This window comes from Numenius arquata, chromosome 2 (genome assembly GCF_964106895.1).
Source record: "Numenius arquata chromosome 2, bNumArq3.hap1.1, whole genome shotgun sequence".
NCBI classification, from domain to species: Eukaryota; Metazoa; Chordata; class Aves; order Charadriiformes; family Scolopacidae; genus Numenius; species Numenius arquata.
Genome location: NC_133577.1, coordinates 101,947,605 through 103,092,751, shown reverse-complemented (window position 1 = coordinate 103,092,751; position 1,145,147 = coordinate 101,947,605). Strand labels below are relative to the sequence as shown.

The window sequence follows — 1,145,147 nt, the reverse complement described above, 5'->3', positions numbered from 1 at the left end:
ATTTTTATATTTAATGAGAACACAAACTGGCTGAAATCTCAGCATTCTCAGAAATTCTCGGTTTTGATTAGGCTGCTTAACTGTAGTAGTACTGGCTCTGCAAATTGAGGCTGCAGGACTGGCTTGTAATGTATTACAGCGGTGCTCTCCATTCAAGGAGCACCGAGATACATCTTCATCCCACAGCAACATACCGGTACCTTTGATCTAACAGCTATCATCTATTCTCATGAGATCTGATTCACCCTTCATTGAGATTAAAAGGGAAAGACTTTTCTGGCTTCAGTAGCAGCCAGATGTGGTCTCCGCTGTCTACAGAACCATCATTGCCGCAGAAAAAGTAAAAGAAGCACCAACAGAATTATTAGGCTTTCCCTTTTTATAAGTGAGAATGTAATAGAAGATTTCCAATCCTACAAAAATCACGGAGAGGAACAGATTTCAGCTCCCTAAACAAAAGTCTTTCCTGAATAAACACATGGAATGTTGATGTAACATGGTAAAAAAACAACAATGGTTAAAAAAAATATATGCAGAGAATAAATAAAAAAAAAAAAAAAAAGTAGTTAACCCAGAATCAGAGAGTATTTTTAAAACATTTATATTAAAAGTATTTTAGGATGCTCCTTAATCAAACATATTGTATTAGATCACAAAGAAGAAATATAATTTAGGTATCTATACCTTAAACATAAAACAAAAAAAAAAGCAAAAGAATTCATTCCTCCATTCTACTATATTTATGATAAATGTATGCAAGCAGTATCAGACAGTATTATTTTGAAAATCCTTTACACAAATCCTCTTGTCAAATATTTCAAAGTGTCTTGAGACAAACACAATGGTTTTTTTGATACTTTAGTGAAAAAATACTGCATTTAGAGACTCTTAGTATGATCATAAATTTTCACTGAAGTAGTTTTGGCTTCCTCAAAAATGAATAAACACTGGCACTGACGCTCTGATGATTAGATAAGCCTTGACACCAAGAGCTGCAACACAGTTTAAATTAATCTTTAGCAAGAATAACTTGTGCAAATGCCACCAAAATGAATACCAGCCAGAAACATACATATAATACTCTTCTTGAAGTTACATACTGCCATTTATCCAACTCTTTCCATCTCCAATATGCAATGCTGCTTCTCCACTGCAAGTCTGCTGCTGGCTGCTCTGGAAAATGTGACAGTCTGAGCTTTTACATGGACACAAAAGCAGCTACACCAGGCAGCCAGACCTCTGCTGAACTCAACAAAAGCAAGGCACAAGGTTCCACCAAGCACTGCAATCCTTCTTCAATTATTTGATAAGTAACTATATCTTAAATCAAGGAGCGTGGTCTCTTAGCGCAGGGGCACATGCTTGCAATTCCAATTCTGCACAGTACCAAGAGACTTCAGAGGAACTTTTGATACTCCACACTACTTCTCTCCGAGTTGAAACTACAGGCCACAAAATTCAGAGCATTACTTTTGCAAAAATCTGAATGTGTCAGAAGTTAAATCCTCAAATTCAGAAGGAATTAGGCTCATTAAACTGCATTTCAAACTTATATGTGACTAAGCATAACTTAATCTCAGTCCAGAACTAAAACTGATACATATTACTGCAGGAAGCTTGGTTTATTTTCCTAGTAACGACTAGGCCAAACAGAAAAGTATAATCATTTATAAATCCTACAATTCCTCACTGTTAAAAAATTTTCACCAGATAATCCATGCCAATAATCCAGGAATTGGTTCTCTAAAAAAGCTGCATGATCATCTAACTTTAGCTGTCTGCTGGCACTGTACCATACACATGTCAACATGTTCTTTTCTTTGTGGAACCAAATGGATCTAGATGAACATGTAGACCTGATGAGATTAATGGAGTATTACCTAACCCTGTGCCGCAGGAAGTATATTCTATGGTAGGATAACAAAGACTTCCCGTTAGAGGATGATACTTCCTAAGAGTTAAGACTCTTAACCTTTAAACAAGTACTTTGAAAAATAGCTTGGAAAGCCACCGAAACACAATCAATTTAATGGAGTTCAAGAAACTCCTCCTTTATCATTATAGAAACAAATTTTTCATAATTCAAACAAATAATGTGAACATTCTAATTCCTACAGCCATTGATTTAAATCGAAATAATAACAGCAAGATTGAAATACAAAGTGTATGTATTGCTGAAAGGGTGCAAGTTCACAATAGCTTCCTCGAAGTTAGGTAACTGGGAGAGTTAAGTCAGGGTAAGTCTGCATGTCAAGCAGACAACATTAAATCCTGGCAAAGGCAAGGCAATGCATGCAGAAAGGAACAATGTGTCGGGTTCCAAACTAACTCACCAAAGAAAAAGTCTCCAGATTAAAACCACAGTTTAATGTGCTCTGACAGATAACAATGCTAACAGTGTTAGAAGCAATGAAGATGCTGAGAGGAAATAAGAGTATATTTCAACATTTTTTATAAATTACTGAGGCGTCCTATAATGGTGTTCTGGACCCAGTAAATGAAAGAACACATAAAGAACATACATACACAAAGACAGTCAAGAGAATGATTAGAAAACAAAGCTGGGAAAGGTATCTGTATGAAAAGACAATCCAAAGAGTGTAATACGGAGACGAGTAAAAACATTATAGAGGGACAAGAAAATTGAATGCTTCTGCCCACTTGTTCTTAAAAATACAAGAAATAATATATAATATATTTTAATAAATATCATCTACAAGGCTTCCAATTCCTATTTATGTACCTCAGGTCCTTGTCATCATATTCTCTTTGGCTTGCAGCAGTCATGAGGAACCTCAGGTGAATTCTGAGTCCCCTTATGCCTCGTCTGTTCCTCTTGCAGTATGTGATGCTCCACAGAATCACAATGGGAAGCTGGTCTAGTCGTGGAACCCATATTGACAACATGACTTGATTCATCATCCTTTCTGTAAAGCAGATACCTATTCTTTCTTTTTCAAGTGAGCTCCTGCGTGGATTACAAGATCAGCAGACAGTAGCTACAAAACTGTTGTTCAGGTTTGGAGATTTGCAAAACGAATCTAAAAATTAGCTTGGACTCCTTCTGTAATTTCCCTAATATGAGTTACAATGGAATGGGCTCTAGTCCACGTAATTAGATCCATTAGTTGTCTCATAATAGTACCTACCACAGTAAGAAATACATTTAAACAGTATTAAATATAAAAATCGTGACCTCTAATCCATTTGTAACAGGCCATGAAGCCAAACTGAGCTCCAAAGGGTTCTGTCCTGTCCAGGTTGTGTTAAAGATCCCTGATTGGATCACTGGATAGGAACTCAGCTTTTTCCTAGTTCAAACAGAGCTTGGTCAGAGGAAAATGAGAAAGTTACTCAACAATGAAAACAAAGATTAAAGAATATCTTTGGTAAGATATAAAAATATGAAATTGGTGAGAAAGAATCTGTTTTGCAACAATGTCATTTTTTCGATGAAGTTGTATTAATTCTCATTATATTTTCCTCCTTTAACTTTATATTAATCAAGTCTTGTATCAGTATCTCTCATTTTGCCTCAGACCAACGTCAGAGAAGTCTTCATTCCTCTATCAAATGTTTCAACTAATAAAATAATTAAAAGATGTTACTTATACCTATAAACCTCTGTTTTCTTACATCCTCAGGCTACCACAGCTACAGTAGCACTATCACTAGATAGCCCATTATCTACAAAATACACCGTTATCTTTAAAGAATATAAAGGTGTAGAGCCAGAAATGCAAAGGGAGCTTGGTTAAGCTGAGACTGTGCTTTAAGAGCTGGAAAGAAAAAGCCTGAATATAGAGAGTGAGAGATGTTCTGACATCTCCCTGGGGCGGCTGCGGGAGGGAGACGATGGAGCTTTAGAACTGATGCAACAGACTATCATCTGCATTTCAGCGCTGCACATCGCAGCCGCAGAGCTCTTGCTCTGAACAAGAGAGGTGCTTCACTGCAATTTTTCCACTGGAAAGAGAGAAGAGTTTATGTTCAGGAAAAGGGTATAAAGCCCACAGAAAGAGTACCTGGAACATATTCAGGAGAGCTGAAAAAACACAGAGATCCAAAGGTTTTGAGCTAACCGAATTTCAGGTGTTATTTTTTGTAGTACAGTTGTTCTATGTGTTATCTAGGTAAACAGATATGGACTAGTCCGCTTTATGTCCCTTCCATTCATAATTATATCTTGTCACTAGTTCTGTGCAGAGATAGACAGTTTTTGCCTAAAAAACAAGATGGAGCAATAGAAAAACGTTACTCTTTTTTCAAGTTACTTTTGAAGCCAACATAGATCTGGTAAGGAGTCTCAGTCAACTTCCATGCTTGTAGTACAGGGGCATCTGGAGAAGTCATATGCACCACAGCAAACCTAAATTGTCATGACTGATGTTTACATCTAATCAGCCCCACAGATGTGACAGGATAATTCTGCCTGAGTTGTTTACTCTCTGAGTCATATAAGGTGTCAATTATACTGAAGTTAATAAGAAAATATTTAATTTACTAACTGCAGGATCATACCATGAATCAGCCGCTGAAGAAACGGGATTAGTTAAAAAACAAACAATAATTGCCTGTACTTTTTTTTTAAAAAAAATACCATAACAATATAAAATCTAGTTCAGTCTCTTTTTCCACATGCAATTCAGATTACTTAAATTCATGAATAATGGATATATCTCTTTTACGATGTCTAGTTGCTTTCTATAGTATGAAAAAGACAAGCATTATGCAAATATAACATCTTAAAAAAAACAGTCTCTTGTCAAATAGGCATCATTTTCTATTTTTCTGTTGCTAATATAATTGACAAAATACTTGATAGTACTGATTATTCTTTTTCTTGTAAACCACTTATTTTATGGGCTTAAACAGCTGTGGTTTTGCCTCTATGAGATTGTGATTTCGTTATAAAGCTGTAACCATGCTGTGAAAGAGCAATAGGCAAAGTCTCAGGCACGCTACCCTACCAGCTGGTAAACAGCATTTGATAGCAATAAAGGTATAATTCAATCAACATTGGTACATTTCTAAAAAGGGGATAAGGTTAATATTATTCCCCCTCCTCCTCCTCAAGTTGTTGAGCCCACATGAAATGAGCAGAGATTTAATTTGCAAATCTGAATGTAGATATTCTTGATTTATACAGAATCTCTTCAGAGATCTGCAAACATCTGTCACTAGGAACAATTCTAGGTCTCACCCTGGGACACCTTGAGTCAATTCAACTCTCTTCAAATTTTCTTTTAGGATCCATTGTATCTGCTATAAAATTAGACCACAGGCTAATTCAAACCTGAAAGTGTCTCCAAGGTTAGGGAAAACAAGGTTACAGTTAAGGCATAAGTCTTGTTCATTCCTACATTACACCATTTCTGCAAATGAAACCTGACTAACTTTACAGCACTAAAACAATTACTTAAAACAAAGTGGTAGATTCTTGCAAAGATTTTGTTTGGAAATACATATTACAAAGTTATTTGCCACTAAAGTACTTCAAACTTTGCAAGTACGGCACCAGATTAATTCTACAGCATTATAGATATTGAATGAAAAACTCTGTTCTGAAAAATACAGCTTTCAGTTTGACGAGATATTGGGGATCAAGCCAAACAGAAACTTTGTGAAGTTCCATGAGAAGTGCAAAGTTCAGCACCTGAGGCAGGAAATTCAGACACGTTGTGACAGACTGGGAACCAACTGGCTGAAAAGCTTCTTGGGATCATCATGGTGGGCCTCAACTTACATATAAGCCAATAAAGTGCCCTCACGTAAAGCAAACACACACACACATTAGGAGGCTTACAGCCAGCAAAAGGAGGAGATGAAGGCTGAGAGGAACTAACTGCAGCCTACAAGAACCAAATGAAAGGGAGTTACAAAAACAACGGTCTCAAACTTTTCAGACAATGGCCTCAAGTTGAATTTTATACTGGGCAACAGGAAAATCTTACTCACCAGGAAGCCAGTGAAGCTTGGAACAGATTACCCAGAAAGGCCATGGAAACTCCATTCCCGGAGACTTTCAAGACTCAGCTAGATGAAGTCATGGCTGACATGACTTAGATTCAGCAACAGTCTTGCTACAAGTGGGAGGCTGAACTAGATGACTTAAAAAGATCTATTCCAACACTTATTTCTGTGACTCCATGTGAAGAACCGAAATCCAGCATGTAGTCTTAAACATGTTTATCCCCGGAGAAACAAGAAGTCTTTTTTTTTTTTTTTTTTTAAATAGAGAAAATGGACTGCAGTTTGCATTACACTGCAAATTGTAATTAAACCAGTACCATCTGTAGAGTTACCTTTCAGCTTTTTCAGCTACACTAAAATGAAGCTACTTTAGCAGGGAGAAAGCTGAGATCTAAGAATCCCAACTGGAGGCAAGCACCCATGAGAAATGGAATTCAGACCCGATTTCTCTTCTCTGCATTTCCCCACTCATCTTTGCAGCTTCTTTGAAGTAATTTCTGAGGTCCTTCATTTTCCCTGCTGTGTGTTAGGCACCTGTGCTCTTAACAATAATTGGTAACGTTAAGGTCTGCAATAACCAGGCAGTATTTGCCAATGCAGCTTCTGAACTCTGCAGTACCTCTGCTGAAAAAGACAGGTTGAAGACATAAAGGGGAAAGTGGTTTTAGCTATTTTGTAAATACAAAAAATAAGAAATTGGAATATACTACACAGTAAAGATTCACAGGACGTATTTCGTACAAAGGACACTGTAATTAGCTGCCAGCTTTTTCACTAGTGTTAAAAAGTTGCGGGACTATCCTGGTTTGGTTTCCTTTCATTGGCTGGAAGATGAATAATAAGCTTAAAACCACGAAGCCTCCTCCGGTTTCTGGTATCAAAAGTATTTTTAAAAAGGGCATAGCTAACAGTTGTTGGTGACAACCAAAATCTGTCACTGCTGATTGTGGCACAAGGACCAATGTTTTGCCATCGTTTGTCTGTCTTAACGAATTTTAAAATCTTCCTTCTGCTGGGGTGGGGCTTTTTCCTGACTGATGAAGCAGCACAGTTTTGTCCCTGCACATATGTGTATGTGCATGCACGTATACTGACCACAACAATTTAACTAATCATCATTTATTTCACATACCTGGAACTAATTTGCGAGCAGGATAACTGGTACTTTATCCCTGTGATGACACTTCTACTGCTATTACCATCTTTGTTTTTTTCTTCATGGCGCTAAAGGATTCCTTCTCTCCTGCCCACTCCAAAGCAGTCTTGGTGATTCATAGAATGTTCCCTGAAAACTCACCTTCTGAAGAAAATACGGCAAAGTAATTTTACGCTTGAACATGTCTATACCTGGACAACAGTTTAGGATTTAAATACAGTTTGAGCTTCTGATGTACATTTTTTCATATAATTTTGTCTGTTCCAGTGTTGCACTAAACTGAGATATGTTTCTTATTCTAGTTTTTCCAAAACATACTTCTGTGTTAAGTAAATCTCATTTGTATTTAGTTTTGTACTCTTAGTCTAGCTGAGCTCTAAGTACAGAGACACTGAGCACGCCAGGGTTGTGTCTACAGCTCTGAAGGTCACTCGCCTTTACCATGGGCCTGGGTATGGTCTGACTGCACAGACTCAGTGCCAACACAGGAACGTTGAGACCACCTTGAATTTTGTCTGGGTTCCCAGCAATAATCCCTAATATCTGCAGAGCTCTCTTGTGGTCTGAAAAGATTGGCATGGATTAGAACGGCCCATAGTTTCACTTCCTTTCATATTTCATGACAGCAAAATGTGGAAGAAACCTTGGGAAGGGAATTGTGTAAAACTGCTTATGCCAACACTGCTGCTCCCTCCTTTGGAACAGTAGGTTTTCATGAGGCTATCTTAGTCTCATGAAAACAAAAATCTCATCTTACCTCCACATTAGTGTTTAGATAAACAAACAAAATAAAACAAATTACAGAGAAACAACAACCAGAAATGGGTTTACATTTGCACTTCAATTAGTTTTAAAATTTTTCTGTGTTGTTTCACTGTTTGACCTACACGTGCAAATATACTCTATATTTTTTTTCCAAAAAAATTAAATGTTTTGAGTCTTCCACGCAGTTATAATACTTCTTTGTGCCTCAAGCTAAAAAGTGTTACTATTCTTTAGCTGTTTTCATCCAATTTAGTCAATTTGACATGTTCAAGGAATAAAATAAAATCCTTCTCAGCAATTCAATTTAATAAGAACAACCTCTACCCCTTCTACCCTGTATCACTGGCAAATATTGCTGAAAAACATTAATTTAGGTGTTTCTAGCAAGAAAATAAAAATCTCTGCCTAGATTTAGAAATTCATAACATGGTCATTTGCCTGCAGTTATTTTATTTGCCAAGTTTTGCACGTATTATATTTTATAGATTAATCAGCAAATGTAATCTACCTACCTGTCTTCAAACTCTATCACTCTAAGCCTTTCATTCCTTACCTGTCCCTTCTTTCCACATTGTCAAAAAAAAAAAAACCCCAAACCAAACAAAACAAATAAACAAAAAAACCCCCCCAAAACCAAAACAAAACAGCCCAGCCCACATTTTGGGTAGGGACTAAGTGGAACTCTTCTTTATGTTCCATAAAAGCACTTCTGCATTTCCACAGAAATGCTTCTCAATAAAAATAAGAAAACAACATTCTAGAGGAAGAGAAATAGGCCTTTGGGATAGATTTTCAGTCAATAAGAACAGATATATTATTACCTTCTGATGTTGCATCCAGTTTCTTCATTGTCTGTTCATCTGATATCCTCCTAAATAGGCAGTTTTGTCTGGATATCTAGTTGGACTACCACACCTAAAAGGCTGCGCTTTTTGATGGGGAAGTGACTCGGTTGTATCGTCTTTCCTTAATGCTTCACTGAAAGAAAACAGACTTTCTCAAAAAATTAAACAATTTCAATATTTTAGTAGAGAAAGTTTTATGGATCAGAAACACATTTCTTGAAAAAGTATGTAATAAAATCTTTAATGTGTTCAGAACAGCCTGTACATAAACAACTTTAATGATAGAGTTGAGAAGATAAACACACTGATATGCATGGAAAACGTTAATTACTGTAAATACAATGGTATTTTATATTGGCATAGTTGTAAGTCTACCTCTCTCCAGCCGCTCCTGAAGGCCTGTCCCCACCACCAGAGCTGCTCATGACCAAAGATCCAAGCCCAGCTCTGAGACAGCCAGTTGTGCAACCTTTGCTGTGACTGCTAAGTGGATTGCGAGGTGAGAAAGAGCAATGAGAGGATCTGTAGAGTAAAGCCAGGCAAGACAAGAAAGGTAAAATTGCAAATAGAGGTTCACTGAGATAGGGATCCTTAGCAGTTTCAGGGGAAAAGGAAAACAACATATAAAAGTACAAAAACTTTCAGGAAAAAAAGAGGGAATCAGAGGATGACAGTTCAGCACCAATAAGATTTGTTCCATGGAAGGAGGAGCAGAAGTCAGCCAATCTCCCCCCACTTGACTAATACCTCTCTGACCAACAAATGCTCTTCAGGTGTCTTATTGGGGTGGGGAGCATAGCAATGCTTAACCGAGGATCTCGTTAATCCTAGTGATCTTTGATCTTTTGTGTGTTTTAGCCAATAAGAAACTGGTTTCTGCATTTGACTTGGGTGTGTTCTGTATGCAGAGTGCTCTTTGCGCATGGTAAAAGATGCCTGAACCAATTGATTCCTCCAGAATCACAGAGGGAAGGTAACTTACACAAGAGGTCTACAAGTATAGTGCACAACCTAGTTGCAACAGAAATAAAGAGGTCTGGCTACACACAGTAGAAATATCTGAATTTAAAATAGTGAGGGGGTGTTCTATGAAAAAAAATAATATGGAGTTTTACCTTCAAAGAAAGGAAGCTATTCTTTAATAATAATAATTGTAATAATAATCATAATTCTATATTTTGATACCTTCAAAAATGTTAAGAGAAATCAAAAGATTATATGACATGGATATGTGCAATTGCAAGGATCTTGACTCAATGATCCAGGACATCCCCTTCCAGTCTTAAGTTCATATTTTTATCATACTTGGTTCTGTTTCATGGTCAAAAAAACCAAAAAGCCCAAGCTTTTCAAAATCAGTCCAACTTGCTCCTCTAAATTTTATACTATCAGGTGTTAAGAATTGTAAGGCATGCACATCAATTTTTGCCTTTGGCTTGAAGTTTGTCTACTCCAAAAGGGCCTAAATAGGAACAGGCAGGTGAGGAGAGGTCTGTCAATCATAGTTGGTTTTTTGGAAGGAATATTTAAACAACTTCTGCATCTGTCTTTGTAAGCCATGCATCCTGAAGCATTTCTTCTTCAACGAAAGAAAAGGAAATGACTGAATGACGTATTAAAGTCAAAGTTATTAATCAGTGAGGAACATTTCATTATTTTAAGTAATAGCAACATTGAAAGAATTAGGAAAAAAGTGTCTGATCAAGTCCATATTTATGTTATCTGTAATTAGTATCTTATGGTGAAGTCTGAGCGCAGGCATAAACCTAATTCACAGCATCCTCCTCTGACTAACACAAAGTCTCAAAAGCTCAGTCTCTGTTGGAGAATTAAATGAGGCCAGGACAGTCTCAAGCACTCTGTTATTCTTTATACTGTTTAATGTATTTAACTCTTAGCATGCTCCTTTACTCTGGCTTTGCTGTGTCAGCTACTGCTCTTCCATGCTATGCGATATTGCTAGGACAGCACGGGCCAGGCACTTATTGCCAATGGACAGTATGATATGGCCACAAGAGAAAGGTTGGTCATATGAATGTAAGATATAATGTGACGCTCCCTTTCAGAGTCAGAGAAAAGGTTCAGGCATATTTTATTTAGTAATACAGACATAGCCCTATGGTCTGGATTAGCACAGGACAGGAGTTTTGCAGAGACAGCATGTTGAGGACTGTATAAGAAACATATCACATTTCCCCAAAGCAGGTTGTAGAATTTTAGGAATTAATATCCTCCAGTATTCCTAAGTCTCAATGAAGGCAGTAGAAAGGTAGGTTTTTCATAGGGATAAGAAGTTGTAACTCTCCCTAAAGACATAGTATTTGTAGGAAAAAAAAATTTTATTGCGCTATTGACCGTAAGTAATTATATTGATGTATATTATGAGAAACAATGCTGATAAAAATATAATTCTTGTTGAAGGTCTTCTCTAAACAACAACAAAAAAAGTGTCGTTATAACTCTGTTGTTAAATTACTGAATCCCCACTACAGTGTAAGTAAAATAAATTCACATAACATGTTAATGTTGTTATAGATTTTTTCCTCCAGAAGGAATAGCAATAAACCATACTGGTAATACACCTTCGTAACTTAACTACATTCACATTACAATTTGTTCCACTCACCAACTACATTAACTAAAAATAAAATCACATTCTTTGTGGACATTACCATGGCAAGCAAGTACCCTATTCAACCAAATTGGCTTATTTTCTAAAAATAATTGCAGTAATAAATAAATGTTTCCTTGTAGGGTTGAAGCATCTGCTAAATACTAAGTGAATCACCTATCTTAAGCAGTGTTAAGAAACATTAATTTAACTTAGACCTATATTCTGATCACCTAAATTCTGACTGAACTGGAATGCAGGTGAACTTTCAGTGACCACAAAATTTTCACCATTTTCGGGACACCCTTTAGATACATATTTTGGGAAGGCAGGGAGTAAGACAAATGTTTCCACCTTCTTTTTTTTTTTTTCTTTTTTTTTTTTTCTTGTTGTCACTATACATTTTATAATGTCAACGGAACCTGTAATGCAGTATTATAAACAGCAATTAGCAAACATGGAATGAAACTGCACTCAGTATTTTTGGAAATACTACAGGGTGAGGAAATTAGTAGACGAGTTGTCCAAAATTTAAAAGATTTCATAGTATTCTAAACAATTCACCGATTCTAGGCAGACAAAGGCAAACTATGGAATATATTGCACTAAAATAAACACTTTAATAATTCTTACAAAATAATGATGACTGTGGAATAAATAACTGTCCAGCCAACCGTAAACAACAATAAATGACTGTCCAGCCAACAAGCTGTTGCATGTCCAGCCAAGAAGCTGGTTTCCATAACTGTGTGTGTACACTTAGTGACCACAGGTGTTTGAGAAAAAGAAAAGCCACTGAAAACTTTTCTTGTTATTCTGAGGATTCAGTTCCTTGCTGTTCTTCAGACAAGCTTTCCTAAACAGAATGATTTTTTTTACTACATCCCAATCCGTTCTTTAAAAAGAATTTAGTCTTTCTTCTTTGAAAGAGTGCTCCTGTAAGAAAATTAAAATCAATCTTATTTGGTATTAACAGATATTTTAACTTTATGTTCATTCATGGATAAGTCTTTGAGAGCATAGGTTTGTTCTTTTTGTACTTCCTTCTTACTTTAAAAAGGTATTAATAAGTACCAATTGAAAAAAGAAACCAGTATTCTGCCCATCTCACCTTCTTTATTAGGTTGCTAGGATAAAACACCTATGTTTTCTCAGGTGTTCTCTGCCTGATAAGCCATAGGCCTGTGATATAAGTTTCTAAAATATACTTGCATCGGCTGTATATCTGATTAACTTTCCTGTAGGCAATCTTTGAGGTACTGCTGCAAAGTATGTCAGTGTTGCACTATTTTACTGACTTTATTAGAAGCAGTTCTTGCACATCACAGATGTTCACAGTCTTTTAAAACGAAGCAGTATTTGCCTAAAACTTAGTTGATAAATCAACTTATTCAACGTAAAACAAAGTCAATATACAAAGTATGAACCTGTAGAGTTTCTGTGTTTCAAGGAATTCCATCTGTTTATGCCAAATGTTACAATTCTTTGTCCTGAACATTCACTTTAATTATTCTCTGTTTACAGGATCCCCCCAGAAGAAAATGTTTATATATGCTTTTTTATACAAAGGTTAAGTTGAATAAACAGAAGATGTCATTAATTATTCTTAATTACTAAATCTAAAACATTATTAACCTATGGTTAGATTAGCCAGCATATCAGTACTATAAAGATAACAAAGTAGGAATCTGGTGGTTAAATAAATGAAGACAAAATCAGGTAATTAAAAATTAAGGTCCCAATTAGATGTCCAACAAGTTGAAAGTATGGACATGCACAAACAGCAGTAACCCACATATTTTTACATTGCTTTCTGGTGCTGCTTGCCTATCTGATTTTCTTTTACTTTCTCTAAAGTAGCTGTACATTTTGAACCAGGAATTCTTTCTTTAAGGGCTCTTTATTGAAAAGTTACTGCGACAGAACAGCAAATTTTACAACAGCACAATCTTGTTTAATTGTTTTTCACAAAGATAATGACTGTAGAAACTTAAATTGGAAGACGCCATGCTTTTACAGTCTGAGACGGGTATCAGAAACGCATTAGCACTGCTTTTGTAGCTGACTTCATAACATGTCTTTACTATGCCAACTCTGAAACTATCATCAAGTCAGGGTTTCGTGTGAGTACCATAACTTGGAAGTATCAGGTATATAGTCTCAATTGCACGAGATCTGTATGTTGCATGGAGAGGGCCCTATTCCATGGGCGTGGAATCTGCCATAGAGTTGACATATGACTCTGTTTCCTTGATTAAAAATAAAAAAAAAAATCTGTAGCTTTCATGAGCCATGTATGAACACACTGTGGATCCACACAGTAGTATCACTGTAAATTTGCAAATGCCTTAAATGACAGCATTATCATCAGAGATTATAATTTCAATACCAATATTTTTAACTGTTTCACTACTGATAACTTTTAGCAATTATCTAATTAGTGCCAAAGTTTACTGGCACAATCACAGTTTCTTATTCCAACCTACCCAGGAGGCAAAAACTACCCCTAGCCAACCGGCCAAATCTTCAGCTGTGGCTGATAGCAACATTACTACAGTTAGTCATTTTCAATATAAAATCTATAACATTTTGAGAGTATGTCAAAAACCTCAAGACACATAGAACATCGTAAACTGATTCAAATTAAGTGTCAAAACAGATGACGAGGCCCCTGTAAATATTTTTCCACACTTATTTCAATAACTAAATCAGTAGATTCTGAATGACCTATTGCTGGTTATTTCTCCAGCTGCAACTAAAAACGCATCTGAAGTAGCTCCAACATAACCACTGAAGCGATACCCTGATGGTCACAAATACATCTTGCCTGACAATGTGCATCGGCCCTGAAATTGAATGTTAATGAAAAGGCCTTTGATGTGCTATTTGTTTAACGTGGCAATGCGTATTTTTCCCTGTCGTGTCTATCTTAATCCACTACTTGTAAAAATCAAGCAGTTGAGGCCAATGAGTAAAATTAATTTTTGTTATAGCTGAAAAAGAAGAGAGAATTCCGGGGTCAGGGTCGGGTCCTTGATTCCCATGGCTATTAAATGGAAAAGTGCATGAGTGTCCTCTTTAGAAAACACCGTTGCGATATTCCCTCTCAGTATGAGTAACTTCACCTTAAGGCCACAGAATTAAGTTTCCTTTTGAAAGCCATGGGGACTGATGAGGTTTGCACTGATGTCAATGCACGCTAAGCAAGAAGTGGGCTGAGCTGACTAATGGATTTAGATTGAATTAGCCATTTAGATGGAATTTGGTTGCTTTGCTGCCCGTTATTAAATCATAAGAGATCTTACAGGGGACCTACGTAACTGCCTCCCAGGTCAGAATGCCTCTAGGCTTACTCCAGCAGCCATCCCCAGGCACTGAACCTTTGAAAACCAAGGTAGAGGAATGAAAATACTTCATTTCATTTGCTTCCACAGCTAGGCAATGCCAGAGAATAGTCAATCAATCTGTCTGAGACTTGACCTTCTAACAGTAAGATACAAGCAAGATGCAAAAGGTATTTGGGCAACCTGAATCTGCCCCCAAGCCTTGAATTCAAAGGGACTAGAAGATTCTTCTGTAAGTGTGTAAAGACCCAGCATTCACTCGAGACAACACCAAGTAAAGATGTGTTAGCTGTGAGTTAAAATTCAAGAATAAGGACAACACTGTCTGAGGTACTATGCCAGGAAATATTCACCACAACATCCACGAATAATGAGCTGTAGTCTAGACCTTTTATTTCCTAGTTGCAGAATACATTTTATTAATGGAACAAAATGTATTTGTGCCATAACTATTGAAAGAATCTAATGGTAAACCATGAGATCAACACCTAAGTAATAGAGATGACTCACATATTGGTATAGCTAAATTGTGAAAGAGTTTCAGGTTTTGATATTTACTGTAAGATGTTTTGCAAAATACTGTGTGAACTGTATTTTAATGATGGTTTTATTTACCCCAAAAGTGATACTTATGTTGCTGTATTTTCAGAAGAGCATTATTTATAAGCTCTTCTCAAATATAGGGAGAGAAACAAGTGGACTTATTTGGATCAACATTAAAACCACAGAATACTTATTCCTAATTTAGCTTTATTTTAATTGTTCACAATCTTGCCATAGTTTCTAGATAAAATGGTAGCCATAGCAACTACATATCATGTATCAGATAGAAACCAGTATCAAATCCATGTACCATACACAGAAATTTTAGGATAGAGCTAAGAGAAAACAACTGAGGAATATTCGTGGATCAAATTTGTCATATTGAGAAGTTAAATTCATATACATTACCTCAGCAGATTATGTTCATATATAAGGAACTGTTGCAATGTTGATGATCAATAGTGAGACCTGAAAACAATTCTCATCAATAAGAGGCAACAGCTGAGGTACAGAGCTTCCCCTCAGGACAAAACAGCATCTGTCCCCACCAAGTGACCATTTTACTAAAAAGTAATTCTACTTACGTAAAAGCACTGTCAAATATACATAAAATAAGGCATACTAATTCAACCTCAGTGTGGCTATATATTTAGAAAAAAAAAAACAATAACAACAAAAAAAAGCCCCAACACTTGGTTTACCTAATTCTGTTCTCACTAACAAGTGCTACAATTTCAGTGTCAGTGAGATATGATTACATTTAAGGCCAGCACAGCAGTAGGTGCAGTTTTATTGTAAACATTCGGTTTTCTGAACAGAAACTCTCAGTCATGGAAAGCATGAAAAAAAAGTCAGCTTAAACAAACAGCTTCCAAGACTGTTCTCAGGACACAAAAAGACAGTAGTTTAACCTAGCTTTACAAAATTACTTTCTATTACTCTCTGGCATAAGCAAAAGAGTAACCGATTCTTAAACCCTTGCTAGTGTAACAGCCTGATCTGGCTTTTTTCATAACATTATTCCTATGGGAGATCAGAATTATTCATTGTTCCATTTTGCAGCCTCATTTATGGCCTTTTAACACAACAGAGAAGGTACAGGAGTATTAATAATCATTGCCTTACTGAACTTTCATTTAAGCAGCTTTTAGTTGAAGAGTGTGCTTGTTCTCAAAGAAATAATGGATTTTAACCAGCTAGCCAGCTATACAAAATCCCGTCTCTGAATCAAAACTCGGTGTCTCAAAAACTGAAAGACCAGTTCTGACCTGTTACAAGAGCTGAAGGTGCTCACAGCCTTATTTCACCACTCACTATATTTGTTTATCTAATGATCTAACTGGGATTACTGAAATGCAGAGCGCAGCCACATTGAAAACGCAGCCTATTAGCAGAGCAGCAACTTAGTTTTTCTCATCCTTCTATTTTTGTGTGCATTTCTAATCACAATGCGTGCATGGAATGGGTCAAATTCCTTAAGAAGCAAAACTAAAAGATCAAGCCAATGCACATCTCAATCTAACCACATTAATGTTTGAAAAGTTCATCACATTAGCTCACAGGTGGTAAATTCTAATGAAAGCTTTTATAACTAAAAACAATATATTTTATATGACATCAAAGACACGGTTTTTAAATTTAGTTCCTGACTACAGCATGTATTTTCACATTTTTGGACTCCAATAAGATTGAATGGAACTGGTACTTTTCAGAAAGCTTTGGAAAAATATACTGGCATAAAGCTAAAGTTAGTTAAAGGATGCTACTAATTTCAAAGGTGACATTAATCTTTTTCAGGGAGAGAAGAAATTGTGAGAAGTTACTACATGTCAGCTCGGTGGCAATTAATAGAATGTCCATTCCCACTTGAGATGATGACAGTCATATAGAGCTAGGTTTCTACCCCTTGGATTCACTACTTCCTACTACTTTCCTGCTCTCGGAAGAAATTTTAGATAACCAGTTTCACTAAAATTTCAATAGGTTTGTCTTGTCGATTTGCCCAATATTATTGCTGTATCAGTGCAATTTTATTGGTTTACTCATCTCGTCTAATTCAAAAGACACTATCACAAGGGGGCTGGCATGCAGATCATTCTTTTTTGAGAGGTAATGTTTACCAAAAAAAGGCAATATGGCACACAAGCCTGTATATTCTTTGGGTTTTGTTAGAGGTCTGCTCAGTTAGCATAATTCCTTCTCCTGCATATCCAGTAAAACACCAGCATTTTTTCTCCTTCTGTCTCTTAGCACTTTTTATAGGGGAAATTACCACCAAAATGGAAGATCTGCTCAAGAACAGTGGGAATTGTCTTCTTCAAAATTAGTTGAAAATCGTGTGTAGCACCTAAGCCACATCTGTATCCTCACATGTATATTTTTATCCCTTAATTATCCAGTATCTGCACTGGAGAAAAGTGGTGCTATAAAGTTCTGCATGTGAAAGAGATCTCTCCATACAGACTCTGGGAGAAATAAAATCCTGTAGGTGATCCTACTATGACAATCACATGTCCACTGAGGAAAAAAAAAAAAAAGGAATAACCAGGAATAACTGCCAAAAAGTGGAACCGTAATAGATCAAAGCTTGTTCTGACCGGTCATTTCAGGTAAGCTCTTTACTTCTCTATACAATCAAATGAGTTCTCACTTATTATAGAAATATGCCATTTTAAGACAAGAGAAGTCTGCCACATCAAAAAATTGGTGACTTTTCTTGTGCAGTTGAAAGGCCTGTTGATGGGAAAAGAACTGAAATTTTAACTAGGTTATCAGGAGTATGGAATTAAACGCATAATAACACACCAATGATTCCTTCTATAAGCTTGAGCATGTAGAGAAGCTGCAGATACCAGATACCAGATCCCCAAAACCATCACTCCTGATTCCCTGAGGGATTAATAGCAAGGAATAGGTGCCCACCTGGCCACTTTTCATACACATGATGTCAGTGGTGATTCAGAATCACTTGACCCTTGAAAACCAGGTAGTTGCCTGAGCAAATCTTACACCCTTAATCAAGGGGTCCTCATATTGCGCTGGCACTTTGAGTCTCATCAGTCTCACCAAATGACTATCTATGGGTGCCTTAGACTCACCTTACATTTGCCTTAGACATTACCTTTACATTTCCACATCTTTTGCCTCCAGACCAAGGACAATGCATATCAGAAAGGCATTTTGGGGAAGGCAGAATACATGCTCACTATGCTACATCTGTTCTGCAAAATAACGGAGGATTCTCTGCAAATTTTCTGTGCTTCCATAGAGCATTAGAAGTAAAGTGTTTATTTACTAATTGCACATTAATTACCAGAGCACTTGCAACACAATCCTATACTATAATCAGCAGCATATGAAAATTGCAAGCTATCTAGCAAATGAACTTGAAACACTTCAGATGTATGTGCTAAAGTCCAATTGCAAAAGATTAGAGTTAAAACATTGGTTCCAGGGAGCATATAATTAATTTGAAGTCAAACTGAATTCTGTGAAATTACTTTTGTGTTTAAAATTAAGCATATTCTTCAGTGTTGCCTCTTCACAGCTTGAAGTCTAATCATCCAGTTTGCTTGGCAAGGCTCTTTGAAATCATATCTTCAATTCCCAGCCAGCAAGGTGACTTCGTTCCTTTAGCTTTAAAAAGTGCTTAATTAAATTTCAGATACTTCATCATCATTGGCCATGTTAGTAATATAGAAACTGATGTTTTATCTGCCCAGTATAGATATTAACAATCTCATAAAAATAAATTTGGATGGAAAAGGCTTATGTGCTGTTGGAATGCCATGATCTGTCTTCTAAGATCTGTTTGTCAGAGCTAGTCCAAAAAACAATTATTCATGTCGTAATAGAAGTGTAATCTTCAGTAAACTAGCTTGAAGTTTTCCTGAGGGACTTTCCAAATTTTCGTTTAGTGTGTTTCATGTAGATGCAGCTTGAATTTCTCACCTGCAGAAATCTCTATAATGTTATAATATTGTCCCATGCTGAGTAATTTGCATCTAATAAAAACCTAATCGAAAAGACCTATGAGTCCTTCTTAAAAGACAAAAAGGGGGGGAGATGCAATAGAGATGGATCCTTTTATTTTTTTTTATTTCAAAACGTACTTTTTTTACTGATCCTCAGATGTGTCAGTAGGTGCTGAAACTATCCCAGGTTTGATACTTTATTGATCAAGTGTTTTACTCTGTGAAATGAAATATTGTCTACAACTGTTCCACCAGTGCTGGACCAATTACTATTATGTGCACACACACACTGCTCAGTAACCATAAATCTTCATATTTCTTAATAGTGTTAATTTTAACTTTAATGATAATGTTCTGTCTACCCATAATTCCTTTTTCTCCTTAAAACCAAAATACTGTATTTAGTCACACTGCGAGAAGCAAGTCACTCCCAATTCTTTGGCAGTCTCAATTTTGTTCCATCCCACTTTTGCAAGTATTCTTTCGGTCAGCTCTAAAACAATTTCAACCTTAGAAAACATTGTGTGTCATAGTGGAGAGTAGCATGAGAATGACAGTTCTTTTGGGGCTGACATTCTTTCATCATCAATATTGCCTCAACTTTTCAGAGGCTAATCACTTCAAATTCCAATGCCTCATCACATCAGTACATCCTGGGAAATCACTGTGAGCCTCCCATTGATTTCAAACTGTAATAATCATTCCCTTGGTCCCTCTAAAGGGCTACATTCACTGTAAAATCTCCACCGGTATCCCCCCTCTGAAGGACAACTGTTTTCAGAGAATGCCTGTGCTAATAGGAAAACATTTATTAAACAGGCAGATTACAGTTAATGAAATGGAGTTCAGAAAGCAGATAGTGATGGTCAACAGTCGGCTAATTCAGTACAGCCCTTCATCAGTTGCTATATATTGCCTTTCCATTGTTTTATTCTATGCGTGTTTTTATGCCACATTTATCATGGTAGTATTTGAATGCCTTCCAGTAGTACACGGAGCAATGTGACTAGCATCTGCCACAAGTTGTTTGTTCCCTTATCTTCTCCCTAGGGGGAACTGTGTGTGCTGAGGAGCGCTCTGCTTTGGTAAGACTTGGGTTTTTTAACCAGCACTAGTAGTTACTGCAGGAAGGATGTAGAATTGTAACCCAAAACCAAAAGCTTTTACTTAAAAACTCCATAATATGAGAGGATTAGGTCAAATCAAAACTCAAGAGCTGAAAGCATTTGAGGTCCACTTCAGTTCCAGCATAAACAGCGGCTTAGAAAAGATATGCAAGTGCTTAAACTAAAGCCTAATTTGACCTCATGTTTTCTTTTTAAAACACAGCATGACAAGCAAAACAAACTAATATTTCTGTATCTTTTCCTGGTCTTCATTTTTTTTCCTAAAGGCTGCAGGCTCCCTATTGCCCTAAGAATATGGCTGCCACTCAAAGTATGTCTGCACCAAAAACCATTTTATGACTTTGTACACATATCCCTCCAGGTACCTCCAGTACTGGAAGAAATTAAGCTGTGCAACTCAGAGCTCAGCACAGGCTGGTGATGCAAAACCATAGTAATCTTCTGACCCTATCTTAAACCCCCGATTTTCATGTTTTTTCCCAGTACCCAAGCTCAGTAATTTGAAGGTAGCTTTGACAGATCTGCACTACATAACCAGGTTTATATATGTAAAAGGAAAAGTCTTCCATGGAAAATCTGAGATACAAGAATTTAAATCTGCAAATATTTCTCTATCAAAATATCATTTTCCCCACTTGAAAAATCTTACATAATATTTTACATTAATATGACTAGGCTTATTTTGATTACAGCACCCCACTATATAAAAGGTAGTCAAAGCAGTACTCTCTTATAGCAATTACAGCAGACTATTTCTAGGAAATCAGTAATAGCTAAATGAATAAACTCAAGCACTAATAGAAAATAAATGATAGAACATACAGTTCATACCATGATTATTTACAGGGTTTTCAGGGTCCAACTGGACAGCCTTATTAGCATCACCTATTGCTTCTTTCAAATTTTCTATTCCCAATGCATAATAAGTGAGAGAAAGCAACAAATAAAACTGTAGACATTTTTCTTATGTTTAGATGTTTCTCACAATGAAATCAGAGCAGTGTGAGTATGCCATATTGGCATTTTTTACATTTCCTTGATAGTATCTAAAAGTCCTCTTCTAATAGTCTTAAGTTTGCTTTACCCTAATGAAAACTACTTCCACTCTTTTTCCTGTGCAGTCATCATATTTAAGCATCTCTACTCCAAGTGCCTCCTCTAAGACACTCCCACCTAACACAATCCTTTCAGATGGCATTTCCTCACTCAAACATGAAGTTGTACAATATATTCCAAATGACGTAACAACATCAAGAAGCAAGGTCCCATTCCTGTCTCATTCTCCCACTACCATGCCTGGCCTCCAGTTAACTCATCTCTTGTTGCCGGCTGACTTCTTAGCTGAAGCGTACTAAGTCCACTAAGTGAGTTTAATCCTTATAAGACAATACAAAGTCCAAGACTAAGAAGTGATACTATAAATGCAGAAAATGCTGCAACCATAGCTTGTGCCACGTCAGACAGCAGAAAATCCACATAGAAGTGAAGTTTTGGCTGAAAGACAGACTTTATGGTTTGCACCCAAAGTCTGGGTGCAACTTCTGTTGAAGCTGGGTACTCATGTCTTTCTCTTATGCCAGTTCTTTCATGTCTGATAAAGGCTACACTTGATATTGCCACATTGGGGTCCCTTTAATTCCACCAGCCTATTTTAATGAAATTTGTGGGAACTGAGTATCTCTGAGTTTCTGACACTTTGACACTTGGCTGAAATAGGCCAACAGGATCAAATTCCTAGGTTAGGGACCTGGAGTGTAATTGCATGAGCCACTTCCCTTTTGGAAACAAGCTGCAGGTACTCTTGGAGAAGAGAGAAAATTAATGAACCACAAGTGACAGACATTAGTCATGCTGCCTTCTGCAGTATTGGTACCAGCTTACGTACAAGGCTGGCAGGACAGCCCACAGCAGAACTTGTACATGCTAGAACAGAAGATGCCCAGCTTTCGCTGGCACCCCTACCAGGCACACTGTGGCTCCAACAAGATGGCACTATATACACTTGCAGCAAATTTTTACTGAATTCAAATTTCAAAAAGTAATTCCTGGACAATACTCATGGTGGCTTTACTCACTGCAAAGTAAAAGCCAGAAGTAAAAAATCAGGCATGTTTGAGCCAAACATATAACCTGCACTTTTTTAATCAGCTGTGACCTCTAGCCACCAATGTGGCTAAATAAATACTTGGTCTGCTGCATCAGAGATGTGGGAAAACACAGTGAAAATGCACACTCTTACCACTAACGCTTACAGTTCAAATATAAAAAGCAGACAGCTGGAAATAAAACAAGAGACCCAGAAAAATGCAGCTACACCCTCATGGTCACAAAACAAATTGAAACAGAGCTGAGGGCAGAACTTACGAGCCCTGAGTTCCAAGTCTTTGGATTGAACAGCTGGGGCTGCAATGGAGGTTTTTTGCTGATACCTTTCTGAAAAAGTGAGTACTCCCTTCTCTCTCCCTATTATAAAGCCAAACTACACAACAGGTCTCATCTTTCACCTTCTCCTTTACCGGGTTTTACTAGGTATTATTGTTATTATTGCTCTTTTTAGTTTTTAAAAATACATTTCATAAAAAAAAACAGGTAGATATATAAGGTATTTTAATTTAATTAAAAACATCAGAATGACATGCTGAATATGATCGGCAAACGTAAAATCATGAAAAAAATTAAGAAAATAAAATCTAAGAATTGGTATAAGAATACATGTTACCATACATAATAAATAAACCTATAACATATATATTTGATTATGAAACAATATGGAAGAAATACCTAAAATGCAGATATTTTAAATAAATTATTTGCACAATTTAGTCAAGAAGTTACATAACGCCTTTCTGAAATGGAGTACCATCTGCAGGAAGCATGAATGTATGAACACTGAGAGACTCTTTGCCACTGTAACATCAAAAGCTTTGTGAATGGCACAAAATACATCAACCCTCTGACCTCAATAATCCTGCAAATTCATATCTGGAGCCAGCCAAATAAACATACTCAACGAGATTAACCATAACTGCAAATGTCAGTTTTGGTTTGATACCTGTAGTTTTGAGTCCTGAGAGCACAAGTAGAAATGACAAACACACGCACTACTGGATTGCCTGAGTATACGAGTATTTAAAGCTGAGACTTTTGAAATCCATATAAGGTCACTGGAAAAGACTGAAAACTGTCTCAAAATCAGATCTATAGCATTGTTGATACCCTGAAGGAGATGGACAATCTTTACTTCAACATTTCAAAATCAAACTGCATTGTTATCCACGTATTCAGTGAGAAGAGAGCAGGACTCACTCAAAATCCAAAGCAGACACTAAGAAAAATGTTTTGCCACTTGTAGCAACTTTTGATAAATGCAATGATTGTGTTTACAAATGAGAAAAAGCTGCATGCAATTTGTCAGTCAGGATTTCCACAAGATACTCCACAAAAGAGGCACTATGCTCACATACAGTAACAAAAGTAGATACCTGTAAGGGAGGATGAGGACAGACACAGACTGAGAGCTTGTGTGCTTTTTCTGGAGATGTCTTTAATTCCCCAATATAATCTATTATTAACATTTTAAAACATACCGTATAAAAAGATCTGTTCAACAAGCTTTTAATATAAACTACGTTAAAGTTTTATTGCTGTTTAAAAACAAAAAGCAAAAATAAGCAGAGGCGACTTATTTTTAAAAGCAACTCATGCCCATTTGACTTGTCCAAGATGCACTGAAGTCCCTGATGTCAGAAGCATTTCTCCCAGAAACTTTTACACCTTGTACTGATAGCACTCATATCACTGAAAAGTAGTGTTGTAGCTACACTTGCAGCACATAGAAATCTGTTACAGACTTCACAAAGTCTAATCTTGTTCCAACATTTTTTGAGAATCTATTAAAAGAGTTAATACCATCAAATTTTAAAAAATGTGTACTAAAGGTTTGGCCGCGTTTATGTAATGAACATTTTGCATTCATTTTCCATAAACACAGCATGCTTTCAATTACACAAGTTGCTTTACATGCATATTCCCCAGCATTTGCAAAAATCTCATAGAAGATCAATTTCTACTTTAAAAATGTAGGTTTTTTAAAAATAAAGTTTATTATACTTTTATTCATATGATATTAGTGAATTTATCCTGGGGAAATAAATTTTCTATGAAAAGATCATATTTTTAAAGTATTTTCTACCATAAATTTGTACATGTTAAAACGTTCTACCGTGTAATTTGTACATGTTAAAAACATAAAGACTGACAAAAATCCCTAGAGTGGTTCCTTTTCAGATTAACTGTTTTCATTTTGTATTTTAAACTCATATCTAAATTCCCCTGCAGGTCAAGGGAGAAACAATAGCTTGGAGTATCAATGAAACTTAAGCACTGGTGAAGAAGCTACTGCAAGAGAGGAAGCCCACTAGGCTGCCCAGCTGCCAAACTCACACTGTGCTCAAGTGCAGTGTGTTTTAAGACCCCTTTCAGACCCAAACAGCAACACTGCTGTATGTGGGTGAATGTCAAATGAAAGTATTTTTATTACCTGATTTCCCTACTCTTTCTAACACTCTGAGTATGTCAAGAAACAGGAAACAAAGAAAAAAAAATCATCTCCATAAGCATATTTTTTGTACCTGGAATTTCAATATTTGTTGACTAAATTTAACTAAAGTTCTAGAGAATCTTACCACATTTCACATGTGCATATGCTCTTCGACAGAGTGCTGGTGTTTGGAGAATAGATATGGAAACACAGCCAACCTGACATACTCTCTGAAGAAAAAGAGAAAAGATCATGAACTATAAAGTTATGATTTAAACAGCAACATTACACTACATCCAATATCATTACACCAAGTAAACACTGTCATTACAAACTTAATGATATTCTTGAGACATCCACATTAGCACCATTGGTCTTTTATTTATTCCAAATTACTGATCTTATTTACCTCAGCAGGGCTCTACATGATTACTCCCCAGACTGCTCGGACTCCTATGGGGATGATTTATGTTGTCATTCCAATATAATGTTTCCCATAATTGTACTGTGTTTAAAAAACATTAGAACCCAAGGGGCTAGACAAAGAGCTATAATATTAACAACATGCTCATATAAATCAATTTACACCCTTAGAGGGGAAAAAAATGAAAAAATAAGTTAATACGATTACAGAAGAAGTGCAAAGCTAATGCAAATCTACCATTTTAAGTGTGTTTAATCAATAACTGTAAATGCATCACAGATAAATTTTGGAAACGAAAACATAAGCAATCTATTTCCACATGTGTAGTACTACATTATTGACATCAGAAGACTGATCACAAAAAGTAGGAAAAACATTATTTCACTGAAAAGATTCAGTCCCAGAAAGTGTCGAGCATCCCAAATGCTGTAAATGCACAATGTTTTAAAGAGTTCTCAGACTCTTGCAAGATCAGTCTAAGATTAGGGGCAGACAAATTCATAATTTTAAAGATTCCAAGTATATTGCAGGGATCAAGATGTAACCCATGATTTCAGAAACACTGACCATTAAGGATAAAATCTAATGATAAGGGTTATGTGGGTAGAAAAGCTGGGAACTTCAGCCTCTCTCTTCCATTACCTACTAAAATATCTCATTTTATTTTAAAAAATCTCACAAGTCAATTTTTAATATGCTTAATGCAATGTACAAGCATAAGGTAACCTAATATGTTCAGAAGATGGATTACTTGTAGCTCAGTCTGATCTGAGCCTCTAAATGCAGTATTGTTTATTATACTCACTGATCTAATTTCGCTGTACTGTAGCCATATTCTAAGATGCAGCTGTCAATCACTTCAGGATAAATCTAGTGTAATAAAAAACTACAAGACTGAAACAGGACAACAAATATTAAAAACTACTATTCTGATATACTCCCTGATCGAAAATGTAGCTGTTCACTAAATCTAAGATGTTATTCTCCATACAAAAGAGCGTGCTATTATGTGACATACATACCATAAATCCCACTGCAGATGTTCCTTAGGGATAGATGAAACTTCTATTGCTTTAGTGAGTTCATCCAAAGCCCTTCTTTATGGTGATTCTGTTATTCTGAGACTACAGCTAAATGATCAGAATCACAAATGAGTTTTTGCAATTTTAGTCTTGCTTAAGTTCGCTTTACCCTAATGAAAACTACTTTTACTCTTTTTCTTGTGCAGCCATTATATCCAAGCACCCGTCTACTTCAAATGCTTCCTCCAAGGTACTCTCAGGTAGTGTCTATCTCAGGACAAACTCTCAGCTTCTGTAAAGCACTCTGCTGTATGGATTAAATGGAAATATGCTGCTTCAGAGCAGCTGAAGATCTAACCATTAACTAGAACAATGAAACTTGCTGCTGATGCAAGAACTATAATATTATTTCCTTCTAATAAGAAATGAGATGTTTCATAGATCTGAAAAATTAATTTAAAATGCTGCAAACTTATCACAATACTAAGCCACAAAAGAATATTTATTTCAGGCTTTTTAAAAAAAAACAGTATTTTGAATTCCAACATCAAATCACACATAAACTGCAAATTAAACTGCTTAGGTAAATAGGGGTATTGTTGTGGTTAAATTTTGGCACCTGGGAAAGAAGTAGGAGTGCATCTGATCAGAAATGGTGTTACCAAAATAAAAGTTTAATCAGAAAACATCAGGTTATTCAGCACGAAATATTTCATTTAAGCAGCTACTCTGGAAATAGGAAAAAAAAAAATCCAGATAAAATACTGCAGGACAGGTTACTTGAAGATTTTGTAAAAAGTCCCCAAAAAGCAAAAAATCCTTACAAGCACAGGCACTGTAGCAATTACTAAATGTACTGGTGGGAACTGCAGCAAAGGCAAGAGCTCTGAATGTTCCATGCTTTAAACTTACAGCAAAATAAAAAATAATAAATACAACTAATTCCCTCATGAAGAGGAAGGCCAGTAGTTGGAGCCTGGCTACTGACTGCAATGCAATCGGACGATAACACCTTTTAAAACATGTGGGAAGAAGAAAGGTGAAGACTTGGAAGGAAATCTAAGAAGTAACATGAAAATGAGTCTTCATGTTTTTTAGATTTATAGCCAGGCCTTTCGTAAGAATTTTCTCTTGCACACGGGAGGGGTGTCCTGCCCATTTATGCCAACTTCGGAGACAACATTGTCAGCGGTGCTGCCTGTGTCACCCTGAATTGACATTCATCAGTCAGACTGAAGTTGTCCTCCTTTTGACCCCACTGCACATCCTCCCAAATTTCCTAGCAGCTCTCCAAGACAGTGTATTTACAAAATACCTCTTCCTCAGTATTTTTCCATTCAGATTCCAGAATCACAAGCCAGCTTCTCTCCTCCAACAACATGTAATTTAAGAATGCCAGACTTCACAAAGCAGTCAAGATTTTTTTCCACCTTGTGGGTTTTGGAGTCCTCGGAGATCACTTTAAAGTTATTGGGGTTATTTAGTTTGTTTGTTTCCAAGGAACATCACTCAGAGGACTTTCCAGATTTTCTACGGCAAAAGCTGCAGTTTTCATGCAAGCACGTGGTACCAGGGGGTGAAGCAAGGAGCTGCAGCCTCCCACTTGTCCTCTAGGAAACCACTTGCGGGTTACAACTGGGAGTAGCCACCATCCCACTCACAGATACCTTCCTTAGGAAGAAATCAGGTAAAACACATGAATTAAACAGATATTACATTTATCCCAATCTTTACATAGCAAGATTTATTTTCTTCCCAAACCAGTTTTAAAAGTTAAATCTATTTATGAGCATGGCCCTATTCCTTGGAGAATACAGTTGTTTGGCGTTAACTATGCGGTTTTGTGATGCCTGTCATCTGGCTTTCATTAAAAAAAACCACAAGAGCACATCTTAGCATGAAGACACATATCAGAAATTGTAAATGACTGGATAATGTAAAGGATATAGGCTATACTTAAAAGTTTATTTTAGATTGTTACAGTGGATTGCATTTGCTTAATCATAAATACCTCAAAACTATTCTCTTTATTTTATTTTAAAAAGGAGCAAAAAGCTCAAAATTTCCCTACACTGAGGATGTCAAGAGATTAGAAGGGTATAAGTAAATACCATTTTTCCAATTTTCTTTCTAACTTGTCTTCTGCTGCTTCACGTAAGTGTCGTATGCTTAAGCACTAGGCTGTGGGTTTCCCAAGTGCAGCTGCACACTCCTACGACAAAGAGCTGCCACATTAAAAAAAACCTAACAAAACAAGTCATATCAGAGAAATGATTGCTATTCATTCACTGTTCACACATTCATTAGTTCTGGCAAGTCATGAATGCATTGGGTCTCTTGCCCTTATAGATATTTAATCTCTGTAAATGTGCTATATCCTGGGAGTATCAGAGCTACTGCAGAGACTATGACCCATCCAGGATTGTCAGTGACTGTTCACAGACAACTGTCCTGTTATCTGGATAACGCAAAAGGTTCTACATTTTCTCACTAAGTATATGACTGGTGTGGTTGTCTTTAGCAACTGGATAGTTAAAATTAGAGTTTGGCATGGCAGAAACATAATTCAAAACCCCATATGCAGAAAAGGGCAGTTTGGGAATACATCTAAAGCTTCTAATGTCCATACGCTGCCAAAAGGGGCAGTCCCACTGCCTTTCCCAGTCTGAGCAGCCAAGCCTCCCACTTGCCCCAAAGCTGGCATTTATCTGACACCATGGTAAGGCAGTTCATGGAGCCAGCTTGCCAGAAGATCTGAACCATTTCCCTGCAGGATCGGATACACACCAGTGTCAAGACAAGAGAGACAACTGGAGCACATGGATTAAAGAAGGGAGCAGAGGTGGGAAAACAAAGAGCTGTTCAGGTTTAGCAGCAAGTGCTTCAGTTGAGCTGTACTGTAATACCACCCTGGAAGCAGCAGAGCACCTAACACTAACCAGAAAGACTAAATGCAGAGAACAAAATCCAAAATCCTATTACCTCTGCAGAGTTTATGTTCCTGAACTAGCTTTCATCCATATAGCAAGCAGAGGCTAAAGCATTCTCCTAAGAGCTGGCACTTACAAATGCTATTACCAAGAGCAAAGCAGAGATTATTATTATTTTTTTAAAATCACAGTGAGAGATATTTGTTAGTGAAAGCAGGCCTGTAGCATGTGGAAGACCAATCTGGAAATCCCTTTTGAGCATGAAAAGGTTCAGACCACATCTTCCATCTGCTAAAATAGTACCCTCTCCATCAGGCCCTATTCAGAGCAGAATAGAAGACCAGCACCTACAGCTTACAAATCACAGTGCCTAACTTTGCACACCCTAATCATGAGGACATGAAAAATCACATTTTCTTCAGCTGGCCAGACTAGCAACTATAATACACAACAAGCCAGTTTGAAACTATTAGCCCATCTAGGTACAAATTAATAACACTGAAATGGTAAAATACAAGTTCTTTCAAATTCATGTTGCAGAATACATGAAAGTCTAACTCATAACAAAATACCATTGTATGAAAAAATAACCTTCATCTTAGCTGTAATTTTCCTTTTCATAGGTGCTAGAATTACCCACAAAAGAGGTAGTTCAAATAGAGTTAATAAAATGCAAGCAGTTGTGTACAGCTGCCTCTAAAGATTAAAATCCTTTTGCCCATACCAGAGACAAGATCTGTAGGAGAGTCACCTTCCCCCAAATTGTAATATAGATTTTGAGAGCACAGAAACAGGCTTCTGTAAAACATGGAAGCAATTTGCCTTGGAGCAAAAATGGTAGCCAGTAATGACAGTCCATTTTATGCCCCTGTAACTGAAGAGGTGATTAAGTTTAAAAAAAAAAAAAGTTATAGCATGGTTAACAGAGGCTCCGAGACCTGAACTATACTTCAGGATACCGAAGAAAAGTGTTGCTACGTTCTTTGAATTATCCTTTCTGTACTCCATTCATGTTGTTCCCACAGAGAACAAAGGGAAACAGGCAAGTCCAAATGTTTTATGTTTTTTGCAATATTCTGTGAGTACCTAAGCAAAGACATGGCTTAAATGGAATGAGTACTCAAAACTCTCATTTCCAAATAAGGGGAAGGAGAGCATTAGATTATTTTTTTCGCAAGAACAGAAGTTTAGGGGAAAAAAATCAGTTACCTTATATAAACAAGAAGAAAATTTTAACTGTTCCAATTCTAAATTGCTGATAGATGATGAATCTGTAAGTATATTTTTAATTAAAATTCTCTGGTGAGATTTCAGGTAAATCCAGAAAGAGGAAATGGGCACTAAAGCCTATGTATCCAGCAAGTCACGAGGGAAGTGGTAGAGGTGGTCTTTTCATCATCTGCCATTCCTCTTGAACCAGTGTAAATGTACAGCAAATTCATGAAACCAGAACTGGAGGAGATGAGATGAGCTTGACTCTCTAACTGGTGGTTAGCAAAGCACTTTTGGAGGAGAGCTCATATCTGTGCTCATTGCAGCTAAAGCTTTTATGTATTATTAGATATAAGCAAAGTAACCTAGGTGCAGAGACAAAGAATTTGGAATATCATCTGTTTGTAGAAGGTCTGGAGAGGGTTCCTTAACTTGAGAGCCTTTCCTACAATTGCGCTTGGTTGATCACTTGGGGAGTTTTGAATTCTTCTCTAGATGACAGCAGTGTTTCAATGAGCAAAATGGAAGAGCCACACGCAATAGCCTGCAGGTGGCTGCACTTTTTTTGGAGATGGGAGATAAAGTTTTAATATCTCTCATGCCTCAGCTTGGAGGGAGACATGGAACAGGTCTCAGCTGTGAAACACACATCACCTGTGTTTCAAAATACAGTAATTCTCACCTTCATATGCATGAAGTGCTTTATTACAAAGCCTTCTGGAATCTGCCCCTCTTGGGAACACAGGCAGAGGAGAGCTTTATTTCTGGGTTCGGGTTGGGCTGATGCTGGAGTCAAGCAGAGAGCTCTGACACCTGGGCAGTGCTGATGACCTCTGCAGGCAGGCAACAGCCCCAGGTGCAAGCATCCTCTTCCAGAAACACAATCTTGTGCTTAGGTGCCTAAATTCTTCCTGATCCCCCCTTCGAGGCCATAAGTTCTCTATCTGGTCTGCAGTTTGTCGTACAAAGACATACAGTCATAAAAAAAAAAATTACCACAAAACCCAAGCACAAGTTTATGAAACCAAGAGTTATTATGTAAGATATTTTTTAAAATTACAAAATCATTCTAAAAATTATAGAATGCTTTTACTTTAAAAATCAAATATTTGAAGTCCTACAATTAATCCTACAGTTCAGCTAAACTTTGAGCATCTCTGATTGGCTGTGTGCAGCATCCTCCCCCTTCCTTCCCAAGAAGAATTAAGATAATCAAGCTTCAGACACAGAATATAGAATTTACCAGGAAAAAGAAGCTAATTCATATTCTGCCTGAAAAACAGCACAATAAGGCCTTGCGCTCCTTTTGATGGATCAGCATGTTTTCCTATTAAATCTTAATCAATTGAATACTGGTTCTGTCATACAAAATGGACTAAAAAATTAGGATTCATATCAGTGAGAGAGTTAATTTAAAAAATTGGAAAACAGTACCTACATAATTTTGAGAGCTGTGGTACTGCACAATCCAATATTAGGCATTATATGCTTTTGCTTTAAAAAATTTAAACACCTTAAACCCCTACCTGATGTGATTTGGTATGCTTCCTTGTCAGCTTTCTCAATAGATTTGCATAGCATGTACCACTGATTTACACAACTCTGGTCTGGGGTGTGCTGAACATGATGCGTAGCCTGTTTTCTTTACGGATTATAACTGTAAGGGCAGGGAACATGCTCTCAGGTCTCCTCCAATAATACACAATAAACTTTTAATTTCTTTGCTTTCCTTGTAAAAAAAAAAAGGCAGAAGAGTTTTTAGATTGCCATTATCCACATAGACCTTAGAAATGTTGCCAGAGGCAAAAGCCATCTGTCCAGAGAACTTGTGTTTCCACACAGCTGCTCTGAAAATGCTTTGTTTACTCAGAATTAAAGGATGTTAGAGGTGCTGTTGTAGGTTCTAGGCTCCCTTGCCTTATAAAAAAGGAATGACACAAAAGGACAGGGAAAATAGTTGTCCCTCATCCCATTGCCAAGTAGCAAAAACCTAGTGCTGAACTAATAGACCTTTCTCTCCACCATTAATTGTCACTGGATGTTGGTAATTTGCTCCCCTAAATGGACCCCTACTAATGAGGGAAAGAATCAGATTGCAAATTTGAGAGCCCTTTGCAGAAAACTCTCAGCTGTCAGCTTTTTGTGTTCTTGAACAACTACAGTCACACTTGTGGTGCTCTCACTGTCCCAGCCATTCCAGTAGTTGCACAAGGACACAGAGAAAAGTCCCAAGCTGACTCAGGAATTTTTTAGATCAAAGCAAATGTCTCAGACCGTGCATGGAAATAAATGGACATTATGCATCGGGAAGTACTTTTGTTGTATGCTCTTTGAAAAAATTAGGCTGCTCATTTCTCCACATTGTCACTTTCTTTTTCAAGACAACACAGTAAAAAATGCATCACATACCAGTATCTAATTTTAGAGTTCAGCACCAATGTCTTCCTCCAAAACAAATATTCATATCTTACTGGCCAACAGAAACAGAAAAATCCTGCCATGCTTAGCTAAGAGCAGCAAGCAATAGGCTTGCTGCATAAATTCAGACTTCAATCACAGCTGGCAGTCACACATCTTTAGAGTGCAGATGTATTCTTTTCCATGCCTTCCAGAGGGTTTCCTCAACCTTGTACCATTGCCTCAGTCTAGAGTACTGAACTGCATCCATTTTCCAGCTCTGTCCTGGTCAAAACCAGGTAACAGGTAAAATGATGAACGGCAACATCTGTATAATATTATATAATGTCTTATGAAGAAAACATTAACCACCCACTTTCACTACCAGGTATCTTCTCTAATGAAAAAAAGGAAGAATAACTGTTTCAGACACACAAACAGCAGTGGTTACTAGAGTCTGAAAACAGTTCAGCACAATTAGCTGATGAAACTAGGAGAAAATGTAGAAAACTTTTGATTAGACAGCTAGGAAAGTAAACATACATGTTGGCATTGCATTCCAGTCAAAAAGTCATTAAGAAACATCAGGATAGCAATTATCTCCCGTTGCATTAATACTACGCCTCTCTCCTTTCAGGTCAATTTCTAGTATTCGAGATTTTTTCTCTTCTTGAAGAGTTGTAAGATGAGATGGGCAAACCATATGCCAAATTTCAAATTGATAGAATGTCATAATGTTAAATTGTTAAAAGCTCTCATCTTTCCGAAGCATTGAAAAGCATTCTGCAATGATGCACAGCAATTTTCTTTTAGAACTGTGATTGCCCCTTATCCTCTCCTCTCCTCTCCTCTCCTCTCCTCTCCTCTCCTCTCCTCTCCTCTCCTCTCCTCTCCTCTCCTCTCCTCTCCTCTCTTGCCTTCTGTTCCATTATAATTTTCAAGTAGAGAGACTTTCATTCCTGATGACCAACCTCTCCTTCAGATGGTAAGTGAATACAAATAAAACACAACAAAACAAACATGTGAGTTAGCCAAGTTGTGATTCTCAATTCAGTGTTGACAAGCATAAAGATGCAAAATCATTTCAATTCCCACATCCTGCATGGAATGTCTTTGCTTGTTTATAGCATACACAAATTTTGGGGAAGATCTAAGTAAGTAAAAAGATCAAGGCACAAGTCTTATCTTACAGAGGTAATGCTGTGAAAAGGGTAGAAAGTCAATCACATGCCTCTACAGAAGATCAGTCTGTCCACCTGGGGACCATGGTCTCCATGCAGTTTCAATCCCTGGAGGTATAAATCACAGGAGAAGATGCATTCTTTGAAGATGGTTGTCTTTTTTTGTTCTGGCACACAAAAATAAAAATAAGCATTCAGCCATCAGTAGCAATAAATATTCAGCATTCTACTATTGAATTCCTTAGCATTTATAATCTGAAACACTGTTTTTACCAACTGTCTATTTTAGCATGGTCCCAATTTTTATCACTGACTTCCAATTTAAGATGAATGACCAGAAAACCAAATAGTATATTACTTCTGGCATTATGTCTTTGTCATTAACAAAAATAATTGTTGTCCTTCGCTGTGTATAAACCCATTTTCGAAATGTTTAAATGTTGAACAGGAGTGATTCCAAATTCCCTATGCTAATTTGCTAATTTTTTTTTTTTTTTTTTTTTCCTCAGAAAATTTCAGTTTAATCTCTATCTTTGCAATCTTCTGATTTGGAGCAGCTCCCAGATAAGCCTCCAAAGTAGTTAAAGCAAATGACCTGAGGGGTTGGGGGAACCAAGGCAGGCAATGCTTCCATGATTCTTCCAAAGGACCATTCTCATCAATGTTTTGCCAGTATGTTTAGATGAACCGTAGTGGAATTATTCGGTCTATACTTGCGTATAGATTCCTACCTTACTAAGAGGCACACAATAATCATGATTCTTGAATCATTCTCACATCAGTCCATATTTTCCTAGCTTAATGCCATTAGTTCCACTGAACTCACGCACATACCCATGGAGTGAAGAGTGTCCTTGGGGGCTGGAGGGCAGCCCAAGCTGTGGGCTTCTACCTTTCACAGCACACCTCCTATAAAGGAATCAGATTGTCATGGTTAGGGCTCAGTAATTCTATTTATACACACATGTAAAATGTAATGCTAGTACATGCATGGTGGCTCTCCCTCACACACACACAGAGCTGCTCTACAAGAATTTCAGGATTGGAAAACTGTAAGAAATCAGCCACAATTTTGTAATAGATGTTAAATCAGAAAGAACTGTACCCATAAAAATGTTAATTCTACAAAACTACAAAGTACAAAAGAGGTTTTCCCCCTCTTACCTGTATCTTGATAAGAGAGTGGGTACAGAGGAATTAGAGAACTGAACACAGGAAAAGAAAGATGCAACAGACAATTCACACCACAGCAACGTACAGCCCTTCTGCACTCAGCTGGACTTTTGAGGTTAACCCAGAAACTCAATTTGCAGTGCTATTTTCCTCATCACTGCAGTTATCATAGGATAAAACTCACAGAAATTAATCATGTTTTATCTTGGGACAGACTTTGGCCATATTAACTCCTCATGAGATGTGATAGTCACCTCATTGTGCCCGAGTGACATAAATGCTCTTCATATGGAAGTCAGGCCATTCTTCTATCATAAAGATTTTTCTATTTTTATGTCATGAAATAAAACAAAATAAATCAACTTTTTCAGCAAGTCTCCCCACTAATTTTATTAGGGGAGGGACTGATGTTTTGATTAATCTGGTTCTTTCTTACAAGTTCACATAGACTCAAACATACGTGTTTGAAACAGAAGTTGTTCAGAGATGTTCACCTATGGACTTTTATCTTGGCTATGACTTCAATGAACTGTTTCAAAGCAAGAGGTAAACTCCAGAGGAGTCAATGCTGGAATGCTTTGGGATGCTGAAGGTCCCTCATTTCCTTAGCATGGAGAATTGCATGAGGGAGTCAGAGGTCTGTGAATACAGGATGTTGGAAACCTAACACTTGAAACAGGCCAAGGAAGATACCAAGCTCTTCAATTTTTTTTTTCAGTGGGTGAGAAATGACATACATCCAATACACAAGAAGCACGCTCATTTACACTGGTGTGCACATGGTGGGCCATGTGCAGGGTAGCATAGCAGGAAGCAACCATGGCACAAGACAATATCTGGGAAATGTCCTTTCCTATGATTGATGTCACTGTGTGTTCCAGCGGATGACACTACAACAGTTTCAGTCCACCATCACAGCCTCTCACAGTCATGACCCCATATGCCATACACTGATTCTTGATCGCAGGCTCAATTGGTGTGTAGAGTTCCTTAATAGAAGAAGATCTGCCTGGCTGCCCTTCAGACATCTCGGCTAGGTGATCACACTGCACGAGATTCTTGTACCCAGTCTATAACCTCAACAGTTCTGTCATTTAATCACCATCCTGTTTCAGATACATCTAGTTCCATATTTAATTTTTTTATTCTTTCCATCTCAGCTTTTCTATTGTTTCAGTCCTTCAGTTCATTCTTAAATCTCAAATACTAGTTAGATAAGTCACAAAACACAATTCTCCATGGTTATATGTTTCTCCATTCATTATATATTATAGCTAAAATCTTAATCCAAGTGGAGTCAGTGCCAAAATTTATATTGATATCAGTAAGTCTGAGATTTCACTCCCTAGATATTTGTTTGCACGTAAGACGTCATGTCAAGAGAACAATAGTTTCACTATCAAGCACCAAGGAAGTTAAATAATTAATAGTTTGACCAGCAGAATTCAAATTGTTTTAATTTCAGTCCCTTTGTGTATCTGCAGTATCACATGCCCTTTAGCTATGGCAGAGAAGTGCAGTGGGTACAGCTCCGGGTACACTTCTTGCTATTCTTCTGTCTCCCACTGCACCTCCTTCACCTGCTTGGGCTCTTGGTCCCCTGCTGCTTCTTCCCACGAGAGGAGAAACTAGCTCCTGGATGTATCCCCCAACTGGCTCCACACTCTCAGACATGAAAAGCATGCACTGCCCTGAATTCAGACATGACTAAGTCATTTGCCAAAAGTTCTGTGGCCCCTCTTCTGCCTCTTATAGTGAAAGAAAATAGGGCACAGTTGAGAGATGTGCTGGAGCCTCTTGCTCTTTCACCGGCCTTTCGCAAGCAGTGTGATCAAGAGGAAACATGATACTGTAGCTCTGGGGCTCCCAGCCCTTTTTTTGACAGACAGCACCACTGCTTCTGCCTTCTCCTTTTCTGTCTTCCTACCTGGTCCATCACATTCACACCTCTGGACTAAAAATACTGCCTCTCTTTACCTGCTTGACTGCTCTCTTCTTGTCTTGCAGAGCTGATGCTCTCCTCCACACTCCCAGCACCGGGGACGCAGGTACTGAGCAGCAGGACAGGAAGGGAAGGTACAGAGCTAAGTCATCTCCTCTTCCCCACACTGCTTGTCGTCACTGGTGGGACATGGAGCAGTAATGCAACATTGCATCAATTTTTTAGAGAAGCTTTCATGGTGGGTAACCAGTTCTGGAGCACAGCAAGGACGACCAGGTTTCTGGGGATATTTCTGCCACAAGTTGTCTGTAAAAATGTGTAAATAAGTTTGAAGGCAGAGACTGGACCATATAACTCCACATCTTCCATAGGAATTAGGCCTGATGATGCTTAGTCTCTGTATCTCACGTGGCAGGATGTGGGTTCCAGTTCTCTCAGGCAGAAAACGTGCAGCAGCAGAAATTCGGGAACAAGAGAAGCTTATAGGTAATTTAGGTGCTTACGGGCTCTGATCAGACAGCATTCGTGTAGATTGTTCTACTGATATTTTTTGGCTCTGCAGGTTTCTGTCAAGCATGTGCAAACTGAGATCTTTCAGAAATAAGACCAATCTGCAGTGGAACTGTACTGCATAAGGCCATTCTGGCCACAAATCCTGCTTCCTGTCTGATTCCAAGCCCTCCTTAAATCTTAGGGATGCAAAGGCTGGTCAGAAGAAAGGTTTGCCAAAAATCTTTTTAACCTAGCAGAACAACATCTTTTCCTTTTGTCTCAGAAACAGCTGAAACTTTAAAGAAAAGAGGGTAGAGTGGGGAAAAGGAAAATGCTGCGTGAATCAGGCAGCCAGCAGGAAAATTTTCAGCATAGCATTTGAAGTTTAGCAAAACTATGGAATACAAAGTTTGGATCTTAACCTTGAAAGTATCATATAGTTATAATCACTGGCACTGCTACCAACCCTGCTTAATTTGGCACATTAGTATCTTTCCATCAGTGTTAATTATAGTATTCCAAAATCATGATTTGTTCAAACAGATGCCACTGACTACAAAAAAAAAAAAGCCAAATAAAGGTGTTTTTTTCTTTCTCCCACGTAATCTCTCCCTCCCATTATTACAACAATATGTGATATGAGATGGGTAACACTCAGGTCTAGCTAAGATCTAAATAAGGCAATTCTACACCTGCTATCCACTGCTGGAATAGTCACCGGTGTTTTAAGAAATCTATTCTCCCAAGAGAAAAAAACACTTTATCTTTTCAGTGTACTCACAATTCCTGCTACGATTCACTGATCAGTATCACTATTGTTTTCAGCAGCGGGGTTATGTTTATAGGTCTCCTTTCATTGAATCATTTTCTTCTCATAAATCATTTAATCTCTTGCCAAGATGCAATATCATACTTGGACTGCACAACATAAAAATAGATGGATGCTTTGCAGCCAGCAAACAAGACATTTAGAGCTCTATGTGCCTTTTCATGAGGAGTCTACAAATAACATAATTTCATCATCAAAAAATACTGCTTTTCTCCTTTTAGACTCTCTGCTTTTAAATGCCTGAAGTTTGATATTGTTAGGCCCTCAAAATTAAAATAATATAGTCAGATCCACAGATAGCATTGTGTGTAAACAAAAGTAACACAGAAAATCATTTTAAGCAGCACACAGAAAGAGAGTCTCTTTAAATATATGTATTTATGGGGGCCAGCAAGAAATGATCAAAATGCTAGGCAGACTCAGTGTCTCCTTGCAGATAGGATTTGGCATATGTATTTATGAAGAATGTCTGGCTATTTCTCATGCCTCTCTCCAGGTAGAATTTAGAGCTTCCTCTCACTGAACAAGATTAATTGTTCCAGAACAAGAAACATCAACATTTTAACGAATTGTATGGTAACCTGCAAAAAGACACTGTAAAAAACCACAGTGCTAAAGACCAATTAGAAATTGTGCTCTCACACTAGGAGTAGCTTTATCAAAACCCATGGCCTTGTAGTGAACACAGAAAAACATTTAGATAACAAGTATTGCAGAAGGAATGCAAGTAGTAAAGTTAGACATACTGAACAAGCCTCAAAGCACATCATAAAAATGGTAACTATTGTTTGCATTATTTTCAGTGATATGTGCAAGATAATGCTGAAAATCTTAAAATATTACACTCTATAATCTTCATGTTGTCATTTCTTCCTCAGAAAACAGTAAGCTGTGAGGATCACTATCCTTGCTGGGACACAGATACATCATACAGAAAATATTTTCTACTTTAGTAGAGGCAAATTTAGATTTTACATTAGAAGATAAACAGCATTAGAAGGTCTTTATTAAAATAAGAGCAACAGTACTTAGCTTTAATAAAATGAAAACCTAGGAAGTGTCTAAAAATTATGATATACAGTGGAACATCACTACACTAACCATTTGGGACCTTTTTAGCATTCAGAAAATTGAAAGTTTCTGTTGCTGAAATGCAATTGCTACCAGCATGTCCACGTTCTTCAAACTCTAACAATTTTTTTAAGAGAATGTAAGAATTTTGACCTAAGATAAAATAAAAAAAGCAATAACTTTAAAATGTAGATACTAAACATATACAAGCATGAGGCCAGAAAAGCAGCAATGGCGGCACTAAGGTAATGCTCCGATGAGATTCAGAATGTAGTTTCCACACCGCATTCTAAAAAAACGGTTAGAAAGAAAACAAAGGGAATTTCTCCCTTGCAGTTATAGAGCGTAGATAGACATTAGGAAGGAGAAAGAAGTAGCATACTTAAAAGGTAAACAGATCCCATATCAGTGTATTTCAGCTTTCTCTGCACTGATCTCCCTAGAGTCCATGGCATTATTCATGAAAACAGGACATGACTTTTGCTTTTCATCTGATATTCAAGTCATTACTTTATACTTCCTGTAGCCATCTTCCCATTTTCAACTCTCTTTGCATAAGTTTTAATTAGCTTTTAGACTGAGTGTTTCACCCTTTCTCCATCCACCAATTATTCTGGTCACGATAGTGTTTGTGCTATAAAAGCACTGGTCACCATGCCTAATGGGCTTCTTTTTCATAAAAGAGAAATTCAGCCATTTCCTTTTAAAAAAATAAAAAGATGCAACATTGACTCACAAACCTGTGGCCCTGATTTTTTGACCACGGTTTCAATGTTTTGCAGATTTAGAAATAAATCCATCAGTCGCTTTCTGACTGAAAAGTATTTAAGTCTGGATCTATTGAGACTGCTTTTGTGCTGCATTAAAAACAGTATAACAACAACCCAGAGTTTACGCAGGTAGAATTCACAAATCTAATGAAAAGACCTTATTTGAAAAATCAGATGACAATAAGTTATATTATTAAAGATTTTTTGTAAACATTTGTGTATTCCAAAAATAGGATAAATTGTCCAGTTCTATCAGTGCTTAACCACGTGCGCACTTTCACTTATCCTTTTAAGGGTATGTTTAGAAACGTGTGCTTGTGTGTTTGTGTTCACAAATAGAAATGAAGATGTACGCAAAATACTCCAACAGCTATATCTAAAGCCTACGACAAGTAAACACACAAGATAATCCTCAACGGATTAAACTGATGAGATCCCAGGATCCCAGGTAGAGATGGTGGGTCTACGTCTATGTCATAGAGTCTAGCAAACTTTATGTTTGCTAATGCTTTTCTTCCGCTGAATCACAAATGACTGTGTTAATATTTTTTTTTTAAGAGCGAAGAAAGCAACGTGGTGCCTCATTACTGATTCTGATACAGAATCAGGAACCTGATTCTGTTCTCATTTGGAGATAAAAGCCATTTTTGGGTAAATCATGCATAACTCTCCTGAAGTCAGTAGATTTAAAACAGTGTAAAACTGGGATGAGGACTTACATCTCTCTGCCGCATAGGAAAACCATTTCCATGATATATTCTATAAATTTGTAGGAAGCCTACATAAAATTTTCCATTTAGGCAATTTCCTGTAGCATAGCTAATTACTGTCATCTAACTAAGGGGAAAAATGTAATTGCAATATGACTCACTAAAACATTAAAGTACTCAACAGAAGATATAGTTTGCATAAACAATCTCAGCAGCAAATTAATCTTTGAACAATACTGTTCTCTATTTATTTCAATATTTTGCAAAGAGATATTTATAAACAGAAAAATGGCTTTATGGTTAAGGTTCAAGATCAGGAGGATGTGTGATGACTTCTTAATGTTGCTGCAAATTTGCCATAGTCAGCACAAGATTATAAGCACAAGGTTTTCTACAATAATGTTTCCTGGATACTTTAACGCCTGTTTCTGGGCAGGCTGAGATGTGTCTTAATTTTGATAGGGCTGAGAAGCTCCCACCTTTTTGGGACCCAGAGACCACTCATTTCTTCTATACTATTCATGGGATGACTTGGTGAATATTCTCGACCACAACTGCCAAGTCAACACAAGGTTGAAGTTACAATACTCCAGTGGGTTGAACATGCTCTTGGGATGTGGGACACCTATCTAGACTTTTTCTCCATACCATGAAGAGAACTTCAGTGCATAGCTCCAGGATGAAGTTCTCCTCTCTGTAGGTTAAAAGTGTAGGAGGGCATCACTCTAAAGTCATGGGTGTTCCATTTTCCTTAGAGGTTAACTCTTGGTTGAAATTCTCTCAGATCAGCACACAGACTTTTCTAGATTCAGTTGTGGCATTCTCAGCTACTTCAAATGCATCCAGTCTATTGGTAAAAGATGCCACTTCTCCTTGCCTCCCTTACATGCTTAGGCATCCTGGCTGTAATAGAACTACTGTTGTGTAGGGAGTGGGGAGCATAGGAGCACAAGACTGCAGAGTCTATTAGGTGGCCAAGCACTTAAAAATTAAGTTAGGTGACAGCGAGAGAGATGATACTGTTGGAATACTACTGACGTCCACAGACCAAAATTCCCTTCAATACCAGAAGAGAATATATTTGTCTCTTAGAGCTGTTGGATTCATTTTGATGCAGTGCACAGACTTTTTTGAGAATTAAAAGTGTTAACACAGCTCTGTCACAATATGTAATTCAATAGTTGCATATAATCTGTCAGTTCTTGTACTGCAGCCTGCTTACTGTCAACTACCATTAAAAATCTTTTGTTCTCTTTATCAAAGGCACAGGCAGAAAAGGGGGGGGAGGGGAAATGAAAGCACCAGCAACTGCAAGTATTAAGCATTAATTATATGCTTTCTTTTCAGTTGCCTTTTAGAGGGCAATGGCTGTCCTGTTTGAGGGGAAAAAAGGAAAAGTTGCAAGGACTGCTACTGCAGCTGCTGTTATTGAAATCTAATTTTGTTTTGTGAAGATAAACCAAAACAAGCATGTACAAAAACAAGACAGGAAAGTTAAGATAACCTGCAGCTTTTCATTCTGGTATGGATTGGTTTTATGTGCTGAACCACCTGGTCTTACAAACTTTCCTTCAATATTAGATTGCTCCTCTGATAGCAGTTCCTGTCTGCAGCCTCTTCCTGATTTTTGAAGACAAATGTTCCTTTCTGGCTCTACTTTCTGGACTGCCCATCTGAGTATGGATCCTCATCTTCTGGATGAGGACCAGAAGCATCCAGCTTTACCTCATGCTTTGTACTAAAGCTCTAACTCTAAGCTCTCACTGTTGTCCTCCCTTCCCGCCTTCTGTTAGTGTCCAGAAGGACACAAGCAACTTGGACAAAGCCAGATAAAGATAAAACTGAAAAAATGTTTCAGTTAGTAGAAGACTGTCCTACATGTTCTTGGGTTAAAGGGCAGTCTGCCAGTGCAAGTGGCCAAACAGACATATAACTTTTGTCTTAAGCAGGGGACTACAAAGATATTTCTGAATAATTTGGAAGCCAGTTCAGATCATGCAGAAGAGTAAAGAAACACAAGACTGTTCCCTTTTGTGAACTCCTGGAATCAGTATCCAAAAAGGCCCAGCAAAGGAAGGAACTTCTGAAACTGCTGTATTTGGCCAAGGAGGGGATGCAGCTGTAATTATTACACACCCTCTGGAGCTGAGCTAGGAGGACTGGACTGCATCCCTTCCAACATGGTAGACACTTCTTTTACAGCATAACTAGCAGAGCAAAAGAGGAAAGATTCTTGAGATGCTGCTTTAATATAATGTTGCCAGAAGCTTCTGTTTTCCTGTGCTCAATGACATGCCAGATACATGTCACTGGACACTTAAACTGATAGTTGTGACTAAGAGGAGAACAGTGCTCTGCTACCCAACTTTGCTCTGCTGCATCTACTCAGGTATGCATCAGGCTGAGCCTGGGCTGCTCTAGCATGGGCCCCCCACAAACCATGGAGATGAGGGCATCTAACTTACCTACTGTTCTTGGGACAACTCGCCATAGACATCACTTGATGATGATTCTCTATAACTAGCACCCACTTATTCATGTAGTCCTTGTGTTCTTGTCTAAGTAATATTTAGACCTCTATTGTTTCCAAAGTGTAACATGATCTCTGCAGGCTGATATTCAGAGGAAAGAAGAAAAAATAATATTTGACTACAAATTAAATACTATAATCAGAGTTTAAAATATCTGTAAGTATAATTCCAGTATGCCAATATACTGACACATACCTCTCTTTTTTTTTTTTCCTTTAAAAGGTGGGGTTTTTTTGGTATTGAAAATCATTTCTTTCTAACCCCATGCAGGCTTGTTCATTACAGACAAACTAGTGATGTTTTGTTCTCTAGAATTACAAATACAGGAATGTTTAGTCTGATTTATAGATACACTTTGAAGCCACAACTATTTTTCATGTATGAAAATAAGTAACAGAAAAATTGAAAAAGAGCACAATTTTCTCAAGTATTCCTACAATTTTATTATTCAAATTAACATCTTATGTTAAATATAAACATAGAAAATTAATGTTTACATACAAGTAGGAAATAGAGTTTCTAATTCTGCAGCCTAGGGAAGATTTTGGTAGAAATAGAACATAACTCCAAATAGAAAAAAATGTCAGCATAATAACCATTACTTGCTACTAAATAGACGTATTTTTCTCACACAGAGCCGAGAAGTGTGGGGGACAGCAGCTGTTATCTATGCATCTGCTAAGATGGTCATGAATTTTAATGGATTTCCTAATGTGATTAAACATTGCAGACCTCTGGCAGAAAAATATTAGATTTCTATTTTTTCCTGAATATCCTTGTCCTTTGAATAGAAGAATATAAAGGGCACTGGGAAATGACCAGGGATGAGCTGCTAAAATTACGGGTTAAGTGTCCAATAAAATTTAGAAAACAATATGAAGGGTTGTATTCTATTCTCCTTGCTTGCAAAAATGGGATTGAATCAATGCTTTCCTGGGAAAGAATGGCAAAACTGAACCTCAAATACATACATTGTTAGTATGAAGATGTTTCCTTTATTATAGGAACTTCCCTTCTCCCTAGCTCATACGTATTTTCCTTTACTTACATTACCCTTTCCATCTCAGCATTTCCCAAGGTGACCTGCGTGTTGTGAGCATAAAATGGTAACAGCTCTAAATGGTCACAATCAACGTCCATTTTGTACTGGCCAAATGACTTCAGCTTACACACGGCAGTGAAGAATAGGCCTCATTTTATATGACACATAATTAAGTCCTTCCCAAATTTTCTAGAGTGAAAACAAACACAACATTGTTTATTAATAGAGAGCAACCTCTTCTGGCTGTAGCCTCTCTGTTCAGACCTAGTCTTTGCACGGACACTAAAAGCACAATGGCTGTTACTTTTGTTTCAGTGCGACTCCAGTAATTCAGGCCCCCATAAAAGCGGAATTACTGGATGTTGCCGGTGTAAAGTGAATAGAGCCCGTTATTTTACATTTGGTAAGACAGAGCAGGTTGTTCCAGTGGCTTTGTGTCACTGTGATGACACGCATCGCTAGGAAATCCTACTTAACTGGTAGTTGATGTCTGTTTTGTCTTCCGAAAGTGGGAGTTTCCATGGATGGAACATCTTTCATGCAGCGATATCCTCGGGAACTCAACAGGTGCCTCCACAGCTGCTCTGCACAAACTGTACTCGAGGGAAGTATTTGAGGAAGAACAACTTTGGCCTGGACAGCTACCATCTAATTGCCGCTGAAGGCAGAGGACACATCAAAAAAGCAGCAGCCCTGGTATTAAAGGACAGCTTTTCCTGAGAACATTTGTTAGGAAGCAGGAAGTGATACCAAAAATGCAATTTCCATTAAACTGTGCCATTTGCATCCAGACTGAGGTTGCTCAGGATGCTGGATAGGCATGACATTTTGCAGACCCTTCAAACTGCCAATTTAGAAATAGTCAGCATGGATAAATAATAAAAATATACAACTGAATCAGCTATTTTCATTTGTTTGTTGTTTAAAATTCAAAAGGCATTCCTAGGCTTACAGTGACTGAGCTCCTTAGTTATTTCTAGATAAAAACGCATAGATGGAAAAACACTGTAAAGCAATAACCTGCAGTTAAGTTGTCCTTAATGTACTCATTTTCTCTCTTTTGTAACAGTTCACATACTGTGACTGACTCAATGTCCTATTCTAACATAAATACACTTTTATCATTCGTAGCCAATAAAGTATAATGCAGTTTTGGATAAAAATCCCATAATACCAAAATAGCAATTTTTTAAGAGTAGATTTGAAAAAGTAGAATCAGTCTCAACCTGCCTTAAGTTTTTTTCTAAATTTGACTAACAGTACTTCATATAATTTCCAGGACTTTCAAATATACATCTCGTTCACATTCATATATAAAGCTGGATATTCCAAACCTTTAAAAATCTTTATGAAATAATTTCTGGCAAAATATCAATAAAATGAAAGCCTGAAACTACACTCCCAAGTGAGATTTTAGGATGCTAAAATATTCTCCACAGCATTGAACATTTTAATACATTTATAACAGTCTCTGGATTTCAAAACATCAGAAAAAGGGCAAAGGCTCAAACTTCAGATCTGAAGAATGATTTTATTTATATGATCAAAATATTTTTATTATTAGAACTTTCCCAAAAATCACATCAAAAGTGACTTGGAGTTCTTCCAGGACTTGAAGCCTTTGCAAAATATTTTTAATAGATGAGCGGGTGCACTGAGAAAGTACTGCAAAGTTCATTTTAAGTCTGTACACATGATGAAACCTCCTGCTTATCTCAGTTTTCTTCTGAAGAGTGAATGATGCTGACATTCCAGATGAGGGCTGACAGTGCGTAAAACAATTTGGACTGCACTGCAATTGCCCTGTTCCTCTGTTCCACACACCTGTCCCAGTTATACAGTCATATTCTTCATTTCACCTTTTCTGATGGACCCATTTTCTTTCTCCCTTTCCCCCTAACAACATTTTTTTCTAGCCCTCATTCCATGGGGCATCTTCAGAAACTGCAAATGTTGGCTGACGACAGTGATCCAGAATACTATTCATACCTTCTCTTAGCAGCTCTGAGGCCAGAGGTTTATGGAGTCAGCCTAGAAACTTCACTCCCTGCTGCTGCTGCAGGTACCATGGGACCCGTGACCCTGGGCAGTCCACTCACCCCACTGCCTGTCCCTAGGGCAGCAGAAGTTGGCTTCATGGTGTCGGAAGCCCACATACAACCAAGTGCTGTCTCCTCAGGGCTACATGTAATATGCAAAAGGAACATTTGCTGTCCTTTTTGTTGAAGCTGGATACTGCCTACCAACAGTGAGTATTTCATGACTGAAATACAAATTCAAGATGTAAGACTGAGAACAACATATAAAACAAGCAACCTAGAGCATTGATAACAGGATATAGAAGATTCAGCTCTAAGTCCATGCTCCTAATCAAGGCTTTTTATGTACACTGCCTCAACTGACATTTTCCTGTGCCGTTTAGGGAATACAGTATTTCAGGCAGAACAAATATTCCCAGGAGCCACAGGGAGAATAGATCCAGCTTGAGTCACTGGGCAAGTTTCCCAGATCCTCCATGTTCTAGACCTAGTTCTAGACATAACTGGGTGAAAAATTCTGAAGTCAGTGGCAAAACTCCCATTGTATCCATTACAGAAAAACATTACCTGAAGGAAGCAACGCGCTCAGATGAGTACAAGTTTTTACTAACTCAGATGTAAGGAATCAAAAAAACCCCACATAGTTCTCACCACCACCTAAATCAACAGAAGGCTTGATGCAATCTTGCATTAAGCATTTAAGCAATTGGTATCAGTAGCCACATTTCTTCTGGCTTTGCACGATGGTTGGTGACTGTGATGTTACACATGATAACAATCTATACAAAAATGTTTCAAATTATTGTTGGTATTGGTTGAGAATTCATAGAACAAGCCAGAAAATCCAATGACTTACCTGTAAATAGGTTAAAGTCATGCTCACTGTCTGCAGGTACAGGTGCTTCTCTTCATTTGCATGGTGAGATTAAGACCAGGAGGGCCAGTAAATTGCAAAAAAAAAAAATAAAAAAAAAATTATTATTCAAATTGGCTTCATGGTAGCAAGAAAACAGATAGAAATTGGAAGAGGAGCTATTTTCAGTACAAGAGCAGGTGAAACTATTTCTTGTAATCATTATTTAGGAAGCCTGATAAGAGATTTATGGGATTCTGAACCTTGAAATATAAGAAAATTGTTCGTATAACCTGTTCAGTCTGCAGTTTCCCATCCTGCATTAAATTCAGCATCAGACATAACAGTTAACACTTAGAATTTGTCTCATGCTTACCAAGCAATCTTTCAGACTAGTGTAAAATTGCCCCCATTGGATAGAAGCATTTTTTAATAAAAATGAAATGTGATCACTTTTCCTAAAAAAGTACCTAAATATTAAATACTATGTACTGTACTAATCTACACTTCTGGATTTTTTAATCTGTTTTTACAACTGTATCTGTAAGATCAAAGGCATTTTGGAGGAGCAATAACTATTTTATTTTATTTTATTTTATTTTATTTTATTTTATTTTATTTTATTTTATTATTTTATGTGTTTAGATGTGTCTGAATTTAATACAGTTTGCAACTGTGCATTTAGGTATGCCCGTACACATGCATGCATCTGTGTGTAATATAAAAAAGCCTACAGCAAAAGAATATTCAGGTTACAATTTCAGGTATTCAGAAATTAGAAAATGCTAGAATGAAAGCTGCCAGTGCACTACCATTGGCTCCCTTATCCAGAAGTAAGAAGAAGTAAGAGTATACTAGACACTTTTTCACTTTTTAAATGTTATTTCTGCAGCTCCCAAAGCATCACAATGCTCTGCAGACACATACACATATACAGTAATTCTACTCAGGTACATACCAACTCTTGATTCCTCTCGATTGATACCTCTCAGAAAACACGCACACACACACAAATTATACAGTTGCATCAGTATTATTGATCCATTTCATACATTCTATTCCACATTCATACTCTTATTTGAAGACCAAGTGTCACCATTTTCTGTTTCAAACATGGATAGTCATTTAGAATATAGGAATTAGGACAGTACAATTATTCCTCCCTCAAGTTTCCTTCTCACTTTCTACCTACCATTTGACCCTCTCCCCAGCTGATAGCTTAGAGGTGAAATTCCTCTCTTGCCATAGTGGTATGTATTGCAAAAAACCACAGGTCTGAATCAGCCAGCTTAGGTGATTGGCTTTATAGCACTCTAATATATGAAGTGCTCTGTCCTCCAGGCATCTTGCTTACCTTGATCTCTTTCTCCTTCTTGCACTAAGGGAATTGCAACAGCATCCAGTTACCACTAACACATGGGTGTGTTGTGCATCCTCCTGACTTTGAATATCATTTGTTGGGCTTATTATGATACCTAAGACCAATTGAATTTGAATTCATTTTGTTCTAAACAAAATACAAACACAGATAACAAATAGCCCCTACTGCAAGGACCTTACACTAAAAATAGACACCAAAAAAGGGAAGGTATGTATCATCTGGGAGTCAATTGCTTCAACAACTACTTTACGTTGGGGGCTACCTAATCACATCTGACAAGCAAGAATGGATAAAAACCAGGTTGCTGTTGCTATGCTTCTCTCTCTTCAGAGAAGCAACTCCAATGTTACAGTGCTGTGTGCTAGAGGAGTCCCCAAGACAACTTTCCAACAAACCATCTAATGCCATGATGCATTTTAGTGATGAGAATATGATCTGTAGTCTCCTGGGAATCTTCCATCATGGCAAACTGACCTTGGGGCACCAAGGTTCTTGGGCAGTGGCATTGCTTTTTAGTGGTGGATCAAACTAAAGACCACTTCACTGAAAACCTGTCCTATAATATATGTAGGAATTAATAATTTCAACAGATGTGAACAAACAAGATCATAGGATAACTTGGATTGGAAGAGGCCTCAGCAGGCCTATAGTCCAATCTTCTGTTCAAAGCAGGGTCACCTGTGAGCTCAGACCAGGTTGCTCAAGGATTTATCCAGTTGGTTCTTGACAAGCTCCAAGGCTGAGATAGCACAACCTTTCTAAGCAGCCCGTTCCAGCACCTGACTGTCCTCAAGGACAAAAAAATGCACCTTACACCCAGTCAGAACCTCTCTTGTTTCAGTTTGTTCCTTGTCTCTTGTCCTCCTGCCATGCACTGCTTTTAAGAGTCTGGCTCTGTCTTCTTGATACCTTCCCCACAGGAAGGCAGGATGCTGTGAGGTGCCCCCAAAGCCATCTCTCCTCCAGACCGAAGGAGCCCCCTTTTCCCAGCTTCTCCTCACAGAGTAGGTGCTCCAGCCACTGACTGTCCAGGTGGCCTTCTGCTGAATTCATGCTGCTTTATCAGGGTCCACGTACTGGGGAACCCAACACCGGATGTGGCATCCAGACGTGGTCTAACAAGTGCCGAGTAAGCCTCCATTAGACTTTACAGAGAATTTCACTGAATTTCACTGAATTTTTAGAGTTGGAAGGGACCATAAAGATCACCTAGTCCAACTCCCCTGCTGAAGCAGGATTGCCCAGAGCATGTTAGAGCACATTACTCAGGACTGCATCCAGGTGGGTCTTGAAAATCTCCAAAGAAGGGGACTCCACAACCTCCCTGGGCAGCAGAAGTTATATAATAAAGGTTGCAAATGTTTTCACATATTCTCACTGATTTACAAAAGAAACTGTAAGAACCATGGGTATAATGCCATTAATCACAGAATGATATGATTACTTGGAACTGAGTTTGCCCTGAACCCTGAGATTATAATCACATTGTGGCATTGAGTACCATAGACTCTGAAGCTTGTCTCTTCCACAGCCAAATGCCTGATTCCTAAAGCTGTGTGAACTCTAACTTAAGACTAACTAGTGGGGGTCCCCACAGCAATGCAGCCGTGATAGTACGGCCATCAGCACGGCCTTGCCCCTGCACTATTTACTGCCTTGGGTGAGCACTACAATCCGAGATAGATGTTGCCGCAAGTGTACCCAAGCCAGCTAAGTCAAGACAATTTAGTGCTGATATATTCCATTTTCATGATGGGAAGCATTTGCAAATGAAGCAGTACTTTACCAGGACTGTTAAAAGGCAAATAAAGTTGAAGAGAAGTACTGTAACTTCTGCATTTTGATAATAATAACTGTCCTGGCTGGAAGTCTGTGAACAGAGAAGAAATGGTTTGGATTGCTAATGTGATTCTGTATAATAGAGGCCTCTAAAACAACCTTTATGTAAGTGATACTACATTTTTGAGGGTGAAGGATAACATTGCAAAATGAGAGACCTAAAATTAGGTGTAACATATAATGAATAATGGATTTCTGGAAATTATTAAAGAGTATCTGTGGAATGCAGAGCTCCTACTCCTTATATTTAGGCAGAACAAAAAAGAAAGAGGCTGTCTTCAGTTCTTCAAACAACTTAACTTTTTGAATGACATTCCATAAATCAAACAAAAACAGAATAACCACCTCCTTTATTAGCATTTCCACTGCAATATTTTTTGCTGTGGTTATCAGCAGTCCATAAAAAACACCCAGGAAAAAGAACAAAACTTTTAATTAATAGGAGAAAAGTAATCTAGTTACAGCTATATCTGTCTAAGTATTGCCAGCTATTTTGAGATTTTCTGTCACTCATCGCTATAGCACTGCATTTCAACTCTGATCTGAAATTCCCACTGTAATGTATGTGCAGGCAGCATATTTGTTTGGTTAGATTTCAGTTGAGCAGCAACCAAATATTCATCTCAAAAAAAACCACCCAGAAAAAGTTTATCAACTTCAGTAGTCACCCAAGTATATGAATGGCTAATTCATGAAAAAGTATTTTACACTAGTTTGAGAATAACCATTGTATGCCCCACTATTTTTTGCTAATCAGGCTGGAGATAAGTGTAACCAGGTTTTCTGGCACAATAACTTTATCCAGGGAAAGGAAAGGTCATAAGAAGGGCTCTTAAAGTAAACAAAATTGAACAAGCCGCCTTCTGGTTACCATTATCAGTGTTGGAGTTCATGGTCCTTCTCTAGAAAGGTGCTAACATGTTTTCTGTTTTGTTTTCGATTTGGCTGTGAAATTCTTTTTTCAAAATTCTCCTGATAGTACCCAGCCACATTTACTACATAGTACAGTTTAATTTCACAATCCACTAAGCATCATAAAGGCAACAAAATGGGCTTCATAAAGAATAACCTGTTCACATATACATGTGTGTGTGTATATATAAAGAAATCTTGCTATTTCTAGCATTTTTTATGTATATTTTTAATTATTTAGCCAGCTGAGAACTCCACAGATCTCTCTCTGCTGCCCAGCATGAGGTTTATGCGATGAAGAAGGACACAATTTGCTGGTGGCTGTTTCCTGTGCACGTATCTCTAACGGCAGAGGTACGGCAGAGGTACAGCAGAGGTAAAATGACCTTTTAGTACAGCAGGTCACACAGAGCATTCCCACCCCATCCTACTGAGTACAGGGATGCAGAGACAAGCTTGTCATTTGACTGTTTTCAGTCACCATTCATCCTATCAACAGCAATGCTGAAGGTACATTTTAGCTGAATGTGATACATGTAAAGAAGACTGTGAGAGCAGGAAGAGAAGTGCTTTGATGTTCTGGAAATGACAAATGTAACAGATACTGTAATTCAGGGAAAAGGTCTAATTGTTATATACTAGTCAAGATATTTACCTAAGATTGATCCAAATCCAATCCCTGACTGGACAAAGAAGAGAAGCAGCAGAAAGAAGACTGATACTACCACAACTAATTAAATCTAAGAAGCCAGCCAACAAAAGTACTCACATAAAAATACCCACCTGGACAGCAGGGCTGGCACTCTCTGGCTACAAGGTTACTGGGGATGAAGCCAGCCTAGCTCTGCACAGCCTTCCTGCTTGCGACATCGCTGCATAACCACAGTCAGGAAGCTGGGAGGAAAGGAGAGAAGTAGGTAAGGGGAACGGTGCAGAGACAGGTATTTCTGAAGATGGCAGGGAAACTTTGCTGATCACACTGAGATACATGAAAGATCTGTTTGGCAGAAAGAGCAAGTATCACAGCTATTGTGCAGATCGGTGCAACATGTAGGCTGCTCAGAGAACAGACAGGTGGGCCAAGGAGAGAGATCGGATGGCAGGATCATATTCCTTGGCAATGACATGAAGGAGTAGAGTTGGTGTGACCCTCATGGACAGGACCAGAAGAGCACTGATTAGCTGTAACTCATTAACTGAAGCCTCATCCCAGTCCTCTTAAGAGTTCAGCCTTTTAACCCCACTACAAGCCACTTTTGTGATAGATGCCAAGAAGAAATCAAGGAATTGAACAGCAGGACTGAGGTCTGTCTATGCATAAATGAAGAAGGATTTCTGTGTGATGAGCCGAACTCAACATTCATAACGATTGCACTCGGCGGAAGCACATTGAGGTTGTGTTCGGGTCGAATGCTTTTCCAGGAAACAAGATGTAAACACCAGCTATAATTTATGAGATTGGATTTTTGCAATATATGGTCTGATAAAATGGATCAGAAGGTGAACTCAGCATGCTCAGAATGACATGAACAAGAACATGGTTTATTGTATCCTGTTCAATGAGAGGCAAGCTCACTATCCAAATGACAGCTTCTTTAAACCAGGTATCTCACCATCCCTCTTTTTTTTTTTTTTTCCAAAATGGTATGTTGATGACTTCATTCTATGAGGTGTCTGAATTCCTATTGAGATAACAGCCATGAATCTCAGTGAAAAAAGCAGGTCCTCAATACCTTTGAAAACTGTGTCCGTGACAGTTACTTTCATCTTAAAACATGAATCATATGTCAGGTGTAGTTTGGGAGTAGCTTTGAAGAAAGAAGGGTGGAATAAAGTCAGCAGCAGTTGTCTGTTGGTGCTGTATTAGAAGAAGCAAGTGACTTTGCAAATCCTTGCTCCTTCTGTGATGTTAGCACCAGAGCATGTGCTTTGTCTCTGCTGTTCCAGCCACGAATTACGCCAAGAACTACAAAAAATTGTGTCATTTTCAAATCTGTTGTTGTTAAATAATTGATTGTTTTGCTGCCACCATGAGGACACCTTTAGAAACAATGCTTACGTGGCACTGAGTCTTGGGCTGTGGGAGATCTATGAAGCATGTTAATTAAAATTACTAATTTTGGAAATATATTTTGGCAGTTGAAGATAAATAAATGCATGAGAGATTTGTTTCCTGAGTTCCTATGGTCTGAAATTACAGATGACAGTCCTTCTGTAGAGGGTAAGAGAATTCATTTAGATTAAATTATCCTTTCATTTCCTTTTCTAAAACATCAGAAAACCTCCCTAACTGACATTTTTGCCTTTGTGTCAGGGATAGCATTAAGAATAATTTTCTATGATTGTCTCTTCGACAGGCAGAGAACTCATTTTAATCGATACATCGTAAGCTGTTATTACAGCTATTTTCTATCTTAATTCAGCCTGCCCTTCATAATTACGTGGGTTTTTTACTGTTTTATAAAAGCTCTGGATGGTGGCAGATTTCCACCACCTAGTGGAAAAAGTCTGTATTGTCTCCTGAAAAGCTTATGCTCACAGATTTCTCTCTGGTGCTTGTTTTAAACCTCCCCATTGTAAGCTCCCTTTTGCCAGCGCTCATTACTGAAGAAGTTTTCTTATTTCCATGCACTGGTGAATGCACCCAGGTGTATACAGCTCCCCTTGAAGGCTTCAGAGTGTTACATATTCCACAAACCATATGTCTCAAAGTACATGAATTGTATGTCTCTGTGTTGTTTGTTTGTTTGTTTGTTTGTTTGTTTTTTTAATTCAGTGATTTGTAATGTGAAAGGGAAATTGAAAAGCTTAGAAAATAGAAAAAGATCTGCTGATGAATTTCATTGTTTCCCTGGAACCCATCTGCTCCACGGAGAGCCCTGATCCCCACTCAGGTGCATACTCCAGTGCGAACTACACCAAAACCCACAGTATTTGTTTATGCAATGTTCTGTGTCGGGATGCTCTGCACTTTGGGTGCCAAGACTCAAAAGCCAAATCGGGCCAGGGGAAAAGTTCCAGAAAGGAGAAGGTTAAAGAAAGGCAAATGCAAGTGGTGCCATTGTCACCTCTTCCTATTACTGCCTGGGAAGTCTCTACCCCTTGCACAGCTACGGAGCATCCTCTCCTTCTCTGTTGAACCCAATTGGATCTTTCCTATTGTTTTCCCTGGAAAAAAAATATGCCATTATCTGGTTCTTATCACTAGATGCTTCACAATATTTAGTTTATCTCCATAATGCCTCCTTGAGTCAGGAATATGCTATTACCTCCACTTCACACCTGGAGATGTACAGCCTAGGGAGATTAAGGTGTAAATTTACAAAAGGATGCCATCATGACAGTTAGTCACTTTTAGGAGTTACAGGATTTATAAAACCTTTAGGAGTTTTGGGGATTTGAGTGCTACAGAGATCCTGAGAGATCCTCCTCTTGTTTGGTTATCTTCCTAATCCTTTGGACCAAGTTCCAGGATACAGCTTTTTCTCCAGCACCTTATTTCCAGCTAACTGCCACTTCATTCATCTGTGCTCAAAATTGAGATCTTCAAAACTCCAGCTAATTTGCCATGTAACATTGGAAGCATGCAGACACATCTTTGCAGCAGAAAATTTCCCTGAGTATCTAAATACCCTCTCCTGGTAATGCTGATCAGTTAGCATCTAGTTCACAGCTAAGGTCTGCCAGGATTCAGAAATGAGCTGTTTGCACATCTCCCTCTCCTGCAGTGCCCAATCTGCTCATTTTTTTGTTAGAGCACATCTGATGAATCATGGTCTACACAGGATAAAAAAAGGCAATGGTAGTGTTAGTGTCCCTACTCCTCCATTGTCCAGTTGCTCAGCTATTATGTGCCAGACTCAAGGAGATTCAGCTATTGCTTCCTATTTCCCAGGTGAGGCCTATAGCTCTCAAATTGCAGGGCATTTAAATGCAGCTCTCAGTGACACTTCTTCAAGTTGTACCATTTACATGGAAAAAAATAAATTTGAGAAAGGAAAGGTTTTGAGTAAACGTATCAGCAGTTAGGGCTTTCGTATGAAGCAGGAGGAACAAGAAAATACAGTGCATGAGTAGCTGGCAAGAAATTAACAGCAAGTCTGCAGTATTCATAAAAGAATCCCCCAAAGAGGCAAATTAATTAGAACTGAGAAACCCCATTGCTTTTTTAGATACCTAACGAAGAACTAGAACTAAGCTATACAACACAGATTGTTGGAAACTTCCATAAAGACTTTCTACTTTACACCGGAAGCTGGCAAGGAGAACCTGGATGGAAAGTCTTCCAAATAGTTTATTGCATGCCAAGTAATGGTATTAGTGCTTGTTATTCCTAAGTAAAGGATAGGACACTATATCAGCTGTTTGGGAAGGGTGTGTTTCTCTTCCAATTAGCCTGTGTAATACTTCTGTGGTTGTAAAAATGTGGAGCCTGCAGTCATTTCAATGGAAACAGGACTCTGCCCTAAGATGCACAGAATCATGATGATACCTGTTACAAATACGACGCTTCACTTTCTGCTAAGATGGTTACATAAATTGACTATAAATACCGGTCGAAATTCCTCACATACCAGAATGACAGCTTTAAGGAGAGAAGACAGAGTTTGTCTTGAAAAGTCTTAAACTGCAACAGGTTGCAATCACTCAGAACAGAGAAATCAGTTGACAGCTATCCTGCAAGGACCCAGCCCAGACCACAGGTCCCCCAGAAGGATATCTGAATACAGAGGAGACTGCAGTCTCTCAGTGATGAGAGGTGTGACCCATCTTGAGTAGACCCAGTTCACTCCGGAGTATTTAACTGCTCCTAGCAAGAGCAGAAAGAGGCAGTTTGCTGGCTACTTTGGGATGGCAGCTATTGCATAATAACATATTGGGACAGCTAGCATAGCTACTTCATTAGGATGATAGAAATTCAAACTACAAATCCCAGATTCTTATGGAAAGGGAAATGTCGTTCTACAAAGCATAATGGAGGACGTTTATTGAAAGAAATGGCTTCACCTTTACTAGCCTTCCAGGGTATTGAGAAGGGTTCTTTAAGTGGCATAAGAAATTCTCCACCTCAAAATGAGTGGATAGATCACAAATATAAAATTGGCCCTTGCATTATAATAATTTTGAAGAGGGCTTACATCTCCCTGGAATCAGTGCATATGCCTAACCCTTGTCAAAGTAATGACTTAAGTGTGTGCTTCCATGTCAATGATTGTCTAATAGGCTTAGCAGTATGTTCTCCATCAGTGTGTTAATGGCCATTCTAGTCACTGGCAGAACGTCATTTTATCACAGATCTGAAGGAAGGAAAAATTATGCTGAACAGTCTATTGAGATCCAAGTTAACCACTCTCAGAAAACACTATCCCAGCTCCCAGGCCTGGCAAATGCCACATGCTGAGAGCAGGGCTCCCTGGCTCCTGCCTCACCTGCCCCCAGGCAGTGCTGCACTTAAAGACATCCACAGGGGCCACCACAGATCTTTTCCTAGGAATGCACAAAACAGGCTCTGCTGGCCAGAAAACACCCGTTCCCCACCTCCAAGATGGGCTGAGGTTCCTTCTATGACAGGCCCTACCCCAGCTCTGCCCCGTACATCCACAAAGAAGATATTTGAGATGTCCACATTTCCTGGGGCTGGCTCATCCGACACTACCATCCCGTCCACCATCCTCCAATGCAGGACTCACTGGCTCTAGCTCCTTCCTTCCTTCCTTCCCCAAGGTGGGAGAGCAGTGCAGGCTTCACCTTGGCTTGGTCTTCCACGTTCACCTGAAAGGCTGCCGTGTTTACAGTGAGGGGGAATGCTGAAACGCTCGGGGACGTTTCAAAAGACACTTAGGTTGTTTAATTCCTTTTTAGGCTTGTTTTGATCATGAGCCCCTGGGTGTTCCACCGTGGTTTATGGCAGAGTAGCTTCACAGACTGAGGACAACGGAGTCAGCAGTGACTGAACTGCAAATACTGAAAGGAAAATTTACACTAGCACATTCATATTTCTCTCTTTTTAAGTTAATGTCTTTGATCAGCAGCACTTTTGCCAAACCTCCTTGCTCTTTCTCCTGGCAAGTACCTGACGTGACGATTTCCATCAAAATAGCAACAGGCATCTAAAAACTCATTAAAAAGGCATTACTGCTGCCCTTGGCAGCAGGGGGGGGAGGGAGGGAAGAGATGAAAAAAGAGAGCCATTGAAGAAAATCAAGCTTTTCTGACAGCAGTGCCCTTTGGGTTAAGCGCACGGTGGCGTCTCATTTACCATCTCAGCCGGTACTTCTGCATTGCCGCCTGCGGGCTCGTCGCTGCAGCCTGTGGGCTTGCCCCTGCCGCCCATCATGGCCCCCGACCCCCCGACCAGCGCTTCGGTGGAAATTTTGGGTTATTCTGCTGCAAAAGAGCCCGTTCCCGGCTCTTTCGAGTCGCACCACGCTTCCCGAGGTGGTACCCAGGGCTCCCCTTCAATGAATGCGGCCCTTTCCCCTCCCTGCGCCCCTCAGGCCTGCGGCCCTGCCGGCTGCAGGCGGCGCCGGCGGCCGCCAGGGGTCTCCCGCGTCCGCCGCGGAGCCGTTGGGCGCCCTCCTCCTGAGGGGCCCGGGCGGGCGGCGGGCCGGGGGGGCCGCCCCGGCCATGGCGGGGGGTGCAGCCAAACCTTACACGTGGGGAGAGAGCGCTGCCAAGTGCCTGACGCGCAGCGTCTGGAGATAAAGCTGCAGTTTACAGTAACAGCCACGTTCTGGTTTCCTTCAGCCTGCTCGTCATTGCAGGCAGGCTTCCCGTTACTGCAGAGGCCACCAAGTTCCAATAAATGGAAGATCTTTCTAGTAGGAGCGACAAAAACAGCCAGCCTACTGTTCTCAGGGCCTGCTTGGGCACTGTGGACATAGAAATAAGAAGGTGACATACAAGGCCAAGTGCCGGGTTACTGCACTTGTTGTCACAACAACCCCATGCGGGTGGGGGGAAGAGTGGCCGGAAGGCTGCCTGGCGGAAAAGGACCTGGGGGTGTTGGTGGACAGCTGGCTGAATGTGAGCCAGCAGTGTGCCCAGGTGGCCAAAAAGGCCAACAGCATCTTGGCCTGTATCAGGAATAGTGTGGCCAGCAGGAGTAGGGAAGTGATCGCCCCCCTGTACTCAGCACTGGTGAGGCCCCACCTCCAGTGCGGTGTCCAGTTTTGGGCCCCTCACTACAGGAAAGACACTGAGGTGCTGGAGCAAGTCCGGAGAAGGGCAACAAAGCTGGTGAAGGTCCTCGAGCACAAGTCACACGAGGAGCAGCTGAGGGAACTGGGGTTGTTTAGTCTGCAGAAAAGAAGGTTGAAGGGAGACCTCATCACTCTCTACAACTACCTGAAAGGAGGCTGTAGTGAGGTGGGGGTTGGTCTCTTTTCCCAACCAACAAGTGATAGGACAAGAGGAAATGGCCTCAAGTTATGCCAAGGGAGGTTTAGGATGGATATTAGGAAAAATTTCTTCACTGAAAGACAAACATTGGAACAGGCTGCCCAGGGGAGTGGTGGAAGAGCCATCCCTGGAAATATTTAAAAGACAGGTAGATATGGTGCTTAGGGATATGGTTTAGTGGTAGTTTTTGTCAGTGTTACGTTGATGGTTGAACTCGATGATCTTAAAGGTCCTTTCCAACCTAGACAATTCTATGATTCTATGACATGGTTTCAACGGCCGAACAATGTCTGAACTTGCCGGTGGTTTCCGCTTCACTCAGCCGTGGTTCTTGAGTAAAGACCTGGATGTACCTGCTCAGACCGGAGATTACTTCTTGGGGAATACATGAAAACATGAAGAGCATTAAGAAAAACTCTGAGGGCTGTTTCCTCTTTTATGAGTTTATCTTATCTCGATGTCATGTTATGACCACTGTTCCTCGAGGAAGAGGCCTAAATGAGTCAGTCAGTATTTATTTATAGGTGCTGAATCAGTTCACTAGATTTCATTGACTCCCCGTGCACTTCAGCAAGCTGACTCACTTGCTGTCAATAGCTACAGATCCTCCTCCTGCGGATTTTCGTATGAAGCTGAATGTAGTTCAAAACAGCCCCAAAATGCTAGGACCTCAGGGACTTCTCTTTCAAAGTCATTCACTTATATTCGTGTCAAGCAAGAAGTGCAACCCAAGAGCTGCTCCGGGTGAAAGTAGCAGCTCAGGTACACCAATCTGAATAAAATCTTACAGATGAGTGTCTACAAGAAGCACTTGTTTCCTTCCACTCCACAATAGGTTGGATGACTTTTTTTTAAAAAAAAACACTGCACCTAGAATTCTGTTAAAAATAATATAATTAAATTCTGTGTTTGTTATTATCAGTTTACAGGTAGCAAGCTTTTCCTCCGTTATCTAGTTATTTAACCTTACTCCAGGGTGCAAAGTCAGTCAGTCATTGATGATACACAAAAAGAACACGAATCTACGTCAGACCTTCTGCTGAAAAATCAATTAAAATATTGTTGTCATCACCTCCATATCTAGCCATATGATTTTGAGTACTCAGGGAGAGGTCTTCTGATGAAAATGCTTCAGTGTTCATTCAGAAAAAAACCAGAGCATTATTGGAAATTAATGAATCAGCCATGAGCTTTTGCTGAGGAGCAAAGGGTATCTGTGAATTTCAAAATTTCGTGTCACCTTGTAGACAAGCAGTTTTCCAAAGTCAGTTATGTGGTGAAGAAGATATTAAGATTAAATGAGCAGTGCAGAACTTGAAAAGCAAACCCATAATTATTAATAGATTTTTAAATTGGCAGGCAATCGATTTTTAAATTGTCCTTTCACCCTTGTGTGTAGTGCGGTTTGCCTCACAGTGATAAATTAGCAGCAGCACTGTGCTGTGACTGTCTCCACTGGAAGGTTCTCATTACCATTCAGGGGTTTTGCTGGCTCATCAGTGAATCGTGGACAGCATTTCGATTGTTGAAGCATGGCCCAGAAACCAGAGAAGGGGTAGGAAATGGAGTCTATAAAAAACTTTTCTTGAATTCTAAGATTGATTGGGTTCTCAAATAAGACTAAGATCTTTGGCCACAGCGTTACTATTTCTTATGTATCCCAGAGGAAGTGACAGTACATTCATCCCCTCTGTTCCCTCTCTTTAAATCTAACTATTCTTGTTAGTCTGTCAGGAAAATAAGAACAGTAGCAAGCAAAGGACTGAGTGTGCTTTTTTTTTTTTCTTAATTGAAGAGAACAGTTCCCTTAATCCCAGTAGCACTGGGGCTGCGATCTAAGGTTTTGATCCAACTTCCATTATTTGCCAACATCTTCCAAGATAAATTGCACTAGAAACCTATAAGAAGATCAAGTTAAGCATGTTCTCGTACAGATGATTTTCAGTTACTAGTCAAAACATAAATCAAATTTTTCATTGCTATTTGGCATTTGTTTTATCTAGGTGTTGCTGAATCAGGGTTCTAATTAGAACTAGTTGCAATTTTGTGAAATAAGCATTTTCAAAACACTAAAACTTTCATGGAGTACATTGGTTTGCTCCCATGTCCAAGGGGGTAGGTTCTGAATCTCAGAGCAGAAACTCCAGTCAGACAGGGTGAAATGAATAAGAAAACTTGGAATTTTGGATCCGAAAATGCATATTTGCAAGCAATTTCATGTGTAATTTTACAAGATTATGCTTTGGTAGAATGAAAGTAAATATTTTATCTTCAAAGACATCAAAACCCCATGAATTGGGATTTTGTTCAGATAATTCTAGTTCTGGCAATATTCCTTCTGCTTTGTTCAACATTGTTCCACTCTGCAAATTTTGCAAATACCTTGACACTGCATTTAGTGCTCCGGAACAGTTTGGATCGTGTGCAACACACAGCGCATCACCTTCGAGAGCATGTGGTCTAACAAAACTTGTGACAATCCCTTTGCCACTCTTGGAATTTTCTCTTCTCTTTTTCCAGATTCAGAGTACGTACATTATTATGGTTTTTTACCCATGTTCAGCTTTGTATTGTTACCAGTGGATGAAGTATGTGAACTGAACTCCTACCAGAGTTTAAGAATAAATGTTGTATTAAAATTCCAAGTATCTCAGAGGGTAAAAAAGGCTTTCTTAAGAGTAAAATTGCCTTGCAGAGTTAATGTAATGTAAAATAACTGAAAAATTGGAATGTAATAAACTATTTTTCATATTCAAAACCAATAGGTCAAGTGAAAATGGGCTTAAATTTCAGCAGGGAAAATTTTAGTTAGACTTCAGGGGAAAAAAATTAACCATGTGGTTAGCTAAGCACTAGAAGAGGAGACTTGTAGAAGCTCCATCATTTAAATATTTTATAACGTGAATGGACAAGCATCTGTCAGGAACGGTTTAAGTAAATGTGATGCTGCTGTCAGGCAAAGGGATGGATTTGATTGCCTCTCAAAATCCCCCATAACTGTCTGTGCATCATTTTCCACTGAAGATGCCCGCTGTGTCTGGATTTATGTAACCTCTGACTGGTTCACAGGCAGGTCTCTCTAAAGAATGTTTTGTCCTCATTCTTACATGCTGCTTGTAGATACTGAGCTCTGTTCCCTTCTAGAAGAGCACAAGACCGAGTACAAGCTGATGTTCTCATGGTAACAAGACCCCAAGGAAGACAAGCAAATGCCTGCACTAGCTGACCCTCTGCTAGTTATTACTGTATAGTCTCTCCACAGGTAGTTTCACATACAGTCTGACAGCTTGGGGTTAACAAGAACCTGGACTGTTGTGGATATCTGGAACAAAGGAGTGAATTTCCTGGCAAGCCAACCAGGGGAAGAAAGTATTTTGTCTACTGATATTACCTAAAGATTCAGGCAACTCTTCAGGGACTGGCACCATGATGCCTTTGATGGAAGCTAAAGATAATTTATTGGTTAAATCTTCCAAGTGTTTCTCCTTGCTTACCAGCATCTTTCTGTTATTGTCCAGATTTATTCAGCAGAAAAATTCCTGAAGCCTAGTTGTCATTTCAGTAACGATAGTAGTTGCAGCTGTTGAGAGACATGAGTGTCAGTGGCCTGTTGTTAAATCTATCTGAACCCTTTGTGCGTCATTTTTATTTACAGTGGACTCAGAGAAATGCTGAAAAGCAAATTACTTTGGGTAGATACCTCTATAGCTTGCAAATATGAGAAAAAGGAAAGAAGCAGTGCTCCTGAGGAGAACGGCTGTGACTACTATAAGGTGAGGCTATTACTGTCAGATCACCTTCCTGGACAGAGAGTTCTTTGTGGTAATACCAGACATTGCAAAGGCTCCCGAGGTGTGCAGCCGTACAAGAACAGAGATCTTATGTCTACAGGAGACATTGGTTATGCCACATGCTGTTTGGAGCTTGGAGTTTAATAGTCATTTAGCTGTTTGTTCAAGATGAGGTTTATGGAGCTCTGGAATAAGCAGAAGTTCACTTCAGGGTCAAGTCTGTAGAAGATTTTAGGAGTTAAGGGTTGGTTTGTTTGGGCCTATTTCAGTCAGTAGATTAGACAGAAACGTTCCCCTGAAGGAGCCGCTACTTGCTTCTGCTTAGGGGGTATACCAGAAAGTGTTGGTGGAGCGGTTGTGGCACTCTGCTGCCAAGGCAGCCATCTCAGCCCTGTGTGGCACTGAGCACGCCTACACATTGTTATGACCCAGCTGGTCCTAAGTCTGTGGCAGCTGAGGGCACTCAGCACCTTGAAGGATCAAACCCTGGAGTGAAAAAAACCACCCAACTCTTCTAATCAACGATAGAGACAGAAAAAGTGGATTTATTATGAGTACAGATTGAATAACTAGATTAAGAGTAATTGAGGACAAGATCAGAGAGATGAGGAAGCTTTCATTTCTTTGGGGACTGTTGCTGTAGCACAGATTTTCATATACAGTCACCTGCCAGAAAAATCTATTGATGATTGGTGTCGGTTTCTAATAGACCTCAGACTGCTCTGATAGCTGCAGTTGCAACAAGGGATGTGACATATCCACGTGTTTGAGATGCACTTAGTGCCAAATACTAGAGTTGTTTCTCGCTGGCTAACAAGTACGGATGCCTGTCAGAGCGAGACAGGAGCTTGAAAGCAGTTACAGTAGCTACAAGATGAGTGGGAGAGATGAGAACTTAATACTGTCATTAAAAAGCAGCTGACAGCTCGGAGAAGAACAGAGAAACAACACCGCTAGTGTCATGTTTTTAGTCTTACGATACTTTTTCTTTCATTGTTTAACAGCATTTACAGAAAGATATGTGGGATATTTTAGGGTTTCTTTCCTTACAACTTGTTCTATGCTCACTTTTATCATTCTCTGTTAGCTATATTAAAGTCATCTTTGTAACAGCTACTTGTGATAACCAGAGGAGATCATTACAGCTGCAGCTGGGTATTAACAGCAGGAGTAATAAACTCTTTAGATCAAACCTCACAGTTTTCCTGTGAATGACTTGACAGTAATACATCAAGAAAAAAAATAATCAAGAAAGAGAAAACGTAGAAATAGATGTAAAACGTAGGTGTAAAGCAAAGCACTCTTAGTAGCAGGAATAGAACTGGTGGGCAAATCCAAGTAGGGTGATACCAAGAAAGATTCCTGGACTTCCTTCTTCCCTCTGTTGTAGACAATGAAGTAGGCATCACAGAAAGGGCTATCATTTGTTCTGGAAAAGGAGACTGCAATGCAAGTTGTCAACTTTGGTGATTTTTTTTTTTTTACAATTGTCCGGAAGAGATAAGAAAGCATTGGATGAGAAAGAGAACTCAAAGTAAAAGAGAAGATGTTGGACACATTCCATAGTGTCAGCTGCCATTGCACTGTTGTGATGAGAATAACTTATTTATTTATTATATCAAGATTAATTTATTTATTGATAATAGAGGTGGCTTCTTAATCTATGTACCAGTAGAAGGTTCTGAATACTAAAATTACAAAGCTACCCACCAGCCTCTTATGTGAGCACACTTTTGGGTGTTGGTCGCCGCAACTATGTGAAGTCAGAGTGAGAAAGCGTTGACTCCTGCTTTCACCCTCTGAGGCACTGCTCCATTTTAAAAACATGGAAGTTCAGATTTCGCCTGGGCTTTCTCCAACATGGCCAGCAGCAACTATAGGGAACAGTACAAGAACACATAGTCTTTTCCCCACATCACTTCGTAAAAACACTTGGTCTCACCCACAAACAGCCAGCAAATACTGAGTACAGCGCACTGGCATTGCTGTGAGATGGGTGTTACCAGACTGAGTCCTCTAAACTCATTTCCCACGTCAGACAATATGACAACCACTTTCAGTCAATATCAATTTGGGCTGAACATGCCATGTTATGACAGGGTTTGTTTTTTTGCAAAAGCAGTGTAAGTCAATCTATTTAGATGCACAGAAAAAGAAACCACCAAACTTCGTGGCAGAACTGGATTTATTTATAAGTTACGGAATCTGAAGTTATCCTTAAATACAAGAAATACAGATGCAAACACAAAACTTGTTCCAAAGAAGCAGGAGAATGACTAAGTGAACAAGGTCATGCTGGAATCGTGATTAGAAATTACTATTTTCTGTGACCATTCACTTACATTTAAAGTAAAACGAAGCCCTTAGCCTTGCAATTTACAATGCACGGAGAATGTGGAACTCTTGCCCAAAATTGTCGACAATCCATTGTTTATTGTAAATCATATGGGCTTAGTTTTCAAAATCTATATTCTCATAAAACAGGATAAAATATTATTTTTTAATATTTTTCATTCAGGTAGCTTTTCCAATGCTCCTGTGACCGTACCAGAATGTTTAAGTAACCTGTGTGCCATATGTGAAAATATCTGAGTAAATTAATATGCTGAATTTCGTTCCAAAGAAGATCTATTCTCCAGGGACTTTCAGCTCAGCATGGGTAAAGAGGTAATCCTGAAGATCAGGAGACTGTGTGAAGAGGTCTCTCCTCTTAATTCCCGATTGATTTAGATGCTTTAATATCATATTGTTCATTTTCTTAAGCTCTTCTATATTCTTCTTTTCAGATATTAGTCTGCTTGTTAATTGGTCCATCTTATTTCTCGTTTGAACTTGAAAAGGAAAATGTACCGCATTAAATTGGCGACATTTAAGTCAAGAGCATCACTACCCTCTCTTGCATTCCCGTGGGAGTTGGTAGGGAATTATGATGAGTAAAAATATTAAACAGGAAAACAACTGCAGTACCTAATGATAAGAAGTTACGCTTCTGGTGGAGTTACCTGCTCACTACATTGTTTAGTTGCTTATTTTCTGTTTTATTCAGCTTAGTGCAGTGTATTAAAATCAAATATAGCTCAGAAAAACTTTGTGGCTTTCAGGAGTTCATCCATTCCATTAGTGTCCACAGGAAAATTAGGGGCTTATTTAGAGGCTCCAAGGTGCTATTTCTGGACAGTATGCACCTGTATTTTTCTACAGTATAATTACTAAAACACACAGCAGACTACAGACACAGCACTTGATTTCCTAAAGCATTTAAATTAAAGCAAAATTCTTGCAAATGTTGGCATTTAGAGGCCAGTTTCCTCTGGAACACCAATAAGCAATATCCGTCATGTACACTTCTGGAGCTATTTTTATTTTGGCCTTCTGAACAAAATTTACCCATGGTATTTGAAGCTTAAGTCTAATAGTGCCAATGCTAGATGAATCTGTGTCTGTGGATTGTAAACATAATCTGAGATTGTGTTTGTCACATAAACTGAAACACTGCTGGAAATCAGTTTCAAAAACCACAGACCTCCACCAACCTGAGCCCACACAAAATCCTTTAATCCCTGTAAGTAATCTTTTCAGTATGTCTTTACCATTTTTCCACTAGAGGGGCACCTTACTCATTTTGCTGTATCAGGCTTCTACTTTTAGCTCCCCATTAATAAATCTGGAATTCAGGTGTGAGATAATTTAATTAAGGTTTCACAGTCATGCCACTTAAAATTTCCTTTGTGCTCTTCCCTTGTCTGATACTCTGTCCTTTGAGCGCTTGTGAGAAAATTCAGTCAAGGATTAGAATGTCCTGTTCATAAAGGAAAATGAGGATTTTTGCTGTGCTTCAGCGACTCCCCTACTATAGGATAAAAGAAATCTTGATTTCACACGGTTTCCAATTAATTCAAAATGGACTTGTAAGTTAAAATAATGGACCTCATACTCTGTTCAATGCTGTTAGCCCAGAAAACCCTAAGACAGCAAGGGCTCCATAAACCAAGGTCACCTGTAGTCATGTGCTTAGCTAAGAGGAACAGTAATTATATCTACAGATGCAACGCTACGTGCTGATTTTGATACTTGTTATCTGATTTTTAGTTTCTCATGTTTGAGATTTTCTTAGTTCCAAACCAATTTCCAATCAATACTTAGCAGGCAACCTTCTTCAGGTCTCCAGACAGCCTGATTTAAGTGTTAGCCTGGGTATAATTCCAGCTTCAGTGGAATGACACCAGTACTGAGTTTTATCTGGAAAGGAATGGAAGGCACAGTGTCAAAGTATCTCACTGCCATACAGTCATCTTTAAAATTTAATTTAATTCCCAATCAGCATTTTTAGCAACACAGTATAACCCTGCTGAGCTAAATTCTTGACAGCTGTTGAAGCTCGCAAAATCTTTGCAGTAAGAACAAAATTGTGCCTTTTAGCTCAGGGCGTAGAGGCCTGTGCTTTTACACCTATGACCAAGAGCCACCGCCCATAACCAGGCAAAGCCTTTGACCACACAGATACAGCAGTAGCACGTTATGAACTAGCATGATGCATTTCAGCAAAGTTCTTCTTCCAGTTGACCCTACATTTTTAAGAACCACTGTTTGGTTTACTTACTTATTAAGAATATAACAAATGAAACAAGTGCCAAACTGACGATCAAAGTAAGAATGAAGGTGATGAAGAACAAACACTGGTTTCTTGTATTGCTCTCTGCCCTGTTTTCTCCAGTACCACCGGTGTTCTCTTCCTCATCTGTTAGGAGATGACAAATCATTTGGTGATAAAGTTTGTTAAGGCTGGTTAGGATAAACATGACAAAATGCTTCTGGCTCCATGAAGTAATGCAGAATACGTCATAATTTTGGCCAACAGATTTTATTTCCTGTGATATTGCATGCAAAGGGAAGAACCCAAATTTATGATCTCAGCTTGAATTTGGAAATATAAAAACTAATTCATATGTTATAGCTGTTGGGACATGATCAACACAGATGTTTCTGTTGTTGAAATACACTGTTTTGTTGAAGTTGACCTATTTTACAGTTCAGAGTCTTATAGATCAGTTTTACATATACAAAGGTGGCAATGAAGTTTTCATCAGGAGGCTTTCTAAGGGCCTGAATGGACTCAACCTTTTCAAAACAGAAGAGAGAAAAACTCATATTGAAAACCTCAGATTCATCCTACACATTGATCGTCTAGATTTGCATCTTTTTCTGTTTGATGATAGAAGTGTCCCAAATTAAGTATCTCAGTTAAGCTCCTGATGTTGGATAGGATGAATGTAGGTCTTACTTTTTTACCTTAACACAAATGTTTTTAATATTATTCTTCTTCTTTAGGTTTTGTTGGTTTCATTCCAACAAAAAGATGAGGTATATATATCCTCCCAAATTGTCGAAAATGGAATAGACTCTCACATGGACTACATATGTTGCCCTTCAAGCACATGAAGAATGAGGGGGAGAAAAGGACAAGTAGTTTCTATGCTGCCCTCAGATCAGAGCAGTGAGCCAGTTTATTGCTTTTTAAAGACACTGTTGCATGGTAGTTTCTCTTATAGAAATAGTTGTGATCAAGTGAGAGGTGGCAATAAGCCCTAAAGATAACAGGTTGAGTCCAGTGAACACCATGAAGAAATTCATGTGAATATTAAAAAATATTGATACTTGAGCCAGATTTGTTTAGTCCCAAGTTTGCATACTACTTTAACTACTTAGTAAAGTCTGAGTTTATTTTATATTTTGGGGGGAGCCGGGAGCTAATGTCATTTCATTTTGGTGTCAGTCTCATACATCCTAAAATTACATGCAAATTACCATAATCTCTTCTCCTACAGTTGCTGTCTTGCCATTCTAAAAGGGAGAGTAGCGTGCGCATCTGTGAAAAACATATTTCTAGATCATGTTCTTGTTTTAGCTGGTGGAAATCTCTGAGGTGTTTGCAACTGAGCCTGAAGTGATAAAGCTGAGGGAAGGCTGCATATACCATTACATCACTTTAATAATGAACCAACCTGGGGCTGAGCAATTCACTGAGCTAGTAGGAGATCTCAGGGAATATCTCTGCTTTTCTTTATTGCATTTAACACACTCCTGCCTGCAGGTAAGCTGAAACCTTTTAATATTTACGGTTTGGGGAGTTTTATTTTTATTCCCTTGGCATTCGTAAGAAATGCATCATATACTAAGTGCCTGCACCAATATTGCTTTCTAATCAGAGTAATAAGGATGGGGAGGGCCTGCTACTGCTGTCTCTCAAGCATACTAAGCTATCAATAGAGGTCTCAAAAGTGGTCTGTGCTTGCTCTGCCTAATGAATGCGTCTTACTATTTCATCTGGCTCAACGTGCCAGACTGCAGCATTGCGAGGAATCAGCCAACACAGATTCTTGCCAAGCTGCAAACAATGGGACCATTTTGTCATCTAAACCATGAAGAAACTGCTGCAGGGCTGCTACCAAAGCGATCAAAAGGTATATACATTTTAAATAGTTTTAACATGGTTACTGTGTGTTTAATTATGCCAAGTCATATTAAGCTACTGAACAAGAGGATTGCTGTGTACTGCAGCACTCTTGAAACATCATTTTTTAAATCAAATTGGACATCTGCCATGCTATTAATAGATCATTCACAAGAGTTTAGTATTTATCAAAATTCGAGAAATACTCCTCTAATTTTCTGGAAAGAGAACCAGAATGTTATGCTGATGGATGGGGCAGCTAAGAACTGTGAAGAATTCATTTTATGTATTTAACTGATGCGATAAGACAGCTACAGAATCTCCAAGTTTTTTTAAAAAATAACAAAATATGTATGTCAAAAGGAATAATCCTAGAAGGAGCCAAAGCACTTTACAAATTGATATGTAAAATACATATTAGGATACCTTTATTTACTGCTGAAATGTAGGGAGGAACATGCATGTGATTATTCCACATGTGATTATTCCACAGAACCCAATATGATCCCTAGGAACCCCGTATATTAACCTGGAAAGTAAACAATACTGGCCAATGAAAATTACAAAAGAGAGCAAGACAGCCACAATCCAAAGAGTTTCTTTGGCATTAAACCTAATTTATCCCATTATCTCATTTCATACTTGTAGAAGTGACAATATCAGGATAATCTACATAATGTCTGACATCTTTGTGTTAAATCTAGAAACCAGCACCACTCCAGTTAGTTGCATATGGAAAAGTTAGAGGACTCAGAAACAGTAGTGGAAAGGCATATAAGTCTTATAACTAGAAGCACAATTAAGTTATGGACATGTGAAACTCGTTTAAACATAGCTGTTGTTCTATAGCTATTCTTAGTCAAATATGCCATTATCGTAAGGGACATAAAAGCAGATTCAAATATTATCATGTGGAATGCTGCTAAAGAACTCCAGCTTTTAAAATGTTTTCAGGTCACAAAGAACTCAAGTATATCACGAAAATATTCTTGTTGCCATGAGCAAATCAAAGATAAGAGCCCTGTAAAACCAGTAGAAGTGTGAGAGCCCCTATCTGAAACTGTGAAAGAGTCTGCAAATTAAAATGCTTAAAAGTCTCATGGGATATTTCGGGTAACTGGTTTGAGTCCCTAGGAGATGCATCTTAAAAGAATGAAGAGAAACTCTCTGGTGTTCTATTGCCACATGTGAATTTCGGTGCTTGTGAAGAGTTACGACGCTATTTATGTAGTAGGTGTATATTGAACATTACTAGAGAAATTATGCTGCAAGGGATCACCTCATGGATCCCAATGGAAATGGAAGATAATTTCAGGCTTGACAGTGAATCCCTAACCAAATGCAGGGATTTCTAAGAGCCTAATACCTGAAATGCTCAGGAGGAGCTGCTAAACCATTAATCTGATCTGTCTAAATTATGCCATTTTCAATCTTTTTCTTGTATTTTTCAGTTTGGAGCTTAACATACATATATTGGCCTATTGGGCTGTTGACATAAATGCAACAAAGTGTGGTCAGTCTTTTCAAATGCCATACATAACTCATTTTTGATGGCCTATTGTATGTACAGAAAACCACGATGCGTCATCATACCTACCTAGTGCATGTTGGGATCCATCGGGACAAACATTTAGTTTGTTAAGATTGTTTAAGGAATCAACTACATAAAGCTTTCCTTCTTCATGAGTATCGGGCAGGTTAATTTCCAAGGAAGGCCTCTCCATTGTATCTAAAAGCAATAATAATTAAAAAGGTGAATTAAAACACGGATATGCAAAATAACTGGTAGCAGTTGCTGTCATGATCTAAGGAAATGCTGAGCAGCCTTAATAGCCCTTAAAATAAAGGGATTTGAATGCCTAGCACACTTACCAGGTCTTGAAGGCAAAGGTAATGCAGTACTTGGCACTTGTTTATTCTTGGAGATCTTTGATGAGTATAAAATTTCATTTCTACATTGTGTTTGTGCATATGTGTATGTATACCTACATAAGTGGGTGTATACTTATACATATGTATGTGTGTGTATCTGTTTGTGGGGGAGGCAGGGAAAGAGAGAAGGAGTAAATCTATTTGACTGGCTCCAGCACTGATTTGAATGTTAGTAGTTTAGTTGTATAAGCCTTCTGGTTTGGTCGGTACTTGGTAAAATGGAGGTTGATGTCCTGACCACGGTGAAAGCCAAACCTTCACTAACACCACCAGGAAGGATGTCATTCAGGTCCTCTGCTTTCAGCGCCAGATAATTAATTCAGAAATAAGACACAGAAAGCAGGTACAGATGTAGGAGATAAGCAGCAAGAATACAGGTCTGCTTATGCACATTGGAGTATCACTGTGAAATTTTTATTTGTGAAAAATTGAGCAAAAAAATAGTCTTCTAATGTGGTTCTACTTCAGATAGATGCTAGGTTTGGCCAAATTAAACCCTGATGGCAAAGCTTTTTCTTCAGACTAGTACGCCTTACCTTAAAAAAAGCACTGGATGGGGCCCAGTCGGCAAAACCAACTTCTCTGCAGTTTGGGTGCATGAATCATTGAATGATTGCTTATACAAATACAGTTATGAAGGAAGATTGTATACAGAAAAGAAGTAATACCTAAGCAGGCTGCTCTATGAATTGCACATTATTCTTTAACAATCATTTTGTTTTCTTTATGCTACCTTGATTCCAAAAATGTCTTCTAGAAACAAACTGCAGTTCTAGCCACAAGGAGATGCAGATGCTCTAATTAGGCACCTTAGACTACCCTGGTCACTGAAAACTCCCTCTGTAATTATTGAAGAAAAATATGTACCTCCAGGTAATATTCCTCTTACTCTAAGATAGGCCTTTTCGACCTTACAGTTGCAGTCTAAAGATGCCTTTCCCTTGCTGGTGAATGTAAGGGGGGAGCTCACAGAGATTAGTTTAGACTTGGGAGTTGAATACATTTTACCCATTTAGTATTTTATCAATGCTCTCAGGTTCAATTTTACCTGCCAGACATAACTCAGCTCTTCATGGGGGGTAAATCTCCTGTTGATGGAGAATGTTCAGCACCTACAGATGATTTCTGAATCCCGGGTGGGTAGAATTGCCCTCTTATCATGTCTCTCCCTCACTCCCTCTCCAAGCACTAGAGAACGCAGCGTGACCGGATTCCTAACCTAGCACTTAAATTACAAACCTGAAGTTTGAGGAATACAGGGCTGAGCGTTTACAGAAAAGACCCATTCTTTCCCTCCCTCATCAAACCAAATGCAGAAGATTGTCATAGTCCACCTAAATCTGAGCACACGGCCAAGCAATCATTCGCTGCGCCCCAGTAAGTCTGAAGACTAAGTGCTTCAATCACTCCTCACAATGGGTCTCATTCTCCTGATAGTGGGGATTGACTGGCCTGCAGGTCTGCTTTTATATTTCTATTTAATAGACTGTAAGGAATTATTACAGCTTGTTTCTTCTCTCTTCAGAACTGTTGCTACAAAATACAAAGACGAGGTAGAAAAGCGGGCACAGTAGTGGTTACCCCTACCTAGCGTACGCTTGTCAGGGGTGCAGCAGTGATTCCAGGACGGAGGGCTGCCTCCACTTTCCTTCCCCTAGCCTGGTGCCTGGTGCCAGGCAGCCCGGTCTGTGAGCCACGTCCCCACCAGCACTGGCTCTGCTGTCGCTACGGACCCCCACGTTTCGACAGCAGCGTGCTAAAAGCTCCCACCTCGTGCACAGGGGCTTTTGGTTATTTTTAGCTTCCGAGTTTTAGCTTACAGTTGTTTCTCTTGGGTATTTGGGTTAGTACCCCCCTGCAACTTCAGGGAAGACTCTTCTTAACAACTTGAGCTGTAATAAATGTGAGTACCTTTGATTCATTAATATTATTGATTATATGTTTCTGCATTCAATATTAATTATTTAAAACTGATTTCCTCACTGTGCATGTAACCGCAGTGAAGATAACCATTATTAATTCAACAAAATCTATATTACATTTGTTTGATTCCATTGACATGCCAAACAAAGGAGACACGATACAGATACCAGTGTCACTGGCCAAAAGTATCGATTATTTTCCCAACAAACTAATCTAAACATCGGCGGGGTTTTGGAGTCACTCTGTCTTGTACTTTAACCTTGTTTAAAGACTTTTTCTCCCTATCCTACTTTCAAAGTTCTCCTCAAGCTGTTGTGGTAAAATTAGAACTTGGTGTGACAACACACTGAAAATTCTTCACAGAAAAAAAAGGACACCAATCAAGTCTAAAAGGAAATAAAAACCAGGTGAATGAAATGTTACTTACAACATAACCGCGTTCAGGTGATGTGCCAATATGGAAGAAACCAGCCAGTGAAAATCACCCGAGGAAAACTCCTCTCTCTCCTTTTAGACCCATAGGAACCTGTCAACTCCTGTGGGACCCATGAAGGCAGCTATGAAACAGACTGTCCCTCAATCTATATTTAGAGCTCATCTTGGCTAAATATACTGACTTCACGATATTGATCTGTTTAAAAGGAAATCAGCGCATACACAGCTCTTTTGGGGGATTCCAAATATATTGGAATCATGATGATAATACCCTATCATGGAGAGCGAGGTTTGTTACCGATTAGCAATATTTCACTAACCTTTTGCCTTATGATGCCTTATTAAAACTCACTTGCTACGCGGGAGAGTCATATCTACAACGCTGTAGCTGTGAGTAACCAGTTTGCTATGCAGAAGAGTCATATCTACTGTGCTGCAGCCATGAGTGCTTTAAAGGCATAGACTAGAAAAAAACAGTGTATTTTCCTCCTCCCACACACCTTACAAATTCAAGTGGGACAGTATTATGGGATGGACTAATTTGTCCAGCATCCTTAGTTGTTTGAAAAACAAGTTCTGATAAACTTCTTTGTGAGTCCTGGTAGTTGCTGTTTCACAAACAGTTCCTTTGATCATTAGTATTTTCTTGCCGACGTTGCAAAACGTGTTGCAGCCCCCTGTAAGGACAGGCAGCTGACGCTTACACGAAAGGACCATGGCTCAAAACAACAAACCCTTTCCAAAGCCATTCCATACATCTAAAATTTTGAACCCCTTTAAACTGACAATAAATGTATTTTTCTTTCAGGAAACAACAGAGAGGATACACCTTCCGACTCGTAGTTTCCCACCCCAAGCTGACGAGCTCTGCTGCTGCTCAGTCTGGGCAGTAATGGAGACACAACAAGCTTGCTCCCTTTCTGCAGGGGTCTCCTAGAAGCCCTCCCTCCAAACAAGGATGTGCAAACTAGAAAAAAAAAAAAAATCTCACCTCCATCCCTAAAAGATTCCTGACACCATCCTAATTTGAAGACAAGGACTCGGGCATCTCCAATTCTAAGCTTGAGGTGGTCTGCAAACCCATCACATCTGTGTAGGGCAGCAAAACAGCCCATCTCCCCTCAAACAGCCTTGGAAGTTGCCCGGTCCCTATGGTTGGCAGCTACAGCGCAACGGGGGAAAGGACAACCACACGCTTGGCCACCTGCCAGGAACTGCTGTAGAAAGCAATTCTGCAAAATGCTAGCAGGACAGGAAGCTATCAAAAGTGCTACTTGACACTAGCAAGAGTGGTAAATGTGACCACCCAGAAGCCACAGGAAAGACCTGCTGGCTTGTGGGAACAGTTCAGCTCAACAGGGGCATAGTCCTGGGCTGGGCAAACACAAGCAGCCACCTTCTTCTAGGCCAAGGATCAGAAGTTTCCTCTCCATTTGTGTGACAAACACTGACAACATATGTCAGTAACAGCACAAATTTCAGTGGAAGGCCTTGTTACAGTCTCAGTAATCAGTTTCACGAGCCAAACAAGTTCTTACATAATGCATTATTTGAGAAAAAAAAAAGTAAATTAGAAGGTACAACTAATTAGCATGTATGGATTTTCTGGAATAGGCTCTGCTATAATCTGAAACTAAAAAAAAAAAAAAAAACACACAACAAAAAAACACACACCCCCAAACCACCACCACCCCAAACTTTCTCTTATCAGAGCCAGCAGTGTTTTTTAGGGGGTAGGGTGGGGTGTTTTTAGGCATCAAGTTTACTTCCTCTACTTGACCTACAGCTTTAAGAGTGTTTATTTTAACAAGCACATTGATTTTTAGTTCCGGTTCAGAAGCTCCAGCTCTCTGGGTTTTAGTGTCTTTATTACATAAACCTCCCATCATCCCTAAGAGACAATTCTCAGTTACTGGCACATTTCAGTGCTCTATAACCAGAAATGGAGGGCAGGGGAGTAGTTCCAATGTGACGAAAGCCAGGCAGCTGGAATGGCTCCCATAAGATAAGGTGTTTTGCAGGACCAGAACTAGGAAACATCTGACCATTACAAGACTGAGGACAAACCAACAGTAGGCTGTTGTGTGGACCATTACGTAGGACAAACCTTCCAAACCCAGTAAGGTGGAGCTTCATAGAGCATCTGCTAAAGCACTAAGACTACCCCAACCACGTGTCTAAGTGGGCAAATCAACAAACCTCAAGCTTTTCAACCTTGCTGGTGGTCCAGCCCTTTATACACAGAGCGATCACTTTTACCACAGAAAGCAAGCAGTGAGAAACATCTTTATTCCAAAATTAAACATCCAATTTCATAACATGAGAATCTTGTTTTTTATTTTACATTGAGGCAATTATTTGTCATTCACTACTTCACTGTAAGTGAAGGTAATTGAACTTCATAGTCCCCTTCAGGGTAAGTCATACTATGTAGAAATGTCTTAGTCCACCTGCCACTGAAGAGTTTAAAAAGTTACTAAAATAACTTCAGACAACAAAATTCATCTTTTCCTATTAGCACATTCTTACCAAAACACCTGGTCAATGAATTCATTTAATTTACCTCATATAAAGTAAGGAACCCCATCTGACACACGGCATTTGACTACAGTTATTCACCCCATTTAACAGGTCAGTTACAATATATTCAACCCTTGGAGCAAGTTGCAGGTAAAGCAAGCGTTACAATGTATCCCCACACCCAACCTCACATCAGTCTATATACAGTGTATTTGCAGCTAAGCAACAACATGCATTATATTTACAGACTTTATACAACATCCCTCTGCACAAGTGCAAACTGACTACAGAAGTTAAAAAATTCATGTAAAGGTTACAAATCCATTATAATTATGAAATACTTAAAATTGAACCCCATGGAAAAGGAGATTTAGAAAAATTCCCCCACGTCTGCTCTTTTATCACGACATTTACTTCTAGCCTTTGTCCGAGCCTTGAACGCTGCAGAGTTGTACAAGTGCTACAAAATAAAAGGCAAAATTAATCACAGATGTTCAAAATGCTTATTTCCTTTGAGATTTTCTTATTTTAAGAAACAGCTGAAAATATCTTTTTTATTAATCTTTGACATAAATTGAAATGTGTACTATATTTGCAAAGGCTGATTCATTTTAATATACATATATATACATATACACATTTAAAGGAAACTTGGACTGTGTAAGAAAGGCTGCGTTAGGGGCAATTCTGGAAGCCAGTCAGTAATGAGCACCATACAGTGTAGATTAAGTTTGCCCCCTCTCCTCCCCGGATTAAACTCGGTAGCACCCATTCGACAAGATGGTTCATAGACAGGATGAGTACATTCACAACCAACAGACCCAAGTCATCCACCTAGTGTCCATTTCACACTGGAGACTGGGATACTGTCTGTAATAGACTCAGTTTCTCTGGTTTCCTGTATGTCCCTACCCAAAAAACCTAGGGCTCCCGTAAGAGCCCCAGTTTCACAGGTATGGAGCTTGGATCTGGTACCAATCAGGAGCCCAGTCTGAAAGTCGACTTGGGGGAAAAGCAGTAGCAGATACATGCCCAGTGGAAAATATGAAATAAGAGCTCCAAGATGCATAAGAGCAAGGTTTGCCTCCACTCGGGACAATATGGGGCACTATTAGAACTAAAGAGACAAGTTTAAAGATGACAGCTTTTAAGAGCGTGCTTGGAATACCATTTAATTCAGGAGAAATATAACAGCGTATAAAGTAAAGAAAATAAATTAAGGTGCAATAACCTACCCTTTCAAAACGGGATATCTTCATTGTTTTAAGAGTTGCAGCATCTAGCATTACTGGTGGACCAAGCTCAAACACATTCCGAAGAAAGTCATTTGACTAAACAAGAAGCACATCAAATGATCAGTTTCTCCTCTGATTACCAAGTCTCCAAAAATGACTACTTTTCAATATCTAGTACTCCAGTAAGAAAGAGCCGGAATTTGACACAAATCTTGGAATCTTTTGCAATTAAGCCAGGAAACACTTATTCCTTTTAGCAGAATAATACTAAGACCTAAAACTGCTCTCTTTAGAAGACAGAGTGAGCTACCCCCTGCATTGATTTTATTTTTTTTCTTTGTCCCAGCAAATTCGACACTGTTCTGTTACCTCCTCTACACAAGATCAGGCAGATGGACACAGATCTGTATGGTTTCACAACACATTAATTTTTAAAATATCCAACTGCAAAAGCAGCATTTGAAAAATTTGAAAAAGCTGCTACATGCCTGGGCTCCCTTGGTCATGTAGAAACGCAGTTGACACTGGACTGAAGACTTTAACCCCATGATTATAGCAATTTGGGGGCGTATACTCCTAAACTGGAGTTCCTGCTTCTGCTACGTATCTAAACAGATAACTAGTGAACAAGCAGTTCCTAGAACACAGATAAGGACTTGTCCCTTCCCTTCTGGAATACTTTCATTACAGGGCTGCGAGTTGTGGTCATTATTTTTCACTAAAACTTTGCATTCCTTTTCACAGGCTTGAAGAGGGAGGGTGGAGGCATCCAGCTTTACAGCAGTCAGATGACTACACCACTACTGAAAGAGTATAAGGATTCAGGAAAACCCTGAAGCTAAAGAACATGCTCAGCTTGAATCTCTTCTTGGAGAAGTCTTTTAATTGCTAACCCAGCACACCCAGGCTACGACTCAGAGGCAGTTCGAGCTCACTGTAGTTCCTCCTTTTTATTTTTCCCCTCGGGGTATTTACAGCACATCTTCTATCAAGCAGGCACACTTTGACAAATTCAGGTAAGCTTGAAAGCGTTTTAAAACAAACTTGTATTCATTTTAGAAGTGCTGTCTTTTACCATGTCTAATGCAAAACTCATCTTGATTCATCAAGTTCTACTCACGATTTTGCAATTCATGGAGTGAGTAACTACCAAGGAGCCTGACAGGGAAGAAGCAGTCTCTAGTTAACAACAGTCTGAGCACGTATCAAGCAGCAGCTCACCTGCAAGTGATATTGCATCCCTGATCCCAGAATCTCCTTGAAGGTATCGTAAGTTTGCTTCTTAACCCAGCAGTCAATATACATGCGCTCAGGTCCAAACTTAACCATCTCTGTAGGAAAGTCACGCTCCTGTTCAAAATTAGAGGAAACGTATAACTTTGTAAACAGTCTTCTGCGTTAGGAATTGTATATACCTTATGAATTTTACTTTCATTCATTTGGCACACAAAAACATTCCAAGTAACATAATATGCACATACTAAACACTGTATTTGTTCATAAACTCATGGAAGTTGATATTAAAGTCAGAAAGCATTTAAAAAAAAGAAGACAGCTTTAATCCGAGAACTGTTTTTTCTGGAGATAAGTCAGTTCAGAGTGCAGGAATCACCCTTCAGTCAGTCTGTAAGCCTCATTTAGTCCCCACCTTTCAAATGCAGCAAGCTACACTTGTGACAATGAAATGTAACCACTGCTAATAAGTGACTCTTCACAGTCAGAAACTCAAAGGTGAGTTTAAACCACTTCAAGGCCTTCTCCTTAGCTTCTGAGATGTTTAACTTTTGTGAATGTCAGTTCATATTTAGATGGTCTTATCCATACAGCAAAGTAACAAGTAATTACCTGACAAATCAAAAATCCAGTTCATGAGGCGGCAGATAAAGAATAATCCATAAAAGTGACAGAAGTTTGACTTTGTCTCATAGAGACTTTACTAAAGAGAAGTTACATCGCTAATTAACTTTTTGTATTGTTCTATTAACCTGGATATGAAAACCCAGAAAATTACAGCACAAAAATTAAGACAAACTGCTGCTCCTCACACACAAACACTTCTTTGGCCCTTACACATTTGGAAATGTCTCTTACTACTAAGTAAGCTTTTTGTTTATTACGCCCGGCATAGTAAGAAACTTTACAAAAAGCCTTTTCAAAAAATTCAGGACATTAATTTGGATTAATTCAGGACATTAATTTTTTCATATGAAAAAGAATCTATTCTTTTTTTTATACACTCTAAATACTAAATTGATCATGGTAATGTTTAGTCTTATTTGAAGAAAACTAAATGCTCTTTAATATGGAAGTCAAATTTGGAGCAAAATACAGTTTTACTTCCTTTGTTCTACACTCCTAAAAGAGCAGTTAAATTTCAAGTAAGTAATGAGACTTTGAAATCTCATTTCTTTAAAGTATTTTTTCCTGTTGCTTTCAATGAAACAGTAAGTCTATTTAATAATGAAAGCTTTTTTTTTTCCTTAAATGGAACAGTACATGGTTACAACCCAGCCATTCAAAGTAAGACAAAAGAATCACCTCAACAGCTCTTAGAACATCTCTGAAGACAGATCGCTGTTTTCTTTTATCTACTTTGGCTCGGTGCTTGTTTCCATCAGTAGCCAGAGCTCTTAGTTTCTCTGTTAGAAGTTCCATATCTTCATAAAAGAAATCCTAGTAAAAAAAAAGTAGTTTTTTTTTTTTGGTGTGGTGGTTTTTGGGTGTGGGGTTTTTTGTTTGTTTGTTGTGGTTTTTTTTGTTGTTGTTGTTTTTTTTTTTATTTGATCCCCCCCCCCCACTTCTGGCCTTAACATCTTTCCCTGCAAACAGGGAAATATGTATCTCCACAGACCTCTACAACCTCTTACTTTGTTAGACACAGACGTCTAACACCAGACACTAACATCCCATAGTTCCATTTGCAGCATTTAAGCCACTAAGAATAAAGTCACAGCATCCAGTTGATCAAGCAGGACACTATCAAACTGTTCTGGTAGCCAGAGCCACATTAAACAGTCCAGCTCCTTCAGAGTGCATATATATCTGTCAGTCTGTTCTGCTACGTAATTCCAAGGGACTCAAACCACCTGACTGATCTGCTGAACCTGGTTGTCCCTCCTGTCGACAAACTGAGGGCACTTTCAGATTATTAGCACAGAATTCATGCTGCTGGAGATGGATCCTGAGACACCATTGGACTGACGGTACAGAATATTTAGTCACAAGTCTTGTATGGGGTGGAAAGTTATAAAGCAGTTTAAAAAAAAAACCTTAAAAAATGACAAGTAAACTTTAATGCACAGTTGTTTAGCAGGAATATTTTCTCCCTTCCATTCACTAATTCAGCAGTAGATTACGAGAATTAGTAAGAATGTATGTAAATTTATGTAAAAACAAGTTTTTGTCGTTTTTTAGATCTGAATGTTTTGTCACGTCAGCTGACTAGGCTGAGTTTACTGCATGCTTTTTGAAGGAAGCTGGTCAAAGGCAAAACACAGTAAGCATTTTTAATCTGTGCTGATTGTTAGGGATCCAAAGAGAATCACTTGGAATGATTAAAGGTGTATTTCCTCAATAGAATGGAACAAGTTTTTAGTGAATATAGTCTCATTCATTAATGCATCTTAAGATGTTAGTTACTTGCAGTCAGTTTGACCAAATAAAGCATTAAGTTCCAGTCTCACTTCTCTATTTTTCTTTGCAAATTGGCTTCCATGGCCAAGAGACTCAAATCCCTACTGTCTGCAATTATACAGAAGTCTCAGCGTACTGTTTCAGATTATGCAGCATTTGTGTTGTGTATCCTGACTTGGTTGGGGTTATCCTTTCACTTTGGACAGTGTTCTGGCAAAGCACAGCACCCTTGACGGAGCTAGAAGCCATCCAGGCAGCCCTCCCAAACCGTGTCATGGGCAAGTGGAGACTGTTTCCTTCAAGAAAACAGTTCAGAATAAGGCATGTTGATGAATGTAAAGACAAGTTTAGCTGTCTATGAGGTAATACCAAGCAGCTTGCACGTCATCCAACACAAAAGCAAAAAAATAGTCACAAATGCTGTGAAATCATCATGCAATAGGAGTTATTCTTCTCACGGTACCTAAATAAGGATACTGAAAAAGCAATACTAAAAGTCAACACAGTTTCTACTGAAGGATAGCTTTTTAGCTGTCAGAGTGGAATTCTGCAAGTTGGAAACCACTGGAACTTGTCTGGAGAAAACTAAGTATCTAATGAGTGTTCCCACTACAGTAAACAATATGGTTTTATCCTGGAATCTCTCCAGGGACTTTTTTTTTAAAGCTGGTGTTGGATTTAGATTTTGAAGCTTGCACACTACGTTTCTAGTTACTTTTAAGTACTATTTGATGTGGTTTGTTATACTGGTCCTGTTCTGCAATATCAAAATTAGTGTAAAAGTGATAGCTAAATTGCTGTGAGTCATTGCTATACCCATTTAGGCGCACTACAAAGGGCAAACCCCAGTGAATTATCTTCCACTTGTTGAAATCCAGGGTGCTACACAACACAGGTTAAATAATTTGTCTTGCCATCGTGCCAGTGCAAGAAAATTTAGCTGCTGACATCTACTTACAGCATCTGTTTCACGTGCCAGTTCGAACAGAAGGGCAAGCGTTTCTCCAGCAGCTATTCTCATGTTGAGATCATCACAAGACAGCAGACTTGGAAGTTTATGCAAGTGCCTAAGGAGGAAATCACATTTCATTAAGATGTAAATTTTGTTGCTACTACTTCACTGCATATAAAAGCAGTCATTACAAATTGTGTTTTCCAAGAAAGATACTCACATTTCAATTTTTTTCTTCACTTCGTTCATTGGACAAATGGTCAACAACAGCGTCCATGCTAAGAGAGCACTGATGTGAAGGACAGTATTATGGGTACTCGATACACCATTAGTGTCTCTATCTCGCTGATAGGCCTTTGTGAAGATGTTTTCCAGGCATTCCATAGTAGAATACAGCTCCTGAACAGCGGAAAAAAGGTCACAGAAGTGGCTTAAAATTCACACATTTTCATACTGACAATTTATTTTTTTTAAAAAAGTATTATTTATTCTCACCGTAATGTCATCAGTGACAATGAAACAGCAAATCCCTAAGCAGGTTGCACACTAGACACAAAAGAAAGAAATGTCAGCATTTGACATTAAAGTTACTTTTCACAAAACCTTCAAACTTTGACCTTTGAAATTTAACATCTGGAGTAATGGAAGCTTCAGATTAAGACCTTAGCAAAGTAGAAGTCTTCAACACTGTTTAATTCAACTACTTCTCATAGTTAACTCTCAGTTACCTTCTACTCTTAGAATGATTTTACAATGTATGCAGGTCTCAAGCATTCACTTTTTATGCTGTAATATTTAATGTAACTTACAAAGCCCTCCCAAAAACTACATGCGTGTAGCACTCCTTTCACTCTATTTTAAATTCCACCAGGATTCACTAGCAGAAATTATGCTGATAAACAGTAATGGATGTATGTTATTTGTTGACAGCTGTGGGAATATTTTCCCCTCTGCCCACTATTACAATTAAATGGCATGAAAACACTGGACTTAACAGCCTTTCTTGGTGCTTTCTAACTTCTACTGTGAGACTCTACACATCTTTCCCCTACTCCCCATATTATATTCTATGTCCTCTTATGGCGAATAAGGAAAAAAAAAAAAAATGTTTGAAAGTGGTTTTTGCACTAAGCACACGGGACTCAAAACTACACTTAAAGGGGACAAGCTTTAAAAGCTTTTGTTTGTAGAAACAACTGTTGTTGAACTAATACTACCTCCTCTTCCAGCTGACCATATGTATTCTAACACAGCTTGAGTACAACAGAAGTAGCCAGCTGTGTAGTGATAAAGGCAAGTTAGAGAATATTAATTAAAACTCTGAAGTTTAAAAGAAAAAAATCTCAGCAAGAGCTTTAGACTGTTTTCAGTCAATATTTCAAGTATGCTGCCAATGTATAAATGAGATAAATGGGTGAAAAACATTAAATACTTTTGGTAGTACAAATGCATCAAGTATGTAGTTCTAAATCTGCTATATGTAATTTTATCATATGTAAATATATTTGCATGAATAACATTCCTCTGCTGTTAAAGAAATTAAAATTAATACTGGAAGGATACATCAGTCAGTGGGAAAACTTTTATTTCTTTCTAAACGACTTCAATATCAGCCCTCAGAACTGCAGGAAGGAGAGAGCTGCATAGTGAGTTAAGACACTAAAAGTACTAGATGTAATAGCTCTTTAAGGAAGTTCCTAGGCTGAAGAGGATGACGTCTAGCCTCTAGGTGGAACTTTTTAAGCCAGTGAAAACTGGTATGCATCATTCAGAGCATACATCAACATTATGCATTTACAGTACTGTAGTAACCTTTAGTTCTGGGTTACACAATAGTGAACTGGTCAAAAAATGCCCTCTGTCCCAGCCTGGCAAATAAACATTTTTCACTTACAGCCTGTCTGGCTTGGATACTGGCTGTTCCATCACAGACAATCTTCTTCAGAAGTGGACCAAGGGTCTTAAAAATCTCTTCACTTTCAATTCCTGACCCCATCTGCACACACAGAAGACATGCCAGTCCGGCAGCTGCACACTGTTCGTCACTCTTACCTAGAGATTAACATACTACTATGAGTAATCGCCTTGTGCATTGCTTCCTTCTTTTAAAGATAACAGTCTGAAAACTTGCAAGTGGAAATTCAGAAACCAACAGACATAAGATAATTTCAATTAATTTTCTAGGTCAGTTAAAATATGACATCTAAATTCAAAAAAGAGATGTTGTTGACATAGCTAAATTATTAAGCACTCTATAAAGTACTAGAGAAGTCTCAGAGTCTTAATTCCTTTTAAACAGTGAGCTATTTCATAGGGAGTATTGCTTCCTAATAGCAAGCATGTTAATTACCTTTTTTTATGCAGCGTTCAATGCTATCAGTTAGTGTCATTCTCCTTTCCATGATAAATTCATATAGTATTTTAGAAGAAAAAGCACTTTTCAGACTTTCAAGAGCTGCTTGTCTTGTCTTTGCACTGTTAGAAGAGAGAAGGAAGACCTCCTGAAATCAGCACGCACCAGTTAAAGCTCAGCCTGTGTTTTAAGTTTGTATTTGTCTGCATCCAACAGAAGAATAACCCATAGAAGTACCACGAAGTACAACATGCTATGAATTCCCTCCTTCCCCAAGGACAGAGAAACTTAAGTTGGAGATAGAGTTCACAGTAGTACCCCAGGCTAGCAATAAAGTCACTCTACTTCAAACTATTAGGAAAGGAAAGCCTGACTCTCACTTATTCAAAAACTTGGTGGAGGGAGAAAGGTCTTTCCAGATGCAGAGGAAAAGCAAGTCCTCCCCAGCGTGAAATCACTACAGTTTCAGTACACACATAAAAATGTTTGATGAGTATTGGCCTTATTATAATCAGAGGAAGCCAGAAAACACAGTATAAAGGCATTTCTTCAAAGCACACTATACCTCTTGTCCAATGTAAGGTCAATAAATCCCTTCAATTTATATTCTAAGTCTTCTTGAGTGGCTTCTTCATCAACTTCAGGCCCTAATCCAGAGGAAATAATTTAGTCCTACTGATATACATTTTATTAGCAGGCACAATAGTATCTAACACTTCATGTTTTTAATACCAGTAAGAATGCAGTTTAAAATAGACAATAGCTACAGAATTCTTATGTATTACAGCAACAGAATGGTATTAAGCCTACTACAGCAAACTACCCCTTAAAATACTTTTATAAAAATATAGAAACAGCACAGGTGTATCAATAGACATATCTGCTTTTTACGTGTGTCAAGAATGAATGAGGGAGCTAATCAGGTCTTACGTAAATTTGCTACAACTCACACCCATCAGCCAATCCTGTCAGCAACACATTTTCATCCAGTCCACCCCATCTATCCCTGGAGTACAGAGGGGTGTTCACTGCTGATGCAGTGAACCATCTAAGCAGCCTGTCCTATCTGGCAGCACTTCAGAAGCCTCTGCAGCAGCAGCTCAGTTAAGAGTAGCAAGTATTCATAGGGAAGGGTCCCTGCCTTATCCCCCTGTAGCAGGCTTTCAGGTCCCCTCCTCCCAACAAAATGACATGAGAGCAACCCAGGTTGCAGAGATGATAGCGGAGACAAAGCACAAATCTAGTTCAGAACAGGCAAATGTGACTCTTTCCACACCAAACTCTTCTGCAGTTCTTACCACCTCAACTACATGTTATGAAAATCAATAATCAAAAAGTCTTATAATGCACCTCAAAATTCTTGTTGTCTCTAAAAGTTAGCAGTGTATAATTCTAATAGAAATAAGTCTCATAGTTTGATAAGAGGGTCATGAAACCTGGAGTATATTCTTACCAAACAAAATGGTAACCACTAGATTAACAATCATTAATCAGAACGTCATTATTTTGCTACTGCTATTTACAGTCTAGTACTTAAACTCCTAAGTCAACTCAGGTTTTATGCTTTTAAAAAGATGAGTAAATATGAATGAAAGAACGTACCATCCTCGGTGAAGCTAGCAGGATCACTGAAGCCACTGCAGTGGCTCATAGTTTCAATTGAAGCATCTTCATCACTAAAAGGCTGCACATTTCTGGGCTGACCACCTTAAGGAAAGATGAATACAACAGTTTGGTCATTTTTTGTATAGAAAATGAAGATCTGAACACCAAAAGTACAATTTAAGTTTCCCAACAGATTCACTCTCCCTGACCCAGAAAGCACACTTCCTTCCTCTGCTAGGTCCTTTACTCTCACCTCTTCCAAAGACTTAGTTGGCTCCAAGAAGATCGTTTGTGAACAGTGGGGAAGAGCCCACCTAGTTCTCAAAGTATTGGTGGGATTCCTAACTCTAGATTTAGTATCTTTCTACAATCATCTTCAAGTTAATGCAATTTCCTGTGACTATGCTTTAAAAGTAGCTCAATGTTATTTTAACTGTTAGGATAAGCAACCTAAAAAGATTGCCATACAATCTTTATTTTTCAGTTTTGAGGGACTTCAAGCCAGGGTAAATTATACATTTAGGCAAACATACAGTAACCAGTACAATGCAGGATTTACGGGATTAAGTGCAGTATGTGCAGCATCAGCAGTGTCCAACCCTATTTTAGTACTGAATTACAAATACAAGCCAGAACATCAAATGCTTCAATAGAGGGGGAAAAAAGTTTTCCCCCTCAGGATCAAGGAGGCCTCAGTTCAGTAGCTTCAGTCTTTGAGGAAAGCAGTATTATTTCACAAGTGCTCATCTCTACAGCTTTTCATACCTGTATCTTATTGTTATGGCATGAAGAGCTGGAGGAGTTTGACCTGATGATATGTAATTTCTATCCCTGTCTTATCCTAGTCCTGAACTTGCACCTACTAAAGTTGATTAGCAAAAGAATAGTTTCACTGTTATTTCTCCAACAGCTCCCAAGTGTCATTTACAGAACTCAGAATTCTGCTCTTCCACCTATTTTCCTGTGATACAGTTGACTCTGAGTTATTTAAAGTAGCGCACTGTGCTTGCCAGCCTTGGGCAGGCTTCCTGACTACCAAGACCCCTAAATACCATTTTTATCTAGGCACAATCAACCTTGGTTTGATCACTGTCCAAGTGCTTTCCAATAAAGCTAAATTCACACGCCAGAGGTTTTGCAGCTCTTCGCTGTAAGCCATCTACTTGTATCACTGACCATAACCCTTGATGTCTCCTACAGTTACAAAGGACAAACGTTAGCCCATGCACAGACCAAGAAACTTGGACTCTCGGGGCTCTGGCACAGCCACCTTCTTGCTTCCAGTGACGTCAGGCTGAAAAGTTCAATGGCAGAAGTGGCAAGAACGACTGCCAGCCCTTCACAAGCTAAAACAAAAGCAGCTGCAAAAAGACCCGGCGAATCACTCACTTCCTGAGCATCTGGCACCGGAGACAGACGCTGCCCGCAGCTATGGTGGCCCGAAGTGGAATTTCTCACCACCCCGCAAAACCTCCATTCTGCCCGGGCACCAGCACCTCCGAATGGATCTCTACGAAGATTGTTTATTTCTTAATACCCTCCCTTAGGCTAAGAAGTTTAATATTTTAAAAAGGTACTGCAGCCTTTCAGAGCACAATGCGTTGCCCTACAGCCACACCAGCGACACCGGAGTGACAGCAGCAGCCGTGTCCCCTCCCCGCCCCGCAAGGGCCCGCTCAGGCGGCGGTGTGGCACCATGGGCCCCGCGGGCTGTGCGGCCCCGCGGGCCCGACCGCCGCCGCCCGCCTCCCCCAGGGCCAGCCGGGCGGCACCCGCCACCGCTGCGGCCAGGAGGCCCCCGGCGGGGCCGGCGCCGGCCGCTGCCCTTCGGGCGCCGCTCTGCGCCGCCGGCGGCGCCAGGCACGGCCGCCGCCCGCCGCCTCCCCAGGGCCGGCCGCGCCGCCGGGCGCATGCGCGCACGCGGCGTGAGGTGGCGGTTTCGGGCCGGCTCCCCTCAGCCCGCCGGCGCCGCCCGGCCCCGTCCTGCCCGGCGGGGAACTCCGACGCCGCGCCCGGCCCACCGTCCTGCAGCTTCCCCGCTAGCCCCGCCAGGCAGCCAGGGTGCAGCATCTCCGCCTGCGGCCCGCCCCGGGAAAACGTCGGGAGAACCCGGCGCCCCGCCAGGCCGCCCGCTCCGAGCCCCCCCGGCCGCGCTCACCGGCTCCGCGCTGGTGGTTGCTCCCCCGCTTCTTCGGCTTGGGCATGGTCGCAGCGGCGCTCGACTCGGCTCCCGCGGCCCCTCTCCGGGTCTCGGTCTCTCCGCTCCCCCCCGCCCGGGAATCAGCGACAATCAGCCGATAGAGGAGCAGGATCGCTTTTTACTCCAACGCGTCAGCGAGGCCGACTTCTCGGGCCGGGGCAGCGGAGGTGATTGGCGAAAGCAGGCGGAGGACGAACCGGCGGCAAAGGCAGAAATCCCCGTGAAGGCCCGTGAGCGGAGTCGATGCATCTTTCTCCTCTCAGACACCTGGGGCGAAAGGCGCGGAGGGGGCGCCGGCGCGGCTTTTATAGCCCGCCGGGCTAGAGGGAGGCGGGACCACGCGACGCGCCGGCTCCGCGACCAATGGCCGAGCGATGCGGCGGCGAGCGGGTGACTCAGTCGCGTGTAGCCGGTGACGAGGGCTGTGGACGTCATTGCTGCTTCGCGCGCCACGCCGCGGTGCACGCTGGGATCAGCGGGTTGGCAGGCGGCCCACGGAGGCGGGGGGCTGGTGGCAGCCCGGCCCGGCCCGGCCCGACCCATCCCGACACGGCCCGGCCCGGCCCACCGGCGCCGGCCCGCGGCCGCCGGAGCCCGCGCCATGCCGCTGGGGGTCGAGCGAGTGGCGGAGGGCAGCGGGCTGGCCGCGTTCCCTCACCGGCGAGGCCCCCTCAGGGCGCCCAACAGTACCGCACCGGGCCGGGCTGGGCCGGGAAGCGGCGGAGCGGTCGGCCTGCGCAGAGATGCGGCCTGCGGGTGGCAGGGGGGCTGCCGGGGCCGCGCAGGGGGCGTCCGAGGCCGTGAAGGGCGGGGAGGAAGGCCGGGCCGGCCGGGGAAGGGAGCGGCGCGGCGGTGGCCCTGCGGATTGCTGCCTCCTGGTGTGTTGAGCCGGGCCGTGTGCCGCCTTCGTAGCCAGCAGTGGAAAATGTGAGCTGGGTTTTGCCATATGAAGTGGTGTCGTTGGACGGGAACGTGTCTGCGGCGCTGGTCGCAGTTAGGGCTCAAGGGAAACGGCAGAAGGACTCGGCTGTGCGCCTGTCGTTTAAAATCGGGTAGATACAGGATAGATACCTCGGTTTTCCAAAACAGATGTTCTTCCACGCACAAAAATGGCTTTTGCTGTCGCATTTTTTGTCAATTACATGTTCCGGTTTAGAGATTTGTACTGTAGGTCTATATGGTTCTATTTTTAATCCAAAACTAATAGCTTGCTTCTGTATTCTACTGGACTTCAAGTAAAGAAAAAAAAGGATGACGTTCCTATCCACCAAAAAGAGATTCAATTATAACATTTCTAAAAAGTGAATGTTTGTGAAACCTCACTGATGGGCCCTACCATCACTGCAGTGTTTGAGGGAGGGGAAGGCAATTTTGTGGAACATGCTGAAAAGTTACATAAGACACAACAATGATTGCACTATTTCAGTTCCTTTGCGGGCAAAATATGTTTACACTGACTTCCAGAAAGGTAAACTTTCATAACAATTCTACATAAAAATAAAAGGAAATGGGGTTTATTGACCCTTTTGTGCATATTGAATAAGGAAATGCTAGTAGTGTCTATTTCTAGAAAATAGGAGCTGTCGGCTGTGGTACCTGTGGGTGCTGGTAGAGCCCGGTGTTTTGCGTTGCTGTGCAGTGGGAACCTCCTGGTGAACAATCCTTTGAGCACGGGAGAGTCACATTTCTGAAAAGTTCTAGCCAGTTCTGTGAGCGTCCTATTTAAGAAGAGCAGAAAAAGGGGCAAAAGTCAGCACATATTGAATGTGCACAGGACAATACAAGATTGTCTCGGAGGCACCAGTTTTTCCCCTTCAGGACGAAATGTTAGAACAGAGGACAGCCTTCCAGGTAAGTAGGAGGAGGAGTTGTAATTAAATATAGGAGGCATAACTGTGGCCTTGGGAACAGAAGATAATATTCAAAGAAGGGAGCAGTGCTGGATAAGCTGCAACACCCTATAGCAGCCAAGCAAACTTGTATGGTGGGATGATCAGAGGACTGGAGCACCCCTCCTGTGAAGTCAGGCTGAGAAAGTTGGGGTTGTTCAGCCTGGAGAAGGCTCCAGGGAGACCTCATGTCAGCCTTCCGGTACCTAAAGAGGGCTACAGGAGAGATGTGGAGGGGCTCTTTATCAGGGAGTAGAGCAATAGGACAAGGGGTAATGGTTTTAAACTGAAAGAGAGGAGATTTAGATTAGATAGCAGGAGAAATTCTTTCCTCTGAAGGTGGTGAGACACTGGAACAGGTTGCCCAGAGAAGCTGTGGATGCCCCATCCCCGGAAGTCTTTAAGGCCAGGCTGGATGGGGCTTTGAGCAACCTGCTCTAGTGGGAGGTGTCCCTGCCCATGGCAGGGGTGTTGGAACTCGATGATCTTTAAGGTCCCTTCCAACCCGAAACACTCTATGATTCTATTTTAAATGCAAGATGCCAAATACCATTTCTGTGAGGTCAGCCATGTCCTAACAATTTCCTGTGTGCTGGCCCTCTTAATATATAAAGTAATAATTATTAGTCTTACAGGTGCTGTCTGACTGGCCTACACTTGACTAAAGTGGTCACCTTCATGCTGAGAGCCCCGTCTCGCAGTGATGCTGTCTGAGGGTTAGGTTTCATACTGAACTCCTTGCAGGTGTGACAGAGAGTCTCAACAACAAGCAGAACTGTGTGTGTACAGTCCAGGTGTCCTGTAGCAGGCAGGTGCGACAACAGTAGTATCCCATGGTGGAACTGGAAGAATAAAGAGAAGTGTCATAGCCCTTGTATATTTGAAGATGGTCTCACCAGGATGGGTGGAGGTAAAGCCCTGGAGAGGAGAGAATGTTGCAGCTGAGGTGGGAAAGCAACAGCAGAGGTACACAGAGGTGTTCTTGGATTTGGACAAGTGAAAGAAATTACAAAAGGTGATAAAAGCGAAGAACCCGTGGCTACTTTGGATATGTGACCACTTTGAATTTTACTTGGGCTTCTGCAACGCGCCGTCTCTAGGTCGCTGAGGTTCCCTGGTGATCTGACCAACAGCTCGGTGAGGTCGCACAAGAGGGGTTGCGTATCACTGCTTAGTTTTGCCATCTGTCTGTGACAGAACAGACTCTTTGTCTCAGTTGCTGATTTCTTGCCCACCATCCTGATTTATCCTGTTGGCAGGAGAGCATGGCGCCAGTAGGCTGGCTCAACACTACTTTCTAACAAAAATCTTTGGCTAAAAGGAGAGTCACACGGTGTCTGATCTGTACAGCTATTGTTGTCTGGCTTCTGCTGGAGCTACTGATACTGGGAGTGTCACAGTCCCACTGGCACCAGTGATACCGGTGGTAGGTGAGAGGTGTCCTCCTTCGGAGAAACACCTTTTATGAAGCGGCAAGGCGAGCTGGGAGTGGAGGGTGACAGCAAGGCAAGCACAGCAGTGGCTTCACTGCCACACGGGAGCAGCCCCACAGCACCAAAACAAGAAGAGCAAAGCAGGTCTGGTGGGGGTTACGAGCTTCAGCTAAGAGTGCAGATTGCTGGTGACGATCCAAGTGACCACAGTGACAAGGAGGTCTGAGGTGGAGCCAGAAATTCAACCCAGCTAGTCGGTGTCAGAATCCGGTTCAGTGACAGTAACCAGGGTCAGCCAGCCACCAGTCCGTTCATTGTCACACAAGCCCGCAGTGACGGGGAGGGTCCCAGATCAGCCTGGGTGGGTCAGGGTCTGGACCAGCGCATACGTGGTCAGGCACAGGTGTATCTGTAACGTAGCCCAGGTGAGGACTGAGGGACAGTGCTTCAGTGTAAGAGGAGCTCCTGAGTGAAAGTAAGCAGCCCTCGCTTCTTACAGCGCTTTATCCCACAGCAGCCTGGTCCAAGGCCCCTTGGCTGCACCACGGCAGAGCTGCCTTCGAGCACAGGCAGCTTAACACTGACAAAGGCCCCAAGAAAAGGTCTAATGAAGAACTTCAGCCCAGCTGAGGGATATACGTATGTGAGACTGAGTCAGTGTTTGTGGGTTAGTAAGCATTTGTATGCCAGAGTTTATTTTAAAGACATGTAAACCATCATCACATTATGAGCAATTGGAGGCATGGCCAGACCTACTCTGTTTGCATCATTAAAATGCTGTAAAGAAGTGTCCTGGTTTGAGCAACAGAGGACTAATTTCTCTTTTAGTAATTTCATTTTTCAGTAAAGTATCTTCTAATGCTTGGGAAAACACTTCTATAATACTCTAGTGTCTGTATTTGTGAAAATATTTACTTTACGGCCAGGTATGGTTTGTGGGTTTCAAGGTCTCAGTGTTTTCAAGCTGTGCCAGGTGTGGGGATGAGGAGGAGCAAGACCCGGGTGCTTGACCCAAACTGGCCAACAGGATTATTTCATAGCATAAACATCACATTCAATATAAATTAGAAAGTTTGCTGAGAAGTTCTCTCTCTTCCTTGATGGAACTTCCGGCCCCGGTGCCGGACCCCTGAGCCCTTCCCTTCCTTCCCAAAGCCGTAGCGCTCACAGTGTCTGACATTTGTTGTCCACCGCTGAGAGTGCACAGAGTCCTGCTGATAGAACAGGCTGTACAAGTATAATCCTTGTATATTTTATGTTGGTATTAGGATCAATATTGGATCTTATGTTAATTATTTAGTCTTACTCTATTAAATCTGCTTATATTTCAACCCTTGGGTTTCCTTCTTTTTTCCCAATTCCCTTCTGGCTGGGGAGGGGCCATCTGGTGACAGAATAATTGTCTAAATGACAATAAACTATTGTGGGTTCCTCAAGCCATAACACAAGTCAGAAATGAGGGAATCACATGGATCTTTGATTCATATGGGTATGTCTTCCTCCTCTTTCAACATGATGCTTCTATCTTTGCAGACAAAATCCTCTGGATTTTCTTTTTTTCTTTCTGCCGTTCCTTCGAATACGCCTCTCTTCAGACACAGAAGAGAATCCCAGGCTCATGCTGGTTGACTTGTATTGCATGGTGAACTTTCTCACAATCATAAATGATCTCAGAACCAAGAAAAGAGTCCGAAGCTGGACGACAGGCCATGCTAAGGCCATCCCTGGGCAAATACTCCAAAATGCCTGAGTTTTAGTGACCTACCAGAACTGACAGGCCTTCAGAGCGTGAACCTTGTTAGCAGGTCCTCACTGTGGAACACTTAATGCTCCAAAAGCTGTCAGCATCGATATGTAGCCTCATTGCCCAAAATAAATCTGCCCATAACAAATTGCAGCCACAGCTCCCCTCCCTTCTGGCTGCAGTTGCTGCCGTGGTGTGCTTGGTTGGGATTTACTTGGCTCTGTAGGCAGAGGCCACTCATTCATTTCCTTGGCATAGGTAGGGCACCTGGGGAGAAAGTCTAAGACTTGGAAGGGAAAGCTCATGTCAGGTCTTCACTGGGGAGGTGCTCAGATGGATGCATGTACTTCCAGGCACATGTGTAAGATGTATCTGATCAGTTCTTACAGAGGGATTAATGACATTTCAGAGATGGCAATTGCAAGTGACAGGAATTTTTAGTGGACAACAGTAAGATACAAACTTCAAATAAAAATATAGAGAGGGAAAGCCAAGAGCTGCAGCTTTTCTTTTTCTTTTTTTTTTTTTTTTTTTTTTCAATTGGAGGGCTAAACAGTTCCCACTATAATATTTCAGGGGTATTATATTGCGTCAAAAGTTGTACAGCATCCAGGTTGGAGATCCTTTCAGTTTTCTTACATCATTTACATCCCATCTTCTTATTTATCTTTTGGAAGCCTTTACCAGTTGTGGTCCAAGCAGATCAAAGAACCCCAAGTCCAGAATAAAATTAAATGTGATGGCTTGCTCACCGTTGGAGTTACTATTATTAGTCTGAGGGAGTTTTGGCCGTAGCTGAAGGAGTAACTTTAGACACTGAGGGAAGCTCCTGATGTCTACAGCGGGCTGAGTCCAGAGCTGTAAGGGGATGCAAAAGCAGCCCATGATCTTTTCCCTAATTTTGGCAGCCCAGTGTGTACGGATGCGCGGAGGAGAGTTTGAAGGGAAAAGAAAGCAATCGGGAAAGAAGTTCAATTATTTATGGGGAGTGGATGGATTTAACAAGCCTGCCTGCTGAGACAGAGGCATGGCTGCGCGAAGCAGCTGAGCAGTTAATGGTCACAGATACCATCCCCTCGCAGCCCTGGTGGTGTTTATATTATATATATACAGTGCTAGGGGCAAATATTGCACTCTGCACATAAAAATAAAGATGGCTTGTGCTCTTTCAAATTTACAGTCCTCTTTAACAATTTCTGCAGTACGATATATGTGGACTTCATCAAACACTGTGTATTTTATGCAGCTGAGTGCATCCTCAGTTACACACTACCCTTTCCACGGCAGGGGGGTTCAGCTGCATTCATACCCCAGCTATTTTGGCTGATGTTATCCATACGATATTGATACTTACCTCATTTTCTTGAGGCAGATCCTTCACCCCATATTTATGACTTATTCGTGCCAAACTTTCTTGGACCTCAGTAAGAATTTTTCCTGGTAAGTCATGAAGAAACAATGCATACTTAAGCTCTCTGGTACAAATGCCATTATTAATTTCATGTCTAAATTTGGCCGCCTGAACTTCGACTGTCACTGTCAATAGCAACTGACCACAAACATTATCCCTAACAATAACAGCATTACAGAGCAACCATGCCCCCCTGGAAAAAGAAAGATAAGAATCCTTGTCAAATGTAAAGCCCTTGCAAACATTTTGCAACAGCTAGTAAGTTTTGCTAGAATAAAGGTGAATAATTGTGGGGTTTTTTCAATAACTGCATGGGACTCTAGATTTGTCTCTAGTTTATTATTTCTTGTGGGGTTTTAGTGGACGAACAACTTTGAGTAATGAATATCAATGCTGTTGTAAAACTGTGTTGAAAAAGAAGTATTTCATGCCTCTTAAGGCCTGGTATGTTGTCAGTTTTTGTCTTGCTTCACTTGGTTCTTGGCCGGTTTTGCAAAATTTTGAGTTTCCCAATATCAACCACTAAGTTGACGCTGAGCATTACTGAGGAAAATCAACAATCTTCTGCTATTCTGAAAGGAAGGTTCAGGTTTTTTTAATTATTATTTTTTTTAGATCCAGATTCAAGTTTAAACCTAAGATTCTTAGTAACTTCCATCCCCTCGAATTAATTTCAAAATACCAGGTTCAGATAGCATTGGAGAACTGTGACCCAGCCTGTCCCCTAGCATGTGATACAGTAATCAAGAGTACACATCTTGTTCCCCTTAGCAAACATGTTTATATTGCATTATAATCCTGTTGACCTAACTGGTTAGCCAATATTCAGTGTCATTTGTAGGGGAATCGGATATTTCTCTGTTTCCCCCGCCTCTCGTTATTTTTGGGCAATGTGTGTGGAAGCTTATTGCACTGAAAATTAGTAAGGATGGAATAGCGGGAGATGATACTCCAAATCTACTTCTGCCAATGCTTTAGCCAAAGCTCCTCCAGGCTCACACTTTAGTATTTGCCAGGCACTTGGCTGCGCTTCGCCGCCTCGTTTGGTGACACACACCAAGCTGCAATCGATAGTTCGTGTTTGTGTTTGCTGGGACGCTTTTAACTGCGTGTCCCAAGCATTTCAGGCTTGCACGTGGGGCTGGCCCATGGGCAACGATTTTCCATTACTGCACCGGTCATGAGGTGGAAGGCTGCTGGCGTGGCCTCACTTGCCATCCCTTGTACCCACTGCTGCACACGCCACGCGTGCCGGTGACAACTGGAAGGACCTTCATAGCATTTCTGCTGCTTCTGAATATCACTTTGTGAAGTCACACAGTCTGTTGGGGTGTGCAGTAACACAGCGGCAGCTCAGGCGCTCAGCGCTGTAGCCATTCTCGGTTGTTTTCCTCTTGAGCAATTCTGCTCCCAGGAAATAGATTTTGCTGTCCTTCGCCTTGATGCAGATGAACAACGACAAGGCAGCAACACCTCCCAATAGTTCTTTGCCAAAACGTACATAATTTTGCAAGACATTCCTTGTGATTAGTCCCATTTGTATTCAGGAACAAAAATCCAAATAAAACAGCATAGCACAGAAGAGCAGAAGGGACTTTTTTGCATCTGCCAGTCCAAATGTTTGCTCTCCCAGGTATGTTCCTCACAAAACCTCTTAAATAACTCATTCAGCTGCAGTTTAATTCTAGTCAAGTTTATTATTCCCCCATCTACATATGGAAGGCAATTTCCAAAGATCGGCCTTCAGTTTAACAGAAAAGTTTATTCGTGCCCAGCGTTTATCAGTTTGTTCTGCTGATAAACCTGACCTTCACCTCTTCTGTGGTCTTTATACTTCTGGGAGCAGCTGGTTCCTTTCTCAGCCCTTGTTTTTGAGGATGCCATGCAAATTCCCTGGGGCAATATTCTTCCTATGTAGCTTGAGGTATTTAAATAAAACATCTAATTTAGGAGTCAAGTCAGACCTTAGGTAGGCTGAATGATTGGAGATGCCCATCTCTTCATTGACTACAGGCATCCCTGGTGACTGTGCTCCCCATTTGCGTGTCTTTGTGAAGTACCTGAAGTTGGGCAACATAAATCCAGGCTTTAATGCTCTTGGGTTTTATCTCCTGATGAGTCTTGAAGTCTTTCTCTGCACTGCTTCCCATGTGAATTTATCTTTGTTGAAAATAGATGACCAGTATTCCACATGAAGTTTCATCACTGTCATTGATGGCTTTCCTGCTTCTCTGTCAATTGGAAATACCCTGTCTGAAATAGTTTGTCATCATGTTTACTGAATTCTCTACTATATTTCCTTCCTCCTAATGATTTACAGTTCATTAACTCCCTAGTTTTGACCTGAAATTCATGTTAGTCCTGAAGTTCATGATCTTATAATCTTTCACTGCAGATTATTAAATTGTACTTTATTTCTGTCAGACCTCATGGTCAGTTCTTCCCAGGCAATATTTAAAACTTCCTTATAAATACATCACCTCCCACTTTACATGGTTATTTTAAATTTCATTAATAGCCCCTTGTTTCTGGTGTCCTGGTCATTAGTGGCAGCATCAGGCTGCTTGCTTCCAAGAACAAGAAATTCCTGTTGGAAGTCTGCATATTGTGTTGAATAGTCACCCACTTGTTGCTTACACATTTGCCAGGCTGCCCAAATAGTGAATGTCAAAAGGTGTGATTTTTTAATCATAAATTTATTCTTGAAATGGAGGGAAATGTAACAATAAAGCTGTTATCAGCTATCGCATAATTGCAGCCCTATTTCCATGCTGTCAGTGGAAACTGCTGCTTATTTGAAAGATGATTATTTGATTGCTGCTTGATTGCTGCTTATTTGAAAGGTGCTTTCTCACTGCAAGTCGCCCTGGAGCTGCTGGGACCTGCCAAAGCCCAGGCTCCAGAGTCTGAATAATATGCAGACCTTATACTTCTCTTTACACTGAAAATTGGAAATATGAAGAGCGGCTAATAGTTGGAGGGGAAAGATTGTTCCAGCTGCTCTGTCTTACAGAGAGGTGGTTGAGCAAGGGGAGTGGCAGAGGTGATTTCCAAAGAGGGGGCAGTTGGTCTTTTTCTGTGGTATTAAGAGAGCTGATAGCTACGTGGCTTTTATTCTACCAAAGTCAAAGCAAGGAAATACCAGGCTGTACACCTTGTGGTACCTCAAGGTCAGACTCCTGGCACATCCCAGATACTTCTGCATTCCTGCCTTCCTCTTCCCCACAGGATGATTGTGCCCTCCCTTCCTGTCTCTCTTTATTCCCCACCTCCGAGTCCTTCCTCCCTCACTCCACAGCTTCTGTGTTATCTGCATCTGGGTAGACTTCTTCTCCGTCAAGGGATTTGGCGTCCCTCATTTCCTTTCCCCTCACTATGGTCACCGTGATTCCCTTCTCTCTCATCCCTCTCCCCTTTTCTTTCACAGACCTAATCAAACGCTTTGGATTTACACTGAGAGGGGCTGAGATCATCACAATGCTGGAAGGTTTTATCAACTTATTTTCTGAGAGGTGGGGGGTTCCAGCTGTTGTTGGAAGTGCTGGACATGCTAAGTAGAAGGGTCTGACCACTGCTTTCTGGTAGATTGTCCTCAAAATCAGGAAGTTTCTGCCCAAGGATGTCTGTAACATTCCTCTAATATTTTGGAAATGATTGAATGCAATGTTGTACAGTTACCCTGTTACAGACAAACATAAACAAGCAGACATTGGTATGAAGGGTTTTCTGGGCCTTGGCTTCAACTCCCAAAGGTGAGGACTCCCTCCTGGATGCAAAAGCTGCTTTACCATTTCAGGCACCAATGAATAAAATTAAAGGAATCAAATTGCTAGTGCTAAGTAGTCACCATTTACTCAATAAACAGCTACACGGAGGTGCTCTTGCACCGAGGGGAGAAACATACATGTCCGGCAGGAATCAGAGAGCCCTTCCTGGCAGAACAAGAATGCTCTTGGATGAAAAGCGAGGAAAGAGGGTGTGAACGGAGCAGAAATAGGATGCAGGAAATAGGAAATAGGAAATAGGAGCAGGAATAGGAACCCATAGAGAAAAGTCCTGTGCAATCTATGAAGTGCAAGGGACATACAGGGCAATGCTTAGATTTTCCAGTTGCTGTCAATGCTGGCCAAAAATAATGACTCATTCAAATACGCTTAAGAGCTGCACTTTGAAAATAAGAATCCGGGCAGACAGGTACTGGCATGGAAATGTACACAACAGTTTGTTTAAACAGTGTCTTTCACAACCAGCTGCTCAGTGACACGTGACAAGCCACAATAGTTTTGCCACGTCAGTAGCCTACGCTGCCTGTCCCAGCTCTGTCACCCTCACCTGGGTCCGTGCTCGTCGCACCGTCCTGCCCGGCTGCCGCACAGCTCTCATCCGCTCCCAAGCGTGTTTCAACCCCGAGGACACGGCAGGACAGACTCATAGTCTTATTGGGCACCTGCTGTCCCCATCCTTTGATGGTTTCCCTATGGCATGCAAACAATTTTTGCAGGCTGCTTAAGAAAAACAGAATTTTATCCTGAGAAGTGTTGTGTAAATACCCATCCCCAAGAAAAGCTGTTGGAAAACACACATATGCGTGCTGTTGGAAATACATAATCACATGTGGGGTGAGATCTGTGGGTAAAAACACGCTGTCTTCCTGATACTTGAGTATTCCTGGCAAAAGGACCTTAAGAAAGAAAAAGGAAGAAGAAACTATATTAAAAAAAAAAAAAGAAAAAGAAAAAGAGGAGGAGAGTAAAATACGGGGCCCTGCATCAGTTTCATATTGAGTGTTTGGATGTGTGAGACTCCACATGGGAGATCTCCTGCCTCCAGCAGCTCACTTTCTCCTGTAAGGCAGAAAAAACCTGAAAATACTGCCTGTCTGACCCTCATCATGCACAGGGGAACGTGGACGTGGCATCTCTCAAACAGACGGTGTGTCTGCTACTCGGGGATCCCCCTCTGGCCTCCGCACCGTCACCTCCGATGGCTGTCCCTACAGGCACAGCACGGGGGGTATTGCCCCCGCATCCCTGAGGGGGTTCAAAATGCCCCGTAAATGCACATCTAATGGGAGCTGTTGCGAATGTTGTAGCAGAGACGCAGTGGAAATATCCCCAGATGCTATGGCTCGTGAGCTGGCTAGTTGGAGGCGATAATGACAACGTGTAGCGCAGGCAGCATTCCTCTGCCTTGAGGTCAGCATCCCAAACCAGTCTGGCTGATGCCAGCGCCTCGCCACACCTGCCAGTAACGTCATTAAAACCCAAATCCTCATCTCCAAGCAGTCGGCACCAAAGCCCTGTTCAGTCCAGTCTTCTGTCAGGGAGTAAGGGTAGCTGGGGGCAGCCCCAGCCCCGGGCATCGGGCACCTCCATGGGGATGGGGATGGGGCAAAGTCAGGCTGGGACATCAGCCTGTGTGTGAGTGAGGGTCAGGATCAGGTCTGGTGAGGGGTCTCCTGACATCTGGCAGCTCCACTCCAGTAGTGTCCCTGCTATTTCTAGGACAGAGTCAGTGGGCTCAGGGTGGAAAACAGAATAAGCAAGGTGATAACGCAGAAGATAAGCTATCGCAAGTTATAATACAATACAATGCAGTATTGTATTGTGTAAGATATGACTGCTGTGGTTATGAGAGCTGTAGTTTGGTCAAGAGACAAGGAAGGGCGAGATAATTCTTCTGGGTTGTTTTCCATTTGTGTGGTTTTTGGTGGGGTGTTTTTGGTTTTTTTAGATTCCACTACTAAACCTAACGAATGCTCCCTTTTGTCTGGTGACATAGGTGAGAGCTAATTGCTATTCCGACCCATGTAATACATCTGTAACTAAATTCAGGCATTTCAGACAGCATCTCATTTTTAAAGGAGGCTCGCAGTAAAGCTCTGTGCTGCAACTTGAACGGGCAGCCAGCACCCAGCCTGTAGCAGGGTGAGGGATGGAGCTCACAAGCCTTCAAAGGCCCTTTCCTCCTCCTGCAGGGCAAAGACTATGGAGCAAAAAAAGACCACAGCAGGCTCCTCTTGGATGCTGCTGCCCAGGGCCTCCACGCTTCTGTGTGATACCACAGCTCTGCATTCCCCGTTTACCAGCATTAAGAAAATATCCTTAGATATTTTTAGAAATTAATAGTTAGATATTTAGAAATTAAGACACTGTTTCTCTCTTCCTGCATCACAGAATTTGTTCGTAATTGTATGTAGGATTATTAGAATCTCTTTAAATATCTCCCTTCTATTTATATGTTATGTAAATAGGGCTGTAGGAGTGAGGCATACCCTATAGACTAACAACATACCACTAGTGCTGTGTGTACCATCCTTTCCATTTTTGATTTGAAAACATCTTAGGAGCAGTAAAATAACATGCTGAAAATGTAAATCTGACTGCCTTTTGATGCAGGTGAGTAGCTAGAAATAAGGAAGAGAGACACATTTGCATATTAGACTATTATAGACCCAAGTAGGATAAATACTCACTGTAGCTTGTAATAAAATTTTTGACACAGGTAGTAATAGGACATAATTACATTTGAGGTGTTTAAGAGAAGGCACTTCTCATACAGACTAACCACAGGAACAATTAGAGGCGCAAAAGTCCATTTTCCTCATGTAGTCTCAGACACAGAATATATTAAACTGTGAACAAACCCAGAGGTTGCGATCTTTTGTTCTGCATATTAACTAATCTCATAATTACAGTTTTTTATATAACTAAAGGAGCGTTCTTTTGATCTGCACCTCTTTTAGATCAAATTGCTTTACATCAAAATAATCACTGACCTGATTTGCACAGGGGACGTCTCTGAGCAGTCTTAGTTTGCAGTGGAGCTCATTACACCTTGTGGGTTGTGGATCTTCAGTTTTCAGAAGGAAAAATACTCTGAAGTCTCTACCATGATTGAAATGGCTTGTAGCTACAAAACCCATGTGTTCCTTCTGGCAGTATTAGTCTTTCTAACTCAAGAAAGCCCCATAAAACCTCATAACATCATTTGTTCTCAGTAGTCATGACTAATTTCTCACTAATGTAAAGAGTGCAATGCAGGACAGATTGACTTCCATAAACATGATTTACTTTGTTATCTCATTAGAACAAGCAATTAGCCAAAGCTTTATATATTACAGTCTTTTCTGTGAGTATACACTGATGATGAAAGCAGATGTTTCTTCAGGATGGGAGTTCCTCTTTGTTCACAAAGAAGGCAAGTCAACTTATGTCCCCACATTCAGCAAGAAATGAAATAAGGGGCTGTGTCTTCTCACTGCCCGAGTTCCCTTTCAGGAGAGCACACAGCCAGCAACCTTTGCCTCCTAATCCCATGTGTTCTGTATTCTGGGCAATAAATAAATAAAATAAATAGCATTCCATGAGCAAAAGCTTGTAACTGAAACTGAGACAGTTTTGCATTTATCATGGATGATAAATCCTGGCTGGAACACAAGCACCCGCGTCAATAAGTTTAGCAGCTGTATTGCCCTGAAGACTGGTCTGTGTTTAGAGGGGTAAATAAGATTCTTTTTTTCCTCAGCGGCTGCTGACAAAGCTCATAACAGGTCTAATAATGCTTGTGTCCTGTGGGAAATATGTATGTTAATTTGCCCGTGTAAATACTCATTCCTCCTAAGGAAACGTTCTGCCTGGCTCTACGTGTTCCTTCACATGTTTTATAAAAACAGTTAAATAAACAGCTTACTCCCAGTGCCTCTTCACACCCCGAATCAGTGACACAAGCCTCCAGCAGCCCCAAAACAAATTTCTGATTTTTATGATTTCTCTGCAGAATCTCCCCAGTTCTCCTCTGCTCCAGAGACAAATGCTTTTTGTTGCATGCCATGAAGGTCAAATGAATTAAGGCGACTTTAAACTCTTTTGGTCATGGTAGCCTGGGAAAGTCATGCTTTTTGAGGGTTTTATGTATTGACATCTCTATCCCTGATCTTCGTAAATGAGACGTTGGAAAAATGACCTTCAAATCTTGGGAAGGGAGCACGTCATTCCTTCCACGTTTCACAACTTTCAGCGCCTACAACCGTGAAGACTGCTGCTTTTAAAACGATTTTCTTGATTTTTTAAAACAATTTTTAAATGTTGACTGATCTCATCGTATCAGTGATTGCTGCTCAGCATGAAATGTAATTTATGAATGGAGGGCATGAAAGTGGTTTCCATTGCTGCCATCTTCTGGTGCAGTTAATGAACTCCACACGGCAAGAACAAAGGCACATTAACTGTGAAGAGAAATTAAACAAACTAAAATAGCATATAAATCTTCCTGAAGGCAGCTGTTAGATGCCAGAAAAGCATCTTAAAAGGTAATGCACACCAGACGGACCATTGCCAGCTGAAAATTGCAATGGTCCCTGGAACTGCCTTGCCCGTTGTTGTAGCAGCGATGTAACACCCATGATGATATTAGAGAACATAAGAAAAAAATGTGTTTCTCTGTGTTTTGGAAGGCGTTTGATGTAGCAGCTCTGCAATAAATGTTATGGCTTTGCTGAAGTCATTTCCCTGCTGTTCGTGTGGCTCTTTCAAAGAGTGGGAAAAGGGAAAGGAAGAACGTTTTTAGGTTTTAACCAGGTGAGTGTGAAACAATGGAAATTATGCAGAGAAGTTCAAGAAGAGGTGTAGGGTTGAAATTACCTTAATTTACTTTTTGGAATTGATCAGCTGACAATGTCTCTATAGTTATTGTGGTTCAGTAACTGTGGTAAATGAAGGAAAAATGAATAAATGTCCTGAAGTTCAGTAAAGGTGAAATTAAAAATGCAGTAACCTGAGAAAAAATAAGTAAATAAATATCTTTAAGAGCTATTTTTTCTGCATACGACAACACATTTCAGAGCAAAAAACAGCCTTTGTTGTGCTCTGCACAGTGAGCAACTCCATGAGGTGCACAGTGGAATCCAGTGGGAATCCGTCATACCAATACAAAATATGTTGAATTTCTGCCCTCATTTTGTGAACAAAGGCCCAGTATTCTGTCTGTATTCCATTCATTTGTGCTGAATTTCAGCTTCTTTGGAGTTTTGTCATTGCGTTGCCTTGCTTGTGAGACCAAATCAATTTTTCATGATTTAAGAATCCAAACAGCGCTCAATGTTTCCAGAAAGCACACCTATATACTCCCAACTGTATGCTTCACTATTCCTCAGAAATTCATACTGCTGCCTTTATGGGGGAGGATGGAGCACTCGTTAGCTTTTTGATCTCTTCCCCAATCGTTACTCCATTCATCAGCCAGCCAGCTGGCTGCATCAGCTCCCTTTGGAGTCCCTTTCCCTGACTAAGCAGCGCTGCCATAGAACTGCATTGTATCCGCGCGCTCTGCCCTTCCTCCACAGATGTTACCCTTTCAATGGGCATACACAGCCCCTCAGCAGAGCTAAAATACTGCTCTGCCAAGTTCCTCTTGGCCAAGATACTTCCTGATGCTGATTTTTCATTTATTTATTTATTTATTTATTTATTTAGAGCTCATGCCAACCATGTACCTTTTCCCACCCCAAGGACAGAATGTCTTTGGTTTACCCTGGCTGGCAGCTTGCCCACATGGCATCCAGGTTTCTGGAGTTCAGCACGGTTTCCATATGATCAGATTAAATTATTTGGGGATAATAAATGATTTAGCAGTGCGCAGCACTCTCTGGAGTGTAGTTATTTGCACTCGACAAATATTTTGCACACAGAGATGAACGCAGAACCCAGAAATGTAAAACCCAACCTTCGGCAGAGCTATTTTTCTTGCACAGTGGAGTAAAGTAATAGCCTCGAATAAGACGTTCTGTAGGAACCTCTATCCCATGCAAGGAACTAAGTAATTTTTATCTGTCGTTCTCTAGTTTTTAATCCCACTACCAATTATTCAAGTGAAATACAACTGGCCCTGATGGAATTGCTCAAGAATAACTGTGATCAGAATCTGGATGTACAACTCTGTATGTTGTACTAACCAAAGATACGCTTCTCTTTGCTGTTCTTACGGCTCGCTTGCTTCCTGTGCCCTGTTGATGGGACACTTTCAGAAGGTGTGCAAAGGAAAAAGCTTTAGCCCTCATTAGAGGCAAGTGTGGCCTAATGAGGCACTCACGGGGAACGGCAGGATGAGCAGGGACTGCACGGTGACAGCCGTGGTGGCAGACAGGGATCTGGTATGATTCAAGGCTGCTTACAGCAACGCACATCAGACTTATTACTTTCTTGCAGAAGGGATGAGAGCAAAGGTGCACAGAAGACAATATAAAATATTTATGGTTTATTTATCTTTTCATAACCGCTGTATGTGGCTGACATACCTGTGGGAAAACCGCCCTTATCTTTGGCAGAAGCAGATGCCTGGGAGCATTTGCAGGCGGATGGCAGCCTGAATGAAGCATTTGAGTGAGCTGCGTGAGTGCACGTGGAGGGGGAGGAGTGCTGGGGGCACATATAGTCGGGTGGAGCGGCTCTGCAGGTGGGGCTCAGAGCACCTTCCAAAATGCTTTCACTGCACTTACGCTGCTCAGCCGTTTTCTCATTGACCTCAGCAGACAGTTTGAGAGGCTCGGTGAATGCCAGGCTCACCTTTCCTTGAAAGTATTCCTTACCAATGGGGCAGACGTTGATTTGTTGTTGACTCCAGTATGCCTCGCCTCCACCTAAATCAAGGACTGGAGCTGCCACGTTTCCCAGCCCAGCAGCTTTCCCAGGTGCACAGTTATGTCATAGAATCATAGAATCATAGAATCATAGAATGGTTTGGGTTGGAAGGGACCTTAAAGATCATCGAGTTCCAACCCCCCTGCCGTGGGCAGGGACACCTCCCACTAGAGCAGGTTGCTCAAAGCCCCATCCAGCCTGGCCTCGAACACTTCCAGGGATGTCAGGCGTGCAAAAGTTATTTCCAAATAGTTCCATGGACTGAACCTGCTGCCCCACAGATTATTTCACGTCCCCCAACATGCTCCCACACACGATCATCCTGGTCGCTTCCTCGTCTCTGCGTGCTCTCTCATGTAACACTGGCCAGATCTCCTCCGTCTCTCTTACTCTGTCCCCCAGCTCCTTTAGCTGTACACCATGTTTTCACTAATTCCTCACTGCGATGCTTCATCTTCCTCTCATGCCTCTATATTTTTGGCAGCTCAAAAGGCAGCATATGCTCCGGCGGGTCCCCAGCTCTGTGCATGCCGCCCGGTTGCGAGCGAGCACACGCTGTTCACACCGCAGAGCAATGCCTCTTACAGCAGAGGAAGGATGAGCCACCCTTTCCTCTCCTCCTTCGGGAAGCTCCCTCTCTACTCTCTGCTCTACACGCTCACCGGCACTTTGTGATCCTTCTAGGAGTTAATATCTTCCAGACTTCTACTTCTTTGGCAGATTTGGTAAAAATAGCCTGACAGCTTCAGGAGTCTTTGCAGGGCGACAGGAGGACAGGCAGACGCTGTAATTGCACAGCTCCGATTCCTTAGAAAACCGAGCTAAAAATGAATTGCATCGGAAAATGGATCCTAAGGAGCTGGACTCCGTACTGTCACCTTTTGCCTGTCTACCAGGCTTCTTCTCGTCTCTCATCCTGAATTTAGATTGCGAGGTCCGTGGGGCAAGAAATGTATTTTTACTTTCTGTATTCTCCATTACAGTAACAAAAGAGTAAGAACAGATAGAAATACACAGCATTTTACTAGATTCATCCTTTATGGCAATTGCTTCTCACAAAATTGTTTTAAAAGCCTCAGCACATGGAGACAGTGAACTCAAACTTCAGTATGATTGAAGGCGCTGCAAACTGCCCCTTGACCTCTTCCCCAGCTGCTCTTCTTCTCCCCACCCCACACCCCCCTAATTTGTTTTGCCACTGTGACCTTCTGGCATTCAGTATGCCAGGTCTTCATCCCAAATCTGTTGTCATGGAGATTTGGGCCAGCGCTCCAGGGGGAGTCCATGCCTCTCTAGGCCATCAAACGACAAGTCCTGAGCAAAACTGCACCCTCAAGGATCGTGGTCCCCAGCAAGATCTGCCGGCCGCAGCGCTCGTCAAGTCTGTGGCCACCACCAGGGCAGCAAGAGGTGAATTTAATGCGCGGAAACAAAGTCTGGATTCTTAAAAACACCAGGGTTTGTCCAGATTTCCTTGCAGATCCGCAAGCTAATCGCACGAGGTCACCCGCTGGCTGGCTGCACTGCAGAGGCGTTGTGATAATGAAATAATAAAGTAAGAGAGGTTGTGTTCATCATGCACTAATAACATGTCTGGGGTGGTCTGAAGCAAGATGGAGTGATTGAAATTTTCCCTTGATATCCAGTGCCGAGGGCGGGAGGTGAGGGACATCATAAAATAATGAATCAGCTTAATAGAGTTAAACTTTCGGCCTTGTTAGTTTGAACAGTAGGATAAGTGACTGGTATTCATGCATGCCACGAGGGGACCAGAAAGACGGAGGTTAGCTTACACAGGAAGAAAAGGCAATATTAAATACCTAACCAAGACGAATAAATGAAAAACCACTGAAAGCAGATAGGAGTAAGCCTCTTCTCAGTGGCTTGAATTATGGCAATATTTATGGCCACTGCCCTGCAGGACATACATCCCATTTGCCTGCCTCAGGTGGCTAGTCAAATGAAAACTGAAATTTCTCTTTTTCAAAAGGAGTAGGCAAGAGCTACGGTGCCAGATCACCATTTCCACTCTTGTGTTCCTGTGCTGAAGGTCTTGCCTGCTCCCTGCATGTTAAACCACTCCTCAAATCCGTACAACTGCTGTTTGGCTCTGTCTGTAATCCAGCCCCGGGGCGATGGAGAATATTGCTGAGGTTTAACACCTGCTAAAGCAGAAGGGAACTGGCGCTGGGGAGCTCCAGAAGCTCTCTTTCTTATGTTATGCACTTTGGATACCTGCTGCTACCCTTAGTTTGAACCCAATGAATGCGATGTTTGGCAAGGGTACAGAAGTAGATAACACACAAGAAAGGAGCCTAATGCATGGCATCCGTCAGCGTTGGCCCTTGTAAAGTCATCCCTCAGAACAGAGACACTTTGAAGGCCAAAGCTGCCCCAGGCTTAGCTGGATTTCCCTGAGGAAAGTCCCATCTCCTGCACGTGACCCCCAGCAGGGTGGCAATGCTCTGCCTTCAGCTGGCTCCTTGTGCTGGAAGATGTAAAGTCCTATCTGGCTGTTAATCACAGAGGGTGGGGAGAGCTGCCTTGCTCTTTGCTGACAAGAGGGACTTCTCCAGAGAGAAGTGTGTGCTTAACTTCCACGACACAGGCAGCCAGCCTGCCCCTGTGGGCAGGGTGTCATGCAGCAGAGAGAAGCGAGGGTGAGGGCTGCAAAAGCAAAGGGGAGCACGCCTGGAAATGCTGCTGGTTGCTCTGGGCTGGGCAGCAATGGTTGATTTTGCTTTCTGCACCCAACCGAGAGGCCAGTTGGTGCCTGCTGGGTGCAGGCAGAAGGAGGAGGGTCCTGTGGTGGCCCCTGGGGTATAGACTGGGAGGAAGACTCCGGGTTTCTGTCACTCTGCGAGTCTAGTGATCCGGCAGACCATGCCCTCAGGGAGAGAAGGTGGTGTAGGTTTGTATGGGGACGGTGTGAGAGCTCAGCAGCCCATGGGGCTGCCCAGAGGCACCGTCGTGGTGTGGCCACCTGGCTACCTGCTCTTCTCCTATGCCTGTCTGCCTGCTCGGCCCGGTGATATCCAATGGCTCTCAGCCAGCCTGCTTTGGCAGGTGGGCTGTTGGGGTGCTGTATTTGTGGGGCTGCAGCTTGACCTGTGCCTTCCCGCTTCCCTGGGTGGCCATGGTGCCCTCCCAGCCCCATTACACAAGCTAACCTTGCCACAGGTTGCTCTACCTCGCACCAGTTTTCTGTGATTCTGTGAAATTTTGCTTCCCCCATCCACAGACATGGGTGGGTTGATTCCGAAGGCTGCGCCGACATCTGTGGCCTTATTGCTATGCCGGCTTGCTTTGTGCATCGCTTGCAACGTTCCCAAGTGGGTTGCTGTCACCGGGTGCGTGGAGCCAGGGCTGGGGTGGGTGTTTGGCTCTCACCCCTCGCCTCCCGTCTGAGTCGGTGGCAGCTCGCTCTGCTCTCTCTTTCACTGTGTGACAAACGGCTGCTGGGATGAAGCTGTCTCCTGCAGGGGGCTACACACAAGTGCCAGAGAAAATGAGCACCAGAAAATGCTGAGGTTTCTTATAGAAATTATTAATTAAACGTACAGTCTTTGAGGCATGACTCCTGCCTGTACAGGCAGATGCTGAGCTCTGTCATCAACCTTTGGAGGACAGCAGATCACAACTGCTGACATGAAGCACTCCTCCAGGCTGCCTAAAACTCTGTAAAGCTCAGACTGAGGGCTGCTTTGCATTCCAAGGTGCGGAGAGAAGCAGCCGGGTCTGCTACAGGAGAGGAGTTGTACTAGTAGGAGCCCTACCCAAAATTCAACACTCAAAGCAAACCTGAGCCCCAGCGGGGTGTCCCCAGGCACCAGTGACAGATGCAGGGACAAGTGTGCAGTGGTGGAGAAAGGGAGGAAAGGCCACAGCCAGAAGAGCAGCATGGTTGCAAGAGAAAACCATGGAAGCTGTTGGTGTGAATATAAATTAAAAAGGGGGTTGGAGCTGTAATCAAAACAAATCTCAGGAAAAGGACTGTGTTATTCATACAGAAACTAAAACGGGCTCCTGACTCCATCAGTCAACAACTTCCATGACCCCCAAATGTGTAACCTAAATGGTTTACAATGTTAGCTGTGGGAAAAGCTGACATGTGATACCTGAAAACCCTGCTTAGGCATCAATGGCAATGCCTTTTGAGTGATGGATACTCCCTTATCCCATCCTACCCCATCCCAGCCCATTCCTCCTTTTGCTGTAGCAGTTCATCTTTGATTTAATCTATATCTCATGCATGAACTAAATCACAGCAGATCATCACAAATCATGCGCTGATGTGAGAAGTGAGCACTTGGATGCTCAGGCATGTGCAGCTTGTACCGCATCCTAGTTTAAGTTCCAAGTAAGTCATGAAACAAAGAGTCACTGAAACTTGTGTCTTAAGGAGAACAAAATAACAATCCTATCTCCAAGTCCTTTCTCATATTGTCACAATGCAGCAGATTTAAAATGCCACTGTCAACAATGATTAAAAGACTCTAGTTTCACCAAATGAACATCCTAAAAGCCATTCCCTTAAGATGCTAGTCCAGAAGTGACTAGAGCCAGCTGCTTCTCTTTGGCATCTATTTCTATCCTATTTGGCCTTAGGATAAATCGTTCAGGCCCAGACTGATTAAAGGAAAGGCCAGGCAGGACCAAGATCTGTGGCAGTTCTCTGTAGGTGGGGAGGGTGGGCGGCAGTGTGAGAGCAAGAGAGGACGTAACAACCACTGGCTGATCTCCTAATGACTGTGAGGTCCCCACCAAGCAGGTGGTGGCACAGCAGAGATAACCAGTAGGACTGGATTGGGAAAGAGTTGTTAAGAACAATACTGCAGATGAAGTTACAGTCTTGTGCAATCCCTGAATCAGTGGCTTCAACAGGAAGAGTTTATTTTTACAGACTGCTTGGGCAAAGTCTGCCCGATGAATATTTCCTGACTCAGCAGTAAAGTATTGTTAATGGCATAAGGGCATATGACTGAATGATCAGTGGGGTGGGCTGGCAAGGCTCCTCTGCAGAGAACTGTCCTAACTGAGGAGCTGCCCCTGAACCTCCCTGCCTGGTTTGTGTTGTAAGATGTATGATCTCTCTGATCCTGCTACCCACTTCACGATGGCACTCTGACCCTGTATACGTGCCTTTTTCTGCAGCCTGCCAGCCTTGCGTCCTTCACCCTGGCCTCCTTCCAGGAAGCCTGTTCTTCCCGCTTTGCTGGGAGGCCACTTTGATGTCATCTTTCTGGTTAAAATGAGTTCAGTGGCCATGTATTCAGGCAATAAGACTGAATCAGCCACCTTTTTCATCAGACACTTGTTTCATTACCTTTTCTGGAATCTGAGTTTTGGCACCAAGTTCCCAAAAATGTCTTTGAGGTTCTCCTGAACTGTCTCTTTTGCAGATGTTCAAACCACGTGAATCATGCTTTTAAGTCACTCTTTTCTTGCTTCTGTGCAAGTGGCAGGAAAACCTTCTTCCCTTTGCCTTGCTTACTCATTATTTTTTCTGTTTCTTCCACCCACTAACTGGTGAGTGAGGGCACTTCAATCTCGGCTGCTTTTCTAATCCAACTTTTTCTTCTCACCTTTGCAGGTCACACTCTCTCTGCAAGGATGTGAGTTTCTTTCTATTTCTTTCCCACCTGTCTCCACGTTGCATTCGGAGACAGCTTGGCTGAAAGGTTTAATATAAAAGAAATTGCCTTGCATTGTAGTGAGAATGCACTCAGGCTCCGATAACACAGCAGACCAACAGGGTGCAGTACCACACTGCTCCTAGCAGGCACAGCACACACATTGTCTCTTTATATGGGCAAAAAGTAATTTTCCAGTTCCAAAACATGAAATTCAGTTGGTTCTCCCCAGTTTAACATCTATTTCTCAAGGACATGTTAGCGTTCTTATCTAAATGAATTTGGATTGTGCATAAATAAGAGAAGGTAGATGGGAAAATGGCTTTTTTTGTAAAGCCACTTAAAACAGTTTTTACCTGTTCAGTTGAAACCCTGACGGTAACAATTACCTACAGTGTGTTTTCATGGCTATGGAGCCTCAACAAACAGCCGTGAGTCGTCAAATGAGATGTACGCATGCTGACTGCAAAGGGGATTTAAAGTGATCTCTTATAAATAGTTAATATACCGTAAATGGAGTATAAAGAAAAAGAATTGCTAAGAAGGAGAGAGAGAATGGTGTCTTACTTATGCACGGCACTTGCAGTCAGCCTGAATGCTTTTCCTCTAACACAGTACACTAATTTCACTCATGGCTTGCCATTTCAATCTTCCAGCTCGGCTAATACGGCTGCCTGAAAATTAGAGGAGCTGCAAGCCCATGTTTGTCATTTGCATTACAGGGTGCTGTGGAGCAGGATCTTTGGCTGCTGTGAAACGGCACGGGTCCACCGAAAAGCAAAGAAAACCTGTCCTGTAAACCAAGGCACTGCTTTCTGGTTTATGGTCACGCTATAATGTGCTTGGCATGGCCGGATTCTGTAGTTTTCAGTCCGAAGGTATTTCAGTTTCCCTTGACAATGAGAGCAAAATGTGAGCTAGCCTGTGTGTGAGTTATCTAGACACTAATTCCCATTAAATATTTTTTTATTTCATCTTCCAAACTCTGAAGGCCAGAACTGCCTATAAAACCCCTGCAGGGATGTGCAGAAATACCCCAGCCCCAGGAATCTGGAGCTTGTATTTTTAAGAGGAACACTCATGATTTCCGGGGCAAGCAGGGAGCCCTGTGGCCGCGAGGGCAGTGAGGCTTTTATACATCGCTGCCTCCGGGCCAGAGCTCCTGGCCGCAGCAGCCCTTGCCGGTGATGGTCCCTGAAGGCAGCCTGGTGCTGCTGCAAACATCAGGGTGACGCTCCTGTGGGTTCTCCCGGTTCTCTGCAGGGCGAAGACTGTAGAAAACTCTTGATAGAGCATCATTTTCTTTCCAGGCAGATGTCATGCGCAAGGAGCTGTAGATAATTGTGTACCTGGGATTTCTCTCACAGCTGTGAGATGTTTTTTTGCTACAAAGGTTTCTACCTTTGGAGGAGGAGGAGATCTTCCTCCACTGTTTTGCCAGCAGCTGGTGTGTTTGAGTTGTGCACAGATGCTGAAGTTCAGCCCTCGTCTTGCACAGCCCATTGCTGTCTCTGCTCGCACCCACAGAGGGGCTTGGGGAGCCAGCGGCGGAGTGCAGCCATGGAGGTACCACCATAGTCAAAGCAACCTGCTGGAACCGAGTCTTGAGCAAATGGTCCTAAGTCTGTGGCTTTAGAGCTGGTTTTGACAGAAGCTGGAATGCATCTCCTTTGTGTGAAGAGGGTCCTAGTTAAATGGCTGCTCTGAGATGAGTCTCTGTTGCTACTTTTAAGCAACCAGAAGGAACCCAACCTTCCTCAGATATTTCCTCCATTTTTAGGTTATGCTAAGAACGTGCTGTTAAAAACCTCTTAACAGAGAAAGACAATGATGATTCCTACTAGCATTCTCAGATACTTGCAAGTAACATTATCTGTCCCTAAAATTGTTTTGTTCTGTTTCCTTCCTGACTTCTGTGTGACAACATTGGTAACAACAAGCAGAAGACAAAGGACAAGGAAGTGAGAGTTCAGTTCTTCAGATATGAGATCATCCCCAAGGAGAAACTGACTTTATTTTTGTAATCTGGCTTCCTTTTCTCCTCTAACTTATCTTCAGCTGCCCATTTGCCCAGTCGCTGTGCACTGCCTGAAGCAGAAAGAAGCCATATAGGAGAGTTACTGTTGTCTCCCCCCTGGTATCTCCTGCGGTCACAGACCTTTCCTACCATTTTTTGCCCTACACTGCAACAGACTACAGTCAGCAAAACTTGCCATGGGACTAAAACAGGGAAACAAAAGGATTTTAGAAAAAAACTGTTAGGCACTTCTGTGTTGGCAGTACTAAGAAGTTTGTTTATCAAATTGATTGTGGATAGTGCAGGTACAAGAAGGAGCGATGGTGAGAAACACCAGTGAGCGTCAGCCAGATGCCACAGGGAGGAAGAAGTGGGGAGGCCAAAATCTGCAGGAAAAATTACCCATGGGGTGTTCTGATGCCTGAAAAAAAGCTAAATCAAACAAAAGCCAAGCCTGTTGCTCACGCCTCTCTCCCCTGCTGAGCAAACCCACAGGATTCGGCAGAGAAACCCACCCAAAGACGTGGGTTCTGGGAAGGAGAAGTGCCACAGAGAGCTCCTGTCAGCACCAAGGGCATCTCTGATGCTGGGGAAGTATTTAATGGAGGAAGATTGTCAGAACACAAAAGTAGGATTAAAAGGCTCTGAAAGCCTTTTAAAAGCCTTTGTACTATTTCTAAAAAGTGTTGTGCCTTTTATCTTCAGAGCTGTCAAACCAGCCCTTCAAAAGATGTAGTCATGGAGTAGAAGTGGATTAAAATGCTACTTAAAATTCATTTTGTTTTCTGTTAATTTGTACTTAATTTCTGTTTTACTCAGGTGCATCCAGGTTATGTTTCCATGCTTTTGTTCCCCAAAACATTACTCTTACAGAAAAAAAGGAGGCTGGGAGTGGGGTTTTTCTATCACAAAGAGCCACAACATCCAGAAACGAGCAGAATTATATGAAACTTGTGTTAGAGCCATGGAAGTTCATGTCGCCTTGTCCTTTACCATAATGCTGAAGTGTTGGCACCTCCATTGGTGTGGAGCTCCCTTTCTGCTGGTGGGGAGAGGGAGGGCCAGCAGCCAGGAGCTGGCACCAAGATTTGCTGTACCCATGAGAGCAAGTGCTTCCCTTCTCCCCTTGGCTTTGAACCCAGCACACGCAGCTTTACCCTCCAGAAAGACTATCTGTGCCTTGCAGCTCACTCGTTTCTCACTAACAGTGCACTGAATTTCAAGATGAGACACAGATGCTGGCAAATGTCAGTTTTAAGGCGCAGTTACATTTTCTTCGTTACCTGTGTTGCTTTTCAGTGCCTTGCAACCAGATATTGGCTTTTTAAAGTAAGGTACAGCCACACGCGAGCTCAGAGAGCAGCAAAGGAAACCTGCCCTGGGTGTCCTTCAGGCGTGGGATGGGTTTCTCTCCTTACCCATACAGGAGGGGAGGAAAAGGGGATGAGGTGGCTTTGGTCCCTCTCTCCCTTGCCCTGTAAGCTCCTCGGCTGCACTATGTGACTCTTCCCCCTCCCAGCAGGGCTATGTACCCTCCCCCTGCTCTGTCCACAGGGTGTCTGGATGCTCCCTGTGTCTATTCTGATCTCCAAACTTCCCTTTCTGATTAGACTGAAACCCATTACAGATGGAGGCAGCCCACCCTGCTGCTGCCTGGTCCCCATCCAGACACCCTGTGTTGACTCCAGCCCAGTGGTCCTTCAGGGAGATGCTTCCTTAACTTAAATTTGACTCCTGTGTAAGCAGCGTCTGCAGCGCTGACATCTCCAGGCTGAAGGTTTGTAATGCAGAATCCCTGAATTCATGAAACACTGTGCTGTAGTCGCTAATTCTTGCCTCTGTCAAGGCACGTCACTAGCACTACAGCCCGGGTAACCTGGATAAAACTCAGAAGCAATGTCTTCCCTTGAAAGCTATTTGCATTGGAAATAAAATGCATGAAACTAAAATGAGCATGTCAGAGCAGAGGGATGAATTCTGCAGTATTCTGGATTTCCTGCATGAATCATTTCGTGTGTCTGTGTGTTCCTCTTTTGATGACTTGGCAGAGCAGAAGGAATGAGTCGCATGTACTTAAAACCAGTCTGGATTCTGCTCTGGGTTTCCATCAGCGTTACAGTTTGTGCAGCAAAGTTGTTCAAGCGACAGTGATTTACATGAAGGATTAGATTTTTTTCTTTCCTTTCAAGATTTCTCAAATGGTCTATCCAGCACAGGGTAATATTCGCGTCAGCAGAGAAATGGAGAGATTATGATCTCTGAGTTTATTCTATTAGCACTGCCTGTTGTAATGAAATGGTGCTCCAAACATGAAAACTATGATCAGTTCTCTGTGTGACCCTGCCTATGACGAGGGTTAAAATATCTCATTTTAGAAAGAAACTGGACCACCTGGGAGGGCAGAACAGGCAGGAACCAGATCGTTAAAGATACTATAGTAGATTATTAGATCGTTTTTGTATTTATTCACCAGAAGGGAAAATTATTTTAAACCACACCCGCAGACACACAGCACTGTTTTTAACCACCTATCACTGTCCTGCCTCCATAAGTTTGTACCAACCAATAGACATGAGAATTTTCCTCTCCCTCGCCACAGCCTGAGAAAAAGACCATTGGTTTAATACACCTAAAGCAGAGCTACTCTCTCTGAGCCTTTGTAGTTATGATGTGTTTATTTTAGGATTTGAGCAGTTTGATCGCCTATGTACTTCGCCACCAAATTTCCAATGAGACTTCTGGTGTATAGAGAAGTTACCAGAGACCTCAGCCCTGGTGCCTCAGGCAGGTTGCTGCGTGCACTGCCTTGCTTGTTCAGCCTTCGGTCTCGAGATTCAATTTTTAATTGCCTAGGCTGCTGGGGCAGTGGTCTCTGCTGTGGCCACGACGAGGCACAATCCCTTCCATGTCTCCACAAAGCCCTCTCGTTCCCCAGAGGGATCCTGGGCTGTGTGTAAATCAGGTGCTCAGTCTTCCACCCATCTTACAATATTAATCAGAAAACCCATGACAGGCATGCGCTCTGTTAGACTCATCCCCTTCACTATTTTAAAAGAGCTGCTTGCAAACTTTCCAGCGCTATATTCCTCTGCTGAAAAAGCAGAGTAGCTTAGACTCAAAGGCCCTACAGGGAAAGGTCTTATTTTGGCAATATCTTAATTTTCCATAGAATATTTTGTCTTCCTCTTTTGAAGTACCCTTCTTTTTTAAAATAGCAGTGCATTTCAGTAATTAAACTCAGCTGAAATGCAAACTGGACCATTAATAGCCCACTAGTATTTTTTTAAATGGGCAGCAAGCAAAGTTTTCAATAACCAATTGTCAATTTCTGTCCTTATTGCCATTTATTCAATTCCAACTTTAAGATAAAAGGATGAAAACAAAGGATCAAAACAATGTATTTGACTGACCAAAATAAATATTTTAAAAAATCTTTCATTTTCTGCCATGTAAGCAAAATAATTTTCATAATGTCATAGTTGCCACAAACTGAAATCACCAGCTTGAGTCTAGTCCTTGTGTTGTGTTGGTGAGAATATACATGGAGGGACTACCATGCAAATTTGCTACAAACTATTATATGAAATGTAATATGATCAAATGAACATGCTTTTATTTGCCTGCTGAAACCTGTAACAACAACCTGTTCTAAGTTATTATTTTGCTGCAGTGACACAGCTGTCTCTAGAATTAAATGGCTCCCGAAAGATGAGTTTGAGGAGTTAAGTGATGAGTTTAAATACCTAAAAGCCAGACATAGGCTCAGTCACCCCTTGCGATTCTTTCCTTGCATTCTCTGTGCTTTGATCCCTCTCTGAAAGTGAAAAAACTAGCAATTCCCCATTTCACAGGGAGTTTACACTGTACGTGGGAATTTCAGAGAAGGAGCACAGACTTGCAGGACTCTTCCTGGCAGCAGATATTCCTGCCATCAGTACGCAGCCATGGCACACCAGGAAACTCTTCTGAGACTGCTGACTGTGTGGGGAGATCTTGGTTTTGCACCCACCCACCACTCAGGGCAGTTGCAGTATCTTCCACTTTCTGTGCAGTTTTCAACTTCTAAAAATGTGCTACAAAATACGTACTGGTCCCAAAGCAGTACACTTCTTCCCGTGCGTAGCCTATTAAAGGTGTATAGTCTTACTTAAACAAGAGATGCCTGAAAACACAAGCAACTTAGCACACAGCCACTGCTCCAGAGGAGCCAATAGCAGACGTTCCAGTGTGCTGGCTGGGAAGCACCAGACTCCCCCTCCCCCAGTGAAAACAAAAGGAAGACTCAAAATTAAGCTTGGCTTTGAGACAGCCCTCGGCAAGGCTTCTTGCGCTGCATGGCAAGATGCCCCTGCCAGAGACTGGGAAGGTGCCCAGCAAGGGGCAAGAGCTGGCTTGGAAAGATGCTGGTGACAGGCAGCAGCATCAGGTGGACCTGGCTGGGCTGGCCAGTGGCACAGTGAGGGGACAGCTGGCGTGATGGTCTGATGCACTCCAGAGGGAGATTTGGCTTAGGAAAGGTTTTAATTCCCTTTTCCTGGTGTGGATGTGCAGCCTAAGACATGACATAGCCCTCCAAATGGGGCACTTGGGCTGCAGGAAAAAGATTAATCACGTTCAAGAAAAAAATGTGCCTCCCTCTAACACTAACGCAGGCACTTGAGTGCTCTGATCTGTTGCCTGAAGCACGGATGGGCAAGGTTAGACTGTGAAACACGGCTATACGTCACCACGTTTTTTCAACAGCCACGCTTCTTACCTGATCAATATTCCAGATTCAAGTTTCTGTAACCGCCTGCAGAGAATCTAATTTAGGCTTATGTATTTCAACCACCTCAGCAAGCGTTTCAGAGGTTTCTTAGGCATTATCAAGCTGGGATCCAATTTTTTTAAGGGAAAAAAAAAAAAGAAAAAAAGCCTCTCCATCTTTTTAAGGAAATTAGGTTGCAATTGCTACACAAGTTTCCAAGTAATTTCCTTCTCTTGCAGAAGTAGGTGATGCCCTAGTAATATCTCTAACGCCCAAAGAAACTGGGAACTGGCAAACCCACTGCTGCCAGCAGTGACTGGGCTTGTAAGGGGTTTGAATATGTGCGAGCTCAAAGTGAGAGGCCAGAACTCTGGATGCTGGAGCTACAAATGGGGTTTTTTGCTGGTGCTCCCATGGCTCTGCTTCCCCGTGAAGCAAGAACGCAATGTTCAAAGGAAAAAAATCTTCAAAAGAGGCAGAGGTAGACAGTAGACCCAAACCTGAAAGGAAAACTTCATAGAAAAGGAAAAGCTGGCGCAGAGCCTTTTTCCAACAGAAGGGTTTCGCAAGCAGTCATCCAGGCTGCCCCTTGCCTCACTTGTTTTCCTGACTTGCTCCTGGCCTTGTAGAGCCTGATTTGCAAAACAGCAGTCTGCAAAAGGCTGCGTGGAGCACCTAACTTGCATGTCTGATCGCTGGAAATGCCAGATTTTCACGGTATTCACAGTAATCGAGCATTTAACTGAGCCCTGCTGTTATACATGAACTTTCAAGTGCAGCCCAGGGTAGATGTCAGGGTATTTTTTCATGTCTATGTATTAATGACTATGTCTCCATCCATAGCAAGCTGCTCAATGGGATTAGTGTATGATTGATTTTTAAAACGGACTTGTCAAGTGAAGATTTAAACAGTGCCTCCCTATCCGTAGGCAGTAAGAGCAGAGGGGTTATTTTTGGAAAGGCCCTAGCACGCCGTCTCACTGTGAATGAAGATTTAAAGCGAGGATGTTTAGTTGGCACAAACTTCTAGCAGACCTTACCTTGTCCTCTCACTAACATGGAAATGTTTTTAATGACCCACCCAGTTATAATACGCACAACCTCTGTATTATGCAGGCACTGTGCAAAAATCGGCACAGCTTGAAGGATGTCTACGAGGCGTAATACCATACCCTACAGCTCTTATGTGGAGGTAGCTTCGTGTTTCACTACAGAATTGCCTCACACCGGAGGCATTTACCCTCATTAGTTTTGAGCTAGAAAGGTTTCCAAATTAAACTCAAAGCAGACCTGGGGCAAGTCAGAGAAAATGTTTGTGTAAAAAGCCTATAAATACAGCCATGTTTTCGCAGCTCTCCTAGTAGAATAACACAACTACGGGAAAGCAGCAAAGACTTTCCCTGCACAGATAATGGAAGTTACATATAAGACCCTGTGTGTTTCACTGAAGTCGAAATTGCAGAGAGACGATAAGAAATAGTTCCTCATTCCCACTGGGTAACTATGGGTTTGCATTCAAATTCCTTTGCTGCCGTTGAGCAATACCTCTATTTGGAAAAGGAAAATACTATTCAGCATCCAGCTAGTAGCAATGGCAGAGCATGGTCCCATGTGAGCGCAAACGAATCGGTGTTGGAAATAGGAAAAGGTTTTCAGCATAATATCCTAAAAACAATTGCTGTGAACAGATAACATAGTGAGCAAAAATGGCATGCAGGTGCCACCTGATCCCGTAAGGTACGCTTGGGATTCTTCCATGATAGTGCACAGTATCTTTCCCTGTTGCCCGAAGCTGGTTACCATATATCGATGGTATATATCACTTTACTGACACTATATTTGAGTATTTTAGCATATTTATTTCAAGGATGTAAAAAAAATGCAGTGTAATGCTTAAAAATGCCTTTCATTACCACAACTAGCCCAGCTGGCTCACTGCTCAGGTTCACCCAAGTGTGAGTGCTGGAAATGGTGAGGAGAATAGTGCTACCCTCCCTGTTTGATTAATGGGCTAACAAGTGCCATAATGACTTCCAGGTAATTCCAGAGAACAACTTTCCTTACAAGGGCATAGGTTTGCACTAGAGTTTTTACCAATTTTAAGACATCAGCATGTTAGATCTTCACATTGCAATTACACTACCCTTCCAGTCCCTGCTCTAGGTGAATCCAACAACTTCTGTAAACATAAAAGTGTAGAATTGGGCTATTCTAGAAAACACGAGGGTAATATATTAATGAATTACCTCAGGGAGGGAAAGATGTGGTTTCTGAGAATATTAAGAAAGTATTGTTTATATGCCAGCTGGAAAAGTGCACAGAATCCTACAGTGCAGAAGTAGCTGAGCCTGATTATAAATTGCTGATAATTGCCCATGGAGGATGAACGAATGCACCCACCCCATTCTCAAAAGAAGGAGCTGGGAGCTAATATTATCATGCATTTTTTATATTATGCCAGAACCTAAGTCAAAGCAGGAAAGGTATTCATGATATTTTGGCATTCCACAAATACATATGGATGTATGCCTGACGCTTAGAGCCCAGGACCTAAATAGGATTAAGATGTGACAGGGGAGAAGGAGGGAGAAGCAGTAAGAGGACTGTAATAATGCTGTTTGTATTGGCTAATGGAACATCAAGACTTCCAAATATTTTTTAATGAGAGCCTACTGAATGATTAAACAGTCATCCTGCCTATTCCAAGAAAATAACCTATTTGGGAATCAGACACAAACAGTTTATATCTAGCCTTTAGCACCTCCATCTGACTGTTACCTTTCTGCACCTGAAAGAGGGAATCTGGGCAATCCCTGCTCATACACAGAGGGCACTTTCAGGCTCTGGGTTCCAGAGATCCTGTCTCTTGCTTAAGGACGTGGCACCCACAGCAGAACTCTTCAGCATATGAGGGTGTTTATCAGTGTGGGATGAAGAACATTGACATGGAGTCACAGGACACTTGCAAAAGAAAAAAAATATTGGGAAGTTAATATGCAGAAACAAATAGAAAAAAATCCTTTTTTTAATGCAGTCTTTCCCCCAATAGTTCTTTCTTCATAAACAAACAGTCCTATAAATAAATTCAGCTTTTTCACCTTCAAGTATAGAAAAAAGAGGCTACCATTAATCTTTTCACATGCAGTGAGCTCTCTAGAGAAGAGAACTTATTATTTTCTCTTTATGTTTGTTGGTTAATTTATCCCTGAATATAAAATACTTGCCAAGTTGTACATATGGAAAACTTGATTAGGATAGGATAAGCGGCTTTGAATTAAAAGAGATGGCTGAACACCGTTTATACAAAAAGGCTTTTGAGAAAGGTATCAGTAGATTAAACTGATAAATAGATTTAGTGTTTTTGAAACTCTCAAAATTTTCTCTACAAGAAAACGTTTGCCAAATTGCCCTAATTCAGGAGGGAAAGTCATACTGATAAATGAAGACAGTGCGCTGGATCAGGAACTCCATTTCAGCATTTTTCTGTAAATCGGCCAGAAAAGACAACAGTGTTACTCTCTAACATTGTGTGAAACTGCTTTTGCCCTTCTACTGGCAGTTTTATCTAATACAATTGCATATATGCCTTCTTTCCGCCCCCCTCACTCCTTTTGCTACAAAACCCCAAATGCGAACACGGAAGTTGTGGGTGGCAAGCTTCTGGGGCTGGAATAAACTACCTTTCCAATGAAAAGGCACAAATATCAAAAGAAATTTTCAATTTTCTTATCTTTAGGGGCCTTGTCAGTGTTAGGCGGAACAGAAAATGCAGCTGCTCTTCTTAGATTGCATGACCTGCATTAAATTGCGTTACACTCAAGTAAGTTGGAGAGAGACTCTGACAGGCGTCCTCACAAAAATGAGATGAGGGCTCCAAGAGACTGCTGAAGTAAAAAGAACTACCAGCAGATAATAATGCATGTGCTTGACTTACTAATCTGAGTAAAAATACAAATATTTGTTAAAGGCACTCTCAACCCCCCAAATCAACTGATTTCTTTTAAGAAAACATTTTGGATAGGGTCAGAGAGGCAAGAATTTGTTCCCTGAAAATTAATTACAAAATATAAAAATACTTGACACTAAAAGGAGCTTGGCTGATGGCAAGAGCTCTAAATGCTCCCTCCTCCTCCCCACCCCCCACCAAAAAAAAAAAGAAAAAAAAGCCTAAAATCCTGCACTTGTGATGGACACCTACATGCTCTCTCTGCACTCGTTTCCTGAAGCAACCACCAGGGTAGGGGCGAGTTCAGAGTTCCCTTTCGGATGTTGGCCAATCACTGAAAACCATTGAACCTGCACAGTGATTAAGGTTCTGAAATTAATCTCCTGGAGGCCAGGAGACGCCTCCAGACCAACTGTCAGATGGTACAAACCTTCAGCTCCTGAATGCAACTGAACTCCTTTTGAGCAAACGATACAATCAATAATGAACAGAAAATAATAAATAAAAGATCATCACATGTATCAATGATTCAAACCTACTTGAGTTCTTCTTTAATATTACTGGACTAAACTGCTTGAGGAATGATTTGAGGTCAGTGACCCAGATTACTATCTCTATGAATGTTTACTTCATTAAAAAAAAATAAATGGCCATGCAGCGGGAATGACAAGATGAAGCACTGCACAGCTGGGTACGGGGGCTTTCAGCCCCACAGCCCTTTCTGTCCTTTCAGGTTAGACACCGAGGTCAGGCATCTACCTGTTGTAGTCTATACATAACTTTTACATGACACAATGTATTTTTTCGTAAAGCCTGCTCACTCCCACTGACCAGAAAGTGGGGCACACTTAGTCCCTTCCTTTTTTCTGGAAGTCCTAAATCTGTGATTTCCAACCAGGCGCTCCAGGGGCTGCCTCCAAAGTGAACAAGAAAAAGCAAATTCGTATCCTGCACGTGTGGCTCTGCATGTTCCATGCTCCCGAGGGATCTTGTGCCTCCTGAAAAAACAGGGTTGAATATTCCTGCTCTCTGCTGTTCCTGCGTAATCCCAGGAAGTTGCCTCACTTCAGTCTTTTTACTCCAGTGATGCTGCTTTGCCTATCATCTCAGGTAGAACTTTCTTTTTTCTCCCCAAAGGACACAAACTCCTTTTTATTCTCTCTATAGATTAGTGAAAGTGAATTTGTAAACTTAAATTATTCGATGTTTTTGAGAAAGCAGGCACTTATTTGTAGTTTGTCCACTGACTCCAGCATATTAAGTGGCTAATTTCAGAAGCCTTGCATGCTAAGCAATGCTTGCTGTCAAAACATCACATCTGATTTTTTCCTAGGAAGTTTGTAGCACGCTGTGTGGAAGCAGCAGTTGTTTCTACATTTCTTCCAATGTGGTAAATGACAGTAATGGATGCAGAGCCTGAAGCGGTCAACTTTCCAAAGGTAAGGTAGTTTGCAATCTGTCACCAGTGACAAAACCAATTTCAAACAGGAACAGAAACACTGTGTAGAAAAGGACAGGAGAGACCTCTGCAGTTTGTTAATCGAATAATGGCAAATTTGTGGCAGTTGTTATGGCTCTTGTGCTTTTTACTTCTGTAGCAATTACCTGCAAGACTTGAGGAAGTTAAACAGCATTGACATGAGGGAGCTGCCTCAAGCCCCAGATTGTGGCTTGTTACACTATTACATAGTCGAGTGCCGTAATCAAGCTAGTGCTAAAGCACGTCAGCTTGGGGCCGCAGCTTCTCCCCACGCTGATGTACCCTTCTGCTCAGGACCCGGCTCTACTCACGTGTAGAAACTGCCGGTGCCTTTACAAGCAGCGGAAACACTGCGTAGCGACTCTTGTGTACCTGCTCTTACCACAAAATACAGAGCCCCGAGTCAGTACTTGTGTTCCCTCTCTAGTCCACAAGGACAAGCCTCCTCAAACAAAGCCCAGACCACCAGCATAGGAATCAGGGAGCCAGCAGAAAAGGATAAGGAAGTTTGCATCCAAAAGCCTTTTGTTTGCTAACATGGAATCGCCTGAATGAAGGCTGCAGAAATTTCTTCTAGGTAAGATGTGGAGCCTTCAGTCTTCCCTGGAGGTTGTTTTCACCTGGTTTTAAATTACTGAAAGGTGTTCACTGCTTTCTTTCACACTGTGGGCAGAATTGCCATGTAAACAGAGCCTAGGTTAGTACAGCCGTGCAGGGAGTAGAGATCTGGTCTGGTCTCTTCCACCACCTAAAACACTTGCAAGTATCTCCTGCACAGTCAGCCTCATCTTAAACATTTTTGAGTCCAACACCACAGGGAAAAGGGAATTTCACCTAGGGCAAGTTGTCATGAGATAAAAGGGCAGCTGGCTGCAGAACAGCTGGCGGATGGGAGAAGTGTGGGTCCAGAGAGTGGGACCACAAAGATGATCAGAGAACTGGAGCATCTCTCCTATGAAGACAAGCTGAGAGAGTTGGGGTTGTTCAGCCTGGAGAAGAGAAGGCTCCGGGGAGACCTTATGATTGCCTTCCAGTACCTGAAGGGAGCCTACAGGAGAGATGGGGAGGGACTCTTTATCAGGGAGTTTAGAGATAGGATGACGGGTAATAGCTTTAAACTGAAAGAGGGTAGGTGTAGATTAGCTATCAGGAAGAAATTCTTTACGGTGAGGGTGGTGAGGCACTGGAACAGGTTGCCCAGGGAAGTTGTGGATGCCCCATCCCTGGAAGTGTTTAAGGCCAGGCTGGATGGGGCTTTGAGCAACCTGCTCTAGTGGGAGGTGTCCTTGCCCATGGGCAGGGGGGTTGGAATTTGATGATCTTTAAGGTTCCTTCCAACCCAAACCATTCTATGATTCTAAGTGGTGTCACACAGCTGCTGGAGAAGGGAGGAGAGAAAATGAAGAGGTGTCTTTCCCTTCCTTGCTGTCTTTGCAAGCACTTATGTGGCTCTTTGTCATAAAAACAAGTGCTGCTCATGAGAAAAATGTATTATAGTGTGACTTACTGCAGTTACTGGTGGCAGCAGTCAGCAACAGGAATGAATACATTTGGTGACTGAATCTGTAAGCTGCCCACTCCTGGCAATTCCTGTTGAAATCTGGGAGAACCAAGGGTCCTAGAAAACTTACAGGAGGTTTGAGACATCAGGACTTATCGGAAGGTGGGAGGGGAAGGAAAATCTCTATGAAGGACTCATTAGGGCAGCGTAGTTTTACCTCTGCTGTTCTATTTCTTGGCATTTAAGTGTAAACAAGTTACACTTACTTTGTAAACATGCCTTGTAATACTTTCTGTGAACCAAGTATTGTCAATGTTTCCGAGTCCTGAAAAATTAAGTTTCATTTCAGAAAATTTTTTAAAATTAGTTTATTTCATATTTTTGCAGGATTTCTGATTATTCTGGGGAAAAAAATGCATTTATTTGCATGCCTTTGACATTTTTGGAAATCCTGCATCTTAAGCCGTACCATTACATGGTTTCTGCCTTTTTTTTTTTCATTTCAGCTTACAGACTCTAAGCCTCCTATTTTCCATGTAAAGTGAGGCAAAAAATAAATTAAATTAAAAATCACTAATAAAACAAGTTAATAGAATGAAAGGAGCTAAAGCTAATGGGTATTTTAAGTCAATGACTGAAAATTAGATTTATTGGGCCACTTTTTAAACAGATGGCTGCCTTATAACCACGTGTCTAAGCTAAGACTGTTTCAATTGCTATTTAAATTCAGAGGGCAAAGAGTTAAACATGTTACAAAACAGAAGAGCAAGCAGTGACCACTGTAAACACTTGGAGAAAAAGATCAAATCTTTTGGACAGATAGAGCCTTCTCACAGGCAGGCATAAAAACTCTGTAATTAAAAGGACAAAATACTAATTAGTTCCTTGAAATTACAAAAAAATCCAGATTTTCTTCACTATTGTAGCCACCAGAACATTGATTCACAGCCTGTACAACAGACACCACCAGTCATGTTTACATTATGTGCAAATATTATGTGCAATAGATTAGTATGTAATTTATCATTATTGATTTATAAAACCCCTTTTGCAAGATCCCACAACTACTGATTTTTACATGGATCATCCCACATCCATGCAGAAAATGTGTTCTTGCCTTTTACTTCATGACCAGAGCCCACCAACATTTAACAGGTCTTACTTACCTTCCTCTGCCTCTGCAAAGCCCTAAGTCTGCATGGGAAACATCCTGCACGTGTCCTAAGCTCTATTAAAACCTTAACTATTTGCAATAGTATTTAGTCTAGCTTCCAGATGATCTAACAATATCTCACTTGGTTATGTGGCTTCACCTGCAGCTGAGGCTTCCACTTAGATGACAGTTTGATGCTTTGGTTTTCTCAGCTCTATTTTTGGCCAATTTTGCCCTGATATTTTGAGCTTAATATTTTTATTCTAATAGAAAATGTTTGGTAGTAGTCTTGTCATCTTAATTCTTTTCCTTCCAGCAATTGCTGTCGCTTTGGAAGTCAGTGCAAGTTTCCACTCAATGTTCCACGAGAGTCCCCCATCCCTCCTGTGATTTCACCACAGCTTATTATACAATTTCCTCTTTCATTTTAGTCTTATTTTTAAGATAGTACTTGCGGCATCATTTTTATAGATTCCTGTCTCTCAGTCCCAAAGCCCTTTATTTCTTTTCAGGTCAGCTTTCAGTTGCTGTTAGAGTCTTATTGGACTTTGTCATCCCACAGGAGGAGAACCAAGAGTCCGAGCTTACACTGAGGACTGCTGTGAGCCTGCAAGGTAGACCTGACCGAGGAGTAACAGGACGGACAGTGGCAGAAGCAGAGATGAGGAATAAAACAGTGGGAACAAGAGAGGCCAGAGTCTTTGACTGTGCTATTTTTAATCAGCACAAAGCCCAAAAGAAATTTAGTGGATAAACACTGTCAAACACTTTAAGGAATTCTTTTTTCACATGGAAACAAAACTAAATAACAGAAAAACCTTGTTTGACAGAACGCTGACATTCATTTCAGACATTGATTGGAATCCCCTCTAACTGATTTCAAACCAGTCATTAGGGGCAATTAGACAGTTTTCCCAGTGGCACCAGAGTCTAGTAGGAAGCAGCAGGAACTCCATCTCCTTAATCTTTAAAGGTCACTGGGAACAGTCCAGCATCAATGGGGAAATGGTCCGTGCTGTTCCATTGCAGCACGGACCTCAGCATCCTGCTGAGAGCTGGCGGTGCTGCTTTCACCCGCCTCTCTACGACACTGAGAGGGTGAAGTGTCATTGAGAGCACTCTGGGGCTGCTGCAGGTGTAACCAGCCATTTTTTTTCAGCCCAAATATAATAGGGGTCATACAGAGGATATCAGGGTTTCTTTTATTGAAGATTCTTTAATGGATCCCCTTTGATTTCTGTGCAAAAAAAGGCAAAGAAATTAAGGATCAGGAGGTTTCTTTTTCTCATACTTTATGTCTACAGAAACAGTATCAGCATTACTAAGTGATCAGTCCTTTCACAGATCGCTTACCTGAAACATAGCCTGTTTGTCGGAGAGGCTCAATGCAAGTTAGAAAACACAGGCCTCCGGTTAAGATGAGAATATGAACAAAGGTACCATTGCAGTAACTTTTGAGAAGAGAATCTCATCCAAGTATCAGCTATAATAGAGAAAAAAAGTTCTGCCTTATTCAGAAATGTTCCTATGGTGATGCAAAGGCAAGGTAAATGCAATAACACAAACTTCAGGGAATCCTGAGAAATCTTATCTACCTCATGTGTATATACTTTATGAGGAAATTATTAAACTTGCACTTGAAAAGTTCTTAGAGAGCTAGGATTTTAAATGGACACTGTTTACAAAGCAAAGGAACAATTAAATGAATTAAAGGATGCACAATATTTTGCTTTTTTTTTTTTTTTATCTCAGCAAACTCATGGCTTTATAGCTTTTAAGGGTAGAGGAGACCAGCATGAACATCTTCTCTAACCTGTGTGGACCATGGCTACTCTACATTACGCAGTGACCTTTTTCTTACAGAAAATCAGTCTTCGTTAATGTGCTACTGAACACTTGGAAGATCTGTAATGTGGCTGAAAGCAGAGGATCTTTTACATATTATAAATTCTCTACTTAAAATCCTCAAGTGATGGCAAATCAGACATATTCTGAAAATCTCATTCAGAAGTTAACCCTTCCTTCTAAAAGATGTCATTTTCAAAATGTTTAACTTTTGTTTCCTTATAGGAATGTACTTGCAAAATTAAGTTTATCCTTCTTGAACGAGTAACTATTTTGACTGTGATCTAGTCACCTTTTACATTAAATATTTTAAATGTGAAAATCCGACATAAATAAAAATGCATACATTGGAATCCTATCGTATACATACATGCCTTTTTTTTCCCTGGTAGTTATTATCATATAATCACAATCTTGCTGTTTAGGAAACCGAGGCACAGGGAAGTAACAGTATTTGTCAAAGGATGTATGGTAAATCACTGTCTGTAAAAATACAGGAGGGCCAGCACTGTCACATGTTCATGATCCTCTTCACAAATGCTAAGCTCCATCCTTGCTTATTTGCTCTTTATTTCATCTAGATTCAAACAAAAATACCAGGCAGTTTATTACAATAGGTCAAATATTTGTGAAGATTCACAGCAATATTTCTGTAAATGGTGTGAAGACAGATATGCATCAGAAAGTAACAAACCGACCACAATACAATTGGAATTTTAAAGCTAAAACCAGCTAAAGGTTAAAGCAATGCTCAGCTCTGCAAAGCTGTGGCAGGCAGTTTACAAAGACAGACTCTCTAATGGGCAACCAGTAATTCCTGCATTATTTATTTCTATATTGTTCTGATATTTCCAGAGAGCATAGAAATAGAAAATAAGTCTCCTAACACTCAGTGAAGCTGTGGCTGGAGGTGACACCAAAAGTCTGCCTGTAATTATTCTCAGGGATTTCACTACATCCTCATGTGATGCGATACAAAAAAAACATTGCACGACGCTCTCAGAGTTTGAAATTTTTAATCATTTGTTTATACCAAAGGATCACATTTACAGCTTACCAGTCTTCAGGTGCTTAGCAGTAAGACTAGAGAGCTGCCAGTGGCACTTCCTGGGCTCCTCAAAAAGCAGGGATTTCTGGAATGCCTCTTATCTGAGTAATGGTACCAGCCTGGATACCCACGAAAGAAACACCGCAGGAGTGGTAAGAGCCTGACAGTGTGTGGGCACGCTGGAGCAGTAAGTGCAGATAAAGAGCAATATGTTTTTCCTTCCTGTGATGCATTAAGACTCCTTGTACTCCTTGTACTTTCTTTGCAATATAGTCAGATACGCAATTTGTGAAAACCACCAGCCTGTAGATTTTAAAATAATAATTAGCACTGACTAATATCTGGCTTAGGTTTCACACCTAGCAGCAACCACTCTAGTCTGAATTCACACCTAAGTCCTTGTGGTGTTTTGGTTTCCTGGTTTACGCTGGCAGTGAAAGGTATGAGCTGCCAGAGGAAGGGACATATTTCACTGGGGTCTTTTCAGTCCTACTTTTGTGCAGAGCTATGAACTCTTTCCTTAGCAAAGGCACCCCAAGGGGATATGTGCCATTTTAAGTGCTATCTAATCCTTTCTTCTGCGATGAATTGGTACAAAGACTGTTATAATTTATGTCAAGAGCCAGGTTAAATTAATCACCATGAACCATAGCTCTTTTTTTTGGGATGTCATTACGATGTCATTACTTTGTGTTGTAATAGTGCCTGCTGGTCTCAACCTGGTTAAGCTACGCATGCTCAATGCTAGAAATAAAATTTTAAAAAAGAAAAAAAGATAGTTCTTGACCCAAAATGCTTACAAGCAAAAAAAAAAAAAATTGAGATATGAATGAAAAACCTGGAATGTGGTTAGAAAGGTAGGAGTGGGATAGTCAAGCTTTAGCCATATTCCTCAATGTGGTCTATAGACTTCTATTACCATCTTTATGGTCCCTTCCAACTCTAAAAATTCAGTGAAATTCAGTGAAATCTTTTTCACCCATATTCAGCCTCAGGAGGGTCTTCCCAGACATAAATACTGACACAACAATAGTTCATGGGCAGGAAGAACAAAAACATCACAACCTATCTGCAGAACTTGTCCAGCTTCTTGACTACTACTATTTAACACGCATCTACTCAACAGCAGATTATAATTGACATTCCTTGAATCAGGGAAACACATATATAATGTATGTATGTTTTGTATTTTTCCTACATTTTAGTGGTTTCTATACTTAGGTCCATGATTACAATTTAACCTGTGATTGTACGTGCCAAAAGATAACCAGTTGTCCTCCTGTCCCCAAAGCTGTTGTGAGAACACTGCAGCAGAGGCTAAATGACTAGAGATTTCCAACATAGCTAGCAAAGCCACTTCTCCATTCCAGAAGGCACATAATTTGATCCATGTAGATATCTACCTTTAGATTAAATGAATTCCATAATAGTAGGGTAGAATTCAGCTCTAAATTAGCATAACGAAATTTAGGAGTCCAGATGTAGGGGACCAGATGTGACCTAGGTGCCTAAGTTTCCATTATAGTTATTGCAGCCTAAAAGAGATATTTAGCTACCAGCTGAAAGTGCTGGATGTAGCTGCTTTGACTTAGATATCCCTCAATGCCATCCAAGATGCTCCATGGTATTGAAAATGCTCATACACAGTTGACAGAACTGACACAAGATCTCTGAGATATCAACATCCTTCAGGAGCAGCAGCTGGAGATCACAGTATTTTCAAGCATCTCAGATGACACTAGATGTCTATGGGAAAGGACCTGAATAAAGTTTTAGGTGTTTAATTTAGGGTGAGCTGAATGACTCTAGGATCTATAGACTACTTTTATTGATTATAATGGAAGATTAGACATTAGACTCATATGTAATCTACACACAGGCAGCCTCTCAGTCTCAGGATGGTAAACCAGATGGAAAGAACTGCGATCCAAGGAACATTTGTGGCAGGAAAATGCTTTTATTTCTATCTAAATTTATGCAAAGACGACTGATGTATTTTTGGTTGTAAATATCCCAAATTGCCCTGCTCTTCCTATGGAGAGAGTGAATTTATCATGGATGTAACATACCCAATGTGAGTTCAACCAAGGGGCTACACGGTAATTTTTAAAATAGCTACCATATTTGTATCTTCATGAGCCAGAGTCTGGGAAAAGCTGTAAAATCAAACTCAAAAAGCAACTAAAAATTTCACTGGTGGAAGAAGTCAAATTAAGTGTGAATTAGTAGCAGAAAACTTCTAATAGGAAAAAACCCAAACATTGGAGACAACAGCACATTCAGTGCTCAGGAAAACAAGGAATGAATTTTACTAGGAACTAGGTTCTTCACGCAGCCACTGTTACCTGTAGCATTTCTACAGCAGCTGATTCTAATGACTATTACATGGAAGTAGTAATTCATTCCAAGGTTACAAAATACCTGTTCCATGTGGCAGTTGTTATCTAACCAAATTTGATGTACCTGGCAGAGGTAGATGAGGGCACAATTTGACCATAGACATTTCAGTCATACTATTGTAACTAAGGCCTAGAAAGCACCATGGCTTAACAAAAACTCCTGGGGAAAACAAAGTACTTTTCATTTTACCTTGCAAAAGCTTTTCTCCAGGGACCTCTGATTCTCCTTTGCCTTTGTATACATCTAAGTAAAATGCAAATAATGCAAGATCATTTAATACAGCACCAAGTCATAAGCAAAGCTGTGAAATTTGCTACCGCTCGATGGCAGTGGATGGTAGATGTTGCCAAGACCTATGTCCAGTGTCCGCTCTGGACTTGAATTTGAGGATGGAGACTGGTAACCTTGGAAGAAAGTGACTGTACTTCTGTTCACAGTTCAGTTTCTCATGTCAGATTTAGGTAAGCTGCTCTGTAAAATGGGAGAAAGAGCGAGATACGGTACCAAACATCCCACTCAATAGTAGAGATCTAACCAGAATTCAGAAGCAGTGATGGCACTGAATGATGACAATAGCAGACAGACTTTCCAGAGACTTACTTTGGTGTTTTGCCCATCGGTTACCATTTAGCCAGCTGAGAGGAACGCTGACAGCTCTCTCACAGCATGCCAGACAAATGTAATACAGAAACGGAAAACAGTAAGCGTCTTAAATGAAAGTCAACGACCATTAACTCGTTAAGTCAGATTAAGTCTGCACAGAATTGTCAGAATAAATGGTGTGTGGAGGAGTATCAAAGACATAATGAAGGTATTTGTAAAAAGGACAGGAGGAATTACTGGTCATCAGGACACAAACCTTTTCCTCCTTTTACCCAGATCCTTCTAAACAAGGGGACAACTTCAGATAAAGTGAAGTGAGTGTGTACAAGGAATCAAGATCTAGGCTAAGAGGAAATATTATGGTAAGAAATGTGCATTGGACTTAAAGTAGTGTAGCTTTTTTCATTCTAATTAGCCCCACTCATTCTCCTGATCTGACTCTCTCAAAAGCATTTGCCAGGCACTAACTCTGTCCATTCCATGACTTATGGCAACACTGTTTTTGTTGTAATGCTTCCAAAAATGCTCTTTTGTTAGAAGAACATATTTGCTCATATAATAGCTGAGCCTATACACGGTATGTAGTCATAACTGTGTCCCCTACTTGTGACAAAAAGATAACTTCAGTTTTAAAACAGACACTGATGCTGGCTTTGCTTTAGATAAGGACAAGAATGCCTAGGGAAAATTGTGGCCATTATACAAACAAATACAGTATGCTCCAATAAAATGTCAATTAGAAGAATCATTCTGCTAAACAAAGATGTTTGATTTTTACTCCAGAAACTGTACCCCAACTCTCTCTGTGAACTTACAGATACTTTAAACCTACTTTGTTGCTTGCTGTTCGTATCTGAAGCAACAAGATCAACCCTTCTCATGTTCCATGTATTTTCAGTGAACAGCTATACAGTGCTGATAGATTTTTTCCTAAGTACCTTTCCCTCTTTATTCGAAAAAGGCAATCAATCCATGTTATTTATACAATTTCCCTCAAGATATTCTCTTAATTCTAGACTGATAAATTGCTATTTCAAATTTCTGTTACAACCAGGAACAGCAGTCATTCCATATTGCTGATATTAACATTCTTGATTTCATTTTGTAGGGATTTGAGTGACTCAGCATCAACATTCCTCATGATTAGGAAGTGTTTTGCAATTTCACTTTATGATATATCAATAAAATTTTATGTTTCCCTTAATGTGCCCTTCTGAGAGGGGCTTGCCATAAAACACATTCATGTGCTGCTGATTTAGCCATAGTTCTCTTGCTGATTTTTTCCAGTGCTCAACACACTTATCATTAATGTAAACCCCATCAACTCTTCGTCTCACCTCAGCTAAGAATCTGACTGAAAAGCTAAGACTGGAATCAATTTCTCATTTAGGAAGAAAATAACTGCTTAGGAAGAAAATTACTTCAGAGGGAAAAAAAAAAAATCAACAGCAACAGCCATTACGATTACTGCGTGAAATTAAGAAGTTTACAAATGCAAGAAGTACCAACTATAGCTTATTTAAGATGGCCAGATATTCTAGTTAAAAAATCCTGAGGTTGCTCCTCCTAAATTTTTTGCCTGTTTAATCAAAGCCAATGCAGACATATAACTACACCTTCTTTTGTCTGTATTCTCAGCACCTGCTGAACCACTTCTATCCCATTTCCTCTTGACAGAGTCAGATATTGCTTCTGCCTCTGTTTCATGGTGCAGTTAAGTGGCTGATCTGTCTTCCTCAGTACATTTTCTGTACAAGCATCCTGTTGTTCTAACTTATCTCCAGAGCACCTGGGCCCAAGAGAAAATAAGAAAGGGGAAGTACAGAAAGGTGCTACAGGGTGATGTGTAATGCCAGGAGAAAGCAAGTTCAATGCAAATTAAAGGAATTGCAGGATGAATTAGGCTGGAACACGGGTAAAGATTTGAACTTTAGCTCCTGCTCCCAGGGACTTGTATATAATTCTCAATCACCCTATAATGACAAATAACAACTCTTGTTGACAGCAACCTATTTAAGGCAATGAGGGCTGTGCAAAAGCAAAGCTACAGCTTTGAATCTTCCCAGGCAGGGAAGGGCACTGAGACGAGACTCCCACACTTCGAACAAGTGCTCTAACACTGACCTAAAGAAGAAAAAAGAATGTGCTGCCAGTTTTGAAAGTGGTTATATGTATTATGCAAAGCAAAACCTGAACTCTGGAACTACTTAAGATTTCAGAGGAGAAGGAGAGGCAGGAATACCTAGTTTGGATCATCCTAGCAGGACCTATGCTCTGAGCTGCTTTGCCTTATCAAGACTGAAGTGATTTCTGGACATGCTGAAGACCTTCTGTTACTTTGGGAATTTTAAAGTTCAATATTAAAGGAAATATTGTAACTTTAATGAACAGTTGAGTTGAGATTTTGAGGATTTAATTTGGATTTATGTGTCTGCAATCCCCTAAGTAATTTCTTTTGCACCTCAGTTCATGACCATACACCAAACCTACTTTAAATTCTTTGGATCTTTGATACAACCGAGATTGCAATTGTTCCTATGCTTTTTTAGGCGTTGGATTGGCATCTTTCCATGCAGTCAGATATCCATGGGCTTTACCAGGTTTCTGAGCCAGTTTTCAGAACAGGCACCATGTATCTTATATACTGATGATGAATAATAGAGATATACAGATCTGTTTTAATTTTGAAAAAGGTCTAAGTTTAAAAATAGCAAAATTTGCTTTACGTAACAGACCAAGAGTTAAATTCAGGCTCTTTTCCGTATGCTAACAGCAATAAGACATAGAAGACTCACTCATTGGCTCATATATCAAGACACATTGTCTCAATTGTTTGTGCCTTTCACAAGGTGGCCTTAAAATAGAACTCTGATTCTTATGTATTCAGAAAAAATAAAAAATAGATGAAAAATCCTATTTGTATATAATACTAAAAGTTTTTGGAGACCCAAGCAGAAAATTCAGCATTTAATTTTAAAATAAACCTAGAATTTAAAGGAAGATAAACCAAAAAAGTTTACACTTACATTTTATTTAGTATTCCCATTCATGTAATATTTCCCCAGTGATAACATTTATGAGTTAAACTGTACTCCAGTATCAGTGAAAGAAATGTAGGTGGGTTTTTTTTGTCTTGCAGAAGAAACACTCAAAGGTCAGCAACTGTGATTCAAGGTCAAAATTTCTCCTGACTCTTGTTCTCTTCATAGAGGAGCTGGTTTAAAACACTGCTCTGTTTGAGAGTTTTTAGGTTGGATATATCTTCACTTACAACAGGGATATCTTCACTTTGATCCTCAGTTATCAGATCTTCACTGTCTGACAGCGTGCACAGGAGTGTATCATTTTCATAGGTAGGAAAATAATACCTGAAAGCAACATGGCATAATTACTAGATAGTTAAATATTTTGTTTGAAAGAGGCAGAGCATATTTTATGAAATTAGATTTTAAAAAAGGAAAAATGAGAAAGTTTGAAAAGAAACCCAACAAATATAGTTGCCTGGAATGAGAGTACATCTTCTAAAATGTACATCCCAGAAGAGTAATACAGACGAGTTGGCAACAGCCAAGTCCTTTCCCCTATTTCTTCACCCATATGTTGTCACAACTGAAGCCACAGATCCGGATTTGTTCCACAAAAAATGCTGAACTGTCTGAGTTACAACATAGGTGCTTTACCACCCATGGCATCATCTCCCAGACCTATTCAGACTACTTACAACCTGAATTAAGTGTTATGTTATACTCTCTATTTGCTATGGAGAAAACTAAGAGTAAACAACCAACTTGTTTTGATGCTTTAAGTTAGGTAGATATTATGCATATATCTATATTAGACATGCAAATGAAGGGGTTTGGTTTGTTTCTAGAACTATATATCCAGAGATATTCTATAGGCTATATCTTTACTAGCACGGAAATACATGCCAGATGCCCATCCCAGGCATGATCTGTATCTGCCTAGAGAGCTAATGGCTGGAAGAATCTCGTGCCCACAAGTGGGGCATTTGAGATGTCACTTTGATGCACAGATTCAACCTTGGTTCCACCAGGAGGGAAACTGCTCCAAGTGCACCACGTATGCCTTTCACTGTTCACTGCACAACTGCAAATACAGGCAAAAGACAATTTTGCAACAATAAACTTCTCTAGCATACTGACCTGACAGCACAGACACAATTTACGGGGATAGTGCATCCTGGATGCAACTAGAAGAGCAGTACCACATGTTCATTTTAGCTTCAGACAGTACAAGGATTTACAATTCCGAGTACTTTTGAGACGATTTATTATTTCATCTGGGCCACTAGAGCTGGGGAGCTCAGGGCACTGTTACACTGGCAAAACCCAGAAAACTTACTGTTTTACAGACATTATCAAGTAACAGTATAAGTGCTGGAAAAAATGTGTGCCCTTACTGTGGTTGATCCCATGTAGACCTCGGGGGCAAGAATGTAATGTCTTTGGTCTCTTCCATATGACTTATCAATTCTCCTTTAGACTGAAATTTCTCCTGGCAGTTGTAACAACGACAATGATGGATTTCTCTTCTGATGAAGTTCACTAGCTTTACTTGCTGATAAAAGTTCAGACCTGGGAGAGACGGTAGTGAACAAGCACTTGAGGAACGAGAGACTTAATTTACAAACGTTTTCTTGGATTAAGCATAAAGATTGATAAGGGTTTACTGAAGACCAGCACTGCCTGATTGCTGTAATTTCGCAAATTAACTGAACAAATGCTTCTTCCCAGCTGCAGGGGAACTAGCCCTTTTTTTTAAGGTAAAAATTGCAAACTTCTTGTTTCCTCTCAGTCTACAGGAGCAAGCAAACATTGGCCAAACACAGCTTAGAGCACAGCCTTCTACCTTGCAAGCAAGTCTTAACAACAACAGCAACAACAGCAGCAACAGCAACAACAACTATTGTTGTTGTTGTTATTATAATTATTATTATTATTACAGGGCTCCAGCAGCCAGACCTGGGACTCATAGAGCGAGTGTTTATTGAAGCTACTCTGAAAAATAATCCAATGGTTTTAAAGAAAATATCACACAAAGTGTTCTTGTATGTTCTTTTGTAAGCTGACAGAAACAGTTTCCATAATGGAAAAGTTAAATGTCCAAACAAAAATCAAATTGCTACACTTGTTTTCCACTATTCTTGTGATGTGGTTTTCTCCACATTAGTGGCAAATGCTGACAATTACAATATCTCTTACTCACCATGCTCTGATTTTATTTTAGGAAAGTCAAATCCATGTGATTTCTGGAGGAAAAAAAAAAGGAAAGAATAAAATATCTTATTTCCACTGCTTCTCCTATTCCAAGGTAAAAACATTTCAGCTTTTCATAGCGTGACACAGACAAATGAATATAGACATGCAAACACAAATATGTACATGAAAGAAACCCTCAGAAATTTTGTTTCATAAGAAACTTTTGTATTGTCTTAAATTGCAACACTCCTGTTAAATAGTTTATTAAAACTGAAACACAGATGCTAACCATCAAATGTATTAAATCATCAAGGCACTATAATATTAAAGATGCTACATCTTTATTGTTTGTACCAGTCTGTACAGACAAGTAATAGCTAATCACACTCTCAATGTACAACTTGACTCCTCTGCATGTTTAGAGAACAGATGCTGGAAATTCATGCAGTACTTTAGTTCTGCACTAAAGAGGGCATTCTAATGCAGCAGCTGATTTGATCTTAACAAAGATGCTACAATCTTACTTCTTAATTTCAGAGTGATGAAAGAACTGATATTTAAAACAAGTCTTACCTGCATGTGAAGATACAATTTTTCTGTGGTGTCTGCTTGTTGTTCACAGAACAGGCAAACTGCACACACAGGATGCTCCTCCCAGTCAGACCAGTCTCTTATGATTAAGAGTCAAAAAGATTCATTTAATTATAGAAAATAGAAGAGACATTTCGTAAAAGGGCACTTTAGATTCTGTATTCACAGCACTAGAACTAAATCCAGAGAAACTGTATAATTTAAAGGAGTGGAAGAGAGTGTGGATTTATAGCTGGATACATGATTAGAATCTGGTTTACAGTCTAAAAAAACTACAGAGTCAAGAATAATTAAGCACTTACTATTTAAACAATTAGACAGTAAGACAAGCAGAGTAAGACAGGCAGTAAGACCTACTTGAATTTGCCTGCACTAGCAAACAGGATCTTAACTTGAATTTCTATCCAGTTTGGCAACTCATCAAATACTGCGTTCAGTGTTTATTTTTATAAGGTCTTTTAAAATTCTTATACCTTTCTAATCTTTCAATACACCAGCCAAAGACATAATCATCAGGCAGAGTTCACTCTAAGTGTTATTTACTTATCAAATATTATTATTCCTGAAAGAGACACTAATTTATGCTATGTTTAGACAAGCACACAGAAAATACTTTACCAACACATGTATTTAGAACTCCAGTACTGCTGAGAGACAGAAATATAACTGCAACCAGGTATAATCAAGCAAAATTAAGCTCAAGTCACAGACAGAACCAGGAAGGTCAGGGGCCCTGTTACCCACAAATTAATTCCTTCTTCTTCAATTCTTTATGGCCAAGGAAGCCACTTCTGTAGTGATTTGAGGGCCTGGACCACAGAAGAATGCAGAGGAGGGGTGGATGTTGTCCTAAATCAGCACTGTTGAAAAGTTTCCTTCAAAATCCTGTTATCAGCTTTTTCGTACCATTCCTTTCTCATGCTGACATTTTTGAAGCTTACTCTTGACTTTTAAATTTGAGCAAAACCCATTCAACCGTTTTTTAGTACACAAGTCAAAAAACCTGTTTTGCCCAAAAGGCAAACAAAAAATAGGCTTGTGGTTGAAATATGAAATTTACAGCCCTTGCTGTGGAGAACAATTTGGAGTTGATTTGATTGGCTTAAATGAATTTTAACTGTGTTCTAACTATGCATAGCATTTCCCCTCTAACTACTTTCAGTAATAATGGTCTTGCCAATCTTTATAATGGCCACATAAGTAACTCTTACTCTTCCAGGTTACACAGCAATTCCCGGTCATCCTCCGACTGCACTTCCTCCCAGGACTTTCCAAATTCCTGCGGAGAAAAACAAAAAGAAAAAGAAAAAAGATTTCCTGATTAACATCACATTTATATATCAACAGAGCGAACCCCTGGGATGTCACAATCAACGTCTTAGTTTGGATTATTTTGGTATTTCTGGGAGTTAAAGGTAGTCATACAACACTGGTTTAATAATAGTTTTTAAAATAACAATTTGTTTTTTCTTTTAATGGGTCATTCCTACCCTATGTCTGGAAAGAAGGTGATTTGGTGCAGAGCTTTCAAGAAGAGGATCCAAGCTGCGTGTAAAACTAGACTGTTGCAACACTACCAAGATGTTCCCGAGGCGGGTACGTTATCACTGCCTTGAGTTTGCCATCAAACTTGCTCAATCCAATCTGCCTACCTTGCTCTTCGTGCAGCGTATGCTGCTTAAACAATGCAGCTATCACACCTGAGGCTTTGGCTGGCACAGCTACATCAGGCAGCGCTCAAATCTTCTACAAGGTTATGTCATTAAAAACACATGGTGCAAACCTAGCTAGAGAGTACTCCAGACGGGCAGGATGAGCCAGGGCGTAGATCTCTGAGCCAGACTCCGGTTTCTCTTCCATACCCTTCTCAAACGTGAATCTAAGCACATCTATTCATGGTGTTCTACTCTTCCCTTTACTTTTTGTGTTGTTTATTTATAGCTTAAAGACCTTCAGCACAAAGTATATCCCAATACATTTGTACAGCGTTCAGCACAATGGCAAGCACTCTCAGCATGACTGCGATACAAATAACAGGCAATAAAAAGCTGAAGCACTCTACTGAAATACCAGCAGTGTTCTTTAGTCAGTGTTTTTCTTTCCTCTGATTCTTCCTGCTTTTAAAAATAAACCAGAGCAAACTAACCAGTAACCAAAATAGTATTTTTGACTCATGCTTTTGATGGTTGTGAAGGATTCACAAAGATCATAGTTGATGATCTTGTCTCCATTAAAAAGGCAGATAATAAAAAGATCGTTCTTTCATTTATTTCATTCAAATATTCCCTCTGATAAATATATTTAATAATATCCTTAGTATCAAGTGTTATTATTGCCTTTATTGTTGTTTGGAAAAAAAAAAGGAAAGATATCCATCATTTAACAATTTAATGAGAATTTTCAAAGCTGTTATTGCCTATCAGGTAAATGATAAACAAATGTCTCTAGAGAGCTCTAAACATAATGCCATCATATATTATAGAATGAAAATTCAGTAATTAATTCAGTGGTGCTACATGGTAGTGAGTAAACTCTCCGAGTTACAGGGGAGACTCATTAATGTCACCATTACTGTGAGATAACATGAAGCCATTAACACCTCTCACCACATGTTCTCCCAGCTGCACACTAGTTTCCTATGGCTGTTAATGTTAACACCTTAACGAGAGGATAGCAGCTCACAACCACTGCAAAATGAAGATAAATTCTCACAATTTTCCCCCTTACCAGGCTGAAGTATGTGTGCACAAAAGAGTTTGTTCAAAACAGCAGCCAATATTAAGCTTCACCTTTTAATTAAAGGTGAAAGGGGAAAACCACGCACAAGCTTTGTTACTGTTGCTGTTTCTTTCTGGTGTTTCTGTGAAGGTAGCAGAGAACGACCTTCTAAGAGGTCTCTGTTTCCCTCATCTATTTATATTCAGAGGAGAAAAAAAAGGAAAAAGCTAATCAGGTCTTGTATCACTGGAAAATTGCATGGTGAATGGATAACCAGGCACGCTGTGATGAAAGTGCCAAGAGACCGAAGCAGAGCAATTCATTGGGAAAGAGTTCTTCGAAACATTCCTAAAGCTCTTTCAGTTTTTATAATTTTCTTTTTTAAAAAACACTTTCAATTCTACAGCTTGATGGGCATCCGGGACCAAGGACGTCTTTGTTAAGTATTCAACTTCCCTTGCTCTTTCATCCAAGATGCAAGAGCTCCCAGCAATCATCTCTAGAGATTACCAAGAAACTCTTAACAAAACCAGAGAAAAAACTAGACTTGACATTATTAATAGTTCAACCAGTAGAAAACGCATAATTTAGAAAACTGCAGGCCTTGCAATATACCCAAGGAAAACTAACTTTCTAAAAAAAAATACTTCCTGTGTACCTCACAGAGAGGAGGTTCCTACAGAAAAGTGAGGGGAGCATGCAAATGTGTGTGGCTTGATTTCCTCTTCCAAAATGAAGTCCAAATGCAGAGAGATTAATTGACTCACAGGCAATTTATCTTCTCAACTTGAGCACAGTTTTAAGGGTTCTACAGGGAGAAGGTCTGTGTGCTTCACTGAGGGAACATACCTCAACTTGAGAAGAAGTGCTGAGATGGGAGAAACTAGAAACAGCAGCTGGTATCTCAAGCAGTTTTCCCAAAAGAGCAGTTACTGAACTACATGCAAATGTAGTTCCAGGCCCGTGGAGCTCAGAAACTCCAAACAGATGCTGCTTTCCCCTGCAAATTTCTGCTCATCCTTCTTCTCACCTGCCTTACTGTGACCATCTGAATTGTTTAATATTGCTGCAGAGCTTGAGATGCTTTATCAGATAGAAGAGATGGTCTTACCCCAACATTAGTTAATAGACATTGGGTGAATTTTAATATGAAGCGTTCCCTGACTTAGGGGATTTTATTAAGTCCTGAACTATCACCAACTGATAAAAGGTCTTCCTTTACTATTTTATGAAATATACACTGAGTAAGTCAAAACAGGCTAAATATAAATAGTAACCCCAACAACAAAACAGTCTTCCCCCAGCCCCCAACAGACAATAATGATGATTTAGGGCTTGGCAAGAAGGAGAAAACATCTTTTTTTATCTTTGAGGAAAAGTAAAGGCTTTATGAATTAAGTTTTCTAGTAAGTAACAGGTACCATTTCCAACCATCTAACTTAGTCATACGCGCATTCATTACAGGGATGTTACATTACTATAGATATATGCCATTAGTCAATTCAAAACAATTATCTGTGCTTCCTACAATGGATACTTATACTGAAAGTACTGCTGGTAACAATCAGATGAACACAGAAGGAAAGGTCCTGTCAGTCTGGGTCCACCTCAGCTCCTTGGGCTAGGAATAAGAGTTTTTTATAAGTCTGTTCTTTTATGGCCTCCAGCAGGCACTACAGACTACAAAGCTATTCCCTCTCTATTTTTACTTGGCTCTTTGTGCAAGGTGAGTCATGGGGCCACAATCTAACACAGGCAGAGAAACAAGAAAAACAGGTTGGAAGTTTTTTTGGAGAAAAGAAAATTAATGTAACCTACATATATATCTTGGATGCATTGTTGCTCAGTTCTTCACCATATACTATCAGTTGTTCTTTTACAATTTATACTTCAAGCCTTTCCGAATAGGATTGGTATCATCTTCCATACTTACAAAAGATCTCCAAATCCACTGGGGAAGAGACCCCACTGCCTTTCAAGTCATTTGCATAATTGCAAAACTCCCACTCTAATTCAATGTAACTATCTAATAATAAACTTTTGATACTTGCTTATTAAAGATATCTATTATACATGCGTATGACAAAAAAAGCTTCCACTCCTACTAAAGATCATGTGTAATATTCTTATCTTAACACTAACCCCTGTGCAACAGAACATGTCAATAATATGGGGGTAGACAAATCAAAGCAGCTTGTAGGTCATGACAAAAGTCATAGAAAGTCGCAGAATACCAAAAGGAATTTGCACTTATATTACTCATTGCTATGCCAAATAGGAAATTTAGGGGAGGGAATTACCAACGCAAAGACATAAAACTTAACTCGTTATGAAAACAGATTCTTACAACCGCACTAAGATCTCAAGTGAAGCCAAAAGCAGAATGGAGGGAAAGGAAGGGGGCAGGCAAGCCTACTGCTTTAAATGAAATCAATGGGAGCTTTGCCATCAGCTTAAAAACACAAGTAAGAACTGGCCAGAAGATCATGAGGCAATTCAGCAGACATTCTCAGGACATCTGAACAAAAAGCCCTTAAAGCCTCTCAGTACAAAACCCACAAAATAAAGAAAACTGCCAGTTCCAGCTTAATAAGACTATTTTACGCAATGCTTGGTGGAGATAATATGTAATGGAAAATTGTAAAAAAAGGACAATCATGTCTGTAAGATGGTTGTGCTAAAGAACTATCCAATTAAATAGCTTAAGATCCAGTTGCTGATAGAAAAGCTTTATAGTGCACATCCTAAAAGTAAGGTGGATAAGACTGTAATAATATTGATGTTTATCATTAAAGACCTACTTAGTCTTATAGTCTCTTTATGATGAAAACAAATTTGATCAAACTGGCACAGAAATATCTCTATTACATTCTCAAAATTCAACCTTTTCTGGGAAAACATACAAAAAATAGATAAATTTTACATCTACATCTTTAGGTCAAGATGAATTCAGTAGTAAATTTTGAAACAGTACATCTGTCATTTCAGATAAGATATCTAATCCATGTCTGTGTCTGTGAAATTGTATAATTCCCCTGGACATTTAGAGCTATGCAAAGCACAGATCTTTAAGCCTCATTGATAAGTCAGTAAAGCTTGATAGTACACATTAAAAAAAATATCCTCTAGTAAATTGTGAGGGAAATTGTGGGGGAGAGGAAGCAAAATCTCTACATCAAGTCATTACTGAAAGCAGACCTTGCATAACATCTAGAATTCACTCAATATAGGATTTTTTTTTTTTTTAAGCTGAATCTATCACATTAATATAATCTGCTGTAGACTACATGAAAGTTCTTCCCTTTTATCTTTTTCTCCTTTGTGCAAAAATAAAGGGTTTACCAAAGAATATTTTGAAAGCAAACACTTTCTACTACATAGGAACTTTCCTAAAAGTTTCACATTAATGAAAAATGTAATCTTGTGCAACCTCAGTATGTAAATACACATTTTATAGCAAACTATTGTATAAGTGTTTAAGACAGAGGTTTTAGTCTGTTTTTAATCCTTTATTCCACAAAAATCCTTTCTTTAAAAGAAGAAATGTCAGAAGTTCTGATACGGCTACAGTTCGAAAGATCAGAAAGACTGAGCAGAAACAGTCCGTTGGGCAGAACATAGTGAGAGGCAATTGAAAACTTCTGGAAAGAAAACATGGCTGTAGCAGCACATATAGAGCCAGACAAAGAATTGTGATCATTCAAAGTATGTCCCAGAAGAAGAACTGACAGCACAGTGGTACAAACCCTGCATGTGCAGATGCCCCTGTACAATTTTAAACATTTTTGTGGTTTGACATATCTTACTTGAATGATATCTACCATGTTCTGTCTGTAACAGCAAGGTCCTGAAAAATAGATCTCTAAGTGATGCTGCTAAGTGATCAATACCTGAATTGATTCAGGCTGGAATAAGAAGTCACCCTGCAAAGTCCTGCCCAGAATACCACCAATAACTAAAGAGGACCAAGGCCCTGACTTGAGCACTGTCCTGTGATTGCCCATACTGTTTAACAGTTTGCATCTTCTGTGGCCACGTCAGCAGCACTACCCAGACAATGCCTGGACATGGTTCAGGAAGCGTACAGTCCACAGATCATTATCAGCAGACAGCATGGATAAGGCCACCAGTTTTGGAGCAACTGGAGAGAGTGGGAAAAGGGTTAGGTATACAAATATTAGTCTTGCTGTTATATTTAGTTTGGCATATTCTGCTTATTAACATGACACAACCACTGTGCACTGATCTTATGTGCATCTGCACTGATCTTACGACCCTCCTGCATGTCTCTAAAATTTCTGAAGGAGTATCACATGGTTCTCTGTGCTTCTGGGCAGTCATCTAGCTCAATTTCTTGATCAAAGCTGGGACAGATTCAAACCTGAATAATGAATGCAAATTAGACACAGAACGTAATTTAAAGAGGATGCAAAGTTCTGAAAACATACGATTACCTGCAGGACTAGCAGAGAAGAACAAAACTATTAAAATCACTTAAAACAATTACAATGTTAAATTCAAGTCTGTTAACTTGCAAGGAAGAAGTGAACGCTCAGTTCTGTTGAGGAGCTGACAACATCTACCCTGCAAAACTTCATAACTTTTTTCCCACTGTGCAGCATGTATAGGTCAGTCTCTGAAACAGTGATATTTGAATATCTAGAGAAGAAAATATAGGCCTCAGATCACTCATCTTTGGGAGGAAAGTATACAAGATCATAGAGGGAATTCACCCCATCTTGGGTAAAAGGGACTTGGCAGAGCGTTAACCATACAACTTCTTGTTCTTAGTATTAGAGTAAAACCCAGGGAGAGAAATTAAAGGGAAAAAGCAGGTAAACCAGTGAAGGATGCCTATTTATAACCTGGATATTAACACATGTATTAACACCAGTGCAAAGACTGGTTCAGGTGAAATATTTCTGGGACAGAATGTAGCAGCTTTTGAAGCAGCTCCTATATTCACGAGTTGAAGACAGCAAGTGAAGTGAAAATCTGTTACACACACATGCATACACACTCTCAAAGGTCTGAGAGAAAAAAAATATTAATACATAGCAACACACACCTACCTGGAGGCTAGAAACGAACACTTACTTTTTCTGTCATCTCTGCATCTTTCATTTTCCTCCTCTGCATTTAGTTTATACTCTGAAGAGCCCTTCCAGCTTAAGGTTTGTAGAAAACAAGCTCAAAGCCAATAGCATTCAAGTTAGACCTCCACTTACTTCATTACTCTATTTCATTTTCCCTTCTGGTTATTAAAGCAGAGAGTGAGCACTAATGACATGATGATTAGAATCTCTTCAAGCTGCATTCTCACATCTCTCAAAATCAGTTCTCAACAACAGATGTTTACTATTCCTTAGTTTAACAATTATCCAGAATATCATACCATAAATGAGCATATTTCTTAAGAGTCCTTCACTTGATTTTTGACCTTTGTACTAATTGCTGGTTTGGAATTACTCATTTTTAACAAGATATTGTCTGTATCTCTTTAGTCAATTTACTAATTATTCATGGAACCGCTTACCAAGTAATTAATGATATAAAATTTGTCATACTCTTTGTTTTTGGCATTGATTCTGCGATGCTGCTTCTTTCTCATGTGATCTTTAAGTGTGTTTTTGTCTCTGAAGACTTTTTCACAGTATAAACACTGCAAACTAAGATAAAAAGGTAAATAGGTCAGTATGTTAAAATGAAAATAATACAAGATAATATCTTTAAATTAACCAGAGATATATACAGTAAGATTAATCCTAAGCATGTGACAGCAGGCTAAATGGAAAAGAAAGTTTATTTGAAAAAAAAAAAGTTCATTTAATCTAAAATAATCTTAGAACACAGTAGAGTCAATCAAACACAAAGATGACAAAAATGACATAAAATGAAAATATGGGTAATAAAAAAGTTTACTGTTTGCCCCACATGCAAAGTGGAAGAAAAGTCTAATTACCCCAAATTTTCCTACCAGGGCACGAGAGGGTCGCTGATTTGTCAACATGTGAACTCTTAACTCAGCATGCACTTACACTGGCATCCAATCCATCAGTATCTGTTTCTTTGTAATTTAGAGTGAAAAAAACCTGAACTCTGAATGTGCTCCATATCTTTAAAAACAATTTAAATTAGCTAAACAGGAAGTTTTATACTTCTAACTCAACAGAGAGACTAAATGGAAGCTTTGCAGGGTAATCAATGGGTTTTGAAATCCCGAGAAAACAAATTTAGTAAATAAATTCATATACACACATACACATACACATGTGTGTATATATATAATAATTCATGTATATGTATATGCATATATTCACATGTATAGACATGAATTGTTATACATATATACACACATTACTTGAGAAGGTGAAAACATTCATTTGAAAACATTTCATTTGAAAACATTTCATTTGAAAACAAATGAGAATTTTACCAAAGTATGTCTTCCAGAGCGATTAAAACAAAATGGAAGTATAGGCGCTGTCTTAAATTGAGTACTATAAAATAATTGCTCTCTCCACTGTAGTATCAACCGACAATTGAAAGTTGAGCCTATAAAGCATTAGGACAAGTCTCTTGACTCAGACGGTGGACTATGAGGACAGTAATCTGCATTTCAGCCTAAGTAGGTGATTCTCCCTGAAAGAGATGATGGTCATTTCTTTCTGGCAGAGAAGTAGCAGAGCCCTGAACTTACATGAACATCCTCGTATAATGGATGTAGGTCTTGAGCCTCTAGTTAGCTGAAGTGCTACAACATTTTTCTTGTAAGTGATGGCTTACATATCCTACCAAGATGGAGACAGTTTCTTGGGCTGTTTGAAAAATTATCTCTGCAGGGGAATAGGAAAAACCCCTAGAAAATAATTTCTCATGAAATAAAAACTTTGTAACTGTGGCATTATATCCTTGTATTGGAGATGCTGGCTAGCAGGAAAAACAATTTGATGGGAGGGAAAAACAACAGCACTTTAAGACACAGAAAACACAGATATTAAAAAAAAAGTGGTGGCTCTGAATTAAAATGATCACCTTTTTTTCTCTCTACTCACAGATGAAAGCATGATTGACTGTACAGTCAGAAGGAATTTTAACAGTGTCTGGGTCAAGCCTTTCTGTGATTTCCCCAGGTTTTAAGATACAGATGTTGAAGAAAATTATTTTCTTACTCAAGCATTTGCCCCAACAGAAACCATTAATATTGTGCCTAGAAGGTCTGTACTTACACCCTGAAAACCCTCATACTCCTTCAGCAAAGGTGCACCCAGATTCCACTCAGCTCTTGTGTGTGGGGCAGCAATTCAGGTTTCTCAGTATCCTTCCAAGAACTGTTGTAACATTTAGGCTTACTGTTAAAGAATTTTTGAGTTCTCCTTGTGCTTGCAGCCTCAAAATCTAGACATTGCCTTGTTGGTGAATCACAGGTCCAATGGTAGAATACATCTATGAATTTTAATATCTGCTTTGCTCCACCTGCTCACAGCAAAGTGTTTGGTCTACTTGTGAAAGGCATTCCCAGGAAGAGTACCTAACGCTTTTCCTCAGCATACACAACGTAGTCATGCTATTTGCCTGAAACAAGATTCTTCTCCTCTTAATAATATTTTCAGGTACTATTCTACTAGCATAGCTATTAAGTCTTTTTTTAGCAGTAGGATGAGTGGCCTTTCACTGCTTTGGAAGCAATTTCAGTGTGTGTACTAATGACAGAGAGGATTGGCTTTGAGAAACCTCCATCTAAACGAAACCCTCAGGTCCTACTAAATAAATAGTAAAGCTGCAATTTATCAGTGAGCAAGGTACCTCAGTGCATTAGGCAACACCTATGATAACATAAAAGACATTCCTAATACATCTTCACCTCCGGAAGAAGTTAACCTGTTATCTATTGTGACTGCATGTTCTTTGTCAGGCCAAAGACTAAATTAGTGAGCGCTGTTGGTTTTCCCATCCTTCAAATCACCTTTCTTCTTTTTTTTTTTTCAGATGTACAAACCAATGGATCCTAAATTTACGTGGAAGGATATTTACTCTATTTTCCATATCCCAGTTTTTACAAATCCCAGTATTCCATGGCTTTTCATAACTAAGCCTAAGATTTAGGCAAATTTCTCTTACAGTCTTTGATTACAGATTGTACTAAAATCCAATAAACTTGTTAAAGCTACAGTTTCACTCTTAAGGAAGTACGTTTTCTGCTAGAGCCCAATTTATATTTGCACATACTTCATATAGTCCCATTTATGAAATCCATAAAGGGCACTTATATACTTGCAAAGGAAACTCAAAGTGAAGAGTTTCTTGCTCTTTGCTACCGAAGTTCTTCTCCCGAATTCCCTTTTTAATGTCTTCAGCCATCTCAGGTTTATGTGTTTCTGAGGCAGCATATACATTGGCTTTCCCCTTCTGCTGTGGGATGTACTCTGTAAGCAGCAGAGAAGGGAGAGACCAAACATCCCATGTTTGCCCCCCATATAGAGGGGCAAACAAAGATTGGCATAAGAACTCTGTATTCAGTGATTAAAAACATGTTTAGCAAAAAGATTGTTATGATGAGAAAGAAGAACATCAACTCTAACAGTTACAAGAAAAAGGGACATGCTATTATTGATATCAATGAACACTGTGCAATGCATCACAACTGAAGCGCTGTGCCTAGCTCCATTTTTCTGGCAAATACATACTACGAATTGTTATGAATTAGCTTTCAACAAGTCAACAAAAAGTCTTCTACGAGCACTTGCAATAAACTTACCTTCTCTCTTTGTTTCCTCTTAACTAACCATGGATATTGAATTTATTTTAACCCAGCTTATTTCCAAGGTTAAAAAAAATATGAATTAAGTCAAATTAACAAACAAACAAACAAACAAACAACCTACTTACTTGTCAAGCTTCTCCTGTAATACAGCCAAAAACTCATAGCAATTCACAATGTTATCTGGCAGCCCAATGTTGAAAGCATGCTCTCTTGCCATATGATTGAGAAGGACAGACCTACAAAAGACATTCAAAAAGGACACCACATATTTTTAAAAATACACATAAGAACTGTTAAATTGGTGACTCAAAATACACCAATTCCTCTAAAAATGCATAAAGCCAACATTAAATAAACAATAATAACGTTGCTGCCACTGCTAGAAAAAAAATGCAACTTTATTAAAATAGGAAGTTTTCAATTTCAGCTCTGCTGAACATTCAGTAACATTCCAACTGCTTAATCTGCATGCATGAAATATAACCCTTTAAATGAAAATTACAATATAGTCTATTTTGACCCTCACTGTTAGCAAGGCTCATTTATTAATGTGAATAAGCAAATCATTTGTTTCAAACAACCGTCTTGAGAAACATTCTAAAAAGCCATTTCTCAGTTTTCTCTATGCGGGTTAACAAAGCAGAAATTCTTGGGTCTGATACGCTTTTACAGCAATATTGCTCTGCAAAGCACTAGCAACATGAACAGCACTCAGAAATACGCATGAAGAAACCAAATGGATGTATAAGTAAGTTATTTTTCTAATAGAGGTATACTGGTTAATTCCTTAGGTGCCTAACACCTCTATATGCCTCAACTTCCGTGTTTGGGGACTAAGGAATCACCCAAGTGTCAACCTTGTTGAGCCTTGCCTTTACCACAGTCCAGGCATGATTTTCAAAGCCCGTATTTTGTGAGACCCAAGAGTAAGCAGAGGATGAAGTTCTTGTGGGCTGAATGATTTGTACTTCACTATACCAGACAGTAAAGAGAACCGGACACACAGAAAAGATTGGGATTACCTGCAGGGACACGACCGCAGGTTCTTCTACCTTTGCAGAGTACTAGAACTACCCATGCAAAGAGATGGCCAAATGTAGCCATAGTTAAGGCTCAGTCTCTTCAGCTGAAATGGATGTACTGTGTAAAACCAAACTTTCATTGGAGCAAGCATTTGAATGTGTTTCCCACTTGCACTTGACTGATGCTGCAAAGCATTCCATTCTCACTCTAATTTTCCTCCCCTCTTTTTCATTCAGTCTTTAAATTGACACTGGTTTGGTGAGATTTAAACAGGAAAATGTGTAACTGGGTAGAAATATTTTTTAATAGCTTATACTGGCTTAAACAGCTCTCCTTGCCACTAAAACAACTGCCAAAAACCCGTTTCTCTTCAAAGAAGAGTTCTCAACTCCAGCTTACTGTGTAGTATAAAAAGTTGCACTGGAATAATTAAAAGATTGAGAAGTGGGAGGGGGTCTATTTAAAAAGGCACTTCAGCTGAAAGAAATAATTAAACTATACCTTTAAATGAATTCTATCTTCTGAGTCCTGCCATTAGTCACTAACTGGTTTGATGACATTAAACCACAAAGATGCTGAGTAGATATGAAAAAAAAATAAACCAAAAGCAAACAAGTCAATAAACGAACCTGTTTCCTGTGAATTCTTGATCACAGAACATACACATACAACGAAAACTTGTGTCATCTCTCTCTCGCTGTTGCTGTTCTAGAATTTCTCTCTATGAAAAGAAACAGAGAGTTATTCAGATAAAAAATAACAATCATTCCATCACATAAACTTACGATACCTCTTTATCCTTACTGGTAACAATCAACATACAAAATTAAAATGTGCTGTCGACACAAACCAGAAGTTAGCATTTTTTGAGAGTGGGTTCTCACAAAATTGCAAGTTTTTTCAAAAGCAGTTGAGTTCCATTAAAATTTTCCTAGCATTATACAAGGTGCATGGAAAGAAATACAATCCACAATGAGAATTTACACAGCTATTTAAATGACTCTGTATATAACATATCAGTTTATTGTTTCTACTTAGGTTCAGATTTACCTCTGGTATCAGTGAGCAAGTTTATGGGTAACTGCATAATGCCCAGTGGAATGATAAGCTCGGTTTTACATGTCTAATTGCAAACAATCTCGAAGACTTTCATAATATGGGACCGATGACAAGAGCTCTGGCAGTTTCTGCAAGGAGCTATGGCACATAATAAACTCAGGGAAAAGAAGCTGATTGCCTTTACTACTAGTCCTGTTTAATGTGGAGTAACAGGCTAGGCTAGGCACTTCGTAACATTTGACCATAATTCCCCTAACAACATAAAACCACGCAGCAGGTGATTTTCTCTGGTGCTGTAACAGCAGCAGTGTAGTTATCACAGAATAGTTTGGGTTGGAAGGAACCCTGCAATGTGCAGGGACATCTTCAACTAGATCAGGTTGCTCAGAGCCCCCTCCAAGCTGACCTTGAATGTTTCCAGGGATGGGACATCTACCACCTCTCTGGGCAACCTGTTCCAGTGTTTCACCAACCTTATTGTAAAAAATGTCTTCCTTATATCTAGTCTAAATCTACCCTCTTTTAGTTTAAAACCATTACCCCTTGTGCTATCACAATAGGGTCTGCTAAAAAGTTTATACTTAATAAGGTCTCCACGGAGCCTTCTCCTCTCCAGGTTGAACAATGTCAACTGTCTCAGACCTTTCCTCTCTGAGCATTTTTATGGCCCTCCTCTGGACCCACTCCAACAGGTCTGTGTCTTTCCTGTGCTGATGGCCCCAGAGCTGGACACAGTACTCCAGGTGAGGTCTCACCACAGTGGAGTAAAGGGTCAGAATCATGTCCCTTGACCTGCTGGCCACACTTCTTTTGATGCAGCCCAGGATATGGTCGGCTTTCTGGGCTGCAAGTGCACATTATTTGCTCATGTCCAGCTTTTCATCCACCAGTACCCTGAAGTCCTTCTTGGCAGGGCTGCTCTCAATCCCTTCATTGCCCAGCCTATACTGACACTCAGGATTGCCCGGACCCAGGTGCAAGATCCTGCCCTCCACCTTGTTGAACCTCATGAGGTTCACATGGGTCCACTTCTTAAGCTTGTCCAGGTTCCTCTGGATGGCTTCCTGTCCCTCAGGCATGTCAACAGCACTACTCAGCTTGGTGTCATCCACAAACTTGCTGAAGATGCACTCGATCCCACTGTCCATGGCATTGATGAAGATATTAAACAGTACTGGTCTCAATATGGACCCCTGAGGGATACCCTTGTCACCGATCTCCATCTGCGCATTGAGCCATTGACCACTACCCTCTGGATGTGACCATCCAACCAATTCCTCATCCACCCAACAGTCCTTGGAATCCAGAGGGTAGTGGTCAATGGCTCAATGTGAGCCATTGGCATGGAAAGAGAGGTTGCCAGTGAAGACTGAGGCAAAAAAGTTGCTGAGTACCTCAGCCTTCTCCTTGTCCATCATTATACTGTGGAGTTACTATATACTTCAGATGGAAAGGCCATAATCATCTGGAACAAGGGAGAATCGGTCTTTGGATTAAAACATAGCATATTTTCAGCCTGGCAGTACACGGCCCTGTACTTGTGTTTAAGTACTGATAACTGGTGAAGGATTTATTTTCTGTGCAATGTATAGGTGCTGCTGTCTGCTTTCTGACATTCAGGATCCTGATTGAATGTCTGAGGGGATTTTCTCAATCTCTTTATCTCCTTAGAGCCTGCAACAGTGGAGCTTTGTGTTTCTCACCTACCCCTTTAGTACCTTTTTTGTGTGGATTAAGGCCCAAACTTGCCCACAGTCTACTTCTAAATTCACATTCAGCTACGCGTTCAGTTGGATAAACTCCACAGAAGGCAGAAAAGAAAGAAAAAGAAAAGAAAAAAGAAAAGAAAAAAAGAGGAAGGCTGGAGCTATTGTCATTAGAGGCCCAAACGTGCCCTGCAGCATGGATGGGCTGGTGTGGGCCTACCACACCACATCTTGCTGCCCACTGAAAGATGTGAAGGAGGCTGAAGGTGGGCAAACAAATGTGCCGTTGGTTTCTTTACCACAAGAGCAGCACAATGTATCCCATGAGGGGCAGCGGGATGGAAAGGATGCCTGCTGGAGAAAGCAGGAGCTACATTTGGCCGAGGGCCAGTGGCTGCTGCAGGGAACAAACCCACTGTGCCATAGCCCTTTCTAGGGGTCATATTCAACCACACAATTTGGGTGCTGTGGCTGTCTCACAACAGCTAAGAGTCTATTACCCTGAAAATGCAGATCCTGGGTCTTTTTTGGGGTTTTTTTTGCACTACAAGGTGTACATTTTATATTGGAGTCATGCTCAGCAGTGCCTACTCGAATTCCAGGCCGTATCTGCTCACATCCTGCTGCATTATGCAAAACATCAACTACCAGAAATATAAATTCCTATTTTTCAGGGTTGACTCCAGAAGGAGATAAATGGAGCATAACACATCTTGTGAGAGCCCTTCAGCAGAGACCCAATTAAGTGAGGATATCTGTCTGCTCCACGCGGGCAGTGAACATCTCACAGCACGGCAGAAAGAACCGGGGGTTCCTCTGCTACTCGTAGCTGTCACCTCTCTCCACTCAGCAGCACATTTGACCCTGTTTGGCCAACCTTCAATTTGAAGGCATCTGCCTGTAGTTTATATACCTTGTCAAATGCACTAGAAACAATGTAAAAGGAAACCAAAAGATAACATGTACAATTCAAACATTAAGATAGCAAGGGTTTAAACACCCCCAACCTCCCATTAAGGATATTCCATCGTAGCTTCCTAATTGAAAAAAATGTTCTGCAATACTTGGCTGCGTATCTCCAGATTCCCACTTTATACAAATTGCTTACTGAAGCCCTGGTGAGCTGCTAGTCCCAGTTATGCCTGAGGGGGAAGAAGCAGCATACTGTATCCTCCAGACAGATGGTGCTCCTGCTACTCTGCTCTCTCACCCTTCTCGTCTGCCCCTACACCATCACACTCGGTAGCTGGGGGGCCTGGACTAACCCAGCATCGCAGCTTTATCAGTTTATTCAACAGAGTTTAACAAATGTTTTCCAAAGTAGACACTCCTTTTATCAAATGTTGGCATCATTCATTGCTACAGGCAACTTCCTGAGCCAGCAAACAAATGTGGAACTTGCACAGGTGAGGAATTAAAAGCACTGGTTCAAGTCAAGTACAGCAAAAGCAAGAGGTCTGCTCTTCCTCCCTACACACACTCCCAAACATCCTTCTACCTCTGCTCCATTGCTGGGAGTCTGCAGGGAGAATAGCAATTACAATAACTTGGGTAAAACTTTTGAGATTTTTCTGAGTGGAGACTTTCAGCTGGTAATGAAAGTCAAGCTTAAACTGAAGTTATGAGGCAGGAAATGAATAATTTACTTTAACACCTGCACCAGTTCCCAACCCGTTGGAATTGCTGGGGCTGTTACCATTAATTCATGGTCGATGCTGTGTCACATCAAAGTGTCAGAGAATGAGAGGGCAAAGTCACTTGAGGAAAAAGGAAACAGATCACAAAATACACTTAGGTTAGTTTTCTTTTTCCATAATGAACAAAAGAATTGAGCACAGACAGAAAAGGTAATCCAGAACACTACAAAAGTAAGTGAATCAAATGCCATAGATTTATATCAGGAAAACAGTTTACAATACTGATACAGTTTGTTGAGTAATTCCTGACTCCCATCTCTTCTTATCTTTTGTGAGATGTTCTGACAGCTATTTGTCCTCCACTCTTTCTGCCATATTCTATGATTTGCTAACTGCCCCCCTCCAAAATCCATTACTTTACTGAAGACAGTCAAACTAGTTGTGAAACAACCATCGACAGAACAGATATCCTCACTGATACAAAGTAGAACCTAAATTACAGAGGCTTTTAGTCTAAACTCTGTCCTCACAAGCCACATGAAGCTTATGAGATCAACCAGATGTTGTCAAAAGTAAGTACTGTTAGATGACAAGTTCTTGGAAGCACAGTTTTAGACAGAACCTAGCTCAACTAAGCAGCAGATATCACTGCAGCAGTTAGCAGCCTCCCGTGGAATAGCTTTGGGAAAATTCTATAGGACATAAGAGGTTCATCACCTTCAAACATAGCAAATGGAAGCTGGGTATTACTGTTCACACTTACACGTAACAACAATGTAGCTGCTTTGCAGGAGTACTCAACATATTCAATAAAATCAAATTCAGTTTTAATCCAGTTCCCCTTTTTTCTGTCTGGGACAAAATTCTTCTACAGCTTAATCATTCCCTTTCTATGGGTGATTTACCATAAAAAAATCCAATCAAATTACAAAATACTATCTATTCTGTGTTTTAACTAATAAAAAAAAAACATGGTAAGGCTGTGCAATTTTTATACCGAGATGATTATCTTTAAACATACCAGCACACTAAGCTGCTAGTACAAAAGAAATTTGATTATTTGCATGACAATTTGTAACTGGAAGTCTAGAAAAATGCCCTATGGATTCACAATGCTCACTCTGAGGTTGTGAGGAGTTCAGACTTTCACCTAGGAGGTGGTAATTTAAAATGTGGCTAAAAAAAAAAAAGTGCCTGCTCCTCTCCTAGGAAGCAATATTTTGGAAGAAATTATCCATTTTTTTTTCCCCAGAAGTGCTTAAGCGCTACGCATCAGCAAGAATTCACACTGTTAATCAGTAAAAGATGAAAAATGCATACTTGCAGCTAGTAAGCACTTTTCCCTAAACAATCACTTTGTCTCTAGTCTACAGTTCTATAGACTTTCAAGACATACAAAATGTCTTCAGAAGGTACATTCAGAAGGTAAGACTGAAAACTAACTCCATCGAATGCCAAAAGCTATGGACTCAGGACAGTTTGTTTTATCAGACTTTTCTGAAATTGTAACTCCTGCTACCCTTTCCTCCAACAGACACTGTATCCCAGGTGCTAAATTGTCTATCTTTATTGCTGTCAGACCACTGTTTTTTTTTTTTTTTTTTTTTTTTAATTTATCATACACTCCTTTACTAACAAGGCCCTCATAAATAATTTATGTAGTTATTTAAATGCATGGCTTGGATCACTGACATAGAAGAACCATTCACAACCAGGACTCAGCACAAGCTTTGCTGCTTTTGATTCCAACCTGAGGAAAGAATTGGTGGTCAAAATTTTGCCTGTTTTTTTTCAACTACATCTGTTGATCCAACAAAAATGTATTACTTCTTTCTCCAAACTCTATCTCTTTACAATCACAGCACTTCTGATACATAAGAAATTAAGGCAGAAAGTACTTCTCTAGCTTCAAGATAGAGGCAGATTACAGTGCAGTTTAGGACCAGATCATGCAGTGACTTTGACTGCAGTGAGTCCTGAATTTATTATTCCTCAGTTCAGGAACTCATTTGTGCAGTGGAGGATGGATTCTGCAGTTCCGTCTGTAAAACAGAGTTAACAGCAGTATGTGTCTTCTTTTTTAAGATGTTCAGGACCAAAAAATAAAGTTACTGTTATAAGCCCTGACAAGGCAAAGTCCAAAGTTTCTCATCCAAAGACTTAAGCATACAAGTGGTCTCAACTTTTAAGTATTTCAGTACTGGGCTGTATTGGGTCAACATCATATTGTAGTTTGGGGTTCTTGTTGGCACCTGCCTTCCCAGTTCCGGTCCTTCACACTCATCCCCTCTAGGCAAGAGACTAGAAAGACAGCATGTTACACAAATGATCAGTTGAGAGAAGTTCCAATGAAAGCTTTTTATAAATGTGGCTATATCCTCTGGGGATGTAAAATATGTTCCTTTGAAGAGGAACTTCACGACTTTCTTCACCGAAAGGGTTGTCAAGCATTGGAACAGGCTGCCCAGGGAAGTGGGTGAGTCACCGTCCCTGGAGGCACTTAAAAGATGGGGTGCTGAGGGACATGGTTTAGTGGTGAACTTGGCAGTGCTTGGTTAACGGTTGGACTCGATGCTCTTAAAGGCCTTTTCCAACCTAAATGATTCTATGATTGCTATAGTGTGAAGGATTGACCACGCAGTCACACTGCTGTGCAGAGTGCACAATCACAGGCCATGTTCCTTCTGTTACGATAATGGACTCGTTAATACTACTGAAATCAGAGCATCTGCCTGGGAAATACAGTACTACCAGAGATAGCAATGCAGGTGTGAATTTGGTTCTAAATAATATAAGATAGAGACTTGACAATAAGAATACATGTTTTATCAAGCTCTCCTAGGTGATCTCTCAAACACACAGTGTGCATCTTCAGTTGTAGCTTCTTCCAATTTAAATAAGAATTATACTTCCCTGCTGAGCGCTCACAGAAACTAACTATTGCTGTAGGCAGAGGAAGCAAGTGAAACAGATTCTGATTTGAAAAAAAAGTTGTGCTGACAGATCACAAGAAGCAGCTGCTTATACACTTTACTGGCAATAAAACAAAACAGCATAGTACACCGGGACTGGTGACACTTGAGATGCACTACAGGCTCTAAAAACTTGCCAAGTGCATTATTTATTTGACAATTATATACATCATTAGGATAAGCTGCTCTTATTAGACTAAGAAAATTACATTTTGTTTTGTGCCTACAGTTTCCTCAAAGATTGGCTGATGAGCTCTAGATTGTGCTTGTAGCTGCTAAATAGGAAAAATATTTATAAAGAATGGTGGTATCAGAAACTTCACATCTCTGTACAGACCTGCAATCTTATCAGTGTATCAATAGCTTGTCTCCTAACTTCTATATTCAGCTCCTCTCCTTACTGATCACCGTATTCAGTTCTCCCACTTCAAACCGTACCCACTTGCCTCTTGACTACAGAAGAAAAAACAGCTTCCAATTCTGTAATCATTATTATGTCCTCACCAGTGTTACCTCACAAAGACTGCTTTTTCTTTAATATTATCAGACGCCTGCTGGAGAAGCCCTTCAGGAAACAGCTTAGCTGTAAGGTGCATAGGAATACAACAAATATGTCAGGATAAGACATCCAGTCTGGAGAACGCTCAGCACATTTGAAGGCAGCTGTCACACCATCCAATGTACGTGTGTTTACTGACTACTTTGTGCACTTTTCCCTTTCATCCAGTGAATGTGAAAATTCAGACATAGTTCACGAATGTCACAAACAGAGTCCCACTGGCTAGATAGACAGATTAGCATGTCAAAGACGAGCCACTAAGTAAAGAAGGATGATGGCATTAGAGACCCACTTTTGGGATAGAGAAGAGAGGAAAACAATGGGGCAGTGACATGCTATCATTCAAGAGATGTCGCTTACCTAGAGATGAAACTGAGATAACTCAACTTCATCTGGTACAGGCTGAGCACCCAACTGGGCATTCCCAACTTTTTACTAGATACTTAGATAAGATGATACCACAAAACTCTGTGAACAAGAATGAAGTAGGAAAAGGAATCAGTAGTGTATTCCTGAATCTTTTTAGCTGAGTTCAAGGCACAGGCATGGATCAACATATTCTGGAGAGGAATATACAGCTATGGAAACAGTGGACAAAATAGGGAGCATTTAAGAATATCTTCATATGGCTGAGGAAACAAAGGCACCAATGAGCACCCTGACAAAGAAGAGAAAGAGCATTTTAGGACATCAGCTTGTCAGCTAAGCGGGGAGACTTTAAACAGAGTTTGAAAGGACAGCAACAAAAAACCCTGAGAGAAATAAGAGTTGTGGCCGACTGGAAAACCAGGAAGCTGGGAAGAAAATGGTGGTGGTAGGAGGGAAAGGATGTAAGAACGAAAACAAGCTGGACAGTCTGCTGAACCACAGATCCTAGGCAGACTGAATGAATACAAAGACCAAACTACAACTTAGCTGGCATTATAATGAATTGGCAGAAGTCTTATGATTGCAATATGAGTGTTATAAATTTACTGTGAAGCCTCTGAGGTGCATTCTCCTGACTCTTGTTTTGTATGGCAAGTTGCCTCTTAGGAATAGCGAAAATGTTTTTTTCCTGTACCTTATCCTAGATTCCAGCCTAGTCTGCAGAGCTCAGGTTCAAAGTGAACAGTGGGAATGACTAAGTGGGATGGCTGTAAGGGACTGTTCCCCTAGCTGTCTGTCCCACTCTTAGGTTCTTCCTCTCTTCCCTATCGTCCTTCTTGAGTTGGCTCAGTGGCTTAGGCAATACAGGCTACACTTGAACAGGCTGTAAGCAACGAGAGGTCAGATGACTCGCGCTTTGAAGGATACTGTGATACTGATGTAGAAGACATTCTAACAGCTTGTTCAGGAAGCTGAGTCAATTAAAAAATGGAGGAAGAGTTTCACAATATAATGAAAACTAAGTAAGTGTGCAAAGATGTACAAAAAGAAAAAGGGTTGAAATCACAGTAGACATGTACCACAGGGAGCCAAGCTGAAACAGGAGATAGGTGAAGTTTTTGTGAGCTAAAACAACCAAAGTAAGATGGAGACAGGCTAACACAGTAAAATGGAAAAGCAAAAAACAACCTACCCACGCTCCCAAATACATTAGAAATAAACGGCAAAGAAAAGCAGAGATCCATTACTTACTGTAGGAAGAGACCAAACACTAATAAAAGAGGAATGCCTGCAATCTTCAGGGCTCTACCCTTTCCAAGAAAAGTTAGTTATATCAAAACCATTAATGAAATGCATTTAAAACAAAAGAAACAATGAATTAAGACAGAAAAGGGCAAGAAAGGTTTGAAAGTTGGAAATCATACATATTCAAATCCGACAAAAAAAGAGTCACTATGGAATTAGATAAAATGACTTCTGACCAATAGTGTGACAACTCTTCAAAAGCCCATGGAGGATGGGCAAGGTTCCAGAGTGCTTGAGAAAAGCAATTAAATAGTGAACATAGGGAAAGAAGGACCTATAGAATTTCAGATGTAGGTATTAAAATGTTAACATTAAAAGCTATACTGTAAGCACTTCAGATGCTTTATTATGTTAAATTAGGCTAGCATCTTGACCCCTTCCAGTGCACAGCTTCAACTTCTTGAACCTTGTCTCAGCTTAAGCTTGTGACAAACTGGGGATCATACAAACAGTTCATCCTGGTATAGCTGAGTATCCTAAAAAATCCCTATGTCCCTTTTCTAGTTTTGGTGAAGATTGCGATTCAGAGACTATTTACTGGGAGGAACAGTAGTAGCTTCTTCACGTAAAACTACCAGTCACAGGAGAATACCAGACAGAAGAATAGCTGTAAACATGACAGCAAGACAAGGAAGTGGTAGGAAGTTTGTACCCTCAAAAAACAGGTTTGAGGTTTTACCTTTTCTAGAACAATCTTAAAGATAAGCCCAAGTGGCTTATGCTGACACTGCCTCTCCCAGTATCTTGAGTTTTGCTGCCAGGACTTCCCTGCCTGCTTCCAATGCTTCACAACTACGAATTCTTTGTCAAGACTGTGTTTTTCCGAAAGACCGTATCTGTTTTGTATTACATACCCTTGTCAGCTATTTCAGCAAGCCGTGCTCTCTAACCTAGTTCAGGCTCATTCCTTGGCCTCTCTCAATACATCACAGTCACCATAATGTCTCTGCACGACACGCACCTTGGCTGGCTCCCCTGCTGCAATACAGCCTGAAATATTCCTAAACTGGAGTTTCAAAACTGCAAAATGAAATGCTTCAGCTAGCACATTTTAAATACAACATTTGTCCTTGTTTGGGCTTGCTGTTGGAGACAGCAGTTAGGATTCAAAGGCTGCAGAAAAATCACCAAAGTTGTATAGTTCTGGTCTTTATTCCGCGCAACTCACATGAGCCCATTTGCCAGCTCACTCTTAATTGCTGGACTTGTCTGGAGGTAAAACACTTTGCAAAGCAAAATAACTATTTAACTTGCAAGTCAACACTCAGATTGCAGCAAAAGGAAAAAAAAAAAAACTAAACGGACTTTATTGCTGTAACTAAAGCAGTGACTCCATCAGCCCCAGCTACAGCTGCAGCTTGATTTCACAAAATCCTTCTGTAAAAACTGAAGATACAATTCTGACATTTAAAACAGTGTTAATAGCAAAGGCTATTTCACACCAAAATAAGAATGCCTAACCCTTTCTAACTTAATTACTCTGTAAACAAAACTAGCACTTGTGCTGGGCTAAATCCTGTACTCTTTTCTGAATTTGAGGAAACATCTATTTGCAGAGATGAAACAGCTCACCTGCCAACAGATTCTGCACTGCCTTGACACTGGCAGTGGAGAGAAGGCCTAGCTGGAATAGGACTGCATAGCACAAAGTACCACAAAACCAGAAACAAATGCCATTTAAAAAAGAGAAAGTACAGTCCAATGTGTAGCAGCCAGGAGGTACTATTACAATAGTTCTATAGAAACATTAGCTGCGTGTTCAATCGTGACCCTCTTTCCTTCCACAAAGCCACAAACAACATGATATATGCTTGGGAAACGAACATCATTATGATGCTGCATGCCCAGATGCAATGTTCAAGATGTCTTCTGTAACCTCAAAGGCATTATAGGAAACTGGAAAAGGTCCAAAGAAGTGCAACAATGACATACAGTGAAGAACCATTGAATAGACAGCATTCTAACCTCCAATCACTAAATCATGGGAGATTGCAAAGGACCTTTTGCAATCAATGAGCCCAATCTTCCTGCTCAAGAAGGGTCACAGAGCTGGCTGGGTACAGTTGTGTTTTGAATATCTCCACATAGGGAGACTCTACAGCCTCTCCAGACAACCTGTTCTAGTGTCTGACCACCCTCACCGCAAGAGTGCTTTCTTGTTTTCAGATGGAATTTCCCAATTTTTGATTTGTGTCCTTTGCCTCTTGTCCTGTTAGTGGGCATTACTGAGGAGAGTCTGGCTACCTCTTCCTTATTCCTATGAAGTATTTATACACATTGATAAGATGCTACCTGAGCCTTGTCTTCCAGGCTTAACAGCTGCAGCTCTCTCAGCCTTTCCTTGTATGAAGAATGTTCCAGTCCTTTGATGAACTTTGTGACCCTGCACTGGACTTGCTCAAGTAAATCCATATCTTACTTGTACTGGAGAGCCCTGCACTGGGGCCAGCACTCCAGATGTGGTCTCACTAGTGCTGAGTAGAAGGGAAAGATTATCTCCCTTAACATGGCAACACTCTTCCTAATGCAGCCCAGGATGCTGTTGGCCTCCGTTGCTGTGAGCATGCACTGCAGCATATGACCAATGAAAGACATAATGGCAGGAGGGCTGGAACTAGATGATATTTAAGGTCCCTTCCATTCAATGATTCTATGATAAAGTAAGGTAGACAAACCAGGAGACAAATCATGAGTGGTTTGGATAAGATAAAGGCCAAATTGTTCACCACCTCTTCTAATACGAAAGTCAGGTGTGAAGTGACAGGTTCAAAACGGCCACCTAGATGGTCCTCTACCAGTGTGCAGTTAAGCTGTGCAACTCACTGCTGCAGGAACCTGGAGGTTTGTGTGGGTTCAGAGTTAGGAAGTTCATGAAAGAAAAATCTACTGTGTTAATAAACACAGATAAAATGTTGCTCAATTAAGAAATTCTTGAGCTGCCAATTGCTGAAGACTAGGAAAATATTTTGAGAAAGAATCACCACCAGATCAGAAGAGGGCAAATACCATAGCTGATCTAGACAAACCTTTTTACTGATCCAGGATGGCTTTTCTTACAGTGAATTGTGAGAGAAGCATGCTAGGGATGAGTGCATCAGCTATATTTGTCTCAGTCCATGCCAATCCAAGGAACCTACACAGGAATGAAGATTTCAGCTGAGGCAACTCCAATTCCATGTGAAATCCTCAGTGGCAGAACTATCACAATTCTCCTTTGCAGGAGCTGGGATCCTACGGAGAGCTGTGTAAGACTTGTACGTACTGCACAGGTTCTGGGGATTCACTAATTGTGGGCCTCAATTTGCAGAACATTACTTTAGCCAATAAACTGAAACGGCACTCACAGGGTAGTTGAACGAAATGGATTTTACCTGCCAATCCCAATTTTCCTGGGGACTAGAATTTGGGTTTTGTAAGCATCTCCTTCATTCTGAATGCTTATGATTTAAGGTGTCTTTAATTGCGTGCGGTGTTTGGACGGATTTGTAATAGAAACATTAGGTTGGCACCTTACCGACCAGATGAGGTGCCAGAAGAAACAGGATAACAAAGGGTTAAAAGGCCTGTATTGACAATTCCCAGGACAGAGCTGCCAGCAGTAAACTAAGAAACATCTGTATGTCAAGAAGAAAAGGCCTGCACTCTAACACCTCACTATATACAGATGCCTTGTCAGCAGAAGACCCTGCACCCCAACACGAGGAGACTGACAACAAGGCTGCTATGTATCCCGCAACATTTGTTTTTTAGTTAGCCCAACAGCGTGTATTTCAAACAAGAAAACAAACCAAAACAAAAAACCACCAGTGGTCAGCAACATGGACTAAGACTCATGGAAGCTGATGTCAGCAAAAGCTTAACATGAAGGACCACCCATCCAGAACTGACAACTCTGAAAAGATATGAAAGGTCTGTCCAAAGAACTAGGTTGCCATCACCAAGCAAGAAGAACCAGAGAAGTTCATGAGGACTCAACAGCTGGCATTTCTTGTCCTTCGCATCTCACAGAACCAGTGCTGGCCAGACTTCCTCCACTCATGCACCGCGGTTCTTGCGATTATGTGTGTGAATTAACGAAATCTGGGACTGTGAATGCACAAAAACAACTTGCTTGAAGATTTTGTAAATAAGTATCACCTTCTCTTTTCACAGTATCGCACACTGAGTTCTGCTAATTTCCCTACATGTATATGATTTCACAATGTGTCAATGTACTGCAGATGCTTGCAAGAAGAAGAATGTTCAGCACACTCAGCCTTTTTCAGAGCTCTGGGTGTTTTTTCCACTCATGTGGAACACTGATATACAACCCGCAAATTTAATCCAAAGAAAAATCTATAAACAAGGAGTTTGTGTATGCTTGTGCAGCAGCCACGGAAATGAGCTTAAAAAAAAAATATTAAAAAAACCAGAATTTTGTAGTCTAGCAAAAAATGCTTTCACTTTAAAATGCCCACTAAGTTACCATATATTACACAACCGAACTGTTTACCTCAAAAAATGAAACAACAGTAATTTCTTACCAGTCTCTTTTGCTGAAGTTGTTCTCTAAGTAGTCTGTCTTCTGGTAAAACATCACATAGAAGAAAATAATTGTCCTGTTCTTCTGTTAAGAGATTGTGTGGGTAAGGAATGGGAAGTTGCAGCTGCTTTGAATATTTCTGGCACATAATTTGCTAAACCTTTGGCATGCATTAAGAGTGTGATAATGTGGTTTTTAATCTACAAAAGTAAGTTATTTTAATTTCATGATTTAATGAAACATGCTTAAATATTTGTATATACATATTTATAAGACCTTTACATCATTTATATTGCAGTACAAAGAGAAGGTTTTCCCCACTACCAGCTTTATTCTTTTTTATGACGGTTCTTCTGGAGACATAAAGAAATTTTATTATTTATTTTCATTTATACTGGTCACAGCATAAAGTCAGTATGAAAGAAACATGAAACCACCTTTAATTTTATCTCGCATGTGGGATTATCAGTTATTTCCCAAAGCAACTGTCAGTTTTCAGTAGTTATCATCTCTTGGTATACCCTCCCCTTACCCTGACCGATCACATCACCTTTTACCATCAGATCTTGTTCCATCTGTAGTTATGCACCACAACTGTTTAGTAACACACATTGAGACTTGCGTAACTTACATTCTACTTATGTGTTTTACCCACATTTTATGTTTACTATCCTTTTTACTATTTATGTTCATATCCAATCTAATAATAAAACAAATCTTATTCAAATGAATTACCTTAAAATTACTCAGCATATAAGAAAATATAAAACCACTTACAAAAATATTTTGCATCTGCAAGTAAGTCATTTATTAATCAAAGTGTTATGTGGCTGGTGAACTGAAGTGACCATAGACTTACTAGTCTTTTACAATTTCAAACTTGCTAGATTTCAGCCTTTCCCATCTTTACATACAGAAGCCTATGTGAAGTAAGACAACCTCCCTGATTTCTGAGCTATCATATCTGAAGGATCTAGCCATTAAAATTAACAAATGGCTTATAATTTTGGCAAGCTCTAGCATTCAGGTGCTTGATTTGCAACTTCAAAACTGAATGGTAAGTGTTAAAATTTCAGAAGCAAAACCATACATACGTAAGAGAAATGTAATTATGGTCCTTGGAGTGATTTTCATGTTTTCTAGGACTATCTTTCTTAAAATTAGTTTGAATAATTAATTTTCCTCCATTTTGTACTCAGTTTCACCTTCCACCCACCTCTGACACTGGCTACACGCATTTCTTCCTCTCTTGTAAGCTCTCTATGGAGAATTAAAGATATAGGAAAGCTCTAATGTTCTCATATCTCCTTTCAGGTAAACTACATCCTTCTGTTAGAAAAGGGGAAGGCAAAGAAATGCATCAGCTCCTTCTGAGAAAAACACTTCCTTTGCACAGTCATCGCTGTTCTTAGGATGGAATGTCCCACTGTGCCAACGCAGCAGAACCATGAAATGTGGTCTTTGGTCTTCTGTTGGAGCCCAGGAAATGTCAGCCTTTGTACCCCCACCATGAAGATATTGTCTCCTAATACTGTTGGGGCAGTAGGCACCGTGGCAGGGGAAAGGAAGGGCAATTGTGGGCCTGCTGCCCAGGAGGAGTTAGCGGCACCTGTGGGGACGGTGGACAGGGTGAAGTGGGGAAAGACAGCTCACTGGGAAGGTTTCTCCACACTTCTGGAAGGACAATTGTGGGCCTGCTGCCCAGGAGGAGTTAGCGGCACCTGTGGGGACGGTGGACAGGGTGAAGTGGGGAAAGACAGCTCACTGGGAAGGTTTCTCCACACTTCTGGAAGGACTGTCACCAATTGTTTATGCAGTGGGTGCTTCTAGGACTTGGTTTACAACAGGCCCCAGCTCGGCAGTGCATTTAAGCACTTATTGAGCTCATCCTCACTCAGCACAGTGCTGAAGCACATGTTGCAACCCTTGGAAAAGGCAAGTTTAAACATGTGGTTAAGAGTTAAATATTACTCCTGTGGTTTTCTGACCTAGTGTCAGATTACTTCACATTTGACTGATCAAAGCAGCAGTATCTGCCAGAAATTATCATGTGATCTGGCCACGAGAGAGTAAATGAGCAGCATACTTACCTAGCGGAGCTTCTGAATTTGTTCTTATCACACTACAAAAGTCTGTGATGGGCTGCTCTGCAAATCTCTTCTTCCAGTACAAGATGTATCTTTAAAAATAAGGGGGAGAGGATTAGTGAAAAAGGAAAAATAAAAAAAAAGTTTAATAAACAGTTGATCAGCTCTTGCTTCTTCTATCCTCTAAAATCTTGAGTGCTTTATGTTGTTTTTTTAATTTCTGTCTCAGTTTTTTCTTCCTTTAATCTAGTTTTCCAATTCATTAAATGCATTCAGCTTCATTAAAACTGGGTTTAACTATCCTGTCAAAGTGAAGAACTCAATAAGACAAATTTGCATTAAGCTTTACATAAATACTGTGACCTAGTCGCATCTTCAGACAGAAGTGCCACTCGGATGCATCTTTACTGAAAAGGTATACTACAGAGTACTCTCAAATTCCCAAAATATTGTGCTCTGTGTTCTGTAAGACACAGGCAGGAATGTGAAACTAGGTAAAAACACCAACTTGCCAGAAGTGAAGTTTTGGCAGGTCTCCTGTGGAGTTACAGTGAAAGCTGCAGCTTGGCAGACAACTATAGAGACAGAAAAATAAAGTCCCCAAACAGCTGGGGGTGGGAAAGCAGACAGAATAAGAAAAGTCCTAAACATATCTTCAGTGTTTAACTCATCAACTACAGTTGTTTAAAAACATTCTTGTACTATCATTGTATTATAGCAGCATTAACAGACCCCAACTGGGTTTAGGTTCCCACTGAACTACAAACTACTGTCTAACCAAGAAGAAATCATCATCTCCAATTATATGATGAAGGGAACCAAGCAGTCCTTGTGCTAATTATTCAGAATCTTACTATAAAAAAAAATCTGAAAATACTTAAGTGCATGTTTATATTTATACTTATAACTCATATGCATGATATATATCATGTGACAGTCGCTAAGGTAAAGGCTAACTATTCAATGACAGCCTCCTAGTGACACGCCATCAAATTAGGAAAAGAATCATAAAAAAACCAGATATCATTACTATGAGGACATTTCGAAATAGTTGTAGCTTTTAATACGTGTGCAATCTAGAAGTTTAATCACCACAGCTATCACATCCAATGGTGGTTTGCATTACCTCTTTACCATCTGTCTTACTATACAAGGACTTCGACTGCAGCAGCCAAGGAATCAGCATGTATTTGTTTCTTCTAACTCTGACACGGAGAGGATTAACCTCCAGTACAGCAGACAGCTAAGCGCAGTGAAGCCAGCATGCGTGGCTGAAGCTCATTCAGAGGCATCATTAAATGTCAGTAAGTGAGAGGTAAGCACTTTGTTGTCCCCCTGCCTACTCCACTGTTCATAATGCACAATGAAACAGTCTTGCTGCTACATAAAACAGCAAGTGTTCCAGAATAAGTCATCCTCCAGCTCTTAGGACATAAATGTGCAAATGAAGGGATTTCAAGATGTCATTTAGTCTGTTCCCTGCACTGAAATAAATGAACACTGTTCAGACAAACTCACCTAACCATAACCATCTGTGCCATGAACCTTCTGTTCAAGGATTTCATATCCTAAGACTTAACCCAAATAATCAATGAACAAATAAAGTCAATGCCCTGTCATACTTCCAGGGAGAGAGAGTGATCAGTGTCCATGGGCGATCATGTCCAGTCATGCAGCAGAAGCTTATTCCCTTTATCTCTTCCTTCTGCCCTAATGCCAGCTTATCTTTATTCTTCCAAGTTAAAAAAAACAAAACCAACATCTTCCATTAGCATTGCTCTTCTCTTGCTTCTCCACTTCTTATAGTTCTGTCAAGAAATGTATTCCTAAGACTGGTTGTAACTCATTGCTAAGTATAAAAAACCCCTACACTTTCATAGCTGTTTTCCCGTATTTTCCACACTTCAGCTTAACACCTCAGATTATATTTCCTTTTTTGTGTGCATAGTATTAATTTTACTGATATTCAGTACAGCAAATAAGAGAAGGCACACTTCAGAGTAACAACTCTATCATTTCACATCCTGGGGCCACTTTCAGTAAGATTTGGCTACCCTCCAAATGCATTAGCAGCAAAAAGAATCTAAATGGACGTTTTCTTGAAAAGGTGATTTTGAAATATATTTCTATTAACACAGAATAATCTCCCAAAGCATACTTAAACTGGCAGTCCATGACTGAGCAGCTCCGATCCCTTTATTTATCTGAAGAAACTAGCATTATCTCCAAAGAACATTGCATTCTTGTTCTGCTTGCTTTCAGCATAAACCCAAACAAAAACAAGTATCAGTTTTCCATTTTAAGCAACATTAAGCTCATACATCTGAATAAGGATTTATATGGCTTACACTTCTCTTCCTAAATTTCATCTTAATATTTTATTTTTTTTTGCAACTTGATAGACACAAGTTATTGGCTTTGGCTGAGTAACTAATCACAGAATACCTACCAGAAAACTTGTTTTGAGTTGAGGAATTACCCAGCTAACATTTGAACGCTGCAACAGAACTATCTACAAACTGGCAGGTATCGTCTAACCTACTGCCTGGCCCATACGTTGCTGTGTGTGAAAGCAAAATGCCAAGCAAGCGCCTCGTCTCTGAAGCTACAAGCCAGCTGGGGCCATGCCAGCTACTGGAGGAAGCTGAGAGAGAGAAAGCCAAACGTGACCCTGCTGAGATGATCAATGACACAGCTGTAGGAGTCACAGTTGTATGTAGATCACAGTACTGTAAAGTACAGTTAAGGATTAAATCTGATTTCTGTGGGGAAATACTGGCATCCTTAAAATAGGGCAAATTAATTTCATCCCAGAATGCGAGAGATCCTGTAACTGAGCAGCTTTTGTCTACAATACACAGCTTTAGGACATTGTACAGTGGCAGAAATAGTCTTGTCCTATAAGAATAAAACCCAAAATTGGGAGAGCTGATTATGTAGAATGTGCTTTATAAAATAAACAGCTTTCTAGTTTTTATGCAACTTGTTGATTAGTGACAGGACCTGAGAAGTCCCTAGGAGAGGTCTAAGTGTCTAAAACAGGAATTACCCTGTATTCTACTATCAAGTCCCCTGATTCCAGGAACATCCGGAGGTTGGGGAGTAGGAGGGGAATGGGAAAACAACCCTGCAACCCAGCAACAAAAAAGCTTATCACAAAAGTAATAAAAATCCTCCCACAGCACCCCACTGCTTTTTAAAGCATTTTAAAAAGACGAACTCTAGTTTTCTGAAGCTTTCCGTAACATCAGCACACACGCGCACTCATTTCAAACAATATAACCCTTACCTTCTAAAATCTGCAACCAGTCTCATGTCTGCTATGACGAGCTTGTGCTCAATAATCATGTGCTTCAGGAGCTGGTTTTGTTCTGCTAGGAGATAGCATTCTTTGCAGAAAATACAGGGCACATAGGGAGAACTTTCTACAGCAGCAGCACCACCTGGACTTTCTGGCAGAGATAGAGGCTCCAAAATACACTCTGTATCTAAAATAAATAAAAAGAATAATTAATTTTGACTAAGTGAATAAATCTACATCATTTGGAGTACTTTTAGGCAGCACATGTAAAACCTATTTTGTTGTGTCCCCTCTTTGTTGCATGGATCAGTCTAGCAACAAGGTGCTTGGAAGCGAGTTGACTGCATTATTTCCAAGAAGGACAGTAGGAAGTTAGCAGAGAACAGTTCTCAAACATCTGCTGCTCCAACTGAAATTCCTAGCTGACTCCCAGTCTACCTGTTGATATTAATGAAGCTACTCTCTTTGCCACATTGCTCATAATATCAGGAAGGATTTAGACCCTATAGCACAAATTGTTTTGTATGTAATTATTCATTGCACACTACTTTTATCATTTTCTGATTGACTCTTCAAGGTCTGTATGCATTTCTCTTGCCTCTTCTTTTTTTCCCATTAGCAACTTGCTTACTGTTCTGTGACAAAAGATAAGTCTATTCTTGATATAGATTACTGCCACGTGGAAGCATATGCCCACTGAAACACTTCCTAACTGTACAGATGTTGAGTAGGGGCCATGGGGCCATGCCCCATGAGGAAAGGTCAACAGCCTGTGTTGGTGCTACACTGCACCAATCAGGCACAGGTTGCTCAAACGACAGCACACAGAGGTGAGTCACCAGCTGATGTTCTCCAGATTCGCTGCTGTTCATAGTCGAACAAGTGGGTGGATTGCACAGCACTGCAGTAGTCTTGCAAACAAGCAGACTGACCCAGGTTATATGTGTGTTCCCTTCTATTTAAAAAATAACAACGTAAATTCATAAGCTCTTCCACTGGTATAAATTAGTGTAATTCATTAAGAAGCACTGTGTGACCAACAGATTTCAGCAGCTGTCCCCATTAGCCTAACCAAATTCCAGTTGTATGGAAATAAACCATGGCCTTCATTTTCCAAAAAAATCATATCTCAGTCTTTAGTAAGGTTTATCTTGGAAGCAAAATACCAATTTCAATACGTATCTTCAATTTTGGCTACATTAAGTTTGGATAGCAAAAGGAGAGTAAAAGCAAACAGAAAAAGCTCCCCAATAGTTCCTGCACTCTGAGACTGAAAACTGAAAGGAAAACATCATGGGTCTCCTTGACTCTTGTGACATGAAGTTAACTTGTGCAGAAGAAAAAACTCCATGCCTCTGGATTCCTGCAATGACACGAACACTTCTGTAAACAAATCAAATGTCACAGAATCACAAAATGGCTGAGGTTGGAAGGCACCTCTGGAGTTCATCTGGTCCAAACCCCCTGCTCAAGCAGGGCCACCTAGAGCCAGCTGCCCAGGACCATGTCCAGATGGCTTTTGAGTATCTCCAAGGATGGAGACTCCATAGCCTCTGTGGGCAACCTGTGACGGTGCTCTGCTACCCTCACAGTGAAATAGGTGTTTCCTGATGTTCAGACAGAACCTCCTGCGTTTTGGTTTCTGAAGATATCTAAAGAATTAAGAAAAAGGCCTTCTCCCAAACCTATTATTTCATCACACAGGCATTTTAAAATGTGTAAGGCTAAAGGAAGTTTAATTAACAATATTTATCAGACAGAAGAATCAATGTATGACAGTTTTCACCCACCAAAATTCACATATGTGTTACATATTGGCAAGCATACCAAATCGGATAATTTGATAACTCCTCCACGTGGAAAATTTGAAAAATAATTTAAAAAATCATAGCCATTTAGCTTTTTTCCTGAGGAAAATAAGCTAATGAAGCTGTGCTCTCCCCATCTTAACCAAGACTTTGAAATAACCAAAGGAGGGCTGCAGTTTCAGAGATGGACCTGGGAAGTTCCTAAAAGTTCTGTGACAAATTTCAGGTAAAGATAAAGGAAGAGGCACAGTGAGGGGAATGGGACTCTGCCATTCATCACACACACTGCTCAGCAGCGGCTGGCCGGCCAGTGTGGATGTGTATGTGCTCCAGATCAGCCACAGGACAGTGCTGACGGCTGCCCAGTGTGGGTGTTGCAGGGGACATACTGGGAGCCACAGGTGGGAACAGGTATAAACCACAGCAAATACGGTTTCATCAGTTCCACGCTGCTCCTGGAATAACATATCTACCCCACACAACTGTTCAGGTTTTACTTACGACATTTGAAAAATAAAACTTCCTGGAAAGACAGTTCTTGGCTGAAGACTGATGGTCAGGTTACACTGAATTCAGTTTATCCAATAAAACTAAACAGCATGGAGAGATGGCAGCACACAGAGCATGGCATTACCTAGAGCAATACAACGGCTGTTGACAATACAACATTTTTCCTCTTATAGTCCTACCTGCACTTCAGCACATTCCCTTCCCCCAGACATTTCTTTTTTGCACTGGCATTGTAGAAATTGTTCCACTTTTTCTGGCTTTAAGGAAAGCAGCTGCTACACTAAATGTTAGAGCAATCCTCATGAAAGGGTCAGCTCTCCCAAACAAAACCGATGTTACCTGCAAGATTCTGAGTTTGTGGATTCTTACACTCAGTATTAATTTGTAGCCTGAAGAATCATTAAAACATGTTTACAGAGAAAAGTAGAGCAACTTAATTTCCTTTGCAATTGCTGACTCTCACTGATGCCAAGAGAACTAAGAAGATACTGTCAGCCAGTTCAGCTGTGCCCAGTAAGCAGCTTACGCTGCTTTTTGTTCATTTTTGGTTTAGGTCTCTTGGAATGACCTATCTGAACATTTAGAAGTCCAAATAAACAAGCACCTATCTGCCTCAACAAACCAACTTTCGAAGGATAGGTGTCTATGGCAGGAACTGCTACTCAACATTGAGAAGGAGCCAATATGGTAATTGAGCATGAGTACTGGGGAACAGCAATTGTTTGGGCTTGAAGAACAGAGTTGTTAATCTTTAATTGTAGTGCCAAGTTGCCGAAAGGAATAAACCAGGGTGAAGATGTTTTTGCTGCCCAAAGAGAGTAGCTAATACTAAAAGAGAATAACTATAGACTATTGGTCCAGTGTGGCAACTGCAGAAGCTTATGCAATTTATTTCAAAGGCACTTAAAGGAGGAGGTGAGGGAAAAAAAGAATCCATAAAAATATCTTTGTACTTATCTGCTGCAAAAAAACACTGGACGAAAGAATAAATGCACAGGCCTGAACAAAGATGCACAGCCTTTAGCGTAGCACTTAATGGACTCACACGTAACACGAGCTTCAAAACAGTACAAATAAAGCTAAGCATATTATTGAAATCTCTGCAAAAGCAGCTAATTTTGATTTTATATTTGGAGTAGAGTGGCCACAGGTACTGAAGAAAAGCTGTTAGCTAAAGCACAGCTAAAGGCTAACAGGGAAATAAAAACATACAGATTAAGTTCCCAGACTCCACCAGGACTCCCACATGCAGAGACACTTGAAAATGATGGAAAGGCAGCAAGCTTTTATCTTAAAATCTCCACAATCTTCTCTTAAAAGTCCACAAGACTGACTTCACAGGGTCAGATTAAACATCCGTCTAGTGCAAGCGCCCTGGCTGACAGTGGCAAGAACCAATTACCTAGGGAAGTGTGTGAAAATAGGACAAACAAACAGTAATCACACAAATAGCACAGTCTTCCAGAAATCTGAGGGTGGAGAGCTTAAGTCACAGGCTATATGAGTACCTCAGTTTAACAGCACTTCATGGCTTTTTTTTTTTCTCCATGGCACTGTTTGAAATCATTGCTCTGTCAACACCTACAAAAACCTGTGTCGACCTTTCGAGTTCTCCTAGCAGTCCTTCATTCCCTGTTGTCCTTGTTCAGCTGATGGCTTGTTCTACTCTACCCTTCTTCATGTGCTGGGGTGAGGGATGCCTTGAAACTGCCCAAGAGTGGAAGAAAAAGGATTTCTAAATCAGCACAGTTTTTATTCAGTGTCTTCTCTATTTCTTTTTCATTCCTAGCATTTTGCTTGCTTTTAGGATCATTGAATTCACCACTGAATTATCTTCAGTTATTTCTAAGTCTCAGAGAAGTTGTGAATCAGGTGTTAACGTACAAGACAGTGAGCACAAGGACATATTCCTTGTGCTCACTCCCCTGTGTGTTACTCTGCATCTGGTAATGCTGAATAGCACTTTTTTTTGTCCCGTTCACTCAAATACCATGAGGTTCTTCTGCAATCCTTCAGTTGGCCCTCCTGCTTACCACTTGGGAAAAAATGTGTATTATCAGCAAAATTTATCACCTAACTCCATTCCTATTTGTGTCTGTGGTGAACAGCACAGGGCCTAGGTCCCTATGAGAACAGAGCCCTATAAAATCCATCCATTAAGTTTCTGCCAAATCATCCTGTCACCACTGAGTTTTCCTCCTCTGCCTAATGGAAAAACAGCATGACTGTTATGCAAACAGACATCTCAAAGGCTTCACAGAAAGCCCCCTGACCTCAGGAGCTAAGAAAATCCCTTTCTCATTCACAGAATTGACAGTTGACACCATGTTGTTCAACCTTTAATTCAGAGCTAAAACATGTAGATTACTAGAAAGAAGAGACTAGAGGAATACATTCTTTGAAAAAAAAAAAAAAAAAGACTAAGAAGTATACTCAGTTCTTCAGGGGAAAACAAAATGAATACTTTGAAGACATTTGACAATGGGATGGTATAGAAAATTATTTGGGTTACACAAATTACTTTCAAAACTAGAATAAGACCTGTTTTTTTGTTTTAAGCATCCATAGGATACCTAGTTCTATGGAATCCTGGTCCCTGCACAGGAAGTCTACATACCATTACAACAGTGATAAAAGAAAATGGGAAAAAGGCTGCCTGTTATAGAACCTCCATGGCTTTATTTTATTTTAAGTGCTGTTATAATATAGACTAGTTAATCACAGTTAATGAAGCAACAGGATCAAAATGGATTCATTTTCCTTACTGGAACATTTTTAGTTTCAAATACAATTGTTCTTAATTCAAAACTTAATGTTTGCAAATTACGTAAACGTTACACCCACACAGTTATAATACAGACTACGGCAGTACAAGCAACGTGCTCTACCTGCACAATCACACATGTAATTATCACAAAGCAATATGCTGTGTAATTTTATGGCCAATACAATAGATGCATCAGAAGGAAGAGGAAGGAAAGATTTGGATTTCGAAGGTGACTTGTGAAAGGCAAAGTTCTCCACGATGCGTTCGCCAGTGTAACAGCTTGCTGCCACCAAGAAGAGAAGGGATGTCTTGTTATCCTCTCTTTCTCCACCTTACCCTACCACCTACACTACCACCAACATCTACTGTTGCCCTTCTGCTTGTGTTGGCTTCTAGGCTTGCCAGATCCTTTGATGAGTCAATTCAACTCTTTAACCAAACAGAACTACTCACTTTTTTCTTTTTGCTCAATAACGTTGAAACAGCTCACAGAAGAGTCCACCAAGTGCAAGAGCAAACTAAGAAGTGCATGGCGAGAAGCAGCAAGATGAAACAGGACCTTCCTCTTCTCATTTCAGCTTCCTCCTCTCTTCTCAGCTTAACAGCCTCAGCTGTTTCTTGTAATTTTACCATAAGCATGCCTTATAAAGTGAGCAAGGCTCCTTTGAAAGCCTTACACAGAAAAGGAAGAGAAACCACTTTCTCACTGTGCTTCCAGCACTAGCTTCAGTTCACAAAACTTACGGTTATCAGCATAGGCATATGTAATGCACTAAATTCACAAGGTTATGTAGTGATAGGACGAGGAGTAATGGCTACAAACTGGAAGAGGGCAGATTTAGATTAGATATTAGGAAAAAAAGAAATTCACTATGAGGGTTTTGAGACACTGGAACAGGTTGCCCAGGGAAGTTGTGGATGCCCCACTGCTGGAAGTGTTCAAGATCAGGCTGGATGGGGCTTTGAGCAACCTGGTCTAGTGGGAGTTGTCCCTGCCCATGGCAGGGGGGTTGGAACTCGATGATCTTTAAGCTCCCTTCTAACCTAAACCATTCTATGATTCTGTTATTCTAAATGCAGTAAGAGCTGTTGTGCTCAGTTCTTCTTGGTTGCACATCTGAACTATGTGCTTTGACTAGATCTAGAGACAAATTGAACACTGCTGCATAAATTACATTCTCTAGCTGGAAAGTGGAGGGACTGGGGTTCAAATGAACGAAATAACTTCACTGTTACAACTTCTAACTCAAGTGGGCTCAGCCCTGGGGTGCAACCTGCAGCTGTGACCCAAGTGCCAAAGCTCAGGAAGAGGCAGAGCCCTCCGGCAGGTAACAAGCAAGCTGAGGGAGGAACTCCCTAAATTAGTCTGCAGGGAATGCTAAGGAGAGGGGCACTCATACCCTTCTTTTTGAAGCTTTGCCACCAGATAAAAAGGAATGAGAGTCATGAGGCCAGAAGAAAAGAGGATAATGTTAAGTCCAAAGACAAGGGGTTTTAACTAGGGAAGAAGAAATCTAACTCATTTGAAAAAGATTAAGCATTTTATTATCAGATGAAGAACACTCTGAAAATTCAAGACTGCACGTAGTCTGAGAAACGAAATGATGAAAGAGGAATTCATACAAATTGGCTTAAGACACATATTTACAGGCTTCATGTCATTTTTTGCAGTTTATGGCACAACAACAAGGCTTTAGGTTGAAGAGTGTATTATGTAAATATAGACATGCAGAGTATATATTTACAAGCCCACTGTTGGTAACACAAGGATAATGAAACAAAATAAGAACATCTGTTGGAATGTTAAGTGTCTTTCTAATTAAATCCAGTAGTTGAATGAATCAATTCATTACCAACAAGTCTGGTTTATTATCTCATTAATACAGCTGGTTAATATTATGAGGAGATTAGCACAAGAACTTGAAATGATCCTAAACCAAAAATGAACGCAACAAAGATATACAAGCAAATAAAGGAGTCTAAACAATGAGTAAAAGACTGAGGTTTTTAGACATGTACAGAACAAAGGGGAGAAAGACTGATGGGAAAACAAAAGACACCTTGCAAACCTGGCACTCCACACTAACAGCATAACAGATGCTGACTGGAAAACAGAAAGGCTGAGCACCCTCCCCCATGCTCACACTGATAACACGGCAAAAACATTTAGTTATCAAAATGACCAAACCCACAGATATGCTTCATTAGGGAACCAAGCTGGATTCCTATAAGTAATTCTGCACAAACCAGGGCTGTATTTAAAACTCTTCGGGAAATGAGTAGTTTAAAGCTTTGTCTAGGATTCAAGGTTTTTTGAGCCATAATGAAAAAGACTATTGAGAAGCACGGGCTTGACACTTGAAATACACACATGACAGCTTCCCTGTTTTGCAGCCTTGGCACTGCAGCATCTATTTGTTGGCACAGCAGTATTGCCTAATTTGTGGTCATATTCTTGGAAGAGATTCTGTAGTGATTACAGGATTTTTCCTTTGTTTTCTAGAGTATGAAACATGGCTGACTAATGACTCGCCAAATAAACAGTATTCAAAAACAAAACTTGGAATAATGGGAATAAAACACCCTGTCATCATCTTCACCAACACTACATGCAAATGTTTCTTAGTGAAAGAAGAATCAATGTACATAACAATTTCCTAGCTCTACGTATTAAAGCACTGAAGTACTTCTATTAAGTTGAATTATCATTGAGTCTGAGTTCACAAGGATTTATTAAGGTATTACTTCTGCTTGTTAACACACTATGAAGGATATTTAGTTAAAACGTCCATGTGCTCCAGGAGACAACACATCCTGTAGCTTTCCCCAAGATCAGTCAGTCTCAACCCTGCCCGGTTTTTCATTGAATGCAAATGAGCACTTCAAAAGAATACTTAATCCTACAGCTAAACCTTGTCAGTTTTACAGAAACCGTACATATTCTGCAGCATCCACTGTCTGGGAATACGAGAATTTTACTCCAGTCAAATGACAGTTTTAAGAAAAGCCATGAGTTACCAAATCCTAATATCTCAGGACAGAGTTTCTATAGAGCAGGTGTCTGCTGGGAGCTGGAACTAACAGAAATACAACTGTGCTTAATAGCCATATTTAACAGGGCTGCTCTGTCGGGGAGCTTAGGATGTTGCAGTTTCATTAGCATTAACAAGTGTTGCTATGGGTACCAGAGCACAGGCATCAGAATACAAGTGAATAGAAGGAGTGGGAAAGTGATTAATAAAAATGTGAAGTGCTGGAATTCTAATAATAATAAAAAAAAAGCAGTGCGCTTGCCAATAAGATCATGTTTAAATAATACACTACATTATTGCCCAGTTCACCAGCAGGTATATGCCACTGCTCGCCACCTTTCTGCTTGAGCCCAGGCAAACCCTCACATCAATAAAAATAAAGACCAGAGAAATCCCACTGTTCTCACACTGAGCGGGACACACATGCACACACACACACACTAATGAAAGTGACCCTAATAAGTATTCATAACAATATTTAAGTGCTGATGTTAATATGCAATTCATAAATATTTAACAGACAGGTTCTGTGCAAGCTCAGAGCCTCGTAATTACCTCATTCCCGGGTAAACGGCATGGACTTACATTAGCGTGACCAAATGCAGGCTTTGATATCTTGGTCAGAAACATGAAACAATATTTATCTACTTCAGAATGAAATTTTGAATAATTTTATTACACCGTTTACAGCTACTCTGATTTCTTACGACTGTTGTTAAGCAAAACCAGTACCATTTTTGTTTACAGGACACCTAAAGGGTGAAATGGTATAGCGTTGCAGGAGCATCTGTATCATACTTAAATTACAAAGCAAATTCCTACTCTTAGCTGAACTAGGAAAACATGTCTTACCCTAATTACTAAGGAAATGTATGTTTACCCCTTTTTCTCCCACCTTCCCGGTCCAAAAGTTGGAATTAAAAAATGCACAGTAACAGTAATTCCCACAAATGACAACCCATGTGATGATTAATAGCAGAACTTATGCCACGTTGTTTCATTAAAAAGTGACGGCTGTAGTTTGGACTCTACTTACAGCAGATATTTCTTTGATTTTAGCCACATCTTCAAAATATCTCCCAAGTCCTAACACATCCACTCCCATCCACTTTTGCCAGTCAATAAATTCTTACCAATTCCTTTGGAGGTGCCTTAGGATTTTCTCCTGTTGCTTCCCTCAGTCTTAAAGAACATCTATAAAGAACTACATCAGTCTAGACTTTTTTTTTTTTTTTAATAGAAAAGCAATAATGCAAATCAAGACGACTCTGAAGTGGTACTCCATACTCAGTGGTCTTTCCTGACATTTTCTCTGTACTTAAATGTTTAATTTTAAAAATTGATATTTATGAATCACTTCAGCTTGTATGAATTATTATACTGATCTCCAGAAGGACACTTCAACAAAAAAGGTATTTTTGAAGTAAACAATACTGACATATTCTTGTTTAGTGTGATCGATCACATGACAAGGTAGACATGGAAAGCTGAGATCTGTGTTATGTGCTAAAAACAGGGATTAAGAAGCAATGATTCAAACTTACCCTATTATCTGGCAAGATTAACAAGGTAATTACATAGCCTGAAACTCAGAATGTTTAGTCACAAAGAAGAGGAAGAAAATATCCAACACAAGAATTTGAAATGGAAGGAGAAAAGTGATCATTCAGGTTCTTCTTTTGTACTTATCATCCAAATCTATTTAATAAAAATCAGTAGCTTTTTTCCCGTTTAACTTGCTATTTAATACAAAGGTTTATTAAAGGCATCATAATAAAGCCTAAACAATGCTGTTTTAAAGTTGAGGTATAAAAACTAAATTTCTGCTATTTTCACATGAAAACTACCTCCTATAAAAAAAAACAACGGTAGAATTCTGTGCCAAGCTGATCAAGACTGTCATTTTAAGACTTTTAAAAATAAGCATCACAAGGTGTTGCAAGTAAAGATGTGTATGCGAATTTAGAACTTGTCTGTGTAACCACTGCCAGTGTTCTGCTGACTCCTCTGCAAACATTAGCGAGCTGGAAATAGGCACGACTTAGTTTCCATTTACTGTGATTCTAACTTCAGCTCTTCCACAAAGATGAAGTCTCAAGAGTGTGTTTAGGATAAGGATAGTAATACTATAATATAATACAATATAATAAGGATAGTAGTACTTATTCATTGCTACTATTTATCTTTGCAGTGCCTTTAACAACTACTGTACTAAGCCTAGTATCTTTTCTGCCAGCATTGCTACATAAAATGTGTTAATTAGTTTACTCTCTACTTCTTGTTAACATTATTTAGTAGAGATCAATAATTCTTCATTACAAGGATTCTCCTTATCTTTTCTCTTGTCACCTGTCCTTTTCCTCTAGCAGGATTCAATTCCCAAGCACGTTTATCCTCTTGATGTTAAAGGGATTGCCTAGTTGTCTTTTTAAGTGATTGTTTTACATTCTGTACCCAAAGAAAAGGCTGTGCAATTTTCCTCAACAAACCTAAAGCCTGCTTTAGCCATTCCTATGAGACACCCCCATGTCACTGACAGGAATTTTTACCATGCTTCTGACTAAAATACTTGCATCACAGGGTTTATAACTCTTTAACACTGGTAGACATTCCTTGAAAAAGGCAACTATTTGAGAAAACCAACTAATAACAGTGTGAAATTTTCATTTGAAATGTCACTTTGGTTTTTTTCAGACTCTCATAAATGAGACCTAACCTCAAAGTGCATCCTGAGAAGTCCTATTTCTGGAATCTTGAGGTATGCAGGTTTCATACCAACAGAACAGGTTGAAATCTCTCTGAGGTGTTCTGACTGAGCTTCCTGATACTCAGAAAGCCTTCAAGGCTGGATTGTGTAATGAAATTTTGTACTTAATGAAGAATCAGTACGAGAAAGAGGCCCTGTGGTGTTAGAAGCTCTGTGGGCTGTTGCTGCTTTCTCAGTGAACTGGAGTTTTTCCAGATGGAGAGTAGCAAAATAAGTTGTTTCTACTTTTAGAATCAAACCTCCAGAAATTGGTCTTCAAACTGGAAAAAACAATGGCTAAAAAGGAAAGTTCATTATAGCGTGCAGTGATGTGGATCAACATAGTTCAGCCTAATTGATATCTTAGCTCAGGCAAACAAAGCTTTGACTGTATTTCAAATAATCCACTATTTATACTCTTTATAAATAAATTTTTGAAAACTAATTTCAGAGGAAAGCATTTTCAAGTCAGAGCTCAAATACTAATGTCCTCTAGATCAAAGGGAGATCTCACAGCAGGCTGTATCAAGTTTCTGTGAGCATATTCCGACTTTGTACCACAGTTTGAAATAAATATTTTTGTGATACTGGGCTTATTTCTCTTGTCCTTCACACATTCATTGAACATACAACACAGATCTTGACTTCTTAAGAATGATATACACTTACTAACTGATACAGCTAATGTAGCTCATGGACATGGATGGTAAAATAATTGAAGTTAATTTCCTTAAGAAACAGAATTACACTATTAGAATTAGTGATACAAGTTGTTTATGTTTTTCAGGCAACATTTTGCTAACTGTATAAATACATGCAGACTCCTGAACATTAAATTAGTACAGTAATAACACAGGCTGCATGTTTTCATCCCACATAAGACAAAATCAAATTAAAACCTCAAGCAGGATGTTTTCTGTTACATACCAGCCTTCAGAGAAAAAGCTCTATCTCATTTATTCATGCATTACTGAGTCATAATAGAATTCAGTGCTGGCACACTGGTCAAGACAAATGCTAGCAAAATGCTTGGGTGACAGCAGTATCACTTATTACTGCACGCATTTGTTTCACAACCATTCCCATTTTCAAATTGTGAGCCTTCTTCACTCCCGCTGTGGCACTGCCAGGGCTGACCTGGGGCATGCGCTATGAACTTTGGCAAGTGGTCCTGAATGGCAGGATGCTGCCCTGTGCTTCCTTGTGCTGCCCACCAGCCCTTCCTGCGCTTCGGCACAGCTCTGACCCACATGGGAGCCCTGCGGTCCCCAATCATCCTCCAGCTGCTTCGCACATTGGCTGGGTTTAGAAAGCAGTTTTGGTGCACGTGAACCGGATTCATCTGAAGTCTAGACACGTACAAAAAGCATCTCAACCCCCAGCAGAGACATCTGGGTCTAAACCAAGGGGCACTGCTTCAGACAGCTTTGAAACACCTGCACGTTGAGGCTGTTTGGTGTGGGAAGACTGACTAATCCAAAGCAAAAATGTCAAACCATGTAATACAGTTGCAGGGACAGCGGCACCATTTGTCTTTATCTACTGTGCCTTACTACTTGTTCACATGGACATGGATCCACACCATACCAGCTTGCGAGGCTGAAACAGATGGCATATCCTGTTATAAAGCTTCTATACCAAAGGGATATAGAGAAGGCTTTTACCCTGCTACTGCTACACAGTGCGAGAAGCAGAAGTAGCTACTCCTCAGGGATGGAGCCACCGATGACAAATGGGAGGATGACATCTCAATGAGCAAGGATCAAACAGAAGCAGCTGGGCCATTTCACACTGGTCACTGTCTGTCAGTCATAAAAATCAGAGAAAAATATACAGAAGTGGAAAAAAGACCATTTGGAAGAGATGGTCCAGTGAAAACACGAGGAAAAAAAATAAAAGTTCAAGAAACCCCATTGAAATATATTACTAAGAACAGACAGGTATCTGAGAGTTTTGGAGCACTGAAGCCACTGACAAAAAATCTACTACAGTTTTTCATTTACAGGTCTACTATAGCAAAATATTGGGATAGAGTGGCAAACAAGCAGTGAACATGGAATTGCCCACTAGGAAACCAGGCCTTGATATCAATGATCAGACATCAGACCTGCAACTATACCATTCTCTATTGTGCCAAAACATTAAAAGCTGACAGTTACTGCTGTACACCGATAAGCTAAAATCCTTTATAATCAGAGAATAAACTCAAGAAAAACACAATGCCCTTTTCATTTATTTCGTAATTACAATTTGACTGCCATAACATGTAGCATGTTTTGAAAAATCAGTAGAGACTCCAGTTGAGAACTCCTGGCTCCACACCATAATCAAAGTATCAAATGTGGGTACTATTTCTGTGCGCAGTAGTTTGAGCACTCTGCATTTGTACAGCAAAAAAGTGTTATCGCTTATACTACAGGGCATAAATCTACTGCCCTACCAATTGGGGCAGAGAAGCTCCCTATCATGAAACTGTATTGCATTACATTTGTACTCTTATATAGTATCTGGCATATTCTTACTGAGGAAAACTGTTTGCGCACCCCCAAATTACCTAACCCTACTGTTTAGCAGTTTGGCATCTTTCAAAAATTTGCACATTATATTGCAAGCTAAGCAGCACAGTTTCAGTCCGGTTATGCGGTTTTAATGGTCCTGACCAATACATTATTTAATTCAACAATTATCATGTCACCGGACACTAGTGTTTCCTCTCAAGTGACTGTAATTAATTACTGATGACTCAAGACAACAATTCTGTAAAGAAACCGCACTTCCACATCTACATTCCCTTGACTTCAGTGAGACACCAGTCAGGATGATGTGCCCAACTCTTCAAAACACAGACCTGCACAAAACTAACACCATTTTTTCCCTCCCACTTCTTCAATGCCATGCTTTTTCCCACATTGTGCAGGGCTTTTATTGATGCAACATTTAAAGCTATTTTAAAAGGTCCACCGAAAAACATTCAAACGCTTTCAGGCTTTTCTCCCGACTTCAGCCTGCTGGGAGTTTGTGGATGGAAACATGAGGCAGAAGCCTCAGAGACTCCAGCAGCAACTGCAGTTTTAGGATGCAGACGTTCACTTGAAGATGCAGAGCTCTAGTAGGGGCTGCAAGACAGGACACGGTGGAAGGAAGCACACAGGGCTGGGAAAGGTTATGAAGGCTGTTTGGACAGACAAGAATTTCACCTATTCTGAAGTTAAAATACTTAATGCTTGTAATTTCATATTTAAGTCCTTTTCTTCCTTTCCTATTGCCTGCTCTTACCACAACCGTATCCCAGTTTAAGCCCTGTATCCCTTCACCAAGAAAGCTGGCCAAAGTCTTAAAGGGACAACTCTATTGCGTGTTTATATGACAGGCACACCTTACGGCAGACATCACTGGCTACAAGGACTTTACAGGTTTGGTGCTCTTCCAAAACACCAGCGTTCCCCAGTAAAAACTAAACAAAATAAAACAGTGAACAGGGTGTTTCAAGAAGCATAGCAAACTATCCTGGCATCTGTGTCATACTTAGAGTATTCAAAAACCTTGTAATATCTCCCTGGTCCACACCTCTACATCTAAATAAAGCATGTCCACATCTATTACTTGTTCAGGCAATGAGAAAGCCTTTCGGGGAAGAAGCAGGTATTTGCTAATACTGATGAAATCCTTTAAACTGTCTCAATCTGCAGACTGATGAACCACCACTCACTCACTGTTGCTCCGCTGCAGGTAACAGAAGGCCTGAGCAGAGATTTCAAACAACTTGAAGGCTTTAACAGGCAAACAAGTTATCATGTTTAACCTGTGCTGTGGTCCACAGGCACGTGCTCACCAGGTAGCCTGAAGCATCTTACTTTTCAAAGGGCTCCAATTAGTATATAGAGCAGCTGATACTTGGTAGTTTGTTCGTGTATCAAAGCCTTTACCTGCTACTGAGCAGGCAAGAATTGGCTTAGATTACTGGAATTAAATGCAGCTCTATGTCCACTAGTAGACAGTTGAATTATATCTAACAGAGAGAAAGGCCATCCATCTTCTCTTTTTAAGCTATAAAAGTTTTCTGAATTCAGAGAAAACCCAACAACAAGCCTTTATTGGTTATTTTTGCAGAACAGAACATATCCTGTGTCTTGTGCCAGCAGCAGCTACATATTCATGCTCAGGTGTGGGGGACACCCCTTTGTCTTCAGATAAAATACAGTGCACGTTTGTAACAATCATTTGCAAAATTATGGCAGGATCTCAGGCAGTTCAGATCTGTATTACCAAGCAATACAGTCCATTACTTATTTTATTAATCCATTGCTACCCATTTAATGAAATACTTAGTTTCACTTGTATATTCTCCCATCATCAGTTCTTTTTTTAAGAAACGTGCTGTGGAAAGCTAAAAACATTAAAATCTTACTGTAACATCACATGAAAGGATTTTGTCTTTTTACTCTTCAAACACAGAAGCACATAAAAGGTTATTTATAACTTAGTAATTTCCAGCCCTCCATAAGATCCACATGCTTATCAGGTAACCACTCAAAATGACTACGAGATTGCATTTTTAATAAATGTTCTTAAAACATTTTTAAATAACACTGTTTTAGGAGATTCATTCTTGTAGTCATATTAAAATAAATTGTGTTGCACTTACAGAATTAATTAGTGAACTTATCCTCCAGGTGTAATTGCTACTCATTTGGTTCACAATGATTAACCTCTGTCAAACCAAGATCCTTTATGAATCCTTGAAAGCTGGAGAAGGACTTTTTATCAGGGCATGTAGTGATGGGATGAGGGGTGATGGCTTCAAACTGGAAGGGGGGAGATTTAGATTAGATATTAGGAAAAAAAGAAATTCACTATGAGGGTTTTGAGACACTGGAACAGGTTGCCCAGGGAAGTTGTGGATGCCCCACTGCTGGAAGTGTTCAAGATCAGGCTGGATGGGGCTTTGAGCAACCTGGTCTAGTGGGAGGTGTCCCTGCCCATGGCAGGGGGGTTGGAACTCGATGATCTTTAAGCTCCCTTCCAACCTAAACCATTCTATAATTCTATGAAGCTTATAATGCCTACTGGTAGAAGGAATTTCTTCTTCCCATCTCCAAAATCTATGGTGTGGCGGATGCGTGTGAACGTTTGGAACTGGCTGGGGCTTTAAGAAGGGTACCAAAGAGGACACCAACCTCTAAAACCATCAAACAGAAGTGGGCAGATATGGGTGGGCAGGGTGAGCCCATTAGGCTAATGTTTGAAGGAACTCTCGTGAATGAACTGCCAAGAAGCAGCAGCTATATGCTTGGGGCAATGCATACTCCATCACCTTGCTGGGGTTTTCACCCGTGGCAGCTTGCAGCCAGCAGCTCCCTATTCACAACCATGCATGCTGTGGATGTTTGAAGAGGAAGGAGGTAACTCACCCGCTCAGGGCTGATCTGCATAGGAGGGGTAGTATAAGGATGTGTGGGAGGGAAGGGCATCTAGTTCACTACTTTATTTGCTTAAGGACTATTCAGTATAAAATAAATAACAAGTAACAAGGAAAGTGGTAGATAACACACAAACACACACACAACATTGATGAGCAGGTGATAACAGAGACAGTAAGTTGTCTTTGGTCACTACAGGAACTAATGCCATTAAAGGAACTACCTACCCAGCCTTGCACAGGTTCAACCTGAACTTTGTCACCGATAAGGAAGGGGAAATGTGATTATCATGTGTATTAGGTACCTTTGAAGGTGTTTGGGGAATTGTGTGATGCTTGCTATGGGGTATCAGAAGAGGCTTGTGGGATTATGTTTATTTTATTATGGGAAATTCAAAGGAGGGGCCAAGGGAAGAAAGGGGAGGATGCAGGGGAACAAACATCAGAAAATGAAGGTAGGGAATAAAAAGGGCCAGTTGCATTTAAACAGGCTGCTGGTGGGTACACTTTTCTGGTCAAACCCTGTACCTGATCACCAAGGTCTATACTTTCTTCTTACTAAATCCTTTCCTTTAATACTTTTCTGTGTAATTCACCCTCCATCCTATATGTGATACTGCTAAAAGACCTAAGAGTCAGCAGCTGCAGGTCACAAGGTCTGCAGGTCCAGGAACCCGCAACTAGAAGGACCATGGTGTCTATGTTTTCCTAGTGAATTTAACCCTGTATGCACTGTGTGTGTAATTTGCTAGCAAGGTTCAAACTGGAATAGCCACTGAGTAGGAGGAGACCTGTACCTGGAAAGACTCAAGGTCTGAGTCAGTGGCTGTGCAGAAGTGAAGAGACAAGCTGGATCAAGCCCTTTTTTTTTTTGCTGATGTACAAGCAGACGGGGAGAAGCACGAAAAAGTTTATGAAGAAAATTAACGGGAAGCTAAAATGCCCACCAAAACCTTGTGCTGGCAGAGGCTGGAGCAGCAGAGGGGATACCCAAGGGCGCAATGATGAGATGGCAAACCCAACTCCTGGCGGCTGACACCAAAAACAGGGCAGAAGGGGTGCTAACATACGCAGGCCGAGGACTGGGCCCTGGCCTGACCTCGTTTAGCTAACGTGAGAAACTACTGGGTAGGACACGAGAGATGGCCGAACACAACTAACAGAGTGAGGAGCTGCCAAAAGTTGCTGAGAACATGGTGAGGGAGGGCTGGCTCTCAGGTAGTTAAGAGGGGGTTACGTGAAAGGTGGCCAGGTCACACAGAAACTTGGGGGGATGGGCCTGGGAGTTTTGGGGGAGTGCAATCTTGCAAGGCCAACAGGGCCGAGGTATCTGTATTCGTGATACCGTGTGAGGCCAAGATGGGCCAGGTCAGAGCACCAGAAATACCAGATTTGGTTATGCATCAGGCAGCGATCATCAAGGTGAGTAGGAGACCCTCACCTGGAAAGACTCGGTATCTAAGCCAGTGTCTGGGTAAGGGGCCCAAGGTCCAGGAACGGATATTAAACAGAGCCCACGCTGATATTCAGGCAACCTGCGAACACGGGGGTGCTTGCGAATCTAAGGAGGAATTGTGTTTTCCCTAGTGAATGCCAATCCTGATCAACCAGAAGGGAGGACCAACACTGGGCTATCCCTACTCTTGTTTATGCGAGTGCTGTTGGTGTTTACAAGGGTAGGATAAAGGCATTGCTTTGTGGGTGCCCATGAGGCCACCTATTTCAGTTTTGTGTTCGTGCAGGCCTCTCTCAGGTGCACGCTCAGCCTTGCTACTGGCCAGACCCAGCAGCAGCTGCATCCATCAACCCACACGGAGAAACCTCTCAGGTCCGGGAGCACACGGGGATGGTTTTCGGTGACCAGGAAAGAGGGACCCCTGGATCCCAGAGTCCACTGCGTTGAGCAGCTCTCATAGTATCCTTAATGGAGGGAACTGTTGAGGGAGTTGGGCTAAAGAAGTGGCGCTTACAGGAACAAAACAACTTTCACTAAAGTATCCTCTAGGCAGCAATGAGGGAAGGTAGACTTGCGCAAGACCAGTCAAACTTTAGTTTTCCACAGTAAACTGAATTCCCTTAAAAATGGGACACGAGAGATAGACGTGGAAGGAATAAGAATAACATGCTGTGCTCTGACGTGGTGCACTCCAGCAGCATGGTATTAAAAACCATTTGAGCACATTAAGACCCCGGGTAGGAAACTGTAACTGTCAGACTGCCGATGAAGCTATGAAAGATACACTTCCAGAAGAAACCTCACTTTAAAATCTATTGACAGATGCTGTAAGAAATGTTGATATGTAGCATAATTAATCCAGACTGAACAAATTGTACTGTGGATGGTGATGTGTTTATTACAAGCGACTTGGTGAAGGCTGCTGGAGGGAACTAACTAGAAAGCAACACAGTCCTGGATTAGAATCTATAAGCACAGGCTTTCCAGTAAATAGGAAACAGCAAGACAGGAAAAAAATATGTTATTTAATTTTCCTATATACTGTCTCCAAAGAAGTGACATGCCTTCTCAGGTGCACATGCAAACACAAGACATTGCTAGAGTGAATAGTTTTGTAGAAATGAAACCTCTAAAAGAATAAGGACTTTGCTCAGAGACAGGGAAATGATAAATACTAGGGTGAGCTATTTCTTTGCCCACAGACAATGTGATTTATAGTATAAGATCTGTTTACCCTAAACGACTGGACTTTAAATGAATAATTTTGAAAAGGCTATTTCAGCTGTTGGGTAGGCTTGTCTTTGATCAAGGGAAGAAGGAAGATGGGCTCTGAGCCCAATACAAACATGCCAAAGTCAGTCATGGTTAACATGACGGACAGCAGTTACAAGGCTGTGGCAGAATTTCATGACTCCCAGCCAGCACGTTGGCAGCCCTCTCTTACAGAGACATGGATAACTTGGATGTACATGGAAGTCTAGAGGCTGGGGTGGAGGTTACTTTAGGTTGGCATCTATTATTTTGATTTTCAATAGTGACTTTCACACATTTTGTCACCTAGAAACTCCGAAGGATCTGCCAGGGGATGCAAAGCAAGTTTGGGAGCAAAGACATTGAAAGTTCACTAATCCTTTCAATGAGTGTTTGAGCTCACTAATAGAAAAACAACACAGGCCTCTGAATTCCCATGGAATAAACTTTTTTGTATTGGTGCCAATGTTTTTACAAGAGTTACCTGGGAAAACCGCAGGGTAACCTCCTTGTCTCTAGTACTCCACAGACCTTATAGGCAGTTTCACACAAAAGACTTGCACAGACAAAATGCATGTCCTTTTTAGCAGTTCAAACAACACAGCTTTGCCTCTGGGTGCAATTCCAGCAGCGTGGAAGGGCTCTAGAAGGGTCTGGCTTTTCAGGTAGGAGAGGCTCACACCAACACACCGCAACACATAAATAAAGCAAGAGTACTGCTTTAACTACCAGCATAAAATACTTTTATGAACAGAAGCAGAGCACGTACTAGAGAAACAACACAAAGGTCACTTAAAAGATCACACTACCGAAAGATCACTCACCACCAAAGTTTGACAGCTAGAAGGATAAACACAGAATAAGTGCATTCTAATTCTAGGTTTGAAGCTGTCCGCTTGCACATGACTTTTCCTTATGTTGTGTCCTTCACATTATTGGCAACTTAAAAATTCAACATAACTTGACAGTAGAAGCTAAAAAGTAACCTGAAGTGAAAAAAAATTGTGCCACTTTCCTCACTTAAATGTGAAAACATTAAACTCGAGGTTTTTGTTTGGATCAAACTGAATCATCCCCTAAAATTTCTAGTTACCGGTTCAGAGTAATGATTTGTTTGGAGAACATTTTTTTAAAACCAGACGTACTAATCTTAGAGAGAGCCTGTACCTGGCAGGGCCTGCAGGGCAGCACTGTTATCACTGGAGTTTCCCCAGGACAGAAGATGTAACTGAAGCTCTTGCTCCTGCCTCACAACACCTGGGTTTCTCGAACAAGGATCAGTTTGGCCTGAGGATTTCTTGCGGTTTACCTAAGGTGAGGTCTAGCAAAGCCGCTTCTAGAAGGGCACAGACATACAGGCCTCTCAACAAGGACGGCGACCTCGCTGTTCTTGCTTCTTACGGTGCCTGACTTCTGCCTGGCTGTCACCCCCGACAGTCCGTTTCTGCTCCTCACTGAACACCATCTGCTTTTCTTTCTCTCTGCGCGTCTATGTGCTGAGATACGGATTGATGTGAGAAGTCAGAGAGCCACCCAGACGACCGGCCTGATTGATGTCCCCCCTCCCTGGCACGATGCCGGCACCAAGTCCCCCTCCAGCACAGCTCACTGTTGACACCTCTCCCGGTCCCCTCAGCTTCATGTGCCAAACGCGGGGCTTGGCCAAGAGGAGGAATGGCACCGGCAGGACCAGAAGGACCAGGAAGCGGGGACGGGGCAGCTCTCCCCGCAAGCCCGCTCCGCCGGGCCGGGCCCTGACGGCTCCCGCCTGTTCCACGCGTGTCCCCCGCTTTCCCCCGGGAAGAGGGGTTCGAGGGGTCCCCCCGCGCCTCCCCGCAGCGCACTCACCTCCCCGCCCCTCCGCCGGCCCGCCGGCCCCGCAGGAGGCTGCCATGCTGCCGCCGCCGCCGCCGCTCCTCCCGCCGCGGCCTGCGCCGGCCCCCGGCAGCCGAGCTCCGCCCCGCCCCGCCCCGCCAGGGAGCGCGGGGCCGGCCGGGGCTCGTAGTCTCTCCCCCGGCCGCGGGCGACGAGGGGCGCGGCCGCGCCGAGGCACTACGTTCCCCGTCGTGCAGCGGGACGGGGGATATAAGCGGCTGGCGGCGAGCGCGCCTCAGTCAGTCACTCAGTCAGTCCGTCCGTCCGTCTGTACGTACAATGCATTCGCCGCCGGGGCCGGGCAGCCGCGGCTGAGGGGCAGCGGGCGCGCTCGCCGGCCACCTCTCCCGGCGGAGGGGCTGCCGGCTGGGGGGGACGCACGCCGGCAGCATGTGGATTCCCACGGAGCACGAGAAATACGGCGTGGGTGAGTGGAGAGTGGGAGCGCCGGGGGGAGCGCATCCCGCGGCGAAGCGGGCTCTCCCCCCGCGGGACCGGCGTGGGCTGCTGCCGGCTCCCGCGGGAGCGCAGGCAGCTCCTCGCCCGTCCGAGCGGCCGCGGGGGTCGGAGGTCCCGCCGGGGCGGTGAGGGGATGGGGAAGAGCTGTCCCTTCCCCAGGGGCGCAACAAAGGGCGGCAGATGCCCGAGCCGCGGCTCCGGCGCCTCCCGCCGCTGCCCGGGGATGGGGCTGGTCCCCCGCCTCCGAGGCGGGCGCTTCGTCTTCTTCCCGAACAAAGCAGCCTTAAAAAAAAAAAATGTATATATAGACCGCTGGGAGCGGCGACCCGGCGGCAGGAGAGTCCCCGTCGGTGTCGGCGGCGCTCCTCCCGGGGAGGAGCGGGGCCGCGGGCATTGTTCGCGCGTCGGGGGTTTTGTCGCGGCTTCAGGGGAAAGCAGACAAAGTGTCGCTTGCGGGAGCCGCGCTTCCCTGCCCGTTTGTTCAACTCCGCTCGGTGCGGGGCTCTGAAGCCGGTTGATTTGACTTGCGAAGTGGTCGGGGAGGTTCGCCGTGATTTTTTTTTTTTTTTATGACACCACCTATTAAGACCGCCACCACTCTGGTGGCTGGTCCCGGACAATAGCCCCCTCCGACGCGGATGCGGCTGAAGTGTTACACCGATCTACTACCGTAGTAAGCGGCTTTCCCTCTGTTTACGTCGCGTTTGGGCGCGGAGTTGTGCCCATTGCGGGAAAAGCAGGAGGAGCGCGGAGCCCTCCTTTGTTTTTGTGTGTGTCTCTGGGTATGCGTGTGTGTGTGTGTGCGCATGTAGCCGCGCTCCGGCGAGCAATTAGCGCGGGAGGCAGCCCCGTGCGGTACCGCTCCGTCCCATTTGGAGTTGAGCCCAGATGTTGCCGACGTCCTCCGGACGTTAAATTATAGAGATCATCGATGGGATTTATTTTCTTGACTTCTTTATTTGCCAGGTCACAGCTGGGTTGCAAGGTATTGATTACTCCTGCCACCCTCCTTTCTTTACGAGGATGGGCAGAGGCTTAAAAACCACTCTGGGACTCTCTGGAATGGCATGCTGGATATTAGCAGTCAAGTATTTCAAGCTGCAGCCCTCCTCTCGGTCTATTTGCTGTGGGTTTTTAAACTTATTTTTATTTTTGAGCATAGTATGCTATTTCACAACTAAAGCATTTTTTTCCTGATTTATGAGCTAAAAATCTCTCTGGAGCATCTTTTCTAACACTGCAGCCAAACACTGTTCGCTTTATTTGAATAACTACTTTCTGGTTGCTAAACAATTAAGTGATATCCCTTAAACCTTTTCAGGTACTTACCCAGGAATCACTGTCCAGCTCTTCCTCATTTACCAGGGCTGGTGTCACTGAAATTTTATGCCTGCTGAAGAGATACAGTTGCTATTTCTCAATAGTGGGCTTCCTTTTGATCAACTAGAAAACGTAGTTCACTACAAAGATCCTCTTTATTTGTGTAAATATAATATAGTCACAAAAAGATGCTTATTCTTATTTAAATTCATTCTGTGCTTTTCTGTGATTTGCTTTCTAAAGGCTATTCAAGATAGTAACAAAAAAGCCACTGTTTGATTTGGGTCCCCTGTACCCCTAGGATGGGAGTGATATCATAGTATGTATGACCATTGCAAAATGTTGAAATACTAATCTAAAGTAATTTAATTTTTCTCTTGGACTGCATTTTATGCTGTGTCCTCACTCACCTGCATGAAGAGTGCTGTCTGCAGAATCTTCACACCCAATTATCATATAAGCTATTGTGCTCTATAGCAGAGGTGGGTGAGGCAGGAGAAAGAGTTGGATCTTACTGTATAATTCTTTAAACTTCATGTAAAGTGAATTTTGTAGATCAAACTTGCATTTTGCATCACAGACCTGCTTGTGTATTTTCTTTTTTTAGTGATGGGATTACTATGCTTCCATACATCTTTTTTTTTTTTTAATACTCATGTATTTATCTGCCCTGTTAAAATGGGTGCATTATAGAACCCCCTTGAGAATCCCGATTAGTTGTACCAAGCATATGTATCCTTTGTATAAAGAGCTCAGGGCTTGCATCCACATCAGACCTCATCTGCATTTTCAATCTGAATTTTGCAGCACATGCTGTGTGCTGCACATTTCTACTGTGACATGCTAAAATGGATGAATAACCAGGCAACGGCCACCTGGTTGCACTGAAGGGTTGCTGGTAACCAGGTGGCTGTTGCTCACTTGCACAGCCTGACTGATTCCCACTTTAGGGGGTACTTAATACAAGTAACGGTTGTCTTCAAATTTTTAAATTTCTGCCCGCTAGCCACTGATAATATCTAATTGCTTTTTACTGAGCAGGATGCTTTACTCTGAGTTAATTTACTAGTAGGCAGCCCCACTGCCAGTTCATTTCCTAGTAGATAGACATACTGCCATAATGAAGAACATTATTACACTTACATGTGATGCTCTTTGTACTACGGCTATGTGTTTTTATTTCTAAGGCTGTAGATTTTGTCAGTTATGTATCATCAGGATGCGAAAGGTGAAATAAGCATTGAAATATTTCTGGTTCTGAGAAAGTTTGCTTTGTCTGGGCTTAGATACCTTTATTTTCAGAACAGACGGTTAAACTTCTGTATTTCACTTTGAAATTCCCTATGTTTTGAATCACACCTTCAGCTGTTGTGTCAAACTAGTGATGGCATTGCACAAAGGATCCAGTGGTCAGTTATGTGGAGTATTTAGCACAAAGTATGCTGATGTAAGGGTAGGAGAGGTAAGATTTTTTTTTTTTCTGTTAATAGTATCTAAATCTGGTAGGTGTCAGATGGAGTTGGTTTACATAAATGCTGTGTGCTATTCTGAGTGAATTTAGAACCTAACAGAACAATATTGTTTAGAACAATAACCAAACCTTTTGTTAAAACGAGTCATTTAAGACTGCGTAGCTGTGGATACTCTGCAGGCAGCAAACCAGTAAGTGTAGCTTTCAAAGGTGACTCTTACTGGTTGGTGCAAACCGGAAACTTTTAGCTGTAATAAATAAGTCACAGGGCTACATCATTATTTTGTAGTTGCTGTTTGGAGTAAAGATACAAGCTCTGTTAGCCTGAATATAGAGGATCAGCTTTTCTTTTTGTCTCACCAGATTTGCATACTGCCATATCATCTGACTTCTTTAATTTACCTGAATCTGTAAGGATGCAGTTATGCTTTCTGGAATGTAGGTGATTCACCTTTTTCTACTGAGCACAAAGCTTCTCACAGTTCCTCGGGAAGGCACTTTTTGGATTAGGACGGAAATATTAATTAAGGAGAATAATTAAAAACAGTTGCTGAATGCATAATCTAATTTATAAGAAGAATGATATTCCAGATCCTAAAGTCATTCTGTACAGCAAAATATACTAATTTAACTCAGACAAGTTTAAATACTGCTTGGTATTTTTCGTATGGTTAAGCCATAAATCTGCCTTCCCAAAGGGGCATGAAGCGTGGCCATCTCCTATTTTATAGATGGTGAAACGGAAGGATCAAATGACTGTGTGCTCTAAGCTGAGGTTTAGAGGAGGAAAAAGACAGGGGTGTGTTAGTTGAGGAGCAGTATTGACTTGCACATAGACAAAAGCCAAATCAATTGGCTTGTGCCCTGCTCTTGTGAGTTGCAACCAGACTAGTCTTGCTAGCAATTCTCTTGAAAGATAGCCAAGACATCTTTATCTTCATGCTGTGAGTGCTTTTTTTTTTGACTGCCAGCTAACTTTACTGTAAATGAGCTTAGTTTGTTTAGTTCAACAACAAAAAGATGAAGACTATGATGTAGTTAATGTCACATTGTATCCATGTCAATAACTGTGCTAGACTTGTAGTATAATGTGTTTCTGTTTAACACAAACACTTCATCAGCTTCTCCCAAATAGTACAAATGGAGCCTTCAGTCTTATTTCTTCCGTTCTGCGATGCTGATTTTGCCTTATGTTTCTATGTGGCATTCACTAATGTGACCACTAATAATGAGCTATATCCAAAACTTCTGTCAAGCTGCCTTAAATAACTGGTTAGGGGTGAGGTAGGGCAAAAGAGTGCGTTTTGATGGCCATGAATCCCATTTGGCTAATGAACAGAAAACTTTGTTTTCTTGTTACAGCTTGTGACTGTGGGGCTGGTCACCTGTAAGTAGGTGAAGGTGAGGTACGATGGGGCACTGAGTGAAGCTGGCAGGATACCAGTGCTCCTTTCACTTCACTGGGGTGATGGGAGCCCGTTCTCACTTTATGAAATACTTCCTGAGTTCTAGCTATCTGAGTTAGGAAAATGTGTGGGTCTTCGCTATAGGAAGATTTTTGATATGTGACACATTGCTATGAAGGCTGTTATATCACTTCAGGATGTCAGATAAAGATGGTATTTTCTTGGTCTTTTACATAAGCAGTAACTTTCAGTATCTTTCAAAAATGGAGTGATGTCAACTCACAGCTTTTTGGACAAAAAAAAAAAAATAAATTGCTGACTACGTTCTGCTGGAGAGCAGAATATGAAGGTTGAAATTTTTAAGTCATTTTGGTCATAAGACTAGCCTTAAGTTAAATAAATGTTGATGAAGTGGTGAAATTGCCTTAAAATAAGAATAAAGATTTTTAAATGGATTTTTTTTGTCATCTGCCTCCAAAAAATCTAGGGTCTCAAGTATAGATGTGATGTTTTGAATGTCGTCATCTCCTAAGGACAACCCAGAGCTGGTTGGTTGATTAACGTCATCTTGTATAGTGCCCTTAACAGATCTCATCTTTCCTATTCACTATGTATTTGGAGCTACGAGGGAAGATTTTTGAAGGCTGATGTTATTTCATGGCTTAGCTGTATACTGATGTCACTGTGTTTTTCGGTTTTCTGCCATCATTCTCAGTGTTAGACTTGTGTGGCTGCTAGCGGGGTGAGATTTAGTTAAAAATGATGGAACAATGGTGAATCAAATAACATAAGGAGTGAAGGTGAGAATGTGGTCTCCCTGCTGGAAGAGAGAATACTTTTGTTATGTAGCAGAAGCTAGTGTAATCTGATCGTTTCTGGGAGCTCAGATAGCATGTGATGTAGTCACTAACTTCTCTGTCAAGGAAGCTATAATCAGTTATTTTACTCCTACCTCGTAGCTATCAGCAACTTTTTGCACAACTGTGAAAGTGTCTGTCTTGGCACATCTCTCTGCTTCCCTAGCGTGCACCCCAGAAAAGAACCTTCAGAATAAATAAAATAGGATTTCAGCCTGGTTCAAGGTGAACACATTATCTACCACATTCCATAGTTTCCAGTCAATTTCTGAGTGTAATTCACTGTGTAGGTTTTGGTCTATAAAGTTCTCCATAATTTGAGTCTTGGGATCAGGGAATATCCTGAGGAGAGCATTTTGACTGCTTGGATCATTTGTGACACTTGAATGTGTTCAGCAACTGAGACAAGGCACTTTCAGCAGAGATTTTGCACCCCTGGGAGATGCGCTGCTTCACTTCTTCAGTTTTGAAAGACTTTGAGTGTTGCGTGGGTGTGGTTTTTGGTGTGTTTTTTTTTTTTTGCTACTGGATTTGTAATGGATTTTATGAAGGTACAGGGGAACAAATCTAGGTAACCCCTCAAAGTCCTTTCAAGCCTGTCTTTGTGGTTTTGCACAAAAGGGTTGAAATGTGAAGGTTTTGCTTCACTTTGTTAGTCTGGAACTTATTTTGTTAGTGCTTATTTTTGTATATAACTATGTACATCATTGAATAACTTTCGTTTTGCTTTTCCTCCTTTTCTTACTACTTATTCTTTTGTGAGGAGCTGGGCAGAATGCCTTTAAGGTGACCAGTGTCCGCTTCTTGGGGACTTGGAAGCCAGGAGACTAACCTGGAAGGAGATGTCCCTTTTTATTTTTCAGTTGCATGCATTTCATTTGTGGTAGGTGGCTCTAATGTTATGCAATACAAAGTTCTGATTTTTTTTTTTTTGTGGATGATCAATATCAACATAGGAAAAATACATCTAGAAAGGGTTTTGAGAGATTTAATCTGTACCACTTTCTCAAGGCCAAGTCAACTTAATCTATAATTTCTGAAGGATGTTTGCCAGCGTGTTTTTTAAAATGCTGATAATGGAGCATCTGCAACTTCTGTAGTCAGTGCTTAGCAATCCTACTATTAGGAAGTGTTTAGCATTGGAGTATTTTCCTCTTGGGTGTATCTTTATGTGTATATGAAGACTTGCCAAGACTCTCCTTTTCATTGTATGAAATAGCTCCAGTGATTTCATCCTTTCCTTGTAGATGATGTTGTTCTTATCTTTGACCAGTTGATCTATGGTCAAAATCAGACAGGCAGGCTTTGTCAGGTGAAGCAGGAGAATCTTAGTGTGTGCTTTAGGCAATGTATCTGCTTGTCATTCCTGATGTCATGTTTGTTCCTTTTGCAGTGGCATCACACTGACTCATGTTCAGTCGGGAGCCGCTAATCAACCCTTCAGATCCTTCTCCGGAGTACCGTTGTCTAGACAGTCATTCTTCCATCCTGTATTTGTCAGCTCTTTCTGCTTATGTGTCCTTAATAAACAGCACTTCTATTCCATACGATTTCTCCTGTTTGTCAGCCACGCTGGCTCCCAAATTTCCTTTCTTGCATAAGCCTATTGGAAGTACCTTGTCTGACAGCTTTGTTGTGAGAGATGCAATTTAGGAACTGTACTTGCTAACAGAAGCAGAGCTTGTTAAGAGAAGCAACACATGATGAACAACTAAAGGCACATGGATGCCACAATGATTTGCCATTAGTTTGCCTCTGTATGTCTACAGGAATGTATTTTTCAGATCTTTACAATGACAAGAGGCTGAAGTGATAGCTGTTTTCTGTTTCTTGTTTCTCTTCATAATGCATATTTTTTGTTATTCAGAATGCATGTTCCCAGTTATACAGTTTAAAGATATGATAACTTGTCAACTTTGCATTCTTGGGCACCTGAAATGTTTTGTTTGAAAATAATGCTGATCTACATGCCAGATGCTCAAGGGTGGATAGGAGAGCTGCAAACAGTGCAGCTCTGAAAGTCACCTGTGTTATAGGGCCAAAGGAAGAATCTTGGATTTTGCAATTTGTAATGCTTTGTGCTTGCTGGTGGCTTTTCTCTTTTTGTTTGTTTTGTATAAGAAAATAGGATAAAATCAAATCAGTTTTGCAGGATTAAAAACCAACACAGTCTTATTATGGGATAAGGCAAAAATGTGCTCATGTGCTTTTGAAGGAGAGCTAATACAAGGGAAAAAAACCCTGCTGGTACTGATTGCACCTTTTATCCTCTCCAATTAAGGAATGAAGTCAATTTATTTCAGATTCACATGCAATTATTTATCTACTTTGTTGCTAGTAGCAGCTGACATTGTTACAACTGAAGGTGGGTATAGTCTGTTTAGTCAGCTCGCTAGTACATTGCGTTTTGGTTTCTTGATAGTTTGTGTGTAGAAAACCACAAACAGTAGATGAGGTAATAAACCCTAGAAGGGGGTTGCCAGTTGGCAGAACTTGCAATCAGGTGTTTGAGGAATAACTTAAATTTATTTCAGTTTTGCTTTCTGTGTTACTGGGTTTCACGTGTGTATGTGTGTCCTTTCAGGGCTGTGGGAGCAGGTGGTGGCTGGTCTTGTGCAATCGGGAGCTAAATGATGAGCTTGGTCAGTTCTTTCTGCAGCAGAGATGAAATGGAGTGCCCTTTCAAATCCTTTGCTTGGGATTTCTTGATTTGATTTTTTTTTTTTATTGTTTGCACTGCACTTATGACTTCTAAGTTTTATTTAGAAATGCAAAATGAGTTCTTAACTATAAAGGTGTGTACTGACACATTTCTGTGAATAATTTGTATTGAGTGTATGGGAATCTATATATGCTGTGGATAAGAGGTGAGCACCAACCGCACAATAGGGGCTCTTCTGTAATAGAAGTTACTGAATTCTGTTTAGTTATTTTTAAGCCAAAGCTTTTTCTTTTACTATCATAAATCATTGACCACATAAAATAGGATAATGTTTCATTTTTTGAAACTCTTTGAAATTACAGGTTACAGTGCAGAAAGGAAATGATTACTCCATGAAGCCTTATTTTAACTTCTCTCCAGAGTAGTGCAGTGAGCTAAGCACATACAAGATGTTGAGGGGGGAGCCAGTACTTCTGATGCTTTATTTTGTTATATAAGTTAAATGCAAGTTAGCGACAAAAATTGTATTATTTCATTATTGTATTATACAAACAGCAATGGGTAACGGCTTGATCTTTCATCAAGCTGTAGATATGTGGTAGACTATGTAAGTATAAAATAGGTACACTTAAATGAAATAGCATTCATACTTTTGTAGGTAATGTTATCCATAGAATACAGCATATTATTTTTCTAAGGAAAAGCCCTCCATAAAGATGATTATTTGATTTTTAAGTATACTGTCTTAATTTTCTTTTTAAAAAGTAGCATTGGGAAACTTAAATGTCATCAGTGGTTCATTATGCTACCTTTGAATCCATAGTATAACTGTGAGGTACGCTCCCTGAAACTAAGCTATATAGAGATGGGTCACAGGTTGTAAATAATTTTTTTTGTGGTAGTTTTTATAAGGAATAAAGTTGGGTAATATTTTTTTACCTTGAAGGGATATGTCTCTTTCCTAGGCTGTGTGGTTCCTTTCCTAATATCTGTACTTGGTCTGTTACACAAAGAGGATATAGAGCTTGACTTGCAGTTTCTACCTTTTCATTGGATTCAGAATTGCTTTCTGGTGTTAATGTTATCTCTCCTCTTCCTATGGTAAAGAAAGAATAAACTTTTGAAACAATTTAGTGGACAACAGCTGGCAGAGCTGCTGTGTTATTCATGGTTAATAGTGGAAACTTCTTAAACATTCTTCACTTATCTGTCTCTTCCCTGTTCCTCAACCTCCCCTCCCCTGCCCCCAGCTTCCTTCCTTTTTTTGGTCTGTAAAACTCTGGACAAAAAAAGAGGAAATCCTAAGGTGGAAAACAGAAGATCCCTGTTCTTGTATTTCAGTGTAAGAGAGCACGTGTTGGTTCTGTACAGAGTTCATTACTGTAACTATGCTTACTTCTCTTCCTCCACCCACTCATATCAGAAAAAAAAAGAATAGCTAATTATAACTCAAGCCAAAATGATACTACTTGATGATATCCTTTCTTCCACTTGGAATAACAAGACCTGAAAGCTAAAATTCTTTTCATTGGGCCAGATGCAGTTCTGAGTGCTCAGCTGTGTTAAACAAATGGGCTTATTCTTATCGCTTGCCAGGTTAAACAGGTAAAGTAATGGTGGAGATATCTGCCTGCACATATTTCCCTGAGACAAATATAATGGCAAAATATGTCAGTGATAATTGTAAGCATCTCAAGTTATGGATTCTCCAGTTGTTTATGTAACTAGAAAGATAAACTCAATAACTTAAACTGGTTTTATTCTCTTTTTGCAAATGAGATAGGAAGACAAAAGACTTGCTTGTTGTCTTTTCTGCATACAAGCTAGCCTTTCTGTAATGATGTAATTATCCAAAGACTTTGAACAATTTCTTTCCACCAATTAATTGAAAAAGCATAGTAAAAGATGCAGAAAATAGGTAAGAGATGTATATTTTTTCCAAGAAAGTGTGTGTTGCTCTTGCATGTGAGGCAACTGTTGGTTTTAGAGTTTAATCTTCTTTGGAGATGGCATTTGGAGATATAACATAGTAAAAAATATTTAGAGCAATCTGAGGTAATGAGATCTTCAGCTTCAGAGACAGGGTAATATGGAAATCACTCCATAGTCACCTGCAGAGCTGTTGTGTGGTTTTTTTTTTAAGCTGCTGTCAGTGGTTCCTTCTGGAAAACGCTATTCTGATTTTGTAATGCTTTTAAAAATATAAATAGAAGCTTTTTCTCAACCTGAGCAATTATAATGTGCTTTAAGAAGTAGTATGTTAAATCTTGTTCCCTTGATAAAAAGCCTTGGTTTCCCAGCAGTATGAAGAATGAGTGGTGTCAGTCTGCAGCTACCTTTCTGTTGTTCAGTGTTAGACCACATCCACTGCTTTTGTGTCTTCAAGCTTAAGGGTGGTCTTGCTTGCTTGCATTCAGAAAATCCACTGGGAAGTCTTTAAGGCTGAAAATCGCTGTTTCAATGTATTTGAATGCAAAGGAAAGTGTTTGTTTCACTTCTGCAAAGGCTCCATTCTACTGAATAGGCTGGGGCTTCTATAGCAATGTCTCTATAATGTGTATTTAATAGGTATAATAAACAACACTAGTTTTAAAGATGGCTGAGATTAAGTACAGAGGTTAGTTGTCATATTAAACAGGCAGAAATTGTTGTTCCCTCTTTTCTCAAAGTAATCAGAAAAATGTAACCTAATAAAAAGAAAAACTGCAACTGTAATATTAGAGAAATCATGGGCTTTCATGATGATGCTTACAAAGATCTGTGAATTTATATTGGTAAATATTGCCTCTAGCTCTCTTTTTGAGCAGCCAGTTAACAGCATCACGGTTGAGGTGTAAATGTCCTTGTACAGCTGATAGAGATCTGTGGTCTTTATCAGTGTGCTTTGCTTCTCTTTGTGGCTTCCTCAGCAAAATAATGACCAAGTAGAAAGGGACTCGCCTGATGGGGAGGTGCTGGCTTCTAGAGAAGCAGAGGTCCAGAATAAACTTATTTAGCTGATAAGTGTTGAATGAACTCTTTTAAACTAGCAAAATAGAATCTTCTGGTTAATCTCTGAAATGGATTTATTGTCTGCAGAAATGTCATAAGTTTGGCTTTTTAATGACCTCTGTAAAATGCCATTTGTGTTTTTACATACCTTATGCAAAACCTCAAAAGCACTCTGCAGGCTACAAATAGCAGGTTCTATGCAAAAATACAGGGTTTGTGTAGGGTAGGAATATGCACAGCTACAGTACCATATGTTAAAATAATTCAGGAAACTCAGAATAGCATATTGTCTTGAGTACGTGTGTGTGTGGGAAAGCTTTGGCAAGCAGAACGTAATTGTCTGGGGACCAGCAGAGCCATGTCCAGACTGGGCCAGCTCTGGTCCACTCCCAGCTGTGGCCAAGTGCTTCCCCCCTGCTCCCTTGCAATGCTTTCTGGGATAAACAGTAGAGAAGAGCTGATCTGGCTGAAAACTAATCACTTCTTTTGGTAGGGAGCGATTTCTACTGGATCAGCACCTCTAGCTGGGCTCAGATTGTCTGCCAAAGCGTGTGTGCCAGTGTGGGGGAGGCGAGGGAGGGTGCAGCTGGGAGTACAAAAGATGGCAGGACCCCAGCGTTCTTCACGTGTTGCTTGCAGTGCCTTGCAGCCACAGCGTACTGGTGCTTCCTTGTGCAATACTGGTGCTGCCAAGAATGTGACCTGGCTGCAGGGTGAGCCTGCTGGGTGTGTGGCTCTGAAGGCAGCAACTTGCTTGGCTGGTGAGAGGTGGCTGGCTTGTAACATCCTTTTGAGGGGTCTGTGTCTCATTGCTCCGACCAGACCTTAAACAGGTAGACTTTGAGTCCTTTCAATATAGTGATATGGGAAAGAAAAGTAAGCACTTCTGCCTGGTATAATCAAAATGTCTTATAATCATAACATATAATAATGTGGTTGATGTGGGAACTTGAATGCTCTCAGATTAATGAGAACTGCTGCTTCTCATAAAATGATGGCTCTTAAGCATTGCCATTGCCTGTTAAGGATAGTTCTGGGGATAATTCTGAGGAAAAAGCCTTGGCAATTTTTCCTTGCAGCTATCTCTACTGGTCTTGTCCCACTTTCTCCTTTGCTGTGGATATCTCTGTGACAGCCCTCCTGGAAATACTCATTGGAGTGCCTGGGACATCCTGCAGTAGCACAAGCACATTCTGTTCCTCTTCGTCTTGTCCCCTGTCACCTAGCTCCTTCATCTGATTTCTTCTGTCTATCATTTCTTTAGGCCCAAAAGCTGGGACTCATGCTCAGAGAAAATACTTTTTTAATTATGCAAAGTTTTTGTACCAAAATCAGTTTTGGACACATAACAAGCACCTTTTAGCACAGGAGTTGTTTGATTTGCCTATGATCTGTGGGGATACCAGACTTCTCAATATCTGTTAAATGTGAAACAGCATTCTTGCAACTTGTCTGGTATGGTAGCTCTATAGCTAAGGGATCACATATATAATATCTATCGTATTGGATGAGTTTTCTTGGCTGTTTCCCTCTCTTTTTAATTAGAGTAGTTGTGATCTGACTTTTACTGTGTTCAAAGCATATTTTTTTTACTTAAAACACCCCCTGGAAGTGTGTGGTGGGTATGCTTGATGTGCAGAAATGTATGAGGATAAAGACTGGAATGTGATACATAATGTGTATGTATCCTTTCCAAGTTTTGTCAGGTTGGCAGTTGCCTTGCTTGTGACGCTTCCAATTGCTGAGTGTGTTTTCAACCAGTTTTCACACAAGGTTTTGAACTTGTGTGTTCCTGCTGTTCATCCCTACCACAGTGAACTGGGAGGTGAAGGGGAGGGAAAAAAAAGCTATCATTTGTCTGATAACCATTGGGATGGCTCAGATCCAGGATTCTGTTTGAAGAGTTCCATAACATGATCTTAAAATATGTGACTTATCTGAAAATGTCAATATTTACTTTTTCCCCTGAGATCTTCAATCCTTGAAGTACCCTTAAAATTTAAGGGGCAGACAGTTGTTATCACTCATCAGTATTACTGTTGCTTTTTGCAAAGACAGTTTAGATAACCCTTAGCCTTCACATCTGTATACATGCTACTTGGTGTTTTGCTTTTTTTTACAAATCTACAGTCTTAGTTTGCAAAGGAAGTGCTTTATTGGTGATATCTTGTATAAATACAAAGACAATTTAATGATAAAATATCTAAAGTAATTTGGAAAAGAATAGCTTGGTCTTCTCAGATATATATTTAATAGGAAAGCTCTTTGGACAGGTCTGGCTTTGCTTCTTTTCAGTTCCAAAGGTTGGATACTGAATTCCATCATGCTGTCATTTTTCCTCCTCTGGAGAAGACTTTAGCTTCAGAAATTCATCAGTGTATAGTTCAGTCATAAAAATTCCTTGATTTTTTTCCTAGTATTAGTTATTACAAACTAGCTAAAAAGAAATTTCTGTCTACTGTATGGATGTTGACTTAATGAATGTGCTAAGGCATTCCCGCAGCCTGTGGTATGTCGTGCTGGCCCCGGGGAGGCGAGAGGAATGCTGTGGCTTCGGATGTCATCGCACTGAAACACTGACACTGCTAGTGTGAAACGCTGCAGCACATAAACAGTACAGCGTATATGATTTAAATACTCCAAATTCTCCAAGCTTAGAGATGGAGCAGGATTTCATATAATTTGCTTTGTAATCTCTTATCGCGCTCCTGTCAAGCCAGCATTATACACTCGTGCGTGTGTGGGTGAATAGCACTTGGCAGGCGCTTCTGGCACTTGGCTCTTCTAACAGCTCCTACAATAATGATTTAGAACCAGAACTTCTACCCTTCCCCCTACTTAAATTGCCCATGTGCTTCTCCCAAATAACACCATCCTTTATGTACTTTCTGTGCAGCATTAGTTGCAGGCTGAATTAGCTTATTTTTCTGATAATATGAAAAGGAAATTTTTCATACAGTTGTGTGGAGACATGTATCAAGATCTTATGTGAGTTGTTTTGTGGTTACCTAGAAATTGTTTTTACCTAGAAACTATTTGATTTGTTAATCTTGCAAAGGTGAACTTCTAAAAATCATGAAGTGAACTGAAAAACTTATGTTAAGTATGTGTTTTTATTTGTAATGTTTTGGAGGGGCTTTTTCTTGAATATATGGAAGCTTGAAGGTTGTTGCAGCAGCTTCAGTTGGAAGCAAAGGGAGATGTGGGCAGAGGTGGGCCTAGGAAGTTAGACTCGGCAAGTCCAGTAGAGGAAGGTCAGAAGAACACCGGGAAGAAGAGACTGGATGAGGGATTATGGACCCTAAGTTAAGTGACAGGCGGGGGCAAAGAGGTCAGAATTGTGTGTGCTTTTATCAGATCATGAAGTGGGACATAGAAAAGGGTTTACTGGTGAACTGGCAGAAGGGAAAGCTGGTAATCAGGCACAAAGAGCAAGGAGGAGTTTTGACGGTAGTGAAAGGCACAAAGAAATGTGAAAGTGTGGGAAGCTTTGAGAAGCTTGCTTTATGCTCTGCTGATGGCCTCTTTGTGGCATCTGCTGCCTGCCTGTCCAGCAGGGAAGTTGTAATTAAGGTTTGCTGCAAAACTTGCAGGAGAGACGGTGGGGGAAGTAGATCTTCAGGGCAGTCATTTCTGGGCAATGTGCTGTAGGGGATTATGGTTTGGAAAGGATATATAACATTACTTGTGGTGCTAATTGGATCTTATTAAAGCACACTTCAGAAACAAGACCATGTCAAATTTTTTTAAATGCTTGATTCAGGTTGAATTTTCATGGTATCTTGTTTAGTTGGGTGATTTTTAGGTAAGGACCTCAGATTTGAGCTTTCTGTAATCAGTTGCATTTATCTTAGTTTGTAGGTCATGCAGGTTTTAGTTTGCTAGATAACGACTCTGAGAGATTCTTGAAGTTGCTAATGAGCTTTGGGCTAATCAAAAGTCCTTGCCCTGTGGTGCTAAGTAAGGGCTTGCTGCTCTCTGAATAAGCTGTTCCTGAATATACACAATTTCTTCCTTCCAGAAGGCTGCTTGGAAACTTTTGACTCAATCTTTAATTGTGACCAAAGAAGAGTGAGTTAAGAGCTCACAGGGTAATGCTGCTCCCTGTGTTATGGGCTCTAGCCACTGATGTGCTAGTGTATTAGCTAGGAATAGGCAGTATTTAGCTGCACCTTGAGGATTTGGTTGCTTATGTGACCTACAGATGACAGAGATGGTGGTTAATGTCGAAAGATGTAGACACTTGATGTTATCTGTAAGATGTTATCGTTAATGCTGCTTCACCAAGGTAGTGAATTCTGTCAGTGTCCTGTTGCTTATGGGAAACAAGCTTGAATTTCATTTGTAAGTGAACTTTCAAGTGGCAAAGCCAATCTTGATTAAATGACATGTTCACCTGGCTTTAAAATAAATGCTTTGTTCACTGTACAAAACATTAGCATTCCCTGTATTGCCTGTGCCACGTCATTTCACCTCAGTGAAATGCAGAGACTAGTAGAACTTGTGTACCAAAAATACCATTTATTAAATAAAATGGAGAGTATGTATTTGTGCAGAAGTGTGGAAAGTGATGAATGAGTGTGATTTTTGTTTAACTAAGGTTGATTGCACACTGCAGAAGTTGATGGGTTTCTTTTGAGGCCGCTGCTTAGAGCGCAGGTTCTGAGGCTGCTTGCAGGCACTTCTAGTTAAAAAACAGGGTGTGTGTGAGTACGTGCATACCAGTACTGCTCAAAATACCATCCCAAAGGGCTGTTGCAGAGAGTGATAGGAGTTGAACCTGTGTGTGCAGCAGACGTACAATGAATGCTGATAACACTTATTAAATGGCTTTTTTATCAATGAATCACAATGAATAATATTAAAATGTTTAAATGCATGTTCTTCTATGGTTCACTTCTGTAGTCTTAAATATGTATTTTGAAGTGCTGTTTTCTTATCACAAATATGATTTAAGTTTTCAAGTAATGCAGCTGTGTGTGCTGTGGGAGACACTGGTGACCTTACTACAGACTGAATTCAGGCCATTCGGCTACTGTCCAAATGCTCTCCCAGCTTAGCTACTTGACCACCTGCTTCTGTTTTTCTATTCCCTTTGCAAATGTAGGTTTTGTTCACTTTCTGGCATCTCAGCATTGCCTTTTGTAACAAAAAAAAAAAAAAGAAATTAAATCGCATGGGTAAGGTCTATGCTGCAGACTGCTTCAGGGTCTTGTGGTTCTTGTAGTCATTTGAATTTTCATCAGTCATTCAAGCATGGGTTTGTTGGAAAAGAGCAGAGGATGGCAGCTTCTGCACCTCCATGTTTGCTTTCACCAACCAGGCTCATACACTTCAGATTGTAATACACAACAGCAGCTTTGTAGTTGTGCTCAGTCACACTGTAGCTTTCCTGCTCTGCATGAGATCTTGGTGGTTATCCCCAGTGGGAAACATCCAGGTAGCACTGACATGCTGTTGGGGTGTCATGGCATTCCTTAAACTGTCAAAACATGCAGCTTAAGTTCTTTGTCTCTGTTCATATCTTTTTCAAATGAAAAATTGAGGAAAAAGGAAACATAGATCATAAATCTGACTTTGAGACATAATGGTAAGTACCTTTGAGTATGAATCCCTTAAAAGCCCGGTGTGGTTGGAGTGCTGAATGGGAAGTCTCCAGTAACGAGTTACATTCCCACATCTACTACTGGTCTGCTCATTGACTGTGTCCCAATTACATGACCTCAGTGCCTGGTTTGTAAAGCAGCACGCTGAAAAGCAGGCTGTCGCTGCTGACTGAAAGCTTGTGTACTTGTATCCTCTGGCATAGCTGAGATAGTTCAGGAGTTACGTCTGTGGTTGGTTGATGAAAACTAAAGAAAAAAGGGTTGGCTGTTCTGTGAATTCTTGCTGTTTTAGATACTGCTATTGGTTTCTAAAGCTCCTGGCCCATTTTTGTCCACAGATACAACCGTGATGCAGTGATTTGGGTGCACTAAATCTTAAAACAGAAAAACCTTAAATTACTTCTGGTATCAGTATGAATACCAATAGATTGCTTTTATTTTGTACTTCTTAAAAGGCAATAGTCATGTGGACAAAGATGTTTTCTCTCCTGCATTTTTTTATTGCATCTGAAGACTGCCCTGTAGAAGTCACACCTAGCTGAAACTCCTTGACTCCTTGAGGCCATGGCACACTTCCAGCCCATCCTGACAGTACCCATCTTGCAGTGAGTGCTCATGGCATCAGTTGTAGGAAGCCACTCTGCATCTCTGCAAATGCCTGGTGGTACCATGCTGCTCAGAATGCATCTGTACCCGGCACTGCCATCCATATACATATGAGGTGCATGGTATAACTCACCATCACCTCATAGTAAGAGGGTCTCAGCTTTTCAGCTTTCACCACCTGTCTGTCTCTGGAAACTAGTGTATGTATTTGGTGTTCTCACAGGCTTGGTCTACCCTAGTGAATAGGATGGAAGAGGGAGGCACTGCAGAAGCTGTGCAGATCATTGAAGAATGCTCACTTTTATTTTGGTATTTGCTTCCAGTGCATTCCGTAATATAAGAAACGGCACTTTTCAGAAGGTGGCTTGACTACCTGGGCTGTCTTCTGCTAGTTGTTTGGGCAGGTGAATGGAGTAGGCTGAGCAGGCACTGTCTGTGGATTTATTTATGGATCGAAACAGTCAGCTATGTGCATACTTGCAACATTGGCTGGATGAGTGTGATGTTGTTAGCTGGCTCTATTGCTTGTGAGACAGATTAGTGACTTGGCAATGCTGAAGTGGCAACTTTGGCCTGTGAGGCACAGAGCCTGTTAAGAGGGCTAAATGCCTACATGTTCCAGCACTTGGAACAGTATCTGTTGTTAGGATGATGGGATCTGGCATCAGGATGTGGTTGTGCAGACTCCACTGTGAGGTGCATGGTGGGCCTGCGTGAGGGCCATGCAGGTGTGGGGTTTAGACGTTTGCTGGATTACCCTTGTAGTGTCTGGAGGTCCCAAGGTTTCCCTCTGACATCCTAGAGGATTGTCATGAGGCTCCAAGTTAAAGGTGAGTGTGTAAGTAAGGTAAGTGTAAGTTGTCAAGAGACTTAACTTCCTCTATGCTGTCATGCTATAGAGGCTTCACCAGAAATATTAAGAATTCTTTAAGCATAACTTACTGGTTTTGATAACTTATTTAACAGAAGTGGAATACTTGAGCTTCCCCTCTTAAGCTTTCTCTAGTAAATATTTGTGTTGTCTTTTGATTCTCATCTATTGAGTACCAAAGACATACTGTAGACCCAGCATTCCTTAACTCATTTATTTCTTTTCCTCCCCTGCTTCGTAAAAGAATCTACCACAGAAGAAGCCCACAACACAAGATGATAAATCTTTGTTTTTATAAAAAACCAAACCCATGAAAGATCCCTGAAACAAAATACAAACCAGTCCTGCTTCTACCAATTAGCGCCTAGTATTCTGCTTCAAATTAAACTATACATGTGATAACAACAATTTTCTTTTTCAAGCTAGTTACTTGTGAGTATTCAGGTAGGTGGGGGAGGAAAAAAGTCTGGCTTGATGTCATCTGGTACAGGAGAAGATTTCTGGTGTTGTCCTGTTCATAAAGTTTCTACTTCCCAAGTGGCAAAATATGTATAATAGTATATTATAAAGATCAGTTGAGGAAAACATGAAGTCTTTGAACCATTTGCTGTTAGTGTCTTGTGCAAATCAAATGCTGTCAGCTGCTTTTTAGTGTCAAATGGAGATTATTCTTTTTTTGTTCACAGTGTTGTACAAGTTGTGTCACCATGTGGTGGATTGCTACATGCTAGCAATGTGCCACTGTAAGTTTGAAGTAGTTAGTATCTGGATTAAGATAACAAATAACAGCTTTTCTTGATATACCCTAAAGAGAAAGTTGCTAGAGCATCCAAGCTCTCCAGAGATATATTTGTTTACTTTCTTTTTTAAATGACTGTGTGCTCAGCAAATCTGGGCTTTAGCCAGGATAGATTTTGACATGTGTCTGCTAGGAAGAGTTTAAAAAGGTGATAAGGAAAAATTACTATTTTGTTTCCAATTTTTAATTGTAGGTAATCAACATAAAGCCCAGCAATGTTTTTTTTTCTGTTAAATTTTAGGCCTTGGCTCCCAAAACAAATGGAGAAAACTAGAAATTCTATGATGCAATGCATAGTTTTCTCTTATTTTCTTTTAACCTTTTTGGTCTTAGGCATTTGGACAAGAGATGCTATCAATGTCAAAAGCAGTTCTGTGTAGTAACAGAACTGACCATTTGTTTGCCCTATCTTGTTAGGTTGTTGAAAGAAGAAACAGGATCAATATTCTCTTTGCTCATCTTCAGGCACTGCCACTGGAGAAAGACTTAGACTTATTCTGCCTTAAAGGTTTGACAGTTAACTTCATTATGCCACATAAAAAATGATATGGATGTGCCATACATGATATTGATAATTTTTGTGTTGTCTGGAGAGGGAGTGGTCTTTGTTCTCAAGCAGTTGTGCCCAGCAGTCTTACAGCGCATGAATAAATCTTCATTGTGTTAGTTTGCTGTGACAAATTGTGTTCAGTGTGAATGGTCAACAATTTGGGGGTGAATGGGTACTGAAGAGGGGAATTCTAAAAATACTTGCTGTGAAAAAAGAAATGGTGCTGTCAAATAATTTATTTTGGGTCAGTATTTAAGCTTCTTTGAGGTTTAGAACCAGAAAGGCCTTGTCATGACAGACAGATCTGAAGTGCCTTAAACAAAACCAAATTCTGATTACCCATTTCTGTCAAACAGACTAGAAGCTTGTCAGCTGCTGGGAGAAAGGAGGAAACAGAAGGGAGGGGGAAATGAAATGGACAAGGTAAAATTTGACTTTCTTCAGAAATGTCCAGTTATCCTGAGGTATTTCTAAAATGCCTTTATTTCCCATTGATATTTCTGTTTGAGATGGAGGTGTTGGTAGTATCTGTAATGCAGGATTGGGATTAATGTTTTCAGCAAGACCAGACTATTTTTGACAACGGTACTTTCATTTATTTCTAGGTTTTGCACAGTAAATCTAGAAAACTTACTTTTGGACTCTAGCATGTATGTATCTTTTGTAGAAACAACTGCTTTTATAAGATTAATAGTTTGCCTTAAATAATCAAATTTCTTTAAAGAGCTTATTTTCCCCATATTTATTAGGATGTCAACACTAACCCATGTTCCAGATAGAACTGGGATTCTGTGTCTTTCAGGGTTCATATGGACAACCTGTTAGCTCTCTCGGTTGACTTGAAAATTAGGTATGTTCTCTGTAGTTATAGGAAAACAAAAGGTATTTTGGTTCTAAGGTATATTCAATAGTTATTTCTTATATTTAACAGTTATTTCTAATGGTGATTGTTGTGGTTTTGGCTGGGATGGAGTTGACTTTCTTACTAGTAGCTGTTGTAGTGCTATGTTTTGGGGGTGGGCATACTGTTGATAGCCCACTAATGTTTTTTGGTTGTTGCTAAGCAGTCAAGGCCTTTTCTGTTCCTCATTACTGCTCAGCCGGCAAGTAGGCTGGCAGTGCACAAAAAGCTGGGAGGAGACACAGCCAGGACAGCCAACTCCAACTGACCAAAGGAATATTCCATGACATATGACATCATGCTCAGCATACAAAGCTGGGGGAAGAAGGAAGGGAAGGACCTTTGGAGTGACGGTGTTTGTCTTTCCAAGTAACTGTTATGTGTGACAGAGCCTTGCTTTCCTGGAGATGGCTGAACACCTGCCTGACGATGGAGAAGTAGTGAATGAATTCCTTGTTTTGCTTTGCTTGTGTGCACGGCTCTTGCTTTACTTATTAAACTGTCTTTATCTCAACCCATGAGTCTTCTCACTTTTACTCTTCTGATGCTCTCACCTGTCCCACCAGGGAGTGTGAGTGAGCAGCTGCGTGGTGCTTGGTTGCCTGCTGGGGTTAATCTGTGACTGTGATGTATCAAAGAAAAGGAAACCTCGAAGTCCACCACTCTTCAGGTCTTTCACCTGCATTGAAAAATCATTATTAGCTACATCCATGACTTGTTAGTTGTACTCTGCACATAGTTTGGGTATACAGAGTGAAAATAAACTAGAAGGGAAGTGGTGGAAAAATCTGAATTTGATAAGATGAAGCCAGAGAGCAGACCTTTAGGAACAGGAGCTTGAAGCTCTCTTCTCTCTTGCATACTTCCCTTGACTTGGAGGTAATGGAAGGAGGATTTGTGCAGAAGGGGATTAGGTGACCTTTCTGCCTCTGGCAGTTGTCAAAGTCTGCTTAAGTCCATGAATGTGGGAAGATAAATGAATCAGGAGCATCACTTGTTGTCTGTGGTTTAGAAGCAGCCTCTCTGTGCGCTATCTCAAACTACTGGACAGTGGAGATGAGACGTTATTTCCCCCTTTTCACAAAGGGAAGTAATATCCAGTCTGTCCAGGTGGCACTGATGACTGGGAGTGCAGGTGCTCTGGTTTGTTCCCTGTGCAGGCACTTTGTGTACTGTTGGTGTCCTGGGCCACCATTACACTCCGTAGCCTGAGCTGAGCAGGTGTGCTCAGCCCTCTTGTAACCTCTTCCTCAGTGAATCCCTAGTTAATGTCCTTGTTTCCAGCTCTACTCTTCAAGTTCTTGCATGCTTTGCAGCAGATCACAGCAGAGTTAGCTGTCAATGTTAGTCAATGGGACTGATTTGGGGAAGTCCAAAGCTTCGAGTTGTGAAAGTGGAAGCATCTTGGGCAGGAGCTGCAGGAGGGGAAGCGAAAACAGACAGATGATTAACAGGCAGATGCCTGTCAGGATTGCTTGTGCTAACTTGTTTTTTTTTTCCCTTTTGTTTTGTTCACATGCTCTTGCCACTCTGGTGCATGTACGAGAGCTCAGGTCTGGTGCAGACCTACTCCTGCTGCTTCTATTCAGTCTTGCCTGGTGAATGGTGAGGTACACATGTGCCTACCTTCCATTCCCTCAGGCCCCTCTTCGTACCAGCTTGGAAGGCGATGGAAAGCAGCTGCAAAGGCAGTTCTTCCTAATACCCGCTTGTACCAAGAAAAGCATTTGAAATATCTTTTGATTCAAAAGTATGGGGAAGGCTTCAAGCTATTAATTCAAATATAGCATATTATTTTCATGTAATAGTTTTTAGAGTTCCCACAGGACATTAACAGCGGTGGCTTAAAAGCTGTCATTAAATATACTTAATATGTGGCATGCTGGAGTCCTGGGGCCTTTAGGTTCTATAGTAATAGAAATAATGGTCTCTATTGTGGTCTAGAGATCTCTGCACTCATCCATACCCAGTGTTTATGCCTTAAACTGACCACGTCTTGCATACAAGTTCCTTGTACCTGCTCTCACAAAACATCAGTGGATTGGTGTAAAGGATGCTTTGAGAGCTACCTCAATTCTGTCCATTGACAAACATCAGTGCGGATAGTCTGGCCTGAGGCTGCACCAGGTAATTGCTGATAAAGTTTAGAAAAATAAACAAATCTGAGTCACATGAGAGGATTTAAGACTTGAACTTGAGAATGCTTTGAATATGCTGTCAAAGCACTTGTATAAGCTATGTGTAATTAATTCTAAATTAACCTCCACTGCATACTTGACTATACAATCTAATAAATGTGTATGTAGGCTGAGAATTGTGTGTCATGCAATGTAAATACTGGAAGTTTGCTGTACTGCGGTAGGGGGGAATTTAGTAGGTTTGTGCCCTGGTGAAGCCTCACGGCAGTCTGGCATGTGAGGAATCAAGACTTACCATGGGCCATCCCACTCTGCTAAGAAGTGGTCACCTTTCCATGTTTAACATAATGCAAAACACCATTACAATTTTCAGCTATTCTAAATTAATTTGGAAGTGGACATAATAGAGTGACTTTTGTTCTTTATGAATGATTTGTGAATCTGAAGTAATACTAATAAAGATACTTGACCTTACCTAAACCAGAGAAAAAGAGGGGAGAACTTGGCTTTTTATTTGTAAAACCAAGCATATGTAACTCTATTATAAAAAGTATCAACTTAAAATTTTTCCAAAGATCCAGTTTTTATCATAAATTTTTTTTCTATGAATTATTAAATTTAATTAGTGTTACTTCAAGTAGATATATTGTTTTAACAAGTCATTTGAGAAAGTATTATGATTGGCAGCTTCTTGGTAATTAGCAGACAATTTCTTTCCTCCATAAATTGTTTTTTTATATTAATGAATGTAATGTTAATCAAAACCACTTTACCTCCATAAAAGCAGGCTAGTGAAAAGAAATAATTACTGAGACCTACAAAGACTCAGGAAAATACTGTGGGTTCTCAGTTAATTTTAATGAGTGTTTCTGAAACTCTTGGAAAAAGAGCTGTGAGATTTGTTTTTAAAATTAAATACTGCCAGCATTTCTCTCCATGCATAGAATAAACTGCTATGTGCTAGTTCTCAAAACCGGTTGTAATGAATGTTTTTCCAATGGGTCTAAGCCTTTCTTGCTGTGTCAGTCTACATAGAGTACTGTCATTTTTCTTGTACTTTACTTGTTTGTGCTTATGATGATTCAAATGATAAACAAAATGAAGTAGAGTCTTTGTATTTTAGAAGCAGGAACTCTGGTAGAGATGAGCCCTGTTAGAGATCTTCCCTGTCTGTGTTTATTAATCTGTGCCAATGTTTCTGTAAGATATGAGAGAGCCTTTCTCTTATGGAGGAATAAATGCCAGTCTCTTTTTACAATTTCTTTGCAGAGAACAATTGTTCTGTTAGAGTAGACAGTGCTCAATGTAATGATCTATAACTTTTCTTCACGAAACGTGGAAGCTGTCCTAAATTTTTGAGCTATGCCAGAAGGAAAGTGATGTGTGCTTTCATCTTTTCCAAAACTGTAGCAGAACTTAAATGTTCGAAGTAACCACTTACTCCAGCAAATACATATAGTATCCCTTAAGAAACATTACTACTTCTATTGTCTTAATTTTTCCCCCTGCCACTTCTGCAAAGTGCAAGCATAGGTTAGACTTCAATGGACTCTTTATTTTCTTTCCTTTACTGCATGTCATATAAATGTCATTATGGTTGGATTTGATCTTAAAGGTCTTTTCCAAACTAAATGATTCTGTGATGTATATAAAGCTTTATGTTCAGTGAATATTGACAAGCATTTCATTATGCAAGGCTGTTAAAACACACAGCACACCTTGCTTGCCAACATTTTTTGCCACAGGCTTTCTTTAGCTCATCATTGCCTCCTTTGATCTTTGTGACTCTTCAGACCCTCTCCAGTATGTCTATGTCTGTTGCAGTGAGGATCCTGGAACTTGATTCCAAGTGGGGCCTCCCCAGTGCTGAGTAGAGGGGAAGGATCGCCTCCCTCACCCTACTGGCAATACTTTGACTAATGTAGTTCAGGTTACCATTGGCCTCCTTTGCCACAAGGGCACATTGTTGGCTCTATGTAACTTGGTGTCCACCAGGACTCCAGGTCCTTTTCTGCTAAGCTGTTTTCCAGCTGGGTGGCCTCACACACATACTGGTGCCTGAGATTTTTCCTCCCCAAGACTTCACCTGGTCAAACCTCAGGAGGTTCCTGTCAACCCACTTCTCTAGCCAGTTGAGGTCCCTCTGGATGGCAGCATGACCCTCGGGCACATCAGGCACTCCTCCCAGTTTTGCATCATCAACAAACTTGCTGAGATGCTCTCAGTATTGACACTGCTAGTCACTGGCCTCCAATTTGACTTGGTGCCACTTATCACCACTGTCTGGGCCTGGCCATTCAGGCAGCTTTCAACCACCTCACTAGCAGCTCATCTAGCCTGTACTTCAACTGCTCTGGGACAGTCTTATGGGAGACAGTGTCAAAGGCCTTACTGAAGTCCAGGTAGACACTATCCACTGCTCTCCCCTTATCTACAAGGCCAGTCTTTTCATTGTAGGAGGGTATCATGTAGGTATGTGTTTGTTACAGATGTGTGTTTGACTTGTAACTCTTGAAGTGCTGCTCTGAACAGGTTTGCTTCAGGATCTGTACTAATTAGACTGTAAATTGCTTTGTTGGTTTCCACACTTGAAGCCATGAACTCTTCTGTTTAAGATAAATGACTAATGCTATGCTAATTGAAAATAAATATATTTTATTAATTGTGGGATGCCTTAATGATATATTTCAAGCTGAACTTTCAAGCTTTGGAACTTCTTTAATTATTCCAGATTCTTTTTTTTAAAAAAAGAACTTTCACTAAAAGTAACTAAGGAGGGATCTGCTGTAGCCATATCATTAGTCCCCTGCTTAGTCTGATCTTATGTGATTAAGCTTATCTGATTGTAACAAGACTTAAGACTGTTCAACTCAAAGATAAAATTACATGAATTTCTACCACAAATTTATGCCTTAAGGCTTAATATAAGTAATTCTGAAATGAAACTTGAGCCTGGGGACAGCATTATATTTTTTCTCATCTGTTAAAAACAAATAACCCCCCTGCCAAAGTGTCCCACAATTGCCAGGTTGCCATGGAAACTAAATTTCCACTGTATTGTTTCAGACATGAATGTGTTTTATGTATACACTTGAACTGGTTCAAATGCAGCAAAAGTAATGATAAATAAACTGTGTGAGGGTAACCTTAAACCTCTTGATTAAGCACTTTTTGTGTACATCTTTACAATGAGAGAGTTTGTGTAAAGATGTTTTTACATTGAATTTCTGGTGTATCAGTCAAATACAACAAGGGTTTCTACTCTGAGTCTGGCTACCTGGTTTTCCTGAGGTTATAGAAATGAATGAAAAAAAAAAAACAAACAACTCTAGTCCATTTGGGTGAGATTGTACCATGTTCAGTAGAGCATTCAGTAAATTTCATGTTATGGGCTTTGTTTATTTGAGGGTGTTTGTGTGTCTCTTAACTGAATTTGTAGGAGTAAAACTAAGGAGAACTTGCTAAACTAGGAACCTTTAGTTTAAAATGTCCCAGGTTGGGTATCTTATATTTGCCACAGTAATGAGCTACAGAATTTATAACTAAGTGGAAAGACAAGATTTAGGTAATTGTGGAATACTCACATTATTATATAGAAATGAATGCCTTTTATGGTTTTAGGTGAGTTTGCCAAACTGTAAATATTCATTTGTAGCACATGGTGACATCTTCCACATCAGAGATGCAGAACTTCTAGGACCAAGCTCAGACAAATGAAACTTCTGAGGAGGTGGTCATCAGGCACACAGGGCTACCAAGTTTATCTCTCATCACACAGTCTTGTCCTCAGGCTTTGAGCGTGTCCTTGGAAGGTGACACATGAATCACTGAACATCTAGTATCTTTGATTACACAGAAGGAAAAAAAGACTAAACTTACCTCAGTCACTGACAAACTTCACTGCACTTTTTTTCTTATGGCACACTCAGGAAATAATATAACATTAGTACAGTAAAGAAGCTCTCCTCTGTAGCATCAGATGCAGAAGAGAACAAGCATTTTCCATAACTATAAACAGTGATTTTTAATTTTTCATGCTGGGGGGGAAGGGAGTATCTCTTCTTATCCTAAACCATAATGTCTTCAGTAGATGCTGCAGCCCAGGAATCACAGTGCAGAGGATGCAATGGGACAGATGCTTTCTTCAGTTCTACTTTAGCTGATGTTAATTGGCTCTCTGGAGTGCCTGAAAAACTTGCTCCTTCCAGAGTCCTTTCATCTGTGCTGAGTGATGGGCTAAAAAGAGCACGACTCCTCTAAATATCCATTCCCGGTGCTCCTAAAGGACAGGTCTGAGGAAAAGACTTGGGCAGGATCCTGTCAGATGTTGTTGTAGTTGAAACAAAGGCCCAGAATGGAAGGGAGCTGGCATGTGTGTGTTTAGGTATCTGTACAATACTTAATACGAAGGTTTTGGAATGGTTTGAAATCTTCCCCCTTTACAAAGAAAATTTTTGTACGGGACTGGTGTGGGGGAGATACAGTTGCTCTGGGGCTCCTAATAACTGCAGACCAAGTACAGAATCGGATAATGTATGATTAATATTTAAACCTTACCACAGGCTTATTGTTTCAGTATTTAATGGAGGCAAAAATTCTAGTTGCCTTTTTAATTTTAACAAAACCCGATTAAAAAAAAATATTTTAAGAACTTCAACTGAGGGATTTGTGTTGTTCATTTATGTCCTTTACCTTCTGGCAGCTGTCAGCCATAAATTTCTTGCAGTATAGTTCTAGCTGTAATAATTAAGCAATAACATACTGGGCCTGGGCTGGGAAAAGGAAACTATGTGCTATTTTTATCTGTTCTTCAGTTTTGTTTTATGACATGCGGCAAATCACCAAACCCCTTTGTATGCTCATTTGTTAAGCCTAGGATGAAAATTATGTTCTTATATTTGTGAAATATTTGAAGATACTTAAGACAATTAGTTGATGTGTAGTGTATGTATTTACTTCTTTAAAATACTTCAATGTCTTTACTTTCCTCTGAACTTCAATAGAAACAATAGATTAAAGTCTCTTAAATTATATATTTTGTGTAAAAGGGAATTTGAGTTACAGTATGTCATGGTTGAGATTAAGTGTAAATCGTGTAGAATGAAGTTTTGAATTGTAATTGTCTGTGAAAGTAGCTGTACTTGCTAAACAATCAAAATAGTAAACTGTTTGGTACCTGTTAGTTCTGTTCTTCTTTTTGTTTTTACAATATAGAAGTAAAAAAAAAGTTTATCCTGGTATTAAGTTTAACTGTATGTACTTGCATCCATGGAGTGTTCTGGTTGTTTTTGGAGTAGCGGGAAACAACATGCCTCCAAGAAAAAATGAAATGAGAACTTGTTAGCATCGTAATTAATGAAAAAGCAAATTAAATTCAGTAAAATATGTTGTATTCCTGAGATCAGTTGTAATTCTTTGGAGATGAACAGCTAAGTTGAAGGCTTTCTCTGTTTTTTATTAATTTAGGAGTATACAACAAGACTTGGGCATAACAGAAGTAGTAAAAAAGAATGAATAACTTTCAGTACAGACCTGCTTTAAGTATACTTCAGTTGCTCCAGTGTAAGGCTTTAATTTCACTTTTGCTCAGAATAAATTGAATTATTTGGTCAGAACAACAGAACGAGATTTCTTGTGATGCCACAGAGCCTGGCTCTCAGGGAAGAGCTGTAATCTGTCAAAAGTACTTACAGAGAGTGCAGATCACTGCATAAAATACACCATATTAATGTTTACCTAGGGAGTCTATAATACTGAAATGATTGCCGCGAGTAGACCCCAGCTGTGTGTTGATAACAAGTCGTCATTGTATTTACATGGTAATTGTTTTTTCTAAAGACATATTTTGAAGCAGCAGAGTTAATTAGGGTCAACCTCTTGGCTGTTCTATACATGCATAGTTCTATTAACTTGAACTTCTCCTGTGGTAAACTTAACCTTTTATCATAAAAATCTATGGCCCTAATGCTTTTTTGTTTTTAAAAGGAATGAACATGGACACTGATGCTTCTTTGCATAGAACTGGGGATTTTCTTCTTGGAAGCTGTTTGATGAATGGGGTGGGGAGAGGGGAATTCTTAATGTGATCACTTACATCACAGGTAAAACCCATTTAAATTTATTAGCTGAGTACATTCTGCCTGACCTTGTCACAAAGTCTTCACTCCACTGCTGACCTCTGTTTTTTCTGTGGGAGGAAGAAGTAGACCATTTTCTTCATGATCAATAGTTTGCTCGTTTCTGCCTTCCTGAGTTCTCCACAGGTGGAGTTGGGGGGAACGTACACCTCTGAATTTGATCTAACCAATAGTGTCTGTGATTTGGCTGAGTGATGGGTCTGTACCTCCTCACGTGGTGGAAGAAGGTTGGACAATACTCTTTCCTTGGCTCCACTGAGACAAAACAGGTATTTCAGCAAAAGGGTTTGAAGGTTGTTGGCTAAATCTGACTGAACAATGACTGAATGTTTATTCATGTTAAAACAAACGCATTTTATGCAGACTATGAAATCGGGCACTTTTGCCTGAAGAAATCTAGGAGGGAGAGGAGAATAGTTCATTGTTGTTGTAGGATATGCTATTAAATGCTTAAAGATTTCACTAGATATGATAAGAGTCAGCATGTAGAAGTTACAAATGTACGGGTCAAAGGTGTATGTTCACTCTCTAAGCCTACTTCTGCTAGGAAAAGCAGAATGAAATAAAGGATTGAATGAGATTATATTAAAGACTTGACTTTCAGGTGATATGTAAGCTGGCTAACAAACTTCCCCTGTTTTTTATTGTGCCTGGTTTTATTCTTTGAACAAAACAATTCTTGAATCATGATTTCATAAAACACTTTGGGGGAAAAAAAAGTCAAAGGTTTTGACTGAATTTAAATAGACTGATACTTGAACTATTGATGTCTGAAAGAGCAGCAATAATTGTGACGTGTTAAGAACAGTAAGGGAAATCTCACAATTCAATTTACCTTTATTTAGCTGTCTTGGGAGCCATTTCCTTAATTCTGTAAGAAATTTATGATATTCAGCAGAATTTTAGCTTTTCAAGAAAGTTATGTAGGTCAGGATGTCAGTAGGTTCATAAGAGTAGAATTCCTAATATAGCTTCCATACTTAATTTTTAAATTAGATTAGGAAAAAGCACACTGCATTATTTTCCTGTGCCTTGTACTTTAAAGAATCAAGTGCTACTTGCTTACAATACCTAGGCACTTAAATTTTTGTTTTGTCCTTGGAAAATGAGAAATGTCTTTTTCTTAGGAAGGATTTGGTTTCAAATGCTGAACTTACCTTTTAGATAAATATTTACTTGGGTTTATAACATACTGCATTGCTGTAGAATATTAAGAGATCTTCCTGAATTGTAGAAATTGTGTGGGTTTATCATATGGTCTTAGAGATTTGTTGTTCTCTCTGTAACATCAAACGATGTCTGGTGGTGATAATGAGCTGAGCATGTATATGAAGGCAATATTACCCTTTGGTGATTTTTGAAGAATTGCTGTGGCTAGAAGTTCTTGGAAAGAAGACACTTTCAAGTTTTATCATTGAGCAGTTTCTAGGACATTGAGTAAGAGTTGAAGAAAACATTGAATATTTTGCTATGTCATAATCCAAAGAAAAGCAATATCAAGAATCAAAGTAAATACAGAAATGAAAGACTTAAATACCTGATTTCATTCCAAGTATGTGAATTGAGATACACTTTTTCAAAAGCTGCAAAACTTAATTAAAAATTGAAAGTCACTTGGCAGACTAGAGCTCTTTAAAAGTAACCCATTTCATCCCCTGCTTTCAGTTCTGCTTTTCATGTGATTTAGGTTTAGGGGCCCTAATATCCTGTTGAGTGAGAGTAATTCCAGGATATCTAGGTAGAGTTATCAAAATACTCTTGGGGGGAGGTGGGGGAGTAAAGAAATTCCTCCCTCCTGGAAACAAGCTAGCAAATTTCAGTTTCCCCAAACAGCAGTGGTTGGTTGTTTTAGAGACCTTATTGTTCTAGTTCTCTACTGACTGCATGGAGACCCCATGGCAAACTGAGCAAATTCAAACTCTGGATTCTGCAATAATGTGGGATGTTCTCAATGACATTTCCCAAGACAGCAAATTCTCTGAATGATTAGGTGACCTGGGAACTAAGGGGCTTTTTATAGTATTTTTGCTGTAGAAATCCCAGAGCTAGTGTCCACGAAGGTGAAACTCTTGAGAGCAGCATTTTCTTTTTACTTCCTCTACGGTTTTTCCTGACTGACTGTTTTTGAATGCAGCTTGTCTAGTGTGTGTTATCTCTCATTGGGCATGTTTAATAGTTTAAAAACAAACAAACAAAAACACTTTGCAAGGTGACAAAGACCAAGCCAGGCAATAAAAATGTAAGGTATGAACTCTGTGGTATAGATAGCTGGTATTATTCATGGTGTGTGGGGAGATAGGAAATGAGAAACACACTTATGAATTCTGATGGGACTGATAACCATGACAACAGTGGCTAATACAAACTGGACTGCAGTATAACGTATGGTAAAATGGAGGTAGTTTTCTGGGGGTTTATTTCAAGCTTTGCCAGCAAACACTGAGTTGTGTCGTTTGAAATATGTAATGCTGTGTTTTATGAAAATAACTCTTAAAACTTTAATGAATAATAAATCTCAGCACATAACTCTCCCAAAGTAATTTATCTCTTTTTTTTCTTTTTACAACATTTCTGCTGCTCACTTGAATATCTTTCAACTGTTGTTCAGTTTATTCTGTTTGATACAAGGAGCTTAACTTGACTATTCATTGGCAACAGTGCTTTCCTGTTCAGTTCCTGCAGGTAAGTAAACCATTGCCTCTGATCAGTTTTAAACTGTTGGCCATAATTCCTTTGTGTGCTATTCCTGGGCTAAGGGTTTGGGTATTGGAACAGCAGTAAATTGCTTTAAATAAACTAAAATGGGGAAAGATCAAGCAGGATTTAGCAGGAGTTCAGGAAGTTAACCATCTATCGGTGTTTTATGGACACACTGCTTCACTTCCAAATGTAAACATGTAGAACACTCTAAATGCTTCTTGCATTTGTGTCCAAAACATCAAGAGTATAAGACTGAAAGTTGAAAAGGATTAACATGTACAACCATGTTGATTCTGTGTTGTTTTTTAGCTTCCCTAAAAGTTTGGAAGACTATTAATGAAACTATATTGCAAGTTAGATTGCCATAGCTATGTATTTAATGTACATTTTCTATTAAATGAAGATAAATGGAATGGCCAGTTACTGGTTTTGGTTATGACATCTAACACCCCACCCTGATTTAGTAATTTATAATTAGATAAGCATTAGAAATCTTTCTTTCACAGTAGTTAGAAATTAAAAATAAAATCGCATTCTCTACCTATATGTGCTGACAAGAAATGGGAATTGAGAAGTTGAGGTAAAATATGCATGTGACAAAGTTATGTTCTACTGATAATACTTTTAATCACTGTAAACTGGGATGGAATAGAACTACCAGTGTTTCAGCTCTGCTTAGAAACAAATGAGCTTTTTTCTTTTCTGCACACAAAAAAATTGTAAAATGGAAAATTATCTTTTACAGATGGACCATGTAGCCTTTCTTGTAAGAATACAGAAACCACATTTTTAATTGGAGGAGTGATTCATTTCCAAGAGGCTGAGGTCTGTTTCAGTGGGAGGTGTGAAAAGAACTTCTTGTGAGCCACAAAACCTGCCAATGGGGAAGGGCTCCTCTCGATTATAGGGTAATGGGTATCACCTAGAGCTTGTGGGTTTGAGCCCTTTCAACATAGTTCATACGTTAAATATTGCTTCTAATAATGTTGGGTAGCCTTGCAAATATCCAGTTCTTTCTGGCAGTTTTACTAAGCATTTGCCTTCTGTTTCTTGCTGCAATTTGTCCTGGTTTGAGGTAAAACAGAACCAATTTTCTGTTCAGTAATTTTACTTTTCGGTTAAACCTCTAAGTGAACTCACTGAAATTAGCAGGCACTGTCTGCTTCCAGAGTGATAAGACCTGATTGTCTCTAATTTACACCAAGGAATGGTATGCAGAGAGGCTCTTGCTTATACTTATTGCTATAACAACTAAGGTCAGCTAATTTTGTTGTATGCCCTGTTAGAGGGTTGGAAGTGGAAAAGTGTAGAGGGGTCACACCTGTGGAGAGGAGCAGGCAGGACAGGTGATCCAAAACTGACCAACAGTGTATTCCATCCCATCTGCATCATGCTCAGTATAAAAGCTGAGGCATCAAAGGGTCAGCTTTTTCTTCAATGGCTGGCATCTGAAGAGAACTCTCTTCAGCTGCCTTTGATCCCCATCTGTGCATCCTGGAATCCAGTTCCTGTCTATTGCTGAGTCAAGTCTGGGACTTTCTCAGTGCCTGCTGGTGACATGATCGTCATCCTGGGAGCTTGATATGGTTTTGTATGTACTGTACATATTTTGTTAATTTCTTCTTAATTTATTATTAATACTTCATTGAAGTAGTGTGTTTTACACTCCTAAGTCTCTTTCTCTTTCTCCTCTCCCTGAAGGGAAATGTTCTCCCTTCTCTGAAGGGAGAGAGGTCAGAGAGCATCTGTCATTTGTTTCAGTGGCCAGTCTGGCCCAAACCACGACATAACTAGGCACAGTAATTACTTGTGTAAACAAGAATTTCTATATGAAAAGTTTTTTTCTGTTACCAGTTTTAATTTAGTAGCCTTTCAGTTGAATTGTCTACTTGTAATTTCGTGAGGAAGGTTGAATAGATGTTCCTGACCTACTTTCTCTGTGCTGTTCATTATACTGTGTATCTCTACCATGTTGCTCCTTTCGGGGCTTTATTTTTCAGGGAGAACAACTCTTTCTAATGTCCCTTCATTAGGATGCATTTCTACTGCTCTAAATCTAAAATTTGCTTTGGCAAAATTAAGAAGCTGTGGTCTCCATATTGTCGGTCCTCAAATAGGACATTTTTTTTCCTTTTTCCGATATTTGTAAAAAAGCTTTTGCAAGGAGTTATTTTCCCCAGGGAAATTTTCTCTTCTGCCTTGTTCATAATTCACTGACAAAACACGTTGCTTTTATGAGATGGAGTACCTTGCTGTAGGTGGATTCTCTTACTTCCAGATACTTTACCACTGTTTCTCTTGCCCTCTGGGAAGATAAAGATTTTTCCAGGACAGAGGAATGAGCTTTTGTGTATTTAGATGCTAAATTACATGTGTGCAATTGTCCTTCTGCCCTCAAGGTAAGATCAGTCGTACCTAAAAAATCACAGCATGCCCTAACTTCATAACTGTTTTCCTTATTTCATGACTTGACTGCAGTAGAAGACTTAAGGAAGCATAAACATTTTTCTGCTTCTTCAAACAGCTGTTCACAACTAGAAAAGGGGCACTTAGATTGGTCCTAGGCAATGGCTAATGTTGAATTTGGTGGTTCATCTAGAGCAATTATTTACTATATTACTTCAACTACCACTTCAGTTCTCTAGACAAACTATTTCTTGACAGTGAGCTGTGGGACTACTGGGTTGGCTGAAAAATTGCTTTTTCTTTCCTGCAGATGGGTTAGCGTATATGAATTTTTGGTCACTGACTCACTCAAAGGCAGTGTTTCAGTGGATGTTTGTTAGGTATCTCAAATTCTCATGATTTAGTTGTCTTCAGTTACTACTTTGTGGTGGGCAGTAGTTACTCTTTGCCACATATAATTTAGTGGGGGCTGCTTGGGGGGAATAATGCTTTACAAAGCATCTCCTTTTTGCAAAGGAGAAAAGCTTTGAGAAGTGTGGGGACATTCTTCAGGAAAAAACTTACTTATGTTTGTAGGATTAGGCATGGATAAGGTTAGGAAAAGGGACTTCCCTGCATGTTTCCACATGTACTGGGAAACCTTAAGCTAATCATGTGGGTCATCATTGCCTGATCATGGATTGGACCTGCTATTCTCTTCTCAAATTTTTGAGAAGGTATGCATGTCGTCAGGTAGTTTTATTTTCACAAAGCCAAAGTCTGGGATCAAGAAGAATATTAGGCTCTTCAAAATTGCTGCCTGGAAGAGATATTCTGAGACAACATGATGTGCCTAAGTAAAGGAACTGCAGACACATCAGTACTCAGGAGTTAGAAAAGCATTAGACAGAGCAGTACAATGAAGGCAGGGGCTCTGCAAGATGTGGCTACCACGCAGGCACAGCAGCGTCCACTGCATGGCTTCCTGTGTTCATGTTAGTTACCTAGCCTGGGCTTCTCTAGCCTGTGGATACAGCCACAGCTGTAGAGAGAGGTAGACATACCTTAGGTCTCTTGTGACCCTTCTCTTCCGCTGGTGCTATGCTCGTGTGAACATATGGAAAATCAATCTGGAAGCAGCTGTTTGGGGTCACATTAGCAATACAGTAATTGCAAGCCCAAGAAGACGACTATCTTGCAAACAGAAATTGTTAGTGGCCTCTGAGTAGCAGTCACATTCTTGGCACCAGTTCATACATGGGCCTGTATGATAATATGTTTAGGCAGTAGGTTTGCTATCCTGGGCCTATGCTGAATGATAAAGGTGAGCAACTCACCTTGGGAGGAGAAAGGTAGGCATAATGGAAACTTATCATGGTATGGGAGATTGCATGGCAGTGTAAGTTATCATTTGCCCTATAATCATGACAGGATGCGAAGAAATGAGATGTAGTGCAGAGATCTAGCTTGAAACCATGTGAAATGTGAATTTCATGCTATAGAGAATGCAACTATAGGGCTGTCACTTCAATATAGTTCCACAAAAAGAGCAGAGGAGAAGTCGGGGGCACGGCTCTACCCCCAGCTGTAATGAGCCTCTCTAATGATTGTGAAATATTTCTTCTGTCTTCCTACTCCCTCACAGGGAGTGACACTGACAGTGCTGGTTCCTCTTTTTCCATCATGCCATATTTTGAAACCAGAGAAATATTTTTAGAAACCACTTCTCTTGCATTCTTTGTGAATGTAGCCTATCTCTTTTGGAACCTGTAACTGTGTTTATATGCACTGGAGTCCTTTGTTATTTAAAGAGTTGTAGAAAATAACCTCAAAAGAGGGGGGGGATGTTGAAAGCAAGTCGATTGTCTTAAATCTTTTATTCTATTTTATTGCTGTCTTCATTTTGCTTCCTGCAGAAGATAACCTCTGAAATCTAAAAAAGCTAAAGCTGTTGGGAGAGAACTCATTCTACCAGTACCAGGGTTGCTTTTTACAATAAGGCTTCCATGAATATACAAATTCAGAATAATTGCGCATATGAAAAAGAAACAAGGCAAGATGTGTAAAGACTGTGTACACAGGCTCAAAACCACTCAACTTGCTTAGAGCCAGTCTGCAGTTTAAGTCAGTGGTTAGAGTCTGAGGAAAATTTCTGAAGAAAGCAGTTACTTGCTCCTTCCATGCGGAGTCAACCTGGAAGCACAGGAAATAACAAGGCTGTTCATGTTCATTGTGCCTATGATACTTTTCCCTCTGCCCTGTTAAATGTTCATACTCTCACTTAATGTGGAGTTACTCACCAAATGAATGATAGTGAGACTTAAAATACAGAATGTCTATGCACTTCCCGGCTGGCTGTGTAGAATGTACCAGTCTCCTGAAACAGGTTTGTTTTTTTTTTCCTGTGTTTTCTCAGATAGGTTGGTGATGAGCTGTGTATTTGAGTGTCAGTGGCCTTGGGTGATGTGCCAGTTGCTGAGCAGTCAAATATATGCAGTTCAAAGCAGCTCTGAACATTGCACAAGGGGAAACATATTGACACAGTCTGAGAAATCTGGTTGGCTGTTCTCTGACATACTTGGTTTCAGTCTCTGAAACTGAATTTTTTTTTTTCTCCTTGGGTAGTAATTACATCTCAAGTATTTTAGAAATTACAGTCCTTCTGGACCAAACAGTTTCTGCAAATTCAGCAATGGGGGGAAAGGCTGGACTAGCTATTGACAAATGCGAATTGAGTTAAAGTCTCTATTGTGGCTAACTGGAGACATGAGAGTTGGAGATGAACATGTTAATAAAAACTGCCCTTAAGAGTTAAGAAATTAGACTCAAAGAATTGATGAATTATAGACAGAACTTTGGCTTGAAGTTGAGTGTTTCTTAAAATACTTCAGCTCAATCAAAATGCAAAGGAAGGACACTTCATCTGATGTAGGAAGAGAATTGAATAAAGGTTTTGGAAAGAAAAAGATAAATCACAAAGTATTGATGTTAACTTAGTTATTTACAACCACATATGTGCTGAATGAGAACTACGAGGAACTTGCACCTTTTCAAAAGTTATCAGGCATGCTCTAGAAATTAGGAGAAAGTTCTTAAGGTTGACAAACACCAGAAAGGCTTTCCTTGGCACAAGGTTTCATTTGAAAAAGAAAATTAGGATACAGGTCCCACACTACTGCACACTTGATGATGTAACTGTAATTTTTTAAGTGGAAGATACTCTAAACAGAAACTGTTGCTGTTGAAAAGGAGGAACGAAAAAAAGCAACCATGCAACAACCATTCCTATGCTGAATGTTTATTGCAATTGGCTGTTTTTCAGAGGTTTTCACTATGCTTCTAGAATCTTGATTTGGAATAGACTCCAGGATCTCATGCTGATCTTCTTTGTTCTTTGCCTGCTTGGAGGGAATTTGTGTGTATCAGGAACATATGTATCCACAGCTATTTCTAAAAGGTTATTAGGGAATTGCCTTGATATATTATTGCTTTGAATCCATTTCTTCAATGATCCTCACTAGAAGCTCTTATTATGCCTGAAATAGTTGTTCTGGAAAAGGTAACAGCCATTGGTAGAAGACTCAGACTCTGTTGTAAATCTGAACTAAAGGTTGTTACAAGCTTGATTCTTGTCCAAAAGCTTCCTCCATTTTCTGTCACATTACTGACATTATGAAAAAGTTACATACCTCTTAAAATGTGTTTATGATGAAATGTATCTGTTTAATTGAAGCTAGAAAAGATCTTCCTATTCCTGCTGTCCTGATAGATTAAGGAATAAAATACTGGGAATGCATCAGAAGAAAACTTGGCTTCAAAGCAGAAATTTAATAAATGATGGAAACATTATGGGTGCATGCCTTTTTCTCCTGCAAATTCTGCACATTATGTAGACACAAGTTCATTCATTCCCCTTCTGCAGTTTGGCCTTTCTAACTACAGCAACATTCTCCACAAGCATTTTCTGTGGCGCGTGTGTGTGCATGCACATGTACCTAGAAGCTGCCTAGGATGTCCTCCCTGTTTCTTCTGCCTTTGAGTGGGAATATGGTTGTCTTGTGCATCCACAAGCACAAGGAATGCTCAGAGGAAAACCCTGGCCAGATTACTGCAGGGTAAAAGCCTGAAAGCGTTTGTTGTAGAGGGTTACAGAGACATTAAAATGGTAATTACAGAGATGAAATGGGTCTCTGACTAAGTTTGTGTGTGTGAAATAAAAGATTTGATGCTTATCATAAAGGTCTGTACTGTTTTGAGCTAAGAGGAGTTAAATGAATATTGAGGTGTGGTTAACTTGTCTAAACCGACTGTTCCACATAATTTCCCTAATGGCGAAGGAATTCAAGAAAAGACAGATATAAAATAAGTGGCTCCTCCAAGTATATTACGCATACATATAAGTTCTATAAAAAGGTAAATGATGGGTGCTTTGAGCCAATTACACGTAGTAAAAATGTAGCCTGTAACCCTGAATAATGCTTTCTATCACATTATTTAGAAATTAGATGGCCATTACAATTCAAAGTGGCTATTCTTTGTTATTCTCTGCAGTGGGAAGATACTAACAAAAATCTTAGTTGTCCTATTTATATAGCAGATGGATGCTGCTAATAACTGGTTCAAGTGGGTCATAGAAGGATTATGACTCAAGAAAACTGGTACTAAGGATAAGCATATATATGGGTTGATTTTGGCTGGCTGTCAGGTGCCCACCCAGCTGCTCTCTCACTCCCCTTCCCTCTGTAGGATGGGAAGAAAGTAAGATGGAAAAGCCTGTGGGTGGAGATAAAGACAGAGTTCACTTAGCAATTACAAAAATAGGCAAAACAGGCTTGACTCAGAGAAAAATAATTTACTAGCAACTAAAAATAGAATAGGAAGGTAAGAAATAAAGACAAAAGCTGAACCATCTCCTGTTACCTGAAACAAAAGCTCTTGAAAGCAGAAGTAGTTCAGATAGGAGACATTGCTTTATTCGATGTCAGGTGCTAGGCTGAAGTCCACAAATCTAGCATTCATCCATTCATTATTTATACACCAAAGATTCTCATTATTCCGCCTACCTAATACATAACTCCACCTAGGCTTTCATATTCATTAGGATGACCCAATAGCCCTTCTGCATGTGTGCATTAAATTTTGCAGTTCCTGCAAAACACTCCTGTGCAGGTGTGAGTTCCTTGGTGGTCATTTGGGTAGGGATGCCCTTCCTCACATTCTCCATTTAAGTTATTTAGTCATCTCAGGACAGCTGAAGTTTACTGTAAGTTTGCCAACTTGCTGAGGATGATAAGGATGTTGTTTCTTGAAGTAGCCACAGCTCTGTCCTAATTAGTATAGGAGTATTTGCTTTGACATATGAGAGAACTTTGAAGTGATTAACTACTTGTTATCCCATCCTTATCACTATCAGCTCGGTGACCAACTATTTTCTCGCACAGTAAGAAGCTCAGTAGTTAACTCATTTTAGTTAGCGTGTGGCTATAGACAAAGTGGAGGCCTGTCTTTGGTAACACTTCTGCCACCCATCTCTCTTCTTCCTGGGCTCAACTTCATTTGTTCATTCCCAACTCCTCTACCCACCCAAGCAGTGCAGGAGAATGGGGAACTGGGGGGCTGTGGTCAGTCCCTAACAGCTCCTCTCTGCCGCTCCTTCCTCCTCACACTTTTTCCTCTGCTTCAGTGTGGGTCCCCCATGGGGTACAGTCCTTCAAGAACTGCTCCAGTGTGAGTGCTTCCCCCAGGCTACAGAAAGCCTGTTCCTGCGTGGGCTCTCCATGGGCAGCAGCTTCCTTCAGGTCACGTCCACCTGTTCCAGTGTGGGGTCCTCCGTGGGTTGCAGAGAGAGATCTTGCATTGCCCTGGTCTTCTCTCCCTCCCTTCACTGACCGGGGTGTCTGCAGGGCTGTGTCTCACTCCTTTCTGTTCCTTCCTTCTCTCTGTGAAGCATTTTTGCCCTTACTCAAATCTGTTTTCCCAGAGGAGCCACCACCTTGGCTGTGGGGCTCAGCCCTGTCCTGGGTTGGAGCCAGCTGGAGCTGTGTCCAGCTCAGGGCAACACCGGCTGCTCCTCACAGAAGCTGCCCCACAGCCTGCCACAGACACCCTGTGCAGTAAGGGGTTTGTCAGCTGTCTCAAGAAAGCTACTGTCAATTTACTGGGAGAAAAAAAAAACCAACCCTGAAATAAGAGACTGGTACGTTAAAACACTGTTTGATGAATTGTACGTGGTAGATTTCCTGTTGGGGCTTTTCAGGGCACCTTGCTGGGCACACCGGACAACTTGGAATTAAGGGATAATGAAATCTGAGTACTGAGCCTGTCAGTACATACATGGATTTAAAACTCAGTGTGCTTAGTGTTCCTCACCTAGCTTTTTCAACTTTTATGAAAAAAAAAATTGCTTTATAGTTAACACATACCCCATCCCTGGAAGCGTTCAAGGCCAGGCTGGATGGGGCTTTGAGCAACCTGGTCTGGTGGGAGGTGTCCCTGCCCACGGCAGGGGGGTTGGAACTCGATCATCTTTAAGGTCCCTTCCAACCCAAACCATTCTGTGATTCTAATGTGATTGAATAAGTTACAACTCTAGGGAGGCCTTGAACAAGTGTGAAATATTTGTGACCATACACTTGATCTTATATCGATGCAAACCTCTCCAAACTATTACCCAGCCCTTCCCAAATAGCCTGCAGTTAGGTCTGAGTGTCCCTTTGGAGTAAAATGTATATAGGACTTCAAACACCAAGAGAAGGAACTCACCCACCCTCCACCCCCAGTGTAAAACCCTGTTAAATTCTGTACTCTTATCTTCACCCAAAATAGGATTTGGACTTTGTAGCCTGTCTGGAGAGTTATTAAATTTGGCCTCTTGCTGATCAAAAATGACACTAATTCAGGATCAGATTTTCTGTGGAAAAAGGCCTGTGAGCTTCTGCTTGTGAGCGAGTGTTTCAGCTGGAGCAGCTCTGCTGAGCAGCGTGTCTTTTGCAGGGGGAGCTGAGCAAAGTCCTAGATTTTGATCTGAATGCCAAGATTTTATGCTTTTTGTGTTAGTCATATTTGGGAATAAAGCTTGGAATATCCTTTCTCAGGCAGAGCCAGAAAGTTGAACATGCTTCATGTGCACTTTCTCTCATTCAGTCTTATCAGTGGAATTATAAGTTGTTAGAGTGTTTGCTGGACTAAACCTTTGTTAGGGAATGGGAGACCTGCTCTTCTCCCTAATCCCTCAACGCCAGTCAAGTGTAGGACTAGAAACGTGCGGAGGTTTCAGCAGTTCGGGCAACACACAGCTACTCACTGTATGAACCAACAGGCATAACTTTTGCAGAAACTATTAAGGGCTTTTGTAGATTTCATCTGTGTATGAAACCTGGTTAAATGCATGGTGTTACAGTTACAATGACATCTGAGACACCTTAAAATATATACTATAATGCTAAATGGCTGATCAAAAATATAATGAATTTTTGAAACAACCCGTATAGGACAAGCCCAATGAGCTTCCATTAAAACCTGAGCGCTTTAGTGGAAGCTTTGGTTTAAGACAGTGAGTGTGTGAACCCATTTACTTGATGGACTGTAAGGAGCAATTTATTTTTATCCTAAGGTAGATGGCTGGATGCAGGTGGGGAATTGTGCACCCCATGTTCCTCGCATGCATTCAGTCCCTGAATTCTTATGCAGAGCTCTTTCTGATTTGAGGATGAAGAAATGGAGCTAGGATACAAACAAGGAAATTTTTTTTTTTCTTTTCTTTTCAAATTGAAATATAGATTTGTGGTAGGTATTGTAAAATGTGGTGTCCTCCAAAGAAGGTCATCTAACTGCAACTACTTAAATTTCTGTCTGAATTAGCTATCCAACAATCTGGATACATAGAGTCCCTTCTCTTCTTTAAAATATTAATGTGGGAGTTGGTGGATATGGTAGTTTTAAATATTCTCGAGTGCTTTGTATACTTTGGAAAATATCTCAAAAATGGTTACTATTTATTGTTCCTCATATAAATATTCAGAATTATAGAAGAAGAAGAAAGTTATGGTGCAAAAAACATTTTTTTTTTGCTCGGAGTTGATTCTCTCTGTGTTTTCAGCAATGTAGGCTGTTGGTTCTCTGTGGTTAACTGTTGAGCTGCTTACATACGTACTGTGTTACAATCAGTACTACTTAAGTTTGTGGCTTTATTGTTACACGGTAGTACATTCCTGAAGTAGACTGTTTTAATGGAAGAGTAGAAGTTATTGGAGAAATATTTCCCTCTAGTTGCCTGAACGCGTATGTATTACATTCTCATTATTTGCATAATCATCTTGCTTTACTGATGTGTAAATCTGGAGCAGATGTTACGGTGTGTTTATATAGATATAGACTAATGGAACCTAATTCCGTCTAGGCCCTTTGGACACTAATTCCTTTATGTATTCATGTCTACAGCTGATAGGAAAAGCTTGAAAAAGGAAGTTCTTACACTTTTTATATATTGGATATGAAAAATTAAACCGTATTAAGTTTCTCTTTCTAGCTGAAACTTCTAATATGAATCTCAGACATGTCTTAATGAAGACATGCATTTTCGCAATGTCAGATCAAGTTATTGACGTTTGTTTAAAAAAAAATTAAAAAGAACCTCAAACCCAATTTATTAATGTGGTAGTCTGCTCTTTAAACTGCTTCCTTCGCTTGATTTTTCAGGCAGGTAGTGCATTGTAGCCTGTGGCCATGGGAAGATTTCTGCTCTGCAGCTCATAGGAACAAGGAGGTTGCTGAACAGCAGCAATTGTTAGACACTGAGGGCGGGCTGTGAAATGGCTTGGGCTAATTAGTTGTGATTTCAGCTGAAAGACGACACCTTCAGGAGACTAACCCTGTAGCTTGCATTGAAATAGTACTGTTCTCCTTTAAGTAAAGACTCCAGACTGGAAAATATTTCTGTAACTGTTTGTTTTAAATGGAGTGAGTAAAACGTGCACACCCCAAAGAGGGGAAAAACCTAGGCGATGCTAGGAATGTAGTACAGTAACACTTTAGTGGCTCTGTGATAGTTGCCTTGTTTTTAGCAGGATTTATTGACCTCAGCTAAGTGTAAGCCTTGTAGGACCCGAAATGACTCTAAAACCAAGCAAGCATTGTTGCAGTGCTCACGTTCTGCATCACTGCAGCAAGTGTACAGGGCCAGCAGGGACCTGGCACAGTGTCCTGGTGAATGAACCTTCCCAGATTCCACAGAACTGAGGGATCTACCACAAAGCTGTATTGAAACTTATGCGCCTTGGAGTTTACAAGCTTGGGCTACGCTCAACTACAACATGAGAACTGGAGGATTCTGCAGCGTTTAGTCCGCTATGGTCACAGTTCAAGGATTATGGTCTTAATATACTTGAGCTGGTTTTGCATAAAACTAGCTCAGCTTTATAGCCAAAGTGGTAGCAACTTTTTCAGATCCATGCTGGTACTGGAAGTGATACAGCTTAACCACCAGGCCCGTGATCATTCTTGTCTCTGCCTCCCTTGCCATGATTGCTTTGTAACAGGAAAATGTATCACGGATGCTTGAAAGCTGGCTGTGTTTTTGAAGAAGTTCTCTAGTGTTTTCATCAGCTTTCTTCCAAAACATAAGAAGAAAAAGTTGAAATCATAAATGTCTCATCTTGCTGTTTAGTTCTGCACAACGAATACTAAATAGTTCAGCATTATTTTTTTCTGACTTGCTTACTAAGGTTTTTCCTTTAAAAGAACAGTTCTTGTTGGGGGTTTGAGCTGGATGACCTTTAGAGGTCCCTTTCAACCCAAACTATTCTATGGTTCTATGCTTGTCTTAAAATTTGAGATCATTAGAATTGCTTTCTGTAAACGACTGTTCTGCCACAAGAACCTGTTAGAGCTTCCCACTATGTTCATGGAAGTTGAGCTGGATTTAAAATGGGAAACTTCGGTGCTGAATTCAGAGCAAAATAAAAATTAGAACTTTAAACTAACACTTGTGTCCTGCCATTCTCTGTGATTTGTATTACATCTGGTTTAACTGCTACCAATAGGTGTCTTGTGATAGCTAGTCAGACTAGCTCTTATGAAACATTGTCCCATGTGGTATTTGGTATATGACTATTTGCATACTGAAATGCATGTAAATATTCAATTATAATTAAGATGCTCTCATTTCAGGCAAAATGTAGAAACAGCTCAATGTTAGGATGATGAGAATACTAGGCTTGTATATGTTTCTAGAACAGATAAGTGTCTGGTTTGTAGGAAGAATATTGGTGTTGATGATGGAGACAAGTGGAGTTGTTTATACTTTAAATAAGACGTGGCCAAGAATCAGAAGACCTGCATCCTTCTGGTCAGCTGGTGCTGGTGTGAGCCTTATTGAACGGTATCTTCTCTCTTCTTTACCCTTTGTTTACATTGTAAAGTATTGTGGGTAAGAGCTTTCTCTCATTACTTATTTGTATAGTACCCAGCATGCTAAGATTCTACTCTCTTTAGTGCCTTAGAATATTAGAGTAACAGAAACATTAAGGGAGAAAATGCAATAGAGATACTATAGAAGTATGCAACTGAAACCTCAATGATTAAATAGCCATCCTGATGTACAGCTAAAGCAATAGTTTAAATTGGGTCTTTTTTTTTTTTTTTTTAAGTATAAAAACTTTTCTTGATGGTTTGTGTATATATATATTCGGCCCAGTCCTGTTCAACATATTCATCAATGACCTGGACGAGGGGACAGAGTGTATCCTCAGCAAGTTTGCTGATGATACCAAACTGGGAGGGCTGGCTGACACTCCAGAGGGCTGTGCCGCGATCCAGCGTGACCTGGACAGGCTGGAGAGCTGGGCAGAGAAGAACCTAATGAGGTTCAACAAGGGCAAGTGTAGGGTCCTGCACCTGGGGAGGAAGAACCCCAGGCACCAATATAGGGTAGGGGCGGATCTTCTGGAAAGCACTACTGAGGAGAAGGATCTGGGAGTCTTGGTGGATAGCAAACTTTCCATGAGCCAGCAATGTGCCCTTGTTGCCAAGAGGGCCAATGGGATCCTGGGCTGCATAGGGAAGAGTGTGACCAGTAGGTCCAGGGAGGTCATTCTCCCCCTCTACTCTGCACTGGTGAGGCCACAACTGGAATACTGCGTCCAGTTCTGGACTCCCCAGTTCAAGAGAGACGGGGAACTACTGGGTAGAGTCCAACATAGGGCAACTAAGATGATAAGGGATTAGAGCATCTCCCTTACGAGGAAAGGCTCAAAGAGCTGGGGCTCTTTAGCCTGGAGAAGAGAAGGCTGAGGGGAGACCTTATCTATGTTTACAAGTACCTAAAGGGTGGGTTGAAGGATGATGGAGCTGGACTCTTTTCAGTGTTTCCCAGCGATAGGACGAGGGGCAACAGGCACAAGCTGGAACATAGGAAGTTCCATTCAAATATGAGGAAAAACTTCTTTACGGTGAGGGTGACAGAGCACTGGAACAGGCTGCCCAGGGAGGTTGTGGAGTCCCCTTCTCTGGAGATTTTCAAGACCCACCTTGATGCAGTCCTGAGTAATGTGCTCTAGGCAATCCTGCTTCAGCAGGGGAGTTGGACTAGATGATCCCTGGAGGTCCCTTCCAACTCTGACAATTCCGTGATTTCGTGTTTAAAATAAAACCCAAAACAACCCAAAAGAAGACCTGTAAGAAGTTGTCACTGGCTCTACCTCTTCTTTCGTCCCTGCTGCTTCCCAGTTCCTGCCATTGTAAGAGAATTCTCTTCAGGATTTTTTACCTATTCCAGCAACTCATTGTTCATTGCTTTTTTTTTTTGTTTGTTTGTTTGTTTTTGTTTTCTCTCTGCGTTGTCCCATCTACTCCTTGCTTGGTTCACAATATATATCATTTTGTAGACTATCAAAAGCACTCATGTTTTGAGACTGAATTTTTACTTACCTACAGGCTTGATTCTATTCCATCAGATCTCAACATCTAAGGATGTCTGATTATTATGGTTAGTTATGCAAGTTGTGGATTGTACCCCTGTCCTTTCATCCCTAATTGCAGCTTTTAGAGATGATTCAGCACAATACTTAAATAGTACTTGTACACTTAAGGGCTTTGCTTAGTTTTGACATGGAAGAAGAACCACAAATGCAAGTGGATGGGGGAGAAAAGCAGCAATTCCAACCTTTGAAACGTAGGTAGATGACAGTTGGGGAAAACTACTGGTCTGGAGTTGTGTTTCATTTTCCCTGCAAAAAACCTTTTTTATGAGATGACTGTTGCATAGATTTAAGTACATATGATAGAGCTGTACTAGATGTGGTCAGTTTTTTCCACTTACCAGCTACTTCTGCTTGTTTTGAAGGTACACTTCTGGCACTAAAAACATCTCTTTTCAGACAAGTAAGAAGCTTCTTGAGTGCAATCAGCCTCCGTAAAGCCACTTCTTCCATTATAGTAATCTTTTTGAAAACTATCTACTCTTCAGCTGCTGTTCTAAGTCTAAGTAAACAGGCTTTTCAGTTTCTTCTAAGACAAATTACAGTCTTATCAATACATATTTGCATGTTTTCCCTTTCCCGATTATGTGAGAGCTGGAGGTCTAGCCTCTGCCATTGTCAATTCTTTGTTAGAAAGAAAAAAGCAGTTGATGTAGTATCTTGCGTGTAAATATGACATTTTTATGATAACACTTATGCTACTGTCTTATTGGCAGTAAACTATATGACTGTATTGCCATTATTTAATACATAGGGGAAAGGAGCACAAAAATACCATGTAAAGTATGTTAATTCTTAAGAATTGTCCTTGTTTTCCATAAAAGCTGCTGTAGCTGGGTTTTTTCCCTGTGTGTGATGATGCAGATGAAAACAAATCTTGCAGCATATTATAAACCGCTATGAAACATTTTGAGAAAGTCATCTGGATCTCATTTGCTTGCGGAATTGTTATTCTAGTCTGTGGTCCCTACTGTGAATTTCACTGCTGTGAAGATGAATAAGAAACAAAATAGTAAAGTGTATGTCATCTAGAAGGAACACTAAGAACATCAGATGTGTGCTTTAACTACCCTTCACATGCTCCTGGTGCAAAAATCCTGTTGAATTCAGTATTAGTTATAGTGAGGAGACTTGCTGCAGTGATTGGTTGTATTTCTGTAAAGAGGAAAGGTGATACTATCTGCATTAGCTGATCTACTTAGCATGTACTTCATGTACCTAAAAATAAATGTTAAATTATTTCAGTGTTTCCTAGGTAAATGGGAACAATATTTGATTTGTTCACTCTTTTATGGCAGTTTTTTATATCTGAATTTGTACTTCATGCAGCTTGGAAATTTTTGATGATTGAAAGGTTTCAGTAAAAACACTAAATATTAAAATATCTCAATATTTTAATTGTACATTCAGCACATTCAGGTTATGTTTTTAGTCTATGGAAAGATCTAGCAAGTCTGACAGTGCAAACGAAATTGAAGGATCCAGGTTAAATTGGTTGTAGAAGGAAGAAATGCATTGTTCTATTTTGTGTCCATGACTAAGGTGACTTGTATAATTAGCGTTAATCAGTATGAACATCAGATTTGATATCTTACCCTTTCCTAGAATTGTATGGGTTTTGTTAAATAGTTTTACTGCTTTAATTCAGTTTTGGGGAGCTTTAATAACACTAACAAAAACATATGGAATAAATACAGTTTCAAAAGCTACTGCTATAAATAAAGCTGTGTTTTTTCTTGTTATGTTTCTTATGTGCTGAAGACTTTTGAGCCACCATTGCAATCGCTTATTTTGTGATCTGGCCATGATAGTTTTAAGTGTGACAAATCTGCTTTTTGCTGTCTCTTTGAAAGCATATAATAGCTTAATTTTACAAATCTGAACTTTTGCAAGAGTTCATAGGAAAAAAAATTATTGGGGTACTGGTCCCTTGTTCCTTTTAACGCTGATGTAAGTGTCTTGATATCACATGTTTTTACCAGGTGAATGGTGATTAAACATCATGATTTGGACTAGTATTATTATATAATAGATGTTGATGATCATATTTTGTTATAACTTCTTTGAAGTTAAAACAGTTATTACTTTTTATAGGATGTTGAGCTAGCAGTTCAAGACAGGTTTCTGAGTTATTTAAAGAAAGATTTTGGAGGAACTGGATCCCTTTTTTCATACCAGCCTTTTGAATTTTTTTGTAAAATGCTTTTAATACCTGCCCACACCTTTATTGACGTTATCTTTAGAATTGCATCGGCAATTTTCAGCATAGCTCTCTGTAGCTCTTCAGCTCTTCAAAGCCTGCTGGTGTTGATGGGAATTGAGACTATTGTTTTCTCTCTAGTAATTTCAACTTCAGTTATATCAGTCTGAAGAAAAATGATCAGTTGTCCTTAAATAACATCAGAGTCCGTGTTTTGTGATAGCATTTGTTTCAAACAGCTTTTTAAAAATTTTAAGTTGTTCATGCCTACCAGTCTCTGCTACTTTCTGTGCTCCCTGTGTTCCCCTTCACACTTTTACTCTGCCCTGGGCTTTCACTGTTTTCATCTTCTGAGTTGTCCCTTTCTGTTCTACTCCCAGAAATCCTTCAAGTTCAGGTCTCATGAAGTACGCAGAACTTACTTTTTCTTCTCCATCATCCCTCCATTAGGAATTCCATTAATGCTTGATATAATACTTCCAGATTTGTAAACTGAATAAGGTGCTTCCAATTTTAGTACAAAATGAACTCGGTAAAATTACAATTGAAAGGTCAAACCTTGGCTTTAAACTTGCTAGTGGCTGCATCGCTGTTCTAGAGATTTTTGTGTGGATGGCTAGCTTCAAGTCAGCTTCATTGGATACAATGAGCAGCCTAAGTAAAGGCTCATCTAAACTAAGTTTTTTAAATTCATGTACTACTAGGTAAACTTATGTAGCAATAAGTAAACTTGTGTTTATCCGGGATTATAAGGATTGAACTGTCCTGAGTATCTACCAAAACATCTTTAAATACTAGACAAAACCTTTGTTTGAAACTGGATTTCATAACTTTGATTGGGCTGCCTTAAATACAAACATGCACATGTGTAATTTAAACCACTCATGGAGAGAGCTGAATTTATTCATGTTTGAATGCCATCAAAATTGTTAAGACTTAATTGCATCTGCCTTAGTTTCTGTCCCTGCTTTGAAGACGACTCTTAACTGATTCAGCATGCTAAATCTTCATTTTTGGTGTGCAGATATAAAGGAAGAAAAATGCACATATGGGAAAAGGGTATTTCGTGCTAAACAATATACAGTAGTAAAAATAATTCTATTGCATTGTTTGAATTAGTTTTTAAAAAACCCACTTCTAATTAAACTAGTACCCCCTGACTTCTTTAAAGGCTTCATATGAATTTTGTTTGCTTCTATAGGTTACTAGTCTAACTTGAAACGCAGCATTACTCTGATTTTCTTTCTTATTTTTTAAACCTGCTGTTACAGAGAGAGATGCAACCCTGAGCTACGCAGGTGCAGTAGGTTAGCTTGCACGTGAGTGCTGTGCTTTCTCCTTGGCTCTTAGAGCAGCACTATGTTTTTCAATCTTTGCCAATTCTTCGCAGTAAGACTTACTGAGAAAATGTTCTGCCTTGTGCTGACTTCTTGTCTCATTCCTAGAGAGGAAATGTTGGTTTGATCTCCTGTGTCTCTCAGAGCCAGAGTGGATGTAGCAAAACTGATGAGCTCGTATGGTTGTGTCCAACTAAGATGACCTTCCTTAGTCATTAGTAGTCACTGATCTAAAGATTTATTAAAGGTATAATAATACTCTGTTTTGGTCATGATGGAGCCTAGAGCTGGGATTATGGTATATAAATGTCGCTTGTTACCACAGAAGATCTCTCATCACAAGAGTATGCTAAAGATCGCAACAGTTCAGGTTTGTAGCAGTATGTATACCCTTCTAAAGACTGTGGTACAGTTTGTGGAGGAGGCTTGTTTTTCTGTGATGTTTTGGTGTACCAAAACTTGCCAAGGGCGCGCTTGTATACTATCCTAATTTTTTTCAAATCATTATGTTAGAACACGCTGAAATGACCGCAAGTCATCAAATAAATAGGCATGAGAACATCTCTCCCAGGCTTGAAAGGTGGCATGTGATAGTCCTCCTGCCTCTGGTCTGCTGCAATGAGAATCAGGTCAATTCTGGTTTGTTCTGCAGAACATGGCTGCAAGTCATTCAGGCACTTGGTGCTTGTATTGCTTATGGGGCAATAAAGGGACCTACTGTTCCCTATTTACTGTGGGTGGATCCTTTTTCTGGACAAACTTAAGGTGTTTTTTTGTTCATCTTTATATTTTTTTTAAAACATCAATAAATACATGTAAAAATCTGATTTCATATATTTTAATTTATTGCAAATACTTGCAAAAATAAATGGTTTTATTTTTACATTTGATTTATAAAATGGGGCCTGTGTTCTGTTTTCTGAAGTTAGATTTCCTTTTCTGCAGCAGAAAGATTGCTCCACAGTTACAATCTTCAGCTTTCATATTTACTATGACACTGGAACAGACATTGCTGCTGCTGTGTTTGAGAAGCTCTCTGGTGTTTTAAAGTTTAGAATTGGAAGTTACTCTTATGTTAAATTTCTTTTGTGCATCCCAGACTAATTAAGAATCCATTATCGTGAACTGCTTTGCCACTTTTTATTGGTCATGAGCCTTGAGGTGTAGAATAAAATCCTTGAAATTTATTTCACCTTCTAACAAGAGTGTTTAGGGAATAATCACTTCTGAAGTAATATTCCAATAAATGGTAGTTCAGCACTTAGAGACTGAGTACACACACATTTCAATATATATGTAAGCTGTGAACTCTGCATTAATGTGTTTACTTATACTTTGATCCCACTTTGTGATTTGTGTGTATGTATACTTATATAAAGTCTTTCTCATACTGGGTGTGACTGTTTCACTTGTTCTGCTTCCACTAAAATCTCTGGAAGCAAAACTTTCTTAATGTTTTTAGTCCTCATTCAGTGTTTTAAAGGGAAGAACCCTGCAAGTTCCATGTGGAAAATATCCATAAATATCACCTAATTACTATACTCTGCAAGATATTTTAAAATATGCCTGTAACATAATTAATTAGAGAAAATTGAAGTATTGTAGAAAGTGTGCTTGCTTCCCTTCCTACTGCATTATTAAAGTAATGCTCAGCATTCCTGTCCTTAGTATAGCTGGGAGAACCCTGAGCCTTTTGAGGCTTTTCAGTCGATATGGCTTTGCAGAGCAGTGGAGATAGGGGATTCCTTTAACATCAGGCTAAAAACCCAGAAATCCTTGAAGAAAACAAATTTACTTCCATTAATTTTTCAGTCTTTGGACACTAAGCAGTTGAGAGAGAGATCGGAAGTGAGAACTTGTAGAGAACGGATACTACTGTGTCATACAATCTGGGAATCAACAAGTAATTCACTTCAAGCTGAAGTCAGCTGAGTTCTTAAAGTTCTTCATGGTCTGTAGTCAGACTTGAGGACGGGCTTCTTTCTTCGTCTTGGGAAGAAAGAAGCTCTTCCTGCTCTGGTAGAAGACATTTATATTGTTGAATGCTAGAGTATACTTCCAGTAATGTATAGCAGCTGTAAAGATTGGATAGTCTTCTGTAGCTAAACTAAACTTAAAAAAACCGCCACAACAGAACTCAAATGAAAAAAACCCAACCCTCAACATCCCCCTCCCCTCCACAAAAAAGCCCTCAAAACCTGAAGTCATTTATTGCTTTAAGGAAACTGAAGTAACATCTGCAATATAGTAATCATCCAAGTAATGCTTCGATACTCATCATAAATTTAGTTTGTGGAAATCATCCATTGATTGTAATTGAGCATAATAGACATATTTTCCTATGGTCTTCTTGTTTCCTATTTTTAGAATTGCTTTCCATAAAGTGATCTACATCTTTTCTTTGCCTGAGGTGTAAATGTTTAGTAATTTGGTATTCCTCACTTGAGTTATTAAATTGAATAGTATCATTTGTGGGTAAAAAAATGGATTATGGATTGAAAGGTTCCTGGAGTTGTGGCGTAAAGGTAGGAGGAAATCAGGATGCCTCCCCAACCTCTGGTCACGGTCAGTGGGGAAAAGAGAGGATGCTCCATTGTCCCTGGGGTACCTCTGTTTCTACCTGAGGCTACACAATCAGGTGCTGTGGGAACCTTGTCCTGTAAAGTACACAACCTCCTCAAGTGAGGAATCACCCTCAGATGAGCCCCCTCTCTCTCTCCCAGGACTCAGTGGTACTTTTACATTTGCCTAATATTTGACACTGTAAAACGCTACAGATTTTTTTGTCAACTGATCCAGACTCCTATGGATGGAGGAGAAAACTTGAAAAGGTGGCTCACAGTAACTGCATGGCACCTAAACTAGTCTCTAATGTTAATCAGTCCTCTGGGTAGGATATGCTTTGGAAGTCTGCAGTAGCTCACAGCATTTCTTCAGAAACTAGTGGGTGCTGTCAGGAGTAGTGTCCCTTTTTGCTATATTTAGGGCTTCTTGTTTTTCTTTAATAAAAAACCACAACAAACCACACCCCCAAAAAGTTCATTGGCTCCACTGCCCTCATTGTCCCTCCTGTTCCATTTGTTTGCAGGTATTCACTACCTCTTCTATTTTGCACACATTTACTCTGGCTCTGCGGGTTGTGTCTCATTTTGCTTTCCCTCCCTGTAAAGCTTTTAATTTTATAGGATAGGGTCTGGAGCCATCCTTGCTGTGGAATCCTCTGGGGAGAAAAAGCAATGAGAGTAGGATCATCAACCTCCTGTTTGAAATGAGAGTGAAGGGCTTTTCCCTCCCATTACCTGGCTCCTGTCTGGAAGGAGAGGAGGGAAAATAAGTAGATTGCTGCCATGATCACAGCTGCTAACACCTCTGTCATGATCATTTAATTGCTATGGCCACTCTCACTGCCAGCACATGGGAGTAATTAACACTGATGAGAGAAGATCAAAGATGTGAAGTGCATACCCTGCTTTACAAATCTCCATGCAGAATAGATAAATCAAAATGAGAACTCAGCAGAATTACGCACAACCAACTTGCTGCTCTTGGCTTAGTTCTTGGAATAACGAACTTGGGTGCTTTTTGTTTCAAACATGGCTTGAAAGCATCACATACTGTAATATGGTAGAAGTAAATTATTAATGTAAATGAAGCTCCCTGTTGCTCATAAAGCATCTCTCGCATAAAACTGCACTGCTGGCTCTCAAGGCCAGCGAAGGCACACTAATCCTACAACAAATTACTCTACTTCCTCGAACTATTGGATTATATCAAAGGTCCAATTGGAAGCCATCATTGCTCTCTGTTCCAGTGTTAATGTATCAGTTTTTCCGTTAATTGCATGATGACTGTTAATTTAATCTACAACAGATCAATGGTAGTGAACTATGGAGTATGTTATTTCTATTGAGTAGTAAGTGAATGGGATGTTTGAACTAGCTTAGTGTTCTGCTGAAAAGAACAGCAATTGATTGATGTGGAAAAAATGAATGGGAGAATAGAACTGCAAAACGTGCAAGTTTTTTTACCCTTTCTACCCTTTTCTGACACTTCATTAAAGTTATGGTCATGGCATCTGTAGGATTCATGCAGATTCCTGTGAAATCATGCCTGACAATCTAGGGGAGAGCAAAAATTAAACGCTGTTTGCTGATTTTTAGAAGTATGTCGTCTCCTCTGCCCAACTTTTCTGACCAACTTCTCTCTTTTCCTATGTGGAAAAAAAAAATCTATCATAACCATCTTCCCATGATTCAAAATCCCAAATGACAAGAATGAGCTGAAAAGTCCATTTAATTGAACTGTAGCTCGGTTGTTTGTGCATCGTGTTGGCAGGTTTAGTTTCATGCTCCTAGAAAGCGTAGATTTTTTTTTCTGTGATTATTTTTTTTTTTTTTAGTGAACCTTCAGCAATAGCAATGCAAACAGCCTGAGATATTTAGGCACAAGATTTAATGACTGCTACCAAGAGTTGTAGCTGATATTTCCACTTTCTCCTTGTATCAAAAGATTACTATTTGTTTGCGTTTGAAAATTCCAATTACTTTCTAGTGTATTATCAGCTAGATTATGTGTGGTATTTAATATAATCAAGTTTTGAGCATGTCTTCCAACTCTTGCGTATGAGAATTTTTCTTTGATAAGATACTACCTTCTCTTTGCACTCTGAAACAACAGTTAGAGGTATTTACTGATGTTTCTGATACAGAGCTGATGAACAGGAATTGATTATTAGGGGGGAGCAGGGAGCCTCTTACATGAAGTCTTAGTGGGCTGTTGTGAAAGGTCACTGTAATAATAATACTAGCTACATACCTGTCTGGCCAGAGACAGCAGGTGAGAGTGCCGTCTGCCTTTTGGTATGAATGAAGCAGCAATAAGCTGCAGGCAGTTCAAGAGATGAAAAAGTAGCTCTTTTAAGCTGTGGCATCTTCATATGTAAACCTTATCCTCTTCAACTGTCAACAGGAATTTGGATACAGGAAGGTAGGAGAACACAACATTGTTTTAACCAGTGTTGCAACAGATTTTTTTTCTTAAATTTTGTGTTCCTTTTTGCAGATGACAAACATTGAAGGAATTCAAATGGCTACCAGCTTGAGAAAACAGAAGGAATGTATAGTGTTTAGGCCATGACTGAAATGTTTAGCTCTTGAATTTTATAAAAGCTTATAATGAATGTATAGAAATGTTTGTAGGAGACCTGATGCTGTTTTAATATTTGTTAAATGTGTATGTAAAGGGAGTAGAGGAGTCTTACAGTATGCTTATTTTCAGTATGGTAGTCTTTAGCACTGTCTGAAAGCATATATGCTTTGTTCTCAGAATTCACTGCTTGTCAAATCTGATTGCTTTAAATTAGACTCCTTTATCACAAAGAGGGTGATGCAAGACAAGCAACATTTTTTACTGTTAGAAGATCTTCAAGAATTCTGGAAGCTACATAAATGTCATTAGCTGTATAGGGAGCATCTAATGTCTTAAGTTGAATAAGAATTGCTATCAGTCACATTACTAGGCAGTGGAGGCTGCTGCTAAAAAGACTATTTCAAAATGCAGGTGCCTCACACTGCACTAATGGATGCATTTAACAAATGGGTTTGAATAAGAAAAAATATTAATCTTCCAGCAACTTCTGGTTACTTATTCAGATTACTTGCTTTTGTTCTCTTTTGCCTTTCTGTCTTAATGTGGTAAGAGAGAGAAAATACAGCTTTCTCTGAAAGGCTTCTCAAAGCAATAGGTTCGATGCTTAAAGCACAGCAGGTTTGGGAAAGCCCCCATGATAACCTGTCCACAGTCAGCAGGAATATTCCTCAATATTACTGACTTGGCTTTCTGTCCTTTTGAAACACTTAGCAGAGAAGCAACGCTGCTGAGCAAGTGTAACTGTACAAAAGGAGTAGCGAAAGGAAAGAATGTAGGTTATTGGTATCATCACCAGAACCAGGAGCACTAATTAGTGTGCCCAGTAGTGGTCATCCCTTGACAAGCATTCTTCCAACTTAGACTTCAGATATCATGCCTCTTCAGGGCAAAATAAGAGATCTTGCAAGACTGTCTCGCTTCTTTTGCCACAGTGTAGCTGAATGCATGCTTGTTTTGTGGGTTAGTTAATCACATGCTTCATTTTGGTCAATAAATTTTGCTGACAACCAAAATCGAGACTGGGCAGCCATTTTGTTTGTCTAAAAAGTATTCTTTAGTAAAAGTTGGGCTTATTCCCATCTTTTACCTGTGGTACCTGTGCCTTCTAGTGCGGTTAGTGCTTAAAGTTAATAGACCTTATGTCAACAGACAGAGATTGTCTTTCCCTGGCTGGGTCTCTTGACTTGGTTGAAATAATGGTATCCCTAGGAGACACTATGCTGGGAAAGCTGTAGCTTTGACCTACATTCCTATTAGGCTGTTATTAAATAAAATTGTGGCCTGTCATTTCCTTTCAATGTGTATTATTCATTCCTCTCATAGCAAAGTCACTCATATTTATCTGGTTTTCTGTCTGTTTTTGAATGGGTATACAATTTGGTAAAAGGAGCCTGTCTGTACAGAAATGTAAAGTTTTTTGACTTCTAGCTGTGCTTTCTTCAAAGATCATAGAATCACAGGAGAGCAGATGCTGGAAGGCACCTCTGGAGATCATCTAGTCCAATCCCTCTGCTCAAAGCAGGGTCAACTATAGCATGTAGCTCAGGGCTGTGGCCTGTTGCGTTTTGAGCATTTCCAAGCATGGAGACTACATAACTCTGAGCAGCCTGTTCCAGTTATTAGCCAATCTCACAGTGAAGTGTTTCCGTATGAATTTCAGTTTGTGCCAGTCACTGGGATCCACTGAGAAGAGTCTGGCTCTGTCATCTTTATGCACCACTGCAAAACTGGGTATTTTGTACGCATTGATAAGGTCTCCCTCCAAGCATTCCCTTCTCCAAGCTACACAGTTGCAACTCTCTCTGCCTCTCCTCTTACATCAGGAGCTCCAAGCCCTTTATCTTCATGGTCCTCTGCTGGATTCACTCCAGTAGGTCCATATCTCTCTGGAGAAGCCCAGGGGAAGTTGGACTAGGTGATCATTCTCCCCTCGTCTTGATCCTGCCACTCTAGATGTGTCTCACCTCCCTTGACGTGCTGGCAGTGCTCTTCCTAATGCCGCCCAGGATGCTGCTAGTCATCTTTGCAGCAAGGGCGTATTGCTGACTCGTGTTCAACTTGGTGTTCATTAGGACCCTCAGGTTCTATTCTGGAAAGCTACTTTCTAATCAGTTAGCCCCCAGCCTCTATTGGTGTAAGTGTACTGGTGGGCTTCGAGTTTCTGGTCTGGTGGCTGGAAGGAGTGCATCACCATTCATTACCATCAGATTAGGCACTGGCAAATCACAAAATAGGTTTTTATAGAGACATATATCTATGAAGGAAGATGATAATTGTACCTATGCTTTTGAAAACATCAGTAGTAATTCACTCAACACTTACTGTTACAATCAACATGTAAAAAACATCAAAATACTTCCTATTTTAACAGTTTCCACTAGCATGTTTAGCTTGCTCTGTATGTATTTATCTTCTACTGTTTGACTATGTAGACATAAGTTATAATGGGTACATTTCAAAAACAATCTTAAGATTTTCAAGACTGATCAGAGAATTTTTAGTGCTGCTTTGAAACATTTCTAACTACTAAAGCCTGATAGATCAGCGCTTAGTGGAAATCAGAATCCCTTTAGATGCCTCATTCTTTGTTGAAAATCTTGGTGTATAACGTACGGAAAGATAAGGAAATAAGTGGACAAACAGGTGGAATAGCGGGTAGATTAACTGTTATCAAAACTTCTTTTGACTCATAAACTACTACTGGCCTGCAAAATTTCTCACTGACTAATGAAAGTCTTTGTGACGCTGATTTGGGGGCACCACTATTTATGGTTTCCTGTTCCACCACTGGCACGCAGACCACAGTTTGTGAGTGACAGATATGAAACTGAGAGATGATTTGTGTGTGTGTGTGAGAGTACCATAAGCCTTGCTTATAAACTGTTGTCAAATATTTCTGTTAATTTGTTACTTGAAAATAAGCTACTGTGTTAGTTTTACTCTTGATGTACTAAATCCTTTAAACTATTAAATATGCCATTAATTGTGATATTACGCCCAGGCAAGCTTTATTGCTTGTGTAAAGTCTTTCACTTTGAAAACACTTTATGAATGCTATATGTTGCTCAAACTCTAGTCAAAACTCTAGTCATGACGTGGAATAAATAATTGCAAATAGTAAGACTCATACTACATGCATCTGATATTAAAAATGGTGTAGCAAATATTTTTAGCTTTCTGCTTGGATCAGTTAGTTTGCCAGTCTTTTCTATGCCATGCATTGCTGAAAAGAAGATTATTTAGATTATTAAATAGAGAAGTGACTGCCTAAAGCCTGTCAAATCTACTGTAGCACTAATTAGTTATTTTTAAGCTTAAATATTTCTGCATTGAAGGACAGGATTTTAAATGAATTTTTATGCTTAACCCAGGTGATATTTTCCAGCTATTCAGGATCTGAAACAGCACTGTATTGACTAAAATCTTCCATAGAGCTCTACTATATAATAGGAAATAGCAGACATGCTGTCTATACTGCAGCTGTTTCCATTTTCCTAGGATTAGTAAATGATTTGTCTTATTAGAAAGACTCAAACGTTGTGCAACATGAAGTACTTCACGTCTTATTCTTGCCTTTAGAGATTGATATAAACAGATGCAGATTGGTTTGTTTGTGAGCAGAATTGTAAATTGTATTTCAGTGGTGGTGGGATGTGAAGATTGATTGAAGATGGTGCAGTTAATGCTGACACAACCTACAGATAATGCTGTACCTGCTCAGTGTCGCTAGTACCTTCCTGTGTGTAACACTTCATCAGCATTCCAAGAGTCTACAACTTTCTACTATAGTAAAAGCTTTCTGCTAATACAACCAGATTTATAGATTTTAAAACAAATAATTCCTCTATTTGTGTCTGAAATCTATTTGTTTAAAAGATGTATTAAATAATGAATGCATTTTGCACAACTGTCTCATTGGCATTACATGCTGCTACTGTTAGGAGGATGCTTAAAAATGCTTTTAAAGTATTTCATAGAATGGTAGCACTATCAGCCAATAGTGTTAAAAATACTATTTTTATAGAAGTAATTTCTTTAAATATGGAATTTTGGCTTGGCTGTTATGTGCTGAAGACAGGTGAGGACTGTTTTGTGTGCCAGGCAGTCTCCCTGAAAAGGCCTGGTTGTTTGGCTGACAGCTGAGCTAACCTAATTCAGCTGGAAAGTGGGACAGAGTTCAGTTGTGCAGATCATTTCTCACATGGAGTTATTGATTGCATTTGCTGCCTCTTCCCTGAAAAATTTCACATTCAGCAAAATCAAATGTGTGTGCAGTGTCCAAGGCTCATTTATCAAATCAGAAAGGTACCTGAGGTCTCACAGATTTGCTCAATACTTTGAGAAATAAAGTAGTAGCTTTATATATCAGTACTAGATTTCCCATACTTGTTTTGATTTCCATTCTTCAACTGCAGGAAACTATCTAATGTTTACTAGAAAGAGTGCTATTTTGCATTTCACTCTTTTCAAAATCAGAAGCAGAGGCATTCAGCAGTATGTGTCACAGTTTTTAAATCATATCCTCTGATCTTTCAGTTGAATGCTTCCACTTAATTTTTAATATGAACTGAAGATTTTCATACTTAGATCTTAATAATCATTGCAGTTTTAAAAGATAGTATGCCGATGTATCTGTTTATTGTTTTCCTAGCTATTGTGTGAGTCTGTATCCATTTCTATTTGCTAGAGATTTAAATAACTGAAAACTTTATTTCATTATGCACAAGGCAAGTAAATACTCTCTCCGTAATACAAGCCTTCATTCTAGACTTGTCTCACATGGGAGAACTCCCCGGGAATGCAAAGATCTTACTTGATCTGCGTTATGTTTAATGGCTGAAAACACAGAATTTCTTAGTGATACACACACTCCCCTAAACATTGAAGAAAGCTGTGTTACTAAAGTTTTAATGTTGTGGGGATAGAAAGGGACTTCTATCTCCAGAGAAAAAATGATTTATTTTTCTTTGAATTACCATGCTAGGGATTTTTTTTTGGTAGACTTTATATTCCTTTTGAGGCAAAACTTTTTCCATCAGGTGTGTCCACCTGAGGAAGTAAAGTTAGAATTAAGAAGGCTTTTTCTTTTTAGTTTGGGCCAGGTAGACTAGGTAGTCCAAAATTTGATATCTCTAATACTAGAAACATATTTTGCTTGTGGTGGTTGTTCAGACAGCACCAAGAAGAACAGAAGTGCTTTTATGACTTTCAGTATTGGTCTTATATTAGCAGTTAAAGATGCAGATTCCACTCAGCTAAATGCTGTAACAGCACACAGAAATATGTAACTGCAGTAAGTAATATCTTTCCTCTCCTACACTCTCTTGTCTTTCCTTTTTTATTTCTTTTTCTATGAGATAATGTCTGGGAACGTAAGACTTGCAATATTGTGAAGCAATCGTAATTGAGGCATTGGGGTTTACTGCACTAGAAAAATGAAATAAAAGTGATTTGCTGCATAGATATTAATGTTAGCTATGGAAACCCTCTCCACAGAAGTGTCTCTAAGGCGTGTGGCCATTAATAATGCTGAGCTTTGTGATGGTTTGCAGAGGGCCCTCTCTCTGCCTGCCAGGGGAGACAGCATGAGGATTAAAGCCTAAGTGCCAAATGTTTCATAGCTTTTCTCCTTCAGATTTTATGCAAATTCCATAATGGATCGCTTTGCATATTCCCAGGTAGTTTGCACATCTTGTTTAAACTGTGTGGGTTTCTTCTGAAAGGTAATCTTAGTAAATTAGGTTTATTGTTTCAATGTAAGATAGGGACGGGACAAATCTCTGTTACTCTGCTTATGCCTCACCTTGATCCCAAGGGCATCGGCTTTTTTTGACCAAGCCGACAATTTGGGTTTTTGCTGTCTGGTTTATTTTTTACGGTTCTGCTAAGTGCTAGACACTGCAGGGAGTTTGTGCTGTGGCAGTCATCTCTGAAATCCATTTGCTCAGGAGGTGCCACCAAACACCCAACTGAAGTAAATACTATTGCTCACAACACACTGATGTGCGTGGGCCTGCAATAAATGTTCAGTTGAAAGAAGTGACGTTATAGCACTAAAAATGCAAGTTAAAATTGAAGCTCACTTTCCCTGTCAGGTGGGAGGTGCAGGTCTGGAGTTTGTGGATTGACAGACATCTTTGAATTATGGTGAAGAACAGTCTGGTGAAAACCCGGCACAGCCACATAAGTTTTGATGGGCAGGTAATGAAAGCCTTGGAGTTGAAGGTATGGAGAAGGTTTAAGTAGGATTTAGCTGAGATGTATTTAATGTGAGCCTTTTCAGGTTTTGTTATGAACTCTTATTTTATTTTGTCACCTAGTCTCTTCTTTCTTGTTTCTGAGGGCTCCTGAGCTATTTGTTAATTCAGTTTCTCATCCTATTTGTCTCCCTGTTAATTGCTTGTAACTAGTGTTACCAGCCTCTCCGAGGCTCTCGAGTCTCGTGAAATGATGGCCTCTAGAATTGTCTCTTGCTTTGGATGGTCTGTATCAAATCAATATGGGATAGAGCTGCTGTAGTGGCAAGTGCTGCATGAGCTGTGCAGCTTTTATCAGCCCTCTCTCAAGATACATTGTCTGAGAGGAAAAAAAAAACTAACAGAATTTCACCTGGGGTATTGTGGAGGTTGCTGGAAGATGGCTGGCAGCATGAAGCAAAGGGAAACATCTAAACTGCTACAAAGAACAAAACTCTCTAATGAGAGCTTTTCCCTGCCACTGGTGGCTAGAAATTAAATACAGAATATTTGGACTAAACAGCACAGCTCTTTCCAGTGGGATATATATGATCAATCATCCCTGGAAAGTGCTATTGACTGGTACCTTAACTAGGCTGAATGAAACACTGTTGTGTGTGCTACAAGATGTAATTTTGCATTGGTAGAGGAATTCTCTAATGGCTTTTATTTCTAACTATTGTTCACTGAAAACGCAGACCTAGAATTTTTCACGAAGGAGTAATTTGGGTAGAAAAGAAAGCAAGATTTTAAAGATTTTTTCTTTTTTTTTTTTGTATCCCTGACTTGATTATGCCTGCTGGGCTCTGTAACAGCTCAGTCTTTGTAGAACTGTATCAGTAGGGATTTCAAAACATACAGTTCTTTGTATACTAACAAAAAGGTTCAGCTCCTTGGTGTCCAGCTCTACGGGAAACATCCTGTTACCGTCCTGTGATTTTTTTTGTTCCTACCTTTTCGTAGCTACAGTGTACTGATTGTGTGATGGGGGGGTTGTTGGGGTGTTCAAGTTTGGAGTGTTTTTTCTTTCCTTTTTTTTAATGTTTGTGGAGTTTTCTTGAAAAGGAAGTTAAACTTGAATGAAACATTACTTATTGGGCCTATTTCTTTTTGTCAGTCTCTGAGTATATGGATTTGTTACTTTAATCTCTCAACTTCCCCAGACAGCCCATTGCCAAAATGATACAAATATTTACTTGTATTTGATAAAAACAAAAGTGAAGGACCTTCTACGTTCCACTCACTGTATATGTTTGATATTTTAGTTCTGTTGATGGTTTTTAAGGGAAAGGCATTTTTTTCCATGTGTTTTCTCCCATCCTCCCCTTAAGGTAATAGGTGCAGTCTCTCAATTTGTTAGTTTTATTTTAATTTTCATCTTGCAGGAGAGAGAGTGCACTTTTAACTATAATACTATGAGGTGAAAGGTGCTTCTGTTCGCTTGTCATGCAAAGCAGAAATCTGGAGTTCAGATGTCTGTTTTTAGCTCTTGTTGCACGCTGCTTGTTGGAGTTTGTCATTCAGTCTTCTACGGTAGCAGTGATTTTATCCACCTCTCTTGTTTTTAGGGGCTGTTTTTTCCAAAACAAGGCTGTGCTTGTTTTGTGCTAATATAGAGCATACCCACACTTTGTAGGAACATCTACTTGTCTTAATCTTTGAATGTGACTTTGAATCTTTGAATGAGACATTACTTGCTTTTTACCTGCAGTCTGTCCTATTGTACTCCAGGTGACAAATGTAGTTGTCATCATTTATTTTGTCATTGTAATTACATAATTTTTAATTATGTCTTCGTACTTTGATATGTGTGATGTAGGTCTGTTTTTTTTTTTTTGTTGTTGCAGTATGTGCAGGAATGTGCAGATCCAAACAGCGTGTATTTTATCTTGAACTTTTTATCTCCACAAAATACCTTTCTACTGTTTATATTTGATTTTACTTTGGGGGAAATCAGATCATTATGATTTCCTAGGTAGCCTTCAGTAGTTAGACCGTTGTTACGTCCTCGTAATACCAATACTGCCACCAACAGTAGGGTCTACAACCCAGGTAGATGTACTTGAGCAAGACGTGGGAGTGCAGTTAGTCCTAGTGTTTCATCAGAAATCCCCCTTTCCCTCTCTGAGAGCAGGTCTCAGGCAAAGCACTCTGTTCTGAAGAACAGAAGAGCTTCAGGCTTTATTTAGACAAGCCTGTCTTCATTTAAATAGGAGTTGTATTCACTGTAGTCTCATCTGAGCTGGGTACAAAATGTACAATTACATAGCTTTTACAGGAAACAGAATTTCATGGGAATAGTGAATAATAATTTTTCTTCCTCCTTTTGAAGATCAAAGATTACCCTTAACACTGCTTCTGAACATGACAACAGGCAGGAAGACTGTAAACATAGTAAAAGGGCTCTTCAGAATTTACTTGATAGTTTGGGAGTTTTTTTTATCCTTTTCATGCATGGTTCAGAACTGCTGTCACAAACTCAGCTTGAGAACTCAGAATAAATCACAGTATATTCAGAGTGGAAGGGACCTCAGAAGGTCTCTAGTCCAACCTTCTCCTTGATTTAGAGTCAGTTGTGAGAGGAGACCAGGTTACTCAACACTTTATCCAGTTGTTATCCTTGAAAACTTAGGAAGACTGCACAACCTTCCTGAGCAGCTTTTTGCACTGCTGGACTGCCTCATGGTGACAAAGTTTTTCCTTATATCCACTCAGAAGCCAGAAATAAAAAGTCTAGGACTTCAAAAGGAAGAGAAGGAGGAAGAAGTCTGTCTCTCTCACATTTCCTACCTCCATTCTTCTCATTTGTAACCTTTTCCCTCTTACTCTTCTCTTTAGCCTCTGTTTTAATCTCAACTCTACCACCTCTCCTAGTGTCACTGTTTTGATGTATCCACAAGCACTTCTCTTTAGGTGTTTGTAAAGATGGCAACAAAAGTAACCACAAGAGGAAACTAAGGCAAAGAATGTTTTATTGGTAGCATTATATTTAAAATTTATTGCGTTTTTGACACTCAAAGCCTGATGCAGATGGTAAACAAAGGAATATGCTACAGTTGTTTTGCAGTTTTCCTTTTCTGTTTAAGTAGCATAATATGTGTTAAAAGTGTATTTTAAATATTACACTACCAGAAGCTACAATGTAATCAATGTTTTTTTTTTTTTTTTTCAGAAATGTTAAAATATGATATTCTACAAACTTTCAGTAGGAAAACTCTAACAGTTTTGGTTAAAACATGATTTCTTTTTTTTTTTCTTGTAATATCCCAGAGCTAAACCTCAGTTTTGCACCTAGAGGATAGTTTGTGAAATTAATGGCAAAGATACTATTTTTTGTTAGAATAATAGTTGTAAAATCAGGAATCAGTCTAACACAAAAATACCATACCCAAGTATGCAGAAGGAGGTTTCAAAAGATGATTACATGGAATTTAGTGGGTTATTTGAATATTAAAAGGTTAAGATCTGCCTTGAAAGACTTGAAAAAAGTGACCATGGATTTTGTGTCTACAGTCTAATGAATTTAAAAACTGGTTGTATGATATAAAGACAGAGTTCCTCTCGACATAAAGTCAATAAGTTGATATCTCAGGGGAACAATGCTGCAATCAGTGTTACTACGTGCTTTCATCCATGATGTAGTGGAAGGCTGTACAAGTAAGGTGATACGGCCCAACATGGTGATGGCTCACTGCTGTTAACATTAATAAAAAACACAGTGAAGTACTACTAGTGTCTCAGACCAGTGGAGCCAGGCAGGAAACACATATATTAGCTTGCACTAGTCAATAATACTAGCGAAAAAAACAACTTATTTGTATACTTCTCTAATTTACAGATTCCTCATTTGCAGGTTGGGAGATTGATGCTGGCAGATTTTGGCAGTTTAGTGACAGTGTATCCTATTCAAAACAGGAATTTAAAGCAAATAGATTTTGCTTTAAAATGTGGAAAAATGTGGAAAATACGTCCATTGAAATGGTGATTGCCTTCAGACAGAGTAGTGTTCAATTCTGATGCCACAGCTAAAACTGAAGCAGGCTGGATTAGTGAATCTAATCTGTTCTGGGTCAGAAATCAAGTTAAAATGGTTATTTGCAGATTTATTAGAGGGACAATATGAAATGACAGACAAGCCAGGAATTATTTTGAAACTGAATGGCAGTTTCATTTCCCAAATGTGTAGATGGTGCATTGGACAACATTATCAGCAAGCATCTTCTCCAACTTGAAAATCTGGATATTATCCAGAAATCTAAAAAAAAATAAATAATTGGAAACCAGCTCATTCATCTCCAGAAATAACTTGAATTTCTTGTAACAAGTGGTCTGATAAATTAAAAAGATTTTACAAGTCTTTCATAAAACAAATCAGCATGCAGGTGATGTAATACAGTTTAATACACTGGGGAAATCATTGTATCTGGTTTTATAAAAGGCAAGTGTAGTAAATAACCTGTGGTGGTCCTCATGGTGTAGTAAATTATGAATAAACTTGCTATACGAATATAAATTTTTCTTTTCCACTTTTTCTTTCCTACAAATCTGTCAGCATAAAGAATAGCTGCTTTCAAGCTTTTTATCCTGAGCAAAGGTCATTTCTAGGAATGAATGTGCTTTTCTTGATGAAATGTGTCCTACAGGAAGTGGATGAGAGCTCCAGGCTTTATTCGGGGTAATAATATTTAATACAGATGAAAATCTTTCTTTCTGAGGATGTATAGCTTCATTAAAATTGGAGTAACCATACATTTTTCTTGTCATCTGGAATATGCAAATTAAATGCACTGTGACAGTTACAATCTAGTTACATAAGTCATCAAACTTGGAATTGAAACTTATATTTTCTAGCTGAAGAAAAAGGAATGAGAAAGTTACGCATCTAGAATGCTGTGCATATCCCTTCTTCAAAAACACAAATCAACCACTAACGGAAGCCAATGGATGGTTGAGGAAAACTTCTTATGAAGAACAGAATGGAAAGTTAAATGTTGCTGGTTTTTTTTGTCTGGAGAGAAGGGTACTTAATCTCATTCAAGGGAACGTACCACACGATTGCCCAAATGCTTGTAAAAATGCTTGTTATCCTCAATTAGAAACTGTAGAAATGCTACCATTTCTTAGTAATATCTAAAAATAAATTTCCTTGATATGAAGACAATTTTGGAAGTAACTTTTGATTTTGATTTTTGCCAGTCACCTGAGCTGAGGAGCTTTGCATTGGAGTATGAGGCAGATATCTTCAACTTTATTGATGCTTAGCATATGAAATACATACATTGTTCCTTTTCTCACAATTTTCACACCAAAATTTATTCTCAAAACATCTTGGGGATAATGTTATGGCGTTAGAAGTGCATGCAGAAGGGAACAAGGTTCAATAGACTTAAGTAGAAAGTACTGAGCCCCAGAATAGGGAAAATTTGCTCTCAGAAAGCCAGAGTACTAAGTGACAAATGTGTGTAACTGTCCTTGTCAACACAAGACATACTTGATAAAATAAGAGATCACAGAGGTGTTGTTGAGCGGTTTAAAAAAGAAATCTTTTGTTCTAGGCCAGTACTTATGTGTTTAAGCTGCAGATAAACATTTGCTGCTATGTATTTCCAGTTTTGTAACAGATTGTTTTGTGTGTGATTTCTGAAGCTCATGTTAATGTGCTTATCCTCATTGCTGTTTTGCAGAAGCCTTTAATACATTTTAAGAAGTGAAGAAAGTCCCTTTGTACTTCCTTGTACTTCTGGGTTTTGAATAGGCAATGTCTGTTTTTTTTTTTCCTTTGTTAATTTTTAATATTAATTGCACAGACTGGTCTTCCACTTGTTGAACTCTGCTTTGTGCCTCCCAGTTATTATCTCTTGACTGTTGCTTGAAGGTATGTTTGATAGGTGTTTGTGCTGGTTGTTTGTGTAGGTCTTGCTATAATGGAGATGTATAGCGTGTATAATGAAGTGTGTGGTTTATAGGATACATCATAGTTGCCTGTTTTTAAGCAACTATGATGCTTCTTAGTGGCTCTTGATGGTGTTCTCTTGCCAGACCTCAAATTTTTGTCTGTTTTCTTGGGGAAGTTGGGGGATTTTGAGACCTATGAAGAACGATACAGTGAAATAGTTCAGATTTCTATCCATGTTTGGTTTCTTGGTCCTTTGTTATGCAGCGGAGGAACTTTGTGTTTCATGAATAAGGTAGTTATTAAGGGAGGAATTCCCCATTTCTTTGGTCCCAAGAGCATTAAATGGATTGTTACCTCTAGCTACACTTTAGTTTACTAGTAACTACGGGACATGTAACATATTTGAAGTAGTAGGAACTTGCCATGAATACCTTGGTCAATGTAGCAAGGAATAATTAAAAGAAGCTTTTAAAATTATATATTAGGGGAACTTTGCTTCTGCAACAGGTGAGCGCCAGTGGCTGCAATGCTGAGTGTGCAGACAGACAGTGGATAATGCAGTTGGGCCTTTTAGAGGGAATGGCTATGGATATTCAGGCTCCCATCTTCAAGCACAAGGGTGAAGAGGTGTGCATCTGCATTCTTATATTTAATGCCTATTGTTTATATGCTGTGAAATACAAAATATGTAATCCAGTTGTGTTTCAGTTGAAAGATATAAGCAAGTAACTTTCAAACTTCTCTTTATTAGTGTGTAGGCTCGCTTCCATCCTTCACTTAGGTCTCCAGACTGGGAAGATTGGTCCTGGGTGTGGTATCAAAATTAAACGGACAGTCTGGCAAATATGCCAAAGCTGGAAGTTAGGAAGCAAAAATCACTTGTTTTGCATATGATATCCTCATGTTTATGGATAAGCAAACACTTCAAGCTCCATTTAAGTCAATGAGCAATGACTCGGATTCCTCTTTTTTCTTCCTGAACTTTTAAAGCTGTTCAGATATATTTTTATAAACATAAACCCAAACACTTTTTCAACTCTTGTGCTATGCATATTTGCTGTTGACTACTGTCTTCTAGACATTAGAACCATTTCTTTGGGCTTGTCTTAACTGAAGGCTTGTTGCAGTAATATATACCTTTGTAGATATAGTTGATGGTTGTCCCTTAAAATGAAGTAAGTAGTTAATTTTTTTGTAATTGCTAGTTTGGATGTTGCTGGAATGTTTATTCTGGGCTACAGATATTTGTAATTTACTCTGGCATGTCTAGCCTGATCCCTAGGGTAAATTGCAATTTTTTTAGTTTGGAAAAAAACAGTTTGGGATTGCCTGGCTAACTTTGACAGTTATATTTATGGCAGCATAATTGGTTCAGTCATCTTGAGTTTAAAATATAGTGTAATGTGACAAATATATTTAACACATGCTTAGAAAAGGGTGTGGGGGAGGTAATTGAAGAAACACATTGTCATCCTTTGGGACTGAGATACTAATGCAAATCTTAGGGTGGTAGGTTGCGTTGATTGCTGGGTTTTTTTGTTAGTTTTCTTTTTTCTCCCCCCCCCCCCCCCCTCATGTATCGTAGCGTAACAGCCAGTTACACTACAGTTACCTTGGCTGTGTTTCTGGAATACTTTTTGAAATTGCCTGTTCTGAGGCGAGATGGCCAAGTCCCACAACTAGTGTTAGAGTAGGACAGAGGAGCCTGATAACTACTGAGGATAAGAGCAGGAGGTTTGCTGTGGTAGCTCAAGTAACCAAAGTGGAGCTTTGCCCCACCTCCAGGCTGTTGGCACCAGTGTGCTTTAAAAACTGTCCTTTGCTGTAGTTAACAAGCACTTCCCTGCTCATGGGGAAGAGAATCTCAGCTACAACTTTTCTTCAAGTTGAAGAATAGAAATCTATGTTTATCACAGTGTGTCTGTGATTATTGAAGTTTTCCACCAAAAATAACACTTGTATTACAGCCGTGGTTGGGAAAATGAGTCTATGGAGGAATCTAATACCTCGTGGTCAGCTTGAGCAAATCCCAGAAGACAGGATGGGTTGTTCTGCCACTGAGGTCAGTGTGCTGAAAGAGCTGGTTTCCTATCTCGTTTCCTTTGTGGGATTTGTGCCCATAGCAACACCCATCGGCAGCTCTGAGATTGCAGTGCTGCTGCTGCCCAGCCCTCTGCGGTACCACTTCTCTCGGCATACTGACCTAGAATACTGCCCTAGATCTGTTTCAGAGGATTTCTTTAATCTTCCCCTTCTAACTTTTCAGAAACCCCCTCAGGATGTTAAATTGGTTGGTAGTTGCAATATGATAAATTGGCTGCTAATTAGTTTTTTTCTAGAAGCATTAATTCTTACCTTTTAAATTTTTTTTCTACCCTGCACTTGTCCTGACACTTTGCTTTCTCTGACACATCAGAATGTTAATTAATCTTCTTAATTCATCTATTTATGTAAATACAGATCCTGTAGTCTACTGTGTTGTTTCCTATTAATTCTGGCTTTGTACAACTGTAAACTAGCCAGTTCATTAACTGTCAGCAGTTGCAAACATTTGTGGTGTCCCTCTGTCACCAATTTTTTGGTTTTGCTTTTGTTATGATAAATCACAACACTGAGGCTTTCATGACAGTAATTAATGTCAAGTTCATACTTCATACTGAAGTCCTTAACTGTCAAATATGAAATGCTGACTGTCTTTTTTTGGCCTGTGCCTAAATAAAAGACATAAATAATGCCCTAAAATCCGAAAGGATGCTGAAGGCTAGTCAGAAAGGGCATTAACCTTTGAAATGCTCCATGTAATCCAGAAATCATAGCAAACTGCTGCTTGTTTAATGGCTTACATGGAATGACTCTTCTGGTCTTAGTCCCATTCTCTGAGGACAAATGACCACATCGTAAAAAAACCCACATTAACATTGCTCGATGTCCTTTGAATACAGAATTCTGGGGAGCCAACAACCAAATGTTTTTTTCAGCATCTCTGAATTTTGCAGGTCTCCTTTCTTTTAAAATTTTAAGTTCTTTGTAGTTTCCTTTATGCCAGCAGTTAACTTTCTCTCTGGATAAATATCAAAATCCAGCTGGGTAAGAGCTGCTAGGCTTGTGTTAGCATTATTGGGTGTCACTTAGTATGTCAGTGTGCCTTGGTGTTTTTTTAGGTTATGGTATACTCCTCTTGTTTCAGCCGCACTTGCCTAGTGAAGGTTACCCGTATGCTTTCCTTTCATGAGAGGAGGGTCCTGGAACTGGCTCTGATTTGGCAGGACCACTTGCGATCTCAGAACTCTGTCCTGAAAAGGTGCTGTTCTGACCTTGTTGGCACTAAGTGTTAACAGTTACCTGTCTAGGTAAATATTATGATAAAAGGATATTAAAAATATTTAAGAATATGTATGTTTCCAAAAGATTTCTCCACCTAATTGCTCCATTCCTTACGGATAAAAAGTTTCTACATTTCATCCCTGCCTCCATTTCCGAACTTCTCTGGTGCTTCTTTCTTTTGCTTACACTGGAGTCTTTCAAAGGCTCATTCTTATATTTCCCCCCTACCTTACATCACATCAAGTTTGAATTGTTGACACGCTCCCTTTGTCCTCCTCCTAGGAGTTCCCTGGTAGGGGAATAAGCTCCTATCTTTCTTCTGCATAACATTTTTGCGACTTCCCCAGATTCCTCAAGTCTTCCACTTCCTTTTGCTGCTGCTTCAAAATCCTTCTACCTCCACCCAGCTGAGACCAAGATTTGCAAGAATCTGCATTAATAAATGACAAAAATGGTTCTGTCTTGGAGTTTTTTTCCCTTTACAACAATTTTGATCTGGTTTCCACGGATAGAAATCATTAAAGTTTAATGACCCTTGAATTCCATTCCCCACCCAAATGCCAGTTGGCTAATGCATGTCACCAACCTCTTAGCAATGGAGAAAGCACTCCTGATATAACCTGGGCATGGAGAGACAGGTACTCTAAACTGTTGCACTTGATTTACTGAACATTTAAAGCCTCATTAAACAGTGTTAGGAAGTTCTGTTCTGGCACCTTAAGGAAGATTTGGGTTTGGAAGATTCCCTTACTTTACAGCTACCTTGATTACAAAGGAGACATCTGAAAACATGACTGTATATTGACAATAAAGGTGAGTCTAGTACTGTGGCTTTTAAAATGTAGGGGACAAACCACATTTTTTAAGATGCATGGTTTCACCTAATCACTGTATTATATCCAGTATAGTTTTCCCTACCATAACCATTTTTGGTTTTCCTTTCTGTATCAAAGTCCCACAAATGTACAGTACTTAAGTCTGAAGTGTTTTTTTTTTAAAAGGTTGCAAAGAAACAAGAGAAAAAACAGCCATTTTAGTTAAAGAAAAAAAATAAGCTGCTTGACAGGAGTTAGCTAGATTATTTCCTGGGTATAATAATCTAGAATAAGATTAACATGCTATGTTGAGTGCAGTGTTGGTGCAGTAGCATCTCGCTTTTAACCTATGATATCATGAGTACAATGCTCTTTTCCCAGCGTGAAATCTGAAAACATTGAGCTGGAAACAAAATCTCTAGATACAAGAACTATCTATCAGAATGTACCTTTTAGATTTAAGAATGTGGTTTGGGAGCCGCTTATGAGAGTTAAAGGAAGAATTTTATCCTCAAGTGTTGGCTTTCCCTTGGACAAAACAAAACTACTTTGAAGTTCTAATATTGTAAATGTCCAAGTCAACTCATTGAATATAGGAAAGAGACATATTTAACTTAATTATTTAACTTCCTAAATGTTAAGCATATTAAGTACTGAAAGCCATGATTACAGTTTGTAACGCAAGGGCGCCAGACACTTTGCAGTCTTTTTTCATTCTTGGGTCATTTTTCCTCTGTTTTACCAATTAACATAATTCTCAGGATGGACTGAACATTAGGATGAACATGGTTACGTAAATTTTATTTACAAATGTTGCTCACAGAAATAACTGATAATTTTGTCTTTTACCTTGCATGAGTACATAATTTGATTGAAATTTGTTCTAAAATACTTCTGTGCAAAAGTTAGATTAAATTCTCCATTAAGTTTGAGTTCTGACAATATTTTTTTTTAAGAAAAAGTTTATAAATATATATATTTTGAACTAGAATTTCTATATAATGTATTCAATCTCTTTAATACCTTCTAATCATAGCATTTAAGATAGTACTGAGCAGCTGTAAATCACTACTTAAGAAAAAGTAAATACTGAAAGAATTCTCCATCAATTAGAAGTGGTCTAAAAGCACATGGTTTGTCATTAATACTTATTTTTAAAGGTGTGTACATAAATACTGCTCTGGTTGCAGAGACAATGGATCCTTTTGTAGTTGAGACTTGGTCAAAATCATGGCGGGGGCAGAGAAAGAAGTATCAACTTTGCAAGGAAGGTGATTTGCATACTATTACCCCTTAGTCTTTGCTTTCTGTCAAATTTTGTTAAGCTTGCTGTGACCTACTTTAGAGTCTCATGATGAGATTAAGAATTCCAGTGAATTCTGTGTTGCAGGCTACAGTAGTTTTAGCATTTATGTTTACATTACCACTTTTGTCTTTCTGGGAATAATAGACACTTTCCCATAGTAAGCCCTTGATTATGTCCTTGATTCAATTTCCTCTACTGATTCTTGTTTTTATTTTTTTTCTTGTTTTTTTTTTTTTTTTTTTTTATTGTGGGTTGTTGTTGTTTTGTTTTATTTTTTTTTTTTTTTTTACTATTTAAGAGAATACTGTCTTGTTTTGGTGGTTTTAAGTTTCTAAGTTATATCAGGCAAAATATCGCAGCTGCAGGTTCACACCATCCTTTCTGTCAGTCAGCTTTATGTTACGAATTCCAGGGCAAACCTGACTGGAAAAAGTTGTCCTGTGCCACAATTTTGTAAGTCATTGCCGGAGTATTGTTTTTTGTCACCATAGCTATGACATAGTCTGGTAGTGTCTTTGCTTCTCCCATCTTGCTTATACTAGAAATATGAGAAAAGCAAAACGTGAACCGTAGCCAATCTGACACTGGGGTATTGGTGGCTGCGTGGCAGTATGTAGTGCCTTGCAGAGATACCAAAGTGACTCTGAAAGACCTCTCTTAGATAACAAAATTTAAATTAGATACCTTTTTATGGTGAGTAGGCATGAGTTAATTAGTCTGCTGAGAAACGGGTATATTAGTGGCTATTCTGCTGCTTGTGCTGCTCCTTCAAACTACTTCACTAGGAATAAGCATAGGTAATTATATATGGGCACTGTGTTGTAATTTATCAATAATTCATACTTTTGAAAAGCATAAAGAATCAGCTCCTGTGCATTAATAATTTCATAGTTGAAAAAAAAAGGAATTAAGTATGAAATTCTAAATTGCAGAAGATACGCTTCCAAAGATGGAAAGGTTTTTTTGATGAAAGGAGTCAAAACTGGAAAGTATCTTTCTCATTCACTACTACCCTAAATTCAGGAGGGATGGGATAAAATACACACATCTGAATTGGCCCAGTTTTTGCTCTACTGTACTTTTCTTAGCTTTTGTGTTGGTAAAACTAAAAGACCTTTCCTTTTTTCATTAATTTTTGAATAAATTAAGTAGACTTTAAGAATTATTAAAGGAAAAAACCCCTATCCTAAAACATAAAGGCCAGAATACCGTTGTCCTGTACCTAATTCTACTTCCCGTTCCTAGCCATACAAGTTTTAAATAGGGCTAATGTTGGTGAAACCAGGTCAACCCTGAATATTTTATGTAAATCTCTAGTCCTGATGGAGTGCGTTCATAGCTCAAAAGCCTACCTGGGCAAAGCAAGTTGCAAGGTTGAATCACTAAGATGATATTTTAGTCCCGATTTGGCATGTACTTGCCCTACATTACAATAATTCCATTAATCGGTTTAGTATTTTGGTGTAATGGAGACAAATGTCCACACTTACCATCAGGCCCAATCTGTGTCCTGAGTACTACTGCGCTGCTTTTACAAAGCACAAACTAAAGATCTTTTCAGTTTACCTTTTAATTCTAGTTCATCCATCACTGTTTGATCACCCCTTTTACTGGCTGTTGCTTACTATGTGCCAATGTTTGTGGTTATTTCAGTCCTTAAAAAGAAAAGAGGAGAGAAGGAATTGAAACAGTGAAATAGAAATGATAGAGCAGATTAAAATAAACACATCTAATTTTATAATCAGTATGCTAGCTGTTTTGTCAGGAAAGATGAAGTGTTGGTAGGGGTATTTCCAAATAAAATTCATAGTTTGTCTCTTCTTGTCTCTTCACTAATCCAGCTGAAATATAAAGGCTGCAAATTCCACAGGATGTACTTGAACAAGAATATTCTGTTTCAGCTCACACGACACCTCGAGTTCTGCTGGAGAACGAAAGCATAAAATCATCTAATTTCCGTACGTTTTAGAAAACAAGTATGAAAAGTCACAACACACTACTTCATTGGTTTTCCTCATGTAATTTCCTTTCTGTGACACTTAGGGGGTTTACATTCAAGCCTTCAAGGATTAGGTAGGATTATGTTGGTCACATAATGGTATCTCTTTCTGGCACAACAAGTAACCAAACCACCAATGAGTGTAATTATCATAGCCATTAACATTGCTGCTGGTTGGAACTAAAGAATTTCAGTGCGAGCCCAGCAGTTGATTGCTGGCTGACCTTTCAGATAATCCTAGTGAAGTGGAAAAGGGATTCCTTTAAATTGGGATAGTAATTTTATAGTTTAGAAACTGCATATTTTTTATAAGTGAGTTGAGTGGGCGATATGAGTGGCAGAAAAGGACCTGGGGGTGATGGTCGACTGTCGGCTGAACATGAGCCAGCAGTGTGCCCAGGTGGCCAAAAAGGCCAGCAGCATCCTGGCCTGTATCAAGAACAGTGTGGTGAGTAGGACCTGAGAGGTGATCGTCCCCCTGTACTCGGCACTGATGAGACCCCACCTCGAGTACTGTGTCCAGCTTTGGGCCCCCTAGCACAGGAAAGACATTGAGGTGCTGGAGCAGGTCCAGAGAAGGGCAACGAAGCTGGTGAGGGGTCTGGAGCACAAGTCTTATGAGGAGAGGCTGAGGGAGCTGGGGTTGTTCAGTCTGGGGAAGAGGAGACTGAGGGGAGACCTTATCGCTCTCTACAACTACCTGAAAGGAGGCTGTAGAGAGGCGGGGGTCGGTCTCTTCTCCCAAGTTACAGATGATAGGACAAGGGGTAATGGCCTCAAGTTACGCCAGGGGAGGTTCAGGTTAGATATTAGGAAATACTTCTTTACTGAAAGGGTTATCAGGCATTGGAATGGGCTGCCCAGGGAGGTGGTTGAGGCACCATCCCTGGAGGTATTCAAGAGAGGAGTTGACATGGTGCTCGGGGATATGGATTAGTGTTGGGTGGTGTGGTGGTGTGTGTGTGGGTTGTGTGTGGTGGGGTTTTTTTTGTTGTTTTTTTTTTTTTCATTGGTTGGACTAGATGATCTTAAAGGGTCCCTTCCAACCTAGGTGATTCTGTGATTCTGTGATATTGACATTGTTTAAGAAAGTTAGAAGCAATGTTGCAAGCCTTCCTTTTCCTCTTATTTTCCTCTTCCTCTCCAAGGAACTGGAGTTCCTTGGAGTTAACTGTGTATTGGGTTGCAAATACTTTCCTACTCCATAAAACGTCATTTTTCTCTGATTTGGTCTCTTCAATTCGTTGTTAGGAAGAATAAACCCATTACAGGCAAAGTGTGCTACTGATCATTTACACACCTGTAATAATTTTGATTAGTGTGATTATGACTTGGGTCAAGAGTTGCTGCTGAATCAAATCCAAAACAGAGTTTATTCATGTGCGGTGCTCCCAGTGATTCTATATTTGAGTTGATATCTCAACTACTTAGATTTGGAGGTCTCAGGCAAATGATTTTTTGAGAAAGGAAAGGAGAATAATGCAGAAGTCATGAAAACAGTTGTTTTAAAGCCAGATAAGTCTAAGGCAAGTTACTGTTGTTTTTAAAGTGTGCTTGTGCTTAGCCATCTTCAGATTCGGCATTTGGCTTAGTTCTCAGCAGCTGATTCTTTTCAGTGGTTTTGAAAATCTTTCATTAGAAAAGAAGAAATCTCCATATATTAGACATGCTACATGATGTTGATCTTATCAGTCCTAAAGGCTTGTTTCGCTCAATTTAAAAAACATCCTTGCAGTCTACTGATCATTTAATTTACTGGTTTTCAACACCCGTGTATTGCTTCTTAAGCTGAAGTTGATATCGGAAACTGCTTGGTGGAGTATAGGAACTGAACGACTGCCAAGCTGGATCAAGCTACAGAAGTCTCTTGCCTGTCCATTAATCCTCTATTGGGAAAGCGTGTAAGAAATAAGGAAAATATAGATTTAACCATCATATTTAGAGACTTCCAAAGCTAAAGCGTGCATTAGGACTGTTGTACTTAAGTCCTCCTATATCTGTAACCCCTTTTTAAAGCTTCTATTTTTGACCATCATGGCATTCTGTGGCAGTGATGTTCCAAAACTTGATTGTGCCTTTGTGAAAATATTATTTTATTCATTTCAAACCTGCGGTCAGACCATTCGTGTCTTGAAGTTGTTATGCTTTGAGGAGAAGGGGATATAATTCCATGTTCATTTTACCATATCGTTTGTGATTTGCATACCTCTGTAATACCTTGTCAGTTAGATTTCTTTTCCAAGCTCAGTTCCTTACTGCAGTAGAAGATGATGCATGCCTCTGATGACCCGTCCTGTCTTTCTCTAACCAGACTTGTTCTGGTTCTTGTTCCATTTATTCCAAAAATGTGGAGGAGAATTTTGTGCGAGTGGGGGCTTCACAATGGAATTTGGTAGTGGCAGAACTTCTGAATACTGCAGCAATTGGTTTTATATATGCTTTGGAGTTTTGAACATACCATGCATTGGTTTTCGTATGCCACTTGCCACAAGCCGACTCTGATTAAGCAGAGTTTTTCTTACACCTTAACTGTAGTTTTTTTGTTGTCTTGTTTATGGTCATGGTGGCAGCTACAGCCGTTTTCTGAAGCATTGACCTTTGAGATAGAGGGTAGGATAGGCTAGAGGCGGTCCTCTTGATGCAGATAAAAACTCTGACTTGTCTGTTTGGTGTGTCTTGTTCCTGCTTCTATGGGTAATGTTACTGCCTTACCGCAGATGCTGGATAAATCCCATGAGGCCTCTGTTATTGTATCTGGATCCCTAGGAAGCTATTGATTGCAGGGGAAAAAGAAATTAAGAAAATGAAAGATTTTATCATAGTGTAATAATAATTATATGAGCTGTGTGTGATGTGATGTGATGGCCCTCTTGTTGAATTGTTGTGCCGTGGCCAAGTCTAGCCCTGGGAGTTGCTGTTTGTTTGCTGTCCCTCCCTGGGAGTGGTCCCTTCCAGAGCAGCAGCATGCTGGGAGGAGGGTCTGCTCTCCTTTGCTGCTGGTTTTACCTTGACTTTCATTTCACTTCATTCCCTGCCTCGTCCACGCCCCTTTCAAGTGAAGTTTAATGCTTTTTTTTTCCTTTAAGTCTGTGAGTTTGGTACCTTGGTTCAATGCAAAGCAAGTGCATAATGTGGCTTAATGACGTGGACAGTGGCCAAGTGGATAGATTGCAAATCTGCTTGATTTGAGTTAGCTTATTTCATCTCTGTTCCTAAGATGCTGGCAGACACTGGGCTGACACAAGTCTTTTTACCCATCTCTGCTCATTTTTCTTACTTAGAATATGGAGTTTTTACTTCCTGAGGTTTTTTTAAAGAGTTTCAGGAGAGTCCTGTAAGTTCGTTCATCTGGAGAAGGATGGGAAAACTCCTTAATACTAAAAGAAAAGTAGTACCTGTATCCCAGTACCTGGGACTGCCCAGCTGCTTATCAAGACCTTGATTATTTTCACTCAGGAAGTATTTCATGATGTGGGATGATAACATGTGTCTCCCAGTACTAATTTCTCAGAAATACATCACTGTTTTCCATGCTTTCCTGGACCTGTGGTCTCCTAAATGTATTCCTAGGCTTCTGTGCTAAATCCAGAGGAAGGGGTAAGGAGAGAGCTGTTACAATGGCTGTTATTTTTAGGGACTCTCCTCATGTGTTAAAACCCAAAAGAATCATCTTGTCTCTTGAAGTAAAAAGTATAAAAGTATAAAAAGTATAAAAAGATAAATGTTCGGATGCAGCAATGAATTGTAATACAAACGTTTCAAGAGAACGGTTTGCTCATATGCTTCCTTCACCTCGTCACATCAAGCAGAACAGTGGCCCCCTCATCAGCAAAATTCATTATCCTAATTGTTTGCATATACTTTTCGGATAAGTTTTTCTCATGCTCTTGTATGCTCTTACAAGCAGTCACCAACGGAACCTAAACTCTCTTCACCCTTGATTTTGGAGTAACAGGCACAGTTCCTAAGCAAACATGAGCAGAATGTGAAGGTTCTGATTTTTCAAGAGGATCCTACACTTGCACTTCTGAAAGTGCACTGTTGCACCAGAGAGATAACAATAAAAGTATACATCCGGGTTGTTTGTTTTTTTTTTTTTTTCAGAGCTTTGATTAGGAAAAAAGTGTATGCACTTGTTACACTTTTTGGTCATACATTTTAAGATACTTGTGGGATTATGTTAAATATCCCTGAAGTTTTAACTTTACGGAGATTATGGATTAGTGATGGAACTCTGCAGGGCTAAATACACTGAATTCTGCTGGCTCAACTATTGAAATCAGGCTGAAAAGTGCAGTGGTTATTTCCAAACATTAAACCTAATAAACCAGCTTAAAACCAGAGTGGGATGTGTAAACTTGCGTTCAGCAGTCTCTGAGGATTTTCGCAGGGGAAAGTAGTTTTGCTTTACTAAGTCCTGATAGCTGTATTGTAGTATACTTGAATTACACTAGATGAAGAAAGTTCTGCCTCATTTAAGATAAAAAACATGTGCCAGGGTGCTTGTAAGTGATTTGTAATCATTGTCTTCTCCAGTTGCACTTAATTCCACACTTTGCCTAACTGTCCTGTCTTTCAAGAGGTTTTCTGATCCTGAGTTCAATCTACAGAGAATTGGGTGACCTATAGGACAGGCTACAGAACCTCACAATTACAGTTTATTTTTAATGTTAGCTAAATTGCACAATTTGCTTATTGCATAAGTTGGTAGGGTTTTTGTTTATTCACTGAAGAGAGGTGATTCTGCCACTTTGCTCTGGTGAGACCTCACCTGGAGTACTGTGTGCAGGTCTGGAGCCCTCAATATAGAAAGGACATGGACCTGATGGAGCGGGTCCAGAGGAGGGCCACCAAAATGATCAGGGGGCTGGAGCACCTCTCCTATGAGGAGAGACTGAGGGAGCTGGGGTTGTTCAGCTTGGAGAAGAGGAGGCTCCGGGGAGACCTCATAGCGGCCTTCCAGTACCTGAGGGGGGGCCTACAGGAAGGCTGGGGAGAGTCTGTTTACAAAGGCCTGCAGTGACAGGACGAGGGGCAATGGTTTTAAGTTGGAGAAGGGGAGATTTAGATTGGATATTAGGAAAAAGTTCTTTACCGTGAGGGTGGTGGAACACTGGAACAGGTTGCCCAGGGAGGTGGTTGAAGCCCCTTCCCTTGAGATATTCAAGGTGAAGCTCAACGAGGCCCTGGGCAACCTGGTCTAGTTGGGGGTGTCCCTGCTGACTGCGGGGAGGTCAGACTAGATGACCTTTGGAGGTCCCTTCCAGCCTGGACCAATCTATGAATCTATGAAGAAATGATTACTCATGATTTAAACCGTATTCCAATAATTTTTGATGTGCAGCAAAAAATTGACATTTAATAAATATGCATCATAAGTATCAATGTGGTTAAGGCCCAGAGCTTACAAAAGCAGAATAATTTCTTGAGTTATAAAATGCTAGAGAGAACGTTGCAGGTAGGTTAAAGTCAAAATAAACAGAACTCTTAGTGGTAAAATGAAAATACTTAAATTTATAATGAAGCGCTTGGATGTTGAGAAATACAGATTACAAGGAGAGTAAACCTCATCTGAAATATGATACCAGACAAACTGAAAAGCAATGGCATTGAAAATTGCAGGATGTGCTGGTTTTTTTATTTATTTTTTTTTTATTTTTGTGTGTGTGTGTTTGAGTTCCACTGGTTTTCCAGTGATATTTTTTTTATTGTCTTCCACAGATGGCAGGTCAACTACAGAGTTAAACCCTGCCCTTCCAAAGGAAATAGAAGAAAACTAGATAGTGTTTCATCTCTAAGGTCATTTGATGGAGCTGTCTCCCAGAAAAATTTTACTGTAGAAGATGGGTGCTTCGTCTCTTTTGTATTAGTGAAGAAAACTTGTGCTCTGCTCTTCTTGGCTTCCTTGAATGGTATTTCTAACTTGAATGGCAGTAAACGGTGAAATATTAAGGGGAAACCAGTGTAATTTGCCAAACTCTTTGACAGCAAACACATGGAGTTTCTCAGCTACTGTACTGTTGTCTAACCGTGTTCCCCTTGGGTGGCTCAGATAGCTGGTGAAGAGTAAGGCTGCAACTTGCCCAGTGGTCTTGCTTTCTTTACAGTTCACAAGACTACAGCTCTTCTGAGCTTGGGTTTGCACGGTGCTACTTGCAGTTTGTTAAAGGCTGGGAAATTACACCCCCCCAAGTTTGCAGCAGCATGTTGTGTTATAATGCTTTGGAGAGGAAAGGGGGAGAATGGGGAAATGTGTGGTCATTAGACTTTGGACCTTACCCAGTACTCTCACATTAAGTCAGCATTAAATTGTAAGAATGTACTCATCTATTCAAGGCCTGCTTTAAAACCTTCTTGTTATTCTGAAAACAGTTAAGTGTTTCCTGTGTCTATAATTGTGCGAGGCATCTAGTTTTCCCATTTAATTTCTGCTGGGAAATGGCAGGTAGCCACCAAACCTTCCAGCATATACAAAAGTATCACCATGGATCTGTATTTGAAATCATGTAGACCTTTGTGTCCATTAAATTTAACTTTTTGTAGGTTTTGGTGAGCACCATCTCATGCTTTAATGAGGTCCAAAATGCACCGAAGAGTTGTCATGATAGCTGGTATCTGTGATCACAGGGCTTTGTTGGCTTTGATGGACCTCAGATGAGGTGAATACATTAACTTCCCTTCTTGACTATGCCTGACACTTACAAGAAGTTACAAAAAACTCTGGTGGTTTATTTGATTTTAATCAGAAACTTTGGTTCCCCAAATGCTATGAATGAAATCTGAAGATTTTTTTCAAGTTAAATAGCAATAACTCTTTTCCTTGATCATGCTATTAAAAATTAAGGCAATTACTTAACAAAGTTTGAAAATGCTTAGAACTCTGGAAATATTTAGTCTTAATAAAAGTCATAGTGAATAATGTAGTTATTTTTAACTAAAGAAGGTTGTTCTTATAGATAATGTCATCTTAACATAATCTACTTTTTTCCACTTACTCCTTTCTACCAGCTGGGTTTTTAAGCTATTGCTGTTTCCAAGTAATGAAGGAAAATGACACTTAATCCTCATTTACTGTTCAAGATGGCAGTATTAGTGCATCAATATTGCATCTGTAGCTCTACATTAGAGAATTGTGAGACCAGGTGGCTGAACTGCATGTAGACGAGTTCCTTTATTATATCTTGATTGAATGCATGAAATATATACCTGATTGTACTGAGTCCACCCCGCCTTTTGCCATGATGCCTCTGACAGGTTTTACATTGACATTCCTTCTCTGTAGAGAAGGAGACTCCTAAGCAAATTCGTAGGGAGGAGCTTTATCATCTATTCACGGACCCTAAGGTGTACTAGATTTTCTAGACTTGTAAAGACCTGTTTGTTTCATTTTCTTTTTACCTTTAAGTTCCTGGTTCCAGAACTACCGCAAATCAAGAAATTGCTCTTAGCAGGGACAAGGTGTAGACGTAACAAGATGCAGCAAGAGTTCAAGAAATATAAGGGCATAGCTAGCTATTTGATAGAAGAAGGAAAAACAATGAGTGAAATCTCATACCTGCAAGGACAGGGATCCTGGTGGTACATGCTGAATTATTCCTGTTTTGGTGTTCTAGATTGGTAGTGCCCCAGGAAGCCATCACTTGTTAATTTAGTGCGCTTTCCTAAGATATAGTGCTTAATAACTAGGGTACCCAAAGGAAAGAGTTAGCAAAAATGATCACAGGTGTTGGGGGAACCAATCAAGGTATCAAAGAGATGCTAAAGTTCCTGCCTGTAGCTGAGATTGCAGGATGAAGAGAGCTTGACAAATGTTCAGACAGTCACACTAAACTGATTATCTATGTTAGAATGGCCCTATGGTTGTTGGCAGCATTGTAATCAGGGATTTGAAAGCGATTACCTTACTGAATTCAAATGTTGAGACCAGCACAGGAGGGAATACATTCTGCTGCAGCTCTGTGTCCCTTGTGTATTTCAGACTTCTGGCGTTTGCCTTATCTGTATAGGTAGCTGGTGCTATTAGCGGTAGGAATTCCAGATGGTTTTGTTTTGTTTTCCAGACAACTGAAGAACAGTTGTATATAAGTATTCTACTTCATATAGTATTCTAAAAGTTTGAACATTGGTACAAGCTTTTTTGATGATTTTTGAAGTGTCTTGAGGTATTTTCCTGAATAGCTGTTCAATAAATCACAGAATCACGGAATTGTCAGAGTTGGAAGGGACCTCTAGAGATCATCTAGTCCAGCTCCCCTGCTAAAGCAGGATTGCCTAGAGCACATTACTCAGGACTGCATCAAGGCGGGTCTTGAAAATCTCCAAAGTAGGGGACTCCATGACCTCCCTGGGCAGCCTGTTCCAGTGCTCTGTCATCCTCACTGTAAAGAAGTTCTTCTTCATATTTAAATGGAGCTTCCACATGAGCACTCATCTCTTAAGAAAAATTGGCTGGCGCATGTAAACAGCACTTGAGTTGTTCAAAAGCCACATGTGGCTCAGGAGTCCTGGACTGTCATCATACGAGATATAGGTTTGATCTTTTTAATTGTGGTGTACATACACAGACGAGAGAACTCATATTCTTTCATTTCAATATAAATTTGAGACTGTTTATCCTCAGTAATATGCAAGAGATTTAAAGATCGCTTCTGTTATTGAAACTAACATTCATATATATAGTGTTTATTGAAAGGAGATTAGATTGATCCCCCCTCCCCTGTCACTTTTTCTGTCCCCCTTTTCTGTCACTGTCTTCATTAGCTTGTTTTTGGTTTGCAGCAAGCCTCCTAGGGTATCTGTAGGCAGCACAACACATGACTGAACAGATGCCCGAATTAACTCATATATTAGAAGCGTGAGCGTGTAGCCATGCTATTGTGCCACTCCATCCAAATCAATTCATATGTAGGCAAAGCTCAGTGATGGCCTTGTACAGTAAGCTTAGGCCATTCTGCATTAGCAAAGTTGTATTGCCTGCGTGTGTTTATGCTTCTAAAAATTCTGCCTATTTAGAAATCTATAAAGGTTCTTCAGCTTTTAAGGAGAAAAAGCTTCATCCTGGAAATGGTACAGCTAAGGTGCAGGGAGGGTGACAAGAAATTGCTTATTCAAACTTTCCCAGGAGAACAAGGAGACACGAAATGAAATTTTAAGTGACACTGTAAAACAGAAGGAAGACTTTTCTTCCATGAAGCTTATTGAAACTGGAAAGCTTAGTACAAGTTTGTGGACACTGGTGTTATGCATGTAAAGTCTGGTTAGGCAATTTCATAGGAGAAAAATCCAATAATGGTTGTTGAACACAGAAATACCACGTCTGGCTCAGGAGATGTGCCACAAAATAGCATGAGCTGTACCACTGGATACTTGTATTGCTTGCCAGTGGTCAGTAGCTTCAGAAATGAATTTGCAAACAGTATCCTGGGTAGAGTTGTTGGTTTGATTATGAATATTTTTTTGTAGTGGCTGTCCTGATTTGCTCTCTCTATTGTTGCATTTCCCTAGCTGCTTACAGTGCCAGATGTCTGTTGTATTTACTGACCGTAAGTACATATCAAAGGATAGTTATTTACATTTCTGCAATAAAGACCACTGAATCAGTCTTCCTCAAAGGTAATATATACACATCATTACTCATCAGCTAAAAAACTGCATAAAAACAAGCTCAATTTTCCATTACATTTTCCATAAAGAAAATATACACAGCAAATTGTTATTTTAACTAAACTCAAAACTGTCTTTTTAACATCAGAAGCTCCCCAATTTCATTTATCACAGCTTTTCTGATTATTTTTTTTTCAACTGCTGAATAGAAGAGAAACCCCTTGAGAAGGTTGTACCTGAAACTCTCAATCTGGTGAAAGAACGGCACTTCAAGTCCAGAATAAAAACTTTAAACATTGCTTTTGCTGCCAAGAGGACCTGATTTCAATTATAGCAGATAATATCTGGAATCAATAATAGCTTCTGGTCATCTGTTAGGAGGAAAGGAACAACAATGTCTGCCTCATTAGTTCTTATGTGCAGATCTCCAGTTATTTCAGGCATAAAAATTTTAAGAATTTAACCCCGAGCAAAACTTTGAAGTGGGCCACCCACCCCTGTTACCAGCTAATCAATTCCTTTTCTATCAGAGCATCTTGCTTCCTGTCAAAATCAGCCCCTCTGACACAGCATTCCCAGCCTCCAAATCTGTTATTTTCCAGTGTGGTTTTACTACATTCTGTGTGGTTCATATGCTGTCTCAGATACTTGGGGCAGCATGACTTAGAGCATTGAACTGGAGTCTGTTTTTTACTGCAGCATTTAGTATGCACTGTAAGGCCAAGTTATTACTAAAGTCATTATTAAAATAATTTAAATTTTTCTAACCCCCTCTTTCTTTAGTTGAAGGACTGTTTTCTATTATATGAAACCAGAGCCTGCTATTGTAGTACAAATGCTCATTTTTGAGGTATTGGTAGTTGCTGTAGATGTTGCCCCTACTGCTATTGATTCCTTTACATGTGGGGGTGTATGTCCTGCTGCTCAGCCAGGAGCTGCAGTGTGGTGCATGTCTCCCTTTGTTATGTTGAGCTTAATTTTCACTTGGGGGGGGGGGGGAGTATCTTTAGCGCCATGTCACATTACACCCTTTGTGGGGAGACATTTTCATCTTCTAAATAAAAAGTCAATGAAGCCCAACATGTTCTTCGTGAGTCTCAAATGCATCTTTATAACACTAACTCACATGTAAGATAGAATGCATTAGTTGCAAGTAGAAAAATAATTTTGTTTTATTTTTTAGAACAGCGATGCTATCCGTGGTGTAGATGAGCGGAAGGTGAGTTCCTGCACTAAAAAACCTTAGTTTAGGCCTTAATTAAGACCTTGTTCTTGGATTGATCTTTTTATAGGCTAGGTACTTGCATGTGTAAAACTTGCCCAACAGTGAGCACAGACAGGCAGTGATTTAGATAAGAGTAGAAAGAAGAAATTTCTTTTGAGAAGTTGAACATAAAAGCTCTGTCAGATTATTCCCTCTCTTTCCTAATTACAGTGGTGGTCTGATATGAAGTTAAGGGTTGGAAACCTCTTTCCAATTATTCACACAGGTCCTTGTTGTGAAAAGCTTTGTGAAACACATAGAAAGGATGTCTTGTAAGGTCTTATGTCACATTCTTGATTGAACTGGCTCTGCTCTATTGAAATATACAAGAAGAATATTAAGAAAATATTAGCACTTTTGATTACTTTTAGCAGTTAATCACACAGGTAAATTGAACCTCTATGAGATAACCAGTTTTTTCTTTCTGATTATCTCTCCATAGTTCTCATGGAAATGGGTTCCATAGCTTGGGATTCACTGCATCTGTGATACCGCGTAGAAATTTTAAGGTTGGCATTAAACCCAAAGCTGCTTTAATATTGCATGTCACTCAAGTTCTCTCCATATGATTTCACCTACTGTATGGATTAGGTTTTTATGTCCTGTATTGTTGTCTTGTTTTCTTATCCTCCGAGTACCCTTTGGCAGCAAGAAAATATTTAATAGTGCCAGCCAGCTGCTGGATTTGAGCTCAGTTTCTAAACCACTTCTGAAAATATATCCTCCTACAAACTTTTATTGTGGAGTTCCACATTTCTGCTGTGGCTGAGGTGATTGAAGAGGGCATCAATCGTTATGCCTGTGCTTCAAACACAAACAGGACATTTATATGACCTTCAGGTACTACGGTGATATAAAAAATGTCTCAAGATATAAGTGCTTTTGATATTTAGCTTCCTGGGGACGTGCATGTGGACATCACAACTGCAAAGACTGCAGATATCTGTAGGTGAGCTATATTCTCTTCTCCTGTCCGTCCTCCTTTTCTAAGGTCTCTGCTATCCAGTTGTAGTGGAAGTGAGAGAAGGTGATAACCACACCAATGAAAATGGTGCGTATTTGAGCACGTGCCTTGTGAATGCTGTATATATAAAAAGTCCAATTCTGTGAGTGTGATAGATGTGTTCTGCTCTCGAGTTGAGAAACAGGTTAAGCCACAGTCATCGCAGAGTGATTAATTACATACTTATTGCTACTAGGAGAGAGAACTAAGGAGCATCTGCAAAGTGTTGCAGAACAATGTGGTCATTGGAGGAAAGGGAAAGGGGTTCAGTACATCACATTTGTATCATGGTTTGGTTAAGAACCCTGTGTCCTAGCTCGCTGAACCCTGGGGTCTTCTCCAGTGGAACTGTAAATACCTCCTTCCACAACTTCGTTGGTATCCTGCCTGTAGTCTACTTATGTATATTCCCCACAGATAAGCTAAAAAGACACGAATAGCCGCCTACTGTCTCAGTCCGAAATCTGTAACGTGACTTGATTAGTAGAAAATTAGCTGAGTAAATATTTATGTGATAAGTTCATGTGCGGATTCCTGTGCTTTGCATTAAATTCTCTGCTGCTCTGCAGTGCACATTCTTTTGTTTTGGGTGGCATTGCTGAAGACTATGGGCTGTCTCTTTTGAGCCTGACCTCACTGCAAGACCTCTGCAAGAACCCAGCCAGAGTTTTGCAAGTCGATCAGGTGAATGTGCTGGCTCAGTGGTACAGGTGATGCCCTTGTTTCTTTCTTTCCTTTCTGGTACTCTGCAGGCCATCCTTCTAGAAGATATTTCAAGGTATATATATTTTTTTTTTTCCTGTACATACTCTAAAACGAATTCTAGCTATTTTCTACACTGTGTCAGATTTCAGTCTTTTTTTGTCCTAAAAGTTTTTTTTGAAACTTCTCTTAAAAAAGATCTTTAACAGATCTAGTAACTAAGTAATAAAAACTGAATGTCACAGCAAAGTCGGATCATAACAATGTGACAGGATATATTGGCTCTTAAGGAGAAAATTACTGTCATTCTCTTCGTCGCATGGAGTTTAAAAATAAGACATCTCACAAGTGTAATAACACACAAGGGTTTGGCTTGGTTTTGCATGCGAGTTCTGTTAATTCTTTAACTTTTTTTTTGGTGACTGTATGTATGTGCTATTTTGGCAGGCTTCAAAATTTACTTCTGTTTCTTGCAAGCTACAAAGGTGACCAGAGTGACATCTGTCATTCCGATGCTACCGAGGAATTTAAATACACATTGTATTCATATCTGGGGTGGGGTGTGCTTTTATTTTAATCTCCTCATAGTTAATAAGCTGGTTTCATTTTTAAATCTTTGTATAAGAATTAATTGAAAAATTCTCATTTTTCAAATGTTAGACAAACTTTTTCATGTAAAAATGCTGTCTTGCAACTAATCCTCTTTAAAAATGGTGTACTCAATCATGATTGGGGAACAAAAGTAGCTCTTTTTGTTTCAGTGTGCTTATTGCCATGTATTTTATTTCTGTGTAAATACCTTGGAGGAGTAGGAGGAGCACCAAACTGAATAAAGATTGATTCAATACACATGCTGGGGTCGGTAGGAAGCTCAGTGGTACAAATACTGGTCACATGTTATATCAAACTCTTGGACACTGACGGGGGACATAATTTCACATGATTTTTTCAAAGGGATAAATAAAGACCATGGGTTACGCACAGAGACGATTGAAGTGGTGATTGAATTCAGTGAGTTTTGAAGGCTTCAGATTCTGAAGAAAGAATTGGCAAAAATGTACTTTTTGTACATTTTTGTACATGCTATCCTGTAGTATAAACCAGTATATACCCTGATGGTTTACTCTTGAAATCTGGAACTTTCTGGCCAAGATTCACAAAAGAATTTTCGGTTTTCATAGTTGCTGACAGCTAATCTCTCCTGCTGCCTTTGATGAACAGTGTGACAAGCACAGGCGGTAGTTGACAGGTTATATTTTGTTTGAGCGTATTCTGCCTGTGGCGGGGAGACCTCTGACATCAGGCAAGAGCCACTAAAATCTATTTTTGGGACTCAAAATCTTGCAGGTCCTTTGGTGGAAGAGTACTTTACTTTATATGCATATCTGCACCCATAGGATTTCCTTTTGGCTTTTAGATGTGAAGATTTGTTCTTATGCCTCTGAGTTGGTGGGTTTTTTACTTTACTGTGAGATTTGGGTTTTCCTGTATGGATAGATATTTGATAGCAGCAAGACTGCTGTTAGGCCACTAAGTAATTTTGTGTATCATGACCTGCTGATGTTGATAGAAGGTTGTTTTCCTCTTCAGCTTCAAAATTAAGTTCCAAAAGAGTGTTACAATACAGAGAATCAAAATCACTATTGTATGGTCTCATGGCTTGAATTAGGCAATGTTTTAATTCAAAATTTCAAATGCAGTAAGCACAGGGTTGAAGAGCTGAATTGCTAAATAAAATGCTAATAGATTTGTAGCATTTATAGGAATGAGCATTTTCATAGAATCATAGAACAGTTTGAGTTGAAAGAGACCTTTAAAGGTCATCTTGTCCAACTCCCCCTGCAGTGAGCAGGGACAACTTCAAGTAGATCAGGTTGCTCAGAGCCCCGTCCAACCTGACCTTGAATGTTTCCAGGGATGGGGTGGTTACCACCTCTCTGGGCGACCTGTTTCAGTGTTTCACCACCCTCATTGTAAAAAACTTCTTCCTTCTATTTAGTCTAAATCTTGCCTCATTTAGTTTAAAGCCATTACCCTTTGCCCTGCTAAAAATTTTGTCCCCATCTTTCTTATAAGCCCCCCTTTAAGTACTGAAAGGACACAATAAGATCTCCCTGGAGCCTTCTCTTGTCCAGGGTGAGCAACCCCTGAGTGGCTTTGAGTTTTATATTATTGTTCTGAGCAAAAGGAATAGCTGGCTGGTTTTTTAGCAGTAGCAATGTAAGACTTAAAATTTGACCATTGCCATTGCAAGTATTTGGGAAGATCACTGCTCTGGTGGACATTTTGTTTCTGAGGCCTGTTTTATCTCCAGTGAGGGAAGCCCATTTCTATTGCTCTTGTCCCACCCTGAGCTCATGCCTTGGGCTTCGCTGGCTTTGGGGAGACTGTCTGTGCACTTAACAAATTTTAGTGAACAACGCGCTTTACTGGTCTCCACCCCCTAACCATTTTCTCACATTTGGGGTTATATGGACTGTTGGGTCTTATGGCACCCATTAAGCAAATGTGAAATAAGGTTTTCCTTTTGTGGCGTGTGGATGGTATAGATGGTAACAAAAACATTGGCACTTTCAGCTTGCAAACTTCTGAGGCCTGATATGTGTTAGTGTGAGTATTTGGAACAAAACAGTTTCTGTCCTGCAGGGTAGTTATAGTCTAACTAACAGTGTTCTCAAGTACAAGCTTTCTGTTCATGTATAGTAAGCCTTTAAGTGTTTTGGGGTTTTCCCAAGTCCTGTATTTTAAATTTTCTGCTTATAAAAGTGGCTTGACCTCTGATTCTTTCTACAGCTGGTTAAATTTCAGTAATTCGTTCTAACACTTAACTTCCCCTGTTAATATACTATTTTTATTAACAAGAAGGATAATAATTTATATTTTAATGGTGTAAATAATTGAAACTTACTATCTTTTTCAGTAATAGCTGGTTTTCGAGGGACAGTCCCACATGGCCTATCACTGGAGATTGGAGACACCGTTCAGATATTAGAGAAATGTGATGGTGAGTTCACAGATTGGAATTCCAGTGATAATGAACTATTGTGTACTCTTGATTTGAACCTCTTTACTATTAATTTATTTTTTCAATTGACACATTTTTGAAGTCAATAATATAACACTTTCCGGCTTCCTCATTTTTTTTACAATTTCAATGAGCTCTAGTCCCTATAATAATTAATTTGTAGTTTATTCTTTTTATTTAATCTCTCAGTTTAACAAACATTCACAGATGATAACAGTTAAAACAGCAAGAAGTTCTCCTTTTGATTCTTCTGCTTTCTTGGTATTTCCAAGGGAAGTCTGGCTGCCATCAACACCCTTTCAAATGAATTCAAAGTCAGAAGTTTAAATCTTAAAGGAGTGTAAACATTCTCTTCTCCCTCTGTTCTGAGGTAGAGAATACTAATATGATTTAAAAAAATATTCATTACTAGTATAAGAGAAAGTTGCATTTTTTTCATAATCTACCTCCTTAATATGTTACCCGGGGTTTATCTGTCAACATGATTTTTTGATCATTTAGGGTTGTAAAGGTATTTTTTGGTTTCATATCAGGATTATATACTGTTAGTCTTGTAAGAAATTTTCTTAGAGAAGGGATAGGATCTGTTCTTTTGAATCAGCTATATTATGAATTTCATATAGTAATGTGGTTGATAGATTTAGAAGATTAAGTGAAAACTTATTTGTAAATATTTACAGTGAATATGAAAACATTCCCCTTTTATCTGGTGTGATGTCTAGTGCAAAATATACCTGGGTTACATTGTTGGAAACATTTGGGGATACAGGGTTAAGGAATAATTCCTGAAAATGTGTGAATTAAGTAATCTGACTATGAGCTGGTTTAAACATAATACCTTTCACTGTATGAAAAGTCTTTTAAATGAGCGCAGTCTGACAGCACTGTGTAATTGTCATATCTGTCCAAAAGGGAAAGATGAAATCTGTTTTACATATGGGAATGATTTGCATAATTTAAAAAGCAAACTGTTCTTTCTTCACAGGGTGGTACAGAGGATTTGCCTTAAAAAATCCCAATGTTAAGGTAAAGGTCAATTGCAGTTTTACATTCTTTGGCAAAAATGTATATTTACTTTTTAAAAGTTTATAGTCTTCATATAAGTATATGATATTTACTCTTAAAAGAGAGCTAGAGCTTAGTGCTAAGTATATTATTGATACTGCTTTAATTAGATTTGGACATGGATTGCACTTCTGAAATGCTCCTATGTATTAGGATGATACTTTTCACAAATCTGAGACTCTGGTGAATTATCTTTTATTTCTGATTTTTAGATTGTGAACTCAGAGGAAGCTAAGTTGAAAGAAAAAGACTGCTGAGAATACACATTGTAAATACTATTGGAAAAGTTGGTTAGACTGTGTCTATATTTCTTGATGTTATGAATTAATTTAGAGCAGCCAGTGGAGGCAGTTTATAGGAGCCACATGCATTGTATTAATTGAATAAAAGATATATATTGTAATGTAAAATATCTGGTTCACCTTATTTTTCTTTTGTGTGTAATCTTTGATTTCCATAATGGTATAGCTGATAGTACTCTAAACCAGACTGCACTTATATTTTTTTTTGCCTTCATACATGATATATTATGGAATTCATATTTCAGCGTTTGTTGATTATGTTTAAGCATTACCTATCTTATTTGTCTATTTTCTTACTTTCTCCTGTTGGCTAGCTGGATTTTGTTTTTTCCGATGTGAAACCATTGCAAGATATGCCTTTTTTTTTTTCTCATTACACAACTAAAGTTTTTAGTCTTATTAAAGCAATTGAAGAAAGACCTTAACTCATCTGTTGCTCTTTTAACCTGCATTGTAAGCTTTGCTTTTTTTTTCTCTCTTCATTTCCAAGCCTCTTCAGCTGCAAAATGGGGCACATACACATTAATTCCCAAAGTTTCTAGGGGCTCGTATCATAAGTCACTGGCCTTTTGTGCCTAGGCCTGCAGTCTCTGCTCACATAAATTTCCTTTGCTTTGTATGGAAGGTCAATGTGAGCAATAAATTTAGCCAGAGAGTCTAATCTGATCTAATCTTTGACCTCATTGATATATATTGCAATTTGATTTATCAGACATGAGCAGTTGGGATTTGCTGTTGCATCTTCTGTGTCTTTTGTTGCAATTCTCACCACATGCTTGCTGTCAGTCTTGCTTTGTGGTCTGTCAAATGTGTTGACAGAAGTTATGAATAGGTTTTCTAAACATGACTTGATGTGTGAAGAAATGAGATATATATTTTCTGCTTTCCTAGTGTGAATGCAAACAGTTTTCTGAATTAGGTTTTTTGAAGGGAGTCTCTCCAAAAGTAAAATAATAAGAGCACCTTATAACTCTGCTTGTTATTAGTATTGGTCTGTCAAGATTCTTCCCTTGTTATTCTGCCAGGTCTGACACTCAAAGAAATTATCTGTGGCAGCTGGTCTGCAGTAAGTGTGCATATGCAGCCATCCTGCTTTCTGGCATGTCACTACAAGTGCAAGGCTGTACATCTTACTGTCCTTGGGAGATGCTCTCCTGAACTCCTTTACGTTACCGAGGAACAGGAGCATTCACAAGGGCAGTTGCCTCTACATAGTAGATGTGTTTTTGTCAAAGGTCTAGCGCCTGTTTATGTTAAAAGAAAAGGGGGCACCATCATCACAAAGGAAAGCTGTAAGCAGCCGTGCGCATAAAAGAGAACATATATGTGTTTTCCCTTACTGCATTATGTAAAGAGTTGTAGCATATTACATTCCCAGTCAGAAGCTTGAAGCCGAGTTGCTTCATTTTGCTTATTGCTCTGATTTATGAAGGTTAGTGCGTTGTAAGAGCAGTATGACTACTGCAGCAATGCTGCCCAGGCAAAAGAACAGTGGAGAGCCATTAAATAACTAGAAAAAGACCACTCCTGTCAGGACGCTGAGGCTCTTAGTTAGACATCTAGCACAGCTTTCCCATGCACTGCAGGCCATAGTAGCCACCAAATAAAACTTTATTTTGACTTTCTTCATTAACTTAACTTTATTTTTATTGAACTTTGTTAATTTTATTTATTTTGCTTTATTTTGAAAATCCCTATCTGCAGATGTTATTTTTAAGATGCTGTTGGTAAGGTGTTACCACTCACAGCTGGTCTGCTTCTTGTCAAGATGGGAATAATTAATAAAAACATCTAGGATAAGTCAGCTCTCAAGCAATCTTCCACATTTGACATGTTTATCTTCTAATTTTCTGAAGTATTGAAGAATTAAAACTCTACTGAAAATGGGATTTTAGTTTCCTTTAGAGCTACGCTGAAATATATATTGCGTTCTTTTTTTGTGCATGTTTGTTGGTAATTATTTGGAGGACTTTTAATTCAGCACACATTTGCGTATTAAATAGTACTAAATGGTACTCCAGGCTCATGTAAGGGGTGTGGTTTTTTGTTTTTACCTGAACTATTCTATTTTTCAGGGCATATTTCCATCCAACTACATTCACTTGAAAAATGCATGTGTTAAGAACAAAGGGTAGGTGAAATTTTCTGGATTCAAATATTTAAATGTGCGCGGTCAGTTATTTGTACCAAAAATCTTTTGCCTATCAGTTAAAGTGGTGTTTTCATTGTATTATCTTAACTTCAGCATACTGCCACAGGACATGAAGTGGTTTACCTTAGCTAACCTGATACTTCTGCATGGTCGTAAAATTGGAGTGACATATTCTGAAAAGACACAGAACCCAATTGGGAATATAAGTCTGTATTTTCTAGAGGAAAGTGAAAATGATTGTGTGTTTTCACTTCCTGTTGTTAAGTTTGGCTTGAAAAAAAGTATTGCTTTAATTAGAAGAGGCTATTCTCTACAGAAGCTGGCTATTAACCTGCTGTTAAGATTAGTTGTTTTCTTTGAGGAGAGCAGCTGTACCATGGCAGACAGTTGGCATTCTACAAAAAAAATAGTAAAATAATGTATTAGTTCAATGGCAAAAGAATTCACCAAACCTGTAAATGAATAGATACGTTTTTTCCTTTTCTTCTTTTCTTCAGGTGATGAAGAGCCAATATTTATTTTTTACAACAACTGATCTCTTTTCATTTTTAGAAGAGATAATAAAAACCAGAACAATTGATTAAAATTAGTTTAAAAATGTTATATAGGAACTCAAATGTTCTGACTAAAAGAAACATTTATTTTTATTCTTTTTAGGTATAATACTTGGCTGTATCACTTTTAAAAGATTTTTGTTTTCCAGTGATCTTAGTTCAACACATTTTTTTCCAAAGTTTTACTTACTTGGAGAGTGTTCACACTGTATCATTTATTTAGATGTATTGATAGACCTGACACATAGCAGTTTGAAACCCATTTAGGTAAAGATGTTTCTCATCATAACAGATGGAGGCCTAAATATCAGGTATAGGTGACCTTTATTTTGGGAGCATGAATGAGTGACTCAAAGATCCATGTTTCATGATGGGGAAAAATAATCATGAAGGCTCTAATCATATATTTTTTTAAAAAAGTCTCATTCCCATGGATGAAAATGGCTCCACGTTACTGTTAAACTGTTAATTGCTACGGAGTTTGAGCCACATGTGGTTTGTCATGCCCTAGGATCCTTTCTCCTTTAAAAGGTTGTAGATAAATCTGAATGTTTGGTGAAAAAAAATTGTTGTAAATCATCACAATAAAACAAAGCTTAAAGATGGAATAATTTTTCTTAGCAGACACCATGACAGTACTTGCAGGGAGTTCAATCTTTGTTGCCTCCATTTTCGCTTGTCTCTGTTTGCCATTCAGGCCATGTGCCCTACAGCACATCCCAGCCAGGGGCTGTCACATTGTTATGTTAACTCGACAAGAGAAAAATGTTATCATGAGAAAAGTAATCGAGGCATGAGTGCAAACTTTTGAAATGTACTGTGTGCGAGAACAAAGTGGGGAGTTTGGTGTTGACAAAACTAGCCCAGCTTTTTCTTGGCCAGCATCAAATAGGCAAGAACTCACTCACACTGTACTAGTTTTCTTTTTGTTTTTTATATCACCTTTCAGTTGAAGGAATGGCATTTTCTGTCATATTTCTGTAAACAGAGATGTAAAGGAGTCCAAAAATCACTGGTTTGGAGTCAAGCTGAAGTGGCAAGATCCTTTTGGAAACTGTGGGAATTACTCTGCTATGAAAGTAGTCTTTGACATGCTTATCTCATAGTAAAAACCTCATCTTGACTCCTCTAGGGACAAGACTTTCCGTGGGGATTAAATTAGTTTAATCCAAGACTTTTCCATGGGGATTAAATGAAATATACAAACAAAAAGTGGCATGGGCTGAAGGAGCACCCATGTAGGTTGACAAACATCACTGCTGGCACGAGGAAGTCTTTATATTAGTAAATATAATGGGGTTTGTAAAGTTTGTGTAATATCATGTGTTCTTCTGCATGTTACAGACAATTTGAAATGGTTATTCCAACAGAAGATTCTGTTATTACAGAAATGACATCAACTTTAAGAGACTGGGGAACGATGTGGAAACAACTCTATGTGGCAAGTACCCTGAATAATGTTGCTTTGATTTAATGCCAGCTCAAAAGACACACTGTTGTTTAGATGCTCTACTTTAGTTTAAGTATATATATTTCAGAAAAATGCATTCAATTTGGTTTTTAACTGTTCTAATTATGGACTAAATACATCTCTTAATTTGTTCTAATCATTGACTGCTACAGCTGCTAAACTTTAGCAACTTATTTATTGAGTCTCATCCAGCTTCATTGTGTAGCCGTTCGATCTAAGGATTCCTTTGTCCGCTGAAGTGTTGGAAATTAGTGTAACAAACAGTATTGGTATCTCGTTGAAATATAGAAATATAGTGTATTACTGAAAATCTCTCAGCCAGTTGATTTGATTTATACTTATTTTCTCATAATTTTTTATTTCTTCTCACATCCACACACACACAAGCTCTGAAATGTGTACACATTATTAGACCAGGATCTCTTGTATATGACACAGAGATCAAGGTATGCCTGCTGTTGAGTCCTCATTGCTGAGGGAGGCTGGGGGTGGGTTCTTGATTAGCAATAGTGAATTGATTTCAGACTTACCTACCACACATTAGAGAATTGGATTCTGGTTTCGAACTTCACAGAATCACGGAATTTTCGGAGTTGAAAGGGACCTCTAGAGATCATCTAGTCGAACTCCCCTGCTAAAGCAGGGTTGCCTAGAGCACATTATTCAGGACTGCATCCAGGCGGATCTTGAAAATCTCCAGAGAAGGGGACTCCATGACCTCCCTGGGCAGCCTGTTCCAGTGCTCTGTCACCCTCATCGTAAAGAAGTTCTTCTTCATATTTGAATGGAACTGCCTATGTTCCAGCTTGTGCTCGTTGCCCCTCATCCTGTCACTGGGAACCACTGAAAAGAGTCTAGTTCCATGCTGCTTCAACCCACCCTTTAGAGACTTGTAAGCATTAGATAACAGAGGGTTCTTTCTGGATGACAGAACTTCTTTCTCACGCTTTATAAATTACAAGTAAAAGTCCCATCTTCCACGGTTCTCTTGTTTTCATTGTCTAGACGTTTTGTGGCTCTGGTCTTTTTCTCCTTCTCCTGACACCTTTGTCAGTTTGTTTCTCTCCTTGTTTGAATGAAATTGCACTTATGGTGCTCTATGGCTACTAGTGCCTGCCTTTCCTTGTTCTGTCACTTCATCTCGTACTTATGTATAACTTTTAGTATTTCATTCATAGCAGTCTTAGTAATTTTGTAGTGCTTTAACCTGGCAGGCAGTTAAACACTGCACAGCCGTTCACTCACTCCTCCCACCCGCAGTGGGACAGGGGAGAGAATTGGGGAGAAAAAAAAAGTAAAATAATGGGTTGAGACAGACAGTTTAATAAAACAGAAAAGGAAGGGAAAATAATCATAATAATAATGATACAAGCATATACAAAACAAGTGATGCACAATGCAGTTACCATCCATCAGGTGATGCTCAGCCAGTTCCCAAGCAGCGGTCCCTGGCCAGCTCTCCCCAGTTTATACACTGAGCATGACGTCATATGGTATGGAATATCTCTTTGGACAGCTTGGGTCAGCTGTGTCCCCTCCCAGCTTCTTGTGCACCCCCAGCATCCTTGCTGGCAGAGTAACAACAAAAACATCAGTTTGTTATCAACATTATTCTCATCCTAAATCCAAAACTCAGCAGTATACTAGCTGCTAGGAAGAAAATTACCTCTCCCAGCTGAAACAAGAACATTAATTTTATTTCAATTCTGTACAGAATGCTGCTCTGAAATTGTTCCACTTTAGTAGATACTTACAGTCTTAGCTTTCTGTTTAACTATCTTAGTAGACTCATGTTCTCAAATTTAACTTTAAATCATGTTTTTTAGCCTTAACCATTCCTGTTTTCTGAACCCAAGTTGTATTTTCTGTTGCATTTCTGGACTAAGAAGTGGGCATAATATTCCAGTAGCAGTTGTGTGAGCACCAAACACAATGTAGTAATAAGCAACCATTCTTTCTTAAAGAACACTCATGGTGTGTATTATTTCTATAATTTCCATTTATCACTCCATCACTCTATTGTGCTCACTCTGAAAACGTGGCCTCTGCAGTTGTATAATTACCTCCCTTAAAATCTTCAGTTGAAGCAAAGATTGTATCAATAAAAAAAAATTGCTTTTTTTTTTTTTTTTAAATTAGTGTAGGCAAACATTTCTGCATAGAGAAAACTCTTCCAAACTCAGCTACCTGGTGGTTTCCTATTTATAGTTTTTTTTTTAATCCTAGTCATTTAAGTAGCTCTTACTCCATTATATAAATCATACAGATGTGAGATTATTCTACTTTATTTATCTAAATATGCAGTATCAATAGAATCTTGGATACAGGCTACCTAGACTGTTTTTCACTCTCATGTCTCCAATGAGCCCACTGCAGTTTCCCGTTCTTCTGAGAGGTTTCAGACCATTGGCTTATTTTGTTGCTGTAAGAAATCCTACTATTTCCTTCTCTTAATTGGCTACTGCCGTAGGTAGAAATTGTTCTGTTTCAGTGTACTTACAACACACAGAAAGAAACCTGTTCAGTAACTTTCTTTGTTCTGACTGAAATTCAGTCTTCTCTGGCTATTCTGCATCTTTTAACCTTTTTTGCACATCATAATCTAAGCCATGATAATTGCTATAATATCCTTTTTCCATGTCTAATTCTGTTTTCTCTGTTAACTGATTTTTTTAAACTTTCTCTTGACTGTAGAGTTGTGTCTTTAAAGGTTTAACTGAAATATTTTAGTTTTAAATTGTGATTTGCATCATGATTGTCTTCCATCTTTAACGTTTGACCTTCTAATCTACTACATTAAAACCAAACCATGGTTTGGGCTTGACAGAATGTGCACACATCAAATGTAATCCAAACCTGCTCACTTGCATCTGTGCAGTCTCCAGTCTCTCATCTTAACTCATTGCTGAGTTGATAATTATGGCTTGAATCATGAGACGATTAGCTACCTACTGCTGATACAGGGGCTGCTTCTGCTACATAAGAAACAGCACTGAATGGTGCCAACAGACCTCCCACAAGTCAGGCGGGTACAGGAGTAGACACTGCTGCCTTTTTGAGATGATTGTATGTATTGTGTTCAGAGAGGCTGCTCTGTACCAGGTGACCTTTCTGAAACCTGCAGTTGGGGCAGTTGCTAGTTTGTGCAAGTTTTCAGACAAAGAACCTATAAAATCAAGTCAGTCTTTCTGTTGGATTCTAAGTAATACAGTATCATTTTAAACTTGACAGTGAAATTGTAATTAAGCAATATGAACAGTTTCTTGAGAAACAAGAAACTGTTTCTTCAAAGCTTGTTTGAAGTTTCTCTAGGTTATTATGGGAAGTAGTTTTCTCAAATGTCTGAAGCATATCTAAGTGTGATTGCTTTGTGTATGTTAGCAAGTATATTAGTACATTGGCTTCTCCTGGAACAAGAGAAACAAAAATAAGGTTCCTTGGTGTACAGATCTAAATCTATGAAGCAAGCACAGCTGCTTGCAGATCCACTTAGCTTTGAGTGGAAGTGCAGACACAAGCAACTCTTAGACAAATTCTAGAGCTTTGGAAAGGAAAGAAATGTTATTTTGAGCTTAATAGTGCTTAATAGTGCATCAGCATATCTCTTGTATTCACATGAATAATTTACTTCAGTAGAGCTTATAATCAGATACCGAAAACAGAGATGCACCTGAATTAGTGTTTGAATCAAATTTGACTTTTTAATTTTAACTGTAGAAATGAAATCTTTATACAGTAGTGTCTGATGGAAAACTTACTGTTAGCCTATAAAGTCTTTTTTTTGTCTCTTGCTCCTAAGTCAAGGGCTATTTGAGTGAACTTGTTTGTTTGCTTATAAAGTTCAAATAATGCCATAATATGCCTATTGTTCTTACTGAACATTTCTTTTTTGGCAACTTTTTTTCTTCAATGCTGCTGTTACTGCGTGTTCAAAATACACTGGCTTTCTTTTTTTCCAGAGAGAAAGCCAAGACAAACAATAAATTAATGCCCATTTTAGTGAGCTTATGAAGTGAATTAATGTGAAATATAAAGAGTAGATTTATCAAACTGCAGTTTGTCAGAGCCCTTGGAATATAAAAGTTATTGATGGAGAGTAATGGTGCTTGTAAGCGAATTTTAGCTTTTCATAGCAATTATTCAGCAGAAGTAGCTGAACTTTTTTTAATGGCATTTCTTTATAGGAAGAAGGAAAAGGGAAATGGGTTTAGGGTTTTTGGTGAGAATTAGCAGAACAAATCTGAATAGGAATGTTTTTTCAACTTTGTGTGATGCATACTTAAATGGCGGTTGTGATACTTTCCTCAAGCTAAATTTTCTCAGAAAAAATGTATCAAGTAAAATTACTTAGAATTGGTGAAGGAAGAGTTAAAGGGACTTCTGTTTGGGAGGAAACTGTTATTGGAAATTGTTTGTGTCCTTAACTGGTATATAATTAGAGTAGGAGGATGTGGTTTAAAAAGCAGTCATATTCACATAATTTCTCTTACTCCACAGTTAGATGAAGAAGAACTGTCTGGACAAGATTCTGTCTATGTTATACTATTTATTTATAGCTAGACAGTAGTGTGTACAGTTATATCCATACAAGAAAAAGGAACGTTAACACTCTGTGGTTCAGAGTTTGAATGCTAGGAGCTGTTGCCTTTTGATCCCCTTACGTGTATGAGTTTCAACCTGGTCTAGTGGGAGGTGTCCCTGCCCATGGCAGGGGGGTTGGAACTCGATGATCTTTAAGGTCCCTTCCAACTCTAACCATTCTATGATTCTATGTATTACACGATCACACGTTCAGTTTGAAAGGGACAGCAGCACAGAAAGAGCAAGTTTTTGGAATAAAACAGTGCTATGCCATGAAACAATTTTTTTTTTGTTTATCTATCACAAATTAGACTGTGTTAACATGAGGCATAAGCGAAATAGGTGGAATTTTGGAGTTTGGTGCAAAGGCAGTTTCTGTGGTAAGCTCTGAAATATTTTTATATGCACACACACATTTGCAGGTAAAATGGTCACAGTATGATGTGGAGAAAAAAGATCATGACCAAGTAGGGGAATAAGGAAGGAGTTTTATTGATTTCCCTACCATATCTGTATTTATTAGGATTCTCAGCTTACACAGTCGATGTAAAGGCAATTATATTTTTATCTGACAGAGGAATGAGGGGGATCTCTTTCACCGACTGTGGCACATAATGAATGAAATTCTAGACCTGCGAAGGCAGGTCCTTGTCGGCCACCTCACCCATGATCGAATGAAGGATGTCAAGCGACACATCACTGCTCGTCTGGATTGGGGAAATGAGTGAGTAAATGTATTAAGAAATGAAAATAGTGTAATCTAATTATAATGCCACAGCTTTATAGAATGTTGAAGTAAGGAAAAATTTTCTTACAGGTTTATATCTTTAACATATGTCTTGCTACTGTGCTCTGCATCTTTCTTTTAACTGAATAACTAATCAGTGCTGACGCCATTTGTATTATCTCACTTTTGTTTTTTTTTAAGCGAGGAAAAGGTTAACATACCTTTTGGCATTTGTGTGCTGTTTCAACTGCTTCAAAGTCTCTTCTTTAGTTTATATTTATTCAGTTACACTCTGACTAAATGCAGCATTATTCAATAGTGGAATTAACTGAATTTCAGGGGTTTCTGCAACTACTGCTTTCTGAAAGCCTAAATACCTAACACAGTGGAAGAGCTGTAATTAACTGTGTATGATTAACTGTCTGCTTAGAATTTTGTGCTAATCAAATGGAATTGTGATGGTTTTTTAAGTGGTCAGTTCCTACTCTTTAAAAATATATATTTAAAAATTTTTCTAATTTTTCCTAAATTCAGTGTGAATGCCCTATATGTGTTCTTTATCTTTATTGCTTGCTGCTGCACTGAAAATAAGTTTTATTCCTGTTGATTCAAGTTCAATTCATATTTTGTTCAGGGATACTGCCAAGCAGCTTTGATGCCATCTAGTCCAAATAAAAAATTAGCTGATGTTTGACATTAGATGGATTTTCTTTATATCTTCTTTTCTTTGGTTGTCATTCAAATTGACAGTACTAGTGCAAGTCACGTTGTACGATGTCCACAATAGTACAAAGGACAGTATCCATTGTACATTGTCCACAACGTGAAACAGACTTAAAAATTGTGGAAAAACATATTCTATTAATATTACAAAATGAAGAAAGGGGAGGAATCATCTGTGAATGGTGAATACACCCAAAATACATTAAAACAAAACCAACTGTAGAGTACCAATTAACATCTACGTTGTTTGTTGGAATGTTTCTGTTAAATGTAAATAGAAGCAATAATTTATTTTGTTTGTATGTAGAAGCCACTTACTGTTATTTCATTTCTCATACAGACAACTGGGACTTGACTTAGTTCCGAGAAAAGAATATGCTATGGTGGATCCTGAAGAGATCAGCATTACAGAGCTCTACAGGCTGGTATGTGAATGTAATAGTACTGTTGCTATCAAATTACATACTGATGTTTTCATGGCAGCTTTGTTCTACTTTAACAAAAGTACCTTTTTTGATCAAATAAACTGGCATCTGATAATGTAATGAGTTTTACTATGAGGAAAGAAGATTTCTTTTGAACAGTTGTGTGATCTTTACGTCTGCATGAGATGCTTTGATTTGATATCAAATTTGTGTGTGTGCATATGCCATTGTACGTTATTAAAAGTTTTGGTTTTTGATGTATCATTAACATTGTGACTGTTAACCTGAATTTAATAATCAGTAAAGGCTTATGAGACTCTTTTTCATTAGAGCTTTAACCGGCCCATGAGTTCCATTAGATAAGATTTGTGGAAATATACTCATGGTACAGGTATTGTCACAATTAATCATACTGAGCTCTTGGTCTTTTCTAATATATTCATGTAAATAGCAGTTAAACTGCATAGAAAAGCTCTCCTTTTGGTATGAAAGCCCATCTTGATTTACTAAAACCAGCACTGATTTCTTATTCCGATTTAATCTCCAGTGAGGTCTAAGAGGACTTACCAATTCATTTATATGGGCATTGGCTTATATTCAAGTACTGCAGCTGTTACAGATATACAGTTCTGAGCCTTACTTGCTTAAGACTAAGCTTTTATTTAGACTAAATTTTATTTATGTAAACTTATATGCTTAAATATAGAATAAAGCAAAAGTATAATTGCCACAATTTGCTGTGGAGCTGAAATTATGTATTTCTGATAATTTTTAATTGCTTATGTTGATAACTTGTGATGTCAAGCCTAGTAGTCATTACTTCATGCTGGAATCAGTATACCTTTGGGCAGTTTCAAAGTCAAATGTAGTCTTATGGAATCCTGTTGAAGCACTAGATGAAATACTGCGAGGAACCATTAATCATGAGAGCAACATACAGAGGAAGAGTAACCCAGAAAACTAATGATGGAGCACCTGAAGTGCACTTTCAAAAATAAAGGGGGGGAGGGCGGGGGGAAAGCCCAAGATAACCTCAGTTTGAAGGCTAAGTAGCTTAGAAAGGTTGCTGTTTTAAAAATTATTTTTGGTACAATGTAAGACAGAAATAGTACAACTTAATATTGTCCTATCCGTAATGGGTGATTAAAATGGTGAAGGTATAAACTGTGAAGTAAAACCAAGAGAATTTAGTAGCTTCTCTATAGCAGTCTGCCAAAGATTATAAAATATGGATGTGATTTTGTTCCGTTTTAAAATACTGGTATTTAGTCTTCTGCAAAAGCATTTTTTGTTTGCTTGTATACTAGAATATCAGATCATGAACTATTTAAACCAGCTATGAAATACTGTATTGTTACAGCACAAAGCTTTAAAGTGGCTTAGAATTTTCTGAGTAGAAGAAAATTAAACTTTTAGAGATTACTGTTTTTCTCCTATTGATAATTATGATGCAGTGCAACACTGGAAAAGTCACTTCCTTGTGTTCTCCTCAGATACAAAAAATAAAATGAAGTAAAATAAAAAAAAACTATTAGAAGTTAATACTAAATTGAAAATTTAAAAGTTGTGATTGATAAACTAGCTCAGTATTACATTTTTTACCCCTTTTTGTTTTGAGATTTTTACCATTAATTTAAATTTGCTGCTGTGTTCTTTGTGGTATTTTTAGATGGAGCATCGTCATCGAAAAAAAGACACACCAGTACCAGCTAGCAGCCACCATCTTTTTGTTCAGATGAAGAGTCTAATGTGCTCCAATCTGGGAGAGGAACTGGAAGTAATCTTCTCACTCTTCGATAGTAAAGAAAATCGGCCCATCAGGTATCACATGATTTTTCACTGGAATACTGATTTTACATAAGTTTTGTCAATATGCAATGTATGTTTTGATCCAGGTAACAAATTTTCACATTTAGAAACAAGTAGAAGATAGTCTACTATTAGATACCTAATAGTTTATAGTATCATTATAGTTTTAAATAATGTATATTTCTCAATCTTGTTTACCCGTTTCAGTTTTCTGTTGGATTTCTTTGTGTAGGAACATATATACATGTATAAATACAGAGTGAATATTAGTTCTGTGACCTAAAGGTTATTTTTCACTATCTCTATTTTCCTCTCCTAATCAGTGCACATTCAAAACTTAGAGCTGTTTCTTGCTCTGTAATATTTATGAGATGAATTCTCCTAGGTACATGAGACTGGAGGGCTGCCCTTAGTCAGTCAATTAAGAGTCTTTTTGTAAAAGGGGCCTGTATTTCAATGAGGAGGTGCCTGTTCTTCAGTGAAACAGTCAAACCCCTTCTCACATCCATTTAGGGTTTGTTTGGTCTCTTTTTTTCAGCTGGGAGCTGATCCTGGAACCATTCTTTCTCTGTTTGTCCTAAAGCTTAGATTCTGTGAGAGCCCTGATAACCTTTTAATTTTAAAATATTCAGTAGTTATTGCTACTCCCAGCACATTTCTGGCCAAGAGAGGGAAGATGGAAATGAACAGTAGTTGAACCACGATGCCCTTAATAAATATGAGCACAGGAGGAGAACAGAGTTAGTGCAAGAGCCTTACAAGTTCTGCTTGAGGAGTATGCCAGGAAGATCGAACCACTGAATGCTTGTGCGCTGGTGATGGTAGATCACCCTCTGGTCAGAAGGCTCCCATTCATAATTCGCTGTGGGGTTTTGGCCACTGTATTCTTTTCTGATCTCCTTGCCATAGAAAGAGCATATTCTGGAGGCAGCAAATGTGCTTTAAGACTTGCAACTAGAGAACTGAAAGACTAGTCGTCAAAACAATAAACACTTGAGATAAGACAGATCACAAATGCACAAAAAGAAATATAAGCTACTGCTCTGAGCCTGTTAATAGGGTAAAAATTGTTACTCAAAATGTGTACAAAGTCATGACTGTGTAATAGTTATTGTCTTATATATGGCAAGAGGAATTTGAGGAACCATGTGGAATTTGGGCTGAATTTGACAAAATTTGTTTGCGCTTTGTAGTTGGCCAAGATAGCTAACCAGCGCTTTGAAGGAAGACTATACTGAGGAAATTGATTTTATTGGTAATGAAATCATATGTAAGCAACTATTGTTACAGTACTAGCTGCTAAATACTGACGCTTCGTTCTGGCCTGCACTTTGGACATTAGTCACCAAAACACAGTTTACCATCATTTCTGAGAATTAAACGTGCATCAGGGCTCATCTTTTGTGTTCGCTCCAGTGAATGGCACAGCAGGTGATAGATATAGGAGAGAGCTTCAGACCTTGACAGAAAACAATTAGGGTGTTATGGATTGCTGAAAACAAGGTTATGGCAGTAGTGGTGGTATGAAAGCAAATGGATTGGATTTCGTGTTCACATGAAAGCACAAATTCTAGAGCTGTTTGTCACATGCTTGCTGTGATCTGACCTTTAGTTATTGATCGCTGACTCCAGTGTCTGTTTGCAGCTGCTTTATTATGTGTTAACTTCCTCCTCCTGTTACTGCCAAACCTTGAAGAAGTGTGTTGCCATGAATCCAAAGTGCCTTCCAGGGCATGGGGCGAATGACAAGATGAACTTCGTGAAGATAGTTTGCAACCATCTGCAAAACAAACACACACAACCCCCACAACAAAAAAAACCCAGAACAAAAAACCCTCCCAAGAAACAAATAGAAACTTCTCAATGTGTTGAAAAAGCTGAAACCAAGAGTTTTCAAAAGAACAAATTAAATGTAAAGAATGCAATGAAAATAACAGATGAAACTTGTTAATAGTACAGATATATTTATGGAACTACACCTGATAATTTATTTCCTGAAACAAAGATCTTAAATAGAAGTATATGAATATGCATGACTTAAAATGTATTTCTTCAATTCATTGCTTATGGTGTTAGAATTTTGGGGGTTTGTTTGTTTGGACTTTGTTGCTTTTTACCACAAGTTTCAGTTTTGCAAGCGCTGTGTGTGTACCAAGCTTTCCTCAGGTGGGTAATCCTACTTGTTTTAATGAAACCGTTTGAATGCATGATGTTAAGTAAGAGCTGACAGGTAAAATTCCTCCAAAAAATGTGGCTTTATGTGGATTATAATATAATGTTCATTGTCTAAATTGACATAAAGCAAGGGATCTCTGTATCCTCTTAAATAAAGAGTTCATTTGGAGAGACTAAAAATAGCAGAATAGCAGAATTGAGTTTTAATGATAGAATTTCTTATTATAAGAATAACTGCTTATCGGGTACACCTGCAAACCTAAGATCTCTCTATATATCTATTTCATTTTTTGTAAGCTCAGGTTTATGCAACTGAAATAGCATCTTTAAAAGATTGTTTGAGATCTAGAAGAAACATTATCTGACTAATTTTTTAATTGATTGCATATCTTTTTCCACAGCTTTTTTTTTTTTTTTTTTGGTGTTGTTTTATGTTATCTGTTTCATACATTCAGCTGTTTGAACACAAAACATTTATTCAAGAATCATGGTTAAACTGAATTGCAATTGTAGAGACTGAGTTGGGGCAAGTATCTACAAAAAGGAATAGTAAGTTTTAGGAAGCTTGAGTACAGCGGCTCCCTTCCTAGTACAGCTCCAGACTAGTGGAAGAAAAAGCAGCCTCTGAGCAGGATGCTCTGATCCAAGATGGTTAGCAATGTTCAGAAAGAAATACAACTTGTTCCAGCTCACAGCTCACCTGGCTGCTTCATGTTACTGGCCTTCAAGGAACCACAGCATATAAGTGATATTTTCTGACATTTTTCTTAGTGAGATCATTTGTAATGTATTAGCATAAATCTATCTGTATCTTGCTGCAGAGTTTATGCAGGATGTTTTCTTTAAATTTTTAGTATATATACATTACTGATAAGAGGATGTCATTTTTACTAACATGCATAAACTGATTTGATTTTGCGGTAGTGACTTTGCAAATTTGCAATTATTGATTTTTCTGATCAACTGTAGTGTGAAATAGTTTGAAAGGGTTTGATTTTTCTCTTCCTTTATTTTGAAAATACCTGAGTTATTTATAATGTGGATAGCATGTTAGCATCTAGAAAAGTTTGTGCTTTGAAAAAGAAGGAATAAAGAAGATGCCTGGTAACATAGGGAAGGTAGGATTTAATAGTTGAGCTTTATATTAATGTGCAACAATAAGGTTGTCCTTAGGCCATTGTAAAGTTTTCTCAGGCAACATTAATAACTGATCAGACTTAGGATATAGTCATTGAATAATGAAAGGTAATGAAACTTCTTGTTGTTGTTATAGTTATACATTCTTTACCAAAAAAGCATGCCATAGCAACTGAGACAAACCAAGTTATAAGCATAAAGCACAGTGTGTTAACAGTTCTTGCATTTGACTTAGTGGGACAGGAATTGATTGTCTGCTAAGAAAGTATAACATCATTACATTCTAACAACAAATTAGAAGAATACAGGTGTATAGAGTAGAAAGAAATTTAGATATCAAATTGAAAACTATGATCCTGAATGTCAGCACACAACTTTTCTCTAATTCTCCTGACCCGTGTGTTTTGCCACAGGAACTAATTTCAGTAAGTATTCTTATCAGGGCTGGATTCTAACACGAAGTAATGTTAGCCACTATTTGTCTTTGTCAAGACAAACAGAGGAGGAAAAGAAGAATAGTAATAACTGTAATTCCCTTTACACTTCACACAATATCGTAATGACAGTTGCTGCAGCTTAACAGAAAGTCCAGACTCCCTGGAAGACAGGAAATGTAAGTTTGAATATTCAAAGCAGAGCAAGAAACTGAGCATGAGTCTTTGTTTTCTTAAAAAAACCCCAACCTATTAATATAAATCCGTTCCCCTACACTGAACTCTTGTTCCTCTTTATTTAAAAAAAATAAAATATCCAGAGTGGCCACTGCATACGTTATATTTAAATTTAGCATTTGCTTCTCTTTATCACCTTTTCTTTCTTTGATTAGTTGTGCTTCATTAGAAAAGAATCAGTTCTGAAAGAACATGCAAGTATACCTTCAGGGCCGGGGGACATACCATCAGGCCCTGGAATCTAAGTAGATGGAGGTATCTTTCTGTAGTTACATGTAACATGCCAAGATTAAGACATGCCAGTGCTTAACATTTCCTTTTTATTTAATTTTAGAAGGTTTCATGAAGAATAAATGGACCTTAGGGTTGGAATCGGGCTACAAAAACATCTAAACTTAAAATCTTTCTGTGAATTGCATCTTTAGGCTCCTATTACAGTCTACAGAGATGTAGTTATAGTCAGTGAAACCTAGAAAGTGATTCAGAGGATGACATGTCTGCGTCTTCTTGGGGGCATGTTGGCTAGCTCTTTAGGATCCATAGACTGTATTGATTAAAGAACTGCTCAGGATACCTGGAAGTAATTTTGAGCGGAATTCATCCTATTTCTTTACTGTTTTCTATTTCACTACTTTGTTTCTCAATAAAGCTTGAGTCTTCCAAGTTCAGAATGCTGAATTCATAAAGGATGTAGATACTCAATATTAGTTATCTGACTTCTTGACATCAGCACCTCAGAGTAGGGTCTATAAGGAAAAGCACTCTGAATTTGCTTTTAAAATATTTGCAAAGAATTCAGAGTAGATGGTTCAAAAATAAGTGATATATGTATTTAAAAATTTAGTACTGTTGCTTCAGTATATATTGAAATTCTTTTGTTAATAAAGAAAGCATGGTCTGTGTGTCTCTTGTCATTATGTTGTGGTAGGCAATGCACATGTTTAAGGAATATTCTTCTAATTCAACATACAAATTTGTGCTCTCATTGTGTGACCTGCCAGTGCATTTCTAGAATAGCACCTTTTAAAATAAGTAAGAGATGGGAATTAAAGCCATTAAACCATTATTGTGGTTTTTATAATGTGTCCTGGTATTCCTTTAGTGCTTTGAATAAAAGGAAAATTAGGTAAATTTATAACTACATTATTCTCAATTAAATAATTTTTCATCTTAACAGCATGGATAGATGCTCATAATTCTCCCAACATGTGCTAAGAATTAAATAATTCTTGAAGTGAGATGTGAGAAACTGCATGTAGAAATGAGTTAGTGACTTGCCCAGAGAAGAAATCTGATGTCAGATAGTGACGCAAAAATCAGTGTGATGCTTGGGCTTCTTTTTGATCTTCGGACTTCCAAACTAAAGATTTCTCTAGATTGGTAGCAGCTGTGATGCAGCACTTGCACCTAACCTAGTGTGATCAGAGCCCATTTTGGGCAAAAGGGATTTTTCCTGTCAATTTTAGTAAGCTAGAGAGAAATGTTGTTTTTTGATCACTTGGCATTTGTTTGGGACAGTACGGGACTGTACTTCTTTGCCAGGCTCTTTTTGTTGGTGGAAATTGCTGTTAAAAATAACTTTTTCTAATTGTGTTGGCATCCACAATAACATCACTTCTATTGTATATAAGGTAGATGTAATAATAAAATACAGATTTATTTATTACTTTATTATTGTTGTTAATAAACAGTAATAATTAATATTACTTTGCAGACTGTTTCTATACTGATATAATTGTCCAATGTGTGTCTTCACACTTTAAAAGACTCCTTTTGGACATGAATATTCTACTTCCTGTACGGAAGCAAGAAAACTGTACAAGTTTACTCTTAATAGTCGAGTACTTAGCTGAGTGATGACATGACACTTGATGCATTTAGACTACAGTTACAAGTCATTCCTTTTCTACTTAATTGGTACATACTAATTTCACTTGACTGTGTATGCATATGTATATATCCATATTTTCTAGCTAAACTAGCTGCTAGGAATAATTTTTGCTGTCACTTAAATTAACAATAAACAGCTGAAGTCAGCCCCTGATGATTCCTTAGAGTTTTCCCTGATGTGTTCCTGTATCTTGTTCCATTTGCCTTCCCTTCTTTCTGCTTTGCAGTTTTCTTTCCTAGAACAGTAACAACCCCTGAGTGGGAAAGGGCGGGTGTGTGAATGGCACTGCTTTAACGTGCTACAGCCGTATGGCTTGTCCCAGGAAAATTCTTTGATATACGCACTATGATGTCTTCTAACCTTACATTCCTCTTCTTCTTTTATTTCTGTTGAGGTCACAAGCCCTGTTTGTGTTTTGTTCTTTAAGAAAGTAAAAAGCTATCCTGATGACACTTTAATTTGCAGAAATAATTACACTATTAGAATCCTATTATACAGGCAAAATATTTAGCATACACAGTTGTAGAGTTGTTACTGTATCTGGAAAATGAAAAAGGTCCATGATCTTCTCTTGAGACTTTTTTCATCTTTCATATCAGTCCTGTTTCCTGTCCACTGCTGAGCTTCTACTGGCTACTTAGAGTTGTTCAACATCTTAGTCTCTTTCTAAAATATATTATCTTAAGCATACTCTTATCAAGATCTGTTGAGAGTCCAGACAGTAGTTAATTAGTGTTGTTAAGAAATGCTTTATAAAATCTGTTCCTTGAATCTGGCATGCTCAACAAATATTTGAATAAAGCAAAATCAGAAGGAATTATCAGTTTAGTACTGAGATTTGATGGTTTGTTTCTGTATCATCTAATTTGGTTATAACTAGATGAACAGTTTGAAAGTCTAAGGCTGCTGTATGCTTCGACAAGTGCTGCCAGCCTGTAGGAGTGGATTGTAGAGCAGGAGTTCATGCCGAGAACCCAATGTTAACATGTGTAAATGTTTTAAGGATTTTACTTTAGGCTAACTCTGTGGTTGTGGGGACAGAGTGGCAAAAGCATATGTTCCAGTTTAGATTTATGCAGAAGAAATCCAGTTCAACAGCTTAGATTGTTCTGGGTTGTGAATCAAAATGTGCTATGTGGAGACGATCAGAAGATTTTCTTCAAAAGTGAACACCTGATTCAAACTAACCCGATCATATAGATCATAAAATAGCGCATTTAAAATACTGTATGGAAGAAGAATATTACAGGATCATAGTTTGAATGGGAGAAAATCATGTAAAACAGGGAGTAACTCAGCCGTACTTCAGTTTTTTTTTACTTTGGGAGTTAACTGATTTTTTTTTTTTTTTTTTTTAGCCATTACAATCACATTACAAAAGAAATTTCAGAGTTAAAAGGGATTACAGAGACAGTTGATTTAATGGAAGATGCACTTACAAGAAAACAACTAAGTTTAAACTTTAGGTTAAAGATAGGACATTGTTAAAGCTCCGAAGGGAGACTGGAAATGTGTGTTTTCAACAGTTCAGTGGGGTGCAATGATCCTGTATTAGCTGCTTTATACATCTATTGTACTATTTGGACTTTCATGAGATTTTTGAAGTTTTTTGAGATTTTTCTACTCCTAAGAAATTATCAGTAGCTTCTGTTCTGTAAAGTTGGAATATGAAGATGCTTAGATTCCCAACATTTAGAGTACTGAAGAGTATGGTGATGATTGTTTGCTTTGGGGATATCTTCTCTTACCAGCACAAAAGTTAATGAAATGAACCTCTTTTCCTGTAGTTAGATCACGCTTACAAAGTCAATAGTATGTACTTCAACAGATTACAGAGTTACCAGTGTTGTAGTGGCAGATTTTTTGAGAAATAAAGGACATCTGATGATAGTACATACTTTTTCCCTACATGCACTCATATCATTTACTGAATACAGCAGTTTGTTGGAACAGTGATGACCTTAGTGTAGCCAGAGGGCCATTTACACTGGAGCTTTAAGAATACCAATTTTTTAATCAAAAATATATTGATTTTTTTTTTTTATCAGATCCTGGAAAGATGTCACTTATCAGCTTTTAATAGAATCAATGTAACAAGTTGCAAGGGACAAGGTAACAAGTTTGCTGTTTTCCAGGCAATGTGCATTATTCACTGAGACTCTGTTAACTTTATTTTTGCCACAAGAATATTCTGCTGTGACAAAAAAAAAAACAAAAAAAAAACCAAAAAACAAAAAACAAAAAACCAAACCAAAACCAAAATAACAAAATTCCAAGGAAAATATTTACCAGATGACTGTGTTCAAAAAATCAAATATTGCAATGTACACTGAAATACCTACCTTTTCCAGTGTAGATACTCTGAGACCGTATATATATTTGTAGCACATTGCTATCCTGAGATCTTGCCTGGCTTTTTTTTAAAAGAATTTTGAAGACACCAGCAACTCTCATCTGGGCGGTGTATTATGAAACAGGAATGGAGGGTATTAAGCCTGCTGCCCACATTTGTTCAATTCAGACTGCGGACCCTGTTCTTGGCATTGATGAGTATGCATAAGAATGCTGTATCATCTCCTGCCCAAAGTCCCAGTTGCTTTGCTGACCTTTACATTTATGTCGTTTGTGCCTCTGTGTTATGCCAACATACTGCTGTAGAAATTTTTTTCTGAAAACTGCAGTGTGACACACAGTTCTTGTGTAGCAGTGTCTAAACCATTTTCTTAATATTTTAATTTTTTTCCAAATAAGATTGGTATTAATAGGACAATTTTAAGGCAACACTTCAGAAAGATGGAGTGCAGTAAGATTTTTTTTCTTTGATATATACTTTGTGTCTGTGTCAATATGATATGAACGTCTTATCACAAATGATTGATGCCTCTGGCCCCATCTGTGTGAGGAGCAGAGATAAGTTGGGATGCTAATCCTCCTGTTCCTCTCACCTTGAACAACCTTGTTTGTAACTATCATGTTGCCCTCAAATGAGCACAGATTCTTAAGCAGCACAAAGAGTAATACGCTGCTTATACAAGGGCGATGAAAGCGAACTGCATTTTGTATTTTGTGAGCTTTTGATTATATGCTTAATGATTGTGTAGACTCCAGAACATATCAAAGAATAAGATGATTACCCTTACTTTTTTGTAGTCTTACCCTCACCTTTTTAGTGACATTGATACACATCATCAATCTTTTTATGCCTTTCTTATTTCAGTTCTGCTATTACTTTAAATCAGTTAAATCATTTGCTGAAAGCTGAACTCCATGTTTTGTTTGTCAAAAAATTTATTGCTTTGTGTTCCAATTTATTTTTTGATATTTTTTTTTTTCAGAAAAAAGCCATAATGTCAGGTTTTCTCCCTTTAAGAAACAATTATTCCCCTCCCTCCTTATTCTATGAAAATCTTAAAGGATTTTGATATAGTAAGAAAATGTTTAAAGGCATTTTTTTGCAACCTCAATCAACATCTTCAAACCTGAGATTTGCTCTGTTCGAGCACAGCTCAAAGAACTGGACTTTTAACCATCCCTCTAAAAAAGATTACGCAACTGCCTATTGTTAACAGTCAAAACAACAGCAAGGAAGGGCTTGGATACCTCTTGATTCAAGCTGATAATATATTTCCATTACCCAGAAGGCTCACTATTGAGAACCTGAGATGTCTTTCTTCTTTACAGGCTGAGAAGAATATCCCTGTGGCCTCTCTTGAGCAAGAGCTCAAAAACTCAATATTGCTTTAAGCAATTTGATTTTCAATATCTAGTTTATTTTGGATCAGTGCTCCAGACATTAGCACTCTAAATGCAGGAGACTTGAACAGTTAAATTCTTTGTTGCTTCTAAACAATATTAAACACTAGACCACAAAGGAGATGGAGAACATATTTGTGAAGCTGTAGAGTATGTACTCTAGGCTGTGGAAGTTATTAAAAAAGTACACGAGAAGAATCCTTTATGGATATCCCTCTGGCAAATGAAGAATATGTTGCATATTGTTGTGAGAAACAGTTCATTAATTATAGTCATTTGGAACTTCAGGGCAAGTAAAGACAAGTGGTAAAATGTTGTAGGATGGTAGTTATTAACTCATAGAGGTGAAAGCTGGAGAAGAATGCGTAAAGAACGATATTACTGTAAAGACCCAAATGACTCAGCCGTCTACCTGTGCTGCCTTTATGTGGTACTTAGACATAATCACAAAATGTTTGAGGTTGGAAAGGAACTTCAGAAGTCATCTGATCTAACCCCCCAAGGGCTGGTTGCCCAGGAGCATGTCCAGATGGCTTTTAAATGTCTCCAAGGATGGAGACTCCACAATCTCCTTGGGCAACCTGTGCCTCCTTGGGCCACCTGTGAGACACCCTCACAGTAAAGAAGTTGTTTCCTGATGCTCAGAAGGAACATCCTGTGCTTCAGTTTGTGTCCATTGCCTCTTGTCTTGTCACTGGGCACCATCCGTCTTCTTTGCACCCCCCCTTCAGGTATTTATATATATTAATAAGATCCCCTTGGAGCATTCTCTTCTCCAGGCTAAACAGTCCCTGCTCTCTCAGCCTATCCTTCCAGTCCCTTAATCATCTTCATGGCCCTTCTTGGACTCTCTCCAGTATGTTCATGTCTGTCTTATACTGGGGAGCCTGGAATGGGACACAGTACTCCAGGTGTGGCATCACCACCACTGAGTAGAGGGGAGAAGGATCACCTCCCTCACCCTGCTGGGAATAATTTGTCTAATGCAGCCCAGGATACCATTGGCCTCCTTTGCCACAATGACACATTGTTGGCTCATATTCAATTTGGTGTCCACCAGGACCTCAAGACCTTTTCTGCCAAGCTTCTTTCCACCTAGGTAGCCCCAGTGTGTACTGGTGCATGGGATTGTTCCTCTCCAGGTGTAGGACTTTGCACTTCTCCTGGCTGAACCTCAGGAGGTTCCTGTCAGCCCATTTCTCCAGCCTGCTGAGATCCCTCTAGATGGCAACCCAACCCTCTGGTGTATCAGGCACTCCTCCCAGTTTTATATCATCACCAAACTTTCTGATAAACATTGTGCCCCATCATCCACATCATTAATGAAGACATTAAACAGGACTGGACCCAGTACTGACCCCTGGGGTACACCACTAGTTACAGACTTCGTGCCACTGATCACCACCATCTGGGCCCAACCATTCAGCCAGTTTTCAAGCCACCTTGCTGTCTGCTCATCCAGCCCCTACATCAACAGCTTCTCTTGGAGGATCTTGCAGGAGATATTATCAAAGATCTTACTGAGGTCCAGGTAGGCACTATCCACTGCTCTCCCCTCATCCACCAGGCTAAACATTTCATCGTAAAAGTTTATCCAGTTGGTCAAGAAGTTTCAGTTCAGAACCACCTGCTAATTAATTTCAACTTCTTAATGGTTCTTTTCATAGCATGCTTATCATGCAAGTGTTTCATGCTAGAAATGTTATTTTGGACTTTTTTTGTTGTATACAATGTGTGCATCTATTGTTCATTTCCATGTTCTTTCCAGACATTTGATTCTTTATTTTATTCTAACATCAAAAAGAGAACAAATTATATTTGGGAAATGGTTGGGAGGGGACTTTAAAACCAGATTTGGAAATCATTTTAGGTGGTGCAATTTATTTCAAATACAAAAGCTGGAGTGAGAGGGAGAAAGAATTTTTATATGTGTGCATACATACACGCCTATTAACTGATATTCAGATTTTCTGCTCCCATATGTACAATATCCGATTCTTTTGTGTTTGTGAATGTCATGGAAGTTCAGAGGCTTTATTTATAAATAACTGCGTAAAGAGATGATGCGTAATGAAAGTCAATATCAATCTGGGAAAAAAAGTGTCTGGTTTTTTCCAGTTGTTCAAGGATATATTTTTTAACTGTCTCTCAGAGTAAGTTACTTGATCCCAATAGCACAGAATTTCTGGGAGGTGTGAACACTGACTAGAGAGGCAGAGTTTGGACAGGGCTTTGTAGTAGTTTTTCAGCAACATAGGATTTTTGTAAAGAAAAAAATGTATGTACATGAAAGTGTGCTCAGTAAAATGCTATGTCTTATGCTACGCATAAGATTGTGCTCCTTAGAAAGTTTAAGCGATCATCACTCCACCTTTTCCCCTTAAAATACTATTTTTTTAAGTGCATAACCTTCACTTCATTAAGTTCCTTTGAAATTACTACTTGGATACCTCCACATTATCCATGGATGCTTTCTGTCTTGAAGTAGTCTTGGATCCTGACTTTTTCCATGCAAATGTGCCTACTACGCTGAGGGCAGGGATTTGAGCTAAAGGAGCTTGTGGGGTTTCTGGTAGAGGGAGCAACCCATGGGAACCAGAAGCAATGAAGTAGCTCAAGGCTAATTTTCCTTTATAGTATTTCCACAAAAGCATAATCTGCACTTTTACTGGATCACAGCGTAGGGTAGCTCAGTGTTATTTTCAATTTCCCGTGCAGTGTGCACAAAAATATCTCATCTTGCACACTATTAAATCTGTGCTACAGCGAATTACACAGAATCAATGCATATATATCTATACCTCATAGATACAGGAGAGATGAAGCATTTTGGCTTTTCTGGCTAGTAGACTCTTTGAGTCCTACATTCTAGTTTAGTAACTTATTACTCTCTTTTGTCCTTCCTCAGAAACAAGATGAAACATAAACCATCCTGGTTTTATTTACTTCCTGCTCATTCAGGAGGTAATCCTGATTTTAGCAGGAGGGTTAAAACACCTTGAAAGAAGCACAAAGGTCTCTTTGGCAAGAGAGCAGCCACTGCTCTATTAACAATCCTTTATGTGTTTGGAATAAAAATACCTCTTTAGAGGTGTAACTTGGTATGTACGTTTGTGGATGTGGCTCCTAATTTTTTTTTAAATTTTTGTGTCATCCTCTATGTTGATATATATACACACTGAATATATAAGCAGGCTTACTTATTTCATTATTGGCTTTATTTAAGACAAAGGACCTAGTAATTTGCCCTTGTTAACAAGAATGTATTTGGTACGATTGTAACTCAAAGTAAATACAGAGTTATAAAAAGCAGCTTAAAAGAGAAGCCTGAAGTTCCAGAAACTTCAAAAGCTTCCCTTCAGAAAACGTGCCTCATTTTTTCCAGGTATTGATTGTGAGCAGAAGGATTCCTACGTGCAGGTATATAGTCAGGACGTATATAGTAAGCCTTTTCTTGGCAGGAGTAACGAAGTAGTAAAAGTCATAGGACTTCTCCTCTGCTTGGATCCTAGACAAGATTGTGGAGTAGGAGTCATCAGAGGAGAATTAGCAAAAATGTTGTTGCTCGGTCCCAGTCAGACTGGAAATGTGAAGGATTTGCCTCACATGAATAATAGTTTTTACTTGAGAATACTTATTTGAACTGCCTGCTGTGGAGTTCCTGCATGTCAGAGGTAAGAGCACTTAAGTGCCAGCCCAGTCAGTCAGTGTGCCCTATTAAGTACACTTTCATTTGTTGTTTTACAAAGCAAAATGGTTTTAAAAGTAGAGTAAAAGACACACTTACTGTAACTAATATCCTGACCCATAAAGTACTCAACATATAATAACCAAACATTGGAACTTGAGCCTCGTGGGTGCACCATGAGTATTCAGGCTACTTACCTTACGGCATGAGGAGGTTTTTTTTATTTTTTATTTTTTCTTTCCCTGAGTCTGGTTTTGACCTGAAAACTGTTCTGGATTTAGAAACTCTTCACAGGAACATACTATGACCAATGAAAAATTTCAAAATCAGTGGGTTGGTATCTTACAAAGATTTCTATAGGTCGGTCCTCTGTCTCCCTTGTACCCATTAATATTTAAAATATTTTTTTGCTTTCAGATATCCATAGCAAAAGTATATTTTATTTATCCCTTGCAAGTAAGTAATTTTTTTGATAACTCAGTTTTACATACTCATCAACAGCAATAGTATAAGCAGATATGATTTATGTAGTGGGAAGAATGTGTATGAAAGGAATGTTTGGCACAGCTGTGTGCTCCAAATGTTTTGGCCTTGTGGTAGTTTCTGTAATAAATGTGTTTTCTACAGATTTATATTGCCCTTCATTGCCAGGTGATCAAAAGGCTTTGTCCTGGTTTTAAGACATTCTAGATGTTTTAATAATACTTCTTTTTACAAATCATTAATTTAATCTGTCTTTGTGCAATGCTGTGTAATTTGCTGTCATTAATGAGACATTTTTGATAAATTGTGCTTTAAATACCGACCGTTCTTGAATTGCAAGAGAATTTCATTTTACTTCAGGGTAGTGTTCCAAGCATTTTTTGAGGAGCTGGCATTTCAGCAAGCCCCATTTGCATTGGCCTGACTGCCCAGAGTGTCCGATTCAGCAGTTGTACGGGAACTGCTGCATGCGAATTTGCAGCAAAATAACTACATGTGTGGATAAGTAAAATGAGGTAGATATGGGAGGAATGAGTTTCTAAAAAAAGGCATGAGTGTAGTCTAGCAAGAAAATGATTTTGAAAGGGTTTGGGTTTGTATTTTATGGGGAGACAGAGCCTGTTTTTAATCATATCTTACATATTCCCTCAAGTCAACAAATACAGATGTGTTATTCCCAGGTGTGAGAGTGTGTTAGAAATTATTTGCATTTCATGATGTAGTTCAGTTCCTCACATGAATACCCATATTAAGTGAAACAAATGTACCTACCTACCTACTGTTTAAAAATTCTTTCTCAAATATTTTCTACTTGCTGTGGTTGGAATAAGGGTGCTGGCTTAGATAAATCTTTGATCTGATCTTGTGTAGACAGATGTTTTTTAAAGCAGACAAACTAACCCAAGCAAGAGGAACCTGTGGTATTGATTAGGTCTCTCATATGAATAACCTTATTATCATTTGTATTGTAAAAATGGAAAAGTAACAGGAGAAATAATTGGTTTTAATTGCAATGATGAAAGCACTGCAAGTTACATTCAGAAATGAATGCAGTGTTAGAATAGGGGCGTATGGGCACCAGCCATGACACATATGTGACAGATTTAGGTAATGATGAGATATATTCAACATTAGTGGTATTCTGGTAGTTTTGCAGATCATCTTATGGAGAACACGTTGCAGTCGCACTGGCGACCAGCAAAAGGCATCTCAGGGTCCGCACAAAAGAGTGCAGACTTGCCATTTGTAAACCCCCAGATGGGGATGAATACATAGGAGCCCAGGTGTCGTTGAAGGGAGAGAATTTTCTTAAATGCTTTTGTTTCCCTTCACTTTTACCAGTTCCTCCTGCTGTCTTCAAGTTTAATTTCCACCTTTGGGGAAAGATACAGCAAATCTGCTTGTATCCATGCTGTTACCTCAGTCAGTGACTAGGATAATAATCAGGACTGTAATTCAGCTTAAAGGATCTGTAGGTCTGTGCACTGATAATGCTGTGCTGCAGAATGTTTATCCATGGTGGCAGACTAAGCTCACTATTACTGAGAGCTCCAGTTTCTGGTGTATGTTGTTTCTTTAGTTGTAAATACCTGCTGATAGATTCCAGCATGCTTTTGGTCTTTTAAAACTGTATCATTGTCTTTTGGCTCCTGGTACCTCATGAAAAAGAATTCAAAATTACTGTTTCCTAAGTAACTTGTTACTCTTTGCAAGAAATGTGTAATGCCACCTCTCAGTTACAATACAGGTGCAAATATCTGAAATAATGTAGGGTGTGTTCATAAAAACTAATTTCTTAAGACTGCCTTCGGTTCGTAAAGAGACAGAAAAAGATGAGAGCAGGAGCTTGATATAACTACACATATTTGTTTTTCTTTCCCACCCACCTTGCCTTCCATCTCACTTTCTTCTTTCCCTTTTCCTTTTTCCCTCATTAGCTGTACAGCTAACCGAGGGAGACTGGGCTCCACACCATAAACCTAGTATTTTAAAGTGGTTTTCTTCTCCTTCTCCTATGTTGTCAGCATGGCTAGGAGACATGAAGATAAGCTTCAACGTAATATCATAATATCATTTAGTTTTAATTATTTTTGTTAGTGTTAATGCTTTGACCTTTATCTGAAATTGGCTGAAATCTTATTTTTATAGTACTCATTCTTCTTTTTCTCTCCCCTTTGCTCATTGCTACTTATTTTACAGTTAGAAATTTGGGTATGGTTTTCATAAGCGTTGAAATACAGGGACTGATTTACCGTGGAACAGCTTGTACTGCTAAGTCATGTTGGCACATTTATCATTACGTTATTCTCTGATTAGGAATATAGTTTTAAGGCTTTATTATCTTCCGTAACATATGACATGTTGTACCACATTTCTTTGCATTTCACCACTAAGTACGAGGACAACATTTTGCATCTGATCTTGGTTTTGTGAAGTCAATGAGCCTTTAGCTGTAAATGAAGTCAATTCAGATTCAAGTACTTAATGAATGTCCATTAACAGTGGAATGTGATAAACTTAAGATGGTGAATTATGTGGCAGCATTCTCTTATTGTCTTTCATTATTTGCTTTAGAAATCACTGTAACCTATATTTAAGTCAAGAGCATTTATAAAGATGTCTGAAAGTGAAGCTATACCAAGAGCTATGGCTACATGATGACATAGCTTTACCACAAGAATATGCCATGTGGTATAAATCTGGCTGGTTCTTTTTTTGATAGTGTGTTTATAAATCACAGAACAAGCAATCTGTCTAGACTGGTAACATGTGACTGGTAACGTTTTCCTGCTAATACTAAGGAAATAGGGGTCACTTACGAAAATAGAACAGTTTGTGGCTGTGTTTCTTTTAAATGCGTGCATTAAGCCTGCAGATTTGGAACACATTGTTACTTTGCTAATACACGGGAAGTTACAGTACAAAAATCCCTTGTTGACCTTCTTAAATTAATCTCTCCAGCATTAGTTATTTCCTTATTTTCAGTGGGAAGACAGCACAGTTTATTGTGTACAGCATGTTTAAATGGTGAGATTGGTGCTCATAAAAAATTAATTGCAGTGTAAACTAGAATCAAATTGTCTTAATACAAAGGAAAGGTATTTCTGCTTTGGGGTACTGCTGTGTGTATTTGCCGTATATATGTATGTGCAACTGTCTGCTGAGGAACTGCTGTGCTCTAAATACTAGCCCCAGATTTAACCCACTGGGGTTTTTGCTGCTGTTTGAAACCAAGCTTTCAGATCTTGGGAATTTTGTCTTATTTCATTTCAGGAAGGCTGTTTACTTTCCTCAACCGTTTCCTAACCTGTTTGTCTCTATGGAAATCCTTTGAAAAGGCATATAAATGCACATGGTCTCTGTACTTAGATATAACACTACCATTTTTTTCTTATAATCTTACAAGTCAAACTGCTTGCATTTGCTCCCCGGTAATGTTCAAAGATAACTGTTTTAATCCGAGCTGTAACTGGTACTGTGATATGTTTCAAGCAAAAAAACATATCAGAGCACCGAACAAGGGTTAAGATTTTAATATCTTTTTATTTGTTGTTTTCAGTTTTGTTTTGTTTTTTTGTTTTCAGTTTTGTTTTGTTTTTTTTCATCTCCACTGGGTTCTATGCTTCAGTCAAACAAAATTTCAAATTCAAATGAGGAAATTAAATCTGCATAACCATTACATGTCTGTTGCAATCAGTGTATTTCTTTGTGGCATGACAAAAGTCCTTGGCTTTTAATTGTGTTGTGAATCATAATCTCATGGTCTGTGAGTATAAGCAGAGCTTGAAAATTTCATATTGTAGTGGATAGTGAGTAGGAAGCTTTCAAAAGATGTGCTTTTGTTTCTGCAGAATGTAAAATTCAATAAATATAGAATACACTGCCAGTTAAATTCAGTATTTGCTGGTTATTAGGTAAAATATGAAGACAGCTTATCCACAGCTTGGCATTGTTGAATGGCATTTTTCTTTGAACCAACATGTCTAGTGGTTGTTTTAAAGACAAAAAATGCAGTGAAATGTGGTGTGTATGTATGTATTACTTTTAAATAGTTCTACAGACTGAAGATAAGGTGGTGAAATTCAGAATCGCCTTGTATTGGCCAAATTTGTATTGACGCATTCCAATGCATGGCAGGCTTCAGTGCACAGAAGCTGTATTGTTACTGCTGGAACAGAGACTTTTTTTCTTTTTATTCAGTTTTGCATGGTGCCAAACATAATGGGGTCCTAAAGCTTTAGCTGCTTTGGTAATATAAATAATAATTCTTGCTCAATGTACAATACCTTTGTGTGAGACCTATAAACAAAGCTCTGCACTTTTTTTTACTATATTTTCCAATTTGCAAATGAGCTAAATCTAAATGAAAGGGAAGAATTATTTTGAAAGCCATTTTTAAATCAACAGCAAAATACCAACCCGTTTCTCTGTAAAAAAATATACTCACATAAACAGTCTTTAAAACTCATTTTTTAAGTTTCCATGGAGACCTAAGCTGCAGAAGTTGGCTCTACCATGAAACATGAATGTTTCTGAGAAAATAACATTTTCATGCACTTTGAGGTATTTGAGTTCAACTCTACTATTCTTAGGTTCTGCCTTTTATGCTGTCTGATAAAAAAGCCGCATAGCTGAGGATTGCACAAATGTTTTCAAATAATCACAATGAAAAAGTCTAAGCGTTTGTAGGTTCAGCCTGGATAGCTGGCACATAAAAAAAAAAGGCATTCTCCAGACGTGGCTCTTAAGAACTGTGCTCTTGAGTGTAACAGCATCCTGGGCTGTGTCAACAAGAACACAGTTAGTTGGTTAAGGGAAGCTATCATCCCCTTCTTAACATTCGTTAGACCATGCTAGTTTTGGTCTACAAGTATATAGTACAAGACCTATATTAATGAACTGAAGCGAGTTCAGCGGAAGGCCTCACTTTGGTTGTGGACTGCAGCTCCTGCCCTGGCAGGTCAGGCTGAGGCAGTGTGGCTAGTTCAGGCTAGAGAAGAAGTGGTTTTGAGAGGAGCTGTCACCTGCCTGTACCTACAAGAAGTTCAATAGCATCAATGGTGCATAGTGGGATAGTGAGAGACAAGGGATATAAATTCAAACAATAGAAGGTCCATCTGGATATAAAGCAAAAATTGAGGACAGTCAGACATTGGAATGGGTTTTCCAGAATGGCCGTGTGGTCTCCGTAATTGTAGGTTTTCAAGACCCAACTGGGTAAAGCTCTGAGCAAGCTAATCTGACCTTATAGCTGACCCTGCTTTGAGCAGGAGGTTGGACATAAAGGCCTTTTGAGGTCCCTTTCAATGTGAATGACTGATTCTGTGAATGATCGATGCAGATTTTCTACAAGGCAAATGCTGGTGCAATAAAGATTTAATTAGTCTCTATTGAGTTGGATCTTATCCAACATATTCCTAGTGATTTTCTAGCCGCATTTTGAGAAGCTGTAGATAGTACAGAGCAGTGGTAAACCATGTTTAGCCTCCAGGATGAGCAGATGAGGTGGATACAGCTGAGAAAAAAACCTAGTTGCACTTGGGAATTTTGTTTCTGATTTGAGCATTGCAGGACATCCAGACTCAAATGTCTGGCCAGCTGGGGCTGAGGGTGAGATGGTGAAGAGAAATGTATATAACACTTCTGACTTCTTTGCTTTTCCCATCTTCCACATCTCTCACTGCAGAACTATGATTGTTACTTTCCTGTGAGGCTGGATCTTGGGCAAAATTATCCAGAGCATGGAAAGTTTGGTTTTTCATAGAATTCTCATGCATGAATTGCCAAGTTTTCTCAGAGATTACCCATAACGGACCCACTATCAAATAGGAATGTTTCAAAAAGTAATTTATCTTTCAGTGTAGGGTCTTATGCTCTCTTCTATTCTGAAATAAGAATTCCCTGCATCTCCCTACTAGTGGTGTTAGTACTTAAATCAGCTGCAGCATTTAGCATCCCACGGTAGATCACAAAACAGAATTCTGAAAAAGAAATTTGCCCTGCTGGAACTTCCAAGACTTTTACATTACTGCTAAAATCAGTGTACTCCAGTGAAAGATTTTGATAGAGTTAAGTAGGAAAAATGTCCCCTTGGATCATCGTCCTATCTATGAAAAAGAATATTGGTTGAATACAAGCGTGGCAATGTTGACATTTGTTTAGCAAGAATCAATACCAGCATACTACACATCTAATTTCAGTTCTAGGATAAATGGATTTTATTGCTTGTTTTTCGCTGTGTACTAGGATATACAATATTATTATTCCAAATGACAATCAGTCTTCTATTTTGTATTGAGTTTTTAGTAATTTTGTTAGATGATTAAGTAAATCATCACCCTGTACCAGTCTCTCCTTTTTTTTTTTTTTTTATTGATACAGCTGAGACTATTAGAAATAAAAGAATGAAATAATTTCTATCTTGAGGAAGGTTGCATCTGGAAATAAGATCAAAATGAGATCTACTTTGCTCTGAAGTGTTATTCAACATATCTGTCATATTTGTTTTCTTACAGTGAAAGATTTTTTTTAAGACTGAATAGAAATGGTTTGCCAAAATGTCCAGAAAAGCCTGAAAGACACTGTTCTCTCTTTGTGGTGAGTTTTTCCAGTTCTCAATCTTTGTTGTGCTGGGTATTGAAAATAAAAGCTGGGTTAAATTGTTATTCTGTGGTTGACACAGAACTGCTCCCTAAGCTTTTACATTGTTATGAACATCAACTCTAAAGCCTGGTTGGACAGTATTGCTGAATTCCCAAGTTGAATGTTTTCTGGCAATATGCGGGCACCCATCTAAGCTTCCACATGGGCGTATGTACCAGTCTTTCTCTCTGCAGCAGGGACCGGTTCTGCATCTTACACCCAAAAGATTGTTTGTGCGGCACTCTCTGTACTTTCAGGGTATTATAAGAAATTGCACAAATGCGTCGCTGCTCTTCAAGGCACACAGCGAGTCTCTTGTGTCCTCCTGCTGATTTTGCTGATTATTCTAGCCCATGATATTTTAGGACAGTTGTTTTGAGTGCATGACAGCCAATTTAAAGTGTTAAAGGAATAAGTTGTTAATGCTGTATAAATGAACTCACTGTTCATTTATCACTTTCACTGGAAGTGAAAGCAGTGTGTAAAGATCTCATTAAATGTCACATTTTAATCAGGAGTCAGAAATAATGAGGTTCTGATCTTACGCAGGATTTGGGTAGCAGTGAACTCAGGAAGGACATCTATATCACTGTGCACATTATCCGAATAGGTAGGTATAATCATCTGTGAGTAGAAATCTTACATTTGTTAGACATACGACAGTAAATAAAATAAAACTGCTTGGGTTCAGCTTTGGTATTTGTTAGATTAGTTAGGCCTTTGAATAAATTTTCAGAAAAGAAAAATTACTGGGTTTTGATGGAAAAATTGCTTTGAATTTCTCAGCATTATCTCGTGCTATTTTTCAAGTGTACTGCTAATTGAGCTTAGATGCAAGATATTTTGTCAGTATCACAAAACAAAATGAAAGTGTCAAATATGAACGGTGTTAAGATGATGGAGTTGTCACTGGGGAGTCCATTCTTGTTCCAAAGACAGTAATTTCAAGCATGCTTTGTTCATAGAAAAACTTGACTGGAAATTCAATGTACCTAATTAGTATATAATATTTGATGTATATTTGAAATTGTTCAGATGAATTTTATCTTCTCCCTGACCCCGTTTAAAAGGGGGAGAGGGAAAGAAGTGGAGAAAGTCTCCTAATTATTTTAATCCCTTGTGTTATAGACAGATATCAAGTCCTCTAGAGCAAAGCAGAAGAGAGGAAAAGTGTACATTTCTGTTAGATATTTATTTTAAGAAGTTATCCTCTGAGCTGTACTGATGTGAAACAATAATCTTTGGGTCTGCTTCTGACCTCTTAGATATATTGTTTTCTTTGTAACCTGTCTCTGTAGTTGCATCAGTGCACTACTAAATATAACTTTTCTTCCTATTTTTGAAAGGTATTTTGGTTTGAAATATAGTCGCTGTAACTTATACCACAACTTATAACTTGTTACAAAGTAAACAATATTTTACAGCTTTGAGGAATAATTTTGCTTTGCATTTTCATGCCGTTTTAGTAGAATATCAAAATATTATGTTTTGATTTTATTGGCAAGGATTGGGAAAAGGTATGGTAACCTCTGGTGTAAGATCTTTGGTAAGAATAAATGCTGTAAAGAAGAATAAGGAGTAGAATTTTTCCTATTGTATAGTTTTCAAATATATTCTTAGTCAACTTTATAAATGAACCACTGAAATATTAAAAAGTGAAAATAAGATTTATATGTTGCATGGTGTGAAAATGAACAATTACTCTTCTAGCTGCTGTGATGCATAGGAATATTTGGAGGAGGCATTGCCCTACAGCAACTGCAACTGTAGGCTTTTCTTTTCAGAAATTAAGACTTGGTGAGAAAGATACATAGCTCCCAGTGCACAATTGAATAAAATCATTAGAAAGAGGGCAGTTTCAAATGCCAGGAACACAGCAAGAAGATTGATCAATTTTGACTTAAATCAAATAGAAAAGGCTAGGAAAAATATTTTGTTTCAAATCTGTTTTCATTGGCTGCCTTCTTTCTTTCCTTGTCATAAATTGTTCTTCTGCCCTTTGTCATCCCCGTGTTTCATCTCTACTTGATTTTTTCTGCAGCTGGTCAATTATCCCCTTGCTAGCCACTTGCCTGTTTGGAAGCAGCATTTGATTACTAAACTTTAATGGCTTAATCACAACACCTCTCATATAAATCATGGGTAGCAACAACCACAGTAAAATAATTCTTATTGGACAGCAAGTGTTGAGCACTCTGTCACGTCTGAACTCTAAATTTAATTTGGTGGTGTCATGAGGGTGCTTTCACTGGGTATCAGAAAGTGTTGTTTGTTGAGTGGAGGTCATGAGAGGATGAGCAGAACCTCTGGTCTGGGACCTTTCAAGATCACCACATATTTAGTGGACTTCCTGTACCATTTACTATCCTAACCTGGTATAAAGATGGACCAGATTTGCAATGAGTACACTTGGCCTTGTCTACTCAGAGCTGTCACCACACTGAGCTGGATTGCTCTCTGCCTCCCTTTCGTGGTTTTGAGAGAGACAGTTCCATGGATTATGCATCAAATATGTATTTTGTTTGGCAGGACGAATGGGAGCTGGAGAAAAGAAAAATGCCTGCAACGTACAATATAGACGGCCCTTTGGCTGTGCAGTCCTCAGTATTGCAGATTTGCTGGCAGGAGATTCAAAGGATGACCTCGTCTTAAAAGTGTACATGTAAGGAATGCCTTTTTCCTAATTTTTAGAGGTGTCTTAGAATCAGTTTGCATCAGAAGCAGTGGTGTTAAATGCAGTGCAAGTAAATGAAGTAAATAGCTCTAGCTCCTTTCTGTTCCCAAAAAAAGTGTAGTAGCTAATTTCTTTTTTTTTTGTCACAGTTTAGAAATTTTGGCTAGTTCTACAGATGTATTTATAAATTGGGGTAATCTAAAAGATAAAGGTTACATCCTTTTAGATCTTTGTGTATTTTTCAGCGCATTTTTCACATCCTTTAAAGAGCTTCTGGAGCACTCTTTTTAAGGCAACATGAAGTGCTTTTAGGACTTGTTTAAATGCCTTGTGCTGCCTGGGCAGCTAGTGCAAGTACTTTATAACTACAGAAGAAAGCAGGCTGAGTATCTTTTTGTGAAATGAAGCAATTACATAATGGGAATAACAAAAGTGTAAAAGGCAGTTAGTGCTGGAGAATGAAAAATCAAAAATAGATTTAAAAATGAATGCTTGATTAAATAGTGGATTTGGACTGATAGTAATTGGAAGAAAGTTCAATTTTCTAGTTGTAGCAACACAGTGCATGTAATGTCCTGCTGACATTATAGTAAGAACCATTTTGTGGTGTAGTCAATTCTAAGTACATAAACCTGGGACACATATTGCCATGCACAGGAGGAAGTTGTCCCTCCCAGGGCTGGCACTCAAATCTTGAAGCATGGAAGTCTTTCAGGCAGCCTTTCTCCTCTCTGTATCCCTCTGTGCTGAATTACAGCTGCTGGAATCAGTGCTGCAGAAAACCATTTTAGTGTGACAGTGGACATGTGGTCTGGCCTTATTTAGACTCCCAAGATGTTAAAGTCAAATAAGTGTTAGCTGTTGGTTAACAAATTGTTAGATTTGTCTGCTAATTGTATTATTATTTTTTTTTTTTTTTAAATCATGCCTGTTTGTTTTATAATAGCAAAAACAATGAAAGAAGAAACATTGCTCAAAACCAGATTTGATGCTAAGACTAACTCCAGTCTAAGCCATGAAAAGTGACCATTAGAACATGGTCAGTTTTTCCTTATGGAAAAGCAGATATTTTCTAAATGTATACTGAAATGTAATTTGCTCTTTCACTGACTGCCTGCTGAAGATCACATCCTGTTTTAAATAACTTTGAAGTGTACAGCACAGATTTTTCTGTCTCCTAAGACCATCTCTGAGTCCTGTGTCTCCTCTTGAGTTTCACAAGATAGATTTCGTGTGGTTTATTGCTGAAGAATAGATCTATACAGATGATGAACTTGGTCACGGCTCAGTTCCTGAGCATAATTGCTCATATCTTTCTCCCACCCTTTGCCACATAAAGCAGATATTTCCATGGTGCCCTTCTCAAATGGTGAGAGCACTCTCACCCTTTCCATTGAGACAGGTAGTTTCATGGGGCTTTATTAGTTCCTACTGTGTTACTAGTTTAATGAAAAAAAAGAGGATTTGTTTAGAGAGATACAGTGAAGCCGGTCTGAAAAACTTGTGCTCCTATTTCAGAATTAAGAAAGTTATCATTTTTCTAGGTGCAACACAGAGAGTGACTGGTATCAGATCCATGAAAATATCATTAAAAAGCTGAATGCACGTTACAACTTGACGGGCTCAAATGCAGGTGAGTAAGTTGCCACATTTCTGTTTGCATTCTTGGGGTTTTCTTAGTTTGCAAGTGAAGTGGCTCTATTTTAGAGGCACTAACATCTATGAAGGAAACATTTTTTCACATAGAGAAAAATTCTTAGATGAAAATGTATGATATTGCTGTTCATGTGCACATTTAAGAAAAAAAAGTCACTGAATCTTCTTCAAGGAACTGTGTAATATAAACTTTTATTCTGTGCTGAGGAGCTGCAGTTTGCTGTGGAGTTTTGTTCACATGTGGGACCGATCAAATTATGATCTGTGTTGCTTCACATTTTCATCAGGAATATAAAACTTGCCATTGACATTGTATAATAAACTTCAGAAAAAAATTAACTGGGAGCTACCAGTCCAATCTGCTTTCGTACTGGTAGCTCTGCATTCCAGCTGAGCAAGATGCAGAGTTGCTATTTAAGAATTTACCAATAATCCTCCATAGTCAGCTATATGTTACTGTAACTGTCATAAAAATAAATTCGTGTGTGAGACTTAAGAAATAGGAGACAACTGACCTTTGTTATTGTGAGATGGTGGTTTGACCCATAGGAGATGTTGAATTTACATTTGTTTTGTTTTGTTTTTCCAATACCAACTTTTAACTTTTTCTGAATGGTGTCATCCAGGGATACAGTCAAACTTGAAATGAAACCTGAAATGGAAGCTTATGAGTCTATTGTCCTTGTATTCAAATATTGTTTTGTCCCTGTTAAATGTTATTAGTTGAAAAATGACTGTAGAAAAATCTCATGTGAATGAATTTTCCAGGTTGTACTGTACTACCTTTCATGTAGTAGACATCATGCTTCTTTAACTTGATTTCAAGCATAATGATTATCTTGAAAATGTATGTTTAACAATCTTTAGTGGATAACCAGGAAGTACATAAAAGCTCATGTATTTATCGAGACTGAAGTTATATATTTAGCCATTTCTAATCCTATTATTTTCTCATATAGAATCTAGCCACACATATATATATGTATTTAAGGTTTAGAATATCATGCATTTTATTGGACAATAAATATAAAATTCATGTAGTGAAAATACAAGAGCACATTACTGAGTAAGTATAATGTTGGGCTTCTTAAATATGTTAACCATATTGATGAAGAACAACTTACTCTTGGTCATTCTGACTGTCCATGTAATTCCTGCTTACTCTATGATACATTACTATCTCATTCTCATGAAAGAGAAGTTCACAGTTAAATACTCAGTTATCCTAGGAGACATTGGATAAATTTGAATACTCTTAATTATGTGAATATTCAACATGAAAGACATGTGGGACATGAATTTCTTTTCCAGGTTACAGGGGCCTGGAAACTAAAGCAAGCAAATTGAAGGTCAGTTACATTTTGAAAAGGGCTGTCGGGGGAAGGAGGCAAAGAGAGAAGAGCAGCTCAGAATTCCAGTAGTGCATGTGAAGGTTGGAGAGGGAAAGAGGAAATGAGCAGTAATGCCCCTTTGGGTACTGAGCAACTACAAGATAAACTATGAAAGGTTATTTATATCGCACACGTGAAATTTTTTCCTCTGCGACTGCTTAGCAGCCTGAAAAAGCACTTGCAAGGCTTTAGCAATATGTTCAGATACTTCTGCTGACACCTCATGGAAAATATTGTTGTTACACTACTTTCGATTTTTTCCTTTGTTGTCTTTTTCTGAATTAGTATTGAATGGCTGGTTCTGAAGGTTCATTAGCCTTGTCTGCCACCTTATAGATGTCAAAAAAGGAGAAAATCTTACATTACAGGAGACATGGGTCTTTTCTGTCTCTTAGGAACCATTGTAGGTATGAGCCACATGTAAGAAAACTTGACTTTTTGGTTTATATTGCACTTACCCTCTTCAAATCATGTTAAAAAGACATGTAAACAAATAACAGCAAAGATCCTTCAGGCTATTGTCTATACTCTAGGCTTGCTCCCTCTTCAGATTGTCCTGTACAGTTTCTTTCAGCTCAGGAGATTTTCACACAAAGTCTTTAGTTTCTACAAATTGTTATCTCACACTGCTGAAATAGCTTATCAGATAATTCATAATATTCTTCAGAAAAAAAAAATTCTTCCAGTTTTCTGGGGAAAAATATAAAGGAACTCAAAGTACTTTCAGCGTCTTCCATCTAAAGCACATATTGCAAGAGTATAGCATTTTTAATTAGCATTCAAACTCCCGCTCCCCAAAAAAGGACATTTTCTACTTCAACTGTTCTGTTAAGTACAGAATCCTCTTGCATCTTATTCTCAGTTTGTGTCTAAAAAAGATCAAATAAAAGCAAATGACCATTACTTCGTAATACAGCCCAGAAAGGAGCAGGGGACAGATGTTCGTACTCTTTCCTCTTCTCAGTGGATGCGGGAATGGGAGGACTCAGTCTCACAGATAATTTCATATCACTTGCTGGAGTAGGAACTGGAATGTGTTTTCTGCATGAATTTCCAGCATAACAAAGACTAGAGTAGCAAGTAGTGGATCAAACTCCCATTCACTGCTAGTCTTTGTAGCTGGTGTCAGTTACCAGCTTACTAGAAGACACCTGGTTGTCTAGGTATCACCTAGGACATCAAACCATTAATGCGAAGGCCAAATTGGATAGGTTTTGCTGCATTTAGTACCATTGTTATTTCTTACTTTGTGTTTGTAGTATTTGTAGAATAAGTACTATCAGATTTAGATGATTTCTTAATTATTAAGCAAATCAGGTTTCAGTAATATCTGGAGTGTAGCTGGCTATAAAAACTATTTTTCTTATAGTATTTTTTCATAGAATTAGAAGCTAGTTACTTTGATTTAAAATGCAAGAATATGTGGAAATATTCCTGCATAGAGATCACACTAATTACATCAGTCTTACAAGGAAAATAACGCATTTGTATTCCTTTATCTATAGGACCAGAAATATGTGAAATGTATACTACATATCTAGAAAACAGTACTGGCTTATCTTAAATAATACAAAATCATTCTTTATCCCCTTATAGTATATTTTAGAGAGTGAAGCCTAAAGTCATCGCTTCTGTATCGAAGCTTGGGCTTCTGTCAAATGTCAAAATCTCTTTGTAGGGTTTGCAGTGTGAGTCGTAGTTGCAGATGTTATTCTGTGGGTATGACTGTGAAACTATACTCTGAACCTCTCTTGGGACTACAATAGACAGTATTGGATGTGGCTGCTTTTCTCTTTAGTAAAGCGGGCAGTAATGCACAAAGTGCCTTGTAAACCGTTATTGATCATATAATAATAGCTGCTTCATTTGCCTACAGAATTACTGTGCCATGAGTGAACCTGTTGATTTTTAAAGTGGTTTGAAGTGCATTTTAGGACAAGGGGCAAGAGAACAAGACCAAATCTGGTTGGTCGTTAGACGCAGGTTTATAAAAAAATAAATAAATAAAAATCAGAGAATGCAACTCCAATTGTATGTACTTATGCAGAGTCGTGGATTTCTTTTTTCTTCTGATTTGTAGTATGAATTTATCATGTGCAACTTTATATTCTTGTCTGTGACACTACCTTTTTTTTTTTTTCTTCCATTTCTTTGGACTTTCGAAAGTTGAAATGTAATTTTTTTAATACGGCACATGAAGATGGAAGGAACGTCTAGTAATTGGAGCAATCTTTTATGTTGAGTGTTTGGAGCAGTCCTTTGGGGTCTGAAGGTAGAGGATTCTTGTACACAAAACTTACCCACTTACAACTGTGAGCAAGTTACACAATTAAGCAGTGATGGTTCTTATTGTAATCCCTACTTAAATGCCATCAGCATCTTCAAAGTACCTCCTTAGGCACAAGATCTTCCCATAGGCACCTAAAGCCTAAGGTAGCTTTCATTTCTGCCACAGCTTGAAGTGGAGAACAGGTGAGTAGCTGGGTGCAGCCAGGACTCTTGCACCTTCAGGATACAGGTGGTCTAGATTTAGCTTCCTGAGCGCTAGGCTGAAAAAAATGCTGGAGAGGGTCGCTGTGACTCTCGTGCCCATGCTATTTCAGGGAATACATAAATATTCACTGGCTTTACAGTAGAAATTTACTCCAGTGTTTGAGACTTTCTTCAAAGACAGAAAATTTCTTGGTTCAGACTCTGATTTGGAGAAGGATTTTCAGTCTGTCTCACATGTCCCAGATGACCATGCTAATCACTGGGCTCCTCAGACTTCCCTGCAGCAACTATTCAGCTTTGTATACAATCACGAAATATTCTTTATACCATGGAGAAAGTGAAAGTGGCTCTAAAGCCTGCCAAGCAGTGCATGATTTTCGTAAGTGTGATCTGTATTCGTGCTATCTTAGCATATCCTATAGAGGGGAGATTTAAACCTTGGTCTCATGTTATACATTAATATTCTCCCCAATGAATTCTCTTATAATATTAAAAATTGATGAAAAATGCACTACAACTTCCTCTTTCTTTGTCCTCCTTTGAGAAGAAAGACTGGATAGCTTAGTTTTAAGGGGATGCAAAACATTCCTTTTTGCTCTGCTTTTTACTTTAGGTTCCTAAGATTTTCCTGTGTAAGCTCCTGTGTAAATGCCGATTTAGATTCCTTTATAACAAGTCTTGAAAAACTGCATGTGCCTGATGCAGTAAATCTTGAGAGCTGAGACAAGGATACACATGGTTTTCACTTGTTACAAGAAAGAAGGTGAAAATCCTTTCAAATCCTATAGGGATTAAATTACTGGTGTAAGAAATTATAAACGTATCTAGCTGCTTTTTAGCTTTGGACTCTTCTGTGGATTCCATGAAAATAGCAAATATAGTGGGAAGGTCTTTTCTGTGCCATTATCTTGGAATGCTCAGATGAACTAGACAAGAGTGATGTAACCTAATTGCATGTTTACTGAACTCAGTGTGGTGCGTTCTGTGGTAGCAATGCCAAACCTACACTGCAACTCCACTGGAAACACTGTTAATTACACGTTAACTTTAATTGATGGGAGGGCCTTAAGCTTTAGAGGAAACACATTCAAAATGGTGGGATTTCTCTTGCCACTCTTGGCTTGAGCATGATTTCTTCTGTTTTTAGGTTGTTTTTTTGGTTTTTTTTTTTCAATATGGTGGCAGTGCTAATTTTGTAACTCTTGCATAGGGGGTCAAAATACAGCTCTTGAAAAATCTACATAAATCATATCCTCTTGCATACAGCTTAGGTCATAAAGAGAATAAAATCAGAAATTATTGTGTTGTATCTAGTAGTTGGCAGGAACGTGATTTTTTAAATATGATGGAGGGAAGACCTGAATAGGGAAGTTGTTTTTAAGACAAATTCAGGTTGTGGTTTGATTTGTAAAAGGCTGTCTTAAATCTGTCAGCCACAATCTTTTAATTTCTTTAAAAGAGAAAGATGCACAAGTAGGTTTTTAAAATGAGTAGTTTACTGTTAGTAATAAATTCAAACTTGTTTCCACGTACCTGTGCAAAAATCTGCAGGCAGAGGGTTATCTAAAGTGATGTTGCCTAACAAAAGGATACTGGTTAATAAATGGGCAACTGCATAATGCCCTGATTGAACCATGGAGGACTCGAATCCCATATTGTTGACAGATGTTTGCTAAGAATCTCATCATGAGGAAGGGCAAACTGTTATCTTAGAGGGGAAAGTTATTCATTAAATTATACAGTAAGTTAGGTTGGAAGGGTCCTCAGGAGGTTATGTGGTGCGACAATGTGGAACCAATTTCAAAGTGGGATCTAACTTTTTTGCAGTTCAGTGAGATTGCTCATTCAAAGGTGAATTTCATTACACTGCTATCATTTTAATTCAACCAGACCAAAGTAAGTTTCATAAAGCAAACATCCTTGGGTTTAGGGAGCTATTGTTACCTTGTATTGTTTCTTTGCCCAGCACACGTCAGTTGGTACTAAATCTCAGTCTAGCTCAGTGGTCGTAAAAGCCTTGGTCAGAGAAGGCACAAGGTAGAGCAATCCAATGCATGAACTCATCTGACAAGACGCAAGTTCTGAGACAAGTATGGATCCTAAATATTAACTTACTGAAAAATGGGTTTGGATTTCAAACTGGGCTCTCAAGTGAAGGAAGTGTCCTTTGTGACTAATAACTGAAGTAACCAGTATGACCACTGTCTGCTGACTTCTACAAGTAGCCACTTCTTTTGATCCTCTAGTCTACTCAGACACAGGAAGGTGAAAAGCATTTTCTTTCCTTAGCATCCATCTGTTTTAAAATTTATATAGTATTAGCTACTAGACTGAAATTAAGGAGGTCTTTCTTTGCTTCTGGAGAAGCTTCAGCTGCTAAAAAGAAGTAGTTTAGCGTGATTTGTTTTCCTTTTGCCTGGGAGAACTAAAAAAAGTGGGATGGGCTGCCCAGGGAAGTCACTGAATCACCATCCCTGGAGGTAGACGTGGTGCTTAGAGACAGGGTTTAGTGATGGTTTTGGCAGTGTTAGGTTGATGGTTGGACTTGATGATCTTAAAGGTCCTTTCCAACCTACACAATTCTATGATTCTGTGACTCTATGGCAATGGAGGCAGTTGGATAGAAACAGTGATATGTGCTTTGGGGCAGTATATGTCTCTCCACGCCTATTTACCTGGATTCAACAGCTTCTTGGCACTCTAATAGTATCTTTTCTCCATAGTTATTGTCAAACACTGAGAAATTAAAAAAACAGGCAGAAAACCATATCCTTTGGCTGTTTCATCTTCTATTTCACAAAAAGTAATCTGTGGTTTACAAATTGGTTGATACGGAGGGGGAAGCCTGTTAGAGTCATTATTTACCTTGCAATATAGAAACTGCAGAGGTCCTGTAAAGTGGTATAACTGAGGAGCATCATTTTTCCATTCTTTGTATGATGAATAACTACCAGAGGTCAAATACAGCGGGGAATTGGCAGCTCATTATAAGTTTACAGAGTGCAGTATTTCTCAGAACAGAACTGTGGTAACTTAGAGTATTTTCTAGATACAAGAAGTAATGTGACTATGTTTGTGTGACACTACCCCAGTAGTTCACAATCTTACCCTACTCAGGGTTCTTGAAGGCTTCTTCTTGTGAATCAGCATCAGAAATGTCAGATGCCAAAAAAGGCCAGATTCCCTGCTGGGAGCAGCTATGGCTGTTGGCCACAAAAAGGAGGCATAGGCTCACAGTGGAGAGATGACGGGAGCAATGGCTGGTGGAAAACGAGGAAGAACGAGGGCAGAAGCGGTAACATACTCAACAGGGGAGATGAAACAAAATGAACTACGTAACTTTTAGGTAAGTCATGGGCACATGATTAATTACATCAAGCTACCCCCTGCATCTGTGCTCAGCTAAGAAGAGAAGATATCTGGTTGTCTGTTTTCAGCATGGTTCACGGATGTGTCACTGGTGCACTGAAATGTATTTTCTATCTATACATCACTAACATTTAAACAGCAAGTGCATTTTTTAATTACTCTGGTTATTACAATTTATTAATCTGTCAGTTTTAATCTTTGTTAGGTTTTGTGACAAGGAGATTATATGTATTCCATTTTGACGTGTTTAAGAATTAGTTGTCAGTGAAGGCTGCTATTTGAAATACATTTAAAATATGAATAGTACTCATATGTGCTTCACTAAGTACACAAAGGCATTCCTTTTTGTTTCTCAAGATCATTTGGCCCTGAATGACAACTTTGACATAGAAAAAAGCTGGTTTTAGAGCAGTTTTTTAGACAAGGATTTGTAGAACTTTACTTTTTCAAGTACTTTTTACAGGGTGGGTGATATTGTTTGGCAATCTAATGTTAAACCCTTTCCTCAAATTCAGGGGTAAGCAAATCTTTAAAACTTGTAGCCTAATCTAGCATAAATTATGGTAGTTTGGGGAAAAGATATTAATCCTCAAAGGTGGCAGGCTTATAGACCAGTCAGATGTAATTTTGTATGTTTTTACAGCGGTTCAAGCTTGTGGTGTTGTTTGTGAAAGTTCTGGCTTTACTATAAGAACTTAAAAAAATCAAGTTCAAGGTAGATTTTTGGTGTAGTTATCTGTAAGTGTCCTTCCTATGGCATGACTTGTAGACTGTGCTGGAGATAAGGGCTCTAATAAAGTTAAATTCATACTAGGGTTTTGGGTGTTGCTAAAAGACTTGTTTTTAGAGAAGAATGAAAAATGTGCAGCTGTGATACTGTCAGGGACATCTTCTGTCCGGTAGAAGCTGTTCATGACTTGCTGTTCATCGCAGTACTGCAATTATGCCCGTAATTGCAGAAATGGCACCCAATTTAACCCCAGAACTTCCTCGCTAACGCTACATAGTGAGAATAGCTGGCTCATATTTCCATCTCGGAGTTGGATTATGTCTTTGCAGTGAGGTTTTTATTAGTGTTTTCCAAAAATTCAATCTGCTTGTTACTATTAAGTAGTGGTGGCTTTCTTTAGTTTACTACTGAAAGAATAAAAAGTCTTAAGACTGCTTCAAATAATAAATTATAGAACATTCCTGTGTGATTTTAGCTTCTTCAACAGTTATATTTACAAATTCATTACAAACGTTACCTGGACTTTTGTGGTGGTGGGGATTTGTTTTTTACCACTTTCTTTAGGTCCCTGTTAAATATTGACTGTTTCTGTATTTGAAAAGAGACACATAAGTGGAATGCAAGTAGCTAAATTTTACACAAGGGTGTGAAAGCTGTTTACATGGCAGAAATGTACTTCATGAAGGAGAAAATAACAGGTGTTTCCCTGCAACCTTTTGTCTGTTATTTGCACTAGAAGCAATATAAAACACTTATAATTGTAAAATTGTGTCTTTTATGGACTGCCTAGTATTCTAGTTAACAAAAAAGTATGTAAAAATGTAATTATAAAAATTTTTTGAGCAAGGTGATTTGCTTTTGCCATATAACAATGTGGTGTGGAAAAGGGTATTGGCATCATGTGCATATTGTCAATAGAAAAGGGCATCAAATGGGCTTACTAAGGTAAGAATTGGGGAAATTTTTGCTGAGGTCTTTACTGTCTCTATAAGGAGGCTTGATTAGGTGCTTATAATAGTCATTTAGCCTTCTGGTCCTTTAACCTTCATCTTACGGTGATTCTGGCAAGAAATACTTGAGACTCTGCCATCTCCCCTGTGAAGCAATTCCAAGCCAGTTTTCTTGTGATAATATGATGTCATTTGTGTTTAAGTGTTTATGTTCCATGTGAAGAGGAAAAAGCCCCCAACTTTCTGCACTAGAGGGCATTTCTGACAAAAGCCTTAGACAAGAGCTCAATTAATTTGTGAGCTCCAAGAAATTTGTCAAAATTCTGCAAAGGCTGTTTTTCTTGCATTCTTTTTTACTGTGCTAAAAAAACAGAATTTAAAGCTGAGGAAAAGAGGAAGAGTTTGGAGTTTCCTTTGATAATTCAAAGTAGTTTCCTTTGATAATTCAAAGTAATCACAATCAAGTCTTTAACAAGGCCAGTGAGGACTGAATTTACCTCTCTTTTTTTTCTTTTTCTCTCTGCTCCTAGACTGTAATTTGTGGGATTTACTACATAGGTTTTGCTGTGGTCAAATTGCACAAGATTTATACAATTATTTTTCCCAGTTCACATTACATCAGTAAAACACTGGTTTCCCAATAACAATGTGGAAATCTGCTGGTATAATCTTTGCAGTGGTAACTCAGTTTAAATACTACCAGAAATGGGAACACCTGTAGGCTTTCAGAATACTTTTAACACCCTTAGGCAGCTTTATTTGGACAGATGCCTTATTTTATTACCTTTCTTAAAATACAAACAGTGCTGAATATCATTCTGTCCAAGTCTTTTTTCTGTCAGCTTCCTGAGCAGCTGCTAGGCATTTTCTTCTTAATATGATCTAAGATCCTCTGCCGCCAGTAGATAGAAGCTGAATGTAAATGCTTTCCCCTTCCCCCCACAAGCTCAAATGCAAATTAGCAGTCTGTAAGCATAATGAACAGTTGCCTTTTGTCATAACTAAATGCAGAAATCAATAATGCAGTATAAAAGCTGTTTTAAGGTAAAACGACAGCTCTAACAAAAATCTGGAATGCTTATTCAGCAACTTGTCAATTTTCTGTATTTGCTTTCATCTGAGTGATAAAAATAATCTTCGGTGAATTATGGTACAAGTTAATTGTGAGAAATTTCATGTGCTTGCAAAAGAAATAAAAGCAGATCTGTTTGCAGTACCACACAGAGTTTTGCAGTAATATTTTCAAAACTGGAGTAAATAAAGAATAATAGCTAACACAAGAGGGCTTAAATACCACTAGGGAGGTAATTGAAATTTTTTCCGAGGGGACAAAGCTACACTATGTATCTAATTAAAGAAAATGTGCCAATCCTTCAGAGACTGGATAATCATTTTCATTGTTATGTTTTAGCTCCTAATGTTCTAGAAATGGAAAATTCATAGTTATGAAGTTTTGGATAGAGTCTAGGCCTTAAAGATGGTGTAACGATCATATCACACACAGTCAGAGGCAGTATATGTGGCATGTTGTAGTTTTCTATTTTTCTTTGTCCGTGCACAGCTGTTCCAGCAGGAATGCTCTAATTTTTTTCTAAAGCCGATAGTTTTATAGTCTACTGCATGAAATGAGATAAGAAACAGCTGATGTTGACACACATCATCAGACTGGAATAAATTAAAACTAAAGGATATTACCTTTGTTATGTGACAGAAAATGTATTCATGTTTCCATAGGAGAAATATTAATTCATTAACTTGCTATCTCTATATACAAAAAGAATATCTCTGCATTCTTTTGATTGCATTCTTTCTCCTTGAGTGTCTTCTCTCAGAAATGTTCTCTCCCAGATTGGCTGCTGACCAAATTCTTTGGAAGCTTGCTCCACCTTGACCCTGTCTCATTACTGTCTGGTGATTAAACCTTCCTTTCTAGGAGCAGTAACATTTCCTCTCCACCCCTTCCTTTCTTCTCCATAGAGACAGCTTTAATCCCTTGTAAATAGAGTTCAGTGGCTTTCTGGCCATTATGGTATGCAAGATTCTGGTTACATTTTGTTGAGGAAAGTGGTATCTTTCAACTAGTTGGTTCCTCTTCATTCCACTTTGTTTTGCAGTGTGAGTGAGTCCCTCTTCACTTCAGTTGAATGTGCAACCTTATGAAAATCTGAATGGCTCTGTGGTGTGTCAGTATGTTTTAAATTATGTTAGTTAACTCTAATTGATAGTCATGTAACTTGATTTATAATAACGATACAAACTTTAGTCCCTTGTATAATATTAATTATTCCGTCTTTTTAAAGTGCCCCTTCCCTATGACTTTTATTTCAGATGCATGGTTCCTTGGTCATGATGGGTGTCTAGTTTCTTTGGCAAATGTATTGTATTTTTATAGACCCATAAATATGTGATTTCAGTGGCTTGTAACTGGCCACAGGCTTTGTATTTAGCTGACAACACTGTCCTTGTTACCTATCTGGCTTTGGCTGGCTGGACTTGTCTTAGCTGCCTGGAGGTTTGTTCTTACTTATAAAAGCGTTTATCCAACGACAAAATAATAAATTATAACTACTTTATTTTAGCTGTTGCTTAGCTTTGTACAATTATGTGGTGTAACCCACTTTGGTACATATGTTTTGTGTTTAATAGATACTTATAACATGTAGTTACTCTCTATAGAGTTAGCTATCTATAATCCTAGATTAAAATGGCACATCAAAAAGTAAAGACGTGACCATAACTGAGGCCTTGAAAGTACTGATGTGGGATGATACTAGAGGCCTCAGACCTATGAACAGCTCACCAGTGGCCAATTTCTGGTCATCGAATAGTGTGACCTTGAGAGCAGAGTAAAACCAGTTCTAGGGGAAACAAAGAGAGCAAAGAACAGATGTGTGGCATATATAAAACACTTCATGTATGGTGAATGAAGACGTAATGCAGATATTCAAACTAGTGAAGAAATAACAAGGTGTAAAGCACATTAATAAACGTAAAAATTACTCCGAGAGGAGGAAGAAACGGGCAACATTCTACTCCTTATGGCAAAGGACTTGGAATGCTGATAACTCAGTTGCCATACACCACCTTCCCAGGTTGAAACCATTGACCTTAAGACTCCAGAGGGACAGTGGAAGGGTGAGCAAGGGGTAGATACTGGAAAGATTGTGTCTTTTTAACATTTAAACGGTATTTTGTTGGGAGTGTGTTAGTATAATTGTAAATTGACTAATAACAGTGCTTTGATTAGACTGTTATAATTTTCATTAGGATTAAAAATAAGGTCCTGGCTTTTCGTATACAGTGCGTTCTTTTTGCCCATCAAAAAATCCTGAATGTAACAAATCAGTGGGAATTCAAGAAACCTATTCTGTAACTTGGGTGTTGCACCTCAGTAACGGTATGCATCTCCTGATTTTGGGTCCTTAATGTGGGGTCAGGGGGGCTAGTTTCCTTGCAAAATTAGTGGAACTTTGAGAGTGCAATCAGAACATTTAACTGGGGATTGCGTTCTTTTTATTGGTTATATAAAGTCCTTATTCTACTAACTTTAGCATTTTTACCAGATTTACCAGATCTTCTGCTTCCCTTCTTGTCAATTCTCTCTTCATTTGGCAGCAGGATCCTCAGTGGCAAGATTGTTAACTTGAAAATTTGATTTTTGGAGGTTCTTCAGACTTCCTTTCGTGTGCATCTTTCCTCTGTTTCCATTCTGGTTTAGTTTCACTCTTTCCTATTATACTGGACTGTTTACGCCATATAACATTTTTAAGTAACTTTGCTATTTATATTCCAATGTTCTTCATTATTCTGAAGAGTTGGAGGATGCAAAGCATTTATATTCCAAAGATGTATTTAAACTATGGGTAAAATGACTAAAGCATGTTTTAAGTGTGTTCACTGAGAGATTTTCTTGATGCTTTTGGATATAAATAGATGACTCTTCATTTTCTAACAGTGAATGCTGTGAGATAGAGCGCTCTAATACCTTTCTCACCTTGCATGAGAAAGTACTTCAAATCCTTGACAGGCAGCTTATTTCTCAAGTTAAAGCTATTTTGCCATAAATGAGGTTTTTTTGACGCATCTCACTTGAGCTAAATAAAGTTCTTCAGTGAAACCTGTGAAATTTGTACACAAAGAAAACTGTAGCACTAATTGGATTTGAGGTCTTCAACTCTTTGTCTAGAAAACACAGAAACTTTACTGAGCACCAGGCAGTGTACAATATCTGATTAACACTGTTATGGTTGATGTGATCTGGAGCAATGGCATATGTTTTTTTTAAGTTTCCAACAAAACAGTGCAATAAGAGCATACAGGGGGATGATTATACATATGTATGTATAACAATTTCTTAAAAAATGAAAGAAACAAGACTGGAGGTGGGCTAAATATCCATATTTGAGTTATACCCAGCTAATATGAGCTATACCCAGCCTTGCTCTTTGCAGCAATGAAAAACTTTTCACCTGCTCTAGTCTGAATTTGTGCTCTTGTGGCCAGGAAGGCCAATGGAATCCTGGGCTGCGTAGGGAAGAGTGTGGCTAGTAGGTCGAGGGAAGTCATTCTCCCCCTCTACTCTGCACTGGTGAGGCCACAACTGGAATACTGCATCCAGTTCTGGGCTCCCCAATTCAAGAGGGATAGGGAACTACTGGAAAGAGTCCAGCGAAGGTCAACGAGGATGATTCAAGGACTGGAGCATCTCCCTTATGAAGAAAGGCTGAGAGCTGGGACTGGAGAAGAGAAGGCTGAGGGGAGACCCTATTAATGCTTATAAGTATCTGAAGGGTGGGTTGAAGGAGGAGGGAGCCAGACTCTTTTCAGTGGTTGCCAGTGAGAGGACGAGGGGCAACGGGCACAAGCTGGAACATAGGAGGTTCCACTCAAATATGAGAAGAAACTTCTTTACGGTGAGGGTGACAGAGCCCTGGAACAGGCTGCCCAGGGAGGTTGTGGAGTCCCCTTCTTTGGAGATTTTCAAGACCCACCTGGATGCAGTCCTGAGTAACATGCTCTAACACGCTCTGGGCAATCCTGCTTTGGCAGGGGAGTTGGACTAGATGATCTTTATGGTCCCTTCCAACTCTAAAAATTCAGTGAAATTCAGTGAAATTTTGCCTGTATGACTTCTTACCAACCTCATGTACTATCAGCTGGCCACAGTGTGGTTTGTTTTCTTGTGTACACCAATAATAATTGTCACTACTTTGTAGAAGTTCTTAACTGATAACCACAGGACAAATTCCCATTACCAAAATAATTACTATCCATGCATTAAATACAGTCTTAAAATAGAACAGACTTCACTGAATGTATTTCCTTGTAAGATTTATGTACTCAGTTGAAGATGTGTAGGTGAGCTGTTTTTCATAAGAGAACAGAAGTCTGGTCAGAGTATCACGTTCTCTGGAGTTGTCAAAATAAAAAATGTAAGTGTAGATAAGAGGAAGAGAATAGAAGTTGTCATGCTAATTAGATCTCTGATCTCTTTAGTGCAGTAGCCTGGACTGGCAGTACTTAGGACAGATTTTTCAAGCTCTGATTTAAGAACCATCAAACTTCAAGTAAATTTATTCAGTTAAATAGTAACATGGTTGTAGGGGAAATTTCTTCCAAAGCCCAAAGGACTGATGACCTTGTTCAGTCTGTGTGTACATGTTATTTACTTAAGCTTAATCTAAAGTTAATTATGACTCTTCTGAGCTGTCTGTTTATCTCCAGTTGTTCAGTGTATATGAAGAGTTTGCTTTTATCTTCTCCTTGATCTGTATGTTGACACGTGATATGCTGTAGTAATGTGGAAGGTCAGGGAAGATTAATCTTTACAAGCTGTATCATCCTGACACTCGCCTCAGTGATAATACTTGAAATAACCAAAGAAGGCATGTATGTTGTTTTTGTTAACCTCAGCTGTAATCAGAGAATTATAGAATGGTTTGTTTGGAAGGGATCTTTAAAGATCATCTAGTCCAACCCCCAGTAATGAAGTATACTGTTTGCAATTTATTTGTATACTCTAGATATAGTAGATGAAGTTATTCTTCCCTGGTTCTAGCAGAACAAATATTGGAAAATGATTCTGTGGACACCCTTGCATTTTGCATGTCTTCTAGCAAACGTAGGAAAGAGCATGACTGATTAAATCTGGTGATTATTGAAAAAAAAAGTTGTAATTTCAGTCATTATGAAATTACTGTGCCTAAGTAAAAAAAATACTAATTATGCTATATTTGTTTGTTAGAGTTTGTTTCTTCAGATTTTGAATTAATAACTTGTAGAACTTTGTATCAGGTTGAGTGATGCGTTGTAATGAGACTTCCACATTTCTCTCATAGATAGAGACCATTGTGTTTGAACCTTTTCTTGCATGCAAATGAAGGCAGCATTGTGTTGAAGGAAGTGAGAAATGGAAACGGTAGCAAATATTACTGATTGACATTTCTCTAAATTGACACTTTTCTAATTCTTTTTCCAGTTAAGGCCTCAATCTATCCCTATTGAGATAATTTTGATCCAATGTGCCATTGTAGTTAAGTTACACATCAGTAATAATTTGCAAATGCTTTTTCATGGGTAGTTGTTTTCAAGTCTTTATTGATTTCTGGATGTTGGTACCCTTCCCAAATATATGAAATAATTAAGGTGGGTTGGCTTGGTATTATTGAACTCTCTCTGTATTTTCTGAGTTCTCAGGAATGCATACATACTTGCAAGTATATAAAACTTAAGAAGTAGTGATGACCATAATCTGTTTGAATGGCTTATTTTTCCTTGTTTTTCTCTTCATTTTCAGGTCTGGCAGTTTCTCTTCAGTTGCTTCATGGAGACATAGAACAAATTCGGAGAGAGTATACGTCCATGTTTACCCATGGAGTATCCATAACAAGGAAACTAGGTTTTTCCAATATTATCATGCCTGGTAAGTTAAAAAGAAAGAACTCTCAATAAGCAGCAGAGGAAAGAACTAATGAGAAATTACTTAGATTTTCATCTGCTTTCCAAAAAAATGCTATATTCTTAAACTTTTCCAGAGACTTTTATGTTTTTTTTTTTCAGATAGTTAGAAGAAAACTGTGCCCCAGTGGCCCCATTGCATTATGCATTGTATAGTTACTATGTCAATGTCAAAAGGACATACAGCTTTTTTTGGGAGATGGAACCCCATTTTGTAGAAGTGAAAATGACTGAATGCAAGACTGCTGAGCTCTATGCAGAGAAAGAGATAACCAGCAGAACATTATGTTCTTAGAAGATGGTAGCTTTCTAAATAAGGATTTACAGAGTTTCACTGACACTGTACAGCTTCTGGTTTCACCAGGTTTGTGTTTCAAATACTGGAAATGAAGATACTGGAAATGGATAATAATAGTGGTGTAGGGACTTTATTTTGATTATATGATATGACAAAATATGCAAATTCTTAAACAGATGCTGAGGAAAGTAGAAAGAATGTGTCAGTATAAATGTGAAGAAGCAAATACAGGAAGAAGTAACAGTAATATCTATAGTACCATCCCTGAAATGAAATTTTTAAAATGTTGAAGGGATTGCTGGAAGTCATAAGGCTAATGTCTCTTTAAAGGAAAAGCTTATTTGCAAGTGGACTAGTTTGGCACGATTATGATGTTGTGTTGCTGCTGAGAAATGTTGCAGGGAGGAGCTCACATCTTAGTTTCAGCTGAGTACACACACAATGCCTTGACTCTCTCAAATGTAAATCATCCTCATGACTTGCAGATTTTTAATAGAGAATACTTCCTTACAAAGATCTGTCTTTGCATTCCTGTGTACCTAAATCAGAAGTAAACTAAGGTTCTGAAGCAAGAATAAATAAGCTTTAATACTTCACTAATCAAGGAGGTCTTAAATAGGCATTTAAAACTCAGTAATGAGACTCAGCTTTAGCTATGGGCATGTTTTTCTCTTGAACTTCTGCCTGAAACTTGACAACTGAGAATTCACTCTTGTGTTCTCACTGCCAATTAAACATCTGTCCTTCTACATCCTTGATCAGTACTGCTAATCACTTAAAACATGCACAGAACACAAGTTAATAAAACAGTTTTAGCATTATTATGAAAATGCTCTGCTGCTGTCACTGTGATATTTAGAACAATGAAATGCATGAGTCAGCTGCCATTTAAAGGTAAATTATATATGTATGTTTAATAGAAGCATTCAATTGAAATCTTACAACTTCTTCGCTAGGGTCTATTTGTTGTATTACTGTTGAATTTGTAATTTGAATCAAATGAGTACTGTAGATAATATGGTTGCTAACAGTGGAAGCAGTTTTAGTGAGCACACTGTAACTCCCATTAAGAAACCTTTCTCTATTTATTTATGGTTTAGTGACCTTCTGCTCTGTGTTATCAAGTTTTCTACGTTCTATAAATACCTCTCATAACCCCTTACTTTCCAGTTGTGAAATAATGTGATGTACTAAACTGCAAAAAACATGTTATAGTAGAGTACTGTGTAATCAGCTGCTGGAGAAATTTCTCAACTCAAATTCAAAGAACAGGGCAGGCTCAGCTTGTCCCTTTTTTAGTTAAAAAAAAAAGAGTTTCTAGTGTGCTGCTTTCTCAGTCCAAACATGCATTCCTCACTTTAGAAAATGTACAACGTTTATTCTATGTTTACTGGCATAAAAGAGGTTCTTCCTAAAGAGAAATAATCATCTTACTCTTGGAATAACAATTTCCAAGGGCTAACCAGAGCAGTATGCCCGAGGCGCTGAAATGCCCGCAGGAAGCTAGCCTTTGAAATGCTTTTTTCTTTTAAAGCTCCCCTTTCATTTTGTTTCTCTTTTAGTGTCTTTTTTCAGAGATAAATTAGAGAACTTCATCTTTTGCCACTGGAAATGGTCATTAATTAGATCTTATTTTATATTTTTGTTGAAAGTAAGTATATTGCTGTGGCTAATTAGCACTTAGGTTAGGGCTCTGAACCAGACTCTCTTGAATTATTCAAGAAGAAATACTTCATGCTGCTAAACTACAGTATCTCTTTTATAAATGCCATATTTTAAGTCTCTGTCCTATTCTGGTGCATTTAAACTCTGTGACCTTCATTTTTTGTCACATCAATCCTTTTCTTTACAGTTTTTTGCTGTTAAAAGTAACTAGGATCAGCATACATGCAAAACCAGAATTTTTTTGACAATAATAATGCATGTTTTTATAGAACAATGCTTTTTATGTCACCGGAGCCTGACAGGGTGAAGCCAGAGAATACTCTTTGCAGGACCCGTGGAATTTTTTAATGAAGAACTCCAAGTTTTTTAGGAAATTAAGTAGATGGGTAGAAAAAAGCATATGATTCAAAAAGTCTGTGAAATAAGTAACTCTAGGTGACAGAAGAAAGACAGGCAGTGAAAGTATCATCTTGTGAGTCTAATCAACATGCATTTTCTATGTTTAACCAGAATTGAAAGGCAGATTCCATGCAACCACTAGTAAACTCCTTTCCAGCATCCTGGTGTGGCGGTCTGCAGATGCGCAAGCTGGTATTCTCAGAAAGCTTTGTATAGCATTGAAGGACAGCTGTGCTTACCCCTTAGATTTCTGTGTTCACCATTTCCTGAAAGGACAGACAACCACATCATTACTTAGTATATAAAATTTAGCTTTAAATATTTATGAGTATACTATACTTTCGGAGCAGTACTTTAAGTTGGATTAACGTACATAATAGGCAATGGACCACGAAAGCCCTTATGTATTTTTCTATACATTTACCAGCTTTTTTGCTATTTTATGTAGTGCACTCTTATGGAGTCTGTTTCCAAATTTGACTTACAGCATCTGTATCGGTGCATAACTTCGGTGCTGCATATGCTCGTGTGTTCTAGCACATATGCATGTACATATTCTTTCGCATCTTTGTGGAAGATATCTAATTCCATGAAGAAGCCTGATCATTAGTCTGTGTTGTCTGGAGGTTTTAGAATTGGAGTAAACCCTAGCACAGCTGTTTGTCTAAATGAGGACTTACTGGAGGAGCCATAGTAAACAGACTCTAAACTATCATGTGGTAAGCATTCATATAGCTGCATATCTTCTTTTCTTGTGCTTATCAGACCAGAACTGCACCCACTTTCCTTAAGCTGTATTGTTCTTAATAGTGCTAAGTCTGTTAGTGGTAGGAGTTGTCTTGACTCCTTGGTACATGCAAAGCCAAAACCCATTCAGTATAATACATTAGCACATAAAGTAAAGCAATCTCATGTGTTTCTGTAGAATCCTTTTTTGACTAGGCAATTAGGTTAGGTCCAGCCCTTACTTCCTGGAATATTGCCTACAAACTTTCTCTGTGCAACTTTGTCTATAATATAAAGGTAATTTTTATTTAAAACAGCTATAGATGCAAATTTGAAAGGCTGTGTATCTTATAGAGGGCAGCAGCTCACCTCCAAATGTCTTAGTCCATAAAAGGTACTGCAGCGTATAAACTATTGGCTTGTTGGCTGACATCTCAACAGATTTTCATAGATGGATATCAATTAGCTATAGACACCCTTTTTCAGTTTATGATCTGAATTTGGCTTGTAATTCTTCCCTCTGAATTGGTCCTCTTCTAATCCTGTGATATAATTTCGCAAATAACAGCTAAAGACTTTACATGAAGCTGCAGTATTAATTTCTGTAATGGAATTTCATACTTTCAGACTTATTTATCAAACGATAAAAGTCACATTTTGTTTCTCAATGTTATATCTTTTTTTTTTTTTTACAATTTCTGGTCATTCAGTAGATACAATGAGCTGCCCAGGATGTTGCAGTGCTTTTCAGTTTCCTACATTAAATTTTCATATGTTTAATTTAGGAAGAATAACTTTGTGGTGTTTTTTTACCATCACATCTGCATGGCTTTGCATTTGTCAACTTTTAACCTCGTTAGATATCCTTTAGCTGTCCAGTTAAATCTCATCAGAATCCTTCTTTGAAAGCTACTGAATATACTCATTACTCCTTCATCTGGATTATTAAAAGGTCTTTTATTCTTTTCATGTGCAAGTACGCGCTCTCCAATCTTTCTTACTTTCTATTTTCAGAAGATTTTAAAATGAAACTGGAACTAGAATCTTTGTCTTTTTATACAAATGATCTCACAAAATGCTATCCTTGTGATAACATGCATTTTTCAATGATGTGGTTTTGACTAGAAGCATATTCTGTCTTTCAAAGCTTAGAATAAGAGTACGGAGAGCAAAATGTAAAGAAAGCTATGGAATCTGTTCTCTTCATCATGGTAAGCGTCTATCTGTCAGTGAGCTTGGACTTAGTAGAGAGTTGTTGATTCTAGGAAAAGAAATATATGTCTAACACACTTAAGCCTTTTCTCCCACGAGCAGTGGTATGCTTTTTTCCAATCTTCTTTATCCTGTATGGAGTACAAACAGCCTGAATTTAACACCTGCCGCTGTTTACTGTTCTGATTTCCAAGAATCCAGAAATATGTATTTTTAATTACTGAAAGTGATATTGCCTGGATATATTAGTTACACAAAATATGTTTAAGCAATATTGTGAAGTAAAGACACCCTGAATTTTGACCTTTCACGGAACTGTAGTACTCTGTGGGGAATACCCTCTGCTTTCCAAATCCTATTTTAATACTTTTTTAAAGCTTTGATCCTATCAAAGGAACTATCATTTCTACAAGTCACTGGAGAAAACAAAGATACTAATACATGACTACATACTTGGTTAGACAAGTGCAAGGAACTTCTGTATTGTTTTCCTTCTCCTCTCCATCTCCTCTGTCTTATTTTCTTGGTTCATTAGGAACTGAAGGAAAAATAGAAGAGAACTATGGAAAGGGAAGAAAAGCCAGAATTTAATTGGGCTTCCCTTGATTTAAAGTGTCTGGAAGTGGAGAACAGGGAAAGGGGCCTTCTGAGTTAATAGTATTTGGAAGAGTAAGCTGGCTTTCTTTTGAGTGTAGAATAAGTAGTAGTGATGCATGTGAAGTCTATAAAAGGATAGTTACGGCTTGGAAGTCTTTCTTCAATAAAACAGGTAAGGACCACTAGCAAACTAACAAGTGAATGATTTAGCTCTGTAAAAATAAATGGTCTTCCAAAATTCTCTTGAAAATATTTTCTTTATATTGTAGTTATGCAAAATCAACAGGTCAAAATTTTCTGTTTAAAAAGCTTGTAAGTCTTTTATTCCCCATTTGTTGAAAGTAACTTGTTTTACACCTCATCGTTAAAAGGAAGAGCAAAAAAAGAAGTCACAGAGCAATTGGGTCGTACCTGGCAGATCTACAATCCATTTGAAATCTTAAAGTATTACAGTTTGAGAACCCCTTGTAAAAAGGCATTTTATTTGCTTAATCAGCTGTTTTCTGATGAGCGTTTCTCAGGGCTTGTTGAGAGTTTCTGTAATAAAGCTGAAAATACAAATAATGTTCTGTTGAAAAAGGACAGTAGGGTAACTGAGAAAAGGAATCTGTTTATTCATCTTTGCCTTTGATTTAAATGCCAAAGCTTACTTCATCCAATAGTAAAAAGGCAGTAGTGTTACCAGTCACCAATGCTCCTGAAATTCTAACACATGCTTTAATGTTTGCCTTATATAAACAAGAATATCAGTGACAATATTTTTCCCTGGAAAAAGGGAAACATTGCACCCATTTTTAAAATGGGTAGAAAGGAGAACCCTGGGAACTACCAAACTATCAGCCTCACCTCTGTGCCTTGGAAGATCATGGAACAGGTCCTCCTAGAAGCTATGCTAAGGCACATGGAGGACAGGGAGGTGATTCAACATAGCCAGCACGTCTTCACCAAGGGCAAGTCCTGCCTGACCAACCTGTTGGCCTTCTATGATGGAGTGACTACATCAGTGGACAAGTGCTATAGATGTCATCTGTCTGGATTTCCGTAAGGTCTTTGACATGATCCCCCACAGCATCCTTCTCTCTAAATAGGAGAGATGGATTTGATGGGTGGACTGTTGAGTGGATGAGGAATTGGTTTGATTGTAACATCCAAGAGGGTAGTGGTCAACAGCTCAATGTCAATGGCTAAGTAGAGATCAGTGATGAGTGGTGTCCCTGAGAGGTCTTTACTGGGACCAGTACTGTTTAATATCTTCATCAATGCCATAGTGGGATCAAGTGCATGCTCAGGAAGTTTGTGGATGAAACCAAGCTGAGTGGTGCAGTTGACACGCCACTGTGACAGTAGCTACACAGCTCTTGTCCCATTCTATAAAGTATTCTAAGGAACTTTTCTCAAACATTTTGCATCCACAAGATTTACATCCTGGATAATACCATTTTGTCTGTGCCACATCCAGAGATTTTCAGTCTCTACAACTGAAATTGTTTTAAGAACTGTTCTAGTCATGTTTAAGGTATAAAACAAAGCAACTCATTAGCTTGTATTTTACAGACATGTAAAGGAAAAGGAAGTTTCTCTAAAACAAAGTATGTTTTCTGCTCCTTTTCAATTCATGGTTCTAAAGGACCTATAATTCTGAGCAAACCTTTCAAAAACGCAGTTCCTAACAAAAGCTCCTAGTGATTTCTGTGTAATTATTTTTAAATTAGTGGCTGCTGTCAGGACAGTTTAGATTTGCACACTGAAAGCTATAACTATCAGAGATGCTATCTCATTCAAATACAATCACGCTGTGTTTTGTTCCAGTACTAAATAATCAAATTGGAATTTATTTCACTAGAAAGCTTTTCAAGGATAGCTGGCAAACTAAACTCCCTTTTCTTTCTAATAGACAGCTACCTTTGATCTTTGACATCTATCTTCAGTTTGAAAACCCTGTTCAATATTAATATACTACAAGAAATTCTGCAGTTCTAAATGTGGTTGGAATATGAGAAAAGTCTTGTTGTAATACTTGTGTTGCAGTTGTAACTCACAGCTTCCTCAGTGTAGGTTTAGAAACAGTTCTGTGATGAAGGATCATTACTTTGACACTTAGGTACAAATGTTTCTAGCAAAATAAAAGAACAAACAGTACATTCATACAAATGTTCTCCTGACACTTGTCCTGATCTGACCTTCTCCACACTAGTGATTACTTGTGTTGCTCCTGTTATCTGAGGTTCAGTGGAAGCATTCAGACCTCTCTGAGCTGTGGGATGCTGTCGTATAGGTCGTGGGTGTACGTATAGGTGCTGGGAATACACCAACAGCAGACCAGTGGTTGTAGGTCAGGAGCAGCAGGTCCTGAACAGTGGTGATGCAGCCTCCTATCTATGAAGGAAAGGCAGCCTGCTGAGCCATCCCATAATAAAACTGCATGGTGGAGATAATAGGACCCCTGAGCAGGCATTGTCATCTCCAACCTGAAAATTACTCCTGGCTCTTTTCTCTTTACTGCTCACTTAAAATTTGTGGTTTATGGTTGGCAGTTTTAGGAATGCTGAATCATAGAATCTTCAAGGTTGGAAGGGACCTTTAAGATCATCAAGTCCAACCATCAACCTAACACTGCCAAAACCACCACTAAACCATGTCCCTCAGCACCACATCTACACGTCTTTTCAATACCTCCAGGGATGGTAACTCCACCACTTCCCTGGTCAGCCTGTTCCAATGTTTGATAACCCATTCGGTGAAGAAGTTTTTCCTAATATCAAATCTAAACCTCCCCTGGCACAACTTGAGGCCATTTCATCTTGTTGTATCGCTTGTTAGTTGGGAGAAGAGACCGACCCCCACCTCTCTACAGCCTCCATTCAGGTAGTTGTAGTGAGTGATATGGTCTCCCCTCAGCCTTATTTTCTCCAGGCTGAACAACACCAGTTCCCTCAGCTGCTCTTCGTAAGACCTATTCTCTAGACCCCTCACCAGCTTTGTTGTCCTTCTCTGGACTTGCTCCAGCACCTCAATGGCTTTCTTGTGGTGACCCCCATTCGTTAAACGTGTCCTTCAGCAGTCAGTGTTGTGTTTGTTTTGCGACTTTGATTGGCCTTTCCTCCTGCTCCTTGTAATTGTGTCTTTCATGTAATTGGTACTGTTAAGGTCTCTGTTCTCTGCTCCTATTCAGGCTTTGGACACTTCATTGCTAGTTGAATTGAACTCATGAAGCTTCTTCCGTTTCTTCTTAGGTCAGAAACCTTCAGCTGTAATGTGCCTGATTAGTACCTACATCTGGGGCAGGAAGGGTTTGGAGTTTTTCCTCTCTCAGCCTGTAAATAGTCCTTTCAAGATATTTTTGCCAGGTCAAAGCTGAAATGTATTGGCAGGACCATATGAAGAGGCAGGTACTGCCAATGCTGTGCTGTACGCGTTTTGATTTAACAACCCAGACATTTCAATTCAGCACTTTTCACATACAATTAAATTCACTTACCATAGTAAATGTCCCTGCAGAATATGCACTTAACTTTCTCGTGCAGCACAAGTGTTAAGGCTGTATAATCATCCACATCACTGCAGCTTTAAGTTTTTTTGTTAAATTTTATGGAACTTCAATTTCCATATGGCTCTAGCCCCCACTTCATAGTAGAAGTTCTTGTAGGAGTGCTTCAGTCTGTAGCTTTTCATATTTAAAAAATATTTAATATTTAAAAATCTGGTCAGTGATGTGGACAGTGGGATTGGGTGCACTCTCAGCACCCAATGTGACTCAGCACCGATGTGTCAGTTTCCCCATGTGACTAAGCTGTGTGGTGCAGTCAACATGCTGGAGGAAGGGGATGCCATCCAGAGGGACCCGGACAGGCTTGAGAGGTGGGCCCGTGCAAACCTCATAAAGTTCAACCAAGCCAAGTGCAAGGTCCTGCACCTGGTTCATGGCAATCCCAAACACAAGTACAGGTTGGGTGGAGAATGGATTGAGAACAGCCCCGAGGAGAGGGACTTGAGGAAGTTGGCTGACAGTTTGCTCTGTTTAAAGAGGAAAAAATGTGATATTCACCGAGTTTTGTCTGGGCTAGGTCATGAAATGTGTGGTAGAAATGGTTGTTTGGTTATGTTTCTGTGAAGACCCCATGGAAAATTGAAATAATTCCTTGCTGATAAATAACAGTAATGACTGAATGTAGCACAAATGCATGTAGAATTTAAGTTAATCTTTAAAGAGGAATTGCTGCAACTACAAGTTGTGTGCCAAAATCAGTTATATCACAAAGCTTCTCTTTTCAATTGTCATTTTTTCTGAATGTAAGACTTTTGAAAGTGACCGACTGCCAGCACTAAGTAGAACTGATCCTAGTATAAGCATATGCTAAGCAAGGACTCAACATATTGTATGCTCTGTATTAGCTTTTAAATCTTTTGTAAGAATTACTGCAATGTGGAAATAATCAGAATCTAGTAGTTTTAAGGGTAATTTTGTGACCTGAATAAACATACCAACAGCTTTACTGATTCAGATCAAGGGCCCATCTGAATGTTGTAAACAGACACCTAAGGAAGAGTAAGAACTGAGCATGCATATATGCATGTATGGTAATTACCCCCCTGATGCTCTCCCAGCCTCCAGCTATTTTCAGCTCAAGGGATTTCCTGAGCTGCTTGTGATTGTCTGTTTCATATCCTTTAGTGGGTCTTCCTTCCATGATTTCTCCATTCTTCCCTTGAACCCTTATTCATTTCTCACATTCACAACATCCTTTGAAAGGTTTCAGTTTGTGTTTGTTTTGGGATTGCTTTTGGGTCGGTTTGTTTTTTTCCTACAAGTCTTTCTGTCCGTTGCCTGAATAACCACCGCCTTTTTCTTATTTTGAACCTGGTTTCCACCAGGAACCAGAGATTGATCCAATGATTGCACACGCTTATTCAGTTCTTTCATCCTTGACGTCACACAAAACTCTTAAGTGAATACCACCTGGTATTTAGTTCTGTTTATTCTGTCTAGCTGTACTCTAGCCTCTGTCCATAGTTGTTTCAGAAGATAATTGATAATAAGGTAATACAGTAGCAGATTCCCACACACACCTTTTTTTTATGGGCATGGTTCTTGAGGGCTTCATAGTATAGCAGTTTCCTCTTGCCATTTTTTTCCCCCCTCATTTGGCAATGGTTTAGATTGTGCTTTGGAGGAATCATTTAATTATTTTGCATAGAGTGATGGAGTAATGTTATAAAAATATTATAAGACTGCAGCAAGATCATTGTTTCTGGTACTTAAAAATCACTGGAGAGTTGCATGCAGTAAAATAAATGCGAGAAATGTGAAATGAGAGTATCCTGGAAAGTTCAAGCAGATCAAATTCTGCTTGCACATTAAAATGAAGCCAGAAATTGAAGATACACTAATTATTTATCAGTTACATATCTTTCAATTAATTTTACCCACAGTACAAGTATCCATCTCATGTTTCACTTCTAAGGGTTACACCTATAAGTACACAAAACTGTCATACTTGGTTTCTTTTCACCAGTGCTCAGTGAAAGTCTGCTTTTTTAATTTGAGTTATGCTAAACTTGCATTTCACTAGATGAAAGCAATATTCTCAGTTTCTTTTTCTACTAAATCTAGACATCAGAATTTTAGAAGATGGTCCTTGTTATTACGCTGTTCATCCTTCATTTTTCTAGTGTTTCACAAGCAAAGGCCAATTGCTTCTGAGTAGTTCTAGTAATATTTGTCCAGAGCTAGATTAGTTTACACTTTTTAGAAATAGATTTAGCATCTTCAAACAGAACAGGGGCTTCCCTTCTGTGTGACTCCAGTCACCACCAGTACTGCTTCTCCCCCACCCTCTCCCAACTGCCAAACAATCTTTCTTCCTTTCATCAATGATAAATTTTGTGGTTTGTGTCAATTGAAACTAAAATAAAATTACTATTGATCTCATCCAGAAGATCTAGTTACCATCTGACAGAATACTTAGCATGTATTAACGTGCAAAGAATTTGAATTTCAACATGCTGACAGTATTTAATAACTTGTACATACTGTGTAACACAGGTAGTGCCTGTGTTGGATTTGTAGTTTGAATGTGTTGATGAAGACTTTAATTTCTCAGAAGCCTTTCCAATAAGAGAAAAATAAGCTAAGCTAACTTTTTGCTACAAAACTTCAAAACACCCTGTCAGTGTAAAATATGTCAAGATCTTTTAGATCAGACAGACAGATTTAAATGCTAGCGATCTGGGAAGCCTGCCCTCCTAATGGAAGGAACTCCAACCTCTTGTTTGTTGCTTCTTCAAAGTAATGTACTTTCTTTTGAGTTTAAGTGTAAAAAAGTTGTAATCAGTTCTTCAAGGAGACATTAAACAGAGAAATGTAAAGATTAAAAATAATAAAAAACCCCACATTAATATTTCCTTAGATTAAAAGAGGGATTAAATGATCTGAAGCTAGACACCAGCTTCAGTATAGCTGGAGATACCACTGTGAAGACTGAAAAAAGCTAGATTAGTAAAAGCCCCTAAAATTAGTTCAGGTAATCTCTTGGGCTTTTAAAGGGAGGAAAATTTGTTGGTTTTCTTGGTTTCTGAAAACAATTGTTATTATTTAAATTCCAAAAATACTCATAAATTGTGGGTGTGATACCATCCTTTGTTTGGAAGAGAAGGTGAAAGTCTACTAAAGTACTAAAAGCAAAAAGTAAGCAAGTTGAACTGACTTTGCATATTTTGTGTTTGGTTTGGTTTTTTATAGGTGAAATGAGGAATGATTTATATATCACTGTAGAAAGAGGAGAATTTGAGAAAGGAGGGAAAAGTGTGGCCAGAAATGTGGAAGTGACAATGCACGTTGTGGACAGCAGTGGTCAAATTTTAAAGGTATCTTTGTTATATGCTTTTCCTTTCTGAAGTTAATTTTGATACATTTTTTTCAGATGTAAATCATCTGTGCTGTTATTTGAAGAGTACAAAAGTGCTTTGGAAAGGTCATGTTTATCTTTTGCTGTCTTTAGATATTCAAAGTATTTCTACTTTGCTTAAAACCTTTTTAAAATGCATGTTTGTTTTATTTCTGTGATCAATTACGTGATTCAGAAAAACACCTATAAATGCCAACTAAATAACTAATGATTCCATTAAGCTACTGGAAAATGTTGAAGCAAGATCCAGTTTTGGAGAATTTTTTATTTCATAATAATTTCTCATAGTAGGCATGCATTTCCTCATGTTACACAGAATATGTTTCAATCATTTTCATTTTTTGTCTGATTTTAATAAATCAGAGATCCTTGATGCAAAAATGACTTAACGTGTATCAATAAAAGAATAAAGTAACGCTCCTTCTTTTCTTCAGGTTTCATTGCATGCTACTGGTGATAGCTTACAAACAGGCACTGTTTCATATTTTAGTTATTAATAGGTGGCTGTTTCTCATATTTTTTTTCTGTACCAAAAGATTTCTGTTCATCCTTTTCCATACATATTTAGCATCTTTTTTTTTTTTTCCCCCTTTATTTGAAAGTACATTTTTCCCATGTTCTGCATGATATTGAGGACTGTGGGATGACAAAATGAAAAAACTGACACAAATAGTCTGGTGCAAATTGTGTGTGTGTGTATGTGAAGTGAGATTGTGCATATAAACGCATGGTATGTGATGTACGTATGGTTTTTTATATATAAAATATATATACTTATGTCTACGTGTATATATATATACACCCATAAAAAATAAAGGATATTGAGATGCAAAGGTGATTGCTCGTAACTGCTGAGGAGAAAAGCTATTGCTTACCTTTCCCACAGAGAATTAATAGGTATCCCCAAGTGAGGACTTAGACAAATCCATTTGCCTACTTTACTATGCAGATAATATCATGGGTGTTGGAAAGGCAACAAACATTTTGCTTATTCCTAATCAGGGAATCCAGATAACAGCAGGGTTACAGGCTTATTTCAGAGGACTCAAGATCTTAAGCCCGGGCTGTTCTTGTCTCAGTTAAATTCTTGTTTGTTGCTTGGGCATGACACTGGATGGACCATGCTGTGTCATGGGACTACACATCACATTTGTCGCTTAAGCCTTCATAATCACCTGGTGCCCCCTATTATAATACTTTGATTCTCATTGGTGTGAATGATTCTTGCCTTGTTTTCTAATCAGCAAATATTAACATATTAACAATATCAAAGTACTACTATTTTTGTGGGGTTTAAGATATTTAGCATTATACCATGTGACATTTATGATATGAATGTAAATATTAAATAGTCTTCTTTGTAAGAACAGTCCTTGATGACATTTTGTCAGTGAACTAATCTGCCTTTAATCTCTAATCGATACTTTTTCTTCATTAGGATTTTATCTCATTTGGCTCCGGAGAGCCCCCAGCCAGCGAATACCATTCCTTTGTGCTTTATCATAACAATGGTCCCAGATGGGCCGAGCTGCTGAAACTTCCTATTCCTGTGGATAAATTCAGAGGAGCACACATTCGCTGTGAATTCCGGCACTGTTCCAGTAAGTGCTGTTCATGACTTCTGCTAGTCCTCTCTGTTACAGCTGCATCAGCACATGAGTTTCCATAATACCTCAGGAAAAAGACAGCTGCGTGAACTTTCTGTTTAATGCTTTCAGGACACAGCTTCTCAGGTTTGCAGCATTACGTGGTGGAACTCAGTGCTTTGGCAAAGCCTACCAGGCTTTACCAAGAGAAACCAGTCTAGTTTTATTAAATGGAAAGCAGCAACATTGCAGCTGGAAATATGAACAGAATTTCAGGGAAACTCAAAATGTGAATTTAGAATCTACCTGGTGAATTATCCAAAATTATACCTGTTCCTTAGCACATGTTTAGGAATCTAGCCAATGGGAAACATATTAGATCTATCATTGAAAATTAATATCACTTTTGTATTGCTTTTTTTTTTTTTACTTATAAAATTCCAAAATTCTCTAAGCATTCTGAACAATTTCAGAGATCATTTTGAGGTAAAAATTGAATGTGGGTCCACGTTCTGCATACCAAGCTATGTGAGACACGTCTCATAGGTAAGGTGCTGACTGCTGTCAAGTTTGTAGAGAAAGGTGGATAAAATTGGACATCTTTTAAACTGCTGCTGTTGTTTGGCTCTTTTTGGTGATGTAGGTATAGCAAGATTTGATTATTTAGATTGCCTTTGTGGAAAGTGGCACACATTAAGTGATAATATAATTAGATTCAGGTACATAAACTTCAAAATGTAAGGAACAGGTAGCACAGGAAGAAATTTGCATTGATTTCTTTTTAAGGTTTCTTTTATAAGTTATGAAGTAATAAAGGAAAAACGTCAGTGGTATGTTTCAAACATGATACATTTTTGCACAGTATTTCTTATGCAGTACAAGTTGGATATTTTGGTTATGATTGTCTACACCACCCAAACTGTGCTAAATCCAGACTCAGAAGTCATATATACACACATTTGATGAAAAATTGGTAGATTTTCAATTGTGTTCAGCATCTGAACTCATTGGCTTCAGTCAAATCTGTGCCATCTCAGTGTTTTGTAGTCTGCTTCATAGGTGATAGATGAGTTTTGGACTTTGATCTTAGGCATCCAAGTTTGAAAATGTTATCTGCTGTCTAACATTCATGTAAGGAACAGTGACATCTTCAGTCGTATCTGTAGAGGAAGATGCTTTATTTGAAAATGTAAGTGCAGTGTAGCCTGAGGCTGACCTAAAATGGAGACGAGTAGGTAGAAGCTACTATAGGGGATAATTGTCACAAAAGAACCCCTTTCTCTTCATGTTTGACTGGCGAGGTCACATTCATTTGGGTTTCCTCGCATTCTATGCATTGCTAAGACAGTGTATTTAGTGGCTTCTATTATTTGCTGTTAATAAATACCAAATCATTCCAGAATACTGCTTTCTGATTTACAGTGAGATAAAAGAAACCATTACAGGCGATAATGTGCAAATCCGAAAAGAAATTTAAGATAATCTTAGTCTGACTAGCTGCAAATAGCTTCCAGTATACTTTCTTATGTTGTATTATATCCATTTGTCTAAAATGTATAATATTTACTTTAAGTGCTGCTATTTACATATGCATTTCAGCAAAAGAAAAGGGTGAGAAGAAGTTGTTCGGCTTTTCTTTCGTGCCCCTGATGCAGGAAAATGGGAGGACTCTGCCAGATGGCACCCATGAACTCATTGTACACAAGGTAATTTGAATTAGTAATCATTAGCTGTAATGATTCCTCGGGAACATACTTTAAATGCCCAGAAACATTAGGGTGAGAAAGGCTGTATTCATTACCAAATAAGTGATAATCTTGTCACCATTAAAATAGCTATTGCTGATTGATTAATATTAATCTTTCTGCCACAAACTGCAGTTGAATCTAGGTGTGCGTTTCAGTGCACTGGTTTTACTAAATCTTACTATTATGTAATGGATTTCACAAAGGTAAGTTCAATTAAAACTCACAAAGCCAACCCCATGATACCCTCTTACTTAATTGCTGAAGCTGGAAAATCAAGCAAGCTCATTTATGCAGATCTACTCAATGTTATAATTTTTAGAGTTATTTCAGTTTTGTGGAATTTTTGCTTCCACATTTAGCAGTTATCTTTTTGTTTAGAGGATTTGATATGCTCCCAGGTAACTTTTAGTTTTTAACACCAGAACTTGTACCTATTCATTTGGCATACCCTCTGCAAATTTGTTATACTTCAATGTCAGTTGTGAAGCTATGATCCAAAACCAAGGCTATAACAGGCATAGTGAAAATTTTTCAATTTCTGGCAGAGGAACAATAATAATTCATACAATTTAAGGGTTTGGTCCTTTGTTTTTATGCAGCACAGTTATTTTAACTGTTTTTTTTTCTCACAGTGTGAAGAAAACACAAACCTTCAGGATTCTGGTCGCTACCTCAAACTCCCCTTTTCAAAGGGAATTTTCCTAGGAAACAACAGCCAAGCAGTAAAAACAACTAAAGAGTCCTTCTGGATTACATCCTTTCTCTGTTCCACTAAACTCACGCAAAATGGTAGGATATGTTGATTATTTAAAACATGATGAATTCAAATGAGTGTGATAGCTAGCCTTTTCTGTGCCAAGCAAGCATGGATGTACTCAAAAATAGCTTATGTTCTATCCATTTTACAAACTGGTTTTCTTCATAATTTTTTATATCCAGATGGAAACCAATGCAGCATGATAAACCACTGATTTTAAGTAGTTCAAGAAAGCTTTTTAGGTTAACATGATATTGGAATCAAATGCAGCACTCTTGGAATCAACTATCAAAACCCAGCTGCTTTACAAAACCTCTTAATCTGTTCGTTGTAGACTTTTTATTAAATACTTGCTGTAGGCTTTAGGCTGTGGCAGTTTGGTTTTAATTAGGCACATACTGCTTTTTTGTTGTATCACTTCTCTCCTTTAAGCCAACAAACATTTACTGCTACTTAAAACAATCTTATACACTGGATATAAGGAGCAGCAGATAGAAATATGCTTGAAAATGTGTTTGCACTCTACAATTGCTCTGTATAAAATTCTTAAGATTCTTGTCTATTTGCCATATTAACTACCATTTGTAACTGAAACAGTTTTCCACAAATTTCTAAATATTGTGTATTTGCTTGGTAATGTGTTTCTGACCATTCTTTGATATCCCCACAGTTTTATGTTATTTTTTCTAAGCTGTTTATCACAGTTTTAAGATCTTGCTTGTGTGTAAATATCTGTGTCTTTACCCTTCTTAAATGTATGATGATAAAATTGCTAATTGCTTGCAAAGTGTTATAGGTGTTTATCAACAACTAGAGCACCTTTTTAAATTGAAATAATCACCTTAATTTTCACCATTTAGTAGCAAGTGTCCAAAATAGAACTATGTGCAAGTGTTAAGTGGTCTGTTTCACTGTGCACATCCATTCTGTATTCCCATAGCAATTGGCTTCAAAGTAATAAAAGTTTGCCAATAAAAGATTTTCCCAAAGGTTGCTAATAGGCAATCAGAGACTGAATTTGCTTCAGTTAAAGGCCTTGATTCAGGAAATCACATGAATCTACTAGTACTTACACATGCCTGGAAGTGCTGCCTGGAACTTAAGTATCTCACTGATAAATAGTTGAGCTGTTGTCTGGGGTTATAATACCAATTTATGTTCATAGTACAGGAGTTATTTTGTATAAATCTAAATAGACGTGTGACACCAGGGCATAGAATTTCTTCTTTTTTTTTTTTTTTTGTTTTAACCATAGCCTGAGTAAGAGGGTGTAGAATATCTGAATAATACTGATCCCCTTTTCAGCTCTGAAAGAGTTAACAATTATTTCAGCAGTACTTCAGAGGGTGGAAATATTTTCAATAGACAGGCTCATATTTTCTCCAAGGATCTTCTTTGGGAAGTTCATCTTGGTGAGTTTCCAAATCCCCATTCTTTTAAACAAAAATTTGCCAAAACCTGTTGCATGCTCAGAAAATGAACATAGAGCAAAGCATGTGGATATTTGGTCATGTGAGCATTACCTCAGTTATCGCTGAGAGAATGTAGCATATTTATTAAAAAATACAGGATTAAAAAGATCTCTGTATTTACTTTTTTAGTAAACATTCGTATTAGTATTTCTGAAAATTGCTGATTATTTTTTAATCACTTTTTAAGTTTGGAAATTTCTCTGAAGTCCTCAGAGATCTGCCTGGGTCTACAAACAACAATGTCCAGCCTGGAAATGAATTGAAAATTATGATATTGGTCTGGCCATGGGGTGGGGGAGGACCCCGAACCCAGACTTGTAAAGGGTGTGACTGAATTGGGCCACAGCTTTACTCGCTTGCTGGGAAATTTTACTCAGCTGTCATTCTCTCATTGATTGTTCCCACATGCCATCAGCGCTCATGCATTTTAAAATTATGGGGACTGGGAGAAGGAGGCTGACTCCTGGTTCTTGGGACCCATATCTTCCTTACCCTGGGTACTTTGGAGGGTGTTTAGGATTATTTCCAAACAATTTTCAGAGACCTTCTAACCAGGGGAGTCAGTGCGTTCATCAACATATCTCATAAGAACGTGTTCTTATCTGTCTGCCAGTTAGCTTTTCCTTAGGTTGACTTTTGATCCTGGATAATTAATCAGTTAATTAAACAGATAGCAAAAAAGTATACCAGCTTTTATATGTTACATTCTGAGCTGGATTAGTAATATTTCATTATCCTAAAAAACCCCAAAAGAGTGAGAAAGAACACAGTATTTTTCTACTGAGTAGTTATCAATGCAGTCTTAGTTAGTTTTTGACGTATAGGCAGGATCTCTGCCTGCCAGAGACTCAGGATCCATCCAGCAAGTCAGAATATTTTAGCAAGTTGGCATCCACTCATTTCTCAGCGCTGATTGGCGCATCCCCAGTAGGCAGCTGTTCATCAGCAGAGCGACAAGCCATACAGCACGTCAACTGCAAGGCAGAGGTGTAATCCATCTATCTGCATTTTTAAAAAAGCCAAACTGGTGATTAATAAAGCAAAAGTAACAGGGGGCAGCTTTCCAGAGTGACCCTAGTTTGGAGGGAGTGTTGGAAACCACAGAAGCAGCCTGGTGGGAAAGCAATGCAGATTGCCAGTTCTGGAATTCGGCTTTTTCCTTTTGAAGTGCAGTAGTGCTACATCAGGCCAATTTCTGATGTGTTAGGATTTATAGGAGTGAGATGGAAAGATCATCCCAAACCACTTCCTTATATGCATGATCCTAAACCTTTTATTAAACCTAGCACTTTGGATTTAAATTACAGACTTTGAGAAGGAAGTGTTTTGTTTGGTAGGAATGGTAGGTCAGGTGTAGCCTATTTTAAATGCACATATGTGATCATGATTAAGGGAAGGCATTGGAAATGTTTTCTTCTTCAGCAAAGTTTATCAGCAGCATTGACTTTTTCCCTTTCCCAAAACTGTGTTTTCCTAGTGGGCCTATTTTTGGGGATGATTTTATATTCTCATTTCTTTTAATACATGACACGGTGCTATTCCTTCCCCTTGTGATTCACATGTCAGATTTTCTATTCGTGTCATTTACGCTTGGGCTATTCACTAATGTTATCTCAGCAATGTCTTTCCTCCTTAGCATTTCCCTTGAAATAAGTGCTTTGAAGTCAGTGTCTTACATTTGCTTTCTCTTTCTTTTTTAATCCCCCAACAAATCCCTAATTTTGAGTGTCAACTGTCTTCTACCAAGGTCCTGCAGCAAACCTGTAAAGAAGTGTTTTTCCTGCTATGAACTGACAGCTTCAGCTAGTCTCGCTACTCCTCAACTGAAGTTGAGGCTTAAACAGAATAAAGTGTAGAAGTCCATGTAATTATCCAAAAGACAAATGCGGTTCACTGGATTTGTAATGCCTGTTTCTTGAAAATTCCTGACAGAAGGAATAATAAGACCTAACATTGGTCCTTGGTCTTTGGGATGCGCCTCTGATGCATGTGTGGGACCCTTCAGCACTCCTTGTGCAACTCAAGGTTTTCTTTTAATCCAAAGCATTCCATACTGGCACAGCGTGAAGCAAAGCAAAAAAGAAATGCGTAAATGCATAAAAAGAATTAGTGCCCACCAAAATCAATTAAGGTAGCAAAATATTAGTGGAGTAGCATGTGGGGTGACTGCCATTAACAGTTCTGGCAAGATTTGAAAATAGGTAGAGATTTATTTAATGTTATGAAAGACTGAAATATTACTTCATTTTTTGTTGTGGGGGAGAGGAGATTTCCTGGAGCAAACTGGGAAAGAAATGACACAAAGATGGACGTGGCTCAAATGTTACTTGAGTGTGAAAACGTTCCATGATAGAAAGCACCCAAACAGTTGCTGAACCAAGAGGAAAACTTGCTATTAGCTTCTTAATTTGATAAGTACTGAGAACATTTTGGAGGAACTGGGTCCTTCTAAGACAATGCTGGACAGTGATCTACTAGACAGTAGTTCAGCTTAAACTGATACAATGGTTGGATAGCGGTTAAGGTTTTCTGCTTCAAATGGCCAAGCTTTCAGAAATTCTGAACAGCTGGTTAGTGAAACGTGGAAGTAATAAACTTGAATGTAGAGCAGCTTTGGGATTTATTTAATTCAACAGTTCAAAACTATGTGGAACTTTTACTGAATACAACTTGAAAGGAGTGCTGCAGACCTGAACAAGTGAGTCACGGGCAGAAAATGTGAGGAGTAAGCAGGGAAGCTGCAACAGAAGGGAGAAAAATAACAGCAATGTGTCAGAGTTCAGGATCAAGTGAAAACTGCTGAAAAACCAGGACACTTTTGCAAAACTCTGTTTTAGGGTATTGAATGGTATGGGACATGAAATTCCCAGTCTCATAGCAAGGTGGTTTTTTTAGCACAACTCTGAAGCTGAAAGCAATGACATATGACCGAAGAGTAATAAATATAGTACTTACATTTAAGACAGGTGGAAAAGCAGATATGTTAACTGGACCATACCTTTCTGATGAATTTTATGCAAGTATTTAGAAGAAATCATGGATGAAAAAATGGACATGTAGCTAAATGGAATGTGCTGTAAGATGACTTTATCAAAGCATATCATGCCAGAATAAACTTCTTAATCTTTCTTTTCAGAGTTTTGGGTTTTTAAAATTATTATTATTCAGAGGAAACGTAGCATATCTAAACCATCTGGACTTCAATAGCACACCACATGGGAAATTAGAGAAGATGTGGACTAGAATAAGAATTTTAAAACTGGTAAATAAAGGCTAAAAGGGAACTAGCTCGTTGCTAGTTTCAGATTCTGGGGAATTCTGCTGTAGCCAGGGAGCTGAACAATATTAAACAGGAGAAATACCTGTTTGTGTCACCAATATGATGTATCTCAAAAAACCCTCACATTCTGGAACATATATATCAGGTGACTACAGCAGACATATGAGCTTGCTAAATATATAGAAAACGGTGGTGTAAGCTGATATGTAAGGTAGTTACCGTTTTGGTCGAGAAAACTTGAAGGAGAATGAATTAAAACAGGAGAAAGTACAAAGACAGGTATATTTTAGCTCAGAAGAGTTTATTTTTCAGAAGATATTGTGTTGTTTATTAATAAAGCGGGATCTTAGAGGCATTGTCTGTTCTCTAACAAGACATAGGAAGATCAGTATTTTAAATATATTCAAACTAGTAGTTAGGAGACTGTTTCTAGCTGTCAGAGGATGGGTCTGGAAAGCATCGTTCAATGGGACAAGAAACAGCAAAATAATTACTTTTCTTAAGATGGTGGTTGACAAATATCTGAACAAGATTGCATGATACAGTTGCCACAGGAGACTGATTTTAATGGCCCAGTACTGTCTTCTTATGTTTCTAATGGTGGAACAACTATGGGATGGAATGAAAATTTGTTGCTGGGCAGATCATATTATAGCAAATCTTGAGAAGTTTTCTTTTGGTTTAATGATGCCAAGTTTTGCTGAGTGGACTGTAATTGGAGAATTTAAAATCTGAAATGATTCTTTGCTTCCAACTTTAATCTTGCAGTTTGTTTTTGCAGGAGATATGCTTGACCTTCTGAAATGGAGAACCCACCCAGAGAAAATTGCAGGTTGCCTCTCAAAATTGAAAGAGATTGATGGTTCAGAAATAGTGAAGGTATATACATTTCTATCCTTTTAGATAATATGAGGGAAATAATGCATTTGCATGTCACAAAAATAACTATTTAATAACAAACTGTCTTGTATTCTCTCTGATCAGTTTCTTCAAGACACACTAGACACTTTATTTGGGATTTTAGATGAAAACTCTCAAAAGTATGGATCAAAAGTATTCAATTGTTTGGTAAGTTTCGTTTTGTGATGATGCTTAAGACTATTTAAGAACTAAGTTAGGAAAAAAAAAAACCAGCTTTGTTTTTTTTCTTTTTTTTCCGTCACATTTAGGTTCACATAATAAATTTGCTGCAGGACAGCAAGTTTCACCACTTTAAGCCAGTAATGGACACTTACATTGAAAGTCATTTTGCAGGAGCACTTGCATACAGGTGAAGTCTGTACTTTTTCTCTTTGATTTGAATACTGACAGTTATTGGTAAACTAAGCAGAATCAATCATTAGGCTAAATTAAATGGTACCGTTTGAAATAAAATGCAATGCTTGTATGAATGCCCAGTTTTGGGCCATTGAAAAAGAGTAAAGTAACTTTAAGTTACCCGAAAGCTTACTTGCTAATGCTCTAACGTTGGCTTCATTTTTAAATCTTTTTCTTCAGTGTATTTCTTTATTTGAATTACTTTGGAAAATGTAGAAACCGTAACATCATCCAGCTGCAACTGTGTTCACTGTCTATTTAGAGCAGTGCCCTAAGAAGTATCACTTCCGTTGCTGTACTCTCCGTATTTATTTGCTACCTCAACTTCCATTAAAACCAATGCAGCTTAGTGAGACTGCAAACCAATGCATGGAATAGCAGGTGTAGTCCACGCTGGCAGGGACTCTTCTGGCTTAACCGAGCTTGTGTGTCCCTGTCAAAATCATTCTGCTGCATATGTAATGCTGGTGTTATTTCCTGTTCGTCAGAGATCTACTAGGGGGCTTTCAGCGGACTGCAAACTTAAGTGTAATACCGGGTCTGTAGTGATTAGTGAAATCTAGTCATATCTTTATTTTGGCAATGTTTCTCATATAAGAGCTACTGGTTTGCATTTTAAGTACAAAGTTAATCATTCTTCCACTTGTGTGTTATAATACTTTCTGATGTGCTATTCTAGAGATCTTATAAAAGTACTAAAGTGGCATATTGATCGAGTCACTGAAGTGGAGCTGCATGAGCACATACAGGAAGTACTAAAGGTAATAAGAATTATTGAAGGCAATTATATATTTGAATGATATGTTCATACAGTACGAACAGGTTTAACTTAGAAAATGAAGCAAAGTATGTACAAATGATGGAATGGTAGAATTAGTCCCTTATTCTAGGGACCTGCAGACTTTTTCAGTGCAGTCAGTTTATTCATCGTTCTCTTTTGTCACTAGTTGATCAATGGAGCTTACTATCAGTAGACTCTGTAGCTTTATGTTCCTTACTGAGTTAGGCTATACATGAGTAGGAGGTAGATCTAAGAAATCAAATACAGATTGCATTGGTGGTATTAACATCTGTCGCGTAAGAGAATCTAAATGGCAGACATGCACGCTGACTTCAGGGTTCAATCCTGACACTGGGAAATTCTACTAAAAATGGTGGGTTTCTTTGATCTTGTTTGCCCCATTTTGTACCATCAACAGAGCACAGCATGGAGTCAGGCTGAGTTGTACAACACAATAATCCCATTTGGGACAGGTGCCACAATCTGTAAATAAAATGTCGATGTGGTACCCTTCTGTGCTTTTCTGTGCTGCTGTTAACTTAGGCATCTTGCTAATAAGAAAAGGCTATATTTTTCATTTATGTTCCAACAGTTTTTTCCAACAGTTTTGCAATTTAATTTAAGGGTTTGTTTTTTGTTTTTTTTTTTTAGTATTACCTGGTTAACATTGGACAGAAAAACAACTTTTAGCAGGAAGGGAAATTCCAAAAACAGCTCAAAAGTTTGAGCTTATTTCTTATATTGTATGTTTATGTAGTAGGTGTTTCTGTAGCTCAAGACATGCAAAGGATGGGAGAATGGGGCAGTGTTGAAATTTTGTGGTTTTCCATTTGTGTTCCCTAGTTTGTAGAAATTATGAAAAGCAAGAGAAGAGTATTTTTGCGTATGTACTTTTGAAGTGTTAGTGTTTCAACAGAAAGATTTGCCAGAATTAAATAACATGGTTATTTAATATAACAGGGTCCTGTTTCAGACCCTTGTCACTATTTGAATGATATAAGCATTGCATATGTCCTATTTAAAGATGAGCTGGTTCATTTTTGTGAGTTATCTCTGGTTTTGACATTTTTAGGCACAGGAATATATTTTTAAATATATAGTTCAGTCTCGAAGGTTATTCTCTATTGCCACTGGTGGTCAAAATGAGGAGGAATTTCGCTGTTGTATTCAAGAGCTTCTTATGTCAGTACGCTTCTTCCTTTCCCAAGAGAGCAAAGGAGCTAGTGCTTTGTCCCAGCTACAAGTAAGTTTTCAAGCATACCTTGCTTATTGCCACTTTTCATGTCCAATATATAAAATGCATGCATGGCCTTACCTGTATTCCCAGGAAAGAAAATGTGATTTTGCTAGAGCAAAATGGCATTTTCAGCTCTTCCTTGTGCCTTTTGTCCTATAGATAATCCTAAATATAATATTTAATTTTGAATTATAATTGTATTATAATTATAATAATTATATTGCTGGATGCAAATAAAATAATTTCTCTGTTTTGGGCATTTTACAGCTTAGTTTAAGCACATTGGAACAGAACAATTTGAGGCATACAAAAGACTATCAGAGTTTTCATGCTTTACAGAAAACTTTTAAGTCTTGATGAACTGTATGTTTTAATACTCAGCGGGTATCTTTGTTTCAATTTAGACTACTCAATTGATTAGTGCTGAAGTGCAGAGGCAAAAGACACAAGAGACAGCTCTTTACATTGAGTGCCATAGATTTACCAACTTCTACAGCTCATAGATATACCATCCTCTTCCCCTGTTTCTGTTACAAAAGGTGTTTAAGACTTGTTAATAATTATTAATTTCTTAAGCTCTGTAGAAAATTGTTCTTCCAATAAAATGGCAATTCAGAGAGTTCTTCCATCTCATATCATGTAGGCAGGTGGAGTGAAAAGATAATAGCAAATGATAAAAGCATTTGGAATTCTTCTTCAGTATCTTTAACCTTGTATGTCGTCTGTTCTGACACCAGTGTGAAGAAGGTCTGAGGTACGAGTAGCTTTTCTCAGTCAGCAGGATTTGCAGGGGAAGAAAAGAATGTCAGTTCTAGCTTCCTCTCTCTGGCATTACCCTCCTTTCTTTTCCAGTGTTGTTTTTTTTTTTTTTTTTCCTTCCATATTCATTATACTCAACAATTAATTTACCCTATTTTAGGATTGTTGTTGTGAACCAAGACTGCCAGTGCTGTCTCACTCCAAAATAAAAATGTTCATTATTTGAAAAATGAGAGATAGGGAGGCTGTTATATTACTTATCTAAAACAAAGCAAACCTAAGCAACTCTGCTCAAATATTTTTGTTCTGTTATCCGCTGGCTTCTGTTATCCTCTTAAAAATTTCCTCTCACATAGATCGTGAAGAACCTGTTAAGTATAAATACTTTTGTTCTAAGTTGAACTTTTTATTTTCGCTTTGTCCTGGGAGAAATGAAGAGTCATTAGATAATGCTTAAAGGAAAATAGTCAAAAGTGTAAGCCTGTTAATGACTGTGAGGCTATTTCTTCTGAAAATATGACTATTTTCAAAGCTACTAACCACCTTGAAATGTAAAAGCAGGCATTTTTCTACAGTTACTTAAATGTCTATCGTTGCTTAAATTCTATAAATGTCAAAACTATACTGCAATATCTGACTGTCCATTTTTGCCCTTTTCCTCTAGGCTGTGTTTCTCAGCTCGTTCCCATCGGTGTACTCTGAACTTTTGAAGCTCTTTGATGTAAGAGAAGTGGCAAATTTGGTTCACGATGCTCTGGGCAGCTTGCCGACAGTCATGCATGGGGATGAGTCCCTTCAGGCTGTTAAACTGCAGAGTATTGGGAAAACTGTAGAGAGTCACTTGTACACTAACCCAGGTAAGGTTACCCTGGGCTGCCTGCAGATAAGGAACTCAAATGGTGTCCTTGCTACACGGGCCAGCAAGTATTAAAGGGAATAGCGTTGCTCAGAGCAGTGCTCCCTAGGGCACAATTCTTGAAGCACTGCGCTGTACAAGCTGCTCATTTACAAAAATACAGTTGGTTAAATTTAGTGGTTTGGTTTTTAGAGACTCTTAAAATACAGTTTTGTTTTGATCTACTGCTGGCAATGTGTCTGTGAAGGAAGTTTACCTTATACTTTTTAAGTAATTGAAAAAGCTTTACTAAATTGTTTTTTTTTTCTTTTTCATTTTTTTGCCCTTTGGGGGCGGTTCAGCAAACAAACTGTCACTAATCCATTAAGTCTTGTTTGTGTAACTCTTGCTAGTTCAGCATTTTTGATCCTCCATTTCTTAAAGTAGCATAAAAAGTCTACACAAATGCAAACGATAGTTGGTGCATAAAGTATTTAACAGCATAGTTAATTGCTATGCAGAAAAAACCACTGCTGTGTGGTGGTAAGCCTGACATTCTTTTTCTCTCTTCCAAGTGAAATCCATAGAGGTGACCAAATACTAAATTTGAGATATAATTGAGTTATATAATTTAATACTAAATGAATCTCAGAAACTAATTTTGAAATTAACATAGAAGAGATTTAAAGAATTCTAGTAAGTGTTAATTTACTCACCAAAAGCCCTGTTGAGAGCTGTTTGGGTATTGGCTGATGGAGTTCAGTAGAAACAGTAACTTTTACCACCTAAGGCATTCAAGATAAAAATGTTACAATGATGAAGGCTCTGCAAAACCCACCAGGTTATGCATAAATATTTTGAGATCCTGCAAAATAAAGAAAGAGATCTTAGAACATTTTTTAAAATACTTTTAGTGATTGTACTTTTTAAGCATGAGCTCAAATCATAGAAAATCTTAGAAAGCAGCCCTGAGGAAAGGGACTTGGGGGTGCTGATGGACGAGAAGCTGGACATGAGCAGGCAATGTGCTCTCGCAGCCCAGAAGGCCAATCACATCCTGGGCTGCATCAAAAGAAGTGTTGCCAGCAGATCCAGAGAGGTGATTCTGCCACTTTACTCTGCTCTGGTGAGACCTCACCTGGAGTACTGTGTGCAGGTCTGGAGCCCTCAATATAGAAAGGACATGGACCTGATGGAGCGGGTCCAGAGGAGGGCCACCAAAATGATCAGGGGGCTGGAGCACCTCTGCTATGAGGACAGGCTGAGGGAGCTGGGGTTGTTCAGCTTGGAGGAGGCTCCGGGGAGACCTCATAGCGGCCTTCCAGTACCTGAGGGGGGCCTACAGGAAGGCTGGGGAGGGTCTGTTTACAAAGGCCTGCAGTGACAGGACGAGGGGCAATGGTTTTAAGTTGGAGAAGGGGAGATTTAGATTGGATATTAGGAAAAATTCTTTACTGTGAGGGTGGTAGAACACTGGAACAGGTTGCCCAGGGAGGTGGTTGAGGCCCCTTCCCTTGAGATATTCAAGGTGAAGCTCGACGAGGCCCTGGGCAACCTGGTCTAGTTGGGGGTGTCCCTGCTGACTGTGGGGAGGTCAGACTAGATGACCTTTGGAGGTCCCTTCCGGCCTGGACCAATCTATGAATCTATGAATCAAAGAAATGTGTAATGATTATTGGACCCTGGCTACTTTGCTTTGTTCTGGTTGTGAAACCCTTTCCCTTGTGAGCCTCCATGGCGGTCCTTTCCAGAACAGTGAGATCTCCCTACACCTGACTGATCAGACCTTTGGTACTCTGGCTGGATGATGACGTATAAGAGAAGTCTTAAGGAACGCTCTTAGTTATGTTCTTAATTTTCTGAACTGCTCAGGGACTAGGTAGCATCTTCTCCATTTTCCTCCTATTGTCTCCGTTAGGTCAGCCTAACCACAAGATTCAAATGAATGAATGTAATTAAAGAGAGTTATTTAATGCCATGTAAGGGACTCTTGGGGACTTTCTTGGAACTGTAAATCTGCTTTCATCCATATGACAATTGTTTTTGTTTGCTTCCTTTTCTAAAAGTGTTAGTTTTTTATTCAAATCCAGTTTCATTATTAAGAAATCATATGAGTTGGTTTGGCTATAAAAGCAATGAAAATTACATGTTAAATTTTACATGGAGTGAGGGTTATACACAGGTAGAATATAAATTTCTTAGACCAAAGGGAAACTGATGTGAAAGACATCAGGCAGTAGTATAAGCTCCCAATGTCCATGATAGAAAGCTTAGGCAAACACTTGTACAGTATAATTTCAGTCATCATAAAGGGTCTTGTGGAGATAAGCATCTTGGTCTCTTTGCCAATAGTGTTTTATCTCTTTAAAATACAAAAGTATAAGTAAATTTTCCCTCAGTCCCCAGAAGAAATTCCTTTTAAAAATCCTCTTGGGAAAATAGATATTGCAACAGGTTATGTTAATGTGCAGAGGAAACTGTACATCCTAATGTGAAGTTGAGGCTTGCTGCTGTGAAAATAATTGATTTCTGTCTTCCAGATGAAGATGATGAACGCTGCAAGCTGCAGTGCTAGCTAACACATTGGAACTAGAGGGAATGCAGAAAATATCTATTTATGCAAATGTCTAGAAATGGGGAGGGCACTTCTTAGATAGCCTTTTCTGTTATCTGGAGCTTGCTTGGAAACCAGTGAGAGTAGTCTAGCACAGGAGTTTTACACATTTTGTGCTGCAAGGGCCTGAACAACTAACATTAGCTCCCACTGCTGCAGAAATCAACAGACACTAAAGCTATGCTTTCACTAAAATTGGAAGATATATTTGGTATATCGTTGAAGACAGAAACATCAGACATGCAGAGGTTGATTCAAGGTGCCCAAGCACAGATATTTAGTACAATTTCAGATGCATTTTATGCATCTGGTCTCTCCCTGTCTCTCTAGAGAATGCAGGTTATATATTGTATTTACTGATCATGTGCAGATAGGATGTTTGAAATGGCTCTGTATTGAGGCTTTGGTGTAGGTTGCTTAGAACCTTTTTCTATTTTGGTGATTTTAAACTTCAGCTCTTCCCATAGGTAACAACTCCAGAGATGTTAAAAGGTGTCAGCATCAGTTACCTGCCTGACTCCTGTGAAAAATTAGTGGGTGTTATTGCCTTTACTTTTACTTTTACTTTTCAATATTTACTGCTGCATCTTCGTATTACGCTCCATTGGGTGTCTAAAAGGAAACAGATGACTGTTTTCCTGCTGATAAAGACTAGCAGTATTTTTTTTTTCCTCTTGGTCTTTCTTCCAGTCTCCTGGTATTTTAGGTGTAACTCTTTGGACCCATCCCTGTTGATGCTTGTAAAATGGCCAAATTGATGACCTACATATGCTTGTACCCAGACGATTTTCTACCTTTGTCATTTCTGATATGCCAGTAGTCTAGCACTCGTTTGTAGTCCTTTTTGCATTAAATGTTATTATAGCTTGCTTTGAGGAAGAGTTAAATCTGTTTTGCTCAGAAGAGTTAAGGCAAATAAACACGTCTTGAGCCATGTCCTTCTTGACATGGTTAAACAGCAAGTAGCAGAACACCAATGATTTTTTTTTACTCTAAGGGCACTATTTGAGCTTGTAAATTCAATAGCTATGAAAACGTGAGGTGTGTAAGTCTAGGTTTCTTCCTCCAAGAGGATGCATTTTCTTGGAATCACCACTGATCGAACACATCAGTTACCAGAAGGGAGATTAGTAAGTAAAGTCCTAAAAAAAGGAAATTCTATATTGATTAAGCCTGTATCCTGGCCCAGTTATAATTTGTGATGCAGCTCTTTACCACATGGAGAATGTTCGTACAAGGCAAGAAACTTTGTCTTCCCAAAATATGAGTATTTGGATCTCTGTGCAAGAGTAGCTGGGTACGACTTCTCCTTTTAGTGCAGCAAACTATTCAAAACAAATAGAGGAGGGGTTTAATTCTCTGACCATTTAAACTATAGATATAGTCTATGAAATCTTTATATGATACGTATCTATATTATGAAGTTAGGGAAAATCCTGAGTTGATGTTTTAAAGACATCTTCATGTGTTCATTTTATTTAATTTATTTCATATGCAAAGTTTTATGTATTTATTTTGTATATAACTTATACCTTATCTGTTTTTATTGTTTTCCTTATTTTACACTGAAATCCACTATTAATAGATTATAAAAGTGATAATTATCTATTTGTTTTCTTTCTGAGATTGACTTCTTCCCTCAGACTGTCTCTGTGAATGAGTTCATCTAAGAAATGCATCCTGTATCTCACAGGAGAATGTACATATAGGAAACTATAGTTTCAATAGTCATTTAGAGATGAATATTTGACACAATCAGTGAGAACAATTTAGTATCTTTTAACTGCCTCGTGGGAAGTATGTTGTTGTATGTTAGACTTCATATGGAAATGAAAAAAAAAGTTGTTAGCAAGTTCAGAAGAAGATACCATTAACTAATAAGGAGGTTTACTTCTGGAAGCTAGGTATTATGATTTCCCTTTTATTCCATAATTTTTTCAAAAGACTCAAAACTTCTCTTTAATGAGTCTTGTAAGATATCTCAGTAATCACTAGCTAATTGATTGCTATAAAATGCAAAAAGCATATCATTATTGAAATTGTTAATTCAAATCCTGAATTAAATTTAGTTAAAACACATTAAACTTTACATATTAACACAGATTTGGAAAAAAAAAAAAGTCAATTTACTTCAAAAAGTAAAGATTTTACACAGCTGCACTGCTTGCAAGTACTCCAGTATCTTTATCAGATTAATTTGTGTGTCTTAATTTCTCTTATACAGCAATATACTATTCTTTGGAGCTCTTTGTGTATGTGTGCTTCTATGCACACCTGTGGGGGGATGTATGTATGTATATTGCATACAAAAATTCAACTTTATTAGTACCTCTATAGTGGAGAGCAGAAAATATTTTGCAAAAGCTTTGCAAATGATGCTTCGCATCTGTGCCTCTTTCTTAGGCCAAGGGAGGACTTTCTCAGCTGTACCTGTGTTTTCCTTCTGCACTACAGGCAATTTTTTTCTTTCAAGTGAAAACAGTTCCTCATAAAAGTTTTAAAAGTTCAATTTAAAAGCATAAATTGAATAGGCCGAAGTAAAACTATCAAAAAGAAGAGCAACTGCCTTGCTTCTCACTGTTCAAGGAGAATGCTGTTTATTTGTTTAAAATGGTCAATTACACTAATCCTTTCTCCAAGCAGGCTGAAGTTTTGCCCATCTGCTCAGATATAGTCATTGAAATGAATATTGGGGGAAATTCATTGAAATGAATTTCTTGGGGAAGAATGGCTGGAGAGCTGCCTGGCAGAAAAGGACCTGGGGGTGTTGGTCGACAGCAGGCTGAACATGAGCCAGCAGTGTGCCCAGGTGGCCAAAAAGGCCAACAGCATCCTGGCCTGTATCAAGAACAGTGTAGTGAGTAGGACCCGAGAGGTGATCGTCCCCCTGTACTCGGCACTGGTGAGACCCCACCTCGAGTACTGCGTCCAGTTTTGGGCCCCCTACCACAGGAAAGACATTGAGGTGCTGGAGCAGGTCCAGAGAAGGGCAAGGAAGCTGGTGAGGGGTCTGGAGCACAAGTCTTACGAAGAGAGGCTGAGGGAGCTGGGGTTGTTCAGTCTGGGGAAGAGGAGGCTGAGGGGAGACCTTATTGCTCTCTACAAGTACCTGAAAGGAGGCTGTAGAGAGGCGGGGGTCGGTCTCTTCTCCCAAGTTACAGATGATAGGACAAGAGGCAATGGCCTCAAGTTACGCCAGGGGAAGTTCAGGTTAGATATTAGGAAATATTTCTTTACTGAAAGGGTTGTCAGGCATTGGAATGGGCTGCCCAGGGAGGTGGTTGAGGCACCATCCCTGGAGGTATTCAAGAGAGGAGTTGACATAGTGCTTGGGAATATGGATTAGTGTTGGGTGGTGTGGTGGTGTGTGTGTGGGTTGCGTGTGTGGTGGTTTTGGTTTTGTTTTTTTGTGTTGTGGTTTTTTTTTTTTTTTTTTCATTGGTTGGACTAGATGATCTTAAAAGGTCCCTTCCAACCTCTGTGATTCTGTGATTCTGTGATCTTTCTGATATTAATCTTTGACATACAACAGAATAAAGAAAGTTTTTTATGTCTGTGCAGGTGCTTGACCGCTAACTGAAAAGCAAGGGGGAAAGTTGTGCTGTGGGTTAAATATTAAACGTTAATGTAGCTTGCATAGGAAAGTCACAGGGATTGCCCAGAGTAGTCCGTCTTTCTAATTATGCCAAGCACGTATTTGAAAAGCTCTATGTCATGATTTTTTTCCTCTCTTTCTGTATAATATTTGTAAAGGGCAAGTATTAGCATTTTAAACAGTCAGCTAATTTGGCTTCCTGCACAGAAGAAAAATTAGGACAGTGAGTGATGGCTAAGAGTTCTGATTATTGCACCATTCCTTGCACTCATTAATTTTTCTATATGCAGTGGCTGACATTGCAGCTGACAATTTTTAAGAAAAAAAGTAACCCAAGACAAATGTTGTACACTGTGTTCTCCAAACTTTTTCACATAGTCCTTGGTTTGGCTCAGAGGTGAATATGCCAGCTCTCCTCTTCTGTAGTACCACTGTATCTCTCCACCTAAATGAGTCAAGACAGAGAGGTATGAAGATGATGAACTTACAAGGAATATATCTAAAGCTGCATTATATGTGGTGGTTAATTCAGTAACAGGCACCGTTCCCTCCCATGTATATTTGAAAGGCATTAGAAGATGCCTTTTTGCTAATCCATTTGGTCTTGGTAAAACAAAGCTCCTGATCATTTCATGGAGCTTTTGCAAAAATGGGATACTTGAAACAGTTGAATGAGGATGCTCAGTTTTGTCTGAAGTGCTGCAGGCCATATATTGTATGCAAGGGTTGGCTATTTACAAGTCAGGCGTTGCTACACGTAGATTCTCTGAGTTCATAATGCTGTGTTTACACGTAATCAGTGCACAGAGTAGTGGGACCTCAGAAAAGGTACCAAATCCATCTGTGTGCTCATCAGCAAGCTGCCTTGAGTTAACAAAGAAGAAACATCTAGGCAGAGGGCTGCTCCTGTTTTCTCCTCACCTTCTGGGCTGATGGATTTGTGTTGTAGCTGCAAGAGAAGACCTGCTGTCTTCAGAGGACCTGTGGCCCAAATGGTAAGGCTCATGCCAGTAAAGTGTACAAGAGCTACTGTAACTTCTCTGTGACAGTTGTGGAGTTGAGTAGTGATTTGAGCATCTGCCTGGGAGTGGAAGACCTCTGTGCTCCGAGTGCTCTGTCAGCCTGGATTCAGCTTCCTGAAGAGGAAGAGAGTAGCCCAACTGCAGAGCCATGGGCTGCTTTACACAGTGAACCCTTCATCTCTTCTCTTGAAGATGGGCTACCAGCCAAGAATTCCATATGTGTAAGGCCTAATGGAAAGCAGGGAAAAGGAATTGTCCCCTGTAACCTGTTGGTTAGGTCTTTTTTATAGGAATAGAGAGTCACGCTTTTTCACTTCAGCTGAAGGCATTAGCTCTATTTTTTTCATCTGCCACTAATCAATAAGCAGATTTAGCAGTGAGAATCAAAAACTGGTACTTTCCTCACCAGAGGTCTGCACGTTAGCCATCTTCCTGCCTGCTTTCCTTTCCACCCTGTGGATCTCGCAGTGGATGGGTCAGTGGCAGCTGTGCACACTTGACAGACTACCTGGGGCAACACTTTGCTGAGCTTCTGGTTTTCAGGTAGAGAAAAAAATGCCCTGTTGGCTTGGTTGAGACGCTTCTGCCCAGCTGCAGCTACAGGCAGATGTGAACTCTCAGGCCAGTCCTGAGGAAAGCCTACCGAGGCACTCACAGAAGTAAGCACTCACTGGATAGAGGCTATTTGTTTCCCAATTTTGGGTCTCAGTGCCATGGATTTTAGTTTCACTGATGGCCTTTTGCCTATTGTCATACAGTCTTTGTTTATACTTTTCTTCAATATAGAGGATATAGCAGAACACTTGAATAAATAATAAGCATGAAACACCTATTTAAAAAGAGCAGGAAAGCTTTTTTTTCTGAAAACAAGAATATACTTAAATAGCGTGTACAAATCAACTTGTCCATATGATTTGTCTTGTGTTATACAGACAATTAGACAATGAAAACAAGGAAATAACAGAGGAAAAACAAGATAAGTGCTGTATTTCAGTGAGTGAAAGAAGCATTCAACAAATAAAATAAAATACATCTATCTGTTTCTCTCTCCTGGAAAAAATAGAGGGAATATTTGAAGGGATAAAAAATGTTTATAGAAAGACTAGTCCATGAACAGTACCTGGTTGATAAAATGATTTTAAAGGAGTAATTTTCCAGCTAGATAAACTCAATTTTTAGGAAATAATGACATTAATGAACAAAGGAACTGATTAGATGAATATCTTTAGATAATGTAGTATATAATCATCATTAAAATTTTAATAGAGGAAATGATTCAAGTACATTTCTATGAGAACATCATTTCTCAATTATGGAAAAGATCTAAAAACAACAACAAAATGAAAACAGATAACACCCATTCCATTTATCAAGTTGTAAATAAGTGTTTAATGTGTTATCACAAGTGTAAGTATTAGGGCTCTTCCCATTTAACATTGTCTTTAATTATAAAAAAAAGAAGCAAGAAAAAGTAGCATGTTAATGAAGTTCTTGCATAATTTTGAGGGAATTCAGGACTGAAAATAGAACCAAAGTGCTGTGTTTAGAAAATGAAGTAGAGGAAAAGAAAATAATTTTATGTAGGCACCAGTAATCTAAATTGCTCATACTTAGTAGGAGTGAGGAATCTGGAAAAGTGAAAGTCCTGAAAGAAATCTGAAAGTACTGCTTCTTTGGAAAGTAGAACTCATTTGTAGAATGACATAACTTGAAGATTAAGTCTGCTGTGGCGCTGGCTTGCAAGGGATCTTTTTATATGACAGAAAAGTCTGTCATATGATAATTTCACATTGTTATGAATACAAGTATTACTGTGCTAAGTTTGTTTTGCATGACAGTTCAATAATTACTTCGAATTTTCTGCTACTTATGGTATATTCCACACAGTGGTGTTTTTCTCTGTCCATGATATGACATACTGACTTTCAGCATATTTCAGCATATTTCAGCATTCTTCAAATATGTGTTTTAGGGTATTGTGGTAATGAAGTAAAAGCTTCTGCTTATCAAAAATGTTGGTTAAAGCAAGTAAGAGCTTTTGCTTATCAGAAATACTGTTTTGGACTGATGATGCGTTTTCTGCCTCTATTAAAATTAAATGATTCTACGAGAAGCTCCCACTCATAAAATTTTTCATTTTTTCCAGATTCTCGATATATTCTTCTTCCGGTAGTTTTACATCATCTCCACATGCATTTACAGGAGCAGAAGGACCTTATAATGTGTGCACGTATCCTTAGCAACATATTTTGCCTCATCAAGAAGAACAGCTCAGTAAGTAAACACCGTGTGACATCCACAAGGTGTTGAACTTCTTTATATGGCTCAATGACATTTACTTACACAAACTGGACCTTGACCAAGGCCATTTTAAAGATTATGTGTAATGATTCTGCATAAACACGTCATTTTGATTTCTCAGGAGCCGTTTCCTCCCATGCAAGTGTATTTTAATTGTAGCGCATAGTGTTCTGCCAAGCTCTGATTCTTTTTGAGTGTTTTGTTGGACAGAAAGAAATGTCCACCTTCTTTTGCTGTGTGCTGTTTAGTCTTAGAGGACACAGGGGCGATATAGGTAAATAGATTGATATGATTATTGCAGGGGGGGTTGCCCTTGGTTGCTAGTTGATAAACTTTGTGGCTAATTACTGATGTTTGTGTTTGAAAATTGATCTGTGGAAGCTGCATATGAGAGCTAGCCTAGGTATGTGCATTGCAAATATGAAGATGATGGTAAGTTCTGACAGGAAAGGGGATATATGACAATTAAAAGCAAACATTGCCAGTAGTTAGTGCAGTACATACATGCATAGTGCAGTACATTACATTGTAATGCATTAGTGAGAACTGGTTTATCTGTTTCTTCATTTCATACCACTGTCAGCAATTAAAGTTGCTCCATCAGTGATTTGATATGGATGTGGCCTGCAACTTTGGCACTGTAACAACATTTTCGTTGCAGCTGCTCCCGGATTAGTGTAATACCTCATCGCAAGTTAAAGTGCTAGATGATAAAGCATAGCTGTGTTTTTGGATTGGCGGAAAGGCTTACAGGTCTGGTCAATATTTCAGGAGACCTTTCATTTGGAGTCACCAAGCCAGAGATGTATACAATAACAAGTGGATGCCTACATAAAACTCTATCCAATGTTCAAGATACGCAGCTACTATATTTAGTAGTCTTTGAGTCACTGAGAGTGTTAGCAACTTGGTAACTGTGATATGATTTTTGTGTATCACTTCAGAAGTTCATTTCTTTCATGGTAATCAAGATAATTTAGAGGCTGAGGGAACAAGTGAAGTTGTAGTCAGGCAGCTTTGAAAATTAATGTTGTTGGCCATTCTAGTAGTAATTTGTACATGAGTCCTCACAGTTGATACAGTTCCTAAATACACTGTTTACTGTCTGCCTTCATAAGTACTGAAGTTAACAGTTTGATACTAGGCGAAGTGACAGAGAAGATGGCCGAGACACTAGACTCATCTTGAGTCCAAACAGGAATTTTGAGTTTTGTTACAAATCATATGCTTTGGGTGTGTAGGAAGCAGGGAAAAAAAAACACTAATCACTCCTACACCTCGATGTCAGCAAAGTTGAATGATCTGTTTGTCAGCTGAGTTTTAGTTTGGTTGTGTGCATTTGATTATGAAGTGTTTCTTTCTACAAAGAAATATCATCTTAAATTGTGGATAAAATTGCTCAGATTAAGATAGTGGTGTCTGGTGCAGTGGAGACAGAAAACATTGTTGAAGCAGGGAAAACATATTTCAATCTGAATTAAAAAGGAGAAGTAACTGCAACTTGACTTCATCAAGTGTTTTCATGCATGTAATTAAGGTATCATGGTCTCTTTTGGTGGTGAACACTTTGGTTCCTTTGTATTGATGTTGCATACAAGCAGTTGTAGGCTCACAGAAATGACTAATTTGTTTGTGCTACTCAGCTGATGGGAAGCAGTGAGGCTGGTCCTTACTGCTGAAGCAGGTCTTGAAGGTTGAGCACCATCTGCTTGTTTCTGGTGATAGTTTCAAAGTGTGAAAACAGAATTCTACTTTTTGGAATTTAAGCCTCTCTTGGCAATTTCCCCAGAAAATATATGGGTGTTACCTATAAAAATCTTGCTCCAAAAGTTCTCCTATATTATTTACTTTAATTAAAAATAGAGCTATGCTAATTTGATGACACTTACATATTCAGAATCATCCCCCTTACTGTCCTCTATATTTCAGTACAATGTAATTATTTGGAAACTGTTAGAAAAATATCAGTAGAATTAAACAATATCTTAATTAGAGAATAGTCCTTGTTTCTCGAATATGGCATTCATAGTAAAACTATCATTTGTTTCTAAAATAACATAAAGGGAAATATGCCCATGGTCATCTTTCTATTTTAAAATCTTAAATGGTTTCTTTATTATTTAAGGAAAAATCTGTCCTGGAAGAAATTGATGTGATTGTAAACAGCCTGCTAGATATTCTGTTAAGGACCATACTAGAGATTACCAGCCGACCACAACCATCAGGCTCTGCTATGCGCCTCCAGTTTCAAGATGTGACTGTAAGTTTCTTATAATGAAATAGGTCTCACTATTGTCACTGGTTGGACTACTAGATTTGTGACAATATTGTTTTTATATTGCAATGCACAGTATTAAGATTTTGTTTATAAAACAGAGAATGAGGAGAACAAAGAAAACCTCGCATTTTATTCATTTTCAGTGGAAACTAATTTTTTTCATCAAATTTATTTCTAAGTTATGACCAAAAAAACCCTCAAAAGACAAAATTTCTTTCGAGACTGTTTCAGGTCAATAATTATTTCATTGGGTTTCTTTTATTGACAAATTTAATAGTTTTCTGAAACTCTCTTTAAGTTTGAATTCCTGAAAATGCAAGAGTATCAATCAATAACATGTTAATTCCCAAAACTCATATGTTTTAATATGATGAAACAGCTCTAAAAATGCCTGCAGAATCTGTGATGCCAACTTGTACAAATTCAACTTCATTAATTGAAAGGCATTTTGTTTTTCTCTAGGCTGAGTGTTGAGTGTAGAGGATGGATTTAGAAGATTAACAAATGATATTATGGTCAACCCGCTAAAACAACTCATGCAAATTAGAAGGTTGAAATGCAAGCATTTACAGAAAAGTCTATGATGAGCATTGATGAAACAAAACGATGTGTTACTTTGCTTTGTTTTCAGCAAAGTTCCCAGTTTGCTTTTGAAGGGCAAATCAGTTCTAATATAGCAAGGGATACACCCCCAATATGAGGCGAGGGAGTAACATTTTGTGCAGAGAACATACTATGCTCTGTGATTTACCATCTCATTATACACTTAATTAATTAATTGCCCAATTTTTACACTGTAACAGTTTTCATTAATGAAAAGATGGTTGCTTTTCAAACCAGAATTTCCTCTGAGATCAAACATTTCAAAAGCATTTAATAGCTGTAGAAGAAATGTGTTGGGGGTTTTGTTTGTTTGTTTGCTTTATCCCACAGAGAACAAACATTATATGAAGTGTTTTATGGAGCTGACCAAGCTCTGTAATAAGATAACACCATGCTTTAATCACTGTGATTCAGCAGGACTATACATCTAAGAGTTTGGGGTTTTTTTCTTTAAATTACAACATTACAAATGTATGCTGTATGGCATATCAGGCCATCACAAGAAAATATAAGTTGAAATAAGGGTTATAGTATTAGTCTGTTAGTAGCAAAGCTCTGAGCTTATTGGTTTCTTCTGATGTATCTACCTGCTTGCAGATTAAGCTTTCATAAAACACCATGACAGCCTAATTCTTTCACGACATCAAAAAATTAGACTCTGAAAGTGCTTTCAAGTTGCAAAATTTTCTTTTTATGCATCAGAAAAGCCATGTCATTGTCACCACAGGCTCTCAAATACTTAATGTGGAAGTGACTCACAGCACAGCATAAGGCAATTATATACATTTATGTAGAAACATCATGCAGTATGGGCTTATGGCAACACACGGAGCCAGATTCTTGGAACTATTTGTAGAGCGAGTATGACAAAGTACTCAATGTGAGTGCAGCAGTAGAGTCTGTTCCAGTATGTTACCATTCTTTCAAGCGGCAAGTATCATAAAATATTCATTGTGAGATGTTTCATGGCAGAACACTGGATAAAATTCTGTCATAATTTTGCATCAGATACAGTCTTCCTTATGGAGGTAGTCCCAAACTAATCTCAACATGAACTTCCAGGCCCACGTGTCACTGTTTTTCTGCACAAAGAAGCAGCATAAAGTAGGAGGCAGCATCAGGCTGTGTGCTGCCATGACTGCACCATTTCTTTCATCTCAAATAGTTTTGGTACCTTGGTACCATTTCATTTTGCAGTGGGGAATCTTGATAGATGGTAACCTGCAAGATGGATGTGGTACTTTAAACTGAGCACAAAGAAGACATGGCTTCAGGGTGTCATTGTTACATTACAGGTGTTGCACTAACAAACATCGAATTTAATGCAATGGTGAAGGTGAAAGTTCTGCTTTAGGATGTCAGTGATTTAGAACTTTGGATTTCCTTAAGAAAGATGTGTTTGCATATAAAGAGTTAGCAGAAAGCAATCCAATTAAAGTGAACCTTTATTGATTCCAATTCAGGTCTTGGAAGTTCAGTCCCTCAGAACCTAAATGAATTGCAATTTAATTGTGAGCTCCATGTATTTTCATAATTGTACTCCATAAATAAGACACAAAATATTACTTCAGGATTCCACCTAAGTGAATTGGATATACCTCTTGGCTTGACTTATGACATTAGAAATAGATGCTAAATGGTTTTTATCAAGGTCGTTGTGTGTGTGGAGTTTGCTTTTGTGCAGGATTCACATGTACCCTGACTATGTAGTCTATGTCTGACACTGGCAGAAATCTTACAATATACATTTTGTGTTAAGTTCAACAAATGCAGCTGAATGTTCATTGTTATTTTAAAAACCAGCTGCCTGTATAGCTACCTACATTTGAATTAAAAGCTCAAATTTAGAAGTCAGTTAACAATTAGCTAGAGCTGGTTCCCTTTTATAGCTAATCTGTCTGTCAACTATAATAGTACAGCTTTCTATAATAGACTGTGATTTTTAATATACTACTATAAGTCAAATTAAATGTGGGAACATAGAAGGAAGGTGACTAGAAAGGACTGCTTAAAATACTTAAGCAAGAAGGGAAGTATTCAAAAGTTCATACTAAAATTTTGTCACTCAAGTTAGCAATCAGGTAAGCTTGCACCCTTATTTATTTACCCTGCTTATTTTGGCTAATTAGCCAAATCTGAGTGGTCTTTGATTTTATAATTGGAATAAAAGTCTCCAAAAATTAAGCCTATTTAGATGAACCTACATTATACTAAATGGCATGATATGATCATATTGAAGCTGGATATAATGAAATTAAAAATATTTTAAAATGATAGAATAACAAAGTCTTGTTGTTTTCTGAAAAGAAATTGATAGGGTTGGAAATAAATTTCCAGGTATTTACAAGATAGCAGCTGTAACCTTGATGGTTATGCCCAGAGCATGAAGATTAAGAGACTTCATAGCCTTGGGATATTGTTTTGAGAATGCTACGTTCACTGTAAAAACAATGATTTTACAGGGAGGTAATTAATTTGGGATCATTACTTCAGTGTAGAATCTTATTATGGGCAAGACAATTATTATTTTATCACTGTGGTGCCAGTGAAAGCCATTGCCTTACACACCACCAAGTATACAAGGTATAATCACAAGTGAATTAGGCCTTCCAATGTAAAATCTGGAACAGCCATTCCTATGAAAACATACTCCCTTTTCTATCTTATTTTCTATTTTTAATGAAAGACAGGGAAAAATCTTCCCAAAATTTTACTTGACAATCAAACGAAAGGCACCGTTTTATAGTACTTTTATCACACCTATCTGTCCTCCAAGTCTCATTCTTCATTCCTGGTAGATACAGGCTGGAAGCGTATTTCTTTTTTTTTTTTTCCTTAACAAGCTTGTACAATTTCAGAATTGTGTTTTTAAGCACTGGGGTGAAATCCAAACCTTTCACTCTTTCCTGTCCTCATCCATTCTGCAGTCAGACCAGATTGATACTATTCAGTGTTTCTTCCCAGTTCAAAAATGAGCAAGCGGACAGGAGAGGGAGAGAGGGAGAACCTATTCCTTCCCATAAGGTCCTGTTCATTTGATCGCTCACTTGGAGGTACCCTGTGCACTTCTCTGCTCTTTAGTTCCTGAATTCCATGCTGCTTGATGGGCAGCCTGGGGAACGTGCATCAGTAGAGGCAGGGAGGAATCCACACAGCAGGACAGTAAGTCCCTCAGCTGCTGCCTGGAGCATCCCTTTTCTGCAGTGTGGAGTGTGAATCCAGGAACTGGCACTGTGGGAGAGAGTGGTCTTGCCCTGTGATTAAGCTCAACTTCTAGATACAAGTTTTAATGAGAAATTTCTCTGTAGATCCAAGGTAACTTCTGATCAAAACATTTTCAAAGTTTGTTCAATCCTATAAATAATTTTTCTTTTTAACAAATATGGGGTTTTTGAGATGAAAAAAAGTTTTGAAAAAATTCCCAGCTAACTCCATTAATTTCTTCCCTAAAGGAAAACAATAGCATTCTTCCCAGAATTATTGCAAAATATTTTTCAAAACTGAGTAAGAGGTAATTTTAGCAATCTAAATAATCTGTTTAAAAACAGATATGAGGGAAACAAATCACAAATCAAAATTTTACTGGTTTAGCCCTTCTGGGACTATTTAAAATAGATTTTGCTAGGCAAGTAAACTCCATTTGGGGGAAAATAATTCTTTAAGTGGAAAGGAAGTTTATAGCTAAATTAATGTATTTTCACAAAATATGGAGTCTAAACCTAATTGTAGATTAATTTCCCCCTGCATTTGTTAATTATTTTTCAGTGCTTATAATATAACAGTTTAAGATGAAGTACAGAAGACGCTGCAATCTATAATATTTCTATTCTTGGATTTTCTGAACAGGGGGAATTTGTCTCCTGTTTGTTGTCACTCTTGCGACAAATGACTGATAGACATTATCAACAGCTTCTTGATAGCTTCAACACAAAGGAAGATCTTAGGGTAAGTAGCAGAATTGTCTTTCCACTCGTTCAAGTTTCTTTTCATTTCCTTTTTTGATTTTTCTCCCTTTAAGATATTCCTGTGCTTTGACGAAACACTTCAGTATTTAAATGCAATCTGTTTTTCAGATTAACTTTTGCACAGGCTTTCATGTGTACTCAGGTCTACTCTTAGGGTGCGGCTAGGATTCTGTTGCTTCTACAATGACAGCAGATAGAATAGGAATTTGAGGGACTATATAATAGCTTTAAAGCCATAAACTTAGCCTCCAAGCCTGTTTTAAGGATGGTTTCAAGCCAAGGTTATACAGTTCTGCTTGATTCTTTCTGTCATAGGTTTTTTTTGTTTGGTTTATTATATTTGTTTATTTATTCATTCATTAAATTATATATGGCAGTGGCAAACACAGTTTGAGAAATGCATATTCAACTAACTCTCCATTTTTCTTAACTGTGCAGCAAGTCCAATGGCAGGAGGAACTGTCAGACTTGTAATGTCTGTCTGCCCAGTTTGATCATGGAAGAAAGTAGCTGCAGAGCTCTTTCAGGGCAGCTTCTACCAGTTTCATTGATGGAGTTACCGGGTTTATGTATATACAGCATTTTTAATTCCTTTTTAGTGAAGGGGGAAGGATTTTTCAAAAAGTTAAGATTTCCTGCATAAAAATATACATTAAGACTTCCACTCTGCTAAACCCTGACAAACTTACATAGTACCAAATTTGACCACACAGTAAATCTTGAGTAAATCTTATGCCCATTATTCAGCCAGTGATCCTAGATAGGAGGGTAATCATGTCCTAGTGTGATAGTATATTTTTAGATGTTAGTCTTAAATTACCACTTGATAAACTTAAGTACTGCCCTGGAAAGGGGAGTCTAGTCATGGTGCAATTTCAGCTTTCCTTAAATTCCTGTTAGCTGTTTAGAGCTGTTCTGAAGAGACCATGCCATTTGTGAGTGCCTTTTCTTTGTACTGAGATGCTCATATTGAGCTTGAAAGATAGAAAACGCTAAGAAGTTATATCTATCATGAATCAAGAGTGCTGCTTAGGAGTTACACAGAGTGGACAATTTTTATACTGGTATTACAGCATCTGTTTTCACCTAGCATAGTTGCTACCCTTAGACAATTTTTAGTGTATGTTGTGGAACCTAGGCATTTTTTACTGATAATATTTTCCCTTTTGTTTGAGTTCTGAGCAGGTCTCTATTCCTAGGTTTAGATTTTTATATTTCCTAGAGGTTTCAAGCTTGATTTCTGTTTGATGTTTCTATGAAATAGTGTTGAGTTTATTCAGATTTTCTTGCTTCCAGAACACGAAGAATCTCTAGAATTAATGCTTGAATGGTGTTTGATTTGACACATTTATATTCCCCCCACGCACACACCCTGCTATTATACAGAGACATATGGAAAGCAGCTGTAGCCAGTGCCATCAGCTATCAAAATAGAGGTCTTGAGAACTCAAGTCCAGTGTTTATTATTTCCATTCAGATCTCATCAAATCAGCATCAGCTCCATCAGTGATTCAGTGGCAGTAGGTAGATCGTAATTAATGCAGCATTCCTTCTTTTCTGAATCTTAAGTAATATAAGATATTGGGTTTTTTCCCCTCACTTGGAAATATCAAGTATCACTGAAATGTGTATAACCGAGAGCAAGAGGGGAAGATGAGAGGTAGTGTGTGAGGCTGACACTGCTGTTAATCATGAGGTGATTGTGTATGACTTAGGCTATCTAAACCGTCTTGCCACTTACCTCCATATTTTTCTGCTTTGTTTGCCAAGTGTGCAACTTCCTTGGTATTTTGTACTGCTTTAAGATATGCTTCTTAGGAAATGACATCAGTATGAGTAAATGAAGATTCAGAAGGTGTAAATTTCTGTGATAAGACTTTTTCTTGGTGTGAGGTGTTTTGAGAGGTTGAACTAGTAGCCATAGTTAATCTTGTGGCTAGTATGTACTTTGGGATTTAAGCTTCTGTGGTAACTACCATCAGCTTGCTGTATTTTTTAATCACCTTTTTGCCCCCCAGTCAGTGATGTCAAAGTGGATTTGGGCTTCCTTAAACCACATGAAAAGTATAAATCTGATGCAGGGTTTCTAAGGGACATATCTGAGTGTAACCCAGGCCTTTGAATTGCTATCTGCTGTGCTTTTTTGCTTTGCCTACCTCTGATTATAATTAACCATCTATACTGAATGATTAGGCATTGCTATCACAAGGTATTTCTTCTTTATTCTGGACTAACTCTCAAGGCGACTATGTCATGTGCTTCCATGACTGCAAGTTTGCACAGCATTTGTGATACTATTAAAAGAATACCTCCACCAAACCGCTTCTCAAAACAAAAATTCACTCATGCAAGTACTTGTAAAAAGGGAGTGAAGGTTGTCATTCAATCTATCGAAATATGCTTGCAGTTCTTATTCTATTTTTTTTAACAGTCTGTACCAAAATTATTAAAGGCTGTTTCCAGCTTGTTAATCACAGTATAGCAAAATGGAGACTTTGAAGGAATGCCATCTACACATTTTTATATGACATGGATCTGAGTGATGCTTTAAGCAAGTGGTTGTTTATGGAAATATTTCCTCTATTTTGTAAATATATTTAGTTTAAGTAATTGACATGGTGACTTTTTATTTTAGTCAGTTCTTTAAGAGAGCAGGTTTTTTCCACACAAAGCAGAAGGTAGAAAAACATTTTATATTTGAAAACATGCAAATGAAGTAAAAAAGAAATGACAGGGGATTCATGGCTGAGTGGTAGCACCAGAGACTATACTTCACTCACTTTTTGAAAAATTGAATTTAATGAGGCAGTAATTTTAAATGCTTCCTTTTATCTTTCAATATTATTTTAAAGATATGCTCCTTTTGCTTACCACAAAATGACATCTTCTTCTAGTAAATATATTTTATAGCAATTTGTAGAACAGAGGTGCACTTGTAGGCGGATATTTGCTGCCGCAAAAAAGCTCAGATATAATTTATGACAAAAGGTAACAGTGGAAGTTATAAATAGAAGTGGGAAAGTGAATGAGAAAAACATTATATGTTAGCACGATGCTGTTTTGACCTCAGCAAGGTGGTTTTGGCTGATATATGTAGGGTTTTTAATTAAAAAATCAAAAGAAGACAAAACAAACAGATAAGCACCTGCCAGAAGGCCTAGTTTTTATCCATTGGAGTGTACCCTACATAATGTGGCAGAATAGATATACAGGAGAGATCTGATGGAGAAAAAGGTAATGTTTCATTAGGATGGGTGTAAACCTTACTAGTTCTCTGAACCCTCTCTTCCATCTAAAGGAGCCTGAACAGGGTACGGTGGGTGCTGAACCCTACCACCAAGTGCAATTTATTCCACTGCTCCCTTCTCTGACCCCTGGGACACAGGCTGTGTGAGGTCTGTAGGCAGGAGGAATGTGGCTGGTGGAGAAGCTCAGTTCTAGCCGCCGTCCTTCCCCTGCTATGCTGGGACATCTGCTCACATATGGACTTCTGAAAGGACAAGTGCTGGGGCAGAGGGATTGCTCTAAACCAAATACTTACGTGGCTTCTGATGTAGATTAAGGAAGCAGTGAAGGAAAGATCTGGGAAAGGAGTTGGCCGCAGGGTAGGTGAGTTGTCTGGGCAGAGACAACTCCCTGTCAAATCATCCTGTCTTGTGGGCACCTTGGCACACTGCAAAAAAGCTCTAGGGTGCTGTACAAATAACTTGATAATAAGTAGCTTGATAACTCTACAGTGTGAGGCAAAGCAATGGACAATCAAGCAATTAGCTTCAAAGTGGACTGTTGATCCAAACTAAAATGTTAATATAGATGCACCCTGAGACATCCAGTGAAGAGTCTGACCTTTTTCACAGAGGATTTTACATGCGTACATGCGTTACATGTGAAAGTAATTCCAAAGCAGTTTTTTATTAAATGAATAGATGTTTTTCAGTCCTTCAGAAGGCATGCTTCTCACTTAACCACAGTTTGATAATTTCATGAAGCAAATATTGCAGCTAAAGGAACTAAAGGAAACTGAACTGTGATATTGTGATATTATTAAGTGGTGTAAAATAGTACTAGAGCTTATGTACACTAGGTAGGAATATTAAGAAATGGTATTTAGAGTATATAAAAGGACAAAATTAGTCTCTTGCTGTCTCTTAAGATAGAAAGCATATAAGAAATTAATTATATCTCCACTTGACCAACCAAATGTTGGTTCACTTATACTGCTGGCAAAAATGGTTTTTAAATGTTAAAATCTGTTACCAAATCGCTATGATGTGTTCAGCAGAGCAGATACAACTATGAAAGATAATAGTTTAGTGCAAAAGAAACAGTTCAAAATATAGTGACAAAATTGATCTTCCATGAACGGTACTTCATAGTAATGCCTTGAAATGTTTGGACCATGAAACAAAAATGAGCGATTGTATCATGCAAAATGCCAGGTGTTGTAAAGGAGATCAAAACGTTTTATGGAATGGCTATATGCCGGTGGGTCCCTTGGGAGCGAGCACTGGCATTGAATATCAATGAGCAGTGCTGACACATGAAGGATCCCAGCACATCAATGGCAAAGTCAACTGGCATTTTACCCTTTGCTTATTTTCGTGCTTATGGTGGATTCATAGGGAACTGTATTACCAAAAACTGAATCCTGAAAAATAAAAGTTCACTACAAATTAATTACAGATTCTACTGTTAATAGAAGCTTAATAGTCATGTCTTGAAAATCTTACAATTGACAAGTTTTTCTAAAGTTTTTTATGAGTTATCTGTTTCTTTTAGTTGTATTTCAGCTTTGAATTATACTGCATTTGGTTTATATGTTTTAACATGTACTATAACAAAGAGGTTTTCAGTCTTGAGTTTTTCAAATCCACATTTTGTATCTAACATCACTTATCGCTAAATTGGTGACACAATTTTTTATGTTTTCTGTTAAAATTAGAAATAATTAGCCTGTTGTTAGTGATTCACACTTTAATGCCAGTATCTCCATTTGGTTTGTTTTAAAGCTTGCTTCAAATAAAAGATTTATTCTGGTCTTAGCCTAGTTACCTAAAGAAATGAAGTGTATATGGTCTTCCTCTCTGTCTGTCATTCTTTTCTTAATGACTTTTGAACAAGCTGATGAATTTCAGCAGGCTTTGGTAGTGGCCTGTGGGTCTCAAAGGGTCTCAAAGTTTACACCTCACAGAGCCCTTGGGTTTTAAGTCCTAAAACCATTGCTTGGTTTCCCAGCAGCAGCCATTTGGTCCCTTCAGTTCAGCGTCCAGTCAGCTCCCTAACAGTAGCAACTTGAATTGTGTCTGGAAAACAGATGGCATAAAAATGGGACATGGGAAAATTTGGGACATTATTGTGAGGTGACATACAGCAGCATTTGAGTCATTGTTGGATTGTTGGGATTACAGCACAGGGAAGGGAGGTAACCCCTAAAGAAAAAAAGGAGCAGGCAGAAACGTTCAAATTTAACTATAAGGTCCAAAGCTATAGGAAAGCAGTCTGGAATAAGTGTGTTGCTCTTAGAGCTACTTGTTTATCTGTAAAGCTGATCACCTGCATTCAAACACTGTGTTATCTGCAGTGAGTATCATTTATACTCTTTAATATAGAGAATTTTTTGGCATCTTGCTCAGAAAACAGGTTGCCTCTTTTATGTAATCTTCTCTGGTGGGTGGGTGCAGGGATCTCAGCTGCTTTTCCAGCGCCTGCATTCGTCCCCCTTTACAGTGATTCTCTGATGAAAGACATCTGTTGTGCAATGCCCATCATCCACACTTTGGTAAACGCACTTGAGAATATATCTTGGTGTTCAAAATTATTTGGTATCCTTTGGTTGTATCTTTATCTCATCTGTGTTTCAGGCTAACTCTCTACAAGTAGTATGGGCAGAATCAATACAAAACCTTTCAAGGTCAGGTACCAGTCTGATTCTGTTAGGTGTGTTATATCACTTGCCTCATGCTCTTTATGATGTCAAAAGCTCCATTTTGCTTACTAAAAAAATACTGGCAGTGCTACAAACAATCAAGATGGGCCATCTGAAGTATTACCCTTGTCGGTAGTTTTATTTGTGAAGAGAAAACCTGAAATCCCGTGTGCTGAGAGAAATAGTTTAATTTACTTATTTATTAGGGAGTTAGATGACAGGAGATGAAATGCTAAAAACTCTTAAGCAGTGCTTTCTACATTCAAAGGAGCTCACATGTTCACTATTTTTATAGATTCAGCAAATAAGACAGAATGGTTAAGTGACCTGCATCCAGCCAACCAGCTGCGATAACAGTTCAGGGGCTCCAGCATCGCTATTGAATTCAGTGGTCTTTGCAAACCCAATGATAAAATTGTCCTTATGCTCTCTGTCTTTCCCACCAAATAATGCCACTTTTAGAATAAATCTTGAAAGTGATGAAAACCTGGCATGATTAAGGAGATATTCAGAACTCTGTAGTGTTTGTGAAGTGCTTTTTTGATTTGCAAATTGTTCTCGGGATCGCATTTGTGGAAGTGTATGGGTGGAAACCAAATGCATCTTTGACATTTCTGTTATGCATTGCTGTCAATCAAATGACACATTAAATTATTTTCCTCCTTTTAAGAAAAATAATAGAATCACTATTTGAAGCTTTCTTGGGGAATCAAAAAAAAAAGAAAAAATATTCACAGGTGTATCTATGTTGAAAATAAATGCAATTCTGCTATTTTTATAGTGATTTTTTGTCTCCAATTAAAATATTTTTAAAGCTTGCCTCTCTTTTTAAAGCAGCAAAGATATATGACTGCTTCTTTTCCTTCCAAAGGATTTCCTGCTGCAGATTTTCACTGTATTTCGGATACTAATACGACCAGAGATGTTTCCAAAAGACTGGACAGTGATGCGTTTGGTTGCAAACAAGTAAGGCATTTTTAATGGTCATAAAAAACATGGGTAGTATGCAAAGATCGTAGTATAAATAAATAAAGCTATATGATGTATGTAATAAAAATGCAAAATATCTGTTATAATGCTGGCTGCAGTTTTTCATTTTTGAATTTGAGATTTAAAATCTCTGCATTTATTTTACACAAGTAGTTCATAATATAATCTGTACCTCTTTTCTTCTGAATTACAGTAAGCACATATAACTGGGAAGTCAGAAACACTTTTACAGAATGAAGATGCTAAGCATCAGCAGCTTTGTTATCCAAGTTGCAAACGACAAGTCTCAACAGAACTTCATTTCAAATCTGTTTGTTGAAATGCTGAGTTGGTAAAGATCTGTTTGCTCTCAAGAAGAAATTATCTGCTGTAATATCATTAACTATGTTTTTGCATGTTTGTTAATTTAGTGCTTGCCAGAAAAAACACAAATTAAAAATCACAAATCAGGAAATGAGGTACAGCACAGGCATCAGTAACGTAGGGCTCTAAGCATTACTTTGAGATGTAACCTGTCTTTGAGCTATTCTTTCTCTGCTCAGGCCTTACTTTTACACAAACAGGTTCCCAGCATTCCTGAGAAGTCATTACAACAGGTCTAAAATTCTTTTTTGTAGGCTTAGCTTTTGAGCAGATAAGCCAGCTGAGCAGTCAACACAATTATACAAACACCAGTGTCGGCAGAGGGAGGGGGGTTGCGTCAGGCAGACCTAGTAATCCAGAATTTAGGATTGACTTAAACTTTCATGATACATATTACAGTGTCTGATGGAAATCAGTTTTTAGTCTGTGTTGTGCCTGTCAGCTCCAAGGAGAACTTAAATTCATGGTGCTGTCCAGACTACTAGTAACAATATTATTGTTACAATTAAATTTGGCACAACTTGTGTTCATGATATATATTTGGAGTGTGAGTGTGTATATGCAAGCATCATAGTATTTGTTCAAACTTTGTCATGACTTGAACAAAATAACATTTTTTGCTCATTTTTATTACCTCAATTTGTGTTAGTAAACTTGCCAAGTTTGAATTACAGCAAAAAAAAAAAAATATTAATAATCAAAGAATGGATATGATCATTTGTTTCTGTGTATCATATTAAAGAAAATATGGCCGATACCAGCCTGCATCTGATACTCATACTGAAGAGATAAATTGAGAAACACAGGAAAGAGGCGAAAAAACATAGGAACTTTTAGACTACATATATAATCTAAGAAATTGTTATATATTCCAGAAACAGCTGGCTTGGCAGATGGCTTCACAACAGCTGACATGTACAAAACTAAGATTTAGGAATGACCTTGGCACATGTTTCTTAGGCTGATGGTATTCAGATATGCTAAAGATGATACTAAATTCTGCAAAAGGACTGTTTACTTGCACCAGCATTTTAGTTAGCATCACACATCTCCTTTTATTAATCCATGTCATGTTGTTTCTGACCTTCTAGGAGGTGACTTTATGTCCAGTTCTGTCAGGCAAAGAAGATTGACAGAAGTTGACAGTAACTGCTGGTGGGAACTGGCCATGAGAAGCCAATCAGATTGGCTAACTGAACCCTGTAACACACAATTGCATAAGCATTACTGTCAGCAAATGGGATGTAAACACATCTTTACCAATTCAGCATTCAATAATTGCTTTGTTAGGCATTCGTTCCTTTGTGGAGGAGATGCTGCTTTGCTATGAAACAGAGGGGTGGCCAGGTGTACTTAAAAGTGTGATGTGAACTGAAGACTCATCATTCCTACGTTATGTATCTATGGCTAAATTTCTCTTCCTTTTTCAGGCAGCAGAAGGGAAAATTCACTTCTATTCTCTCCTCAGCTGCAGAGCAGTAGTTTTTCCAAAGTTGTTTCTGAGCAGGAGCTCCTCTCCTTTCACTTGTGTCTCCCCCACCATTGGCAGTGGCTGCCAACCTTCAGCTTCCCCAGGGTGTTCAAAAGCACAGAGCCCCAGTAGCAGCTTTGCTAGAATTGTCCCAACCCCAAATCTTTAAGTGCAAAGGGAAGAACCTAGAGGCAGGATGAGAAATTAGGGCACTGCCTGCACAGCAGACAGAAGCAGCTGTGAGCCATTCTCCCTGAGCTTCACTTGATGAGCCAGAACGCTTCCAATGATCTGAGACTCTTCAGGATTGGAGGCAAAACTTCTTGAACTCCTTGCTCCTCTGTTCATGTCTAAAAGGAAAGACTAAAAGGTCTAGCTCTCTTTCTTAAGCACGTAATCAAGTAATCCATTAACAGTCTGGATCTTTTCTACCTCCTTCTTCCCAGGAATAAAACGACTGTCATGTATGCTGTGTCAGATGGCCGCCTTCTCGGCTGTCTGGGCTTCAGCCGGAGAAGCGGTAGCTAATCTGAAGGCAGTGTGTGTCTTGGGAGCTTCACCCATCACTGCAGTCACATCACCAGCAGCACTGTCTTTTTTCTCCCCTGTCCCGAGGGTGATATAAAAATTCAAACTGACTAGTATTTACAGGAAGAGAGATTTAGCTTGTCTGAGCCTAAGGAAGAAATGAGTTCTAGCAAGGATAAAATCAGGTAATAAGCTTTTCCTGAGGGGGGAAAAAAAAATATCTTTTTTTTTTTCCTCTTATTAATATACGCAGAACTTCAATTACCTGAAAGATTTTTAGGTCTTAAAATGCCATAATTATTTCAATATATAATATTTATATATAAAAATATTGCTGCCCCCTGGCTTCTAGATTTTTTTCTTTCTTATTGCAGTGTTTTCATTAATTATGTAGCATGTGATACTTGGATGCTATCTGGGATAAAAAAAACCCAGAAGATACTGTGAGCTCATGAAGACAAATCTGTACCTATGCGTAAAGTAAGACAGTTCACGATGATGCATGCACACTCTCTAATTCTGAATGTCCGGATGCCCAACACAAAAAAAATATTAATGGCTAGCATTATAAAACTACCAAGAGACTTCCAAAATTTGAGAAATAAAGTAACATTTAAAAAGGCAGACTTAGCACTAAAGCAGAGAAATTGATCTTTTTTGAATTGTGTTCTGGGGTGGAAGGAGAAGAACATGCAAAAAAATCCTTAATGTTTGTTAGTGTCTAGCAGTTGAGCAATGAGACAGAAATTAACTCTGTTTAAAAGTGCATAACCAAGTACTATTTGTAGTGAACTAATCAGCTTACATTCAGCAAAGCAAAAAATTACTTATGGTTATCTAATATTTCTAACATGGTTGTTAGTACTGAGTGATGAAATATGTCTTTATATTTACTATGGAAATTATAGTTTTAATTTCTTTCATTATAAGGACAGACTTACTTTCTACATCAACTAGGTAGTAAGCTAGTTTGCTGGCCCTCTAAGCAAGGCTTCTCTTTGTAGCTGCAAATGAGCACCACATAATATAGGAAGATGTCTGAATCAGTTGCCTAGCGCCAGAGAGGAATCCAAAATTCAATAATAAAATATGCCAGACTGAAATTGAAGCTTCTGGATAACATCTTCATAATGTCTCTCTCAACTGGAAGTCACCGTGTAATGGTCACTTGCTTAAGTTACCCTAAGGTTAGGAAAAGAATCACTTATCTAATGCTTTAATTGACTGGTATCTTTTGAGACCATTTAACAGACTGAGCTGAACTCCAGGTATGTCATGTTTCATTAACAATTGAGGAGGCTGTTGGAGAGCAAAGTGGGTTTCTATTACTTGCTGAGCAAAGGTTTGATATTTATAACATACTGTGCCTATGTATTATTGAACAATGAACTAATTTTCCACCGCTCTCAGTATGCAAGAACCTTTAATTTTAAAGATCTCTGTATGATTAACTATGTATATCCTTTCAGCATTTAGTGGAATGGTAGAGACGCTAGATAATACAATTTGAAATCTGAATTTTATAAGCATACAAAATGGATGCATGAATATTATTATTTATAGTAAAATAATTGATCTGTAAAGTAAGGTTTACTGTAGTGTGTTGCTTATACTAAAATTGCAAATGTACCTACTGACAGTTGGGCATAGGGACTTTAAATAGAGAATCCTTTTGGTTATCTAACTCAGTAATGACTGAAGCACATTATTATTATTATTTTTAAAGTAACTCAAATGGAATATACGGTAAAGGAAGACACTGAATTAGTGTTAGTTTCATCATTATGGCTGCTTTGAAGGATCCTATTAGCTCCCATGGTGTGGGAGCCCGAGACTCCTACAATGAACAAAAATTCTTGCTTTTATGTAATACACGGTATTGCCAGCAACATTCTTGCTTTTATATAATACAAAATGGTGCTAACAACTGAACCTGACATTCAGTCTGTCATAAAAAGCATAGGTATGCATGTATGAATAAGTTCATATACATAAATATATAGAGATATGTGACTCTAGATTTAGTTCATTTATTTATGAAGTATGACTGTGCAAACACCTCTGTGCTTGGGAAGATTTCACTATGAAATATCAAAGGGTGAAATGAGAAGCTAATGCTGTGTATTTGTCCCATATCAGAATGGAAAGAGAAAGTTTTCATTTTCTACCATTGGCTGCCCAGGCAAAAGCCAGGCTGCCAGAGCACAGTCCAGGCAGCAAACCAGCTGTTGAGCTTCTGGGGGCTGCTTTGGATTTTTCAAACAGTGTATTGCAGAAGGATTTGCTGTGAAAATCTGATGGAAAAGCCACTCTCTCAAAAATGCCCTGCCTGAACCTTGGGTTAGCATTCTGTGTATCAACCCAGAATAATTTAGTACCTAAAAGCAGAGTTGTTTCTCCTGTAAAACAGTGGTTCTGAACAAATTTGTGGCAGGTGGTAAGAGGAAGAAAAGCAAGTCTTGCCACAAACTCGATGTTTTCTAGTTTGATACTCAAATGGATTTTAAATAAATGTTGTTGTTGTTTTGAAATCGTTGGCTGGGAAGCAACTTGGAATGTGAATATTGTACTGGATCAGGCAGCTGTCCATCTGTCCTCTGGCTGCTGTCTCTGCTTGGTGCATTTTTGCTTTTTTTATAGAATCTACATTAAAAAGAAAACCCCCAATGTTTTCTGTCCTACCTGATTTTAGTTTTTCTTGTGTGTTCAGAATAGCAGTTTGTGAGACAAAACCAATGGCTTCATCTTTCTAAGTTTTGTTTTGAAATTTTTTATCTACAACATAGGCACTTTCGCTCTACGGACCCACATTTTATGAAATCATATCTTATCATATCTTTGGCTTGCCAAATAAATCAAAACTGAGCTATGTTGCCTATAGCAAGAAATACTTGCATTGCAGATATTGTATTACCTCTGGCAATTTCTGAAAAAAATCTTATAAAAATTACATTTAAGATTTCTAGTGTAATTTTCTTCTCATAAGAACTGAAGCAGGTCTTTCTCTTCAGTTTCACCTACCATGGAAAGAATGTGGCAAGAAAGGAATTGTCTCAGACATAAATAGAACCATGTAATGTAAACTTGGCAATATGGTTGCACTTCTTGAGATCTTCTGGAATTTTCTCTGGCATACAATTTTTCAGGGTTTTATTACTTTGGACTTAGGTTGAAATTTTACATAGCAATAGTCCTGATGAACTGGCCTTTTCTATCAGAACATCTTCCTGAAATATGCAAACTAATTTCGTTTTGTGAAACATATGGGCTGTAAATTAAATCATGCACAATAACAAGAACGACAGGACTCTCTTTTCTTATCCTTGCCTTGATTTTTAGCTTTGCTTATATTGCAGTTTGTTAAGGTTTCGCTTTGTCTTCCGTGCTGCAACAGGGAGTGCTTTACACACACTGTGACTCCCTGTTGGTGGAAAAGTGGGGTAAACTATACAGATGAGTGCTAAACATGGAACGCTACTTGGATAGAAAAGCTGCACTATAATTGTTGAGACAATAATATGTATGAAAATGACATTTGAGCAATGGAACTAGGAATGTATGAAACTCGAGACTCAAGCAGTGTTCACAAAACAGTCTCAGGCTTGGCTGTTACAGGTGTTCAGGCACATCAAACCAGAAGGTAAAGTTTGGCAGGGACAGTCATTTTAAAAGTAGAGAAATGGAAGCAAACATTTGAACTAGTAATTAGCTAAATGATACATAGCCATTTTAGACCTTGAAATCTGTCAAAAGTGACAGAAGAAAAATACAATTTATCTTCTAGGTTGGTTGGTTTATGTATAATCCTTCAATGTTGTGAAGATGAAAAATTTTATACCCTTAAAATATATATTGCTGTTATTATATTTAATAAAACGTATTTTGTCTCGAATGCATTGCAAAAATAGTAAAAAATGAAGTCCAAAGTACGGAAAGGGAAACAAATTTTAGCACTGTAACAGCATACAGGTCAAGAACCATGTTCAAAGAAGTACTAGATGTGTCAATAGTAGATAGATGGTAATTATGTGAAATGTGTAGATATAACCTTTTTCTCAGAAGGTCTTTAAACAGCTGATTGTTGTGAAATACATGAGTGTAACAGCAAAAAGAACATTCTTTGTTTATCTTTTTTCCTCCCCCGTAAGCATCCACTACTAACTACTTTCAAAAATAATTTAATGGTTTGTGTGGATTTTTGGTTTGACTAAACGTGTTGATAGGCACGAGCGCTGCAGAGGTTAGCTTAAGGGTTGAATCATTGAAATGAATTCTATTTAAATAACCTTTAACGACATTCTGTTTCTGAAGATTACCAAACTTGGTTGCTACAACGCACAAGGCTGTCATTGACCTCCGGTGCCAACCACTGTGAAAGGATTTTGGTCATATATATTTACCTAAGATAGATAAATATAATTCAGGCAGGTGTCAATGTAGGGCAATGTTTGCTACATATACAGAATTGTGATCTTTAGAGGCAAATTGTTCTTGCAAAGCTCATGCACTTTTGCATTTATCTGTTGTCATTAAAAAGACTCTTTGTCCACAGGGCTGTCAATATTGTATATTGAGAATTACTAGATATTTTATACTTATAATCTATCTATTCTTGATTGGAAAATTTTCTGACTCCCACTCAATGAAAACTACTGTCTCTTTCATTCTTTTCTTCCCAGTGTGATCATTACTACAGTCTTGTACCTTTCGGATGCTCTTCGTAAAAATTTCTTAAATGAAAACTTTGATTACAAGGTAGAGTAAATGTCTCTAACATACAATAGATGCAATAGCTGCTACATCATCCTGCGGCTTGGTTGTTTGTTGTTGAACTTAGTTCCAGCATCTAAACGGCTAGAACATATACTAAATGAGCAATTTCAAGTGCTCAGAGATTAAGTTTTTTCTTAAATATAGGACTGTCTTAAAAATCAGGAGAATTGTGTGGGTTTTTAATTTCTTCTTATTTTTCATTTTGTTATTTCAGCCTCTATGTTAGACTACTTATTCAGGATTTTTGCATAGCAATTTTTTGGACTATAGAAATTAATTTTAATATTTGTCTGTTATTATGGAGTTATCACACAAAGGAAAATTATTCCTTTTTTTAATTGATGCAAATTTATCAAAAATACAAGTTTGCATTTCTGTAATTTTTCTCAAGACCAATTAACATGATGCATAATTAAAATTAGAAAATTGTATCGTGAATGCAGTTGATGTTAGTGAGTACCTCATATGAGATATAGCACCTACGATAAACTGTGAATTACAGAATGATGCTTTTAGGATTCAGATGAGAAGACCTAGGAATGCATCTGAAAAGACCCATTCCCATGGAAACCTGAACAAATATTATGCCCAACCAGGAAACATTAGTCTAATTGCTTCATCATAAAAACTGCAGAATTTCCTTCTTAAAGAAGGCAATGAGCTCATGTTGACTTCCAGCAGAGTTGAGGGTGCTTCTCTTAAAATCCAGACTCCTGTTGGAGAGATTGGCGGGAATGCAGATTTATCTACTTGACGTAACTGGACATGAGTAAGCCTATCCTTTATGAACTTCCACAAGTTCAGAGGCTAAAGCTGATAAAAGAATTGCCTGTATACAAGGCATCTGTATTCCTTAAACTTGCTTAGCAATGTTATTACTGTCCTGCAGAACTGCAGTATCTGGAACAGGGTTCCCCCTACACTTCTTTCTCCTACCATGGAGAATCTATAAATGGGTTATAATAATTAATATTTTAATGTATTTTAAATTTATCTCAAGATTTATCTTAATCTTCTAAGTAGAAGACTCAGCATCTGATTCATGAAGCATATGCACAAAACATCTGTATATTTGCAATATGTTACAAAACCTGGTGTTTGTTTTGTCCAGTGAAGCCTGCAGCAAGTGAGTTTTGCAAATAATATTATAAAGTAGGACAGGCAAGAGAGTGACAATTCTGTTATGTGATAGCTTTTGAGGTATCAGAATTTTTTGGTTTTTGAACTTCACTTTTTGTAGTCTTCTATTTAAATATACCCAAAAAATGTCTCCAAATTTAGAAAGTAAGGTTTTCTCATTTGGAGGGATGAAAAAAATAATCTGCAACTCTGAAATCTTTACATTTAAGAGATATAGAATATGCAAAGTAGATGTATTCCTGCTGAACATTTTGGGGTTGGTGAAAAGTATATTTGGATGCAAAGAAATTTAGTCAGAAACAGTTTGAGTAATTTATTAGTTGAGACTGAAACAAGCGATGGGGTTTGAAAATTAGCATCTTGAGTGGTCATAAAATGGTGGTACTGAGAAAATGAAATAACCCATTGCCATATGCTTATTTCAGATATGGGATTCCTACTTTTTTCTTGCTGTCATTTTTATAAACCAGTTATGTCTGCAACTGGAGATGTTCACACCTTCCAAGAAGAAAAAGGTTTTAGAAAAGTAAGTACTGCTTTCAGCTTCTAGAAAACTGTAATAGATCAAACACTTCTCAAAATGCAAGGCATGGGAGGTTGTGAAAAGGCCTACCAAAAAGGTAACAGTAACAGCATTTCCACTGACTATGGACTAAGAATGAGAGTTTGTATAAGTCTTCAGAGCCAATAGCAGCCTTCCTAGAAATGCCCAGATTGGTTTAGGTATTGGGAGTAAAATAGCCACGTTGTAGCAGTGGCAACACTAATTTCCAGTCCATGCATAACTTGATTTGCGCTGATTCAGGTGTTTCTGCCAGGCACTGCACTGTTGTCTGTATGAATTAGTTGTATTTCTTTAAGCTAGGGCAAAACTATTTGTTCTCATATACTGCAAAAAATAGCTTTTGCTTCACGGCTGCATCACTGATGTACAGCATTTAGAAAGAACCGATACTTTTGACAATATTGCAAATAGATCTAGGTTTAGGAATCCAGTTTTAGCCGAGTACAATGGAAAAAGCAAAAACTTGGAAGAAATCATCACTTTTAAAGTAGTTTGTTATGGACTACACATGAGAGATTTCATTTAATAATGTCACAGAATGTTATATGAACTTGATTTTCTTAAATGTTCTTTCATGCTTTTGCTTTATTTTTTAATACATTGCAGATATGGTGACATGCGGGTAACAATGGGATGTGAAATCTTCAGCATGTGGCAAAATTTAGGTAAGTAATTAAACACATCATCAGTAGCTCATAAAATGAAAAACAATTATTATTCTTTCACCTATTAAATACACTTGCCAATGATACAGGAGTTAATAATTAAGTTCACATGAAGTCTTGATTCAGTTCAGGTAAACGCTAGTCATCTGTAGTTCCCCTCTTTATAGCTAAATTCAGCTTTCTAAGTCTTGCTACTGTATCAGACCTGTCACTATTTCTTCAAAGGGAACTGAAAGAATACCATCAGAGAAAATTAGAAAAGAAAGTACTGCTTTTTTGGGCAGAATTATTATGCCTGGAAATATACTTATGCTCACAATTTTAGTTATGTTGCCAAACAGTTTAAGGAACAGACATATATCTTAATTCTGAAGCTCTCCTGAGATGCTGGATTTGCATCAAATCTTCCCCTAAGTCCTAGTTGCACTAAAATATAAAGGCATAAACAAATCAGTGACTGATGTATAAATGACACATTGGACAACACAAGCAAGATATATGCCTGGATGTAAACTTAGGAACATTTTTATATTTATAAGCAATAATTGTGCAAACTGTTTGAAAGTATGAGCCTCAGAAAAATGCAATTAAATGTTGTTTGGGAAGAAAATCAAAACTGAGTAGAAGATTTGGACACTACATTTGTCATCTTTATATTTCAGTTATTCAATAGTTCACACTATTAAAGGGCTGATTAAAGATATGAAGACCGTTGGTGATTACTGAGATACTGTCATCTCAATTCTGTAAATCTTTTCCCCAGAAAGATATGTGGTTGTAAAAAAACCTGGTCTTTCTGATCATCCTGTTCAAAATAAGAAATACTTGCATATTAATATCTTGTTAACATTTGTTGCATAGCATATTTTACTTATTTACAGTATTTAGTATTGCTTATTCACTCTAAGGCATTCCTCTAAATTATTTGGGTAAATGATGGGTTTTTCTAAACTAGTATATCAAGGATCCACTCCTGGATCCCATCTCTGTCCTTCATGCTAGGATAAGACCTCAGCGTGCATCTTCTCCCCGCTCACGTTGTTTTCTGCTGAATGGGAACTCAGTACACAGGCAAGGAGGGAAGCATGATACCTTTCAATAGGGGCGAGTGTGCGGGGTACGATATAGAGTTCATCTGGTAACATGTCCAATTAAATACTGTAGTCAGGATATTTCATATAACTGGTGTTGTGCTAGTCAGCATTTTACAGTTCTCTTAGCAGTAAGAGTCATCATAAGCCTTGATCCTTGTACAGCCACCTTGCTCTCATACGGATATGCATCCCAGGATGTTTCCAGCTGAGGGCATTACGGATTTCCTTTGCACAAACACCAAACAGAACAGCAGGTAGGGGTTACTGCCCACTGGAATATCCAGAGGTATGCTGGGATGGAAATGAATTCCCAGACTGGAAAGTCAGTGCACCGTGATTCATAATCCCCCTGTTCTGAAGATATCACAAGTCTTATGCCTGGAGAACAGGAACTAAATGGTCAATCTTTACTGTATGCCATTTCTAGCTTTCCTGACAAGAACTTAGTTTTATAGTTTCTGCTAAGTAGAATAAGGTGAGTTAATGGAAGATGTTCTAGTACTGATTTTAAAGCGAGTTGTTTTGAGAACAGCTGAGTCACATCTTCCCTTTCCTGCAGTCAAAACACGTACTTCCATTTCTGTACTCACAAAACTAAAGATAGGTAAAAATCAAAGTACTCACCTCTTCTTGATGAGCGTGTAATATCAGGCAGTTAACCGTTTTGTAAACACAAGAGTGTAGAACTTAGAAACTAGACCATTCCTGTGAAAAAGAAATTAAATGCTCAGAGAGGCCTTTGTCTCTCTTTGTTCTCTTTCTGGAAGACTAATTTGGGATACAGATAACCCACTGTCACTTCTGAACTCAGTATTGTGTTAAAAAATCTGATAAATTATGTTTGTCTTATATTCTTCTATTGTCTACAGCTTTTCTCTGCACTTTTTGGGCTTAAGAAATAGCCCATGCTGTGATGGACATGAGATAAAAAAATCTATAGACATTTAGAGGGCTATTTTTTAATACTTCAGATAGTATTTGGATTGCTTGATAGCTCACAGGACACCTAATTCACATTCAAGTTCATGTTCATTTTCATTTTAGGGGAGCACAAGCTTCACTTTATTCCAGCACTGATTGGCCCCTTCCTGGAAGTGACCTTGATCCCTCAGCCAGATCTGAGGAATGTAATGATTCCCATTTTCCACGACATGATGGACTGGGAGCAAAGGCGAAGTGGCAACTTCAAACAGGTACTGTATGTGAAGCTGTTTGTAAAACAGGACTAAAATTCAAACACTTCAGAGAGTGCTGGTCCCAACCATCGGTGGTTCGGGATGGAGAAGGTAACCACAACATTCTGAGAGGGACTACCAGGGTTTTCCCTTTTTATTCTCTGGAGGGGTAGTAAGATTCTCCAATTAATGCTATCATGCCGGTAATGTAAGATGAGGGATAAAATCCATGGCCTGCTGAAGTGAAGAATAAAAGACGAATTGTCTTCAACAAGGCGGATTTTGCTGTTGTGGTTTTTCAGCTCTGCTTTACAGCAGTACAGACTACTGGTTAGACGGGTTTCCACTAGCTTCCCTTCCGGTTGGTATGAAAAAAGATCAGATGGTTCTTCTGAGGAATGTTCTTCTGCAAGGATCCAAGTATTCTTGCTGCTCAAACACCTTCTTAACGGGGTAGGAAGGAACGACCAAGTGTGCCATCTGCTCCCACAGCTCCCACTCACTTCTTTCAGGCTGCCTCAAACCATTTCTCAGTGCCCTCCTTCCTGCTGCTTCAAATGAAGGAAAGCAGCAGTATTTGAATTACTCCCAGGCAATCATAACGTTGACGGTGGGAGCTGTATCTGAAACACAAAACAAACTATTAAGAACGGAGCAGTGCATGTGATGTAAGTAGGTAGCTTTTCACTATCAATATATAAGCTTTTTGTTAAAAATCGCCATAGAAATGTTAACTAGGAGAGAGAAGGAAAAAATCCGCTTGTTCTGCTTCTCTGTGTTTTCAGCTTGGGCTTAAATGTAAATTGTAATAGATTTATTCTCTAATAAAATATCTTGACAACGGCTTGGTTTCTCCCCTAGATTTGTGGTTGCTAATATATTACTGCTAAAAGGAGGTTTGAAATATTAACACACAGTGTAGCCTTGCCTCTCTATTTTTTATAATCAATATACTTAAAAATATGCATTGAAGGAGTCATTAGCAACCAGACATGTTCTGTAAGTTTCTTTGATAGCTAATACGTAAATCCAGCAAATTGGATTTCTAACCAAATAACACTGGCAGGTAAGGAAGGTTGGGAAAGTAAGTCTGAGCCCCCAAGTGTTCTGAACAGTATAGACATTTATAAAAATTAATTTATAAAGAGTGGGGTGCAGGTCAGAAAAGATGATATTTTTATTGAAGTCTAAGAAAATGGCTTGTGCTTACAGCCCTGCATTGAGAATTCAGGCAATTTATTTGGGCTGTGTGCTTTTTGTCTGACTCCATAAATAGATAGCTGCCTTAGCAGCAGCAAATGCTACTCAGCCTGTAGTTTTAAAGTCACGTTGCTCAATTTAAATTAGCTCCCTCCCTCAAAATGAAAAAAAAGAAAAACCCATACCAAAAAAAGAAAACCTCACAAACCTTGGGAATGATAACAGCTTCAAAGAGATTAAGTGACTTATCATCAGATTTACATGATTGACCAATAATTCTAAGACATGCATTTAGCAAAGTCCCTTACATAAAAACAAATCTTCCCTCAATTTTCCCTAATCTCATTAAAGGAAAAAGAAGCTGTTTACATCACACTTATATGTTGCAGGTGGAAGCAAAACTGATTGACAAACTGGACAGCCTGATGTCGGAAGGTAAAGGTGACGAAACATACCGAGAGCTCTTCAACAGTATGTGAGTAATATGTTTATCTTACACTAATTCCTTGAGTTTGGCTGGTTCTATCAGATGCTAATGTCATTGTAGAGGAGTAATGCTTAAACAGTTGAAATTTCTTTTTTTTTCTTCTCTCTTTTTTTTTTTTTTTTTTACCCTTAAAATCTGACAAATAAAACGTTTTATGGTGTTGTATGGCATCTGTAAAGTCTGGCTGTACTTCTTGCATACAGCTATAATTGGGAAAGGCTAAATCTGTTATATCACAGAACATTCTCTACCTACTAATTTTAAAGTCAGAAAAGCAAGAAATGGTTTGTAATTGCACAGGGTGCAGGTAGAGCTCAAATGAAGCATTTTGAAAACAAGGCATGAGAATTGAACAAAAAGCTGTTTAATAAGTAATTTTCTCTTTCCAGAAACTTGTACTCATCTGTGTAATGTCACTTGTTGATTTCTTGATTGATTTAAACAATTTTATTTATTCTGATAAGTTTATTTCTTATTCTTTTCTTTTATAAATTACTTGTTAAGCTCTTAGTATATTTTAATAAATGACATATCTCTGAAATCTAATAGGAAAAGCTAATAATAATGCTGCAGTGCCCAAGGTTGCCCATAAGTTATCCCATTGACTGAAATAAATGATTGTCACAGAGTGCAGGTACAAAATAACTAACTGAACTCTGTCTCTGTTGTTCCTCAGAACTCAGTTCCACCTAAGTGGGAGATTTCACTTTTTTCTGGTGTGTTTAGGATATGAATTGTTCCTCTTCAGGATTCCAAGCTGTGTATTCTTCAGTAGTATTAAACACATGATCTTTTCCTTTTTCTATGTCTTCTTAACCATTTCTTCTTCTTCAAGTATTTGTTTTAGCTCTGTTGTCTTTGCTTAAATAACAATACTCAGCTCTCAGTGTCTGTGAATAGCAAACATATAACAATCTGTAATTGTATTGACTTGAAAAAAATAGAGTTCCTAAATATTTATCATTTGCAGAACAAAAGTGGGTAGAGAGATTAGGCAGAATATCATGGAAATGGATAAATAATCGTAAACAACAGTACAGTATGCTAAAGCAGAACTTTCTTGTAATTATTCATGAATTTTTTCATAATCTGAGTAAATATAATAAAGGGTAAGATGATTACAATATTTTAGTAACACAGTATTCTAACTTAAAAACTGAGTCATTAAGGGAAATGCTCTAATTATAAAATGAAGTCTAAATGCAAAGTGCAAAATACATCAAGATTTCTGTCACTGAAATACTTAAAATTCTATAGGAAAGCATATTGGTACAAAATATAGTTCCTAATTTTTTTATGGTTTTGAGTTAGATTTAAACTGGGAGATGTTAAACAAGATACAGTGAAAAATGCTGAGAGCCTTTTATAACTCTAAATGCTGAAGATATAATCATTTAAATTGCAAAATGTCTCACAGCATCAGTATACTTGTTTCTGTTATGGTATCACAGAAGTTAAGACTAAACTCTTTGGAAAATTTCAGAATAACTGCTCAGGTTCACTTCCAGCTTAAGAAAAAAGGTGTTTATCATTAGTTTTTTGTCTGAGTATAATTTGACGCCATACATTAACACCTCCTAAGAGGAAAGCTTGCAGAAGATACTAATCTAAAATTGAAGATGCTATAGTATTCTAGGGTATGTGAAGGAAAATTATTAAAATCAGATGGACAGTTTAAGGAACTGAATACAAGGGACAGGGTCAGTTAACGTGAGATTTCTTTTTTTTATTTCTTCCATGGGTAATTTAAACTAAGCAATATTAGAGTATCTTTAGGCAGTGCAAGAAAGCAGACTTGTTTAGGCTGAAGTGACAGAGATGGGGTATGTACCCAAGGACTTTGAAACAATGATATAGTTTCACAGCAAGCAATGGTTTTGTAGTCTTCAATGAAAGCAAATGCTGCAATTTTACCTGATCTTCCTGAAGATTCAGCAGGGTTGGTTTTGATAGGTACAGTTAGGAATTAAGGGGGATGCACACACCTACTTTGGATAGAGTCTAGTAACTGCAGTGGGTGTGACACTTTCAGGTTTTGTCATGGGTTTTGTTTATTTCGTCTGAATTGGAAAATGAATTCAAATCTCTCAACTCCCACGTTAACTGCTTTTTTTTTTTCCAGAGACAGTCATTGCAACTTTTCTTTGAATATCTTCTATTATCAAGGACAAATTATAAGCATTTCTGGACATATCTAAAATATGTGCTTAGAATTCACTACTTATAATGGAATTGTCTTTGTCAAATGAAAAGACCTAGTGAAAGTAGGGGGAAGATGACTGCTGTTTTGAATCAATGTCTTTCTAGGGACTTGAATGTGACCACTCAGTGATTAGCTCCTGATGTCATTTGAAGAGCTGGAAAGCTTGGACTAGTGAACATTTTGCTATCATGAGAAACTAGATGTTGTAGTTGCTACCCAGTGTAATCGTGGTATGAAAGGTGTCCTGATTTACATTTACACTGTAACACTGCAATTTAATTCCTGAGTTAATTAGCACAGGGAGAAGAATAATTTCATTTTATTAAACAGTTTGTGGTTAGAGCAAAATCCTTGGAAGCCAAGGGATATGCTCAAGTAACGCTTTTGTTCTAAATCTGATGGATGCTGGCAGCTCATTACTTCTGTAGCTGTATTCCGATTTGGCCTAACACAAGCCATTTCGGGTTTGGAGGTCAGGTGGCCACATTACTGAAGCACAAAACCTGGGCTAGTGAACTCTGCTGGGGGCGTGGTGACTAGGCTTGTCTTTGAAGAAATTGGAGCTGACATTCAAGCTGAGCAGGCATTTAATACCGAGCTCTGCCAGTTTGTGGGTGTTTTCTCTAGCCGTGAAGCTGTTATGTAAAAAGTGATGGCTGCTACCTCTCCCATGCCGTCTTCAGTCTTAATTTCTTCACCCCTTTGCATGGCTGAATTCAGCACTGCCCAGTCTGTTAGACTCCGGACTGAGTCTTTCAGAGCTCTTCTCAATATTTTGTGAGGTTTGGGTAGCTCTTCGCTAATCTCTGAACTTTTTCAGCAAAGTTTGACTTGACCTGTCTGACTAGATGAGGGAGCCTCTGGTTCTAGTGAGGTGCATGGAGGACTTTGTATTCCAAAATAGATAGCCAGATGTTCTAAGGCACCTCTTGAATTAGATGCCTGTGAGTTAGTGGTCTGAATAACTCTGTGGCTTAGACATATAAAATCCACTCACTACATGATAGAACTAGCCTGAATGTGGTTCTAAGCCTGGCGTTCATCCCTGGAGAGCTCTGACCCTCTGGTTCCCCACACCGCCGCTCCACTTTCTTATTCTTGGCAATCCAAGATTTTAAAAAACAAAACAAAACAAAAAACCAAACCACAGTTGTTGGGGTGGGCCCAGATGGTTAGGCTATAACAGCATGGATAGGCAGAAGAGTTTTCATTATTTCTCTGCGTTGCTCATGCTCCTTAGTGCTTTGTAGAACATAGCATCTTGGCTATGCTTTGGGACCTGTGAGCAACAGGAATTTAATTCTATCTAGATGTAGCCATGAGGAAGCCAAGGGTATATTTGAGTAGCTCTTTATTCTGAGTGTTTGTTGTGTGCATTGTGGTGAAAGATGCGTGGTGGAGAGGGGGAGGCATGCATCAGAAGGCAAGGCATAAAATTGTTCGACTGACGACATTGATGTCAGTCTGAATAAGTACTTTGAATGTATCTACACAACCCATTTGTAGAAATTGTATATTTATAATGAATATGCCAATACATTTATAAAGAACATGCGTAAGTCAAATACAGATGAAAACCATCTGTTTCAAAAGTGAAGTCAGACTGCTGGTTTTCTGCAGGAACTGTAGGTAATTATTTTGATGAATTTAGGTTGAAATGTTCCTGTTTAATACAGAGTTGAAAGGCAATAGAAAGGAAAAATCAGTGCAGTAATCAGTGTTTAATAATGTAACAGGCTTTACTCTTATTTCATTAGACACAAAAAAGTTGCATTGAAAGGAATATAAGGGGTTTAAAAGTGTATTAAGTTAGCCTGTGTATTCTGTATGGAAAGCAGAGATGCCAGATTAGTACTTCAACTGCTTCGGGTAAAGGATGGCTTTGTCATCTCTCTCTGCTAGTAATGTCAGGTAACCAGTCTCTGAATGTTAGGGAAGGACATCTGATTGCCTCCTAAAGAGAAGTGAGTCTAAGATCAATATTAGGGTGCAGAATGAAGATCAGTGTTTCCTCCTTGCTTCCAGCAGAGCACAGCTTCATTTAGGTTGAATTAGTTTGGAGAATTGCATCTGTGACATCCCCCTGTATATAAGGAGCTGAGCAGAGCTGGAGTGTATAGCTAGTGCAGTTGGCAAGTGGGAGTTATTGGGCGCTGTTATGTGTTTGGTGAAATTTGGACGTAGGAGTTTTATGGCACCGAACATGCTCAGTATAGATGAAGGTCAGTGGAGCTGACAGCTTGCCCACTGCAGACAGAAGGTTCGGAGATGCTATTAACAACCCTCTAAAAAGCTCTGAGTATACGTATGTGGCAATTTTCAGAGACTTTTAAGTAAACCATACCTGAGTGCATTTTCAGGGAGACTGCTAAAATATCTCCATGGACATGTCATCCATCTGAGCTCCTGCACCAAACTCTGTAGATAAATATTTCCTTGTTCATTCTCAGAGAGGAAATGTTGGAAATTCATGCCCAATGATTAATATTTGATAAACTTAAGCAGGGAAATCAGAGACCTGTAACAGAAAGAAATATTAAGTGTAATTTTACTGACAGCTCCACTTACAACACTATTTTGAAATCTTTGCACTTCAATGTGTAATCTGCATTTATATTAGTGTAAGAACTCGACGCAATAGTTTTTAATAAAGAATCTTATGACAGTTTAAGCTAATGGAATTTTACATGTGCATGATAGTATGCTCTCGGAGGAAAATATTAAATGAAGAGAGGGAATAATCTTATTCAAATCCTTTCCACATTCTTAAATTTCGTGCGTACTGAAATGTTAGAGAGGAGGAAAAATCTTTGTTTAAAAAATTGAGGTCCTATTGAGAAGGTATGTTGGTTGATAAATATTCTTTTCTAGGTACCTCTGAAAACTCCCCGTTTTCTGACGTTTCAGCATGAAATCAATATATACATTTTATGTAAGAGTTCTGTTAAGTCTTTGGGATGTTAATATATTCTGAAAATTAGGTATTTGATATATTTTAACCTGATGCAGCTAATATAAAAATCATTTGTTTTGTCAATGCTTCCTGGACTAGAATTCCACTTTTTGGTCCTTATCCTAGGTAAGACATTGTTTGCAAATTGTGTTTCTTGGGAGGGTGTTTGTAAAAGAAAACCTAACTATCAAAGATGTTGCTAAGGTATTAAGGTACTGGTAAAAGCAGAGTGGTTGTCATAGTGACAGTTAAAAATAAATGGTGAAATTGTTCTGGCTTTTTTTTTTTCAGTCTACTGAAGAAAATTGAGCGGGAAACATGGAGGGAAAGTGGCGTTTCATTAATCGCCACCGTGACCCGCCTCATGGAGAGGTTACTGGACTACAGGTGAGTGATTATCACAATTTATAAGTAGGGTTGTCATCTTCAAAATATAAGGAGGCAAATGGACAGTGGGATAGAGTGCACTCTCAGCAAGTTTGCCAACGACACCAAGCTCGGTGGCACGGTCGACACGCTGGAGGGAAGGGATGCCATCCAGACGGACCTGGACAGGCTTGAGAGGTGAGCTCGTGCAAATTGCTTGAAGTTCAACCAAGCCAAGTGCAGGGTCCTGCACCTGGGACGTGGCAATGCCAGGCAGAAATACGGGTTGGGTGGAGGATGGCTGGAGAGCAGCCCTGAGGAGAAGGACTTGGGAGTGCTCATGGATGAGAAGCTCAACATGAGCCGGCAGTGTGCACTGGCAGCCCAGAAAGCCAACCGGATCCTGGGCTGCATCAAGAGGAGTGTGGCCAGCAGGTCGCAGGAGGTGATTCTACCCCTCTACTTTGCGCTCGTGAGACCCCACCTGGAATACTGTGTCCAGCTTTGGAGCCCTCAACACAGGAAGGACATGGACCCATTGGAACGGGTCCAGCGGAGGGCCACGAAGATGGTCAGAGGGATGGAGCACCTCTCCTATGAAGACAGGCTGAGAGAGCTGGGGTTGTTCAGCCTGGAGAAGAGAAGGCTCCCGGGAGACCTTATAGCAGCCTTCCAATATCTGAAGGGAGCCTACAGGAGAGCCAGAGAGGGACTGTTTTGTCAGGAAGTGTAGTGACAGGCCAAGGGGTAACGGTTTTAAATTGAAAGAGGGGAGATTTAGATTAGACACCAAAAAGAAATTCTTTACTGTGGGGGTGGTGAGGCACTGGAACAGGTTGCCCAGGGAAGTTGTGGATGCCCCATCCCTGGAAGTGTTTAAGGCCAGGCTGGATGAGGCTTTGAGCAACCTGCTCTAGTGGGAGGTGTCCCTGGCCATGGCAGTGGGGGTTGGAACTAGATGATCTTTAAGGTCCCTTCCAACTCTAACCATTCTATGATTCTATGAAATATGATGATTTTGCGCAAGCGGTGACTGCACATAGACACATACATTTTACGCGCTCAGGATCTTTGACAGCAGCTGCATAGCCTACAGGAAAATGAGACAACCTGGATGAAAACCAACCAAGTAGCCTCCCCGTGGTATGAAAATCCACTGGCTTGCACAAGTTTCCTTTCAAGGAATATAGGAACTTCTGGTAGTAGATTAGTGACTCGTCTGTCTGAAGACACAGAGCTCAATACTAATCACCTGACAGTTGTTTTACAGAATATGTAAAATTCTTATCACTATGTCAATCATGCTTAGTTGTAGTGTCAGCCAGCACAGTAAGTATGTATACAAAGATATGATCTCTGGGTGAGAAGCTCGCATCTGACTGTACCACATGAACAAAGGAGAGGGAAATAAGAGACATATACTCCCTTTTAGGAGTAGGAGACTAAGAGGGATTTTCTCAGTCACTTGTGAAATCTGTGTAGAAACTTTAAACAGATTTCAGCTTAGTTCTCTTTATTGCCATCAGTTGTAGCACTTTGCAGAACTTGTGTTAGGTTTTTTCCTCAATTCCGTGGGGGACACATGGTAAGGCCTGGTACTCCGCTTGCTATCCTCACTGATAGTTTGACAGGAAAGGTATTTTGTCAACAAAGAGACTGAACTCATAATTTCTACAAGTTTGGCAGTGCTATTCCTCTTCAGGGGTTGGTTGGATTACAACCTCCAGGGCTCTCAAGGCAACATCTTTCAAAACAATTTTTCATACTGGTGGTTATGGGAGTATTTGGCATGATTGTTTAGCTTGTCTATGGAGGAATGTTTTAAATTTCTTTTAGTGACTGCATGGTGATGTCAGACTGTTATTTTTCACTCCAGTATGGTTATACACAGACTATTTTTCCCTTTGTGATAATCAAACTCTTTGTGGTTCCATTTTAACCTTTGACTTGGGGGTCAGCTCTGTTGCCTGCCCAAGCAATAAACAGTAATAATTATAAAGTGGAAGGAAAATTTGGTGGATCTTGGAGCATTTTACAGAGGAGGTCAGTCTCATCGTGTTTTTTCACAGAGGAAGAACTAATGCTATAATTCCATGACCGATTTAGATGTACACTGTCACTGAAGAAATCAGACTCATCCCTGCTCATTCCCCAATTAAAATCACCCTCTTCCTTGTGCCAACACAAGTGTTTGTGCTGCACTTTGGGGAACTGACTGACATGGGCTAAAACTCACCCAGCAAAAGATAGTCCTAACCTGTATCTCTTCCTGAGGTTTGTGCAGGCAGTGGTGCAGGACTGGGAACGAGTGCCTGAGAGTAGGAGGGGTGCAGGACTGCCTCTTCTGGCAGCCATGCTGGCTTCTGCAGGCATGATTTGAGCACAAGGTCTGAAAAAATCAAATGATCTCCAGCAGCCACCCAGCAAATCAATGTCAGAGCCAGAAAAAACATTGACTTTCTTGATGACTGAGGTATTCCATGTCCTAGAAAAGGAGCCATGAAGTGCCTTACACTCCTGGGTCGGCAGTTCACCCAAATGCCTTTGAGTTGAATCGTTTCGATCAGCTTGGTGAACTAAATATGTCTGTTTTCTGAGGTATGCTTCACTATAAGAGGATAAACATAATTTCTTTTGACTTTCATTACTTTCTGTTTTAGGGACTGCATGAAAATGGGAGAAGTGGATGGCAAAAAGATTGGCTGCACTGTTAGCCTTTTGGTTTGTATAATATTTTGTCTTTCCCATGTTGATTTCAGTTGAGCATTTTCTAATATACAGCCACACATCTGAATGGGAGGTACCTTGCTTCTTCATGCAGTTTGAGTGGAAGTTGACAGAATAATACTGCACTTAGGATCACTGAAATTGATACAGTGGGGAATTAGTCTTCCCTGGCATTTTATAGTTGGGCTCTGAGAGATCTCTAATACTGCTTTATTCAGTTTTCAGTCTCTTCCTACTGGATAAGCTTTACCAAAGTATTTCCCAAGTTTAATTGGTCTCTGAGTTCATAGAAACAAACAAGCTTTTCCTCTTTCACCGAACCAAATAAAATTCCCCAACTGAAACAAGTTGCTTCTTATGACCTATAATATGGCATATCTTCTGAAGACTGCAGGCTATCTGTTCTCTTCCCAACAGAAAAGCCAGAAATGCTGCTCAAGACCTCCTCTTGTCCTGTTGTCATCATTACAACAAACCAACAGTGCATATTCATAGTATGAAAAAGATTTCATTTTTGTTTACAAGATGCATTTTGGTTCTAGGCCAGTTTCCACTGACAAGTTTGTTGACTTCCGTTAACCTTGGAAAGTTTCCATTTTCTTGGTGGATGTTTTGGAAAGCTATATTTTTAGCCAGGCAAAAAAACAGAATAAGCTGACTTGTAATTCTGCATTTTTGACGTCAGTGAAACAATTTGGTATCAGTTCTAAGTAGCAGTTACACATAAGAGAATAAAGGATTCCTTCAGTAGGAAAATACTGCTCTCTAAATAGGGATGATGTTTACTATGTAGCCATAGAGCAGCTGGCTTTCTGTCAGAATATCTGGCATGATCTGAATTCTGTAAAGCACCTGGATTATTTTCATTCTATCACTAAGAAGTTTTTAAACTATTATTAGCAAATCATTCAAGATTTGCACAAAAAGAAAATGAAATATTTAAAACCCCCAAAACACCATAATACTTTTTAATGGGATTTTCAATGACTACTACACACTAAGGCAGATTTCATATCCTACTAATTTTCAGAAAAAATGTAATAGTATTTGCACACCCCAGAAACAATAAATGCTAAATTTTGAAAAGGAAATTTCAACTACAGAAGTACCACACAAATTTTAAGACATTTTCTTGCCCATATGATGAATGAACTGGTTTTCACCTCAAAAGATGTTTCACGCAACGAGTAATTAGAGGAATGTATAACGTTAAAATTATTTGAAGTACAGAGGAAGAAGCAATATTTCATTTCTTCACCACTACTTTGAAAGTATTCTGATTTCCAAAGACAAGAGGACTGGTTGGCATGAAAAGAGAACTTTTATGTTGTTTTCCCTTAGAGGTATATACTGTTCTTCCAGAAAATAGAATTGTCCAACTTAACCAAGTTGTCAAATTAACTGACATTATGCCACATCATGAAATATGCAGAAGGGGTATGCACCAGCAGCACTAAAGCAGATAAAAGAAGACAGGAACTTTTTTCCTACTCTCCCCACCTTCTGGATCATCTGGAGTAGGTTTCATGTGTGGTTGACTTGCTGGAGGGAAGGGATGCCATGCAGAGGGACCTGGACAGGCTTGAGAGGTGGGCCCGTGCAAACCTCATGAAGTTCAACCAGGCCAAGTGCAACATCCTGCACCTGTGTCACGGCAATCCCAAGCACAAATACAGGCTGGGCAGAGAATGCATTGAGAGCAGCGCTGAGGAGAAAGACTTGAGGGTATTGGTGGATGAGAAGCTCAACATGAGCCAGCAATGTATGCTGGCAGCCCAGAAAGCCAACCGCATCCTGGGCTGCATCAAAAGAAGCATGGCCAGCAGGTCGCGGGAGGTGATTCTGCCCCTCTACTCCACTCTCATAAGACTCCACCTGGAGTACTGTGTCTAGCTTTGGAGCCCTCAACACAGGAAAGACATGGACCTGTTCAAGCAGGTCCAGAGGAGGGCCACAAAAATGATCAGAGGGGTGGAACACCTCTCCTGAGAGGAAAGGGCTGAGACAGTTGGGCTGTTCAGCCTGGAGAAGAGAAGGCTCTGACGAGACCTTATTATGGCCTTTCCGTACTCAAAGGAGGCTAACAAGAAAGATGGGGACAAGCTTTTTAGCAGGGCCTGTTGACATAGGACAAGAGGAAATGGTTTTAAACTAAAAGAGGGTAGATTCAGCCTAGAATAAGGAAGAAATGTTTTACAATGAGGGTGGTGAAACACTGGAACAGGTTGCCCAGACAGGTAGTGGTAGATGCCCCATCCCTGGAAACATTCAAAGTCAGGTTGGATGGGACTCTGAGGAACCTGATCTAGTTGAAGATATCCCTGCTTATTGCAGAGAGGCTGGACCTTTAAAGGTCCCTTCCAACCAAAACTATTCTGTGATTCTATGAAGTATATTAAATAACTTTTGGTAACTCACTGGGGAGTTTTTCTCGGGCATCTCTGGTCCTCATTGGGGTTTGATATTTAATTGATATTTCAGATTCTATTCATTCAAAATTGTATTTTCTGTTTAGCAAGAGGACATTTTCCTGTGATGCTCTACGCTGGCATATGACATCATGCCACTTATATGTTCACATTGCTTGTTTGAATGTTGTTTTCAAGCTGTTTTTTCTTTATTTATTATTTACTTATGTCTTTATTTATTGGGAAAGTCTACTTTTTACATTGTGTCGCCTTTTGAAGACTACATCTGCTATAGTTTATATCTTGAAATAGTTTGTTGAAAAATCACGACACCTTTATTAGCATGATGTATTTCCTGAGTTGTGACTGAGTCGTCCTGCTGTGGTCTGCCTTACAGACCAACTGGACGTTGTCAGAGCTGAGCCTCAGAGAAGAATCAGTTAATCTGTGTAGTTCAGACTTGTGCAACTACTGCAGCCTTTAGTGCTTAGGGGTAAGAGCCAAGAAGTCTAGTACTGCAGTTCAGTGCCATATTTTGTCTTAATCTTTATGCTTTATTGCTTGCAATTCTTTATTGTAGATTATGGGTTTTTTTCAGACAGGTAAATATGAACATACAAACAGATATTCTTTCTTTATCTCTTCTAAAGAGAAGCATATGTTCCTGATCTATACCTTGTGGGAGGAAAAGAGATGTCTTTGAATTATAAAGGCAGATGGTGGCCTAAAACAGGCATGTCATTACAGAGCTATTGATATCTAGTAATTTTCTCAAGTCAGTTAAAAAAATATTTTCTCTATAGAGTTTTTATTTTGATATTTTCATAATGTTCCTCCTACCTTTCTCTTTGATAATAACACAGTTTAGGAAATGGTGGTACAGAATAAGAATACTGTACAATAGGGGAAAAATGTTGACCACTTGCTTAGAGTTCAAAATAATAAGTTATTTGAATAATAGAACAGAAATTGTTAATTGCTAATGAGGACCAATGCTAGATTCTTCTATCCTATAAATTTTCATTAACCAGAGTAGATTATCCTGAACGGTAAGTGTGGCTAGCAGGGGGACTCTAGCTGCATGTCCATAGTAAGCATAGAAATACTTGTGAACAGTGCTATAGGGTTATGCTCCTCTCCCTATAACTTTTTCACACTGTGTTTTAGGGCATACAAATACATAATGGATGTTTTGATGCTGCATTCCATACTTTATCGATGTAACAACAAATAGCAGTTATACACCCCAAAATCTTTAGCCACTTCTAGAAATTTTGTCCTGGGTATCACTTTAGAGTACAACTTTGTATATTTCAATCATACAGTGCAATATTTATGCATCAGTTACTAGTTCCTAGCATCAGTTAAGGCTGAAGAATTCACGTTTTTCATTCAGGATTGTGCTGTTTACAATACTGAATAGTTCTACATAAAGCTACCAACATCTTTCTGGCATTTTGCGACAACAGAAGGAAGAGTAGACCTACTGGGCAGCAGATATTTTGTTAAAATATTAATAGAAAAGTCAGAGTGCTGTCAATATTTTAAAATCACATACAGCTTTCAGCAGGATGTTAATTGGCCTAAGGATATATGGGTTCATTTTTTGGATGGATTAGTATTTATAAAGAAAGAACCATCAGATTTCAGTTCTATCTGGTTCTTCCTCTCATGTTCTATGAGAATTTAAATAAAAAAATGTTTAGGATCATGTTAACTTGTCTACTGAAAAATTACTCCTCTGTTTACTCTTTCTTAATATATAACTGCAGTTCTTTGTAATGACTTTGTACATGTGAAACTTTCAAATATGTGCATTTATTTCTAGAGCATTATGTTTGAAGTCTTTTCTTTGTAACCTGTCATATATTTATTAACTACTACATTTCCTTCAAAATTCAATTTCATTGCAGAATTTTTACAAGACTGAACTGAACAAGGAAGAGATGTATATTCGCTATATTCATAAGCTCTATGACCTACATCTGAAAGCACAAAACTTCACAGGTAATTGTGTACAAACTAGAAAAAGATATTTAGGACTGGCTCGTGATTTTTGGTCTTTTGCAAACCCCTATGCTGTATCCTCAGTGCAGAACACACAGACCCAGGGAACAGCTGGGTTTCCTTGCCCAATTAATCTCTCTCAAAACATGGCTGTTTTTCAGCCCCATATCTTTATTTGCTGTGCCGTGTTGAATGTAAATGATTACTGTTGATACACACTAGCAATAAATGTGTGATACGGTCATTCTTCACCCAAGATGAGTAAAGTTTAGAGGAAGTTTTTATAAGTCTATTCTGTAATATCTGTGATTATATACTTTTTTTGTATACATAGCAGTTACGCTGCTGGTTAGCCGTTTGGTGTGGTGTTTTGACACAGCTGTGTTTCAAATCCTAACTTTTAGGTTAGAAAAAGAAAAGAAAGGAAGACCCATATCGCTTACAAATGATGAGACAGACACCCTGAAACCTCTAACCAGTATAGCATTTTGCTGGTGTCTTTCTGAATCTTCACATACCACATTTGTGCTACTATTGTCCAGGATTTCTCAATGTGAATTTAGTGCCAGGACTGGCCATTATCTTTTAAATGAAGAAATTAGAAGATTACGTGCATGGTTGTTGTTTATAAAACATAAAGTGCACTTCATTTAGGTAACTATATGCCATCAATAATTGCTGGAGAAGATAAAATCAGTATCTCTTTAAATTAAAGAATCTTTTTTGCCAAAATATTTAACTGACCCTGTAATACCTCCACTTTTCCCCCAGTGTCTGCAGTTGCAACTGCATGTGTTCAGAATCTCTCCAGAATTTTTTCCTTCTTAAAAGCAGATTAGTTTGCTGGAGGTCACTAGTAAACAGGATACAGGTACCTACTGCCACGGTAAATTTCCTTATGCTTTTCTGCTATCCATAGGAAAGATTCCCACTTGGAATTTCCACAATCCCTTTGCAGTTCATGGTTTTAAAGTGTAGACTAGGTCGCCAGATGTGTTAAGGAGACATTTTAATTTCCTCATGTGACCTGGCAGTAGTGAGTCACAAGAGAGTTTTGATTACCAAGCAGTATCTTTGCCACAGCTGGCTTTTGTGCCAAACTGTTCATTTCCTGATCTTACATAACAGATCTTAATAACTCATTAAGCGATGTTGAGTTCTCTTTACACATTAGATGCTCGTGTGTGTCCAGTTTACCTTCAGCAGTGATATGAACCTAATTTTTTTAATTGTTTTGCTATCCATTATTTTAAACACTGTTTTGCTCAAAAATTATTTCCAGGACTTTGTTATATTTCCTGTGTATTTACTAGTAACAGGTATGATTTTTGCATTCTTTGCCATGGTAGATTCCACAAGACTGATTTTTTTTTTTTTTATTACTTTTTTTTTACCATGAGAGCCTTAAGGAAGAATTGTTTCACACCCGTGGCATTAAGATAGACAGTCTATACTTGAAATAAATCAGTTACCCATTAAAAAGACACATCTCATCAGGAGCATTCACATTTCTGTGTACTTGGTTTGACTGTTTATTTGTTTGGTGTTCATAAGTACCATGCTATAAATTGTCTTGCAGAGGCTGCCTACACGCTCCTGCTGTATGATGAGCTGTTGGAATGGTCTGATCGGCCACTGAGAGAATTCCTCAACTACCCCATGCAAACAGAGTGGCAACGTAAAGAGTGTCTCCATCTGACCATCATTCAAAACTTTGATAGGGGAAAGGTAAAATAGTCCTATTTTAGTGAGTGGATCTCAAAAGGATAGTGTTTTAGGATTCATTTTAGGACATTACTTCCAGGGCTGCAGACCTTTCTCATATAAAGGGGAAGTGTTTGTCATTGCCTGATTAAGCAGTTACTTAGCGACACAGTAGGTTTCTTCTAATCCTGTGTTTGTATCCTAGAAATCCCACACTTACATGTGACAATAATTTGCACTCGTGTAGCAATTCGCTTTGTAACTGTCAAAGCACTTTATAAAAGATAATATAATTTCCCCCCATTTTAATGGTAGTGAAAATGAGCCATATAAAGCTGATGAAATTCACTTAGTGACCAGGTGAGGGAAAAAAATTCAGGGGTCTGGGTTATAAGGACTGTGTTTACACCTTCTAAATCATGTTGCATCTTTTAGAATAGCAATTGCAGAATCTTAAAAAAGGAATGGGTTTTGGGGATCACAGTTCACTGAGAATGTTTATTCTGAATTAAGCAAGAGTAATTATCCCGTAGTCTAAAATTTTATATATACTTTGTGTGATGATTTATGTTGCTGATAAACAAGCAATTCATTGCCATTTTGTGTAGCTAGTGTAATATTCATGTGAGCTGAGTAAATGTAATCAAACTCATGTTGATCATCAGTTTTTTCAAAAAATTCTGTAATCAGGTTATAGAGGTTAACTAATATGGTGCAATAAAATATTTTCCAATCTACAAAAATTAAGGAGGATATGTTAAGTATACAGTTTTAAAATGTAAAAATCATACTGTGTTGAATCAATCTCATATGTAGTATCAAAATAAATATCTATCACTCTTGCAGTGACTTATATTTTGTGCAGCGATAGTCCTGTAAGAATCATTTATTAAATAAGTCTCTAAATATATTTTCGATCCATCAAAGAATTCATCAATATTACTCAGCAGCTATCAGTATTGCTAGTGGACAATATGTTCAAGTATTTTCAGTTCCTGGAAGTACGACTTAGTCTAGAAAGAATAGATCACTAATAAATCACGAATTGTCAAATAGTTGCTTTGAAATTACTGAACATCTTTTACTTGCTTGCAGTGTTGGGAAAATGGCATTATCTTATGCAGGAAAATTGCAGAACAGTATGAGAGCTACTATGACTACAGAAACCTCAGCAAGATGAGGGTAATGTACCTGAGTACTTTTCATCAATCAGAGATTGAAAAGCTTTTTAGTTTGGGTTATAAAATATTATTTAGAAAATTAAATTTGAATGGAATGCTCCTTAGGTTTGGTTTCTACACTTTATTTTTTAGCTTTTTTTTTCTTTCTACGATAAAGATTATAAAAAAGGAGTGTGAGCTTTTTGAAGAGAAATGGGAAAATAAATGATCTTGCAATGTTTGTACCTGTACAGCACCCCTTTTGTGTGCATGCTTATGCAGAAAAACTGTACTACAAATTCACTTTCCATGATTTCCTGTGGTTTATCCAGTCCTTCACTAGGAGCAGCGACGTATCTGCAGTTGTAATTGCGAGCAAAGAGGTTGCAACAAGCAGCATGCACCTTTCCAATTTTTTTTTATTTACTGCTTAAAAATATGGTCTGTTTAATATCATATAACCAAAATGAATCTGTCTTGGCACATTGTTCCTTCCCTCATTTTTCTTAGAACTCTTAAGCTTTGTTTCTTTTTTGATTCTTTCTGATACCGTATTTTAAAGTTTACTCAGTCTTCCCTTTTCTTGTCTGCATCTGATGGATTCGATTTTATATTACAGCTTCCTTTTTAAATTTGCTGTACATGTAGGATGCTTGCTGTTAGGAGGGACTGAAGTATACTTAATCCAGAGCTGCTTAACAGCATGGTGCAAAATTCTCAACACAGAGCTATGTGGCAGGACTCCCTGTGATCTTTATATATCCCAATGGCAGAATCCTTTAAGCAAAAGCAAGCTGAATATCATCATGTGAATAAAATAATTAGTTTATGCATGTTTAATTAATAATGTGTTTTGTGTTTGAATTAGGAAATATCCTTCTACTATATCTGTGCCACCTATGTTAATCCAAAAATGGAGGTGTGGTGATTTCTCACAGCAATATAACTAGGCAGCTATTGATATCCTATACACATTAAATAGCTGTCTGCATTACCTAACATAAAGCTAATACTGAGGGTTTTTTCACAGTATTAAAAACTTATGAACAGAGAATGCTTTGTTGAAATAACATCGGAAAAAGGGGGCTTTGACATTAAGATCACTTTGTGTCAGTGTTTTGAGTGAAATAAAAGCAGGGTGTATCACTCAAAAGTGATGTTAATTGCTATTGTGAGATTTTTAAAGGAACTCACATTAGATGCTTAAATCATTGGAATCTGGTATGATTTAGACACAACTTTTGAATATGGAAACTGGGCTTTGCTGGCTAAACTAACCATATTATTGCCATGTGTTTGGACGATTAACGAATTACTGGATCATATGTTTCAAACTGCATTTCTATTCTATTTTTCATTCAAGAACTATGCATGTTGTCATTAATCAAGTATTTTACCCCTTTGATTTAGGTACTTCATATTTAAAAGCCTTTTTTTTTTTTTAATCCTTGGAAATATTAGGTCATTAAGAGGTATAATTATTTAATCTGATGCATCCAGAGACTTCTAGATGTCCTGTTGCTCAGAGGTGCACTGCAATTCCAGTGCTCCAGAGCAGTGTGCTGAAAGACCCTCCCTTTTGTGACAGCTTAAGGTAAAAATATGTTTTCAAAAAAGAATAATTGCATTTCTTATCAATCTCACCTAGATGATGGAAGCATCTTTGTATGATAAAATTATGGATCAACAGCGTTTGGAGCCAGAATTTTTCAGAGTTGGCTTTTACGGGAAAAAGTTCCCATTCTTCTTGAGAGTAAGTGAATTGAAATTAAACAGAATGGAGTAATTCTGGAATTCATGCTGTCATTCGTAATCACTTTATGTGAGAATTTGATCATACCATATAAAAATTCTTATCCTATGAGGAACAGGGAATGCTTTGTGGTAATTAATGAACTATCCTCGTGTTTTCAGGGTTAAGAAAAGCTGTCTAGTGGAAAGAGAAATGCTAGGGTTTCAGAGTCCCACATAAACTTAAAATTATGTTTACATTGGAAAACATGCACCTATAGTATTCCACAATCCAGCATCTTCTTTTCATGGTAGTTTGTTCCATTTATGCTGTCCTGCTTCTGCTGGTGGTCCCTGAGAATGCTGTCAGAAAAGGTATCTTCAGTAGTGGGACATGAGTAATGTAGCATTTAAGTAATTAGATTCTCAAGTTCCTTTTTTTTTCTTTTTTTTTGAATGACTTAGAAATTCAACATGCCGAGTTTCATTGATTATCAGTGTACTAAATCTGACAAGATATATAAAGTTACCCTTGAACATTAATCTTGGATTCTGAAGTTACCGAAGTGCCTTTGAAAATGTCAGTTGTGTTTATCCTGTTCCCCTCTTCCCCAGTCTGCAGCGGTTTAGCTGCATTGACTGTCACCTTGGGAAGGGAACAGAATCCGTCTTATTCAGGGAGCCGCTACAGTTGTAATCCAAGCCCCTCTTCTTATGGTAATTCAAATAAGTGATGAAGGAACTTTCTCTGTGTGTTGGACGCCTAAAAAACCTAATTTTTCTTTGCCTTTGGGGTGGGGAAAATGATGAATTCCAAACAGTAAATATAGCAGGAAACTCTCCCCTTAAAAGCAATGCACAAAAAAATTCTGATGGGCATGTACTTTTTGATATTACCTAGTAGTCAACTGAATATACCATCTGTATAAACCAATTGGAAAATATTAATTAGAAAGAATGTAATGTTTAGATTACTAAAAATGCCTCAAATGATGAAGTGAAAAGAACTGGGAAAAGTTACACAATGATGCAGTATTTTCAGACCTGTAGGTCTTTTGCTGCTTATGCATCTGCCCAGGAAGTATTTATGCATTTACCAAGTTAAATGTACGTAGCACAGATTTATTCTTGCAGCACCAGTGAGGAACACCTCAAAACTTAATACATTTTATTTATTTATTTATTTATTCTTACAGCAAAGCAGTTTGTAACTCCTTTAAACAGTCTGGTTGTGTTTGCTACAGAAGGAATAAAGAATAAAGCTGCAGAATAAAGCTTTCACATTTTAATTTTTAGTTGCACAATAACACTCTTGCAGTTGATTTCTTGTAGCAATTCCCATGAAAGCCCAGGCCCTCAGAATTCAATGCTTCCTGTCTCTGTTGTCAAGATACTATGAAGACAACTGTTTCTGTCTAAACCTGCTTCAAGAGGAACACATTAGCAATGACTTTTTAGAATTTTCTAATATAGATTTTAACAGTGGCTTTAGAAAAATGGTTAAGATATTGCCTAATTTCAAATGTGTGCAAGCAGAATCAAACCAAAAAGTGCTGTCAGCTGCTACAGGAAGCCCTCGGCACCACCACGGTCGGTGACTAGTTCCAACAGTTACTCCAAGTCCAGGCATATCGTGTTTAATGTAGGTTCTATGTTCTATCTCTATTGATGTTGTACAATCTCAGGAAAATAAAAGTTCATAGTGGGCATCCAGGTAAAAGAAACTGTCTTGGAGCCAGGAGTATTGTTTTACTTCATATTGCAAAAATGGGATAATTTTAATTTACCAGGCTGATAATTCGTGGTCATTTACAGGATAAGGCAAATTGAATGCATTCTACCATTTTCTTATGCATTGATTTTCTTCAGAACTGTATAACTTCAAAGCAAAGTTCCCTAGTTCCTCAAGGAAAGGACTTTCATTTAATTGTCTTAACTGTCTCTTGCATTGTATTTTTTTTTTTACATATTTTATACAACCTGATATGATATGTTTTGTTAGTTACATACTTTAATCCAATAAAAACAATTTCTCCCTTCAGATTTTTATTAAAGCTTTAAGTATAATAATTTGATTTTTCCACACTTTTGAAAAAACTTACTTTATATTGTAAAATTTCCTTCTTCTAAGTAACTTGCTCTTTCTAGATTTCTTATTTTCATTATTTCCTTTTGTTTCTTATTTTTTCTTTCTTAAAATGATGTAAAAATTGCCCAGAATGTCTATATTTAAGAGCATATGTTTAGATCTGTCTAATGATACCAAATTATTTTCACATAACTTGCTCTTGTGGTTTTTTTTCTTCTTCTGCTCAGAATAAGGAATTTGTTTGCCGAGGACATGACTATGAAAGGCTGGAGGCCTTCCAGCAGCGAATGTTGAATGAGTTCCCACATGCCATTGCTATGCAACATGCTAATCAGCCAGATGAGACCATCTTTCAGGCAGAAGCACAGTGTATCCACATAATCACAAACCCATACACTACAGTTACATCTTTCATGCTTTTAAAAACGTAGGTACACCTATAGCCAATTTCAATCACAATGTGCCTCCACTGCAATAAATGGTAGGTTAGAATTCCTCTGCAATTTGTCCCAGTCACTCCATTATGTTTGGATTTTTTTTTTTTGTAATTGTTGATTTTATTTAAAAATTCCTTGACAGGTTATTAAGACTGTTATGTTAGCCAAAAATACTTGTAGAACTATCACTGCTGTGATAATAGTGTGTTAGTTCAAGTTACAGTATTTCAAGTTCTTACAATACAGCATAATTTTAGCATGGTATGACATATTGTATCTAAGAGTATATTTAATTAAATCCCTTTATTCCTTGTACTATTCCATGTAAGTAGCTCTATTTCAAAAATAAACACAAAATTTTCAACAAAACATTACAAAGAAAGCCCAAGCTATCAAAAAATTTCTAAGGTTTCTTTCCCAAGCCATTAATAACCTAGAAGTATCTCATGATAAACACTTTTTAAAGAGCTTTTCTTCTGTCATGCTTCAGGAGTCAATATGCTTTGCTAATTTGACTGAAGGGATAGCCTTAACTCTTTACATACAGATTTGCAGATTTATGCAGTGACACCAATTCCAGAAAATCAGGAAGTCCTGCAGAGAGATGGCATTCCTGATAACATCAAGAGCTTTTACAAAGTAAATCACATCTGGCGATTCCGATATGACAGGCCATTTCACAAAGGGACCAAGGACAAGGAAAATGAATTCAAGGTAAATTACCATGCACTTTCCCAAACTGCTGGACCTACGGATTTACTTGTAACATCAACAATAGTTCTGATATTGAAACACCATCTACAGTTGTGTTACTCAACTGAAGTGTGGTATAACAAATTCTCTAGAGGAGATGGTAGCTCAGGTTTGACTATTTTGCTCCTCATTTTAATTAAAATAATATGAAAAATATATGGGAATATGGGAGAAAAAAGTACCCATTTGTTTTCGCATCAGTGATATAAAGAAGGCAGAACTGGAGACAGCAGAGCAGCCTCCAGAGAAGTTTATAAAGCAGATGGAAAAAATGGTTAAGTAGGTAATCTGGGGTATGGATAGGATTGCCAAAAATTATCTCTCCCTAGAGGAAGGGAGAGACATTTTTGACTAAACTGCAGCAAAATGTTCTCTTCCTGTTATATCAAGACTAAAAAGTACCTCTGAACTTAGAGATTGTCTCAGAAAAGAGAAATAGTTCCTTCCCTAATAGGTAAGTAATTTCTGTTCCTCCTAATAAAAATGTCACTCTGAAAATTCATCTCACATTCTTCTGGTTTAATTTGAATTCTGACCCATGAGAAAAATCCTGACACAGAATATACTCTGGTATTCAGACACACGAAGAGAATTATCCCATTATAATTTTGTTATAAAGTTAGAGGAAAGAACTGTAAGGGTAACAAATCTTCTAAATTAAGTCACTGTTGTCTAATTCAAGCTTAAGACTTTATTTTAATTGTACAGCTTATATATATTTTGTGTAAGTGATACCATATGTGTCGATTAGTCATTTTACAAACCTCTTGCACAAAGTGTTTAACAGTAGTATATTTGAGTATTGCATCAGCCATGCATTGTGGAACCTCAGACAGGACTTCACAGAGGAGTCACTCTGTGTCATCTGTGTCTGGTCTCTCTGTGTGATCTGTAAGTTGTTCTGCTTCTGAACTCTCCCCCTTCTTGGATGTTATCTTGGAAAGGAAATGTTAAAATGCTAATTTAGTTGTGAGTGATTTTTGGAGATTAGGGGACAACATATAACATAGAATAATACTATGTTTAAGTGTGAAGAATCAGCAGAAATACTGCTTACTAGTAGGTCCTAGAAAGTAAGGAGAAAAGTGAATGCCACAGGCTTCTGGGGTAGACATTTCAGTAGAAATTTGGATGTTAATACTTTTTTAATGTATACTGTTACTTAAATGAAAGTATTCATAAAGAAAACTGGGAATAATTAAGAAAACTGTAGAGGCAAATTAGGGAAATAAATTTGTTTTCTATATTGTAGAGTCTATGGGTGGAGAGAACCACTCTGATCTTGGTGCAGAGTTTACCTGGAATATCTCGCTGGTTTGAAGTGGAAAAACGTGAAGTAGTGAGTATGAGACTGATTGCAGTACTTACTGTGGGTTGGTTTACTTCCTTATCCATATGTTCTTTGATTTATTTATAAGATTTATTACCACATGTAATTTCTTTGATCGAGTTTTCAAGCTGGGTACAACAAATTTATTTACAAAGTATTTTCAGTTGTCTGGCTTCTTTTATCTTGAAAAGTATTATTAAGAACCACCCATTATGATTCATTCAAATAGTTGAGGAACGAAGTTGAGAACAATAATGGGCAGCCAAAGGCAACATTTAATGTCAGCAAATTACTTTCTTAAAACTCAGCACGAAGTAACGTTTAATACTTAGAATATCTATAGCTTAACATATCTTTCAGTATTCTTGAAAAGTAAACATTCTCCTAGTTCCTGTGCTATAATAAACACCATGTGGGTATGTCTCTGTGTCTGCCTGGAGTTCTGTTGAAGTTCCCGGGTCTCAGCATGGGCAGGGAAGTGTGCCTATGCAGAACCTGTAGCAACAGGGTCTAATGTAGCAATCTGGTACTGACACATTGTAATTTCCTCTCCTTCCTTCTTGTTATATTTCTTAGAAAATCGTTAAATACCTTTCAAATGTATTTGGAGGATTGCTCCTCATGTAAAGATCTCTAAATAATTGATCAGTTGTTGAACCCAGGAGTATAACATCTGTAACTATTTTCCTTCCTGTCAAAGCCAATCTTACAATAGTCCCATTAAATATAGGGATACCATTGTACAACGGATTTTCTCTAAAACTCTATTGTGTTTTTCTTTTATAATAGCAACAAAATGTCATTCTTTCACCATCCTCATATTCTCCTGTAAAAAAAAAATAAATTAAAAAATAATGGAATTTAGTAAAAATCAAAAAATTGTGTGTGACGAGAAATTTTGTTGGTTGACTCCTACTGAGTTGTTACTAGGTTCATATGACCCCTACTATGAAGTTCCTCAGATTACTATCATGTTACCATTATAGTCACCATTTCCAAAAGTTAACCTAATAGTTTTTCCTGGGCGTGTAGTAGATCATGACTCAGATTTGTGCTTGTATGTTTTGGTAAAATATGGCAATTGCCGGCCTGTACTCTTCCCATGGCTTAGCTTTTCACTTTTCCTGCAGTTTGTGCTACCTGGGAGAAAAGCTTCCTCACCCTCCAGAGAGGACAGGCACATCCTGCTCAAGGACTGCCCTTGACTATAACTTGATTATCATCTTAGCTCAGAGCTTACATTCAAACTCTTCATCCTTAATGTCTAATTGTTGACTTCACTGTGGGTGGGGGAACTAACTCGCCCATACTTAAGCTCTGGTCTGTGCACTTAAGCATGTTAAAGCTCTCCCTGACCTGAAGCCCAATTTAGGTAAAGTTACCAAGGACAGTTATGCCCTGAATTCCAAGAGTTCCACCACACTGAAGTGTGTGAGTGTTTTGCAGCAAGGGCTGAGTATCTCTCAAGGTCAGATAATCAATCTACAAGAGAGGGACAGTTGTCTATTTTGGTCCTTGGTTACGTGATAAAATTAATTCTCTCTGTGCTCACAGTGTACACTCAGAGAATGTAGCCCAGGTGAGAAGAACTTTTTCTGCCCCAATACTCTAGAACATTGAATAACTTCATTTTCCTTTAAGAAATCAAAAATTACCTTTAATATATTTCATCATTCAACTGAAGATTAAGTGTGTTTGCAATGTTCCTCACTCCCCTTTCAGGTGGAAATGAGTCCCCTTGAGAATGCTATTGAAGTCTTAGAAAATAAGAACCAGCAGCTGAGAACACTGATTACTCAGTGTCAGACTCGACAGATGCAAAATATTAACCCTCTCACAATGTGTCTAAATGGGGTCATTGATGCAGCAGTTAATGGTGGAGTTGCTAGATACCAAGAGGTAAGCAATTTATTTTCTGTTTATTAAAAATCTGTCATAAGTCAGTTTCTTACTTATTCTTTCTCTCTACAGATACTGCTCCTCTGTATGAATTGAGGACAGAAATATATCAATATTAATTTTAATTATACCTATATTGCACTTTTTTTGTGAGGTGATGTTAAATATGCATAGTTTTAGTGAAACAACCGTTTTGCTACAGATAGTCCCAAAAATGAGTTGATTCACAATTACCTTGCATTCTTTAGAGGCTTGTTTTGGAATTTTTAATGAAATAGTTAATTGTAACTATATTATTATAATATATTCCCTCCTCCCTGCTCTTCTAGGTCAGGAGCTACTGCTGGCCGCCCACCAAATTTAATTTTGTGTGCTGACATTTTAATTTTAAGATATATATATATGCACACAAAATTCTTAACAAGAAATGTATTTTCTTGAAGAATCATATTTTTCTAGATCCTTCTTCTTTCTCTTCTCCAGGTTTTTAAGGAATGGTATTTTCTGGAAAATCTAGTAAGAAATAATAGTTATTAAGAATTAAATTAAGAAATATCTAACACTGGATTTGTTCCCAAAGTTTTTCCTCATTATCATCTCTGGATCACCCTAGAAGAACCTTAAATGTGCTGTATTTCCACAAAGTTCTGTGGCATTTTTGAAACCACAGTAAAAGGAAAGGAAGGATATTTGTTTCAGCCCGGCTTGATCTTCCTCTTTCTCCTAATAGTCTTATGAATCTTCTGGTTGTTCCTTTTGCATTGAAAGCGTCAAGCTGAATAACATTCTGTCCACTTTTCTCAAAGGCTGCAGGATTTGGCGTTCACTCAACAGTGTTAAATTTGATAAAACTGCGTCTAAATTAAACTACAAGAAACTGAGTCCACTATAGTGTTAGAATCTGTCATCAAAACTGCAACGTTATGAAAATTGTGAGACTAAACCGAAGCAATAGCATGTTTGATGTTTCCCAGCTGCCTTTAAACAAAACTGTTTAGCATAGTAAAGCCCCACGAAGAGAGTCCCTTGAGAAATACAGTCATGTCAGAGCTATGTCTGGTTGGAATTAACAGTGCCAGAGCCAGTGTGGTGTCTCTGCATAGCTTTCCATTCTTCATGAGCGTATTAAGGGTTCTAGCTTGCTCCTTTCATATTGTTCTTAGCTGCAATTCTTGATCTCCTACACTGCCTTCATGTTTCTGTTACCTTTTGTTGTCCTCTCCCTCCCTCTCTTGCTATATATCTAAAGTATGACTTTTCATCAGTTTCAATTGTAAACACCAAAGCTGATAGCAAGAGTTGTGAGATCTAGTTGTTGGGTTGGTTTGGGTTTTTTTTCTATTTCATCCTCCTTCTCGTTGCATGTCCCTTTTTGAGTCTTTATGTGTCTTCCTGCTGCTTTGCCACTTCTTATCTTCTACCTTCCTTCTTTTCCTCTTCTACGTAAATGTTTTTCTCTGCCTGCTTCACTTGCTTTTGCCTTCTGCCCTATACAAAGCTCAAAACTCAGTCAATCTTGGAGCATATGTGGTCTTGAGGTAAGCATGACCATGTCTTTACAAGTATCCTTCTTCCCTTCAGGCAAGACCCAGCAAATAACATCCTCTGGCCAGCTGCTGCCTCCTTTTTTCCTTTTTTCCCTTTTGTTTCCTTTCCTTTTTTCCCTTTTGTTTCCTTTCCTTTTTTCCCTTTTGTTTCCTTTTTTCCTTCTCTGCTGATGGGCTAAAAAGCAGCTATCTCTAATTATTCAGCACTTCAGCCAGTATTGCATGTGTTAAAGCTGCACTTTCACTGGTTTCAATACGGGAACAGATTCCAGGAAAATCTACAAAGTAACAGTTACTACATAGCACCTTACTGTGTGCTAAAAAATGGCTGTAGACTGAACCACTGATTTTTTTAAAATTTTTCTGAACACTGCTGGAAGTCTGTTTTGTGCCCACTAACACCTCTCAAACTGCGTTTTTTAGTATAACTTACAGGTTTTTTTAGCTCCGTTATGTGTTCTAGAAGAGTAGAGGTGCTTTCATGATTAATTACGGGAAACCACTGTTTCCAAGAATGCTACTGAATTTAGTCAAATTCTGATTATTTTTTTCCTCTAAAGTACTGGTGATTTTGTTTGAAGTTAGATTATTACATCTCTGACTCGTATTACAGATCTGTGTAAATCTCAGCCCCAAACCACTGGGACAACACCTGCCTGGTATTGAAAGAACATTAAGCTTGTAGCTGAGGGGAAAAAAAACATCAGCTGGCAGAAGTTTGGGATTTGGGATTTTATCAAGTATCAGAGGGTTCCTTTTAACAATTCAAACATGAATTCTTATAAGTCTACTTATCTGCAGTGAAAGCACTGTGTGAAATAAATGTTCTTCATTACAGTATCAGCATTTTCTAGACAGGTCTCAGCACTTTCTTGTTACAGGTTGCCACAGCATGAAATTTTGGAACTGAATCAGAGGAAGGGGTATATTTATCTCCAGCTCCACTGGTCCCCACCATATTTACTAATGAGTTCCACATAGCAAAGGTTTTAACAGCTAAAGCTGGGTGGAGAACCTTGTAAGAAGTATGCGATGGAAATGCTAAGACAGGTGCAAAAGGAAAACATGGCACAGGGCAGCCACTGTTATCCTCTCAACTCTATGGATAGAAATCCATGTGTATGTATAGGTATGCGTACAGAGACTTTTTGTGACAAGTGCATTTTTAAGAAGGTCTAGAAATCTCTCAGCTGAGCAGCTGGGCATTTTCTTTACAGAATAGTGTCAAGAATTTTTGTAAATTCAATATAATCCCCTTGCAGATTAGGATAGGTGCTATGTTAAGAAAGATGCAGTTGTGAACAAACAGGGGAGTGCTACGTCCAGGCCACTACTGGTGAGTAAAATGACTTTGGGGTACTGTGACTGGTACAATTTGAGCATTGGAGATGGAGTGGAAAGTCATATAAGTTCCTGAACACACCTGGATGTTGGTCAGATGCTCCTGAAGTGAAAAGTGTGACTTTTTGACATCAATGTCACTGTGAGTTCTTTAAAACATTATTTATATTAAGAGTGAGTAAGAAGATAATGTCACAGCTCCCATACATAAATAGCATACAATTCCACACTGTTCTTAAGATATCTTTATATTTAAGGGATAATGAAGCTCCTAGTATGAAAAGACAAGAAAATCTGTGTGTCTCTAATAATTTGAAACTCCTATGTCACAATTTACAGGGAAGAGACATTTGGTTCAGGTGACCTGTGTTTGGTTTTAACTCTGATTTGCAAATTTCCAAATTTGATTCAGGATCTGTCTTGGATATTGAACAACTGGTAAATTCCACACAGGAGTGGCTACATTTTATTTGCCCATAGTCTCCACCAATGCATATGTGAATATTTATTTAGCATTTATTATCCTCTGTTGCAGTAGAAAGGAGCCTTTGTTTCAAAAATATCACGTAGAAACTTGTTTAAAAAAAAAAAATTATGTGCTTTTACTCACTTTATGGTACTTTGTGATTTTATTCTGCTTAGGCATTCTTTATCAAAGAATACATCCTGAACCATCCAGAGGATGGAGAGAAGATCGCACGCTTGAGAGAGCTGATGCTTGAGCAGGTAAAGTGGGGAAGAGACTGACTAGGTGGCCTGCTCAGTTGTTCTAGCTAAAAGTGTCCCAAAATAAAATATAAAATTTCAGAGGTTAATAATTGCCCAGTGGTATTCAGTATTTTCTGAATTAGATTCCAAGTAGACAGCAACTTCCTATACAAGCAGGTTTCTGGGTCATGTTAATGATTTTTCCCTAGACCTTTGCATCATCATCTTAATCACTTCAAACTATTCCAAATTAAAGGTTGCATGAGAGGCAAGATTTTGTCTTGGGATGATCATATGCAAATATTTGAACAACATATTTTACCACTACTACAGAATAAACATTATCTAATTGAAAAATTTGATGGCTTCAGCAAATATTTGTGTGACATATTCTACCACTACTACAGAACAAACACTTTCACTACGATATTTTGCATAAGAGGAAAAAAGTAAAAAAAAATCTTATTAATGGAAGATATCTAATAATAATTGCCAAAGTAGCTAGGCAATAAAATAAACACCAAGTTATAAAATTAAACAGGTGAGTATCCTACACACTGTATGATTTTTGTATTCTTTCTTCATTTACTTATGAGACAGCGATCTACCAGCCTCAGATATGAAGTGTCTCCATTTGGAAATGCTGAAAAACAAGTGATTACTAAGTATTTCAGCTTTTTAAGCTGACATTTACCTATCTTTGTTCTATGCAGCATGTTGAAATTTCAAACTTTATTGCCAGCTTGGGATAAAGAGGTCAGACTATTGGAATTTGGCAAGATGGAAATTCCATTTTTCATCAGCATTGTAGTATCTTTTGGTCAGATCAGCTGAAGGACAGATCCTCAGACAGTATAAATCAGAATAGGTTCACTGAGCTCACTTTCATTTCATTTAGATAATGTAGAGTAATTTACATTGCAGTTTCGGGTTTTCAAGCCTAACCCTAACAGTTTAAAACTGGAGTTAAGAACTTCCTATGACAAAATTCCAAAGTGAATTCCAAGCGATACCAGTTAAACCCTGTCTGGCACCCAGAGATGATTTAACAGACAGCAAGGAGCGTTGGGAAGGGCCAGGGTGGCGGTGTGTGTGCAGATGGATGTGCTGCAGTCCTGATCTTGGGTCAGTGATGCTGCGCAGCTGCGTGCCCGCTCACAGCCTGCCTGGAAACGTCAGCGAGCAGCTCCCATCCAAAGGTATTACAGCATAGCATAGCTATTTTGTTTTTATCTGATTCCTCATGTAACCAGTTCAGTATTTTAAATGCCTGTGACCAAATTTGAGCAAGATTAGAGTTTTAGCAATGTTACTCTGAAGCCTGTCATGCCTTGCATCAAGAATATACATAAAGCCACTGCTTACTGAGGTCTCTGGGGAGTTGGAATAGGAAAGGGAACCATGGACTTCATTGAAAATATATTACAGGGTCTCTGGTGGATGTGGCCACTGCTGTTGTTTCATGCTTTTTATAACTGTTCTTGTAGAAAATGGCTTTCATTTAGAGTTCACAACTGCTCCTTTGTAAAGTTGCATTTAGACAGATTTTTCACTGCGTTATCCATAGATATCCACTACGTTTTATATTAGAATTAAATTCACATAGGCCGAATCTTTGAGAAAGTTGAATAGTAAAATGGGAAGAGACACAAATCCTCTTGGGTATTACTGGTTTTGGTCTTAGGCCTTGTTTGATTACAGGTCTGTCAGGGATTTAGATAGATGCTTTTAATACAATGTGCATTTTTTGACCTTTTTTTTTTTATTATTAGTATCACAATTGATGACAAAAGCTTAAAGAAAGTGGATCAAAAATATATTTTCCCCTTTTTCCTCCTGTCTCTTCTGCAGGCCCAGATTCTAGAATTTGGCTTGGCGGTGCATGAGAAGGTAGTGCCGCAGGACATGAGGCCGTTGCACAAAAAGCTGGTGGATCAGTTCTTTGTGATGAAGTCAAGCTTGGGAATACAGGTACGTGAGCAGGTGCATGGGTAAATCAGACCATTCGGCTGCAGTAAGGGGTGTTTAATTTTCCTAAGCAACAAACAGTGACATCTTCTGGTTGTTTGTCCACATTACATCTTGTAGCTTTCTTAACAGTACCACATAGCGAAGCGAAAATTAACTTTCCGTACAGTGCAGAGAAAATAGTCACATTTTACTAAAGAGAAACTATCATCAGCAAAAATTTAAAATATTTTTCTTACTAACAATAAAGCTGATCCAAAATGCAGATATAACTATTCAAATGTGTATCTGTATCTTACAAAATGCTTATTGATACAATGTTCATTTTAATTAATCTTCTTTTAACAATTCGCCAGGAATTTTCTGCCTGTGTACAAGCTAGTCCTATTCATTTCCCAAATGGAAGTCCTCGTGTATGCCGAAATTCCATACCTGTTTCTATGAGCCCTGATGGTGCCAGGGTAATACCACGACGCAGGCAAGTTAAAATACTAGAAATTGATAGATTTTGTAACTCACAGATGACCCATAAAATACTTTTATTGTGTGCTCGCTTCCTCATATAGTCCACCTGAAGTATCTTCAGTCATGAATAGCTGATATCTATTTTCTCTCTTTCTCCCTCTCTTCCTCTCCACCTCCCTGCCCCCCCAATAAATCCAAATCAAACTGTGGAGATTAATAAACACTTGCTGTTTTCACATGAAAAATTATGATTGGCAACTAGAGTTAACCATTTTTTATTTCATTAATCTTCTGATAGTCCCTTGAGTTACCCAGCTGTCAATCGGTATTCATCCTCATCGCTGTCATCCCAAGCTTCTGCTGAAGTCAGCAATATCACTGGGCAATCAGAAAGCTCCGATGAAGTTTTTAACATGCAGGTATAAATTATTGTCATTCTTCAAACTAAACAGTCTTTCTTACAAGGCAATTTACTAAATTAATGCTTCTGTTATTTCATTCATAAATCTCAAAGTTATTGCTGATACTTCTTTTAAAAAACAAATCTTTAAATGGGCTGTTAACCTCCTTAACCTAGAAAGAACATTTTTTTCATGTAACTGTTCCTTCTTCTTTAACTAAGAGTATGCATTTTTTTACGAAAGTAGTAACCAGCAATGCACTATGATGCAGTCATCTGTATTACATAGACTTTTCTATCCAGTTGTTACAGTTGTAACCATTTTAATACATTAATTACATTTCTATTCATTTGATATTTTACTACATCTTTGTGTAGTTACATTAATGCTCTTTGTACTGGTTTGCTATTTTGAAACACTAAGAAGCTTGTCTAACAACTTACAGGTTCTTCGGTTTAGTGCAAAGTACGTTATAAATTTTTGTTTTCCGAACCAGTAAGTGTGATGTGGTAACAACAGCATCTCTTCTATACACAGCCTAGTCCGTCTACCTCAAGCCTGAGTTCTACTCATTCTGCTTCACCTAATGTGACCAGTTCTGCTCCATCCAGTGCCAGAGGTCAGTGCTCGTCTACTGTGGTAAACCATTTTAAATGATTCTTGATACATTACACAGCTGAATTTCTGCATGATATCAATAGTCAGACATCAAATTTAGCCAACTGTTTGAGGATATATGAATTATTGGGGACAGGCAATTTCTTTGTCATAAGCACAGAATTGAAATGTCTGGGTTTCACTACATAAATTTAATCACTTGACCCATTTATATTCTAGCATCCCCTCTGTTGTCTGACAAACATAAGCATTCACGAGAAAACTCTTGCCTGTCCCCCAGAGAGAGACCCTGCAGTGCCATCTACCCTACTCCTTCGGAAGCCTCGCAGGTAGGAAGCTTGTTGGGAGGCCTCTGAACACAACTAACTAAGAAGATGATAACGGCGCTTCTTGAACTTTTGGCAGATTCAGTGTCTGTTCACTGCTGTTAATTGTCAAGGATTTTTTTTATTTTTATAAGCAAATACTCTGAAATATTTTACATGAAATAGATGTGAATAGAATATATGGTGCTTGACCACATTTCTGCTTGCTTTGTCTAGGTTTAGAGCTGTTTTTTGATATTTACTCACTGCAGCGAGAGAGATGCAAAGACTTACCAGATGATACAGCCTGCTTGTGTGAAACAGCAGCGTTTGTTCAATCTAGGAAAGAAGAAAGAATGAAAAACTGTTATCACGGCAGTTGTCCATGTTGACCTCCCTTTTATTTCTTCTGAAATAGCTAATCCTAGCCACTGTGGGATAACAACCCACTCTATGTGGCAATTCCTATTTTTCAACGTAATTTCAGAAAAAAAAAGACATTTTGTTACTCCAGAGAAAAAAAATCAGTTGTGTTTTTACCTTAAAATTACTGTTATGTAGGTCTGTATGAAATTTGTATCTTTTGAATTGTCTGAAATGCAAAATAGGCATTGTAAGCTGGCCAATTTTGAATCCTTATTTCATCTTTCTTTCTTAATGCACCTACTTTTCTAAAGTGCTTTCCTTTAACACAGTTGCTGCTTTAATCTGTGCCATCACGCAATGCACCTCTTGCTGAAGCCAAGAAAGACAAGAACATAAGTACAGTGTAAAGGCTTTCCTCTCAACACTCATTTCCACCAGAAATTTTGCCTCTGATAAAGAACACCTTGGTAGTCCAGGATCCTTTATTTTAGAAACGATTTGTTGGTTGTCCCTTGCTTCTTCACTTATTGAATTGGCTCTTGATTTAATTTTTCCCTCTTTTCTGTTTAAGTCCTCATGCTGCTTAGGAAGTAATACTGAGGCTTAGCCAGACTTAAGGGCAGTTCTTGGGAACGACTTGCTGATATATCTACTGGGCGCTTTCTCAGTGATAGCAGAGCCAAACAAACATACAGGAAAGACCAGGAGATATTCTTTAAATAAAGCGGTTTTACAGTTTGCCGCAAAGAAAAAATTATCCCATTTTTGCTCCCAGACTACAAACTCTTGCTTTGCCAAGTGGAATGCGACTTCTATCCCCCACTCTACCCGAGATTCGATAAGGGAGGCTGAGGAGCTCGTAGGCCCAGTCTCCACTCTCTCTGAGACTCGCCCGACAGGAAAATCTCCCAATCTGTCTCTACCCTCAGTGTCCCAAGATAGGGTAAGTAGAAAATTATCTTGCTCGTACAGTGAAGTATGTTTCAAACGTGAGAAGGTCTGACAGTTTCTTTCTGCCTTCATAACCATAAATGAGGATATATCTTTCTGGGGAAAGGTGCAATTTCTTTCTCTTGCTCTATTCCCCAAGCAGTAAAAATGGACTGATCAGAAACAAAATTCTGTCTCTCTGCCTTCTGATTAAGAAGAGGAAAAGAAAATCTCAGCACAATTATAAGGAGATATCTTAGAGATACCTGTAACTCTCATTAGAATTTAGATGCCTAAACTGTTTGTCGTCCTTTCTCTTTTCATTCTACCACCAGTTAACTTCAACGGTCTTGGCTGGAGCTTCACACTAAGTTAATGAGGAAAGGATCACCCATTTATGAATGTCTTTGTAACACCTTAATGAATGTAATTTTCACAATAGTTTTTTCAACTGGGAAAGATGAGATGCACAGGCAAATTCCTGCACTTCGAGTCCAAATCAAGCCTTTCAGGCCATAGCTACCTTATTTAAGGAAGTTTGATGGACTTCATAGAACAAGATCACTGCAGTACTGCATCTGCTTCCCTCATTGAAATTGATGCTCAAGGTTATCTATGTACAGCTGTTTTCAGTCAACATCCATTTGTGCTTGCTTTTTGATCTCTGGCTGAGCGATTGTGCAGTGTCCCTCCAGCTCTTCCCATGCTCTGAAGAGAAATGCCTGTTGTCATTGACTGGTCAACAAGCCTCCTTGGTTTTTGCACTATTGTTCTTTCTGATGGAGCTTTTGAGGTTTTATATTTTTGGGGTTTTTTTTGCATCTCATTAAACATCCTGTGATTGCTCTTGTTCTTCCATATGGTTTTATATTTCATTATTTTAGTATGTCCTCGTTTCTCTGTATTTCATTCAGCTTTTGTCTCTTGATCTCCTCCAATTTCAGTTGCTTTTTCAGCCTTTGCTCTTTACCTTCACGACAGAAAACAGATGTCAGCACTTCCCTGCCAGATCCTAGAGCACTGCAGACTCACTAGGCAGTGAACATTCAGTCCAGACCAGGCATGAACACAGGATCACGTTTTCTGTCACATTAGAGTACACACATGGTTACACCACCTCAGTTTAATGGTAACTCCAGGAAAACAGATACTGGCTGATCGGGTATGGCTGTCATACAGTATAGATAGGCAAACCTAATGTAGCTCAAAGTCTACCAAAGCATTCACTCTACGAGATGTTTTAAGTCAAGTTGAATTGGCCAAGTAGTAGCTCCTCACTTTGTAACCTGGAGCTGCAACATGTTAGATCAACAATGATTACTTTGCAGCTGGGTTTGCCGTCTTGTGGAACCACAGCGTAGTGCTTCGTTGACTTGGCATGTTCCTCTGTGAACACTGGAAGGAGATACAAGAATGAGATTTGATTTGGATTTCGCTGATTATCTGATCTTGCTTTCAAAAAAAAAAAAGGAAGATAAAAAAAGTGAAGTTCGTTTGTTCTCATTTCCTTTGGAAAGTACATCTGAATTATTGTAGCATTACCTGTGTGCTGTTTGCATCTGTTATCAAGACAAACTAGTGACTCTCAGATTATTTGACTGCTGCCAAAAGAAATAACTAGCAGAATTTTTAAATTTTTTCATAAATTTACTTTGTTTTTTAAAAAAAAATATTCAGAAAAGGAAAGACAAATGTACTTTATGGGTCAGTTCTTAACCACAAGAGAAGTAAGAACACTGCTACCAGAAAAAGTCAGGGTTAGAAATAATACACAAAGCTATTCTAAAATAACAGCCATAACTTGAATATTGTCAAACATTACACCTTGTTCAGATCCTGATTCTGCAATGAAGTTATTGCAAATCTATCCCTGCACTTGTTTAGTAATCTATCGAGGTACCACTTGAGGAATGAGCCTTATTTTGTTTTTTATGTAGCTGGAAACTGTCAGAACTCAGTACATAGTAATCCTCCCTCTGATTCCAGTGTGTAGTGTTTTCAGAAAACTACTCTACTCCCTATTTCTATGCATGTATTTTTATTAAACTGTCTATGTTCTTAGGTGATGTTTATCACTCTACCTCCAAAGTAGACCTGTGTGGTGGGGATTATAACAAAACAGTATTTGTTTTCTTAAAGGCTACTGAGATACAACAGCAGCTATGCCTAAACTGTGCTGTTCTCAATTTACAGAGAATGATGTTTAATCATATTGGAGATGGTGCTTTGCCACGAAGTGATTCCAATCTGCCTGGCCCTGACAAAGGTGAGTGGAAATGCTGCACCACACCAATCTTGGACGCAATGAAAATATAATTTATCTGCCACATTTCTGTACAATGCTAATTCTTTTGACTGTATGTTGTCATCCCAAAGTTTCAAAACTAGATTCTACCTGATTAAATTATGTTAACACTCCAAGTTTCAATACACTTTGCCAAAAAGAGGGGGAACTTGGTGTTCATTTCAGCTGAGTGTTGCACTCGGAAGGGCCCAGAAGTTTGCAGGAAGAAGGGGTGATGGAGCAGAAGGAGCAGGCTGCCTCTGAGGGCTGTCCTTTCTGCTTCTGAAGAGAGACATACGGGGTTGATGAACCTTGGAGATGAACATCTGGAGACTGGGGCAGAGAGAAGCTAAAGAGATGGATTTGGTCCTGAAGTTTGGTACCTACAAGTCCCCGTTACCAAATATTAGTCACTGTGCTTTTGGTTACACTGTGATGGAAGAGAAAAGATCAGTTCATAGTTTGTGGGTTTTTGTTGTTGGTTTTGGTTTGTCGTTTGGGGTTTTTTTCATTATAGTAAATGAGAAACCTATGAATTTCCACAGACAAAAATATTGCCTTTTATAATTTTGTGCAGGGGGAAATTTAATATTGTTGGCACAGTTACTGTGCCAAGATTTCATTATGTGCTCCACATCCATAATAAGCGCCATCATTTCACAATGTGCTGCCCTTTGTGGTACCCTGAATAAAGGATACAGTAAAACAGGTGTCTTGAAAATAATTTTTTTAAGAATATTTTTAAGAATATTTGGCAGATTTTCACCAATAGGAGCTGATTTTTATAAGTATTTTTGTGTCCAAGTTTTTATGAACGTTCAAGTGTGGAATTTTTCACACGGCTGAAAAACACATGAAATAATTTAACATGGAAATGGTAAAACTTTTCCACTGGCCTATGCAGCCAAGTACATTAAGGAGCTGTTAAAATAAAATATTCTCTACTGGAGACTTTAGCAGTCCAAAGAACTGACTGCTTGGATGACTTAAAAGAAAAAAATGGCTTGTAATGAGATTCAGGCATTTGAAGTACCCAGGTCTGGTGCCAAGCCATTTTTAGGATGAGGGCAAAACCATACTGCTAGGTGACAGCCTACAATAAAAAGCAAACGATGTATTGCATATTTTGGCAATAAAATAGCAAAATGATCCTCTAGAAAATAGATTATTCTGTACTCTGTTCTCAGGGTCAACTAATGTGCAGTTATACTATAACAATATTGTTACAGTTATGAAACAAATATTATTTGTACTGTACTTTTTGTATTAAGCCTGGTATATATTGGTATAGTGGAATTCCAGTCCTGAGAGCCCTTGGTGTTGCTATAATTAGCAATAATTGATACCATCAGTTAGCAGAAATACTGCTTTATGCTTCATCTTTGTAAATGAGCACAGAGTCCTTCCATGTGGTTCTCTACTCACAACTATGGAATAAGCAGATAAGAAGGAAACTGTCATGACAAGGCAAGAGTTGTTTGAGGCTTTGAAGGGCGGATGGGAGGGGGGAGGTTTGAAGTGGGCTTTTTCCATTTTTTTATGGGATGTGTAAGAAAAATTGTGAGTTTTAAGTTAGCTTTTGTCCTGTCCATGTTAAATGCCTTGTCTATCTGACTTCTTTCCAATACTGATGCTTACTTGATAACATGAGGTGATCCAGTTCTATTAAGGAAACTGTTCCAGGCCTTATGGGATTCTTCAATTATAAAGTCATAGAATTTGGTAAAAGTCACACAGACAAACGCAACAGCCAATTTTATACATTTCAAGGTGATAGTTGGTTTACTTGATCAAGATCCTCAAACATGGTTACAAACAGTGTATATAAATTTTCTTAGTCCACAATAATTATTTTTATTTCAGCCATCTTCATTTCTTTACATTTTTACTGCCTCCATTTTGTGCCCTTCCTTCCACTTTTTTTCAATTTTGAATTTGTAGCCTGTGCAGGCAACAAAAGACTGTGCGCACTGAAAGCTTTCTGAGGGAGGCTGATTGGAATTTGGCGAGTTCCTTTCTCTAGTCCCTTCTGTATATAAAATGAGTTAATGGAAACGTTTTATGAATAGTCTGTTCCTCTCTGCCTAGAAACCTTCAAATAGGAGTCTGGTGCAAAGATAAACTGATTACATTAACAGGCTTCAAGCTTATCTCCCTTTGTGGCTGGATTTGCAGTGCACCAGAGTGCTATCTCAGCTCCTGCTGTTGTTGATGGTCCCAACTGCTATACAATTCCAAACTGACCTGAGGACCAGATGCATACATCAGGCAACCAGAAGATTGACAGCAATTTTTTAAGAGCTTTTCAAATGCTGATATAATCATGAGAGCTTTCCAGGCATGCTTGTTAAGTTGTTTAATGTTTTCACTCTGTGTTATTTTTACCCTCATGGGTAAAGGCAGGTCAGAGAGCTGGAAGTGTTGACGCCTATATCAGCTTTTTCATTCTTTTCCAGCTGTAAACACCACCCCCAGCAGCTGGAGCCTGGACAGTGGGAAGGAAGCCAGAAACACATCAGAAAGTGGAAAGCTTATATCTCCTCCAGTACCGCCAAGACCTGCACAGACTGGTGAGTTAATGGACATTTCAGGCTAAGCTCCAGTAAAAAAATTATTTACTTGAGGGCTTAGATTCTTTCCACTCTGATTAATATTTAACTTCTTGCTCAGGTTAATTTATTATTTGATTATTTACATGGAAGGCTGTAGAACTGCCTCCACAGGTATTTTCATCTCGTTATATGTTCTCTCTAGCATTCTGTTTTCAATACTCTGCCCCTTCGATTAATAACTGAGTAGTTTCAGACAGTTCATTCTGGTACTAGGGAGGATGATCGAATTTAATCTTTTGATCTTAGGATAATTGGGCGTTAGCAATCAGAAATGATCATTAACTACAAAGAATCTTACTGGCAGAAAATGCACAGTGATCATGGAAGTACACGAGTCCTGTTACTATAACTAATTTGCCTTTCAAAAGATTAATTTCCATGTAAAGAAAAGGCTGCTTAAGTGATACTATAAATGTAATTGTTCTCAAGGGAGTGAAGATGCTTTTTGTGCTTTAGACTTATGCCTCAAAGTATGTCCAGGCATGTTTGTAGTATATTTACAGGTAAATGTTTGATATAAATACATTATGTACTGTCTTTTTTTCTTATTTTACATAAAAATACATAATAAATTTCTTAAGAGAAGAACAAAAAGAGGAGGGCAAAAGTTACTATACTGACTATTTTTTGAATCCTGTTACCATTGCTGGGATATAAACCAAGTTACAGTGGTATTAAATTTGTCAGAGAAGATGGATGCAGAAATTTCTTATACTTCATTGGTTGTACTGCAAGGTAATACTGAGAACAAAGTAAAATAAAATCTCTAAAACTGTTTATAGCCATCAGGCAAGTACCAGGAGGGAACCAAAGATAATGCTTGTGTATAGAATGATCTCCTATCCACTTAAAAAGATTTCTTAGTGAAAATTGTAATACCAAGAGTGCACTGAAATCTTTCTAACTTTACAGCATCACCAGCAAGGCACATAGCCTCTGTTTCCCCTTCTCCTGCTGGCAGATCACCAATGAAGGTACTGTCTTATTGCGGTGAACCACCTTTGTGGAACAAGTCATATGTGTTGTTGGGTAGATAGTATATATTTAATATACATTATTTGGGATTATATTATGTTTTCCTTTTTTTATCATATTCCTATACAAAAACCATTCACAAAAGTAAGTAGTGATAACAATTACAGCAGCTCTGAAGATTGTCAAAACCGCAGGCAAGAAACCTAAACTTCAGACTCTTCAGCTTCTCACCTACATGGATAATCAAGCTCACTTGAGTCAGTGGACAGAAGGGAGTGTAAGAAAGAAATATAAGAGCTGCCTGATGGTCCACCTGGTCCAGAATTCTGTCTCCAACAGTGGCAAAAAAGGGAGATGTCAGCTAAGGAGAACCTGTTGTGCAACCCATTGCTCTTGCTCCTCTAGCATCCAGAGGTGTTGGATTAGAGGGTGTGTTAGAGAGTTAACCCCTGCTTCAGTCATTTTAATATCCATTTCCTCGCAGAATGATCCAGCGAGGATGTGTAAGAAGTTGGAAGTAGTTTGAAGCCTGACAGTAGGAAGCATTAAGCACACGCTGTGAATAAGCATTGATTCTTCTCTGGCAGTTAAACACCCGTAGCAAGTGGGGATGCAGGCTAAACTGAACTGGTTACCTTTCTATTTCAAGATATTTGAATGTGTTGGTACCTGCTTGTTGCACAATAGCTATTTCCTTAGAAAACTTGACCAGGAAACCTGTGTCTTCCAGAGCACTGGAGGATGGGAATACGCAGACTGCATATTCCAGGCAAACCCCGGTACTGACAGAATGCATAATATTAGTCTCTGCAACCCTGCTGAAGCTGAGATAATTCTGCAGTCAGAAATAGGAGGGTCAACAACCTGGAAGGGGAGAGCAAATAGAAAGGAGCTCGTGAGTTGGGGCTTCAGGCACTCAGGTGCGAGGGCAGAGGGAGGCAGCCCTGCTGAAGTGGTCCCTCAGTTACCCAGAGCCTAACTAATGCTGCAGAGGTGCACATCTCTTGAGGAGGAGGAAAGCCACACCCCAAAATGTCTCCTTTTCCCTTGAGGTCCCTAATCACAAGCCCACAGTCATTTTCCTGTCATCCCACGAGCCTGTAACGTTTCCACTTGAGGCTGCACAGTGGTCCAAGTTCAACATAGAGCAATTGTGCTCGGCATCAGTGCCCCAAAGTCCTATAACCATAGCATACCTTCTGCTGAAGTGAGCACCAATCCCAGGTTTTGCACTGGCTGTTTACTATAAAGCTCTTCAGAGCATTAGGATCTTGTGCAAAAGGTGAGAAACTCTCCCTTTTTTCCTGAGTGGACTCGGTACTGATGATTCTTAGGGGTGTTTCAAGCTTGTCCTAACACTTTCTTCTAAAGGTCTGGACAGAATTTGAGCATTTTGCAGCCAAACTCCGGATTGCCACTTGGGAGAGGAAAGCTGGCCCAGAATACTTCTCAGAGTAGCTGGATCTCACTTTGAGCATCTGTGAATTTCCAGACTGTTTTGGTGTCTAGACTGTTACTGACTACTGGTACAAGCAGTCTGCGCTGCTGTCAGGAACCAAATGCATACCCCTGCTCAGCTCCTAAATTGAAGCAGGCAGGGTTTACACTTATTTTCTCTCATTTTGAATGACAAAAACAAAGGTCCTAAATCTTATCTATGATCACTTAATCCAAGTGTCAAGTCTTCTTGGAATTTGAACCAATTACATCATTTATTTGAAAACCTTGACCCTGGATGTCTGTGGGGGTAGGAGCGCAGCTGCAGCCTCCTCACATGCAGAGGAATGGAACCTGAAACAAGTAGTTAAACAGGCTCCTCGCAATGTCTGAAATGTCTTCAATATGTATTAAGCTTTAAATAAAACTTGCTCTGCTTTTCCCTAGCCATATACAGGGCTCAGTTTTTAGCCTTTGTTCCAGCTGTTGCGTGCTGCCAGAGAAGGCCAACTTAGTACAAACTCACTGATGTAAATGAGGATTATTTTTTTTCCAGTGCACTGTGGATCCAGTCCTAGATGGATAACTAAGATTTATCTCAACAGCATAAAGTCAGTGGAGCCAGCTCTATACACCTATGCCACCCATGCCCCTCTCCTTTCCCCCCCTGCCCACCCGTTGTTGCATGGCTCACACTCCCTCCTCAAGCCGAGGAGCTGAGCGCCAACCAGTGTAACAAGAATTGGGGTGAGAAATTTCTCTCTGACATGACTTCTCCATCCCTTTTTTAGCCCGTGCTGGAGGCCATTAAGTCTAGATTGTCTCAGGTGGCTCTAGTCAAAATTAGATATGTTGCAAAAACTTTACAACTTGCAAAGTACGGCCTAACCTTTTGCAGTTTTCAGTTGAAGCTGCTTCACTAGAGTAGGACTGCTCGATGTTTTTAGGTAGGGCTTTACTGTCCCTGCCTTCTATTCATTGTCAGCGCTGTTGCTGCCGCTTGGGCCCTCAGCTCCCCATCCCTCACCTTCCCCCACAGACCTGTGATGCCGCTGGTGCAGCCATTTGCAACCTTTGTCCTCCCTTGGACCCTCGTCCCCAGGACCCACAGTGCTGTTTTGTGCTTTGTCCAAGTGGCACGGTGTGTTCGAGGAATGCCTGGGAGATGGGGGAGAGGAAGGCTGGAGGAACTGTGGTTCAAAATGCCGTGTGCAGCAGCAGCAGCAGTTAGCTCGGCATCCAGTCTGGGCTCCACCTCCGACGTTGGCATTATGGCGCACTGGGAAATGATGGCACCATGTAAATGCACTTCCCATTGCATGAGGGTGCACTAAAACCGTGAGGAAAAGCTTTGGGGAATGAAATCTGAACGTGAGAGACAGAAGTAGCAGCCGTGATGGGAATGCAAGTCCTGGGCTTTGGCATTAGGGGGCAGGACACCACTAGGTATGCCCTGTGAGGGGTTATGCCTTTCACTTAAAGCTAGGAAAAGTGAGGGTTCATTTTAAAGGCTTCCAGATTTTTCCAGAGTATTATGATAGTAAGATAACATTTAAATACAGTTTTACTTCCACTTACATGAATTACTGGCATGAGCACTGTTTAAAGCATACATAGGCACTCCTGAAATTCGTTTTTTATTGATTTCTTACTGGATCTTAATTAAACAGCGATGCAACCGTTTACATTTATCACGCTTCAGAATCTCTGCGCTGTATAATCTGTGTGTTTTCAGTCTGAGCGCAGAAACGCTCTCCCTCATTTAGTCCAGGTAAATTCTTCTTTTGCCCTTTCTTTCCTTCGAGCAGGGGTCTGTGCAGTCATTCACCCCGTCTCCAGTGGAGTATCATTCCTCGGGGCTCATATCCAACTCCCCGGTGCTGTCGGGGAGCTACAGCAGCGGCATCTCTTCGCTCAGCCGATGTAGCACGTCGGAGACCTCGGGCTTTGAAAGCCAAGGCAGCGAACCACCAGGGACTGTCCCAAGCTACAGCGTGTCTGAGGAGCCTGTGAGAAAGGAAAGCAAAACCCCGCCGCCTTACAGCGTGTACGAGCGGACTTTGAAACGCCCCGTTCCTCTACCTCACAGCCTCTCCATCCCGCCCGCTGCCGACCCCCCGGCGCTGCCGCCCAAGCCCCAGCTGGTCCGGCCCAACAACCTGGAGAACAGCAGCCGGAGGACTGAGCAGGTGCCCCGGCCCCGGCCTCTGCCCCGCAAAGTCTCTCAGCTATGAGAAGCCGCTTTTGTATTTAATTGCAACCGATTCTTTACCGTTTAAGAAATAATATTTTTTAAAAATGGTAAAAACCCGTTTAGTTAGGCACTTTAATATTTCGCCCATCTTTTCTTTTGAGTAATTTTGAAACGCTTACTAATATTATGTTGCACATTTGAAATGAAATTACTAATTTAAGTTGCCAGATATTATAGGAAGCATGAATGAGAGGATTATTTTTTTTTAATTTCGTGGTGGTGAATACTGATAAATGCTTTTATTTGTACTTTATTTTTATTTAAAAAATTAAACCTAAACCCATATAACTCTCACGCGAGTTAGCCGAATGCTTCTTACAAAATACAGAATATACTGACTGGATCTTTACTACTAGAGATAAATGCACGCTTTCTAACAAAGTAGTCTGTAGACTAGGATGTTTCTGCAAGTAGGCTGAAAGTTGTTTCTCTTATCCGATGAGGAGGTTGGTCATTTCAAATGTCTGTGGAAAACCTGAGATATAATGCAAGTTATACTGCAGAGAACTGTTGTAAGAATGTGGTTTGGAATTTTTGAAACACACGCTTGGTTTATGTTAATTTTAAGATGGAAAACTACCTGCGTTTCATTCAGCATACAGCACCGTTCTGGTGAACCTTGGTATGGTTTTGTGCCATTAGTGTATTACTGTCCCTGTTGCATCCTTTTAATTTTGAGGTGCAATTTACTTTTATTCTTCCAGTCAATGTTTTATTTGTTGTTTTAGTTTTGTTTTTTAAAAAGCTAGCAGTTTGCTAGTAGAGGTTCTCTGCTGTTTCTGAAAGTTCACCCTAAAATACAATCTGCCTATGAAATAGGTACAAATGAATTGTTCATTTAACTTTTATACAAGAATCAATACTGACTAGCACCAATGCAATACACTAAGTGAACAAATTTTTAAAGATACAAATTACTGGATATTGATCAATGAATTTCAAAAGCTAATTTGTAAAGGTCATCAATAATTCTGTAAAAACCTAGCAAAAATTCTGAACAGCTCTTTGGATGCGTATGTACCAGCGGAGTCAGGTTTTGGATTTGCTTTTTAACTTGAGTTCATCACCATCATCTTTATTGTAGGAGAATGGTGTTTGGCCTTAGGTTGTATTTTAGTGACTGGCATCTGAAGAGCTCTGGAAAGGTAATGCCAAGCCGTAGGAATGTGGAGGGGAAAGAAAAAAAAAAAGCACCTTCTGTATGTAATTTTTGTATCCTCTTTCTTTTACTGACTGTTTAACATGTGCTTGGGAAACAGATGTGTGAACTGCATTTTAAATCATGCTGTTAAAAATATTCTCCCTCTTTTGTTGGGAAGCTCATGTTGATTTTAGCTGTGTGTTTGATTTGTTGATAGTTTAACTGGAAGAAAGTGACCACTTTTTATATTCTCTCAATTAAGCCTTCGGCAGTTACAAGCTGTTGACGGTAGTTATAGAGGTTTTCTATAATAAATGTTCAAGTATTTTTGTACATAATTGGTAAATTTTAATAAGGAGTGTACCATTATGTGAAAAAGAAGCAAACAGTTGTGTATGCAGTAAGATTGTTATAATTATGCCAAATACTTTATGTATGGAAAAAAAGAATATTTGTAAATATGTGCTTTTAACAATAATTCTGCCATATTGACTTTACAATTTTGAATGTCAGAAGAAATTAATATATGTTAAAATATTTATGTTTTAGTGAAAGTATTCATAACTTGAAAAGGAACATATGAATTTTAGCTTTGTATCTTGCTGATTTCAAAGTCTGAAATTCCTTGAACTAGCTCTTGCTTTCTACTATAACATTTTTGTGTCTGTAACCACATCATAAAAGGTGTAGAAGGCTACATATTTATGCTGATATAAAGAGGTAATGCCTGAGATTTAAATAAGGTGTCACAAGTAAGATAACAAAGCTGCTTTGATTTTATTTTTTTTTCCACCCCTGTGTAGTTTAATAGATTTTGTTGACTAGTGCTTGAGCACAGTATGAATCAGTGTTACTTGCTCCTAAAGCCTTTTTTTTTTTTTTTTTTATTTCTGGCAGTGAGCAGAGTTGATGACTTCATCATTCGTGTGCGTTACTGAAGTCAGCTTTGCAGCAAAACATTTCATGAAGTTTCTGTTTACCTAGACACTCATATTGGTTGCTGCATAATGTTAATATGGAATAAAAGGACTTGATTAATCTTTGTAGTACAACTTGTTTTCTACAGAATAAGAGGTGATAATTCAGTTTGTCATGGAATTAAAGTTCCGACTCCTTGTCTTGCTAAATCCACTTTTCTTTTTGTTAAAAATCTCCTGATGGGTCTGGTTTTCTCCCTATTTGGATCCATAATTGCTTTGTGAGACAATGGGGAGAGTATTGACCTGCTCTTCTGAACCAGTGAAGAATGTAAAATTTACTAGGAGAGTTCACTGTAAATTAAACTGCATGAACGTTCTGTTTTTATAACCACGACATCAGGAATACTCTGAACCATAGCAGACGGTGTAAAATTGACAGAGTACTCTAAAACCGAGCTGACACTTTTTCTGCTTAGCCAGTTTTGACAAATTGATTCTGTAGATCAGCTTTCCAACCTGATTTCCTATAACAAATGTAGTATGAAATTTTGTTATGTATGTTGCAACACCCAGCGCTTGAAAACCTAATGTAAATAAAGGTCTCGTTTGAATTTTATGTATTACTCATAAATGTAGTTTTATCACTTTCTGGATGACAGTGAGTAATTCAGAAGCTCGTATAAGAGGACCTATGAGAACAAGTTGCTGCTACTACTCAGTAGCTTGACTGTTAGCCAACCTGCGCATAATAGGTGAGATAATCTTGTACTCAAATACTGCATTTGAGGTGCCAGTACCTCTGGGATGCCACAGAAGTAACGACAAACTCAGCTGGCTGGCTTTGAAATGATGCAATTGGGACCCGGCTAATGATGAGCTAATACCTCTGCAGTGTGAGTGAACACGATTATCATGATATCCCGGGTCAGACGATAGTCAATAGCCCGTGTCTTGAAAGAAACACAAAGTTGGCGTTACCCCTTGATAGTAAAGGTTTTGGGGTAGTGCAGATATGACCCTGTTTGCATGGAATGGGATGTAGCTATGTGTAAATCTTCTGTATGAAAGTGGCACCTTGCCCTCCTGCCTGACCATTCTTCTTGTTCACAGGTTGTCCCACAGCGTCTGTAAAAAGCACAGTGACCGAGTGAAAAGTTACCAATAGGCAGGAATCAATGCCTGAGGTACAAATGATGAAAAGCATCTTGTTTTGAGTTGTAACTGCGGTCAGTGAGGTGTGTAGCAGCATTGTATCGGCAACCCCAGGTGCTGACAGACACGGCTCTTTGCTCCAGAGCTCTGCTGGTAGCCCACAACACTCTGATGATCCAGGTAGAGCCTTGACATATGCTAGCCAAAGGGCAGAGCCCCATCTGCTGGGACAGTGTGAATGGATATTCACCACTGGTGCCCTTGAGATTCTGACCTTGAAGCAGGTTCTGTAGGAGAAAGCCCTTCCCATATTAATTTAATTTGTCTTTATCTTCTCCCTGTCATTTTAATTCAGCTTTTGACATATATTTTATATAGGAAACTAGGATGATTAGTTGCTTTAGATAACACTAACAAAAAATCTTGTGATTAAATGGCTAAAATATGCAAGCCTTAGGAATATGAAAGGTTTAGAGCTGCATACCTCATGTGCACACTAAGCATGAGAATGGAGTGACTCTTCCTGGGTGATAAGACTGCTGAAGAAAGAACATTAAATATTTTTTAAAATTGGATTGTTCAGTAAGGAACTCGGTTTGCTTGTAATGACAGTCTGCCCATGAACCTCAAGGGTAAAGAATTTCTAAATCCTAAAGCCCTGCAAACTATGAAAATATTTCCCTGGTTTTGCTAGAGAGTTTTTTTCTTACCTCATGGTGCATAATTGATAGTGTACTTTGCCATGAACATCTCAGTATTTTAGGGAGCAAATCCATGTCCAAATTTCATAGGAAATAGCTGCTCTGATAGCTCATAAGCTGATGAAATTTTGGTTATATATTGAAATGTTTTACATCATTGGTTTGCTATTGGTATTATATTCAGTAGCGTATTTCAATTTGTTCCATTTCCTGAGAAATTATTTTGCAGAGGGATTCTCTGCGTTACATTCTTGCTTATTTATTTGTTACGGACTGCTATCGCTGCTAGGTTTCCTTGACCTTGCCGACTTCCCTCGCAGTGTTTCCTCTTGCTTTTCAGAAGAAAGGCCGTCAACAAGGAGCTGCTTCAGCCTTTTCCTTGGGGGATATTTCAGGAGCGCAGCCTGAAGGGGATGTCACAAAGGCACGCATCCGCTCCCGGGGGGAGCATCACAAGGGCCTTTGGAACAAAAGCTGGGGGTTGGGGTGGAGAGTTTACCTGTAGGAGTTTGAGTTCACAGACATAGTGATAGCTCAAGGATGGGGACTAAACAAATTTACTAAAACCAGGAGGTGGGGTGTAGGTAGTGTCCTGCAGGGACTAAACTTTGCGAAAGAGTGAAACTCAGTCCCAGGTCCTGATCCTCCTCTTTTCACGTAAAAAATAGGTAGATATGCTTTATCTTTTTTTTTTTTTCAAAGAGATTTGTTGAGAATGGGATAAGGGGAAACAAACAACTCCTGTGCAGTCAAATGTTGAATCTATAAGCCTAAGATGACTTGAGAGACCATTGCTCTGGGTCTTTGGGTCGGCCGCTATTGAAGGGATATATCTTGAGCAATGCTTTGTCCTTACGCTCTGAATACACTCTGGTAGAGCCAAAGCAGAGAGCTCTGCAGATCCAGCTGTCTGCACTCTTTGAGCTTCCCTGCCAGTCTCATTTTTGCCCTCTGCTGCGAGAGGAGGGCTTGCTGCTGCAGGGGTGATGTCTGGAGTGGAGTCTGCCACTGCCTGACCACTGTGTTTTTGAGACATTCACTTGACCTATGTAAATACGGTGCCACGGTAAAGCCAAGGATATGACACAACACCCAGTAAAATGAATGCAAAGGTTCATATCGACGTTGTTAGAGGCTGGCACCTGTCCAAGAGGAGTTGGGCGAAAGCAGCCAATACCTAATGAATTTAGTCCCCCCTGAAGAAAGTAAAACAGTCTAATGCTGACCACAATACACTTTACAATGAACGGAGCACATCAATAAACCCAGCTATTTTTTTTCAGCTAGTGCATTAGGAGATGAAGCAACAAATACTGCTCTGCTGTGCTCTTCTTAAGGCCATTAATTGCAGCAGAAGAACTGGACAGAGGCTTTTTATGTTGCCAAGGAAAGTTTTCTTGCATCTGTAGTCCCCCATCCAAATTCTGCCTCAGAACTGAAGCACATCCTGTCAATACCCCTGAAGCCATAATTCAGTGAAGTTTTTATAGCTGTAAAACCTGAGCTGCATGATGATAAGCAAGCAAAATCAAAGCAAGTCGTAACCTGCTACTTTGAACATACAGACAGGGTCTATAGGGGAGCAAGCAGGGAGACAAAGAGAGAAAATTGTTTTTCAGGTCATAAAGATCTATTTTGACTTCTGCAATATTTGCTACTTTTTAAGAAGTGATGGATTTTTACCCCATGCTTTATTGGGTTTTTTTCCTCTGTATGAGATAATGCTGGGGGAGGTGGCTTTCTCTGGTGGCCACGTAGGTTTGAATAATGTTATTCTTCTTGTGCCTGCAGAAAATGTGAGTTTTTTCAATCATGCAGAGAAAGAAAAGGACAGAAAAAAAGAGGAAAACAGAAAATACTGTGGTCAGCTTTATGTGATCCCTTAGTTTGAGGTGGTCGTGTCCAGGGTTCTCTAGCTGGTCCTTGATCCCAAACCTTCAAAGGGTAAAGTTCTAATTGTGAATTTACTGCTTGTTTGAAAGTAGATTAAAAATAGCTTCCCAAGCCCAGAAAAGAGCCAACAGCACTCCAGGGAGTGGATTGTGTTTGTAAGCCTGCAAGGACCTCCAGCGTTCACTGTAACACCCCCAAAGTATCTGAATGGGAAAGGATAGCCCCTGAGAGACACAGGTTCATGCATTGTTCCTTAACAGAAGTATTCACTTTCTTCTCCTCTTCCCCTTGTGCTCAAATCTGCCTGGCTGAAGGTGCAAAGAATCATTTCAAGAAATCAATGGATGGTTGAGGTTAGAAGGGACTTCTGGAGGTCATCTGGTCCATCCCTCCTGCTCAAGCAGGGCCACCTAGGGCATGTTGCCCAGCACTGTGTCCAGGCAGCTTTTGAATATCTCCAAAGATGGAGACACCACAATCTCTCCCTGAGCAACCTGCGTCAGTACTTGGTCACCTCACAGTGACAAAGTGTTTCCTGATGTTCAAAGGGAACCTCCTGTGCTTCAGTTTGTGCCCATTGCCTCTGGTCCTGTCACTGGGCACCACTGAAAAGAGCCTGGCTCCTTCTTCCCTGCACCCTCCCCTCAGGTATTTATGTACATTGATGAGATGCCCTGAGCCTTCTCTTCTCCAGGCTGAGCAGTCCCAGGTCTCTCAGTCTTTCCTCATAGAATCACAGAATGGTTTGGGTTGAAAGGGACCTTAAAGATCATCGAGTTCCAACCCCCCTGCCATGGGCAGGGACACCTCCCACTAGACCAGGTGGTCTTGACCATTTCCAGGGAAGGGGCATCCACAACTTCTCTGGACAACCTGTTCCAGTGTCTCACCACCCCTACAGTAAAGAATTTCTTCCTGATATCTAATCTATATCTAACCTCTTTCAGTGCCATTACCCCTCGTCCTGTCACTACACTCACTGATAAAGAGTCCCTCCCCATCTCTCCTGTAGGCTCCCTTCAGGTACTGGAAGGCTGATATAAGGTCTCCCCGGAGCCTTCTCTTCTCCAGGCTGAACAACCCCAACTCTCTCAGCCTGTCCTCATAGGAGAGGTGCCCCAGCCTCTGATCATCTTTGTGGCCCTTCAATGAACTTTCTCCAGTATGTCCATGTCTCTCTTGCGCTGATCTCTCTGTGAAGTGTCCTGTAATCATGAGATGGATTAGACAGAATCCTTGGCAACAGTCTCCTTCTTCAGAGTGAAGCCCACGCCGTACCTGTGCTGGCCGTCCCCACCGCTCTCCCTGGAGGCTGCGTGGCTGGCATGGGTGAGGGCAGAGGAGGTGGCAGGGAGAAGGAGCTGACACGTGGGGAAAGCAGGTTTTCCAGAGCCGGGTCAGTGGACCTGGATTAAGTGGCTTCTCACACAGCTCTGGCAGAGCCCAGTGTTATATGCAGTTGTCTTCTACAGCAAGCCCAGCTCTGACCTCCTGCGTGTTTACTTTCTCCCCCTGCTCAGCTTCATTCCTCATCATGAAATTACAGCTAGGTTTCAAAATATCTGCTCTACCTTTGCCTTTGCTCATCAGTGGTGGTGAGCTTTGCTGCACTGTATGAATGATAAACTGTCATGAGCTGCAGCACTGTAAAGAACACAGAAACAGTTAAAATGTCAAATTCTAAAACAGAATTGCCATTCATCATTCTCCTTTGGTATTACTGCTTCTGTGGTCTGAAAAAAAAACCCAAACAAAACCAAATCCTCCATTTATTTAGCCTGAGAACTGGGAAACATAGCTGATTTTGGAAATTGTCTTAGTGAGCCTTTTCTGGTTCAGTGCTATTTTTACTGAAGACATCACCAGCCCATCTTGCAAGCGAAGATTTCCGCAGTTGTGCCAGATGAAACCGGGCACAACTTGACTGACAGGTCTTCAATTCTGTGTTGGCTCATTAGAGAGATTTGTATTCCACACCGAGCTGAAGGAAAGAGGCTGACCTGGGACACTCTGAGCAGGCACTAAAACGTGGAAGCAGCCGCAGAAATGATGGCAGATGGCAGGGTCAGCTCATTAACTGCATTTATCCAATTGAAGCCTTCCCATATATCGTCAGGTAACAGTAAAAAAAATCATCTGTCAGAAATTCCACATGGTCATAATTGATCATCAGTAATAAATCTGTTCCAGAACAGGCTGCCAAAATCTCAGCTATGATCATGTAACTCAAACTAATTAGCAATCGACAGTTGCTGAGATGAGTTGCTTTGGTTGGGTAACGAAAGGAACCAAAGCCGTGACTGCTGTTGGCAGAATAGAAACCTGTTTTGTGAAGGTTTACTGGGCTGACAAAACATCTGGCTAGTTTGCTGGTTTGGCCTTTCTTTGATAAATTGTGTGTTGCAAAAAACAGGGATGTAACTTTTTTTTTTTTTTCAGAAACACTGATTATACATAAATGAATAAAGACTGCAGCTAGATTAACCTGGATTTGCTCTGAAAACCACGTTTATCCCTGATTTCTACCTTGGCATCTAAAGAAAAAGGCAGTAGACAGAAGTCTACTTCCCAAAATAAATAAGAGACTTGGTTTAAACCATAGTATGAATTTGTTGTTGACATAATATTGCCAAATTTCAAATAATAAATTAAACTTTTATGGACTTATCCGTGCTGCACTCCTGAAGGAAGACTGCGCTACCCCAGCAGGCTGGCTCTGCCTGGGCCCACACCTTTACTTGGAGGCACCAGTTTAAAACTGGTGCTCTGAAACGTGTGCGACTGCTTGCAGCGAGGCAGGGTCTCACAGGCAAGAAAGCATCCTGCCATGCTGTCCTTGCACAGCATACTTAGCAGCACCAAAAAGAAATTAATTAATAATGCCAGAGAATGTCAGTTTTTTAATGTCACTGGTGAAGCTTGAGTCTGGCTGTGGTGCAGTCAGCAGCACTTTGCAAAGAGTATTGCTACAGTCTGGGTTTATTTTTATCCAGAGCAGATAAATTGCTGTGGTTCCTCCTCAGGTCTTCTGCAGGTGTCCTATTTTGTGCGCCCTGCCTGAAGAGCAGCCCACTGACGAGGTCAGACAGCAGTCAAGGGAAGAATGAGTGATCTGCCTCAGTCGCTTTGCCTGCATTTGAGTAAGTGCCTATTAAATGATGCTTCTGCACAGCAGAGTCGGAGGAGCTCAATGCAAGCAAAAGGGCAGGCTCCCATCCTTTGGCGTGCTTTCCAGGGAGAAATCGCAGCATCGCAGAGCCAGAAATTAAGTGAATAAACAACAGATCAGAACAACTGAAATAGTGACTCCACAGGGAAGGCTGGTCCTGGGTGATGGGGTAATTAAGTTGCATATATTGCTGTATGAGTTCTCAACACCCACAGAAAAATGTTGCAGGTAACATTCAGGTCAAAAAGATGTTGAGTTCTTCAAAAGGGATATCTTTCTGCTCAAATAGGTTGTAAAGGGACTCTAGTGTCTGATTTTTTTCTAAATGTGTTTGGAATAAATAGCAGAGACGACTGGCGGATAATGCTGTTAGGATGTGTTAAAGAATAGTTTATTATTATTTTAATGACCTTATAAAATTATTTAAGCAAAACCAGCTTTCCAGTGCTTGTATTCTCACTTTATGCATTGGTTTTTCTCTTCAGACTAAAGACTCTTTTAAATTTGGTGGTTTATTAGTAAGAGGGGTTTTGTAGGCTTATGTGTTATGCAATCAGGACTAGCCGTTCATTTCTATGCATAACTGGAATTCTTCATACAATGAGAACAAAAGTATTTAAACTTCAAGACTGGATCACTAAAATATTTTTGCTTTAGGCAGATTGCAACCTACATAATTGTCTTTAAGTTCCTTCCTCTAAGATCACTGTATGTAATAGGAGTATGAAAAATGTATAAATGATCTGGTACATACTCCGGGTGAAAGTGGAAGCTCTTTAAACCATTTACAATCAGATAGTTCTGAGGCAATCATCTTCAATAGACTGATCTTGAAATGCTCTGATGTGGGGGAGAATTGAAGCAATAGAATTGCAATTACTACGAAGTTGTTGTTTATTTCTGTAATGTGTTTTGAAATCAAGTGATGCTACACATTAGGACTTCAAAAATCCTTTTTGATACGCAGCACGCAATTAATAAAGACACAAAACAAAGCAATTCATATTCTTTCTAAGCTGCCAGAAATAAATGATAGCATGTTACAATCTGCATTTTTTTTTGTCTTTGGACAAAAGTAAAACCTGAAGTAAACTGAGAAGTCTAAAAGCACAGTTAAGTGTATTAAATCCTCCAGATTCAATAATTACCAATGAAGTATTACACACAACATTATCAGAAAAGCATGTTTTATTCCACTAAGTGATTGCCAGGGTAACTTTTTGAAAACAAAAGTTCGGATTACAGTGTCATCCGGATGCAGTTCCACAGATTTCAGAGTACTTATTCCCAATTTGCAAGAGCCAAATAAATCATGAGAGTAGTTTTCCCTTTATCTCTCCAGTCCTGAATTCAGAAAACTGTTCAGCTTCCCATGCTGATTTCACACCAAACTACATATAAAGGGATGAAAATGCCCGTCCCAAACACACACACACAATTCAAATCCATATACTCTGATCCCTAAACAAAGAATTTTAGAATTATTACCTTTAATTTCTATTTTGTCCTCACTCATACACAGAATTTGCCTTTGCAGAGCTGATGGTTTATGTCCTAGTAAGCCCCCTAATCAAAGCTGTAGTGGGACTCAGTGTATGTGATTTACAGCGCTCCCCTGAAAGTGCAGGAATTTTAATCTGATATTTGGTCTTAGTTCATGCTCTAATTTCTGTGCATCATACGGAAGTGTGCTTTCTAACTGATGCAAAACAAGTGGATTGTTCTTGCCTCACTTTTCAACCAAGATGTATAATGAAAGTTTGCCATCGTTGTACTAACCACACAAAATATTCATGATGCTTTGAAATATTTCTTAACTAAGAGGTTGGAGCCCACTTAACCAGTCTTACCAGCTGAATGGGCCTGCTGGGCACCTGGGGCAAGCACTGGGACTACGGGGGATGAGCAGCGTCTCTGCGTTTGCGGCATGGTAGGGACTCAGTGCCCTGGCTGTTCCTAGTTGCAGGGGCACGGCTTGGTTTTGTGCTCTGACCAAAGTCCCTACCTTTGTCCTAACCTCCCTGCTTTTGGCTCTGCCTTCTTTGGCTAGTGGATAGAGGCGGAGGGCCAGTGCTGCAGCCAGGCACGGGAAGAACTGTACAGTGCCCCAGGTAAGGAACACGTCCCCTGCCTTCTCCTGCCCTTGGACCAGTGCTGCCAACCAGGGGAGAAGGGGCTTTTGCAGGCGGCGAGATGTGCCTGGCACGGCACAGCCACTGGTGCTCCCTGCCTCCAGCTCTAACGCGTGTCTTGCTGTGTCTCAATGGGCAGTTGTTATACGTGTGGTGTCTTAGTTGCTCTCCATTGGAAAATGCTCTGCAGTGCTCTGTCATCCACAGCTTCTACAGTACCTGAGAATGCTCTCCTTAACAGGCTACCAACCCAGGCTACCTAGAGCTCTCCTGGTAAAGCTGTCCCAGTTTGGGTGACATAATCAGCCATTTGCTGTATTGTCAAACACAGCGTGACTCTGTTCATGCGTTTCTGGGGGGAGTAGGAAACCATGGTTAAGTACTGCCTCCAGTCTGCCTCGCTAATTTCATTTTTCATTTAATAGTCACCTGCTGAAGCAGAGTCAGAGAGCAGCTCTCACAACTTGTTTAGCTCCCTGGGTTAGCATTTTGGTGAATAAGACATCACATATATCACCAGCGGCGGCAAACTACCACAGTACATGGCTCCTTAAAAGAGCTAATGCAGCTGCCTGTCCTCAGCGCAGGATTTGGGACAGCACTTGGGACTCTCTCACCCGAGCACACTGAGGTACACGAGCCTTAGCAAAGGTGGAGCTCCTACCATAGCTGTCCCTGCAGTTTTATTATTAACTGAGGAAACCAAGTAGCTTCAGGTGGCCACCCTGAGGACCAGCTGCACCTGGGTGCTTCCCCCAGGGAAATGCATTCCTGGGGGTGGGAAGGAGGTGGAGAAGGGCAGAAACATAAATGTTGGGTACTCGTAGTTGGCATTAGAGCAAGCCCTAAGTATATAAACCCAGAGTATTACAGCCTTTGTTTCCTTCCATGGGATATATATATATTCTTTTGATATATCATGTTTTATTGGCCATTTTGGTGAAGAATTCAGCTGGCCGTAACTGAACACAATTTTCTAAAAAATGCTTATCAGCAGACATTATATTCTGATGATAATCTTTTGATCTTAAAGTTCAAAATTATTTTTTGCTAAGCCTTAAAAGTTTCATTGTGTACGAATTTTTCCAGCGGTCTGAGAAGAGCTTTGAGGGAGAAAATTAGCCCTATAAGCTTACCTGTGAACAAACAAATATAAGCAAGTTATAAACATGATTGTTCTTAAGTGAATGTTATCACTAAGATTCATTTTAATGAGACACGAAAACCCGCAGTGCAATGCCTTCATTTGTCCAGGCAAGAGGATATATGCATGTGTGTAACAACAGAAGTCTGGGAAAAGCTTTAGAATAATTTCCATTGATTTCCCTAGTTGCTACCACTAAATTTCATATTTTTAGCGCCTGACAAGGCTGCTTGTTGTGAGATTCAGCTTCAGTAGCTCATGCAGGAACGTAAGAATTTGAGCCTGAAAAAATGAGCTCAGAAAAATGTTTAAAAATGATCAAGTATGCAACAGAAAAGAGACCCTTTCTCAGTGCTGAAAGCAAAAACTCTTGCATCATGCCTTAAGTAAGTGGCTTCAAGGTTGCGTGATGGGAACTGAAATGCGGTGTAGTAATAAATGGCTGCGTTAGATTTGACTAATTTATGTGCCCTTGGAAACTACATACAGTGTGTATTACTGGTGAGTTTATGAAAGAATGCCATTCAGCATGCAGGTGTGAATATGCAGGTTTTCAGTCTCCGGAGCCAGAGAGTGAGAAGTGAGTCAAAGTCTGAACTCCATCATGTCTCCTTTGCCTGTTACTGCCCTCCGGCATGGGTAGGATTGGCACAAAGGAGTTGGTTTGCTTCTCCAGAGTACACAACCCATGCAGAATGCACGGACCAGGGTGTGTTGGGTGGACAAAAGTGGTGAGACAGATGAATGGTAAGGTAATTTACACTCAGAAATTATAGTTTTTCGTATATGTGTGTGTGCATGTGTAAAGGTACTGAGGGAGCAGGCAGCAAGAAGAGACCAAAAGCCACTCAGTTAACCATATAACCATTGTTATATCAGGTATCCCCATCTAAACTCACTGACCTTCAGAATGAGTGTTTTACAAAAACGGTCCCTCAGGGCTCAAAATTTCTTTCCAAAGAACATACGATGTGCCTCAGATGTATGAGTTTAGGCTATAAAGTTCAGAATTGCCTCCTACAAAGTACCACCACATGAATTTTATAGGAGCAGGTAGTTCAGTACCTAAACTGTATGCCAACCTGATTCAGGTTCCAGAAACTACTTGTTTTGTCTGCAGCCCTTGAGGTCTAGCAGGGAATTTTAGAATATGCACTGAGCACTCTAGATGAAGTAGGAGCTGTAGAAATTGCAGAAGTAAGTCATCATTTTCTTCTACATCTCAGCAGCAGCAGTCAGTGTCTCTCCTGCATGTGGGGCCAGAGAGCACATTCAATCTGGCATGTATGGATCAGCCCTAGGATTGCCTGAGCTCCAGAAACTGTAACCAAAAAGTGAGCAGGAAACTGGGACCAAGCTCTTCTACTTCCCAACAGACTTCTCTAACTATGTGGTTCTTGTACACTAAATGCTGCTATTTAAAAACAAGTAGCCATATTCAGATCTTTTGAGAGTCTTGATCATTTGGGATATATGCTCTGATAATTCATATCAGATTTAAAAGCCTGCTCTCTTCAGTGCCTTGATTTAGGTCTGTGCAACCGTAGCTGTACGCTTGCAGGAGAGCAGGATTTCATACAGAACTTGCAGGTCAAATGAGGAATTATCTACAAGGTTATACAACAGCTGAGCAGTAGGGTTTGGACTATAACTCTGGATTTAAGTGTCTCAATTCTGCATTTGATGACTTAGTCCTTTATTGGCTCTAACTTCATGTGTTTGGAAGGGATTTTTCCCATGGGAGGTTTAGAAATGCAGCTCTAAAAGACTGCAGCTTTGAAAAATTTTGGATTCAGAAGGTGCTGATCTAATTTAAAAGACATTTTAACTCAACCCAGCCTATACAATTAGAAGTAAAAATCAATTCAGCAAACAAAATGTGTTCAGAACATGGTGACCTGACAACCTGTAATAAAGCCCCCAAAATATGTACTAAATAGAGGCAAACGGAGATGCCAATTGCTCTTAAAAGTGACACCCACTGTTCTCCTGTAACATTGTGTCATGTACTTGTTTTAAATGTATTAGTAAAGAATGTATTATATTTTCTAAATGAACAATAAATGGAAAAAAAAAAATGAAGTTCCACATAGCATTAGTAAAGAAAACCTTTTAAGACTGATTTGATGTCACCACCACCACCCGTGCCTTGCTCCTGACTAGGAGCTAATTATAACTGCCCCTCCAGCCTTGTGTTTGTTGGCAGGAAGGTTTTGATTAACCAGAATCGTGCTGTTGTGCCTGTCCGTGGCCGGCAGCGCTGCGCTCTTGCAGAAAACAATGGTATCACATACGCCGCTCCTGACTGCGGTGCAGGGGGGTGAATCGGAAACAAAAGAGAGAGAGAAAACTATTGCCATCCTCTTCAAAGTGCTGCACTCAGGGTACGTGTCCGTTCAGTAATTGCATAGGAGTTCGGTCGCGGCAGGGTTTTGTAATTACACAGCTTAATTGTTCCTGTCTATTATAAATGGTTTTTTGTTGCTGCCATTTGTCTTTCATATTCACCCACACTCTCTATTATATTTCTGCTTGCTTGTCCCCCGCTTGTCCCCTACCAATTCCTCCAGATTCCTATTTGCCATTTCAATACACGTTGCCATGCACGCCTCGGTTTAATTTCCTCGTGCCTCTGCTGTTCAGTGTTTCTGTCTCAGTAGCTCTCAGCCTGCTCCCCTACTTCCATTTCAGCTCCCACTCTCTCATTGGAAACTGCTCATGCTGATTTTACTTAATGCAGTATAATTAGGGGTAAGGCTTTTCAGAGGAGAAAAATACCACTTTTCATAGACCAGAATGGAAAATTTGACAGGATGATACCAAATCTTATGAACCGACTTTAAGACCCTAATGATGAATCAAACAATGTCCATCCACTTGGGGTTTTTGTGGGTTTGGGTTTTTGATTTTTCTTTTTTATTGGTATGGACCATTTTCGTGTTTGCTTGAGGACCATCCTGAAGGCCAGAATCACCTACAAATTGGTCTTTAAAAAAAAAAGCTGCAGAGACAGAAGACAAGCACTGAGGGAAAGATTTGGCTTTGTTCAGTATGATTACTAAAAAAACCTGTATTTTGTAACTCTTTGTATACAAACAATGTAAATAATAAAACTATTACCTTTTTTTGACAGTGGCTGTCCCTCCACTGCTTCTAGTGCATCCTTGAGGCCAATTTCCTGTCCTTCTTACACTGATTAGCTCTTGGAGCTTCTCCTGTGGCATCCTGACTGGCAGCTGCAAAGGAAAGGACAGAAACCTGAAGCACTCAGCTCTGTAGGCCATCTCCTTACTATGCAGTTGGCTGGATCAACCTGCAGGGTCTCCTGGATTTGCTTGAATCTGTTAATACAGCTCCCGCAAGTCTGTACAACTTGACTTGGGCCGCCATGTTCTTCTGTTATCCTTGAATTATCAAATACGGCATCAGTCTTCACTAACTGTGGCACAACCAATGTGCACGGTACCTCGTGTAACTACATGACGGTCCTATGCCCAGCCCTCTATAACAGCTAAGCTTATAGCTTACAGTGTAACCTAGGGCTCCACCCAATCCTGTCGGGAAGCTTACTCCTTCCTCTCAATACAGATGTCACATATGAAGCATCCAACCTCACTAAGGCCTTCTTCTGAATCTGGCACCTTTATGAGGAAAACATTGCTTGGATGGCCCGGGATGTTCACAGATAAACTGGCAACTTGTTCTGCATTAAAAGAAAGGAAATTAAGGACGCCTATGCTATCCACTTGTGATGATGGCAGAGGCAGTCTTACTTTGCAGATGAGGATTCTCGAGAATCATCAAAAAGTTCCTGGTCCTATTATTCCCTTTCCTATTTGCAAATCCTGAGAGGTTCAAGTGCTGCCTGCTTGTGTCACATCCCTAGATATGAAGACATGGGCCAGTGACATCGGTTCAACTTGTAGCAAGCTGATAACTGCTCATAAGATAAAAAGCATCTTCAAGCCACATGCATAGAAAAGATGCAAGAATTCAGGGCATGCGGTAAAATCCAGCTTTGAAGTCAGGGGAGGTGCATGGGAAGGAAAGCTGGGAAATACACGATGAGCAGCCATTGAGTGGCTTTGGAGGCTTAATAGATGGATGGCTGTTCCCCTTTCCTTTATACTGGCTACTATGCATAGTATCGGCTCTCTGTTCTGTTCTTTTTTCATCACTATTGCTGTGGCTTGAGTACTGGAAAAAAGACTGAGCAGACAAGGCAGTGTACACGTTAGTGTGCACCTACAAGGCAGCTCATGCCTCTGAGTATGGGCCTTCTAGCAGGAGAGGACCATGAGGTATAGTTCAGACTGACGCACTTTGCCATCAGCATTTTAGGCTGATGGCAGAGAATAGAGATGCAGAGTGCGAAGGATTGTTTTCAGCGAGAGAAGAAAGGAAAAACTCCAGCCCTGGCTGCCGTGTGCAGCTGAGCTGCTCCTGTTGTTAGGGCAACAGAGGGAGATGTCTGCTGCAAGAGGAGAGGGTCGAGAAATCTGTCTGAAAGACTGAAGACAGGTGGGAGAGAGAAAGAAAAAAACTTGGTTCCAGGAGAGATCTGGCAGCTTTCACTGATCTAGGAGGGGGAGAGAAGGCGGCAACATCATGTCACATCCATCTCTCCCCTTTAGAAGACACATTCCTGCAGCACAGAGCTAACAGTGTGGCAGTCCTCCCTCTGGACCTGTCAATACCCTGTGGGGTAAAGAGTGCCTGCTTACCCCACCAGTGGAACATTAGCAGGCTGAAACAAGGTAAACGAGCACTCTGAAACCATGGCTGGCACTCCCAGAGTTAGTGTGACCTCTCAGCAGGCATGGATCATCCACAGCGATCACCAAGACTCAGGGTGCTGATCACAACAGCCACTACTGCCCCCTCTGTAAGAGCAGGGAGAGAACATGGGATCTGCCCACACAGCTAAACTAGCTGGGCATGCTCTCTCAGCTTGACCACAGTCATCTTTTTTGGTATAAACTAGCTGGTTTATGGTCTTACATGAATGTTACAGAAACTGCAGAAGTTGGTTTTTTTTTTTTAAGCAGCTATGCTACACATCTGTATGAAGCTGGAACGGCCACTTTCCAGACAGCAGGTTTGTACCTATGCCATCACTATTGCAGGTGCCCAGCTCCTGCCATCAGCCATGAAGCCACTCTTCTGTGAAGGGCTACACAGGGGATTTTGGGTCTGAACTTAAAGAAGGCAGCGGGGCACAAGAAGAGATCTAGGGGAGCCATGTTGCGGGGTATCAGAGGGCATGGAGGCTCAGTTGTACACCTGAGGACATTGCATCCTTGATGTGGTATGGACACAGGCAGCTGGGTGGCAGAGCAGGAGCCTACCACATAAACACAGAGCACTCGGTCACGTAGTCCCCTCACTGGGGCTGCCAATCGGACTGTGGTGGGTCAACCTTGGGTGGCTGCCAGGCTCCCACCAAGCTGCTTTCTCATTCCCTCTCTTCCAGCTACAGTGGCAGGGTTGGTACAGCCAGTGTGGCTGGATACTGACATTCTTCTGAGGTACAATATAGGAAAACTGTGACAGGAAGGGTTTGGGTAGTTGTTTCTTTTTTTTTCATTGCCAATTGGAAGTTAACACTTGATGAAATGATGGTAGTAAAAATAACACAGACTTAAGTGTAAAATAAATGCTAATGCTTTCCGATGGGAGGCCTCAGCACTACAGGTTAAGAATGACTCAGGGTGCTCTAGTTTCCTATCAGGTCAGCTATCCTGTGGGACCAGTGACTAGACTAAGCAGAAGTATCACCAGAACCCATGGCAGACAAAGAATGTGGGGGGCAGCCTGGAAGCAACCTGGATGCAAAGTGTTGCGAACCATGCTGCTCTGCTAACCCACGGAGAACAATTCTCACCAGGGAACTAGGACCAGAAAAAGGAAGGAATTTACATGCATACGAAGATGGACTTTCCAAGGTTCAAGCTATTTGTTATGCCTGCTAGAAACAGCGCTAAAATAAAGGTGGCGACAAACCCTCAAGGGTAGACACCTTGGACAAGGGTAGGCACTCAATGGTGACCTTTGTGAGACCACAGTGAAGAAGCTATCTTAAAATTTCTCCCTCCCTCCCACTTGGTTGAATAGGGAGTTGCCCCACACAATTATTACTCTCTCTGGTTAAAAGTGAATGGGTGGGGGAGGACTGAATAATAAACAACAGAAAGTTCCCAAAGTGTCTCGGTCTTCAAAACCAGCACGTTGTTAAACAACCAGCTGGGGGCGGTCAGATGTACTGCTACACTTCAGATAAAAAAAAAACAGGCACTTCCTTAACCTGGTTGTCTGAGGTAGGGACGGGAGTGCTGTTTGTCTTCATATTGCAGCACTTATTATGTTTTTGATTACGGCTTCCCCGGACACTAAGTTTTAATGGAATTTGAGGAATTGCAAATGGCTTCACAAATCACTACTTAATCTGATGAAACAAGCAAGGAATAATACAAAGGGTAGAAAAGCCTCAGCATCCTGCTTTTATTAGAGTATTATGGGAAACATGTAAATAAAGAAAACAAATCAGTGCCCCGTTCACAGTTCATCAGCTGTGTAACAACTTGCAACCAGTTAATTACACACCTTAAAATTGCATGTACAGGAGAAATGATTCAGAAATAAGCTTCTATAATGAGAAAGGACAGCACAGAAGTACTGACTTGGCTCAGGCAAATGTAACCTTTTAGATTTGGCCGCGCTGAAAGAATGTACTGTATGTGATAGCAAAGTAACTGCTGTCTGCTTTATGCTAAGCATTTAATAATCAGTAACCTACAACGATCACTCTGCATTTGTTTATTGCTAATAATCTTTGTAGCCTTTACTCCTCACTTAAAAGGAAGATTAGGGTTTACACATTACACATAAGAATTGAATGCTAAGTTAGTTACTCTTGATTCAATATATTGAAGACTATCAAGTGATAAGAAATATCAGGCTGAGTGACTTTCACATTTCTGAATATGCAGGACCCATCTATGTAGGACCTGGTAGCTCAGTAAATACAGTATTTCTATGGCTGCTACCAGAATATGAGCTTCATACTGACTGCAAATTCTTGGGACTTGTTGGGCTTTGTTGAGCTTGCTTTACCATGCCTGCAACTCTGCTTTAGCTTTTTTTAACCTGTAACATCAATTTTCTGATGATCAGGTAGTTATTGTCTAATATATTTTACTTTTGTGTGATTTCATATAATTGTTGTATACAACCAAAACATTTTTTGTATAGACAGTGGTAATAACCAGTTGCTTGTTACGATGAAATGTTTGTGCCCTTACCATAATAAAGCAATGCAGGGGATTATAGTCATGGTATGAGAGGAGTCGGGGGAGGCACAAGATGACACTGGAAACTCCAGGGCTATAAACAAGTCACTGGAGGTCAGTGAAAAATACACAGACCCAGGAGTCAGGGAAAGCCAGTTCTAGGGATAACAAGGAGAAAAGACAACTCCCACCACAATGAACTAAATCACTTTAGCACCCATGGAGGCCACAGAAGGGGAAGCATAACACCAGAAACAGAGAGGTGGACATTAGGAAGTTTGCAGAAGAATTTTAACCCTATCAGTATTGAGATTTTTTTCTCCCTGATACAGTACTGTTTTCTTCTTCTCCAATTAATAGATGTAGACTGATAATACTTTCATTACCCTGTCAAGATTCTACCTTCACTGACAATAAACTCTTGACTTTGCAAGTCACGTCTCTTTCCTTTTTTCCTATGACAAGAATTTGAGGGTAATAACCATTCCTTGAGGAAAACCCACACAATGAAGCTGACTGTTGCAAGTGTTTATGTATTTTCTGCCCTTTAAAGATGATTACAACAGTTTCACTGACCAATGATAGGATTTCAGGAATAATTTTCTTGTGTTTCAGTTCTTCTCTTTCCCTGATGGAGAGGTCACTACAGAGTTTTATGCTCTGCTGCCTGCCTGACCAACTGGAAGCAAAATCTACTTTAGTCTGACCAGGTTGTGTTTCAGTACGTACGAGGCATAAAGTAAACAATATGTGATGGTCAAAAGAATATCAGCACTCAGGAAGAGAACTGTTTGTCCTAAGATCTTTATATGGGAACTTCCATACAGTGTCATAATCAACCCAAACAGACTATTTCTGCCTGTAAGTCAAGAGCGCTGACCCACGGGTAAGTGCACAGGTATGAACATCACTCAGGGAGGCTTGGCCTCTGCTTCCTCCAGTATTGGTACCAGCCTTCAGCTGGGTCCCTGGGAACTCCGGCATGGGCAGGGTGGGATGCTTCTCTTCCCACGGCGAGTGTCCTGTACGTGAGCAACTGAGGAGAAACAGGCTCTTCTAAAATGTGATTTCTCTGATTTCTTTGCGATTGCCACATGTGAATGAGATTAACCCTGTCCTGGAAGGGCCCTATGTCACCTCCTTGGCATACAGGAAATTTAGACAAATAGTTCATATGTAGATATCTACTTATGTATTTGTGGGTAGATAACTCCCACTGAATATAAACTTGCATTTGAAAAAAACACTCACAAAAATGAGCATGCATTCCTTTATCACAAGCCACTATTGGAGCCCAGAAGCCAGCAGGGGCTAGGTGCCTAGTCAAGGAATAAAATGGACATGTGTAATAATATAATAACACTGAAGATGCCACGATCACTTATTTCCAGTACAATAGCAGGTTTAAGATTTTATTGCCCTCTTTTGTGCCGCACCATTCATTGCTGCCCTTGGGCGCGATACGAAGCGTTCATCTGCAATATCCACTTAAGCCATCAGGCTTCCTGATCTTGTGTCCCCAGTGCCCATGCCCTTTTCTCACAGTACCTTCTCTGCACTCAGGCTGTTGGACCCAGCCCAATAGTTTCCTCAGAACAGTAGGCTCAATACCACTCAAATATTCATTCCTTTACTATATGGAGGAAGATAATTACCTTAATTACCCTACAGATAGCTGTATTTGCAAACGTATGGGCCTTGATTTTAACTCCAAGCAGGTGTTAGGTATCTTCCTATACATTTTCCATGCTCTTAAAATGCAAAATGAAATCAAGCTAGGGGAAACTGAATTAAATGTGTTTTTAGCACAGAGCTGGCCACAGTCTGCTGAGAGTCTTTTAAATGGATACGGTGGTACAAAAGTTTTATGGATTGCCAAGAACGCTCTAATGGTACTCTCAGCTGAGAAGCAATTGAAGAGGCGGGTGAAAAGGGCAGGCTTTCTTTATTTCAGCCACTGGTGCATCAAAGCATGGAAGCAGCAAAACATTTTCAGTAGCAATTTGTTAGAGCTGAAAGCAAAATAAACTATTCTCTACTTCTAGGTAGCAATGCAGCAGCGGTAGGAATACTTGTAAAAAAAAAAGAAAAAGTAAACTGTGTAAACATTGGTAATGCATCATTCGCGGCTGGCAACTTTAGTATCGGCTTTGATACATATAATTTTATTTACAAATAAACGAAGAATAAGAATGGGTATTTCCTGCTCATTGTTTAGCACACATATAATTTCAAAATGAAGAGAACTGCTGCTAAGCCATCATTTGATCTTAAGAGGTTTACAGAAAAAGCCTTTAATCACAGAAGAGTTTCAACTCAAGAGTTTCATTGGGAAATATTTCATATTGTCAGTTTCAAACACAAAGAAACTTTAAAGCACATTCCTGTGATGCTTCTCTAACGTTACAATTGAAAGTATAATATCGTGTTTTGCAGCAATATTTCTGAACATTTTGTGAAGATTTACCAGTTAAAAATTTTTATATTTTGGGTGATGAAAGTAAAGATGGTGGATAACAGTGGCCGCATACTGTATTTACTCCTGTGCAATGCAGTGAAAAGCTTATTGTATAATCTTACAGTGAGCACACAACTCAAACGTGTTAAACAAATAATGTATTAAACAAAGAGTAAGCAACAAAGTTAGTAAGGATTATTTGATTGTAAAGGTAATGCTTATTTAAAAACACGTGAAGGGAAAAAAAATTAAATAGGGTAAAAATCACTGGTTTACACTTGGTAACAAAAATGTTGGCATCACATTGTTACTTCAGCAAACAAAATCACACTGAAGGTAATTCTGTTGTTTTGTGAAAATGTTATTTTAATCATTAACAGCTGTAAGCATTGCTGAAAGGTTCAGATTTGACAAGAGGCTGGGCATGTTGTGTTTGGAATAACATGTAACAAGAAATTATAGATTATGTATACGTAATTTAGGAGCCCTGTACTAAAAAATGGTCTTAGAGTGTGTCTTCCGACTCGGTCCATTAATAAATACTGTGTGGTACTGTCTTCTTAGATAGTCGACTCCTATCTCAAAAACCGCAGAGAATATTTAACTTCTGTAAAAAGCTGCGGTCAGACTACAGACAACTATGCATTCACACTTTCATAGCTGAGCTTCAAAGAGCATTTCAATTATAAAGTTATGGCAGCTGATAAAAACAACCAATCAGTCTGTGAAATCACAAACCCTAATGTATCCATTTGCAGCAGACAGGAAAAATCAACCTCTATCTACAGACACAGGACTGGAAGTGCAATGCAGCCAGGTCTGACGGGGAGCAGATGTGGTTGCCACCAGAAACCCGGTATGTACTAGGAAACTCACCAGCTGAACAAAAATCCTGCATTTTCCTGTGTGGATTACAATTTATGCAGCTTACAAAACTGGCTTATACTGAAATATTATGTAAAACCTCCCAAATTACACGTTAATAGTCACAGCAGTTTATTCAATTGCCAAAAAACCAGCTGCAACAGTAGCATCCTTGTGTATTCGGATCCCCATCATCACCGAAGGGAATCATGGCTGCTGCAATCCAACGGCCTCAGGTTTTCGGGGACTCTTCACAAACTGTAAACACAGACGCTTAAAAAAGATCAGCCTGAGCACGTTATTTTTGTGTGAAGGGCCTAGTCAGATACCAGGCAAACCATCCAGGCCCCAGGGCCTGCAGAGCGCTGCACCGAGCAGGCCGCAGCCAAACGCCCGGTGCAACCCCGCAGCCCAGCACTCCTCACCCCGTGCCCGCAGCCCCCCGGCAGGCTCACAGCCCGGCTGCCGCTGCCGCCGCCCCGTGGCCAGCCCTGAGGCCGCCACTCCGGGGGGCTCCCGGCGACCCAGCCCCTGCAGGGCCCGCGGCCGCCTCACGCCGCGCCCAGCGCCGCCGCAACCGTTAAACCCACGTGACAGCGGGCGGAGGCGCCGCCGGTCCGCCCCGCCTTGAAGGGAGGAAGAGGTACGCGGGGAGAGGCGGCGGGAGGCGGGTGGAGCGACGGAAGCCGGGCGGGCTCAGAGCGCGGAGAGCCGGGGCGGGGAGGGGAGTGCGTGGCGGGGCGAGAAAGTGGCGGGAGAAGCAGGGGGGGCAAAGCCTTGTGGTGGACCCGGAAGCGGGGACGGGCCTGAGGAGAGGGGACTGGGGGGGGGATGGGAACGGAACACGCGCCAGGCGCTCGGTGCCGCCCCTCGGTGCCGTTGGGAGGTGGCGGAGCCGAGAGCCGCCTCCTCCGGGCGGGGAAGGAGGGGGCTGTCGGCCGCCAAGGGGACCCCGCCTCCCTGGCGGTCGCAGGGCCTCTCCCCTTAGGGGGGCGGGGCGGGCGGGGCGGGCCTGAGGAGCCGCCCGGTGGGTGAGGAGTGGGCGGGTTCCCTCAGCCGCGTGTCCCCGAGCCGCCACCAAGGCCCTGCTATGCCCCGGAGCTCGGTGCCACTTCTTCGGTGTGGGATTCCTGCCTTGTCCTTTCCTTTAAATTACCCATCGATTGATTCCCGGTGGGGAGGGGTTGGATTAAAAAGAAGTGGCAAAGGGAATGCTGTGAAGCGCTGTTCTTTCTCTAAGAGAGTTGGAGTTGTTCAGCCCGCAGAAGTCTCCAAGGAGACTTTATAGCAGCCTTCCAGTATCTGAAGAGGGCCTACAGATGAAAGAAAGATGGAGAGGGACTTTTTACAAGGGCATGTAGTGATAGGATGGGGGATAACGGCTTCAAACTAAAAAAGGGCAGATGTAGATTAGATATGAGGAAGAAATTCTTTACTGTGAGGGTAGTGTGACAATGGAACAGGTTGCCCAGAGAAGCTGTGGATGCCTCATCCCTGGAAGTGTTCAAGGCCAGGCTGGATGGGGCTTTGAGCAACCTGGTCTAGTGGGAGGTGTCCCTGCCCATGGCAGGGGGTTCAAACTAGATGATCTTCAAGGCCCCTTCCAACCCAAACTATTCTATGATTAAGGGGAGGAAGTCGTGGCCACGCTGCAAGGTAGAAGTGAAACAGAATGAGCAGCTTCTGTTTGTGTAGAACGGAACAGAGGCTTGAACATGACTTTGTGGTTGTGCTCCCCAGTTCACTTGCATTTTGGCTGCAACTGGGACTTGTGTTAAGGTCCGTTCTTGGTCCTGGACTGGATACAAATCTTATTTAACATACTTTCCCGCTTCATTAAATTTCTATCAGATCTTGTATTTGTCCTATGAGGATTACAGTTAATGGCAGTTCTCTAGGATCCTAATGGAGTGGCTTTCCTGTTACCCTACATCCTGGACATCTGGGAGAGAAATTATTATTTCAGTTTATAATGATATATCTTAAAGAGGCTGCTTTTCCATGTCTGGTGCTTGTCCTTCAGTCTGTTCTTAGGTTAATGCTTCTCTGTATAAAGGCCACAATGCTTGTAGGTGAAGAGATTCAGCCAGTTCCTTGATGTGTCTCTGTGGTGTTCTTACCATTTTTAAGGAAAATTAATTTTTTTGGAAGTCAGTGAAAAGCTTAGATAGAAAAACTGCAGCTGAACACCAAGTAGACTCTAACCTTGTAATATCTTTTAATTAGCCAGTATTCCATTGTGATTTTTTTTCATATCATATCATTGCTGTGCCATTGAACTGGAATTAATTGGGTTCATTGAGATACCGAAAAAAGGAGCTAGGTGATTTAGGAAAGCTGCTTCTCGTCTCTGTAGATAACTTTCTTGTACCAGGACATTTTTCTTTTCTTTTTTGTTCCCCAAAAAGCATATATGCACACATACTTGTTCATTGTCCAGTTAGGAAGAAAATAGCAATTAATTGTAAACAGAATATGCTTGGAAGACAAGATCTCTCAGGGATTTTCAGGTTAAATGAAATAATTTCTTTAGACAACTTTAGAATTAGGCTTGGTTTTTCTAATACATAGCTTTGTAACTGAATCCACGTGGATTTTGCAAAAAGTAGCATTTTTAGCAATTGGGAAAGTTCCAGGAATCTTTAATTTATTATACTTTTAAAATTACAAATTTTTCTGTGTAACTTCTATTTGATTACCAAAATAATTTTGCTCCTGAAATTGATGGGAAATAACTGTACACATTGTATAGCAGTGGGTGGTATCCAGATCCTTGAGAATAACATTTGAATTGTGCTGAACAATAATTTTGAGATTCAAATAGGATTTGCAGTCACAGGTGGAATTTTGTGTTGAGATCTCTGTAAGTTAACTGGTGTGCCACAGATCCAACTATTTCTCGAATACCTGGATCCTTATGCTTTGTTTTTAGCTCAACACTGCATTATCATTTTAAAACAATTACTCTGTATTCCACATCATCTGCTCTGCATGATTTTAAGATCCTTCTGGACCAATTAAATTTAGCTGCAGTTCTAAATAGTGGCTAAAACATACATTTTTCTATTAATTGATAAAAAATTTTTGGAGGTTTCTCATCCTTATTGACATCTTGGCAAGAATAAACAAATCCTAGTTCCAATGCATTGGAATTTCTGTTGAAAATAACATAATTTTCACAATTGAAAATGAGTCATTGAAATTCTAGAACGAAGTTCAGTTGAAAAATGTATCCTTTAGGGTTCATATTGTATAAATTATAAAGATTGGACAAGCTGAAACCTGAAAGTTCTAGTTATAAATCTGGAACTAGTATTAGTGAGTGCAGAACGGACATTTGTAGTTTTACAAAAGTGTGGTGATCTTTTGCTTGTTTTTCAACTGAAATTATTTAGTCTTTGAAGATGAGAAATATGAGTCTGTTTCAAAGGAAGAATATAAACTGTAATTACCTGGAATGTACGCAGCAAGACTGGAACTGCTGGAGAAACCAGGTCCTGAGTTGTATAAATAGTGTGTTGCTCTCCCTGTCAAAGGGATTTTGTACTTTTGACTGGTGTGTTCTTAAAGAGTCTTAGATACAAGGTGGAATTGCTCTTTGGATAATCTGTCACTTGCTTTGTGAAAGCTTGCCAGAAATTAATTAATCTGCAAATACTAACATGACTTTTTGCTTTTATAATGTAGCTTTTACTATTAATTTTTCAATAAAATTATTAATTATGTATCCCTCAGAGTATTTGGGTTTAGTTGTTTTGTTTATTTCTTAGACCTGAGAAGTTGATATGGCAGTTGAAGTTGTCACAAATCTCAGACTCAAAATCAATATGGTGGTGAGTGGTTATTACAGAATACACGAGGTGCGCTCGTAGGAAGTCCCACAGTGACCTCTAATGTTCAAGGATAAACCCCGAGTTGTTAAAATGAAGGCAGTTATTTTTTGAAGGCACACAATTTTGCATATTAGTTTGTGCATTTAGTTTATTAATATGCCACAGACAGTAGGTAGTATTTGGTTCAACAGGCTTTACTGCTAATTTTCATGGGAATGTTAAGTTCGTGAGTCAGTTCTAGTTCCCCCGTTTTGAGCAAGTATGCACAAAGCTGCCTTTACAGTAGTTGTGGGAAAACTAGTTATTTTTGTAAAGTACACTAAAAATGGAAAATACCTTTCAAATCTTAAATACATTCTCTCTATTCTTTCCTTTGGAATTATTTATTCATTCAATAAATATTGTCACTTGTTATTCTGTCCTTATATACTCAGTGCATACTTCCATACTTGAAAGATTCATAGCCGAGAAGCTTGTTTCTTATATTTCCTCATTTGATTTTCCATTAGGCTAGAAGAAACTTGCCTGTTCTGTGCTAAACTTACTTGTTCTTAATCCAAATGCAGAAACTTATAGTTTGTTTCTGACAATATTAATGTTTTGAGTTGAATGCTGTTATTCTTAGGCAGCTTATTCAATGTTATATGAATACTTAACATTATATGTTTTGGTTAAAACTGAATATTCCTTTTTTGTTTGTTTGTTTTTGTTGTTCTTTTTGCCCATCTTTGATTCTGGATAACCACAACTAACGTGACAGTTTCATGATACTTGAAAGAATCCAGAGAGTTGACTAGATAAATGTGCAAATTAATCAAAAATCAAAGGTTATGCTATTGTTTACTCTAAATATAATTTACAAATTTAGTGAGTTTGGAAGCAACACCTCATTTATGCAGTCTACTCGAGACCAAAACGTAACACCAGCTGGTAGTTGTTTGTAAAGGGCACTTCAAATCAATTTTTAAAATTAACTTGCTTTGCATGCATTGAATCTTTAAGCGGAAAGGCAACACAGAACTTTCAGTTGCAAGAAGCTGTTATGTTGTTCACTTAAGTGTGTTCCAAAATTGATGTAATTTAGCGCTTTATGTACAATATGTACGAATGATTATTACTTTCCTTGAAGATACAAAAGCATGAGTAAAAACAATTAATGTCTTTTATGTTAGAACATGCGGTACTCTGCCAGTCACCTGTGTGACAGTACTTGAAGACTTTGCAGTACATCTTAAGTTTAAATGCTCTGAAAAGATGTAATTTATAACAATTACTGATGGGTTTTTCTTTGTATTGAAATACACGTAGAAAAGTGATCGTATTGCTGTTCCTCTTCTTGATTGCTTACAAGTGTAAAATGGAATCCTGACTGACTTGTCAGAACTGAGGGGTGCTGATTGCCACTCTGAACTAGTTGTTACTTTAATTGCTGAGAGTAACTTTCATCTACAGTTGCATTTTATTCTGCTTTTGCTTTGTGTTTGAGGACTAAAATGTTTCGTTTGGAACGACAAGATTGTCCATGAGAGTAAAATTCATGTCCTTGAGGCACAAAATGGATTGGTAAGAATAAGCAATATGAATTTCTTTCCAGTTACAACCAACATGAGCATTTGTACATGGGATAGATCCCAGTGATGGGATATTAGCTTAAAAGAAGAATCAGTTCCACATTAAACTGGGTTTTTTTTCCTCAGTAATAATTCTGTGACAGATTAGGTTGCCAATTATTGTGGTTTAAGCTTTTTTGTGTTGATGTGGTTTGTAAACTGAAGTTCATTGTGTTGATCCATTTTTTTCTGCTTCTGGGAACTTCTATGTATGTTATAGCTCCTGAGAAGATTACAAAACTGGATTTTTATTGTTGCTTTTTTGTATTGTATACTGGAAAGCATTCTGCATATTTCATAGTGATGAGAGCTATTACATGGAAATCATAATTGCTTTAATTCAAGGTAGGGCATAAGAAAATGGTATATAATGGAGTTGGGGCCAGCAAAATCTACTACTTTGTATTTGAAACAAGCAAACCGTCTTGGTGTCAAGACAAAATGACTAACCTAGGAGAAACAGAACAGCAGAGCATTACAGAGCATACACGCATAGTCACTGAAAATGCTGATTAGGTCAGGATTTGCTGCTTCAGCAATACAACAGTCATTTCCATGATTTGTGATATTTCCAAACTCACAGTAGAGCGGTGCTCTTTAATGACTGTGTGCCGACGAATACAGTGAGATAAATATGATGGAGGAATACTGTGAGGAAAACCTGTGTGTAGACTATAAATACATTAATGGAATAGAAATTTCATTGCTATGGTGGAGTAATACCAGGGTGGAGTTGTCCTTATTGAAAGATAAATGAGAGCTCCTTCTGGAACTAGACAATATTTTTAAATGAAAACTTAAATGGACTGGTCTATTTTGATTATTTTTAGCTAAAAACTTACATGGACTAATCTGTTTTGATTCTTCTGTGGCAGTCATCACCATCGTATCTGTGTTCATCAGCCTGTACTTGGATAAATTTATAAGAATTAAATGAGCCTATGAAAAAGTCTGCATATTTGAATCCTTACAAAATTTACTGTAATGTAAAAGTTACTGAAATGTACAGCTAAAATAGGACATGGGGGTTAGGCTGCACGGCAATAGTTCTCTCTGGCCTTGCATCATGAAAGACTGTAGAAAAGGCACATGTTAAAACAGATCACATGAATTCTGATCCTGTTCATCACAACTGTTAGACCAGGTATAACCTTGTCGTCAAGTTATACCAGTCTTACTTAAAAGCTTTTGTGCTCAATTTTATATTTCATAAGATGCAGTAGAATTGGGCTCATTCATGTGTTTTGGTATTTTCTGTTATGAAAGTCTTCCTTGTTTTCAAACAAAATATGCCTGAATTCTAGTGTGATGCCATTGATTTATAGAAAAACACATATTGAGATTGGCAGATGGGTTGGTTATTTCAATGGATTATGGAACTCCACGTAGTATAGTTACTAGTTTCTGAACTAGATCAAATAGGTCATTTCAAACTAATGTAGCAGCCTTGGCTGGGTAGTTGTTTTGCATATACATTGTAATTCTCTCCTTCCTGTTCCCTTATGTGCCTTCTTGTAGAAGCACATCAGGGACCATTTTATTTCCTTTGTGGATGACTGCTAATGCCTTGTTTTTACAGCTATTTTTCCAATCATACTTCCGTGGGTAATTTTTAAGTACCTAGATTTGCAAATATATTGTAACCTGGGGCTTTGTGAGTGTTACTTGATGAGTTTCTGCAGGCTGTTTGATAAACAGGGTCTTCTAATGTGCAGGCAAGTGTTAGAAAAAATAAACATTTTATATGTAAAGAGCTATCTAAATAGCATCTCTGCTCCATATGTTGTAGTACCCACGAGAGGCTCATTATAATCCCTGGACCTTTTGTGCACCAGATACTTCAGTCCAGATAATGCTGTGCTCCATCTGCCTTAATCTCTGAGCTGCACAATGTGAAATTCTTAATGCTTTGACCTGCGATATGCTAGCATTTTTGATCTTGGATTTTTCTGGTCCATGTTGCCATTTCAAGCAAGTTTCCAAGGTTGGTGCTTTGAAGTTTGTCAGTTCTACCGAATTATTCTGTGTTTTTTTTTTTTCCTAAACCAAGGACAATTTATAAATGCTGATGCGTATGCATCTCTAAATTATTTTTACTATGGTTTATGTGTTTGATTTTCTTGCACCATCTTTGGTTAAAGAAATGTGATTTGTTGTGATTCGTTGATTTTTACTCAAGGTGTCACTGACTGGGCAGAGATCCAGAAAAATGTGGTAGTGAAATAATTTTTTTCAGCAAAGATGCTTTGCTTGCTCCACTGACATACATTTAAACCTGCTGTATATTTAACTGTCAGCATAAAACAGGCATAGCACTGGATTTCAGTATTTTACTCTGGAAATGTGATGCTCTTAAAAATCTCTAGGTACTTCATATCAGGGAGTTCCACTCAGTATCATTAAACATTGATACTTCACAGAGATCTTATTTTTAGGAAGCGCTTGAACCACCTGTTACTCACGGATGTATTACTTGGATGAATTTACAATTTTTAAGTAGTATATGATTACCATCTTTTTTTTGTTTGTATATTAGGAAATCGTGTTACGTCTTTCAGATTTGTTAGCATATCTTTATATACCTGTGGAATAATCAGCAGCTTGTCCTTAACATTTTTGTTGGCTGTTGCTGCCCAACAGTACTTCAGATTCTATATAATTAGATTTAAAGCTGTTAACACATTAGATATCCGTTCTGGAGGGTATTCTTCCTCAAAAAAAAAAGTTAACCATAATTTAAAGGAGCATTAAAAGTAACTTTGTAACCTCAGATTCTAAGAATAAAGTAGATTAGAGACTTGGAAATACTTAATTTCAACCTTGCTAAAATTTGTAATTCACTTTGAACAATGGACATCAAAATTTTTATATATAAATGACAGGCATATGTGAGATTTATGCATTTTTTTTAATTAACCCATTCATGAATTTGTTATAGAAAAATATAAAAGAAGGGATATATCTCTATAATATAAATGTAAAATAAATGTAGACTAAAAATAGTCTATATTATAAATATTCTCTATAATATAGAGAAAAATGTATCAAATTGAAATACTAGAAAGTTATGGCAAGATTTTCTTTAGTAGTTTTCACAATTTTTTTGAAGTTGAATGTGTTTTCTAAAAAAAATAGTTAAGAGTGCATTGAAGTTACAAAATATAATGTCTAAGAGCAGAATATTATATCCAGGAGTGGTAGCTATCTAATGGTTTCTGTATTTGTAAACAAATACTCCAACCGAAAATTCATTGCTTCTAGAAAAAGTTGTAAGGATCTGTGTGGTGTCTACTTTTTGCTACCCTAAATTCTTTCTTGTGGCTACAGTAAATGCTTGTTGTTACTTTTTTCCCTTCTTTTCTCTTAAGACCACCTAAGCATAAGAAAAGAAAATGCTGCACGTGTTAATCAAACAGTGTTTATCAGTTGAGGATTATCCATTCATGTGTACAGTTACTGGTAGAAGATAATGCTTCAAACCTTTGTTCTGCTGTCTACATTCAAGCTCTTCCCCTGTGGCAAGGCAGGGCAACTTGAAGCCCCTCTAACTGAAAGGCTGATGGGTAACCTTCCGTTTACTGGAGCTGGATCACAGCAACTCTGCATGTGCATATGCTTACCCCATGGTAAACGCTTGTCTGTGGTTTTTGGAGGGGAAAGCTCATGAAATAGACCTGGCAAAAACGTGCACACTGGTCAATGAGATAATGACATGTAGTAACTTCTTACTCATGTTAAAAATGTTTTGTTATACTGAAGGACTTTAAGATTAAGGATGAATTTGTTTTTAAGTATTTTTTCCTCAAACTGCTTAAAATGTGCATGCGTATGTTTACTATCTTTTGGGAAGAAGGGCTTCCCCAATAGAATAATCTACAGGCCTGCTCTGTTTGTGTCCTGGGGAAAAGCTGTCATTTACTGTGGGAGGTGGGGAACCAGAAAACTTCCAGAATGTAGCATGTGATTGGAAGTGAAGGATTCATCTTGGTGTGGATGGAAGATAAAACCAGTGGTTTGATCGGTTACCTAGTAGAGGAAAGAAGGAAAATTCAGGACAAGTAGAGAGGTCCTTCAGCACAACAGCTATTGTTGGCTTTGGTGGTTTTGTAAATTGGTTGCTTGTAGGGGTGCTGGTGGTGTTTTCCCCCTCATCTTTATTCATGCTGTGCATTGTAACACTGCATGTGTCTGAAAACACAAAAGTATGACCTGAACTCTCAGCTTTGTCCACAGCTGCTTAATGTTTCTGGTGTTGCCTTGGCCAAGTGATGTGCTGAGACTGTATCATTTTGTCTTAAACATTTTAACCTGGCTGCTAGATTCTGTGTCACTATTAATTAGCTGGTAGTTCCAGGAGCATATGGTTCGTCTCCAATGCATTGTCTGACCAATTACTTGTCCTCAGACACTAGATTTTTCTGTAGATACTAACATGGGTCTGTTCCAAGAAGTTCATGACAAAACCTGTGAATACTTTTAGTAGAAGGACTGGGGGTCAACAATCATGTGTCATTATTAATGAAAAATAAGTTTGGCTATGAGGAATTTAAGTAAATTTGTCTAATTTCTTGAAAAAAAAAAATACTCCTAAATCCATCATATTATGGTACATCTGTCAGGCAACATCTTTCAGTTCAAAGAGTGGCTGTACATAAAACATGGTGGATACAGTTGTGGGCAAGGTCTTAAAATTGTGTTTTAAGGCTGACATTGCTGTTAGACTGGAGGAGGTCTGAAATGGGCTAGAGCTCATAGCAGAGGAGTAGAATTCCAGCCAGAAAACTCAAGAAGTGAAGGTTGAGGGAAGGGTGTTAAGGTGTATAAAATGGTACAGTTTGTTAAACGGTAGACAAATACCTGATTCTTAGAGTTTCTGGTTTTATGTGGAATAAAAGGTAAATCTGTGTCGATTAAGGCAAGAATCTCTTTTGGTGGATTGGTTCCAATAAGGAGTTTTTAAACGATAAGCTGAAAGTAAAGTATTCTAACATTTGTCTTGAATTGATGAAGTTTTTGTTCAGTCTCACAACCTATTCCAGATTCTTTGTGAAAGCTGTTGATGCAAATTGAAAATGTTTTCATGAAATGTGCAGTAAGAAAATATAATCAAATTGCAACTATTAAGTACATTTAGACACTTTAGTAGTTAAACTTGTGTTATGAGCAAGAGTTACAGATGATGATGAAGTATTTCCCATTTAAAAAAATAAATTTAAAACCTTATGAAGGTGAATGTCAGGAGCAATAGTAAAGATGTTCCTGTCTTTTAGAAGATAGATCTTGTCATTGCAGAGCTATTAGTATCTATAAGGAATTTTAGTGAAGAATATGCTGATGGCTTACATTGTAGTACTGGGTTTCCTCTCTTAAGTGTAAGGAGCTTTATGGAATTAAGTAGCCATATCTGGGACAGAAATACTGCTTTCAGTACTATTTCATTGGAGTGATTTGAATTTGTATTTTGCATACAAATAGTTCCTCACTTCTATATTTCTGAAAATGCAACAAAGAAAATATGATTATATTGTGAAATTTTAAATATTCTGCTTGTAAGAGGATTGAACCAAACTGCATGTACTTATCTTTTCCATTATTTTGGTTGAAAAATAATTCTGTGTTCTTGAATATAATCACTCTGAAGGACTGAAAAGTTGAGGGCTCAGTCTGTTTTCTCCTTCTATTAATGTCGGTTTGAGTTAGGATGTTAAAGAAGGAGCAGAGGCTCTACAAACTGATCTTGTGCGGGGTCTATCAGGGATTCATTAGGTGGAAACAACAGTTCAAATTGGATTTGCCAAAAGGTGAAGGGCAGCATTTTTTATGATGAAACTGCAGTTACGTAAAATAGGCTTGTACCTTTTCATCAGTACCTGAGTACTCAGCTTGCCTTTCAGGGATTAGTAATACGATCGAACAACTTTTCTGTTTCAGTGTACCTTGTAGATGTTTTTCAAGAATGTTTAGTGGTTTGGGGCTAAATAAATAGATGGGAGATAGCATAATAAATGGGGAGTTGGAGTGGAGTAGTCCCACGTGTCATTACTTAGCTGCTCAGTCTGCCAATATGCTTATAACTTTCTGATGTGGTAGTGAATTGTGTGGAGTCATTGTGTTACTTTGTGTCCCTGTGATATACGTGACAATTTGAATTGATTTAATGTACTTGCAGTTACCACAAGTGTGCATTTGTGCACTTCTATATGTGAAAAAATCTCATAAAGAAATGGTAATATGGTGCAAATTGCCAGCTTTTCATTTACATAGTACAATCTGTCTTTGGGGGTCACTAATTAATAATTACCAGTGTATGGAAAGAAAATTATTTACAAAATTTTAGTTGTAAATTCTCAACTGAATGCTCTGTAATTGGTTATTTTGATCTAGTTGTCTGGTTGTATCGGTTTGCTTCTTGCTTAGCTGAATTGTTTTCATTGGGTCACTTTTTATCAAGTACTTCTGCTAGCACAGGATCACAAGAAATGGTCAAATTAGCTAAAGGGTAAATGTCAAGTATCAAGCTCTCTAATGTAGAGTAGACTTAAATTCTGATGAAAACTTCTGTTCTTTTTCATTCTCGTGTGCACATTCTTTTTTTTTTTTTTTTTTTCCCACTGGATATTGGGAGATCCTAACAGATAATATAATTAATTTATTCTTAACTGCTCCTTTTTTCATTGCTACAATGTTGTTACTTAAAATTTGTTTTATAACAACTTTTTTTTTTTTTCCCCATTTTCTTCATATTTTTCAGATTATGGCACAGGCTCAAGGATTGGGGAAGAGATACGTTAAAGCCTTTTTGAAAGGTTTCTTTGTTGCTGTTCCGGTAACGGTGACTTTCCTGGACAGAGTTGCCTGTGTAGCAAGGGTGGAAGGAGCATCAATGCAGGTATTGCCGGAAATATCTTTGGTGTGTCAGGAAATTAAAAAGTGACTGTCCACTGACAATAGCGAGGCATAAAAAAAATCTTTTTCTCAGCTGGTATTAAATGACCACATTGTAGTATGGAATAGTTTAATTTCAACTTTGTTAAACAAATATCTGTATGATGTGAAAAGAAAAGCTTTGGAGAACAAAACTTGCCAAAATTCTGTCTCAGTAAAAGGAAAATATATAGATAAGTAGTGATAAAGATACGGGGTTTTTTTTATATCTTCCTAGTCATTTAGAAATAAAGATTTCTTTTTTGAGCACTACCTTTTGTCTCTTGGGATTGAATTGATAACTCACAAAGAGCCATTATTAGCTCTAGTAGATGTATTATAGTAACTAAGGCAAAACCAGTTCTTGCTGAATTTGCTGTTATTAATGAACAAATATGGCACTATTTCCGTGAAGAATACTGAAAATGGCCTGAACCAAATATTAATACCTATGCTTAGCAGGACATAAAAGCAGTTCACTGTTTTTACTTTGGTTATACTGAGTGTTTATACAGTACAAGTAAATAAATATAAATATGCTGTGTAACATTTAGAAGATAAATAAATATTTATGATAATGAACAGCTACTTTGTTTCCTCTGTTACTAGGACTTGAAAAATGTATGTTGTAATGTAGTTAGCCAATTTTGTATTGTTACTTTGCATTTTAAATTGTGTGCACTGCATATTGCTGTGCATCACCACTCATAGCTGTAATTTATTTTGTTCCAATGTTGCAACATTGCAGTTAGCAGAGACTAAGGATTTGATTCTCAGATGCCCAGCCCTATTTTCTGATTATCTGAGTAAGCTCAGAACCTTGAAGAGAGGTTTCACAACAGTCAAGACCAACTGCTGGGGTTTGAATTGTGCAGCATTAATGCAATCAAAACTTGGGCTAGAACCTGGGCCTGGCTGATTTGTGTTTAATGCTATAGAAAAGTGTGGAGTGGGGAGGAGGGAATAGCAAGGTGGCATTGTGCCTTTTGTGGCCGTCTGTAATCTGGTGTTTAACTTCTGTCAAGTAACCTCAGCTGGTCTGGAAGGCAGCTCTCGCCTCAAAAACAGGGACCAAAGTAAAATCATTGTATTCCAGTAATTCTACAATCTAGGACCAGAAGTTAGGTGTAACATACGGTACCTTTGTCCTTTTCATGAATGTTACTCTGAATATCATTGATGACCAATCAAAGGTAGGATGATCCTAGGGATTACAGTTGCAGAGCTAGAAATTTGCTCTAGAAAGGAGAGGAGTGGGAAATGGGGAAAACCAGTTCCATTATCTTCTTACTAGCTTCCGGCAGTAGAAATTCAAACATAGAGCATCTAGGTAAGTACAAAATCAGACAGACTAATACAACTCTCCCATTTTCCATCTCCCCTTTTTTTGCTTGTATTGTGATTTAGAGCGACATGCAGCATTCAAGATGCAGATGCATCGTGAGTTTTATGTTGTTGCTTTTTTTTTTCTTTTTTTTTCCTGAGGGGTTGGGTTTTTTTAGCATGCCACATTGTCTTTCATTGTTTGATCTTTTCTGTCTCTGGCATAATGTTCTGTTAGACATCAGATTTTGTTTAGATAGTTTTACCTCAGTAGCTGGAAAGAAATTCTCTAGGTTTCCCTACTCCACAAGTCTGTTGAGTCCCTTAGGTCAATCCCTCAGTTTTCTGTTTCCTTTGAAGTCAAAGTCTCAAGTGTTAGAGAGCGCTCTGGTATTGTTCTGGAGTGTTGCTTTTGTACTCACTTGAAGGGCATATAGTTAACTGTGGTTTATCCATGGAAGATTTGAAAAACACTACAGTTATTTGCTCAGATTTATTCAAGCTGACAAAGAAGGATATGCAGTCTTTGTAGTGGCTAGGGAAAGCAATATATATTCACTGAGTGATTAAAATCTAAGCTCTTCCCTTGATGTATCTGTTGACTAAACCTTCCCTCTGTTATTGAAGTATGGGTAGCTTGAAAGATGACATTTCTAATTTTACTGACATCATAGCGTCTGTAAAATCATCTTTCTGGTTTCATTCTGGACTGTAGCACTGAAATAGAAGTTTGTTTTAAACTTTGATGCCTTTGGATATTTTTCAGACAAAAAAAAAAACTTCCTAGTGCTTTTAGTAAGATACTAATTTCCTTGCCAAGATTTATTAGACACCTAACTAAGTCTGACAGGGACATAATTATAAGGAATATGTCCCTCTTTGCACAGTAGCTTGAAGGAATACTGGTCATCACATTGCATTTCCTTCTGTTTACTGCGTTCTCTGAAGAGTGATCTATATTGAAAGTATCTGAAAGCAGTAGGTCTGACGGAGAGCGAAGCTCAGTCAGCATGTACTCATATATCCATCAATCGCGTGCTTCCAATGATATCTTATTGTCTCAATTCGAAGATACCATGGTATGATTCCCAACAATTTGTTTGTAATAGACCTCTAAAATGTCTAGCTGGCTTTGGGTACTCATCATTGTGGCTCCTGCTGAGCCTGAAATTAAAAGTTCTGACAAGAAGCCAGGAATAAATCTGTCTGTGTCATGCTTGTTCTCCCACTCTCATTCTCTCTTTTCCCCCCCTCCCCTTTCTGTTTTTGTTTTGGACCAGCCTTACTGCTGCTTCATAGTTATGGACGATGGTAAGATTTTTTGACACCCCGGCAAGCACACTGAATAAAGGTTCTAATGAAAATACAAATTTTCTGATTTATTCCCAATGAATTAAGACAGACTTCATGCATTTCATTGTCTCAAGCTGATTTTGTGTTTCTACAGTGCTTTCAGCCACCTGTCATTCTTTCACTTGCACTGACTTCAGTGTATATGAGTATTAACTCTAACCTATAGGGAATAACAGTGAACTATCACAGTTTATAATTTTGACATTTTTTAATTGTTTCATTACCTTATTTTTTCTTTCCAAAATTACTGGGTTTTTTAATTCTCACATGAGGTAGTTTTGTTGTTTAGGATTTTACAGATTGATGTGCTTCTCTGGTATTTTGTTAATAGTGAGTTTCAAGTGAGTTGTAATCTGTTTACAACATTGAATGTAAGTGACACAAATAACTGATAATATGATTTCTTAATTGGCTGTGGTGGATTTTTTGTGACTCCTCTTGTAATGCTGGATATATACTTTAAAATGTTATCATATGGACACCTTGATGTCCATTTATGTTTTTTTCTTTTGAGTTTCATTGCTTGTCTGGTATTACAAACTCTTCATACATAATGATGTGGAAAAGTGAACCCCCCATGGATATATAAATTTGTAAATTCATTAAATCAAATGGACTGTTTTCAAGAAATGGAAGATGACAGTGTCTGTGCAACTTTATATGCAAGTTCTGTTACAAACAGTTCAATACAGAGGATTATAGCAAGTAGCCTGACCAGCCATCTCTGATGAAACACACTTGTTTCAGCAGCAAACATTATTGAATGTTCTATTCCATTATGCATAATAGCAGTTGTAATTATTCTGTGGCAGTTTCTCCTAACTTTATTATTAGGATTACTGTACCTAAGCCTGTGAGCTCATGTTCTGTTCCCCAAGCTATAAGCAAATAAGTTGTGACCTTCTGGTATTCACTAGCAGCATAACAACTATCAAGTTAATCATTATTTATAGTAAAAGGGCATGCTTTTACCCTCCTACTTATGGAACCTCATGTCCTGTGAGGCTTCATCATATGGCTGGGGATCTCAATTTGCATGCTTTTAGCATTAGATTAGCTAGTAATTGGAAAGAGTGAATGTTTTGTGACTTCTGCACCACAGTTCTAAATTAAGACCTGTGTGTCTCATTTGTAGCAGGCTATTATGCCAAGAACTTGGGCAAACAAGTTGTAACGCTTCAAGCTAGAGGAAGGAAGAAGCCCCTGGATTATTTTGTTTCTTGTAAAAATAAAGAGCCCTTTTGAGCCTATTTGTTGACTGCTTTTTCAAAAGCTGCATTTTGTTTTGCCAGACCTGAGACCTTACTACTAGTAAAAATGTCATGGGCCATACGTTGCCTCTGAACACACTGCATTAAATTCTCTCTATGTTGGCTTTTTTTTTTTTGGGGGGGGGGGAATCACAATTCATGTTATTTATATTAGAAAATAACTTGCTGAAGGATATAGATGTTTTTTTTTAAATGGAAAAATGTAATTCTTGATGTAAAATGAAAGGGGTCTCCCTCTAGTTTTCCTTACGTTCTACTAAAATAGTATTTTTGTCTGTATTTTGAATATGTCAGGTTGTTCTGTGGAAAAGAAAATAATTCTTCATATTCTCACAAACATAATTCACTGAAATTCTTCATATTCTCACAAACATAATTCTAATGTGTAATGAGTTGGATATCCACTCTGTATGTCAAAAGTACACGAGCAATATGTAGTTAAAAATAGGAAGCAATACGGTATTATATTTTGAGTGCTTTAAGTTAAAAAGATTATGCAATATCTAAATGTATTTAAACTCTAAAGCATTTCCTTTGTTTAAATACAGAAGATGGTAGGTGTCAAGTGGGATAATGCAACTAGGGCAATGCTGTAGCTGCCTGGTATATTTCTCTATAAGATGAAGTTGATACAGATTTAGTTGAGAGGAAAAGTTTGTGAATGCTCATGTAAATCTTTTCTATGTACCAGCTGTGAAATACAGTATCTTTTGGAGCAACGGGTTTAAAATTTCCATTTGTTTTGGCCTTCTCTTTTGGCCCTTTAAGGTAGATCCTTTTGAGTACTAAGCCATTTACTTTGTGAGAATATACCATACATATGATTCCTGCTTTGTAAGATTGGCCTCTTTGCCTTATATTTAGTGTCATTTTTAGTTTGTGGCCCATATGTGCTGCATTTGGTAAAATGTATATGACTTTGAATTGTTTGTGAATTTGTATGTATGTAAATAATTTGTATGTGGAAGAGGCTATGAAGGTGGAAAATCATTCTGGAAAATCCTGATTAAAAAAATAATTATCAAATATCTTCCAGTTAGCTTCTGGTTTTCATTTATCTGGCTCTTGCAATGCATAGACTCCAGTAGATAAAATAGCAGTGACTTAATATATTTCTGGATTAGACTTGGACCATATCTCTGTAGATGTTAAGGTGATCTGCTTTGATCTGCAGACTTACTTGACTAGAAATTTGCCCTTAAAGTCCACAGCTCAAAATGTAACCAGCCTCATTTGCTGTTTAATTAAACATTGTTTCATTACTCCCACCCGAACCTATTTATTCTTTTGATCCTATCATATTCCTTTCTGTTTATGTGAACTACACCTACACAAGACCCCAGCACATTAATTCTTTTTGCACATTGAAACGCTAGTTTTTCACAAATCCCATGTGAAATAGATCTTTATCAACCAGTTTGGTTAGCAAAGAGAAGATGAATGAGGAAACTGTAATAAAGATAAATCAGCACTTTTAAATCACTTTTGAAGTTAAAAATAAATACCAAGTATCCATCCCGCTTTGGGAGCATAGTTTTTAGCCTGGGTTACTCCTACATACTTTCTGTCTAGTAAAAGGAGTATTTGTATTGAGATAACCCTTGCAAAAATCAATGAAGACAGTAGTACTGTGATGGGCTACTAACTTCCTCTGCCCTCTCTGATGGGTTAACTCAGAGCCAGCATTGACCAGGTACCCTGGTTTGGTACCCTGTCACACAAAGGGATTACGTACAGTTCTGTGTACCTCCTAATACTCTGTACTAATTAATTACTTGGTTGTTTTAATATTGAGGTTAGTGAACGGTCTCATTTCACTGTATGGTTCTGTGAGAGTTCATACTTCTTAGTATCCTGTTACGGAAGGCCCACGTTTACTGGCAGAGTTAGTATATGCTGTAGGTGTAGGATTTGATTTTTTCCCTTTGTAAAGGGTGCTGAGATTAGTATTGTTACAAGTTATGTATTTCATTTTTAGTGCATTGTGCTTGTATGAGCAATAAGATGCCTACAGAAAGGTTGCTTTTTCTGGGACTTAGTGTTCTTGGTTCTCCTTTGTTTTTAGTATTAAATGATATGCAGTAAAGGCAATAACTTCTTTTCATCAGGCTTGTCATAAATACGTGTAATTTAATTTGCATGCAGTAGTGCATTGAAAGATGTGAACTACACTTTGTCATGAATGAATGACGTTTAACATGGCATATAATAAAAACCTATATTTCCCAGAATGCAACAGATCATGGGTGGGTACAACAGATTCTTCAGTGGATACATTTTTACTGATTTTAATGGATTGCACCTGTTGATGGAATGAGAGTTAGGTGGAAGATTCATAGAGGAAATGTAGATCGAAAGTTGTTTTTTTCCCACTTTCTCAGCCTTCTTTGAATCCTGGGGGAAGACAAGCATCTGATGTAGTGCTTTTAAACCACTGGAGCATTCGAAATTATGATGTACAACGGGGGGACATTGTGTCATTGGTGTAAGTAATTTTGCATGTATTTCAATATATGTTTATATAAATGTTGAACCATTGGTATTTAATATTTAATGTAGAATACTAAGTATATATATGAACAAGGCACACAAATTTTTAAATAATGCATTATTGTTATTCCTATAATCAGTTTTCAAAACTCAGTTTGAAGAATGCATTACCAAGTTTTTACTTAAAAGAAATGTAAGATATTATGTGATAGATACGGTATATATGTTTACCAAAACTGCCAAGAAAAAAGAGCTGTGAGATAAAGCGAGAAAACAGATAAAATTTTATGTGACTTAATGGCATGTACTTTTTGAGTTGTTTGGCTATGCAGCCATATTTGTGAGAAAAGTAATGTTTCTTTACCAATTAATACTAACTTTTTTTTTTTCTGGAGAAATCTGGCTGCTGAATAAATGTTAAAATAAGATCGCAAGAATACAGCTGTCTCCGTAAAGGACAAATGTAGCAAAAAAAAAAAAAAAATTACAATTATAATGGGGAGGTCTATGTATCCAGCCAAAAGGTGGCAGTGTTTCGCTGTTGAAAATATTCAAGACTAAGAGAGGACAGAACTCCATTTCAGCCTTAATGTAATATAGAAATGAAATGTCAAAGTGTGCGTAACTGACACAATGATATAATACATGCTCATAGTACATGCTTGGATAGTTTAAGGTTTTAGTTTTGTGAGTGAAATGCACAATATGTAGATAATAACAGAGCTGTCTTTGGAAGCTATATTATCTGGCTTCCTTTTGTCGTATATCTCTTCTAATTGTCCCATTTTTTTGCCTACCTCTTCACTATAGTGGTAATTTATATGGCAATTTTCATTACCAGCTCTTAAAGCAAACTCTTACATGTGGTCTACTTTTGTTAGAAACTTAAAAATATACTTTATGGTCTGTTTTATTGTCTGACATGTAAGATTTTCTGTAAATGGTCTAGCTACAAATATGAATTTATTCATGTTTCCAACACCAATTTCAGGTCACTTAATGACTGCTTGTAAAATTTGATTCTGTCTGAGTGTGCATCCCCATGTCCAAGTCATGCTTTGGTGGTAGTTTAAAACAGTGAATGTAACTGATTAGTAATTAATTGACTGAACAGAAGATGAGCATGTTGTCTGATAAGAAAACAGAATGAATAGTTGCATTCTTGTTATACTTCTTGAAGGTTTGTGGTACCATCTGAGTCATCTGCATTGATTGCTTTCACTTTTCTGTATGTTTGGGCATGATAACTAATATTTTAGATGCTGTGGGTTTTTTCATGTGTTTTGAAAAATTTGCCTTGTATTGGTGGAGGTACACGCACGTGGAAGAAGTCACGTTGTATTTATGCACTGTACTGAGGTTTTTCCTAATCTTTGGGGAAGTACAATGAATAATCAGACTAGAGAATTCAGAAAGAACAATACAAAGGAAGTTAAACAATGTAAAAATAATCTATTCAATAGCTTTGATACATAAAATATCCTTCAATATTTTCATATCAACTTTTAAGTTCTTAGGTACTTCATGATATGGGTTTTTTAGAAGCAGCTTTGGCGTACTAGCTTATTGTAAAGTGAAGTTTTTAGTTGTGTTGTAAAGACTTGCAGGATATAGTATCTGAATGTAATTCTATATCCACACGAGTTGTTTGAGGCTTAACTTCTGGTACACGAGGCTTTTATTGTGTAAATGGGTTAGTATTTTTATCATTTTCATTTTGATTGTTTACCTATGAGTTCTATAACTCACCAGTGAATAGTTATCCTCTGTATATGCAATGAGTTTTACTTGGTGGCCCTTAGAGGATTTGGCTGATTTAGGCAAGGCATGAACAGGGAAGGCCAGTCTCCCATCAGCTGCTTTTACTGTTCCTGTCAGAAATTCAGATGAAAAAGTGTTGGTGTGACTGAGATAGGCAGATGGATATGTAAACCTTCTTTCATATCCTACTTGGCTGCTTAACATTTCTCCACTGTCTCCTCTTTCCCAAGTCATAGTAGAAAATAGCTGTGAGGTTGCGGGAGGGTGGTTTTTTGCGGAACAAGAGCTGAGGTCAAGTATTCCTTCATGGCATCTTGACCAGGGCCATTCAAGCTTTGCTTTCTTCATACCATCAGAAATACTATGTCATTCTGGGTGGGTGCTGTTTCTATCACAACTCTTAAAAGGGATTGTTGAGATCCCAGCTGGCAAAGTCCAGTGTAAGTAGATGGCTAACAGCTAAACCTTGGAACAAAGAGATGAGTTAGTCTTGGTGACCCTGGGTGCCCCAAGAGAGGATCAATCAGCCTGTGATTATGCTTGCGATACTGCTTGCAGATCTGAAAGTTTTTTCTCTCGCAGCCAGTCTAGTGCTTGATGAACACACATTTTTGTTATTTGCTGACTTTGATAACATGAGCACTCTGTCCCCAAGCACTTGGTGGTGTTTTTGCCTGGTTAAGGTATTAAATGTAGATTGCATGTTTATGGAAACGTGTCATGTGTTTCCTTCATCCCCATCCCTGCATCTGATGTAGATGTAACTATGCATCCCAACCACAGCTGTGAAATTAGCCACTGTGTGTGCACATGTGCATATAGCTGGTGTTAGACATAATATTTAGAATGTCATTAGCCCTTAAAAGTATAAAATTAGAGTCAGATAAAACCAATGGAGAGAATAAGTTGGTAGCAAAGAATGATTTGTTTACTCGCAGTTTAGTGCTTTACAAATAGGTAAATCTTAACTCAGCTCTTTAGAAGATGTTATAAGATAATGTTTTTCCTTTCAGCTTGAACTCATGTTTATTGCTACCAGAATTAAGAGAGCTCAGTGTTACATGTTATAACTTTGGAACTCACAATTTTTAGTTGGTGCAGAACTAAGGGAAATTATATCATCCTTAATTTGATCACTTGCTTGACTGCTTAGTTTAGATACTGCTATATTACTGAGACTTAATAAATTAAAAATCAAAGCAGGAATATTTTTTCAGTAAATGAAATAATTTCCACTATTATTTGTTCCAGAATACTACCTTGGCGTCTCTTAAACAGATGCAAAAAAAGAAGTGTGTTATTTTCTTTGGTTTGGAAATGCATTTATTTATCTTCAAAGAGACAATATAGTCATGTGGCACAGAAGATCATCTTTAAAAGATGAATGAATGCGTATTTTTGCCAGTCAGACCTTGATCTTTCAATAACTTTTGCTGCGAAACAGGCATTTTGTTTTGTAAGAGCTCTGCTGAGGTAGATCCCAACAATTGTGTAGAACTTTATCAGATACTGCAGAATGAGTTATAGGATGTGTAGACTTCTCCCAGCTGGTTTTACCCTGTAAAGTTTGAACGCTAACAGCGTTGTAGCTGTAGCAGTGTGCATCGCAGCATGGGCTGTACAGCTCATGCGGCTCCTTGGGAATATATGCTGCAACTGCGCATCCTGATACTAACCGAGGTAGCGCTCTTCTGTTGTGTATTAATGGTCATTTTTGCCAGCTTACCTATATTACCTATATGTAATTTGATTTCTGCTGTGTACAAATGCAGGTAGCGGTGTAAAAAGATGTTGCCAAAGAGTGATTTGTAGCTCTAGAATTAATTTTGCTTGTCTCTACTGAAAACCTTATATCCAATGTAAAACCTTGCCCTCTCTTTATCCAAAAATTCCTGTCTTAATGTAGAAAAAAGTTGTTGCAACCTGTAGAAGACTGCAAAAATCAGCATGTGTATGTAGAATGAGTATTTTACCTATATGACAAAATTTAAGTAAGCTTTTGAAATTAAGACACAAAAAACCATTTTAAATGTCTGAATTAATACTGTTAAGATAATTAAAAATTTGGACCTCATCTTGTTCTTTACTTGTTTAATAGGTTTTTAGCAAAGGAGCTAACAGCAACTGCAGTATATATAGGGGTGTTAGATTTTGAATGATGAAATTTCAAGGCTGTAAATATTCACAGATACTAATTTTAGCATTTGGTGGTTATGTTACTTCTGTAACAGAGAGAAAACCTTCTCCAAGGTGTGACTGAGAACGGGAACCTACTTGATGGGTAGGTTGCCAGGTGTCCCTCCAGAACTAATTTAGAATGTGTGCTTATGCATTAAATAAAAATAGCTATGCTAATGTAATCTGGTAAAAGATTGAGAATCAGTGCTGTTTGTTCTGTACATTCTGAATGGTAACATTCTTCTAAAGTTTTGAACTATAATAGCTAACTGAAAATGGGCATTATATTTTAAAACATGTTAAGGAAATAAATGTTGTATATTTTGTCAGCTTCTTATGAGTTCTTGTATAAAAGGATAATTGCTTTAAGTGCAAAACCAACTTTTTACATAGAAAATTCCTTGACATTAAAAAAAAAAAAGCTTACTTCCTATCTCCTACCCTGATGAAGGATGTTAAGTAGCTTCTGTCACTGCTTCCTCTGGCTAAAGGTTATGTTCAGGCCTTGCAACAAACTCCCTTACTTTTGGTAGCTGCTATGTATTTTTGTGTAAGGTTATATGTGTTTGAGCTCTGAAAAATTCAGTGTAAATAAACATTCTGGAGGAAGACGAGGTCCTGCGTGTGAGGTTGTCTCTGCTCCTGTATCCCTCGTTGATATCTATTCAGAAATGAGAATTGGAAGATAGTTGCCGTGATGATTTTATGTGATGATTCAACAAGTTCCAGCCTGTTCACACAAATCTGAATAATGCAAATTTTGAAGGAATGGGGTCCTGTTCAGTTCATGGAAACAAGAGTTCTCAAATGGTGCGAAATGAATACATACTATTCATAAAACATCACTAATTGGAATTTCATTAATAAGTCTAGCCTAGAAAAATAAAAATCAGTAAGAAGGTACTTATTGAAGGAACTGCCTTGAATTTGAATCAGTACTTGTAATTATGAAAAGATTTCTTACTAAATTCTGATAGATGTAACATGAATAGATATTTAATGGTTCTTGCATTATTTTTAAGAAAGCTTGTTTCTGACTAAAGTACTGTACAACGTTTTACGAATTCCTCAGCCTGACCTTCTTAAGTCTTCCAATTTCTATTCTATTTTTGTTTGTACTTAGGTCCCTGTACCAAGTCATCTGTCTTCTGGCAGGTAGGACACTGCAAAGGAGGTTGTGCTGACATAGAAGCTAAATAATCACTTTACTTTCTGTGCCTCAATGACCTCAGAAAATCTTTTCCTATTCTGTTCTTTTAGTTGGGAAAAAAAAACCCATATCTTTTCCTGATAAAAATCAAATATGTAGTTCTACTTTTATTATCTTTGTTACAATCTATTCTTAGAGCAGATATCATACTATATAGCAGTGTGCTAATACTGTTGGTGAAAGAAAGACTTGCATCTTGTATTTATAAAGTAAAATCAATTTTCTAAAGCAAGTTTTCAGATAGCGTACATCATCCCTGGTTATATTATGAAGTGCTCTGGATGGGTTTAAGTAGGCAATTATTGTAATATTGTGGAAACTGAGCAGATGTGGAGGAAAGAAGTTGTTGTGGTTAAAGTTATGGGTATTTAAATTAAAGTCTGTGGATATGAGTAGGAAGTTTACAAGACTTGATTACAAGAATAATGGCTTGAGAGAGTCTGGCTAGAATCTTTAGGCCAGAAAGTAACATATATGACTGTTATGGCTTACAGATTCTTTAGTGGCCAAATTGCAATTTGGAGAATTAAAAATAAAGATATTTTCTTACTAAAAGGTTAATTACATGGAAGTCAGTTAGATGGCCTAGGCCATTTGTGAAAGAAGTGTTAGTTGGTTGTGAAGAGTACTGTATTGCTATAAGTTTTGCCAGTGAGAACTTCACATTCTGGTTGATTTTGATTTTATCAGCCTTGCTATTGAATTAAGAACCTTGCTATTGCATTAAGAAACAAATTGTTGCTTGTTGAATATTTATTAGAGTATCCATTAGATACTACATTGCAAATTTACTAAAAACCGCTTCATTGATTACCATGTTAAGTTAATCGGACAGAAACAAACATTAAGCTTATATACATTAAGCTAACATAAACCAGAAAACCAGAATGTGGCCAACTGGTAATTAAAAAAGGAAGAAATTGTCATTCTATCACAGCAACATATGTCAGGTGAAATTATTAAATCTACATCAGGTACTTGACAGGATATAAGTGGATCTGGAACCTTGCTATAAGATCAGTAATTTTGGCTCTAAAAGCAAATGTTGGGATTTAATTACAGAAGACCATTACCTGAATCAGTTTATTCTAGCTAGCATCCCTTCAATAAATTTATGGACATCAGTGTGGTTGTCAGAAACTCTGTTTAAAACGTGAATTCATACTATTTAGAACATAATTTAATCTTAATGACTATTCATAAGATAATTTCATCAGTTCTCGTCTGAGGTATTGCTCTTATATTGGCTGAAGGGTGCAACTTGGAAAACTATAAATCACTATTACCATGTCTTTTGCTGTTGGTTTGGTTTTGTTTTTTTTCCTTCTGCTTGTAGCCTTTGCTTTTCATTTAAAATACAGCATTGAGAGACTTGACAAAATAATTAAACTCAGATGCACAGTCTGTGATATTTGAATGAATTAACTGCTAAGTAGCATAAAATTTCACTAAGATATATTCTAGTGAAGGTGGAGGGAAATTGTGTTTTACCAACCTCAGTACCAATTCAACAGCATCAAGTTTAAAGCTGTTTTGTACAGGATCATCTACTGATCAGTACTCCTTAAGTATTTTTCTTCTTGGCCCATCTATATTTACAATGGAATAACTGCACGTTATGGTTATGTTGCAACTCAGCCAATTTAGGATGTGAAAAATAGAAACAAGAAGCTTCTGTTTGAAGTTTCATCCAAATATAAATATACGTCTGATTCTTTGAAAAGCAAGAAAGGTGGGAGAAAAACTGGGTTCTGTTGTGATCTTTAAGTTGTAAGGTGATCAGATAAGGTGTTAGCAGCTAATTAATACATAAGGAGGACCTGTGTTCTGCTGAAGGAGGACAGTTAACAGTAATTTTCAATCTCAAAATTAATTTATTCGTTCATTCGATTGATTTATTTTTACTTCACTTAGTGATCAGGCACACGAAGATGAGAAGGTGGAAAAAAACCTCTATTTTAACAAATGAAATGACTTTTACCTGCCTCTATTCAATAGAAGAGGGAACAGCATAGAATAGGTTTTCCTACTGTTCTTGATGATGGGCAATCATAGTATGTTGGAGATCCTGGGTGTAAGTGGGCAGCTGCTTGAAATATTGTGGAAATTACAGCCGAGATTTGATTGGCTGAAAAGCTGCTTCTGATCCTGTAACTGTGCCTTAGTGTGATGGCTGACCGCCCTGTGAAGGTCATGTTGAGCAAAGGAGCTTGAAACCTGCCTTGGTTTAGAAAAATGTCACTTCTGCCTTTTGAAATATTTATAATTTAGATGCTAGGAACTTGCTTTGCTTTCAGCAGAATCTGGTGATATAAATGCCTGCTGCGATGTACGTACAAAAAGGTAACAGCATATTTTTCCTAAACTTTCTTTTTCTTTAACCTTAAGAAAATTGACAACTCTGATAGGGAAATACTTGATATATTTTTTCTCAGTACATTTCCAACAACTGAGAAGTAATTACTGGTTATTTATGGCTGGCATTGCTTGTAGGTACCTAGAGCTAGGAAAGGTTTTACAAGTCAGTGAAATGGTCTACACAACCTCATTGCTGGAAGAGGCAGGAAATACGATTGTTTCAGCAACTAACGGGGAATTCCAATGCTCATTCTCTATAGGGTATTCTGATTGGATGCCTCCTCCTAAGTAAATTCGTACCGAACATCTATGATGGTATAGGATAAAAACAGTCATGGGTATTCATATGGTTATCCTTGCACAAAAATATCAAGTGGATTTTTGATTATGGGAAGTATAGATGGACCCTAATTTTTGAATGTGTACTCCATCTGCTGAACAGACAGGATAGCTTGAAGCTTTAGAGGATTGTTAAACTGAAAGTAAACTGATAGTTTGTTGAAAGTAAAGTAACTTCCTTCCCTTGAAGGTAAAGGATTTATGAGGAAGCCAATGCACCAGCTATGATTCCTAAAGAAGATACGTATCTTAAGTACTTAAACTTAGGTTCCACTGAACTGATGAAATTCAGAGTGCTGAATTGATGAAATAATAGATTCAGTTTAAGATAAACTTGTCACTAGATTAAGATCTTGCCTTTCATACTGCTTTACTTGAATTGTGAATGATTCAAGAGTAATACACATTTTGGCTCTAAAGATGCTGTATCAACTTCTGTTCTGAAGAAGTTGTTCTATACCTAAAAAGAGAGGGAGTAATGAAAAATCTTTTTTGTACAACCGCTCTGCAGATGAGCTTACCCTTTCTTCTCTGTATGAAACCATTCTCTTTCAAAGACTTACAGTTCCTTAACATCAAGGCTTGCATATTCCAATGCTAAGTTCTGTTACCTGCAATAGTATGAAAGCTTTAACAGAGAAATGTATATAGGATGTTATAATGTGATTTAGCAATGCTTGAAACCTAGAATGCATTAGTTTTTCTTAAGAGATGAAGCTTGATCATTTTTATTTTATTTTTTTAAAGTCCTGGACATAAGCTATTAAACAAATGAAATTGGTTGTTCTGTGGTTTTTGAGCATGCAAAAAGATATCTAAATACATTTTAGCCTTTTGTGCAATTAGGCTACTTTTATTTTGTGTACAGTCTGGGAAATACTGAGGTGATATTTTATTATATGGGGCATTTCATACAGTGTGTTCTTGGACAAATTATAGTTTAAATACTGCCACAGCTGACTTCATATCTTTTAGTAATAACTTCCCCTAAGCCAGTTTAGTCGGTTGTATTATGAGCAACCATAAATATTAACTGCAGAATGTTACTTCTAGGAATCTTTCAATGAACTATACATATGCTGACAAAGTGAATTCTGCTTAACATCAAAAATATTTATTTTCAATCTAATTGGTGAAGTTGGAAGAAAAAACACGGGTCTTGACCTGTGCTGAGTATGTTGTGGACATGAATATTTTTGCATGTAATAAGCAGAGTCTTGGCCTTGTTTTCTGTTTTTTCAGCCTGTTAGCAAAGGCAAAAACAAGGGAATGGCAAATTATCAGGTTTAAAATTATAATTAACCTTATCATCACTGTATTTTCTAGGGAAATTATATTAGGCTGTATTCATGAATGTAACATTAGGTTTTTTATGTGCAATCAGCTGCTTCTGGAAAGTGCAATTGAACAGAATTTATCTTTAAATACATGCTTATGTATTTGTTCAGCTGAGAGGGGACCTTACTGCTGTTGTCAACTATCTGTCTCTGGATTAGTTACAGAGAAATGAAGTCAAACTCTTCTGAGGCACACAGCAAAGACGCAAGAGACAGTGGTCAGAATTGCAGATATAAGGAAGAAAAATAAATGCACAATCAGAATGGTTAAGTCATTAGCCAGAGAGACTATGAAACCTCCATCCTTGGAGATGTTTAAAACTTGACTGGCAGAAGCCCGAGCACCCTGATCTGCCTTTGAAGTTACATCTGTTTTGGCCAGCAGTTGAAGTAGATGATGCCCAGAGGTCCCTTCCAACCTGAATTATTCTGTTTGTCTACATCAAATGGAATTTCAGCAATGGAACTTTTAAGATATGAGAGATAATTGCTATACCCTTTCAAAGTTAGAAGTCAACATACTACCAGTTAGTGTTTACAACATGCATTATGATGGTTTTAATTTGCTTTATAGCATGGAAGTGGAGTTTCTAAAAGCCTCTTATTTTGTAGATGTGGTTGTGATATTTGTCTTCTAGCGGATGCCAAAAAGCCCAGTCTTGAAGCCTGTTGTGTTGATAGCTGAACATACAGAGAATGGTAAGATTGCATTTGGGTTTTATAACTAGATTGTAAATTCTCAAAAGGAGAAACAATGAGTAGACTCAGGCAGATGCGTGTGGCGAAACAGTGAGAGGGGAGAGTGGCAACCTGCGTGCAGATGCCTGAACGGTGGGTCATGTTTAACATACTATAATAAAGGGAACAGCTTTGCAAATGTATGTGGAGAGCAGTTCCGAAGTGAGAAGAGGAGCATGGAAAAGTACACAAGTAATTGTTTGCTCACTTGTTAAATTTTCAATTAAGTCTGACTGGATTCATTCATAGGGGACAGGGTCAACATTTTGACTGTAAATCAGAGAGAAATGTGTCAGGAATATAGTACAAAAGACACCTAAAATGAAGGCAAAAAATTTAATGTGATGGAAAACTGAAAGCAAAGAGAGGGGTTACCAACAAATCTTAGTGTCATGGCTGTAATTTAGTGACTTGATGTAGGAAGAATCTACAAGAATATTTTTATTTATTTCATAAATAGAGCTTAAATTGATTTGAACTTGACCTGTCTGGCAGTACGGAGCAGAATGATCTAGTCTGTTACTCTCTAGTCACTCAGCTCAGATTTTTCCCTGGTAGTGTAGGTATCTTCTTCCATAAAATGCACCTTTCATGAAGTTCACCGTTGTGAAATGTAAAAAAGTAGTATATAAATAGAAGTTTGGGCAAGGGAAAAAGGTAGAAGTAAAACCTTAAAATCATAATTCACTTAAAACCGAGATCCATAGCATAATGCCATTTAAGGTTTCAGTAATTAATAGTGTATAACTTAAGGCAAAAAAGAGATACCTAGTGAGCATATTTCTTGTGTTATGTGTTGGTTTATATGTTTGCTTTAAGGGACAAATTAGTGGCATTCTCAGAACAATAACTTTGATGTTTCAAGAACTAGGGCAACTGTAATGAGAGAAGTGTGGTCTTGCCATATAAAGGGAAGTATATTGTCAGCAAGCAAAAGCTAATAGCATCCTGTACACCCAGAAGGGCTGCTGTGATGTTTGCGTCTGCGTAAGAGCCCCTCTGCCCTCAGAACAGTCTATTTTTAAACTGGTGCCGAGTTTGACCTTAGTAAAGAGATACTGTTGGAAGATATTTAAATGCGTGATCATGCACAGTGTGTTCCTCAGTCCTATAGGACACTGACAGTAGTATTTTTTTCTACAGCAGATTTGTATTCGTTTGCACTTTCCTTGAGTTCAAAGGCTTATCTGTTTAACATTAAAGGGGAAAACTTAATTACAAATTATATTCCATATCCTTAATTGATAATAGCTTAGCTGAATCCATGAGACAGAGTTAGAGACTTATATTCATTGTTCCAAATAGCGTATGATGAGATGGTTTCAGATCTCTGACTTAAATAGGAACAGCTTCTATAGAATGTGAAATGTCAACTTTGTTGTTAACTACTTTTTCCTCATTGTGAGCTGTGATTTCTTTGTAAAATTTGTGAAGAACATAGATTGTTCTGGGGCAGTATAACCACTACTCCGTAGGAACAGCATGCACACCTTTGAGAATTGAAGGGCGTTGTAGGTATAGTTGACGTATGTTTATTGTAATATGTTTAAAATACCTTGCAAAGCCAGAAAATTGTAAGAACAATAATCTTTCATGGGCCCCTTGTGACCTTCTAAGATAATGTTTCACCTTTACATTATCCCTTGATATCTGGACTGTAGTATTGAATGTTAGCTAGATTTGTTAAGTATGTTGATTTAACACTTGTCACCTTTACTGCATGAAACCTTATGTTTTTCTGTGGTCAGACAGTGATTTTTGTGCATCAGCAGGACTGTAGTACTACTGCTTAGTTGAGAGAGAGGGCACCTCATTCTGCATGTTTTAAAACTGACAGCGATGAGAAGGTGTGATGTTAGGATGAATCTTTACTGGGAGAAATTTATGATGTTGTGAAAATGTGTTAGCTAATGTTAAGTTAAACCTTATTGAGCAAAACAAAGGACCTATGAATGCCTAACCCAAATTTAGAAAAAAGAAGTGCATCTTAATAGATGGAACTTTGTCTAGATGCTTCTTAGTTGTGATAATTGAAACAACTAAGCACATTCCTATAGAATGTTTCCTCCTCTTTATTTCCTCTTTCATTATCCTTTTTGAGGCATTATCTCAGAGGTAATCTTTGGTAGAGTTTGAGTAGCTGGCCTTCCAGTTCTTCTGGTAAATTCTCATTTGTAATACTGTGGCCGTTACGGATGCTGTAGAGATTACAGAGTTTGCGAATGCATGAACTAGGTTGAGGTTTATGTAAGTATTTAGACAGTGTGATAGTTGGTTCTGTGTTGTGTTACCTTAAAACTGGAGGACTGTGGTCTGCAGTTTAGAAGCTGTTGTCTTCCACTTTTCTAAAATCTGCCACCGTTATTCCAGCTGTCTAATTCCAAATAGTTTCCACGTTTCTCCTTTATAACACTTAACAGTTTTTGTATGTGCGTGCTTTAATCAGCTTTTACCGGTGGTTAGTGATCAGGTACAACATAATATATCTCTCCAGTATGAATGTGAATGAATTGACACATTTGAAAATAGTTAGAGTTGCAAAGACTGGAACAGTTGTGTTTAGGATTTCAGCGGTGTTATAACTATATGCAAGGCTACTCAGCAGGGTTTTTCAGTTCACAAGATTCGCTAATGCAGCAGCGGTTAACCGCCAAGGGAAATTTAAATTTGAAGGGACTCTTCATGTCCTGATTTGTAAAAGCCCTCCTGGGCTATTCCAGAAATTTCTGCTAGCAACTACATTTAGCTCTACTGTGTGGCTTGTTCCAGTTCCTGTGTGCAGCTGTGTACTGTTTGTTAAAGCTCAGGAGGAGCTTTAACAATTGCAGCAACAAGTACATTCTCTAGTAGGTAGTGGCAGGGCCAGCAAACCTGTGTCAGTCCCTGGTGTTCAGACAAAATGCACAGAGTATTTGGTCTTATTAGCACAAAGCATTACTTCAGGCTAGAAATAATCCATTTTCAGTATCTCTAACCTACCAGTTATACTTCTGCTTTAGGATATATTAATAGTAATGTGGCTGATACTGGAATGGGCTCAGTAAACGTTCTACTATTTTTGTCTCATACTTGCAGTTGACAAAGTGAGCAAATAAAACCCGTCAATACGGCTTTTGTCATGAGCTTGATCTATATGACGATAAAAGTTGTACAATTTTTAATGTTATCTCATGAAGAACCTTTTCTTCAACATGTACTTTGAACAGAATAGGCTTATGATTCCTGTATTCGTATATTCCTAACGGGTCTCCCATGTGCTTTCTAAGAATAAACTGATTTTGGAAATTGCTATGGAAGTTTGATCCAAGTACAAAAGGGGAACAAATGTAGACTAGTATGAATGGCTGATACTCAAAATGATCATTAACTTTGGAAGAAAATCAGCCACACTAGGAATTTGTGAACCGTAATAGCAAAATTATTAATGGCTGTGTATTGGTGAGGTTATTACTAAAAAGAAAATAATTATCTATGATACACATGCTGAAAAATAAGAGACTTGCATAATAATTTAATAATGCTTATTATGCATATGTAATATTTGTAGACTAATTTCAGATTGCATCATCCATTTGGGAAATATTAATTACGGATACACAGAGGCCATACTTTGAAACAGCTGGCATGCAGTAGCAGAATGACTGCAACATATCACTCACACCCATTGCAAAAGTTGTTAGGCGTGTGTGCTCTTTATAGAAGTCTGTTGTTTTCTCCTTTCCCTGGGTGACTTGAAACAAAAGCAATGGTTGGTGCTGCTGAGAACCCAGATTGTGAAAGGATTTGGAATCCCTGTTGTTGTAATTCCTTAGAGCATATTGCCTGTAAGAAGAGAGACTGTAATCCCCTTCTTGCGCTTCCAACCCACAGTCCAAAAGATTACTTTAAACTTTTTCTCCTTAGGGTCCAAATCCAATATATATTTTAAACCGGTTCAGAAAGTCATAAGACTTAAAAAATAGTAAAAGGGAAAACGTTAAATGTATTTATTTTACATTTTATAAAAAAATAATCAAATATTAAAAAATTCTATTCACAGTTTTTTAATGTGTTGATTTATAGATGTGTTTATGGTCTATGTTGTATACAAAATTTTTAGATCCTAGAATGGCACAGTGTTATATTTGAAAACAAAATCCCTGTTCATCAGATTGTATAGAATGTGTGTACAGCAGCTGAAGGTCCTCCCCATAGAATGGTAAGCTTCTAGTCAGATAGGAGGATTATTCAGTGTCTTAGCAATGAATAGGAAATATATGTGAAGTTTTTTTCAATTTTGGGCCCGTTTGAAAAAACCCAACAATATTGTGAGTTATGTATTTACAGGCAAATGAGATCTCTTTCTAAAGTTGTTTTCTGTCTCTGCTTAGACTGTTATTTCCAGGAGGATACTAATAAGCTGAAGGGGATTTATAGCACTGCAACCAATGTGATTATGCGATTTATATAGAGGGGTGCTAAAGAAACACATATTTAGGTTTGTCTCCACTTAATGGTTTTGGTGCCTAGATTGTATCTGTATCCAAGGTGTTCTAGCCAAGCCACAGATGGTGTGCTGCTGGGCAATGAAATGCTTTTCAACCCCCGCTCCATTTAAGTGTGTAAATCTTGGGAAGTCAATCCTGCCACTTTCAACCAGTCCTAATAAACACCTACAGAAATATCAGAGAGAAAACAAGGACGCTGACAACAGGCCTGTATTGGAGTACAAAGTTATATGATTGACACTTTGTGAGACTGTTCCAGTTTTGTTGATCCTAGCTGTGTTTTAGTGGAGCCTCTATTCAGTAGAGATTCTAGAGAAGGAGTTGTGACATCTTCATTTTACTTCTGCTTTGGTTTTGTTTTGCTTTATTTTATCATTGCATATTTCCTTAAACAAACACGTTACATTAATACTTCACTTTTTTCGGTGCTTGCAACAGACTAGCTCATCTGTTTAAGGTTGGCCAGCAAGCAAATCTATTTTCTCTCTTCATAGCATCTTTTCATCTTTTGACTTGTTTTTGGTGTGTGTTTTTTTTTTTTTCCATTTGAAAAGTCTCCAATGAAGCCTTAAGAATGAAGCCCCTAGACTATTATTTTATTCTTTCTTATATTTTGTCATGCCTAAGGATGCTGACTTTGGACAAGAGCATCATTGTTCAAGAAACTCCACTTAGATTTCTTTGTTACCTCAAGGGGGCTTTCTGCATTAAACTTACTCCAATTATCTCTACTGTTTTAATAGTTAGATGTCATAAATCAAGCCTACTCACCAGAATTTCTCTGTAGTCAATGGAGAAAAATGAGCACTTCCAGAAATGAGTTTTTATCAATTATCCTTAGACATTTTGTTGTTAATGCTGGGCCAAATAAATGGCATGGATTTTAATTTAGATTAAAAACGTATTTCTAAATTAATTTTCCACTGCTGTCCCTAAACTAGGTGACCAAATAATAATTAAATTATTTGGATTTGTTTCGCTATACAATTTTAAGGATTATTTACGTGCATTTTACTGATGCTCAGGAAAAATATTTTTTGTGTTATATCTTAAATTTCAGGGTGACATATCTTACTCTTTACTGTATGTTTCTTGGAGCCTCCTTTTGTGAGATTGTAATAGCTGACCAACAGGGCTCTTCGGTATTACAGCCAAATTTTCATCCTGTTCATAGAATCATAGAATGGAGAGTTGGAAGGGACCTTAAAGATCATTGAGTTCCAACACCCCTGCCACGGGCAGGGACACCTCCCACTAGACCAGGTTGCTCAAAGCCCCGTCCAGCCTGGTCTTGGACACTTCCAGGGATGGGGCATCACAGCTTCCCTGGGCAACCTGTTCCAATGTCTCACCACCCTCAATGTAAAGAATTTCTTTCTAGTACCTAATCTATACCTACCCTCTTTCAATTTAAAACCCTTACCCTTCATCCTGTTGCTCCACTCCCTGATACGGAGTCCCTCCCCATCTTGCTTGTAGGCCCCCTTTAGGTACTGGAAAGCTTCTATAAGGTCTCCCTGGAGCCTTCTCTTCTCCAGGCTGTTGTGATAAAGCATCTGTTAATGAGTTATACTTGCAGGTAATTAAATAATATTGGGGGTCTTCCATACTGTTCTTGTTTTTACATCAATATTTTCTTTATTTTCATTTTCCCCTTCCTCTCTGTCTCTTAAACCACACAGAAGGAAAAAAGGTCATAATTTAATGAATGACCCGATGGATCACAGATGCCAACAAAATGAAGCCTGAAAATTTTAAATTGGCTGGCTGCTGTTATCCTAACAGAGCCCATTAAAGTCACACAAGAGAGCATAACTTATTATGTAGCAAAACTGTGACTTTTTCATGGTTTCTTTGTAAACATGACAAAATTTATGGATGGCATTAGTGATACTAAGTTGACAGAATTAAAACCACTGTTTATGGATACAGTTCAGTAACTTGATTTAATTAGATTCTCACCACATTGATCTAAGAGGATTTTCAAGCAGTATTTTATGATGAGGGTTTAAAATAGAATGCTGAAGTTCTCACACAGGTGATAAATTGAAAGATTATTTTCCTTAAATACATATATATTTAGCTAAATACTTGTTGTGTAGGATTTTGCACTTTGAAACAGCGTAGAGTGTTTTGTACAGGGGCTTCAGCCAGTGTGCAATCCCAAACTACATCTTTGAATAATAGTATACTGCATTAACACTGGGTGCGTTAGTGTAACAGAGAGAGATTCAGCTCTACTCAAAGAGGCAAATGAGAACTGGGACATCAAAATCCAGGCTCCATTGATGGTATTGACTAAAATGGGAACTTCAGACCTTTAGTTCATTTATTGATACCTGCATTTAACATCATGTTTGGAACAGCTTCAGAAGGAGTGAAGTTATTAGGATAATCAATTTTCTCTGAATCTGTCAGCAAATAATGCTTTTTTTTCTTCTTTCCTGGTTTCTTACTGTTCTTTTCCTTCCTCAGGCTACCTGTCCCTCCAACCTGTTTGTAAATCTACTAAGCACTGTATTATAAATCTTTTCTATTTGGGAAGTTTTAGTGAAAATACAAGCAATAATAATCTCTGATATTTTTAATGTAAAGCTCTTCTGGAAGAGGAAAATGAATGTCATGATAATTCTTCATATCCATGATTATTTAGTGATGGTGCTCTTAGGATGAGGTGTATTTATTTGATTTTTGGTCACTTCTGCCACTTTTTTATACTCCCAACTTGCATTTGTGAAGACCGTCATTGTGAAATCTATGCAAAAGAAAGCAAGGAGAAAGGTTCATGTACTTTCAAAATTAAACTTCACTGCCATAATATAGCGAGAAATGTGCCTGTAGCCAGATCTATTGGTTTTATGTAGCCTTTTTTTATGATAGTTTCAAATTCTGCTATCAAACTTCAAAGTTTATTATGAATCCTACAAAATAGGATTTTTCCATACTTTTTCCTAAATGACAGAAAAAACTCAACTCCACATCTGTGCTGCTCTTTTTGTTTCTCATACTAATAATTCATAATGTATATAATACTTTTATTTGTTGTTTACAAAATCCTGCTGGCATACTTTCTTGCTGTGTCTTAAAATCAGTAGAAACACTTATGGTTCAGGGAGAGGAGCAAGGTGTATTGAAGAAAATGGTGGTCTTTAAACTTGAGTAAATCTGGTTTTGTACTTATCACACAAGGGATTCCTTTTTTACAGTTATTGGTTTAACTTTGGAAATTCGCAGCCTCTCAAATACTTGATTTCCTTTTCCTGATAAAAGAACGTCATGACAGTATTGAAGGCTGCTGTACAATAGGAACAAAGATTTTGTTTTACTAAATATACCGAACTGACCAAAACTGACGTACTTACTTGGTTGCTTTCTAGTTCAGTTATAAAAATAACCCAGAAAAGCTTCCTTCTATAAAAGGATTATTCCTGGGAACATTTGCTTTACAAAGAATAAAATATATTCTGTGTTACTACATTTGACAGAACAGAAGACATGCAGTATTCTTAGCCTGTGTTTACCATGGAGTGATGCTCTTTGCCTATTACTAGAATTCAGAGATTATTTTCTTAGAATGATGTAAAAATCCCTTCCTTAAGGAGTTTCATGGTACATTTCAAAAAATATTTTCTTCTTATGGTGTTCTTCATACTAAAATAAAATAATAGAATCTCTAAGGCATGATGGAAGATATATGGGAAGAGCTTCTACTGTAATGAAAACCAGTGCAGTTTGAAGGGATTATACAGTAAACCCGGACTCATCTAAGAAAACACAGCTATAATATTGCTGAATGTTTTCACTTTCAGGCACTTTAGAGAATGCTGATGTAGCCAATAAAAGGACACATTCATCAAAATGCGTAATTTAATTTAAAAAAAAAAAAAAGCCACACCACTTTAAGCATACAGTACTCAGATTTCACATGAAGGTGAAGAAACCCCTTAGGATATTTAAAATGTATGAGGAGTCTTGTGATTTCATTCATTATGTTGACAATATGCACAGCTTCTTTTGAAAGTGGATTGGACCAAAAAAGGTGAACAGACGTGGTCATAATAGCTCTTCCCATAGTGTGTGCTGAATTATGAGAGTTACTTCTGGTTATACGTTACCCAGGAGGACTGTTTAATGTGCTTGGTTATATAGATCTGCAAATTTTTAGCTGTGGGCTGGTATCCATATTGAGCCATAAATTTACAGTTGATGTATTGCTTTCTAGGCAGACAACTCATACTCTGATGGAATTAAGGGCAAGAATTGATTTCCTGCTAAACGAGACACATTTCAGTTTAAGGTATAATAAATGGAAACTGGAGTCTCTATATGAAAGCAGATATATGTTGTAAATACTGCATATACAAAAAATGGCTTTTTATAACTATAAATTTACATCTAGATATGGAAAGATACCTTCTGAATGAAAAGTTTCTATAATCTTTTTACCATTTGAATTTTGATTGACAGAAGCATTTCTGCTAACATATCTTTGACTGCTGTGGCTACATCTTTATTCTGACAATAAACCATACTATCAAAATATACTTTTAGCTTGTATTAAGTACTGAGGTGAATATTGCATGAGTTAGCAGTTTCATATGCTCATAAGTATCATAACAAAAAAAATGCTTTATGGGAAAAAAAGCCCCAAATTAAGCAGCGATAGCTTATCAGCTATGTGCCAGCAAGGGTCTTTGCAAAATTTGGAATGAGGCTGATTCACTAAAACACAGAGCAAAATCTTTTATGAACTGAAGGATTTTTTTTCTAATCAGCAGTTAAGCTGCCAAGCAAGCCTGCTTAATTTCACTTCTGCGCTGTGAAAAGCAGCTGCTGTTTTAGCATTTTCATGATACTGATATAACAAGTAGAGGAGGAAAGAAACTACCTCTGCTGGCAGCATAAGGAAAACTTAGCTGTGTTATTTTGACTTAATTTATATTTGGAATTATATCGTGGTTTGGAATTAAAAATAACCCTCTGTCTTCCCTTCCCCTCTCTCTCCCTCGTGCACTCTCTTTTTTTTCTCTCCTCTTTCTCTGTGTTGTTTTTGCAGTGAGGAATGTGCTGTGTAAAGTTTAATGAACTTGAGTCATTCCTCATCAGAGAGAGATTTATCCTGGAGGATTTCAAGCCATGTTTTTTCTTTGGAACTATTTACTGTAAACTTTTTTCAGTTGACATGAAACAATGTGTATCCTTCTTGAAGATAAAGGAAACATTTTTCTGTAAATATTATTTCCCAGTTGTAGCCTGATTTTTTCTGTCAAACCTGTGTTGCTGTCTAGAAGAAACACTATCCATCTAGTTTCTATTTTCCATGTGAATTTTTCTTTTACTTGCTTTGTTACTGCATACATGTGTAGCTGAAATCGTGTATTTACTCTGAAGTACAGGAAGCAGTTGCCATCTTACAGTATTTTAGCTATGTGGTTAAAACTACATGTCCATTGTTTTTCTAGCAAGTGCTAGAAAATATGTACCATAATTTGTATTTTTCTCTCCTTTTGGCAGAACCTCTTTCCTGATAGCTTTTAAAATTCCTTAAGTACCTGGGACTGCAGAACTCTACTAAATAATTTTTTTAGGATGGTATCCTAATATGTGTTTGTGTATGTAATGAATTTTCTGAAGTAATAACTGCTGAAGAAAGAAACATCTCTCTTCTGAAGAATAGCATCATTTTTTACACTTTACTGTAGGGGATGTAGTGTTTTACAGAAATTCAGAAGGTGGGGTTTGTGCCCCAGAGCAGTCATCAAATTCACCAAAGAATTCTATCTGGGTGATAGCCAGGCTAAAACTCTGCATAGATTTGGGAGTGTATGCTGAATACTTTAGATAATTCAAATCTGGTCCTCTCCATACATTCCTACTGCTGTGCTGACATTTTAAGATTTTCCAGAGCATTTTTCTTGCCATGCCATCTGATTTGATATGTATGATGAATGAGTTGGCTCTGGTCCACCAACCATTGGTTGATAGGAGGATTTATAAAGGAGGACAGACACCATTATGCAGTGGCTCAAATATACTTCTAAACACAGCATTCAAAGGAACCCCACCTGTAAACGTAGCCCATTTTTTCTTTCATCACGTGACACCTTTATATGATGGCACTAAAATGTACTGTAATTCTTTGATTCAGGTGTCTGCTACCATTATGTGAAACAGAATTTACAATGTCTCCAAGAATTTGAGCTTTGAGGAGGATGGAAGATTCAACTTCTGTACTTCTACATTGGAAGGTTTGATAAACCTGAAAGAAATGCATTTTGGTTGGGGAACAATGCAAGTGTAGAAGTTCATAGTATCAAACATTGTATGCAGTAGCTTTACTCATCCACAGTCTTTCATTTCTATAGAAAAAAGAAAAAAATCAATCATGAGAACCACCAAATCAAATAAGAAGTAAAATCTTTGTTAGAAGAGAATATCCAAGTTGGTGAGATATGAGGTGATGCTACTCTTTTTCTTCTTTTATGCAAATTAGTCTTCAAGACTGTCCAGAAGTTCTTAAATTTTGCATATTATCTTTTATTTGGCAGTATACTTGTGTCTTAAAATAACGCTTGTAGAATAATACTATCATATAATGCAGAGAGTAAACAAGGGTGAAAAGTGCAATCATAATGCTGTTAATGTAAGTTGGTAGAATCAGTGAGGGTTAAAAATTAAGTCCTTTCTATGATATTAAATGGTTACACAGTGCTACTGGAGTTGACCTGTTAATAGAGAGATATCTAGAATCATAGAATCATTTAGGTTGCCAACGGAGCATTTAGAACTACCAATGGATTTGATTATTTCTGTTGTAGTGCTTATGTCCAGAGTATATAATCTGAAAATTCTTCTGATTTTGGTGGTATATAAATTTCCTTCGTGTATTTAGTTTCTATCAGTTAAGCTTCCCTGCGTATATTCACAGTTGGTAGAATGGCCAAAGCTCCCTAGGACCTGAAACTAGTGTGCTGAAAGGCTCATTGCACATAATTAAACCTACTCAAGATCAATGAATTAGATACTCTCCCACTTTCCTGTGGGCTCCATTTCCTTCCTGTGGGCTCCAACTCATCAGGCTTTCTTGAAACACCCATCAAAAGTTCAGAGAATTTGAACGAGCTCTCCTGCTTGCTTTATGGATGTTTTGCTCTGAACCCAATCTAGTGTTTTTTTTCCTCTTCCTCACAATAACCTTTGTATCTCTTACTCCAGGAAATCCACCTCCCTGTGATCCTCTCCAGCCAATACACCTTTTTTTCCTTCTCCTGATCATGTGTATCTCTTCTCAGCAGGGTCTTCCAGTTCTCTCCTTTTCCCTAGGGAGCGCTTTGTTTCTGTGGGCAGGTAAATAGTTTTGTCTCTGGCACCTGGAGTGCAGAAGGAAGACCCTTTTTTTCTACTGGTTCCTTATAGAAATTCCTGAAGTGTTTTCCTCCTCCTTTCCTGACAGCCTTGTTCCTTGTAGCCTGAATTCCCCTTGTGTTAGCCTGTGAGCCTGATCTACAAGGAGAAGGAAGGACTGTCTGTGGTGCAGCTGTTGTGCTGTGTTGCTCAGGCTTTTCTCAGCTCTCCCTTTCCCAGAGGAAAGGCAGGCATCAGGACAGCTCAGCCTAGGTTTAATGAGGTGGACAGCAGAAGCACAGGTTGCTTACAGTCTTACTTGCATGCTATACGTTGGTTGAAATACTACATTAGTCTCCTGGAAAGAAAAAGAAAAGACTTTTTTTCTGGAGCTTCTCGTACCCTTCAACTCATCTCACTACATTTCATCCCAATTTGCCCTTCTTTTCCAGAGGTGGGAGTAGTAGAGGGTATAATGCTAGCTTTGAGAAAACATCTTAAAAATAAAAGGTCACTAGTATCTTGATATATCAACACAATTTTTTACTTTTATGTTTTTCTGTACTGGTATTTACTGAACAAGATTTAAAGCTTAAAATTTCTAAAAGACTGTATTACCTCTGTTAATCAGGACAGTAAAAAAAAAAAAATAAGCTCACCAAGTTCTGTTTTAGCCACTGTAGTTTGGAGTCTTATAATCCTTAGCATTAATTCTTTATTCTAAGCTCTTAATTTTAGTTATCTTCTATATCAATGCTTTGATTCCAGTTATGTTTTTAAAGCATTTTCCAGAAATAACACTTATCTGAGAGTGACTGAATTGAGCTTGCAATTCACAAGAGCTTTCTCTTATTTCTAAGAGTGTCTGTTTCCAGGTTGGTTCTTGCAGGCATCACCTCTAAGCAGATTTGCAGTGCTGCATTTACTGTTTTCTGATGCACTGTGCATATGTATGCATGCTTGCTTGCTAGATGTCACTTTGTTCTCCTTACTCTTAGTCGGCAGCTCTTGGCTGCATCACCTGCCATTGTACAGTGTTTTGCAAATGCCATTTGTGGCCCCACATCCCATGTGCTTCTTGTCTTATGCTATTTCTAACAGTATTTCCTTTGTGACTGTTCTCCTAAGTTTTTACTTGGCATTCTTCCTTTTTTTTATTTTCTTCTGTAACCAAAGTAAGTGTATTTGTGTTTTGGCATTTTCTTTTTGTCTTCAGTGCTTTCTGCAGCCTGCCATATCACGTACCACTCTCTTTCCAAGTGTGAAGTCATACCTTTTGTTAGTTCCTTGCCCCTCACCCTCCACCCTGCAGCTTTGGATGTCTGAACTGAATTAGTATCTGATCTGTTATAATGAAATCTGCCAAGTGCCTTAATTATAATTCTGACTTATTAGATTGAAGAATCTTTTATTCATTTTAAGGAATTCTTTCACTTTCTGCAGTTTCATTTGCAATCTTTCAAAAGTATCTCTTTTGGGGGTTTCATTATTATTGCAATTTGAGTTCAGAGATTGCACTTCCATTTTGGCTCTGTTTGGAAACTGGGTAAGTTACCAGTAGGTACAGGTTCAGCAAAAATAAAAAAGTAGTTATCAGTGAAATTTATTTTTTACTTCAGATGGATTCCAGCTTTTCCCATACAGATGTCAGATACTTATCTCATTTTCTTCCTACCACTCATCAATGTGACACTAGTTTTGGCTTGTTAGTGGCCTTTAGTTCCTGCACTACTATTTTTCCCCCTTTGTCATTCTTAAGGGTCTGGCTTCCTTACTTCTATGATAATCATAAAATAGTTTAGTTCCTAACTATGGAGTTATGGCCTTAAAACTTTGGAGTTTTGTGGTCCAAACATCTGCTTAAAGAAGAGCTAATATTATATCAGGTTGCACAGGGTCTTAACCAGGCATTTTGATTATCTCCAGTAATGTACATCACATAGTCTTGTGTGAGTTTCAATTTGGTGTTATGTAGCACCGTGTTGCTCGTTTAAGAGGAGAACAGAAGAAGTATTAAAATAGCAAGTGTTATTGAAGTTCAAGCTCCCTATTTGAGAGTCTGTGATGTAGGAAAGGTGCTGCACCTGACCATATCCTAATTTTCCCAGCTAGTTGCTTAAGAAGGATCAGTGCATATTTCTGAAGATGCTTACATTGATGTGATTCTGTAGAAAGTGACAGTAATTCTGCTGGAACTGTAGGTATAGCTGATAGAATACAGCCCTCCGTGAGTGAAATGGACTGTATAGCCAGAAACTCACCGTTATGTAAAGAAAATATTAAAAAAAAGGCAAAAAGCTAATATTAGGTAGGAAATCAGTCCCTTTGTATTCTTTTTGTCTTACTATAGTATTAGATTTTTCTTTAAGTTCTTTGTTCTGTGATAGTGTCCATTTTGCTGTATTTGAACTTAGGTATTCAATTCAAATATTTTACTGTTACTGGGAATCTTAATTTTCAGACTATCAGTCAGTTGTTATATATTTGACCAAATGAAAATTGGTGTTATGCAGAGATGGCAAAGGCTTCTTGATTTGAAAATATATGTATAGTCTGGAAAAAAGTGGAGAATAGTATTTGAGTGGGGAAGCTTTGTACTTATGTCCTTGAGGAAGAAAGTGTTATATTTGCCCAGTGATAAATATGGAGAGTTAATAAATACTGTGTAGGAATTGCAAATCCACCATCCCCCAAATTCCTATCCACCATTTCAAGTATTTTTAGTACTGTTTGGAAATGAAGACTATCCTTGAAGGACAGATGGCAACTGCATATGAAGCACTTTCTGAACTGTTTGCTGCCTCAGGCTTGATGATACAATAGGAAAGTTGACAATATGTACTGTATTATCCTTTCACGGAAAAATAATCACTTCTTGCAGATTGCTTCTATAGGTATTTCACTTAACATAGATAGTTCATATGTAAGTTACTATGTTTTCATAACAAAAAGCATTGGTTCTTGCCTGTGTCATTTGTGTATTCGAGAATGGCTTTATAAGCAGGATTTTGAAGTTAAAAGTTGTAATGTTTTTCCTTAAGGTTTCGGTAGTGACTACTTTCCTTCTGTTTTCATGCTACTTTAGTGTTTTGGTTTCATCGTAAATGTTGAGTATATTGAATATTCCAATATTTGAATGCATTATAATTGTATAAGTATCTCATCCTTGCTTAGAACATGTTTAGTTTTCATACACGTTTATACCTAAACCCTAATTTTGATAACTCCATCCCACTTAACTCTGTACTATTGATAAACCAAACTCACGTGCACAGTATAACATACTTCATATAAAACAGTGGGAATCACTTAAAAAAAAGCTGTTTTTAAAGATGACTTAGACTTACTACTGCAAACCGTGCAAAACTATAGGCAACTCTTTGTGCTTGGTTCATGTACACAAGCCATTCAGTGAAATGCTGCCTCTGACATTTTGGTGAAATGTAAGACCAGAAGGAGGGAGTGCTGATATAATTAGATATTAAGCCTTTTTAGATGGGGTCTTTTGTCCCCAAAGACCTGCTTATGGTTGCAAATTTTCTTTATAGTGACTAAAAATGAGCTGTGTAAGCATGTATGAAACCTACCATGCTTTGGTTTCCAGAAGACTTGCAAAATTTCCACAAGCTCTGAATATCTTACCAGGTCAATAATGTAGCTAGATAGGCATATACTGCCAGGATTTTTTTTTTTCCTTTTTCCTTCCTGTTTTAAATATTAACCATACTTCATGCAGATCCCTTTTATATATTCAGTTTTTCTTTGTACTTATATTACAGACATTAACCAGAAGACACTTACCAAGTTAGAGGAGGCAGTTCAAGAATATTTCTGCTTGCTTTTGTAAAGCTTGGGCTCCCTAAGTGAATTCTGAACTTCCCATGTTGTCTACTGACAAACATTGTGCATAAGAAACTCGTATTATTGTAGGTCACTGAATTAATTCTTAAAATGCCAATTGACACGATTCCCTTAGGGAGTTGTAAGTTGCAGCCTTATATTATGTTCCAGCACAAATGTGGAAATTCATTGTTTTAGAAGGGAAAGCGTTTGTAGTACTGAGAGAGCTTAACGTGAATCAGACGATGCTTTTCTAGCATTTAAATTCTAATAGATGGAAATAGACAGACTTTCTAGAGATTTTTCCCTGTCATTGCATGTTTAATTCTCAGGAGGAAATTGGGACTGATGTTCTTACTTCTGACACCAAACTTCACAACTGCAGTTGATTGTTGTCTTTTGCATAACCAAAAATTGGAGTTAAAGTACTAATAACAGATACAATTTAGTTCAGTCCAGACATAAGGACACTAAATACATGAAGAGAAATAACTGAAGTTAAGCTATCCAGAGCTATTTGTGTGAGTGATTGTTAATTGGGAAGATCTACGGGATGATACTGGTATTTGTTATATCCTGCTGACATGTGGCATGCGTTCTGTTTCCATCAATTAGTCAAAAATAGAACATTGTAGTTGAGAGATGATAATTAACCAATAAAATGGGCTTTTCACTTGATTATAGCACTGCCTGCTAGCAGTGCTGCACTAAATGGCTTGTCAGCAAGTGCTCTGTATTCCTTGTGCAGAAGTTTATGTAAACGGTAATTTTTATTTTGTAGAATTGTGAAACATGATACTAAGTTCATGAGTCTGAAAGCAGGGTTGCTGTCTTTGGCCTGTCCTCTGTTATAGAAAACCTTTAATATCATCTTGTCTACCTGAAAATTAAAACTTGTTTAGGACTAATACAGAAGTTACCAGAAGTAACAAGTCACTTATTGTAAAAGTGCTATGAGTTTCTACAAGCACAGTTGTATGCCATCATATCCTTCTCATCTTTTCGATATCAAGGTTTTTTCCTGTGGGTATGCTTCTCTGCTTACAGTAGGACCTTTTCCACTAAACATGGCAGAGTGATTGTGACCCTCTGTGACTTGTCTGTGATGCTGTTGAGCCACGAATCTTGAATTGGGAATCCTCACCTTACTGACAGAGAATGCACTAAGAAAACAGTTAATCTACTTTCAACTACCTAGGATAAAACACTGATTAATACATGTTATAGAATATTTTTTTTTGACAGCAGGAAGAAAGACTTTGTAGTATATTGGGTCACTTTCCAATTCACAACTCTAATTTGTATGATCGTGTCCTTGAATAAGTAGAACTCTTTCTGTGAGCATTTATATTAATAATGCATCTATCATTTTAATTTCCTTTTTCTTTTGTCAGAGATGATTCAATTTTTTTTAGTATTTGATTTTGTAGCTTTTATCTGCATGTGAAGCTTTTAATGGCATCATTTTAACGGCATCATAGCATGTCAAGATATCATAACTACTTTATGCTAAACTTTAAAAGCTGTTTTATATGTCTTTATGGGTTACATGGTTAACGATGGGTTAAAAGCTAACAGCAGTTGAGAGAAGAAGAGGGAGGGAAATGCTTTCTTTGTGTTGTTCAGACTGCACAGTGAATTTACATGAGAATTTTATCAGCATTCTTGGTGATACGCCTGCTCTGAATGAATTCCCCACAGATGCAAATTTTTTGGACTGGCTTCTTTATCTTTCTTCTTTTGAGATACTGGCTTAAAAGGATGGATCTGCCTTTTATGTCTAGAGAATGATGCCTTGAGACTTACTTGCCATATATTTCAGACAGTCTGTCCAGCTGTTGAAAGTAAAGAACAGTTCTGCAGACAGCTTTGACTTATACTAGGGGTGAGGTCGAGGTGAAGAGGTGGGGAGGGTAGCCACTTCTTTGACCATCTCTTTCAGTATAGTTAGTGGAAAGTACTCAAAACACTCCATACTCTGAGCATAAGCCTGGCTATGTATAAGAAACCTAAAAAAGTTGGACATTTTGTTAAGGCAAGTATCCACGTCTATATCTTCACTAAACTCAAAAACATAGATCATGGGATCACATCTTTTACCATAGGGTAATTCAGGTTGGAAGGGACCTCTAAAGGTCCAACCTCTTACTCAAAGCAGGGCCAATTATGATGTCAGACCAGGTTCTGCTGGCTTTATCCAGTTGGGTCTTGAAGACTTCTGAAGACGGAGTCTGTATAACTTCTCTGGGAAGCCTCTTCCACTGCATGTCTGTCCTCACTGGGAAAAAGTTTCTCCTTATATCCAGTCTGAACTTGTCTTGTTTCAACTTATGGTGAGTGGACAAGAGACGATGGGCATGTACCAATGTGAAGAGCCTGGCTGTGTATTCTTGGGTATTGGCATGCTATTAAGTCCACCTGGAGCCATCTCTTCTCCAGGCTGAGCAAGCTTGTTCTCTTAGCTTCTTCTTGCAGGGCTAGTGTACCAGCCCCTGACCAGCTTGGTGTCCGTCTGCTGAACATGCTCCATTTTATCAATGTCTTTCCTTTTCTTGGGGGCTCAAAACTGGAAACAGAATTTTTATGTTCCATGTCTGTGAGGGTGTCAACTGATCCCCATGATTTGGTGTCATCTGCAAAGTTGATGAGAATGCATTCTGTCACGTCCAGGTTATTGATAAAGTTGAACAGGATGGCATAGACACCTGCAGTACTTCATTTGTTACTGGGTCCCAGGCAGAGCACCACCCATGAACCACTACCCTCTGAACCAGATCATCCAACCTTTCTTTTTTAAAAAAACTGTTTTATTTTCCACCCATCCAGACTGCAACATCCTGATGTTGATATAAGAATATTGTGAGAGACAAGGAAAATTGCATGATTATTGTTGACTTTCATGTTCCTTTTCAGAGTGGTAAGACTTGCAGGTGTAATACAGTAGCTTAATATACTTTGTAGTGCAGTTAAAATAGCTCTACTGCGTAGATGACTAAATTACAGGTCATTAACCTAAACTCAGTAAAGTCAAATAGAGAATAACTATTGCTTTGACTTGGAGATACTTGTAATTGGGGTGGGTTTTTTTTGTTTTTTTTCTTCATTTCTTTGCTTAAGTTTCCAAGGCTTAGCAGAAGATTTTTAAAACCAATGTTTTCCAAATTAGATGCTTGCAGATGACCTGGCAAAAAGCCAAACTGAAAAATATGTTTGTTTAAAATGAAGTTTTATCTATAAAGAAGACTTGAAAGACTGGTAACCAGTATGTAATACAATAGTGTGGTTAGTGCCATTTGTTTTTCTAAATTGAGAACAGGGTCTGTTCTACTTAAAAGCCAGTAATCGGTATCTGTAAGGATCTTTGCTGATTTTCATATGAGTAGAGCACTGGACTCTTTTATATAACTTCGAGTAAATTAGTTATCAGGGCTTTTTTCTAGCACATGAGGAAGACAGGATCAAATGATTGCATTAGGATGCATGTTTGTTATAAGGTTTTTTTTTTTGGTGTATTCTTGGTTTGTTGATTTTTTTTGTTTGCTTTTTCCCCCCCTTTTCTTTTCCCCATCAGATGGAACTACTGAAGGAGGTAGCATGATTTTGTGGCTTGATTGGTCCTCTTCTCTATGGAAAAAATGCTGAGGACTACATTAGGAGAAGGTGTAGAATTCATTTTGTATAATGTTGTGAAATCTGAAGGCTGACATTTTAAACTGCAAGCACTATCAGCCAAAATCTAGAAAAAAAAATAAAACCATTCTGCTTGGCCTAGTCTGGGATTTTCCGTGTTACCTACTGCATCACAAAAAAATCATCATTTGCCCATGTAACTACAATAGGACGGTTGTTTCAAGACAGTGGTGTGTCAGGTAGCTCTTGTACTATCGCATGGCACCTGGAGTTCTCAGGGTAGAGAGTGGTAGTGACAAATATTGGAAAATTACATTTGTATTGTGGAATAAAATACATTGTTTTCTTCCTTTAGGTCCCAGCATCATGAGGGTGACAAAGGGCTCCTATCTGTTTTGGTAAATAACAGAAGTTGCAACTTGGTACATTTTGCCTTCTGTTTTGTCACAGGAGTGACACCAGAGGGGGAAAAATCACTGTCTGCTTTGGGCAAGAAAATCCAAATGGAAATACTAAATCATTTTAGAGTGTAGTTAGCATGCGTTATCATGGGCCTAGAAGAAAACCTGAGGATTTGGGTCTTGATGTAACTTTTGATAGTATATATTGTATAGCTTTGAAAAGTATTGTGCAACTTCCAAATACACTTCATAAGTAATAGATGTTCTTTTTCTTTTTAGCGGCTTTTGTGTCTGTGTGTACTATTCATCAGAAAAAAAATATCAAACTTACTCAATCAGCTACACTGTGTTCAGCTCTTTATCTTTTTGAGCTTGAGACAGCTTCAAGGAACTCAGTATTTGTCATCCTTCCCCCCACGCCTTTCAGAGTTTTTTTTTTTTCACCCAACTGCAAGAAAAAGTGGCATTTGTGATGTGTATGCATACATATGTATACATCTGTGTATGTATATATATGTAAAAACTATTAGTAGTGTCACATAATATTATGAAATGCTGTAAAATTATCAATGCATTTCTAATCTGATAAATTTGTTACTGAACACACAAAAGCTTTTTTCTTTTTTAATTTGGGACAGCTTCTTAAAGAGTCATACTTATCACTATGTAGCTTTGCATACTAGAATATCCTGTAATTTCCTCCTTTTATTGTAAAGAAACAAAACATGGATTTTGTGATATGAAAAAAGTGCTTGAAAGAAAGCCTTTTCACTGTGATTGCTTTTGTAACTCTCTTCAAACTATTTTGTGCTGTGGGTGACAGTCTTGAATTTTTTGGATGAGTAGTGTCTGGGAAACCGTATTGTATGTAGAAACATACTTTTATTGTAGCAGTTTGCAGGCATATGCACTTAATTTGTCTCTTAATGTAAAATAGACCGTGAGAAGTGACATACACAGGATATTTTTACCTGTGGAGTTCACAGGGTTTTTTGGGGGATTGTGTGTTTATGTTTTTGTATTATTTTTTATTTTGTATTATTATTTTAATATTGAGGTGATGCCCATTTTAAACCAAGTCATCTGTGACTTCCTTTAAAATATGTATATATGTTTCACTTGCTGGCATCCATTTTGAAAGCTGTTGACAGCTAACATTAACTCTCACAGTATCTGGTCTAATTCCTGAGGTGTATTGTGACTAAAGGGTCTCACTGGTACAAAGTTTCAGCCTTTTTGACAAATGCCATACCTGGCAGATTGGGTTCAAGGTTATTGTCTGAGTTTTAACAATTTGTCAACAGTTAGTTGCTTCCACAGTCTCAATAGCATAGAAAAAGAGTCTGGTTTTTCGTATTTCAAAATATCACACCTCTGTCCCTTTTCTACTAGCCATGTTGTTTTGTCACAAGCGTGACTTCTTGTTTCTTTATTAATGCATGAAATATATGGAAATCTGAGGTCTCTGTCCATCTATACAATAGAAACAAATCAAGGTGATGATACTTCCATTTCAAAATTATGAAAAAAGGTTTAAAAATTATTTGATCTAGTAATCAATATTCTGGATCTAGTATGTGTGTTCTGTGAACCTGACCTGTTTGCGGTTTTCCCTGAAATTCTAAAAACAATACACGGCTGGATTCTGTTCAGTGACTAGATTACATGTGCTTGAAATTACTGAAGGATTATCTGATGATTTCTCTTCTTCAAGCTTTGCTGTTTCATATAGCCTTGGAACTGAAAGGTTAGTAAATTTATTTTCTTGATGCTTTCCTTCCCTTTTTAGTCTGCCTCATGACGGAGAAGTTTCAGGAACATTTCAGTACAAAGGGAATTTTGGGACAGAAATCATAACAAAATGAAAATGATGAAATTTATCGAAGTTGGCAAATATTACGTTAATTTAGACTGAAACTTTTTTTGTTTCTTCTGGCATTTCAGAAATACCTTTGTCAGTTTACACCTTATTCTGTTCTACTAAATTGGGAAACGGGAAAAACACTTATGCAGATAAACATTACAATTATTTAAGAAAAATATGAAGACTCATAATTGACTTCTCATTTGAGTTTGCTTTCTGTCCTGTACTTCCTATACTTCCTGACTTCTTCCAGAAATTAAGATAATAGTTTACTACAGGCAAAAGGCAGACCTGATTTCTAGATTTGCTTACTATCATTAAAACCATAACCTTTCTCTCTTACGCTCATAAACACTGACATATATATTGTTAAAATATTCAGTAGTTATTAAAGATATTGTTCCAGGAGATCACTTAATTATCCAATTAATTGGGTATTTTCCATTTTTGCTTTGTCACTGTAACAAATAAGAAATGCAGATTTTTGGACTGCTTTTGTGAAACACCTGCTTTTACTTATGAATATGAAAGCAATTTCTTTGCCTGACTTTGTATTTTTGCCTTTGGACTTTGGATTCTGTTCTCTGACTGAGGCACCTTAAAGGTAGCCATTATACTGCTGAATATCAACAGGCTTAATTCCTCTTTATGGGCTTTCCATACTTAAGTTTAGAAAAGGCATATAAACATCTATTTGCAATGGTAATGATGGCAAATCTTCTGTTAATACTTAGCTGTGTAGCTGAAGAGCAGTTAAAGAAATTACACCTCAGTAAACTCAAAGGGGAAAAAACCTTATTTGAACAATGATTCACTCTTGTCTATTTTTATTTTTTGAAACAGGATTCTAATTTTCTCTTTGACATATAATCCTGTAATAGAATCATAGAATGGTTTGAGTTGGAAGGGACCTTAAAGATCATATAGTTCCACGCCCCCCCCCTCCCTGCAATGGGCAGGGACACCTCCCACTAGACCAGGTTGCTCAAAGCCCCATCCAGCCTGGCCCTGAACTCTTCCAGGGATGGGGCATCCACAGCTTCTCTGGGCAACCTGTTCCAATGTCTCACCACCCTCACAATAAAGAATTTCTTCTTCACATCTAATCTAAATCTACCCTCTTCCAGTTTAAAACTGTTACCCCTTGTCCTATCTCTGCACTCCCTGATAAGGAGTCCCTCCCCATCTTTCCTGTAGGCCCCCTTTAGGTACTGGAAGGCTGCTATAAGGTCTCCCCGGAGCCTTCTCTTCTCCAGGCTGAACAACCCAAGCTCTCTCACCCTATCTTCACAGGAGGGGTGCTACAGCCCTCTGATCATCTTTGTGGCCTTCTGCTGGATGCGCTCCAACAGGTCCATGTCCTTCTTAAGTTGGGGCCCCTAGAGCTGGACGCAGTACTCCAGGTGGATTCTCACGAGAGTGGAGTAGAGGGGCAGAATCACCTCCCTCGACCTGCTGGCCATACTTCTTTTGCTGTGGTCCAGGATATAGTTGGCTTTCTGGGCTGCAAGCACACGTTGCTGGCTCATGTTGAGCTTTTCATCCACCAACACCCTCAAGTGCTTCTCCTCAGTGCTGTTCTCAATCCATTCTCTGCCCAGCCTGCGTTTGTGCTTGGGAATGCCCTGACTCAGGTGCAGGACTTTGCACTTGGCCTTGTTGAACTTCATGAGGTCCATGTGTCATTTGGTAGGAGTTCACAAAAATAGTTAGGTTGCATCCTGACGCATGATCATTCCTTAGCTGCAAACATACATCAGAAACCAAAGAACTTACTTGCCTAATAGTTTAGGTCATTCTTATAGTTACCCTCCTGATTATATGTTTATAAAAGATAGTATTTAACAAATAGAAATCTATCACCCTGTTGGTAAAATTGTAAAATATCACATCTCCTATCCTTACTTTGCTATATCAGCAAAATGACTATTTAAGCTCCGTCACTAACTCAATTACAAGAAAAGGTATTGAATTTTTTTAAGTGAGTCAGTAACGTTTCATTTGCAATATGAATAGAAGACATTCTAAGTATTTCAATTATCTATCTCAAGTGAAAGAGCAGTTATTAAAAAGAAGTGTAACACCCTGCAGACAAGGAACACAACCATGTATTTTTTGTAGCACTCTAGTTGCTTTTGTCACTTGTGTGTCCCTGTTAAATTCTAGTAGCAATCACAAATGAATTTTAGCTCCCATAGATTTATGTCAAACAGGTTTCTTTCTCACCTCCCCCCTCCAATTTAAATGGAAGTATTATCACCATGAGTGCATTTCCTTCTCAAATATAGTGTACTTTTGTGAGTTATGTACATAAATCCTGTTTTTTCAGGTATTGTGAAGTTAGAGTACTTGTTGGGGGAATTATAAGATGTGAGGCTAGGTAAGCATTAAAACAAATAATCACACTGTTGATAACAAGGTAAAAATTAATTGCCACAAAAAAAAATTAGTAAGACTTTCTCTGAAATTAAGCATGTGTGTCAATCAGGCAGCTGATGATGATTCTTAGTGCTAATATGATCAAATGCTATGACATGGTTCAATAGAAAGATGTGCTTTCTCTATGTTTTCCTTAAGTAAACTTAAATGTTTGTCAAGCAAATATACTTTAATATTTTTCAAGTAATAAATTTAAAAATGTTTCATTACATTAAAAATGAACCCTTTCATAGTTTAAAGTAATTTTAATTAGCATTCTATGTGAAGAGGCAATTTAGCTGACTTTTCAGAAGTTTTTAATGTTTTCTCTGTTTTTTCCAGTTCTTTGTTATTTATACATTTCTTTTAGCCTGAAATTACTGTTTGGCATGTGTTATGGTACCAGGATTTTTGTCTGTGGGTAGGGAACGTATTCAAAGTCTGCATTTTCATCAATATGTGTCCTTAAATCACTTGGATCCCTTGAGTTCTGCCTGAAGGATGGAGTGCAGGGCTGCTGAACTGTGTTGGTACCTGCCTTTGTTCATATTTCTGAGCAGATGAGGTTTTGCAGCGTGGCTGTTTCAGGTTTTCTAGGTACAGCATTTCTTCTGGGTGTTACTTCTGAGTGCACTTGGAGTGCACTCCTTAGCAGAACGTCCAAAACTAACTGCCATCCTCTTTGTAGAAACAGAATAGTGGATGCAGAGGCACGTTCTATGTGAGGAAAAAGCACCTTGCCAAAACTCTGTCTTTCTTTCCTCTCCCTCTGTATTCGGCCATGATCAAGCATCCAAGCTCCATCCATGATACAGCCTGTATAACCACGGCTTAGGCTTCTGAGGAGACTGCTAAGTTGAGAGCATTGAGAAAATGTCTACAGAGTAGAATAAAGTAGGAAGGTGAAATGAGAGATGTGAGTTACATTGTTGAGATAGCTATCAGCAGTAATGCGTTGGAAAACACCAGCATGAAAGGTATACAAACCTAAAGGCGAAAATGGAGTCTGCAAGAGATGTCAAGTCAGCACCATTGAGGATCATTTGCAGGCAGCAGCAAAGGATGGCTCTTAACTAGAGCTCTGTGTGTCTTGCCTGGGTAGTGATAATACTAATGCTTAGTCACCTTGTGAAATTGTAGGTATATTTTGTGTGCATTAGGCAATAGATAGTTTTAAACATCATATTTATTGTTAAGTAAGTGTTGTGTTTTAATGGTAATTCAAGGTTTATTCTGCTTGCAGTGACTCTTTGCCCACAGCTGATGGTACTTGAACAAAGTGACCCAAAAAAAGAGGGATGCATACCTTGTTAAAGAATTAAAATGAGGTTTTCTTCAAAATCCAAAATTCTTTTATTGAGGCCAGTATGGTGTGTTACTTGAGCTGACTGGGGAGTTTGTGTTCATACAAGCGTCCTATAAAAATATTCTGCTGGAGTTTTGAAAATTTAATAAATTAAAATTGTATCATTTGCCATACATTTTTCCCCTGGTGGTAATTTGCTATCCATTATTTTGTAATGTATATTGTACTAGTTTAGTTTCCATATTGAAAATTGCTTTATTAGCCATTTCTTAAGCAATAGTGTAAATTAAAGTGAAATTGAGCCATAATATTACTGCACTATCACAGTAATGTGATCATTTTCTTTCTACAGTGGGGGATGGACATAAATCTGTCAATAGCAAAACCTGCAAAATACAATACAAATCCACACCATTGTATTGATGTGTTTTTTAAGATCTCAGGTCTATCAACCAGCTAGCCTGAATATATTGGATTTACTTTTGCTGTAGCAGTGAAGAAATCAATTCTGTAGTTTTGCACATAAGTGTCATAAAAATCAGATTTAGGATGTCATTGTGCTGATTTAGAAAGAATTGATTTATTATTTACATTGAAGTTGGAAAAAATGTGTAAATGTAAAAAACAGGTGAATTAATGGAGAAGATAATTCTGAATTACAAAAAGCCATCTCGACGTTGTCCTGGGCTGTAGGTGGCCCTGCTTATACAGGGGGGCTGGACCAGATGACATTCAGATGTCCCTCCAACCATTCTGTCATTCTGTATCTGTGAAAATAAAATTTAGAAGAAACCAAGTGGCCTCCTATTACAGTGGAGGTGTTTTCAAATAATGGAGGATTGATTTACTTTTTTATTATCCGTGCTCATGTTCCAGTGAGAATGTGGGAAACACACTATGTAACATTGCTAGACTGGATTGATTCTGGAGGAACGAAAAAAAAGTTCTGTATTTTTTTTAAAAAAGCTGTGCAAAGGAAGACAGAAAACCTTAGTTTAATTACTCTAGGGAAAAAGAAGAGAAGGAGGAAACATAGAATTCTTGATGTAAAGAGCAAATTGGACAAAGTTCTGCCAGGCATAAATCAAGTATTATTGGTTCCACCTCAGTGCAAGAAGGCTCAACTGGATTATCTCCCTCTTTTCCAGGCCTTATTTTCTTTGATCTTAACTCACTGTCTTGGTCTTCCATCCAAAGGAACTGCATCATTGTTTAAGATCAAAAATTATTTTTGACAATAGAGATTTAAGCTCTGCTCCTGTTAATGATGATAGTTCCTTAGTTAACCTGGAGAGTTGAAATGGGGCACAAGTGCATGTAGATTGCTGGTTGCTAGGTTTCTATTACTACTATTGAGCAAGGTGAAGCTTCATTGTTAGATTTGGTGGTTACAATTATTTTCCAATAGAAGACATGGCAGATATAATCTCTAATTATTTGCCTTTAGGAATAATTTTTAAACCACATAATCTTTTTGGCTTAATGGAAATCTGTGTGACTGGAGCAGTGTAGTAAAATGAAGTGAAAAAAAAAATGTTTAGGCTGTGTGGTGACTGCAAATATACAAAACTGCTTGTGTTGAACTTCGTAATTGTGGAAAGCTACAGTAATTCAGATAAATAGTATACAAATGTAAAAATCAACTACATATTAGCCAGGTCTCTGCTGCTTAATTGGCCTAAAGTATTTCACATTGGATGTGAAAAATACATTTATATATTAATACCAATCCTGGTTCAAATGTTTTATATGTCTTGATGCATCTTAATCTCAAGTCAACCTACAGCTTTTGTCACCGTTATGGAGGAAACTGTTTTAATATTTTATTCACTTAATCTTGCATTATTCGTAAATCTAAGATCTATTAGTGTAGCTGACAGGAAAAGAAGGAAAGTTTCTCATCTTCATTAATATTTGAGGCATGTCTATAAATCCTAATGGTACCAAAGCAGGAATTGTATAAATTCTTTGGCCACAGAAAGAACAAGCTATTATCATTTCTACTGAGAAAAATCTGAATTTTCAGTGTATATATTTTAATTAAGTTCTTAGTAGTATGGGCTTTCTTAGTCCTGCTTTAAGAAAGTTAGTTATCAAAACAAGGTTAATAAATCCATTCTAGAATTTGTATGCTTTAAAGCTATGCTTGATTTATATATGAGATGTGAGAAACAACTCTGTCTAAAAAAATGATCTAAACTGTTATGTATGAACCAGTGGAATGAATCGGGTGTTTGTACTGTCTTTCTGGAAACAGCATACATGTTGGAAATGTTTCTAATTCCTGTAACTCAAATTGTTTATAAGTGTTTGTAAACAGCAGAAAACAGAAGTTCAAAATCACAGCAGAAAAAGTGTGTTTATGTAAAAAATACGGAAAGTGTTTAGAAGACACATGGAAAGTTAAACAGTAGTTTGTCATCTTAATGTGAGGTGAGCAAAGCAAGCTTTTTGAAGATTTGATACAGTGTGGAACTAACCTGGCTTGAGTGTTGCATATAGCTGTTATAGACTATGCAGGGAGAAAATTAGAAGGGCCAAAGCCCAACTAAACTTAATCTGGCTACTGCCTTAAAAAGCAATAATAACTGTTTCTATAAATACATTAACAACAAAAGGAGAATTAAGGAGAATCTCCATCCTTTATTGGATGTGGGGGGGGAAGATAGTAACCAAAAATAAGGAAAAGGCTGACGTACTTAGTGCCTTCTTTGCATCAGCCTTTAGTAGTAAGACCAATTGTTCTCTGAGTACCCAGCCCCCTGAGCTAGTAGACAGGGGTGGGGAGCAGAAAGGAACCCCCCCATAATCCAAGAGGAAATGGTTAGCGAGCTGCTACACCATTTAGATGCACAAAAGCCTGTGGGGCTGGATGGGATCCATGCAAGGGTACTGTGGGAGCTGATGGAAGTGCTCACCAAGCCACTTCCCATCCTTTGTCAGCAGTCCTGGCTAACCAGGGAGGTCCCAGTTGACTGGAGGCTAGCAAATGTGATGCCCATCTACAAGAAGGGCCAGGAGGATCCTGGGAACTACAGGCCTGTCAGTCTGACATCGGTATGGGGGAAGGTTTTGGAACAAGTCATCTTGAGTGCCATCATGCAGCCATGTACAGGACAACCAGGTGATCAGGCCCAGTCAGCGTGGATTTATGAAAGGCAGGTCCTGCTTGACTAACCTGATCTCCTTCTACGACAAGGTAACCTGCTTAGTGGAAAAACTGTGGATGTTGTCCACCTACACTTTAGTAAAGCTTTTGACATTGTTTCCCATAGCATTCTCCTGGAGAAACTGGCTGCTCCTGGCTTGGATGGGCATGCACTTTGCTGGGTGAAAAACTGGCTAGATGGCAAGGCATAAAGAATGGTCATGAACGGAGCTAAATCCAGTTTGGGCCAGTTCTGTTTAGTATCTTTATCCATGATCTGGATGAGGGGATCAAGTGCACCCTCAGTAAGTTTGCAGACGACACCAAGTTGTGTGGGAGTGTTTATCTGCTTGAGGGTACAAAGCTTCTGCAGAGGGATCTGGACAGGCTGGATAGATGGGCTGAGGCCAATGGGATGAGGTTCAACAAGGCCAAGTGCTGGGTCCTGCACTTGGGTCACAACAACCCCATGCAGTGCTACTGGCTTGGGGAAGAGTGGCTGGAAAGCTGCCTGGTGGAAAAGAACCTGGCGATGTTACTTGACAGTTGGCTGAGTATGAGCTAGCAGTGTGCCCAGGTGGCCAAGAAGGCTAAAAGCGTCCTGACCTCTATCAGGAACAGTGCAGCCAGCAGGACTAGGGAAGTGATCGTCCCCCTGTACTTGGCACTTGTGAGGCTGCACCTCGAGTACCGTGTCCAGTTTTGGGCCTCTCACTACAAGAAAAGACACTGAGGTGCTGGACTGTTGTTTGGAGAAGGGCAAGGAAGCTGATGAGGCGTCTGGAGAATGAGTCTTATGAGGAGCAGTTGAGGGAACTGGGGTTGTTTAGCCTGGAGAAAAGGAGGCTGAAGGGAGACCTTATTGCTCTCTACAACTGCCTGAAAGGAGGTTGTAGCGAGGTGGGGGTCAGTCTTGTCTCCCAAGTAACGATAGGACTCTCTACAACTACCTGAAAGGAGGTTGTAGAGAGTCAGGGCCTGGTCTCTTCTCCTAAGTCACCGGCAATAGGACAAAAGGAAATGGCCTCAAGTTGCACCAGGGGAGGTTTAGATTGGACATTAGGAAAAATTTCTTCACTGAAAGGGTTGTCAAGCATTGGAACAGGCTGCCCAGGGAAGTGGTTGAATCACCATCCCTGGAGGTATTTAAAAGATATGTAGATGTGGTACTTAGGCACGTGGTTTAGTGGTAACTTGGCAGTGTTATGTTAACGGTTGGACTTGATGATCTCAAAGGTCTCTTCCAACCAAAACAATTCTATAATTCTATAGCTATATTTTCATTCTGAATTCCTTTCCAAAATATTTTACTTTATTTCCCTGTCAGGAACATATATTCCTTAAAAAGAAAAGTTTTAATAAAAATGATGATACTGACTACACAGCAACAATTTTATTTTGTTCCAGGCTTTTTTTTTTTTGTTTTTCTTCTTTAATCTTAAATGTATTATTGCCAAGAGTGTTCTGTCTTTTGATCACAGACTTGAGAGGAGGCAAGAAAAAGCAGTATTTATGAGTCCACTAGGTATAGCAGAGCATAAGTTTATTACTGTCTTTTCATGCTATGTTTGTCTGATAAATACAAGCTTTAAATAAAGTTTTGGTTGTTCTTGCTATTTTGGTTTGAGCAGATTATTTTCTTTTTTAAAAGGGCCTGAATATACCTGTTATGATCTTTATTCGAAGTACATTTGGTAAGGACAAAACAGGAGAGGTGAAAACAGGACCATGTGCTTAAGCCAACATCAGAATCTGTTTTCCTTGCTTTGACTTCAGAATCAAAGGTCTGGCTTTACAAAGTGAGTTGTTTAAATTTTCAAGAAAACTTACTTGTGCTGTTTTTCGCTACTGTCCCACCACACTACCCAGACCGGGGGGTGCTGCTTGTATACAGGTATAAAAACCAGTTTGTTGCAGCACACACTGCTCTGTAGTTCAGTATATTTCTTAGAACACTAATGTTTGCTGTGAACTGTACTTCTAGTTCTCATTTAAAGATTATAAACTATGAATGTGTGGAATAAGCACTAGTATCCAGTAGGATTCTTTTGCGTCTTATCAATCATACTTAGCTGTGAACTTTTATAATATTCAACTAATAAGTTTGTTAATTTATTGACTCAGCTTTCTTATAGTTACATTCCGGGCCAAGCTTGTCATATGGAGTGAAGTTGTGCTGGGTCATGGTAGGAGAACAGCAAACCAGCTACAGCTGCTGTGCAGACAACTTTTAGTCTGAATTCAGCTCCGCTGGCAGCAAATACTTTTTTGTCTGCTTAGTCTGTGTCATTCTGAGGAGGTGATGTAACTACACTATCAGAAATACTTCTGTTGCCGTGTAATGGCTGGATTAAATCTTATTTAAATGTATCTGTCTAAAACTGAGATTTTCAATAAAAATTAGTCACCTAGACTTCCTTTATAATTAACTGGACAAGCAGGCACCCCAAGAGAGCAGTTTATCTTCTTTTAAAAGATGTCTGATACAGATGGGATGAATCTTTGCTTTTTTGTTCTTATCTGTCCCAATGAATTGGATGGGGTGGACCTGGGTGATTAATTAGACAAACCTTTGTTTTAGATAGTTGAAGTTAAGGATGATGAATTTGACATGTAGGGTACCATATGAGCAGATATATTTACAGTGAATAGCTGCAAGTTATTCTGAAGGATAATAATTGTACCGTGTATAAGTTTTTGTAAACAAAATAGTGAATTCTGTTATCAGAATGTATGACAATAGGAGTGATCTGTATGTAGGCAGTTGTATGCAAATACCACAAAGATGATCATACATAAAATAGATTAAGCATTTCAGAAAATTTCACCAAGATGTAAAAATAACACATTAACTTGAAGGGACTTGCAGGTTTCTATACATAATAAGGCACACAAGGAAGGAACATTTCAATTACTGGCGTGTGACAGAAGAGGAGGAGCATCTCTCCTGGATCGTAGCTTCTAGTTATTTCTAGAACAGTAACTTTCACTAGGCTTGACTGTTTGTAGGAATAATATTACTATGTAGAATGTAATTAAAGCTAATGAGGGATTATTAGAGGGAGAGTAGAATCAGAAATGTTTTAAACTCTAATTTAGTTTTTAAGAGCAGGGATGAGAATTTTAAAGACAGAGGTAACCTCATGCTTGTTTACAGAATTTTTAGTGTTGAAGACAAAAATTTGCTGTGAATGAATCACAGAAATAGCTGAATCTGGCAGTATTACTGCAACAGAACTTTTTAATCTTGTGTGATTAGTTTTATTGTCTGGTATATTTGCACAGAGTTGAGCTAAATACCAATTTACAAGCGACTGTAATAGTATACAGATCATCTACTGTATGTGTTACTTTTTTCAATGATCAGGTATTTAGCCTGTTTAAGTACTAGCTGATTGGGTCAACAGGTTGGCAAAGATTTCTTTTTGTTTTGTAGTGCACAATCTTTGTTTGGTTGGTTTTATTAAGACATTCATTTGAGTTTTGTGCAACGGGTCAGGTCTAGTCAATCTATAGAACCATAGGGCAAAGAAGTGAGGGAAAGGAGCAGAGTTAAACTATTTTTTTTCTTGCTTTATTTCAAGCTTATATTATGTGTCTGTATATTCTGCCCCCCCCCATCCATTTTCCTCTTCCAGATAGTTGATATTTTGCTTCCTAATGTAACAGCTGTGAAGATCAAGGATGCATACATTTCCATAAAAATTGATCCATTAATAATCTTGCAGCATTAATAGTCAGTCCATTGGTATCTGCAGACTTTATATTCCAAATAAATCCAAATAATATAACAATGAAAATGGGCAAAATGAAGCAAGACTGCAGGAGGTTCATTGTTGGGTTGATTCCTGGTTTCTATCAATGTTTCTATATTCAGTAATCTTTGTGTTTTGTACAGTATTCTGCTTCTACTGCTGATTGATTGCTGTTGTGTGCTGGAATGCCTTAATATCTTCATAGTGGCCTGTAAGAAGATATGTTTGTGCCCCACATGTTAGTGCTAAGGAGTATGATGGGGTAGTTACGCAAGGTAAAGAAGAAGCAAATGGACAATAAAAATAGAAGGTGAGAAGGCAAAATGAAAGGTGGGAAAATGGTAGTGGAGCTGTATAAGAATGGAACTTGTGTTGATGGGAGAAGGCAATGACTACAATCCTCCTTCCAGCAGCTGTTCTTCTGCTCTTGCCCTTTTTTGAAAATCATTTACAATAGTAGTGGCTTCAAAGAGGAGTATCTTAGTTATGCTGTCAGGGTATGTAAGAGGTGGAAGGCTTTAGGAATCAGAATCATAGAATAGTTTGGGTTGGAAGGGACCTTTAAAGGTCATCTAGTCGAACCCCCCCTGCAATGAGCAGGGACATCTTCAAATAAATCAGGTCGCTCAGAGCCCTGTCCAACCTGACCTTGAGTGTTTGCAGGGATGGGGCATCTACCACCTCTCTGGGCAACCTGTTCCAGTGTTTCACCACCCTCATTGTAAAAAATTTTTCTTGTGTCTAGTCTGAATTTTCCCTTTTCATTTAAAGCCATTGCCCTTTCTACTATTGCAACAGACCCTGCTAAAAAGTCTGTTCCCCCTTTCCTGTAGGCCTCCTTTAAGTACTGAAAGGTCACCATAAGGTCTCCCTGGAGCCTTCTTTTCTCCAGGCTGAGCAACTCCAACTCTCTCAGCCCTTTACTCAAAAGAGAGATGTTTCATCCCTCTGATCACTATGTGCTTTCTGATTGGACTATGTGCTTAGTCCAAAAAATGAAGACAAAGCCTGTTAGGCTTCTGCTGTCATTTGCAGAGTGAAAGTTGGAGGATCATGAAGCATTCTGCAACTGTACCAGTTCAAGTGTGAGAAAGGATGTTGACTATTTTTCCATAACATTATGACCTGTGTTTCTTAGAAAATACTTTCTATTTATCTAGGGTTGAAATCGCTATAATTAATGACCATCAGATCTTTTCAGGCTGTCCATGATATCCAAGATGCATTCCAGACCTCACCCACCTTCCTGTTATTGTTCAAGCCTTCATGCTGTATGTCGTTGCTCCAGTATATTGATAAGAATTGTGGAGGTCAAGAAGGACCAGTGTGGGAGAGACTAGTGCTGGGATATATGCAGTCTACTGTCTGAAAGCTTGTATGAACTGCACATTTTGAAATATCCAATTTTTTTCCTTCCTTATTAGTTCAATAGTTTGGCTGTTGGCTTGTCTGTATAAGAATGCTATAAATATCTCCTATTGACATCTGCATTAATTTTGACTAGATTTTTCAGCTGTTTAAATTTTTTATTGTCTTCTACTGGCGTTAAGAAAAACTTCTTACAAGCCTTCTTGGGAGTTAAACCAGCACTTTGGATATTGTCAACATTAAACTTTCATATTTGTGCAAGTAAGATCATTGGGTGAAAAACCTGAAAATAGTTAACGCCATTTCCTTAGGCTGAAAGTAAGACAGAGCTCCTAGTTAGCAAAGCAGTGTGCTTATTTTCTTGTAAAAAGTGGAAACGTATTAATAGAGCAACATATCTTGAAGGATATTTTTAGAACATAAATTCTTCATGAGAAAGCAAGCATGGCCTTTAGAGAAGTGATGCATGAGCTTTCTGAGCTGGGTACATGGCAAAGATACCACAAAATACATTACAGTTTTTTTATACTTGGCAACATCCTTTTAAAGTGACACGAATTTAAGGTGATAGTTGAATTTAGAGGAATAGGATGCAGGAATATATGGGGGAGAAATGCAGGTGTTTTTTCAGAAGATTAATTATAAGTCCATTTGGCAAAGTTGGGTACAAAAATAGGTCTACCTTCATATAATGCCTTTCTCAAGTGTGTTTTTTTAACAGTCATCTATGTCACTGAGACAAATTTCAGCTTCTGTAATTGCATGGGTTTATTTCTTTATATTTTGGTTAGTTGTTCTTGCATTATTGTTAATTGTATCTGCTGCTAAAATGAAATTGTTATGCATGTTGCTTCAGGAACTGGTCTCTGGGCCTTTCTAATTTCCATGCTGTGTTGATTTAATCATTCAAATGATACTCACTGAAGTGACTGTTGTACTGCAACAGTGACAATGATAGTCAAGAGAACTAATAAATACCCTTAGACAAATCAGACTTCTGATGGTAGTCCATTTTGTACATCTTATTAAATTACTAGGGTAACTCGAAAGAAAACCTTGAGTATCTTCCTTTTAAGGATTCTGGAGCATCAGTCTTTTATTTCAGAGTTACCACTGGTGCCAGAATACAGTAGAAAATGTAGCTGCAAGTGTTTTTTTTGCATATTTTTTGACTTTAAAAAGAAGTGAAGGCTGAGAGAGCTGTCGTCGTTCAGCCTGGAGAAGAGAAGGCTCCAGGAGACCTCATAGCAGCCTTCCAATATCTGAAGGGAGCCTACAGGAGAGCTGGAGAGGGACTCTTTGTCAGGAAGTGTAGTGACAGGACAAGGGGTAATGGTTTTAAATTGGAAGAGGGGAGATTTAGATTAGATATTAGGAAGAAATTCTTTACTGTGAGGATGGCGAAGCACTGGAACAGGTTGCCCAGGGAAGTTGTGGATGCCCCATCCCTGGAAGTGTTTAAGGCAAGGCTGGATGGGGCTTTGAGCAACCTGGTGTAGTGGGAGGTGTCCCTGCCCATGGCAGGGGTGTTGGAAATCAATGATCTTTAAGGTCCCTTCCAACTCTAACCATTCTATGATTCTAAGTCTGTTTTCTGCTGACGATCATTTATAGCTTAAGGAAAGCTTACTTTTGTTCAGTAGTTAAAGGTTTGAATTCTCTTGGGAGATTGATGCTTGAATGTAAGTACCTACTTCTAGGTATCTGGGAAGTTAGGTGTTTAAAGTCCTGTGATGTACGTTGGAGATCTAGTCAAGTGTAGATCTACTACAGGCTAGAAAGTGATGGATGCTTCTATGAAAACACTTGAATTCGGGTTTCTGAACTCAGAACTGAAGTGTCTTAGTCTTTTTCTTAGAAAAGGCCTGTGCTGAACATCATTATTCTTTTGTTGAAAAATCATGTATGTATGTAATTGAATTTGTGTTTGAGAGAGGAAGGTCAATATTCTACTCTTATTGGGGTGTATTAAAAGTAGGTAACTTCAAAAATGTATTTTGACAGCTTTGTTTCAAGAGGGATTGTTTGAGTTTTCTAGAATGCTTTCCATTTACTCAACTGTAATCCAAAATGAGCAGTCAACAAGTTGAAGAGAGAACATCTGTGGTTACTTAGTCAAACAATTTTCATTTATATCTGCTGAGCTCAACATCAGTGAAAGAATTATTGTTTCAGAATGTGAAGTGCACAAGAATGAGAATTATATCAAATATAAGGACCGTTGAATGATGGTTGAATTATGTGGTTCTCTGGTATGTGCTTCTAAAAATTGGTAATCTGAGAGAATCTTTGTGTTCAAAACAGCGTTGCAGGCTTGACCAGGATTTTAATTTGAGTGGGCTAACTCTTAGTGAAAACATCACTATTTTTTCTTGCTTTTTTATCTTGAGAGTGGAGAAAACTTCTACATAGCTTTCAGTTTTCTCACTTTTCCTGCGAGGGATTGATACCATTTTTGAAAGTAATATATTTACAGTATAAATAAAACCAGCTTCCTTAATTTGCATTGTTGCTAGTGTTTTCTTGTATAAAATGGATTTAATATTTTTTCAAAAATACCTAAAACATTTTTTTCAGTTAGTCTTTTAAAAATTCGTGTACTTACCTTCAGGTATTTTTGTTCAGAATAATTTTTTCTTTCTGTTTTAGCCTGTTTAGACTTCTGTATATACACATCTGCAACAATTTGCAGACTGGACTTCTAAGAACTTTCTGTATTTATGTAGGACGTGCTGAGTGAAGCAGGGACCACTAGCACATGATACATAGACATCTCATACCTGTGCCGTAGGTCAGGACTTCCCAGAAGCATCAGCTCTGTTGCACGTGCAGGAGCTCTGTACATAGATACAACACTTCAGTTTCCCAAGCAGTCAACATTGCAGCTGCAAGAGGCATCCTCCTTGCTTGGCTGACTGTAAATGTAACCATCCAGTAAATAATACTGATGAAATGGATAACTGGTAGCCATTTGGAATGTGTTTTTCTGTTTGTTTGTTTGTGTTTTTTTTTTTTTTTTATTGGGTTTCTTTGTTTGTTTGTTTTCTGAGACCATTGTAAACCAGATAAATTCCATAATTCAGGTCTTTGGGGAGCTCTACCAATGCTCTGTCACAGTTGGAGTGGGGTGTTGAAGGAGAAGGTGAAGGCAAGGAGCTGCAGGTTGAGGAGAATACTTTCTTCATTTGGTGAAGTGCTGGGTGATGTTAGTTTAGTCTGTCCTTGAAATCACAGTACAATTCTGCTGCATTTCAAATAGAATAGACATTTGGCACTTGACTTATGCATATATGCATACGTGTGTGTGTATGTAGGAGGTTTGGTATTTGCTGAGAATATGGAGTTTCCTGTGTGTATGCTATGCAATGTAAACACATGCATTTCTGTATAGGCTTTTCCAACACAACGGGAAAGGATTTTAATTTTGTAGTGAAATCTTCAGCTTGATGTATTCTTTTAGGTTTGAATTTTAAGCCATAGCTCTGCCAGGCATTGGTTACACATGAGTCCACTGACGAAAGATTTTTGGTATAGTTGATACTGGATTTCTTGCTCAAGATTTGCTGGTATTGGTTACAAGAAATGCAACGGATTATCTTCCAGAAAATGTTGCTCATTCTTATTTTCCCCTCCAATTAACTTGGATTAGTATTTAATCTTTCTTCTAGAGAATACATTCTGCAGTTTAGACATGGTTCATATGAATCAATAGCTAAAAATTTCCACCTTGATTTGTTTCCAATAAAGTTTTTGAAAGTTTTTTTTTTGCCTTTAAAAACATCAGATTACTGTATTTTTCAACTAGAAACCCTTTCCTTTTTGAGTCTCTATGATTTACAGAATATTAAAAATTTAATGATAAAATGAGCTGTAAAAATATTCATTTTCCCCCTGTTATTAACATACATATGAAAAGTGCACTAGCAAAATTCATACAGAATCTTTAATGCCTTCTGTAAACTATTCATTTCAGGAAAGCTGGGAAGTCTGTTTCTGATATTTTGAACTTTACTATCTTATGGGTTTTCTCCAGCTGATTTATTTAATTTGCTGTTTCATCTTCAATTTATGAGAACAATTTGATCCATTGAAAGGTATGTCTCCCACTGAAATGTCAAGGTTTCTGCTTTCAGTATAGTTTTTACTTTAGACTTACTGAATTTGATTTTTACTTTCGTACCATGTTGCATTCAGTTTTTGAAATTTACCTTGTCAGAAAACCTGCTTTTATTTTTTTTGCAATATTTTTTTTTGCCTTATTGTCACTTAATGTTTTTTTTTAGTCTTTCCTGAAGATAAAATTATTTTTTTTACATTCATGAACTGAAGAGCGCATGCACTTAGTCTCTCTTTCTCTTGGACCATAACTAATCACTCTGTCTCATGGCCAGTAGCAATCAGCATAAATTCCTAGTGGCCTTGATATTTTCTTTGGGAAAGAGGAGTCATTTTACATGCTTTTTACAATCTGCAGTGGAAACTACTCATTTTCATTAGGAACATTTCTGCTCTCTGTGTCAATGTAATAGGAAAGTAAAAGGTAAAGTGACTATCTTGCTTTGAAATTTGAAGACATCTGGAAAAATAAGAGTTGAAAAATAACGTTATCTGGTGAAAAACAAAAAGGCAGGCTAGGTTATTTATATAATCTGCATATGCAAGAAGGTGCCAAGTACACTCTCTCCAATAACATTTTGTTAGTATACTCACTGCTGATGACAGTGAGTATAACAATACTAATTTAAACTTTCATTCTTTTTATTACCAAAATTAGAATAGACTATGTATCTTTATCAGGGTACATATATTTGGGAGCCATATATAAAAATATTAGGACAAACAGTACTGAAGTAAAACTAAGAATTTATTAAGATTCAAAATAATAGAAATGATAAAACAATCTGCAGTTAAAAGCAAATAGAATTCATTTGAGATTTGTCACAATTTTTTTTTCTGAATGCCTGGTCTGAGACAGGATTTGGGCTAGATTGGCACAACTACTTAAGTGCTGCCTATAAGACACTCTTCACATAAAATATACAAGAGTTCATATATTTAAGATACACATTGACACTAAATGAATCCTAGTAAAATGGTTGCTATGAAGAAGTATGACAGCTTTATAAGTTGCAATTGTGGTCATTCCTAACTCTAAATTTTATCTAGCGCTACTGTGTTTAGTTTATTCATTACAATAGCTCAAGGGTAAACTGAAAGAAAAGACATAATTCATCTTGGTGGCAAGCACTTGGTAGGACTTGATTATGCTAATTGATTTAAATTTTGTAGTGCAAGTATAGAAATGAGCCTCTGGTACCAAACAGTTTAACTCTCTCACAAATAAAGTGAAGTTGAAAAACATGTTTTGAGAAAATGGGCCTAAACAAGCAAGTTGTTCTTTTCATGTTCTGCAGTCCAAACTGAATGCATTTTACTGCAACTAATGTTGCAATTAAACATGGTTAGAAGCTACATGAATTAGCAAGTTTTTAATGACATTTATAGTCATCACAATTCGATGTGGATGACTGAATTTCACTGCCAGTTATGGATAGATAGTTCTGCATTGTTGGTTACTAGGAAATGATGCTTTGGGCTGTGTCAGTTTTTGCTGGAATGAGTGGAAGAATTCACTAAAGATACTGTAAACCAATGTCAGAGCTTCTTCAAAGTGTCCCAAGTTACACTTGAGACAGAGTTAGAAAATACGTAGAACTTATTTGTCACAGATCAGTTTTTCACAAATTTTAACAGTTTTAGTAATTTTCAGTGTTCTATCAAGGTAATATATGCTAAGCCCCAGAATTTAGTCATTTTCTGGTGTCTTGTGTTATTTTAAGAGATGCATGATATGCTATACTTGGTATGTGTTCCATTTCTGTTATTTGCTAGGTGGACACCATATCCCTTAGTAAGATCTGACATTTTATCCCTGACTTTAATGCAGAATATTTGAAAATAGGTTTCTTCAAATGCATATCATATTATCTTTAGTTTTGATGCTAAAATTCAGTTAATTTAGTCCTCCTCTTCAAAAAGCATCTCTTCACATTAGTGGGCTTAACCATACACATTAGCTGAGTTTGCAGTAGCAGTTCAGAAGTGAAGACTTTACTGAAAGTGTTATGCTTCCAGTCCTCCCTCTCTTAAATTTGTCAGAGATCATTATAGAAAAGCATCAAAACTTACAGAAGTACTATGTGAAGATGGATCTCTCTTAAAGTAGGTAAGAACAAAGCTCTTCTTGCAGCAGTCACAATTACCATCGTGGGAATTTTCTAGTAGGGTAAATCGAGGTGGATTTTCTGATTGTTTGGTTTTTTTGTTTGTTTTGGTTTTGTTTTTTACTTAATGCTACTGAGTCATTAATTGTTGCTTTCTCAAAAAGCTATATGGGGTATCAGCAAAATAAATAAATAGCGGATGCAAAGAGCTAATAGGAACCTTAGGTGAACCTCAGAGGGCACAGACACTGTATTATGTCTCCCTCAGGTTAGGCTTAGTAGGAGGCTCTGCGAAGGTAATCAACTGCTGCAAATTTCGGAGATTAATTTATACACATGACTGAGAGAGAGCTCCAGGAACTAAGAATTTATTAAGGGTATCTGAGTTTCATTAGAATTAAGAGAAGTAGCTTTTAGTGAGAGATATGAAACGGGCTATGCTGACCTGAAAATACAGAAACAGGAAGCATATTCCATCAGTAGGAGAGCTGAGCGTCGGAACAGGTGGCCCAGAGAGGTTGTGCAGTCTCCATTCTTTGAAGTTCTGTACTGGATAATGCTCTGAACAACCTGAGTGTTCAATCTATCTGGCTGAGCCTACTTTGAGCAGAGATCTCCTGATATCCCTTCCAACCAATGTCATTCTACGATTCTAAAATACCTTGAGTTTTACGGCTTGGAAGATTATACGTGGACAATATATATGTATATGAAACTGCTGTTAACCTGGTATTTTTACCATAAGACCTGCATCATGAAAATGTTTGTATACAGAGCTTAAGCTGAGGTATAGTTACTCCTAATGATTTTCTTACTATTTTTTTCTATGAGAAAGACATATTGGGTTTGTGTCCTGGATGAAGTACCAGATCAGGGCAAATGATTTCGAGTTCCTAAGGGTAGGCAAGGATAGGCTGCACTAGGCCAGGCTTAAGGAAGCCAGGAACAAAGTTGGAAGTGACTTGATCGGGAGGAAGGTGATTAACACTTGTTAAAAACCAATCAAACAGAAAGCCTTGGAATGAGTTGAATAGCAAATAAATCACCAATTTAACTTTTAATTGTGCAATTTGTTTGATAACTAAAGGGCAATCTATATCAAAGATGTGCCTTTGAAAAGACAAAAAGAGGTAGTCTGTCTAAACAGAAGCACAGTGTTTAAGACAGGAAATTTTCTACCTAACCATTTTAGTAATAAAAAACCCCACTTTGTTCCAATCCAGAGCAGTCTGTTGTGATGTTACATTCCATTATGGTATGTGCAATTAATTTATTTTTATATCTCTTCTGTGGTTTTGTTTAAATTAATATGTTGAACTGTAAGCAGCCTTTTGAATACTTTGGAAAGTTGGTAACAAGTCAGAAACTGCCCGTGATTGGAATTTCTTGTCAGATAAGGCTTAAAGGCTCCATTCGATAAGACAATTGCAGCAGATGACTCTGGTTGGACCTAAATCTCATAAAAGCCCTAGAGGCTTAGCTAAAAGTAGTTCAGAAGGAGAAATTTAACCATCAGTTTAAAGCAATAGTTCACCCTTAGTCAGAAAATCAGTTAACAGCATTTTAATGTGTGTTCTGTAGTCTGTAAGTTCTTCATGGGTCTAAAATACAGACAGTGCGAACTTGAGGTAACAAAGAGGGTGGTGCGGGGGGTGAAATGGTCCATATCTGATTTTCAGTTGCCTTGTTCCATGGAAATAGTTAAAATAATTTTGTCCTGAATACTTTCCAGAGAGACATGAGATAGCTTGGGTACAGAAGGACATCCACTTTGGCAAGAGGAGTAGCAAGGAATACGTCACTCAAAGCTGCCATTTCATCTAATTACTTTTGCCAGTGTGTAAGTGTTCTTTTGCTGTTTTTCGGGACTAATCTCTCATTGAAAGCCCCATTTCAGGAGGCAATAGACAAGCTACTGAACTGCACCAGGAAGTTACCCAATTCAGAAAATACAGTAGAAACAAGGGGTTTTGTTACCTACAGACACACTAAACAAACACACCTACAAAAAGATTGCTTCTCACCAGCCCCAACTGTTACAAGTTATCCCTCATCTGTTTGCTGTAGTTATCCTGATATATTTTAAAATGTTTTCAGTACATCACATGCAAATGATGTAACTATGCTTGCTCACGTGTTTGTTTTTAAAGTGCTCTTCCCATATAGTTAATGCTACTCTGTGATGTCCTATAGTGATTCTGTTTGGCCACAGTCCACACAGCCCCTTTCAGTGATTTGTATGGGATATTTCCTCTTGCTTTCATGTGTTACGAAGTTACGGTTATGAGTTCAGAACAATAAGGTTTGAAATCAGGTAACAATGAATATTCATTTGGCTATCTACTAGTTCCCAACTAAATGAAATGTCTTGTGTTCCTACTTAGGCACAGAATCTGATTGACTGCAGTCTAGAATGGCAAATCTGAAGGCAAAATAACTTTTTTCCCTATTGATGGTTATTAGGACTATTCTGAATAGACTGAATATCAGTATATTCTTTGCCCATCAGATAGGTCTCCATGTGAATTTTGAATTGTAGTTAAGAAGAAATAAGTTGACAAGTGTCCTCATTTTCAGTTTTAGTTTCCCACCGAAATCCTGCACTCAACAACATCATTGCATAGATATAATTAAGTTGTATCCTAAACTCCCATCAGAGGATATTTATATTACAGTAATCCTCATTGTTTAAGACATTGTGAAGTTTCTGAGTATTATTTAGGTGAAAAAATGCTAAATAAACTCAGATTTTAACAAAAGATTTTCCTGAACTCAAGTCTAATCACAGCCGCCTTGGAGATCTAGAAGACAGAGCAATATACCAGCACTGATACTGGCACACAAATGACTGTAGTCAGCCTTGCGTGCTGCATTCACATTAATCACACTTGCAAAGGCTTGGATCCATGCAGAAAAGTGATACAAAGAGTACTTTACAGATGTAGTAGACGAGAGCATAAAACAGTAATATGTGCAGATATGAAAGACATTTTTTGACATGACGGAAGGAAAGCTGTCATGTCAACTTTCATTTTATTGAAATGAAACTAGTGTTAATGTAGCTGAACATTATTGCACTGAGATGTGGTAGTCTAATCACATTCTGCTTTATATTAATAAATCAAACGGGATATACTGAGGAGCTGTGTAACAGCTTTTTCAAAAGACATAAACCTGCAAAGTACGAAATGGTGCATAATGGATGTATGATACAATTCTGACAAATATGAGGTAGAGTTGTCATTCTTCACTCGCTTAGACTATATAGCCAAAAGTGTAATAAAATATTGAAAGCATCAAAGACAGCTAAAATATTGTTAACGTAACTATATTAGACTTTAATATGTTTTCATTCTATTTTTCTAAAAATCACTTGATTTGATATTTGAATTTCATAAACCCGTTTAACAAATAAAAATATATAGGTTCTGTAAACGATATTTTTACCTGGAAGCCCAAAGTTGAAAAAGTGTTATTTTTATGATATTGGATGCTAGGTATGTTTTCTGTATCTATGGTGGTCTGTGTATGTATATTATTCTTAGTCATACTTGCCTGTTGGTTGCAGTCTGGAATAATATGAAACAGTTCTTAAGCCATGTATTTAGTGGTGTGGCTTTGAAAAAATTGTTTCTAAATCTTAAACAATAACATTAAATTCCTGCACTAATTTGACTTTAGATACTAAAACTGGCATTCACACTATTGTGGAAAACCCATAAAACTCTCCAAATACTGTGTTAAGACACATGCAAAAACACGCAAAAAATCATTTCTGGTTATATCCCTGATTTTGCACATTGGGCAAAGGCTGAGGGACTGTTTGAGCAGGGTGTCAAGGAAGGCCAGGTTAAACTCTGCTGTGTCTTACCAGGGGCTCAGGTGGGCTGTGAACATTACTGCAAGCCCAGAGTTTCACTTATTTTCTTACAATACACAGTCTAACAGAGTCTGTTCTCATCTCTTTGTGCTGAAAAGTGTAATTTTCTTATTCCTGACCCTCTTACCTATATTGAATTTTAACTTTATGACCATAAAGTGAATTTCATGTATATTTTAAAATGTTTTTTTATCTGAAGAAAATAGCAATTTTAGTGTAGCCAATATACTTTATTTTTTCCTTTATACGTTACTAGTGGTCTACAATGCATAATAGCAAGACACACTTACTGTGTAATACTTCTTGTTATAGTTTTAGTCCATAGTAAATGTTAAGTATAGTTAAAGATGCACAGACAATCATAGTCTTTTGCATTTTCTATGTGTGTTATCTCACACATTCTATATTTTTCCATAGCATTAAATTTGCTCATTAGGAACCAATGTCCTGTAAATCCCAGAAGGAAAATTTAATATTATCTGTAGCATAGGGTGTATTCAAACATCTGTTTGTTGCAGAGCAATGGACCACAGAATATGCTTCAGATGTCCAGATATAAAATGATCCTGTATAGGCTGAAAAGTGCTTCAGTCTAGACTTTAAATGAAGTGCAACCAAAATACTTTACTCTAATAGTGGATCTCATCAGTGCTTTCTTTATATGCCTGTATACACAAATTATTTGTTATGGTTATGATTACTGTCAGCTGTGTAAAGGGGATTATTAGATCATGAGTGATCCTTAATTTTTGTATTTATTTTGATCACCCGTTGAAAAATATAACTGGTTCAGGTTTTATTTTCAGATGGAAACTGCTAATTTTCTGTCAAGTTAATGCTAAATAAAGCTGTTAATTCTGACAACTGAAGTCCTTTTTTATTACGTGAAAATCGCTGTTGTGAATATACAAAAATACCACCAGTAAATGGTTTTTCTTTTCCTTTGGATGGTTGTTTGGCTAAAGACAGTGAAAGTATTCCATCTTCTGAGATGGGGGATGAAATCAGTATGACAAGACATCAGTGTGATGATACACCACGCTTGGTTTATGTTTTACAGATCGAATGCAGTTTGAGGAAAACAACACCTGGCTCTGAAATTCATTGAGATAAAAATAGTTGGAGGCTGGGAGAATATGGAGTCAAGCGGGAGGGAAGCACGTTAGAGCCTTTCCTTGTCTTAAACACTGCAATACCAAGTTAGATGAGATTTTTTGATCAGGTTCAGTATGGCTGTTCTTATATTTTGAAATATTTAAGATAAAAATGGTGTGAAATGGTTGTTTGAAGAGTCATACCTTCCTCATTTTGCTTAGTTGCAAAACAGGTTTGCTTTTCCTTTTGTGTGTTAAACACGCTGGACAACTGATGCACTCAAACAGTTATGTTCTAGATATGAAAATTTGTTATCTGAGTTGGTGTTTAGGCAATGTATCCTTTCACAACTTGTCTGTGGAACTGACTTTCTACTTCTAATCTGGTATTGAAAAAAAAAATCTGTATTGTTGCTGCTGTCTTTTGGCTGTCTGTGGCTGTATTTTGTTTCTCTCCCGCCGTTCATTGAAGCATGGCAAGACAACTGGTTCAATGGGGGACCCTTGTTCTGGTGGGGTAATTCCTGTCAGAGGAAATGCAAATGAAAAGGGTCAAAAAATGGCTTGTGTTCACTTCCTGATTTGAAATGTAAATGCACTGCTGAAAGTCTACCACTGGCATTCCCGGAGATAGGAATCAAACAGCTTTATGAAGTGCAGGAGTAACAGCACAAAGTAACTTTTGAGAGACTGATTTGCAAACTGGAAACGCTGATTGAGAGTGACAGGCAAAGTGCAATCCATCTTCTCTAGAGCTATACAGCATGGTAAGTTAGGAGAAAAGTAATCTACAAAACTCATGAAGAAGTGCAAAAGTTAAGCTTAAATATCATGTGGTATCTTCATTCATTTTCTCTTTGCTGTGTTAGAAAATACAGAAGTGTTTTTTTTTTTAATCCACAACCTGTTCTCAGTCATAGCCATTTGAACGTATTGATGTGCCCCGGAATGGAAACCTCTAGCAGGATGTGGAATGCAGTTGGATCCACTAAGTGTTCATTTAGTGAACAGGGGTGTTACTGCTTGGGAATTCAGACTTTCTGCAAGGAAGTATGGAGCAAAATGGTTCCCATGGAAAGACTGAATGGAGGATTGGGGGTGTGGGTGGCTTTGGAACTGTAACAACTGCCAACTTGGAAGCAAACCCCAGGACTGACTGGGCACTATGTTCCTTTGCCTTCTACCCACCCATCTGCCAAGTTTCAGATTCCAATTTTAAATGAATTATAATATAAAACCTGGCATCTTTTGCTGTAAGAGTACCTTAACATTATAGGTTTAAAAAGTAATGAGAGTTGGCCACATATATGCTAATAGGGATTCAAAAAGTAATTTTTATTAGTACAATGCAGTAACATAGGAGTTCAAGACTTTGAAATTCAACTAGAAGACTTTGTTTCAAGTTAAATGATTTATATGCAGTCTGTACACCAGCATACAATATGTATACCTCCTTGAAAGGAGTATACGCTACATGCTGTTTTAAAAGGTCAGATATAAAGAGACAGGAAGAAAATAAAGATGAATATCGTGAATGTGGATTCACGACCCATCAGTCACTCTGATAGAAGAAGTGAAAAAAAACCCAAAACCCTATAAATATTCTTTGATTTTTCTTTAATGTGTTTCAATTTAGCTTGGGGACACCTGTACTTTAGTCATATTTATGCTAATACTGACCATAATTACTGAGTTCTCATCATGCCTGCTGCTTCTTCTTAGGTTGGTAATCATGTGCTGGTTTGGGATTCGCCTTTTGGACTGACAGAGCTGACAGAGGTTGTGATCTTTTGTTGCTCCATCCTATCGCACTTCTCTGAGTCCTAAGGATGGACTCCCTATCTCTTGTTTCCTTACCTGGGTGACTCCAACCCCGTTCTTTACCTTCCAACATTATCTTTTAATGGTTTGAATCTGTAGATCTTTTGTTTGATCCACAGTAGACTGTTGCTCGTTTTAGCTTGTTCTTTGTTTTTCTAATTAGTGTGTGCTATGAAGTTGCATGTGGAGGGTCTTTAAGGCCTATTAATGTCATTTTCACCAATACATGCATTCATATAGACCTTCTTTTATCATTCCTTTTTGTCTTTGCTTTTCACTCCCCTGCATTTCCATTAATTTCCCATTCATATCAGTATTAGCATTTCTATTACAAATCTCTATGGCTGTATGTTTCTCTTAGCCTGTGCTAACTTTAACTTTTTTATACCTCTTTAACTCTTTTATACCCCTTTTTTATACCTAAACCACCCAGGATACTAAAACTTAGAGAATGCGATTGCAGCTAGTGGTGAATGTCTCAGCTGTTAATATAAGTGAAATGCTGCCATACTGTGTCAATCAATGTTTTATCCAAGGCCAATATTTTGGATCATTGGTATCTGTAAAATCAATAGAATGATAAGGAGCAAAAGATAACAGAAAAATATTTCCCCATCCCCCCATAAAGGTGTTTAATGTAATGGCATATCAATTTAAGAGTGTTACTAAAATTGTCCCATATTTTAACTATAATGAACTTCTTTTAATCCATTAAGAGACTTTGAGTCTCCATTAGGATGAACAGATACACTGAATCTCGGAAATTTTTTTAATTTTTTTTTTCCCTGCTTCTGGCAATGTATGGAACTAGTCTTACAGGATCAGTAAGACTGTTGGAAAGACAAAATTAGTTTGGTTGTTAATAGGCCCAGGAGGGAGCTGGCACATCCAGGGATTCCTGAACCATCTCAAAACCATCTCCCTCTCTCTTGGTGGGCATTGAATGAGACCTCGAAGGAATAGTTACACTGTGAAGTATTGTTTCATGGTAATCTTATGCAGGTAGCTGTGTTGCCTGCATACAGAAACAACAGGCTAGGGATGAAGGCAAGACAGCAGTTCTGTACCCGAAAGTACGGTCCCTGGTTTTAATATTTGAGTGTGCTAACGTAGGCATATGCTTAATCTGTGTAGAATTTTTTCAGCCTGACAGATGTTATGGATGCGAAAGGCAAGAGAATGCCTTTTCAGTTGTATTTTCATCTTTTAGACGAAACTAGTGGTTTCAAGTCAGAACAGCAATTGCTGCTAATTTTTTTTTTTAATAAGTGAATCATAATCTATCTATTCTCTTTTATAAAAGATACCATAAACTATTAATTATAGTAATTATCAATCTTCTGAGCTTTAGTGTATCTATTTTAATATTAACTGTAGCAGATATGTCTCTTCGTGTTTCTTAATTTTAAATAGAGACAAGAATTTGAAAAAATACTATGTTTGTGTTTTCAACTAGATTGAACACACTGCCTGATTAAATGTCTGTAAAAAAAAGTGCAGGCTTCTATGACTTGACTTGAGCAGGGTGATGACATTTCCCGCCACCCTTTCCAATCCACTAGTTGAATTGTGTCCACAAAGAGCAACTTTTTTGTTTGTGCTCAGTTTGTAGTTTAGCTGGTAATCTGCAGTTGCCCATCGTCAGGTGTTGGATTCTGTTTGCTAAACTACCTGTAACCTCTTAATGCACTGTAAACTGGTTGCTTTGAAGATGGTTGCACAGGTACAGGGGTTATAACCAATTTTATCATTATTGAACTGGAGCAAAGTAGAACTGTTCAAACATATAGGAAACTCTTGAATTTGTGATTCTGGGTGCAGGAATTTTTGAATTTGAGGACTGACTACTGCATGAACTGTTACCACTTCTCGGCTTCACAGAATCTCCAAGAAAATGAATTAGTTACTCAACCATCCCAGTACACTACAGAAGTGAGATGCAGTGATAGAACCTCTGTATCAGTTCTTTGAAGCAGCAATCTTATTTTCTTTCATATTTAAGCCATGTGTAGCACGTGAGTAGCATTGTGTAAAACTCAATCTGCAATAAGAAGTAGGCAATGTTGTGAATATATAGCCCACAGTAATTCAGCTTTCATGAAAGAAGCATTTCTATATTTATGACACATTAGTAAGATTATCTGTTTTGTCGTCATCATCATTGCCTGCTAAGAATGGGCAAGGATGGCAAATCTTCCTACCTATCTGGTGAGATTTTACTTGACCAATCCCTCAAGATGTCCTTCAGCTTGGAAACTATATGATACCTTATATTAATTTCATAAATTTCTACTGTGGTTTTTTTATATTTTAGTGCTAATCCAACTCAAATATGCACTGTTAGATTTTAACAAACATTGATTTGATTAATGTGTAGTGGTTGTATATATTTCTTGCAGTTGAAATTTTCCATAAAAGTAGTGCTCAATAACTTTGGGAATTACTTCAGACTAATAACACGTTATTAATGCATTATAAAATGAATGGAATTATTTGTCTAATTGCAACTGTCTCCTTTCAGTATGCTTGGCTTTGGGAAAATAGCAGTATTTCTAGAATATAGTTTTGCATATATCATCAATATGCCCTTTCCAATTTAATCCAATAAAGTTTTGGAATTTCATGAATTTTAAATTTATGCTTCCATCTCTGAACCATAAACACAGAAATGAAAGAGACAGTTATTATTATTTTGGGTTTTAATAATATGCTGATACTTGATACCTTCATTTTGTTAAAAAATGAAGTACAATACATGGCCTTTTCCACTGGTGTTTTACTGGGGCTAAGAGACAAGAGCCACATTCAAGAAAGGGTTTGGCAGCCAAAAATCCTGAAGCAGGATTAAGCATTATATTCAGGAAATCATGTGGAATAATCTTAGGTGCTTAAGAGGTTAAGGGCAAGACATATTTAACAAATAGGGCTTTACGCATAACTAGACATGTTTGATATTATATATTATGCCATAATTCTTCACTTGCAGTGTGCTTGTCTTCCATCTGATGGTATTTAGGATTCAGAAAGCATGCATCTTTGTTCTGAAGTCCAGTGAAAAGTTGTTGTTGCATCCAAAACATAAGCAGAGATGATCTTTTTGTAGTAGCTTGGAAGCTGATGATCTGCTCAGCCTGGGGGTCATGGGCACTCCTCAGCTTGAGGGTGTTTAAGGCAATATCCTAGGAGTATTTCTTTCAGAAATTGTCCATGTGCCTTTATTTGAGACCACATCCAAGAACAGGAGGATACTTCTGACTGCGATTTACTTCGTGGGTAGAGCTTCTAAGCTTAAGCTTAGTTCTGATCATTGGTCACTTCCCTAGGTCTATATTCTCCTAAGGAGGATTGCTTTTTTCACAGTTGAAATATTTCACGTTTCTTGTAATACCTAGAAGAACGTCTTACTAAAACTCCAAGTCTGATTCTTATCTGAACAACTGTTACTAGCATTGTGTGTTATTTGGAATGAATTATATCTGCAAGTGGTTGAGTAATGAAATTCCCCAAGTAAACAGTCTCAAGATAAAGAAAACTGTAAATATGGCTACCTAGATGTTTTTGGAGTTAAGTATTTACTTTATATAATCAGTTGGTTCACAATTAAGGATATGCATTAGTGAAGACAAGCACATAATGAAGATAAAGAATGGCTGTGAAGGCTTCCTGATCTTAATATGAAAGCATTAATTTAATTAACTCAACTGCCAGAGCTTCCTATGTTTATTAAAAGGCTTGGAAATCTAAGCAGACTTTTGTATACTGGTGGCCTGAAGATGCCTGCAATTTTGTATGACATATTACAGATGCTTTCAGAGTTTGTATGGAAGATTTGGATATAAAATTCAGTAGATCAGCTGCCATCAGTCAAATATATTGATGCACATATGAGGAAAATCTGTTTCTTTCAACTTCCAGCCACAAGGAGGCTTTGGAAAGAAGGGTAACCCCATCAGTGGAATTGCATTCATAGACTTGTAGCAAAATATGTCTGGAGAGACTGTGAGAGAACATATAATTAAGGGTTACTGAAACTGTGATGTGTGCCGCACCAAGTCCAAAGGACTCCTTCTATATTGGGCTGTACACCGCTGAGGCATAACAGACACTAATTCTTTCTGTATGAGAGATGGGAGAAGAAAAAAGTCAAGGTTCTAGAGGGGGCTCTAGAGGCTGTGGTGCCTGACACAGTATCTAGAGAAAACTGGTGAAATAGCAGAAATTTCTCACTGGGTGGTGGAGGAAGCAGCAGTGATATAAGGTGATGATGTGAGGCGGTGGGATAAAATGATCTGACCTGGCCAGTGCTTATGCTGGTTTGTAAACTACTGTTTTAAATTACTTTGGCAAAACATGCTGTTTTGATGATCCCTTAACTTCCTAAGCATGTTGTTTCAAACCTTACTTATTAGAAATATATATTTTTCTCAGTTTCTCGTCTTAATGTCCACTGGTGCCATTTCAGCCCATTACTTTTTATCTCATATGCAATGGACATGAAGAACCGTTTATTACCCTCAACTTTACAGTACCATTGTGTTTATTTGAAGACTTCAAGGCTTTAAGTCTTTACTTTGATCATCTTGTTATATTCAACAAAGTCAACTCATTCTATATTTTCCCTGTAGATCATATTTATAGGCCTCTAGTTGTTCTTACTGGACTTCTCTGGACTACTGGATTCTCTGCAGTTTTTCTGAATTTTTCTGGAATTATACTGTCCAAAATAGGACTCAGAATTTCACCTAAGAACTTAATAGTACTGAATACAGTGGAAAAATTGCTCCATGCATTATAGAATCATAGAATGGTTTGGGTTGGAAGGGACCTTAAAGATCATCGCGTTCCCACCCCCCTGCCATGGGCAGGGACACCTCCCACTAGTCCAGGTTGCTCAAAGCCCCGACCAGGCTGGTCTTGCACAGATTATATGTAATGTAAAATGGGATTGTCCATTGCTATTGGTAAAGCAAATAATTTATGGTCATACCCAGGCTTACTATTGATAGGAATAATTTTAGCTAGTAATACTCCCCTGAGTTTAGACAAGAAGGGCACCTTCATTCTAACAAGCCTGACATGATGTCTAATGACTGTGTTATAATGTACATTCTTGAGAGTGTTCTTCACTTCTTTCTTTGATTGTCACTGTCTTTATTGACATTTCACGTGATTTACCCTTTTATTTATGATGGCTGTCAATTCTGTGAGCAATTAGATCCCAGGATCTTGTTTTTCCGCAGTGTGTCCCGAAATATCCCTGTTAAGGGATCAACCTGTTTCTTTTTTTAAAACAGCATTACAGTGCTGATTCATGTTCAGTTTGTAAAACTCTTTGCCTCAAATACTTTGTTTTTCCCATTGCAGAGAGGAATAGTATCTCTACTCAAATGGAAGGCGGCAGGTCTAATCTCTGATGGGAGGCACCCGCTCCTTTGTAGAAGAGGATTTTTACTTTGTGCAATACCATGCTGAAGAGGAGACTGTAGATATCAAAGATCTTGACAGTATGGTCTGAAAGAAACAGGGACATAAACATATTTCTTATAATATAAATTGTGTGTTTCCAGGCATTATTAGAGCTCAAGATAAATCATTCTATGTAATCTTATTTGCTGAGCTTTTTCAGAGCAAGTTTTGCCAGTGGCAATCAGTATTCAAATAATTAGAAGTTTTTCTTAGCAGATGTATTATAGGCAATAACAGTCAGCTCATTAAAGATGGGATCCATCTTAAGTAGCTCTAGACATCTAGAAGTTGTTAATCTAGGCTCCTGTAATACTCAACAGAAAGGAAATACCACCTTCAGGGCTTAATTCATCACCCTGTAAGATTAAGTAAAGCTGCGTGAATCATTTCAAAGGTATTTCTTTTTTTCTTCACTGACTGAAAAGGGGATTTAGATCTCTAGCATAAACCATGTGTCGACTTCACATGCTTAAGGTCAGTTGAGGTAAATCTCTGTGTGGTTTAGAAACTGTTGTTTAGAAAACATCCATGAAGCCAGAGTATATAGAGCTATAGTATAAACATCTCTATTTATGAAGTTTATATTAATTTATTTCTTTAAAGAGAGATTATGAATTTATATGTTTATAGTAATGTCACATGCAAACAGATTCTCTAAATATTTTTGTTTACTGATAACATTAAAATGTAGACTTCTAAAGTATATGTCATGTTGTGTGTGCCAGTTTAAGGACATTTTCAGTATCTTTATATATTTGTGTAGTATTCATGAGAGCTTTGAGTATTTGTTCAGAAAGTTCACACAATTGAAGAACATTATCATCTCCAGTCTTAAATTCCCTTTAGCTGGTACTGTTTTTCAGAAATTCATTGTGGTGAACAAGAAACCATGATGGATACTAAATAAACTGTTCTCCAAGTATGCTTCTAGCAATTAAAACAGCAAGTAGGTTCATAAAAGAAAATTTCAGATATTTAGTCAGGCTAATTTTGCAGACGGTGCTTGCTCGTTACTGAGAACTTCTTACACATAATGAAGAAGGAAAGAAATAGGTAGCTGGACTCAAGAGAACTTCTGAGGAGGTGATACTTGTTTACTATTGCTCCTGGCATGATCATATCTTTAATCTTCTGCTACTGCTTTGGTTGCCAGTAAGGAGTGATAATGAAGGCTTTTTTTTTTTTTTAAGGGTTTACTCCATACCCTGAAAGGTGTGAGGATGAAAGATTGCAGACAGAACCTGTACATTAGTCCTATTATAAATGCACTACTGTCATTGTCTTATGTGTATAATGAAATGGAAACCACAGAAAATGAACTAACTCCTAGCTAAATGTTTACTAGAGGCTGGATATGAATCGGTATGTTTTGGAGTTCTATTTCTGACCAACACACCAAATCCTTCTGTGATTCTATTTAAAGTGACACCTGGGTTATAGTTTTGACTGAATTTGTGCTGCCTCATAAGCAGGACATAAAACAAATTATGCACATCAAATTATTAGAAAAAATATAGGTTTCTGCTGATTAAAACAGGTACTAAAAATGTAATATGCCTTATTGACACAGGAAACTAAGGAAATTTGTAACTGATGGCTCCCTTTGATAATGATCTCTGATTTCTTCTATCTGTTTGTAAAATATATAAACCTGGGTATTTTCTGAACTTCATTCTGCCCTGTAGTTGAGGTATAGCAAACACTACCACTTGGGATATCTCTGTCAGGCAGAATCAGCAGTTATGTTTTTGTGTGCTTTTTTGGTATGGAGAGTTAATCTTGGAGATATATATATATATATATATATATATATATATATGCAAGTAAAGCAAGTTGAAGGGCATGTTAAAGTTCCATATGAAACAGTTACATGAGAATTTGTTGCAGTAATTTCTCCATTGTTTAATGATAAACGGTTAACACGCATCACTTCCCTAGCTATACATAGTGTTCTGGCCTTTCAGTATTATATAGAACCCACCCACAGACACACATTAATTCTGTCCAAAATCCAACTTTTATCTTATCCAAGAAGCAATATACTTCTAATTTATCTGTATTGATTCAATACACAGGTCATAGATACATGCAATACTGCTTGTAGTTTTCTTTGGGCTTTTTGTTTACTTGGGGTTTTCAGTGATGGACTGGAGTGTTGGGAAGGCTTTGCCTTGTCCTTGAGTTTTGAATTATTTTTGAGACATGTAAATGCTTCAGCAATTTTCCAATTCCTGCTTGAGATAGGAGACTCAATCTGGAATTCTGAAATGTCAGAAGAACTATGAGGTATTGCTTTCTGATTAATATTTTAGATTAATAATCTGATCAGCAGTGTAAGGCATATAAATGTGCATTGTGATTAAATTCCATTTCAATAGAAAATTTCAGATACAGTTTTTTAAAAAGGCCAGGGGAGCACGTCAATAAAGAAAAAGAATATATTCCAGAATGTTCAAGTCTATATTCAGATCTTTGCAAGACTTAACTTAGATTCAGACAATGATTGAAGCATTATAATGTGCATTTAAGTTGTAATCTTTAGATACCCTTTGCTAAGTGAAATGAAACATCCAATTTTTATATACAGTGTATGTGGAGAAGGTTCAGGATTGAGATATGACATTCCGGCACAGTAGGTAGACCAGGATTTAAATTGGTCAGTAATGGGCATAAGCTTTTAACTCCTGGGAATTTGGGCATCTAGTCTAAACAGTGAGGTAGCATCTGTGTCTTCTCAAGGTCCTAAAATTTGGCCTTATACTTTTCATTTTTTGAAAGAAAAGTCCACCTTTCAAAAATGGAAAAAGGATGGGTAAAGAGGGGGTGAAGAAGTACCCCTTTCCTCTTCCGCTAATGGTCCCCCACCTTGTAGGGGGCTGTGGCTCATGCTTTCTCTGGAAGAGGAGGTTTGACACCAAGGAGTATCCCATGACTACGGTGCCATAGAGTATTCTGGGATAAAGGTTTCCTCTGCAAGCTTTAGCAACATAATCTGAGGCACTGAGTGAACTGGGGTGCCTACAGGGCTTTGTGAACATCAGAAATGGTTAAATGTTGGACTTAAAATCAATGACGTGCCTTGCCTCTCCTGGACTTTAAATTTTTCTCCCTGTGAGTACACAAGGAAATATGAAGTTACACATGTACAAATTGCATTAGTTTAAAAACTGCACTTTTTTTTCTACACTGTTCTATTTTGGTGTTTTTATATTTTAGAAGTAGTTAGTGTGTACTATCTTTAAGCCGTAGAATTTAGAACCCTAACAAACTAATTTTTCAAATCGGTATACTTTTAGTGGACGTCTACCATTACAAATGCTACGTTTGAGGCAACTCACACGTCATCACTTCTGAGAGCTGCTTATATGTCAAAAAATAAAACTTCAAAAACTCTTAACAGATTAGTGCCAGATTCACAGGCCATGCAAATCGGTGTGTTATCACTGAAATTAATGGAGATGTACTGATTCATACAAGCTGGAGATTTGGTTTATTGCTTCCAGGTATATTGAGGATGATGTTAACTCTGTCCAAAAAAGCTCACTTTCTCTTGTTCAAATTGCTGATGCAGTAGGTAGTGCTCTTTGAACTATATTCCTGAATATGAATTTCCTTTTAAATTTGCTGAATATTCTCTTTAAATAACATCTGGAGTCAGAAAGTCACACGTACAATATCATGTTATACACACTGTTGAGATACCCACTAGCTGGAAAGCGTTAGTGCTCCCTCTGATTAGAGGAAAAGAGATCCTTTTGTCCTCTCTATTCAAGAAAACTAGGTTCTCTCTGAAAAGCCTTTCAAATAATAGTTCCTTCATTTTCTTTCTCTTGCTTTAGCCAGGAATTACCTGAAAGAGGTGATCGTATTAAATATTATGCAAAAAAAAATCTGAATGTTCCTGATGGTTAAAGAAGTTGTCTTTTAGTTTCCTCTAAACTTTTTTTTTTTACTTTATCTTCCTCTATTAGAAATAAGGATATTTTCATAATGAATGTAAGACATTGGGGAAAAAAAGAAGTTTAAAAATATTTTATAATATTTTAAATATAAATATAACATTTTTAAATAACATAAGCAGTTTTATTTTAGGTATAACTTTTTTTGGGTACATTTTTATTGAGGTAGCTGGAAGAAATGACTGACCAATGGGAAATTCCAACAGTTTTTGTCTTTGCGGTAATTGATAAGTACTTGAAAGATGTCTACTCTGTTCACTTCATATATTTTCAGATGATGGAGGAAATACATTTTAGAATGGTATATTGTCTTTTGCTCCTATTGAAAACTGCCTATGTTTTGTATTTAAATATTTTATTTACTAAGAAAAATGTTTTTTTTTTTTCTTAATTCACATACTTAGAAAAGCATTGTAGACCTTTGTTTGAAAATGCATAATATCTTGTAATACAGTATTGCCATACATAATTAATAAAATTCATTGAAATTGTTCTTTTATTTGTAGACCACCTTAAGAAAACCACATTAGAAATGCATCATCCCTGGGAGAAGGTTTTTTAGCATGACGTTAAATGGTCTTGAGTAATGTATAAAACATGGGTAGAAATTGTCAGAGAAATCAGCTTTTTTCCTGGCAATTTTAAAATAATGCTGCTGGAAGAATATTTTTCTTGGAAGAGAAAATTGGATTTTTAACTCAGTAAATATATTGTGGCTATGAACTAAGTGTTGCTGGGTTTAAATATTCAGCACACATCTAATGGTTAAAAGCTGAATTTCAGATAAACACTTTTATATCCTGTGAAATCATTTGGAATTTCAGGATCCTTGTTGCCACAGCCTTGGATAGATCCTGGTATTGTAATCTTGGCTAAGAAACTATTTTGACATGTGCAAAGCAGTTTCTACTTATTTACAGAGTATAAAAGGGCTGTGTGAAGGCTGTGTGAGGTGTGGTGCTGGTAGATACTGTTTGTAATTTGAAGAGAGTAAGTAGGGATTTTTTGGAGAATGATAGAGCCTTAACTGCCCTCTGCAGCTGTGAGTCTCTGTTGCAGTACAGGATGAGGTGATGCTTCCAGAAGCTACAATTTACAATATAAATCTCTGCTGTGGCAACTTTGATGTGCTTAGGTCCAGTCTTTATCCAGATGCAATTATCTTGCATCTATTCTGTAAATTTATAATAGTAAACCCAAACAACCTGAAACTCCTCTCTCTCCCAAAAAATCCATCTACTAAATTGTTTTAATGAAACACCTTTAATTTTCCAAGAATAAGATAAGTTGTGGAGTAACTTGTAGTGTGAGTTACCAGCGGTGCCTAGTTTGATATAGGTGCACAGTGTGTAAGATATTTGCAGTTCCATGTTTCATAATGTTTGAGACTGGTCAGCCCATCTGCCAGATGAGCTTCTGTTTTGGGTAGAATTTACTGTAAGACTGAGCAGAACATGAGCATGTCTGAGAACAATTAGATTTTCCAAATCTGAACAAAACCATTTCAGCCCTCTCCCCTCCAACAAATGGACATGTTTACTTTTGCTTTGGAAAGCCTCATATAACAGAGTAGCTCTATTTCTAGATAATCTCTTTTTACCTTTCCTTTGAAAACCTGTGTATTGACATTATTTTTCTTTTTAGGGAATTCATACTATATTTCTCTGTGTATGTGGATTTTCCGCCTGTTGAATTTAACAGTAATGAGGTATATTCCATTGAATCAGTATGTTTCATTTCATGGATTATTATTGAAGTACTGGAGTGTGATGGCTGTCTCTGGGCTGTTAGGTTTATCGGGATAATCTAGCTACTTAAGAAATATTAAAATGACATACCAAAATCTTGTGAAATCTTCATTGAAGAAAATTAGTGTGGATTCTACCTTGGTAAATAAAATAGCATTTTTTAATAGTTTGGTTTGAATACCCAAAGGCAATAATCCACATTATGGACTTAATGGCCTGTGAAGAATTCTGGAAGGCATTACAAAGACTTTGAAAACAGTAACCTCAGGATTTTTTTTTTTTTGTTTTGAATTTAGTAAGCATAAAAATCAATCTGATTCCTCCCCTTCAAACTTTAAATTTCTATAGATCTCCAAAATTAAGGTTTTGAACAATATACCAAACATCAGCCTGAAGATAATTGTTACGTCCAAAAGATGGAAAGTAAAATGAGGAAATGACACCGGCTAGTAACGAATGACTAAAATATCTGGATTAAGCAATAAACAGTTTATCTGAGAAGGTAGTCTAATATCAGATCTTTTAATTATTCCACTTTAAATAATTTTTATTTTTAGTCTTATGTGGATAAAGCTACAATTTTTAAACTTTGTGTAGGTTCTGTATATTTAAATGAAATCTTTGTAGGACTTCATAGTGCTACACTTTGTGTGTAGCACACAAACACGTCATACAGTCAGATTTGTGACTGAATTAGTGTTGGTTGGTTTATTTTAGAGTGAAAAAAGCAGTACTTCAAAGGATGTGATGGGTGTGTAGGTCAGATGTCTCGTGGTAGTATTTAATTTAACTAGTATTATGCACTTTGGAATTTCTCATGTGATTGAGAACTCTTACATGAAAACCAGACAGTTTAGTAGGCTAGTTTTTTAATTGGTTCTGTCCATGTAAACAATCAAATTAAAATTATTAAAGCATAAGAAACACTGTTTGCTTGCAAAATAAAATAAAATACAATGTGATAGTCTTATGCAAAACTACAAACATTATTAACAAGCTAATTTCAGTAGTTTGTTACCATACTTGCAGTATCTTTGGCTTAATGAAAGCAAGCATCGAAACCAGTAACAGCACACATTCCAAAAAAGCAGTTCTCCCTCTAACTGAATCGCTATAAGGATTGCTTTTATACCTCTATACCATGTAATTTATATGCAAATGTAAATTATACCTAATAATTGCATAGATGGTAATGTAACTCTTAGTATACTTACTGTACGTGTTAAATGCTGGTTAACATCATTTCTATACTGCGGTACCTGTAGTTTTAGCACGTTAAAAATTAAATTTGCAGATGCATAAAAGGACACTGCTTGAATTTTTTATAGGATAAACTGCTGCTAAAACATTATTATGCTTAGTTTGAAAACATTCCAAATCTAATATTTAACTTACCACAAAAGTAATTGCTCTTGTTACTGCAGTAAGAGGCCTGTATGTTCTTCCTTAAATCAAACTAGGAGATAATTATCTGAATTTTATGTGCAGTGTAGAAATACTTTTTCTGCTGTAGACAAAAACCCATTGTAATCAGGCTTCTTGAAGCCCTACATGGTTTTGTTTTATTTGTCTCCCCTAGACATTGGCACTTAAAAGTTTTTATGCTAGCAACAAATATTTTAATACACTCATAGCATTGTAACTATGATTTTCTAAGAAGAAAAGCTTTACAGGTTTTGTAAGGAGGGTGGTAATGTTCTAGACTAATTGCAATAACTGGAAAATAGAACTTCTTTTGAGCACATGACCCTCTTTAAGTCTGTAATAGCAGGAGAGGTCTTGAAGTGCAACAGTAAGTGGTTACAAGTTTAACCTGTTTGCTGATCTGCATCTTCTGCAAGAGAAAACAGAGGGTGTCTGTGGAGAAAGGAGAAAGGATATTATCCAGAGAAGAGACAGTAGAGTCATTAAGCCCTTTCAGGCAGGGACATAGAGATGAATATGAAGCATTGTGTTAGGGATGAGTGAGAATTATAAAGCATCAGAATCATGATGTTCTCTGCTGTGCTTTTTAGCATCCTTTGGCGTTTAGATTTTATCTCTCAGAGTCATCTGGGTTTTCTGAGTCTCCCTCCGAGTCAGAACTGGAGAGGTTTAGAATACTCAGTGAAAGATTTGAAGGATTTCTCTAGAGTGGTGTGTTTATTTAGTTAAGCATCTGAAGTTGCTAAGCTGGGCATCGTTAGCGTACGATACACAGTGAATGTTAGTGGTGTCTTAAGGCTTACTGTATTTTATAGCATTCTTTGGGTGTTTCAAGAAGCACCTGGTTTTATAATGATGGATATGATAGTTTGCACATTTTTTTATGTATAGTAGTTTGTAGGTTTTCTTTTTTATGTTGTCCAGAAGATAAGAGAATCTGGGTATTGGTCTTATTCTTACTGAAGACAGACCGTAATTTGCTGTTGTGGGGTTGGCCAAAATGGTGATGTTTTTACTTTTTTGTGTGTGTGTGTGTGTGTGCATGTAAGAAATCTGTTGTGTTTCCCAGAAAACTAAACTGTTGAGCATGTGGAGGCTTGATGGTAGTTTCTGTGAATTCTACTGATTCTTCAGTAAGAGTATTCTCTTGCATGTCATACAAATGTGGTAGGGTTTCCTTCCTTGTGGTTTTTACATGTGATGGGTCTCGGAGTCTGAGAGTACAGATTGTAGAGTTTTTCTAGGAGCTGGTACGGATGGGATTTGGTGTCATTGTCGATAACGTGAAGCAGGATGCAGAGTCTCTGTTAAGACCTGGTAGCAGGTGGAGTCATTCAGTTGTTGCTGCAGTTTATAATTATAATTATCACAAATTTCTGTTGACTTCAGCAGAAGAATGACTGATGAAGTTACAAGCAAAACCAGCCATCACCACAACTTTTCTCCCTCTGAAGAAAATCTATAAAGTCCTTGGCTGTGGTTCTTAAATCAGCAGACAAAAGACAAGCTTAGGAGGAGAGGGATCAGATATGAAGACAGACTTGTGTATCTGAAAGATTAGCTGTTCAGCTCTTCACATTGTAAGATTCCAGATGAGAGGGAAAGAAACTGAGAGACATGGGCAAAATAATTAAGTCCTGGGATTGATTTTATTTTCTTTCCTTGTCCCTTTACTTTCTGGGAACAAGAATAACTTTTGAAGTACATTTCAGACAATTATAGTGTAAACCTTAACAAGCTGGGATACTTTAAATGAAACAAGCAAAATTGGGTGGTGACTACAGAATGAGGATTATAAGGGTACTTGAGAAAGAGCTGACATTAAACATCATTCTACTTGATCACTTACTATTGAAATAACTCCACTCTGTGGAACTTGTACGTAGGTATCCCTGTTTGGTCAGTGCTGGAGACCTAAGAGCCAGCCATGGCAGCAAGACTTCAGATACTTCTTTTTAATCGTCTACCTGGAAAGCATCTTAGAGTTACAGCAGCCAGTACCCACCATCATTGGTCTTCTGTAACGACTTTCAATATCTGCACTCTTAATAACTCTGATGTTGGCTATTGGTAGTTAAACAGCCTAGAGTCAGTGCTAGCCAATGCTATGAAAGCCGTCAAACGGGGAAGGCTTAGCAGATTTTAATGTTTGAGGTACCTCTTTAGCTGTGTTTTCATTGAGACTAGGATGCATGTGTTTATTTCTTTTCCAGTAGAAAGTCTTGTCATTTTTCAGTAGAAAAATACTTGTCTTTGCATATGCAGAACGAGGCAATGTTTACAGAAATTCAGAGAAGATAGTTTTACAAGATCCATGACGAGTGGGTCTTTAAAACTTATGCACTGGTGTTTCTGCAGAGACAAATGGAATTTTCTGTGAGGTTCAGCAATGGCATCGATATTCCTCTGGTTCTTTGAAGAGCTGAAACATTCCCCTTTGCTTTTCTGACCTATGAAATCTGTTATTCCATTTGTGGATAGGAGGAAAGAACAGTTTAACATGAGATAGCAGGAAGGAAATGTTTCTCTGGAAGACTCGAGCGTAGGAAGAGGTGGCTGGTAAATAGGTTGAGTGCTGCTGAGGAATGTGTGTCTCCTGACAATTGCTTGCTATGTTTTACAAGACTTAGGATAGAAAATGATTGTTACAGACATGAAGAAAAGGTTTCAGTCTCAGAACCGGAGCATATGATTCTAATAAAAGTTACAGATACTCAGGGGAGCAGAACAAAAGTTACGTATTACACTCTTTTTAATGCCAAGGTCAAGTCAAAGCAGAGTCCTGTTGTAGTTCTTACCTACTCTTATAATTTACACCTGAATGCAGATCTGTTGACATGTAATGGTTGTTTAATTTATACGTGTATTAAACATTAGGAAATACAGCATTTTTTTGACTGCAGCATTTACCATGAAACAGGTAGCTTCCTAATTAGCAAGTAGGTGGAAATGTTTTAGGAGGCAAAAAACAGATGATCTTTTAACTATAAAACATATCTCTATCTCAATTTGAAAAAGAGGAAAAAAGAAAAAAAGATTCCTTTAGTAGGAAATCAGTGGAATGAAACATATATGGAGATAGCATTTTCATAATTGATATAAAGAAATCAACTGTAGCCATTGCATCTAACAGACACTTGTGTCTGTACGTGCTTTGTGACATGTCTATGTGTGTTTCTTTGCCATCCAGACAAACTAATTCAAGGTTCTGATTTATAAGATCATATCAATTCACAAAGTATAATTACCTAGTTATCATTTATAAGTAAAATGACGGAGATATCAGATTTCCCTGCAAGATGATATTGAAATCCTAATTGTGCGCAAGCGTGTTCGCTGCAAGGTGACATTGAATCAGAGTGACCTTGGAGCAGACAGGTGTTCCTGGTAGTCAGCAGAGCTGTAGGGGATGCTGACAGGAGGATTCGACAAGTGCGAAACGTTCGCTGCTGGCTGGGAATATATTCCTCATCGTGTCATGGTTAAACAAATCTGATATCAAATCCTCCCTTTCCTCACTCCCCAAAAGCCCTGTTCCAAAGCGAGGTTCTACATTCAAAGGCTAGATGACACATAAAACCCCATTTTGTTTATGCATATGAGTCTTAATGTGAAAAAGACTGAAGTGTCTAGGGGTGAAACTGCACCATGGACACGCCTAGATAAATAATTCGATGAGACATAGTAATGAAACAATTCTGTTGCTTAACAAAATTGTGTATTTGCAAGATAATTAACACAGTAGTGTGTCCTACCAGCAAATAGGTGATGTCAGAACGTTTGTTTGCTGTCAGTAAATGAAAATAAAAGTTTTTGATTATAAAAATCTTTTTTAACCCTGGGATTTTCTTTTAATTTCTTTTCTTTAGCATTGGCTGTGTTTTCTTCAGAAAGCAAACATTGTATTTGCAGTATTTGCTTCAGAAATATTTCAATAGTATGTTATTTGGGCACCTCAATTTACATCTAGGACACTAGAAGACATTAAAGCCAAGATTGTGCAAAGTGTTTACCATCTTTGTGTCCTGATGTTTGTTAAAGAAAAGTGTTGAATGATAAAGAACTTTATAATTTCTTTTCTTGATGGCTTTTTCCAAAAATTGATATTCAAGCTTTAACCTTCAAGCTGCCCCATGTATTGATAAAGCTTCTTGTTTATATTTTGGTGCTTTTTGTACTGTGCTTTTTTCTTCATAAACTCTGATGGGGTAACACAAGAAGTTCTATGCATCATAAACTCCTTATATTAACAAGAAGATTTGCATTTGTTTCAACAAAATAATTACGAGCAATATTTACTTTCCTGAGAACTTCAAAAACTGCTTTTGTTCCCCGTTCCAATAATTTGTTTTCATTGCTGTCTCAAAATGGTTTAAAAGGAAATATCGACATACATTTTTTGCACTTTAGGTTATATGCTTTTTCAAAGGCAAAATTCTTGGTATATATATTATATATATATATTAAATTCCAAGCCATTCGTGTACATTACTGCCATGCAAATATTATTTAATGCATAAAATACTTCTAAAGCAAAATTCAATAAATGCAGAATTCTCCATGGAGAGGCAGTTGAAAAACTCATAAATTTAGATTACACAGTCATGTCAGTGAATTCAAATTAATGAAATGGCATCCCACACAAGCACTACAGTAATTTACATATTAATTTCCACTAATGTTTTTTTATGGCTGTAACAGACTTGTACTAGTCATATTCGATAAAATACAACAGATTGTGAAACAACAAACTGTGAGCAGTTGGGTATGATTTATCTGTTGTTCCATTGGATCCTCATTTTCCCAGGAAAATGCTCTGTCTACATTATTAATGTCCGACAATTTTCTTGTATTCATGCCCTGAAGCAAAATATGTCTGTTAATTTTGTGTAACGGCTGCTTTCCTAACAAATGGTGTTTATTTTTCATATTATGACAATACCAATAAACAGAAAGTAAAGCTAGCTTTGTGGAGTTGGACACTAATGTGAAACACACATTTCTGTGTGTACAAGATGTACTTATTTTAGGTTACACAGATGTAAATGTAACTTCCATTGGATTTTATATACTTTCATTCTATACAATAGTCCCTGCTTTGATACTGAATGTTGTTTGTTTGTTTGTTTGTTTGTTTTTGTTTTTTTTTTTGTTTGTTTGTTTGGTTTGGTTTTTTTGGTTTTGTGTTTTTCTTTAAAGGGCCCTACAAATGTGGGCAAAGAACACACTGTGGCAGGATGTGCTATCATCCTGCTTCCTTTCAGAAGATAGCCCCTGCCTGTGTGGCTGTAGTAACCTCTTCCAGAACTTGGGTCTCTTATCAAAAGTCTTGTCTTATGTTAGTTGTTTTCACTGCCCCCCGATGGAGTGGCAGTGTGGAACCGAATACGGTGAGGGTGGAGGAAATACTGTTTTCGGAAGCTGTGGCGCTGCAGTAGCTAAGTGGTGGGTAAATGTCACGTGCAAGGTCTCTAGAAAATCTCAAAAACTTCTAACAGGTTAAAAAGCTAATACATGGTATTAATTTAAATGGTACATAAATATCAGATAACTCTGAAATAAATCTTTCTTTCGTTAATGGCAGTATTAGCATTACATGAGTATTTAAATACTTGTAATAATACATGTAATCCTAGGTCCTGGAAAGGTCCTGCTTATATAAAGTTGTGGGCCTTTGTGGGAGAAACATTCTATAAAATATCTACCGTTGACAGGGTAAGCAGGGTTAGTGAGAATGTGTTTAGCATGGGTGTGGTGAAGGATGAAGCTACAATGTCTCTATCTGTATACCTGTATACAAAATATCATCCTTGGTTGTTGGTTTTTTTCTTTTCTTTAATTCTGGCAATAAATTTATCTCCCTGGGATCTCAGAAGACTTAATGTCTCATTTCTTTTTACTACGTATCACTTGCATTATTCTGTGCTGTATTCTATTACTGACTTTGACTTTAGAACTTCAAAGAAGAAATATTGGATAATTTTCATGTCTAGGTTGAAATAGATGAAAAGCTAAGTGTTTATGAAAGTTTTCAGGCAATTAGACAAACTTCAGTGTGACTATGTAATAATGCTGTAATACTGATACAAACCAAAGTGCTTTAACGGAGTTACTACATGTAATGCATCAGGTTATGTTTTGGAAGCAAAGAGTATCTGCTGCCTATTGCAGCTCCTACCTGTGCTAGTTTTTTACAGGTATTACCCATTCCTGGCTGCCCAGAAGGCATGGTCTCAGCTTCATGTGGTTGTTTACAGTGTCAACCTGCATATGGTCGAGTGGGATGGTTGTTAGCTGATTGTTGCATCTTTCACTAGCTGTAATTGCCTACACTTCTAAACATTTTTAGCAATTTCCAAGCTAAACAAAATCTCTGTTCAGTGCCACATGTGCATTAAGATGTAAATTAGACAAATTTTAGGTAAGGAAGCATTTCCAAGTTAGACAGAATGAAACAATGAGGTGGCTTTTTCCCACATTTTTCTGACCTCTTTGATTTCATGGTAATAAATTCCTGTTCTGGTTTTGTAGCTCAGTCAGCACCCAGTCTTGCACTGTGCATGTCCTCAGACCTGTCCTACGGCAGGTAAAATATGTCTCTTAAATACTGCTGCATTCCTCTTCAGCACAGCGTGTGGTAGCACAACTCTGATCCTCATGTCTTAGTAATGGCTGTGGTTTCTTGGTTTTAGAAATGAAGAATCAGAGGCTCGCCAAAGCTAAAGACACTTTATGTATTTCAGTGTATTTTTACCAGAGTGGAATGCTTTTAGAATTATCTTCTGAATGCTCAGAATGATTCGCTGCTAAGAACAGTGGCAATGGGAACAGAAAATGAAATCTTGTGACAATACACCTACAAATGGTTTTTCTCGAGTGTGCCCTTTTTCAGTGGAAGCGAGGTTTGCCGTGTGGTGAGGAGCATAGCATTGTAATGCAGCTGTAATCTAATAATAGTATTGGAATTATTACAGCCTTTGTCAAAATCTGTGGCTTATTTGAGAAATAGTGTGTACAGAATGGTTTGAAATGATCCTGGAAATGGCTATAATAACTAGTGAAAGGAAGATAAAATTCAGGCTTCATACTTCTATTTCCCCTTTGTACTGCACATAGCTTTATTTTTAAATCTTTTTTTTTTTCCTTTCCAAATATGCTTTCTTACATGAAAAAGTTTAGTAATGATGAAGTATGTATGGGATTGACATTTTTCCAAAGTGACATTAACTAAGAGTACAGCAATGAGTATGCTGGCTCAGAACACGGTCTGCTACCTCAGCATCCCCTTCCCCAATGCATTATCTAGTCTTTGTGTTGTGCTTTTTCCATTATTACAGACAGGGAATATCTTTCTTCTTACACAAAAATTACATTATATACTTCAGTGGTGAGACACAAACTGTACCAGAATCTGTATTTACAGCTGTAAAACAACTGACTTATCCATACTAGTAGATTCCGTATCAGCTGTTTGGAAACTTCACCTTATTTTCCCAGCTGACATCAGTATACCTGAAGCTGTGCAAACAGATCAAATAAAATGAGCAAGATTACTTGTCCACAGAAGGCTGTCTGAATTAATCAAACTTGATAAAATTTTGTGCATATAGAAGCTTCAAGTGTTTGGGGGAAAAGTTAAGGGCAAATTTAAGTAAAACAGACTAGAAGGAAATAAATAGCAGTCACAAATGGTTTTGCACATAAACAGAAAAAGTTTTGAAGGACATAGTTTTTCCTTCTGCATTAAAAGTACATTCTGAGGAAAAGATTTCAATAATGAAATGGTACATTTATAAGGCTGTCCTCACCTTAGTAATGTAATTGTTGTGCGAATATTTATTATGCAGGTCTTATGATATCTAACATTACACTTGCAGGAAAGAGAGAATGCCTTGCGTGGTACAGATTATACGTGTTGGCAATATCATGCATGGTAAATTAATTAATATTAATTGATAACATTTTACAGTGTTATTATGGGGCTTCTGGTTAAGTGGTGGAGAGAATTGCGAAGTGAGCTATTGTTTCTACAACTTTTCTTAGGAATATAATCTGAATTGCTATGAAATGGTAAAACATACTTATTTATCTTGTAGATAGTTAAATAACAAATCCGTATTCAGTGACAGAATTTTTGAAAATCGGGGTTTCAATTTGTACATGGAATAAAGCAAGGTATCAATCAGGCTTAGAAATGTTTCAAAATCTGAAAACTTTCCTTATTTTTTGGGCTTTTTTGGGTTGGTGGGGTTTTTTATTTTTTTGTGTGTGTTTTGGTTTGGTTGTTATTGTTTGGGTTTTTTTGTTGTTTGTTTTTTTTTTTTTTTTTTAAATCTGTACTGTTTCACTGTGCAGTGTACATAGTAGCCCCTTAATCACTGTGTGTGTGTTCATTATAATTTTCTGAGGTTTAATCACTTATGCATTTCAGTCATCTGAGATGTTCTTGTCCTCTCTCGTCTTCTAAGTTGTGATTAGCCTTTTTTTTTTTTCTGCAGAAGAACTGGAACTGGAAAATAAAATCTTTCTGTTCTTTCAGTCCAGCCCGGATCACCTGGATTTATACCCCTTAGTTTGCAGAACATTTTCTCACAAGATCCATCTGCGGCATTATGCTTGTTATTTGTCATGTTGTAGACCAAAATCTTTCCCTTCACTTTATTGCATTTATGAATATTTCCTTTCGTCTGTGGAAAAGGTAGAATAGAGAAGGTAGAGTAGTATCTTCTCCTCTGCCCTTATTACTTGGCTAGAACCTGGAGGTAAGAGAGACAGAAATCTCCAAGCAAGTAAAAGCTAAATAAAACATACACTGTGTCTTTAAGTTCTGTCTTGACCTATAATGCATTCTGGAGTGGGTTTGGTATTGGATGAACGATGGAAATCACAGAATATTTTTGGTTGGCTGGGACCTTTGAGATCGAGTCCAGCCAACAAAAAAAAAAAAAAAAAAAAAAACCCCAACCCAAAAAAATCCCCAAAACAAACCCACAAAAAACCCCACAAAAAACCCCCACAATACACGCAAAAAATCCCAGAACACCAAAACCAAACCAAAACAAATGCCCACAACCACACCACACCCCACCCACAAACAGACACAATGGAAAACAGTAAAATTTTTTATAATCTAAAAATGTGGACAAGGACAAATGGGCCCTGACACGATACACTTAAGGTCTCCCAGTAATGCCCATGTTCACAGTAAGTTCAAAGTGTGGGTAGGGAGATGAGATATGGAGGCAGCACGTTACTTAGTGTTGTTTTGTATGGATCAAGGAAGATGGAGAATTATTGGTATGGAAGCCAGTTCCTGCAAAGGCTATTCTGCAGCCTGAGGCAAAATTCTCTTTGAAGCTTTCAAGTTGTATGTATTTTGTAAAGTGGGTTTTCCTTTATAATCTTTTTTTTTTCTCCATATTGCACTGTTCTTTTTGATTTCTTCATACTTCAGTGATTTACTACTAAACATGACAAAACTCTCAGAAGTGAAGGGAACTTAAGAGAATGTACTTAACACTTTTATTGGAATAACAGTGATCACCACAGAGCAAAGGGAACTGCAAAGTAAAAAACATTTTTTTTTTTTTTTTTTTTTAGAAAAGAGCTTTTTAATACGTTCAAATGATAGTAATTTCAGTAATTCTTTTTCCTTGTGAGAACAACTGTATTTGACACTCCATAGCACTCATAATCTGTTTATAAAGGGGTAGGTAGATGTGTTTAATATACTGATAACTTTTTCTCAGAAGATTCAAACCTCACTTTTTTATTTATTAGAAGCTAATTATTCGCATTTCACCAAAAATGCAACATGGGAACAGTACATATTCTTGTTTTGGAAGAATTGGTATAATTTTGGCCAGTTTCAAGTCTATCAGTATTCATTTTATAAGTTGTTCTTCTGATGCTAGAAGTTCTTCATCCTCTTTTTAACTAATTTATTCAAATGTGTAATAGGAGGACTGATGTACAATTATGATAGCAAAAAATAAACAACTTCTAGATATGGAAGGAGACTTGATGTGCACCAGTGATGTGTCTGATGCTCTGTAGCGAGGCAGATAGGGGACAAAAGGCTCTCCAGTGTTTCCTGTGAGCTTTGTTGCTTTGAAGATAAAATATTTTAATTGAAGCATTAAGTACAGGTTCCAGTGTAGCACGTGAGGTTGGTAGCAGGTGTCTTTTATTTCATGTACAGTTGGCCTGGGCAACACATGACAAAACGTGAACTTCAGCACAAAAGCATGTCTGTGATCCAAAAGTTTAATTCTCATTTGGTAGTAATCTGCTGTCCCTGATAACAGCAAAGCATTTCTGAAACATAAAATGTACTGCTCTGAAACTGCAATGTTAACTGTAAAAACCTTTTACAATTAAAATAGTAGCACCCTCTAGTGTGGATTCAGTTATGGTGTTTAAAGGGATGGTAAGTCCCTGTAGCACAAATAATTTTCCACTGGCATAAATTTGTTGAAAGTAGAGGTTGTAGTGTGGAAATGTGGCTCAGTTGAGAGGGATTTATAAACACCTGGTGAGTAGTCACATATTAAACATACATAGCTATTTGCAAAGTTGGTCTTTGTCTTTGCCCTTCTATAGGTACTAAACACTTACATCAGGAAAAAAAGTAAATGATTGATTTAAATAATTCTAAAGTTAAGCAATTGCATCAAGATTTAATGCAAAATGACACAGTATTATGATAAAATTGAAATACTTTTTACTTTATTTACAGTGATTGTTTCTCATGAAAGCTAATTTATTTTTCAAAAGGTTAAGGAAGGATGATAAATTGGCTTGCACTTTCCTGTGTCATTAAGCTGCACTTTTTAACCAAAGAACATATGGACATTTATGAGAACTGATGGAGATCTGAAAGTAGTGGTGACAATTAGTGCTTCAATAAATGCTCATTCAACTGAATCCAGCAGGAAGGGCCATTCATTAAAAAGTATTTTGTGGTATTTAAAGCTTATTCAAAAGCTCTTGAGGAAAAACTCATTCTTGCGAGGTTTTAGATGTTTTAAATCTATTGTTCTCCTACAGATGTGAGATGATACTCAAAGCCTTTGTGGCTTCTTTCCAGAAGGTAGAGGAATTGATCAAATTAGTTATGCATGTCATGTGTGCCCTCATGTTTATTTGCAAATTCTGTATTCCAAGTCTTCATTCTTCAAATATAGGAACAATAAACAGTAAATCTACTCCTTCTGACATCTAAAACTCTCTTTCATCGAGCGTCTTTAGCAGGATCTCTGCTTTGCTTTATTCCTTCTTTGTGTCAAAGAAACTTAGGTCTGAACAGAACTTCATCTTTTCAATCTGTTCCTTGCCCTCTGTCCTGGTTTCAGCCAGGAAAGAGTTACTTTTCTTTCTAGTGATTGCTTTGAAGGGACTGTCAATAATGCATATTGTTTCAGTTGTTGCTAAGTGATGTTTATACTTTTCAAAGTCTCTTCAGCTTCCCCTAGAAGCTGAGAAGGAGCATAGACAGAACAATTGAAGGGCCAAGGGAATATTCCGTACCATAGATGTCATACCCCATATAAATGGGGATTGGCTGGGGTGAGGGGAATCTATGATCCCTGATAAGGAAGGTACCAATTCACTGGGTGGTGGGGTCGTGAGAGTGACTTGTCATTTTCATTATTGTTATTTTTTTCTTTTCCTTTCCTGTTATTGCGCTATTAAATGGTCTTTATTTCAACCTGCAAGTTTTTTTTCTTTCCCTTTCTCCTCCTTTTCTCCTTCTTCTCCCTGCCCTTCTTGGGGAAGGGGGGAGAACTGTGTGAGTGGCTGCATGGTCCTAGCTGCCAGCTGGAGCTAAACCATGACACCCTTGTGAGGGATCCTATTTTATTCTCCTGGGACCTCCAAAAGCTCTGAATTCAACCCTGTGATGGTGCCCAAAATGGCCACAATGTTTCTAGGAATAATTACCTATGAATCTCTTCTGCATCCGACTTTCTCTGTGGTAACTGTGTTAAATTACATTCATTGTAATTTTAAAAAGTATTTTTTTATATGTTCTTGAGCCACAGGTTACGTAGTCTGGAAACTCAGAGCAAGTAAGTTCTGATTTTATTTCCCCCTTTTCAAGAGGTTAACTATTCTTTCTGTTAACTATACTTTCTTTAGAAGTTTAATATTTATGCTTTTATTAACAGGGTGTTAATTCTGTAATTTTGGTATGTATTGGGTTATTAGAGGTACATATATTAGATGCATTTATATACACAGCGAATATTATAACTAGGAAATAATTTATATTTTCCTAAATGTAAGAAAACCTCACAAAGAAATTTGGCGTTACCATCTAGGATAATTTGCTGATAGAAATTCTAGAATCAGCTCTTGAATTAACAATGCACCCATTTATAATCAGTTAGCGCAAGCATAATGATCCCAGCTGAGGAATGCTGACTTACTTTTCAAACTATATATTTAGATAAGAGCGAGGAATTTTTAGGTTGGATATTAGGGAGAAAAACCAACAACGTGAGATGACCTTTTTTGACAGTAAAGTAACAGCACTTGTTTATTTTGCCTAAGGAAGTTGTAGATCTTCTTGACATTGGCAGTGCATAAAAAGAGACCAGAAAGCATTTGTCAAGAGTGCTGTAGGTAAAGATGTACCTGTTTTGGAGCATAAGGATGAATTTTGAGACCTCTTGAATTCCCTTATTATTTCTGATTCTGTTTAAGAATTAGGCTTTCTCTGGAATGATGTTCCATAGTCTCTGCAAAACAATTTGCAGAAATGAAGAGTATATATCTTAAGAATACTCTGTATTGTTATTGAAGAACTTATATTGGCTTTGTAAAGTCCTTTTATGAAGTTATATTATAATATGATGTACAGTGTTTATGATGTTCTTTTCTCGTGAATGCTAAGTAATTTTCTCTTTTTGTGGGATGATATTGTAAGAAGATTAGTTGGGAGAAATCAGAAGTAGTTCATTCATTCACTCATTCTCCATTCTGGTGATTCATAATGCTGTTTTCTTCTGTACACTGGAAGTGATATCAAGAGAGAGAGTATTTCAAATTCTTTTCATATGTTTTTAACAAATCCTTTGCATTTTTTTTTTTTGCAGTTTATGTTAAACTTTTCTATTTCCTGCCTCTAGTGTTTAATTTTCTATAACGCTTGTTAGATTTCCATGTGTTGGAGTTGAGTTTAGGGAAAAGGGGGTTATAAGTAAAGTTTCATTCTCCTAGAATTTATATATGTGAGTAATGAAATACTAAAACTTTTTAATGAATTTTAATTTTTCTTAATTTTTTTCTCTCAAAGGATCCTCCTTCTATATGAAAAGAAAAAATTGAAACAATTGACTGCTGAAACTTTAGATTGCTTCCAATGAAAAGTGTACCCATCCAAAATTGTACCTTTGAGCCCTGTTATGGCCTGTCACTTTTGGCCAAACGGGACAAAGTAAGCTCAAAGAACATTGGCTGTGAAAGAGATGAGGAGAGATTTTTCATTTATACTGCTTTTTCTTTCTTGCCTTTTCTACTAGAATTTTATCTGCTATATAGAGATTCTACCAGGAGTTCTGGTGTTAAGAATCTGCAGAACTCCAGAATGGTCTGGGCAATGTTCCTGCCAGAACCGTAATTAGATTCTAGAAAAATATATCTTCACATGGAAAGAGAGTGTAACTATAGAAAAGTTCATAATTGGATACTAAAAGGAATTAAATACTGATTTACAGAAATTTTGACCTATAATCCATTTGCTTTCCTTTTTGCTTTGCTTTTTTCCTTTTGGAAAAGTATTCTGTTGAATGTAAAACAGCACTCAATAATTTAGAACCTAAATGTAAGTAATTTTTCTGGCTCTGGAGAGGACATTGACTGTTGTATGATGTATGTTTCAGAAATTTTTTTATATGAGGTTTTGGAATTGTATTAGTACCACATTAAATACTATAGAACATCATACTAAGTGGTTCAAGTGTGTGTTAATTATTATTGCAGTGAGAAGCAAATTTTTTAATGGGATCCTATTTAGACTGTGAACTTAGAACACAGATGTCAAGTCTGCATTGCTGCCCTACATGGATTTACTGATTAAGATGCTGTGATAATTTAAAAAATATTCTTGTAGTCAGTAGCCAGAATAGATGTTGTCTGAGTATAGGACCTTGAAATTGATTTTTGCTATTACTTAACATTTTTAATTAACATTGTAAAGAAATTATATTGAAATATTTTATTCTTCAAATACAGTAGAAACCTTTCAGACTGATGTACTATACTACCTTGATGATTTAAGCTGGAGGAATTGTTGCTATTTAGCTTAGTTCTGACGCTTTAAAATATTTTGGCATTTTGAGTCTGATAAGTTTGGAGTTGGCCTAAGGATGGATATGCACTTCATCAAAGAAATTAATATAGCTTATTTCAACATGCACTTCTTCTGTAAGGTGTATTTTTTCTGTCGATTCCCTGTTTCCTTCAGAAATGACATTCTCCTTCTAGTGAAGGGGGGGTCTCTGATTTCACTTGGTATTTTCTTAGATGTTCCTTTAATTTAGAGAATAGTAAAATTCTAGTCAATGTTTCCAATGCATTTTTGAAGACTTTTTTTTTTTTTTTACTTGAAAGTTGGCTTTATTGAGAAGTGCTGTTATTATTTTTATTTTTTAATAATTCAAAATATGAGATCTTTTTCTTGAGTTATCCTGGTGAGATTTAGAATTCAAGGCTTTTTTTTTTTTTTTTTTTTTCATTTTCTGCTGTAGAATGTGTAGTTAGTAAGAGAGAAACGAAGAAATTAATAATTCTTCCATCACATCAGCTGGTACCTTCCCATTACAAACTATCACACCATATAGTATTTTTTATAACTTTAAGTACCTATTGCTTCAATTGGAAGATTGTTCCAGAATCTCTTCTTGCAGGATCAGATACTGTCATGTTTGCCTAAATTTACTGATGATCAATTGATTATTATACATACATACATACATAGAGTGTGTTTATATAAAGTTTATATTTGTTTGTTCTGCTTTTACTACTGTTTTTCCGTATCTTCCCTCTGAATGCAGTTGAAAATGCAGTGATGTCCTTCCCAGTCTTCATTTTATGTGAACCAAACAAAGCTCTTAGTAGAATTAACATGTGAGACTAACAATGATGTGATGCATTCTGACACTTCCATTTACCTGAATATTGTAGAAGTTTTAAGTCAGTTCACAGTTGTTAGCATATAGAAGCATCAGTCTGGTTTCTTGGGGTTAATGCCAATCTCAAATTTAGCTAAAGCCTGTCAAAACTAAAAATAAAATATCTCTTTGCTCACAAAGAAGAGGCTGACTTTGTTTGCTTTCTTTTTGAAACTAGTGGGGAGAAAATTAACTGTATGCCTCTATACAATCAACAAAAATTGCTGCTTTTTCACTTATAAGGAATCAATTGTGATGGAAAACTTTGCTGAAGAGTTACTTTCTATTTCTTGTTTTGAGCTCGGTCATATCCAGATTTCTACCTGACAGCTAAATCTGCATTTATCCAGCTGCTTTGTCACTGTGGGACTGTGGGATGTTTTATTTTTTGGAAAAATGAGGATGGCAAGGTCAGTTTCTGTGTTAATCTGATTCCACCAGAAACAATAGTTTGTTAGGCTTTTCTGAAAAAAAAATAAAATAAAAATTTAGTTTTAGTCCACATTTCTAAAATAATACTGATATCGACATATAATACCTGTTACCTGTGTGTGTGTTCATAACATAATTCAGACTGAAATATCAGAGATTGTTATCTTCAAGTATTCAAAATAACTTTTTATATGCAGCATTTGCTTTGCAGGGATATTGAAATACAGAAATGGTCATGCTAATCACGTAGATATCAAAGTAAGTAATGCCCTTGTAAAAGGGGAGATACCTTAATCTGCCTTTGTGGTGGTTTGGATAAGAAGGATATAATTTATGGTAACTACTGCCTAAATTCATTGAAGTTGTTAGAAAAGAGCAATGCATGTATGAAAATGCCTCCAGGGTGGTGGGCAGCCTTTTCCTTTGCTCCCTTTTTCTGTCTGAAATACAACTTTGTCACTTCAAGAATTATAATGAGCAGCAAACTGGAATAGCCTCTCTATGTTTACATACTTCGTCTCCATGTATGTAGATAACAACACTTTATCTTGTCTGTTTCAAAACATCAAACCCTTTATGCATATTTAACCTCATCCTTTTCTATTAGCTCAATATTTCAAGATTATTCAAAACCAGGCCTGGATGACTCCTTGTTTACTACTTTTATTGATGCTTTTGTATTTGTTACCTTATAATGCTAGTAACTTTTGAAATAGGGAAGTATTTTGAGATAGAAAAATAACCTATACTTTAATTCAGATTTTTCTTTTTAATTTAAAACACAATTCAACGAAATAGTGGATTTCTGTGTTCTACACCCTAGAAAGATAAAGGCTATTTTTGTTCTGCAGTTGTTTCCTCTTCATTTGTAAAATGAAGTAGTGTCTCTTAAAGTCAGGAACCAATATGGAATTTTCTAGTATCACCAGCAGAAGTTCTAGTTTTGCAGCTTTATTTCTTCTTTCTGGGAGAATTCATTGCAATAGTGGAATTTTACTTGAAAGACAGTAATTTTTGAGCTATTTAACATAATAAAGAATGACACAGTATATTAGATACACAGCTGAAAACCAAGTAATCTTACATGTAATTAAAAATGGAGAAGTCCACTTACTTGCTCCCTGGTGAGTGCAATTCTTTGTTCAACAAGTGCTACTTAAGAAATAACTTCTTTTGCTTATGTAATAATTTCTTTATTCTGGCAAAGAATATCTACTAAATGGGCACTGATCTAACAGCTGATTTCACTGTTTTGTCTCTGCAAAGGTCTTCGGTAATTGGTGAAATTAAATTAGTATTAAAGCTCTCTAAGCAAATGTAACTATGGCAAGGGTAGTGGACACTGGACCTGTTCACTGGGAAAGTGTATTAAAAATGGAGGCAAAGGATTATCAGAATCTTGCCCATAATAGCTGTTGCAAAATCCATATTATTCTGCCCTGAAAAATATAGGAAAGAGAAGGAAAGAAACACTTTGCCTTTCCCAACTTCAGAACAGACCCCAGAAGGTTCATATTTGTTCAAAGCAAGGTCAAGGTACTAGGGAAAAGGCTGCTGAACCGGGTCTGAGACTAACTCTTTGGAATCTGAGATCTTCGTGTTCTCATTAGAGCTGTGAGGGGTACAAACCACCACAGAGTTACGGTTTACATTTTAGACAGAGAGATGTTTCTTAAATTATTTGCCGGTGGTGGAAATTATTCATACTCTGTATATGAGGGCTCAGGAACAGAAACAGGCACAGAGAAGCAGAATGCTTACATTGTATAAAATGGGGAAAAATGAGAGAAGTGGCTTTTATGGGTGATGTTTTTTCAACAATTTGTAAGTAACGAGGCATCACAGCTTCGTGGCAGCTTAATTTGCAGGAGTACACTGTAGGTCATCCACTGAAAACACGGGTAGGATGGAAACAAATTGCTTGAAGAAGAAATAGGAGAATGGAGGACATAACGTATATTTTCCCCTAACTCCATCAGTAACGCCCCAACTATGTGAGTGGTTTTTCACTTCTAAAAGATAACAGTAAATATGTTCCATCTTCATCAGATTACTTTCATCAACTTAACTTTTTTCATGCACTATCTTAAGTGAGCTCAGTCATTTCTCTGTGACCTATATCAACAAGTTATTTTCCAAAAGGTCTGATCATCACATGTCCCTTCCATTCACTAGTGAATAGGTTCTACTTTTGCTTCTTGAGGTGTTTCCACTGCACATTCATTTTGCTGGGCAAACTTTCACTTTTATTTAAAATGTCGCACCGTGTTACATAACCAAGATATTACTTGCTATGTGAGTGCTATACTTGCTCTATATTCATAGACTGGGGATGAGAACGTGTCCCAGAAAACTTGGCAGAAGAGATATGAAAGATTATAAGATAAATTGCCAAAAAGCATATTTCTGAGTTCTTATGGATGTTAGTTATTTTGATTCTCTATTACAAAAAAAATAAAAATCCATTAACACTTTCCATCTTGTCATTTTAGAGCCCATGAATAAAATTTTAAGTTTTCTGATTAATTTAACTCTTAAATTCAACATTGAATATGGTGCACCACTACTGCATTTTAATAATTTATAAAAACAGGAGAAGAAACAAAGAAGTTAAAAACCACAAATGTATAGCCAAAACAGATGTGTAACTACAGAATGAAGTTATACAAAAAAGTGTTGCAGTCAAACACAGTATTTTCAAGAACAAGTTTATTTTCAGCAATGTTATAGAATCATAGAATAGATTGGGTTGGAAGGGATCTTTAAAAGTCATGGAGTCCAAACCCCCTGCAATCAGCAGGGACATCTTTGCCTAGATAAGTTGCTCAGAGTCCCGTCCATCCTGACCTTGAATGTTTCCGGGTATGGGGCATCTACCACTTCTCTGGGCAAACTGTGTCAGGGTTTCACCACTGTCAGCGAAAAAATTTCTTCCTTCTATCTAGTCTATATCTTCCCTCTTTTAGTTTAAAACCATGACCCCTTATCCTATCGCAACAGGCCCATTGTATAAGCCCCCTTTAGGTACTGGAATGCTGCAATAAGGTCTCCCCAGAGACCTTCTCTTCTCCAGGCTGAATAACTCCAACTCTCTCAGCCTGTCATTTACAACTTTTTAGGATAACATTATTTTAAAAAATACAAGAATTATAATTATGAAAAAGTGATTTATCTTTTGACAACAATGTGAAGTAAACTGTGTCCGCAGTAAGATATCGACAGTAACAAAATAGGGAAAGTTGGCAGGTAGTAATTACCTTGTTGTTACCTTTTTATAACATGAAAAACTGCAACATTGTGACTTACTCAATTCGGGACTTAAGCATCCTACATGTTTAAAAATTGTTTTCCATATATGACAGAAGGTCTCAGATTAGAAAGGTAATTTAGTTTTTAGTCTTATCATTTCATTCACTCTTATCCATAAACATAGATCATGCTAAGTGCTTGGCAGTCCTTCTAATTTGTTAATTTAATTATTACACTTCTGCAATGCTTCTCAGTAGTAAAAGATACTCAAATATTTCACCAAGCTAGAATGATTCTATTGATCTCAGAGGAGCTATTGTATTGTATAATTAATACCAGTGTAATCAAAGTAAGAGTTTCTTTTGTATGTCACTAGAGCCCATTCGTACTCTACATGCTATAAAGGGACATGAGTGCTTACAATACTGGAGAAACCAGATCTGTAAAACAGTTTTGTCAGGTTTTACTCATCTATTTGCTTGGCACTAAAGCTAAGCACCCATAATAATGTTTTTTATACTAAAGTACACTCTTTCCTGTAATAAATAAGAAATCCCACAGGGATTCAAAATATATGAAATTACAAAATAATTACTTTAAAAATGTAATTTTTGCAACAGTAAATTATACCAAGTGGTGAAGTGCCATGGGTATATTTTATCTGAAAAACATACTGCCTCAGACAATTTTTAACTGATTTTGTTCTTTTTTTTCTTCTGTGCCTGCAAAAATATTTCATACCAGTTTCTTTATTTCAGTTACATGTTCTCCATTTCGTTTCATAGCTTATTTTTTCAGCATAGGCAAGCAGCCCTCAGTGCTAGCTCTTCTGAGTGCCATCATTTTCTAGGCATTCATCCTCAAGGTTAGCATTTATTAGTCCCAATGTTCCATATCTTCTCTCCTACTTCCTTGCGTGTACCTTTTTCAGTCTATCTGCAAAGCATTTTTGTTCTGTGCTTTCAGATCCCTACTGTAAATTTTCTGATGCACATAAATAATTTACTAAATTGTCACCTGTTGGTATAAATTTTAAGTCCATTTGCACGTCTGAGTTAACATACTTTGGTATTCTTCTTCCTTCCACTCTGAACACTGCCTGTTTTTAGGCTGGCAGTTTCTTGAGGTCTTTTTCTGCCTGTAAAACACCTAGTATACCAATAATATTTTAAAAGATAATTATTTCATAAGTTTGTGGTAAAATGTTGCAAGATTTTCTACTTCCACTGTGGTTTGTAAAAAAGGGACCTCTTTTTCCTGATTTTCAATATTCATTTAACAAGGAATACTATTTTATTCCTTCTAAACAATGGCCAGGAAACACATTCAGCTGCGTGCTACTGGTTTGTTGAGATTTCGCAAACTAAGCTCTTCTTCAGAGCTGTGCTCCAAGTGTTGTTTTGATCTTTTTTCCCTGTCAGGAAGGCAAGACTTATAGAGAGGGGTAATGATTTTTGTCAGTTAGGGAAAAACACACACTTTTGGGAACACAAACCAAATGCAAGCAGCCCAGCTGTGTGACTTTATTAAATAAAAGATAGTACTTCTCCCTCCAAGCCCTGACTTGCTTATATCCTTAAATCCTCACAGGTATTACCATACCATGACTTTTGACTTTATTGGCATTAATCTGCCATACTGAGTAAACTCTAAAAAAGCAGCAGTGCATATTATTATCTTTATCAGATTCTGTTTTCAGTTATGAAAATTTAGAACTTTACCCAAGTGTACTAAATAATAAAGAATATATTAACAATGAATTATATTACTTATGTAATATCCCTGATAAGACTACAGTCTTTGTCCTGGGGAGAGTTAAATTTACATTTCTAGAGTTTACAAAGCATTGTTAAAAATATTCATTCTTTCCTTAAATTCTGGAACTTTAGGAAGATTCTGAAACTTCAGGATTTCTATTGAACTTTTTTGCAGTTTTAAACTTGCAGACTGTATTGACTCACTGTAGTGTCGATCTGAGCAAGAGAAATTTTTGCTATGAGCAGGCTTGAGTGGTGAGAAAGGCTGTGATAAAGAATAAGGTTTGTCTTAAAGGCTATTCCAAAAAAATCAAGCTGTTCTGTAAAAATTAAGCTGTCAATAGTATTTCTCGTATTTACTGCTGTAGTAGTTGGAAGAAATATCACAAAGAAAATATCTAGGTTGTTCCAAAATGAGCTGGAAAGGAGATGAGGAAATTTATACAAAGGATATCTGTAGCTTTTCTTTAGTATTTTTCCATCTTTTCTGTAGAAAAGCTTAGGTAGAACCAAAGACGTTAGGGGAGAAGCAAGGTTTTGCAAATGGACAGTCTCTGACAGAAGGAAAGTAGGCAGTAAGAATGTTTGTTCAAGACTTATATTAGTAGTGCAATGTACTTCAGATCTTTGCTAAGACTCATGTTACTTAATGTGCTATTATTAGCCAGAAAATGGAGGATGAATGGAGAGGTGGAAAATCTTGAAGACACAACACCATTTTAGCTACTTAAATTGGGAAGGTGGATTGTGAAGTACTCTAGCAAGACTGACTTAATGAGTTGAGTGGCATGATTGCAGTAGAAATTTACCCGGATACCTACAAAGCAAGACATCCTACATACTTATTAGAAATGTCTCTAAGTCCTAAAATTACAACCATTGAAACAAAATACGGTCGAATCACAAAAACAATCAGACCAGCATCAGGAATGGGAACTAATATATAAAACTAGGTAGCTATAGAATAACAATGTGTTGTACAGCCAAATTAATCTTGTTGCAGTTTTTTCTCATATGCTTCTGTGAGTATGGTATAACACTCACTAATGGTGAACAATGAGGAATACTAAAGTCAAAATTGGGACCACAGCACTGGCAAAAAGGATCTCTCTTTTTGTTTTCCTCCTGAAAGAAGCAAGAACTGTAGAATGAGTGGTAGGTGACTCTAAAAATAATTTTAAAAATTAACTTATCATAAGACACTGGAACAGGTTGCCCAGAGAAGTTGGGGATGCCCCATCCCTGGAATTGTTCAAGATCAGGCTGGATGGGGCGTTGAGCAACCTGCTCTAGTGGGAGGTGTCCCTGCCCATGGCAGGGGGGTGGGAACTAGATGATTTTTAATGTCCCTTCCAACTCTAACCATTCTATGATTCTATAAGAAAGGCAGAGACTTTAGGAAAAGAGTGGCATGAAATTACAGAAGGCTTAAAAGTATTTGACATGTTGAGCATGTTTACTTCATGTGGAGATCACTATAACTGATGATATAAAGATCCTGAAATCCGTGATGGTCCAATCTGTAGTTGGAGTATTAGGTAATACCTGCTTTAGTTATAGTAGCTGCTTAGTTAGCACACTTGCCCAGGAGGAAAACTCTATTTTAGACAAAGTGGTTTTGTGTAGTTCACCCCAGCACCCTAACTGCCAATGTGGGGAGAAGAGTCCTTCATCTGACCTGTGAAACTGGGCCATTGGGTACTCAGTGCAAGATTCCTGCCTGCAGAAGGAAGGATGAGCAGTCTGCAGCTTTGCATCCAGTGGGATAAGCAGGGAAGCTAGACTCCTTGTTCTTTGGATGTTTCTAGACTCCAGTCAGTCATGTGGATTGAGCACATGCACACCCTCATACACTAATGGTGTTATAGAGGCACGTACTTCTGGGCGCTGGATTTTGACTTCCTGTCTACAATGATAGCCTCTCACCCTTGTATCTCTCAGGTGTTTGTCCAAGTAGAATTAACATGTTGCCAGGAATGGTTTAACCTGTCCTCAAAAAACTTCCAGTGACGAAGACCCTACAAGCTCCAGAAGAAATCTCTTCTGTTTTTCTCTTTGTTGATTGTAATATGGTATGGTACCAGTAAAAGTAGGTGCCTTTCAATAATTTCCTGATGGAACAGTGAAAAGATTGCAATGCTCTGATTTGAGCACACTATCTCCATATTTCCCAGCATAAATTAATTTTCATCTCAAGTTTCTGGAACACTGCCAAATGAAGTGCCTCTGATATGATCAGTGGTTGTTGCAAGTCTGAGATCTGATAACTGTTTTTCTTGTAAAAGGAAACAACCTTCCATCAATCAAACCTGTGAGCCAGAAAGTGTGATCTTTTCAAAAGATAACCCAATCCTTTACAGATGGTGTGTGTACTTGTCCCGGTTTGAAGTAAAGCCGAACCAATTTTCTGTTCTGTAACTTTACATCCTAGCTAGGCCTCCTCTAACTGTCTGAAATTAACGGCATATTGTGGAGAAAACTGCTCGTTCTCAGAATGATAAGACCAATGTTTGTGCTCCATGCCAAGGAACGGTATGCAGGGAGGCCCTTGCTTATACTTATTGCTATAACAACCAAGATCAGCCAATTTTGTTATTTGCCCCCTTAGAGGGTCGGAAACGGAAAAAACGTAGAGGGGTCACATCAGTGGGGGGGAGTGGACAGGACAGGTGACCCAAACCTGACCAGCTGGGGTACTCCATCCCATCTGCCCCATGCTCAGTATAAAAGCTGAAGGATCAAAGGGTCAGCCCCCTTCCTGCGATGGCCGATGTCCAGAGAGGACTCTGTCTGTTCATCCGCCTTTGATCCCGATCCGTGTGTTCCTGACTCCAGAGCTGGAATCCAGTTCCCATCCGTCGCTGAGTCCAGTCTGGGACTTCCCCAGTGCCTGCCAGTGACGTGACTGTCATCCTGGGAGCTTGATACGGTTTTGTATATATTGTATCTATTTCATTATTTTCTTCTTTATTTTTATTTTAATATTAATTCTTCATTAAAGTAGTTTAGTTCATTCTAAACTTCTGAATCTCCTTATCTCTTTCTCCTCCTCTCTCCTCTTTTGGGGGAGGGAGAAGGGGGGAGAAGGGCCATCTGTCAGTCTGGTTTTGGTAAAATCGGCTGAAACCACGACAGTACTTAGTATTACAGCTCTGGATTAATCATGACATGCCATCATTCCATACAAATACAACCTGGAAATGTAGGTTTGAAGAATAGCCTGGGAATTAATGTTAAGGGAAATGGTTAGAAATCTGGGAAAACTCCCTCAAAACAGAATGAAGCTACTGGGACAGTGCATTTTTCAATAAGCAGGGTCCTCTGAAGTGATGGAAAGATACAAGGTATTTCAGAAAGACAGGTTGTTCTGGGGAAGAAAGAAAGATGAAGTCTGATCCAGAAACTGACATTTCAGCACAATCGGCTGGTATCTAAGATTAAAATAAACTGAACATGGTTAAGAAAGAGGCTCAGAATAACAATGCTTTCAGTATTAAAGACACACATCAAAAATACATTCTTTTAAAAGAATTATTTTAATACCATAATTGTCTAAATAAATGATCTAATCGGGTAAATCTGCATTAGCGTTTGAAATAATAGGGAGATGCAGAGATATCTCTCTGGTTTTTTTTTTTTCGTTTTACAGACTGCAGTTAGTTAACACAGAGAGCAAAATAACCATTGAAATGAAACTAGTTGACTTTTCTCACAAAAAAGAAAAATTATAGTGTATGAAAGGATTACAGAAAAATAGGACGTGCATGCAAATACAAGCCTGTGTTTTAGTTACTTTCTTTTATTGGGTTGAAAGAATATCAAACTATTTAGTAATAGCAAGCTTGTGTTATGTTTATATAAAAAAACAGTGCAGAGGGATGAGACATCCACTTTGCTTGCAGCTTTCACTGGTAACTGGTGACATAAGACCAGTTTTTATACTCGGCAAACACAAGTTTCGTTCTGAAAAGGAATATGTAGAGTTGTAAAGACAATTTTCTGTGTGTCTGTCTCATTCTGGTTTTCTGTTTTCTCCCCTCCTTTACCCTAGGTTATTATCTAGTCTGCTTCAGTTTTCAGCTCCCAGCAAGACCAGCTAGTGTTATTTTCTCCACCTTCCCTAGATGCCTTTGGCAGAGCTATTGAAAGTACGGGAGAGACTTCTCCTCGGGTTTGGTTCTAATGCTGAACCTCTGCATCATCTAATACCAGGCATGGGGAGCAATTGCCGAAAGACGCTTGATAGCCCTGAAGCAGATGATGATACTAATTGCCTAACATGACACACATAGTCTTCAGTATAGGATTCACAGAAAATGTTGAAACAAGGACCAGAAGTTCAGTTTTCTGGCATGGTTAGTTTAATTAGGAGAATGAGTCAAGCTGGTAAACATGCCCAGCTTTCCTTTGGGGGTAGATAAACTGTGCTGGCTCTATGGGAGGAATGAATATGCTCAGTATAAACAAGATTGTCATAGGGTAAAGTAGGTGACCTCAATGGAGTACAAGCAAAAAGCAATTTTCAAAGGTTTGTCACTTTGCAGTATTTAAATAGGTTTTTGTGAGCTCAGAAGAAACTATAACTTCATGGAAATTTAATCTCTGGACAGATCCTGGTTCAAAAGAAAGGGTCGTTGAAACCTCCTAATGAAATCATTGTAAGAACTTCATAGTATTGGCAGAATAATATATTCTACCTCTACCTGGTTTGCAATAATAGTCAAGCAATTTTAATTGGAAACTTTTTTTTTAAAAAATCAGCTTTTAATAGACACCCAGCATGGAAAATTCTAGTCTGAATAGGGGAGGTTATAAAAGCTGGATCTTATAATTAGGCAATAGGTGTCACTGTACACGCTGTCTGTAACGATCCTAAGGAGAAAGTAATTTAGGTATCAAAGAAGGGAAGAAATATTTCGGCTGACCTGCTTTTTGTTGAGGCTAATCAAACAAATTAAAACAATTTACAAGCTAATTACAGTCCCTTTGCAGCAGCAAATGGTGCTGTCTTAGTGCTTCAGATAATTTCTCTCATTGTTCTGGAGCAGGATATTTAAAAGAGACAGTGGCAAATCTAGATAACTTCAGTTAATCACTCGTATGCTATTTGCCAGGTTTGAAGAGTGAAAAGCTATCAACCACATGTATGTGTGGACATAGTTTGGGACACAGTTCAAACAAGTATTTCAGTCATTGTAGTCTGTTTTATAGACTGACTTAGGAGTGAAATACCTTCACTGACAGGCGCAACACTGAATTAGGATATTTAAAGCATCTTTAGCCGAGAGTTCTTTTCAGCAATCTAAGCCCTTTTTTTTTTTTTTTCCTCCTTTTCTTTTTCCCCTTCTTCTCTGTATTTCATTCACGTAGAATAATAGCATTAGCATTGTCGGCTCTCCTGGCAGAGACAGACCTGCCATTTTAGAGGGTTTTGCACAGTGACCCTTTGGGGCCTGGTCCTGCTCATTATAATTATCCTTTTATTCATGCAATTGGACATATTGAGAAAAGCTATTACAAATAAATCAAGTCTATTTTAGTCCCATCTCTTAAAATATAACATTATAAATTGCATGTAATACTAATTGGCGCTTGACCTTTATTTTGTTATATAGATTACTTTCTAAAATGGTTTGGAGTGAGTACTATTTCTAAATGAAATATTTTGAGTCATCATCCTTCTGAATTGCATTTGAGTTTGCTGGCCAAATGGATAAAGATAGATGATGTGGAAGTAGTTTTAACGTGGCCTTGTCTGTTGACCTATTTGAGGCCCCCGAAATAGGTATAGACCCAGTTTAGAAATATGTTATGCAGCATTCATTTCATGAACGTTGGCTTGGGACCTCTGTTCAGGACAGTATGGTGCCTTCAAAACCTGCAACAAATATGTCATTCTTTTTTGGCCTGCCTGTATAGCTGTGCTATGAATTTTTTTTTTTTTTTTTTTTTTTTTTTAAGAAATAAAATTTTTAAACCTGTTGATTGTAGTGTAGGCTAGTACTGTCAATTGAGAAAGCGAAATACATGAACATAAATTCAGTGTTTATGACTGCTTATTTTTCCAGCTGGCACTGATGCAATTTAAACTGTATTTGTAAAGTCCAAGTGCAATATTTTAAGATGTCAGCACTTTTTTACCCTTTTCCAATGGTTACCAACTGGTAACCATTAGGGAGATTTTTGTCTTAACGTTTTTTCTGTCCCTAATGGAAAATGTGCAGTTTGCTATCAAAATCTGTTGAGGCGTTGGGTAAGAAACTTTTTCCTGTTTACTAGATTTAACTCCTTTTTTCTATTCCAAGAACAGGTTGAAATGGAAAGGTGACAGACACTTCTTGTTTTTTCCCAAGTAACAATCTTGTTCAAATCAAGTTCAAATCTTGTTTCTTTACAAAAGATCTCAAGAAAAGCAATAATACCTACCAAGTACAACATTTTTATTACACATAATTTGCTTAATTTATTGTGGTTTTATTGTAGTAAATTATTGAAGCAGAGGCTTCTTTTTTCCTGTTGTATTGTGTCTTATTAGTGTCTTGATTAGTAGTGTTACAAATAATATTATCTTTTCCAAAATGAAAGGATTGTCCTTAATATGCAAAACTAAAATTAACCTAGGTGCTAGCAGTCCAAAGTGTCTGCTTGCCACTCATCACCTCCAGATTTTCTTGGTGAGCTGCGTAGTGCACTATTAATTGAATAATCTGTTGCGCATTTGTGGGTATGTAAAATAATCTCAAAATCACCTTTAACATTAAAAGCAAGATGGGAGATGGTACTGTATCCTGCCTTAAAACTGATCGATGCAGTCTGACTGTAGGAGGTCTTCTGCCAAATAGAGGAGTCCTACTGCAGAAGTTATACATAGATCTGTACAGTACGTGGTGCCTTCATAAGGATTTAAAATTGGCCAAATCAACTATTCATAGCTGGTTAATATTGTGCACGGAATGAATTTGTAGCTTGTTGGTCTCTGCAGGACAAATCTTTAAGTTACGAAAAGAATAAAGATCACAGGCATTAGTTACACATTTATAGGTATGAATTGGGTTAGTTAGTCAATGATCAAGCATTGCTCTTCTTTACAATTTGGTAATTCATTGATTAACAGAGGGTTGAAAAAAAAAGTAACATGATTGTAATAGGAAGAATAATGTTCAGTTGATGATTTCAATGCATACATTTTTCTGCTTTTTTTTATTGACAAGTGTTTATCACTTAAGGCCAAAAGCTCAAACTGAATTTTGAAAGACAGTTGTCAAGAGTACCTGGAATATATAGGCAGAAAATGTCATCACAGCAACAACAGAATTTAAAAAAATTAAAATCAGTACTGAATATAGGCCACCTTAGGTGAAGAAGTTTAATGCCTGGGTTGGAAAAAAAAAATGCTGTGGTGTGTTTTATGGTTATTTTCCATTCTCAAAAATTGTTGCTGCTCTTTCTGTCTCCATCAAATGATTTTTAGTATGAAACACTAATATTTGATCCCATGACTGAAACAGTAGATTGCCACCTAAGGAAAACAACAAATTCTGTTAATATTGTCTTCATCTTCTCATTACTTTAATTTAGAATAATAATACAAACAGTTTCTGATGATTAAATCTATTTTAGTAGCTGTATTTCTTATATGTCAATTATTACTTTTGAATATTTTAATACGGTACCTAATAGAATGAGTGAATCCTTCTCCTTTACATCTTATGCTTTTTGTTGCATGTGTTTGCGGTGTTGTGTGAAACTAAGTATAAAGTTTTAGAGGAGCCATTTGTTTGCTTTCTACTTCTTAAGATGCTTTTTCATAACTCTTGAGTTTCAAGAGGTGGCTGTTTTTCTCCAATGGATACCCAGAAAATGAGAGCATCTCTCCAGAAAGTCTTTGTAAAATCCCACAGAAGACCAAGTAAAGGTGCTAAGATTGATATTTTTGTTTGTTTTGTTGGTTTTTTCCTTTTTTTTTTTTTTTGGTACCATGTGTGTAGGTTTTAAAGAGAACAGGTGAATTGTTGAATTGTCTGGGTATCTGCTGCATTTGATTACCATTATATATTTTCAGAAATTACAAGCTGAAATTACATACTGCTTGCACTGAGGGTCAGCTAAATTACTATCCTAAAGAATGAGATAACTTGCACATGTATTACAATTTAAACATTATTTCCAATTAAGATTTTGTATGTAAATTTAGCCCCTTTGTATATACACATTCTATTTTAGAAAGTTATTTCTGTTGTTTTGTAATTAGAAAATTAAGGTGGTACAAAGTTTTGAGAATCCATCAGAAGCAACACCAAATATCAGAAACTTTAGTAAACACTGAGAGCTGCTTTTTCATCTAAAGACAGAGAATTTCTATTATGCCTATTTGTATTTGTGTAATCTCTGAATGTGACTTTGGTGTTATATGGTCCTGCTTTCTAATCTGCACCTGCTTGTGTTCATCCATCTGGCTAAGTGTGAGGTGCTGAAATCTATGCTTCTGCCAAATATAACCAATGCTTATGCCCATATATAGGTCTCTGCTTAGTCATATTTTTCTACCATATGTCTTACTCTTCAATTAAAAAATACTTTACTGGGTTTTTTTTTTTTGTTTGTTTTTTTAACAGTTAATAGACAAATAATTTTGAAAACTGTTTCATGAACCATCTTTCACTGAACTTTTTGATTCATGCTTATCTTTCTATATATTCAACAAATTATCTCTCTCAATTTTTTAATCTGTAACCACAATTTTTATAACTTCAGAATACATATAATTGGAAGTGAGTCATGATTTCCAAGACAGATAAAAATTAAGTTTCATAATGATTACAGAGTGGATTCTGGACAGGAGAGAGAGAGCTAGAAAGGATAATTCAAATGTGTTCAGAGGGCAAGAGGGGCTGTGGCTTCTAAAGGGCTGGGAGCACAGGAGCCCTCTTTTTTTCTCTCTTCCTCACTTCCCTGCTGCTCAAATTCCTTTGTCTTTTTCCATTCTTTTGGTGTTGAGGATCCACCAGACTGCTTATGTGTATTTCAACTGAATCCATTAAGGAATAGCATTTTAATTTTTCTTCTAAAGATGTAGCTTGTTCTGCCAGTCTGCTGCAGCGGGTGATGGGAAGGAGACGGAAACAGAGAGGCCAAGACTAGTTCTGCCTCTGTAGGGGAACTTGGTCAGAATAGCCACTGAGCTAATGGAGTAGCGTGATTATCTTGTCCACTTTGTTAAGTGGGTGTTTTCAAAAGAAGAAAGACTCTCAATTATGGTAATACAGGCTTAAAGGTGACTGACTCTAGGTATATATAGAGTGATCAAGTGCTTCTTTCTGCCCCTAATTACAAATATTTTTTTTTGCTGTAAACCTGGCTGTATTTGGCATGCTTTTGAGCAGATTTGTCATGAGATTAATGTGAACAGATGGTAAGGTGAGCATCACAGCAGTGCCTAAAATATGGACTATGGCTTGAAGGTCTGTTTTGTTCCAGTAAAGGACAATACTGGTGCTGTATAACTGTGATACAAAATGCAATGTTATGCAGATTTCTTTAGAAAAGGAAAAATCCTGTTTTGTGCAGCTGTTTGAAGTCGAATGGCTGCTGTGGAAATTAGTTTAATTTACATAATTATTTCATAGGCTAAAATATTAACAGTCCTATAAATGACTGAAATGTCTGTTTGTTAATGCAGAGCATTTATGCAGTAGTTACAAATGTCTGACATAATCTTTATGCAGAAATACAGACTGAGGAAATTGAGAGTGAAAATAAAACACTTCTTGGATATATCTGTGCTGTTTCTGTTATTCTAAGGAAAACATTCAGTTGCCTCCATCATTTCGTGTAATTGATGATTGCAAAACAAAACCTCTTCCTGTTACCATGTGAATGCATTTGAAGTTGGGATTAGAATGCACTGAACTATTTTTTCTGATGGCCTTTAGTGAGGATTATTCGTGCTTAAAACTACTTTAGAATTTGAGATCCGGAAGTAACAAATGTGTTTTCAATTTAAACAAAAAATGGGTTTCAGAGGCGTTTGGGAGAACTACAGACATGGCTGAATTAGTGCAAACTGAATGGATAATAGCATTAATGAATGAATGGATGAATATGATATGCTTTTGGAAGAGCAAGCATGGCTGTTGTGAAAGCAAATCTTGCCTACTGGATATACAAAGCTGCTTTGAGAGAATCAGTTGTTATGTGGATCCTAGTAATTAATACATTTACTGGGACTTCTAAAAGGCATTCACTCTGGTCCTTTACTAGAGGCTATAAAGGAAACAATAGTTTTTGTGTAAGTGGAAAGGTTTGCAAGGATAAATACTTGATTAAAATGAGTGATGCTTTGGACATTGAAGGGTGGTTTGTAGTGAAGTTTGCAAGACCTTTGTTCAACATAGGCTTTTCAATATATATTAATAAATAATATGGGGGGAAAAAAAGTTTGCAGTGATATGAGTCAATTTGCTTTTGATTTACTGACTTATTCAGGGTAGTTAAGGTAGCACCAACATGAAAATTTGCCAGGGAACTTTACTGAGTTGAGTGTCTGACAAATAAAATGGCAAGTGAAAATTTTTATAGGTAAATGTAAGATGGTGTACATGGGGAGGAAAAGAAGAATCTGAGCTCTATATATAAAATTATGGGGTTGACCATTATCACATGGTAATGAAATCCTGGGATTATGATATGTAATTGTTTGAAAACTAGATGCTCAACAGCAGACAAAAAAGCAAAGCAAGTGCTATGAATTCTCAACAGAAGAACAGAGGAAAAAAGCCCAGAGAATATAATTATAAGGTAGTATAAATCCATGGTTTGCCTGCATCTTGATGGCTGCCTACAGTTTTAGATACTTTATTTCAAAAGAATATAGTAAAACATGTAAAAATGCCCATGTTGGGTTAGACCAGTGGCCAAAAGCATATCAACATGAATTAAGTTTCCCCTGTTCTTACAATTTTCCATAAGTATCTAGGGAAACTAGATGCTGGAGATATCTTTTTATGCTAGTCAAGCTGTGTGAAGTGAGACCTGCCAGGAAGTCTTAGGCTTAGGCTGTTAGCCAACTGTACCACATAGGTAGTCTAAATGGAACGAAAGCTTGTTGTAAATGCCTGCCACAGGCCTTCAGGAGAAATCTGTTGGAAGTTAAGGGAAAGGTTTGGGAGTAGGATGGTCTTTGTTGTCTACAAAAACTACAAAGACCACACGTTTTGTAAAGATTGTTACTTCTCTTGTGCCTAATACAGTTGTAGACCCAAATTTACATGGAACCGTGAGTTACATGAGATTTGACAGTACTGAGGAGACAGTTGTAAGTAAGGTAGTATGATTTACATCCCATGCCAAGGAGCTTCTTGGCCACCTTTTACTGTAAACTTGGTTTCTGTCACATATCTAAATTATTCAGAACTTATTCAGAACAATCTTAGACTGTAAATCATATTGCTTCAAAACAAAGTTTACTAACAGTTTATTCATTATAATTGCATCTAAGAAAATGGTATTATGTGTGAATCTTTATTTGTGTAACTGTTTGTACTAAAAGAGGTTCTGAAAAAAACTAAACATTTTGAAAATGAAACATTCAGATTTTTGTGTTCAAACAACTTAGCTAAATTTACTTTAAATTATTGTAAAAACAAGTCCAAATTAAACCCATCAGCCAGTCTCCACTTTCCCGCACTCCCTAAATTACTCAGCCCTGCTAGATGCCAGACATAAGCATTCATGCTAATTTCTTTATTATGCTATTTACTATCCAAAGAAAAGAAATAATGGGTAGAAATCCTATTTCTATTTGTGAATAGTCTGAGCTCAACGTTGCTGTAGATTTTTATCTGTTTTTATCTGTGAGACAATAAAAAGATTCATTCTAAAGTTTTCCGTCTTGCCAGACAATTTCAAATTAGACCAGAATCTCCTGGTCTCTGATGGCTGTGTTCCTGGAATATTCAGTATGTCAAAAATACTTGGTTAGCAACACAAGCCTAAAATATTTTGCTGTGTCATATTTGATTCCGGGAGATAGGGGATGCATTCTGTCAATGTGACTAATGACTAATTAGGCAGTCCTATAAGTGAGCAGAGTACAATTATAGTTACACACTGACAAGGACTTTTAGTACTACATATGTTAGTTTTTTGTGAAACTGAAATTTAAGTTTCTCATTAGGCACATTGCACTGTAGCCTAGAAATATTCATGATGTTTTTTCCATCCTGTTGAATTTTCCACAGCATGCGAAGCAACTAAATTATGAAGGGGTGTAAAGAAACTGAACTTGAGAATAGAACATCACGTATTAACTCACAGAATCTAAATTAAGTAAAGAAGATGAACCTGAAATGCATGACCAAATCATAACCAGCCATCACAACAGGTCATGAGCTATTGTTAAGATCAGGAGGCAATAGTTGATGTAACATAAGACACTGCATAGTCTTTAGATTCTCTTGGAGGCCTTCTCAGTGTTAAGTTAGAAGAGAGATTATTCTCCAGAAACAGCCTTTTTCATATTTTGCACATTGGACAGTTGCATTACATACATAAAAGTGAGCTTTTACTACTTTCTCAAAACACTGCCATCTCAGCAGTGCTTGGACTGCAAGATTCCAATTTGAAGATACTTAGCAGGATTGTATGGCCATGGGCAAGTCTCTGTTCATTGGAAAATAAAGAAACAGCATGATACTCCTTGAATACTTTTGCATGTACTGTGAGTTTCTGAAAGATCTCTGGCAGTTCAGGAAAACAAATCACAGGTGACCTCCAGAAGCTTCTCAAGAAGGGATGGCAGCCTTTGAGGTGAGCATGGGAAGTACTGGATACACACTTTTTTCCATGGCTGCCAATGGATAAGTGGGAAGTTACAGCTTCCAGTGCCAGCTTTATTTTGATGCCTGTAACTTACCAAGGGTTTGGTGAATGGGTGCAGTAGGGCCCAAATCCTCTTGTTCTGTCTCATTGTTTCCATAGTCATCTGTCTGTAAGCATGGTCGATTTTGGAGGTACCTCTTTCACCTTGCTTTCCACCTAAATGCACATATTGCCAACATCATTACAGTAAAATGAGTTTAAATTCACTAAAATTTGTGAATGTTTTCCAAACAACTTTTTCACACAATGAAAATTTAAAATAAAAAAAATAAAAAAAATGGAAAAAAAATGCTTTTTCTAGGTTACAGGGGAGACCAGTTTGTGACAGCTCTCAAACATCAACTGGAATCCCAGCATACCTGGCATCCTCACTCATGGGCTTTAATTCTCTTGTTTCAAAATTGTGTGTGACAGAGGAACTGTCGTATAAATAGCCAAGTTCTTGTAGCTAACCTCTGGTTGGAAGAAGCACCAAAAGTTTTATGTGTAAATCAAAGGATTAGACGTGGGTAATGATGGGAGTTAAAGCTGCTGAAACTATACTGCCATTAATATGTCACCGTAGTCATTCTATTAGGCTCAATTCTGCATGCAAGGACCATTCTGGGTCTGTACCATTGAGTGTCCCTACAGTGAAGCTGAGCTTTCTTTCCAAGGAATCTAAGGATTCTCGCCAGGAAACTTCATGATAGGAACTTAGGAAGGTAATAATATAGTCCCTTCCTTGTCACTTATTGCCACTTTTTACTCAAGAAAAGTCTAACACTAGAATTAATGTAGATAAAATTAATGTAGGCTTGAAATACCATGGCATAATTGTAGAAAGAGACTAACAGATCATTTGCTCCGCACAACGTGGTTGAAATCTATGCAGTTTGTTTACTAGGTGTGCAGATAGTATAATTTTAAATACTAAGTGTCTGATCCTCCAAAAGGGATTTCTCAAAGCAAGTAAGTGAAAAATATCAAGGTTACTGTCTTTGTGAGTTTCTTGCAAAGATTTCATATGCGGTCAGCAATGTTTTTTGACCTTGCATAGTGAGTTTTGTTGCTAACAGTTTGTTTAGAGAGATTTCTGTGATTCTTCTGAAAATTATTAGGATGCTAAACACCAAGCATATTTTCCCTAGTGTGACCAGATTGAAATAAACTGGAAGAATGCCAGGTTTATTTCTGATGCACCTCAAATTTAGAGTATCAGCACAAATGAAGAACAATTTTTTTTTTTCCCTTGGTTTTGTGTTTTTGGTGTATGAAACTAGATGTCAAGCAGACAAAGCTGCAAATGATAGAGAGAAAGTGCTTTACGTATAGATGGGGAGAAGTTGGTGTCTTTAATGCCTGTGAGGCATAATACTTTAAACAATTATAGCTGTACTGTTTCTGTTGGAAATCAAGCAAGAAAAGCTATTGTGTTTTTGTTCCTAGCCCTTGGAAGAAACATTTGTTTGCTTTAAAACTCATTTTTGAGTCCAGTGTTGTCAAAGAGCTGTTAAGAACAAAAGAGCTGTGGTGTACTTCAACATCCTCATCTCTGGTTCCTGGGATTTAGCTATATCAGTGATTTATTCCTGTTTGTTAATTGCAAAATAACAGCAATTTTAATTTGAAATGCTTGTTAGTAACAGTCTGACAGTCCTTTGAGGGGTGGTAGATAACCTTCTATGTCCTGCACAGAGATTAGCAAATGCTGCTCTGGGAATTAAATGATTATTTTAGTGTAAATGAGTCCAAAAGCAGCCTGTCCAAAACCCAAAATGGGTTAGAAATCTGGAAAGAAACATAAAGTCGTTGCTTTTGGGCTGATGAGCAGAGCTAATAGCCAATGTTTAAACGCATAAAGTCATATATAGAGGTTTTTAATATTCTGTGGAGGAAACATGATATGAAGGACTGTTCCAAATAAAGGGCACCTATATAAGACAGAATGACCTAATCAAAACTGTAAGGAAACCAAGTTGTTTACACTTAACATGAAGAAGATTGCAAGAAAGTTTTTAAACTGAGGAGCTGTAAGAAAGCTGTGAGGTACAGAAGAGAATGTAATCCAGGAAAAGACCTTTAAGATCATTAAGTCCAACCCTTAACCCAGCTTTGCCAAGTCCATCACTAAACCATGTCCCTAAGCGCCACATTTACACCTCTTGTAAATACCTCCAGGGATAGTGACTCAACCACTTCCCTGGGCAGCCTGTTCCAATGCTTGACAACTCTTTGGTGAAGAAATTTTTCCTAATATCTAAACTTCCCCTGGTGCAACTTGAGGCCATTTCCTCTTGTCCTATTGCCTGTTACTTGGTAGAAGAGACCAACAGCCACCCCGCTACAGTCTCCTTTCAGGTGGTTGTAGAGAGCGATAAGGTCTCCCCTGAGCCTCCTTTTCTCCAGGCTAAACAACCCCAGTTCCCTCAGCTGTTCCTCATGAGGCTTGTTCTCCAAACCCTTCACCAACTTCCTTCAGTTGAAGATACTAAAATTATCCTAAGTGCAGTATAGCTCAGAGGATGGAACTAATTAAAAGGGAAATAAAACCAAACAGGTTGCCCTTTAAAGAGGATGTCAAAAAAAGACACCAAATCAGTAGTACACCAACTTCCACACAAATTCTGGAAACTGAAAAATAAGGAGGGGAAAGTGCCAGCCCTATCTCTGTCCAAATTTTGCTAAGAGTGAAGCTATATGATGCTGTAATATCAGAAATGAAAACATACAGACAAGACAAAGCATACGATGCCACTGTAGGAATAAAAGCATATTTTACAGAGTTTAGAAGGAAATTACCACAATGACCAGCTCAGCGAGTAGCACAGTGGAACCCTGTCAGGAAACTGGGTTCTGTTATACAAGACATTTTTTTTAAAAAAAACCCCATTGGGCATATGAATTAGAGATTCTGTCCAGAGGGACTGGAAGCCTGAGATTCATCTGGCCAAATGAAAGTGTCTAAATCTAAGCTTATTGTTTAGTCTTCTCTTACAGTCAGTAGAGAGAAATGGGCACTCCCAGGTGAGTAAACCATCTAATTTTGAAACAGATATCTGAAATACAACAAATTGGATCCTAAAAGTGACCATTTTCTCTTTATTTGCTATAGAGCATAAGGGGATTAGCTGAGATACAGACATTTCCAAAGTACAGGACATGAATCCTGCCTGAAATGACAGTGAAAGTAGGCCATGCAGATTGCAAAGTTTTTAAATTGGCAGAAGAAACAACAAGGAAAACAAGTCATGCAAACAGACGGGATACACAATTGTATTTGGTTTTGCTTTGTATGTCTTGTTTTGGGTTTTGTGTTTTTTTTTTTTAAGTTTATAAAGACCCCTATAAGCAGACGAAGAATATTTAAGAAACTGAATTTTTAGAGATCTAGTGGGGTTTTTTTTCAATTTTTCTGTGGTAAAAATCTATGTAGTCCTGCTTACAAAGTGGAGGGGAAAACAATCGAGTAGTAGTTTCTGTTCCAGATTTCTAGAGGATGCTTTTGTTCAGTTTGTTTGGATTTGATGCGTATTACAGCTGAAGTGACCCATTTACCCACGTTCTTTTAAAAATTTAAAGCATTTTTAAAGTGTTAGAAAAATGGAGGGAAAGTGACTTCATTAGCAGGAAGATAATCTTAAAAAAAATAAATCGGTATTCATGCATTTTTTTTCTCACTGTTCTCATTTATTGTTTTATGGTAATATATAAACTGGTATAAAAAAAGACATAATGAGGTTTTGTTTTAGGAAGAAGTAAATCAGTGGGATGAGAAAGAGGTACAAAACTTGAAAAAATTTGCCTCAGAATAACTTCAGAATTGCTTTAGTAAAATCACAAAAGAACAAGCTTTTGTTGGACAATGGATGATGATTGTATTAAAATTGAATATTTCTGCGCAATTTGGAATCCATGCTGCCTGAACTATTGTGTATCAAATTAGGTTGCTATGAACAATAACAAAATGTGTGACTGTTCCAATAAAGGAAAAATTTGCATTATCATATGTAGTGAGATGCTACGAAAGCGACAATGTGTAATTTATATATGACCTAAATCATTCTGTTTTGCAAAATGACATGCCCTTTTTTATTATTTTTTTACTTTAAAATAATTTAATAGCTATTATAGTGAAGAAATTCCTTTTACTTTGTTTCTGTTCAGTGAAAAAAACCTGCACATCTCAGTGGGTATTAGTTTGATTTGTTAGATCATGCTCATGTAATCATGAACAGAGTTTTTAAACCTTTATTTAGTCTTTGGAAACCTTTCTAATAACTCCAGAGTGAATAGGTTTAGATTTCCACTAAGTTAACTTCTGCATCTATTACCTGAAAAAAAGTATAACCACTAAAAGCAGAGAAGTTAGCACTAATGAAAGAATACTGAAAACATGGGTAGAAATGTGGGTGAAATACTCAGTTCATGATAAATTACTCAGTTCAAATGGGTTAAGTAATGTTGTTCTATGGACTTGCCAACCAAATAGAATTACTTTAGCATTAAAAACAAAGAGTGTAACCAATAATCAGCTTATCCAAAAGACTTTCATGATCACTGTGCTGTCTGTTCTCTAAACGTGAAGCTCTTTTTTGATGTGATCCTCCCTTTGCTTTCAATTCTCGTCTGTGCAGATTCAGTGATATGTTTGATACTTTCAACCATATTCTTGATGCATAGTACAATTTTCTAGTGTATTCTGTCACTTTTTCCTTTTTGTTTAGGTCTTATTTTATTGAATACTTAAATCTTGTGACTGGAAGTTTAAATTTTCTTAGGCCCTTCTGATGGATTTCCATGGATTTCCATTAGATCTTCTGACCATGGATGTCCATTAGAAAGTACTTAGATTTCAGTACTTTACATTTGCCATCTTGTGTTCTCATCCTTGGCTATATGTGAACTCCATGTCACGTTTATGGTGCTGGCCTTTCATTATATTCGTAAGATGCTGAGTAGAAGAAAGTATTTTGAATCAAAGCATTTCCTCTTGTATTTGGACTCAGAATTTCAAAATAAATGATGGAAATTCTTCAAGAAAGACAATATTTTATGTTTACATGCAGCATTATTCTTGAATGAACAAGAAATCAAATGTAGCCCAGATTTGGCCAAATGAAAACAGAGATTTGCTGTAAGCTCAAAGTGTAAGGTTTTATCATTTAAAGATGATCTTTTTCTCTTTGAAGATTTGCACTTTGAAATTCTTGGAGAAATAATTGCTAATCTTACAATATTTTTTCCACTCAAAGAACTCTTGATCAATGTGTTAGGCAATTTCTCATTCTAAATCATTTAAGTCTTTGACTTTAATTTTGAGAGTTCGTAGGCTAATTGCAAACAAGTTCCAAGGAAACAAAATCACTATATATATATCAATAACTCATACTTTTTAACATTTAAAATCAACTTTGTCTTACTGTTGTCTGTGCATTCTGCTCTGTAATTTTCAGCCATGCATACTTATTTTACCCTTTGGAATAGATTTTATTTTCTTAATGCCTTGTGAGAAAATAAAAAGAAAAAATATCTCTGATGGCTTTGCTGGAACGGTGAAACGTAGTGTTATTGTCAGCATTTGTTTCATTAATTACTATTTAAGTACCAAATGCTGATGGTTCAGAGGATATAGAGGAAAGCTAAATCAAGAAGATTATGCATTTTTTTCCCCGCAAGGCTGTAAAAGCAGTGACTAACTTATGCTTTTAGCTGGTAGCACAACATCATCTCAGAGAATTGTTGATAACGTGCTTGCCGGAGAGACTTCCTACAGTTGTTCAACAGCTGTCAGACATACTGCTAACCAAAGGCATGCTTAATGAAGAATGGGCTGTGTTTGCTCCGTCTTCTTATATTTGAGAGAACTTATATCTCCTCCTGGGTTAAGCAAACCAGGTTAACGGTATTCTGGTCAGAGCAGCAGCAGTACTATGTGTTGTCCTCAGCCAGGAGTGCTGGAAGGAATATATTTGAGGTCTTTCCTGAGTTTGTCAGAAAAGCCGTAGTCATAGCCGTAGAGGTGTTTCAGTACTTGGACCACTCAGAGCTCTTCTCATTCATTGATGCCCGCTTTACAATGCAGGGCTACAGTTTTGGCCATAATGAAGCCATTTTCTTACACTATAACTATGTTTGTCTATTCTTGTACACAAGAGGAGCTGTCTAGGGAAGAACTGTTTAGGGAAGAGGTAGTCTTAGGAAAGGCAGATGTAGTGAGTAATTTTAAACTTTCATATGTTTGTAGATAATTGGAGCATATTTCTTTTACAAAGCGGTTGAAAAAATGCCTCTTAGATTATTTTTACTTTTTGTTGAATGGAAAATGTGTCTTCTTATTTGAAGAATCCACAACCAATTTAGAACACACCAGATGAGATGAGAACTCTTCTTTGATACAGAACTAGCCAATTTCTAGATGAGCGCAGTAAGTGGTTTGCGTGGTTGCTACAAAATGTCAATATGTTAGACTCATCACTTATCTAATCAGTAAGTTATTGTGTATTCTGACAGTCCTCCATGAAGACAGATTTGTTTTACTTTGCATACAATAAGTTGTTTCTATAACTGTTACTTCAAAGAATTTTGTCATCTGTGAAATAGCTTTTTCATGTAGTTTTTGCTGTATATTTCCTTACCCAAACTGCATCGAAGAAACGATTAGTAAGAACAGTTAAAGCTGAGTGTATATCAAGAAGAAAATCAAATTATTAAAAGTCTTTTAAATTGTCGTTTCTAAAAAGAATATTTTGTATCCTGTAGTTGAATGTTGTGAGCCCTTTAAATGTGGTAACCTGGAGAGACATTAAAAGCAGTCTATTTTAAAGTTCAGTGAAATACTGATTCAACAATACCCTGATTAATGCTGTCCTGCAGTACATTTCATCTGTACCTGCATTTGGTTCTATGGTAATGAATACAAATATGAAGTAAAAAGAAAAAATTTAGAATTAACCTTTAAAAAACCCCACCCTTTGTTAGGTATTAATTCAGGTTAAAAATATTTGTAAGTGATCTGAAATAATAACCCTACGAGAAAAGATAGCTTTATAGTTAGTTAGAGAGAGGCAGGAGATAGAAATCTGACAAACAAGTATATTTACTTGGTCATATTATTTGGTGTAAATTATTCCAAATTTGTTAATTATCTGTTAATTCAATGCTGTGCTTTGAATATGAAGAAACCCTAAAAAAAGGCACTTTTTAGGGGCTAATTGTGGTTTTTTTTGTTAAAGCTATGGTCTTCCATGTTTTTTTTTAAGTTAGGGTCACTGAAAGATGCTGTGTGCTGTAAATTTTTCTTTAACAGAAATTTTATCTGTGTATCCTTCATATTTGTCTGTCATATCATGTCAGCTGTTTGAGTGCTACCAAAACTAAAATGCATCTTGGAATTAGCAGTCCAGAGATTGACTACAGTCTGCACAGCTTATGGCTTGAAACGAAGTCTGTTGGGAAACACCTCAGAACTGACATGTGAGGCACCAAGGAAAAAACCAAGTGCAAAGGACACTGAATTAGGTGTGTCATAAATGCAGTCAAAGAGCAAAGAATCCTGGTGAAGAGTAAGTGACAAGTGGAGTGAAAGGCTGTTCTGAGTTAGATAAACATGGATCAAAAGCAGAAAAGAGTGACTGCAGAGGCAGGAAATAATTGGAGGAAATGTAGGCTCTTGGGGAGGATGCAGTCAGAGCTCTGAAAAAAGGGCATTTGGGAAGCCCTTTTACTCCTCTAATGTAGACTTTAGGCAAAAGTACAAGTTACTAGCAGAGGTCAAAATCCTCTTTCTTAGGAATTCTCATTACTTGAAAGTTAAATTTGATTGGTGGTGGTGGAAGCAAATACTATATAACTTCTTAACAACCAAAGGAAAACATATGCTAAATCAGTAATATTCTGTAAGGCTTTTTCAAGACTAAGCACTAGGGAGCTCAGATCCTGCAAACTTTAAGAACCTACATACACGTAAGACCAAATCATTGAGAGGATCTTGGTGATAGCATGTGTTAAAATCAATGTGCATAGTAGGAAATTTCAGAACAAACTGAGTTCCTGCATGTTTCAAAATACAGATTTTTTTGAAACAGTGTCCTGATGTGGATAAATCTTTAAACAGGGTTAGTAACAGCAAAACAAAAAGTAATTTTGCTATTCTTTGTTTCAAAATTTTTTTATATGTTCATAAATTCTGCTCATGTGCCTGTAAGCATGTCTTAATAATGTAATACTATACAAATACTATACTATACAACACAACATCCAGGATGTTAATTATTAAATTCACTTTCCATTATTGATATAGACACAATCCTATTTAGTTTTCCGTCATTAAGAGGTTTCAGGTTTTTAAGGGAGTTGTAAAGCCAGAGTTGTTCCTGAAAAGGCATAACTACACTAGGAATATGTAGGGCCACAACTACCACTTCCTCAGACGTCATTTTCCAACACTATAACGATATAAAAAAAAATAAGCTCTATATAGACTAGCACGGAAGTTAAATTACTGTAGATATCTGAGGTCATAACTGTATTTAAAGATGGGTTGCAGTGGGCAGGTTTTGGAATTACTTGTAATTGCAATGGAGAAGTAATAGATTCCTTGTAGAATTACCCCATTTTGAAAATACTTGCTACTACAAACTTGAATTATGATGACTCTGAAATTTAACAATGTGATGTTAACAGTATTAGGGACAGAAAAATACAAAGCAACACTGCATATGTTTACCAAGTATTTCAGCTGAATTTCCTTAGATGTACTTTTCCAAAGATGCCAAATGTGCAGCTTCACAAAGAAGTTGTCAGCTAATTTTATTTTAAGTAGCCATTAGGTTTTGATCTATTTTGGCAAAAGTATCCCAGACTACATCCAATTTTTATTTTTTTTATTTTTTACTCAGGAAAGGTGAGACACGAATAAGAAATTATCATACTTTAGGGAATGAAATTAAAAACTGAAAAAACTCTCAGCAGAACCACTATACTGCAAAGTATCAGTTTATCAGTTGAACTGTACACTCAAAACAAAAACTAGATGAGCGTTTTTGTGGTGTAGAGTGGATAAACTTTATGCTACCCAATAAAGTGAGTAAATTCATTGACTGTGTTGCTTCTTATCCTGTCTAGCCTTATTCTTTTCTAGTTTATTCCTCAAACGGTGGTCAAGATGCCTGCACTGCTCCCATACTTTCAAGTGTTATTACTGGGCAAACTTATGTTGTCTGATAAAAAAATATGGACGAGTTAGTGATGGAAGCATATTTATGTATTTTGTATTTTCCACAGTCTCATAATCAACTTAAACTGTGATGCTTAGTATAAAAAATAAAATCCATCCTTAATTTGGAGGCAATGTAAGATGAAAAGAAGCCTTGGAAGGGGAAGGAAGAAGAAAAGGAGAATATAAGAGGACGTGTAGGAAGTCTGTTTGTAGCAGATCTTCAAAGACCTGGCATTTCTGATAGGAGCGTCTTAAGACAGAATCACAGAATCACAGAATCACAGAGGTTGGAAGGGACCTTTTAAGATCATCTAGTCCAACCAATGAAAAAAAAAAAAAAAAAAACCACAACACAAAAAAAACAAAAACAAAACCACCACACACGCAACCCACACACACACCACCACACCACCCAACACTAATCCATATTCCCAAGCACTATGTCAACTCCTCTCTTGAATACCTCCAGGGATGGTGCCTCAACCACCTCCCTGGGCAGCCCATTCCAATGCCTGACAACCCTTTCAGTAAAGAAATATTTCCTAATATCTAACCTGAACTTCCCCTGGCGTAACTTGAGGCCGTTGCCTCTTGTCCTAAAGTTCTGATCCCTTTGAAATACATGCACTAATGACGCAAAATACGTTTAAAAAAATTACAGTGTGTAATATTTTCTTGATGAAGTTAAAAGATTTGTATTTGGTTAGAGTATAGGTGAGGGAAGATAGCAGGACAAAACTGAAGTGAGGTAAAGTGATTACCTCGCATTTTTGGAAGCAAAGTATTAAATCATAGATTTTATCAAAGACTTTACTATTTTCTTCACATTATTAAGGCAATATTTCTTTTTTTTTCTGATAATACAAATTATTTTCTTGGCTAAGAACATGCTTCTAAATTAATATATTGTTGCCTAGTGGAGATCATGACATTTGCTTGTGACTTTTTGAATCAGATAGTTTCAGATATTGTTGGATGGCAACTAATGCCACTCAGGGTGGCTCTTCATTTTCTACCATTGAGCTAGATGTCATGTATACAGTGAACACAAAGTCTCAAAATGTTTCTATTTACCTTTTCTGCAGCCAAAATAAAAATAGCATCCAAGAGCTCCCATTTCTCAACAAATATGGATTCCTTTTTAGAGTAAGTTCTGTAAAGTAAGATTACAATAATAATCAGAAATAAACATTAAGAGATTCTCTTTATGTGCTGAGATATCTGTCGTAGTCTTTGATAACAACAAATCTTGAAAGCCTCTACCCCATCAATGAGATTTTCAAACCCATATTCAAAATCAGAATAAGAACGCTGTCAGATTCAAAAGAATGAATAGTTTCCCAACTTGTGGTCACAGACAGCGAGCTTCACAGAGCTTTATAAAGAAACACGTAAAGAATATATACAGAATCATCCAGCCTCTTGCTCAGGACAGGATGCTGCATTCAAATTTACCCCTGTCCTTAGTATTTATGATATATGCAAAATATTCCAAATTTATTACCTGTTATTAATGCTCCTCCCTTAATGGCTTAATAACTGCATTATATTGGAGCTATTGTTCATCATTAATTGCTAATGTTTTTATTTTAGTGTTAGTTTTTATTTATTAATGGTTCATTTCTTCTGTGTTCATTTAATTTATATACTGTAGTTTGATTATATGACAACTCCAAGTTTCATTCTTTAACCAGAATCCTCCAGTGAGTCGCACATTATTAAGTAGACATATATATTTAAACCAAAGGCAATTGTACACATCTTTGGCAAATATATTCCTCAGTTTAAACTGTCCTATCACATCTATTGATATTTTCCCTACAGCTAACATATATTGCTTATCAGTCTATGGAGCGTCTAGGAAATCCCATTTCACACATCACTTCTCACAATATTTCATAATCGCACAGTCAAAAGATTTTGCATAATTGGCGAAACAAGGAAGTATTAAGTTAAACCATCTTTCATAGTGTTACTTAAATTGATGGTCAGGTTCTTTGCTCCTTTACCTTTTCTGACGTCAGCTGCTTCATTTTTACTTCCTTTTTCACTGTTTTAAATGTAGTGATGTTAGTAATTTAATTTTATATGCATTGTGTTTGAAGCAGATATTTTGATAAGCATCATAATATTAAAAATAAGACATTGGGGGCTAGTTACAATCAGAGATATACGTTTCTCGTATTCAGGTCAATCTTGGGAGTCCTGTCTCTCTGCTTTGGTTTCATTTAGCTCCGAGTTCTTTCTGTACAGCTTTCCGCTTTCATTGTTGTATCATTAGCACAGAAGATTCCCTTCTTTTTTTGCCAAAATTCAGTTATCATTGTATGTCTTTTAAAGTTTGGAGGTTCTCAATGAAAAATACCATACATCTCTTCTACTGCTGTTCCATAACACATTTGAGAAGCTGAGAGAAGCCGAGAGAAGCCTCTCCCTTCTTAATATTTTTGCTTTCATTCAGCAGAACAGTAAAACCATTTTTTTTTACGTCTAATAGAGGTTCTTCTTTTCACATTCAGCTTTTGGACAAGCAGAGTCTGGTTACTGGGTATTTTGTATATTTTTTTTGTAAATCATTCTGCACTATTCTTCAGTAGGTGCTGATTTATCCCATTTCAAAAACAGATTCCCTAAATTGTCTAGTTCTCTGTTTTTGACCTTTTGCCTTTCTTTTATTTGAACGTTTGCCATAACTGTTGCTTCTTCTGCTTGGAAATACATATTGAATTGTATTTTCAGTGCATCTTTTTGTTTAAGAAGTGTTTTTTCAGTGCTTCTTTTGAAAAGCAGATCTCGTGTGCACTGCTGCTTTGCCATTTTTTGTGGTTTTTAAGAGCTGGGATTTGAGAATTAATTTTAGGTTTGTGTAAAATCATAGCTTTACTTTTAATTGGTGTACACTGACTGTTTTCTCTACCCCTCTTCTGTGGACCCGTGGGGTTTTGCTGGACCCACTGGTTACTATTTCTGATCAATTTCAGGTTTTTTCTATTCCAATTTCAGGACTGCAGCAGTGGCCCTCTGGTAATGTTGCCCAGACTGCCCCTGAATATTTTTATTTAGTATTTCATGTGTGATCGTTTTCAGTGACTGAGGAAACACTCATACGAGCTTTGGTGTGGAGAAATGCAAAGTCTTGCTGAGGCTGACGAGGATGAGAAAAGGAGCAGAAATTGACCCAAAATTGTAATTGGCGACTGAAATTCCTTTTCAATTTTTAATTTTCACTGGACATACTTGAAGTTAGTTTTGAATAAAATCAAGCCAAGTGATAAAGTATTGATTGATATATTAGCTGGTGTTATGTGGTTTCAATGTTTTCACAGCAAATCCAACATAAGATGTGAGCTTTTTCAAATAGTGTGCTTTCAAATAGCATATATCATAAAATTTAAATATTATTAATTAGAAAAACAACTACCCAAGGAGATGCCTGATGCCTGGGGCTGCCCCCATCTGCCCTCCTCGGTTGCCCTGCTCCCTTGCTGGGCGCAGTGGGAAGAGCCCTGGCCAGGAGGCTTTGCCCTGGGGAGACCCCATCGCTCCCACTGCCCCTGCCCACCGGGAGCTGCCAGCCCACCCCATGCTCTGACTTTTTTTTCCTTTTTAAAATTTAATCTTAGAGTGTGTTTTATATAAAAGAAGAATTATGTTAGTTTTCTTAGTTTGACAAAACTTGCAATTTAACCATGTAAAGGAAATTGGGGAAACAGTAAAAATAATAAGATGATGTATGAATTTTAAGCCAATGAGTATACATTAAGAAATCTGAAATAAGAAGTGCTCACTCTACAGAGGAAAATTTTAGATGTGATTCAAAGGCTTTCGGTTTCAGATAGTTTTCTGCTTCCAAAAAACTGCTTTATCAATCATTTCTGTAAGTGAGCCTGTAAATTGGTGTGTAAATGAAGTGTTGTATCTGTTCTCTCCCTTGTTTTCTTTTATACTCTGAACCAATCCTCTGCAAGGCAGATTCATTTGTTGTTTAGTTGAAATGGAATGACTGCAATTCCACAAACAAATTGGGCCTCAGTTAGGTGCACTTTGTCATAAATAATCTCTGAGGAGATTGGATTTCTCTCCTTGCTGATGTACTTCAGCTGTATGTTAAACTCCATAGCTTCTTAAAGGCCCTGAGTTATTGCTTGGCTGAATGATCACTGAGCAGCATGCACCTGTCCTTGTTCTCCTGTGTTGTAACCATCTCTATTTCCCTAAAGAATATTCAACAAACTTTATGGTAAAAGAAACTACTTGTCCATTTTCTAGGATTTTTTTTTTTCACTCTTTGTCCCAATTTTTTCTTATTCAACTTCATGATGCACAGCTCTTTCGGCACATATTTCTTCATGATCTGGAGAGAAAAGCCATTTCCTAGATTGGTTAAGGGCATTTTCCATGGTCAGGTCATCTAATACTCATATTTCACATTCAGCAGTAGGCCACTTTGAAATTTAACAGCATGTCTTTATCAGCTGCAAGAAATGTCCTTTACGTTTTCATTTATAAATTTTACAGTTATTTCTTTTGCTTTGTTATGGAAGTTTGCTCTCCATTTCAGTCTACCCTTTTCCTTCTCTTTCTCAAAAGCAAAGTGAAACTCCTTAGCTCTGTGGTTAAGATGGCTGGGTTGCTGGCAGTGCGATAATGTAATCTCTCCCTTTTCCCAAGCTTCCTTCTGCAGGTTGTGTAATGGGTTGAGCAACATCTGCAAGAGTATGATAGTTCTGATCTAGCCATTTCTGCACACGGCCAGTCGTGCTGAGCACTCTGAATTACACTCCGTTTCGATGGGATTACATAACTATCCCAATGATAAAAATGGAACCGAATGATTCCCACAATGTAGCAAGCTTTAAATCTTTACATATAAGTAGGGGATTGTGCATGTTTGATAGATGGCATGTTCATATTTTGAGTGCCTGTGCATTTGATCTATTTCTCATCTGAAAAAAACCTCTAATATATAAGATTGTGAAGAATAGTACACTGTCTAATTCTTATGCAAAATACTAAAATAACAGAATAGCAGAACTATTTATTGATGAATGAGCTAATTTTTGACGCATACAATGTATATGGGGTTCACATAGAAAACTAATGAGACAGTTTGTCTCAAATTTGATCAGGTGTGTGATGTGCTGTTGAAGAGATGCAAGTGTGGGCTTTTAATTGACATTATCATCTCTTCACTGCAGAATAGGACTTAGGAAAAAATAACCAAGACAGCAGTTAATATAAATCCAATTGATAGGCTGAGGATGAGTACCAGATGTAACAGGCGGAGTGGCAGCTAGTCGGATGAAATGGTACTTTTCCCACATTAGCCAGTGATCACAGACATCACATATCAGCTGCACCTGGTTTATAACATAGTATTTCAGTAGTTCAGAAGTAGTGAAATTCTGTCATGCATCATATATGAACATATGATATGAATGTGCATGCAAGAGCAGAAAAATAATTGCTACAAACAGTATGAATGTGCTAAAATGAGATAAAAAAGCTGTATATATATATATATTTCACTGAATTTCACTGAGTTTTTAGAGTTGGAAGGGACCATAAAGATCATCTAGTCCAATTCCCCTGCCGAAGCAGGATTGCCCAGAGCATGTCAGAGCACGTTACTCAGGACTGCATCCAGGCGGGTCTTGAAAATCTCCAGAGAAGGGGACTCCACAACCTCCCTGGGCAGCCTGTTCCAGTGCTCTGTCACCCTCACCGTGAAGAAGATTTTTCTCATATTTGAGTGGAACCTCCTATGTTCCAGCTTGTGCCCGTTGCCCCTCGTCCTCTCACTGGCAACCACTGAAAAGAGTCTGGCTCCCTCCTCCTTCAACCCACCCTTTAGATACTTATAAGCGTTGATAAGGTCTCCCCTCAGCCTTCTCTTCTCCAGGCTAAAGAGTCCCAGCTCTCTCAGCCTTTCTTCATAAGGGAGATGCTCCAATCCTTGAATCATCCTCGTTGCCCTTCGCTGGACTCTTTCCAGTAGTTCCCTATCCCTCTTGAATTGGGGAGCCCAGAACTGGATGCAGTATTCCAGTTGTGGCCTCACCAGTGCAGAGTAGAGGGGGAGAATGACTTCCCTCGACCTACTAGCCACACTCTTCCCTATGCAGCCCAGGATTCTGTTGGCCTTCCTGGCCACAAGAGCACACTGCTTGCTCATTGTCATTTTGCTGTCTACCAGGACCCCCAGATCTTTCTCTTCAGAACTTGACTCTCAGCAGGTCCACACCTAACCTGTGTGGTTAGGTGTGGATTAGGTTATAATCATATCTCTCATGATTTTTCTTTCTGCTGCCATGTTGCACTTTGTATACTTCAGATTGCATTTCTGATATAAACCACCTCACCAACTGTGTCAGGTTGCACAAGGCTGTGAGTAAATAGGATTGGATATAAGTGCCTATACTTGTCAGAATGAATCAGCTGGCTGGTGCATATGTAGGCTGAAGGTAGCTACCAACAAAAGAGCAACTGGAAGGCAAAGAAGAAGAGGCCTTTGATGGAGGAGCTTAACAAAAAGGATTTGAAGGTTATGTTGCCAATCTGTGGTGGATTGGATGGGTGGGAATTGGGCACAGCACATAGGCTAAACATGGTGTTTTCGAAAATGCTAGGACAGTGATATAAATATTAATTTTGTAATGGCAGCAAAGAAGGTCTCGCCAGACAGAGTCAAAGCCATGTGGTTTAACAGCAATGCTGTTGCACAAAGATTGTCACTGAGGCAGAGAGGACTGGTGAGAGAATACCTCAGGGTCAGAACAAGACCATATTAATAGAAGTGATGAGTTGCTGAATGGCAGTGCTTGCTGAAACGTCTATGGAAATAAAATAATAGGTACTAGAGAGATATTTAGGGTAACTGATGAAGGGGTAGAGAAGAAGGAACACGAGAAAAGGTATAGCCTGTAGTCTTGAAAGATTAAGAGAATAATAGTTGTAATAGCGATGGGAAAAGGGGCAGAAAGAGTTTGAAAGTGAAGATGGGAGAGTCGTCTGTTTGAAGTGACAGTGGCATGCCTAAGAAGAGATATTAACCAGGCATAGGAGATAAGCTGGTGAGACAGGTAGGGTTTTGAATCATCAGTAGATAGCTTTATAAGCTGTGTGAGTGGAGGGAAGTGTTCACAGTCACTGCAAAGTGAGAAGAACAGGGGTTGAGGACTAAGCTCTGCTTTATCATCATCATCCTATCAGAAGAAAAAATACTTTTTGTAGCAGAGTACCAATAACTTTTCTGTATTTATGGCTCCCTTACTAAAGCTTGTGTCTTCTAGTTTGAAGCATGAGAGGAAATGGGTGGGAATTTCTTTTTATATCTAACTCAAGTTCAAACACAGCTCTCTCTTCAGTGGTAGCGTAAGGAACGTTGTAAATAAAGTTTCTTTCTTCCTAATTAAAGGAAGAATGTCTTTTAAAACTGTTCTAACTACATGTTTGAATTGATCCAGAGCTCTACAAAATATAAAATGATGGAATTATTCCTTCCTGAAAAGTGGACTAAAGTAAAAATGTGTTCCAGTCAGGGTGCTTTCATGTAATTGGCAAGCAGCCGTCCATTTTGCTCCCAGTGTGATGTTACATTTAAATAGAAAATATAGAATCCAAGGTAAAGGATTTCACAGGAATTGTGTAGTGGATTTTTCATAGGCTCATAAAATGCTCCACAGTACATATTAATTAGGTAAATACATTACATAAAGAAAAATCTATTATTGTTAATAAAGAAGCAGGATATTTTTAAAAAATCCATGTGAACTTTTTAAAAGGGATTGCTATGTTATTCATGTGGTACAAAAAGGGGTTTTTTTCCTATTTCAATTATACATTGCAGACATTATTTAAATTTTATTTGGATTAATACCTTGCAAAATTATTATATGTGGTTATGACTAATCATTCTGTATATTAAAAAGAAACCAGAAATTTGTTCTGAATGTTATATACTCTTATTTTCTTTATGCAGCCTGACATACTTGTGGTGCTCACTGAACGTAATGATCATAGAATCATAGAATGGTTAGAATTGGAAGGGACCTCAAAGATCATGGAGTTCCAACCCCCCTGCCATGGGCAGGGACACCTCCCACTAGAGCAGGTTGCTCAAAGCCCCATCCAGCCTGGCCTTGAACATTTCCAGGGATGATTACTTACTTTGTACTGAATATCGTAGATACTAAATATCCATGATATCAGACTTTTCTTAGGTGCATAATTTGAAAATATATTTTAATATACAGTAAAGGTCTTCAGCTCTTCTGTGTGGTAAGATGAGATGGGCAGAATGCTTTGGAGGGGTAAGGCTTGAGATCAGCAAGTTCTGAGTGTTGGTTTCCCTTTCTCCCTTAATGTCATTACGAAGCTCCATACACAACTAATATTTTGCTTCAATTTCTTCACCTGGATAGTGAGCCTCCACATATGGCTCCTCATCTTGTGTAACTTCAATTAGTGCTTATTTCTTCCCTCCATTAGGGACCAGTTTTTTTCATCTAGAGCTCTTACAGTTCATCACATGTGGTTTCTGTTTCTAACAAAGTATTATACCATGTGAATGTCATGCATGCACAATTAGTTGAATTCCTATCTTTTGATGACATTATTGAAGTCATTATTAAACAGAAAAAAACAGAAGAAAATATTTTTTATATTGTGCCTGTACTCACATGGATTTCTAAATTTATTTTTATTTTATTTTTATTAACTTTAAGATTTAGAATGAAATAAGAGAATGATGTCACATACTGGAACAGCTATTGTAGAAGTAATATATACTCGGATACAAAGCTAATGAAATGTCTACATCTTGAATAATTTTTTTCTCTTTATGAATTATCGTTTTGGAAGGATATAAATTTTATATAGAAATATCTTAAGAGTTCTAATTCGAGATTTTCATCTTGACTTTTCATAGACACTTTTCCTTTTTAATAACTTAGTTTCCTTTTTGCATGTTGAGAAATATAACATGAATTTAGAGTGTACATTTCAAGATAGAAAAAAATGCGAGAAACTTATTTCTTATCTGTCAAGAAAGACAACACTTTTAGTTTTGAAGAACAGGAGTGAACTCCTTTCTGGGCTTTACAAGTAGGTTGAGTCTTCTCTGCTGAGTGGGTGTTATTAGTATTTTTAAAAGCCTCAACAGTTACTAGAGAAGATGTTTTAATGCCATAGAAAAGTAATTGCTTGTTAGACTCCTACAGTCACTATGAAACAAGCTGTAAGATGGTCTGGGTTACTTAGAAAAATTACAAGTGCATAGGCAGGGCTTAACATTTCTTTGCCTGCAGTCTTTCTGTTTTTGATACAATTAAGAGTCTGATTTTTTATGCCAGTGAAGCATGTGATAGTAATGTAGTACAAGGCAGTATCTTATTGGGAACGTTCTCTCGCACTTGAGTTTCTAAAAATTAATTTTTTGCTGAGTACTCCTTTATGAAGCGTATGTCTTCTGTCTCGCCATGTTGCTGGTCACTTGTGAGAGGAAATACTGCTGCAAGTTTGCCATCTTCTGCTGTAACTTTATTGTCTTCAAGGCAACACCATTTGGCCATTGCATTCACTTTTAAAGTTATTTCTGTTCTCCCTCAACACCCACGTAAGGATCAAATACATTTGACTTGATAATAGATGTGATGGTACTGCTTAAAGACAGAAGCAACTGTGCTTCAGTGGCTATATAGGAAGCCTGGGATACATATGCAAGTGAGCATATAAAGTAGTTGGTGTGAGCAATCCCTAAGTAACTCAAAATACTCGGTTTCCAAAGGTCAAACCTTTAATATGTTACCACCCACAATTAAAGTAGTTTGGATGGGTTGAAACAGCTGGTAACACAATATGGTATTGTTTTCAAAGATAAAATATAGCAGTTCATGGTTCTTTAAGTATTGAGTGAATCCACCACTCCTTCATGGGTATTTTCTTTTGCAGTGCATGCTAGGAGAAACTGTAGTCTGTGTATCTGAAGAGACAAGTGAGATGTATGTCTCCGATTTTCAAGATTCTGCTGGAAATCAATTGCTGCTGATTTTTATCTGTCAGCTTGCCCTTGGCTCTCTCAAGGCGGTCCCAAATGATCCATCAAGACAATCCATCAGGACAGTGTTAGTGGTGGTTGTCATTGTTAACCTATGGTGTGCTGGTGACACAAATAGCCCACAGCTTGTAGCTAATCTCAGTGAGGCAGATAAGGACAGTCTCCACTTCATGAGATATAAAGCTTCCAGAAGCACCTACAGCCTGGAAAAAAAGCTGTCAAGTAGTTGGGACTACTTTGATTAACAGTAGGGAGTGGCGTAATTGGACGATTCATATGGATTTAATGAAAATGGAATAAATCGCTGAGATACAATGTCAGGTTTGTATGAAATTCTTAACACTGAAAATTATTAAAGGAGGAAAATTGATAAAAATATTTAAAACCCCAAATCAACCATTTGTTTTGCAGTTTAATGAGTTGTAGGTTATGCTACAACCTTGAACTTGGTGAGAGAGTGCATATCCAATATAATTCTTAACATATGAATAAACGTACGCATATAAGGAATCCCATTAAAAGCAAATACTATTGTGTTGATTAAAGATCAAAGGACGCCACTTCAGCAGTCCAAAGAGAGCCCCGTTGGGCTGGGTGAGTCAGTAGTCATGAGGCACAAGGCTAAGCTTCAGCCAGCTTCTGGCAAGAGCAGACAAGAGGGGACCCATAAGGCTTCCCACAGCCACGGTGACACAGCTGCGCTCCATCAGAGCTGCCCATGTCCATGGACGTGCTTCTGGGCAGCCAAACTCACACGGGGGGGAAAGTGGTGGCGTGGCCTGTGGGTCCCCTTGGGGCAATGATGTGGGTTTTTTGCATTTTAACAAAGATAGTGTTTTTAGTATCTATTCCTTACCCGGTTGAATATGTATTTGTGACCAAAGTAGTCTAAATAAATCATCCAGATTTGCTTTATGAAGAGTATGGACTCGCCCAAAGGGCAATTTGTCCCACCCTGGAATAGATATCTAAGGCAGGTGGTTTTAAACCCCCTCTGATATAATGTCTTTCCCAGTTCAATTAATCAAGACGAAAACCATGCTTAGCTATAAAAAGAGCTAGCTTTCAGTCACAAGAAGCTCTTCGGTCCAGGCATGATAAACTTACAGCATTTCTGTTCTCTCCAGCTGTTTCAGTTACCTGTATTTGACCTTTAGCAATAATATAATCTCTCAAGTATTAAAAAAAATCAGGAAATTATTTTTCTGTATTCATATATATTTTAAATATTATTTTGAAGTAAGAATTTTAAAAGATATTTCTTAATCTTCAATATACATTCTGTCTCTATATTTACCTAGAAAATGGCTACCTAGAAAGGTCTCTGTCTCTATATATACCTAGAAAGTGAAATGAAATCTTGCATCCACATTTTGTACAGCCAAAAAAGGACTTTTAGTTCCCGTTTCATGCACCTTGGCCAACCAATCTTGCATTTTCAGGCATTTGTGTGTAGCAGATTTTAACTCCCAAATGAAGTTATTTAATAAGATATTTGTCCTCATTCATGGGTTGAGATGCGTAGCAGAGGTCTAGCTGAGTAGAGGTACAGTGTTTTGTAAAATGTTGTAACAAAAACATTTATATTTTATTTTCAGAAGGGCATTACTTTTCAAGTTCTGATATCTATACGTGTTTTGATGGAAGAATCACCCCTCTATTGTTTCTCAGAGTTTAGGAAATACAGTAGAGCATATAGGCCTTATAGACACAGCGTCAACAGATCTGCATTTTTCTCATGAGGAATACATTTATTTTCATGAAGTACTTTGACAGTTATATGGATTGAATGTAAATGGATGTGCATATAAGCTTTCCTTTCTCTGCTGGGTAATTAAAGCATAAGACAGAATATTGGATTTTTAAAATGCTTTATTAAAATGGAGAAGTGGCAGAACATTGACAAATGGACATTGGACATTTATTTCATTAAGAGATGAAACAGTGGAGACAACAACTTTAAGAATACTTGGTTTGCTTAGATATCTGAAGTATATGACCTAAATATAGTTAAAGTAAAAAAATATAAATCAGCTGCAGATGCTGCTATATGATTTTGATCATTATTTTGGTTTTACAAATCTTTTAGAATGAAATTGAATCAGATATGAATTATTTCTCTCCTGTTTTTTTTCTGGTACTATTGCCTACAACATGGGCTCTTGAACAAAGTGTAGTTTATTATTGATTTTATTTTGTGATTCTATTTGAAAATCCAGAGACAGAATGTGTCAACAACATGTTTCTGTTACATCCAAACTATGTTTTTTACGATATTGTCAAATTGAACCAAGAGAAGACAAGAAATAGATCCAGATCAGTTTTTCTGGAGCTATGGTTAATTGATAAGGAAATGTTTTCATCAGTCTAAAACTTTGAGATGCTGTGCACGTTTGTCCATCTTATTGCTCTAACTTAATACAGAAATTACATCATTATCATGCAAGAATCACATTTAATAAATATTTTCTGTAGTTGTTATTTGCGTTATTTGCATCTCAAATGCAATTTCTGTACACCTGTTTATCAATATTATAAAGACTTGATATAAATAATTATGGCATAAGATTGCTCTCTAGAAAGTAAAAAATACATTTTTCTCTATAAAAATAACCAACTAGAAAACTGCATTACTTGATGAACTCCATATGTACTTTCAAATTTCTTATTTAAGTGTTTAGGAATCAGACGTTTAAATTAACCATTTTGAAGTTGAATGATTTATCTTCTGAGTAACTTTTTTCTGATAGTCCTTTTTTTGATATGAGATGTTCTTTGATTACAGTGAAGTGAGATAGAGTGTTGTATTTAATATAGAAAAATTGCTATGTCAAGTTATAGGTTGATAAAGATATTATTTGGTGTAGTCTTTAAAAATGCAAAATTAGTACTAAAATACCTATTTGGTTTAATTTTTTTGTTATTAATTTGAAACAGGTACCAATTACGTATTACCATGTTACATACCAAAGATGTTAAGCCTTCATGAGACTGAATAAAACTTGTCCTCTTAGGGCATGTGTATAGCAACATGAAGGTCTGATTGCCACACTGATGAATAGATTCCTTTCATCTTTTCCTGGATCTGCTGAAAGTAGCAGTATTAATAAAAACACGCTGGTGCATGCTTTGTGATTGGCCAGTATCCCCAACATGTACCAAGTCCGCAGCAGGCTTGCTGCTAATGTGTGCTTCTGTATTTTCACTGTTGATACCCCCTGTAGTTAGGCTGTGTTTTCCTATGCCACAGTCCAGCATTCTTTTTTCTGAGGAGATACACTAAGACTTCTTGAAAATAGCCAAGAGGCTTTTTCAGAAGTAGTTTTGCTGAAAGACTTGTTTATTAAATATAAGACAGATGCATATGAAAATCTTAACAGCTACTCGTTAACAGTTGAATAGCTCAATCATTTGAGAAGTGGCGTTATTGCAGGCTTATGGGGAAGAAGCAGGTGTAGACAGTATAAATGACATAAATCAAACAGAAAAAAAAAAGATTAAAAGAAATAATTTAAATGGACAAGTTGGTTTATTACTTTAAGCCTTAGAAAGTCTTAAGAGAAAAACATAAAATTGCAACATTCAGCATTCTGACATTTTCTGTTCGTGCATGTTCTTCAGGGCGTAACACTAATTTTATTTTCTTGTAGAGTATGTAAACTGAGGCATAGCCCCCAGTAGAAAGGCAATGAATGTTTAAAACATTTATGCACAAAGCTGCCTCAAAGGATAATTAGATGATTATAATAGTACTTGCTTTGAGATAGCTAATTAAAAAAAATCTATTGCTCCAAAGCTTAATTATTTGAGTAACGATAACATATTAGCAACCTCCAAATTTCAGTTATAGCCAGCTACAATTTAAAAAAAAAAAAAGTATAAAGCGTGAAATCTGGAATTTCCTCATGAAGTCCAGCAGAGTGAAGCTTTACTAAATTTTGATTTTAATAATTTTCTTTCTTATGTACTTTTTCACTCTATAATCTTGGAAATTCCCTAACCAGCTAATGAGTACTTTATAAACGACCCTCTGCTCTCATGTCATACATGAGGGCCAGGGTATTCTGATGTGTTGCATGGAAGTTGCACATGCAGCTGCTCACCATTATTTTAGAGGTGGCAAGCATCGATGCATCAGCTTCCATTGCCAACTCCTGTTACAACTTCTGTAGCTGTGAATTCTGCTCTAATTTCTGTTTTTAACTAGCCAGTGTGTTGCCGAAATAGTGGGGTTCATGCAGTTGTTGAAAATTGCTGTTTCTTTGTGTCATGTCCCCTTCAGTTATAATAAAATGAAAAAAAGAAAATTTTTGTTTAGTTTTTTAAAGCTAAAGCTGAAGCTGTCTGTAAACATTTCTTCAGATTATTATAAACACTTTACTGACATCACGTCCCTCAGATATACAGGAAAGAGCAAGGGGAAAAATAAGTTTTCATGGGTTTTATACCAGAAGACTATACCTGACAGCTTTGACAGCTTTGCCTTCTATAAATTAATTAGTAGAATTTCAGGTTGCCAATGTACTTCAGTCAATTGTTTATTAGGACATGTCTGGTGATGCTGGAGTTTCACTACTTATTAAAGATTTCTCACATTTTTAAAAACAGACAGTACAAACATATTGTTCTTTTCCCATTTCCTCTGTAACAAATAAAATCAGGGAAGAACAAACCACTTTTATGATATCAGAGCACGTCTTTCCTGTCTATTCCAAAACTCTAGAAAAAAAATTAGACAGCTCTTCAGGAGCAGTATTTTTAAATTTCTGCTGCTTAACTATTTAAACCACAGTGAAAGAAAAACAGAACAGAACAGAAATCATTTTTTCTTCCCCTTGAAATCAGTATCAGTCTCCTGGTTCACTTTATAGAAAAATCTTGATGTCCCATCTTTCCATTTTGTGATCTAAGAAACTGATGGTACAACTCTCACTGATGTCAGTAATGGCCATGATATTAATATGTGAGAAATGTAATAGAATGCTTTTTCCAGGAAAATTTGAAGAGCAAGAGAAGCATCAAAATTGATGTTTAACAGTATATATTACCTAACTCAGTGTGATCACCGATAACCACTTTGCAAAGCTTATATTCTTATGTTCTCAAAAATGGCATTCACTGTTATCAGCCTAGAAAAGTGATTAAATCTTTTTTCATTTTCCTGTGATTTTCAAAATCATATATTGTATATATCAGTGAAGAGAACTTCATACTTTTATTAAAGCCTCGGTATCTGCATTTATATTTATAGTGTTAGAAACATAACATTGAAACCTGCAAGTTGTGAAGGATAAAAAGTCATGTTTAAATAGAGAAGCTAAATTACTCCTTCCAAGAGCCAATAAAACTGAAAAGCATTCATTATAAAAGTAATAAAAACTTATGACTCCTATTTTATTAAAACTACTATCCAGTTTCCTGATGGAGCTGGATTACTTAGAGGATAAACCAGGGACATTCTATGTCTTGCAATGGGTTTTATGTCTAAGTGAGGTCTCCTGAAATTAGATTGATGGCTTTAATGTGAATCCTAATGGATGGGTTTTTATGTCGTAAGATCACGACTCCCAGTTTAACTTGAGCACCTTCTTTTCATAACATCATTCTACCTCTGTTTGTATTAGCACAGAATTATTTTTGTCTCTTGATTAATAAATGAGAAAGCACTAGCTTTTTGGAAGTAATATATTAGCACTTTGTTCACTAAGTATCTGGATCACATATAAAGCAGTTCATGTTTGATATCCATGTCTCTTCATAATCCATGATAGATATTTTCTTCTTTGTAATGTATCAGTCTTTCAAAAATTACCATTACCATGTGAAAATATTATGTATATGTATCTGATCCACACCAGCATTTTTTTATCCATGTTTCATTAAGTGCGTTATATCGTCACAATAATTGGTAAGTACAGCAGTGGTGTCTTTAGTCGTTAATATGACTAGCTGAACTAATCCACTGAATATTTTTAACCCTGTGAGTATCCACATATCTTGACTGAGCTGTAATCAAATTATAATGACAGACAAGGAAAGAAAACAGAGCGTAGTGGTGAGAGAGGAGTAGACTGATTTAGATAGAACAGAGTCAACAGAGCTGTGTACCAACAGCCCGTTATTGGTATGAAAGAAAGAAGAATGAGGTCCAGAGGACAAACTTTTTTTCTTGGTTTTAAAGAGATAAAAGCACAGAAAGTTAAGAACAAAAGTATGTATCAGCCAATGGTAGTAAAAGTTCATTTCCATGTCCGTGATCGGACATCTACCACTTAAATCATCAGAAGTCTTCCCTTTAAGGCATTCAAGTAATATCATTAAAAGCTACACATTTTAAAATATTTTGGTGTATATAAAATGACCAAAGAAAGAAAGTATTTAAGAAAAAATGGAAAATTCTTTTTGATCTGCTTGTTCACCACATAACATAAAAAGCAGAAAGGGTCCATTTTTCTGAGTAGAACTGCATCACCAGTTGTGTTGCGTCCGGACATTTGTTTATGGCGTTTATGACTATAAAGCTTACAACAAGCACATTCTTTTTAGGACTCTTATTATCTATAAAGAGCAGTATAGGAACAAAAATACAAAGAAAACTGTGTGTCACAAATGTGCAGCAATTACACAGAAACTGGAAGCTTTGATTATTAACTAGCCTATATTGAATTGCTTTGCTGTTCATTATGAAATTCAGCAAATAATTGCGTATGTTCTACATACTTTTTGGAATAAAATTGCTTTTCTTTCAATTCAACATGATTTAAACAAGCAAACTATTGTTTAAAATCAATTAAATAATGGATTAAATAATGTAAAGGTGCATTTTCATGTGATCAAAGGTGAAGAAAATTTGATCAACGATCTGGTAAATTGTTGAGTCTATTGTCATTAGCTGGAATAGTACTCATTTTCTGTCATCAGAAGATCTTAGAAACTGTCTTCCATGTCTTTTAACGTTTATGGAAACGATGTCATGAAGTTAGTCTTCAGAATGAGTTGGTTTTCTGTCAGCCTAGTTTGTACAAGATGAGCAGTAGCAGCCATCAAATGAAATACAGGCACGGTTCCAAAATGCATCAGAGATTCCATAGGTAATAATGGGATTTCACTTCCTCCTGTCTGTGTCACTTAAAATTACAGTAAATAAGCTCAGACAGTTGTAACAAAAGCAACTTTGATATGTACATCATAGTAAATATAAAGAGTAGTACTTTGAATTATTTACCCAGATAAGTTTAAAAATATTCTAAAGTATGACAAATCTTAAATACTGATTTGTTTTAACAAGTAGTGGGTAGGAAAATAGCCTCTTTCAGATAAAAGAAAATGTGTGTTTAGATCATTTCAGTACACAAATACTCAAGGTTCGTTAAAGATATCTAAAATTTATCAGCTATTGAATCTCCAAAAAATTGTGACTAAAGTCTTCTCTTAGATTTCATTTCCTAATGTGGATCATTAGCTGCTTCATCATGAAATCAGTGGTTACATTTAGTGTTATTATGTGAAATTCTCTACTATTTCATTAGCTGATATTCCAAATTTGAGTCACTTCTTATTGGAACACACAGCTTTGTGACTACAGCTAAGATCCTTTATTAAATTGAGTATGACATTGTGAATATGTTAAAATATAGTTTATTAGAAGTTAAAAGCAAAATAAGTATCACTTACTACAATAAAAATAGTGACAGGGCTATGTGTTCTATAGCTGTGAAAAATAATGTAAGGAGGAGTAATTTAGGTAGTAGTGGAGTTAAAAAAGCCAGTTAAGTATTGCATGATGTCAGGAATTCTGTTCACATGTAAGGGACAAGACCTCCTATGATAATGATAGCAACATATGATTCTCAATGTCTTGAGAGACAGAATGCTCCTAACTGCTTTTTCTAGTAATTGATTGTCTATTTCTTAGCCTGTTTTTCTGAATGCTCTAGAAAAAACACTGCAACGTGCATAGCTCTATGTGTGGCAAGGCAGAGGGTCTGTGCTCCCTCTTATTTCAGCTGCAAACCTTTCATGCCTTTGACAGGCAATGTCCATCAAGGAGTTTCTATCCAAGTCTTACCTTTTACAGTGTACATTTCTTGCCTTCACCTTGTGCTTTCCAGGTTCTCTATAGTACTGGCAATAAATACATTCCAGCATGGTCTGGCAATATGTAGGAGCCACACAGAGTGTTCAGGAGCAGGCAGGAGAGCCAGTTAGGCAACAAGATTGAGTTACCTCTTGTCTTGGCAGTCCAAGGCTCTTCCTCTGCCCAAACACTTTGTTAACCTGTGATAAGCAGTGGTTCAGGAGATGACTGGCATATTCGCAAACATCTGCAGTAGGGAAGCTCGACAAGTGCAGCATATGTGTAAAAAGAAAGCACAAATTTTTGCCCTTATTTGTACAAGTGTAAATTTTTATACTATATTCTTTCATGAAAAGTGTTAACATCTCTATGCAATGAAAGAACTGTTTATTAATCAAAAACCTATTGGCATAGAGTATCTGGAGGCTTTTAGAACTCCCCAGGTAGCCTTCACAGCATAAAGATCTGAGGTTATTTTCTAAAACCTAAGAGAAGGTTTAAAAAAAAGAAAAATGTCATTTATATCAAAAGATTGTAATTTCATATTAAAATCGATTTGCTGATCCTGTCTCATTCTGGGCTAATTTTATTTCTTTACTAGAATAATTCAAAATGTTTAAGTTTTTAGATTTCTAACTGACGTGTTTTTGGAATTTCTTTTCTGTGAGAATTTTTATTTTTTCCTGTTTGAATGAAAACAAGTTATGAAATATTAAAAATGTCTTTTTGATAAAAAAATATTTTTTTCTAATAAATTCTGATAGCCACTTGGAAGTTGATCCTGAGAGATATTTTAGTTCTTATCATCGTTTGTGCTGTCAGTCTATAGTTTTGTTTTATGCTAGGGAAGCCATTTGTACAGGCAACTGTTGAACAACAAAATGTGAGGAGAGATTGTTATTTTAGTTGGTATTTCAGTTTTTGTTGTTATTCTAAAAATTGTCACAAAGTAGCGCTAAAGCCTTGCAACAGGCAGAAAATCCTAACATGAAGAATTTGGCTTTTAAGTACTTTTCTCCTTCATCCACCTAAATTTGCAGGCTTTTTGTTCAAATAGTACAGAAATGTATCTCTAGAGCTGTCTTACTGTACAGACTGCTTGCCTTCTCCATTATGCCACTAATACATTTTAGTTTGTTTTCCTTCCCCTCTCCTTTCAACACTGATGTGTTCTACTTTTTTCCACTGCAGATTGAGCAGAAGACCTTTGTCTTTGTTGTGCTCAGGTGTCACAGAGAGCTAGAAGCCAGGTTTCCTGCAAAGTTAGGAAATACCCCTCTAGACATCTCAGCTTCCTCCCTGTTTCTCCACACTATCCTTCCCACTGTGGTATGCTCAATTCTTTCCTCTGCTGTCTACCACAGCAAAAACTCCATGTCTTCCCCAGGTTGCCACTGCTTTGTCACCCCATAGTACTTCTAGTTTCTATCTAACACATTGTATAATACCCAGCACTGTTTTGTGAATTCCTACCCAGGGTTGTGGAAGGGGCAGAACTCTGCTATGGCTGCTCTGGCCACAGTGTGGGCCATGTGGAACAGAGAATGATTATGGTCACTCTATAGTCTTTTCCCATGAGGGTCATTAATTTAAGTGTCTTCCCCACTGTAGATATTCCCTACCTTTGCAAAAACTCCTCTGCTAAATTAAGTGAAAATTGTTCAACAAATTAAAAGAAAATTTTGAAAGGGGTGGATCTGTAGAGACAGGCAATGCAGTCATATCAGAGTTGATTCATTTTTACTTCACAAAGAAAATTCATGATATAAAGAGATCACTTTTGACTCAGGATTCTCTGAACTGAAAATTGCTCAAAGCTGGAAAGATTTTCTAAGGTAGTTTGAATACACAGCTACCCCGCTATTATGCTTTTCCCAAAACATCAATTTTTGGCCATTTCAGACAGGATACTGGCGTATCCTGTCTGAAGTGGACTATCCTTACTTTCTTAAATTAAACTACGATGAAATTGATAGGTCAGAGATTTTTATTTTGTTACAAATTGGAAAGGAGGCTGGTGGACAGATAGGAAAAGTGATATTACTGTGCGGTAACTTACTCTGTTAGAGCTGGCCCCAGATCAGCAGAATTAAAGAACTATTAGGGAAATACAAGGAAAAGAGGGATGGAAACAGAACAGGGTGAGTAGACTGTACATAAGCTAGGACTAAAACCTACAAATAAATACATGATTGGACTATGAGACTGATCCTAAAACTAGGAGGTCTAGTCATCTAACTTGAGAGCCTTCAAAACCATTTTGTTATGTCAGTCTGTTAGAAACGTTTTAATAACAGTATGAGTGTCTAAGCAGCTGCTTTTGGCTTTGAAGCACTTCATGAACGTTAAGCGCTATTCACTATAAATTATTCCCTTTTAGCACTTTCTATCTTTAATGGAAATTATGGAAAAAACCTGTTAGATTATTTGTCCTTCTAACTTGTGTGTTAGTTTTTTCTTCTATGGGATTTTTGGTTTTTTTAGAGCTTTTTCGTCATTGTAGTTCTCAGTCATTTCACATATTGGCAAAAGCATTTATTCTATCTGTGTCTTCATTCTATTTTATTTTTTTGACGTTGCTCTCTCTCTCTCTGTTGGGATTCACATGTACGCATATTCTTAGATTTCCTTTGTGCCTAAAAATAGAAATACTGCCTGTTCTTAACCTATTTTCCCACATGATGCCTTTGTAAATTCAGATTCACTTTGAAGAATCCTTGAGTATCTAAACTCTTCCTCTAGAGCTAGAAAGTTGACCTGCACTCATACTTTGTTCTAGTTATTCAATGAACACCAGATATAGCTCACTCTATATACGTTTGTCATTTTTAAAGGCTGTATGTTTGCTATGTATTTTTGAGTGGTATGTGAAAATTCTGCATGAAGAGAGAATTTAATATAATTGAAATTCATTCTTCCTGGTAAGTACAGCTGGCTTAAGTGTTAGGTATCGAATAAATAAAAAAAGTCTTTTCCCATTTACCTCAAGAATATTTTTCTGTAAATTTTATAGTTCTAGAAAATTATCTTTATAAATTTTCTAAATCTCTAGATAAAGCACCTCTCCATAAATTCTGTAAAACTATAAATTGTAATCTACAAAATGTATAAAAAGATAATATTGAAATGTTAATGCCGTGAGATTTCATAGCAGAATTCTAGCAAGCTCTTATGGTTCCCTGAGAAGGCCAGAGCTTTGAAGAGAATCTGCCTTGACCTTCTCCTTATAAGGAGCTCCTGAAAAAGACCAAAAGATTTTTAAACTCATAAAATCAGTTTATACTGGATAATTGTTTTTAAATAGAGAAAAAAAACTCCATATAGCTAGGTTAGGCAAAACAGAATGACCAGGTTTTCAATATTACTCTTTCCATGTACTTTCAAGTCCTTGCAAATAGGTCCTTCATTCATCCCATGCTTAGTTTCAACTACTACATGGCTTTCTGGGTTGAAGAAAATTCTGAATCATCCCCTCTGATTCTTACCAATTTTCTTTCTCATCTGATGCCTGGTTGCATGTGCCTTGCTCCCCTTGGCACTCCCTGCTCTGCCATACCTCGGTGCCTTTGGGACCTTCTGTCCCTTGATGCTCAGTTGGTCACTGTGAAGGCACAATCTTCTGGGTCCAGATGGTTTTGTCTGACTCGGTCCACTTGAAGTGACAAAATAGGCAATTAAAACCACACAATAAAGTAGGTCATGCCCATCACAGAAGCCATAATTTAAGTGAAAAGTAATCTCTGATCTATAACCTTCATGTTATATACCTGCAAATGGAGGGAGATTAAACATATATTGCTATCGATGGTCCACTTAAGACTGAAGTACTGAGAAACTCATCCCAATGTGGTTTCTTGGAACACGGGAAGTATAATTCTGTGGTCAGCATTTGTAGGCATTAAATGGATGTACAATTTAGCATAAAGTTGCTGATTCTAGTGTCATTCTTTATTTTGACAAATTAGCAATAAATGAGTTCAAATAAATTCAGTGGGTAATTACAGGGAAAAAAATTATCAGCACAGACCTCACTGAAAGCTGATATTAAGAAATGTCCACTAAATAAAACTTAATGATTCATGTATATAACTTGACATGTTGAGCTTAATCTACCATAGCAGTTTATATCTGTGCAAAATTTGGGTCGTGAAAAACAGCCCTTGATGTTTGAGTATAATTCTTTGAAACAATGTTTGAACAGATGAAGAGCACCAGTGCTTTTGGTGTCACAATATGTGGAACATTATTTACTGAATCTGCTACAGGACAAAAAAAATCTACTCCTAGCAGAATGCCCCATTTATTTGTGCCATATCGCTAACAATCAATGAAAAGCCAATATACCTAAAAAAGAAAGCATCACAAATGTTGCATTTTATGGGGTTCACATGCTTATTTTTGTCAGTCTCAGTTACTTTTATTTTGTCCCTGCAGTAAGTGGGTTTTAAAAAATAAGGAATTTTCTTGACAGAATGAAGACATAAACAGTATTTAAAATCAAAACAAACTCCCCTAAATCTACCCAAACTATAACATGTGGAAGAAGAACCATGTGTGTCTTCGCTTGCTGAACCCGGCTTTCAACAGATAGGATTTCAGGGACTCTGTGAGCCACAGGTTGCATTTTTATTGTTTGTTTAATACCTCTGATCTAATTTAATATCCGCCTTCCATTAATTCCAGTGACCCTTTTTGTGCCTCTTTTGGTCTGTAAAGCATCCTGTGGCAATTAGCTTCTCATGGTAATAACAGTTGAACCACTGATGTTGACAGTAATTCAAAGTTGCTGTGAAATGGGAGCTTGTGGGAGACATCTAAATTTAAATATGTTGAGACATTTTCCCTTGACTTTGCTGTGCTCTGGATCAGGCTGTTTTGAACTTTGCTTATTTATTGGTTTAGTCAAACATCTATACAGCATAGTAGAAAAGCAATAAGGAAAGCTCAGAAAATAGCTATGCTCTTTTTAGTGCGTGTTAGCGCAATTTTACTTGTCCTTAATGTTGAGCTAATTTCCTGTCTGGCAGGCACTAGCAGTATTTCACTTTTTCATTAAAAATAGAGAGAAGAAAAAAAAAAAAAAAGGAAGTGAAGGAGATGTAGTAGATGATGTAGATTACAATAGTAATTGACACAGTGGTTTAACATGCCACTGGGATACTGTATAAAGCTTTCTGTCTTTTAAAACTGCAGTTCAGCTACTGCTGTGTGGCAACATGAACAGTGATGGAATTTACTTTTTTTCTAAGTTATTTGATGGAATCCAGATGAGAGGAAATGATATTTCAGTTATAAGAACCACTCACCGAAACTACCAAATATCAATATGTGACTCCGTGCTGATGATATTTCAGTCTAAAACTGGAAGCAAAAGAAATTTTAGTCTTAGATGAAAATGGCTGTCATGGTGCCCCTCGTTCTAGCGAGTCACATTGATAGATCATTTATCTCAAATCAATTACCGTTCTCGAGTTTGTCCATTATCGTGTTTTGATTCTATGAAGAGCTGTTAATGAGGTACATTTCTTATTTTCATTTATGTGTTTGCATAATGAGTATTTCTGGAGTCATATTTTATTTAATTTTAAGGATGAAAATCTCATGTACAGCCACAGTGATTTTTCACTTCTATGAAAGTGAAATGCACTCAGGAAGTGCATTTCATTGTGTAAATAAGTATGGTAGCAACCAAGCCCCTTTAACTGCTGGCTGCTGTCTTCCTTCACCCTGTTCGCTTCAAATGCTTCAGCTCAGCTCAGATGCTGACTGAGCTCTTGTAGCACAGTAAGGCATCAGGAAGCTAACCTGGCCACCAAAATAGAAGTGCCTTTGATAACTTAGCATGATAAAATTACTCAGTAATGGGCCTAATGGGCATCAAAGCCAGGAAAAAGGTAGGGAAGGGCCAGAACTAACCTCTAGCAAAACTGGCTTTGAGGGATATCTTTGATGTGTATTTGGCATGTTCAGCTTAGAACTGCAGCCCAGATTACATGCTTGGGCTCATCTAGCAGGTAGACTATTCAAAAAGTATCTTTACCTGGCAACGGATGGTACTGTACCAAAAAGGACTGCGTTGATACAAGATGTCCTACCTGAAGCAGTTATTGGTAATGAGAACTGTGGGAAACCCAAGGGTTAATTTTCATCATCAGAAGCAGAAATGCAGCTGAGAAAAGGTGACGTAAAGCAAGCTTTTACCACAAGTCAGCGTCCATTTTGTGGGAGAGGTGGGTCTTGTTTAAAAAAATGCATCTCATTTCTGGGTATCTGCTCAAATTATGTAGAAACTGGCCATTAACTGGAACACAGAAATCACTTTGAACCCAGACCAGAGGGCAAGATAGATATGAGGCATGGCATGTTTCTGTCACTAAATATAGCAAGTAATATCCTAAGCTGTGCATTTTTGGCAGAAAGAACTAATATTCTTTCACTTTAAAATTTGTCAAGTATTAGGGTCTGACGGACCCCACACGACTTTGCCCGTAGGGCTGGCAGTTCAGAAATGGAATAGAGCTGAGGGACTTCCTACCAAAAGCCTGAGCTTTTTTCACAGGTTGGTGGGGCTGTCTTTGGCTTAAGTCCAGCGCCTGGTTTGGAAACTTGCTCATGTGAGCTACTGGTTAGTGAGAATTGCCTCATGTTGGCAACTGTTAGCCAGAAATTCTATGGCATCCATGTGGAAAATTTGATTTTTCCCCCCTTTCATTTAAATAAATGTTATAAAAGTAAACCACAACTTGGAAATAAACTATGTAATATTCGTATGAGTTTTCTTCATGCCAGATTACTGTCATTATAGAGTTTGGTCAGATACCCATTCTGTTCTAAGTACCTAAGTATCTTGAATCCAGCCAGTTTTAGCTAATTAGTAATTTCTTTAAGTATGTTTTCTTCCATCAGGAAAACCATATGTTTAGGGACAGTTTTGTACTCTTCAAATCCAAGTGCTTCTGGACTCTGCGCTTGATTATAGAAGCGTTTACGTGTTGCAGTAACTTTTCTGTTACCAACCTCTTTTTGACTAATGGTTGCATATCAGTAAATGAAGATGGTAGTTGCATGATGCTTCCTATTTTGCTTCCAGTTACTAAATTCAAGAAGTACAGATTTGAAAAGGTGAATTATAGGTGATTGCTTTTATGTATTAATGGTGCCTATGGAGGGTCTCATTAACACTCACAGCATGGAAAATTCCTGCAGCTACCCTACAGAGCACTGGAAAACATGACTGCTGAGCACGCTTTATTGTTTATGCTTCATTTTTCTAATTTATTCTCTAAAAGGGTATTTTTGCAGCCTCCATATGACAAATAAGATACCATATAGGAAAAAAGAACTGGACAAAGGCAGCAGGAATACTTCTTTGATTCATTTATCACAGATTTTTTTTTTTTTATTTATTTTGGGAGCGGGGGTTTCATTTTAATTGTATTCTTGTGAATGTTTAATTTTCAAGCTGGCATTTGGTACATTATTAGAGCAGCAATCTGATAAAACTTGTTGCAATGTTTACACTTAGAAATCTAAATTACATATGTACAATGAATATACATATTTTATAGCAGAGATATTTTTCAGCTATATTATGAATTATATATGTTCTTATGAAGGTATTCATCCAAATCTAATGCTACTATTTCTTGTTGATATTTGAGGGTAATTTTGTAAATTTAAATTATCTTAACTTAATGAGAAATTATTCCTTTTTATAACAGGAAGGAAAAATATTTTTACACTCAAAAAAGGAGTTTCTTCTCCTGTCAATAAGAAGAAAGAGATACCATGCAATTCAGTGGTTCAAAATGTATAGTGAAGGGCAAGGAGACCATATTCTTCATTACATACCATAATGCTTTGGATTGCTGTCTACTATATAGTGTCTGCCCCTTTCTGTCTTGCAACTGCATTCCTTGATGTTTGGCTGGAAGAGCAGTGGCCGCCTTGTGCTAGAAGTGATACTGTTGTTGCTCTATAAAACAGTCAACAGCTCTACAGCAATATTTGGATGCAGGTTACCCTGAAGGCATCAGTCTTCTGTGATTGACACCCGATGTGTCCGTTCATGAAGTAGGAGGTTGTAGGTGGCAGCTGAGCCTCTAGCTGTCATGCCACTACACCAGCCAGAACTTTTAATGTAGGCTGCTGAAAACCTCTGCAGCATAACATACACTGAATTCAGACATAATCTTATCTTTCCAAAGGATTTACTACTAGAATGTACTTGGACTTTTTGGATAGGATTTTTTTTTTTTTTTTTTTTTTTGTGAGAGAAGAGAAGGGAGGGAAGGAAGGGGGCAGACTGCTCTGTGCTTGGAGATGGTTGTATTTCTTCTGAAGGAACCTGGAAAGTCTTGTGCTGACTCCCCTTAGCTTAAATCTAAGGTCTTAAACAAGATGGATGAGTGATTCCTTGCACTTCTGGGCCTCATTCATGCTTTTTTTCTTTACATTTTGGTATTTTCTTTTTTAAATTCTAGTGATGTTTGCATGAATAGTACAGGAATGCTTGTGACTCTCTCAAATGTGGCCTCTTTTCCTGATTGTGACATATACCAATTGTTTAATTGATTCCTTTCCCTACATATATTTAATAAAACAACATAATCAAATTGTAAATATTTCCTGTTGAAGGCTGAGTTTTCAGTGTTCAATATTTATGCAGAGCTACTAAATCATGATTTTGCTGATATATTGTTACTGGATAAGTTCCCTTATTGATTGAATTTGTGTGTATTCCTGTAAATAATTATGTATGTTTATACGATTACACATACGATTTTTGCTCTGTTTTTTAAATATCATTTTATGCAGCTTAAAAAAAAAAAAAAGGAAAAGAATTCCTCTATTTTAATATTAGTGTAAGTTTGGAAACTAGAAGTTGCTATCTGTCGCTGATAGCATGAAGATATGAGGAGCCTTTTGATTCCGGGTATTCCCGTTGCAAACTCTTAGTGTTCCAGCTTGTATGTCTTGAATATTTCAATGGAGTGAGCATATCAGAGAAAGATCTGCCAGAACTTTTGAAATTTTGTAGGTTATGACTGTGATACAATGAAGATGGGTCTGTGGACTTGACATCCTCTGGGAAATTAGGACATCTGTCTGCGTCTGGTCAAGAAAAGTACAAACCCCACAAAAAGATTAAGGCAGGTTTCCTAAGTCCTCCACTCCTCTTTGTTCTTAACTAATTTACAGCTAGCTGCACTCTGGCTGGATCGTTATGTTTGTCATAGGGGCTTTTTTTTTGGCATACAGCAATTAAGAGATCAGGTTCCAAGGTCTCTAAAGCAGAAGAGACTGAGAAAGATATGACACTCACAAATGATCCCTGACTTTCCAGGGACATTTTAAATATTCAGTGCTTTAGGATACAGCCATTTTGGTGCTTCTCATCCAGATAAAATTTTTTTAAAATCAAAATTTTTGTCAGTAGAGAAAAAATGAAAAGTAATTCTGAAGAAAAATTCTAATCTCTTCCAAAAAGTATATGATATACTTTATGTGGGTTTTACCCATGTTGGTTTTATGCTGGTTTTACCTTCTAGGCTATATTGGAATCCATAGGGCAATGACTGTAGTTTATCTCTTTGTATCCACCAGTTTCTGATGTAAAACTAGCAAGCTCATAAAACCCAAGGAAATATGCACTAAAATGAAGATGGGGTGCTGCCACCTAAAATACATTTGTTTAATATATTTTTAATTGATTCTGCCATCATTTTTCCTTTATTGGTCTGAGGCAATTAAGTGCTCTGTTACTTTGATTCTTTGATTCTTCTGGAATTACGACTTTTTTTGTAATCTGGTCTACTGAATATATTTCTAATATCTATGATAAATGCTGAGAATAGCATACATCAAAATGCTTCATTTCACTCAATTCAAAGAAATGTTTACTGGTGTGAATTTAATGGAGATTTTATAGGTTTGTAATTATACAGTGATACAAAGTATCACTGAACAGGCTATTAGCCAAGTGTAGATAATGTGTGTTTTAAAAATGCAACAGTTCTTGGCTTCATTAGTTTAGGTGTGTCACATCTTGGCGCTACTCAGCAGTGTTGGGAAAATTGAATTTTGCCCCCTTGAGAGGAAAGATAAAATGCTTTATTTTGCCTTTATCTAATGAATAGTAAAATCTTGCTGAAGCAGAACAGCTACTGTTCACTGTCCTCCTTCCCCTACCCATTGGCATGATGGCCTCTTTTAAGTGAACTCGCTGCCCCAGCAACAAGCCAGCTGTGCTTGCCTTTAACCCCACCTCAGCAAATAAATGTCAGATGTTTGTGCCCTATGCCTTTGAACGATGTAGGGATGTTGATTGAAAGGTGCTTCATTCTGTCCCTGTAACCACCAGGCAACACACTGCTCAGCATCTCTTTCCTTTGGCTATGGGAGGACTATATGAGAGCAACTACACAACCATGTGCCCCATAAACTGCCAGCTCTTTTCATTACCGTCAGCTCCGTACCCTCCTTAGGGAGCGTAACACTTCAAATCTGCTCTCCTCCTGCCATACTTTGTTGCTTTTACTAGACTGACAGCCCAAGTAATGGCCTTCTTGGATGATGACTAAATATAACTCTAGTCAGACATATGTGAAAATACAGCAATTTAAGCATCCAGCTCAAGTATTAAGTGGATGTTTTAGAAATAAATTTCACTAAGTGGGAAAAAAACACCATACTGCTAGACTGATGGTATGGATTGTAAATAGGTGTGTGCATGTTTGTTGCTGTGTGATTGTCTGTTGTTTTGTACTGGTGCTATAGGGAGCCAAAACTATGAGCGATGAGCAAATTGCATTTTGATGTTCAACTAATACTGAGTCATTCAGATATTTAAGTTAGCATGAAATCTTTATCCCAGTTTGCATTTTTTCCATAGTTGTTTTTTTCTTCTGTTTTCTAACCTTGTCAAGTTTTTTTGCTGACTCATAAGTTCCTTCTTCTTGAATTTCCATGAAGAGAGGTTGCAGATGTATTTAAGTCCTAACGGATGGAAGAGACCATTACTTTAGTAATAAAGACAGGAAAATAATAACCTTTTTTTCAGCTCTGATTTTCAAAAGGTGGTTCGTCGTTGGTAGCATGGCTTTTTTTTTTAAAAAAAAAAATTCTCTGAAATAATTTGCTTAGCTTTATATAAGGAAAACCAAAACCTATTTCTTTACATCATTACATTGGCAGTGTTCTTAGCTTTAAAAATGTCCACTTTGTATTTCTAGAGACAGCTGTATTTGCAGGGCAGACATACTAGTGTGCAGAAGGAGGGAGAAATTGTTCCATGCTATTTCTGCTCTAGCTCACACCTGCTTTACTTGACAAGGCAGGAAGAGACTTCATAGCCTTCTCCTCTCCCTCTCAGACAACACTGTGACAATATCTAGGTCTTTAAAGTGCTGTACTTTCTTCATTGATCTTTAGGTAGCAAATTTGGATGATAATTCAAATAGCAGATACAAACCAGCTGGAAATCGTATGGATACTGGTTTAATTAAAGCAAAATAAAAAAGAAAACAATAATGAATTGATGATAAGAAATCATGAGTTGTCCTTCCTAGAAAGGATTTTAGGGAATTTTAATGCCTTGTATCACAGAATCACAGAATATTTTTGGTTGGATGGGACCTTTGAGATCATCGAGTCCAAGCAACAAATAAAAAAAAAAAAAAGAAAAAAAAAGAAAAAACCAAACAAAAAAACCCCACACCCCAAAAATCCCAGAACACCAACACCAAAACCAAACCAAACCAAACGCCCACAACCACACCCCACCCCACCCACAAACTGACGCAAACCAACAAGCTCGGGCACTAGAGCATGCCCTGAAGTGCCATGTCCACATGTATTGGACAGTGGATTATTGGACAGTGTTTTGTCCTTAGCAGCTCTCTAACATACAGATATTAAACATCTGTACAGTAAGTGTTTATGCAGGCGATTATTTCATTTTCTATTTGTTAAAGTCCATACAATCAGTAATATCAAGCCATAAATCAAAATCTGTTGTGCCTTTCTGCTGAGAGAATACTGTATGCCCCAACCATTCAAAAATCACAAGAATACTCTTGAAGAACCATGAAATTACCTTTCTGAAGGATACAAGATACTTTCCCCACCTCCTACCCCCCAAAAAAGAAAGGGTTTATTGTTTTGTTTGGGGTTTTTTTTGCATTGGTTGGTTGGTTTGTTGTTTGAGGAGAAATGAAATTTTTTCGAATTAAAGCTGAGATTTTTGTTTCATTATTAGTTTAAATATTTTGTCTTCTAAAAATTGGATTATACATAATAAAATGAATATTGAATTATCAGTGCTGTAAATAGAGATATTAACTCTGAATGGACAATTACCTGGTTTGTGTATTAGCTAATATGCAAATCGCCTGTGTATCCTATATTTTCTTTCCCCAACTCACCAAAATTAGGACATGTTGGAAGGCTGATTGATCAGCCTGTAGTATAAGTATTGATATTAATATTGTGCTGATGCCTATATCCAAGTCTTGAAGCAAAAAAAATTCCTTTCTGCTGAGTTCTAAACAAAAGCAGTTTCTAGGTAAGGCTATTCTCCTCGGTGTAAAGGAACAGGTACATATGATAACCCAAGGGAACTGAAAGCTTAAAATGTTCATTTTATTTGTTTGAATGTATTTATATAAATTTTATATTCTACAAATATGAAAAACCTATTGAAAAATTTCTGGCTCTTGGCTGAATAAGCCTTTCTCCAGTAACTCCACTTTGTGTTAGTATATTTCCAGGAAGATCTTTGAAAACCAAAAAGCTCTTCATGAGGAGGACTTAACTTAGCTGTATTTAGCATGTTTGCTTCACAATGTTTTGATATTTGGATTTTCCTCCCAAACAATGGCAGTTGCTAGAAGAAGAATTCAGAGAGACAATGATCATCGCTGAATATTTAATGTTACCCTTTTTCCCTTGCTAACAAGTAATTTCCTGCTATTGTTGCAGTAATATGTTTTAAGGTATCGTCTTTCTCTAGATTAAATAGAATCATAGAATGGTTCGGGTTGGAAGGGACCTTAAAGATCCTCGAGTTCCCACCCCCCTGCCATGGGCAGGGACACCTCCCACTAGACCAGGTTGCTCAAAGCCCCACCCAGCCTGGCCTTGAACACTTCCAGGGATGGGGCATCCACAACTTCTCTGGGCAACCTGTTCCAGTGCCACACCACCTCCACACTAAAGAATTTCTTCCTGATATCCAATAATATATATAAAATAATATTAGTTATATCCATATAGATGTCTTGTCATCTGACCTCCAGTTAGTCTAGCCAGATTAGAAAAGTAGTTGCAAGTATGATTCCCAATTATGCATTTTGAAATATAATAAAGAAATCTTAGGTTCCTCATCTTTTGCTGTCTGACTTAGCTAAATTTACTTGGCACTAATTATAAAGCTAACAGTCTTGATCTATGGTAGGAAGGATTGCTGGGCTTTATCTTCTTATCTGCCATGAAAGAACTACTCAAGTTCATCTGAAATTTATTCTTAACATGAAGAGCTACTTCACAACTGTTTTCTGCTTTTGGGAACCTGATAGTATACACTTTCCAAAAACTATCCTGGTTTATTATAAAAGGTGCTTCAAAAATTCTCTTGTTGGAAGTTGAGATATGTTTTAATATTGATAGCATGATAACTTGAGTCAGGATAGAAATCATGAGAGGACTTGAAACAATTTGGAGAAAGGAGTTTATTCTAGGGACTTGTGTCTTTTATTCTTGAGGTTACTTCAAACTAGAAGGCCTCATTTCAAAGAAAGAAAAGTCTTTAAGAATAGAACAGCTCTTTACTGATGCAGAGGTGGAATAGGCAGCTTCAGCAAGTGTGCTGCATCTCAAATACAAAAATACTTTTTTTTTTTTTTTCAGGTGGTGGTTTCAGTTTTTCAAGTTTTTGTCTTTAGTCAAATAGAATAATGAGAATCATATTGGAGCACTGTATAGAAAAGAATGAAAATAGTTTATATCCCTTATGTTAATCATTTTCATGGGCTAATGTTAAAAAAACCCCTCAAATCTGCTAATTTTCTCAGTCACAGGAAGGGGATACTGAATGACAGTAGTAGAAAGGTATCATGAGAAAAATTCATCCAAGGACTATTTCAGTTTCCTATTTTGTTTTAATGTTATAGTGCCCTATAAAAGAATACAAAAAGAGCTAAACTAATAAAAATATACTTAATTTGCTACCTGTAACTGTTACTTTGATTGTGGTCTTTCCTACTTCTACTGTAGTGACTTAATACAGTAGCTTTAACATATTTCATAAAATTACCTGCACTGGTCAAGAATCATTATAAGGTTAGAAAATACAAGCTTAGACTGTTTTGCTTGAGTGCAAAATGTTAAGAAGTTATTTCTGACTGTATAAAATATTCTCTTTGATTAGGCTTTTACAGATAGCACATATTGCAAATTTTCTCTTTACTTGTGACCCCCCGAGTCTCATTTCTGTCAGCAGGTGTATTGCAGTACTTGACACAGTATGTAGTATCTCAGAAGATAATATTAAAATATTTTTCTTGTTCTTCATTTTTAAGAAGACAATTAAAACAGTGGAGATAAAATAATTTTAAAAACCAAGGATGTATTATGTTTTGTTCTTTATTAATTATTTATTGCTTTTTTGTATTTGTATTTATTTCAGATTGGAAAATGAAAACGGAATACAGAATACTGGAGTTTCTTTTTCCTGGCTATGAAGCTTTAATTGTATAGTCCTTTTTCCTTGTCTTGCAAGGATTGGATTGCAAACATGAGGAGAATGTTTGTTTTGAAATCCTGATTCCCTTGGAATTTATTGAAAACATAGCAATTGTGGATCCTTATTCATAGAGTATCTGGAATGAATTTAAAAAAACAGTTTTAAGTTTGCCAGGACAATGTTGTTCATGGGTACATGGATAATTTTCTGGTACCTTAAGTCAGACAAATTTCACTTTGACTAGACATATTCCTATTTTGATTTTTCTATAAATAGATTTAGATCAGTATCAATTTTGTAGTCTCTAATGCAGAAATATACAGTATTTTTTGAAAAAATTTGAACTTTGTAATCTGAACTCATCTCTGTCTTCATATGAAGTTTCTGAATAGCCAGATTCCGTTCCTGCTCAGTGTAACCACAGAAAAAATCTTAGTGAGTGAATAGAATGAACTATGACGACACTATTCAACTGACAGGAATTTTCCCTCATGCATACCTGTGTAGCACCAGTTTTTTGAAGTCTTGTGTGAAAATTGATTTCTGGTAAAGTCACAGTAAGCATATGTCAAGCAGAATGAACTTTCTTACTGTGTTGCCAACACCTACTACCAAAAGGTTAAACAGTTCATTTTTCATACGATCTAAAGTTTGTGTGAAATTAGCTTTTTAAGTACAAATGTATTTGGTGCAGATTGGCTGGATTTGGAGTCTGAGGCTGTTAGGGCTGGGAAGAGTAAGGCTGGAGAGTGTGAAGAATTGGACAGATTGGGGAAGAGAGTTCCAGTTTTAAATTATTTTGGCAGACTAAGTGAAATGTTTCTGACATTTTTACTGATGGCTTGGCTAGAAGGCATTGACTAACAGGGAATGGTAGCCAAGGGGAAATTGATCTGTATATAGAACTTGGGCTACCTAACCAAGGGACTGTATATTCCTCTAATATTAATTTTTCAGGATGACGTGCTATCCCACTGAAGTCAATGAAAATGTTGACCTAGTAGAAAGATTTTTCTTATGTATTGTAAAGATCTTCTATAAGATACTGTGATGTAACCTGAGTGTACCTTTGATATTTTACTGTTTCTGTCTAGCTGCTTAGTTTCCATCTGCGTGTCTCTGACTTTCTCAACCATGCAAGAAATAAATATACTGCTTGAATAGTATAAGTGCATACAGAGGATCCTGAATAAAATTATGTGCTCTCCTGCTTCTTATCAATGGTGAGAAAATTTTAATCTTTTGTGGGATTCATGCTTCAGTTATGTGTAGCTAAACCTGAATTTAGTGTAGTGAAACACACACTCATCCATGTAGCATGTTTTTACCTGGGTAAATCATTACTTGCTCATCTGTTTCCCAGCATTAGGTTTGACTACATGGAATAAATGAGTAGGAGAAAGGTTGGTATCCAGAAATGAAGGCATATATTTCAAACTGTTAATTAATCTGAAAACATTTTAAAATATTTTTAGCAGTTTACTTATGGACTACTTTTTTTGAATGCGTGTTTTCATTCTTTATCTGGATACTTTTAAAGGAATTGTACAAATGCTTGGATTTAGTAATCGTTAATTACTACTCATTAAGTTTTCAGTTAGTGATTAGGGTTTTGTGAATTTTTTAACATCTGCTAAATAACAGAAGGCAAAGAACTATGGGTGAAGTAAGTCTAGCAATTGTATTTAACAGGACTTAATGAAATTAATTAGTTCTTGAAACATTTCTGATTTGCAAACATGTCTACTAGTTCCTGGTGGCTGTCCCAGTATCATTGAACAAAAATAGTATGACACCATAAATGTCAAAGGCTCCTGTTTTATTCAACCTACTATATAGATGTTAAAGTACAAATTAACAAATGAAGAAGTTCAGATAACAGGAGTAAATGCCTAAGGGTATGCCTTAGAGTATCTTCTTGCTTGAGCTCAAGAAAAATCCTCAAGCCCCTCAGGTAGTCCAAATCTGTGAAGCCTAATGTATGTGTACACTAAAAATGTCTCTGCTATGCTGACAAGTTAAAAGGGCTTTTAATGGCATAAAAGTTACACTTACATCTTTATGGACTGAAGTTTTTCAGTGATGCAGGACTGGAAATGCAATATTATGTGATGTTCAGGCCTGGAGCACAGAAACCCAGGAATCCCTGTCAGTATCTGGTGGCTGTATATTCTCTCTGCTACTCCTCTGCCTCTATCTGTTTGCTAGAAAGATTAGGTGCTTTTGGATGTTCTTAATTGAGTTAGAAATTTTGTAGACTTTTGTCTACACTGTCTCCTCACTGGTGGTGCCACTCAGTCTAATTTTATGTAGGCTAAGATCTACATGGTAACAGCTTTGAGTTTCAGAAATGCTCAGTCCAAGCCAGCAATGCTCACAGTGGTGGTGGCAACTCTTGTAAAATATCTTCATATTTTCAGGCCAAAAGCATTCTTTAGGCAACATGATATCATTATTCTGTCGTCTCCATTTCCCCCTCCTCCCCCTCGCCTTTTAATGCATTTTCACAAAGTATAAATTATCCAACATAACATCAACTATGAGAGGAAACGGTTACATTTTTTTAATTTAAAAAATTTAAAAAATTTAAATTTTTTTAATTTAAAAAAAATGTGGGCAGGAAAATGGCATCCTGTTGTCAGATCTCACATCTGTGCCCATCACATATTATAATATGTTTCATTATGATATTCAGTGGACCTTCAGATCAACAAATATATCGTTACAAATATTCTGAAAAGAGAGCTTGAAATCCCATCATTATCTTTTGAGTCTGTGGCAGGCATTTTTTACCTGCGGGCTGCTTGCTCATGTGAAAGCAAGCACATTTTACATTTAAAAGCACTTCAGTTTTTGCTTGGATTAAGTTTCTCTTGCATCTGGCAAAGTCAGGATGACCTCAAGGCTTTACAAATAAATATGTTTGCTATGTTTTCATTTTACTAAACATGAAAATTGGTAAACATAAAAATTATCTTTAAAAAAAATAAGACAGAACACCAAATATGTCCCAAAATGAAAATAACCACAGATTTAAAATAACTTCTGCCTAGTATGTCAACTTTATTGTTTCATGTAGCAAATATAATTTTTTTAAAAATCTCATTTATGGTCAGATTTGAAACTTAAAAGACATGGCTACGAGTCTCCAACTTTTAACTCATCTTAACCTGTGATTTTCAGAGCTGCATCTATAAGTAAAAGCACTTAGTGATGGGTTTATTCCCTCATATTACCACGTGGCCAGCATTTGTGAGATGAAGATTTTAATTTGGCCTGTTACGAAGAGATGCAAGATAAATTTTAACTGTTGAATCAGCAGTGAGTAGGTTGTATGTAGTGAAGTTTACTTTTTCTGGTGGACAGTAAACAAATTTGTGATTCTTCTTGATTTGATTGTGATTGATGGAGGAAATATCTTAAAATGCAATTAAGGAAGAGAGACTTTTATATTCTTTAGAACATGAAGCATAATGTTAATGTAATTCTTAACTTCCAGCAGAAGTGTGTTTGGTATAGGATTGTTTTTCTATAGATTTCTATTAAATTTCTCTGTAGCATCATTACGGATTTTTTTAAAAAAGATAGGGCCACTAATGTAATTGTGTAGGATGAGCTATTGTGTTTGGTTTGAACATTTTGAGTGCATTATTTTTGTTTAATACGTCTTCAGTTTTCCCATCTATTATCTAATTATTTTTTTTTTGAAAATGCTAGGTTGTGGTTTGATTTAAAGTGTATATTTCTCTAAACTTTCATAAATACCATTTTAGGAATATGAGGTGTGTGATAAATCCATTACTTCTGATACTGATTAGGTGGGCGTGTTTGGCTCTTTGTTGTCAGAAAGGTGTTTTTCCTCTAAATTCTATTGATTTAGGCTGCATACTCTAAACAGTAGCAGTGCACTCCATTTACTGTTGCAGCATGCAAAGGTTCTCATCTATTATGCTTTATTAAAGTAGGTTTTACTTGTTATCCTTTTTGTCTAGAGAAGATATGGTTATTTCTTTGCACAAGTCCAAATCATCCTGTTCTGTTGTATTCCAAAATGGGATTGCCTTTTTGAGGCAACTGAGAATCTTTAGGTTGATATAGTTTATCAAAAATAATTCCTAAATATACCACTATCTTCAAAAATGTATTACAACTAACGGTCTGAGTACATTATGCAGTGTCTGTGCTAACATGACTATGCTATCTCAGCAACCGAGTAGCCCATTTAGAACCACTTCAAGCATCTCTGTGATGCACTGACAGCAGAAAATCACTTGCAAAAAATTCATAATATGGGTTTTGTCAATGCGTATTAAGAGCGTACCAAAAAAGTGGACTGCATACCTGCAGAAATGAGTTGTTTAATTCCTTCGTTATTGGTATGATTTTCAATGAGGACATACTTCACAGATTTCTCAGGCTATTCAAGTTCTGACAAAATGGACTATGTTATTACAACTTCTAACTTCTGTTCAAGAATTCATGTTTATGAATTTTTTTTTTCTCAACGGAGCAACAGTGGAAACAAGAATATTAATAAAACAAGAAAGTATCCCTGTGAACTTAAAAAAATTTTCTGGAAAATTCAACCAAGTAGAGTGTTTAGTATTATTTAGTCAGTTAAAAAACATGAATTAGCAAATATTTGATGGCCAGGTTTAAGAAGATATTTTGGTGCATGAAAGATATTTAAATGCATAAATAAGAAAATAGCATCTGGTTCAGCTCAAGATGGGCACCTGTTTTTTCCTCTTTGCATATGACCTCTCTAAGCTTCCACCGTGACTAGGGAAGATCTACCCCTTATGGGTCCAGGCTGAAGAGCAAAGCCTTCATCATTCATGTAAAATCATGAATTAACACAAGCGTGTTCCTGTATCTGCTGTCAGGAAGTAGCAAGAGCCAGGCAGGTCTGCGAAAGGGATGAGCCAAGGGATGAGCCTCTGCCCACACTGAGTGGTGCAAAGATGGGAGCAGAGCCAGGATCTGGTACTGGGGTCTGTCAACAGCCCCTGCGCAGCAAGTGATGAGCTAGGGCCAGGGGCAACCAGAGGAGTCCCATCAGCAGCAAAAGCTGATGGGACCAGAGACACGACTGGGGACAGGCCACAGTGAGGGTCCATAGTTCATCCATGGGGGGGCAAACAGCGACATTAAGGCCTCTGGGTACCCTCAGGGCCCAGACATTTGTCTATGAAAAAAAGCAATGCACGACTAACAGTCTGATGGTTGTGTTTCTTAAGTGCACATTGAGACAAACGCCATGTTACTTTTTCATCACAGCATGTAAATCAAGTCTAACAGAATTCCAATAAAACTAACAAATGTCAGGTACCAGCCTTTGTCCTTCAGTTTAACAATTTGCTGGTAGTTCTGATGCTTATGTCAACATAGAGTTTACTAGTATCTGGTACCTAATCTTTGTCTTTTCATAGATTCATAGATTGGTCCAGGCTGGAAGGGACCTCCAAAGGTCATCTGGTCTGACCTTCCCGCAGTCAGCAGGGACACCCCCAACTAGACCAGGCTGCCCGAGGCCTCGTCGAGCTTCACCTTGAATATCTCAAGGGAAGGGGCCTCAACCACCTCCCTGGGCAACCTGTTCCAGTGTTCCACCACCCTCACAGTAAAGAACTTTTTCCTAATATCCAATCTCAATCTCCCCTTCTCCAACTTAAAACCATTGCCCCTCGTCCTGTCACTGCAGGCCTTTGTAAACAGACCCTCCCCAGCCTTCCTGTAGGCCCCCCCTCAGGTACTGGAAGGCCGCTATGAGGTCTCCCTGGAGCCTCCTCTTCTCCAAGCTGAACAACCCCAGCTCCCTCAGCCTGTCCTCATAGCAGAGGTGCTCCAACCCCCTGATCATTTTAGTGGCCCTCCTCTGGACCTGCTCCATCAGGTCCATGTCCTTTCTATATCGAGGGCTGTATTTCATCAGGTCCCATGGACTTGTATATCTTCAGGTTCCTCAGCTGATCACGTACTATGTCTTCACTTACAGTGGGATGAATGCAAATTTTGAATGTAAATTACAGTGCTGAGTTTTTAAGAGCAGTTGGAAAACATGTTAATACCAGCGGGCTTTTTAAAGTAAAGAAAGGTTTTGTAAAAGGGGGTTCGTTAATGAGTCCTTCTGGCATCATTGTTTATGTACATAGATAGATGGATTTAAGAATTTGCTTTAGTAGAATCAGTGAGAGATCATGAGTTCTGCTAATCTTACTTCAAAACAAGCCCAAACAACACAAGGAAGTTGTTGTTTGTAAAACTAGAAGCATAAGTTACCATCTTGCCTGTTCAAGCTCAAATTTATATCCGTCAGAGATTTTAAATAATCCTGATGGCTTTGTCTGATGATATTTTTCCTCAAGAACTGACAGGATAAGTAGACAAATTCTAAACCACCTTTCAAGATAATAATAATGCTTTAAAAATCAGGTTTTTTGCTTGAAATGTTTTTTGCACTTGTGAAGAAGTAAATGTATACAGAGTATCATGTTAAGACTGAAAAAATCATACAAAGACCAACAAATTAGGAGGTACTGAAGATTATCCAGGGCTTAATTGAGAAAAATGTTGCCACTTTTTCCACTGCACTCCATAGTGATGAGAAATCCCTGGCATTACTGTCATTGCTTAAATCTCTGTACCTTTGACAGTGGTGATCTTTCAGCTTATGCTTTTCCATTTCTTATATCCAAAACCATTTTTCTTGTACCTAAAGAGATAAAGGTTGGAGATTATTGGTGCACTTTTACTACCATAAAATTTAAAACGTTACTGATAAAGAATAGACAAGAACAGAGAAACTCAAAGAACTAGTTGTTGTCATGAGTACTTTGCTTTCTGAATGACATTTCTTTTATGATGATACAGTTCCAATAATATATATTTTAACACATATATTTTCCCCTAATTGTATAAACTTTACAGAGAAAATGTTTTTCTTTTGCTCTGCTTCACATTGTTTCTTCAGCTCAGAAGTGCTCCAATAGTAACTGAAGAGACCTTAATATATACGTGTCCAAGCCATAGATTTTTCTTGTGGATCTCCCTCAATTTTTCAATTTTGCATGCTGCTTTTTTCAGTGCTGCATTTCCAGTCTGTAAGAACAATAATCCTGAAATCTTGTTGTTACTGGGACCATATTTATTTATGAACTTACTAATTGGAGCAGCAGTTCTCCCACATGTAATGCAGTGTGGTCACATCAGCAGGACTCCACAGTTTGCTTTCTCAGATAGTGTTCTGTGTTTGAATTAATATAAGGATCACTCTGAAGAGTTTGTGTGCTCAGGTTCAAGATACTGATATATTACAGCAAAGAAACAATACTCCAGTCTAAGAAGTGGTACGCTCCTGAATCAGATAATGTGGTAGCTGGCTAATTTTGTGTGAATAGGTCTGCTTTGGTGTATTGTCATTAAAATAAAGAAAAGAAAGAAAACAACACACAATGCTTATGTAGGGTTAAATCATCTGTTATGTTGTATGTTCTTTTCAAGTTAGTAAGCTAGATGTCTGTTGCATGGTAATTGTGCATGTTTAACATGGCTATGACTGTGTTATTTCTAAACATTTGATAGATGGCGTCAAAACTTTCAATAAGCAGATAAGTATACTCTTCTACTTTATGGAAATATACTCTACTTATTGATGCCTTTGATTTAGAAATACCCATTAATGAAAATTTAGTGTAGTATGAATGACTCGGTCCTTTCAGAGAAATGAAAGAATACCAGTCATAGTAGTTGCAGTTAGCAGACTAGTTTCTTCTCTAATGATGTGAAGGTTTACAGTGTAGTGACCTATAAAACTGGCTCCCATCCAAACCTCCTGTTTTACAGTTGCTACTGGACTGTTTGCTTAGCAACATACTTAATGGACCCCTAGGGAATTTAGACTTACAGCTAAATGAGTGTAGAATGCTGAAGAGGAAGACCAACAGTTCAGGTAGAGGGAAAATGAAGAGAAAAAAGCATCTTCTCTGACAGAATCCTGAAACGGCATGCTTTTTGCACAGAAACAGCTCCTTCCTACTTTTCCTTTCACTTGCTTTCTAGATATATATATAAAAAAAGTTCTTACTATAAGGGCAAGGAGGTTGATTTTATTATCTGAAAGTTAAAATATCTTTTCTTTTTATTTACACAGCCCTCCCCCCCCCCCGAGTTTTTGTTTAATGAAGTTGTCTTGGACTGAAAGAGTGTTTGAAAATAAAATGAGCAAGACGAATAAAATGCCTGGCAGAAATAAGCAAGGGAATTTCTGCTGATAATGGATGTCCTTGATTCTGTTTGTCAGTCTTTCAAGAAAAAATGCTATCTAATAAAGCTTTTCTATGAGCTTGCCCACTAAATTAAAAACAGGAAAAATGTCTTTCAAAATTTTATGTGGTGTCTTAGGTGATATAAATCAAAACACAAATAATTTCTTCATATATGGGGAGATAATAATTTAAGACAGTTGAAATCTAAATTAAGTTTTGGTTAGTTGTTTTTCTAAATTTCCCTCCTAGATACAAATCTCAATTTTTTCTCTTCAAAACATATGCTGTCTTATTATTTTAAAATTTATTCAATGAGAGGTTTTGCTTGGTTTTAAGTCACAGATTGTGGCAGATATTGTTTGAAGGTCATTTGCGTTATTTTTTTTCTTCATAACGTATGCATCAATCAGTTAAACTAAAGATGCAACCCCTTTTTTATTGTGGCCTTTTCACTCTGCATTAGAACATTGCAACAGAAGGTTCTCCATATTTTAATTTTTTAATTAAAAAAAAATTAAACTGTTTGAACTATATGCTCTAGTTCAACAGTAGATTGAGCCCAGGGACTGAAGTTGTGTGATTTGTAGGAGGTTAGACTAGATTATGTCAGTAACTTAATGTCACTTGGAGAACCTGTTAGTACTGCTGGAAGATAATCACCAAGTTCATTCCATGCACAAACAGCTCAGGACTATAGGGCAATATTATGTTATATGCAATGCTGCAAAACCATATCGATACTACTTCCATGTTCTGCTTGTGTCTGAAAATGGGCTGCTTTCACGTGATATGGAGTCAAAAGGCAAAATGTCTGTCCCTGGTGAATCCTACAGCGTTCTTGCTGCAGGTCGTGTTCACTGCCCTCTTCAATCCTACATTTCCTTGTGAGGAAGCCAGAACAAATAATTGGGGAACCTCAGCAGATTATCCAGATTAAGTTATAGATTATCCAGGTTGTTTGTTTTTTCCCTATGGATGACTGAAAACTGACTATGCTTGAGAAAGCCTTAAGAGTTATTCCCAACACTCTTGGATCCTGGGCATTATAAATGTGGAAGTGATGCCTTAGATTTAGCTTGTTTTATTGCCCCCTCCCACCCCAACATTTCCATCTTTGTTACTACTGGCTTGTCTTCACTGATGAAGCAAAAGCGGAGCACATAAACATTATGTTTGCTTTAGTGTTTTGTTACTACTTACTGAGAAAGGTTACCTAATTCAGTAACAAAAATACCCCTACTGGAGCTCGGCCTCTTTAGCTAAAATGGCATTTTGGAGAGAAAACTTTCCCTGAGATATTGTGAAATTTGTTATGAAAATAGACACATTGCTATCTAGTTTTCACCACTTGATGACCTAAATAAATAAATCCTCAGGGTTTTTTGTTGTTGGTGGGGTTTGTTTGTTTGTTTGTTTGTTTTTTGTTTTTGTTTTTTTTTTTTTTAAGCTAGACAATGCTCTATAGTATTTTTATAAGCTCAGTGTTGCAGAGAAGAATTCTTTTTTTGCTTTCTATAAAAATGGGCAACTAGCAATACATTCTGGAAAAATGTAAGCTGAATTCTGAATTTTCTGGTACTTTAAAACAGAGGGAGGCTCTTTTTCCCATGCACAGAAAAATAAATTAGTTTGACTAACAGTTTAGTGTATCAACAATAATTTCCTTCAGAATAATATATATAAAGAAAGTGAGTTGTGCTCTGGTATAATACAGTAAAATCCTATGGTCCAAGGTAACCTGAAGACTTTAAAAATCAGAATAAAAGATTCAAAGAAAATGTGATGCAACAAATTCATAGTTTTTTCCAGAGTTTGTCTAAGGAAGGTCATGAGCATCCTGATCAAACTATGAAGCTAGCAATGATTTGAGTGAGCTGATCTCCACAGATGCCCACCAATCAAATTATTCCATGATTTGTTTCCAGTAAATTTAGATCAAAACAGAAAATTCATACTTTTCTCCACTGAGGCAACATCCATTTTAGTGACTGAATTAAAACATTTATATTGGGGTTAATTTAACTATATAAAAGCCCATAATAAAAACGGGTGATTCAATAAAAGTTTGCAGGAAATTAAGCTAGAAGATATCTACTACAGTTGAGTTTTAATAGCACATAGAAAGTATTTTTCTCATATTTTGCCTTAATCAAAATGTGACAGCTGTAAACTGGGGTCACCTTTTGCTTCTGTAACTAGGCTGCTTAATAATAACATACATTATGGAAGCAAGTAGGTTGTTTTCTCACAAGAATTTCACCCTTGATTTATTTCCTTCATCAGATGCTTTTCTTCATTTAGCTGTTCTATACAATAAAAGAGATGTATACATCATTTGCAGTTCTAAAATTTATTGCTCTAATCATGACACCGGTATATGACATACGGCATCTTATTTTGTATTATAAATTGCTGTGCAGAGTGGTGACAGAATAGAATAATAATGACGGCTTTAGTTTATGATCAGAGTACTAATTTCATGTTACTTACTGTTGCAGAATAGTTTCTGTCGTAATTCCTTGTTTCTTTATCAAAAACTTTTCTTCTTTTGATACTCTAAAACCCTTTTCTTCCTTGTTATAAAAGAAATAGGTTCTTTGAATAACTATAGTTGTAGCTGGAGCAGAAAAACAAGATTTTGCCTTTTGCTAGCTGCAGCTAGCAGGCCAGCACAAATTGTATGAATACACACATTTCAAATAATAAAACATTATGGAATTTTGAAGATTATAATTTTCTTTCCATTAAGAAAAACGAAATAATGCAGATGTTAATCTTCCAGAAGAGACAGACTAGATCTAAATTTTGACATTATTTGAGAAAAATAATAGACTCATCCCTATAGTAAGACTTTCTCAAGACTAAGTGACACCTTAAGCATTCCCAAGTAAATTCCATTAAAATTGCCTTACTGCTATTGATTTTCTACAGACAGCACTCGGATACTGTGGCAATAATTTTAAGATGAGAGTGGCAAGATCAGATAAATGAAGGAGTAAGGTTGAGGGGTCCTTTTTTTGTATGGAAACTTAGTAAATTAATTTCTTGTTCTAATGTGTGGACTGCTTAGGAATGGTGCTATTGAAGAGGAGACAAATTTCGTATATAATATCAAATTATTTGAATGAGGTAGTACGATGGAAGACTGGGGAACTCCAGAAAAACAGCCAAGGTGAATAGGCAGTCTAATGGAATGTAAAATTCATTAGTAACAGATGAACAGAAGTAGTAGTAAGCTGAGTTACCCTAAGAGTTCCTAAGTGAATTCATTAAATTTACTATTACCATACAGTCGGGTAGAACGATGAATACAGGGAGAGATTTTCTTGAGAAGAGAGGGTTTAAAAACTGCAAGTATTTCATTTGGTCAGTAGATGAATAAAAATGTTCTCTGGAGAAGCGTAAAAAATAATGATTGGTACAAGGAAGGTAATTGAATTGTGCTGATTGCTGCTTCTGGAAACACAAGAGCCAAGATACTTTTAAGAAATTCAAAAACCACAAAACTATGAACACTGTAGTGATTAAATTTGTCTTTCTTTTCACAGTATGTATGCTTAACTTCTGGAACACAGGGCGTCACTGGTACTGAGGAGAATTACTCAGATATAAAATACTGTCTTTATTTGCTTATTCTTCCTGCCTTCTTTTCCAGGACAAATTGCATCAAGTGCAGATATACTGGCACCTGTAAAGTAAGGGGCCTCTAGCAGATATGTTATGCCTCTGCAGCTCCTTTGCGGAATTGAAGCTGCATCTGAGTCTAATGTGTACTTAAACATATGTAGAGAGAATTAATATAAATACATTTGATGTGTCATAAATTCCAATCATCAGAGGAAAGCAAGAATAAATTAAATGTGTACTAGGTGGTAAATATGGGGGTGTTTTCTCAGCACATCTGCTGTGTAATAAGTGTGCTATTTATTAATATAAAGTCCTCAGCAAGTGTTTGAATTTTTTTTTTTAATAAAGTAATTTAAAATAAAAGAAAAATTCTGGTTAGCAGGAAATTCCCATTAATTTTCCTTGTTGTATAAAAGGTAGTAATCTGGTTTCATTATAAGAGTAGCATCTGTATAGTGTTTCTGCAATAAAGTAGTCATTTTGTGAATATAAATAAATGAAACACATGCTAAAGATGCAGAGGTATAATTGAGAACCATCCCCAAGAACAAACAAGTACCATCTTTTTGCATCTTCTTGGTAATAATAGACACTGGGTTTTTTTGCAATACTGTTGTCCTAAACTTCTGTTATGTTATGCAGCCTTTGCATGTCACCATATCAGAACAACAGGGAAAAGATTTAGGGAGATTTATAAAAGTCTGCTGGGTTTGAACCTCACTCTCTCCAAAATCAGGTCTGCCTCTGGCTTAAGTTAATTTTAATTCTAAGCCTGAAAAAGTTTCATGAAATTGCTTCTTTTGTGGATTTCATTTTTTAATGTGTCTGTCTTGTTTAGCTTGTATATCGATATCTAAAGTGATACCACTGAATTTGCACCTCTTTGAGGTTAAATTTCAGTGAAATAGTTTCCAAAGGCTAGTTCAATTTTTGTAGCATCCATTTAGGTGCTATAGAAGGTAAGGCTTTTTTTGAGCATTCCATTTTAGACTAGTAATTAAGGCAGTTAATTTTATAATTATTGTTGTTAGCCACTTTATTAACCTTTTCTAACTCTCTAATCTAAAAAAAAAAAAGTTGCCATTCTCTAATGTAATTACAGTTAATTAATTTCTAATATGGACATTTTTCTTTCCTGTTTTTTGTCCTTTGCTTATACAGAAATTTTATGGTATGCTATGCTATTTATATCTAGGAAAAAAAATAGGTGTTTCATGGTATTTGACTGTAAATATAAGAGCTATTATTTCTTCAATGTTAACGTTGAATCTAGCAATACATGTGGAACATGTAATTGCATATTACCCAGAATGCTTTACCAAGTTGCATATAGTTCAAAAGAAGCTCTTATCTAAAGTAAAACAGGTTTTTTTGGTGTGTGTGAAATAGAGCATTTCCTGGTTTTTAGGAATGAGAAATTTATTTAGAAAGGTTTTCCACTGATAACACTGCATGTGCATTTATGAACTCAGGATCTTCCGAACGCTTGAATATTTCATCTTGAATATAGCGATGCTTGACTTCTCCTCTGAACAGAAGTTGATAGAGCAAGTGATGCAACCGCCACAGCACTCTGGGTCTGACTTTATAGGCACTTACATGTCTAAGTATGTGCTAGGTTTTTTCTATTATCTAGTCTTAAAGTCAATGATTGCAAGGTTAGAAAACTGTGAACAAATCCTTATATGAATGAACAATATGGCGGTAATCTAAATGCTGATTTTTGTTGGTTTTCTTGTTTTTAAGGTGGGAATCAACCTTGCAATTTCTGCTGTTTGTAGTTGTTGCTGGTTATAAGTAACTAATGTATGCTACAGGACATATGCATCTATAATTTTTTGTATGTAATAAGTAGGCTAAAGATTATGAATGACTCATTCTACTATGAAACTACTGGGAATCCTTTGTTTTTAAATAAAAGGAAGAAAGCAGGGGTGTATGAGCTAACTTGTAGGTCATAAAAATTGTTTGGGAGAACTGTTCAGTATAACATCTTGAGACAATTAAAAAAATGAAATTTCTAGTATACAGAATTTGAATAAACAGTAGAAAATATGACTCTTCTTTTCTAACTAGATACAGTATATTGTGTTGCACACAAGGGAAAGATATCCATGTGCTTTATAAAGTAGTAATTCATGCTGAGTGGATATAAGCAGTCATTCAGAGAACAATTGATTTTACAGTATTGAAGACTGGGTTGGAAACTTGAGCATTCATTGCACTATATGCTATTAAAGTTTATATATAAGTTCACATTAAAGTGGCTGTTTTAATAGGAAAATATTTTAAAAGTGAAACTTGGACCATCTTAACTGCAGAAGAGGATTTTTTTACCAGTATCTCCAAATCAATTGAAGTGTGAAATCTCTATAAAAGTTAAGTAAATAGAACAAAATATTAGAAATGATTAAATATTTTGCCTTACTGTGTTTAAATAAATTGTTAAGAACTATGAAAAATCTTTGAGGCTTTGATATTTCCAAGAGTAATGTGAAGTGTTGTCAGTACTTTTTATAGGTATTATTTTGACTATGATATCAAACTCTCAAGCTTTCACAGTATTAAAAAAAAAAAAAAGAATTGTAGAATAGTTTGGGTTGGAAGGGACTTTTAAAGGTCATCTACCCTGACCCTGCAATGAGCAGCGACATCTTCAACGAGATCAGGTTGCTCAGAGCCCTGTCCAGCCTGACCTTGAATGTTTCCAGGAATGGGGCATTTACCCTGCCTCTGGGCAACCTCTTACAGTGTTTCACCACCCTCATTGTAAAAAAAATTTCTTCCTTCTATCTAATCTAAATCTTCCCTCTTTTAGTTTAAAACCATTTCCCCTTGTCCTGTCGTGACAAGCCCTACTAAAAAGTTTATCCCCATCTTTCCTGTGGCCCCCTTTAAGTACTGAAGGGTCTCCCTGGAGTCCTCTCTTCTCCAGGCTGAACAAGGCCAACTGTCTCAGCCTGTCCTTATAGGAAAGGTGTTTCATCCTTCTGATCGTTTTGTGGCCCTCCTCTGGACTAATGTGTGATTAGTATCAAATTGCATTTGCTGGTCTGACTAGCATAGAGAAGGAAGAACATGAAGCTGAAAGAGAATGGAGATTTTCTTGTCACTTACCTATCCAATACTTAAGTATGCAATTAAAAAGTAGATTCTATGGAGGATACTACAAAAGTAGAAAATTTTGAACATACGTGGACTCAAATATTAGAAATTCTTTTATCATTAACAACTTGACAAAAGAAAGGAGTTATTGCTGCTGCAGCATGATTGACTTGTTGCATTGAGGAACAAAGATTAATGAAGACCTATATGACTCAAGACCTTAAGAAAAAGATGCTCTCAATACAACTTAGGTGTCTGCATCTAGTATTTTTCACTGAGTTTCTGAGGGAAGCTAAGAAAATATGAGGGATGGGGATAAAGCTTAGACTGTCTGTAACTGGGATAAAATTTCATAAGTGCTTAGGAGAGAATGCCAAGATCACAGGTATCAGCCATAACACAGATGTAAGAGCTAGTAGTCAACCAAAATATTACTAAACTGTTTTTTTGTGAAAGATACCAAACTCAAATTGATGTAATTAATTATTGTTTTAAATGAAAGTGCACAATAATAACAGAAGGTAAAATGAAAGCAGTTGCTTTTTTTTGGAATGTTCTCTCACCAAAGGTAGCATGACTAATTAAGGTGTGGCTCTCCTGAGTGTTCCTCAGGACACAGTAAGATTTTGACCCTGGTTGGTGCTGTTAGTTTGAATGGTTAGTTATTAGGTATTCTCAAAGGTAGAAGAAAGGGTTGTTTGCTGTAGTAACAGGCAGTTCTTTTGCCTGTGGACAAAAAGCAAATGATTTCAGGGGTGCAGAGCGTTTGAAGTCTTAGAGAAAACTAGTCAGAGTGTTTGTCAGCGTACATTGGTACCAATAAGCCTACTCCTGATCAATTCTTATTGCCTATGGTGGTGATGTTGCAGCGGGAGTTTATTTTGTGCTGTGAAGGGGAAAGAAAATGTGAAAATAGTTTGGGAAAGTTTTGTAATGAAATATTTTTAAACTCGAAGCTATTTTTTACACTAGAAGAGCACACTTATTTACACATATAGTGATTGTAATATCACCTCAGATATTATTACTTATGATAAATACTTTTATTGGTAGGGTAACCTTAGAAATTGTGTTAGAGATATTGGATCCTATGAACTTCAGGATGCAGGGAAGATTTTTTTGTAGTCTACTAGGGCCAACTTTGGAGCATTATGGGACCCAGGGCCTCCTGTCCTGGTGCGATAAATGTGAGTTTGCTGTGGTTCTGTGTCCAAGGGGTCCAGCCAGTGGCGAGGTGAGGCACACATTGCACACCATGCAGTACACACACTTGGCTGGCCACACAGATCAATGCAGACAGAAAACAGTTTCTTTACCAGCACTAGATCCTACCAAATCCACCTTGATTCATTCCTCTTGCCTTTTCTCATTCTACTTAAAACATCATGTAATAAATTTTACACAATCCCCAAATTCTTTTTCCTCTCTGTCCCAGAATAAATCTTAACACCTTTTTCGATAATAATCACCTTTAGATTGCAAAGTGTTTGGGGAGATACTTTCTTTCCTTGAGTCACCTTGGCACTTTTCAGACCAGGGTCAACAGTCTAATCATTCTGTAATGGTCCCAAGAGTGCCTTTTTTCACTAAACATTTTCTCTTGAATTTTGTCAGAGACGGGATACCAACCTAGGACAGCTTGTGATTTGAATATAACTATCATTGTATTCCTATGTATATACTTGATTGTTAATGGGTTGCTTAATAATCAGAACTCAATATATCTGTATCTTAGCTTACCAGCAAATTTATTTTCTAATGTGTCTTTATTCCCAATAGCTTATGGTATAATCTCATATCCATTTATAAGCTCTATTTATTATCAGCTTTCTTCTTTGTGACTGAATGTCTTGATTTCTGCTGCATTTTCCATGTATATTTCCAGCAATTTTCCTGAAGGAATAGGTGGATTCTGTCTCCATTTTTTGTTCTTGTTTGCATCTGTTTTTTTTTTTTCTTTTTCCACCTATTCTTTCCACTTGTCTATATTACTGTTATTAATTGCAGCATTTCCAGTGGAATATCTAAAACTCTGAGCAAGGTATCGTTTGGGCTGAATTTTTCCTCTGGACCACTTTGGAAATATTTTGATATTGTCAAGTAGTCTGTGCTTTTCCAAGTTCTTAAATTTCATGGCACTGTTTCATCATAGTGGTGAAACTGCATGTTTAGGCATACAATCTGGGACGTTACCTTACTTGTAAGAGAATTATCATTGATCCAACTGAAATTTCAAGCTTGAAGACAGAGTGAAATGTTAAGAAGGAAGGACTGAAGTTATAGAACAAAACCATGCCCCAAAGAAATGAAATTTTGAAATAATTAGCAGTAGAAGACGAAAGATTTTCTGGATCATCAGTTTCTTTTTTTTTTTTTTGAAGGAGGAAGGTAATTTCAATCTTTTTTTCATGTTGATGGATTTATTCAATGTTTTTTGTTCCAGAAAAATGGATACTAGTTCTGGCTCGTTACTCATGTCTGCGTTGAAAAAAAAAAAAAAAAAGGAAATATTCTTATATTGTTTCACAGTTTGTGGCTCTACATTTATACAAAATCATACTATTTAGATATGTAGAAGGAACATCATAATGAAAATGGTAGAATATGAGAAAAGGCATGTAAGAAATTCCTAAGAATTTTGTCCAAAAAATAGACTAAGTATATTTGAAATAAAGTATGCCCACATATTGAAAAAGTATGGAAATATCTGTCTGCATTATGAATACAGTTTTAAAATTTAGAAATTTAAAAGGCCTAACAACCCACCCAAACTGTAGCGTCTCTGCAAGAAGAACTCTCTGAATCATTTAAAAAGGAGTAAGAGGATGTTCCTCATCAAAACTTTGGAGTCATTTCAGCTAAAATATTTCTGCTTCGCTGAGCAGGTTACATCACGTGTATAATCTCTGGGGATATAGTTCCTCTGTAGAATTATTTAGGTTGGAAGAGAAGTGATCTAGTTCAACCTCCTGCTCAAAACAGGGTCAACTATGAATCAGATCATGTTTCTTGTGATTTTGTCCAATTGGGTCTTGAAAACCTCCAAGAACAGAAATTTCATAACACATCTGTGTGACTTGTTCCCAAGATTATTTTCGTAATAATTATTTTTCCTATATCTAGTTAAAGCTTCCCTCCCCCCCCAGTTTCAATTGTTGCTCATGCCATTTCAATTGTTGTTGTCACTCATTTTTCTGCTGTGAACTTCAGTAAGGTGCCTGGCTCTGCCTTTTTAGTAGATACTCTTAGATACTGAAAGGCTGCTATTTATTACTCCCAATCCTTCTTTTTTCCCAGGCTGAACAAACCCAGCTGCCTCAGACTCTCTTCTTAGGGCAAGTGTTCCTGACACCTTGGGAGCCTCCTGATGAACTCACTCCAGTTGATCCATGTCTTTCTTGTACAGGGTGGGTGGGGGTCCAAAATTGGACATGGTATTACAGAGGTGGTCTAACAGGTGCTGAGTAAAGGGGAATAATTGTTTTCCTCAGTCTACTGCTACTCTCACGTTAATACAGCCCAGTACACTGTGAGCCTACATCACTACCAGGGACGTTTAGCCAACTGTCCTTAGGACCCCCAAGTCTTTTTCAGTAGAGCTGCTCCCTAGTGAGTCACTCCCAGGTTTGTACTCATTCAGGAGTTAGTCCATCCTCCATGCAGGAATTTACATGTCTCCTTGCTCCTTGAATTAACTTGTTGGCCTAATTCTTCAGCCTCTCTAGGTCCCTCTAAATGGCAGCCCTGTCCTCAAATGTATTGACTGTGTCCTTCTTGTTGGTGTTATTAGATTGATAAGGATTTTGTCTCCTCTTCCGAGTCATTGATAAGGATGCTAAGCAGTGTAAATCCCAGAATAGACCCCTGAAGAACACCACTTGTGAGTGGTCTCTGAAGAGTACAAATCATTAACAACTACCCTTTGAATGTGGAGTGGTGATGTCCAAACTACCATGGCTAGTACTATGTATTTTAGCACCTTTGTACGTACAATCTAGGTCTGTGAATGTGGGGTCTTTCTAAGCCAATCGGAGCTGGTGGGAGTCATATTAAGGTAATGTGCCTTTTTATCAGGCTAATAATGTTCAAATGGACTTGGACCCAAGCTAGTAAAAGCATTGAAGTGCTGCACAGCTCTTTATGGACTCGGTAATTCAGATCTCTCCAAATTGCATATGAGAGGCATCTTTAAGATCAAATCTGGTTTTACGTAGAGGCACATAATTGGCTTATTCAGTCTCTCTTACTTCCAAGTTTTCACTGAGTTTCATTGAGTTTCCAGTTAGTTTTCTAACAGTTTTAAAATGGGTTTAGAAAAAAAAAACTTTAAATATTTTTCTTTTACTGTATTCTGTCTGCCTCTTTTGCATCAGTATTTTCATATATAATAGATATATTAACTTATATAACTTATTATTAAATTGAATTCTTGTCTTTCATCTTTTCTCTTCTTAATTTTACTGGGTTTGATTTCTTTTTTCTCCCGTATACTCCTGCTCTTCCCTTTTGTTTTTCTTCAAGCTTTTGTTCTGTGTGACAATGACTGGCTTCTTTTTAGTGGAATACACTTGCTTTGGATATGATTTAGAACAAACTTGAATACATTCCAGTGTCTTTTGTTATTGCCTTTAAATGGATTTTTTGAGTTAATCCTTTAGAATTAATTATTTTTAAAGAATTTTGAGGCTTCTTAAAAGCAACAGTAAAAATTGCTGTGGCTCTGGTAATGTTTAGAAAAATCACAAACTTAATTAGTTATTAGTGGCATTATAATTGATACTGTTAAGCAGCTCCTGGACCTTGAGCTCTGTCTTTAATTAGAGATGGTAGTGTCTCCTTCCCTCTGAGATTTCTTTATGAAAGTATTTTGCTTAATAACACAGGGTTATCAGCTTTAAATTGTCTTCTGGATGAAACTTCCCAAATGACACAACCTGCTGTATCTGCCTTCCTCATTTTAGCCAGAATTTCCAGGCATGCTCTTCTTCATTACATAAGCATTTATTTCTTTTCACTTTCTAATAAATATTTTTGTACTTCTTGTTTTACAATTAGTATTATAACTTATTCCTAGACACTTGGTGAATTATGACCATAAGGTACAGAAATTATAATTTGTTTTTTAAGCATAATTGTTTCCTGTTGATTTCAGAATACTCATAAGGTCAGGCTTCTTACAGCTTGTTTCTGTACTAAATATTTTGGCCAAATCAAAGCACATACTCCTGCTGTCTTGTCCTTCTCCCCCATTCTTGTTAAGTCTTGTCTTCATTTGAAACATCTGGATATGTATATTTCACAGTATCTTCAAGCTCACTTGTTTTCCCTAGCTGTTCCTTCATCTCTTTATAATTAATTATTCTCAGGTTTTCATAATACTGTCACTTCTTCATGTCCAAAATTTGCTTCCAACTACTGCCTCGTCTCTTGCTACCTGTAATTCTTGTGTTACCAGTTGTTAGACCCAGTGTCTTCACTCTTTCCTCTTCAACGATCTTTCCTATATCTTTACCCTACTTTTCTCCTTCAACATCATTAGAGCTACTTGTAGCACCTCTTTGTTTATTCAGCTTATGTTTTCTCATATTTATTGATTTGATGCTGTTTCAAAAGTTGTCCTCTTTAACCACATTTTTCCAGCTCTCTTCTTTTCTGGTTTGTTCTAAAATATTTCTGTCATCCTATGTTACAATTTGTTCTATACCATTTGACTTATCTACCATTGACTGTCTACAGTTTCTGATTTTTCCGCACTTTCATTTGTAATATTTACATGGTCTGCACTTGATTTCTTAGCAACATATGGTAAGATTGGTAATCTATCTTTTTTTTTTTTTTAAATGTGGTGTGGTTTTTTTTTTCCCTTTCTTAAACTTTCTCTCTATTTTCTGAATATTTATAAGATAGTTTCCACACTCTTGATTAAAGTAAACCCCTACTCACTGGAAAGTCATCTCATTATACATACAGTTTGGCATGTTTAATATAAGGGTTCTAGCAAGAAAAAATTAGATTATTTTATACACATCTAGTGTGATGGAATATTAATTTTGGGAAGGGAAAAGGAGAGTTCTGTGCCAGAATGTTAAACAAAAGAAGAGATGCTGATAGTGGGAGAATGATGTTGCATGACATAGAAAGACAGGGAGCTTTCACGCGTAAGATAATTGAAGCAAAAAGAAATTTTCAAATGAAGGAGACAAAAGGAGGAGGAAGACAAGCTGAAGGAAGAAGAAATCCTGTAGGAAGATAATTGATAGTTAGAGATGAATAGCAGGAGCAGGCTCTTGCAAACTTTTTAGTTCAGGAGGAGTAAGAATCTGAGGGAAACCTATATTATTTGTGGTATCTTAAGATAAAGTAATTTAGAATATATTGTATGGCATATTACTTTTTTTTTTTTTATTAGATAATATCTGAACATACAGAACATTCCTTTGCTGGAACTTTAAATTCTAGAGTATCCAATATTTCTTTGATGGATATTGAATTATTTAATCCTGAAACAGATGCTCTCCACAAAGTATTCTATTCTAAGCATTTTAAATAAGTAATATTGTTCTTTTCCCGTTTTGTCTTAATTAAAAATATATGTAATGTTTTCAGTTAAATAAATGATGTTCGTTGCTTTTATACTGGATTTAGCAGAGCCAATCATATGAAAATTTTTTGAGGGCCGTGAGCGAGACAGTTGGGTTCATGGGGCCAGGCTTTGGATGGTTCAGGGACATGCTTAGTGATGTCCAAAACTCCCAAACAGGTCAGAGTGTAGTACTTGTTAAATTCAGTGGAAGTTACGCACTTAAGTGCTATTGCTGTATGAGGAAGTACTGGTGGGCACTTGTCTACCTCTTGATGTGGTAGAGAAAAAACAACTCTGACAATATATTTTCCGTTTCTTTTATTTGAAATTATTTAATTAACCAACGTTCAGGGAAGCAGGAGGCTTTTCTCTTTGATGTATGTGCTTTGGTGTAGTATGTTTATTGGTGTATGCTTATAAGTTGCAATATGCTTTTGAAAGCCTGGATGAATAATAAGATTATTCTCTTTCTTTTTTCTCTTTCTAATAATCCAGACATTACACAAGCTAGAAATAACTCAAAATTACTCTAGCTGTAGTGGTCACCCTCTATTTTAATCAGCTTTTCTAAGACCAAGGCAGAGAAAGTGAGCCTTAGTTAACATAATATTGTTTAAGAAGAGTTGACTGCTGAAATGGGTGGGGGAACAAACTGCAGAGTTTTCAAGGTTGCGGTTTTCTTCTGGCTGCGCTGGAAATTTGCATTCGAATCCACAGAACAATTCAACTTTTTTCTGCTCTTTTTTTCATGTAATTGAAAATTATAAAGTGATAACAAATAGCCTAGAGGAGGATACTCTGGAAATACAGTTTGTAGGAGACTGGGAAAAAGATGAAACACTAATGAAGTAGAAAATAGTTAAAAGGAGGGCTGCATGCTCTCACTGGTGTGATTTTGTGTAAGAGCAAACAGTAGATTAATGCTAAATAAATGGAAGAAATGTGAAGGGCAAGAGAGAGGTTGAAGTTCCTGAAAGGAAGAAAAGCAAGTAATTTTGAATTGGACTCTAACAGCCTGAAAGAGAGCAAGATGATTTGGACATGATAATGCAAATATACATTTATAAGTGTTGTGACAGTGGATAGTGCTATTCTTGTCTAACTAAGAGTCTGGAAGTCATGGGGTTACAGTTCATCCTAGCTTGAGCACTGAAATCCTCTTACATGGCTGTAGAAGAAAGGGAATTGATATCATGGTGTGTATATGCTGTATAATTTAGGTAGATAGGCGAACTTCTGCAAGCAGGTATTTTAGGAGAAAGCATTGTTTCCTATTTTAGAATTAATTGTGTGGCACATGAATATTCAATATAGCACTTAGTTTGCTAAAAATGTGCATGTACTTCTCATAAATACCTGCAGAGCATTTATGAAATAAATTATGTAAGACTTGAACACTTATGATTGGTGAACACTTTAATTTTTGTAAAGCACAAAACCAGTAATGAGTTGGTAAAATGCATATGACCACATTTTGCGTGTTGAGTCAAAGTAATATAAAATGGTTATAACTTAATTTTTCTCAGCAGCTACCATTGTATTTCTGTTTACACAATAGTCTGTCTAACTAGACAAAAATGCATTTTCTAAAACAGCTAACTAGGTAATATATATTTTACCTATCCCATTTTATAGTAAATGTTAAGGTAAGATTAAATTAATCTAAGCAAGTATGATTGATAATAACAGTTTGATTTAATTTAATCCTTTTATTACCTGATACGTAAAGAAAGACATAGCTGAATACCTGTAGTTTAATGACGGTAGTTGCTTTACTATAGTGAGACTAAATAGTTGGTTTTTGTTTTGTGTAGTTATTGGACACTTTACACTTAATTTAAAAGTGATAATTCTAACTGTAGCCCTTTTATCTTCCATTTAAATGTTAGAATATATAGGAATAGATGGTTTTCATCATATGGTTCTGTGTCCTATAAAATCATTCCACCATTATGTCAAAGCATTGTCTTTTAGCTGTCTTTCGTACAGACAGTAACCAAGTTTCTTTGGTGCTATAAAGTATTCAGCTGTATATTTTTAAGTTTACCTGAAATTCATACTAGAGACAGAAAGTAAAAGACATTATAAATGTTAACAGCAGAGTATAACTTCATACAAAAATTTAAGAATTTCTGACAAGATTTTGCCCTCAAATGTTATTCCCAACAGCCATCTCAAGGAATCTGATTTATGCTCACATGCTAAATGACAAAACTGTAAACCTTTTGACCTGTAAAGTGTAGTATATGACTGCTAAAATGGTTTCTTTATAGAATCTAGGTCTGGACCAGAAGAAATGTGTATAAATGAAGACTATCATCACTGCTTTTTCAAAAGTAGTGTTAGATATTTCTCTTTGGGGTTTGTCTTTGACCACTGGTCTGTCTTCGACCACTGAAAAGCCCATGTTTATTCTACTTTTAAAAGTAGCATGTTCCTTCTTCTCTGCTGAGGTTCTGAAGCACAGCTATTTAACTGTCAGGAAAGTTTTGATCTTTGTTTTTGTGTTTCCTAATTATTTAGTTAGCTTGAAAAGCAGAATTCATTTCTACTCAGTTTTGTGTTGTCCATGCTGTTGCACACCTCCGTTCGGGCATGCCTCACTCCTTTTTTGGTCTTCAGAGATAATCTTCATATTTATTTATCTGTCCTTCAAAGTCTAGTGATCAAGATGACGTAATTGCTTGGCTTAGAAAGATGAACAAAGTAATTATTTCACCGTTGTAATATCACCAGAAACCATATTTAGTGAGTTTAGTCATTAAAAAAGAACATAAATAGGTTAATTTTTGCATCTTGATTTCTTCCTTGTCTTCTGTTTATAGAAGAGACTCTTATTGCCCTGCTGGCACTTGTTCTGGTACCTAGCTCTCAGGCCATCTTAAGCGCTGGAGGGTGAAAAAAGTACATGCTTCCATAGAAGTCCGATTCTAAATTGCTCTATTGCAACAATAGTCTGAACTGAAGGGATCACCTGTGAATAACTTGTTATTGACATGGGACTCTTCCTGTTTACTTCCTTATCTGTGTGAACGAGAGAGCTGTCTATCTGGCTAGCAACAATGTTGTCTGATCAAATCCACACTGTGCAAGTATTGACTGGCAGTCTCAGGGTGATACATGACGCCAAATGTCATTGAGGGATCCTATCCTTGGATTGGTCCTGGGAAAGAGTGCAAATCTGCATGAAATATGGAGATAAAGAATAAAGTTGAGTCAGAATGTGAAAAGGAATCAACCTGTATATTTCATGATGATGGCTTGGAAAGTAGTTTTGTCTCATGTGTGGACATTTTGAAGCAGAAAGCAGTATCTAGGACAGGAGCTATAGCCTTCCTTGACAATTTAGTGCTGGGCTGTGGTAACTCGTGTACGTACAGCTGTCCTCAGTACTTCTGTTTTCACTTGAACTCTGGCCAGGACACACAATGAGAACAGCCCTGTATTCAGAGTAGAGCTTAGAACTCAATAATCTGTAGATTTTAGTAGTCTCTTTAATGGATAATTCTTGGAAGGAGGAATATGATTATTTACCATGGCTGTTACATTCTATTAAGAAGTTATTTCAGTATGGAAGTATTTTTCCATATACTTCCCTTACTTTCCTTTTTGTATTTTAGTAGAGAGTTCCTGCTAATGGAAATACTGTTCTATGAATGAGGCGTTACGTGACTGTATACTTGGAATGGGTGGAAGAGAATCGGTGTATTCAACTCATGAGGGAAATCCTGAAGTTCCATATTAGGGGCTATATTTTCTAGAAATACGAATGTAAATTATCTTGGATCAATAAGTTACAATTATTATGATATTTATTATCGTGTTCTTTTGGCCATTTATTCTATATTACTCTGCGCACTTGAATACATACAGCATGTACCTCTCTGATTCCCAAAAGCATTATGGCTATTTGGAGTACAGCATGAAATTGTCATCAACACGAATAACGAACAATAGCTACGTAAGTGTAAGGCAGATGGAGTTGTTTTCCACTCTTCTGAACTGTAATGTTAAAAGAACATCAGCTATTTTAGGATCAGGAATAGGCCATCTGCCCAAATTGCCTGCCCTTTCAGCGTTATCTTACTCCCATATTACTGTTATTATTTTCATCTGCATTTCATTACATTTTTATGCTTTGTTTCCTTGAAAGATACTTCATCTCATTAGCTGATTAGTTTTACACCAGCTTCTTCTTTAAGAATTCCAGGTCTTTCTTTAATATTTATATTTTACTATTCCAATATTTTGCCTCCAAATATGATGTTTGCTTGATAATTTTTTTATTAAGTCAGACAACATCTGTCCTTACTGGCAGTGTTGGAAATGATGTGACAGTCTGGTAACAATAGTAGCAGGAAACCAGCAAAGGACCCACAGGGATCGTGGAAGGGAGAGGAGCAGAGCATTTGCATCAAGGCAAAGAAAAGGACTTTGAGAAAAAAAGACTAAAAATAATTGAAGCTGAGAGACCAAAAAAAAAAAAAAAAGAGCAAGTGAGAGAGATTTGTAAAAAGCATTTTTTAGCTGCCAGAGGAATTTCGTTTGTAGTTTTCAGCATTGTCTGAAGGGAGAAATGACTTAATAAAAGATTCAGTTGCTTTGAAGACTGCTGATTTATAGTCTTGAATGTCTTTGTGGGATGAGCATTATACTTGACTGTCTTTGTGGGATGAGCTTTAGAAAGAATTAAACATTTTCCAATGGAACTTTTTAAAATCTGAAATTGTTGTTTCAATGAGTGTCAAATGTTCTACAAGAATGTCAACCTTTCATATCAGCATCTCATTTCAGGTTTTTTATTAATTCATGTTGTGCAAATACTTGTATTTTTTCTTTCATAGTAATTTGGCAAATGAAAACAGAAGGCTTTCTTCCTAAATATCTAAAGAAATCATATAAACCCATTTCAATTTTCTAAGAACACTGAAACTTTCTCCTCCATCTCCTGCCCGCTTTTTTCTAAATAGGAATGAGCTTCATTAACTGTAAAATAACATTTTAGATAAAAATCAGTTCCCACCAAATTTAGCTATTTATTTAGCTATTTATTTGGAATATAATGGAGTTTCTTTTTATATGTTATTATTCTTTCATAGTTAAGTTCCTAAACTTAAGCATCTAAACTTAAGCATTCTGTTTTGATGCCCTGGGATACCAGAGATATACATACAGCATTGACAAGACCTGTGAGAGATAGGACGTTTCCTTTGGAGCAACAACTGAAAATCAGGAGGGATGTACTGAAAAGCCTTCAAAATTATGGTCAGCCAAATAATAAATAGTACAACTATCTCTAAGTTGTATAGACTTTTCATAGGTGACTATACTTTCCTTTTTTATGAAAAAAGACACATTTTTTTTTCTTGCCATTAATTAAATGTAAAAATTGCACTTTCCTAGAAATAGAAATTACACATTCATAGTTTTTGTTTCATTCATTTTTGTTAGCTCTGACTGATCATATTTTCTTAAGCAGCCAAAGACAGAAGTGATTTGTTCATTATTTGAAAAAAATAGTCCAGATTTATGATCGTTTGCAGTCTTCTTTGGATTAGTCTGCTTCATTTATTAAAATTCAAAATGGGAAGTCACCTCAGTGTAACTACAGGTCTGTATCTTTGTGAGAATACTGTATTTAAGTAGGTAGATGTACATTACTTTTATTTAGAGTTTTTCTTGAGTGTTCAAAATAACAAGTCTTTTAAACATGTTTTCCAATTGGCTTAACCTTATATCTCTTTCTGAAAAGCCTGGCTATAGAAATGAAACACTACCTAATGTAATCAGAATAACATAACCATAGTCAGTCACGTACCAGAGGGTCAGTTTTCATTTTTCATTTCTAGTTCTGCTATATATTTATGCTATTTGCAAATTATGCTTGTACATTTTGCCTCAGAATACTGAAGTGCAGCTAATCATGGACAGAATTTAGTCTGATACATTCTATTATTTTCACACCGTCCTATAATACAAACATTGAAGAGGACTCCACTCCTTCCAACTTTTTATTGGAGCTGAAGTGAACAGCTCAGTTCTCAGTTTCAAAGCACAGTTCTCACTAGTCAAGTTATGGTCGTGTATTTTAACATTCCAATCATGCAAATCTTGCCAAGTTTCAGTAATAACTCAAATTGAATTTATCCATATAAATGAGTAATTGCAATTATCTTATTTAATATCTAACTTTGAAAGTTTTGTTGTTTTTTTTTTTTATCTTCACAAACTTTAGCATCTAGATTAATGTTTGTTCTCAGTGTCTTGATTTTACGTTTACTGAATGTTTAGATAATCTTTCTCTTGTTTTGATAATCCTTCTCTTTTCCTGTTGTACCTTAGCATTTTCCCTAACTATCTATTTAGCCTTTTCCCAAGAAGGTTGGTTCCGGTTATTTCAAATGGCATTAAACTGAAAGCTACTTAAATTACATATTTGGTACATCAATCAACTGACCTACCAAAACAATCAGTCAACCAATATTCCAGAAAGATGCATTTTTTTTTCCTACCTAGCAGTTTATTCCAACATCTTTCTGCTGATGCTTGTGGGGCCCAAAGGTGGTCTAAAAAGGTCACTTGTATCTGGTATCTGTTGCTTCCCCAACAATTTTTTTCAAAATGTCTTTCTGTAGGGTATGTTGTGATGAAGTCTCATGATCTTCAGTAGGCAACACCAGTAGTTTTTTACTCTGGATACGTTTCTAGTCATCTTATGTCTTACCTCTACAAAAACTGCTTGCTGTTTATAAGCAAATTTTCTCATCTTTAGCATAAGGTGAATTGTTAGTCTTGTTTTTTCTCTACTGGTCTGTGTTCAATGGCTATCTTCTCTAGTCCATTTAACTATATCCTTCAAAATGTCTTCTGTAGTTTTCGTACTGGGCATTTCATACGTCCTGTACACTTTCTGCTGTGTAAAGTTTCTTGTCTTGTCAGTGCCACACTCCCACTCTGGTTTTACTCCATTCAGTTCATTAATGAGAATTTTTTTATCTTAAGTCTGACAGAGTGATACTTTTCAATTTTTTCTCTCTAAAACCTCAATTATTCTGGTACTGTCTAGTATGTGAACTTATTTTCTAGACTGTATAGGCACCTTTTTCTAAAATATCTCTTCTGGTTTCACATAACAGAGAATATTTTAATAAGGTTATTGTTGATCATTGTGTCTCTTTTATTACTGGCCAGCACAAGACCGAGGAAAGAATCTCCATTTCTTTTTTAGTTTATTGTGAGGTCACTGCTTAAGGTTACACAAGCAGAATGAATTTTATTAGTGAATTTTGGAAATTTCCTTTTAAGATGTAAATCAATATTTATTCTGTGATCTTTTATCTAAGTTTTTTAGCTACTATTTGGACTTATGATTTCACATCATTGTAGATAAAACAGAACATAAGCTAGCATTTGGCTGTGTTAGCTGATGGAATATTGGAATTGATTTTTGTAAATGTTTTACCAAGAAGTAAATGCTTGATCTTTTTATGAATAGAACACTACTTTTCAGTCTAGTAGCTAATAGAAAGAAGTAAGGTTTCTGAATTAAAAAATTGAATTAAAAAGTCTTTTCAGTCTTATGTTTTGGGCATTGCCTAGCCAGACATTTCAAATACTCATGTTTGTCTTCCCTCTTTCATTAGTAGCATATTTCAGAATGAGGTTTGCTGTCAAATGCCAAGATAATCTTCTTCTGAGCTACTGTTTTCTGGTTTGAATAATCAGGAAGTCATGCTTTTAATACATTGGATTCCTGAGAGAAAACTTTTAAAGAAGTGGAAACAGGTGTGTAACAATGCTATTCTCTGTTTCTGAGGAAATTAAATATAGCTCATTGTCAGTTTTCTACCTCCATTAAAGATAGTGAACATCCCAGTTAATAAAAGAAAAAATTTAGCCCTATGCCTTGTGTAGAAAAAACAACCTTCCTGTAAATGAAGAGATTATTAAAAAGTATACTGTACCACTATTAGGAAGTTCTTGTCTTGTTACACTTTTTTAACAGATTCTACTTTGCTGAAAAAATTGTTGTTACGTTTTTGGCATATGTCTGTGAGGTGATGTTAAGTTAAATACACACTAAGCTATTAAAGCTAAAAAGGGTATTTATTACTTCCAAAGAACCCTCAGGTATCTGTGGAAGGAACAGCTATACATTTTTACACACAGCTACACAAGAATCCCAGTGCTCACCTGTAGAGTGTGTGGGGATTTTAACATGAAGAATGTCTTTGGTTATGGAGAAATAATGAATCTTTTTAGAGATTTGTTAGGCTAATGGAGATATTTCTGTGTAGATATTAAAGATGTTGTGTTTATGTGGATACTAAGTGGTTCACAGTGCTGCCACTGGAAGCGTTGACACATGTTCTACAAGATACTACTTTTGTATAGAAGAGAAAATAATGCATAGATACAATGAAATGAAGGTCTGCAGATGGGCTAACACGGTGCTAATAGAACAGAAGTACACACACACAACCAAGTGTATATAATAAAAGGATCAACCAACCGTTCGTTAGTCAACATACATGTTGAAATCTAATTTAAGTGGGTTTAAATGGCCTCACCTCCAACATACTTTTTACCATTGACGTGTTCTTACAATAAATAGGATTTGATCAAAAAATACACTAAGCTTACATTTCTGTTAGAAACATAAAATTTCATTGCAAATGTATTTAAAACCTCAGTAGAATACTGAAGAATTGTAATGCTGTTGACTTATAAGTACATGAGTAAATGGATGTTGATAGTAATCAACAGCAGTGATTAGAATGTGCTGGTAAGTATGGCTTTTTAAAGCTTTAACCTAAATCTGCAAACATTTCTTTCTGCAGATCCTTTGGTAAGAATGAGAACTGTTTGAAGGGGTATCCTTGTTCTCATTATTGCAGTTATATTCCTTCTTTGTATCCCATCAGTTAAGCACCCCTACCAAATCACAAATGTTTTATTCTATGAGTCACTAAAAATTCTGTGATCTCGTAACCTATTGTAGAGACATTGTTGACCCTGTTCTTATGGAAATTTTCCTCGTATTTCTTAAAGTTTCAATTTGAGTGATAGAAGTGAAGACATATTTGCACAAATAAAGAATATTACTCAATGATGGTTAATTACAGAAGATGCATATTTTTGGTATGCTGAAAACAAAAGCTTAGCATATTCTTTCAGAGATACTTTCAGAGAAAGGAAGTTATAGAGTTGTGAAATGGCTTAATCAAGGTCATGTGAGAGGAGGTTTGCAAAACTACTTTAAGAAAATGCAATATTTCTCATTTTTGGAATATAAAGGAAATCATTTACATCTTAACAATTAGCAACAGGATAACCAATTTCTTCTAAAAATGTAAGATATATTTTCATCTGATATCAATATAAAGTATAGAACAATTCAAATATTTCTGAGATATATCTAGTTACATTTCAGCTCTCAAAAGTTTAGTATGAAAATTCTTCTGTATAAAAATGCATTTTATCTATCAAAAAAACTCCTTTTAATGAGATATTTAAATAAAGTATATAAAGCCTGTACTTATTCTCTGAGGGGAAAAAATCTTCTTATCAGTGCTCCCCATTAGACTTTTATTTGTGTGCTGTTTTATAATGCTGTACAGAGATGTTTTTCCCTGAAAAAATTAGATTCTCATTTTGAAGCTCTAAGAGCTGTAAGTTCTAAATATAGCTAGTTTCCAAAGGTGAACATACAAGATATACCTACAAGTTCTTGCTGACAAGTACAATATCTGCTTGGTGATGGGTCTCACTGGAGCTACCCAATTTCTCGAGGAGCAGCTCTGCTCCAGGAGTGCTGAAACCTGTCATGCTGTTTCAGCCTTTCTCTGCCCAATTTCAGTGTGCCTTGATGTGCGGTAGCGATTCATCAGGTTTGTAAACTTCCTTTTTCAGTGAAACATATAGACTCTATGAATACCCTAAGTTTTGGTAATTTAAAATTGCGTTCTTCTTTCTGTCTCTAACAACTTGGACAATTACCTCTACATAATTTTAAAAATCCTGGGATTTAACTAGAAAAATAACATCTTTAACATGAAAGCAAGTTATTAATTAGTACCAGGTAAAATGAAATTATTTTTCCATGATATGTGTTTATAGAACAATAATATTTTGAAAGTATGCAGCAGACTATGAGTAAGTGAAAAAGTTAATGTCTAAGTACAAGAAGTAACTCTTCTGTTAATGTCTAAATACAGAAGTGACTCTTCTCCCTACAAAAATTCTGTCAGCAATTCAACAGAAATGTTAGCTTTAACCAAGTTTAGAAAGATAAAGTGGATATTATAGAGTTTAAAAAATGTTAGTCTACTAAAGACTTACAAGAAATGTTTATTACTCCTATTTTTACTTAGTAATTCAAGTTACTTATGCATTCTGTGAATATTTACTTCCCTTAGCGCAATGTTCAGAGATTATGATATTTTTTTTTCTTCATTCTTCCTGCTTGTTTTCATATATATGAGCCAAAATAACATAAAAATGTTTCTGTTGGTTTCTTTGTCAGGAGATACCGCATCTTTTCATCAGGTCAGATACTTTTTCTCTACTGGGTTTAGGAGTAGTTCCTTTTTCCATCCTAACAGAATTGGTTTAGCTTGTAATCAACATTCTGATCAGCAGCTTCTTGTGCTCAGTTGCTGCTTATGGGCCCAGTCCTACTCCCGCGAGGACTTTAGCTTCAATATGAGTAGTCAGGTATTTATTGTTCTCTTTTCATTTTGTTTCAATTCATTTCTACTAATAATGTTTCTGTCAGTCATTTATTGCTTGTTACATTGTGAAAGCTGAGGAGGTTTATAAACTAGTCAGTTGTTGTTATTGTTGAACAGATGTGTGCAGGTCCAGAAAGAAAACCTTAACATCATTTAAACCGTTCAAGCTATCCCAGTTCCCTGTATGGCCAGCCTAAAGTTTAGACATTAATAATAACTGAATTACCCTTTTGACCGAAGACAAAATATTGGATTTATATTATCTGAGTCTAAACATTGCATTCAGTTTTCAGGCTGCTGGGAAAATACCAAAGCAGCTCAAAACTTGCTGTTATCCGTAGCTAACAATCTATTTCCCTATCAGTCTTGTGTCTTCTTCCCACCCTTCTCTCTTCTTCCTCCCACAGTAAGCAATGTGTAAAAGATCGTTGTTATTATTATGGGTAAGTACTTTATAAAAATATTTATTGTGTGTTTTATTGCAATTATACAGCCTAAAACCAGCAAAAATATCCTGTGTGCTCAGATTGGTGTTTTAACAGGAGAATATGTAAGAACATATTTTAGCAGATGTTAGAATGAGTTTGTTTATTGTCAGACAAGAGGTCCCAGACTGGGGTTTTTTTTTAGAAACAAACAAGCCAGAAACTATTTTGATTTTAATCAAAAATGTATTTTCCTCATAAAAAAAATTCACATACTCACTGTGTCTACTCTACAGAATTTGTCCATTTCATTACACCATGTGTCAATCCTAGTAGATCTGTTCACTGCAAAAACTCGTGGCTAGTGTGTGTAATACAGCACAGGAGGAGGTATTGCTCAGTTCCACTACTTTTATATAATAATTAAAAAAAAATTACAGAAAATGTTCTTGGCTACTTGCACTGTATTCCAGACTTAAAAGTCCCATGAAAGTTCTAGAAAATGAAGTTAATTGTATTTGGTTGGTAGAATACCCTTAGAAGCCAGTTAGTTAAAATTCCTCTGTTATGCCGAGTCAGTCCATATTCCCATTTGTCGGCAGCAGCAAAGTCCAGGCGTCTAGTTCCTAAAAGAAATACATTTTTGTGTTGCCTTTTTGTTCAGCACAAATGCAGTCATGTGCTTTTTATTTCAGAAATTAAGTGATATACTGACATATTTATGACATATTGGTTGGTACACCTATGACAGTTGCTTTTACTTCCATTGCTGTGCTGTTTTCTTTGCCCATGTCCCAAAGACTGATTAAAGGAGGATATAGCTCATTGAGTGAAAAGGATTGTTTCTTCACGTAATTCTTTAGATAGCTGTGTCCAATACCATAGTTCATCTCTTGTGAGATGCAACTGTAGAGATATATCACAGAGATGATTCCCAAAAGAGCACCAATGCAGGCAAGGAATCCTATTATGTTGTTCTTTTCGTAGCCTTTCATTGCTAAGTCCAGTCCTTTTGTGGTTACGTTGACACATTGTTTCTTATTCTGTGAGTAGATAGTGGGAATATCTATACAAATTTTGTATTCGGTCGATGGATTTAGATGTGTAAGATTATATACCTTTATATCAGATGGTATTCGAGCGCTCTGTGCAGCCTGAGAGTTTTCAGCTCTCAGAAAGGCTGTCCATCTAACACTGGACTTCAGAATTTTCGAACTTGCTTTCCATGAAACCAAAACAGAATTAGATTTTATGTCTTTTACTTTAATATTCAAAGCTCCATTGCTGTCCTGAGGGAAAGAGCCGTCCACTTTAATCATGATGGACTTTAGGTCTGCCCCAACTAAGTTCGTTGCTATACACGTGTATAAGCCACTTTCTTTTTGTGTTACATCACGTATATCTAATGTTCCTTCAGAATGAATGTAGTATTTATTAGAAATAGTATTAGGCAAAAGTTTGTGTCCTGATGGTGTTATCCAGTAGATTTCAGGTTCTGGTTCTGCTGTTGCTCTGCAGTGTAAGGAAATATGGCTGCCAGTTTTTAAGTCCAAAGTAGATGGAAAACTTTCAGGAGCTATCAGGGGGAGACAGATTTCCATCATTTCCCGGAAGTGTATCTGTCTCACATTCTGGCCTTGGAATTCAGGAGGGTCTACACAAAACAGGGACTCTGGCTCCATGAAGCGAATATTTGTTTTATTCATGTTAATCCAGCGGATGACACAGTCACATCTAATGGGATTGCTGTGTATACTGACTTCTTTGAGGTTAGGCAAGGATTCTATTGTACTGCGGTACAGGGCACTCAGCGCGTTGCTGTTGAGCATGAGCGATTCCAGCTTGGGAAGTCTGTAGAATGCATTTGGATGAATGTATGATAATCTGGGGTTATTGGTAGCTTCTATCTTTCTTAAATCTGGCAAATTATCAACTGCAAGGCTATCTATAGAAATCAGTTCAGGCATGTTATTAATTCCCAACTCTTTTAGGTGCAGCATATTGCTAAAATCTCCTCGTCGTATTCTGTTAATGGGATTCTTATTTAGATCCAGGAATTTGAGATTTGTAGCCTTTTGAAGAGCAATGTGGGGCACTCTAACAAATCTGTTGTCATAAAAGGAGATGCTTTCTAAATTGTCAAGGCCAACCAAAGCATTATCTGGTATTTCAGTGAGATTTATGCCTGCTAAAACTAGGCTGCGCAGATTAATAAGAGGCTTAAAGTTCATATCTTCAATTCTGATTATTGGGTTTTCTCCAATCATGAGAATTTCAAGATTAGGAGTAGCTTCAAACCACTTCCTGTTGATCATTTGCAGACCATTTGAATTGAGATGAAGTCTGAGAAGGTTATTGAGGCCTATGAAAGCTCCCGGTGCAATCACAGAAAGCAGGTTATGATTAATATAAAGCTCTTGTAAATTGTGCAGTCCAGAGAGACATTCTTCAGGGAGTTCAGTAAGTTTGTTTTCTTCAAGGTACACTGAAAGCAACTGTGGTATCTTTCTAAGATTAATACTGGTCACGGAGGATAAATTGTTCTGAGATAAGTCTAGACCAGTTAAATTCACTGGGAAGTCTACTGAATGTTCAATTTTTGCAATATTATTAGTTTGTAGAAGTAGAACCTGTGTGTCAGCAGGCAGTCTGGCTGGAAAATTAAAAAGGCCTAAATCATTACAGTCCACTGTTGGAGCCTCCATATACACAGACCTGGGGGTGAACCATGGTCTGATCTCACATATACATGACTCTGGGCAGTCTGCTTTTTTTTCTACAGCTTGTACTAGTGCAGTGATAACTAGGCCAAGTAGAAAATTAATTTTGAGTTGCATGTCCTTCATCTTAGCTCAAATGTTCAGTAACAGAACCTTTAGTATTCCACAATTATGGTTTTGGAATTCAGTACAACCTGGTCAATTGGTAATACACACACTTGCATTTGTCAGATGATGGTCGCGAAGGACTTTCTTCCTGAGGATAAGTGATAAATTTGTAACCAACTTGTCCAGTAGTAACAGGCATTTTGTGGAAATGAAGGTCACTCTGTCCTTGATGACATAAAATTGATAAGCTTTGTGAAGATGAAGTATGTATAGATGGTCATAGGAGATTAAGCAGTTCATTTATTTAGTAGTATTAACTTCAAATCCCATGATTGATTAGTGTTTGCAGGAATGACAGGATGACCTAAAATATAAGAAGAGGAAATAATTAGGATAAGAAACTACAAACTTATAAATTAATTTAGCCATCTTTTGCTCTCTAATGTTAATTATTACAAGTAAGAAAAGAAAATGACTGTGGTGCCTAGAGTATTGTAGTGGTATCCAGATAGCATAAATGAAGTTAATATAGTAATATATCTTTAGACTTGTAGCTTGTCATACATCCAGTGGAGCATTGCTCTACAGGAAGATGAAGATCCACAAAGTATAAAGCAAAATATATCAGTGAGATTTTTCTACATATTTAATGGTCCTTTAAAATATTTTCTTTTTTCTTTCAGTTATCACTAGAAGCAGACTGAGTTCTTTTGGCTTTGAAAATGTAAACACTGAGCAAAATCCTACAGAGCATGAATATTTAACTTTTGAACATGAAGTTTATAAGTATAAAGAACATAATTTATGTGTAATCAAAGGGAAAAGGAATTGTTGGATTAATACACATTCCTAATGATGACATTCTTAGGCAAGCCTGTGAGATATTTATACAGAAATATACAAAATTGATAATCCACAGGTTTCATCATGTTCTAATTCTTTTTGTAGCTGCTGTTTAGGAAGAAAACTTGCTTTTTTCTTTAAAGTGATAATTAGAAAGAAATATGTACCTCATAATAAATAGCTCATCATCTTGGCAAATTCAGGCTAATTACTGGGTTGCTTACTTTGGCTTCAATAACTTCAATTGCAAGGAATAATAACAGAAAAGTGTCTTAAGAGTGATAAGGAGGAAAAAAAAGTCTACACTAGGAATTGCTACTTTGGTCTGTAGCTCTGCAAGAATCAGAAATTTGCTGTGAAGTTGCAGACTGCCTTCATGTCCCAAATTATAGTAAAGACTGAAACCTTAGCATCTTGAAACATCAAATGTGTCCTCTCCAGGTTTTTGGTACGTACTTGCTTTCTCTGGGGAAAAAAAAAATCCTACTATGAGTGTACATTGTGTTCCAAGCAATATAATTCAAAAGCTTCTGTGTTTCCGCATATGAAGTAGTACAGATTATCTGCTTCATTTGCCTCAGGATGAAGACTTTGCACTAACTTTAAATGACTTTGTCTCAGAAGGCTGTCATATGATACACATTTATGCCCTTTCTCTCCTTGCCTCTAGTGTTAAAATTCACAGTGACATTGTTTACAAACTATAAGATAAGATCAATGCTTCATTGACTGATAAATAACTTTTGAGGTATTGCTGGCATAGATAGACAGAATTACAAAAGTCAAGTGTCAAGGATTTGGATTTTAAGTTTCCTTTCTAAGCCCGGGAAGACTGGGCATATTGACCACGTAGGTGTTCCATATCAACTCACAGGAGAGGTATTGGACCACATTGAGTGACATGAGCATTGGGCTAATTTCAAGTACATTTGGCAAGTCTTTGAGCCTGCTGTTTGTGTTATGTACATTTAAGAACATATAATATTTTAGTTTAACATGTAAGTATATTAATAAAGTGAACAGACAATGTGTGAGAAACATACAGAAAACATTCTGCTGTTTTGAGGATTAATAATATGTTTTTATGCAAATGGACCAGTTTATACTGAAATGCAAAGACATGCTGACTGAAATAGTAAAAATGTAATCTGTTTCTTTGTTCTGGGAAATGAGATGAAGGGAGAAAAGAGGATTGCTGTTGGGGGGGAGTAATTTTTTGAGTCATGTTCTTGATGCACTTTCTAAAGCACATGTCCCATTGACTTCTGGAATTTTGTTTGGCTTGTGTATTAAAAATGTATCTGTAAGTGTGGCAAATACAATATGTAAGCTTTTAATAATGGAAAGGTCATTGGAAATCTTACCTGAATGGTAAATTAATTGATATTCAACAGACTGCTACTGCAGCTATCAAATCTCAGCATTTTGATCCCACTATGATGCTGAGGGATTTCTGCTCAGTAGAGGTACTGGGAAAGTATTCTGGGGAAGTATAACTACATAGCTGACCTGGTTTTCTTCTCCCTGGACATTTGGTATTGGCCACTGTGAAAAATAGGATGGGGACAAAGGTGGACTTTTCATGTGTGTCCCAGGTACCTGAGAGGCTGTACCAGTTAAAACACGTAAACAACTACATTTTTGTGTATGTGGAGCCAACATCCTCCTGGATTTGAGTTTATACTTCTCCTGAAATTATACTTCAGCTTCTATGGGATTCTCAAATTAAAAAAAGGACACTGGACATTGGACGTTTTCATGTAATGTATATTAGAGTGGGCTTTCTGCAAAAGGCAGCAAAAACGATGTTAGAGATCCAGGTTGAAATTCGTTATGATTTAATCTGATACCTTTTCTCTTTCTGGTGAACGCTTCAGCTAATAAGCCACCAGCTCAAGCTCATATGGTGTTCTAGCATAAATCTTTCTTATTTCTCCAGTTAAAGTGCTTCTGCCTTATATAAAATATTCACTGGGGTTGAGTGCCTTGAATAACAGATTGTAGAATAATTTTCACACTCTCTCCCAGCCTGCATAGTCATTGTTCCAAAAGACGTTGTTTCACTTCAGAAAGATTTTTGGTTTAAATATCGCCATAGCTGTGAATTATTTTACGTGGAAATGATTTGGTATTAACTGTCATTCAAGGTGTGGAGTAAAAGAATGTTTCTGAAGTAGTATGGGCATCAATGGTCGTTTATGAGATCATAGAATCATAGAATAGAGTATCTCAAGTTGGAAAGGTCCCATAAGAATCGTCAAGTGCAATTCCCTGCTCCTAGCAGGAGAACCTAAAACTAAATCATATGACTGTACTACTGTACTACACATCATATGACATAGGACACAAAAAAGTGAAGTAGTTAAATTCACAGAAAGAATTGTATAGAATCATCTCAGTGGCAAAACATTTTTTTTAGTCTTTTCGTTTAGTTAGTTTAGTTAGTTTTGTTTTGTTAGTTTTTTTTTTTTTTTTTTTTTTTTAATAATTGTGTGAGTCTGATATACAATGTTGACAGAGAAGGTAAGAAAACATGGATTACTGATTTTAAGTTTTCTGGTCCCACCTGAAGAGATGAAAGCCCAGAATCAAGTTATGCAGTATGACTTTGCTTATGCCAGCTGGTTGTGCTGATTATGTGTGTGTGTCTGTGTGAATGTAATTAATTTTGATCCTTGAGATGTGTATAAACCATTTTGAACTGAGAAGTGATCTGCAGTTTACTGTAACAAAATAAACCTAATGGAAATTTATATCTTGTGCTCAACACCATAAACTGTAATTGAAGTTCAATTTCCTTGAAGAATGTAGCATCACAGAGATAAGTGTTTGTACTGGAAAATAAGCATTTAACTTTGTGATACTTTGAACTTTGGGAATGCATTGATTCCCTTTCTTCGTTAATGTAATGATAATAGTAAATATGTACTGATAATACTAAATAAAGATTAAGTTGAAATACTCTTACTAACAGTGACACTCAGAATTTTTGTTGATGGGTTCCAGTGCTTTAAAGCTAAGTGCTTTGTACCACCTGGAGTTTTATGTGAAAATTTTGAGTTTCAAATGTTGAGTTTTAAAGGTACTAATACGAAGGACAAAGAGAACCTGAAGGTTATTTGTCCTATTCCTTTGAGTAGTATTTAAAGTATCTGAGATTTACTTATACAGAGGTTTCTGTGCAAAAGCAGATATTTTCTTAAAAAAAAAAAAGTTTATTCCAATAATGCAATTATGTCAGCATTATTTGTTAAGCAAAAATACTATTTTTATTATGCTTGTGGGTTTTGGTGACCTCTCAAGATTTTTGATGTGATTCAAGTGATTCTTAAAACTTGTACCTACTGTGGTGCACAATAGAAAAGCTTGTAGAGATGAGGCTCAGCAGCAAATTATCCCCAGTAAGCTGATCTGTGGGATAAGTGTTTTCACACAAGCAGCAGCAGGAGATGTGCATCATAGTTTTGGAGTCTTGATGTAATTCTTTACCTACCTGCATTTATAAATCTTTATGTGCACTCTGATTGCACGTATAGTTCCTCATTCAGATAAAATGGTATGGTTTGCTTTGCATCTAAAAAATTAGTATTTCTTATTAGTAATGATATTTAGTATTTTTATTATTGTTTTCTTGTAGTAGAACTTCTGTCCTAAAACTGTTTAAATCTTTGTAAGCAGATTATTTAATTTCTTCTGGAAGGCCAGTCCTATTGTGATCCATACTTGCTGTCTTACTAAATACAGTATGCCTCTGGCTTTTAAGGTATTATCTCTTGCTTTCAGAAAAGTGCACCCTGATGCATGCGACTTTTTGCAGCCTAATTATCTCTTGTGTAGGCAATGATTGGTATGTCTTAATTAGGTTTGTTTCATTTACTGCTATTGACAGCTGGAGCCTTGGTTTACAAGAGGGTATCACCATTATCTGAGCTGGAAAAGACATTCAGTGAATGAATAAACTGAGCAACGTTTCTCATCACTGGAGCAACAGACAGCTAAGAACCAAGTCAGAGTGGGCAGAAAGGAAAAGAAACACGTCAGGTTTTGGCAATCTTTCTTTTCCACTTCAGCAGTTAGAGAGACAGTGATAAAAACTAAAAATGCAGCAGCTACGCTGCAATGTGCCCTGCTGGCAATAAGGCAAACAGTTCACTTCACAAGGACCAATTTAGAGGTGGCAAGCATTTTGAAAACACAGCTGTTCATACAAAGCTACCTTTCAAACACATCAACTGAAAGAGCCACTTCTCAATTCTTGTCATTATAACCACTTTGAGCAGTTTTAGGGACAGAAATCTGGAAATGTCACTAACCAAAAATTTTTTTGTGTGTTTTTTTGTTTGGTGTTTTTTTGTTTTGTTTTTGGTTTTGTTTTTTTTTATTGTTAGTTATGGAAATATACAGACTTAAGTTTGAACAGTTAGTATGTTTCTGACAATTTTATAAGGCAATTCTTCTGTGTTTATTGTAGCATCAAAAAAAAAAAAAAAAAAGTTTCCTTGAGGAATTTTTTATTATGACACGAGCAAAGAGTTTCGTACAGAATCCTGTTTCTCTTTACAAATACAAATTAACAGTTTGCTCTTACTGTTTTGTAATCTTATATATAGATACCATATAGTCTCAAACCATGAATGAGGATTTTTGGAAATTAATGTGTTTCTGACAATCTCAATTCTGAAGTGTTCAACTTGGGTAGCTGATGATATCAGATGACCATGCGATTTTAAGAGCCTTAGGTTGAAAACCTCAAAAACGAGTATCTGAAATATCTGGACATGTTTGAAAAATTTGACTAGGGCTTTCTGTTGGGACGTTGACTAATTTTGGAAATCTACTTTACTTTTTTCCTAATGATGGATTTTTAGAAGTTCAGGCTGGCCCTGAATAGCAGTTAGTGCAAGATGTAAAGGAAGTGACAGAGGTACTTCTATTTAACCCTAGAAGCAATTTGCAGTGTCTGAATAATTATTTCAGCATATGTGTTTATATTTGTTTTGTGAACTTGTTACACGTCCTTTTAATTTTTTTCCTTACTTGGAATAAATTTGCCTGAGGGAAAGCCACAAGCTTAAAATGTTTAATATGACTGTAAAACAGGACAAATCCTCACACCTTAGACCATTACAAGATAAGAATGATATGATTTTATATATCATTAAAAGTTCTTTATATACATGGACATTATGTGTTTTGAGGTTACTTGCATTTACAAATAAAGATAGATTCAAAAAACATGATCATCTAGATTTACGTGAGATTTACCCTTTTTCTTTTACTAATTGAGTCTGGTCTACTGTGCTCTTGTTTACTGTATCTTAATGCAATTTAACAGACACCAAAGGAATTTTCATCATGTACAATTCATTAAGAACTTACTGCAATTCTATTTCTTGTATCAATCAATAATTACATTACAGTGTTCTGGAAAACATTGCAATGTAATAAATCATAAAGCTTTGAAAATACAGTATTTAAAATAGATGTGATGAAAACAAAAAAAGTGAAATGGAATCCAAATGAATATTTATATATGGTATGTGATAATTTGTTGCATGTGCTATTTTAGAATAACTTTTCAATGGACTTAAATGAACATTTGGTAAAACCTTCTTTTAAACATGGGAGGATGGAAAAGATATAGCGCTTGTTTTCTAACCTATTTTAAACTGGATTACCATGACTTACCATGGAATGGCAGAAAACTGTGACCACCTGCCTGTGAAGTAAGGTGTTTGTCAATCATAATCGTGGTGCTTAATAGAAATAGTACATAATTTAGTTACTATTATTAATTTGGTGGCAGCAGCAGTATGGTGCGTTGGAGCCATAGTGGTGAAGAAGGACCACACCATCTTGTGTGCTTACTTGCTGCAAAACAAAACTGTGAGCTTTACTCCATAGAGCTTAAAATTTAAATACAAGAAGAGGGGCAACTGATGATTCAGGCAGGGCAAGAAAAAAAAAAGTCACTATGACAATCTCCAAATATCCTTTATTCTTTTATAGTTTGCTATAATGATAGTTTGCTATCATGATCCTGGATTACTTTTCCAGGCTCTGATTTTAGATTTTCTGTCTGTAGATCTCTCTCTCGTGCTTTTAACTTTAAATCGCACACTCCCTAGCCACTGAATACATCTGACCTTTTCACAAATGTCATAGCAAAAGAAGATGAAAAGTTTGTTTGATGATATTTGGTAAAGGAATTAATCATTTCAGTAATTACAGTTACCTCATTTTTTTACTTCTCCTAATGTGAAGTGCATAAAATAATTTTTAGGTATTCTTTCTGAGTGAGCAGAGAAATCATATTTAAATGATAAGAGAATGAGTTTCAATGGAATTTGTGCATTTCTTTACCATTTGTGTTGTAATCTCTCGTTTATGTTCTAATTTCTAATGTGGCATTCCAAATCCTCTTGCAATATTTTTAATATGTGGCAGTTAGACGACATCTAATAATTTTATATGCTTCGATCAATTGTAAAAGAAACTTTAAAAAGAATCTAAACTGATTTCTTATTTTATTTCTTCTTCTTAAATCAGATATTGAATGTACAATTCTCATATTTTCATCTAAAAGTTTAATTCATTGCTAATATTACTTGTTTTGATTTTTCTCAAGTAATAACTGCACATATTTTTTTCTAGTTTCCAGAGAAAATAGCAAGGATTAAATGTTAAAAATAAAATTTCAAAGTAGTTGGACCTTTGGTATCCTTGTTATAGTTTGTAACTTTAAATATTTAAAGTCACAGTGAAACCTTTCTATCGTTGCCATTATCAAGCAATTATGTCAAAAAAATATTGCTGTAACTTGGGAATATAATGTGTTAGTTTAATTTAGATTTATTCGTACATGTTCAACTTCTTTTTGACAGTTGTCATGTTAGTAGTGGAGAAGCACATATTGGCAGTTACTTAGGCACATAGTTGGCAAGAGAGCAGTCACGTTCTGGATGTGGGTGAATGTACCCAGTTACCAGATGCTTCAAGCAGATGGCCAGAACTAAAGATGAGTGAGACCAGTTTTGGCTTGGTTTTCTAGAAAGCTACCATGCTGATTCTCGGGGTCTACAGTACATTTGACTAGTAAAGAAGCCTAGCCAAAATCCAGCGGAGCTATTGGCAAAAACTGCATTTTGTGGTGTTTTTTTTTTTTCCTTTGTGGCTTTTGAAATGTAAATATTAAACATGCCTAAAACATAGAAATAAGTGTGTTCAGGTAGTTGTAATAAAGGCAGAGAAATACAGTGGCTGTACCTAGCACATAATATTTTCCTTAGGAATTTATTAATTTATCTTTTTTTCATTTATCATGGGAAAAAGGTCACCGAAATAATAACATAATAATAAACACAATAATTTTAGGAGCTAAAATTTCTATTCTATAATTTTTAAATAACAAAGATTGAGGCTTGAAAAATCTAAATTAATTTAAATCATCAGTCTTTAATGGCAGACTCCTAATGTTTAGTGAATTCACCTTTTAGTTTTTGGTATATTGGTGATTTGTTTTGTGAAATGGTCATGTCAAGGTAAATGCCCCTTTAATAATTCAAAAAATTATCATTTCCAGTGTGCACTGCATTGATTATTGACTATAATGACCTAAAGATACAAAAGGGCTTAATGAATGCAGTTATATCAGGAACATACTGCTACAGTCCCAGCCATGTAATCCCCATTCAGTGACCAGTCCACCCAAACCATAACAACTTGATGTACACTTATAACATACAACATGGAATGTGGCTTGAGATCCATGAAGGGAAAAAAATTATCGCTTGTCATTATAGTAAGCAGAAACGCCTTGCTAAATTACAGAAATAATTTATTTTTGCAGTTCCAGTAGGGGATAATATTTTCTATATCATGAATTTTCCTACCAAATTAGGCTGAATTGCTTTAACTTTATAATTGTGAATATATTAGGTGATTACTTTCATTCTGAGCCACCTGGGGAATCAGGTTCTCAAAGTATTGTTCAACAGCAATGGATAATTTTTTAAAACATCTTGCTTGAGGCAGTGCAGAGAAAAGGATTGATGAGAAAACAATTTCAGGATGCAAAAACTGACAATGCGTAAAGCCCAATATTATTGTAAAGATTAGGAAATAAAAGTTCTGTTTTCTGCTGTGTTTTATATCAGTTGGAGTGATTTATGCATAGTCATAAATTACCAGCTCATAGAGATACTGTCATTTTTGATTGCAGAGGTATTTTGATTTGTATTTAGTTTTAATTACAGTTTTTGCTCAGCTGAGCATCTCATTAATAACATTACATGTTAAGTTTTTTTATATGATTTGCCAAACTAATGTTATTTTCAAACCTGAAATTATTGCTTTTTGTGCTTTTATGACCCATTTGTCAGCTCTAACCCACACTATAGGATTATCATGGTTCATTTCTTATTTCCCCAGAAGTGAATACATTAAAATGCTGATCTTATTTTCTCTTTATGACTTGCTTTTTAAAATAAGACGAGAGGAAAGAGGATAAATACAAGATAAATAAATAGAAACACTTATAGTTAAGTACAGTATCCCTTCTACTGTGTGTGGCACTACAGCTAAATAAACTGTAAACAGTAACTGAATCCTCTTTCAAGTGTTTTTCTTTTCCTTTCAAAATTGCAAACTTATTTAAAACATTGTGTCTCTCCAGCATGTACAGATTCCTAGCCACCTTCCCCACTCCATTTTTCCCCAATGTACAATCCTTCTAGTGTTTCTTATTATTTTAAAAGATTTTTTTGTATTTTGTCTAAAGTGAAAAATTCACTCCATCTCTTAATGTTAGATGATTTGGCTCATTAGCATGTCATTGAACAGGATTATTTCGATTATGAAACTTACATGATATAGCCACATCTTGATTTTGTATTTCTTTCATAGCTCTCTAGCCTCTGTCATCCTTTTACATCACCTTTCTGCATTTAGGATGCCAAATCTGCCAGCAGTGTTAAAATTAACATTCTGATCTCCCAGAGAATTTTGACCAGTATTTACTCTTCAAGTACTCAGGTCAATCAACCAGATTGTGATCACTGTACTCAAAGCTTGCACTAGATTTTCCTTGACAAGCATAATTTCTCTTGCATTTTGTTGTGATTCCTGCTTATAATTCAAAACCTAGGCATAGATATCTGCTGGAGGTGCATATGTAAAGACATATAGGAGCACTACGTCACATATTATGATAAGAATGTGAGAGATGCACAGATGTGTTGTGCAATGAAATGCATCTTGCTATGGGAAAATGGCTCTTTAAACTGAACAAAAGATAAATTTGAATTAAGATACTGAAAAGATCCTATTAGTGGTGATTATAGAATGATAGAAAGAACAGTTTTGTTCATCACTGGTGTTGAAGTGGGATAGATGAACCAATTCAAATTGTCCTTCCAGTTTGTCCTTCCAAAGATGGATTAGGCATAATTTTGTAATAGTGATAATGTTAAGTTGAAGCAACCTGCTTTTTTATTGTAAGACATTTATTTTTAAGTCTGACTTCAGCCTTTCTCTTTTCAGACAATGGCATGGTTCTCTTTTCCAGCAGTAAAACAACTTGAATAAGTAAAGAAAGATATTTCAATAGTGTGACATTTCAGTAGTGTGAAATGATGAATTATGATTTCAAGGTCTAGTAGTAATTTCTGTTTCAAATTTGGAAGACATCAGAAGGAATATCAGAAGTAAGGAGAAAGATATGATATGCTTGCTTACTCATAGAAGGACCAGTGGCAGTAGAATGCAAAAACCCATTAGATTTGTTTATCAGCTACAGGTAAGGACTTTCATGAAACGCTGTATATGGTTCTGGTCACTCAGGTTCAGTAAAATAAATTGGAATTAGGGCAGAAGCAGTTAGTATGAGGAAAATGATAATACATCTTTGTGAAACTAAGAAAAAGAATATTGCTTCCTCTGTAAAACAATCTTAGATTTGTTGACAACAGAGGAGAAATAGCTGTGAGTTGTTTTTACAAATGTTAAGTCCAGTGATATCTTGTTTACAGGTAGATGAGGAATACTTACATATATTGAAAAACATGGAATTGTTTTACCTCCACGTATGTACATGATCATTCTAAGAAAATACATCAACTAAAAAGGGCCATATGAAGATTTAATTGCAAAAATGTTCTTCCAGTCTCGAAAATATTCTCAGAAATTGTTCCATCATATTGCTGCTGGTTTTAAATGAATTAATAAACTGTTCTCCCCAGTTAACTGGGAATATGTATGGAAAATAACTAGAATTAATAGAAAATATATACTAGCATGTATGGAAAATAACTAGGAGTATGTCTGGAAAAAATGTAACAGGCAAAAATAATGGAAGAACACTGTGTCCTATGTAAATGCTCATGAAGCATTTGAAGAAAATAAGGGCATTTCTGGATGCATATCATAAATTCTAGAGTACATCTCACGAACTAATAGAAGAAATTAAAGCAGAAGGGTAGAACGATGTCTTTTTTCCCCCTGATATTTCAATAACCTCCTCAGAAATTGCTCCTGGGGTTTTAGAATTTTCCAGTGTTCTCCACAAGGAACAAAAGCAATTGGGATACCACAGTTTCCTGAGTTTCTTTAAAGTCATCCATGTAATTTGCAATATATAAAGCTATACATGCTGCTGTAGTTCAGAGAAGTACAGCTGTTGTAGTTCAGAGAAGTACATATATACCATGGGAGAGTTTAAAGCAGAGGACACATATCAACTCTCTGACATTGGGAAGGGTTGATTTACCTCGTAGCTGGCCCTTCCTCTAGCTAGTATGTTAAAACCAGGCAGGCAGTATGCCAAGAGCATTTGATCCACCATCTCAAAAAAGAGATTCAGGTGACAAGATGATTCTCTAAAAATGTAGGTAGGTCTACTTTCTTGCAGTAGCGTGTAATAGGTAGTGGAGACACTTTTGAAGACCAGTAGCCAATTCACTTGATAGAGTTAGCTGATGCAATACACAAACCAACGCAAATAAATGTGCATTGGGGATTAATTTGGTTAACCACAATTTAAACAGGTAAGTAAGGATAACTTAGCTTTGGTGTGGGGCTTTTTCTGCCAGTTTTTATAAATGTGAACTGAATATGTAGTTTAAGTTCTCTTGTAGTATAATTATCCTTCCTTCAGGCAATAGTTGTCACCTTGTTCAATATTATAATGATGGAAGTTATAAACCACCTGTCTGTCTCCTTGCAAATGACTGTGTGTCCTCTGTAATGAGCATGAAAATGTCACCTTAAATTGCTTTAACATTCTTAATACAAAGAAAATAAAGCATGGAAAGCATCTGAAGTTCAAAATCCTTGCCAGTTGTTATGCTGGTGTTAGTATGCTTTAAACGTGCTTATCGTGGTAGGTGGGAAATGCAAATTTTGAAAGTAAATTCAGATTTAACATTTATCATTTGGAAGAGGGAGCCCAGAATGTGAGCATTCTAACTGCTACATTTTCAAACACTGACTGATCAGGTTCAGTTTGTACTACTGGTTGTGGAGAATGATCATGATATATTCCTGAAATTCCAATTCTGAAATGCTGTCCGGTAGCTTTCAGTTGATTAAAGGTTGAGATTATTCTGGAATTAAATGAATAGGCAAAGCAACACATCTGAATGGCTGAGAACTTGAAAAGTCCTGATAACATTTCCCTGAAGGTGAAATAATGCTCTTTTCTGTCTCATGTCATTCATGAGAAATAATGTGAGCCACATCCAGGGAAGATGAAATATCATTTGAAAGTTATAAAACTAATGAGTAGAAACCTATAGCAGTTATGAGGTGAAATAGCTGTGTTTAGCAGTCTTTCAGGAGCAAGCTTTTAGGATTGGTCAAGACTTGCATTACAAACAAAAAGGAAAATATCCTAAAGGCCATAAAAATGTTTGGCTTGAAAATTGGGTTTCAGTTTCATTATATTTCCCGTGTTGCTGCTAAACATTAGAATTGAATGATAATTTACAGGTTACAAATAAAATTGCTGTTTATTTGCCTTTTTTCTATAAATAATCATTCTTCAAGGGTCAACTTTCAAAGCATTTAAAACGTTTTAAGTTAATAAAAGCCTATCTTGGAACAAAATACCGAAGAATTATTGAGTTCTCTTTACAGCCAGGATGTCTAAATCCCTTTTAATGTCCTTGTGGTTTATAGAGTCATATGGACACAGAAAACAGATATTCACTAGTCTAAAGTTTTAATGAAAGATGGAGAATCTACTCCAGGTGGAGACATAGATATTTAGTTACAAAAAACCTAGCATTACCTTGAAAGAAATAAAAACAGAGGACTGCAGTTACATATTGATGAAGATAAAGCAAAGCTTGGTATTCCTTTGAAAATCGGCATGTACGGATCTGCACCAGTCCAAAAGGATTTCTTAAAAGGTTGAGCAGGTTGTGTTGTTAGTAGCTTGGTCTAATACCAAACCCTTTTCCTGCTTTGAAATGGATTGTTGTTTTGTTGAGAGTTAACAGATCTTTTGAACGTATTTCCAGCAGGATTGTGCCTCCTTTTCCTTATCATGGCTAACCAGGATGAGGATCTAGTAAATAAAGTGGTATCAAAAATGTTCTGAGTACAGCCAATGCTTATGATGTTTGCAGATCAGAAAGTTAACTATTAACTATGGTCAGCTGATAAACACTCATAGTTGTTTTTTCTTAGGCTGGATAATCTCATTTTAATACTGTGTACCTGCCAATCTGATACCCTAGGAAATGTTAAGGTGAAGGAGTCTTGATGAGTTTCATTTGTTCCTCTTTCTGGTCTTCTAAGGTATTTTGGGGGTTTTAATTCTTTCAGGAATTGCTATATGACCTCCCCTTTGTGACTGTGTCAGAGAAGTAAGAATTCCATTCTGTTGACTCAGAAAGGCTCCTCATACCCGCAAATACTTCTTCCTTATATATGAACTGGATTTGTAGGACTTCTAAGGAGAGAGAGGCAACATTTGTCTCCTCTGAACTTGTTACAGAACATAAAAGACCCTTACAACCTACTAACTATTTTTGGTGAATGGGAAAATTTGTTTTGATTTATTTTGCTTTACTGTAAAGATAAAATAGTAGATTATATACAAATGTGATCCTTGAAATCTAATGGAAAGATAAATCTGCATATTGTAGTGGAAAAAATCTTTCTGCTTCATTTGCTTAATTGTGCAATAGCATATTTTTCAAGCTGTTATTAAGGTTTGAAATTATTAGCCTTCATTAGTTTGGTAATTAGTTTAGGCAGATTGTTTTGGAACAGGCTCATTCCTCTCTTACTGCTACTGAGTCTATCATATTTTTGTTACAAAAGTCACTCCCAAACAATTTTTCACCATGATTTTAATTGCTTTCTCTTTTAAAAATAACAATAGCTAAGAAGCATGAAACAAAATTGGTTTCACTGGAAAAAATCCTTAATTCCAGAGGCTACACATAGTAGTTTGATATTTTAATGTTTAGAAGTGTGAGGTTTCCATTCTGCATGTTGTAGAAAGAAAGTTGCAAGGCTAGACGGATTTTACAAGTAGGTATCAGACAAATGCAGGTAATTATTTGGCTCTGTCGGGCAACATACTTTTAGAGCAACAGTTGTTGTAATACAGTCTTTATTAACTATCCTTTTTTATGTTCAAAATGATTATCACCAGATTTCCATGACTTCTGTCTGATGTGACAGTATTAATGTGGGCACTGACACTTGCTGCAATATCACATCTATTTCTTCATAAAATAGACTTTGTCAGTAGAGTTAAAAATAAAGTTGTAGAGATTGGCCATAGGGAAGGAGGATACAGAATACAGTATTCTGCAGTTTGAACATGTGTTAGAATCCCACTGAGGTTAATTGTGGTCTCATTTAATTTTGTGACTGGAAAATGCTCACAATACTTATTGTTTTGAAATCAGCTTAAAGTAGCTCCATCCATATCTCCTGGCCTTGCATGTCCTGACTTGGGGGATGCTGAATATGTAGCTTTCATAGTCTTCCTGCCAACTTCAGAGTTTAAACGAAAATTATTTGGTAAGAAAAGTTATCAAACTATTCAGCATGAATATGATTTTTTTTAATTTTTTTTTTTTTTAAATTTGATTATCTCAGTTGCAGCTTAGCTTTGTAAAATAGCTGTGGAATTCCAAGGAATTTGTTAACTTCCTCCTTGATGGCTAGAATACCGAGCACAATTTAAAGTGGTAACATTATAATAAATTAAAATGATTATTTATTCTGAAAACTATAGGTACAAACAGTTATAAAAGTTTTTGTCTGCTAGAGGCAGACAGGAGAGAGTAAGATGAGGGTATAGAGAAAGGAATTTTTTTTTCCTATTTTGTCATTCTCTTTCTCACCATCTTTGGAAATTAACTCAGTTGGAAGTAAAAGTGAATTGATGTTAACTTAATTCTACTTCTGCTTTACTCGGTGAATTCCAACATTTCTCAGAAAAAAAAATTAAAAAAATTCATTGCTTGGTCCTTTGAGAGCTTTTTTGTTGCTCAGACTAAGGCTATCTGCCTAGTGGCTGTTTAAAGGATCCATGTGGTAAGAATTAGACTTCTCAGTCCTTTCTAGGCCCAAAAGAGACAAGTGAAACCAGCAATCACCATGCCATCAGCCTGCTACAAGAGCTCAGCTTTTATCACACATAATCTGAAAGATCTCAGATTCTAGCCTCAGCTCCATGTCTCTCTGTGTTATCGATGTTTCCTACTTTCTGCAGTGTGCTGTCGTATGTATTAGATTTTACTTCCTGGTTCTGGATTACAGAATTTACTGCATGTTCTTTTTGATATTTTTTTTTTCATTTAAGCAATTTGAATAAATACAGTAATTCATATTTGTTGTTTAATATTCTGAGTTTACTGCTTACTCTGTGTAGTACTTTATATTGGAGCTACTTTCTAAGTGAATGACTCATTTTTCACAAACTATTGCTCATGAACTTTGTTGAATTCAAACCAGAATTTGCTTTGCAGCTGAACAATAGACCCAAAATTCATTTTGCACAACTTTTTGTGTGAGCACAGATTTATTCATTCAGACAAATTTGAAAAACAAAAAAAGATGCAAATATCGTCCTGCAGTACCATTCAGAATGTCTCAGTAACCTTTGCAAATAGTTTTTTGCATTTTTTCCCAGGTTTGTCTTCCTATGTTATTAGACATAAGTTCTAAAAATACTAGAAATAGTTCTAGAAATACTTGTAAACTATTTCCTGAATTCTTATATGCAAGGAACTTGAACAGAATGGTCCAGTGCAGAGTGGTTTTTTTATGCTGAGAGATTCTTTTCATACCACTTAGAAAAGTCCGTTAATTCCTAAGGGCTCAATTGTGTCTGGTTAGGCATAGATTATAGAATAGTGTGGTGATGAGCTTCATTTTCTAAGATAACCACATGGACCTAGAGTGCCTCTGGAGCTTAGACTTGTACAGAGTCACAAAAAACTTATCTTTCTGAGATAACCACATTGACCTAGAGTGCCTCTGGCTGTGGAAATGGTGGATTTGAGGACAAGAACTTGAAAATGGGGTTCTCAAGTCTCATTTATGGTATGGAAAGGAAAAATCATCACAGGCCACTCTTTTCTAGATAAGCAATAAGATTTCTGACTGCTCCTTCCTCCCTGCCTACTGACAGAAATCTAGTCACAATCAGGTTAGGTTTGCATCAGTTCGCTTCTATTGTTAAAAATAAAAATGAAATTTTATTAAACCAAAACATATTATAATAAAGAAGCTACAATTTGAGACACCAGATTGTGAAGTTTCATTGATAAGAATAAAAAAGCATTGCACAGATAAATCGTCTGGAAGGTTCATTATACTCACCAAATTATTGCTCACTCACTTTGAAACAACACATCTATGGCCTTGACATTTAATCAGAGCAAGAATGGCATTTATTCAATCTCATATTCAGTAAGTCACCAACTAGAATTAGTTTTCTTAAGACCAGTAAAATGCAAAATGCTTGTTATTTTTATACAGATTTTTCATTTATTACTTTATGTGCTTGTCCTTTCCCTTGAAGACGTGTTTGGCGACTTTATGAGTGGCTTTTTGAAAAATTTCTCTCTCTGTTTCTCTATCTCATATATTTCATATATTTATTTTATCTGTTTTTCTATCTATACAAATACAAGACAAACCACAAGCAGGAGTTTGTTTAAAAATATAGAGAGCAATTTCTAGACATATATGTTTATATCGTTAAAACCAGTATTGGTTTCTATTGAAAATGTACTTGCAGCAGGTATTAAGTTTATATAAGAACTAAAGAAAGTAACATATGCAGAGCTAGCACTGACTTGAATGCTTACATACAGACAGATTGTACAACATGCAACCTCTGTGCTGTCATGAGTGGCTTTGCATATCTGTACTGAGTGAACCTAAATATAATAGAAGAATTATAAATTCTCATTAATTGATGAAGGGTATCATACACTCAAATAACTACTCTGAATATTCCGTGGTAGAAATTAAATATTATCTAGTATTTTGACTCTAGTTCTACTTTTTCAATAGAGATGTAGATTACGGTGTATTGGTATTTACATCCTTGGTAATTGTTTTGCATCTTGCTATAAAAAACTAGGCTGAATACATGCATAACATATTAGAAATGCCATTAAGGAAATGATTCTGAATTAATGTTTTGCCTCTTTGTGCTATGCAAAACAAATTTTCCCCAATTAATTTACAATTGATTACTCTATATTGTGCCCCAAGGGAATGCAAAAAAAAGTCTGTTTATATGTTCCCTGCTATTCTGTTTCTGTAGTTTGATTAAACTAAGCATCAAAAGAATAATTTATTTTATGTATTACTAAAGGTAAGTTCTTTTGAATTGTAAAAATCTAATCACTTCTTTTTGTGTGTATGTGTATGTGTGTGTTCTGGACAAGCATAACATTGCACATGAAGTTATTGTTTTTATTTTTATACATCTGTAATAAGGATTTGAAGTATTTGTGCTTCCAAAGGGAGGCATGTTCTTTTAACATTTGGACTGCCCAACATGTGTAGGTGTATGTGGTATATATGAAATTAATGTGTTAGTCCAATTCACAGTCATCTCATAAGCCTTCATTAATGTCTGAGGCACTTTTAGCTTGAATTCTTCCCAAAGCCTAAATGCAGAATTAGCCTCTATTCATTCACCCTCCCAATCCAAGAGCTTCTTATGCTACTAGACCTCTCAAAACTTCTGACCTGTTCAGGACTTCCACAAGTGCTGCTGTTTTTCTCATCAATCTAATTACTGTAATTTGCAGTTTAGTCAAATGCCATTCTGCCTAAGTTTTACAAAATCTCCATATCTGGTAACTACAGAAAAAAAATGTATCTGGGCTTCTGTTTTCTTCTGTTGAGCTATTCTTCAGCTTTTGTATTCTTTCCTAAGGTACATGATGACATAGAAGAAATCAGTAGAGATAAGTAAAATAGGCAGAGCAGCATTTGCTGGTTAGAACTTGTGAAAATAGCTAGTGGGAAGGATATTCAAACATTTTAATGCTATTTATATCCAAAGACTTTTTAATTTTGATTATTCTGTTTCAAGTACAAATGTAGAAATATTTTTATAATCTGAATGGGCACAATCATATATTTGGAATGAGGAGTCAGGATTTAGCCTTTTCCTCTATTCTATCCAAAAACATTTTCATGTGAAAACCAGAAAAAATTGCACTGGGAGATGGGGGAAAAGAGCTTAAGATTCCTAGCTTGGCCTAGAAACTATAAATTATGAGTCCTGGCTTGATTCCTGTGCTGACTGCTTGGAAAAAGGTCTGTCTCTACAACCTGGGCTGCAGATCTCCAGTCAACAGAGAGGCCTCTTTCTGGCCTTCAAAATGCAAAAGAATGACAAGGTTTTCCTTAAGGTGTGATCATTAATGGCTAACTTTAGTTGGCTCCCTTTTTAGCGTGCTGATTTTTTGTACTACTATTGCAAGACGTCATAAATGATATAGGGCCTAGGCATGTAACAAAGAGTTCACTTCATTTGGGAAGGGATAATTAATGATTAAGTGTGAAATGCTTTAATTCTTACTTTGAACAAAAACTTAACGTTTGATGGATGATGGGAATTGGAGATCTACCTTATGATTATGCTTTGGAAAATGATCTCCTACATCATTAAAGGAGTTTTGAAAGTTTTACTTGTATGGTATAGAAGTCTGCTAGAACAGTAATGAAGGAAGAATGGAGAAAGCAACTGTCAGGTTGGACAGATTATGCATTTTTCTCCATACAACTCTTAATCTTTGTTTTTAATTTGCACATAAAGCAAGAAAGAAAATGAGATTACAAAAGTTACATGCAGAATATATACAATTACTCTTTCTTTAATATGCCTTCTTAAAACTTTGAGAAAATACATGTACATGTTATGACACTTAGTTCCCCATTCTCTGTGGTGTTGAGAGATCCTGATAAAAGTGCACAGTATTATTCTGATATAGGCTGCTCTGTGTCTCAGAAATAAACTGAGTAACATGTGGCAGTTGCTAGGGAAACCATTTTTTGTGTTTTGCAGGAAAAGTCCAAGAATAAAACACATGTAAATTTACAGTATCGAAAGCAGTATCATGTACAGTCACATATTCTCAATTGTTTTTTTATGGTTTTCCTCTATAGTATTTACATAACAATGAATTAGATCTGCTTCAGCTTTTACCTTGAATCTCTCCATACACTTGTATTTTGCATGGCTCAGGAAGTCATTTAAGCATTGAGCCACTAAGCTTAAACTGGTTTTTTGCACTGTCAAACTATCTGCATTTACTGTCAATAAGATGTAGCTGTGGTTGCTGTAAGTGCTGATCATGTTTGCTGGCTGTGATTATCAGGTCATGTAAGCAGAAATGAAATTGGATTTTAAGAGTTGTCTTGTGCACTTAAATATGACTTCCTGTAATTGGTCAAATTCCATTAAGCATCTATCTTGAATATGAGTATCTGCAGGCATTTAGAAAGACCAGATTTTATTGTTCATATGAGTCCAATTTAGGACCTGAATGGGAGGTCTTGTTCAGGCAAACTTTTTTGTGCTTGTTTTGGAAAATGTTTGGGAATGAATTCTGCAAATTGTTGCGTAAAGAGAAATACATCCTTGTTATAAGAAGAAATAATTTTATATCATTAACATTTTGATTTTAGTTGCATTCAAATACTTAACCCCAGTGAATGGCAACAAGCAGACTTCGTGAGGCAAATGTAAAGATCATAACTAAGCAATAGCCTATGATACCATGTTGGTATTATTTTGGTGAATTGGTTGGTACTTCTAAAACTTCTTTGTACTTCATGCTTTTGAGTTTAGAGTATGCTTGTGTTGGAATATTGATTTAGAGAATTGATATAGTACCAGTGATTAATATTGGCAATATAATTTATGTTTTTCAGAAACATTTTTCTTAAAGAACATTATCAAATTATACCTTTCACTCATGCTAAAGAACAGAAGTGCAAACTGTCTGCACAAGATGGTTTCTAGTATGAGAAAAATACTTTAAAGGCTTTCAACCCTCCCTCTAATCTCATGACAATGATTTTATGTGCATTCAGAACATAGAACTGAAAAGGCTGTCTTATGTTATCCACCAATAACATTAGAGCAAACACTGGAATTTAGTGCTGCAGCTTATTTCTGCCCCGATTTACACTCCACAGCTTCAACAAAGTTACATATAATATTATAGCATGGTTCTAGTTTGTCATCGTTTGCACATTGCTGTCTTTTTTTCAAAGATTAGGACTAAAACCGGTGTTCGTTTAATCATCTATAGAAGGGTACTCTAAATTTTAGGCGACTCTAATTGACCGGTTCATGTTTCTTAAATTACTCTGGTAGAAGTAATTACTGGATGAATCTTGGTATTGGAGATAACTATGAGAAACTCAGCACAAATAATAGCTCTAAACTGGCAAGATTTCTCAGCAGAATCACTCCTCATGAAACTCATTGCAGGTTTGTGTCATGTAAAGAATGAAACAGTTTAAGTATATTCACTACATGAAGTGAAAGTCAAAGTTTAGAGCTCCATTTGTAGTGGTCATTATGATAATTCTAATTCACAATTGCTAATGCTGTATTTTCAAGACTGTATATAAAACGGTAGTATATTCAGCCCCAGATCTGTGGAATACGCTGAACACCTGGCTGAGCAGAAATACACAGATTAAAAATTAAGATGGTAATGTTTCAGGGAATTGTTCTTCTCCCCTACTAGAAAATAGTTGTCTTCTGTTACCTGGATAAATATAGTGTGTTATTTAAAAAATTTAAACAAGATGGGAGAGCATTTAAACAATTTTTAACATCCTGCTGGGATGTGGTCAAATTACCTTCTCTTGGTAGGTAACAGCAAAGCAAATATTGCCGCGTGACTAAATGGAGGTTTTTTTTCCTTTATAGCTGTTAGCAGCCTATCAGACTGCCTGCCTTCTCAAAATTTTCAACTCCCTATCACTGGCTCAGAGACCAAACTCAAAACATGTAGCAAGACAGATTGGGCAGTGCCTTTCACCTCTGGTAACGTCTTAATTGCCCTTATCTGATGCAGTCACACTAAGACATTTGAGCAGGCTCTGATGAGGACAGTGGTGCTGTAAATCGTTACCTAAGACAATGTTGGCAAAGGAACAAGCCCCTTTACTGAGAGGATCACAGCATCATGGGAGAGTCAATTTGGAAGGGACCTCAGTAAGTCTCTAGTCTTACATCCTGCTCAAAGCAAAGTCAGCTGTTATGTCAGACTGGCTTATGGAAGGTAAAATCAAACTTTGGAGTTTCTTACTACTTGCTATGCAGGATTTATTAACCTTATTCTTTGATCTTCCCATTTCACTTAGATCATGGTTGGTTTTGGTCCATGTGGATTCAATACTGTACTTTGACGGGCCAAGCAAAATTTAGTTTTAAGCAATGCTAATGCAAATTTATTTTTTATGAAATTGAACATTTTCCTGAGCCTGAATATTGATTACTCCTTATCACTTCTATTAAAATATCTACATTTCAATTTATGATGGAGACTTCCACAAAATTTACTAAGACTTTTTGAAAGTTTGGCTAAGCTCTACATAAGAGATTAAATAGCAGTATAGCAGATTTATACCACAACTTTTATATGCTTATACGAGTAGTTGTAGATAGGTAGTCTACAATCTCAACGTAATTTATTATCATTTCTGTGCCATATTTGTGTCAGGCATGTATGATGTGTGTTTAGAGAAACCTTTTATCAATTTGTCTTCTCTTTTTGTAGTGTTTTCTATGTCTCTGTGCTGCTGCTAGGGCTGATATAGTAACATACCAACAGAAGACATTGTTTGAAGAACTGATATATAAAACAAAAATGAAACAAAGTAAAGGGTACAAGGACTTAATCCACATTCACTTGAGGTAAATGGAAAGGTTTTTTGTTGCTTTCTGTGAACTTTTGGTAAACCTCAGAGACTGTCAGAGCAGCAATGAAGAATAACACTTGAAAATCAGAAAGTTTATGGGTTTTCCAACCCTTAAAAGAGCTAAAGGTACTTCAGTTTGGAACAGAAGGCCAGGACCTGTGCTGGCTTAATTCCAAGTATGCCAGCTCCAAGTATATGGGTTTATATACTTTGCCTCAACTGAGATGGTGACCAAGGATGTACTTGATGGTGACCAAATGTACCTGAGAATTTGGACAGTGTATAGTTAATTTAACATTTCAGCAATTAAATCTTTGAAATTGCATGTGATTTTACTTCTCTGTTCTAGTTATAGTTTATTGTTAAATGATACCTACTGAAGGCAATATTTAAATGCCTAAAAAAGATCTGGATTGCATTGAGAAGCCCCTGAGTGCAGTAGGAGTACTGGCAATCAGCAACTTTAAATTGTAAACTTTATTAGAGGAACTTCTTTTATGTAAGTACCTAAATATAAATTGAAAAACCTTTCTGTGACTTCCACTTTCAAAACCCTCAAGGCAAATACATAGTTACAAGAGAATGCATTCTATTCTATTTGAATCAATACTTTTCCAATGAAATCACACATTTTTTTTAATTGGTAAACCATATAAATAATACAGTCTTTTTTAGAGCAGCTTCTAAATGGAACTGTGAACAGGATTATTACTGGGTATAAAAGTTAGAAATTATTCCAAATCATAGAAGGAAATACAGGAATAAGTACTATAACTTCTGCCAGTAAAATGGAGCAACAAGAAATTTAACATTATTGTAATTAACACTGAAAATGTCCTTAATATCCTTTAATGTAGACATTAAATACTGATTATTTAGTAAAAAATACAATATTATTTCCATAATATTAGTGGGATCTGGGCTAGTAGCTTGAGAGCACAAGTCAAAATATGTAAATGAAATAATTTGGGGGGGTGGTGTTGGTTTTGTTTGTTTGTTTTTTCTCATTTCCGTTTTTATTGCCTGTGTGACAGTAATGATCATGAACAGAATGGAATTATTGAGGTGAGACATGCGAACTATAGGTGAATGGAGCCTTCTTAAAGAATAACCAAACTCCAATGTTAGACATCTCTTTGAAAGGTGGGAGAGGACGGCTTTATGCAACAAATGTGAATATCTGAGTGTCAGAGGATCACAGTATATTTTTTTCTTTTCCAAGAGATATAATTCATTAATGGACAAGAGAAAGGCACATGGGTCTAGAAAATAGGACACAAATCATGAAGAGCTGCAAAAAATTCTATGTTGCAAGTTAACTCTTATGACTAAAGAGTAAAAAGCCAAAGTTTTATGGTAAGTCTCTCCTCTGAATGTCTGGGAGAATTGACTTAAACTCTTACTGCTTCTAATGACAGGAATAGGAATATAACTTTGATGTCCAGGCTCTTTGGGCAAAACTTTTTCATTTCCTCATTCATTTTCCAAGTAGTCATAGAAATAAAAAAAAAAAAATTATAGAATGACAATGTAAATACTGATTTCCTTCATGGAAAAATGTTTACTACAGAAAAGTGAAATGCAAATATGAGGAAAAAGTTACAGAGAGAACCATGTGTTTCCATTTTTGAAACATCATTTTAATGTCTATGAGTTATATTTCAAGGTAAGGTGCATATTAAATATTGAAGAGATTTACTTCTTCTCATCAGGACTGGTGATATGCTATTCATTGTTTCTGAATATTACTGTTTCTTCACACAGGCACACCAGAATGCACAATAATTGCCAAATGTTTGTTATAATTCTACTTAATTAAAATCCATTTGACCAGAAGTTGAAAACTCGGTTTGTTTCTAGGGTCTCTCAGAGTGTAGTACTCAGCCAACTTTTCTAGGCAATATGGACTGTGATTTCAAGGTTTTTTTTTTTAAATGACTAGGTAGAATTCCTTTTATTGGAAATCTTGGTTTTCAGAAAGTTGTGGATCTTTGTCTAGATGTCTTAGATAAAGAGGCTGTACCGTAACATGTATAGTAATTAGGATTATTCTAAACAAGAAGAAAAGTTCTCAAGGAGTTATTTTGTCTTTTACTTTGTGCCATGAGTGGAAATGAAGCAACATGATGAATTTTGTATTTCTAGGTAGAAAAATCATGAAAATGCCAAAAAGCAAAGAGAAAAAGCATTTACGAATCCCTTCTGCATCTGTTGACATCAATGGCAATTTTGCTATTTACCACAAATGGAAGTAAAATTACACTCAAGGATGGCAATTCTGAAGACCATCTGTGAAAGGTTTCTGGATTGTTCTATCTAGTATGGAAATTTCAATGGTAATAGTTTCGTTTGTTTGTTTTTAGCAGATAGTTCTCTTATAATTACTTTTACACAGAACTCTCTAAAAACGATGTTAATGGGATAGTGGAAACAAACACAATTAGCAAAAAATCAAGAAGGAATAAAAGTTAACAATTTCAGTTGAGGCTCCCACAATGGTTTTGATCCAGCCTGGTTTTACTGAGGTATTTGAACACATCAGAAATCACCAGCAATATATAGTAGCACCAGCTTTAGAGGTGCAAGAGAAGGCAACTTAGGCTTTAGTATCTGTGGCTAATGAGGCAAAATTACAGATATTGTGTGAGTTGGTGTTAATCAGATTTTCTTTGGTTTATATCTTAAAGTCTTAATGTCTGTTATAAATGAAAGTGTGTTGTTACAGAATGAAAACTGGTATTTGGTTTTTATTGTGCTTTAAAGGCGTGGAAGCATCTGTACCGGTGTGAACACAAATGCATCGTTTCCCCCGACTGCTGCTGAAGCAGAGCAGTCGTGAGGATATGGTCCAAGTGTACTAGGACTTGTTCTGAACCATGGGTTCTTGGTAGCAAGTTTAGGAATGAAAATGTACTATTTTACAGGTAACACCACTGACATGTAGAGCTAAGTTCATCATATTAAAATTAGTCTCTGCACTAATATCTAAGGGGATTGCTTCCTGTCAGAGTGAGTATAGGGTTTGTATGATGTGTGTCCAAACATGCAAATTATACTAGGGTCTGTGGAAGTGAAAAATGTAGGACAATTGCTGTGCATTTCCACAGATTCACTGACTGTTGTTTCTGCCCAAGAAAGATAGAGTTCAGAACCTCAGCTGCTGCTCTTGGAGGGCAGAGTGCTTTCCCTTATGTGTTTTTGGAGTTTAGAGTCTAACCCTAAAGTAATATGCTGAATATCCCTTTTGTCTCTTATTGCACAATAAAAATGAATTGACCGAAAATGTGTTTGTCTGACACAGTATTGATGACTGGATAATCTATATCAAAGCAACATTCAGAAGAATATGTTTCCTGAATTATACATGCTGGGTGAAATTGCTATTCAGACAAACATTTCTAGCTTTACAGATCATTATATTTGCAATAACCTCATTTTGTCTTCTCTCCCTTCATAAGGATACTTCTATAAACTGGTATAATGGTCATTAATCATTCCATTTCTCTCAAGTGCTGTAGAGTTTTAGCCTTGTATTTGGGCTTACAGCAGGTAACTGGCCAAACAAATTAAAATTAAGTAAGTAATGAAATTACTGTATTCCAGGAGTGTCATGAAATAGCTGCTGAACAGGCTCAGCTGTCTTTTTTCAAAGTTAACATGGTGCATCCTGTGTAAAAAGAAATATATATTCAAAAAGGTGTAATAAAATTAATATATATAGGATAAACTTGTAATGTTATGCTTAGAGGACAACCTAAGTAGCTCTTTGTTGTTATAAACCGGTATTAAATGGGAGTTGTGCAGATAATGTCCCTCAAGCTATAGTGGTAATGAAGCACCACTTGACTGTAATTTTATTTTTCATAGAGAAAGGCTTTTTTAATTTGTTTAGAGTTTGATAAGAGAAAATATTGTACTTCATAATTGTATTGTTTCTGAAACATACTTTCACATGGGGTAGAGATGAAAAATTTCTAAAGCACTGCCTGATTTCCATATGGGAGACATGTAAAGGAACAGCTTTGTGTTGTGCAGTAGGCTTGGAGCTGTTGTTGCACAAGGAGGAGTTTTTTTGGGAAGGCTTAGCCCCCAGGTGAGCCTTCACCGGAGTGGGGTCTCTTCCCTCTCTGCTTCTGTGGCCTGCAATATGGAGCAGCTGATGTGGGGAACTCAGCAGGTAATTCTGCACTTTAGTAGACACACTGTGAATGAGCTGACTGTTAAGTGTCATCTGCAAAAATTGCTGGTGCTTGACATGACCTCTAGAGAAAGCTGCTTTCCAGAGGGGAGAGGAAGTTCAGGGACTTGAGAAAACTTGGCAACGGGAGTGAGCTTGGGGTGAAGAAATGAATGTCTCTAGTCCTTCGATTTACAGCTACCGTGACACTTGCTAAAATCTTTGAGAAGAGTCTCTGTTTCCGCATAAAAATCATTCCAGTCAAGATGAACAATTTTATTAGGACTTTAGGTACAGAATAAATCACATAAATATGATATAAATAGCGACACGTATATATCTCCATTTTCAGCAGAGATGTGCCACTATTGTAACGCAGAACTAGGAGACATTTGTGTTTATCCTTATTCAGGGAACAAGTTAAACATTTGCACTTATTTAAATGCCTCCCAAGTCAGGAATATATTTCTTATGCTGTCTTAAATAAGGATGACTTTTTATTTTAGCACCATGATGATAAACCAAACCAACCTGATTGTCAGCCATAGTTTCTTCTAACCTCTCAAGACTACAGTAGAAGAGCCCTAGTAATGTCTGACCGCCACGTTGTCTTTGTAAATACTATCAGGAGAGTCATCTTCTCTCATCCGGGATGGTAGCTATTCTATGGTGATTTAAAAAATATCTCAGTGCACAACTTTCCTCTTCGTTGTGTGTTCTATTACCTGATGTTTATTCTGGATTATTATTTTGTAATTTATTCAACAGGCAATTTCTGAAACTATCTGATCCCTAGACAGAGAATTGTATAAACAATCTTCTTTTTTTTTTTTTTTTTCATACTGGTAGCTGGACATCCAGGGAATTTTTGGTACAGCTAAACTTAAGATTTTTACCTTTCTTATAGCAAACGTTTTAGAGACTTTAAAGTATTTCCTGGCAGTGGTTGTTATTTGCATGACAAGAACCCTCTAGTAAAAGACTCTTGGGGTAATACTAATAATCAGTAGATATTTTGAAAAAATATTCCCTGTAGCATTTTATTCAGCTTTGCAGTGTTTACCTCTAAATACAGATGCTTATGCAGGAAAGGGAATTGCTAAATGATTTATTTTGTGCCAATATTGTCAAAAAGCATTTCCTAGTTTGACTCGGATTGTGGGAGTTGAGACCAGAAAAGAGGCAAAAAATTCTTTTCTGCTCTAATTCAGAGGTCAGTAGAGTTAAGCTACCATTAGATTTGGGGCAGATATTTTAATGAATTCCAGAAATGCAGCAGCTGAATAGAAATAATGGGAAGACAGAGATCTTATTTCTTATTTCCTTTGAATTACAGCATTACTGCTTGTGACCAAGTGAATAGGCAAGCTGAAAGAGAGTGAGCTTCATTGAGATAAATTTTTTTGTGAAGAAGAAATATTTCTAAATGAAGGATAATTATTTCAAGGATACATTGCATGTTTCATGTTTATGAAATCAAACTTTCCCTTCATTTTAATTTCTTTGCATTTGTTAGCACTTTGCAGAAAACCAGTAAGCAGGTTGGGGAATGCTAGGGGTAAGAGCATGTCTGTAGCTTGTTCTTCCACGCAGTTTGTAATTTAAAGGTAAGAAATCATAAAATAAAAGTAAATGAGCATGATAAATATAATCCTATTTATCAAATGTTATTTCCCTTGGCTCGTATGACTAGAACATGTACTTAAATATTTGAGAGAAGAAAATGTGCACAGGTTGACTATCTTTTTTAGTTCTTTGCTATTCTTTCTATTACAGTTGATTTACTCTATAGCACAATCTTCCATGTATAAAGAATAGGAAATCCTGTCAGGAGAGGGTAATTGGATCCAGCAAAATTGTGAAAGTAGTTTGTATTTTGCCCCCATTAAAATGTTCTTTCTCACCAGGTGGCACACTCAGCTACTCCACAAAGAACCCAAAGTGGAATAATCTGATTGACATCCATATTGGATACTACTCTGGTACAGATCAGTATAGCTCCATGTGCTGTGCTAATAAAACTTCATCAGTTAAGGTCAGCTGAGAATATGGATTTATTGCAAAAACATTGATGACATAATTTATAGATTTTGTGTATAACACTTAAGATCATACTGTTTGTTTAAAAGTTTTTGGCATCAAGAATATTAAGGAAAATTCTTTATGAACAATGTTGTTTTACAATAATGGCATTTAACAGTTTGTGGACTGGTCAGCTGAAAAAGTAAAAGGTGCGGTAATTCGTTTTTATAGTTACATTACAGTTATAATGAGAAGTATTGACTTTTCTCTTAATACTAATGTGTTTAATGACCTTTCTAATGACATCTGTCACTACTGTTTCTTCTCAAATTCTGCTGCAATTTTCCCTTCAGTAAAGTAAAGGATTTTAATTGCTTGTTGTATTGTTGGAATGAGAATTAATGTTCTTTTTGAAGTAGTGTGAGGGCTTGAAGACTTATTCTGTTAAAAAAAAACAAACCCAAAAATAAAAATTTGTGTTTTAGAAACTATCCATTTTTTGGTGTTCAGAAAATAGTTCCTTGAGCGCTATGTGTGAAGTTAGTTTTTCATTGTCAGTTTTTGCTAGTTGATATTAAGTAGAGTTTGTGGAATTTAAAGTGGAAGGGTTTACTAAGATAGTTTCTGACAATGTCTCTCTCCAGAGTTTTCTTTTCCTTCAGCTTTTGATGGTACTATCTGAAGGAAGGAGACATGACTGTGAGGTTGATGTACCACAACTCACCAAAAACATATACCTAGAGTTTTTAAGAAAAAGGTTGAATTGTTTCTCTGTGGTGACTTTTCTTTCAGAAGAGAGAGCTTATCTTGAAAAACTCTGTTTTCTACTGGTTATCTTCTTCTGTTGCTTAGATGCTCTAAAATTTGGCTATTGAGCAGCAGGCATATAAAGTTAGAGTGGTTGTCACCAAGCAGCAAAGCTTTTGGTTTGCTTGTAGAATCGTTATTGATATAATAGAGAGTAGGGGTAAGAGTCAAAGAAAGTGGCTCCAGCACTGCTAAATGGTTTGCTTTCACTTGCAGGCACTTAATTTTGTCAAGGGACAAGTGATCATGAGTGATTTGCAGAACATGAGTAGTTTCATAAGCTGCTCATTCTTGATTAGTTAACAAACACGATATTTTTGATCTGCATTACAGGTAGCAATATTGCCTAGTTGATCTGGTCTAATTCTGGTGCAAAGAGAAATACTCACATACTTCTGGGTACTCCAAACAGGCATGCTGTGATGTCATGCTCAGATCTAGCACCCTGAAAGGCGGTACTTCGGGGTTGCCATAACAACATCAGCCAGTCATTGTCTGACACTACAACATTATTGCAGGAGCTTTGAGGGAATATTAACCAAAATACAGTCACCATACAATTTAACTGGTTTGCTAGTTAAGAATGTCTCTGATGTGTACTCAGACATGAGACGTGTTTCTGTGTACATGTATGATTGGAATGACCACATTTTTTTGAAACTCTTTGGCAAATCTATGTAATATTTTGAAGTAGTGCATTAGAGTGTATGTGGCAAAACCCAATATGCATTAAAGTTACTCATATTTACTTAATTTTTACATTAAAAATGAGCAAGGATAAAGATTCAGAAAAGCTGAGTGTGTACCGTGGTATATAATAGAAAAAGTTTCATCTGAGTAGTCCTTTGCATATAGCATGAAGAGATCAGAATCAGGTTTTCTCTCCTTTTTGTATAGCACATTCTGTGCAAATCCAAACCAGTAGCTTGAAATTCTTCTTTTAACAACTAAAATGCACATGCAAAGTGGGTAAAAACAGGATATTTAATTAATTGAACCAAAGATTTTTTTCGTTCCCATAATAAAATAAGCCAGCTTGCTTTAAACAGATTTCATAGACCATCTGAAATAGAGGAAGCAAGCTTGCCAATAGCAGGAGCTAATGCTTCAATACCTTTCATTTTGTACTCTGAAAGGAAACCTCTTCTTAAGCTCATTCATTTTCCACAGGGAATATTGAATGCTGTGGCATATTGTCAGAGCTGCTTTATTGTCACCATTTACAAAGGTCACCTGAATTAATTGACTTCTTACCATACGTATTGTTAAGCTACCCATTTCCTGACATTTATGGAAAGGTGGCAGGCTTACAGCCATTGGCTATCTGTTGATGGTTGTTTCACAGTGTTTTTCGAAAGCCACTAACTCTAAAATTGCAAGCAAATTGTATAAGCATTGCTGCAAAGGAACAGATTCCTTATGATGTTCTCCAAGGTGTACAGGAGTGAGGGGTGGGGGGAGAAAAAGGGGTAGGAGAAATAACCTAAATGCTAAGCTGTTTTAAGTAGAGACGTGGTATTCTAAAAAGCAAACAAAAACATGCAGGAAGACTTAGGTTGTATTTTTTCACTTTGAAGCATGCATTATATAGGTAACCTGTCTTTTTCATGGTGTAAAGTAAAATCTCTGTCTGGCTTTCACTGATGCATGAATCACAGATCCATGCTGATGGACTTTACTGAATGTGTTTTCGTCTGAGGTACTCTTATGCTGCATGACAGAAATGACATACACATGCATAAACACAAACACAGTAGGCAACAATAGTGCTAGCATGAAATTTTATGTAGATTAAGTTGGCCAAATAGAAAATCACTGTCTTTTTTCTAGCTCCCTGCGTCTACTGCCCCCTTCATCCCCCTATGTTGGGTTCTTCTCTTTCTGAACAGCAGTGCTGGGCAAAAACTCCAACTAGACATGTGAAAACAAAGACATGGAAAGCAAAGACAAACAGTTCTGAGCCTTTCTATACCAGAACAGGCAAAGCTTTTATAGTGATGGATTTGAACAGTCTCCTTACATGAAAATATACTTTAGAGGCACCCTGCTGCGTCCCTGTTAATTACCAAAGAAGATTAGAACTCTTCTGCTTAATGTGATCCTTTTTACCTAACGCGTCCGTTCCAGCTGCATCAGTAATCAGACATTCTTGCTGTCCCTTCTGACTGGAAAGGGGATGTTTTTAAGCGAAGTCATTTACCACAATCCTTGAGATGTAGCCTGGCAGAAATTCAATAACTGTTTGTGATATGCTCATTCAGCCTTGTTGCTCAGTGGTTTTTAGGTCCCGACATAAACAGCATTTCCCTTAATCCTAGCACTGGAGAGAAGAAAGGAGGCTGTCCTGTACCTTGTTTTATTGGTTTAAAAACACAGAGCAACTGTGTAATTTGATTTTGCATCTGAAATATCAGAGGAAATGTTCCCCCTTTATATTTCTTATCCTTTGATGTTCTTGCAAGCTAACGCACAAATCTCATACTCTTGCAAGCACATTTAGATTATCTCTGGCACAAAAAGCAAATTGCATTTGCATTCAGAAAGTAAAATACGCTAATAAAATAACTTCACAAAAAGGAGAAAGGGAAAAGAGTTTACACGTTAAGGTAAAAGTCAGGATAAAATTGAAAATAAAGAGGAACTTACCCTATAATAAGAGTAGTTTCAGAGCTGGAGGAGTTCTTGCATCTCGGTAATTTTGATTCCTTAGTTCAGGTAGCCACATAGTTGTATTAAAGCCAGAGTCTGAATAGATGTGCATGCATGTATGTGTGTGTGTGGGTCGGCGTGCATGCGTGTGTCTAACGGTATATAATACAAAGATGTATCTATTGATATCCTACAACACGAGAGACTCTGTGCTGCCAGCTGAGATCCCTTACATTTGCCAGAGCGCTGTTGCTGCCTGGCTGGCTGAGGCTCGCAATCCAGTGGAGAGAGGGGTGGAGGGGGGGAGAGAGAGAGAGATGCTCGCTAGCTCTTCTTATTTCTCCTTGTTTCCATGGTGGTTAGTGGTGCATCGTTCACCCGCGCGGTTGTCACACTGACATGGTGCTGCCTGCTCAGCGGTCATTAATAACTGAGCCCTTTCCACTCCCCAGAGAGGAGCCAATGCTTCGGCGTGCCCAGATGCTGCGTAGTACGCGTGGCTGCGCCAGCCTGGTTGGCCATGGGAAGCTGTCTGTTACGTGACACTGCTGCTTCGGGTACGGATACACGGAACAAGCCTTTGCATGCTTCCAGAGATCTCTTCCGATTTGTGGGAGTTACAGGGCATGCTTTGTGTTTGTACAGAACAGAACAGCTCGGGAGGTGTTTTTTTTTTTCTTTTTTGTTTTAAAGCTATATAAGGATGTTATCTGTGTTCAGAACAACTGATTAGAGATCACTGAAGTTCTGCAAAGGCTGTTGTAGTTCAGGGAATACTGCATGTTGAAACCATTCAGGAAAAATGCTCCCTGTACCCGAGTTCTGCTGCTTTTTTTTTTTTTTTTAGAGTTTAAGAAAGTAAAGGATTTTTCATATGCCTCCTTTTCCAAATTTTATAAAATATTAAATTTTATACCATAGATTTATCAGTAGAAAGTAGGAACAGTAAAGCGTCTTTCTGTGAAATAAAAATTCAGAATAAACTGAGAAAGGGTTTGGTTAAACAAAATCAGTTTCTTTCAGTATCTGTCTACTTGACTCTTTTATGGCCATCTAATTATATAAACAATAGGCTGCACAGATTTTTCCTTCCCTTCCTTCCTTCTTTCTTTCTCCCTTCTCCCTTTGTACCATACTCTCTGGTGAAGAATTTATTTTATTTCTATTTATTATCTATCTGTGAACAAAGGGCATACAAACTATGAAGGTTTTAAAAATTGTAAAATAAGTCAAGATTTTTTTTTTCAATTTAAGGGAAGTAAACACTGAAATCTATCATCCTTTCTCCATATACAAAACAATAAATGAGGTAGATGTTGTGAGAAAAAGGATTTTTTATCATACATACTGTTTTATATAAAGGAAATTAATTTGTAATAGAAGATGAACAATAGTGAAATACAAAGAGTTGGTCATCAACAGGTCAAAACGAAGAAAATGTTGAATATCTTGCATGAACTCAGTATTACAGCCCTGATTGAAGCAGGCCACCCTCTAGTGGATTGAAGTGAGATGTGGTTCTCATTTCACACTTCTGCTTTGAAGAAAAGCTCACAGTCCTTTTTAATAATAGTATGAAAAATTTCTGAAGATTAGCAAACAGTGTAAATTAATGTACTTTTTGCAACAGCAATAGCACCAGATTTCTATTATAAAATGGTTACTGTTTTATGAATACTATATATCATTTTGATTCACTTTGAGTCTGAGATTGTGGACTGCATTATTTTTGTTTTTATTCTGTAAGAAAATGATTTTACACTTCATAAAATCACTTCTTATGAAAAGTGAATTAAAGTAATGCAAACTTCGTGAATAAATTTCAGTTTACAATTTCAGTTTTTATAATTGGTCAGGACAAATTCTGCAAAACCAGTCCTGTTTGACTCAGTGGTACTTACATTGTTGTGGCTCTAATAAAGAAGGCTTTTTTTCCCTATGCCTCAAATATTTGAATACTGCATTTAAACTAAGTAGAGGGATCAACTTTTAAATTTTTTCAAGATATCTGCTCTTCAGTTTTCATACAATTGAGTTGGACTGTCCCTTGTATGAAGTAATGGCAGTTAAGTGACATGCTGAAAATACGTGAGATACTCTAGAGTTGGGAGGAAGGCCACGTGGCCCTTCCATTTTCTCTCATTCTCTTATTATGGGCATTACTTTTTTTTTTTTTCCTAGTGTGAATTAAAGAGGTATAACAAAAACAGTTGGGGCCAACCCATCTTTTGTTACCTTTCAGGTTGTCTTGCCTGGGGTTGGGACAGTGAACACCCAGGCCAGAAAGATGTCACGTCACCTTTCCATAACCTCAGGGCTTGTTGGTGAAACCTTGTCTCTCCTTTTCTCCCACGAGGTGGCTTTTGGAGCCTCTAATAGTACTTGATGTTCACCACCGTGAGCTGCAACTACAAACCATTGTATACTTCCCAAAGAGAACCTATGAGCCTTCCCTGCTGCACAACATAACGGCCTGTGTTCCATGGGACAGTGCTCAGGAAGCACAACCCAAAGTCAAAAAAGTAAGACTTCTTGCCATGCTAGCCCCCACAGGAAAAGTGGAAATCCTTCCTGATCTCAGCCGTGTGGTTAGTCACACCTATCCCAAACGAAATATGTAAACCTGTGCTACAGGGGTGGGATGGTGGGTAGAGTAAGAGAGAAGAAAATTTCAAAAAGCTTGGGCAAAATTAAAAGTGGGAAAATGTTCTGTTAAATCCAAGTAAACACTGATGTTTCTCTTATCTCAGCCAATGTTGAAACAGAAGACCTGAGGAAAAGGGAATAGGTAGAGACTATCATTACCCTACATGAAAGCTTTCTTGGGTTTTGCCCCTAACCTTACGTATTCGCTGTGGTTCATTCAAAATCTGGCTTTCTAGTTAACATGAGAATCATGCAAAAACATATTCAATGATTTGACATGTGAAATTAAGATTATAGAAGTGCTTCATTTTGGTTGATTGGTATGGACTATGTAATTAGAGGGCTAAATAATTAAATCAGCTAAAGTATACTTGCATAAAGAAAGTGAGTTCTTATGATAGACTGTATATGCAATTAAAGTACCTCCTTGATAGGCATACATTTACATATTAGTTAAAATGTTATTATATCATAATAAAGTTCTGATTCATAAAAAGTGAAATAATTGAATTTTTTTAATTTAGCTAATGCTAAAGAATAATTTTTTTCAAACTATCTGCAGGAGAAAAATATCTTTTATAACCAATACAATTATGATGATTAAGGTTCATTAAGTTATTTTCCTGCTGATTTCACTATGATGCTTGGTGGTTTTAAAATAGCAATGTAATCTATTTCACCAGAATTATATATATATAGCTTATTAGGTTACAGGGTAGAAAAAACATAACTCAGGCTGATAGAGAGATGATGAAAGTAATGTAGGCTAACTCCAGGTATTTATTTAGCATGTATTTTATCTGATTACTGAGTGCACATGAAAATAAACCAGGTAATTATTTGTTTGTAATAGACAATTAATACGATGCTTAAAACCCTTAGTTATTAAAATACAATGGTTCTGTGCCTGCATTTTTCTCAAAATTGGAAGAGGATTTCAAAACTCCTTCCTTTTTTCATTACATAGAAAGGTGGAGCATCATTGGGCTTTAATATCCTGTAGGCTTGTTGTGGTTCAGGGATTTAATGGTGACCATTTCTACTATTTTCAGGCTCTGATAACACGACTGTGTTTAGAGTGCAGCAAGTATAGTTAAAAAATGAAATAAATACCATGCAGTTAAGGTAAAAAACCCAGAAGTGTTTGATTTAAATTCTAGGATGACAGACTCTATATCAGAAATTGGCAATTAAAAAATTCTTTCTAAGTGCATATGCATACAGATTATATCAAAGTGCAAAAGAAGAGACGCTTTTTTAATAGATTTGTTGCTTATGACTACATGTGCCCCTGTCTTGGTTTCTGAGGCACCATAACTACAAGGAAGAGGGCTGAGTGGCAGCTCTTTGCATTTTCTTCTTGTAGCCCTTACTGGAAAAAAAGAAAGGAGTTGATGTTTGACAGATTAATTCTCAGAAGTTCTGCAAAGCATAGCCTTAGTGTATCTTCCATGTGAGGTGTGGGGAAGTATTCCTTTCTGAATGAAGGTCCAGAATTGCTCAGATTCAAGCATATCTGTCTTGTGGCTTCATCAGTTATTAGTTGACTTGTTAATTGTAGGCAGTTGTCATTGACTGATTTGGCTGGAAGAGAGAAAAAAGTGCCAACACTTTCTATAACCCCATTCTTTCCGCATTTTCAGTGCAATGTCATCAATTTGACAGTCATGTGCATTTTTAGATATTATGGCAAGTAACTATTGACATTTTCCTAAGGGCTATGCTTCGATACAGAGAGTAACTTTTATTAATGTACATGTGTATCCCTCTGAAATGGAATAATTTTTTCAATGCTAAGCAAAAGCAACATTTCTAGCTCTTGTTCTTTGTCTTTTTTTGAAGATGAAAGGCTTGTTGCCAACAATGAGTTCAAGTTTCTAAATAGAGTTGTACATCATAATGGAAGGTGTTATGCTGAGATTACTTAACCTGCTACCAACTTTCTTTTATCAGATCTCAGAGTTAGTGTTGATAAGATAGAGATAAAGCAGATGGAAAGAAATCTAGGCCATGAACCTGTAAAGAATTTCACATAAGGAAAAGTTCACATCTACACAAAGCACCAGTTACTTCATTAAAAGCTATGTAGGTAGTAGGTGCTATATGACTTAGCAAAATCTGGAACAGTGTAGTAAAAGGAATCGTATAGTACAGGCAAATTCAATCATGTGTGATGGGGATGAATGAAAGCAGTGGTGATGAGCTAATGCTTATCTTGGAGATCAAGGGGATTTTGCATATTCCAGCAAATTCACCTGTTCATACAACAACTGTATTCTACAAAACATGAAGATTCCAGGCAAGAGCTATAGTCTCTTTCCTCATTACAGGTCCCAGAGCTATAGTCAGCCTTCTGGAATGGCCTGAGGTCTGAAAAACCTTAACGTGGTTTATAACTATTGGGTCTAACTCATAGTGATACCCGAGTTCTTCTAATTTTCGTCCCTGGCTTTATTTTAATAGGCAAGAATCTCTGGCATACCAGCATCTGCTGAAGGCTGGAAGTGAGTCACACATAGCAACCACAACCTCGCTGTGACGCGTGGGAAACTTAATGAAGATGGAGTAGTGAAAAGCGGCTAGAGAATCCTTATGTGCAGCTGGATTAGATAGAGGAAATATGCAATCTGTAAAGAGGTTTTCAAGCTCAGTGCATGTATTCCAATTTAAAACTGATTTAATCTCAGTATGTTTATGTCTGTCTTGTGGTGACATCTCAGTTTTTGTACCCTATAGTAATTGGATATAATTTATTGGGATCTTCTCAATGGTAGAACTTTGAGATTGAGATACCCTTGCTGATTTCATAACGATCTGCTGGTTGCTCATGGAACCCAGTATACACATCGGATATACCTTTTAGTGTCATGCCTCCTTGACTGAGGTTGATGAAGAAAATGGTGGCAGTAATAATTTGAATATAGGGCCTAGAGTTTTCATCCTGATTGTGATGTGTTATAATTCCTATCGATGGTGGTAAATCTTGAACTTTCTGTCCTTTTAGCGAGGACTTTCTCCATTTCTTTGTTCATATCTGTTTTGCTTTCTATGGAGGAAATTTTTATCTGAAATTGTATCTGAAACAGATTTAACATTTTTCTGTTAACACTATGTGGTGTGGCAAATAGTACGCAGTCAGTGAGAGGGAACCTCCTTTCCTCACTAATCAATTTTTTTTAATTTAGCCACTTTGCTTGATAATGTCACATTTATTTTTTTTGAATGTATATGGCAAGCCTCAGTGTGTTTCTCAAGGGCAGAACTTCAGACTTGAATTTCTTACCTTTTTTGATGAAACTAAACAAAAACTATTTTATAACATTTTATTGTGGTTTAATATTAAAAATGGATGGGCAACAATAGTAATTCTAGATTATTTGCTTTTTGTAACTATTTTCACATTATATTGCTGATTCTGAAATCTGTACAGAGTCACTAAGCTAAATATTAGAAATAAAACATCATTTTCCTTTTAGTTACTTTTACTCTGAGATTAAGAGAAGTGCCATAGTAATTTTCCAATGTCATCAATAGCATTCTTAAACTGTGGTCATGGGTAATTGTTATGAAGCTATCTTAGTGGTGACAATGAATAGCATGGATTTGTGCAGTGTATGTTCAGAATACGGTTGCCTGATGATAGTTTAAATCAAATACACTAAACTATTAGAGTGTAAGGGGTACCAAAGTGAAGTTCTTAGTAGTTTAGTTACACAATTTCATTTTTTTTCAACTTGTGGATCTAGAAAATTAATTAAAATGTCACTGGAACATGCAACATCCTAACTGATTAAAAACTAAACTATTTAATTAGGAATGCAGTGACTTTTTCCCCTCTCCTCTGTAATTTGGCTGCCAAAAACTGTGGGTGCACATTAGGTATTTTTCTTTAAATGTGAAGTTATCTTTACATTGATAAGTTGAGGGTAGAAAGGATCATGTACATAATGACTTACTGGAGGAGGAGCTGTTTCTGAGGCTTTCACATAGTTCCCATTACTAAGGAAACCACTTATTTTGTCTGTGCATGTTTTGAATAGATCTCTCATTTGAAGTCTGGTGCTGAAACACTGAGGATTGCATTATAGCACTGAGAAAGAGGCAAAGGAAACAAAAGCTTAAAACCACTGCATCTTTAAGGAATACAATCTAAGAGTATTGTGTTACAAGCTTGTGAAAGTGTACACATCTGTTTTTATTTTAGGGATGTCTATATATGCATTTTGATTGTTTTGTTCCTAGTAAAACCATAATGAAAATATTAATAAGTAAACCAGAGAAAGAAGATGTTGTTTTGTCCTGCACTTTGCATACCTCTATTGTAAGGACACTTGAGAAATCCGATGTACCATTTAGGTAGTATCAAATATAAGTTCTGATTTTCATTCACTGAAATGAAAAGTGGTATGAGATCAAAGTAGAAAGAAGGACTTATCTAATGATAATGACTAAAACAAGGCTATGAGTTGACCAAACCTTTGCTCAGAAAGTGTTTTGGCAAAATTCCTCACTTCAGTTTAAGACATGACTGCAAATACACACCCAAACATACTTACATTATATTGGAGTCAGCACATTTTTGGCACATGAATAGCACATGTATTCTGTGCTGACCAAACACTTATATTAACAATTAAATTAAACCCCTCTCTATTAGCAATTGTGTATGGTCAACTGATATGCTCAGAAACAAAAAGTTGCCTTAGTACAACCAGAGAAATCTGGTTTGACAGAATATGTTTTTAAAGTGTAAGTATTTAAATAACTTGGAACTGATTCCTTAAGGATCGGAATTGTTCAAAGTGTCAGAGAGATGTAGAAATCATAGAATCATAGAATTCTTTAGGTTGGAAAAGACCTTTAAGATCATCAAGTCCAACTGTTAACCTAACACTGCCAAGTCCACCACTTAACCATGTCCCTAAGTACCACATCTACATGTCTTTTAAGTACTTCCAGGGATGGTGACTCAGCCACTTCCCTGGGCAGCCTGTTCCAATGTTTGATAACCCTTTCAGTGAAGAAATTTTTCCTAATATCCAACCTAAACCTCCCCTGGTGCAATTTAAGGCCATTTTTTCTTGTCCTATTGCCTGTGACTTAGGAGAAGAGAATAACCCCCACCTCGATACAACCTCCATTCAGGTAGCTGTAGACAGTGATAACGACTCCCCTCAGACTCCTTTTCTCCAGGCTGAACAACCCCAGTCCTTGGCTTGACTTAGTTGAATACTTTTGGATGAAATAAAGTAAATGTATTTAGATTATGTAGATATATCAGAACTCATTTGTCTCAGCTAAAAAATATCAATTTTTAATATTCCAGAGTATTTGTGTTGTTTCAATCTTGTACTGATTCTGTTTGCTTTCTACTGTCTTATTGCAAGGATTCACAACATTTCTCAAGGTACACTAAAAGCATTGCTATTCATTATCCTTAAAGTTATGCTTGCACGAAGAAATAAGATAGATCTTCAGTGTTTGGTAATACTGACAATTTCCTTTATGATGTAACTGGTATGTTTCCAAAAGAGTGCATTCAGCCTCTGACTCCCATCAGTATTATGACAAAAGAGATGAAATCAATATTTTGTTATAAAATAACTGGGACGAGTACTCTCAAAGAAAGCTAACATCTGTTTTGGTACAAGCATGTCGGTTACCCTGGTGAGGACCAGGACCATTTGATACTGAGAGACAATTAAGAGTTAATAATTGAATTTATATTTCCAATTACTAGAAAAGAGGAACCAACATTTTTTAATAAATTAATTTAAATATCTGTGTAAAAATAGAATATAAAATGAAGTAGATAATATAAATAATAGCTTAGTGCCAAGTAAATTTTATGATGACATCACTGTGAGGAGGAGGCAAAGGACAGGGAGAATAGGAGAAGGAGGGAGGTTTTTCCACAATAAACAGCTCAGAAGAACATAGGAATATAATTCAAAAAGGCTGTTTGAACTTTAATAATAGAAATGGGATTACACTCCAAGTAGTCTATGAAGAAAGGTCATTTGGAGCCAATAACATGAATTCTGCTGTAAGTTGTGGGCTTATTACTTAGAGATAACTGAGGAGGAGAGCATATCTCTGTATTACTGATCAATCAAGAAGTATGAGCTGACCGCATGGCACAGCTGTGAAAAAAAGCCTTACAAGCTTTTAAAGCCTTGGATGGTCCTAGGATGCACCAGGAAAGTTATTCCAGTAGCAGTAAGGAATTAGTAGCACTTTGGGCACCTCATTTAGAATAATTCATTCAGTTGTGGTTTTGTGCTTGAAAAAAAATGTGAACTCAAACTGAAAAACATGCAATTAATGGCATGTCGAGCCCACGTTACAGAGGGGTTTATAAAAAATTGCCTTGTATAGTGTAGGAGAGTGAGGGGTAAAATAAGATTCCTGCTGATAAACACATCCTGCTGGTACACAATGAGGTACAGCTAGCAGAAGAACAAAATGCGTAAGTGCCTGTGCTTAAATTTAAGTCTGGAAATTAGAAAAAAATTTTTTTTTCTTCATGTTTGAGTCACCACATCCTGGGACAAGTTCCCAGTGGAAATACTTTGGGTAGAAAAACAAAACCAAGAGCAAACCAAAATAACCGCAACCCAGATGAAACCAACCACTAACAAAAAAAACTCTTTAAAGGTACTGATTGATACATTCATAAAAGAGGTATGTTTGCAAGCAGCTCACTTTATGCCTACAGAAGAAGCTACACTTAACATTTTAGGAAGATCTTTGCAGTCCTTTTTAGCTTATCAAGGATAAACCCTACTTTGCATATTTCTGTATAAATCCATTCCCCATCTCTGTGTTCTAAATTCTATTAAACTGCTTTTGATACTCTTGAATATTTGGATGCATGGGAATTTCTAATTCCCCAGCTTGTGAGAATACTGTTTTTTCAGTGGTAAAACAGCTTTTCTTGATATTTTCCCTGCAAGTATGAATAAAACAAATATAAGTTTAGTAATTTGCATTTACTTGCCATTATAAAATAGTGATTTAGCTATCTCTACATGCTAACAGTTGGAGCGGCACTGCAAAAAGTTCAGAAGAAAAAAGGAATCTAATATCCGTATTATAGTCTTTGGTTTCCACTTGTCTAGATTGTTCTGGAAACAGTAATCCCCTTAATAATATTTTCTAAAACAAATTGTCATCCAAAGGCCTTAGATTTTAACCAAAGTTTTGTTCCTATATGCAATTTTGATCACTTAAATAGAAACCTCACCGTTAAGGTAATGTTTTCAGTATCTTCTGCTGGGGTTTTTTTCGTTACTGTGAAAGATAATCTAAGTTCAGCTACAAGGAAGTCACAAAAAGCCTTATATGCCCAAAAAGTGCATATAAGCCTCCCTATCGTCTTACATGCAAAATCCAAATGCCTCAAAATTTTTTTGGTGTGATCTTTTAGCACACTTAATTTTGCTGACGTACTTTTTCTATGAGTAGCTGTAAGAAATCGCTGTAATAAATCCACTTTTTAGATACATCTATATTTATTCCTTGGGCCTTAGATTGAATTTCTCTTTAGCTAATAGGCCACCTGTATGTTCAGCCATCTCCTGAAGTGGCTTTAATAGGCAGGTACATTAACTCATTTCATATTTTCCTATAGAGAGATATTCATCAAGGTAACAAACTTGATGATGGAAGAACATATTTTTCTCATTACTGCTAATTCGAATGTTATGCCAAATAGGCTTTCAGGAACCGGAACACAGATAGTTATGGCCTTAATTAAATAGTAATAACATTCAAACTGGAAACCCAACAAGTTAAAATGCATGGGTCGAAGAGGGAGAAATCAAATTGCTGATTCATTCTCATATTTTCCTAACTGTACTCTCAGGCCACATATTTTTATCGTGGCCACTGTTATGTCAAATGGAGAATATTGAACTGAACATAAAGGAGGCTCAATATTGCCATTTACAAATGTGCCTCAAGAGTAACCTAAATGGTGAATAATTTGGTATGTCAGGCAGGAGCACTAACTTTTGACCAGGAGAGGAGATTCTAGTGATTCCATTAATTCCACTAACCCCTCCTGAGACCGTCCCGGTCCTGGGTGTGAGTGCAGTTACTTTTGGAGAGAAGCCAAACTCTTCATTGCGGCCTACACTGCATTTCAAAACCTTTAATTGAATATTCCTAACTGAGCTAACTGCAAATTACCTTAGGCTTTGAATCTCACTTCCCACCGATTCATCTTCTCTGTGCCCAGTCTTTCCCTCCTCTTTGTGGCTGTGCAAAGAACATGCAATTGCTTTCTCCCACCTTGCTCCTAATTTTGGAAAAAAAAAGGTAGTTCACCTTTTCTTTTCCCCAAAGTCTTCCCTGCTGACTGCTCAGGTTTTTGTGCTTGGTAGCTTCTGTCCAGAGGGATGGAGACTTCAGTCCTCTGCTTCCTCTTCAGGATATCTTATGCATCAATTCAGGGATGTCAGAAGGAGGGCTGGCCCTCCCTGCTTGTGTGGGATCTATTTCTTCCTTTGGCTGTTGCAGAAAGACTCCTGTATTCTTGGTTTAAAGACCCCCTCTGAAGCCGTCTGCTTTAGTAAGTCTCAACACAGCCAATCTGACCCCAGGACTCGGCTGTCAGCCCAAGACCTGGTTCATAGACTCTACTTACATAGATTTCCCTTCTTTCCAAACAGTGTGCATGAGGTGGGCACACTTATGGATAGGATAAGTGCTGTCTGATCAACATCTGCCCCTGCTCCTGGAGTCAGCTGCTGCAACCCCATTTCCCAGTTTAAAATGTGGGAAGGTGAAATCATGGGTGGGGTGCAGTCCAATTTTCTTCTTTTTGGTGGAAGGGAGGGGTGGAAAGAGATGTAGCAAGGCCTACATTTCATGGGTAAATGCTTTAAAAGCTTGTAAGGCAAATAAATTGAAAGGTCAGTATTCTGGCTTGGATGAACTGGTGAGAGAAGCTTTTAATTGGCATGTGCCAGTATGACCTTTTCCTTGCCCACCATCAGCACAACTGTACTCCAGGGGCTCTAGGGTGTCGATGGCACCAAGTATCCAGTGTCTCTCTATGCAGATTTTCATACTGCTCTGCTTTGAATTAATTTTAGCTCTATAAAGCTTGAAGATCTATGTTCAGAATTCACTAAAACCCATTTAAATATTTATTTATAAATTAGACTGACATCTGCAGTATATTTATGGTCAACACCTATTTCTGTGTTTTAAATAAATGCTCTGCAGATTGCTTTTTTTTTTTTTTTTTTAAGTGAGTCTAAAATTTTATGATCTTGGCTAAGGAGAAGTACAATATGAATTATTACCCTTATTCTTTACAGTTTTTATGGTTCTTCTGAGTCAACCTAAATGACAAAGGCTTTTCAGTGCATATCCAAATAACAACAAATTGAGCTGCTTTTTTTTTTTTTTTCTTAACACGCAAATCACTAAAGAGTTGTGTTAATTAACTGGCTTCAACACAAAGCAACAGGCAGGGTCCAAAAAGGCCCAGAATTTAAAACCAAGTGTCCCAACACACGAGCTGTCTCTTGCGCAGGTTTGTAACTGTGAATTACTAGCTTTGCCTGTATTAGTTTGAGTATAAATGTGTCACAACCTTTAAATAGTATGATTAATCAACCCTTTCAGAAGAGCTCCAGTATTAGAGAGCTCTATAATACGTGGCAAATCTTTTTGTTCTGAGAACCATACTTCTATTATTTTACCTGTGTGTAAATCCTGTGAATATTAAAATCTTCATAGGCTTTTTAAAGGGTTTAAAGAAAGAGAGAAACTGCTTTCAAACAATAAAAGGCTATAGGTCTTTATTTTTGAAAGCATTCAATAGACTCTATAAGCACATACCTCACCTTTAATACCACATAATTCTGTATTTCAGTAGTTCAGTGGGATAATGCACTGGCTTTCTAAAGAGCTTGTGGAAATGAAACATTTAGCAACAGCAACGTGGTGCTTATTTGGTAGCTAATTTGCAGTAATTTATTGATAACATCTCAAGGAAGCATGGAATCATTCTCACTTTTCTTGACAAATCATTCCCAAACATACTTGTAAGGAATGAGATAGATGTTGTAATAAAATGTTTTACCTTATGGGGTTCAGAATTAAAGTTTTATAAGGAGAAATTTACTACCGGTTTTCTTGAAGCCATGGAAAATGTGAAACGGTGGCTTTCATGGTAGCGATTACTACATATGCCATGGTCACTTTTCCAAGGCCTATTGTAAACTCTGCTTTTATACACTTGGAAAGCAAATTACCCGTAAGCTAAAATAAATAGTAGCGAGCAACATATATAGGTGAAAACCTGGCTAAAGGGTTGATTTTGTTGATGAGAGTTTTGTGAATTACTGATTTTAGTATAATCAGAACTTCACATTTTGGTTTTACCAATATTAGTACAAAGCTATTCCAGAAAAAGGAAGAGTGGAAAGAAGTTATTTTTGAGATATGCAGCTCAATAACAGTTAATTTACTGTGTAGTTTCTGGGTGGAGTTTACCGTAATGCTGTTTTTTGCATCCCCTCTGTCCTGCTTTTTGTGTGTGTGCGTGCATGTGTGTGTGCACTTATGCATTTCTAGTGAATTAGGTTTTAGATAACACGTGTGTCTGCAGATGGGATGATACGATCTTCCGTCTGCTTTTAGCCTGTGCTGAAGGAAGGACAGTAGATGAACCTTTGGCCTGACTAGTTTCAAATTCTTTTGCCATCTGCATTTATTCCACCAGAAGAGTTTAGTTCCTTTTGGCTAAGATATTCTGCTATTTACAGTTTGCTGCTTCCATGGTTTACCTTGGTATCACACAATCTTCTTTCCAGTGACTTGGGAACTGGAGTCAGATACTAGACTTTGTTAGTCATCCTCACACTTTTATATATATGTATGTAGACAAATTTTAGGTAGGTTGATATATATATAAATGAATATCAGTAGATTATAGATGTATGCATATTAGAGCATGTCTTAATTCCCGAAAAGGCAGGTCTCTAAGTTGTTTCCAAAGAGTGGTAAAGGCATACAAAACAATACAACACCATGTGAAAGTACAACCTTGCATCCAAAAGAGAGTTTTGAAAACACTTAATTTGCCTCATTCTAATTGGCTTGAAAGGAAGACAGTACTGATCCAGCAGTTGAGCTCTGATTTTCTACATTGTGCAAGATGCTTTTGAATTAAACTCCAATGTGATATGAACTTCTTTTTCCTTAGCTTATAAACTCTAAAATTTTCCAGCTGTTTCATGTTGCTGTTCACTTATCAGATTATGAAAAAACCCATTGGCCTAATGGGCAAAAGAAAGAAAATGGTATTGTTTTGTGTGATGGATGATTATTTCTCTTGATTCTGAATCTTTTTATTTTAAAAGTTGGCTGACTAAATACTTGCTTTAAGTTTAGGATTTCAGTCCATCAGTAGTGCTGCTTACATTGTTGGATAATAATGATATTTTCAGATTTGTTTTTAAATATATTCTAGAAGAAAAGACAGTATGCCACGAGTAGAGCACAAATCTGCCACCTTTGCACAAAACTAAGTAGCTTAAGTATCAGGCTTATGACCATTGGCATCATTCTGCTTATGTATTTAAAATCCATGCTTAGTTTATTTTATGTTATTTTTTTATAACCTTCAGCCTGTTTATAACATATCTCTTCAAGCCACTACAGTTTTTTCCTTTTGTTTTGTGAATTTTCTTTCAAAAGACAAAATTCCTTTTGAAATAATTTGTTTGGGGCACATATGTTCTGGCTGTCTTTCCATTTCTAACTTTTTACATCAGAACACTGAGATGCTATATTCGGTACGGCAAAAAGGCTGTTCTTCAGACTTGGAAGAACTATTGAAAAAGGGTGATTTAGGGTAAGGTTCTTTGCCAGTCTGGTCAGTTAAACCTTTCTGTAATTTGTAGTGCAGTGAAGAAAAATCTACCTTCACCTAATGTAAACAGTTTTGAATCTGTCCTCATTTCACTTATGTTTGTTATTGCAGTTCATTCCCTTATGTAAAATTTGATACTATTATCCTATACCTGCCTCTCAAGTTGTCTGGATTATGAGATGGGTTATAAGAATAGTATTTTTGTGTCTTTTCTGTTTTCTTCATCTATTGGAAATATACCCATAATTTTTAATATGCATTACAAAAATTTTGTCCAGACTATTAAATAAATGTGGCTAAACATATGTAGAAAATGTTATTTCCAGTACTATTCAGAAGATTTATTACAACGCACATCATTCTGCTTTAAAGACATTTATATAACTTATATCCCTACCTCTCTTTGTTGCTCTGTACCTTGTGCACAAAAAGTAAATGCTACTTGCAGAGTCAAGAATTTACTGAGGGTTTAACGAATCTCTTCTTAACTAATACAGTTAAAAGTGAGAGACACAAAGTACAACTACAGGGCAATGTATTCAGGTAGGTTGTATACTGTTGTATACTGATGGATATTACACAAAATCTTTAAGCAGATAAAGTCGATCTTTTATGTATATTGCAATATTTCATAATGATAAAATAATCACTGCATATCAGATATTTAATTCCTGATATATTTTCATTTCTAATCATAGAAGTGTCTTTTGATTAACATGTCAACATGTAACCTACAGCAGTGGTTTTAGTACTGTATTTTTGATGTCTAAAAATTGACTCTGTAGAAATATCTAATTTACATTGAAATAATAGGTTGTAATAAAGTGTTCCAAAGGGTAAGTTGCATTCTAATGTCTGAATTATTTACAAAAATGTGAAAAAGCTAGTAAAAAAAGGCAAGATGGAGAAAAGCAACAAAATTATGCAATATACTTTCTAGCTGATGCTAGAGTTTATTCCAGAATGAGTTATTTTTAAAGCAAATAAAATTATTTTATTTATTTTCATAAAACAATTAAGTAACCATGAGGACAAAGCACCTTGGAATAGAACAGAAAAGTTGCAGTACTTAACTGCAAAAAATTATCAAAAATTAAATTAGCAAAAGCTCTGAAAATGTTTTAAATTACAATAGAACAACAACATTTTCATTGGCAAAACTTCCCTTCGTTGCTATTTGCACAATTACCTGCAACAGCAGAAGTCGCACGTGTGCTCCACAAAGGTAGAATGCTGCCGTTAAAACAGAAATAAAAATATGTCTTTACATAAGGATGTTAGGTGGCTCAGAAGGGGATAAATTTAAGTTTTAATCCTGGAATCAGTTTCACAGATTCACAACAATATCTGCATGTAACAGAAGACTCAGTTAAGAGCACAAAAAATGAGTCTGCCAGGTTGACTAAACTAACTTTGTTATTTCTAGAAGTTCCATCCTTTACCTTCCCCCTTATTACTGTTTTATCTGTCGTCTGCTCCTGTATTAACATTTGGCACATATTGTTTGTTCTTGCTATTTCTTCCAAATAAAAAGAATTTATGTGCAGGCTAAGGATATGTTTTGGTATTTCTAATACTTATTTTGAAAAGAAAAGTTCATTGTAACTACTCTTCTTTGTGTGTTTATAAGTTTTGAAGAAGTGCTGATTGGAGTGGAGTTTGCCAGGTGTACAAATTCTAGCCTTTAAGAAAACACCACTCACTTTTTTTGATAACTTTTTCTGTTTGGCCAAAAGGTTAATTGTGTCAGAACCTGTTCTGCATTCTCAAATCATGCAATAACTTTGGGACATTTTCTCAGCTGCTACGCAGGAGATAAACGTAGAGTTTGTTTCACAGGTTTTCTCACTCTACTGCCTTCTGTCCTCATTAAAGTTTCATGACTTTTTAAAGCAGAAGTTTGTCTTTATACAAATAAGTAATTAAGTCATAAATATTTGGACAAGACACTTTACTTAATGGTACAGTTCTTTCTCAGCAAGTATGCCTACGCTCTAATATGACAATATGGTGATTGTCTATTTCAATGCTGAAGGGTGGTGTCCCAGTATATTTCTTCTCTTTCTGGCTTCTTCTGAGGAAAAGGTGTAATTTTCCCCACACTTTTCTAATCGACCCACTGGGCAATCAAAATTACCATGAGCTCACATTGTGGAATCTAGCTGAGTTAATGATTTAAATCTTCCCAACTTCTTATAGTCAGCAACTCAAATACATTTTTTAGTTATTCGTAATTAATACTACTAATTATTAGTTTGTATTAAAAGTCTGTAGACAAAGCAGCTGAAAAGGAGAAGCGATGCAAAAGAAAAGAGCTGCATGGTTCTGCCTTCATGCCTCTCTCCTCCTTGCTGAGTGTTCCCGACACACAGCAGACGTGCATTCAGTCACTCAGGGTGTTTCAGGCGGTTGTTTGCTCGGAGGTGGGTGCAAGCAGCTCACAAAAGGTCTGAACGATGCCCAGAGTAGGAGTGCATGGCTGGGAGAGGGAAGAACAGTGATAGTAGAAGAAGGGACAAGGAGAAAAAGATCTGGTCCTCTGAGAGCAGCAAGCTCTTACTGGTCTGGTACTGGGCTGTAGAATGACCTTTGCAGATTAACCTGCTGGCTGCAGTCGTTCCGGCCTTCTGCCATCAGCAATTGCATTCCCCAGCCCCTCCATGGGCTCTGCTTCTCCTCTGACCCTTTGCTCAACCCTGTCAGCATGCTGATATTTGATAATGGTGAACGGTGGTCGACCTTCTTAGCACCCCCAATCAATGATCCAACAAGTGCTGGAGCCAGGAAAAGATAAAGGCTAATAGTGAAGAGAAGATTGTGGCAATCATCTCTTAGACAGCCGGAGGCTAGTGAAGAACAACAGGGTAATGCCTCCGGAGCAGGCTAACGTGTCTGCAGGTTACATCACTGTTGCACATCCTCCTTTTCTGGGCTTGTTGTCAGCCTGATGTTGACTGTTAGCAGAAGAACTTGTATGATAAACTGGATAGAGGAGCCAATATGACTGAAAAAAAAAAAAAAAAAAAGCATTTTTTCCCCCTCTTGGATTAGTTCAATTCAGATCAGTGCTACTGCTGAAAGAAATTCATATTGAACTGTGGCTTAACTGGAAGGCAACTGGAAGTATTTCTCTGAGTATAAAAATAAAGGCTGGGAAACTGGTTGATTGAAGAAGATGGGAAAGTCAGATCAGGAAAGTGAGAGAAGCAAGGGTGAGTGAAACAAAATTGTGCAGTACAAAGTCTAATTAGGAACTAATAAGATTTTTCTGTTATAAGCTGGGAGTTATAATTGAAAGTGTCAGAGGAAGAGAGAGATCTGGTTTTATTAGTCTCAGGGTGACTAAAGCCACAAATGTGACATGGCAATGAAAAAAGACAAGTGTAAAGCTATATCAAGATGTATTACAGCATTTTTAGGGGTGAAAAGAAAATATTAAAGGCAATGTACATGGTACTAGTGGGATCTCATCTGGAATTCTGTTTGTAGTTTTGGTCACTTATGACTGAAACATGAATTCTAAAAGGAAGAGGTTCAAGATGGGTAGCTAAAGTTGGGGAAATAGAGAATCTGCCTTACACAGGTATTATAAAACCTTCTCATTATTTATCCTTGCAGAATAAAGTGAGAATATCTGTTTAAGCTGTAGAACAATGTTAGCAGAAGAACAAATGTGTATATGCTGGCAGTGATGACTTATTTTGTAGAAATGAGAGACAATAACCATCTGGGAGTGAGATTGTCCTAGAACTAGGAAGCAACTTGACCATTTTGTCCCGTGGAATATATAAAATACATAATTGTAAAAGCTGGAATCCAGACTTAGAAATCAAAAGGCTCTTTGTAAATTAAAATTTTTTAATCTTTTTCCCTCCCCAGTACCAGAAATGCTGGAGGTTAAAGGTAAAGTAGGAGGAACTAGGAACATGTCTCTTTCATTAGAGGAAAGCAATTGGTTGTACTTCTAATCATTATCTTTAGAGAGACTGAGGTTTATTTCCTAAGACCTGAAAAAGAGATTTTCTGAGTGAAAGTTGTATATAGCAGTAATTCCTCTCTTAATCCTTCAAAGCACAAAAAGTCAGGCTATGTGAGGGTATGTATAATGAGAAATGTAGTCTTCTTTAAGGGCTTCTTTAAACAAATAAAAAGTTTCATTTGTTCAGTAGCCCATAGCATCTACACAGCTGATAATATAAACAATGTATCTGTTTTTAATTAATAATTAGGTTACACTAAAAAAATAGATGGAAATGCATGTTTGATATCTTCAGCTTTTTTGAATTGATTACACCCCTACACACAGGAAAAAAAGTCTTTTCTATGGTTTATCACAGAATATTTTTGCATTGGTGGTAGAGATGTTGGCATTTTTCTATTAGAAGAAAGATGAGATAGTAGTGACCACTTAGCACCTTCCTCCCTGAGATAGGTATGTGGACTGTTGCTTTCAGACAAGAGACCAGCATAAAGAATGTATCTATGAAATACATAAATTCCTCTTAAAAAATCCTTAAAAGGCAAAGATGTCTTTGCATGGTTTTCTGCATTTCAGTTTCCACCAAACCATATATATTAGAGTAGGTTTTATTTATAATAAAAATATCCTGGTCACATTAATTTTTATAGATATATACTCATTCCAACGTGCATCATTGCATCTTCATCAGTCCAGCTTTGCAGAGACAACAGTCTGTAAGTAAGTTCATAGTCAACTTCAGGTGTGACTGTCAATGAATATAAAATCATGAATTCCTATAGTTACTAACTATCTCCTGTCCTTTTTTCTCTTAAATGATAAAGAACTTGAATGCATCAGTTCTCTAAGCGCTCTGTATTTGAATGTTTTTTTCGCAAAAAGGAATAATGCATGTTTTTATCTGGCCCTAAGTCCACAAAGCACTTAGGCTCAATTCAAGAAAGTATTCCTAGCCAAGAGAGCCTTTTAGCACATGCTTAAATGCTTTGCTGAAGCATGGCCAGTTAGAGCAGATTGCCAACATTTTGTGTCATGACCAATTGTCTAGTCTTACTTACATTCATCTACCTTCACTGCTGCAAATCTAGCATGCAGTTAGGAGTCTTGCAAAGCAACTCCTTTAACTCATAAGCTGTTTAGACCACTACATGCTTTCTCTGTTTAGTTTGGGGGCTCCATTCCTTGTTTTGGACTTCTATGTTCACATAGTAATCTAGCTAGTAGTTTAAAATATCTTTAAAGTTGTAGGTATAATGTGACTGGGTGACGAAGGCTGTTAAATGTTTTTTCCCTTGCTGCAGTGCATTTAAATTTGTAAAATTAATATTTTATTAGAGCTGTCTTTCTGTATTTAAAATATATTTTGGCAACACAGTGAAGTTAGTTTATGATAACTATTCAAAACCTTTGAGCTAATTGTTTAATTAAACATCAATGCTGGCCAATACTGTGTCTCTGGAGGTTAGACAGAGTGGTGAATCTGAGGTCTGACTCACAATTCCATAGCGGGAATGAAAGATAATATTGACTATAATGTTTGTGTATAGTATAATGAACCATTTGTATGCATTTTAAGGGTTTGTTTATGAGCACAGACATGCAAATATAACTCTCTGTGGACAGAGACTTAAGGCCTGGTCTTGGGAAAAATTTGATCTGAATAATATTTGTGTAGTGTTCATTCTTTGTTTTATAAGTGTTGTCAGTGCTGGGCCTGTCACTATCGGTTCTTAAAGAGATTTTAGTTCATTAGAAAAAAAGCTAAAGCTATGTTATGCCAAAAATGCAGATTAATTAGTAGTTTAATAATAATTTGTTTTAATTCTCTTTGTTGCTTGTGAACATTCTCTTGCTTGTTTCCCTTAAAAAGATAGTATTATACTGGAATAAGTGAACAAGTGTGTTCACAATAGTATGGCTTTCTTACCTTTTAAATTTTCTAACTGTGGTGTTGAATGTTGTATGATGTGTAAGTGGCATTTAATTCTAACTGCAGTGTTCTCATTAATATTAGGTAAGGAATAAAGATAATTATATTAATTTTAAGACAAGCTAATAGATATGGACTTGACTAGGACATGTGGGTTCAGTCTCTTGACGACTGACTTTCTATGTGGTCTCCTTCCTTTTTCTTTAGTCCTCATCTGTTGAAGCACTTGTGAATATAAGCTTGCTGACTGAGATGTGCCAGAAATCACAACAGTAACAATAAAAATAATTGAATTTTGTCTTTATTTGTCAGAAACAGTCCAAAATCCCAATCTACATGTTCAAGAGTCAAAAAGTGGGACTCATGCAGGAGCCACAATTTGTGTATATGACATGGCAGTCTTCAGAACTGCTTACTACTGCAAATCTCCTTTCCTCATTACACCTTTCATTCTGCTCCCAGACACACAGTTTTCCATGATCTTGCTGCTGCAGTCCTGGGCCTTCCTTGTATCAACATTTCCTAGCATAGGGTCTTCTAATTTTACTCATCTTTCTTTTTCTAATGTTACTATTACTCTTCAGATTGAGGACTTTTCATTCTCAGTCTCCTGTAAAACACCAGAAAGGCCCTTTTGGCCCTCACATCAACCCATTTACTTCATTCCATAAATTTGTCTGGTACTTTGCATATGATACATTCCCATAAAATGTTCTGCTAGTACTGTACACCCCTATCAGAACAAATAAAACACCAATGATTTGGCTCATCCTTAACTGTTACACTCTGTCAAATAATTCCATTAAGTGTATGTGGGAAAGAAATATTCTAATAGAAATAAAAGCTAAAGCTCTCAGCTTGTGTCATAATAGCTGCTTGTTTTATTGGAAGTGAAGTTTGATTTAGCTTCAGGAATGCTGGCCTATATATCTTTGCCCAGCAGTGTGAGAAAGGGGTCTCAAATGAATACTAAATTTTTTGTAGAATGTCTGCACAACTTACACATGTAAAATTTTATAGTGATGTTTTCATTAGTTGTCTCTCTTTTGAAAGTAAAACTACTGGAAATTGCTTGTGACTGGGGTGACATCATGAATTAGAAAGGACATGAATTTAATCTCTCATAGAGGCAGCTGTGTCTGGTATTTTAATATGGTTTTGGAGAGAAACAAAGGAAGGCTAATTAATGTGTTTATGTAAATTCTACAGATTACAGTGTTTAGCCACAGTCAGTTCTTCTTTAGCATGGAAGGAAATGATGGTTGTTCTGTCCATGTCTGTTGCAGTGATTTAGGGCCTACCCAAACAAATAATTAAAAAACTGTGAATGCTCTGGTTGCTAAAGACAAAAGCAATTAAACAACAGGCTGATGAGAAGAAGCTTCTGACAAAATAATTTTATCCTAAACGAAGAAAGATTTCAGTTCAGATGGTGCAAAGTAATTGAATTGCAAAAGACAGTGCCACATTACCATGACCGTGAAAAAATAAAGTTTGTTCTGTGGTAACTGAAAAAAATTCTTAAGGTTGATAACACTGGCAAACATGGATGTACCACTGAGAAACATACTTTGCTTTATGGAAGCAGTGAAAAGCCTTGTCTACTTCTTTGAAGGTCTTGTCCTACTATTTAGATTTTTTCTTTCTTTCTTTATTATTCTGAATTCTATTACCTCTGGTCTAGCTTTTGTTAAAATCAATGCTAAATGAATTGTCATAAACAATCATAATTTTATAGAGGAAGGAAAATATGAAATGTAAACAATGGACTTCTAAGGCTCACCCTTCACTAAGATTCAAATGGAAAAAACAGGCCACAGAAACTCTGTAGAAATCAAGCAAACTCTCAAAAGAATGAAGTTTTGCAAAGATGGTAGTAGAAATTATATTATGGATTTCTCAAGACAATTATTTATACCATAAAAATAATTATATGAGAGATTTAGAGAGACACAGGAAATAATTTTTAATGCTTCATTTGGGTCAAATTTGGCACGTAGTTTTGGCCAAATATGGTAAAATTCAAACCAGCTGTATATTTTTTTACATTTTTATATAGTGCCTGAGTTTCATTATAAAGCAAGTTAGGATAGCTTGTACTGATAGTCCTCCATGTCTCTTTAATGTCCCCTGCATTGAAGGAATCTTTCTAAGAGTGATGTTGCTACTTATGTTTAATGGTGAGATGTCTTTCATCTCAAGGCAGCATTTCTGAATTTATTGTAGTTAGTTATTTGATCCCTCAGCTGATACTCCAGGCTTAATATCCTATTTTTACTGTCTTATTCTGTTTTACATTCCAAAACTCTCCAAAACGCATACAGTAATTCAGTATTGTTCAAAAGGCAGAAAACTGACAAGAACTAGCTCTTCTGTCTGGGTAAGTTATGATTTATTCCTTTTGCAATAGGTAATATTTCATTGGTGTTAAATTGGAGTGGGAAATCCCAGGCTTAAAGCTGTTTTACTGTACCCCAGTGAAGCTATCCTTTGTACTTTGTTTAAAGTGTATTCAGACTGTCTTCATTTCACTAAAAGTAGGAGTTTTGCTGTTGGGTTTTGCATATGCCAACATAAAGGCAGTTGCAGTGTGTTACTTTATCATGGCAGAGGGATCAGTGTCATTGGGACAGCCTTGGGAAGGGGCCACTTTGGCTGCCAGTTGAAATTAAGCCAAAGAAAGAACCAAATACAAAAACTTGCAATGTGATGAAATTTTCTTTTGCAGAGTGTTACATTTTTATGAAGTGAAAAATCAATATATAGAGGAACGTTAATTTTATTGCATGTTGAAACTTTAACAGAGTGAGAGAGCTTGACTTAGTGCAGCCTTGGTTGGAATAAAGACAGTTGGACTGAGTGTGCTGTAGTCCTTGGAGCTGCGCCTTTCCCAGGTGTGCCATATTTAGTCTTTGCCTATTACTGCAAATTGCCACTTCACTGATTCTTGCTGATACTAAAGATCCATAGATGACATCTCATTTCACTCTAAAATTGAAATGCCTTTAGATCACTTTACATCAGAAGCTGTAAAGACTTTAAGTTTTGGATACCAAATGTGACATTATTAAGTAGAATTTAAGCGTTTTAAGGCTCCATAGATAATGTAATTATTCACTTTCCTTACTGTCTGTAATCTAGAAATATTTAACTAGATATAAGATCAGTCATAGAGCAGATCAATATATGGTAATTTGCATATTTTAAGAAACCATGTGTTTTCTGTCTGCTAAAGATTGTGTTGTTTGGGCTTAGCTTTGTAGCAGATAATTTGCAATTTATCTACTATGAGGCTAATACTGTACTGGATCTGTTCCACAGGTACTTGCCGTTTTGTATTTTTTTAACTCCTACATTATATGGGAGATTTCCAGAATTCTGTACAGGATTAGAAATGTGTCTGACACTGACTTCTAGCAGGCTTGAGCTATTAAGCAGAACTGTGAAATGGCACTTTTAACAGTTTGACTGACTAACAATGTTAAGGTAGATATTTTTTTTAAGGAAAGAAAAGAATACCCTAATGTGGTCTAATGTAACCGTCAGTAGTAAATGTTTCTTGAAGAGGAAAAAAAATAGTTAAATTATTAGATGTCTCTAAGAGCTCTTACCTACTTATTTTGTGTGAATTCACATAGTCTGGTTTTGGCTAAGATATGTAGTAAGAATACACAGAGACTGCATAAAATGTTTTTCCTTGTGTTATTTCCAAAGCAAATATTCCTGTGTAATACCAGGTATCACTTTGTATGTATATATGGGAAATGTGGATCTTGATTTCTGTGTTTGCCTGTCTAGTAATTCTGTAATTATTCTTTAGATTAGGAGAAATATATATATACACATATATATATACACACTTGCTGATATTTATGAGACCAAATCATCAACTTTTTAATGATTTGGAATTAATTGCTACAGTTACGGTTTCATTAAATGAACCATAGAAAACAGGACTACCTGACCTCCTGAGATTGCTTCTAATATAGCTACCTCTCATCAACATAGAATCAGCTTTATCTAAATTGTATCTCTCGGTTTTCTGCCTATAGCACTCTTAATAGCTTTCAGTGACTGGGTGTTTTAAGCTGTATTTCCTGAATTTACTTATGTGGTAGCACAGAAGGCAGCACCAAAAGTCTAAACTCCTTAAGTTGTGGAATCTTTTTTTTATTTTTTTTTTTTTATTTAATGGTGCTATTAACATTTGAGATTGAGATTACACTCATTCCATAATGAGAATTAAAACAAAAAAAAAGTTTTGTGGCAAAATCTGTTACGATTCCTGACTACTATATAATGAAGATAGTTTATAATGTAGTATTTTGTAGATGCTGCATTGCTATGTAGAACTATTAGACACAAATTTTAACTTCTGAGTGGTAGAAATCAAGACATTTTTATCAGACTGTAGATGCAATGACATCCAAACATACATAAATCAATATCTGAAAAGGTTGCTGAGGAGGATTGTATGATGAACAAAAGTGAGGATGATGGAAATTTTGTTTAACGAGGGAAACATTAAATACATGTTTATATTACACGTTTATATATGTGTGTGTGTCATATGTTCAAATTATGTATGTTCCAATTATACATATGTTAAAATTATATTCCTATATGATCTCTTTTTTTTTTTTAATAAAGTAAATGTTTATACATTATGTGACATATTAGGAGAGGATTGAGGAAGGTGACGTGTGAAATATTTTGTGTATACGAAGACCAAACACAGAAAGGAATATGTAGGGTATTCAACAGGACACTGTATGGTAAAAGACAGAAAATGTAGGTAGAATCTTGAAAAAAGCTTTTTCAGAAATACATATTAAGTGCAAGTAATCTCCTAAGAGGAATGGTAAAAGTCATATTGTTTAGCACATTAAAAACTTTACTGGTAAAATACTAGAAAATGTACCATGGACAATAAGTGCGAAGACAGAATAGTTGGCCTACTAAGCATTTTTATCTGTAATACATGCGATTCTACTTTTTGCTATTTAGGCCTGTTCTATAGGCACCTTCTAAAAGGATGTACTGGGAAAAAGAAGTAATGTAGAAAAAAGACAGCATTCATTTCATGTGCATTAATCAAATACACACCCAGTATGCTAGTACTGTCCCAACAATGAAAAACATTGTTGCCTCCCTATGCAGAGGCAAAGATTATAAGATGGGGAATAGGAACAAAAATATTTATGTACACAATGCATTACTTTGCTTTAAATGGAGTTAAATCCTTAGGAAGAATTTTCATGTGGCTTTTATACAGATATTTTAATATTAGCTAATGGAAGTCACTGGGACTGCACATAAAAAAAAATGCTATGGGGATTGTATAAAGAATATCTGAATTAAAGTTACAATTTGGTAAGAGATTAAACCAATTTATCTACCCTTAAGCACCCTTAAGTTTTAATTGACTTCAGTAGGTCAATAAGTTGTTGATGTAAGGCAAGTATTTGGGTATATAGGGGCCCACTAGCTATTGTTGAGGTCTAGTAAGATGTTTGCCTAACTGTAATCCAGTACTGTTACCTTGGGAAAGATGCAAAAATGTGTTTGCAGCATCCATTCTTCCTTTTCAGAAAACTGTCTTCATAGTTATTTGCAGCAGGAGTAGTATTCCTCTTCTTGCATTTACCCTAACAAATCAGTTCAACTTTTGCCTTTTGGTTTTCTTTTTACATCTTAAGTATCCAGCTGCGCTATCTGGTACATTATAAGTGAGAGGAAAAATAAAGCTTCAAGTCAGAGTACAGGCACTTTCAACAAAAGTATAGTCCAATTATATTTGCCACATAATTTGGTTTTGCCATTTGATCAAATAATTCAATCGCTGTAGAGAATGGCTTCATGATGTATTTTAGAATGGCTGGTCAGAGTAACTGCCTTAGAAAATGGAAGAAGAATAATCATATTGGGAAATTTTAGATGTCTTTTGCTCCTAATAGAATTCCATGTGAGTAACTGTGTTAGGTTCAGCTTCTGAACCTCAGAGGGTATTTCTCTAAGCTGGTCAACAGAGTTGATTCTGTGTCTACTGCAGAGTTTCGTCTAGAACTAACACTTCCTAAAAATTGGGTTTGCTTGGCAGGTTGTCCTCGGTTCAGCAATAATATTTAATCAAATCTTCCTTGAGAAGTCACAAAGGTACTGTTGGACCTGGATCTCTAATTTTAAGAATTTAGCTGTTTTATAAAAAAATGGGCATTTTTGCTTGCTTATTACCACTTAATTAACAGAAGTAGTAATTAACAGTAGACTAGGAACTACAAATAGAAGTTTGCCATTGAGTTTCATCCTTTTTTCTTTTGCATAAATATAATAGCAGAGGAGATTATCATATTATCTTCCGATTAGTGACCGTTCTGTCATTGATGAACTAATTTTTTTTAAGTTTGGGCTTATGTTACTCTTAAGCATAAGTGTTTTAACAGGTGGATAACACATCTGAGCCCTTAAATGTCAAGAATTGTAGATGCAGCTATCCTGATTCAAAAATTTATTTGACTAACAATAATTCCATATTGGGACACATGGCTATTCTTGCCAATGCTGCCTTTGGATTGCCCCCCAGGCTGAAAGACGCAGTAGGGAAAAGTTTATTGGGAATTGCCATGTGTTTTGCTATAGCCAAATGAAATGAGTGTGAGAATGCCAGAGCATAAATCAAGATTAATTTCTGGGCGTGCATACCCAGGTGATCCTGAGGACTAATCTTTTCTATGTGTGAATTAAAACTAGAGTAAAATTTTCACTTAAAAATCTGCAGTGAAAAGATTGGAAAAGTATTATAACCCAGTGAAATAGTTAATCATCACGCAGAGACATGAAAAGATTGAAGAGTCTTTAGGGTAACATTAAAATATAATTGGACAATTTCAAGTGAAGACATATGAACATCATTACAGACACATGGAGAAAACAAGTTGTGTTAAAGCAGGAAACAGGAATTCTTATTTCATTAAAGCAGGAAACAGGAATTCTTATTTCAAAGTTTGGTGATAAGTTTGAAAATAATAAAGACTTCAGAGCTAAAGTATGCTAATAATTAGACCCAGACTGGTCACAGTTGAAGTGTAGATGGTAATTATATATGGAATATAATCAATGTTATTTAGAATACAGATAGTTCTTTCCTTAGGGGAAATGCACTGACTATGCATAGTTCTTTATGGCTTAAAGGAAGAGTGGTGAAGATGTATAAATATTATGGGACTTAAGAAATTTAAATACTGTTAGTGATATATGATCAGGTCTATGGAAAGTTTAATTAAAATCTAAAAAAAATTATGATTATTGCTAGTCTTGTGATTGAAACACAGTAGCTGATCTACATATTGCAGCATTATGTCTGCACCAAAAGTTTCAAAGTGCCTCTGGTGGTCTTTGCCAACTTAAAATTAATATATCTGCTGACTCTTTTGTTCACAGTATTTTACTTTTACTTCTCTCACCTGGATAGTAACTGACTGCTGTAGTCCAGAAATATTCCTTCTTAACTGCAAAGTAAATGTATTCCTTGTTCTGTTAGTTGTAAGTGCTTATGGTAACAGGAAAACATATTTGACCTCATTCCTACAATCTGCTATTCTTCTGGTAGACAAATCTGTCCCTTAGTCAGTGGTGGTTTGGCACTGAGGGTGAGGTGTGAATGAGTCTATGACTAAAGATGAGGTTACTTGGATTCAGAATATTCAGTTCAGCCAACTTGTGTGACTCAAAGTTGCAGTGGGTAAGTTCGAACTGACAGATGCCAAATTTGCATTTCATTTAATGTTTATGTATTTTCCTGAAGGTATTTTTGGTAACATGTAAATAAAAGTGTCAAGATGTTTCTTGTGAAGTACATTCAGAACTGTTAAACTGCTGGCATACAGCGTAGTGTCTTAGCACATATTCATGCATTAATAGATAATCTTTTATGAGAGGTGTTCCACGTACTTGACTAAGACTTTAAAATAAAAACAATAGAGTATGTTTTATGCATTGAGGTTTTTAGCAAAGTTTCTAAGAAGTGTAATATCTGCCAAAAATATCTGGGATCAATATCCTAGTGCAGACTAGTGTGGGTGTAGCTGGAGAAGGATGGAGTCTCACTGATGCTAAGACATTATAATACGCACTGATTTCTATCATTATCATCATCAGACAACCCTGGGAGTTTTTCCATTCCAAAACCCCCTGGGTATTGTCTTCGGGTGAGTTATAAATTTACAGGCAAGAACTCATGAGTCTTGGGATAAAAGTGATTCAGTTTCATTTTCCTTGAGTGTGAATAAATATCACTTGCCTATGCAGTCTCATCTTCCCAAAAATTTCATAAAAAGGCCTGGATGTAATACACAATTAAGCCAGAATGAGAGTATCATTAACACACACTTCAGAATTTCTCTGAATGAATGCTAGTTTAGTTGAACTGAAGCTGTGTGTTAATTTAGTTTAATTAATTTACAAGCTGTGTGTTAATTTACAATTTAGCCAACCTTGTTAACACTTTATACAGCTGTGTAAAATTTGACTATTTTAGAAAAAAAAAAATTAAACTATTTTAGTAAAATTATACTATTTAAGTTAGATCTCCACTGATGTATATTAATGCAGACCTGGCAATTCAGCTGCATCGCAGAGACACTCAGATTTACTCTAGATGAAACTTGATTTGTCATTTTATTTTTAAGGTATCTATCTAAAGAAAATATTTTTTAAAGAAACTTTGGCCTTGCTTAGTCAGACAGGTAGCTAATATCCAATGGGTGTATAGCTGACGGGAACAGGATTTCAACCAGCCTGTAAGGAGAAGAAAGCACCAATGATGCTGAAATTTTCATGGTGATATTGTCTTTCTTGACCAGTTTAAGCAGGCTCTTGCATTTGTTATTTCAAAAAATAGCGGTTTTGTATATTTATAATAGAAATAGTACAAGTACCTGTTGCGCTTCAAACCTTTACTGTCTATTAGTTTATTTTTATGTCCTTGGCAAAAAGGGAACTCTAAAAATTAAACCGAAAAAGTAACATTTTCTGGTAAAGGAATATGCATTCAAAAAACAGATCAGCTTAGTATCCTTGAGCTCTTGAGAGTCTTTGCACATTATAAACACTACAACGTCTTTGCTTACTGAAACCACCTTTGTAGATGTAATAGTACAAGTTGCATGTTAAGTCAAAGCTACTTGCCTGGTTCTGGGAAACACTACTCTTCTGCAGGTATCAAGCTGTCTTTCTGTTGACAGTTGATCCTCTGAAGTTTGGAAGAAATATGCTTTCCTATTTTGCTTAATTTTTACTAATATAAAAATGCCTATAATTTTTCACTTGCTTCCTTCAGTTTCCAACAATATTTTGTTCTAGAAAAAGGCTTCAAGAGGTAAGAAAAAAGTAACGGGTTTGTAGCAAACAAGTTCCTTCTTGGCCAATAGCTTTGAACCCCTGAAACTATTATATCATCACAGCCTGTAAAAAAGTTATTTTCATAATTAGTGCAAAATTTAGCAATGGCAGAAGATTTAGGAATAGGACAGTCTTCATATGAATATTTTGAAGTTATGCAAAAGTAATTGAAGAATCATAATAATTTCTGCAAATACAAAACCAAAAATACTTCTGTAGTTTCTAAATGCATTAAAGAGAGGACATCAGAATTTATTTATGCTGTAAATGTTATTTCACAGTTCAATCAGTTATCTTGCTGTGTAATAAAAGACCCTGAAATTAAAATGACCCCTCTTTGCAGAGTGTAACTGTAGGATTCCTTTTACTATGAGGCTGCCTTGATTTGATCTTACTCTCACTGAAACAGAAAATGATATCCAACTAATGCATCTGAAGTGTTTTTTTATACCATCCAAGGCTCTCTTGTGAAATTAATGGCTTCTGCTTTTGGCCTCAATTACATCTTATGATTCTCCAATTTCATACGGTTTTCCTTTTCTTTCTTCTGTGATTTTTCAGTATCCTTCTGGTGATATTCTAAATCAATCTGAAGCACATGTATCTGATACAGCACATATTTACAAAACAAAACAGACCCACCCAGATTTGAAAATGTCAGGAATGTGATTAATGTTCTGTGCTGTGTGTAGTAGTTGAGGATATCTTAGTCTTTTAAAGCAACTAACAGCTTGATCAAGAAAATCAACTTACAGCAGAACAGCGTAATGACTGCAAAATGTTAATTAAATCTTCCAGTGTTAAAAAAATCATTTTCAGTCTGACTCAACCTAGACAACAGTGTTATTAGCTGAAAGCTAAATATCTGCTTCCTACCTGTAAGTACTCATTAATGGTGCCTTTTACTTAGTCTACATGCGTACTTTTTCTACCACAAAACACTGTCACACAAGTAAAATTTAGAAATAGATGTTTCTTTCTAACTGCAAAATCCACACAGTGTATTTCTTATTTGAGTGAGATATAAGTAATGTATACTGCAGACTGTTCCTTTATGTAGATTTTAAATTAATCATGAGGGGTTTTTCAAATCTTTATTCTTTATAAAATTTATGAAAAAAAATTGTGTTTCTTCTGATTTAAAATTTATTGTTTTCAATAATAAAAAAAATATTGGGGGGTGATATTTATAGTGTAATTCCATTCACTAAACAAACAAAAAGTTTGCAGCTGCCAACATGATAGATCTCTGATTATGACGTTGTAACATAAAAGCATTTTATATTTAAGAGTTCCCTGCAAATCTCCTGTGTGCAGTGTTCATGTTTGTAGCTCCTTCATGAGGAGAAAGAGCTCTTGTTGTCCTGGAGTTAGAGTCCTCAAGCTTTATTGTTCTGACAGATTTCAGAATAAAGTCTGAACTCCTGTGTTTAGTTGGCTGTATTCACCTCTAAAGACTTGTGTCTCATGTCTTCTCCTAGTGTTATTTTTTCCCTGAAGAGTAAAAAAGAAGTGGACATTTAGACCTCTACTTGGTGTACTATTTATTCACTGGATCCCATGATCATGGTTATCTTAAGATTGATTTCATTGTTTCTTGACTATGTTAGTTGTGTTATCACCACTAATTTGTATATGGACAACCTGCGATAAAGAACCAGGAAGGAACAAGAAAGAGAAATGATGGTAAAAATTGAATAGTGAATCTGAATGATTGCTCCATAAAGAATTTTTTTCCTCATGCTATGGATTTGAGGGAGACAAATAATATTTTTTTTTCATTCATTATAGCATATACTGGATTCTGATGAGAAGAAAACTGTTTTGAAAATGTTTTTTAAAATCATGGGTTAGATTAATCTGGTTCAGTTCATTTGACAGCTTCTGTAATAGCAAAGATGTTTCTTGTGAACAGATGTTCCTCACTGAAGTTTTAGAATGGCTCAACTCTTCTTCCTTGCCTTATCCTTGTTTTGGACTCTGGTCTGTTATTAATAAAGATTGTTTGTACCCTACTACATAAAGCAAAAAAAAGAAGTCTCCCCAAATGATCACACTCGAATCTCAACTGCACTTCTCACTCAATTCTCACTTTCAGGTTTACCAATAGCCTTTCTATCCCTAACCTTCCTTTCTTAGGACGTTGAACGATTGCAAAGATTGTCAAGACAATCATGATTCTAGCCCACACGTTCAGATAAACTTGACTGCAGTTAAGAGTTGAGCTCTCCTTTTTTCTTTGGTGGAAACTGAGTTGGCCATTGACTTGCAATTGACTGTTGTAGTGACAACTGGTGGAAAAGGTTATTAAATACCTTGGCCCTTTCGCAGCAATCTCTGTCAATAGCCTTTCCTCTCTATTGAATGACATGTCAATATTTTCTTTGTCCTTCTCTCACTGCTAGTATATTCACAGGGTTTTTTTGGTGTTAATCTTGTTTGTTTTTCTTATTTGTATTCCATAATGTGTGTTGGCTTTTCTTATTTTGTCATTGTATGTTCTTTTCTCCTTGGCCTACTTTCTTGTTCTTTAAGATCAGTGAAAACTCTGATTTAGTGGAATTCCAGCCTTTTTCTTCATTGGGAAATGGTACTCTTTGACCTCTTCTTAACTTCTTTTTTCTATCTTTCCACTGATTCATCCAAATTTGTTTGTCTTCTTGAAGTTCATCGTTTTATTTTGCTGTTTATCTCTCCCCTTTTAAAGGAATGTGTATTCTGTAAATTAATCATCAGTGTCACCCAAGTTGCCTTTCACCTACCACCACATTCTCAACGAGTTTGTTCCCTGGGATTAATATCCAGTCTAGAAGAGCCCTTCTTTCAGTTCCTTTTCCTAGCTCTTATTCAATTATAGATACAAAATATATGTGATACTATATAATTTTTTAAAAAAATATATAGTATTTTTTAAAAGCCACCGATGATTTTGAAGACTTTGCTGGCCATTATGCCTTTTCCTGTTTTCCAGCATCTGTCCTGTTAGTTAGCATGTGACCTTTCCACCAAATCTTGTGCTTTGCTTGGTTTGGCTCGGTGCTGGCTGGCAAAAATCTTCATCCTCTTCATTACATCAGTGCTTACATTTGTTTCTTTTTTTAATTTTTACTATCATGACTTGTTCAAAGTGTATTGCTATATCCTGAGATCAGGTCCATACATTTTCCTATCATGGATTCTCCTAATTAGAGATTTACTGCCATTGAAAATGACAGCAGTTAACAGCGTCAGCAGCAGTGGTGGTAACAACAGCTGTCAGGTGTGTGCTGGATCATGAATCCTATTTTATGAAACTCTGGCCGGTATAACTGTGTTTAGAAACTGCCAGAAATGCTCTTTCAAGAGTTTTGATAGTTGTAGAAAAGTTATTTTCTTTGGCGTATATAACATATTTTATAGAGGTCTCGCTAGCAGATAAACGCTTCTTTCTAGTGCCTCTCAGGAGCATACTTTAGTGTTGAAATCAGCAGACACTTTTGTGAAAATTCTTGGTACTGAACTGTACTCTTGCAGCAGGAAAAATGAGCCACTTCCCCTCTCTAATTTGAATGTGAAGGTAGCATGCCTGTCGCATCCACTGATTGACACTGAAGTTGGGATATCGCAATAATGTTTTCTTTGGTGATAGCGCATGTTTCTATTCTGTATTCAAGCAACACGTCTCAACTCTTAGGTGCTATGAGAAAGACAGAATTTTTCATTCTTTTTGGCTTTACTGTCAAGGTCACTGATTTCCATGTGTATTACTTCTTATCTGTCCACCGGGAACCAGGAAAAACTGTGTCAAGTGCTCATTTCACATGGGCCACTAGACAGCCATAGATGTCCTGGGTGAAGTTACACTCGTCTTTTCAGTAGCAGTTTCATACATGCTCAAACATTTATAGTTTGTTCCTGTACCATTAGCTAGTGGTTGGTTTTCAACCATGATAGAAACCATTTGGCTTGTGCTGTGAGTTCCTGACAATGCTATGAGAAATGAAAGTGGTGAGTTTCATTACCACCGTTCCTCATGCGCCTTTAACCAACAACTCCGACGTCTGCGTATGCAAGCAGTGGATCATTGCATAAAAGAGGAATGATCTGAGCCTGGTTCCAGGCTGTGACCTAGAAGCTGAAGAGCACAGTGTGCCATTATCTTTCCCTGGAGTTTTATAGTCCTGCTCAGGAATTTACTCTGACATTTGTCCTGTCTCTATAGATTAAGCAGTTTGCTGCAGTCTCACCATCAGAGAGTAATGCGCTTTGTGTTTTTTCTTCCTTGCCTTCAACCTTTATTGCTATCTAGTAATGTAATAATAATTTATTTACAATGTATTTCCTCATGTGCTTTGTATGTCTCATAATATAAACACAGTTGAAAATACACTTTAAATGATTGATGATGCAGTACAAATAGAAAAATAAAGTGTTTTGGTCTCTAAAAGTAATAAAGTAGCTGATTTAATACAGTGCAAATCTTTTGTGGGATTGTATTGTGTGGTAAACATGGTATCAAAAAAGTAATCAAATACATGATAAATATATAAAAAACATAAGTATCATAGGTGTTCAAATATGAAAATAAAATCTGGTTTATTTCTATGACAAATAATGTTCATAGGGATGCAAAATCATAACTTCAAATAGTAGTCTTACTATTCAGGTGTTTCCACAATATGATTAACACTTCTATTTTAGACGTGTATTGCCTGAGTAGCTGGAGGCATTAGTATTTGAATATTGACATTTCCTGTGTCAGTGTTTTTTCAAGCTGTGTATTCATTGCACGTGGACTTTTTCTCACATATCTTACTGAATTAAAAAAACCACACTGGGCTAGACCCTGAAACTTTCAGGTAAGATAACTTAAACTTTTCTACATAGTTCCCTTTGAAATGTTGAAATTTGCCAAAATATCATGGGCAAGTCAGTGACTTTCAGTTCATAACCTCAATCATTTCCGGATCTAAAGTTGTGGTATGATATCTCTGTAATACCACACCTTACTTTTTATTTTCTGCATTATCACTTGCTGAATATGTTTTACATATAATTCTTTCCTGGTTAAACAGGTACAGAAGAAAGAGTCTTTAAATCCACAGAGTATGTATAGAATGGAGAAAAATGGGAGACAAGTGTGGGGTTTTTTTCCGAGCAGATTGCCATTTCAGTTGAACCTGAGAGTCTTCATGGAGGTCTTCATTAGCTGTAATAAGATTCTTTAAGCATCCCACCTGTTCTTTCTCAGGTCAGGAGAAAAATAAATGAAAAGCTTTGATTTTCCTCCATCCTTCCCTGCCTCAACCCCAAGTTACTTTTTACTGAGTCAGACTACCGTCATTGACTTCCCATTTTAGGCCATTCTTTGTCTTTCATGTTGGGCATGCCTTTTACAACCTTTCTCTGCACAGCTTTTGCCACAGCAGCGTGTCAAATAACAGGCACAGTTCAAAAGTAAAGAAAAAAAAAAAAGTCTAAATTGAGAAAATAAATCATATTACTGATACACATGATCTTATGATCTTTGAAAAGGAAAAAAAAAACCTGAGGAAGGCTTCCTAAGTGAACGAGATGCAAGTGGGAAATTTGAGATAAGTATTTAATGCTTTTTACCTTTTGGAAGAGCCTCTATTCAGTCAGTAGTTACAGCAGTGCTTGCAGAATACTGTAGATGCATTTCAAAATGTTCTCTTTGCATGGGGATTTTGTGGTTAATTACTGGTGGTGGTTTATTTGTGTATCCTTTAGAGGATAATTATTAAGCAGATTCAAAGGTGGTGACAGCTGCAATGCCTCTGTGCTGATTGCAAAAGCTAGTTTGTGAAATTTGCAGACCAAATATGTCCTAAAAATATTGTGACAGTTTGCTTGCTGTAATATTACTTGCTACAAATGTTTGTTATTTCAGAACTGTATGCAAAGTAAGGAGTGACTAGAGAGCAACTATTATAAATAGTAGAAATAACACATGTATTATAGCTGGCAAAGTATTTTTTCATGTTTACAAGATGTACTTCAAGAGTTGCATTCAGTAATTTATTATCAAACAATATTAAACATTAATTTTTTTTTCCTTTGGGAGTGTTGTGCAATTGTGCAGTAAAGAAGATTATAGGAGATTAGAGAGAGATTGTACAGAACACTTTCATCAGCATTCTAGTTACTTGTCATACATTTTGTCAAAGTTTTAAAATTCCTGATCTTTCAAAGGTTCTTTTTTGCTTTAAATTTCATTAGCTATTAAAGGAGATGTCTTTAACCATTCTATTGACTGCAGGTATCTCTGTACTTTCCCTACTTGTAGGTCTGTTATTTGAACTGACACTGTTAATGTAATCTACATAAGCATTCTCAATGCTTTCAATAAAGCTGATTCCTTTAATTCATTTCATATTGGAACAAAAAAATTAAGGCTGGTAAAATCAGAAGTTGCATTTGAAATTCTTTGCATTTCTAGGCTCTGAAATTGCAATATTGTATTTGGGTTTTTGTCATTTGGTAGTAGTGCAAGTACTTACCATTCCTTTTATCTGCCTAGTTATTCAAAGTTTGAGGAAAGAGAAAAGGGCATAAACGTTCTGTTCTTTGCTGCTTCCTTTGAATTTACTGCTTCTTCTTGGTCAGTGGAAGAAGAATGCCTGTGACCCTAGGCCTGCAGTAGTCATATACCTCTCTAAAAGTGCAAAATTGTCCTCTTTGACTAGGAATCCCTGTTGGCCACCTTTCTTCTACTACCTTTTAGTGATTGAAAGTTTTATCTCTCTGGGACAACCTGTATGAAATTTTCCTTATAAAAGTCTGAGACTCAAGTGGTCTAATTAAAAACAGGATTTATTAAGAGCACAGAAGCTGCTCAAGATTAGAAGAAAAGTTTTGCATAGCATATCTAGCCTGACACTCTGCAAAGCTCATCTAGATAGATCTCCCTAGAGTTTAGTTACAGTGAATAGAAATACCTTACATTTATAGAAAATCTTTTTTCTTTTTCTTTCTGACTTTCTTTTTAGGCAGTTTGGTTGCAGAAATCTTTCCTTTCAAGGGACTCAGCCTTTGTTTTTCTTCCTTATACTCCACTCCTTTACATTTTTTACCTTCTCTGTTGTTATTAATTTTTGAAGTATTTTATCAAGTCACTGTTAGTGTATTTATGCCTTCCAAAGAGAGGTCACCCCGTTCCTGAAGACGGAATTCAGCATCCTTTAAAGACTCTTATTCGAAGTAATTAAACAATAGGTATGACCTGGCATCTGGTTGTGTCTGCAGTCTGGGCTGTCTGAAAAGCCCACGTATGGCTCTGACAACTGAGTGGTCTTGATCAGTGAGTGAGGGAATGATTTAGGAGAGAGAACTGTTGACCAAATCCTTGCTGCTAAATGACAGCATTTTTGATTACATTATTTGTTATTGCCAATAGGACTCGTTTTCTTTGCCAGCAAGATGTAATTGAAAATAACATGTCCATAAGAGTTGTTGCTATTTTATGCATTCCAGAAGTCAGTTAAAGACATACAGATATTGTGGGATGTTACAGGACCTTTCAATACTTTTTTTTCTATTTCCCTATTGCTACCACAACGGCTTCAGGAAAAATACGAGTGATGTTATTCAACTAAAAGCCATGGTAGAATTACAAACTGTATGCAACTGTAGGAAAGCATATGAAGTGTTTTCTCCAAATTCCCTCACCTTGAAAATATTTTCTTCTTGGCTTTGAAAGGAAATGTTCAATCCAGGTGTTCACAGAACATATGCCCAAAATGCTTTTTCCTTGTCTTGGGCCTATTTCTTAAAGGAAGAAAGCAGTTTTATTTCTTAAACCACAAATCTCAGGACTTACTAAACAAAACAAAAAGCATAACACAATTTCTATCTTGAAAAATTAGTCCAGTTTTAATAATATTAAAAGAAAACAGGCAAGCAGAAATACCATAGTGGCAACATAAGTGTTTTATTTCTGATTGAGATGAGTATCTTTGAGTTATCTGTTGTACGTAGAACAAGATAACATCTCTTTGCCCTCCCTCACATAGCATTGTTAAATATGCTTAGTATTTACATACAGTACATACAAATTAGCTCAGTAATTTCTAATTGGTGAGGTTGTCTCAATGGCATGGAGTAAATACACACAACAGCGTGGAATCCATGTGTATAAGTGCTGCAAGATCTGCCCTGGCTGTGTGCACTCTACTCCTCGGGCTGGGCTGGACAGGAACTGAGGCAGCAGCAGCAATTTAGAGAGATTCAGATTATTGCCATCTTTCTCAAGTGATTCTACATAAAGTTGGGGACCACAAACTTTGCTTTGGGGACCAGATGACTGAGCCCTGGGCTGTAATTAAAGTATTGCTAGGCAGAAGTAGAGATACAGAGTGTTCAAACTATGTTCTCAATGTTGTTCTCTGTATAAGCATGATTCGCTGATATTAGAGCTGAACCTTTCCAAAAATAGTTGAATGGAAAGTCAGGCATTCATGATACTGGAGCTCTGGTTGTTGTGGGACTACATTTTAAAAAAAAATCCATGGTTCTTTCTCTTCCAATAAAGACTTTATAATGGCTTTCTATATACTTTTGGTTGTTAGATGCATGGTTGTTGTAATCGTCTCAGCAAGCACTGAGATGCATCTCAGCCTTGTTTTACTGAACTTCTTATTTTATGTCTTAAGGTACATTTTGTGTTGAAATTTCTTAGCTATTTATATGTAAATAAGTAAGTTTTCTGTAATTGCTCCTAGAATGGTCTCCTTTCAGCCTGGTAATCTAATCTAAGTTGCACATTTTTTTCTTCATTATCTACTCATAATGGCATTCGAGGGCAAACAGTTTGATCCGTCAACATTGCTTTCCTATGTAATAATAGAGAAGAAAAGAAACTTTGTTTTGAAGATTAAATACAGCTATTTTTAATAGCATACAGTGTTGGACATAGCACAACAACTGAGTAGGGAGCAGAAAATAAGCTTATAAATGCAAAGCAGAAAAGGATTTGAATTGTTTGCTTCAAACAGGCACAGGAAGAAGCAAGGAAGATAATTGGGATTTATTTGAGATGAGAGACCAAGAAGAGTATATTCAGACAGATAAATAACTTTGCAATATAATATTTTTGTTTTTAGCTCATAAAGGCATATCTTCCACCACAGGCTAATTCAAAGCTATTCAGTCAGTGGAGAGCTTTCACCCACTTTAATGGAGTTAAACTAAACCTATGTAAAGAATATCTGTGTTGCTATAAACAGGAGGGGCATATGTTACATCCAGAGAATGCCTGCATTGAAAGGGAAGAAACGCTGTTTAATGTCCTCAGTGACACTGATCTAAATTACATTGATATTTAAATCAATTTATATAGATCTGTGCAAGTTTCTCCATGTATGGGTTTGAATCTATTGCAACTGATCCATAGCAAATGAGTTTACAGTGTGGTCAGTTGCCTAATTTGTGTGATTTATCTATAGATATCTCAATGTGATTTTGTATGTGCAGTTGGGAAGTTATGGACAAGACAATTATATTCCTCTAGGAAGAGCATTGGATGTAGAAGGCCTGAAAAATAATTTTGAGAGGGTAAATGGAGGAAAGATCGGTGTAAGAAGAAAACAATTTCAGGTCTCAGAATAGACATAAAAGTAGACCAGTTAAGGAGAACTGTATTTCCAGGTGGTACCATGCAAAGAGACATTTTGTTGAGTCACTTCAAGTCATTTTGTTGGTCACGTCTAAGAACTCTCTTTTAGAACTGTTAGTGAATTTGGTGGCTTTCAGTGTCCTAAGAGGAGGGAGTGCTGGGTTGAGAGAGGAGCTCCAAGAGCACTCTGCAAAATCAGCAGGAAGGAAAAGGCCGAGTTATTCATGAATACTTTGTGTATATGCTGTAACAGGGTGGAAGTGCCATGTTATTGCTAACAGCAGACTTTACTTACATTTTGAAAAGTAGGAAAGTTGAGTTTTGCCCAGAATATATCAAGAGTATTCTTCATTGAAAAAAAAACATGGAGAAGGATGCAAAATTTTTTGAGAAGTGATTGCCTGAACATTGATTGCAAGGATGATACTTTGTGCTGGTGTATGTAAATTCATGCATGTTTATGTTAACCTATTGCAAGCTGGTAACTTAGGTGTTGCATGTTGTCTATATATCCTGTTAAGGCACAATGCAGATTCTGGCAGAGGGTAATTAAGAGCTTCTAAGGTAGATATTGAAGAGTCTGACAGTGAGATAATATCCCTGAAGATCTAGATGTCACATATCAAAAGGTGATACAAAATGTCTCATTTGATGTTCATTGTCATTTATGCAGTTTTCATGAACTCTTACATATTTTAGTGAATGTTCATGTAGTGTGGTCAGTGGAGAAGTGTGAAGTATTCATGAATATACATGTATATTTAATAACTACTCCCAAGGGTATCTTCCTGTTCTGGTAATTGTGTTTCACATTCCAGCTCCTGTACTTGTGAAACAAATTCTGTCAGATTTGGCAGTCAGAGAGACTGTACAAAAGATCGTTCTGGAGGCCGGATAGATGCTTGGTGTTTCAAACGCAGAAACATGCACGCTCCTCTCTGAATAGTGCACAGCCAAAACTTCATTAGACTTTTATCCATGGGAGACATTTTTCTATTCTGTCATCAATCTGGTAACTACCTTCTGTTCTTTCTCCCGCAGAAGCCTTCTTAGTAAAATCCTGTGGAGTAGCTGTTTTGTGCCAAACACCTGTACAATCTGGCCTTAAAGCTAGTTTAATCAGTCCAAGCAGACTACTTTAAGGTCAAGAAGTGATTTTCCCATGGTATAAAGCCAACTCATTGCCCTGGCATTGTCACTCTTTTTGATTTAATGAGAAAGTTGTGCCATGAAAAAGAGTAGAAAGTGCTTTTTGACACCAATTTTGACTGTGGGTACTCTTGTAATGTAAAATAAAGTAAAGCTATCTTCAAGTGTGGGCAGATGAAGATAATGCGAAGATAATTTTGTGCATTTCAGTTTCCTCACATTGTAGCCTACTCTTTCTACAAGAAAGTAAGGAAATAACTAAATAACTGAGTTTACAGATTATTGCAGTGGGATTGTTACGAGAATCTATCAAAATCACTTGTCTCAAAGATGCTTCACTATAGCAGCAGTTCATATGCAACTATTTACCAATGCAAACTTGAAAACATTATTCTGACTAGGAAAATTTTGTTCATTATAGCAGCAGTTGGAGCCATTTTCTGTAATTACTTATCCTCCAACAATGTTTAGGTTCCAAAGGGAGACTTGCAATGCTTGATAAACCTTAAAGAGAAATGACAACGTGGCTTCAAATGGTACCTTGGAGAAAAAGCTGCAAGAACATGGCTTTGGAGCATGGACCAGAAATATTTTGCTTTTCCTTCACTATGTTGCCTAGGATGGCTAGCAAATGGACAAAAAAACATTAAAAAAATGCTTTGAAAGTTTAAGCATGAATATGTATTAAAAAATCAGAAGCAGGATTCCACATTAAACACTTGATATTTAATGATTTTTTTCTCTGTCGAGTCTATGCATGAGAGAGAAATGAGATTAATATTTTTCTTTTTCTATGATGTGCTCATTTACTAGGACAAATCCTCTTTTCTCTACAGAAGCACATATGGCAGAAGGAAGCAAAATAAATCTGGTTCCTCTTTGTAGAACGGAACAGGATGTAGAAAGCTTATGTTAGAGTATAAGAGGACTGCAGCCTTTCACATTAAGGACATATGCTTGAAGGGGATCCATCTGTACTGCCGTGCAGACGTGTTATCGGGACCCTGTGACTGCACTGGGCAGGAGCCAAGGCTGCTGCTGCTGCTGTCAGGGACTTCAGCCACCTCCCAGCGAGTGCTTGAAGTGAGCGAAGGTTCTACACACCACTGAGGGCTCCTTTGTCAGACCAATCTTCTTCAAATTGCTTAGTTCACTTTGTGTTTTCAGAGACGGTTTTTGAATTTTTTCCTCAGATACTTCCTGTGAAAAAAGTCAAAATATCCATTCCTGAGATGGATACCTCAAGTACCTCCCAGGACTGTATTTTCATGGCTGAATTTTGAACCTCTTCATAGTAGAGAATTTTAATGAAACTCAGAGGAGAACTGTTAGTTTAGTGTGCAATTGTAATATGTTATCTGAGCTCAATAGCATGCACAATGCAGAGCTTTAAACTTAAGTGCCAGGTAAATAGGAAGCAGGAATATTTCTTACTCTTGAACTTCTCTGGCCTTAAGCCAGTGTACTTAACATGGTATTATTAGCACTTTATTTTAATATAGAATTATGGGACTCCAGGTGAATAGAAAAGAGTGATTCAAATTCGAAAATGCTCAACTGCATAAAATAACTGCCATTCACTGACTGTAATTGTCTTTGGTCAAGGGCCTTTTGAGGTAGGTTGACTCAAATTCGAAGCACACAACTGTTGATTAAATATCATCTTTTAGTCACAGGGAGAAAGAAGTTTATGTTTCTTGTTACCAGGTCATCCTTCTTTTATTTAATTTTCTTTTCATTTTTCTTGCCTGTGTTGTCATTATGAGACCCAAGCAATTGCTGTAGCAGTTATAATAACATAGGAAAAGAAATTCAATCATATTTGTATGTAAACTGCAGAACTGACATGCTTTATTTTGACTAGCTGCTTCCCTGCTGTTTTCCAGGCATTGATAACATACTTCTATGTATTATCAGAGGTGCCACAGCTAAGGATGGTATGGATTAAACTTTACTAGAGTATAGTAATAGTATGGGATTGCTCTTTCAGTGCGCTGAAATAAATGTTTTCATTACGGTTTTAAAATAAAAGCATTTGGTGCCTTGAAGGTTACAATGCAAGGCAACCCATAAAACTATCTTTAGAAGCCTTCAATTCATGGAAATATTTTCTTCTTCTTCCTAGTGAAATATTTTTACCCTTTCATTTGCCACAGTTTCTGTCCTATGCCACTTTTAATGCCAATAAGCACAATTTTTCTCAGGGCCAAAATCATCCTTCAACATTGATTTCTTGCTGAAGACTCAACAGCTTACTATTTGCATAGTCACAATCTGTTCTACTTTTAACGCGCTGCGCTGCTTAGTCCAATCTTGTTCTTAAAGTAGAGTCATGAGGACTATCTCCAAGTGAAACACAGGCGCACACCCCAGCCACATCCGTGTTTTATTTTAGACATGTCCTAATTTCCCTGGAAAGGAAACCTGGGTTACTGTGCCAGAGGGGACATCTGCGTGTCACCAGCTGTAGCTGATCAGGAGACCAGAACTTCAGGACCATTGTAGAGGGCACCTCTCCTGGTCTAGTGGTGGTGGTCAGGACCTGTCAGTCTTGATCAGAATGCCAGAAGGTGTAACGAGCACGCCAAATATGCCTGTCTCTGTGTCTGATAATAAACGAGATAATAATAAACTCTCAAAATACTGAAGAGAAGAAAGATACATATAGATCTACAGCTGTAGTGTAGGCTGAGATTGTTTCCCTGCCTGATTTTAGGAAAAAAGAAAGCAGATTCATATGCTCAACAATGCCCTCGATTCCTTCTTCCAGCATTGTCTGGAATCCTGTATTGGAGTAGGCGTAGCTACTCTGCCTGAGGCAAAAAGCATTTTCCCAGTGGTATCTTTAAATAAAAGACAGTCTGTCCTTCTTCTGCTTCAGTGGCGCTAAAAAATTTGTTTTTATAATGTCCACAAGAAATGTGTGTGTGTGTGTCTGTGCTGGGGTGGTGGTGGTATTAATCATTGTTCAGTTTTCCTTTCATGGTCTTCATAGTCAAATCATCCTGCTTTCTTCTGAGACTACAAGCCCTCAAGCAAGAAAAAGCTTTTGTTTTGCATGTTGAATGGTTTATAGAGTATTGGCAAAAGTTACAAATAAGGACTAAGTGTACATTGTCCAAAAGAAATGTATTGTGGGGGTAATTTCATTTTACACAGGCAATACAAGAGTGGCTAACTGGATGTATGTCATTCAAACAGAGAAAATATAGAAAGGGTGTGTCAGAGTAAAGAGAGTCAAAGGACTTTCTCTTTAGAATAATACAAAAGAAGTAAAAATATGTGGGTAGTTTAAAAATTACAAAATTATAAACCACAGAAGTGACAGAAACCAAATCTTAATAATTTATTTTCAAGCTCTCTGATGAATAAGGTTTCTTCTATTTTAGTCCTACGAAGTCTTTGATATGTCTTGGGAACACTGCAATTAAAGTCGAGCAAAACACTTCAAACTTAACTCTTATTCATAACTAAGCTGAGAGGAAAAGAGCCCACCAATTTTGCCCTTGTGAGAGTTGAAGTTAGTTGTCATCTCTTTTTGGCTCAACACTTGCATGAGCTGGTTGTCATGAATCATCAGCTTTTCATCTGGTAGTCTGTTTACATGTCTGCAGCAAATTTCTAATTCTTTCCTTTTTTTCTCTTTCTGTTTTCTGTTTTTCTTTTTTCTTTTTTTTTCCCTTTCCTTGTCATGTGAGACTCTCAAAGCATCTTTAAGCTTATAGTATTATGTATTTTCTTTTACATGCAAGCTATTCAGTTTAGACTGTAAGATTTAATAGGAGCCCTACTGATGCCTGAGCATCTTCTTCTTTCATATACAAGTTTGCCATCTCACAGGAAAATCACACAGAAACTCTGAAATGTCATTATCCCTGTATCTATATATTTCTTAAAATTAATGTCATGTATACAAAATATATATAAAATGTAATACAGCATGTACACATTTACGGAACGCTTTTAGTAGTAGTGGGGTATATCTCTCAGCTCACTCTGGTTTTGCACAGTGCAGCTTAAAGCTGCCCAAACAGCGCAGCTGAGAATTCACCCGGCCCTTCCGGAGAGATGAGACTAGCATCATTTCTCCCTTTCTCTTAGCAAAGGAAGTCTGTTAAGAGCTAACCAGGGAGCACCAGCATGCTGCTTTTTTTTTTTTTTTGCTAATTGGCATCTAAAGGCCCACTTAGAAATCTCTGTAGGTTATAAAAGCAGATAGGTCGACCTCTTATACCAGAGAGCTAGTTGGATCTATGACTTCCTGAATGTTTAGAGAAAAGGGGAATGTGACAGAGAACCATTGATTTAAGTATAGTTAGGTATTGAGTCTATTATGCCAAATAAAGAGTCCTGCAAGTCCTCTACAAGATGTGTTTATAAATAGAGGAATCGTTCTGGAAACAACTCAAATGCTGTCACCACTGGAATATGTTATTTTTACCTTAATACTTCAAGCTACTAAAATTATTGTAGTGCTATAATGATGCTATGGGGTAATATCATGCCTTATCCATATTTCCTAAAGCTTTAGGAAGAGTAGTTGACAGGTGGATGTCTCAAGTTTTTTATTGCTCTTTCTTTAAAATCTACGAAAATTCAAATAAACTTAAATGAGGTGATTTGAGTTTTATCTTACATAGGCATTCACTTAGAAATACATAAAGAGTTATACCAAGAAAAGAGCTTAGTGTTCCTCATTAGTATTGTGAATATAATTAATAGGACTAAGCAAGTGAAATAAATTGACATTTCAATAACTGTCCAATGGACCATGGATTTACTAGTCTTTTGTTTGCAGCAATTTTGATCAAACCTGGATCTGACAAGCGTAAAAATAAATTAAATGTATAAGTGGGAAAGGTTGTCTGTTATTTTATATTCTGATGCAAAGCAGTCTTGTAATAATTGTAGTCACATTTATATGTTGAGGTTGGCTAGCCTTTCAATATGTTGTATTAGTCTAGTTGAAAGGAGCAACTCAGAATGTTCACTTTAACAATCTATACATGCTTTTTTTCCATAATTTCTGTGAGTATGTAAATGTAATACTTGTAAAAGAATATTGACAGCACTGGAGGCTGTATTTCTGTATTCACAGCATCACTAATGCTGGGTTGTGTGTGTGTTGGGTTGATCAGTTGGGTTCATCATTGAGGGCAGTTTAGTTTTTGCAAGTGCTTTATTGGTAGCCTCTCTGATAGAGCAAAGAGCACCAAATACTGCTTTGTTAGATGAACTTGTAGAGGAACCATATGCATAAATAGCATCTTTACTCCCTTATGCTACCAGTAGACATCTTTCAGTTAGTAGTAACTTGCCAAAGTGACTGTAATAGCAGACATTGTGTTCATGTGTCATCCCACTGTCATTGTGGGATTTAAACTTTTGTAACCCTTGTGTGGCTGTGGCCATGGAATAAAATTGCTGTCAGTCTTACATGTCGCATTCATCTGTGATAGAGTGAATTAAAATAACTGACCCACTGTAACACCAGTTGTTTTTCATATGTGACCCCATACAACACATGCTACACGTTCCCAATCCTGGAAACAAAATGGTGTTAATTAGGGTATATACTGTAGGAAAAGAGCGAGGATGTAATCAAGAGGTGGCTGGAGCTGGCTTGAAGCTGGTAAAAAAGAGGCACGCTGACAAGTGTGGACATATCACTAGGTGACATTGATTAAAATAAACAATCTGTGTTGTGAGATTGATGTCTGCATATATTGCATTTGTGTAATTCATGTCCACTTCCTTCAGATTGAAAACTGAAGTGGCAGATGATAAAATATGGACGTTTCAGCGTAAATATTGAAAAGTAACAACTTCAATATCCAGTCAAATCACACTGAAAATAGTAACAGTAAAAACAAACTGTTAACCTCAAGGTCATTTTTGTGTAGAAATTACCTCTGTCTAAAAAGCATTATTTTAAACAATGTTATTGGTTTCCTTTAGTAGGGCCATATTAATCATAAATGCTTACTTGCCAAGAAACAAGTAGGAATCATGATTTCCCTTGGTAAACTCCCAGGGATGCTCTCACATATTTAAAAATGACTGCTTAGGAGAGGAAATGTTCAATAATAATAAAGTAGTGGGTCAACAGTCTGTTTTCACAATATATGTTACTGCATGCTATTTTTTTCCCCAAAGTCTAAGTTCAAAGTCAGGACCAGACAAGCACCACGGGTGTCACACACCAAGTGTCCAAGTGTTTTTCTTTTTTTAGTTGACGTAAATTTAAAAAAAAAAAAAAAAAAGGAGGGAAAAACATGAAAAGTTTGATGAAAATGATCATAGGGTTATGTTTTACTGCTGTTTGCTGAAAAGCACATGACAGATTAGTACCGCAGTTGCAGCACTACGTTCAGCTGTATAGTGTATATGCTGCTGGTGAGACTTTTTTCTTAGGGCAGATTGATTTCACTGGGCAGACAAGTATAATTGCTCATCAACACTGATAAAGGTTTTGCAGTTTGCCAATGTGATTAGATTACAGGAAGATACTACAGCTACCTCTGTGACTTGCAGTATGTTGGTCTACTGTATCATAAATCAGCGGTGTCTAAAAATATGTGGGAAGTGTACAGTGGTGACTCAGGAGTGACAGTTGTATCTAGTTCATTATTTGTGTGTTTGCTACGTGAGATGCCAGCTGTATAAAACTTGCTTCCACTTCCTAAAATGGAGAATATTTCAGCTGATTTTCACTTATCTGAGAATCCAGCAGATGAACTACTATTTGATGAAATAACTGGATATTCTTCCTTAAGTTCCTGTCTGAATAGAGCATTTAGGGAAGCTGAAATTGTGCTCATCAAATAACATAGTATCTGCATTTCCAAGGAAGTGATGAGAATGAATGCAATTTGGTACTGTCACAAAGTGTGTTGATCAGTAATGTACTGACATTTCTAGGGCAATAGTACAAAGTTATCTCCCCATACATTTGGGAAAAGGAGGCTAAAACAGACCCTTTGCTTCATGAAAATCTGTCTCTGGCTGTCTCCTGCATCAATATCATATACTTTTAAAAAAGTCTCAAGTGGTTAGTCTTTGTTTGCCTTTTGGGTGCTCTTTGGGAATAATTACAGCATTTGTTTAATCCCAGGCTAATTTTATTCATGGTAACTTTATGGTCCTCGGTCCTGGGTCAACACTTTCTATCCTCAAAGCATTTAAAAAGATCAATAAACATTTCTTTCCACTTTTTGCTCCAATTTCTGTCCTCTAGTATATGTAGACAAATATAGCATAGTCTTCTGTCTTTGCTGTGTCAGACAAACCAAATTCTGTTAGCCATTTTTGTGAAATAGTGTGACTTTTGCTCTCACTATTGCCTCTCCTTGTCGCGTGTTCTGAGTTGCCTCGGAAAGGATGGCTGGATCCGTATTCGGTATCAAAGTGATGCTTTCTGTTCTTTACTGCAGATAGGTTACACGGGTCTCTCTCACAGCTCATGGTGATGCCCTGCAGTCACCTTGATGGACAATTATGCCACGTTTCATTCTGCTGTTTTGTACTTTTGGGATGCATGTTTATCCTGCATAGGTATGAAAGTAAGAATTTAATTTCTTTGCTGTGTTTTGTAGGATAAGACTGTAAACGTGTAATTTATAAAGTGTAATAAAAAAGCCTGTGCATCTTTAAGTGCAAACAGACTGGTGGTTACTGGTGAGTTTTTAAAACCCTTAATTTTTATAACTTGTGTACTGTTATTAAGTATATCTTTTTTTAATAGCATGGACTTTTAACAGCAGTAATTTTTCTATTGAAAAATTCTTAAGAGCACACCCGTGAGATTTTTTGTTCTGTTGAAAGAGACTGTTAATAAACTAGGGAACAGTAACTCTATGATTTTGTGGTAGGTTTTCGTTTTATATTAATTGAGATATTTTATGTCTATCCTTCATCAAAAATACATATAGTTCCTCTCTCTTTTTGCCACACACATCTGTGGAAAATGTCTTGAATACTCATCTACAGAAGCTAGAGACATGATAGAATCATAGAATCATAGAATGGTTAGAGTTGGAAGGGACCTTAAAGATCATCAAGTTCCAACCCCCCTGCCATGGGCAGGGACACCTCTCACTAGAGCAGGTTGCTCAAATCCCCATCCAGCCTGGCCTTAAACACTTCCAGGGATGGGGCATCCATAACTTCCCCGGGCAACCTGTTCCAGTGCTTCACCACCCTCACAGTAAAGAATTTCCTCCTAATATCTAATCTAAATCTCCCCTCTTCCAATTTAAAACCATTACCCTTTGTCCTGTCACTACAATTCCTGACGAAGAGTCCCTCTCTGGCTCTCCTGTAGGCTCCCTTCAGATATTGGAAGGCTGGATGATATGGTTAAATCTGTAACTGTCCAACTAGAGGTGAATTGCCAGTCAGCCTATGGCCAGGTTGGTTTAATAAAGTGCATAATGATATAGAAATTTTATTTCTTAATTTCCTATGCAAGTGAAAGAATATATTTTAAAAATAATTGTTGCCTTAAAGCAGTGGCACAGTGCACAAATGAAGGTCAGGACTTACTTTTAATTTCTCTTCAGTGTCTGTTGCATTGCTGACAAAGCACATAATTTTCAGTTTGCACTGAGAGTCCTATGTGTATGGAAAATAGTTTTTCCTTAAGTTATTTTTGCTGTTTTCCTGACTTACTGAGCAATGTTATTTACCTTTTAATGTTCATTTGGACCCTGTCAGACTCTTAAGTAACTGCAACCGGGACACAGAGATCTGCACTGGTTGCACGTGTCCTGGAACCCATAATGCTCATCTTGCAATTGGTTAGCTTGGTGATTGCCTGATTAAAAAATGTAAAAGCCTTTTTCAGTTTTCTGATGAAGTGTAGACCCCGGAATAGTGCTTCTGGTCTATCAAAAATAGGCCTGTCTTTCCCCATCACCTTGCACAGACTTCTTAAACCAGTCTGCAGCACACACTCCCCTCCCTCTCCCTGTCTGGTCCCCCACCCCTATCGCAGTTAAGCCCCAAGGTTTCACAGAAGACTTGCATGTCCCTTCTGTATCTTTAAAAAGTTTCATCTGTTATTTTTCATACCTGAGGCCTGTGTTTAGGAGGGACCTGCTGCAGGAAGGACCCCTTTCAGCACTCCAGGGGTTTCTCTCTCCTGGCATACCCAGCTGTTTTTAGGGAGGGAAAACCTTCTCCTTCCAGGGAGTTCAAAATGAGTCAGTGTGCAGCACCAGGACCACAAAAAAGCAGCAGGGTTTTTTAACACTGCTGTCCAACCATACCCCTTTATAGTACGTACATGCTAAACTGAAAACATATAGTTCTTTTATCTCTTTTGGGGACCTATAAAATGTAGAGTAATAGCTTGCTTGATGCGATACAGCAGGGGCAGTACTGACATGATCTAAGCGACAAATTAGGAGAATCATTTTTGTTGCAGCGTTCTGAGTGGGTATGAGTGGAACAAGATTGCATTTGCTAAGGGCAGAGAAACTGATGTTGCAGCAAATGAGACATGCGATGCTGAGTGCGCAGTTGGGAGTTTTAAATGTGTGAATTTCCAGAGATAACAGAAATAAAGAGGAAAAAAAAAAAAAAGACCTCTTAAAAGGGGGAGAAGATTTTTGAGAAGAGAGAGACCCAAACTTTACCCTATTTGGTGGTGAAGGAGGTAATATAAGGGCCGTGCCAGGTGTAAGGCTTTGTGTTGAAGCAATCAAACAGGGCACAGCAGCAGAATAACTGGAGAATGAACAGTGTTTTGAGAAGATCGAGTATGTTGAACTTTTTCTGGGGAAGTGGGGGATTTGGAGAAGAACTGAAATGGGTCAGCAAGGAAATTGCAAGTATATGGGGAGATTAGGGAGAAGATGATTCATTAACATAGAAGTTAAAGTTAAAAAAGATGTGAGTAGGAGAATATGTAAAAAAGAAGAACTGAAAACAAGAGGAAGCTGATAGTGAACAGTTGAATGTAAGTACATGACAGAGACAGAGAGGAAAAGAAAGGGAAATCACTTTTTGGTGTGCAGTTCCAGAAGGAAGAGATAATGGAGGCAAGAGCTGATTTGGAGGAGGAGAAGCTCATCAGATTTTCCACACAGTCTGTTTCAGGAGGGAGGCCTTTAAGGCAAATAAAGAGGTTGTATCATGCTGAAAGGTCCAAAAGGTTGCTGTGTTCTGAAAGATAATTAAGAGAATGGGTCAGGATGAAGAGGATTAGAAAAAATGGTGGAAACCATGGGCATGTGAAGGTATTTTGAGAAATGGGGTGAATGGGGAGAAAGGAGAGTATAAAGGAGAAAGTGAGAACAAAGTAAGCCTCAGCAAAAGGAGTGCGACGAGTGCTATAGCTGAATGGTTTTATTTTCTGTTGTTTACCAATAAACCTGTAGATATTTGGAAGTTTCCAGAAAGCAGTGATATTTCACCACATTTTCATACATGATTGAACGTAATAATGTAAGGTATGAAAAACATGTAAGTTGAGAGCTATGCATTGATTGGTTTTAATTATGTCAACCTTTTCCACTGCCCTATAAGAACTCTTGAAATGCAATAAACACTTCCTTTATTTTGAGCCCTGGAAATAACTTGTTTTTGCTAAAGATACTTCAAACTAGTTTGGGCAAATTCATTAAGAAGTCAACTCCATCTGAATAGAGTTTTCCAAAACTGAAAATAAAGTAAAGTTTGCTTCATTTTGAGCAAACCTATTTGCAATATTCCTGGTTGTATAATTGCATTTTTACCTTTGGTCAATATTTAGTGGGTTTTTGTATTCACTTATGATACCTTTGCAAAACCCTGAAAGAGCAAGACCTATAACATGTTTGTGGATCAAAATATTTATGAATGCCTCCTTTTTTCAATTTTCATTCTTTTAAAAAATATAAATCCTGAGAAATATGTAGTGATCAGGGTATGGTGGAGAATAAGATGGAATTTCTCCTCCATCACTATTATGTTAGCAGCACAAGCAGAATAATTTAATTCTGATCAACAGGAAGGTAAGCATTTAAGTAGAATGTGGGATTTCCATGTAACTATGTAAACAAATGTTATTTTTTGTGTTATAAATCAGTATATTATAACTTCTGGCCCACCTCTGACAGAGATTCAAATGGGCACTCAGGCTAGCTCCTTGCCCTGCAGGTGGCATGGAAAAGACAGATGGCTGTATCCACATGAGATGATACCTCTTCAGTCACATAAGAAGTTAGAATGGAAACATTAGACAAGAAGATTTTTAGATACTGGAATAAAATGCAATTTCTATGTACATAAATAGACTGAAGACTCAGTAACATGTGAAGCCAAACTGATTGAACCCAAATGAGATGTCACCAGCTCCATTTCTTTAATTAACCATCAGAAAAATTAACAAAAATATATTTAAACCTGTAATAATCTTTAAATGACATTTATACTTAGCAAATGTTAAAAACAAAAAAAAAGTTATAAATAGATATATTTTAGTATTTTTGGAATTTCCTTATGAAGGCTGCAGCCTAAATAGTACTGTTAGAATCACTTAGTAAACTGTGTGATTTCCACTTCTGAGTGGCCTGTGATTTGACAGTTCTATTATATGAAATATGTAGTATTAAATGATAAGCCTATATCAGAATTGGAGTAGGTCAATGCTGCCATTGTGAAATGATGTGTTTACTTATTGTGGTGATCAGTTCAGGTAATAAAATGCATTTTAATAGCTAATATTGAGGGGTGGTATTAATGATAAAAGTCACTAAAGAATCACAAATGGAAGAAAAAAATAATAAATGAGGAAAGGAAGATGAAGAGAGTCACAATATTTCTTCCTTTACAAACTATAATAATGATAAATGCTGAGTTTCAAGCCAAGTAGGTTTTTATTGTCAGAAATGCTTATGACAGAACATGTTCGGACAACATCTTTGTTCCCTTGAATATCACCATATTACAAGGATGGGCTGTGTGATATTCTAATTAAAATGTTAGTGTTTTGAAATGACAAATCTAATGCTTTTTGGAAAATTTTCAACAAGTTTCTGCTTGCAAGCATTTACTGATGTAGCACTTAATAATGTCCCATCCACAATATCTGTATCCAATAATGGCTTGCAAGAAGGGCAGAAAAGTTCAAAACTGTGGGATTTAATCTATTTATTAACCAGATTCTGCAAGAGCCGTAGAATTTTAGCTTTGTTAATTTTGACAGGTTTGTTTTATCCTTATCACATTTGTATCCCACATAATAACTTCTTTTGGCAAAGATCTGAATTCACTGTCATGCTAATTGTTTTTCATGTTTTGCTAATCTTTTTAGATATCTCACAGCACTTACATAACTAGTATTTAGGACATAAGCTTTTCCTTTCTTTTACAAGAAAAGGAGATGCTGAGAAAAGGAAGGGGAAGAGTATTACCTAGATGTAATTGCCTGATAAAATTAATTTAAATTGTGTGGGAGTTAATCCTTGAGTCATCACTGGCTTATTTTGATGAAGATATTGGTGCTGTGCGTAGATACCACCATTTTGTTTGTTCACTTATTTTCACTATAGTAAATACAATCCTTTGGAAGCTTATCCAGACATAGTATCCACTCTGTGGTGAAAGATTTGGAATTTTTTTTTCTTTATTTATTACCTTTAAGTCTTTCATCCAAAATCACCAGTATGATCAGTTCAAGAGACCTACGTTAAATTCATTATCAGAAATTAGATGTGTAAACTGAAGAAGCCACATATTTTCCTCAATCCTTCAGGAATATATACTGTTATTAAAATAATAAAAAATAAAGAAAAAAAAGCCAACACAATCAACACCCCACAAATAGTAACTATAACCAATAAAGGAATATATCTGAAGAGTTTTTCTGTGCTACAGATCATATCTTAAAGTTGGTGAAATGTACACTGTTTCTTAGTTCTAACTGTTATTCATAGCAGGCCTAAAATGTCTTTCACCAGAATAGTGCTGCATATAAAAGTAATCAGATTTCTTTCAAGATAAATCTGTTTCCAAACCCTTTGTCTAAGAAGTTTAAATATAGCTAACTTTTTAAAAAACTTGGTCACAGTCTCCTTTATTGGGTTGTATTGTCTAAGAGATGGTTCTAGGCCTAGATCTGAAGAAGCCTCACATTAGTGTGTTGCAAGAATCAAATGCCTTACCAGCAGGGATGGTAGTATTCCATCCCACCCATTCCTCCAATTTTATCTGAAGTAAATAGTATATTTGACATCATTGCTATATTCAGAGATCTATCACATTGCCTCTGCAATGTGCCCACCTCATCCAAAGGACGAATATGAAGCTAAATTTCTTGCACTCCCCTGCCTGAATGTCACTAATATTTCTCCTTTTTGAGAAAAAAAAAAAGTATGATTTAGCAAGTTCAGACATGAAGACATTTCAACAGTTTGAATTTAGAGCAGAGTAAGCTAACAGAGCTTGCTGTTGTTTTCTTCAGTTGCTATTATATAGATTATACATTTAATTGACAAAGTATTTACTAAAAATGTTTTTTGTTTTCCTTGAGGGTTTTATGAGACCCTTATTCTTCTTGCTAGTCACAGTGTTTCCAGCTATTTTTTGTTTGCTTTTAAAATTCATTCACTCACAGTTATTAGTGGGTGTGGCCTGCAAAGTATCGTTCAGTAGTCATTTGGTTTACTTAGAATGTTTATGTATATATTAATTACTAATAGTGCAGAGATTATTTCCTGTAAATGGAAAATAACCCGTCATTTGTGGATAACAACAAGGTTAGGTTAAAGCTCAAGTAGCGACAAGTTGCTTATAATCATCTTTCATTTTATATTTCCTTTCTGATCCAATGAATATTCACCAAGGGAATGATAATTTTAACTAAGTGGTTTGTAGCTGGATGTTAGCCAAATTAGTTTAACTCCAGGGATTGAATACAAGTGACATACAAGGACAACATTAATATATTCACTATGATGTTGGCAATCTGAATAAATATAAAAAGTAGTAGTATGTCTGCATGTATGCCTTAATCATAAGTATCTTGATATTGGCTAAGAATTTTGATGCTTTTGGATGAACTCTTCATATGAACAAATGCTTGAATGGTCTTATTAAAGCTGCCTAATGAATCTGCTGTATACTATGAAATTATTGCCAAGACATTTAGAAATGCAATTAACTGAAAGTGTAATGACAGAAGTTATTTTCACAGAAAAAGAATATATTTGTTTTATTCAGATTTCCTTCTTAAAGGCCTTGGTGGAGGCTGGTTGCCTTAAAGACCCTTTACTGTGATGTATTGTTGGATAAGAATAAAATATCTGTGTCACACTTAAAATAATAGTGAAAGAATAATTCCCCTGCTTATTGCCAACTAGCAAGTCTGTGGTTTCACAGGCTTTAACATATTGCTGTATTCCTATTCTGTTGCCAAAATTAATCAAGTGTCATTTGCTTGTCTGTGCATTGTTCAGGTAGATTCCTGGGAGGTCTAAAATTCTCCTCTTTGGAAAAGGCAGCAATTAAAAGTATCTTTATTTTCTTTCAATGAAGTCTGCTTCAGGACTCGTGATTTTTTGTCAAAGTTTGTCTTGAAAATTGTCTTTCAGTTTCTGAATGCAAAGGTAAACATCCTGAAAAAAAAAAATATATATATATATACATCATACTCTTTAAAATTTAGGAGTTTGCTGGTTAAACTTTAAATCTCAAACTGCGTTTGAAGAAAAAGTTATAGGTTATAGTTCAATAGTTATTTACAGGTCTCCTTGTTCTAGTTGTAAGGATTTCAAATGAGAATTACAGGCTTTGTCTTGGCTTAGCTTCATCAGGGGAAGGTTTTCTACCATTTATTTCTATGGGAGCTGAACCAAGTATTTTACCTTATTTTGTATTATCTTGATATATCCTAGAAAAGTATACCATAGAAATAGTTTGATATTCCAAATACCAACCAATGAATACCAAAGAATGGTTTGATTTTTTCTAGAAGCAAGCAAATTGACCTTGACTTTTAGCATTAACAATAGAAACCTGCTTATTCGGAGTTGAAGAGCCAAAGTTCACATGGGTAATGGGCCTGTGTAATTTCATGTTGTTTGGCTTTTATTTCTTGAAGAGCAGCTAATTTCTCAGGAATAGAGGCATCATTCCCATTGTCAGTCTTCTCTGATCCTTTTATAATTAACAAAACAAAAGACTTGTTTCATTTTTCTTTGTGTCTTTGCTAATTAGCTTTTTCTGGGCATTCCAGTGATTTCATATGCTGTTGAAAATCTTTTCAAGTTGCAAATGCAATTTCAAATATTTTCACTATTACAAAATATTTATTTTTGCATCTGTCAGTTTTTAGCATGTCTTTTTGTTTCACATTGTAGAATTCCACTGTACCTCAAAATTAGAAACAAGCTGATTTGAATGAAAGTTCTCATAAGTAGCATCTTTGGAAGAGGGAAAAGTATAGGCAATTGCTGGTATGTCGAAAAAAAGATATTTACCACAGTGAAACTGCGGAAACAAAAATTACACTGCAAAAGAAAATATTTTCATCAGAAGCCTTGTAATAAACCCCACTGAGAAAGGACAGTCTTAAATGATTCAAGCAAGGTTAGGTAGTATGACTTCTTTTGAGAGATCATTTCATCCTTTCACTTCAAAGACTTGGTTAGAATTCTGTATTTTCACATGCTCAATCTGCAGTGCAGATTCAATGCAGTCAAGCTGTTATTATTTAACAAGAATTTTATTTAGAAATCACACGCCCATTTTCAGTTGCAATTAATTTTTATCGAGCTCTTGCTAAAATGCTTGATATTAAATGTTACCAAACATCTTGAAGTCCTGAAGAAGATGAAGCAGGAAGTACCAGGCAGAGGCTTCTGAAAGGGATCACAATTGAGTTTTTGTGGGAGATAGTATTCAGCAGATATTAGTGTCAGAAAACTCTATGGGTAAATAAGTAAATAGGTTTTGAATAGTATATTTTGTCAGGATCAAAATAAGAACAAGAGAGAATAAAAACCTTCATCCACTCTTTTTATTTTAGAAGATATAAAATACTTGATCATATTCCATTTACATGAGCTTTGACTTGATGAAGAGAAGACATAGCTTTTGCTAACATCTTCCCTACTTTTTGCCCATCTGGTGGTATATGTGTTCTGATAGGAGGCCTGTAGGGATTGCCTTTCACCTGAGAAGGAAAACACTGCATCTTTCCTCGATCCAGAAGCAGAGTGGGTTGGTGTGGTGGTACTTTGTGCTTGCTTTAGAGGTCACACTGGAAATTCCCAGAAAGACAGCTGGCAGAACAGAGTCAATTCTGCTGCCTTTTGTGCATGGGGAACAGGGCTGGGCAGATAAATTATTCTTAAATATGGAGGTCATTCCTCAGCCCTAGATGTCAATGGGCCTGTTTATGTGGTTGTACCTTTACTGGAAAAGAACCAGAATTATTAGCACTTGCACAGTTGAATTCATAGCGAAAAGTGTACTTGGTCCGTAATACTTAGGAAGTGACTTTGACAAGCGAGCTTAGTGGTTAATTGCAGAGATCTCTGAAATTTCCATTTCAGTGAAACCTACTATTATGCTAACCCTCACTTTTACTAGATAATTTATTAAAAATTTTAATGATGTGATCACTTTGTTTCTGTAAGTATTTAAATGTAGCATGATATTGTCTGTTTTAGAAAAACTTGAAAACAGTAAATATCGTTATGTGATTTTTCAACTGTCAAAAAATCCAATATGCAGTTATGTGTATAAACAATAGGTTTGTGCAGTAGGATATTGTATATACATTATCTGTCAAATCTGTTTATTCCTACAGGATTTGACTTCAGCACGTATTATTCAAAGTGAGAAAATCTATTTAGAACTGTCTCATTGCCTTGTGTAATCTGCTAAATCACCTGCGGCCACACTGGCAATTTATTGCTACAGTAAATAGTGTAAAAATATCCCCACTCCTACATTTAAGGGCAGAGAGAACTCTCAGTCCAAACCTCTTCCCAAGTTAGAGAAAAGAAGAGTTGCCCTTCCTCGTAGAAAAAAAGTAAACTGGAATGAAACTGCTTTGGAAGTGTGAGAGTAAGACTCTAAAGACTTCCTTGTATTAATTACAGAGAAGAAAAAAGTGCAAAACCACTTCCCAACTGTGGCCTGCAATCAGAGTCCTTTTAAGGTTTAATGAAGCAGAGTACTTGAAAATAGCAGGAATGTAGCTGGGTGAGTGAGTGGGTTGGTGATCTGAGACAGAGTGTTGTTAAGCTCTGCACAAATGATGATGAACACAGAAGCATTGATGCAGGAGGCTATCAGGACCCATTCCTTCCCCTGCTGTTCCCATAATTACCATACCTCGTGGTGGCCAAATAGGAAACTACACTTGGTAGGTAGCAGGCTCTGTTTTTCAGTAAAGTTGTTCACTTTTAACTTCGCTTACCAACTGGGGCAAATCAAACCTCAAATTTGCTTAAAGTCATTTAACCAAGGACTGTGTTTGTCTGAGTGCAATCAGGAAGTTACAAGGAATTGAGTTATAGTAATTAAGAGAGTTATTATCACTCTACAGAAGTAGCTGCTTTCAGTGGTAACGCTCAAAACTAAACAAAAAATCCCCACCAACATTTTTGTGTCTAGTTTTGTCCATGCGCTTAATTATTGACTTCCAACCATAGCTGGTAGATTCTCCTTAAGTTTGGTGTCTTCTTAAACCCAAGTTGTAATTGTCTGGCCATGCCAGCATTGCCAGTTTCTGCAAGCTAAAATGATTTCTGCCTTTCAGTCCTTCTGTTATCCATTCCTTCCATCCCACAGTTTTGCAAAGCTTAGTGTCCTGCCACCCATGGGCTGGATTGTACAGCTTTTAGCACGTGGTTAGTCATTATCCAGCATAGGCGTCAAAACCTGTGAAGCTTCCTCTATCCTGTGCAAAATAGCAATTTCCTTTCCTGCCTGAGCTGGTGATCTGGTTTTTGGAATAATCTTACCAGCTGGCAGATGCAATTGTTTTATTCAGCACCCAGAAGCTTTCATTTATTTGCCATCCTCAAGGGATACCTGTTTCTGTGGCACAGAGAAGAATCAAGAACGTGCATGGAAATGAACTAAAGCTTTGTTAAACTGGTTTAAACTCATCTACATTTGGGAATTTGCATTTGTTTAATTAAAGTAATTAAAAATTTATTTTAGTTCTGTTGAAGCCACTTTGTCAATGCTAATTAGGTCCTTGTAGTGCTTTAGTGCTATATGAATTAAGACAAAGGCATTCTGGCTTAGTGGGTGGCCTGACTGCTAGAGTCACAGCTGGAAACCCTCAGGGAATAACAGGAGCAGGCAAGAGAAGGGGCATAGGGAGCCAGGGACAGCCAGGTGGCAGAGCAGTCCCTCACCCCCTGGGGGACAGGCCCGCGGCCCCTGGAAAAAAATATTCTGTGTCATAAACTGTCCGTTTAAACGAATATGTGAGACCCTGCTCTGTCCCCTCAAACGAGTGTATGCATTTCTTGTATGAGAGTATGTTGTGCTGCAACATGGAAGAGCTGTGGACTTCCTTGAGAGTAGAGGCCTTGTAGAGAGATCTGGATAGACTAGAGAGCTGGGCAATCACCAAACATGAAATTTAACGAGAGTAGGTGCCAGAACCTCCACCTGGGACAGGATAATCCTGGTTATGCATACAAACTTGGGAGATGAGAGGCTGGAGGGCAGCCCCCTGGAAAGAGATCTGGGGGTTTGGGTTGATGGCAAGTTGAATATGTGGCAACAGTGTGCCCTGGCAGCCAAAAGGGCCAACTGTGTCCTGAGGTACATCAAGCACAGCATTGCTACCTGGTCAAGGGAGGTGATTGTCCCACCCAATGCTGCACTGGTGAGGCCCTACCTCAAGTACTGTGTGCAGGATATCAAACTATTAGGGTGTGTCCAAAGGAGGGTGACCAAGATGGTGAAAGTTCTTGAGGGCAAGACTTACGAGGAGTGGCTGATGTCACTTGATTTGTTCAGCCTGGAAAAGAGAAGGTTGAGGAGTGACCTCATCCCAGTCTACAACTTCCTCAAGGTGGGCAGCAGAGGGGGAGGTGCTGATCTCCTCTCTCTGGTGATCAGTGACAGGACACAAGGAAATGGAATGGAGCTGTACCAGGGTAAGTTCAGATTGCACATTAGGAAAAGGTTCTTCACTGAGAGGGTGATCAGTGACTGGAACATGCTCCCCAGGCAAGTGGTCATGGCACCAAGCCTGTCAGACAGAGTTCAAGGAGTATCTGAACGACACTCCTTGTCATATGGTTTAGTATTAGGTAGTCCTGCGAGGAGCAGGGAGTTGGACTCACTGATCCTTATGGTTCCCTTCCAACTTGAGATATTCTATGATTTTATGGAAAGCAGTGTGGGACCAGGCCAGGGACATTGTTGGAGCAGCTGAGAATCCAGCTTGTCAGACAAATCTACAGGGCTAAGGCAGGTTCAAGGTCAAGCCAGGGAGTCAAACTGTGGGTCAGGACTAGCAACATCCCATAAAAAAGAAAATAATGGATTTGCCTGTAAAGCATTCCAAAAATGTCCTATAGCATTTCCTGAGGGCAAAGGAGATGATATCGCTGGATAATCAGAAAGCTAATAATTATCTTTGCTGTTAAAAGCACACATTCACAGATCATACCAATTCACAAATGCAAGTGAGCAATATGAGAACCTACAGCTTATGTATAGCTCACTGATAAGGGTCCTTCATATATCAGTTGACAAGCTCAATTTTTTTCTGTATACCTAATGACTTTTTTACTCACTTTGAACTAAGTAGAAAAGAAGCTTTTAACCAAGGAAATAATGAGGCCCTCAGGTGTCTTAGGTTGGGCATCCAGTACCACTGCTCATTTTGTAAAATTTCATTTGAACTATGTTAGTAATTTCTAAATTATATATGATTATAAACTGATCAGTTGAGTACAGGGCTGCGTTGCCACACATGATAGAAACCATTAAATACACAGTATGCACTAGTGTTTATATAGCTAATTTTCTTTCCAAAATTTATTATGCTTTTTAGGGCTTGTTTTATTGAAATGGGGAAGGTCTTTCTAATTCCATTCTTACGTTTTCTGCTCCACTATATGAATGATGAAATTGTGATTCAGCAGTTGTGGAGAAGACTGCATCTGTCTCATTAAGATACTTAGTCTAAAATTTTTCTGGAAGGTAAGTGATGTCTCAGTGAGCTGCTGCCAGCAATCTAAAACTCATTTATTCACGAATGAGCTTGGCAGTAAAAATTCTAGTTTATACAAGTTTTTATTCTCTCTTTCCCAAAAACCAAATCTCCAAAACCAATCTCTTAATGTCATTAATATTTTAAGAAAAGAAAAAATACATTTGTGTTCATAATATGATTATGAATTGTTACTGTAGCTTACAAAATTGTTCTTAAGTGAACACTGTTGCAAATACTGTTAAATGTAACCCATATGCTTTCTACTTATTTTTATTTAGCATTTTATCAAGGTAGGCTGGGATTTTCCATAAGCCGTGAAATATTTTTTACATTTATGAGTATAGTCACAACTTGATTTACTTTTGCAAAGACTGGACTACAGACCATCTTGTCTAAGTTGAGAATAAATTTAAAAGAACACATGTGATCTGAGATCTGCCAATCAAGGTTTTTGTCGAAATTTATTTACTCAGCTGTCAGCTGAGTGGACCAGCACTGAGCTGTTAGGGGTCTGAAAACTTTTTCTATGCAATTTTTTCCTTGTGACTGTTCAAATGAATTCATAGTTCTTGGTTTATGCTTTTTTACTTTATAAGCTTTGTTGTTTATTTGGGTCATGTGCTGCTAAACAGGCTTCCTGCTAGTCTATCTGACCTTTTTAAAACTTTCTACTTGGACTCCTATCTTATAAATTCAAACAATTTAACGATTTCAATGCATCCACACAAAAAAGTCTATAAGATAGAAATCTGTTAGTAATTTCCTAATTTCACACTCTCACTAACACAAACAATAGTTACACCACTTCTTTAGGTTACACTGTTATTTTTTTTACACATTTTTTTTTCTTTTTTGTTGTCAGGTTTTCCTCTGACTAAAACAACACTTCTTGCAGTTCACCCAACATCTAGGCCAGCAAATGTAAGCTAGTGGAGCTGAAGAATGGAGAAAGTTTAAAATAACGGAGAATGACTGGCGGAGATGATGTGAGGGGAGTGCAAGGTTTTTTTCCCCTGTTTAATTTTTTTTCAAACAGACAGTATTAAATTATTCAGAAAGTAGTCATGGTGACAGCAGCATGTAAGTGTATAAAAGAAAAAAGGTCTTGCATCTGTCTTTGGATTGGCTAACAACTCTAAGGATGTAAAATGAATTTAAGTGTTTATCATCCACATCTTGAGAGAGGGAAGCTCTTCCACATTTACACCTACAGTTTGTCATGTGTAAATATGGTCACTGGAAGTTTTTCCATTTGGTTCTATTCTGTATATCAAACTTGGTCTTGAGGAAAAATTTAAAGGGTGTTGGACAGCTTCAAATGTAAAAATAATATTCACACTTTCAGGATAATTGTGTTTAACCAATGGAAAAAAAAAAAAAGCAACAGAAAGCGGCCATTTATTAGAATCTTCAAATGACGGTAGGATGCCAAGTTGTGTTTTAATCAAACACAAGTTATTAGGCTCAATATCAAGTTGTGAAGTGTTAAGTGAGTGAAATGTTAGGGGTCTGAAAACTTTTTTTATGCATTTTCTGTTTTGTGAGTGTTCAAATGAATTAATAGTTCTTGGTTTATGCTTTTTGATATTATAAGCTTTATTGTTTATTTGGGTCATGTGCTGTTGAACAGGCTTTTGTGTGGCAGAGTGAAATGTTGTGACCTGAAGTCTCAGGCCAACACGTGCACTACCAAACTCGTTGTTTCATGGCAGCTGCCCATGATTTCCTTTTTAGCTCCTGACAGAGCAAAAATAATTTGATCCTTCTTTTACTGGAATTTAGAGTATCTTTGTCTTATATTTGGTGCTGACTAGTGGCAATTATGAAGATAATGACCAAACAACTAAAAAATCTTGCAGTTTTGTAGAGCTGTAAGGAGAAACTTTCAGTGATGATGACATTGTTAACATGTATATATAAACCCTGGCATGTGTAAGTCAGACTCAAGATTATTTCTCTCCCTCATTGACGGTATAGTATATCAAACAAATAAACGAAGAATGAACTCTGGTGAATAAGCACAAAATTTCGCCATCCCTGGAGGTATTTTCGCCATCCCTGGAGGTATTTAAGAAACGTGTAGACATGGCACTTCAGGGCATGCTCTAGTGCCCGAGATTGTTGGTTTGTGTCTGTTTGTGGGAGGGTGTGGTGTGTGGTTGTGGGTGTTTGTTTGTTTGTTTTGGTTTGGTTTTGGTGTTTGGTGTTCTGGGATTTTTGGGGGGGTTTTGTTTGTTTGTGGTTTTTTTTTTTTGTTTGTTTGTTTGTTTGTTTGTTTGTTTTTTGTGGTTGGACTCGATGATCTCAAAGGTTCCATCCAACCAAAAATATTCTCTGTGATTCTCTCTGGGATTCTGTGAATTCACCTAATTGTGCCAAGACAATGGCATATGTATTTTCATGAAGTGGGAGTTTAGCCACTAAAAACTAAAAACGTTACAGAAGTTCAGTCCAGACTGTCAAGTTTCTCCAAGATGCCTAGCGTTGAGTGTACTTTACATTCTTGCTTTCAGAATCAGGACAGGTATGCAGGCTATATTTTTTTCATGGTAAAGACCACATGAAGAAAATCCTTCCTTTAAATGATTCAGAGTTATCTTTATAAAACATAGGAACTGAAAAAGAGCACAGATTAGCTACAGTGTCCTCCAAGGTTTCTCAACTAGCAGTGATTCTGCTGCAGTCACAGATGTGTAAACTAATTATCAATGGGTTAAAGAGGTTCGTATAAAATGTTGTGTAATGTACATTCCACTCTCAATTGAAGACAGCATTTAATGATATTGGGGAGATATTTCAACTGTTCCCTTTATGTATATTTCCCCATACTTTCTCTATGAAATCGAAGTATAAAAAAGAAAGTTCAAATAAATATATATTATTTCAGATAGTGGATGTGTTGTCTGGACTAACCCAGCTGTGGTGGTAGCAGGTGCTGCCTTTTGTGCAGAAACATCTGTGAGTGTACCAGCAGCGCAGACCTTGACCAGCAGTGCAGACCTTCCTCACCCCTGTGAATGAATTGGAATGCCTCTAGCAGGGATTAGGGGTCAGGGCTACTTGCTATTCACTGCAGTCAGAGAGCTAATACTGCCTAATCCTATCAAAGACAAGTTTGTGAAAATCTAAAGGAAGAACAGCTTTTGTTTTTTCCTCTTCGGATCAGATAAACAGGCAGGAATTTGAGGGATTCCCAGCTTGTTCCTATACAACACATTTATATCACAAACATCCTTGCCTGCTGAGCACTCCTTGCCTGTTGCTAGTTGTTTTGCTGCTGGTGACTCATCTTGCCAACTTGAACTGATCACAACTTAAAGCAGGGAAATATCTTATGTTCCAAATGTGACAACTGTTTTTCTTTTAAATAACATTTTGATTACATTCCAATTATCTGTTTGTAAAGACTAGTCCCATTGCATGCTGTCTGCACAGCAGACTTGAATAGCAGAGATGAGTGCACTGGTAGCTTTTTATCAAACACTATAAATCACAAATGTTAGTAGTATTGTCAATTAGTGCTTTGAATGTACAGAGAGTTAAATAAGCGCTAAGTCTTAGTATTGTTAATTCTTGGTTAAAAAGAAACATAGCCTAATCCTGAAGTTTCTGAATTATACAATCTTTTAACCAAAACTCATAGACACCTTTTTATAATCTTGTACATTTTCTTTCATAGAAGTATGGTTATGCTTGCACCATCAGGGCTCCAGCAGCCCTATTACTATACCACTTACTAAACAGCTTTGAGTTTTAAGGAACTGTGTTAGTAACCATTTCTGTAGTAATGCATCATTTGGAGTGTATATGCAAAAGCTATCTTTAGATTTTCAGCCAGAAGTATATGGTTAGTATCTCAAAACACTACACTATTCAGCTTAAATATATTCCAGTATATATTTTATGATGTGTGACTGCAGCAAATCGCTATGAGGAATGGATAGTAGAATATTACTAAGAGATTCAAAATGAAAAGGTTAGATTGTTCTAAATGATTAAATTTGTCATGCACTAGGCACCAGTGTTGCAAAGATCTGCATGATTTCCCACAATTTTTGCTCTTGATATTCAGCTCTTCATAACCCCAGTAGCGTGCAGTGTTTTTCTTGCTTTCTGAAGGTAAGGGCGTGAAAGTGCTTCTCTCAAACCCAGCTGCATTAAAGTTTGTGTTTCATACCTAGTTGGATATGCATTTCTCATGAAAATAAAAAAGGCTTAAGTTTAGAGTGGCAAAGACAGTAATGCCAAATTTGAATTAGCTGAGTTAATCTTTCACACAGAATTCTAATTGATACTCTGTGTAACAAGGCCCAATACATATAGTAAGCATCAACACATTTCAGAGTTTGCCAGTACTGTCCAAAATATACAGAATAATGTGAACCACATATTTAAAAGATTCAATATTAGAGCCAGTAAAATTTCTTAAAAGTTTTGTTAATCCCACACTGTATCTTGCATTTCTTCTTTCCAGGTTTTCATGCTTCTAATACTGAAAAATTTCCAGCCACTAAAAAATAAAGAATGGCTTTTTTCCGTGTTAGTTCCTGACACAAGCTTGTGTCATCAATCTTTCTGGGTTGTATTTTCTTTTTGCAATCCTTTTGACTGTTTTCTGTGAGAGGAATTTCTTCCTTTTTTCTAGAAAATTTTCAGGAAAAAACTTGTTAAAAATAAAGCAATGGATCGATGGGTATAATGAAACAAGACTGGCAGAAACATTTTGAGATATAGTAAAACTAGAATTCACCTTGTTATAACATGGATACACCCTGAAACAAATAATAAAGATACAAAAATGATAAATAACTTATTTGAACGTTCGCCTCATGGACAGAGGGAGGGAAGTGAGGAGTGCATCCTCAGAATGTGTAAAAAGTGTCTGTGAAGTTTAATTCATCCTTTTTCCCTCCCTTCTTGCCTCTTCTGCCAGTGTCTCCCTTTTCTAGCCATGTTCTGAGCAGCATAACATTTACTTGGAGAAAAAGGTGACAGGGACCTTCTGTGGGAAACTGTCACACAGGATTGGGTTTGACAAGCTGGATGGGACTAGGGCTGGTTTTGCTGCTGCCTGAGACTGAAGAATTCATTTTTGGTGGAATAACCAGAGCGGACTGTAGCGTGGGAAGAAGCAAGTGCGTAGACCAAACCCTGAGGCTGTGTATATACTTGGGGAAGAGAGGGAGAGCAGATTGGCCTTCACAGAGAAGGGGAACACTATCTAGAAAGCTTGTAAACTGCTTTGTGTGAAGGGAAAAGTCATCTGTAAGTATAGCTATTTTACTCATTCGTGCTGTTCACTGTTGGTGACACTTCTAGTTTATTTCATCTTCCCTTTTTAATTTTTTAAATAAATGTATTTGTCATCATACAAGACAGGAAGTGTCTTGCAGCTCAGAATCCTAAAAATCTCATGGCAAAAACCAACATGGAACACTGTTTTATTCTTGACAAACTCCTGAAAGTTCTTTCATGCCTGCCTAAGTGATCAAAGTCTCTTAGAGCAATATCCTCAGTTACTGTGCAGGGTCCCTTCTGCTATCTGTGAAAGCACACAAGGAGAGGATAATGCAATTAGTATCAAATGGAGCACAATGCTTGATGACCTGCTGACACAGAAGATCGGGTTTTGAGAAAGAATATCATGTGGAAAAATACTCCCTATTAAATTTCCCATTGCTGCTCTTTGCCAAATCCTCATAAGCAGGTCATAACTCCTATTATTACAAGGATTTCTGTCACAGTAGCCAATCTATGGTTAATTCAGCCTGATTTCCTCTGCAGGGTGGACACCTGCAGTTAATTGTGGGCATTTTTCCCCAAATGCTATCCAAGCTAAAAGCAGAAGTTGTGAAGAAAAAAACCCCAACAGCTGAGGTTGGTTTCTTCTCATTGTGAGAGTTTTTAGCTGTGTCTTATTGCTATTCTTCTTTTTATTGTAACTTCTGCAAATGACATTTCATAACAGTCAGTTTAAAATATGTAGGTAACTTTCCCATTTTTTGTTTTGCTGATGTTAGGTCTCAATTTTTTTCTGTACTCCATTATAACAAATACTGTTCTCAACTGCATACGTTGTCCTCAGCATCACTATATCTGAAATGTTATTTTATGATGTAACTGTATACAGGTTCCAGTGAATTTCATGTTATACAGTCTGAGAAGAATTTATTTCTGTGTGTGATAACTGAGAACATAGAGATCTTTAGGATTATATCCTATGGACAGTTTTTTTAATAGCCATGAATTGAGATGCAAAATTGTTTCTTAGTTAACCCTCTGTCTTTACCTTTTATTAGTTGGAAGATAATTGATTTTTATTTTCTATGTCTTAAATGTGGAAAAAGTATTTATATTGCATGTGGCACTATTTTACAAAAATAATTACAAATAATTCTGAAGCCAAGACTTCTATTTGTCTCAGTAGAGATCTTTTAAATTGTTAGTTGGTTGGTATGTTTTTCTGTGAATTAACATTGACATGTCTCTATTCTTAAATATTTTTACTAAAAAAATGTATTAAAACTATTTTAAAAGCATACATTATATTGTTATTGCTCTTCTCTTTATCTCACCATTAGTATTTTACTCACTTTCCTGTGTTATTTTTTAAAAAAATCTGCTACAGATACTTATAAGGCAGATGGAACAATATTTTTAAACAGTTTGTCTTTAATCATTTAATATTAAGATGGCTAGACTAAGCTGACGTCTAGCTTCCTTTGTATTCAAGGAGGAGAGAGATTTGCCTCCAAAAGGTGATTCATCCATCTTTAATTGTCTGTTACCTTCTGTGAACTGACCATAATAGACTTATCTTGTCCAGAAGGTTTAGTTTCTTGACTGTAGTAGAGGTTAAATTTGAGAAAGTATCAAGCTACTCAGAGATATCAAGAAAGAATTTTTATCAACATGTGTTTGAAGTAATATTTAGAAAATTTTAAAAAGCAATGTGTTTATCAAGTTAAGATGATTCAAAGATTGACAAAAACTTTGGATTCTTCAGATTCACAATTTTGTTTCCTAAATATGTTATTCACATCTGAGATACTAAACTTGGTCTACAGTAGGGACAAAGTGAGACCCAGGCTTCTTAACTTCTAAATTTCTTTTGAGATATGTGGGTTCCTATGTCACTTATATTTTTAACATCTAAATATGCATCCAGCATTTTTTCAAGAATTGTGGTGGTGTTATAATATCTATTATATTATAATATATATAATAATATATAATGTATAATATTTAATATTATATTATATAATACATATTATATATAATATATTATATAATTGAAAAATATAGAATATATTATTATTATATATATTATAATATATATATTAAAAATATAATATATAATTGGAAAAGTTTTCTGGAACCCCATCAGAAAGGAATAATGATTGAAGATTGTTGCACAGTGTGTAGTCACATTTAGCATCTTAAGACAGCAACTGATTACTTAATTTTGTGTGCTTAGATGAGCTGCCGCTGAACACAGGTATAATCCCAGAATCAAAGAAGCTATAGAAGGGAATCTTGCAGCATGTAAGATTCTTTAGAAATAAGCATAGTTTTAAGAATCATACTAATACATTAAGTAGATTATTTCTATCTAGTATTCCATACGGCAACTTGAGAATGATTTTCAAGCACTTGACTACATTTTGCAGTTTTCTGTGCTTTTCCCTCTGTTGTCTGTTGCAACAGAAGTCAGTCATATTTTATTTCCATTACAGAGTAGAATATTTGGGCAGCTATAGTAAAGATGAAATATGGTTTGTACATGACAGCATAATGGTTAATGAAACAGTGAATATATTACTATTGTTGACTTAAGCATACAAGCCCAGATACTCTCATTCCTAGATCGTGCAAACTTCCTCTTTGGTAAATAAATATTCCTATGTATGCTTTCAAAGTCAAAGGTTAAGGTATAGAGTGTTTCAACCCTTTTGGAAAAGGTGAAGGTAAGGTGAAATGGCCAGTTAAACCAGCAAGTAATTAATTGAGTCTCTCTGTTAACAGGGAGAAGGTCAAGTGTACATAGCTATTGTGATTACACGGTCTGCATTACAAGCGGCTGAGTTGTTTAACCTCAAAGTGGTTAGATTGGGAAGCTGAGAGCCAATTTAATGAGATTTTACTTCAAAATAGTAACTGTGCTTGTGAGTTACTATAGTATTTTGAGACTTTTCAGAGTGACTTGTCATATAGTTTTGCAGTACCAATTAGTTTTACTACAGTGAAACGTTTTAATTAGTTTTCAATTTTCCTCTTTTTTTTTTTTTTTAAAAAGCTTTCTTTCTTGCCTTACTATAGCTAATTGGCTGAGATTTTTAAATAGTAACTTCTTATGGAGATGTATTTGATTTTTTTCTTTCTTTCCTCTTTTTGTCTTTGTCTTATATGTAATTCTGAAATTTTTTCAGATGCACAGTTTTGATTGCTGGATCCAAAATGTAGAAAGGCTTGCTTAATTTTGTCACTTAGGGATCATACATCTGGTTTCCACTGGGGAGAGTCCATAGTTATCCACCAACAAAGATCCAAATTATTTGCTATAACCTTTCAACACCTATGAAAAATGCTGAAAATCTGCTACTACTGATGACTTATTTAACAATCAGGCTGCAACTATATAGCATGCTATAAATATACCAGGGAAAGTTCAGTTGCTTTGAAAGTATGCTGATCTTTATTCTTTTTCCTCCAACTCAACTACTTAGTCTTAGTGTAGGAGATCTCTGTGAAATGGTGTCTGGTTCCAGGAGGTACATTATGGATGGGTAATTACCATGGAAGCTATTTTTTTTTTCCTAAATGTATTATCCCTGGAGAGATATGTTCCTGCTTTGTTTGAAAACTGCACTGAATCAGAACGTAGGGAGGAGCTAAGAAATGTGGGCCCGTGGGGAAGGGAGAGAAGGAACAGGCACAGATATCCAAGAATTGCAGAGCTTGAGAAAACTGTTTACATGTTTTACATTTTGCCATATAGACATGGAATAATTAAGACTCCTTTACTGAGGCTTTAAATAGGTGATATAATCAGATTGGGTTTTTTTGTTTAGAGTTTTTGGTTAGAGATTGCTCAGAATTCCCCATGAAGTTTAAGGGAAGCATTGTTTTAGGTTATGTGCAAACAGCTTAAAATTTAATAAAAATGAAACACTACCTTTCCAGCAGTGCATGCTTGCAATCTGTAATTATTATAAAATACTACTTTCAGTAAAAACAAAATAGTTTTTTGGCAGTGTGTGACTTACGCTTTTTAACAGAGGTCTGACTAAGAAATGCTAATGTAATGTGGAGTTAAATTAAGAATTACAGGATGTTATTAGAAATACAATTTTCCTCATAGTTTTAATTGTATCTTTGTTCATATTTTCCACTGGAGCTGCTGAGCAAATCAAGCATCACTAGAACTTATGCCTAACCAGTTGGTGCAACTACTGTCTTGAAGTACTTATTTCGGAAATGATGGATGAAAAATGGTGAATGTTCAAAATGGTTCACTGAACCAGTATTTATTAGGACTGAGGCCTGCTCCCTCAAACTTACCCCAGAGGGAATCCAGGAACAACTGAAGAATATTTTCTGTTGTTCTCATGATCTGCGAACATTGTCAAAATTACATACAAAAAATTCTGCATAATATTTCTGGTTGAAAAAAATTGCTAATCTATGTCACTTCCTTTAAAGTTATAACACTATTTAAGATCAAAAGTGGGTCAAACATTGCTACTGACAGGTGAACACAGGCTCAAACAGTTTTTGCAATATGGAATACCATTTGGAAAATGTCTCTTTAGCAGTTGAAGGGGAAGAAAGACAAAGGAGAAAATGGAAATGGCTTCAAGATTTGCAATAAATTTCCAGCATTTAAAACAAAGGGAAAGGGCTTTGGAATATCTTATTTGAGCAAAAAGATCACATGGTTTATTTCTCATTCTATCGGTAGAAGCTAAACTATGGTTAAGGTTAATCAATTCAGAAATAGGTTTTGTCAGGCAAACCTGGTATGTTTTATCAATAAGATTACAAAACATATATATAAATATAATTTTGATAAAGGCCATAATATAATATATTTGGTTTCTTCAAGAATTGTTTTTGCTTCCACATAATATCCTGATCTAGAAACTTGCCTTTTATGGAATTAATGTGGGACACATTAGACAGATTATGAATAGTTCGGTTCAACTGTGAAGATGTAGATATGGTTGGAGAGACACCTGTGAATGGTAATATTTCCAGCAGATTGCTTAGTGATCCAAAGCTGGGTACTGGTTTTTGTCAATTGTCTTCATAATCGTTGGTTAAGCTTGCAAACAATATAGTGATAGGTCAATAAACAACAAGGGGGCCATGTCATTTACAGCATGACCTGAATCACGTGGCTACTGTCGAAAAACATGCTTTACGGAATGTGAAGTTCAAGTAGTAGTCAAAACTTTATTGATTAACTCTTTTAGCAAGCAATTTACTCAGAGAATGGTTTAGATGTCACTTTTTGTATCCTTTTGACATCAGCTCCTAGGATGAAAAGGATGAACTTTTTACCTGAATATATGAAATAAATGGAGTATTGAGAAACAGGAAACAGATTTTGCATTGAACCAGCATAATAATACCAGGTTACTCTACTTAATTTACTGTTAAGTATAATAATAATCTAAGCTGAATAATAGTAGATTCTCATGTCTGTGTGCCAAGAAGAAAATGGAAATGTTGGAGGAAGTTCGAAGTATGGTCACAAAAGCGGGCCTGGAATTGGAAAACTGTATGCTGAGAAGTTTAAGGACTTGTAGCTGATGAATCCAAGAGAAATTTAAGAAGAACTATTGTGCCTAAATATTTCTGCACGAAGAAGAAATAAGATGTTGAGGGTTTTTCTGCCTTTGAGGAGAAAGCATGAAATTGATGTTGGTTAAATCCAATTTTGAATGCAGATGCAATTTCCTAATAGCAAGGATAATTAAACTTCGGAGTAATTTCTCTGGGTGTTAGACTCATTGTCACTTAGAATGTTTGAGACAAGATACCATAACCTTCTCTACAAATCCTTTATAATAGAATTAGGTACTATCCAAAAGGACAGAAAAAAAAATTAAAAATCTGTGGGCTACAGCAGTTAATCAAGGTGATCAGTAAGGTCTACTCTGGCATCAGAGCCTGCATCCCAGATGAAATATATTGTTTTTTAAGTTATCAACATCATGATTCTTCATATATTTCAATAAGACTAAAGGCTGTGCATAGTTAGAAGTGAAAAATAATTGTGTTGTTGTAAGGCACCTCCAATGATTAACTAGTCCTACCAACCACTCACGACAGGGTCAATTCTGAAGTTGGATCAGGCTGCTCAGAGCCTTGTCCAGTTGACCTCTGAGTATCTCTCTTATTCCCAGCTTTTCTGGGCAACCTGCACTACTGCTTAACCTCATGCAGTTTGGAAATATTTCTGGTATCCAACTGGAATTTCCCTTACTACATCTGATGGTGTTTCCTTCCCTCCTGTTGTGCACCTCTCTGAAAAGTCTGAATCCCTAATCACCAGTTAGACAGATGACAATAGTAATTAAAACCTTTGTCTCATCTCTTATCTGCACAAACCCAATTTCTTTACCCACTGCTGATAGATTACTCTCCTGTTACCATTATTTTGGTGGTCCATCACTTTTTCCAGTTGTCAGTATCTTTCTTGTACTGGTGAGTCCAAACTGAACACAGATATTGGACCTGGTTGCTTGATACATTTAATGCAGAAATTCTACATAGTAGAAATTTACAACAGGAATGACAGTAAAAAAGAATAAAATAAGTGTGGTCATTTTTTTCTTCCACTATCGTATGTTATTTTCCACAATATAGAAATTGTCTCAGAGCCCATGATGTGATTAGATAAATATTATGTTTATTATGAGATTAATTATCTGCATAAAGAAGTATGGAATTTAGATAAAAGTTGTGGACTGGGAAAAAAGTGAAATTAATGGATTAAAAATGTTTTGCTTCAGAAAGTATGTGCATATATTAAGTAAATTTGCATTCTTATACAATATTTAGAGTGGGATATGTTGGATCTGTTTTATCATAGCTATAGTACCGGGAGGGATGAAGGAATGGGTATTGCTACATAGTTCCTCCTGTACAGAGTTTGAGCATCAACTACTACGCTGGCAACAGGAAGTTGCTTTGTCATAGGCCAAGGGCACAAAACTTTTTTTGAGGGTCAACATCTTTATCTAGTGTACGATGCAGCCATGTAAAACTCATTAAGCAAGGCCAGAAATGAAGGATGAGATAGCTCCAGTGCCTCTCTATTTCCTCTTCTTCCAAACATGTTTTAAAAGTAAAGCCACCAAAACTGTACTTTGAGGTTCCCAGTTCTGTAGGTATATTAATGCCATTTATTCTGCTCTCCATCGGCATTTTAGTTACTGCTCTGGCTATTTTCTGGAGCCCTGAAAGGCTCGAGAAGGAGATAAACAACCAATTTTTCATCCTGCAGCAATTCTGGAAGTTCCTACAAGTGTTAAACCATAACTATGTTGGAATTTTTGCTCAGACAGAAATGAGTTTTGGGGAACAAAGAGGTCAATGATTGAATGGCTTTGGGTCACAGTATTAGACTAAGATCTCAAAAGCTCCCCCTTGTTCTTGGAGTTAAATCCAAGATTTAACTTGTTCTAAGGAGTTAAATCCTTCTCAGTATCTAGCATTAACAACATAAATAAAAGCAGAAATAATGTTTGTGAAGAAGATTGCCTTCATTATTTCAGTCTGTTCATGCTATAACAACACAGTGTTCATTGTTTCAGTTGCCTCCATGTAGGTGACCAGCAAATCACAATAAATATCAATCTGAAGTAAACTGAGAATAATCTGAAGGCAAACTTCCAGCTGCTGCCTAAACATCTTGCTTCTATCTCATAAAAAGTGAAGCCATGTGCTAGCAGTAATATACATATACATGTATATATATAGATACAAACGTATAAACAGTGAAAACTTCAGGCACTTTTCACTACAATTTATTAATATATACCTGTTATTTGTCCTGTTCTAGGAAATGCTGTTACTATCAAAATTGCAGTAATTTCCAAGAGTGAGAAGAAAACCTATGCAAGTTGACTAGGGTAATGGATAGATAGCTTGAATTAGGTACTTTGATGATCTATATACTCTTAATGCTAACTGAAACATATTTCCTGCATTTTTGTTATGAGTTCAAGGTATAAGGTCTTACCTTCTTTTTCTAATGCATGCACATAGAAAATCTGAGTGCTCATTTGAGGAAAAAGAAAATAAAAATTCTCATACGTTGTAGCATTTATTTAGTTGGACTTTACTGGTATTCAGGTCTAATTTCTTTTTTCTTTTCATGATAGCTATTGTGATAATATCTCTGAAAAATATAGTTGGTTTTCGTAAGTCTGCTGTGTGTCTGAGCATCAAACATTTTCTTTGATCATTATCCAGGATTGGTAGGTTACTTTTTTTTTATTTATTATGGAGACGGCATGCTCAGCAAGTAATGACATCACATAGCGTTTGGGGACATGTGTTAATATATCCTGTTGGAGAATAGAAATGAATCAACTGTCTTCCTTCACTTATCTTGCTGGGATCTTAAGATATAGCTAAAAAGTACTCTCTCTCTAGAAAATCCTGTAGAACCTTCAGTTTCAAGCTCTTAAGCATGATTTGCTGTGGACACTCTTGAGAAGAATATAGTTACGCAAGTCAAAGAAGGAAAGAAGGGTCAAATAACACATACAAGAAGCAGAAATAATATGAACATTTCATGATTGATCTAATATTAGATAACTTATGGAGCAGTTATTTAAAATTGTCCTAAGCAATATCCATTAGTGTAAATAAATGAAATGATGGAAAGGGAAAAGTTTAGGAGCAATATTGTGACTAAAATACTCATTTGCTCAATAAGGAAAGGAGAAAGCCTTCAGGGAATTGTCACCATTTTTATCTAATAATCACTTGCTAAACAGTGGATTTTCTTGCTGGCTGTATTGTTCCTTCTGTCTTTCCTGGCAAACATGTTTTGTAGTATTGCAATCCCATACTGTTCAATACAGGGTTGAACACAAAAGAATGGATGCTTGTATAAATTTATGTGTGTGTATATATAAATGTGTGTGTGTGTACATATATATACATGTTTTTTGTAAGAGCATATAATTAAAAATATAAACATAAATAAATGTTTCATTTTTGTTGGACAAGCGATATTGAGATGATAACTAGGAAAGGGTTTTAATGCTTTCCTGAAATAGAACAGTGTCACTTCTTAATAGAAATCCAACTATTATTCTCTCCCTCCTCAAGAAACTAAGTCTTCTTATGAACTTGTCAATTATTAGTTTATTTCAGACTTTGGTTTTGGGAATGTATCACTGATAAAACCCAGCAGAAGATATCTGACCAATGTTCATCCTCTCAATACTTTTTTTCTATGACAACATGCAGTGTGTTTTCAGCTCTGAAAAACATTATTTTTATTTTTATTTTTTTTTTTGTAAAAAGGAAATTAAACTCTTTACAGCTCTTCTGCTAATGCACATCTTTTAACTTTAGAACTAAATGTGTGTGTAGGGAGAAGAGAGTTCCTACAAAGTCTGCATTTTTTTTTCTGCAGTATCAATTGGATAAAGTGAGACCTGTCCCAGGATGGAGGTTAGGATATTGTATCTTGAAGTACTTGACTCACTGGGGTGATCTACCTTCACCTCTACTTAGCCCAACTCTCTCAATTCCTTTTCAAACAAATGACCAAATATGGGAGGCTTTAATCTGAAGTTAACGATGTCCTGATGATATGGGAACTTGTTTTTCTTCTTTTACTGTGGTGGAGTTGCTTGTTGGTTTTTAATGAAAGCTGAGTGTGAATGAGTACTATAGAGCTGGAAGTCAATACAGAATAAGACAAACATACAGGTTTAGGAGAAGGAGCTAGGATTATTACCAGCAGCTAATTGTGGCAGGTTGCTTACATTGAGTTGCTAAGGCTGCATCTGGAAAACCATAAACACCACCACAACTATCTAATTTTCCCATGGTAAGTTTGTCTTAAAACTCTGAATCTGGATTTTGATCTCATGATTCATGTCTTTGTGCACGGGGCTGGGATTTCTGCATTGCACTGTGCATAAGCTTAAAGTTTGGAACAAACTAGAAATTGTCGCCAAGGCAGAATGAAATGACCCATTATCAGCAGGTATTTCAGACAGAGAGGATGTTGTTCATTTGTTCTATTATTTGCAGTGGGCCAGCAGTTTTGACAGATAAAATAAAAAATATTTATCAGTCTTGGATGCTACACAGGCCATTGCTTTCTTTTGGTATTATGCAGTGGTCATTCTCCTGAGGTGAATGAACAAGGAATTGAACAAGGAATACTGCTGCTTAAAGAGAAATTGGTAATAATAAGTTATCCTCAAACTTGATGGCTTGAGGGATACACTGCTAGACTTGCCTGTTTTCCATTTTGCTTCATGGGAAAAGGAAAAGTGACTATGAGTGGAGTAGAAGTCAATCTCCAGAGATGTTTTTCCTAGTGCATTCCTGATGTGCTGCTAGCTGCTACTTGTGCATTAGTATTTGTAATGTGCTTGTGATTTTCGTAGTCATTCTGACTGTTTCCACTTGCACTGATGTCTCTAATTCATGCATAGTGAAAAATGATTTAGATGAGGAAATGTTGTTACTGAGAAAAATGTGATCTTAACTTTTTGAGAGGCTGATTTAGAACATTGTCAAGGAATGGTGACTGCTCTGTGAAACATCAGATATCGATCTGGCTGGTAAATGTATGGATGGTTTTTATTAATTCATTTTAATGATCTTTATATTTTCTGAATTACATCTTTGGGAAACAAAATATATTCATTATGTGTAATAAATCTCATTTTTTCCCCCACAATATCACTTAAAAGTAAAGTGCCTGAATATGACCTTTCCTATAAGGAGAATGAAAAAATACAGTGTAATTTAGGAGAGGTGCAAACAATTAAATCAACACTTTCTTTTGTTTTTCTATTTCCTTCTGTTTTGAAGAAATCCCATTTTCAAAGATTATTGTTTGTTACCTCCCTGATATCAGTGAGAGAGAACTACTAAACAATTACTGGTTACAGTGTTTTGGCATTTTTTCTCCTTCATTGTTTAATTTGTTCTATACCTCCTGTGAAGTTTCAGAGACAGAAATTGCCTATATCTGTGTGGTTTTGCGATTTCCATAATCAATGAAATCCCAGTGTTACACTAAAACCTTTCAGGAAGGCATCAATATCCGTCACTTCAGAACTAGTCTCTTACCTCCTATTCAATCACTGTGGCTCTTGAATTCTGATCTCCTCTTGAAAATCCTTATTTTAAGAGTGCACATGTTATTGGCCAATTTGAGTCTGCTGTTCCCTCTCTTACATGTCCTTTGCTATTTTCATGAATTATAATCAGAACGTTAGTATAAAGTTTATTTTAAAACTATACTGGCTTAAAATAAAAATATTCCTGATTTATAATAACTATCTACAAGGAATTTTTTGATATCTTTCTGATAAATTATGTGTTTTCATTAAATAAGTCATTAATGGCAGAAAAGTAACCACTCTCAGAGCAAATACTCATATTGCAGATTTAGAGTGATGTTCAAGGTCATTACAATTTTTTGCACAAGGAAGGCAAATTAAGGAAGAGGTCAGTAATTACATTGCAAGATATACACCCTAATCAAGTGAAAATCCTTACATGGGGAATTTCAAAGAACCTTTGAAAGTAAGGTGTTAAACCAGAACACAATTTTGAAAGAGTAAACTTAAGATTTGTTGTCATTAAGGTCTTTGAGAAATACACACTTTATCACATACATTACAGATTATCATTTCCATTACTTAAATTTTACATTAAAATATTGCAAACTGAGCCTAAATAAATTAAAAATGAAATAAAGTAACAGTAAAGTAATTTTTGCAAATATTTTTATTTACAATGGTTTGTAATAATAAAGGTGTGTTGTTTTTTCTTAGACTTTGCTCTGATTGTGAAAGAGAAGTGGTCAATGCTCAAATGAGTGTTCATTGAAGCCTGCTAGGGAGCAGCACCAGAAGGTGCTGTGGATAATCCAGATATTTGAATCATATGAGCATCTAAAACTTGATTAATTCCTTCCAAGATTGGCATGTAAAATATTATAAAAATGTGCATTCTCAGTCTTGAATATGCTTGAATATGCAACTCTTCAGGTAAAATTAATGCTAAAAAAAAATATTACTGTTAATGATATGATTTGAAAATTCCAGTGATGACTAGGGAATCAAAGTGTGGTTCTTATTCGTGTTCACTGCTTCACACTGCTTTGTGAAAATATGATTTTCAGGCTTGGTAAACTGTAAAGTGAAATTATTTGATATTTTGAAATTCAAAATTATGCTTCTTGATTTTTTTTTCATTACTTTGAAATATAAATATATTTGAAATATATTGACACACACAAAAAAACCCAAATGACTTTTAAAATGTTTGGAATACTTTTTTGGCTTCATATTAAAAGAAAATTGAATAAGACTGAAACTATTTTTCTTTTTAACTTTTGGAAATGATAGTGAACTGCAAATGCCTTTAGTCATGCAACAGTGCGAAGTTTTTCATCCAGACTCATCTCAGCTTTGTTTTTTGAAGAAATGGAATCTTAATGTGCTACCAGTTGTTCAGAGATGAGCTCAAAAGTACTGCTTTGTTGTGAGGATGGGATGGACAATATTTTTAGATATGAAAACTGTAATATAAAGCTTTCACAATTGCATGTTTAGCAGTCTGTACTGGAGTCTAATATACAGGACTCCAGCATCAACAGGAAATCAAAACCATTTGTTCCTTCACTGACTTTCCTATATACAAGCAGCAAATAAAAAGACTTTTTTAAATAACATGAAAACACGCTGCTAAGTTTGCATAGTTAAATAAAAATGAAGAATGGAGAAGAAAAAGGAGGTAAAGTAGAAAAGAGAGAAATTTTATGGTGCATATATGTCTACATTAACCAGTTGAAACTGTGGAAGAATAAAATTTCTAATAATGCTCTCTATTAATACGCATCCAGGAAGTTGGAATATTCAGGCTAGGCATGCAAGTTCAGCTTTTCTTTCTCATAATTCTATGTAATGCATGATCAGAATCCACTCAAATATGCTTAAAGGAAAATGAAGTGCATTAAGAAGCTTTGGATAAAGCCAAAACTTTCAGAAAATTTTACAACTTTTTAAAAACTTCCACCATTCCCTAGGCAAGGTTTACCTAAATAAGTGATAGTTATTAATATAAATTAGGGAGATTTTTTTTCCCAAAGTGGCTGAATGACATGAATGTTTAAACACAATATGAGGTTAAAGCTTGATGGGGAATTCAGGTTTTGATACATTAAACTATGTGCAAAGATAACCTCTTCATTGGTAGTGGGACATTCTACTTTGAATGTTGTGGAGTGTATTTTTCATGATAAAAGGTATGTTGATTATTATGGTGTTTGTAAGCAGGTCATTTTTCAGCATCTGCTTTTCAGTGATGGTTTGCAATGAGAATGATTACAGTAGCTTCACGTCAGGGTGGAACATCATGATTGATGCTATATCAAGGAGAACATGGAATCTCCTAATTACTTTAATAGTGTCTATTTCTTTGTGGAATTTCTTTTCATTTTCTTAAAACAACGGGAACATTACTGACTATATAACCTTATCCCCTGTCTTAGGTCTCCTAGAAACCCTGAACAGAAGATCATTAAACGAGTGATTGCTCTTGAAGGAGACATTATCAAGTAAGTATTTTAAGCCTTAGTCTCTGAGTCTTTATAGGAATAGTGCAGCTTTTCAGTGGATTTTAAATCAGTATCCTAGACAACGAGAACTTTCTAGTATTTTCTTTCTATCTATTCTTAACAGGGATGTCAGCATTGTACCTTTCTCCTTTTTAATGAGAGGAGAAACGCTACATAAAACTGCTCACTCTCTCATGAAAGGTACATGGGTGCAAGTAATGCTTGCTTCTTAAAAAATCTCTTTCACATATTGAGGCAGGTAATTATACAGCATTTTTCAATAAGATTGTAGGGCTGTGATTCTTCATTTAGAGAGTCCAGCTGCTGTTTCATCTTGTGGTTGGCAAATAAAAGTTGGGGTTTTTTTAGGGATTGGGTTTTTTATTTGTTTCCGATTTTGGGGACTTAAAAATTTGATTATTGTATTGTATTGTATAGACAAAGAACTATCATAGATGACTGCCTTCACTGAAGTGTATAGGAATCTGAAGGGAATATGGTGGAGCTGATTTGGAGCAAATTATTCCATCAGAAAAAAAATGTAGCAAGAGTAGTCTTTAGAGTGCTTCAAGACTGGGTTTACTCTGACAGATATGTCTTTCTCCTGGGGTGGTTTGGAAATAAATTACTAATAGATGTAAATCAAAAATTTTTGTGGGAACAGTATTATTTTGATGAAAATGCTTGTTTGAAAGGGTTCCTTTTTCCCAGGTACACAATAGAATTGGCGTAGAGCTGGGAGGGTAAATCCCTAGTTTCCCACACTAAGATATGAATGACCCTGAGAGCTCTCAGACAATATGGCAGACTAAGACTCAATTCATTTAGATAATGATTCTGGCTCTGGTGTAGTGAATACTTAAGAAGTACTTGGCAGCTGCAATTCAAATCAAGGTTTTGAGTGTGGTCTCAATGAACCCTAGTTAATAGCAACACTGGTGGATTTTTGGGTGCTATGGAATATGTTTCTGTGTTGTTTTTTTTTTTTCCCCCTCTTAGAGTTGATATAATTTCTGTTTTATTGAAAAATTCCAAGTGATCTCAGTTTGAGAAGCGAAAATAAATTCTGAAATTTCTGTTGAAGCAAAATATCTGAAATAACAGACACTAAGAAGATAATTTGATGTCCAAAAACTATGGACATCTACAGCTAAAACTAGCTATCACTTTAGAGAACTAAAAACATAGGAGTAATGTGTGCTACTGAGTGATACCTTTTACAGATCTATGTTCTTAAGAAGGTACTTATGCCTTGATGTAGTTGATATTAGTGCTGTAATTCATATAAGTGATAGGACTGATAATAATGATTCGGTATTCTTCATTCATTTCTGTAGCAACGTCAAAAAGAGACAGCAATATAAGGCAACTTCAAGGGTTACTTTTCACTGTTCTGTGTTATTAACATATTTGTCTGAATTTTTGAAACTGAATGTAGTTTTTGATAATACTGAAGACATTTAATAACTTAAATTCCAGCTGTAGGAAATCAATTATGCTATACATTCAAATGCATTAAGACTCTGAACTTTTCATTACCTTCTGTGAGCGTTCTTGGGCAAATGGACAAAGGTGTGGGGCATAATAGCTATGAGAGTGTGTGCAGAATACTGATGAGTCTGTAGGTTAGCAAATCACTCATGGGTACAGAAGACCACACAATGATCCTCATTTGTCTTTAGTAAAACAGGTTAGATTAATTTATTGATAGAAATATTAATCTCAGTAATTCAGATGTGCATTTTTTTTTCTGTTTGAATGCATGAAAATTGTCCCAGAGCCTTTTTTTTTTAACTGTAGAAACTAGTTTTTAGCTAAAGAATAAATTATCGGACTATTATAACTTGTTAAGTTTTTATTACATATTATTGTCCCTTACTTGTGTATGCGAAGGAAATGTAAGTAATACCTGCCACTTTTAATAGCACTACGGTAAAGCAAAAGCTTAGATAGTAAGATAATAGTAAGATAAAACATCAAAGCTGGCAAGAGTTTTCCAAAATATGTATTTTTTTTTTTTTGTAATGACACTGCAAGCAGGTATGTGACTAGGATATTTGTGGCTAAAACAGACAACTGGTAACTGAGAGCATGTATAGAAAACAAAAATAGAAGATTTCGACTCCTATTTAGTGTCTGAAAACAGTCTTTATTACAAACCAAACAGAAATGGTTTTGGTATCTTGATATTTTATCTGTATATATTTCTCTATATTAAATTATTCCTAATCAGCATACAATGATGCTCTGAATGAAATTGAAAGTAACACAGATCATGTACAAAAATGTATCTGAAAGCATGGGACTCTTCCCTATTGTTCTGACTCTTTTTTAGTATGAGTGAAGTGTGATGCAAAACTAATATATACTGATCTTAGAGGAATATTTAAACATTCTCATTCCTAATATCAAGTCTTTGGAGTATATATGCCTCTGTGCTAAAACCCCCACTTCTTCAAGCCTTTTGCTGCTTCGTTGATCAATCAGAATTCCTTCTTGCTAAGAAAACATCCAGTCTCACTGCAGAGCAGTTATTTCAGTTCCAGGGTACAGAAAAGTGGGACTCATCAGTTTGATATGGTGGGGTTCTAGCACTCCTGGGGCTGTTTGTAGGTACAGTGCTTTTGCAGAGAAGTAGTGGTTCCATGGAGAGCTGTGTTGTGTTGGACATCTTATCTGGAAGGTCAGTGCAATGTACAAAATCTATCTGTTGCTCTGTAAATTTTGCTTGACATCATGTGACAATTAATTAGTACGTGTTTTCGATGATGATCCTTCCAGTTTCCGTTGTGAAGAAAGATTTGCAAATAATTGTGAGGTGGAAGGTATTTTCATTTAGTGCTTCGTGAGATAAGTGATAGAAAATATGATCTGTGAATCTGTAGTTATGCTTTCATAGATGAATGAATTACCTTTAGTCAATCTATTTGGTGCATGATTAGGGATAATTTGTCACAAGAATGCTGTGTTTTCTTATGTTACCAATTAAAATAAGTTACTTAGCATTTTACTGTTCGTTAATTACTGAGAGTAATGAAAGGTTGAATAGGGAGAGCAATTAGTACCATGGGAAAGGTTCCTTATATTTTGACTCGAGTTCGGGTGTTATGACTCCACAGCATATCCTGGTTTCCAGTTCTTCATTTCTAAAAGCATTAAATAAGATAAAATTATGACTTTTTGAAAATAATAATGACTGACTTCTAGTTTTTTAAAAGGAATCTAGATAAGAGATCTATAATGGGTCCATTTTGACCTTTTATTTTGTGTCTTTCAGGTAGTCAGACATTATGGACTACATAGTACTTCACCTTTTGAAATATGCTTTGAGGGATTGAAAAATGCTACAAACTCACTGAATAAAAATTCTGGCATTTCAGTTTTCTGCTCTTATTTCCAATCTGTTGGTAGTCCAGGTAGTGTCGTGTAAATCCCCGGAAGCATGTAGTACATGCCACAAACCTGTAACAGATAATTTAATTTAGATAAGATAGTAGAACTTCCTCCTCAAAAGAATTTAAAGAATAGACAGAAAATCACCGTTTAGCCCTTGAGAATGAATCTGTAGGTCAGCTTGTATACAGACAATATTGCAAAGTGTAGCTCCCATAGATTAGGTTTTGTTTTGTCTTCCATGGATTCACAGGAGAATTAACTTTAAGCAGGAAATCATTACAATGGTTCCTGAAGACTGTTTAAATGATAATTCTTCCAAAGGAGGCCTTCTTTTAAAGTCAATATAGTCTAATTTGTTAAAAAATAATGTTGGTATTGTAAAACACTTTGAGTAACTTGAAATTAAACTTATTAAAACTCATTTATCTTAAATGCACTAGTGGAAATCCAAAAATCTATAGTAATCTATCACAGATGAGATATCATATGTTTTCAGTAAAACAAATAAATGAAGGTTTATGCAAGGTAAACTAAAATTGGGATTAAACTAGTAACATTTGAAATTAAGTCTGACTTGCTGAACTAATTTGTTTTCCTTCTGTCTGTCACAGTTGCATGAGTCTGCAGGAGCTTGGTGTGCCAATTCTATTTCTTTCATATAACTGTTTGCTTCTTAATACTGTACCTGATTTAAGAATGATTTGTGAGTCCCTAGGAACAGTAATTTTAAAAGTTTTTTCCAGGGATGATATTAGGCTATTTAGGAGTCAGTGTTCTGAGGATTGAATGGTTCAGCAAAATGGTGTTGCATTTCAGTGTTGCATCTTGCAAAACTGCTCTGAAGATGTGAATAAGGAAATACTCCTTGTTTCTCAAAGCATGACGAAGCAGAGATAGATCATGGTAGTATGAGGCTGTAGGTGTAAATCAAGTTTCAGCAGCTTTTCAACTTTTACTACAAGGTCCATCATTAAATTGCAGAAACTATTGCTACAGAATGTTAGGAAGGGCAGAGGTATAAAGGGGTTTGAAAAAGGAGTGGAGAATTAATAGAAACAAAGCCCATCAGCAGTTGTTAAATGCTGCAATCACAGTACAACTTCATGTACTCCTCTTGTCAAGTTCATGCAGGTTGTTATATTTCTTCCAGTCAAAGATTCAAATACTGCCTTAAAATATAACCAAAATCAGAACCCTTTCAGCTTCAAACAAACTGTTCACTACTCCATGCAGGTGTTTGGTCGCTTTTTTTTTTTTTCCTCAGAGAGTGGGTGGTGTACAGTATCCCTTCAGTATAAAAAAGACAATCAGGAAGTTTTCTTACTGCTTTTTTTCACTGAACTATTTCAATTTCATCAGATAGTTGTGGTTGCTTTTTTTTTTTTTTTTTTCCCACTGAGGAGCAAGGGTGGTTGTCCAACAAAACAGTTGTCTTCATCCAGAGAATCTACTACTTGATAGCAACTTGTGTTAGATTATGCCACAAAATTTCTGCCTGCCTGTAGGAAGCAGAAAAGCCTTTAGAAAAACTCAGACTTTGCCAGTGTTGTGGCACAAGAATGTCTCTATACATAACATCTTCAGGGCAACCACCTGGCAGGAATTGCATCCAGACCTTTGCCATTTAATCATACATAAATAATTTTATGTTCAACAGTGCTGTACTAAAAGTCTTGTTTTCTCTCCAGCACCACCCCCCACAACATACACACAAAGACCTCTGGTACCTGTTCTGAGGTACTGGTGATGTGGTGAAGGTACTGCTTGCTTACTTCTAACTCAAAGTTAGAATAGAAAAATGAAATATCAGCAAAAGACATCAAAACACTAGGAATCACAGTTGGTCATGATACACAGGTGATGTTTCTGGCTGTGTCTTATTCCCTTCTTTCTCAGAATCTGTTGTCTTTGTGTTTGGGTTGTGAGTATAGATCTGTGAGTGTGGGGATCCCCATTAACAAGAGTGCTAGTGGGATCGACAGAACTAGAACTGATTGTACTCTACAGAGACGCAGCACTGTCCTCAGAGATTACCAATTTTGGAACATCTTTTCTTTTGACTAACTAACTGCAATCTTCGTGTTCTTCTGTCTTTGTATTTTATGTATCTAAATGATGAAGTGGTAAACTCCTCCTTATATGAAAACTCTTCGTCTTCCAAAATATCTTTATTTTTTGGCCATGTGCACAGAATGCATATCTCATAGGAATTTTGCAGTATATTTTGCACTATTTTTTGTTAGGTATGGATGGGATTTTTCTAAGCCAATGAAATCTTTTGTTAGGCTCCAGCTATACCACTCTGTCATGACTCTTCAGCATTGATCGCATCCTTGCAAGCCTCCTAAACACAGTTTCCATTGATTTTGATTCCATTTCCATGTGCAGAGTCCTTGCATGAACGGACTCCATTTCTGTAAATGCAAATGATGGGAATTATATTGGTACAATGCTTTAAGCTATAAAAACAATCTGACAAACCCGGGATGAAGATTTTCTGTATCCATAATGAATTTCTACGGTTCTGTAGATCTTTAGACCCAGTAATCAAGGTCTGCAAAGCTGGATTTCTAAACCTTAATTATAAAATATGAAGAAATATTTTTGCTTTGCATCAGATTTTGGTTGTCTAATATTTGAGGAAGGTGGATGAAGAGACAGAAAGAATAAAAATGGAAAGTTGAATTTCAGGGAAAAAAAAGTACAAATGTGCTATCTTTTGTTTTCAGAAAATACAGGGTAAAATAATTTTTCATAAAGGCAAAAAATAGGAAAATACAAAAAATAAAAAGACACACTTTTCCAGACTTTTCACATTGGAGAGTGTGAATGTTAATATTACAGCAGTATTTACTCATTGCTCCATGCAGTCAGATCTTCATTCCTTTAATATCCGTAACATTTTAAAGACATATTATCTTTTTAAGAGTACAGATAGCAGTAAAATTGCTGAAAGATCATGTAGTTCATCAATACCATTTCTCTGATATTTCAGTTTGCGTCATTTGTCAAAATTCACTGAAAACAGCAGTTGCAATGTAGACCCAGTGTGACCTCTGCAAATCTTACTATTAAACAAAAAAAGATAATGTAATATGATTCTCTGAGAGTGTACAGAATTTGCAGTGTTAGCTTGTAGAAAAAAGAAACAACATATTCTATTACCTCTGAAGTAAGGAGGTTTGATTTGGACAACACTGAGACAATAAAAGGGAGACCATCAATAGCAGTAGTTTTTACAGAGTTACAATTCAGACTAAACCCAAAAGTACTAAAAATTGAATATGTAATTGCAATCGCAATATGTACTCAACTACTCTCTACTAGTGTGCATCTGAACAAGATACAAATGACAGCTGCATCTACAGGAGGGAGAAAGGGGGGGGTTTATTATTATTTCTTCTTTTCTTTTTTTTTTCTGTTTAATTATAGAAGCAGCACTCTAAAATGCAAAAAAGCAGCATCTCTTTTAAGATGGCATGTCTGTGAACACCGTGTATAACGAGTCTCAGTAGTGTTCAAAGACTATTTTAATCTGCCAGAGCAGTAAACAGTGGGGAAGTTTTTAAAATGCTCTGTAGGCACCTTGGAGTAACGTTTCTCATGGCTTTCAGTAAATCCCTGTACTTACACTTCTTGCATATACTGGCATATACTTCATGATAACCATGGGCTGCGTATCTGGAGACACTTATTGCCAGCATTAGCTGTAGCTGTGTGAAGTACCATTCTATCTTGTGCTAATATATATTACAAAATTAAGAGAAAAGAGGCAGGCAAGCACTTTATGTCTTTATCATTGAAAACTACAAGGATGGAGAACAGAAATTTGGGAGAGGAGCCGAGAAAAGTACTGGTGAAGTACCATGGAATGTCTGGACAATGCTTACACCAGCACCTGAGAGTATGTAACTTTTGCAGTGCGAATATCCAGCAGCGTTATGGTCACCAGTTCACTTTTCCTGACTGTCTTCCATGTGCTGGACACTGAGTAGAGACCAATGTAAGAATGGATAATACTACTACTAGGCAGGTCTTTATTTTCTAGGAAATTATTTTATAGGATGTTGAGGCCTGAACATTATGAACAGGGCTGTGATACACACAAATGCTGTTTTAAGAAAAGAAAAATAACATTGTTTCATAACCCACACAGAGAATTCTGTGTTCAGTTTTGGTCAGGGAAGACATTGATAATCTGGAACGAGTTCAGCAGAGGGCCCTAAGACCTAAGCTGGTCAGGTGCTGCAGCACTTGCCCTATCAGGAGAGACTGGGGAAATGTTGTTCACCCTGGAGAAGAGGAGGCTTTGAGCTTGCCTAACAGCAAGCCTCCAGTACCTATGGGGAGGTTAGCAAGAAGGTGGAACCAGGCATAGTGGTATAGTGGGCATAACTTGAAAGAAGAGAGGTTCAGACAAGATAGAAGAAGAATTTTCTCCATGAGGATGGTCAAGCTGTGGGGCAGTTGCCAGAGAAGCTGTGTTCTCCATCCTTTGACATGTTCTGATGGATAAAGCTCTCAACAACCTCACTTGATCATGTAGCTAACCCTGGTTTGAGCAAGAGGTTGGACTAGAGGCCCCCTGAGGGCCCTTTGAACCTTGAACTATCCTCTGATTCTATGAATATGCCATTAATTTCAGAGAGTTAGAAGAGGCTTAACTGAAAAGTAAAATTCCTGAAAAGAAAATTGGCTCTGTTTTACCTCAAACCAGGACAATCTGATACTAAATTTCAAATGCATTATGCCACATTTAGAAGAATGTTATCTTTGTTAGAAGCTTAAACAAATGCAGTGTATTCATCTCATTTAAGAGAGAATGTCTTTTGTAGACATTTTTCTTTAAAGAAACACATTAGATTTCTGTTTCACTGGAAGCTGATTTGCTGCCAAGACATCAGACGGTTAGAAAAGACATGTATACAAGTGTAATCATCTCAATGGGAATCTCAATAGGTTGTCTTTATGAAATTTTTTTTTAAAAAGTGAGCAGCAAGTGAATAAAATGCACTAACATTTAAAAAAATCCATTAGTTAATAAAATGCTTTCATGTATTTTAATTTTCACAAACTTTTTGCTTTCTAAGTTATGGATCCAAATGTCATTGGTGGTCTGAAATTTGGCACTGAAATCCATTCTTAAGAATCAAAGGATGTGTTTAGTGAAAATGACCTTTATCCTGAGCATCTTCTCAATATTTAGGTGGCTGCTTAAGTAGATTCTGGATAGAAGTTGAGCTCCATGTCAACCCTGATGCTCATCTATACGTGTTGCATTAAAAGCTCAATATGACAAGAATAAAGATGGGGGTAGGAGGAAGGAAATAGTATTAAATCCATTTTACAGAAGAGGAAGTCAGGATGAAAAATGGTGTCATAGGCTTATGCTCATACAGGAAATGTATGGGACAGTCATTAACTGAACTCCCTGGGTTCCTCATCTGAGAAAAAGAACAAGTTCATGTGTTTGTCAGCAGCAGATTTTATAGATGTACCAGAAGGCAAACAAGGTTCAGAACCCGGCAATTCTGTCCTCTTTCCTCCTGTAAATTGAAAGGACAATTTTTATTAGCTCGAAGAGTATTAGGATCATGGGTATTGTTATGTTTGCAAATTGAAGGAAAACATGCTGAAACAGAAGAATCTACTCTGAATAATGTAAATAAACCTTACTGGTCATTTCATTTTACAGCAGTGCAAGTGTCCTCTCTCTGCCTTACTTGAATATATTTAGGGTACTGAACTCAACCTGTGACACAGTGAAACAGTTGTATCCACCTATAATGAATAGAAAACTATTTTGCAAACTAGACTCAGTATGCGTTTGTTTCATTACCTGCATCATTATCCTTGCTTCAGAGTCCCAAATCATGACTTTTCTTTTTTTTTCATTTTTTTTCCTTCTTTTTATTTCCTTTTTTCTGAATTCCTTTGTCTCCTTTGATTGAAGAATTAAGCAACCTCTCTGTTAATTTCAAATCAAGTAATGGTCAGGTAACTGCAAGTGACTGAGTTGCTGGTTTTTAAAGACGTTGATTTTCTTTACTCTCCTTCCACTCCTTCCATTTCTACACACACACACACACACACACACACACACACACAATGACTTGCCTGCTTTCTACCACCCCCCCAGCTGGAGATACTGCTCCCTCATGTGATTCATTTAAGCTGACCACATAAATAATACTACTCCAGTCTAATGAAGAAGATTAATTTCCATCTGTACTCACGTGTAGGGAGACAACGGCAGTTGCATCATTTTTGATGCTGCATATGAAAAAAGCATAGCTCGCCTCCAAAGTGTTCTTCCTAAATGCTCATCTTTCCAGTGCTTTCACCTGGGCTCCCTTTTGGAACTGCTGAAGGCAGCTTAAATGAACACCATGTACTTGGCATTGCAATGAGCTGACAGGGACCACATGTCTGCTTACCAACTCCAGCTGAAGCACAGTTAACTTAAAATGCACCGACACTGCCATTTGTGATCATCTGAACATATTCTCATAGGATGAGAGTCTCAGCTGGTATGAACCATCTTAGCTCTTTTAATGTTAAGGGAAATAGGCCAATTTATTCTAAATACAAATCTGGTGAAAACACTTTTTTGGATAAGAACATATGTAAAGAATACAAAAAATGTCACCTCTTCAAGGTTTTATAGTTGATTTTATACATTTCATATTTTTCCGTTGAGTGGAGTAATGGATACAGAATTATACACAGGATGAACAGATAAAGCTTTATCTCTTTTTTTTTTTGTTTTCTTTTTTTTTTTTTTTAATTCAGAAAAATAGTTTCCTGCCTTTTTTTTCTTCTTTTCCTCTTTAGATTTACAGCCTGACAAACTACTTTAGTGCCAGTGTGCATTTTATGGCACTGTTTGTCAGCCATAAGCAATAACTGCCCATGTTTTAATTTGAAAATTTTGAAATTATTGTGTTTGCTATTATGTAAAGCTTGCAAATATACGTTGGCAGAAATATTAATTGTAAATTGCTCATTTAAAAAGATTGCCTGCCTATTTTTGCACTGCAAACTGATCTTGAAATGAGGGTCTGAATAGTTCACAGTAGCAGAACTAATAAGGTTTGGAAATTGATCACGCCAGTGGTTATGAGATTCAAATGAGAATAGGAGGGAAAATGACTATTATCTTTTTTCATTATTATAGAACTGACTATTGTTGACATTCTGATTCTGTGAAGTAAATTGTGTGATGAAACTGTAGCGTATTTTGCGTATAATGGGTAACAAGTCATTAAGCGGGGTCTCCAGCATCTGTGCATAGGGGAGCTAAAAATATTTTCTGCTTTACTGTGGTCTGTTGGCAGTGATTGCACAAATAATTTCTGCTTGCTGACCATTATGCTACAAGCTTTTTAATACGCAGCCAAAAATATATTATGATAAACTATATGTCATGTATTTCTAGAACTTCAGGTATATCCCAGATAGCATTTCTAATGACTAGGTTTCAATTTTGTATATATAGCAAAAATAAATTAGTATTTAATCATTTATTATAGCGTGAATGGGAGCAAATGATAAATGCTGAGCAAGATTGTGATGGGATTTGCTATAATTGAAAACCAAAGCATAGTGCCCTGCTAGTAGAGGTGGGAGTCTAATAAGTGATGTACCTCTAAAAGAGATAGAATAGAATAATGGATGAGGAAATCAATGAACAGATTAGAAATAGGTACGTACCTAAAAAAGAAAGGTGACCTTTAATGGATTTCAGGGGACTGACTTGGTGATTGGCTAAATTAATCACAGTTCCACTGCTGGTGCAACTTTCTGTGCAAAAAACCCCAAATTGCCTACATGCAACATAGCGGAAATGGATGGCATGTATAATTAAAAATAGCAGTATCATGTGTCTCTTCAGGACTATTATGGAGCAGGTCTTGTCATATTTCCGATATAGTATATGTAGGTATGATCATATTTAAAAGAAGGATTTAGATTTCTAGTAATAAAAGTCATTCTACTGTTTCTAAAGCTTACGCCGTAGTTAAAACTTTAATTAAACAGGTTTTCAAGAATGGGGAATAGAGACTAAGTTCATAAACCAGACAGATATGCTTTGTAAATGAAGAAGAAAGGTAATTAAGCCAAGCATAGCAGCATAATATTAATTTTTAAAAACACTTCAAGCATATTTGTAGTAAATCTTGCCACAGCTATTGCATATTTCCTAATGAGTTATTCTACAGTTTAGGTTCAGCGTGTATGCTGCCAACACTCTATAGCCAGGTAAAAAATTGTATCCTTAGGCATTATGCTAATGTTTATTTCAGCACAATTAACTCTTTGAGCCCAATTTATGAAAAGAAAAGGGCAAAAATGACATAAGGTACTGGAATATTTTTCAGTTCTGCAAGTTTTATTCAGCTGATGTTAATTCCAGTTTCTTTGCCAGGAGACAGAGGTTAATATGGCATGCTTGCTGGTCTCTATCAAGAGCTCTCTCACATGGGATAGAAACGGGCTAAATTTTGTCATATGGAAGGCAATTAAGGGAATTGGTGAACTACTACATTTCCTTCCATATGAAGACAAAATTCAATGACATGTTTTTACATTGTCAGATTTAGATAATTAGTTGAAAGCACTTTCTCATGTGTGCTTGTTTGCACTTCTATGTTTCCTCAAACTATTCATGTAAAAAATCTTGAACATTGTGAATTATTTGAGAGATGTGATAAACATGTTAGGATATTGCTTCTTTGGTTGACTTTTTTGTATTTCTCTAATGAAAACTAGTTTCCTGACAGATTACTGAGATATCCCTAATTCTTGTCTTCTGCTGGGAAATTTTGGTGATGTTTGAACAGGTTCAGTTAGATCAGCCTTAGATATGTTCTTTTGGGATCTCTACTACATAGAATCTGAAAATTTGGGTCAATTTTTGAAGTAATAATAAAAGCCTGAGGACTTTTAAACCAAACCGTTTCCCTCTGTCAATTCAAATACTCCTTTTTTTCAGAGAATATAAAAGTATAGTTAATATTGAATTTTTCATAATTACTTTCCTTCTGGCTGGGCCATATATGCTTAAACTGTTTCACTGTTATAATTAGTAGCATCCTTAATCTTCTATCCATCATTGATGTTTGAGATTATCCAAACATGGGCAAAAATAGCAGCTGTATCAGGAATGTTGCATACATGTCTACTGATTTTGTTGAAGGCTTGTTAAAATCTGGAGTATTCTTTGTGTTGCTCAAAGCCTGAGCAGACAGGCTTACCTGTGAGGTCCCTAGCTGATGGTATTCATACTTTTAATGTAAAAAAATAGCTTTCTTTGAAAATAATAATTAAAAAAGAGAGAGTGAGGCAAAGAAAGAGGAGGGAAAACTACAACAGTGCCAGCTGGAAAAGAAGAGACTGGGGTATCTCCAGGCAAGATTCCTCTTCCCATCATTTTCTCCAGTGTCACAGATATTCCTCTGAACACTTGCCACAGTGACTATACATCTACAGCAGGACCAGCTTGGTCTTCCTCCTTCTCTTACACGTTAGTGTTGATGTTGCTGACTGCAGCACACAGGTCAAGTGCAGATGTTGCACTCGTTTAACTGCTTATGATGCTCTATGCATGCGTATTTCTGGATATTGCTCCTGGACGATTTAAATAATAATTTTCTACTACTGTTATCTACTAAGTTCTGCATATTCCTAACCATAAAGTTATAAACCAAAAGATATGAAGTGAGAGGTGAGAAAGGGTAGGAGGAGAAAGGGTGATTTAAACATCAGTCATAATCTGTTCCCACGAGAAACCCAACATCAGAGACATATCAAAGTCTTGCAATTTGATGACACAAGGCCATGAGGACAAGAGCATTTGGGAGTGTAAGGTAAAAGTATTGCCACAACAGCCTTGGGGTATGTCAGTGAAAGACTACAAAGTCAAAAGCAGACTTCAATGCTAGAAGTGAAAGACTGATGGCTGTAAAGGGAAAGCCCCTAATGTTACAAACCTTAAAGCACAGGGCAACATCTGTATCCTTCATTTCTCTGTGAATAATGTGGATTTTTATGACGATGATGAAAAAGAAAAGCCAGACCATTTCATAGGTGATTTGAGACTTATGATTTAATGTGAAGACTTAAAAATTCTGCATGGACAGAACTAGCCATTTACAGCAGAAATACCTGCATCAAAGGTTAATCAGCTACTATAGTGCAGTGTGGCATAACTCATCCTATAACCTCCCTTCTTTTCTTTTAATTTTTAAGGAATGTTTTAGGAAATTATGTTTCTGTTCTCCCCCCACCTCTGTCCTAATCCCTGTGCTCATCACAGAGTCACAGAATCTTCTTGGAAGAAAGGGACCTTTGAGATCATTGAGTCCAACCAACAAAAAAAACCCCAAAAAACAAAAAAACACAACACCAAAACCAAGCCAAAACAAACACCCACAACCACACACCACGCCCACCCACGAACAGATGCAAACCAACAATCTCGGGCACTAGAGCATGCCCTGAAGTGCCATGTCTACATGTTCCTTAAATACCTCCAGGGATGGCGACTCCACCACCTCCCTGGGCAGGCTGTTCCAGTGCCTGACCACTCTCTCAGCAAAGTAATTCTTCCTAATATCTAATCTAAACCTCCCCTGCCACAACTTCGGACCATTTCCTCTGGTCCTGTCATTATTCACTTGGGAGAAGAGGCCAACACCCACCTCTCTACAACCTCCTTTCAGGTAGTTGTAGAGGGCAATGAGGTCTCCCCTCAACCTCCTTTTCTCCAAACTAAACATGCCCGGTTCCCTCAGCCTCTCCTCATATGACTTGTTCTCTAGACCCCTCACCAGCTTGGTGGCTCTCCTCTGGACACGCTCCAGCAGCTCAATGTCCTTCCTGTGGTGAGGGGCCCAGAACTGAACACAGTACTCGAGGTGAGGCCTCACCAGTGCCGAGTACAGAGGCACAATCACTTCCCTACTCCTGCTGGCCACGCTATTGCTGATACAGGCCAGGATGCCGTTGGCCTTCCTGGCCACCTGGGCACACTGCTAGCTCATGTTAAGCTGGCTGTCCTCCAACACCCCCAGGTCCTTTTCTTCTGGGCAGCTTTCCAGCCACTCTTCCCCAAGCCTGTAGTGTTGCCTGGGGTTGTTGTGACCAAAATGCAGGACCCGGCACTTGGCCTTATTAAACCTCATCCCATTGGCCTTGGCCCATTGATCCAACCTGTCCAGGTCCCTCTGGAGAGCCTTCCGACCCTCAAGCAGATCAGCACTCCCATATCCTCTATACATCTTCGTATCAGTGCTAAAATCTATAAAAGCCTCTGCGTAGGTAATTGTGTTCTGTTCCTGTGTATCCTTTGATGTACATAACAGATTTTGAGGAGTCTTTTAGAAATGTTTACAGATCTGTATACACTATCCCTTCATACACAGGCATGTGAGAATCATTTTCAACATGCTAAGTTATGCTAGGCATCTACTTTTTGGCTCACAGTTGTCTTTTACCAGAGTTTAACAAATTTCTGGCACATTTCATCTTTTAGCTGATCAATTCTGTTCTGCTGTACTTAAATGTTAGATGCTGAATTGTTACCAGGACAAGGGTAAGAGATTAGGATTTGTTGCTGAAGGATGTTTTTTTCCTCCTTCTTTTAATGGCTGCTTCTTTAGGAGTTGAAATAAAGTGTTTGCTGCTATGAGCACTTTCCATGCTGTGTATTCAGTGCTGAAAGAAAATAATGTTATTCGTATTTGAAATTTTTGAATCCAAGGTCGTCTATAATGAACCATTGAAAATTAAGTGATGAATTTTAAAAGTCTTTCTGTACAACCTTTAATTTCCAAAGGAAAACTGTGAGTTTTACAGGCTTTATGGGTAGGAATCAGTTGCTTAAACATACCTGTCTAGTGGCATTTTAGATGTCCTAGTTATCCTGTCTAGTGTTATAAGCTACAGTTTCAGAAAGGCACAGTTCTCTTGAACATTGTGTTATAGCTGCCCTTGTCATGAGGATGTCTCAGCAGACTACCTAAAATAGCACCAGTCACTTATGTGTAGGCACACGAGTCACTCTTCATAACAAATTAGATGGTTCATGAGAAGCAATTAAAAATATCATGCTGAAGTTTTGGCAAACATCCAGCAACGTTTTGGGATTTAAATCTTTAAGTCATTTACTGTATAGAAATTGTTCTTTCAATTTTCTTACATATACATGAAGTTACCTTCAGGATGACATACATCTTTGGGGTGTAAGGAGTACACCTTTAATCATAGAATCATAGAATCATCCAGGTTGGAAGAGACCCTTGGGATCATCGAGTCCAACCATCTACCCTACACTACAAAGTTCTTCCCTATATCATATCCCCCAACACCACATCTAAACGTCTCTTAAACACATCCAGGGATGGTGACTCAACCACCTCCCTGGGCAGCCTATTCCAATGCCTGACCACTCTTTCTGTGAAAAATTCCTTCCTAATGTTCAGTCTAAACCTACCCTGCTGGAGCTTGAAGCCATTCCCTCTTGTTCTGTCATTAATTACCTGTGTGAAGAGGTAATTAACAGCAATGATTGAAAACTATTTGTATTTGAATTACTCTTTTCTCCCAAGTATCCTCACTGGTTGATATTTGAAGAATGGTCAATAATAGAAGAGTATCCCTGATGTTAAGGTGTGTGGCCAGCTTCCAGTGTCATTATTTAACATATGATCCTGGGAGAGCTGCTTTGATCTGGAGAAGAAATTTGTATAGAGCATTGGCTGTGACAGTCTACAGTAAGGACAGAAAGTGACAAGGCCCTGTTTTTGCTAAATTTATAAGCCCTTCTAAATATTTTATATAGAGTACATGGATTTTCAATTTGGATATAGAATACATATATACATACATCTACTCATATAAATGTATTTTTATATATGTGATGTATACATGAACGAGAAAAAACCTCTACCAAATCTGTCAAGAATTAAGAGGTATAAGATAGGTCTGAGGGGAACAGAACTGAAAAATACAGTTAAATGAATCATGATTCAGCTATTCAAACTCAGATTCTGTGTTGTCACTTTACAGGCAACTGAAGCTTTGAGTCTAAATATAAATTAAGTGTATAATATATGCTTAAACACACTGACTTTAATTACAAGAAGTTCAAAACATCCGTTACTCACTGGAGATAAATTCTGTTTAGATTATATAGAACCAGATTGGAGGAATAAACTTCATGTCTCTTAAAACAAGGAAAGATTGCTAATCTGGTGTTCGGAAGTACCTGGAACTCTCCATCTGACAGTCACAGTGACTGGGAATAAATGCAAAATTGGAAACAAATTAAGTTGAACAACTTACATTGTTTTGCTTTCCCTCTTGTTGGGCATTGTTTGGTAAAGTTATACAACAAAGATGTTGTCATGAACAGGACATCTCTGAAAACAGGATTTTCATCCCTGTAGATCTGCAGAAAGAATGAAATGTTTCACTTATTCCAAAAATGAGAAATTTTCCAGAAATTGCCCCTGAAATTCAGATTAAATTGAACAGTTATTTGAATTTCAGTTTTTACCTCAATTTTAAAGTATTGCAGATACAAGTGTGATTTGCTACAAAAGTTATTTCTAATGTCAGACATGTAAACGTCATCAATTGTGATCACCCTACAAGGTTCTGTGTAGAGAGATTGTTGGATAGGTCAGCAGTTGAGAGATAATCAGAATCGTTAGTCATGTTTATTCCCTGTCAGCTTTTCAGATACTGTAATTAAGTTACCAGATTAGCGTTACTACCGAATGGAGTCTGGTCCCCAACAGAAGACGCAATACAGTGGGAATCTCTAATTCCAAAATAAAACCTGTGATTCAAATTGGAGCTTCACAAAAGAAATTGTGTTTGCAAAACAGAATGAGGTTCGTTTCACACAGATGTATCTTCACTCCATCTCAGCTGTGTTCTGATTATACTCATCTTTGGATATTTAAAATAAAATGAGTATCAATTTCTAACCAAAGCACCATCAGTTACTTTTAATGTTGTTTTAAAAGTTTCTTTGAGTCTTGACTTTATGAGTTACCAAACCACATGCACATCAGCATAGTATCAGAATCCCATTAGTACCACATTATTGGCTACAGTGGATCAAGGCCCTGGGTGACTTTAAAATCAGCTCATTTTAGACACACAAAATCTGGTTAAGAACTACATTATCATGCAGCTCGGTCTGGCTGTGCTGTAACCCTGGCATTCAGTCTGTCAAAAGGAAGAAGGGGACCCATCACCAAAAATTAAAGAAAACCAAAGGTATATAGGCATAATTACCAGGAAATGATTGTTAAGTTGCAGTATTTAATGTACTTAATGCCAATAAGAATTCCTGAGAACACTGGCTGATAGAAAATTAGGAAAGCTCTCAAGTCCTCAAATTAATAACCTTGTGTTTTGTAATTTTCTCCAAGCTTTTTTAATAGTAACAATTACACTGATGACAGTTGTTTGTTGGTTTGTTTGGGTTTTTTGTTGGTTTTTTTTTAATTTTGAAACTTTCGGTGGATTTCTGATCACTCAGTCTGTTTTTTTTATAACAAGTGCTCTGACCCACAAAGACAGCTGTCTAGTTTTGCAGACGACAGTTTCTCCCCATTTCAGCAACAAAATAATTAACTCTTCCTTTTATTTGTCTGTTCTGGAAAACAAAACACATAAAAAAACTCTTTCAAGCTCTTCAGTGCCATTGTCATCAATATCTTCTCTGAAAGGATCTCTGCAAAACTAAAAATGTGTTCATGAACAGGAGATCATAGGAAGCCAATGAGCGTAATATAGAAATATTAATCAAAACCTGATCTGAAATCACTTACATCAATGGAAATCTTTCCATTGTGCTGAGTGAATTGTGGATCAGACTTCTATATTACTGAATGCACTGGAATTCCTGAATGACACTTACTGAATAGGTACCCAAATGAGAGGTGTCATTGGCCAAGCTTTCACATGTTATTTGATCAAGATATGTCAGTGCAGGTTTGAAAAATCTCACTTTTTTTGGCTTTTAAAAATTATGGCCCAGTTATCTCAGAAATGATGACACATATTATTCTGATATAAGGCTATTTTGAGACACAAAAATTTAAGCAAGTACTACATCCAGTCAGTAAAATCTAAGTGAAAAAACCTGTGCTGATGTCTCAGTCCTGTTGCAAACATAGTTTCTTCTCTGTTCCCAGCAACAGTACTTGTAATTTTGTCCTTGTGAAAATGGAAAAGCTCAACAACAGTGACAGTATAAGGGACTGAAAACCTGACACATTTCCACAACTCACTAAAAATAATAGGTGCAGATGTCATTTTTCTGCTCTTCTTTGGAAGAGGCTCTGGAGATTTGTCACAGTGTGGAGCATCTCCACAACCACTGTATTACATCTTTTGGGCAATGCCTGTAGCAGAAGCAATTGCAAATACAATTTTCTCTAGAGTCTTGACAGCATACTTTGATTTATATAGATATTATGAAACAGGAGTTTCAGGATTTTGATATGTTACTGAATATATGCTTGTATAATATACAGTTAATATAGCTGTAAATAATTCATAACTGGTCTTCTAACACCTACTATTTTCTGTGGCCATTGCTTTAAAAAATGTTGAGCAGTAGTCTTGAAAACGCCGGTAGCAAATCTGCAAATACATCAGCGACTCTTCCCTCTTATAATATTCAAGTTAAGTAATTTTTTTACATCTTATCTGTTTTATTACAGTGGAACTGCACAAAAATAAATTAGAAGTGGAGAGTTCTAGAGTTTCTAGCCTGGGGGAAGTATATGTTAAGTAGTTAATTTATGTTTATTTCACTTCATTTAGAGCTATGTTTTTTTTCTGAGATTTATACTGCATTGTGCCGGGAGATAAAATGTGTGTTTAAGAGTCTAGTAGTATTATCTGTCTGAGATTGCTCTTCCACCAGCTTCTACTAACTTCTAGAAGTGAATAAATTTCCTTATTAATGTCTAATATGCTGCAGACTATGTCAATAACTATGAGAACATAGTTGACCAAATGTACTGGAGAAGTTTTTAGTTCCGTACATCTCTCAACCACCTGTATCCTGTTAAGAACTAGATAATCACTTACTTTGTGTGACTCTGATATATTCCATATATTTGTTGGCATAATAAATGTAAATGAGTCTTTCCAGATGTAAGTTCAATAGGGAACTACCAATCTGTATGTGATTTCATGCATTGTTTGTCTAAATGAAAGATCCAGATGCAAGATTTTGCACTGGGAACATTAAATAGATTTGATACTCAAACTAGGAGACTTCTTGTCAGTAAGCTGATGAAAGTATGGCACTGACATCTCTATAAGACAGAGCTTTTTTTCCTTTTCCTATCAGTAATCCTCTTGGAACTGGACATGCTAAATTCAATATAATCCCAATGACTTGGTATTCAAAACAAAACAAAGTATAATAGTATCTGAGAATACAAAAAGTAGGAATATAATTTAGGAAAAAGTAGTAGTATCTGACAATACAAAAAATAAGAATATAATGACTGTGTCATGGAGTACGGCAAATCTTTTCCCCAAGGAACCTCTATAAAACAATATCCAGTGAAAGAATCCAGCCTCTCTTAAAAAAAATGAATACAAATTTAGAGTAGACCATGTCTTTCCTGTACTTGTACATCAATAGAAGTAGTCTGTCAGAGACAATAAGGTAGTTTGTCATGTGCTTTTTACTTTACATTTGTCATGATAATTGCAAGGTATAAGATAATTGGCTAAGAGTTGTTAGAAAAGAGATGGTAGTGGGGGGAGCTCATGCAACATAAAGTGAATAGCAAGCAGGAATATGATAGCTTTACAGAAACTAAATTTAATAACTTAAAAAACCCGTGATTTTAGAACATAGTAGATAATTATTCTGTTCAGTAAGAAATGGAGAAGCCTCAGCAAGAACAGCAGGTTGACTGAGTGCAGCTAAAGATGCACACAAATTGGATAGATGAGAGAAGGCTGAAGGAACAGGAACATTTAGAAAATAAAGGCTTGGTAGAGGAGATCTGATAACAATTATCAATATGTAAAAGTTTGCTACATGATTGATATGATTAACTACTCCCTATAGCTTTAGAAGACATACAAGATTAGAAGAAGTGATTGGATTGACCTAAAAACTCTTCTCTAGACGGAAACTCATAACTCCATTAAAATCATCAGACCTCTCGAAATGTGTTTAGAGTTAGAAATGAAGTGATGTGTGACCTGCATAGCATGTATGTACCGTAATGCACCCCTTGTCTTTGATTCTGCGTGGTTTGTGCTCTGCCTCCTTTCTAGCCTCTATAGACTTGGGGTTTTTTTTCCAAGGTAAGAAGGGAAGGAGAGGAAAGGAGGCACTTGTGAGTCTTGTACTAACATAGAACTTGAATGGACCAGGGGTGATCTGAAAGCCCAGAAGTGTTCCTGAGACCTACAGTTTGACAGTAGGCTGAAACTCATTTTTATAGACTAATGGGCTAGTTAGAAGCCCAGAACTTAAAATACTACGTACCACAGAGGAAACTGAAACTTGGGAATACAGAGCGGCATCAGTTATAAGCTCCCATAGTAAGGGACAAAAGTGAAAACAGAAGGCTCAAATACAAGGTAATTTCTTTCCACAATCACAGCCTTTCACAATGTCATGGTTTTTATGTCATTTTCATCAGTTTTCAGTGATTGCAGTTGGCAGTGCAGAGATAGCCATTTGAAGAGGCTCTAGATGTAATCATGGGAAGGAAGTTACTAACTTAAATTCCCCTTATTTATTTTGTCCTCAATATTTATAGAGATTTTGTTGTATAAAAGCGTATGTGTGTAAATTCAGTGTGTAAATATAAAATTTATAATATAAATTGTATTATTAGATATGCTTTTATATGTGTATAATTGTATATAATTTAATATATGTGTGTATATATATACATAGATAAATTGTGTTCACAGTTGCCTGGTTGTACCCATGGCTGGAAGAGCAGGGTTTTCTACTGCTATTACTGCCATTTTAAGGAGGGTTCGAAAGGAGTCGTCTCATTGGAGACAAAGCTGCAACAACTACTACAGTCAAAATGACAAGACAGAATGGAATTAAAATCTGCTGCAGACAATAAATTTTGTTTCCTCTTCCTACCTGGGAGGAGGAGGGAGCACAGCTATTTAGAAGAGTTTCGGTGCTTTTACATGTATACGTGAAAAGCACTTCTGCAGGCAAGAGAGAGAAGGGAAAAAATTAAGCTATTTGAACACTTTCTGAACCTGTGTATCTTTTACTTCCCCTGTTGCCCTAGAGATTTTGCATGCCAGTTGTTTCCTCAGACACTGCCCCTTCTCTTCCTTTATCCTGGAGGTTGTTGGAGAAGGAGCTCAGGGAGAATTCCCTCTGGACAATAATCATTGTAATAAGTAATAGTGTTAATGAGAAAGGGCACGTTGCGCATTGAACACAAGGCCTAATTGACCATGCAACTGCATCATGCCTCTGTCTAGTAATATCCCTTTTTTTATGTGTTTGTAACTCCTAGCAGCTCTACACTCCCCCGAGTCTCTACATCACTTTTAAAAGAGGCAATGATAAACCATCAGAAGCCAACTGCATTTCAAGATTTTTCTCTCATTAAAGATTTCACCAAACAAAATATAAACATTTCCATAAATTCTACACATGTATAAGATTCTTCTCCCAACTCTATTAGCTTTTATGCAAATACAGTGATTTTCATTGGATAAAGGTAATTCCTAGTTCCCTCCTTTTCTCTTTTACCTTCTATTCTGCTCCTACAACTTTATCTCGTTCTTCCTCTAGTCACAGATGCAACAGTTTTTTGTCAACTTTATTTCTCTGTCCTCTCTTCTCTTTCATGGATTTTTATTCTTCGTCCTCTTTTATTTAATCTTCTGAATTTTTAATCCTGTTTTTCTGGCTCTTTACCCTCACTCTGACTCATTATTCTTGTCTGTCTTAAAGAAACTTGTCCTTGATCCCAATTGTCTTTTTAGCACATCTCATTTCGTTTAATCTCTTTTTGCACCTATAAAATAACTGATTTTTTTAAAATTTTTTTCATGATCACTGTCTCACGTTCACGGCCTGCTCATCTGTCATAGGCACTCTCCACTTTGATTTTTCCATTTACCTGAAACTTTTTCTCACCAAAGTCTTCCTAGCCATATTTCAAAACCATTATTCTGTTCTTATCTTCCTTGATCTATCAACTACAGTTTATTTTCTTCCTTACATTTGAAGCTTATGTCTAGTATCAAACCCCAGGGTTTTTTGGGTTTTGTTTTACCTGCCTGTGTGAAGTTTACAACATGAATCTAACCTATATAATTGATGCTCTGTTTATATAGAAAACATAAAAAATCTTTTAAAACGTAATTATTAGCATTTAGATATATTGCAGCTTGAAAGAGTAAAAATAGTTCCAGAAAACAAAAAGGTGTGTTTCTGAAATTCTAGATAGCACTAATGGTATATTGCCCTATAGTGCTTTCTTTTATTTAATGCCTTTCTTCATTTTATATATTTGTCTCTGTTGTTTTTGAAAATCAAATCTATCCTTTGGTAATATGATTTGCAGGAAATGAAGAATAAAGCACTACCAATGAAATGCTTCTAAACAAACTGTAATTAATTACATGTGCAAATGCATTGACTAAGTTTGGGTTTGCAATTAGATAACTAATTATGTTGAAAAAGGCATAGAATATTTAAATAGATGCTGGTGCCTCTGGCTCATCCAGTTCTCTCTAGGCTGTTATTTAAGTATGCAACTATTCTCTTGCTGTTAGGTATCACCTGTTATAGTTTAAAAGCATGGTTGGATGCCTAATTAGACATATAATTGTGATGTTTACATATGCAAAATATAAAATCTTTGTATTAATCTAAGGTGCATTTTCTACTTCCAAAAAAACCTGTCCATCAAATGCTATACAGAAAATCTATTTATTATTGCAATGTTTCTTAACAAAAAAAAAAAAAAAGCTTTTCTTAAGTATAAACTATTGAATACAAACTGTGTTTCCTTGTATAATGTCTAGCAGTTATCTAGTTAGTCCCTTTATAATTACTCTTTCAGCTACCTGTTTAAACCTGGTTCCATTCTCAAACAGTCTTTCAAGGTAATTGTTTATAGGAAGAAGTTTAACCCCCCCATAATAGGACTACTTAGAAGTTTTTAAGAAAGAGGATAGGCAATTATCTCTCAGAAATAATGTAGATCCAGCCTAATTGCAAGAGGTAGAATGTGATGAATCATGTCACCAGCATATGTATATGAATCATGTCACCAGTTTCATAGATCGTTTTCAAAGACTGGATATATTTTGCATGAGATGATAACAATACCATTCTTTTTGTATTTAATTGTTGGCTTATAAAACATGAGACTCTACTGGTAAAGAATATCAGAGTTATCAGAACAACCAGAATTAAAGGTAGCTTCAGTGATCTTTTTAAGCAGATTTTTTTGTATATTAATGGCCATATAAATTTGATTCTAAATAGCAAATATCCCTTTTGGTAGTAATTTATTTTAGTAGTCTTCTAAAAGAGAATACTGTCTACTTGCACATTGTGCACATTGTTCACATTAACACAAGATGCTTGTGGTGCTCAAGTCAAAGTATACAATTCTAAGATACTGCATATGCACGTGTGAATTCTTTTTATTAAGATACACAGTATTGATTCTTTGTACAGTAGGTGGTATTATTTACAATTAAGTCAATTACTCCTTTAACATTTTGTTTATTTTAGCATTACATTTAGGAGAGAAGCTGAGGATGATATTTTGATTTTAAAGTTGGTTTATGGATGACATAAGAACACCTTCTATATAAAAAGCATAAAAATAGTTAAAGAGCTAACATTACCTTTATCAATTCACAGGCAATTCTGGAATAGTAGACACAGATAGGTCTGATGCAGATTCCTGTGTCTAAAACCCATACTATTTATGAAACCACTTGCTTAGTTAACAAGCTTTCTGAAAATTCTTTACTTTCAAATTTATCAGTCTGGTGAAACATCAAAAACTAGTGAAGATAATGTTGGGCAGAACATACATACTTCAGTAAGTATGAATAATTACATCATATTATTTCAATTAAGATGAAATGAAAATTAACTCATATTTTTACATAATTTTGTTGTTAAATGCAGCCTGAGAGTCTTAAATTTGAACTTGTTCTGCATACATTTTTTCCCCCAGGGAATGGTTCCAGAGCAGTTCTTTTGTTTGCTGGTGTGCTGCACAAAGCAAACAAAATTCATAAATCATTCTGACTGAAAACATCAGTCCCCCTCGCTACTTAATGAGGCTTTAATCCATTTTGAACAGTGGATTTTTCGTTGGTTTTGTTTTGTTTAATATAATTTCCTTTTCCTAAAATGCCTGGGGGAGGAGGAGAGGGAATATGGTTAGAGCAATAGCATATCTTCTGTCTGGTCTTTAAGGGAAGCAGAGATTAAGATATTTTTTTCAAATCCAAATATTTTTAATAAATCTCTTCTGAGCTCATTCACGAGCTCATAGAACTGGGTTATCATAGAATCACAATGATGGGTGAGGTTGGAAGATCGTCTACTCCAGCTTCCCCACCCAAGCAGGGTCAGCTACAGCAGGTTGCCAATTGTGACAATTCTATGAAATCGCTACAAAACTTATCAGATATGAGGACTGGGCACATGTGTTGGGGTATGAAATACAAAGCAAAAATCCTAGAGCAGGATGTGTTATTGGGGGGAGGGGGAGGGAGAGCTGCCCCCTACCCCTCCCATAAGGCTCAGCTATCTGGATTTAACTAATTACTGTTTGAAGCAATGCTAACTTTTTATCAGGTATTGTATTTCTTCAGTATTTATTGTATTAAACAAGGTGCCACCACAGAGAAGAATAGTCATCTTCTTTCTGTGTCCTTTTCCAACAAATCTGATAAGATGGCATGACTGAACTATGGATTATTAAGCCAGTTCACCTCCCAGAAACAGTTTGGTGCTGCTTAGTGCTACATTTTATTTTAATTTTTTGTAAGGAGTATTGTGTGCATATATATGTATTCCAGAAAATAAATATATTGTCTTCATAGGATAAAGAAAACATGATTAAAATGTATTGAATTTAGAAATTGGTTAACCAAGACCTTTTTTTGATTACTGTTTTCTGTGGGAAATTTTACTCGATAGTACTTTCAGAAGATAATTTTCTTTAACTCTCAATTTACTAGAAGTCTTCTTCCAATTACATTTTAGAAGGAAAGAAATTACCTTCTTTCCTTTCATTCCTCCTTTCCCTATCTTTTGTTAAAAACGTGTGCTGGAAAAAACACCTAGTTTAGGCCTTCTTGACAGATTATTTTGGTATCTACAAACATTGCTGCTAGAGAGCCACTGTTAATTATCTATGATGGGTTTGCTAAAAAATGTTAAAACACGTTTGTACAGGGAAAAATCACATAAATATCAGTATGTTGTAATGAATTTTCTTCTAAAAAGCCTTGGTCTGGCTTCATGAAGGCATCTGTCATGGTTGACTAGCTTAATATTAATTGTGTCAGCTGCAATTCAAGGATTGTTAAGCCTGACGTAGATTTCATTGGTGTACAGGTACATTGCTGTACAGGTTTGATCTGCTTGAGGGTCGGAAGGCTCTCCAGAGGGACCCGGACAGGTTGGATCAATGGGCCAAGGCCAATGGGATGAGGTTTAATAAGGCCAAGTGCCGGGTCCTGCATTTTGGTCACAACAACCCCAGGCAACACTACAGGCTTGGGGAAGAGTGGCTGGAAAGCTGCCCAGAAGAAAAGGACCTGGGGGTGTTGGTGGACAGCCGGCTTAACATGAGCTAGCAGTGTGCCCAGGTGGCCAGGAAGGCCAACGGCATCCTGGCCTGTATCAGCAATAGCGTGGCCAGCAGGAGTAGGGAAGTGATTGTGCCTCTGTACTCGGCACTGGTGAGGCCTCACCTCGAGTACTGTGTTCAGTTCTGGGCCCCTCACTACAGGAAGGACATTGAGCTGCTGGAGCGTGTCCAGAGGAGAGCCACCAAGCTGGTGAGGGGTCTAGAGAACAAGTCATATGAGGAGAGGCTGAGGGAACTGGGCATGTTTAGTTTGGAGAAAAGGAGGTTGAGGGGAGACCTCATTGCCCTCTACAACTACCTGAAAGGAGGTTGTAGAGAGGTGGGTGTTGGCCTCTTCTCTCAAGTGAATAATGACAGGACCAGAGGAAATGGTCCGAAGTTGTGGCAGGGGAGGTTTAGATTAGATATCAGGAAGAATTACTTTGCTGAGAGAGTGGTCAGGCACTGGAACAGCCTGCCCAGGGAGGTGGTGGAGTCGCCATCCCTGGAGGTATTTAAGGAACATGTAGACATGGCACTTCAGGGCATGCTCTAGTGCCCGAGATTGTTGGTTTGCGTCTGTTTGTGGGTGGGTGTGGTGTGGGGTTGTGGGTGTTTGTTTTGGCTTGGTTTTGGTGTTGTGTTTTGTTTTGTTGATTTTTTTTGTTTGTTTGTTTGTTGGTTTTTTTTGTTTTGTTTTGTTTGGGGTTTTGGTTTTGGTTTTTTTTTTATATTTGTCGGTTGGACTCAATGATCTCAAAGGTCCCTTCCAACCAAGAAGATTGTGTGCTTCTGTGATTCTGTAATCTACTCAGCTACCTTTTGTGTGTGTGTGTGCTTTAGCTCTCACCAATTTCTACTTTTAAGTTAATGATTTGGAAACTCATCAGACCAACACAATGATGATGCGAAAGAGAATTACTCTTTGTAAAAGTTAGTTTTGTACATTTTTTTTTCCTTTGCACTGCATCCCATTTGAAAACAGTTATCCAAGGATAAACAGGATAAAAGTAGTGATTTAACATAAGCTGGCATCATGCTTCACTAGTCTGCTACAGCAGCAGCCACCAGAGGAAGTAAAATCTTTATCCCTCATCCCACTCCATACAAAGAAGACAAAATGATATAAAGAGGGAAGATAAAGAGGGATTCAGTTAATGGACAAACCTTCTGATAGCAACTGGGTGATAGGAGGAATTTGTTTGAAGTGCATCTATTCCCTCTGTTCTCTGAAAGGAGAACAGTACTTCTTCTGGAGGGACCTGACATTGCCTCATGTTTTGAAGCTTTATTCTAAACAAAATGGAAGATTTTTAGCTTAACATCTTGATGAACAAAACTGGTATTTGTTTTCTTCCATTAAAATTTTGATTTGATTAATGCTGAAAAATGCTTTCTTGTTTAATTTTTTTGGTGTTTGGAGTTCTTTTCAACTGAAAAGCACTGCCTGGGTCATCTTGGAGTCTGAAGCATGCTATACTTATTCACAAAACTGACTTTGTACAAGATAACAGGGGTTTATGTATGGGCTTATTCTCTCTTTATTCGACAGGTGACCTTGTGCTAACACTCATCCACTGAGGCTCAGTTCTGTGCTCATATTTAATTTTCCATCATTCAGGCTTCCTTTCTCTTCCTATCTAATAGATTTTAAATGATAAAAAAGTGCCAGAACATGTTTCTTATAAAACTTTCAGTTCTGTTCATCACATCCTTTGAAAGAATGAAGCACCATATGTGTTGTCTCAAACCTTTACTTAATTAATTTAATTAACTTTGAAGTGTTTTTTCTTTAAAGGGGCACCTTTGCTTGAAATATATCTTTAATTTTTTTCATCTACTCTGGTGGAAATGAAGCTGGGAGAATGGTCTAATCAGTTTTCCTGCAAAGGACAAAGATCAACTATATTCTAACAAACGTTTGTTGTATTCTTTAAACCTCGCTGAAAGCTATCCTAAAATCTCCCTAGAAAGACTATTCCAATGTCTTGCTATCTATATAGCCAGAATATTTTTCACAAGAATTCATAATAGTGAATTGTTAGTGAAAATTAAGAAATTATTTTTCTTTTGCTTCTGAAGTTATTGAAAAAATTATTATTCCTTCTAAAGAACTTCATATGGTACTGCAGTTTTTAGGTGCTCCTTCTTCCACTTAGTCTAATTTTTCCAGACTAAGAAAGTTAAAGGCTTTCTATTTTTCCTGACAGATCTTACTTATCACAGGATTACCCTACCCCACCACATGGGAATCTGAAGAGAAGGCAGGTGTATAAGGACACTTCTCCAGAGTATTCTTCCACCTTGAGCAACATCTTGAGGTTGATGTTGTCTTCGACTAAACTTTTCACTAAACTTTTCTTCCCTAAGTTTGATCACTATTCAAACCCGTTGAAATTGCAGCATCCACAACACCCTGTGCAAGCAGTTCTGAAGCTTCCTTGTGCACTGTTTAAAGAACCAGTTAGCTTTGAACTTACCAATCACTTTTTATTTGATGTTCCTTACATTGTCTGTTGAGGAGTAGTTCCCTATTTACCTTCTCTGTGCTGTTCATAATTTTTTTTAGTTATTCATCACTCTCTTCTGCCCAGTTATCTCTTTCCTGGGCTGAATAATCAGTCTGCTTAACAAATGTATTGCTTTTCTCTAAACCTTTGTCAGTTTTACTATACCATTTTCTATCTCTATCAAGACCTGTTGTATTAGGCATCTGTATTAAAACTGCACAAAGTATTCAAGATGAGATACACCACAGTTTTATATAATAATAGCATGACTATTTCTGGTTTTTCTCCTCTATTCCTTGCAATGAGTGATGGATTTGACTGCTAATGGACATTAAGCTGAGCTTTGTTCAAACTACCAATAATTTTCCCAGTTATACCATTACTGTGTTCAGAACCCATCCCTGTGTGCATAAAATTTGGACAGTTTGTTTTTTTTTTTCTCTCCCAGAAGCACTGCTTTACCTGCACTCAAATCTACATCCATTTTTGGAACCTAGTATCATTTGTTTTCTCTTTCCTGGATTCTCCCCAGGAGGTTTCACTTTTTCGAAAGTTCCACGTGGTACTACAGCTGGGACCTCAGCAACTGATAGAAGAAGAAATTAATTGTCCATCTCCCTCATGTTTTATATGCAACACATCTCATAATACATCTCTGTATTGCATCTTTCAAATACACTTGTCTTTTTTTTTTTTGATCAACATTATCTCATATTTTGTTTGGGATCAGCTATAATGACTGAAAACTTTGCTGCAAAGTGGTTGCAGAAATGTTATTCAATTACTCCTTCCTAAAACCAGCATTTTTCAACAAATCTCGTGGTGGTGTAATTCAGACCATCTTTAAAATGTAATGGAAAAATTTAAAATTCTATTATTTCTCTTCAAAGTGTTTACAACCCATCACAATTTTGTTTCCTCGGTAAATGTCATTAGAGTACTCTCTATTCCGTCTCCTGTTTCCATAGGAAAAATGCTAAGAAGAATTAAGCCTGCACTTAGAGTCTTTTACCCATGCAGTTTTTCTATGGGATGAGCATAACTCCAAAGAATACTTTACATTAGCTGAAATATTAAAGATGCTGGAACAATAGGTAATCCAGATACATGCATTAGGGAGCTTTATTCAACTGCACAGTATCTCTGGGTCTTCCTACAACTTAGTGATTATCCAGTTGGCACTAAGCTTCTCCAGAGGAGGCTAATTTCTGCAAGACACCCCAGAACTGTTCTCTTTAGTGCTCTGGAAGGGTTAGTAATCCCAGTGCAGCCCCATTTTTCTTGTCCCTTACAGAATCTTGAAAAGTGTATGCCATGATATGACATGCTGTAGTAAAGTGTGACCTATCCTTATCCTTCTTAACTTGGTGCTTTACAGTCAGCACTGCTGCATTCCTGCTACACACAGATGTGGGAGATTTATTTCCATGTCTGCAAAAAACCCACAACTCCAACCCTCAAAATCACACATTCCTTAGAAAACCTGCTGATTAATGGATATATTGCTTTGGGAGAATGCATCTGACTCATGGGATGCCAATCAGGGATATTTGATGGAGACTGTATTTCCTAGATGAGCATTATGGGACTGTGTATGGGAGTGCATCAAAAGCCTCAATAAAATGAAGATATAACGCTTCTGTTACTTTTCCCATATCTGGTAGGTCAAGTGTTTTGTCAAAAACCCCACATTGGATCAAGGTAACAAAATTTACTCTTTAAAATCCTGTCTGGATTTTTATCATTTCATCATTGTGTAGATGATTTCAAATTGAATCTATCATAATTTCCACTGGCATTATTTTGGCTGCAGAAATTAGACCAACTGCTCAATAACCGATGGATCTTCCTTTTTATCTGATATAAACATGGGGGTTTTTGCTTGCTTTTCTTAGGCTACTGAGGTATCTCCTGCCCTGTGTGAACGAGTTCATGAAGACAGTTGCTATTGGCTCACAGAGTGTCTTGGTTAGTCCAAGGGAATTTCATTCCACATTACCATCTTGCATAAATCCACAGTCTGTCTCTTATATAACGTGTTCTCCCTGTATTCTGGGTTGCCATCCTAGCCCATCATTAAAATTCCTTTAATTATGTGTTTGGTCATGAATTATTCTTTTTTGTGAAGGCTGATGCAAATAAGGTGGTGAGCCCTTCAGCCTTCTCTCTGTCCTGTGAGAAAAAAAAACACATGGGTTTTTTTGTTCTATGTATGTATACTCATAAGTAACTGAAGTACACTTTCTTCTGCTTTCTTTTCCCATTTTTTTAATTGAACTATTTAGTTTTGCCCTTTAGGCTCCTTTCTTCTTCAACTCATTTCATTCTTTACCCTTACTGATTTTAAGCCTACAAATTTGTGCTATTCCTTTGTAATTATTCTTTTCTCTACACCTTTGTTTCCGCTTTCTGTAAAAAAGTGACGGCCCCACCCCCATCTTTAAAGCATATTCTGTTGGGTTTTGGTTGCTTTCATAGAGACACATTTCATTTTCAATTTTAGCATGAGTTGCTCCTTGAAAGGCAGAATTAAACAAACAGTGTTGTGCTTTCTTCCTAATTTCTTCTATCCAACAAAAAATATATTCTGAGACTTTGGTAGAATGTGTGTGAGATACACTGTTCCTGTCACAAATATTGATTGAGGAGTTAAAATTTCCTGTTCCAATTACCCTTCCTGTTGAGAGTTGCTTCTAAAAATCACAAGTCTACCTCCTACTCTCGATATGTAAAATTATAATGCATAAAATAGGTTGTTAAGATAGATGCAATGAATGATAATTCATCTGAATGTGTCTCCTTTGATAGTGATGAGTTTAGAATAGGTTTGTAACCTTTAAACTTAGCTAAGTGGAATCCCAGTTAATGGGCTTATACAGTATCTAACAATAGGACTCCAGTCTTGATTACTGCTTTTAACATCTTAGAGAACAAGAACTGTAAAATGCATAAATTTTATTTTAACATATAGTGAATAGAAAATCTTAGGTTTAAGGGTCATCGACTGTTGGTCTGAGCAGATAATTGGTAAAAGATATCACCATTTATAATCTTAGAAAGAAAATTCCTCTTTCATACAGCTATTTAAAATATAGTCTTATTTAATTTCATAGTACAGTAAGTTTAAACTAATCACAGCAGAATCTAATCATTGTGAGGGTGATGACCCTTCCTGTAAGATGTTACCTAATAATAATCTTTGCAATAATAAAAGTTTTTGGAGAGAATATTTACATAAGCCTTTAAAAAAATTTAGAACTTTAACAAGTGTATCATAAGGCTATAATCTTTATCAAATACACAGTAATGAGAAAAGATTTCATTAGTATTTGATCTGCTGGCTAGCAATTGATGCTACTACTAACACTATGAACATAATGAAGGAAATAACTCTGAAAAAATACTGAACAAATTTAAAAAAAAAATAATAATTATGGATTTTGAGTAAATAAAATCCATGTCAAGCCCCATGGTGTAACGAAAAATAAATGTGTTAGCATATATTTTGTATATACATATGTATGTGCATATATTGTGTATGCCAAATATATACTATTCACCTTTCAGTCAGTTGCTGCAAAATTTGCTGTCATATGAAGTGCGATAATGTCTGAGAAGCAGCCAGGCAGGTGCTACAAAACTCAGAGATATTGGTCCAATGTGACGAGTTGGACTGTAATAGAATAAATTGTATCAGTGGAGACGTACATCTGCAGCCAGCCCACATCACTTATCTCCCAGTTTTCCAAGACAAAATATAAACTCAGAGGAGGTCATTAGTTTGAAATATCTTGAATGGAGACAGATATCACCGGTGCAGTTTCCTACAGCGAACTTTAGTGGTCTGCAGAAAATAGTCTGGATACCTACAGATTTTCTAATGGCTGTATACAAATCTCTAGACACTACTACACAATTAAACATTGACTTTCTAATTGTGAAAACTTTTTAAGTCAGACACAAATTATGCACAAATATATTTCTACTGAAAGCTCTACTATGAACCTTGATCCAGTGGCTCATAAACCACCCAGTTGGTCTCCCTGCTGTAGAACCCAGCCTCCCTTCCAGCAAATGGAGGAGAAGATCGTGTTATCCTAGATGGGGAGTTGAAGTCCACAGCGTGGCTGAAGTGACTCAAGAAGTACCATTAAAAATATTTTCTTTTCCCTTTTACCTTCCTATCTGCCAGAGGAACAAAACAGGTGCAGGATGAGAGCTCAGCAAAGAGGTTCAGCACAGGCTCTGTGATGCTGGCTGGTGTGAAAGCAGCTCAGCGTTTGCTTTGCTGGTGCATAACATAAAGGACTTTGGTGATATGGAAGGGTAAGCGCAGATTGTGCAATAAGGTGCAGTTTGGGTCTGTGGAAGCTGTATATGTATGTGTCTGTACTGGTGATGAGATGACGTGGGAGGCCCAAAGTCATACACATAAAAAGGAAAGAAAAATCTAATGTTTAGTGCTTATGAAGAGTAATGGGGAGAGTGAATTTAATGTATCAGGACATAATATCAAGACAGTGAGATGTTGGTATGCTGTAATTTGCTTATGTGTAAGTATATCTCACTGTTGTATACTAGATCTTAATTAGTTCTTAGAATGTTGACCTAGAAATGTGTTAAATATCATATGCATATAATCAAAAGAAAGCCATATAATATGGACATTTAATTTCAGACAGCAGGCACAAAAGTCAGGTTGTGTGAGAGGTCAGGCAAATAAAGAAAGAGTCCGTTACTTTACATGAAGAGTAAATGTTTAAGTGGGTAACAAAAAAAAGGCAGTTATCATACTTAAGTTTTAAAAGTAAGTTTTAAGGAATTTTAATATAGAATCATCCGAATTTATCTAGAAAGGAAAAGCAGCATGATCTAACAAAATAGTCAGCTAGAACTGTGCTAAAAGCTGTGTTTAACCAGTTTATTGAGTATACAATAGAAAGCTACAGATGTTGAGATTTTAAAATACCGATAAGTATGACATACATTAGATACTGTAGTCTTGTCAGCTTTTTGAACCTTTGATGTGTTTATCTGTTCTTTTCAAGCAGTTTAAATGTTAGTGAGCTATGTGTAAAAAGAGTGGATATTTGAAGGCTGAAAGTTTTGCCTTGTTGTCAGAAGGCACAAAGTTAAAAAAATGTTGACTTTCATTATAGATTTTACAACAGAGTCAATTTTAAAATTTACAGTATTTCTCATCTACTTTTTGATTTCTAAAGGCATTATGTATTGTAAACATTATGGGAGAAGGAAATTAATTTCATGTTTAAATTTATTTCCTTGAAACCATTCTAGTTTCATTCTTATTCTTTTATTGTATGAATTTCATTGATTATATGAAAAATATCTCTTTCACCAGATACTGCTCAATCGTCTGTTGCAGAGTTCACCAAAGAGTTTACTACCTAAGGTCCTCTGCTTTACTGTGTATTCTACAGGCACACCAGTCTTCCAGGAGGGTGTTTACTGAAAGGCTATTTCTTATGCGTGTCAGATAAGGCTGAGAGAGTAGGAATTTTATCATTCTCATTTATTCATTACTTTAACCCTAACACTCATCTTCCTCCTCTTAAAAGATATATAAAAAATAAATAAATGAAAAAGAAGCCTGTCACTTGGAGATTGGCATAATCTTCAGTTTTCAAAGGTGATGGATATATAGAGCTCTGGCTGGTTCTGAAGTATGCATAGTCAAGTCTTCTGAGAGTCACTCACAGGACTTTACAAATCGAATATTTTTATTAATTCATGTTTAAAAAGTCACTGTTTTTCAAAAATCCTACCAAATTCTGAGACCTCTATCTCCTTACTTAATGTGTAGTGTTAGTTGGGCTTATTTGGGACTGTGATAGCCAGGGAATACATAATTCTTGTGCATCACACAGGAGTGCATATATAGGAATATATATGTACACACACACATTTATAGGGCTAGATAGAGAATTCCTATCAGACCTAAGCAGACCTTCATGAAGCTTGAGTGCATTTCCATTTGTACAGCACTCACAGATAATAGGAAGGTGACTAAGCCCCTTAAAATGCTCAGTTGAAGTAGAGAAATTCCACGTCAGTGTCTGTAAATGGCCAAGTAAAGCAGACAGGCCCATAAATTTTGATGTCAAAACGTTTACCATTTATGCTCTCTCTTTGGACGCTATTTCCTCTAAATATGCCCAGCTATCGCATCACATCTGAACTTATATTTAGAGCTTTAATACATGTCTGAGTTCATTTTTAAAAAGAACAGACAAGGGGTCATTGACAGAGACCAGGCCAGTTAGTTCTTTAGACATAAGAACTGTCCTGATTATATTACATTTGGATTTATATGGTTAAGCTGAGTGATGGGAAAATTGCCAAAGAAATCATATAAAGGATATAAATCTGAAATGGAACAGAAGACATGCTTGGTTTCTTGGTTTCTTGCTTTCTATTGCTTTCTTGCTCTCTTGCTCTCTCTTGCTTTCTTGCATTCATGCTTTTTCTGTTTTTCTCTTTCTATCCTTTTCTGTTCAGTGAAATCAGAATTGGATCTTCAGGGCATATCCCTAAGCAACTGTGTTTGGTGCAGAGGTTTGGGATAAAATGGTGGCCCCCACTGAAGCTGACAGTAGAACTCCCATTAGCTTAAAAAGGGACAAAAGTTCACCCAGGGAGAGCAATCTACCTCTTGCAAGGAAGTAGTCCATAGAAGACTGGTTGGGAAAGAGAATTTATTACAAAATATTACATGAAAGCAGCATTATGTCTGAGAATGTATGTACATAAATCAGACGTTTAATATTATAGTTCCCATAGCAACAATAACTGTGCCATACTGCACATTTCTAATAAGGTGTCAGTTCTTTAAAACCGTGTAATGCAATAAAAAAAGTACTCAACATATAATGTATGAGAAGAAGGAGCTACGTGATCTAGAATTTTGAATTTCTTTATATTGGTGTATTTAAATCCTTAAGTATTTTTTAAACATTTTTCTTAAGGTTGATTAATCACTCTCTTGCTTGCATTTTATATCTCATATCCCATGATCATTACTACCCCGAAGATAAGACAATAATCTGAAGAATGTTTTAGGCTTTATGCTTATTCAGATTTTGGTAGCTGATAAGAATTTGATAAGAGTGCATCTCATGGTAGTGACTTTTTTGAGGAGAACAAAATATCCAAAAATATTTTCTGACCAGATCGCAGACCAGTTTTAAATCTGTGAATTCAGGAGGAATATGAACCAGTGATTCAGAAATGAGAAGATTCTCTATTCTGAGCAATCCAGTTTTGCAAGGAAGTTATTGTACAAGATTTAAGCCCTTTGTGGTAAAGATACTGTCTTTATATTTGTACATTGCTGAGCATGTACTGACAATACTGAAAATAAGTATGATAGCCAGTTGAACAAGTGAGTGTCCTGTTTATATTCTTAGCATTTCTTCAGTTTATCTTTTTACCTTTTTCTGTCATTTCTCTCATATAATTCTTTGATTAATAATATGCATCAAACAGGCATAAAAATGTAAAGCTGAGATGAGAGGTGATGAAATATGAAAATCAGACTTTTCTTGAGGTTTTCTCACTGAAGATTTATTAACTATTAATAATCAAGACTAGTCAAATATTTGTATGGTGTTTTTTTAGTGAGGTATTATCTGCTGAGAAAACACACAAGGACTAATGAGAAATCCTTCTTTAGCTCTGCCACTTCTGCTTCTAGCAGGTCAGTAGGTCTGACCAAGTCCTGAAGAACCCTTTTCTGGACTTCCAAAAATTTACAGAAAACACTGTCATTTGCTAGACATTTGATAAGAGAGGAAAACTTCTCACTGAATTCAGTATTCTTGAACTCTAAATTTATTCATAAAGGGATAGCTGTAATAACATCATGGTTCATAGGAACGCACCTCTTGGGACTCCTACCTGTAGCACCAGTATACAGCAGAGCGTAGTTTGCTTGTTTGCTTCCTGGCTTTTAAGGAATGGAGGCAAATAGTTCCCAAATACTTCCTGGTTGTTATGGAGCAAATGATTTTCCTGTTCTTTTAATTCCACATTTTTTTCAAAGCTAAAGCAATGTATAGTCTTCATTCCATATGTTGTATTTCCTAAATAGGGACGGAAGACTTTTATGTGATCCATCTTTAAAACCTACAGCAGTCAGCCTCAGGGACTGAGTACTGAGTTTCATAACTGCCATAAATGCTTTAAATTGAAATGTGAGACTGAAGTGATTCATTATATTAAGAAAACTTGATCTCATGGAAACCTACAGAAAACGAAGAATTATAATTGTACCTTGTGCATCATCTAAGTATCAACTGAATGTTCTGTACATCAGAACATTAGTATTAATCCATTCCTATTACTGACCGGTCTATGAAATATCACGTGTCTTACAATTAATCTAAAGCTAGAAAGTTCACTCTGAAATATTTGGTTTTCTTTGCTGCTGTTTGTTTCCTTATGTTTTGTGCTTTCTTTCTTTATGTCATATAGTAGTGGTAATAAATGCTAATGCTAATGTTATGCACCCAGGAAAAGTTCCTTTACTGGTAGCTTATGCTGTGAATTACCTATTCTAGACTTTTAATAGTGTTTTCATGTGTGGGGTTTTTTTTTCACTGTGTTCAAAAGCTGCCATCCATTTCTTTGCACTTTAAGTCAGTTTATGGTATGTGTGTCGTGCATATGTATGTATTGTTTCCTAGTAGTCTCTGACCACAAAAATACCAAGCAAGTCTGTAGCTGTACCTTTCTCCCCCCCCCAATATTTTGTTTTCCTAATATCTTCAGCCTGAAAAATCCAATTCTCTTGCCAATTTTATGGCTTTTAGCTGTTGGTACCTCTACTAATGTCCTCTCAGAGCTACTGTATTTGTTATTTGTAAGGTTGTCATTCTAGAGGAGCAGTTATGCACTGTGTTGACAGGAATTTGCAGATAAAAAACATTCTTTAATGTGCTTTTCATGAAGCAAATCTTTGCAACCCAAAGTAAGGAATGGCTGCATGTCTGAGGCATGGAGGAATCTTTTGCTGGCTCTTGTGAGTAAATTCCATCCTATGAAGAGAGAAAAGATGACATGGAGCTTAAGAGTATGGCTTTATAGAAGGGCTATATCACAGCGAAATAGTGCTAAAGGTTTTGTGGTGTGTTCAATCTGAATGGGCACTAAGAATTTATTGGAATGACTCCACTCGACCCTTATTAGGTGCATGCTGTCTCTGAAAGTATTTTTTAGGGTTGCTGAGAAACCTAAAAACCATTGTGGAACAGGTCTAACATTTCTTAGCCTTTCCCTTAAGGAGGTATAAAGGAAGGATAGAAGTGTATGAAAGGAAGTATAAAGGCCTGGAGGAAAATAAGAAAAAAAAAAAAGAAAGCACTAAACCATACCTGAAAGGCAACAAAAGTCTCAAATAGAAATTACTGATTTGACTGCTGTGAATTTAATCTGTTTTATTTCCAGGTTTCCCAATAGCTGTTTTTAAGCTATTATTGGTATAACCGGGAAGTTCCTTTGCACTAGCAGTAGAAATCCTGTTTCCTTCTTTCTCCTTAGTAACTCCCCTGTTAGATACTTGTGATGTTGCTAATACTTTGCTTTTTCTCAGTACAGCAAGTGCTGTAGTGTTTCCGCAGTGATATAGCACGTGGCTTTTTAGATATGAGGATTATTTCAGACGTACCAGCTGTATTGCTGCTTATTGCTTTCTGCTGACTTTCCATGGTGAGGCGCTTGTTGCAGCTCACAAGGTGAGAAGCTGAAGAATGAACTGGGTATGCACTGCAGGAGAAAGACGCATAATGTGCTTTTATGTCTTAGGAATTTTCCCAGTAGGAGGTAACAAAGTATGATTTTCCCTGTCCTAAAATAGATATTAACTAATCCATTAAATTGGAAGAAGAGCTGGCAATTACCTGGCAGCAACTCAGTTACGCTCTCCTATGCAACACTTCTTATTTTTTCTCTCTCAAAGGCTTGTGCAATATAATAGCACTCTAAAGCTGTCCTCTAAAGAAATTCACATGTGCATTATTCTGCTTTGAAGCAAATGTTTACAGTTTTCTTTGAGCTGTCACGTGTCTGTCAGATTATTTCTCTTTCTCTTGTAAAGATTCTCTGCTGTGACAGGGAGAACGACTCACTGGGGAGTTATACAGTGCCACTTCCTTGCATAGCTAGGCATGAGGAATTAATTACAGTCTTAATACTCAGGGGAAGTGACAGATTATGACTGATGCGGAGTTCTGCTAGAGAAGCTCATCTGAAGGAAAGGCAGGGAAAGTTGACTCCCCTTGCACTGTTGGGGAGTAGAGGTATGTGCTTTTTAAATGGCAACTGGGATAGGAGTCTCCCCATCCCAGCCCTACCCTCTGGCAGCATATGCAGACCCTTGATTGCTCCTCTGGTATATGTCAGTACTTTGTCCTTCACGCAGATACATTCCCAGTGGCTGTAATACATCTCTGGGCGATGAAGAGGAGAGCAAGGGCCAACATCTGAGACTGAAGCTCTTGTTGCTGCTGCTACTCAGTGTATGTGGCACCAAAACCGCATTATTATTCTCCTACCTCCTGTTCTGTTGTGATGTACCTTCCTTCCTGTGGAGCAATCCCTGCAAATCCAACTCTTCTAAAGCCTTAAAGAAAGAAGCCTTTGGAAATACGTTAATATTAACAATAATATTAGTATTTCTGGTTTTGAGTCCATTACCCCTGGTTCTGACAAAACTGATTTTTTCCAGTGTTGAAAAACAAACATGAACAGATGGGACTGGGTATTGTACAGCTAAGTTATTAGAACAGTGTATACAGTTTGTTTTCTCTTAATGTATTATAGTTACAGATACTGATGGAAAAACTCAAGAGAAAAAATTACAGTTCAAAACTATATAAATAAAACCATGTGAGTGGTCAAATAAGGAAGATATGGTCTTGTCTGGCACATAGGAATTCTGAGTTTTGTTGAACAGCCTCGCACAAACCACTGATTCTTTGTTTCAGATCAGTCTATTAACTGCGGATAATAGCGCTCATTCCTCCCTACCTTTTACCAGTTTCTCTACATGGATAGTGAAGTTTTCTACACAGAATTTATATTACAGTTAATTATATTGTTTCCAGAACAAATGACAAGCATGCAAAGACCCTCATTTTGGTTAGGACCACTTTACTCTGTAAAGTGAACAAGCTTTATCATCCTTGCAACATGTGGAACAAAATGCATGAGTAACCCAAAGTTCCAAGTGATTTTCCCATTTCACATAAAGGCCCTTTTAAATGCTTTCCAAGAAAAGTGCCAGGGGAAATACATACCATAGTATAATGGGCAGCTGTGACTTACTGAACTCACTGCTTTATCAGTCCTAGTTTTAGCCATCTCCCTTTATAGCTAATATGTTTATTCTTGTCTGTCACCTTTACCTCATAAGTGTTTGTGGCTGATGGACATTTTCTCTGAATGCAAGAACTTGTTCAGGTCATCTGAGTCCTTTTTGTAATGTCATTTTTTTCCACTTGATCGTGGTTGACTGGCACAGTGCTAGTCCAAAATAAGTGGTTCAAAGTCTCTCCCTGAATGATCCTAGAAACCTAGCAGGGGGAAATATTTTTTCTTGTCACAGGCAATTTTTTTATTCCACAAAAGATCCGTTTGAAGTGCAGACTATTCGGACTGAATGTGTCTCCATTTTGTTTTCCCCTCTGAAATCACTGGGTGTACTCAGGCTATTTTTGGCTATTTATTTTTTTTAAATCAGAAAATGCAGAGTTTCTACATGATTTGCTGTTAAATATATATATATTGGTTTTGTTGAAATTTTAATTATGGGTGTTATTCATGGCTAACGTTCTCCTCTCTCAGAGTGGTGAAAGACATCTGTTTCATCCTTATGCAAACAGGAAGGCAATTGAAATAGTAGACTTTCCATGGGGACATGAAAACATTTTCCACTGGGTTGAGTCACCAACCTATGGAATCTGATGTTAATAATGTAAAATTGAAATTTTTAATCTTTAAATAGATCAATTCTACAAGGTATTAGACTGGAAGTCTTATTCTTGATCCTTTTGCCATGATGGCTATAAAATTTCTATTTTAAAATGTATATTGACAAAAGGTAATGTCAATGTTCAAAGTAATGTTCAAGGAGTGATATACATTCCATGTTGATCTTTTTTTCTTCTTTCATGTACCTCAGATTCAGCTTTTGGTGATGACTGACTGTTTACACTTTGTTAAAGCAGACAGAGCCTGATATCCATCATTTCAAAATATGTTTAGGAACATATACTTTGTTGTATTTTGATCCTAAATTATACACTTCTTCTGTCTATTATAAGTAGAAACAGTTTTGATTTTGATTGATTTTTGATTGATCTTTTTTCTTCTTTTCTGGGGTTTGTAAATAAGAATTTGGAGTTTTGTGTCTGTCACAGACTATTATGATTAGAAGTCTTTTCTGTGGCTTCCTGTCACTGTGCTCTCACTTCTTTAGAACTGACTGATCATGCTGATAGCACTTTTCTTTCCAGAAGTACCAACATGCTGGGATTGTCCGTTGTTATATAAAAATGTATCTATTTTTTCCTACTCTTATATTTCAAGATTATGTGAAGCAAAATCAGAAATACTTCCTGTGTAGCACTTTGTGGTTCAGAAAAGAAATACAAAAATTCCCCTACTTGCCAACTATTTAACAATACAAGATTCAATAAAGTGTTCAGCACACTGGTGTTCTTGCTAACATTCAAGGCAATGACAAGGAAGTTGCTGCTATGACCAGACACAGGATTAGTTTCTCTGTAGATATTTAAAATGTCAAAGAATAATCGTTGAATGGTTTAGGTTGGAAGGGACCTTAAAGATTACCTAGTTCCAATCCCCCTGCCATAGGCAGGGACATCTCCCACTAGACCAGGTTGCTCAAAGCCCCATCCAACCTGGCCTTGAACACTTCCAGGGATGGGGCATCCACAACTTCTCTGGGCAACCTGTTCCAGTGTCTCACCACCCTCATAGTGAAAATCTAATAGTGATATCTAATCTAAATCTATCCTCTTCCAGTCTGAAGCCATTACCCTGCATCCTATCACTACATGCCCTTGTAAAAACTCCCTCTCCACCTTTCCTGTAGGCCCCCTTTAGGTACTGGAAGGCTGCTATAAGGTCTCCCCAGAGCCTTCTCTTCTCCAGGCAGAACAACCCCAACTTTCTCAGCCTGTCTTCAAGGTACAGCCCTTTGATTGTCTTCATAATAATTCTGAAGGCTTTTTCAAGAATTAATATTGAACAAACATTTTGTTGGTTTAGTAACATTAAATGGAAAAACATACTTGGGGAGAAGGAGAATGGAAGAAATACACCAGTTAAATGTTGACACAGTACTGTGAAGTTACCAAATGCTGTTGGAAGTATTAATGAGGACAATGCCCTTTCCTTTTGTGGGTGATTCAGATTATTTCTTTGAGGATCTTTGGTTTGAAATTTTCACTGCTTTGCAGGGTTTTCCTGTTAACAAAGCAATATGAAATTCCAGTGTTGTGAGAAAAAAAGAAGCTATTATTAACATCTACTCCTAAGAGCAAAGATCAGCTTTCTAAATCTTTTTAGGCTCTATGAAGCACTTCTTTACTATTGTCCAATACTGGACTCTGTATAATTGAACTCTATCAGAAAAAATGTTTAAAGGCAAGTGTGTGTGGCAAATAGTAGACTGCTCTGAAAAATATTAGATCATCTGTAAATTGAGCATTGCTGTTTATTACGTTTCCACTGTTAATCTAAATTGTAGTAACAAGGTTGAAAAAATACAAACTATTCAGCAAATACACGTCTGCCTCAACAGGCTAGGAATATAAACCCCCTGAAGGATATGTCAATTCTTGCTTCTTGAGACATGGTTTTAAAGATGGACGTAGGGAGAGGTTAAAGAGAAAAACAACAAAAACAATGTTGATGAAGCAGTTGCCTGACATTGGCAACTGAAAACACAAGAAATCTTCAGTTTGCAGAGTCTGAGGGGAGAAATACCTAGAGGTTTAAAGAATTGTGAAGGCAGTACATGAGCTGAATTGTTCATCAAATCCCACAATACAGAAGCTGGGGGCACTTGATGAGGCTGGTGGGAGATTGTTCTATAACAGACAAAAGAACTTTACACAGCAGATAGTGAACTTCTGGAATTTGTTGCCCCAGAAGACTGTGGAGGCAGACTGTATTAGCAGGTTCAAAAATAGGTTAGACAAATTCATGGATAACAGATCAATAAATGGATACTAAAAGAAGTAGACAACAATGTACGATCAAACATCTCTGATACAGTAAATCCCGATGCTCATGGAGAGTAGCCGGGCTAAAATGCTTTTCCTGGGTACTGTCTGCTTTTGCAATAGTTTGGAAACAGACTACAGGGCTACATGGGCTGCTGCTCAGACCCAGAGATAAAGCATTTCTTATACTCTTCATAAAAGATTAATGATGAGTATGCTTTTTTGGATATTCTGTAATGTTATCTTAAACTTAAATATAAAGAAATATTAGTATTTCTGTTTAGATATGAATCTAATATCACGAAAAGAGTTTTCATGGTGCTTACTTCAAATTATAATTGTTTATTTCAGTAATAATAATTCTTTGTAGAAACCTCCTAGAAAATGTCCCTTTTAAGAATAAAATACTTGAATATTTGTTTCATTCATGCTTATCACTCTTTTTTTTTTCCCCCCTCAAAGTAATCATACAGTAAGGGACAGAATCACCAGTCACTCTGGCTGATTACTCACTTGCCAAGTGCTTTACAGGATTGTAGCACAAGACAAGAATATACTTCAGTGGAAGGAAATATTAGAAAAATTATCCAGCACATAGATTGCTCAAGGTGACTATGGTAGCCCTCTGAAGAAACATGTATATATTCAGATGTTCATGCACACACCTGTATTTAAGTTGTAATGTCTTGAAAAGTGAAAAAGAGAGTTTTTTTCTCTCCCATTTTTCTGTTTCAGCTAAGATTAAAAATGGGAGGAAGAACCTGAATCTTGCATTAGTGTTTAGACAGTTGGCTAGAAATTAAAACCAGCTGTTGTGTGCTATGATTTCTACATTCTTTGCTTGTACTAACTGTCAGGCATGAAGGCACCAACATAATTTATTTAATGAGTTTAATTAGAATTGTGAAGAAATCATGGGATTAGGCACCTGTGACTTTAGTTATAAAAAGTGCTTAGAGATACCTCTTTTTAAAATTTCAAAACTAAAGTTACTGGTATTATTTCAGTCTTTTTATTCAGTAATTTATGTCTACTGCTTGAAATTATTTCAGGGGTCTCTGGAGCAGTGTGTATCAGGCACAAATAAATTGAAAGACTTTCATTTCAAGCAAAACTTCTCTTTTATCCACCTTGCCTTGCTTGAACTTTTAAACAAAATGTCTTGAATAGACATACTTTGAATTCAACTTGGATAATTCTTGAATACATAAATCCTTCAATGCTTCAATTTGTCATAGATCATAGATTTTTATTCTAGACTGAAACTGCCTGGCATGTGACACTGCAGAGAGGTTTGGGGACAATAGGGAAAGAAAATACTGTGCCTCAGTGCTCCCCAGGTGCACCCAGGTACACATCTGCATGCACTGTGAGCAAGGTGGGCATACTTGGACCCAGATAGTTGCTATTATCTAAATTTGGCTTATAGAAATGTGGTAGTGGGATCCTTCTTGGGAGGTTTGGAGGCTCCCTACCCAACGGCAGGTAAGATGTCCAAGCAATCAAGGTCAGTCTGCCATGTGCTCTGTGGGTATTTTCAGTGAGAACCTGAGGCACTGTCAAGTGTCAGCAGGGACATAGGGATCCACGTCAGATAGCACGGTGAGCTGAAGACAGGATGGATGAGAACTAAGTGCATTGCTTTATACTATTTAGTCCAGCAATAATTACACATTTTCAGCTCATGTTTATTATGGACAGGCAGTAACCCATCCCTGGTTACTTAATTTTTCTTGTAACATGCAGTTCAGGATTGTTTTTTCAAATTCAGTTAACGTAGCTGTGATGGAGAAGTCTTCATATTTTATAAAGTAATCTATAACTTTCACTGGATGTTTCCCAATATAAATAAAAATGAAACCTCTCTTCAGTCACATGATTTTATAGAGCTGGTCAGTAAAAAAACCCCTGAAATATTTACAAATCAAACTGCAATTTTTTGAGAAGTGATCCATGATAAAGACTCCTGAAAGTGACATACTTTTTCTCTTGAAAGCTTGTTTTGGAATTATTCAAATGCTTCTTCAGAGAAGTCTTTATTACAATTGGTTTATTATATCTTGTTTTTCATTTGCATATCGATTTGCACTACTTTTACCATGTTTCAAGGCATTTCAGTAGTAGTAATTTACATTACACACTAATAATGCTCAAAAAAAATAACACCTGGAAATTTCTTTTAAAAAATATTTGTTGGCAATTGCAGATTGTGTTATAGGTCACTTTAACTTTCCGTGAGTATAAACATCCTTTAAAATGCAGTTGATGTATAAACCTGGGTTGAATTTCATTGTATCTATACAAGGGATGGGAAGCCTCAAAGGATTAAGAGTCTTGCAAAACAGTAATTTGAAAGTTCAGTCTGAAAGAGCATCACCAGTTCAAAAGCAGGTGTCTTCTGCAGTTCTGATCTACATATATGGGCTCAAATCTTTTAACAAAAGTCATATGAAACCTGCTGGGGTTTAGATTTTTTTGGAGCAAGGTTTTCAGGTTAAAATCAGGCAAGTCTAAATCCAAACCAAGCTTTTATGACAACAGCTATTGTTGCAGGAAACAAAGATTGGTAAAAAAACCCCCAAAACTTAACTCACTTCTTTCTTGCATTTAGTCTATTTTTGAAATTTCAGGAAAGCTTGGGATGAATGTTATGTGAAATTTCGTATTGTTCTTAGTTTCCATTATATTTCCCAAATTATGACCAGTGTCACATTACATTTATAAAGTCTGTTCTGACTGTGTAACTCTTTTTCCTTGATTTTAGATCAGTTATTTCAGATTTTTTCTCAGCAGAAAGTATCGTTCTGATTTTTAACACAATTGAAATATTTGGGAGTTCTAAAAGTCATAATCATAAGTTGTATCATGAAAATATAAATTTATTTAATAATACAGAGTTAATATATTTTATAGCTTACTTGCAAGCTTCTTAATTATCTTTTTGATAGTAGTTTTAAAAAAAGTTTTAAAGGAAAAGCAATGAAGGGCATCTTTTCATATATTTTACTAACCAACATTAATAGAAGGAAGCATGTAAAGTTTCAGGCTTCCACTGTAGAGAGAATAAGAACTCTTCCCTTTCCATAAATAAATAAAAAAATATATCTTGAAAGCACTTATTAAGATTCCACATTTTGTATATGCTGCCTAAAGCAGACTAGGAAATTTTAATGCCTTTAGTTAGTGCTAAGCAATAAAGAAGGTGTAACAATTAGCTTCTGTGTGAAAGGTGTGTGGGTGGGGAATTATTCCTTACAGTTGGAGCTAGGCAGAGATATTGCCAGACTCTTTAGCAGTCACAGGTCTACAAGAATCTGATTTTAACCGAGACAGTTATTCACATTGCTGATCTTCTTACAAGGTTCCAAAAAAACAGATGGGGTATTGTTCTTTGTGATGTGTTAAAACTTCTTTTAGCAATTGCAAATGCTATTCTGACATGAGAAACTCTGCAAAATCTCTCTTCACTATTTATTAAATAAGCTCCACAGTCATGTATCTTACTTTTTCTCAGTCCTAAGTTGTTCTAGAGTCTTTGTAGAGTAGATAACTTAAAAAAATATTTTGAAAGATTCTTTTACATCAGTGAGCAAGTATATTGTCAGTCTTGGAAGGACTGGTTAAATTGTGCTGCATGTTAATATATATATATGATGCTTCAATAGTACTTTCATTTGTATAGCACAGTGCCCTATTTCAGGCTCCATGGGCTCGGTAAAATCTCAACCATCTGAATCTCAGCTAAGAGCAGACTCAGTAAGTTTGAGACACTCTCAGTAAGTTTGCAAATGACACCAAGCTGGGCAGGAGCACTGATCTGTTTGAGGGTAGGAAGGCGTTGCAGAGATACCTGGACAGACTAGACCGAAACCAATGACATGATGTTCAAAAAGATCAAGTGCCGGGTCCTGCACTTGGGTCAAAACAACACCATGCAGCACTGTAGTGCTGTAGTGCTGTAGTGCTGCTTGGGGAAGAGTGGCTGGAGAGCTGTCTGGAGGAAAAGGAGCTGGGGGTGTTGGTCAACAGCTGGCTGAATATGAGCCAACAGTGTGCCCAGGTGGCCAAGAAAGCCAACAGCATCCTGGCTTGTGTTAGAAATAGCGCAGTCAGCAGGACAAGGGAAGTGATTGTCCCCCTGTACATGGCACTGGTGAGGCTGCACCTCGAATACTGTGTTCAGATTTGAGTCCCTCAGTGCAAAAAAGACACTGAGGTGCTGGAGCATGTCCAGAGAAGAGCAATGAAGCTGATGAGGGGTCTGGAGAATGAGTCTTATGAGAAGCAGCTGAGGGAAGTGGGGTTGTTCAGCCTGGAGAAAAGGAGGCTGAGGAGGGACCTCGTAGCTCTCTACAGCTGCCCAAAAGGAGGTTGTAGCAGGTGGGGGTCGGTCTCTTCTCCCAACTGACAACCAATAGGACAAGAGGAAATGGCCTCACGTTGCTCCAGGGGAGGTTTAGATTGGATATTGGGAAAAATTCCTTCATGGAAAGGGGTATCAAACATTGGAACAGGCTGCCCAGGGAAGTGGTTGAGTCTCCATCCCTGGAGGTATTTAAAGGACGTGTAGATGTGGTGCGTAGGGACATGGTTTAGTGGTGGACTTGGCAGTGTTAGGTTTATTGTTGGACTCAATGATCTTAAAGGTCTTTTCCAACATAAATGATTCTATGATTAAGCTGAGGAGGATCCAGGAATCAGAATACAGGTGCCTTAACCTCTAGCACAGTAACCTCTAGCACAGTAACCTCTAGCACAGTAACCTCTAGCAGTGATGAAAAGGCACTGCTGTGACCGTCTCTGTCACCACTTCTTGAAAAAAAGAGCTTTTGTCCATTCAGCTTTTCCTCAGAAGAAGAATAAATAGGCCAGTGGAGTTGTCCAAGGTGGTGGATGCCATGATTTTCCCCTCTGGGTTACAAAGATTTTTTAAAACTTTTTTGTCTCCTCCACCTTCTCTCACAAAGCACATTTGCTGAAAGGCTGGCAAGGCCAGGTACCTCCACTCTGAGTCTGAGGAAATACGCAAGACAGGCAACCAAAGGTCAGGCTATAGCCTCTACCTTGGCAGTCGCTGCGGCAGAAGAAATGGCAGAAGAACTGCTTAGGGAGAGAAGTTGGGTGAGGAGAAAAAGTGAGTTCAAGCAAGAAGAGGTCTATATTTAAATAGTTGCAGATTCAGCAGGCTGGAGATTAAGTGCTGAGTCAACTTTTAAGTTCCACAAGTTTTAATCTAGAAAAAAAGTTGGACCTTCTCTTTTCTTAGGTTGGTATAGATATTACTGAGAGGAAAATTTCAACATCTGTTATTGAAAGAGGGGAAGAAGGAAGGTATTGCCGCAGTATATAAAGCCCAAACCACTGACTGTGTATCAGGTGAAATCTTGTGTTTGTTTACAGTTCCAGAAATCTTAACTGTTCACTTCAAAACAATTGTCTTCAATTCCTTCAAATGTATCTAAAGCTAAAATTTTATCCAGTGATTTTCCCAGTTGATTCAATATAAATAAAAAAGGATGTGGGTTGCAAGAATCAATCTTTTTGATAGCAGTACCTTTTTGGTCTTTATTTATCCTCCTGTTCTTACAGGTGTAAATTGGTAATTTTACTTAGATGACCTGGAATAACTTGTAAGTTTTTACCTTATTAAAATTATGAAGCTAATGACAATGAATCTAATGAATGATTCCCATCTAATAGATGATATAATATGATATAGTTAATAGCTGTTAATGATATTAGCAAAAACCTGTCATGTTAATTATCAATATAATTTTGTAGAGAAATGTCAGAAGGTAATGAAATGATACACTCATTTTGTTAATGGGACTTTTATCAAAAGAAGCAAACTGAATAGTTTTCATAGTCTTAACTTGAAAGGGCACAGAGCTGGCAGTTGGAATCAGACAGATTCACAAGTGAAAGATTGTGGTAGAGAAAAATGACATATTGTGTGTTTTCTTTTTGCTGAATCAGTAAGCTGGTTAACCATTTAAATGAAGTGAATGAAACAGATGCAATATTGCTCTTTTTTTCAACATAAAATTACTGTTTTGTTTTAGTTTTAATTTATCCTGAAAATAGTTATGGTTCTGATTAAGAGAATGTGCTGAGCAAAAGAATGAGGTAGTTTCAGTAACTTGAATGGGAGTGACAGATTTGTGTAAAAGTGTGTAGGAATATTTATACTCACATACATATAGTATATGCAGTTATCTTTAAATAGTAATCAGTGTTGAACAAATCACAAAATACATATTGATATCAAATATAGAATTTTCTAATAGTCATTTTATATAATAATACGCTCAATACAGTTAGAGACAGTAATGTAAGTTATATATGGGCCTTGAAAGAAAGGTCCTTGTGAAGGTATTCCATAGTATCACCTCAGCAGTATTTTACTATAGGTTTAATCAATTTAAAAAAGAAAAAAAAAAAAATTCACCAAAATTTTACTTTCCTGAAAGGGGGATCAGAAAATGAGAATGCCGTTAGTGATAGAACAGATGAAACAAATGCAGGGAAAAGAAAGTGGCACACCTTATGAAAGGAATTGTGTACAAGACCCAAGGACAAAACTACACACAGATGTTACAGGAAAAAGGGATAAAGTCATCTGTGGGAGGGAAGCTACAGTTGGTTGATCGTTCTTAGCAGTGGGAGCAAAATGAGTTCTGCTTTGCAGGGCAAGCAATATTAAATGCTTGAGGTAGCCATACACCTTCTATGTAAGCAAAACTCTCAGAAACAGAGGGAAATTCCTGTGCTGCTAACTGTTATGTGTATGGTGATCTGCAGTGGTGTTGTACGTAGTTTCTGAAGGAAGGTAGGATGAGTTGAAAAAAATACAGAAAGACAATGTGAGGATGGAAATCATAAGTGACTGCAAATGAATACAAAGAAATTTTACCCAAGGAGAAATTATTTCCTTAAAATCCAGATCCCCTGGCATTGTTGGCTGATAACCAGTTGCTCCAGCTCTACTGTTCACCTAGAAAATAACTTCTGGTAGCTGTAGCTCTTTTAACTCAACTCCCAGAGTGCTTGCCAGCACCAAAGTAACAGACCTTTGTGAGCAGATATATACATATTGGTAAAAAGGGGCAAAATCTAGGCCCTAGATATACAGCATGTCTTAAAAGCACAGAGTAGAATATGTAAGGAAAATAAAATACAATCTAGAAATGTTATCAACTGATATAGTTATTGTCCAAGATTAAATGAAATTGCAGCTTTGTTAAAAATTCTTAGTGAATAGCGGAAATAATGAAAAAACTTCTCCCAAATGAGGTATATGAAGAAGAAGGGCATTGAAATAAAGGGTATGTTATATCAGGTACATTGATCATATAGAACAACAGCAGCTCCATAGCTGCTTACTCATTAAAAATCTTGAGAGTGTTTTGAGGGTATTTTGAAAATCCAGGAAAGAAAGGAAGAGTGAGAACAGAAAAATGAATTGCATTGAAATTAGCCTTGAACAGAAATTTGAGCAATTATCTGGGAAATGATGTGCTATTAAGACAATGAGAGACAATGATTCCTCCTTCTTTTTGCAGTCTAAGTCTTTGGTATGTTTTGGACAAATATACCTGGGTTCAGAGGTATGATTAGCATCCTTTGCTGGGAAACTGATCTGTCAAGGGTACCTTTGCTCATAGCAATGATTCCATAAATTCTGTGATTCTCGTAAGCAATGATCTCTTGTCTTTTCTCTCTCATAATTATTTCTAGTCTCTTCTCTGTTACCGTGCCCTGTCTGGTACAAAGTGGGGTGTTATCAAACTAACTTCAGGCTTGAAGTGAGGCTAATGTCTCTGGTGGATGAGCTGGCTTGCTCCTTGTCCTTTCAATCATTTTATCATTTTAGATAAATATGCATAATAGTACATTTATTTCATTAGACTGCTAAAAAGAGGAAGAAATTTTGTAGAAAGGCCTTTAACATTGTTGGCATATTTTCATTTACATATTTAGAAATAACAAAAGACCAGTTATTTTACAAAAGAAAAAACCCTTAGTTACAGAAAGACTTGAGGGCAAAATCTGACAAATCTCTTTAATAAAATGAAAGGCTTGGTAGGCAGTCTTGTATATTTATATTGTGCTGTATATGTATTATATGCAGCACTTTCATCCAAATATGGTAACAACAATGCTGAAAAATGAAGCAAGTGTAAATATATGATGTTGTCTGGACTTGATTAACTGTAAATAGTGTTGACTTAAAAATATTGTTATATGGACCGTTTATTGTAGAAAGCATTTAAAAGTCTTTCTAAATTAATTTTTGTTTCTATAGCTAGCTGGAATTCAGACAAACATGTTTAATTTTTTTGTTGTAATTTAATTGAGTGGTAGTTTTGTGTGCCTTGGTAAAAAGTGAGATGACCAAACTAGCGTTCATAATAATGAGATAGCTTTTGAAGGTAGCAGAGGAGTGCATTGAGGAAGAATATATAGGGTCAGGGATCAGAAGTTAAAGTGATATGGCTTAAGAAACCTGATTTTATTTTGATATATATATGATGTGGGTCATGTGTATTTCCATATATCTATTTAACTATTTCTACTACTAGTAGATACATATATCTATCTACTACATTTAACTACTACTACAAGAAAGCCAACGCCATCCTGGCCTGTATCAGGAATAGCGCGGCCAGCAGGAGTAGGGAAGTGATTGTGCCTCTGTACTCAGCACTGGTGAGGCCTCACCTCGAGTACTGTGTTCAGTTCTGGGCCCCTCACTACAGGAAGGACATTGAGCTGCTGGAGCGTGTCCAGAGGAGAGCCACCAAGCTGGTGAGGGGTCTAGAGAACAAGTCATATGAGGAGAGGCTGAGGGAACCGGGCATGTTTAGTTTGGAGAAAAGGAGGTTGAGGGGAGACCTCATTGCCCTCTACAACTCCCTGAAAGGAGGTTGTAGAGAGGTGGGTGTTGGCCTCTTCTCCCAAGTGAATAATGACAGGACCAGAGGAAATGGTCCGAAGTTGCAGCAGGGGAGGTTTAGATTAGATATTAGGAAGAATTACTTTCCTGAGAGAGTGGTCAGGCACTGGAACAGCCTGCCCAGGGAGGTGGTGGAGTCGCCATCCCTGGAGGTATTTAAGAAATGTGTAGACATGGCACTTCAGGGCATGCTCTAGTGCCCGAGATTGTTGGTTTGTGTCTGTTTGTGGGTGGGTGTGGTGTGTGGTTGTGGGCATTTGTTTTGTTTTGGTTTTGGTGTTGGTGTTCTGGGATTTTTTGGGTGTGTGGTTTTTTTTTTTGTTTTGGTTTGGTTTGGGGTTTTTTTTTGTTTTGTTTTGTTTTGTTTTTGTTTTGTTTTGTTTTGTTGGTTGAATTCGATGATCTCAAAGGTCCCATCCAACCAAAAATATTCTGTGATTCTGTGATTCCGTGATATAAAATAGGTAGTTAAAAGAATACATAGGTCAGAATATAGCTTGCAGAGAATTAAATCAGGTCATATGTAAAACACAATTTATTAATATAGAAGTTGGTATACAGAATATATTTTCATATTTTCCTAACTTTCCATTTGGTGGGGGGAGATAAGTCTTTGCCAAGATAAATTTATTATGCTGAACTTTGAAGAGTGGATTCTGTACCTGTTTGTAATGTGGCACTAAAAATAATTCCTCCCTATCACTAGCACGCGTGCATCAAAGTTATCTTCATTCCCTTTTTTATAACAGCAGAGTGCTTTTTGGATGGCAGCACTTTAGAACACAGCTTTGGTTTACATGTTTACTCAGGTGAAGGTCTTTTCATCTGGTCATATGTCTTTGAGACTAGCAATATGTACTAATTATAATACATAATAAAAATATAAAATAATTTGTAATATGAGTATTATTTATAAAGCACATCTTGACATACAAAAATGGAAATTTTAAATTCACATAACAATGCATGCTTAAGATATCAATTAGTAGTGAGTTATTTAATAATCACTGCATGAATTACTGCCTGAAAGTCTGAAGGGTTTACTTATCCGGATTTCAAACTGGGTCATCACCTTGGTATCCTCTGGCCTTAGAATTAATATTCCCAGTTCTCATTGCTCTTCCAATATAGTATAAAGAAAACCCTGGTGAAAATGAGATCTAGGTTCTATTAACCCATATAAAGGGCAGCTGCAGTAGTAATACAAAATTTTGCATGACTACATTTCTTCTAGTTTCAAAATGTTATGCTGTAATTGGCTGCATTGCACTGTCCTGCAAAATAGTGATATTATCCTGTTTGTGTAGCTCACTCAGTGTGGTATAGCCACTGGCAGAAATATAGATTAAAAGCTATTTATCTGATGCAATACATGATGCATGCATTTGAAAATTTAACTAACTTTCACATAGCAGGTAATTGGCAAAAAGGGTAAATATCAGGTTTTTAATTTAAGTTGAAATCCAGTAATTTTCCTGAAAGCTGTATGTTTTAAAAGTGATTAACTGATATTTTGGAGAAGCTGGTTAAAGTAATGGCTAAACAATTATTTTGTTTAGAATTACATGCTTTGTGAGAAATTATCTAATTAATAAAACAGAGCTACAAACATCTCTTGTACTTTCCATATCAGATTTCTACTTATTCTTAGCACTGCTGTGTCACAGGAACCTGCACTGGAGCATCACTGTGGTAGGAATGCTGGGAAAAAAAGAGATCCCATTTGCAGTTCAGCATCTTGCTGGCTTTAACTGCTTGGCTTATTTATTACACAAGGTTGTGTTTTTATTATATTTCTGTTCCGAATGAGGAAACCAGTAAGTTAGTCTTCATTTTTCCAGAAACTTCAAAATCTTTCATTGTAAAAGGTGAAACCTACAGAGACGCTCAAAAATTTGCCCAAGTATAGCCAAAGAAATCTCAGCCTACTTAATGGCTGCTCCTAATCTCACCACTTTGGAGTCTCTTGTTTCAGATTCTGTCATTTCTGTCATTCTGGCGTGTCTTTGGGGGCTTCCTGTCTCAATATATCAGACCTGGCAATGCTCCAGAAGCAGTATCCCAAGCATGGGGTCTTCTCCAGCACTTTCCCATTTCTCAGTGCTTGGATGCACATTTTAAAGTCAGGCCTCTCAATAATTGACTCATCTGCAGCTTTTAAGGAAAACACATTTCAACTCTGAGGCAAAAGTTAATAGCTGCACGCAACCGGAGAATATTCCCTATCCTATTGGCATACTCTCCTGCATAGTCTGGTAACGTGGCCTTTAGAAAAAAATATTTAGTTGCTTCACATATATAACCCTATCTTAAATAACAGCTTGTGGTCAAAGGAATATAATATATGTAAGGGAAGAGTTAAAGCGAAAAGACACAGATGGCTGTTTGTGTATTGGAAGAGAAAAAGGCGATTTCTTAGTGGCTGGAAGGTGTTTAGTGTCATATGGAAGATTCCCTGTGGTGATACTAATACAATTTACATGATATATTACAATAAGGTTCATATCTTGGGATCTGGGTGTCACTTAAAGTTGACTATCTCACTATTTTTTCATTCTGTGAATTTGATGAAGATGGATGTATGTGGAAAATTTCCATGTACAGCAATTTATGTTGTTTGGAAAAAGTTGCTTTTAAGTATGATAGAGAATACCTATTTTACAAAAGAGTTTGTATTTGTTTATTATCTCCTGTGCAAGTAGAGGAAATTATCGACAGTGTCTGTTCCCTGATGACACCCAAAGGTATGCAGATTGCTGAGACCTGATTTCTCAAGGTCAAATCAAACTGAAGGCAATTGTTCCTCATCCAACTTAGCTGAGCCAACTTGCTTGCTTTGGCACTGGTACCACATCCTAAAAAAGCAGATTTTGCTTGCTTGTGGGCAGGTGGTTAGAATACCATATAGAGCTCATTTTTGACTGTCAAGATTGAAATTATTTCTCAGCCAAGGATAGATATAAGTACATCTGTTAACTATTAAATCATGGAGAATAAACCTTTGCAAAAGTTCAAAATGTACCTCAGATGTAAGAAAAAAAGAAAAAATCAGAATTCCAGACCAATTTCTGTAAAAATGACTAAAAAGATAAATGATCCTCCATTACATTCTGATCAAGAAAATTACTGCAACTCTCAGGGACTCTGTTCTGAAGCCAGTGAGTTTAACCACAGCGTGAACAACAGCAGCATAAGTGGTTATTACTAACCTGTCAAAGACTTTGGTAAAACCTGAAGTACTTTTTTGCACACAACAGTATGGTTTTTAGCAGATGCTTGAATACTATGTATTAAAATCTGAGTATTTTCATATCTTTACTTGTGTTGTTTCTAAAGCGAACCTTTAAAATGGGAAGGCTATGAGGTTTTAAACAGTCTTTGTTTATTTTTGTTGTAAAGATAGTAGATTTCAGAAAGTGAATGACTACTTTTTATTAGTAGAGGCTTTCTGAAATTTAAAAGACTGTTCAGTAATTATAACTCATGCTAATGAACTGGATATGAAATTAACAAATACTAAATTAATTATTACTTACACCAATTTTTCTCCTAAGAATTCATTCAGACATCTTCTAAATTTAATTAAATACTTCATGTGTGAGAGCTAACAAAGAGGTCAAGATTACAGGAGAAATCTGAGAAATGAGCCTAAGAATACTCAACTAAGAAAGAAAAATGAGATTTTACATTACTTTCAAAATATGTAGTACATTATTGACTGCATTTCTTTTGTAGCAAAGGCCTCTCACAAGGAATTCATGTGAAGTTCCTGATGAGCGAATTTTGCTTTTAATTTATAATTGGCTTGAAGATTTTAGGTTTTGTTGTTGTTGTTGTTGAAGAGTGCTAGAAACATTTGAAAGTAATTTTTCACTTTATATTGTATTGCTTTTTCACAAAAATATTGACCATTGTACTTATAATTGTTATTTATTTACATGATCCTGAATCTGAAAAGTGGATGCCAGTTGCCTGCAAAGCTATCTCAAAGGGCTGAGTCAACACTTCTCCTTATCAGAATGTTGTTGTACAATTTGCATTAGTGATTTGGCTTTGTATAATTGCACAAAAAGACAGGTAATAGTTTTCTTTCAGCATGTCTATCTAAAATGGTTAGCTAGTGTAATGAATGAATGGTACTTTATACATTTAGAGCAAGAGCCATATTGTCAATGTAGCACACGTATGTGGTCTCCCCTTGCAATTTAGGCCAGAGATTAAAGTGTTTAATTTCTGCAAGATTCATATGAGAGAGGGGCAGTGTTACTAACTGGCTCATTTTGGTTATGAAACAATTTGTGCTTTCTTCATAGGAGAAGAAACTACAAGTTTGGGTTTTGTTGTCCTTAAAAAAGTCAGCACGGTCTTTGCAACAGTAACTAAAAATAACCTACTGTCGTTAACCAAATATGACTTTCTGAAGCCAGTAGCCTGGTTTGCTTGCATGTATGGTTTATTGATCTGTTGTGGAGTAATTCAACAATGAAATTATCTTGAAAATTAAAAACAATATTAAGTAATGGATGATCCAATTTACTGTAACATGAGCTTATTGCTGCAGTTCGTTACTAATTCATGCAGTGAAAACCTCAAGTAAAACTGTTTTCAAATTTCACCTGGATTCCACAGGACAGCTTTTGCAGGAGGCTTGCTAAAGTGGATACTAAGTCCCTAAGTAGCTGCCCTATGTAAATACTACACTAACATTTTGAAGGAATTGTCTTAGAAAAATAGATTTTCTTCCCTTTTTGTCCACAGATATACAGGTACTTATTGTTCACAATACAACTAGATTTTTTTTCTATTGGACCTACATGTGGGAAAAATCTGATGATTTATATACTCCATACATGAAATGGTTGAAGGTTTTACATTTATCTACTGAGTTTAGAGCGATTTATCCATGCAGTAGCAGTCCTATCTACTAAAGCAGATAATTAGAACTGCTGCTTCTGTTTCTTTTCCATTTCTTTTTCTCTCCCCTATTCCCTTAATACAAGTATCAACATCATCAATTTTAATTCTATTTCCTCTAAGTCAAAACTTCTTGTGTACAATAATCTGCTTTTTTCAATAGGAGAATTTGTGCATGATTCTGCTTTAATCACTGTAAAAGACTTTTTTTTTTTTTCATAATTGTAGCAATTTTTTCTGGTTTGTGATGGTTATTTCAAGAGTAGGAAAGAAATATGTATTTTCCTATGTTGTAGAAATAATAAAAAGAACCAATGGTAATTACTGCACTTTATAATATTTTTCTTCTTGCTTTAGGCCTTAAAGAACACACTATGCACCTGTGTTAAGCCTTTCTATTTTCACAAGGTCTCTGCAAACCACTGCAAAACCTATCTGTGCAGACCAAATTGTTTTCATTTTTGTTTCCAAGTACTTATTGCAAAAGCTTTTTTTTTTTTTTCTGCCTTTTTTTTTTTTTCCTGCCCCTTCCTGTTAGTGATTTCCTAATCATAATAAAGGAGGAGATTATCTGGGGGTAGGAGATTGTGTCTGGTCTGAGATGAAGTCACTGACTGGCATTTGCTGTATTATTTTCCTGACATTTATGAGGTAAATGTGTCAGCAGAATTAACTTTCAAATCCTTTCACCCTTCTGGCTGAAATTCAGTCTTGTGCATGAAGTTCGTAAAGGGACAAAACTTTATGACAATCTACTCTTCTATATTCAGGAAGATGAATGGAAGTGAAAATTAATATTTTTTGAGCTATTGTTTGCCTTTATCACTGATGGAAGATATTAATTTTAAAATTTTCAGAGTGTCTAATCAGACAGAACAGAATTAATGGCCAAGTTCTCTGAACCTATATCTTAAAACATATTTCTCATAAAATTTAGTCTTATATGGTGCTTTGTAAAAGAAAATATCAGTGAGACAAAGCATTATGGAATCTCAAAATATAAATAACTTTATCGTCCAAACTATGCCATATTTCTGAAAAATAAAAAAAAGGGGAAGGAATTGCATAGTAATAAATTGCTCATTTAACATAATTAAATTATTACAGATCTACTCTTCCTGTTTAAGAAATCATATGTTTACGAATTCAGGACAGTTTTGCATTTTTGTTTTGAATGATTTAGGAACTCAATCTTGAATACTGTGTAATATGAAACTGTTCTAGAGAAAGATGAAAATCAGAGTCTGCAAATAGGCTATTATTTTTTCACCTTCCAATGAAAGCACAGGTAAAACTTCCACTAGAATACACTTCTTTCACCCTCATCTTTTCAGCTGCCTCTGAAGCTACTTGAAAAAGCACTGGTTGGATTTTGTGACTTGCAAAGTAAATAATTATTCTTTTTATTTGAATAAAAAAGTAAAATTAATAAAATGCACTTTTGAGGATTCCTTATTCATCTAATATTTCATGGTCTCCAGATTATTAATTAGCTTGTCCTTATAACATCCTCACATCCACACACACCTCAATCTAAACAAACCTCACCAAAACCAGTTTTCTCATTTTGACTTGTGAACATCCCTTATCAGTGCTGTTGCGCAGTTCAGCTGAATCTCTGGGTGAAGGTGATTTTTCTCTCTTCAGCTGATTTTCTTTAGTTTTAGAGTGTGCTCCTTCTACCTCCTGCTCTGGCAGCATGTCTTCCAGACAGTGAAAAGTGATGAGCAGCTGGAGGCAACAAGCTAGATCAAGAGTCTCTTTTTGTCTATGGCCAGACTTGGTTATCCAAAACCAAATAAGAGGTATCACTATCCGTAGTCCCATCTGTAAATTTTTCATCATGGTAGTAATTTGTTGCTCATGATAAAATCACCTACCTGCATGAATGACTGCAGAATAACAGATCTCATCTGAAAGAAAGCAAAAGTATATGGTAGAAGGCAGACTGGAATTGTGAAAATGACAGCTACCCGTGAACTAAATACAGGAATTTTGCATACTCTGCACCTGAGCTTTAGGACTCATCTGTAGTTTGTAATTTTTGAAATATCAGGGCATGCTGAGGAATTGCTTCAGTATGAACTTCTATGGAGAATGGCTTGAATCATCAATGTTATTTTTTGCAGCACTTGGCCTTCTCTTAGAGGTTTCCTTTAAGTTTATTCTGTTCAGCTTGTTACAGCTGAAGAAATCCTACCCCCAGGACATAAGCATTACAGGAATCCAGGCTCTGAATCTGAGGCCATTTCAGATATGCCAGACTGTTTTTGATGAGTACCTAACATTACCCCAGAAGAAAAGCATTCTCAGTACACTGTGTTTATGTAACTGCATTTACCTACATTTATGTCCACGGACATTTACCCAAGATAAAATCTGATGGTTCAAAATTGTTACTACAGAGATGGAAATAAGAATCCCTTATATTTAACTAAAAATTCTTTTGTTCCCTGTTGTCAATATTTGTGCCATAGTAACATAGTAAACAGGACCTGGCAATTAACTCATACAAAATTGTTGTGTATTTTCACTTAAATAGCCTCTTGAAGTCTAAAAGACTTCAGCACAGGTTTTTTTAAACAAGTGTTTGATGGTATGCAAAGTCAAATTCCAAAACAATAAACATATGAATTTTCCTAACAAAACATTGTAGATTTTTTTTTTAACTGATTAGCCATTTTTGCAATTCTTTTTAGAACCATTGGATACAAAAAGAAGTATGTGAAAGTTCCACATGGACATATTTGGGTGGAAGGTGACCACCATGGACACAGCTTTGACAGCAATGCTTTTGGTCCGGTAAGTCAATTCACTGTGTATCATTTACACTTTGCAACTGAAAAGCAGTGTGTGTATCCTGGGTCATTTGTGTAACACAGCAAGTATGAATTGACTGAGCTTGTATTTTTGTTATTTTTGTCAGAATTATTGGATTTTATAAAATGGCTTGGTCAGCAGAGATTGAGTTTGCTCTTAACTATTGTAAAAAGACTCCTTTTAATTCCCCCCCATGGATGAGAGGTGGTGGATATTTTAAATTTGGAGGGATGTACTGGAGGAGTAGCCAGAGGGTGAGCCAGATCCCTGTAGCTGACAGATGCTCCCTGAAGACATGTTGCCAGCTGATGTAATTTGGAACAGTTCCCTCCCAGGAGCTTGGTCTTGCTTTAGAGCCAGTGCTGGGATAAAGAATTTGGAAGCCGTAATCGTGCTTTGTAAGTGTTAACTATTAAATTGGTCTGTGGAGGACAGTAGGGATATTTCGAAAGTTTTCAATAAATAAATATTTATGTTTTCTTTATATATGGCCATTTTTACATTGAATAATGGCAAAACATAACCTGAAACATCTGTTTCTTGACTGGTAAAAGTGTGCATCTGTTCATCAGGAAGACAGTAAACACTTTCTCTGCACTCCAGTTTCAGTTTGGTTTTGGTTTTGTTATACTTCGCGTGGGTTCCTGTTCTTGTTTTAACTTAATCTAGCATGCAGGAAATAATTGCATAAGCTGTGCATCCTGCTGTGGAAGTACAAATCCTTTTTGCTCTATTCCATATACAGTTTTTTGACATGAGTCTTTAAGAGAGAATACTCTTCAAATATTATTAAAAAACCCACTGGTTGTCACAGGGAAGTTGTCGAGGCTAGATTCCTCCACCCTTGTGCATTTCATACCTATTTCACACAGAAGTTGCCCCACTGACTCTAATTGAATCAAAGACAGCAAGGATCTTATGAGTTTGTCTAACTTCAAGTTTAGCCCAATTATTAACTTGAAATAATTTGTTCTCAGGAAAAAATGCAAAAAAAGCCCTACTGTCTGGTTTGGAGTATGTGATGCCATTGCCTCTCTTTTGCTTTGTTTCACTTTTTTTTGTGGCTGTATTTTTTGCTATTTTTCATTATTATTTTCCTGCTACTATCTCCTAGGATTCCTGACATCTAGTTTTAGAGGTTCTTTGCAGCAGGATTTAATTCAGTCTACCCTGTGCAGGTATCTCTTTTGTCTCTTAGAAGGCTTTTCCTTGTCTCTCTTGCTCTCTGTTCCCAAGATAAATCTTAGTCATAAAGCCTCTAATCTTCTTCTCACTTACAAATATACTGCCAATGTAGACTTGGAGCATAAGGAAACTTTAGCTGTTGGGTATTGGTTTCAGATTTACAGCAGCTCACACAGAAATTAATAGAAGGTAAAATCCTCAAGGTTGGCACCATGCAGTTTTCATACAAGATAGTGTGTTGGGGTTAATCTAAATACCTTCAATTTTTCACTCAATTCACTGATGTTTATAAATACTAGAAAATCACCTTCACTAGGCTTTGACCTCACAATAGCTAACTAATTGTGAGCTGCTAGCTAACATCAGATAGTATGAAGTCACTTTTCTCCCAGAAATGGCACCTTTTGAGTGCTAGTAAGACAGTTCTTGACAGTGAATTCCCGCTTCTGCAGGAAGAATGACTTTTGTATTGTGTTGATGATTACATTATGGGCAGGTCAATTATGAATAGGTGTTTTCCTCTGAAATTAAATTAGAGTAACAATTGTTGAATTCAGGCTAAAGGGGGCAGAAGACATCACAGAGCTGGAAACTAATTTGAGATGAGGTTTAATAAGGCCAAGTGCCGGGTTCTGCATTTCGGCCACAACAACCCCAGGCAATGCTACAGGCTTGGGGAAGAGTGGCTGGAAAGCTGCCTGGCAGAAAAGGACCTGGGAGTGTTAGTGGACAGCCGGCTTAACATGAGCCAGCAGTGTGCCCAGGTGGCCAAGAAGGCCAACGGCATCCTGGCCTGTATCAGGAATAGCGTGGCCAGCAGGAGCAGGGAAGTCATCGTGCCTCTGTACTCGGCACTGGTGAGGCCTCACCTCGAGTACTGTGTTCAGTTTTGGGCCCCTCACTACAGGAAAGACATTGAAGTGCTGGAGCGTGTCCAGAGGAGAGCCACCAAGCTGGTGAGGGGTCTGGAGAACAAGTCCTATGAGGAGAGGCTGAAGGAACTGGGCATGTTTAGCTTGGAGAAGAGGAGGCTGAGGGGAGACCTCATTGCCCTCTACAACTACCTGAAAGGAAACTGTAGAGAGGCGGGGGTTGGCCTCTTCTCCCAAGGGAATAACGACAGGACCAGAGGAAATGGTCTGAAGTTGCGGCAGGGGAGGTTTAGATTAGATATTAGGAAGAATTACTTTACTGAGAGAGTGGTCAAGCACTGGAACAGCCTGCCCAGGGAGGTGGTGGAGTCACCATCCCTGGAGGTATTTAAGAAACGTGTAGACGTGGCTCTTCAGGGCATGCTCTAGTGCCCGGGATTGTTGGTTTGTGGTGGGGTGTTGTGTGTGGGGTTTAGTTGATGGATGCTGCTTGCTTTTTTTTTTTTTTTTTTTTTTTTTTTTTTTGGGGGGTGTTGTTGTTTGTTGGTTTTGTGTTGTGTTTTTTTGTTTGTTTGTGTGTTTTTGTGTTTTGTTTTTTTTTTTTGTTTTTTTGTTTTTTTTTTTTTAATGTGGTTGGACTCGATGATCTCAAAGGTCCCTTCCAACCACTAAGATTCTGTGATTCTGTGAGAATAATAAAATATTGAAAATTTTCATCTGCAGGAGAAAATGGAAAGTGTATTTAGAATGACATGCTACACTCCAGGTTCTTTTCTATTCTACACATTTAGATTTTAGGTTACTGGGATGCTTTCTGTCCCTCTGTCTGCTGTATTCTTGAGATCACTTGCACAAATGAATGAAAATGTTAAAATCACTCTCTTCAAACCATTCAGAAGGTATGTTCTTAACTTAAACGCTTTTTGTTTCATAAGACTACAGCAGTCATAAGGAAGAGACTGCACAATAGTAAGACATGAACCCATTTTGCTCATTTTGTTAGAATATAGGTCACTTAAGAGATTAGGTTAAATGTTATATGTGTCACAACTCTGACTTGCAAAACCAGATATATTTTCTTGGATCAAAAGATTCAGTAAAAATGGTGTATTTTTAAAGTGGATTATGTTTTAGGCTACAGTTTTTTTTCAATTTTCATGCAATCTTATAGTAGAAAGGCTTATATAGTGTAGACAGTCAGACACAGTAATATTTTGTAGATGAGTTTAATGAGTTACATGGGGCATAAAAGGAAATTAAGAAAAAACATATTGAGAACAGATGTTAGAATAATTTTTTCTCTTGGAGAATAACAATATGTGTAATGGCTTAATGGGTTAGGTTGATAAAGCAAAAACCCTGATACCAATCTAGTTCTAAATTAGATGCACCTTTGGAGAGATATGAATTTCTAAAATGTAAAACCTTGGCAGAGTAAATTATCTTTACTTAGTTTGTAAAAATATTATAAAATAAATTATATTATCTCTTGCTATTTCATAGTTTTTATAGGACTGAAATTGGAATGTTAAGGCATAGAGATATTTTCCTGAAGTGTGTAAATAAAATGAAAATGCTTTAACTAAATTTTGTAAAGGTTTAATATTTCCTTTCTGCTTAGTTGTGTCTTTGAATAAAATTAATACCTGAACTGATATTACAAAAATAACGGAATGTCTGTGGATAGAATTAGAAATGCTGTCAATTCTCTATATGATCAAAACTTAAATATTACTTACCTTTCCAGAATATTGGACTGAATTAAATAGAGTATTGTTATCGTATGTTGTCTTTTTTTTTTTTTTTAAAAAAAAAAGGCTTTGTGGAATACAGAATGGCAGGTGTTATATAAAACTGTTGTTTTGATACTGCTGTGTTTCAGGTTTGGAAATATGTCATGTTGGCCATTCATAATGCTGAAAATAGCTGTTTTGAATAAAAGCCAATAAATATTCAGTGAACTTGCATTTTTTTAATATTATTTAAGGGGATAAAAAATTCCATATCGTGGGAAATTTATTTCAATTACTTGGACTAGAACAGAGATTTCTACTCAATGAACTGTTACTGTTTTCAAATTCTATTAGAATGAAGTCAAGCTTTTATGATATTAGCTTACCATTCCTTAATTGGCATACTACAGGAATATAATAATGAATAGCTTATATAATTATGATACCATTTTTTAAAGTTTCTCCTTCTTGCTTTCAACTCTGGTAATTTTGCTGCTTTGGGGGGGCTTTTTGCTATGTAGTTCGACAGCATAGGAAAGATAACATTACTGTTCCTGGCAATGCTTCTTTCTTAGATCAGAAATGCAGGACACATTATAAAGAATTGATCAAGTATAAAACTCTGCTGCTTCAAATTTCTTAAAGATTTTGAAGAGTTAACTTTATGGTTGACTTTATGCCAGATCAGTTATTGTCTTTGTTTACACAGCCAGGATAATACCAGCATAAAAACAAAGTCACAATTTATATTCTGGATCTGACTCTGTCTAAATCAAGGGAAAAGTCATTATAAACTGTACTTCGTCCAGATCAAATGTGTAGAGTTGGCATCCAGCAGTGCAGAGATGATTATGCAACCAACATGTAAGTAACAGTTATTAATAAGTGCATGCAATAACTGATATATATTAATTCCTGGATGTACAGGAATGTATATATACACATACACTTGAATAGCACTCTCAGAGTTTAAAAAAAAAAAAAATGTTCAATCTTATCTTATGAGGATTTGTTTGGTAAATATAATATTCTTATTACTACATTTCTATGTTTCCAAATGTTGCCAAACAGAGGATATGAAAGAGCTTTATAAAATTAGGGCTTGAAGTCAATGGCAGTCTTTCAGCTGTCTTGTAAAGAACCTGAACAAAAGCTCATTAAAGTCAATGAGAGATTTCTATTGGCTTTAATGGCTTTGGATAAGGCTCTTTATGAGTTAAGCTTCACAATCCAGTGTAAGGGCAAAAAGGCTATTATCCTCCTTATCTTCCTGGAAAACCTGAGACATAGGTAGGGTGAGTACCTTGTCATAAAACATCTTTTTGGCTCAGCCAGGTCCCTATCCTAGTCCTCTTGGTAAAAATACGTCTATCTTTTAATGTGTTTACTCTCAAAACTAAATCCTTTTGAACCTGAGCCTGGCTTTTTGTTTAACAGAAGTTTTACATTCATAAGCTTCAAATGAGTAAATTGCTTTCAGTTAGCATTTATGATTGTCCATGTAAGCAGTTCTGTACCGTAAGTTCATGCAATAAACTGTCTGAAAAAACATTCTTGTCTGTTCAACTATTTTTTCTTTCAGCAGCCAGAAACTGTAGACTATGACTAGAAAACTCTATAGACTAGAATGACATTCAAAAGAAGTCTGTGTTTGTTAGTTATTTTAATTTGCTTTTCAAAGGCTATCATCATCTCTCTCACATATAAGACAGAAATAGTTTAGCTGTTAACCCTCAATGGGCAAATCCAATTAATAACAGTAAAGGAGTGTGGCCTATTATAATTATTTGCTTAAACTGATCCAGTATTTTTCTCTGTAACTACTGTTAGTGAATACAAGTAGTCAAAACCAAAAAATATGAAAAATTTGAGACACATTAAGGTGAACTGAAATAAGTGCAGTGCTTGTCTGCTGCTAAAGGAAATAATTGAACTAAGAGGCCTGCAGCCTGTGAGAATAGCCCTGCTTCATATGTTCTGTCTTCTGAGAGGTTCAGAGGACAGTTGGAGGAAGCAGCAGATATCTTTCTGCAGTTCTGGATTACTTGCATAATAGCAAACAAAAAAATGCCACATATCCTTCAAGTGCACATCAACTTGGTGATGATCTTGCCATCTGCTGATTCTTTCATTTCTGAGCTATAAACTAGTGCAAGAATCACATATCCTCCTGAAATGGAGCAGCCTTTAAAGCAAAAGGTGGGAAAACTTTAACAGCTCACAGCAGTGCGCTGAGCAGCACTGTGTCAAAATTGCACAGTAAGCTATGTAGGCAGAGCACATTCTTCCCACAGAGAATTCTTCTGGGTCTCGAAATACTGGGTAACCCCATTTGTGTCCCCCATACTCCCAGCAGCCGTTTGGAAAGGCTTAAGACAAATAGCTTCAATAGCAACCCTATTTTTCTTAGTTTAGACCGAAGTCAAGAAGAGATGTTCAAGCATTGCAAAACAAAAGTGTGATTTTAAGCAAGAAAACGCTTATCTGTGCTTATACTCACCAAGTTAATGTAAGTGAGGATAACAGTGATGGAAATGTAGTCAGTGAAGCCTGGAGACTCGGATGCATCAGTTTTCTGGCTGGTGTTGCAGCTTCTGTTTTCTTTTTGCGTGGCCAATACTTGTACCTGCACTTTGCTGTATAAATGTAGCCTTGGAGAGTAGCATGACTTTTATGGGATTGGTGACATTTATTCTTTTTCTCTTGGGTATTAAAGAAAGAAATAAAACTGTGTTTAAACAGGATGTGTAATGCAAATATGCAATCAATTCCATAATATTTATCCCTGGCCACTGGCAAAACCGAAATAGGTAAAATTGTTTACAATCAGAAAAAAACCTTTGCATATAGAGCATGAAGTTACTAGTAGTAAATAGCATGCATGCACAGTTTGAACTTGTAAAAGTCTATGATGAATAAAACGGATAAGATATTATGTGTTATGACTGTTGATAAATAAACCTCGAAGGGTAAATATGCTTGTCCCCTTTTGAGAGAATATTATATGTGAGATACAAATTGGCATGGTGGCTTGTCTATTGAGAATGACAATTCACTCCAGGAGCTGCTGAAGGGGAGCTTTGATAATAAGATTGTGTGGCCTCACTGTCCATTGAATTATCATGACTAACTGAATGTGCAGTATAGGGAATAAAAAGTCCTCTATGGCTGTCCTAATTCTCTTGGAAAGTAAAATATTTAGCCTGACTGTAGTCTAAACCAATGCATAAAAAGCATTCAAGCAGCCTGGCTATCATCATGTGACTAAAAGCTCTCAATGATGTCTACTCCTTAGCAATGGAATGCTCATGAGGACTTGTAAAATAGCAGAAAGTTTGGTTCACATTTTCCCCATTCTAGCTAATATTCTCTATTATTGTACTTGGAAGAGTTACTGCTATTTAGCATTAATAACACTTCAGTCATTCTGCTTATGGAGCAGGGTTTATGTTATATGCTTAAGCACAATGAATTATCCAAATATTTGGTGGATACTTCTGAATGCAAGTACCTTTAAAGGATTTTCTAACCACATTGGAAAGAATGGTAGGCTGAACAGCCTACACCTGTTTTTGACATCACTTAGTTATTGAAATAAACTAGGAATAAAAAAAAGTTAAAACAATGTTAGATCGATTTAATGAAATATTAGAAAGGGTCAGGGAGCTGTCAGATTCATACCATCATTTCTAATTAACTAATTTGAACAGCTCTGCATTCAAATATAATCATTTGCTGAACTCTGTATACCTTTCCTTATAATTCTATTTCTCTCAAGTAACAGCTTGAAATACCCTTATATTGGATAACCACTCTGCAAAATTTATGGCATTGTGTTCTCTATATAGGATCTCATACATTATAATGGAAATGGACAAAACAAAAGGAATCTTTGCCGACTTTTCTATGGTTTAACTGTATAGGGAATTCTGATTCATGCTGGCATTCATGTTAAGATTTGCCAGGACATAATTTAAATTCCATTGAATTTTTTTGTTTCTTTCTATTTTTACTTCCTTGGACATGGAACATTGTGAAAGCTGAGTCACTGATTGCTAAAATGAAGTTCTAAATTTTAATTTTCAGAATTATAGAAAATTATTATCTATCTGATTCCATTTTTGGATAAGACAAATGCTTTGGTGTAATAGGTACTTGTCTTACTAAATCTCCCAATCTTAAGACTATTGTACTGTACCACCTTGTTTACATGATTGCACATCCTATTGATAGGTTAGAAGTGTATATTTATATGGCAGTGAATGTGCAAACCAATGCATATTTATTTGTTTATAAGTGTATAGTTATATGTTTTAGGAGCAAAACATCATTGAAATATGATGAGTAATACTAATAGAAAGACCAATACATCTCTAAGTTATTTTTTTCCATCTACTTGGTGCATGTGTGGTCAGGAGTACTGAGCTTCCCTACACAAGAATTTCAATGGTGTGGGGAAATGAGACCCATGAATAGTCACCCATGAAGGAGCTCTAGCAGACGATGTAGAGGAGAGGCTTTGAGAGTGGGGCTGGTTCAGCCTGGAGCGGAAAAAGCTGTGAGGAGAGTTCACAGCTGTCCTCACCTACAGTACAGCATACAGGGAAGGCAGGACCAGACTCTTCTCAGATATGCAGAGTAGTGAGACAAGAGACAATGGACCCGAGTCACAACATGGGAAATTCTGAATAGATACTAGGGCATTTTTTAATATTTTTTTTTTTTTTTTCAGCATGAGAGAAGGCATACATTGATTGAAAGTTTGTAAGATCTCCATTCTTGGAGACAGTAAAAAAACCTGACTGGACAAGGCCCTGAGCAATCTGAGTTTGCCCTGCTCTGAGTAGGAGGTTGGACCAGATGACCTCCAGATGTCCTTTCCTACCTATATAATTTTGTGCATCTATGAAGGCAATTTTTATTTTGTCAGTAAACTGTCCTATTTAGGGCATAGGACAGCAAACTTTTGTCGGTTTACTATGTATTAACACTGACAGAACCACGTTTATCAAAAGCAGAAAAATGGTAAAATTTGTACTGGAGTAGAAATATTTAATTAGAGCTAAATCAGTAGAATTCTAATTTTGCAAATGTCTGTTTATATATAGTTTAAGTCTACAAGTACTTGTTATTGAAATTGAGGGACTGCATGATTCATATTGCTCCTTTTGGTTTACTTTGTTTCTTTTTGCTCTCTCTATCTCTTATTTTGCAAGTTTTAATAAAGCACCCTAGTTTAAACTGAATCATTATACCGATTTTAGTGGTTCATTAGGAAGACAGCTATTTCAGTAATATCTTAAATTTTTAAATAGTCATAACTTTTTTTGTGGCAATAACTGTTTTCCTGATTGTTATCAAAGCCATTAAAGCATTTTCCAAACTATATGTTTTCTTATAAAAAGAGCACAGAATGGACAGATTTATTTGCATTTTTTTTTTAAGAAATCAAACTATAAAAGTGTAGAAGTATTTTTCTGATGATCATAATCATGGTGTTGCCTAGAGGAACTTTCAGACTGATAGCAGAATTTTAAAGTTATTTGTTCTCCCTTTTGCTGCAGGAGAGGCAAGTAAGAATAATTCTTGAGGTAAATCCCCAGAATATTACATTTGCTGAGAGGAATAATGCCAACTAACAGAAGTGTAAATATGTTTACAAAATAAATTGTAGAATATATTCCTTTTCCCTTGATTGTGATTTGAGACAATGTCACTTAATTAAAGTTGGATATAGTTATTTTCATTTACTTGCTCTGAGGATTTGGGTACTGCAGATTAGTTTTTATTAGGGCTTGAAATTTTATGTTGGTTTCAATTAAGAGCTACTGCAACTCAATGTCAGATCTAGGAACCATTACAATTGTTTTAATTCTTCTCATGTAAACCTTGAGATTTCAAAAAGAGTTGTATATAATAGGAAAACTGGTATTACTAATGGCATGAAATAGCAATAGCTCCATGGTACTTCCTGTGTAGTTGGTTACTATATACTGTTTCCTCTTCCACTTAAACTTATGTACCATTTATATAACTATAAAATTTTTCTCATGTAATTATTGAAAATATCTTTCACTGCATTTGATGCAGAACAGAAATCCCCCATCAGGTGACCAGCAGCTCTCTCTGGTTATGAGGAGAAGTCCTGTGTAAACCTTTGAAAACTGCTGATACATAACAATGCCTGCAAGCTGCAAGATCTGTAATTCAAAATCACATTTTCTAGTTGCAAAATTGCTTTTTGCCCCCAGTGCATCTATCCCAATATAATCTTACTGAATACTGTTCTGAAATATATATGTGTTAGAGTTTATATCAATGCTCTCTCTTCCTCTTTGAAATATATCTTCTTGAAATTAGGAGACCAGATTACAAGTTTTAGGAAATGTTAACTTGTAAGCCTAATATGTGTGAGATATCAGTTGCTGATATGAGGGTGAAAGAGAACCAAGATGGTAGTTAACATGATGTGATAGTTAGTTGTGGTATTTCTTTCCTAACAAAGCTAGAAATCTGAAGATGATGAATAATTTGTGCTTTACAAGCATGGATCTTGGATCAATAATGGATCAATAATCAGAAAGAAAGAGGAAGAAAAAAAGAAAAATCTACTGTTCCACAAAATAACACTTCCATTTCTCGTGGAAGTCATACAATTTTAATAATGAAAATCTGCGCAGCGCCAGTCAAAGAAATAAGAAAAAAAAACCCCAAACCTTTCAGAATTTTGTGATGATAAAATGACTTACCAGGTATTTTCTGAAAGAGTCACTCCATTATGTATCTTAAGAGCATAGTAAACAGTCCCTGCAATCACTGCTTTACAGCCATTGGATTGATGTATGTTAAGTGGTACTTATCCAATATTGCACATTGTGAGAACTTATTAAAACCTTTAGTCAATGTTGCCAGAGTTATTGTTTGTAGGATATGGCTTTGACTTGGTACACAGCTGAGAGAGGAAACTGAAGAGCTACAATCCTTCCCAATTTTACTTTTGGATCACCTTAGTGGGTCTCAGGTTTTTTTGTGGTTAAGCCAGTCAGAAGTTTTAAAGCCAAAAGCTCAGCTTCCTCCCACTAAAAATGCATAAAAGAAATAACAGAAAGTCTAAAAATCCTAACTTGCTAACAGTTTAATATTTTTAATTCCATATTATGCCTGATTATATTCACATGTTTTCCTATTATACAAATTAAAATTCAGGTTTAATTTTCATCTTATTAAAAACCAGGATTTGTATAATTTAGATGCCAAAATAACAGACTCTTGAAGTACTCTGTAACAGATGTGAAACTGGTATCCAACACTGAATTTTGGCCATTATACACGCTATATCTAATGAAAGCCAGGGGAAGCCTGTGACCAAAACAAGGTGTAATACACTGGAAAAGGAGAAGGATCAGAAGAAGTAACTGCCTACAAAATTCTGCATGACTGCTGCTTGGCAGCTTATGATTCCACCTATTGTAATAGCTACCTTCATATTTCAGAGACCTAGAACACACCAGAGGATGTTTTTTACAATTTTATTGATTAGATAGAAGTATTCCAGAATCTTTTTTGTTTTTTTAAAGACTCTTATAATGGTGTCACTAGTGGGCCACTAATTCAAACTTGTTCTTCAGAATGTTGCTAAAGTAGGTTTCCACATATAGGATAATACAGAAATGCCTGCATTACTCTTCCAGACTGAATAGTACCAAAATGGACATGCACTTTGGAGTAAAAGTATACGTGTTCCCCTAAAGGTTCCTAATATTGCTGCAGCTGCTGTGTTTTCTCAAGCTGCAAACAGATAAAATGCTCCCCTTTGCCAAGCTCAATATATTGTTGTCACTCAGATATGTATTGTTTTCTGGTAGGTCCTGTAGTACAGGACTTGAGAAACGGCTTCATATACATGAGATCTATCCTCAAATATGCTGTTAGGTCTTACACATTTTCAGCTGTTACTTATTGTCAATTAATTTTGGAGGCCCACACAATTTTGCTTGTTTCAATGAAAGTGTAAGGTCACAACTGAAAACATTCCAACTGAAAACATTCCCTACTTAACATAAGATCTGATTGTACTTAGTGAATGGAGTGATGTAGAGAGTAAGTCTGCTCTTCCTAGTTATTGATGTTTGTAGCATCCAAATGAATGTTTTTTCACATCAATTTTCAAAGTATCAATTGTACTTTGAATTAAAATCGTTTGGTAGTATTACAAAGCAATTAACTGTTAAATGACAAATAATTAGGTTGAACAAGACAAAAAATGATAATGAAGAATTCAGTCTTCATGCTTACATTGAATGATGGAAGTTAAGAAAAAATGTCTTTTAATTGCTCTGGATTGCACTCAGGACTGCCTTGCATTTTTCTATATGCGATCTACTGTTAGCTACTCTTAGAGACAAATTTCCTGTGAATATTTTGTAAGTCACAGTATCTCAGTTTTAAGTAGCAGCAGTGGTAAATGTGTACGTTTAAAATCTGTAGTTCATTCTTTCTTTATATTGATGAGTGCTAGGAATTACTGGTGTCGTTGAAGTCGGCAACACTATTAGCCCCATTAAGTTGTATACATACCAGTGTAAACCAGGTATGGTTTCTACAGCAGAACCTTCTTGTCCAAGAAATGGATTTTAGTATGTGTTAGAAACAAAGTTCTGTAATTGTGTAATGAGAAACTAGCCTAACTTAAAAGTAAAGTCTTTTTTTATGTGCTTAAACAATGCACATCTCATCTGCCAGGTGCAAAGTCACCTTCCTTGTCATGCTGAGCACAGTCCAAGCCGATTAGCCTCAGGAGGAGTGGTACTCAGCACTTGCCCAGGCTGGGCCCTAGCAGCTTCATGGCTGTGACATTTGAAGTCTCTGCTCTCAGAGCTATGACTCATGTCCTTGTAATCCGTTTAATATTCCAGCAAGATTTCCAAAATCTGTTACCCTACTGCATTAATTTAAAGCTCCATTTTTATCATTCCGTTGTGTATATATGTGTTTCTGAATATTAGTATGTATTCATGACATTTCTGTGTCAATCATGAAGAACTTGATATATCCATATATAGCCTTCAGAAACTTGGTGATCTAAATGCTCTTGGATGGGATCCCTGGGCTGCAGTTATTTTTTTTAGCATACGATAGCCAGCAGGCTAACTGTCTGTAAGTAGATTAGGGGTGGACTGATTCAAATGTTTGAAAAATAATGTCTTCAAAGCAAAGGGTTATTCACATGCAGTGAGTCTGTAGGAACCAGACAGAAAAGTTTGTACCATAAAGCTTATATTTAATTCCTTATCTAATATTCGATCTTCCCTTGAAAAGATGTTCAAAAGTAAACTTTGTCTGCTTTCCACTGCACATAGGCCAAAGCAGATCCTGCGGGATCAGTACGCTTTATGGCCAGCTTTCTCTTTTAGAGAAGCTGCTGCCAATGGCCTTTCAGGGTATCTCTATATATCCTCTAAATCTGTGCGCGCCTTATGACCTCTAAGGCTGTATTTTTTTGTGGAAAACTAGAACCTGAAAAAAGTTCAAATACTAAATATTTGAGGTTATGTTCACTCTCCTGGATCACTCTCATTATCTTTATCACAGTGTCATTCTCTATTTTCTTATGTTTGAATTAGGACAAAGTAATCCAGGATGGTGCTGAACTGATTAGCTGAAGTTATCATGCATAAAACCAGAAGTAATTATAATTATTTTCCTGGTTGTACCAAAGAAAGGTTTTATTCAAGTTGATAGGATAGGATTTCTGTGCCTAAGAAAACTAGGCACTAATTTCAAGGAAGATTCTAACGTTATTCTTTATGCCAAAGCAAAAATTATTTTTAAGATAAACTTATCAAGTAGAATAAGGTACGGTTCACATGATAGCAGAAGGAAACCTTGTATTTCTGTTGTAGCGTTTGTCTCATGTTTGAACTAGACCTTTAAAAAAGAAAATAATAAAGATATTGTTTTGATCATTTTTATTTGCATTTACATGCAGTGTGGGTTGTATGGAAAGCCTTATTTCACATCTGTGTTTTAGTTTGAAGTTTTAGGAAATGTAGCAGCCTGAAGTAAGTCATGCACTAAAAAAAGAAGAAAAATATAATAGGATATCTATCTTCCCTGGTTTGCTTTCAGAGCTCTCTCCTGGCACATTTTACACAAATTAATTTGACAGTAACAAAAACTAAAAAGGTATTTGGATTACTTCAGCAGTAAACTAGCAACAGAACCATGTCATTTCAATTTATCACTTGCTGTCTTTAAGCGTGTGAAATCTTAGTTCTTCGTCACTTTGCAATAGATTGCTTATATATAGAAAAAAGCTGCATACTTCATAGAGAAGAAAAAAAAAATATTATCGACTGCCAGCTGAGCCTTCACATTCTCCCTGACTTGCAGATTTTTAGTGAATCTCACACTACCTGAACTAGAACAGTACAGTAACCTTAGCTTTAACCTTGTTGCTATGTCTCAAGTTATTAGGGTTTTATCCATCAAAAAGAACTCTGGGCCAAACAGCACACCAGGCCATTGAAATTATAACCTGAGAGACAAATCCTGTGAAACCAAACTTAACCTCTACAGCTGGCTTTTATCCTACTAGCATAAATCTGTGCTTCTTAAGAGGATATCTTCCTGGTACTCTGAAAAAATCTAACATATGCCAGGGTTACACAGGAGTACAGCACATCCACTTACCTTATTCAATGAATTTTTGCTCAAAGATTTTGAAAAAAGAAAAAAATAAGAAAAAAAACCCAGAAAATAATTGGAATTTTGAATCTTTTCCTGTGATAAGTTCTACAGAGACAGAAAAGTTGAGATAGGATAGACAGATGATACATTATAAAGTAAATGTTAAACACAGCAAATGCTCCTTGAGTACTGTTACCTCCAGGTAGGTCCATTTATAAAGTATCTCATGTTTGTAAGCTCGTAAAGAAAGAATGAAGTACAATCTCTTCTACTTTTGCAAATCTGAATTTTTGTGTTTCTTGTCAAAATGTGTGAGGTCAGAGCAGACATATTATCTTAACAGAATCCAGGATTCAAAGGGGATGACTGATCTGTTGAAAATTTGACTTGACTTTATTATGCATAATTAAACAACTAGTACACTTACCATCCAAACAAAACAGTGAACAAATTCGTCCAACTCAATGTCAAATATCTAAGTAAGATAAACTTAGCAAACATCAACTTTATAAATTCCAACGATACTCCTTTTTCAACAGGACTTGATAATCTGCTGCCTTTTGCAGCACATGATGGTTTCGTTATTGATCATTTCCATCTTGTGCTCTTGAGACTGTCTTAATACAGTAACAAACAGCAGTGATACAAAACTAACAATAGTGTAAGACCTCTAGGTCAAACAAAGCATTGATACATTCGATAAATATGGAGTTTGATTATTCTTCAGACACTTTTTGTCAGAATAGGTAGGTGCTTTTTCTGAAGAGAAAACTCTATAATCTAACGAGAAATAGTTCTGTCTACCATTAGAGACAGTAGCAGATACCAGTGATATCTGGAAAAGATTCAGTTATCTTGGGAATAAAAAAATTAGGTTTATTCTACTGTCAGAATTCCACTTTAAAGCCTTTCTTCCTAGCTCTCTAGAGAAATACCCAATTGGCATTTAAATGCATGTATTTTAAAATGTGATTCATAAGGGACTAAAACTATCAAAGTTTCATATGAAAAAAAGAATACAGAGATGCTGCTTATAGATTTTGAAATAAAAAATTAAATTATGTCTTTAAAATGGAATGGTGCCAGCTTTCTGGAGACTCATTTAAACTTTTCATAGAATAAGTTCTATGTAGCATTAATGACTGGTAGCTTTAGATTTCATGTCTTATCTGCAATCAAAGAAAAACTCGGGATTTGTTTTCCATTAAATTTGGAACTGAACAAAAGATACCTCTTTTTTTACAGTATTGTAATCATCTTGAAATTTCAGTAAAAGTGCAAATTAAGCTCTAGCATTAAGTGGACTTTCAGTGAAAGCATATTAATGACATTGAGCAAATTCTTAGAGATTTTTGCATTGCATTTTTCTATCCAATATCGATATAAAGATATATTCCACTACTAAAAAGAATTTGTTATCTCTGTTGAGGTCTGGGATATTTACTATAGCTTTATTACCTAAGTCAGGAAAACAAAAATCCTTTTGTGAGCTAGAATGGGTTGATCTTATGTCTGGTTTGTACAGTAGTAAAAACTTGGGGAAAATCTTGTCTCTGTGAAACTAACTGGGAGTTTTGCCGGAGGGTTCAGTGAGGACAGGATTTCATCCCCCAGCAGGTTTTTCCTGCTGACGCTATGCTGCAGGCTCATAGCACCACAGACTCTCCCCAGCGAGGGATGGCACACAGCTCACCCTGCCATGCCTTTCTCCAGCCCCTGCCATGCTCCATCTGCCCAGGGCTGGCAGAGTCTTCAGAGAAAGAGATCATGTCTTTGTCACACAGTCATGCACCAGAAGAATCTTGTTCTTGCTTGATATTTAGAGGTTTCCTCATTTATTCTGGTGTTGATTTGGGGCATGTAAGTGCTAAATACTTAGATGAAGAAGTAATCTTGCTGTTTGTATAGTAAGAACCTGTCCTTCAAACTACCCTAGTCAGAGGTAGCACTTTGCCAGTGAGGAACATCTCCCACTACTTAGGGCTAATTCTAAAACTCATAATTGATTGCACATGCTTTTATAGTACGAAAAAGGATTACATACCCAAAGTGGAATACATTCCCCTGCATTCTTTCAGTTCTGTACATCAAAAATTCTTGTAGTTTCTGAACTGTTCATTATAATTCACAATCTCTGTGCATTGCGAGCTAAAAATGAAAACAGCTGGCAAATTGCAAATACATTTGCAGTTGTTTTAGTTCATTATAGGTACAATATCAAGCATGAAACAGTAAACTGAAAGTCCCTTAGGGTTCTGGGTAATTAATCAGAAATACACTTAGTATGACATTACTAATGCAGTTATACAAAGGGAAAAAATATTTGCTAATAATAACAGCTTATATTAGGCTACCTGAATAAAACTTGCAGAGAGTCTCTTAGGATAAAGGCTTTTTAAAATATTTTTATTTTCAAAAGTTTATTTGTCATTATTTAAAAAAATCCATTATGGACTTTTGCAGTTTGATTATGGCTTTTTTTATACTTTCACTCCTAATTCATTCCTATCAGTATAGTCTCTTTCACATTTAGTCACAGACTGAGGTAAGGATTACAGGATTATTTGATAATAAGTAAAAAATTGTCTTTCAGGCCATGTGCAATCTCAACTAGTTTGATGTCTTACTCATCCTAGCTTTCTTCTTTGTTTTTGAAGTAAGCTGTATGAATACTCATGGATACTTCTTTTCCTGAGCATCTGAGCAACCCTAGATACATTTGAAAGGGTTCACTCTCATGATGGGTCTCCTGAAAGGCATTTCTTCTGTCACACCTAGCAGTTAGTTCACAGCAGAAGACACTATAGATTTCTGTTTGCATGGATGAAATAGAAAAGAGTTTGCTTTTCTATAATACTTTCTCTATTTCAAAGTATTTCAAAGCATTTGAAAAAACATCCTGACTGAGTTCAATGCTAGTGCAGTGTGTGAGTAGGCAGCTGCAGCAGCCCTTCAGGACTGCATATTTAGTAGCAACACAAAGACATTTCAGCTCCTATAATGATAGAAGGTATGTTGAAAGGATTGTGAAAATGTGTGCAAAGGATTTCACTGTGGGAAAACAAGCAAACAGACAAAACCATCAAAAACTATGTGAGAGGCATATCATGTCTTAAAACATTTTCCTCATGTACAAAAGATGTAAAAGATTATATGATTGCAAGATGTTTCACGCTTAAGATATTCTCTTGTTTAAATAACCCCTGCTCTCTCAACTTACTTCATACAAAACTTTCAAGATCACCGAAAATATAAAACTAGCATCATGTTGTGCTCTTAGACATCCCAGCAGAGAAGACTGAAGTAAAGCACTGCAGATATTGAATTCTTTTTCATTACTGAATGTGGCAATTCCTGTATGCTCTAGAGAGCATAAGCTCCATATAGATTTGGCATTGCTAATGCGTGTTCTGTAGTTTTTGTGGAACTGACACTTAACAACTGTCAAATGAGCACCTTTCCTCCACATTAATCTTGCATTAAATATATGGATATCTTTATATTTAATGATTTCACTCTTGGTTTTTCTGACACATTTGTCAAATTCCTAGTGTTAGCTTTCAAGTGCAGCCTAATGGACTGCCCCAAGGCAAGCACTGTGGTCAGCTCTGCATCTGAAACTTATATATACTATTTTTGCGGTAGGGATGGAAATCTTGATAAACTAAAAATGCTTGAAAATGCTTACCCATAAGCTAAAAAATGCCATTGCAAAAAAATATTGTGCAAAAAGATTTTATAAATAATGGAGAAGTAAGGTAAGGTGTACCTTTAAGTTTGTATTTGTAAGAAAGCACTTAAAAAAAGGTATAACTGTCAGCAATGCTGCATACCTGATTCTTTCCATTGATGAATCTTCCAAAGAAAATCAGGATATTTACTGAAGTGGTAGTGAACTCTGAACCTAATATCCACTCTTAAGTCCTGCATTTATAAAAAAACATAATCCACTTTCTATTTTTTCTCTGTGTTTCTATCTCCTTCCCTTTACTTTTTTCTCTCTTCCATCTTTTCCAGAAACAAAAGAAAATACATTTTTTTACAATGAATTTCATATATTTCTTGTCTACTTAACAGAGATCGATCTCAGGGTTTTTTTTTAAATCATATGAATTACATTACTTGACTTTTTAATTAGTAAGCAGCTTTCTGAATCCACCAGCCATTTTTTCCTTTTTTTTTTTTTTTTCCCCTTTTCAATACTTTCAACTGCTGAAATGGAAGAACAGTCAGTTTTCAGTCACATATCTTGAACCACGGGAAGAAAGGGAACTCCATTGTCTAACTGTCCCTTGAGAAACACTTCTCATTATTCCTAATGGAAGTAGCAGTTCTCAGACCTTGAGATTAAGAATTCAGTTTGGGCTGTTAGAAGTTCAGAGGGCTTGTGGGCTAATTTTCAAATATTGCCTATGGTTCTCAGTTTGTTCCACTGAATTCTCTCTGAAGAGTCACTTTTTTGGCTTTACATTGTGACTTTACATTACAGATATTTACTACTTTTTAATTTCCTCTTTTTATTTTGTATAACTTACATTTAACTCCCTGAGTATTATGTTCTCCAATGTGAGTCAGCCTGTGTGATATTCAGAACAAAGAGTGTATGTTCGCACATTTGCTAAAGCTGCATACACCTTGGGCACTCTGTAGGAATTAAGAAAATACATTTTCTAAAATGATGAAGCATGACATTAATATAGAAAATGTCAGTCAGTAGTTATATTTTGTCAGATAAATATTATTTGCCATGGCAGAGTTCAATGCTTAATAATACATTGTTCTTGTCAGTACTGTTTAAAGTGCACATGATTCATACTAAACTTTATCTTAGCAGATAGTGAAAGTAAGTACTTAGCATTTTCCTAAACCAAATCTCAGTTCAGAAGTTTAATACACTTCCATATTTACAGCAATAGAAAAGAATATTCTGCCTTCTCCAGAGATTTATTTATCTCAGTTGTATAGAAGAGGTTTATACTGCCATTGCTGCAGTTCTACAGGATCTACTGAAACATTATTTAACAACGCACAGTGTGATAATGCTGGATTTGCATATATTGGAAAATGTGTCCTATTTAAATTCAGTTTAGAATTAAAAAGTATGTTTTCTAGAAAAATGAAAACATAAGAAAGGAAATGTTGCTTGACAATATTAAGAAGCTTTGCAAAAATTCTATTTGTAGATATGTAGCAGTAACATTTTAGTAAAATATCAAATGTTAAATTTCCGACGTTTTGCTTTTTGTTTATCTTCTAAAAGTGTTAAAAGAAAGATCTTATAACAGTGCTCTAAATTGTATTAAAATATTGTTAATTTACATATATTTTAGCTACAAATATCAAATATATATAGATATATATAAAATATATAAAAATAAAAAATATATAAAAATATATTTTATCTAGGACTCTGTGAATCCTTCTGAGATTTTTTTGAGATTTTTCCAAACTCAATAAAGTTTGAAGATATCTGCAGGTAGACAATTTTGTCCGGATTTGTTTACACCTTTGAGTAAGGTGAGGTTTCAAAGGCGAAGTATACCTTACCTCATTTTCTCCATTCTGTTTAGCAAGGTTCCAAACACAGACACTCAATAGCATGCATTTTAAAAGTGGCTATGTGAGATATAATCTTCTATTCCTTTAGGAATAATTTTTGATTATGTTTTTCAAACCTTAACATTTTCTTATATTTGCAAATTCAAATGAATATTAATTTATACAGCGCTGGTATAGCATCACCTTTAGTACTGTGTGCAGTTTTGGGCTCTATAATATAAGAAGGATATAAAAATATTAGACTATGTCCAAAGGAGGGCAACAAAGATGGTGAAAAGACCAGAGGGCGTGAGTTACGAGGAGCAGCTGAGGATACTTGGTATGTTCAGCTTAGAGAAGAGGTGACTGAAGGGTGACCTCATTGCTGTCTACAACTTCCTCATGATGGGTAGCAGACAGAGGTGCTGATCTCTCTGGTGTTCAGTGATAGGATATGAGGGAATGGCTTAAAGCTGTATGAGGTGAAGTTCAGATTGGGTATTAGGAAAAAGTTCTTAACTGGGAGGGTGGTCAAGCACTGGAACACTCTCCCAAAGAAAGCAGTCAAGGCCCCAGATCCTGTAGGTGTTCAAGAAGTGTTTGTTTAATGCTCTTAGATATACAGTTTAACTTTTGTGGAGTCAGGAGTTGGACTCAATGATCCTCGTGGATCCCTTCCAACTGAGAATGTTCTATGATTCTATGGTTATTTTTTTGGCATACAGTGAAATTTTGTACACTGATCTAGTCTGACTGCTACCACTCCTGCTGTATAAAAATTACAAAGGTAAGGAAGGTGTGATATCTTAGCCTTTGAGTTTGAAAGTGTTTTGAATACTTATAGTGATATGTTGATATTTTTAAAAATGTCATGTCCTTCAGTAAGGTAAGCCTGTATTCAACTTCTCTTGTTTGGTTCTCTCTAGCATCACTTGGATATCTCGTATGTCCTATGTGAACTCTTTGCCCCTCTGGTAGCCACAATGCTCACATACATATTTATGTGAAATGCATGCACTTTGTGTCTGGCTATGCATTCACGGAGTCACAAAAGACTTAGATACTGTTGCTGGCTACACTGTTTTAATTAGATTACTTTGGGGTTCAGGCAAAGGATGTTAATTATATCCTGATTTATTTTTTTATAATTTTTAGGTGTCACAGGCTTCTGCTTTGGCTACATTAATTTGGAGGCTGAGCACTAACTTCAAATAGTCATCTAGGATCCACCTTTTCACCTATTACACCTCTAGAAGGTGATTCATCCCATCATAAACCAGGGATTTTAGATGGATGGGTGATTCATCCTCCAGAAGTGCCATGAACAGGACACTCAGTGACTAATATAGGTTAGACAGCTCCTGTCAGATGAGAGGAATCCAGTCTCTATGGCACTGTCAGCCTTTCCACTGTCAAGCTGTTTACACCTGCAGCCAGTTTTCTGGCAGTTCTTCTACTAAAGTTAAGTAGGGAAGATCCCTCCCTGTTAAGTGTTGCAAAGGAGGATATTTATGTACGCACAAAATAGCAAAATTGTATTGGCACTGTTGCACTTCAGGTAAACTCAATATAATTTGCTAACAGAAACAAATTCTAGATTCTTTTCTATATTACCACTTTCCTGGTTATTCTCAGGAAGTATTTATTTCTGTTTTTCAGAGGAAACATGATGCACTTCTAAGGCTGAATTCACATCTTCTTGTATTTGCCCCGTTTTCCTAAATTATGCAGGGCTCTGAACTGTCTATTTGCCCTTACAAAATGTAGCTGAACTCATTTATTTAATATTGTTTGCAGTCTCAGTCATGGTTAACCTTTTCTATAATTGCAAGTGTCAAAGGTCAGGAACAAATATCCTGAGTCTGGCTAAGCCACTGCTCTGGTTTAGCAAATATTACAAAATAATAACTGAAGCCTACATCATATGTAACGAATACTCTTGATCTCTGCTTGTCTGTGTTTTTTCCCTTTGTCAAGTCAGAGCTCCTCATCTTTCAGTGCAAAACTCTCTGTGCCATCTCTGCTCTTGCTGCATGCTGCAGAGCTTTAGCTATTTCTGCTTTTCACAGTTGTGCAGATCCAATGTTTGATTTCATTCCTTCCTATGTATTGCTATGCCTTCTTTTCTGCCTTGGGATATCTTTTAACTCTGGCAAAATCTTTGCTTTGTCTGTTCAGACTCCTGATCAAATTATGTTATTTTATGGTCAGCCTTACAAAACCAGCATCTGCTTTTATTAACTAGGAGAGAATGAAATAGAAAACAAAAAAATAAGGCGATGGCATCTTTTATAAACTCTATACATCTTCTATACTTTATAAAACCTATAATAATGATACTGGGCATGAATTCTAATACCAATGTGTAGTTTGGATCACAAAACTTTGGTTCAAGGACTCTGTTGTCTTTTATAAGCAGTGACCACACTTGGGAATTCTTTATAATCAATAAAGCACAAAGTAGTGAGAGAGCTGATTTTAAGCATGACTCCAGGCTTTTATATGTGCTGTGACCTGAGGTTGGAGCTGGAATTTGGGACATGCCAGTGCTCTTCATCTCCTGATCATCCAGTGTGGGATGTGTTGCAGTTTCCCTGAGGTCTATGTACCCATGGCCATAAGAATGGGCTTTTGCGTAGCTTGCCTTGAAATAGTAGGTTGGAAAGTGCCCAGATCTCCCAGCTGAGACATAGACTCAAAATTATTTTTCAGTCACCCCTGTCATTTGGCACACTGATAGTAGCGTGGGGACTCAGAAGCAGCTGCTTCTTAACTAACTAGGATTTATTAGTAGCAATTAGTCAGTTTTTACTATTAGAGCCACAACAGCCAAAATACATACATGAATACTGCTCTAACTGTGCTTAGGGTTTCTCAGTAATTTCTAAATGCTCTCCATTTTTCCACTGTATGCAGATGCTTTTTTTTTCAGCCTGTGCCTGCCAGTGGTGGCTGACAGCTTCCCCTTTTCTCTTTGAAGGGCAGACCTTTTAAAAGATCAGATGTCTTTTGATCTCAGGTTTGATAATTTTCCATATTCTCGGCAGTCAGCTGAGGGGCTCCTCCATGGTTAGAATCTTAGCTGTTATTTTGGAGGAATGTTCTAACCTGGGACATGATTTATTTTTGCTGAATAATTAATGTTATTATTTATTAAGGAATTATTATAAAAGTACATAAATGATATACAAACAAGCAATTACATATGATGTTATTAAAAATGAAGGGTAGTAAATGTAAATAGAATGTCAGTCAGTGTTTCTACAAGGCAGAGGTCCTCAGTTCTCCACTAGAATTTCACTGAAGTTCCCAGCAGCAGGAGCTGGAGAACCATCCTGCAGAAACCTCTCCTGGCTCCAGTTGCAGCCTCCCCTACTGGGACGTGCTGCCATCCAATAATACAGTTTGTCTGTGATTTTTCTGACAGCTTTCAAGTCATGTTTTTAAGACAATCTGAAATAGTTTTAGTGGGAAGCTGTTCTCATGGTTTACAAAAATCTTACAGCTATCCCTTTCACTTTATCCACCCACTTTTAATTCTGTCAGATTGAGCAACATACTTTTATGTCCTTGCTGTACTATGTGCTGTAAAAATATAAAGAAAATAATTCAAGAAACTTTCTGTTTAAGTGATTGTAAAAGAAATGCACATCTTTATCATACATTGAGATAAGCTTATCCAAATCTCCATAAATAGCTATCCAGAATTCCAGAAAACCTAACATCATTGATGCATTCCTGTGAAGAGTGTTCAAATACCCTGCATGCTGTGGTCACTGAAAATAATCCTTATTCTTTAGAAATAAATGCATTCATATGTATTATACATTAGACATGTACTAACTTGCAACCATCTATTCTTTAGCTTCTATTCCCCACAGCAGACATTTTTTCAAATATTTCTGTGCCAGTCTGTTTCCTGCTGGGAAACCTTTTATCCTGATTACAATTCCTTGAAAATTGCTTAAAGAAGCTGACCTCTCTGTTTGGAAGAAGTGCTGTGATAGTCCCATTAGTCCTCATAAGAAATATGAACACAATATTAGCAACAGTTATTTAACAGGAAATGGGACTTCCATATTTTCTATATAATACACTTTGAAATGTTTATGTTTGGGGAAGGAGTATGGATAGACAGTCAGCAGATTAATTATATAAGTAGCTTTTTTAGAAATAGCCAGTCTCCAAAGAACAGAATAATATCAGCTGTAAGACAGTCTTGAAAAAGCAGTGAATATATACTGAGTAGAATGCTTTTAAAAATAATTTGAAGAGAATTTCTATTAATTTAAGAGCAGAATTTTACAACCCTTGCTGGTGTAAGACTGAGCAATTTTTTACACTTTCCCTTACTGGTTTCTGAAGTGTAGCTGGGAATAAAAGCGTACGGGTTGGAAGATTGCAAGTTTGTTGAATAGCCATCTGTTACAGTATCCCTTGGGGATAATACATCAAAAGGAGATTTCAAAATGGAAATGCTATGTGACCATTCCAGTGATGTCTTAGTTCACAGAATGACTGAAATCATGACATGAGAAAGTGCGAATTGCTCCTCCTCTTCTCTGAGGTGTTAGTTTTGTAGCCAAGTCTCACAGATTAAATGTCAACACTGTAAGCTATCATCCTGCTTATCAAAGTAGCCAAAATTTCCAAAATGTGTGTATCCCAAAATCCCAGTCTCTTTTGTGAAATCCCAAAATGCACTCTGCTCAGCTCCAAAGCCATCAGTTTCTCTTCCATTTATCTTACAGTGCCCTACTGTGTCTTTGATATGAAAAGCTTAGCACCCTGGAAACTGAACTAGAGTCAAATTAATTTAATAAAATAAATAATGTACATAGTACAGAACTGATTGCATTAGCCAGTTTCATATTTAATTCATAAAACTTTCCATGGTTTAATTTACTTGCTGCTGCTACTGCTGCTGCAGAATTTACATTCTTCTTCACCACAGGTTTGCTGGAGAAAACACATTTTCAGTGATAGAATAGAAAATAGTAGGAAAAGATAAAGGATTAAATGTGGAAGTGAGTTAAATGGTGTCACTATGTGGAAAACAGATGAAATACTGCTGTCTACTAGCAAAATGTAATTCTTGAGCAAGAGTTTTGGAGTTTTTTGATAGATAAAATGAAGGTTGGCATTTTCTAAAACAATATTTTTATTATTGTTACTGTTGTTATTATTCTTATGATTATAGCAGCACAAGTGTAATAAACCCTTCACAGACAGACATAGGAAGGGCATGATTTGGTCTAGGCTTAAGACAGGTGCCCCACCATTATAGTGATGGACAGTGGAACTGTAGGCAAAGATGCAAAGGTGCATCAGTGTGGACTGTGGTGCAGACCTGAACTGCATCCACTCATAGGGGACACCAGAATTGGGCCTGGGCCAAGCATCACACTGACTTTCTGTTCAGAATTTTGCCAGCTCATTGCACCATATGTTTTCTGAACTTATTTTTTCAGATTAAAGATTCAGATAAAAAGAAACCCTTTGAGATCTTTTCTTCTAGTTGTCTGAGAGGACTTGCAATGGCTTAGAACAATATGTTTGCTGGTTTCCATCTGTGATTAAAGTTATGTTTAAATAAGGTGGCACATGTAGGTCTTGTGCTGGCTTTTATATTTTGGGGTTTGCCAGTTCCCTGAGTGCACTTGCTGGCCCACAGCACCCGCACCAGGACCCCCTGCCCACAGTGCTTCTTTCCTTGGCTTCCAGTTCTCCTGCCCTTTAGAAGCAGCCAGCCCCTCCCTTCCCTGATGAAACTGCCTTACCTTTCTTAAAGAAGCAGTTTTATTCCTACCTGCTTTAAAAAATAACATGCAACTTACAGAAACAGAAAATATTGGTAAAAGGATTTTCAGAGAAAGTTTTAATCTAACTCAGCCTGCCTGATTTAGATCTTCTAATTTCTGGTTAAAACATCTTAAGCTCAATGTCCTGCTTTGGTCAGGAGTTTTAGTTTGCAGGACAAACATAATGATTTTCAATTATAGTTTTGTTCCCCCACCTCCCTCAGTTAAAGGTGCCTTCTCTTAAGCACTGCACCGAGTCTCAGCTATTAGGCTGCATGACAATGAAATGGCTCACAGAAAGTTTTTTCTTTGTTTAAAAAGCCTAATGCAAAATTCTAAATGAACTAATATGCAGTGCAATATATTCTCTTCTGTTGTTCACTGCCAGTTTACTATAGCAGAAATTTTGTGTGTCTTTCCATTTTTTTTGTGTGTGTTTTGTTTTATTTTGTGTACACTTATGTGAATAGTTCTTCATGTAGTAGTTCTTCTTTTCGTTGTCCATAGTGGCACCAGAGAGATAGACTGGGCAGAGGACAGGGGAGGATGAAAGGGAGGGAATTAAGAGTGGGAAGAGGAAGAAGACAAGAACTAGCAACCTGTGGTGGTCTCCTAATGACCACCTCTGTGAGCTGAGTACAGTTTAACCTGACCCTCTCCTTTTAGTGGTGCCTTTGTCTCCTGCCCGACTGCATTCCTCATGTTGCTACAAGTCTTTACTGTGAGAGAGGTAAGAGCTGTGTGTCTTGTTTAGCAAAAGCCACCTAACTGGCAGTCTTCACTCCCTACCTTTGGGGGCTTCCTGTAACCTTTCTGTCAAGTACAGCCATTGCTGTCCCGTGGCCTGTGAACCTCAACTCAGATTTCCCAGTTGGTGAGATATCCTGCTGTTTCTCACCATCTGGTAAACCAGTGTTTTCATCCAAAAAGGTTTGGATTAGTAATGTAAAGGAGCTAATTATGTTCAGTGAGCATTTCATGATATGCTATTATACCCAAACAAACAAGAAATTAATTGTGAAAATGTTTTCTTCAGCAAGTCCCTATTCAACTGATTCAAAGATATAGGACAATGTGCATAAAGAGTGGTTTGAAAAGCACTGAAAAGACTATTTAGCTCATACAGCATAACTGGTTTCTCTGTATGTCCTGAATTTCGGTCCTTTTGGGATTTTAGATGGGCAAGTACTCATAATATCTTGGGTATGGTTCATTTACAGAGGATTTCACAGAAGTACTTTAATACAGAACTGGAGCAGTAGAGTTTCAGTTTTGGCTGTGAGGTTTCACAGGGAGTTTCCTAGGCAAAAGAGTTTATTTGCTAATTTTGTAAGTTCTCTAAACAAATGTTTAGTTACACTAAAAATTTTTATTATTCTTCCTTTTCAAACCAAACTACATGAGGATAATGTGTTCTTTTAGAAAATGCCACAGATAAAATTGCATACTGCAAAATAGAATTTATATTTGTGATTCAGAGTTTATTAGTTCTTTGAGCTGAAGTTACTGTTTGTGTTACCATTTCAAGTATTTTGTTTCTGATAAGTTCCTTTTTCTTCTTCCCAATCGATATGTAGTTCTCTTTAAAAAGCTGAAATGTAGGTATATATTTCTGCTTTGAATTTGTGATATCAAGAAAGCACAGAGATGCAGGGCTGTTTGAAAGCTCAGTGACAACTGAGGCCACTGCCTACACGGAGATAGGACCAAGTATACCCAGACCTCCTTGAACAACTCTCTAACCTGTTCTGTGAAGGAGATCTAACAATTTCCTTGTCTTTTCAAGACCCTCACTATTTTTAGAGTTAACTTTTCTTCACAAACTAACTTCTTCTTCTGATTTCTTCTAGTCCTTCCTCTAGTGTAGATGGAGGAGAGTTAATAATTGCCCTTTTGCCTTTTTGTGTGTGATTTTACTTGCTAAAAGACATTTACTATATTTCCCTCAGATTTCTTTTTTTTTTTTCCTAAATTAAACAAATGCGATTCCTTCAAGACTTTCTTATAAGCCCTGAAGAAATTATCATTTGTGGTCATCTACTCTATACTTCCTTCCCAACTGATGTGCTTCTTTCTTAGTATCACGTGTAACCGTGCACACTTCTTTAAGGGAAGCCTCAAGATTGCTGCATAGAGAAAAATTCCTGGCTTCTGTGTGTCACACACAATTCCATTTTCAAAACAGACAAGAATGAGATTTGCTGTTTTGCAAGTGTTACAGTGTTAACTTGTCATTGACTGCCACCCTCAGACCCTTTCCTGGGGATTTTAATATTTTTCTCTTGCATAGTCAACTTTAATGTACATGTCTATGTACATTAAAGACTTGTCTATCATTTAAGTTCAGACTATGCAGGAAAGGCTTCTGATGAATACAGAGGAAATAGTTGTAATGCAAATGAAAATACAGGGTTTTCCCATTTTACCTGATATTTTCATGTGCTACATATGAAATACGAGTGAGGGTTTCGCTCTAATTATATTCAAAATTTCTTGTATTCTTTTATTTATTCTAAATTAGCAAAGCACAAGAAAAACTGAAATGTTCTGTACATTTTGTGTTTGGTTGGTTGGGGTTTTTTAACACAGTTTAACTGTTTATTTAAGATAAACCTGATAACCTAGAGTTAAACCTTGAGGTTCTCAAACTGTTTCCGCTGTCAGAGCACTTTCATGTGCAGTTATTGCTCACCTCTTTTCAAATGACTGTGGGAGAAGCTAATGCATTCTGTGTTTGTTTTAAATATGGTGAGAAAGATTTGTATACAAGTAGTAAGCAATATTAATTATTTAATTAAGATTGTTGAAATAAGCAGTGCTCTCTTTGGCATCCAAGCATTACTTACGCAGTGATTCCACGTCAGAGGGTGTGTCCTTTGCATTGGGCTCTTAACTGGGGAGAAAATAGGGCTGGCAAGAGTCTGGCTGTGACTGGCTGAGACCATGCCCAACTCTGCAAAAGCTGAAGTGGCTGCGGAGCTATTTCAAAGTATGGTACAAATTCCAAATGACCTTTCAGTCAGGGTCCTGCACTGGGGTCACAACAACCCCATGCAGCGCTACAGGCTTGGGGACCTGTGACTGGAAAGCTGCCTGGAGGAAAAGGAGCTGGGGGTGTTGGTCAACAGCTGGCTGAATATGAGCCAGCAGTGTGCCCAGGTGGCCAAGAAGGCCAACAGCATCCTGGCTTGTGTTAGAAATAGCGCAGTCAGCACGACAAGGGAAGTGATTGTCCCCCTGTACGTGGCACTGGTGAGGCTGCACCTCGAATACTGTGTTCAGATTTGAGCCCCTCACTACAAGAATGACATTGAGGTGCTGGAGCATGTCCAAGGAAGAGCAAGGAAGCTGGTGAAGGCTCTAGAGCACAAGTCTTATGAGGAGCAGCTGAGGGAACTGAGGAGAAAAGGAGGCTGAGGGGACACCTTGTAGCTCTCTACAGCTACCCGAAAGGAGGTTGTAGCAGAGTGGCTATCGGTCTCTTCTACCAAGTAACAAGGAGGAAATGACCTCAAGTTGCACCAGAAGAGGTTTAGATTGGATATTAGAAAAAATTTTTTCACCAAAAGAGTTGTCAAGCATTGGAACAGGCTGCCCAGGGAAGTGGTTCCAGTCACCGTCCCTGGAGATATTTAATAGATATGTAGACATGGTGCTTAGGGACATGCTTTAGTGTTGGACTTGGCAATGCTAGGTTAATGGTTGGACTCAATGGTCTTAAAGATCTTTTCCAACCTAAATGATTCTATCATAGATTCATGGATTAGTCCAGGCCGGAAGGGACCTCCAAAGGTCGTTTAGTCCGACCTTCCTGCAGTCAGCAGGGACACCCCCAACTAGACCAGGTTGCCCAGGGCCTCGTCGAACTTCACCTTGAATATCTCAAGGGAAGGGGCCTCAACCACCTCCCTGGGCAACCTGTTCCAGTGTTCCACCACTCTCACAGTAAAGAACTCTAATACCTCATCCCCCAGTCTGTATTTATACCGAGGATTGTTTCGGCCCAGGTGCAGAACCCTGCACTTGCTTTTGTTGAACCTCATGAGGTTCATCTGGGCCCACCTCTCCAGCCTGTCCAGGGCCCTCTGAATGACATCCCGTCCCTCTGGTGTATCGACAACACCACACAGCTTGGTGTCATCTGCAAACTTGCTGATGGTGCTCTCAATCCCTCCGTCTATGTCGTTGATAAAAATGTTAAACAGTACCGGTCCCAGCACGGACCCTTGAGGGACACCACTTGTCACTGCTCTCCATCTACCTCCATCTCTCATTCTATGATTCTAAATATCTGATTAGTACAGGAAGAACTATAACAGAATGGGGAGCCATGAAAACATAACTGTTTTTTTCTTGTAGTCTGACCTTCAGACAATGGTTTGTGATTAAGGGCTCTATTAGAAGAGTTAGTCAGCACTGTACTCTGTGAACTATCCACTGGCAAGGTATTCCACAGAAATAGCAGATATTAAAGATTATGTTGCTACTTTGTATTTAGGAAGATGACACTGGAATTTACAATCAGCTTGAATAAAGTCTAATGGGAGAAAGTACTGCTTCTACTTCTAAATAACAGCAAAACAAAACAAGACTCTTTAAAATCTTCCTGATTTCCAAAGCTAACTGAGGTATGAGATGCCTACCTTTTCTCTCACTGTAGGACCATAGTTTTCACCAGAGGACTATACCAGAGTAGAAAGAAGGCAGCAATGATGCAGTGAAGCTGGGGAATATGTCTTGTGATAGCATGCTCCCTGAAAGCCTCAAATGCCATAAACCCTCTTCTGTCATACAGTTTGGCATAACTGGGGCATATTGCTGCATATGCCGATGTGCAGATGTGTCTGTCATGGGCCCATATATGCAAGGCACCTTATTCTGTGAGTCTGCTGACTTGTGAGGCCTAAGGAAAACAAAAACAAGACAGAAAAATCCATAACCAGATTGCAGCCCACCCTTCTGCACTAATTTATACCATGTAGCAAATTCTTACACTAGGTTTCTCAGACTGCTGAAACACAATGGAATTTTTTATACTTTGTGGAACAGAACAGTTATAACTAGCATAGCCAGGCTATCTGAATTTCTGTTGCTATGCAAAGAACTATGAAAAGACAAAGGATTCATGAATCAATTAAAAGTTTGGTTTCTAAGTGTGTGCAGGCATATATGACTATTTGGAAATCTACCATTCTAAAGTAAAACAGGTTATCTTCTTTTTATCTTTTTATTCTAAAAGTACTTTTTTGCTGCAAGAATGTCCATTATTCACTGTTGCAAACAAGAAGTCAGTGCTATATGTTCTTTAATACTGGAGGGTTTATGTATCAAATTAGCTTGGAAATATATTTAAAAACCCCATAAAAGTAGTATCTCCAGCACAGACTTCACAGTTAAAGAGCTGAGGAAGAAATAAAATACAATGTAGTGATAGTATAATACTTAGTCTCAAAAGTACTACCAGAAACTTCCTTGCTGACAAATCTCCACAGCACTGTTGAGCTCTGTGCTGCTTCACATTTATCTTGTAATTACCTCTACCTGATGTAAGAATTTGGGTTGAAAGACAAAAAAAAATAAATTTTTTTTTAGAATATTGCAGCTTAATGAAAGGAGGAAGGTATATAACGTGGGAGAGAAGAAACTATATCTTGAAATTTACTAGAGTTCTTAGCCTCCCACCTAACTAGGGAGGTTGTCTAGTCTCCATCCCTGGAGATACCCAAAAAATATCTGGACACAGTCATGGGCAAATGGCAGTAGGTGGCACTGCTTAAGCAGGGGAGTTGGACCTCCAGAGGTCCCTTCCAACCTCAACCATTCTGTGATTCTGTTATCTTCAAAGGGAAAATCTTTGGACCATGAATGGCTGGCAGAGATGCAGTATTTACCACAGCCATTTTAGAATATCCTGCCTCAATAGCAACCCTCAATATTATAAGAATGTTCCTGTTTTACTATAAGCTTATTATTGTTTCAGCTTCAAAGTTCAGACAAGAGTTTGGGACAGATTCTATCGTTAGCTGAACTATTTTGCTTTGCTCTATTTTCCAAGTTGTAACCAGCAATGTCTCAATTTCACCATAGCTCTCATTAGCATGAGGCAGTATGTATTTCATACTGCTGGCATAATGTGATTTTAAAAAATATAAAAAAAACCCAAACCCAACATGACTACTGATAACTTTTCTCTGGCGTATTCTGAAATTTTCCTCATTGTAAATTCTTTTACACAGTAGCGTCTAAATTATAAGAGGTCCCAAAATACTAAGTATTGCTCAAATAAAATAGAAATGTACCCTCAAGGTGCATCCTCTGTACCTTGAGGCAATCACAGACTGATAGTACAAGAAAAAAGAAAGGTGAAGAAGAAGAATTAATTTTTTTTTTCCTTGAAGAAACAAAAGATAAAGTCTTTGCTTGCTTAAGCACTAACTTTTGTAAACTGCTGAATGCTGAATCTGTAGATATTATATTATGGGCATTGCCTTATAAGAGGGTATGTAATGTGAGCTTGTATAGCCATGTACAGAAGGATAGAGAGGCATAAGTGGGAAAGTATAGGAAATACAAAATGATTTTTGGATAAGTGGGATTCAGTTGGTACGACGAAGGAACCTTGTTCAGTTGGAACAGAAGAAATAATCCCAGAATCTCTGAATGGTTGAGTTTGGAAGGAAGCTGTGGATGCCGTCTGGTCCAACAAGCAGGGCTACCTAAAGCCAGTTTCCCAGGACTGTGTCCACGTGGCTTTTGAATATTTCCAAGGATGGAGGTTCTACAATATCCTGGGCAACCTATGCCAGTTCTTGGTCACCGTTACAGTGAAAAAGTGTTTCCTGATGTTCAGAGGGAAGAACCTCCTGTGCTTCTTTTTCCTTGTTATCTCTGTCTTCTCTGCACCCTCCCTTCAGGTATTTATATACAGAATCACAGAATCACAGAATCTTCTAGGTTGGAAGAGACCTTCAAGATCATCTTGTCCAACCATCAACCTAACTGACAAAAATAAACACCCACAAAACAACAAAATGCAACACCATCACTAAACCATGTCTCCCAGCACCACGTCAACCTGTCTTTTGAACACTTCCAGGGATGGTGCCTCAACCACCTCCCTGGGCAGCCCAATACATTGACGGGATCCTCCCTGAGCCTTCTCTTCTCCAGGCAAAACAGTCTCAGCTGTCTCAGCTTTTCCTCATAGAAGAGATGCTGTGGTCCCTTAATCATACTTGTGGCCCTTCACTGGACTCTCTCCAGTATTTCAATTTCTCTCTTGTACTGGGAAGACCAGCACTGGGCCCGGTACTCCAGACATGTCTCACCAGTGCTGAGTAGAGGGAAAGGATCACCTCGCTTGACATGCTGGCAAACTTTGTCTAATGAAGCCCAGGTAACCTATGAATGAATTGAATGAACTAAACCCAATATGATGTAATGAATTGAACCCAATGAAAACTGAGTTACTAAGTGAAAAAAGTATTGAGAAATTATCTGAAGGTTATTATCAGAAATATTAACTTTCCATGATAGAAAGGCAAATTTCATCCCCCTATAGTTCAATTTTGCCTTTGTTAAGTTTAGGAGGTTTTAGCTGTGTGTCCAAATTGAGTTGAGGTGCAAAGTCTTTGTTGGCTGGTAACCTTTTAAATTTGTTTTGTTTTTTTTTTATGATGACATGCCAGCACTTTATTATCAATGAATTTCTTGAAATAAATGTGATCAAGGAGGTGAGTGAATCACTCAGTCCTGTTGAATTCTAGTCTTGTGAATACTCCCAGTAGCATTCACTGGCCAGACTGCTATAATTCAGCTGTCGCCTGCAGCCAATCTCAGAAAATAGTTCTTCACATTTTTTCTGGTAAATACTGTAGTGGTCTTTTTATGGATCTGTCAATTGAACTAAAGAAAGTTATGGCACAAGTGTTTACAGTAGGCAATGGAAAACAGATTTCTTCTTTGTTTTAGATTGAAAATTTATCAGAGGAGTAGGCTGGATACAAAGAAGTAGTTTTGTTCTCTGCTTTTGGCATTTCATTGGCTATGTCCATAAACATTCCAGTGTTTAGAAAGAACTTAAATAATTAAAAAGAATGCAAAACATAGAATATGAAAGCCTTTGGTTCTTTAAACAGAATTTATTATGTTCAAAGTTCCATCTCGATAAAAGGCAAGCATAACTTGAATTAAAATATTAATCCATCTATGCCATTTAGTTCTTTGAAATATTCATAGCCTTTTTTTAGTGGTCATGGTTTGTGGTAGGGGGGGCAGTAAAGTAGGGGATGCTTTGATAAAAAAAGCTTTCATTGAGACCAACACAGTCAAGCTGTCAGGAATGTCCTTCATGAATTTAGAAAACTGGCCCAGCTGGGAGTTATGTTATTGTAGAAAATCCTCTTTAAATTTCTTAGTCCATACTCGTAAAACACTTAGAACATCATCAGTCTCTTCCTGCAAAATCCACTTCCTTCTCTTTCTTTCTAGTGCAGACTTCCAGCTCGGTCTTATTAACTCCCCCATTTGTTCTCATTTCAAAGTACTATCAGTTCTATTCAGCTGCCACTAAAACATGTCCCATATTTTCCCTGTGTGTTTAATGCTTGTTTTGCCTTCTCTTCTCCCTTGCCTTGCTTTCATTTCTGTTCTTTTCTATTCTTCACTGTATAATTTTCAAGGCAGAAATCCTATCTTTTTAATTGTTTACATTTATACAGCAGCAGATATAGTCACTGGCCACTTCTCAGACAAAAAAAAAGGACAGGTGGCAGTCTGATTTTACTTGTGATAGCATAAGTTCATGCAGGGTGGACAGAAGAATGAAATATGCAACAATAGTGCTTTTCAATTACATGGTTTGGCTCTCAACTTTTACAATAATTTTTTTTTTTTAAGTCTGTCTATAAAAATATAGCTTGTATTTTATTTCAGAGTCCTTTGTTTGTACTATATGGGTACCCTTTTGAAGTGGAAATTAAAGTTAGAAAAAAGAAATGCAAGACATCAGAAGAAGGAAAATAGATAACATAGAAGAGTGTTGAGCGCTACTGGGCACCTGAAAAGTAAGCCGAAGGCAAGAAGACTAGGTGAATACAGGAGGGAAAGATAAATGATGGAGGATGACATAAAGTTAATTGATAATATTTGAACAACTGAATTAATCTAGAGGCCAAAGAGAAACAATCCGTTGTTGCAGTGACTGGAAGAATGATGATATTGGGCTGCATCAGAAGCTTCTTGTATTCTTGCAGTAGCACAAGTGGAGTGTCCCCAGGTTCTGCTTGCCTTTTAAAACCATACCCTAATTATTATACTCCCTCACTGGGTCACTCATACTCTTGTCTAATGAGCAGAGAAAATACAAGAGGGCAAGAAATGTTCTGTAAGATATATTATAGAAGAGAAGGCACCGAACTCTTTTCCCCGTAAAACAGAAAGCACAATTATTTGAAACAATAGGTGTGTTAGAAAAGTTCTACTTACAGGCATTTATGAAATTCAATACAAATTTATGGACTTATCTTTGTGTGACTACTACTAAAGGGAAGAAAAAACTTTTTCTTTCTCTTCTTATTGTGTTTGGGGAGAGGCGTTACAAATACACAGCAGTCTAGGTATAATGCAATGATCTTTTACTGTCAGTCAAAACAACAGTAAGAAAACCCATGATTATTTTTTTTTAAAAAAGAAGAAAGGTAAGATCAAAATACTGTTCCTGGAGACATATTAAAAAAGCTTTAGATATATGTCAAATTAGTTCAAGGGGGTAGGATTATCAGGCTTCTCTTTCTTAAATCTTGTTGGATTGAATTTGATCCTTTGTGTGTAAAAATAAAGCCAAAACTTTCTCTCAGCATCTTGCTTTTTTAAACTACAAGAGGAAATGTTTGCCAGAGTTCACACAATAGTTGCAGAGTACATATATTTACACTAATATTTTAAACTAGAATTCTTTAAATTATCTTTTCTGGTTGTAGAAACAACTCACAATTTGTAACTTTCTAAAATTCCAGGGAATGCTAGGCTTCTTATGTATGCGTTTATAAAGAAACCTCCATTGGAAAGAAAAATAATTGATGAGGTATATACTAATTTATTATAAATAATCATAGGGCATTAGCTTCTTTACCATGACTTTCAAAACAAGGATGTAGGTTCACAGTAGTGTTTTGGAACAGGAAAGCTTTACTACCCTTAATCTTATTTTGAAACTTGGAGATGCTGTGACCTACAGGTTTTGTCTGACTACTACTTAGATTTTAGGAAATCCAGTCCTATACTTCAACCAGAAAGCTATCACTTAGAGGATATTCATAAGAAATATCAGTATCTTGAATTTTAGTTAGTGATCAAAAGTGAAAGGGAACAGAGTATTCTAGTTGGTAGCTTACTCCTATACCACGGTTTTTGTTGGACATCATGTTTGTCCTGCTTTTTTTTTCAGAATTATATAAAATAAATAACTTCTTGGCATTGAATTTTCCTTTCTTTTCTTCCCTAGCAATATATGCAAACCTGACGGTCTTCAAAAGTGTGTGGATGTAGAGTTCAAGACAGGCTATTTAAAAACAATAGGACTTCCATTTACTAGTGCTTTCTATGAGAAACAATAGCAAATGCAAATGCGTTCAACATTGATATTCTAAAAGACAAGGTGATAATGTCATTGCTGTAGCCTTTACCTATTGTTTGAAAGTTGATGACATAAACTCCTGAAAAGTTCTTTCAGTCACGATAAATGATGGAGCCCTGGATTACTTTCCAGTTCTCAGGTCAAGTAGTATACCTCAGCTTTACCTTGGCATTATATTAAGGTGAGGTTCAGATTTGTGTGTGTCTCCACCCCCCGCCTCCGTGTCTGTAGAAAACAAACTAAAGCATATACAGAAAATGGGATTTATGCTGCTCTCCAAGAGTTAATTGCATGATCTGGGTGATCGGAGTATCCTATGCCAGGCCACAGCTTATTTGTACAGGTAGACACGTGAATTTCTAGTGCAACGCAGACAGTCCTGATCACATTGTCAAGGACTCATTTTTCAGAAGCTGCTTCAGCTTCTGCATAAGTCTGTCTCTACCCCAACTAGTCTTTGATTATATATTTCTCTGGTAATGCAGTTGCCTCGAAAACATGGGCAGATGTGAAATATCAGGAGAATTTTGGAATAATTTACTTCATGGAAATCTTCACTTTTTAAATTTTATTCTGTTAGAGCTAGTAAGAGATTTATTAAGCTGAATAGAGAGAGGAAAAACATTGAATAGTAGTTTAAAGTGACATGCTTTTATATGCATGTTTGGAATTTGGAAACCTCAGGGGTAACTTGCAGGTTTCACTTTTCTTTTGGGCACGGAGAGGATATGATTGCCTTCAATCCAGGTCTAGTGTAACGCAACTCACAAAAACTAACAAGGAAGTAACCTACTTATTATGCTTCTGGATATTTTCTTGGCTATTTAGGGAAAGGAAACAACTTTTGAAGATCTTAACTGAATTATTATATGGACTTTGATAAAGTCTCCTTAATTATTCTAAGAAGTGAAATAATGAAAAAAATATCCAGTTTAGTTTTTAATGCTATAAGTCTTGCAGTTTCTTTCTGTCTTTAAATAACAACTTCTAAGAGATGACGAATGAGTGTATTCTGCGTTTGAAGATTTCTTTTTGTAAGTATATGGTAATGTAAAGAAATTCTTCAACTGTTTTCAGTCTGAACATGTAAAGGACCACTTACACCACTCAACCAGATTTTAGAACTTCAAAGTAACGTTAATTCTAAGAGTGCTCTAAAATCATGTTATAATGTTCAAGTGACTTATATGTAGATTGTATTCTTGTAAATTTTTAAAAGTAGTAAGAGCAAGTAAAAATACCACAGCAAATAGAAAACTCCATACATTGCAGTTGTACAGAAGCAAGAAAACAAGGTCAAGTGTTGTAGTAAACAGTGAAAATGCTGCTTAAAACTTTCTATTCATGCCAGGCAGAACTCTGTTGAAATGGCAAAAAGCTGTTTCTTATCATTTATTACTTCCTAGTTTAATTTATGGATATATTACCCTCTACCACAATTCTCACCAAAAAATAGTACTTTGTAATAAAACCCTGTAGATTCAAATTCCATGTTTCTCTGTGACACTCTATTAGCAATTAAGGCCATGCCAATATTTGCAAAATGACAAAATGCTTTACTGTGCTTGTAGGAAGTCCAGGAAGAATTTCTAGTATGTTCCTCTCTTTTTTAGAAGGACTGTTCAATTCACATATCTGAAGTGACTAATTTTAGCTAGTGTCATGCTGTGAAACTTATTTTTCCCTGTTCCTCATTGTTAATGGTATATATAAGGATGCTCCATGTTCAAGAAAAGAAAAGTATTGTTTGAACAGAAATGTGAAAGGGAAACGTATATAAAATGTAAAGGTATCGATAATCTAAAATAATTTTAGGGATTGGAAAAGGAGCAACTGCAGATATTCTCTCTTTTTATTGCACAATTGTTTCCTAGAGCGTATCTCCTAGTTATTTATACAGTGTGAATGTAAGTAATAGGAATAAATAAATACATATATTATTATCAGATAGAATATATATCATAAGCATGCCTGAGATCTGCCAGGGCACTGCTTTTGGAAAGATGTTTCAGACAGAAAGCCCTCTGCAACATCACCCATGACCTTGGGTACATTTGAAGGCCATTTTCTGCCTGTACAGGAAAGTCAGTGTTGATTAGGGTCTTTTAACTTTGCTGTACTGGATGCTTCATTCATAGTCTGTAGTAGTTCAGGAGTCCCTCTGGTATCAGGTAATCTTCTTGTGCTGACATGTAGAGCGTGTGTGAGCCTGGTTTAGCCTTGTTCAGGGTAACTGTGAGTGTAACCACGGTAGAACAGAGAGAGAAATAAATTCAATTTAGTATAGGGTTGAGGTAGGTTAAATCTGCCTTGGTGCTAGGAGTAAAAGGCATTAAAGGGTTTCCCTTTGTCAGTGTTTTATTCCTAATCTGCTCTGGGACAGAGTGGCTGCACACTCCCTTTTACTCAAGGTTTTTCATTTCTACTTAGGCTGGCTCCTTTTCCTTAGATTCTTTTGTATTTTATCAATATGGCTCATAATAAACATTTTTTGGAACAGAAAATGACTTACAAGTTTACCTGACAAATTTTACATTTTTTTTTCCTTGTAAATTTGTACTCATGGAATAATCTTCTGCCCTGCTCTGCAGGCTCAAAGCCGTATTTTAAAGAAGACAGCAGAGGCACCATGAGTTTTCTAGCTGTTCTTTGCATAATATGGAACAGGATTGTAATAATGATCTTCAGACTTTCCTGTGCCCCAAACACTGGCTGCAAGTGAAAGGCTGGTAGTTGTGCAAAGCCTTTAAGAACAAGGAGCAGCAAAAAGCAATCTGTCTTCTTTCAAAGCACCAGCAAAATGCCAGCGCTGTTCAAGAATGGGATGGTCATTAATTCCCCTGACAAGAAATTATCCCCATTCAACTTGCTCTGGAGTTTTAACTTCTTGTGAGAGTTAGAATCCCAAAAGAAATTAAAACTTCCTTACCTTAGTGGCTAAAAGACTCTAAATGCTTTAAGATGATCCATGTGCGTAAAATGCATAATTTCTCAGGCAAAAGAAGGAAGAATATATCAGATTGTTCAAAAATATAGAAATTGCATATATTACTTGAAGAAATTATACCAAGGTAGCATTAAGGAAAAACAAAACTATTTACAGCAATAACTAATGATCCACCAATGTATTGAGAGAGAATATTTTTCCTTCAAGAGAAATCATTTACATTTGGTAAAATACTATATGATTTGATTGCTTCTGAACATTGAAAAGTAAAGTTCAAGGAAGAGTTAAATTTGAAATGTTGAAAACCATTGCAAGACAACTAATGGTCGGGCCCGAGCTACCCCTGAGTAATGTTATAGATGCCGGTATGCCAGGAACATAGAACCACATTTGTTTGTACATACTTCGTTGCTGAGTTTCTGTCCTGTCATACATGCTGAGTTTGAATGAGATTTGAGTAACTTGTGGTTCCATAGTCCGTTCTCTCTGACAGCCACAGTGGGCCGAGTGGGCTTTGGATCAGGTTTTTGTTATAAGTGAATGATGATAACTTGATGTCATTGAACTTTAAAAGCTTTAAAAGGTCCTGAGAAGTCAAAAGAATATGTGTCACTCCATTGCACCCTTGGATGCCTCCATGTGCTGCCTTTGTGTCACAGTATCATACCATGTTAAATGTCTGTAATTGGTTAAGTTTAATTCAATACCTAACTGTTGTCCAAATGATAGGCCACTTAAATTGCAAACTTTCCATTTCTGTTTTGGAAGCAGTCATGTTAACTGGAGGAAGGAGATACCACAGTCCTAGCTCATCATTACTGTTCACTAAAGTTAAATCTGTTCATTCTAGTGTGAATTTCAATGCCAGTTCTTTTCTTCCTGACCTATTAGTAAATACAAGTCTTGCACATTTTTAGAGGTAGGTTCACCGTTTCATTTGTTGTTCATGATCTAGGAAATTCTTTTACTTGTACACGCAAGTGATTGTGTTCTTTCCATTTTTCTCCCCCAGTGGTTTCCATCAGACTCTTGTCTTTTTTATTAATCATAGTAAGAATGTAAATATGTAATTATGAGTAATTTCAAATCATTATTTTCAGTCTTTTCAGGAGTATAGCTTTATTGTTTTTTCGTCTTTTAAAATCTGGTAGGCATCCAGATATTCTGAATGTGTCTATTTGATAAATGCAGAGGGATTTTAGACTCAGTTGGTTTTTTACTGTGCTTTCAAACATTTTGAGTATCTGTTTAGTATTCAGTAAAATAGTGTAAGAAAAAAACATCTGTATTGCAGCTGCAATGACATTACCTTTACATTTGCTCTTCAGCAGGAAATCCAATGTATCTGTGTATTTCTTTTTTTTTTTTTTTTTTTTTTTTTGTAATGGTTTAGGGTTTGAGGAGTGCTGAGAAAAACAGAAATTATAAACTTTGCACTTTATTTAAACAAAACAGTTCAAGAATGTAAGTGCTGTGCTGGCTTTAATCCTCTCTTAATCTTCTGCCTTCTTGAGTGCATCTCTGCTAATAATTGAAATATCAGTTACACATTACAAAAGTACTGAAGTGTGTTTATCAGCCCCAAATATTATAAATGCATTGCACTTTATGCTGCCTTAATGCTAATGGTGTATTATAAGCAAGATTATCAGAAAAGTTTGAGTCATTGTGAGAAAGCACATTTGCGGGGGAGGGGTTGGTGGCTTCCCCCCTCCCCCCCAAGTGTTAATCTACAACTATTGAAATTATTATCTCAGTTGTTTCCACTGTCTTTAGCATGGGTTCTCAAAGTAGAAAATACCCTCAGGAATGAGCTATTATTTAAAATTGGCAATTCAGAGAGGCTCTTCATCACATTAAGTGAACAAAATAGACAGAACATTGCAGTATTTATTTCAGAAAGTATTTATTCATACGCACTATACAAATTATTATGAACTTTTTCTCGCAAGGCTTCAACCTCTTGTTTATGTTCAGATAGGAGAAGCATCCTAGTTCATCAAAATATTTTCTAAGGAATATCTAGAGAAATGCAAAAGCAAAAATTACTCATGTAAGAATTTTTTTCTGTTACAAGTTTCATCATAGTCACTAGAGTTAGGCCAGGAACACGTGTAGTCTCTTGAGCTTAAAGTTCTAAAAGTGAGTTTGCCCATAATGTTTCAGAAAAAAATGAGATAAATTTTTAAATTGATATAAGAAAATTAAAACACATTGGAGCTGCCATTCTAATATTTTGAAATTTATGTTTGCAAACTTCTTTTTACTTGAATTAGGTTTCTTATAAAACCTTCTTTGTCTGCCCGTGTTCTTTAAAGGCATTGATTAGCAGACATAGAATCAAGTATAATTATTAGATGGAAAGTTTTATTTTTTTTCCTTAGCACAAAGTGCATTTTTTTAATGTAGTTAAAGTCTGAGGAGAAACCCTGAAGGTTAATATTTGCATGCACAAACTCTGATTGATATCAAATTTGATGAGGCTGTTTTTAGCACCAGTGGCTGCTGGATCCACAGTGTTCTGTAACTGTCTGTGAAAAAATCCTGAGACATTTACCATGTTAGAGCTACCTAGAGCAAGACTTGAAGTGCAAAGGCAGAGGAGGTTTTCCAGTAAAACAACATACTTTAAAAGGTTGCTTTTTCTTAATTCTGGTCTTGAAAAAGGGCTATAAATATTCCACCTAAAAGCAACCATTCCGATTTTAGTTCAGAAGGTCCCCAGTAAAATTCAGGAACTTCAAAAGGATCCTTAGAGGAAGTTTGTTACTTTTCTCAATTTAGAATGGTTTAGAATAACAGGAGGCCAAAAGAGAATGAAAATGTTGTTTATTGCAGATGTAGCTATATCAAATCTTACCTTGTTTTATCAGAAAGGAGATATTTTCAAAGAGGAGGTCTGATGGTGAAACCAATGTATAAGCTATCATTGGTAGACAGAGTATCTTCAGAAAGCTGAGGTTGCTGATACCTCAGTATATTATAAGCATACACAGAAGTGGAATTGAGTACATCACATATTGCATTTTATTGGATGCTTTCATGTATAATTCCCATCACATCTGTATTTTCAATTTCCTATTCTCTGTGCATCTCACTGAGTGAGCAGTAAATAAAATCTCAGTTGGCATTTCTGCACTGATCTCTTTCTTGGGAATGTATTTTGATATGAGTACCTCATCCATCTGCTTGCTCTGAAATTCCCTCTTGGGCTTAGAAAGCAGGTGCTATTGTAAGAGAATTTGTGGAATATTTGATAGAGTTTGCCTTATGTTTACAAGTAACAAAAGGTCACCACCCTTGTTTATTGGGATTTCAGCTATCCTGTGCTGACTGCGTGGAACTATTCATATAAAAGATATCAAGCAAACAGGTGAGCATAACCTTTAAGGTAAAAGCCAATAGTTTTGAAAGACATCATTTACTGCAGTAGAAGTTTACTAATATAAAACCACATGCATTTATTGCTTTCGAGAGGAACAAGAACCCTGCTGGAGTGACTGGTTTCTTGAAGACTGAGAGCATTCCCAGTGTGAACCTCATCTTCTAAGGTGTCTGAACAGGCTCTGTGTGACAAAAGATTTCAGAATATCATAGAATCATAGGATCATAGAATTTGCTTTCTCTCCCAAGGAAGAGCTTCCTGTCTGTATTCAATATTACAAGTAGTTAACACTCTTAAGACAGACATACCGAGTGATATAGAGCAGGATTCCCTTTCCATCAGCCTCTTTATGTGACTTGCCCAGTTTCTGCTGAATTTATGAAGATTCTTTGAATCCACAGTGCAGCATACTGAAGATCCAGACAAATAGAAGGCTCTGCTGAATATCATACTAATTGAATAAACGTAATATCACTTGATGTTTTACTGAAATAGAACATTTCATACTGCCTTTGGTTTAACCTCCAAAAGGTTGTAAATTGTAAAGGTGAAAATGTACAACTGCCTTATATCAAATACCAAATTGAAAATTATACTTTTAGACAGCTATGAGTAGCACAAGGAGGGCAGTTTGCATTTTAGAAAACAAATCTTACATATGGAATAAGTGCTTCTGTTAAAATAATAAGTGGGAATATAGCTAAATATCTAGTAGTTGCGCTTCTTTTGAATGTTTTAAAACCTGCCATGTGTTTCTTTCAGGATTTATTGCAGTGTAATTTTATGGTCAGATCTTGCAACTTTTCTTGAAAACTAAAAACTTCAAAAGAATTCTTATTAAAATTATTTTGATTTCAAGAAAAATAAAGTTTTAACTTTGAGAGCTGGTGTTAAGATCTTATAAAACTGGTTCCATTTATCAATACAGTAATGGGAACATTAATTTTTCATTTGTGTATGTGGCAGTGTAATGTTAATTGCCCTGCACACATTAAGAATGTTCATTCGAGCTTACCCTTAATGCACAAAGAAAAAAATAATCATAACTTCTTTTTTGTACGTCAGTCACACTCAAATGTTTCAGCTCTTTGAAATGAATGCTTTTAACTAAAAGTCCCCTTTCAATATGAATCTTACTGCTGTGTTCTGCATGTTTTAAGCTCTGTCCATCTAGCAATGGGCCAGTCCTCCAGACCTTCATCATAGTTAAGCTTATAACACCTTTTCTTGAGCAAAGTAGAGCTTAAGGGGCTTTACTGAGGAAATTAAATAGGGGTCAAAGAGCTGAGCACATTTCAATCAGTGCTTAGATGGAATAGCTCTAGTTATGTATGGTAACAATCCAGCAATATTCTTTTATCTCACAGTATCTAACATTATCTTTGCTTTCATGAAAGTCTTTTAAAGATGTGAATGTTGTTTCTACTTTAGGTTTGATGGAAGAGATTTTATTAAACTTTAGGGGAAGAGGTTTCTTTATTCTCAGTGATTTCTTTATTCTTAAGAATAAAGATAGAGTCTTAAAAAAGATCTGTTTCGCATAGAAAATGATAGCAATTTTCTTCAATGTTGCATGTGTAAACAATCTTCTCAAGAGTTTTATGGCTCCTGAGCTGCAAGACTTGCATTCCAACCTTACATTATTCAGCCACCTTACAGAAGCAGCCAGCTGATGGATGCCTATGGATGGTGGCATGGCAGTGCTGTCACCACTTTTGGTGAATGAAGGAATCGATGTCTAACTCAATCAGATGTAGCTCTTGAAAGAAGACAGAGAGCATCACATTGCATTCTTTCTATTATCTCAGTGACAATTAGAAGGATGTACATAAACTTCATAAAACAGTTCCCCCAGCATGGCAAATGCTTAACTGGAGGTATGATCAGTATCCTGCTGGCAGGAGCCTGCCTGTTAAGAAACACCTCTCCAGTTTTTTGGCAAGTGACCTAAGACCAGATGCCACCAGAATGAGATAAATGTTCCTGGGACTATTGGCTTTATCTGAGATGCAAACAAAGGTCTTTGAAATGTGTGTGCTTCTTATGGCATGTGTCATGTGTGAGGTCTTGATCCTGACATATCCATCCCAGTTAGGACACTGAAGGAGATTATCTTCTCAACCACCACATCGGTAAGGATACTTTTTATAGATACTTCTGAAACAAGCCAAGAATGCCTGAATTAGTCACAGATGCCAGGAAGATAGTCTAATTCAAGATGACATGCAGCCATATACACACATCTTAAAAGTGTCAGGTATCTAACCTGTGTTTTAATCCTAGTGCTTTTGCTGAACTCCACATTGTAGGTCCTACAAATACTTCTCATAAACTTGCAAGAGGGCAATCAGTCATCTACTCCCTGCAGGTAGGGATTCATTAAGACAACTAACATGGCATATCAGAGAAATTTTATACTTTTCACTCTGTATTACTAAAGAGTGCATAGCAACCCAGAACATTTCTATTCGAATGTTAGCAACAATCTGTGATTTATTATTGGCAAAGTAATTTCATATAGAGCCAACAGAATCTATGTGGGTAAATGATAAAATTCATTTACCACAAATGAAAATACTGAAGGTCTGAATTTTGTATTCTGAAGAGGGTCAGGGGTCATTGCGTCGATATGTTCCATCTTGTCTTTTAATGTTTTTTTTTTCCTTTGTCCCATTGTCCAGAAAGGATATTCTTTAATTCTTTAATATAGGATATTCTTAGTCATCCGTTGGGAATTGATGTCGGCACATTTCTTAAAGACAGAATGCTATATTAATCTAGTCTAACTGTAATTCTTTCTCATGGTGTAGCCTGGGTCCTTGTCCTCTCTTTGTTATTGCTTTTCATTCTCTCAGCACTGTGGGGTTTGAAATATGTAGCTACCTCCCCTCTTATGTCCTTCAAGAGGATGATGATGGTAGCATAAAGCCTGTATTTACCCTTTATGTTCTTAAGCTTTTGTTTTCTCCATTGTTCTGCTTTCATTTTGCCATTGCTATTAGACTACCAAAAATTAAAAGAATTTTAAAAGAAAAAAATATCTGCTTATTCTGAGGACAGATCAGGAAATTAAAAATTCAAGTTATCTTTAAACATTTCAGTTCAGCAAAACTCTTCTACATCCGATCTGACCTGGTCATAGATGCTTTAGCCTGACAATAGTTGTTCTGTTTATGCCCAGAAAGAAAAGTGCATACATTTTAAAAGAAAAGTCTGTCCGAGGTTAGCAATATAAGTTTCCCAAGATACAAATTGTCCAAGATATTCTCAGTGGAAAAAGTGATTATTTTTAAACAAAATTTATATCACTTTGCTTTTGTGGCTAAATAGTGTATACTTCATTAATTGCAGTCTTGACACAAAAATTTACTAATGGTCCTAAATTAATATTTTTAATCCACCAGTGTTATTTATGGTATAGTCAGAGCTGATATTTGTAATCTCGTGATTGATGAAGTTGCCATCTTCTCCAACCCTTGACTATTATTTTTCTTTGTGCGTGAAAAAAACAGGTTGGTTCAGACATCCTTTAATGAGCCATTTTATGCATATTTATTTTCCATCCCCCAGCATGGTATCTGCTCCTGCGCTGTTTGTATTTCTTTTACCTGTCTGCAAGCCAAGCTATTCAAGGTACTTGTATGTTAAACTGTATGAGCAACATTAGCAGGCTAAGATAGAGTGATAGCGTTGTGCTGTACAATCATTCAAATGCCAGACTTTGATCTGCTGGGCACATGACTTCTATCTCATTCCTTATAACTCAATTTCTACAATAAATGGAAAAATTTCTTCAGATTTGGGAGCAAAATCTGCAACTTTCCTACTATACGTAACTATGAGACAAGCTTTAGTATCTGACTAGTCATGATCCTGGATTTCATTGTTCATATGAGATCTGAATCAGTATATGGACCATTCACATGTTTTTAACTTTGGGCAGGATAATTCCTAAGTAAATATCTAGGGAGAATGAAGTTCAGAAATGTAGAACAGCTATTAAGAATACTCTGTTCCCATTCTCTTACAAGCTGCATTGCTGAGTTAAGTAATTCCCCTGTGACACAACCTCTCATGTTCCAGATATTTTATTCCCATCAATTTTTGGTAGTTACCTCAAAGTATTAGCTGACAGAAAATAGTGAATTATATCAACAAGTGGGAAAAAAGTCTCAGTGTCATAAAGGGAAATTCCATAAAGAAATATGATTCATGGATAATAACTTTCAAAAAGCATGGGCAATGTAACAATTATGAATTTTAACAGTAGGCTTACACATTAAGATTAATACATGTTAATTCATTTTAACATTTTCATTTAATTTTTTTCCATGGGCATGAGAACTGACCTTTGGTATGGTTGCTAAAAAGACCTGTACTTGAATATAATAACAGGCACATCCTGAGAACGCACTGCGATTTTAAACTGGAAATAGACCATAGTTACAGGGCATTTAGGAAGATTCATTGAAGTGGTCCATGTCACTGATAGCACTGTACTATGTAGAATCCACATAAAACCACTAAGTGAATGGTAAAGGATTAAATAGAAATTCAAAGGGGAAAATAAGCATCTATGAATCTGGTTTCATTTGCAAATAATTCAAATCTGCATGATAATGTAAGGTCTCAATCAGAGTGTGTTACTTCTGTTATCTGCCCATAAATGCAGCTCTGTTATGTTCACTGTGGAGAGGTGCTTTGGTAAATCTTGGTTATGCCTGATGTTGATTCACATTCAGCTTCACTTAAGAAAGAAGGAAATAGTATACATTATATATATATATCTCACAATGGGAAGTACCAAATACGTAATTTTATCAAAGTTTTAATTTAAAAAGTGGTTTTGATGCTATCACATATTTCTTTATTGCATTTCTAACTTATAATAAGGTAACAAGACTTTGAAGAAAGCAAGACTTGAAACCTCCTCCCCTGACCCTGAGAGTATTTCTGTTTTCTTCATTAATTGTATGGGAGAGAAATTATAGTGTGTATCAATTACACTGCAGATGATACTTGGTTCCCAAAGTTGCATCACCAAAGACAAACTGCAAAAGTAGATGGAGAATAGTCAGAAAATGAAAACTTAAACTCAGCTTTAAAATGGAAGCAGAAGAGGATATATAACCATTGAGTAAATATACATTGTTAGAGAGAAATCAATCAAATAGAAGTTACAGGAAAAGAATTAGAAGTGAAGCTGATAAACATAATAGGTCTACATTTTTGGTTGAATATAGTATCCAATTTATGACCACAGACTAATTTTAATTTTGAGGTTACATGTATTATATGCAACATTATATAACCTAATCTATATTACTTTAGTACTATTTTCTTTACTTCATTCTATATATTACTAGAGAGAAGTTGATAAATAGGTGGGGATTCTTAGGTCTGCAATAAAATTTATCAAGGGGAAAGCTATAGCACTCATAATTACAGTGAAGGAGTTGGAAATACAGTTGAAAAGCCAGAAGGCAAATACAAAAGGACTATGTTATATAAGAACTAATAATTGATTTTCAGGATCTGAACTGTGAGTTTTGGGCATAATGTTGGCAATATTGTCACACTCAGGCTGGAATTGTTGTAATCTTTCAATTTCACAAGAGCATTTCATATTCTTATCAATATAGAATCCTTTTTCATTAAGTGAGAGTTAGAAATCACAAAGATAGAAAGAGATTTGGTTTTTAGACTAACTGTTGAATAAATGAAAAATACTTATTAATCACTAATACTAATGGACCATAGATCTACAAACTCAGGTTTGTCAGAATTTATTCCAAAACTGAAATTTCGTTCTGTAAGTATATACCAATATGGTGAGAATAGGAAATACATTAAACTTTCCCCAGATGCTAAATAAAATTGCAAGGAATCTTCTGTGTAGGACAAAAGAATTGAGATGCATTCATGTTATTCTTTTACATTTTCTTATTCACAGTCTCAGTTCTAACTAGTACCAAAAGTTCTAAAGAGTCCTGGTTGAGAGACTGTTCTCGGCTTTTATGGCTGTACTGCAGGAAACCAGCTCATGCAGCTTTGAAAAGCTACATATCCTTGTGAGATTTCTACTCCAGAAGTAGATTCCATAGACTCATTTATTTAGTTAAGTTTCAGGAAAGCACTGAACTTGTATGCACATCTGAGACAATCCAAATCTCTAAAATTGGAAATTTGCTTCTCTCAAATTCTTTCTTATAATACACCCTGCTGAACACAGTGGAATAGATTTTTCTGCCATAGTTACGTTGTCCAGGCACAGCTGAGGGTTCTTTGCTTATATTTATCTGGCTGCAGGAAAACACTACACACAGATGCTCCTGCAATATTTAGTTGTGCTTAACTTAATAAACCTTTGTTGTTGTTGTCATTGTTTTCTATTAGAGTGCACTCTACTTGAATAGGTAACTGAAACCAAACTCTATGTTTTAAGAGCAATTACAGTGACATGGCATCTTATGCTCCTATAATAGCACATGGGAAATACATAGAGGAAATATTTTACCTGGAAAAGCACTAGTTAGCTATACGGAAGAGTATGAAATAATCAAATAATGTCCCAATTAAAGAGATTAAAGGCAAAATAAAGTTTGAAAAAAATGCGTAACAGTTGCAAGCCTAGAAGTGTTATTAAGCTTGAAAACGATGAAATTTATAGGTAGTCTATAGTAGCGTACAGAAATTCTGCACTTTGTCAGATTTTATGACTGCATGTTTGGCAAGCTTGCTTTTGTTAGATGAAAGATATGTCTTGCTTTACAATCCACAGAAGCCATATAACTTCACTGAGGATTTGGGAGTGTAGTAGCTGGAATTTGGGAAGTGCCCTGTGGACTTTACCAACATTTTTTGCTCCATTAGAAAACAAATTGAAAACATTATATGAGAAAAAGGTCCTTCAGAATTTCATTATTTCAGACCTAGCCCAGAGGCAGAAAAGGTGCTTAGATAAGATAAGTATGTCCAGAACATGTAATGTGTATTCAGAATGTTTTGCTTAGGACACGCAGACATTTTTTTAAAACAGTCAGAAGTTGCTGTGAGACAATGGAAATAGATTTTGAAGGTATTATGAAAATTATATGCTACTGGTTTCCTGTTCTTCTTGTATTGTTGGGGTTTTTCTCTTCTTTACAATTGAAAGGTGATTTTGTTAATCCTATGAACAATTTTCCATTCTCAGTAAGTATTTAATTATGTATCTATCTACATTTTAACTTGAATTACCAAATGAAACCTCAGATTTCCCAGCAGACTAACACTATGTTATTTTTGGTAAATCGATAGGCCCTTTCCAAGTCTTTCATAACATCATTGTACTTAAATGGAAATGGTGGCTGCTTGGTAAACAGACCAGACAGGAGATGACACTATTCTAAATAAGGCAAGATTCACCCTTTCATAATGCAATTATTTTTATATCCTACACCAGTAACATTTCAACATTGATTAGCTAATACTTGAGCTAAGGACAGATTTTGTTGTGGTGTAGATATAGACCTGTAAAATTATGTCTTTTTGTACTTGTTGCTGTATAGTGATTTTGAAATCAAATACATTCACCTAGTACATTCAGAATATAGTTCATTTCTTAGTACAGTGACTTAAACTGTTCTCTGAGGACATATAGGTTTGTTTGCTTCTATGTCCTTGTCAGTACTAAGACTTCAGCATGCCATTTTTTATTTTTACTTTTTTATTACATTACAATTGTATTGTCTTTTCTGTGAGTAATTACAATTGCTAGAACTAGGTACTGTATATAAGTTGTTTACATTGTTCCTTCTAATGGATAATATTGTGCCTGTGTCAAAATTGAATTTTATCTGTCATCATGCTTCTTGTTCACCTACCATTATTAGGTTCCTCTAAATTTTATTTTCTAGCCATTATCAGCTCCATATTGTCCATAGTTCTGAAGCAGCTCACTAGAATTAGCACCAGCATAACCTCACTCCTGATGCCACTGGCATTTTAAGCACCATATGAGACAGATATAATCTGGACAGGTTTAGACAACAGAAGGGCTGAATGCTGGCATTCACTTAATGAATGTGGGATGCCAGCTATTTCCAGATCACAGGGTTGGGTGTGTGCCCAGCCACATCCCAACAGGATGTTTGGATGGGACCTGCGCGTACATCATCCTCAGCCCTCCTACCATGTCTTCTGTTGACAAAAAGTGTGGCAAATGGGCTAGAAAGAAGTCATAGTCTTCTCTAAGTCCCCTGATCTGCTCTGCCACTGTAAAACCTGGTGTCCAAGTGTCCACAATGCCCACATTCATGAATTTTCTTTAGTATTTTTTAAGGATCAGTGTTTCCACTGTGGCTACTAAGAAAGCAACAGCAAAGTAGTTAACAAGGATGAACAATATTTTGGGGAAAAACCTCTCACTGGGAATGCAGTCTAGATACGCATATCTTCCCAGCATACTTCAAAAAGAGTTTTAATTTGTAATCAGATATTTTGTTGAAGTTGCCTCTGTGAAATGCATGCATATGGATTGTGCACCTCTGGAGAAAAAAATTCTTTCTTCATATACAGTATAATTGGCTGCATGAAAGAGGCAGGTAGAAATTTGTACTGCGGAACTAGAAGGCACAACACAGAATACAAGGCTTTAGGAAATGACAAGTTCTAAGACATTTCATATTCCCTAGTCCCAAGTTACTTTGAGGTCCGTGATGTAATTATAGTCCTGGGAGACCTGTCCCAGTTGTGGTGTCTCTCCTGCCTGCCTGTCTTATCACAGCTTTAGTCAAAATTTCTTTTCGGTCCTGTCAAACCAGTACATCCTCTCACTCTCAGCTCCATGACCTTTGTTTCAGGGGTATTTCACCACCTTCTCTTGGCTGGATAGAATGTTTTCAATACTCCTTTAGGACAGGCAGTGTAGTACTTTAAGTGTGTGTAAATTACTTGAATGAAGGTAAGGTTTGACTCCTTATTTCCCTGAATATTGTGTCTCTAAGTTAAGCATTTAGTTCCTAAAAAAATCAATATTTTTTCTGTAAATTCTAAACGCCCAATTTTCAAGCACAGCCTTCTACTGGAGGTTACTAACTGTGAATTATTTGAGGAACTTAGTATGCTCATAGCAATCCAGCTACCTTAGATGCTAATCTTTCATTTGGGTTTATGAATTGATAGATATTTTTAAAAGCTGGCCATTTCTGTTCATAGGTTTGTATATGTCTTTCAGGAAAAAAAGAAAAAAAAAAAGAGTTAATAAAATGAACTATTCTACTTAGAAAAAATGAGGACATCTGAACATGTGCTTTAGCTAGACTTATATGTGTGGTTTTCACTTGTTCAAATGTTATTTAGGCCTATTCTTACATAACACATATAAGATATGTAAAAAGTGATCAGAGAGACTGGTTAACACAGCCTGTAGGTTATCTGACATTATATGGATTTTTCTCTCAAGTCTGAAAATATCCTACCCTAGTTATTTGCAGTTTCTAGATGTTGTTCCTAATGGAAACTGAACCTATAAACTAGTGGTACCAGAAAGTTAGGAAATCTTGACTATACCTGCCATCAGAAAATCCCCTCCCAGATTTTCTAGTGCTTTATCAACACATATGTTTGAAACTGCAATAAACTATGAAACTGATAATCAGGGATAATTGCATTATAATAATGTATTAGTTTTAAAACCCTTACTGGAACAGAAACGATCTGAATACAGCTCATTGTAATCCAGACAGCCATATAGATTCTCCATTTCCTGCTCTGAAGTGTGAAATTCAGAATGTACTTTGGCTTCAGTACAGCTGATAAAATTGCATATGACAGTGACTGCAGAACGTTTCATACAGGGGATGATTAATTGCTTTTCTTTTCTTAATATCAACATGAAATTCTTTCCACGAAGTGTTATTTTGCACAAAGCATGCCATATGATGTTGATGAAGATGCAAATTTGGTGAGACATTGAATATTGGCTGCTTTTTGACTGCTCTTTTAAAAAAAAGACTTTAGAGAGTTAGAAGACTTTAGCTCTTTTAAACCAAATTTTAGTCTTAAGTGTTGGAGGTACCTCTTAATATGTGAGGTTCACTGGGAGAACAACTTCAGTATTTGAATTTCTAAGTTCTGAAGCTGGTTGCAATCATTTCATATAATTGCATCTTTTTATATTTTTTGTTGTAGAAAGGTAAATTCTAAGCTGAAAGGTAAGAAGTGGGAAAATGAGACAAGTAACAAACAGTAAAGGTACATGAAAGAAAGCTCCAAAACAGGAGTTGGAAAAGCTGCACTCGGTATCCTGGTCTGTTACAGATTTTCTTAAAATTGCCTTTGGAAGGTCAGTTAATGGGTCTATATATCCATTTTTCATATGGCTTCAGCATAAGTATATTTAAAATATTGAAATGTATTAAAGTATGGTGAGAGGTCCATTTAAATTCCTTCTATAGTTAGAAATAGGAATTACTAAAGAGGCCTTAATATATTATTGACAAGTGCAGGACAGAAAAGAGGAGACTGCAACTTTTTGTAATTCAAAATACCACTAATATATCTTCTATTTGTCATTGTCATCATTCATCCTCTATGTGGCATGTATCATGTTTTCTTTTGAAGTAAGCACTATGAAATTGCTGCAAAGCAATAATTCTAGACTGCTAGGTAATATATTATGTGCTGTATTAACTGTGGCAAAGTGATGAGAACAGTAAACAATTTTTAGGAACCCCCTGAAGGAACTATTCATCTTTTCCATGACATAAAGTAGAATTTCAGCCTGTAGGTTAAAAATAAGAAGTGCCTGACCCTGAATTATGAGCTATCAGTTTTCAATTCCCCCACCTCTTCAAATCTAATACTGTTTTTCTGTGATTTCAGTATTTTACTTCCCTGTGCTTTTTTTTGCCTCTTGCTACTGTAGATGAGCTCTATATAAGGCACGAACACTCTAATACTCTGTCAGTGATTGTTAAGGGAGTGATATAGGCAGTACATATGCACCATCTCAAGAGACCGTGCAACTTCTGCTTAATAATAAAATGTCTTTTCTGGTACAAATTCCTGAGTTGTTCCTAATCCCAAATGTTCTACAATTTTGGTGGCACTTCAGTGCTTATATGTTTACGGCAGCATCTGTCCCCTTGACAAGCTGAATGCTAAAATAATTTCCAGTTTGTGTGACTCAATGGTGAACATTAGGATTTTTCTGAGAGTATTTTCTGGACATGACCAGATATTCAATGTGTTTAGATGCAGTAAGAGTGGAGGAGGAAGACTTAAGAGACGCATCATTAAACTGCTTGGATGCCTAAGACACTACTGGTGCCTGTTTTTTCATGTAACAGCTTTCTTGGGTACACAGAGCTGTGCTCCCTTTCTAGGACTTAAAAAAGTTCTGATTTTCCTCATATCCTAAATGCTCAGAGCATGTCTAACTTAGGATAAACACTTATTGATGGTTTCAAGGCTCTCTTCAGCCTGAGTAGATTCGAACACTTAGCTTCCACGTCTTGTGAGCATCTTAATTCATGAGCTATGAGCTACTCTGGGCAAAGGCGCCCACCGCCTGTCCTTCCTGTTGAAGCTGGGTCTCTGTGCAGCCAGAAAAGTTAAAGTTGGCATTAAAGTATGGAAAGCAGGTTAAAACTGAGCTTTAAAACAGAGGAATTCGGGCGTGGAGTCTTAGCTCCTGGAAGCTAAGGAGCTTAGCTCCTGGAATAGCTAAGGAGCCATTATGGCTCCTTAGGAAGAAGGACCCTGGAATGGCTGCCCTGTTTCATGCAGGAGGCAGCACTCCCACCCTACCTTCTTTTCCTTTTCATGCTCGTGATTTAGACTTTCTGTGCTCAGCACATTGAATCACAGTCTAGAAACCCAGCTCTCTTCTGTGCCTTTAGGAAGAACTTCAGATTAGTGAGTTAGTACTGTGACTTCTGCCGGGAGAGCCCTATGCATTTAAGTCATATTTATGACTTGCATGTACATTTAAAAAAAAAAAAATCAGAGTGGAGTTGCTAAGTGAAATTGTTTGTACCACTTTTGTTATTACTTTATTATGAATAAAGTTTCCTGAGTAAGCACTGAGTTACTCAGAAATTGATCTTTTATTAGTTTCTGTTACACAGCAGCAAAAGAAGGGATAATTGCTCTGTACCCAACTGAGCAGTCTCTCTTAACTATGGAAGTATTCACATAGGCTAATATCGTGCAGCATCTAAATGGTGAGGTTTAAGACTCTTTGACTCTGTCTAGTACTAAATCTCTTGGCAAAAACAGCCATTGACTTTAGCAAATATTTTTTCAGGAGGCTGTGCTGAGCTAGCAGATCACACTTTTAACGGCAGGAATTTGAAAACACAGCATGTGTAGGGAGCGAACCCAACCTTTGCAGGGCAGACTGTTTTGTTTCAGGAAAAGAGGAAGGTTGTATTCCCGTTCTTCTTCTAATTCCTCAGCGGGTGATACTTTTTGCCCTTCCTCCCTTTCACTTCAGTGCAGAACAGCTTGATGTTGATGACACGAAGGGCTATGAGTTTAGCAGAAACACATACTGTGTACATGAACAAATACTGGGCATAAAAGCTGGGACGCGTGCTGTTTAAACATGCAGCACACCTGCTAAACTTGTTGTGGTTGTTTGGATGAGGAACTTTAGCAGTGCAAATGACTTTGTTGTGGCTGTTAAACTATTCGTAGCCACTTCAGCAAGGAGAGCCAGGTTTGAATTGGCTTTGAAGGCTTCTTGCAAAACATCACTATGACTTTTCTTAACTGTTATACTAAGGTGAAAGGGTTGTTATCTTGCTATTTTATATCATGGAAAATGCTTGTATAATGGCTTTTTATTTTGCTATGTTGGTTCTATATGTGATGCTAAAACTTAGTCTGACTAACTATGAAATGTGATGTTAAAGGCATAGAACAAAATGTAAGACAGTGTACTGGATTTTACTTTTTTATCAGCAGTTTGTTAGGGTAAAAGGCAACATCCAAGCACAAGGATAACAAAGGTGTCCCCCAAAACCAGCCTTACCCATTGTTACCCAAAGCTACATTTGCTGTGGAAAACAGAAATAATTTGTATGACCAAGTTCCTATGTTTTGTTTTTTATTTCTTTTTTTTTGGAACTGCATGGTTTTTTAACTCTTAAAATGACTTTTCTCTTTCATTAGTGTCCTTGCAGTCTCATATTTCTGAAAATGAAAGTTAGAGTATAGGCCTTGAAATTAAAACCAGCTACAATCAGAGGAGCCTTCATTTATAAATGTTTGTTTAACTGTATTGTCCTTGTCAGAGCGGGGTGTTGGCATTTATCTAGTATGTCTTTGCTTCAAGTAGTTGGTGACCCACCTGGCAGCTAAAGAAAAATAGTAAAGAAAAATGTGTTAAGTCAGACATCACAATGAGGGTTCAAAATTGAATTGCAGACATATACTACAATCGTATTTTTCATTCCATGAGATTGCTGGCTTCCAACATTATGGAGGAATGCCTGATTAAAGGGAAGGCTGCAAGTTAATTCCCAACATGCTCCTTGGCAGCTTTTTCATTTCACTTATAGGTAGGAGCAGGTGGTGTCATTTAGAATTAAATGCTTCATGTCTAGGTTGGCAGGAAAACAGCATTTAGTGATGAAATGTCCCTGAAACGAATCTCATTAATTGTTCAGCCATTTGTGGTAATTTTATATATAGTTGCATACTGTAATGCAAGTACAATGAAACATCATATATTTAAAACGTACTTAACACTGAGTTTAACTAAAAGCAATAAAGGAACAGAATCATTTCAGAACAAAAAATTACAGCAATACCGTGTCCTTTTTTACTGAAGTAAGAAAGCAACATCTTCTGTTTCTTTAAGCTGAGATTTAAAGGAGGAATCTTCACAAATTGCTAATTTGTGGTATTATTTTACAGCCAATTGGCTTTTGTTGCAGTTAAGCTATACGAAACATGAAAATGTATATTCCTTACATACTATGTAGCTGTTTTTCATAATATTGCAGATCGCAGAAATGGTAATTATGCTACAAGTTGCATTCAGTATTGCACTGTGGGTATCTAATGGTTACTGGATGGTGTGGTGGCAAAAAAAAATCCTTTTAAAAAAAAGGTATCTTTCAAAATAAATCACACTCTTACTCTAAATATACTCAACAGGGGCTCACCTGTGCCTTACTGGTGGAGATCCACATTGCAGTTGCATTTGAGGATCCCCAGGAAGGACACAGTATGCTCACTGCTTTGCACCCCATCAGCTCCATCATTTAATATTGAAGGGAAAAAACCCATGCCAATGTTACATCTCTGTCATCTATGGGTCAAATAAACTTGAGGAATGCATGGATGCATTGCCTACAAAATGAAGGGCCCAGGATTGGAAAGGATACTGATACTGACCCCAAGATGGCACCCAGCATCCAAAAAGGAAGAAATTTTGGGTTCAGGTTGGACTCCTGCTTGGTTTTGTGCTCTCTATAGATTTGCCTGAACTAAAATCGACCTATTCAAGACCTATTTAAGAAAAGAAACAGTACCAACAACAAGTAGAAGGTAGTTTGGCTCAAAAGCCATAGTAAGAGTAAAGTTATATTCTCACCTGCCTTTATCCTGTTCTAGGCATTCAGGTAGTGCTGCAACATTTCCTTTTGGAGCAGTTTAGATCATGCCTACCACTTCAACCGGTTCCCTTTGACATTTCTTGTAACTAGATTTTTTTCCTCTCTTGCTGTCTCAGTCTCATTTACCTCATAAAGCTTCATTATGTTTCTCAGAGAAAATTTCTGTGTTCTGTAAAAGCAATTAAAGAGCACCGTAGTACTCTTAATTCCTAAACAAATATATTGCATAATGAGATTTAAATTAATCTGAGCAGCTCAGAGACTCTGGACAGGACAACTGCAGCTTGAAAGAGTTTCTCTCTTTCATTTTCTTTTGTAGAGTAATTAAATAAGTATTCAAATGCTCAGGAAATATGTGTCAGTCACTTTTTCATCTCCAGCTACCTGATAGTTGCAAAACATTTTATGTGCATGAAATGTGCTCTTTCACTGTTACTTTCTTTCTGCCACTTTAAAGTTCATGTTACAAAGACTTCTACAAGAGAATAAAGCTGACCTTAATATGGTAGCACTTTAATACCATTGCATGATTTTAATGCTGACAGCTATAATGATTATAATAATTAATGTTATCATAATGACTTTCCTGTTATTATTATTGTGATCCATTTTTTCATTATCAGCCCATATTAAGATCTAATTTAACTTACAAGATACATATCAGGCAATTAATGTTGAACTAAAAACAGCCCTACAGTTTCATTATAACTCATCAGCTTTATAGTTAAATACACTAAACAACCTAACAAAGTTTAAGAAAAATTGATTACATGCTTTATTTATATAATAGATGTCATAGTTTCAGCTGGGACAGAGTTAATTGGCATTGTTCAGCTGGGACAGTGGTTGCTGTGGTTCAGATTTGGTAAGAAAGGAATGTCAATAATGCATATTGTGTTAGTTGTTGCCAGGTGATGTTTACATCAAGGAATTTCTTCAGCTTCCTAGAGAAGCTGAGTAGGAGCCTAGACAGAACAATGGAAGGGCCAATGGAATATTCTGTATCATAGACGTCATACTCAGTATATAAGTGGGGTTAGCTGGGGAGTAGGTACTTGTGATGGCTGCTCGGGACAACGCCAATTCACCAGGCAGTGAGAGTGCCTTGTGTAATTATTATCCCCATCGTCATTGTCGTTGCTGTTATTATTATTGTTATTTTGCTTTTCTGTTATTATTGCTATTATTTTTCACTTTCTTTTCCTCTCCTTTTCTCCCTCTTCTCCCTGTCCTTCTGGGGAAAAGGGGGAGAACTGCATGGGCAGCTGCATGATCCTAGCTGCTGACTGGGGTTAAACCATGATAACAGTTGCTTTCAGAAGAGTTATATTGACACATAATAGTAATGATGTAATAAATTTTGTCAAGTGAAGCTCATATATGCATTTAGAACATTAGATCTTATATTTTTACATAAAATTTAGACTACACTCCAGGAAGTAACAGAGTTTTGGTATTTCTGTTTTTCAAAACTCAACTGAAGAATATAAAAGAATTGGAGCTCAATGGCTGGATGTTTAGTGTTTACTTGAATGCAGTTCCCTTTAGGTTATATTGTTGAGCAGTTCAGGACTGAAGTACCTGAAATCATTCTCATGTTATGAATGTAAGCTGACTCCTTCTGTCTTTTCATTGATACTCAAGCTACATACTTTGAAAATTATTTGACACATTTCATTTCAAGTGAAAAACCTGTGAAATAATTTGATTCAAAGTGATCTATGATCTCTTTTTGAAACCTTTTCAAATCCAACCCTATCACCGTCATAAAGAATTTTCTGTTATCATGCCCCATTTTTTTCCCTTAGACATGCCATCCTTTTTTTGCACTACATCCAAAAAAGACAGTGATGCCAAAGCCTTCCAGAATTTTGCTCAGAGCTACCTCCTTCATTCTCTTAAATTTTAGTGAGAAAAAGCCAGCCTTAGGTGAAAGAGATGGCAGAGAGATTACTGATGTCAACAGATAGTAAACTGACAGAAAGGTGGAATAGTGGCTCACACAGTCTGGCCTGAATGGCAGCATGAACGAAGTGTGGTTAAGAACTGGAACAGTCTGTGAGTGGAAGAGGAGGAACAGGTAGACTAGAATAAAAACCATGACAAAAAGTTAAAAAGAAAAATAATTGAAAAGCTAAATAACCATATTCAGTAGCTATGAAAATTAGCTAAGAAAAATTGGTGGTCAAAGGTCTATAAAATAAAAGGCACTTGGGGAATTATTTTGTGTCATAATTTAAAGTAGTAAATTTATGAAAAATTGCCATAAAATTGTGCAATTTACTTCTAATCAAATTTGGGGATTCAGAGATCTTACACTGTTCTACAGAACACAGGAACATGCATGGATGCCTAAAACACCCGCATGTGCTTGCTTCTAACTCACCAGTCTGAATCCAGCATGCTTCCCGTGCAACAGGTTTGATTTTCCAGATCCCCTTTGTTCTGTTCTCCAAAAAGATTGTCTTCCTAAGCTCTGTGCTATCTGTAGTCATGCTTTGCATATCCTTTTGCTTTCTGGGTTTTACTACTTAATTCCTTAATGTTTCCTGTTTAAAAATTCATACACTGTTAACTCTTATCTCCAAATCCTGCTACTTGTATGCTGTTTAAACTGAATCTCTCTCTTAGAAATTAATTTTTCCAGCTTCACTAAGAAATTTGTTGATTTCTTTGATCTCCTTCTGTTTTGTTTATTTGAGACACAAAGAAGCAGAGGTCAGATGAAAGGAAGGTGGAATACAGAAACAGAACAATTTTAGGAAAAAAAAGCCAGGAGGAGAAAAAGAAGCAAAGAAGGAAAAAGATGGAAGAACTGAAAGCAGCACTTGAATTAAATGTAAAAGGATTAGTTTTATGGAAACTCGATTTTAAGTATATATTGACCAGTTTTTGCCTCCCCACAGAGAGGTGCGTTTTCTGGTAACATTCATCTTTGCCTCCACAGTTCATTGTTGTGAGATTGCAATTACACAGCTACAAACTTCCAGTTATTAATTGTCATTAATATGAAAATGACCCTCCAAGGATACTGATTACACACACCTCTCTGCCCATATACAAGGTTCAATGAACTCCTGGGGGATGTAAGGAGTATTGTTAGTCACCCTTGCTCCCATTGTTTGATTGTGTTAACGCATACAACAATATAGTGTTCTAAGTAAAAGCCACCGTGTTAAGTCTTCTCCTTTTTATTTTAAGCATATGCTATTAAGATAAAGAATAGTCTTACATACAGGAAAATCAGTTTTGAACCCTGATTTCCAGTATAAAAAATGAATCCGCTCTACCAACTACATTTTTCACTTTTCCTTTAAAAAGGCCAGAGTTTTCATTAAATAGATATGTATAAGCAGGATGTTTACAAGAAGTTCCATTTGAAAGAGCAGTATTACATATAAACTACCTTTAATGTACATAACCTGACAGAATTTGTTTTGCACTTCTTTTCATTATTTTCAAACATGTCTCAAAGGCAAAAATCAATATGAGTATGTTCAGAATTTGTAGCCTGATGTAGTGAGTAAGCTTTTGTATTTTTTGAAAGATCTGGTAAGGAACACATTTTTCATTTACAATTTAATAATACTTAAACATTGTACAAATATATATGAGAGTATGCAGAGACTTTTCACCCACATCAATACTCCAAATGAATATCGAAGTTCTATGCTCTTAGGAAAAGAGATGCGTGGTGTTTTTCTTCAGCTGTCAAGTTAGTAAATGTGTTCCTTGATTTTTTTAGGAATATAAAATGAAATACATTTCTCTGGAAAAATCAGAGCCTTTCTGGTTTATTTTTATTAATGTTGCAGATGATACATTTACATAAAATTGTCTGCAGTTGTCCATAAAGAGATGCAAAACTGCAAACAGTAACTGAAAGATTGTATTTTCAAAACATTATTGCACAAATAGTATTATATGTAAACTGATAAAATTTTGGACATCATCATCATGTGTGGCTACTGTAGGCATGTTGGCCTGAATATACTTCTTTTTCTTTGGACCTGAACAATTAAAGTTATAAATTAGTTTAGGGAAAAAAAAGAAAAAGTAAACTCCTAGGTTAGGTTTCATCTTACCTAAAAATTAGACATGTATGCCTGAGTTAGTGGCTCAAGGCTGTCTGTACAGTCACTGAGGAAGAGAGGCATCCCACATGAAAATTTGTATTGGGAGTAAAATGACATATCTGAGGATAAAATAACTTTTTGGTTGGGCTGAGTAACTAGAAAGGAAGCCAGGAATGTGTCTCAGCCCTTTAAGTCCAACTTTTAAACAATAAAATGTAGGCTGGATGAATAGAATCATTAAGCATAACCCTAAGCTTCCTAGTCAGTTTGAAAAAGTCCTCAGATTTGCTAACAGTTTTATCAAATTCCCAGTGGTAGGCTACCAAATCTTGCATAGAAATGTTGTCCTTTTATTCCAAATACTTCTGAATTGTCTACAATTTTATCCTTGGTTTCACTGGAAAAAAAAAAAAAATCTATTTTTATTTATCTTAGCATCAAATGAAGTAAAAAATAAACTAAAAAAACCCAATACAGCACTACCTCACTATACCTTGCTACTTCCATTAAATCTAGTCTCATCAGCCTAACTTTGATCTCAGTCAAAATAATGGAATAGCAATTCAAAGCCTGATAAATAAAGACTTAAACTAGTCTGTCAAAATAATGCAAATCAGCTGGGGATACAAAATATAACGGATTTTTTGGAATCCAGTATTTTTAATGAACTTGCAAGTAGGACTGTATGAATGACTGATTTTTAGTTCATCTGATGAACCAAAAAATTTTGTAGGAAAAGGGAATATTATTTAATTTTTTATATTTGTTTTCATTATAGTAAAAATATGGAAATGTACTTTAGGACAACATGAAACATTTAATTTGATAGGAAACAAAACTTTTAATTTGGGACATACAAAGCCCCGAAGCATGTATTTTAATGAAGTGTTGCAGTGCTGTGGGTTAGCTCCCCATGTTCAGACCTGCTTTGGCAGGGGGGTTGGACTTGATGGTCTTCAGAGGTCGCTTCAAACCCCATATCATTCTGTGATTCTATCATCCTGTGCTCCCAAACAACTTTTTCTAGGCTGAGGTCAGTGAGGTGTTCTGAATCACTGTTATGTTGCCCTCCAGCAGCATGGGTCCTGGTTCTTATCCATTCTGACTGCTCAACGAAGAAATCTCAGCCCACTGTGCTGAAAGTAATTCTTCAGGAAAAAAGATAAACAACTCTCTCAAGCTACTGAAACCTTAGTTATTGAGATTTTAATATTGGAGCTGCGTATACTCAGACTATAATCTAGAGTATACTCTAGTCAGACACTGGAATAGGCTGCCCAGGGAGGTGGTTGAGTCACCATCCCTGAATGTGTTTAACAGTCGTTTAGATGTGGTGTTGGGGGATACGGTGTAGGAGAAAACTTTGTAGAGTGGGGTTGATGGTTGGACTTGATGATCCCAAGGGTCTTTCCCAACCTGAATGATTCTATGATTCTATCATTCTAAAATAATACATATGTACAATCAGAAAGTTTCAGAACCATTTCCTGCTGCATCAAGATTACCTTGGCAAGGTCTCTCAGGGTTGGGGGAAGACTGATGGTTGGTTAGATATTAGCTTACAGAAAAGCCAGTAGATGACCAGGTGTACATCCAGACCTGAAGTGAAACTGGGATGCATCTTTGGGTCAAGTAACAGACATAGCCTAAATCGTCTCACTTAAAAATTAATTGGTTGTTTCAAGATAGCATTGATTTCACATAGGCAGATGTATAGAGATGTGTATACCTATTTATCTGAAATTGAGAGAATTTGGGTTTACTAAATATTTTATTAGATTTTTATTGATGTGAAAGGTTGATCGAGTTGGATACAGGTGGATTTTTCAAAAGATTATGCAAATTGGAAAACTCTGGTGAACTATCTAGCATAAAATAATAGGTATTTCTAATTTTTAGACTCGGAAATAAGTTTTCTCTCCTTTTTAATGCAGTCCTTCACTTGGCATTTTGATTATCTTTATTGTGTAAGCTGCAGAGTATTATGATAGCACAGGATTGTTTTTGAAAAAATTATTAACTTGATTCACCTGTTAAATATTTTATCACTGTTGTTTTCAAATGCCAAAAAAACCCCTAATTATCCTCAATGACATTAGCTTTCATAGGAGTATTTGCATATGTAGTAATAAGTGGCACTTCTTTGAGGGACATACTGCACTTGAAGGGATGTGTTCATTCAGTAAGGAATTTACATAAATTCAGGTGCCCTTCCATGAAGTATTAGGGAAATCAGAAAAGATAAAACTGGTTCTCATCCATCTGTATATATGGATGATAACAAGGTCTTTAGATTTGTGTGACATAGGAGCACACATGCCTTTTAAAGTCAAGGCAATATGCATCTGTTAATATATTATTACTAGAATTATGAAAAATAAACAAGAGTTTTTGAGGTTTAGGAGGAAAATATTTTGATCTTCCATCTTGGGGTCGTGGTTGAAGACCAAATGAAAATGTGGAGATTAAATGAATTTTGATACCACAGCACTTTAATCACAGATATATGCAATTTTATAAATTGCACAACTTCCCTGTACCATGAGGGAGGTGGTGCACTGAGGATGAGAAGTTGGCCAAGTTTGTGTAGTGGTGTGTACATGACTTCCCTGTTCCACAGGGGAGATGCTGTGGTCCTTCAAAGCAGTTGGGTGTGTAGTAGCACCAGTCAGGCTGTGCATGTCCTGTGGTCTGGATGTGGGGTCATCTGGGCTCTTTCTTCTTCCCTGGTGCTCCTAGGTGCTGGTGCAAGGTCATGACTCCCCTCCCTGGAGTCTTTTGAGAAACTCCTGTCTAACCTCAACATTCCCCAACTAAGTGTTCTTAGCTACAGAATTGAGTAGAGAATAACTTGTTGGTGTTTTATCTGTTCAAATTGTGCTGCTGTTTTCTGATTTGCTGTCACTGCTGGTGGTGTTCACAGTCCGGACGTTTCTTTAGTGTTTTTGTGCTTTTTGATGGTTGGCAGATTGTTGGCATAGTTTGGCTATCTACTTACTTGAGCACACAAAAACTATTCAAGTTGCAGGTTGTTGTTTGGGACAGGTGATTGATCTGCTTCTACTTACACAAAACATTTCCTAAATCTTTCTGCTTTTATTGAAACTAAAAGCTGGCTAAAGTTCACAGCTGGCAGCTGTGCTAGCCAGGCCTAACTCATGTTAACTGCTGCACTCAGACGTGCTGGAAAAGTATGTGTCCGTTGCTTCTGCTAGAAAGTGAAGCCACATAATAAAGGATTTGATTCCCTGTATGGCAACTACCAACACAAAGATATTCATTATAGATTTTTCTTCATTGTCGTGGTTTTGACCAGATTAACCAATCAGAGCGACAGATGGCCCCTCCCCCCCCCTCTAAGGAAAAGAGAGGAGAGGAAGAGATAAAAAAAAATTATGAGTTTAGAAAAAACTAAACTACTTTAATGAAAATATTAATAAATAATGAAATAATAAATAATAAAAAAAAAAAAAAAAAAAAAAAAAAAGGAAAAAAAAAAATATATATATATATACAGTATATACAAAACCGTATCAAGCTCCCAGGGTGATGATCACGTCACCGGCAGGCACAAGGGAAAAGTCCCAGGCTGGACTCGGTGATGGACAGGAGCTGGATTCCGGATCTGGAGTCAGGATTGCTCGGATCGGGATCAAAGGCAGACGAACAGACAGGGTCCTCCTCAGATGTCGGCCATTGAAGGAAGAGAGATGACCCTTTGATCCCTCAGCTTTTATACTGAGCATGATGCAGATGGGATGGAATACCCTGTTGGTCAGTTTTGGGTCACCTGTCCTGTCCGCTCCTCCCTACAGGTGTGACCCCTCTACGCTTTTCCGCTTCCGACCCTCCAACGGGGCAAATAACAAATTTACCTGACCTTGGTTGTTATAGCAATAAGTATAAGCAAGGGCCTCTCTGCATACCATTCCTGGGTATTATCAGGTCTTATCACTATGAGAGCGAGCAGTTTCTGAACAATATGCTGTTAATTTCAGAGTTTAGTTAGTTAGAAGAGGCCCAGCTAACAAGGAAAAATTACTGAACAGGAAATTAGTTCTGTTTTACCTCAAACCAGGACATTCCACCCCTTATTCCATACCATTTGCATTGTGCTCTGATTATCATTACATCTTATCCATCAAATACATACAAATATATATACAGAAGTCCCTTATTTATGATTTATCTTTATACACAAAAGTTCATTGAGTTCTTTTAGTCCATAATTGCAGGTTTTTGTCATAGCAGACTCTCAGGGCAGAAAAGATGATATGAAATTCATTGTGGTCCATATCCACAGGTAGCATGTCCCTCTTGAAGAGTTTGCTGGACATCACTCGGAGAAGCTAGCTCAGGTTCCACGACCACTATTTATCCTGAAAAACACTTATTAGATAATGTTAGTATTATATAACAGTTAATATCATACAGCTCAGAATTGAGTATTCTCACCTAGGGTTAAATTTCCTTGAGGTACACATTGACTTTCTCCATTCTCCAGCATCACCCACCAAGTACATCCAGGTCCTTGGGCAAAAACAGTCCCACGAATGGGTTTGCCATTGCCTGAAGGAGGGAAAACCCAAACAGTTCTTCCCAACATATTCCTGTCATGCACCACAGGGACTCTATCCCCTTCTACATTATGTAAAATGTCTGATTGAGCAGGACCAGCTCGATTGATGGATCCCCTGGTGTTAACTAACCAGGTAGCTTGTGCTAGATGCTTGTCCCAATTTTTAAAGGTTCCACCCCCCATTGCTTTCAGGGTGGTTTTCAGCAATCCATTGTATCTCTCAATTTTGCCAGAAGCTGGTGCATGATAGGGGATATGATATACCCACTCGATGCCGTGTTCTTTTGCCCAAGTACTTATAAGATTGTTTTTGAAATGAGTCCCATTGTCTGACTCAATTCTCTCTGGAGTACCATGTCGCCACAAGACTTGCTTTTCAAGGCCCAGGATGGTATTCCGGGCAGTGGCATGGGGTACGGCATAGGTTTCCAACCATCCGGTGCTTCCTTCCACCATTGTAAGCACGTAACGCTTACCCTGGCGTGTTTGAGGGAGTGTGATGTAGTCTATTTGCCAAGCCTCTCCATACTTATATTTTAACCATCGTCCCCCATACCACAAAGGTTTTAACCTTTTAGCTTGCTTGATTTCGGCGCACGTTTCACAATCGTGGATAACCTGCGCAAGAGCGTCCATGGTTAAATCCACCCCTCGGTCCCGGGCCCATTTGTACGTTGCATCCCTTCCTTGATGACCTGAAGTGTCATGGGCCCACCGAGCTAAAAACAGTTCACCTTTATGTTCCCAGTCCAAATCTGTCTGGAAAATCTTAGCAGCCTGGTCCACTCGCTGATTGTTTCGATGTTCCTCAGTGGCTCGACTCATGGGTACATGAGCATCTACATGACGTACCTTTACAACTAGTTTCTCTATCCGTTCAGCAATATTTTGCCACAATTCAGCAGCCCAGATGGGTTTACCTCTGCGCTGCCAGTTGCTCTGCTTCCACTGTTTTAACCATCCCCACAGAGCATTTGCCACCATCCATGAGTCAGTATAGAGATAGAGCATTGGCCACTTTTCTCGTTCAGCAATGTCTAGGGCCAGCTGGATAGCTTTTACCTCTGCAAATTGACTTGATTCACCTTCTCCTTCAGTTGCTTCTGCAACTCGTCGTGTGGGACTCCATACAGCAGCTTTCCACTTTCGATGTTTTCCTATAATACGACAAGATCCATCAGTGAATAAAACATACTGTTTCTCATTATCTGAGAGTTCATTATATGGTGGGGCCTCCTCAGCACGTGTTACCACCTTATCTAGTGGCATTGTGAAGTCTCTGCCTTCGGGCCAGTTTGTGATCACTTCTACAATTCCTGGACGATTTGGGTTTCCTATTCGAGCTCGCTGTGTGATTAAGGCAACCCACTTACTCCAGGTAGCATCGGTGGCATGATGTGTAGAAGGAACTTTACCTTTGAACATCCAGCCCAACACTGGTAATCGGGGCGCCAGGAGGAGCTGTACTTCAGTACCAATTACTTCTGAAGCAGCTCTAACTCCTTCATATGCTGCCAATATTTCTTTCTCAGTTGGAGTATAGTTGGCTTCAGATCCTCTGTATCCCCGACTCCAAAATCCTAGGGGTCGACCTCGAGTTTCCCCTGGTGCTTTCTGCCAGAGGCTCCAGGTAGGGCCATTATCTCCGGCTGCAGTATAGAGCACATTTTTAATGTCCTGTCCTGTTCGGACTGGTCCAAGTGCTACCGCATGCACAATCTCTTGTTTAATTTGCTCAAAAGCTTGTCGTTGCTCAGGACCCCACGTAAACTCATTTTTCTTTCGAGTTACTTCATAGAGAGGTTTCACAATCTGACTATAACCTGGAATATGCATTCTCCAGAAACCCACAACGCCTAAGAAGGCTTGTGTTTCCTTTTTGTTAGTAGGTGGGGACATAGATGTTATTTTGTTAATGACATCCATTGGGATCTGCCGACGACCATCTTGCCATTTAATTCCTAAGAACTGGATCTCTCGTGCAGGTCCCTTGACCTTACCTCTTTTCACAGCAAAACCTGCTTTCAGAAGAATCTCGATTACTTTCTTACCTTTCTTGAAAACTTCTTCTGCTGTGTTACCCCACACAATGATGTCATCAATGTACTGCAGGTGTTCTGGAGCTCCACCTTTCTCCAGTGCAGTCTGGATCAGTCCATGGCAAATCGTAGGGCTGTGTTTCCACCCCTGGGGCAGTCGATTCCAGGTATACTGGACACCCCTCCAGGTGAAAGCAAACTGTGGCCTGCACTCTGCTGCTAAAGGAATAGAGAAAAAGGCATTAGCAATGTCAATTGTAGCATACCACTTGGCTGCCTTTGACTCCAGTTCATATTGCAGTTCTAGCATGTCTGGCACAGCAGCACTCAGTGGTGGTGTGACTTCATTCAGGCCACGGTAGTCTACTGTTAGACGCCAGTCCCCGTCAGACTTTCGCACTGGCCATATCGGGCTGTTAAAGGGTGAGCGAGTCTTGCTGATCACTCCTTGAGTCTCCAGCCGACGAATCAGGTTCTGAATTGGAATCAGGGAGTCTCTGTTCGTGCGATACTGTCGCCGATGCACTGTGGCAGTAGCAGTTGGCACCTGCTGTTCTTTAACCCTCAGCAATCCCACAACAGAAGGGTCATCTGAAAGGCCAGGTAAGGTAGACAGCTGTGTAATGTCCTCAGTCTCTACAGCTGCTACACCAAAAGCCCATCGATAACCTTTTGGGTCTTTGAAATACCCTCTTTTGAGAAAGTCTATGCCGAGGATGCACGGAGCATCTGGGCCAGTGATAATGGGGTGCTTCTCCCATTCATTTCCAGTTAGGCTCACTTCAGCCTCCAGTACAGTCAGTTCTTGAGACCCACCAGTCACACCAGAAATAGTGACAGATTCTGTCCCTCTATGATTCGATGGCAATAGGGTACACTGTGCACCAGTGTCCACCAGGGCTCTATACTTTTGTGGCTCTAATGTGCCAGGCCATCGAATCCACACAGTCCAATAAACTCGGTTATCCCTCTCCTCCTCCTGGCTGGAGGCAGGGCACCTCTAACGTCTATAATTGGCAGATGAGTTTCTACGTGGACCGGAGAACCGCCCCCTACGAACTGGAGCAGCAGTCCTCCTGGAATGATTCTGTCTTCTATCTGCTTTACCTTGCAACTCACTTACTCGTGCCTGTAGGGCCGAGGTAGGTTTTTTATCCCACTTACTCATGTCCTCTCCATAGTCACAGAGGCAAAACCACAGGATATTTCGTAGTGTGTTCTGTCTCCTCTGAGTCGGTCTCATAGGAGGGTGTCTTCTCCTGACAGCTGCAACATTGGTCCATGGAGGGGAAGAATAGGATCTTTCCTCCATCCTAGACAGTTTATCAAACAGTTTATCAAACAGTTTCTCATTTTTCTCAATCATTTTCTCAGTTTTATCAGTCAGTTTTTCTACAGCTGCTACAGTTAGGGGACGAGAGAGACTGTCATCATACTGTCGCATTCTGCTAGCCACTTCACTTACAGTTAATGATGAATCATCATCAACTCCTGCCCAAATCAGTACCGACAAAGTGTGGGAATACATTGGTGGTGCACTCCGTGAAAACTTCCGCAACATAGGTTGTCTGCATGGCATCTCATCAGGATTTACAGTTTTATCCCAGTCACCATAAATCACCTCTTTCACAGCCAATTCTCTCAGGTACTTAATACCTTTCTCTATGTTGGTCCATTTACTTGGGGAGCATTCAATATCATCCTTAAAGGGGTATCTGTCCTTTACAGCTGATAAGAGTCGTCTCCAGAGACTGAGAGTCTGTGACTTTTCCCCAAGAGCTTTATCTATACCGGCCTCTTTGGACAGGTTTCCTAACTGCTTAGCTTCTGCACCGTCTAATTCCATGCAACCAGCTCCATTATCCCAGCATCGGAGCAACCAGGAGACAAGTGTCTCACCATCATTACGGCTAAAATCCTTTCTTATATTCCGCAAATCCTTCATAGAGAAGGATTTAATGATTATCTCTGTGTCTGAGTCCTCCTCCCTTGCTGTCTGGCCTTACTTGCTGTTTGTCACTAGGGACAGAGGGCTGAGCTGACCTCCTCCGTTTCCTTCTGGTCACCGGAGCAACTTGTACCGGTGCGGATGGAGTCCGAGTAAGGTCAGTGTCAGTGCATATCGCAAGTCTGCGCCAAGATTTAAAGAGAAACCACCCCTGCAGCCCATGCAGCAAAATTGACACTAAAATAATGATTTTAAGAATGCAGCTGTCATTCACACTATTCAAAGGGGCTGCATCCTCTGTCTCTGATGATGATGTATTCGCATAAGCAGTAAAGGGTGAAGTAAACATTCCCAAGGTAAAATTCGAAGTATAATTAGCAACAGAATTCAGTACAAAATGCCCGAGGAATCTAGGTAAAGAAACCAGCCATTCAATCACGGTATGGATCAGGATCAAACACAATACCAGAATACCACGTTTGAACCACCGCATACAGACACAAAGAGCAAGTAAATTATACAACACATAAGGCAAATTATACAGTGCCGAATCAAGTAATCTGGACGAAATCCCCATCAAGATATGATACAATATCCTGTCTAAAAACATGATGTGAGCTGTCTGTTTTAATCCCGGAGAAAGCTGGAATTCAAACTATTTAGACAATCTACCAGAGCTCTAGTCGTACCACAGTCGAGCCCCACGTTGGGCGCCAATAAATCTGTCGTGGTTTTGACCAGATTAACCAATCAGAGCGACAGATGGCCCCTCCCCCCCCCTCTAAGGAAAAGAGAGGAGAGGAAGAGATAAAAAAAAATTATGAGTTTAGAAAAAACTAAACTACTTTAATGAAAATATTAATAAATAATGAAATAATAAATAATAAAAAAAAAAAAAAAAAAAAAAAAAAAAAGGAAAAAAAAAAATATATATATATATACAGTATATACAAAACCGTATCAAGCTCCCAGGGTGATGATCACGTCACCGGCAGGCACAAGGGAAAAGTCCCAGGCTGGACTCGGTGATGGACAGGAGCTGGATTCCGGATCTGGAGTCAGGATTGCTCGGATCGGGATCAAAGGCAGACGAACAGACAGGGTCCTCCTCAGATGTCGGCCATTGAAGGAAGAGAGATGACCCTTTGATCCCTCAGCTTTTATACTGAGCATGATGCAGATGGGATGGAATACCCTGTTGGTCAGTTTTGGGTCACCTGTCCTGTCCGCTCCTCCCTACAGGTGTGACCCCTCTACGCTTTTCCGCTTCCGACCCTCCAACGGGGCAAATAACAAATTTACCTGACCTTGGTTGTTATAGCAATAAGTATAAGCAAGGGCCTCTCTGCATACCATTCCTGGGTATTATCAGGTCTTATCACTATGAGAGCGAGCAGTTTCTGAACAATATGCTGTTAATTTCAGAGTTTAGTTAGTTAGAAGAGGCCCAGCTAACAAGGAAAAATTACTGAACAGGAAATTAGTTCTGTTTTACCTCAAACCAGGACATTCATCTATGGCTGGTCTCAGAGGTCTGCAGTCAGTACAGCTCCCAATCAGTACACAGGAAGCATCCTCCTCCTTTGAAGTATCTTAGAGACTCTCACAGACAGTTGAACCTAAACAGACCTCAAGACTGACTTGGCATGGCAATTTCTATGTTCCTGTGTTTACAGATGCAAATTACATTTTCTTTCTTTTCCTTGCTGATTAGCAGTGGCCAGAAGCTTTATCTGAACTTATACATACCATCTTTGAAAATGAATACAGCTAATAAGGATTCCCACCTTCCTGATAGCAAAAAGCTCTTATTTTATCAACATATCTTTTGTCTTCATTATTGGTCTCTTTTTCTTCTTTGTCTCTTTTTGCCAGTCTGGATGCATCACCTATTTCTTGTGCAGCTGCAGATGGTGACAGTACAATGAGGCTTTTTAGTGATGTGATCCTCTGCACTTAGGAGTCTGCATAGATTTTTGTTTCAAAAGCAAAGTTTTATTTTAAAAATATTTCACGCAGCTTTGAAAACTTCAATTCTATCAAGCTTTTTAATTAAAAAACAAAGCAAAAAAAGTAAGGAAGCAATACTGGATTCTTTTTATAGTGCATTGTTCAGTCCAGATGGATGTTTGAATTTGAAGACAGACAGACAGTGAGTTTCCTTAAGCGTGGGCAGCTTTGATAATAATGTAAAGGTAGGAAGTAGTTGTTATAAGGACAATAAGAAATAAAGAGGAAAACTAAAATAAAGTTTACTTACAAGTAAGTCTGAACTTAAACTGCTGTCACTTAGGACTTCAAAAGCCTATCAGAGAAACAATAGTTTGGTTTCTTCCAGATCAGTGATGTGGTGACCTTTCCATATTTGTACTGCTCATTCCCAAATTTGAGCCATAATTCACCTTTTGGTGGTAATTGACACAGTGTCAAACAAGTGGGATAGTTTTCTGTTGTGAATGAAAAAGCCACAAGTAAAGGTCTTTGGAATATTTAAAACAACCAACAGCCTCCAGGAAAAATATGCTTTTATGTACTCAGCTGTACAAAACCTGAAAGTAAAAGAACTTTTTACAGCTTCAAAATCTTGCATAGTACAAGAACCACCCTGAGTTCCTGAGGTCTTTCTGCTCTATCTTCCTGTCACTTAGCCTGTGTAATCCTAGTGGTGGAGGCAAAGGATGAAAAGATTGGATCAAGTTGCAATATGGGCTAATTGATGAATGTGTATATTAATGAAATGTATTTTAATGGATCTTGCAAAAAGAAATATAGGTTAGATGCATAGGTGATTTTTCTCTGTAAGAGATGCAAGAGTTAAGACAACCAACATAATAAAACAGCTGAATATCATGAGCCTCCCAGTGTGCCTGAAAAAACCAATGCATATAATTTTGGAAACCAAAGGCTCTTCATGTATATTTTGAGAGGTTTATGAACAATATCGATTACAGTGGAATTACTGACTATGTCTACTTTAAAAAGTAGTGTGGCCCAAGAGGAGCTGATTTGAACAGTGATACAGAAAGCCCTAAATGGCCTGTTACTCACGTGATACACACTGCAGTGTTTTTTTATCTTGGAATTATCTCTAGTCTAATCCCACAGACCATTCGCAGCTGGTGAACTTTAGATACATCTTGCAGCTTATTTTCATCTGAAAGTAATCGCATGGCCCCTTTTTGGGTTTATTTATTTACACATCTTTAAATGGGTGCAAAGAGACCCTGCAAGCAAAATATATACAAATATATATATGTATGCATGTTCACAGTGTATGGAACAAAGTAAAAGAAAACCCACACAAGTAAGTGAATGAACTATTGCAAATAGAAACACCAGAGAACTATCTGGTGAAGAGTGAGTTGAATTTGTAACTTTGTTTTTAAGAAGAATGATGTTAGCTTGGAATTTTTCAGAAAAATAGTAGACATGATTTGGGTTTCCTTTGTAGTGGGAGATTGAGGAATTACTGTCTAATAGCAAAATATTAGTGTGTAATCTCATTGAACAGTATGAATGAATGAGTAAAACAGTAGAGTTTTATTTACAATAGATTTTTATTTACAGATTTTTGATAAAATCGAGGGTTTAACAAACATGGCTTAACGAGATCAAGCGATTGAAAGCTGAATTTGGGCAAACTAAAAAAAAAAAGTAAAAAAAATTAATAATGATGAAGGGCAGTAACCTCCAGCACCGCTTGTCTGATGGTACTGAATTCTTATCACTTGCAAGTTTCTTAAAATCAATATTGTCTCTTAGTAAGGAATTTTTCTGTGCCTCATAGGAAATGATTTTTGATCATTAATGTTTTGATAAGTGGTTACTGTAGAAAGTCATAGCAGATTATCATGATGATCTTTAAAAGCTGTGAATCTATTAAAGAGTATTAAATATGTACACTTTCACTCATTAAGGTCATCTAATTTCTGTAAGTTCCATGGAGGCTAGAAGGGGTCATTGGATCATTTAGTCTGATTTCTAGAATAATGAAGTCCATAGGATTTTGCCTGAGGATGTTTTTTTCTTTTAGATAGGTTATTTCCTAGATCAGAAATACTTTTTAGAGAGAAGAAAAAATATTTCATTATATGGAAAACCAGACACGTACACTATGCAGACTGTGGTAAGGTTTCTGCTGTTTACTGAGCTCAAAGCATTCCTCATTCTGAGATTAAAAATGATAATATACCTATAATTTTACAAGAAATTTAATTAAAAGATTATATTTTTTTTGGTAACTAGAGATTTCAAATCAGTGCAGTGACGCCCTTTCATGCATGGAGATTAGGGTGATATGAAAATGGCTAAAAGGATCATTCACTGAGAAAGCTCAGAATAAGCTAAAATGAAAATCTAGTTATACACAGTACAGGAAGCTCTCGCTGTCTGTTACTTTCACTATTTGTCTCAATAAGCTTAAAAGCTCCACAGACACACTTGCATGGACATAATCAGTGTGCTGTGTGGAAATTTAGCTGGAGGACTTTCACAAGTAATGCAAATAAACTACCACTTGAAACTGTGTATCTTTCAAACTGCTTCTAATTCAAGCAGGCTACAGCAAGAAAAATGTAATGTAGGTAGGCTGTCTGCTATTTGGTCAATGATCATATACTTCTGGGTCTGTGGGGAAAGAGATAGAGCAGGAACAAAATAGCAGATATTTAGACACAAACTCCTTCAGTCACAAAGTGCTGAGAGAGGAATGCATCTTCTGCAAGCTAGTCCCTTCTGTTTGTAAATAACTAAAACACTAGAGTGCAATTGGGGCTGGAATTTATGCCATGTAACTCGAAGCTTTGTAAAGTGAGCTCTTTGTGTCGGCTCCCTCTAGAGCCGGTGGAGAGAAATAGTCGCTCCTGAAGGTGAATCATCCCACTTGGACATGTCCTGGAACTGTTCGAATTGGCTTCTGATGACAGAGCATGTCATCTGGCTGTATGCATCTAAAAGTTAGGTATTTAGTCTAAAATTCTTACTCAGACTATTTCATTCAATGTAAATACTATAGCTAAATACATTTTTTTCCTAAAAGTCAACTGAACTGCCATAATGCATAGGTTTCTGCTGTGAAGTCATCTAAATAATTCCTTTTGTAATCCTTGTAATCTGTGCTCTGTCGGATCAAGGGGACTAGATATCAAAACATAGGCAGTTTTTTAGTGCATAGATAGGAAAAGATGGTAGGTCCTTTCCTCACAGGAGAAGATGAGAGGCAATGACTTGAAGTCTTTGACAGCTTGCTTTCTTGCTGCTTAAATATGCTCTCAAGAGCTAAGTAACATACATAAAGGCAATTTTCCTGTATGTCCACTGAAGTCACATTGTGCTTGGTCTCCACCTATTAATAGCTCATAACTGTAACTAAGGGAATGTCTGATCAGATCCCTTTCCTTGCTCATGCATTCTCAAAAAGCTAAGTGTTCAGGTACCTCTGCTGCTTTCTTTTGTGTGACTATACTTTAGATCAAAAATACAATATGCAGCAGACTTTAAAGGCATACATCCTGTGAAATAGGTCCTTCCCCTTAAGAGCATAAATGGTCCCACAGACAAGTTGACTTCAATGGGAATATTAAATTATTTGCACGATTTTGCTCACAGTGAAAAATAAGTAAGGTTTTTCTTACCTTAAAGACAGAATAATGAATATGATAAAACAATATATTCATTTATTTTCAGATTTAATTCTATTGTGTAAATTTATATAAATTTCCTAATTAATATTTTTTAATTGAAACTTGGGAATTGACAGCACATTCCAATCTTAAATGTTGTTGCTGAAATCACAAGGAAATGAAATGACTTGGGAGTGTAATTTCCTCATGTTCAACCACCTACTTTTCTAAACAGTGATCACAATCCTGTGCTTATGTTTTATAATCTGTTACCATGGAGATATTACCATACACACAGGATGGTTGCTCCATTGCATACAATCAAGTAGGATAAGAGTGTTGATTAAAACGGTTGCAAAAAATCTTTGTATCCAATAACTGAAAAAGAAAAATAGAAGAAAATCAAATATGATTTAGCTAATAAAATAAATAACCTTTGATCATGTAATTGTTCAAATTTGCTGCATTAGATTCCTTCTCTTGCCTTGTTCTTTGTTGTAGGAAATATATGCTTTTTACTTGGATTTACAATGAAATAGTCTTAATTGAGTAGCCAAATAAATAAGGATCCAACACAGATTTATAGCTGTCTGGCTACTAGACTATATTTAAGGCCATGTTTCTACTGCCATTGTATAACAACATGGCAAATGGACCTGGAAAGTATGAGACTCATAGTGATTTTGCTTCATATTTGAGATAGGAGAAAAAAAAAATCCTTTTCAGAATTACTTTATTTACAAAATCTGACATGTATTTTGTGTATTTTTAAACACACTTTTCAGAATGCCTCATTCAGTTTAAATGGTAGTTGATTTTGACAGTACGTAATCTTTAATTGTTTTTTTTAGTACTACATAGTGGTCTTAAGTTGGTATTTGCAAGTACACTATGTTATAAATCTATGTCCAGTTCTATAGGACTGATCTTTTATCATTTTGAATCTTTATTATTATTGCAGATAACCCCAATATCTTTCCCAGGACTGTAGAAGACACTTAAATACACTGTGATTCAGAAAATATTATGAAAAAAATACATAAAAAAACCCCTTATGCAAGCGTGACAATTTATATTCTTAAATATCTTATTGAATCAGGCCATAAAATATTCCTTGCTTTGACTGTCTCTCAGTATAAAAGACAGGTAAGATAAACAAAATGTCTTGAAAGCACTGAATTGAACTTGCTACATAAATCAAGACTAAATGCTTTTGAATATTTCCAGTAGTTTCTTAGAATTCTTTTCACTGTTCATGTAGTGTTGGTATGCCCTAGACTTCTCAGGACTGTGGATCAGCTGTTGTGAGCCCTCCAAAAGAACGCAGTTGGGAAACTTTCCACGCCCATGCTGCGGGAGGTCAGAAAGTGCAGAATTGTCACTGAGAGGACACATGGCTGTCCTTGATAGAAACCAAAAGAAAGAAGACATGATATAAGGTTGCTAGAATTATGATGGATATATGTAGAGGGTCCTTATAATTGAATCTGTTACTGATTGAATACTTAATACTTGAATCTTTCATATGTCCTGGAAAAAAAAAAAAATCCCTTTTACCAGGAATTATCCATCTTTTGCTTTAGGTATCTACAGTAATAATGTTTGAGTAACTATTATGAGTACTAGGACTACTGGAAAAGTAATGAAATAATGACAACAGTGTATACTGGATGCCCTTCATTTATTCCTTAGAGGAAATGCAGTTTGTGAAGGCATATGTTCTGCAAACTGAGCCCACAACCACTGGGAGCAATATATACAGTCCAAATCTCTCAGCATATCACAACAAAACTGTATATATCTAACTAACATGCTGAAAAGAATACCCATAAACACCAAAGAGACTCCAGAATTCTCACTTCCTGCTAAGCTCCATTAATTATGTTATGCACAGCTTTTCAGCCTTTTGTTTGGATAGAGCAAAAACCTGTATTTGATTGTGTTCTATCTGTAAATCAAATTTTCTTCCTTGATGGTGGTTTGTTTTCTAATACCACTGAAAAGAGAGGTTTTGATTTTCAGTAGTTCCTTAAATTTTCATTCTTACTCCTGAATATGTAGCACTGAAAATGGAAGAGTAGCCACTGGAGTCTTCAAAAGTGTGGGATGCTATGAGTTAACTGGTTTGTTTGTTTGTTTGTTTGTTTTTTAGTTTCTATAAAGAGCTTTAGAGAAAAAGGTCTGTATAAACAATTTAAATAAAATTATAAATTTTAATCAGGTATCTTAGCCTAGTCATTCCAAGTAATATTCATAAACTACCATTGTAGGTGTAATTGATCATAGGCATTCATTATGATATTCTGTAAAGAGTAGAGATACTACTAGTATTTAGAACTCCACTTCTGCTTGAAATATTAGAGTAAAATGTAGTGGTATTTCACCCAGATATTTCTCTTCACTGACTGTCTGTGCCTGCAAAAAGTTGAGGGTTGTGTCTCAGCATTTTCAGCAGAAAATATTTTCTTTACCTAATAGAACTCTAAAGGAGCATTTCTGAAGACTCGCATGACAAACTTTTGAAGTCACTGATGAAAGTACAGGTAGAAGTGGTTCTTGCCAAGACAGATCAAGAAGGCAGATTATAACCTGGGTGTTCAGGCCAGCATTACTTGTTACAGAAAAATTGATTTGGATGTAAAAAGCTGAGCAATTTTTGAGATGATATTGAGTACACGATAGTTTAGAATTTTTCATTTGCCTACCCTGGTCTACTGATACTAAAGGGATTACTCTACCCTTCAGTGACATGTTCTGGAGAAGGTAATATAGAAGACCAAACTATCTTTAACATAGATTATGCATCAGTGCTGTGTACGCTGAAAAAAGCACTCAGGAGCTAAATATTTAGGTAAATAAACTACTTGTCTGTCTTTAACTTTTTCTTTGCACACTACCCCAAATTCTGATAGCCTTAAAATAAATGTTAGAACAGCCCTCAGATGACCTTCTTGATCATATTCACAGCATGCTTCCTTGATATAAAATTCAAGTTGACAGCATTGTGAATAGAAAAGTATAGTTGTAGATTCTGTGTGATTCACATGTTACCTTGCAAATGTGCTCACATTAGGTTCTAGAAATAGACATTTGTGTATAATGAGATAGACCCTGGTGGGCAGCAAATCAGATGAGTTTCCCAAGTGTTTGAAAAGAAGGATTTACACTTTAAAATTCAAAAAACTTTGTGACAAGCAAGGGAAAATCTCCAGATTGTCTCAACATTGAGCATTTTGTTGCCACTTGGCTGAGTGGGAGTTGGATAAGGTGTTGGAGAGCTGCAAGCAAAAAAGGGTGCAAAAAGCAGAAATCTCTAGCTAAAAGCCAGGGTGGTCTGTCTGGCATGAAGGGTATTGGAAGAGTTTAGGCAAACCATTTGCCCCAAAAGTTGTTGCAATGGTTGTGGGCTACTAAGCCCCCTTCACATATCAGCTTGGAAGCAAATTTTTATTAAAAAAAAAGAAAAAAAAACCAAACCTGTAGCTCTTGTTAGTTGATAAGTTAAGATAGATATGAGGGAATTTGTTTAAGCAGATAGTATGAGAGAGTTATGGCTAGTTTTGGTAGAGTTGGAGGACAGAAGGTTCAGGAGAACCCTCCTGAAGAGAGGATTGCTTTTGCCTGAGGTCCTTCCATTACTTATAATGCCATTGCTGTATGCTGAGATATCGTTTACAAAACATATCCTTATTCTTGAAAGTGCTTTGCATCCACATCCACAATGTTTTCATTGCTTTATGGTTTCTTTTTTTCCATCAATTGCCCCTATAATCACACAAACTGTTGCTAAACTTAGGGCCAAAGAGGAAGGGATGGGTGGAATCTGTTTGTAACTGCACTCTCAGTACATAACTTGTTTCAAAATAAAAGCTAGAAATATATTTAAAATCTACTCTGCATTTATTTCTATATCACTGCTGGAAATAATTTCCACACCACGGGGTCCTCTTCTGAGGGAAGCAGGGTGCAGCCACAACAGAGGCTCCCTGCAGCTGTGTACTCAGTAAGAGTTTTGCTTCTAGGGAATGTGCAATTTCTAATTATGAGAGTATCCTTACTTGGCATAGGAATGACAGGCTCATCTGCTTGTTAATAAAAGCATTTATAGTCCACATTATAATATGAAGTGTCTTGGAAAAGAGCTGCCTAAAATCATTATGGATACTTCATTAGTAGCTCACTATAGTCCGGAAATGAAATCTCTTCCTGAAAATGCTAGACTTAGTCTGTGTTTAAGATTAGTAGGAAAAAAATTAGGTAGTTTGTTTTTTCCTTTTTTTTTTTTTTTTTGTTTGTGCTTATGCTTGCAATGTGTGCATAATCTGTGAAGCTGTTTAGATTGTTAGATCTTGGCTGTGTGATTTACTCTAAGCAGGAGGATAACTGCCACTATGGGAAGCCCTACTGAAATTGGTGGGGATCTGCACAAATCACACTGTTGTGTCCTGGTTTTAGTTAAAAAAAATTGTATTTTTTTTCCCCCAGATGATAATTTTATTAGGAAAATGAAATTGCTGTGTATCAGATTCATAACCAGCACAAAATATATTTACTCGTTGTGGTACAGATCCTAAAAAAGATCCCTAAAGTGAAAATTAAATCACCTTCAGGCATCTAAACTAAAATTTTAAAATAGAAGAACTGGCTAGTGCTTACCTAACTCTCCAAGTTCCTAAGCTTTTAAGGGTCTCCCCTTCTGACACCAAAAGAACCCTAGTTTCCTGCAGTGGCATATATAAGTGATCTTATGAGTACTCTGCTTTAGGAAGTTCAGTGCCACCACTCAGCTCAAGTCTTCTTGGAATCCAGAAAACAGATTAAGGATATGACCTGGTAGGCAGGTTCTGCAGGGTCAGACTCCACATAAAGAGGTAGCTGTAGCAGATTTCTTCCAAAAACTTCTGGTGGTGGGGCATGTCAATGTTCCCATCTGCATATCTGCACATAAACTGGTGACTCATAGCTCCCGCTTAATCCTGGCTGCTGCTCCCTGCTTTCTGCAATATTTCTGCTTTGTGTAGCCAATCTTACTTTAATGTCTCTTCTTCAGGTGGCCGTGGGATTCTTTGTATCTTTCTACAGTGATGCTCACTTTAGAATCATAGAATTGTCTAGGTTGGAAGGGACCTTTAAGATCATTGAATCCAACCATCAACCTAACACTGCCAAAACCACCACTAAACCATGTCCCTAAGCACCGCGTCTATCCATCCTTTAAATATCTTCAAGGATGGCTGTTCCATCACTTCCCTGGGCAGCCTGTTCCAAGGCTGGATAACCCTTTTGTTGAAGAAATTTTTCCCAATATCCAATCTAAACCTCCTCTGGCATAACTTGAGGCCATTTCCTTTTGTCCTATAGCTTGTTACTTTCAGTGGGTTAGCACAGCGCAGTTGTAGCCCTTTGGAGAAGGAATGCCTCCGTAAGCGCTTGATGCATCTTGAATCTCCTCTGACTGTGTTAAGACATCTTGCTTCTCAGGCTACTGATCTCATCACTCCCAGAGGTTAGGTACAAGGCATGTCTATTCAGCTCCCTTAAACTCTTTTTAGGTATCTTTATTTATGACATCAAGTGTCTGAGTTTCTCCCCATATATGTAGATCTCTAATTTCTACAGGGGTACAGGGACCCCTGGGCAGAGCATTTTCTATTTGCTACCTTTATTTGCTGTCTACTCAGAGAAGGGAATCAGGCCCTTTGAAATATTTGCAGGATTATTTTCTTAATCACGTGTGATACAATCCTCCAATTCGACTGGGAATTATGTATGTGTGATAGGGTAGCTGAATACATTCCTTATGTATGTAAAAACCCTTCAGGTATTCATGGCAGTTTTGGAATTTTAAAGCTCAAAGGAGTGGGAGGTCATTATGAATGCACTGTGCAATTGATTTTGCTGGTATCTTATATCAGAAAAGCCTAATTTGGAGCCAATCTTTTCTACATGACAGTACAACAGTTGGAGTAATTTGTGCTAAGTAAAGGCCAACCAGAGCCACAGCTGAGGGGCTTCAAATACTTAAGAAAGTGCAGAAGCTTTTGCTGAGATACTTCTTGATCAGAATAACTTGGCAGTCATGGAAAAAGGTGAACTGTCCTTGTCCTTACATTTTATATTCCTTAAATGGGTAATGTCAATTGCTTTACCCCTTGTAAAATTGGCTGGTGCCGTACAAGTTAGCAAGACTCTTTACTTGGTCACAGTCCAGTCAAAACGATTGCCTTCTCTGAACCTTGGCAAAACTCTGGCCTTACTGAAATTGCTCAGTTTTTCCACAGACACCACAGGAAAAATGATTCACAGTTTTGTACTTTTAATAAAGCATTCTGAGAAGCTTTCTGTCATCGGTTTGCTCTATGATAAAGATCTGATTATATATCACATATATTTATATATAAACCTACAAATACATTAATAATGCATGGTATACAAATATATTTATAATACATTGTAATGTCTTAGCAATATTCTAGTGTACAAAGATGAATTTTATAATCATGTAATTGCTAAGAGTATTATATTCTCTATTTTCTATAATCTAGTTTTATTTTTCTGGTTGTCTCATCTTGTTTCCTCAAGGTCCCTTAATCTTGCTTGACTACTGAATTTGAGGAAAGGAGTTGATCTGCTAGACTGAGCTTAGTCAGAAACGGCTAGACAAACCTAATATAAAACATTTAATAGATATGTCGCTTGTTCTGTCCTTGTGGAGACCATGGGAATGCTGTAAGTTCTTTTAACAATGCATAGTAAAAAGTGAAATTACCAGTCTATTGTTTTTGCCTGTGCTTATACGACATGTCAAAGCAATTCAGGAAAAGCTGTCATTTCCTTAGGCAAGCAGAGCCCTTAGCACACTGGATTTTAGGTTCAGGCATCAGAGGTCTGAAAGGTTGACCAACGAGTGATCATTGTTCTAATGTACTTGTTCTCCAGGTGCCCTCAAGCTGAAAGTCATATATGAGGAGACAATTTTTTCTGGAGCCAAGCTAGTGTGACAAATGAACAGATCTGGTCTCTATATGACAATCAATGTTTTCTGATTATTAGATGTATTTGCTTAAAGCTTCAGAGAGCCCTGTTGTGCCCAATTCCACACGTATGTCGTGAACATAATGATAGCATCTTATGAAGTTCTCTGTGACTCATTGAGGAATATCACTATAAAAACAAGGGAATTATTAGTAATTTATTTATTCTGTATTAAAATGCCCATGTAGTTTGAGATATGACCTGTACTTTGGAAACAGACCAGCATCAGAACTTATAATTTTTTTCCTGCTGTTGTATTCTGACTAGCTCTAGATTTTATTTACATATTAAACCTCAAGCCTGAAATGATTTTAGGTTTCACAGTGTTGAGGTTTCTGAGTCGCTTAACAGTCTGTGAGAATTTTTTGGTTTTGTTTGCACAGTCTCAGTTAAAATAATGCTTCTACGCTATTATAGAAGAGTTAGTGAAGTAATCCAACTGAGACGTCAGTTCCCTAATGCTCTGAGATAGTTTTGCTTGACAAACATACTCTTGCAAACGGTTCTGATAAGCTGAATATGTTGATGTGCTTCTCAATGCACACAGATCAGTTGGCAGCAGCTGTAACTGTGCCTTCTTTTTTTTTTTTAAAGTGTGAAGAATGTATGTGTTATAGAGGGAAATATGCCTGGAAATCATAACTGTCGTTTCAGATTTGATATCGCCCTCAGAGTCTTAAATGAAGTGGTCCCTGCAAAGTTTGAATACTGAAAACTTTTATTTTAGAGGTATATCTGTGCTTCTGTAATTAAAAGCCTGCCAAACTTGCTCAGAATGCCTGCTTGTGAAGAGATGGAATTTGGATATCAAGAAATGTTTTTGAGCTGAAATGTGGCAGATAATCTTATTCCAGAAACAATTTATTCTAAAATTGAATTGAATGTATTTTTGTCAAGTTGTGATGTAGGAGTTTAGATTGCATTTCTGTGCTGTGCTAGAACAAGATCACTAAAAAATGCTATAGACATTTTCTACACAGTGTTATCCCTCCTTTTTTGGCACACTATATAACGACTGCCCATCATGTGGTAATATGATGTATAAAAGTTATGTATGCTTTAATGTCCAGTGTTACACTGAAAATTTGTACAAAAAAGAGTTGTTAAGAAAAGTGGCACTGTAGGGGTCTTGCAGCTTAGCACGTTCCTTTGATTTCTTTTCCGATTATACTTATCTGACATAAAGCATGATAACCATGTTTTAGATAATAGAGAAGGATTAAATATATGACAGTAATACAGACACAATACAGTAAAATGTGCTAATATAATTAAATTAAAATATGCCTATTCTTTAATATTTTTAACTAATTGAATAAAAGGAATTAAGGATAAAATTTGGGAATGAAGGACATTATAGCAGAAAATGAAATGGCATGTTACACCATCAAAAAAGAAAAGAAGGAGGAACAAAGGAGAATCCGATCTTATCCAAAAGTATCCAAAAGCAAAGCAATTCCATGTTCAGACTGGCTGTCAGGTATCGTATTGACCAAATATTGTTTACAACATATAGGAATAAGAATGTAATGATAAGGGTTCATTTAACTTAACAGACCTACAGGACAGGGTTAATAAGACAAATTCCTATGCAGATGGGACAGCAGCAAAGAGCTTCACATATAAAGAATCTTTTTTTTTTATTTCAGCCAAAGATTAATCAACACTAAGATGGATAGCAACTGATGATTTAATTCCCAGCTTTTCTTTGAAATATCTCAATGGGATGTACCAACCAACAAGGCAGCTCTTTTGGAAAGAACCTTAACATGATCCAGGAGGCATTTTGTAGTAATTTGCACAGCCATGGCAAGGCCTAGGTTAAGCCATTCTGGTCCCAAGCCTGTTCTAGTGTCACGATTGTTAACACAGGTAGAACTGCAAAGGCGGTGGGAAGTCTTAAGTTTGTGTTTACAGTGCTAGTAATGGCTTTGCATGTAATAATGGAGTTGCCTGTCTGGCTTTTATATATTTAAAACAAGTATTTTAGCTTTTGAGACAGACGGTAAAATCATCAATGAATTGCAACAGTTGTGAGAAGTGTAGGGAGAGGCGGCAGCTAAAATTGTTGCATCCCAAGATTGTTTCTAGGTTTATGAATGCTAACCCACACTTTTAACTGCACTGATGGATAAACAGGATCCCAAGGGTAACACAGAATGAAATAGTATGTACTTACTTCAGATTAATCTACTGCTTTGTCTAAGGATCAAGATTTCTGCATGTTTTAGCTTCTGAATGATCTTCAAGAACTGGCCTATATGTGGTAAATTATAATAGCCTGATATAGAAGAATAGGTGAACAATACTTGGAAAATAATTGGCTTTTGGGAAAACTGACACAGGAGAACTACTGAATGTTGCAGAACCTGCACAGAGGACTCATGGGGGTGTGTATTGACCATAAGTAGATGAAGATCAACTTCATCAAAGATGAAGATTAATTCCTGAATACCTGCATTCATCAAACAGTAACATAATTTGTTCCAAAAACAGCAGGTCCACTTTACTTACTACTGGATATCTAGTCACAGCCAATGTTTAGGAATAGTACATATTTTAGGCCATTATCTACCTTGTCTTTCAATGATAAGTATTTTTATCTTTTTTACGTTTGCCTTGCAATGTAAGGAACACCTGAACCTCTGCCTGTAATCACTTGCTTGGAAAATTGGCTAAAAAAGGCATCAGTGGGTATTCCCAAGGGTTACGTTTAGGATAATCTCTTTAGGTTGCATGTCAAGGGATTCCGTAGACAGTGATTCAGCAGGGTCTTAACCTCTGCTGCAATTACAGTAAAGGGAGTCAAGACTAAGTAGTGCCTAGAGTTAGCTACAATGCATACATTCTTTCTTGAATTTATTTTTGTCAAATTATGAAACTATATTCCTGAATGCTTTAATTGGATTTATACTGTTGTACCAGGTTACACTGCTTATGCTTTGTTGTGATGCTGCTAAAATAAATTACCAAATATTCAACCTTGTTAATTAACATGCAATGAGTCACTGTGGAAATAACTCTACATTTGGATTCTGCTGATTAACCTTATATAATTCGAATTATATACAAGTTGCTAATCGTTTACATTTTAAATAACTTTCAAGATTATTTTTTTTAATGCTTTTGAATTGATCCCGCTTTCCAGAATATACAGGATTTATTTCCAAATTGAACAGGACAAGAAAGTATTTCCCCAGCTAGGACAAATAATTACTGTATTGCTGTCCAAATGCCCCAGCTTTAATGAATTAAAACACCTTAGAAATCTAAATCTGTGTCACAACAAGCCTGTTAATACTACTTTTCTTTAGAACACCTGTGACATCATAAACATTTGTTGAATTTATTATGAAGAAAGAGAAAAGGGAGGAATGGATGACAGTTAGTGGCTTTGCTCAAAAACTAAAGGATTTTAAGATTCTTTTCCTCAAGGCATAAATGATAACAGTGGAAAATGTTTTTTTAGAAGTAATTTTATTTATTTGTTGTATCCTATGGGGAATAAAACAAATAAATGAAGCAAGGAAAGTGCTTGCCCTTTCATCACCATAAATTACTCATTGTTTGAGTAGTCAAAGGCATAAGATTGCATACTGTTACTTGAGAAACTATCTTTTCTCATATGTTGCTGTAGTCTCTTTATTTCGTGCTCCTTTTTTGCTTGCTCTACTTTGTCATTTTCAGTGTTTCAGGGCAAGGAAAAGATATTATTTTTATTCTGTTGGAGAATAGAAACTTCAGGACACGTATTAGAGATCACTAAATGGGGACAATACCAGTTTTTCATTGTCTTGCTGACTTTGATTATCTGGTGTTGATTTATATTGGTTTATTTCCGTCTGCAAAAAATCCTGAGATATGAACCTTCTTCATCACCTTACCATAAAAGCATTGAATCTGAATATAGCAAATCTACTGAAACTGCTTTATTTTTAAAACTTATAATTGGTTTGGAAGGGTGCATAGTTCAATGACTCAGATAAAGCCAATCTATTAGATAGAAGGAGAATTCAGTCATTTTTCTTTTTTAATCCTAGCTTTAGTTTTTATCTTAAGGAATGATACGACTTAAGCCTTGTCTTTGTTTAACAGAAACTATGATTTTATTAGGGTCTCCAGGGACAGAATTTCTGCGAAACTGAAGTCTTGTTTATTCCAGAGGGACACAAAAGTTTCCAAGATTGTTCTTGGAAAAATGATAGCTAAAGGTATTTGTTCATATTTTCCCCTGGAAAACAGATTGCATCCAGTTCTGTTTTACTATGGAGGCAATGGTTCATGTGTTCCTGTGCTCCTGAATATATTGTTACAGTCTTCTGTGTAAGGGCAGAGCTGTGTTCCCAATGAAGATATGAGCTGGGACACCATGAATGTGGGTGACATGGAGGTACGTAGGAAATGATAGAGTGTGCAGTCATGCGATTTGGTAAGCTGAGATTTCTTGAGTCTAGAGAAGGCAGTCATCTTTACTCTAAGAAATTGATCTTTATAAACTCATTATTACAGTGTATTAAAAAGAATCAAAAATAAAGAGAGTCAGGCACAAGAAAGCTGTGGATTGTGTGCCTCTTGCAGCAAAAGTAATGTTAAATAGAAAGAGAAAAAGTTAAGATGACTTCTACTTAGTTCCTGGTATTTGTGAAACAGGAAACACAATTTAATTTGCAGATGGAACAGCATTTCCAAATTATCCTAAAATTAGCACCTCCTTGAAGAGATGAGTAGCACTGTTAAACAGAACTCCCTGGTGCATGGGACGTGATAACTGCTTTGCTGTGCACTACTCTTTGCAGAAAGTTGAGGCTTCCCCAGCTGAGGAACTCTGAGGATCTGCACTGGATCTTCTGGACTATGCCAGTCTTAGCTCTTGATACTCTTTTAAATGTTACTACCCTTGTAGATATCAAAGTTAGTGACCTACTAGATGGATATTTTTTTTTTTTTTTTTTTGGGGGGGGTGGGGGGAGGGCAAATTTTAGGGTATGTTGATGACTTCATTAAAAAAATAGTAAATCACCTGAAAATCTGAAGCTACTTTTAGTACATGCTGGTACAAGCCTTTCTTTGATCTTCAGTTAGAAAGGCTACAGTATTCTAGGAACTGCATCTTTGTCATTTGTTCCAATTAACTGTAAAAGTCTCTGTTGTTGGTCTGCTTGATCATTGCTGTTGCTTTCGTAGAAATAGTGTCCTGATCCTTTTTAACCTGGTTTAATATCTTTTTCTGAAGCCTTATGTCTCAAGATAATTTTCAAGTTGAACTTTCATTTTTCCCTTGGGCATGTCTCTGATGGTACCCAGTGACTACTGATTGGATGATTCAGTTTTCAGTTTTCCTCACTTCAGTCTGCTTCTAAGGAGAGTAGTGACTCTTCCAAAATAACATACACAGCCAGCGTGGATTCTTCTATAATCTGTAGAACAGTATAAAGTGCAAGAAGAGTATATCAAGGACACTTCATTTTAGAGAAAATATTCATGCACTACCTGCAGAAACACAGTTCAACATAAATCTTTAAGTATAACACCTTCTTTTTTTCTGTTTTTCTGTTTTTGGTTTTTTTTTTGTGTTTGTTTCAGGCTGAAACTAGAAACCTCTAGTTTACTTAAAATGAACAAATATTATGAAAAATGAAACTTATAGTTCCTATTAGCTTAATATAAACATAAACAACAATTATAACTATTAACTACTACAACATGTTAATTAATCTGGAGTAAAACTAGGCTGCACTGTCAACTAGGAAGTCGACAGTGACTTTGTCATGTATCTAAACATGAAATAAAAATATATCTTTATTAGCCATGCTTTTTCCACATAAAATCAGCCCTTTTTTATATTGTAACAGTTCTTGATTAATTTTGTGTATGGTACTTTTTTACTATCTATGTACCCTGACATACAAAATTAATATGTAGTCTGGACACATGGAATCCTCTAAAAGCAGAAGAAACCCAAACTTTCCCTGGCACACCAGCTTCTGATATTTTCCAGCAATTATTTCTGCATCTCACGATTGCATCTCTGTCAGTGAATCCTCAATATATTTTTATTCTTCACTGGCTGCAGATTGCTTGGGCTTCACACAAAAGATCCAATCTTAAAGTACTTTTAGATGAAGTTCTTTTGACTGTGAGTAGTCTAGAGTGACTGACTCATTTCAGATGTGGTCCCATGGAGAAAAAAACAGCATATCTACTGCACTGGAAGTGGAATCTAAAGAAGAAAACCTGGGAACTGAGGTTAAATTGACAGTTTCTAAAAAGAGAACAATGGGTGATTTAATGTCAGACAAGAAGTCTTTGTTTTTAGTGTGTTATGTTTTAATTCTGAAATGAATATTTTTAATCTGATTAATTATTGTTTGGGTTTTGGTTTGGTTTTTTTTTTAAGGTTTATACTTTGGTGGCAATATGTTGCTATGGTTAGAACAGAGGCAGAATACAACAATGCCTTTGTGATGGCTGAGATGAGGCGATTTCTTCCACTGAGCTTAGCAGGTTCCCGAGCAAAGCATTTTAAAGCAACAAAACTAGATATAACAAATGTGCTATTTAGACAGGTTCAGCTATATTTTATCTGACTACCCCAAGGGACTTTGGCTTTACTATTCTCATATTCCCTCACTCCCAGAGCTGTCACGTAATATAATGGTATTTAACGAATTGCATTTGGAAACTGATTCTACTCAAGGTCACTAAGATTCCAAACCCTGTAACCTTCACTCAGTAATCCACCTGCAGTTATTACTGCTCTCCTTTAGCATTGCAGTATCAAAGGAAGGACTTCTGAGAATTTTGTGAGGGAAAAACCCCACAAATTGTTCACGAAACTGGGAAAAGCAATACCAGTTACTGTATACTGGTCCTAGGACAGTGAAGTCCAAAGGGAACTTTGCCATTGTCCTCTCTAAATTTAGTAACAAGTCATTTAGGAAGCTAATTTAATGTCAGATGATGTCTTGCAGTTATTTTGAGCATATCTTTTAACAGATGGATTTTAATGGAGAACATTACATGATTTTTAAGTCAATATAAAAGCCCAGATTCTTTTAATCTAATTATAAGCCTTGAACAGAGACACCCAATTTAATAGCACAGTTGCCCAGCCTCCTTCTACAGTCAATGGAGAGAAATGAGGAAGACTGCAGGTCTACATCACTATGTCAAGTTCCTCTCTTTGCACTGGTTTTCTACAGAGCTTAGCATGATTTCAGTTTAGGCTATTGAGTTAGGTGGGAGAATCCAAGCTTGCTGAATTTCTCACAGAATTTCAAGAGTATGTTAAGAGAGGGTCTAGTAAACAAACAAGTCAATCAGTCATAATTTAACCTTGGGTCTTATACCTAGATGTTTCCTCAAACTCAATTTTCTAACTTTAATTTCTTAAATTTAATATGTATTTTAAACTTCAAAACTCCAAATAATATTAGTAATTTGGTCAGTGGTCACTGCTCTCTCACATTTGTGTTTTGGACATCAGAGCACTTCAGCACAAAGTATTAATTGCCAAGTTAAATCAGTCTTTTTCTTATGTCTCACTTCAGGACTTGAATTATGTTAATTTGGGGCTATCAAAAACCCTAAGGTATTCGATTTATTATCTCTGCAGCATGCAAGCACCTCTTTTTTTGGGCCAGAGAAATGCTACTGTAGGCAGCCTCTCTAAAGAAGGCAAGATTGCAGCGTGTGTTCCAAATACAGAGAAATTACTTGAAATTTTTCTCTGCTGATTGCCAGGGAACTCTTCCTATGTAAAACCAAATATCCTTGAATTGAGAAAAAATACAACAGCATAAGCCAAGGATAATAGTAATAAAAATCTTTGAATCTCTCTCTTCATTCACCCAAGGAGCTTTGAATAGGGACTGCATATGATTAATTTTGTGGGTATTTTTCCATATGCTTCAGTAGACACTGGATCATACCAATAAGGTTAAATCCAGTGTCCACTGAAACAAATGAAATTATGTCCCTTAAATTCAATAAGCTCTATGTCAGGCTTGTAAATTTTACAGTAGTCTGCACTATATTCTAATAGCTGTCTGAGTCTAATGGCTGTGAGGCAATTGGCTGCTCACTACTCATATCTTGTCTTATATAAATGGACAGGAGATTCAGAAATTTCAGAGGGAACGAATGTTCCTCCTTGTTTGCATAAGGCTCTGTTCTGGTAGATAAACAAGTTCTTTAAAAAAGTCCCTCAGGTCATCAACACTTTTTAATGCTGAAAAGAATTTTTAGTGGCATTAACATTTCTGTAACAGAAATAAAAATATTGGAGGGTTTTTTGTTGTGGTGGTGTTTTTTTTTTTCCTTGGAAAAACTAGAATTCCACTAAATAATTTCCTCCTATTTTTTTTCTATGAATAGGAGTATGTTTACATAGCACTTCAGTAAGTACCATGAAAAACAGTGCCTGTGTACTAGTGACATTCATAAATCTCGTGTATTTGCTGCAAGCTCTCATGTTTCTCAGATAAGTCATGACAAGCTGTGGTATTGTTACATATTATGCCTATTGGAAATAATAGTCCTCATCAAAAGCGAAATGCAGTGCAATACTAGACTGTCATCTACTTATGTCAGAGTAATAATACTATTAAGCCTTGCTGCTCACACTGCTCTATAAATTGATAGTTGAAACCGGTAAGATTCAAGAGGTGAAGTTTGACATATACATATTTTATAATCTTCCATAAATATGTTTTGTTTTTTTAATCTCTCATTTTACAGAGGAAATGAAATGAATCTTAGGGTCAGATTCAGGTGTCCTTATACATGAAGAATAGCACTGGTTTACAGGAACAGTCCTCTCAAATTTACTGCAACTAGCTTCCAGATAAGTTACTAATCAGTTTGAGGAAAGGTTGCAGACTCCAGTCAATGTTAAAATCACATCTAAAACTAAGACATTAAGAAATTTACAGATCAGGGTGGCTTTTTATATGCAACACGTATCATTATTTAAAGAGAACAAAGATTTGTATTATCAGCTCTGGGTAGCTTTGTTTTCTCTAGGAAACACCGATGGCAATAATTAGTCTCTTAAAAAGCCTTAGCACTATAATCATAATCAAGAAATTATGAAAAAATCACCAGGTTTTAATTTTTATTTTCCTATCACTATTTCTGGTTTGTTTTACAAAGATACTTTTATTTTTATTTTAGCATTTCATATTCATTTATTTTATTGTCATCTAATTGACTTTCTGTAGAATAACAAATAAATATTATTAACAAAAATAATTTTGATGTTGTTGTTAGCAAGCACATTTTTAAACACTCCACTCTTCAAGTGGCTTATTTATGAAAAATAAAGGGCACTTCACATTTCTGAATATCTATTTTAAAGACAGTTTTTATACTACTCTTTGAAGGCTGAGGAGTTTTCAGAACCTTTACTGTAATCCTTGCCATACTCTTAAAATAGCAAAGCAAAACAAAAACTAACACCCAAGCTTTCCCTATGGGTGAGATGTCATGAGAAACTTGTTGACTCCTAACTGATACAATGTGACACTGTACAAATCCAAAAAGAATTTTACACAGAAATGCCATAGCTCATCATGTTAGTGTTTCTGTCAAAGACAGTAAAATTAAGGCTTCATGAGCATGTTGGTTACCTTTACTGTTCAATTTATCACTCTCTTACATTGTAACAGCAGCATTTGGTAATGATGAAGTTGGAGGACAAAAACTGAGTAGTTAATGATTTTCTTGTGTTCAGATGGATGATGTCAATGTGTCATGACCTAGGAGAGAAAAGGGAGGGAAAAATAGTTGTGATGGTAGAAATCTTAACTTTCTTTTTTCAAGAGAATAATAAAAATGTCACTATTTAGTGATCAACAGGGCCCATGTATCAAGCATAAAATTGTCTGACAAGCTGTCATCTGAGCACTATTTCTGACATGGCTTTAGGATGCAATCACAACTTATTTATAAGCTATCATTGTTAATTACTTACAAATAGTTCTAATGAGCATGGTTCAGAATTTTGATATTTTACAATGCTTTCAAAAAACCTCATTAAATAGGGAATAATTTTGACATGGTTCTGAGTGAGAAATATCAAATGGTAATCATCAAATAGGCTCAACCTTATTTGTACAACAGCAATACATTTAATTAAAGTAAGATGCACTTTGACAGATATTCTGATATCTCTTTCTTAGTAGCTTCATGTTTACATCACTCAACAAAAGGAACATTTTGTGTGTGTTTTGGACTTCTGTAAATGAATATGTATAATGTACTAAAGAATGGTAAGTGGAGACTGACCTTCTTTTTGATTGTCGTAGCTTTGAGGAGATGTTGACATTTAAAAGAAAGTGTCAATTTCTGTGTATGTATATTTCGATGTACACCCTGTCTAGCATTTTCATCAGCTCAAGGGCTTGGTTTAGCATTTTCAAAAATGAGTATTAGTGATAAAGAAGTAGTGATAGTAATGCCATACATAGTACAGGGTAGTAAAAACTAAATAAACACAGAGTCATAGGGGCAAGGCAAGAGTAAGTTTTACTGAGGAGAAATTGAATATATTACAGCCTCAACATTTGAAAACCAAAGAAGCGTTAAAGCTTCTTTAAGCACTAAAGCTAATAACTGAGGCCAGCTGAAATATTATTCCTGAGAATAAAACACTTTATTGTTTTATGTTTTCTGATATATTGCCTGGATAGTTGCTATAGCATATGCAATATATATGACACAAATTTCATGTTTATTTCATCTCTCTTTTGAGGAGAATCTCATGTTCTCTTTAAAAAGTCTTACTTTTCATGATTGAAAAGATGACCACAGCAGTTTGCTTTCATTGCAATCAGACAGGTGAGATGACTCTCCAGAATCTAGATGATGAAAAAAGTCACAAGGGAGATAGGACATGCCCCATTAATCTCAATCAAGGCCTAATCTAGGGTGGTGTTCTGTGGCCAGAGAATAAAATATTTGTTCAGATGCCACAGAATTTAGCTTTTTTTGTTGAAGAATTCACCTTTTGGGTGAACTTGGAAATTAATCTGTCTTGGAAATTGTTTCTGTATCCTTTGTCATCCAGCCCTCCAGTCTTCCTCATAAAACAGTGTTTGGGGATTTATAGTGGATCCCCCTCCCACTGTATAATGGAGCTAGGCAGCAGAGACTCTGGGAACCAGAGCTGCATGCTGCTCTGCCCAGCAGTGGAGGAAGGTTGGTGGCATTTTCTTGCCTGGGGAATGCTATCAGCCAGCATCTAGGAAGCCTTGAAGATGAATAATTAAAGCCAATTTCTCCCATTTCTTGGCACACACATGGGGAGGGTAACAGGACTGCCAGAATAGCATAAAAGGAGAAGTAATTCAGGAGTTGTAGCCAAACTTATCAGGGAGAAGGCATTAGAATCCTATCCAGATATAATCTGTATATAAAAAATTCCTTACACAAATGTGTACTAGAGATATATGCATTAGATGTTAATTTCTGCAGAGATCTGGCAAAGACTATGAAGAAAGGTGATGTAAAAGAATTCTGAGATTGCAGAAAGTGCTACCTTGCTGTAGAACATAGAAGGGTGCTGCACTGGACTCTCCTGTTGCAATGAAAGCTAAAGGTTATTCTTTCTCAGTAGAAGTTTGAAGGTCTTGCCCTCTTACTTAATGTATTAGTACTAATTAGGAATGTTTTCCGGTTGCAGCTAACGCTCACTGGATTTATATCATTACTGAAGTTTAAGGATGAAGTCTTTCTTCTAATTTCAGGATGCAGGTTGTTCAAGCAACACAGAACTTCCATTGAAAGTTTTAGTGCTATCTACATCTTCCTTTTTCCCCCCCGCAATTCTCTTGAGAACCTGGCCCTGCATTTGTTCACTTTTAATAAGAACCACACTTTCGCTTATCATTAGTTACTAACTTCCATCTTCATACTTCCTGCATTTAGAGTATCATGATTTTGACTCATGATATGTATTTGACTCATGGTTAATATTCACATCCTCACATCCTCATGCCTACAAACATGCAGTGAGGTAACTTCCAGTCTGAGATTGATTCACTTGTCAAATGGGTAAATGGTGCATACCACCAGATGGTGAGAATTCTGAGGACAAGGCAGCTTCAGATTTGCCTCTGGCTCTATGTGACTCCAGACAGCATGGGGACTTACGTTACTGTGGGAAATTTGGAACAAAGCATGGAAGCCTTTCTTTGCAGGTTTGGGGGTGGCTTTTGTCTATCCAACAACAATTAGCATTAGACTCACTGAACAAGAAAGTATGCAAAATATCATTTCGGAAACAAGTCTATACCAAGCTCAGACTGGGTTGCTGAAGCTGTACAGTAGTGGGAGAACAAAGATTCTACAGGGAGATTGCCAGACCTCTATTGCAAAGCAATTGCAATAGCCATCTTTCCATAGCCTTTACCTGTAGCTGACAGAAATTTAGTACTCTCAAGCAAGCTAGAAGATGAAATTTTCATAATGGTCTCATTAAAATATGGACCGCTTTTTTATCTGCTTTGAGCGCTAAGATCCTGAAGCAGAAAAACAACTCAGTAAACATACAGAAATATATTTTCTTCAGAGCAGACTGATGAAAATGTATCAGATTGTGCTGTCTGCACATGTCATTGCTGCTGTCTCCTCAGCTAATTTCAGAGATGGTACTTGGATCTCCAGGCATTGTAGCAACGGTAGTCTGCTGCTGACCAAAAATGTGATTTCTGTCCACCAAAATAGAGAGGTAAAAGCTAAATGTTGGATTCGTAGCATATTTTGAATGAGATTGTGTTATAAAGGTAAGCACTTACAGGAATTTACTTTCGTTGATTTTCTTACTGAAAATGAAAAAGCTCCATGTAATGAATTAGTTTTAATGGTGTTAAGTTTTAACAGTTAGATCTTTCAAATCCTAAATGTACTAGTCCTTTTCCTGTACTGATGACCTGTCAGTCCTGTGTGGTTATATCTTGCTAAAATAGCCCAATAGCTACGTATAATTTAAAAAATCGAGTAATTTAAAGAGTTAATAAATCCAGATCATCAGCTCACTGGAAACCGTATTCATTTTATTTTATTTTACTTAATTTTAATGATGTGCTCAAGTGTTTTACTTGAATATTTAAAGTTCAGCATATGCTTTGCTGAACTATGGCTTGATTACGACTATGAGAGAATATTTTATTAAATATGCAGGCAACTGAATTCATTAGTCTTCCACTACTTTCTTGCTCGTGCTGTATAGCTTAAGAGCAAGTCTTAATATTTCCTTGAGATAAATATAGCTCTTGATGGTAAAGTAGTGGATTAAATCCTGTTACTGTATTTGGCTAATGAGGAAGGTAACTTTTCATTTTGAAAGTATGCAGTCTGTGACTCAGTTATTTGTTTTATAGTATCCTGTCTTGTTATGTAAGGATAAAGAAGGCTAGAGAGCAAGGGGAAAACAGAAAAAAAATGGTGAGTATATGCCAAGAAGAATAACAAAGGTCTTGGAGAAAGTAATGGAAGAACTGGCTATCTACAAACTGGTTTTGCTGTGTCCTAGTGAATCTGAAACATTTATGTGCTCTTGGAAGATATAGCACAGGACTTTGAAGAAGCCTGTGCCCTTCTGAATGAGGAAGCACAGTGGCTAGTAGAGGTTTCCCGGGATATCTCAAATAGCAGAAGGTACCTCTGTTTAAGCCAATTAACTGGACCTCTAATGGAATGGTCAGGAAGCTCATATGTGGGCTTCTCCTGTACTTCCCAATTTTTCTGGTGTCCCCATAAAGATGGGGAGCTGCATCACCCTGACTTGTCCCCTGCCTGCACCTCTGGATCAGTCAGCTCTACCTGGGCTGCCAGGGACATGGGCCAGGCCTGGACACTTAATCCATCAGGTCACTTCTCTACAAACACGCTCCATAAACACTCATGCTTCCTCACTGAGGGATTTTTCTGTGGAGAATTAAACAGTCATCTCACATGTGAGATCCACCATTGTAGACTCAGGATTGCATAGAAGAACTGCAACAGTACTTGATTAAAGATCTTATTATACTTCTGATTTTTTTTTTTTTTAAGCTTTTTTCCTCAGCAAAACCTGTTATGCCATTATCTTACGCTGATCAGGAGTGAACTAAAGAAAAAAAAATGAATATGAGGGGAATGAGTTATGTAGGATGTCGAAATTATATTCGTAAATATAGAGTGACAATTATTTAGTCATAATTTCTGTTACAAAGTGAAAGGATAGCTATATGATTTGAATTATATCAAGAAGCCTTGTATTTTGACAAATGTCACAGTATCATAAAAACACAATGCTAAATAACAGTAAGATTGACTAGGGAAAAAAATAATGGTTTGGAAATAGTTTTTTCCAAGTAAAGTAGAAGCTGAGTTTAGCACATTCTAACCTCTTGTCCATAGTTTTAACAAAAACACAGAATAAATCAGATAAAGACAAGAAAGGAAGTATTTAAGCATTCTTAAATTCATAGCTATTATTATAGCTATTATAGCTATATTCATAGCTATTATACAGGAGAGAAAAATCTTTGTATATATTTAAAGTATTTATGTGTTTTGTTGCTTTTCTTTTCTCGTAAATCAGCTTGGGGAGATTACGTATACGTAATTATCTTGACGAAATTTACCATTTTAAATGAGCTCTAGCCATCCTCACACAAAGACCTCTATTAAAAAGTCTTTTATAATTTTAATAACATATCATGCAGCTATTTAATGACATTTTGATATCCTAGCTGCTCATTGAATATTTACTCCCCATTGCTTTTCATAGCTCATATTGCCAACAGCATGTTTTCTGTAAGTCAAACTGTTTCTGTATGCCATTTTAGGAGAAAATATAAGCAAGCCTCACAGTAGGATTTTTTGAAATATTTAGTTAAGTGGAATAGTCTATTGAACAATTGTCTTTTCAAGGTAAGAGAAAAATAAAATTATTTTATTAACAGTATTGCAACAACCACATTTGTATCAGACTAAACTGTTGAAATGTGTGATAAAAACTCAGAGAAGCTGTGAGTAGGTTGACAGATCTATTTGCTGAACGTACAAGCTATTATCACTGAAAATTTCTGAACAGTTCTCCTAGCTTTAGAAAAAGCTTGCTTTGCCCAATAACAGTTGTAATATTGTAAGGTGTTGCAACATTTTGTTTTAATTAAGAGGTATTTTATCACCTGTTCCCTTGAATTAACTCTTCTTGCCACTGCTGGCCTTCTTCATTTTGTCTTTTTTTTTATTTACCTCAACATTTAATAATTACTGTAACATGATCTTGCCTGAGTGCCAGGTATCTGCCAAGTAAAATTTAAGTTAATGAACTTTCCCAAACGCCTGGGGTCTGCTACTCCCAATGCTTTCCCATCACAGTGCTCACTGGTGGAGCCCCTCAGGCTGGAGCTGCTCCTAATAGACCAGATGAGGCAGCAGTTGGATGGGATGTTCTCCATGACATCCCTTAGTGTCAGTACTTCTGTAAGTTCATAAATAGCCCTGATTTTTGACCTAAGAGATTGGGTACTTTTCTGAGCTTTTGGAAAGAGTATGAAGAATATAAATTAGATGCAAGAGGTAGTTAGCATGTGGGTTTTTTTCACGTCACTTGTATTGAAGAAGAATTTGAGTGTATCTAGAAATTGAACCCTGCTGTTTCATTCTTGCAGTAGGACTCCTTCCTTTTATTTATCTTGAATGAGTATGAAATATCATCTCTCCTAGCTTGCGTGCATGTCATCCCCGGCACAGTCATAGTTCCAGAAATGTGGTGAAATTTGACTTATCCTGGCTTGTTTGCTCAGCTTTGCAATACTAGCCACTCATCATTAGGGCCTGGAGGCAGAGCAGGATTACACCAGGGCTCTTCCCTGTATTGCTCAGTGTCACAGTAAATGTCCATGGCCAGCACCATGCCGGGATGCCTCTGTCCAGCTCTCCTGGAAGCACAGAGCACGGCAGAGAAGGGGTGATGGGGCAGAGGACATGGTTCCGTCTCCTCCAGCACCAGCCTGTGTGGATGAACGGGGTCTGTGGAGGAGCGGTGAGAGGACAAGTGCAATCCCTGGGCAGTGTGTGAGCTCTCGGAGCTGCTCTGTGACTCCTTCCCTTGTACCCACTGCACTGCGTTTGCCAAAGCTTTAGAACGAAACTCCAAATTAATGATATGCAACGAAACTGAAATGGAAATCAACTTAATTTTTAACATACAGCATTTCTGCATAGTGTCCCAAGTCAAGAAAGACAATGCACATAATAAAAATCAGTGTAGTAAGCTGAAAAATGTCACTAAAGTTGACATTCTTTTGACTCTGTTGGCACTAACACAATAAGTTGCTGAACAGGATTTCACACTGAAGGCATTTCGCTATTCATGAATAATTAATATGCATGGATTTGGGATACTATCTAGGTGAAGATAATGAATGTGTTTTAATAATTGTTCCCTGACACTTGATTTAACAATTCTTAAAATACTGAATTGCAAATATATTACTGCTTTTTAATGTAGGGCTTTTTCATGAAAGCTATTAGTACATTTTGTTATTCTGTTGAGTTACATGATGTAGTGACAATCCTATTTAGTCTAGGAATTTGTGCATCACCCAGTGAAATATTAAAAAGCTTTTAACTATTAAATGATATTTATGTATATGCAGCATGCAAAGCACATCATACTGTGCACTAAGCAAATTCTTTCACTATTTTTATTACTAGGAATCTAAAATAAATAATAGATTGGCTTGTAAATCTTTTTGTAGACATATTTAGTATAATGGTTCTGTTAATCATAAGCAACAGAGAATAATTTTTAAGAATGCCATGCTTACTGAAGATAAAAGAGTAGTAGTGCTGTGTTATATGCCAACCTCTATTTTAAAAAGGTGTCTTTAGAAAACACAAAAGAAACTGAGGAGTGAAATTAATTAGCTATAGTTAATTAGCTATAATATAACCTTGACAGTTCCAAGAAAATGTATTGAGATAGAATTCAGCTCATAGAATACTTGTATCAAGCTTGTTACAGTGTTTAATTTAGTCAATGGCATTGACAGCTGATTTCTTCATGAATTGAATAAAGAATACACTACTTTATAGTGAATTGCTTTAAATCTGCACTACTTTTATGAATGTAAATTATGGTTCAATGTTAACTAGTCTCTGTCTGCACATCCAACTGCAGAAAAATCTCATATGTGAAATATATTCTGTTTTCAGTGACCATTTCCTTCCTTAACTTCTTTTGTAACTTTAACATAGGCATGTAGACATGATAGAACAAACGAGAATGCAGCCCAGTTATTTTGATATTTAGTACACTGCATTTTTTCAACTCAATCAATAATGTAATTTTTTATTACAATGCAGTGACTATGCTTAACTCTCCTGATATGAGTAGTTTAAGTTGCAAAACCATGTTGGATTCAAGCAGTCCCAATTGTTATACTAATATCAGACAGCTACTCTGTGCTAGCATGCAAATTTTATTCATTCTGGGAATTACCAATTGCATTTGAAATATATTTCTCTCTTTTACATCTTATTTTGTGATTATGTCTGTGCATGTGTAATATATGTGTATCCCTCTTGAGTGTCTATTTTCACTGTTTAAAGCTTTCTTAAAATAAAATAATTGTCATTTTTATATTTCAAATTTTTAATAATATATTTTATATCTAAAAGAACACTTCTGAATTTGATAACTTTAATAAGGACCTTTATTGATTATATAATAGCTCTGTGAAAGAAAACACATATGGGATGTTTTATCTGGAACTGGAGCTGCTGCTTCAGCTATCAAACTAATGGAACTGTAATGGAACACTTACTAACAAACTTAATGGGCTGCATTCTTTTCTTTGTCACTAGATCTGTATGGCTCCATTAGGTCTGATTTGTTCAGGGACAAGAGGAAGGAATGATGAAGACACTAGTATTTGGCTATGCAGCTGAAAAGAAACTTTTTTTTGTATTCATGAGCTAGTTAGCATCCTGTTATGCCAGCCTTCAGTGAGTCTAAGTAAAAGAACATCTGGTGTGGTGTGGTTTTATTTACAAAATAATTTATTGATTCTAATCTTTGTGTTATTCTTACATTCATAAAAGAAGGAGGTCAAGGATATTTGTTTCTTCTGCCATTGTTCTTTATCCCAGATACTTCTAACAAAGGAAGTGGTTTCTCTGGGTTTTTACTGTAATCCACAGGATTTTATTTTTATTGAGCCTTTTTCCTGCAACTGCACTTGATAGCAGTTGTTTCAAAGTTCAACCATGTACAGAAAATGAAATGTAATAGCAATCATGTTTACTTTCTATTAAAGTATGGATTTTTTGAAGAGACTAATTTACTGGGAGAATCCTCTGAGAGACCATTTTACACCTACAATCTAATATCAAAACCCAGTGCAACAACCTTTTTCAAAGACAAGCAATCTAATTTGACACAGATAGCTATCCCACACTATATATTTTTGTTAGTATTATAGCTAAACACTACATAGTTACCTAAGTGTTTTTATCCTGAGGTTTTCTTTGAGATTTTGGCGGCTGAAATGTTCTAGAAGTTTTTTCTCTCCTTTCTCATTAGCCTGGTCCCTTTACACACAGTTTTCAACCTCCACACAAATTTGGCATTCCCAATCTTCCAGAATTTCAGTATAGTCAAGTTACAGCTAGGATATAGGGCTATGAACCACTAGATCTGGAAACATTCAGTGAAGGCAAATGTCTGCTCAAATGGCGCCATTGATAAATTACCCAGGATTTCTCCATATTGGAGGATTTTTCACGTAATGTATTGGCACCTTTCAGAAACTCTGAGGGGAGTAGCAAGTACCCAGCCAGCAAAATATAGTCTGAATAGACCTCTACTGCTACAGAATTACTCTCCATCATCCTCAGTGACTTTGTGTTATGAAAAAGAAAATTTGAGAAGAAAATTTAGAATACAGCTGCTATTCTATAGTGCTGAGCATGTGGAAGGCTGTATATAAAGCTTCTTTACTAAACTGCATATGAACAAAAGAAATATAATAACAATATATTACAGCAAGGAATAGAAAGCATAATTTGAAACACTGTGATTGTTCGTATTGTTTTATCTCTTTTTGGTTTGAAAGAATTTTAATCTTTTGTGTTTGCATGGTTTTTATTGGCCATGGCATTTGGAAGGCCTGTGCTAATAATGAAAAAGTGACTCTTCAGAACCAGAGGGAAAGGTTCAAATAGATGGGAAAAAGGTGGTTTAGTGAGTTATTTGGATCCTGAATTTGTCACAAGGAGGACTGTGATGCTGATGATTTCTTCTTCCTTACTCTTACTTCTCTTGAAGTTAATTTAGTACATATTCTAATATGTTTTTTACTTTGTTCTTTGTCCATTGATTGACAACATCACTTTTCATCTGTATTTATTACATATTTTGTTTTGCATATGTTAGTACATTCCTTGTTCTTCCGAATATTTTTCTCTTTGTTAGCCTTAAAATCTTTTTGTCCAACTCCCCAGTCAGTCTCGGGTTTTTTTTAGTGACCGTTGCTAAATTGCTTATAGGCCTGCTGTCTTTATTATCCCATTTCTATAGCCTTGTAAACCACATTGTTATGTTAAAGTCATAAATATTTCATTCTACAAAGAATAATTACTTATTTACTGCACATGTAAGAACTTTGATTATACCACAAGATTATGCAGGTATAAAAAAATATAAGGGATATAAGGAAACTCTAACAAATTAGGCAATAGTCATCTGATCATTAGAAAAATTGTTGCAGCTAAAGAAGCTAAATCAAAACTCCAGGCAGGCAAGGAAAGTTAAGATGAAGCCTGAGAAATTAATCTTGAGGCCTTGCAGAGATGATAGAAGATCTACAGCCTGTTACCAGCAATGGCAATATTGGCTTACAGGGCTACAATAACAGCTGAATGAACATTCTTGCATTGTTTTTTGTCTCTTTGTCTTATTATTACTTCTAATTAGCAAATTGACTAGTTAGGAAGTCTATCTTTAGAAAAGGTAGTAAAGGCCTGGGTTTTTCATTCTTCATTGCTGTTTTTGAGGTTATATTCAGTGTTGCTGTACTGTCTTGTTTTAATGTTGTTACAGAATTTGAATTCTTGGCCATTTAAGATGTATAAAAATCACCGAAGTTTCAAGGAGAAAAGATGCAAAGAGAAATATGTGGGGAATGCACCTAACGTAAAGTGAACTCACAGCTACTGAATTTAGCAGGTTGGGTAGACTTTACGTGCCCTGAGAAAGTTGAGAATAGCCTTGTTAGGGTCATATGGACTTTTCTTTTTCTTGAAATCCAAACTAAAGACCTAGATTTCCATACAAATTTTGGTGTGTGCCGCTGCATGCTACATCTGTACAGGATTCTTGCACAGTCTGAATGCTGCTTTCACCACTGTGGTTTGGGATTAGAAAAGGCACCATCGTAAGAGATAGTGAAGGTGTGAAATGGGAAACAGACAAGAAGAGGTGGAGAGTACAGTCTGTAAATCAATGAGTATTTTAAAATTACTTGTTTTGGAACTGGGAGAAGTCATAGTAATATAAGTCTATATTAATAAAGGTGCATTTATCCCAACTTGTTAGGACAGAATGAGCAAGATAGGCAGTATCTCTTGATACTGCAGATAGCACTATCAAGTTTAGGCTTATCTTTCCTTAATGCAGTGCCAAAACTAATCAGTATCCATGGAAGTAACATACTAACAATGAGCAGACTCTGAGTAAATATGCTTTTATCACAGTAACAGTGTCAAAACAGTATTATTCATTCAAAACTTATTTTGCAGATAAAATTGCTATGTTACCAGAATGACTTTCTCGGTTGTTCAATTAAATATTCAAAGATTTAAAAAAAAAATAGAATTAATGCCTAAAGAGCTCAGGTTAGGGAGAATAATGTGGGTTCAATTCAACATAGCATCTGTTGTTGCCAAAGCAAGAATAATAAATTGATCATTATGTAGAAATAAATATCAACTATTTAGATTTCTGGTATCTCTTACTCACATCTGTAAATTAAGCATGTTCCTCAAATAATTTGTTCCTGTAAAGTACTCATTTTTCTAATAGTTAAGACAGTGTTTCAAGGGGGTAAACTTATTTTCTTAAGTAAAGAGAATAAATAATGTCTGTAATAGAATTGAGTAATCTATTTTTTAAGAGATTATTTCAGCATTTCACTGTTGCAACAGAAAGTGTAGCCTCTCAGTTCACCCTTTGTCCCTATCTAACCCTGATGAGAGTAAACCCATTAACAATGGCAGGTTATTCTCTGCAAACAATACTGTTCTTCCTCAGTGAAATTCATGGCTGCTGTGGTAACTACAGCATAATAATAGGCAGTGGACAAAGTTATTAAGGTTGTTTGCAGAAGTCAAACATCAAGGTGCTTTTAAAGTGAGCCTTTAAGTTATTATAAAAGAAGCCCTATAGCATCAGTGTCATTTGTTATTTAGCAAAGACGTCCATCACCTAACAATACCCGTTTTTGCTTTTTAACACTAGTCATGCTGTCCTGTAAATCAGGTTTATAGGAAGGAATATTTCTTTATTAGTTTCAAGCCAGATGATGGTCAGTAGAAGTAATCCTCTGGGCAAAATTATTCCCAGCCTCACCTTCAAACAAGTTTTGATTCATTTATTATATTCTCAGTCTGCGTGCAGACCTCCTACTGACATCAGTAACAAGCCGTGCACTGAGAAAGAGCTTTGAAAATGGGATGTTATTTGTGTTTGCAAAGAGTATTTTAACATTTTTCTTTATACTAATGCTGTCACATTTTATATGCAGTGGTGGGGTTTGCTGTGGTTTTATGTTTTGACACCAGCCTGTAATGTGTGTGCCATCATGCTGTATACTCAGGGAACAAATCCCTGTGGCAATACTACATTTCCAGACCCCTTTATGGGATAATGAAGATAAAGGATATTGTGAATTCCATAAATATCCAACAAATTACACAGAAGTATGTCAAGGCAAAAAAATGTAGCTAAATCCTATCAAAATGGAGTTGTCACAGCCTCCTGTCCTTTGCTTGAAAGTAGGAAAAAAGCTGCAGTGGATCTGGGAAACAAGTGATCCCTGCAAGGGATCAAGCAAGCGACATATGATGCTAGACTGCAATTTCAGTGATCCACTTCAGATTCTTTTAGATATTGTGGGTTATTAAGTAACCAAATTACATTCAAGTAATTCAGCACCTGCTTCATCAAGCTACAGAATATGGAATTAGATATAGACCACTTCAGCTTCACTGATTTGATTATGTAGTAGAGAAAGGCTAGTGAATATACATTAATCCTATGAAATTAAATCAAGAAAATTAGCTGAAGATATTCCTAGGGGCCTATTTGGTGTCTATTTGCATAAAATGCTGAATTACCTGCTTACTGAAATCACTTTTTTTGTAATGAGTAATGGAATGGAACAGAAGAACTGAGTTTACATAAAAATTTAAGCAGGAATGTACGGGTTCAAACCAGAAATCCATTTAACTCCTGGCTCTGACAACAGCCAATACCAGATCATTAGAGCATAAGAACAAAACAAGTATATAATTTTTCTCCCAGTGTTTCCTAGTGTGGAGTATAGAGCCTGCATTATTACTTTGTTCATGTTCAATTATGTGTGATGGACTTTGCTTCTATTACTATTTTCTGAACCAGTTCGTTATTCTTTTCTGGTGTCTTCAGTATCCTGTATAACGTGTGCAAGTATGATGTAATCGTGCACATTCTGAAGAAGCATTTCCTTTTTTGTGGCTTTAAAAATTCTTTAAGATAATGTAGTCTGATGTTTTCTCATTGTTATGAGAAATGATGACATAACAGGCAAATAAAGCCTATGCACTCTTTATCCATGCCATTCGTAATTGTATAGACTTCTAACCCTGATGTCTCTTTAGGAGACATTCCAGTATTTCTAACCCTGTTTTTGTCCTGTTTGCAACTTTTCTATTGGCACTGGATAGTTTATAATTGGTGGGAAGCTTATTATGTGCTATTGTCTCCAGAAGAAGTCTAAACAAATCATTTAAGATGCAGAAGACTATCCTGCAGGCTTTTCAAATTAAGTGAGATTAACTCTATACCAAATTACTTAATGGCAATGTTAAGTACGAACATTGAAGGCTTGTCTTATTTCAATCTGAAAATGTGACTGTTCTATTCTCAGTTGTTCTTAGTCTAGCCATTTCATACCATATTTGAAAAAAAGCCTTGTTTGTAATTTTCTTAAGGTTTTGTAAGCAATACAGTTTTCTAAACTATATCACCAATAAACAATTAATTTATAAGCAATATCAGTATTGGCTTTTATTTTGATTTATTGAAGTAGAACATTAGTGAAGTAAAATTGTTGAAGTAAAATAATAACAAGTAATAAGATGTTAAAACATGTTTACAAAACCTATGAATGAAGTGTAAGTACTCCTAGAACAAAAAATATTTGTTCTGTGGATGTGTTTCAATTAATTCTGTCGGAAATACATTTTCATCCTCAAGGAAGCATTTGCAATTCACAGTAATTTCCATTTTTGGTTGGACACAAAATGGAATTTTGAAAGGGAATGACAAATAGAAAGCACAGCATGTTTAGAAAAGCCATTATCCTGCTGTGGTTAGTGTACATAGCTCAAATCCAAGATACAGGTTCTGTTTAACTTAGAATGGATACTTGAACCTTGTTCTGCCATATCCAGAATAACTAGTAACCAAAGGCTTTTGCTGGATTATAGGATGCTTCACCTGTTTTGACCAACTGTTTTTCTCGAACCTGAAAAAACATTCCTAGTTCATGTTTGTTACAGCCAGTGCATTTCAGCAGGCTATTTTGAATTCCACTAAATGTTTTATCAAAAAAAACCCTCGTCGTGCGCAAAGTTGTCTGCTTTGTATCCTCTCATTGCTCTAACAAATCATCATGTGCTTTGTGTTTTCCACATTTTATTTTATTGGCAGTATTTAATAATCTCTCTGGTTTATATGTTGGTTACAGGTTTCTCTTGGACTTTTACATGCTCGAGCTACTCATATCCTCTGGCCTCCACAACGCTGGCAGAAATTACAGCCAATGCTACCTCCAGAGCGCAAACCTCTTCAGAGAGAGCAAGAGTGATCTAAATGTTCAGATGGGAAAACACTGAAGAGAAGTTTAACCAGGAAGAGTTGTAGTGGTTATACCATCGCCTGTAAGGGCTTTGCCAAGTGTGCTTTAACATCAGGTACCATATCAGCAAATATATGCGACCTCTTCATGTTAAAATGTCATCTTATATGTAAAGGGGTTTTGGCTTTTTATTTGTTTTCTTGTTTGGTGTTTTTAAAAAAAATCTCAAACAGTAGTGCATTGTGCATTATTTTGATTTGAAATAATTGGTTGTAGAAGGTTTGAAAGTTCAGTTTTTCTGGGAGCAGTAAAATGCTTCACTTGTTATATCTGTACCTGTGCTTCCCCGGATAAGAAATTACTAAATCCTTCAATAAAATATTTCAATCTTTTACATGCAGCTTGTTTCTTTAGTAACTGAATGGAACCTTTATTATTATCATTGATTGGATGTGAAAAAAAATGCAGAAACACATAATATACTTTGGGCTGTCCCATAATTTCTAATACTGAAGAACTGGTACGTCTGTAGCTGAAAAGTTAATAATGTACGTCACAATTTTTTTTTTTTAAATGCTAATGAGATTTTTTTTTTTCTTTTAATGCAGGTTGTGTGTATTATTAAACTGAGTACATATTACTTATTTTTAATTTCTTCTTCAGGAATGTTTTATATAAACATTTCTTGTCTGTCTTGCTGAAGTAGATGTTCAGTCAAAACGTACAAATTATATTGCAGTATATGAAGGCAATGTTTCATTCATTTCTCAAGTATAGTAAATCATTGTTAGCATTGATTGCCACATTTATTTGAAACTATGTAATTAGATTATAAATAGTATACGATTAATAGTATAAATATATAATTAATATTATAAATACACTCTGAATATGCAGTAAAGCTTCTGCACACATTATAACTAAAAAGAAGTTGGAAAATGTCACATTTTCAGCTGCAGATTAATATGAGCTAGCTTATTTTCATATTTATTAAATTTTACTTCAGATAGAATAGTACTTTAAAAATGTAACAAACCACACAAACGATCTTTAAACATCAGCTAAGATCATGCAATTATCAGAACTTCAGAGAAGATGTAAATAAGTCTATAGGTCTTTGAAGACACACATCTGTGTATCAGTTAGATGATAGCTTCAATCACCATGAAAACTCTCTATTACTGTCTAACCACCTTCTTAAATGTTCCAGCTCTGTAAACTCTCTAAACACTTTACTGTCTACATGTGCCATGATCTTTCTTTGTTCCAAAAAGCTGTTCCATAGGTCTCTGAATTCATCTTAGTTAAAATTGATGCAGCTTGTTTGGGTGTTAATTGCAGTAAATTCACAATTATTTTGATAGGCATAGGGTGATTGAAAAGAGTATTTTGCAATCTTTTGTTTTCCAATTAATTAACAAAACTGAAATGAGTTCAAGAAATTTACTGCAGTCATAATTAATTTTTGTGACAAAGATACAAACACACATCTATGAAAGGAGAAAGATAGAGACAAACATTAAAAGAAGTGGAAAAAAAACGAGAATAGATCAGCTTTGTTTCTTTTGGTTTTTCGGGTCTTCATTTCCCTCTTTCCACTAGTTCAATCCCTCCCTCCTCCTCTTGAGTACCAACTGAGTAGAGTTCTTACATATATTGACAAGCTGGAAAATTTGTTTGGCTGGCTTCGCTGGTACGTGTTCTGCAAAACCAATGCCAGATAGTTATCAACAAAAACAAAGGCATTTGTTCCTCAGTTATTATCTTAATTATGTTTTTCTGTTCATGTTGTCTGAAGATACAGCCAAATGTGTCTGTATTAGCTACATTGCCAAAAAGGTTCTTTGAAGCTCCTTAGGATTTCAGACCTTATTTTCCAATAGAGAAGAAGGATCCAGATATGGATCCAGATATTGGAAGAACTTGGGTTTATCATTTAGTCTGGATAGTCTGAAGCACAGTCTTCAAAATCAAAAGCTTGCTGTGAAGTGGAAGAGAATCATTGGTTTTCCAAGTCCATCATGTACAGGAAAACTAGCAGACTTACAATGTAAGAATAAGACCTTTATGTTAGACATGGGGAAAGAAACATTTGAATTTTAAAAATAGAAAAACATTGGAATAGATTATTTTTCATTGCAAGGTTTTAAAATTTTTTATCAGGCCTGTTTGCACTTTGAGACAGGAGGATGGATTAACTAGACCTTGAGATCCATATCAGCTATCTTATACATTTTCTGATTAGGTATTCTGTGATTGGTAAACCTGATGGTGCCTTTGATGCTAGACAGGCAGTTACATCAATATCTACTTCCTTTAGACTTATAAGATCCATTATATGCAAGTCTAAAAGTATTATAGTAGCCTCATGTACCACTTTCCTGTAATAAGCATTTAAGGAACCTGATTGCTGTAAAAGAAGCTATTTTGCTACATATTGTCATCAGATTAATGTGCATAACTTTTTACATCATCACATAGTTCAGTGAATGGAAATAGCTCAATGAAATCATAAGCATTTGAGTAAGATAATGGATCATTCAGTATCCAGAGCATGAAGAGCGAACCCATATTACCAAAGCAGAAAGGACCAAGCAGCAGCAATAACATATGACTGCATATTTAAAGGTGTTTTTTATTTTATTGATATAATAATATATTTGATTTTCAACCCTCAGATGTGAAATACATAATGAGAACCTGTTCTAGCAGCAATGAAATCAGTGACAAAATTCTCATGGACTCAAGCCATCATGATTAGCTTTCTAAGTCAGCATCTTCCTCTTCAAACACAGGCCTTCTGATGTTTTGGTGCTGGCTCACATCTCAGGGGAGTTAAATAAGAATGAGCACAAGTGAGAAGTAGAATAGTAAGAAATGAAAGGATGACAGGATATTTTAAACTTAATTTTTTATGTATGAGGAGTCCCATAAATACCTTTCCTATGGCCCAAGACATAGAATTGTCTTGAGTGGATGCCAGACTGCACTTGTAGAGCAAGGAGAGATGTTGCAAGCTGCTCAGGAACTGGTACTCTTAGCAGAGATGAGCAATTGCATCTGAGAGAGTGACAGAGCAAAGCTATGCACCTCAGCAATGTCTAAGCATCACAGCCTCATACAGAAAATGAAAATGCCAACTGAGAAAGCAGAAAGCTGGTGCAAAGAAGGAGCGGTCATCTAATGCGTATGAGCATCCTCAATTAGGTGTTCAGGATTTCCTGTGACAAAGAAACTGTCGCAGGAGATACGTTGAGTTTCATTTCTTCCATCTATTCATCCTTTAATATAACATACCTAAATGATGCAACATGAATACTAACAATGTCATGGCATGCACAAAGCACTAGCTGTTCAGGTCTGAAGCCATAACAAAATGGATAATTTAGTGCAGAACTACCCAAGGAAAAGAAGGTAAAACCAAGACAATAGATTGTGCTGTACGCTGCCTAGCTCCACAAGTATTAACGCTAATGAAATAACACTTACCAGACATCAAAGATCACATCTAAGACATACAAACTCAAAGTAACATCCTAAAGTCAAGTGATGACATATACCAGCTCTTGCTATGCAGAATTTTGATTCTTCACAAGCATTTTTCACTCCTTTACATTTGTTTATCACACTAAAATCAGAAAGAGCTCTGAACACTTCCAGCATATTACAAGTTAAGTAGCTGTCAGAGGCATCATTCTGTAGGCATATTGCTCAGGAGTCTAGCAGCTGATGAACCTGCATGCTCTTGTGCAACTTTGGTAATCCTTTGGTATTTTGCTATAATATGGAATAATCCTCTCTCTTTGGAATATTTTACTATCATTACTATTATGATCAAGAAAATTATTACTTTCTTTTTCCCCACACCAGCATGGTCTATTCTTCTTATCATGGTCTATTAAGCATCTTGTCCAAGGTCATATAAGATAATCATGATAGGTTTGGAAAAAGAGAAGATTTCTTCTTCAAGAAGTCTATGTTATTAGTAGCAAGACTGTCTGCCATTCACTGTCATTCATTGTCTTGCACAATTAATGCACAAATGAACCATTTGTGATACAAAATACAAATCTAAATGAAAGAAAAAGATCAATGAAAACCAACATTCCAAGTAGACAGCTTAGCCCTCCACCATTGGATGGTGAGAGAGAAAGATGAGTGTTTTTAGAACTAAGGTTTCCTGTGACAATATAGGCTCGTAAATAATGTAATGTCATACTAATAGCAAATACTGTAAAAAATGTCCTTCTGTTAATATCCAATTTCACCCAAAGAGACTGGATTTGTATAAATAACATGTAGCAGCACTTTCTAACCATCCTATTGAAGCTGTGCTTTTGTGCACAGTTCTTGAAGAAAACTAGAGGACTAAGACTGCAAGAAAACCACATGGTGGTGGCTTAGGTGATAGACTGGGAAACCCAGAGATAGCAGAGCTGAAGTCCTCATCCCTGCATCCGTACTCCTTTTCAGTAATTCCTTTGTGTGAATTAAATGCACAGATTATTAAATCTGGTGCCACAGCTACAAACTTAATTTCACCTAATGTTTTTTGGTACTTTTTAATTAAAAAAAAATGTGTACCCTACTGTGGAAGTTCTAGCATTTTCTGTGATGTCCATGAATGCTGTAGCTTTATTTGTTTGGTTTTTCATTTGTGAAATAAAAGATAAGCCAGAAGCTGGTTTATGTAACTGCACCTCAAGAGACTTTTAAGCAGAACATTACACAGAAAATATTGCCAATACTCAAATTATGTCACCATCCAAATATCTTTTTGATTGGAATTTATTAAGAGTGTTATTGGATGAGAGGCTCACCTTTGGACGATTTAGTAACTAAAAACCTGAAGGTGTAGAATATTTAAAAAATGCATCAGCTATATCTGAATATCAGGTTATTCTGATCATACAGGGACAAAAATTTTAATTTAAAAAAATGTTTAATTTGTGATAACTTGTTGGAACTATATTAACACACCACATCATGTACTATATTCCTCATCCCACTCACAAATGTCTCAGCATTTTATTTAACATCTAACCTTTTCTCATATCCTTCTATTAAATGTCAGAATTTTACATCCTTTGGGAGGTAAAATGTACCACCCTCATATTTTTTGTTATACACTTTTCAATTAATAAATGAAACATATAACAGCATTTTTTTTTAGCACTCCCTATAGTTTTATCTATTTGATTACAAGGGTTAATCACACAAATGGTCCTGAATTTTTTGTAAGACTGTGATGCCTCAGGATCTAAGATCAGGATATAGTACTTAACTTTAACCTGCTTTTGATGAGCCTGTATTTAAAGAAATGCATTTCCTTTATTGTCCGCATTCTTCCCTCATTATGAATGGGTGGATCTGAATCTGACATGAAATATCTTAAGGGTTCAGATAAGTAGTCCATTTGTTTGGTAACCTGTTTCTGACAGGGGTCAGTCAGTTATACGTCCTATAATGAAGAGTTTGGAATAACCTGCCATAAGGGAAATTACTTTCCAACCCCAGGAAATTAATGTTAGTGTTATGCCCCGAGGCATGAAAGTTTAAATCCCTTGCTTATCTTACATCCTTTCTAATGTAACTGAATGTTATTATTTATACAAATGTTTAATGCTCACTTCAACAGCAACACCTGAAAAGTCTCAGCTTGTAAATAGCAAACAGCTGAGTAAAGTATTATTTTTTTAGCCTTAACTCCTGTTTCCTTGTGCTATCCCCTATGTTAAGGTGGGAGCAATTATTTCTTTGTTGGCTGCTTCTGTCTGTGGGATGCTTGGCCCACAGTATTTGTCTGAAAAATCTGGTAAATTAAAATGTTTTTCTTTCAGTTCTCTTACTCGAAGGAGGAAAAAACATTAAACACTGTGAGAAGTACCTATTAAGACTGATATCAATATTAATTATCATGATTTTTACATGTTATGAGTGTCATTGTTAAAGATTACAAAGCTTGAGGTGGCAGATTGCTATCTGTGTACAAAGTTAGCGAGATCGGTCAACATACACGAAGACCTAATATTTAGGATGCTTGGGCCCTGAAATAGACTCCGTCATCTATACCAGCCAGATTCCCTGAAACGTGCACAGGAAGACTCATGCTCTGGAGTGCCAGACTCAAAACAGGGGCAGGCTGAGAAGAGCAATGCTTAACTATTGTGGTTAAGACAATGGAGACAAAACTGAAATCAGACCATCAACCTTCTGTGGGGTTACAACGGTTCCAGGAAGGGCTGCTGACTGGAATCCACCACCTGCGACCATATCGTGGTCCCAGGGGTGTGTTTCATTTTAAAATTCATCTTGAGAGAAAGGTGCTGAGACTGACTATCTACATGATAGCTGAGTGGCTACTATAGTCACCTAGTATTTTGTAGGCAACATTCAACTTCAAGGCTTTCCTCAGCCTGAAGAGCTGACACCTACTGGCAAAGAAATGATTGATGTGGTAGATGAGGGGAGAGCAGTGGATGTTGTACATAGAAACAATATTTAGGGAAATACATAAAACTGTGAGTAACAAAGTCCTAGAGGAATGATGAAATAACTTTTGCTGCAGAGTTCTCAACTACAGAACCTTTTAATGTGTGACCAAGATAAGATAAAAACCTTTTTAAAGAATACCCACAATAGGAAATAAATTTCTGTAAATGCCTGGCAGAATCTATAATAGCATTACCTAATGCCTAGAAGTGGGGTCAGACAATTCTTAAGGCTTTATTTTCAGTGAAAAGAAGGTTGTTAAGTCTCCAAAGGCAAAGAACAACTATGTCTAAAAATAGAAGCAAGGTGAAGCTTGAAATAGAGAAGCTCACAAGTACTGACAAAAATTATGACTAAGATGGAAACCTCCAGTTTTAGGCTTTGAACAAAATGCCTTGGACTTTATTTCAGCAATTATCAGGATGTTTTTCCCTCCTGCCAGAGGTCTAGGGTCATAGAGGGTAAAAGGAAAAGCCATATGATGATCTTTCAAGTACTTCATGAAAACCATGTGTGTTACCTTCTCACAGTTATAATAATAATAAAAAGATATCTTCTGTGCCTGAAGTTTGGAGAACAGTTGGGATAAAATTAATGACACAGAATCACATAATCACAGAATCACAGAATCACAGAATGGTATGGGCTGGAAGGGACCTCTGGAGATCATCTAGCCCAACCCCCCTGCCAAAGCAGGTCCATCTAGACCAGGTTGCACAGGAACGTGTCCAGGCGGGTTTTGAATGTCTCCAGAGGTGGAGACTCCACCACCTCTCTGGGCAGCCTATTCCAGTGCTCTGCCACCCTCAAAGTAAAGAAGTTCCTCCTCATGTTTAGACGGAACTTCTTATGTTCAAGTTTGTGCCTTGTGCCTCTTGTCCTGTCACTGGGCACCACTGAAAAAAGACTGGCCCCATCCTCTTGACACCCACCCTTTAAGTATTTATAGGTGTTGATCAGATCCCCCCTCAGTATTCTTTTCTCCAGACTAAAAAGACCCAAGCCCTTCAGCCTTTCCTCATAAGAGAGATGTTCCAGGCCCCTAATCATGTTTGTAGCCCTAGTTTCTCATTTCTCTTTTTTTCTTTTTCTTAATCATTCATATCAGGTGTTAGCTGACATAAGGTGTTGAGTAAACAGCAGACTAACACTCCCTGACAATAAAAATGTGTTTTTCCTCTCCTGAAAAATAACAATAATTGTCCCTTGGAGACGCTTCTGCCCTACAAGCAAGAAAGACCTCAGTGCTTAAAGTAGGACTGAGAATCTAAATGGACTTAGGGATACCTTATGAAGAAGGAACACCAAATCCTCCATAGAAATTCTAAGAGCAGATTCACTTACCAAACTTCAGCCATTTAACTGAGGCTGTACTTATACTCAGGATGCTGCTTAATAGATTTTTAAAGACAGGTCCCTTCAGAGCATGCTGCAGGACTTATGTGGGTTGAGTCAGTCACTGTCTGAAAATGTCTTTTTCAGTGACTCTGAAAGGTCCTTTGGTTGCCTCAGTTAAGTTCCATGAATCTAAGTCTTGATTTTTTTTAGTTTTAGTTTAGGTTTAGTTCTTTGCAGAGCAGATTGCTATTAAAAAACTTAGATAAGTCAAAATCAAGTACAAATCGGCTCTTAGTTCTGCTTGAATTTTATTACACAGATTAACCTTGAACTTCCCTTTGATCTCACAAAATTATGTAGATGCAGATTTCCCCAAGTGCTGCTTTCTTTCTTGATAGATTGCTCACAGTTGGTGGCAATGACTTCAAGATTTTAAAAAATGTTGAAAAGAAGATTTAGACATTTTTTTTTTTTTAACTCACATATATCAGCCAGATTGTAAAGAGTTCTGTTGATTACATCACATTTTACACAAGGAAAATGTCTGAATAACATCACTCTACAGCTGAATTAAAAAGTTCACAGTCCAGGCAACTTGTGCTTTGTGTTAAATATTTTGTGGATTGCTGTTAGCTTTTCATTAAGACATGCCATTCATGTTGCCTGTTCTTGAAATAAGTAGTTTTGTGTGAGCAAATGGAATATGTACTTTATCATTTCTTAAACGTTCATAGAAAAAAAAAAAATCAAAGTATCTGTTATAGATCTTAGCAACTAAATCCAAAAATAATTATATAAGTAAGTAAAGTCTTTTTTAAACTGTGCTAAATACAGAAGTACCTAGCAAGTTTAACAAAAATAAGAGTTTCTATTCTCTCTCTACAGTTGGTTAAACTTATTTGGATTGCCTTATGGCACAATTCCAAAGCTGACATTAAGTCCTCAATAACTTGGTTCCAAGCATGAAAGGGTCCGTTATTCAGGGGTTGACATTTTAATGCTTTTTGAAAATCAGGTTTTTCTCCTTTGAAGGCATCTGAAATGAAATGCTTGACTTGCCAAATCACTAGCCACTACTGAAAATCACTGCAAGGATGTGATACTAAGATTGAACATATTTGCTCTTTTGCTAACGGGATAAAAAAAAAGAAAATTATTTCCTCTACCTTTTCTCTATCAATAAGCTGTATATGAAACAGACCCTTCTCAGAGGTAGGCAGATGAAAGTTTTTAAAAGACACTGAAAACTTCTGATGGGATTTTCTAAAACTACTTAAATGCACAAGAAAATGCATTACCTTGATTGAAAGGTAATGGAACTTTTTATCCTAAATCATTTTGGGATAAATCCAAAGAGTGATTTGGGCATCTAGCAGTCAGCACAAATTCTTTAGCCTATAATTTAGGCCCAGTGAGTCTAATCTATGCTGCAAATCTCTTTCTCTCTCTTTCTCTCTCTCATACACACATGTATGCACACAGGTATTACTTAATCCTGTAAGTATCTAAGGTAGGAAAAAGTTTTCAGGTGCTAGACTATTTTTTTAGTGAATTAACATCTTCAATATGAATACCCAGGCTCACTATACAACAAATAAGGGAAGAAGGATTGACTATGGAATAAGATTTCCAAAGTGCACCGAACAAGGAGATATCCAAATTGTCCGAAGGCAAGATAGTTAGTCTCTAAGATTGCATCAATACTAGTAAATTAAAAGTGCCTAGGGAGAGTCTGTCTCAGGAAAATTAGTACTTATTCAAGCAACACCAAGAGTTCAGGAGTTTACATGGGCCTGTGACCATTCTTATAGATGGTTTGAATGCAGTGACCCTATTTTGGAGAATAATAACTTATTTAATAGTGTGAATGTAGGCTATTGGTATCAATGCCAGATAATGAATGGTCCCAGACATGCTTCATTTACCTATATAGATATAACATAAGGCAGTTGGCAGCCATTGCTATTCTGGGATATAGACACCTCTCTGTTCTTTGCACTGTCTGCTGGAATTAGTTGCTAAACAAAGCTATTTTCCATGCTTCCTACTCATAGTCCTGTTTTCATTTGTTAGATTCTTTGTCTAGTTTGCTGAAAAGCCAGTATCTACTCCGCATGAAGGATTTTGTATTTTAGCAGAAACTTTGTTCGTGACTTTCACAGGGCTCTTGTATCTTCATCTAGATGATAAGGTTGTAGATTTCATCCTGTCTTCGTCCCACCTTTTTTTGTCCTTGCAGTCTTGCCCCTCTGTTATTTAATAAAAGTATCTTTTTTTCTTTTTTTTTTTTTTTTCTGTGAGTTTTCTTAATCTCTGCACTTTTACAAATCGATATGGAATATTTTCCCATGAGTATTTCCTCAGAGATTCAATGACATTGTCCTTACTTTTCCTTCACAACTTCCTTTCAAAAAATCCTTCCTCAGGTTTACAAAGACAAAGTCATTTCTACTCTCTGATCTATGTGTTTGCAGGTTTTGCTGACCTGCTCTGAGAATCTTACCCTTGTTCCTTTGGGGTTATTTTTCTCTTTTTTCTTCCTTGGGAAAAACAAAAGAAAACAAACCCCAAAAAGCAAGCAACCAACCAACATTTACACACACACCCCCACCCACCCCCACCCCCCAGAAATAAAAAAACAAACCCAAAAAACAAAACGCAAAACACTATTCTAGCCCAGGCCTATCTGCAGAGAGGAGGAATGCAAATGTCTTTAAGAAAAAGCCTCTGCTACCCCAGGGCCTCTGACCTCTACTTCCCATTCCCACGAACTGCGAGCGTCTCTACAGCCTTCCACATCAGGAGTGCCAGCAACAGCCTTGAAGTAAAAGCTGTAATGCCTTAGAAACCATTGCAATATTGCTTAAAAAAATCAGTGAATAAATTGGAGAAAGATACACTATTTATCGCATCATGCACTCATACAAGGTAGAGATGGAAGAGAGCCTTGGCCAAGGGAGCAATTCTACATTTTTCCAGCGGATGCTGGTGAAACATGACACGTGCTTGTCCCACAGACTGGTGAATTGCCTGTACCTGAGTAACATATTGTCTTTCTTTCCCCAAGTGTTATGTGGTGGAGGGTTTGCTATGGTTGCTGGGGTCATCTCCCTGAAGTAAATGATATACAAAACATGTCAGTGTCCTGGAATTTCTAATTTTTTATAGAATGTTTTTAAAAACTTATTGTGTGCTGCCTAGTTGGTGTCTGAAACATAAACACATCCTTTCAGAATGGAAATATAAAAATATATGTCATTTAAATTAGCATATAGATTCAAACTCTTTAATTACAGACTGCGATGTTTAAAATTATAGATAATTAATTAAGAAAACACATGTTCAGCACTGCTGCTGCTCCAGCTCTTTAAACATCAACCAATTAAGGAAATCGAAGAAACTGAACTGATGTGCAGTGTTTATTTACAATAATCTGCCCTTAAGCCTGCAAATGGGTTCAAATACACATTTTACTCATTGCAGTCTGCATGGATGAAAGGTGTCTATATGAATAAAACTAATTAGTTACCAAGGGAAAATCTACACTGTTACATTGCAATCAAAATTGATGGGCCTCATCGAAGGTTTAGCATATTACAAGAGCTGCCAATGCTGGAATAGGACTAGGATAATTCCATTAATTAATGCAGCTTGAATTCTATTTAGAGAGAAAAAGCTGCAATGATAGAAAAAAGAAGATTTCTTTTCCTAAGATTTGGAAATATAGATATTTGTGACAAGTCACAGACTTGTCTTTTGACCTAATTTCAGTATTTAAAAATTCCAGTGTTGCAGAATTGTTAATAATTCTGCTATGTATATTCAAGAAATGATTATTTCATAGCCACAAAATATAAAACAGGTAAGAATTCATGCCCTTTCTGAATTTCATTTAGAAATTCCTATGTCTAAGTACCCCAGGGAAAAAATAGAAATTTCATACATTTAGCTCATATTTAACTTTATCAGAAGGTAATGGTACAAGAAACGCAGTAATATTTAGGTGACTCTCCTAAATACTTGCTACTTATTTACTGAACATGATGAGTGTTATGTTGAAATGTTTAAGGACAGGATAAGTGCAGTATTGGAAGCACGGACTGGTAAATAGTGCACCTTGTCCCATGGACATATCTTGAAAACATAAAAACCTTTTCAACTTCCTGGAATCATAAGTGGAGCTATGTCTGCTTGCAAAAAAAACCCAGAAATAAATAGAAATCCTCATTGCTTCTGTTTGAAGCCTGTTCATGGACCACAGAGGATGAGTGACTGCCCAGCTGCCCATGGCCCCCATGCCCCTGTCCTCACCCAGTAGCACTCCCTTGCACAGGGCAACATATAACACACTTGGAGGGTTGATATATACAGAAAGTTTATTTTGCTTGTTGGCAAAAATGATAACACATCAGAGAAAGAAGGACTTACTTCCCGGAGTAGTTGAAGGCCGTGTGTAGGAGAGGAGTTGTTTCATTGTCTCATCCCTTGCCTTGGCTTACTGCTGTCTCTTCATTACCCACATACAGCTTCTCATTTTGTCTTTTCTATTTGCCATATCTCATCTGTAATTTTACCAGTCTGTAACCTCTAGCAATAATTAGCTATATCTAGCACATAAACTAGAGGCAAAGTGTTAAAATTTTATGCTTCTTGCATGTGCTCCCTCCAACTATTCATTTTTGTATTTAACAGTGATTTTGGAAATTATGTGTTTGCTAATACCTTCACTACCAAATTTGTGTGCTCCCATGAGTTTACTGGGCACAGAAAGCCTAAATCAGTGCTAAATCTTGATTTAAACTTTGCCATAGCACTTTATGAATGACAGGACAAATCATGTAGCTATCATAGTTCCACCTTGGTTGAATACACGTTTACATTTGCAAAAAAACCCTAACAATCTGCATTAGGTTTGATTTTAAACTTGTATATTGCAGCCTTGGTGGCAAGAGATCCCCAATTTCAATGCAGTATCAACTGAAAGATTTGTGAGATTGGGCGGACGATAACATTTCCCACTGCCCTGATCTCATTATTCCAGCTGAAGAAACAACCAGCGCAAACCAGTTAAACAAATAAGGTTATCCTAGTCTACTCATGTGAAATGACTCATAAGCAGTTTGAATTGTAGCTTTGTGATTCTAATGAAATCTTTTCAAGTATATTTTGAAAAATATGAGCCATTCTCTGAACTCAAATCTAAACATTTTAATTCTACAGACATTATTTTGCTGTTTCTATGTAAGTGATCAGTGAAATGAAAATTATATAGTGTAATGTTAATGTAAGAAAAAATAGTCTTCTATATGCTCATCTCTAACTTCAAGAAATATTTATCCTGTTACTTCTCAGATCTTTCACTCTGAAGAAACTGTGTTGTCTGCTGTCATTTTTAACTTTCTCCACATCACAGTGCCGAAGGAAAAGACTTAGCAGATAGTCACTGGGATCCCAAGCACAGCTCACGTGATCAATTATGTAAACATGCTGACAGTCACATGGCTCGTTAAGTCTAACATAACAAGAGTTATATATAAAAAGTTCCCTTTCTCAGAGTGGCATTGGGATGTTATGTGGCAGAGTGCATTTTAAATATGAATTTTATGAGAACTATGGAAACATATCTCTTATGAAAAGTTTGCCCTCTGTTTAGTTTATTCTGGTTTATTACATAATTTGAGTCAGATTTTCAAATCCTTAATGATTTTGAGCAACTAAATTTTCCCTAAGGATTTGTGCTGGAATATAAAAAACTACATATTTAGTAAATTTCTGTTTATAATGAGCTGTAAGAGTCTGAATATATGAAATGTTACAAAACCACTAATTTTTATGTGTATTATTTATCTGAGAAAATGATGGGGGTCATTTAACGGGGTTTCTTTTTATCCACTGAAACCTACCTTACTTTTTTAATCACATAATTAATACAGTAGGCACACAGTTCTAACAAATAAATGTAATCATATACAAATACTTGAAGTTTAGTCTTCTGCAAAAGTTTGCAGTGCTGCATTCCAATTAAAAATATGGGGAGGAAAGATTACAAATTAGAAATGAAGAGATCATCTTCAATCATATCTGCAGGGTGCCTAGTGGGAAAGAAAAGCTCAGAAGACTGTGAAACGCTAACGTCTGTCTGTAACATTCAGTCAACATTTGATAGCTGTTGTTTCTGATTTTTCATACCAAGTTCTTCAAGTGAGCTGTTTCCTGCATTTTTAGACTGGATATGTGCTGTCAGTTTTCACCACTGGCAAGTGTCTTATTGAATATCATTGAAGTCAGCAGATTTTCAAGTTCAGGCAAGTCCCTGGCTAGCCAATATATCTATATACACATTATTTTCTGCTGTTCTGTTCCACATATTGTATCTAATATAATCCCATTGAAATATATTTGAGAAATGATACATAAGTATTAGTTTTAATTACTTGTAAAACCATCTTTTTATAAGGTATGTTAATATTTCATTGGCCAGATCCCAGCCCTTGCTAAAACCTGTGGAAAAAAACACAGTTCACTCTAGAAGAATTAATGCTGTCACAGAAAACTGCATTTAAAATTCATTTGCTTAAAACCTTAGGAGAAAAGTTTGATTCAGACTAATGCTTTTGCTTGAGATGCCAATACAAGATGTACTTACTAGCTCATTAACTTTCTACTATGCTGCCTCTGTCTTTGTTACATAGTGGACTGTGGTATATCGACATATCAAGTACATTGTTTGCTATTAGGTTCCTTGTCCTTCATTTGTCATATTTTTCATATTCCTACTGTGGCCATCACTCTTCAAGACAGAAGCATATCTCACGTATAAAAGAAAAGCAATTTTAAATCCCACCACTGTGAAAAAGAAGTATGTGAGAAATCAGCAGTAAAAAAGAGAGAAAGTAATGAAGACATATCCATATTTCTTATCTCCTTTTCATTTGAGCATTCATTTACAGTTCAGCAGTAAATGTATCTCCTGTTCCAGTGGATCTCAGAAAACTTTATAATCTTGACAGAGGTAAATGGCTGGACAGATTAACTTGAAAGAGACAAAATATTCCATCTATACTAAAGGCTAGTTTTAGGATGTGGATGAGCCAGGAAAAAATTACTGAGGAATATTGGAGAGAAAAAGTTATTTCCCATGAACTTCTATCTTGATAACTCTGTTGTAATAGAAAGAAATAGCAGTGGGTACAGTAACTCACAATAGCAACAGGGAAACCTGTACAGCAGATGAAGGTATTGTGAATGTAAATCAAGTATGAAAAGAAAGTGACATGAAGGATCTGGAACAAGAAATGGACTTTCTGGAATTTTGCCATGCCAATACCTTACAAAAAGAAAAAAAAAAAAAAGAGTGGATTACATAAAGCTGAAGGATTGTCTGTCTGTAATAGCAGGTACAGTATTACAGTATTGATCTTGACTAAGTGTGTTAGACAATGTTGCTGTTGTTTTTAAGATTATTTTCTTTACATTCAGTTTATCTTGCTTGAATTTAAGCTGAGGTTTACATTATGCTGTGTAACATTTCAAGAAGATTGTCTTGTAAAGAAAAACCAAATTCTGAATACTGAAATAGAATCTGAGAGAAGAGTATTTTGATAAATATTATGAACAAGTTCTATCCCTAGCATGCATGATTGTAATGCTAAATGTAGGGTACCTCACAGTGCTAAATTAATAAATAAGATTTTTGTATTTGGTCTTCAATTCTTAAGTACCTTTTCTTGCGAATGGAATCAATAAGAATAGCTTAGAGAACAGTATGTAAGCCTTTCCTCCACTCAGGTCAAACAAACCCAGACACTGAAGTAGTTGATAGAAATAACATTTTGGTGTTATTTTTTCATTGAGGACTTCAGACAAAAGTATTTTCTAAGGGAAAGCAAAGGTTTTAAAATTTTGAAATTTGGGTCATTCAAAAAGAAAGAAAAATAAAATTATGCAAATGAATATTTATAATTTTATTTTAATAGGTTAATTAGTTTGGAAGGATTTTTTTTGGTCTGTTCTCTGATTTTTCAAAGATGATGATGATTCGTGCTGATAATTTGTGTCTGTGGGCGGTGTGGTGTGTGGTTGTGGGTGTTTGTTTTGGTTTGGTTTCGGTGTTTGGTGTTCTGGGATTTTTTTTTTTTATTATTATTTTATTTTTTTATTTTTTCTGTTGGTTGGACTCGATGATCTCAAAGGTCCCATTCAACCAAAAATATTCTATGATTCTGTGATTCACAGGAAACAGCTTTTTCTAACTTCAGGTAAAATTCTAGCTAACAATGATTAGAAGAGTTAAATTAATTATGGTATATGAGAAATTGCATTTAACTGTTAAATGTTCAGTTAAATAGGTGTCCCATATGCATTTAACAAAATTTGATTTAAATGAGACTGGTAAAGACATAGGATACAGTTCATTGCCCAGTAGAGTGTGGTTTGACATTTAAAAAAAAAATTAAAAAAAATTAAGAATTAATGATAGCCTGAGTTTGAGAATGTAGACAAAGAATGCTGCAGTTGTCCATATGAAGACAGATCACAGTTTATCTTGAAGGGAAAACAGCTAAACATTGTATTTTGATTACGCCAATTTTAGATATCCTCCCACAAAAGAGAACTAGAGGAAGAGGACAGAAATTTAATACAGACAGAAACAGACAGATCTGGGATACAGAGGCAGGTCTGTGAATTGTCTTTTTAGAGACTGTAGTGAATACTGATTGGTGCATGATAATATTCAGGCAAAGGAAAAGGGAAGGCTGCATTATGCAAACCCCATATAACTCAGGAATGGGGAAATTTCTGAAGAACCCAGTTAATGAATACTGATAAAAGTAATAATTAGAAGAACAAAAAAAAACCCCACCAAAGTCATGGAAGAAGAGGTAGAATAATTTATGTTTTTCTCAATAGTATAGTCCCACTTTTATCTATACTTTCTGCCTTTGGGCTCAGTCAGAAGTTAACTCGTCAGCCAAGCAGACTTCAGCTATTCTTGCTCAACTGGCTGTCAACTCAACTGAGGACGAGTTATTGGAGAGCTGTGCTTCCCTGCAGAATGGAAACCAAAAATGCAAATGAACAAGGCTGACACTGCACAAAACAAATTTTAACTGGCAATAGTACCGGCCACCTTCACTAAACTTGGGGAACCAGAGCTGAGGCAGCAGTTAGGGTTGGAAATGGTTCTCAATTCAGGTGGGAACACTTCATTTTTATTCAGACAGAACAAGTCCGTATTGTGAAAATTGGTAAGAAAAGAGTTTGTGGAAGTGTGCCAAGAAGCATGAGTGTCATGAGAGTGACTTTTGTTATGACTGGTTCGTCTACGATTATTTGAGATACATATTTTGAATAATTCAATTACCTATTTGGAAACAAAACCATACAGCAATTCAATTGGAAAATGATTTTTCAACAACTTAAAAGATTTTGAACTCCTTGAACTCATATTTAGCTTCTACTTATTTTATTTTAGTAATCTTTCTGCTAGTTTTTCTTTATTAGTCACAGTCCGTAATTTGATCATGATAAACTTTCCCTCTCATGCCACTAGTGAGAAATCCTCTCTCCCTTTTTTAAAATTTTATTTTCACTGCTTCAAGTTTTCACTCTGTTGCTTAGCTACTCACCCAGATTATTTCCTTTTCCCTGAGTGTTTGGTTTTCTCATAGTCTTCAAAACATTTTTTTGAGTTTTCTAATAATGTTATTATGCAATTCAACTTTCTGAAAATAATAATAAACTTCCTTAACAAATATAAACAATTTTTTTCCTTTTTTTTTTTCTTTCACAACGTTGGTACCTTTGGATATTACTGCATTTTTAAATTTAGTTCTTGTGTGTAAGAAAACGTAATTGTCTAGTTATATGATGGATCTAACCTGACGTCATTCATCTCAGTATTAATGTATTGTAAAGTCAAATTCTGTGGTACTTGCAGCAAAGCAAGCTGAGATTTAGAACACAGTTGGAACATGATAGCGGGAAAAACAAATCCACTGATAAATACCTTACATAAACATAGTAAACTCTGTCTTTAAGAGTATCTACTTTTTCTGTTTAAGAATCTTTGTTTTTAAAAAATGTAACAATTTTTTTCCCTCACCTTGTCAAAATGATTCAAAAAAAGTGCAAAAAACTGTAACAGGTTTGGAGAATTTTTTTAAAGGTAAATTGCCTTGTTTGACAGATTGAACTTTAATGGTTGGAATTAAATGGCATCTGATTGGAATATCATAAAGTGGTTAAATTCTGAGTAAGAGAATAGACTGGTGAGAATAGCAGAGTTTGAATCATTGACTAGTTCAGAACTGAAAGGTTATAGCATGTGGTTAAATAGGACATTGACCTGTAAGTCAGTCTATAAACACATTGTTGAAATATAGGACATGTCAAAGATTTGAACTCTAACAAGAAGTTTAAATTAACTGGAGTCAGCTGGATAAACTGTTGGAGAAGGAATTAATTGGAGGGCAAAATGAAACTTTGGGGTTAAGAGAGGTCTTGTATGGATTGGTTTGATTTTTATCTAGATGAAAACAAATTAAGTGAAAGAAAACATTCTAAAGGATAAAAGGGTTAAGACTTAGTATATTACATGATTTCATGCCTTATGTATTCCTGTGCTGTGGTCCTAATCAATCTCAGTTTTACTGACAGAGCTGTAAGTGCCTCTAAAGCAAATCAGATACTGTAGGTAGAATGGAAATTATTCAACATGACCAAGTAGTTTCTTTGAAAAATATGTATCCCTGGGCTACAAGTGCTCAAAATCAATGCTCAGTGCTCTATTACGGATGGTCGACTGTATTGCGAGGCATACAAAAAATATTCATGATGTTAACTTCATCACTGAAATGTCACTGGGTTGTCAAAATGAATAGCTAAAAACCTACGTATTTATTTTAAAAATCTCTCTATGGAGAAATGATATGTGGTATATTGAATAATGACATTCCCGTATGTATTAATGTATTTAATAATGAAGGCAACAATAAAGTAACTCTTCGCACATGGAATAACTATTTTATGGGTTAAGAATTCTAACGAAAAATAATTATTGAAATTTAAAAACCTCATTATCTTATTATGCATGATCATGACCATGAAATAAGCATCCAGGAAAAAAAAAAAAAAAGCCTAGCTAAGTTAGACATATGCAAATATTTGCAGATAAACGGCACATAAGCTGCAATGCCCAAGAGGCCACTCTATACAGGAACTTCTCAAAAACACAACATCAAGAATGATTTCTATATGGAGACCCAGCAGGCTGAAGTTCAGAGAAGTAGAGCTGGAGGTTAATGAACAGGCAATATATCTGCGTAAACAAATGGATGTAACTCTTGATTAATTGCATGTGGAAATAATTTTTATCAATACATATTTTCTCATTCATAGTTGGACTCTACTAGCCAGTATTTGCTTAAATGATTCTTTATTACTATGAGTAAAAGGACTGCTCATATTGATGTTTATCTGAAAGGATACTAGTACATAAAACATGCATGGCTCTTTCTTTTCCCTTGCAATGTTTCAGGATTTTTTTTTTTCCATTTAGAATCTATGAAGTCTAATAGCTCAGATACAGAGCAATTAGGCAAAATAACCAAACTATTTGCAAACATCTCTGAATCTTTTTATTCCAGAGCTCATTTTGCTACTACCAGCTAAATGTCCATATTCAAATTTTGTGAGAATACTTGTATTCCAACTCAAAAGGGAGTAACATATGTATTCAAACTGAGTATCCATATTTATTTTCCCAAGAAATTGCACTTCTCCCAATTAATTCTTAGGTAACATTGTAAAAATACATGTTCTGGAAGACATTACAAGATGGTGTCTGAGTTGGTATTTGTAGGTGTGTTCACCATTTATAGACAAGCTGTGTTCTTGTTAGTACAATTGTACAAATTTCTGAATATAGGAAACTATTTAGAGTGTAAGAGTTTGAATTGTACTTTGATTGCTAGCTAGAATATGTTCCTGAGTCATAATTTATCCATTGAGGCCAAGTCAGGTAGAAGTGTTTTGCTTTGATTTGTGAAAGAGGATTACTTGAGTGATGTTTCTTTCCACCTCTGTTCCAGGACTTATATAAAATTGTTACACATGAAAAAATACTAAAACCCTGTCAATATTTCTTCCTGTATTGGAAATTTGACTGGCAAGATGTTGAGCATCTGCTACTAGTGCTTATCTGGGATTTACAGAGTTGGATGGTGAGTTAATATAAGAATCGACAAGTACAATTAAATGTAAAATGTAGGCAAGATTAAGAAAAATAAGCAAAACACTTGTTTATGATTGTTTTTACTTTACTGAACCTCTCTTGCCCCAGAGCACTTTGCCTATCATTGGTCAGATAAAGTGAAATGATAAATATAAATTTTGCTCATTAAGTAAGTGTGCTAGAATTCCTGTTTCTTCCTACAGTATGTCACTATAGCTGTCACCTTAAATCAAAATGTCACTGCCCTATGGCACTGCTTTTAGAAACAGAACTGTGAGCCTGAAATTTCCACATTTTTACATTAATTGTTTTAAAATATTTGCCTCACTGTGAGATTAAAAAGCAGAAAAGGTTATTAATGACATAATTATTCTAAAGTGAAATGTATTTTTTAATTAAGTAACTTTCTGAAAGCACTCCATTATATAATGGAGTTTTACTTAGAACACAAGAAACTATAAGCCCACTCTCCCGTTGTTGTTCATACACAGGGAGAAAAATCATCATGTTCAGAATGTGACTAAGGCACAGTGATCTCTCTCTGAACATCATTTTATCCTATTTCAGCAGAACAGGAAATCATTCCTTTATTTCTAGTGCTTGATTCCTATAGGAGAATCAGATTCATAGAATGGTTTGGGTTGGAAGGGACCTTTAAAGATCATCTAGTCCAACCTCCCTGCTATGGGCAGGGGCATCTTCCACTATCAGACTGCTCAAAGCATTGTCCAACCTGACCTTGAACACTTCCAAGGATGGGGCATCTACAACTTCTCTAGGCAACCTGCTGTGGTGTCTCACCACCCTTACGGTAAGGAATGTCTTCCTTATATGTAATCTAAATCTCCCTCTTTTTAGTTTAAAACCATTACCCTTTGTCCTACCACTACAGGCCCTGTTAAAAAAGTCTGTCTCCATCTTTCTTATAAGCCTCTTAAGTATTGAAAAGCCGCAATAAAGTCTCCCCTGAACCTTCTCTCCTTCTTCTGTAGTCTAAACAAGTCTGCAATTCTCAAGTTTATTTTTCATACTGAGCTTAAGAAGTTAATATGATTGAATTTATAAGCTTTTCAAATGAGGCTGGAGAGACTTTTTAGGTAAGTCTTGATTTTCCAGTGAGCAGTTCATTCATCTTTTAATTTTAGGATACTTTCATCTTCATTTCTAGATAAACACAATCACCATAAGCTTAACTATCTTTTAAAGATGCTTACTGATATCTTTTATAAACATGATAAGAAGGAGCTCAGCAGACTTATTCAAGAACATGCCAAGGATCTTGGAGTTGACATTTTGATTGAAATTGGGAATGGAGTTCAAGAGAGCAATGCAGGAAAATCATGCCTAAAATGCCTAGGTGTTTGAGATACCTTCACTGTTTAAAATTTCAAGCAATGATTTTCCTAGGTACCTAAACCTGTGTTACTTATTATAAAAAAATATGTCTCTTTGCTCAGAAAGCTGAGAAGCCAAGAAAGCTCAGTGGAAATGGCAGTGAGTGACCTGACTTCTTCTGCATCAGACTATTGTACTGGTACCACACTAAAAGATGTGAGAAGTAAGAGCACAACCTTTTTCTTTAGCCTACTGGTCAGCCAAAACTACAAAATTCATGGGGTCGGAATTTTGGACAGGACCAAGAGAAAGTCAAACTTTGCAGACTGTCTGGAGAAGACTCAGTTCCAAAACAGGAATTCTAGTGATTTGCCTGTAAATTATTTCAGATTTATATCTAGTGAACATTTAATGTAAAATTCTATAAAATTAATCAAAGTTCTTCTGTCATGCTTTTTCCTTGCTTTAGCCACGAAGAGAGTGTCAGACTCTGTACCCCAGTTTTATACAATTCAGAAGTAAAAGCCCAAGAGCCAAAGTTCTGCACAAAAGATCTGGGGTTTCTATTTACTTTCTTGTGTGTTTCCCACTAAGTATTCTGTTATAAACCCCAACCTGGGGTCTTGTCTCATCCTCATTCTTTGTGGAAATAATAGTTCTGAGCATCAATACTGAGTATATACAGTTGACTTCCCACTGGAGTCTTGTTAATCAGTGTCATGCAAGTGGTCATAAAGTCATGACTTGCTTACAATTCACTGGAAGAGACCCCAATCTGGATTTCCACCAGGTCAGATGACTCTGTAGACTCAGTGTCTACTTCATTTTCTGACCTCAAATCTATTAATTAGATTGAAGGCTTGCAAACAATAGCTTTTGCAATTATCTCTTTACTTTAGAGAGGATCTGAACATGCTGATCTTGTAGCATTTAATTTATATTTGTACTCATTTTTATACAAATAGGATAGATTAATGGCATCTCACATATCATTCAAGCTCACGTGACTCAAGGCTAAGGACAGTGTGACTCTAAACAAAGGGTCTAGGCCCTGTATATACACCATCTCATGACACATTTTGAAACACTGGTAGCAAAATAAAGTCACTGTTTTGACAGAAATTAAACTAGACTAGTTTAGAATGAACAAGCAGATGCCCACTCTGTCCCTTCCTTGACCTTTTCCAAAAAAGGGTCTATACAGCTGGTTGGCTTTTGAAAGATGGAGATTGTCAGTCTCAGATGAGTGGTAGAATTCAGCAGCTGCTGGAATGATGCATGCCAATTCTGTTAAATTGTTTGCCTAATAAATTTGCAGAGAGGTCGAAAGACATGTAGAAGTCAGCATGGATGCCGTTCTTGGATGCCATTCTTGGAAGTCATTCATGGATGCCATGACAGTGCCATGACAGGCTTTTTTGGCTACATAGCTCTTTCAAATGAAGAAACCTGAGGAAAACCAAAACTTTAATTGATTTTCATAATCCTTCTAAAGCCTTTGCTGCTATGAATAGTTCTGATTTGTGGACAGTCCGTTTGGCTGCCCAAACTAGTAGATCAGCAGTACCGGTTCTGAGAAAGAAGGTTTCGTCACATTAAGCAAAGATGTTTTCTGAAATCTTTATTTCTTTTTCAAATAAGTTAAATTAACTTCATACTGGCACTGTGTGTGAGGCAGTGTTGATGGACAGATTTAGGGACAGCTATCAGCATATTCTTGAAACTTGTAAATGCAAAAAAAAAATGGCTCATATCCTTCAGATATCCTATTGACCACTGATTGCTTTGCTGCAAAGAACAGTGATCTCACAGTCTATCAAAAAAAACCCAAGGCCCAGAATTTATGCTTCCCACAGGACAGGGTAGCTTTGTAACAGTCAGTGTCCACTGATAATGTGTGACTCGGGCTGCCAACAAGTTCTGTTATCTTGGTAATGAAATGTGGTGATTGCTGATGATATCACAAACTATATTAGCCTGGCAAGCAGCACTTTGGTAAGTTATGGTGCCAGCCACTGACTGAACTCAAAATTAGTTTTTGAATGGGAATATTATGCTGCTGTTGTCATAGTTTTATGGCTTCAAGATTTGGACAGATTGCTATGTAAATGCCTCGTTCATTTCTACCTATGCTGTTTTCAGCAAATACTTAGTGGCAAGTGGCAAAATATGATAACTAGTACTGAAGCTCTGTAGGTCTGTAAAAGCACTGACATTGACACTGCAATTATCATATCTCAGATGAGACAGCAGAGCCATATTGTTCATGTGCCTGAGGGGAGCATGCCACTTTTTTGATAGAAAGACAAAGGTGCAGAGCTGGGTGGCTGAAACAATGGGAAGATGATCTCAAAGCTAATCTTAAAGCATGTAAAGTAAACTTATATCTCAAGAAAAACTTTGATGGCAAGAATTTCTGTAATTCTAATCACTTTGAGGGACGTATATATTGCTGCTCACATACTGAGCTGAAAAATCCCCAGTGTGGAGCAGAAGAAAATAAGAGCACAACAAAAAAATAACATCAGAAAACACACAATTCACAGATGTCTTCAGACTGTCCCAGGTTTTGTCTTTGACATATCCACAGGCTACTGTGCCTTCAGACTGGACTCACTCTTATTCTAGAATCCATGAGTGAACTTCAGAAGGCAGCTGCAGATTTTCATATGTTGACAGTAGAGGAAAGTTTGTTTCCCTGTAATAGTGTCATGGTTTAACACCAGCGAGCAACTAAGACCACGCAGCCACTCACTCACTCCCCCTAGTTGGGATAGGGAAGAGAATTGGAAGAGTAAAACTGAGAAGAAACTCACAGGTTGAAATAAAGACAGTTTAATAGGTAAAGCAAAAGGTACTCACACAAGCAAAGCAAAACAAGGAATCCATTCACTGCTTCCCATCATCAGGCAGGTGTTCAGCCATCTCCAGGAAAGAAGGTCTCCAACACACACAATGGTTACTTGGGAAGACAAATGCCATCACTCAAAACATCTCCTCACTTCCTGCTCCTTCACCCAGCTTTATATACTGAGCATGACATCACATGACATGGAGTATTCCCCTGGTCAGTTGGGGTCAGATGTCCCCCGGCTGTGTCTCCTCCTAAATTTTTATGCACTCCCGGTGTACTTGCTCATGGGGCAGTGTGAGGAGCAGAAAAGGCCTTGACTGCTTAGTGTGCAGTCAAAACTTTAGCGTGCTATCAATAGTATTCTTATCCCAAACCCAAAACATAGCACTGTACCAACTGCTAGCAGTGAAGTCAACCCCATCTCAGCTGAAACCATGACAAATAGTATGAAATAGGATGTTTACCACAAGTCTCTCTTGGGTCACTTTTGACTGCTCCAGAGGCTTTATTGTCTGTTGTTTGTTTATTGTCTACTTGCTTTTAATGTGAATGTGGGAAAGGCCAGATTTAGTCCTGAAGCAGAATTTGTATTGGTGAACTTTGGCAAGTGGGTGCTAGTATCTAAAGAGAATTTTGTTATTTGGGAGCTTTTTACAATGTTTTTTGCAAGTTTACAGAACAAAACCTGGAAATTTAAACTCTATGAATCATAATAAGGCTAATTATAAAATGCATAAGTACAGCAGACTTTAATTAATGCAAACTGCAGCATTGCTTTCTATAGTTAGGAAAGATTAGTTGCTGTCTTTTCAAGCAATAGAAGTATTCAAGTGCCCTACAAAATAATTACAGTCTGAAGTGTTCCCCTAGGCTTGAACCAACGGGGGAAAAAAATAAAAATCAAAAGACATAAAGATTTCACCTTTCCTTGGATTTTTATCTCAGTTTATGTTAAAGAAATTATAATTGTAGTTTAAATTATAAAAGCTACACTCTAGTTTCAGTGCAGTACCACTGAAATTATTAAACTTATTCATGTTAAAACAGAGAATAATTTGTTCAGCATAATCTAGTCTGAAGAAAATTATCTTATGACTGAAAGGGATCATAACAGTTTCCCCAGTGTCTACAAGAAACCTATAGTAGGACCTCAGAGATAGTTGAAAAAGTTGGATATATTAAATCTACACATCTGAAGGTTAAAGTAGGAGAATGAATCATGTTCAGGTTAAATGATGCTATTAATGCAATGACTTCACATACAGCCTTTCTAAAGCATTAATGTATAATCCCATAGTTACTTATGCTTACATATCCGATTAAGTACTATTTCTTTTATACCCAGAAGAACTTGTAGAAAATGGAACATATATCTTTGAATTAGAGCATAGATATAATAAATGCATTTCTTTTTTGTTCTTCAGTGTCTGATCCTGGAGGCTAAAGGTGCTATTTCTCAGACTGCAGTCTTAAAAACAATCAAAGCTCCATCTCGGTCTAAAATTCCTTAAGTTTTGGTCAGTATTCACATGCCAAATCTAGTTCTGGAATCTAGGATATAGCACCCAGATAATGCACTGGACACTGGGCAGGTGATCAGGATGCTTGTATTTTCTTCACTCAGACCTGAATGCTGCTCAGTTTACTGTCTCAGTATCAATCTTTGTGAAACATTGCCTTACTTCCAGGGTAAAATATGTATGTCAAAGCCCGTTAGTAATTGAGAGGTCCTCAGAAACAGCAGATATGCTGTTCCTTCCTCTGAGTCCACAGTATTATCTCTGTTTAGATCAGAATTTCTATGATGGATCAAACTGATATCAAGAAAAAAAGTTTCTTTCAAAAATGCTGTGTCTTGATGTGGATACATTGAAAAAGGAATCTCTTACAAGTCAAAAAAGAAAGCCAGGGAAAGGCTAGACTGGGTTAGTAATACCCAATTTTAAGTTTTGGAAGACCTTGCTAGGCTTCTCATGCACACACTCGATGGATCCATCCCACACCTTTGCAGTAAATCTGCGTTCTTCTACTGATTTAATATGCATTGGTCTGATCAACATGTCTGATCATTCACCCATTTCCATGTGTATGCAGCCTTCAGCACCAATGATTAAAGGCAATATTCTCAGGGGTACAGTTCTTTTTTTTCTTTTAATTTTTAGTGCCCTGATTTGTTAGTGTGCTTGTGTGTGTGCGCGTGTGTGTGCATGCATGCGTATATTTCTGGGCAGATATACTTTTGTTAGAAATTATGCTAATTGTATTTAAATGGCAAAGTTTGCATCTCCAAACATTAATTGTTACAAGTACTTGTGACTAAGGAGAATAAAGGACAATAAAGGTCTTTGATATTTTGGAACAGATGTGAAACTCCAGCTATTTTGTAATTCTTTTTTTTGGTATGTTTTATATAATTCTCATTTTTAGCAATCATGAAAAGTTTTTATTTCAATTCTGTCCACTAGAGTTACTAAACAAGAAATATATGTACATAAAACACATATTAGTGTATTATGTATATAAATATCAGTTACATTTACTGCAAATTCATCATACAAGGTCATTTGTGCTGCTTACTTCATTAGATAGAGAAATCTGATAATAATACTTTCCGTTCCCTACTCACTGGGGAAACTATCAAGCATGACAAAGATAATGAGCATTCTTCCCTACCATGGATACTTAAAATTTCTTACATTCCTTGCTGAGAATGTTTTCTTCCTCTTCCAAGCAACACTTTCCTCTCTTCCTTCTCTTCCTGAGATTCCACTGCCCCTTCTACAATATGTTCCTTTCTTCAGTGCCTTTTGAAAGAACAAGCAAAACTGTGCTCACTGATACTAGTTTCAGGCTGACCCAACCTCATTGTTATCAGAGAGTGTTCTGGATTTTCATAGTTGTTAGTTAGAGCAAACTGGACTTCAAATTCACAGTAGCATTCTTGTTTTCAGAACAGAGGAGGGTAAGGATGGTAGGCTAACAGCCTGCACCTCTGAGCAGGGTGCATAAAGCTCTTCATTTCAGTGAAATTTTGATGGTCTCATAGGTAGTGATGCAGCACACTTGGGGTTTTTCCACTTTGTTCTTTGTAGACAGAAGTGTTCTTTAAAGCTTCAGAAGTTGGCACTGATGTTGAAAGCAGGACTTCTTGTTGCTTTTTGCTTATTTCTGAAAATAGACTTTCCTTAATCCATCAACACACTAATCCTTTTTTTTATTTTTTTTCTCTGTTTTAATTTTTTTGGGGGCGTGGGTGGGCATGAAAGCTGTTTAATCTTTGGCAGAGATGGATTAGAAGTCTTATCTTGCTATAACCAGCAACATCAGGAATCGATATATGAGTGACTTCCTCAAGTAATATCTCAAGGCAGAACACACAGTTTTCATAAGTTTACAGAAATGATCCTAACTTGCAGATGTATCTATGAAGTGAGATGGAGAAATGTTATTGTGTCAGTACAGTTCAGGCTCACATAAAGTCACAAAGGATGAACATTTGAGCCAGGCACATCTGCAAACAGGCATTTGCTGATTTTTCAAACTGAGCAGCTTATAAACTTTGACAGCTGTAACCAAATTTCTCTTTGACAAACTGGGTGTTACTTTTTTTCTTTTCTTTAATTCTCAGGCACAATGGACTAAATGCAAATAATATCTTTTTCAGACATCAGGGTATTCTACTTGGAGCAGATATGTTTACATTTGAACATGTAAATGACAACATCTATTCTGGATCAAACTTCCATAAAGGTCCCAAAATGCCTTTTCCAACTACCTTAACCCCTTTTCACGTAGTGAGCCCAGCCCCTCAAAGCACTTTACATAGTGGGAGTGCCTATGCAGGGAAACTGAACCACAAAAGCTCAGTAAGCATTCAGTGAATGTTCTTTAGTACAGTTGAGCTTGACCTTTGTCTGTTGTAATCCAGTGTAGTTCCACTGACATAAGGGAACTGTAGCAATTTATACAGGGTGAGAATACAATCCATAATATTTATTAAGACTTTCTTCTAGTGTAGAAATAACTAGGTACCCAACAGAGGTAAATCAATGTAGTTTCATTGAAATCTATTTAGACATGCTAATTTAAAAAAGTGAGAGACCTGGACCTCGAGCCTTTCACAGGTGAATGCACCCTTTTTGCTGATATTGTCTTCATCTACTTATGAAGTCCTTATGTTACAAATTAATTTTTCTCTCTTTGCTAAATGTCTTTCTGCAGCAGCACTTCCAAAGTGTGAGCCTCCACACTCGCTCTGACTGTCACCACTATGACACTCCTAAGGTCACCGACTTCCAGGCTAGAGGTTTCTTCCATTGCTTCCAGAGAACACTTTCTGTCATTGCCAGAGGGCTCCTATCACCTGGCTACTCAGTCCCTGGGCAAGACTGTGCTGTAAACACAAAACAAATCAACCCGTTTTCAATTCCTCTTGCAGGTGCTCTTCACTCCAGCATCTGGCCTCCAGAGAAAAGAGGTGGACAGGACATGGCTCTTTGCAGAACTTCTACTGAGTTTCTCGCTTATGAACCCGCTCCTGTGTGGAGGCACAGGCATGGGTCTGCTCTGGATCCTGACTGGGACTGTGCTGGTGGGGCAGAAGAAGGTATCTCTGGGGGTGAATGGCTGGTGTCTAGAGCAGAGGATCTCAATGACCTATGTGGTGAGAGAAAGCAGCACACGTGAAATACTGAACCCAAGCTACTGAGCTCTTCCAGGCTGTTTCAACAGTGGTAGAGACACATGGGAAGAGCTAGCAACCTTGGAAGGAGAGGAAATAGGGATGAGGTAATTGGATCCAGAGAAGTCCAAGACATTCTCAGTCATCTTTTTTTTTTGAGCTGTTGATAAAGGTGATTCTATCCCACCCAAACCCCCACTTCTGATTTTTCCTCTGATGATGTTCCTGCTCTGCATCAGTCAGAAGAAAACTCACATTCTCCTTTGTAACACAATTCCCATTCCCTGAAGTTGCTAAAGGGGATGCTCCACTGAAACTGATATTTATTATGCTTCTAAGTCTCAAAACACATTGCACTGAGGAGTCTGCAGGTGCATAGAGAATTGAACGGAAAAGGTGTGTGCTATGGCTTGTACAGAACTCTGCATGGGTTAAAGAATGACAAACAGTTGTTAGGTTTGCCTCTGTCCCCTATTAATTTGCATATGATTGAAAGTGAACAAGCTCAAGGGTAATTAAATTTTAAAGGTGCAGAAGGAGCAAAGAAAAATATTGATCAGTAGGAATGCTAACTTAATATTTTTTTCACCTTCTGTTTATATGAACGATCTATTCTTTATGAACAGAAAATGAAAAATATGTATTGCCATAACAAACACCTTTAATGTATGCAACTGTCACTTACAGCAGCATATAACTTGAGGTCTTCCTGACCTTGGCAGCTTTACAAGGTGTTGGCAATTGAGTTGATTTTTCTTGTCTTGGCATATGAAACTTGAGAGTGTGTTTCTGGCTCCATCTCTAAAGGGTGCTTGTGGCACGAACACGATGTATAGACAGCAACTTTATATGTATCAGAAATAGAAATATCAGGAATGTCAACAAAAGCAGACCATTCTGGAACACTTTCCTCCTACCAGCTGCTGAACATTTCATACAGTTAGAGCCTGACTCTGCTTTTATTAAATCCTATGCAAAGCTCTCAGCAGACATTATGCAGTAGCTTGTCCTCCTTAAAGGTGAAGAGTGGGGGAAATTCTTGAAGCCTTGCTTACTGTAAGAAACCCCAACACTGAAATGTTTGTTTACAGTTAGACCAGGTATTTGGAAGTCTCTTCTATCTTAGGTATTTATTTATTTCACACATCTGCAGATAGAAGCTGTATCTCATAAACTTTAATCCTCATATGTCTAAAAAATGCCTTAGCTACTGGAAAATTCAGAAGCAATATCATTTATCATAATTGCTGCATGAAGTGTTGTAGGTATGCCCCCCTCAGTACAAGGCAGGATAAACCAGTGAACTGTTTATACCAATAGCTCTTCAATGAGGATAGTCTCTTGGAATACAGATGAAATCTTTTTTTCTACAGGTATTTCAACAGTATTTCAAGTGTTTCACATGGAAATGCCATAACCTCAGTTTTCTGTCAGAAGTTTAAGGATCAGAGATTACTATGAGTCAGACAGAAGTGGCATAGGAATATGAAAGTCCTAAACAGCAAGTTGACCCAGATAGTAAAATCTAAAATAATGATTATACATGTAGGTGTGCAATTTAGATGCTTAAATCTAACACAGCCATAGAAGGATGGGATGGAAACTGGGCTGGAATGGCTGAGCTGAAAGTAATGTACTGGACTAGAAGAGTATTAAGTGGCTTGAAAATTATATACAGGCTTTAAAGGACTCAGAAGACCCAATCATACCCCTGATAGCTGTGAATGAACATTGTACCTTGAGGTCAGTGCTGGGCCTCATACTGTTCAGCCTTTTCATTAGTGACCTGTTTGATGACATAACAACATCAACCAACATCAAGCAAACATCAGGAAATTTGTAGGTCGTTCTAAACTAGAGAGAGTCCCTGACAGCTCCAGTTTGGAGCTGCCTGTATAAACCTGTGGACAGCTAACAGTAGCACCAGGAAACTCAGTGGGGAGAAATGTAGAACTCGGCACGCAGAGCAGAGCCTGCACCACGTGGCAGAATATACCAGGAAGCAAGTGACAACATCATTCGTTACTTCCAGCACATGGTTGGGCTGTCATCATAGGAGAGGGGGAACCGAGGTGCTTTTTGCTCATGAACTCTGTTATAGTCACACATTTTGTCTGTTGAGGGTTCATTAAGGCACAATTAGTCTAATTCATGCACAAAGAATATTCAGCTGATTCAACCAGCATTGGGGGAGGAAAAATATCTGGGTTTTTTTGTTGGGTTTTTTTTACATTAGTGAAACAACATGTTTTGTTTTTACAGTAGTAGAACAACATGTTTTATTTTGTTTAGAGGTATAGGGAATGCTGCATACGAATTCATGATCTGGTTGGCTTTCTGAATACATCCAGTTTATCTCCATGACTCCTGGGCCTCAATAAAACCCCAGCAAGGCTGATTGCATTAGCTTTGAAGTTGAATAATTTGATAGGTAGGAAATCTTTGGAAGTCATCAAGCCATGGTAGACTTATCGGATATCCGTGACACAGAAAAATAGTCACAAAAAGGACTGAATTGTAACGCTGCTGTGCCTCACATGACTGGAGTGCCACAAGTGATGGCTACAAGCTCTTCAGGAGGGATAGACAGGAAAGGAGAGGCGGTGAAGTGGCCCTGTATGTTAGAGAATGCTATGAGAGCTCGGAAATCAAGTATAGTGATGACAGGCTTGAGAGTGTTTGGATTAGGTTAAGGGCCAATAAAGCTGATATGGCTGTGGGAGTCTGCTATAGATGTCCCAACCAAAGCAGAGAGGTGGATGAAGCTTTCTATAAGCAGTTGGGAGAAATCTCGCAGTCACTTGCCGTTGTTCTTGTGGGGGACTTTAACCTCCTGGATATCTGCTGGGAATACAACGCAGCAGAGAGGAACAATCCAGGAGGTTCCTGGAATGCGTAGAGGACAACTTCTTCACACAGCTGGTAAGTGAGCTGACCAGGGAAGGTGCCCTCCTGGACCTGCTTCTTGTGAACAGGGAAGAACTTGTGGGGGAAGTAAAGGTTGGAGGCTGTCTAGGGCACAGCGATCATGAGATGATTGAGTTTTTGATTTTCGGAGAAACAAAGAAACAGTTTAGTAAAACTGCAACCTTAGACTTCCGGAGGGCAAACTTTGACCTGTTCAGAAGACTGCTTGACAAAATCCCTTGGGAGTCTGCCCTGAAGGATATAGGACTCCAGGAAGGCTGGACATACTTCAAGAGAGAAGTCTTGAAGGCACAGGAGCAGGCTGTCCCCATGTGCTGAAAAACAAGTAGGCGAGGAAGGAGACCGGCCTGGCTAAATAGAGACCTTTGGCTGGATCTCAAGAACAAAAGGAGAGTCTATGACCACTGGAAGAGGGGGCAGGTCTCTCACGAAGACTAAAAAGACGTAGTGAAGCTATGCAGGGAGAAAATTAGGAGAGCCAAAGCGCAGCTAGAGCTCAACCTAGCTACAGCTGTTAAGGATAATAAAAAATGCTTCTATAAATTCATTAACAACAAAAGGAGGATTAGGGAAAGTCTCCCTCCCTTATTGGATGCAGAGGGAAACATAGTCACAAAGGATGAGGAAAATGCTGAGGTGCTCAACACCTACTTTGCCTCGGTCTTTAGCAGTGGAACTAGCTGTTCCCTGGACACCCAGTCTCATGATCTAGGGGACGGGGAGGAAAGCAGAATGGCGTCATCACAATTAAAGAGGAAGAGATCAGTGACCTGCTACACCACTTGGATCCACACAAGTCTATGGGATCGGATGCGTTACACCCAAGAGTGTTAAAAGAGTTGGCAGATGTGCTCGCCAAGCCACTTTCCATTATTTACCTGAAGTCATGGCTAACTGGGGAGGTCCCAATGGACTGGAGGGTGGCAAATGTAATACCCATCTATAAACAAGGCAGAAAGGAAGATCTGGGAAACAATAGACCTGTCAGTCTGACCTTCGTAGCAGGAAAGATCATGGAGCAGATCAACTTGAGTGCCATTACAAGCCATATAATGGGCAACCAGGGGATCAGGCCTAGTCAGCATGGGTTTATGAAAGAAAGGCAGGTCCTGCCTGACAAACCTGATCTCCTTCTATGACAAGATGACCCGATTATTGGACAAGGGAAAGGCTGTGGATATTGTCTACCTAGACTTTCGAAAAGCATTTGACACTGTTCCCCATAGAATTCTCATGGAAAAACTGGCTGCTCATGGCTTGGATGAGCATATGATCTGCTGGATCAAGCACTGTCTGGATGGACTGTCCCAAAGAGTGGTGGTCAATGGAGTTAAATCCAGCTGGTGGCCAGCACACACAAGTGCTCTTCCTCAGGGCTCGGTGTTGGGACCATTTCTGTTTAACATGTTTATCAATGATCTTGATAAGGACATAGAATGTATCATCAGTAAGTTTGCAGATGACACCAAGTTAAGTGGGAGTGTTGATCTGCATGAAGATAAGGAGGCTCTACAGGGAGACTTGGATAGATTGGAGGGAATGGCTTCAAGCTGCAGCAGGGTAGGTTTAGACTGGACATTAGGAAACAATTCTTCACAGAAAGAGTGGTCAGACACTGGAATAGGCTGCCCAGGGAGGTGGTTGAGTCACCATCCCTAAATGTGTTTAAGAGTTGTTTAGATGTGGTGTTGGGAGATATGATGTAGGGGAGAACTTTGTAGAGTAGTGTTGATGGTTGGACTCGATGATCCCAAGGGTTTTTTCCAACCTGAATGATTCTGTGATTCTATGATTCTCTAGACTGCCCAAAACTGCCTTGGAGTCAACTTCAGCTTTCCAGATTTTTTCACAGTATCAAAGATCAGCGCTAGAAAAATGCAGTTTCTCAGTACTTTTTTCCTCAACACATTTGCATTTTTCCAGTTTAGTGTGATTCTTTGCTAAGGTTATAAGCAAGTATTGTGTTATATGAAGTTACATTTGCATTAGGAATTATTTTCAGCAAGCTCACTGAAGAAATAACCTCCTTTGGTCATGCAGCTATATGCTTACTGCCAATTATTTCCCATGATGTATATATTTAAAGACTCATATTAGCAATAAATAGCTCCAGGTGAACACAATTATAGTCTCATTCCTACCTACTCTTGTTTTACTCTATCATCATTCCTGGAACATTAATTCTTGATGCTTACATGTTATGCTAATGAATCTGTCAGATATGATCATATATTCACATGCTTCTTGCAAAATTTTGACTTTTTATTTCATAAAATGTTTCTAAAATGTGAAAAGTTTAAATATATTTGTGCATTGATATACATAGACACATTTATTACAAAGTATGTTGTTAGTCAGAACACACATTAGAAGTACAATAAAAAAACAGCTGGAGTCTTACACACTTTTAAGTACAACAAGAGTTTTCCAGTCTTTTTTTGATAACTGCAGCTATAATGTAATGCAGTGGTAGAAAAGTAAATTACACACAAAAAATCCATTTCCATGCTAATGGAGTGTGTTGTATAAGACTGTTAGCATGCTTTCAGAGACCAAATAGATGTTATTTAAGAAACTCACTTCTTAGAATAAAGGTGTACATTAAAATTACTGTCTGAAAGATTCTAGTCAGCTAAAAAAAATCTATTCCCTCTTAATGAAAGCATTTATTTCTAAGTAGAAAATGCTGATGAGACCAATGACTAGATAAAAAGCAGTGAAGTATTGTAAAGACTGGGATTTTCCATTTCAAAGCCCTTTAACTGGTTTCACAATAATGGTTTAAAAATGAATAATATATATAAGATCAGAAAATTCTCTGGATGTCAACTGGCAACAATTTCTGCCAGTTTTCAGCCCATAGAAATGAAAATCCTCCTGAAAAGCTTTTAACTGGAAAAATACTGTAGATAGTTTCAGCTGAGTTTCAGGGAGTTGTCATAATCAAAGTTGCACACAGAAAGAAATGCTGTGTGTGTATATATGTGCATGTGCGTGTACATGGATATGTGACTGATTTGGAAAGAGAAGGAAATTGTGTATATGTACGGTCAGTACTTTGCTAACATTTTTTCCCATTACATGAAAAGATTAACAAATTTCAAAAGAGGACACGTTAATGGCACAGTCACAGCTGCCTGTTGGTAAGTTCTGCTTTCCAACAGTTCTACTCAATCTGTCCTCCTCACTGTGGTGTACAGTCTATAATAATTTCTTATTGCTAGAAGAGTGAGAACAATGATGTCTTTGAAAGCAGAAGTGGAAGACAGTGCAACAGCAGAGTGATTCTTCCAGATGCAAGCTGGTAATTTGCTTTGCTGGTGGCACTGTTCACCACCACTTTTATTTGCAATCATTTAGGGAGGTAAATGCGCGCTCCAACAAATATTCGCAGAGAGTAAAGCAGTAAAAAATTCCAGTGAGAGTGTTTGCATTAGAAGTGCTTACAAAACTATTTTTAAAAGCTATATTTTGTCTTTCACACATGGTACTAGCAATCGCATGTATTTGTAGCACATATTTTCATCCTTGTAGTTAGAGTACTATGAAATGCAGAAGACAGTGCAACTCCCTGCTCTGTTTGATTTGTAGCAATGGTTAGATTCCAGCTTTTCCATCTCACTAGTAAGTATTGTGCAGGTGAAGCATATTCATATGGATCTTGTCTGTTAAAGTTCTGCTTCACACGTGACTATTAATATCTGTTGGAGAAGGCTGGAAGCCTTTCTCTTTCAGCTGAATGCCTCAATGGTGTTTACTTTGTACAGGAATGAGTTTCCCTCCCCCATAGTATATTTCGTAGAGTTACTGGATCAGATCCTGGGGACCTGAAAGAGGGAGAAAAAAATCCAAACCCATGGATGGACATTTCAAGTAAGCTAGATGTCTAGCTGGTTAATGATACATAGGGGAATGGGCAGTGACAGAAGTGACATGGAGGCAATACGACAGAGAAATGTGGGCAACCATCAAATTATTATGTGCAAAGGATGTTTTTCTGAGGCCTTGAATATTGGTCTTAAGCACAACAAGAAGTGCCTAGGCTTGTGAGCTTTCTTTGTAAATCTAACTTGCTGTTAGTTAAGAAGCAGCTGCCCATGTTGGTTTCCTGAGTTCCTGTTCCATTCCCATGGGTGAAACTGTGGCTTTTTCCGTTCACTGTGAGGCAGGATATGTTCTAGTCTGTAGGCCTCTTTCTTGATAGTCCTGATACTCAGCTGAAAGTCTGAATATCCCATGGAAGAGAAAGAAATATACACACTGTAGTGTCTCCCTGGGAGATGTTCAGTGTTAGTTCCTCCTTGTCTTGGTTGCAACAACTACATTAGGTCATTCTGGATATGTCTATACTTGGCAGAAGGAAGGATTTATGCCAGATTATAGTGTCTGTAACTACGCCTAGACGTTGAGCTTAATGAAGGAACTGGCTGTCCCTAAAAGCAATATTCTATTTTTGCCTGGGTCAGACACTTACACAGTAGCGTGGCAACAAGTAGTAGGATAACAGAGGCATCAGGAAAGAGAATTTAACATGGATTTTTAGGATGGGGCCATTCTTTCAGCAGCAAGATTTCAAGATGGTTAAAGTGATCTGATGTGCTATTAGAAGACCCTCAAAATTAGGCTTGAGCTACTTCTTTTTCTTCTGACATAGCAATACCTGAAAAACAGGAAAAACCCAACCCTATTGTCTGTTTTAATCTAGCACTCAGGGCATGCTAAAAGGACGTAGGATCGAATTCTCATTCCAAATCACTTAAATCTGAAGTTTTGAGCTTGAGTTTTTCCCAAATGAATTCTCTAAGCATTGGATAATCGGATGTGTATGTATGAATATTTGTCTTTCTTCTGCTTTTGTTTTGTGTAAAGAAAAAAAAACAATGTAATTGCCTTGAACTGTATTTATACCAAAACACAGCATATGTGTAAAGCTACTGCCAATGGAGCTAGCTCCCAAAGTTGAAACAATATATGCAGATGAAGGCAACGTGGCACCTGAGCTGCTTAATTGTATTTAGAAGCAGGGTTTTCAAGCTTTCATTTGCTGCTGCTTTAATTATTTATAATGCTCTTGGGACCCAAGCTGTTATCTCTGCATGGCATTGCACTCCACCGTATATTCATGCCAGCCTAACTAGAACTAGCTCAAGGGCTTTTACACCATATTTTATTTCATGGAATAAGCATCCCTCTTGATTCCTGATTCATGGTTGTGAATCCTTACTAGAGGGAATATTTTATTCTTTGCCTCAGAGTTAGAAGTCCTAGACCCAAGTTTTTACTTTTCATCTCCTACTATTAAGTAGCAGCATATGAGAAGTGGAAGTAGGGTCAGGTAACCCAGGTGTATAGACATACTGTCCAAGAGAGAAGAGATGGAGTTAGCAAAGCCGAAGCTCATCTAGAGTTGAATATGGTGAGGGACATGAAGAGAAATAAGGACTTCTCTAGGGTGTAAGCATAAAATGAAGACATGGGGAAATGGGAGCACGGTGCTGAATAGGATCTGGTAGCAAATGACATGGAAAAGGCTGAGGTACTCAGTGCTTTCTTCTACTTAGTCTTTACTAGTGGGATCTGTTTTCAGGAATCCCAGGCCCCTGAGACTAGAGGGAAAGTCTGGAGAAAGGAAGCATTACCCATGGTAGAGGAAGGCTCAGGCTGTGGAACATTTAAAGAAACTAGTAATGCACAAGTCCATTGGACCTGATTTTTAAGAAAGTATAGGTTTTGTGGTCCTTTCTGAGTTCACAGGTGTTATTGAATATAATATCATAAGATGCAAATTTTCCCTTTCTTGCAATAGCTACCTTATTTGAAGAAGAGAACTTCTAGCCTTATTCTTATCATTCTGTACACATTTACAGAGTCTGACCTGGTAGTCGATCGACATCTATTAAATGAACAAGGAGAACCTCATTCATTATGATTTATAATCTATAAAATTCAGTGTGCATTAGATTGCTTCCCTCTTTTTATCTTTAATTCTTTCTGGCAAACCTTTGAAATTGGTGACAGTTCCTGTGTACTAAGTCTGTCTGTTAAAACACATTGTCTGAGGCTGTTGTTATTGTTTAGTCTAGTGAAAAAAAAAGCTGATAAATGATTGTTCAAGATGTCCTGTTTATATAGTTTCAACAATGTTCATTACTCTTACAAATTTTGCATATAAAATATGTTAGCAATAGAGTTAGCGTTTTGTTTTTACTTGGTATCTTCTTTGCTGATGTGAAACAAGTTGTGTCATCTAAATTAGACCTCATGAAGCATTTTCATGATCCAGTGGGATACTATTTTATAGAAATTACATACACACAGTCTAGTCTCTTCCTTGAATCAGACTGTCTTATATTTTTGTTGCATTTTCCTGCTTACTAAAGTAGGTAGTACCATAGAAAGTTTAGAATCACAAGGATATAAAATACCTTGTCAGTATAGTAATCTATCTCAAAGTTGTTTATGTCATGTTCCTTTTGAAAGTCAAGGTGACATTAATATTTAGTGTTAACAGTCATCTAATCCATGTTAATTTCATTCAGCTTTCATTGAGATCTATCCACTTAAATTAGATTATATTCTCTTCTTGCTCTTTGCTAAGCTTAGTTTGTGGATTTTCATTCAGCTTCCAGTGAAAAAAACCCAAGCTTTCAAAAGATTGCTTAATAATTTCCATATTGCTGAATGATACTGTCAATTATAATGCTGTTAATACCCCCAGGAACTTCTTTTTTTCTGTCCCAAAGGGAATAACTCCTGAAGTATTTTTCTAAATTTCCTTTGTAGTTCATTTGCTCCAATGTCTTATAAGTACTTTTTTATTATTAAATTATATGTGAATTCCATCATAGTCATACAAACACATTGAAATAACTCATCAGAATTATAAAAAATACAACTTAAATTGCAAAAGTCAGAACAGTTTTTTATCTTTTATAGAGTGATTTGCAGCTGGTTTGGGTAAAAAAGTGTTATATTTCATCAGTCTCTGTCACATATAAGTCCTATAGTAGTGCACCTATTTTGGGTGAAGTTGGTCTCCTCTACAGTTTATCCTATAGCGTAAACTTACAGACATTTATAACAGATATCTGACAAAATCTATTTTCTTGTTCTTGTTGAGCTTATTCCCCTTTAAATTTAATATAATTATGTATTAAATTATCTGCTGAATAATGTATGTATATTCAGATATGTATGAAAAACCTTCCCATCAGTAGCAGATGGAAACTTTTGGAAGACCATCACAGGTTTTTTACAAGTTACAAAATGTAATCAAATTACAATAATTTTCTTGAGGAGCGGGCAGAAAATCTTGGGTGAACTGTGAAGCTGCTTTTTCTAAATTGGCAATAGAACGTCTATGCATATGTTTAAAACTAGTTGGTAAAAATAAATGCATTAATTGCCACTTATTTTCATATAAGAAGATAATGGATTAAATTCTGATCTTATAGAACTACTTGAAAAAATTCTGTTACATCCATAAGACCACTTTGCAGGATTCCCCTTTCCATGGGATAGTCATGGATACTTTGGATAAAGTAAACGTATGAATGGGAAAGTGTTAAGACAACATCAACAGAGGGCAATTCAGATGGATGCAAATAAAAGAATAATTTAAATAAAGAATTATTCCTGATAGTACTTAGACTGTAATAATTGTGATCTAATTGAAATAGATCCCTTGCATATTGCCTCTTTACATTGTATCCAGTATAATGTTTGCAGTGTAGGACCAGAACTCTTCTGCATGGAACAAAAATGATTAGAGCTGGTCAGGAAATGTTATCTGTGAGGACACTCAGGATGTTTTCCTGACTTGTACTGATGCATCTTTCTGATGGAAATGTTATGTGCAGCATGAAAAGATGCACAGGTAGCTGATTAAGTAAAGCTGTCCTTTAGAAATGCTTTTTGTAACTATAAATGTTAATAATGTGAGGTTCTCAGGGCTTGTTTCCTCAGCTGTCGTATTTCTCTTTCTACACTGTAGCATCCTATGCAGTGTTCCCTTTGAATACAAGGAGACATTGCCTCCAGCAAAAATTTACTCTTGCATATTTTATTTACCTATTTAGTATAAGTCTTTTGTAAGGCCCCTAAAGTAGATTTATTTTCTCTGCTACCTGGAAACTGTTGTGGAATATGCGTGTTATGACTGTTCATTTTGCCAAGCTCTATTATGTTGCTTCATTGGCACTAACACATCTGTAATCTAATACCTTTTAGTATACCATAAATGATGTTTTCATGCTATGTTTAATGTTATCGTGGTTTTCCTAAATAGAAACAAAGTTTTAGGGCTTGTACAATTATTCTGTATCTAAACTGTTAAGAAAAGAAAATTTATTCTTGTGGAATAAAGAAAGCTTCACTTTCATAAATCTGGCTAAATCTTAACATGACTGATGCGTTAACTTCAAAGCATCACTTGAGGCTGATCAAGGTGTTGAGCTGGGAGACAGCAGTTTTGCCTCTCAAGGGTTTATATTACTATTTCCTGGTATTGGTATTATCCCATATCCTTTAGGTGCTCATTTAAATGGAAGGAAAATTTTGAAGATCACCTTAGTCAATTACTATCTAGCTTCATAACAGAATGGTGTGAAACTACAAATATCAAATGCTGTCAATGGAAGCAAATTAATTGCTCTAAGTTCATTCAAAGTTATAAACAATAAATCAATTTTCTACAGCTCATGCCCTTCCTTAAGGAATGCAAAATGTTTAGTGACTTCATTTGTATTGCAAGCATTTCATGCAAGTCTGAGTAGCAGTTAAGCACACAGACATTTATTTGAAACCTGCCACTCTCATCTACATAACACGCCTAGTGCGTGATCCATGATTGCCAAGCCTCCTTGAGGGCATCAGACAGCTCACTGTTCCTCGACTTGGAAGCTCATTAGGCGGAAACCATCACAGTATATGCATGTGAGATTCAAACTAGTGAATCCCTTTCATGCTTATTTCATTGAATTCCGTATCTTTTGCATCACAGGACACGATAATTTGAATTCAATGGTAACATACAAAACTAGAAAAACTCAACAGAGATCTGGTTTTGCCTCGTTTTGAATTCTTCATTCCTGTGGTGAAATCAAAAAGACAGACTTTACACATAGCCTTTCTCATAGTGTTTTCCTATCCTATTCTCCACGTCCAGAAATGAAAAGCCTATGTGAAAGCAATTTAAATAATATTCTTGTGTATGAGATGGAGTTAACAGAGCTTAACAGTGCCAATAAGATCACATCTTTCTGCTGGTATATCCAGCTTCTTCAGTGCCACAAGTTCCCCTCAGCACAAGCTGGGAGAGCCAGATCTGCTTGGCTCAGGTTGCTCTTCTGTCTAATGTAGTTACAAAGGCTCAAGTTGTATCCATTCACAATGACATTCATAGGCTTAGACAAGGACAGGCTTTGATTATTCATCTTCTCATTATTCTTGCCAAGGCAAAGGAGGAGCAGATGACAATATTCCCAAAATCTCCCACTTTCATGCATGTATTTTTTTAAGAAGGAAACAGCCCCAAGGTAGGTTAGGCTGCCTGTGTTTTACCACTCTATACATTTCATTTTAAACTGTGCTATGGCTTATTCTGAAAATGCAGGGCATGATTTGATACTCCCCCCTACAATTCTTCTTTAAGAATGAATTCTTTTTGTAAAGAGAAAAAGCAAATAGAATAACTCCTTTCCCAGCTCTCAGCCAGCCTCTGTATCTTCAAATCACATTTTTTCCCATGAGGAACGTTGTGTAGAGTCAGGCAAAACATGAAATCAGACTTTAGGCTTGGGCTGCTTCTGCTTGGTTGTCATTTCTATACTCCTGCTATTATAAACTAGCAGTAACATTATTTTCATAAGCTGCATATTTTCATAAACACTTCAGAAGTATTCTTTCCAATAGAAACTTTCTTTGTAGTTTACAACTTCGTAAACATTTTTCCTTGTGAAAAATGCCCTAAAACAACACCAGATTAAAACTCATAAGCAATCCATTTAACCTTGTAACATAGCAAAAATAATACCTTCAAAAATATATTTTTTTTTACTGTGCAGTTACAGAAATCCATGGAGATTCATCAGGACCTTACATAAGGTTTTAACCAAGTCTTGCTAAATCCTTGTGAACCTTTCCTGTCCATTTGGGGGTCAGCTTCTCCACATCTTGAGGCATAGTTTCTAGACACGGTCACCCAGAACTGACTTTTTTCTTCACTTCTATTTCCTAGACCCAGGGATTGCTGCCAGCTTTAAGCATGTTTTATTGACAGAGGCACTTCTATAGGGCTTGATTATCTGATGAAGTAGCAGCAAACAGTGACTATTTGAACTTTCATTGGGGAGGCTGCAATCTAGGAACCAACACAATTTGTGAAACCCTTTGACCATTTATTCTACTTAATTGACCAAATCCATCTGAAGTGAACACATTAAAAGCTAGAGAGCATTTTCTCTGTGTTGGAGAGCATTGTGCCTTTCATATCTGCAGTATGAAGTTTAGTTGACAGGTTTAATTGTTCCCAGATTCAGCATTCCTCATTAGTTTGCATTCAGTGCTTTGTCTTTTATGGATGGTAGATTATTTGACATGACTTGGTACTGCAGAAATTGTTATTTCCAAGCTGCTGCTGAGAGACTGCAAATGATTTTTATTGTCTAACACCCACAAGTTTATAGTTTCACATTCTTCTACCCAATCCTAATGAACCTTGCTTAAAAAGGAAAATTTAAGCATGACTATCTCCTCACTGTAATTTCACACACATTATATTAAACAAATGGGAGTGTCTTGAGACTTGCACAGTGCAGATGCCAGGGAATATCCAAATGCTCATTGATTACAGTAACAGTTTTGGTCACAGATGATGTAATACTCCCCTGTGACTGTTCATGATGTAGAAATATAAAATGGGGAATTGTTTGGTGGCTTTACCTAAAGTGCATGCTAAAATACTTTGCTGTTAGACCATGTAAATTTCAACATTCTGGGAATGATGGTGTTCCTTTCTCTGATCTCCACAGGAAGCACTAAGTATCTTTGTGGTATAATAATAGCAATTATTATTATGCTGCTATAATAGCTTACCTACAAACTGAGTTAAGCTTGCTTCATGTTGAGTTTGTGTTCATATCATTCATAGTAATACATTCAGAATTCCTTTAAGGTTTTGGTTTCATTTTTTTTGTTTGTTTACTTAACAGACAGTCTTAGCCTGCGTCTTGCCTCATGTTTCTACACTATTTTAAGAATTGGATATGTTCTTTATAGAAGAACCTTCTACAGAGAGGTGAAAACTGCAGCTAGCACTCAAGCTATGTGCATAAAAGCCTGATTTCTTGGTGCTGCCTTTCATCCTGGATTCCTTCTTCCAAGGTACATACTGTTAGCTACTCCTTATTTTAGCAATGTCTGTAGTTATCTTGTATCTTCTGTGAGTGTTGCCTGATTTGATGAGGCAAGAAGTGATTTGTACATATAGTATCATATGGACATGGTCTTTATCAGCAGTGCATTTTGGCATGCCCACCAGTTCTTTGTGTTCTGAAGTTGCTCTGAACAACTTGCTGTTATTTCCTAAAACTTACTGTTTGAGTTATAACTGCTGACTTCACCCAGGCTTTTGACCTGCCTTTGCTCTGCAGGCATACTTGATTTAATTTCTGCTGCCCTGAGTTCTAGTTATATTAAAAGCCCAGGATTAATCTCTCATCATTGCTTTGTGGGAGTGCTTGTGTAGCTATCTTGAAGCACACATAGTGGCTGCAAATTTCTGCTTTCTTTGGTTGTTGATGTCTATGCCAAAACTTGAAAAATGTGCCTGAAGTTTCTCTGTTGGTTCCCAACTTTCAGTCCACAGAAACCTTTCAGGAATGAGAGTGTTTACTAAACATAAATTGGAACTCCTGCCTGTAAAAACTATGTCTGCCTTAGTCATTTCAGCATCAAGTCGTGATTAAATGAGGTTGGAGAGTTTGATGATGTCTGAGCAGTTGTGTAGTTCATGCTGTTCATTATACATGTTCAACAAATTCATAGCCTCTAGTCATGACTTTTGGCTTACTCCGTGCATATTGTTTTACGTTAAGTATGAAATGTTTGCTTGTCTCAGTGTCAGCTCCTACATTATTGGTTAGGGCTATCTTGCATTCACAGCTCATCCACAAATAAGCTGGCAGTAGGTGATAACTGCCTTTAGCGTTGGATCCTAAATTCTAGAGTATGCATTGCCTTAACGGATGGAGTAGCTTCACATCAAAGTCTTTTGGGGTTGTTTGGGGCCTTCTGGAGAGATGCGCAGCAACTGTACCACATGGATAAAGCTTGTCTCCTGTGCTACAGAACTGCTGTCTGGAAAGCCTCTGTGTTTTGGTCTGCAGAGTACCATCTGCTCACAGCAGACTTTTCTTTGACTTACCTTTTCATTGTATCATTGTAGGCTGAGTTAGAGAACTCAGTAGTGGCTTTTTCCTGATGCTTTTTAATATGATGGATGGGTAGACTGTGAAAAAATAATTTACCATTCCCATAAGTTACTGAAATTTATTTATTCAGTCTTTCAGTTTCTCTAGGTGCCAATATAACCGAAACAGAAGAGTTCAGGGGTCCTCAGTTTGAGCTTGTCAGCATGCAGGCTGTCACTGGAACATGCTTAGTAGTCATTTTAATTTATTATTGTGGTGCTGGATAGCTTCTCCCTTGACTTCTATTTCTATTACAACAAAAATGTCATCAGTAATTTTAATTTCTGGGAGATTCTTACTGTCTGGTTACAACAGCCCCATTTTTGGCCACAAATTTATCTGACTCTACAGTTTAACATGTTCTTGGCATTTGAAGTCATTAGTGCATTTGCTCTGAATAAATTTGGGCTGATTTCCTTGCTTATTGTTAGTAAGTGGTTGAAAATACATCACAGCTAGACTCCAATTCACCTTTGTTTTCATTTTACAGTTATAGTTGAATAGCTTGCAGTCTTCTGCAGCGTATCTCATCTGAAATCTTGGGCTTTCTTAATTGACTCCTGACATTCACTTCCCTGGAAACCTCTGCATCTCCAGTGATGACAGATACTGCTGCTTTTTCATCTTTTAGTTATAATATGGCACAAGAACTGCTTTCGCACCTTGGTCAGTGATAAATTAATGCAGTTGCACACCATGTTGGCAAACCTTCAGTGTTGGTCTGGAGATGAATTCACTGGTAATGCCAGAGGAAAGCAGAGACAATTTCTGGCATGACATGTTATCTGCACTTGAAGATTGTATTGATCACTGAGTCTGGCTTAGCTGCTTCTCCGAAGCTCATTTAACCAAACAACAAAGTCAAAGTCAGGCAGAAAATCCAGCTGTAGCTCTTTTAGAGGATTCCCAATTTTACTAGCTCCTTCCCAAAAAATGCCCTGACATTAGTTTGTATATAGGACTTTCAGGCAGCCTGAACTCAGTCTGAGATCAGATTACTGACAAAAACATTTTATGTATATCCATATTTATCATGAAAACAGAGCCAAAGTTGTTTTTTAGTGTACCTACATGGAGATGCCGTTCTGTATTGGTGTCATTGCCCCTGCTACTGGACATGTTAACAAACTTTCGTAGCCGGAAATATTTTTCTATGATTGAATCTATTTTTTTTTTTTAAATTTCTCACAAAAACATGGCTAGTCTACACCATGGAAACTTTCGTGTGTGAGGAGTTTAATAAGAAAATTCTTACTCTCAGCCTGTGATCCTCCTAAGGAGTTGCCAGCCAGCTGTGAGCTCTAGCACAAATCTTGGTGACCTTGGCAGTGCTATGATAGGATATAGAAACATAGAATCATTTAGGTTGGAAAGGACCTTTAAGAACATCAAGTTCGACTGATAACCCAGCACTGCTAAGCCCACCTTTAAACCGTGTCCCTAAGCAGCACATCTACACGTCTTTTAAATACCTCCAGGGATGGTGACTCAACCACTTTCCCTGGGCAGCCTGTTCCAATGCTTGATAACCCCTTCTGTGAAGAAATTTTTCCTGATATCCAATCTGAATCTCCCCTGGAGCAACTTCAGGCCGTTTCCTCCTTGTTACTTAGGAGAAGAGACTGACCCCCACCTCACTACAACCTACTTTCAGGTAGTTGTAGAAAGCAATAAAGTCTCCCCTCAGCCTCCTTTTCTCCAGGATGAACAACCCCAGTTCCCTCAACTGCTCCTCATAAGACTTGCGCTCTAGACCCCTCACCAGTTTTGCTGCTCTTCTCCGGACTTGCTCCAGACCTCAATGTCTTTCTTGTAGTGAGGGGCACAAAACTGAACACAGCATTAGAGGTGTGATACATGGCAGGGTAGAATTCCCAGAGCTCAGAGTGGGACAGACAGATTTATTCACTAGTAGGCATACAATAAATATTGTAGTTTCTCTTTAAATTTCTGTTATGTGTCTCCCATAACTATTGTTGATATTTGCCAAAGGAATATATGAATACTTGTAATGAGCAACCTCTATCACATTAGAAATATCAATAGTGATATTGAACATAAAATATAGAGGTTAAAATATTTTTAAAAGTCTAAATGTATCAGAAATATCAGTGCTGTAAATAGAACACCAGTATTTTGTTTAGAAACTTTGCTAGGTAAAACTAATTTCATTTAGTATGGTGTATTTAACCAATATGAAAATTTATGAATGAAAATATTTTGAATTCATTTAACTGTTTTTATCCTATACAAGTATTATTTTGAAAATTCTCTATCAAAACATTACATTTGAATATTATAATATTCTAAGTGGCAAACCAAAGAAGTTATTTGTTAAAACGTAATTTTTAATTTTTTTTTCTTAATTTTTATTTAATTTATTTTAGAAAAGAAAAATGGCTCAAAATAAAAGACTGTCTTAATAAAAAAAAGGCTGTTATATAATTTAAAATTTAGAGGATAAGGTTTTAATCCTTATTTTTCTTAAGTTCCTGGAGTTTCAGGGAGGTTGTAATTGAAAATTTTGAAGAGTTCATTATATCCTACTATGAAATTTGAAGAATTGCATACAACATTTCCAGTTTTCAATGTATTCTGAACAGACATACTGAAAAATCATATTGCAAATTTGTTTTCTAAAATGTTTCTAGATCTATGGAACATTTTGCCTTGAATATTTTCATGAGGACCAATAAAACTAGCAAAGGAAAAATAGGTTAGGAGCATTGTTTATGTGGTGGAAGTTTGTCCATGATAACTGTTGGACTTCAAAAGGCTTATAAGTCAGATTCCAGGATCACCCCAGTTTCCCTGTAAAACTGGAGAAGAAAAAGCATTTGAAATATGAAGTAGGTGTTTTCTTGGATGTAGTGGTACTCAGGGTAGGAGAAGAACAATAGCCACAACTGGCATTCAACTTAACAGTAAGAAACGTTTGATGATTTTATTTACTACAGCTTGTGCTCTTTTGTCCTTTAAAGCTTCCAACATTTCCCTCACTGAAGTCTGTGCAGTTTTTCACCACTGTGTATCAAAGAGGCAGTTCCCCCTTGGTCTGCTATGATGCATCTTGGCCTTCATTTTTGTCTCACTAATCTCTTCAGGACTGATTCACTAAGCAGAGACTAGGTCGGCAATGTTGACATGCATAATGCTAAACATGTTTTCGACACCTCCTTCCAAAACATTGGTGTTAAGAACTTGGGTTTCCTTTACAGTGACCATAGAAAACTTAGGTCTTCATATTTTTAGTCTACAGTGAGTGTAGAAAATTCTCAACAATTGTTATGTTGAGAGTAATTAACTGGCTGGAAGTGACAGGGAAAATGATGTGACTCAGGCCGAGACACTTCTAGCGCATAGGGAAATACAGCCAGCTGGCTGTTTGGAATTACATACACCATATTCACCAAAGCAGTGACTTCAACTTAGGTCTGCACTTCCCAGCAAAGCTATTACCATTAGAATATGAAATCATTCTTTCATGATCTCTCCTTGTGTTTTAATGTACCCTCCTTGTAAAGCAGGACACCCACAACAGGAAGGACAGAGTCCTGCTTATGCAGGTCACATGGTTGCTGATGAGTCCATTCCTTGGAGTGGAGTTTCAAATTCCTTTCAACAGAGGTGATTTGGATACATTTCTGATGAACTCTAAAACCTAAATTCTAAATTCATGGATTAAGTGAGGCTGGAGCATTATAAGTACCACTGCCAACTCCACCTTTTACAGATGTTTTCTAGTGATTTCTGCCTGGAGGTGCTATGAGTAAATGAAGCTCTTTACTATACTATAGATGGTTAGGCAGGAGACAAGTGCTGAGCAGGTGAGTGCTGTTGGGATGATGGTACAGAGTTCATTTGTGAGACTTATAAATTCTGTGGGAATTTTCGAGTGGAAGAGTAGGTGTCTACAAAATTTGGCAGGGACTTTGAGAATACCACTGACGCCAAAAGTCACTGATATGATTATAACTTTCCATAATGGAATTTCTTCAATAACAATATGAATAACAAAAGTAAAGTTATTATTTGAGGTAAGTTTTGTTTCTTTGCAGTGTTTTATGCAAATAAACATATGTATTTTGGGAGTATAGGGTGGAAATGAAGACTTTGGTAAAGGTCCTGAAGTTAATTAATAAAAAATTCCCACTGAGTTGTTAAATAATTCACCTAATTTTTAGCATTCTCCTAGTCATTCGATCTGAACGAATTTTAGGAAGCATGGTTAAACCTAGCTTCAACATGATAGTTGGTACTCTAGAAGAGATATCTGCTTAGTATTTGTCTTTACTGTCCAATTACATGCCTGGCATTTTACCAATTTTTACTATTAAAAAAAAAAAAAAGGAAAAAAGAAAAAAAAAAGAGATAAAGCCAAAAGGAAAACAAAAGGGTGTTACAGAACAAATTGTGTCTCTGAATGCAAAGTTGGCTTTCAGCTCGGTTTCACAGTGCTTATTTTTTATTAACATTGAAGCTTTAGAACTTTTTCTTATGGAGTGCAATTATCATGCTTTTAGACTGCCAATCAGTCAATGTCCTGATGGCTTGTGTTCTAATTTAGATTGCTTCTGCAGCACTGTATGACATCTCATATGGATTAAGCTTACAAACCTCATATACTGAGGGTGGATCACTGACAAGCTTCAACATAAATGCTGCATCTGTAGCTTTGGCAAAAAACCCCAAGACAGTATGATGAAACTTCCTTAATTTCAGCTGTTATTTTTATTTGAATAATAGGATTTTTGGCATCTTTCAGCTGTGTGTGCTTCAAGATGTGTTTGTGTGTATATGTAGTCTTAAAGTAAACCCTTTACACTTCCCTGGTAAAGCAATACTTGATTATACTACTATTCTGGTCTTCTAATTAATTTTATTGCCTTGAGTCAATTTTGAGAGGTTTGTTTTGAATTTGTCTTTTTCTGGGTTTTTGGTTGCTTGTTTGTTTTGTTTTGTTTGTTTTTGGGTTTGTTTTTAATTATATATAACTGGACACGTACTGTGAAACTTAACACTATAAATTTAATGTACTGGAGCTGGATACTAAATATGTCACCAACGAGTCAACTGGCTGAATGAGTTTATTTTTTCTCCAAATCTCCCAATGCACCTACTTCTCTTTCACTTCACAACTGATGTAGGTTCTTTCTTTTTGCATGTGTGTGTTTTATTTTGTATTTGTGTCATACCATAGCGGAGGAAAAAGCTTAATTAAACTTCAGCAATGGTTTGTCAAAACTGGAGCAATATTCTAGGCTAAAAAATATTAGTTATAAACAAAGGTGATAGCATAATGAGAAATAAAGAACAGTGTGAAAATACACCTTTATTTTGGTAGGTACAATAAGAGTATGTTTCTGAAATAGTACTAGGTGAGCCAAATTGTGACACCTGCTTCCTTCAAACTCATCTAAATGCCAGGGGTCTAAAAGAAAAATTCAGAATTGAAGCTTTTTAGAAATTAAAATAATGAATTAATGACTTTTAAAGATAAATACCTCCCCCACCCCCCCCAAAAAAAAAAAAAAAAGGAAATACTCAGACTTTATTTTTTTTTAAGAACTGGATAGAAAGAAATTCTGACTGCCAAATTCCAGATTATGCACTAATAGTAATTTACAAAAGATATAAAGTAGGCCTCATGAGGATGCTACCTTGTATTTAGAAGTTTAGCATGATCTTCCCTGTTACCAGGGATTTCATATCACAGGTGCTTTAAAACAACAAGAATGAAACAAAACCCCACAACCTATGCTAGATTTACTTATTATAGGACAAACCCACAAGTTTAGGTTATTTGTTGCTTGCAGTTAAATTTTAGTGACCAAAATGAAAAAAAGTGCCAAAACAGTTTAATTATCCCATGAAATAATCACTGACTTTCATTTCAGACACATCCCAGTAATTCATAGATTCATAGATTCATAGATTGGTCCAGGCCGGAAGGGACCTCCAAAGGTCATCTAGTCCGACCTCCCCGCAGTCAGCAGGGACACCCCCAACTAGACCAGGTTGCCCAGGGCCTCGTTGAGCTTCACCTTGAATATCTCAAGGGAAGGGGCCTCAACCACCTCCCTGGGCAACCTGTTCCAGTGTCCCACCACCCTCACAGTAAAGAATTTTTTCCTAATATCCAATCTAAATCTCCCCTTCTCCAACTTAAAACCATTGCCCCTCGTCCTGTCACTGCAGGCCTTTGTAAACAGACCCTCCCCAGCCTTCCTGTAGGCCCCCCTCAGGTACTGGAAGGCCGCTATGAGGTCTCCCCGGAGCCTCCTTTTCTCCAAGCTAAACAACCCCAGCTCCCTCAGCCTGTCCTCATAGCAGAGGTGCTCCAGCCCCCTGATCATTTTGGTGGCCCTCCTCTGGACCCGCTCCATCAGGTCCACGTCCTTTCTATATTGAGGGCTCCAGACCTGCACACAGTACTCCAGGTGAGGTCTCACCAGAGCAGAGTAAAGTGGCAGAATCACCTCTCTGGATCTGCTGGCAACACTTCTTTTGATGCAGCCCAGGATGTGATTGGCCTTTTGGGCTGCGAGAGCACATTGCCTGCTCATGTCCAGCTTCTCGTCCATCAGCACCCCCAAGTCCCTTTCCTCAGGGCTGCTTTCTAATACCTCATCCCCCAGTCTGTATTTATACCGAGGATTGTTTCTTCCCAGGTGCAGAATCTTGCACTTGCTTTTGTTGAACCTCATGATGTTCATCTGGGCCCACCTCTCCAGCCTGTCCAGGTCCCTCTGAATGACATCCCGTCCCTCCGGTGTATCGACAACACCACACAGCTTGGTGTCATCTGCAAACTTGCTGATGGTGCTCTCAATCCCTCTGTCTATGTCGTTGATAAAAATGTTAAACAGTACCGGTCCCAGCACAGACCCTTGAGGGATACCACTAGTCACTGCTCTCCATCTGGACTTAAAGCCATTGAGTACCACCCTCTGGGTGCGACCATTCAGCCAATTCCTTATCCACCGAACCGTCCATCCATCAAATCCGTATCCCCCCAATTTGGCAAGTAGAATGTTGTGAGGAACTGTGTCAAAGGCCTTACAGAAGTCCAGATAGATTACATCCATAGGTCGCCCTTTGTCTACTGACCTAGTCACTTCATCATAGAAGGCCACTAGGTTAGTCAGGCAGGACTTGCCCCTAGTAAAGCCATGTTGGCTGTCCTGAATCATCCCCCTGTCTTCCATGTGCCCAAGCATGGCATCCAGAAGGATCTGTTCCATGATCTTCCCAGGCACAGAGGTGAGGCTGACAGGTCGGTAGTTCCCAGGGTCCTCCTTTCTTCCCTTTTTAAAAATGGGTGTGATGTTTCCTTTCTTCCAGTCTGCAGGGACTTCACCTGATCACCACGACTTTTCAAATATCATGGAAAGTGGTTTTGCAACTTCATCAGCCAGTTCCTTCAGGACTCTGGGGTGTATTTCATCAGGTCCCATGGACTTGTATATCTTTAGATTCCTTAGGTGATCACGTACCATGCCTTCAGTTATAGTGGGATGGACTTTGTCACCTGGATCCTCAACTTGTGGGCCATCAATATAAGAGCTAGGAGGAGAGGGGTTGCCAGTGAAGACTGAGGCAAAAAAATTATTGAGAACTTCTGCCTTCTCTTCCTCCATTGATACAAGTTCCCCATTGCTACTCATTAGGGGGGGTACATTTTCTTTAACCTTCCTTTTCTGGTTAATGTACCTGTAGAAGCCTTTCTTGTTTTTCTTTATGTCCCTTACCAAGTCCAATTCTAGCTGTGCCTTGGCCTCCCTGACCTCATTCCTACACAGCCGGGCAACATCCCTATAGTCTTCCCAGGTTGCCTGTCCCTTCTTCCATTTCCTGTGTAGCCCCATCTTACCCCTTAGTTTGACCAGCAGGTCCCGGCTCAACCATGGTGGTTTCTTGCCTTCCTTACCCAATTTCCTACATGTTGGGATTGAGATCTTTTGTGCTCTATGGAGAGCATCCTTAAATATCTGCCAGCTTTGTTCTGTTCCCTTGTCCCTAAGGGCAGTTTCCCATGGGGTCCTATTTACTAACTCCTTGAAGAGTTGGAAGTTCGCTTTCTTAAAATTTAGCGTCCTGATGGTGTTCCTCTTGGGCTTCAAACTTCTTAAGAGAGTGAACTGCACTAGAGCATAATCACTGCAGCCCAGACTGCCTTCAACTTTGATATCCCTGATGGCCTCACTTGCATTTGTGAACAACAAGTCCAACAATGCATCTCCTCGAGTAGGGCTGGTGATTTCTTGTCTCAAGAAGTTGTCATCTAGGCACTCTAGAAGCTTCCTGGAGTGCCTGCAGCCAGCCGTGTTGCTTTTCCGACAGATGTCAGGGTGGTTAAAGTCACCCAGCAGGATGAGAGCCTGTGATCGTGATGCCTCTTCCAGCTGGAGTAAGAAGGCATCATCGACAGGCTCTGCCTGGTCAGGAGGCCTGTAGTAGACTCCTACCACAAGGTTCCCTTTGTTGTCCCGATCTCTAATTCCTACCCACAAGCTTTCTACCTGATCATGGCTATTCTTTAGCAACAACTCTTCACACTCTAGCCATTTCTTCACATAGAGGGTAACACCTCCACCCCTTCTTCCTCTCCTGTCCCTTCTGAATAGTTTGTAGCCATCAATGGCCACACTCCAGTTGTAGGACTCGTCCCACCAAGTTTCCGTAATTGCTACTATGTCGTAGCTTTCCTGTAGCAGGATGGCTTCCAACTCTTCCTGTTTGTTTCCCATGCTGCGTGCGTTGGTGTAGAGACACTTTAGTCGGTCTGCTGGCTGTGTCTCCTTCTTAGAGGGGCACTCCACTGATCTCCCAACATGTTTTGTGCCAAATACACTTCTGTCCCCTGTTGTCTCAGGGGATCTCGGTCCCTCTCTGCAAGACCATGCCTTTGTTACAGTATTTACAGCATCTCCCACTTCAAGTGAGATGGCAGGCTGAAGGCTCTCCTTAGGCTTATTTCTGCTGGACTTGTGTTCAACCCCTTCCCCCTTCGAGCCTAGTTTAAAGCCTAGTTTAAAGTAACATGTGGAATAATTAGCTGCATGATTTCACATGAGTATGTCTCTGCTAAACTGCAGTCAAATGTTAGTTCTCATGCTTTTTTCTTTTTGTTAACTTTCTGCTAATGTCATAATATACTGAATTAAGAGATTTGGTTATGAAAGGGAATAATTTTCTGTTCTGTAGTAGAGCATGTCACACACGCACACAAGGGAACCATGAAATTTGATATAATTTTAAAGATGGCCTCCTTCACTAGTTGTTACTGTATACAAGAAACCACAAATTAAACTACTATGTTTGTAAACCTGAGACAGATTTTTGAGTTGTTCAGCTGGAAAAAGCCTGAACTTTGGAAATGACTACATTTTTCAACAAAGATTATTGGGTTCAGATATAATTCTTTTTAGTTATAATTAAAGGGTAGTGTTTGTTAATCTTTTACTGAGTCTGTATGAGAACAAGATATTTATACGTGTGTAAAAGTCTTAATCTGTAAACTGACATAAGAATATGTTTTCACTTACAGCTAATGCAGAAAAAAACCCTGAAGAAGAATATATTGTGGGAAGGACTATGTCAAAACCAATGTTTTTTTAGAATAATGACCTGAAATTTAATGGACAGAAAAAAAATTCAACATTGTTCAATAGTGATAATGCAAAATTACAAGGGAAGAAGAAATTGTCCAGCCTTTCTTTGTAGGTGTTAATTTGCATTCTGGCAGCTGGCCAGTATTAGATGTCTAGAATATGACAGGTTTACAGAAAACAAAGCACTGAAGTTAAAGCCTAGCAAAATATTAAAAGAGATTAATAATACTAAAATCCAAAAAGGGACAATTTACCTATTCATGAAGATCAAAATCAAAATTCTGTGCCTTACCATGTAATATATATCAGCTTATATTAATGAACATTCCATCTAACATCAACCTTAAGTTCATATTTGTCTTGTTACTATTAAAGGGAATTGTCCAATATCTCTTTGTAGGTGTTAATTTGCATTTTGGCAGCTGGCTTTCAGTAAAAAGTTTAGTGTTCTTCCTGTAGATAGGACTTTGACATTTATTCTTAGCAAGGTAAATAGTGTTCTAATGTCTTTCATTTTTTAGAGTATCCTTGCAAAAAGAAAGATGAAGTAGACACAGAAGTGTTCTGACCTTTCAAAAAATATTTTTAACTACTTGTTGCTCTATTAAACTGTTTTTCATGATCCAAAACATGAATTGCAAGAACTAATTATCACATCTATTTTCAAAGCAGAGTTCACTGAAAACTTTCAAAACCTTGTCACAAACATTTTTGAACAATTTCAAGATGAAGAAGGGTGCATGTGGCTGTGAAAAAAGAGTGCTGATATACAGAAAAATACAAATTTACATTAGGCTTATTCTACATGTTTACTTAAGGATAAGTTTTATCATAGGTTGTTTTAGAAAGGAGACTATTTTACAGATAATTTCATTAATAGCATGTTATTTTACTTCACATAAAAGTATTGGCATTCTATCTATTTAGAACTTAAATTTGGCTTTATTTCCCTGAAGTAGGCTCAGTCTTCAAACACTGTGTAAATTACATATTTTTTCATATTGATTTTATATGTGACTGCTCTCAATAGTACAAAAATGTACTATAAAAAAAATAATATCAAAGTAACAGAAATAACAACATGAGAGTTCCACATGCCTGTATCGAATCCTCACAGGTACACTCTGGATGGCCTTATGACATCATTCTGCACTGGTACTTATTTCATTAAAGAGGTTGAACAGCACACATTTTATTATTCAGTAGAATAAAGTTCCTGCTTTTGTCAATACAGAAAGATTTCCTGAGGTAGTTCGTGTTTAACATGAACATCAAGAGCTGGACTCATTTAATCTATAGACAACTGCAGCATAGATAGTTCTGTCTGAAATTAGTCAGTGTAAAGGCACCTTTTTATGTCAATGAGGGGTAATAGATATTGTTTCCGTAGAGAGGAATAGGTGGTGATTTTTTTCTTTCAGCACTTACCTGGAATTTTACATGTGCAAAACCATTCTTAACCCTATGGTGTCCTAAATTCCCCTGGTACATACACATGTGGCAACCAAGTTTCCCTGGTACCTCAATTCTGATATTGGTGAATATGGCAATGGTGGTACTGACTTGTGCTCCTTTGCTTGTGGGATTCCCAGGGCAGGAATGAATATCTTCACACATAGCTTTGGACCTTACTCTCTAGATGGCTACAGCTGAACTAGCCAGCGTAGATTTCATTTTTGTCAACAGACACAAACAGGTTTATAAATATTTTTTCTGCTCTGTTTTGTAATGAGTTTTTAAGCTAATATAATGCATGCCCTTAAAGTGCCTATTTCTCCCCACTGAGTGTAAAGGGAGTCTGCATAGCTAGTTCAGGCCACTGGTTCCATAACCTGGTGTGACAATACTGTAGCGGCTCTATGTTCAGTGGCTTTAATTTATCTGAGTATTCCAATGCTCTCATAAAATCATAGAATATCTCAAGTTGTAAGGGACCCATAAGGATCATTGAACCCAACTCCTTGCTCCATGCAGGACTGCTTAAAACTAAACCATATGACAGACAGCGTCATCCAGATACTCCTTGAAGTCTGACAGGCTTGGTGTTGTGACCAATTACCTGCAGAGCCTGTTCCAGTGACTGATCATCCTCTCAGTGAAGTCACCAGGGAGAGGAGATCCGCACCTCCCCCTCTTCTACCCGCCTTGGGGAAGGCACAGACTGCGATGACTTCACCCCTCAACCTTCTTTTCTCCAAGCTGAATAAGCCAAGTGACCTCAGCCACTTCTCCTAAGTTTTGCCCTCAAGACCTTTTGCCTTGAGGACAATCATCTCCTTCAGCCGGCCAGCGATGCTGTGCTTGATGCACCCCAGGACACAGTTGGCTCTTTTGGCTGCCAGGGCACACTGTTGCCTCATGGTCAACTTGCTATCAACCCAAACCCTGACATGTCTTTCCATGGGGCTTCTCTCCAGCCTCTTGTCCCCCGACTTGTATGTATAACCAGGATATCTTATTGAAATTATAAATTACAAATTACAAATTGCAGTCCCTTCAACTTAGTGAGCCAGCCTGTCGATATGGTGTCTGCATGATTTTTTTTGTTTGTTTCTTTGTTTTGTTTAATTTTGTTTTGTGGCATAGTTAATCTTAAAGGAATGACCCACAGCAGTCAACCTCTGCCTAAGTTTTACTGAAAAAAAAAGCCAAAACCAAAAATACCCCACACATTTCCTTATGACAACATGTAATGGTTATCTGCAGTGCCCAGACCAAGTGAATTTGGGTCTATTCTGTAACCAGACACAGAGTAATATTTAGAGATTTTTAAAAAATTAATACAAAATCTTATAATTCTCTCCTCTACAGTAAAGAGAGACACTCCTCTGCTCCCCCTCTGGTTTTAAAACAATCTTTAACTGTTTGATTAGTGGCTGGTACTTGAAGAATGGAAGAGGCCAGAGGAAATTAGATTTTATACATGTCTCATTTTCCTTAAATGAAAATAAAATGTTTTTATTCATGCCTGTAACTTGAGAAGCAGTGGGCACTTCTACTTTCTAGAAATTCGCAGTTTAAGGACCAAGACTTTAGAAAATGAGTCCAATTCCTACATAAGGAATTCAAACAGGAACTGTTTTCTTGTTTGGAAATAAGAGGATAGATCTCTTGCATGCAAAAAGCTCAAAAACTTACAAGAAGTATGGAAAATGAACTAGCTCATCTTTACCCTGCACAGGTCAAATTAATGTTGTAAAATCTATTTCTGTGGGGTTTTATTAACCCTTCTTATTAGCTTCCATTGTAGCTGCTATATATATGTTGAAAAGAATGACAGCATTAAGATACACTCCACATAGCTAAGACCTTTTAATAACCTTTTTTAAAGATATAGTTGATGTAGTTTATGTATAATGTGTTCTGCACTTTGTGGGTGTTATTCAGAAACACAAAAGGTGTTATTCATAATGCCTCTTTTACTGGAAAATGTATGCTCACAACTTAGTTTCAAATGCTGTTAAAAGAAAATCTGCAGACGGAGCAAAAGGGCAAAAGGGTGACATCTGGCATAGCAGACTTTCTAAGATGGTTTTGGCACACAGCCTGCATTAAACGGCAGACGCTGAGAAAAAAATACTGGAATCAAAAGAAAAGAGGATACAGTGAAAAATTGATTTCTAATCTTTAGCTATTGCAAACCAGTCAAAACTGGTCAGTGTCTTAGTTTATTATCTGTCGTGTCTTGCACTGGGCCATTCTTTGATCTCTAAATGACCCAAAACTGGGTCCGAGGTGTGACATTTTGTCAACCTGATTACCTCTACTCTCTGCAGCATTTCCTAATCTCTATACACTTGATTTCACCTTTTCAGTTTTCACCTGAATGAGTGATATACAAAAATGTCCTCATCATTACCAGACCTCATGCACTTTATTTTTCAGAATGGTTGAAAGATGAAATACATGACACGCTGTTTGAAGTGTGGCCAAATGCATTTTATACTTTAAACAAACAGTGCCATGGAAACTATGATATGCATGTCCTTGGAGGAAAACAGTCCATGCATTTCATCTACACAGGGAAAGAAAAGAGAAAGAAAAATGTAGATGTTAGAATTATTAAACCTACCTAGAGGCAGACACATTTTTTAGGCAGTATGTCTGACTGAGTCAAAAACTAGAATTGGTGATCTCATTGACCCTTTTTTTTCATCGAGGTACTTAGATTCATAGATTCATAGATTGGTCCAGGCCAGAAGGGACCTCCAAAGGTCATCTAGTCCAACCTTCTTGCAGTCAGCAGGGACACCCCCAACTAGACCAGGTTGCCCAGGGCCTCGTTGAGCTTCACCTTGAATATCTCAAGGGAAGGGGCCTCAACCACCTCCCTGGGCAACCTGTTCCAGTGTCCCACCACCCTCACAGTAAAGAATTTTTTCCTAATATCCAATCTAAATCTCCCCTTCTCCAACTTAAAACCATTGCCCCTCGTCCTGTCACTGCAGGCCTTTGTAAACAGACCCTCCCCAGCCTTCCTGTAGGCCCCCCTCAGGTACTGGAAGGCCGCTATGAGGTCTCCCCGGAGCCTCCTTTTCTCCAAGCTAAACAACCCCAGCTCCCTCAGTCTGTCCTCATAGGAGAGGTGCTCCAGCCCCCTGATCATTTTGGTGGCCCTCCTCTGGACCCGCTCCATCAGGTCCATGTCCTTTCTATATTGAGGGCTCCAGACCTGCACACAGTACTCCAGGTGAGGTCTCACCAGAGCAGAGTAAAGTGGCAGAATCACCTCTCTGGATCTGCTGGCAACACTTCTTTTGATGCAGCCCAGGATGTGATTGGCCTTTTGGGCTGCGAGAGCACATTGCCTGCTCATGTCCAGCTTCTCGTCCATCAGCACCCCCAAGTCCCTTTCCTCAGGGCTGCTTTCTAATACCTCAACCCCCAGTCTGTATTTATACCGAGGATTGTTTCTTCCCAGGTGCAGAACCCTGCACTTACTTTTGTTGAACCTCATGATGTTCATCTGGGCCCACCTCTCCAGCCTGTCCAGGTCCCTCTGAATGACATCCCGTCCCTCCGGTGTATCGACAACACCACACAGCTTGGTGTCATCTGCAAACTTGCTGATGGTGCTCTCAATCCCTCTGTCTATGTCGTTGATAAAAATGTTAAACAGTACCGGTCCCAGCACAGACCCTTGAGGGATACCACTAGTCACTGCTCTCCATCTGGACTTAAAGCCATTGAGTACCATCCTCTGGGTGCGACCATTCAGCCAAGTCCTTATCCACTGAACAGTCCACCCATCAAAACTGTATGCCTCCAGTTTGGCAAGCAGGATGTTGTGAGGGACCATGTCAAAGGCCTTACTGAAATCCAGATAGATCACGTCCATAGGTCATCCCTTATCTACTGACCTAGTCACTCTATCATAAAAGGCCACTAGGTTAGTCAGGCAGGACCAGCCCCTAGTAAAGCCATGCTGGCTATCTTGAATCATCTCCCTGTCCTCCATGTGCCCAAGCATGGCGTCCAGAAGGATCTGTTCTATGATCTTCCCAGCCACAGAGGTGAGGCTGACAGGTCGGTAGTTCCCAGGGTCCTCCTTTCTACCCTTTTTAAAAATGGTGCTATGTTTCCTCTCTTCCAGTCTGCAGGGACTTCACCTGATCACCACGACTTTTCGAATATCATGGAAAGTGGCTTGGCAACTACATCAGCTAGTTCCTTCAGGACTCTGGGGTGTATTTCATCAGGTCCCATGGACTTGTATATCTTCAGGTTCCTCAGTTGATCACGTACTATGTCTTCACTTACAGTGGGAGGGACTTGTGGGCCATCAATATAAGAGCTAGGAGGAGAGGGGTTGCCAGTGAAGACTGAGGCAAAAAAGTTGTTGAGAACTTCCGCCTTCTCCTCATCCGTTGATACAAGTTCCCCACTGTTGCTCATCACGGAGGGTACATTTTCTTTGACCCTCCTTTTCTGGTTAATGTACCTGTAGAAACCTTTCTTGGTTTTTTTTACATCCCTTGCCAAATTCAGTTCTAGCTGTGCTTTGGCCTTCCTGACCTCATCGCTACACAGCCAGGCAACATCCCTATACTCTTCCCAGGATGCCTGCCCCTTTTTCCATTTTCTGTGTAGCTCCATCTTGCCCTTTGGTTTGACCAGCAAGTCACGGCTTGTGACCACCACGACCATGGTGGTCTCTTGCCCTCCTTGCCCAATTTCCTACGTCAGGATTGAGATCTCTTGTGCTCTATAGAGAGCGTCCTTAAAGATCTGCCAGCTTTGTTCTGCTCCCTTGTCCTTGAGGGCCATTTCCCACGGGGTCCTATTTACTAACTCCTTGAAGAGTCGGAAGTTTGCTTTCTTAAAATTTAGAGTCCTAACTGTGCTTCTCGTGGGCTTTAAATTTCTTAGGACAGTGAACTGCACTAGGGCATGATCACTGCATCCCAGGCTGCCTTTAACTTTGACACCCCTGATAATTTCGCTTGCATTTGTGACTAACAGTCCAACAATGCATCTCCTCGAGTAGGGCTGGTGATTTCTTGTCTCAAGAAGTTGTCGTCTAGGCACTCTAGGAGCTTCCTGGAGTGCCTGCAGCCAGCCGTGTTGCTTATCCAACAGATGTCGGGGTGGTTGAAATCCCCCAGCAGGATGAGAGCCTGTGATAGTGATGTCTCCTCAAGCTGGAGTAAGAAGGCATCATTGACAGGCTCTGCCTGGTCAGGAGGCCTGTAGTAGACCCCTACCACAAGGCTCCCTTTGCTGTCCTAGTTCCTACCCATAAGCTTTCGACCTGTTCACGGCTATTCTTTAGCAACAACTCTTCACACTCTAGCCACTTCTTTACATAGAGGGCAACACCTCCACCCTTTCTTCCTCTCCTGTCCCTTCTGAACAGCTTGTATCCATCGATGGCCACACTCCAGTCATAGGATTCATCCCACCACGTTTCTGTGATAACAACTATATCATAGTTTTCCTGCTGTATAATGGCCTCAAGCTCTTACTGGCCTCAACTTACTGGACTTTGTTTCTGATTTAACTAAGGATGAGTGGAAAGGAGGGCATTAATTTTCAGTGATCGATAATTTGTTGCTTTGCAGAATTGAGGCACTAATTCTGACAAATCTTCAAGTTACCAATTCTATCTGTCCGGATTCTTATATGCACCTGGGAGGGAGGCTTTGTTGCCTTTTAAAGCACATACACATTGGAGACGTATTCCTCTGATTTCTGTGTTGCTGATGAAAACTTATTAGCTTTGAGAGATGCGTTTTTGCATTTATGTATTTATGTTCTAATCTGAAGTCATGGCGTCTCCTTTTTTTTTTTTTGATCTGTCTGTTTCTGTCTGCTTAAATGGATGCCGAAATGTAAAACTTCACCAGGAAAACCAAATAATATTACATCATAATATTTGAATGTGTTCTTGTATTATTTGGAACTTAAATTTTTCCTTGTTTCTGCTAGTCTTTGTGTAGCCACAAATATGTACTACACAAAGTGCAGTATAATAATAGCTATATAATAGCTAATATAACTATATAATAAATGATATAATAATAAGTAAACTATACAAACCTGTACTGCAAAGAGTGTAAATAAGTCTTTTTCATGGCACTGGGTTTCTTTAATTATTTTTAATTGTTTGTTTTGCTCAAATGCTTGCCTCTTTATATAGGTTCCTCTACTTTGAGAGACAAAAAACTACTTTTGGAATCAGTTTGGGCTGATTAGGTACTTGTGGAATGAACATTTGTTTTATGGTGCCTGCTAGTCTGAGAATTTAGACAGATGCTATGGAAGTAGCATTCATAGGTCAGAGGCTTTGATACTGTTCCTTATTGGGCAACAGAAGAGAAAGTTTGATTCTGAGCTCCTTCAGTGTATTTAACATGGGTTTCACTAATGCAGTGCAAAGCATGCAGTATCACAAAATACATCTATGGAAGCGGTTAAATCTGAAACAATTAATAGAATTATTAAACCTACCTAGAGGCAGGGACATTTTTTAGAAAGTATGTCTGACTGAGCCAAAAACTAGAATTGGTGATCTCGTTGGCCTTTTTCTTACACTGAGGTACTTGCTGGACTTCTTTGTTTCAGATCTAACTAAGCTCTACAGCTCTCTGATAAGCTATGCTGTCGGATAAACATGCATACATGCTTGATGTGTATCTTAGTCCAAATTTCTTCTGTCAGTTTTTGATGGTACAAGTCATCGCTAAGGTATACTTTATACTTCTATATTAAAGTATCACCATCAAGAGCTATATTTTATAAAACAGAACAGGAAACATTATAGATTAAACTCTTGCAGTGTACCATTACTCTGGGGGAACAATGAAAATGAAATTTATTCTCCATTGAAATAAATCTGGAAGTCTAACAGTTTCTCATGAACATCTGCCTTACATCCAATATCAACATAAAATTTGGCAGACTTTACTCATCTCTGCTCAGATGAAGCCAAGAACTAAAATAAAAATGAAAAACAATTCAGTGTTGAATGCTGATGGCGGAGATTTGGGCATAAATTTTACAGTGACTTTAGCTAGTGTTATTAGTTCTTCATTGTCATGTTTAAGAGAATAATGTGAACAGAAGAAAAAATAATAAAAAATAACATTTGCAAAATAAATTTGGTTTGGCATCCACCCTTGCTTGTCAGAAAGTATCTAGAAATCCTTTCCTTCCATTCACTAGAATACAGTTATCTAAGTCAATTTTTCATTTTTTTTTCCCCCAAGATCTTCTTTTTACCTATATTTATATTTTGGGATTACTGAGCTGCTAATCAGTTCCTAGATGTTCTTGTAGGGAGTCCTAGACACTCTTGTAAGGAGTCCTAGCTACAAAGAAAAGTAAAAATTGGCTGAAAGTTAATGAAATTTCTTCCTTCAGTGAAGTATAAATGGATAAAAATAATTCTGATAAGCTAGCTCTAAGAAAGTTACAAAGAACTGGCTTCTTGAAATTGCTTGAAATTGCTTCAGATCAGGCTAGGGACTGATTTTTATCCTCCTCCTCCCATTCTACAAGCAATGTCTGCAAGTAAAGCATACACTAATATGGAAGAAATTCCTGAATATAACTGTATTTAATTTGAGTTATTAAAAAAATTGGTACTTAGTATTGCGCTATAAATTGCTGTAAATTGGGGTGTGCTATAGATGTTTAAAATGAAAGGCAGGCAAAACTTCTTTACATACATAAATGAAGGAAATATTTCAGGAATATAGAATGCATTTTTCAGAAGCTTTCTCTCCACTTAATAGTGTTCATAAAGGCATCCATATATTTTCAGTCTTGCATCCATGGTCTTGTTCGGAATTTGTATGATGGAGAGAAATTTTATGCTTGCAGCATACTAGTTGGGCCAGTAGTACTATGACGCTAATTGTTTTAATCTTAACTGTAACAAATTAATCTTTTGAAAATTCTGCAGCTTTATTATCCTACCAGCTGTGCTATAAAATCTGCCCGATATTGGCTAATGGAACATGCTGTGAGGACATGATCCTGGGTGAAAAGATGTGGGGAAACATTGTTTGTCAGTTTGATTTCAGACAGCTTCAGTTCTGGCAAAGGAAATTGCTTATGTTCTCCATGAAAGAAAGGAAACAAAGGCCACACATGAGAAACAGATAGTCTAAAAGAAGATGGAAATGCACTAACATCAGCATGTCTCATCATTGCCACAACAATATACGTTACAGGTTTAAAGTATTAGTTTGAATTACATGTCACTTTACTTCCCATTCTTTATTCAGCTTACTGTGGGAAAGAGACAATCTCACATGCAATTCATCAGACCAAATACTCCAAGATTTAGGCTGTGCCTCCATTAGCTAGTGATCCAGTGCAGTTCACTGGATCAGTATATGGAATTTGTTGGTGTTGAGATCCACCTCTCACATGTGCTTCATACATGATTCGGTAGGGGTTGTGCTCCAATCTACGTTTAGATTGGTTTCATGAACCGAACATCCCCACTGCATCTATGAAGTATTTTTTTGTCACCTTGTGTCGTGGTTTAACATGGATAGGCAGCTCAGCCCCACCCAGCTGCTTGCTCACTCCCTCCCAAGGTGGGACCTGGGAGAGAATCAGAAGGGTAAAAGTGAGAAAGCTCGTGGGTTGCGATTAAGACAGCTTAATAAGTAAGGCAAAAGCTGTGCATCTAGGCAAAGAAAAATAAGGAATTCACTCACTAGTTCCCATTGGCAGGCAAATATTCAGCCATCTTCAGGAAAGCAAGGCTCCATCACACATAACAGTTACTTGGGAAGACAAACACCATCACTGTAAACTTCCTCCTTCTTCCCCCAGCTTTATATTGCTAAGCATGATGTCTTATGGTATGGAATATCCCTTTGGTCAGTTGGAGTCAGCTGTTCCAGCTGTGTCCCCTCCCAACTTCTTGTGCAGCCCCAGCCTACTCGCTGATGAGATGGTGTGAGAAGCAGAAAAGGCCTTGACTCTGTGTAAGCTCTGCTCAGCAATAATGAAAACATCCCAGTGTTATCAACACTGTTTTCTGCACAAATCAAAAGCATAGCCCCATAGTAGCTACTATGAAGAAAATTAATTCTCTCTGAGCCAAAACCAGCATACCTTGCCTTGATCAAAGATGTCTGAAGGCAATCATTTGTTATTTTGGATACTTAGGTTTCCATTGGGAATTTGAAAGTATTTAATGTATTTCAAGAACAGTTTCCAGTTATTATCCACAAACAAGGAATCTATTCTCTGCACTTCAGAACTGCCCTTCAAAATGAATTAACTCACAGTAAGTGAATGCAGAGTTTATTCTGAGTAAAGAAACACCAGTGCTCCAAGACAGTGAGGAAGACTCAGGTTTTATTCACTCCTGTTGCAATAAAAATATATTATAGAAATTGGTGGCCATTTTAGAAAATAAAAACTGCTTTCTTTTCCTGCAGACTGGCACATAAGTAGCAAACAGCAAACAACATACATAATGTTGGGTGCACAACCTGAAACAAACTCACTTTAGAACTGAGTATAAATGACATTATTTTAATGCTACAGAAATTGTTCCTAAAAATATGTGATAATGCAAAAACTATGTCCAAGTCCTGATCGAATTATCTAAATTTATTAAACAAAGAACTATCAGGTTTTCCAAAATTACTAGGTACCCATTCTTTTCCATTGTCTCAGTGAGTTTACAGTAATGTGAAACCTATAAAAGAATCAAATTCTATATTTAAAATAAGGATTAAAATCATACAACACCAATGTATAGCAACGCATGTAAATCTCAAGTTTTATAGAAAACCATCAGTTTGTACTTACTTAATCTTCTAACTTAACTTAAGCTAACACTTAAGTGTTAAAGATATTAGACTTGTTCAGAGAATCCAGATTTCTCATTTAAAATATACTGCCTATCTTTTAAAGAATAACTGAATGTTTTCCTTTGCATTAGCTGCACTTGTCTGTCTCTGATATCTTTGTTACAGTTTTTTTCTTATGAATAACTTTCATATAAATTTACACCCATCTTACTGCTGTCTCAAACTGCAGAGAAGTGTCTTCTTAGTGGTAAAATTTCAGAGAGGCTGGAAAGCCTGCATTTCTTTATCTTATATTAATTTATGTACTGTCTATACAACCATAATATATTTTGTAATCATCATTGGTAAGTAACGTTCGTCTTTTTTTTTTCTTTTTCTTTTTTTCCAGGCAAAAGCTGTTTTAGTAAAATTTCATTGAGGCCTTTTTTTCCCCTTAAATTGCCTTGTTCTTATTTTAATCTGATGTGAAGAAGGAAACTTTAGCATGAGAAGAAAAATGTAATTGTGGATAATGGGTTAATTTTGCACCACATTCAACAATTTTTGAATTGGTTCCCAATAAAAATTCTGTCTTCTACTGTTGCAAATGTTCTCTGGTGGGGTTTTTTTGGTTTTCTTGTTTGTTTTTTGTTTTTTTTTTTTTCATTTTTACAAAACACAGGAGTCATCAATAGCATTTCTGGAAGAAGTTTAGAAAGTAATTTTTGCTCCAGGGAAATTGATCCAGGCAACTCAGTAGGAGACAGTTCATATAGTCCATGGGAAGCTGCTATCAAGAGAAGCCAAAAGAGTGCATTGAGTTTTTAGAAAGCAGAAAGAAAAGACAGTTGAGAAGATTACATTAAATTACACGAAAGAATACTGGGATATGAATGAGAGACCCATGCATACTGTAGAAAGAAAATAAAAAAGTGGGAAGGAGCTGGCAGGTTCGCAGAGCAAGTTTGACTGAAGAGATGTGTGGAGAAAACAACCAATACTTGGGAGGGTCTGAGTGTGACTGACTTCTTGTTTTTCATTTAAAATAAGTTTTATTTTCATAATTGCAAAGGATTTGCACTAAAAGGGTTGTCAAGCATTGGAACAGGCTGCCCATGGAAAGTGGTTGTGCTACCATCCCTGAAGGTATTTAAAAGGCATGTAGATGTGCTGCTTAGGGACATGGTTTAGTGGTGGACTTGGCAGTGCTAGGTTATGAGTTGGACTTTATGATCTTAAAGGTCCTTTCCAACCTAAATGATTCTATGATTCTGTGATTTAAATAACTTTAGCCTGTGCCTAAAATGGTACGAGGCATCCTCCTGGATATGCCATTTATCTTTGCCAAAGGGATAAATAGCAGGTTGTAGCTCTGGGGCTGGGTACTTGCCACTGACTGGGTAAAGAAGGTTACCTGCTTTACATCTACCTGTCAAGGAACACTGTTTCGTCTCTAAGTTTAAAAAAAGCCACATGATTTCCCTCTCCGAATTGAGTTGACTGTATATTGCTACTGTTGCTATATTGCTACTGATCTCTTTCTATGACCATGTGACCCGCTTTCTCGATGAGGGGAAGGCTGTGGATGTTGTCTACCTGGACTTTGGTAAGGCCTTCGACACCGTCCCTCACGGCATTCTCCTGGAGAAACTGGAGAATCATGGCATAGACAAGTGTACCCTCCGCTGGATAAAAAACTGGCTGGATGGCCGTGCCCAGAGAGTTGTGATTAATGGAGCAAAATCTGGTTGGCGGCCGGTCATCAGTGGTGTCCCTCAGGGCTCAGTTTTGGGGCCAGTCTTGTTCAATATCTTCACTGATGATCTAGACAAGGGGATTGAATGCACCCTCAGTAAGTTTGCGGATGACACCAAGCTAGGTGGGAGTGTTGATCTGCTTGAGGGTCGGAAGGCTTTACAGAGGGATCTGGACAGGTTGGATCAATGGGCCAAGGCCAATGGGATGAGGTTTAATAAGGCCAAGTGCCGGGTTCTGCATTTCGGCCACAACAACCCCAAACAACACTACAGGCTTGGGGCTGAGTGGCTGGAAAGCTGCCCGGCAGAAAAGGACCTGGGAGTGTTAGTGGACAGCCGGCTTAACATGAGCCAGCAGTGTGCCCAGGTGGCCAAGAAGGCCAATAGCATCCTGGCTTGTATCAGGAATAGCGTGGCCAGCAGGAGCAGGGAAGTCATCGTGCCTCTGTACTCGGCACTGGTGAGGCCTCACCTCGAGTACTGTGTTCAGTTTTGGGCCCCTCACTACAGGAAAGACATTGAAGTGCTGGAGCGTGTCCAGAGGAGAGTCACCAAGCTGGTGAGGGGTCTGGAGAACAAATCCTATGAGGAGAGGCTGAGGGAACTGGGCATGTTTAGTTTGGAGAAGAGGAGGCTGAGGGGAGACCTCATTGCCCTCTACAACTACCTGAAAGGAAACTGTAGAGAGGCGGGGGTTGGCCTCTTCTCCCAAGGGAATAACGACATGACCAGAGGAAATGGTATGAAGCTGCGGCAAGGGAGGTTTAGATTAGATATTAGGAAGAATTACTTCACTGAAAGAGTGGTCAAGCACTGGAACAGCCTGCCCAGGGAGGTGGTGGAGTCACCATCCCTGGAGGTATTTAAGAAACGTGTAGACGTGGCTCTTTCAGGGCATGCTCTAGTGCCCGGGATTGTTGGTTTGTGGTGGCGTGTTGTGTGTGAGGTTGTGGGTGTGGGGTTTAGTTGGTGGGTGCTTTTTTTTTGTTGTTTTTGGGTTTTTTTGTTTGTTTTTTTTGTTTGTTTGTTTTGTTTGTTTGCTTGTTTGTTTGTTTTTGTGTGTTGTGGGGTTGTTTTTTTTTTTATGTGGTTGGACTCGATGATCTCAAAGGTCCCTTCCAACCACTAAGATTCTGTGATTCTGTGATTCTGTGTTCTTTTAAAGCTCTCTGAGGTTGGTTTGTGCTGAAGTTGGAAACTGGACTGAAACATGCAGAGGCTTGATTGCAGTCTGTAAATAAGGATAGACTAACTTGATTAACTTTGGAAGTTGTTTTCCTTTTTTTCTTGTTGTTATTCACATCTAATTAAGGTAATTGTAGTTAATTGAAAAGGCATGATCGGTTTAATTGGATCTGAAGATGCAACAAGAAAATCACTAACGATGAAGATGAAATTGATTTGCTGGAAAGTACTCCAAACAAAAGTGCGGTCTGAGCATTATGGAATGCTTTAGAGAAAAGCATTCAAGAAAACATAATAATTTTTTCATCACATAAGCAATGAACAGATGCGGGACTGTTGTACTGAAACTAAGTAGAAATAGTGTAAATTCGATAAATTTGTCCGGCTTTGCTATCTTATATAATGGACTTCATCCTTCAAATTGTATTGTAAGCTGCTTTAGTTTAAAAGAAGCGGTGGGGATGTAAAGTTTATAGTGTTTAGGGAAGTGGTTTGTACCCATCATTGAGCTCCAGGAGGATCAGGACATACTGGGGGAAAGCTCAGACCACATTATAATTAATTTTTAGATAGTGTGGTGTCCCTTGATTTGTTCAATTCCTGTTGTAATAAATTCTATGTAAAGAATTGAGGAATTATAATGTTCTGGTGCTGTCCCACAGAGAATTAGGCAATAGGACCTTATTCTTTGGCACCCACTGGAAAAAGGTCTTGATTGCTCCCATGGGGTTCATGGAAAGAGTCTTTGAAACCTTGTGGAGGAGGAGCAGCAATGTACTTAAGATAATTAATACTCAAACAAGTTGGACAGGATTCATATTGTCTGAAAAAACATTTTAGCAGCTTGAATTTGAAAGTACATGGCTTTTCTGAAGAGTCAGTTTTATGATTAAGGATCTACATAACTATAATTTGTTAATTTGTTTCTGAGGGACTAAAGATATATATCAGCGAAAATGAGGTAAAAATGCAGATCTTAGCCATGTCCGCTCTAAATAACGTTACAAACTATACAAGGTCTGGTTTGTACAATCTCTTGCAGGGACACAAGGAAAAATGAGAATTCTTAGAGGATTATAATGAAAACTTAATGTTTATTACATAATTTAACTCAAGGGATAGCAACACAGATATTTTTTCATTGGCTGGAATGTTTGTTGTCTCAGATCAAACTGAACCAAAAAGTTACACAAAACATCATGGTATAAAAATCATAACTTTAATAATTATTATATTCAGACTGAAAGGCACAAGTTAACAGTAAAGAGGAATACAGCCAAGTTGTAGTTAAATGAAAAGCTTTGGGACCAATGAAATTTACACTTTGAACTACCTGGAGAAATAATGAAGACACATTGATTAGTTGCAATTAGAAACATTCAAAAAATAAATGAAATGGACAGAAGTGGCTGGCCATACCAGCCAGAGCATTACTGTTGTAAACTGATACAGTTTCTTTGAAGCAGTTAAATAATACCGTTTATATCAGCTGAGCAATAATTCCTAGGGAAGGAATGTTTTCCCACCGACTTGGAAATCACATCAGTAATGTGATTCTAAAATGGAATTTCAAAAGTAAAAATATTATTCCAAAAATGAATTTGAACATACATGGTTATTGAGAAAGATCTGTTCTTCTTAAGTGAATAAGGAAAATACTGTTCTGAGGAGGACTTATTGGCTGTGGTGTACCTCATGCAGCTGCACTGTTGTGAGCCTGAAGGGGATCTTTCCACACAGCAGTTTCATAGGCAGCTTATTGGGTTATCTTGAATCAGGCTGCACCACTCCATACAAATAAGCCTGCAGTGCAGTCCTAAATGGAAGTGAAAAAAGTGGACTACTGTTTTTTTTTGGAAATGGCCCGTATTTTTGTATGCTTGAATTGGGAGATCAAGCAGCCTGGCACACTATCTTGTCAAAATTTCTTTGGTCTCCCTCCAGTGCTCCTCAGAAGGGCTGTGGTGCAAAAGATTCTTGGTTGGTTTGTTCCCCAGTCTTGTATTATTTCTGTTTTTCAGTAACAGGGAAGTGAAGGATGATGGAAGGATGTGATTCAAAACAGGCATCTCATTTAGAAGAAAAATGATTTAGAGAAAGATGGGAATTTTGAATCAACACATTTCTTTACTGAAAAATAACTCTTGCAGCTAATAGAAAATAGCAAGAAGCATAAAATGTTAGTTTTATGTTAGGTTCCTACATTCATATCTGCAATGTTTAGTATCTGCCAGTGTAAAAATGTGTAAACAATTATGTCCCAGCTTTTAAATACATATATTAAGGGTTTGGCAGAAGATAACTCAAATTCAATTATTTGCACAAGAAGCCTGCAAAAAAGTCAGAAATTTAACCCATACGAGCTGAATTTCCATATTTAGGACATAATGGCAAGAAACCTCGCCAAAGTGCAAGTGTATGAACAAAACTAAAAATTGTTTTTAGGTCTGCAAATTATAGAACTTGCTAATTTGTCTCACAGCTTCATCTTTGCCGCTTTTTTTCCCCCAGTAAAGTTCTTACATCAAAATTTGAAAAATGTGTTGAGGGAGAGAGAAATTTGAGAAAGGGAAATGGGTTAAGTTGAATGAAAGGGCCTGAAGTTCAGCGTGACATTTTACAGTAGAGTGTGGTACTTTCTACTTATAGGTCAAATTTGATGTTCTACATCCCCAAGATAAATACCCTGCTAAATAACCTGAATGGTATGGTACTTCCTGTCCTATATAGCTAAATCTGAGGCCTTTGTCCAACGTGAGAAATACACCAAGAAGTGTTACTGCCCACACACAGATGAATCAAACTTGTACTGTTAATCTGTGCATGCAAAAAGCAGTTTGATATTTCATACACAGCTGTTTTAACTGGAGTTTCTGAAAACATTGGGTAGCATCCCTATGTAATATAGTGGTTTGGGCAAACACAGACCTCAAGGTGAAGTCCAGATATCTCTGAAACCTTGCTTAATAATTATGTCAGTAAATGTATGAAGAGCACCATACTGCAATGCAAAATTTTATCCGTACTATTTTGGTAACATCAGAAGACTTTTTTTTGTTTAAGTTACAATGTCAAAATTAGTTCATGACTGTTGAGATTTAACCTGCGTTGTCCTTTGTCAAAAAAAAAGGAAAGTGTAAAATAGGTGAAAAGCAGTTTTATATCAAATGTAAAGCCATTCTATTACAGAGCTTGATTTAAAAATGGCAGATCTTATGTGAAAAATGATGGTGAGAAAAGAGTAAGTGTGTTCTATTTCTACAGAGAAAAAAATACATTCATTTGTTTCATGTTTAACTATTGATGATAAAATATAACTATAAATTTTGAGAGTCATTTTTATACTGAATGGTACTGTTTAATAGATACAGTATTTTTTTTCCTTAAAATCCTACTATAAAAATGTATAGCAGCACATCATTTCTAGAAGAAGTAATTACATTTTTATTATGATCATATAGCACCTTGCCTGGCTGTGAAGTTCATGGACTGTGCACTCATATTTGAGTTACAAAGTCATACTGATGTTAGTTTCTTGTAATACCAATATATTTTGTATGACTACTCCTGAACACGTCTCCAAACTGAAACCTCCAGTTCATCTGGATAGCTGAATCCTAATAACTTGATGTTGAACAATGCAAGGTCACCACTTCTTTTGAAGTACAGAAAATTCCTACTGAACTTCTACTTCAGCTTGAAAGTTAGTGGCAACAATGTACTGCAGAAATGAAAATGGAGTGTGACATGATACACTGATTCTTTTTTTCTACAAAATAAAATTACTTTTTCACAGATGGCAATTATAACTATATGCAAGCCATTGTAGTGCCACAACACCATATATTAGCACCATGATAAAAATAGTGAGTTAAGTTTTTGTTACATAGCAACAAGAAATTTAATTAATATCACACTTTTTGCCTTTATTGAGAGTGTAAACATTTCTAGGGTTTAAAAATTGCATAACTGTATGCACCCATCCAAATGTATTTATGTATTTCAAAACAAAGAGACAGAAAATACAAGCTGATGTGATAAAGATTTTACTGGCGTTCATTCACAGTCATGTTATTCACAGTGGCAACATTTCCTTTGCTTTCTATGGAAAACACAGGTCACTAGCTGCTAGACCAGGAAGGGCCTCAAACATAAGGGCTAAGCTGTACCAAGCTCTTAGGTCAGTGTTGGTGACAATTCAGCTGTACTATCTATGATATTTCTTTTCCATAGAAAACTGACCATGAAAATTTCAGTAACACTTTCACAAATGCTAAAATACACACACACACAAAAAGTTTGTAAATTTCTGGGCCATAAAACTAAAAGCATGTTGATTTGCATTAACAGTTTTGTTGATGCTTCCTGGGACTGCTCTGCATAACAGCTAATGTTAGGTACAGAAGGATTATTGCTATTGATCTATCCTAATACCTGACATTTTACTCCATGAAGGAAGCAGAGACAACATAATCTCTACATTTGTCTTAGGACCATGAATATAGAATCAAACAAAGCCTGATCTTCAAGAATGAATGAAAGCATAATCTTCATAGATATTGTTGTATTTTAGCCAGTGCTTGTCTTAGTAAGGATCAAACATGAGCTACTTTGAAGACGTACCCATGACAAGGTAAAATAAACAAATGAAAAGCAGACCAAATTTATGTATACAGTAGCCCAAACCATCACCTTGTCTTCCCAAATCCCCTGGAAGAATAAATCTCTTCTCATAAAGATAATCAAGAACTGATAGAACCTGCTCTCTTCAGGGAGCAGGTTCCCTACTTGTGTCCCTTGAATGGTTCTTAGAGGGAGACCGAATTTAATTTCTCCACTGTCTAGAGTGGTGACAGTATGATCTAGGTGTGAAAGTAGATATATGGATATATATACACACTTTCATGATTGGTACAGAAACACATCTCCTATAAGGAAAGGGCTGAGAGCTGGGGTTGTTCAGCCTAGAGATGGAAAGGCTCCAGGGAAATCTTATAGCAGTCATTCAGTACTTAAAAGGGACCTACAGGTAAGATGGGGACAAACATTTTAGCAGTGCCTGTTGTGATAGGACAAGGGATAATGGTTTTAAACTAGAAGAGGGAAGATTTAGCCTAGATAAAAAGAAGAAATTTTTTACAATGAGGGTGATAAAACAGTGGAACAGGTTACCCAGAGAGGTGGTAGATGCCCCATCCCTGGAAATATTCAAGGTCAGGTTTGATGGGGTTCTGAGCAACCTGATCTGGTTGAAGACCTTTAAAGGTTCCTTCCAAGCCAAACTATTCTGATTCTATGACTCTGTGGCTGAGAGAGCTCTTCATAATCAAACCTGATTTATGGAAGGTTTTGTGGTTAAGGCACTTGGCTGAGATCTGAGTCTTTACAGTGAAGCAGCAGAAGGTTAGTTCATTAATGTTTGAGAAATGCACCAGAGATGTAGATGTGTAAATAAGTGTAAATGCGGCTTACAACTCTGAGGTTGGGTGGAACAACTTCCTGCAATGTTCTGCCTAAAACAAAGCCTTGTTAGAGGGTTAACAATTTATTTATGGATGGATTCCATATTTGCGCATGTAAGCAACTCTTAGATATGTACGTAATGACAGTCTAAACAAGATGGAAACTAGTGATCACTGATAGTTATAAAGAGACATACTCTATATCATTTCACTTCTTACAACAATTTGAATTTTATGTGCAAGAACCACATTCTGTGTGGGTTCCTCAAATTGTTATCGTTTTAATTTCTTTAGGTGTTCTCTTAGATATATCTTCTTTAGCCACACCAAATTTCCCCTCCCAATCTTGTTTCATTTCTTTATTTCATACAGATGATAGTGTCATTAACAACTTCATGTATGAACATGGAACTGTGGTGAACTTTGTACACTCCTTTGCTCTCTGTGTCCAGTTGTTTCCTTCATCTTTCACTGTAAGTGTGGGACTCAAGGACTCAGTTGTGTTCAGTAAGGACAGGGTGTCTGTAGCTCAGAGCTTACAGAGACTGTTTGGGATCTCGTGCTGTGAGTAGCACAGCAGCAGTTAAGTGTGTGAGGGAGTTCAGGCAGCAGTTAACTGCTGCCCTCAAATGAGGCAGCAGAGCTGATTTAGGTAACAGGCTTAAAATCTGAGAAACCAACAGTGGAAATAACCGGTGTAAAAATCTAATAGAAGTTTTACTCTGATAAAGCTGTGACTGCTAAAAGCACCTACAATGAGATTTGGATTTGAGTGCAAATCAAATGAGAGACTCAGAGTTGCATACCAGTAACTAAGATTCAATATTAAACAGAGATGATACACTGAGGGAAGCTGGTTATTGAAGTGAACTGGATAAGGGATGTGAGAGCCTCTTTCTTTAAGGAATAGGGGCAACAACTCTGTAAAGACGGACTGCAGATTCAATGGAGGAAATAAACATTTCTTTAAGAAAGAAGAGAGTCCTGCAATGGAAAGGAAGGATTCATGTTGATGAAAGCAATGCTTTGACTCCAGCAAACAATGAAAACTCAACACTAAAAAGTCAGGAAAAGCAGATCAGTACAATATCGTGCTAACAGAAATTTGCATATGATGTTTCTTCTTTTTAGTTCTGAGTTCCTATTGCCCTTTGATGATGATGCTTTTGGACGAGGTAACAGAATCATCCATTATCTTGCAGTTGTGTGCAGTATGTAGAGGAGTCAGACAGATATCAGGGATTTTGGGGGGACTATAGCATCACTGGTGTCTGACAGCATTCTTATAGGCTGTTTTGTCCACTTGATGAAGCATCCTGATGTATGGAGTAACTATAAGAATTTTCTGCTAGGAGATACTCCTCTGGGAAATGACTGGTTGTACCTGCTGGTGACAGGATTACAGAATGGCTATCTCCTAGCACAGAGAAATGACTATGAAATCCAGTGATGATTCCATAGTGTGTCTGGAGAGGTGCTCCCAGCAGCTGAACTGACAAGGTGAAACCTCTCCATTATTTTAAAGGCCCTGGTGAGATCTCAACTCTAATATCATGTTCCATTTTGGTCAACATATTAAGGAAAGATGAACTTAAATCACAACAGCTGCAGAGAAAGGATGTAGGGTTTTTCAGGGGAACGAAGAACTTATCTCTTAGGAAAAGAGTTTAAGAGATTAACCCAGCAAAATGAAACATGAGGGAAGATATCATTACTGTATATGAGTATGTCATGGGGGCAAGCATGTGAGAGAGAACTATTTTTTAAGATAAAAGATCAGCCTGGCATGGGAACAGGTGGCTATCACCTGGCTATGGTAAGTGTAAGCTGGAATGAGAAGATGGGTTCTAACTCTCAGAACACAGTTCTGGGTCAGTCTTCCAGGCACAAGTACTGAGGGCAATTCACCCCCAAATGCTTTAAAGATAGAACTTGAACAGTTTATGAAAGTGATTTCATGTTTGATTTGTCTGCAGGGAGCTGACCCAAGAGGTCTCTGGCAGCCCTGTGAACAGACCATATACCTTCATCTCTTCTTTCAAACCCTTTTGGAGAACTCGTTTTTCTAGGCAGTCTTCCCTATATTACTCATCACTATTCTCTCTCCACAGTTTCCCATGCGTCTCGTGCTTTGTCTTTGTTTCTTTTGTATGGCTTGTTATTATGATCTCCACAGCACAGAGAATTTATCTTTCATACAATGGCACTTGTTCATAGTACTATATAGATGATTAATAATAATTAATAGTACCATCTGGACTATCAAGCAGTAACAACTATATAATCATCAGCTTTTTCATCTGAGTCTCCCAGACAGTTTTTTCATTAACTCTAAGCTTTCAAAATGTAATTACACATAAAAATTTCCTCAAAGAAAGCATATATACTGAATAGAAGAAAAATCTTAAACTATTTTTTGGCTGCAGCTTGAATTCACCTAGTATATAAATATTATGTATGGATTCACACATACATAATATAAATGGCTATATATAATGCATAATAAGTCTATATATAAAATAAGTATTTAATGAAAAAACCACAAAATAATATGAAATCATGCAACATGATGAATCTAACGTACTGTGTTACTCTATATCATTCAAGAAACAAAACTTGGTGAAGATTTGGTTTAGAATGGAAATGGTCATAATTAATTTAATGGTGAGCTGTTATGATTATGCAGAACCTAATGACCTCTAGAGGAAATCAAGCATGTTATCACCTGGAAGTGCTCACTTAACTAATTTCTGTGGTGCTGCCAAAAAAATGACACCAATTTATATTATTGTTTGTAGTCCCCAGTGGGATTAATCTAATTTTTCATTTTAATTATTCTTGTATTATTTCTCCAGGCTTTTAGGGTAATCTGTAGTCTAAAGAGAGGGCGAAGAGACTTATAATGTCTCTGCAGACAGGTTTATTGTCTCCTGCATCAAAGGATTTCCCCTGTGCTCCTGTTTCAGTTCCTTCCCTGACGTTGAGTAATTTAAACAGTATTGACAAGGCAGCGGTGCTGTAAAGTGTTATTCATGCCCAAGTGCCCAAAAAGCAATTGGCCACAGAACCTTTAAAAAGCAGCAACATTGAATGAAAAGCCTACAAATCAGAATTCTTGGCACATTAATAGCAGTCATTCATTGAAGCAAATTGAATTACTTCATGCAAATTAGTTTTAAAAGAGGGTAAGGTTGACTAGCTACTACCTCTGTTGTCACAGTAGTCACACTGATGAGTTACATGTGCTGTTAGCCTGACCTGTCTATAGTTCAGGTAATCATAACAATTAGAGAGAAGCTAAATTACAACCTAATTTCCTCAAATACAGCTTATGCACAAAATTTCAATGAGTGTTAATGACAGAAAGCCTAAACATCTGTTTTATTCAATTTCTGTGATCATCTGGGACAAAATAAAGACTGACACAGATGCTAAAATTCTTAAAAGGCCCCAAGTTTTAATTGATTTTAAATCATAAACTAATTAATGGGTATGCTTTTAGACGAAAACAAATGTAGTAGGGATATGTAGCAGCATATCTGATACAGTTTCTGTATAGCAAAAAGCATATTCTTGCTCTATATAGCAGACACATACTAGTTCAACCGGACAGCAGTTGGGGTTGAAAATCTTGTTCATACAGCAGTAATATGGCACCGCATCTGGTCTCAGCTGGTTTGGGCATGGTGCCACGCTATCCTGGGTAGACCACTTTTTTTCCAGCTTTGAGTGTGTGCAGATGTTAGTTATGCACACCCAAAATGTAAGCGTAAACCTGCACACAAAGGCTGGATCTTTGCAAAATATGGCATTTCCTCTTTCAAAGAAAATTTTCCTTATTAAAAGCTGTTTAAAAGTCACCGCTTCAACCACATTGTTAAAGGTTGCCACTAAATAATTTTTTGAGTATTTCAGAGTCATTTTCTCTGCAACATGTTATAATGGAGGTAATTTATTCAGAAGCCTACTTTTAGGAATCGTTATTAATGCAATGCTTATAAATGTTTGTATGGGAACACCCAGCCAAACCAGTTTCAGAGCACAATAGGTGAGATGCAGGGAGTTGTCATCCTACTCAGCTTCATCTCCACCTTGCCTTGTCTATTCAGAGATAACTTGGGGGGAGCTGCAAAAACGGCTCAGCCCGGGGTTGTCTCAAGATTGCACCACAATAAGAACCGAAACCGAATGGAGCCTTAACTCCCTTAACAAATAAAATGCCCTGAGTCCCATCCCACCCCTGTTCCCATGACTTTGAGTGCTAGACATCACAAAATTGGCAACAGAGACTTAGCCATCACACCACCAGAGGTAAATATCCCAGATAGTGTAATCCACTCAGGCATAATCCTGCACCCCCACAGATTCAGGAAATATAAACTGCAAGGTTTGAGGAGAAAAATGGGGAGTCCTCCAACGATACAGCTGGCCTGTAGGAGATTTGTCCCCCCTTGTCCAGGAGGCTGTACAGGGTAACTTCCCAGGGACTGAGTGACCTTACCTGAGAGAGAGGGTAAGTGATTAAGAAACATACATATGGTATAAGGCATGCTATTAAGATCATGATTTGTGCACTCTTTTAAGGTATTAATATCTAGCTTGCTTGTGGTTTGTGCTGTTACTTTTCGGGATCACTTGTAGGTTGCAATAGCATATTCCACGAATTCCTTTTAAATTGCAATAGTGTAATCGCCATTGTACACATAGAACTCGCAATAGTGACGTATTGGACCTGGGAGTGAAGTCCAAATAAATTGTTAATTTGAACCTCTCAGTGAAGTCCTTTTTCCCGTTTCGTCACAATGTTATCTTAGTTTAAGGAATCATAATGAAAAAGGTACTTTACAAATTGCTATTGAGCAGCACCTTCTTAATTTATTGATAAACTAGCATTGATTTATGGAAAAATTTTCTAAAGTTCTTGGTAAGTTTTCCTGTCAAAGACATCGAGATAAGAATCTGCTCCATTGCCAGTTTCATGGGGCATATTTTTTTAACCACTTAGTTTACATTCTGAAGAAACAGGAACTTATCAGGTAGCTGTACTGATAAAACAAAAGAAGCAAGGAAGAAAGTCTGTGTATGTTCCATAATAGCTGGACAGAATATTTCTTTATGCTTTACAGAAACATTTGATTAATTATTTCTTTTTCAAATTCTCTTATTTCTGACATTTACCACAATCTCATAGATTGCGTTATAGTTGAATATATACTCTTCAGCCTTTTTATACAATTCCTGAGGCTGATACAATTACCAGAAACACAGAGTCAGGTTTATCACTGTTCTTCAGCAGTACAAAAGCAGCTGCAAGCCTGTCACCATTTGCCACTTAAACTAAGTTAATGGCTGTTTGTCAATGCAGATGGTTTTAAAGTTGCTTTGTGTCACTGTAGAAGCATGGAAGAACCAAAACTATATCAGTGAATTTATATTCAATTACAAATTAAATTCACAAAAAAAAAAAAAAAAAAAAGTGGAGAAGGCCTGTAACCTTTACCCCTATAGGCCATGCACCAAAGCTTGAGCTTTTTCAATTATATTAATCTCCAAGAGAAAGCTGATGACAGGCTGTTACTAAAGTGAGCAGACATTTCAGAGCTAACAGAATTCCAATCTATTAAAGATTATCTCCAGGGACCAAGATTTTGGAAATAAGTCTTTTATTCTCTAAAAATGGCTGCATGACTTGTATTTCATTAAAACCAAGCCAAGCCACATGTTCAGTTTGTTTCCAAACATCTCAGTTTCTTATGAATGAATTAGGGAGCTCACCTCCCACTGAAACAAGAAACTCAGAATATGTTAAAATCAAAATACCATTTGGATCAGAACACACCTTTTTTAGCTTCCCTTTTCTGTATCTCTGAACTTAGTGAAACTCAACATTTCACTTTATGACTTGGTCTTGCAGTGTTAGATCCTGAAGTGATTTACAAGTGTGAATTTACTGCTTACACATCCCTGCAGTAGATATCATTTATGCCTATCTACTGAGTAGCATCCCCTATAATGCTGCCAATATGATACTGGATTAAATTCAAGCTGATCTTCACCTTCCAGTGCCCTTTCTGAGCAAATCTGAAGGCCATCTTTATGCATTTATCTTGGCATTTTTGGATATGTTTTCAAAAAAAGGAGTCATGTCCTTCATTCCTCGGCATCATATCTCCAATATAATACAGACATGGAACAGTCTTTGGTGGTGAAGCTGTGAACTGGAGAATTTTGTATGACACCCTTTTCCAGCAGTGCAGGAAATGGCACCTGTCTGTCGATAGTTTCCCCAGAAAAGACTCGTACTACGATCTTTGTGGCTCTTCTGATCAGCAAACCTGATCTCATGTCTATTAAACGCTAGGGACTTTTACCCTTTCATTTCATTTAAAATGGTCTGATCCAGTCTATCACTTGCACAAATATCCATAGTAAAATGGAGGGTCCAGCTTGCCTGTCCATATTTAAAATCTACCCTTGACCATATGGTCTGACAGGTCCTCTGTAAGAGTATTATGGATTGCTTATGTTGTTATTGTATTGGCACACAGCCAATGCACTCATTCTGCCATACCAAGTATCACACAAAAATGACAGTAGCTGAAGTACTTATGACTAGGTAGAGTCCTTGGGATATTTTCCTGGTCAAAAGCAGTATTATTTACTGATATTGATTTGTAACATTTTAGTTATTCTTTTAATGAATTTGATGTTTTCTTTTTTAATATAGTATTCTTTAGACAAAGTTTATATTTATGTATACTAACATTGGCCCCCTAAAATTCTTCCATTTCTCTTTATTCTTTATTTTTTGGGCGAAAAATTCTGAGATACTCTATGCTTTACATTAGGTAAATAAACTTAAAGCTGATGTTATTTAGCCTCTTCTTGCCAATACTAGACAAGGAAGAATTTGGTTTTCTTGACATTACCATTCAGATAATTTTTTATTGATTTTTTTTTTAATATTCCACCCAAAATATATTTGCATATGCAAAGGAAATTATCTACCTTTTAATGCTACCACATTATTTTCAAGACCCATGCAGCTTTTTTGAATTGATCCTTAGATATAAGCAATATATCTTTACTGATATGAACTTAAAAAGAGGCAAAGGGAACTGTCATTAAATACCTGTACTGCCAAGATGGCAAGCGTTGTATATCACTTCATGGGGAAAGAGTTGCTTATTTTCTCCAGCCACATTGGTACCATATCAGGACCAAGGTCCAATGTAGGTAATAGAACTACATTGACATACTAGAGGTCTAGTTTAATGCATTAAGTCTACAGTAGAAATTTGCTTCTCATTTTAGAAATATATTCAATCTTTTTTTCCTATTTAAATGTCTTTTATTAATTACCTACATGTTCTCCCTACCCCTTATCCCAAAGTTAATCCACATAAAACGTTCTTATTTAGTTTATGTGTTGGAAGAACAGTATTTAGTTCTGTTCTCCCTATCCTTGTGAACTTACAGCTACCATCTATTTGCACTACACACCTTTTTGCTTCACTTGTTTTGCTCATTTTAAAAATCTGCACATTCTTCCATTTGTGCTATAATATCTGCATTTGAAATCCCTAACATCTGCCTTTTGACTTTTTCTTAATCTCGTTGATTTCTATGCTGCTGACACTTACATTTTATGAGTATTAATAAAGATTTTACTCTTTCTATCTCTTCCTGAAATATGTTCTGATTTTTTCATTACACGTGTTCTGTACAATAGTTGACTGCAATCATCTTTCTTGAACTCATTACACATTCTCTGCAAATGTGCCTTTTAAATTTTAATATCTGCAGCTCCTGCCTTTCCCAGATAAAGTCTGATGATGGACTATGCAACAGTATGAGTGTTGCATGGGGTAATTCAGAATGTATTTTCAAGACTGTTTCCTCATATGGATCACACAGCATTCTCATTTCATTAAAACATCGGTGTGTTTTCTTTTCTCTAATGAATTTTATTGTTGCATGGCATGAGAAGGAGGGGCTACTTTTCCGAACAGTCCTTCCTACACATTCAGCAACTCAAAGAACTTGAAAAACACTTACACTTTTCAACCATTAAGGCAACAATATAAAATATTACACATAAACACCCTAAAAATGATACTGAAGCATGTGTTGCATGGATTATTTTTGTGGAAAATGTATTATAGACACAAAAGAACACACAATTTGTCTTTAATTTCAGACTTTCTGGGAAGAATATTCTAAATGAAGAAACAAATTTCATTAGATTTTCTACTTTCCAACATTACTTTGATCGTAAAAGAAGTGTTTATAGCATAATCAAAGATTTGCGTTCAAAGAAGTCTTTGAGATAGTTGAATATCTCAGCATATAACTTGAATGACATTGAGTAGAGGTTAAGTAATGTTCCTTTAATATTTTTTTCTACATGTTTAATACATCCTTTAGTTGCATTTTCAGTCTACAGCTCAGGAGCACCACGAAACTCACACAAGCGTGCCTGTTAGTGCATTGTACGTAGTAGTTTATTGTGTTTCACCCTTTCAAAATGATACCTTTCTTTTTTCCATCATTTTATGTTTAGTTTGCATTGGCAACTGTGATTGCTCTCTTGAACAGCCAGCATGAGGGGATTTTCAGTACTTCTAGGAGCACATCCTACACTTAATGATACTACAGCTAGTGACTCAATCAATCTCATAGATGATAACTTAAGTCCCTGATCAGAGTTTTAATTCTGCTGATGCTCAGTTTCAATGGCATTGCATTTCTTCATGTATCTTCCCATCTTTCCAAAGTGCTGTAACTGAATATAAAGCAGACCAAAGAGGATCCATATCAAAATATGCCTAGAAAATTAATCAATATTTTGATGGCTTCTTTTTTTTCTGAATAACTCCTACCTTACCTTAAAGCAATGTTCTTGGCATAATTTCACATTTCTTTGCAGTGGTATCTTTCATGTACAAAACTCTGGTATGTTTATGTGTGTATGACAACTTCAGAGAATTTATCCTTCCTGTATAATACTTATTTTGTACTCTAGATTTTCTGACTTTGGCAAAGTCTCAGTTGCTTCCTTATATCTTTTTATTGATTATTTTGGTTTGCAGAAAAACATCAGTAACACCATCAGCTCAACAAATCACATATTAGCATAGAGTAAATGATGGAATATAGCAAGAAGAAACAAAATATAGAAACAAAAAATCCAGATGATAAAATCTTGCAGTTGCCATGGCTGATATATGCCTATTGATTATTATATGACTCTAGATATCAAATAATATGTACCTTGATGTAAAGTAGACCGCTATTATCTCAGTTATAGCAAGCTTGAGAAGTGGTGTGACTGATCTAAAACATCGGTTAGTTAATATAGAAGATGTATAATTTCAAGTTTTCTGAGCTTTATTCATGCTGTTGATTATTGAGGGAGAAAAAATATGGTAGATAAAAAGAGTTTTAACTTAGCTGGGTATCTTTCCACATCACCAAAACAGACAGTAATGAGGATGTGACTAGTACTTCCAGGGTATTTCTCCTGAACATTTGGTAATGGTTACTTAGAAATCAGCCTACAATATCAATGCTGTGACCATGTTTTCCACACACAGAACTAGGAGAAACTCTTCATTTGCTACAGGAGAACTATTCTGAACCCCAGTGTGATACAGTGGAGCCCTAACATGACATAGTTGCTGGCCAAAAACACACATTACATTTACTGTGGATGGATTCATACTGTCTACATCATCTAGCTAGAGCCACCTAAAAATCTTTAGGTCTCCGAGTGGTCAACAGAGAACATATGTAGTCATTTAAATTCCGTGTCAGGGGAGCATTCAGAGCAGGAGGCTAAAGTAGGTGAAATGAATTATCTTCTGGAGTATAATCCCCATGGTCAAAATTCATTCAGCTACTGTCCATAGTTGGACAGGTCTCCTGTATGCTCCATGTAGCTGTCTCATAAGAATATAGTGGCTCTAGATGCCTATGTGAAGGTGACTTCAAAACTGAACATAGAAGGAGATTAAGAAATAAGGGGTCTACATACAAGCTGGGAGACAACATAAATTTCATTAATCAGAGACATTTTTGAGACTCTATGTTAAATGAAAGAACCACATTGGGTTGGTAGATACAATGATGGATTTATGGGTGACAGGCAGTGATTCTAGGGACACAACCATAAGCTGTGTAGGATATCTTAGGGAAACCAACATGGCTATGTGTTTAGAGAACTGAATTCTGCCTCAGTTGTCTTACCTCCCGTGTTGGTGAGCAGAGATCTGAAATTTTTTTGCTTACCCATAAGAGCTTAGTGTTATTTGAGATGGTAGCTAATCTGTTTTTTTGCATTTTTACAATCTTTCAGGAAAAAACCTCCAAGTTACTTTACAGAAGCTTGTGGCTTAAACTGTATGCATTTGACATTGTATTCTCAGTGGGTAAGTACAGACTTGTGGCTTGCCTGTTATTGTGTGTTGTTGGGGCCAGTTCTTTTTAATTTCTTTATCAATGATGTAGATGAGGAGATTGAGCACATCCTCAATAAGTTTGCAGATCACACCAAGTTGGGTGGGAGTGTTGACCTGCTTGAGGGTAGGAAGGCTCTATGGAGGTATCTGGCTGAATCGATGGGCTCAGGCCAAAGGTGTGAGGTTCACCAAGGCAAAGTCCCGGGTTCTGCACTTGGATCACTAGCCCATGCTGTTCTACACACTTGGGGAAGAGTGGCTGGAGAGCTGCCTGGTGGAAAAGGACCTAGGAGTATTGGTCAATAGTTGACTGAATGTCAACCAGTGGCGTGGGCAGGTGGTCAAGAAGGCCAATGGTTCTAATACAATCCTGGCTTGTATTAAAAATAGTGCAGTCAGGAGGGAAGTGATTGTCTCCCTGTACCTGGCACTGGTGATGCCCAGCCTCGAGTACTGTGTTCAGTTTTAGGCCCTTCATTACAAGAAAGACATTGAAGTGCTGGAGCTTGGCCAAAGAAGACCAAAGCAGGTGAAGGATTTAGCATGCAAGTCTTATGAGGAGCAGCTGAGGGAGCCGGGGTTCTTTAGACTGGAGAAAAGGAATCTGAATGGTGACCTTATCGCTCTCTACAACTACCTGAAAGGTAGGTATCAGTCTCTTTTCCCAAGTAACAAGTGCCAGGCTGAGAGGAAATGGCCTCAAGTTGCACCAAGGGAGGATTAGGTTGGATATTAGTAAAAATTTCTTCACTGAAAGGGTTGCCAAAGGTTGGAACAGGCTGCCCAGGGAAGTGGTTGAGTCACCATCCCTGGAGGTATTTAAAAGACATGTAGATATGGTGCTGAGGGACATGGTTTAGTGGTGAACTTGGCAGTGCTAGGTTAACAGTTAGACTCCATGATCTTATGAGTCTTTTCCAACCTAAATGATTCTATGATTCTGTGCCCTTAGGTATCCAGGGTATCTGGATGGTTTGGAAGAAATGATCCAAATTCTTATGGGAAATCTTATGGATAAATCTTTCAAGTTTATTCTGGGGAATCAGCATGCTTGAGTGCACAACCAAGAGGGATATCTAAATTTCTGAATTCACTGTCTTTCTGCTCCCCACAGTGGTAAATTAAATGTCATTAAAACATCCTATTTCCTAGAAGACTATAAAATTCAAGTACAATTAAACCCATAGTTTATGGAAATTTGCTACTGGAAAGAGAGAAGGAACCAGAGAGTCCATCTGGGAAAAGAAATACACGATGAGCATTTACCAGTAGACTTTTGAATGTATTTGCTCAAGGAGGATAAGTTTTTCCTTACCTGGTCATTTTTTTGTAAGATGTACATATACTCCAAATAGGTTTTTTTGTTGGGAACCTTCCATTACAAACACTTGTTTTAGTAGAAATGGAAATCCACAATAATAATAATAATAATCTTTAAAGAAATGTAATTAGTAAAGAAAGATTATTGATGTGTATTGACATTTATTTCTGAAAAACACTTTTTTAAGTGATTTATGTGTCTCAGTGTGAGATACTGCCCCGCCCAAAACTGATTTAAACTTTTCTATCTTTGCTATGCAATGTTCATTAATTGTTGTTTGTAGGTTTTTTCTTTTTTTTTTTTTTTTTTTTTTAATTCTCTTTCCTGAAATAAAATCGTCAGGAAGGACAAGTAAAGGCTAAATTTTATAGTTCCCTATAGCAGATAATCTTGCCACCTGGGAAAGAAAGTGGAAGTGTTTTGCAGTCAAAGATACAAGTTCTTGGAATATATATAGTTAGAAAACTGGGAGGATAATTAACTTGGTATCTCAGAGGGTGCTGTTATTATTCCTTCTGATGTTACAAAATCATGTCTATTTGGTGCCATTTCTTTAACAACATGGATACTTTGAAGTCACAGACAGTTGGATGTGTGGGATGATGGACAATAAATAGTGGCCACAATATTCTTTAAACATTTTAATTTTTTTTTCCTTCCAATAAACAAAGAAAGATCAAGGAAGTCTACCTTATATTTTCAAACTGGATTTCTGTTTTGGATGGTCATGTAGTATATAGTAAAGTTGTAATGTTTAACCAGCCTGGGGAATATTTTCATGGAATAAATGAAAGACACAACATCCCTAATAATAAAACTATCCTTTCACCCCCAAGTTGTTGCTTCAAACTGAGTAGAAAACAACATTTGGAGTAAAATTCTCAAGGATTTTTTTTACATTATAAAAATGCATGTTTTCCATAGATTCTTTGAAAAGTCCGGTTTCATGATCAAAAGTAAAATAACAAAACACAAGCAAAATCTATGACACATTGTAAAAATTCACCTTGAGGGTTAAATTTTGGCTCTGCTAAAAGGTGTACATTGGTTTCAGATCATATTGCAGAAAGCTGAGCAATTCTGATAATAGGTGGTTTTACTAATTCCACTTACAATTCAATGTAATTTTTGTCTGACACTCCCTGATTATCTCCCTGCACAGAAACGTGTGTCTATATATATTATATATATTCATCTATTTGTGAATGAGTGTGTATGTCTGTGTGTGCATTTATATACAACTATGTATATAAAATTTGGAGGCAGAAATATTAAGAAAAATATTCTGAAAGGGGAGGAAATTTTTAAAAGAGCTTAATAGTACCCACCTCATAAAGTCATTCCATAAAAATCTATAGCATTATTTTGAACAAACACATAAGAACAGAAATTTACTCTGTTTACAAGTTTGACCTTTTTTGCCCTTGCTCTCCTACCCCTCTGGTGTTCTCTGAGTACCACTGTGGAGCTAAAAAGAAACTGCTGTTAAGATATTCAGGCCTTTGTAGTTCAATTCCCGTAGGAAATCTCAAGCTCATAAAGTTCAAGTGTACCCAAATATTCTCAAAACTTGGTTACATCATTAGTGTAAATGTGTTTTCAAACACATCTGTTTCCTTAATGAAACATGATATCCTTTAACCTCTTCAGCCTTTGCTCAGCAAAAAAATAGCTTTTTCCTGTTCCTTTCAAGCAATCTGAATAGGTAAATCATGTACATGTATGTATAGATTTATGGCATTAGGAAGCCCTCCCTCTTACAAATTTGCATACCTAGTAGGTGAAAAATAATTTCACCTGAAAATGTATAACATGGCTTGGAAACACATTTTTAAAGAGCTCTGTAAAGTGCAGCAGATTAAATAAGAAGTAGCTGTGAGATGAAAATTGACTCCTAAATGAAAGAACAGGTGTCCTGTATATAAAGATAAGGAATTCTCTATGGCTGCAGAGGAATATAGTTTTCATTCTGTGAAGGAGGGAAAGAACAATAACAGTAAATTTATCTACTGTGAAAGAAATTCTACTACTCTGTGGTAAATGTGCTAAGCGTTTGCACACTACACCAAGCTGTTATCAAGAAAGTGGCAAAATTTCAAGGAAAAAATCTTATAGGTTTTTAGAGTTGTCATACAAAGCAGAAATTTTGTACATTGGATGTTATTTAGGAACCAGAGAAACTGGACATATACCAATGACAACACAAGTTAATGGAAAATAAAAGCAGCAGTTGGTGAATGTATCTTCAGAGTTTCAAAAAACTGATATTTAGATTTTTTAATGTATGTTATGTAAATATATGTAAGGAAAATGGTTACAGTGGCCTGTGACATTACTGAACTTATCAGACAACACTGCTGCAAATCATGAAATCACAGAATCACGGAATCGTCAGAGTTGGAAGGGACCTCTAGAGATCACCTAGTCCAACTCCCCTGCTAAAGCAGGATTGCCTATAGCACATTATTCAGGACTGCATCCAGGTGGGTCTTGAAAAATCTCCAGAGAAGGGGACTCCACAGCCTCCCTGGGCAGCCTGTTCCAGTACACTGTCATCCTCACTGTAAAGAATTTTTTTTCTCATATTTGAATGGAGCTTCCTATGTTCCAAACAAATTCTGGGAAATTACCAAAGGTGGCCATTGGCCACTTCTTAAAATTTTCTACCATTTAGAAGTTGATTGAATAACAGAAAAGGAGTTGTTTATTGTAAAGTAAACCAAGCCATTGCATGTTTAAAGACAAAGTAATTATCAAGGATATGTCAACATCTTTCTGTTTCAGTTGGTGTCAAAATAGTACCTGGGTATGTGGAAAATTTCCACATGGAATGTTTAGTAGCAAAATGTCCATACAAAATAGTAATTTGAATAAAGAGATCTATTATTTCATACTTTCATTGTAATAGCAGTTACTATTTTTCATTATAAGCAAAAGCAGCAGTATGTCCTTCTCAGATTTTCCTAATCCTCACCTTTGGCAATATGTTGGAAAAGTTGAAGAACACTGGCTTATCATTTTTTAGAAAGGTTCTTCTCTATTCTAGCCCAAACACTTTTTTTCCAGTTACTCTTATCCATCAAAGAGCTTCTGTTTTCACTTGAAACTTAAACCTGTAGGGTTACTAGTGCTTTGAACAATTATCAAAAGCCAAATTTTTAAGATCTATAAATTCAGCTCAGTCATCGTTATTCCCTGATTATGTTAACTGGCTGGTTGGCTGTCTTTCCAAGACACACTTATGCATTTTTTCTTAGACTAGGCAATGTAAATTATAAGACATTGGGCTGGCCAAGATAATAAAAAATTTTAGCAAGGTGACTATTTACAAAACCCTTTTTCTCATAATGGAGATATAGTGGAAAGTTTTGAATTTTAATCCTATTGGGTGAATAATATTCCAGACTTCCAAAACTAGCTTTATATTATTGATTAAAAGCCAAAAAAAGAGATGAGAATATGCTATTGCACACACAAAGACAGAAAAACTAAAGTTGTTTTATTCATTAAAATAATGGTTGGTGCAAACTATTTCCAAGATGGTAGCAAGTGTTTAAATTTGCTGATTATAGTAATGTCACATCTGTTGCAATACTGCAAGATATTGAAACTCATTAATCTTTCTTGGCATAGTACTGATCAGTTTTACAGGACTAATTGCATGTTTTATAATTAGTAGAAATAATGGCAATATTTTTCAATTAGGAGCTTTAAATAAATAGTTCACACATAATTTACTTACATCTTTTTAATCACATAATTGCCAATATCATAGTAGGAGTCTATGCATAAAAAGGCAAATAACTAAAACAAAGAGATTGGAAACCGAAGGAAATGGGTGGTTTTTTACATCAAATTTTGCTTATCATTTTGGAGAACACTGAAAAATGAGTTCTAAGATATAAACAGAAGACTTCTTTGTGATTTTGTGTATTTGTGGCTTTTCAAGGGGCAGAACAAGCCTGATGAAGATGACAGCTTTCTGTGATGAGATAGGTGACACTGTGGACATGGGGAGAGCAGTGGATGCTGTTTAATTTGCTCTTTGCAAGGCATTCAACGTGTTCTCCCATAGTATCCTTGGAGCCATATTGATGAAATATTGACTGATAATGTGGGTGGAAAACTGGTTGGATTTCTGGGATCAAAATATTGAGACAGGAGATCCAAAGTCTAGAGACGCAGTCAGGAAGGCTAAGGCTCGGCTAGAACTGAAATTGCCCAAAGATGTCAAGAACAAGAAAGGCTCCTTCAGAGACACGAGCAGTAGGCAGAAGCGCAGGAAAGACATAGGCCCCTTGCAAAGCAGTGCAGGTAAAGTAGTTACTACTAATGTTGACAAGGCAGAGGTTCTCAATATATTTTTTGCCTCTGCTTCTAATGGCATAGGTGTATCCCAGATCACAGGATCAAATAGTTACTACAACTCATGTGTTGACCCAGCAGTAGCAGAGGAATAGCTGGCCTGTGGCCTCTTGCAGGGGTTGAACCCACATAAATTTATGGGCCCAGATGAAATCCACCCCAGGGTATTAAAAGAAGTGGCTGACATTGCAAAGCCACTGTCCACTGTCTCTAATCTTTGAAAAGCTGTGGAGAATAGGGGATATCCTTGATGAATGAAAGAGGGCAAATTTCATACCCGTCTACAAGAAGAGCCCAAAAGAGAATGCAGGAAACTACAGGCCTGTTAGTCTTACTTTGATCCATAGAACCATAGAACCCTCTAGGTTGGAAGGGGCCTTCAAGATCATCTAGTCCAACCATCAACCCAACTCTGATAAAAAACAAACAAATAAAAATCACTAAACCATGCCACTAAACACTATGTCAACCTGTCTTTTGAATACCTCCAGGGATGGTGCTTCAACCACTTCCCTGGCAACGCGTTCCGATGCTTAATAACCCTTTCAGTGTAAAAATTTTTCCTGATAACCAATCTGAACCTCCCCTGGTGCAACTTGAGGTGATTTCCTCTTGTCCTATTGCCTGTGACTTGGGAGAAGAGACCAACCCCCGCCTCTCTACAACCTCCTTTCAGGGAGTTGGAGAGAGCGATAAGGTCTCCCTTCAGCCTCCTTTTCTCTAGGCTGAATAACCCCAACTTCCCCAGCCTTTCCTCATAAGACTTACTCTCCAGACCCCTCACCAGCTTTTTGCCCTTCTCTGGACCCACTCCAGCACCTCAATGTCTTTTTTGTGGTAAGGGGCCCAAAACTGGACAGGTGAGGCCTCACCAGTGCCAAGTACAGGGGGACAGTCACCTCCCAAGTCCCAGTCACCACGCTGTTCCTGATACAGGCCAAGATGCTGTTGGCTTTCTTGGACACCTGGGCACACTGCTGGCTCATGTTCAGCCAACAGTCGACCAACATCCCCGGGTCCTTTTCTGCCAGGCAGCTCTCCAACCACTCTTCCCCAAGCTTGTATCGCTGCTTGTATCCACTCCCTGGGAAAGTCATGTCCTCTTAGAAACTATTAGAAGCCAAATGAAGTAGGTGTTAGGGAAAAGCCAAACGTAAATCATACCTGACTAAACTGGTCACCTTCTACAACAAAATAACCTCTTCTGTCAACTTGGGGAGAGCAGAGGATTTTATTTACCTGGACTTCATCAAAGCATTCAACACTGTTTCCCAGTCTCCTCTTAGACAACCTGGCAAGATACAGATTGAGTGGGTAGTCTGTGAGATGGGAAGGAAATTGGTTAAGAGGCCAAACTCAGAGGGTGGTGATCAATGGTTTCTACTCAGGCTGGTAGTCTGTCAAAAGTGAGGTCCCCCAGGGATTGATACCAGGTCCTATACTGTTCAAAATCTTTATAAATGATCTACACAATGCGATTGAAAGCACTCTCACCAAGTTTGCTGATAACACAAAACTAGGTGGTGAGGTGGACGTGTCAAGAAGAGAGAGCCTTCTTACGAAGAGACCTGGATAGGCCAGAGGAGTGGGCAACCAAGAACTGTATGAAGTACAGCAAAGACAAGTACAAGGTCCTGCACCTGGGACAACATAACCAAGGAGTCCAGTGCAGGCTGGGATCTGTGTGGCTGAGAAGCAGCCTTGCTGAAAGGGACCTGGGGGCTCCTGGTGGGCAACAAGCTGACCATGAGTCAGCAGTGTGCTGCTGCAGCAATGAAGGCAGATTAGATCCTGGGCTGCATCCACAGGACCATTACTAGCAGAGAGAGAGATAGAATCATCTCATTCTACTCAGTGTGTGTCAGGCCACACCTGGAGTACTGTGTCCAGTTCCGGTCCCCACAATTCAAGAAAGACATGGGCAGACTGTGGTGTTTAGTTGCCTACTGGACTTAACCCGCAACAATTAGTTTTTTAGCTTTTAACAAACTCTCTGTGTGCCTGCACAACACAATTATTTCCTGTCCTATATGCAAATGCAGATGGAAACACATTCATCAAAAAGAGAAAACCAGTCAGATTATGCACTGTAATAGGACCTTTCTATCACTGAATTCTCCCAGAGGATTATAACATGATGTATGAAATTACATTTCAAATGGTGGAAGTGTTTGCAAACATTTGTCTGCATTCACTTGATTTTAAAAGGAAAAGGCTAGGTGGCATGGGTAAGGTGAACTGACTTTCTAAACGCAAGTAACATCTGTGAGCGTTTAAGAATTGTAGTAACTGGAGTAATGTTTCAAAATTTTTTCTCACTTTCACTATTTCCCTTTAGGTTGTGAACTTATTCAAGTGAGTTTACAAGTACTTTATTGTTCTCCAGAGTTCAGATAGTTGCTAAACTGCTCACTGCAGTTTTGCATTTAAAACGCTTGTTGTAACTCCCTACAGAGTAGTAAAACACTATGCCTTACCCCCATTTGAGCGTAAAGAAGAATACTTTTAACACCTTTGTTATTGCTGCTACTCGAACTAATACTTTCACCACTCAAAACCAATTGCCATCACTTTGTAATTAGGAAAGAGCACGGGGAACAAAACCCTACATAACAAATGGCTATGATGATTTACTTGTTTGTGTGGATATACACAAACAAAAAAGGACAATTCTGACACAAAGAGTTTACAAATTAACTGAGAAATATTCAGATAATCACATGCTTGTGACCCAGCAAAAAGCACTAATGCTACCCTACAGAGGTGGAAGAACTTTGGATTCTAATGTTACTTCAAAAGTTAGTTTCAAACAAGTCTAGTCAATCAGAAAGCCATTAGCGCTTCACACTGTCTGATTTCTACAGAAATCTTCTTGTGAGGACAAGACAGGCACACAGATACAATGCGTGACTGTGGAGATTACAAGGGTAAAAATACGCTAGCTAGGGAAATGAACAATGTAAGCTTGAAAAACATTGCCACCATTAGTCTGTTTTCACAAATTTGTTTATATATATGAACGTCCACTAGGTGTTTTTATTTAAGTCGATTAAAACAGTATTATGTTTCACTGCCTTAGAAAACTCTGGAATGAATGTGTCATTGTCAAATCTTCATAAATACACTTCGTTCTATATATTTTAGTCTATGTTGATCTGCTAGTTGAGAAATTTTCAAATACGTAGTGGTAGGGCATGATAAATAGTTGCGTCTGCATAGTTGCCATTCCTTCTACCTCCAAACACTAATATTAAAGATAATTTGGAAAAAAAAAGACTGACAATCTTGTTAATGAGTGCCTATTCTGGCTACAGAAAATATTCAGATAAAAAGTCCTTGAAACAGCTTAGTATTGCACCTGACGAAAACAATAAAGGTACAAAGAAAAGTTTGTGGTGTTTACAGTCTGGCTAGTGGCGCTTAAATCAAAACCATGATGATAATTCCACTTTAACTTGAGTCAAAGTTAACACATTGTCAACTGAAGCAGAATGTCTGAATTTAAGATTCCAACCACATGAAATCATTTAGACATATGACTTGCAATAAGAATTACAGAATGTAAATACATTTTAGAAAAGAGGAAGGTGAGACAAAAGCCAGATCAGTTAAAGTGCAAGGCTGGCACTTCTAGTACCTCTTTGGTCAGAGTACTGATCAATGGATTTGTCTTTGCATTGACATTGACAATAAGGGACGAAATGAAGAGTAGAAGTTAGCTGTTCTTGGAAACAGTGCATTTGACATTACACAAGTTCCAAAGCTTCTGTATTGTAGGAAAGTCCACTGACAAATCTGTCAGATACTATTAAATAGTATTTATGGTTGCTTCTTCTGCATGGCTGTCAAAGTCTGATAATTCAAACCCCTTGTAATGCAAGACAACACACACATATATGTCAGCAGGTTAGGTGCTTAATTTAAATGGGTCATCTAAGTTTATTCTTCAGGTAGTGAGAGTGATAGGCACTTCTAGAAGGCAATTTTTCCTTTCATACTATCTGGGTGGATAATTTTCTGATAACATCAATTAAATGTAGTATATCTTATAACAAACAAGTTAGGCAAGTAGAATATTTCAACATTAATATTATGGATACTTAATGGATGAAGTGTAACATTAGCTTATGATATTTAAAATGTCAAAGATATTTGAGAAAAGTTTATATTAAAAACAACACAGAATCATAATACACTGAAAAGAATGTACCTTTGTGGACATTTAACAGACATCATTTTGCATAGTTTGGAACTTGTACTATTGCACTGAAAAAGATGGAGAGGGCCAACTATACTCAATCTCAATCAGCCTCTTTCGAAACCTTCATCTCTCCATGAGTAATGTAGAAACTCTGGTTGGTTAAAATTTTTTTGCCTAATGATCTTCTTTACATGCCTAAATTTGGATAGAAATAATCTGTTCTATGATCTCCATGATTTATCCTCAAAGTATACCAGTGCCTCCTTGTATAAAGCAGAAAAATAGAGTACTGGAAGGTTTTGGGCCATAATTAATAAATATTTTCCTGTATTGCATTTAGCACCTTGACTGGATGGGTGGGCAAAAACATTTGGTCAGGTTTGAGCTTTACTGAGTAACATCTTGCTAAATTATCTCCTTGAAATCAGTGTGACCACTCAATGAGTAAGGAATGACTACTCAGCATGTGCAGTGAAAGGGAATCTGACCTGTGATATATCACTTCTGATGAAAAAACAGGATATTAAACAAGGTACATTAAATAACAGTAATATCCAGAATGTCCTTTTAAAATTAGCTTTGTTGATTGATAGATTATTCTCTGTTGCAAACTCTAGGATAAAAGGGTCATGTCAAACACATCATGATTGAAGTTCTGCTTATGTTTCCTGTTCATCTTGTTATAATCCCCCACTTTACCATACAGAATCTAAAAAGTAATCTTATTTATTCATATTTTCCTGCAAGCTGCTGTTTTTTTTCCTTTCTTTTTCTCTCCTCCCTGCTCTTGCATTCCTATCCTCTCCTAGTTGCTAGTCTCACTTAATTAAAATATAAAAATGTCACTCACTTTACAACACCAAACCAATTTAATCTACCTCATTCTCCTACTGGCTGCAGGCAAATTCTTTGTCTAAATACCAGTTGTACAGAATGTTTAGTGTAAATCTGTGTTCCTATCCCCTCTCAGCTGCAGTCTCCATCTCTTTGTAGCTGTAATGGTAAGAGATTGAGGGAATCTGGGAGGGCAGAGGGGGCAAGGTTCTGCGGATAAGTGGCTGAAGACAAAGTGCATGGATCAAAAGAAAAGGGTAGCTTTACAGCTGGAAGAATGAGATTTGCACAGTGTTGGGTAAAATGAAGATCAGTGGCTAAACCAGTAAAATCTATTTACACACAATTTAGAGAAGGGAAGCATGCAATTTCATGGGAAGAGATAGGAAAGTTATTTTATAAAGAAATTGCTTTGTAATATTCCCCATGTTACAGAAATTTATTCTAAAGGTGCAATAATAAATAGCTTTCTCCACCAAGAGGTAAAGCAGTGAAGATGTTTTGCCTTAGGCAAGCACTGTTACTTTCCTGCTTGTGACCTGGAAGCAGTGTCAGGGGGTCCATATGAACAACAAATACCCAGTGCAATACATGCAATCATAAGCTCTGCGTGAAGAGGGTTACTGTTCACCTGCTGATGAGGAAAAGGGAAGAGCAGCACGCCTTTGTAGTACTGCAACACCAGTAAAACCAAAGCAGACCAGGAATCGTGTGGGTGCAAAATGTGTAGAGGGTAACATGATTCCATTACAGGAGTGTCATCATTAGGGCCTTTTTGGGGGTTTGCTTTTGTTCATAAAATGACCTTAGAAAGAATTAGAGATTCTTATTATCTTCTCTGTCCCCATTGACCCACTTTCATCTGTTCACTTCATTTAACTACAATGTCTTTGTGTAACAGTCAATAAAGACATGCTTCATCTCACCTAAATTCAAATACCTAAAAGCTAGATGCAAGCAATTTCTTTAGGCTACCTATATAATTGCTGAAGAGAAACGCATATCACAAAATGAGACTGAGCTGTCCTTTGTCAGATACCCACCTCAGCCAAGGGAATTGCTCCCACATAATTCCTGTTTCTCTCCTTGACCACATATTACTAGCTTGGATTCAGATGTATCTTTACATACTGACATTAGAACAACGAATCCTACCTTATATCTATATGGGTTCCTATTTGTTCTGTTAGTTATTTCACACAAGAAAAAAAAACCCACTTGTATAGTAATTGCACTTTGAATTTTGAGATCAGAGGAAGATCAGATAGACATAATTAGATAATTTTTGATTTCCAGAAAATTATAAAAGGCCTTACAGTAAAAATTCATACAGGATTCAGTATTGCAGTGGCTCCAGATTGATTGTGCTGTAAAATGAACATCCTTAAAAATCCTTCTGCTTAGAAAAATGGTATGTTGCTTCTTGTGCACCACATCAATCAGTTTTCTATGTCATCATATAATCTTCTTAAAAGTGGAAACTGAATACTTTTTTCTTCAGTACATCAGTGGTTATAATGCCTCTGTTTATAGCTGTCTCAGATGGCTGTTAAAACCCTTTTAATCTGAGGGGTTCCTTTGTATCTTTAATAATTATATTTGTATTTTACTCAAGTGCTTAGAAAGTCATTAACATTTTTCATTAAAAAAAAGAGAAAATAACTTCTCTTCTAAGGACTGTTCTACAAATTTCACAAATTTTTAATTTTCACAGTTAATCTGTTTGTTTCTCTGCCAGTTTGCTGTGCGATTTTACTTCTCCCCATTTACCTGGCAAGAAGCTGATATACAAATGTTCTCTTTATAATAATTCTAAAATCTCTTTCAGTTTATGCCACTATCCATGGTTAGCAATCGGGAAAGGATTATTGTCTGAATTAATTTTGTAAAAATGTCATCAAATCTTCATGAATATGTTATGACTTTTTTTTTTTTCCCATGAGTCAATAGAGAGACATCTATGCTACCTACAGTTCACCTTATGTGGCTTTAAATTATTTTTTTGGTGTTAAGAGAAGAAGTATGGCCAGAAGAGAATGCTCTTGCAGCATACTTTAGACAAGTTAGAGTGAAAAAGTGGTCATTATATCCATCAGCACTGTGTAAGTTGAACTCTGTTCATCTCACTTCATTCAGAAGTTCAGTGACTAGACAAAGCCAATTGAGGACTTCTTCAAGAGAATGTAGCTTTCAGTGGAGAGATATAGACCTCCAAATCCTGATTCATCAGAGAGAACCATTTTAGGAAAGGTGACTCGCCCTTATATACTCATCTACAAACCACATTAGTTTTTGGTAACTGTGTCATTATGACGAACATAAAAAAATTTTCAGTCTTCTCTGCTGTCTAGGAAGTATCCAGGCTTGGAGCAAACTTAACCCCTTCCCTGAATTTCTTATCAACCCCACTGTCTCACCTCAGAATAGAAATAAAAAGATGCAGAAACTAGAGGACTATGTCCTACTATAGCAAGAAAAAGAATGACTCACCATACAGAAGCATCTCTATCTTTTTATAGTGAAGGAAAAACTTGTTAGACTTTCATAATGAAGGCCTTGTGATATCAGATTTTTGATTGATTATCTTTTGGTGATGCTTTAGAACATGAGAGAGAATGTCACTCTAAGCTTGTTGCTGAGGTGGCAGTGGATGATTCAAGAACTTTGAATGATGTATATATAGAAACTGAAGAATTTAATTCATCTCTGCTCACTGATCATGATATTTTCACTTTACTTTTTAATCTCCACTTAGCTTTAAAAAGAGGTTCCTCTAATTTATACTAAGATATAATTTTCATTCACTTGAAAAGATTTGTTTTATTCAGATGAAGTCATGTATAATATAAAATATTGCAGTTCAACACAGAAATATTCTGGTCACTGAGTGTATCTAGTCAGGAACTAGCCTGAAAGATGTGGTCAAAATGAAAGGTCATTAGATCTCAACTCTGACCAGAATTGTCACTGTTATATCGGATATTTAAGATTCTGTGAAGTTGCTGAAAACAAAAATAGAGAAAGGTGGAATTAGTGACATTTACCCAAACATTCATGACACACACAAAAATGAAACTGGTAAATTTCTAATTGGGGTATAATATACTGCTTATAGAAAATCTGATTCAAGGACTGGAGGGAAGAAAATAGGATTTAAAACTTGAAAAGGGTTTGGAGAATTAATTTAGGATTATAGACCTGATTTCCATATCAGGCAACTTTTGAAAAACTAGAATAATGAATAGGATGAATGAACACATGGAAAAATGTTCTACAGCGTGGAACAGGTGACTTGGAAGTAAGATGCATTACACAGGTTTATCAGAAGGAACCAGTGAGTGTGTGGGCAGCTAATGCGAGATACTCAACTTGGGCCTAAACAAACCTCAAAAAGCATAAGAGGGAAGGAAGGTCCCTTAATCGTGAAATCTTAGAAAATTACTGAAGACTAAGAAACTTAAGGTGGGGATAGGTGAACATTTTTCTTAGTTTTCATCCAAGATTTTGTGCTTAGATCTTTGCTGCTTAGTACCTCGTTAAATAGTCACAGGGCTGAAGAATAATGAAGTGAAAAGTTCTCATACCCAATCACAAAGAGCAGCTGAAGAAAACTTACAAGGCATTTACAGGGTCCAGTCAGAGTCCCCAGTACAGAAAACCATCTTGATTCCCAGTAGTTACGGGAAACACTCATCACTCTCCTGACCACCCTACCCACCCCAGTTGCCACTCCTCTATCTGCTATAAGTAGATAAAAATGTGCACGTTCTTTTATGCTTTGGATACTTGGAATAATATCGTGGGAGTCTGAGTTCTGTCTTGGGCATCTTTGGAGGCTTGTTTAATAGATTTATTTCACTTTTGTGTGAGGAATACCTTACTGTTATTCACTTACCAGTTGTATTTTGCTCTACCATATGTTTAACTCAAACCATGGTAAGTAAAATGCAGAATAAAATATTTTGTTTACAACATGCAAAAGAGGCAAAACAGATACAAAAGTTTACAACAGAAAGAGGTGGGGAAAAGAAAGAAAATCTATGCTTAACTTGTTTTAATGTTAAGGTGAGAAAGAGCTATCTTTTTATTTAGATGATTTGTGATAAGTTCTCCAGACAAGATGATTGTCGGGGATTTTCTGTTCTTGTTTATCATGCTCCTCATGTTGCATTATTTGAGAGCATCCTGTCTTGGTGACGCATGGTAGCTTTTATAGCCAATCTCTCCTTTGAAATCCTCCAAGGTTCCAGACATATAATCCCTTTCCCCAAAACTTTTCCTCCAGTCTTCCTTCTGAAAGAGACAGACAGCTTGCCATGTCTCTTAATCCAAAGCATTTAATTAATCTTGATGCTCTTGATTAATCTTGAGCTCTTGATGGGACTTAAGGAAAAAAGGAAGGTTTACCACCTTTGGAAGAGGGGACAGGCAACTCGGGAGGAGTACAGAGATTGTGTTAGGTCATACAGAGAAAAAATCAGGAAGGCAAAAGCCCAGCTAGAACTCAACCTGGCCATTAATATAAGGGACAACAAAAAAAGTTTCTATAAATACATCAACAAAAAGAGAGTGACAGAGAATGTCCATCCCTTACTGGATGCGGGGGGAAACCTTGCAACCAAGGATGAGGAGAAGGCTGAGATACTTAATGCCTTCTTTACCTCTGTCTTTAATAGTCAGACCAGCTACCCCCAGGGTGTTCAGCTTCTTGGGCTGGAAGATAAGAATGGAGAACAGAACAACTCCCCTGTAATCCAGGAGGAAGTAGTTAATGATTTGCTTATGCACCTGGACACGCATAAGTCTATGGGGCCGGATGGCATTCACCCAAAGGTTCTCAGGGAGCTGGCAAGAGAGCTCACCAAGCCTCTCTCCATTATTTATCAACAATCCTGGTCAACAGGAGAGGTGCCAGATGACTGGAGGGTGGCCAATGTGACGCCCATCTACAAGAAGGGCCAGAATGAGGATCCTGGAAACTACAGGCCTGTCAGCCTGACCTCAGTACCGGGAAAGATCATGGAGAGGATCATCCTGAGTGAGCTCTCAAGGCACGTGCAGGGCAGCCAAGGGATCAGGGCCAGCCAGCATGGGTTTATGAGAGGGAGGTCCTGCCTGACCAACTTGATCTCTTTCTATGACCATGTGACCCGCTTTCTCGATGAGGGGAAGGCTGTGGATGTTGTCTACCTGGACTTTGGTAAGGCCTTCGACACCGTCCCTCACGGCATTCTCCTGGAGAAACTGGAGAATCATGGCATAGACAAGTGTACCCTCCGCTGGATAAAAAACTGGCTGGATGGCCGTGCCCAGCGAGTTGTGATTAATGGAGCAAAATCTGGTTGGCGGCCGGTCATCAGTGGTGTCCCTCAGGGCTCAGTTTTGGGGCCAGTCTTGTTCAATATCTTCATTGATGATCTAGATAAGGGGATTGAGCGCACCCTCAGTAAGTTTGCGGATGACACCAAGCTAGGTGGGAGTGTTGATCTGCTTGAGGGTCGGCAGGCTCTACAGAGGGACCTGGACAGATTGGACCAATGGGCCAAGGCCAATGGGATGAGGTTTAATAAGGCCAAGTGCCGGGTTCTGCATTTCGGCCACAACAACCCCAAGCAACGCTACAGGCTTGGGGAAGAGTGGCTGGAAAGCTGCCCGGCAGAAAAGGACCTGGGAGTGTTAGTGGACAGCCGGCTTAACATGAGCCAGCAGTGTGCCCAGGCAGCCAAGAAGGCCAACGGCATCCTGGCTTGTATCAGGAATAGCGTGGCCAGCAGGAGCAGGGAAGTCATCGTGCCTCTGTACTCGGCACTGGTGAGGCCTCACCTCGAGTACTGTGTTCAGTTTTGGGCCCCTCACTACAGGAAAGACATTGAAGTGCTGGAGCGTGTCCAGAGGAGAGTCACCGAGCTGGTGAGGGGTCTGGAGAACAAGTCATATGAGGAGAGGCTGAGGGAACCGGGCATGTTTAGTTTGGAGAAGAGGAGGCTGAGGGGAGACCTCATTGCCCTCTACAACTACCTGAAAGGAAACTGTAGAGAGGCGGGGGTTGGCCTCTTCTCCCAAGGGAATAACGACATGACCAGAGGAAATGGTATGAAGCTGCGGCAAGGGAGGTTTAGATTAGATATTAGGAAGAATTACTTCACTGAAAGAGTGGTCAAGCACTGGAACAGCCTGCCCAGGGAGGTGGTGGAGTCACCATCCCTGGAGGTATTTAAGAAACGTGTAGACATGGCTCTTCAGGGCATGCTCTAGTGCCCGGGATTGTTGGTTTGTGGTGGGGTGTTGTGTGTGAGGTCGTGGGTGTGGGGTTTAGTTGGTGGGCGCTTTTTTTTTTTTTTTTTTTTTTTTTTTGGGGGGGGGTTGTTGTTTGTTTGGGTTTGTGTGTTGTGTTTTTTTGTTTGTTTGTGGTTTTTTTTTTTTTTTTATGTGGTTGGACTCGATGATCTCAAAGGTCCCTTCCAACCACTAAGATTCTGTGATTCTGTGATTCTGTAATCCACATCTTTGGAAATGCTAATGTGTTTTTGTTAAATCAGATGTTATTTTGTCTGCTTTGCTAGCTAATAAACAACTTTTGCATTAGTGAGGAGTAAATCCTCCCTCCTCACCCCAGTTTTGTTTTTGTACATTTCATTATAAAGTCTTAAAACCATATATTTTATATCAACCTGTATTTTATACCAGTCTGGCCATAAAGATACATATCAAGATCTAAAGTGGATAAGTACGTGTACCTTATCATTGGTTCTTGAATACAGGTCAGAAAAGACAGTAACCAACTTCTCTCACAAGGCAATAGGTCTCCGTGATTGACTCTTGTTACCTGCCTCTGAAACAATATTCTTATAGTAAGAACTGCAACTGGTTGCTTAGAGAGATGGGACAGTCTCACAATTTAGTGAAAAAATTACAAATGAAATTTAGTGTGGGCAAGTGAGAAGCAATGTACACATGGAAAAATATATGCATAATGATAGACTTTAAATTACTTAAAATCACTCAGAAAAAAAAAAAGATCTTATTATGTAGTTCTCTGAAAAGCTCATCACATGCTCCGCAATGGTCAGAAAAGCAAATAGACTGTTTAGGATTATTTGAAAAGGAATGAAAAGCAAATAGAGCAATCATTATGCTACTAAGAATCTCTGGTATGCCTTTAACTTAAAAAATTCTGCAAGTTCTAGTCTTCCATTATCAAAAAAACCTAAAGAACTAAGAAAGGCACAGAGAAGTGTAGCAAAGATTGTGAAAGGTTTAAAACAACATCGTATTAAAAAGTGAAGTTTACTTATGAAATGGACTAGAACCCTAAGGTTTAGAAAAGGCAATTTAAAGAAAGATAACATTAGGGTTTGTACCACTGTAAATAGTGTGGAGAAAATGGGAATTATTTTATTTTGTTTCCTCATTTATTTAACTGTGGAACTCATTGCCACAGGGTGCTGTAAAGGCAGAAGTGTAAAGACAGAAAAGGCAGCCTATGAGTCTTCAGATTGGAGAGAGACAGCTGAAGGGAAAGACAATGGATGTTCATAAAAGCATATATTGTGTGAAGAAGGTAAACTGGGAACAGTTTGTCACTATTTCTTCATTATTAAACTGTGGATCTCATTGCTACAGGTCTCATGGAGGTCAAAGTATAAATGGGTTCAAAAAGAAATTCATAAAGTTGAGCTCCATTGGAGAACATTTAACATTATGGTTCAACCACAACCTCTGTCTCAAGGTACTAAATTACTCTCTAGAAATGATCACTTTGTACAGGTCATGTTTCCTGTACTCTTCCCCAGGAATCCTCTTTTAGCCTCTGGCAGATGGAGAATATTGAGACAGACTGATATCTTGCTCTTGTGTTCCTGTGGTTGTTTTAACTAATTGCAGGGCTTTGGGACCCACAGCTGCCTATCCATACATTTATTTATTCTCAGATCAGGGAGGTGTGCAAGCGAGACCCACAAATAGTGGTTTTCCATGTGTATTCTTTGCCGTTCAACACACCTAGAATATGCAATTGGCCATGTTGAGTTGCACAGATCATGTTATCCTTTACAAGAGGAATAGTTTAGCTTACTCCAAAAGCTTAGATAATGAATCATTTCTATTTATCTACAGCTTTTTTTAATAAAGACACTGTGATTTGATGGACTTTTTTTCTTTTTTGTCATAATTTTGGAAATGGGAAAAAGCAAAAAATGTCCTTAGGAAAAGAGGAGATTTTATTTTAAGGCATATACCTACTGAATATATTTTCAAAGTTTAGTCATTGTCCCTTTTCCTCAGAAAATTTTGTTTAAGGAAACATTGCTAGCGTAAGATTCAAGCAGGTAATGTGTCAAACCAAATGTGGAGAATGAAGTGTCTCTCATTTATGATGTTTAAAAAAACTTTTAAAGCCTTGTAATGTTAAAATTGCCTTATTATTGTATGGCAATTATTAACATTGGGCACCTTATTTCAGGGCCTTATAGACCATGCAGTCAGTAAGTATATGTTTTCAGGTATCAGACGATATGTCACCTCTCAACAAAGGTCTGTGCTTCCACAGTATAATGAATTTTAAGAATGATGCAGAAATCTCTACAAAGTGCAAATGGTTAGGCAAGTTCAGGCAATAATCCCACAAAATACAATGATGTTGTAGGTCATGGTGAAGTAACAAAATATTTCTGCTATCTATCTCCTTTGTTGTTAGGCTAATAGTACTTTAACTGCTGATATTCACAGTATTTATAATTTAGATGTAATTTAAACAGACAAAGTACCAGAAGAAATCCAAGATGTGTTGCAGATCATGATTGATATGATGCTCATTTCATTTAAATACATTTCTATGTGAACAGCCATCCAAATATATCTATTATAACACCAGCAGTATGACAGAATCATCATTTCTTAAAATCTCTATTACTAGACTGTAAGTGGACTGTTAAACTTTGGCTCAAGGGCACAATAACCCTCACATCAGCATAATTTTATCATCAACATAAGTTAATGGAAAGTTAAATTCAATGTTCAAGACAGTGTAATTCTTTCCTGTTTCATATATTCCACGCCTATAGATTTTCCAAAATGGGTAAATTTTTTATATTGAAATGTCTTTCCAGACATAAATAATTTAATGCATTTTTATTCTCTTATTATTTGATGGAAAGAATATTATCTTATTTCTTTTCTATCTGTCTTGAGAATGATTTTTTATTCTTCTGGAAAATATTTTCTGATATATAACTTTCAGGATAATGAAGTATTTGTCTGTGCTGGTTATTTTGACAATGGACTCCTTTAACTGATGAAAGATTTTTCTGGGATGCTGTTGACATATAATATGTCAACAATAAAATATGTCATTTGGCCTGCAAAACATTTTGGACATTTACTTATAAAGGGAAATGACCTAACAGAAGTTCATACATATCCTTTTGCTTGGCATATGAATCTGCTCCAAAGATTTTCTCTGACATGGTGTAGCCAAGGGGCACAGAGTGAAACCAGGACTTGCCACATGGGAAGATGGAGCAAAGACAGCACATCAGCCTGCTAATATAGATTGAGGAAGATCATGACTGGTCCACATTTTATAGGGCATGTCTGACTGATACTGAAACATTGCTCCATTTTCTGGGGACAACTGAAGCATACAGCAGCTTTCCTGGAATGTCTTCCTTCCTCTCTATATTCTCTGCATCAGTAAAACTAAAGTAGCTACGTACAGGCAATAAACAGGCTCCACTTGTGGCTGGATAGATTGTGCTGAGCGGGTTAGGACTAGAATTTTTTGCTTTACTGACCTGATATAAACCAGGTTAAATGAAGAGGATGATTGGGACCAATATCTCTTGTGAGACTCTGTGGGGTTCACATGATGAAAGAAGTGATGGTTTTGTTGCAATGACTCCATTACAGGTTTTTCTATACTAGATGCAAAGTGACTTCACTTCTTTGAATTTTAGCACAGAGTAAACTTAGCCTATTCTTTCAAAATACTCTTTAAAATTGCCTCTTCTACGTCTACCAGTGATATCAGCACAGTAGTAATCATAGACACTAAGTTCATGTTTAATATGTCCAATCAGTAAAAAGATAAAATGCAGATCCTAATCTTTAGCTTTTCTCCAGGCTCTGCTGTATTTTAATTTTCACTGAGTGATTGCTTGACCTCTTGTGATTTCATTTTATCCTTAAACCAGCTGGGCCATTCAGCACTGATGGAGGGGCCTTGCATGAGTCTGATTTTCATTCTGTATGTGAGTGTAGAAACCAAGTATAACCTAATGGAGTTAGACCACTGACAATATCTGGTTTCTGTTAGGTAGGAGGTCAGGCTGTCCAAGTTCTTTGTAATTATTTACCTCACTTTAAAAATATGGTTTATAAATTTAAAATATACCTGTTATCTCAAATGTGTCTCCAAAGTTTCAAAGATCTAATGAATCTTAGAGTATTGAGACAGAATGTTGTCACAGTGTTGCTTGATCAGTTGTGGTATTTATGAGGGAGTCTTTTTGTTGATACTTAATATTATCTCATAATGTATTGTTCAGATTTATTACTGCAGGCGATATGAAAAAGAAAGTTGATTTTTTTTTTGTGCACTAAAAATGGGTCTTCAGCCCAAATGTAATCAACGTTATTAGATCTTTTCTTGTTATATATTCAGGTCTTGTAAGTCTTGGAGTTGTCTTTCTAATCACAAGACAGAAGGGTCCTGCATGACTGAGAAAGGAAAAGTCATATTGACTAAACTGTTTGGAGTGCAGTTAACATCCATTTGGTTCTAGTACTCTATACACACTTGTCTGACATGAAATCTTTGTTAAAATGTCAACAATGGAGCTTCTTCTGGTAAAGAATGATCCCAAACATTCTTGAGACATTTAGTATGATATTCTTGTAAAACCAAGAAAGACCAAACTCTGCTTTCTTATCATTTATAAATAGGCAAAAAGGCAGGAATTACGTCTTCAAGAAAAAAAAATAATTAAAAATTTTTATTGTCACCAGATATGTCCATGAAGGGTACAACTCTATTAGTTTAATGTCATAGTGTACAGGGCTACAGAACAGGCATTGAAGGAAGAATTTACCAAAGCACTGCATAATGAAAAATGGGTTAATAAGAGCAATTAAATTCCCAGCATAGGAGTGCCAAACTAATCTTCTATATTTCTTTGATAAAGCACCTGGTCTTGTAGTATTAAAAAAAAAAATAAACAAATTTTACAGTGTTGTGGAAAAACAGTTAAATAGGAGATGTTGGTGGTTGACAGAAAAATTGCTGAATGAGTATGAAACTAGTTAAAGACCAGAAGGTAGCGGGTTGTGATGTGGAGAAGTGCAAGTACAGCATTCCTCAGCTCATGATGCTGTCATGCAAGCTAGTTCGTATTACTGACATTTGACAATGATATAAATTTAAGGACATTGTAAATATAGAAGGACTGGGGTGTTGTATGAGAAAAGTTAGATGTTCTTGAGATAATAAAAATTAGCAGAAATTCAAAAGGAAGAATTAAAACCCTTGACTTTTTGCATTGAGCTGTGAGATCAGTAAGGAGAAGCAACTCTAGTAGGAGGTGTCCCTGCCCGTGGCAGGGGGGTTGGAACTAGATGAGCTTTAAGGTCCCTTCCAACTCTAACCATTCTATGATTCTACGATTCTCAGGGAGATAACTCAGGGAGACAGTCACCTAAGTATATTAATAGTCATAAGATTTTTAGGAATACACTGTGATTCAGAAATTCAGAATTCAGAAAAATACACTGTGATTCAGAAAAAGTTAATTAATCTGATGTTGCTTTAGGAAGGATATTTTTGCCATGAGAATCATAATAATTCCTTTTTAAAAGACCTCACTGAAACTTCACTGGTAATAATGTACACATTGCACACATGTTCAAGGCAAATGTTTAATCCAACTGAAAGTGAACTGAAAGATCAGGTTAGTAAAAGTAACTAAAAGTATTTTAAATAAGTTAAGAATAAACTACTTTGAATGATCCCATATTACTGAGGTATAAAAGCATGGATACACTGTGATAAGCAGCTGCTCCTCTCCAGTGGTAAATGTAAGCTAATTTGCTCTACTTCTATGCAAGGTACTAGGCTTTTATCACCCCACATGTACAAGGGGTCAGTCAGTCAGTCACCCACTCACAGTGTCTGCCCAGATGTAGGTTTGCTTCCTTGGCAGAATCTTGGTAAATTGATGCAGCTTTTCATTTACTGGAAGAGGGATTAGATGCCTCTCATTTACTGCAGAGCATCAGTGGTTCAGCTCCAAGTGGCTTCCGAGCAGAGGACAGCAGAGCTGCGATTTACCATTCCAGGATAACTTCCTAATGGGCAAATCTAAAATAACCCCTAGATTTTGCATCCCTAATGGATGCAAAAATGTCATGTTGCATTAAGATAACTATAATATATGGCATGACATAATTGTCTGCGGTAGAACATTACTGGACTGAATGATCCAAGAGGTTCATATTCATATGTACTCCTGGTACATATAAAATGCGGGATTTTAGGATATTATAAGACTCAGGATGTTAAACATTTGAAATTGTGCATCACCCAGCTCTTCCTAGTCTGAACTAAATTCAGTCTTTTTAATAGAATAAAGTTTTTCGAATCTTTCCTGCCTGTTGTTGTTACCAAGCTTTTTTGAAAATGACTTTTGAGGGACAGGATGACTCTATGGCTGAGTCTTTGCATATAGTAAAGAGATGCATAAAACCCTGAAATTTTTAAACCTTAATGGTCAAGATTTTGTAGTGAAAAATAGGACTGTAACCTAGATATTCAGTTCAGAGAACAAATTGCAATATTTGTTTCCTGTAGGCATAAGCACAACGTCATTCTTAAGGCAAGTTTCCCATCCAGAGGTTATACCCTCTGAAGTCTACTCGGATAGAAAATGATCTCAGTAGGAGCTTAGAGAAATTATATGCCTTAGACAACAAATTATACTTCAGTGCATGACTGTTCACTAGGGAATTCAAATAGGAATTTGTGAGTAAAATGTAAAGGCTATGAGCTGCTGAAATTAGATTATAGCTGTCAAGGAGCCTATTACAGAATTCATTGCTCTAGTTCATTTGTTTCTTTCAGTTGAAAACTAATGACAGGGACCATTCAGCCCACCTCCATGCCAGAGATCATATATATGCAAGTGCCAAGGGAGTTAAACAAAATGTGAAAAAATCCACTCAGAAGATAGCTATCCTGGCTGTGAGAACAAATGGCAAGGATCAGAGACATGAGCACTAATATCTCTGGCAAAACCAGAGAAGACCAAATATCTTAAGGAAGACCATTGTGAGATGATAAAATTAGTCAACGTTAAGATCTATTGAATATCCACAGAAATGAAAGAAGGCACAAATCCAGTTAACTCCCTCTCACACCCCACACATATACTTTTTATTAGACAATCTTTTAGTATGAGTCCCAGATAAACCATAATTGTGCCTTGACAGGCTTTCAATCTAAAGTTTTGAGTACTTTCACCTAAATGAATGATTTAGAAAATCACCTTGCTGAAGAGTATTTCCCTAGTCATTAATGAGATTCTTCCTTCATTAGTCAGTTTACTGTTCCACTAAAAAATTGGTCTGATTTAGTCTGATAATCCTGTGTGGAGTAGAAATTCAATGAGTATATGATATAATAAGGTGTTTTTTCTCAGGAATTTTGTAGTAGATGGAGTACACTTGCAAGTTTGCTGTAGTGGGGAGTATCTAGCAATTTTTAAATTTTCATTTCCTTTCAAATCATCACACCTCAACCATCAATATTCTACTTGGTTTTATATTTCTCCTTGTCTGTTTGGTTTGGGGTTTGGTTTTTTTTGGGGGGAGGAGGGGGTGGTGTTGTATGTTTTTGTTTGGGTTTGTTTGGGTTTTTTCTTCTTTTTTTTTTTTTCCCTTTTCTTTGTATTTTACTTTCATATCAATGTCCAAAACCTCCACAGCATGGAATATCCTGCTCAGAAATTTTGGACTGTAGACTAATATCAAACCTAAATATTTCCCCAGCAACTTCATTAGTGCACTTGGGCCTCATTGACCACTTTGTGTCTGCAAAACACAGTGACAGAAGCAATGTCTTAGATGATTCAGCCAGGCCCTGTCTCTAGTCTCCATTCTTTATTTTTTATTCCAAAGTCTTGTTTTTCAGGGTTCTTTCTCCGTAACTCTTAATAGCAATCTGGTATTTTGGATAAGTAATGTAGAGGCTTCATTTATGATGCCATTTTCCTGCTGGAATTTTTATTTCAACAGCCCAGGAGAAAGTATTGCTCTTAGAGTAGAAAGTTCCCAGGGAAATGCTGTACATTACATTATCTTTGAGATTCCCCTCTGTAAAGCAACATTAATTCACTAGGGGAATGATCAGATCCTAAGACAACAGATGAGATACAGTGTATTACTTCTGGAAACAACATTCTCTATACATCTCCAAATGTTTGACACAGTTTTTTGAAAAGTGAGCATAAACAGGTTATTTCCCATTCCTCTAAATGCAAAAAAACAAATTCAAGCAGGTAAGTGATAATGATGAAGTATTTTCCTAGAGAGAATGATCTGTTGATATTGCTTTGTGCTGATGAAATGTAATGGTAAAGGGAAATGCATCTTTCATGGTCATTTCATAATAAACCAGCTAGTGATGTCAAGAAAGTGTTTAGATTCAACAATATCACACGTTATTTACCACACAACCATTGCTGGGCATAGGAAGAAGTGGTAGACACTTCTTTCTCATGCTACCCCTATGTCTTGCTTTAGTTTAGATCCTTGGAGCAGGTACAGCCGAATAATTGAGAGTCTCTCTCAGGTAAAAGTTACCTCAGAAAATAGGAACGTAAATATTACATATATTTGCACTCCTAGAGATAAGATACATACTTTTTGCTTTGTGACTGTAGTGTCTGTCCAATTACCTCTTGATTGTTGAGATATGAAAAAAATAATTTCAAATACATTAAAATACTTGCAATTTTCACAGAAGACAATTTCAGTTTTAAAAAGGAAATGTATCCCTTCATATTTGGCTTTGTATCCACTTTCTGGTGTTCCAGAAGCATATTTTTGCTATTAGAGTATCTGTAGTTTCAAAACATTATGCTAGACAACTACTACAACTATGGGACTCCACAGAGAGAAGGTGGGCCTACCGGAATAGGAACCATTCTGTGAGATAAATGCTTTCAAAATAAAGATAACTCTACACAGATGCAACATATATTTATAGGCATATGGGCACATGGCACCACAGATTTTTCTTTTTCTAATAGGTCCAAAAAGTGTACTGCCTTATGTTAATTTCACACAAGGGTCTTTCTCTTCTCTCTCAAATTTCATCTGTTCTGTAATCCTGAACATGAGTGGGTTTGTTTGTAGTAGATGAACCCTTCCTTCACGACACATCCAGCACTGAGATTTAAGCAGTAAAGTCCACAACAGATATTGATTTGAATATCACCATTCCTTCATACCAGGTTCTGCAAGTATGGGTATGGAAGTCACAAGTAAGCATGAAATATGTCATTATCCAGAACAAGTCATAGAATCATAGAATCATAGAATGGCTAGAGTTGGAAGGGACCTTAAAAATCATTGAGTTCCAACCTCCCTGCCACCGGCAGGGACACCTCCCACTAGACCAGGTTGCTCAAAGCCTCATCCAGCCTGGCCTTAAACACTTCCAGGGATGGGGCATCCACAACTTCCCTGGGCAACCGGTTCCAGTGTCTCACCACCCTCACAGTAAAGAATTTCTTTCTAGTATCTAATCTAAATCTCCCCTCTTCCAATTTAAAACCATTATCCCTCATCCTATCACTACACTCCCTGACAAAGAGTCCCTCTCCATCTGTCCTGTAGGCTCCCTTCAGACACTGCAGTGGTCCAGAGGATGTTTACATCAGTTCTCATGCTGAAGAAGCAGTCCACTGATCCAGCAGGAATTTCTTTTTCTTACGTTTCACAAAACTTCAGAGTTTAAAGCAGTTTTCTCTTCTTATGTACCTCATTCATGTCTTGGAATTTGCATGATCCAACATAGATTTCTGTCCTCAGCAATCTGCTCTTTGTTGTCACTCTAGCATAGATAGTTTCTGTGCTTATTTGATTCCGTGCCTCAGGAGATCTAGGTCTAGTGCTGAATTAGAAACAGCTTTATGTACAAGTGAGGCACTTAAAAGCTGCTGAACCACTCCTTGAAGGTGAAACTGGGCATATGCAGCAGGCATCAAATTAAGTTTCATAATAAAAATGTAGACCCATCGGACTCTGAATCATCTGAGCAAATATGTATGCATACAAAGTAGACTCTTCCTATGGTCAATGAAGTGGGTATTTCTGTGGTGTAATAGATCCCATGCTAATGTTAATGCCTAAAATAGTAGAACTGAATGGTACCCTATGTATTTTTGGTCATTGATTATGAAGAGGTTTCAATGACCAGCTCAGAGGTAAATGCTGACACTATAGATCCAAATTAAGTGAGATGAAACCTTATGGACACTGTGGATATCAAGGTATGTAGATAATGAATCCCATATGGTGTCCTGGACATCTAAGCAGTAGTTAGGCTAATCAATGTTCTTACAGATGTCTCTTTTGGTCTCTAAATTCTACTTAAAACATACTGTAGATATTGAAATGCTTTTTTATAGCTTGCCTTTAAAGACTACAGGGGAATTGCCTGAGAAACCTTATACTAAGCAATGGAGTCCTGTGACACTGTAAGAAAATAGGGTTTGGAAGCCCTCCCATACCTTGATTTAAGTTTTCCTCATTGTTTCCTCATTGTGCTGCGAGAAGGACTGGACATGGAAAAAATATATATTGCAAATCTCGCTGAAAGTAAAATCTAATCCTTAAATGGCCTGTTTATCTCACTACTTACATTCTTTAACATAAGTTAAGCATAAAATAGGAGTAGCTTCTTGAAGATCATCTTTCTGGTTAAAATTAGCATTTTAGAGTTAGAATTTTGCTTCTACTCAGAGGGAACTTTAGGTGGTAAAATGCTCTTTGTATTTCTAGAAGTTAGATACCACTTGTATTTCTAAATCTTTGCATGCCTCAAGCATCTCGGTACTTAAGTTACCACATATTCCTCAAGTTTATATGCTTTTAGTCCGCCTCATGAATCTAGTGCCTTCTTCCTGTCCTGGGTTTAACAACAGAAAGTAGCCTAAGATGACAGATTTCCCTCGTTCTTATTCCTTCATTCACAGTCAGATGCACCAATGCCAAAGAAATAAGTAAAAGTGGTAATGCACTGTAAAAAAACACTTCACTGTAATGCCTTGCTATGTGACAATGACACATTTCTCATTTCTTTAGAATCATCTGAAATAATTCCAGGTATATGCTAAAAGAGTTCTTTGGCTGCTCCTTATGTCATATTGATCCTCTGGAGCTATGTATGCTTTGCTCTAGTTTACTTTGTAGTGTAAAGGCTCTCCAGCTCTTCATTCGGTCACAGCACGGATGGCTGGTGGCAGTGTCTTGTTACTGTACACAAGGAGATTCAGAAGAGAAGGCCTGAAGACTGCACGTAACTCATAATGGTTTCACGGAATCACAGAATTGTTGGAGTCGGAAGGGACCTCTAGAGATCATCTAGTCTAACTCCCCTGCCAAAGCAGGATTGCCTATAACACATTACTCAGGACTGCATCAAGGCGGGTCTTGAAAATCTCCGGAGAAGGAGACTCCACAACCTCCCTGGGCAGCCTGTTCCTGTGCTCTGTCACCCTCACCATAAAGAAGTTCTTCCTTATATTTGAATGGAACTTCCTATATTCCAGCTTGTGCCCATTGCCCCTCGTCCTGTCACTGGGAACCACTGAAAAGAGTCTGGGTCCAGCCTCCCTCAACCCACCCTTTAGATACTTATAAGCATTGATAAGGTCTCCCCTCAGCCTTCTCTTCTCCAGGCTAAAGAGTCCCAGCTCTCTCAGCCTTTCCTCATAAGGGAGATGCTCCAATCCCTTAATCCTCTTTGTTGCCCTATGCTGGACTCTCTCCAGTAGTTCCCTGTCTCTCTTGAACTGGGGAGCCCAGAACTGGATGCAGTATTCCAGTTGTGACCTCATCAGTGCAGAGTAGAGGGGAAGAATGACCTCCCTGGACCTACTGGTCACACTCTTCCTTATGCAGCCCAGGATTCCATTGGTCCTCTTGGCAACAAGGGCACATTGCTGGCTCATGGATAGTTTACTAGCCGCCAGGACCCCCAGAACCTTTTCCTCAGAAGTGCTTTCTAGAAGGTCCATCCCTAACCTATATTGGTGTCTGGCATTCTTCCTCCCCAGGTCCATGACCATACACTTGCCCTTATTGAACCTCATTAGGTTCTTTGCCCAGCTCTGCAGCCTGTCCAGGTCACGCTGGATGGCAGCATGGCCCTCTGGAGTGTCAGCCACCCTTCCCAGTTCGGTATCATCAGCGAACTTGCTGAGGATATACTCTGTCCCCTCGTCCAGGTCATTGATAGATGTGTTGAACAAAACTGGACCAAGTATTGACCCCTGGGGGACACTACTGGTTACAGGCCTCCAACTCAGCCCTGCTCCATTAATTACAGCCCTCTGAGTCCTGTCACACAACCAGCTCTCAATCCACCTCACTGCCCCCTCATCTAGCCCACACTTCCTCAGTTTCCTAATGAGGATGTTATGGGAGACACTGTCAAAAGCCTTGCTGAAGTCAAGGTAGATGACATCTGCTGCTCTTCCCTCATCCAGCCATCTAGTTATAACATCGTAGAAGGCTATCAGATTTGTCAAGCACGGTTTACCCTTGGTAAATCCATGTTGACCACTTCCAATAACTTGCTGTTCTTCAGCGTGTTTGGAGACAACATCCAGAACGAATTGCTCCATTACCTTCCCAGGGACAGAGGTGAGACTAACGGGCCTGTAGTTTCCCAGGTCCTCCATCTTGCCTGTTTTGAAGACTGGAGTGATATTTGCCTTTGTCCAGTCCTCAGGTACTTCTCCTGTTCTCCATGACCTTTCGAAGATGATAGAGAGTGGCCCAGCAATAACATCTGCTAGTTCTCTCATCACTCGCGGGTGCATCCCATCTGGGCCCATGGACTTATGGATGTCCAGTTTGGCCAAGTGGTCTCTAACCCAGTTTCATTGCATTAATGTAAATGGCAGAAAGTTAAATGGTAAATTTTTCATAAAGTGACTGTAGGCAACATGTAATACCTTGCACTGGATCAGAACCTTAACTAACTTTGTGGTGCATATGTTGCAAACTGGGGACAGGTTGGAGTTCACTGTAAAGGAAGAGAGAGCAAAAAGTTCATTTTTTGCAATTCTCTAGTCATAAAAGCATTCTGTGAACAATCATTTCTGAGAGTAAGTTGCTGATGTTGTTATTGTCATTATCTATATTAGCATCAGTCTTGCTCATGGCTAGCACACCACTGTATTAGAAGCTAATAACAAAAATAACAGAAGGTCTCTTCTGCAAAGAATCAGTATTCTAAATGTGAAAGATGAAATATCAGATAGGTACAAAAAAAAAAGACCACACACATCAATATGACAGGCAGTCCTCCTACCATATCTGTTGCCCAACTTTAGCCAATTTTTTTCCCAGGCAATTTAATAAAAAAAGGGGTTTGCTAAAATACAAATACAGCTGTACACAAGTAGTTGCTCTGAAGTGGTAAAGGGATGTGTCAAACACAGAGGTGTTTGCCTGACAATTTTCCCAGTTTGGTGACAAAGAATACAATTGTTGTCCAGTCAAGGCAAAATTAATGGCCTTAGTTACAGAGAAGGCCTTAAATACAGAGAAGGGAAATATATTTAACACAGTACAGAAGGGGTAGACAGAAGCAAAAGAGAGGAAGAGATGGATAACGGTTAAAATTTAACAGAGTAGAAATAAAATCTTTGTAGCAGCATCTCTATGGCTATTATTGGGGAAGACTGTCTTTTCTAATCTGGAATGAAAAAAAAAAATCCTTTCAGATGTTGGGATGCAAGGTAGTGAGAGATTTATCTTTGTGAATGGACAGGACAGGCTGTCTCTTAGATCTGTCACTCAGGCTCCAGGTCTTAAGAAAATCCTTTATATAGAATGAGAGAATGTTTTTAGCCAAAGATGATATACTGGGTGAGGATGCTGACCTGCAGTTCTCGGTAAAAGAAGTAGCAAGAACTGTTTTTCAATAGAAATGAAAGAAGTCAATTTAGCTGTGGTGGTTAGACATTTCTAAAATAAAGTTGGAGAAATCTCTGATATTATGGTTTGGACAAAAAAAAAGAGAAGGTGGAGAAATGAATATTACTCCTCTGCCCAATTCAGAAAGGTTACCTTATGGAGCCACTATCCAGATGCGTTCCAGAAGATGGTGTCAGGATAGATGAATGTTTAAAGATTTTTATCCAACTTTTTGCAATTAAACCATTCTATACTTTGTATAGAATTTTTGCTTTTGTTTTGTCATACCAGTTTTAGACTGAAACCTTGAAATGATCACATTATAATAGAGCACTGTAAATAGAGCACTCTGTAAAAAGAATTCTGATAAATAAATTCCAAATAAAAGACTAAGATTTTATGCACTTACCCCTGAAGTCCATGGTAGCCATTTCCATAAATTTTAATAACAATTGGATTATGTCTGAAGAAAACTGAGGAACAATACCAGTGTTCATTGTATTTGTTTTTTGAAGTGCTCCCTCACAGATGATGTTTTTCTGGAAAGCAAGGACTTGCTAGTAGGGATGCATTTTGATCTTTATTTAGGAAACATACAACTTCACAAGAAAACCAATTAAATCCCACTAATATCAGTTGCTAAATATCAGCTGCCTGTATGCTGTGACCTAGAACTTGCCATTATATGAATAATAGGGGCTAAACAAAGAACACAGGCATTACTTTCTGAAGTGGAAGAAAAGAGTAAATTACATTTTAATTTATCTGTACTTTGAATAGCTTTGCCTGAAGAATTTTCAAGCTTAGGATGAAATGGAAATTCATTCACTTATCTATGTTTTTCTACTTTTTTGCATGGTAACAATCAGATCTATTGAAACTGGTTAAAGCTAGCAAATAAAAAGTGTATTTGACAAAGATAAATCCTCTATGTTATATAATGACCTGCAAAAAATTATGTTGTCTGCAAAAATGAGACTTTAAAAATTCAGGTGTAATTACATAGGATGCTGATATCTAGTATTATAATAGTCAAATAAATATTTGGGCTTATTAAGTGTTGCAATACTGCATTGTGCAGTAGCATAAACTGTTTTTATTATCCAGGCTGCACTGAGTAGGATTTAAGGAAAATGGAGACACTGATCTCCAAGATTAATTTGGTACTATGTTAACATCATAAAACACACAGGACTAGTGGTGGGAACAGTTAGGACAGGATTTCCACTCTTGAGTAAGCTTTGACTGAGAAAATCTATAAAAATGTGTCAGATAAGTGGCTAAAATAAGTCAATGGAAATATGTTTTCAAGAGAACTGTGGAGAAAATTTGCTGCATCAAATGGCATATGACAGTATCAAGGTACACATGTATTTGTGTGAGACAGGGAAACAGAGGGAGCGTTATTATCTGCCTGTCTCTAACAAGGAATACCTGAACCCGTGTGGAAGACGAGACTCAATGTAAATTTGTGCTCTGCTCTCAAAGGAAGTGAATGTTAAAGCCCTGGAACTGGGAGAAACACGAGGGTTATACCAAACTGCTGTGAAACATGCATGTAAATGAGACTACCAGTGTTGAAGTACATGGAGGTGGCTGAAAGGTCAGAGCAGAGATGGGAGAGAGAGAAGGCCACAAGCCAGGCATGCCGTGGCTGCTTCTCCCCATCATTCAGCATGGAGAGGAGGAGGGAGACCCAGTGACAGATTTACAGCAGAGGCCCTCTCCAGAGATCCAAAGAGGTACTACAAGGAAAAAGCAGGTGAGACGGCTACGAAGGAAGCAGAGCTGGATAAAGGTGTATTTACAACAGACACTTGCCTGCATCTTGGATGCTCGTAACAAGATCAGTGTTCAGAAGTCTTTTAAAATTGAATTACACATGGTCTTTCTGGTTCAAAAAAAATTTATGAAATTGCCATTGGAACATAATTTGGGCAGTGCTCTGTGTGTGTGTTCATGCATCTCTAGACAGGCTGGTCAAAATACCTCTGACAAGGTTAGCTGCCCGAGGCATCTCATTTCGTGGTTTATTCAGGAAATTAAATGGGTGAGGTAACAAGTGTGACCTAACAAATGGCATTCAGTGCTATACCATAGCTAAAAATGAGAGGAATAGAATAAAATAAATGGAATTTATTAACAAAACAAATACTGCAGGAGCTGCTGTGTTGACGATTTTATTCATTTCTATATCTAATTTAACTTGGTCCTTGAGTATAATTTTATCTTTTCTGAACAAACCACAGAGTGTCCATGTGAGGCCGTAATATCCAAGGACTGTGCCTGAGACCATACATCCAGGTGTCCCAGACTGCATGAAGGCTTGCCTGTGGGATGCTGGCCATGCACAGAATCAGCAAGGGCTCTGCCCACCACCCAGCAATAGGGTAAATTATATCCCCCCTCAATGCACACGCACACGCGCGCACACACGCACACACTGCTCTTAATTAATTCCTCTGGATTCTGATAGATCCTCACCATTTTATCAGATCAGGGATAAGCCCTGGTGTGGGCACTGGGAGACCTTAAAAGACTGTTCTGTTTAAGTTTTTAATGGGAGTGAGATTTCTGTCTCTTGTATCTTGATATTTTCCTTCAATGAAACACCAAATTTAATAAATGCTTTTTAAAACCCTCTAAAGCAATGAAATCCACAGTAAAAGACTCTTTCAACATCTAAGCATGCTACAAGGCACAAGAAGTATTGTCTATGAAGTGTTTCTTTTATAAATTAATTCCCAGCAGCCAAAAAACCCTGGATACATAACTGACAAAAAAAATAGTATACTTAGCCCATAAACCTCAAGGTTGTTATTTATTGAAGACTACAAAATAATACACCAAGGAATAAATTTTCAGTGTAGTTATGGAAGTAGTATAGCTAAATTTCCATAAGCACCGCCGTGAAAATATGAATGCAGGAACATACAAAACCAAGAAGGTAATCACTTTTCTAGTAAAACTGTAATTAATTTAACAGTAATTCCATTTAAGTTCTAAGGTTATTGTACTGGAATGAAAACTTATTTTCATTGCTCGGAGAGCACCTGTCAATAGAAAAATTGCTGGCTTTTTTAATGCAAAACATATCTAGGTGCCTTATGAAACACTGGTTATGAAACAATCTGAATGCCTTAGAGTTAACAATAAATACCTAGCATCAGGCAATCACTGTGCTTGTGGCCTTGTTTGTATAAAATGGACTTACAAATTTTAACCATTATACCGATACGACAATATAATTAAACATAATATTATTCCTACATAATTACTGAAACTAGTTGAAGTATTGTCACAGGAAGACTTTTAACTTCAGTATGATAAGACTATTTCATTACGATGTCATCATCTTTCATTTATACTATGAATCACAGTTTCATTTTGATTGTTCTCAATAATGTTTTACCATTTCATGTACCATAAGTAATAGCAGATATATCCACATACTTATAATCTCTTGAAATTTAATGATTCAACATTCTTAACAAGAAACTTGTACTGAAGTTCTGACATTTCCAAAGAAATATTTCCCTGGAACTGTATCTTAAAAAGCATTGACATTTGGATTTTCATTTTAATCAGAATAAGAACAGATTCCAAAATGTCAGCATTTCATACAGAATGGGAATTCTTTTCTTGACCACCTCTAATATGCCTACAAAAAATCTGGTAATGGTTTGGTGGCTAATGTTGTGTAATTTCTATTTCTTTTGCTGAACAGCAGTATCATATTGTTACCTTGTGATCCTTCTGCTGTACTATTTTAAACCCTCTCATTATCCTTGTATTGCATTTTTTACGGAAAGTTCATGTGAATTTTTGTTTGGATTTTTGGTATATAGCTATATAGCCTTCTACACTAGAGCCTTCATCTGCTGTTATTGTGTCTCAGTCGAGTAATGGTGGCAGCAGCTGTATCTTCTTGGGACACCAAATTCCTTTTCTGGCATGAGATGTCACAGCTGGTCAGTGACGTGTTTGGAGCCAGGACCATCAACTTCCTAAGGTGGGTGCATTCAGTCAAAGTCTATTAACTGTAATTCCTCTACAGACTTCTTCTGGCATAAGCACTGTGGTCCAGGTGGTAACTATTGACTCATTTAGTTCAAGAAGGAAATGTGAGTACAGAATGAAATGGCCAAAAAATAATGTAAAAGGTAATATTAAAGGTAGACACAAATCTACAGCTCCTGTGATCTCATGCACTGGGAAAAAAAGTCTGAAAATTAAGCCACTTAAGGGAACTAAGAAATAAAGACTAGATGCCAATCTGCTATCCGAAGACATGCACTAGTAGACCCTTTGATACAGCCTAGCTGTGTAATGTTAGTACATTTCTGCCATGTGCAGAAGATTCCACATGCACAAGAATCTGTCTTCAGTCCTCCCGCTGTTTTCCTCTCACCCTAACACAGAACTGATGAACATCTTCAGTGACTCAGAAGATCTTACCCTGATCTTGTACAACACGAGTTAATAACATCTGAAGAGAGCAAGAGCAGAAGCTTAAAAAGAGGTCACAAATAAAAGACCTTTGCATTACCCACTGCAGTTTTAGATCTCTATTACAAAAAGATAACCCATTCATAATATGCAGAGCACTTCTCTTCGATATTGTCTTGATAAAATCTGAATAGCTGGGTACTTACAGAAATGTTAGTCTTCAATGACTGCTTAATTTGACCTACTTCTGTGAAATATGTAATTTGGAAGGTTATTGAATATCTGTAGAAAATGTTCTCTGTGATCATAGAGCTATAATGACTCATCATATATGATGGCTTTTTGCGCCACTGGTGCTAGGGTGAATGTACATGGGACCAGAATATATCATGGGACCTTTCTGAAGTACTTAGTACAGTACTTCATTATTTCAGGTGACAGTGCCATTTTATCCCATTTTCACATCCAGTAACTTGTATCTTTTTTCAAAGCAAAATACTATATTAACTTCAAGTAGATTTAAAATAGATATCAAAGAAAAAATATACTAGATTATTAATAAATAGAGTCACGTGGTGTTGGTCAGGAATACAGATGATTGTAAGCAAAATCTTATTCATAACTGGCAAGATATCCCTTGGTGCCACTGGTTATGCTTTACATTGGTTGGTTGACGGGATACTTAAGTGCAAGAATAACATGTCTCTTGGTAATGTTAACCCATAACTTTTAACGTGGCACAACAGCTGAAGAACTTATTATAGCTATAAAAATCATATATATAGATACTGTGCTGAAAACAGTTACTGGAAAGAGAAGTGCTGGCTGCCTATCATATAGCAGAATCTGTCGTAAACTAGATAAATTTCTCTAAGCAAACGTGACTGAAGTTTAGGAACAAATATATGTAAGTCTGAGGAAAGCTTCAAAATCCTCGACAACAACCCAGAAGCAGCACTTGCAAAAGCCAGTAGTCAAAATAAGGAACTGTGTAAGCTACAAAGGAGGAGGCTAAGGATGATGCATGGGTCTTACTTCGAACTACTGGGAAAAAAATTGCTTTGATCAGGATTCACTGGACTTAGCCATTTTCTGGACTTCTGATGCTGAGCTAATCATCCTTTGACTATTAACTGGGCCAAGCTGGGATCAGGGCAGAGCACAGCAGCAAGCCACCAGCACAACCTTCCACCCAAGGAGGGTGGAAATTTTTTTCTCTCAGTAAACATTGATTGTGTAACACTTGAACTATTTTCGAGGTTAGTACACTCACTAAATGTAAGGAAAAAGCAAGGTTTGATTCTTTTATCCTCATATAAATAGAGCACAAATCTTCATATTCTAGTTTCATAAAAGTGCTTAGTTGTACCTTGGCAGATCTTTGCTAAGTTACATCATATTGGAAGCCCTCGTTCCCCTTTTTCTCATGCTTTTTATTTGTCATATCCATTTTTTTTTATTTATTTCTTATTGTTTGGGTGATATTCTGACACAGAAATCACAATGCAGGAGACTGATTCCTCTCCCTCTAGTATATTTTGGATACAAGTCTAAAAAATACACCCTGGCTTCCTTTTCTAACTCTCTGTCTGTCTTTCAAACTACTGCTCTGGAGACTATATCAACTGATTTTTTTACTGAGTTCCTGTCCTAGCCCAGAGATTTAGAAACTGCAGATACCCATTAATTTGTTCAGAATCTGTAGGAATGCCAACTGCTCACTACCTTCCAGTATCAGTCTGTTTTAATTTAAAAAGCTACTTATAGATACAGTAGCTAATTTCTAGTAAGCTAGTTTAGAAACTGCCAGCCCAGCCTCTCCAATTCTGCTCTCCTATTCTCCTTTGCTGGTATCACTGCCTCACAGGTGTATACCTTTGTCCCCTTCAAAAGTAACTCATTGCCAAATCCTGCTGCCTGTGCCTCAAAACATTCTCATGTTTTCTCTATAACCTTAAATTTTGCATGAAGTCCTCATATAGTGCCCTTCTGCTATCTCCTTATTAACAGAGTACATGTCCCACCAGGCAAATATCTTTTTTATCTGTCATTATGACTTATGTCATCCTCATTGTATGGTTTATTCAAAGCCATATATTTCTGTCCTCATGGACTTAGAAATACTTTTTAAAAATGGTTCCCGTGTTCTCTGTTCAGACGCCACAAACTACCCTAACATGCTCTCTGTGTGCATTGTAAATAAAGGTTTCTGTTTTCTCTTCCATGTTGTTTTTGAAACTCTTAACTTTAATTTACTTCTAGGGTGACAGACCACAATCTTCCATGCTTTGAAATTCTTCTCAATAACACACTCTTAGCCAGGTAGCTACACACATAATGAGAGGATCATGACAGAATCTGAGGCTGTCTATATAACCTTATAAAAAACAGGAAGCAGCATATATAAAGAACTTCATCATGGTTGCCATGGTGATGCCTTTAAAAGTTAGAGGCTGCTGCAATTAAGGTCACTTGCAAATATTCACTTGCCTTGTTTTGTTCCCATGCCACAGGAAAGTAAATTATTTTAATTAATATGGGGTTTTTTTTTGGTTTTTTTGTATAGGACCCCTGCCTCATTCAGGGTACAGGACAGAGTACTAATTAAAAAGCAAGCCCCCACCACTATGTTTTCTCTTACATGTTTGGATATCTTATTTACAGGAAAACATACAAATTATGCTCTGAAGACAAAACCATTAATTGCCTCTTGAGTTTTTCATGGCATCCATCTGTACAATCATACTAACTGCTTCAAAAAAATGAACTGAGTAACTGTCAGCTCTCAGTTGTCCCCAGATGGATTATCTGGGTTGCAGATTAAGTGTAGCATGGAGGTTCAGATGTGTAAACTGATCCTGTGTAGAGCCAGCATGGATCCAGCTGGACTTTGGGGCAGGCAGAGCTCCCCACAGCCGGTGCTGACTCCAGGGCTAGCTCAGGCTCAGCAGCACAACTGCTCTTGCAGACAGCGAAAGCCACAAAAAACAACCCCATAATACATGTCCCAGCCATGCAGGCTGTCAGCGCAGTGCCTCTGCACTGTTTCCTTGGAAGTGGGGCGCTGGTGGGTGCGATGGAGAAGCAGCTGACGCAGCTCCACATTTGACTGCTCGGAGTCCAGCAGGGCTAATTGGCTTCAGTGTCGATACCAGACCTGCCAGAGCCAGGGTGCGAGATGTCACCATGCTGCCTTGTTTCTCTAGTGGCTAAACTACTATTACACCAGCTTCCCTCCCTTTCCGATGCAATCAGTCGTTCCTGGCCCCCCACTGAATTTGTCACACCCTCAGCCGCTTGTGAAGCTGTGCTGCAAACCAGCTGATGGGAATTAGGAGGCTGAGAAACAAATAGAAAATGCTGAATACTCACCAAAAAGGTATTATTATTTTTTAATACTGATGATTTCATTGGTCTGGCTCACAGCATGAATCCACATACAGCGTTGAATCAGCTTAACTGAGTGGGTAGTAAAATGTGTTACGGGGGAGGTTTGAAACAGTCAGAGAGAGGGTAGGTCAGGGACCTCAATTAACCAGCTTTGCTATCACTCACAGGGCAACATCAAGCTCTTCTCTAAGCAAGTCATCTCAGATACCAAATTGGACCTGACTTGTCAGAGCTCTTCACACAAAGCAGGGTTACCATTGACTTTGTAATAGTTGTGAGGGCTGAGCACTTTGGACCCCATTTTCAAATCAAACCTCACGAAAAGAGGACTTGATAATTACTATCTACCTGCTAAAAGTTTAGCAAGAACTATTCAGCTGCTGTAATCCTGGTGACATCCTTCCTATCACTACAGTACAGGACCATGCCTCTCTAACTGCAGAGTTATCATTTTGTGATAAACAGGTAAGGATCCTACAAATACACATTTAACTCCCTGTTTAGCCCTGATCCATCTCCAGAGATTTTTTTCTATTATTTCAGAAAAATAAGATGTGCAAGTAAAGTAAAACTCATCATAGTATTCTAAATATCTTCATATCTGAGTGTTTGTCTTTGTAATCTTAATAACATTATTTCATCTTATCTCTCTCTGTATCTTTGCATGTGTGTGGAGGGTGGGGGGATGGGTGAACATAATGACTTTTGACCCATAAATCATGGGATTATATCTCTGTCATCAAGATGGGCCCAATGTCTCCTGTTCACTTCACTTACTTTCTGTTCCTTTTTCCCATTCTATCAAAGGATCTGTTTTCCTCTTCTATGCTATTTATAGAATCATAGAATCATATGTGCATATTTATTTTAGAATCTAAAATCTCTGGGATAAGATTTTTTCATTTTGTGATTATGCTCAAAGCATTTTTGGATTGTTGGGGGGAAATTACTACTATCACTGTAATAATTTAAGAAACAACTTCAAATTAATCAATTTTTTTTCCTCTTGTCACAGTATGTTGTATTTATAAAGATAATGAAAAGAGTTATGTTATACTGTGTAAGTAGCATAAAATGATAGATTACATTGTATGTAATCAGTTATACAACTAAAAATTAAGCAAACAAAGGTTTGGAAATAAAAAAAGACAATTGAAAAAAATCCCCTTTCCTGGTTGTATCGCTCTAAGGCTTTTTCTTTTAAAATGACTTACTATATGCAGAAGATTCTTACCATTTTTCTCCTGATTCATTTATGAAGTATCATCATTTCAGGACCACTTTACTCTCTGGATAAGTTTGGAAACATGACATTATCGTATTATGTATAGGCTGGAATGGTGATAGTATTTGATTCCACCCCCTAAAGAGCTAGTTCATGGGGGAAAAAAAAATATCCATCAACACCTCTAAACATACACAGCAAAAAAGATATAAGCTTGGACCCAGCAAGTCCCTAAGCTTTAAATTGCTGAAAATGAGGACAATACATTGAAATTGTCATTTGTTTGTGCTGTTTTCATACTTATTTTGCAAAAGCAGCCATCATTTGTCTACTATTAAAAAAACTGGGCTGAACAGATTTTCAGTTTGGTCCAGCATGGATGTTCTGCTATTTTGTAAGCGCATTACTTTGTTATATACAGTCATTTTCTTTTGCAAGGCAAGGCAGTAGAAATGGAATTATTTCACTCTTACAAGATTTACAGCGGAGTCTGTTTCTTTGAAGCATGTTTCCTTAAAAACAAGCGCTTTTTTAGAACATTAGCTTGTTTTCTTTATTTCCTTATATGAACACAATTAACTCGTGTACCATTGTAATAGTAACATCAGTGGACAAAGAAAGATATCATAGAATCATAGACTCACAGAATACCAGACTGGATCATCTTGTCCAAGCTTTCTTGGCAAAAGCATGGACTTCAGCACAATTGAATAAATTCTCAGTAGCCCCTATATTCTGATTTACCCGGTTGTATTTTTTTTCACTGATGTAAAGCCCAACCTAGAAGTTTAATAGCAGTAAAACATAAAGCAGAAATACAATTCATTGCTCTACACGGGAGTTTGAGGTCCTTAGCAGACAGAAATGCATTATCTAGTATATAGATACAACACAATATAGACTATATATTGTCCACAGGAAATTCTCTGCTTGAAGACACTAGGGCTGCAAAGAAAAGATTAGGCCACTGACTGCACCTAATGGCTGAGGTAATTGAATGGGATGTAGAAAATCACTGGACACAAGATGAGAAACCACTGGATGTGGCAGTAACGCAGTGAAGAGTTGAAAAAAATGTAGGTAGTGCCATGAGGTTGTCTGTATCCACAGGTCTTTAAGGGGCAGTTATAGGAGAGATGGTCAAACTTCGCAGATAATGGGGGTCCAGTGATCTTTTGGGGATCAAAATCCTAAAAAGCCAGTAAAGGTTAGTGTAAAGGTATCAGTGATAACACGCGAGGCAGAGATTGCCATGGCACTTCAGGGCATGCTCTAGTGCCTGAGATTGTTGGTTTGTGTCTGTTTGTGGTGGGTGGTTGTTTTTTGGTTGTTGTTTTTTTTTCTTTTTTTTTTTTTTTGTGGTTGGACTCGATGATCTCAAAGGTCCCTTCCAACCATGAAGATTCTGTGATGCTGTGATAACAGGTATACCAAAACTGGGACCAAAGGGGATAAACTAATCATCAGCAAGTGGTTTCTTTGGGACTGAGAGTGCAAAAAGGGAAGTACAAAGGTGGTGAAAAGCATGGTTAAAAAACAGGAAAAGAGAGAATAAGGTTTGCACATGACAAAATTAATGCTGTTTGAGGGTACTTGCTGAGCAGCCCTGCATTTAACCACTGCAGCCTAATTAGGAAAATAAGTCAACCTGTTGTTATAGACACACCAGGAGTGTCAAATGTGTTTCTGCAGTCAGAGGATGGGAATGGTGTCCCTGGCTTGCAGGAGAAAACCTTGACTTGAAGGATCCAGCAACTCAGTATCACTGGGTCAGTGCCTGTGTGAGGTCTGGCAGCATCAATATCATCCCAATAATTGCCTAATAGAAGTAATTGGTTAAGTATTCAGGAAAAACCTCTTTGAGGATGGTGGGAAGTAGAAAGTAGAGGCAACAGTAGGTCTACTTCCACTTGCTAAATAGATGATCTTGCTAAATTGCCTTTTTATTTACCACTTGCTTAATGATGTCTTCAGCTCATTTTTTTAGCATTGCTCTCTGCAGAGTTTCATTACAGTAAATATTTTTTTCTGGGTTCTGTGTTATAACTCTTGTCACTTTCTAAAATTCGCATGTCATATAGGTTGAAGTCAGATCAAGTAGTATGCTCATTTATCTACAGTTTTCATATGCGTCCGTCCTCAGTATGCACAAAGAAAACACAAGTGAGTATCAACTGCTGTAGCTTTCAAAAAATTCTCAAAATCGAGACCTTCTAGTATGATGCGTTTGCATATAATGATGTGCCTAAGTATAGATTTGCCTATGTATTCTGGGTTTTCTTACCTTAAATAATTTACAATACAATCCCTTCCCTGTTCTCAAAGTAAGAAAGTGACAAACACCTGTATTTTACCATCTTTGTCTAGAGTCTCAATATTTTCTTGATTCATGATTCCCATAATAAAATCATTACCTCAAACTTCCAGAGTTTAGAAGCTACATGGCAATCACCACTTGCAAGATTACTAAAATATAACCATTTATAACCATATGTCTACTGGAGATTTACTACTTTATGTCAATTCACAAATGAAGAGTAAATATATTTGCATAGGTAAGTAAAGTAGGCTCGCAGCCCTCTGCTACTGAATAGATAACTAGTCAGATGTTAAAAAGCATCAGTACACATGAATGCCTTTTACCACAGGCAGTTGGCTTTTCTTCTCTGGTTTAATTTAAAAGGCTCAGAGAAAGTTTGCTGTGTGTGTAAATTGTGGTGGTAGTGATAGAATATCAGTGACAATTTTACGCTGAGCATTGCAGTGATTTTTCCACTGACCAGCTGCAAGGCATTTTTTTCTCCAGGCTCAATAGAATGCCTGTGAAGCACAGCTGATAGCCTTTTCAGCTCCATCTGGGATCTGTTCTGACACTACTTTCCTTGTCACCCTTTAGGGGCTTTACGCAGCAAAACTATGGCCCAAAATGGTCTTATTGTCAGTCAGTACCTCTTCTTAATGTTCTGTTTCTCCTCTCCCTGCCTTCTCTTTTTACCATGGGAATACTTGACATCCTTTCTGGAGGAGTTGCTCTTTTCAGGCCAACAGAGCAAATAGACTTGGCAGGTAGTTTGGCAATAATTGATCATATCCAAACAGTAATTGAATTTTGTTTGCTGTCGACATGGAAGAAGCCAACACCATGCTGTCTCTTCTGTGACAATAAGCACCAAATTACATTACTTATTTCATTGCTCATTCTCCTATCTACTTCTCTGGATATGAAACTCTACAAATTACGTGGATGGGTAGGGGAGAAAGAAGGAAAAGGCTGAGGACCCAGCATGGCTGTGACTTTACCAAGTGCCTAGGTGCAGTCAGATTAAAGAGCAGAACTGTGGCCCCCTTTTTCACCACCCCACCCACCCCCAAAAAAAAATAAAAATCCACTGTGCTTTGGTTTCAGCCAAGCATTTTTGTTCATTTTACATTATCAACTCCACAATTTTCAGGGCAATAATTACAGATTACTGTATGGGGACCTATCAGCAATATTTATTTTTCAATGGCCCAGATACTCCACTTTGGCAACTGTGTCAAACACCAGCTGGGGCCTGAGCTCAGTTTTTCTTAATCACAAAGAGTGATTTGGCTCTGTATGTAACATGAGACATTTTTGTGTCTTTTACGATACAATACTTCCCACCAACGTATTTAATGACACTTCTTTCAGATGTGAATAAGGATAAGTCTAGCAGCCCTGCCCTGCCACCCCTAGCCCTAAAAGTATACTTAATCCATGTTAGGTGTGCTATCTGTTTCAGTATATTGACAGGGTCCACCAGAGACACAGCTTCTTTTATAGGATTTTTCTGCAAGAGGCAGGAGAGTAGATTGAAATCAGGACTCAAACACACATTCACGTGTCATAAAGTTCTCTTCTGCACAAGTGAGTGTGAATGAGTCATACCTACACTCATGGCTGAGAACAGAGCAGGCTGAAGAGAGGTAAAGTGTGGGCTGAGACAAAATGTGTGAAAGTCCAAATGCTGACAAGCTCTGGAGACTTGTGGTCCTGTTGCATTCTCAAGAAATGAAAGAAGACCCAGAGTCTGCTGAGCACACGTGAGGCCACCAGCACACACTAGCACCAAGGAGGGGCTGTACAATTCAGACCACAACCGAGGTGGCAGAGGCAGCTGTGCACCATCAGAGGCACCAGGACTGTGTGTGCTGCTGAGGAAACTCCATGAGGGACTCTGCACACCTACCTAGAAGCCACTGTCAGACCAGTGCAGCTCTCCCAAGCGACTAAACTGCTGGGCTGGCCTCCACCCGGGTGACTGTGAGTGACAGCATGTATGGCAGAGCCTGTGTGACAGTGTGTACCTGTGGGTGTGAGAACACTGGGAGGGAATAAGCAAACATACCATGTGAATAATATTGGCTTTTAATAATACTGGGTTGATTCCCTTAATAATAACAGCCTAATAGAATATATTCCAATAAATATCACTGTGATCTGTGTTTCGCCCCAACTCATTTCCCTATTAAGAAAAGGGGAATTTACAACACACACACGTGCAATGTATGTATAAAAGGGTCAAGAGTCATTTGCTGCAGTAGGTACAGTTGCCAGAAAAGATCTTAGGAGCTTTTGGAGAGCTTTCCAGTGCTTTGCAGAATCAATTGCACTATTGAGAGCAAAAGTCTTGGGTTAGCATTATAACTGACTTAATGTTGTGAGTTAGAATTTAACTGACTTCACTGAGATTGAAAGGAAGTAATTTAGGACAGGAACTGCTGGTAAGTGTAATAGATACATTACAAGGTCATTTCAATTTCCTTTATTGAAGAAGTTGTAAAAGTAATGCCATTTCAAAGCCGACCTTTTGCATTTGGACCAAATGAAGAGGCCATCCTGTGTTTTCTCCTAACACATCAGTGCTTGGTCACTTTTGAAATCATTTGACCATGTGACTGCCAATAATAAAACAAAAAAGGGCAGTTACTAGTGAATAAAGCAGTGGACTTATTTTGGAAAGTACGGTATGCCAAACCTATCTTTCTTTTGGAAGAAAATGACCTAGTTATGTCTGAACACGAAACTGTGATTTCTGCGTGATACCACAGGATTAAAGAGTGCTGTTTTTCTTTTTCTTATTATCTTCAGTCTTCAGGGTTCCTAAACTGTGGGTGAGAATGAAGTTGACCTGTGAGGCCAATCTATTATCTCTGTCAAGTCAAGGAAACCTCTGAGAAAAAGTTGAAAAATACTGGTACTCCCAATTCTCTTTGAGACACAGTGGAGGGAAAGGTCTCAAAAGCACAGAAAGCCCTTTTCATTTCTTAAATCTGTAAGGCAGTAAATTTACGAGAATCTTGGAGAAAATCGGTGCAAAATTAAAAATCATAGATTTAAGAGAACTTGCCAAAATGTTTCAGATGAATCAGAGCTCCGTGTGACTGCAGAAACTTCTGAATGATTTCTGAAGTCTTTTAAAATATGCAAATAATTTTATGAATTTATTTTGCCTTGCTTCTTTCTCTCTTGAAGTTTTCTCTCTTGAAGTTTTCTCTCTGCTGTTTTCTTAGACAAGCTGTGTTTGATCTTATTCTAGAGAGGGTCAGAGGCACTCACATTTTCCCTTGAAGCCTGCTGTGCTGGCAGCTCCAGAGGAGAGACATATTCCAGAAGTCTTCTGAGAAGGAAATATAAATGCCAGACAATGAAATCACCCCTAGAACTTGACAAGGCAATTGAGAGTAGGTAGGGATTTTTGAGTGTCATCTCAAAAACCTGTAGATCTACGATGCTCTTGTGGAAATTTAAGGCGGAAAAAGCAGAGTATATCCTGTTATTCTCTCCATTAAGATTAGACTCACACACAGATGTAGGTCTTATCCTCCTGTTGCCTGAGATGCAATATTATTTGGTGGGAGTACCCTCTCACCCTTCTCCTAAGCTCTTCCCTTCTCTCTTCCCAGCAGTAGCTGCTGGCCTGAACTCTGTGGCCCAGGAGTCTTCTCCTTTCTCACGTCCACAGTGCCATGCAGCTACTCGATGCTTGGGTAGCATTTCACCTTCATTTCCTTTAGCTATTTTTTTTTAAATTAGGAAAAATCGGTTCATTTGATCGTGATTTCTGACACATTGCTACCAAATTGGGAAAATAATGTGTATTTCAAGAAAACTGCACCATTCTGCCTTTTGAAAAAAATCTGGTTGTGTAAGAACTCAAAGTAGAAATGCTGTGCTATGACCTCGGGCAAATCACTTGGTCTCTCTGTCTCCATAAAAGGTGTTGGAGAAGGTATTGGGAACACTACATGACTGATGCTGCAGCAGCCCTTAAAAGCATGGTTACATGTGGACTTGGTAAATGTGAATACTTTGCATCATTTAATGCAAATGTATCAGTGAATCTAATCATGCACAGGAAAATGGTTCACTACAAAATGGCTAACATTTTCTTGTTTTCAATGCATTTCAGTGGGATAAGTCAGGCATCACAAGTTATTAATTTGCTTTTCTGCTGAACAAGTCTAAAAAATACCTTGGACCTGGATCTACAAAGGAAGCTGTGGCTGATTACAGGATGAATTATCTGTCCCAATACCTCTGAGGAGCTGGGCTTCAATGTTTTTTTCAGATTGAACTCTTATTATAATGAAAATATAGCAAAAAAGAAAATTATTCGTTTTGTCATCCTCTTAAAGATCATTATAATTACTGAAGATTGAAGGGGTTTTAGATTTTAATTTAGGGGAAGCAGGCAGACTTACTAATAGAGAATGGCTTGTTACTGTCTCTATGTCTCTACTTAGTAGTGGAGTTTGTCTTGCTTTTTGCTCTCTATACAGTATATGATTTTGGTCTGTATAATATTTATACTCACAAGTTTCCTGAAAGGGAGAGAAGTGCATTGTCACTATTTTACAGATCAAGAACTGAGGAGTATAGAGACAAAGAGGTAGATTAAGCATTTTAGCAGCAATATTTTAACACCTGCTTTTAGGATACAGAGCTGATTTGTCATCTTCAGCCCTATGTTCAGCATCTTTGTTGCCTGTCTTTGCAGTTAGCTTGGAACTAAAGAATAGTGCTCTCAACAGATGCACGTTGAACAGAAAGCCACTTTAAGCGACCAGTAAAAACATTAAGAGATTTTACTGCTTGCAACTTTGCTGCTTCCCAGGGTTTATTGACCCTAGTTAGTCAGACATCCTATGGTAGTCACTGGAGGGAAACAGACACTTCTAAAACATGTTTCACTGGACCAAAAGAAGATGTCTACTTCATTAGGTTTCTCTCCGGTGATTGTAAAGGGGCCTGAGAATGACTAGTTCAGATGTGGACAACTACTGTGTAAATACCTGGGTGTAGTCTGACAAAGTCCACACTAGTTAAACTGGGCTGTTAAGGTTATCAAGATCTGAACTGATGGGCCTATGGGGGAAGACAGGCAGGGTTTGGACATCTAACTACATCTTTTGTGCATTTACCTCAACCGAAATGACAAAAGCTTTGCAAAGCATGTAGTTGAGCAAGGTTTTAAGACTGAATTTCCTGAGTTCTTGTGCTAAATGACAAATTTGAGACTACATATTTTCTAGAATAATTAAGGGAGACACTGCCATTTAAGCAATATGTAATCCTTTGTAGTGTTGGATTAGGCTGCCCATGACTCCTTGGTTTCAGTCTCCTATGAGCAATAGACTGGGATTTTCTTCCAGTGTCTTGGCTCCAGGTCTCTGTTGACTCAAGGGCCAAAAAGCTCTCCTAAGTCTTGTGAACTGAGTCACTGACTCCAGAAACTGCAGATCTCATCTGTGTTTTACCTGCTCTTCAGCCATGAAATACTTTTCTGGATCTCATGGACAGATTGGTATGGTGGCTGCTCAAGCAGAATCACAGAAGGCACTGACACATAATCTAAAGTTGATTTGCTTGGCAGGACAAACACAGCAGCTGGACAGTAATGCCTGCCCTGCAAACAGAGACCTCACACAAATCACAGCTCAGCCCCACTGGTGCAGTTTACACAGCCAATCTAGATGACCCCTGGACATGGGAGGCTCACTGTGGCTGTGGCTGACAGCTCAGATCCTACATGTAGCAATTCCTCTCCTCAGATGGCAGCTTCTATGAGGTGTTGAAGGTCTGAGCACCATGTTCCTCCCAAGGGGTACTCTTTATTGCTTTCTGAATTAGGTGTTACCTTATTATCTAGCTCCTACTGGATTCAGATATTCAGTTCCAGCTGGGGACATGCAGTGAGCTCTCCTTTGTCCAGGTGGATAGGCTTTTGGGTGCTGTCATGGGGGTTCACTCAGAGCCTGTGTGATGCAGTTCCTCAGCTGGAAAAAAATAATCTGCAGGTGGATGCATGATTAGTGACTTTCAGGGATATTATGCTTTTGCAATTCAGCACTGTTTGTTCACTACATTTATATAGATTGAATGGTAAAGACTGATTGGTATAACAATTGAGATCTAGATTTCCTCTATGAGTACTGAGAATTACAAACTCTGATTTTTATAACAGAATCTTCAGAGTCTTCCCATGAATATTTCACCCAGTACAATTTATTTATTCAGACCCTGAACAGGAAACAAAGAATTTCTAACCTGCAAAAAACTTCATTGCTAGAATATTAATGGGAAGAATACTTGAAAAAGATATGAAACTATGTGGATTAATTTTAAAAATCAATTAATATTCAGAGATAACATTTTGCAATACTTAGAGCTTTACTCCTGACTTTGTGGTAGTTCCTGTATTCCTTTTTGCCATGCAAATTGACTTAATATGGTATAACATTTATGTTTACAATAACTCTCCTGACTTTGATTTACAATATTTTTTTTTGCCAGCTACAATTGTTCGTTTGAAATATAGAAAGACAAAGTGATGAATATCAAGTAGCAATAGGATGTCACAGCTTGCTACTGTCATATTCATCGGCATTTATACAGTCTTATCTTGAATCCTCATTAAACTCCCTAAAACCACCACCTATTAAAAAGAAGAACCCTAGCAGATCTATAGAAGGTGATACTCAGAAATAAAACATACACAAGACAGTAAATAATACTACTTTAACCAAACACATCTTTACCTATTAATTTCACAAGAGAGCCTTAAATATAGGAAAAATTTTCAGAAATCAGAAATTGTGAACACAAATTTCCTGCAAGGCCTGGCTTCTAATAAACCTTTAGACACAATTGGAGTGTTGTTGGAAGGGCTATACTGTAACTTTCAGTCCTGGGGAAGCTTCTATGTGTTAATGGAAAATGCTTTTTAAGTCCAGATGGATAATAATGACACCATCTTTGTTTATGTGACAGGCATAGATGCTGTTATTAGTCAGCGTGTGTATGTTCTTGTGCATGAGTGCACATGCTGATATATTTACATAAAAGCAATCGTTAAATTGGTGGTTTGCTGGTTTTGTTCCTCACTTTTTCTTCTTACACAGAAGAGGTGAAATCCCACTTAGATGTTGACAGCATAAAGGATGTATACAAGCATCCTTTAGGAGGGTTAATTTTAATTCTTGACATTTTGATTTAACCTTAGTTTTGTTTGCCTATCACAAATGAAGCAATATAACATTTATTTCTTGCACTTCCCTGTACACACTATATATTAATAGATGTATTTTTGTCCAGCTTCATTTCAGATAGCCTCTTTTTTTTTTTTTTCTTTTTTTTTTTCAGCAATGCAATTTATTACTACAGAATGGTTTAGGATTTTTTTTAATGGAAGATTGGTTTAGTGAGAAAATTATGGTTTCTCATACACGTTGTAAGAGATCTAGGTTTAGAACAGAGATTTCTGTCATACAGTGGGGGAAAGCCTAATTGCTCTTGTCATGCTGAATAATCCTTGTTTCATTGTTTCTTGACAAGAAACCAGAATATCTATGGATAAAAAGGATCTTTCATAAGTATCAAAAATAAGGATGGAACAGCCCTAGTCAGTGGTTTTCACAGCCATTCTCACCTGTTTCTGGTGGGAGTGGAACTATTATCTGGTTTCTCCTTCTAAACCAGCTCCTGTAGAAAAAAAGCCATGGGAGAAAGGAAAAAACAGCTGTGCCAAAGAGAAAGGATGAAAAAGGTGTGATCCATGCATGGAGACAAAGTTAGGTTCTGCCTAACTTCTGTATTAGGTATCTAATTTGAAAAGGTGATTTTCAAAAATTCTGCACAGCTCACATATATTCCCTGAATAATCTAAATTCCAGAGAAAACCATTTTTGCTGTTTACCTGAAGATATGTATTTGTTTTACTCAAAGTCACCCAAGTAGAGAAATGTCACCTTTATCCCACAACACATAAGAATTTTGTAACGTATAGTCTCCTCTACCTCTAATGTCCATGATGTTTAATTTTTCATTTTATCTAAGTCACATGAAATGCAGACATCACCATTGAATCATTGAATCAAGACTAGACTACAGGTTTATCTACCTCAAAGTAAGTGTCCTAACCACCAGGAAATAGTCTTGCTCCAACCGATATTTTGCCTTTGCAGCAGGGCTGCATAAAAGCTATCCTTTCTCCTCTAGATACATATATACATCCATGTATCTTCTATTCTTCTCTCCCTCACGTTTCCCCTACTTGCACCAGCAGGAGTATCCACCTTCAGCAGTGGTGACTGAGAAAACCCCAAACACACTTGCAAGTATTTACATGGAAATGATGAAGACTGAAATACCTTCATTCCTAAAAGAAAGCAGACATGAGATTTTCCTGAAGGACTGCTCTAAACTCAGACCAAGTACTTGAAATAGTGCATCAAGCACCGACTTTCTGTCCTTTTGAAAGTCAGAAGAAAGATGTGCTCATGTTTTGAAAAAACAGGGTCATGTGGAGCAGAGCCTTCTTTTCTAGAGGCTTTGGGATGGAAAGTGTTGAGGGAAGGGGAAATTACTTTCACTACCTAAGCTTTAGAGATGGGTAGGATTTGAGCCATGCCAATGCTCTCAGCATTGTGATGTGTGATTTTAGGCCCCTCACTATCCAGGATACAGGCCTTTTTAACCCTGTTCTGTGATACACAACTCATATATGGACCCTGTATGCTCCACTCCAGCATTGGGTGGCTAAAGCTTAGGGGCTTTCTGAGCATTACAGTCTGACATCTCTTTGGACACGTGGGATTGTCAGGACATAAAAAGAAGGAATAGAAAAGAAGAATGGGACACCCTGCAAAGATATAGTTACAGGTTAACAAAGAGAATAAAGGTAAGAAGAAAAAAAAAAAGGAAGGCCATTTTTGTTGAAAGAAGAAATTATCTGTTGTTTTCCTTGTGTTGCTCTGTAATTCTGAAGAGCTAGAGAGATCTTTAGGTTTGGAGGACTGTCTGTGTAATGTCTCTAGTTTGCCATTAGAGAGACCATTTTTTTATTTTTTATTTTTTCTCTTTTCTTTTTTTCTTTTTCTCTTTTTTCTTTTTTCTGTTTTGTTTCTTTTTTCTTTTTTTTTTTTTTTTGGATGGGCATGGGTACACAAGACACCTGTTTGGTTAATTTGTTTTTCCCCTCGTGGCTAGCTGTTTCCTCAAATTTTGGATGCTGAGTCACTCCAGTGCCTCTTAGCAGTGAATATGGACTGAAACACCTGGCTGCTTTCTCCCTTTGCAAGTGAGCATAGGCTGCATCAGCATTTCTGCTCCCTGATCAGTTATGCTCAGACTGCAAGGAGAATGAAGACTGAAGGTGGGAACACCTTCAGTTCACATTATTAATTCCCAATGCACCTGGGGACATGGCAGCAGGAAGAGAGATGGGAATATAGAAAAAGTAAAAAAGTCCATAAAAGTAAGAGAAGATGTGGTCTCATGCCTAAAATGAAGGAATGGTTTTCTCATAGCAGTAAAATCTTTAGGACTCCAGCCCTTGGGAGACTGGGGAACCAGAGAAGGGCTATGTACAGCTGCCAGCACTGGCAGGAATGTGTGTCCTGGCCATTTGCCTGGGTTTCCTAGATGTCGAAAAATCTGCTGGCTTTCTGCTAACTGTGATGATCTGCCAGCAGAGGTGGCGATGTTAGCAGAAATAAGGAGGAGTTGATGATTGCTGGAGCAAGGGACAGTGCCCAAAGGACTGGCACAATTTGGGACCCAAAAGGAGAAAGAAATGCTGTATACAATGTGAGAAAGGCTAAGATGTCATTTTCCTGATGTTGCCAAGTATCTACTCTCTCTATAGAAATTCTCTCCTGTGCAAGGTTATGGTCTAGCATCCTCCTTGAGCAGGTGCAAATGCATGCACTGCCAGTGCAGGACAGCAGATCAAACATCCAGAACCTATTGCACATGTAGAAGAAATTACTGACTATCATTTTTCAGCAGCAAAATGTTTCTTTTTCATGTGTTCCTTTAGATGTCCTTCCTGTAAACAGATTTTTTTTTTCACTTTTAGAAGAACAAAGTTTCACTCTAACATCTTTTTTAAATCTGAGACAGAGACAAGAAATCTGTTTTTGTTAAAAACAATATGGTTGGTAATGCATTTTTATAATTTCATTTTGGTCTGGTTTGTGTTTTTCAACAAAGAAAATCAGCAATGTTCCCATTGTTTTTCTGGTGGCTTGACTTATGAATGTCAGACTCCAGCTACTGCTGCATTTCTCAGACAAAAAATAGACTTTACATTATTTTCAGAGAAGGACAATGGAAACTTGAGAGTCCATAACAGTGAAGTCCAAAATTAAAGGCATCACTGAATTTTTTATGTGTGCAACCCATTATATTTTTGTGACGGGAATATATCCAGGTACCCTCATGTTACAATTTAATGAAATACTTACTGAAAAAGCTTTCCTGAAGTACTTCTATTGAAATACTTCAGCAAGTGGCAGATGGCAGCACCCAGTAGACTACAGCCTGGAAAGTCTTGCAGGACTTAATTATGTTGCATTGTGAGGAAAACTGAAACTTGAAAAAGTTAAATCCCTTAAAGGTTTTTTGTGCAGTATGTCATGGGCCACCCTTCAATCCCAGTTCCCACTCTTCCTCTGAATAGCCTGCTTTGATTGTATCATGTCTGAATATGTTTTTAGAAACATTGAGTTAATCCGCTTTTCTATTCAAAAAATTAATTTTGCAAAAGGTTACATTATTTTTCAAAACAAATGTTTGTTTTCATATTTCAGTAAAAGCACATAGTAGGGTAAGTGGCCCCACTAGGACAAGGATGAAAAATCTTAATTGAAAATTATTCCACATGAACCAGTCAGAGTCATCAGACTTAGTCAAAAGATAGCTTACGTGTCCCAGCTGTAGGGCAAAGTCTAAAGCTGTGCACTCCTTCCTAGCCCTTAATACAAGATTAGTCTAGGCTTCTGTTATATTTCTGAAAACTGCAAATATTTTCTTTTTTTATAATTCATGCATGTTTGCACCTACTGGATATTTTTTAATTTCAGTTTTAATCTTCACAAGAAAAATCAAGAATGCGTTTGTGTTCCACTGAATCTATTAGACTTTGGCACTGATTTGAATGATTGTAAAGAGAGGCCTCCAAGTGGGAACATTTTATGCCTACTTAGGAGCCAGTTTCACATTGTTAGAACAGTGATCATTAAGGCACCTAAGCCAGACAGCACACAATGCTCCTAAACTTGGCATGAAATAACAGAACAGTCAACATTTAAGTCCTAGCATGTCCCTTACAGGCATTTACCCTTATAATCTTTGATTCCAGTTCTATGATAAATACAATAAGTACTCCCTTTGGTGTAGGCACATTAAATGCCGACAAAGATAAGTTTGAATACAGAATTATCAGTATAAAACAGAGAACAACAAGGAGACGATGAGTAAAGACTGGGAAATCTAGGTAAATGTTGATTTAGAAGCTGGAATTGCCTTCACCTGAGACTGAAAATCTGTAACATATGTATTCAGAATACAACAGAAAAAAGAACATAGAAAAATACACTTTTGAATGACCAGAATGCTTCAGGAAATGCATTTTTTAAAATTGTCTGTAATTTTAAAAATGTGTTAATTTATAACCTTTTATTTAATAATTCATGTAATTGATCCATATACGGTGAGACTGGTTCCAGGTTGTCTAATTACCTAATGCTGAGAGTGACTAATAATGAAAGATTATGAAGAGATAGTAAGACACATGATTTCTACAAAAGCAACCTTTCCCTTGAACCCTTAGACTTTGCAATAATCAGAAATCTCTACCACCTACTTTACAGGGAATCTGGATCTCATATAAGTCTGATTGTCCCTTAAAACGCATCCCCCCTAGACAGTAGAAATTTACATTTGCCAGGAGATTTTTAGAGTAGAGCAAAAGACTTCCGGTTTGCACATGCTTACACTTAAAAGTTATTGTCTGATTTGCTATACTTTCCTCTGCCTTTATTGATTACGGTATTAAGTCTTCTCATGAAAGGTCTGTTTTAAGGGCTTTTGCTTTTCTTTACTACCAGAAAATGATTAGTCTGCCATTGGCTGTGCTAACAAGTTGCTACCTCTGATGTATGGACAATTATACACAGACAGCACTTTGAAAGTATATCTCTAAAAAAAAAGTCTCTCTTCATTTGATGAAATGCTAAGTAACTGGAATTGCTTGCTGCTTCTCAAAAATGGCATGAAACCTATAATCTGCCAGGCAGATTTACTGTCTGAGGAAGGGGGAGAGGTGCTTTTGCTGTGTCCATTATTACTGATTACCTGAGCCTATGTGCTCACCTCGCCTGACCTGGTGGCTGAGCAGTCTCCCAGTGCCACCAATACTTTTCTTCTCCACAGCAATGACGGTGCCAGGTAGACTTTCTGACTACAGAGAGAGCAGCTGTTCGCATCATGGCCTCCTCCAGTCTCTGTGAAACACCTTTTCCTTTGGATGAATGGAACATGAGACAGAAGATTAGATTAGGATTGGCAAAAGCAGTCTTCTAGTATCAGAGGCATTTTGATGACCTAATCATAAACTCAACCTTAAAATCCCCCAGGGTTTCTCTACTACTGGCAGATTGTTTCAGAAGCAAACCTATTTCCTCTGAGGTTTAGAACCTTTCTTTTAAATTGCATATGGTCACTCTGTTCCCAGCTTTCCACACTGTTGTTTAATTTACATGGTGATTACACTCTAATGTGCATAACATACTTTATGTCTCTCCATATTTGGCTAAGCTAAACAAACCCATTATTTTGTCTTCCCTCAGAGGGCTTTTTTGTCCCTTGATCATCTTAATAACTGTACTTTATGTCTGTTCCAGTTTGGATTTCTCTTTCTGGTTGACCAGAATTTACATAGTTTTCACTGAGGCAGCTGATATCCCTTAGCTGACACACAGGGGTAGCCGTGGGATCACAGAACAGATGTCAGAAAAGAATGACAAAAAGAGATGGAGACTTCAGGATCCCTCCAGATACTACCCCTGTAAATCCTCTGACAGTGCTAGAGGGAAAAAAATGGGCAACTGTCTGCAAGACTTCACCTCCATGCATCTAAATTGTTTGCCCATTCCCTCTCCTCACCTTCTTTTAGGCCATTTGGATGTGCAAAGAAGCAAAATGGCAATACAGGATCTGTGCAATAACTTTCACACAGCTCAAGAAGCTGATGTGGAAAAATTCTTCTGGAACACCCCTTCCTGTCATGGTGTTTGCAGTAGCAGGACCTGGTTCAAGTTCAGTCTTGTGGAAAAATAGCACTACAAGAAAAACTCTCAATTTTGCACTTTGTCGTGGAGTCGTGACACTGACCGTTCATAGGTTTTGAAACAAAACCCAATTATGACTTCAGCTTTTCCATAGCTTTGGGCAGGACCCTGAGAAAGAGTAGCAACATTTTTCTTTACTTCTCAAATTAAAGATTTTAGCACACTTCAGTCCTTTCTTCCTGAAACAGATTATATCTGCTTCTTTCATTTAAAGTTACTATACTATTCACCAGGGTTTGTATGCCAATAATCTAAACAAAAGAAGGAGTTCCAGCCTTTTTTGACTCAACGGTCAACTTCATCACATATGTATGTTCAACAAAGAGCAATAGGAGATTCCTCAGTCCAAAATGCTCCTGTAATTTAGATGCAAAATTTGAGATTTAAGTCACAAAGAGCTTCAGACATCATCAAGAAATTACTACAACAGTGTCTGAATGAAGTCTGCTGGGAAGCAGCCAACACAAGGACTAAGAGGCTTGAGCTTCTTTTCCATTAAAATTATTGCATTATCTCAGCCATCACACAAAAATACTCCCCGAAAGAGGAAGTTACTTAACAATTCTAAGGAAGGAGCACCATGATCCAGTCCTTCGCTAAGTTCCTATGTAAAACTGGTTTGTAAAGCCCTGTCAAATTGTCTCCTGGGTTTTTTTTTTTCCATTTTCTTTTCTTTTTATTCCTTTGGCACAAGCACATTAACTTAAAACCAAAGCGGGAATATTGCCAGCAAATCTTTTAAGGTGAAATGAGCTTGGAACTTAAATCAAAAACTATTACAAGTGTGGGGTTTAATGCAAATTATACACATTAGTTTGAAGTCTGATGAACCACTAAATGTTTTACATAATCATTTTGTTTCACCTGTAATGTTTAATTACCAGTTTCTTATCAATAGCCTGCACGGGATATACATTTAGCTGTCTGACAGGCAAGGTCTTTGATCCACAAACCCTTTAAAACAAGGATTTCCAGATGTGCCTAAGGGAACCACACATCTGACTGAATGGTCACCAATCTGAAAGAATTTAAATGTTTCTGTACAGGATTGCAGAATGCACCTTTCACTTTAATTTTTATTCTGGTAGTGCTTAGAAACCTCAAGTATTGTGCTGGCTATTATGGCTGGCTATTATGGCTATTAAGCACATAAACATAATACTGAAAGTTCAAATTCAGCATGACAAGAAAGAAGCCAAAACATGGAAGACAGAGTAACATGATGAATAAATAGTGACCAAACCATAGCTAATGTGTGTGGGTACAAGGAGTTTCACTGAAAAGAGCAGAAATTGAAAGGACATGTAGTAATCTGCTCAGGGAAGTGCATCTCTACCTTAGGAACCAGTACTGTGCAGAGCTATAAATAGTACAGTTCTACTAGATGTGCCACAATTGGAAAGACTAGACTTCCCCAAAGAAAGGAGATACCATGGAGTGAGCAGTTTAGCATCATCCCAGATCTGTGCCTTAAAGTCCCAAATGGGTCCAAGGACTATAAACACAATCAGTCTTAACTACAGCTGCAATTAAAAAGTATTTTTTTCTTTACAAAGAGATACATGACAAGACTGTACCTCTAGTTCAGAAGTGTTTTTATCTCTTGGGTAAGAGTGAAGTATCTTATGAATGCTTTGTGAATCACAACTAATCATGCGTGCAATAGGGAGCAACACAAAGGCCATCCTAAGGAAGGGAGAGACTAATTGAGGAGGTGAAGGAGGAAGTGGTACGTGGTAAGAAAACAGTGGAAGGAAACTAATTTGCAGATTCAGTTGCCAACAGCAAGCTACTGCTTTCATTGGCGGGTGGCAGCTCTGGAGGGAGCATAGGATCCCAGATGAGTCTGGATCATCCCTGCTGCTCCTGCTAGTTTCAGCTACCATGGGAGACCATCTCTCACTCCTAAGTGCTGGCTTCACCTGTGCTGGTTTCTGCCTCTCCTACCCCATGTGGCTAGGGGAAAATGTGAAGGGGGAATTTATATTATTATGCATCTTTCTGCCTTTTGAAGAGGAATCTCTTTTTTCCTCCCGGGAGTCAATTTACACTGGAAGAGATTGCCATTTCCTAAAGGTCATTTTAATTGTTTTAATATAGATTTTGAATAATTAAATAAAGATCTTACAATTCAGAAGGCAGGGACCACAGGCAGGAAGGATCAATGCATGTTGTGAGTTTTACATCTTGGAGGAAATATTGTCTTTTATAAGTTCAATATATATTTTCAATTAAAAACAAATTTTAAAATGTTTCTTTTAAAAGTCTTTGTAGTCTTGAATATATTATATAAAGGTAATTTTGTAATTGTTAGAGAAGTGCTCATGAAAGATTAGTATTTTCAAACCAACATGGATAAAATTGTATGATGTAGAAGCAATTTACACTTTTTAACAAATACATTGTTCTTGTTGAAAGATATTATTGCATTCACTGACAGCCAATTTTCTAGTGATGAATTGTCTAAAAACACTTCTCTGATATTTTTAGTAAGTAGTTGAATAAGTGGTAAGCTAATTTTTATGTTTTTCTTTACAGATCAAAGCATTCTTTTAATTATGTTTCACACCAGTGTTACAGATAAACATATAACTGTAAGAAACTGTAGACATGTTACATTGTTAGAACTGTAAGTCTGTGTTTTGTCATTAAGATTGATTTCTCCCTACTTTTTCAAATTCTGTTATTTGTTTATCCAGTGCCTGAACCAATGACTAGGGAAATAAGTAAGAAAAAATCTCTGCCAATTTAATAGATTTTTGGATAAAACTTCATGTCAAAACTTTTTTTCATGTGTATAAATGTCTTTTTAAAAAAATTAATTTTCAAATACTTTCTGTTCCCCCTCTTCCCCTAAAGTAAGTATAAAAGCCTTGTTGACAGGGAAGTGTTTTCTTTCAGAAAAAAGATCTTAAGTTGGTCTGTGGACCTCGTCTGACACTCTGCTGATACATTCTGTGCACGTTAACCCCTATTTCAGTAAAATCTTGTAAGTAAAGTAACTGCGACATAATACAGAAGAAGTAACGAGTATATATAACATTGGCTTATGTCCTGAATGAGATAAATTTAAAGTTTAATTGGAAAACTGAAGTTTTAATTTTTTTCTATCTCTTTCTCCTAGTGGTACAATGATTATGAATGCATAAAAGCCTCCACAATTCTTGCCTTTTGAAAGGACCAAACATCCTTTCTGAACCTCTGCACACTTGCTGTAATGTAAAGACGTGAGGCACATATCCTTTCCATAGCTCTTCTTGAAATACTTAGATTAATTGTGTACCCGTTGGTGGGACAGTCACCTGTACCTGAGAAGTGCTCAGGTAACTGACTATCGTGGTTTTGGCCTAATTTACCAAAACCAGACCGACAGATGGCCCTTCCCCTCTCTTCTCCCCCCCCAAAAGAGGAGAGAGGAGGAGAAAGAGATAAGGAGATTCAGAAGTTTAGAATGAACTAAACTACTTTAATGAAGAATTAATATTAAAATAAAAATAAAGAAGAAAATAATGAAATAGATACAATATATACAAAACTGTATCAAGCTCCCAGGATGACAGTCACGTCACCGGCAGGCACTGGGGAAGACCCAGACTGGACTCAGCGATGGATGGGAACTGGATTCCAGCTCTGGAGTCAGGAACACATGGATCGGGATCAAAGGCAGATGAACAGACAGAGTCCTCTCTGGACGTCGGCCATCGCAGGAAGGGGGCTGACCCTTTGATCCCTCAGCTTTTATACTGAGCATGGGGCAGATGGGATGGAGTACCCCAGCTGGTCAGGTTTGGGTCACCTGTCCTGTCCACTCCTCCCCACCGATGTGACCCCTCTACGTTTTTTCCGTTTCTGACCCTCTAAGGGGGCAAATAACGAAATTGGCTGACCGTGGTTGTTATAGCAATAAGTATAAGCAAGGGCCTCCCTGCATACTGTTCCTTGGCATGGACCACAAACATTGGTCTTATCATTCTGAGAACGAGCAGTTTTCTCCACAATACGCCGTTAATTTCAGAGAGTTAGAGGAGGCCTAGCTAGGATGTAAAGTTACAGAACAGAAAATTGGTTTGGTTTTACTTCAAACCAGGACACTGACCCTTTCCAGCACCCATGCTTCTGCACATCTGCACATCAGTTCTATTGTGCCTTTCTTCCAGGCTTTTCTGCGCAAGGTAGGGAACCCTTTTGTCCCTCCTGCTCTAGCTGCTGTGCAGAAAGTACTCTGTATCCTGTTGGGCAAAGAAGAGAGAATATGTGTGGGTAGCAATCCTGACTCCATTACTTGCTCCCTTAGAAAAATGTTATTACTCTCCAGCAGTCTTGAACATTTTCAAACAACATGGCACTGGAAAGACAGAAAGAATAATCTACAATCACAAAGGTGGAGCAGTAACTGTAGAGATGATGACTGAGTAACCTCGGGATGTAATACAGCAGAATCTGGAGTCACACAGCATCTGTGAGGTTCTCGGGCTCATAGCATGAATGGAGTTATTTGGGTTTTGTGGGAGTCCCATCTTTATCTCAAAACTTTTCTTTTGGCTCTTGCCAATGTGGCTTCAAACTGGCATGTGCAAAGCTGTGATTACATAGGAAATGAGTAATAGAGATTCTAATCCCTTTTTATTTCTCCTCTTTAAGTGAAATAAGGGATGAATTAAGACCTCAAATATTGGTTTCGTCCAGAAGCCTGTCAACATATGGCTCCTCATCAAGCCACCTAAACACCCTCATTAAAGACAGCTTACGTATCAAAATCATTCTGTGGGAGCTATTTGTAGGGTTTTAGCTTCAAAGTCTCTGTTCCACAAATAAATCTGTCCAGAGCTAATTCTATCCTAAAGTCAAAGCACCTGGTAACCTCTGGCGTATTACGACACTCCCCTGCACTGTGCAGTTTAGATAGATTACAAATATACTATTTTTAAAAGATACTTATTTAGAGTGTTCTTGTTTATTTGGAGTGTTGCAGAATTCATTGGCCAAAAGATCAGTATGTGGCTTTGAAAAAAGGCTTATGTCAACAGCCCTCTTTTACAAAACCTCAAATAGATAGAATTTGCTGTATAAAAAGCTGTGCTAATAAACTACCACTGTTCCAAGCAAAGAGAAACGAGGAGTACCACAAAGTTTTGACTTATTCTGGTATCTGCATTTTTTACTTTACTAACTTTTTTTACTTTTTCACTATTCAGCTGTCCTGTGTGCCGAACACTACAGTGCTGACTTACCCTATTATACAATGCCTTTGACTGTTGTGTGTCAGCTAAGCCAATGACTATTGGAGCCACCCTAACAATAATAAAGGTCTCAATCATAATGATTGGATCTACTTGCGAAAGGAAAATGCATAATTATTTTGCCAAGTGGAGATAAAAAAAAGATATTTATGATTACTGCTGCCACTTAATTGCTCAGGAGAGACATTGATTTGAAGAGCTCTCCATGGCTGTGCATCCTGCCATCAGTCAATGGAATACCTCAGTAGAATAATATATCACATTAACAGTATATTGTGCACTTTCAAGGAATGTAACACACCACAGACATGCCAATTAGTTAATTCCCCAAACTGTGCTCTGAAGCACTATGCGCTGGGAACTATTATTCTCTTGCTTTAGGGTTAAATAAGCTGAACCAAAGCAAAGAACATCTCATACAAAGTCCGTGACCTGGCCATGAACCGAACCTTGGAATTTAGATTTTTAATCATACCTTACTAACCAATACATAATAATGTCAGTTATTGGGCTTGTTTACCATTACGTTTAATTAGTTATTTACCTTTTCAGAAATACAGAAGGAGAGTCGAGAAACCATGTGTAGATGACTTTCAAATACCTCTTGAAACATAAACCACTTTTTTTTAATGTTTCAGTTATATTTGTTTCTACTGCTGCATAATGTTAATTGTCCTAAAGTGCACACTAGAGCTTTGCTTCAATCTGTAATGACTGGGAACTGTATTTGGCAGCATCTTGTATTCTTTAAATATGTCCTGTAGGGCATGTTTCAGATAAAAAAATTGACAATATGATTAAAACTATTTTTTGAACATTTGTGTTTAGTATGAATTGATAGGCAGTAGTATTTGAGGTTTACGGCCCATACTTTTTTATGTGAACAGTCACTTTGTTGTATAGTTCTTAAACAGAAAGGATACACACACAGAGTGAAGACACTTGGTACCAAGAGATTTACTTTTATACAATCTCTGAAACAAAACAAAAACAAGGAAAGGAAAATAATTGAAAAAAAAAAAAAGAAAAGAAAATAATAATTATTGAAGGTATTAGCATGTGTATAAACCTTTAGTAAAGGTGTTTTTCAAGTAAGAGACTTTTATCTTACATCATTGGAGACTCATTAATGTTTACTCCAACCTTGTCTTATGGGCCTGATCCAAAGTCTGTACTGGTTAGTGAGTGTGTGAAAGGTTGGAGAATTGGAGTAAGGTGTAGAAATTTGAGGGAATGACAGTTTCCTGCTTATGCATTCCAGCTGATATTATGAAAATGTTGAAGGTATTGAAGCCCACTGAATATCACACAGAGAATCTGAGATAGACAGGAAGATGTTGGGGAAGCCATATATAATAACCTCAGTTTTGTAAAATGTAGACACCTTACCTGAGCATACCATGTGGAATTCTTCTGTGTTGATTGGGAAGTGATGAGCTTTTTCACTGAGCGTTTTCTCCCAAAAACAGGGAGAACAAATCATAGTCTGAAGACACTTCTTCCAATTTAATACAGAGGGACAATAAATGACCTAGCTGTCATGACACATCTGATGTCTAGACTTCTAAATGGAGGACATGAGTTTGGTTTAGTCTTATCATTGACTTCAATGACTCGTAGGTTCCAAAAGACAACTATGGTAACAGAAGAATTTTTCTGGTTTTGATCCTAAGAGCCAGAACAGTGGATTGCAAAAATGTTTGTATTGGAATAAAATAATGTATACCTAGATGGCTATATGTTTCTATGAAAGAATGTATGTTTATTCTATCACACTTAGAAAGCTGGAAAAAGCATACTTTTACTGGAGTTTAATGGCTGGCTGAATAAATGCCTGTTATAGAAATATTTAAAAATTTCTTCGTTCACAAGAAGGGGATTGTTGCAGGCCACAGAAATAAGTCATGGAAATCAAAAGCTGTGTTTTCAGGAGCAGCCAAAACAATCTAATGATGCTTCCACAAAGAGGGAAGATTTTGCATCTTATCCCTTCACAAGCCCTACCTTCTTGCACCCCAACAAGTCACATTCATGCTGTCATGTCAGCTCCCTCAAATCATCTTTGACAAGTATTAGAAGCCTCATGACTTTATTCATCTCTGCCCCCTCCCCTTCCCTTCTTCCCTTTTGCAATAGATTAGCTCTTAGGGGAGTCTGTCAAGGACAAGACTCATAAAATAAGAGTGGAACAGAGAGGAGAAAAGGGAGGAGAAAAAGGAGGAGAAAAGGGAGGAGAAGGAGTAAAGTCTCCTGGTTTAGGTAGTGGCAAGCTGTTAAATCAGCTTGCTGTCCAAATGCTGGTGCTGGGAATTGTGGACTTCTACTTGCAGATGAAACAGCTGGGAAAGTGGAAGGATGAGAGGAATATGCTTAAAGAGTATTGGTGAGAATTCCAACTTGAAAAATCAATTCTCTACATGAGGAGTTGCAGGCCGATTTTTATTTTAAACACTGTGAAAAAAATCTGTTGTACTGAGTTGGGGAAAGCCCAAGCTTAACTAGTAAAATGAATAAAGCTAACAAAAGTGCTATTATTTCCAGGCTAATATTTGAAAGACATTAGACATTTCTCTTCTCACCATTATCGCACTATTTGACCAGGGGCAATAGCGCCCAAACTGTTTTCAATCTCTGGTTGTACTTTAATAGGATTCTTGCAATCAGTAGAACACAGCCATGGTGAAAACTTATCTTCAAAGAGCTTTACAGATATTAAAAGCCACTTCTGACACTTCTAACTGTGTTCTGTAATCACTTACTTACACTGGAGGTCAGGATAGCAAAATCATAGCCTGAGTCCAATGCCATTACCCATGTTGAACAACCCCATTCTCCACCTTCTGACTTAGTGTGGTACCCCTAAGAGCTGGGCACAAAGTGTAGTAGAAGTATTCTGATGTAATTCCTCACCATGTTCTTCTGTTGTAATGTTGAAGATGGTTTAAAGGTGTTTATCTCAAAAGAAACTATAAGAATTCAAAATGTTTTGGATTGTTTTGGACTGCAACTAACAAATAAGAGCAGGAGCTTTTAGCTCACCTTTTTGTAAGGTGAAAGCATATAAGTCCAGTATGAAATGAGGATGAAAGAGGTGCAAATAAAGAAATTAATTTAATACTCCCTACAATTCAGGATATTGTGTATAAAAAGAAAAGCAATATAACTCCCATAACCACTCTCACTAAAGTTTATGACAGATTGCTGGATTTAAACTTTAGTACTGTACTAACAGCCCATTTATAATGTTCAAAGTAAATGCAATTAGACATATTGGTCTCATCACCTTATGTTCAAAATTCATAGATTTTATTCTCAGAAAAACCTATGAGTCTCTTGTTTGAAACCAAGCTTGTATCATCTACTTGAAGGATTTTCTCAAAAAGCAAGAATTTGGGCAGACAGCGAGATAAGTGCATTATCTTCATGCAGCGTATATCATCTTCTAACTCCAGAAAAGCATTTTTGGAGTTCAGAGAGTTATTTGGATTCTATTTTGTTAGAGGAGCTATTTATTTATTTATTTATTTACCTATTTAATGAGCACTTCTGTAGTGTGCTGCTGTGGATGGAATAAAGTTAGGTTTCTTATCTATGATTGCATTTTTCTATGCTGAATTAGCAAGTGGTAGGGTAGTATCTGCTGCCTTATCACTAATATATTTATTTAATGCTATTGAAATTAAGGTCATTATCAAATCTGTTAAAAATTTCATACATGTGTATATAGTTGGCATAGAGAAAAGGATTTATCTGAAGGAGATGTGTAACTGAAAAAGAGCATAAAAGGAAGAGAATTCATGGTCTAATGCTATTCCATACTTTTTTGAATTTTGGAATGAGAAAAGAGAGACAACAAATTCAGTGCATCAGTTTTTCTACATTTATTGTCTGCTTTTGGGGAGTAAAAAAAAAAAAAAGGTATCTGTGAAAAGAGAGGGAGAAAAGAGGACTTCACCGTGGTAGTTTCACATATTTATCATAAAAAACTACCATGGAAAAATCTAAGAAAAAAGACACAACTGACCAAAGGTTGCTATGAAAGCAGAACCATTAACTTGGAAAAGCAGACACACAGAAAAAAATCACAGAATCACAGAATCTTCATAGTTGGAAGGGACCTTTGAGATCATCGAGTCCAACCATAAAAAAAAAGCAAGCAAACAAAAAAAACAACAAACAAAAAACCACCACACACCACACCCACCCACAGACAGACACAAACCACCAATCTTGGGCACTAGAGCATGCCCTGAAGTGCCATGTCTACATGTTCCTTAAATACCTCCAGGGATGGTGACTCCACCACCTCCCTGGGCAGGCTGTTCCAGTGCCTGACCACTCTCTCAGCAAAGTAATTCTTCCTAATATCTAATCTAATCCTCCCCTGCTGCAACTTCATACCATTTCCTCTGGTTCTGTCATTAGTCACTTGGGAGAAGAGGCCAACACCCACCTCTCTACAACCTCCTTTCAGGTAGTTGTAGAGGGCAATGAGGTCCCCCCTCAGCCTCCTCTTCTCCAAACTAAACATGCCCGGTTCCTTCAGCCTCTCCTCATATGACTTGTTCTCTAGACCCCTCACCAGCTTGGTGGCTCTCCTCTGGACACGCTCCAGCAGCTCAATGTCCTTCCTGTAGTGAGGGGCCCAGAACTGAACACAGTACTCGAGGTGAGACCTCACCAGCGCCGAGTACAGAGGCACCATCACTTCCCTACTCCTGCTGGCCACGCTATTGCTGATACAGGCCAGGATGCCATTGGCCTTCTTGGCCACCTGGGCACACTGCTGGCTCATGTTAAGCCGGCTGTCCACCAACAACCCCAGGTCCTTTTCTGCTGGGCAGCTTTCCAGCCACTCTTCCCCAAGCCTGTAGCGTTGCCTGGGGTTGTGACTGAAATGTAGGACCTGGCACTTGGCCTTATTAAACCTCATCCCATTGGCCTTAGCCCATTGATCCAACTGTCCAGATCCCTCTGTAGAGCCTTCCGACTCTCAAGCAGATCGACACTCCCACCTAGTTTGGTGTCACCTGCAAACTTACTGAGGGTGCACTCAATCCCCTTATCCAGATCATCAGTAAAGATATTAAACAAGACTGGCCCCAAAACTGAGCCCTGAGGGACACCACTGGTGACCGGCTGCCAACTGGATTTCACCCCATTAATCACAACTTTCTGGGCACAGCCATCCAGCCAGTTTTTACCCAGTGAAGAGTACACTTGTCTATGCCATGATTCACCAGCTTCTCCAGGAGAATGTTGTGGGGGACAGCGTCAAAGGCCTTACCAAAATCCAGGTAGACAACATCCACAGCCTTCCCCACATCAAGCAGGCGGGTCACACGGTCATAGAAAGAGATCAAGTTGGTTTAGCAGGACCTCCCTTTCATAAACCCATGCTGGCTGGCCCTGATCCCTTGGTTGCCCTGCACTTGCCATGAGAGCTCACTCAAGATGATCCTCTCCACGATCTTTCATGGTACTGAGGTCAGGCTGACAGGCCTATAGTTTCCCGGATCTTCCTTCCGGCCCTTCTTGTAGGTGGGCGTCACATTGGCCACCCTCTAGTCATCTGGTACCTCTCCTGTTGACCAGGATTGTTGATAGATAATAGAGAGAGGCTTGGTGAGCTCTCCCGCCAGCTCCCTGAGTACCCTTGGGTGAATCCCATCCAACCCCATAGACTTATGCGTGTCCAGGTGCATAAGCAAATCATTAACTACTTCCTCCTGGATTATGGGGGGATTGTAAATTACAGTTGTAGCTGTAATTTATTGTCTTGAGAGACAGCTGGTACTTTAATTTTTTTTTTTTTTTTTTTTTTTTCAGGAATGAAGAGGCTCTGGAAAGGCTCCAAAGCTTATCATATGTGGTTATCGCAGCTTCTAATTAATATTTATACTGAAAAAACCTGAGGGTCTCCTACTAACTTAACTAAAAACAGTATCACAACAGTTACTAACTGCTGTGAGTAGAAAGAGGACTGGATACCTGAGTATGGCCGAAAATGCATTAGGGAGAAAAAGAAGACTGAGTTTTCTATCTCTCATCCTCATCTTTTTCTTAAAGTCTTGGGTATTTGGATTTCACAGGAAGAAAAAACAGATCTCATTGCATCTAGTTTTTGAAATTTGGGCATCCAGTTAAGGGAGTAAACATGTATCCTGAATTAGGCAAGGGCTATCAACGTAGTGTGTAGGTGCAACTGCTAATTACCCCTTAGGTTCCCTTTCAGCAGTACTAAGGAGTGCCATATCACTTCACTTAGCAGCCTTAGGAGGCTTCTGTACTTAGCAAAGCCAAGGCATATTATGCTGAACTGCTGAAGAAGTACCAGTAAGTATAAGTATCCTTTTGTTTTGTAACTACAGGAGGAACCTACCTTTCTTTGTAGGAATGGATATTTATTTTATTAATGCCCACTTGTAGCAACTTTAACACATGCAAGTTATACATCTATCTCTTTAAGCCTATGAACAGTTGTGTGCGCAGTGGAAAAATTACCTGGAGCAGTTTTACAGTAGCGGTCTCTTGGTGGCTTTGCTGATGTAAATATTGAAGATGTTTTGACACCCCATCTTTCCTAGAAAACCTAAAAGCCCTACTATTTTTTGTTAGAGCCTCAACACCTTCAGTACTTTAGAACTATAGCAAAAAGAAAGTATTTCCCCAGAATGATTCCGTTTTTCTGATGATGGCTCCCCATACATTTCACTGGGTTTCACGTTGCTATGGACATAATAGTGCTGCTGCCTTTGTCCAGACATTGTTCTCTATATTGATTTCTTGTGATACAGGTGCAACTCCTGCTTAATCAGTTAAATAGTTGGTGTTTTGTTGAGTCCACTGCATCTAGCATTAAATTGCTAGCCTGCACATGCTCAGTATTCAAAGAATAAAATTTTCACCTTCTCAACATTTGCCAACAGAAAAAATGGGTCATATATAGGTGTCTAGTGAAGAGGGAGACAGTTCTGAAATACATCCAAACAACATATTTACACAAATACACACACTGTATTAAATGCATAATAATACACATGGAACCAGTACAAAACAAAAATTATACCTTTTAATGCAATTAAATGGACTCATGTGGCTTGAAAATTTTAGTTCAAGGTAGGTCTGCGATTCAGACAAGTTGATAAATCAGTATTTATGATAGAAAGGGAAAGGGGTAAATTTGGAGAGTTTCCTAGAATATTTGAGAAAAATTTACTGCATCATTTAGTATGAACCAGATACATTACCTAGATGTATTAGTAGAAAATGGAGGGTCTATATTTGTAACCACAGAGAGAGACACAAATAATCCTCTGCCCGATATGAAAGCTCTCTTCAAACCCTTCTGAGGAGATATCTCACTCCCATACATCCGATTTATTAAACATACATAGGATCATAACACATCATAGGCAATGTGAGAGTGAAATTAATGAGAGGGTTGACAGGTTTCTAACAGGAAGATGCGATAGAAAAGAAACCATGGAAGCAGAGATTAAAGCATTAGAGAAACCGCATAAATCTCTATTAAAGAAATCTCTATGTCTAGCTTATACCACTAGCCACAGAATTTAAACAAAAACAGGTTGCATGGGGAAAAAATTATGACATATCCTGAGAAATGGTTGTATATTATGGCCAATTTTTAGAACACTTGCTAAGATTTAGATTAGCTAGTATGGCATACCCTAATGCTAGAGCCTTACATAATTTTGTTAAGGTTTTCATACACAGCTTTGCGTGTTAACGACGTGCTCTGCTTTGATCTAGTTAGTCATCTAGCAGGAAACTAGCAGAAGACAGTTACTTTATAACAAGAAGAACAGGTACTGAAAATACTGGTGTCTTTGTAAGACGGAAAAAAATATTTAACATGCTACCTAGTATAATCATCAAAGGCTTGAGTCATTATTTCTGCCAGAAAGACACTATACAACTTAAATGTTGAAGTCTTCCTTCCTTCATTCCCTCCTGTCCTGGCCCAGGAGAGTTCTTTCACATGTCTAAGCATCTAAGATGAAGATAGAGTTTGTTTGCCTATTTAGTGTTTGGATTGGTGGGGTCTTTTGGGTTGTTTGGGAAGTGGGGGGAGGGGTTTATTGATGAAAGCCGTCACTGAGGCAGATAAGGAGTTTGATGGATTTTGATTCAGACATATACTGTGGGGACGAACAAAAAATACTACTGATGTCTGGCTGACTGTCCTAGGAAGCGTACTAAGAGAAGAATAGATGGACCCTGCTCTCCTAGCGTTTAATCATAGCATTTAATCTTAATAAATTGTGCCAGGGGACAGTACCTCCCAATAAACTACAGAACAGTGAGGATATGCTAATTAAGTGGAAGTGGATTTCTTGTTTGATCAGGCTGTATCTGGTTGATCTGTGATGGCGATGACAGCAACGATAATCAAATCTTATCCACCCACCCATCTGGTATTTCTAATGTGTTTATTGTACTGTTGTATCTACATCATCAGTCATGGATGTAAAATATGTAAAGACTGCAAACATAAATAAGAAATGACATATTAATTGAGCAACATGCAAATTGCTGCATTTACAGTGCTGGGAGGTGGGTACTCTAGGGAACTTCTCATTACAGATCAGCTGCTGATATGCTGCTATTAACACCCGGCTGCTTGCTTATGCCACATAGAGGTTCATGGTGATACCTATCACCACTTCATATCACACAAGGAATGGCTTAGTACTGCACAATGAATGCATTGAAAAATTCTTTGCTGGACCTGGAGATATGACTCTGTAAAATATGGAGGGGGAGAAAATAGTGCACAGCAGTATTTCATACAGATTAAATTTATTTATTGTCTTGAAACTTGCTTATGCAGAGAATCCTCTTGTACAAAGCTGGCCAGTGTGTCACTACCTTCTCTCACTTTCTTCTTTGTTACTGCCTGCTTTGGGGTGTCTGCATACTCTTTCAGTCTTTCTTTTCAGATAATTAATCTCCCAAATAAGCATTGCACTGTCCCTCAGGCATTAAATAAATTCTAGTTTCTGCTTTTCTGTCACTACCATGTCTTATTCAGCTTCATGCACTTATCGCCCTGCTCCAGTCTTATCAGGCAATCCTTTTGCGACAAGAATTCAGGGAAGCTCTATAGCATTGTCACTATTTTCAGCCTCTACATAATGCTATCAACAGTGTAAACTCAGCTGTTGGCTGCACTGCAGATTTCAGTTCCTTTTTCAGGTATTTAGCTCTTTAATATACACTTTCATTTCTTCAGCTTCCTAATTGAAAGCGGTTGTTTTACATCTTGCTTCAACTTACAGCTTTAGTTTAAGTGCATTGCATTCCCTGTCAAACACTCTGACCTGATATGAAGTTTTATTTCATATTTCTATTTAAACTTAAACCAGAAGATTAAACCTGAAATCTGATGCATGAAAATGACAATTGCTTTCATGTCTATTTTTTTTTCACAACTCAAGTGTCAATAGCATGTAAGAACATTTGTAATTTTAAAAGACAAAATGCCCTTTAAATGAAGGTTATGTCCAAGTGAGAAAAAAAGGTAACTTTTGATTTGTATAAGCAAGTCTGTTAACAGTCTGTTAACTGTTGCAATAAGAACTTGATGAAAAGGGATATAAGATCATGTTTTCTGCAACATAAGGAACTCATCTCAGTGCTCTTTACCAATTTAGTGCACATAATGCTCAAACTGCAATATACTCACTGCTTCCTAGATTACCGTAACAGCTGTGATGAACTTAATGGATTGGATATCTGAATTAATCCAATAGGTGTAAAGCTTTAATGATTATTCTAAACCAGAATTCTTACAGAAAAATGTATGTTTTAGTGCAAAAAAATACTCAATATACAAAACATTATGTTTAATTACATTATTTAAAAGCATTTTATATGGAAAAATAATTAAGAGAAGTCCTGAAAGAGGCATTAGGTAAACATTTTTTAAAACATGTCAATAGCATATTTTACCCACTCTGCACATCTGTAAAAACTGAGCATTCACTTTGGAGATTTGGTAGCTATCAGGGAAAATTATCGTACCACAGCAAATTTGTATGAAATATTAATTCAATTAAGTACTCAAAACCCTCTAAGCCATTCAACTACTCAGTCAAAATGAGCATATTCCAGGAGCAGAGGCATTGTTTTTATAATAATGCACGCAAACTGACTTCTCACACGAATGCACTTTTTGGCTTGGAGATCAATCTAACAACTGTATGATGATAAAGGCTAGTTCCTCACTCAGGAATTCCAGAAAATGTTTTGCTGGCTCTGCTGTGCTATAAACACAATTTGTTGTGCTCTCAGTAAAGTTATTAAGGTGTTACAGGGGTAGAGCTACTTCTCTGAGTTAGGGTGCTTTAGTTTGCTGGCTTCTCAAGCATCCCAAGAAAGAAGAAATCAGGCAAAAATTCTAGGAGGCCTGCATGGATGAACAAGGAGCTCTTGAACAAACTCAGACACAAAAAGGAAGCCTACAGAGGGTGGAAGCAAGGACAGGTAGCCTGAGAGAAATACAAAGAAATTGTTTGAGCAGCGAGGGATCAGGTTAGGAAAGCTAAAGCCCTGTCAGAGTTAAGTCTGGCCAGGGACATTAGGGGCAACAAGAAAAGCTTCTACACGTACATCAGTAGTAAACAGAAAGACTAGGGAAAAATGGGTCCTCTCCAAAAGGAAATGGGAGACCTAGTTACCCGCAATATGGAGAAGGCTGAGGTACTCAATGACTTTTTTGCCTCAGTCTTCACTGGCAAGGACTCTAGCAACACTGCCCAAATCACAGAAAGTAAAGGCAGAGACTGAGAGAATGAAGAACCACCCTCTGTAGGAGAAGATCATGTTCAAGACCATCTAAGGAGCCTGAAGGGGCACAAATCCATGGGACCTGATGAGATATACACATGGGTCCTGTGGGAACTGACGGATTAAATTGCTAAATCACTATCCATCATATTTGAGAAGTCATGGCAGTCTGGTGAAGTTCCCACTGACTGGAAAAGGGGAAACATAACCCCTATTTTTTAAAAGGGGAAAAAAGGAAGACCTGGCTTCACTAAGGGCAAATCGTGCCTGACAAATTTGGTGGCCTTCTACAATGGTGTTACAGCGTTGGTGGGTAACGGAAGAGCAACTGACATCATCTATCTGGACTTGCGCAAAGCATTTGACACTGTTCCACATGATATCCTGGTCTCTAAATTGGAGACACATGAATTTAACCAATGGACCACTCACTGGATAAAGAATTGGCTGTACGTTCGCAATCAGAGTGCAGTCAATGGCTTGATGTCCAAGGGGAGACCAGTGATGAGTGGTGTTCCTCAGGGGTTGGTACTGGGACCAGTGCTGTTTATCATCTTTCTCAGCAACATGGACATAGGATCGAGTGTCATGATGACACAACATGAGCCAGCAATGGGCTCTCGTAGCCGAAAGCCAATGACAAAAGAAGCATGGCCAGCAGGCCAAGGGAGGTGATTCTGTCGCTTTACTCATCTCTCATGAGACCCCATGTAGATTACTGCATACAGCTCTGGAGACCTCAGCACAGGAAAGACATGGATCTGTTGGAGCAAATCCAGAGGAGGGCCATGAAGATGATCAAGGGCTGAAGCATCTCTCCTATGAAGACAGGCTGAGAGAGTTGTTCAGCCTGGAGAAGAGAAGGCTCTGAGGAAACCTTATAGCAGCCTTCCAATACATAAAGGGGGCCTACAGAAAAGATGGAGAGGGACACTTTATCAGAGAGTGTAGTGATAGGACAAGGGGTAATGTTTTTAAACTGAAAGAGGGTAGATTTATATTAGATACTAGAAAGAAATTCTTTAGTGTATGTACTACACTGTACTGTATGTACTGGGTAGCCTTTAGCTTTTAGTTGCTTCCCAAATAATTTTTTACATGTTTCAACATTTCATTTGCCCTAGATTGCACATCAATTCCTATTTTTCTCATTTGAATGGGAAAGGCTTTTTAAGGTTTGGGGTTTTTTTATTGCATGTTTTAGTCTATTTTTTTATCTGTGCTGCATTTTTGGTTGAACCTTTGTAAATCTTTGTGTAATTGTACATTTTTGTCCTTGTCCTCCAACTTGAAATGCATCGTCCATCTTGAAGTGTTTAAACAGTTTCTCTGTTGACATTTACACTGTGATTACTCTATTATAAAGGGACTATCTGGAAGAATGAAATGTGAACTACTGAGGACTAAATAAAAAAGTTCTTTTTCTTTTTGGAGATCTCCACTTGCTCCAAGAAAAAAAGAATGTTAAAAGACAGAGAAGCTAATGTTAAATCTTAAGACAAAAACTTTGACATTAAATTATACATATATCTCTATTTGAAAAATTAACAATAAATTATCGGACTGTTACTATTTACACTTCAACAAAGTGCAGCATGAAGAAAGTCTTGCAATTGAGTATGTTTGTACTAGTGATCAGTCTGTAAAGAAGAAAGAACTGGGGTTTAATTTCTGTGCTCCTGTGTGGTCCCAGGACCATAGGTGTACATTGCATATTTGCTAGCAAGCAAGCTCACATCTGTTCCTGGCACTATGCATGCACTGCACATGCACTGGAGGGTAACTGCTGAGAGCCTGACACAGGGGCTGTGTCTGCCACTGTCTCGGTGACTTCTCAGTGTGTAACTTCCACCATGGACCTGCCAGGAGTGAACATATTTTGAGAGCACCAGTGCTGACCCTGTATGTGCACTGCTATTGCATTCTACGTTGAGCAGGATAAACCATAAACAACCTATAAAATGGTTTAAAAAAGATTGCAGTCTTCTAGTTGGCCTTCCTTTTAGTGAAAATTCATCCAGCTTGCTCTCCATCTATCTTTTGGAATGTCAAGCGAACCTGAACATAATCTTTCTTATTTTTTACAAAGTAGGATCTGAACATCCTGAAGTGTTTTGTCTTGTGTCAAAATGCTTGGTGAGCTAGGTTTTCCAGAACAACTTTTTAACTTCTTTTTTCTACCTGTGCTTCTTTAAAGAGATATGAAAATAAACGTAAAAAAGATGCAATATTTGGAAACATAGTGTTACCGATTCCAAACGGACAGTAGTAATGCAGTAAATGTAATAATTACAGAAAGGTAAGGCTTGTACAACCGTACCTACTTCCTTCAGCAACTTTCTTCAGGTATGAAAATTCTTCATTGTTCATTCTTTCATTGCATCACAACATCTACATTTTTTATAATAAGCTACATCTGACCAGTTCAATATTATTCAATGTAAAACTATTTTTTCCTGAGCAGTGTTCCACAAGTCTATGCAAGCTGTTTACAGGGTAGATGCAGAAATTTTTACGCTTGCCATGTTTTGAACCTTACTTGAACTGTCTCATGTTATATCTTAAACAAGTACAAAAAAGGATAGTGATATTAAATGTAACTAGATAAATTTCATATGCATCATCTAAACACTGACATAGTAAAAGTACTAACATCAGTGGTACAGAAATTTAGTTTACATATTATTGTAGCTTATTTGTATTTTGGTTAGGCTACACATTCAAACTAATACTTTAAAATGGATAAAATTACTAAAATACTTTTGGCAGCTAGAGTCACTTTCTGTATTTGCTTTTTATCTGTCTAAAATCTGTGGGTTTAGGCCTGGATTCATGCCACATAAGCTTGCGTACTTAACCGTAGTGACTAAATTAAAACATACTCTCTCTAGTGTCCTTACACAGTCAACAAAAAAGGCTTACCATCTTTAGAAGAGTATTGAGCCCACTTAAGATGTTAATTTTCTCAGGAGCTGGAACTTTGTCTCTACTGATCACAGAGGAAACCATGGCTTGCAGAGGAGACCATACTTTAGGCACCAAAGTCAAATTCCTATATTTAAACAGGAAGAGCGGAACGATAAAGTCTAAAATAATATGAAAAGGCTTGTTGCTAAAACCCTGCATTTTAAGGGACTTTGAATCTTTTACATTCATTTCTCCAATACAGTACATTTCCACACAACATTTCTGAGAACCAAAAGAGAGTCAACAAATGGATTTAGTCCTAATGCAGATTTATCCAATCTCAAAATCCTTATAGGAGGGAATACCCCTTGCTATATCTTTGAACTATAGAAAATGGGAACTACACATAAATGAAGAGGCTAGCTACAAGGAAATGTAAAGGGTAAATTTAATTGCCAATGTATATGCACTGGAGACTGTTTAAAATAAAGTAATATTAGCAAACAGAAATCATCAAATGACAAAGGCTCCAAAAGGGACAAATAAACAGTCAGAATGATTAAGTGTCTCAGTAAAAGAGGTTAATAGAGGCAAAACAGAAGTTGTGGTCAAATGAAGAAAACATGATAGAGCAGGTATTCTGGCAAGGTAACCATAAAACTAGTATAAATCCGGAAAAAAAAAATACATTTGGAGAAAAGCTTGCTAAAGGGTGAAAATATAATATATCTGACTAAATACATCTGACTGCAGTCATTGTGGACAGAAAGGTACCTCTGAAGAGTAATGCAGAAAAAACTGCATCTTCTGAGATGATGAGAGAGAACAGTAACATCCTTCTCTGGGACTGACCTGCCTGATTCAGAATTGCACATTAGGAATCCTGTCTATGAAGAATAACAGCAAGGAGTCAATCACCCTAGGGGTGACATCTGGTATAGAGTGTCCCACTGTCAAGAAGAAGAAAAAGAAGTGGTTTTGCTGTTACTCCTTTCTGAGTAAAGAGTCATGATTGGTGCATCTGCCTAGAGGATGAGATTTGAACTCATGCTTCTCCAGACTGGAGACTGAAATCCACAGACAACTTTCTCTGCTGGCTTGTGATCAGGGCATTTGGAGATCAAGGGAAAGATAGTGGTTTCTGACAACTTTCTTGAGTGCCTCTTGCCCGTCATCTTCTCCAGGTGATCAACGTCATTTGCCATCCTGGGATCCAGAGTCACCCACAAGGATTAAATCTTCCTCCTATTGGGGCAGTGAGAAGGAAAGAAGGGAAGAATCGTGAGGTGGGGGAAGATCCTTTCATAGAAAAAGTCTTCCTGGTGATGCAGCTGTGAGGGGGGGATTTGTTGGGGTAGATGCCATTTACTGTTCCTGAGAGAGACATGCCTACTGCACAGATTGAGCATCCTCTCTGTCTCCTGGTTGTAGCAACAGGAACAGTCACTGAGTAAGCAAAATATGTGATCTGGCTCTATGATACCTTACTGCTGTATATTTCTGTGCAATCCCTGGAGTAAGTGCTCAACGGAGCCCAATTACTGCTTTCTTTTGGCTGCCAACCAAGATTTCAGATATTCACATGCATATAATTATTTTTTCATCATATGTATAGTAAATTGTGTGTTCTACTTCTAGCTAGAATTAGCAATTTGAAGTTTTCCAATGACTAGACTACTTGTGTGAGAATATTTTTTCAGATCGGTACAAGATATTACAACTAGTCTTATATTAAAGAGCCTTAAATCAATCTAAAAGTGGCTGCCACAACAATGTTTTCAAACAGAGCTCAGCTTGTAGACTGTTGTTGCAATAGCTCTACAACTCTTGGAAAGTAAATCTCCCAATTAATGTAATTATGAACATTTTTATTAAAAACAGAATTTTGCACCTATCTGAAAGCACTTGTATATCAAACATGGAGGTGGATACATGCACTGTATCTATTTGATTTTATTTTTGTCTTGCACTCAGATGTCTACTTTTAAATCTTTTCTCATCATTGAAAGGATGAAAGATTCTTCTTTGATGTTCATATTTCTGTACTTAGGAATATTAATTTCTCAGAAGTTATTGGAAACTACAGAAATTAATCTTTCTCATGGTATCACTGTTTCCTTGGGCCTCTCTCTGTATCCATTCATTGAAATTAGAAATATCCTTTTTGATCTAATGTGTCATTAGGTTTTATTATCTCCTTTCCACTGAGTTTAAACTTTGTAGCATTTTTCTTTTCCTGAAATTGGGCTGAAAGGGAAGACCCAGATACTATAGAAATTAAAGTCATTATGTGTACATGCACTTCCAGCCTAAAATTTACTTTGGATAACAGGTGTGTTAGTGATAAAAATGGGAGGTATTTAGAAAAGCAGGCTTGCCACATATATATGCTTCAAGGATTCATAGTTTACGGTTTCTGGATCATACGGTTTCCTTTTCTCATTTAAGATAGTCCTAGGAAAGGCAAGGCCTTATCTGAAGAATCAATGCCTTCCCAGGTCTGTGTGTGACTTATGATATAAAAATATCAGACTCTATCTGGGTACTATTCATACTACTTCTCTTCCACATCCAGGCTTGACGACTGTTATCCACCCACTGTTAGTTTCTTCCAGGATGACATTCTGCATGGAAGAAACATCATAACTTGTTGAAGTTAATTGCAACATCATAGCTGAATTTAAACATCCTCAAGCTGTATTGAAAGACATTTTCTGTTCTTCTAGTACTGTCAGAACTGCAAGAAAACGTCCAGGCCAATGACTAGGACCTGGCCTGAGGTTAAGCTATCCGAAAAGAATATGAAAAACTACTGGGGTCATTAATAGGGAGTTACGTGACAAATGGCTGAACTTCAGGGATGATTGAAGAGGAATACTGGGTGTTTTTTGAAAAGTAAAATCCTGCAAGACCAACTCAACCTAGATAACATTATCAGTGATATCATCTCACATTACAGAGAGTAATTGGAAAAGAAACATAGAATTTTGGAACACATGTAAAAATGGGGACCAAAAGGGAGAAGAAAGGAAGGGTGAAAAGCAGTCAAGAAACTGTAAAAGAGGTAGTAAGATATCTAAATCATGTGACTGCTGCTCTTTGGGGGACTCATGAGACAGCCCTGCCCTTGATCACTGAAGCCTATACCAGGGAAAAAAACCCAGCCTGTTGTTCTTATCATACCACATGAGATAAACTCACCTCTATAGTAAAGAATATAGCGGTGGTGGGATGGAGGAATCTTGGACTGATGGACTGAGCACTTTGATGGCATCAGCACCTATTCAGCGCTTCCAATTACTAATTAAGTCAGGCTTTGGTTTTTTTGTAGTATTTTGTTTCGTTTGTTGTGTTTTGGGGGTTTTTTTGGTTTTTTTTGTTTGGTTTTTTTTTTTTAATTTCTCATTCCTACTAGCCATTCCCAGTCTCTTTTCTCCATTTTGTTCACATTAGTCAGTCATTAACTGCATGTTATCTGATACTTAGATCATAAGCTTTCTGGTATTTGCTTAATATTTCTCATTCAGTGACATTTATTTTCTGTAGGAAGAAATGAGATATTGCTATGCTTCTTTTCCAATTTGTGAAAAGGAAAAGGGAAATGGCAAATAAATAAATAAGTCTATACTGAGACAACTAACCCTTTTTTAGAAAATATTTTTAATAGTTTGTGGAAAGGTAAAAAAGTATACACACCGAAGTTAAAATAGAAAATATATTTTTCATTCTAATTTTCTTTGCCTCATGAGAAAGAGTTATACTATAATCCATAATATAATATATCCAGTAACTTATACAATAATTTTGCATTTTAAATAAAATATAACTGAAATATTTTTTGAGATTCTTTATCAACATTCAACATTGCATGTTCTCAGAGAAAAGTCTAAGAGAAGTCAATAGCTGGCCAGATTCTGAAAATATCTCAGTCATTGTAGGTTCCTTCAATTTTAAAGAGTTATACTGAATTACCCTGGCTGAAGATCCAATATAGTGTTTTAATCAGAAAAGTATCATATGGTTTAAATGTGCTAGTGCAGAGTGATGAATTGAAAATTTTACTTGTTTTCTTAACAGGGAAAAATGTGAACCCAATGTACAATTATATTGGGAGGGAATATAAAAGTAATAATATAAGCAAATAATGAGACACTGAGGACAAACAACGGTGGCAAATATATACATGGATGGCATACATAAAATACTGTAAAGGATTTATCTGTCCAATTCCCATTAGATTACAGTAGGATTTTGGTATCACAGAACTCTGTAGCTAGAATGTAACTTCTCTGTTGCATTGGCAACTGCTGTACAAGTACACTGAAGAAAAAAACAGCTCTTTTAAGGTAAAGTGAGAGAAAACGGCTAGCCTCATCACTATTTTAGACACCCCAGACAGGAGATCTGCAAAGAGATGGCATACCATTTAGCTATTTCATAAAGACAGAATATATTAAGCATATGATTGCCTAGTATGGGAATGGCAGTTGCAGCTCTTGGTCAGAGAAAGCTGTCTAAGAAGACAAGCAAGATATCTGATAGTCTCTTCTAGGAAGGATTAGGACACTCAATCTGGTATGAAAGGATTCTCTCTAGGCTGAATGAGAGGTGCTATTTATCTCTAAATTGGAGAGATATGGATTTGATGGATGGACTATTAGGTGGATAAGGAATTGGATGGATGTTTGCATCCAGAGACTAATGGTCAACGGCTTGATGTCCCGATGGAGATCCGTGACAAGTGGTGTCTCTCAGGGATCCATACGGGGACCAGTACAAGTTAATATCTTCATCAAGAACACAGTGGGATTGAGTGCACTCTCAGCAAATTTGAGGGTGATACCAAGATGTGTGGTGCAGTTGAAACGTGTGTGGGACAGGATGCCATCCAGAGGGTCCTGGACAAGCTCGAGAAGTGGGCCCGTGTGAACCTCAAGAGGTTCAACAAGGCCAAGTGCAGGGTCCTGCACATGGGTGGGGGCAACCCCTGGTATCAATACAAGTTGGGGGATGAATGGATTGAGAGCAGCTCTGTGGAGAAGGATTTTGGGGTACTGATGGATGAAAAGCTGGACATGAGCCAGCTATGCGTGCTCGCATCCCAGAAAGCCAACCACATCCTGGGTTGCATCAAACGCATGGCCAGCAGGCCAAGGGAGGTAATTCTGCCCATCTGATCCACTCTCATCTCAGTGGAGTACTGCATCCAGCTCTGGAGTCCTTGGTGAAAGAGAGACATGGACTTGTTGGAGCAGTTCCAGGGGACAGCCACGAAAATGATCAGAGAGATAGAACACCTCTCCTATGAAGAAAGGCTGAGAGACCCGGGGTTGTTCAGCCTCGAGAAGAGAAGGCTCTGGGAAGACCTTGTTGTGGCCTTTAGTACTTAAAGAGGGTTTACAAAAAAGACATTTTACTAGGGCCTGTAGTGATAAGACAAGAAGTAATGGTTTTAAACTGAAAGAGGGTATATTTAGACTGGATATAAGGAAGAAATTTTTTACGATGAGGATGGTGAAACACTGGAACACATTACGCAGAGAGGTGGTAGATGCCTCATCCCTGGAAACACTCAAGGTTGGGTTTGATGAGGTTCTGAGAAACCCGGCCTGGTTGAAGATGCCCCTGCTTATTGCAGAGGGCTTGGACTGCGTGACCTTTAAAAACTCTCTTGCAGAGTTGCCTCAGGAGCATAGAGCTGATTCCTTGGGAGTTGTGTAAAGCTTTCTTTATCCTGCTGTGGTTTATCTCCAGCTGGCAACAAAGAACCATGCAGCTGCTCATTCACCCCCCGCCACACCTGTTGAATGGGGGAAAGAATAGGAAGAAAAAGGCAAAACTCATGGATTGAGATAAAAGCAGTTTAACAGAACAGTGAAGAAAAGAGGAAAGCAACAACAATAATACTGACAGAGGAATATACAAAGCATGATTAACGTACCACTGCTCACCAACCATCCTGTTCCAAGCAACAACTTCCTGCCCCCTCCCCTGGTCAGCTCTCGACTATAGACTGGGCATGGTCAGAATACCTGTGTCCAGTGCCAGATCCTTGGGAAAATTAACCCTATCTCCTCTGGAACCAGGACACCTGTTTTTTTCAAGTGAAAACTGAAAGTCTATTATGAGACCTGAACGAACTTCACAAAAAAGTAAAAATTAATGAGGGGTGGTATTCATTTGCAGAGCAGTGGGCCTATAGTGTTACTCCATTAATTTACATCTTCAGTATTTACATAGTTATCTCTTTGGTCTATTCTTTAAAAAAACAATATAGGATTATTCAATACCATTTTTATCCTCAGGGTACTCAGTTAATGATAACACTGTCCCACAGAAAAGTTCCACATGTTACTGATGAGGTTATAGTTATGGTTAGGATGTGTTGGTTAGGTCATGGTTGACGAAATAGGACCCCAGAGCAGCTTTCTCTTTGTTGTCATTATTTACCAGTCATATTAACTTGATATGAGTATTTGCTTCAGGGAAATTATAGACTGCTGAGTAGTCAGGGTTATCGTTAAGAGTTTTGCAATTGATCCATGGAACCAAATAAAATAAAAAAATCCACTATGCTTTTTGTAAAATGTTTGAAAATTATCCATGAAAACTGTTTGCAATAATCTTCTTGGCCAAGGAGGTTTTTACTGTGATTGAAAACTATCCCTGAAACATAGATGCTTACTAGTATCCAGAAAGATTATCAGACAGTTCAAATTAACATACTTCTGTTGACAGACAGTTGCTCCTCAGTGAGGAATCAGCTTCTTCAAATAGCAAAGAAAACTAAAAGATCTCAGTAAAAAAGGCAAAGTTAGTAGCTAAGAAAGAATTCGTCTGTCTTAAGAACTTGTTTTTCTCTTGTATTGCAAGAGCTGCCTTAAAACAGTTCCTCAGTATGCCATTGCCAGATTAGTTTAAAAATAGAGAGACTCAAGGTTCAGAGTGACTACTTACATTTATTACCACCTGTCATGTTTGCTTCTGAGATGTTGCTTGCAAACTAGAAATTTATCATTTAAAGAAAGAACAGTTCTATATATTCATCATATATTATACTTCACACTGAGACAATCAATTGTACCTCTACATTGGCACCAGGTTAGGGGCAGAGTAAATGATCACTTCTATCAGAACTATGATTTTCCACTCTTTTAAGGCAGGCTTCCTAGAAAACCAGTGTTGCACATGAATAAACAGAAAACTAATGCTGAGGTTCATCTTGTATAAATTAGGCATACAGGCTTTCTCTACAGTCAATAAGACAATGGCCAGTGAGACAGTCCCCTTGAGGAGGCAAACTTTCTTCTCTGTAGATAGGGAGTTAATGTGAGGGTGTCCCACATGACATACTGTCTCTTCCTGTACATATTGCTGCATGTCCAGAGATACATATGCAACTATATATACACATTATATACAGTGTAAGATACAGAATAAATAAAACATAGCATGTTGTATATTTTTATTGGTTGTATATCTTACGCATTATAAAAACTGATAAGTAAATTAATTAACAATTTATTTTCTTCCTGTCTCCTTCTATCCCATTTCTGCAGATTGAGCCTTTTTCACTACTTAGACTAGATGCCTAATTACATGACTGAGGTTATATAAGATAACTGCATCCAGCTCTGGAGTCCCCAACATAAGAAGGACATGGACCTGTTGGAGTGAGTCCAGAAGAGAGCCATGAAGATGATCAGAGGGATGGAGCACCTCTCCTGTGAAGACAGGCTGAGAGAGTCGGGATTGTTCAGCCTGGAAAAGAGAAGGTTACAGGGAGACCTTATAGCAGCCTTCCAGTAGTTAAAGGGGGCCTAGGGGAAGGATGGGAGGGACTCTTATCCAGGAGAGTAGTGACAGGACAAGGGGTAATGTATTTAAATTGAAAGAGGGTAGATTTATATTAGATATTAGGAAGAAATTATTTACTGTAAGGGTGGTAAGACACTGGCGCAGGTTGCCCAGAGAAGCTGTGGGTGCCCCATCCCTGGAAGTGTTCAAGGCCAGGCTTGATGGGGCTTTGAGTAACCTGGTCTACTGGAAGGTGTCCCTGCCCATGGCAGGGGAGTGGGAACTAGATGATTTTTAAGGTTATTTCCAACCCAAACCATTCTATGATTCTATTGTTGTATGATTCTGTGTTAACTCCAGCAAAACCTAAGCCTATTATCTTGAACAGGACAAGAATCAGTTAAACACAAGGGGAAAATCTCTTACATGTGTTATATATTAATAACAAACATACATATTTAGATTTGAGTTTTTTGCATAACTGTTATTACTAATAAATAATTAAAAATAATGTATTATCTCATATTTTTTCTAGATCATTAGATAAAAGCCTAACGTATTCAGATGCTGAATACTGCTGCATGATATCAGAGCAAGCAGCATACAGGAAAGGTGATCATATGAAAGTTTATCCACAGTGTGGATTTTATCTATACATATTTAACATGGATATATTTTACTGACAGCACAAAAGTTCTATTTTAACTCTGAGTTTTGTAGATAAATAAAATATATTATTACCTTAACCAGCAGAAAGCTTTGTCCTATAGGCTGCTTGTGACTTAAGGCAGGAAGACTATTTTAGGCATGCAAGCTCTATATATGTCATTGAGGTGAGGAAGCAAGAACACAGATCGTAATGCTGCCAGGGACTGTCAGATTCATTAGGTCCCATTCCCCTGTAATCACAAGCAATCAGGTTATATAGTCCCACTGATACATGTATTAAGCCTCTCTTCATCTCCTGTATTGTACTAAAAGAAACCTGCATTATCAGTAAAAAGGAAATGTATAATATGTCACTGCAGATAGAAGAAGTTAATTTAAATACTCAGAGGACCTTACAAAAAAAGTCAAAGGTGAGACAAATGGTCCGCTTGGGTATGTGAAGGAAAATAACAAGCTCTGATGCACAGTTTTGTTCCTGGCAAGACTAGTAAGGTAACGGGCATATGTACTGAAGCAGTGGAACTACAAGAAGACTTCTGCTTTTCACTCTCAGTTTCCAGAAAACAACATGTTCTCCCCTCTAACTATACTCTTGGCATGGGGAATCTCATAGCTGTTTTAAAAAGGAACAATGTATTGGTAATAATTGCCTTGCACAATTACAAGAGCAGTAAGGAGGACTCAGAGGACTCAAGCACCCTCTAGCTGACCCTTATGAATACACAGGAGTGAAAAATACCAGAAGTCATTATACCTCTGGTAGGATGTTGTAGAATCTGGTGAAATTCAGTACCTTGCCGTGGATCTATCTGTGATTTCTTGAAATGATCACACCAAAACCATCAAAAGGGTGTTGAGTCTCTAATTGTAACTTTTACTGTAGCATAAACTAGGACAAAAAAAAAGTTTTTAAAGAGGAAACTCAGGTTTGGTAAATAAGAAGAGGTATCTCCCTTCTAATCCATTGAGCTCTTGCTGGTTGTTCTGCTTTTTTACACAGCAACTTTCAATAGCTCCTTGAGCTGTGACAGTCTGTACAGAATAATAAGCTCACCAGATAATCCAGGCTGGAAAGGGCCTCGGGAGGTCTGAAGTCCAACTTCCTGCTCACAACAGTTAGTTACCAGGTTGCTCAGAGTTTTATCCAGTCAAGTCTTGGCAATCTCCAAGGACAGAGACTGCATAACCTCTCTAGGCAGCCTGTTCCACCGACTAACTGTTCTCATGGGGAAATTGTTTCTTCTTACATCCAGTCTGAATGTCTCTTGTTTCAAAATATGTCCCTCACCTCTCATCATCGCTCCATGCACCCAACCTCTGTCTTCTTGCTAACCCCCCCCATAGGTACCGGGTAAGCAGCTGCCAGGACACCACCACCAAAGCCACGTCTGTTCCAGGCTGAACAAGCCCAGTTCCCTCAGCACCTACTCAAAGGGCAGGTAATCCAGCTCCAACGAGCTTCAAGGACCTCTGCTAAACTCACTACAGGTTATCAATGTCTTTCTAGTACTGGGGACACAAAACTGGGCATAGTATTCTAGATGCATCGTACAAGTGCTGAGTAAAAGGGGATAATCATCTCCCTGAGTCTACTGGCTGTACTCCTGCATACAGCCCAGGAAGCGGTTGGCAGTCTTGGCTGCCAGGGCACACTGGTGGCTCACGTTCAGTTCTCTCCCCACCAGGATCCCCAGGTCATTTTCAGCAGAGCTGCTCCTCAGTCAGTCAGTCCCCATCGTGATTGTTGTAAGAGATTAGTCCATACTGGAGGTAGGAATTTGAATTTGTCTGTTGATTTTCAAAATGGGTCTCTGTTGGATAAATCCTCCAGCTGTGAATATCAGTCCTGTCCTCAAGCATATTAACCGCACTGTACAATTTGTTGACATCCACAGACCTGATGAGAATGCACTCTCTTACCTCCTCCAAATCAGTGACAAAGACATTAAACAGGACAAGTCCCAGGACAGACTCTGGAAGTACACTGCTTGTCTCTGGGTAGGGTAGATTTCATTGATCGGTAACTTCTGAGCTCAAGCACCTACACAGCTTTTCAACCATCTACTTGTCCACTCACCTATACTGCAACACTCCAACTTGAATGCAAGAATATAAGTAGAATCATTCAAAAGCATGGCTAAAATCAAGAGAATCAAACATCCTCTGCCTTTCCCAATCCTCAGATCCAATCAAGGTAATCAGGTTGGTCAGGCATAATTTGCCCATTGTAAATTTGTGCTAATTTCTCCAAAGTAGCTACTGCTCGGAGATTGGGTGGGCATCAGTCTGCTGGTGGGAGGTGTTGAGTGATTGCCTTTGTATCTCTTGTTTTCTTTTTTTTTTCCCTTTAGTTATTAAGCTGTCTTTATGTCAGTCCATGAATTTTTCTTGCTTTTGTCCTTCCAATCCTTCCTCCATCCCACTAGGGGAGACTGAGCAAGTGACTGAGTAGGGGCTTAGCTACCAGCCAGGGTCAACCCACCACACTCCATTCATGACACAGATACACAAAAAGCATAAAAGCATTATGTTGCATGGCTTACTTGTAATAGCCTGTACTGTCATCCTCATTCAGAATGGCAGAGCTTATATTTTATATGTGATCTAAATTTTACTGTTTCCTGGCTAATCTATGTTTAGCTACTCTGCTTCAGGGATATTATAAAAAACGTGTATCTGAGTACAAACTGACTTTAAAGTCATTTTTGAGAGCAATCTCTGTGGTTTTGTGTTTAATAATTTTACTGCTGGATTTGTAATAATGAATAAAAACTTTCAAGAGTTTAATGATAAGAAGGATTATTTCAGAGTTTATACTATTGACTTTGAGAATATTTGCAAAGCAGTTGTATATTGCTTCCTGTGTCTCTGCTGTGTTAATCTGGGCATGGTATCTAGCTCTTAAGGGAGGATCGGGAGGGGACAGGATCTTAACATATTGCAAATTGTTGCCAGGCACTGTTCTTATTATTCATTTCTGTGAGTGTACAGAGTTTAGCACAACTGATGCCTTACTATATGTATGGGTCTCTAGGTGCTAAAGCAATACAACTGTTAAATAATGTTTCTGTGTACAAATGTGCAGACAAAGAAGGAAAAGAGTTTGATTAAAGCATCCTGTTAAGGAACACATAGCTCTTTCTGTGGTCTCATGCCTGTCAGTCTTTGGAACCTTTGTCCCATTTTTTGTCTTATTAACATACCAAACAGTAAAATATTCCCTGAACGCAACCCATGTTTATAAATACTGTCAGCATTATTGACATTTCATTACTGTCAAAGTTTCATGAAATGATGAATAAGTGCACCAAATTCTATCATAGAAAACAAAATTAGTTGATTCCAGGCCACTCCACAGCTATACAGGCTGTACAGAGCAACAGATTAATCCGGAGAGTTAAGAGCACTAGGTGAGTTATGCAGACCTGTTGGTCAGGTTCTGGAAAGGTGTTTAAGAGCAGCTGGCAGCATGGGGATATTATTTGATCACAGAGTTGTTTTCTCTAGCTAAGTCAATGTAGCAGAAGCTGGAACCCTCCTCCTCTCTGACAACATCTGATTAAAAAAAACAAAAAATTAGTATGCCAATGCTTTCAGGTAGAAGATAATTCAAAGCAAATTTTATTCAGTAGGGCAATGAATTGGAGCAAGCTTGAAGCAGCCAAACTGCAGGTACTGCATATGGCAGACCCATCAGCAATTTCTGAGCCACCAGCACAGCTGCCTGAGGAACCTGCCAAGAGGCCAGATGTCACTTTTGGAAAGCTACATAACACAGCTTGAAGTGTGAATCCTTTGATGGCAAACCATTTTCACTGGGTCACATTCTGATCTCATTTACATTGTTTCAAAGCTGAGGTTTTGCACAAAATAAATGAGAACAGAATTTCTTAAATGAAAATATAAATGGCAAACCGGCTTAGTTCTTGAAAGAGAAAAAGTGAGAGAGAAAAAGTGTTTAAAATTGATTCTCAGTTTACAGGAATATAGTTTTCCAATAAAAACAAACATTTATATGTGTAATTTAAATAATGAAACCAATGAAAGTAATTAAAATTATTACACATTTTTCTAATAGGGTTTTAAAAATAATTCTTATAGTAGATTCATGTAAATTAACTTTTATTATCATTTGATATGCTAGCAAATAGGTGTGTTACTGAAAATCTAATGAGTATGAGGTGCTTAGCCATGAACACTTTTAAAGTATTTTTAAAAATAGTCTGTTTATTAGAAGACTATCAATATACTACTAAAGGAAAAGTATAAAGCCTAGTAAAAACTAGCAGCAACAAAGTTTAATCCTTATGTGTAAGCCTTATGATTTGTCTCATAAATGCACAATAAAACGTGCTGTACATTTAACAAACAAATGACACATCAACGTCATTGTAGCAATACTCCAGACCTGCTGAAGAGCTAATGAGAGAAGTTTTGATGTTTTACCTCTGGGGACATGAAGGACCTATAAAGTTTTTAAATACTATTTAAAGATTATCTGTTTTCACAGAAAGTAAGCTTTGCTTTTAAGAAGATAGTGACTATTTAAAATCTGTTTATTGGGGATCATTTATTTCATTTTTTCTGTTTTGTGTGGAAGCACGAACAACTTGATCTGCAGTGTTGCCTTAACCTCCCCAATGTCCTCTATGATAATCAAAATAATTCATCTTTAGCATTCTCTTTAAGTACAGCTTTGCCCATAGATACTTATAAGGCTTCAAAACTCTTATAAAAAACACTACAGTCCAGTTTTGATTACATAGCACTAACAGGCTTTGCTTCTGTACCTCTCTCCATGTCTGTCAACCGAAGGCCTCTAACAAGACAACATTGCTTTTTCTGGAATGACAAGATTCACAGGGCATGGGAAAGACTCTCTGGGGCTGCTCCATGATTGACATTATTTTCTTCAAGAGAAAAACATGTTATATATGGTTTTAGGACCAATGGGACACTCTAAATGTCATTGTCAAATCTACATTATGCCAGCTAACACCAATTCTTTCCTGGAAAAATTATTAATAGAGGGTTTTTCTTGCTCAGCCTCGTACTTTAATGTTTTAGTTTTTTCTGCACTTCCTAAGAAAAAAAGGTAGTATGATCATTCCATTATTGCCAGTAGTCTATTCAAAATCCATTAATATAATTGAATAAAGGTTATTATGATGACATATATCAGAATTCATTATATGTATTGTGTGTAAACCCTGCAGTTCAGTACTAAAAAAACATGGAAAAAATGAAAGAAAGAGGGTTCTAGTGTCATATATCGTTAAGCCTTTAAGAATATGCAACCTCAGATGCATAACAATTGTTATTGCAAACCCACATGCAGGAAATATAGGCTGAATAAGTTATTTTTATATGTGAAACTGATCCTTTGCTTCCATTCAGCTTGTAGGTGACAATTTAAAGGACTTCTTGAAATTTGGAAATAACTCGTTTTTTCTTGATGAAACAGAAGCTTTATTTGAAGTTCAGTGTTTTTTAGGATCAAGATATTTTAAACAAAATATTGATGGAAAAATTAGAAAAGAATGTTTAATATCTGTCAAAAAGATCAAAATTCTTGTTGAAATGATATGTGATTTTTTGCCAACTTATTATAAAATCATGTCTCAAACTGAGGGTGTTTTTCCACAGAATGGAAAACTGGATGATTGTCCCAAAAAAATCTAATTTTCATTTATATTTTATGCTTTCGATTAAAATGTAGGCATTTTTGTGCCATTTACACCATTTTGCTGCTCTGTAACCCTTTAGTTCTCTTAATCACATCCCAGTAAATAGATTATTTACATCCCAGTTCAGCGATTGTTTGGATTGCAGTAAGGAGAACATGCATGAAATTTTAACAATAGGAAGAATCATGCATATCATCACTGTTTCATGATGTTTAAAGGTGTTTCAAGCAGCTCATCCACCTACTCTAACCCTCTGCCCCATGAGATCTTTCACTGTAATTTAGTCTATCCTAGCAAAGATTTATTCAACATGATTGACCTTTTCAGGCTAAAGATGACTAAGAGAAGATGCTAGAGAAGACTGAGAGTGGCACTGGGATGTTGAATAGGGAAACATAGTTCACTGCTTTTTTCAGGAGAATAACCTATAGGCATTAAATGGAGGTGCCAGGTGGAAGACTTAAAATGATCATTAGGCCATAAAGCTGTGAAAAGTGTTTGCACGGGATGTTATGCAAGCTAAAAACTTTAAATGGGTTCAAAAGAAAAATCCATCCAAGACTATTAAGCACAAGCAAAATGGTCCTGGAATGGTCCTTATGATTGCCTGAGTCAAAAAGCACTGGAGGCTCAGTGTGTATTATGGGGAGACACTTATACCCACTGCCACATACTCACTTTCCCCCACCCCTCCAGGACAGGATGAAAACAGTGCCCCAATAACCCCAGGAAAACCATCTAACTAGTCATGGTGTCTTCCCTGAAGTCCTGGATAGCTGTGATTGTGGAGTAACCTGTGTCAGCCGTTCTTATGCTCTTATATCTTGCGGTTTCAGCTGAGATGGAGTTGACTTTCTTAGTAGCAGCTGGTGTAGTGCTATGTTTTGGGCTTGGCATAGGAATACAGTTGATAGCACACTAATGTTTTTAGTTGTTGCTAAGCAGTCAAGACCTTTTCTGCTCTTCACACCATCCTGCCAGCGAGTAGGCTGGGAGTGCACAAAAATTTGGAAGGAGACGCAGCTGAGACAGCTGACCTCAACTGACCAAAGGAATATTTCATGACATACGACATCATGCTCAGTATGTAAAGTGGGGAAAGAAGAAGAAAGGGGGGATGGCCCTTGGATTGATGGCCAATAACCATTGTGTGTGGTGGAGCTCTGCTTTCCTGGAGCTGGCTGAACACCTGCCTGATGATGGGAAGCAGTGAATTCCTTGTTTTGTTTTTCTTGTGTGAGCGGCTTTTGCTTTACTTGTGAAACTGTCTTTATCTCAACCCACACATTTTCTTGCTTTTACTCTTCTGATTCTCTTCCCCATGCTGCCATGATCTCAGTTGTTGACTGGGGTTAAGGCATGACATATCCTTTAAACCTCTGCTAAAAATCTCCAAGGAAGTAAATTTCCAAAATTTCCCCTAGGTCGACAATTTCAGTGCTTGTCACAGTATTACAAAGAGTTTTGTGACATCCAGCAATATCTTTTTACTATTAATCAAAGAGATTATCCTTTTGTCCTTGCCCAAGTATAGACAGAAAACCCTTGATCATAATCTTGTTCATACAACAAAACAAAAGGCAATTATCATGTTCTCCACACAGTCTCCTATTTTAGAATTAAAAAATCTGTGCAAAACAAATCTTTGACCATATCTTCTAAATTTCTTTTGCTGTTTTATACTCTCTACAGTCTGTCTCCACCAGTGCCATTCCCAAAATCGGTTATATTACTGTAGATTAAGCTTTCCCAGAATTGAGAGGAATAATTTCTTGAGTTTTATACAGAATATTTCTCAGAGAATCATTCTGAAACTGTATGATAGCCTTGTCTCCAATTAGCGTTGTCCTACATATCCTTTGCCTGCCATACGACTGCCTATAGCCAGTTTGTCCCTATGCTGCATTGATGACTTTGATTTTTTTCTTCCTGCAAATGGTACTTTACACTTTTCTTGACTGAATTTCCTCCTGATGATTTTCGCAATAGCTCCAACTTGAAAAGATCATCCCAAAGTTTGATCCTCACCCCAAGAGTATTTCTGATTTCTCCTATTTTAGGCTGACTCACAATTTTCATGCACATACTCTTTATTCCCTTATCTAAGTCAGTATAAGTATGGAATAAAACCACGCTGGAACAGCCCCATATAAGATTCCTTTTGGATTAAGTTGCTTTTAGTGAAGAATTGAGAAAAAAACATGATTTTTTCCAGAAATATTTTCTTTCCATTTGAACTGTATTTTCCTCATTTTCTTAGGAGAATATCCTATATGATCAATACGTAAAAAGTCAAACGAAATTATGCACTATTTCCCATTGTCCACCAGAATAGCCATTCTGATAAAGAAGGAAATTATATAGTTATTGACGTAACTATGCTGGCTGTTTGTTTCAGATCTTATTATCTCTTAGGAGCTTACAAAATATTTTGTTTTAAAAAAATTCAGATTCTTTTCATGTACTGAAATCAGACTGATACTAATAATTTCCTGGTTCTTCTTTCACCCCCCTTTTAAGAATAAATACTATGTTTGGTCTTCTTCAATACCCTGGGACTTTCCCCATGCTCAGTAGTTTCTCAAAGAGAATGACTAATTATTACAAGATTGTATTAACTAGTTCCTTAAGTACTTTGGGGATAATTTTATCTGAGCCTGTAGATTTGAATGCGTCTGATCTATGTACACTTTTAAAGCTATTTTTTATACATTCTGCTTATGCCTGTCTCCATGTCAAAATTAATTTTCCTTTGAGTCTAGTCACATTTTTTTTTTTTCTTTTCTGTTTCTATTTGGGAAGAATGAAGTGAGACAGCATTGACAACTTCAGATTTCTCTGCACCATCCATTATGTTTACTTTTCCCTCAAAAAATAATAGCACTAAGATCTCTTAGTCTTCCTCTTAGTTCTAATGTGGATGTGGAACTAACTTTGCTGCTTTGTTTGGTCCCATGATAGTTTTAACTTGTTTTTATTCCTGGCTTCTTTTGATTTTGTCTTTTCAGACTGCACTCTTTTCTAATGCATTCACTACTTCTCTCCACTTTTATGTGACTCCTTGCTGATTTAAAAGCCTTTTGAGACTCTGGAGATCCTTGAAAGGTCACAGTTCTAGGTGGGTGCTATGACAAATACAGTGTGTGTTTACCTATATCATACATGTACACAGCGGCAGATGTACACAGATTTATATTTTTGTACCAAATATTTATTCAAAACATATGAATCTGTTCGTAGTAGATGTAGCGGAGTACTTAGGTCACTGAAGTAGTGCACATTTCAAGTAGTTCATCCTTGATGTTCTCTCCTATTGAAAAGCTGAGACCGTTATGTAGGATAGGAATTAACCTTTGAAGTGATATAAATGAACGTCACCAGTGCATCATGTGGGTTATGCCAGAAAACAGAGGAAACAACCTAACATATGCAAATATGCCTTTGTGATAGGATTTGATGTAATCCATTAAACTGTGATTTTCTTTGAATTCCTAGGCACAATAAAACATTCTTTAATGTTTCATGAAATGAAAAATGGCTTGCAGTCTTGCACAAAAGAACCCATCCACCCACTCACCCACCCAACCAACCAAAAAACAGTTTAACATAACTTTGGAATGTAAAAAGGTCAGTATTGAAGTGGCTAACATTTTGACTGTTGCAATGACAACATGCATCTGCTTTGAAGGAAAAAAACCTCTGAAATTCGTAGCTATAAAATTATCTTCCAGAAATTCAGCTAGAAAAATGTCATTATTATACTAAAATACCACTGGCTAAAGAAATTGAGGGAGATGACATTCAAATGCAACTGAATATGCATTTGGACCAGTGATAGAATCCAAAGCTTGCTTTCCCACGTTCTTCCTGGAAAAGACAAACTTGAATTCTTGAATTCAGCACATTTAGACAATGGTTTCTGTCATGAAAACCTTTTCCTTCTTTTTGTCTCTTTCTTCTCTCATGAATCATTAGCTCAAGGAAGGAGATCTCACTCAATACAAATAGATGTGTTTTTTAATATTCTATTATTCATTGTTTATTTAATCAGCACATGTTAACTTATTAAGTACCCAATTATCATGTAGAGTTACCTCCTCAGAGGTGAATTAACAAATGTCTGTAAATTGGAGATTAGCTGAAGATGTAATTCTGAGAAAACATCAAAACTTTAACTAGAAATACTATAAATCATTGTTTTCTAACTTTTTCCTTTTCATTCCTTTTTCCTAGTGACATGCATTTTATTTTACTTTTTGGACAGTCATGCATATAATCAAGTTGCAAACCACTGATGGGAACCTGCCCGTTACAGACTTTCATGTATAATGAAACAATTGCATACTATATTGTAATAAATTGCTTAAAGGAGTGACAACTTAATTATCTAGACTGAGCAATGGGATAGAATTGAAATACCTCAAACCTGTGGATAATGACACAGTTAATCTGATCAGAATAGTATCTGGAAGACAGCAGTTTGGTTTTTGACACCCAAATTAATCACCCAAAAATATCTTCCTGAAAATACAAACAAATGTTGATATACCATTAAGAATGCGTGAACGTGGTCACAGCCTGGAATAGTAATATAGTTGTAGTATAGCAGATATAATGTAAAATGAAGAAAAAGGCAAGTGATAAATGATATCTTAATATACATTTTGTAGACTCAGCTCCCTCTAGCATTTTATACAATGCTCTTCTACATCATGTCTGAGTTTCTTGGAAATTTTTTTTTATACTGAATCTGCTAAAATTTCCATTAAATGAACCATCAGGAGTGACAAATCACTGCATGCATAATATGTAGGAGACAAAATAGTTTACCTTTATCTACATCAACAGATCTTGTTCCAATGGAGAGACAGAAGGAATAATATTCATAGAATCATAGAATTGCCTAGGTTGGAAGGGACCTTTCAGATCATCTAGTCCAACTGTTAACCTAACACTGAAAAAAAGGTCACTAAATCATATCGCTAAGCACTATGTCTACCTGTTTTTTAAATACCGCCAGGGATGATGACTCTCCCTAAAACTAGAGGTGAAGGAATCCCTGAATTTTCAGACAAGAATCCTCAGCTTCAAACTTCTATCTGCTAACTATTTGAAATTGAGTATGAGATTTGACATGCAGCTGTAAAGCTACTTTCTACAACTGTAAGGACACAGTAATTTCTTTGGGCCAGACTATGGCTGAAATAATGTTGTTTATGAATGTAACTTGCTTTAATGACTAGGACATGTACTGCACTTTCTCTTTCTTTCTTACTCTGCCGTAGCGATACGAAGAGAGGTATTGCTCAGATTAAGCTCAGGTGCTTGGTCACCATGGATGTGATACTCTACACCAATTGGTGTGAGACAACGCAAGACAAAGACGTAACTGACACTATGAAAAATGAGTCAAAGGCATGGCAGATGCAAGATTTCTTTTAATACATAATGATTTAAAAAATAAAATGGTACCAGGCTTATTCAGGTTGTTGTATGACAGGACATTTAAACAGTCAATTTCATGTAAATGGTAATAGTGTAATATGGATACATCAAACAGAGGTGGAGGGCAGGCAAACTGGGAACTAAACTTTTTTGTATTCTACAGAACCCACTGGCCTTGCAGTAGGAAACCTGGCCAGCAAAGTGATGAACAAGAACCTACTCATTCCATCTCTAATGGATATTATTTTTTTACTGTGTTTTTTTTTTTCAGTTTGGAAATAAATCAATATATCCTGTATGAGTGGAATGATTTGGCAATTTAGATACTGTACTGCTATTACCGTTCCTTTTGCAACTTCTGGTGTAAATATGTGCCTGAAGAAAGACTCCTGACTTGCCTGGGGACTCAGACAATTCATCCTAAAATGTGACAGGACACTGAGAACCTACATTTGATAGCTGTAGTGCAACGTAAATGATTATCTGGGGCTATTGAAGACAAATCCATCCCAGCAGAGCATAAGGTATAATGATATTTGCACAGCATGCCGGTGGTGTCTCTCTGATTTCAGTTTGGCTTTTCACAGAGGAGAGGCAAGGACCTTTAAAAACACCAAAACATATGATAAGAAGCGGATGGAACATACAGAAGTAAAGGTGAGGCAAAGCTTGGGAGTGAGTAACGTGATTTTGGTATCTCAACTACCAAATTAATCCTCAGAAAATCAAATAAATATTTGAGAAAGGAATATGACAACACTACAATCCTAAAAGCCATAGCCTACAGCCAAAAGCAGTAGGACTGGTAGGCATGCAAAACCTTATTCGCTTTATACGAAGCTGCAAAACTAGATTATAAATTGTGCAAGAACTGGATTTATCATTATTTTTATACTTTGGCTTCAGCTATCAGGAGACCAAGATAATATGAACTGAATCAAGTTAGTCAAAGTATATGAAATACTTCATTGACAGTCCAGAATATTGAAGCATTGTTGTAGTTCTGAGAACCTGGTGATTTTAAATTCTGTATTATTTTTAATGTGTTACAGCTTTGGAGAATATTTGATACACAATTCTTTCTGACACAAATTTAAATATTACCACAGTTTAACTATTTCTTTTATCCTAGAAGAGGATACAGGGTGACCAAAACAGCTTTCCTTTCCCCTGGCCTCACCTTGCCTTCCCTTGCCTCGCCTTGCCTTGCCTTCTCTTCCTTTTTATCTCCCAAAACATTTTTTACCAGACCAGAACTTTTCATACTCATTTCAAATTGTGAATAGTTAACTGTTTCATTAGTGAACATGTCGCTGAATATGTACCTGAGATATCTGATCATTGCAAAAGGAATAATTTTTCAATGAAGCTTCTCAATACAGCTTATGCAGTGTAACATGAAAATGAAATGTGAACATGAAAAATTCTTTTAAAAGAGTAAAGAATAATTTTCTGAAATGCTTAATGTGCTTGTGTACTCAAACATAATGAAAATTTTATATTGGTCACAGCTATTAATCATTAACTATGCTGGATTAGTTGAAAGAAAATAGATTTTTTACAGTTTTCCACATAAAACCTGACGCTGTGTGTCCTCTGTAGATGCACTACTTCTACAAAGGAATAAAAATTTTGCTCAATAAGTTTAGAAATTTTTCCCTTAATTGTGGATATCACTACAATATATCAAGGAAATTCTCATACTTTGCAGTTACAATTCTTTAAAAATATGCTTTGAGGCAGAAACCTACCTTCTTATAAATATTGTCTAGTAAATGCTCAAACATATTTCACTGGGGCTGAGGACTAATTCTGCTGCTGGTTAAACTGGAGAGAAATAATTCCCGTGTGAATTCAGGGGTGAACACAGTAGAGTACCTGATGTGTTAATAACAATTTATGTTGTGACTTCTTCCTTAGGTTTGAATGAACCTCTGTCACAGTTTCTGTATTTAAGGCATGAGCTGGCCAGTGGACTTTCATTTATGGAGGGGTGGAGAACAGAAATAAGATTATAATGTAGAATTAGAACTTTAAAACTCAACTCCACAGTGTGGAATCACACCAAGAAACGAAATTTCACAGCAGTGATAGTTAGAAATTGTCTGGGTTATTTTCCCCTACCTCATGAGAAACATCACACAGAGGTTCTTATACCTGATTTATTTTGGTTGACAGGATGTCACGGTATTTCCAATTTCAAGGGAAACTTAATTTCCATATTAGGCACCTTTGCGTCAGCCAAAGGATTAAGGGAGGGATATACAGTAACTTACATCTCTCTAGCCCTCATGTTGGTTAAGACAATTCATCTCTCTTTTTCTGATAATACACTTAACAGAAACTGTGTTTCTGAAATGCCTGTAGAAGTCTTTATGTAAGACACCCAGTGACATTATATAACTACTGGAAATAACAATCAATTAACCAATATTATCTGGATGACAATTCAGATTCTTCTGTAGACAAGATTTAAAAGTAAAAGTAGTAATAAAGAAAAGAACTGATAAACCCTTACTAGTTCAAACTACTCGAGCTTTTCACTGTTTTCTTTCCTTCTTTTTTTGTCCATGTCAGTAAAACAGAACCAAACAAAAGTCAGTTAGATCACCCTCTTCTTCCCACACCTGCCTGTCTTTCACTTACCTCTTTCTCAATGTTAGACTTCTGAATAGAAATACATAACATAACTGGCAACAACCATGAACGTTGCCTTTCCTTTTCATTTCCAAGAGGGATGCCTGATTAAGATATTGTCAATAAAAATATTACAGAACCCATTTTTATTACAGACCTTATTGCAAAATTGCTTATGACACATTGTACCCACAAACTACATGTGACACAATAGGCACAGGACTGCTTTTAAATAGGAAGAAAATGTGTGTACAGGGCCCTCGGTATCTGTGTCAAGTATTTTTAGTAAAAGATGCATTTTGTTATAATGGTGAAAAACTGTTGGTGGGTTGAAAATGGAATACCTCAGCATCTTAAAGAAGTTTCGGATTGAACATATTTCAAGTTCAGAATGAAATAATTCTCATTGAAATGCAATACTTGCTAGTGACATCAACATTAGTAGCTACTACCCTACCACACTGATAAATTCAATGTTCATGTATCTATCTCAGAGCAGAATCAGATCCAGAAAGTGAATTTTTCTTTTAGTTTAGCAATGGAGCCACATGTCACATGGAACTGAAGAAATATCGAAGCTCATTTAAAATATCCCAAGCTCCATGATTCCCTTTAGCATAGAAAAGCTTTTGGGTCTTGGCTAAAACTATGTAGTTCAGATATCCAGTAATTACTTCTAGCTACCACAGTTATTTCTGCCAGCTGGGCAAATAATTCCCTGTGAATATTCACTTTTCAATGAATCCTTTCACTTGTACTCACTGCTTTATGTACGCTTTTGGTGAATATTCTAGTGAATGGGTTGTTGGAAGGAAGATGTGCCAATGAGAATAATTTTCTATAGCAATCACAGAATATTCAAATAAAATGAATAATGAATTCAGCAACTTAAATATTTATACTTCCAAGTCTGGGCTTCTCTGGCGCTGGAAATTCTGTGTTACGGAGAATTCCTAGTGTGTCCCAATTGTTTTAGTTGCTTTGGTCTTCTATTCACTGATGTAAGGAGATTTATTTCCATGGATTTTTACCCATGGAAATTAGAACAGAATTGTGATTTTCTCTTTAAAATACACTCACAATAAATATTTTGTGGACATGCTATTCCCCAGTGTCTGCAGAAAATAGTCTTTGAATAATTACTATATTTTAGAGATATAATTGTGAATAATTCATACAGAAGAAGGAAGATAAATTTGTCCATATGTCTATTACAAATAATCCCAGACTCAGAGTTTTCTGCCTGATTAGAAAAAATATCTAAGGCAGCATGATAGTAATTGTTGGTCAATGAGAACCATTTAAGGAGATTCACAGTTGATGTGAATTGTGTGGCTGCATTTGCATATGTATATTTTGATGTGTTTATTGTTATCTCAACCTTTCTAAATGAAATAATGCACCTTTTACCATTAGCTTAAGGTTCTCTGCTTTTTGAGCATCTCTTTTTAGAACAGGGTTTTTGTTTGTTTACAGTAACACTAATAATAATAAATTAACAATTGTTAGGTTGAGTTTAAGAAAAATGTTAATCACTTATTAAGGTCACCTTTTTGAAAAACTACTTGTGGTGATTACAAGATTAAAGACAGAAAAGAAATTAAGCAGGGAATATGCAAATTAAATTTACATTAACTACATTTCTCTGCATGACAAGGACTAATGATATTATTTCAAAATGAGAGAGTTACTCCTGAACTGGTATTTCACAGCTGACTTTAATTGTCATGGTAATTTCATAATGAATCTTAATATTATATTCACAATATCAGCATGTCTTTCAAGTATGAGTGCAAAAATAATTTGGTATTAGTTTCAAGACTATATTACTTTTTTGCATCCAAATACAATAGAAAACAAAACAGAAAACAAAAAGCCCTCATATTTTAGAAACCAGAACACAAGCCAATGACTAAATCAAATCATGTAGTGACAATATTTTATTTAGGAAAGGAACCTTTCATAAAACAGAGGCACTTTTTAGACAAGACTTTTTCAAATGTTGTATGCTGTCTCTATAGAATCTTGCACACTTTTCTATCTCAAGTTCACAATAAAGATTCTTTCATAAAAACCTCCCTCAAGATAATGCAAAATTATTATCTATTTTTTTCTTTATTTCTTCTGATTTGAATAATGCATAGCCAAATTTAGAATAACCCATGGCATGAAACTTATATATAAAACCAACTTTAAAAATACTGAAACACTAGTAAACGATGTCCTGCAACAGAAATTTACCAATCAGAAATAAACTCTTAATTTAAATGCAAACTTCATTGTTTGGGAATATTGTACAACTCTTCCAACTGCAGGACAGTCAGCTCACTTTCAAAGCCTAAAGGGTTTTGTGTATCCCCTAAAAAAAACCAACCCACTTTTCAAAGCCTAAAGGGTTTTGTGTATCCCCTAAAAATGAAAGAGTATTGTTTGAGTAGAACAGGCTAAAGTGTGTGTATTAGAAGCCAAAGAAGCCTTGTGGAAACAAAACTTTCTGCATGTCTTCCTCTTTTAAACTGAGATGCTTATACATGGTGAGCTATCAGTGACTATACATACAAATTTTCACATTACATTTCAGCACGAACTCTAGTATTTGCATACTTTTGCAAGAGAGAAGTTGTTAGTTTGTCTTTTGATGATATTTACATATAAACCACTTGTCAGTATTGGGAATCCAGTCTTATATTTCAGATAGGTAAATATGATTGGTCTTTAGAAAGTTAACCTTTAAAATATTTAGATAACACAAAGAAATCTATTACAAAAGTTTTAAAAAATAACATTCAAATAATTTCCCCCTTAATTAATACATAAACTTTTATAAATAAATAAATAAATAAATAACTCACATGACCCAAAGCTTCCTAAACACTTTAATTGTCAAGTTGCTCCTTATATTACCTTTTCTTTCCTTGAACACTGTATTCTGACTTTTGCAGAATAAATGTGATTGACAGATATACTAAATTAAATGCTGTCAAATTGATGGATTAGGGTTAAAGGCATCCACAAACCCTCTCTATTCTGATTAACTTGATCTTTAGAAATGTTCTGTCTACTGGCAGTGACAGCGCCAAAGAAAAGCTCATATGGTTAAAATTTCATTATGATATAAGTATAGGAGTGCTTCTCTCTCTTTTTTTTTTTTTTTAAATTTACATCTAGCAGTTTTGCTTCCAGTCCTTGGGCTGAAAGAACATCTCTTTGAAGACATCATGAAGTTATCATATTCATGTTCACTTTTCATGTATAAGTCTTGTTGAAACAAGATGAAAACTTGCGATAATAAAAGAAAGCTGTTCACCATAAGAGATGAATGTAGACTGAACACTTGAGACTGCCTCCCCTGCAAGCATCACTATTCTCTCTATGGAACTTTGAATGTAGGGTGGTACTAAATTTTGAGACACTGCTGGCAGAAACATTCTTCTGATTTAAAACAGTGCATCCTCCTGTGATCATAAGAAATATATGGGAATGCAAAACTAGGCTAATTTTTACTTTGGAACCAATTTTAGCAGAAAAGATAAGCAAGCTTCATGGATATAACAGCTTGTCATCTTGTTTTTTCACTCTAAAGCAGCCCAGTTATCTATGAAAGAATTCACTTAAAGCAAGACAGGTCTATATTCCCATAACCTGACCAGTTTACATACTCATCAAATCAGTGATACACTTTGAGTCTTCTACTTTTGTCATGTGGGCAAAGAGAACATGAAAATTATCACTACAGGCACACATAAGAATTACTACCTAGAGAGAAGTAATAAATCCTAGATTCTAATTCTGAGAAGGCTTGTTCCTTAAAAGCACCAGTTAATCACTTCAGGATCATTCCCAGTTCATCTATTTAATCCATTTTTACAGCAGTCAAGTTGATACAGCTACCAAACACCAGGCAGCTGCAAGAATAGGGTTGCTTCACCCATAGGGACAAGCCAGAAATCAAGGGTGGCCCCAGCATAGGTGGTGTCCTCACCAAAAGGCACAATCTGAACCCTGTGGTGGTAATGGGGCCCGTTAACAGCCAAATCCACAGCAATGGATGAACCATGTCCAGGGTTCATCCAAGGACTCCACAGAGGAGCAGAAAGGAGATGATGCCTGAGAGAGGACTAGAGACAGGACTACAATATCTGACGTCCAAGGAAGAGACAATGCCAGAGAGAGGCCACCTGCTGACTTGTAAAAAAGCTTCCTGGCATGGTTGACTTGGGACAATGTGCTCCATCCGGAAAATTCCCAGTTGTGTTTTGGGAGTGACTGTGACCGGATTCATTTCATTAGGCAACCTGGAAGTAGTCCACCTTTTTTTGGAAGATAAGATAATTCAGCTGTATAGCTGTGGCCAGAGAGTCCCCAAATCATCCAGAACATACAAAGGGAGTCAACAATGTTAAGTTTTGGCATTTTATTCTGATTTCATGCATCTCTCAGGCCTATTTCAAATTTCTCTTTTATCTGAGAGGTCTTTAAGCCTTTTAACAGTGTAATCATGTCCAAGAAGGACATAAGACCTCTGCATTGCTTTTAGAGCCTAAGGAGTCAGCTTGAATTTGCTTTTAGCCATAGTACACAAAATAAACCCAGGCATCTTTCCACCTGCTATGTAAATATGTCCCTAGGACTAAATTGGCAGTGATCAGCATAATATTTAAGAGCCCTAGAGCTGGTAATGGGTTTACTATTAAATCCAAGTAGAAACAAAAATTAAATATGAGTTTTATAGGGAACTGCATTAGCTGCCCAGGGACTATGGCCAATTATGTATGAAGGTTCTAGAAACTGGAAGAAAAATCTGAGAAAATTAGTTTATAATATCCTAAGATCAAAATTAATGTAATCAGGAGATTACTAATTAAACTAAATGTCATAATATATTCCCATAAAACATCCAAGCTCGAAAAAAAAAAGGAACTTTGAAATCGATAATAACCTCACAAAGCTCTAGAAGCTTTTGTAGCCCTGTAACCCAGTAAGTATGGCCTTGTAACTGCTAGTAAAAGGCCACAGTCTTTGCATGAATAGCAAAAGCCTCAGGACCTTTCAGGCTTTCTCTGCACTTCCTTGATCCACTTGGAGAACGACCAGACGGTCATTAGATATTTATTTTAGGTTTAGATCACCTTTGCCCAATGGTGTGTGGTGACGCCTGCTGTTACCATAGTGTTATATAGACACTAATCACAACTTGCCAACCACCTGTCACTTAGCCGCTAGTAAAACCAGCTTTAGGAGATCAAAGAGAACAAAGAAGAAATATCCAACATATAATAAATAGTAATTACATAATAGAATTGGAGACAAGTGAAGAAAAGCAAGTAAACTGAGGGGTTTGGCAAGCATATAAAAATAGCGGCATGTAGACCCAAAAGCAAGGGGGAATCTAAATCTACCATTACTTACCAACATACTCTGTTTGGACTTGGGACACTGGTGTCTGGCTTTATTAGCACACTGGAAGAGTGAGAACAAAATCAATTATAATAATTAGCTGTATTATTAATGTGAATTAGCTGTAATAAATGTATAATTTGGATTATCGGTATTATCATCAGTTTAATTGGACTAATAATGACTTTTATTAAATTATCAATAATTTCTTCACTCTTCTTATGCACCTTCAGAGTCTGTGAACTACAAGAACATGTAGTGCAACATGCCAAAGAAGTATTTTTCAGGAGACAAAAAACCCAATCTTGTGGGGAAAAAAAAAAAAAAAGAAAAAAGAAAAGAACAAAAACTACATACTATACAAATAGAGGAAAAAGAAAACACAGCAGTATAGGAATAAGTCCGCTTTCAAAGGCATAATTGTGATGTTCCTACTCAGGACTGTAGGGGGTGGGTCATCTGGGCTTAATAGAACTTAATAAATTTAGCTGTTTTCAAAAGATACCAATGTTTATATATATGGAAACAGACACAGACTCACACATGTGAAAGATTCAGGTACGAAAAAACACAGCAACTAAGTAAAATAAAAACAATGAAGGGAAACTATATTACTTATTTGACTAAATATTTAATTGGAACTTCTAATATGATAATCGTTTGCATTTTTCAAATAATAAATACAGGGATATAAATTTTAAAGTACAAGCATTTGAGAAGCCCTATTTTGGAAGGGAACTTAAATATATAGATAATACTGGTTTTATTAAGCATTTACTTAACTCCCATGGACCTCACTGATAGTGTTTGTGATTAAAAATTGGCTGAATGAATTGGCATTTTCTGATTATATGTGGTTTCATCAGATGAATTCTCACCATATATAAAAAGAATTGTAACCTCTGAGGAGAAAGAAATGAGAGTCATTTAGTTAACACAATGAAAATGTCTGCTTAATGCACAGCATCAGTCAAAAAGAAGAAAGACAATACCAGGATTTATAGGGAAATGGATAGAAAGCAATGCTGACAATATTATACTGCCATTATAGAAATTAAAAGGCATATTTTCCCTTTGAAGCCTCTCAGGCAGCATCTGTGGTAACAACATAACATATCTTTTCTAACCCTAACAACTAGAGGATGAGCACATTTTAATATCACTAGAGCAAAAGAAATATTTATTATGTCTTAGGTGCATGCTAGAGTAGATGCTCCGTATTACATCACCAGCTCTGATATAGCTGTTCTGAAAACTAAACTAACACTATTTTAATTTTTCATTTTTATTTCTGTAATTTCTCAAGTCTGTAACACAGCAAACCCAATCTGTAGTTCTAAATGGCAGAAAAATGAAAGTATCCAACAGATTCTTACAACTAAAGACTTTTAAAAATTTGTAAATGATGGAATACGGTTGTTCCCAGACCTTCTTCTATGGTGTCTCTGCATGCTTTTATGGTTCAGCAACAAATCTGAGTATGACAGCCCTGAGAACTTGTGGCATGATCTACGCCAGTGTAATCTTCCCTGTCTCACTGGGCTGCCATCTGCCAAAGCAACTCACCTCGAAGAACAGTGACAGGGTCACTCTGCCTGATAAACCTACAGTAGAGGAATATACTGTCATTTGCCTTAGTGAGTTTCTCATTTTCACTGATGTCAAAGATAACTCTTTCTCAAAATAGTAATATCATATGAATTTTCCATTGTCCAGACTTAACACAAATGAACTTGAATTTATGTAATTTTTAAAAGAAAAATCTTTCCATAGTTCTCAGCCTTTAACTCCAAGGAAGTTATTTTAAGGCATTTGTTTCTTGGTCCACACTCTAAGTTGTTCTTGCCCTGCGTTTTTATTGGACTAGGATTCTACAAAGGTTTTTTTTGTTTGTTTTCTTAAAAACCAATGAATATTTCACTGAATTTCACTGAATTTCACTGAATTTTTTTAGAGTTGGAAGGGACCATATAGATCATCTAGTTCAACTCCCCTGCTGAAGCAGGATTGCCCAGAGCATGTCAGAGCATGTTACTCAGGACTGCATCCAGGCGGGTCTTGAAAATCTCCAAAGAAGGGGACTCCACAACCTCCCTGGGCAGCCTATTCCAGGGCTCTGTCACCCTCACCGTGAAGAAATTCTTCCTCATATTTGAGTGGAACCTCCTATGTTCCAACTTGTGCCCGTTGCCCCTTGTCCTGTCACTGGGAACCACTGAAAAGAGTCTGGCTCCCTCCTCCTTCAACCCACCCTTGAGATACTTATAGGCGTTAATAAGGTCTCCCCTCAGCCTTCTCTTCTCCAGACTAAAGAGTCCCAGCTCTCTCAGCCTTTCCTCATAAGGGAGATGCTCCAATCCCTTAATCATCTTTGTTGCCCTTCGCTGGACTCTTTCCAGTAGTTCCCTATCCCTCTTGAATTGGGGAGCCCAGAACTGGATGCAGTATTCCAGTTGTGGCCCCACCAGTGCAGAGTAGAGGGGGAGAATGACTTCCCTCGACCTACTAGCCACACTCTTCCCTATGCAGCCCAGGATTCCGTTGGCCTTCCTGGCCACAAGAGCACACTGCTTGCTCATTGTCATTTTGCTGTCTACCAGGACTCCCAGATCTTTCTCTTCGGAGCTTGGCTCCAGCAGGTCCACGCCTAACCTGTATTGGTGCCTGACATTCTTCTTGCCCAGGTGTAGCACCTTACACTTTTCCCTGTTGAACCTCATGAGATTATTCATAAGAATAATCTTATTTTGTTTTCAAGGACAGAGATCTAAATACAAGAGTAATAACAAGAAAAGAACCTTTCACAACCTTCTATCCAGAAAACACAAAAGTATTAATTTGAAATGTTTTCCAATGTCTTAACATAAAAATTTAATCTGTTTTCTTAATCAGGTATTATGACATTACACACTATCCAAAATAGCAACAACCTCTCCCCTGATAAGTTTTATGAAAGTAGTTCAATTATCTAATTTATCTTCTTTTGCTTGCAGGTGTTCATAGAAAGAAATCCATGAAATTTTTAGGTCTTTTGAAGGAATACAATAAAAGAAACTTTAAGGTAAGACAAACTGAAAGTTGTCGCACCTGATAAGAAAAGCAGCAGTCAAATGAGGGTTGCTTTCTTGTTACTCACAGTACTCAGTGCTTTTTATGAATAGTTCCCTTTTTACCTGTGGCAAAACAGGCAGCTTTAGAAGAAAACAAACAGCTGCCAGAGCATGAAATGCTGCAATAGCCTTTCAGCCAAAAAGTTTGAGGGAATTATCTGATTTTGAAATTGATCATGAGAAAGTGATACAGGGGATTAAAATGATATAACTTCGTGTAAAAGCAAAAGACTGTCAGACCTTGTAGTTCGTGTCCAGTTCTGTGTTCCTTGCACCATTTTTGGACAAATGTACTATCATCTGTAATTTTAAAAATGCTGAAAACTTAATCTCTTATAAGCAATTTACTTGAGTTTTCTGAACAGTGTGGGTGAAAAACCTCAGAGCCAGCCTGAGATTTCTGGTGCTCAGATAGATGACTGATGAAGAAAATCCTCATCACTTACTGAAAATCGGGATTCTTAAAAACATTTTAGGTTGTATCTTTGAGAATGTAGCTTCTTAAAAATAATTTATTAATTCTTGATCTCTTTTTTGGTACTCACTTTTAATATGCAAATACAATCTTGCAGTCTAAAGATGCTATACAAACACGGTTGCATTAAGGCTTGGAGTATGAATCCCAACAATTTTGAATGGGTTCCACATTTGTCTGTCAGTCAGGCATGTAGTTAAAGGTTCTGTAAGATTTGCAAGGCACTGATACCTTGTATAGAAATGAACATTGATAGTCAGGTTATAAATGCCTCTCTCTTTCTTCTGCTTTGAAATGAACTGGCATGGAGAACTGATTTTTCCTGCTGGCTTCCTCAAATGAAAAACAAAGCTGTTTCCCTTATAGTGGGAACAACTGAAGTGAAACAACCTCTTAGAAAAATTCAGGGTCAAGACCCTCTATTTTCCATCAGTTAGGGTAGAAATAAAATTGAATTGTCTTTTTCCACAAAAGTAGACAAGCCAAAGTCTAATGTTCTGGGAAGAGAATTACCAGTTAAAACTGTTGAAATATTTTATTATTTGCTTATGAAATAAATACTAGGGGAAACTAATCTTTGCTAAATAAATACTAAATAAATGCTACTAAATAATTCAGAATACCTTTATCTTCGTCAGACTGGAAAGAAGAAAATGTAATTCTTCCATAACCATGTGGTTATGGCAATCTGCTGCTAAGTGGCATATTCTGATTCCAATCCTTTCTCCACATACTATTTAATTATTTTAAATGCAAGTCAACAACTGTGATTGATAGGAGAGAAAACCACCTCTATATATGCTGAAGTGTAGGAAGTTCTATTGGGAAGTGAGATAATTAGTTATTCCCTAACAACATAAGGGTTTTGACCTTTGGTTTCTTATGTGCTGCCTGTGTGTGGCATATTTTGTAACCTGTATGGTACAGAAGCAGTAAAGTAATGTCTCATTTTCTCAGATTTCCCTGGAGCCAGGAGGTGGAGGAGAGAAGAAGAGGAAAAGAGGAAAAAAAGGAAAGAAAAAAATAAGTTACTTATTTTCTACAGAATTTCAATTATCTTTTTTATCTAAAATATTTTCTGAATTTCATCCATATTTGTAAGTTATATTAAATTCACTAAAAGTACAATTTCAGTGAATGCACTACTAACCATAGGTAGACTATTCAACAAAAAATGCTACTTCCTGTGATTAGAACTGTAATGCTTATACATTTAAACCTGAGAGGAGCTGAGCTCCACTGACAGGAACAACAAAAATACAAATTAAATTTTTAAGTCAGTGTGAATTTTGCCTAAGTAGTTTTGAATTGGTTAGTATAAAGTTACAAATGTATAATAGCCATAATAATCTTTAAATATGTACTCTTAAAAAAAGTAAAAAAAAATGGAATAGTTTTCATTACTAGTTAACTTCATTGTCAGAAGCATCAGAACAAAGGACTGCTTTCTGCTCTTCGGTTTCAAACCTGAACAGAGTCAGTAATTTCTGGTTGTCAGAATCAAATAACAGATATTGCATTTTAATTAGGAGGTAACATAAGTTAAATGTATCAATTAACCAATACAACAGGCAGTACACTTGGGAAAGAAATCATATTGATATATTAGGAATAGCATGATTATCTGTGAATATCATTTTTCCTCAATGTTAATCGATATTAAGGACATCACTGAAGACCATCTTTTCCTCTTTTTTTAAACAGTATCAGTTCTATATCTTCCACATCAGTTATACTTTTCACATTTTATGAGTGTATGGGATTGAGATCTTCCAGGCAGTATGTCTGGCATATGTCTTGGCATCTGGCTATTGTTTGCTTGTATTCCCTAATCTCTTCTCTGTAAATTCTTGAAGATTTTTTGGAACAAAATCTTTGATTTTTCTGTAAGCGAATTACTTCCACCCTAGGGATAAAGGCTAGCTCTTCATTGCCAGAATAACCAAGAATGTTTGGCATAGTTTTATACAACATATGCATCTTATTTTATTTAAAAAATCTCCTCTACTTTAAAGGCATTTATGAACGGTTCATCTACTTCTAATGTATTCTGCAAAAGCTTCAAATTATCCTGCTTGAGTTCTAAAGAGAATTAACTTTAGTTTTCTAATATATTGTTTCTTGACCAACTGTTAGCTCCCCATCTGTGTCAATTTCTCATTTGACTTTATAATTTCCAGGGTATGAGTAACCAAGCAGTCAATTTGTACTGTAACTTGAAGGTAACTCCCTGAGAAGCTGCAGTTCTTTTTCCTGTGAAGAAGTTTTTGGTATCACTGAAATCTATTGCTAGTGGAAATTTTACCAGCTGAGCTCTTATGCAGTAAGAGCAGTAAAGTAAACTAAGCAATGCAACCACCTACATACTAGCTTACTTGTAAATATACACATACCTAAGATGCTATGGTGTTTTCTGTTCTACTTCAAAATTCTGAATCATAAATCAGTAAAAACACAAACTTCAGCCCTGTTTTTTGTGAGAGGTTTGTGCTGAGTGAAGTTGTAGGAGCAAATACTCAAAGATTTATCATGTTTCTTGATACTGCCACAGACTCTGTTAGGGCCTTAACTTTCAGAAAACTTGATTCCCCGTTTTTTGACAGTGTATAATAGCCATATAATGAGGAAAATATTATAGCATATCAGTTAATCTGGGTTAGTATGCTCTGCTGTAAACAGATGGGGTGAATAACATGAACATATAATTACTATGAAGCTGGCCAGACTTGTATCTTTGCTGTTTCAGCTGGTCCCCATGGTATCAGAATGGAGATGGTGATCGTGGGAAAGTAACGGAAGATTGGCGAGGAGGACTACAAACACGCTCAAGAGACTTGCATGTGGGGTGCTGGAAAACACATATATCACACTAATTGTTGCTTAGTTTTGTGTGCTCAACAAGTAGAACATATGCACTTAGATAACACAGGCCTGGGATGGACAGGGGCACCTTATCGACCACGCCTGAGATTCCTGCCCTGCTGTTGAAGAGATCAAAGCACAGCGGAAAACTCTGCCTGCCAGAATCCTTGAAATACAGGCCCAAACAGCAAGTGGGAGCTCTCTCGCTCTCTCGCTCCCTTGCTAACAAGGACTCTCTTGCTAATAAGGACTCTCTCTCCACAGTGCCTGCATCCCCTGCTTGCCTGCCTCTGCCCAGGTGCTGCTTCAGAGCTTCCCCGATCCATGAGGTATAGAGATTAAAATTGTTTTTTGCCCTTAATCTATGGTTTTGTGGTTGTTCCTGCGTCCTGCCTGCATCAGCTCACACAGTGATAGTGTCAAATTGTTGTAGGTCTTCTTTTTCATCTATCTTTCTTTCTTCTTCCATGTCCCCATCCTAAGATGCATTAGTTTTTCCACTTATATACATTAACCATTTTTTCATGTCCAAGCATCATGGTAATCCTATCACTCTTGGTGCAATATCTCATTTTCTAGTATGTGGTATTACATTTGCTTGTGGACATAGAGAATTCTCAGGCTGGAATGACAGCTGACATCTGTTAATCTAAGAATATAACAAAGTGGTGGAGAAGACCTCATCCTGTTACTGCAGATCCTTTAGTTAGTCATATTTGTGCTTGGTGAACTTCCAAAATTTGAAGCTATGTTTTTTAATTATAGTTTATCCTTGGTCACAACTGTTTGGGCAATGCGTTCCCTCCTTCCTCTTACTATATTATCCAGACTTGTGTGATTCATAACTGAAGCAATGCTGTTTTAGTTCACCATTTTATGTCATCTCAATCTTGAACTGACTGACTGACTGACCTTGCTGGATATTACAGGTGAAATACAGTTGCTCTGCAGATACAATGAGATACACATACAGTGAGATACAAATTTAAGACGTCTAAACCTGAGAACATAACTAAGTTGTCTAGATATCAGTATCTAGTTGCACTTGAGAGTTTTCAGGGCATCATATCTGGCCTCTATAAACCACTACAGAATAGTAGAGGTCTTTTGTAGGTCTTTTGTCATATCTGTCAGCCATGGTTAGATGTCTCAGATATCTGAAGATGTGTTAGGTAATGTTAATTACCTATATCTAGGCATCTTAGTTGTGTTGCAGGTGTCAACATGTGAGGTAGTGTCGAAATTCCTATTGTGGTTAGTGGAGATCTAGAACTTTTCTTGATTTCATGAATATAGGCCTCCACAGATATCTGCATGGAGATGACAGATAGGAAACAGGAGTAAAAGGTGTCTTGTGGTTTTCTGAGATGGTAGCTGAAGGCTGGGAAGAATACATCATGTCATCTTAAATATCGCCAGACATCTATCTTAGGCAACAAAATTCCTTCCTTAGTCAAAGCAATCAATTCAGCTAAGATTTATCTTACCCAAAGAAAAACATCTGGTGACCAGTCAACTTAGCATCTCTCCATGCTTTACTGACAGAACTGAATGTATCACTACTGACAGTTATGGGAGCGTGATGTGATCTAACTTACCCCTAGACACTCAAATGTAGATGTGAAAGTTTAAGTGTCAGAATATTACACTGAATCCCACCACACATCACTTTCTTAGATTCTGGAAACCAGATTTTTAAACTTTATGCATAATATTTTTAGATTTCAGAATCTGTTGTGGATTTGAACACCTGTGAGTTTAATGCTATGTGACAGAAAAATGTACTTTTTCTGATGCATTTTAAGACAGAATTAATATTGAGTTAAGAATGGATGACTTGTATAGGGAGAGGTGCAAAAAGGTAATGAAAGTTTGTCATAACAGTATCTAACTCATGTTCACTGTGATGCAGTGCATAAAACCAGAAAAAACCAAAACATCTAGACACCAAAACATTGCCATCCAGAGGGACCTGGACAGAATCGAGAGCGTGTGAACCTCATGAGGTTCAACAAGACCAAGTGCAAGGTTCTGTACATGTGTCAGGGCAATCCCAAGCACAAATAAAGGCTGGATGGAGAATGGATTGAGAGCAGCCCTGAGGAGAAGGGCTGTTGGTGGATAAGAAGCTCAACATGAGCTGGCAAGGTGTGCTTGCAGCCCAGAAATTCAACTGTATCCTGGGCTGCATCAAAAGAAGCCCAGGTCAAGGCCATCAGGTCAAGGGAGATGATTCCCCCCCTCTACTCTGCTCTCATGAGACTCCAGCAGAGGTACATCAGCTCTGGGGCCCCTAACATAAGAAGGACATGAACCTGTTGGAAGAAGTCCAGAGGAAGGCCATGAAGATGATCAGAGGGATGGAGCACCTCTCCTATGAAGACAGGCTGAAAGAGTTGGAGGTGTTCAGCCTGGAGAGGAGAAGGCTCTGGGGAGAAGGCTCCTTATATTAGCCTTCCAGTACCTGAAGGGGAGCCTACAGAAAAGATGGGGAGGGACTCTTATCAGGGAGTGTAGTGATAGGACAAAGGGTAATGGTTTTAAACTGGAAGAGGGGAGATTTAGATTAGATATTAAGAAGAAATTCTTTACTGTGAGGGTGGTGAGGCACCGGAACAGGTTGCCCAGGGAATTTGTGTATGCCCTATCCCTGGAAGTGTGCAAGACCAGGCTGGATGGGGCTTTGAGCAACCTGGTCTAGTGGAAGGTGTCACTGGCCATGGCAGGGGGGTTGGAACTAGATAATCATTAAGGTCCCTTCCAACTCAAACCCTTCTATGATTCTATGATCTAGCACATCTTTGTCTTTTTATGACTGGAAATTTGGCTAGGAATAAACTTACACTATTTACCCTGATACAACAAAGTTAATACTTTCCCTTTTCATATATGAATCTTATGCTACATTGTGCACTGCTGGGCTACTGACTTCTTCAACACCTCCCTAATTTTATGAACGAGTGATCTTAGTAGCTCCAGCTGACTGCACTTAAATGGAAAATCAAGCATGTAGAGTGCGTTTTGGGTTCATTTCACCTAATTTTTCCACTCTGATATCTCTAGCTGCCCCAGAAGGGTCCCAAATCAGTAAAACAGCATGATTGCAATTCCTCTCACCAATGCTGACCTGCAGGAGTTATCGACATTTGAGCTACTCGTCCTTTATAGTCTCTGAAGAAGTATAAAAATGTATCGGCAATTCATCTGATGTGTTTTAAATTGCAGTTTTATAATGAGCTGTATTGTACCTGGTAAACATTCTTACCTCTCTGCTGTTTCTAAACGAAGCTGTCAGTGATTAGTTCAGATGAAAGTACTGGTATTACATATGTATATACATGTGTACACACATATTCCGGTGTATTTCACCTATGCAATTCTTCTCAATAAATGCTGTTTAGTAACTCTAATGTGATAACTCCAGTTTCTGCTATGAATAGTTACTTGTTAAATAATGTAACAATACCATTCCTGTTTGATAGTATCCTAAAGTAGAAGTCAACATCTCTATGATAGATAAAATATTAAATATCTCTATGACAACTAGAATATTTCATGCCAGTATCTATGCATCTAAATGTTGGTTTCCCATAAATAAACTTTAAAATATTTTGACATAATTTTCCTTGACACTGTGTGCTCTTTTATACCAGTGGTTGAACATACAAACTTACATTCAAGGAAAGCCAACAAATACCTGGTTGCTTTCTTTCAGTGGAATACAGATAGATTTTACAGATCACAGCTTGGAAGAGTCAAATACAGAAAGTGTTTATAAATGGTGAGAGATCCAGAATAAGAATGTTACTACAGATTGTAAACTTCTAAAAATTAAAACAAAATTGAAATACGTAGTGGTTGATTTTATCAAGCTCTCAATATAAAAATAGGACACTGCATAACTCAATGCTTTTTTTTCATGCTTCATCTTACTATTAAGACATGCTCTGAAAGCAAGGGTTTGCTAATTTCTTGTGCTTCAATACAGTAAAGTGTGTTCCTATGGATGATCCTGAAAGATGGAATATATATATAAGCGCATGTATGTATATTTACACTTAGGAGTACTGTTACCATTCACGGAATGGTAGAGAATAAAAAGTAAGGATACTCGAGAATAATAGAAAATGTATTATCTTTAAATGTGCACACATTAGTCCCTTTCCACTATTCATGTAATATATTTATGGGAAGAAACTGATAAAAGATACAGATCAAAAAAACCACTGACGTTCTGATTATCTACAAGGCATTACAGTAGAACATGTATAGATGCCATATTGCTAATCAAATTATTTCTGTAAATGAAAACAGCTAGTCAGTTGGTACCTGAGACTCTTCCACTTGGAAATCAAATTCAGCAGCATCTGAATATAGCATAACAGAAAAATCATTGAATGAGACCTGTGGGGCATAAGTCTACTCAAGGTCCAGTCACTTGGGATTATCACTTCCTAGGTTGCTACAGTAATTCAGGGTGCAGAATATCCTAAGACATCTCATGATTTAGTCTTAGAGACAGCAATTTATCCACACCGTAGGGCAATTTTCCAGAAAATATCTTAGAGCACTATTCTGATGAGAATTCCAGGGTATTTTGTGCTTGAAATTGACAACATTTCAATATAAAGGATATTCTTAGAGCACCATAATGTGGCATTTAAAAATGATTGATTATATTCTTTATCTAGCTCTCCTTTTCCCCAACAGACATAATGCAGTTTATGTTGGTGTATCGTTTCAAAGCATGTGACCAATTGTAACAGACAAAGAAGCTGAAAAAAAATATTATTCCTGAGTCATTCTATACATCTTTTTGTTCCCACTGGAGCAAATCTTGTTTCAGCTACTGACATCCATGAGAGACTTTCCAGAGATTTTGCTGAGTTTAGATAAGACTGCACATGATTAATGTCACTCTTCAGCTGGATACTCAGCGTAGGGGTATACTGCCTGTATCAGATTCCAAGCCCACACATAGAATTTTTCTTCAGCCCTCTTTGCTGTCATCTGGAAAGATGAAGAACTACTTCTGTTAACTCCCTCCCTGATAGCAAACAAGATATTTTGCTTGCAATCATAGCCTAAGGAATTAGAAAATACATCTCAAGGAGTGAAAACAGAAAACAGGACCTGAATATGGAAATGTCTGCACTGGATATGATATGAACTCCATCTAACTGTGTGTTCAACACACAAGCAGAAAAACACTGAACACCTCAAGGGAAGGTATAAAAAAAGCAGCCTTTTATAAGTATATATATATAGATAAGCACTTTGATAAGTAAAAATTGACTACAATTCTGAATGATAACTTTATACCTAAAAATAAGAAATTGGATTGAATACTAAATAGGAAGTTTAACTGGCTTGCTTTCATTATTATTAATTCTTCCAATACTTTTTCTTAGACTTTCCCCTGGTTATCACTTGCTGTGACCTGTGTTACATGGGTTTAAGGTATTTAATGCCATTTCTAACACCCTAGTATACTGAAGACAAACATTTGGGACTGGGTGCACTCTTCTGGAGAAACAGCTAGAGGTCAGGCAAGATGCACTTGGCCATTTCAAATGGTGTAACATCTCCATCAGGCAAATGAATGTTATCTACTATGTGAAGAAGTATTTTATTAATACTTCTATTTTTCCTAGCCATGGTATTGTTTGAAGCAGCTGGGACATATCTGTTTCATGAAGTTTCCAGGAATTCCAGTGACTGTGTTGACAGCATTCATATTTGATAAGTTTATTACTGGGTGTTTTAAACAGTAAGAAACAGCTGGGTTTGTTTTATAATTTTGGCGCTGTTTTTAAATGTTACTCAAATCCACAGAAGACAGGTAAACATACACACTTCTAAGAAAAATAAACACATCATTCCTTCAGTATGAGGTAAAACTATTGCAGTGCGTTGTGACTTTCATTCCATAAAATTGGTCATGCAAGTGTCAATACATCTGTTGATTATTCGGTTTATATTTCAAATATATTCTGTGAAGTAAGAACAAGTAGTAGATATACAATGTAATATTGTATCTTTCTAGATCTTTCAGCAGGTTTTCCACTATAATATAGAACCCAGTGATTCACATAATTTCAAAGTAAGCTCTGTCTCCCCCAAAACAAACTTATTTAGAGAGACCAGTGCAAATAAGTGGACATGTGATGATTTATGGTACTGAAAATATTCAGTAGACATGAGCTTCTACTTCTGTTGACTACATTTACAGAAATTTTGAGGACATGGACTTTTTCAAGGTGAAATAAACAACCCCAGCTAATATAAGCTTTTAAAGCTTATGACTTTTAAAAGAATAAACTGAAGTCTTTAGATCATGCCTTTGTTACTACTATTGTTTGCTGAAGATTCAGGTAAATTTTGTTACTAGAAAAATTAGGTTGGCTGAGAAATCTCAATGAGATTCAGAAGGGACAACGGGCAACAGAAATTGGAAAGAAAAGGTTTTGCTAAGTCTTTTGTTTTCACCCAACTTGGTTATGAGGCAAGCAGAAAGGCAATACAAAACTGAGAGAGAAGCATTTAAATGGCATTGGGGTTATGTTGTTGTTGCTGTACTTTTGCTGGTTTAGTTTTTTTTTTTTGGAACTTACCCAGGAGAAAGGTAATTGTGCAATTAATTTTCATTTGTGTTATAAAGCTCTTTGGTTTTATAGACTGCAAATAAAAGGCCGTAAAGATATTTATGCTCTTGGTATTTTCATGTGATGGGGTTGGCAATGACTATGGTCCTGACTAATATTTTAGCTCATAAAGTTTGCAAGAAGCTGGGCTGACCGGCCACTGTATATAATAATCAGCTGGGACTGACCATGGCACTTGGATCTGGATTTTGAACAGCTGTGCAAGTGTTCAGATTCTTCTTTGTTTAATCCCTAATAAAACCTGGAGATTGCTTGCCAGTTCTTACTGTAGTTCAGGGTTTCAGTTTTGAATCATTTGCTTCCTCTTAAGGTTTGGGCTGAATCATTTCCTTATTTATGCTTATCTTCCCATTAATTTAGGAATACAGTGTGAAAACTGTGTGCTATATATCTTGTCTTCCCCTGCGTAAGCATGGTTTTGGGTTGGGCCCAAACAGCTCTTCCTAGCATGCAATGAGGTGAACACAGAAAACAGCCATTGGGCGTGCAGCAGCACTTTGGCCTTTCTTGGCTTTTCATGTTTTCCTCTTACCAAGTGGTGTGGGGAGGGACGTGGAGAGAATAAACATGCGAGATAGAAAGTGCATGTTACATATTCAAGAGGGAGACCCTTTTGTCACTAGTGCAAAGGTTCGTCTACAGTGAGGTGAAATACTTTAAGTGCCAGTTGTCATCTTTTTTATTATTTTTTTTTTTTTCTTTCACCTGTAAATCAGACTCAAGATTTGGACGAAGGAGCATTCTTGCCTACCCATCTCATTTACCTACTGGGAAAATTTCTGAATACCCTGAATACAGATGTTAAGCTTCATGTACCTACGTTTTTGTCTCAAATCTCACATTAACGCTGATGCATATTTCTTGATGGTCATTCCTGATGCATGCTTTTAAGAGCACTTTTGCAATGAAAAGAGATTAAGAGAAATAATATAAATAATTTCTGGACTTGTATCTAGCTTGGTGCAAGACTAAAGGAGATGACAGTGTCTTTATCCTGCTTTTCTTCCTTTTTGTATTTAATTTGATAGAATGGTGCCTCCAGCACCCTGCTACAGGTTTAACAACCTCACAACAAACCACAGAAAATAGTCTGGATGCTGTGGCAGTAAGCAGCATATAGAAATCTCCTGGCTATTCCACTTGCCATAAGAAACACATTGTTTGTTTTACCATGTAACATGTATTTTATCTTTCTAACCTTAAGGAATTTTATGCTGGAAATCTTACAAGACCTTCTTGCCTAGATATCTTTGGTCACTGCTGAATCTAGCCCTTATGACAAAAGGATTACACAATTAGAAGGGCAAATCTTTTAACAAGAGGGCTCCACACTCCATGTTTGATCTCATTGCTGATTCATGATATAACTCCCACAACTGTGCTTCTGCCAGAAGTTGCCAGTTTAATTGTATCGATATGTCAGGCAGAAATACACATGCTGAATACTCCTGGTATGTGGAAGTTAAATCTTTAATTAGATATGAATGTTTTCAATATTTAAAGATATTTCTGAAATAATCACTGAATTCTGAGGGTGGGGGCTGCCCACGCGGTGGGCAAGGCAGTCCTCCTTGGCTGGGTCCGGGTGGTGGTGGGACAGGGAGGATCTGCCCTGCCTGACTGATCGCCCCAGGTTGGGCTGAAATGGGGTCTGGGCCATGAGCAAAGCTGGAGGGAGGCCCCAGGGAAGGCTGTAATTAAATATCTCAAAATGCAGTAAATTCTAAAATTAAGTTAGATTTACTCCTACTTGTGACTTGTTTGTGCAGTGCTCCAGGTCCTGTTGAAGAAGTGTGATCAAGTATTTTTAACGCTTCTGTATGTAATTGAATTAATGAAATAGGAGCTTTGTTTTAATGGGTGATTTCTTAGTTTGGGTTGATTTTTTTGTTTTTTAACATGAGGTGTATACTGTCGTGAGGTGAAAACTAACATCATAAATGTCACCATAGAAATGAAGTATGCATTACATTTCTAGGCTATGTTTGGCAATTAGTTTATCCAGATTCTTTCCTCCGAGAGACAGGTAATATTTATATTTTCAGATTTTACAGCAGATAAAAAAAAATTACAGTGTAGCTGAAATGAACACTGAACTTGGGCCTCTTCATAATTTTGGGGGAAGATTAAAGTTAAGGGGCTTTTTATGTTCTTAGCTAAATTAATATTAGAAATCCAAACTCACCAATCTTAAGATTTTATAATCTTATTTTATCTGGAGAAAGATACAACAGACAGAATAATTTATTAATCTAAGGTTCATGATGACTGTACAAAGTACAAAACATAAACAGATTTTGCTGACAAAATGCAACCTTAATATTCTTTCCCCACTTTGTTTCTAAAAAAAAAAAAAAAAAACGAACCTTCAACATCGCGCTCTAGACTGATGCTTGTCATTGGCACAGCAATCTGTGAAAAAAAGCAATAGCAGTAATAAATCATGAAATCTGTCAACCATTGGTAGAGAAAAAAAGACTAATGGATATAGGACTGTTTCAGGAAATCTAAAAGAGCATTGGATTAAACTTGGGAAGAAAACTTGTAAGAAAAAAAGTAAGCTACAATGATTTAATTGATTTATTAAGGCATTGTTTGACCTCAGAAGTACTCGATTTTTAAATATCTGTTTTTCTTCTGTCCAGTAAATTGTTAAAACATATGTATAGTATTTATGCTGGTTCTAATTTTCCTTTGATCTAAAATCAAGGCCACATTAAGCCAGAAATCTATCCTAAAGTGTTGATGCCATGGTATGGAGTAGCATAAGGTCAGTATTAAACCTAGAATACATGCCTTACAGCGTACAGTAAAATATCATGACAGTTTGCTTCCAAGAGGAAGTGGAATTTAAATATACAATTTACAGTATTTTAAAATCACATAGGAACTGCTAATGATGGTTGCTGTACATGCTTACTTCTGTGTGCAAAATTTAATTCACAGTGTGTTCAAATGAAAACATATGGACCAAGGTTTCTACTGGATGACATTACGACAAACTCTTTTACTCCATTTGACATACAGCAACGTTCATTCCTCTTGTTCAGTGATAGTTCTAAGGAAATTTACTTTAGAGTAGAAAAAGCTTGAGAGACATTGCAAGGTGCTTCATTAATCACACTATATAGTCAAACCACACTGTATATTAAAATTGCTTCAAAAATGAAACATCCATAACTGAAAACCTATTTCCTGCATTGTGATGTATTTCCTCAAGGAAATTTAAATTTTTCTTCAAAATGTAACCCACTGTTTTGAATCTTTTGTCAGATTAACTGATAATTCCACAAAAAAATCACTTTTTTACTGAACACTATTTTGTATTTCTTTATCTTATTTTTATTGGCAAATTCAAAATTCAAATAGTAGGAGTTTGGAAGCCTATTTAAACGTGTGATAAAACTTAAGGAAAGAGAAAGGAGATCATATTTTTCTTCTTACAGTTAAAACAAATAGTTTATCATCAGCCACTTTTGGAAAAATGAAAGAATAAAATTTCTCTGATCAAACTAGTAAAACAAGTTTAAGTAGCCCATCAGACATGATACACTTGCCATCAAATTAGAGGGTCCCTAACAGAGGGTCTCACAAACTGTAGGATTCTGCATAGGATTTGAGTGCCAGCTACTACTGCCAGGAGTAGTAAGGGCAGTGGTAGTGGACCACAGAGAAGATATGCATGACAACTGCAGTTTACAGGATGAGAAGTTTGGTGATCATTTTGGAAACGAGAATACACACATCAGTGCATGTAGCTTAAAATGAACTAGACTGGAAACAGAGAAGAATACCAGAAACCTCACTCCAAAACACAACTAAAGAAAATATGCATTGGATAAACCAGATATTTTAAGTTACTGGAAGACACTGTATTCTTATTTAAAACCAAACATTATTAGTTCTTCATTATTTATTATTAAATATTATTAGCAGTCTTCCAGCAGTTAAAGCCAGAAAAGATGAAGCGTTAATTTCTCATGTAGAGATAAAAAGGGGGTCATGGAGAAAGGAAAATAGTTCTGAAAGTAAAAAGAACTATTAAAAAAATGCACAAAGTCATTACTAAAAATGAGTGCTTTAATGGCATAGCAAAAGAGACTGAGGACAAAAAGGTAGCTAGGTGTTCCAGTTGCCAGGTGTTCAATACCAAGGCTGGCTGGGTGTAGCAGAATGAAAGAGCTGAACCATCCCATTGTCTGACAGAGCTAGAAATGGGATGAAGTGTGTGCTGTACAGTGCCACATCTTTTCTCTTACTCTCTCAACAGCAGAGAGTGCTAAGGAGCTGGCTGGCAGCCACACGCTGTACGGAGAACATGTGCTGCAACAGGGAAGTAGCAGATGGTGGTGCATGGCGAAGGGTAAAGCCCTCTTAGCCATTCCCTCAACCACCAGATCCAGGTCTGATTCAGACAAAGTACTTAGTGCAGCTGTCCAGTTACTTAGGAGATCCAGATTTGATAAATGTGCTGGGTTTGATAAATGTTAGTAAAGCTGGAAAATTGCATTTAACTTAATAAATTCGCTCAAAGCTGAACATCCTATCTGATGGAAAGAGATGTACTTTGTCATTCGGTTGTATAGAAACACTCTGCTAAATAGCTTTGTTAGGCTTCTGCTGCTACATAATGTTTCTAAAAAAGAGACAGACCAGGAGAGAGAGAAACTTGCCTTGTAATCTGAAATTTTTTTAAGATGATAAATAAAGAAGTGAGAAAATAGATGACAAGATCTATAATATGAAAGAGGAAGTTAAGCAGGGAAATAAAGTATTGTTCCCCTTTCTTTCTTCAAAGACATCTATCCTAAGAAAACCCTAGGAGGCCTAAAATTACAGATAAAGAAGGCTTTAATGTAGTATGGATGCACCTAGCTACTTGCCATATGTTCAACAAAGAGACTGCTGAATAACATGCAACAGAAGAAACTTTTATATTCATTATAAGAATGAAACGAATAATGCGTTCAACGACTCTTCTAATATTTTAAAAGTCTAGTGAAAAACATAACTTTAAGTCTGTGTTCTATATTTCCCTATGGTACCAAACCCAAACAGCAGATGTCTTGTGTATGTGTGTACCGGGACCATCTGATGGTAATCTGATTATTTCTCAATTTGAAAACCCATCTTTGATGGGACATAAAAAGCAAGTGTTGCTGTTTCTATCACCTTAATTTTCATAGTGCTGCAACTTCTAACACTACTGTGAATATTTCAGAACAGTTTATGTTCTTTCCATTACAACTTGTAAACTTCTTAATGAAGGATACTGATCAGCATTAATTATCAGCAGAGCAAAATACAATATACAACATCATATTGTTGCTTTTTTTCCTACAGGACTGTTTGATTACTTAAATGCTGAAAAGAGATGACCTCTTCTGCAAAGAAAAAAAGATGATGTTGCAGATGACAACAAATTCAAGGGTTATTTCTCAACATCTTGTGATTTAATGGCCCCTTATAAGGTTAATTGCTTATTCCTTTACTCTAGATGATTATTTTTAAATGCATCTTTTTATTTCCATGAGCCATTTAGATACTGTTATGTTTATTTGAATTTACCACAGAACTCCACAACTGTCCAGGGCATTCATTAAACTTTGCTGTTTTTTCTGAAAAAAACAACCATATTTCGCTACCTAAGTTTAGACCAACAGAAGCATCCTGCTATAGAACAACCACTTTTACCTCAATTGTTCTCAAGTATGGAAGTAATGAATTACAGAACACTGATATAAAAATCTTGATTTTATTTAAACATATATGTTCAAAATATAACTTTATGACATGATTTACATTCAAATGAAATTTTTGTGAAGGGACAAACAGCAGATAAAAATCTACTTTACAGATTCAGGGGTTTTTTTTCTAGTATGTGACTATACCACCTATAAGCAAAAGCTATTTAAATGAGGAAGTTTGGATTGTCAGAGGGGAAAGTTTGTAATCATGTGATAGCAAGATTGCTTCATCATTTAGAAAAGAAGTTAGGAAGTTTCCCTCTCCTTGCAAAAATGACTTTGGGGCATAAGCATTGCTCTGTTCTTACCTCCATGTTATATTTATTTCAAAGCTCAACTCACACTGAGGATTTTTTTTAACCAACATTACAATATCTATATGGTCTAGCAATAATAGTTTTTATGTAGGCAAAATTCTTTGGTTTTGAGTTTTATATTTTTACTTCCATTTCCCTATCCTTTGAAACAGAATATTCTGTGAGTTTAGGTAACTGATGACAGCAGGGATAACATCAGAGAATTTAAAGCCTACTTCAAGCTTTGAGCCAAATTCAAATGAGAGATTACAAGGAAACTTGTCTTCCAATTGACCAGCTGTTCAACTAAATATAGTTACCAAGATAAATGTGTGTGTTTGTATCTGTGTGCATATGTATATATCAGAACATATAAAAGTATTTTATTATTTAAAACACAGTAATGAACAATTAACAGTGTTGCTTTATAGTTTCTTAATACTAACTGGAGTTCAAAGCCAAAAAAATACTTTAGTGTCTAAGCCTTGTGAAGAAGCCAAACATTTTTCTGGTACTTTGGTTGCCTTAATGAACTGGAAGTTACTGAGGCTTATTTTAATCATTTGTGACCTGCAGCTGCAGTTATTAACCAGAATAAAATGTGCATAATGCAAGTTTCAAGAGATTGAGGCTGTCTGAAATGGAAAGGAAATTATGTTACTTAAGATTTTGGCTCAGTGATGCTTAAAATATATTTATCTCTGCACACAGATATTAAATGACCCATGAATGGAGTTTGATTTTCATACTGGAGGTGGGAGGGGGATCTTGCTGTGCCAGTCATGAGCTCCACACTATCTTGTGTTGCCTGAGGAGATCAGTCTCAGTTGCATACACATTCCTGCATATTCAGCTATGAGTAACTTAGATGATCAGAATGATAAACCTCACCGTTTAAATGCTTCATGACTCAAGACTTCTTTAAAGCAAATATATATTTAAAATACTTCCA

General features: G+C 37.5%; 6 protein-coding genes across 7 annotated transcripts; 2 read left to right on the top strand and 4 right to left on the bottom strand.

The window, feature by feature from the left end:
* Positions 1 to 64,989: 64,989 nt before the first annotated feature.
* On the bottom strand, positions 64,990 to 74,676 carry LSMEM1 (leucine rich single-pass membrane protein 1). Its single transcript, XM_074169071.1, has 4 exons — positions 74,553 to 74,676; positions 70,869 to 71,000; positions 67,421 to 67,558; positions 64,990 to 65,651 (listed from the first exon to the last, which is right to left on the bottom strand). Exons 1-4 carry the CDS (start codon positions 74,674 to 74,676, stop codon positions 65,449 to 65,451), a joined length of 597 nt encoding a protein of 198 aa, XP_074025172.1. The 3' UTR covers positions 64,990 to 65,448.
* A 1,142-nt stretch (positions 74,677 to 75,818) lies between these two features.
* On the bottom strand, positions 75,819 to 88,340 carry IFRD1 (interferon related developmental regulator 1). Of its 2 annotated transcripts, XM_074168255.1 has the most exons (13): positions 88,018 to 88,063; positions 87,632 to 87,679; positions 85,857 to 85,961; positions 84,820 to 84,901; positions 84,252 to 84,376; positions 83,796 to 83,953; positions 82,397 to 82,447; positions 82,122 to 82,300; positions 81,908 to 82,016; positions 79,855 to 79,989; positions 78,538 to 78,666; positions 77,317 to 77,412; positions 75,819 to 76,541 (listed from the first exon to the last, which is right to left on the bottom strand). In XM_074168255.1, the coding sequence occupies exons 1-13, from the start codon at positions 88,061 to 88,063 to the stop codon at positions 76,452 to 76,454; spliced, it is 1,353 nt and encodes a 450-aa protein (XP_074024356.1). In that variant the 3' UTR covers positions 75,819 to 76,451. The 2 variants fall into 2 exon arrangements, with proteins under 2 accessions (XP_074024356.1, XP_074024357.1); XM_074168256.1 differs by lacking the exon at positions 87,632 to 87,679 and having other exon boundaries at positions 88,018 to 88,340.
* Positions 88,341 to 134,487: 46,147 nt separating this feature from the next.
* On the bottom strand, positions 134,488 to 190,287 carry ZNF277 (zinc finger protein 277). Its single transcript, XM_074168801.1, has 12 exons — positions 190,216 to 190,287; positions 169,367 to 169,565; positions 166,081 to 166,169; positions 163,992 to 164,074; positions 150,491 to 150,582; positions 148,964 to 149,074; positions 145,611 to 145,743; positions 138,568 to 138,635; positions 137,339 to 137,435; positions 136,773 to 136,815; positions 135,967 to 136,141; positions 134,488 to 134,914 (listed from the first exon to the last, which is right to left on the bottom strand). The coding sequence occupies exons 1-12, from the start codon at positions 190,259 to 190,261 to the stop codon at positions 134,722 to 134,724; spliced, it is 1,329 nt and encodes a 442-aa protein (XP_074024902.1). The 5' UTR covers positions 190,262 to 190,287; the 3' UTR covers positions 134,488 to 134,721.
* Positions 190,288 to 275,021: 84,734 nt separating this feature from the next.
* Positions 275,022 to 438,690, top strand: DOCK4 (dedicator of cytokinesis 4). The gene is made up of 56 exons (XM_074167652.1): positions 275,022 to 275,030; positions 275,124 to 275,159; positions 277,776 to 277,920; positions 279,830 to 279,913; positions 280,920 to 280,960; positions 283,377 to 283,432; positions 285,352 to 285,448; positions 290,635 to 290,783; positions 291,850 to 291,934; positions 293,604 to 293,755; positions 314,057 to 314,138; positions 314,733 to 314,793; positions 316,713 to 316,845; positions 318,402 to 318,490; positions 334,243 to 334,368; positions 346,040 to 346,164; positions 347,644 to 347,806; positions 349,391 to 349,497; positions 350,172 to 350,328; positions 355,830 to 355,927; positions 356,033 to 356,116; positions 356,218 to 356,318; positions 357,045 to 357,126; positions 358,219 to 358,389; positions 359,807 to 359,999; positions 369,355 to 369,482; positions 371,635 to 371,769; positions 376,237 to 376,335; positions 383,153 to 383,247; positions 390,313 to 390,388; positions 391,972 to 392,072; positions 392,718 to 392,776; positions 394,915 to 395,063; positions 396,635 to 396,720; positions 401,988 to 402,014; positions 402,180 to 402,275; positions 404,915 to 404,975; positions 409,303 to 409,396; positions 410,976 to 411,124; positions 412,196 to 412,282; positions 413,909 to 414,013; positions 416,308 to 416,449; positions 417,065 to 417,231; positions 418,523 to 418,609; positions 420,323 to 420,499; positions 424,030 to 424,113; positions 425,947 to 426,066; positions 426,420 to 426,541; positions 426,827 to 426,947; positions 427,467 to 427,548; positions 427,767 to 427,876; positions 428,994 to 429,161; positions 431,342 to 431,414; positions 433,889 to 434,002; positions 434,957 to 435,018; positions 438,265 to 438,690. The coding sequence occupies exons 1-56, from the start codon at positions 275,022 to 275,024 to the stop codon at positions 438,688 to 438,690; spliced, it is 6,228 nt and encodes a 2,075-aa protein (XP_074023753.1).
* A 23,471-nt stretch (positions 438,691 to 462,161) lies between these two features.
* On the top strand, positions 462,162 to 939,128 carry IMMP2L (inner mitochondrial membrane peptidase subunit 2). Its single transcript, XM_074162367.1, has 6 exons — positions 462,162 to 462,216; positions 473,768 to 473,905; positions 480,269 to 480,372; positions 772,110 to 772,175; positions 831,798 to 831,900; positions 938,623 to 939,128. The coding sequence occupies exons 2-6, from the start codon at positions 473,771 to 473,773 to the stop codon at positions 938,740 to 938,742; spliced, it is 528 nt and encodes a 175-aa protein (XP_074018468.1). The 5' UTR covers positions 462,162 to 462,216; positions 473,768 to 473,770; the 3' UTR covers positions 938,743 to 939,128.
* On the bottom strand, positions 658,505 to 660,631 carry LRRN3 (leucine rich repeat neuronal 3). The gene has a single exon (XM_074162355.1). It carries the CDS (start codon positions 660,629 to 660,631, stop codon positions 658,505 to 658,507), a length of 2,127 nt encoding a protein of 708 aa, XP_074018456.1.
* Positions 939,129 to 1,145,147: the final 206,019 nt, after the last annotated feature.

Excerpts from the sequence above, each read along its gene's own strand:
- LSMEM1 (XM_074169071.1), bottom strand. The coding sequence starts at position 74,676 with ATGGGCTGTTTTGCTGCCCTACACAGATGTGATGGGTTTGCAGACCAC. Across the intron at positions 71,001-74,552 it reads GGAATCTTTTAGGGATGGAG|ATACAATGGAGAGGCCTTCC; the intron begins GTGAGATTTTTT and ends TATTGCTTTTAG. Across the intron at positions 67,559-70,868 it reads TGGATCCCAACATGCACTAG|ATGAGGAAGAGAACACCGGT; the intron begins GTAGGTATGATG and ends ATCTCCTAACAG.
- IFRD1 (XM_074168255.1), bottom strand. The coding sequence starts at position 88,063 with ATGCCCAAGCCGAAGAAGCGGGGGAGCAACCACCAGCGCGGAGCCG. Across the intron at positions 87,680-88,017 it reads CAACCACCAGCGCGGAGCCG|CGGCCGGCGCCGGCCCCGCC; the intron begins GTGAGCGCGGCC and ends CCCGAAGGGCAG. Across the intron at positions 83,954-84,251 it reads TGAACGCTGCATAAAAAAAG|GTAAGAGTGACGAACAGTGT; the intron begins GTAATTAACATG and ends GTTAATCTCTAG.
- ZNF277 (XM_074168801.1), bottom strand. The coding sequence starts at position 190,261 with ATGGCAGCCTCCTGCGGGGCCGGCGGGCCGGCGGAGGGGCGGGGAG. Across the intron at positions 164,075-166,080 it reads AAATTCAGAAGCTCCGCTAG|AAGAACAGGACAATTATTTT; the intron begins GTAAGTATGCTG and ends ATCTCTTAACAG. Across the intron at positions 137,436-138,567 it reads TTGCTGTGTAACCTGGAAGA|AGACTGGTCTGACTGGGAGG; the intron begins GTAAGAGTTACT and ends CTTAATCATAAG.
- DOCK4 (XM_074167652.1), top strand. Across the intron at positions 356,319-357,044 it reads GCAGGAGCACTTGCATACAG|AGATCTTATAAAAGTACTAA; the intron begins GTGAAGTCTGTA and ends GTGCTATTCTAG. Across the intron at positions 392,777-394,914 it reads CAGCATGTGGCAAAATTTAG|GGGAGCACAAGCTTCACTTT; the intron begins GTAAGTAATTAA and ends TTTTCATTTTAG.
- IMMP2L (XM_074162367.1), top strand. The coding sequence starts at position 473,771 with ATGGCACAGGCTCAAGGATTGGGGAAGAGATACGTTAAAGCCTTTTTG. Across the intron at positions 473,906-480,268 it reads TGGAAGGAGCATCAATGCAG|CCTTCTTTGAATCCTGGGGG; the intron begins GTATTGCCGGAA and ends CCACTTTCTCAG. Across the intron at positions 772,176-831,797 it reads CTTGAAGGAGACATTATCAA|AACCATTGGATACAAAAAGA; the intron begins GTAAGTATTTTA and ends AATTCTTTTTAG.
- LRRN3 (XM_074162355.1), bottom strand. The coding sequence starts at position 660,631 with ATGAAGGACATGCAACTCAAAATTAATTTTCTACTTGGCCTAGTTATC.